General features: G+C 38.5%; 24 protein-coding genes, 3 long non-coding RNA genes and 1 other non-coding gene across 41 annotated transcripts; 14 read left to right on the top strand and 14 right to left on the bottom strand.

Annotated features, from left to right (window-relative positions):
• Positions 1-7,423: 7,423 nt before the first annotated feature.
• LOC126368507 (uncharacterized) lies at positions 7,424-11,324 on the bottom strand. Of its 2 annotated transcripts, none has more exons than XM_050012532.1 (3): positions 11,054-11,324; positions 9,497-9,630; positions 7,424-7,692 (listed from the first exon to the last, which is right to left on the bottom strand). In XM_050012532.1, exons 1-3 carry the CDS (start codon positions 11,187-11,189, stop codon positions 7,540-7,542), a joined length of 423 nt encoding a protein of 140 aa, XP_049868489.1. In that variant the 5' UTR covers positions 11,190-11,324; the 3' UTR covers positions 7,424-7,539. The 2 variants fall into 2 exon arrangements, with proteins under 2 accessions (XP_049868489.1, XP_049868488.1); XM_050012531.1 differs by having other exon boundaries at positions 7,424-7,698; positions 11,054-11,322.
• Positions 11,325-58,228: 46,904 nt separating this feature from the next.
• On the bottom strand, positions 58,229-61,187 carry LOC126368457 (uncharacterized). Its single transcript, XM_050012462.1, has one exon. It carries the CDS (start codon positions 61,113-61,115, stop codon positions 60,069-60,071), a length of 1,047 nt encoding a protein of 348 aa, XP_049868419.1. The 5' UTR covers positions 61,116-61,187; the 3' UTR covers positions 58,229-60,068.
• Positions 58,465-59,511, bottom strand: LOC126368326 (uncharacterized). Its single transcript, XM_050012236.1, has one exon. It carries the CDS (start codon positions 59,509-59,511, stop codon positions 58,465-58,467), a length of 1,047 nt encoding a protein of 348 aa, XP_049868193.1.
• A 23,062-nt stretch (positions 61,188-84,249) lies between the features above and the next one.
• On the bottom strand, positions 84,250-87,105 carry LOC126368377 (uncharacterized). Its single transcript, XM_050012325.1, has one exon. The coding sequence runs from the start codon at positions 87,043-87,045 to the stop codon at positions 84,382-84,384; it is 2,664 nt and encodes an 887-aa protein (XP_049868282.1). The 5' UTR covers positions 87,046-87,105; the 3' UTR covers positions 84,250-84,381.
• Positions 87,106-112,657: 25,552 nt separating this feature from the next.
• On the bottom strand, positions 112,658-115,161 carry LOC126368528 (uncharacterized). The gene is made up of 2 exons (XR_007566593.1): positions 114,051-115,161; positions 112,658-112,920 (listed from the first exon to the last, which is right to left on the bottom strand). It is a non-coding gene; the product is annotated as an uncharacterized LOC126368528 (long non-coding RNA).
• Positions 115,162-158,411: 43,250 nt separating this feature from the next.
• On the top strand, positions 158,412-261,236 carry LOC126368325 (gamma-aminobutyric acid type B receptor subunit 2). The gene is made up of 16 exons (XM_050012235.1): positions 158,412-159,243; positions 205,431-205,615; positions 205,948-206,091; positions 215,961-216,073; positions 217,190-217,352; positions 227,021-227,086; positions 231,907-232,083; positions 245,441-245,701; positions 247,336-247,396; positions 251,635-251,863; positions 253,234-253,369; positions 254,399-254,487; positions 255,630-255,819; positions 257,211-257,529; positions 258,609-258,835; positions 260,162-261,236. The coding sequence occupies exons 1-16, from the start codon at positions 158,412-158,414 to the stop codon at positions 261,077-261,079; spliced, it is 4,110 nt and encodes a 1,369-aa protein (XP_049868192.1). The 3' UTR covers positions 261,080-261,236.
• Positions 261,237-262,927: 1,691 nt separating this feature from the next.
• On the bottom strand, positions 262,928-266,222 carry LOC126368426 (probable ATP-dependent RNA helicase DDX28). Its single transcript, XM_050012422.1, has 5 exons — positions 265,649-266,222; positions 265,217-265,488; positions 264,628-264,800; positions 263,942-264,218; positions 262,928-263,234 (listed from the first exon to the last, which is right to left on the bottom strand). The coding sequence occupies exons 1-5, from the start codon at positions 266,157-266,159 to the stop codon at positions 262,992-262,994; spliced, it is 1,476 nt and encodes a 491-aa protein (XP_049868379.1). The 5' UTR covers positions 266,160-266,222; the 3' UTR covers positions 262,928-262,991.
• Positions 266,223-270,422: 4,200 nt separating this feature from the next.
• LOC126368379 (transcriptional protein SWT1) lies at positions 270,423-288,315 on the bottom strand. Its single transcript, XM_050012332.1, has 12 exons — positions 288,090-288,315; positions 287,765-287,927; positions 286,466-287,244; positions 279,740-279,893; positions 278,248-278,406; positions 277,552-277,655; positions 276,589-276,774; positions 275,775-275,961; positions 274,890-275,103; positions 274,028-274,165; positions 273,200-273,346; positions 270,423-272,572 (listed from the first exon to the last, which is right to left on the bottom strand). Exons 1-12 carry the CDS (start codon positions 288,216-288,218, stop codon positions 272,488-272,490), a joined length of 2,445 nt encoding a protein of 814 aa, XP_049868289.1. The 5' UTR covers positions 288,219-288,315; the 3' UTR covers positions 270,423-272,487.
• On the top strand, positions 280,727-282,396 carry LOC126368529 (uncharacterized). Its single transcript, XR_007566594.1, has 2 exons — positions 280,727-281,210; positions 281,282-282,396. It is a non-coding gene; the product is annotated as an uncharacterized LOC126368529 (long non-coding RNA).
• A 225-nt stretch (positions 288,316-288,540) lies between the features above and the next one.
• On the top strand, positions 288,541-293,676 carry LOC126368437 (acylglycerol kinase, mitochondrial). Its single transcript, XM_050012440.1, has 3 exons — positions 288,541-289,068; positions 289,435-289,733; positions 292,802-293,676. The coding sequence occupies exons 1-3, from the start codon at positions 288,959-288,961 to the stop codon at positions 293,665-293,667; spliced, it is 1,275 nt and encodes a 424-aa protein (XP_049868397.1). The 5' UTR covers positions 288,541-288,958; the 3' UTR covers positions 293,668-293,676.
• A 62-nt stretch (positions 293,677-293,738) lies between these two features.
• LOC126368361 (uncharacterized) lies at positions 293,739-299,916 on the bottom strand. Of its 2 annotated transcripts, none has more exons than XM_050012286.1 (7): positions 297,003-299,916; positions 296,865-296,927; positions 296,416-296,749; positions 295,289-295,966; positions 294,836-294,987; positions 294,248-294,421; positions 293,739-293,886 (listed from the first exon to the last, which is right to left on the bottom strand). In XM_050012286.1, the coding sequence occupies exons 1-7, from the start codon at positions 299,732-299,734 to the stop codon at positions 293,739-293,741; spliced, it is 4,281 nt and encodes a 1,426-aa protein (XP_049868243.1). In that variant the 5' UTR covers positions 299,735-299,916. The 2 variants fall into 2 exon arrangements, with proteins under 2 accessions (XP_049868243.1, XP_049868242.1); XM_050012285.1 differs by having other exon boundaries at positions 294,836-294,990; positions 297,003-299,914.
• A 1,929-nt stretch (positions 299,917-301,845) lies between these two features.
• LOC126368468 (uncharacterized) lies at positions 301,846-304,199 on the top strand. Its single transcript, XM_050012484.1, has 7 exons — positions 301,846-302,436; positions 302,520-302,596; positions 302,720-302,847; positions 303,001-303,111; positions 303,206-303,307; positions 303,492-303,581; positions 303,932-304,199. Exons 1-7 carry the CDS (start codon positions 302,257-302,259, stop codon positions 304,183-304,185), a joined length of 942 nt encoding a protein of 313 aa, XP_049868441.1. The 5' UTR covers positions 301,846-302,256; the 3' UTR covers positions 304,186-304,199.
• Positions 304,200-304,336: 137 nt separating this feature from the next.
• Positions 304,337-305,849, bottom strand: LOC126368456 (putative nuclease HARBI1). Its single transcript, XM_050012461.1, has 2 exons — positions 305,326-305,849; positions 304,337-305,243 (listed from the first exon to the last, which is right to left on the bottom strand). Exons 1-2 carry the CDS (start codon positions 305,611-305,613, stop codon positions 304,479-304,481), a joined length of 1,053 nt encoding a protein of 350 aa, XP_049868418.1. The 5' UTR covers positions 305,614-305,849; the 3' UTR covers positions 304,337-304,478.
• A 165-nt stretch (positions 305,850-306,014) lies between these two features.
• On the top strand, positions 306,015-322,327 carry LOC126368392 (DDB1- and CUL4-associated factor 8). Of its 2 annotated transcripts, none has more exons than XM_050012360.1 (11): positions 306,015-306,257; positions 306,393-306,768; positions 310,147-310,346; positions 311,382-311,555; positions 312,132-312,307; positions 312,622-312,800; positions 313,561-313,738; positions 314,900-315,039; positions 315,633-315,828; positions 316,942-317,061; positions 319,727-322,327. In XM_050012360.1, the coding sequence occupies exons 1-11, from the start codon at positions 306,194-306,196 to the stop codon at positions 319,895-319,897; spliced, it is 1,974 nt and encodes a 657-aa protein (XP_049868317.1). In that variant the 5' UTR covers positions 306,015-306,193; the 3' UTR covers positions 319,898-322,327. The 2 variants fall into 2 exon arrangements, with proteins under 2 accessions (XP_049868317.1, XP_049868316.1); XM_050012359.1 differs by having other exon boundaries at positions 306,016-306,311.
• A 598-nt stretch (positions 322,328-322,925) lies between these two features.
• On the top strand, positions 322,926-327,313 carry LOC126368513 (acidic leucine-rich nuclear phosphoprotein 32 family member B-like). The gene is made up of 3 exons (XM_050012541.1): positions 322,926-323,128; positions 324,613-324,799; positions 325,362-327,313. Exons 1-3 carry the CDS (start codon positions 323,027-323,029, stop codon positions 325,412-325,414), a joined length of 342 nt encoding a protein of 113 aa, XP_049868498.1. The 5' UTR covers positions 322,926-323,026; the 3' UTR covers positions 325,415-327,313.
• A 1,110-nt stretch (positions 327,314-328,423) lies between these two features.
• On the bottom strand, positions 328,424-335,688 carry LOC126368371 (uncharacterized). 2 transcript variants are annotated; one of them, XM_050012305.1, is made up of 3 exons: positions 334,849-335,688; positions 333,820-334,014; positions 328,424-333,187 (listed from the first exon to the last, which is right to left on the bottom strand). In XM_050012305.1, the coding sequence occupies exon 3, from the start codon at positions 332,972-332,974 to the stop codon at positions 329,627-329,629; it is 3,348 nt and encodes a 1,115-aa protein (XP_049868262.1). In that variant the 5' UTR covers positions 332,975-333,187; positions 333,820-334,014; positions 334,849-335,688; the 3' UTR covers positions 328,424-329,626. The 2 variants fall into 2 exon arrangements, with proteins under 2 accessions (XP_049868262.1, XP_049868263.1); XM_050012306.1 differs by having other exon boundaries at positions 333,820-335,688.
• Positions 335,689-336,570: 882 nt separating this feature from the next.
• On the top strand, positions 336,571-691,397 carry LOC126368383 (neutral ceramidase). Of its 4 annotated transcripts, none has more exons than XM_050012339.1 (16): positions 336,572-336,877; positions 359,934-360,044; positions 371,358-371,513; positions 371,843-372,019; positions 372,324-372,451; positions 373,298-373,502; positions 374,433-374,642; positions 374,998-375,117; positions 375,580-375,783; positions 376,392-376,607; positions 376,863-376,958; positions 377,589-377,756; positions 378,277-378,398; positions 379,498-380,532; positions 380,683-381,238; positions 691,376-691,397. In XM_050012339.1, the coding sequence occupies exons 1-14, from the start codon at positions 336,788-336,790 to the stop codon at positions 379,673-379,675; spliced, it is 2,181 nt and encodes a 726-aa protein (XP_049868296.1). In that variant the 5' UTR covers positions 336,572-336,787; the 3' UTR covers positions 379,676-380,532; positions 380,683-381,238; positions 691,376-691,397. The 4 variants fall into 4 exon arrangements, with proteins under 4 accessions (XP_049868295.1, XP_049868296.1, XP_049868297.1 ...); XM_050012340.1 differs by lacking the exon at positions 691,376-691,397 and adding an exon at positions 522,998-523,013; XM_050012338.1 differs by lacking the exon at positions 691,376-691,397 and having other exon boundaries at positions 336,571-336,877; positions 380,683-381,596.
• LOC126368539 (uncharacterized) lies at positions 358,106-358,832 on the bottom strand. Its single transcript, XR_007566604.1, has 2 exons — positions 358,734-358,832; positions 358,106-358,291 (listed from the first exon to the last, which is right to left on the bottom strand). It is a non-coding gene; the product is annotated as an uncharacterized LOC126368539 (long non-coding RNA).
• LOC126368605 (U2 spliceosomal RNA) lies at positions 361,992-362,184 on the top strand. The gene has a single exon (XR_007566622.1). It is a non-coding gene; the product is annotated as a U2 spliceosomal RNA (small nuclear RNA).
• LOC126368494 (neutral ceramidase-like) lies at positions 384,881-389,582 on the top strand. Its single transcript, XM_050012518.1, has 4 exons — positions 384,881-385,022; positions 386,619-386,879; positions 388,193-388,336; positions 389,364-389,582. The coding sequence occupies exons 2-4, from the start codon at positions 386,622-386,624 to the stop codon at positions 389,565-389,567; spliced, it is 606 nt and encodes a 201-aa protein (XP_049868475.1). The 5' UTR covers positions 384,881-385,022; positions 386,619-386,621; the 3' UTR covers positions 389,568-389,582.
• LOC126368395 (ATP-binding cassette subfamily G member 4-like) lies at positions 393,850-512,645 on the top strand. Its single transcript, XM_050012364.1, has 11 exons — positions 393,850-394,406; positions 470,696-470,813; positions 475,208-475,397; positions 480,659-480,804; positions 495,973-496,132; positions 503,624-503,811; positions 507,429-507,582; positions 508,035-508,203; positions 509,815-509,915; positions 510,601-510,756; positions 511,545-512,645. The coding sequence occupies exons 1-11, from the start codon at positions 394,178-394,180 to the stop codon at positions 511,932-511,934; spliced, it is 2,001 nt and encodes a 666-aa protein (XP_049868321.1). The 5' UTR covers positions 393,850-394,177; the 3' UTR covers positions 511,935-512,645.
• LOC126368324 (dynein axonemal heavy chain 2) lies at positions 525,627-590,028 on the bottom strand. The gene is made up of 79 exons (XM_050012234.1): positions 589,872-590,028; positions 589,020-589,448; positions 588,348-588,629; positions 587,267-587,861; positions 586,983-587,187; positions 586,519-586,803; positions 586,014-586,136; positions 580,637-580,731; positions 580,270-580,345; positions 580,067-580,192; positions 576,306-576,404; positions 575,981-576,220; positions 575,693-575,807; positions 575,324-575,572; positions 575,049-575,245; positions 574,570-574,731; positions 574,212-574,329; positions 573,978-574,132; positions 573,673-573,848; positions 573,425-573,592; positions 573,165-573,332; positions 572,805-573,030; positions 572,578-572,697; positions 572,205-572,338; positions 571,847-572,117; positions 566,768-566,911; positions 566,117-566,215; positions 565,577-565,796; positions 565,075-565,237; positions 564,100-564,278; positions 563,305-563,497; positions 562,886-563,027; positions 562,014-562,151; positions 561,520-561,738; positions 560,912-561,155; positions 560,653-560,789; positions 560,106-560,261; positions 559,517-559,719; positions 558,663-558,848; positions 557,892-558,056; positions 556,999-557,111; positions 556,411-556,556; positions 555,557-555,740; positions 554,918-555,036; positions 554,082-554,188; positions 553,426-553,587; positions 552,672-552,820; positions 551,962-552,077; positions 551,213-551,365; positions 550,404-550,543; positions 549,591-549,732; positions 548,664-548,845; positions 547,656-547,779; positions 545,616-545,819; positions 545,083-545,187; positions 544,442-544,668; positions 543,625-543,854; positions 543,120-543,274; positions 542,788-542,887; positions 540,752-540,876; positions 540,008-540,230; positions 539,465-539,640; positions 539,146-539,316; positions 538,564-538,763; positions 537,933-538,096; positions 537,396-537,542; positions 536,878-537,023; positions 533,808-533,968; positions 533,280-533,484; positions 532,716-532,901; positions 532,023-532,207; positions 531,534-531,675; positions 531,032-531,112; positions 530,050-530,217; positions 528,951-529,053; positions 528,103-528,260; positions 527,893-528,008; positions 527,319-527,452; positions 525,627-526,891 (listed from the first exon to the last, which is right to left on the bottom strand). The coding sequence occupies exons 1-79, from the start codon at positions 590,026-590,028 to the stop codon at positions 526,752-526,754; spliced, it is 13,548 nt and encodes a 4,515-aa protein (XP_049868191.1). The 3' UTR covers positions 525,627-526,751.
• LOC126368496 (uncharacterized) lies at positions 568,405-570,346 on the bottom strand. Its single transcript, XM_050012520.1, has 3 exons — positions 570,152-570,346; positions 569,334-569,582; positions 568,405-568,793 (listed from the first exon to the last, which is right to left on the bottom strand). The coding sequence occupies exons 1-3, from the start codon at positions 570,287-570,289 to the stop codon at positions 568,629-568,631; spliced, it is 552 nt and encodes a 183-aa protein (XP_049868477.1). The 5' UTR covers positions 570,290-570,346; the 3' UTR covers positions 568,405-568,628.
• Positions 576,555-580,021, top strand: LOC126368389 (DNA-dependent metalloprotease dvc-1). Its single transcript, XM_050012354.1, has 3 exons — positions 576,555-576,845; positions 577,291-577,525; positions 578,149-580,021. The coding sequence occupies exons 1-3, from the start codon at positions 576,688-576,690 to the stop codon at positions 579,793-579,795; spliced, it is 2,040 nt and encodes a 679-aa protein (XP_049868311.1). The 5' UTR covers positions 576,555-576,687; the 3' UTR covers positions 579,796-580,021.
• Positions 591,333-599,242, top strand: LOC126368323 (photoreceptor outer segment membrane glycoprotein 2-like). The gene is made up of 9 exons (XM_050012233.1): positions 591,333-591,466; positions 591,999-592,193; positions 592,628-592,837; positions 593,552-593,644; positions 593,758-593,858; positions 595,101-595,200; positions 596,714-596,854; positions 597,540-597,668; positions 599,105-599,242. The coding sequence occupies exons 2-9, from the start codon at positions 592,032-592,034 to the stop codon at positions 599,240-599,242; spliced, it is 1,074 nt and encodes a 357-aa protein (XP_049868190.1). The 5' UTR covers positions 591,333-591,466; positions 591,999-592,031.
• Positions 600,237-800,960, bottom strand: LOC126368355 (muscle-specific protein 300 kDa). Of its 7 annotated transcripts, none has more exons than XM_050012271.1 (53): positions 800,856-800,960; positions 790,330-790,868; positions 732,628-732,689; positions 731,751-731,846; positions 730,804-730,980; positions 726,156-726,319; positions 725,360-725,636; positions 723,563-724,743; positions 722,846-723,052; positions 722,045-722,278; positions 721,395-721,571; positions 720,509-720,752; positions 720,041-720,220; positions 719,292-719,666; positions 710,980-719,022; positions 710,825-710,899; positions 706,743-710,470; positions 706,485-706,662; positions 706,146-706,331; positions 705,718-706,065; positions 705,308-705,568; positions 704,754-705,224; positions 703,334-704,632; positions 701,304-701,477; positions 699,340-699,441; positions 698,544-698,781; positions 698,056-698,390; positions 695,526-697,976; positions 684,418-684,550; positions 684,036-684,208; positions 682,922-683,073; positions 668,299-669,091; positions 668,066-668,224; positions 667,779-667,991; positions 667,416-667,691; positions 657,014-666,787; positions 654,936-655,046; positions 649,452-649,625; positions 639,260-649,162; positions 638,903-639,103; positions 638,206-638,384; positions 637,525-637,651; positions 614,087-614,311; positions 610,629-612,941; positions 610,134-610,322; positions 609,558-609,937; positions 608,768-608,806; positions 607,169-607,331; positions 606,627-606,858; positions 606,126-606,351; positions 605,485-605,623; positions 601,549-601,610; positions 600,237-601,048 (listed from the first exon to the last, which is right to left on the bottom strand). In XM_050012271.1, the coding sequence occupies exons 2-53, from the start codon at positions 790,817-790,819 to the stop codon at positions 600,829-600,831; spliced, it is 48,309 nt and encodes a 16,102-aa protein (XP_049868228.1). In that variant the 5' UTR covers positions 790,820-790,868; positions 800,856-800,960; the 3' UTR covers positions 600,237-600,828. The 7 variants fall into 7 exon arrangements, with proteins under 7 accessions (XP_049868228.1, XP_049868227.1, XP_049868226.1 ...); XM_050012270.1 differs by having other exon boundaries at positions 800,704-800,920; XM_050012269.1 differs by lacking the exons at positions 790,330-790,868; positions 800,856-800,960 and adding an exon at positions 763,967-764,516.
• Positions 620,548-622,393, top strand: LOC126368446 (uncharacterized). Its single transcript, XM_050012448.1, has 2 exons — positions 620,548-620,733; positions 620,820-622,393. Exon 2 carries the CDS (start codon positions 620,903-620,905, stop codon positions 622,049-622,051), a length of 1,149 nt encoding a protein of 382 aa, XP_049868405.1. The 5' UTR covers positions 620,548-620,733; positions 620,820-620,902; the 3' UTR covers positions 622,052-622,393.
• Positions 800,961-805,403: 4,443 nt separating the features above from the next.
• Positions 805,404-816,411, top strand: LOC126368451 (STE20-related kinase adapter protein alpha). The gene is made up of 8 exons (XM_050012452.1): positions 805,404-805,742; positions 810,581-810,813; positions 811,723-811,900; positions 812,414-812,533; positions 812,780-812,855; positions 813,265-813,400; positions 814,354-814,475; positions 815,119-816,411. The coding sequence occupies exons 1-8, from the start codon at positions 805,578-805,580 to the stop codon at positions 815,193-815,195; spliced, it is 1,107 nt and encodes a 368-aa protein (XP_049868409.1). The 5' UTR covers positions 805,404-805,577; the 3' UTR covers positions 815,196-816,411.
• The last annotated feature ends 497 nt before the right edge of the window (positions 816,412-816,908 follow it).

Here is an 816,908-nt window from a genome sequence, read left to right as displayed (position 1 = left end):
TTCCATCCTACATAAACATAACATTAACAGCCTATATACGTCCCACTGCTGGACACAGGCTTCCTCCTCCTCCACTGCGGGTTGGTGGAGATATTTAGGCTAGTAGCCAGGGACCAACGGCTTAATCTTGCCTTCCGAAGCACGGAATCATCTTAATTTTACGGACAATCAGGTGATTCAAGCCTGTAATTTCCTTACACAAACAAAGGACAGTCTCACAAAGTAATTTCGACATTGTCCCCATCGGGAATCGAACCCGGACCTCCAGATCGTGAGCCCAACGCTTTAGCCACTAAACCACGGACGCTGTTGTTTTTTTCCATCCTCAATAACAATTGAAACTTTCAAACTGTTGACGAATACTTTACCAATGCCTGCAAAAATGTTTATAGCAAAGTTGTAATTTTACACTTTTGCTATCTTCACTAGCATTCCTTCTTATTCACTTCCGCTGGAGGGTCGTTCTTCTTTTTTATCGACAATAAAAAGACATTTTCTCGATTTATCGGATTTAACATCTTTAAAATTATAACGGCAATAAATATTTTAAAACATCATATAAAGATGTGTCTGGAGAGAACTATTTAGTGGTTCTCTTTATCTTGGTAACATACTTTTCTTTGCAGGCGCATTCCAAAAAAATATTGTGACAGAGTGGGCCTTTTCATCGGAGACAGCATTTCAATTTACCACTCTGTCACATAATTTTGTGAAAAACGATCAAGCTACGTTAATAACTAATTGAGGAACCGATTAGTATTTTGCTTGTATTTTGAGTATAATAAGATAACTATATTTTTGGACAATCAAAACATGAAATAAAATTCTAAAACATAACTTATCAGAAGCAGAACGAAGGACAGATCATTGTCGATAAAAAAGAAGAACAACCCTGGAAAGTACGCTATTCAGCTTGCGATTATCTGCATAATATCCGGCCCATCTTAAACCGGTAAATACCTCTTCTTGGTCGCTTTCTTTTTTCATTGAAAATAACGTTCGACTCACTTATAATACAGACCGGCACACCGGCACGAAAAACAATCCCACTGTCGGTTTTTACGACATGCAGGGGAGGATAAACAGATGAATGATTAACGATGCAATGAAAAAATCCACTTGACATTAACTCAGAATAATGAGCTGAATCATCCCTCTCATTATTCGTTACGATGTCACTTACACCCTGTACAAGTACATACAGGTACGTATGGGTGTTAGTGATACCGTAACGAATACTGAGGGGGATGATTCAGGTCATGATTCTGAAATTTCTCGTCAGAAAATTCATTAAAATTTTATTGGTCTTTCTGAATTATTTTCCTACTTTTGCCACGGAAAATTCCACTTGATATCAACTCAAAATCATGGTCTGAATCATCCCTCAAAGTTTTCGTTACGATGTCACTAACACCCTGTATATATTTTTGAAGTTATAGTTTCCGCTAAGGCAACATAAGCCAGCGCTAATAACGCAACGGTACGTGCTTACACATCCTCTTCATTGCTTAAGTTAATTCCATAATCGTCTTTACCTCCCCTCTTAATCGATATTTAATCGAGTGACTACGAAAATTGTATCTGCTTTGTCATAGTATAAAGATTTGCAGTACATCAGATACAATTAAACATCCAGGGCTTGAAAGCGATTACGGTTCACACCCCGGGCACTTCATACAAAACACCTCGTTATACCATATGTCCTTACCAAACTAGGAATCATACATACAAAAACCGCCTATATACGTCCCACTGCCGGGCACAGACCTCCCCTCAAACAACCGGTGGGGGTATGGAGCATATTCCACCACGCTGCTCCAATGCGGGTTGGTGGAGGTGTTTTTTTTTACGGCTAATGGCCGGGACCAACGGCTACGGCAACTAGGAATCACAAAGTATTTTTTATGGTATGTCCCCACCGGGAATCGAACCCAGGACCTACGACGGATCGTGGGGATAACGCTTAACCACTGATCCGCGGAGGTCACATATCGACATATCACAAAAATTACTTAAAATTAATTAAAATTAATTAAATTAATTATAATTACTTTGTGTTCCCTAGTTTGGTTAGGACATTACTGGCTGATTACCAGATTGTCCGAAGGTAAGATGATCCGTGCTTCGGAAGGCACGTTAAGCCGTTGGTCCCGGTTATTACTTACTGATGTAAGTAAGTAGTCATTACCAGGAGCCATGTCAGGGGCCTCTGGCGGCTCAATTGTAGGTAACCCTGGCACCAGGGGTAATGAGGTTGGTACTCCACCTCACAACCCACACGATAGAAGAAGAAGCGTCTTTCGAGTGTCGTCGTCGTGCCAGCGTCTGCGCGACGTCTACGCGATGACGCGACGCCAGCGCTGGCCGGCTGCCGAACGCCGAGCGTGCGCGACGCTAGCGTTGCGTGGCCGCGGGGTTACGTCGCGTAGACGCTGGCATGACGACGACGCTCGAAAGACGCTAGTGTGGAGGGTCTCTTAAAGAGGCCACATCGAAGCAATTCATCTAAAAAAACTAATATTGCTATTTGACATTTATTGGTATTGCGCACTGTCAAGTTGCAATTTTACTTTTGTAGATGAATTGCTCCGATGTGGGCTTTTTAACCCCTTGTTTAGGCTATTTGTGATCAAACTTACACTTATTTTCAATTTGTTAGTACTAAATCTGTTCCTACTCTAGATATTCTTCAAAAAAAAATCTAAACAAAAGAAAATCGAACGAAAACGGTACTTCGAAACTGAATTAATTATTCCTTATCTTTTCGCGTTGTATCCAAACTGGTGGAACATTCTAGATGTGTCCGGATTCGTTACAAATTGAGGTGAAACTTTCCGGAACTTTCTAGAACTTTCTGCAATTGGAGAAATGCAGCCGATGTTAAGGGTATGGTAAGTAACTAAGTACTCCTAGGAACTTTAACTTTACGGTGTGCAATTTTAATAGGCTACTTGACAACTAAATCAAATGAGGCACTTGTTACGAAACGTTACGAAAATTTTCTAAGGAATTTGTGTGACGTCATCAAAAAAGCGGTGAAATGTCGTACTTGTTCATAATTAAAATTCGAAAATAAGTCAAAATGCATATTACAATTAATTTTCTTTCATCTTAGACTGGCTTCTATTTTTAATTTAACTTTATATTTGACGTTCCCCAAACTCACGATAGATGGCGTTGTTCACTTTTAACGTGATAATTACCTGTTTTCTCATTGCTGGGGTACATATATGGGTGTTAGTGACAGCGTAACGAATATTAAAGGGGACGATTCAGACCATGATTCTGAGTTGATATCCAGTGGAATTTCGGAAAATTCATGAAAATTCCACTTGACATTTACTTAATTATTTTCAGGGCCAAATACGGCGGCTTAGGGGACATCTCGTCCCAGTCTTAAACTGGGCCCAGGGACGAGTTTGCCCTTTTCTAATTTGATCAATCACGTAGGGCCCAAAAAACCCCTAGAAAATAATCAATGGTGTAACGTCCCAACAACTGAATCATAGTGGGCCCAGTTACCCACTATCAAATTAGAAAAGGGCAAACTCGTCCCTGGGCCCAGTTTAAGACTGGGACGAGATGTCCCCTAAGCCAATACGGCAGACTCGACACAAGCCCTCCTACAACTATACGTTTAATTCTGCTGGCCAGTTATTCTGTGCGCCATGTGGCCGAACCTTCAAATCGAAGTTCGGTTTTTCTAGCCACATTAGAGCCTATCATAACATCGACCTGGGATAGACATTTAGGAATCGCCGTCGCCGGACACGGCTTGGATGATGATGATGAATTATTTTCAGTTCCATACTTTTGCGACGGGAAATTCCACTTGATAACTCAGCATCATGGTCGGAATCATCCCTCAAAGTTTTCGTTACGTTGTTACAAACACCCTGTATATCAAACTGAAAGGCACCATCTGGATGCAATAGCTCTACTTTCTTTCATTAACCTAAGTAAGGAAACAGGAGAAGTTTGAAGGCTCGCCTTATTAAAAAGTATACTGAAACGAATCAGTTTTTATTGTTTTGATTTAAAAAAAATACACTCAGGTACTTATATGTATAATGAAATCCGTGATAACCATACATTGTTTTAAGTTTATTTATTTATTTATTTAATTAGTACTGCCACATGGTTTACATTTATGCATTATACTAATTAACTCTATTAAGTTTACGCGGTTATTATCATAATTAAAGCACATAGTAACGGGTTCTTACCGCGTTTAAATGGACGAAAAAGAAAACGCGGTAAGAACCCGTTACTGTGTGCTTTAATCGTGATAACCATCAGAGAACGCATGACTTAGTATAATATTGTCAGTGATTCGAATCATATTTGGATCAAAAATTGATAACACATGGTTTCCAACACGGCATCCGTGGTCCAGTGGTTGAGCGTTGGGCTTACGATCCGGAGGTCCCGGGTTCAAATCCCAGTGGGGAAATAACACGAAAATCGCCGTGTGATCCCTATTTTGGTTAGGACATTACACTCTGATCACCTGATTGGTTACTACTTACTGATACAAGTAGTAGTCGTTACATCACATCACATCATCAGCCCATTAACGTCCCGACTGCTGGGGCTCGGGCCTTCCCTATGGATGGATAGGGAGATCGGGCCTTAAACCATCACGCGTGCCCAGTGCGGATTGATGGTTATTAACGACTGCTAATGCAGCCGGGACCAACGGCTTAACGTGTCTTCCGAAGCACGGAGGAGTTCGAGATGAAAACTTTTTTTTGTGGTCACCCATCCTATGACCGGCCTTTGCGAAAGTTTAACTTCAACAATCGCAGACCGAGCGCGTTTAACGCTGCGCCGCCGAGCTCCTCACACACACTTTCTATAGCTTTGAGGAATTATTAACTTTAAAACTGACCAAGTAGTACTTAAGTTTTTAAGTACTATTATTGTTTTAATGTAACATTTATTATATTTTCCATGAACACTTCCAAAGAGAAAATTTGACTTGAGCCCGTAGCTCTTGTCAATGTTTTCAATTTCCCGTCCGAGTCAGAATGTTTCGATTTAATTTTCTCTTTGAGAGTTACAAGTTACAAGTTTGTGAGTAAAAAAAAAAACAAAAATTATCCTGAAACATAATAAAAAAATTTCTTCTTCTTATCGTGTGGGTTTCGAGGTGGATTACCAACCTCATCAATCCTGGTGTCAGGGTTATTATTGACCCGCCAAAGGCCCCTGACATGGCTCATGTAACGACTATACACTTACATCACTAAGTAGTAACCGGGACCAACAGCTTAACGTGCCTTCGTGATATGATCATCTTACTTTTGGACAATCAGGTGATCAGCGTGTAATATCCTAACCAAACTAGGGATCATAGTGTTTTTTGTGGTATGTCCCCACCGCAATTCGAACTAGGGACCTCCGGATCGTGAGCACAACGCTTAACCACTGGACCACGGCGGCCGTTATACGTAAAAAAACCTTTGAAACAAGTTCACAGGCCAGAAAACTGAAGAAACAAACGATTACTCACCGTCATACGCGCCATATTGTATTATCCTGATAATTGTGGGAGACATGAAGAATGACTGACATTTATATCCTGCCGTATAGTCGCGGTTGCGTCTATTATTATTACTGTTGTTATATTGCTTTAATTATAAGATATACATAAACTCACGAATATAACCCAAATGGGGTAGTCAGAGGTACATCCATTGCAAGATGAGCTGAGTACCCACACCTCACCAAGCTCTGGCAGACCAACGCGGTACGTGGTGAGCCGTATCGCCGTTTATAATGGTCGAGCCAACAATGTTAACTCATTGATACAAGTCTGGCCCCAGCGTTCGAACCTGCGCTCCCCGTTTGAAAACCAAGCCAGTAAACCACAGGACCACACTGACTCACGAACACGTAATTATCTTCAAGAAATAACTTTTAAGGCTTTTTGCGCGTGTCGACATTTGCGATTGAGATAAAATAATATAATTAATGAGTCATTTATCCGTTTCCTTTGAACACTGTTGACAATGAAACGTAAAATTGTTTAAGAATTACTTAAATTATCAATAATTTGCAAACCTATTGGTGCTAGCTGGTATCACAGTAAAAGATGTTACAATGGGATAGTTTCCTAGGTCAAAGATAAATTATGAAATTCTGATTACTTACTAAATAAAGGCAGATTTAAAAGTGTCAAAAAACGTTTTCTTTTTCTATTTACTTATTTATGAATATTAATAAAGAAAAACGTAACAATAAGTGGGACATTTTGTCACGTTTTTCTATGACGTCACAGGTTGCTTTTTCATTCAAATTCCATAGTAATTTGTGTTTTGACGTTTTGTAAAAAGTAACTCATTTGACTAGTTGGAAAGTAGCTTAATGTTCTAACGGAATTATAGCCGGACAAACGGGGAAAAAACTGAATAAATTATAAGACAATAGGCCTGAGGGTGCCTGGTTGGGCGCGCAACTCGGCTCGGGTCGTCATCTGAGAGGACTCTGAGAGGACTACATTTAAAATAATTAATCGACCCTTCATCAGTTGAACTCGTAACACAGGTCTCGACCGGACATAATGTAAAATCTGTTGTGCCTGTTTCTCGACAAATGAGAGGTTAAGAAATTAGACTCAATATTTCATCACAGAGGAGCTCGGTGGCGCAACGGTAAACGCGTTCGGTCTGCGATTGTTGAAGTTAAGCAACTTTCACAAAGGCCGGTCACAGGATGGGTGATCACAAAAAAAAGTTTTCATCTCGAGTTCCTCCGTGCTTCGGAAGGCTGCATTAGCAGTCGTTAATAATCATCAATCTGCACTGGGCCGGCGTGATGGTTTAAGGTCCGATCGCCCTATCCATCCATAGGGAAGGCCCGTGCCCCAGCAGTGGGGACGTTAATGGGCTGATGATGATGATGATGATTTCATCACCTGTTTCTACATAAAATCTCAATAGGGGTTGGCAGAACGACAAGTCGGTTCGAATTATTAAGTTGTATCTGATCCCATCGGGAATCGAACCCGGGACATCCGGTTTAACAATCTTTTGGGTATAGAATAAAAGCTATTATGAGTCAAGCAACCATCACAGGTCAAAGAACTTTTGAATTCCAACAAAATCGTTGAAACTTGCTATGAACTCAATCAAATAGAAAATTGCTATGAACTCAATTTTCCAGAAACAAACTCATTCCCAAAGGGTTTGAACTTTGAAAATATAAAACTAAGCCAATAATAAAACAATTGAAAGAAGAAAATACGATTACCGCCGCCACGGTCGACTGAGTTCGATTACTTTGATCTTTCTAAACATGCCAATACTCATTGGTAAAAAAATTAACGGTTAATTGGTATTTTTTATTAAAATAGATCGTACTACTATAACTATAAAGTACTGGCTATTTTACTAGGTTGTATTTTAATAAAAAATGCGACTATTTATTCTATATTTACTTTTTTTAACTTGTGGCATTACAACATTTCACTTCTTCTTACCTTCTTAACTGGTCACCCCATTAGGGATTACGGGCGTGGGTTCTATGTATGTGTGTTTACTTTCCATAAACATTGACTTTGACTCGCCTAGCTTGATACACGTCTATGGTAATGGTCGGTCCTACACAACTGCCAGATATTCTTCTCACCATATTGCTAACTGCTGCCGTTACTGCTACACACTCCATATCATCTAATGCTAACGCCATCTGAAACTATGACGTAAATAGTTAGTACTACACATAATTAAAACACATAATAACGGGTTCTTACCGCGTTTAAATGGGGATATGAGACTCCCGATATTTCGACACTGTTGCAAGTGCCATGATCACGGGATGACTGATGAGATTGGAGTGGAGTAGGTAGATCCATAATTTTCTACGGGCAGACATATCTGTCTACCCTCTTTCTTTGCCGCTTGTTTATGTTTTTGATATCGGAATGTTCGGAACCATCTGAACTCGCACCAAACTCACTACGACAAACCGCACTCACTGTGTCCTCACGTTTTTTCACCACATTAGGCCGTTTCAAGCTTTTTACAACACCTACTACTGGATTCCACATGGTCGATAATTTGAACCCGTCTTCCCTGTTGAAATTTTTATGTTTTCTGATTCGAAATATCGGGAGTCTCATATCCCCATTTAAACGCGGTAAGAACCCGTTATTATGTGTTTTAATTATGATAATAACCGCGTAAACTTAGTACTACACATAATCACACCTCGGACACTTCACACTGAACACATCGTTTTAGGCAGACACTACACATTGACGTCGTCGTACACGCGTATCTGTGTGACGTCTGATGATACGATTGAAGACTAAATTCAAATTCAAATTCAAAAATATCTTTATTCAGTAGGTAACATAGTTACACTTTGAATCGTCAATTTTACATAACGAACTTCTCATCCGCCTAAAACTACTGCAGCTTCTCACAACCTGTATAGCCGGGGAAAAGAAGCTGCAAGAAAAACCTCGGCACAGGGCCCTAGACGTTCTTTAAAAAAATAAAAATAAACATAAAATATTGGTATACAATTGAGTAATTTAGCTGCCTAATACCAGTTCTCAGACAGTTAATCCCATGCATTCATATCTTCTAAATAATCAAGTAGTAAAGTAAGTAAAGTTTTTGTTTAACTACTGTCTTAAAACAGTTGAAAGGCAAATTCTGAATGTCAATGGGAATCTTATTGTAAAAACGTATACATTGCCCCTTAAAAGATTTAGTAATCTTATGTAATCGACTGACTTGTAAAGCAAGTTTATTTTTATTCCTGGTATTCACGATGTGCCGATCGCTATTTTAAATTCGCTAAAATAAAACCGAGGGGGGGGAGGTAAACTTAGCAAGGGGAGCAGAGAGGTGGCATTCCTTATTCTATAACATAACATTGTGCTTAAGTACAAAACACCAGTTTTTCGCTCACGACTATGTCACATTGACTTCGTCATGATCGCGCGCGGTATGTATTCCATAGAAGCTACCGTAATCCTGTGGTTCGACGACTTGCTTCTCAAACAGGGAGCTCCAGTTCAAACCCCAGTACCCGTCTTGCACCAATGACCTATTAAATTATCTCAAGTGCATTTTTTATAGACGGCGATTTTATATCACGAACAGAAAGATCGCTGAGTATGGGTACTTTGTTCATCTTACAATAGTTATACAGCCATGAGCTATATAGGGGCTGATTTTCGGGTAAAAAATTATCCTTTATACTTCCTTAGGTCTCAAAATATCTCCATAACAAAAATCTAAATCGATCCAGCGGTTTAAGCGTGAAAATGTAGCAGACAGAGTGACTTCTTTATAGTACTAATACTATAAAGAAGTCTATAAATCTATAGGTTCATCATATCCATCTTAGGACTTCGTATCAACAGTGGCTGCAAGTTGTCTTTGATTACTTGTGGCTCTGCCCACCCCATTTGGGATTACGGGCGTGAGTTTATGTATGTATGTATAAATCTATACTAATATAGATTTGTTCTTCTCACCCCAAGGTTGACACCTTGACCTTCAGTGATGTTAGTATCAACATCCAGTGCATCGGAGTATATCATTTTTGTTTCATCAATGACGTCACAATTTCCACACGTCCACATTCCATTTTCGTAGGAAAAGTTATAGCCTGAAACAAAAAATATCTATGACAGTAATCCATCATTTTTATTTTTTTTTATAATGGCCAAGTATGTTGGTTCAAATAGTTGAACTGAAAAGCAACGCAATGAGTCAGTTTCAAATCAGTTGCGACTACAATACTGGCCTACTAGGTGCTTCTTCACGCTTAAAGGACCCCATGTTTTAAGAAGGAGGGAACACTTGAGCCGGCAACCCGTTCCACTTTTTAGGCTGGAGCTGTACGGAGATGAGCGGAGATGTGCAGAAATCGACCAATCACCGTGAGGGAGAGAGTGACAGAGCGTTTTCGTTTTTCGCTCTCTCGAACGCTGTGATTGGTTAAATCCGCACATCTCCGCTCTTCTCCGCCCGTCTTCGCGTCAGTGGAAACGAATTTTTTGTGCGCGATTGAATATTTTCCACGGTAAAGCGGTGGCATAGTTGGCAGGCTCGTGTGGTCCTGATCATAATCTTATTTAAAAACCCTAGTATTAGAGTCAGTGATGTGCCGTTCTTGCTGCTGCATACGTTTTTACTGCTGGGAATGTTTCCGAAGTGGGAGCATTCCCAGTAAAAACGCGCAAAGCTTTTGTAAAACGAGTTTTATTGCCTAAACTTTAGAAGGATAAGACCAGAGTACAAAGAAGAACAATTGGGCCGTGTACTAGGTTCAAGATGAATCATGAAATTTTGATTAAGTACTAAATAAAAACAGATCTAAAACTAACAAAAAACATTTGCTTTTTTCTATTTAACTTATTTTTGAATTTTAATCAAGAAAAACGTAATAATAAATCCGACATCAAACTGTGCTATTTCACACAAGTTCCATAGTAATTTTATGTTTTGACGTTTAGTAAAAATAAACTGATTTGACTAGTTGGAAACTAGCCTATTTGAAAAGGAAAAGCAGCCAGTGTCCTTAGTATTAAATAGTTTCTACAGCGAAAACATTCCCGCTCTGGGAACGGCAGAAAGCGGCTGAAAATTTTTCCAAGATGAACAATGTTCTTTTTTTTGATGATGTTGTAAGAGACCATTTATGTGATCATAATAACCGATTAGTTGAGATGTTAGTGTAAAATTGCAATCAAGTACGCAACTCATTTAAAAAGGATTTTGATCATGTGTTGAAATTGCGCACTTGCATGCGGAAATGCCAACAAAATGTCAAATAGTAATTTTCTGTTTTATAATAACAAACATTTCCCCGTCTAATATCTTTACAAACACAAGCAGTCTTATCAATAAGAAATCTTATCTACGTCAACTTCATTTGAATACCGAATTTCTTGTCTTCTTAGAATCGAATAACTTTATAGTCCGGAACAGACTAAATCTCAGAAGAGACAGAAACATTTAGAACAACACAGTTTCACTTTCCATTCTACACCCACGTCCTTTCGGTCGATTAATAAAAGATAACTTACTTTCATTATCCTCATTCGATTCTGTATCTTCAACACTATCAGAGTTGAAAATCAATCTATCAATATATTCATCGCGAATTATAACCCCACCAAGGATTCCTTGTATTGCAACCAGAAATATTAAAATTTTGGTCATTATTTACAATTTTGACAATCACTTGTTTTCATTTGTAGCACAATTGAATATAATATAATTTGTTAAAGATTTCAATGTAGTGACTTGTGCTAGACTTGTGTATATTTAGAAGTGAATTAAATAATTTTAGTAATATTATTATGAGATGATAGGTATTATCAGTTTCATTGAACTCTAGTGATAACATTCATTCCGTGGTCGGTGATTAAAGGTTAACCCTTGATCTGTCGAGACACCAGAGACAATAGACTTTACGTTCCGTTTCAACCACAGAACAGAGAATGTCTCTTTTAGTCCCAACATAATAATAAAACGAAGTAGTAAGATGAAATTCGAATTACAAACGAAACCCTTTAAGATAGACTGTGACATGACGCACCAGCGTTGGTCTAACAGAAAGCTCGGTGAAGCGTGAAACTCACTTCATCTTGCGATTTATGTACCTTTTCTGTTATGTGTTGTCTCATATTTTGTGTTCTCTACCTACCATCTGTTCCTGTAGTGATTAATTACATAAAATTTGACAATTCTGACAGCATTTAAAATGCGAAAGATATCTGAAGGATTAAAAAGGCACATCGAAGCAATTCATCAAAATAGCAATACTTTCAAATTCAAAGATATCTTTATTATCATTCGATTAAAACTACTGCAGCGTCTCACAACCTGTAAAGCCGGGGAAAAGAAGCTGCAAGAAAAACCTCGGCACAGGGCCCTAGACTTTCTTTAAACTTTTGACATTTGCTCATGTAAAATTATTCTCATATAAAAGTAGATGCATAATGCCAAAAAAAAATATTTTGAACCCCCCTGATCTGCTTTCAATATCACTTTGCATTGCATTAACCTAAAAGATTTTATATCCAAAGTGAATACAAAGTGGAAAAAATAAAGAAAATAAAAGCTACTAAAGAATGCAGACCAAATTGTTGCGGGACGGAACGCGAGGAAGTAAAATATATCTCGCTTTTAGACTGTTTTCCTTTTTCCTTCGACGAGAAGTAAAGTTACACTTTATCCCGGCGGGAAATAAATATTAGCAAAATATGTTTGGGCTATACTTAATATACATCTTGCTGGAAACAGCAGAGAGTTATCGCTAACCCTGTGGACCCCTGTCAAACTAAAACAAAAAAGTACAGTATTTAAAAAAAAGTAAAACTCATGACCGATGTTATACCCTGGGGGTGATAAATAACGACAATACGGTCGACGAAGGATCTAAACAAAATAAACTTAAATACTGTTAGATAAAATAGAATATATATATTTACGTCAATTCGCAAGGTGTTATGGCTGAGGAGAAGAAATGACAAGAAACTGCAACAGCAACACATCTTTTAAAACAATGAGGTACATTACAAGTTATTTAATAACCAGAGGACCTACGTGTGTGAATTTATGTATGTATACGTATTAATTAATGTTTTATAAAAGTCGAGGTAGCCTAGTTGATAGAACGCTTGCCTCTTATTTTGAAATTATACGATTTATAATAGGAACGCTTTCACGTAAAAACTACCAAAAAAGAATATTATCCTTCACTGTTTTGCATTTATGGTACTAGCCATTAATTCAAGAGAAAAAATGCAAATTTTTGAATTAAACTGGATTGTCCAAAAAAGACCCTACCATTTTGTTTTTTGCATTTCCAACAACTTTTACGCAGACTTAAATAAGGTTTATTTTTAGAATTTGCATTGCGCAGTTAACTTGGTACAATAGATGAATTGTCGGAGTTCAGGTGTAGTACTAGAATTAGGGGTATCTTTGGGATATTTTTACGATTTTTTGGTTAATGAAGGTTTTTATAGATCGTCAAGTTTCAAAAAAGGTTTTTTTGCTAAGATTTCATTAAAGTTTATGTTCCTTTTAATAAGTATCAAAATTATATAGCTGCAATATAATCCAACGAAATAGATAATGGTATCTTAAGGGCGCCTGCCCACGTCAGATTTTTGTAGGACAGATAATCGGGTCGATTTTTCCTCCGATTTTGTGACCGACTCATTTCCGAACGTTCCATTTTTCACCGATAATCGGATCGGTCGGGATGCACCGATTTTATTTCTGATCGACTTTTTGTGGGACGTGGGCGTTGCACTATAATTGCGAGCAGTATTGCGGCACGTTGGATGGTGAGGATGGCATCCCGACGTGCTGGCAGAGTAGAGGAATTGGTGATGACGACAGATTACAGGCAAGCAGCAAGCAGGAACACAGGCTGTTAGTGACATCGTAACGAAAACTTTGAGGGATGATTCAGGCCATGATTCTGAGTTGATATCAAGTGGAATTTTCCGTCGCAAATATATGGAACGGAAAATAATTTAAAAAGCACTATTTTTTTTTTCAGCAGTGGGACGTATAATAGGCAGTTTATGTTTATGATGAAAATTTTTTATGACTTTTCCGACAGGAAATTCCACTTGATATCGACTCAGAATCATAGTCTGAATTATCCCCTTCGGTGTTCCTTACAGTGTCACTAACACCCATACCTACTTGTATGGCTACTGTATGTACTTGTACGGGGTGTAAGTGTCATCGTAACGAATACTGAGATGGAAGATTCAGCTGATTCTTCTGAGTTAATATCAAGTTTTCCATCGCAAAAGTATAGAATTGAAAATAATAAAAAAGAAACTAAAAAAGAATCATGAATTTTGCGGCGCACAAATCCACTTGATATGAACTCAGAATCATGGTCGAAATCATCCCCCTCAGTTCGTTACGATGTCACTAACACCCTGTATGCACCTCTGCCTACCCCTTTGGGGATACAGACGTGATATTATGTATGTTAGACAACTTGTATTATTAGTATCTATAGAAATATTTAATAAAAAAGTGATATTTGAACTGTTTACAAAAGCAAATCCTCCATTCAATCACATGGCACATATGTGATCCATAGTAATCAATTTCAACTTAAGCCGCCTATAAGTGACCGGTGATGTAGTGAACGGCTGAATAAGACGCTTAGCAGATACTCGGTGTATTATTCTAGTGCGAGAATAGTAGTGAAGTGCCTTGGCAATCCAGCTGGAAGAACACTATATTCTCACTGCGAGGTCGCAGGTTCAAACTACTTCAAACCCAGCACGGGTCTAAACCAATGATTTTCGAATTTGTTTTCGATATCCTCTTTTGATCACATTCGCCTCAAGTGTTTGATCAATATACCGTGCTCAGCAGTGAAGGAATCTACATTCCCGAGTAGGTAATGCGTTTCAGAGTTATGTGACCTAACATGTATTGGGCTGGTTTTCCCTTCGCGGGTTGGAAGGTCCGACTGACAAAAAATCGGATATGTCAAGTCTTCCGGTTAGGTAAGTGAACCCGGTGAAAATGGATTCGATGGGTAATGATGTACTTACCTTTAAATTTACCCCTACTTACCTTAGTAGGTAAGCGAAATTCGTCATGATGCTGTAATGCCTATGACATCCGAACAAATGTCTATTCGAGTACAAGGTTCATACCTTCAAGGTATACCTTCAAGATATCTGATCTCCGGCCAATCCCTCCGATAAATATTGAGATCGTCACACCATCTTTTCCGTCTGCCTCGACTTCTATGCCCGCCTTGATGTGTCCAGTAGGTAAATGACACGTGCCCATCGCTCCAGATTCTACATACATACTTACATAAACTCACGCCTATTTCCCACCGGGGTAAGCTGAGACTATAGAATTCCATTTGCTCCAGATTCTAATTTAGAAATTTCAATTTCTAATTACAAATGCTTTGTGAAATAATATGGAAGCAAAGATAGAGCACTATTTGAACTTTAAATAGGCAAAAACCGGCCGTTCTGATGCTTACGTAAAAGGACACTGCAGTAAATGACCTGGTAAAAAAAAAACACGGAAACACCCTTACAATTAGCGACTGAAGCCCCTAACATTGACCACAGGCTTAATTTTATGGTTCCCCTTTTATTCCAACATCTCTCTATCAAAGCCCAAAAAAAAAATCCAACGCGTGTCCATTTTTTTCTTTCCCTTTCTTAAATGGAGCGGCAAAAGGTTAATGATAATTACTGAACTTAATAGGTACTTAGTTTGGAAAAGTGGGATTGATATAATATTTGCAACGATTTACATTTGTTATTTCAATTGTATCTGCTGGATTCTTTGGGATACAGCCATGTCAGGGGCCTTGGCGTGACCATGAAACCAGCGCTGAGATTTGTCATCCATCTAGCAGCCTTCTTCTTCTTCTATCGTGTGGGTTGTGAGGTGGATTACAAACAATCAACAACCAATAATCAACCCTGGTGTCAGGGTTACTATTAAGCCGCCAAAGGCCCCACTCGCGGCTATTTTATGTCATGTTTAATTAAAAAAAAACGACATAATCTACCTCCCCCAACCCGCAGTGGAGCAGCGTGGTGGAGTATGCTCCATACCCTCTCCGGTTGATTGAGAGGAGGCCTGTGCCCAGCAGTGGGACGTATATAGGCTATTTATGTTATGTATGTATGTATGACATAATCTAAGCTCTGTACTGCAGTAGCGCAAAATTGTCATAGCTCAGCGCAAGATTTTGCGCTCACGAAAAAACAATTATTTTCAGTTACAACTCGGTGGAAAACCGCAGCCATGCAGTAATACACAACATAAACAGCCTACTTACGTACCACAGCGCGGTGTAAGCAACCACATATTAAAAATAAAATATAATGCAATTACACGCCTGTCTGTATCGCTTTTTCTTTCTCGATGAGCACTGGAATAACACGCATACTGCCACGCCACAGACATAATTTGCATTTACGTAAGCATTTATACACGTTTATTTTTTGTTTATCATGGTTATCATGCAGTCATTTTTCTTGTACCTATTCTTCTTTTTTTGTTGTAGTGTTGCCTGGCTGTAACTTTTAATACCTTTTGTTTTTCGTTTTTTTTTCTTCTGTAACTATACCTAATCCAAATTCAGTTACAGAACAAAAATATTTGAAAAATATGAAACAAAACAAAAATAAAATTAAAATAAAACTAAAACAAATAAACAGAACTCATAATAAAATAATAATAAACATTAATTCACGCCCGTAGTCCCTAAAAAGGTGGGCAGACCCACAAGTAATCGGAGACAACTTGCAGCCACACTTGATAAGTTTCATAATTTAATATAACGAAAGCTTACGACTATACCCCGATTGGGTTAGTCAGCGAATATAGAAAGGACAGTTAAATTGGGTAATTCAGTGAATGGGGCAATGCATGTAGTTCATCACCACCAGCCCATTAACGTCCCCACTGCTGGGGCACGGGCCTTCCCTACGGATGGATAGGGAGATCGGGCCTTAAACCACCACGCGGGCCCAGTGCGGATTGGTGGTTATTAACGACTGCTAATGCAGCGGGGACCAACGGCTTGACGTACCTTCCGAAGCACGGAGGAGCTCGAGATGGAAACTTTTTTTTTGTGGTCACCCATCCTATGACCGGCCCTAGCCGGCATGCAGTTATTAGTAGGCAATATATCGCGCAAGATGCGAGGATGACTGTTAACAATGCAGTATTTGTCCCTACGCTGAAGTACGATAGTAAATGTGGGGTATGGCAGAAAAAGCATGAAAGATCCTACTTTCTTCTTCTCCTTTCTTCTTTATGGCTTCGGATTTTTGGCGGGAACGGTACGGTTACTTTCCTCGTTGAATAATCTAAATAATTAATAGAGAAGTGGTGTTTTGTGGTTAGTGATCGGATCACGTTAGTCAGAAAACATTCACGATATTGTTACTATATCAGAATATTCAATAAACAAAGTGTACCTGTCTATTTTCGCTTCGTGCCAACAAGCCGCTTTATAACTCGAATGTTTCTGCGGACTTTTGAGGTAATTCGTTTGGGGTTCAAGTCTGTTCCCAGGGTGGGGGCTTAGGTTTCATCATTCACCGTCATCACCTTTCATAATTTCAGGAATCATCATTAAGAAAATAAATACATAAGATATGGCTGTATGGGCATAGTTCCCCTTGCCTTGCCCTTCGGGGAAAACCAAAACAAAACAACATCTCTATGGCTTCACTAGCATAGCTACCACTATAATAAATACGAAGTAAATTAGCATACCAACATTACCAACCTACATCCGGTGTCAACATGGCGCTATCTACATCCGTACCGGCCACTTCCTGTTCTAACTGCATGCACATGGCTAATCTCCAACTATGCAATGTACGTACAGTATACCTACTGGTGCTAATTCCTGTAGACACCATGTTATTTTATTTTAAGTTATACCTGTTATTTTCTTATGATGATGATGATCTCTCCGACCGATTTCGGCCATGGCGACCACTTCGACTCCTAGTCGGCACGACGCTGATGGGCCCGAAGATGGCTTATGTAGCCTATCTTTACAGTGAACTCTTTACGCAGATAAGGAATAGGACGGGTAATTGTAATTTTTAAAAACAAAAGTGGTTAAGGGAGTAAGCAGAAAGCCAAGCCCTAAATACAAAAAAGGAGTTAAAAATAAAGGTAAGTAGGTAGTAAATCTGTCTTTATTCTCATCAGCCGTACGACGCCTACTGCTGGGCATAGGCCTCCCCCAGAGATCTCCACGACAATCAAAATCTGTCTTATAATAATTTTATTGGTCTAGAATTGATCTAGCCTCGCCAAAGTTTAAATTTTAAAATAGTAATAATTTTAAGTTATCTTCAGATTACCTGTAACTCTCCGTACCCCATTTTTCTGGCGACGTAGTTAATGTCATTTGCGGCAAATCTACAATAAGTCACTCCAAAGAAGCACCCAATAGATGCCCTATTAGATGAGGTATATAGATGATAGGTTTGTGTACATTGAATTTATTCCACTGTATGTTCTATACACACTTTTAAGGGTGTAGGGACCCTAGGTTAGTTCCTATCCGTTACCTAAATGGCGTACGTATAGCGGATTCAGTGTAAAATGTAAATAAATTAGTCTTTTTCTCAGTTATCATTATTTCTGAGACTTCATTTTATTTGTGCCACAAGGGATAAAATATTAGTGTATTTTCTTTAAATTATTGATCAAATATTCCCTACATTCCCGTACAAAAGTATTTACTAAGTTTCTGTATTTTATGTTAGAAATAAACGTACATAATCATTTACAAAACTTTTTTTACATAGTTTCTAATGATAAGTAATAAAAATAACATTGAAATAGGAAGTTTTCAATAGCTTCAGACCCAGAGTAAACCTGAAGAAAATAGAAAGGGTTTATAATATTTTTATTGTTAGGTTTTCTAGAACTTTAAGTAGTGGAAAAAAGTTTTCGAGCTCATTTAGCTTAGTTTATCTAATCTAATCTAGCCTACAATATCCCACTGCTGGGCAAAGGCCTTCCCTTCCTCTTTCTATTTTTCGCGGTACTCCGGCCAATCCCTCCGGCAAGCCTCCAAGTCGTCAAAACGGGAATCGTTGATGTGGGGCGAAAAGCCGCCAGACTCAAATGGGATTGGGCCGGACATATTTTTGTCGCATGCACCCTGAGCGGTGGGCACGGATCGCTACGCTTTGGGTGCCTCATGACGGGTACAGGCGTCGTGGCAAACCTCGAAAGAGATGACGTGACGACTTGGATAAATCAATTATCTATGAAATTATCTATGACAAAAATATATATTTCGATCAGCGAATGGTGTGGGTACAATTACGCCATCTATTGTCGGCGAAATTTATATAGCTAGGGTCCCAAGACAAGCGCACTCTACTCGCGTAAGCCATACCCAAGAAACACATCAGAGTAAATGACATCATTATTTCTTATCTTCAAAGCGAAACATCCAACAAAATATTCACTGACAAAGACGTGGGTCCCACTCCTTAAGTTCAATAAAAAAAAACATTTTTTGCAGTTCGATTGAAGTGTTCGCAAATCGCACGAGGAAGATTTATTTTAGCGTATTTCCTTCTTGCGCCAATTACCCCAAATCGGGGCAATTCTGCTGAAAAGATAAAGTGAAGAGGCTTATATGTGTAACGCCCCTTAATTTGGGGCCATCGATTGTACTCCTTTAGAAGATAAGACAGCTCGGAAACAGATTGTGGCACGAACACGCTACTGATGGGAAATAAGAAGGTTAAGGTTGCGTTTCCATTGACGCGGAGCTGTGCGGAGATAAGCGGAGATGTGCAGGAATCGACCAATCACCGTGAGGGAGAGAGTGACAGAGCGTCTTCCTTTTTCGCTCTCTCGAACGCTGTGATTGGTCAAATCCGCACATCTCCGCTCATCTCCGCTCATCTCCGCTCATCTCCGCACAGCTCCGCGTCAACGGAAACGCAGCCTTAGCCTAGTTAAATAAGGTAACATGTCAATCCTATACATTTATGTCATTGTCACTGTCGCATTTCGATTCCCGCCTAGTAATGAGCATCTTCTTCTTCTTATCGTGTGGGTTGTGGGGTGGAATACCAACCTCATCAACCCTGGTGTCAGGGTTATTACTGAGCCGCCAAAGGCCCCTGACATGGCTCATGTAACGATTACGTTCTTACATCAGTAAGTAGTAACCGGGATCAACGGCTTAGCGTGCTTTCCGAAGCACGGATCATCTTACTTTTTACTGATTTGTTTTTTTTTTAATAAAAAATATAGGTCGAAAAAAGAACCTCCTCCTTTTTTGTAGTCGGTTAAAAATATCTTTATTTACACTTTGATTCGTCAATTTTACACAAGAAACGTTTCATCTGCCTAAAACTACTGCAGCTTCTCACGACCTGTATAGCCGGGGAAAATAAGCTGCAAGAAAAACTTCGGCCCAGGGCCTTAGATGTTCTTTAAAAATAAACACAAGAACAAATTATATTATTATTTATAAAAAATTGTGACCTGTTATTTCTATCACATAATGAATATTTATAATTTAATGTTAATAAAGTTTAATTGTATTAAATATTGAACACAAAAACAAAGTATTTTTAAACAATATAGAACCTCTTATATGACGCAGCGTCTTTCAAACATCAATAGTACCTTCAAGAACCATCCTCGAGATTCAATAGATGTTGTTTACAGAGAATGCTATAGGACCAAGCGAGGAAAACCTTTTGTGTCGTTGCTATAGAGGACCATAGTATAAAGACAACAGTAAACATACTTTTTACCGACTTCAAAAAAAGAGGAAGTTCTCAATTCGACCGTATATATTTTTTTTGTTTTTCAGGGATAACTTCGTCGTTTATGAACCGATTTTGATAATTCTTTTTATCTAATAGCGAACTACTCATATTACAGATTGTAAATGCTTTTTAATATTCTCGCCTTTTAATTGCTTCAATGTAGCCTTTTAAAAATGCAATTCATCTAAATAGCAATTTAAATTTTTTACGCGTAAAGAATTGAACAATGTCGATAAAATGTCAAGCAGCAATATTGCTTCTTTAGAGTAATTGCTTCAATGTGGCCATTTTAAACGTCTTTAGAGTCTAAAACGGCCATATTCGATCAATTCATCTTAAAAACAATATTGCAAAAAATATTGCAATAAAATGACAAGTAGCAATATTGATATTTAAGATAAATTGGCTAGTTTCCAACTAGACAAATTCATTACTTCTTACTAAACGTCTTTTTGTTGACGTGTCTTATTGTAGATTTGCCGCAGATGGCATTAACTACTTGGCTGGACAAACTTACTAAACGTCAAAAGTCTAAATTACTATGGAATTTGTATGAAAAAGCACACTGTGCCGTCATAGAAAAACGTGATAAAACATGACTTATTCTACCTTTCATCAAGGTATTTCTTGATATAAAAAAGTTAAATAGAAAAAAGGAAATGTTTTTCCTTCAAAAAAAAATCTAAAATATTTATTTTTCAAAATTGGCTTAATAAGTTAGCGCTTTTTGAACGTCAAAAATTAAACTACTACCACATCGGAATCTGTAACGCTGAGGGAAAGACGTGACCAGAAAACCTCCCAGCACAGGGCCCTAGTCCTACTGTTTCATGTTTTCCTTTCTTTTTTTTAAACCAGTCTGTATTTCTTTTTTTTATCCAGTTTGTATTACATAATTTATAACCTACATAATTTATAACCTTAAATACAATGGTATTCCAATTACAGTCGGTGGTTACAGATTACAGTCCTTAGTTTCAGATCTGTCTTTATTTAGTAATCAGAATTTCGTAATTACTTGTATACGACACAATTGCTTCAATGTGACCTTTTTGTCCTGCTGTTCTCCCTTTACTATGTTTTCATTCTTTACATTGTACCTTGAGTGTCCTTATAGATCTGACGTGTTATATTTCTTTTGATTCGAGAAACCTGTTGGTGATGTTAAGGATTTGTAGAAAGTAGTTAGTAAAGAGGTTTTTGTCAGATAACAAGTGTTTGACCACGTCGTAAGTTTGATTTTGTATTATCAAGAAATAGTATCGAAATTGTATTGACCTATAAATTGTATTGTAATTTATTTTTGGGTGAGTGCTATAAAAACCAAAATCATTTGAAAATAGCTGAGGTGTCATCTTTGCGATAAGTCGAAATCTTTATGTAACTGTAGAGTTATCGGTCTAAGTAGGGCTCCTTCTCTGGACTCTTTCAGGGCAAGAGTGAAGGCGCTTTTCCTGCAGACATAATTTGGAAGTGTTTTTCTTATTCTCCGTATATGTATTGTATTGTATAGGCTATATTTTGTATGTATGTTTATATATGTGTGTATGTATGTATGTGTATAATATATATGTGTGTATATTTATATATATTTTTATTTACGGTATTTTTAGTTATGTTGGTATCATTACATATTTATTGCACCATCCCGTGCTTTAATGCATAAACTACTTTCGCCCTAAGGTTGCCTGGCAGAAATTGCTGTTTAGCAAAAAGGCCGCCTATTGTGCTTATTCGTATGTATGCTTATTTTTATTCGTATGTTTATGTCCTTTGTATATGTCGTTGTGCAATAAAGTATTATTGATTGATTGAGTATTCATACAAAGTTTACAAAACAAACGCATTGTGGCAACACTGCACGAATCCCCGAAACACGTTTGCAACATGTCACGTGACAGCAATGACAGATGTCGCGTGACAATATTGACATTTCGCGAACTTCCTCACGACGCGATGCAACAACTGACGATCAGAATATAGGATAGATAATAATAATAACAACTTTATTGCACAAAATAAGAACAATACAAAAATATATGCATGCATGTATGTACCTACACAGCTTCTCAATAAATGTTTCTTGTTTCTTGTTATAATATATGTTTACTTAAAACTAAAGGTGTGCTTATAATCTAATTAGGATTCAGGAGTTGTACAGGGGTCCCCAAACTAGGCAATGCCTGAATCTTGGGAACCAGATTTTTTTTTATTAGAAACTAGCCTTAATTTAGACAACCTAGATATACTTGGTTGTGCTCGGTTGATTGCAACCGGCTCGCCGTATTACATGGGACTGAAACATAGCCATAGAATAAGGAATGATACTACGTATAGAAAGGCAACTGTATTGGGCTGGTTTTAAGTATTATTTATTTATTTAAGGCATAAAATAATAACTAAATGTAAAATTATTAGGTTGTTTTTGATTTGTGCCTAAAATTGCGTGTTCCATAAATTTTATGCCTGTCGATTATCCGTCCCTTTCCTATTCGGCGGATAAGAAAATGACAGGTATAACTTAAAATTAAATAAGATGGTGTGTACTGAAATCAGCACCATTATCTAAGTATTATAAAATTAAGTTAGTAGGTAACAAAATTATTAAAATTTACCAAATTATATAACACAGCAGAGCTACTTACAAAATACAAATACAAATCTTTGTTGGTAACCTAATCTACATGTCAATAGTATAATCAATGGTAAGTACATTAATTAGATGTATACATTATTATAACAAAGAAATTCATTAAATTCAAAGAATATGTTCTTAAACAACCACTCGTTTATGAACTTTTTAAAAGATTGGGGGGGACGCTGCATCCTGTATTTCCGGTGGTAAGCGGTTATATACAAATAGGCCTATTATATAAACAGATTTCTCACTCTTTTTTTTAATTTGTGTTGGGGTGTTACCAATTGGTTCTTATTAGAATTTCGACGGAGACTATGCAGTAGATTGGCACCTCGACGATCAAACACACGAAGGACGTAATCTACGATCCCGACGACCCGATTACTCTAGTCATAGAGGCAGCCAATCAGCTCGCGACACCAAACACTTCAGGACCCCGATACCAACCCCGCCGGCGTGGTCGACGACTTCCCTCAATCAGCGATTATCGTTATCGATTAATTCTTTCAAATATTTTTTCGTCCCAGACGACGCCCTGAACCAAGGTTCGCGCCCAACTGGGCACCCTCAAGCCTGTCTTAAACGTTGTACCGGGTGAGAGCCTTCAACGCTCCCCATTTGTCCGGCCGAGTGGTTAATTCCACCTGCGGCAAATCCACAATAAGTCACGTCAAAAAAAAAAGATCCAACACATCTGGATTCGCGACCGTGAATAAGGCTACTTGGAGTATTCGCAGGGGAGCGGTAGGATCCTGAATTCCGGAAAGAGTGGTCTTATACCACTACAAGTGTAAAACTAAACAACAAAATAAAATTTTTAACAAAAAAAAAACCGACTTCAAACGCAAAACTAAAAAGCAATAAATAAATTTACTTCGCACAAAGTAATTAGTACGTATTTTCAATTAGTTAATTATTTTATAAATCTGAAGCCGGTGCCAAGGAAATGCTACAACGAAGTACCGATTTATATATTTTTCAATACTGATTGTTTTGTAATTTTTTGTTTGACATTGTTTTGTAATTGCTTTGATATAGGTATTAAACAATATTGTGTGTACATAGTAATTTGATATTGTAGTAGGGTTGTTGTAGCATTTACTTGGCACCGACTTCAGAATTATAAATTAATTAACTAATTGAAAATACGTACTAATTACTTTGTGCGAAGTAAATTTATTTATTGCTTTTTAGTTTTGCGTTTGAAGTCGGTTTTTTTTTTGTTAAAAATTTTATTTTATTTTACGATTTTAAGTGATGGTTAGACCGAGCAAGGATGCAGACAGACAGATTTTCTGATTTATATTCATATATAATAATATAATATATTATTAGTAGTGATCACAATTATTATTGATGAACATGTTTACACACACACACTCACACACGCGCTAACGCACACGAGCACACGCGCACGTACACACGCACACACACAGATACACGCACACACACAGATACACGCACACACACACACACACACAGACACACGCACACACACACACACAAACACACACACACGCGCGCGCGCGCGCACACACACACACACATGTGTATGTGTACATACACACATGTGGTTGTCAGTGGAAGCTGCTATCATACACACTCACGCATACATATAGATACAGTAGATTTCGCGTGGTTCGCTCGCTGCTAAGGCAGCTCGCGTGTCCTGTTTATTCGAAACTGTCCCTCTTCGTATGGCGGCCATCTTGTTTTTTCGCCATTTTGTTTTTTTTCACCGGCGACAGAATTTGACCAAGATTTAAATGGGTGTCGTGGAAACAAACAAAATCCAGGTGCAATAGGTTTGCCAGACCGTAGAATGTCTCCCTGATTGGGAGCAGTTTTCAAAGATGACGTTCCGATCACACCCCTATACATCATTTTTACCCCCAAGACATTTTCTGGAAAAACAAAATTTTGTATGGCGGCCATCTTGTTTTTTCGCCATTTTGTATTTTTTTCACCGGCCATTAAATTCGACCAAGATTTAAATAGGTTTCGTGAAAGAAAAATTGGTTCAGGTGTGATAGTTTCGCCAGGCCGTAGGGTGTCACCCTGATGCGGAGCAGTTTTCGAAAATCGGGAAGTATTTCCATACTTAACATGACGATCCGATCACAACCCCGATATATATTTTATATCCCGAGACATTTTCTGAAAAAACAAAATTGTGTATGGCGGCCATCTTGTTTTTCCGCCATTTTGTTTTTTTTTACGCGCTATGGAATTTGACCAAGATTTAAATAAGTGCTCTGAAAGAAATATTGGTTCACGTGCGATAGTTTTGCCAGGCCGTAGAGTATCTCTCTGATGCGGAGCAGTTTTTGGTGACCAGAAAGTATTTCCGTACTCTACATGACGTTTTGAGTAGGCGCCCCATACATTATTTTTACCCAAACGGGCTTCTTCCAAAATCGACAAAATTTTGTATGGCGCCCATCTTTTTTTCCGCCATTTTGTTTTTTTGCACCGGCGATTGAATTTGATCAAGATTTAAATACGTTTCGTGAAAGAAAAATTGCTCCAGGTTGTATAGTTTTGCCAGGCCATAGGGTATCTCCCTGATGCTGACCAGTTTTCGAAGGTCGGGAAGTTTTCCCGAAGCCTAAAGATCGATCCGATCAATATGACTTTACAAACGCACTAGTCGCTCCTACGATTTTTGAAAATTCCCCTCGATTTCTCTGGTCTTCCATCATCAGATCCTGACTTCCTTGACATGGGACCCCCTTGGGTATATCTCCTTTCAAACAAAAAAAGAATTATCAAAATCGGTTCATATACGACGAAGATATGCCCGAACAAACATAAAAAAAAAAAAAAAAAAAAAAAAAAAATATACGGTCGAATTGAGAACCTCCTCCTTTTTTGAAGTCGGTAAAAACAGTAGGTAATTAAATATACAGAGATAGAGATATCGATATTACTGGCAACCTTACCCTAAAACCGCACGCCATACGACACTCGATCGCGCAGTGAGAAAATGTCCCTTTGTGATTGGATTGCAACACAAATATATCTATAGACGCATATTGACGTCTGCTGACATCTATTTGTGTTCTGGCTAATGACGCGATAACATAAGGGTGCTTTGTTACAGGCCTGGTACAGAGGTTATTGAGCGATGCAGCCACGTTTGGTATCCTACAGGCTGTTAGTGACATCGTAACGAAAACTTTGAGGGTTTACGAATCATCCCATGATTCTGAGTTGATATCAAGTGGAATTCTCCGTCGCGAAAGTATGGAACTGAAAAAAAATAAAACATAAATTTTGCGACGGAAAATTCCACTTGATATTAACTCAGAATCATGGTCTGAATCATCCCCCTCAGTATTTGTTACGATGTCACTAACACCTTGTATTACAATAAATAAAATACCATACAATATTTTGAATTTAAAGCTAATGTGAAGCTTACTTTATGTAAAAAGTTTCAAAGATTAATGATTAATACTTAAACGATTAAAATGTCTGGTATTGAGTTCCACTTGATATTAAATAACTTGTAATTTATACCTACACTGATTTAAAAGACGTGTAACTGTTGCAGTTTCTTTTCATTTATTCTGCTCAGCTATAAATAACACCGTGCGAAATGACGTAAGTACATTCAAAAATGATAAATTAAAAAATATATCCACGATAATTATGTTGAATAACTAATTATGATTGCGAATGTGACTGCAACATCATTATGTTTGCACGTCATAAACATTTTCAGTTATCAAATAAGCAATGTGTTTTAATATATAAATTGCCTTAAAATCCTACCAAACCTTTTTTATTTTTTTTTAACGTTGGGAAATGCATTACGCATACGTGGTTATGTGGGACTCCCCGGGTGTCGCCACCCGGTATACCCACTAAAACCCAACGGTGTTCCTCCTTGCCGCCCTGTGGCGGGGATACGGGAACGCAATTGCACACAACCGCGTCCCCGCCGGCGGATGCCCTTTGGGGCCCAGCGCCCATGGGAGCGGATCAAGCGCCTCCCCCTCCGCCGAGGGCTGCCCGGAACACTTGGGGTGCCCTACAGCACGGGACCTATGTTGTGGACGGCGGTCCCCCGACCACCGTCCACAGGTCCAAATCCTACCAATCCTACCTGGAAGAATAGCATTATACAATAATTATTAGTCCTTGGTTTGAACCCCGGTACCGGACTTACTTACCGGACTTGAGGAGCTCGGTGGCGCAGCGGTAAACGCGCTCGGTCTGCGATTGTTGACGTAAAGCAACTTTCGCAGAGGCCGGTCATAGGATGGGTGACCACAAAAAAATAAAGTTTTCATCTCGAGCTCCTCCGTGCTTCGGAAGGCACGGTAAGCCGTTGGTCCCGGCTGCATTAGCAGTCGTTAATAACCACCAATCCGCACTGGGCCCGCGTGGTGGTTTAAGGCCCGATCTCCCTATCCATCCATAGGGAAGGCCCGTGCCCCAGCAGTGGGGACGTTTATGGGCTGATGATGATGATGATGACCGGACTTACATCAATGAGTTATTAATTTAGGCACAGTTTCCTTTAACACAGTTAGTTCGCCTTAAAAACAGTGATACGGCTCACCACCTATCACGTTGAAAAAAGAAAGCAGTAGTTTTAGGCGGATGAGACGTGCGTTATGTAAAAATTGACGATTCAAAGTGTAACTATGTTACCAACTGAATAAAGATGTTTTTGAATTTTAATTTGAATTTGAAAGCTCTGTACTCAATTCATCTTACGGTGGCAGTACTCTGAATACCCCAATTGGGATATAGTCGTTAGTTTATGTTATGTTACATCCAGTATATTAAAACTCTTTGTTATAATCTACAATAAGAACACCAATATTTTTATATTGTCTTATGTATTATACTTTTGTCTTTTGTCTTAGCAAAAATTGTCACTACGAAATATTTACCACTACGACCTATATTTTCTCTACTAAAACTAGTCAGTACAACTCAACTGGTACAACTACTTACAACTATAGAGTAATAGCAGTCTTTTATCAAATAAACCAACCAATTCCCCACGCGCCATGGAACGGAAACTCAAAGGGTTATGGGAATTCGTATTAATCAACTAAAATCAATCGGTTAGCAAACTGAGTGGCTTGACGCTTTGTTGGCATTCTCTTTGATGTCCAACGATATCGCATTTTAGGTATAAATAACTTACATAAATAGCATCATGCGTGTACTTCTGGGGTAGACGAAGGTGTATAGTATATACACCCACTGCTTGCCAGATATGTGTAAGGGTGTAAGGACACTCGCTTTATCATTTTCGGCGACAATGTAGCCACACCATTGTCATTTTTTTCGTCATAGATAAACTAAGCTAAATGTGCTCTACACCTTTTTGCCATAACATAACATCATAACATAAACAGCCTTACGTCCCACTGCTGGGCACAGGCATCCCCTCAATCAACCGGAGGGGGTATGGAGCATACTCCACCACGCTGCTCCAATGCGGGTTGGTGGAGGCGTTTTTACGGCTAATTCCTCGGCCCTCCGAAGCACAGAATCATCTTACTTTTTCGGACAATCAGGTGATTCAAGCCTGAAAATAACTCCTAAAAAGCCCTTAAGTAATAGCCTGAATGAATAATAGCCTGAGAGAACATACAAACAATTAAAAATATTTGTACTTCCTATTTTCTTCAGGTTTACTCTGGGTCTGTAGTTATTGAGAACTTCCTATTTAAATGTTCTTTTTATTACTTATTATTAGAAACTATATAAGTACATAAAACATAAACAGCCTATGTATACACGTCTCAATGCTGGGCACATGCCTCCCCTCAATCAACCGGAGGCGGTATGGAGCATACTCCGCCACGCTGCACCACTGCGGGAAACTACATATTATAAAAAAATATTGTAAAGGTTTATTTCCGTTTATTTATAACAAAGATACAGAAACTTAGTAAATAACTTTGTATGGGAATGTATATCTAATCAATAATTTAACGAAAATACATAATTATTTTACCTCTTGCGGCACAAATAAAATGAAGGCTCAGAAATAATGGTAAATGAGAAAAATACTAAATTATTTATGTTTTACACTGAATGCGCTACACGTACGCCATCTAGGTAACGGATAGGAACTAGACTGGGGTTCGTGTAGGAGACGGACCTATTGCCATTAACCGGGCAAAAATCTTGGAAACCTCGTGATATTAATGGTAGATTTTCTTTTTTAGATTTAAAAAATAAAAATAGTTCTAAAGAACTCGTTAAATGGCGCTTAACTAGAATAGAAGAATAGAATAGAATAATTTATTTGCCAGAAAACAGTGTTTACAGATGTTATTGTATACAGTAGTCCGTGTTTTCAGCTTACAAGTGGTTACTTGTAAGCTGAAAACACGGACTACTGCAAATTTATACTGTTGTGCTACACATGCATCTACAATTACATAAGAATCAATCATAAAATATACATAACATAACATAAATAGCCTATATACGTCCCACTGCTGGGCACAGGCCTCCTCTCGATCAATCGGAGAGGGTATGGAGCATACTCCACCACGCTGCTCCACTGCGGGTTGGTGGAGGTGTTTTTACGGCTAATAGCCGGGACCAACGGCTTAACGTGCCCTCCGAAGCACGGAATCAACTTACTTTTTCGGACAATCAGGAGATTCAAGCCTGAAAAGTCATAAAATATAATAATAATAAAACTCTAACTAACTACGTGACTGGGGCATTCGAACAATCAGGTGATCAGTCTGGAATGTCTTAACGAATCTAGGGATCACAAAGTATTTTTGTGATATTTTCTTACCGGGATTCGAACCCAGAATCGTGAGCCTAACGCTCAACCACTGGACCACAGAGGCCGTAGTATGTAGCATTGGGATGGATCTTTAGTTTAGAAACCACTACACATTATTATTGTCAGTGTAAAGTGGACGTCCTATTGTGGGCAGCACTATTGTATTTTTTGAACAACTCTTTTGTCATCCGTTGGAATGCACTAGGTTATATTCGGTCTTCTTTTTTTTACTTTACATTTAAAAATGTGCCAGTATTTCGATATGGAATTTGAATTTGGAATGTTAGTAAAAGGTTATTTGAAATAATTGTTGAAGTGACTAAAATATGATGAATAATTTAAAATTATTAATATAAAAATATAAGAAAAACAATTTATAGTTTTATTTTGCTTTTTTAGGAAAGTTAATTATCGCTGTGTTTACATAACATACTTACTTTATCAAAAATATTATAGTGAGTATTAGGAACAAAAGATAAATCACTTTTATCATAATGTTTCAAATTTATTTTATTTTATTTATTTTTATTTATAAAAAAGGTACACCAACAGCTTATATAATAAAACAAATTTAAAATTTAGTTACTTAAACTCGTACATATTGTTGAACAAACATTCAGTAGTTTTTTTCTTTTGGAGCGAAATATAAAAAATCATGTTTGCGATGAACTACTTTAAAAAAACCCTTAAAGACGATACACTTGCAATCTACAATACTAGAAGACAATACAAAACCATATAATAAAACTACATATAGAACGGTAACACTCAGCCCCGCACCACTTCGTATCGGGGCCGACCTCACCCTCTTTGGGTCTTACTTTAGTCTTAAATGTCCGTAAGCCCCTAAGGAGTAACGGAGGCGCACGAGTTAAGGAATCTACTTCCGCATCATCAGCATTCTAAGAATGCTGATGTCAACTTTACATGTAAGAACTAGATTAAGAAATTGTATGTTGTTGCAATAACCTAGTTTAAGATTTTAGATGTAAGCAATTTATTATTGCATTAGGTCAGTATATAAACTGTATAAGTAACTAGCTCTAAGATGTTCTTTACACTACGTTCTCTTGAATAAACGTGTCGTGTCTCCCGGAGCCTGTGTCTCAATTATCTACACCTTAATTCACGCGGATTCAAATTCAAATTCAAAAATATCTTTATTCAGTAGGTAACATAGTTACACTTTGAATCGTCAATTTTACATAACGAACGTCTCATCCGCCTAAAACTACTGCAGCTTCTCACAACCTGTATAGCCGGGGAAAAGAAGCTGCAAGAAAAACCTCGGCACAGGGAACTAGACGTTCTTCAAAAAAATAAACATAAAACATAAAATATTGGTATACAATTGAGTAATTTAGCTGCCTAATATCAGTTCTCAGACAGTTAATCCCATGCATTCATATCTTCTAAATAATCACTAACTTTATAATAACCTTTTTTGTAAAGTTTTTGTTTAACTACTGTCTTAAAACAGTTGAAAGGCAAATTCTGAATGTCAATGGGAATCTTATTGTAAAAACGTATACATTGCCCCTTAAAAGATTTAGTAATCTTATGTAATCGACTGACTTGTAAAGCGGCGACGGACTTAGTTTCATCCGCACATACACATTTGGTCGGCACATGATAAGATTTTTTTTTGTATGGAGTGTCCGCCAATATAGTAACAATATAGTTATACAATAAATGCATTTGATTTGATTTTTGATTTTGACAAAATGTGACAAAACGTTACCTTTGACGAAGAACATAGCCTTTACTCAAAATGTTTCCTGATTAAGCTAATCTTACCACTAATTAAGTTTAAGCGTCAGAGATAACTATTAACCCCGACACATTTGCTTTTTACTATCTGTGGTTAGTACAGTCAGCCCCGAAAAATGTGATACCCTTTAAATATTTTCGGAGATATGTGACTTAACCTATCCTTGGGCTGATTTTCCAGCTGAAAGATCAGACGAACCGTCGCGTCGCTTCTATGAAAATCGGACCTGTCAAATCTTGAGGTTAGGTAAGCGGACCTTGTGAAACAGGATAAGGCACGGGCAATGAGATTGGAAGGGCCAAGGCAGCGCACCACGCGTGCCGTGCAAGTATGAGCAAATTTTGTATGAGAACTGCTAACTTTAAGGGTGGATTCTACTAGTCATTTCATCGAGAAAACACCCCCATATATGGGGTCTCAATATTCTAGAAATGGCGGCCATTTTAAAATTTTAGATTTATTTCTTCTTCATAAAAATTCATATCTCGAGATTTAATGGCCTTACAGACATGAAATAAAATGCTTTTATCTGCAAAAAGTCTCTATCGAATAAAATATCCACAACTGCTAAAAAGGTACATAAAATAGTTAAAAGCACCTAATCTATTTTTTTTTGTAAAAAAAAATAGCTAAAATCTTATTGAGATTTCACCCCACGGTGTTTTCTCAATGAAATTACTCGTACAATCCAACCTTAAAGTTTGTCGAGTCCGAAAAACTACACACTGTATATCTATTGCTTCTGGAATTCCATAGCCACTTTACCGGCAATATATATTTGCGAACGAGTGGAGTTCAAACCTCAACTTTGCACTCCACTCGTCGGCAAACTTTACGACCCCACGGAGCTCCGCGATAGTATATTAAAAGGTCGTCTTGTGCATTAGAACCTACAAAACAAAAAGCAATATCGACTATCATGCAAGGAGGATTTTCCGTATCACAGGAAAGCTAAAAACCTTAGCGTGATCGGCTATTTATGAAAAAAAAATACTTCTGTATTACGAAAAGTAAATAATAGAATAGCTGCCTATAAAAATAAAATAAATAATAATAAAATGTTTTTATTAAAGATAAAAACCCAATGTTTATTATAAATATAACTGTTTACTTTTTATAAATATATACAAATTACTTAAAGGTACAATAGTACCTACCGTCTATTACACAAAAAAATAAAACAACACAAAATAAATTTAATGTGGTGCGATCATTTTTTATTTGATTCCCGATGTACTTTGATTGCCGGTAAAGTGGCTATGGGATTTGAGAAGCAGTATAGTTGACGTAGTTATTTGTTTGCAGAGGTTGTACAAAAAAAAAGAAAAAAAATGTGAGAAAAAAAGATAGTTGGGTTGAACCGGCGTTAGCAGTTCTCATACGAAATGCGCGTTAGGGCCTTTCCTTCCTTCTATTCCGTGGGATAACGTTAGAGAGACGATGATAGTGGTTGGTACAGACAGCAATGATGAATGATAGATAGATAGATAACATACTTTATTGAGCACAATTGACACAAGACAGAAAAACACAACAGGCGGCCTTTTTGCTTATGCAGCAATTTCTTCCAGGCAAACTTTGAGTACGGGATTTGTTTATGATAATTATGGTGGTCGTGCTCAGCGGTGAAGGAAAACATCGTAAGGAAACCAACATTCCCGAGAAATGTATTTTCGGAGGTATGTGACCTAACCTGTATTGGGCTGGTTTTCCTTTCGCGGGTTGGAAGGCAAAGGCCCCTGACGTGACTCATGTAAAGACTTACATTAGTAAATAGTAACCGGGCTTAACGTGCCTTCCGAAGCACGGATCATCTTACTTTCGGAAATACGGGTGATCAACCTGCAATGTCTTAACCAAATTAGGGATCCCAAGGTGATTTTTGTGATATATCCCCACCGGAATTCGCACCCGGGACCTCCGGATCGTAAGCCCAACGCTCAACCACCACGGAGGCCGTCACTTACGGCTATGTTTTGTCAGACTTTGTTACTCAGATTTCGCTGCTTGCGGTACATCATAAAATGGTCATGAAACGAACATATTCAGCATAATAGGGCAATGTTCCACACCACAAGGTTTTATGAAATCTGTTATAACATATTCTTGCTCAGGTCTTGCTAACTTGGCGAGCAAACGTCAGCTAAAACCTCGACAAGATTTAGAATTTTTGTGCAACTGTTTTGTTTTGTTTTGACGTTACTTTTTGTCTTTTTCCTGCAAATGGCATTTACTACTCGACCGGTTTCTTTTTGCTTATTGTAGATTTGCCGGAGATGGCATTAACTACTTGGCCGGACAAATGGGGAGCGCTGAACTTTAAGCGAACTCCACTCCCACAGACAAACCGAGGAATTGGTTTTGTGGGGTTTTTATTGTACCAATATTTTCTGTATTTTTATGAAAAATAAACATTTGACTTACTTACCTACTTACTTACTCACTCACTCACTCAATGCTCACTTACTCATTCACTCACTCACTCACGACGAATTCAAAGTTGAAGTATGAACTTAAAACACATAATAACGAATTCTTACCGCGTTTAAAACAGGGATATGAGACTCCGGATATTTTGACACTGTTGCAAGTGCCATGATCACGGGATGACTGATGAGATTGGAGTGGAGTAGGTAGACCCATGATTTTCTACGGGCGGTTGCGCGGTTATTATCATAACAGATATTACAGATAGACATCTGTTATGATAATAACCGCGCAAACTTAAAACAATGAAGTATGAACTATTTGGTCATACTTTTATGGCGCGCATTTTGCTCTCATTTGGCCCTTCCAACTTCTTTCTTTTATTCCGTGGTCGATAGTGATAAGCGCTGAATGAGGGATGTATGTACCATTCGGTTGCAAAATCTCGCTCCATGGCTATATGACCTTAGAAGTTATGACACATTTCACCGTCTCACTAACCATAAAGTCTGTTCATTCGAAAGACAAACTAGCTGGCTCAGTAAGTTTCTGGAGTCAGTTTATGGAAGTAAATTTTATACGGTTACGGGTTAAGTGCAGTCTTCACGAACACAATTGGCTCGACCATTATAGACGGCGATACGGCTTACCACCCATCACGTTGGTCTCAGAGAAAGCTCGGTGATGTGTCTTAGCTCATATTACGATGGATGTATCTCTGACTACCCTAATTAGAATATAGCCGTGAGCTTATGTTTTGTTTTTATACGGATATTTCGAGTTAATACGACTGACGCGACAAAAAAAAATGCTGTATTTCAGATAACAATGATCCATAATTTACATAATAAAACATTCAAATTAATTAAGATTATTAATAAAATAAAATCAATTAAAATATAAAATAAATAAATAAATAAAAAGAGTTTATTTCGGACATGTTCCATAGTGGTTAGTAACAAGCAATAAACAACTTAATCTAGTGTTACTAATAGAACGATAAAAATAAAATAACATTTACACACGACACGGCTCGACAATTATAAACAACAAGAAAACAATGATCACAAAATAGGTACATACAATTTTATTTTATATTATAATATTTATATTAATACCTTTTCACCGGCATCGGGCATAATATGTCTGTCGCAGCAAAAGAAGTATCGAAATAATGTTTCGGTTTTTATAGTATTGTGTATTCATATTCTCCGTGGTGGATATGATATCGTTTCTGTAACAGGCCAAAAACACCTACAAAAACATAAATTTTATAATTATGACAACTAATGGTTCATAATTTCACCACTGTACAAAAAATTCGCTGCGCTTCCTAAACTGTACTTTTGCTCTTTGATTGTACGTTGAGGTATGAATTGAAATCTTTATACCTACTATGATTGTGGCTCTGCCCATTTCAATAGGTTTTACGGGCGTGAGTTGGAGCGTGTATGTTTGCATACCGGTATAGATTTAAAAGAAAGAAAGAAAGAAATATTTATTACCTCCGGACACCACAGACCACCCACACCACTTGCACTTCCATACCCCATGTATTGGCCTGACAGGATAATTGAGAGCATCTGTTCACGTAATCTCCATCGTAATTCGACCCAGACGTTAGTTAACAAAAGGGTTTCCGTCTAGAATTTCACACTCACTGGTTTTGAAAGCAGCTGGTTTTCACAATCTCGTATTCCGAAGGCCGAATCGATAGACCTGTTTTGTATTTTTATATATAGGTAGAACTATCATGTTCTCCCTAGCGTTATTCCGTTTTCCAGGATCGGCTTACCTAACCTGAAGATTAGACAGATCCGTTTTTTTTACAGAAGCGACTGCCTGTCTGACCTTCCAACCCGCGAAGGGATACAGCCCAGGTTAGGTCACAGTATCACATCCCTCCGAAAATGCATTTCTCGGGAATGTAGGTTTCCTCACGATGTTTTCCTTCAGCGCTGAGCACGTGATAATCATTTTATGATCCAAACATGAAAATCAGGAAAACAAATTCGACAATCATTGGTTTCCTGGAATCGAACGTGTGACTTATTTGGATTCACATATAAGCACTCGAATCGATAGAATGACCGTGACAATATTTTTTAGCCCTACTGATTCCAGATTTTAAACTACCGACGGGAAAAAAGAATAATTTATTTTTATTTATTTAGTTCGGAAAACAAAGAGTTCCATTGGTGTTAGTAGCACTTAAAGTAGGTTAGTAAAATTAAACTAAACACAAAACAAATAGGATTTATAATGCGCCTATTGCCACGCGCACGAGATGCCACACAAGCGGACAGTCTGCACTGTGGGCGACCACCTGTAGGATGCCGCTGCCACTGGCGCGCACGCGCCCCAACAAAGACGCACATCGCTTGCGCAGGATCGCCGGGAAACCGTCCACACGCTCATCCGCGAACATGCCTGAGGCACTGCAGTAGCGCGGCAGCCCCAGCAGCATCCTAAAGGCGTTATTATATTGGACCCGCAGGGCATTAAACGATTTTTGGGTATACTTTGGGTATAATGAGAGGGTCGCTTCTTCTACACCATCTAACGACCCTCAGCTGAAATGCCAGTCGTGCGGACGCTATTACCGCTCTCGTATTGGACTTTTCAGCCATACAAGACGGTGCCACAGAAACGCTGTATAAATCATCTGATCAAAATTTAAAGACCCATAATCTTCTTCTATCGTGTCGGTTATGAGGTGATTACTAACCCCAACGTCCCTGGTGTAAGGGTTATTATTGAGCCGCCATAGGCCCCTGACACGACTCATGTAACGACTACATACTTACATCAGTAAGAAGTAACCCTGACCAACGGCTTAACGTGCTTTTCGGATCACGGGTCATCTTACGTTTTGGAATTAGGTGATCATGATCAGCCTGTAATGTCCTAACCAAACTAAGGATCACAAAGTGATTTTTGTGATTTGTCCCTACCGGGAATCGAACCCGAGACTCGTGTATCGTGAGCACATCGCTCCACCACTGGACCACAGAGGCCGTCAAGGTCCATAATGATACTCTGCAACTTGCACTTTCTCTTGTGTGGGTTGAGAGATCAATGGCCGGACTCATCAACCCTGGTGTCAGCTATTAAGCGGCCAAAGGACGCGTTGAGGGTTATACCCTAATTCTTATTTCAGCTTAAAAATATCAACATCATCATCATCATCAATTTAAGAGCCACGCTCTTGTCGGTGCAGCATTTCTGTAAAATACTCTCCATGCTACTTTTTTAGGGAAAAATAGGGCAGTGGTTTCCCTCTTGCCTTCCGCCCAATAAAAATATCAACATACTTTCATAAATCCATAATATAGGTTACCCTTAGGTCTGCTGTCCTAAATTTTAAACCAGGTCAGAGCCCTCAGCGGTCCCCATTTCTCAAGCCAAAAAAGTAAAAATGCTAATTAAAAAAAAACATACATTTTCATGAATCATCCGATAGGAAACCCCACTTGACATCGACTCAGAAAGGTGGATTACCAACCCCATCATCCCTGGTGTCAGGGTTATTACTGAGACGCATAAGCCCCTGACATGATTCATGTAACGACTACGTGCTTATATCAGTAAGGCTTATCGTGCCTTCCGAAGCACGGATCATCTTACTTTTGGACAATCAGGTGATCAGCCTGTGATGTACTAACCAAATTAGGGACCAAAAAGTGATTTTGTGATTTGTCCCCACCGGGATTTGAACCCGGGACCTCCGGATTGTGAGCACAACGCTCAACCACTGGACCACGGAGGCCGTTACGGTGTCACTAAGACATTATTTAACGGCAGACAGAACCGAACTAGAACGATCGAATGAATCGTTGGATGTTTCATATAATTGTTTTTTTTTTTTCTCTTGTTTGTTTAATTTTTTTCTCTTTTTTTGTGTATTGTTAGTTTTTTTGTGATGTGTAATTTGAATAATTTTTATAATTTTTATTATTATTTAATTTAAATTATTAATTTTATTTTATTTTACTCCTTTTTTTATTTTATTTATTATTTTAATCTCGAGGATTATATTTATTCAGAAACAATAATTATAAAAAAACACAATATAAATCCACCACAGGCTTCGTCAACCCACTACTTGCATATTATAATTTAAATAACTGAAAATGACCAACTGCAAAGTGTAATAACATTTTTATTGCGAAAAAATGATTATGAATTATAGTGTGTAACGGCACAGTTTCGAGTGTTACCTCATTTGACACTGCTTATCTCGGGCGTAATGCCAACACACAGGCGTCGTTAAGGTAATGGGCCCAAAAAACGGTTGCATAAATCATGTTACGATGCTCGAGTGGCACATTGCTGTTTTACAACGAGGAACTCTTTCTTTTCTCTCTCTTTCTTTTCTTTCTCTTTCTTTTCTTTCTCTTTCTTTTCTTTCTCTTTTTTTCTTTCTCTTTTTTACCCCGCATTTCTGCGGCGAAGCAAAAGGAGGGTTTTGTTTGATCGCTAAGTACGAGTATATTTGTGTGTGTGTGTGAGCGTGTGTGTCGTCTGTTGCCTTCTAACTTCTAAACTACTTATCAAAATTTAACAAATAAAGTGTCACTAGAAGCGTCTTGATTGTCTGGTGGTTATAAGTTAGATGACGTCACGATGAATTTATTATGGCTCCCTTTAGATGACATAAACTGAGGAAGAAAATTTTTTTTTTCGTCTAAAACCCGAGTGCGGAATCATCGGATTATAGTTTTCAACCTTATTACATTTTTATTTACGTTGATTTTGGACGAAGGATTTGGCAAAAAATCCATGTTAGCCCGTTTCGAAGAACGCGTGGTTTAGATCGCAGTGTCACGGGTTCGAATCCTAGGCCAAGCTCTAAACCACTTCTTCTATCGTGTGGGTTGTGAGGTGGATTACCAACCTCATCAACCCTGTTGTCAGGGTTACTATTGAGCCGCAAAAGGCACCTTACATGACTCATGTAAAGACGTACTTACATCAGTAAGTCACTAAGCTACAGAATTTGACTTTATGAGTTTGAAATTGTTTCGTGGTTTATACAATTTGTGCACGGTTAGTGGTAAAAGGCTCGCCCTTTATTACATGGGACTAAAACATAGCTGGCGAGGACTGAGAGTATGCCATGCACCTCAGCCTACCCCTTTGGGATAAAAGCGTGTTACGTTACGTTATGTAGTATGAAAGAATGATAGTAAGAATTTAATTACAATTCTCTCCTGCCAGCGGTTTTAATACAGTTCAGCTGCACGTTAAAAGAGCAATTCCGTCGGAAGTGAGGTTAATCTGTAATTAATTAAACGTTGCATCCGTCGGACATTTTACAAGCTTGCTATATTTGCAAAGATATAATACCACCCCCTACCCCCCCTCTCCGCCCCTCCGCCCCTCTTACCTTCCACCGTAAAGGGGTTATCACAATAGCCAATTCATCCGAACCCGATGCGTCAAGGTCTTTCAGAGATCGGAATAAGGATAAAAACTAGGAGCTCGAATGTAGGTGGCAGCACTGTTGAGTGTTTCTAATTTTTGACAGTTGGCCATACCGTCCAGCTTATGAATAATATAATATATTATAAATAATAATAAATATAGAGCAACGTGGAGTGTATCCCGTTTTAAGGACGAGTTACGAAAAAAAAAGCAGCCATCATTTACAAAAGGCGGTTTTGATTGAAAATAACCTTTTTTACGTTTGCTTCTTTTCAATCTTTAGGGAATAAAAAATATAACACTATGATTTTGCAGTTAAACACTGCGCAAAGGGTTATAGTGTGAAAACATAACCAAAACAATTATGTTCTTTTACTCAAAAAGTACGAGGTTTCCCTTCTATGATGTTTTTCATCATCATCATCAGCCCATTAACGTCCCCACTGCTGGGGCACGGGCCTCCCCTATGGATGGATAGGGAGATCGGGCCTTAAACCATCACGCGGGCCCAGTGCGGATTGATGGTTATTAACGACTGCTAATGCAGCCGGGACCAACGGCTTAACGTGTCTTCCGAAGCACGGAGGAGCTCGAGATGAAAACTTTTTTTTTGTGGTCACCCATTCTATGACCGGCCTTTGCGAAAGTTGCTTTACTTCAACAATCGCAGACCGAGCGCATTAACCGCTGCGCCACCGAGCTCCTCAAACGCTCGCTTTATGATGTTTTTATTGATGTCTTATTAATCTTTTTCTTATCTTCGTCAAAATGAACAAAAAATACAATACTTGTATCGGTTCTCGATAAAGATGTCCAAAAGCATAACCATAATACCAATAATTATGATTGGACATTTATGTCGCGTGGTTCGACGTCGATAAAGCGATGACTTTGTGGTCGACCGTAACATTTGATGATCAGTTTTGGACCTGGCTTTTACGGGTTTATGTTTCCGTTAATTTTTTGCGCGTTATTTTGAGATGCCTTTGAAATGTGGTGTTGGCGGAGGATGGAAAGAATTAGTTGGACTGAAAGAGTGACTTATGAGGAAATGCTAGTAAGAGTAAGGGAAAAGGGGCAAATATTGAGAGTTATACATTGTTTTAAGTTTACGCGGTTATTATCATAATTAAAGCACATAATAACGGGTTCTTACCGCGTTTAAATGGGGATATAAGACTCCCCATAGTCTCATATCCCCATTTAAATGCGGTAAGAACCCGTTATTATGTGCTTTAATTATATTGAGAGTTGTTGAGGACAGAAGAGGCCAGATGTTTGGACTCTTAATAATACACGACGAATGTATTAAAAAACATCATAGAAGAAGCTACAAGGAAAGAGCGGAAGGGGAAGACCAAGAAGAACTTACATGGAACAGATTAAAGAGAAGGCGAACGTCGTGTCTTTTAAGGAAGTATAGGAACTGGCCTTTGATAGACAAGAATGGAGAATGCTAGACCGACAAGTTCGTGGCTCTTAAATTAGTCATGATGATTTTGAGATGATGATGACTTTTTCAAAGTAACCTTCGATAAGTTACGACGTGAGACGTGAAAGTTACGTCGTAATATCACTGATTGGAAACCCAACTAGAGCTCTAAATGACTGAATTTGACTTTAATGAGTTCGAATTCATGTTTAGATCATAGATAATTAATATAGACAGCCTCCGTGGTCTAGTGGTTAGAGCGTTAGGCTCACGATCTGGAGGTCCGGGTTCGATTCCCGATGGGGGCATTGTCGAAATCACTTTGTGAGGCTGTCCTTTGTTTGGTAAGGACTTTTCAGGCTTGAATCACCTGATTGTCCGAAAAAGTAAGATGATTCCGTGCTTCGGAGGGCACGTTAAGCCGTTGGTCCCGGCTATTAGCCGTAAAAACACCTCCACCAACCCGCAGTGGAGCAGCGTGGTGGAGTATGCTCCATACCCCCTCCGATTGATTGAGGGGAGGCCTGTGCCCAGCAGTGGGACGTATATAGGCTGTTGATGATGATGATGGTTCCAGTACTTGTGGCAATAGCTTGCCCCCTATTATTTAAATATAGCTGGCGAGGAGTGAGTGTACGGTCGCGAGCATTAATATGTATACACTTTGGTACCATGTCACATTAACTTTTTTGACAAATTGAACTGTAAGTCTCACTAAATGTCAAATATGTTAGTGCGACAGAGTCCTAAAGTGGGTACATTATATTGCTCATGACTGTACTTTACACCTCTGTGCACCTCTGACATGCAGTATACAGGCGTGATGTTGTTATTTTATATATTTGACCTCTAAAATACTTACAATACAATACAAAACAAATATACTTCATTTTACCAAAATAAAAAGAAATAATTACAAAAGACTCTTAGGGTGGTATTAATAAACTAATCTCAGCTGAGACTGCCCTCAAGATCATGCTCAAGTCCCTGTTTTTATATGAGAACTGTCACATTGACATGATCTTGAGGGCCGTATGAAAGCAGAGATTGGTTTATTAATAAACACGCACACGCACACGCACACGCACACGCACACGCACACGCCCACGTGGACTAATAGACAAATTCACTTTCGCATAAATGCTATTTTAGAATACATGAGTAATATTATTCATACACAGACAGCCTTATTAATAAAATTGCACGAAAGAATACTCGTAAGAAGTATGAAAAATTCATCTATAACACACTGTCTTATACTGCCCTTACAGCGGTTAATAAGAACCTTTTGAATACGAAATTCAATTGACTTGTACAACTGAACGCACACAATGTTCAAACCAGCGGAATGATTCGGTAGCGGCCTCCGTGGTTCAGTGGTTGATCGATCGCCCAATCCAGTGGTCCCGGGTTCGAATCCCGGTGGGGACATATCACAAACGTATCACAGAAACAAAAACATTTTGTGATCCCCATACTTTGGTTACGACTTTCCAGGCTGATCACTCGATTGTCCGAAAGTAAGATGATCTGTGCTTCGGAGGGCACGTTAACTCTTTCACGGAAAGAGACCATGGGTCATTGATGGTTCATATTAGGTAGTATGACACCTTGGAATCGGAAAGTCCGTAGACGTTCTGTCCTAAAAGTGTTCAACAGTCGGTCTTGGCTACTATTTACATATGTAATCGGTATGGGTCAGATTTCCTTCATTGATTTAATTTATTTGTAGCCTTTTTTTGTCGAGCTTGTGCGGATTTTATTATGTATGATTTGAATATGCTTTCCCTTATTTTTTTTAAATAGGAATGTTGGTACAGACGAAGCCTGTGGTGGATTTACATTCTGTTTTTTATTATTATTATTTTTAAATAAATTTTCCCTTTGTAGCCTTGCCGCGGATGAAATTCAATACTTGACCGGACAAATGAGGGTACTCTTTGGAGTCTTCAAGGATAGAGAGTGAATAGGCATTTTCTAGGTAAGCGTGATCCACCCTAAACCACATCGGTACTTACCATCATGGTGAGATTGTAGTCAAACGCGTCCCTATATTAATTTAAAAAAAAATCTCATTATTCGGGTATAAAACTTAAACAACGTACAGTCATGAGCAATATAACGTACCCACTTTAGGACTCTGTCGCACTAACATATTGACATTTAGTGAGACTTACAGTTCAATTTGTCAAAAAAGTTAATGTGATATGATACTAAAGTGTATACATATTAATGCTCGTGACCGTACAAAAGAGTACGAAGAGAGATGAACATCGTTACCAGGCACTGTTTTCTTAATGTCAAAGGTCAAAAATAGAGGTTTAGTATTGATTATGTTTCTTTACTTGTTAGGCAATGAAAAAATAAGCAAGTGTTCGAAACTATATTAAGAAATATAATTATAATGTATAAATATTCAACAAACTCTTTACTATTACGAGTAATATTCGTTAGGTTCCTAAAATAAATTTCGATTTATCAAATTCCGCCCGCAGGTAATTAATACACCTACAACAATTTTACTAAGCAGTTATTCCTCATTAAAATCAATGTTCATTGTACTTATATTAAGGTATACACCGCTCTTATGAGTTATATAGAACTCTTAAAGCTTATAGCCGTAGCAGTCGCTTCGTAGCTGCCGTAGACGCCGCGCGCGTAGACCGTCTACGATCCTGCTACGCGCTACGCGAAAAAGTTCGTCATTTTTGATTGAAAGATTTTATCTGATCCAAATGTTTTTTTGACACATATTATTTAAATTACAAAATGAATGTAGGTTTAAAATTGTGTTGAAAAATGTAATTTATTTCTGTTTAATTAATTAAAGACGTAATTTAGTTGGTGGGAGGCGCGACAGTTTACATAATAAAATAATGTGCTATATTTTATTTTCATAATGTGATAGTGGAATAACTCTTAAAATGTGAGTGCCTCGTAAATTTCGTTTTGTGTTATGGTAAGTTGAATAACAATTTACAACATTTACAATAAATATAATAAATGTTGCTTTCTTTAAATCTTTTAAGTATCTACTTAAAAGAAAATTTCATTAAAATGTAATATTTTTCCTGTAATTAAAAAGTAAATGTTATCCTTCGTTTTATTTATTTAGGATCGCCGAATAATGATGCAATTAATTATTACAGCAACAAGTATCATTTTGTTTTATTATATTTCTTGTTGAAAAATAAATCTTTAATAAATCTTGTTTGTTATAAATACAAGGAACTTATAAAAAAAGTAAAAAAGCGTTCAGCTGCTTATCTTTCCGGGCAAGTCGTAAAATACGACAGAAAGGTAGTATCTTTTCTAAAATGATGGACAATTGTTACGGATGATAGGATGATTGATCCTTTGGCACCAAAACGTTCATCAAGTGGCTGCAGGTTGCTTTTGATTATTTGTCGCTCTACTCACCCCATTAGGAACTACGGGCGTGAGTTTACGTATGTATGAAAACCATGTTAAACAAAAAAATATATATAAATGCCTACGTAAATGCAAATTATGTCTGTGGCGTAGCAGTATGTGTGTTATTTCAATGCTCATCGAGAAAGAAAAGAGATACAGACAGGCGTGTAATTTTTATATTGACATAACTCGAATATGGATTGTGTAAAAACCGGGACTGTTAATAACTTTTAGGCTTTTTGACGAGAACGGGAAAGTTGCTTTCTTCATTGAATAATCTAAATAATTAATACGAAGTGGTGTTTTGTGGTTAATGATCGCATTAAGTTAGTCGGAAAACATTCGCGATAGTGTTATTATATCTTCCGATATAATTCAATAGACAAAGTGTACCTATCTATTTTCGCTTTGTGCCAACAAACCGCTTTATAATTCGAAAGCTTATGCGGACTTTTAAGTTATTTCGTTTGGGGTCCAGAGAAGTAGTCTGCTCTGAGGGTGGGGGCTTAGGTGTCATCATTCATCGTCATCATCTTTCATCATTTCACTAATCATCATCAAGAAAAAAAATACATAAGACATGGCATGGCATGGGCATAGTTCCCTTTGCCTTGCCATTCGGGGAAACCAAAATAAAAAAAAAACATTAATAACTTTTAGTTATGTCAAGCATATAAAAAATACTGTAGTAGTATGACGTAGTAAATACACTTGGGGCAGATGCGTATACGACCACGGCTACGGGTCACCACCTATCACGTTGGTCTAACAGAAAACTCGGTGAGGTGTGGGTACTTAGTTCATCTTGCGATGGATGTACCTCTGTCTACTCCGATTGGGATATAATGATGTGCTTATGTTATGACAAAAAATATTTATAAAATTTAAACGTACCTATTTAAATATATTTTCTTGTTTCATACGTTTTTCCGAGTTTTCGTAGCCGGGTGAAACTAAAAAAAATTACTTACCGCTTAACGAGCCGCGCATCCCTGAACGCGGCCTTATCGTAGTATCCCAGCCTGCGCTAGCCTTAATGTTCATGTTCAATTCATGAAACACGCTTACAAAGGCAACTTCCTGCCGACATGATGACGTTGTCATATACCGAACACAAAACGTCACAAAATCGAATGAAACAAATTGGGTTCGCAGTTCGCATGAACTAAAAAAATCGTCATTTTTCCCGCTCATCTCCATGGATACGTGTATGGGATAATTTCATACGAAATCGTATGAAATTAACATGTTATAACGTCACTAATTAACACAATAGGCACTTTTCAGGTGAGATTATGGTCAAATGCTTGCCTATCTTCCATAAAATTCATTCTGAAATGTCGCACTAAATAAATGATCTTAAAAATTAATTGTTTTACGTATATTGTTTTACGCAAGGTGGACCGACGATCTGGTGAAGGTCGCGGGAAGCCGCTGGATGCGGGCAGCGCAGGACCGATCGTCGTGGAGATCCTTGGGGGAGGCCTATGCACAGCAGTGGGCGTCATACGGCTGATGATGACGTATATATTTAGTCAAGAAGTGCGTGTCGCCGTCTATAATAGTCGAGTCAACTGTATAACTAAAAATTTTGGCGCAAGTCCGGTACCAGGGATCGAACCGACGCTTCCCGTTTGAGAAAATTACTATGATGACTACTTCAGAAAAATTGTTTCAAATAAATATAATACCAGAAGAGTTAGACAAAGAACTTATATTTGTCCAAAAGTAAGAAACTATTATGGCCAACGTACCAACAAATACCTTTTGCCAAAAGTGTTTAACAGAAGATATTTCTTGAGAGAGAAAAATGAAATATGTAAAAGTACGTTAAAAAGAAAACTTAAAATATCATTATTTGAGAATTAATAACTACCTACTACACTAACATCACATGCTTCTGACAGTGCTTATTTCAATTTTTATATTGAGTGGTAAATGTAAATTGTGCTAATTCTGTTTTGCTAGCAAATCTTTTCTTTGAATATTACTCTTATTTAAAGGTAGGTATTATAATTAGACTAAGGTAACGAGTGCAGGCTTGCCAACAAACTGCCTCTGCAGTTTGGCGAGACTATTGTTATGTAAATATTATAATACCACTTTGTGAATAAATAAATAAAAAAAAATAAGAAGCAAGCCAGTGCCACACAGGATCACAGTGACTGATCCAAATAACCTGAGTTACCAAACCAACATGTATCCTGATAGAATCACATTGCGGTTAAGTTCGGTTCAGACATTATTCAACATCAGAAGCACCGCAAACCTTACATTTACAGTATTAATTATCCAACTACATCGTAGCAAAAAGGAGGGTTATGTGTTTGGCCGCTATGTATCGTATATGTTGTGGGCAGATCGTAAAAGTGATCATTTCATGATGTGTTCGACCATTTCATAAAATGGTCATATTTCATGAATAACCAACTTAAGTTGACCATATCGTTGAAACGTCAACGTTTAATGATATTTCAATCAACATTTGGCCATATCGTTAATGGCGGTCTCTATGCTATGTGGTGTAATAAAAATGCGATTAGTCAATTAATTACTTAAGTTAAAAATCATGTACTTATTAGATACGGAATATTGTACAATTACATTGATTCACCGATTATAATATCAATCAAGTTTTAAATATAATCGACACCAGCGCCACTACCGGTGGATAATGTTACTAATTTTACGATATGTCAACGTTTGGCCATATCAAGAAGTTATCATGCATTTAGTTGCTAATATTGATAAACGTTTTGTGTTCATTGATTTGACCAAACTACATCATGATGTGGCCAACGTGTGATATTCTGTTTGTTGAAATATGACCATTTTATGAAATGATCGAGCACGTCATGAAATAATCAATTCTAAGATCTGGCCACGACATATACATAATATATATCGTGGCTGACTTTGCAAACTGACGTAGCTTAAATTTTTTTTTAAATAATTTGTGTCTTATTGATAATCAGCGACGATATGTACATATTATATGTATGTATATATCTATGTATACAGGTTGTTAGTGACATCGTAACGAATACTCAGGGGGAAAATTCAGACCATGATTCTGAGTTAATATCAAGTGGAATTTTTCGTCGCAAAAGTTTGGAATTGAAAATAATTTAAAAAAAAAAAACACAAAAATGTTCAGGAATATTCAGACTGAAAATTCCACTTGCCTCAATCACCCCTCAAAGTTTTCGTTACGATGTCACTAACACCCTGTATGTGTATGCACGTGTGTTCCAACCTAACTTCTAAACCACATGTCAGAATTTGACAAATGAGCTGTCACTAGAAGCGTCTTAATTATCCGGTGGTTATAGGCTATGTAATGTCACGCTGAATTTAAGGTGGCGCCCTCTAGAGCACATAAAGGAAGGGCATTTTTTTTTATTCACACTACCTCGCCAGTTCCTGATTTAAAGTCAGCACTCGTAAAACAAAGATCACCAATTTCCTTCAGCTAAGGTTATACAAATTCAAAAATATCTTTATTCAGTAGGTAACATAGTTACACTTTGAATCGTCAATTTTTACATAACGAACGTCTCATCCGCCTAAAACTACTGCAGCTTCTCACAACCTGTATAGACGGGGAAAAGAAGCTGCAAGAAAAACCTCAGCACAGGGCCCTAGACGTCCTTTAAAAAAATAAATAAATAAAGTTACATACATACATAGACTCACGCCTATTTTCCACCTGGGTAAGCAGAGACTATGGAATTCAATTTTGCTTCGATCCTGACTCCTAACACACTTCTCTTGCTTCCTCTACCTTCATCAATCGTTTCATACTTGCACGCCGGTTCAGAGTAGATCGTATGGAAACTTTTCTAAGGACATCTCCAATTTGGGTTGGCTGGTTGCCTGGAAAAAAATGCAGTTTAGCAATAAGGTCGCTAATTCTACCTCTTAAGTTAATAATTTTATAATATTTTTTATCTTTGTGTACTAAATAAATTGTTTTTGAATTTAATTTCAGTAATAGAAACATAATAGTGGGGACATTATTATGTTCTTGTTCAAAAAAAAATAACGAATATTTATTATAAAACAAAGAACTTAAAATATTAAGTACATATTTTAGAATTTATGGATACATTTATTCATTTATTACTATGCTTCTAATTATGATTTTAAGCTAATTCCAGTAAATATTCTTAAACTTAATTGAATTAACCTTTTTAAGCTGAAAACTTGAAGTCATTAAAATAACAATTAATTGTAATTTTAAGTATATGTATTTCTAATACCATAATGACTATACACGTATAAATAAGTATATAAATAAATTGTATATTAAATTATTGTTTCAGATGATGAAATCCAATGGAGGACTTTAAGTGTAAGTGTTATTTATTTATGTATTAATTATATTATCGCCTTTAACCCTTTCACGGATAGAAATCATGGGTCATTAATGGTTCATAATAAGTAATATGACACTTTGGAATCGGAACGTCATTAGACGTTCTGTCCTTAAAAGTGTTAATAATGAAAAAAAAGTAAAAAAATGATGAAAAATGAAGCCATTAGCACATCGTAATTGCCGCTGCGAATAGCGGTCGTAATTGAGTTACACTTGTCAGTGATAGCCGCCGATCACTTTACTCCGCGCCCATTTGCATGTTTTGTATCGCCGCGAGTGGGATGACGTTATTCGAATGCGTGACATTGGCGACTGGTTCCTTACTACATACATACGTAGTATTCACTGGACAAGGTGTTAGTGACATCGTAACGAATACTGAGGGGGATGATTCAGACCATGATTCTGAGCTAACATCAAGTGGAATTTTCCGTTACATAATTATGATTCTTTTTTTGTTTTTCAAATTATTTTCAATTCTATACTTTTGCGATGGAAATTTCGGTAATGAATACTAAGGGGATGATTCAGACCATGATCCTGAGTTGATATCAAGTGGAATTTTTCTATCGGAAAATTCATGAAAGTTTTCAGTTCCGTTGTTTTGCGACGGAAAATTCCACTTGATATCAACTCAGAATCATGGTCTGAATCATCCCTCAAAGTTTTCGTCACGATGTCTCTAACAGGTAGGTAATTAAACATATTGTCCCAAAACTTTCATCTCAAGCAACAAAGTTAGCAACCATAACTCGCTTACAAATAACTTCACAAGGAAATAATTAACTATAAATCCAGCGAATCAATCAGTTAACTTGTTAGTCCCTTACGTAAGCCAGAACTATAGCTTCCGCACAAACTCACTCCTCACCTAAACATAGAAATAGCAATATGATATGACACAATTTGAGGAACTCGGTGGCACAGCGGTAAACGTGCTCGGTCTGCGATTGTTGAAGTTAAGCAACTTTCGCAAAGGCCGGTCATCGGATGGGTGACCACAAAAAAAAGTTCATCTCGAGCTCCTCCGTGCTTTGGAAGGCACGTTAAGCCGTTGGTCCCGGTTGCATTAGCAGTCGTTAATAACCAACAATCCGTACTGGGCCCGCGTGGTGGTTTAATGCCGGATCTCCCTATCCATCCATAGGGAAGGCCCGTGCCCCAGCAGTGGGGACGTTAATGGGCTGGTGATAATGATGATGACACATCCTACAAATCTTCGTTGCCATTTTAAAATCTATTATGTGCAATCGGGACAATTTTACAGACATTAAAAAAACTTCTGCCTGATATTTTTTTATATGACTGTGTTAAAAAATATTAAAAGATAATTGATATTTATGTAACATAAGAGTTAGTACTAAATGTTTTAGGAGCAAAATACTATTCGATCCTGAAAAAAAGAAATTTGGTGAGAACGACACATAAGAGCTTTTAAATTGGCAACGACGAAATACACTTGGCGTAGTCAGAGGTACCTACATCCATCGCAAGGTGAACTAAGTGCTCGCGTCACACCGAGCTTTCTGTTAGACCAGCGAGATAGGTGAGCCGTATCGCCGTCTATAATGGTCGAGGCAACTTTGTTAGTTTTTTTTTTTTTTTTGACATATTGTAGATCTGCCGCAGATGGCATTAACTACTTGGCCGGACTTTTGGGGAGCGCTGAAGGCTCTCACCCGGTACAACGTTTAAGACAACAGGCCTGAGGGTGCCCAGTTGGGCGCGAACCTCGGCTCAGGGCGTCGTCTGAGAGGAAAAATATTTGAAAGAATTAATCGACCCTAGTGAGTCGATAGCGATAAGCGCTGAATGAGGGAAATCGTCGACCACGCCGGCGGGGTCGGTATCGGGGAAGCTTTGTTAGTGAAAACTGCACTTAAGTTACAATATCATAGATGACATAACATAAGCTTGTGGGGGTGCCCTACCGGTCGGTTAAATAAATAGTCCTAGTCCAATAGAACACAACCACTGTTTATTTTAAAGTTCACACGATTTCACAAGAAGGATAAGAATTACACACTAGGCACAAGCTACACAGAAAGATAGAAAAGTTAGGCGAAGTATATTATGAGAAAGCGGAAGGTAAAGAAACTAGCTACAATAAATAATCGCACAAACGTAATAGCGTAGGCATAGGCTAGAAGCATAAACAAGCGTGCATTCGCCGTCGCTACGTAAGATCAACTGGTTTGCAACGTGACTTGCGCCGGCGCACGGCGCCCGGTTCTTAGACAATGGCTGACGTAGCACGGCAGTAGGGTGTCGGTAAGTTTTGTGGACAAACATATTAAAATGAGGACCGGCGTAGGGTGACCATGATGTGACACTGCCTACCCCCAAGAGCAGGTTTGTTTACGTATTGATGTGAGACCAGGGTCGCTACAAGCTCATGAACTTCTGATAGCCCTGTGCGGAGAAGGCATGGCTTACATTGAAGTGTCACTAGGGGCCTGTTTAATAAAACTTACAATTGTAAATTACAACGACAATTTGGTGTTCATTTTCAGTGGATAAAAAATGACAGGTATAATTTTAAATTTAGATGATGGGTACCGGAATAGCACCAGTGTCAACTAATGTCAACTAAAACGGCCAAACTTAACACTTCAAAAGTTACGTTCCGTTTCACTTAAGAAAATAACTACCTACTATTAAGCAAAACTAGACGTAACTTTTTTCATGGAAATTGTCCGAGCATAAAGTTTTTCTTGTTCCGACCTCAGAACTTTGGTCATTAACACTTTTGTCGCGAAGTGTACTGCGGTACAGTCGCCCGCAACTAACTTTTCCGTTTTTGCTTGAAGTGTTGCAATAATTTTATGTAACTTCTTTATTTAGTTGCTTGAGGTTGTGGCTATTTTTTTTAATATTCAAATAAGATTTTTTTTATTGGAGTGATTATTATCTATATTTATTCAGGGGCGTTACAGGCATGAGAGATTTTTATTACTCACCTCTCGTTCAGTATAAACAAGGGAAGGGAAGAATTCTTCTTGATTGAGAAATGTGGTTTAATAATATTTGCAATAATATTAGATAGGTGTCGGTTGAGTACGGTGAGTTGAATGTGTGGAGAGTGTATTTTGTGGGTTGTTGTATTGTGCGATTGGTTCGCGTGTGTGCGTGTGTGTATGACTCGATATATAGCAAATAGGTATCTATTGCCTACGAAATAGGGTCGATATTGCGTCGACACTACCTAAAAATAGTTTTGTGTTTGATCACATTCTCAATGAAAATGCGGTCTAAAGTGGTACACGCTTATCTAGTCAATCGAACTGGAGCCAGAACTGGTGTAGGACCAACCATGGAAAGTGGAACCATCACCTACATAAATGGGGCTTAAAGGATTCGCCATACTATGAATGTGGTCACCCGGATCAAACCCTATGTCACATAGTGAACGATTGCTCTCGACACCGGTTCCCAGGTGGCATAGCCGAGCTGCATTGTGTGACGGATGCGACAGAGACTTGGCTAGGGGAGCTTAAGCTGGATATATGATCCATGCAGGATATTTTATCTTTGTCTGCCATACGCTATAATAATCTAGTAAATGTCTATTTATCCTGGTTCTGAAGAAGAGTGAATATGCTAGAAGAAAGCAGTGCAGTTATGTGGGCTCACGATCTGGAGGTCTGAGTTCGATATCCGATTTGATATTATCGAAATCACTTTAACATAATATAACATAACCTGATACTGTCCTTTGAATCAGCTGATTATCTAAATAAATAAGATCATTCCGTGCTTTGGAAGGTCCCGGTCCACTAGTTCAAACACCTCTACCAACCCAAACAGCGTAGTGGAGTATGCTCCCCCCCCCCCTTACAAGGTAGACCGATGACTTTCTGAAGGTCGCCAGAAGACGCTGGACGCTGCTGGAAACGAGCAACAGAGGATCGGTCTTTGTGGCGAGCCTTGGGGAGCCCTATGTCCAGCAGTGGACGATATCCGGCTGATGATGAGGTAGAGAATCACATGTAAGGTACAAAAAACATAACTTTTATTTCACTATTCAACAGTAACAAACAGCACAAAAAAGTATGAAAAATACTGACACCAAAACAGATCATTAAACGACAAAAAGTACTCAACAAAATTGTTTCTAACTACTTTGTAACTTTGGTCATTACCACTTGTCTCGCCGAGTGTAGTTAAAGTACAGTCGGGCGCAAAATTGAAATGCATCCGGCGCTTGTTTCTTGGTATTTGAGTTGGTAATTACTTTGTAACAGGAGGAACCTTTAAATTCTTGATTTCAGTTCGGTTCGACAGTGGTTTCAAAGAGTTTATAATAAAGTTGTAAAGGTTGTTGCTCTCTGGTACGGCTCGGATCAACTATCTAGGATTATCCCGTTTATCACAGGATCCGCTTACCTAACCTGAATATTTGACAGCTCCGGTTTTTTGACATAAGCGACTGTCTGACCTTCCAACCCGCGAAGGGAAAACCAGCCCAATACAAGTTAGGTCACCTACGAAAATGCTTCTCCCGGGAATGTGGGTTTCCTCACGATGTTTTTCTTCGCCAATGAGCACGTGATAATCATTTATGATCCAAACAAGAATTCAAAAACAAATTCGATGATCATTGGTTTTATGTCAAATGTTAAATTGACCTTCAATAAGTTTATCCACGGAATAGAAGAAAGGGGTTGGAAGGGCCAACGGAATCAGCATGAGATTTTGTTTTTTATTAGGTAGCAACACAATACTATACCATATCTGATCCAAATATCAACCAACCTTACTCAATACATTCCATTTTTGAAAAATTATGTACCAAAGCAATGATAAAATAGGTAACTATTTCGTGAAATCTGCACAACGCCATCTATATTGTTTTTGGGGAATAACCCTCTTTCCAGTAAAAGAGCAGAGGATACGTCGTCTAAATCTTGCCGATCGATATGCTCTATCGATAAGATTACCAATGTGTGGACATCAAAATTATTACAAGACTGTCCAACCCGCTTATTGAGGATATATCAATAATTAACATCAAAGTTACAGATCATGGTTAGTTTTCTCAGATTATGGTTAGGTATATTTTTAGTATATATGGATTATATTATATTGAGTATTTATTAATATATGTACGTATAGTATATTTATTATGTTAACTTTAGTTTTACTTTTAGGTATTTATTTATTTATTTTTATTGCACCATCCCGCTTCCAAATTGTTTGTTTCCTTTTGGTGGTTGCCTGGAAGAAATTGCTCTAGAGCAATAAGGCCGCCCAAATTGTACTGTATTCATGTGTTATGTCTGATTGCTGAAATTTTAGTTTTGTCCAATAAAGTATATTTGATTTGATTTGATTTGACACCCCAAACATACAGGATGTTAGTGACACCATAACGAAAACTTTGAGAGATAATTCAGACCATAATTCTGAGTTGATATTAAATGAAATTTTCCGTTGCAAAACTGAAATAATTTAAAAGATAAACGCTAAAAATTTTATAATTTTTTCCGACAGGAAATTCCACTTGATATCAACTCAGAATCATGGTCTGAATCATCCCCCAAAGTTTTCGTTAAGGTGTCACTGACACCATGTATAGCACCTATAAGTATACATGTAAGCACCAAAAGAACTGGCTAAGCTTTAAACTCCACTCAATCATGCAGGTTACATAATATGTTCCTTACACGCTGCTTGACTAAAACCCGCGATAAATTATCCTCGTGCTCAGTTTAGCATAATCTGTGTTTTCTACAAGAACGAATTCAGGGTATTCCGTTTAAAAGATTTTGTGAGAAAATTTGCTAAACAAATTCACCTGTGCTGCTGGTTAGGGGTGTGACACACAGACGCACAACTGTATCGAAACTCCGAAAATGAAAAATGGAATTCAACTGTAACAAAATGACATTGACTCTACATTTCTACATCTGATAATAAACCATTTTTGACTTTTGATTTGTTTTCGCACAAAAACTGCGTTCGAAATGGAATTAAGTGTGGAATTTTGCTGCTTGGTTTTAGTTCAAATGTCTGTAACAGCCCTTAGAGGTAAAAAAGACAAAACATAACACAATATTTATTTATTTATTGTTAATTTATTGTAAATATGTTTTTAATCAATTTCCACTAATCGACATTTACACTATCTATCACAACGGACAATAAATAATGATTGTTATAGGTAAGTACCTATGTGAATAATAATTGATTTACGATGATGACTTTGATTTTTTTGACTTTATAAAACAATAACAATTCCGCTATTTTGCTAAAGTAACGCGATCGATTGAAATAATATTAATATAACATTAATATCATAGCCATGCAGTTTAATGGTTTTGAATAACAGTTCCTAGTTGATATATTTTTGATTTTGTAGTCCACAGATCTGTTTCGAAGATCTGTTAAGATTCCTCACTCATTACTTCCCAGTATGATGGTGGAGCATCGTTATGTATCTTAAAATCAACATGATCAGTGTTCGTATCTTTACCAGCTATATCACCAATCTGTACCTCAATCTTCAGAAGAGCATTTCTATGTGGGATTGGAAGTAGAGCTTCAATCCAAACAAAATATTCCCTTTTTACTATTGTAGCATAACTTTCTATAGTGAAAATGTACTGTGGCACTTTCATTTCAATATCAAAACTTTCACACGTTCCACTTTTTATTTCAGTTGTTTTATAATCAGTATTTTTAACTTTGTCGGTATGAACAAGATCTGCCCCGGAACTCGATGTATAGAATGAATAAATCTCAACAAGTTTGGTTTTAACTGCTTTGATATCAATATTTGTATTGTTATTTACTTCAAAATTAAAACGTATGGCACCTCCAGGAGATATGAAGCAGCTTTCTATATTCGCTTTTATGTCCACGATGTGTTTTCTTGACGAAAATATTGAAGTGAGTGTCTTCTGTTCTCCACAGATTGTTGGCACCGTTGGCAGTCTAACAGGAATCAGATTAAGCTTAGGCGCTACTGTAAATTCTTTTCTGCATCTTTTAGCTAGTTTCCAGCCAGGGCTATCGAATTTAATTCGAACATAATATATGATATCACATTTGCCGTATTCAGTGAGAAACTTTTTGTAACATCGCAGACTATGTGGAATATTAATTGGAAGTACAAATTCAAATGGAGTCTCATATGTTCCAATTGGCAATGTGACGGTTTCTTTAGTTACAACATTATCAATATCCACGTAATGTTCAGTTTTAACGTAAGTTTTTTCTCTGTCACTCCTCCACTCTTTTTCTATTTCCACTCGACCAACACCTTTCAACGAAACTGTTATTTTTGAAAACGTACTTTCCTTGTCAACTGTGTATCTGATAACTCCAGAAACAACCATGCCTGGCCTAAAGATTTCATCTTCGGGTTTGTTAATATAAATTTCACAGAAAATACCCATTTTTTATCTACAACTACACTGTACCACTGCTCAGGTTTGACTAGGGAAAACAACAAGTTTATCGTAATTATATTCTGTTCAATCGTAGGCTATCTTCTTTTATCTATCTGATAACTTGACCATTATGATTCACTGTTATCTAGGGCAGTACCGGCATACAGACGTGGTACCGGCACTGTACGGGGCTGGGTATTACGTCTACACATGTTTACGTCTACAAAAAATTCAGTGCGTTGCGTATAAGCTCCTGCTCAGTTTCATCACTAAATAAGACGTAGATAGTAGATAAATTGTAAGTTCCAGCCATTAGAATGTTATACAGGGTGTAAAGTGACATCGTAACGAAAATTTTAAAGGATGATTCAGACCATTTATTTATTTATTTATTATGGTGCATCAACAGCAGTAAATCCACAAACACACAAAATAAAATACACATAGGAAAAGTTCTGGTATGCCTGCCAATTATACACGCACACAACACTGATAATAAAAAGTAGAAACTAAAGTTAACAAATTAGAAAGAACAACAATTGAAAATAAATTTTTCAATGATTGACATTGATTCTGTGTTGATATGAAATGGAATTTTCCGTCGCAAAAGTATAGAACTGAAAATAATTTAAAAAACACAAAAAATTTCATGAACTTTCCGACAAGAAATTCCACGTGATATCAACTCAGAATCATGGTCTGAACCATCCCCCTCAGTATTTGTCACGGTGTCACTAACACCCATACCTAGTTTTCTTGGAGGGCTTGCTTCGAATACAGAGTAGTTTTATATTTAAGTAAGTATTTATTTTATTATTAATAACTCTTCATATATAACACATTTATAAAACATTGGTAAACCTAAAAAGGTTTGTTGTGTTGCCATCTTCTTCGGCAAAGGTCACTTTAACGTTTCATATTTATCTACAAAAGTGAAATCGCGCCCTCTTTCCTACTGAGGTGGGTAGAGCCACAAGTTGTTCGAAGGCGAAATTATAAGATAAGATAAGATATTTATTGCATTCCTGATGTTTTACAGAAGTCTTAAAAATAAAAGAAAGTACAAACAGGAACCCTGTAAGGGCACTACAACAGCTTAAAATTTCAAGAAAAAATAGTAAAGAATATGTTAAAAAAAATATTTATTATTTATTTTTATTTTTTTATCGTTGTTACAATTTAATGTTACATTTTAAATAGTTAACATCGGAAAACCCTAAAAAGGCTAACCCTGTATATAATAGTTCAATATATAAAATATTATATAATAGTTTTATTTAATAGTTTGTTTGTATCTCAAATATTATTTATCATTTTTAATCAGTTGTTTGATTTTATTTTAATTGGCATTTTATTAAAAAAATTAAACGCATATTAAATAAAATATATATTTTTTTTTGACGTGACTTATTTTAGATTTGCCCCAGGTGGTATATAACTACTTGGCTGTACAAATTGGGAGCGCTGAGGGTCTCACCCTGTTAAGTCAAAAATACGAAATAGTCTAAAAATAGTCGAAATACTGAAAAGGTGTAAAATTTATAACACTACTGTTTATTTCAAACACATTTATTATACAGACACTATTTATACTGAACAATGTCTTAAGTTTGAAACAATCAATTATACAGATTCATAACAATATTTCTTTTTACACATGTATAACAAACAAAACATAACAAAACATATGTAACCTACAAAATAACAAAATATATGTAACCTACAAAATAACATAATATATGTAACCTACGAATTAAAGTATAAAATAAGAAACTTCTAAACAATAAATTAATCATCGCATTCTCCTTTTTCCCTCAGTTACATTTCTGTTTATAAAACACTAAACTTAAAGAATAGGATGAAACAATAATTTTACAATTATCTTTATTCTACGACTGCTCTTAATTTTTTTATAAATTATCTTTACCTTTCATTAATACTAGACAAAAATCGTGTCTCTCAATGGATTTCTTTATAATTTTTTAAATTAACTTATAATCAAAATCTTGCACGCACTCGTCTCGCCGTCATTCCTCTTCTATCTCCTTCACATCGCACCTCTCTTTCACTCCATTACGTTCCGTTTCCCACATACATACAGGGTGTTAGTGACATCATAACGAATACTGAGGGGGTGATTCAGACTTATTGATTCTAAATTTATTGATATTAAGAGGAATTTCCTGTCGGAAATTTCATGTCAATTTTAATGTTTTTTTTTTAATTACTTTCAGCTCCATCCGTTGCAACGGAAAATTCCACTTGATAACTACTCAGTATGGTCTGGATCATCCGTCAAAGTTTCTGTTACGGTGTCACTAACACCCTGTATATTTGACGCGTTGACGCTTTGTATCTTGTTGTAGTTTCTCAACAACTAATGCCATAGTCTTCTACGTCTTCTTTTTCCAGCCTCTCGTTGCCATATCTGACTGATATAATATTAGACCTTTCCAATCAATTACCCCATCTACTAACTTTAATTGGTTGTCCACATATCTGCATCTTTCTTTTCCTCACTCATCGCTTCCCAGTATGACGGCGGAGCATCGTTATGTATTCCAAAATCAGAATTGTCAACATTTATATCTTCACCAACTAAGTTACCAATCTGCACCTCAATCTTCTGTAGAACATTCCTATGTGGTATTGGAAGTACAGTTTCAACCCAAATGAAATATTGCCTTTTCACGATTGTAGTATTTTCTATAGAGCACAAGTCTGCTGGTACGTCTATTTTAAAATCAAATGTTTCACTCCTTCCTCTTTTTATTTGAGTTGTTTTACAGTTGGTAAATTTGACTTTCTCTTGATGAACAAAGTGTTGATTCTGTATTCGACTCGTAGTGTAGAATGAATAAACTTCAATAAGCTTTGTTTTTAATGCCTTGATATCAATATTCGTGTCGTTATTAATTTCGCAATAGAAGCGTATTGTACCTCCAGGAGCAATTACGCAGCTTTCTGTAGAAGTTTTTATGTACACTATACGTTTTTTTGCTGAAAATATTTGCGCAAGTGTCTTCTGTTGTTCATAGATGACTGGCTCCATTGGCAGTCTTGGTATCACATTGGGAGCTACTGTAAATTCTTTTTTGAATCGTTTGGTACACTTGCAGCCAGGCTGATCAAATTTGATTCCAACGTAATATTTGATTTTACACTCAACGCTACCCTTTGCGTTATACTTAGTATATCTCAGGCTTTGTGGAACATTATGAGGTAATTGAAACCCAAATTGTGTCTCATACGATCCAATTGGCAATGTGACTTCGTTTTCTTTAGTTATAATATTATCGATGTCAACATAATTTTCTGATGTAGAGGAAGTTACATCATAGGTGCGGTCTTTATCTGTTCGTTTTTCTGTTATAACCACTCGCCCCGTACCTTTTATTGATACTGTTATTCTTGAAAAGGTAGTTTCCTTGTTGACAGTGTATCTTATTTCTCCAGATACAGCCATTCCTGGCCTAAAAACTTCGTCTGCGGTTTTGTTAATACTAATTTCACATAATACACCCATGTTGAATACTACTGTAAGTCTCTTACGTTTAAATAATGACTGTAAATCAAAATAAGTTTTCTGTAATATATTGTGCTCGATGCAGCGATAAAAATTATATCTTATCATCAGACAACTTAACCAAATGATTCACCGTTATGTACCTTTATCACATTGGTATTTTTGGAAATCTATTTTTTTGGTATCTTGTTACTTTAAACTTACTTTTTCTCGTAAAAAAGTTTAAAAATTAAAACCCACTCTAAAAAGTACGGAACAAGAAAATATTTCTCCAAAATTCTTTCCGATTAGTCATGTATAAATAAGATAACCGTGATCGTACCTATATCATGGTAAACGAACTCTTAGGACAGGTTTGCTACGAAATTCTACTTAACTAGCCGCACACTATGATGACGTTTCTAGTTTGTTGTTTTCATCAAGTTTTGTTTTATTTAGACTTCTTTTGACGGAGCAAAGGGCTGTACTTTATCATGTCAAAACATGGCTGTTGTAATGTGTCACTACTTTAAAGGATAGGACAGAACACTGTTTTTTGCGCTACAACTAACTGAAGCCTACGACTTTTCTCCCATATCTTTATCAGGCTTTTTGAAATCAACATCGTCTTTACCATCTATCTTTGTGTCTTCAACCATTGTTTCCCAGTATGAAGGTGGAGCATCGCCATGCAAACGTATCACATCTTCTTCCCCAATTTGAACAGGAATCTTCAAAACAGCGTTCCGATGTGGCAAAGGTAATCGAGCAATAATACTCACAATGTATTCCCTTGTAACCATTTTGGAATAATCCAAAGACACTTTATCTGACGGCGGAATAATTTCTATATCCATACTCTTAGTGCCGCCAGCTTTGATTGAACCTGTTTTCGAATCTGTATCCTTGACATCCTTGTCGGCTGTCACATCTCGACCATTTTCACTTGTAAAAGTGTACACCTCCATCAATTTTGTTTCAATATCTTTTATAACAATATTTGTATCGTTATTCACTTCGTATGTTAGCTTGATTTTATCTCCTGGTTTAATAATGCGAGTTTTAATTGTAGCTTTTATGTCCACGACACTATTTTTTTTCGAAAATAATTGTGTTAAAGATTTCCTTTCACCGCAAATTGAAGGGATATTTGGATAGCGAGGTGTTATCCCGGATACAACGGTTATTTCCTTCTTAAACTTCTTATCGAAGCTCAGGAACCCTGGTCTTTTGAACTTTATGCGAATGTAGTACGAGATTTTACAGGTAATATCGTAGCTTGCTACATATTTTGAATAATACAAAGTCGATGGTATCTTCTCTGGTAATGTAAAACTGAATTGACTTTCATAGGATCCCACGGGCAGTTTATTTTCACCATTTTCATCATTATGTATAACATTATATATATCTACATATTCTTCCTTATTCCAGTATGTTTGAGTCCTGTTTTTACTCTGTTTACGTTTCATAGATAAGCGTCCATTACCTTTAAGTGATACTGTTATTCTGTTAAAGACTGTGTCTTCATCGATGGCATACTTGATACATCCGGAAACAGTACTACCAGGAGTAAATGCACCATCGAGATGTTTACATAGGTTTATTTCACAATGGATACCCATTTTAAATATATCTGCACAATCGACACACTTTTAAGTTTTTTCAAATCACAATTGAATGGAACTCTTTCAGTTAATAACAGATAATAACTCAGTACTTTTATACATGGAACTGGCTTATCATTATCACAACACAACGTTATTTCACAACCTGTAGGTATCTCTGATCACCAATAAATATTTATCTAATCATAATAGTCTATTGACAGCCTCCGTGGTCTAGTGGTTAGAGCGTTAGGCTCACGATCTGGAGGTCCGGGTTCAATTCCCGATGGGGACATTGTCGAAATCACTTTGTGAGACTGTCCTTTGTTTGGTAAGGACTTTTCAGGCTTGAATCACCTGATTGTCCGAAAAAGTAAGATGATTCCGTGCTTCGGAGGGCACGTTAAGCCGTTGGTCCCGGCTATTAGCCGTAAAAACACCTCCACCAACCCGCAGTGGAGCAGCGTGGTGGAGTATGCTCCATACCCCCTCCGGTTGATTGAGGGGAGGCCTGTGCCCAGCAGTGGGACGTATATAGGCAGTTTATAATAGTCTATTGGGAAACACTGAGTCACTGTACCAAATGTTTTTTTTTTAAATATGGCGCAATCAACGACCGGTATTTTAAACAAACGATATAACTAAGAAGTCCTACTATCGAGGAATATAATGTTTATTGTCAAACTTCACTTCAGTTTATAATCACTTGTAACTAACTTCAGGTTGAAAATAATAATCCTAAATTCTATTTCATTTTCGAAACGACACGTTCACGCGTTGCTCTTCTGTCAGTGACTGATACTCGTTAATACTTTACCGATGTATTACCTACTACATATTCGTTTCTCGCTCACTCGTTTTAATTGCGGCATTAGAATGCAGGTGGGTTAGAAAAAGATAACTATATTTCTGTGTTTCTGATTCGCTTTTGTGTATTTGTTTGCTTGACCGCATTCGATTTTTGAATTGCCAAAGCCATTGTGACGTCATTCTCATTAGGGATAATAAGGGTTGGCTTGCATGCAACTGACAGTTCGATGCAAACATTTCCGTTTACTTCGATGTACGTTATTCTTACACTTCCAGATATAAAATGTATAAAAGGAAAAGATACAATGAGCGAAAATCATAATAATCATAATCATTTTTATTCATAACTTTGTTACACGTCAAATTAAAATACATCTTATAAAAAATATAATAAAGAAAAAAATAGAAAATACATTCATTGTATAAGTATCTGCGATAAACAGATAACTTATACTAAAAATAAAAATTACATTAAAATATAAATCAAATCAAATACCTATACTTTAACATTGGAAATAAGTAATACATTTAGAATATATAAATTGATAGCTATGTTATATCCTTTAATGATATAAATTCATTCAAGTTATAAAAAGACTGCTTGACAAGCCAGTTTCGGAGTCTTTTTTTGAAGATATTTAAGCTCGGGGTGTTTGTGATTTCATCCGGTAGCCGGTTGTAAACTATCGAACCCATAACCTTTATCGTCTTTCTACATTTAACAGGCGTGTATTGTATGGGTCTCAACTTGTGCCTGTTCTACCCTGACTTCAATATCTGACTACCCCATTGGGATATAGTAGTGAGCTTATAGACGACTCCTTGAATCGAGTTTCGCACCCAACACCTTCAGGCGTGTTGTCTTAAACTTTGCACCGCGTGAGTCCTCAGCGCTCCCCATTTGTCCGGCCAAGTAGTTAATGCTATCTGTGGCAAATCTACAATAAGTCACGTCAAAAAGTGGGTAAATAGCGCGGAATCTTTAAATAGAATGCTCAAAGAAAGGTCAAGATAACTCTCATCCCAGATTTGCACGTGTGGAGAGGATAACGAGGCTTGCAAGACGGGAGAGCGGCATCAGGGAGAAATGATTGTAACGCTTATAACTTACAAGTCCCTTGTACATAACATCCGTGGTCTAGACCACGGATAACTTTACACGGACTCACGGACTTATGTAAGTACAAGGGGACTTATGTAAGTACAAGGGGACTTATGTAAGTACAAAGGGACTTATAATTAAAACACATGAAATATCGGGAGTCTCATATCCCTACTTTAAACGCGGTAAGAACCCGTTATTATGTGTTTTAATTATGATAAAAACCGCGTAAACTTAAAACAATGTAAGGGGACTTATGTAAGTACAAGTGGACTTATTAGCTCTAACCACTGGTGGTTAGAGCATTGGGCTCACGATCTAGAGGTCCGGGTTCGATTCCCGAAGGGGACATCGTCGAAATCACTTTGTGATGATTCCGTGCCGCCAACAATACATTTTACTACAACTGGATACACAATGTGACTATAATAAAACGGACTCTGTTTCTTAGTTCTTGTAATAAATAAATACTAGCGGCCTCCGTGGTCCAGTGGTTTGAGCGTTGGACTCACTATCCGGAGGTCCCGGGTTCAAATCCCGATGGGGACACATCACAAAAATCACTTTGTGATCCCTAGTTTGATTAAAGAACATTACAGGCTGATCACCTGATTGTCCGAAAGAAAGATGATCCGTACATTGTTTTAAGTTTACGCGGTTATTATCATGATAACCGCGTTAAGTAAGAATCATCTTACTTTTTCGGACAATCAGGTGATTCAAGCCTGAAAAGTCCTTACCAAACAAAGGACAGTCTCACAAAGTGATTTCGACAAAGTCCCCATCGGGAATCGAACCCGGACCTCCAGATCGTGAGCCTAACGCTCTAACCACTAGACCACGGAGGCTGTTAATAGATAATAAGAATAATCAGGGATAATCGCCGGTTGGTGTCACATCACATTGCACACAGTGTTGGCTTCGGCCCCACACACGCCTTCCAAAAGCCCGGGACTCCATTAGCCCGAGATATGGAAATGACAAACATAATAATAAAAAGTTTATTTCGGACTTATAAAAACATCCATATTTGTTAGTAACATTACAAAATTAAAACTAGTGTTAGTAACAAAGAAGCAATCGAGGCCGGATATTATAATCCTGACCTGAATACGTTTAACTCTAGACCCTCGCATTTTCAAACAAAGCCTTATTAATCCCAATTGTGAGTTTAATTTAATTAGTTTTTCTCTTGACATTATGAAAACGCACCCTACAACGCCCTTATATATTAATACGGGGGTGATTTTAATTAAATTCGCCTAAAAATAATGTGACATTGTCCAGGGGATAATTTATTGCACAACTGTGCCTTGCCGCCATCTTGTAAATGTTGCCAGTAAAGATACCTTTTTTATTTGGTGTTGCCATTTTATAATTAATTATGTCAGGTGCGATTTTTTTTCACTGAGGAAACGGAAGGTGGAAGATGATGTAGAAAATACTTTAGAGTAGCGTCAAGGTAGCGTCCATAGACAAAGCTCATTCTTACTGCGTGCGATCTAACGAGTAAGTGCCACAGACAGAGAGTTATCGTCCTGTACGATTTAAAAAATAATAAACTTATGTAAGAAATCTGTCCTTGGATAGCGACTCACTAGGGTCGATTAATTCTTTCAAACATTCTTTCTCTCAGACGACGTCCTGAGCCGAGGTTCGCGCCCAACTGGGCACCCTCAGGCCTGTTGTCTTAAACGTTGTACCGGGTGAGAGCCTTCAGCGCTCCCCATTTGTCCGGGCAAGTAGTTAATAAGTCACGTCAAAAAAAATGTCCTTGGCTAGCTAACGTAATAGCTAGAAAAGGTCCTTCACGCCTATTTCCGCTTGAGGTAGGCAGTGACCACGGAATCCTACTTACTACTAATGTGATACACCCTTTTGCTCCTTCCACTCTCTTCAAATTCATGTATGTTCCATACATGAAGAGTTTAGAGAAAGAAATAAAAATTATATAAAAAGACGAAAAAAATAATAGAAACGGAAACAGGTGTGACCTTATGTATATGTGTGTGTGTGTGTGTGTGTGTAAAACAAACATACTTACTTATTCACAACATGAAAAAAATATATTTCACGCACTCACTAGAATGCGCATAGACAGTGATAAATGTTCTCGTTTACCAAAAAAAAGAAATAAGCACACAATGACTATGCTGTTTACCGTTTTTACATTTTTAAGGGAAATCCGTTAAGCCGTTGCAGCAAAGATTAAAAAAAAACAGGACGTAAGTAATTACAAAAAGCAAATTTAAAACACATTTGTATCTCATTGCGATCCACGTCAGGACGTCAAGAAAACAAAAAGTCAACGCGTGAAAGCGAGAACAACTTATACTCGTAGGTCCACTGTTTAAGTAGTAAAGTGATTTTTTTGTATTAGTCATAACTGGAAACTTCATTAGCTAATGCACCTACAAACTATTTGTAATTTACAAATTGTTATTTAAGCTGTTTATATCCCAATTTATATATAAAATATATACACCACACATAACACAGCATCACGGCTGTATCTCCTACGGGGTATTCAAATTCAAATTCAAAAATATCTTTATTCAGTAGATAACATAGTTACACTTTGAATCGCCAATTTTCACATAACGAACGTCTCATCCGCCTAAAACTAGGTACTGCAGCTTCTCACAACCTGTATAGCCGGGGAAAGAAGCTGCAAGAAAAACCTCGGCACAGGGCCCTAGACGTTCTTTAAAAAAATAAAATAAACATAAAATATTTTTATACAATTGAGTAATTTAGCTGCCTAATATCAGTTCTCAGACAGTTAATCCCATGCATTCATATCTTCTAAATAATCACTAACTTTATAATAACCTTTTTTGTAAAGTTTTTGTTTAACTACTGTCTTAAAACAGTTGAAAGGCAAATTCTGAATGTCAATGGGAATCTTATTGTAAAAACGTATACTTTAACTTGCTTACGATTAAATAATTTCACGACCGCTTGAAGACTGCATTATTGAATGTGGCGCCATCTGTTGCATGTAGCGGAACTAGGTGGCCAACTAGTTGGGCCCCTACAAAGGCATTAACATTTAGCCGGACTCCTCTCAAAGCATTAGAACCTACCATGTACCTTAAAATATAACATTTTAAAGAATCGCAAAGCTGCTTAAAGTATTAAGTACTTATGTAAAAGCAAAATTTGGTCTTATTTTAGTTAACACGGGCAAGATAAGCCGTACTAAACCCTGGGCCTCACGAGAATAGCAAATACTAAGCACTAAATTATGCAAATATATTCACCTTTTTTTCTCCGAACTTTATAAGACATAGCGGCCCCGGCTTCCCACGGATGGACATTTATTTTTTAAGAGTAAACTTTGTGAGGATCTCCTATTTTTTTCAATTAATAAATACAGCCACTCAGGGACAAATTAAATGTGTAGCCCAGAAAATTAAATTCAGAATGCACGTTAAGCCGTTGGTACTGGAGTAAAGTGGTGGAGTATGCTCCATACCTACCCCCTCCGGTTGATTGAGGGAAGGGCCTGTGTTGTCTTCTTCTTATCGTGTGGGTTGTGAGGTGGACTACCAATCTCATCAACCCTAGTGTCAGGGTTATCATTGAGCCGCTAAAGGCCCCTGACATGGCTCATGTAACAACTACATACTTACATAAAAAAAAACAATAAAAAAAGAGGGCGGTTTTTATCTCGGATTAGCGTTATCCCGTTTTCACAGGTTACTGTTCCACTTAGCTAACTTGAAGACTTGACAGGTCCGATTTTTTACGGAAGCGACTGCCTGTCTGACCGAAACGAGAGGAAACATACCCCCTCCGGTTGAGGCCCCAGGCCTTTGTGCCCAGCAGAGAGACGTATACAGGGTGTTAGTGACATCGTAACGAATACTCAGGGAGATGATTCAGACCATGATTCTGAGTTAATAGCAGGTGGAATTTTTCGTCGCAAAATTCATGTTTTTTTTTAGTTTTTTTAAATTATTTTTAATTCTATACTTTTGCGATGGAAAATTCCACTTGATATTAACTCAGAATAATCAGCTGAATCATCCCCATCAGTATTCGTTACGATGTCACTTACACCCCACACAAGTACATACGGTAGCCATACAAGTAGGTATAGGTGTTAGTGACACCGTAACGAATACTGAGGGGGATGGTTCAGACCATGATTCTGAGTTGATATCAAGTGGAATTTTCAGTCTGAATATTCATGAAAATTTTTGTGTTTTTTTTTTAATTATTTTCAGTTCCACACTTTTGCGACGGAAAATTCCACTTCATATCATCTCAGAATCATGGCCTCAATCACCCCTCAAAGTTTTTGTTACGATGTCACTAACACCCTGTATATACGTCCATACGTACATATGAGGAAATATGCCTACTTACTGTATAAATACCTAAAAACAATAAACAAATAATAATCCGTGTCACAAGCACATTTCGGAAATGAGGAGCACTTTCTATAAATAAATAATTACTTACGCCACTATTCTTGCTCGACGGTTATGAATAATATATCTATTAATCAACTAGTAACACGTTTCTAATACATATTCTTTTGTAATTTCTAATACAACGACCTCCGTGGTCCAGTGGTTGAGCGTTGGGCTCATGATCCGGAGGTCCTAGGTTCGATTCTCGAAAAAATACTTTGTAGTCCCTAGTTTGTTTAGGACATTACAGGCTGATCACCTGATTGTCCGAAAGCAAGATGATCCAATCAACCCTGGTGTCAGGGTTATCATTGAGCCACCAAAGGCCCCTGACATGACTCATCTAACGACTACATAATAACATCAGTGGGTAGTAACCGGGGCCAACGGCTTAACGTGCCTTCCGAAGCACGTATCATCTTACTTTTAGACAATCAAGTGATCAGCCTGTAATGTCCTAACCAAACTAGGAATTACAAAGTGATTTTTGTGACATGTCCCCATCGGGATACGAACCCGGGGCCCCCGGATCGTGAGCCCAACGCTCAACCACTGAACCACGAACTCCGTTAGTATTTTACATTTATGTGAATAATACAAAAATGATAATTTTCGATTGTTTGGGACTATATCGCAAAGATAATACCTAAGTACGCAGGTTTATCGATAAACAAGGCAGTGTTTGGAATGTAATCGCGAAAAAGTGTACTTGAGCTGTAAAAATATTCAGTGTGTGTAAAAATTGCAAAAATATTCTTAAAAAAATGAGTGTTAGCTGTGAAATAATTCTATATGGCGATTCAGATGAGCCTTACAAGGCAGGTAGTGTAGTGTCTGGCGTAGTGAAATACGAAATTGGTGATGAAACAGCTTTTAATAATATCATTGTCTCCCTTAAAGGGAATGGCTACTTGTTTGTAAAACATAAACAACGAGACACAAACTTATACACGAATCGGAAAAGTGAGGACTATATCGACGTTGATTATATTATTTACAAAAGTGATAAAGGAGATAAACTGCTAAAGGGATCGTATCAAAAAGAATTCGTCTTTATTTTACCAGAAGATATTCCACCAACCTTCAATTTATCAAAAAAGACAAATAAAAATCTAATACATTGCTATATTGTGTATTATATACGAGTAAAGTTCGAAGAGATTGGCATAACAAAAGCAATGAAGAAATTTAAAAAAGAATTCACTGTTATTTCTCCAGCAAAACCACGATTACCCACCGAACCGACAATCTATGGTCATCAGAAAACTCTAATAAGATTTTCGTGGAAAGAAAACTTACTTAAATTGAATGCAATGGTTGATAAATCTGTAAGGATGCCTGGCGATAAGATAAAGGTTGATTATGAAATTATAAATGATACTAACTTCAATATTCGAGGGGTACTTGTTAAACTGATTGGAATGTACACTTTTAGACCGGGAAAAACTGAAGTCAGCTTTGTAGAAGAATTTAAAGACACAGAGGAGAGAACGGGATTCATTATACACGGCAAGACTGAAAGAAGATCTGCCGAGATCACTATACCGCAAGACTCAAGCTCTATTGAGAACGCTAACATCATATCTAGAGAATACTTTCTAACCTTTTTACTTGAGTTGCCAAAACATCGTGATGATGTTGTCTTCAAAATTCCAATCCAAATCACTGATATAAGACCTCCGCCTTCGTATTGGGAAGTTTTACAGGAAAGTAATGCCAGTAGTCAACAAGATGAAATTGCTAATGTCAACGATGAAAACATTGATATCTCTGATGATAATACACAGGCACATTTGATAGAAATGTAAAGAACTGATAAACATAAACCCCAAAGACATAAAATAAATAATGATTCATACATTTACTTTATACATAGACATTATCTTTATTAAAATGGGGAAGTACCCATATTAAGACTTAGGTTCCTATTTAAATTAATAATGAATTTTCTTTGTATTAATGTGTAGCTATGAGTTATAACTATAATTTATATGTAATTGTAGTTATCTTATCTTTTATTTTACCGTGATAACAATGTACGTGCTACAATTTAAGTACCTTACGTTTACAAATTATGTCAGTGATACGGCAACCTTTGAAAGTTTAGTCACAGTATTTTGTTACATCAGATATTATCAACCAACTGATATTTCTACTCGTAGTAGTGTCTTGTGAAGTGCGGTCAGTTTTGTGAACTCTTAAAGTTGCTTAGTACTGAAATGAGTTTAAGTTGTCAGATGAAAATCTTCATACCTCCCGAAGGGTTTTTCAAACCACTGCAACGCGTCGAGGGGATTATCAAATATACAATTTACGAAGAAATCGCATTGAAGAAAATCATAATATCTTTGAAAGGTAACGGCTGTTTATCTTTAAAAGGCAAAGCCAAACGGATGTTTAGAGAAAATTATGTGCATCTAGACCAGATTGTTCAGGAAGATTTACGAGGATTCGCTCTACCAGCTGGAACTTACGAAGACCAATTCTCTTTTGTGCTACCAAAGAATATTCCATCATCTATATTGACTTTACAAACAACAACACGACACGAAGTTGATTGCTGCATTCAGTATTACATTAGAATTAAATTCTTCAGAGGCTATTGGAAGGCAGACAAGACTTTCAAGAAAAACATTATTGTTAAGGCACCTTTAAACCCTCGACTACCAATGGAACCGGTGACATACAGACTTGTGAAGCAGCTTGGTTCTGTGATATCTGCTTTCTCTACAGCTGTGAAAATCAGCGCAACTATCGAAAATTCTGTCATACGTAGCGGTGATAGCATAAAAATCGTGTACACCGTTGAAAATCGTTCTTATACCAAACTTACTAGAATATATATGAAACTGATTGAAGTATATAGCTTCAAACCTAACAGGCCTTTGATCAAATCCAAAAATTACTTCGATGTTGATAATACGATCACAATATATGGCTTCATTGACAGTGGAGTGACAGTTACCAACTCACTGACAATTAATGTGCCTCAAGATAAGAGTTCTTTAGAAAACTCTGCGCTGGTGACAAGGCAGTACTACATTAAAATAATAGGAGAATTACCTTTGCCTCATCCAAATGTTGTGTTGAAAATTCCTGTGCAAATCGGAACAGATATATTATCAAATGAAGAAACACAAAGTATTGAAGTTGTAAATGAAGCTAGGAGTACGGACCAAACATCGAATACTTATTACCCTCCGCCACCATACTGGATGGCTATGGGAGAGATTCCTCCGGGTGAGGAAGACAATGAAAGTCCCGCTGGTGAAGACAGTGAAATTCCCGGAGGTGAAGAAGATAATGAAATGTCTTCGGGTGAAGACGACAGTGACATTTCTCTGAGTGAAACAGACAATGATATTGTTACTGTTGTTGAAGTCAATGAAAGTCCTGCGGTTGTAGAAAACAACGAAAGTTCTGCAGGTGTAGAGGATGCAGGGTGATGAAGGAATGCAGAATTTTTGTTAACATATTAGTAATTTGTCTACGTCACAGATAACTAAACTGTGGAATGGAATTGTCACCTGAAAAAGAGCGTATTCTTGTGCGTACGTGACCTTTGATGTTGCGGTTGTCTATGAGCGTCGGTAATTGCTTACCATCAGGCGATCCGTCTGCCCGTTTGTCTCCTATTTTATATATAAAAGCCTGCCTTTTTTGATGTCCTTTGAAGAGAGCTTATATAATCAAATTTTTAATCAAGTGAAGCCAGTTATCATTGACTGATAATGTATACTGTTAGATGATAATAAGTGATTTGTCGTTATTAAGTAGATAGCGGGGCTATTTATAGTTATCAGCCGTGTTTTGACACGGTTGAAACAGATTCCAAGAATTATGTTGATAAATGAATAAATGGTGGTAGTCCTTGTAAAAAATATGTGTTTTATTATTACTTTACAACTTTGCAAGCAGGACATGAACAGCTTCGGTATTCAGACCGATGGTTGGGCGAAACTCACGGAAATGAGACCTAAATGACGCCACGATATTAAAGACAGGACAAAGCCGTGGTAGCCAAGTTGGTAGAACGCTTGCCTATCACTCTGAGGTCGCAGGTTCGAATCCAGCACAGATCTAAACCATAGATCATAAATGATTACCACGTGATCAGTGGTGAAGGAAAACATTATGCGGAAACCCACATTCCTAAGAAATGCTTTTTCAGAGGTATGTGACCTAACCTATATTGGGCTGGTTTTCCCCTCGCGGGTTGGAAGGTCAGACAGGCAGTCGCTTTTGTAAAAAACCGGACCTGTCAAATCTTCAGGTTAGGTAAGCGGACCCTGTGAGAAACAGGAATAATGCTAGGCAGATGACTTCAAGTCATGACGATGACTGGCTGGAGAATTTGAAGCAAAAAATTCTTCGTTTTGCTTTACCATCTCCTGAGGAGTCACGCTTTGTGTGCGATATAGGGGCTATAGGGGTTTATGGTCATCGGCGGCATTGTGGGAACCCGTAGAGACTCACAAGCGCTGCAGCAGTCATCTACTACAGATGTTGTGGCCACTGGTGACCTACGTAACAAGAAGACCGCTCCAACTCCTCAGAGGCGTTGCATCTCTAAACGTCTTCTATCGCCTGTATTACGGGAAATGCTCCGAAGAATTGTTTGCCCTTATCCCACTCTCCCTCTTCCGTCACAGGACCACACGAGCCGGCCAACGATGCCACCGCTTTACCGTGGAAGAAATTCTATCGCGCACAAAAAAATTCGGCAACTCCTATCTCTGCCGCACCATTAACAAGTGGAACGGGTTACCGGCTCAAGTGTTCCCTTCTTCTTGCAACATTGGGTCCTTTAAGCGAAGCGTGAAGAAGCACCTAGTAGGCCAGTATGGTAGTCGCAACTGATTCGAAACTGACTCATTGCGTTGTTTTTCAGTTGCTACTGCAATTAGGACTTCTCTATGTTTATCATCAGGCATAGTTGAGCCAACATACTAGGCCAATATATAAAAAAAAGATATTGTCCAGCCAAGTAGTTAATGCCATTTACGGCAAATCTACAATAAGTCACGTCCACAAAGGTATTGTTCCGAAACTTGATACGACCGGGAATTGAAAAACGTGAAGTTGAGGAGTCTACTCGTATCCATTACCTGCCAGAGTTCGTCAAACACATTAGAACATTATTACACACATGTCAAATCCCTAGAGTTACCATGACGAAGGATAACACACCCTTTTTATTCAAGCGAATAAAGGATGTTATTTATTCTGTGATGGTCAAGGGCAAAATAAATAATACTTACAGGGTGTTAGTGACACTGTAACGTAAACTTTGAGAGATGATTCAGACCAGGATTCTCAGTTGATATCAAGTGGGATTTCCTGTCGGAAAATTCATCAACATTTTAGTGTTTTTTATTTATTTTCAGTCCGATACTGTGCTGCATAGAACCCAAATTAAAAAAAGAAAATTACATATTATTAAAAACCATCCATGTAAATGTAACATCGCGTTGTTCAATTTATATTATAATTAACATTTCCGACAAGATAAAAACACCTACCATCGGTTTTAGTACAATGAAATAGATGTTCTATTTTATTTACGTCGTTACGCTGTCACTAACACCTTTTAAATATATAGAGGTAGTAAAATAACTTGGTAAGCAGAAGAGCTTATTACAAAAAATATAATGACTACCAACTTCAAAACACTGAAGCACCGTGTTGTAGAGATAGCTGTGCTATTTCTTATTATATGTGCTATTTCAGAAGCCATAACACGATTAGATAAAAAAGCGATTTAAAAAACACTCCGCCAGACTGTATAAAGTTGAGCATTTCTTCTCTTCTTCTTCTTCTTCAATAATTGTTGTCAGTATTAATCCCAAAATAATATTTTTTTACTGGAATAAATAAAAATACGACATAACAGCCCACAACACAGCCTGCGTTGTCTAATGGTTAAGAGTCTTGAGCTCATAATCTTGAGGTCTCGATGGGGACATTGTCAAAATCACTTTGTGAAACTGTCCTTTGTTTGGTAAGGACATTACAATAAGGAATGCCCTGACCTGATTTTCTTTTTTTCAATTTTCCGTGTCTCGGAAGTCACGTTAAGCTGTTGGCCCTGGGCTACTAATACCTAATACCTCTGCCAACCCGCAGTGGAGCAGCGTGGTGAAGTATGCTTTATATCATCCAACAGTGAGATGTATATAGGCAGTTTATGTTATGTATAAAAATAATTTATTCAATACAAACTAAACTACCTGCGTTACTACTGAACCATTCTATATGCGTAGTAAATTAGGGTTGTCACCAAGTGATAAAACCTGGGAAAACCCATGTGTTGACGTATTGCCGTCACGTAGAATACTGTTTTCTGTTTATTACCCAATTTTTTTACTCCCCTTTAGGTATTCGTAAAGGTTATGTTTGGTGTAAATGACAAGAGATGAAGCATGATTCGTACAGGTCTTATTTTTGACACGCCCTGGCACTCCACACAAAAATCTCATTGTTTCTGTGTGCCGCCTTGTTTGAGAGCTAATTACACAACCCTGTGCATCGGGTCTGACGCTTCAAGGTCGCGGCCTCACGCATCGGGTGTAGGTACTAGGTATACAATATCTATACACAGTACGTCTTTCACAGTTTCTCGGTAGTCACTTAAAGCGCTTATTACCCAATGCGGCCCGATGCGTCAACGTCGCGGGCTCGGAGGTATGTATCGTGCAGTTCTATGGAGGATTTATATGGATAAATCATGGCCCTGCCCACCGAGAAGCTAATATTACACTGCACGATCCATACCACCCGAGTCCAACAGCCCCACCACCAACCAACCACCACCACCAACCACCAGCAACCTTGTCGCAACAGGCCCGATGTTATGTCTCCCGGGTGGAGAGTTACAGTTCTATAGATACGTAGCCAGTAATATTCTAATATTCTACAAAATATCTCAAATATTTGAGTAATAGTAGTAAATCTGACATTTTATTTGAATTAATTTATAATAATGTTTTAATTAATAAAGTTTTCATCTCGAGCTCCTCCGTGCTTCGGAAGGCACGTCAAGCCGTTGGTCCCGGCTGCATTAGCAGTCGTTAATAACCATCAATCCGCACGGGGCCCGCGTGATGGTTTAAGGCCCGATCTCCCTATCCATCCATAGGGAAGGCCCGTGCCCCAGCAGTGGGGACGTTAATGGGCTGATGATGATGAATGTTTTAATTTTATTGAAAGTCAAGTAAGTAGAAAATAAGTAGTAGTAGTAGTTAGTAGTAGTTACAAACATCCGTTTATCAGTTTCACCCCCGTGCCATCTCAAGACTTGTCCCACACGAGATAATATTCACTCCTTACTCTTGGGAAACGGCAAATGAAAAAGCACGTTTTAAGCTCCTATGACAAAGAGGAGTAACCTTCGAAATTGTAATTTAAAAATATGATACTTTTACTAAATTGGCACCCGAATCGTATTATGTTAAGAGAGAAATTTAACCACATGGAAACAAGAATAGAACGTACAAAACAGTACTGACAGAGGGCAGCAGTAACTGCCAGTACTATTCAGGGGCAGAGAACAGGAGTCCTAGTACAGCTTTGAAATAGACTACTCTGGACATCACACTCGCGTCAGAGTACTACGGGGCGGAAGGCAAGAGGGAAACCACTGCCCTATTTTCCCCTAAACATGTAGCATGGAAAATGCTACACCGACAAGACCGTGGCTCTTAAATTAGTGGTGATGAGAACAGTATCACCCCTGTCGATCTTACTTTGACCTTGAATGGCCATAACCCGATAAGGTAAGGAGAACAGAGTGCGGGCTGTTTCTCGCTCGCTCTTACGTCACACCCCGGACACTTTATACAAAAAACCTCGTTTTACACAGACACTACACATTGACGTTATCGTTTCGTGTGTGTGACTAATAACGCCATACGATTGAAGACAAAAGTAAGAGGGGGTGAGATAAACCTAGCTCATCCGCTGGTGGGGGGCGGAGACAAAAAGTAATTTTGCTATGTTCCGTTATCAATCAATATTTTTGGTTTTATTCGCTTTAAAAAATCTTTATTTTTAGTACATTTTTGGTCTAAATGCGAAGTGACGACCAAGAAATAATATTCGTATATCCCATTAGAAGTTATGCCTTTGAGCATATATTATGGCACCAAACGTCTATGACCATTATTTTGACTATTATTCTACACCTAGAAGAGTACAGCTCGAGTCAAGCTCCTCCGTGTTTCGGAAGGCACGTTAAGCCGTTGGTCTCGGCTGCATTAGCAGTCGTTAATAACCATCAATCCGCACTGGGCCCGCGTGATGGTTTAAAGCCCGATCTCCCTACCCATCCATAGGGAAGGCCCGTGCCCCAGCAGTGAGGACGTTAATGGGCTGATGATGATGAAAAGAGTAAAGAGGGGTGGCAATGTTTTTAACTTTTTATAGTATAGAACGAAGTCGCGGGTAACCATGTTATATATTTTCAATATGGCTGGCTGCTAATCCGGCCAGTGAAGTGCTTTCAAATGGAAAAAATAGGACCCGGAACATGCCATAATACAATTTAATAAGGTTTGATATAGCTCGGATAAAATATGTACCAAAAATAGAGTGGTTTGCGCATGGGGAAATGTGTATACAGGATTTCAGGCGATTCTTTATAAATACACGTCGCGATAAAAAGCAGTCACTACGTTTAAAAAGCACGAATTAACTCATCTCCGTAAAGCGAAACCTATCTTGACAATTTTCTGCGGCTTTTCCCGTGATTTATCTAGAAATTTCCGGGTCATTGGTGACGTGATGTGACTAGGACGACTATCCATAACACATTTATTATATTATTAGCTGGCTGGCCCGTCCATTTATTCCCACTAATTCTTTTCACAGTTCTGTTAACAGAAACACTTGGATTTTTTGTCCCATTAATTCGGTATGTAATAATTTTGAAGGTACTTTTTTGTATTTTTAAATGAAAGATTGAGCTATTAAAAAACACTAATTTGAATAGTTTTGCTTTTCATGCAGTATTTATGTTTTATAATTTTAAAAAAGAATGTCTCCTTAAGTAGGCTGAATGTCGTTTATACCTTTGCCTTTGCTTAGTTTGTATTTAAATTTTAATATTGACGTTTTTTTAGGGTAATGTGTCCAAACTGTGGGCGGTTCCTAAGTATATTCCAGCCCATAAAGATAATATAAATCTTATAAATACGATTTTGCTATTTTTTGAATTCTTAAATTCAGTTTGAATTGTTTATGATTCTAATAAATATGATGAGAGTTAGTGATGGTCATTAGGCCGTATCGACGTCTATAATGGTCGACACAATAGAAGAGAAGAAGACGGCCGACACAACTGTGTTAGTGAAAATTAACAACTCATTGATGCAAGTCCGGTACAGTCATGAGCAATATAATGTACAATGCCCTAGTTCGTAGTAAACTAGAATACTGTGCAACAGTATGCAATCCCTACGAAGCAAAATATACTCTGATGATTGAGAAGTTGCAAAACAAATTCACAAGAGCGTTATATTTAAGATTATATAGAGTATACCCCTTTCATCCGCTGATGGCATGGTTGGATATTTCCGGTTAGAGGTCAGAAGGAACGTAGCATTAGTTTTATATGTATATAAGATACTCAGGGCGTACATCCACAACCCTGATATACTTAAATGTCTAAGGTTGATTGTACCCAATATTGAACATTCGGCTAGGCTAGGTCTTCCTACAATGTTCGCAGTAGGTATTGGTCATACCAACCTCAGGAAGCACTCACCTATTGCCCGGGCCACTCGCGCGATTAACGAAATAGCTCAAGAAAACCCGGACTCAGATTTATATACATGTTCGTTGGCGGAATTCACTAATATCAGTCTAAAGTTTTTTAGTAAATAGTTTGCATTCTAGTTTACGAACTAGGGCATTGTACATTATATTGTCGATTTGGTTTATCTGTAATGACTATGTATATGTGAAATAAAATAAATAAATAATAAATAAATGTACCCACTTTAGGACTCTGTCGCACTAACATTATTTGACATTTAGTAAGACTTACAGTTCAATTTGTCAAAAAGTTAATGAGACATGGTACCAAAGTGTATACATATTAATGCTCGTGACTCGTGACCGTACCGGGGTTCAGAGCGGTGCACGGAGGAGGCTCAGCAATACAGAGACTTCCATCCTCTATCCTCTGCTTTAAAAAAACCTCGCCTTCAGTTTCTAAGTTACAAGAAGGATTAATTAAAAATCGTAGTTTTTTTCTTAAACGTCTAAAAAAACTCTAATGAAATGCCAAGTCAGTCCTCTCTTTTACTTTTAACATCTTAGAATTAACAAGTTAAGTTTGCTGTTTGAAAATGAACTTAGCCACCAACTGACACGGTCTAGTTTGGAAGTACCTATTACTGTGAGAAATAGGCCAGAAGCGAGGTAGCACTTAAGAGTAGGTTCACCGTGCTTTTAAGGAGAAATTGGACTTAATTAATTATGCATCATACTTCACAGGTCTAATGCATATAGGGTTTGGCAAAGGTGCGTGTAAAATATTACTTATCCACAGATAATAATAATAATTTAGGGATACCCGTACAGAAATACAGTTTTTTTTTTAATTCTAGTTGTCTCTAGTGGTTAAGGTGAAACTGGCTTACTTTCAAATATTATAACTTGTAGATTTGAAAACTTCTAGAACTATTACGGAAATGGGTTTTGGGATTAGAAGGAAACTTACAAAGTCCAAGGAAATCGAAATTTATTCACAACACACGCACTACAGCACTTGCACAGAGCCACGCGGTTCAACGATGGGGTTCAACACACTGCCACTTCACTTTATTTCCCACTTTGCAAGATACTTGAATACTACACAAATCACCGCACTGATAATTTCACTTCACTGTAACTTCACTTCCACTATTTATTTACTTTCACTTTTTCACTTCTTCTTCTCCCTTCTTTGATCACTTTTAAAACTGAATACATTAGTTAAGAAGTTTGTTTATATGATAATCGTGATATTGTCAATCCGTCACAATACTTTATGTACGGATTGCGGCAGGTTCTACAAGTAGGTATATAAAATTGTTATGCATGGCTCTGGAGTTTGTAAGAAATAAGAATGAGAATTTTTAAAGTTTAGATTTTTATTTTAAATATATTCAAATTCAAATTTAAATTATTTATTTCGGACTGTATCCATATATGTTAGTAACAAACAACTTATATGCTAATGTTAGTAATATATGAAAAAAAAAATAAAAAATAATAAAAAAGTTTATTTAGGTAAAATCTACGACACACATATACATTTACAACATTAAAATATACACACATTAATATTTAAGTAGTTGGAAAACATAAAGGTATATGGGTGCCGCAGTTCACCAAAAAAGGCCAGGGTTCAGTGAAAAATTTACCCAGAGGGCAACACTGATTTTCAACCCACGCCGATCGGTGAAACGCGATATGCTTAACAATAAATGTGTAAAGATATATTCTATAAGCCAAAGGGGAGTTGCGTGCGAGTCATTCCCAACACAAGTACTTTAGTTACTTACTAGGATGTCTCGACACCGAACGCTACAATTTTGAGAAATAAACTATTAAGTTGTACATAAAAACTGTAGCTAATATTAATTTTTTCTCAAGCCAGTGAATTTTTTATGCAAACACAATTTATTTAAATTCAATGACGCCGCGGCGAAAACTGACAAAATCTGATTTCGCAGGGCAATGTGGGCGGGATCACACCGCATGAATATTGTATTTTATCTATATTTTTCTCTTTGATAGCAAGTTGTTTAAAAAGTTTGGTAAATTGAAGTCGGTGAAATTATAAGTTTTTTAAATAAATTCAGTGGCGAATAAATTTTGCAATAAATTATTTGATTTAATTTTGACTTGCATATTTTGCGTTGCAAATAAGGACATGCTTGCACCATTCGATTCTATCGATAAAAAGATATCCAAAGGCAAATGGTGTTTCTTTTAATTTAAGATATTTGTCACTTTATCGTTGAAACAAAATAAGACTCCCGAAATTACGTAAAAAAATATAAAAAAGAACACTTTTAAGTAAAAATCCTAACATATATAATTAACTACTAATTGATCGAATATCGTGTTTTATTTTTTTATGTAATTTTTGACAATAATTAAAGTCTCAAAACCTCCCAAACACAAGGTCACACTGCGGTAGGTTGACTACGTCACGACCACGGTCTAAGCACTCTCTATATTTCTTAGTCATGGATTTCAGTCGAGGATCGAGCTCTCGAGAGCCGTTGAAGCGTCAAAGGCGATGGAAAATGTTGGAAACGCAAAAATAATGTCAAGATGACACCCTTTAAGGGTCCTTGAAGCCTAGCTGAAGCACATGAGCCTAAAAAAACTGATAAAGACTAATATCCGCTTTGGAGATGTTTTGTGCGTAAGGTGACGATCACGGGAACTTAACCGTTCACGTGATGGTCATGAATGCGTGCAAAATATAATTTTCATTCCTAACAATAGTTTCATAAGTCACTTCTTACTAACATAATATGGATGTAATTTTTTGATCCGAAATAAACAATTTTATTATTATTATTATTAATATATTATTTAAAAGAATATTCTTTCCGTCACATTTTACTTGATTATAATATTAGTTAAAACTATCAGACAAATATCAAATACGAGTATTAATAAGCTAATAAAAAATATTTTTTTACACAATATTATAAATTAAATATATCCGGGGCTTTGCTAAAAAAGACCACCACGAAGCGCGCCGTCAAAAAAGAAATGTTTATTTTAAGATTTTTAATTCTTAATATTAATGTTCCAAATTCAAATTTGTAATTTAATTAGCACTCTCTTGTTTTGTAAACAAAAATTTCGAAGTCTTATGTTTTTTTTTTTATGAGAAGTACTTATGTTATGCTGTGTATGCTTATAATAACACCCAACAAACAATGTCGTTAATGTGATTTTATGAAGATGTCAAACAAATATTAACTAGCTAACTTTGGTAATCGGATTTGTCGCCTTGTTATTTGTTTTGCAATGTCGGGTTCTTATGTCAGATTGTGAAAAAGTTATTTTTTTACTCCTGACTGCCAATACTGTCACTGTGACGTCATCAATAAAAGCAGTCGACTGTCGTAATCTCAGAAGAGAAAAGCGAAGTTGTAGTATTAAAAAATAATGAAGTGTATTTATTAGTTTATATTAGCGACTTATGTATGATAATGGTGCTAATTCCTGCAGACGCCATCTAATTTTAAGTTATAGGCTGTCATTTTCTTATCCGTTGAAAAAGAAAGGGACGGGTAATCGACAAGCATAAAATTTATGGAACTCACGTCAATTTTAAGCACAAATCTAAAACAACCGTCTAAAAATTTTACATTGACCAATAAGCCAACAGAATTAAGTAGACAGCACGTCAAACGTATTGCACACCAGCGAGATGCCTATTTTTTCGCCCGGGTTATTTATTCGTTTTAAAATTAACTTGTTGACAATCATCCGTTCCTTTCCTTTTCGGCGGATAAGACTGTGACGGGTATAACTTAAAATAAAATTAGGAGGTGTCTGCTTCGGGGCCATTATTTTAATATTTTAATATGAGTTATATTACTTAATTCGGAATGGCTTCTTTTGGTAAATATATCAGTATACTGTCACCTTATAGTGAAAATCAGGTAACAACCACGTATAAGGACAGTGTCACAAGGTGATTTGGCCGATGTCGATCAGGAATCGAACCCGGACCCTTAGATCGTGAGCCCAGCACGCTAACCACTAGATCATGGAGGCTATTTCTTGTTAAGCATTTTATACTTTATCTTTGACCTAGTCAAATACCCTACCCCTATTACTCAGTTCTAACGAAATTTCACGCTTCTAGCTTTTAAAATCACAAAGTTTGATACAAACTTTCAACCCCTTTTTAACCCCTCGAGGGTTGAATTTCGTAAAATCCTGTCTTATTGAGCACATACGTCCTAAAAGAAAGTAACACTTGTAGTTTCTGAGTTTTCGTGATGAGTGAGTTAGTTCGCTTTTATCATATTTTGAACATAGACTATATTTCTAAGTAATTATCGGACTAAACAGATGTAGAGATAACGAAAACAAAGTTATCTACGGATAACGTACAACATCTATTCCAATCATTTCACACACCGCTAATTTTGTCGACCTTTCAGCTAGAATCTTCAGCCAGTTTGGAAAGGTCACCTCAATTCGAAATTTAAAGGTTACATGTGACCTATCGATGCGTTCGACGTTCTACTATTACCTGAAGTTGAATAATATGGAACATGTTTCAACCTACGAATAATAATAATAATATATAATACACTTCTCATCAAAAAAATCGAAACACCTTGCAAGTTTACGTTTTGTCAGGGTTATCAGAAAAATGTGTACATTTAGGAATAAATGTTAAATGTCGTTTAATAGTGAGTAATATGAGCTTATCAAATCTTAATGTTAATGTTCTAAATGTAAATGAATTTTTCATAGGTTTCGTATTTTGTTAAATGAGTCATTTTTATTCCGTATGGAGTGTAAAGGAAATGGATAAAACAACACACGTAAATGAAAAAAAATGCTAAAAAACGTTTATTTAATAACTTGTATTCCCTCCCCGAGCTCTAATTACTGCTTCCATACGGTTCTTCATCGATCGGATGAGAGTCACGATCACATGCTGTGGTATATTGTCCCATTCCTCTTGGATTGCATCTTACAGCTGGCTAAGTGTTTCTGGGGCAGGATCTCTTGCTCGAATTCGTCTCTTTAATTCATCCCACAGATGTTCAATGGGATTCATGTCCGGGCTTCTTGCTGGCCATTCCATAATAGAGATATCGACTTCGTTAAGATAATCTCGTACGACGCCCGCGGTGTGAGCCCTAGCATTGTCGTGCATGAATATAAAGCCGTTGCCAATAAAATGTGCATAGGGCATCACATGAGGCTCGAGACACTCTTCGACGTACCGATGACAGTTTAGTGCAGGCAGACGTGGCCCAGACACGAAAGCAAGCTCTGTCTTACCGTCGCGTCGGCGCTGATTCCTCCCCAAACCGTCCACGAACCGCCACCATAGCTGACCTTTTCTTCAATGCAGCATTGTGCATAGCGTTCTCCGTCTCTTCTGTAGACCTTGTTCCTTCCGTCGTTACCATACAGCATAATTTTACACTCATCAGAAAAGAGAACTTTGCTCCACTGTAGGTATGACCAATTTAGGTGCTCACGTGCAAAGTTAAGGCGCGCTCTTCGATGGTCTGCAGTTAATTTCGGCCCATTTGCTGGCTTATACGGTACCAGTCCACGATCCTTCAACCTTCTTCTAATTGTAGAGTCACTTACAGCCACCCTTCGTACAACACGAAGCCGCTGCTGCAGTTGAAAAGCGTTAAGGCGTCGATTTCTTAAAGAAGTTGTTACAATAAATCGATCATCTCGCTCAGAAGTGACCCGATTCCTGCCAGATCCTGAACGGCGCGTGAACAAACCAGTCTCCCGATAACGTTTATAGACTCTATGAACAGATGACAGGCTTAGATGCAGTCTTGCAGCCACAACACGCTGACTAAGGCCAGAATCCAGCAATGCCACAACTTGGGCGGCTTCTGTGGGCGAAGTATCCATACGTTTTAGAAAAAAAACCTTTTTTCAGACGTCCCAAAGTCACAGTATTGAAATAAAAAACAAAAAGTTTAAGGATAGGCGCCAATTTTTAGTTTTTAAACGCTAAATGTACTCCAACCCTAAACACACATTTGTCTCAAAACAGTGATTCATTTCGTTTATAAGATAAACAAATGAAATTCTAATTTTGAATTTAGAATTTTCTCTTATTACTGTAATGGCCAAACTGCCAGCTATAGGTACATTTATGTATTTTTTTTCATCGTATGAATTCTTTTTTGTGTTAAATTCGGACAGAAACAATGAAAACGGAAGTGTTTCGATTTTTTTGATGAGAAGTGTAATAAGTCATTTATTTCAGGCATAAAAAACTCATATACAAAAATAAAACATACAATAAAATAAAACTAAATACAATTATGCAATAAATAAATTATTATTTATTCGTAGGTTTCAACGTAGAGTCTTGATTGACTTTTATTTCTACCACAGTTTTAGATACCATAGATGTAAGTATAATCATGTTACTGTAGTGGTTGTCATGTACGTGCTTCTATTTTATTTTTTTAATAAAATAGGCTCACGTTTGGCCACAATCTCACCTGATGGCACTGACTCCAAAAGTAATTGATTATTGTATATTTAAATTATTTTTAGTATTTATTTTCTGAAAATTATATCAGATTAATTTAAGTACTTAAAAGACCATGACCTTAACTGTATGAGACCCGTCCCCCCTTTCAAGAGATACTTTACCTATACCATGTAAGCGGTTTCATTAGTATCTGTAAAAATATTAACAACTAGCTTTTTCCCGCGGCTTCGCTCGCTGTTCGTTACGGAACAAGGGAATAAAAGAGGAGAACTGGATTAAACAGTTATAATTTCCTGGACTTTTAAATATACAATTTTGGAGACAAGTAAGTTAGGCGACAGCGATGTATAAGAAGAAGAATTTGCCAAGTGACCGTTTTTTGACTTCAAAAGTCTAACGAACCATTTGAAACGCGTATGAATTTAGAGAGGACCTTACGCTTAACAATATAAAGCACACAATAGCATAGATACCTAAGGTCCCCACCTAACACTATTCAAACATAATCAGCTGATTGGCTACTATGGAATTGACGCTACATGACGATATCTCTAGGCATGGCCAATCAGTACAAGAGGCGTTCAAAATATAAAATTAAAGAATTACACAAAACTATTATGCTGCGCCTAACAAATAAAAATAACTTAAAACTAACGCTGTCGCAGCTTCAGGCGTAGACATCCTCCGGGGCGTTGAAGGCGCTGACAAAGCTCCTCAAGACAAGTGGTCGTCTTCTGTGGGTAGTAGACAAATGCGGTTGATGGCGCGACGGACAAGTCCCCGCGAAGTCATGACGTCAGCAACGCGAGGTACACCATCTGAGCCGGGAAACATCTTGTTGACCCTGCCGAGGCGCCAACCCAGTGGAGGAACGCTGTCATCCTTCAGTAAGACAAGGTCATTAAGCCGCAGAGCCTTGGACCGGACCTTCCATTTCGTGCGCTGCTGAAGCTCCGAGACGTATTCACTTGACCACCGTCTCCAGAAATGCTGACGAATCTGCTCCAGGCGCTGATAGCGGTCGAGACGATTGGTGTTGCAGTCCAACAGTTGAGCGGCTGGCAGTGCGGTAAGAGGCCTGCCAATCAAAAAGTGTCCCGGAGTGAGGGGCTGTAGGTCTGTGGGCGAGGGACTGAGAGGACAAAGGGGCCGGCTATTGAGGATGGCCTCGATTTGTGAAAACAAGGAGCACAGTTCCTCAAATGTCAAGTGTGCATTACTCATTATTCTATGCAAGTGAAATTTTGCTGACTTGACCCCGGCCTCAAACAAGCCTCCAAAATGAGGAGCGTATGCCGGGGAAAATTTAAAATCGATGCCCTGCTGAGCTGTGAAATCAAAAATGGAGTTTACATTGTCCTTGGACTTAAAAAAATCATTGATTTCGCGAGCCGCGGCAACAAAGTTTGTTCCGTTGTCACAGAAAATTTTCTTAGGCAGACCTCTGCGAGCAATAAATCTTTTCAGTGACAACATAAAGGCGTCTTTAGAGAGCTCACTGACAGCTTCCAAATGTATGCACTTATAATTGAGGCATATGAAAATGCAGAGATAACATTTCGTTATTTTACATCCCCTACCTTTGCGATCAGTGATCAGAAATGGACCTGCAAAATCAGTGCCTACGTTGGTGAAGGGAAAATCTGGGTTAAGTCGCTCCGACGGTAGATTGCCCATAATGTTCGTCATATGTTGCCCTTTGAATCGACGGCACACAAGGCACTTCTTGGCTACTTGCCGCGCCAAATTGCGTCCGCCCACGGGCCAGTAGCGGTCTCTTACAGACGCAAGTAGTAGCTGAGGGCCGGCATGTAGAAGCCTTGCATGCTCTTGGAGGAAAAGCAGCTTGGTGAATTGATGACGAGCGTGCAACAATATGGGATGCTTCTTATCAACACTGTATGCAGACGCAGAAATACGACCACCAACACGCAAAATTCCATCTGTGTCGATGAAAGGATTTAGTGAAATCAGATCAGATTTGGACTTAAGCGGTTTATTTTTTAAAACAAGACTTATATCTGCATTAAATGAGTCCCTTTGTGAAGTTTTAATTAGCACATTTAATGAATTGTTAAGTTCTAAAGCCGATAATGACCCGGTAAGTTGATTATTTGCATTTGACCGTTTAGCATTGTGAAACCATCTAAGAACGCGTGCATAGGCACGCTGAGCAACTGATAGTCTTGAGATCCTTGTAAGATCGAGAGGGGCTTCCCCCACCACAGTAGCAAGGACCTTGACCTCTGGCAACTCCGATTCTGCCTCAAGATTTGCCTCGGGCCACAAGGACTCCTCCTGTTGCAGGAAGGAGGGACCCTGCCACCACATCACTGAGTTAGTAATTTCCCTAGGGTCGACGCCCCGCGATACAAGATCGGCAGGATTTTGAGAAGTGGGCACATATCGCCAGGAGTATGGCTCCGTAAGTTCCTTTATAGTTCCCACCCTATTGGCAACAAACGTTTTCGTTCTCCTTGTGGTTCGTAACCAGCATAGGACTATTTTTGAGTCGCTCCAATAAACGTGACGATCGATTTTAATCCGCAAGGCCTGGGTAGTAGCTGCTGCCAATTGCGCCCCGAGCACAGCAGCACATAGTTCCAAACGTGGAATCGTAGTAGGCGCGATAGGTGAAACGCGCGACTTAGCGCATAGTAGGCTCACTTTACTATCACCCTGGTCATTGCATGATTTGAGATAAATGCAAGCGCCATAGGCTCTTTGCGAAGCGTCGCAAAAACAGTGCATTTCGACGTGCGCTGGTTCATCAACTAAAACATGCCTGGACATCCTTAATTCCCCAAGGCTGCTGATTCCCTGAACAAAACTGAGCCAAGCAGACTTAATTTTCTCTGGCACGGGATCGTCCCAGCCAACCTTATGTTCAGCCCAGAGCTCTTGGAGTAGCATCTTTGGTTTTATGGTGCAGGATGACAACAAGCCGAGTGGATCGAAAATCCTGAAAGTGGAAGACAATATTGACCTCTTAGAGATAACCTTTGACGGTGAAGGGGGGTCGATTGGGAAATAAAGTTCATCGGATTTAGGTATCCATCCAACACCTAAAGTGCTTGTAGCGTTGCTAATCATTAGATCACCTGTCGCGTCTTGCAAATTTTGATCAAGCAATGTAGGTAGGTTAGACCTATATTTTCGTAGATGAAAACCTCCCTTCTCCAAAGATGCAGCCACAGATTGCTGAATATAAAGCAGCTCCCTCTCCGATTGAGCCCCAGTCAGAAGGTCATCGACGTAGAAATCCCGTTGGATGATTTCCTTTATAGTGGGATCGACAACTTCTTCGCCCAATTGCCACAGACAGCGAGTGCTCAGGAAGCTTGCACTTGAAAATCCGTACGTGACAGTGTTTAACATTAGGGTGCGCAATGGCTGAGCATCGCTGTCGCGCCACAAAATAAGCTGTAGACTACGATCATCAGGGTGGACCATAATTTGCCGGTACATTTTCTCAATGTCCCCGGAAATGACGTATTTGTGCGTGCGGAAACGAGCTAAAATATTGAATAGAGAATCCTGAATAGTAGGTCCAGTCATTTGTACATCATTCATAGAAAACCCTGAAGAGGTGCGAGCCGAAGCGTCAAACACAACGCGAAGTTTTGTCGACTCGCTATTAGTCTTCAAGACAGGATGATGGGGCAGGTAATATTCAGTTACTTGCTGCCGCGGTTTATAATGATCTGACAAATGACCTAAGTCGGCGTATTCACGTATAAAGTCTGCATATGGCTCTCTCAGCAGCGGTTGTCTTCTAAATCGCGATTCCAAATTAAAATATCTCTTCTCCGCCAACCCAAACGACTTGCCCAAACACTCCCTGTCCTCACGTAGCGGTAGCTTGACGATGAAACGTCCATTGTTATCGCGAGTGGTATTAGCCACAAAATGCTGCTTGCATAGCTCCTCTTCTTCGGACCGAGTCACCTCGTTAGGCACGCCTTCCAGGTCCCAAAATCTTGATAAACCTTTACTTAACTCGGACAAGTCGCTAGTTTGTGCTAAATTGCAACGAACATCCTTGTCAGCGTCCAAGCCTAACGACATGTGACCGGCCACAAGCCAACCGAGCTCAGAACTGCGTAGTATCAGCCCTGAACCACCTATAGGTCTTTGTTGTGATCCTACCACAGTCCAAAACATATCCGCCCCAATCAGCATGTCGATGTCGGCCGGCTTATTGAAATAGGGATCGGCTAATTGGAATCCGGTCAAATTAAAATTCTCGGCGCCGAAATACATTTTCGGGAGCCTGCCAGAGATTACAGGTAGGACGAGACAAGACAGGGTAGCTCTAAAGGAGCTCTGTTTAGACTGTAGGTCTATAGAACAGCGTTCAGGCCTTATGGTTAGTGAAGTGGTGCCGATACCAACTATGTTAGTGTTGGAAGGCTGAGGGGTCAACTGCAGGGCTTGTCTCACTCGTTCAGTGATAAATGAAGATTGACTCCCGCTATCGAGCAGCGCTCTCACTGTCATGGTTCTATTATTATTAGGGTTGGTTATATTCACTTCAGCCGTACATAATAGCACCTCCGAGGAGGATAGCGCTGACATGGCGGCAGTCTCGGACGTCGCCGGTACGTCGACTTTAAATAGTCGCTCGTGTAGCAAGGAATTGTGGCGCTGTTTACAAATTCTGCATCCACCAGGCAGCCTGCATCGCTGGGGTTTGTGTCCTGTCCTTAAACAGTTGTGACACAATTTCAATGACGTGACAATGGACAACCTATCGTCAACAGGCTTATTCCTAAAGGCAGAACATTCGTAAATACGATGCGGACCACGGCACACGGAGCAAGAGAGGGAAGAAGACGAAGAAGATTCGTCCTTAGCTACAACTCCCACCATAACCTTATTTTGTGCCTTGTTCCTGTTTGCATTATCCGAGGAAAAGGCGTTCTTAGATGGTTGCTTACTGCGGTTAACGGTTTCAAGTACATCAGCGCGACTCCTCAAAAACGTAAAAAAATCGTCGAGAGTAGGTATATCGTTTAATGAGTTACGACTTTCTTCCCATTTAAAATATGTTTTAGAATCTAATTTTTCGGCAACAATATGAATAATTAGCATGTCCCACTTATTTGTAGGCAACCCTAACGTGCTAAGAGCGCGAAGATTTTTTGTAATATGGTCAACAATGAACCTTAACGCCTTCTCGCTATCCCTAACTGACTCGATGCTAAGCAGTGACTTTAAATGATTACTGATCAATTGCCGCTTATTATTATATCGATCGCATAAAATATTCCAAGCCTCCCCGTAGTTTTTATCAGTCACCTCTAAATTACTAATCACCCGCGCCGCCTCGCCTTCGAGATAGGAGTTTAAATAATAGAACTTATGTATATTTTTTATTCTATCATTCTCGTGAACAAGCGATACAAAGGTGTCCCGAAACTCCAGCCACTTAAAATAAGAACCGTCGAAGTTGGGAATTTTTATAACTGGCAACTTGAAACCGAGAGGCTCAAAATCATCATGATGACAATGGGAGCCAGACTTGTGCGAGGAAACAGAAGGATCATCCTCATGCTTAGGAGAATTATCGAGTAACAACTGCTGGGCCTTAGCTATGCAATTATAGAACTCCTGCTCTAATACATCCCTTAAATCTATTTCCACATCCTGGGTAGTAATGTTAATCACCTCTATTTGACCTTGCACCGTATCAAACTCGTTAAATAATGCTTGGAATTTAGTTAATTTTTCCCTAAGCTTCATAATCTCCAAAGGAGAAATCGTATCGAATGTGCCTATCGTTTCTAGATAATTTTTAAACTTTGTAATGCGGCCTTTAATAGAACTGCGCTTAGAATTTAAATCCTTAATACTCATTTCGGACCTCAAAGCATCAGCTTCGAACATAATTATAAATCAATGTTTATTCGCACAGATAGGAATAAATAGTAAAAAATGGCATACAATACGCTCCTCGTTTTGTAGACGTAGCTCGGAGTCAATCAGCTGGTATCGGGTGCGCAGCACAAGTAAGCGCTTCAGTAAGGCAGCCCGCAGCTCCAGTAAACAAAGGCGCAGGTAGGCACTCCCGGACGGGGCGCTCGATCGCTGGAATTGAGAAATAAAGCGGCTGAGCGATGCGTGAATGCAACAATTACCTATGAAGCACGGGCGATGCGTAGCAACAGATGGAGACAATGATTATATAACTTGTTTACTGCAATCAATCTATCCAGTCTCGCTTTCGATCGGGTTAGAATAAGATGCGAAAATATTGCGTGAGCTATTATATTATATTAGATGTGCTGTGAGATGTGGATTTATTTAAATGGGCAATATAGTGAGATTAGTGAAGTGAGATTAAATTGGATTGCTATGCAAAGCATGTAAGTAAATAGGATAAAGCTTGTTACTTGGGTAGGAATTTGCTCCGTTAAGATAGCCGACGGCGCGCGCGCAAGCAAATAGGCCTACGTGAAATGATAGGTATCAAGCTAGTACAGCTAATAATAGGAAATAGTCACATAGAAGCTTAGTGGCACGCTAAAATCAGCTAATTATGGAAGTAACACTATTTTACTTGAGGAAGCACACTCCCGGTATTCACAAATCTAGGGGGAGGAGGAACAAAGGCAAATAATAGGAACGGGCTCACTTGATGATTTAGGCAGGAGATGAAGGGGTACGTGGTTGGTGCCCACGTCCAGATAGACTCGCTGCGGGTAGGTGAAGCTCTCGTTAGTTGGTAGCACGTCGGTTGGTAGCACGTCCGTTGTCGCTCGGGACGAGATCCACGGGACGGGATGCTCGGGATCAGGCGGCGACGCACACGTAACGTAACGGCGCGCTCTCCACGTCTGCTCACACAGCACGGGGTGAGGCCGGGAAGACCCCCGAAGCTCTCGCAGAAGCCCGATGTGGAAGTACGTGGAGATGCCCTCTGCTCGTCCTTGCTCGAGAACAAAGGGTATGCAAAATTCTAGACTATCGCTTCGATTATTAGGCACTTGTCCTGTCACGGTCGCCAAAAACTTTGTTCGTTACGGAACAAGGGAATAAAAGAGGAGAACTGGATTAAACAGTTATAATTTCCTGGACTTTTAAATATACAATTTTGGAGACAAGTAAGTTAGGCGACAGCGATGTATAAGAAGAAGAATTTGCCAAGTGACCGTTTTTTGACTTCAAAAGTCTAACGAACCATTTGAAACGCGTATGAATTTAGAGAGGACCTTACGCTTAACAATATAAAGCACACAATAGCATAGATACCTAAGGTCCCCACCTAACACTATTCAAACATAATCAGCTGATTGGCTACTATGGAATTGACGCTACATGACGATATCTCTAGGCATGGCCAATCAGTACAAGAGGCGTTCAAAATATAAAATTAAAGAATTACACAAAACTATTATGCTGCGCCTAACAAATAAAAATAACTTAAAACTAACGCTGTCGCAGCTTCAGGCGTAGACACTCGCATTAAATTCGGGGTAACATGATTCCCCTTTCATAATGTACCAATTTTAACTTCTTCCCTTGAAAACTGCGAAAAGTCCTATATAAAATTTCACCCCCTCTTTGAACGGGTTGGGGATAGATTTAAAAAAAAAGATGCTCGACTTTTTGTTAGTCGCAAATAGTCTGCTAGTATATAGTATAAATTTTTAGCTTTCTGCATTGAAAATTGCGGAATTCCATACAAACTTCCACCCCCCATTTCAGGGAAGTGGGGGGTTAGAAAAAGACAAACAATAGCCTATATCACTCTACATTCTTTCAACTATCTCCAACCTAAAAAAATACGTCAATTCGTTGCTCCATTTTGCCGTGAAAGATGGACAAACAAACAGAGACACACACTTTGTTTTTCGCTATTATAATACATACATAAACTCACGCCCGTAATCCCTAATGGGGTGGGCAGAGCCACAAGTAATCAAAGACAACTTGCAGCCACTGTTGATACCATGTCGTAAGCTGGATATGATGAACCTTATGGTGATAAGGGATCAGCCTATCGCCCATAACATTAGTCCATCATGTTAGAGGACACAATCCCTCTGTCGGTTTTTACGACATGCCCGGGAAGACAAGCAGCTGAACGTTTTCTATGTTTTTTATTTGCTCCCAGAACAGCACAGAAGCGCTATTATAATATTAGTATGGATCCTCGTACACCCTCATACGCCTATTCCCGTCGGGGTAAGCAGAGGCAGAGGAGGGGGATTTCCATTTGCTTCGATCTTGACGTAATTTTCTTTCCTAGTAAACCGTACTAGACCTTTTTAAGTAGGTCCCTTTCGGTCAAAATATTTTACGTTATATTTGCTGTACTGGACTGGGAGTGAATAGAAATATAATGTGTTCAGCTACTTATCTCTAAGCGTCTTTTACAAACCATCATCTAATCATCCCAACCAGCTCAATACAAGCTTCACATCTCTTTGAATCCGGCTAAGTGTATTAATTCCATTTGTGGCAAATCTACAATAAGTCACGTCAAAAAAAAAACCGCCGAAACACATTTCTCGGAAATACGGGTTTCCTATGTTTTCCTTCACCGCTTGTTATAGAAACTTACCGTTTTTTTAGAAACTGAAAACTTGCCTCTCACTTTGAGAACCCAGGTTCGAATCCAGCACAGACCTGAACCAATGTTTGTCGAATTTGTTTTCGAATTCAAGTTTGGATCATAAATGATTATCGCGTGCTGCGGTGAAAGAAACGAGCTAACGAGCCGTGTTTATCCGGATTGAAATTAATTGAAAGAAATCGAGGTTTTCTTGAAGAAAATCGCTTCAGAATGTGAATATTCAAAAGTTCTTCACTACTAAGGCGACATTTCTCCATTCATTATACACTCCAGTAAGTAAGTAGGTGATTGAGAGTTGACATTCAAACAGCGTTCAGAAATGAATCTACTTTAAAATAAATGACTTTTTGAATGATTGATACTTTTCTTACGTTTCTCCTATTCATATCTTCCATTTCATTACGAACTTCAACGGTATTGAAAAAACCGTTTTCTGTTCGGTGATTGGTCGGAACGAAACATTGTCTTAATTTTGTTACGTAAAATATTCTAGAAATAGAGCTTTTGACTAATAATATGTACGTATATGTGTTTGTGAGAGAGAGAGAGAGAGAGAGAGAGAGAAAGTTTATTCAAACAAACAGCACACAAAACGAAAACATAACATTGAAATAACACTTATAGGCTATAAATATCGGGAGTCTCATATCCCCATTTAAACGCGGTAAGAACCCGTTATTATGTGCTTTAATTATGATAATAACCGCGTAAACTTAAAACAATGTATAAACATTTACACAAAAGAAAAGAAATAAAATTAATGACAAAAGTGTTGTGTGAGATATTGTGAGATATTGTGCATTTATTTGAAAAGGCAAAACGACTCAGCATATGTTTGCCCCAAAGGGGAGCATACGCTGATTTTCAGTCGCACCTACATCGTTCGACAAATCCCGGGGAAGCAGATATAGATATAGTTAGATATATAGACAGTTAGATACATAGATATAATAATATGTTGATTTGAATATGTAAATAATTAACTTAAACGTACAAATTGGATAAACTAAATATACATATGATACTTTATTTTATAATATGTCGTGGTCAAATGGAAAAAATGTCCGACCATTTCATGAAATGGACATATTTCAAGAAATAACCAACTTCAGTTCACCATATCGTTGAAAAACCACACAAACGTAACACAGTTCCCCTTTCCTAATGTACAGTCATGAGCAATATAATGTACCCACTTTAGGACTCTGTCGCACTAACATATTTGACATTTAGTAAGACTTACAGTTCAATGTGTCAAAAAAGTTAATGTGACATGGTACCAAAGTGTATACATATTAATACTCGTGACCGTACCAAAAGCTACGTACCTTGAAAACTGCGTAAATTCCCATATACAATTTCACCCACTCTTTGAAAGGGTTAAGGACAGATGTCGTAAAAACCGACAGAGGGGTTGTGTCATCTAACATGATGGACTAATGTTATGGGCGATAGGCTGATCCCTTATCACCATAAGGTTCATCATATCCATCTTTGGACTTCGTATCAACAGTGGCTGCAAGTTGTCTTTGATTACTTGTGGCTCTGCCCACCCCATTAGGGATTACGGGCGTGAGTTTATGTATGTATGTATGTATGTAAGGACAGATTTCCACAAACAAAAATGATGCACGATTGTTTTGTTAGTCACAAGTAGTCAACATACCAATTTTTAGCTTTCTACTTTGAAAAATGCGTAATGCTCCATACAAATTCCTCCCCCCATTTTAGGGAAGTGAAGAGTTAGAAAGAGAAAAAACATAGCCTATGTCACTCTCCATCCCTTCAACTATCTCCACATAAAAAATCACGTCATTTGGTCGCTCCGTTTTGCAGTGACGAACAAACAAACATACACATACACACTTTCCCATTTGTAGTATTAGTATGGATTTTTCTACCGCGCACCTCGATTTCCATTTTAAACATGAACATCGATCCTGCACGAGTTGACGTAGAATATTTCAGTTGCGCTTTTACGATAGTATCGGCAATTTATAACGAAGGCGACGTAAAGTCACTTTGCAGTATCTGCCGTACAATTTGTTACATTTCGCCTGTCTATGTTGCAATGTTGAGGAGCTCGGTGGCGCAGCGTTAAACGCGCTCGGTCTGCGATTGTTGAAGTTAAGCAACTTTCGCAAAGGCCGGTCATAGGATGGGTGACCACAAAAAAAAGTTTTCATCTCGAGCTCCTCCGTGCTTCGGAAGGCACGTTAAGCCGTTGGTCCCGGCTGCATTAGCAGTCGTTAATAACCATCAATCCGCACTGGGCCCGCGTGGTGGTTTAAGGCCCGATCTCCCTATCCATCCATAGGGAAGGCCCGTGCCCCAGCAGTGGGGACGTTAATGGGCTGGTGATGATGATGTTGCAATGTTTATCTAAACCAGCTGCACGCTATGATGGTCATTTTGACTTAATAAACTAAAGTAGTTCGCTCCGTCTCAGCAGTGATAAAGGGCAATGGGCAATACTGGTCCCAACTCCACTTTTTTGACGTGACTTATTGTAGACTTGCCGCAGATAGCTTTAACTACTTGGCCGGACAAATGGGGAGCGCTGAAGGCTCTCACCCGGTTCAGACTCCCCTGATGAGACTTGCATGTAATGAAAGCTTATGCTTTCCCCATGATTCTGGCAAAGGACTGGAAATGTCTGCCGTCGTCTGTCTTCCCAGCTCGTTATAAGCTGACAGACTTCAAGGCTAGAGTGAATAGGCATTTGCTAGGTAAGCGTAATCCACCCTAGACCACATCATCACTTACCATCAGGTGAGATTGAGGTCAAACTTGAGCCTTTATTATTAATTGAGAACAGGAACAATAAGTACAGGTTAGGTCCCATACCTCCGAAAATGCATTTCTCGGGAATGTGGATTTCCTCACGATGATTTCCTTCACCGCTGTTGTTTGTTCAAATATTATGGCAAAATAAAAAAGTAATAAATGAATATATCTGTTATTCTGACGACATATTTCAATTTAAAACTTTATTAAATAAGAGAAGTTGTAACACAAATTAAAATTGGCAAATTGCCTTGTATTTAAAACAGTAAAGTACTTACTCGAAACATTCCAACAAAGTTTGCGAATATTTTTACCGAAATGAAACCAATTATTCTGAACAGTGCTTAATGTGGTACCTATCATTAAATTATTATTCCCGACTACGGTAGAAGGAGAGTTATGTTTTTTACTTTATCCCTATGATGGCAGAGATGTTTTCACGAAGAGAAAAACCGGTCAAGTGCGGGTCAGATTCGCGCACGATAGGTTCCGTACCATTGACAAGGTAACAACACAAACATATTGCCTTCCTGTTAGCATAAAAGGGGCAAACAATCGCGTATAGAGGTGTATATATATATATATATATATATTACAAAAAAAAAATTCCACTCGATATTACCTTAAAATTATTAGCGGAATCATTCCCCTCAGTATTCGTTACGATGTCACTGACACTCTGTATTGTCATTGAGTTATCAACAGAAGAAGTAGACAAGTTACTGAACTAGACAAAGAGAAAACTCTTATTGTTATCTCCGTAGAGATAGCATGTCATGTTTCATTTTAGTTATCGAACCATGAAATTGAATTTCGGCGGTTATTTCATAGAAAGACTAAAATTTTTCACTTCACAGCCATTTTTCAAAGCAGTAGCTATAAGAGCACAAAAATATTGCTAGGAAAGAATCGGGCTATGCGTTTGACACTCTTACCTATGCGCCTATGTAGATAGAAGCAAAAAAATCTAACTGTATCGTGGCCACGGTACTGGCTTTTATTAAAGAGAATTCGGACGATCGGACGCTAAGGGTACACGGGAAACAAAGTTACCAACATGGGAATTCATTGAAGAAGAATTAATATAGGTACGGTCACGAGCATTACTATGTTTACACTTTAGTACCATGTCACATTAACTTTTTTTAACAAATTGAACTGTAAGTCTCACTAATTGTCAAATATGTTAGTGCAACAGAGTCCTAAAGTGGGTACATTATGTCGCTTATGCTATACATTTATAATACTAACTCTCTTGGCTCGCCCCCTATTACTATACACCTCTGCATCCTTAGAAAAGGTTCAGTACGATCTACTCTGAACCGGCGTGCGTGTATAAAACGATCGATGATTGTGGAGGAAGCGAAGTGTGTCAGGATCGAAGCAAATGTAATTAGTGGATAGTAGAGATTATGGAATTCCATTTGCTACGATCCTGACACACTTAAGGTACGGGCGTCTTACGCCGGTGGGAAATAGGCGTGAGTTTATGTATTACACCTCTGCTTACCCCTTCAGGGATACAGGCGTGACAGTATGTAATGTTAATAAAAATAATGTTTTCCCAACAATAGCCACACTACCAAAACGCACTTTTTTATTAACCCTATTGAAATCTAAGTTTTAACCCAGTAATTAATATTATGAACTATAATGAAACACCATTATTTTACTAACCTTTCAAGTCTTAATGATTTTTGTTTTTTTTGTACTTACCCGTTCTTAGAGAAACTCACAAATGGATATTAAAATAGCTCCACCTACTCGCAGTAGAGCTTTTTTTTTTGACGTGACTTATTGTAGATTTGCCGCAGATGGCATTAACTACTTGGCCGGATGGGGAGCGCTGAAGGCTCTCACCCGGTACAACGTTTAAGACAACAGGCCTGAGGGTGCCCAGTTGGGCGCGAACCTCGGCTCAGGGCGTCGTCTGAGAGGAAAAATATTTGAAAGAATTAATCGTCCCTAGTGGGTCGATAGCGATAAGCGCTGAATGAGGGAAATCGTCGACCACGCCGGCGGGGTCGGTATCGGGGCCCTGAAGTGTTTGGTGTCGCGAGCTGATTGGCTGCCTCTATGGCTAAAGTAATCGGGTCGTCGGGATCATATGTTACGTCCTTCGGACGCCGATACTTTTCAGTACCGTCCCTAACGGAATGTACTCGGAAGCCGCAACTACCAGGGGATTTGGGTGGTGCGGAGCTCGCAGTAGAGCAGCGTGGTGGAGTATGCCCTAACCCATCCGGTTGATAGAGGCCAGTGCCCAGCAGTGGGACGTATGTAGGCTGTTTATGTTATGTTACTATAGTAACGAGTTAACGATGAACGTTAACTTGCGTTAAATCTTCCAGTTCCGCTTTAACTTTTAACGAAGTCAACTTTTTATTAAAGGATTAGCAATTAGCGAAGTTTACTATTCGAACAAGGATGCCCAACTTTACCTGTTGGAATATCCTCACTGACTGTGGGTGTGGGTTGTCAGGTGGATGACCATGGGATAGAAGAAAGAGGTGGGAAGGGACTAGTGAAAGCGAAACGCGCGCCTTACGAGTCTGAGCAAAAAGTTCATACTTCAACTTTGCACTCCACTCGTCCGTAAACTTTACGACTCACGGAGGCCCGCGATGGGATTATAAAAAGGTCGTCTTGTGCATTATAAAAAAAAAAAACAAAAAAAAAAAAACACTAAGCTAAAACTTAGATAAATAAAAATAAATGTATGTACCTATTTCGTGATCATTGTTTTATATTTTAAATCAAATCAAATTATACTTTATTGCACACAACATACAAAACAAATTAACACAGATGATGATAGATACAGTACAATCTCAGTTCAATCTTTTAATTGATTTTATTTGTTTTATCTGATTTTACTCTATTTTATTTTAATTTACTTATTTGAATGTTTTATTATGTAAATTATGGATCATTTTAATCTAAAATAAAGCAATTTTTTTATTATTATTATGCCTGCAGGGCAAAAAATCATAAATTGACTATCATTCAAGGAGATCGCTCCTTATCACAGGAACGCTAAAATCCTTAGTATGATGAGCTATTTATCAAAAACATACTTTGTATGCAGTATCTTACGAAAAGTAATGACAAAATTGCAGCCTATCCCATAAAATATACATTGCCGGTAAAGTGGCTATGGAATTTGAGAAGCAGTAGAGCTATCGTAGTTATCTGTTTGCAGGAGTAGTAGTAAAAGAGAATGGGAATGAACTGGCGACAAAAAGCGCGTAAGAGCCTCTTCAACCTCTTTCATCTATTCCGTGTACTGCCTCCATCACCTTCGGTGAGTCCGACTTCAAGGAACAACTGCTGCAGCTTAAGGTTCGTTAACAACGAGGATGTAAACTGCCTATTTCTCCCATCTTCTTCTATCGTGTGGGTTGTGAGGTGGATTACCAACCCCATCAGCCCTAGTGTCAGGGTTATTATTAAGCCGCCAGATGCCCCTGACACGGCTCATGTAACGACTACGTACTTAATTAACGTGCCTTCCTAAACACGATCATCCGTCGGGCAGTCGACTGATCAGCGAAACTAAATTGGGATTGCAAAAGATTTTAATGAAATAGGGATTCAAATCCGAGACCTCAAGCTTTGATGTAGGTGTTTAATTATTACTCTTCAAGTACCTACCTCTGATATTCCTGACAGTTCATCGAATCAACCTGTCGAATACACAAGAGCGGATGAATTCGTTTAATTATGTTAAGTATAACGTTGAAATTGATGTTGAAAATCGCGCAACTGTGAGTCGGGCTCAAACGTTTAGGTTCTGTACATTTTTTTTTTACTTATTTTAGATTTGTCATAAAAAAATAAGAGAAAAAAAATAAAAAAAAAATTGGGAGGAAAAATTGAAGGGAAGAGAGGAAGGGGTAGACCTAGGATAACATTTATGAAACAGGTGAAAGAGAAGGTGCAGGTCGTGTCGCATCGGGAGGTGAAGGTTTTGGCGGGAAGAAGAGAGGAATGGCGATTACTCCACCGACAAAAGCGCAGCTCTTAAATAGAGAGACAGAGAGAGATTTGTCGCAGATGGCATCAACTACTTGGGCGGAGAAATGGAGAGCGCTGAGGGCTGTCACCCGGTGCAAAATTTAAAACAACTTTGGCTCAGGGCGTCATCTCAGAGGATTATATTTGAAAGAATTAATCGTCCCTAGTGGACCGATAGCGATAAGCGCTGAATGAGAAAACGTCGACCACGCCAGGGTCGGTATCGGGGTCCTGAAGTGTTTGTTGTCGCGAGCTGATTGGCAGCCTTTATGGCTGGAGTAATCGGGTCATCAAGATTGTATATTACGTCCTTCGGGCATCGATACTTTTCAGTACCGTCCCTAAGCGGGATGTATTCGGAAGCCGCAACTACCAGGGGATTTGGGTGGTGCGGTCACTCTGCGTCGAGCGGCCGTCCCGAACGGTCGTTTGTTCAGAGGTCCCGAGCTGCGCCCCGCAGCTCCCCGCGCTGCGCCCCGCAGCCCCCCGCCGCGCGCCCCGCGCCCCGTGCCGCCATTGTCTGCCGGCTACCTGCTGGCGTGACCCTGCCGCCATTCATTGAGTCAACAATAGTTCTTCTCAGAACTTGCTGGCTTATCTAAGTTTCAAGGATAAAATAACGACTGTTATTTTACAGTTGCATCGATTTTAATTTTAAAACCACAGTTTCGTGGTCCTCAGTGGATACCTTGCGGTGTTAACTAAGCTGAGTGGGACGTGGCCCTGGGGCGTCCGCTTGCCTCACTTTGAGGCAGGCACATTACCCGGACGGGGCTAGAACCACCGGCCTTGGGGTCAACCCTAGTCGACCCTAGCTGTCACCCGGGGTAGAGTGACCAATCTCTACCCCTTATATTTTTCTCTTCGTGTTTCGGGGTGTAAAAACCCTCCGCACTTAGAGCATAGGAACCCTCTTGCACAATAAGATCGGCAAAGGGATACCAGCTTAGGGCACACCATAAGCACACATCTTCTTTGTTAACCCCAAGCAAAGAGGCAAAACTCACTCTTACACACCCTCGAGCAATCCCACTCGAGTTGCGAAAGTTAGCCAGCGATCGCCTCAGAGTTTCTTGCGCCGCTTATTCTCTGAGGAACGCTTTTGCGAAGCGGTAGTAATTATTATATAGCAGATTGGCCGTCCCTTAAAAATGGCCGACAGCTCCGAGCTGTGGGCCGAAATCGGTAAAATCATTTTGACGCATATCCTAGCGGATAAAAGCAGCGCGCTTTACGCTGAGATATGTCGATTAGTACCGCAAGTTGCGGCGTTAACCTTGCCTTCCGCGCCCCGCATTGATAGTGCTCGTGCCGACCGCGCGTCGTCACCCTGTCTCCCCGCGACCCCCGGCCCCGCCGCGTCTCTCGCGTCGCTTCCCGGCACTGACCGGCCTACTGCGTCTGCCCACCCCACCGCGTCTCTTGCATTGTCCCAATCGCGCGCTTCTTCCCCTTTCCCTGCTACCCTCCTCACCGGTGACGATGAGGAATCGTGCGATGTTCTTATGGACGTTGCCGAGTCCGATTCGTCGTCGGAGTGTGTGGAGTCGTCCTCTTCGGAGGACATATTCACGCTCGTGGAGGGCCGTAAGGGAAAACGAGCCCGCCGTCACCGCGAATCTGAGCCTGCTAAGGTCCAGAAGACGTCCTCGGGAACGTCGATTCCCTCTTCCATCCCCGAGGCCCGTAAGGCCCCTTCCAGCCCTTCTAAGGCTCCCAATGGTAAGAGTGCCATCAGCGGCACTCAAGTACAAAAAGGCCCCACCCCTCCGCCCTTGTATATGAGGGACAAAAATAGGTGGAACGAAGTCTCCCTTCGGGCGAAAGAGGAGAACATCGTAATCACCAGCGCCCGCACGACCCAAGATGGGATCAAAATTCAAGTCCCGTCATCTTCTGAGCATAGAAAGCTCACTACAATTCTGAAAGGTAGAGGGATACAATTCCATACCTACGCCCTCCCGGAGGAACGTATCCTCCGTATCATCATAAAGGGAATCCCTAAGGAGTGGGAAACCACTCTTGTTAAGGAGGACCTTGTTAACAACGGTTTTCCGGTGCTTGAGGTGCACCGTATGCATCGCGGTCGTGGCCAGGTCCCGTATGACATGGTCACAGTCATATTAGAAAGGACGGATGAGGGCAAGAAGATCTTCAACCTGAAGACTTGTTGCGGTCTATCTGGCCTTAAAGTCGAAACTCCCCATAAGGGAGGCCCCCCAACGCAGTGTCATAGATGCCAACTTTACGGGCATTCTAGTAGGCATTGCCATGCCAAGCCTAGGTGCGTAAAGTGCCTAGGGGATCACGCTACCTCGGATTGCCTTAGAGGCAAAAACGAGGTAGAACCCCCTAGTTGTGTGCTGTGTGGTCAGCAAGGTCATCCTGCGAACTATCGCGGATGCACCAAGGCTCCACGCACCCACCACAAGGTAGCCCAACGAAGGGCAGCCCGAGCTGCAGCTTCCCAACCCGGTCCCACTAAAGCCCATATGGCCCCTTCCTCGCACTCTACTCGCGATTTCCCGGCTCTGCCACTCACGCAGACCAAACTCGCGCCGCAGCGTCCATCCGCATGGACTCGTCCCCCGTCAATCGTTCGACCCACAAATCCGCCCCGCGCCCAACCTAGTAGCAATTTAGGTATTCCTGCAGCCTCTCTCGCGCCTCGTCCGGTTCCTGCGATGGCCCCTCAGGCCTCTGCATTTCCTGTCAACCAGTTTAGGGAATTTAGTATTCTCTTTAAGTCGGCCCTTAGTCAACTTGACAGTTTATTAGACTCCCTGTCCCAATTTAAAGCCTAATAATGGATTGTACAAATAAAAGTAGAGTCAAACCGCGTTCCCTTACAATAGGTTTTTTCAATGCTGATGGCATCTTAGGTCAACGTGCAGAGATTCACGAGTTTGTAAAACACCATCAGGTAGATATTTTATTAGTGCAGGAATCTTTCCTCAAACCCTCTAACCGCGACCCCAAGATGGCAAATTATAATCTAGTGCGAAACGACAGGACCTGCGCGCCCAAAGGGGGCACTCTCATTTATTATAAAAAGTCACTTCACTGTATCCCCATAGACCCACCTGCCCTCACTGACATTGAGGCTTCGATCTGTCGAGTAGGCATGACAGGACATCAGCCGATCACATTAGTGTCGGCTTATCTATCTCCTAATAACTCTAAGAGGTTACTTAGAAGTGACCTCGAAGCCCTCTTTAATCTCAGTAATTCAGTCATAATTGCAGGCGATCTTAACGCTAAACATCTTTCTTGGAGTTGCTTAACAACAAACACAAGAGGCAGGGTATTAGAAACTCTAGCCGAGCCCCTCTATTATGATATAATAACACCATTGCAGCCCACTAGATATCCCCCTGACTTGAACCACAGACCAGAAATACTCGACTTGGCGCTTCTAAAGAACATAAACTTACGTTTATGTTCTATAGAAGTACTACACGAGTTACAATCCGACCACCGACCTGTTATATTAAAACTAGGCTCCCGTTTAGACGCCCCTGATAATCCAGCACCCCCTAAGACAGTGCTGGACTGGGAGAAGGTGGCCGAAGGCCTCCAGTCTTCCAGTTCAGTGTACTTAGATAGTATCCCAGTAGAAATAACCTCCTTAGAGGAGGCCTCGACAGCTATTAACTCCCTCACGGATCACGTGAGGTCGGTTTTGAACGAAAGTTCAAAACAGGTTCCGGAGATGGAAGACCATCGCTGGAAACTGCCTACCGACATCCGTGATCTGCTAACGGAGAAAAACGCAGCCACCCGCGCATATGATTCCAATCGCACCGAGGAATGTCGCCGTCATTTGCGTCTCTTGCAGCATACTGTAAGAAAACGTATTAATGACATGCGACAGAATCGGTGGGATAATCTTTTGAGCGGCATTGAGCCCCACCACCAGGCCATCTGGCAGCTGTCTAGGTCTCTTCAAAAGGATACGGTTGTTCCTACTCCCCCTCTCAATAGGCCTAACCAACCCCCCGCTTTCGACGATGACGAAAAAGCCGAATGCCTTGCCGACAGTCTCGAAGCCCAATGCTCGCCCAGCACTCTCCCTATCGATCGTAGGCACCTCTCGACGGTGAACTCTGAAGTTCAGCGTAGGGCTTCTGTACCTCCCACCGATCCTCCTCTTCCACAGGTAACTGAGGAAGAGGTCCTAGGTATTATCAAAAGATTTCATACCCGAAAAGCCCCTGGCTCAGACGGTATCACGAATCGTGTCCTTAAAAACTTCGGTGCTCCCCTCATCTGCTTACTAACGGCAATATTCAACGTCGCCTTGAGCAACTGCGTCTTTCCACAGCAGTGGAAAGAAGCAATTGTAATTGGTATACCAAAGCCTGGGAAACCTAAAAACGAACCTTCGAGTTACCGCCCCATAAGTCTCCTCAATTCCATGGGGAAGGTTTATGAGCGGCTCATATTTGCTAGATTACGGGACTACGCCGAATCCAATAGTCTTATTCCACCAGAGCAGTTTGGTTTTAGAACCAAACACTCCTGCGTTCAACAAGTGCACCGTATTGTTGAACATATCTCTAGTAGATTAAACTTAAAAAAAAAACCTGTCGCTACGGGAGCGCTCTTCTTCGATGTGGCGAAAGCGTTCGACAAAGTCTGGCACAACGGCTTGATCTACAAGCTTTATTCACTGGGAGTGCCAGACCGTCTCGTGCACATCATACGAGACTTCCTCTCAAATCGAACCTTTCGCTACCGCGTGGAAGGGACGCTCTCGTCACCGCACCCTATAAATGCCGGAGTCCCACAAGGCTCCGTTCTCTCCCCTTTACTATTTTCATTGTATACTAGTAACATTCCCAAATCCCCTAATACCGAATTAGCTTTATTTGCGGATGATACAGCCATCTATTCTTCGTGCCGTGGTCGAGTTATGATGACCGGAATCCTCCAACGCGCGGCCAATGCCTTGGGCAAGTGGTTTCGCAAATGGAGAATCGAGGTAAACCCGGAGAAAAGTGCAGCGGTGTACTTTTCAAAGGGCTATTATAACACGCCACGGTCACGCCGTCAACTTAAAGTCATCACGATGTTTGGCAAGCCGATCCCTTGGGAGGAGCAAGTCAAATATCTCGGCGTAGTCTTAGATAGACGTCTTACTTTCAAGGCCCATATCAAACGTGTGCGCGACCGCGCCGCGTTTGTAATGGGCCGTCTTCATTGTCTCCTTAACAAGCGAAGTAAATTGTCCCTTAGGAATAAGGTGAAAATCTACACGACTTGCATCCGTCCGATCATGACCTATGCAGGGGTAGTTTTCGCTCACGCGAGTCCCTCTCAAATCCACCGTCTACAGGTAATACAAAATCGTTTCATGCGGAAAGCCACGGGAGCTCCGTGGTTCCTTCGCAATGAAAATCTGCACATTGACCTAGGTCTGCCAACCATTGCCCAATGGCTCAAATTAGCTTCCAAACGTTTTTTCGATTCTGCTCCGCACCACCCGAATCCCCTGGTAGTTGCGGCTTCCGATTACATCCCGCTTAGGGACGGTACTGAAAAGTATCGGCGTCCGAAGGACGTAATATACGATCCCGACGACCCGATTACCCTAGCCATAGAGGCAGCCAATCAGCTCGCGACACCAAACACTTCAGGACCCCGATACCGACCCCGCCGGCGTGGTCGACGATTTCCCTCATTCAGCGCTTATCGCTATCGACCCACTAGGGTCGATTAATTCTTTCAAATATTTTTCCTCTCAGACGACGCCCTGAGCCGAGGTTCGCGCCCAACTGGGCACCCTCAGGCCTGTTGTCTTAAACGTTGTACCGGGTGAGAGCCTTCAGCGCTCCCCATTTGTCCGGCCAAGTAGTTAATGCCATCTGCGGCAAATCTACAATAAGTCACGTCAAAAAAAAAAAAAAAAAAAAAAAAAAAAAAGGGTGGTGCGGAACAGAATCGAAAAGTTTTGTATATATTTTTTGACGTGACTTATTGTAGATTTGCCGCAGATGGCATTAACTACTTGGCCGGACAAATGGGGAGCGCTGAGGGATCTCATTCTACCAATAGTTACTACTTAATAAGTAAGTAAACCCTTAATAAGTAAGTTAACCCCCTCCGGTTGATTGAGGGGAGGCCTGTGCCCAGCAGTGGGACGTATATAATAGGCTGTTTATGTATATAAGTAAGTACTACTACTCTAGGGAAACCTATAATTGGCCAATGTATAAGCACCATTACCACTGTAAAATTTTAATTGTAAGCTGTTGGTTTCCTCAATAAACAATAAAATAAAATAAGTTTTATGTCAACTTCTATTGCGTATGGCAGACAAAAATAAAAATATCCTGCGTGGATCGTATATCCAGCTGAAGCTGCCCTAACCAAGAATGATAAAAATAATAATAATAATGAATGAATGAATGACGAATGATAATAATAATCAACTACTATATACAAACTCACAGGCTAATTAAAGCACACAATAACGGGTTCTTACCGCGTTTAAATGGGGATATGAGACTCCCGATATTTCGACACTGTTGCAAGTGCCATGATCACGGGATGACTGATGAGATTGGAGTGGAGTAGGTAGATCCATAATTTTCTACGGGTAGACATATCTGTCTACCCTCTTTCTTTGCCGCTTGTTTCACAGGCTAATATTATAGGTGCCTATTATCATCATCATTCTCCTGCCCTTATCTCACTCTAGTGGGATCGGCACAACATGTATTCCTCTTCCATTAATTTCTGTGAGTCGTCATCTCAGTACCTTTTACACACATAATATCCTTCCTTACACAATCCATCCACACTTTCTTAGGTCGTCCCCTACTCCTATATCTACACACATTCATACTCATAACTTTCCTCGTTATATGCCTTTCATTCCTCCTAGGTGCCTATCATAGAATGATTAAATAAAAATTAGTATTAAATTGATTATTATGTCTACATAATATAAACTACGTCCCACTGCTGGGCACAGGCCTTCCCTCAATCAACCGGAGGGGGTATGGAGCATACTCCACCACGCTGCTCCACTGCGGGTTGGTGGAGGTGTTTTTACGGGTAATAGCCGGGACGGGAATCATCTTACTTTTTCGGACAATTAGGTGATTCAAGCCTGAAAAGTCCTTACCAAACAAAGGACAGTCTCACAAAGTGATTTCGACAATGTCCCCATCGGGAATCGAACCCGGACCTCCAGATCGTGAGCCTAACGCTCTAACCACTAGACCACGGAGGCTGTTGATTATTATGTCTAAATAGGTCCAATGATTAGTATAAAAAGGTAACTTATAATTCTATGTTAGTCAGAAAATAACATAAAATCACATTTAGAACGTAATTTAAAGTCATCAACACTAATTTAAGAGCCACGCTCTTGTCGGTGCAGCATTCTCCATGCTACTCTTTAGGGAAAAATAGGGCAGTGGTTTCGTTCTTGCCTTCCGCTCCAAAGTACTCTGTCTGTCGCGAGTGGGATGGCGCTTATAGGAGTATATTTCAAAGCCGTACTAGGACTTCTGTCCACCGCCGCTGAATAGTACTGACAGTTACTGCGGCCCTCTGTCAGGTTCCAGGTTACAGTCCTGTGACTTGCCCCTTTCGTCCTGCTTTTTGAGCTAACGAAAAAAAAATCCGATAGTCAGCCGATCGCTCCATATTGAATACACCAATATCGTTTTAACATACAACATAATCTCACAGATAGAAAAAAGAATTGTTATTTTAATAAGAAAACCTGTAAGACGGATTGACTCATTATATTATTTTAAACGGATCTCTAAAATAGAGGGTGATGGCAGACGAGTAGAAAATTTAATTCCCAAACGAAATACCGTTTGATTAGACGTCAAAGGACAGTAATCGTGTCAAAGAGAAGGCCAAAATTGAACCGAAGCTTTTTTTTTAAAAAAAGAGATGTTGATTTTTTTTAAGCAAAGTTTAGGGTAACGAGTGGCTTGATGAACGAAAGAAGAGGAAAGATAATACATTTACAAAGAAAATGGTGTAACTTGCAGCCATCTATGAGGTGAAGAAGCAGAAAACATCATCATCATCATCACCAGCCCATTAACGACCCCACTGCTAGGGTACGGGCCTTCCCTATGGATGGATGGGGAGATCGGGCCCTAAACCACCACGCGGGCCCAGTGCGGATTGGTGGTTATTAACGACTGCTAATGCAGCCGAGACCAACGGCTTAACGTGCCTTTCGAAGCACGGAGGAGCTCGAGATAAAACTTTTTTTTTTGTGGTCACCCATCCTATGACCGGCCTTTGCGAAAGTTGCTTAACTTCAACAATCGCAGACCGAGCGCGTTTACCGCTGCGCCACCGAGCTCCTCATATTTACTTCTTTAATTCAATATCACAACTTATTTTTTATTTTTAGTATTTATTTTTCTTAATAAGTCTGATATGTACTATTCATAGTCATGGGTACTTAGTTTATCTTGCAATGGATGTACCTCTGACTACCCCAATTGAAACACAGTCGTGAACTTATGTTATGTTGTAAAATAAAAGAGAAAGAAAACATAAAGGCGCGTATTCTTCGCACATTCTATTTTGAGGCGGTTCGAACGCGAGCTGGTTTCAAAAGTTCAAAGTAAGTGTGCTCCAAAGGCTGCTATTGAAATACGTCTTTGATCCGTCTTGTTAACCATTAAATTGGGCCCCCTTTGTAAGCTGCGAATTGCGGTGAACCTGGAGGTTCTTAGCAGGGTCATCTTTATGTCAAACCCTTAGAAACTAGGGTCATCTTTACCTATGTCAAATGGTCGAGCGGACGAACGCACTTTACATGTTTTAAACGTGTTTAGAACATGAATGTTTGGGGAGTGAAAGTTCAAAATTTTAGATTTTTTTTTGTTGTTTGTGTAGTAAGAGTGAGTCAGTCAGTGAGTGACTAAATCTGGGTTTTTTTTTAATATTAATAAAATCTAAAGTATAATAGCTATGAGATTGAATCTTTATATCTTTAATAGTAAGTGAGCTGCTAACTATATATTTTGGGAATTTGGTTTATCTAGTATAACGCAAACCAAAGTTATGTGCGTTGAAAAATGGACGAAACGTTTCGAGAAAAGGTAGGTTGTGCGTCTTGGCGAAGGCACTCCCGTTCTCCCACACAGCTACACTATGGAGAAACATATATAATGAGTAAGTATATTTCGTTTGCCTCCATACAAACATAATCATATCTACTTGGAATTAAATCCATAACTCTTCCACCTGAGAGTAAAGTCGTTGCATCTTTCACAATCGTAACACCAGGAAATGTTACGTCTGCAGTAGGTATTATTTCGCAAAATTATAGCTCCATATAGTGCACACAATATGAGAGCCGAAGAGTTACTATGTTACTATCAGTCAGGGACGCATTTAGATGTAGCATTTAAAAATAAAATAAATGATTCGGAAATCAAATCAGAGAGAGAGAATCAAAGAGTCAATCAGTAATTTGGAAATCAATTTATAGATCTGAGGGCGTACCTCTCTTGTTTCTGTGATCTGCGCAGTATACTATATTAATTTTTGTCTTGGTTAAATTTATAAAACCATATTTAAGAGAATATAAAAAGAAACATTAGTACGATCTATTCTGAACCGGCGCCGGCGTGCGTATACATATAAAGCGTTTGATGAATGTGGAGGAAGCAAGAAAAGTGTGTCAGGATCAAAGCAAATGGAATTTTAATTGCTTACCCCGGTGGGAAATAGGCGTGAGTTTATGAATTTATGTATGTATAAAAATAAATAAGTTAGAAACCTAAAACCCTTCTACGGATAATAAATTCACGCCCTAAAAAGTACGAAACAAGAAAAAATAGGGATATTTCTCCGAAATTCTTCTCTATGTTTCGGAGATAGCCGTGGTAAGCTAACTCTTTGGAGAGATTGGCATACTACCAGACGTGCATAGACACATACATACATAGCGATCAAACACAAAAAAGATCTCTATAGCAGCCAAATTGAGGAGCTCGGTGGCGCAGCGGTTAACGCGCTCGGCCTGCGATTGTTGAAGTAAAGCAACTTTCGCAGAGGCCGGTCATAGGATGGGTGACCACAAAAAAATAAAGTTTTCATCTCGAGCTCCTCCGTGCTTCGGAAGGCACGTTAAGCCGTTGGTCCCGGCTGCATTAGCAGTCGTTAATAACCATCAGTCCGCACTGGGCCCGCGTGATGGTTTAAGGCCCGATCTCCCTATCCATCCATAGGGAAGGCCCGTGCCCTAGCAGTGGAGTCATTAATGGGCTGGTGATGATGATGTTTGCTGCTTCTTCACCTCATATATGGCTGCAAGTTACACCATTTTCTTTGTAAATGTATTATCTTTCCTCTTCTTTCGTTCATCAAGCCACTCGTTACCGTTACTACACTTTTCTTTAAAAAAAATCCATCCATAGGGAAGGCCCGTGCCCCAGCAGTGGGGACGTTAATGGGCTGGTGATGATGATAGCAGCCAAATTAATATTTTTAATGGCAACCCCCAGGGCTTTTCATTAAATTACCTCACGACTGGATCCACATTTGCTCTCTCAATATTCCTGGCTTAATAATTTACCTTACATGGCGCTGTAATTATGACTCGTCTGCTCTTATGAGCGTATAAGTCTTCCGTTTTTAATTAAATATGTGTATCTCAGTTGTACACGCTTTAACATTACGTTACAATTATTTTCAAGCTTTTAAAATATTTTGATACGACACGATTCATTTATAACAAACATTATAGAAGGAAAAATTGAAGGGAAGAGAGGAAGGGGTAGACCTAGGATAACATTTATGAAACAAATAAAAGAGAAGGTGCAGGTCGTGTCGTATCGGGAGGTGAAGGTTTTGGCGGGAAGAAGAGAGGAATGGCGGTTACTCCACCGACAAGAGCGCAGCTCTTAAATAGAGAGAGAGAGAGAAAATATTTTGACTCGGACGGGCCTTGAGTAGCTCTTGTCAAGCCGGGACGAGCGAGTTAACCATTACACCACTGAGACCTCCTCCTGTCCGTGGGAGATTCTTTCGATCTATGTATCGTCATTAAGCTGATAACCGACAAAATAGACACGTGATTTTGTTCGTTTTTTTTTTTTTTTTTTTTGTTTTGGTTTTCCCCGAAGGGTAAGGCAAAGGGAACTATGCCCATACAGCCATGTCTGACGTATTTTTTTCTTGATGATTAATGAAATGATGAAAGGTGATGATGATGAAACCTAAGCCCCCACCCACGGAGTAGACTCCTACTCCGAACCCCAAACGAATTAACTCAAAAGTCCGCATAAACTTTTGAGTTATGAAGCGGCTTCCTGACACGAAGCGAAAATAGGCAGATACACTTTGTTTATTGAATACTCCAATATAATAACACTCGCGAATGTCTTCCGACTAACTTAATGCGATCATTAACCACAAAACACCACTTCGTATTAATTATTTAGATTATTCAATGAAGAAAGCAACTGTCCCGTTCCCGTCTCCCGCCAAAAAGCCGATTTTGTTCGTATTTTGACAGAACAACATTATTTTTTTTTTTGTTTTGGTTTTCCCCGAAGGGTAAGGCAAAGGGAACTATGCCCATACAGCCATCAGAACAACATTACTTAAAATCTTACACAAAAATGGCTTCAGTCTTTCTCACGACGACACTGAATCCCTTCTACACCAAATTGCTTAGATACGAACATCCACTGATAAACATCTATCACACATCTCCTCTCTACCTGTCTAGTGACTTCAAAACCGATTTTTGTTGTAGGGCTACCCAGAGAACTGTTTTTACTTTACTTAGCACACACTCACTCACAAACACTCATACACAATCACACGCACCCACACATACACACTCACACACACAGTCACTCACACACACATAATCTACCTTTCATATAAACCACTGGTCTCATACTATACTCATATACACAAATATGGCATATTTATATCTTAATTTTAATGATGTTAAATTTCTGTTCTTTTATAATTATTATATTATTATTACTTATTTGGGTGTTTGTAGGGTGAATTTGAATATAATTATACAGGGTGTTAGTGACCTCGTAACGAAAACTTTGAGGGATGATTCAGACTATAATTCTGAGTTGATATCAAGTGGAATTTTCTGTCGCAAAAGTATGGAACTGAAAATTATTAAAAAAAAAAAATATTAACATTTTTATGAATTTTTCGATAGGATATTTCAATACAACACAATACAATACAAATACACTTTATTGCACCAAAATAAAAAGAAATAATTACAAAAAGTCTCTTAACTAAGTACATGGCAAATGGCGGCCTTATCGCTTAAAGCGATTTCTTCCAGACAACCATAAGGTGAGGAAAAAGGTAAAAAAAAAATTGAAAGATTGCGGGTACAAACTATGCATACAACTCACTTGATATCAACTCAGAATCAAGGTCTGAATCATCCCTCTTAGTACTCATTACGATATCACATAGTAACATCAATCGACAAAACCACATACTTATATTCGCAGAATCGATAAAATGTCCGTGACAAAATGTTGTCACGTCGCGCATGTCCGTACAAGAAGAGCGCTTAACTTCATTGTGAGGTCGCATTCTAATGGCGTTTAATCCAAACACGGGCCTGGACTAATGATTTCCAAATTCATATTTCGAACTTAAATGTTCATCACGTGCTCAGCGGTAAAGGAGAAACGACATTTCCGAGAAATACATTTCGGAGGATGACCTAACCCTGTATGTGGTTTCCCTTCGCGGGTTGGAAAACCAGATAAGCAGTCGCTTCTGTAAAAAACCGGACCTGTCAAATCTTCAGGTAAGCGGACCCTGTGAAAACGGGAGGGAGATGGATAGCAAACTCTGGAGTGCAGCAAGGATTAATAGGAGCCAAAGACCTCGTTTTACACAGACACTACACATTGACGTTATAGTACACGCGTAACTGTGTGTGTGACGTCTGAATGCCATACGATTGAAAAGAAACGACAGAGAGGGGGTGAGGTAAGCCTAGCTCAGCCGCTGGTGGGGAGCGGACAGTTGCCGGTACGTGGTATTTATTCCTTATTCTATGCTCGAGATCCGTCCCTGGATCCTTGCGTGCCTGAGACCCATTACTGAGAGAGTAGCGCAATAAATGCCGGGAAGATACAGCCACGGTACCAGAATGAAATACCAACTACCCTCGTTTTTCCAAACTAATGTGTGTACCTAAGATTGCGCTGGCAAGTATAGTGGAATGAGCTTGAGATTTGAGAAGAACTACAGGGTCAATAGATCAGTGTTTGATTTAATACATAGGTACATAAACTTACGCCTATATCCCAATTGGGTACCAATAGTCGAATAAAGTGAATAAAGATATTTTTGAATTTGAATTTAATTATACATGATTATTTTCAACAACCTCACATGAGGTTGGAGAATACCTAAGGATAATACATGTGGGTTTGAAGTTTGCGACGCGCATTAAATTGATATTTATTTTTGTATGAAAGTAAAATGTAACAAATTATTTAAACTCGTAGAACAAATGTTGTTTATGTTAGAGTACGAATATTATACTCTGATCCCAAGGTAACAGTGACCTTTGTGGAGGACGCATAGCGCCAGTTAAACAATGGCTCACTGTCACGGATTACTTTTATTGGATGTTCTCTGTACGGAGTTCGACACAAGAATGGTACAACTCGTGCGGCTCGCCGTCTTATAAGGGTTGTCCCCACTACCGTACCTTGCACGTGTGTCGTAAACAAGTGCAGGTGTTGTTTGTTTGCTAGCCGCACGTGTTGTTTACAGTTAACATAATATTTAGATTTTCAATATTTCGCTGTCGCGCTATCACGGCCATACTGATACGCAGCTCGTGCTCTGAGCTTGCGTTTATTCTGAAACAAGGGTATCTTTTAGTTCACTGTAGTAGCATATTCAATTTGTAACTAAGTATTTGTGCTGTTAAGTCAGTTGTTGTAAGTCTATATCGGTGCATCGACACGAGCTTACAATTGGCAAATTCAATAATAATCGTTTCATTCTTTAAATTGCATTGATACGCCCAGTTGTAAGCTATATCGTTCCATCGATACGATCTCACAAATTAAAAAATAATAGTTTCCTAGTCCGTTATTTGTTCAAGGATCGGATTAAAATGGGTGAAGATGTTAATCAACCAAATAGTTTTTACTTTTCGCCAGACTCAGAGGCTTAAATTTTATAAGCTTGTTCTGGTTGAAAGTTCAGTTGACAAACTCAGCGGCCAAAAATATAGCTTGTTTCAACAACATCACGGTGAAAGGGACGTTTGCCAAACTCAGAGGCTTTAGTTGCTTGGATTAGCAGCAGTTCCAGTCTCAGAAATATTCGATGAACTCAGAGGCTATTTTGTGGCTTGTTTTTGATATTTGTTGGTTGTTGCTTCTGGTGATTTTACTTTTCGCCAGACTCAGAGGCTTAAATTTTTATAAGCTTGTTCTGGCTGAAGGTTCAGTTGTCAAACTCAGCGGCCGAAAATATAGCTTGTTTCAACAACATCACGGTGAAAGGGACGTTTGCCAAACTCAGAGGCTTTAGTTGCTTGGATTAGCAGCAGTTCCAGTCTCAGAAATATTCGATGAACTCAAGAGGCTATTTTGTGGCTTGTTTTGACAAGTGACCTTTACAACCATTTTTTTTTTTATTTCTTGTAAACTGCTATCACGGATCATTCTAAATTCAGGTTTGGTATTAATCTGAGATGTTCATGAGCTATTGTAGTATTTTTTTTGGCCAGGACTTTGTATTTCGTATCGATCATTGCCAATAATTTTTACAATTTGATATGGCCCTAAATATTTAGGACCTAGCTTGTTATTAGACCATTGGGTATCTTTACAAAGCACAAAGTCTCCTGGATGAAATAATTTTACTTTAGCACATTTGGAATCGAAACGTTTCTTGCTTTCTGAAGATTGTTCGGTCATTCTGATAATCTATTAAAAGAAATGGCGGTTAACGGCAATCAAGCGCCAGCTTAGTATACAATACGCTGCCACGAAGTCACCACCACACGGCACACACGCGGCACGGCTGCCACTCTCAGACTGTGCCATGCTGTAACGCCTTCGCCGTTTGTCATTCACTCGTCATCATGTAGCAGTGGTCACATGAAACAAAATAACTAGGAGTATTATCACATTCACATGACTCTTTCAATCGGTTTATAAAGATTTGAATTAATGACGGTAGATTACAAATCACGTTGTAATTTAACGAAAGTTTATTTATTGCTTGGAGTGAGAAAATACAGCTTAAACCACGCAGCGTTAGCGTGTCTGCACCAATTCAAAACATTTTTAGACCAAAATACCAAGATTTGACGATGATGAAAACCGATTTGAAAACGCGGTTTGAATTATGATTGACACGTATTGCGGGAATATGTCTCGTCAATTTTGTTTTAAAATAAAGAGAAATAGCACTTTCCAAGTTAATTTTAAATCAATTTCCCCATTATTAAAAATTAAAATACACCCAGCAATGAAGTCAATAACAATAAAGTTCCAGTATGAAAACGACTCACCGTAACAACAGTATTCAAATGTAGGTAGGCACCATTATCCTCGATCCTGACAGTACATAGGCATTGTGATGAATATGCCACGGCTCAAGTCCAGGTCCAATTTTTATATTCAGGTCCAATTCCAAGTTTAGCCTTAGTTTTAATTAATTAAACACCTGACTCCATCCACGATTATTATCTTATATAAATTAGGATAATACGAGTATTTGAAACTTAGTTTCATCCTTTGTGGCCGTCTTTTTCAATATAATGGGTGGGCAGCAGGACGATCCTCTACTTCTGATGTTAAAGTACGAATATTATACTCTGATCCCAAGGTAACAGTGACCTTTGTGGAGGACGCATAGCGCCAGTTAAACAATGGCTCACTGTCACGGATTACTTTTATTGGATGTTCTCTGTACGGAGTTCGACACAAGAATGGTACAACTCGTGCGGCTCGCCGTCTTATAAGGGTTGTCCCCACTACCGTACCTTGCACGTGTGTCGTAAACAAGTGCAGGTGTTGTTTGTTTGCTAGCCGCACGTGTTGTTTACAGTTAACATAATATTTAGATTTTCAATATTTCGCTGTCGCGCTATCAATGTTTGCTATGTAGTCCTGCGAGGTTGTTGATGTTTTAAAAATAACCCTGTGTAACCGGTTCCTGTATTCCTGTGTTCCTGTTAGGCGCATCCTTGCAGCGGGGTTGGGCGCCTCTTACTTCAGTAGGCCGGAGTGAGATGGTGGCTGAGTTTGAATAGGGACCCAGACCTACGGGGTATAACGTAGAACCCTTGCCCAGGGATACGGGTGAAGACCTCAATGGTTGCAGAGGCGAAGATGGGAGCCATCGGTACGGCAATGCAGGACGGAAGGCGCAAGTCACAGGGACTGTAACCTGGAACCTGACAGAGGGCAGCAGTAATTGTCAGTACTATTCAGAGGCGGAGGACAGGAGTATGGCCTAGTATGGCTTTGTAATAGACTACTCTGGGCGCCATCCCACTTGCGTCAGACAGAGTACTGCGGGGCGGAAGGCAAGAACCAATGACCTATTTTTCCCTAAAAAAGTAGCATGGAAAATGCTGTACCGACAAGAGCGTGGCTCTTAAATTGATGATGATGATGAACCAGTTACTAAGTGGGTTATTGTATCTATCTTGATGAATTCTGGCCCTCAACCATGACGTTAAGATCAGGGGTTGTACTTCACGAATGTCCGATTGAGTAACATAACAACAATGTAACCACACACCGGACACTTCATACAAACAACCTCGTTTTACACAGACACCACACATTGACGTTATCGTTCACGCGCATCTGTGTGTGTGACTTCTGACATCATACGATTCAAGTCTAAACTATGTTCGAGGGGGGGGTGAGGTAAACCTAGCTCAGACGCTGGTGGGGAGCGGAGAGTTGTTGAGTGTAGTATTATTCGTTATTCTATGACGTAACATAAACTCATGACTATTATCCCAATTGGGGTAGTCAGAGATACATCCATCGCAAGATGAACTGAGTACTCACACTTCACCGAGCTTTCTGTCAGGCCGACGTGATAGGTGGAGAGCTGTATACGCGCTGTCTAATATAATGTTCGAAACACGGAGTCCTGAAAACCACGTGATATTAGTTTTCTATGATCCAAACATTAATTCAAACTCATGATTAATCACTGTTAAATCTTTACCTACATTTAACCGAGTTAAAATAACAAACAAGAAACATTGTTAAAGTTACGAGGCCAACTTACCTCGTATATTAGCACAATTTCGCATAAAGGTTAATTTATATTTCGCACCTGAATTTACAATATAATTTCCCTGTAACAAGTCATTTATATTCACTTTGTACGCTTTCTAATTAATATAAATTAAAATGCTCACGAAAACCTCAAACTTCTTTGATGTTACCATAAAGTGTACAATAATAATTCGTATTATTGTTAGCATAGATGTTGGTTTAGACTTGATTCCCCAATTACGATTCTCAAGCCTCTACCAAGCTAAGTCTCGCCAAGCCAAGCCACAGCTAAGTTGCGAACGAATATGAAAAACGACAGCGACATTACCTAATCTAATTATTATTGTATGTTACAATTATGACTAAATGAACGCTAAAAATACTTCCTTCTGTATACCACATTTATTTATTATTACAAAAGAATTTCATTTCATTTTATATGAAATATTATTCAATAATGTATAACCGTTTATCTTTCACCCGGTGAATATTATATTAATATTTTAGTTTTCCTATAATTTTCCTTAAGCTTAGCATTTTATATGACTTGAGATATATTGTTGCGTCCAAGTTAGTTTACTTTTATCGTTTTTATGGTTCTTAGCCGTCTAATTACAGCGACAGCAATTTCGGTAGATTTTAACGAGCAAAGTTAAAATCTACCGAAATTGCTAAACAAAAACTTCAGGCACTACTTATGTTAAAGCCCCGAGATCGTGATGACAGTGATTTTACGAAACAGCACAACAAAAGACCTATAAATTTTGGTAAGATTTTCAGTTGCAGATTTATGGGACCCCATAGATCCCGAAGTGGCTGGAATTATCTCTACCACTGTTCTCCCTGTCTAACCCCTGTCACTAACTTCAAGCAGTTGTGATCTGAACTATTCATTAGTGGTCTGAACCACAGAGTTCTTATTATAGAGAGAGATGCCGCGGGAGCATAGCCGAAATATGCACAAAACGATCATATTGCATAAAACTACGATCATATTCCAAATATCTTTACACAGGTCACATATTTACACTTTAAATCATAAATTTTTAATATCATCTAAAACTGAGTGAGAAGTTGCAGTAACTTCTCACAGCGTAACTGAAAGAAAAACCTCTTCACAGGGCCATTCGCAGACATTCTTTAAAAAAAAATGGTACATAAAAATATTTAATACAATTGGGTGAATTGCAAAAGCGAAAAAAAAAGTTGTCTTGGCTGAGAACGGTAGTGCAAAGTTCTGCTAAATGATTTTGAATATTTTTTCTGGGTAAAGTAAGTAGTCCTCTAACTTGGCAAAAAAAATCATTCAGTTTCAGCAACTGTAACACGCTGAAAAAATTTTTTAAAGTGTCATTTTATCATTTCGGTAGCTTGTCCGTAACTCATTATCGCTTATAAAATGTCTCGCTCTACAATTATTTTCTATTATTGGGATTTAAATTGATAGAATTTCGTTAAATTATTAAATAATCTAACAACAAAAACTATTTCTGTCTGTTTACCTTCCTTCTCGTACATTTGACAGGCAGTTAAATTTTGTCCGAAAAAAGTTATCATTTCAGAGGACAGTAAGTTTTGGTAGAATAACTCCGTCAACATTGCGTCTATGACACCTCCCTACCTGCCAACACCTCGCATTGGTTCGGCTCGACCGCTAGATGTGAACATACCCGTCACAGCGTGTAATGGTTTCCCGCCAAAAAAAGAAATTTATCATTTCGGTGATAGGGGGACAAAAAAAAATCAGTAAAAAATCATTTCGGTAGCCATTATAACTCGTGTTAGATTAGTTCAATTTATTTCATATTGATGTGTTAAATCGGCTGCAAGTACTGTTTTGTTTGAGAAGTGTCGATTTTTCGATAGTTATTTAAATTCACAGTTTATACAAAAATAACCTGTTTTTTATCATCTCGGTGTTATCATTCCGGTGGATTCGGTGGACTGAAATACCAATAACAGTCCATGGGAATGATAAGTAACACTGAAATGATAAAACCGTTAAGTTTTAGAGATCCGTGTGTTAAATTTTAGTTTCGAATTAGGTATTGTTTTAAGGGCCTTTTTAACAGTTCTGTGGAGATATTTTATTTTTCCTCGAGATGATCTCATGGTTTTCCAAAACCATTTTGGGTGATTGGAAAACGTCATATAACCTTCTATCAAACTCATCTTTCTGCTTTTCTCGGTAACCTTGAATACCCAGACTTATCCATTCTTTAGATCCTGGTGGACACTGGCCTGGATAAAATAGTTTACACCAGTGTCTACCGATCGCACAGCGGTAACTCTGAGACAAACAGGTTATTCACCTACCTCAGTAGGACAGTGGAGTTGGCACGGCGGAGGTATCTCTCAGCGCAACTTGTTCTTCTCCGGGACTCCAACGCCTACCAGCAAGAGTGGTTGTTCCCATTCCAGAAAACCAACCATGCTGGCAAAGAGGCGCAAGCTTTTGCCATGTGTGGCAAAATCTCTCACATCTGGTGAATTGCGTTACAAAGATACCTGACGTTGCTAACTATAGCGCCAACTGCTTGGACCTTTTGCTGATAACTGATCCGGACCAATATCAATCTCTATCAGTGACTTCCCCCTTGGGAACATCCGACCATTGTCTGGTGAGATATGTGTCTGTCTATTCCCCACCTGATTCTAGCCCCAGAGGATCGAGGCAAATATGGTGACACACGCTAGCAAATTGGGATGAGATGCGGCACTTCTTCGCAAACCTATCCTTGGCGTGAGGTTTGCTTTTCTTCAGAAGACTCGACGAGCTGCGGAGATGCCATATTAGTTGTCAGGCAATGGAATACTCTATCCCATTTTCTGACATATCATCTGACGATAAGGCTCGCTCATGGTACATCGCGGAGTATGCTAGTGCAGAAGCTCTAATATGCCTCCTAACATGCGGGCTCTGAAAAATTCCCTGAATACCGCTGCAAAGTCTTGCAAGAAGACAATGCGCAGGGCACGTTTCGACAATATTGGCCAAATTGATGCCAAACTGACTGAGCTGGTAGTAAAACCTTTTAGCCGCTAGTCAAATCGGTCGAAGCAAACTTCTGCCGTATAAAAATGCTTCGCACTCTAGACGTGAATAAGGTCAGTAGTCCTGATGATATCCCAGCAATAGTACTGCGGAACTGTGCACCTGAATAGTCTCCTACTGACACGCCTCTACCTGCTCTTTCTGGGTTCAGGACAATTCCCGAAACCATGGAACCTTGCCAATGTGCAGTGTATGCCCAAAAAAGGCACTCGTACCAACCCTGCTAACTACCGCCCCATCTCGGCACAACCGCCGCTAATCCTGAACAACCGCCTCCTGGCGTACCTTGAAGCCAACAATTTACTCAGAGATAGGTCAACTGATATTCTTCTTGTGTATGCTACACGCTTATGGAGTGAGGCAATCTAGAATCAAGGCGAGGATCTTGTTATGTCCCTTGATATATTCAGGATCCCTTCTAGTCTATGTAATTGGATAGATAGGGATAGATTGATTCGGGTAGTAGTTGATGGGTGCTTGTCTGATCTACATGCTATTAATGCCGAACTTCCTCTGGGATCTGTTCTCTCCGCCACGTTTTTTCTATCAATGATCTGCTGATTATGCCCGGTATCTTTAGGCATGCAGACGATAGCACAGTGACGGAGAGATACATGTCCAATGCACGCGTAAGCACCAGAGATGATAGTGCCCTCAGAGAGGATCTTGTGAATCGTGTGAAACTGCCCCTTAAGTCCGTCTCAGACTGGGGTGATAACAAGTAGGTTGGACTCAACGCTTCCATGACCCAGGCGTGTCTGTTCACCGCAAAACGGAGTCCTTTCCTCCTGACTGGGACTTTCCGGAGTGAATTACCAACCATCTCGAGCTCTTTGGTATGGATATAACTTCCAACTCGTTATAATCTAGGAGACTTCAAGACTAGGATGAATAGGCATTTGCTAGGTAAGTTTGATCCACCCTAGACCACATCGTCATTTACCATCAGGTGAGATTGTGGTCTTACGTGAACCTATATTATTTAAAAAAAATGTAGGTAAGTAATAAAGAAGCAATTACAATAGCCACAAAAAAGACATATTGACAATAAGCATCATCCCCCTAGCATTATACCGATTTTTCACAGGGTCCGCTTACCTAACTTGAAGATTTGACAGGTCCAGTATTTTACAGAAGCGACTGCCTGTCTCACCTTCCAACCCACGAAGGGGAAACCAGCCCAATACATATTAGGTCACATACCTCCGAAAATTGAATTTTCGGGAATGTGGGTTTCCTCACGATGTTTTTCTTCACCGCTGAGCATGTGACAATCATTTCTGATCTAAACATGAATTACCTTACCACCCACCTATTAGCTACCACGGCTCCACATATTGACAACAACTAAATGCATTTTTTATTGCTCGATGAAAGAAACGAACAACAATCTATTACTATTAGTAAATAGTATTAAACTATTTTTTATTTAGCAAGTATTGAACTATTTATCTAAGAATGTATAAATCGATCTCCACCAACCCGCAGTGGAGCAGCGTGATGGAGTATGCTCCATACCCTCCTCTCCCCCTCCCCCCCCCCGGTTAATTGAGAGTAGGCCTGTGCCCAGCAGTGGGACGTATATAGACTATTTATGTATAAATCGAACTTCACTTTGTACGGAACCCTAGCTAAGCAGCACAATTTTTCTTGACTGTATCATTTCCGTGGGTTAATTTCATTTCAGTGGACTCATTATCATTTCAGTGTACATTTATATCATTTCGGTGTATATTTATATCATTTCAGTGGGTACTTATCATTTCAGTGGACTCATAAAAATTCAATTTTAAATATCTCAGTAAGTTTCGATCGTATTTGATGCCCACTCACGCACATAATTCAAAATAGGTTAAAGTTTTATTTGTCGTCAAATATGTGAAGAAAAGTATTAAAATAAAAAATCTCACCGAAATGATAAAAAAATGAGACTTGTTGAAATTCACCCAATTTCAGTAATTTGACTGTTTTTTACCTTTAATGGGTTTGCTCTTGGCCCCAGACTAGCCCGAAGACATTGACGAGGCCAAGATGGAGCTCGCCCAGAAGGTGCCTGTTCACTCTGGCCTTGAAAGCACCCGGGTTATATGCATTCGGAAATACAGAAGACGGCAGAGAATTCAAGTCCTAAGACTGCCTAATATTAGTTTTCAGGCGGTTATTCCCATACATTCCTATCTTCTAACCTTTTTTACAAAAAATTCTGTATAATTACTGTCTTATTATAAAACTCTCCACGTCATTGATTGCTTCTTTGGCACCGCGTAACCACAACTGGCTCTTATTGTTACTACGCAATGAACAGCGGGTAAATCGATATAGCGGTACAATCAGAAATATGTTAGTGCACACACGCTGACGTGATTTAAAAGATCATTTGTTAACACGTTGACAGTCCCCATACAAAATGTTCTGACTTCCTTGTAAGTCCAGCATATTACTTCAATTTTTATCATCATCATCAGTCCATTAACGTCCCCACTGCTGGGGCACGGGCCTTCCCTATGGATGGATAGGGAGATCGGGCCTTAAACCATCACGTGGGCCCAGTGCGGATTGATGGTTATTAACGACTGCTAATGCAGCCGGGACCAACAGCTTAACGTGCCTTCCGAAGCACGGAGGAGCTCGAAATGAAAACTTTTTTTTTGTGGTCACCCATGCTATGACCGGCCTTTGCGAAAGTTGCTTTACTTCAACAATCGCAGACCGAGCGCGTTAACCGCTGCGCCACCGAGCTCCTCCACTCGACTCAAGTATACCTATACCAGTCTGAAATACTATGAGATTAGATAAGAAATCAATAAAAAGTCCCAATCAAATCGGCTGAGTTTAAAAGTGCCTTGCCCGCCTCACAGCACTCAAATCAGGGAGAATCCTTTGATTTTGGCGAGTCAAGCAATTTTGGACCCTACCTATCTGCCGAGCACATCCTTCTGCCAATATTGATTGTTAAGAATCTTAAAATCCTGCCTACCTAGACACAAAGCGGGTAATTTTCTGCTTTTATCACACTTTTTTATCTTTCAAGACATTTTTTAAGATTATTGATTTTGTCAGCCTTTTGTCGGTGACCTTGTGTAGTAATATCCCTAGCATTATCCCGTTTTCACAGGGTCCGGTTACCTAACCTGAAGATTTGACAGGTCCGATTTTTTTCAGAAGCGACTGCCTGTCTGACCTTCCAACCTTGACCTTGTCAGTGACCTTGTCTATGTTAGATAATCTCTGGAATAAGCGTTGTATTAAAAAAAGTTTTATTAGTTATAACAATTTATTAAAACAGGATTTCTGAGTATTATTCGCTACCAAAAATTAACCAAGATTTAAAAAGTAAACGACGACGAAAAAGCTTATGTAAAATGTATGTATAAATATATTTATTTATTTATCTGTACACAGTAAAACAGACGAAATGGTGCTTATTCCTGTAAACACCATCTAATTTTATTTTAAGTTATATCTGTCATTTTCTTATCCGCCGAAAAGGAAAGGGACGGGTAATCGACAAGCATAAAATTTATGGAACACACGTCAATTTTAAGAAGAAATCTAAAACCGTCTAAAAATTTTACATCAACCAATAACCCGACAGAATTATGTTGACAGCACACGCCAAACGGTTGGCATACCAGCGAGATACCTTTTTCATTCGCCCGGGTTATTCATTAATTTACTGATTCTTCCTAAAATTAAGAGCTGTCAATCATCCGTCCCTTTCCTTGTCGGTGGATATAAAAATGACAGGTATCACTTAAAGTAAAATTAGGAGGTGTCTGGAGGAATCGGGGCCATTGAATATAGTATAAAAACAACAGACAAAGACAGAGATAATAATATATGCGCGAAAAAGAAAGGTATAAGTCTTTGATTCTGTCTGTCTAAATAAATACAAAAACATCTGCGAACCTAATCTTGGCAATCTTGTTAATATCATTAACATTTTAAGTTATCGTTAAGGACCCTAACATAGTTTTGCGGCTCTCATTCGATATCGGAGATTGGATCCGAGATAGTCTATTATCCCGTGAGATAGATGTTATGATGGGATTCAGTAATTCGTAGGCCTGGCTTGTAACTTCATAAGAAATTGTAAAAGATGGATTTCTCGCAAAAGAATTATCTTCTTCTAAATTAATAATAATTAATAATTATTATTAATAATTTAGAAGAATTATCTTCTTCTAAATTAATAATAATTAATAATTATTATTAATAATTTAGAAGAAGATAATTCTTTTGCGAGAAATCCATCTTTTACAATTTCTTATGAAGTGACAAGCCAGGCCTACGAATTACTGAATCCCATTGTGCGTTGATATCAACGCACAGCCTAAACGGCTAAACGTAGGCACTTGAAATTAGGAAGGGACGTAGCTTAGATACCGTAGAGGTGCACTAAAAAAGGAATTCCCGGAACTCCCACGGGAACGGGAATTAGCGGGAAAATCCTTTTGTATGAAAAATCTAAACCGCTTAAGTTAGACGCTTGAAATTTGGCATGCAGGTACCTTAGTTAAATTAAATCTTAGTTACAACAGGATATTGCAAAATTCCAACGGAAACGGGAGTTAGCGGGAAGAAACATTTTTATGAAAAAATCGAAACCGCGTAAGATAAATGTTTTCAATCTAGCATGCATGCATACCTTAGTAAATATAAAGTTTAGTTATGACTGTATTTTGAAAAATGGGAGTTAGCGGAAAAAAAATTGTATGAAGAAATCTAAACTGCATAAGTTAGATGCTTGAAATTTGATATGCACTCCCACACACACAAAGATCTCTCTTTTATAACACGCCACGCGGACGAAGTCGCGGGCAAAAGCTAGTATCCTATATGTTTACAAACAACATACACAAAAACGTCAATGAAGGACTTCCCAGGCTACGTACCTCAAAAACAGTAAAGATGGCGCTGTACAGATTTTCCTTAGTTTAACCTAATTTCATGGATAACAGAATTAACAGATTCCGTAGTCCAGTGGTTCAGCCTTAGTCCCGAACGAACCCAGGACCTCCGGATCGTGAGCACAACGCTCAACCACTGGACCACCGAGGCCGTTAATTCACTAACATAAACCATGGTTGGCGAAGTCACAACCCACATTAGCAAAAAATCATCGTCTCCCTAACCTGAAGATTTGACTGGTCCGGTTTTTTTACAGAAGCGACTGTCTGTCGAAGGGAAAACCAGCCCAACACAGGTTAGGTCACATACCTCCGAAATTGCATTTCTCGGAAATGTAGGTTTCCTCGCGATGTTTTCCTTCACCGCTGAGCACGTGATAATCATTTATGATTCAAACATGAAGTCGAAAACAAATTCGACGATCATTGGCCTGTGCTGGATTCGAACCTGCGACCTCAAAGTGAGAGGCAAGCGTTCTGGCTACCGCGGCTTCTAGAAAAGGACACTTTAGAAAAGATTAATAAGTACTTTAAAAATTACGTTGAATGAATAATTTTAAGATTCAATTTGATTTAGTAGGTATTATTGATCCTCAATAACGGTCTCACGAACGAAAGGACCCGATTTACCTTTTTTTAAAGAAGGCTTTTTTATTTTCTCAGTAATTTGTCAAGATTAAGTCTATTGTAGCTGTGAGAAATTTGCAGAGAATATATTCTCGCGCCATTCAATCTTGAATATTGAATGGAAATCCATTTATGCCGTCGGCTTTCTCACTTCCTCTTTAGGAGTCGTGTAGGTCAAACTTTTGTGTATTATGTTTAACACTAGCTTTGGACGTTGCTTTTTGACGGATTTATTGTAGGTTTGCCTCAGATGACCTGGCATAAACTATTTGTCTAGAAGTGGACACTCTTAACATCATACAGATTGCCTATTTGTTTTTATTAGATACTAGCGACACGCCCCGGCGTCGCTTGGGTGCAATGCTTAGGAAAAAATGAAATTATTTACGACATCACATTAAGAACCTTAAAAATAACAGTATTTCTCCACTATATAATGGATATTATTATACATATAAACCTTCCTCTTGAATCACTCTATCTATTAAAAAAACCGCATTAAAATCCGTTACGTAGTTTTAAAGATTTAAGCGTACATAGGGACAGAAAAAGCGACTTTGTTTTATACTATGTAGTGATGATTGATTTTTAGGCTAAAATCACCTGATTGTCCGCAAAAGTAGGATGATTCAGAAGGCTTCAGATGGCACGCTAAGCCGTTGCTCTCGACTATTACCCGTAAAACACACCTCGATGATGATGATGTTCCTGTTGAAAGGGTCTGTTCATATCAAACGGGAAAAGCGTCGGCAGAGGCCAGGAGTCCTAGTATGGTTTTGTAATAGACTACTCTGGGCGCCATCCCACTTGCGTCAGACAGAGTACTGCGGGGCGGAAGGCAAGAAGGAAACCACTGCCCTATTTTTCCCTAAAAAAGTAGCATGGAAAATGCTGCACCGACAAGAGCGTGGCTCTTAAATGGATGATGATGAATGTATACGTATATTTAGGTACCTACTTATATAAATAGTAGCCAAGACAATAATGAAAAATATGATGAACATAGTCGAAACATCCTCGAATAAGAGGATTCCAACAAATTAATATAATAACATTATTTTTACGCACAGAAAATTCAATAAAGTATTTTCTGTAGAGCCCAAGATTGTTTTAGTATCAATTTCGAAATGCTGGAATCTAATTTAATTTAATTGAAATTTTATTCCCAGGCTTAGCGCGGCCAACAAAATCTTTTCTCCACAAAACACTCTAATTTTTCCTTCAAACAAAATTAGCATTTTCACGTCGACAGGAAAAAGAAGAAACTTATATTTGTAAGTAGATATTCAAATTGTAAAACAATAAAGTTAGATTTACGCAATATTTCTCTCGCGGTAGGAGCGCAAATTTTTGTACTTAGTTCAAGAGTTCACAACCACAATTCCAAAGTCACAAAAATATATTATAACAAATTAAATCTATTAGGAATATTCCCCACTTAAATGGCGCTGTTGAGATTCAAGTTTCAACGTGATGAAGCTAGTATTCCACCTCACAATCCACACGATAAGAAGAAGAAGAAGAGTAAATAGTAAGCAGCGTGGTGGAGTATGCTCCATACCCCCTCCGGTTGATTGAGGGGAGGCCTGTGCCCAGCAGTGGGACGTATATTATGTTATCTTAGTATACACAATACAATACAAAAACATTTTATTGCACTTAAATCATATTAAAAATACATTAGGTATTATAATTAGATAGGTAGTACAACAGGCGGCCTTATTACTAAAGTAGCAATCTCTTTCAGGAAACCTTTAGGTACAGGAAGTGAATTTAATAAAAAGCGTAGCCCTATAGACAGTGCAAAATAAAAAGTTTAAAAATATAAGTATACTTAGATAAACTGTATTAAAAAAAAACATAGAAGACAATAAATAATACATTACATAATAAAAAAAAACAGATTAATGAAATATATTATTTAATATTCTACATTTTTAATAGCAGATGTTATTAATACGAAATAAGGGTAAAATCATTAAAGCATTAAAAATTCACATTACCTAAAAGTGAAAGTGGAACCAGTGAGAATTCGCATCCAAACTCGGAAGAAAAGTTTAGTTTCAGGAAGTTTCAGCTGTCGATGTGCTTAATCATTAGATTTTGTATTTCTGAAATAAAATAATAATGAAAACGTTTATTAGTTGTTTAGTGTTTTTTTTAATATTGTCAAGTTCTAAGTTTTTTTGAATTGTGTGTCTCTTTACGGCGAGTGGCTTGACGTCGTGCGATTTATACAGGTTGTTAGTGACATCGTAACGAAAACTTTGAGGGATGATTCAGACCATGATTCTGAGTTGATATCAAGTGGAATTTTCCGTCGCAAAAGTATGGATAGGAAAATAATTAAAAAAAAAACAAAAAAAAATCATGAATTTTTTGACAGGAAATTCCACTTGATATCAACTCAGAATCATGGTCTGAATCATCCCCCTCAGTATTCGTTACGGTGTCACTAACACCCATACCTACTTGTATAGCCATACCGTATGTACTTGTACGGGGTGTAAGTGAGATCGTAACGAAAACTTTGAGGGATGATTCAGCTGATTATTCTGAGTTAGTATCAAGTGGAATTTTCCATCGCCAAAGTATAGAATTGAAAATAATTTAAAAAAACTGAAAAAAATACATGATTTTTGCGACGGAAAAATCCACTTGATATCGACTCAGAATCATGGTCTGAATCATCCCTCAAAGTTTTCGTTACGATGTCACTAACACCCTGCATAGTAGAGTCATGGTAAAAACTGTTTGGAAATGCTTTTCATCAATTCAGTATCAATGTGCCAATGATTTTGTCAGTGACATCGTAACGAGAACTTTGAGAGATAATACAGATCATAATTCTGAGTTGATATCAAGCAGAATTTTCCGTCGCAAAATTTTTGTTTTTTTTTTTGTGTTTAAACCCGTTATTTCTTTTGTACCAGGTATTTTTTACTTACCTTTATTCTTCGTTTTTAAATAAGGCGATTTAAGACTTCTTATCAAACGTGGTTGTAAGTTTTGTTAAGTTTATTTGTGGTTTTGCCTATCCCTTTTGCGGATTATGGCAGTGAGTGTAATGTGTGTATATTTACAAGAAGATAAGAAAACTTGGAATAGGTAGTTCCTTCGAAGCCTAATCAAGCCAACTTCCGGCGTACGAAGTTCGTAATCTCAAGAAAATGGGATAGTTGATCTGAAATTCAAAATCTTGATCGAGCTGAAAAGGTTCGGGCGCCTTTAGGGGCCCATACACGTCGTAATTGGGAAAATCGAGTTTTGAGTAAGGGCCGACGCTCACAGTACGTGGCGCTGCGCGGATGTCTGCCTTTTTGAATCATATTATCACTATTTACCTGACTAAGTATGAGCCATATAATGAACTTATGACGGCTCAATAGTAATCCTGCCACCAGGGTTGATTGAGATCAACCGTCCGTCCGTCCGTCCATTCCGTTACATTCTTGTTTTTTAGTTTGGGTTACTCATAACGGTCAGAAAGCCCAAAAGTCGCTGAAAAAATAAAATATGATCTGGAGATCTGGATTAGTAGTTTTTAAATTGTAGACGTAAAATCCCGAAAGTCTCGAAAGGGTGAATCCATAATAACAGACACTAAAACGGTGCACGATGCACTGGCAACACTGCGCAATACTATTACCATAAAAAAAGGAATACTACGTATAGAACGGCTCTCCGCTCGCTACCAGCGGCTGAACTAGCTTTACCTCACATCCCTCGGTCTTCCTTTAGTCTCTAATCGTATGGGCGTCAGACGTCACACACACAGATACAGACACAGACACTACACGTTGACTTTATTGTACACGCGTACAATAAAGTCAACGTGTAGTGTCTGTGTAAAACGAGGTGTTTTGTATTAAGTATCCGGGGTGTATTAATGGCGAACTAAAATACTGTGCGTGATTATAATGAATCGAAAAAAAATATGTAAAGAATATTCATCACTAATTTAAGAGCTCTTGTCGGTGTAGCAATCTCCATGCAAATTTTTAGGGAAAATAGGGCAGTGGAATATTATATGTATAAGAGATTTTCTTTGGGAAGCCTTTACCTAGGAATAGTACAAGCCAGGCTTTTAAAAATATACTAAATACTATACATACATACATACACAAAACTCACGCCCTTACGGGATTACTCCCTAATGGGGTGGGCAGAGCCACAAGTAATCAAAGACAACTTGCAGCCACTGTTGATACGATGTCGTAAGTTGGATATGTTGAACCTTATGGTGATAAGTCCGTCGGTTTTTACGACATGCCCGGGAAGACAAGCAGCTGAACGAAAAATATAATATGTTAGAAATAAAAAATAAAAGTAATTTTACAGCAAGTATTAAAAAGTTTTTATGATGGGTTTTAACCATATTATTATATTGTCTCGCTGATTTTTACTAATTGTGTGTGCTTCACGCTTAAAGCTGTCATTAAATACAGGGCCCCAATCAGACGCAGGTTTTATTTGATTTCGATGGACAATTCAAATGGCTTTTTAAGTGGGTCGGATAAGATGTAGGAACTATTGTATTTTTTTTTTGTTTTTTCTATTATTTTTATTTATATACTTTTGCGATGGAATATTCCAATCGACTCAGAATAATGAGCTGGATCATCCCCCTCAGTATTCGTTACGACGTTACTTACACCCTGTATAAGTACGTACAGGTCACCATACGAGTACCCCATACGTACTCCTAGTGACACCGTAATGAATAATGAGTCAGACAATTATACTGTAATTTTTTATGTTTTTGAATTATTTTCAGACCCATACTTTTGCGATGTCTAATGGTTAGAGCGTTAGGCTCACGATCTGGAGGTCCGGGTTCGATTCCCGATGGGGACATTGTCGAAATCACTTTGTGAGACTGTCCTTTGTTTGGTAAGGACTTTTCAGGCTTGAATCACCTGATTGTCCGAAAAAGTAAGATGATTCCGTGCTTCGGAGGGCACGTTAAGCCGTTGGTCCCGGCTATTATTACACCTCCACCAATCCGCATTGGAGCAGCGTGGTGGAGTATGCTCCATACCCCCTCCGGTTGATTGAGGGGAGGCCTGTGCCCAGCAATGGGACGTATATAGGCTGTTGATGATGATGATGACTTTTGCGATGAAAAATTACGTTTCATCTCAATTCAGAATCATGTCCTGAAGTTTGAGTCACCCCTCAAAGTTTCCGTTACGATGTCACTAACACCCTGTGTTGTCCTAAGTGAGTAGCGTTTGTTCTTCTTCTTATATCGTGTGGGTTATGAGGTGGATTACCAACCCCATCAACCCTGGTGTCAGGGTTATTATTGAGCCGCCATAGGCCCCTGACATGACTCATGTAACGACTACGTACTTACATTAGTAAGTACCTAATGACCGGGACCAACGGCTTAACGTGCCTTCCGAAGCACGGATCATCTTATTTTTCGGACTATTAGATGATCAGCCTGTAATGTCCTAACCAAACTAGGGATCACAAAGTGATTTTTGTGATTTGTCCCCACCGGGAATCGAACCCCGGACCCCGGGACCCTGGATCACGGAAGCCGTTTGACCTAGTGAGTTTGGGCCTTAAAGTTTTTGGTAATAAAGACCCGCATAGTTTTTCAAATGACTTGATAACACGCTTTACTTTTTCCAAACCTTCATTCAATCTTGTCTAATGTTTGCAGCTAAAATTGTGAGAATGATCGTCATTGACATGCCGTTATTGCGTCCCGTAGTACAGGGTTCATTCCCGAGGGATTTTTGTATTGAAATGCTCAAGGTTTGATGGGTAATAAAATGTTATGTGTTTTCGTTTAAGTCGGGTTTATTGATAGTATTGGGGGTTTAAATGACTGTTTTGTCAAGGAATTGAAACTAGGATAATTTTGTCATAGATGTATAAATCGGTATGAGTTTGTTTATACTATATACGTCCCACTCCTAGGCACAGGCCTACCCTCAATCAACTGAAGAGGCTGGAGGTGATTTTACGGCTAAAAACCGAGACAACGTGCCCTCCGAAGCATGGAATCATCTTACTTTCAAGCCTGCAAAGTCCTTACCAAACAAAATGATTTCGACAATATCCACAGTCGGGAGTCGAACCCGGACCTCCAGATTGTGAGCCTAACGCTCTAACCACTAGGCCACGCTTGAAATTTGAAATTGGGGTCAAGTAAAGTGAAAAACAGTTATGGGATGGACCTCCACCAGTGAGTGCCGTTCTCAGGAACGTCCTCAAAGTTGAAATGTTACTATTGTAAAAAAACTCTTCAAGGACACTGGCTGCTTTTTTCATGTTGGTCTTCCTTGCATTCTGATCCAGGTAATAAATCTCTTTTTACATTACTTTCGCGCCTTTTTACTGGGAATGTTCCTAACTGTGGTTCTCAAAGTCATGGTATAAGAAAACCATGTACTTGTATGTTCAAAAGTGCGACAGCTAACATTTCAAGGTTAGCCCAGCTGACGTCATACCACCCTGCGTTGCCATTTCGTAAAAAATAAATTACCCACGACCAATGTTTTTAATATATTTTGCAAGGAAATTTTGAACTTTTAGTAAAAGATTTACTTACAGTGTTCATGTTTTTTTATGTATGTGACAAGTATTAGTAATTAAATACATTAGTCTGTAATTCACTTAATTTTCAGTACTAAAATTTGCGTATAAGGAAATGTTTTTATGCTATTTTCCGTTGCACGCAAATGAACAATAGGCAGAAGGTGCTTTGTAATAATATGTGAAATTTAGGTCCTTGGAATGTTGGAGATATCGATTTAATGGTAACACTTACGTCATCAAAGAGCTAGTAATGGCGGATTGTCATTGGATTGAGCATACCTGGTTTTCTTATACCATGCCCAAAGTGAGAACATTTAACAAATGGCACATCCCTGATCTTCACCCTATACCACTCAAATTATTACTGAGAATAAAATTAAGCGTTGAAAGGTTTATGGCACGTAAACTGGAGATAATGCTTAGTTTACGACGTAACAATCGACCTTAATAGCCCGAGATAGTCTTTAATTATTTCTGACCAGCTTTTGCACCCGAGTTTCAGAAAAACATAACATAATATAGCAATTAGACCACGTAATATAGCATCTAGAGCACATAATACAGCATGTAGACCACATAATATAGCATCTAGACCACATAATATAGCATCTATAGGTAGACCTAGGAGAACATTTATGAAACATATAAAGGAGAAGGTGCAGGTCGTGTCGTATCGGATGGTGAAGACTTTGGCAGGAAGAAGAGAGGAGTGGCGATTACTCCACCGACAAGAGCACAGCTCGTAAATAAAGAGAGAGACAGAATATAGCATCTGTAACTCTTAAGGGGCGGCTTTTAACTAATAACATGTTTTATTAGTAATAATAACGTAACGTAACGTAATACGTCGTTTGAAGCTTAGGCAATTATTATCATAATTAAAACACATAATACCGGGTTCTTACCGCGTTTAAATCAGGGATATAAGACTCCCGATAATTCAACACTGTTGGAAGTGCCATGATCACGGGACGACTGATGATATTGGAGTGGAGTAGGACCCATAATTTTCTAAGGGCAAACAAATATATTGATTTTCAAGTCTTCACACAGACACAATATAGCTAAGTGATCTCCAGAAATAACACAGGTAGTACGATAAAGGAATTAATATAAGTTTTATACTTAAAGGAAAATTTGCGTAGAAAATAACCACAGATTACCCTCAATAGATACCACACGTGTGCACTTTGTTCGCGGGAATTTACCGCTAAAATCGGATTTATAGTTCACGATAGAGTTCACCATCGAAGCTCAACGACATAATGCAGTCACAGGCGCTGTTGCCGAACACGGCAAGGTTGAAATTATTATTAACTAGCTCTTGACCGCGGCTTAGCTCGCCTTAAATTCGATGTGCGGGTCTTGAACCATCTGTACGTCTGATGTTTTTCGGTTTAATTTTCTCCTGTTCTCCTTGACCGATTAATAAATGTGGAGGAAGCAAGATAAGTGTGTCAGGAACGAAGCAAATGGAATTCTATAGTCTCTTACCGCGGTGGGAAATAGGCGTTTATGTATGTATGTATATATGTGGGGTTTGTAACTTTAGTTCGAATGTCAGTAGTTCGATGAACTTTGACTCGGAAGAATGATCGTTCGTTAAAAACATAATTCGAAAAATATTTCAGTCGAATAAGCATTCAACGAACTACTGACATTTGAACTAAAGTTACAGACCCATATATAGGGTCTATATATATATGTGTTTCCCTAAGCACAGATGAGAGCTATAAAAACAAAAAGGAATCTTATGAAGGTAGTCTGTGGAAGACCGGTAAGATCACGTCTGTTCGGGATTAAGTTCATAGAAGAACAAAAAGGTCGCGAAAGTTCATACATTCGATTACATCGTCCCTCAGGGGTAGACCTGATTTGTGGATTATACTTATATTCAAGTATTAGCTATTACCCGCGACTTCGTTCACGTATAACCATACTATTAAAACTACAGGAGGGTTAAAATGGCCACATCGAAGCAATTCATATTGCTATTTGACATTTGATTGCATTGCGCACTAGCTTTTTTAGATAAATTGCTTCGATGTGGCCTTTTTAACCCCTCAGAAGTTTCATACAAGAAGAGAGTTTATGACCGATGACCTAAGAGCGATGGCCTGGATGCTCTAAGCGACTTAGACACTAATCCTTTCCATTTTTCTTGCAACGTTACTTAGAAAGAGCTAATGGGATTAAATGTCTCTAGACTAAAGGACCTACCTCTTAGACACTAGGTGGACTTTAGAACTGACTTTATAATATAGATTTAAGAGAATCATGATTGTATCATATCATCTCCCTGCTTTAGAAAGTTCGAGGTTTAAGTAGGTATTTTTTATTGTGTTTTTTTGTTTCTATGCTGGACTGGTAACGGACAAAACACTTTTACGAACGAATTCAATTCAAATGCAAAAATATCTTTATTCAGTAGGTATGTTACTTACACTACACTTTGAATAGTCATTTTTTATATAACGAACGTCTCATCCTAATTAAAGCACATAATAACGGGTTCTTACCGCGTTTAAATGGGGATATGAGACTCCCGATATTTCGACACTGTTGCAAGTCCCATGATCACGGGATGACTGATGAGATTGGAGTGGATTAGGTAGATCCATAATTTTCAACAGTGTCGAAATATCGGGAGTCTCATATCCCCATTTAAACGTAGTAAGAACCCGTTATTATGTGCTTTAATTATGATAATAACCGCGTAAACTTAAAACAATGTATGAACGTCTCATCCGCCTAAAACTACTGCAGCTTCTCACAACCTGTATAGCCGGGTTTAAATCAGTTGCTTATGTTTCCGGGAATGTCGTAAAAACCGACAGATACCTTGTATCCTTTCTTACATGCTGCACCGCTGTTATTGGCTATGAGTTGGTCATACAATTTATCCCCACACATAAATACGTAAGTTTTTTTTCCGGCTCCGACTATATTATGGAAACTTCGAAGACATAAACAGCCTAAAATGTCCCGCTGCTGCTGGGCAAAGCCTCCTGTCAATCAACTGGAGGGGGTGTGGAGCATACTCCATCATGCTCCTCCAGTGCGGGTTGGTGGAGGTGTTTACGCTAGTACGGCTTAACGTGCCCTCCGAAGCATGGAATCATCTTACTGTTTCGGACAATCAGCTAATTCAAGCCTGCAAAGTCCTTACCAAACAAAGCACAGACTCACAAAGTGACTTCAACAATATCCACATCGGGATTTTTTTGCCATAATTTGAATCGCATACTAGGTTCAAGATAAATTAAGAAATGCCAATCCAATGGCAAAGAAAGTGCAATCCCTTAGAATCTTCGTTTTACCCCTGACCTACCACTGTACTAGAGCATAGAACCTTTATCTTATTACCTATATAATAAACAGACAATTTCCTTTTACTCTATTGTATTCACAGATGATATAGCCCGATTACACACGAAAGGACTCCTAGCGATTGTTCCTTCAGGCAATATGGTGGACAATAAATTTAATATCGAGTGTGTACCGTTCACAAAGAATTGAACTGAACCGATCACGAAGCCGTGATAGCCCAGAAGCAGAACGCTTGCCTCTCACTTTGAGGTCGCAGGTTCGAATCCAGCACAGGCGTAAACCAATGATTGTCGAATTTCCGAATTCATATTTGGATCATAAATGATTATCACGTGCTCAGCGGTGAAGGAAAACATCGTTAGGAAACCCACATTCCCGAGAAATGAATTTTCGGAGGTATGTGACATAACCTGTATTGGGCTGGTTTTCCCTTCGCGGGTTGGAACCCAACACCCAGGCACAATTACATTTTCCACCCATTATTATTCTGATCAAAATAACGTAGCAACGCAAGATAAGTAGCAACATAATTCTATACATAACGTAATCCAAATACCATAGAAGTCTGTTCTACGATGTCTAATCGACTTTTAAATGCGCAAACAATTTTAAACTCGTAATTAATTCTTCTGCCCTCTATACACAAGTCTGCTCCACGGGGATAAACTAAGAAGAACTAAATAGGGCCTGATAAGTTTCCCGTGGTCGTAAACTTCGACTGGCAGTTTTGTCTAATGCTGTGGTTATACGACACTACTATTGGGTAGTATCATTTTTTTGACGTGACTTATTGTAGATTTGCAGCAGATGGCATTAACTACTTGGACTTAGGAAGCGCTGAAGGCAAGGATAGTGTCCTAGGTCAAAGATAAATTATGAAATTCTAATTACTAAATACAGACTGATCTAAAGGTGACAAATAACGTTAATAAAAAAAAAAAGTACGACATTTTGTCACGTTATGCTATGACGTCAGGCTTTTCGGCGGGAAACGGGAACGGGACAGTTGCTTTCTTCATTGAGTAATCTAAATAATTAATACGAAGTGGTGTTTTGTGGTTAATGATCGCATTAAGTTAGTCGGAAGACATTCGCGAGTGTTATTATATTGGAGTATTCAATGAACAAAGTGTATCTGCCTATTTTCGCTTCGTGCCGGGAAGCCGCTTCATAACTCAAAAGTTTATGCGGACTTTTGAGTTAATTCGTTTGGGGTTCGGAGTAGGAGTCTACTCCGAGGGTGGGGGCTTAGGTTTCATCATCATCACCTTTCATCATTTCATTAATCATCAAGAAAAAAAATACGTCAGACATGGCTGTATGGGCATAGTTCCCTTTGCCTTACCCTTCGGGGAAAACCAAAACAAAAAAAAAAAATATGCTATGACGTCACAGTGTGCTTTTACGTACAAATTCCATTGTAATTAAAGCACATATTAACGGGTTCTTACCGCGTTTAAATGGGGATATGAGACTCCCGATATTTCGACACTGTTGCAAGTGCCATGATCACGGGATGACTGATGAGATTGGAGTGGAGTAGGTAGATCCATAATTTTTCTACGGGCAGACATATCTGTCTACCCTCTTTCTCTGCCGCTTGTTTATGTTTTTGATACCGGAATGTTCGGAACCATCTGAACTCGCACGAAACTCACTACGACAAACCGCACTCACTGTGTCCTCACGTTTTTTCACCACATTAGGCCGTTTCAAGCTTTTTACAACACCTACTACTGGATTCCACATGCTCGATAATTTGAACCCGTCTTCCCTGTTGAAATTTTTATGTTTTCACAGAGTCTACGTTCCCCGAAAGACTGTTTTCCGTTTGAGAGCCCCGGCGAGCAGGTCAATTACAATCCCACGGCAAGAGTAGCTAATCGAACCAAACGTTTGCTGCAGGAGTGTAAGCCTATCCTTCCTGATGACGTATATCAGTGCTTGTCTCGTCCTAAAACAACCCAGCCTCCAAGATTATATGGACTGCCTAAGGTGCACAAAACTGGCGTACCGTTGCGGCCGATCGTGAGTCAAATCAACTCACCTACGTATGATCTGGCTAAGCATGTGGCCCGGGTACTGCAGAATCTAGTGGGACATACATGCTCGTTCGTAATGGATTCCCGCCAATTTGTTGACTTTCTTAGTAGGATGAACGTGGAAAAGGAGGAGGTGATGGTCAGTTTTGACGTAGAGTCTCTCTTTACCAATGTACCCGTTCAGGAATGCTTAGAAGTGGTTAAGAAGAAATTGCATGACAACAATATCCCGATGGAGTATGCTAAACTTGTGGAGCACTGTCTATTATCCAGTTATTTTGTATACAGGGGGGAATTATTTCTGCAGATTGATGGAGTAGCTATGGGTAGTCCCGTAGCTCCTGTGATTGCCAATTTGTGGATGGAACATTTCGAAGAACGTGCTATCTCCACCTTCCCAGTTCCATTGAAGTGTTGGATAAGATACGTAGACGATATCTTCTGTATATACAAAGGAGGGAAACCACAGACAGATCAATGTTTACAGCATCTGAACACCATCCACAAAAACATGCGTTTCACAGCAGAAATGGAGATGAATCGAGCTTTGGCCTTTTTGGATGTTAAAGTGTCAGTAAGAGCAGATGGCACTCTGAGTCACTATGTGCACAGAAAGCCAACACACACTGATCGTTATCTACACGCGACCTCTCATCATCACCCTCGCCATTTGAATGCGGTAGTAACATCCTTAACCAACCGAGCATATGACATATGCGATAATGAGCACATAAACGCTGAAATTAGCCATGTACAGGAGGTGCTTCGAAACAATGGTTATAGGATAGATGTTGGAGCCTTGCGGGCAAAACCAAAGGTCAAGACGACCGTACCCAGGGTTGAACGTCAGCCAGCATTTCTTCCATATCTGAAGGGAGTTACTGATAAGATAGGAAATATTTTGAGTAAATATTTAATAAAAACTATATTTACCCCTTCAAAGAAAATTGCACAGAGTCTACGTTCCCCGAAAGACTGTTTTCCGTTTGAGAGCCCCGGCGTATACAAAATAGACTGTAGTTGTGGTAGTTCGTACATCGGACAAACAAAACGGTCTATTTCTTGCCGGATTAAAGAACATATTAGTGCCATGAAGAAAAACGACGTGCAGAAATCTGCTATAGCTGAGCACGTACTGGAGTCGGGCCCTAACCACTGGATCGAGTTTAACAATCCACAAATATTATCGACAGAACGTCATTACATCCCCAGACTCGTAAAAGAGGCTATTGAAATCAGAAAACATACAAATTTCAACAGGGAAGACGGGTTCAAATTATCGAGCATGTGGAATCCAGTAGTAGGTGTTGTAAAAAGCTTGAAACGGCCTAATGTGGTGAAAAAACGTGAGGACACAGTGAGTGCGGTTTGTCGTAGTGAGTTTCGTGCGAGTTCAGATGGTTCCGAACATTCCGGTATCAAAAACATAAACAAGCGGCAGAGAAAGAGGGTAGACAGATATGTCTGCCCGTAGAAAAAATATGGATCTACCTACTCCACTCCAATCTCATCAGTCATCCCGTGATCATGGCACTTGCAACAGTGTCGAAATATCGGGAGTCTCATATCCCCATTTAAACGCGGTAAGAACCCGTTAATATGTGCTTTAATTATGATAATAACCGCGTAAACTTAAAACAATGTATAAAATTCCATTGTAATTTCGCGTATTGACGTTTAGTAAAAAGTAACTGATTTGACTAGTTGGAAACTAGCCTATTCCCGAGCTTAAGACCACGTCTCGCCGGTCGACTATGCACGTGGCAGTTGGCGGCCTTATCGCTTAGAGCGATTTCTTCCAGGCAACTAAAAAGGCGAGGGGAAAATTGAAATATGCTAATATCAAAGATGGCGGGTGCAAACTAGATAAAATACAAACACCTTTTTCTTCTATCGTGTGGGTTGTGAGGTGGATTACCAACCCAATCAATCTGGTGTCAGGGTTACTATTGAGCCGCCAAACACCTAACAAAGGTAGTTAAGTGAAAGAAGTTGTACCAACAAAGTGAAATTTAAAATCGAAAAAAAATCGGAGAGAGAGAGAGAGAAAATGTTTATTCAACAAATCGTGACACATTACATACGAAGTGTTACAGAGTAAAAACAACAAAATATCATAAAACAATTTTTAAAACTCAGTACATATTGTGGCACAGCAGTGAATAGGACACGAACTCAGCATTGTGTCTATTTCCGAAGAAACAGACGCTGTTTTTCAGTCGCTCCTTAATTTTCCGTCTGTTGGATCCCGCGAAGCGAAATCGAACTCGGACATGAACCCGCAGCTCGCGTCAAGCCGGGACGAGCGTGTTAACCATTACACCACCAGGTCCTCCTCCTGACTATGTCAAATTCTTTCGATCCATGTAGCGACATTAAGCCGACGCTGGCGCCATCTATCTGGAATATTGAGTACTAATACTACTTAGACCAAAAGACTTAAAATCATAATTATAATAAAAGCACCGACCTGTTGCAAAGGATCATGGTACAACACGACCTATGTATGTATGTGTGTATGTAAGTAAGTTGTAGTAAAAATTTATTAAATAAGTAAGAGAGAATGCCCGATGACCTCTGGGCCAAAAAAGCTGCAGAGTGGGTTCCTGCAAGTGCTGTCAGACGTCGGGGAAGGCCAGGGAAAAGATGGCGCGACGAGTTAGACCGCTTCTCGAAACGGTGGCGCGAGCAAGCTGGGAACAGGGAGGAGTGGAAGAAGGGAAGAGAGGCCTTTGCCCTGCAGTGGGACATTGAGGGCTATTAATAATAATAATAATAAGAGAGAACATTCCATTTTAAGTCATGTGTTACCGACTTTTGCCACCGACGCCAGCGCCACTGCCCGGACATGAACATTCAAATACAAATTCAAATTCAAAAATATCTTTATTGAGTAGGTAAAATAGTTACACTTTGAATCGTCAATTTTACATAACAAACGTCTCAACCGCCTAAAACTACTGCAGCTTCTCACAACCTGTATAGCATTATTTTATACATTCAATTAATTACTTCTTTTATTTGGATTGTCATACGGTTATTATCATCTGTCTCTATCCTTTTCGGTGGATAAGAAAATGACAGGTATAACTTAAAGTAAAATTAGGAGGTGTCTGCAGGAATCGGGGCCGGTATACACGCAGCCTAGTTACTCGAGTGGTAAAGTGAAATTTGCGGCTTACAAACTACAGTTTACAACGATTATTAATTGAATAAGTAAATATTGATTGTACTGCCGTAGTATTATTCCTTATTCTATGGTAATGGTATCCAAGTCCTAGTAGTGGTAGTTGGAGATGTCCTTAGAAAAGAATATGGAAAGGTAAAAAAAAAAGGCAAAGGTAAGGGAATATGATCTACTTTGGAACCGGCGTGCGTGTATGAAGCGATGATGAATGTGGAGGAAGCAGGTGTGTGTAAAGATCGAAGCAAATGGAATTCTATAGTCTCTACTTACCCCGGTGGGAAATAGGAGTGAGTTTATGTATGTATGTATGGTATCCAAGTCCTTGATAGCCGAGTTCGAGTTGGAATCTGGATTCGAGTTCTAAACCACTGCATCCGGGTTTATGAGTTTTTTGGATCATAGATAATTGAAAGAAAGAAAGAAAGAAAGAAACATTTATTACTTCCGGACACCACAGACACAGACAGACGGGTACATTACATTTAACACAGGACAGAAACCACACGGAAATCAATAAGTACATAGACAAAAAAAAATACCAAAACAAAAAGAAAAACAAACCAAAATCATAAAAACAATAATAATAAAACTAAGTATTCCAAATATCGATCATCTGCGGTGGAGTCCGGAATAAAAGGACCTCGCTGAGCATAAGTCGCGGCTTGAGCCACGACGCTGGTATTCTGCGGGCCCTGCGATTGACATCATGTGGTTAATGGAGATTTTTTTTTGACGTGACTTATTGTAAATTCGCCGCAGATAGCATTAACTACTTGGCCGGATAAATGGGGAGCGCTGTAGTTAATGACTAGATTCGCCCCCTATTTTATGAGATTTAAAACTAGTGAGGAGTGTGTCTAATATACACCTCTGCCTAGACTCTAAGGGAATACAGGCGTGAAACTAGGTCATGTTGTTGTGATTATTTTTTACTGGATAAAATGTGTCTCGTAAATTATTTTTCCATAAAAGGTATCAATTTCACCCAAATAGATTGCTTTAATCTGGGCCTGTCCCTTCTATAAATAAGTTTATTGTATTTAGGATCAAACAGCTGTCAATTATCTCAGAACTCTTTTCATAAAGTCCGTCTTTCATATGCGAGGAAGATGCTCTGCGAAGATGCGCCTCCGCAAAGTAGCTGTGCTACGAGCTATGCTACGTATCGATAGTGCTCTGCTCGGAACATAGCTAAAGTACGCATCCACAGCACGCATCCATAGCACACATCTATAGCACGCATCCTTCCATATAAAAAAACATATCTTAGTTAAATCCATTTCCACCGGTGCTATGCTATGTGCACCAATGAATATGATTGGTGGATATCAAACGCATCCGTAGCATCGTAGCATAGCACATCTCTGGTGTAAAGGCACCCTTACATAGGCATTAGAACTAATAACATGGACTCTGTAGGGCACAGCAACGTTGAAGGGAAGAGAGGAAGTGTGTATTAAAATTCACACCACATTTAAAGTTAATAAAGAATTCATTCATTCAATCAAAAAGAGTATCTCTGGCCAATTTGAATAATTAAAACATAAAAAAAATAACAAACACCATCATATCAATCACAACGACACTTCGCAATGGCATATGAAATAAAAAAAAAAACCTGCAAATTTGGTCTTCAAAAGAATATGTAATTAGCAGGCCGCTATGTAAGCGCGACGCGACGCTACGCCAGTCAAAATAAGGTCCTTGGTACACGCGACTACCGATTTTTTTCACGATGTCACACTTCATAGGAAATAATACCTTATTATTGCATATTACAATATATTATTATTTTATTTGTATAATTATTATTTTTATTATATTATGTACAGACAAAAGAGACAGATAAAATATTACTCACTTACATCAATAAGTAGTAACCGGGAACAACGGCTTAACGTGCCTTCCGAAGCACGGATCATGCATGCAAGCACGCAAGTGGCTTACATTTAATTATATTTAATGTTAATTTGCATGCTGTAATCCATTACAATATAAATCATTATATCCATATTCCCAAATAAACAGAATTTATCTAGTTGGGAATATGTTTGCAAATCTAGTAACATAGTGAGATATTATGCCTTGTCACGTTACATACATCACTCAATACGTATTGGTAGCCTGTCGCGCTTCTGCTTCCGCAATACAGGTTAGATCCTAGTGCGAATGAGGGTCGTGGTCGGCCGTTCGATGGTATGCCTGTAGTACTACCGTGAACATGCTGTATCTTATTATTGTACTTTTACTATAGTGTTACAACGCAAATAAATAATTTTTACTTTAAAAAAAAAATCTTACTTTCGGACTATCAGGTGTTTAGCCTGTAATGTCTTAGCCTGTAAACTAGGTATTACAAAGTGATTTTTGTGATATGTCCACACCGGGATTTGAACCCGGATAGTGAGCCAACGCTAAACCACTGGACCACAGGGGGGCTAGCGTAATTAGTAATGCTATTTCAATACGTCCCTGCGGATTTTCAAGCGAAAAACGCCCGAAAGCGTAATTAGGAATGCTAGTCAATACTGGAAATCCTACTTCAGTTCGTCTCGGCCGGCGGGGACGTATTGAACTAACATTTCTAATTACGCAGCCAGGACATTCCATACAAAAATCTCGGTTTCACCCGTGCATTCGATGGAGACAGACACTTCTTAACGGATTACAGCTTAAATAGATTAATATGTCCAATTTGTTTAGACTGATTTGACTTTGACTAATGTATTAATTTAATAATTTATAGGTAATTGGTTAATTTTTAAATATTTATTTGTTATTATGTCTACTAAATAGTCTTATATGCAATGATATCGATTTGGGATTGAATCCTGTAATATTTAAGTATCAAATAATTAAGTTGAAATGTAAAATATTTAAGAACTTTATGTACTATCATATCATCTCATCAGACCCTCCCACGCCTCCTTTTCCTCTCCCGGAATATGTACGACACATAACATCGCACATTCAGCAGTTTACGTCAGTCGGCCGAATCTAGGTCGACTTACGTTAGTTCACGATTAATCATCATCGCGTGTACTCTCTAGCAGTTTTGTCATTTAATTCCTATAAATAAATCAGCAATTCATCTCTCTATCAGATCTATCATTTAAAGCTGTACAAATCGTACAATACCATTTATTGTAAAATGTAAATGTGAATAAATAAATAAATAATGTCCCCCATTGAAGGGGGTGAGGTAAAGCAAGCTCGCTACAGTATTAGTGCAGGGGGAAGAGTGTCCCTTCTATTCGTGTAGTCATCATCTCCCTGGCGTTAGCTACGCACCTACTAACCTAACCTGAAGATTTCACAGGTCCGGTTTCTTACAGAAGCGACTGCCTGTCTGACCTTCCAACCCACGAAGGGAAAAACAGCCCAATACAGATTAGATCACATACCTCCGAAACGCATTTCTCGGTCGGGTCTCATTGACAACTCAGTACGTGAATCATTAATGGCCCAAACATGAGTTTGAAAATTATTGATTTAGGCCCGTTCTGGGATTTAAACTTGTCCCTTCTATGCGTAATTCTTTATTCTATGACAAAGCTTTGAAATTGGAATAAACATGCAAATACGTATAATTATTATTCAAGTCTCGTGCGACCTTCAGATCAGTATGATTAGAGAGCAACATGTCAGAGATAGAATTGAAGCAAGTTGTTTTACAAACAGAGGTTTGATTGCTCATTAGATTGATACTGAGCAATGAGTTTTTTTTTTATTATTTTGCATGTCACATACTTGTCACAACGGCCTCCACGGTCACGACCCGAAAGTCCCAGGTTCAAATCCCGCTGGACACATATCACAAAAATCTCCTTATCACGTAGTAGGTCAGCTGGAAGAAATCTCTTTTTTAGAGATAAGCTTACCTGTACTGTCTGACTTCTTTGTGTGTTTTTTTCTGTGTTCTATTGTGTACAAATAAATAAATAAATAAAATAAATAATCACTTTGTGGTCCCCAGTTTGATTAGGACACTGTTGGCAACATCAAAGTCTTATAATAATATATTTTACTGTAATATATTTTGCTATAGCAATACTACAGGACTTACGCCACGGACTTTGCCGACGAGGCATGCTTTCTTATTTCTCGCTAACTTATATGTAAATTTGATTTGATTTGATTTGAAATAATTTCCTAGTTTTTAATTTAATACAGTACACTTAACATTTCGAAGACAATGCAGGCTGATCACCAATTAATTATGAATATTCACTGAGATTTGTTTCAAGTATTTTGAAATTAATTAATTTAACGCCAGTCACCGACTCTCATATACGAGGAACTTGCAGAAAAATACAATAATTTTGTACCTATTACCGCGAATCTCAATGTTTCTGTATAAAAAAGGTAATTTGAAATCCCCAACCGCTAATAATGCCCCTTAGGGCAGTCACAGTCATTCCTGGTAAGAGGCACAGAAAAAAAATATCCAAATCTCCACTGCGTTACAATATTTAGACGTGGGTAATCTCAAAAAAAAAAAGGATGAAAATGAACGGTGGAGAAATTGCTCTAGAGCAATAAGGACTGTTTCATTAGACCTTAGATGGTTCTTATCCAAAAGCTCATCATCAAACAAACCGGCCAGGCCAGGCATACAAGAAGTTGTTACAAATATAAATATGTAAACATGACAGGCAGGTCCGGGTGAAGACCTCAACGGTTGCAGAGGAGGAGATGGGAGTCATCGATCCTGCAATGCAGTACGGCTTTGAAATAGACTACTCTGGGCGCCATCCCACTTGCGTCAGAGTACTGCGGGGCGGAAGGCAAGAAGGAAACCACTGCCCTATTTTCCCCTAAATAAGCAGCATGGAGAATGCTACACTGACAAGAGCGTGGCTCTTAAATTAGTGATGTACGATAAAACAAACAGGTAGTCGCGTCTGTAAAAAACCGGACCTGTCAAATCTAAGGTTAGGAGATGATGATAAGTAAAACAATAAACTTGGGGGTTAAAAAGGCCATATCGAAGCAATATAAGCGAACCATAGCAAAGACATGTTCAAACCATGCTTGCATATAAAAGTAAGTGCGCAATGCAAAAAAAATAATACAAATAGCATTATTGCTTTTTCGATGTGGCCGTTTTAACCCCCCTTATCTGGCAGAAAGGCCAAGCCGTTTATCTGCAAGTGAAACAGACCGTAATTCTCTTTTACACCACCTTATCTTTCCCTTCCAGTAAAACAATGTACCTATTTCAGTCCAGTAAAACCAACAAAGTATTTGTTACATGTAGACCCTACTTAGGTAATATAGAGTTACGTAACTCTAGGGAAGGCCAGTATAAATTGTTCTAATTTTGCATGGCAACCCTAAACAAGCTGGTTTATTTTTTCGCAACACTCTCCGGGTTACATACAATACAAGGACGCGTTCCACGCATTTACGTAGGTATAAGATAAATTTTAATCCCGGCTCGAAGGGTAAACCACTGAATTCGACTTTATGACTTTGAATTCATGTTTATAACACAGAGAATTGATATCACGTGGTTTCCAGGAATTCTGCCCGGTTAATGGTTATAGGTTCACCCCGTATTAATTAAAAATAAATAATAATAAAACACATTATTTACTGATACCCACATCTGAGAAAATTGAGACGAGTGGAGTCATACGGACAGCAAGAATAGGCAACACGAAAGCTTTAAAACGTAATAAAAATAATTCTTCTTCTATCGTGTAGGTTGTGAGGTGGAATATCAGCCTCAGCGGCCCTGGTGTCAGAATTATTATTGAGCCGCCAACGGCCCCTGACATGGCTCATGTAACGATTACTCGCTTACATCAGTAAGTAGTAACCGGGACCAACGGCTTAACGTGCCTTCCGAAGCATGAATAATCTTACTTTCGGACAATCAGATGATCAGCCTAACCAAACTAGGGATCACAAAGTGATTTTTGTGATATGTCCCCACCGGGATTCGAATCCGGGACCTCCGGATCGTGAGCCCAACGCTCAACCACTGGACTACAGAGGCCGTAGTAATAATAAAACACCTTATTGCACACACAAGACATTTACAGGAAAAAACTTATTATTGCTAAGAGCAATCTCTTCCAGACAACCTTCGACAGAGGATATAGTACAGCTGCAGTGCAGTGCGTAAAAAAGTAAAATAAAAAAAAATAGACTTCAGCTGCCGAGGAGTGGGTGTATACACTATACACCTCTACATATCCCTTCGGGGATGCAAGCGTGATGTGATGTTATATTTTTTAAATCTTATATTACAGAAATAGCTATTTATAATATTTATTAAACCAACAATTATAAAATACAGAAAGTAGACAACAAACATAACAATTGAAAACTAATTACAGGTTTCCACTGATAACCCTAAACTAGTTAATGTGATATCAGAGAGTTGTGCACAGGCAAATTAAAGTTAAAAGAGAACATAAAAAGAAGATTAGGTATCAAAAAACCTTTGACTGTGTAATCTCCTAGCCGCTGCAAAACCGGTGTTATACAAAAATAATACAAATATGACTAAGCATCCACCACAGGCTCCAAATTCAAATTAATGTATCTTTTCTTATAATGATTTCGCTATAGTCAAATCGTACCAAACCAGGTTCATATGTGTATCGTATCCCTTATAGGCGTGTAGGTAGATATTTATTTAACGTCCTAGTCAAATACGAGACCAAATTAAGTTTCTTCTAGAAATAACCACGTATGTACTTAGGTTCCATGATATGTGCTCCTGGTTAATATATTGTGACGGATTGGCAAAAACACATCACTTAAACTCCGCGACCAGAGAGTTCTCGAATGTCATAGAAAGGAGGATTCCTTTCTCTTTTTCTCTTAGCGGCATCCTTTTCTGGCGCATAGCAGCCTCCTTGTCTTTCTTTACTGGAATAGTCATGGAAGTTCCACACGAGGTTATCCAAGAAAGGACTCGACAATTCTAGTATGCGACCATAGGATATACAGGGTATTACTGACATTCATTCATGAATTTTCCGACAGGAAATTCCACTTGATATCTACTCAGAATCATGGTCTGAATCATCCCCCTCAGTATTTGTTACGGTATCACTAATACCCATATGCACTTGTATGGCTACCCGTACGCACTTGTACGGAGTGTAACTGAGATCGTAACGAATACTGAGGGGGTGATTAAGCTCATAACCCTGAGTTAATATCAAATTTTCTATCGCAAAAGTATAGAATTGAAAATAATTTAAAAAAATACAAAATAGTCATGAATTGCGACGGACTACATAAACATAACATAACATAACATAAATAGCCTATATACGTCCCACTGCTCGGCACAGGCCTCCCGTCAATCAACCGAAGGGGGTATGGAGCATACTCCACAACGCTGCTCCACTGCAAGTTGGTGGAAGTATTTTTTACGGCTAATAACCGGGACCCACGGCTTAACGTGCCCTCCGAAGCTTGGAATCAACTTATTTAAAATAATAAGCACGGAAAATTCTACTTGATATTAAATCAGAATCATGGTATGAATCATCCCCCTCAGTACGTCACTAACACATTCGTTACGATGTCACTAACACCATGTAATAAAGAGCGGGAAAAGCAAGGAGAGCCTTAAATCCCTTCACTTCTCACTAACTACTAGATAGAAGCGTTGCAGTGTTCATATTTAGCTTTTTCAAAGCGTTACTGTGTTGCGACACCTTTTCATTCCAATTACAATGTATAATAGATATTCTCTTCCTTTAATGTCGTTTTGGTTGTAAATTAAATTTGTCTCCAATTTGAACCGACTCGGGCGCGGATTAACATAAATTTAGAGCTAAATTTGACGCCATTGTGAACATTTGTACTCGCTTATTAAAAGATAATTTCGTCGACCATTTTCTTCCATCATTTAGCTTTAAAATTAATCGCGATAAAAATGTAAAAATGGAATTATGTAAAGTATCGGGGGGAGGTTTCTCCGATTGATTGAAGATGAGACCTGTGGCCAGCAGCGGGAGATATATCTTTATTAAAAGTGGGACGTTTATATTTATTAAACGTACATTTCATTTAAAATAACCTACTTAATATATTCTAGAATCATCATCTCCCTAGCATTATCCCGTTTTTCACAGGGTCCGCTTACCTAACCTGAAGATTTGACAGGTCCGATTTTTTACAGAAACAACTGCCTGTCTGGTCTGACCTTCCAACCCGCGAAGGGAAAACAAGCCCAATACAGGTTAGCTCACAAACCCACATTTCCGAGAAATGCATTTTCAGAGGTATGTGACTTAACCTGTATTGGGCTTCTTTTCCCTTCGCGGATTGGAAGGTCAGACAGACAGGCAGTCGCTTCTGTAAAAAACCGGACCTATTAAATCTTCAGGTTAGGTAAGCGGACCGTGTGAAAAATGGAATAATGCTAGGGAGATGATGTTATTTATTTATTTATTTATTTCATCTTACACCGATCAAAATATTATCATCCCCCAATTCGATAATATTCAAATGTCAATAAACAAAAAAAAAACTAGCTTATGTCAACATGTTTCTAATTTTTAATATGTTTCTAATTTAAGTGTTTCTAATGTTATCTAATTTTTCATTTTGAACGTGAACCTCTGGGCCACCCTGTATATTTGTTGCCCCGGGCTATTTTCCTTTAGCGAAAACCCAATAACACTTGATCATTCATCATTACCACATGTGCCGACTGGTAAACATTGACAGGTTACTTAAATATGGCAAGAGGAGATTTGTTACGTTAAATTTGACAGTCGTGGTAGCTAGCGCCTCCACAGCTACAACACACACAACACAGCCTCCGTGGTCTAGTGGTTAGAGCGTTAGGCTCACGATCTGGAGGTCCGGGGTCGATTCCCGAAAGAAAGAAAGAAAAAATATTTATTCGACATACTTCACACTAATTAACAAAACATAGTTGGGTAATTAAATTACTTAATAATTATTATACTTAAAGCCGAAACGGCTTCAGCTCAGCAAATGTCACGGCCTAGCTGTAGCTAAACTATGACGCTGATTGTCAGCTGCATCCGGCTGGGGAATCAAAAGACAATGAAACAAAAAACTGAGTTCTAAAGTCTAAGCACATAATTACGTACCTACACCGTAGTTAAAATGTAGCATTAAATTGTATCTATGATAAATAAATAAATAAAAATAAATGTAAACTATTTGAGGAAAAAGAAAATAATAAGAAAAATTAATAAATACAGAATACTTGCGAACTGATTATAAACTCGAGTAATAACATATGGGACATCCACATACATAAACTCACACCCATTTCCCACCGGGGTAAGCAGAGACTGGAATTCCATTGGCTTCGATCCTGACACACTTTTCTTGCTTCCTCCACATTCATCAAACAATGGAACCGATGAAAAAGAAACGAAACGACACGAAACCCATGGAACTGATGGTATGGAAACGATGGGAACATTATTGAAATCACTTTGGGAAACTGTCTTTTGTTTGCTAAGAACTTTTCATGCGTGAATCGCCTGATTGTCTACAAAAGTAAAAATTTAAGCCCAGTTGGTCCCGATTATTAGCCGTAAAATACCTTCACCGACCCGCAGTGGATCAGCGTGTTGGAGTATGCTCCATACCCCCTCCGGTTGATTGAGGGGACGCCTGTGCCCAGTAGTGGGACGTATATAAGCTGTTTATGTATGTATGTAAATACTGTTTCTGGATATTTTAAACGTAACTAGGTAATAGCTTAGAGGTGCTTAAAATGAAGACCCCACTGTAAAATGGTTTTCATGCTCGTGTAGCGCGGAAAAGTGGCTGCAAAGTGTGCGTTGATTGCATTACTCGAAAACATGCCTTAGAAGGTTCCTTTTTTTCATTATTTATTTATTATTTACATTTCACGACTTTACAGTGCAGAAGCGCCAATACACCGTGAAACTTTCATACTACTACACTACACTTACTACTATACTTTCCTTTCTTTTTTATCTTTTTTCGTGATATGGTTTTTGGTATTGTTACGTTGGTAGTCTACGCGGTTAACACACACCCACTGATCGCTAGCTATGTTTAAGTCCCGTGTAACAGGTAAGGGTTGAATTCAATAATACATCGCATAGTAAATTAGCTACGCTTAAGCTACGATATCGTAACAGATCTACGCCGTAGCTCATTATTCTGAGTTAATATCAAGTATAATTTTCCGTAGTAAAATTCATGATTTTTCTATTTTTAAAATTATTTTCAATTCTTTTTTTTGCGATGCTTGATATTAACTCTGAATAGTAAGCAGAATCATCCCTCTCAGTATTCGTTACGATGTTACTTACACCATGTACAAGTACGTACAGGCCATATGAGTACCAAAGGATATTAGTAATAATCATCTTTCAAAGCTTTCGTTACGTTGTCACTAACGCCTATATACCTCTAGTGTCCAATCTATCGCTTGCTCCAAACGAGCATAACTGATGGCTGCAATTAACTACCCATTTACACTTGCTAATGAATATGTCTGTTTACATGGCGCGTGTATGGTTGAATGCATTTTCACGCCATGTCAGTCAGTTTGGAGGTGAACAGAATGGAGGTTTTGTTTGAGGATTTACCTACTGACAGAATGTGTGAAATCTAATATGTAAAGGTATAAACTGCCTATATACGTCCCACTGTTGGGCACAGGCCTCCCCTCAATCAACCGGAGGGGGGTATGGAGCATACTCCACCACGCTGCTCCACTGCGGGTTGGTGGAGGTGTTTTTACGGCTAATAGCCGGGACCAACGGCTTAGCGTGCCCTCCGAAGCACGGAATCATCTTACTTTTTCGGACAATCAGGTGATTCAAGCCTGAAAAGTCCTTACCAAACAAAGGACAGTCTCACAAAGTGATTTCGACCATGTCCCCATCGGGAATCGAACCCGGACCTCCAGATCGTGAGCCTAACGCTCTAACCTCTAGACCACGGAGGCTGTTATGTAAAGGTAATCTAGAACAATAAGTAACATAATAGTGAGTAAGTAAGAAGAAGCCATGGTAGCTCAGTTCGAAGAACGCATGACTCTCACTGAGAAGTCGCAGGTTCGAACCCAACACAGGCCTAAACCGATGTTATTCGAATTTGTTTCGAATGTTAAATGATTATCACATGCTCAGCGGTTAAAGAAAATGACGTAAGGAAACCCACATTCCTGAGTTTCGGAGATATAATATCACCTAACCTGCATTGGGTTGGTTTTCTTTCGCGGGTTGGAGGGTCAGTCAGGCAGTCGCTTGTAAAAAAACCGGGACCTGTCAAATCTTCAGGTTAGGCAAGCGGACCCTGTGAACACGGGATTGGTTGCCTGGAAGAAATTGCTGCTGAGCAATAAGGCCGCCAGATTGTACTGTATATATCATCATCTGTGTTAATTTGTTTTGTATGTTGTGTGCAATAAAGTATATTTGATTTGATTTGATTTGATTTGAACGGTTTTTATTTGCCGTGACTTATTGTAGATTTGCCGCAGATGGCATTAACTACTCAAATTACTAGTCAGTAGAAAAACAAAAAATAACTGTAATGGAAATTATACAACATTAAGACGAGTCAACAACTACTTCGGTGACAGAACACTCCGTACACGAACACCGTATCTGTGCAGTCATCAGCAATATAATATACCCACTTTAGGACTCTGTCGCACTAACATATTTGACATTTAGTGAGACTTACAGTTCAATTTGACAAAATAATTAATGTTACATGGTACCAAAGCGTATACATATTAATGCTCGTGACCGTACAACTTGCTGCCGGTCGACATACGTCAGGAGTGCAATATAAATAAATTTAAAAACTTTATTTAAACATCTTATGCAAAACTCTTAGCTGTAAGTTAACTGTAAGTATTTTAAAACATAATAACATTAAGCGAACTCCACCCCCACAGACAAACCGAGGAATTGGTTTTGTGGGGTTTTATTGTACCAATATTTTCTGTCCTTTTTATGAAAAATAAACATTTTACTTACTTACTTTACTTACTTGGCCGGACTCTCACCCGGTCAAAAAAATAATTCAAAAATAATTAAAATTGGCTTACAAAGTTAGCGCTTTTTGAACGTCAAAAAATTAAATTTTATATTATGTAACTAGCGGTATACGGAATAACACTAAGGAGATAATTATCCTAAATACCTGTCTAAATGGCCAGCCAACTTATTCACACCCTTCAGGCCTGTAGGCAGTTGAAAAAATACGGAAAATGTTCGTTATCTAGCAGAATGTCACGTTTGTTTAATTTTGCCCACCACTGTCATCTCGAAACTCATTATTCACAGCGGCTTATCTGCTTCACGGCGAATAGATTTAAACAGTGATGCAACTTCTTTACAAATAAGAATAAATACTTAGTTACAGAAACAAATACTGTACTTTTAACATGACTTATTGTTAAATTTGCCGCAAATGGCAGTAACTACTTGGCCGGTCAAATGGGGAGCGCTGAAGGCTCTTACTAGATATGAAATTTAAGACAACAAATCCGGTAGTACTCCGTATGGCGCGATGCTCGACCCAGGGCCTCGTCTGAGAATAAATAACACAATTCAGCTTAAATAAAGACGTAATTAAAGTAATATAATAAATAAATAAAAAGGGTTTTATTTCTGTAAATCTATAACAAACAAGTTACAGGGGCTTCCCTTAAAGTAGTCAGATGACACTTGTGATGGGAATGCCTCGCTCTTCCAACGCAACCAGTACAATTTGATTTACACTATATTGTCTTAAAGTAAAACTTAGGTAAATTAAACATAATACATGTGTGTGTATGTCTCTCTCTCTCTCTCTCTCTCTCTCTCTCTCTCTCTCTGTGTGTGTGTGTGTGTGTGTGTGTTTGCGTGTGTGTGTGTGTGTGTGTGTGTGTGTGTGTGTGTGTGTGTGTGTGTGTGTGTGTGTCTATCACTACCCGTTGTTAATAGACTTATATTTACGTCAACCCTGTACGCCCTACGGTTTTTACTTCCTTGGGTTCGGTACAAGACCACGTACAGGGTGGGCACCTATTAGGTCATCATAATATACTTATGATAGAAGTTTTCTTACCGAGCAAAGCATCAGATATTTTTTGCTTGATATGCCCAGGGATACGGATGAAGACCTCAACGGTTGCAGAGGCGGAGATGGGAGCCATTGGTACGGCAATGCAGGACGGAAGGGGCAAGTCACAGGGACTGTAACCTGACGGAGGGCCACAGTAACTGTCAGTACTAATCAGAGGCGGCGGATAAAAGTCCTAGTACGGCTTTGAAATAGACAACTCTGAGCGCCATCCTACTCGCGTCGAACTCAAGAGGAAAACCACTGCCCATTTTTCCCTAAAAAAGTAGCATGGAGAATGCGCGTGGTTCTTAAATTAGTGATGATGTGATTGATATCATAAAACTGCGATACTAGCAAAATGTCTTAATAATTATTACGATCTTTAGTTTTAATACGATCTACTCAGAACTTGTATGTATTATAGTACCATATATTATACATCCTCCGTGGTCTAGTGGTTAGAGCGTTAGGCTCAAGATCTGGAGGTCCGGGTTCGATTCCCGATGGGGACATTGTCGAAATCACTTTGTGAGACTGTCCTTTGTTTGGTAAGGACTTTTCAGGCTTGAATCACCTGATTGTCCGAAAAAGTAAGATGATTCCGTGCTTCGGAAGGCACGTTAAGCCGTTGGTCCCGGCTATTAGCCGTAAAAACACCTCCACCAACCCGCAGTGGAGCAGCGTGGTGGAGTATGCTCCATACCCCCTCCGGTTGATTGAGGGGAGGCCTGTGCCCAGCAGTGGGACGTATATAGGCAGTTTATGTTATGTTTATATTATACATCAAATCGACAAAATGTCGATTTATCGTCAAATACGTCATCGATGACCTTGATAAAATTTTATTACGTTGCGCAAGTTCGGCCTTCGACGTCATCATATTTGTCAATGACGTCAGCATCCGACTCCAGATATACGATGTAATACATGGCTTATTTCGGTTATTCGACTGTATTGTAACATAAACCGACAATTTATTCAGAATAACTTTATTCCTTGCGACTTCGAACTAGTGATCAAACATATAAGAGATGCCTAACATAAATATGCAATAGAGTTAGTTATTGATCATCACTATAAGACTGTTTTACGACTACAGACATAAATATTTATATCCCTTTACTATACAAGTATGACGCCCACTGCTGGGCATAGGCCTCCCCCAAGGATCTCCACGACGATCGGTCCTGCGCTGCCCGCATCCAGCGGCTTCCCGCGACCTTCACCAGATCGTCGGTCCACCTTGTAGCGGGCCTACCCACTGAGCGTCGTCCGACACGTGGTCGCCACTCCAGAACCTTTCCGCCCCATCGGCCGTCGGTTCTCCTCGCTATGTGTCCTGCCCACTGCCACTTCAGCTTTGCAAATCTAAGCTATGTCGGTGACTTTAGTTCTCCTGCGGATCTCCTCATTTCTGATTCGATCGAGCAGGGAAATACCGAGCATAGCTCTCTCCATTGCCCGCTGAGCGACACCGAGCCTCCTCACGAGACCCATAGTAAGCGGCCACGTCTCACTGCCGTAGGTCATCACTGGCAACACGCACTGGTCAAAGACCAGTCTTTAGAGTAAGATGACTTGAAAGTGATGATGATGATGATGACTATACAAGTGGTGAAATATACAAAAACCAATATACATTTTAGCATGACTCATTACCATACATATTATCGCTATCGACCCACTAGGATCGATTAATTCTTTCAAATATATTTCCTCTCAGACGACGCCCTGGGCCGAGGTTCGCGTCCAACTGGGCACCCTCAGGCCTGTTCTCTTAAACGTTGTACAGGGGGAGAGCCTTCAGCGCTCCCCATTTGTCCGGCCAAGTAGTTAATGCCATCTGCGGCAAATCGACAATCCGTTTACCTAACCTGAAGATTTCACAAGTCCGGTTTTGTACAGAAGCGACTGCCTCTCTGACCTTCCAATGTAAAGGGAAAACTAGACCAATACAGGTTAGCTCACATACCACCGGGGGGTTTCCTCACCATGTGTCCCATCACCAGAATTTGAAAACAAACTAGCAGATATAGAATATAAAAAGGTTATACAGACTTACCATTGCGATTCCTACAATTTACGCCTTTATAGCCTTAACCAAAAGATACGATGACTTTACCAGTAACTGCATCAATAACTTTGCTGACTCTTAGACTTTTATAGCAGTTCCCCGAAGGTTATAGCAGCCTCTGCGCTCATAAATAGTCTAATCTAAGACTCTAGGGTTGTGATTTCAGTCCCTGAAATGACAAAAAGAGAACCATTTCTAACAAAATCTTTAAAAACTTTTGTAAGGAAATCGGAAATCGTTTAAGGTGTCGTCAGAGCTAGGTACTTACTGTACCAATTATTTACCATTATGGCCACGAAACCAAAGGACTCGGATTCGACTCTCGACAATCTAATTTAGCAAAAAAAAATGTAAATCGTCGCCTTGTAAAACCACGTAAGGACCTTTTCAAAAAATCTTACTCTAGCCATAGAGGCGGCCAATCAGCTCGCGACATCAAACACTTCAGAACCCCTCATTCAGCGTTTATCACTATCGACTCGCTAGAGTCGATTAATTCTTTCAAATATTCTACCTCTCAGACGACGCCCTGAGCCGAGGTTCGCGCCCAACTGGGCACCCTCAGGCCTGTTGTCTTAAATTTTGTACCGGGTGAGAGCCCTCAGCGCTCCCCATTTGTCCGGCCAAGTAGTTTATATATATTTATGATATTTTATGTAGATGTTATTATTATAGTTCTTATATTGCACCTCTTTTTATTCTCCCGCAGCTATTCTAGATTATTCTACCTCTAGGTTGGCTGTAAGAGATCTCCCTTAGAGATAAGTCCTCCGAGTTGTTAACGTCCATTTCATGTTTGTGGTGTAACTAGTTGTTAAGTGCAATAAAAAATAAACAATATATGTACGTGTAAGCTTTTGTTAACCTGCCTCCGGCCAAGTAGTTAATTCCTTTTGCGGCATTCTACAATAAGTCACGTCAAAAAAAAAATGTTTACTTACCTACCAAACTGTATTTTTTCAATACCGCGTCCGTTGTATTCAGAGTTTCAAATACTTACGGATGTTTCATTTCTGGTATAACACGAACAACTTGTGAATGAGACAGCTTACGTAGATACGAGTCATCGTTTTCTTGCAATCATCATCGAGATGATTCTGCGAAATGAATCGATGAAATGATGATGAGTTTTGCTCTAATATCTCTTATTCATACACGTAGAACGCACGTAGCTTTATAAGTGATGATTTGCAGTTGGTAAACTGATCGCGACCTATGTCTATATATGGAGACTATAGTTTTTCAACGGCAAAAAAATATGTTTTTGTGATTTCAAACTATTTTGCAGTTAATAAACTAATCGCGACCTATGTCTATTATATGGAGACTATAGTTTTTCAACGGTAAAAAAAACATGTTTTTGTGATTTCAAACTAATTTGCAGTTAATAAGCTAATCGCGACCTATGTCTGTCTATATATGGAGTCAAAATAGTTTTTCAACGCCAAAAAAACATGTTTTTGTGATTTCAAACTATTTTGCAGTTAATAAATTAATCGCGACCTATGTCTATGTATAGAGACTATAGTATTTCAACGGCACAAAAATATGTTTTTGTGATTTCAAACTAATTTTCAGTTGACAAACTAATCGCGACCTATGTCTATATACGTATGGGGACAATATTTTTTCAAAGGCAAAGTCAGGAACCCTCGCTGAGCAAGTCAAGAACCTTCGCACCTGACCGTCTTTTTTTTATCGTTGTACCTACTTTACTGAGGAGCTCAGTGGCGGAGCGGTAAACGCGCTCGGTCTGCGATTGTTGAAGTTAAGCAACTTTCGCAAAGGCCGGATAGGATGGGTGACCACAAAAAAATAAAGTTTTCATCTCGAGCTCCTCCGTGCTTCGGAAGGCACGTTAAGCCGTTGGTCCCGGCTGCATTAGCAGTCGTTAATAACCATCAATCCGCACTGGGCCCGCGTGGTGGTTTAATGCCCGATCTCCCTATCCATCCATAGGGAAGGCCCGTGCCCCAGCAGTGGGGACGTTAATGGGCTGATGATGATGATGACCTACTTTACTGGAACCTGACAAAGGGCCACAGTAAGGCGATTCTCACACTGCCCCGCATGATGCAGCGTAGCGCGTGGATGCGTGTTCTACCGTTGCTTGTAAGTATCTCCGTTTGTATAGAAAACACGCACAGTCTAACACACAGAAAATACATCCACGCGCGTTCATGCGGAAGCATTTTCTGTGTGTTACTTACAAGCAACGGAAGAACACGCATCCACGCGCTACGCTGCAAGATGCGAGGCAGTGTGAGAATCGCCTAACTGTCAGTGGGAGGCAAACGTCCTACCAACTGGGCCACCACGGCATGGTATTACCGCCAAGTGGTCCGAGAAGTTAATTAATTTGGGGGTAGACTAACAGGCGGTCGCTGCGGAAATTAACTGATCTTATCTTTGTCGATTAGAGGTACGTCTTGCGATTTAGGGCGCGATTGGCTATCGACTGTTGTGGATAAGTGGTTTGAACAGCTTGGAAGCTAGTTTACGCGAGTTTTTTTTTTTTTTGACGTGATTTATTCTGCTATCGTGTGGGTTATAAACTGAATGAGCAGTATCGTCAAGTCAACTGTGTTAGTGAAAACTCTTGAGATAAAGTCATAACTGATTGGTGCAAGTTCGGTAGCTGCGTTTTACGCCCTGAGCCGATGTTCGCGCCCAACAGGACACCCTCCTGTTGTCTTAAATTTTGTACCGGGTGAGAGCCCTCAGCACTTCCCATTTGTCCGGCCAAGTAGTTAATCCCATCTGCAGCAAATCTACAATAAGTCACGTCAAAAAAAGCTTCAAAATAGATTCAACAAAGTGGCACAATAGACTAATCACGGCAAACACTCAGTGAATGCGGCATTCAGCTGGTGTTAATCCAATTGGAGTTCTGAGCCGTAGCACAAAGGCACTAAATTCAATAGCCTACAGTCACAGTGCTATCTTGCTTTTATTGGCTTTCATACTGTAATTGAATGTTCAGAGTCCCACAGCTGGGTAATCGCTAAGCGAATAACAAGTTTTTTTTTTCTATCTTTACGATTGAATAAATGACGTCATAAGCGACATCTAATTATAGAAAGAAAAGGCTAAGAGTCCTTTTTATTTTATACGGTTAAGCATAATATGAAAATACGTAGATATGGTTACATAAGTACGTAAATAAACAAATGTTTTAATTTTAAAAATCAATTTTAATAATGAGTATATTTCTTTATTTGCAGGATAGTCGGCGCTAAAGTGCCGGCCTGGCATGAGTCGTCCCCCGCGCCGCGCCTCGCCCCCGAACCTCTGCTCACCCCTCTACGAGCGCGCCTTGAAGATATCCTCTCTCCTCCTCCTCGTCTCACTACTGCCTGTCAACCCCCAAATGACTGTCAACTTCACTACACTCAGTCCTATGAACGAGGACGAAACACTAAACGTTTCTGAAAATTTTACAAATAAAGAACACTACAATCAAGATGATGACAAATTAGATCAAAATAATGAAACTATTGAACTAAGTCTTGACAATCAAAACCAGAAATCTTTTAACATTTCTAATAGTAGTGAAACTGTTAAAGCTAAAAGCACCAACGACGATACATTTGTTAAGGCTTCCACGTCTGATTATGCTAAAAACGAAATAAATCTGGATATTATTTTAGAACAAAATCAAATAGATGATAACAATACTAAAGATTCTGTAAATAGCACTATAGAAATTACAGCTAATAATGTAAATAGTAAAGAATACCAATCGCTACTAGACAGATTCAGAAGAAAAAACACAACAACTCTAACCAACGATACAGAAAGCAATATCAACAAAGATTTTATAGAAAATAACAGCACTACATTCGATAAGTCATTAGAATACTACGTAGTGTATAATTATTCTACAGACTCTGTAGAAGAAGATGTAAACGTAGTTACAAAAGCCAAAATAGAAATGCCGGAAATTGAAGAGAAATTCTTGAAAGAAAATAGCTCTATGGAAAAACTTATAGATGATGCGACAAGGGATAAAATTCTGCATGATTACTTTAAGACGGTGAATAAAAATCAAAAGACAGATGAAACGGATTTTGTAATTGAAGATGGTATTATTTTTAATGATACCGCGGGGAATATTACTGAGTGGGAATCATTATATACAGAGATACCAACGTCTCACATTTCTTCGCTTAAAACACCGCGGCCCGGACTAAACGGTGAGTGTTCGAACATATATTTTTATGTAATGTTACGTGGAAAACTCCACCAATAGTAATAGTGTTAAACACACGCAACTTGTGATACAATGTGAAGGTACCACAGAGTTCTTATTCTAGAGAGATGCCGCGCGAGCATAGTCAGTTGGACCGCAATATGCTTAAAACGATCATATTTTATGAGGCAACAATCGTATTATAAAACTTTCCACATCATTAAAGTGGGTACATCGATGTAGCAGTCCAGTCAGAAATGTCTTGGTGCGACCACACACGCTGACGTATGTTAACAGGTCACAGCGGGCCGAAGGTCCGCTTACCTAACCTGCAGGGTCTGCATCAGAACTGCCGATTATATCGAGGATTTTGACCAATAAACGCAGTAAATGCTATCAACGTAGATAGACGTCGAACTAGTCTATTGGTGGAAACCGAATTGATAATATTCATATAGGCATATCTCTCTAGTTTAGTTTCTATGATCTGTGGTAAGTCAGATGTCCACCTTCATTTCTGTTGTTCCTTGTCTTATATTTGAAATAAGACGTGTTTTTTATTATCCTGTCATCCATCTTCCTTGCGCTATCCCACTTTAGATGGGGTCGGCTCTCCTAATTTTGCGGCGCCATGACATTCTGTCTAGGGTTATCGGGTCGGGTAAATTTTCATTTTTCAATAATCGGGACATGCTGGTCCACCAAGTATAAGGATTTATTTTGATTTTGATTTTGATTTTGATTATCCTGTCATCCATCACACCATATTTCTTGTGAAATAATGGTATTTTTGACAATTCTGATCCACGATGAGAAAGGAAGTTATAAATAAAACAACGTTCACCTTACATACGGGAAATAACACGTCCTACTGATTGGCGTTGGACTCGCTTCATCGATAAAAAGACGACGATCGAATCGAAGTGGCACTAACATTGAATGTAAGACTTAATGTTGCGCCGACCCAACGGATCGGCATCGCTATGGTGATACATCCGTGGTATGGAAAGATACCCTCTCTCCACTTGGCAACCCCCATATGACTGTTAACTTCACTAAAATCAGGACGAAAGACTTCTAAAGACTTTACAAATAAAGAACACGAAATTGTTATCATTTAGTTAATCTTCTAAATATATAAAAGGAGAAACTGACTGACTGACATATCAACGCACAGCCTAAACGGCTAAACGTAGGCACTTGAAATTTGGAAGGGACGTAGCTTAGGTACCGTAGAAGTGCACTAAGAAAGGAATTCTCGAAATTCCCACGGGAACGGGAATTAACGGGAAAAAACATTTGTATGAAAAAAACATTCTCATCTCGGAATTCCAGACGAAAGCTTATAGGTACTTCAGGGTTAGCCTCCTATGATCGTATTTTCCTAAATTTATATTAAACCAAAAAATTAATAACAATTCATTATTTAACTGAGCTACTTATACTATAACCTCATTTAAAAATAATAAAATTAAGCATTTTTTACCTTTCTCCCACACACACAAAAATATCTCTTTATTAACAAGCCACGCGGACGAAGTCGCGGGCAAAAGCTAGTCATCTATATTTTCTCTTTCTTTCTTCTAATCCTTTTAAATCCCCTTTTGGGATATAGGATTTCCACTCCTCGCGAACTTTTGCAGCCTCTGTAGCTAATCATTAATTTTATAATTCTTATAATAAGTTTTTTCCATAAAGTACGCTTAAAAATTCAAAATGTCGTCTAGTGTTTTATTGTAAAATCGTATGCTTAACCCCAAAAAAGACGAATGTAATTACAAACCCCATCACGTAAATGATACATTATTATACAGCTGAAACTGTTTAATAGGCAGCGGACACGACCCAGCCTCTGTCAATAGACATTGTATCTGTATATCCAATATATACTGGGTGTTAGTGACATCGTAACGAATACTGAGGGGGTTGATTCAGACCATGATTCTGAGTTAAAATCAAGTGGAATTTTCCGTCGCAAAATTCATGATTTTTTTTTAGTTTTTTTAAATTATTTTCAATTCTATACTTTTGCGATGGAAAATTCCACTTGATATTAACTCAGAATAATCAGATGAATCATCCCTCTCAGTATTCGTTACGATGACACTTACACCCCGTACAAGTACATACAGGTAGCCATACAAGTAGGTATGGGTGTTAGTGACACCGTAACGAATACTGAGGGGGATGGTTCAGACCATGATTCTGAGTTGATATCACGTGGAATTTCGTGTCAAAAAATTCATGAAAATTTATCTTTTGTTTTTAATTATTTTCCAATCCATACTTTTGCGACGGAAATTTCTACTTGATATCAACTCAGAATCATGGCCTGAACCACCCCTCAAAGTTTTCGTTACGATGTCACTAACACCCTGTATAGCTCGCCTATGCTTTATCTAACGATAAATTATATGTAAATTTTCTTTGTATTCTGAAGCAATAAAGAGTATGCAAACAAACAAATATATAATATAATTCCTCATTCAGCGCTTATCGCTATCGACCCACTAGGGTCGATTAATTCTATCAAATATTCTTCCTCTCAGGCGACGCCCTAAGCCGAGGTTCGCGCCTAACTGGGCACCCTCAGGCCTGTTGTCTTAAATTTTGTACCAGGTGAGAGCCCTCAGCGCTGCCCATTTGTCCGGTCAAATGAATGCCATCTGCGGCAAATCTACAATAACTCACGTCAAAATATAAATTATATCAAAGATACAATGCCGGAATGGCTAATCTTCGAACAAAACCGGCTAATGTTTGACAATGATAAAAAATTCAAAGGCTTTATGCCACATTGTAATTCCTGATGTATCCGAGCGGATCCGTTTCAGCTGTTGAAATGAGGGAAAATAAAACAGATACGTTTTAGCTCAAGCCCGTTTGTTAGCGGGGGCATTATGTATTATTTTTAGATAATTTTGGTCCACACCACACCCCGGACACTTCGTACAAAACATCTCGTTTTACACAGACAGCACACATTAACGTTATCGTACGCGCGCATCGGCGTATGTGACGTCTGACGCCATACGACTGAATGGTCATTCCATACATACACTAAAATCATACAAACACTAAATTCTAGAATAACATCGCTTGTACAGCATAAAAAACCTGAACAGACTACAAAAAGTAATCCTATTTCGAACCATAAAAATGGGCAAAATTAAAAATTAACTTGGCAACTAAGTATAAGGATTTTTTATATTGCAAACCCCATTGGTGAAATGAGGTACTTACCATTTAAACAACTGCATACCTTCGTGGCACTTACCTAAGTTCGGTCCAGTACTTAATAAATCACAACGCCACGACATTGTGCCAAACAAATCATTGTCAAAAAATAAAATACTTAAATAAACATTTGCGTTGTATTAAAACTCACATAGACGACAAATCAATATCCTTTATTGTATAACAGGAAATGAAACAAAAGAATTGACAGTATTATAAATTATCCTGTCTCGCTCTCACTGGAGCCTCGCCACACCAGCCAAGAATTCAATCCCAATTCTTCCGAATTATCTTTTTTTTTTTCTTTTTTGATAAATTGTGTAAGACTTTCCCCTCTAAAACCTTCTTAAGGCTGAATTATCTTAACGAAATATGAATTCTTTTTCCATGGTTTATGTTAAAGTCTTTGTAAACGGTGATATTACAAATTTCAAATATAAGCTCTTTAAGAAATATAAAAATAAGCTCTTGATTATCAGAAATACACTATCGCATGACGTAATGCCTACCTACGTTTTACCGGCGAACATACATTCACTCAGACGACACTCATTGGGTACCTCATGACGGGTACAGGCGTCGTGTTAAACCTCGAAAGAGATGGCGCGACGATTTGGACGCTTGCCGGAGGGACTGACCGGAGTGCGCACACGACCGCAAAAATGGAAAGAGGAAGGGGTCCTCCCCTTTGCCCAGCAGCGGATTCATTATCCACTGCTGGGGTAACCTACCATGTAGATTAGATTAGACATACATTAGACCAACGTGGTAAGTGGTGAACCATATCACCAGGCATCAAAACCTTTTTTTGACGAGACTTATTGTACATTTGACGCAAATGGCATTAACTACTTGGCCGGTAAATGGGGAGCGCTGAGGGCTCCCTAGTGGGTCGATAGCGGTAAGGGCTGAATGAGGAAAATCGTCACCACGCCAGCGGGGTCGGTATCGGGGTCCTGAAGTGTTTGGTGTCGCGAGTTGATTGGCCAATACGTCTAAAGAAATACAAATAAAATACGTCTACATTACGTCCTTCGGGCGCCGTAATATACAATCCCGACGACCCGATTACTCTAGCCATAGAAGCGTCCGATCAGCATCAAAACCGAGATCATACTCCGTACTACTTATCACGCTCTCTCTTCCTTACTTCTTCCTTAGTGGCTTACGGCCATTGAGACTTAAGTAAGACCCAGAGGGGGTAAAGTAAATCTGGGTGCGGGACGGAGAATTACCATTCTGTACGCAGTATTATTCATTAATATATGCCGAGGTACAAGGCAATAGCAGCCTTCTCCATTTATCGGGAGTCTCATATCCCCATTTAAACGCGGTAAGAACCCGTTATTATGTGCTTTAATTATGATAATAACCGCGTAAACTTAAAACAATGTACTTCTTCATTTATCCGGACAAGTACACCGAATGCAATTACACGTATTTTTATGACATATTGGAAAATGTCGCTGGAACCAAAAATAAACGAACAAGAAATACGTGTAATCGCATGTAATAGAGTCAATAGGCGTTTTAATATTCAGCCACTTTGATGTTTGACATCCCAAAGGCGGGTTGAATACATTATGAGGTACCTACTGTCGCTTTATTTGTCCCGCACACGTCCTTTAGAAGTATTGAATTGGGAAATAGGAACCTGTATTGGGCTGGTATTTCCTTCGCGGGTTAGAAGGTCAGACAGGCAGTCGTTTCTGTAAAAACCCGGACCTGTTAAATCTTGGTAAGTACGGCAAACTCGCAGCTCGCGTCGCGCATTATCAAGGGTTTCGGCCAATAGCCCTTCGACGTCTATCTATGTAGCATTAGCTGCGTTTATTAGTCGAAGCCCTCGATATAATTAGCGCCCCGCGCGACGCAGTTCTCATGCAGACCCCACAGAGGTAAGCGGACTCATCTGAGGTGCGAGAATTTAACCACTTTCTATACCAACTGATTTACATTAGGTAAATACATTAACCATATTTTTTGTTGATAATATTAGTTAGTTGATTACTTTCGTACTTCCTTTGAATTGAAACAAAATAAATTTATGTCAAAAATCAAAAAATAAAAGTACGCAATTCCGTCTTTGTAACTCTTGCTTGAATAATATCTTAATTAGGCCATAAAACATTACATTAAACATTTAATTTTAAAATTCGAGACTTCATTAAACTTTGTAAACAATATCTAGAGAATAATCGTCAATAAATAAGCAGGCTTGAAAGGCAGTCTCATTTATCCATCTTGTAAGTTCATTTTAAGTTATTCATAATTTTCAATTCGATTAAAACTAGCTTCTATCTTGAATAAAGTAATTTATTTTCCGACGCAGTGAAAGCCTTTCAAGGTAATGTAGCGGTCTTAGAACAAGCGGGAACAGGAGCGGTTTTAAGATAACGCAATCATATACATAATCTCACGCCTATAATCCGTAAAGGGTGGGCAGAGCCATGAGCAATCAGATAACAACTCTTCTTCTATCGTGTGGGTTGTGAGGTTATTACCAACTACCAACCTCATCGTCCCTGGTGTCAGAGTTATTACTACAGGGTCAAAGGCACCTGACATGGCTCATGTAACGACTACGTACTTACATCAGTATGTAGTAACCGAAACCAACGGCTTAATGTGCCTTCCGAAGCATGGATCATCTTACTTTCAGACAATCAGGTGATCAGCCTGTAATGTCCTAACCAAACTAGGGATCACAAAGTGATTTTCGTGATTTGTCCCCACCGGGATACGAACCCGGGACCTCCGAATCGTTAGCCTAACGCTCAACCACTGGACCACGGAGGCTGTTTGGACCACATCTTGTAATGACAATACTGCAAGGAGCGAAACGTTAATTATTTCTGTCTTTTTTCGATGATATTATGAAAACATAAAAGAAAACAACGAATTACGAGCGGCAGCCGAGTAGAGTCCAAAAAAAAACAAAATTACTTAGACTAATTTAATAAGAATAAAAGAATACAAAATTTTAATTATTCAAATTGTTGACTAATGTTCGATGGTTAAAACAAGAGTGTCCAAAAAAATTACAGAATATGGAATCGCTACATGTCACAATAATTATGTTCTGAAAATAAACAAATAGCAGGGAAAACGGAAATCAATATCTTATTAGTTCGTGGCATTTTGAAAATAGCCTAGTAACATAGTTGATTAAGCGCCATCTGATGATGATGATGATGTCCTCCCAGACGTATCCATCGACGGCGACACCCTTAGCTAGTGTTACCCTGGGCTCTTGCATGGGCGCGGGCGTGACTAGCAAAACCTAGTTTTGAAAGTCCTGTTGCAAGAAGCACAATAGAGAGTCCCATTTGAGTTATAAGTGTAGTTGTAGGAGGGCTTGGGTCGAGTTTTTCGGATCTGGCGTTTGGCGTCAAGATCTTCAAGACGGGCCAAGAAGCGCCATCTAACGAGTTATTGAGAACTATTTTTATTTTAAAATTCTAAAAAAAAATCTCCCATAAGTGTCATCTACAGTCATGAGCAATATCATGTACCCACTTTAGAACCCTGTCGCACTATCATATTTGACTTTTAATGAGACTTACTGTTTAATTTGTCACAAAAGTTAATGTGACATGGTTTCAAAGTATATACAGTCACGAGCATTAATATACACTTTGGTACCATATCACAATAACTTTTTTGACAAATTGAACTGTAAGTCTCACTAAATGTCAAATATGTTAGTGCGACAGAGTCCTAAAGTGGGTACATTATATTGCTCATGACTGTACATCATCAGACATGTGCAACAACAATTTAAGCTCTAGGTAAACTTGATATCTAGTCGCTTATCGATGTAGTCTTCAATGTAGTAAGTCATAGTGCTAACCACTACCAACCATTTCATTCGCCTGTTTCGAAGCCCCACGCAGAGTCGCACGTAACTCAATTAACAAGCTCACTTGATGTTGAAATACACTGATGTATTTAGCTATGTCTTTGTAGTTGATTGCGATCTGTCAAGCCGCAGACATACATACATAGCAGTGCTATAGAATGAGGAATAATACTACGCATAGAACGGCAACTCTCCGCTCCCCACCAGCGGCTGAGCTAGGTTTACCTCACCCCCTCAAACATAGTTTAGTCTTCAATCGTATGGCGTCAGACGTCACACACACACATGCGCGTGTACGATAATGTCAATGTGTAGTGTGTATGTAAAACGAGGTTTTGTTTGAAGTGTCCGGGGTATGGTAGTGCCTAATGAGCTAAAGGTCGTTCTGCTAATATACTTACTATATATTAATAATTCAGTACGGCTCACCTATAACAGAAAACTCGGTGAGGTTTGGGAACTAAGTTCATCTTGCAATGGATGTATCTCTGAATATTGGGATACAAATACAAATACAAATCTGTATTGGTAACGTAAGCTACATGTCATTGGTATTGGTTGGGTTGGTATTGTATTGGTCGTTGTATTGGTATTGGTATTGATATAGTCGTGAGCTTATGTTATTTATTTTATTTTATTTATTTAAGGAAAACATACAGCTTAAAATAACACATATAGATATAACACACTTTAGGTAGTACAGAAGCCAATAAAGTTTTCACCAAAAAATAATGCATGCACTTGGGTACTTATACAAAAAATAATAAAAATAAAACACATATTAAGATAATTAAAAGAGAAAATGAATTAAGACAAAATAATAATATTCGTGAGTACAGAATATCTTTGAGTATCTTTGAGTTAACTCTTCAATAGTCAGTCTAAATTACTAATAACAAACAATATAAAAAAGAACAAAAATAGGTAAATATTTTAATTTACTTTTACACATATGTGTGTTTATGTTTTACTTTTAAGTACATATAATACTTTTAATGCAGTTTATTTATTATTTATTTATTTATTTATTTGTTTGTACACAATAAAACAGACACAAGAAAACGAATACCGTTATGTTATACGAATAACGATAAGTAAGAATGGAGGCCTACAATGTGTAACAATGCGAATATGTGTCGAAAGCTGAAGTACTGCTCTGTGGTCGAAAGGTAAAGGCACTAAACGTAGAAATTTGATGCGCTGTGTACATACACTGAGGGACCCGATTACTCTAGCCATAGAGGCGGCCATTCAGCTCGCGACACCAAACACTTCAGAACCCCGATACCGACCCCGCCGGCGTGGTCGACGATTTCCCTCATTCAGCCACTAGGGTCGATTAATTATTTAAAATATTCTTCCTTTTAGACGACGCCCCGAGCCGTGGTTCGCGCCCAACTGGGCACCCTCAGGCCTGTTGTCTTAAATTTTCTACCGGGTGAGAGCCCTCAGTGCTCCCCATTTGTCCGGCCAAGTAGTCAATGCCATCTGCGGCAAGTCTACAATAAGTCACGTCAAGAAAATGCACATATACTGTACACAGCGAATTAAATCTGTTCATCCGTGTGTGATCGTTTGCACACTGAGTTTTCCTGTAAAGCAATTGAGCGCGACACAGTCGGACAGTAACGTGAAATGAAACGTCGTGCGATTTGTCAACCATGTCTAACACACGTCTGACGAGAGCAAAGCAAAGAACAAATTGCGTTCCGTTACTTGTCGTTAAAATTTAATGAAGATTGTATTTAGGTACTCCAACATGACGGACCAGTCTTCTTCTATCGTGTCGGTTGTGAGGTGGATTACCAACCCCATCAACCCTGCTGTCAGGGTTACTATTGAGCCGCCAAAGGCCCCTGACATGGCTCATGTAACGATTAACCGGGAGTAATTAATAACCGGGACCAACGGCTTAACGTGCCTTCCGAAGCACGGATCATCTCACTTTCAGACAATCAGATGATCAGCCTGTAATGTCCTACCCAAACTAGGGATCACAAAGTGATTTCTTTGTGATTTATCCCCATCGGGATTCGAACCCGGGATCTCCAGATCGTGAGCACAACGCTCAACCACTGGACCACGGACCAGTAATGATGGTAGACTGATCATCATGTCACGAAAGACTTGGTTTTAAAAATGCCAAGAAGTCGTCTTTTAGGTCGTGTACTAGTTTCAAGATACATACATACATACATAAACTCACGCCCGTAATCCCTAATGGGGTGGGCAGAGCCACAAGTAATCAAAGACAACTTGCAGCCACTGTTGATACGATGTCGTAAGCTGGATATGATGAACCTTATGGTGATAAGGGATCAGCCTATCGCCCATAAGATTAGTCCATCATGTTAGAGGATGAGTGTTGATGGTGGGTGTTGATGTCATGATGGAGTTTCAAGATAAATTAAGAAATTCTGATTACTTACTATATAAAGACAAATCTAAAACTAACGAAAAGCATTTTCTTTTTTCTATTTAACTTATTTATGAATTTTAATCAAGAAAAACATAATAATAAAACCGATATTTTATCACGTTTTTCTATGACGTCACAGTATGCTTTTTCATTCAAATTCCAAACTAATTTCGTGTTTTGATGTTTAGTAAAAAGTAATTGATTTGACTAGTTGGAAACTAACCTATTACCTGAAACCTCTATGACTCGAGTTTTTGGCGGGAACGAAAACGGAACGGTTGCTTTCTTCATTGAATAATCTAAATAATTAATAATAGTGGTGTTTTGTGGTTAATGATCGCATTAAGTTAGTCGGAAAACATTCGCTATAGTGTTATTATATCGGAATATTCAATAAACAAAGTGTACTTGCCTATCTATTTTCGCTTCGTGCCAATAAGCCACTTCATAACTCCAAAGTTTAAGCGGACTTTTGAGTTAATTCGTTTGGGGTTCGGAGTAGGAGTCTGCTCCAAGGGTGAGGGCTTAGGTTAGAATAGAATAGTTTATTTGCCAGAAAACAGTACAATAAGATGTTGTTACAATTATATGACCAGTGTGTTTTCAGCTTACACGTTAGCACGCAAAAATAAATTGTCGTTAATAAAAAAAATAATTACAATTCAATTAAAATGAAATAAAATTAAAAATGTTAAACTTCGAATTTGAAATTTAAAAATTCATTTTCTTCTTAAAAATTAAAAATTCAAAAATTTATAGAAACGATGTTGCAGTAACTATTTTGTAAAGTGTATTTTTAAAGAAGCGCTTGTCATTAACTTAAAGGTTTCATCATTCATCGTCATCAACTTTCATCATTTCATTAATCATCATCAAGAAAAAAAAATACATAAGACATGGCTGTATGGGCATAGTTCCCTTTGCCTTGTCCTTCGGGAAAAACCAAAACAAAAAACATCTATGACTCTGACATGGACACAGCTTACTCGCTCGCTTACTCGCGCCGGCGCGTGAACGACAAGCTTGCACCTCGCAGAAGATACGTAGTTACTGCTTGGAGCTAGCAATAGCAATGCTGTGCTGCAGCTGTGCAGTTGCATTTTACCTTAAGATCTAAAGAGTAGCGATTATTTTTCCCCATGCAACCAATTAAAACTTTACTGAACTAAAGGAATAACTTTGAACATGTACTTAGTTATGTCTGTGTTAATCCAGCGCGGAATATAACAAGCGAAACGTAACCCCATTTCACTAATTGCAAAGTTAAAAGTTTATTGAAAATTATAAGGAACTAAAGTTTTGAACCTGTAGGTTTTATAATTGAATTGCAAAGGTTGACTTACATAACTTCTCTACTCTTCTTCTTCTTATCGTGTCGATGGCAAACTTCTCTACATTGGACTTCACATTAATTTAACGCTGTTGTTGGTGTAGCATTCTCCAGACTTGACTATCAAAGGCCAATTCTTTCACTTCCTCATAAGACTCGACGGTCACCTTCTCTTTAATCTGTTCCATATAAATGTAGTAAAGTGAGAATACTATGGAAGGATAATGAATGGGAATTTGATTGTTTATGGTATGAAAGGAGGATGGTTAATTAATGGGACGTAAGGCAGTTTTAAAAAGTAAGAAAGGCGAGTCTTTGGTGCGATGTCGGTCGGGTCAGAGGATTTTGTTTAAATATAAGGTGTAAAGATATTTAATAAGGAGTACGAATATAAAAAAAACACGATGTATTCGGGATATTTAAAATATCCCGTGTTATTTCTATATCCCACATAAGCTCTTCTTGGTCTTCCCCTTCCTCTATTTCCTTCTAGCTTCCCTTCTATGATGTTTTTAATAAAATCGTCGTGTCTTGGTCTCGTGGTCACCCATCTTAAGGTATGCGAAAGTTGCTTAACTTCAACAATCGCAGACCGAGCACGTTTACCGCTGCGCCACCGAGCTCCTTGTAATTGTATATGTAGCAATATATATCGGCTATACAGGTTGTGAGAAGCTGCAGTAGTTTTATGCGGATAAGACGTTCGTTATGTAAAAATTGACGATTCAAAGTGTAACTATGTTACCTACTGAATAAAGATATTTTTGAATTTGAATTTGAATATATCTAGTAACATACTTTTTCATTTATTTTGCCGCACTAAACGTTTTGCCTCTTCCTTTTGATGCGAATAACAAAGGACTATCTACCGTCGTATGTTTTTCCAACTCGTTATAATCTTGCAGTCTTCAAGGCTATAGTGAATAGGCATTTGCTAGGTAAGCGTGATCCACCGTAGACTAGATCGTCTCTTACCATCAGGTGAGATTGTGGTCAAATGGGCATTATTATTTAAAAAAAAATACATCAATGATGTTTGAAGTCAGTAGAGAAAGGTCTACCTAAATCCAAGATGTTTTAAAGGTCAGGTCAAAAACACTCCAAATCCTCGAACATGTACATAGAGTTTGATGAGTGTTGAAGAAGCGAAAGTGTTTCAAGATCTCTGCCTACCCTAAAAGGAATCAGGCGTAATCTTGCGATAGTCGAAACTAAGTACATTGGCCAAATTGGAGATGTCCTTAGAAAATGTTCAGTACGATCTAGTCTGAACCGGCGTGCGTGTATGAAGCGATTGATGAATGTGGAGGAAGCAAAAGTCAAATCAGGATCGAATTCAAATTGAATTCCATAGTCTCTGCTTACCCCGGTGGCAAATAGGCGTGAGTTTATGTATGTACAGTCATGAGCAATATAATGTACCCACTTTAGGACTCTGTCGCACTAACATATTTGACATTTAGTGCGACTTACAGTTCAACTTGTCAAAAAAGTTAATGTGACATGGTACCAAAGTGTATACATATTAATGCTCGTGACCGTATGTCTATAATCCATCTCTCCCGCGTTAGGTAATAGTGATAAAGAAAAACTGCGCACTAAAGCGACTTAATAAAAGGAATGTCGCGCTAAAACCGAACCTATGTCCCCATTCATCTCAGTATACCCTGCGATAACTTGCCCTCACATTTTTTTCTTTATTCTTATAAATGAATATGGTCTAATAAATCTCATTTTAGCACAGACCTACACAGATTTGTTATGTAGGTACATATATCTAGTTATTCTTTTGCGCTTGTTCGGATATCAAAGAGATACTGAAATTATACATTGTTTTAAGTTTACGCGGTTAATGGTGCTAATTCCTGTAAACACCATCTAATTTTATTTTAAGTTATATCTGTCATTTTTTTATCCGCCGAAAAGGAAAGGGACGGGTAATCGACAAGCATTAAATTTATGGAACACACGTCAATTTTAAGCACAAATCTAAAACAACCGTCTAAAAATTTTACATTGGCCAATAATCCGACACAGTTAAGTAGACAGCACGTCAAACGGATTGCATACCAGCGACATACCTTTTTGATTCGCCCGGGTTATTCATTCATTTACTCATTCTTCCTAAAATTAAGAGCTGTGAATCATCCGTCCCTTTCCTTTTCTATGGATATGAAAATGACGGATATAACTTAAAATAAAATTAGGCGGTGTCTGCAGGAATCGGGGCCAATATCATAATTAAAAGACATAATAACGGGTTCTTACCGCGTTTAAACTAGGAATATGAGACTCCCGATATTTCGACACTGTTGCAAGTGCCATGATCACGGGATGGCTGATGAGATTGGAGTGGAGTAGCTAGATCCATAATTTTCTACGGGCAGACATATCTGTCTACCCTCTTTCTTTGCCGCTTGTTTATGCATAATTTGATATCGGAATGGTGAAATATCGGGAGTCTCATATTCCTACTTTAAACGCGGTAAGAACCCGTTATTATGTGTTTTAATTATACTGAAATTAGTTTTATAGCCCAGTTGGATGCGCTTCACCCGAACTGTGAGGTCGCAAGTTCGAACCCAGCACGGGTCTAAACCAATGATTGTCGAATTCGACGAAAGGTCTTTGACTTAACTTGACGAGGGTATACCTCATAGTTAGGGTAATAACTGACTGTGACAAATGCCGTTAGATAATCCGACAAGTTTAGGAAATACGTTGCCGGCAGGTGCCCTCAACTCGCCAGTGGCGTATATGTCGTGGCCAGATCATAGAATTGACCATTTCATGAAATGATCGACCATTTCATGAAATGGTCGTATTTCATGAAATGGCCAACTTCAACTGACCATATCGTTTAAACGTCAGCGTTTAATGATATTTCCATCCACGTTTGGCCATATCATTAATGTAGGGTGTCCATGATAAGTGGTATAATAAAAACGCGAAATAAGGTAGGAAATTATGTATTACTCTAGTACAAAGTACAAAAATGTTTAAAAGTCAATTAAAAATTAAAAAGTCATTTTCGATTAACGGAGTGTTGATGTAGTTGACATATACGCCGTAACTGCATCTCGCTTTGAAGTCGTCGTCATATTTTTTGACACTATTTCATGCCATTGGTCATCATTCAGTATACTTTTCGTGTGTAAGATAAACATACTGGCGGCGTAGGGGTGGCCCAAGGGCCACCCCCGCCGCACCCTAACCTACTGTTATGCCTTGTAAAAATTATAAAAAAAAGGATTATGATAATTTAAATTATGACAAAAACATTTATGCGTTTTAATAGAATCCTGTTTCAAGTAGTTAATGCCATCTGCGGCATATCTACAATAAGTCACGTCAAAAAAAGAAACTTTACGGACAGTAGGATCGTCTATATTTTTCTTTTTTAAAATTAATATCTCTTCATTCGCAGTTTTAATTACTTATATCATATTTCGAAATCCAATAATAGTCCATTGATTTACGTAGCGTGGTCACTCGACCTTCATTATTTGCCATATAACCTAAAAATAAAAATAAAGTTGCTGTATACTGTTAATACGAGTTTTTCTTTTCACCTTAGTGTCAAAACATTGCTTCAATGCACTTTTATCTTGTATTTGCTCATTATTATTCGTATTATTCGCGTCCACACAAGAATAATTATTGTCCGCCGCCATTATGCAAAACATAAACAAAGCGACACCAGCGGTGGATAATGTTACTATTTTACGATATGATCACTAACGTTTGGCCATATCATGAAGTAATCATGCATTTAGTTGGTCATATCGTTAAACGTTTTGTGTTCATTGATCTGGCCAAACCACATCATGATGTGGCCAACGAATGTTGTTCTATTTCATGAAATACGACCATTTCATGAAATGGTCGATCATTTCATGAAATGATCAATTCTATGATATGGCCACGATATATACACCAATGAAGATTATTAGGTATGTACTTATGCAAAAAATCACAAAGAACCAAAATTAATTATAATAAATTTATTAAATAAATATTATTTTATTATTTATTTTTATTTTATTTCTAATTATGTTTTTTTATATTTTTATATTTACTTATTGTAAAGTCGTGGTACGCGGAGTTCCGTGTTGCTGGTAGCCCAGCTGGTAGAACGCTTGCCTCTCACTTGAGGTCGCAAGTTCGAATCCAGCACAGGCCTAAACAGCACTGTTTCGGTGATAAAGTCACATAAACTCTTTATTTTTCACTTTCCTTCCACGGACTGAAATTGTAATACCATTGTATTTAAGTTTATAAATTATGTAATACAAACTGGATTTAAAAAAAAACAAAGGAAAAGATGAAACAGTAGGACTAGGGCCCTGTGCTGGGATGTTTTTCTGGCCACGTCTTTCCCTCAGCGTTACATATTCCGATGTGGTAGTAGTTTTACACCTAGTTACATAATATGTAATATAAATTTTGACGTTCAAAAAGCGCTAACTTTGTTAGCCAATTTTGAAAAAAAAAATTTTTTTTACTATTCAATATATGAATAAACTAGCGACCGCCTGCGACGTCGTTCGCATGGATTTCTGTTTCCGGGGTAAGAATTTCCGATTCTTTAAATGATTAAATTTAGGATATAGACTCTAAACTTAATAATTTAAAAAAAATCGTATATAGATCAATCACTACACGGCCCTAATCATAGGTTTTTTTGTAGGCCCATTTAAGATAAACATTTCCATCATATCATACATTACATTATGTGTAACGGTTTTTTCAGCGCACGTCAGAATTGCTCGCAAATGGTACATTTTTTCCTACTTACTTGACACTTATCGTCACATTTTGATAATTCACACAATATCTTTATAAATTGTAGTCTATGTGTTATTCTAATGTACAAGCTACATTATTGTAAAATTTATTATAGTAGTTTTTGCGTGAAAGAGTAACGAACATCCATACTCACAAACTTTCACATTTATAATATTAGTAAGAGATAAATAAACTTTGTAACCGAATAACCGCAGCCACTAGAAAAATATCGGACATAATATTTCCCATGCACAAACTACTCTATTTTGGTGCATATTTTATCTGAGTTATATCAAACCTTATTCGTATAATATGACATCATGTCCCGGGTCGTGATGGGGTAGTCAGAGGTACATCCATCGCAAGATGAACTAAGTATCCACGCCTCACCGAGCTCTCTGTTAGACCAACGTGATAGGTTGGTCTGAACGGTGAGCCGTATCGCCGTCTATAATACTGGACATACATACATAAACTCACGCCCGTAATCCCTAATGGGGTGGGCAGAGCCACAAGTAATCAAAGACAACTTGCAGCCACTGTTGATAATACTGGAGGTTTTCAAAATACGATCTTCTTCTATCTTGTGGATTGTGAGGTAGATTACCAACCCCATCAACCCTGGTGTCAGAGTTTTACTGAGCCGCCAAAGGCCCCTGACATGACTCATGTTACGACTAGGTACTTACATCAGTAAGTAATAACCGGGACAAACGGCTTAACGGATAATCTTACTTTTTTGGACAATAAGGTGATCAGCCTGTAATGTCCTAACCAAACTAGGGATCACAAAGTGTTTTTTTGTGATTTGTTTCCACGGGGATTCGAACTCGGGACCTCCGGATCGTTAGCACAACGCTCAACCACTGGACCACCGAGGCCGTTCAAAATACGATGATAGTTTATATCTAAAGTAAGTACAATCTCTAGTTGTAAAATCAAGTGTAGTATAACTACATGAAAGTTGCAACATGACAAATATTGTCGAGTATACTAACAAGCTAAATAATACCCGAGTAAACGTTCATTCGTAAACTACTCGCGTACAACACTAGTTAGAAACAACATTTCAATTTAGTTAGGAATTTCTAGAAGTTCAAAATGTGCCGTATGATTTATACGCTTTTGTTTGCGTACTACATAAGATCAACCCAACGAGAAGTCGTGATCAGTGGTGTTCCGTACCCGGGAACGTTCCCAAGAGCAAATCGGCACAAAACTTATGTAAAAGTGCTTTGTTACCTATCTTTTAGGCAGATAAGACCAGCTAGGATCCTTCTTATTAAAGAGTTTTTACACAACATTCCCACTCTGGGAACCTCCCCACTCTGAGAACATCCCCACGCCCAACAGGGTCCACATAATATCAGCGTCGTGGTTCACGCCGCGACTTGTGCTGAGTGAGGCCCTTTTATCTCAGGACGTCCACCACCACCTTATGATCATTTCGACAAATATCCGTCTTGCTTTTTTTGTAATTGTTTAGTGGAAATTTGATGTGATGTTTTTTGTGTGGCGCCCATTTATAATAAACTATTTCTGTTCTATTCTATTCTTAATAACTTTTTATCGGCTATTTCCAAAAATAGCTAATACCACACCATACTTGGGTCATAACACCGTATCACAGAGTATAATCGCATAGACGCGTGAAATCCTGCTAGACGATTTTGAACACATACCGAATAATGTGTCGGTGGAAATACACGAGTTTATATCCCGGACGTGACCGCGTAAAAAAAGATGTTCGCCCAAATTGTACTGTATTCATGTGTTATAAAAAAAAATAAAAAAAAATATATTTTATTATCGAACAACTAGATCCATTTGGTTCGTAACAAACTTAAGAACTATGTTAGTAAATTATCTTAGCCTCGTAAGCCACCGTTATGTCTGATTGTTGTAGCTCTGTGCAATAAAGTATATTTGATTTGATTTTTTATTTGATGTTTTATTAACAGCCAGGTCAAGAGTTTTAATAGGACTCTGGCGAGCATGCATGGAGACCTTCATGAGTGAAAGTGGTGTGTCAGGATTATAGTAATTTTTGGCGGCGAGGGTGTGACATCAAACATGAATTCGAAAACAAATTTGCCAATCATTGGTTTAGCCATGTGCTGGATTCAAGCAGCGTGGTGGAGTATGCTCCATACCCCCTCCGGTTGATTGAGGGGAGGCGTGTACCCAGCGATGGGACGAATATAGGCTGTTCATGGATGTTATATTATACAGGGTGTTAGTGACATCGTAACGAATACTAAGGGGGATGATTCAGACCATGATTCTGAGTTCATATCAAGTGGAATTTTCCGTCGCAAAATTCATGTTATTTTTTTAGTTTTTTAAAATTATTTTCAATTCTATACTTTTGCGATGAAAAATTCCACTTGATATTAACTCAGAATAATCAGCTGTTTCATCCCCCTCAGTATTTGTTACGATGTCATTTACACCCCGCACAAGTACATACTGTACCCATACAAGTAGGTATGGGTGTTAGTGACACCGTAACGAATACTGAGGGGGATGATTCAGACCATGATTCTGAGTTGATATCAAGTGGAATTTTCAGTCAGAAAATTCATGAAAATTTTTGTTTTTCTTTTTATTATTTTCTGTTCCATACTTTTGCGACGGAAAATTCCTCTTCATATCATCTCAGAATCATGGTCTCAATCATCCATCAAAGTTTTCGTTACGACGTCACTAACACCCTGTATAGGCAGAAACCATGCAAATCGTGTAATATAAAAAGTTTAAGTGGTACGAATAAGCCCCCGTATGTTCCCATCTCTAGTGACACTTGTTAATATGGTAATTTGGGTGTTAAGCATAAATTAGATTAGTTAGACGTAGTACAGCTTTGCGATGGAGATTCGCTGTGATAGATGCGCACAGGCAGATTTGGCGACGAATATCATCAACATGTCGCGCCAGCAGTAAGCAGTAGTAGTATCTCGGTGAAGTGTGGGTACTTAGTTCATCAAATTCAAATTCAATTCAAACTCAAAAACTTTTTTGTTCAGTAAGTAACATAGTTACACTTTGAATCGTATTTCCTATATAACGAACGTGTCATCCGCCTAAATTTACTGCAGTTTCTCACAACCTGTATGAGAGGTATTACATCTATCCACCAATTTTTCGTCAATCTCGACCTTTTATTCAAACAACAGCCTCCGTGGTCTAGTGGTAAGAGCGTTAGGCTCACGATCTGGAGGTCCGGGTTCGATTCCCGATGGGGACATTGTCGAAGTCACTTTGTGAGACCGTCCTTTGTTTGGTAAGGACTTTTCAGGCTTGAATCACCTGATTGTCCGAAAAAGTAAGTTGATTCCGTGCTTCGGAGGGCACGTTAAGCCGTTGGTCCCGGCTATTAGCCGTAAAAACACCTCCACCAACCCGCAGTGGAGCAGCGTGGTGGAGTATGCTCCATACCCTCTCCGGTTGATTGAGAGAAGGCCTGTGCCCAGCAGTGGGACGTATATAGGCTATTTATGTATGTATGTAATCGTTATTCGTAGAGTGAAAGCTGAGTTTCTATGGGTGATCGTGGTTTAACCACGGTATTCCATCAATCAGCATACGACCCTACAAATAACGATCGCAGTGTAGTAATAATAAGGTCGATTTGTGTTTGAATAAAAAGTCATGATTGACGAATGTTGGATAGATGTAATATTTCTCTATAATTAAAGCACATAATAACGGGTTCTTACCGCGTTTAAATGCTTTAATTATGATAATAACCGCGTAAACTTAAAACAATGTATATTATCTCTCTATAGTCGGAGAAAAGAAGCTTCAAGAAAATCCTCGGCACAGGCCCCTTTCTTTTAAAAGCACATAAAATATTGAAGTACAATTTACTAATTTGGCTGCCTAATATCAGACAGTTGCCAGACAGTCAATGACATGCATTCATATCTTCTAAATAATCACTAACCTTATAATCTTCTTCTTCTATCGTGTGGGTTGTGAGGCGAATTACCAACCTCATCAACCCTGGTGTCAGGGTTACTATTGAGCCGCCAAAGGCCCCTGACATGACTCATTTATAACGACTACGTACTTACACAGTAAGTAGTAACCGGGACCAACGGCTTAACGTGCCTTCCGAAGCACGGATCGTCTTACTTTCGGACAATCAGGTGATCAGCCTGTAATGTCCTAACCAAACTAGGGACCACAAAGTAATTTTTGTGATATGTCCCCACTGGGAATCGAACCCAGGACCTCCAGATCGTGAGCACAACGCTCAACCACTGGACCACGGAGGCCGTTAACCTTATAACCTTATAATAACCTGTTTCGAACGTGCTTAGTGAAGTTGCCATAAATCAAATGAAACAAATTCAGCATTATTATTCTCTTGAAACTCCTGTTTATTCTGCCCACGCTCTAACTTTCTAGAGTCGTAGTGTAAACGACTAATGCCAATATTTATCACAATCATTATAACTTTCCTTCAGGAGATCGGGCTGTATCATCACTAATTTAAGAGCTTTGTCGATGTAGCATTCTCCGTGCTACTTTTTAAGAGCAGTGGTTTCCCTCTTGCCTTTCGTCCAACATATAGAATAGAATAGAATAATTTTATTTGCTTGGATACATGGTTGTTACAAGATGGTCACAATTTTATGTCTAAGGATCTCATGATCCACCAAGTGTATGGCATGCAAAAACTTACAAGAAATGAGATAATCATAAATTATTACAATGAACGACATAATTAACAAGATAATGTCAAAGAAATTAATATACAATATTACAATTATTTAAATTGATAACATTCAATGTCAATTATTACGGAATGTCAACGTGATTAAATAAATATATCAATTAATTATTATATTAAGTACATTATTTTTTTTTTAATTAGTTTTTTACATTACTTATCATAGAGCTTCTCATTTGGCATTCGCTAAATACCTGACTACACAAATGAGAAGCGCTGGAAGCTCTCACCCGGTACAAAATTTAAGTCAACAAGCTTGAGGATGCCCAGTCCGAGAAAATTATATTTGAAAGAATTAATCGACCCTATAGTGTGGGTTGTGAGGTGAAATACCAGCCTCATCAACCCCGGTGTCAGGGTTATTATTGAGCCGCCAAAGGCCCCTGACATGGCTCATGTAACGATTACTCACTTACATCAGTAAGTAGTATCCGGGACCAACGGCTTTATGTGCCTTCCAAAGCACGGATCATCTTACTTTCGGACAATCAGGTGATCAGCCTGTAATGTCTTAACCAAACTAGGGATCACAAAATGATTTTTGTGATATGTCCCCACCGGGATTCGAACCCGGGGCCTCCGGATCGTGAGCTCAACGCTCAACCACTGAACCACGAAGGCCATTAGACCCTAGAGGGCCGATAGCGATAATAACACAAACTCAAAGATAGCGTTTTTCATTTGTTGGTAAGTAACATAGTTACACTTTGTATCGATATTTTTTACATACATATATGCAATATATATTATATTTTTGTGGAACTCCTCATCCACCTTAACTACTGCCGCTTCTCAAAACTTGTATATCTGAAAAGTAGCTGCAATGAAACCTCGGCACAGCGACCACCCTGTGTCTTCATGACGTTCTCAAAATAAATGAATGAATAAAAGCTGAATGTGTGAGATTTACTACCAAAAGTGGCTATACGTTGTCCTTTGACAACTTGCGGGTCTGCTCAGTCCATTAGGAATAACGAGCGTGAGTTGTTAGCATATATTTTTATTTGTTAAAGCATGTAAAGAACACTTGTCTCAGACTACTGAGCGTATTAACCTCAAATTAGCGGTTTGGAAACTCAGTTCAGTTTTGATCAAACATTGTTAGAAATGTTTTAGGAGTAGAACATTGTTTAAAACACAATTGTTTGTGTTGTGGTCTCTATGGCCATTAGTAAATTATATACAATATAATTTAATTCGAGTACCGTAGCGGGTCACAACATGAAATACCAATTTAAAATAATCGATTATTATAAGCCTCAGCGTTCCGGGCACATCTTAAATTAATTACAATTATTTCGATGGGCATTTCTACGGGAAGGGCCGATTGAGTGATTCCAGTGAAAAAAGTACCTGTAGCATCTAATTACGTACTTGGAAAAAATACTCACGTATTTATAGGACTCTTGGCTTGGTGGAGAGTAGTTTAGAAGACCGTAAAGTTTTATAAAAGAGTCAAAAAAAAATCCCGAAGTTTGAAAACGGGCAGAATTTGGCTTAAAATGACGTGAAGCCATTCCAGAATTGACTCGTTATTGCTACATAACTTTTAAAATACTAGTTTCCAGAACGTAATTCCAACGTTCACAGAACAAGGGATAGTTAATAAAGCTAAATACGTAATTGTGTTTATTGTGAACCCTTTAGTTTTAGTACAATAACATTTTTTAATTTTGAAGCCAGCATGTGTCTCAATTCGGTGAAATTAAGTTTTGTCAACTTACATCACTAACTACGCGCAGTACTATCATCACTACCCGGTTCCCGTGGAGAGCCAGGTGCGCCCGAGTGCCCAAGATGTGTGGATGGGCGGACTGCTGCATAGAGGAGGGTTTTTCGAAGGGTCGAAATCGTTCGTTTTTTTTGGGGTAGTGTCAATTCTAAAATCGGTGGAAGATATTAATTTTGTTTATGAAGTATTTAATAATATATGTGCTAAATTAATTAAGTATTTAGGTGATATCTGACTGTATGTTTTGTATTAATTGATTTAATTGATAACTTTACTAGATAATTGATGAAATGTGATATTTTCTCAATTCGATGGGTCTGAATTCCCTGGAAAATGGGGCATCGAATTGAGAATTACTTGCACCGAATTGAGATTTGATATTGTTTGCATAACAAATGGCATCACGCCTGTTATCCCGAAGGAGTAAGTTAGGGAGAGGGTTAAGTTATTATTATTCTGAGAACATTATTAGTATTAGATGTAATAATTCAATCAAAATTTAGAGCGAATAAAGCAGTTTGCCAGAACGTATTTGCCGGAGGGATGGCTCCAGTGGAAAGTCATTCCTCACACGAGACAAGACCTCTTAGGCCCAAACTTGTACCCGCTTGTTCTGAAAAAAATTAGATTCGCTCTCCCGACAGTCGAGCTTGTAAGAGCATTTTGCTCAGAATGTACATCCCTCCCGGAGAAGACCTACCGGAGAAGACCTAGCTTTAGAAATTAAAATACTGGGATGGCCCTTTTGTGTAGGTTTCATAATTGGCCCACCTTCAATCAGTTCAAGGATCAAAGGATCAGCTGTTCTAAATGAGCTGATAGTGGTTTCACTCGCTTAATTAAAACCACTGCTTTTAAGCCGTAAGGATGCGTCTAAGGAGCTAGCAGATAGTGAAGATATAGACTATCTATCTACAGTTCGGTCCTCATCATCGAAGTCAAAGAAATTGTCCAGGGTCGATAAATTAGAACAGAACTTTAGTGAGATGAAGGACATGCTTTCCAACATCTTAAAGAGGCTCGATAATACTTCAGACGATGAATGTCGTTCGCACGAAGGATGTCTTGAGGAGGATACAACGAAATCATTCACCTGGAAAGCTCCGGATCTATTACCTGGAGAAGATGTAAGTAGAAGATTTTGATTTCGCTTCCATGACTAAGGAACAAGATCCTTGAGGGAATCAAGTGCTTGAGGTTGGGTGAACTAGCATAAAAGCAGATTCGTTATTCGTCTTTCACGGCTTTTGAGTTAAATCTTGCTTAAAGAAGTTTAACTCGTCAAACACCACACCTCGACAATTTTCTCTTAGCCAATCAACAGAAAGACTAGTTAGAGGAAGACACCTTATACGTGGTAAATTATCTGGAGAAGCTTGGATGGAAAATAAACAGAAATAAATCTCTGAACCCACCAACCCATTGTCTGGACTACTTGGGGATAATGTGGGACACAGAGAAAAACAGAACCTTTTTACTGGACAGCAGAAAAGACAACTTAACATGTATCCTTATGGAAGTATTGAAATCAGGAACCTGGAATTGGGTCACAGGAAAAAGTCTTGTAGGGAAATTGAGCTTTGCATCTTTCACGGTCCCTCTAGGAAGATTACATATCAGACGTCTTCAACGTGCAGCCAATTGTCTTCCTCAACACCAGAAAACACGGAAATTTCTAATACCGACAAAAGCTCTATAGGAATGTTCTTGGTGGTTGGAACACCTTCACAAGGGACGAACAATTTTCATATATCAGGGCACAGTATTCATCACAACAGATGCTTCAGACAACGGATGGGGTGCTCATGTCAACGAGTCTCTAATCAGCGGAGTTTGGGAGAAGAGCCAAACCTTGTGGCATATAAATCGCAAAGAGCTGTATGCAGTATACCGAGCATTTCAGATGATGTTACCCCAACTACGAGAACGACGAGTCATTATTCAGTCCGACAACAAAACGGTTGTGTCCTATGTAAGGAATCAGGGGGGAACAAATTCCAGTCTCTTAACAGACCTAGGGTGGTATTAATAAACTAATCTCAGCTGAGACTGCCCTCAAGATCGCGCTCAAGTCTCTGTTTTAATATAAGAACTGTCACATTGACATAATCTTGAGGGCAGTCTCGAAGATGAGATTAGTTTATTAATACCACCCCTAGTAGCAAAACTTCTGGAACTTGCTCAAAGGAACAGAATAGAAATTTTTGCTTATTACATTCTGGGTGTTTTTAACGAGATTGCCGACAGCCTCTCGCGGCAGAAATCTCTAGCGGACTGGCATCTGTCGGATCGAGTGACGAACTTTCTATTCAAAAAGTGGGGAATTCTTCAGATAGACCTTTTTGCAACTTCTCATTCGAAAGTAGTTCCAATTTATGTGGCCTGAGATGTGAGAGACAAAGGTGCTATTTTCATAGATGCATTCAGCAAAACATGGGACTTCGACCTAGCTTGGGCATTTCCTCCACCAGCGCTGATACCTCTACTAGACGAACGCAAGGGAGATTAACGCTTAGAACTACGCATGTCAAAGGGAAGTAAGGAAGGTGTAATCTCACATGGTCAAGCCTAGGCAAGACATGAAATATATCATTTTCTACCCTTCGTGGGGAAAAGTTTCCTATTTTTTACGATATTCATTTGTTTGTCTTTCGTCATCTTAATACACCTTTCATACACATATCCGTCCTCACGCAATCCAATCCACACCTTTTTCGGTCGTCTCCTACCCCCGGTCCATGCACATTCATACTCACCATATAATTATCATCTAATATGACTTCCATTCCTCTTCATCAGATGTCCATACCACATCATTATTGGTCATTCATTGCATTATTTCTATAATAACTGACAGCATTTCTAAATTCGCTGGCTTATTTCTCAATTCCGTGATTCATTTTCTCAATTCGCTGAGCCGCTTCTCAATTCGGTGTTTCATTTTCTCAATTCGGTGGTTGCCCAATTCGGTGATTAACTTTTCTCATAAACCACTTCACCAAATCTGGTCCCAATTGCATCATTAGATTCAAGATGAAATATAGTTCAATATTTGTTATTAAAATATTCATAAAAGCCTAATTTCAATTTCGGCATCGAATTGAGAAAAAATAGACCCTTCCGTAGAAATGCCCCGATGAATGAATAATAACATAATTTGTTATATATTATAATATGTTGTTATTAATATGTTGTTATTGGAGATGCCCTTAGAAAAGGTTTAATACGATCTACTCTGATCCGGCGTGCGTGTATGAAGCGATTGGTGAATTTATTTATTTATTTATTTAATAAACACACGTAACAGGTTACAGACACAAATCTTATGAAATAATATACTTTTTGAGGTTCAGACTGTAGCCCAACTAAACGTATGCAAGTTATACAATACTATGGTGAGAAAACACGACGCAAATTAAAAGATATTACAATAAAATATACTTAGCTCCGCAACAACATGGTAACAACTACGATTCATGGATCTACGGCCAAATCTTCAGGTGAGCATTATGTTTCTAACAAGAAAACGAATGAAGGCAGGAAAATTATTATTAAAAATATCAATATCCTTGTCATTAACGACAAGGTCGTTGTACTGACGACACATACGGGTGATAGGGTGATGAATGTGGAGGAAGCAAGAGAAGTGTGTCAGGATCGAAGCAAATGGAATTCCATAGTCTCTGCTTACACCGGTGGGTAATAGGCATGAGTTTATGTATGTATAATATGTTATATATTGTACCTCTATAACACATAACATAAGCCCACGACTATACCCCAATTAGGGTAAGCAGAGGTACATCCATCACAGAATGGACTAAGAGTGGTATTAATTGACTAATCTCAGCTTCGAGACTGCCCTCAAGATCACGTCAATGTTACATTTCTTATATAAAAAACAGGGACTTGAGCATGATTTTGAGGGCAGTCTTAGCTGAGTTTATTAATACCACCCTAAGTACCCACACCTCACCTTTTTTTTTGACGTGACTTATTGTAGATTTGCCGCAGATGGCATTAACTACTTGGCCGGACAAATGGGGAGCGCCGAAGGCTCTCACCCGATACAACGTTTAAGACAACAGGCCTGAGGGTGCCCAGTTGGGCGCGAACCTCGGCTCAGGGCGTCGTCTGAGAGGAAAAATATTTAAAAGAATTAATCGACCCTAGTGGGTCGATAGCGATAAGCGCTGAATGAGGGAAATCGTCGACCACGCCGGCGGGGTCGGTATCGGGGTCCTGAAGTGTTTGGTGTCGCGAGCTGATTGGCTCCCTCTATGGCTAGAGTAATAGAGGGTCGTCGGGATCGTATATTACGTATTTCGGACGGCCCACACCTCACCGAGCGTAACATACATGTATAAAATCACGCCTATCTTCCGTTGGGGTAGGCAGAGATCACGGAGTTCCACCTGCTACGATTCTGACCCACCAGTTTCGCTTTTTCCACTTCCATCAAAGAAGAGATTCAAATTCAAAATTCAAAAATTTATATTCACTTATTTCACCCAAAAAATGCATGAAATAAATTGCTACTTAAAAATAAGACTGCTGGCTTTTATACATTGTTTTAAGTTTACGCGGTTATTACGAGTATCATAATTAAAACACATAATAACGGGTTCCCTACGGGGTTCCTACTTTGAACGCGGTAAGAACCCTTTATTATGTGTTTTAATTATATGTGTTTTGTTTCATAATGTAATTATTTATCATTATTTTGAATACATTTTAACACGTTCCCTGTGCATGACCCACATGTGGGGCATTTTGAGGTATAAATGATACGTGGGTGCCTCACATATGGGTCACACCCCCTTGTAAAGTTATAGGGTTGTAAAATCTTGCACGTGTGAGTTTAAGTATTGAAAATAGCTTACACGTATGAGCTATGAAATTGTGAAACAGAGTATATTATTACCGGAGGACATTTTGGGCAATGTTGCCAGATAATCAACGTCAAAAAAACATTTAAATGGACTGTATTTTTTATTTATTATTGTTTTTTTATCATTTATTTCAAGGATGCATCACTGAATGAATAAAATGAAACGAAAACAAACTATAGAACTAGCCTTTTGAAAAAAAAAATACATATAAAACCAATAAACTAAAAATTATGGGATGCATTGTAGCAACTAAGACAAAACGCTTTTTTGCAAGTTTCACATTGAGTGTCAGTTTTCTTCGCCTTTTTACGAGCATCAGAAGGTGTCAAGCCTTGTTCATTCAAGATTTTGTAGCAGCCAGTACAACGTTTTCGAAATATTTTGTTATCGTATCGCCGTGGAATTTTCGTCAATCTATGTTGGGAACGAATTGAACTGCTTGAATTGCTAGATCTAATTGATTGTCCAGCTCCAGAATCATCTTCTTGAATGCCCAAGAGATGCTTGATAATTTTCTCATGACCATTCAAAAGTGAAAATTTAGTACCAGGATTCAGTTCCTTGTAGATCAAAATTGAGTTTACAACAGCAACTGACATCAGATCCGCTGCGATTTTCTTATACCAAAAGCAAGTTTTTCGGACGGGTGTCGCCTAGAATCGTGTAGGTGTATTGAAAATTGAATCTACCCTCATAAAAAAACTTCATACGTGCTTGCACCACAAGTATGGCACATCATATGGAACTCATACGTGCATGTAACCATATGTGAGGCACGAAACGAAAAGCTCGTGCGTGTATGCACCACATGTGGGGCACTCGGAAAATCGGAAAATACTGAAAAGGGGCTTCCCCGATAATGATTTTCTTGCCATATTCCGTCCATATCTACAACATCCTACGTTATTATAAAAAAAAAAAATTGCACGTACGGGCTCATTGTCTGATTTTGGCTTGCACAGGGAACGTGTTAATATACTTTTTAATAAACATGGTTTAAGTATATTTACGTAAATATAATTTATTTTGTTCGGCTATACACTGCATAAATCATCTGGAAAGGATGTGTGAAGCCTGTTCATAGTAAGTGGAATTCCGTGATATCTGCTTACCCTAACGGGGAAAAAAGGTGTGATCTTATGTATGTATGTACATTTTGTTGGTGGTGCGACTGTGGAGACATGTACGGTCACGAGCATTAATATGTATACACTTTGGTACCATGTCACATTAACTTTTTTGACAAATTGAACTGTAAGTCTCACTAAATGTCAAATATGTTAGTGCGACAGAGTCCTAAAGTGGGTACATTATATTGCTCATAACTGTACACATATCTTGGCCACCCTTTAATTCACCTAAAGAGATATGGAGCACACAATACCTACAGCTGTGCGATTAATATAACACAAGCTCACGCCTTTACTGCTCATGACTGTACTACTTGTATTAGGGAGATACCTAAAACCCTACAGCGAATACAGTTTGAATAGTATGTGCATTTGAAACTAAAGTTACAGTGCAATATGAAATGTGCCACAAATGTTGAGTATAAACTATACCGGTTCATCATCTTCCTAGCATTATCCCGTTTTTCACAGGGTCCGCTTACCTAACCTGACGATAGGACAGGTTTTTTACCGAAGCGACTGCCTGTCTGACCTTCCAACCCGCGAAGTGAAAACCAGCCCAATATAAGTTAGGTCACATCATTTCATCACTAATTTAAGAGCCACGTTCTTGTCGGTGTAGCATGATTGCTACTTTTTTAGGGAAAAATAGGGCAGTGGTTTCCCTCTTGCCGCAATTGGGATGGCGCCCAGAGTAGTCTATTTCAAAGCCATACTAGGACTCCTATCCTCCGCCTCTGAATAGTACTGACAGTTACTGCTGCCCTCGGTCAGATTCCAGGTTACAGTCCCTGTGACTTGCCCCTACCGTCCTGCATTGCCGTACCGATGGCTCCCATCTTCGCCTCTGCAACCGTTGAGGTCTTCACCCGTATCCCTGGGCAAGGGTTCTACCTTATACCCCGCAGGTGACATACCTCCGAATAAATGCATTTCTTTTCGGGTGGATTTCATAATAATCATTTATGATCCAAACATGTATTCGAAAACAAATTCGACAATCATTACGAACTCAAAGTGAGAGGCATTTTACCAACTAGGCTACACATAAATTAAGTACACCGGTTACAATTGTTAAATATTAATACTACGAATTCGGTTTGTGGACAGTACGCTCTACGGAAAGCTGAAAAGTTTAATAATAACGACAGTAGTGCAGTAACATTTCGTGTTTGTTAATTAAAAACTGTAATTTAAAATGCGAAATGACAGAAAAAGAAACAAAATGTTTTAAACTTGGACATGGATTTTCGCATGGACAGGAGGAGGACCCGGTGGTATAATGGTTAACACGCTTGTCCCGCCTTGACAAGAGCTGCGGATTCAAATCCCGTCCGAGTAAGATATTTTTCGATTTCATTTTCTCTTTGTGATGTCTTAAACAGTTGTAATTTAGGTCTAAAAAGCATTACATATTGCCAATTCGGCTACATTCATCACATGATGAACTAAGTACCCACTCTTCACCCATTCTGTTAGATCAACAGCTGATGATTGACAGCTGTTAATTTTTAAATGAATGAGTGAACGAAACAATAACCCGGACGAGATAAATATATATCTCGCTGGTATGCAACCCGTTTGACGCGTGATGGTTGTCAACTTAATTCTGTCGGATTCTGTCGGCGTCGGATTATCCAAAGTTCCTCAACGTAAAATTTTGAAAGGGTTCTTGAAGACTTCAGCCTGTGACATTAGAAAATTTTGCCTGACGATTATCCGTCCCTTTCCTTTTCGGTGGATAAGAAAATGACAGGTACGAGGGGAGGTCAAAAAGTTCGCGGAATGGAGGGGTTGGAGGGGGTTGGTTTGCTCGTACAGGTAGCCGCTAGTTGCACACCTCATTAACAGTATATGTACCAAGTTTGAAGCAAATCGGGTCATTAACGTTTGAACTATCGACCAGCAAACAAGTGAATCGGGAAGAACTCAGCGAATATGGAGAAAATTGAACACCGCGCCGTCATTAAGTTCCTCACCAAGCAAGGAAAATCCGCTCAGACGATTTTTCAAGAGCTGTTAGCAGTTTACGCGGACTCTGCCCCTGGTAAAACCATGGTTTACAAGTGGCATAGTCTTTTCAAGCAAGGAAGAGAGTCGATTGAAGATGACCCCCGCTCCGGACGGCCCATTGAGGCCACCACACCGGAAATCATCGAAAAAGTAGAGAAACTTGTATTAGAAGATACCCGCTTGAAGAAGAAGCAGCTTGCAGCAATGGTCGGTGTATCCGAAACAAGTATTTTAAATATCCTACATCAACATCTTAGGATGACTAAGGTCAGCGCAAGATGGGTTCCAAGAATGCTCACGCCACTTCAAAAAAGCGAGCGTGTCGAGTGTTCTCGCCAGTTTTTAGAGCTCTGTGGAGAGAATAAGGAAGAAGTTATGGCCCGGATTGTTACTGGAGATGAAACCTGGGTTCACCACTATGAACCTGAGTCGAAGCAAGAGTCGATGCAGTGGCATAAAAAAGGCACACCTCCTCCAAAGAAGTTTAAGGTGTCACAATCGGCCGGAAAGATCATGGCCACTATTTTTTGGGATACAGAAGGTATTTTGCTGATTGATTATAAAGATCGTGGTGTGACTATAACGGGACATTACTACGCTTCTTTACTGGATAGATTGAAAGAGGCTATCAAGGAAAAAAGAAGAGGAAAGCTGTCAAGAGGTGTGCTCCTTTTGCACGACAACGCACCCGTCCACACGTGCCATGTTGCGACGGCTGCCATTCACCGATGCGGGTTCGAAAAATTAAACCACCCGCCTTACAGTCCAGACTTGGCCCCCAGCGATTATTATTTGTTCCCAAAAATGAAAAAGGAACTGCGTGGACGAAAATTTGGCGATGATGAAGAAGTCAAGTCTGCAATTTCGGCCTATTTTGACAGCAAAGAGAAATCTTTTTTTTATGATGGAATAAACAAATTATTTGATAGATCCGGAAAATGTGTTAAGGTTAAGGGAGAATATATTGAAAAGGAAAAATAGTTTCGTGTTTAATTTCGACCCCCTTCCCCCTCATTCCGCGAACTTTTTGACCTCCCCTCGTATAACTTAGGTGTCTGCTGGAATCAACTTACATTTCAATCTCGCGTCCAAACTATTTTCAACCCAAGTACATTTAACTCCACAAAAACGAAGGCTTAAACTCTCCCGAAATATGTTGGTAATTTAAACTTGTTCACAACGTAAGCGCCTTAGGTTCAGAATCGATTGTAATTAGAACAAGGATCGGATGCAGGAGACGCGAGGTCGGAAGGTAACCTCTGACCTTTATGGCAACCTTTGGCTCCGGATCGCATAACAGCTTTTAGTGCTTATTTAGACCCTGATTTCACGAGAAATAAAAGGGATTTCGGTGACTTCACTCAATATTTATTCACAACTTCTTCATACAAGAAAAAACATTCAAAAAATATTTATTTTTCAAAATTGGCTTACAAAGTTAGCGCTTTTTGAACGTCAAAAAAATTAAATTACATATTATGTAACTAGCTGTAAAACTACTACCACATCGGAATCTGTAGCAGCTGAGCTGAGGGAAAGACGTGGCCAGAAAACCTCCAAGCACAGGGTCCTAGTCCTACTGTTTCATTTTTCCTTTCTTTTCTTTTTTTTAAATCCAGTTTTTATTACATATTTTATAGACTTAAATGCAATGGTATTCCAATTACAATGGTATACCAAGGTATTCCAAGAGATTCGAATTGGAAAAAAAAGAAAAGAAGAGTAGGGCGTGTGGTTGTCGTCATGTCGTCGGGGGGACACCTTCGGGGCTATGCCCCCTGGGTGTGACGGCTCTTGCCGCCCGCGAATACGGGCGGGGCACGGGGGTGGCCTACGGCGGGCGAGACTCGCCCCTCCGTGAGCCCAGTCGAGTCCGGTAGTGCCACTGGCGAGTCAGCCCACCAGGTGGGACCCTGTCGAGGGAGGCCCGGTGAGCGACTCCAACCAGGCGGCTCAGCGGCTAGTTCGAGGTGTGAGCCGGCGAGGGGTCCTATTAGAGACTTTGTTGTTTTTATGGGAGAAGAAAAAGACATACAGATATAAATAGATATAGCGATATAAATGTACATACATAGACTACAAAAGCAATTTGAAGAAAGGAAAGACGAAGAAGAGGGGACAGAACCCATAAAAACAACAAGAAGAAGTCAATCCGGTGAGTCAATCCGGTGGGCCGCCGGCGAGGTCGAAGCCTTCAGACAGTGACGGGTGCCTTCAAGCCGGCGGGCGAAGAGTAGGGCGCGGATGGCGCCTCATATTTATAGCAATAGAGAAACTACGTCACTAGGTGGCGCTGACGGGCGCCTTGGTGAAGTAATAGTGCTTCTCAAACTTAGTCAAGGTTTTGACACATAACGTGCCACTGAGACGGGAAGCGGGACTTTATATTAAACCGCGATGTATAACACCCGAATTTCTAATTAGCAGGGCGCGTATATTTGAACAGCCTCTGTGGTCTAGTGATTAGAGCGTTAGGCTCACGACCTGGAGGCCCGGGTTTGATTGCCGAAATCACTTTCGAACATCTCATCCGCCTAAATCTACTGCAACTTCTCACAACCTGTGTAGCCGGGGAAAAGAAGCTGCAAGAAAAACCTCGGCACAGAGCCCTAGACGTTCTTTAAAAAAATAAACAAAATATTTTTATACAATTGAGTAATTTAGCTGCCTAATATCATTTCTCAGACAATTAATCCCATAATAAAAAAGGGTAAATGTCCCAAAGTTTGGCAGACCACAACCGGGAAATGTTGCGGTTGTAACGTTGTCAGCGGCATACGTGATGAATTAATATATTTCCGAGCGTATTATTCAGTTTACCCTACTTTTTGAGAATGAAGTATATTCTGATAAAAATATTTTTCAACCTATTACAATCTATCAGTAAATTGAATACGAATTTTGCGATTAAAGATGGCAGAAATGTAAAAAAATACAACTATATATTATTTCTATTTTAAAATATACTTACACTGTTTTAGGTTTACGCGGTTATTATCATAATTAAAACACATAATAACGGGTTCTTACCCCCAATGAGACTCCCAATATGAATGGGTGTTTCACATCCCTGAATTAAACGCGGTAAGAAGCCGTTATTATGTATTTTAATTATACTTACGCTATCAGTTTCTGTAACGACCTCCGTGGTCCAGTGGTTGAGCATTGGGCTCACGATCCGGAGGTCCTAGGTTCGATTCCCGGTGGGGACATATCACATAAATTACTTTGTGGTCCCTACATTGGTTAAGACATTACAAGATGATCAAGATGATCCGTAATGAGTCGTGTACTAGGTGTAAGATAAATTATGAAATTCCGATTATTAAATAAAGACATCTGAACCTGACGAAAAATATTATTCTTTTTTCTATTTAACTTATTTTTATTTTATTTTTTTAAATACTTATATTTATTTAAGGAAAACGTACAGCTTTTATAAACATAACTTAAAATAACTTACTTTAGGCATTAAGATTACAAATAATTAAAACTATACTTCTAAAACTAAATTAAAACGCTCAATTAAAGATGCTCCCTTTTATCACCTCTCGACCGAATGTGCCCATCACGCTCGCAGCGTTGCCCCGTTGGATGGCGAGGGAAATATGCTTTATATTATTATTTATATTTGACTATTAGGAAATTAGTCTAATACAATTTCCTCACAAGACATCCAAGGCTAAGGAACACGGGAAGCGCGTTCGGGGACTATTGTAGTAACGCGTTTCGGTGAGGGGACGTACCGTAAGAAAGAGTAAGTTAAGGGTCAATGTAACATTTTTGAATTTACGTCATTTCGCAAGGTGTTAAGGCTGAGAAAAAGAAATGACAAGAAACTGCAACAGCAACACATCTTTTTAATTCTTGGTAATAAACTTATGTGTTGTATACATATATGAAGTAAGTAAGACAAATATACTAATTATACTTACTTACATGTGTGTAGGATTGGAATCCCGACTTGGGTTCTAAACCACTGAATTCGACTTTATAGGGAAATTCACGTTTGGATTATCGATAATTGACATCGCGTGGTTTCCAGCATTTGTGCCCGGTTAATATGGCAATGGGTTCGCCTCTTATTACATGGGACTCAGACTGAGTGTATCTATACACATCTGTGTATATGTACTATGATGGAAGTGTCAAAAGCAGCCTGCGATTTCAGCGTCTACATCGTGGGCACAAGTTTGTGTTAGTTACTTTGTGATTGACAGCACGGCATAATTATCTCTAGTCTGCGAACACAAATAGAAATGTCTAAGTATTATGACATCAATGATAGATGAAGCGTAAGGGTATTAATTTCAAATATATTTATTGCACCAAAATAAAAAGGCACGAGTTATAAAAGAAGAGTTAACTAGCTAATAACAAAGAGGAGGTCTAAAATCTAAAAAGCAATAGGCTAGTTTCCGACTAGTCAAATCAGTTACTTTTTACTAAACGTCAAAACACGAAATGGAATGGAATTTGTATGAAAAAGAAACCTGTGACATCATAGAAAAACGTGATAAAATGTCGGATTTATATGACGTTTTTCTTGATTAAAATTCGTTAATATGTTAAGTACATTGTTTTAAGTTTACGCGGTTATTATCATAATTAAAGCACATAATAACGGGTTCTTACCGCGTTTAAATGGGGATATGAGACTCCCGATATTTCGACACTGTTGCAAGTGCCATGATCACGGGATGACTGATGATCGGGAGTCTCATATCCCCATTTAAACGCGGTAAGAACCCGTTATTATGTGCTTTAATTATATGTTAAGTAGAAAAAAGAAAATGTTTTTCGTTAGTTTTAGATCTGTCTTTATTTAGTAAGTAATCAGAATTTCACAATTTATCTTGAACGTGGTACACGACCCAATTCATATAAAAATCAATATTATGAATTGACATTTGCGCATATACTACTTAAATGTAAGTGCGCAATGTCAACAAAACCCTAATATTCTTTTTTAGATGAATAGCTAAAAAATCCACGTTGAGCTGTTAATCTTAAAAAGCAATTCTGCTTTTTGACATTTGCGCTCGTAAGTAAGAGTGCGCGTAAAGTCACAAAAATGATATCAAATAGCAATATTATTATATCGGAGCTCGGTGGCGCAGCGGTAAACGCGCTCGGCCTGCGATTGTTGAAGTTAAGCAATTTTCGCAAAGGCCGGTCATAGGATGGGTGACCACAAAAAAAAAGTTTTCATCTCGAGCTCCTCCGTGCTTCGGAAGGCACGTTAAGCCGATGGTCCCGGCTGCATTAGCAGTCGTTAATAACCACCAATCCGCACTCGGCCCGCGTGGTGGTTTAAGGCCCGATCTCCCTATCCATCCATAGGGAAGGCCCGTGCCCCAGGAGTGGGGACGTTATTGGGCTGGTGATGATGATGATGGTGATATTATAAGTGGGATCTTGTAGGCTGGATTAGATTAGCATTATTGCATTTTAGTTTTTTTTTATTTATCATTGAAAACATATTAGGATAAAACATAATATTACAATTAAATCGCATTGCTGAGCCTTGTAGGTTTATCTCAATGCAATATTCCGTTATTGTTATAGTTTGTATTTCGGCAATATACTAATTATTTACAATGTTGCATAAATAAAGCATAAGTTAAACGCATAGATGGAGGAAACAACCGGTAGGATAGGTAATTCACGAAAGGTAATTCGATAAAATGATGAATGTGGCTATTTAGATATTTTATCTATTTACCTTTATCCTAACAGCCTCCGTGGTCTAGTCGTTAGAGCGTTAGGCCCACGATCTTGGAGGTCCGGGTTCGAATCCCGACAAGATGGGGTCACTTTGTGAGACTGTCCTTTGTTTGATAAGGACTTTTCAGGCTTGAATCACCTGATTGTTCGAAAAAGTAAGTTGATTCCGTGCTTTGGAGGGCACGTTAAGCTGTTGGTCCCGGCTATTAGCCATAAAAAAACACCTCCCGCAGCGGAGCAGCGTGGTGGAGTATGCTCCATACCCCCTCCGGTTGATTGAGGGGAGGCCTGTGCCCAGCAGTGAGACGTATATAAACAGTTTATGTTACCTTTATCCTATTACAAATTAGCCTCGTCCTACAAAGTTTTCACCAGTTTAAAAAACAATTCAATTTTCTTTTAAACTAATATTGCATTATGCAGGTCCATTCGTATTTCAACCACTTCACCCCCGACCCAGCCTACTAAGATAAATGGAAATGCAAATTTTGCGGTTTAGAGGTTCACCCAAGTACTGATTATAATTTAGATTTTGAGTGCGAAATTGTAATTTCAAATGTTAAGAAGTGGCTTGACCTGGAGTGGAAGAGGAAACTTTGAATATCTTTTTATGGTAAATAAGTTAATTATCACATAGGAAACCTTATGAATAATATTTGTTTTCTTTTTCAATCAGTTGCGGATTTTTAATGCCCCGATACCGACCCCGCCGGCGTGGTCGACGATTTCCCTCATTCAGCGCTTGTCGCTATCGACCCACTAGGGTCGATTAATTCTTTCAAATATTTTTCCTCTCAGACGACGCCCTGAGCCGAGGTTCGCGCCCAACTGGGCACCCTCAGGCCTGTTGTCTTAAACGTTGTACCGGGTGAGAGCCTTCAGCGCTCCCCATTTGTCCGGCCAAGTAGTTAATGCCATCTGCGGTAAATCTACAATAAGTCACGTCAAAAAAAAAGGATTTTTAATCTGTAATTGAGCAAGCTTTCCTTATGAATTTGAATACCGAATTAGCAGAGTCGCTTTTGTGAAAAATCGGTGCCATCAATGTCTAAAACATAGAATAAGGAATATACTTAGTGTATTAATCAATCTACGAAATCTTTAAAATCAAAATATCTAAAGACTATAATCGTTATTCTGCAATTTCTGCAATAAAGTTTTAAAACAAAACTCAAATCAAATAATTTATTGTACGATTTTGAGTACATAATTTTGTCTTAAAATTAATCTTTTGCCTAAGTCGCACCAAACTATATCTAAATATAGATAAACAAAATAATTCTGTTTCTGATTATGGTTGTTTTCTACTTTTGCTAATACAGTATTTGCAACAAAGTTCATAATCTGTTAACTCGACTAAACAAATTATTCAATATTGCTTCGTGTGAAACTACAAGTTGGTGCTGTCTTTACAATACGTCGGATTTAAACCGTCTAACTAATCTATCATTTTATACGGAGGGATTATGTAGTGACCCATCCCACGGTCGCTGTGTATGCGGTTTTAAATGAATAAGCTTAGCTGAGCCATCTCTGTATTACGAAAACTCAAAGGTCTATATCGTTGGTATTTGTGACTTAATGTTATAATACAAAAAAAAATATTGACAAAAATATACAAGTTAAAGCTTTAAAGCTTTTTTTTTTAATAAAATAAAGCTAAGTTGTTAGTGACATCGTAACAAATACCTACTGAGGAGGACGAGATGATTCAGACTATGATTCTGAGTTGATATCAAGTACTAATAACTACTCAGAATCATGGTCTGAATCAGCCCTCAAAGTTTTCTTTACGATGTTACTGTATTAAGAAAAAAGTATAACATCGTTTTTCAGACCATGATTCTGAGTTGATATCAAGTGGAATTTTCCGTCGCAAAAGTATGGAACTGAAAATAATTAGAAAAGACACTAACGTTTCCATGAATTTTCCGACAGGAATTTCCACTTGACATCAACTCAGAATGATTGAATCATCCCCCTCAGTGTCACTAACACTCAATACGTACTTGTATGGCTACCTGTAGTACTTGTACAGAGTGTAAGTGACATCGTAACGAATACTGAAGGGGATGATTTATTACACCCTGTATAAAAAAAATATAAGTAAAGCGACACATAAATGTTTTATTTTTCATTAATGCACTATTGAATTAAATACAGCGGAAGGAAATGGCATTCAGTAGCTTACGATAGGACGTAGGCATGAGTTTATGTATGTGAATGAATCAAATATAATAATTAAACAGAATTATTTATTTTATTTAAGGATATCAACAGCCATTATGTTATTATATTTCATTATGTTCTAACATTTTACAGTACTATAACAATAAATAATAACGTTCTATTTTTCGTTAAAATAAGCGGATCCCCGCTCAGAATCGTACCTATTAAGGTTTAGTTTAAGTGTTAATTGTACATAATTTATTTTATTTTAAGTTTTGTTTATTTGTTTTAGTTTTATTTAATTTTATTTTTGTTTTGATTCATATTTTTGTCCTGTAATTGTTTTGTTTATGGTGTAAATTTTCTCGGAAACTCTTACTCTATTCAAAACCTTCGGCTTTTGTGAGTCATTTTAGTCTGTAAAGAACAATCAGCTTTGTTTCTATGTTGTATTAAATCCTGTTTTAATTAAACCTTGTCAGCGAATATAATAATGCTAATGTTAGCTATAATATTAATATTTCCAAAATGTAAAGAAAGCCACCATAAGTATTCATAATGTTATATTATGTTAGTTGGCTCTGATTTCCGCATTTAGACTCTAAGATGGCCCATTATGCGCGCTATTGTTGACTACGTAAGCCAATGTAACTCCTTCCAGAACCTCGGAAGCTTCTTGGGGTTGTCACAGGCTTCACGAGCGACCCCATTCCTTTCAGGATTTGTACCCGTTGTGCTGACACTTCCGTGCATTCCAGGCACAAGGGAGGCAGTTTCTTCTGCATCTAGACAGCCTCTACAGACAATTTGGTGATCTTACTTTCGGACACGGAATGAAATTACTTTCGGACAATTTGGTGATCAGTCAATAATATCCTAACCAAACTTGGGACCACAAAGTAATTTTTGTTATATGTCCCCACAGGGAAATCGAACCCGGGACCTCCGGATCGTGTGCCCAACACTCAACCACTGAACTACGGAGGTCGTTGAAGTCATATTATCATTCTTAATTCAATGTTATTTTTGAATTATAGACTTCTTCTCTCGTTTGGATTGTGAATTCTATGACGAACCGCATCATACACAACAAAGAAGTGTGCAATGCACACAAATGTCAAATAGCAATATTTTTCAGTCCGGTATCAGGGTACTCCTGCATTTACACGGATAGCTCCAAAATAACCTCAGGAATGGAGCCGGAATATTCTCACTCGACCTAAACATTGATATATCAGTGGTTTTAGGAAAACACAGCTCCATTATTCAATGTGAATATGTAGCTATAATTTAAGCCGCCAACACAGTGAGGAAAAGAGCGTTCAAGGGTTATGACATCAGAATCCTCTCATACAGCGCAGCTGTCTTACAAGCCCATAACTATTTGACTACCGAAGTTATCAAATGGAAACCGGAAACAAAATCCCACGCCCCAGCTCGGCTCTTCTCCATTCCCGGGTCTGTGTGTACCGACCTCAATACGAACGCGCGGTCTAGCGAAACGACAGGCTCTTTTTTGAATATTTAATGGAAACATTATGAACATGTGGCAAATGGGCGTGTTCCGAATGTACCTTTTATTTCAATGTGTTCGAATTTTAAATGTTTATTATTTATTATTCTCTTCAGAGAGTGTTTATTCGTGTGGGATAAAAAGGTTATTTGCTTTTCATTTGTTTTAAAATTGATAGAAAACAGTTTTTAAGTTGGTAGCTATTTGTGGACAAAGAACCAACTATCTATACAGCCACGTACAAAATATTTAAATACGTTTATGATATAGTATTGAATGGTGCATTTTAATGCATGTGTATAAGTACTTAATGTTTATTATTTCATTAGGTACTTTATTGTTACAACTGTCAAGTAGCCAATAAGCTAGTTTCCAACTAGTCAAATCAGTTACTTTTTACTAAACGTCAAAACACGAAATTTCTATGGAATCTGTATGAAAAAGCAACCTGTGACATCATAGAAAAATGGAACAAAATGTCGCACTTATTATTACATTTTCATAATTAATAAATTAAATAGAAAAAAATAAAGCGTTTTTTGTCACTTTTAGATCTGTCTTTACAATACAATACAATACAAAAACGCTTTATTGCACATATAAACACAACACTAAAAACATGTATAAAAGTGACAGGAGAAGTACAATCGGCGGCCTTATTGCTAAATAGCAATTTCTTCCAGGTAAAAATAAAAACTTCCCAAGTTAAGCATCCAAGAAAAATGCCCTCACACTACTCCTGAAGGTGTCTAGAGAAGGTGCTCTCCTGATCAGCTCTGACAGAGAGTCTCTACTTAGTAATCATCCATCATCAATTTAAGAGCCACGCTCTTGTCGGTGCAGCATTTCCATGCTACTTTTTTAGGGAAAAATAGGGCAGTGGTTTCCCTCTTGCCTTCCGCCCCGCAGTACTCTGTCTGACGCAACTAGGATGGCGCCCAGAGTAGTCTATTACAAAGCCATACTAGGACTCCAGCCGGCCTACTCTGAACCGGCGTGCGTGTATGAAGCGATTGATGAATGTGGAGGAAGCAAGAGAAGTGTGTCAGGATCGAAGCAAATGGAATTCTATAGTCTCTGCTTACCCCGGTGGGAAATAGGCGTGAGTTTATGTATGTATGTGTACTAGGACTCCTGTCCTCCGCCTCTGAATAGTACTGACAGTTACTGCTGCCCTCTGTCAGGTTACAGTCCCTGTGACTTGCCCCTTGCGTTCTGCATTGCCGTACCGATGGCTCCCACCATCGCCTCTGCAACCGTTGAGGTCTTCACCCGTATCCCTGGGCAAGGGTTCTACGTTATACCCCGTAGGTGTGGGTCCCTATTCGAACTCAGCCACCATCTCACTCCGGCCTACTGAAGTAAGAGGCGCCCACCCCTGCGGAAAGAACGCGCCGAACAGGAATTGCCCCAGTGGAGGCCAGAGAAGCTGACTCTGTCCCCCCCTGTCCCCCTGGGGCCGGGTTAAATGGTCTTGTATGGAACCAAGACCAAAGACCTAGGAAACCCAATTGGGGTACAGTCATGAGCTAATGTCATGCTGCAGTTTTCCATTCAACAACATAAGTCATAGCAAACGAGCCAAAGCTAAATAAACAAATCCTAATGTAAACTGTCGTCAAGTTTACAAATATATCACCGCGCAATTTCTTTTGAACAACCATAATGCGCCATCATACGGCCATTTACCTCACATAAATCATGTAAAAACTCTTTGGTAACGGTAAACCTTTATGTCATCGGTCGTAAAATGGATGGATGGCCGACTGAAGAGTTAACGATAATGTTCAGAGAATTAAAGAAGATAACAGGACTTTTTGGCGGGAACGCGAACAGGACAGTTGCTTTCTTCATTGAATAATCTAAATAATTAATATGAAGTGGTGTTTTGTGGTTAATTATCGCATCAAGTTAGTCGTAAAACATTCGCAACAGTATTATTATATCGGAATATTCAATAAACAAAGTGTATCTATTTACTTTCGCTTCGTGCCAACAAGCCGCTTCATAACTCGAAAGTTTATGCGGACTTTTGAGTTAATTCGTTTGGGGGTCGGTGTAGGAGTCTGCTCTGAGAGTGGGGGCTTAGGTTTAATCATTCATCATTATCACCTTTCATCAATTCATTAATCATCAAGAAAAAAAATACGTAAGACATGGCTACATGGGCATAGTTCCCTTTGCCTTAATACGTCCCACTACTGGGCACAGGCCTCCCGTCAATCAACCGGAGGGGGTATGGAGCATACTCCACTACGCTGCTCCAATGCGGGTTGGTGGAGATGTTTTTACGGCTAATAGCCGGGACCAACGGCTTAACGTGCCCTCCGAAGCACGGAATCATCTTACTTTTTCGGACAATCGGGTGATTCAAGCCTGAAAAGTCCTTACCAAACAAAGGACAGTCTCACAAAGTGAAAACAAAAAAAGATCACATTCTTGGTCCTAACATCATTGGAAAGTACGTCTTGAAAGATTAAAAACACGTTTCAAGAATTTCATAATGTCAATAATTAAAAAAATGCCAGTCAAGAGCGAGTTTGACTCGCGCACCGAGGGTTCCGGGGAACCTTTGACTTTGCCGTTAAAAAACGATTGTCTCCATACATCGACATAGGTCGGGATTAGTTTACCAACTGCAAATAAGTTTTTAATTGCAAAAAAAATGTTGTGGAACAAAAGTACAATTACCCTTACTTGTGCTGTAAGAACTTTCTTCTTGTCTTTCATGATTCTAGGTTAATAAGAAGTATCAAAATCCAAAGTGCTTTGATTCTCCTACTATCCTTTATTGCACACAAACAAACAAACATTTAGCAACAGTACAAATGGGCGGCCTTATTGCTCTGAAGCAACATCTTCCAGGCAACCACTACCGGCAAAGAAATGTATGAAAATTAGAATAAAAATGGCCGTTACTTTGGATTGCGTTAATTTAGAAGCTCGATTTTTTTACAGCTTCAAAGGACTACAGACATAAGTATTAGATGTTAATTTCTACTTGATACCTCCACGCGTTCCCGAGAAAAAGGGTCTTGACAGACTGATGGACAGACGGACGGACAACAAAGTGATCGTATAAGAGTTCCGTTTTATCCTTTTGAGGTTCGGAACCCTAAAATTGGAAAAAAAAGTCTACAGTAGGCACGTTAAGACGTTAGTCCCAGTTACTACTTACTGATGTATGTACGTAGTCGTTACATGAGTCATGTCAGGAGCCTTTGGCGGCTCAATAGTCACCCTGACATCAGGGATGATGAGGTTGGTAATCCACCTCACAACCCACACGATAGAAGGAGACAGTATCACCACAAATTATTTATGTATTTGTATAAAAAAGTAGTCAATAAACCAATTATACAATAAATATTTTTACCCTATAAAACTCGTCAAATGATGTAATTTTCACTACCTACTTACTGATATGTTTTTTTTTGACATGAGTCCCTGTCGATTTCCTTATAATATATTATGACATTCTATTTCGCCGGAACTACCCGTTTTTCTTTTTGCCTATTTGAGGGACAGGCTAAGATCGTAAGACAATGCTGCCTAGGCCAGAACTACCTACTTATTTTTACTTGCTACAAAATCCTCAAGAAAAAGGTACAAGAAATTCCACAGCAACATCTCTTAGTATTACGTACATGTGTTGAATCACTCGTGAATAGACTTATTTGATTTGGCTGTGAAAAGCTCTACACGACATTCCACTCCCTCACTCACACCGCTTTAGAACTACTTCAGCTATCGTGTGGCAACGACTGATTGGATGCTAGACACTTACCGCCTTTTTAAAAAACGAAGACTAAAAATACCAGTTTAAGCTCTGCACGACAACCGCGCCACCCGCGGCGCGAATTATATCGAGGCTTTCGACCAATAGCTGTTTGACGTCCATCTACTTAGATAGCATTCGTATCGTTTATTGGTCGAAGCGCTCGATATAATTCGCGCCGCGTGCGGCGCGGTTATCATGCAGACCCAGCTGGTTTAAAATGTAGTCTGCGCCACGAAAGAAGTCTGCAGCTGCGGCGCTACTGTCGCAGATTATGCATAGAATTATTATGACTTGTAAATTAGTTAAATCCGTGGACTTCCCATATACCCGAGAAATGCATTTCGGAGGTTTGTGACCTAACCTGTATTGGGCTGGTTTTCCCTTCGCGGGTTGGAAGGTCAGACAGCTTCTGTAAAAAATCGGACCTGTCATATCTTAGTCTGTCAGTTTAGGTACGTGGACCATGTGAAAACCAGATAACGCTCGGGAGACGGTGATATAAAACAACAAAAAAGATACAATTTTTTTTTCTGTTATTTTATTAGCAGAGATCCCAGCGACAATTTTATTTGGAATTTGGAATTTATGGGGTATATTGACTAAGATGGTCGATGTATTAAATCCAAAATTACATACCCGTGTTCTCTGTAGATGTACAAGTAAAGTCAGTGCAGTAGATTACGTTCAAGATAAGTGCACGTTTGGAATGGAAACGAGCTCAAACGCTCCCTTTGACGGCTAGAGGTCTTAACTGAAACTAGGGGTTCAAAAAGGTTACATTTAAGCAACTCATCTAAAAAGCAATATTGCTTTTCAACATTAACGCATATAAAGCTAAGTGCGCAATGTCAATAAATGTCAAATAGCAATATTGCTTTTTAGATGAATTGGTAGAATGTTGCGGCTCTCTCACGTTGATCTCACAGAAAGTCCGATGAGGTGTGGGTACTAAATTCATCAAATCAAATCAAAACAAATACACTTTATTGCACAGAATTTAATTTTAACAATCAGACATAACACATGAATATTACAGTACAATTTGGACAGTACTGGGTTAAAATGGCCGCATCGAAGCAATTCATTAAATGAGCTACCTCGATGTGACCATTTTAATCCCCCTATCTTGCGATGGATGTACCTCTGACTACCCCAATGAGGGATTTTCTTTTTATTTATTTTTTCCTAAGTTGTTTAAGTTGGACAGACAGGGTTACAAATGAGGAAGTGCTAGTAAGAGTAAGGGAAAAGAGACAAATACTGAGAATTATTGAGGACAGAAGAGGCAAGATGATTGGACACCTAATAAGACACGACGAATTTATTAAAAACATCAAAGAATGAAAGCTAGAAGGAAAGAGAGGAAGGGGAAGACCAAGAAGAGCTTACATGGAACAGATTAAAGAAAAGGTTAACGTCGTGTCTTATAGGGAAGTCAAAGAATTGGCCTTTGATAGACTTGAATGGAAAATGCTACACCAACAAGAGCGTGGCTCTTAAATTGATGATGATGATTTTTTTCCTAGCTACTGGATATCTACCCATCCAGCGCCATCTGGCGCTAGGACGGAGAGTTACCGTTCTATACGTAGTATTATTCTTTTTTCTATGGTTAAGTTTTACCTGTCATTTTCTTATCCGAAAAAGAGGGAAGGGGGGAAGGGGTGCGAGAGGGGATCTATTTCTTTGTCCTTTCTTTCTATCATATTCAGTTTCACAAAAGCAATTTAAATAAATACGAGCTTACGCTTTGAATAACAATTTGCAAACCGTTTGATGAAAATGTACTTACCTACAAGGTTAGAGGAAAACTGACCAGAAAAAGGACTATTATAAAACGAATATTATAATAATATTAATATTCCACCCGCACGAAGGAAAAACTATTCAAACGAAACTAACTATATTTTTATAAATAGACAAAAAAGGTATCTTAGCCGGTCGCACATAGGACGCGTTTACATACGAAATTACATGTCTACAATTGGGTAGTTTCCGAGGTCAAAGATAAAAATTCATCATTATCATCATCAGCCCATTTACGTCCCCACTGCTGGGGCACGGGCGTTCCCTATGGATGGATAGGGAGATCGGGCCTTAAACCACTACGCGGGAAAGATAAAAAATATGAAATTCTAATTACTAAATAAAGACAGATCTGAAGATGACAAAAAAGTTTTCTTTTTTTTCTATTTAAGTAACTTATTTATGAATTGTAGTAATAAGTGCGACATTTTGTCACGTTTTTTCTATGACGTCACAGTGTGCTTTCTCATACAGATTCCATAGTAATTTAGAATAGAATAGAATCATTTATTTTAGGTATAAGAAGGAATTTCGCGTTCTGACTTTTAGTAAAAAGTAACTGATTTGACTAGTTGGAAACTACCCTATTCTCGCACTACCGTGTGACAGCGCTCTCCATTTGTCCAGCCAAGTAGTTAATGCCATACGAGGAAAACTAAAGAAAAGAAACCTACTCGTATTCAGACTATTTCAGACTCAGTGTGCGCTATCCATTGGGATTCTTCTAACGAAAGCTTGGCCCGACAAATGAGGACTCTCACCCGGTAGAAAATTTAGGATAACAGGCCTTAGGGTGCCCAGTTGACTGCGAACCTCGGCTCAGGGGTTGGTCAATAGCGACAAGCCTTGAATGAGCGAAATCGTCGACCACGCCAGCGGGGTCAATATTGGGTTTACATTTTAAATTAATCTAGTATTAATGATACTTTTATTTCTCCTCCAGACATCACAAGGACCACGTCAAGCCGCATCGTCTCCATCCTGGGGCTGTTCGAGTTGTCAGTCGGGGAGTCGCCAAGGGCTGACGGTGTGTCAGAACTGGCTGCAGCAAAACTGGCTGTGGAGCATGTCAACCAGCGAGGCCTGCTCCCGGGGTATAAGCTACACCTGTTCACTAATGACACTAAGGTATGAATTTTAACAAACTGGTCTTCTATTGGGTGTGAGGTGGATTACCAACCTCATCAATCCTGGTGTCAAGGTTATTATTGGGCCGCCGAAGGCTCCTAGCATCTCTCTCTCCTTGACATTTATTATTCCCATCTGATGGTGGAGTCTGCCTTCTTCGTCTTTCTCTTCCACTTCGCTCTATCGGACGTGTTGGTCTTGGAGACATTGCACGAGCACAGGTCCATTTTGACCAAAGGCTCCTGACATATTTTGTGATATGTCCCCACCGGGATTCGAGCCCGGTACCTATAGCGAAGCAAGAAAACCTGAATCTTGCGTTTATCTTGCAGTGCGACCCAGGTGTAGGCGTGGACCGCTTCTTCCACGCCCTGTACACAGAGCGAGAGTCCCGCATGGTAATGCTGCTGGGTACAGCATGCTCCGAAGTGACTGAGAGCATCGCCAAGATCGTGCCTTACTGGAACATTGTACAGGTATATCTATCACTTTTCTTTTTTGGGGTAATGTATACGTTTTTACCGAATCGATTCCCGATGGGGACATTGTCGAAATCACTCTGTGAGACTGTCCTTTGTTTGGTATGTACATTGCTGGCTTGACTCACCTGATTGTCCGAAAAAGTAAGATGATTCCGTGCTTCAGAAGGCACGCTAAGCCGTTGGTTCCGGGCTACTAGCTAAAATACCTCCACCAACCCGCAGTGGAGCAGCTTGGTGGAGTATGCTCCATACCCCGTCTGGTTGATTGATGGGAGGCCTGTGCCCAGCAGAAGAACGTATATAGGCTGTTTATGTATAATACCAGATCATATTTTTAATTTGTCATTATGTAAAAAAGCTTATTATAAGATTATGATTACCTAAATGATAAAGATGTCTGGTATTAAATGTGTTCCTCTAGTTGTTAAATAACTTGTAATGTATGTTACCCTCATTGATTTAAAAGTGTGTGCTGCTGTTGCAGTTTCTTGTCATTTCTTCTCCTCAGCCATAACACCTTGCGAAATGACGTAAATTCAAAAATGTTACATTGACCTTCAACAAGTTTATCCATTATAATTAAGTTGAATCTACAGTTGAATAAATGATTCTGATTTCTCTAAATTATTCAGCCCTGTTCAAAGAAGTGTAACTTACATCCTAGTATATACACCTAGCATTATCCGCTTACCTAATCTGAAGATTTTGACAGGTCCGGTTTTTTATTACCCACGACGGAACGGAGCAGGTATATGCGTTTAGGGTGAGAGATGTTTGTGTGTGCGTTTGTGCAAAGAAATGTTATTAATTATCTTCTAAACTAATAATCCGATTTTGATGCGGTTTTCAATAACGGGTTTGTGTTTGATGAGTTCATGTTATTAGACAGGTGTCATGTCTGTAACTCACTAGGGGGCGCCACAATATTAGAGTTTAGAGTCAATATTATTCGAAACGCCTCTTCAATTTATAATAGCAATTTATTTGCAATAGTTTTTATTAGTTAATTGTTTCTGACAGGCGTTTTTTTTTTCGGTTCCATTGATTACACGTAATTACGTCGAACACGGTGCTGTTTCATTGCTACCTAAATCCCTTAAAAATCAGTAAAAAGGCATATCAGGCATATTCATGGTCCTTCGAGCCAGATTTCAGAGAAGATCACAATCAATAAATTGTAGATAATACGAAGTGATTGGCGAAGATTAAAGAAAAATCAAGATCGACTATAAGTGGCACGTGGATTGTGTGGTCAAGTGAATCAAATTCATCCAATTAATCCTCATTTAATTCATAAACTTGAACCCATCACTCAATAATCAGGTAGTATTAAGTAAACAGCCTCCGTGGTCTAGTGGTTAGAGCGTTAGGCTCACGATCTGGTGGTCCGGGTTCGATTCCCGATGGGGACATTGTCGAAATCACTTTGTGAGACTATCCTTTGTTTGGTAAGGACTTTTCAGGCTTGAATCACCTGATTGTCCGAAAAAGTAAGATGATTCCGTGCTTCGGAGGGCACGTTAAGCCGTTGGTCCCGGCTATTAGCCGTAAAAATACCTCCACCAACCCGCAGTGGAGCAGCGTGGTGGAGTATGCTCCATACCCCCTCCGGTTGATTGAGGGGAGGCCTGTGCCCAGCAGTGGGACGTATATAGGCAGTTTATTATGTTATGTATTAAGTAAAGCAAAGTGTTGTTAATTACGGTTAGTATAATTTTAATTACATTTATTACCCACGACGGAACGGAGCAGGTATATGCGTTTAGGGTGAGAGATGTTTGTGTGTGCGTTTGTGCAAAGTAATGTTACCACCTATCTTTTAAACTAATGATCCGATTTTGAGGCGGTTTTCAATAACGGGATTGTGTTTGATGAGTTCATGTTCTTAGACAGGTGTCATGGCTGTAACTCACTAGGGGGTGCCACAATATTAGTGCAAAACAATGTTGCAATATAATCAAAACGAAATGTCCGATTACAATAAATTCTGTTTTCGGCAATGTGTACGTGGTAGCTTATTGCATGTTCCCAAATAATATAAAAATTACGTCTTTCTAGAGGGTGCTACAATATTAGTGATGAAAAATAGTATTGCAATAATATTTAAACGAATTGTCCAATTTCAATGCGGTTTTCAGCAATGGGTTCGTAGTTGAATGGTGCATGGTCTAAGATAAGTCTTATGATATTAACTCACTAGGAGGCGCTGCTATATTAGTGTGAAACGTTTATATTGCAATATTATTAAAATTAAAACGTATTGTCTGATTTCAATGCGGATTTCAGGAATGAGTTCGTGGGTGATTGGTGCATGTTCTCAGATGAGTGTTATAGAGGTAACTTTAAACAGAAAGCAACTGTATAATATATAATAAGGGACTTAATATTATGTGGTAGGATGAATCACACGTATTGTTTTGCGAGATCTTACCTACACATTATATAGATTATAATTCGTATATGCTCTCTAAAAAGTCTGAAATAAAATTAAGCAAAATTGAAAATTTTGGAAAAACCCACGACGGTAAAAATATCATCGAAAAAGAATAAAATAACTCAAAACCCCCGACTTAACCCAATTATTATGTAACGAAATATTATATTAGACTTAAAAATACTTTCTAAAAAAGAGTTGATATCTCGAGACATCGGTAATAGATATACTTAAGTACCTAAACAATGAATATGGATGTTTACAGTTTTTTCCTAACGTGTCTGTTTCTCGAAGATATACTTAAATGTAGCGATAATAATTTTACCATAATACATAACCGAGGAATATCCGTCGGGGGCTGCCATTAACCCAGCTAAAGTTTTTCTAGTGACGTGAATACAATTATTGAAGAATTGTAGATGTTTAACGACGACATAAAATACACTTATGAGTATGATTAAATTTCTGTTGAAATTTCATATAGAAAAGGCAGCCCCCGACGGATATTCCTCGGTTATGTATTATGGTAAAATTATTATCGCTACATTTAAGTATATCTTCGAGAAACAGACACGTTAGGAAAAAACTGTAAACATCCATATTCATTGTTTAGGTACTTAAGTATATCTATTACCGATGTCTCGAGATATCAACTCTTTTTTAGAAAGTATTTTTAAGTCTAATATAATATTTCGTTACATAATAATTGGGTTAAGTCGGGGGTTTTGAGTTATTTTATTCTTTTTCGATGATATTTTTACCGTCGTGGGTTTTTCCAAAATTTTCAATTTTGCTTAATTACAGAAGCGATTGCCTCTCTGACCTTTCAACCCGCGAAGGGAAATCCAACCCAATACTGGCTACGTCACCTCCGAAAAAGCATTTCTCGGGAATGTTTTCCTTCACCGCTAAGCAAGTTTCTTATTCATTTAATAATCAACAATTTTTGATTTCGTTCCACTGCGTTTTTAATAATTATTCTAAAAATCGCAAAAAAATCAATAAAGCCATAAGTAGCCGTGGTAGCTCAGTTAGAAAAACATTTGACTTTCACTGTGAGGTCACAGGTTCAAATCCCAGCACGAGCCTAAACCAATGGTTTCCGAATTTATTTATTTATTTATTTAAAAAAGTACAACCACATCACACATATTGAGCTTATTCCATAACTTAACTAGGTATTCTGACTGATATGTGTAACAATTCTCATTTGGTTATCTATATTGAAATATAAACATTAATTGTGCTGATCTAGTCGTTCTGTCTGTGCCTTACTTATTACATTTCAAAATCTGTCAACTCCACGATTCCTGTAAATAATTAACCAAGAACTTAAATGTAGTTTATCCGTTCTCGCCGCACCGCAACAGCGACAAATTGAATTGCACTGTCACTCGCGCAAACTCCTCGAGGACACGCGAGCTCGCTCTATGCGCTTGAGTAAATAATCTGCCCGCTTACTGCGAAAATTATTACGTGAGATCTTATTGCTCGGTTTATACTTAAGCTAAGTGTACACAAAAGCGGCACCGGGAACAATTTGCCCTGATTTCTACACAGAAATCACACACGAGAACACACGTTCTCGTCATAAACCATCTCTAACTGTGGTCCTGTGGTTCCCGGCTTGATTATCAAACTGGGAGCGCCGTCTCGAACCCCGGTACCGAACTTTCACCAATGAGTTATTAATTCCACCATCATCAGAGTTATTAATTTAAGAGCCACGCTCTTGTCGGTGTAGCATTCTCCATGCTACTTTTTAAGGAAAAATAAGGCAGTGGTTTCTACTACTTTAATTTTCTCTCATCAAACTTTACAAGTCTCATTCCCTATTAAGTTGTAATTACATTAACTGACCCTTATATCAAGCCTTATGCGATCCTTCAGGGTTAAATAGGGCCATAAACTTATAACTATATTTAATAATCTTCCGTTACTTTACAAAGACAGTGGTGCTAATTCCTGTAAATACCATCTAATTTTATTTTAAGTTATACCTGTCATTTTCTTATCCGTTGAAAAAGAAAGGGACGGGTAATCGACGGGCATAAAATTTATGGAATTCACGTCAATTTTAAGCACAAGTGTAAAATAACCATTTAAAATTTTACATCAGCCAATAATCCGACAGAATTAAGTAGACAGCACATGTCAAATGGTTTGCATACCAGCGAGATACCTTTTGATTCGCCCGGGTTATTCATTCATTTACTCATTCTTCCTAAAATTAAGAGCTGTGAATCATCCGTCCTTTTCCTTTTCGGCGGATAAGAAAATGAGTTATAACTTAAAGTAAAATTAGGAGGTGTCTGCAGGAATCGGGGCCATTATGAGATTAATTTAAGTATCTTAGCAATTTTCACTAACACAGTTGGCTCGACCATTATAGACGGCGATACGGCTCACCACCTATCACGTTAATAGTCTAACAGAAAGCCCGGTGAGGTGTGGGTACTTAGTTGGCATAATAATATAGTCGTGGGTTTATGTTACGCTATGATATGATATGTTTCACCATTTTCTCCCAAATAAGTATAGAACTTAAGTAGGTAAATACCCAAGTAAGAATAATAGGTCCGTAAAACAAACAGAATACTAAACGCTGGTTATGTCTTCGCTTTTGGCATGTCTGGTACTGACTTCAATGGCTTCACATCTTCAATGCTAGACGACAGCGCAATCTAATCTTCCGATGAGACAAAGACAGGCGAAATTGATTATCGATGAACCTTCACGGTAATCCTTTCCGTGGGACAGAGCAGATAGGAAGCAATTCAAAAAATTTCAAAGTTCAAAAAATGTGTTAATTCCTAAAAAAACTTTTTCGAATTGATGAAAAGCTGATTTGAAAAGTTTTTACCATGACTGTACTACACAAAAAAATCGAGTATTTCCCATTTGTTCTATAGAACTGACGTCACTTGGATAAATAGGAAAAAATATTTCTCAAGTTTTCCATAGAACTATTAATATCTTGATTTATCAAATAGTTCTATAGAACAAGATAACAAGACTCCTTGGTGATTTGATTATCAACTGGCCACTTGAAATGAACTTCTGCGTCTTAATGAATTCGTGAAGGATAAATATGGGTTGAAAAGAATAAGAAACAAATGTCCAATTTTGTCCTAGTGACGTCAGTTTTATAGAATAAATGGGCACTACTCAAAAAATCGCGCGACGATTAGCCACTCGCCGTAAAGAGACTCACCGTAGCGAGAATCGCCGTTCGGGGAGTCGCTGTCAACGCAATCATTCTTTTTACTTCAGAAAAAGATGGGTGTGGCCAATTTGGTTGTTTCTTTGTCTCGAAACACTATCGCTTGAAAAGTAACTAAAGCGCTTCGAATGTTGAAGTCACGAACATCCAATAACAGACGAGACGAGACACTTAACTAAAATCCGATTGCGAGTCGTCTAGAGCCGATAGGAAATGCTGGCTCGCTACGGCTTAGATTTTATTTAAGGCTATTTTATGTCGAGATATGGAGCCATTGTCTGGGCGTTGGAAGAACGCTTCGCTCTTACTGTGTGTGTGAGTTCAGATTCGAATCCGTGCGTTATCCTTGACTACACTGCAGTGACGTACTGAAACGTGACAACTGAGCGGTTGCCGTCGGCATGTCAGCGACATCGTGGACTATCGCTGCGGTTCGTCAACGACGTCGTCGACAGTCGCCTCGGCATGTCGACGACGTCGTCGACCATGGCCGCGGCATGTCGAAGCCGAGACCTCCCCAGTCACTGAAACATGGTCGCAGTTTTTAAAGTAATCATGAAAAATCCTCTCTCAGTTCGTTTTCAGTTAGTGGTATGGTTGTCGAATTTGTCTTCGAATAATATATATATTCGAAGACAAATTCGACAACCATATTTATTTTTGGATCATAAATGATTATCACGTGCTGTGCGGTAAAAGAAAACATCGTGTGGAACCCTTTTTTTTAATTTTAACATAACAATAAATAATCCAATAAATACATAATTATTGTAATGTATATGAACATTGATTTAAAATATATATGTTTTTACCCACATACAAAATTTTTAAATTGACCTTCAACAAATTTATCCATGATAATTACGTTGAATAAATTATTCGGATTTCTGGTTTCATACATAGGGGTCAAATTAATAACCTTTTTCTTTCTTGAAGTCAGTTAAAAATAGTACTAAAAGTACACTTTACATTTGACTTTACGAACTACACTCGATAGTTACGACAGAGAAAACACCTTCACCAGACAAAGCGATTGCAACAAACGAAAACTAACTCTGCAGCAATATGTCAGAGTATAGTTTGGTCACAAGGAGGGTTAGATAAAGCCAATATTTGATTTAACAGTGTCTGAGTTTATTTTGAGGCACAACTTGAGTTAGGTCTGACGTCCCAACGAGGTGTTTGTGTCTTCAACTAACATTTGAGTACGCAGGTCAGGAACTAAGAACACAGAGCAACACGGACCTCTTTTACTGGAGTCAATGACGGGTTTCACTTCTAAATTGCCAAGGACAGGTCCGATTTTGATGACATTTTCTTTTTACCGACTTCAAAAAGGAGGAGGTTCTCAATTCGACCGTATATACATATTTATGTATGTTTGCGGATAACTTCGTCGTTTTGCGTTTGAAGTCGGTTTTGTTTGTTATTTTTTTTTTGTAGAGACATCTTGTAAAATCAAAAACATCTTGAGTTGGGCAAATACTTTAATATTTCAATCATATAAAAAAAAATGTTTTTTTTATTCCAACGAAAAATGGATCTTAGGTACTTTCCTGCTTCTGTACGGCCAAGTGACTTGAAAATCGCGCCATACAAGTACCTATAAGCAAATAATTCAAACTTTACTACTTAAGGAGCTTCGCGGTAATATATTAATAGGTCATTTTGTGTATTACAACCTGTCCTTCATATAATCGGCTATTTATCAAATAAACCTTTTGTATACAGTATTTTAGGAAAAGTAATGTTAAAATTGCAGCCTATTGCATAAAATATACATTGCCGATAAAGTGGCTATGGAATTTCAGATGCAGTAAAGCTGTCGTAGTTATCTGTTTGCAGGAGTAGTATTAAAAGAGAGACCTGACGACATTCGGTTGACTGAGGGTTAAAAACTCTCGGCGTGTCATAGGAGCAAGCTACGAGGAGTGGAAATCTGTTATTCGGGCCCTACATCCCAACAGGATAAAAGGATTAGACGAAGAAGAGGGTTGAACCGGCGACAGCGGTTCTCATACATAGTGCGCGTTAGGGCCTTTCCAACCTCATTCTTCTATTCCGTGATCATCACATGTTCGGTCACGAGCATTCAAATTCAAATTCAAAAATATCTTTATTCAGTAGGTAACATAGTTACACTTTGAATCGTCAATTTTACATAACGAACGTCTTATCCGCCTAAAACTACTGCAGCTTCTCACAACCTGTATAGCCGGGGAAAAGAAGCTGCAAGAAAAACCTCGGCACAGGGCCCTAGACGTTCTTTAAAAAAATAAACATAAAATATTGGTATACAATTGAGTAATATGTATACACTTTGGTACCATGTCACATTAACTTTTTTGACAAATTGAACTGTAAGTCTCACTAAATGTCAAATATGTTAGTGCGACAGAGTCCTAAAGTGGGTACATTATATTTCTCATGACTGTTTACTCCTGAGATATCGAAATTGATATTCGCAATGTAGTGGCGTCGATTCTGTGATTGGCTCTTTGATGTGGAAACTATATTCCTTCTTCAATCTATCGAACATGACCTTTGCGTTTCCGCACCTTGAAATTGTATACTTCGATCGTTGGGATTCAGTGTATATTTTTCTCTGTCAATAGGATCGGTTTTTAATACTGACTTCGAATAGCAGCGTCTTGCACTCAATCCTAGTCGATGTTCTAGAATTTATATTACCTCTAATGTTATCTTTATTACAGATAAAGTATTTATTCTGTATAAATTTAGGTACAAATAATAGTTGCAGTTATAGGTAGTTGCAGGAAATACACGTCTCACACACGCGCAATAAAATAACATAAGAAAAAGAGAGAGAAAATAGATAAGTAGGTCTATGAAATAATTATTAGTTTTCATTAAAAAATAAAATAAACAACACAATACAAAAACGCTTAATTACTGTCGAGAGGGGTTAAAAAGATATTGAAGCAACCTAAAAAGCAATATTGCTATTTGGTAGTCGTTGATTTTTGCTTTAATGTGGCCTTTTTAGACCCACAGGAGTCTTAAGAAGGCCACATTGAAATTCATCAAATCACTAAACCCGTGTGCCCTTATGATAAAAACGGTATTGCCTGACCTGAATGTGAAATTATTTGCTTCGAATGTTGTTTCTCTATTTCAGGTGAGATTTAGATATTGAGTGATATGAATGATCTATCCGACCGATTTCGACCATGGCGACCACTTCGACTCCTAAATAATGTAATTACTTACTTATAAAACAAGTGTGTTAATAAAAACTCTTTATTTCAGTTCAGAGAAACTCAACGTAGTTCTTATTTCACAACAATATTCTACTTACATACATACATAAACTCACGCCTATTTCCCAAAAAAAAAATAGACATTCTATAGTCTTTGCTTACCCCGGTGGGAAATAGGCGTGAGTTAATGTATGTACAATATTCTACTTATATTTACCAATTATTATTTTTTTGTAAGTTTTAAGTTTGCTGTGTAATTTTAATTTTAGTTTATTTTTAAATACTTACCCTTAATTGGGTCGTTTTAAGACAGATCTAAAACTAATTAAAACATTTTCTTTTTTTTAACTTATTTAAGAATTTTAATCAAGAAAAACGGAATAACGAGTCTGACATTTTATCACGTTTCACTATGACGTCACAGTGTGCTTTTTCATACAATTTCCTTTAGTCATTTCGTGTTTTGACGTTTAGTAAAAAGTAACTGATTTGACTAGTTGGAAACTATTGTCATAAACAGGGTGTTAGTGACACCGTAACGAATACTGAGGGGGATGATTCAGACCATGATTCTGAGTCGATTTCAAGTGGAATTTATAGTCGGAAAATTCATAATAGTGTTTTTTTTAATTATTTTCATTTCCATACTGCGACGGAAAATATCAGCTCAGAATCATGATCTGAATAATCCCTCAAAGTTTTCGTTACGATGTCATTAACAACCTTGTATATTAGTCACAATACTGTAAACTTCTTAATGTAAAAATGTTTTGATGCAAGTATGCGATGTGGCTGTACTTTCATCATCATCATCTCCCTAGCATTATCCCGTTTTTCACAGGGTCCGCTTACCTAACCTGAAGATTTGACAGGTCTGGTTTTTTACAGAAGCGACTGCCTGTCTGACCTTCCAACCCGCGAAGGGAAAACCATGTGCGATGTGGCTGTGCTTTATAAATAAATAAATAGTATTGTATGTTTGCAGGTTTCATTTGGCTCGACGTCTCCAGCTCTGAGCGACCGCAGCGAGTTCCCCCTATTCTGCCGCACCGTCGCGCCTGACTCCTCACATAACCCTGCCAGGATTGCTTTCATCAGGTCAGCGCCCCATTTGTCCGGCCAAGTAGGAAAATCAATGAAAAATTAACTAGAAAAAAAAAATCTGACACGGAAGGGACTTGACCCCGCAGCTCTTGTCAAGCCGGGACGAGCGTGTTAACCATTACACCACCGGGTCCTCCTGTCCAAGCGAAATTCTTTCGATCTATCGTCATTAACACTTTCAAGGACTGAACGTCTAATGACGTTCCGATTCCCAGGTGTCATACTATCTATTATGAACCATCAATGACCCATGGTCTCTGCCCGTGAAAGGGTTAAGCCGACGCCGACAGAATTTTTGTCGATTTAAATTTTCCCTTTTTAAGTTACCCTGACAGCTAAATGTCAACAGCCTCCGTGGTCTAGTGGTTAGAGCGTTAGGCTCAAGATCTGGAGGTCCGGGTTCGATTCCCGATGGGGACGAAATCACTTTGTGAGACTGTCCTTTGTTTGGTAAGGGCTTTTCAGGCTTGAATCACCTGATTGTCCGAAAAAGTAAGATGATTCCGTGCTTCGGAAGGCACGTTAAGCCGTTGGTCCCGGCCATTAGCCGTAAAAATACCTCCACCAACCCGCAGTGGAGCAGCGTGGTGGAGTATGCTCCATACCCCCTCCGGTTGATTGAGGGGAGGCCTGTGCCCAGCAGTGGGACGTATATAGGCAGTTTATGTAAGTTACCCTGAGCACGTAAGTGCTATAAAATAATAATAATTTTAAAATATTGACTTGGGTGGATGACTGTGTCAGAGATAAATTAAAAACAGCCAAATCCCGGAACCCTCTGCTCTTCTCAAGCCAAAGCCCGCCTTGACAAGAACTGCGGGTCCAAGTCAGATTTTTTTAGATTTAAGTAATTTTCTTTTGGTGAGTTTCCCTAAGCACGGGTATATGCTATAAAAAAAAAAAACAAAAATCATATAAATCTACAATAAGACATGTTTAAAGAAATAATAGGTGGAGAGTCCTCTGTACTTGGTACCATGTCACAATAACTTTTTTGACAAATTGAAATGTAAGTCTCACTAAATGTCAAATATGTTAGTGCGACAGAGTCCTAAAGTGGGTACATTATATTGCTCATGACTGTACATTAATATTTTGTTACTCCTACAGACAATTCGGCTGGGATACAGTGACAGCGTTCTCCCAGAATGAAGAGGTGTACTCGCTGGCCGTGAACGAGCTGGTCACCCAGCTGGAGGCTGCGAACATCACATGTACTGCCTCCATCACCTTCGCTGAGTCTGACTTCAAGGAACAACTGCTGCAGCTTAAGGTTCGCTTACAACGAGGATGAAAACTGCCTATTTCTCCCATCTTCTTCTTCTATCGTATGGGCTGTGAGGTGGATTACCAACCCCATCAGCCCTGGTGTCAGGGTTACTATTGAGCCGCCAAAGGCCCCTGACATGGCTCATGTAACGACTACTTACTTACATCAGAATCAGAATCAGAATCAGAATCAGAATCAGAATCAGAATCAGAATCAGAATCAGAATCAGAATCATTTATTCAACGTAATTATCATGGATAAACTTGTTGAAGGTCAATGTAACATTTTTGAATTTACGTCATTTCGCAAGGTGTTATGGCTGAGGAGAAGAAATGACAAGAAACTGCAACAGCAACACATCTTTTAAATCAATGAGGGTACATTACAAGTTATTTAATAACTAGAGGAACACATTCAATACCAGACATTTTTATCATTTAGGTAATCATTAATCTTATAATAGGCTTTTTTACATAAAGTAAGCTTCACGTGAGCTTTAAATTTGTTCTCTGACAAATTTAAAATATTATCTGGTATTTTATTGTAAAAACGTATACATAACCCCAAAAAAGATGAATTTAATTTACTTAATCTAGAATTTTGAACAACAATTTTATGTTTATTCCTTGTATTGTAAGTATGCCTTTCACAATTTCTCGGAAGGAGAGATACATTTTTACGTACATACATAATGTTTTCATATATATATTGACTTGCGACCGTCAGTATATTTATTTCTTTAGACAGCTCCCTTAAAGAGTCCCGACAACGCAGATTATAAATAGCGCGAACTGCCCTTTTTTGAATAATGAAAATAGTTTCTACATCAGCGGCTCGACCCCACAATAAAATACCGTAAGACATTATGCTGTGGAAGTAGCTGAAGTAGACAAGTCTAGCAGTGGGTACATTTGTGAGTTGTCGGATCCTTCTGACGGCATATGCTGCTGAACTTAGCTTGCCCGCTAGTGATACAATATGTGGGCCCCATTGAAGTTTTGAATCTACAGTAATTCCTAAGAAAACGGTGTGTTCAACAAAATCTAGTTTCTCGTCGTTAATTTTAATGTTATTATTTACTTTCTTTACGTTTGGTAGAACAAATTTAATACACTTCGTTTTCTTAGCATTTAGAACTAGGTTATTTACTGTAAACCAGCTTAGAACCTGCGACACAGCGCTGTTTGCTTCGTCAAGTTCCTCTAACTTTCTATCGATTTTAAATATAAGAGAAGTATCATCCGCGAACAGTACAATGTCAGCTTGGTTCTGTACTACATAAGGTAAATTCATTTATGTACACTAAAAAAAGGAACGGCCCCAAAATGGATCCTTGAGGAACTCCCATTTGAACATGAGAGCCCGAAGAAGTCGTACTATTGATTTGTACCTTTTGTATCCTATCACCTAGATATGAATTTAACAAACTGAGAGCTCCATTATTTAATCCATAGTGCCTCAATTTCAAAAGCAAGGTCTCGTGATCCACGCAGTCGAATGCCTTAGACAAGTCACAGAATACTCCTACGGCATTCTGCGACTTCTCCCAAGCATCGAAAATGTGTCGAACAAATGTGACACTCGCGTCTGTTGTAGACCGACCCTTAGTAAAACCAAACTGCTGGCTGTGAAGTAAGTTATTTAAATTAAAATGACATAGCAGTTGGTCGAGAATAATTTTCTCGAAAATTTTACTAAGTACTGGTAGAATAGAAACCGGTCTATAATTCGTGGGGTCTGATTTTGTGCCCGATTTAAAAAGAGGTATAACTTTACTGATTTTCATTAAATTTGGAAAAGTGCTATTTTCAACACTCATATTAAAAATGTAAGCTAGATATGGTGCTAAGATATCAATAACAGAGCTCATCAATTTGACAGACAATCCCCATAAATCTTTCGAGGTTTTAAGTTTCAGCTGTTTGAATACTTTAACAATACTACTCGGATCAACGCGTTTAAAATCAAATAATTCAGTGCAAGCAGTAACATTACTTTTCAACAATATATCAGCTTGAACAGGAGAGGACTTGAGAGATTCTGTAGTTTTTACAGGGATGTTCGTAAAGAATTTATCAAAAACTTCAGCTACATCTTTATCTTGTTTAACTAACCCAGTGCCCGATTCTATATTATATTCTAATTCACGCGGTTTTGAAGCCTTTGTTTCGCTATTTATTAATTGCCAAACTGCCTTTATTTTATTATCCGCGGTCTTTATTTTACTACTAATATGCATCTGTAAGTAGTTACCGGGACCAACATCTTAACGTGCCTTCCGAAGCACGGATCATCTTACTTTCGGACAATCAGGTGATCAGCCTGTAATGTCCTAACCAAAAGGGATCACATAGTGATTTTTGTGATATGTCCCCACTGGGGCCTCCGGATCGCGAGCCCAACGCTCAAACCACTGTACCACGGAGGCCGTTATTTCTCCCATAAAGTGTCGCTACTGTTGACTTTTCTTAAATTTCGACAGTGTAAACAAACATATTGCTTTGGTTATATTTTTACACTTTAACCCTTTGCACAGCGTTTTAATGCAAAGCCATAGTGTTGTTTATTCCCTAAAGATAGGAAAAAAGAAAACTTAGAAAAAACTTATTTTTAATCAAACCTGCCCTTTTTCCTACTGGCCTTTATCTAATCCTTTTGGATTAGATCCCCTGTTGGGATGTAGGGTTCAATAACAGATTTCCACTCCTCGCGATCTTTTACAGCCTGTGTAGCTTGCTTCCATGACATACCGAGAGTTTTTAACTCCCGGTCAACTGATCGTCTCAAGGTCTCTTTGGGCCGCCCCTTTTTGCGTTTTCCACACACACACGACGTCAGAGCTCGTCTCCCGTATATTATCATCACCAACCCATTAACGTCCCCACTGCTGGGGCGCGGGCCTTCCCTATGGATGGATAGGGAGATCGGGCCTTAAACCACCACGCGGGCCCAGTGCGGATTGATGGTTATTAACGACTGCTAATGCAGCCGGGACCAACGGCTTAACGTGCCTTCCGAAGCACGGAGGAGCTCGAGATGAAAACTTCTTTTTTTTTATGGTCACCCATCCTATGACCGGCCTTTGCGAAAGTTGCTTAACTTCAACAATCGCAGACCGAGCGCGTTTACCGCTGCGCCACCGAGCTCCTCAATATTATATCGCTCTTATATTCATCATCATCTCCCCAGCGATATCTCATTTTTCACAGGGTCCGCTTACCTGACCTGAAGATTTGACAGGTCCGGTTTTTTACAGACGCAACTGCGTGTCTGACCTTCCAACCTGCGAAGGAAAAACTAGCCCAATGTGGGTTAGATCACATACCTCCTCTACTATATCTCTGCTCCTATATTATAGGTTTGATAACCTAAAAATAAAAAGCAAAAAGCAAAAAACAAAAAACAAAAAAAAACAGCATGGATGCAGTTAAAGTAGCATGGAGGATGCTACACCGACAAGAGCGTGGTTCTTAAATTAAATTATTCATCTAACCTAACCTAAAAATACCAATGCTGTATAAAGGTGTATTTGTATTGTATTGTGTATTCTGTATAATTCTTTTTTTGATTTTGGAGTACTCAGTTCACTATTTTGTGGAGATTTTCTGCATTCATGCACTTAAAAGTGATTAAGAGAAAACTAGGCATCAGAACGTAATTTAGAAAAACAGAATGAATGTAGAAAATAAATATTTAGACAAAACAAAGCAAAGCTAACTTTATTCTCCTAAATTATCCTGGGAATAAATAATGACCGCAACAGATAACAAAAGAAAATCTCAGAGGCCAGAACAATGAGCATCCATGTATACAACCAGTACTATAACCTAAATAACATACGCATACGTATATGTACGTGGTTCTATTAATCACAGACCTCCTGGGTATTTCTCCACTTAAACTTCTGTGGTTTAGCTATATTACTATTTGTATATTAAATGTGAAATGATGAAAACCAAATATTATTAAGCAACTATTGTTTTGCAAATAAAGCGAAACCCACATTGGACGTGGCGGCTCAGTTGTAAAACGCTTGACTCTCAGTTTGAGGTCGCAGGTTGCAATCCCAACACTGGCCAACACCAATGATTTTCGAACTTGTTTTGGAATTCATGTTTGGATCATAAATTATTATCACGTGCTCAAAGATGAAAGAAAACATCGTGAGGAATCCCACATTTCCGAGAAATGCGTTTCAGAGGTAAGTATGTGACTTAACCTATATTGGGCTGGTTTTCCCTTAAGGTGAAAGGTCAGTCGAGCAGTCGCTTCTGTAAAAAAACCGGCCCTGTCAAATCTTTAGGTTGGAAAGTGGACTAATGAAACCCACATTCCCGAGAAATGCGTTTCGGTGGTATGTGACATAATCTATATTGGCTGGTTTTCCCTTCGCGGGTTAGAAGGGCGGACAGGCAGTCGCTTCTGTAAAAAACCGGACCTGTCAAATCTTCGGGTTAGGTAAACAGACGGATGGATGTACCTCTGACTACCTAATACGGTAAAACCATGACCTTATATCGTGTGATGTTATGTTAATTCGCGTTGGTATACCACTTGTATAAATATTTTGACATTTTGGTAAACACGATTTGCTTACCCCGTCTCACCTGAATGCCTTATTGTTCAGATGAATACAAAATCGGCTTGTTTATCTCAAAGTTCAAAGTAACCTCTTGTTAAAATAATAAGACCTCTTATTCAAATAATAATATTGTTCCCTATTTCCTTTATCCTGTACTGGGCGGTAATGAAAAAAAAAAACAGAATACAGCTGCTTATCATACCGTTTTCACAGGGTCCGTTACCCTAAAGATTTGACGGGTTTCGTTTTTTACAGAAGCTACTGTCTGACCTTCCAACCCGCGTAGGGGGAAGCCAGCCCAATACAAGTCATGTTAGATATCCCCGAATCACATTTCTCTGGATATACATCATGTTTTTCTTCACCGTCGAGCACCTCATGAGTATGTTGTAAATGTCAACTAAGAACATGATTGAGCGAGGGGCTTACTGCAACAACGGTCGCGCTACCAACAAAATGTATACAGCTGGTTGCCAACCAACAAGACACTAGGGGGGTTAAAAAGGCAACATCGAAGCAAATGATGTAGAAAAGCAATATAGCAATTTGACATTTGCGCATACCTATAAAAGTAAGTGCGCATAACATAACAAATACTTTATTGCACGAACAGGAAAAAACAAAATACAAAACAAAAGAGAAATAGAATGATTACAATAAGCGGTCTTATTGATAAGTAGCAATCTCTATCTCATATGTTTGCGCAATGAATTGCTTTCATGTTGCATTTTTAGCCCCCCTAGTGTCTTGTTGGTTGGCAACCAGCTGCATGCATTATGTTAGTGGTGCGACCGTTGCTGCAGTAAGCCCCTCTCTCGATCATGTTGTTCTTAGTTGACTTTTACAACATGCTCGTGCTCGGTAACCCCCCAGGTAACGTAGTGGTTAAGCAACTGGGTCGTTCTTCTTTTTTTCGACAATGATTTCAAATTCGTTCTGCTTCTGATAACTTATGTTTTAGAATATTATTTCATGTTTCCATTGTCCAAAAATATAGTTATCTTATTATACTCAAAATACAAGCAAAATACTAATCAGTTCCTCAATTAGTTACTAACGTAGCTTGCTTGTTTTTTACAAAATTCTGTGACAGAGTGGTAAATTGAAATGCTGTCTCCGATGAAAAGGGCCACGCTGTCGCAATATTTTTTGAAATGCGCCAGCAAAGAAAAGTATGTTACCAAGATAAAGAGAACCACTAAATAGTCCTCAACAGACACATCTTTATATTATTATGATGTATGAAAATATTTATTGCCGTTATAATTTTAAAGAAGTTAAATCTGATAAAATGAGAAAATGTCTTTTTATTGTCGATAAAAAAGAAGAACGACCCAAGACCCAACTGCATACTGTTTGGTGGTGGTGTGTCCTTGATATGACGCTAAAAGCATGACTGTTTAACTTTTATACTTTTTTTAATCTTTTATAATATCATCATCATCAGCCGTACGACGCCCACTGCTGGGCATAGGCCTCCCCCAAGGATCTCCAATCTTTTATATAATTAAGGGTTTTTAAAAAAAATTGTTATGCCAGCCCCATCGATCAAGATTGACTAAAAATGATAAAAATCATATTTTTTGGTTCATGCCCCCACCCACAACAGCCTAAGATGTGATGTTGTTGTGAAGGCCTCCAAGATATCTATGTAAACCTTTTTTATCGTGTCTTAAAACAGAAGCTTGCAGTCTGCAGACAAAATAAAATCTTACAAAGAAAAGATTCTCAAATGTTCCCGAATCCAATAAGAGAAGTTGAAATTACCTCATTACAAATTTAGGCGGCCCATTCATCTGGAGTAATGAAATTCTGACGATCCAATTTGCGATTTAGTTCTTAGCTGACTCATTATCATGGATTGATGAAAACTTAATTAATCGTTAAGCCACGAGACTTTGTGGACGTTGAGATTTTGAATAATACCATAGACTAAAGAATAATAACTACATACATACATAAACTCACGCCCGTAATCCCAAATGGGGTGGGCAGAGCCACAAGTAATCAAAGACAACTTGCAGCCACTGTTGATACGAAGTCCTAAGATGGATATGATGAACCTTATGATGATAAGGGATCAGCCTATCGCCCACAACATTAGTCCATCATGTGAGAGGACGCAATCCCTCTGTCGGTTTTTACGACATGCCCGGGAAGACAAGCAGCTGAACGTGTTCTATGTTTTTTATTTGCTCCCAGAATAGCATAGAAACAATAACTACGCATAGAATAATAACTACGCATAGAATAATAACTACGCATAGAATAATAACTACGCATAGAATAATAACTACGCATAGAATAATAACTACGCATAGAATAACAACTACGCATAGAATAAGTCTCCGCACCGCATTAATTCGTAACGGGCGCCGACCTCACCCCCTCTGGGTCTTACTTTAGTCTTTAACACTTCCAAGGACAGAACGTCTAATGGCGTTCCGATTCCAAGGTGTCATACTATCTATTATGAACCATCAATAACCCATGGTTTCTGCCCGTGAAAGGGATAATGCCCGTAATGAGTAAGGGGGAGCGCACGGACTATCTATCTCTTTTACACTTACGCGTTAGGCGGTGCACGGTAAGAAATTGAAGGCTGCACCCAGCAGTGGGACGTGGGCGTGGGCTAAACTAGTTATAAAAAAATCAGTAGTCACTCTGTTTTACAAACAATAACATAACATAAACAGCCTATATACGTCCCACTGCTGGGCACAGGCCTCCCCTCAATCAACCGGAGGGGGTTTGGAGCATACTCCACCACGCTACTCCAATGCGGTGTGGAGGCGTTTTTTACGGCTAATAGACGGGACCAACTGCTTAACGCGCCCTACGAAGCACGGAATTATCTTACTTTTTCGGATAATCACATGATTCAAGCCTGTAATGTCCTTACCAAACAAAAGACTGTCTCACAAAGTGATAAAACAATAATCAGAGTTTTGTTAAATATTTTTTTCAGTATAAGTAGTACCAAATCCGTTCGTACGCAACTATTTAATTGGCTTTCACTTAGGTCCCTTAGTGGTGGCTCAACAAAGTCTAAAACTCTCCTAGAGCAAAGTTTTGCTACGAACTAGTTAATTACTGAGTACGAGTTAAAAACTGCCATTTTAGAGTTTGCTCCAAAAGACTTTTGTATAGTAATTGATTATTTACTTAGAGATAATTAAACTTAGAGACATCTTAATTGCAGTGCAGTTCACAGACAAAGGTCAGGTCTGTTATGTAAATTATTGTACCACCTTTTTGTATTTTATGTTCTCGCAAATAAATTGATTTGATTTGACAAGCAGTCGCTTCTGAAAAAACCGGACATATCAAATCTCCCGGTTAGGTAAGCGGACCCTGTGAAAAACGGGATAATACTAGGGAGATGATGATGGCATCATAAGTGCAGTTTTCACTAACACAGTTGTCTCGACCACTATAGATAGCGATATGGCTCACCACCTATCACTTTGGTCTAACAGAAAGCTCGGAGTGGGTACTTATAGTTCATTTGTCATGTCACTTAGAAATAAATTTAAAGAAATTAATATTTTAACTTTGGCATCACAATATATCTTTGAAAACTTAATATATGTAAAAAAAACATATAGGATTATTTGCAAAAAATAGCGATCGGCACATTGTTAATGAAACTTTAAACGGCTTTTTCTCGAAATGGCCTTTTGGCGCTTACGTAATTTTGCCTTTCCAGTGACGATATAGGATTATTTGCAAAAAATAGCGATCGGCACATTGTTAATACCAGGAATAAAAATAAACTTGCTTTACAAGTCAGTCGATTACATAAGATTACTTAATCTTTTAAGGGGCAATGTGTAAGTTTTTACAATAAGATTCCCATTGACATTCAGAATTTGCCTTTCAACTGTTTTAAGACAGTAGTTAAACAAAAACTTTACAAAAAAGATTATTATAAAGTTAGTAATTATTTAGAAGATATGAATGCATGGGATTAACTGTCTGAGAACTAATATTAGGCAGCTAAATTACTCAATTGTATACCAATATTATTTTAATTTTTTTAAAGAACGTCTAGGGCCCTGTGCCGAGGTTTTTCGTGCAGCTTCTTTTCCCCGGCTATACAGGTTGTGAGAAGCTGCAGTAGTTTTAGGCGGATGAGACGTTCGTTATGTAAAATTGACGATTCAAAGTGTAACTATGTTACCTACTGAATAAAGATATTTTTGAATTTGAATTTGAATTTTGCGATGGATGTACGTCTGATCGCCCCAATTGAGATATAGTCGTGAGCTTATGTAATTAAAACTGGCAATGGTAATGGGATCGCCCCCTATTATGTGGGACTGACAAGGAGTGGGTGCACACACCACGCACATATATATGTGCCATCATATATATGATGGTATTGTTGTTTTGTTGTATAGTAATTAAAACTTTCAAGGAACGTCTGTAGACGTTCTGATTCCAAGGTGTCATACTACCTATTATGAACCACCAATGACCCATGGTATCTGTCCGTGAAAGGGTTAAAACTTACTTAGCTTCTGTATTTGAACACGTGACCTACATCGTAGTGCCACCACCGGTTCGAATCCCGACTCAAGCTTTAAACCACAGATTTAAATTCATGTTATCATTTCCAGGATTTGTGCCCGGTTAATAACAATAGTCTCGGTTCCTATTAAACATAGCTTTTTCTGGTAAAAAACCTGTAATTGGCTTTTTTGTTTATATTTTTAAATCAGAATTATATTTTTTTTGTAAGCTGTTGATTTTCCAAGTAATAAATAAATAAATATCTGGCGAGGAATGGGCGGAAAAATCCAGTTTTTTTTTACTAATTTTCGACGAACTGTCGCCCTACAATAGAAAACAGAAATATTTATTCTTCAAAATTGGCTTATATAGTTAGCGCTTTTTGAACGTCAAAAATTAAATTACATATTATGTAACTAGCTGTAAAACTACTACCACGTCGGAAGCTGTATCGCTGAGGGAAAGACGTGGCCAGAAGACCTCTCAGCACAGGGCCCTACTCCTACTGTTTCATGTTTTCCTTCCTTTTACAATATTACTTCTTATTTCAAACTTAATGATCTTTTGCCACCAGGAACTGGACACCCGCATCATCATAGGAAGCTTCTCTCAGGAGATGATACCGAAAATCTTCTGCGAGGTAAGTCATTCCAGGTTACTCTGTCCAGTGCTTCCAGTCTTTCACGAAAGCATCCAAGTCCTCACGCCATCTCCGCCTCGGTCTGCCACTGCGTCTGTCTCTACTCGGAGACCATACTATTTCCATTGGAGAAAGGCCTTTGCCCAGCAGTGGGACACCTCAGACTAGATGACATAAGAAAAAGTCATTCTACATGAAAATATACATCTTTGAGTGAAGATGTTATGAACATCCTTTTTCTCGTACCAGGCTTCGCTAGAAGATAACTCTAATAAAGGAAAAGCTTCCTTTGTTTCTTTTATTTTTGTGTGTAAGTACGTTAAATAACCTTATGAACATTCATCATCATTAAATAGGGCAGTGGTTTCCCTCTTGTCTTCCGCTCCGCAGTACTGTCTGACGCGAGTGGGATGGCGCCTAGAGTGGTCTATTTCAAAGCCGTACTAGGACTCCTGTCCTTCGCCTCTGAATAGTACTGTCAGTTACCTGCTGTTTTCTGGCAGGTAAAAAAAATATTAGTCAGATAAATTTTTCAAGTAGTCACCACCGCCACCGCGACACCGGTCCGAACCGCTTGCGGACCAAAACGACTAAAGACAAACCATCCCGCGTGTACCTAATCTTAAACACAACGTGTAGTTCATTAATATTATCATTTATATTACAATATAGATAACATTAAACGATAGTTTGCGCGGTAGGAGTTACTAGCGTTGTGACGTTCATTAGCATAATGATGACGATGAGTCGAGCTTAAATCGATCGATTCTGTTCTATCTAACACTACCTATTTAATTCCGCTCTACCGTAGTCTCTAGGTACTTGTTGGTGAACGGAAATAAGTGCTTGGACAGCACAAGTGCCATATAAATGTATTCTTATCACGTCCATACCATTTCATTGAACCATTTGCAGTGTATTTGCTACTAACATTTATTACTTGATGTTACCACCTTCCTATCTACTGGTAGCGGTAAACCCGCGTTTCCACTTGGCAACATTAAGCGCGCGACATTATGCACAACATGTTGCCCAATATATTGAAAGTTAGCACGGAACTTTTGTTTAACAACGTTGTCTGTCTACGCATCTAATACACATCTGTCGTCGACTACATGTCGCTAGAGGATCTCGACAACAGTTGATGCTCAACTAATGATGATCTCTAAACAAACAAGACACACGACATGTTGCGCTTCAGCTGGCAACGTCGCGCGCTGTTGTGCAAAGTTGCCGTGCATGTTTAGCGTTAGGTGTTGCGCGTTTATTGTTGCCTAGTGGATACAAGGCTTAAAGGAAGCGAGAAAATCTTTTTCTCATACATAGGTACTATTCTTTATTAGTACCGTCGTTTCGCTATGGGTGCTTTATTTCTTTAGTGGTATAACCATATAGGATGTAGGTACAAGATAAATCTCGATAAACAATGTCGATATAAAGACGTTACCAAACAAGCATAATGTCTGTGTAGAGTAGTTTTATCTACATCACTTACATTTTTAAATATCGATGTAGATAGGTATTATCAAGAATATTTAATAAGTATTTTATAAAGTAATTCAAGACAGGACTCTTAAAAGCTCTCCTAGTTAAATAATTTAGAAAAGGCACTCTGTCTGTCATTTTCTCTCTTGACCAGTTTTAATTAAGCGTGGAAAAAATCGAAGTCTATGGGTACTTGTAGGCATCGATTCTTAACACACAAGCACCGCCTCACCGCGCGGTTAACCGTATCATTTAATAAACGCTTAAAGAATGTTTGTACTTCTACATAAAACTTTTATGTAAGTATTAGATAATTGAGATTAGGTTGCCGAGGCGGAGATGGGAGCCATCGGTACGGCAATGCAGGACGGAAGAGACGAGTCGCATAGACTGTAACCTGGAACCTGACAAAGGGCAGCAGTAGCTGTCAGTACTATTCGGAGGCAGAGGACAGGAGTCCTAGTACGTCTTTAAAATAGTCTTCTCTGGGCGCCATCCCACTCGCGTCAGATAGAGTACTGTCGGGCGGAAGACAAAAGGAAAACCACTGCTCCATTTTTTTCAAGAAAAGTAGCATGGAGAAAGCTACACCGACGAGAGCGTGGTTCTTAAATTAGTGATGATGAATTGAGGTTATGTCGTGACAGAATGTCATTATTTGTGTTTCCTTTTTGTATCTGTGGTTTCATAAATAAATGTCAGTTGGCTTTCCGATCTCAACGTGTTTGTATTTTATAAAAACGGTTTGATTTATCCACGCCAACGTCCACTCGACTGTGACCGGGTCCTTTGTTACAAGTTGCAACCGTTTAAACTTTGAATTGAGAAGCATTGTTCTATGTTGCTGTGCATATAGTTTGTTAAATGAATGAAATTTTAGAGAGAATAGCTAAAGTTGAACACAATTTGGGCTTTTAAAAAAAAAAAAATCTTTTATTTCAGACTAATAGTGCCCATTTTTTTTTTGTTAGTAACAATGTAACTTACAAACTATGTTAGTACACAACAATGATGTAGCGTGGGAATTTTATAATAATAATTAGCCCATCCCTCGGTCTACCCGTTTAACGTGCAGATCCAGGAACCGGCCAAAAACATCAGAGTCCATTCTCGCCTCTATCATATTTAGGATTTTTTTGTACCTTTAAGTTTCGTAAAGTTAGCGTTTAGGTGGGTGGAGAAGAGAGAAACGGGATCCCTTAAATTAATAGCTCTATCTCCTTAGAACACTATGGTGGCGGTGGCACATAACGTCGCGGCACCAAAAAATTAAAGTTGCCTACATGGATTTATCCACGAATAGAAGAAAAAGGTTGGATGGGGCCAAATGAGCACACTTATTTGGCAACATTCTTTTCGTGTTCATTCATTCAATCCTTTGTCAATCCCACGTCAATTTAGGGTAAAAGACTGTAATTCAAGCTTTTTTTTTTTCTCATTAAAATATAAAAGTGACATTGTTTTAAGTTTACGCGGTCATCCCGTGATATCCCGTCATATAGCAGACCCTATCATATTAAAGATGACCTATTTTGCGTTATGTCAATCAGTCATAGCATACTGCATTTCGGCTTGGGGTGGAGCTTGCAAGACGCACTTGCTGGAACTGGAGATAGCTCAGAGACTCATCCTAAAGGTTATCTTTTTCAAACCTCGCCTCTTTACAACTGAAATATTGTATCAAGAGTGCAAAGTACTTACTGTCAGGCAACTATATATCCTATCCTTGATCTTGAGGAAACATTCGATGATTTCGTATGACCCCAATCATCCGAATGCCAATAAAAGGTTAAATTACGTTATTAGTGAATCTAAATCAGCTAAAATAGATAAAATCAATCGATTTTTTGACTATCAAAGTGGACGTTTATACAATAAAGTAAACAAAAATCTAAACGTATATGGCCTGACTCGAAGGGCTTGTAAAATAAAATTAACTGGCTGGTTACTAACTCTAAATTATACTGAAACGGAGAATCTTTTTGAAATCATAAAATAGAGAAAGAGCACGAATACATACACACACACACACATACACATTCAAACAAACACACACATACACACACACACACACACACACATTTTGAATGTTTATTATACTTTTATATGAGTACGAAATGTGGTTCGTGGGGGGAGACCAGGATCCCAAGATACAGGGTCAACCTAGTTTGGGCTCCTGTCTTCTGCATACGGTCCCAATTTAAATACTTTTTTTGTTAGTATGGTAATTTATAAGATTGTTTGTAGAAGAAGAAATAAACGTTTTTATTTATTTATTTTATTTATTATTTATCATGGCACTTGCAACAGTATCGAAATATCGGGAGTCTCATATCCCCATTTAAACGCGGTAAGAACCCGTTATTATGTGCTTTAATTATAAAAGTGACAGTTTGGATTATATCATGTACGTACAGTCATGAGCAATATAATGTAACACCCACTTTAGGACTCTGTCGCACTAACATATTTGACATTTAGTGAGACTTACAGTTCAATTTGTCAAAAAAGTTAATGTGACATGGTACCAAAGTGGATACATATTAATGCTCGTGACCGTACTTAGATGTGTTCAAAGTCCACAGAATCTGATAAAAATATGGTGCAATGATGGGTTGATCGACGATTTATCACGTTGTGGTATTTCGGCAGTACGACATGACTTTTTGTTAGCACTAATCGACAAAAAGACATAACATAATATCGTCAAAATAAATAAAATGGCCGTGTTAATTTTTTATCACGTTGCGCATGTTAGGTAAGCTAAACAATTGATCTATCTTGTGTGTATTTGCCATTATACTCTATTATGTGTACAATAAAATATTAAATACTTAAAATATTAAGTACTTATCTTCTTTTTAAACCTACCACACTGCTTTATTTACATACAATTTATTTGTAATAATGGAAGAGCAGGGCTTCCAAACACAGGCTATGTCGCTTAAATGGAGACCCCAATCCACCAGTAGTTAAGGCTTTATTGTAAAAGAAAATAAACATTTTTCATTTTCATTTTCAAATAAAAAATGTAGGTAGGTGTAAAGGACCTTCTTCATACTCTTACAGTGTATCAATGCTCTCTTTACAATGCTTTACAATTAAAAAAATATAATATTTATGTAGCTTTAGGTCTAACATATATTATAAACATGGCTCCCGAGAGGATAGTGTGTGACTAGCCTTTGTAACATAAAAATAGGTAGTTATGTAATATATTTTCTTAAAGTAACCCCTGATTATAAAAAGTATAAGTAGTATAAGTGTAAGTAGTAATTAAATTAAATTAAGTATACCTTTTATTCCTTTACTTTACAATTATAGTTGTTCTACAGGCCTTCAAGCTGGGCATGTTCGGCGCAGAGTACGCGTGGTTGGTGGCGGGCGCGCCGCCGCGCATCCGCGGGACCGCGCCCTGCGCCCGCGCACACCTCGCGCGCGCCCTCGAGGGACTCGTCACCGTCACTGCTCACAGGGGAATTGTTGGTGACATCACTTCTTATTCTGGACTGGTAAGTTTTATTCTAACGTTATATACAGGGTGGCCCTGTAGGGCTAATTACTTAGTTTTATGCCCTTATTAAGGGTACTTTTTTTGGATATTTCTAAAAGCCTATTAAATAGAGCAGTTTTTAGAAATACTTTCAGGGTCTATGACAATATCATGTGTTTGTTATTTTTCGGCGAAATTTTAACAACTGTAACAATTTTGGTCGAATTCTCACTATGATTTCCAATAACTTTTTTTTATCTTTGATTTGACTGTTTTCATTTTGTCACCTAGCGGTAGATATCCTTAGGCATAGTTATGAAGTAAAATAAAATGATTATTAAGAAAGGGATAGCGACAAAATGATTATTTCTGAAGTAAGGTAGAAAATCTAGAAAAAGGTACAAAATCGGTCATATCTCCTAAACCGTAAATAATTGCTGAACATACTTGGAGGTGTTTCTGGTAGCTAATGAGCCCCTCTATCTAATTATTCATTTTGAACGTGAACTTCTGACAACAGGGTGTTTGTGACATAAATAACGAATACTAAGGGGGATGATACAAACCATGATTCTGAGTTATTGTCAAGTTTAGTGTCAGTTACGATGTCACTAACACCAACTAAAGATGCATACCTATGTCACTAACTATGTCATATTTCTTTCTTTCTTTCAATAACACAACACAACTTAAACAATATTCTAAACGAATGAGATGTTACTATGATAATCATATGGTGATACTGTCACCTCATTCTGTCACTTATAACACTACCTATATTGCCAGATTATAGATAGTGTTATAATGTTTTCCAAAACGCCACTTCGTATTCACTATTTAAATTTATTTATTATTTATTTATTTATTTACTAAAGTATTCAATACACATAGTCATTACAGGTACATGCCTATTGCGACATATGTAAATAATACCCATTTCTACAATAAATAAACTTTGAAATCTGAACCACATATTAACAAAAACATAAAAACAATCCCAAAAAAAATTAAAAAAAAATTATTCCCGCCCCGCGTGTCGTTCCCGCCAAAAACCCCAGGATTGTAAAAACGATCAAGCTCACGAAACAGTGTAAAGACAGCAGGAATACACATTGAAATTTCATTAAAAAGACAATGACTTTGTTACAAAATAGCAGCTATTCGCTACAATCCAGGCAGTTTATTTTCCTTAGCAGTTAAATCTACATAAATTTAAGACTGCCATTCGTCGCAATCAAATTAAATTATAAAGAACAGGGGGGTACAAAGGCCATATTGAAGCAATTCATCTCATCATCTCCCTAGAATTATCCCGTTTTTTACAGACAGGGTCTGCTTACCTCACCTGAAGATTTAACAGGTCCGGTTTTTACAGAAGCGACTGCCTGTCTGACCTTCCAACCCGCGAAGGGAAAACCAGCCCAATACAGGTTAGGTACTTAGGTCACATGCCTCCGAAAATGCGACGATGTTTCCTTCACCGCAGAGCACGTGATAATCTTTTATGATCCAAACATGAAAAGAAAAAAAGAAGCAATTCATTTAAGAAAGCAATATTGCAATTTGACATTTGCGCATGTAAAAGTAAGTGTGCAATGCAAACAAATGTCAAATAGTAAATATTGTTTTTTTTTTAGGTGAATTGCTTACTTCCTTTCAATGAGGATAAAATGTAACGTAAAATATTTGCTAAGTATTAATTTTATAATGTCTTAATATTAATTTTCAATCACATGCCTATACAAACAATCGAGATTGTTTGAATTATTAATTTAGCTATAAGTACTAGTAAATTAACGGTCTCCGTGGTCCAGTGGTTGAGCGTTAGGCTCACAATCCGGAGGTCCCGGGTTCGAATCCCGGTGGAGACATATCACAAAAATCACTTTGTGTTCCCTAGTTTGGTTAGGACATTACAAGCTGACCTGATTGTCCGAAAGTAAGATGATCCGTGCTTCGGAAGGCATGTTAAACCGTTGGTCCCGGTTACTACTTACTGATGTAAGTATGTAGTCGTTACATGAGCCATGTCAGAGGCCTTTGGCGGCTCAGTAATAGCCCTGGCACCAGGGTTGATGAGGTTGGTAATTCACCTCACAACCCACACGATAGAAGAAGAATAAAAAAAATCCAGCTTCAGAGAATACACGTAAATCTTTTATTCATGAGCTGCCTAATCCATTTTGTAAGACAAATCGCCGAACCTTACTCGTAAACAGTACTCGCTATAAATAAATCTGTAATTAATTCGATATTTCAATCTATTTTCCTTTAAGTTGACATTTTAAGGGGCAATTATTTCGTAATTGACCCTTTGACAAATAGCTTGAAGGTACACAGGCTGGGTAACTACCCTAGATAGAGTATGACACGCCTAAACATTACCTAAATAAATTTACCTTTGGCTTCGTCGAATGTTAATTAACGGCCGTTTTTGTTACAATAACTTATAAAAAGCAAAATCGATCATCTACTAGGTACATCACTTCTTCTTTTTCTTCTATCGTTTGGGTTGTGAGGCGGAGTACCAACCTCATCAACCCTGGTGTCAGGGTTACTATTGAGCCGCCAAAGGCCCCTGACATGACTCATGTATCGACTACTTATTACGTCAGTAAGTAGTAACCGAGACCAACGGCTTAACGTGCCTTCCGAAGCACGGATCGTCTTACTTTCGGACATTCAGGTGATCAGCCTGTAATGTCCTAACCAAACATGGGACCACAAAGTAATTTTTGTGATATGTCCCCACTGGGAATCGAACCCAGGACCTCCGGATCGTGAACCCAACGCTCATCGCTCTTAGCCACGCATGTACAACTCTATCTTCTTCTTCTTTGCGAGTCGATGGCGATCGAAACTAAATTTTTGCTGACCAATAATTGGCCACGCTTATGGCATTGTCAGTGGCTTCGTACAGGTCTTTAATAGTGCAGGTGTTAGGGCACTTAGGACAGCACAAAAGGTGAGCCATAGTTTGTGGTGATGGCTCGGTCCTCATCAGGACCAAACAACTCTATTTTTCACATTTAAAGAGGAAATTTCCAGGTTACGTTCACCAAAAACAATATAGATGGCGTTGTACAGATTTAACTTGATAATTACCTATTTTCTCATTACTCGGGTACATAACGTCATCACCAGCCCATTAACGTCCCCACTGCTGGGGCACGGGCCTTCCCTATGTATGGATAGGGAGATCGGGCCTTAAACCACCACGCGGGCCCAGTGCGGATTGGTGGTTATTAACGACTGCTAATGCAGCCGGGACCAACGGCTTAACGTGCCTTCCGAAGCACGGAGGAGCTCTAGATGAAAACTTTTTTATTGTGGTCACCCATCCTATGACCGGCCTTTGCGAAAGTTGCTTAACTTCAACAATCGCAGACCGAGCGCGTTAACCGCTGCGCCACCGAGCTCCTCGGGTACATAATTATTCCAAAATACAATGTAATGGCGGAAGCATATATATCAATACAATTGTTGCTTAATTGTTGTTTTGGCGTCGAGGGTGTGCTTACACCAAAGGATGTTTTCGGGGTACCGAACTGAGTATAGTACCCCGCAGGCCACAAGTTGATAGTGTGACTAGGGATCGACGATCCAACAGTGTTGTGTTGGAAGTTGTATATATGCGTCTTGCTGTGTAAACTTCGATACCGCGTTTCGCGACTGCTTGAAAACTGCATTATTGAATGTGGCGCCATCTGTTGCATGTGAGCTGAACTAGGTGGCCAACTAGTTGGGTCCGCTACAATTTGAATCACGTTATATAGAATAGAACAGTGTGATATGTCAGAGATGTGGTGTAAAAGACGATATAGTGATTAAGATTGAGAAGGGAATGTTAGGTTGGTTTGGACACGTAGAGCGGATGAAGGATAATAGAATTGCGAAAGCGGTATATAAAGCGAAAGTTGATGATAAGGCTGGCAGAGGAAGACCTAGAAGGACTTACATTGACCAAATTGGAAATGTCCTTAGAAAAGGTTTAGTACGATCTACTCTGAACCGGCGTGCGTGTATGAAGCGATTGATGAATGTGGAGGAAGCAAGAGAAGTGTGTCAGGATCGAAGCAAATGGAATTCTACAGTCTCTGCTTACCCCGGTCGGAAATAGGCGTGATTTTATGTATGTATGTATGTATGTATATACAGGGTGTTAGTGACATCGTAACGAATACTCAGAGGGATGATTCAGACCATGATTCTGAGTTAATATCAAGTGGAATTTTCCGTCGCAAAATTCATGTTATTGTTTTAGTTTTTTTTTTTAATTATTTTCAATTCTATAGTTTTGCGATGGAAAATTCCACTTGATATTAACTCAGAATAATCAGCTGAATCATCCCTCTCAGTATTCGTTACGATGTCACTTACACCCCATACAAGTACATACAGTAGCCATACAAGTAGGTATGGGTGTTAGTGACACTGTAACGAATACTGAAGGGGATGATTCAGACCATGATTCTGAGTCGATATCAAGTGGAATTTCCTGTCGGAGAAGTCATGAAAATATTAGAGCTTATTTAAATTATTTTCCGTTCCATACTTTTGCGACGGAAAATTCCACTTGATATCAACTCAGAATTATGGCCTGAATCATTCCTCAAAGTTTTCGTTACGATGTCACTAACACCCTGTATTATATTGAATTATGTTGCTACCTATATTGCTTCTCTTTATTTCGATCGCAATAATAATGGGTGGAAGATGAAATTGTGTCTGGGTCTAATAAAAAGGGGCATCATTTATACCCAAAAACAAAGATTGATAGGTATGTCTGTTATCCATGAAATAAGAAGGCTAAACGAAGAAAAATCTGTACAGCGCCATGTATATTGTTTTGAGGAATATAACCTGGAAAATCCTTCATTATAGTTATTTACTTATATATAAAACTTTGTGTCCTAAGATGGATATGACGAACCTTATGGTGATAAGGGATCAGCCTATCGCCCATAAGATTAGTCCATCATGTTAGAGGACGCAATCCCTCTGTCGGTTTTTACTTCGTTTGGACTTCGTATCAACAGTGGCTGCAAGTTGTCTTTGATTACTTGTGGCTCTGCCCACCCCATTTGGGATTACGGGCGTGAGTTTATGTATGTATAAAACTTTGTGTCTCGAATTAAAATTATTTATTTACTGTATGTGTCTACTGTATGTGTGTAATATATAAAACAAATGAACATTCTGAATGAGCGAACCCAAATGGATGTTATTTGATAACCGCTAAAAAGGATTTAGCGTACACCAATGGTTTTTAAAATGAGAAATCTTCCAGGCTACGTTCCCTAATATATCTATAATATATAATATATATATATATATATATCTTAAATATGGCGCTGTCCATATTTAAGATTTCTTTAACCTTGTAATTTCATGGATAACAGACATATGCATTTTTTATCTTTTTTTTTGGGTATAAATGATGACCCTTGTTATAACAGCCAGACACAATACATCTTCCACCAATTATTATTATGATCCAAATATAAAGCAACACTTTTATTTTTATATGCGTCCTGAGGGCGGTAGCCGACAGTGGGGATTGTCCACTGATCGGCTGTATGATTAATAAAACTTTATCGATATTAGAGATAATTTACTAACATAGTTCTTAAGTTTGTTACTAAACAAATGGATCTAGTTGTTCGATAATATCTTATTTTTTATATATGCCTTATTGATTATAAGTATTTTTGATTAATTATGTACCCCGAGCAATGAGCAAATAAGTCATTGGTGCTAATTCCTGCAGACGCCATCAAATTTTATTTTAAGTTATACCTGTCATTTTCTTATCCGCTGAAAAAGAAAGGGACAGCTAATCGACAGGCATAAAATTTATGCAACACACGTCAATTTTAAGCAGTAATCTAAAACAACCGTCTAAAAATTTTACATCGCCCAATAACCCGACAGGGTGAAGTAGACAGCACGTCAAACGGATTGCATACCAGTGAGATGCCTATTTTATTCGCCCGGGTTATTCATTCGTTTTAAAATTAACTTATTGACAATCATCTGTCCCTTTCAAAAGTCGTTAAAATGACGGGTATAAATTAAAATAAAATTTAGAGGTGTCTGCAGGAATCGGGGCCATTATCACATTAAATCTGAACTGTGCCATATAGGTATATTATATTCCCCCTAGGTCCCTAGGTCCCCCTAGGTCCCTCAATATTTTTGGCTTGAAATAAATGGATCGGGTATTTTATTTACACTCTATTCAGAGTATAAAGAGAAGTGTAAAGTGAAGTGAAGTGTGTGCGAAGAGTTTATGTGAAGTATGAGTGTTTATATTGTCACCTGAATCTACATTGTGGTGTGCCAATGAAGTGATTGTATATTGTGTCACGTACATAAAAATGAATCGCAGCCAATTTTTATAAAACTCTCGTAGATATCGAGTTCATGCAAATTTCACTCCAGCCGTAAAAAAATCCAATAGGTTTGTAAATATGCTTTTGAAACACAAACTGCGACGGGTTGTATGAGTCCTTCACTGTTCACATAAAAAAAGTTACGCTCAATTTTCAATTTCTTAATATAATAATTACTTGAGGTGAGTGCTCTTAGAAAGCAGTAGATTTCCCAGTGTTGGAAGGGGCTCGTTACATCCCAGTTTAACAATGAAATCTAAACGAGGTGGCAAAATATGTACGGGGTGTTAGTGACATCGATACGAAAACTTTGATAGGATATTCAGACCATGATTCTGAGTTGATATCAAGCGGAATTTTCTGTCGCAGAAGGAAGAAAAAAATGAAATAAATGTAAATAAAAATTTTCATGAATTTTCTGAGAGGAAATTCTACTTGTTAGCAACCCAGACTCATTGCCTGAATATTCATTACGATGTCACTAACACCCATATGTATTTGTATTGCTATCTGTAAGTACTTGTATGGGGTATGACAAGTGACATCGTCACGAATACTGACAGACATGATTCAGCTCATTATTCTGTGTTAATACCAACTGAAAATAATTGATAAAAAATTCGGAAAATCTTGTTAGCGACGGAAAATTCCACTTGATATTAACTCAGAATCATGGTCTGAATCATCCCCCTCAGTACTTGCTACGGTGTCACTAACACCCAGGAAAAATTGGAAATAAATTAATTACATTATATTACTTCGACAATTTTTTCAATAAAATCGAGCAGAGGTGACAAAATATACCTAGAAAATTTAAATATTTGACGTTAACGAGGTGCATTTATGTACGAAATGGGCGCATAATATAGGTGCATACATACATATACATATAGGTACATAGGTATAATACAATGTGGCTGGACAATGTGTTTTGAAAATTCGTGGATTTGCCGACCTAATAGAGAAGGGTGACCAGAAGCATCTAGGTCACACGATGACATATTAAACGCATCAATTATCCAGCAGGTACCTTTAAAACGGATTGTCACAACACAAACGAATAAAACACATTTGTAAATGTTGAAGTTCTGTTGAAAATCATTCATTTATCGAAGTACCATTAATCACATGAATGTAAAATGTTGAAAGATTTCAGTTGTCATTATTTTTAATATATTTTGCACTGAAGTACCAATTATCAGCAGTACAGGTCACATACCTCCGTCATAAGATGAGTGACCACAAAAAAAAGGTTTTCATCTCGAGCTCCTCCGTGCTTCGGAAGGCACGTTAAGCCGTTGGTCCCGGCAGCATTAGCAGTCGTTAATAACCATCAATCCGCACTGGGCCCGCGTGATGGTTTAAGGCCCGATCTCCCTATTCATCCATAGGGAAGGCCCGTGCCCCAGCAGTGGGGACGTTAATGGGCTGATGATGATGATGATGATGACCTCCGAAACGCATTTGTCGGGTATGTGGGTTTCCTTACGATGTTTTCCTTCACCGCTGAGCACGTGAAAATCATAGGTTTAGGCCCGTGCTGGATTCGAACTTGCGACCTTACAGTGAGAGTCACGCTTCTTCGACCTGGTCTACTATGGCTCCGACTAGTTTCATGTACAGTAAATAGTAAATACGTTAAATGTACTATCCCTCGGCTTATGATTAACATGTCAAATTGTAGACGGGTTTATGTAAACTATGACATCATTCTGTTGATTGACGCCCTGAATCCAGGCTTTGCGCTGCGCTTGGGATTGGCCTACGTTACACAAAATAATTTCATTTTAAATTTATGAGTATTTAGGTTTTTGCGTCGAACACATTTATATATTTCTTTCTCTAAAATTGTTTATTATGGGATATTATTAATTTATACAATTTGTCACTTAAAATTACGAATAATTAAAACATTTAAAATTATTACACAAACACCTCCTTTCTTTCTCTTGTTCTTCTTCTATTATTTGGTTGTGATGTGGATTACTAACTGTCAGATGTCAGGGTATGTGGTCTTCCTCACGATGTTTTCCTACACAGCTGAGCACGTGATAATAATTTATGATCCAAACATGAATTTGAAAAACGTTTACGAAAATCATAGGTTTAGCCCGTGCTGGATTCGAACTTGCTACCTTACAGTGTCAAGCATTCAGCTCCGACTTGTTTCAATAGTAAAAAGGCCCCTGTCATAATTCACGTAACGATTACTTACTTGCATCAGTAAATAATAAACAGGACCAAAGGCTTAACCTTCGGGCTAAGCACAATAGACCACCGAGGACGTTTATTCAGAAGGTTGCGGTGTTCATATCACGTCGGGGTCACCAGTTTGGCGGCGTGGGTGTGCTGCCGCCCAAAAACGGAATCGGGGTACCGAACAGAGCAAAGTACCCCGCTTGCCACAAGTTGGTAGTGTGACTAAAGGTCGACGATCCACTTGAGTCACGTTGGATGTCGTATATATTGCGTCTCGCTGTGTAAACTTCAATATCGCGTTTCAGGACTGCATTATTGAATGTGGCGCCATCTGTCGCATGTGGGCGGAACTAGCTGATGAACTATATGGATCCGCCAAATACTCAAACTCACTTTGAATTTTCATGGTCTATATTTTTTTGTCGAACATTCTCTCTTTTGTGGTGCGAATAAATTCCAGGATCTTATAACAAACCACCCAAAAATGTTCTCAATCCCGTTGAATAATTTCGACAATGTCGCCATCCCCGTCCCATAAAATGTCGAAACAACTTGAAAATGGACCAGATAATTTGCAATTGAAATTCACATCGTAAAACGCATCCGGTAACTACGAATATAAGTACTGGGAATTTCGGGACGGCTTTCCTGAGTGAAAACAAACAGAGAGAGGATTTTTTTCATGATCACTTTAAAAACTGAGTCCATGTTCCAGTGGCTGAGGAGGTCTCGGCTTCGAATCCCGGTGGGAACATATCATAAAATACAAAAATCACTTTGTAATCCCTAGTTATGTCCTAGCCGAACAAATAGTCTCACAAAGTGATTTCGATAATGTCCCCATTGGGAATGGAAACCGGAGAGGTCGTTAGCCCAACACTCTAATCACTAAACCAATAAGGCTTAAGAATAAAGAATAACGGTTGTAGCGGACCCAACTAGTTGGCCACCTAGTTCCGCTCACATGCAACAGATGGCGCCACATTCAATAATGCAGTCTTCAAGCGGTCGTGAAACGCGGTATCGAAGTTTACACAGCAAGACGCATATATACAACTTCCAACACAACACTGTTGGATCGTCGATCCCTAGTCGCAGTACCAACTTGTGGCTAGCGGGGTACCGAACTGAGTATAGTACCCCGCACCTATTCGTTTCGCGCGGCAAGTTAGATTTACCTCACCCCCTCTGCGTCTCAGTTTAGTGTAAGTGGGCGTAAGTCATTAACAAGTAAGTGGGAGAGCACGCGGACTGTCTCGATCGCACTTACTTAATAGCACGTGATTAGAATGTTTTTTTTCTATGGAGTGTCCCGGGTGTGCTAATACCTACCTACGTAATAACCCCAGCACCTGTCCGATCCCATAATAAGCAGACTCTTCACATCTGTATAGGTTAGTTATATATATTTGTAAGTATGTTATATATTTATTTGCATGTATTTATTGGTAAGTTGTACTTATAGTTTGTACCCGCAATCTTTCAATTTTTTTTACATTTTTCCTCACCTTATGGTGGTCTGGTAGAAATCGCTTTAAGCCATTTGCCATGTACTTAGTTAAGAGACTTTTTGTAATTATTTCTTTTTATTTTGGTGCAATAAAATGTATTTGTATTGTATTGTATTGTATCTGTTGCTGTATCAAACATGTACATAAATAATTTACAATCAAGACGTGTTTGCCTTAATGTGTTGCGTTCTGAATAATTTATTTTTAGGTAATTCATTATTTTCCTTGCTAAAAGCGTGTTAGTGGAGTACTTGATTTGTTTTTTTTTTAACTTGACAAATGCCTTACTGAGAGATTTTCCAGGCTACGTTCTTTAAAAACAATATACTAGAGGGCGCTGTAAAAATGTTCCTTCGTTTAACCTTCTAATTTCATGGATAACAGACATACATCCAAAAAAAATCAAAAATTCAAAAATATTTATTTTTCAAAATTGGCTTACAAAGTTAGCGCTTTTTGAACGTCAAACATAATTAAATTACATATTATGTAACTAGCTGTAAAAACTACTACCACATCGGAATCTGTAACGCTGAGGGAAAGACGTGGCCAGAAAACCTCCCAGCACAGGGCCCTAGTCCTACTGTTTCATGTTTTCCTTTCTTTTCTTTTAATCCAGTTTGTATTACATAATTTATAGACTTAAATACAATGGTATTCCAATTACAGTCGGTGGAAGGAAAGTGAAAAATAAAGAGTTTATGTGACATACATATGCTCTATTTATATTTATATTTGTGTATAAATGATGACCCTTTTTATTACATCCAGTCATATCATAACACACCTTCCACCCATTATTCATCATCATCAGCCCATTAACATCCCCACTGCTGGGGCACGGGCCTTCCCTATGCATGGATAAGATCGGGCCTTAAACCATCACGCGGGCCCAGTGCGGATTGCTGGTTATTAACGACTGCTAATGCAGCCGGGACCAACGGCTTAACGTGCCTTCCGAAGCACGGAGGAGCTCGAGATGAAAACTTTTTTTTGTGGTCACCCATCCTATGACCGACCTTTGCGGAAGTTGCTTAACTTCAACAAACGCAGACCGAGCGCGTTTACCGCTGCGCCACCGAGCTCCTCACCCATTATTATTCTGATCAAAATTAAGAAAAGCAATATAAGTAGCAACATAATTCTATACATAATGTGATTCAAACATCAAGCAACAATTTTTTTATATACCAATGCTTCTGCCATTTCGTTGTAATTTTGAATAATTATTTACCCAAGTAATGAGAAAATTGGTAATTATCACGGTAAATCTCGAAAGCGCTATGATATTTTTGGGAACGTGGAATGAAAAGCCCCAAAGAAGCTCGGTGAAAAGAAAAATACAGTGTTTCTATTGCTAAAGTAATAGGGTCGCAAGTTCAGGTTCATTTATTACCTGTGTCCTTTGAAAATAGCTCTTTTTTTTCTTTAACGTGACTTATTGTAGGTTTTCCTCAGATGGCATCGGCTACTTGTGGGGTCTCAACTGGGCACCCTCAGGCCTGTTGTCTTAAAAGTTGTACCGGGTGAGAGCCTTCAGCGCTCCCCATTTGTCCGGCCAAGTATTTAATGCCATCTGCGGCAAATCTACAACAAGTCACGTCAAAAAAAAATTGTGCGGTCTCATCCGAAACAAAAATTTAAGTCACTAGGCCCACTCATACAATGTTAGGTACTTATTATATAATTATTACATGAGCCATATGCGAGCACATGATCGTCAGAGTTGACGCATTCATGTCGCCATCATTATCATCATCATTAGGGATTAGGTGCATCTTCTTTAATCTAGGCTGTGAGATCACCAGGAAGCTAAAAAGGCCACCTATAAACATCATCATCATCACCAGCCCATTAAAGTCCCCACTGCTGGGGCACGGGCCTTCCCTATGGATGGATAGGGAGATCGGGCTTAAACCTCCACGCGGCCCCAGTGCGGATTGGTGGTTATTAACGACTGCTAATGCAGCCGGGACCAACGGCTTAACGTGCCTTCCGAAGCACGGAAGAGCTCGAGATGAAAACTTTTTTGTTTTTGTGATCACCCATCCTTTGACCGGCCTTTGCGAAAGTTGCTTAACTTCAACAATCGCAGACCGTGCGCGTTTACCGCTGCGCCACCGAGCTCTTCACGTGCGCAATGTTATCAAATGTCAAATAGCAATATTGCTTTTTAGGATGAATTGCATTGATGTGGCCTTTGTAACCCGTCTGGTGTCATAGTTGCTATTGAACTGCCACTGGCGCCTGACATGGCTAAGTAACGACTACATATTTATTTTGTTATTTATTTATTATGGTACATCAACGGCAGTACGCTTTAGTAACATATTATTTATTTTATATACATCAATGAGAAAAGCAATATTGCAATATGACATTTGCGCATATGAAAGTATGTGCGCAATGTCAACAAATGTCAGCATATGTCAAATAGCAAAATATTGCTTTTTTTAGATGAATTGATTCAATGTGACCTTTTTAGCCCCTCTGTAAATACAAACATACAACTAATACTACTTACTTGAGTAAATATTAGGCGACGTGGCGTGAGCTTATATAAGTATGCATGTTGTAACGGACGCCGCCGCTAGAGCGAGACGGCGCCGCTAAAAAGGGACAACACAAGGAAGCGCCGCCGCTAGAACGAGACGGCGATACTATTAGAATAGGATAGACATACGATCAGCACGTAATACCCCACTAGTTGAGGTATTGAAAATGGTTCCTAAGGTGGTCGATTATACGCAATAAATGTAGTTTTGTTTTCGTTCGTTTAAATTTGATCGAGCCTTTTATTTTTTTATTTAGTCTGTGGGCCAACTATACGTCGCGGGAATACGGAGGACTGCGTGTTCAATATAATAACGCGCTCAGGGTGCTGTTGGGGCTGCCGCGTTTTTGCAGCGCATCTTTAATGTTTGCTGAGACGCAGACGGATTGTTTCTTTGCAATAGTAAGGAAACGTTCCGCCTCAATGATGCGTCGCTTGGAAGCCAGCTCCAACGGCATCCTGGGTGTGTGGGCGGACCGCTGGGAGTCGCCATTGATGGCGCGATGGTTGCGACTGCACGCACACATACCTCCTCCCGCTAGACGACTCTAATTTGATTTCATAAATATATATTAGTTTACTAACATTAGGATTAAGTACTATGTTACTAACATCTATGGACAATAGTCTGACAATAAAGAATTTGAATTTGAATTTACGCAAGATCCTGAACATACAGTCCACAACACATGTTAAAATGTTTTCCTTTTTCCACAGACCAATGAAATGTTCAACCGTGACATGGAAGGGGTGGGGGTGCCTGTATCCCTTTACGCCCCTCACACGTACGATGCAGTCTGGGCCATAGCCCTCGCTCTGTCTAAAGCTGAACAGCTGTGGCGAGCTATGGAGATGGAAAACGCCACCATAAATATCACCAGCTCAAAATTGGGGCTTGGGCACTTTGACTATGACAGGAAGGATATGGCTGAGGAGTTCCTGAATCAAATGTCGAATTTGAGCTTCTTGGGGGTTTCTGTAAGTATTTGGTTTTGATACTTTCATGGAATCCGGGATTGTCTGTTCGGAAAACGATGTAAGTCACACATCGCAGCGTCTTGGGTTCAAATCCCGGCTCGGGAAAACCACTAAATTGGACTTTTAGAGTTTGACATGTTTGGATCATAGATAGGCTTCTTCTATCTACGTATAGTTTCATTGGTAAATTAAAAGTGCTACTCACACAAAAAGCTTACTATAGCGTTAAGGAGTTCATTGATGAATGAATAATGAAGTGTTCTGATCTAGTTCTTATTAAATATTAACTACTTATTGTTACACAAAATATCTTGAATTAAGTATATAATTTAAATTGTTTTTTTGTTTTTTTTTTTTATAAAATAATGATGTTCAACTAAACTTAATGTTAATAATGTATGATAGATAAATAATGACAATGTATGATAAATACAAATAAATATATGAATGAATGAATATCGTGTTGGTTGTGAGGTGAATTACCAACGTCATCAACCCTGTTGTCAGGGTTACTACTGAGCCGCCAAAGGCCCCTGACATGACTAATATAACGACTACGTACTTACATCAGTAAATAGTAACCGGGACCAACGCCTTAACGTGCCTTCCGAAGCTCGGATCGTCTTACTGTCGGACAATCAGGTGATCAGCCTGTAATGTCCTAACCAAACTAGGGACCACAAAGTATTTTTTTGATATGTCCCCCCACCGGGAATCGAACCCAGGACCTCCGGATCGTGAGCCTCAACCACTAGACCACGGGGGCCGTTATAGTTATAAATAGGTTAGTCCCTTTTACGTGGGAGGAGTCTGGTGAGTTTCTTTTTCGTTTTTTAAATTTCACCGAGAACATTAATTTTATCCCATTTTTTTAAATGTAAAAATGGGCTAATACTTTGGCAGAGGGCAACTCGGGAACGTTTGTGTACGACTAATACTATACTAACTTAAACTGTTAAATAAGCTTGATATTAAATATAGAATAGTCAAGTTTTGGCATGTAAATGCTAGGTTCATGTATTAATAATACAAATAGTATTATCATGTAGATTGACCCAAACCACATTCAGGCTGTTTGCTAACTTCATTAAGTATTCATGCTGTAATGGTGGCATTTCCTAAGTTGTCTACATACATACATACATAAATAGCCTATATACATCCCAGTGCTGGGCACAGGCCTCCTCTCAATCAACCGGAGAGGGTATGGAGCATACTCCACCACGCTGCTCCACTGCGGGTTGGTGAAGGTGTTTTTACGGCTAATAGCCGGGACCAACGGCTTAACGTGCCCTCCGAAGCACGGAATCAACTTACTTTTTCGGACAATCAGGTGATTCAAGCCTGAAAAGTCCTTACCAAACAAAGGACAGTCTCACAAAGTGATTTCGACAATGTCCCCATCGGGAATCGAACCCGGACCTCCAGATCGTGAGCCTAACGCTCTTACCACTAGACCACGGAGGCTGTTAAGTTGTCTACATGATATATTATAATAATATGTAATTATATTTTGCTAGATTGACACGAGAGTTTAGAGAATATTAAGCATATTATTCAATCATGAAATAGATGAAATCGGATCAAGTTGCCAGTAGCTACCAAGTATTCAATTAACGGCGAATCTATTGCAGGGCCCAGTATCGTTCAATGGAGCGGACAGAATTGGGACTTCGGCGTTTTATCAAATACAAGGTAAGGATAAAACTCGAAATTCAAATTCAAATCCAAAGCTTTTCATAACTTGCTCAAAAATACGTGTTTTATTAGATCCAATACTCTCTCTTGGTCGTATGTTGGACGAGTTACCATACTAACTTGAATAGATAGGTACTGAGGGGTTAGCCAAGATGCAAACGATTTTGAACCCATGAAAGTATGTCATATAAGGCGACATAAAGTGAGATAATGTCAATCCCATAGATATGCTCAATCCTATGACAAACCGCCATTGATGACGTAAGTGTTACCAATAAATTGGTATCTTCAACATTCCAAGAACGTAAATTTTATTATTGAAAATTAAGTGAATTACTGACTAATGTATTTAATAAATTTAATAACTATTACTTGTCACATATTATATAAAAATCATTAAAACTGTAAGTAACTCTTTTACATAAAAGTTCAAAATGACAATGGGCACTTTTGTATGAAACTTGGTCCAAGAACCTCCACTGATGAGACTTATATGTAATGAAAGCTTATGCTTTCCTTATGATTCTGGCAAAGTTCTATCAGATTCTGTCCCGGGGTTCTTTTTTTACGGCCATGTTTGTCCTGGCTAAAAATGTGATATAATACAGTGGGAGCTAAAATCGACTCAAGATTTCTTGCTGGATAACTAAGTCTACATAAATAATTATGTATCATATTGTATATCATATTAAAGAGGATCTTTTCCAGAATCCGAAACATAAAAAAAAAACAAAAAAAATCTTTTTGTAAGCGAATTATAGTCAATTTATATCTGCAGCGCCATTGTTTCTCGGTAGCTAAGTTCAAGTTTCATGCCTTTTACCCCTTCCAAAAGTATCTTACCGATTTTTTTTATATTGCTTCCGGAATTTGATCTGAGTGATAATAACAAGAAAAATAAATAAACACTTCTCCGATAGAGACCGGCTAAGCTATTGCTTATTGCAAGAAATCGTCATCATTAGCAAGTCATTACGGTATTGCATATAAGCTTATCAGCAACTTGGAACTTGATCCAAGAACCTCCACTGGTGAGACTTGCATGTAATGATAGCTTATACTTGTCCTATGATTCTGGCAAAGTTCTATCAAACTCTGTCCTAGGGTTTTTTTACGGCCATGTTTGTCCTGAGTGTACAGTAGTGGACTGCAAAATCACCTCAGGATTTGTTGTCGAAAAACTATTTAACTAAGTCTATATACATAATTATTATGTGGGTTGTTCTTCTTTTTTATCGACAATGATCTGTCCTTCGTTCTGCTTCTGATAAGTTATGTTTTAGAATTTTATTTCATGTTTTGATTGTCCAAAAATATAGTTATCTTATTATACTCAAAATACAAGCAAAATACTAATCGGTTCCTCAATTAGTTATTAACGTAGCTTGATCGTTTTTCACAAAATTATGTGACAGAGTGGTAAATTGAAATGCTGTCTCCGATGAAAAGGGCCACTCTGTCACAATATTTTTTGGAATGCGCCTGCAAAGAAAAGTTATGTTACCAAGATAAAGAGAACCACTAAATAGTCCTCTACAGACACATCTTTATATGATGTTTTAAAATATTTATTGCCGTTATAATTTTAAAGATGTTAAATCCGATAAATCGAGAAAATGTCTTTTTATTGTCGATAAAAAAGAAGAACGACCCATATATCATAATGTATATCAATTTTAAAGGGGAAGGTTATCAGAATCAGAAACACAAATAAAAAAAATGCATTATGTAAACGACTTTTAGCCAACTCACGTCCGTAGCACCATTTTTCTCAGCAGCTACGTACGAGTTTCGCGCCTTCCAACCTTTCCAAAGGAGACCAATCATTTTTTCCTTCTTCTGATATTGCATTCTTAACCTGACAAGTGACAACAAAGAAAAAAAAATAAAAAAATAAGAAGAAATAAAATAGATACCATTCCGATAGAGGCCGCGTAAGCTATGGACCTATTGCAAGATAACGTACTCAAAGGCTAGTCATTATAATCCAACAGACGTAACATGATTAGAATGCGGCGGGACGGAAATGTAGTACATCGCCTTATGCGAAAGAGACGAAATATGTGTCTCTTTAACACTAACAGTATACAGCTTAGTACGAGAGAAACAAGAAATAAGTCATTCTAATCAAGATGCAATATAATGACTCTATTGTATACAAAAGAAACACATTTAATAAACAAGTTCAGGCAATAACTGGTGCAAAAGGCGGCTTTATTGCCAAGGTAGCAATTACTACCAGGCAACCTTACGTTTACGATACGTTTGTTGTACCATTCGGCATTGTTTATAAGACAAGATATAAGCCTGGATTAATAAAACAAGATTGTGGTGAAAGAAAACATACTACATTTGCGTCCTCCCGCATTCTAATCATGTTACGTCTGTTGGATTATAATGACTAGCCTTTGAGTACGTTATCTTGCAATAGGTCCATAGCTTACGCGGCCTCTATCGGAATGGTATCTATTTTATTTCTTCTTATTTTTTTTTATTTTTTTTTCTTTGTTGTCACTTGTCAGGTTAAGAATGCAATATCAGAAGAAGGAAAAAATGATTGGGCTCCTTTGGAAAGGTTGGAAGGCGCGAAACTCGTACGTAGCTGCTGAGAAAAATGGTGCTACGGACGTGAGTTGGCTAAAAGTCGTTTACATAATGCATTTTTTTTATTTGTGTTTCTGATTCTGATAACCTTCCCCTTTAAAATTGATATACATTATGATACATAATAATTATGTATATAGACTTAGTTAAATAGTTTTTCGACAACAAATCCTGAGGTGATTTTGTAGTCCACTACTGTACACTCAGGACAAACATGGCCGTAAAAAAACCCTAGGACAGAGTTTGATAGAACTTTGCTAGAATCATAGGACAAGTATAAGCTATCATTACATGTCATGCAAGTCTCACCAGTGGAGGTTCTTGGACCAAGTTCCAAGTTGCTGATAAGCTTATAATATGCAATACCGTAATGACTTGCTAATGATGACGATTTCTTGCAATATGCAATAGCTTAGGCGGTCTCTATCGGAGAGGTGTCTATTTATTTTTCTTGTTATTATCACTCAGATCAAATTCCGGAAGAAATATAAAAAAAATCGGTAAGATACTTTTGGAAGAGGTAAAAGGCATGAAACTTGAACTTAGCTACCGAGAAACAATGGCGCTGCAGATGCAAATTGACTATAATTCGCTTACATAAAGACTTTTTTTGTTTTTTTTTTTATGTTTCGGATTCTGGAAAAGATCCTCTTTAAAATGATATACAATATGATACATAATTATTTATGTAGACTTAGTTATCCAGCAAGAAATCTTGAGTCGATTTTAGCTCCCACTGTATATTATCACATTTTTAGCCAGGACAAACATGGCCGTAAAAAAAGAACCCCGGGACAGAATCTGATAGAACTTTGCCAGATTCATAGAGAAAGCATAAGCTTTCATTACATATAAGTCTCATCAGTGGAAGTTCTTGGACCAGATTCGCCCATTCTCCTTTCCTTGCAAAATAAATATAAAAACATTGTTCGTGGGTAAGTAATTTATTTTTTACGATACTGCCAGTGATATAAATATATATGGGTTTGACTTTATGTCAATTCCGTATATTTTCATCAATCAATCAATAATACTTTATTGCACAACGACATATACAAAGGACATAAACATACGAATAAAAACTTAAGTACAATAGGCGGCCTTATTGCTAAATAGCAATTTCTGCCAGGCAACCTTAGGGTGAAAGAAGTAAAGAAGTTTTCATCATAAAAATTCTATTCTATTCTATTCTAAATGGCAATGCAGGGTGGAATTACGTCAGCTGGGCTAACCCGGAAATGTTAGCTGTCACTTTTGAGCATACCAGCGGGCTTAGCACCGTAAGCGCGCGACTCTTTCTCGCCTCGACATACGTCACCCGTCACTCTCTCACAGTACTGCACAGAAAGAGACAGACGATCTCTGTCGCGGCGAGAAAGAGTCGCGTGCTTACGGTGCTAGGCCCGCTGGTTTTCTTATCCCATGGTCATGGTCATGGTCCCATATGAAATATTTTTATGATGAAAATATACGGAATTGACATAAAGTGACATAAATTCAATCCCATATATATTTATATCACTGGCAGTATCGCTTTTCGTAATCACTTCCATCTAGGCTAAAACCCGTGCGTAATGAGTCTGTCGACAGTAGCTTAGCCAGCTAGGCTGAAAGTAACCATTTTGCAACAGGTGGCCGTCCAAAAACAGTGGCGCTTTACACGCACGGGCGCGAAGTGTCCTGCGAAGAATGCTCCCGACCACAGTGGGCTGGTGGGATCCCAGCGGCCCGGCGGGTGCTGGTGCTGCGTGTGGACTCGGTGTGGGCGCCGGCGCGGCTGGCAGTCGCTGCACTAGCCGCGGCCGGCGTCGCCCTCGCCGTAGCCTTCTTGATGTTCAACCTGCATTACAGCAAGCGAAGGTGAGGAGTCGAAAGGAAAATCTTCTCCAAAAGACTTGTTTATAGTTTGTTATCGCATTGGTCTTACTATTCGAAGGCCTCGAGTACAAATTTCGGCGGGGACATATCACAAAAGTCACTTTATGATCCCTAGTTTGGTTAGGAAACTGCACGTTTATCAACTGATTGTCCGAAAGATGATCCGTGCACGGAAGCACGTTAAGCCGTTGATCCCGGCTACTGCTTACCTACTGATTTAAGTAGTCGTAACTGAAGAAAGTTGCAGTTACATGTGCCATCTCAGGGGCCTTTGGCGGCTCAATAATAACCCTGACACCAGGGTTGATGAGGTTGGTAATCCACTTCACAACCCACACGATAGAAGATTAATTGGTCTTCGATATTGATCAGAAGGGCGAACATGCGCATGGTGATAAGATATTGTCACGGTCGTTTTATCGATTCTGACGATAAAAAATCAAATCGAATCAAATCAATTTATTTGCGAGAACACATAGAATACAAAAAAGGTGGTAAAATAATTTAAATAACAATGTTGTGATGTGTTCGGCCTGCATGCAGGCAGGCAAGCATGATATACTTAATTATGTCGTTTTGTCGATTGGTGCTAAGTAATATGTGAACCCAAATAAGTCATGTCGATCTATCAAAAACGAACAATATATCACGTGCCGCGCATGTTAAGGAAAAAAAATATCGATTTCGACAAAATTTATTAAATCGATCGATAATTTTATCACGTTACGCATGATGGTCGTTTCTCGGCCTTATAACTGGACTTTTAAGTTGATAATGATAGTATGTTGTGTTATTGTTCTAGCCATAGAGAGACATAGCCATAGAGACATAGACACCAAACATCTCAGAATCCCGATACCGACCCCGCCGGCGAAGTCGACGATTTCCCTTATTCAGCGCTTATCGCTATCGACCCGCTTTATGCGATTCTTTCAAATATTCTTTGACTCAGATGACGCCCTGAGTCAAGCTTCGAGCCCAACTGGGCACCCTCAGGGCTGTTGTCTTAAATTTTGTAGCGGGTGAAAGGCCTCAGCGCTCCCCATTTGTCCGGCCAAGTAGTTAATTCCATCTGCGGCAAATCTACAATAAGTCACGTCAAAAAATCTAAATATATAAAAGGAGAATTAACTGACTAACTGACATATCGACGCACAGCCTAGACGGCTAAATGTAGGCACTTGAAATCTGGAAGGGACGTTGCTTAGATACCGTAGAGGTGCACTAAGAAAGGAATTCCCGAAATTCCCACGGGAACGGGAATTAGTTGGAAAATCCTTCTACGCGGACGAAGTCGCGAGCAAAATCTAGTGTATTATAATAATAAAAAATGTGTTGTTGCACGTCCACAGGTCAATAAAGCTGTCGTCTCCCCGTCTCAACAACATGACCCTCATCGGCTGCGTGCTCGTCTACACGGCAGTCGCTCTGTTGGGGGTGGACAACGCCACGCTGCCGTCCTACGTGCCTTTCTCAGCTATGTGCACTGTTAGTTATTATTTCATCATCATCATCAATTTAAGAGCCACGCTCTTGTCGGTGCAGCATTTTCCATGCTACTTTTTAGGGAAAAATAGGGCAGTGGTTTCCCTCTTGCTTTCCTCCCCGCAGTACTCTGTCTGACGCAAGTGGAATGGCGCCCAGAGTAGTCTATTACAAAGCCATACTAGGACTCCTGTCCTCCGCCTCTGAATAGTACTGACAGTTACTGCTGCCCTCTGTCAGGTACCAGGTTACAGTCCATGTGACTTGCCCCTTCCGTCCGTTATTAGTTATTATTTATTAGACCCTTAAGAGCTGTAAAAATTTAGAGATGATGGTGTTACGTCGTTTACTTATTAATTATTAATATTTGAATTTATGAGGCCTCGAACTGATGCAGCCCAAATGGCCACTGCGACCTAGCGAAATCTATTGTGACCAAATCCCTACATTTGAAACTCCTTCTAGACCAATCCGTTCGATTAGATCCAGCGTCTTTTTGGGAGGAAGCTCCGTGACCTCCTGGAGATCCAATGTTCTTGTGACTTCCGATTTCCTCATCAGCACATCCAAATTGTATCAAGGGTTTTGACCAATAGACTCAGCCAATGCTATTATAGGATAAGCCCTTAATATAATACACATCGTACCTGTTATTGCGTTTAAATAGGTTTAAAAAAAAACTTCGCCAGCTCAAGTCCTATGTAATAGCAGTAATAATAGCAATCCTGGTTTTTACTCACATAATATCACGACTTTGTCCTAATTAGGGTAGTCAGAGGGACATCCACCGCAAGATAAACTAAGTACTCACACCTCACCGAGTTTTCTGTTAGACCAACGTCATATGTGGTGAGCCGTATCGCCGAATGGTCGAGCCAACTGTGTTAGTGAAAATTGCACTTAAGATAAATTAATAACTCATTGGTGCAAGACAGTCCGGTAACGGGGTTTGAGAAGCAAGCCGATGAACCACAGGACCGCAGTGACAGAGTTTTGTACTTATTTGTAATTTTCAATCATGTATACTTACAGGGTAGAGTGTACATCCTGTCAGCTGGATTCTCTCTAGCGTTTGGATCCATGTTTGCGAAGACATATCGTGTTCATCGAATATTTATAAGGTAAGACGGTGCGAGCGCACTAATTACAGTTGACACTAGCAATTTGTTTTCCTGTTCTGTTACATTGTTACGGAATCACGCAGACTAAGGAAAATGAATGTATTCACAACACACACGATACATCACTTGCACAGAGTTTTTCTTGCAGCTTCTTTTCCCCGGCTATACAGGTTGTGAGAAGCTGCAGTAGTTTTAGGCGGATGAGACGTTCGTTATGTAAAAACTGACGATACAAAGTGTAACTATGTTACCTACTGAATAAAGATATTTTTGAATTTTAGAGCTACGCGGTTCAAATCGGACACAGTCACTTCACTTTACATCGCACTTTACGCGTCACTGAACACTTCACTACACTGTCACTTTAATGTTAGTCATCGTATCTGTGAAGTCTGAGCCTTATACAAATAGGCTAGTTTCCAACTAGTCAAATCAGTTCCTTTTAACTAAACGTCAAAACACGGAATTTGAAAAAGCACACTTAAGTACATACGTATATAAAACCGTGACAAAATGTCGAACTTTTTATTAAGTACCTATGTTTTTCTTGATTAAAATTTATAAATAAGTTAAATAGTAAAAATAAAATGTTTTTCGTTAGTTTTAGCTCTCTTTATTAGGTAATCAGAAATTCATAATTTATCTTGAAACTAGTACACGACCCAATTGGTGCGAAGCGGAGAGTTACCATTCTATCCGTAGTAATATTCTTCATTCTATCGGATCGAATAGAGTACAAATTGACAGCCTTATTGCTCTTTCTATTCTTTCAGGCAAGTACTCTACCATAGCCTATATTTTGCCTCTTTTAAATTCAAATAGAGCAGGTGCTCTATTTGAATTTAAAAGATATATTACTATAAAGATATATTTTATTACTATATATATTTTTTTAAACATAGGTAACTATATAATTTTTGTAAAAAAGAGACTTAACTACTCTATCATCGTTTTAAGTTTACGCGGTTATTATCATAATTAAAGCACATAAAAAAAAATATGGATCTACCTACTCCACTCCAATCTCATCAGTCGTCTCGTGATCATGGCACTTGCAACAGTGACGAACTATCGGGAGTCTCATATCCCCATTTAAACGCGGTAAGAACCCGTTATTATGTGCTTTACTCTATCATCCCCAGCAACCGCAGCGGAGTCTGCAAAACCAAGCTGCTGCAAGACACGCCGCTCATCGCGCTGGTGTGCGCCCTGCTGGTCATCGACGGCATGATCGTGACCCTCTGGGCCATGCTGGACCCCATGGAGCGGCACCTCAAGAACCTCACCATTGAAATCAGCGCTACTGACCGTAGCGTCGTCTACCAGCCACAGGTAATAACCGTTCAACCCAAACATGTATTCAAACTCCAAACCTCCTGTGGTAGGGATATAAAAAAATAAACGACTTCCTGTTCAACTATATAACTATATATCATCATCAGCCCATTAACGTCCCCACTGCTGGGGCACGGGCCTTCCCTATGGATGGATAGGGAGATCGGGCCTTAAACCACCACGCGGGCCCAGTGCAGATTGATGGTTATTAACGACTGCTAATGCAGCCGGGACCAACGGCTTAACGTGCCTTCCGAAGCACGGAGGAGCTCGGGATGAAAACTTCTTTTGTTTTTGTAGTCACCCATCCTAAGACCAGCCTTTGCCAAAGTTGCTTAACAACAATCGCAGATCGAACGCGTTTACCGCTGCGCCACCGAGCTTCTCATATAACTATAATGGTGGTTTTATTTCATTCCACAAAATTAATTAATTAAATTCAGTGAAGTTCATTACAAAACTTATCTTTGTGCTAAACAATAACACAATGTCAGGCCCCACTCCTCGTCAGCTATGCCAAGTCTCGCAATCTCAAAAAGTTATCAGGGAGATTAAAATGGCCACATCGAAGCAATTCATCTAAGAAAGCAATATTGCTATTTGACATTTGTTTGCATTGCACACCTACTTTTATATGCGTGAATGTCAAATTGCAACATTGCTTCGATCCCCCCGGATCTCATGTATAGCCAAGCTTCTAACTCTACCCACACTAACTAAACTAAAAGTAAGATGATCCATGCTTACTTATCTAATGAAATGACTTTGTACGGTCACGAGCATTAATATGTATACACTTTGGTACCATGTCACATTCCCTTTTTTGACAAATTGAACTGTAGGGCTCACTAAATGTCAAATATGTTAGTGCGACAGAGTCCAAAAGTGGGTACATTATACTGCTCATGACTGTAGGTACTTAAGCAAATAGTAGCGGAGTCAACACTCCTTGACATGCCCTCCAAAGCAGCCTGCGAATTTGCCTCTTGTGTATTAAACCGTTTATAATGCCAGTCATAGTAACTTAACACACAGTCTTCGTGGTCCAGTAGTTGAGTAGGTCCCGGGTTCGAATACCGGTGGAGACAAATCACAAAAATCATTTTGTATTCCTTGTTTTGTTAGGACATTACAGGCTGAACACCTGATTGTCCAAAAGTAAGATGATCAGTTCTTCGAAAGGCACCTTAAGCCATTGGTCCTGGTAACTACTAACTGATGTAAGTATGTAGTCTTTACATGAGTCATGCCAGGGGCCTTTGGCAGCTTAATAATAACCCTGACACCAGGGTTGTTGAGGTTGGTAATCCACCTCATAACCCACACGATAGAAGAAGCAATCTTGTTACCATAATCCGTAAATAAATATTATCTTTTCTTTCTTCCAGATAGAAGTGTGCAAATCCCAGAACACGACAGGCTGGTTATGCGCCCTCTACGCTTACAAAGGCCTGCTTCTCATCGTTGGCGTCTACATGGCTTGGGAGACCAGAAACGTCAAGATCTCAGCCCTGAACGACTCCAAATACATCGGCATCAGCGTCTATTCCGTCGTCATAACCAGCACGAGTGTTGTGGTTATTGGAACCATTATATCTGAAAGAGCTACCCTCGCATATATCACCATTACCAGTCTAATATTGATTACCACAACATCGACGCTATGCCTACTGTTCCTGCCTAAAATTATTGCTATTAGGAGTAAAAGTAAGTGCAAACATACTACTAGTAAGTGGGTGAATATCAAAATGTCAAGTTTGGTGGCGAACTTTCATATTATTTTTTCGTGAAAAATTGCGCTCTGACATCCTTTCGGATCATCTTGGATTCTTTTTCATGTCGGAACCCAGGATCCTTTTGGATCCTTTTTCATGTCGGAACCCAATTTTTCACGAAAAAATTATATGAAAGTTCGCCACCAAACTTGGCACATTTTGATATTCACCAAAGTACATAATATAAAGTACTTTCCAACTAGTCAAATCAGTTAGTTTTTACTAAACGTCAAAACTCGAAATGACTACAGAATTTATATGAAAAAGCAACAGTGAAGTCATAAAAAAACGTGGCAAAATGTCGCACTTATTACCTTAGAAAAGATTCAGTAAGATTTACTCTGAACCGGCGTGACTGTATGAAAGGATTGATGAATGTGGAAGAAGCAAAAGAAGTATGTAAGGATCCCATAGTCTCTGTCTCACCCCGGTGGGAAATAAGCGTGATTTTATGTATGTATGACTAAAGTAAGACCTCGAGGGAGTGGATCAGCGTCCGATACGAATCGGTGTGGGACGGAGAGTTACCGTTCTATACCTACGTAGTATTGAGGAGCTCGGTGGCGCAGCGGTTAACGCGCTCGGTCTGCGATTGTTGAAGTAGGTAAAGCAACTTTCGCAAAGGCCGGTCATTGGATGGGTGACCACAAAAAAAAAGTTTTCATCTCGAACTCCTCCGTGCTTCGGAAGGCACGTTAAGCCGTTGGTCCCGGCTGCATTAGCAGTCGTTAATAACCATCAATCCGCACTGGGCCCGCGTGATGGTTTAAGGCCCGATCTCCCTACCCATGCATAGGGAAGGCCCGTGCCCCAGCAGTGGGGACGTTAATGGGCTGATGATGACGTAGTATTATGGAGATGATCAAATTATAGCTATTCTCGCCGAACTTCGTCAACAAGTTAATAATTCGAGTTGATGAGCGGCCTTTAAAAACCTCTTGGCCCAGCGTGGCTATAACATTGTTCATTCTTTATTTCCAATTTTATAACTTCAACTTGTTCTGTCCACAGCTGAAGATGACCCCGTAATACAAAGCATGGGCCTAAAACTAGAATGCAAGACAAGAAGATTCGTGACAGACGACACTCAAGAACTGCACTTTAGGATAGAGATACAGAACAAGGTTTATAAAAGGGAGGTGGCCGCTTTGGACAAGGAGATTGGAAGACTGGAGAAGCTGTTGGCTGAACCGTTGTCTACTAGCAGCTCCAATGCTTCTATTGCACTTCATAGACGAGTAAGTAGTGTGCATATTACAACTATATACCTACGTCCCATTTCGATCATCTGGAGAATAACTAGTTGAAGAATTCCAATAGAGTCAATGACTAGTCTAAGCAGTGCCGCATTTAAGCATAGACTATAGCCTACAGCCATAGACTATATAGCTCCTCTAAGCATAAACTATACAGGGTGGCCCAGAAGTTCAGGTTCAAAATGATAAATTAGAAAGAGGGGCTCATTAGCTACCAGAAACACCCCCCATGTATGTTCAGCAATTATTTACGGTTTAGGAGATATGACCCATTTTGTACCTTTTTCTAGATTTTCTACCTTACTTCAGAAGTAATCATTTTGTCGCTATCCCTTTCTTAATAATTATTTTATTTTACTTCACAACTATGCCTAAGTCTGTGTACCGCTCAATCAAAGATAAATCAAAGTGAAATCAAAGATAAAAAAAAGTTATCGGAGTCAAAGTGAGAATTCGACCAAAATTGTTACAGTTGTTAAAACTTCGCCGAAGAATAATAAACACATGAGATTATCATGGACCTTGAAAGTATTTCTAAAAACTGCTCCATTTAATAGGCTTTTAGAAACATTCAAAAAAAGTACCCTTAATACGGGCAAAAAACTAAGTAATTAGCCCTCAAAGATTGCAAGACAGACAGATTTGAAGGAAAATTTGACATTCTCATACAATGTAGCTGCTACTTTCTAACGTTGTTAGAGGTCCTAAACACTGTCATCATTGTATAAAATTTTGAATGAAGTATTAAATGGGATTACCCCTGGGGGTGCTCGACTCCATTTCTGAACATCGGCTTAAATTTTTTTTTGGAACTTTTTTGTGTAATAATCTATTTTATAAGTTAAATGGCTCCCACCACAGGTGTAACCTAGGGGTCGAAGGACGCTAAATGTGGCGATGAGTTTAAGGCCTTAGGCTGCAGTGTGAAGCAGGATGCGTCATACTCTTCAGGTTATAGAGTTAAGATTTGAAACCAAAAGTCAGAAATTCGAAGTACTTTCATTGCTTAGGCGTTTTTTTAAATTATTATTATTGCGTATGGCAGACAAATATCCTGCTTGGATCAAATATCCAGCTTAAGCTCCCTTAACCAAGTCTCTGCTGCATCCGTCACACAATGCAGCTCGGCTATACCACCTGGGAACCGGTGCAGAGGGCACTCGTTCACTATGTGAGATATGGTTTGGTCCGGGTGACCACATTCACAGTATGGTGACTCCTTTAAGCCCCATCTACATAGGTGATGGTTTGACTTTCCATAGTCGGTCCGGTTTTTTTAAATAAATTACTTTTATTCCTTTGTTCCAGACCGAACTGAACACAGTGGAAGAAGAAGGCAGCAAGAGAGATCCTGATAGAAGAACACCGAGCATCACTGGTGGACTTCCAATGTTGCTCCTCTCAGTCTTACCTCCCGTCATACCACGCGCCAGCTGGCCATCCACTGATGCCTTCCGAGGAAGAAACTCCATCAGCTTCAGCTCACAACCCAAACTGAACTACAGGAAATCCCAACCATCGATAGATCTATACAATCTGTGTCTAAACAAAAGAGAAGACCATCCTGGTCTACTCAAAAGAATAAAGAGCTTCTTCGGCACCAGCAGACCAACCAGTAGAAAAGCCTCGACTATGTCCATAGCAGACCCAACCGGTCAGAGTATTGCTGCTGCGTTGAAAATGCACGTAGGTATGATAGCTGGCTTAGTACCAGGAAATCGGAAGCATTCCATGGTCCTATCATGCAATACACTTCACGTGCCTAACCCTGAACTGAAGCTACGAAGGGAATCCTTCGCAAGAAGTGGTCCGATTATCCGAATAACAGATGACAGGGATGATGAACCTTCATGTTCAAATTACCAGATGGATCGAAGAACATCTTCAGTAGCCCAGAAGTATGTAGCAGAACCGGAGACGAAAGTGAACTTCGTGTTACCGGCGACGCATAAAACGTCGGTATCACATCAGAACTCTTGTGAGAAGATCAAGGGTTCTCCAAGGTTTCCTCACAGGATATCCCCAACGGGGGCAAGTTTGACCACCTTGGATAGAAGGAAGACAAGTGCCGATAGTGTTTTCAGTATAACTGGTAGAGTCTTCGAAGAACAAAGAAGGTTTAGCCACCAGAATGTATCGGATAGGGAACCCAAAGGGAAAGCATCTTTGGAAAGCAGATGGAAGTCCACAGAAGACGCGAGACCTGGACCATCATCAAGGCACTAATTTAAAGCAATATGTTTGTGTAAATATAAATATATACTTACTCATCTAACAAATAGCCGATCTTATGAGCATATTATACATATTTAGGTACTAAACATATTTTGACTGTACCTGCTGCAGATTTTTCGTGGATTTTTGATATTGTAAGAAAAACAGTACCTACCGACTTAAAAATTATAAAGTTCAACGCCCTATGCTATTAACAATTACCTACCCAGTATTGTTAGATACACAATATCAATAGCAATAATGTGCTTCTGAAACTTATTCAATTATAGCCTTTCTTTTTGCTTCACCAGTTATTTTTTACTAATAACATTAGTGTAAGAAATAGTGCCAAATCCTTATTATAAAAAAAAAACTATATTATTGTCTGAACAATTATAAATATTTTACTATTGTGCTCAACAATATTGTGAGAAATTGAGGAGCAACAGGTTGGCGTGGTATGGGCATGTAACGAGGAAAGGTTATGAGTATGAATGAGGATGGATATAGGGTAAGGAGACGACCCAAAAAAGTGTGGATGCATTGTGTGTGTAAAGAAGGATATGTGTGTGAAAGGTGTGAGTACTGAGATGACAACTCACAGAAATGAATGGAAGAGGAATACAAGTTTTGCCGACCCCACCTAGAGTGGAATAAGGGCTCAACAATATTGTAAAATACAAAATTTTGTCATTTTTGAATGTGTAAGAAATCTAAGTATTGTAGAAGTATTAATTTACATTTAATGTAATAATTTAATGTAGGAACTGTACATAAGAAGATGAAAAGGAATTTTAACACCAAAGAGTAGATTTTAGATTAAACTTGTAGAACAGTAGAGTAGATATCTGATATCAGAATAAAGATTTTATTTTTCAAGATTATGTAGTTTAGAAATAAAGCTTGCGGATATTTTTACTTTTTTTATATATTTACTTACTAACGTTAATAAAAGCTATAATTTTATTCAGGTAACGACTAATAGCTACAAAGATAAGTATTACTTACTTGAAATTCTATGTCGTACCTACGTACTCTTAATAGGAGATAATGTAACCGAGATACCTAATAAAAGCAATATTTAAACTAGATGTAGATATTTATGTGATAGTAACTATTTATGTGATAGATATTTTTTTTTTCTATGCCACGTGTTGTAAAAGGCGCGTTATTTTTAGAAAATGTGAGCTGTTTGTAACCGTTTGGAGAAGAAATTTAATGAAAGAGTTAGGGTTAGCGCATACGTAAAGATTGATACCGAAACAACACAAGTCAGTAAATAACACATAAAAATCTGATTTTGTTTCAGAGTTGAACGCTGTGAATGGGTGTGTGCTGACCCTTATAATACAATACTCTTTTCATTCGCCCTTATAAATTATATAGTGAGAATGAGAAATATAAAATGTGATCTTAAATTGCGTGTCTTCTCTTGGCGTCATCCGTATTTTAAACTTTTTATTCTACTAATTCTCCAAGGTAGTCCAGCCAAGATAAGGCACGCCTGAACTCTATGATACTATTATGTGTGGGTTATATTTCGTGTTTGTTTTAAGAGTGGTCCTAGAGAAGTGTTCAAATTTTATAAAAATGACTCTTAAACGGTAAAAATCTAATCAAATTATATTTAGACTACTGTGTGAGATACTATTGCAAATAAATTATAAAAATGTCAATGCTTTTTATTTCACACGTCGATTTTAAACTAGCTTAAAATGTCAAGGATTTGTAATAAGAAGGTGCCGAAGTCACTTTTCACAAGATGGCGTCGACGTCGTCACAAAATGGCGGTATTATACAAAATGGTCGTTAAAAAATGGCGGGACATTCAGCATGACTTATTTTAGGGAAAAGACACCATTATTTTGTAATAGACATTTATTTCTATTGGTAATTGCTGTAAACACTATTTATAACTCATAATTTATCCGACCATCTTCGACACTCTATCCTCAATCATCCTTCTAATATTGGCATTGACTGATGGTAGTGGTTCATGCTTGCGAACAGCGGCCTCTATCCTCTGTACCAGTTGTATCTCTCGCGGCCAGGCGACAAAATTGGTGACATTGCAGTCGGCAGGGGACCCTATGCGGCCTGTGCGACCACAACGGTGGATGTAATCAGCCGTGTAGAGGGGAAAATCGTAGTTTATTATGTGCTGGGTCTGTGAAAGAAGAATTTGTTTGGTTGATATTTGTGTTGCTTAGCCATAGGCTCATTGCTCGGCCTCTGTGGTTCAGGGGTTGAGCGTTGGTCTCACGATCCGGAAGCCCCGAGATCGAATCCCGGTGGGGACATAACACAAAAATCCCTTTGTGATCCCCAGTTTGGTCAGGACATTACGCACTGATCACCTGATTGTCCGACAGTAAGATTATTGGTGCTTCGGAAGGCACGTTAAGCCGTTGGTCCCATTTACTATTTACTGATGTAAGTATGTAATCGTTACATGAGCCATGTCAGGGGCCTTTGGCGGCTCAATAATAACCCTGACACCAGGGTTGATGAGGTTGGTAATCCACCTCATAACCCACACGATAAGAAGATTGATATACTACCGATCGAAACTCGATAGTCCTATCAACATATTAATATAAGTTCACAATTGTATCCTAACTGGGGTAGGCAGAGGTACATCCGTAGAAAGATGAACCAAGAACCCACACCTCACCGAGCTTTCTGTTAGACCAACATGATAGGTGGTGAGCCGTATCGCCGTCTGTAATGATCAAGGTAACAGGCCAATAGTCCTGTCTATGGTACACATTGGTAGATCTATCAAAAGGTTGGAGAAGGCAACAGGCGACAGACGAGTGGGTATATACAGGTGTGTTGCTATGTTGTGTTATGTAATAAAAAAAAATAACTTACCCTGATGGTATCCAATCCTCGCGACGCAATGTCCGTACATGATAAAACATTAACTTTCCCACTTCGGTACATGTCGAATTTTCCCATTTTCAAGTCCACAGGCATTTGTCCATTGATATTGATGCATTCAATGTTATTTTCGTTAAGAAACATCGATACGAAGTCGCAGGTGGTTGTCTTATTGGAGAAGATCATCACTGGTCGGTTCTGGTTCATATCAGCTTGGACGAGCTTTAATAGTTCTAAAGGTTTCTGGGCTTTGCCGAGTCGGATGAATCTGGGAAAGAATAAGTTCTATTGGTAATAGATTTATCGGTGATTTTTTAGATGAAAGATCAACAGATGATCAAGTAATATTGTAACCTTGAAAACAGGATACAAAGCCATATCTGGAGGTTCAGGTTTGATTCCCAATAGCGGGCATAGCATAGTCAAAAACATTATTTGAAACTGTTCTTTGTTTGGTAAGGACATTGCAGGCTTGAACCTAATTGTGAAAAAGTAAGACAGTTCCATGCTTCAGGGAGTACTTTAATCTTTGGGTCCCGATTATTAGCCGTAAAAAATACCTCCTCCATACCCTCTCCGGTTAACAGAGGGGAGGCATTATGCCATGCCCAGCAGTGGGCCATATATAGGCTGATTATGTTTATATTATGTAAAGTGTAAGAGACAGTTCAACTTACTTTTGAGGCACATGGGGCATGACCTTGTGAAGGTTACTCGTGGTGACAGTCTTCAGTGAATCGGGAGCTACGAACGAACTAACAGACTCCGGCAACTCGTGTGGCATTGTGGCACTAACTAATGTTAACTGACAGCCTTTCGGTGGCACCTGCATTTCAACCTTAATTTGGATCTGGAAGAGTTACAGTAAATATTAAATAGAGAACATATTTCATTATTGTAACATTTTTCATAAATATGACCTAAAATCAAATAGGAAAAATATCATCAAAAAAGAATAGAAAAGTCAAGGAAAATAAATAAAGGGAAGGACTTTGGCCAGTAGTGAGATCTCACAGGCTAGATTAGAGATTTTGCAGGCTAGGTTACATCAGAATCTCATTGATAAGTCTAAGAGTCAGCCAGGTTACTTAATCACAAATAGCTTTGTACATAATATATATATATATATATATACTATTTATACAACATTTCTTAGTGCCTATTATGCATTGCTTATATTTTCCCTATTTTTTATGCAGAATAATCTTCACTATTTGTACGAACATATGGTTGCAATAAAACATTTCTATTTCTATTTATACTTACTCCAAATTTCCTCAGCAAAAAAGACAGCTTATCAATAAAACTGTCATCAAGCAATGTGTCTGCTTCGTCCAGTACCACATGATGTACATTGTTAATCTTATATATACCAGTTGTAACCAGTTTACTGTAAGCTCCGAGTGTTGTTACTAGCATGTCGCAATATTCTATTGGAGGGTTCAACATTTTTCGTTTCGTTCGACCACCAACCAGGGTAGTTACATTTAAGTTTAGATACTGAGCTATATTTTCTGCTACATCACTTATTTGTTCAGCTGTGAACATAAATAGAGAAATTAATTAACAAATGACCATATACAAACAATGGGGTACTAAGCAATTTAATATGTATTGTACATAATTCATTTTTTAAACAATTTATTTAAACTTATAAAGTACTATTGGAAACTTATTTTCAAATCAATAATTACTTACCTAATTCTCTGCTAGGCGTAATAACAACAGCTAAAGGACTGTTGAATTCCTCCTCAAGACTTGGTTTCCATTCCAAAATATGCTGAAAAATCGGCAGTAAATATGCCAAAGTCTTCCCACAACCAGTCTCAGCGGTCACCACAGTGTTATTCCCTTTCAAAATTGAAGGTATTGCCTTCGTTTGAATCTCAGTAGGCATAGTGTACCCCTGATGAGACATAACCTCTATCAACTCATTACAAACACCAATTTCTTCAAAACTTTTCTTGTAAACTTCCTTATCTGCCTTTTTATTGGCATTTCCATAAATTATGAAGTAATCGTTCTTGGACTTAGCGTGCAACCAGCCTTTTGAAGCGAGTTTTATGCCCTCAAACTTACTGTAGCTTTGGCCCTCGTAATGGTTAAACTCTGGTCGCTTACACGATATTATTGGGAGTTTCTTCTTTGCTTGCTGCACGCTGTAGTACCGGCAGTATGATAAATTCAATATTTGACGTAGTTTCGACATGTTTTCGGATTTTATTTGGAAAATTCCTCAAGCATGTTGCAATATTTTGACCGCAGCTTGACAGTCAGGTGACATATGATGACAGTCTGGTTATCGTTTAGAAATTTTTGCTTTTTCGTTTAAAAACTGATAATGGTCTTGGCAGGGGCACTCGCCTTCTCCTAGTCCATTGATAAATCAATAAATCTGAAATAAGTAATGAAATTCCTGCCTGCCGAAGGCTGCAATCGGTGAGACTCTTTCTGCGATAACTATTCATACTCTTCGAACTTACCGTGAAGCGATTTATTATTTTTACCAGACTGCCACAAATCTATGCTTTTTGTTACAAAGTTTCGCGTTTTATGGTGAAGAATGGGCTAGTTTTTAACTAGTCAAATCAGTTATTTCTTCTAATCATCGACACTGACGATAAAGGTGATAAAATGCCAGACTTATTATAACGTTTACTTGATTAATTCATAAATAAGTTAAATAGAAAAAAAGTATTTTTTTCCGATAGTTTTAGGTCTGCTTCATTTAGTAATCAGAATTTCATATTTTATCTTTGACATAGAAAACTACCCAAAAAGAAAGTGGTACACGCTATGAAATCCACGGGATTTCCTTCGTCGCGCATACTCTTCATACGCCGCTTACGAATGGTGTAGGTAGGTATACATATGTGAATAAAATAAAATTCACCAAAATCCATTCCCCCTTTCTCCTCCACATTTATTTTAATGCCACGTAGCGGAATATTTATACCTATAATTAACATTTAAATAATATTTAACATCTATAATTATACATCAATATTTACAAGGAAAATATGTTTCGAAAATGATCACAGAAGGCAGCACGCTGCAAGTTTTAATCTTGATAAAATTCAGCCGAAAATATGCGAAGAAAAAGTATAATCTAAAATACAGTATTACTTACAAGCAAAATAATATGCCAGCTAAGGTGCAAGTTAACATTTGTGATGCGTTTATACTAAATATTAGAATAATAAAGATCTGGCGGTCTAAAAGGGCCAGATTGTTGCGATTTATCTAAAAAAGCAATATTGCAGTATCACATTTGCGCATATAAAATTAAGCGCGCAATGTGAGCAGACGTCAAATAGCAATATTGTTTTTATAGATGAATTCAATGTGGCCTTTTTAACCCCAATGTTGTGAAAAAATTATAACAAAAACAAAGTGTAGGAAACTATCTTGAAAAATAATAATTGTAAAGGTTTTTTCAATCAGCTTCCAGTGAGAGTAGTATTCTAAGTTACAAAAAGCAGTTTCTGCCCCTAATATACAGATAATGCTGAAGAACCTATTAAATATATTAAAACTTTAAACAATAGATAAAATCCTTATTTAATCTATAAAACTATGCTACAAGTTTTATTTATCAAAAACAATATTTTTTTAATTGCTTTTCCAACAGTGTTAGTCTTGCATTTTACAGATTATAATATTTGAAAAAACATCAATTTATTCCTAAATTAATTTCTAGCCATACCTATACAGTACTTACAACAAAAGATACATAAATTATACCCGTATCTGCGGTGATAAACATGTTTTATTACAATATTTATGCAGGTGGCAAACCGCAAGCTACGCTAAATATTATAAGCTTAGCTTAGCTTGGCTCGCCTAGCTGACGCTCCATTGAAGATCCACAGTTAAGTGCAAAATGCGAACAAGCGCTATGGAAAATTACGTTAGCAAAGCAAGCTAAGCTAAACTAATTTATAAACTTCGCTTAGCTCGATTATGAACTTAGCTCAGCTCGCGGCCTGCAACCGGCATAAGTCAGTTTTAGGTAAAAAATGGCAACACTGACATGGATGAATTTAGCCAATGTTACCATTTAATTCCATATATTTTGTGAAACATTTCACAAACGTTCATTATAAGTACGCGGTTGATTTTCAACGACCGCCATATTTTGCCAGAAAATAGATAGTAGCTAATTTCTGTTAATTATCTAATACTACAAGTCGACGGCTTTATAGTAAGGTAAAACTCGCACTTAAATAGATAATGTTAAGTTCAGTTGCTGTAGCACGGTGTACGCATATAGCGCGCGACGCGATAAGAGAACAAATTCTATTGTGTACGCAATATATAATAGAATTGGTTTAACAGCGTCGTAATTGTTAGAAGACAAGCTCTACCTAACTACAAATTCTAAGACACCAAAAATTTCTTACAATTTTCTAAACATTTTAAATTACTTCCAGATTATTCTAGATCGGGCAAAATATGGCAGTCATCAAAGAAAAGGACTATATTATCATTCTAAATACAGAAAAAAGCATTATACAGTTAGAACTAAGCAATTTAACTAGACGAAACGAACATATTAGAACGAACAGTCATCAAAATATAACAATTAGTCAGTCTTTGAAGACAGTGAAGCTCCTTTCATTAACAAATAATACATATCATACAACACAATGGTGCCAATTCCTGTAATCCATCTAATTTTATTTTAAGTTATATCTGTCATTTTCTTATCCGCCGAAAAGGAAAGGGACGGGTAATCGCCAAGCATAAAATTTATGGAACACACGTCAATTTTAAGCACAAATCTAAAACAACCGTATAAAATATTTGCATTGCCTAATAATCCGACAGAATTAAGTTGACAGCACATGTTAAACGGTTTTTGATTGGCCCGGGTTATATATTCATTTACTCATTCTTCCTAAAATTTAGAGCTGTCAATCATCCGTCCCTTTCCTTTTCGGCGGATAAGAAAATGACAGGTATAACTGAAAGCAAAATTAGGAGGTGTCTGCAGGAATCGGGGCCAATGTGAATGTTATTTTATGTAACAATAAACCAGAAGCCATATAGCATGATACCCGGATATCCGCGACAGATAAGCCATTAGTCATGCGATTTTGTATCACTATCGATTCGCGAATTGTATTGGCTTATTTGTGGTGTCGCATGCGGGTGCCATGCTGCGGCTACAGTTATTTGTAACATATCTGTCTCGGGCACCAATATGGCAATGGCAAGTACTCGACCGAGCATACAATTATATGCCAAATTCCAAAGGTACTTCATTCATATATCAATACGAGGAATTTAAGCATACCCATTACAAAGTACCTTTGTAAAACCCTTCTTCTTCTTATCGTGAAACTAGTAGTAGTTAGTAGTTACCTATTACAAATATGTAATCAGGTTGCAAGGAAGGAAATCGAAATATTATCAGAATTATGTTAAAAAAATGGTACTGATTCAAGCAAACACCCCTAATCATACACCTGTCACTTTCAATATTGCATTACCGCCGAAAAAAAACTTGGAAAACACACGTGAATTTTCGCAAAAAAATAAACGACCCTTTCAAAGCTTTTCGATTAGGAACGTTGGCGTATAACCCGACGGAATTAAGATAACAGCACAAGTAAAAACGGGTCACATACCAACGAGATGCGTATTTGATTCGCCTGGGTTGTTTCATTCACTCGTTCATTTTAAAATTGACAGCTGTCAATCCGTCATTTTCTTATTCGGCGAATAAGAAAACGACAAGTATAACTTAAAATAACATTACGGAGGTGTTCGCTGGAATCAGGGGGTGCAAAAAGGCAATATTAATGCAATTCACCTAAAAAGCAATATTGTAATTTATCATTTAAGCATATAAAACTAAGTCTCAAATAGCAATATTGCTTTTTAGATGTATTTCTACAATGTGGCCTTTGATCCCTAATAATTAACACTATTATACTGTAAACAAGACATTTAGTAACAACAAAATTAAATGAAAAAATACAACGACTACCTCTGGAGCATGGTAGAATAATTTGTAGAATTCAAATAAAACAGAAAATACTAACCCAGCCGAAAAGCAAAAACATTCCCACTTTGAGAACCTTTATTTCTTTATTTCCATTCACAGTTCGCAGCTACTCCTGGCTATGACGTCACAATATTTTTTTTTTTATTCTACCATGCTAGAATGTTATATCTACTCGTATCGGAACATGAAATCGTAATCAAAACACGCACAATTAGCATTAAACTATGAAAGGAACTTCATCATAAAATTGAATGATACATTTTTTACAAATCTTTTTTTTAACTTGGTACAACATTGTACAGAACGTCGACTAGACAAGGGGCCTATTTTATAAAGCTACTTGTGTATTTTTAATTTATTGACATGTTTGGGCATAGATTAAGGAATAACACTACGTATAGAACGGCAACTCCCCGCTCCCCACCAGCGGCTGAGTTATGTTTAAACCCCCCCCCCCCCCCCCCTGCCGTCTTACTTTACTCTGCAATATTATGGCGTCAGACGTCACACACACAGATGCGCGTGTACGATAACTTCAATGTGTAGTGTGTGTATATAACGAGTTTTGTATGACGTGTCCGAGGTGTGCTTTGGGATAGCTTTACCATTTACCCTACATTTTTTCTGCCACGTTAGGCTGCGTTTCCATGCGGAGATGTGCAGGAATCGACCAATCACCGTGAGGGAGAGAGTGACAGAGCGTCTTCGTTTTTCGCTCTCTCGAACGCTGTGATTGGTCAAATCCGCACATCTCCGCTCATCTCCGCACAGCTCCGCGTCAATGGAAACGCAGCCTTATTGAGGTTATTGCACAGCCCCCGAGGACTCACTAGCAGTAGTAGCTTTATAAAATAGTTTAAGCCATCATTACACGACCTTAACAATTGGCTACTTGACAATTGTAACAATAAAATTATGAAATATGTCGGATATGGCAGTTTATCATTTAACGATAATTATCCAATATTTTGCGAAAGTTGCTTTACTTCAACAATCGCAGACCGAGCGCGTTAACCGCTGCGCCACCGAGCTCCTCACCGGCCGGTCATAGGATGGGTGACCACAAAAAAAAGCTTTCATCTCGAGCTCCTCCGTGCTTCGGAAGGCACGTTAAGCCGTTGGTCCCGGCTGCATTAGCAGTCGTCAATAACCATCAATCCGCACTGGGCCCGCGTGATGGTTTAAGGCCCGATCTCCCTATCCATCCATAGGGAAGGCCCGTGCCCCAGCAGTGGGGACGTTAATGGGCTGATGATGATCCAATATTTTATTATTATACAATATAAGAATACGGTTTTTTATCTGTAACACGGGCGGCCATGAGCTTCGTGTGACGTCACATATGACAAATTAAACAAAAACTATCTGTCAGGTTTCAAGTCACTCGAAGTGACGCGTAGTTTGACAGATTCTTTGTTTATTGAAATGTGACGTCACTGGGGCTTTTCGGCGGGAAACGGGAACGGGACAGTTGCTTTCTTCATTGAGTAATCTAAATAATTAATACGAAGTGGTGTTTTGTGGTTAATGATCGCATTAAGTTAGTCGGAAGACATACGCGAGTGTTATTATATTGGAGTATTCAATGAACAAAGTGTATCTGCCTATTTTCGCTTCGTGCCGGGAAGCCGCTTCATAACTCAAAAGTTTATGCGGACTTTTGAGTCAATTCGTTTGAGGTTCGGAGTAGGAGTCTACTCCGAGGGTGGGGGCTTAGGTTTCATCATCATCACCTTTCATCATTTCATTAATCATCAAGAAAAAAAATACGTAAGACATGGCTGTATGGGCATAGTTCCCTTTGCCTTACCCTTCGGGGAAAAACAAAACAAAAAAAAAAAAAGTGACGCCACTGGGCAAAATGTCACCTGAACAAACGTTTTCGCGCGAAATTTAAAATTAATGAAGAAATATTATGTTCTTTTTTTAATAAATAAAGCGTTTTCGCGATAATAAAATATTTTAAGAAGTACATTGACCGAATTGGGGATGTCTTTAGAATAGGTTTGGTACGATCTACTCTGAACCGGCGTGCGCGTATGAAACGATTGATGAATGTGGAGGAAGCAAGAGAAGTGTGTCAGGATCGAAGCAAATGGAGTTCCATAGTCTCTGCTTAACCCGGTGTGAGTTTATATGTTATATATATTAAGCTGTCAAGTAGCGAATTGGAGCCAATAGCCATATCACACATCGCTGCCTAAACAGAACACTATTCACTTAACCTCTCTCGTTTATCAAACATTACATTTGAAATTATAACCAATTTTTATAGACTGTAGGTTTTAAAACTGTTCAAAAACACGCGAAACATCATAGTAATTTATTACTACATTGAAAAACTACTAACGAATACCAATTTAAAGTTGTAAGACCTATGTCCTTGTAGAATCCAAACTTCATTGTGTAACTGTTGTGTCTAGAAATCTGACGCAAGAGGATATTCGAGTATACAGTGTGCCAAGTACTGTCTTTATACACAATTTTCGCGTGTTTTCGAAGAGTTGTGATCCGTAGCAACAATTCATTGGTTAGCAATATTATTCCTACACACCTCTAACAGGATTGTCAGTTCCGCAAACTTTGACTGGGCTTCTTGAAGCATGTTCCTGAAATTGAAAGAAAAATATTACTTAAGCTTGTGTTCGCGGCGTCTACACTGAGGTCACGGGGCCGCCGCGCCATATTCAAATTCAATTTCACACCAAATTCAATTCACATTCAAAAATATCTTTATTCAGCAGGTAACATAGTTACACATTAAATAGTCATTTTACGTCTTAAAAGAAACCCCCTTGCAAAATTTGAGACTCTGAGAATCTGAGATTTCGTGACGAGTGAGTCAGTCACTGAGTGAGTGAGTGACCTTTCGCTTTTATATATTATATTAATAATTTGTTAACAGCCTCCGTGGTCTAGTGGTAAGAGCGTTAGGCTCACGATCTGGAGGTTCGGGTTCGATTCCCGATGGGGACATTGTCGAAATCACTTTGTAAGACTGTCCTTTGTTTGGTAAGGACATTGCAGGCTTGAATCACTTGATTGTCCGAAAAATTAAGATGATTCCGTTCTTCGGAAGGCACGCTAAGCTGTTGGTCCCGGGCTACTAGCCCAAATACCTCCACCCACAGCGGAGCAGCGTGGTGTAGTATGCTCCATACCCTTCCGGTTGATTGAGGGGAGGCCTGACGTATATAGGCTGTTTATGTTTATGTACATGTTATAATTTATCTCACCTGCAATTGATGCAGAATAGGCGGATGTTGTCCTTGCTGATGCCGGAGACGTCAAAGCTGATCATCACCAGGCTCTCCTTGAACACCGTCTCCAGCTGGATGAGGTGCTCCTCGTTCACTGGGTCCGATATGTCCACGTTTAATGACCTGCAATCATATAGATCTCGTATAACAAATAGACAACCAAATTATGTAAAAAATTATCCGCGACGCGTCTTGTCACAAGCGAGTCTGAGTTGATATCAAGTGGAATTTTCCTTCGCAAAAGTATGAAATTTAAATTAATAAAAAAAAACTCCTTAGCCAAAGTGAGACTATTTGTTTATAGGATGTCAGTGGCTTGTAACAAAGCATTTCGGACCAGACGAGGCTCGTAGCGACATCTTGTGGGTTCTGACGATACAACGTCGTTTTTATATGTTACCCCAAGATTGACACAGATGGCGCTGCGGGGTTATCGATGGACACGAACATTTAAAAATTTTTCTTTTCTTCAATATTAGGTATTTTAATTTATCTGCAGCATTTATTTAAAATTTTATTTGGGTTTAGAGTTGGATCAAACAAGTCGATCGATTGTTATCTTTGATTCGGCGAATCTATGGTTTGGTAGATTTTTTATATTGGCAACATTGTTGGTTCGTGACAGCTGAGAGACAGGTTTTACAGCCTGCAATATTTATAATTGGGTCGTGTACTAGGTTCAAGATAAGTTATGAAATTCTGAAGAAGTGGAAAAATCGATCAACAACTCTGACGCGTGACAGCTTAGACACAGCGCCACCAACAAGCCGGTCCTGGCAGTATCATGACCAATATATAACTTACGCTTTCATAGCTACAGTGAGCTCCCTCAGCTGACTGCTGAACATGGGCCACTTGCTGGTGAGGTCCGCCAGCGAGTCGTTGCTCGGCAGCTTGTCCTCCAAACTGTGCTGGATGCCCAGCGATGATGACAACTTCGCGCTGAAACCAATTCCATGTTATTACTTATCACCTGTTTTTCACCTTTACATATCACATTTACTTAACACCTGATTGGCAAAAAAGTAAGATGATTCCGTTCTTCGCAAGACACATTAAGTCTCGAGTAATTAGCCCAAACACCCACATTCGAGCAGCGTGGTGGATTATGCTCCATACCCTGTGCGTACGTATACAGGGTGTTAATGACATCGTAACCAATACTGAGGGGGATGATTCAGACCATGATTCTGAGTTGATATCAAGTGGAATTTCCTGTCGGAAATGTTCAAGAAAATTTTTGTTTTTTTTTTTTTTAAAATTATATTCCGTTCCATACTTTTGCGACGGAAAATTCCCCTTGATATCAACTCAGAATCATGGCCTGAATCATCCCTCAAAGTTTTCGTTACGATGTCACGAACACCCTGTATAGGCTATTTATGTTTCAATGTAATATCCTACCTAAGAAACAAACCAGAGCTCTTTCGACTTTCACCAATGAATTACTCATATATCTTACGTGAACTTTTACTAACACAGTTGGCTCTACTATTATAGACGGCGATACAGCTCATCACCTATCACACTGGTCTCACAGAAAGCTTGGTGAGGTGTCGGTACTTAATTCATCTTACAATGTAAGCTTTTATTTATTTAAGGAAAAAATAAATAAATATTTTTTTGACAGGATGTTTTCAACCTCAAGTAGTCAAGATGCACTCACCAGTAACTCGAGAAGACGGTCCAGAGCGCCTCGAAGGCATCGATGACGATCATCTCGCCTCCGTCCCTGGCGTCGCAGGCGCGCCTGGTCTGCAGCCGCTCCACCGTCGCCTTGGCCAGCTCCATGTACTCCGGGATGATCTGGCATTTCTTCGCTATCTCCAGACATAGCTCCTTGAAGCTCGACACTTCTGATTGCGAGAGAGATTTCGGATCTGAAATGGATGAATGACATATTTAACGTAATGTTTGTACTCTTGATGTGCCTAATAATAAAATAAATAATATAAAAATAATAGTATGAAGGATAATAGGATTACGAAAGCAGATATAAGGCCTAGAAGGACGTACATTGGAGATATATATGCACAAATATCAAATTGCAATATTGCTTTCTTAGATGAATTGCTTTGATGTGGTAATTTTAACCCCCCTGTATTTATTTCATCATCATCAGCCGTACGACGCCCACTGCTGGGCATAGGCCTCCCCCAAGGATCTCCACGACGATCGGTCACCAGATCGTCGGTCCACCTTGTAGCGGGCCTACCCACTGAGCGTCTTCCGTCACGTGGTCGCCATTCTAGAACTTTTCCGCCCCAGCGGCCATCGGTTCTCCTCGCTATGTGTCCTGCCCACTGCCACTTCAGCTTTGCAATTCTCCGAGCTATGTCGGTGACTTTAGTTCTCCTGCGGATCTCCTCATTTCTGATTCGATCGAGCAGGGCAATACCGAGCATAGCTCTCTCCACTGCCCGCTGAGCGACACCGAGCCTCCTCACGAGACCCATAGTAAGCGGCCACGTCTCACTGCCGTAGGTCATCACTTAGTAATCACAATTTCATATTTTTTCTTTGACCAAGGAAACTGACCAATTATGCTTACCCTTATTAACAATGGAAGCATGCGTGTGCTTCATATCAGTGATGAGATGCTCTATCCTAGGGAAGACCTCGTTGAAGACCGCGAACCAGTGCTTCAGCAGGCACTGCAGCACGTCGGAGAACGACCACGGCGGGGCCTTGAACAGCACGTGTTGCCACAGGTTGTTGTACTTCGCGCGCATTTCATTCTGAAACCAAATACGTATTAAAATACACTTTTTCCTTCTTTTTTGGAAGGAAATTCACTAAGACTACTGAGAATAGGGGACTTTTTTCTCACCGAGGCGCAATATCGACTACTCTTTCTATTTATTTATTATTATTAAGGTATATTAGGGTCTTAGTGACATCGTAACGAAAACTTTGAGACTATGATTCTGAGTTGATATCAAGTGGTATTTTCCGTCGCAAAAGCATGGAACGGAAAATAATTTAAAAAAAAGATTAACATGAATTTTCCGACACTAGCACCCATTCGTACTTGTACGGGGTGTTAGTGACATTGTAACGAATATTGAGGGGGATCATTCAGCTCATTACCCTGAGTTTATATCAATCCTAAATATTTATTCACATATTTTTTTGATCTTGCATTTATGAAATCAGAGTACTTCACAAACAAATATTATGTTATTTTTCCTCTGAAGCACGGAGGAGCTCGAGATGATTCTTTTTTTTGTGGTCACCCATCCTATGACTGGCCTTTGCGAAAGTTGCTTAACTTGAACAATCGCAGACAGAGCGCGTTTACCGCTGCGCCACCGAGCTCCACACATTTTACTATATTTGTTACTATTATGTATATGTGTTCATACCTCCAAGATATTAGCGAGTAGATGGTACATGGTGTTCTCATAGTGCTTCACGCTCGCATGCAGGTCGGGGTCGGGCGTGGGTTGCGGCTTGCTTTCTAACAGTGGCTTAAGCTCGTCCAAGCCGATACATTTCACGCCGTTTATTGATGCTTTGTTGCACAGGTTCTTGTCGTTTGATAGTAGGATCTGGAACACAACATAAGATCATGACTATGCCCCCAAAACTTTCCAGGCTATTTTTTTTAATTAAGATGGGTTTTCTCTTGACTTCATTCTTCCACGAGGAGAAGAAGAGATCGACGGTGGAACGAGCTTACCCAGAATATGCCTATTCACCCGTGACTTAAAGGACCCCAGGTTATGTTCACCAAAAACAATATAGATGGCGTTGTACTTTCACGGCGAAACGGAGCAACGAATTGACGTGTTTTTAAGTGGAAGTTGAAGTGATGGAAAGTGACATAGGTAGGCTATTTTTTGTCTCTTTCTAACCCCCCACCTCCCTAAAATTGGGGGTAGAAGTATGTATGAATCGCAATTTTCAAGGTAGAAAGCTAAAAATTTGTACGCGGACTATTTGTGACTAACAAAAAAATCCTTTTTTTTTATCTGCCCCCAATCCCTTCAAAGAGGGGGTAAAATTTCAAGAAGCTAAAAATTGGTACATTAGGAAAGGGGAACCGTGTTACCCCGAATTTAACGCGAGCGAAGCGGCGGGCAAAAGCTAGATAAAAGATGCATAAAATATGTATTACCCTAACGGACATCTGTTATCCATGAAACTAGAAGGTTAAACGAAGGAAAATATCTGCAACGCCAACTACATTGTTTTTGAGGCATGCGTGCGTGCGTGTGTGTGTGTGTGCGTGTGTGCGTGCGTGTGAGCGTGCGTATGCGCGTGCGTATGTGTGTGCGTATGTGTGAGCATGTGTAGTGTTTTAGGAAATTAATACAGTAACTTACCACAGATTTTCCTCTTTCAGCTTGTTGAAGACAACAGTTTAAAATCTCGTCGTCAGGTGATTCACACGGATAGATGTGCGAGTTTGCATCGCGAAGCGATTGACCTGTGAAAGATAATTGTAATAAATATTACTGGCAATCATCAATATAATTGTCGGATATCTCTTTTACTCTTTGTGTTTTTTCTATTGCCAGTCCTTTTACATGTGCAGTTTGTGGGTGGTTTACACGCGTCGGGCATACAGCGATCTGCCCGTCCAGTATAATAACGCTTTCAAGATATTGTTGAGGTTGCCGCGATATTGCAGTGACTCTGGTATGTTCGCTGAGGCCCACACAGATGGTTTTGAAACGTTGTGCGTCGCTTCTCACGCGGACTCGAGCCAGCCCCAACGGTGTCCTGAAGACGTTATGTGATAGGTGGATGGAGCTTCACACTTTATAAGTTTGTTTTTATGATCGCCTAAATAATGTCTTACTAACTCTAGTTTATAAGTCGTTTGTATATACACACACACCCTTGGACTTTGACCGAAATAAACGATTTTTATTTATTTATTTATAATGCTACTGGTCTTTTTTACTTTTGATGGGTTTGCTCTTGGCCCTAGACTTGCCCGTAGGCATTGACGAGGGCTAAGAGGGAGCTCGCCCAGGTGCCTGTGGTGTGGTTTGAGTGAAAGAGACAGAACTCACCCTTTATCCGATTATTCTCTGGCAGTGACTTGTACAGGTAGTCCATGGCAGCGCGGGCTCGCTTGCAGATGGCTCCGTTTCCATTGTTGTTGTCCTTCAGTCTGTCCAGCTCGTTGATCACGCGCCACGGGACTAGCAGGGTGGGCTGCTCGGCATAGCCTACAAGTAGGTAAACATAAGGTAACCTAAATAGCTTATATACGTCTCAAAGCTGGACTCCACCCAATCAACAGCTGCAGTGCAGATTGCTGCGGTTGAGCCCACCGCTAAACGTGGCTTCCGAAACAGAGTCATGTTACATTTTGGGACAATCAGGTGATATAGCCTGTGAAATCCTAGCCAAACATAGGACAGTAACAAAGTGATTGCGGCATTGTCGCCATCGGGAATCGAACCCTGACCTCCAGATCGGCAGTCTAACGCTCTAACCACTAGACCATGGAGGCTGTTAAGTAGATTAAAGAATATTCTAATGCTTAAGTTTTAGACTTAGACTAAACGTTTTTCACACCCTTTTGTTCTCTTAAGGGAAAATTTCAGGATAAAAACCATCCTATGTTCTTCCCTGGGTTTCAAACTATACAATGGAGTAGTTAATTATGTTGAAGATATTGAGCAGCTGAAAACTTTACTTTCTCCCTTTAAGACATGAACCACATCTGGTACAACAAAACCGAACCTTCCCATACTTCCATTTCTTTTCTATGACTCAGAACAGTCATTTGCTAGAGCGAGATAATGCGCTGTGATGCTGGCAGATTTGTTATGCACACAAAAGACATCAATCAAGAATTGAATTGACATAATCCGATAGCATAACACGCGGCGGTATCGACGAGGGTCGCTCTGTATCTCTCTCTAACGAATGACGGTTTTGAGTGAAAGAAAAGGATAGAAACATAGGAGAGTGCGTGTGATATGGCCCGATGTAGTTCAAACATTCACATACATAATCTCGCGACTGTATCTCATTTGGGGTATTCAGAACTACATCCATTACAAGATGAACTAAGTACCCATAGCAATCTTTCTGTTAGACCAATGTGATAGGTGGAGGCGTATCGCCTAACAATTATTTTAAAAATGCATGTGTGGTGCTTTAAACCGAGTTTGCACTTAGCAAAATTTGGCGCGAGACATGCTGCACAACATTTTGCCCAATATGTTGAAAGTTAGCACGGAACTTTTGTTTAACAACGTTGTCCGTCTACGCATCTAATACACGTCTGTCGTCGACTACATGTCGCCAGAGAAACTAGTGTTGTTGCGTGTCACGTCTCCACTCGACAACAGTTGATGCTCAACTAACAATTATGTCTAAACAAACAACAAGCCGCGCGACATGTTGTGCTATAGCTGGCAACATTGCACAATGTAACATTGCACAACACAATGTTGCACAACACAGCGTTGCACAACACAGCGTTGCACAACGCAACTTTGCCAGCTGAAGCGCAACAGTAAATACATGACTTTAATAACAGTGGTTTACCTTTAATATGTGAGTTGAGAACATTTTTAATGACATCCAGTTCATGTATAAATATATTGGTATCAACCACCAACACTACATCTTCCATACTGCATGCATTTTCCTTGATGCTTTGCACTGATGTGTTGTGATGGGCTGAACTATTTTGTTTCTCCTGAAAATATAACAAACAGTTAATATTATAACACACGACAAGATCTTATTTAGGATAGGAATCAAATGAGGGACTTTCCAGGGCGAGTTCACCAAAAACAATATAAATGATCAGAATAATAATGGGTGGAAGTTGTCATTGTGCCTGGGTGTAATAATAAGGGTCATCATTTACCCAAAAATAAAGATAAAAGACAAGCTAAAGGTCTGCCAGAATGGGATGGAAAGGAGTATGCTGAGCTTGAGACTGCGAGACGGTGGACCATGTCGAAAATAAGGGGGATTACAAAAGTCGCAGACGTAACCAAAACAGCGAGAAGATTGAAGTGGCGGTGGACCGGACCGGACACATGATGAGGTCTAAAACTAACAAATGGACAAAAGACATCACGGAATGGTACCCCAGAGACGGCAAAAGGCGAAGAGGGAGGCCAATCAAAAGATGGGAGGACGACCTACCTAAGGGGTGGAGACGATACACACAAAGTAGAGCAGATTGGCGCATGATGGAGGAGGCCTATGTCTCAGGACAGCCCGATTAGAATAAGTACTACATATAATAAACCTATGTAAAGTAGAACTTTACATCGGTGAATAAAGGCTATTTTTATTTTATTTTATTATTTATTAAAGATAAAAGAGGCATATATGTCTGTTATCCATGAAAGTAGAAGGTCAAACGAAGGAAAATATGTACAGTGCCATCTACATGGTTTTTGAGGAACATAGACTGGAAAATTTTGATTTGTCTGGGTTATTGTTTCCTTGACACATTCCATTTTAAGATAAACAGCTTGATTGACATCATCCATCCCTATTACTTTCAGATGATGTAACGAAGCATTTCGGACCAACGAGCCTTGTAGCGACATCTTGTGGTTTCTGGCGATATATCGTTGTTTTATATTTTACCCGCAGGAAATCACAGATGGCGCTGCAGGGTTATCGATGGGCCCGAACATTTTAATAATTTTCTTTTGTTCTAAATTATTATATTAAAATTATCTGCAACATTTATTTTGATATATTATAATTATATTGTTTAAATTTTGGGATCAAACAAGTCGATCGATTGTTGTCGTTGATTCGGCGAATTTATGGTTTGGTAGATTTTTTCTAGTTTGGCAACTTTGTTCGTGGTTCTTGTGTCAGACTGACAGCTGGCTGAGCTGAGAGACAGGTTATGGAAAGTGGGGACGTCGCGAGAGCGCCGGAGACTCCACTGCCGTAACAATAATGTGGGCAAATTAAAAGCCACGATTTATCGGCGACATCAAGAGCCGATGTCTCGATTTAAATAAACAGCTTAACCGAGATGGTGAGTCCTCGCAATTCTTCGTGCATATTTTTGCACCAACTTTGTGATAACCTCGAGGTCCTTGTTTTCAGCAACATCACTGAAATCCCATCGCCAAAGGTCCAGTGGGTGGGTTTAGGTTTCATCCGAGCGATGCCCAACTATCCCGGATGAACCTGTAAGTTATTTTCTTTGTTTTACACTCGTGAGTTGCCTTGCCACGCTGTCAGCTGAACCACATGCTAATCATTGCCATTCCTTGTTGCAGATGGGGTTTTTAAAAGTTTTTAAAGTTTTGTTGTTTTCTTTAAAGTTTTAACGTTTTAATTTTCGAACGTTTTGCAAGTTTTAATCTAAGAAGAAGTTTATGATTGGATCAGACTATTTCAACAAATTTTGTGAATGAAGATTGCTACTGTTTTCTTCTGCGTTTGCAAGTTATTTCAAGCTTCATTTCGGCGGAGCTTGCCTTGGTTGTTTGCACGTCGAAGCTTTCCTTTGTGCGGCGCGCATGTGGATGTGCCGCGCCTCTCCTTTTGTCAACACACCGGATAAGGCCCGGTGAAGGTCTGCGAGGTTGACCGGTGGACGTGCAGCCCGCCAGCTGCGTAACAGTTGGCCCGCTGCGCCGCCATCGTCCAGCACGCCCTGGCCTGAGCCGGCCTCCACTCATCACCTGTACGGTATTCCGGAACGCCTCAGGTAGGCCTGATAGTCGGAGGTCCTCGAGTAAGTGAGGTGCCTACAGGTGGACGGACAGTGTTTTAAATATAGTGATATCCCATGGTAGTTACGGAGTGACAATTAACCTGACGGACCAAAGCGCGACCTGTCTCCCTCCATAGGGTGTTCACCTACCTATGGTTGTACTTGGTAATTAAATGTTATAAGAATATACATTGTACGGATTCAAAGGGAGTTTTCTTTGTCTCATGCTCACCGGTCTATAACATCTAGCTGTGCCCTTCAGGTAAACACCACTTTATAAATTTTCTGAAACATATCAGTATTTTAACACCATTTCCTATTTTTCCTACCTTTTTATATAGGTAGCAAAAGATTTCCGTTTCAGTGGCGCCCTTCTTGGTGAAATTGTCGCTCTGTACAACCATTTTAGAATATAAGTGGTGTTGGCATAAACTTTAAGATTAAATTTAGTGAAAACAGTGTATTTTTTATTATTAAAAGTGATGGGATTTTGTGTGAATTGTTTGTGTTTTGTTTGCATCTTAGGTTAAGTTGTGTCTGTCTTAGTATAAGTAAGGTTCTAGGCCTCCTACAGAGACCTAACCTAAATACTTATTTTATTGCAATAAGTTTAACCCAATTCTAGGGCTTATTGTCAATTTTTAAAACTACATTTGTGTTTTCATTTTATTTAACCATTATGTAAACTACAGGTTAAAACATATTTTGAACATTTTTTTTTTGATGCTAGCTAGCAAATAATTTTAATCAGTATTGAGTTTTTTTTGTAACAATTTGGACAAATAATATCCATATAGTACTGCATTTTGAGATTTCCCAACAATTGAATTTTGAAAACATAGAATTAAAAAACAAACAATTTCACTATTTAAATACAATAATAAATTACTTTCTAGTTTTATAATTACATTTATAACAGGACATTGGTTTGTAATTGGAATTTTGTGACTTAGTTTCATCATCATACTTACTGTTAGTTGTGCCGTTACTTGGCAAATATTTTGCTTATTTGTTTTTGGAAATAATTTTATAGAACTGTCTGTCAATATCAACTTTATTGAGAAATATTTAGTAGTCAACTTGCTTACAATCTTTATTATATTCACAACATATTACAACTTGACAATAACAATTAAAAGTAAACATAACCTTCAACAAACAAAATTTAATTAAAAACACTTGTTTCTTTTATTATTGTGAAAATTAAATACAGGGATATAAAGTATCGATGTTGTGTGATAATTACAGTTATTTGGTTTATATTTTATGAAAGTTTTGTACATATTGTATAGAGAGTAAGTTTTGGAGGCAGACAGGTACATTTTGAAACATAGATTTACTTCAGTTTACTTCAAACCTCTTTTCAAACTTGAGATTATAACTAAGACACAACCATGGATATCCAAACTGTTTGTTTACAATCACTGCTCCGTGATGAGTTGGTTTATGGAGTGAGTATTCGTGCTGAAGCACCAGCTGATACTGTTCTCAAAATGAAGAAACAGCTTAGGGAGTTGATCACAGGTATCTCTCCGGATGAAATACTGGACGATGAGCGGAAGCCACAGGCCGAATTCCCAATTATCACCGAAAAGCTGAAGGAGCTGCAGGCAAAACTTGATTTAGCAGCGAAGTCTAGGGACCGTCATCACCTTATGCGTGCTAGGGCTTTGTATAATCATCTTCATCACCGTCTTGAGCGTGTAGTATGCACGGAGTTTGTCGATAGGGACATCCAATCGAAGCAAATTGGGAATCTTAATGCTTGCGGTCACTCATTGGAGAATTTTTCCTTTTCAAGGTTAGCATTCAATAACATTTAGAAAAAATTGGTGTGTTTACTTGTGTCGTAAGTGGCCTAGTAACAGCCTGTTTATGACAAACACGTTTTTTTATGTAGTTAAAGAATATTAATTAAATCTTTTGATTTTAAAATAACTACATTTACCATTAAATGTTTTATGTTGTTTATGTTTAATGTTTTTTTTTAGTGTGTTTATGGTGCGCTAATAAGGCCCATACACACTAGCGTCTGCAACGCAGCGTTTTTATGAACGCTCAACTTAGCGTTTCATATTTTTATGTTTTTTGTTTAGGCGATTATAGCCAACTATTTAATATAGTTTTTTCATGTTGCTCGTGTCAACATTTTTTTTTAGGCCTAATAGAAGCCATTTATTATAAAATTATTTTAAATAGGAAACCTCATTAGGTTGACTATTTTTTTTGTTTTTCGACGGAGCGGGTAGTGACTCCTTAAATAAGCCTCTAGCAACTGTTGTTTTGTTTTTTGTCTTTGTCTTTAGAATTGGGCTATCGAGTGACACTAAGATAGTCGTCAGCTCAACAGGGGTATGATTGTGGGTAACATCCAGTGAAATGGATACTGGGTGCTACTATATGAAAGAAGTGAAAGGTGATCAATGAATGGTGAAGAATAACAGGTCGGGGTAATTGTTGTGCTTAGGATTGTGCTGTTTATATGTTTGAGTTGTGCTTCGTTACGTCCTTTTGAATTGTTTAATTGTCTTGTCTTTTGTGGCAGGTTTTTTTTTTGATAATTCTTTAAATTTCGACTGGTTGTGCGCTCCAGGCTCTATGGCTGAGGGCAGCCGTGTTTCTCACCCAGTTCGAAACCTCTCGTGGGTAGGGGGGTATTGTAACGAAGCATTTCGGACCAACGAGCCTTGTAGCGACATCTTGTGGTTTCTGGCGATATATCGTTGTTTTATATTTTACCCGCAGGAAATCACAGATGGCGCTGCAGGGTTATCGATGGGCCCGAACATTTTAATAATTTTCTTTTGTTCTAAATTATTATATTAAAATTATCTGCAACATTTATTTTGATATATTATAATTATATTGTTTAAATTTTGGGATCAAACAAGTCGATCGATTGTTGTCGTTGATTCGGCGAATTTATGGTTTGGTAGATTTTTTCTAGTTTGGCAACTTTGTTCGTGGTTCTTGTGTCAGACTGACAGCTGGCTGAGCTGAGAGACAGGTTATGGAAAGTGGGGACGTCGCGAGAGCGCCGGAGACTCCACTGCCGTAACAATAATGTGGGCAAATTAAAAGCCACGATTTATCGGCGACATCAAGAGCCGATGTCTCGATTTAAATAAACAGCTTAACCGAGATGGTGAGTCCTCGCAATTCTTCGTGCATATTTTTGCACCAACTTTGTGATAACCTCGAGGTCCTTGTTTTCAGCAACATCACTGAAATCCCATCGCCAAAGGTCCAGTGGGTGGGTTTAGGTTTCATCCGAGCGATGCCCAACTATCCCGGATGAACCTGTAAGTTATTTTCTTTGTTTTACACTCGTGAGTTGCCTTGCCACGCTGTCAGCTGAACCACATGCTAATCATTGCCATTCCTTGTTGCAGATGGGGTTTTTAAAAGTTTTTAAAGTTTTGTTGTTTTCTTTAAAGTTTTAACGTTTTAATTTTCGAACGTTTTGCAAGTTTTAATCTAAGAAGAAGTTTATGATTGGATCAGACTATTTCAACAAATTTTGTGAATGAAGATTGCTACTGTTTTCTTCTGCGTTTGCAAGTTATTTCAAGCTTCATTTCGGCGGAGCTTGCCTTGGTTGTTTGCACGTCGAAGCTTTCCTTTGTGCGGCGCGCATGTGGATGTGCCGCGCCTCTCCTTTTGTCAACACACCGGATAAGGCCCGGTGAAGGTCTGCGAGGTTGACCGGTGGACGTGCAGCCCGCCAGCTGCGTAACAGTTGGCCCGCTGCGCCGCCATCGTCCAGCACGCCCTGGCCTGAGCCGGCCTCCACTCATCACCTGTACGGTATTCCGGAACGCCTCAGGTAGGCCTGATAGTCGGAGGTCCTCGAGTAAGTGAGGTGCCTACAGGTGGACGGACAGTGTTTTAAATATAGTGATATCCCATGGTAGTTACGGAGTGACAATTAACCTGACGGACCAAAGCGCGACCTGTCTCCCTCCATAGGGTGTTCACCTACCTATGGTTGTACTTGGTAATTAAATGTTATAAGAATATACATTGTACGGATTCAAAGGGAGTTTTCTTTGTCTCATGCTCACCGGTCTATAACATCTAGCTGTGCCCTTCAGGTAAACACCACTTTATAAATTTTCTGAAACATATCAGTATTTTAACACCATTTCCTATTTTTCCTACCTTTTTATATAGGTAGCAAAAGATTTCCGTTTCAATGAGAAAGGATGAGATTTGGCAGAAAATCCATAAATGTAAAAGAGTATATTGTGTGTGTCTGTCTGTTTTTCATGATTTACTTTTTGTCTCTTTCTAACCCCCACTTCCCTAACTAAAATGGGAGATGGAAGTTTGTATGGAGCATTCCCCAATTTTCAACAATTTGTGACTAACAAAAAATCGTGCATAATTATTCTTGGAAATCTGCCCAAAACCGTTTCAAAGAGGGGATGAAATTTTATATGAGACTATTTGTATGTTACCCTGAATTGAACGCGAGTTTAGCCACAAGAAAAGCTATTGATAAAATAAAATTAGGCATCCGCTAGCTGATTAGCAATGAAGATAGAATAGATCCAAAACCAACATACCTCTTTGCTGTCCTCTACCTCCATGGCTTCTTGTGGTGGCAGTTCTATTCTACTCAACACCTCCTTATCAGTTATAACAGAGCAGATTTCTTCCGCCTCACTACTTAACCTAGACCTTAATGTTTCCATCCGTTCCTTAGCGGATGAGAAAGTCCTTATAGTATTTACATCCTTACTTGCTACTTTGTAAGTCAACTTTGATTTGATAGCAGACACTAATTTACTAGCTTCCGAAAACTGCGGTGGGGTCGCCGGATGTTTCATAAACGGATACTCCGTTATCTGATTACAAATTCCCTCCTCTATGTCTGCAAATGTGTCCTTCGGTTTTGACTTATTGCAAAACTTTTCAGGTAATTGAGCTTTCATAGATGAAATTATTTTATTTGCAGCGAAGAACTGTGATGGCGAAGGTATAGAGTGGATGCTATCACTGCTTGGGGACTGAGCTGTCGATGTTTTTGATTCATTTAAATTCGGGCTTTTGATATCTAACTTTTGCAGTTTGACATCTTTTTGTGGTGTTTTAGGGCTGATTTTCAATTTGTTTTTTGATGGTGATATTTCTGTGTCATTTTGTCTTGGAACTTGAACTTCAGAGTTCAATTGATCCCTTAGTTGTGAGAGGCGTGTGTTGGCTACGTTTTTTTTTAAGGTTGGTGTCACTGTGGTATTATTCCTGTTGGTTTCTTCAGGTTTCCTCCCTGGACTCTCTGTTGATGGCTTCTGTGGGCTTGGTTTCTTTTGCAGCTCATGTTTATGGTTTTCTGGAGTGGTTTCTAAAAACAAATCAAGTTAATAAGTAAACTTGTTGCAAATAGTTACTGTTTGTTATTATTAATTATGTTATTAATAGAACAATAAAACAAATAAAAAAAATAGAAGAAAATCTGATTAAAAAAATATTTTTAAATTTAATTATAAACCATCAAAGGTATTCCTATTAGATTCAGCCCCACACAGAAAAGGATGGTTAAAAAGGCCACATTAAAGTAATTCATCTAAAATAGAAATATTGCTATTTGATATGTGCACATATAAAAGTGTGCAATGCAAATAAATGTCAAATAGCAATATTGCTTTTTTAGATGAACTGCTTTGATGTGGCTTTTTAACTCCCCAGAATACACTATGCGTGGGAGTGTATCCATCCATTATGACTAAATAAATAGATTAAATAAATACCTAGCACAATAACAAGTTGTCTTCCTACAACATATCTACTTGATTATCCCATTATAGAGGATTACGAGCGACAATTTTTGTGTGTATATGTAAATGGAGAAAATAAAGCTTTACCCTGCTTTTGCCTCTTCTTAGTGGGACTGTTCTGATTGCCATCACTCTTTCTCTTCAAACCCTTCACCTCTGCCACTTCCGCCTTTCTTTTTTCCTGGAAATACTTCTTGTATTTCTTGCATCGTAGTTTCCACTGCTCTTTTTTACATGATTTATCCTCAGCCTTGAAAAAATATGTACAAATTATTGATTGTTTTTCACACAGTTCAGTACCGTAAAACTTCAAAACAATAGTTAATATACTACCTTGAGATAACAAGGAATAGTTAGAACTAAACTTATAGGAATAATAACAAATCTGTTGTAAATAAATTAAGATAATTACCACAGGTACTGTCCACGAAGACTTCCCGGTTTTCTTATTGAAATAATACTTTCTCCCTGGGTTAGATTTGGATGTACACAGCATCCATCCATCGGGTAGCTTTTCTCCTTCATTCTTATCAGAATTCATATCGATTTACACCACGAATTATGGAGGAATTCATTTACAATATTGTGTAAATGTAAAAATATTTTATACAATCCGTTTGTCAAATAATCTGAGACGAACAAAGACAATCCATTTTACACTTTTTAAACTGTCTATGATTGATGCGCTTTTTTTGTACGGAACACGTCCGACTTCCTCTCCTATATGTTTGCGGTGGTGTGATATCGTATTTATTTTGACAGGTATATACAAAAATGTCGAAAACAGCTGACTGAAATAACCTCGAGAATGTATTTAGATGTGGCTTTTTGGCGGGAGACGGGAACGGGACAGTTGCTTTCTTCATTGAATAATCAAAATAATTAATACGAAGTGGTGTTTTGTGGTTAATGATCGCATTAAGTTAGTCGGAAGACATTCGCGAGTGTTATTATATTGGAGTATTCAATAAACAAAGTGTATCTGCCTATTTTCGCTTCGTGTCAGGAAGCCGCTTCATAACTCAAAAGTTTATGCGGACTTTTGAGTTAATTCGTTCGGGGTTCGGAGTAGGAGTCTACTCCGAGGGTGGGGGCTTAGGTTTCATCATCATCACCTTTCATCATTTCATTAATCATCAAGAAAAAAAATACGTCAGACATGGCTGTATGGGCATAGTTCCCTTTGCCTTACCCTTCGGGGAAAACCAAAACAAAAAAAAAAAAAAAAATGTATTTAGATGTGTGATTATTAAGAAATTATCATTATTGGACCTTTAAATCATGGAAAGAATTATAAAAATTGGAAAAACTCTACGTAATAACTGGAAGAAATCTACGGTCGGTGCTTTTGCGCTCTACTACGCTGCTGCAACTGCCAAAGAGCGATATGAGTAAGTCTTTTCGAGATATTTTACTAAATAGATATGTTAAGTTTTCCATTGAATACCAAATTCTGAATTGAGGCAGTAATATCATTACACTAATTACTACTAATTATTATTAGTTATGTGTTACTCCCGTGTTTTATATTATATATTTGTTTTATATTTAAAAATTTGTTTTTTTTTTTATAAATAAATAAAATAAATAAATAAATAAATAAATAAATATTTGTTACTGTGGTGTCCCTTTATAATAAACATATCTTTCTTTCTTTCTTAATTCAAAGGCAAATGGAAAATTTACATGTAAAAGTATTTCTCAATACTTACATCACTTATACATTTTCCTCTTATTTCTTCCATTTCTTATTTCAGAATCAACATTCTTATGCAAGCAGCTTGCAAAGAAGCAGTAAAGTATGGAGATGCTCTCATTCCCATGGATAGAAACCCAACCACCATCACTGTAATACTTAACCCTGTTGCTAACAAGAGGAAAGCTAAGCAGGAGTTTGAGAAATACTGTGAACCACTTTTACATTTGGCTGGTTTACAAGTTGAAGTGATACAGACAACATCAGAGGGTAATGCAAAGGAAATAGTGGAGACACTGAGAGGAACAGAGGCTATTATTGTAGCTGGAGGAGACGGCACGCTGTCCGAGACTGTTACAGGTATTTTATTCACACCACATACCTTTTACTATTAACTACCTAAAAAGGTAAACTGACTGTTTGCTGAACATATTGTTTTCTATTTATTTCCTCTTTAGAAGTGGTAAACATTTTACGCACTGTTTTTAATTACCTAGTTACTGTAAAGAGTAGGTACAAAACACAGTAAATATTTCTTAGACTGTATGTGAAGTTTTGTATAAGCATCTACTGTCTAAGTATTTTAATTCTTATGAAGGGCTTTTTCCGTTTTGAATTTCTAAGTTATATTTACTTAAATTATTTTCATTCAACATTCAACACAAACCGTACAATTACATAGGTACATTATAAAACGTCCAAATAAAGCCTTAGATAAAGCTCATTGTTAATATAATGTGTACAACATGGGTGTTAATAAAAGTAATACTTTCAAAAACCTATATTTTTAAACTTCATTATATAGATAGGAGCTGCTTGCACATTCTATAAAAGCACTATTGACAGTGTTATTTGGGTCAGTCTGTATCAAGTAGGTACTCATATATATTTTTATCTTCTTGTATGCATGTGACTGTTCAAAACTACCAAAAGTGTTTAGACAATGTAGTAGAAGTACATAGACAAATATTTCTCCAGATAAAAACACTTAAGGGGAATACTAAATAGATGGACTTCAGTACCACATTCAAGTACAGCAGGAATAGTTATGGGCCTAGAATTGTACCCTGTGCCACACCTAATTCATTTGATTTTGGGTTTGATGGATTTTAGGACTTTGTATTAGTGAATACAAATACTTGTTCCCTGTTGCTAAGATGGCTTCTCAGCCTTAAATCTTGAATCCACAATGACTACGTGTCGTTTAGAGTAGGTACCTACTAGGTAGAGATAAAAATAAAAGAATGGAAGGGTAATTTTTACACCGAACCTTCTCAATTCTAGTTTAGAAAACACTTAAAGCCAATTTTAAAGTTTCTAATTTTAAACTGTGAATTTTGAACAATCAATTAACCAGTTAAGCAATTAATATAGATAAGATAAAAGGCAGTCAATAATCATTAATAATTTAGTGGTCTATTAGCAATAGTGACATTAGTAACAAGGTAATTAGCCAAGCGTTGTAACTCGTACGAATCCAAAATCCGAGACGTAGACGATGTTGATTTACGTAAGGTGTTCGTTTAATTCCGACGGGTTTTACAGATCAAAGAAACAAGGGAGATTGCCCTCAGCACTAAATTACATGAGAACATATGTTTTTTCATTGTTTGGAAAAATGTGATCGGTATATTGTTAATACCCGGAATAAAAATAAACTTGCCTTACATGGCAGTCGACTGCATAAGATCACTAAATAAGGGGCAATGGATACGGTTTTACAATAAGGGTGATATTAATAAACGAATCTCAGTTGAGCCCTCAAGATCATGCTCAAGTCCCTGTTTTTATATAAGAACTGAGACTGCCCAGTCTCGAAGTCAGCTTCGAGACTGCCCTCAAGATCATGTCTAAGTTGTATTAATATACTAATCCTGAGATTAGTATATTAATTAACAACTATTATTAATTATTGTTTGATTAGCAACTTAGATTCCCATTGACCAAATGACCAAATTGTATAACTACGTAGTCGGTCCCAAAGTTCTGTCATATATGAAAATAGTGATAAAATAAAAAGTACCAATAAGTTTATAAAAATTTATATATCAATTTAAAGTATATTTATTAAGAAATGAAAATAACTTAAAATTATTCGAAATGACCTCCCTTGTTTTTAATAACTTCCCTCAAACGCCGCGGCCAGTCATCTATCGCAGCACGCACCATATTCATGTCTATTTCAGCGACGGCTTTAATTATGGCTGACTTCAGGCTCGCCAAATTTTTGTGGGGTTTAGCACAGACCTTGTTCTCTAAGACCTGCCAAATTTTATAATCCAGAGGATTAAGGTCCGGACTGGAGGAAGGCCAATCTTCGTGTCTAATAAAGTCAATTTTTTGATGGTCGAACCAGGCTTGAGTAGTTTTGGCTTTGTGTGCAGGCGCAGAATCCTGCTGGAACACGAAATGATGTCCTGAAAATAGCGTATTGGGCAGATCTTTGACAAGCCGATTCAAAACCGTCTCTTGGTACACTTTTGCACTGGTTTTGACACCTTTTTCGCAGAAATGAACCTCCGTTGGCCCATAGTAAGAGACACCTAACCAGACCATCACTGAAGATGGATGATGCCCATGTTGAACCCGCGGAACTTTTTTTCCTGCTTCTTCAGAGTTCTCTGCGTACACTCTATCGTTTTGCTTATTGTACTTTTCTTCTATATCAAAAATTTTTTCGTCTGTAAAAAGTATGTCACGGTGTCGGTTTCTCGCGTACCGTTTTAATAACAACCGGGATCTTTTGAGTCTAATTGCTTTCAGGCGGGCATTAAGTAAGTGTCCACTCTTTTTCTTGTATGCTCGCAACTTAAGGTCTTCGTTTAAAACCTTTTTGACTGTTTTTCTACTGACCCCCATCTGCAAAGCCATCAGTTTCTGTTTTCGGACAGGATTTCTTCGTATGCGCGCCTTTATCGCTTTGATCACTGCTGGTGTTCTTGCGGAGCGAGGCCGGCCAGTTCTTTTCTTGTCCTCAACACTTGAGACTTCATTATACCTATTTATGGTACGATACACAAACCTAAGTGTTATTTTCAAATTTTTGAGCAACTTGAAAATGGTACTCGGCGAATGTCCACAGCGATGCAACGCTAAAATTGCGATTCGGTTTTCTTTCAAGGTCCACTCCATCGTAATAAATCACCGCAAATGATCATTTTTTGTTTTAAAATAATTGTCAAACATTCAAAAATGGAACGCCATAAAATTTTTCTAAAAGCATGTTCGAAATTTAAAAATAATGTGCCTGTGACAGAACTTTGGGACCGACTACGTATTACCATAAGTATACAATTTCTGGGAAAAACAGGTTGTGAACTACACTTTCAAAAGCCTTACTGATATTGTTATTGTGTAATGACTTTATGTCGTAACTCGTAAGACACCATAAGAAGTTAAACTGTAGGTACTTATTATTATTGTTTCAGGCTTACTCAGAAGAAATGACGGCGCCAATCAGTTCCCTCTCGGAGTTCTACCACTGGGACGAACAAACACATTGGGTAACACCTTATTCCCTGGCGGCAAAGGCGTCGAGAAAGTCAAACAACTTATCGAGGCCAGCATGGCAATTATCAAAGGCAACACCGTTTGGAAAGATGCCATGAAGATTGAGCCAATTGCGATGGAGGAAGAAGTACCGAATAAACCTATCTACGCTCTTACTTCAGTAGAATGGCGAGCTTTCAGAGATACACTCGCGAAGAGAGATAAGTATTGGATATACGGCCCGCTGCGAGATTATATGTCGTTCATATTCAATGGATATAAAGAATCTCTCGCCTGGGCTTGCAGTGGCATGATCAAATATACTCCGCCATGTGAAGGGTGCAGCAACTGTATGGAGAAAAGAAGGGAGCCCTCTAAAAGATGGCTGTTCTTTATCCCTAACACGTATGCCGCCCAACAGTCAGACCGCTCTGCTGTAGAAAACCCTGAATGTTTAAACACTGAAGAGCTCTGCTTCAAAACGTGTGATTTTAAAATTCAAACACCGAACATAATTCGAACTAATAACTCTATCCCATCCCTCCAAGTGAAAATTGGAAAGAATAACTACTCTTACACAGAGTTTGTTGCTGAAGGTTGGAAAAGGTTAAACGGTGAAAACGACAATGCTAAGACCATTCCGGTGAGGACGGTCGAATTCCGACCAAGGATCGATGAAGACAAAGAAATCACAATCAGTATCGACCAGGAAGAATTTGAAGCTAAGCCGGTAAAAATAACATTGTTACCTAAAGTTGTTAAATTGTTTTGTAAACAACCACAAGTAAATATTAGCGATGAGTAGCGTTATGTATTTACGTAGTTTTATTACAAAAATCATCTTCGTTTAAGAAAACATAGTTTATATGAAAATATTTACAAAATGTTCTGTCTAGAGTACTCCCAGACAAATATGGCGGCAGTCACGTGAACGTTCAATGACCGAACGAAGCCTTGCTGTGGTATCTCTACACAGTGATCCATCAACGGTAGCAAGTCGCACGGAATGCCTTCTTTTTCGTGTCTGAAATGGAAATAAAATAACTGATACTAAGGGCAGTGGTGGTGTTCGCGTAAAGAGGTCGAAAATAAGTATTACGAAATCGGTGTATAGACAAAGAGTCAGTGTAAGGGGTCGATGAGAGGAAGACTAGAAGGAAATGTTAAGTTGACTGGCAGACCTACTAAAGATGTGTATAAATAATGCGATCTGTAATTCACTACTCAGTGCGCATGTGTGAATCGACTAAAAATATAAGTAAAGGAAGAAAGAGAACAAGATTGTAACAAATGAAAATCTGATGTCTATTACCCCTACGGAAAATAGGCGTCAGTTTATAAAAACTGTGATCGATTAAAAATATCAAAACTAAAACTACACTCACCCCAGTAATAAGAGAGTTTTCTTAGGAAACTTGAATTGTTGCAATTGACAACTAGTGGAGGTCTGTTCTGCAGCCACTACGGAGTAACCTTCAGTCTTCTTCCTCATCAGGTAATCCTTTAGAGGTTGGCCCGGCCGCACCTCTTCTATGTTCACCCAACGCTCTGCTGACACACTATTAACAGGGTTGAAAAAGCAAAATGAATATTCTATTGAGGAAACACGTGTCTAGGTAGTTGTGATCTTGGTCTTCGTCATTAAAGTTCAAAGAATCACTAGCAGATATATCCATAAAAAGTACCTAGTATTGCTTCTTTAACACCATAAAATCCCAAGTTTTAAGATTATGATGGTTAATTACTAGATCAAAAGTAAAAATGTCGTCTTTAGTTGAGGAAGGATACCCACAAAGAAAGGTTTGTCTTACGTCACCTTAAATATCTTAAGGGTGGAAACCCACCAAAGCGAACATGCAAAAATCGGCTAATAACCTCTATAAGAGAGTGGCCAATCATCTTCTCTCGCTTTTCCGGGAGCTGTTATTGATCGATTCTGTATGTCTCCTGCTCGTGGACTAAAACATAACTACCTGAGGCCTTGAAACTGTTTATCCTGCAAATGTCTCAAGCTGTCGACGACATAAGTCTTCACCCCAAACACCTCACTGGTTCTCGCCATCCCGCCTAAGTTGGGCAGCTTGTCGATCAAAGACGCCACCACTATCAAGTCACTTAAAGACTGCTTCTGTCGAAGAAACGGTATGTTCATTTAACCAAATAACTCAAAAGTAGAAAAACAAACTGTAACATGAGGTGGCAGAAGCTAGAAAATTTCAGCCACTATCCATTACGAAACTAGGATTAGATTGGGAAGAGAAGGCGGTGTAGGCTTTAAATATCTAAGTTATTGAACAAATTAAATAGAATTCTAGTTGGAAATACACATCCAGATACGTATTTGTATCAATAATGCAGTACATATCATCACTGATCTACTGATCGCTATTGAACATAAATTTAAAAATGTGTGCAGTAAAATTTACCTTTTTCCCACTGTCGTAAACGTCGATATCACTCATATTTTTCCAAGGAATATACTTTTTCTGTATCGTCCCCGCTATTTCTGCATTTTCTGTACCTTTAATGCTGTCAGCATATCTACATAAGTCCAAGTGAAATACTTCCTCATCAGACTTGCGAAGTACTGTCCATTCTTTTTTTAAACTATTATTATAGTTTGTAGTATTTAATATTTCATTTACATTTGCTGTAATATTTCTAATATACTTCTCGTCTACTTTTTCATTACATCCAATATCACAATATCTTGGCAAGAAATAATATATGAAACTTGGAGTTAAGTAAGCAATGATATTAAAATCTTGAACGAAGAAATCCTCTTGTAGTTTGACGAAATTTTTGTCCTTAGCACTCTCTAAGAACGTCTTCTCAATGACTTCAATTATGTAGGCATATTTATCTGCTTTCTCAACGTTATCATACAGTTTTGTTGCCAAATACTGTGCATGTAATCTAATATTGAACATCTGTCCCATTGTGTGTGAAAGCAAAGTGTCCATTACGAATTCGAATTCTTCTTTAGTATGAGTTTTGTTAGATATTTTATGTTGCAGTGTGCTGTAGAGGATCATGAATTGAGATGCTATTGGAATTTTCTTTGACCTCATTAATTCTAAAACTTTTGCGTCTAGATTGGTGCCCTGAAATGGAGTTATTCTGTTTAATTGTTTGAATGTCAGTTAATAACGCTTCGAAGTCGATCGGTAACACTTTATATGGTAAATATCAACAACAAAATTGGGTACAGTTACAGATGAAAAGGCGCAAGAAATTGCACATTAACCATTCAATGATTGTATGTACTACTTGTGTTAATGTAAGCAATAAGATGTTAATGTCTGTTGGTATCTGTCTCTCGAGATCTTGACGCCAAACGGCAGATCCGGAAAACTCGACCCAAACCCTCCTACCACTTCACTTATAACTCAAGTGGGACTCTATTGTGCTTCTTGCAACAGGACTATCAGAACTAAATTTGGTTCTGCTAGTCACACTCTCACAAAGGCTGGCAAAGGCCTTAGGGTTGTCGCCGTCGACGAATATGTCTGGAAGGACTTCATCGTCATCAATGGTAAAGATAAAAACTCACCGTCACATAAAAATGCAGAGCGATGTACCACTCCAAGCAGATCCTCACGCTTGGCTGATGCGGCAACCTTCCCAGCAGTTCAACAACCCACCACATAATCATCTTAGACTTCAACACCTCCAAATTTAACAAAGATAAAAATAACAAATGCTGCATACCCATGAGAATCAACCTGTGTGATAAAGAGTTCCCATGGTATCTTTGTTTTGTTTTAAAGTGGTTTTCAATTTTGCTAATGATAAGTGAGGCGATAGTTTCGAATATTTTGGCATCTTTGATCTTGCTTAAACTCAAGATGGCTGAGTATTGGATAGTGAAGGTGAAGTGATCGATGCTGTAAAACAAATTAAAATTAAATAAGTACATTAGACTACCAGCTGGATCGGTGAACCAGCACGAATTGTTGTTTGAAGACATCTATTATATTATGTAGTTAAGTAAGTACTAACTCTTTGTTCGCCAGGGCAAATTTTGGATCCTGCAATATTTCAACTGCAACATTGTCGGCAATTCTGGAAAAATATTTTTGATATTAGACATTTTTTACCTTTATTTAAGTAATTTTGTCCACCGGTCCATCAACTCACCTCTGATCCTTCTTTGGTACAGGAGCAAACAGCAAAATGTCACATAGAATATAAATAATTTGTCCATACTCTTCATTTATTTCCTTCTTGTTAAATTCGTCAACTAGATAGAATAGTGGCGAGGCTTTCAAAGGTCCATACTCTACTATTTTCGTGCAATATAGTATGATTATATTGTTGTACATTGCCTTTTTCAAAAGGATATCTTGGGTAATTAGTTTTACAAACTGTTCTATGCATGGTGAATACTGATTATTTGACTTCAGTTCTTCAATTTCTTTCCACATTCTTCCTATAAACTGGTTTATGTTAAACTTAATTTGTTCATTGTTCAATATTTCTGGTAAGATCTTATTTGTGACCTTTAATATCCATTTCAAACAGCCATAGCCCCCACACTCAATCATGTTTTCAACACAATCTACTATTTCTTTTAAATTGTTCTTTATTATAACATTACTTTGTTCTATGTCTGTTGTTTGGAGATAGTTGAAAACAATCTCACAAGACTTTTCATAAAAGGCGTTTCGTAACCGACCTAAATCATCCACATTCTGACTTTCATTAAACTTGATATTCTTAATCAATTCCAAAATTTGTTTCATAGTAAGCATTTCATGCTTATAACTTGCGTTTAATTTATCGCTTAAAGTGTCAATAACATAAATAGACACTATTTTCTTGTTTAAATTTGTCTCTTTATCCTTTAGAAGAAGGACTGAAGCTTTGTACATTTGAAGCAGAAGCTCTACATCTTTAATATTTGTGTTGCTTATCATATCATTCAGGCCATTAAATATCAAATTCATTTCATCTATAGTTAAATTTATGTCACAAGATAGTAGACTTAGCATGTATTGTGTAATAGTTTTACACTCTGTTAAAAGTTTCAATGCTATATCTTCAAAATTATTATTGATAGTTTTACTAAACAATTGTGTTGTAAAAACTACATGTTTAAAGCATTCCATCTTATTAGAATATTGCCTGTTAACAATTTCTTGTATATCTGTAATAATTTTATTTACTACATCCATAAATATGTGTATATCTTCTTTGTGGTTCTTGAGATATAATAATCCAAAATCTATATTTGTATGAGAGTCACTTATGAATTTGAAAAAATCTTCTTTTTCATTCTTATTAATTTCTAGATGTTTGATCAGAGCAATGAAAGGATTTCTATCTTTGCTTTCAGTTGAATATTTATGCCATTTGACTAGTGAGTGTATGTTCATCAGATCCTTCCAATTGAGGTCTTTACAGCATTGCCCAACAAAGTATGTAACATTAATTTTTACTGCATTTCTTATTGGTATATTGTTACAGGGGACTTTCAGTATATGTGTAACTAATTGTGAAAGACATGTAGGATCAATGGATGATAAATCCGTATTCTCCTTTGCTAATACTTCACTTATGTGGTAAAAAGGTACTGGACCCCATTTGACCATAGGCATAGCTTTGAGAATAAATAAAAACATATCTTTGTCTTTAATGGCTTCTGCAATCTTCATCTTCAGGTGTTTACTATCTTTTGGTAGGTCATAGAGGTGTACATCATTTAGTGCCTCCAGTAATATAACAGTATCTGATAGACTTTCTAGTTTTGTATTAAGTCTATGTTCTACACATTTTAATCGGACTTGTGTATTGTCATGTTTCAGGCCAATATTAAAAGCACAATTCAACCAACAGCTTTCAATACCGTTGAGCTTTTCAAAAAGCTTCAATGACGGAAGTACTATGTTGCTTTGCTTCTCTTCTAAGCTGTCAATGAGAATGAAAAAGTTGTCCCAATTTTCTTTTAATTTCTTCCCTTCTTTATGCTGCCAGCTGAATAAGGCTTTATTTTCAGATGCAACTCTTAAATCTCTTTTTAACACCATTAAGCAGTCTAAAGCTCTTTTTATAAGATAAATGGAGATCTTCCTCACTGAAGGATCACTGGACGTCAAACCATAAAGCAGTATGCTCCAGAACTCATAATAAAATACCATTTCTGATTCAAACTTCATATTCTTTATATCATCTGCCACTGGCAAATAAAACTTTGATAAGCAGCTTAGAATCTTCAATGCTTCTTCTTTGTTTTCACCTTCTAACTGTTTTATGTAAGTCCATATTCTATCCAGAATGTTATAGCCGATAATACCTTCAAAAAGTCTAGGAACTGTATTATTTAAAAAGTATATTTTCAGTTTATCATCAGAGCTAGACAGTATATTTTCTAATGGGGTGTCCAGAAAAGGCAGAGATAGTTTTTCATGGGTGCTGATGACTGCATCTAAAATACTATCACACAGTTTCAAATTATGGAACTTCTTTAAGCTGCCCTCATCATCTGTGTCCCCATCTGAAGCTCCCTTCTGATTCAGTGCAGGTAATTCAATGTTGGCTAATATTTGTTGTAACAAATGCTCAGATTTGCTCACTATCGAAATTTTATTAAGTCCAAGAACAATATTTACTATTTTACAAATATTGTCGACATTTTCGTCGTGTACGTCTCTTACAAGTTTAGCAATAAAGCTGAATTCTTCGTCGTTTTCACAGTCATCACCAACTTGAATGGTTATTAAATTCTTGTATTGTAGCATACGTATCGCATTTTTAAGATGCTCATTTGTGTGACTATTTCGTCCCATAATAGTTTTCAATCTGATATCAACCACTTCTTCGTCTAAATCTAGCAAATCCATTAAATTTACAAATTCATCATTGCAAGTCATTTTGCAGACTGAATTTTGTTGGTAAATACAGCAATAAAAGTAGCATTAACACTGCATTTAATTGTGTAATGATACCAACTTCTGTCAATAGTTATTTTCAATTAAATTAGAAATGATCCAACCAAATAATTCTAAAAATTTACTTCAAGAAATCTGAAATAAATTCGCCTCTCGCGAGTTCGCCACGCGATTTTGACGTTGACATTTATAAGAATGTTACCATTTGTTTGTTTACAATTACTATTTTTTTATTCGTCCAATGAGGGGGACTCTCCAGGCTACGTTCACCAAAAACAATATAGATGGCGTTGTTCAGTTCAAATGTGATAATTACCTATTTTCTCATTACTGGGGTACATAGTTATTCCAAAATACAATGTAATGATGGAAGCATATAAAAATAATTAATGCTAGATATTTGGATCTCGAGGTGCTTTTGAAGATTTTGAGGATCTCGTTGGCGCAGCGGTTAACACACTCGGTCTACGATTGTTGAAGTTAAGCAACTTTCGCAAAGGCCGGTCGTAGGATGATCACAAAAAAAAGTTTTCATCTCGAGCTCCTTCGTGCTTCGGAAGGCACGTTAAGCCGTTGGTCCCGGCTGCATTAGCAGTCATTAATAACTACCAATCCGCACTGGGCTCGCGTGGTGGTTTAAGACCCGATCTCCCTATCCATCCATAGGGAAGGCCCGTGCCCCAGCAGTGGGGACGTTAATGGGCGGGTGATGATGATGAGATATTTGGATCACATTATGTATAGAATTATGTTGCTACCTATATTGCTTCTCTTTAATTTGATCAGAATAATAATGGGAAGAAGCTGTGAATTGTGCCTGGGTGTAATAAAAAGAGTCATTATTTATACCCAAAAACAAAGATGAAAGATGTATATAGGTCTGTTATCCATTAAATTAGAAGGTTAATGGAAGAAAAAACTGTACTCTATATTGATTTTGAGGAACGTACCCTGGAAAGTCCCTCATACGCTACTTTGACAGGTTAGTCAAATCTTAAGATACTTTTTACGAAACGCCAAAAACAAATTTTAAAAGCGGTATTATGTCGTACAGTTGTACCCTTTGTCTATGTAACCAGGCCAAAAATTAAAAAAATAATTGTACCCTTTGCTACTTAATTGACAATGAGGACCTTTCCAGGGTTATTAAACATAAGCTCACGACTTTATCCCAATGAGGGATTCCCCAAAAATATATAGATGGCGCTGTATAACTCCTACTCAATAATTGCCTAATTTCTCATTGCTCGGGTACACAAGTATTCAAAAATATAATACAATGGCAGAGGTACACACTACACAGGGTTAGTGACATAGTAACGAAAACTTTTGGGGACGATTCGACCACAATTCTGAGTTGATAGCAAGTAAAATTTCCTGTTGCAAAATTCATGAAAATGTTAGTATTTTTTAAATTATTATCAGTCCCATATCAGTCCCATATTGTGATTGAAGCCGCATAGAAAGCTCTCTCACTTTAGTCGTCAGCTCGGTAGCGGCGGGCGTCTTTAACACTTTGCGCTAACGCCGGCGCCGCCGGCGCACTATCGCTCAGTCGCGAATTTTTTATCAGACCAATAATTTATAATAATTAAAAATGTTAATGGATTTATATACCGGTATGAAAATTTTGTTTAATATTTGGATCAGGTTTGTATACAATAATGTTGCTCCTCTTTATTTCGATCAGATGATGTGCCTGGGGGTAATAACAAGTGTCATCATTCAATAATCAAAAACAAAGATAAAATATGCATAATATTAGTGGAGATCCTTGGGGGAGGCCTATGCCCAGCAGTGGGTGTCGTACGGCTGATGATATTTGAAGTCCATGAAATGAGAACGTTAAACGAAGATTTCGTAATACAGCGCCGTCTATATTTTTATTAGAAAATGGAACCTGTAAAATCCCTCATTTATCTGAAAACTACAAGTATGGCAATACAAAAGATTGGCGTGCTTTACTAGAACGATTAATTTTATTTATTCCATGACACCAACACTGTTGCAATGTAATTATTTTTTGAAAATTATAGACCCATGTTGGTCCTTCGGCGTTAGTTAGATACATAATAATGCTTATGATCACACCCGTATTCTAAGATGTTTACTCAAAACTGCCTTCACTCGGTCCTCAGCCAAGGCCACCTTAAGGGATTCTCAAAATCTCCTTGAAATCGGTATTCTTAGTTGACACCTCAACCTTAACGGAGGTTTCCTCCAGCGAGGAAGAGTGGAGGTATGACGTCATTGTTTTCGTATTATTTTGTTGGCAGCATGATAGAATTCTGTTGGCTGTGGTCACGTTTGTAGTTTATGGGAACATTTAAACGTCAAACAAATTGTCAAATCGACTTTGACAGTTGATTTCGCGGTACCGGCTTTGTTTATTTCAAACACAAATTTCAGACTACTTTGCACTGAGCAAGTTATCATCCGTCCCAAACTACTTTGTGGAGTGTGAAAGTGTTTATTAGATTTGTAAAAGTGTTTATCAAGTCAAAATGTCGAGCGGATCAACAAGACAAACTTTTACTGAACACGAAAAAGTGTGTCTGCAGGAATTAGTTTTGAAATATAAATTAAATTCTGTTGCAACTATTGGGGCTGGAAATGCAAATGTAAAAAAAATGGCTTGGGTACGCCTTACACAAGAATTTAACTCCATTGAGACCAATAGTAAAGTAAGTACCTAAATGTAGCACATAATATTAATATCATTCCTGATTTTGATTAAACTTACAAACAAACCTTTGATTTCTTTTAGCGAACAGAGGCACAATTAAAAAAATGTTGGGACAATTTAAAAACCAGAAGAAAACAATTTCTAGCACAAGAAAAAAGGTAAAATATCATATACTTTCTTAAAAGTAAATATTTAATTATTTACTATTGTTACAAAACACAGTGCAATGCTGTAAGTAATGTTATTTTTAAGCTTCTCTTTTTTTCATTTGAATTTGGAAGGGAACGCATGAGGACCGGAGGTGGGTTGTATGCAGCTAGTACCTCTCAAGGCTCCCAGGAGGCTATTGATGCTGCTCTTTTGGATGCCACAAATATAGAGCTACAAGGCGTGTTTGATAGTGATAGTGGTGAGTTATCAGGATATACATACATACCTTATTCCACTTACTAAATAGTTTTTATTGATATTTCTTTTCTATGTTCAGTTGAAAGTTAATAGAATTTCACCGAGTGGCTCTTGCAAGTAAAAATTATAGCAATTGATAACATTTTCATTCCAGATATGGTGTTGGACCACAACATGTTAGCCCCAGTACCCGATCTCCCTGCACCTGCAGCCCCTGCAGCACCCGCTAATACCTCACCTGGCGAAGGACCATCCCAAATACAAAGTATAATAGTTAAGCTATATTTTTTGCCATTTCTAACACAATAAACAACATATTTTTTTTTTGCAGAATACATTATGTTTTGCCTTTTTTGCAGAAGCTATTCCTGTGGAAGTTGATATTGAAATAATGGATAATCAATATCGTCCATCAGCCGGGTCTCGTCTCTCCGATTATGACCCACCTTCTCTAATTCAAGGTATTTTCTTAGATATTTTCTTAAGTTGATTATCTAGTACATTTAAACAAAACTATAGGCTTGATTATTATTACAAGTAATCTAAACCAGTGTGAAGATTTTAAAGATTTTAAGAAAGAGGTGTGTTTAATGAACACTTATGTAACCTTATTTAAGTAACATATTTGGAATTTTTTATTTGTAGAGTCTGTTCCTGTGGCACAAGTAGAGCTACCTCGTCGACCATCAACTGGATTGAGAGAACATGATTATGGAGCACCTTCTCAAACTCAAGGTATTCTTATTATAGCAATATTGTTGAACAAAATCTGCTTTATAAGTAACTAAAATAATTTCTAATGTATTTTGGGTAACAAATTCCTAGAAACCCCATGCTGATCTTGCGCGACCCAACTCCGTCCACAAAAGTTTTTACAGCTTTCTTATCTTTTGTTTACATTCACATCTGTGAATGTGATGGCCATCTGTCAGCACTTGTGGTGACCTTTTTTTATATTAGCCAGTTAAACGTATTCACTTCATAGTAAAAAGAATCGGTTAAAAAATATTTCTATTATAAGTAACTGTGTTTATTAAGCCTGTGAACTTTCGTGCGTTTTAACATATCTTCTTGTTACGTTTCAGCTTCAAAGAACATTCGGGCTCATGTAATTAATCAGGAGTTCACCTTGCGAAAGGATAGATATCAGGTGATAGTGGACAGGGAGGAGGAGCTACATAAATTGAGGATAGCAGAGCGGGAGTGGCTCGTAAAGGCAGCTGAGGAGACATATCATAAAGCTCGCCTTGAAAAGGAAAGTGCGCAGGAGTTGCTGCTATGCAGCCGGGCTAAGCGAGAGCTAGCAGAGCTGCATCTTTCTAGGGAAAGAAAGAAATAAATTGATAGTTTTTATTACATTTTTTTTATTGAGCATATCCCTTGTATTTGGAGCAATAACTAATTTTAACTATGATACAAATAATGGAATCTTAAAGAATATTTCTAAGAACTTTTTCTATATGAATTATAACATAATATTATAGGTATTTAATACATATCTAACATCTAGATAGAAACTAAACTAGTACATAATACAATACAGTAACTCTTTATTATTTAAATACAAGAAGCAAGTGGTACAAAAGGCGTTCTTTTTGCTGAGGAAACATAACTAACATAACAAAATTATACTTAACTAAAATGTCTTGCGATAAAACTAGCTCTTATAATACTACCTCGTTCATTGTCTGGAACAGGTGTTGGTGGGTCTATCCTTGACCTCAAGGGTTCTGGCATTTCTTGGTTAGTGTTAACACTGATATTGTGCAATACAGCACATGCCACGATGATGTTAGGGACATTTTTTATTTTGTTCTGAAGCTTCCTGCTTAAACAAGCAAATCTTCTTTTCAGGACACCATTCAGCCTTTCTATAATATTTCTAGTACTGATATGGGATCTGTTGTAGCACTCCTGATCTGGTGTTTGTGGATTTAGCACGGGAGTATACGTGTAAGATGACTGTGCATATCCACTGTCCCCTAAAAGTATGCCAGCACCTACTAAATCCCCTTCTTCAAAGCGCATACTACAACGGCTGTTGCTGAATATGCGGGAATCATGGGCAGATCCTGGCCACCTCGCCACAATGTCGTAAATCAACATTTGTGGCCCGCATATTAGTTGTACATTTATAGAGAACTCACCTTTTCTATTTCTGAAAAGTTCTCCATTTTCCCGACTCGGATTTTTAATTGGTACGTGAGTGCAGTCAATGCACCCGATTACCCCTGGGAATTGAGCACGTTGGTAAAATGCTCTCTTCACGTTGGCTCTCTCGTGTGCTCCAGGGAACTTGATAAACTCAACTACTTTCATTGCTAATATTTTCGATAGCTTAGCCACGATTTTAGATACAACTGGCTGACTGATCTTATGCAGGTCTCCGCAAACAATCTGTTGAAACAGAAATAGTTTGGTAAATATTTTTTATAACTGTAGATAAGTAATTATATAAATGCTTGAATGGCTAACTTACCTGGAAGTTTCCTGTAGCATAAAATCTTAACGCTATGAGTAGTTGCAATATGGGTGGTAAAGGTAACCCTTTGTTGGTTACATTTGATTGCAATCCAATCAGTGGCAATATCATATGAACAACGGTATCTTTCCTAAATCGAAAGCGTTTTTGAAATTGTTCTTCGTCGTAACATTCCAAAGGGTTTTGAGCGTCTCTGATATATTTCCGCGCCGGATAATCGTAAGGATTATCATAAACATAATCCATAAACTCTTCAAAGTCACTATATAAGTCACTATCACTCATTTTAATAACAAAAATCGAAGTTTGTAATATAAAAAGTATCGTCACAACAAGCGTTCGCACGGATTTCAAGCGTTGAGTAGTCCTTAAGGTTGGTCACGAGGTACCTTACATTTGACAGTTCATTCCTCAATTTTTACTCACCTCCAGTGAGGAAGAACCATAAGTCGAGGACGTAAATGTCAACTATGAATACCAAAAATCCTCAACCGAGGTTGAGTCGAGTGGAGGAAATCTTGAGTGACATCTGAGAATACGGGTGTGAGTGCATTTGTGGATATTTTGTGGTTTTGATTGATTTGAAATAAAACCTCTTATTTTTAAACGCATTGTGAAAAAAATACAGATAAAAAATATATTGCGTTGTCTCTTTCTAAATTATTAATTCTAACCAAATACGTGTACAACAAACACATTTCTGACAAAAACAACATCTGCCAGAAAAAAATCACAAAAATTCAGAAAAAATCCTCCATTGCATTTGAAGTTTTTCTAGTGGAATAGAAAATTGGGATTGTAAAATTCTGTTGATTTTTGCTTCTTATCAGTTTCCGCCACTTTTGCAAACTACGTAATAGGTGCAATGGAAGACAACTCTTCGAGCGATGACGAAATTAAGGATTCTCCTTTGAGCCCTAAATTAGGAGGTAAGAAGTTGAAACTGAACGACGGGAGCTCGCAAGACAGCCTCAAGGAGACAGGTAGTTCATAGATTTCGTGATGTTAAAAACTTTTTATGACGTAAAAATTGGTGTCCATTTTGACGTTGTTTTTTTCGTCAGCTTCGTCCAGTAAAGGTGAAAAAGACGAGAATGTCGACAGCGGGGTGTCTGCGGATAAATCTGAGAGCACTAGCAGCGAGGATAGAGGTGTGGGGACGGAAGGGCCTTCTAATGAAGTGGTTAACGTAGCGCCGTCGAGTAGTAACATACGGACTATATTATTAAATATTCGCCGTCCGAAGAGGGGCAGGAATTATAGGAAGAGAAAAACTCCAGACAGAGATTCCGACAGCAATGACTCGTCGAGAGACTCTGATGATTTATCAGCGGAGGAGAGTGCTCAGGAGTCCAGACAAGCTAATAACAGTAATTCAGATGCTGAGAGCGAGGATATGCAAAGATTCATGGCCACATTTTCTGATGGATCTCCTAGCAAGTAAGTTTTGCAATACAGTATTTTTATTGTTTTTTTTTTACTAAGACAGTGGCTTGACCATAGTAGATGATACAGTTTGTCACCTATCACTTTAACATGAACTAGTTCATTGTGATATGATGAATTTACCTCTGGACTTCCCCTAAAAATATAATTGTGAGGTTGTAATATTTTTTTTAATGTCAGACAAGTACCTATAATAAAAACTACTGCTGCTCTAAACAGCCAATTCTGCAGAGGCTCTCTGGATGCTGAAGAAACTGCCTGCCATGTAATAAGCCGGACACTGACAGCCATATAATGTACCACCATAAGACTTCCTTCCAAAAAGATACTGGATCTTATCAAACAGATTGGTCTAGAAAGGGATTTGTAAATTAGGGACTTGGTCACAATAGATCTTACATGGTTGCAGTGGCCATTTGGACTGTACTTATTCTAAATAAATACATCCTAACAATACAACACATAATACTGGGTTCTTACAATGGTAAGTCAGGATTATGGACTCCAATCTCAAATTCCTCAAAAACAGTCTCATATTCCTGATTTCTTCTCTTCTATCATGTGGGTTGTAAGATGGATTACCAACTCCATCAACCCCGATATCTGACATGACTCATGTAACAACTAGATACCTACATCGGTAAGTAATAACTGGGATCAATCTTACTTTTGGACAACCAGGTGATCAGCCTGTAATGTCCTAACCAAACTAGGGATCAGAAAATGATTTTTGTGATTTGTCCCCACTGGGATTCGAACCCAGGGCACAAATCTCAACCTCTGGACCATGGAGGCTGTAAATAACGTTATTCCTGATTTAACATGGCAAGAACCCGGTTTTATGTGTTTTAGTGTTAGTTATTACCATCTAAACCTCATAACAACATACATTCTATCTAGGACATTAAATTGAAAATCTATTAATAAAGAGAGAAGTTCTTATCAGCAAAGTTCAAATGAACAATATACCTATTTTATTTTAATTGCATAACATTACATGCTCACCGTGCATGATAAATGTTTTTATCAAAACATTTTTGTTATTTTTTTTTAATAAAATAGGCTCACATTTGACCATAATCTCACCTATGCCAATTCACTCTAGCCTTGAAGACCATTGATTTACCACAACCGTAGATACAGTGCTTGATAAAAAAATACATTCAATAGAGTGGTATACATACAATAAAATCGAGTCAAATTAAGAAAGTACGCGTCGTCTTATTACGTATATTACCGCGTGGTGCTTCATAACGCGGTCGGGTTATACTGCGACTCGGATTGACCGTGAGTACTTGTTTTAGTGTATTTTAAACTAAAATAATAATTTTGGTGGGTTTTACTGCGAAAATTACTTTTTTTATACTATGATAACATGCACAAAGTCATTACTTATTAGAAATATGATGTTCCATCCTTCTTTTTTCGCTTTGACCTTCTACTTTTGCAAGTATTTACCACGCACTTCCCCGTGTTGCCAGTTCGGCGCCCAATCGCGCACTGAGGTAAAGTACTGTCAACGTCGCTATGTTAACAGTAACTTTGCGTCCCACTTTTTGAGCGCTGATGTTCAATCTACGGTAGTAGTAAATCTGTTGAAGACTCCTAAATTATAATGAGTTGGAAAAACAGATGATGGCAGACAGTACATCTGCTAACTTAGCTTAATATAGGTGTAGTTTTTCGAAAGCAAGTATTTAATTATTAGTTCGGTTTTTGGTTGCCTCGATAAGGCCGCCATTTGCAATGTATTAGTTAAGTCTCTTTTGTAACTTATTCTATCGTGTGGGTTGTGAGCTGTCAGGGTTATTATTGAATCGCCAAAGGCCCCTGACATGGCTTTTTTGTAACTATATCATTTTATTTTGGTGCAATATTGTATATTTGAATTTGGTACTCTGTTTCTGCTGGGGTATGTCACATCTCATATTATTAAATTGTAGACACCATCTAATTTTATTTTAAGTTATATCTGTTATTTTCTTATCCACCGAAAAGGAAAGGGACGGGTAATCGACAAGCATAAAATTTATAGACCACACGTCAATTTGAAGCACAAATCTACAACAACTCTACAAAAAATTTGCATTGGCGAATAACCCGACAGAATAAAGTTGACAGCACACGTCAAACGGTTTGCAAACCAGCGAGATACCTTTTTGATTCGCCCGGGTTATTTATCCTTTTTCTCATTCTTCCTAAAACTAGAAACTGTCAATTAACCGTCCCTTTCCTTTTCGGCGGATAAGAAAATGACAGGTATAACTTAAAGTAAAAACCCCCGACCAAGAAAGAAGTACTCAATTATTATGACAAAAGGTTAAAAAGCAAAAAATAGCTTATCCCACATAAGCTTGCAAGCAAACTGAGCGTGCAACATTCCTATAACACTTAACAAACAACCTGATGATCTTGAAGACTTGAACCGATTTCCACCAAACATAGCTAAGAACACTCGACTGATATACCTTTCAAAAAAAAAAAAAATCCGCATTACAATCGGATCATCTGTTTGGTAGCTACGATGCACAGACAGACACATACACATTTACACACACAGAGACACGTCAAACTTATAACACCCCATCGTTTTTGCGTCGGGGGTTAAAAATTAGGAGGTGTCTGTAGGAATCGGGGCCATTATGTTGATAATTCTACTTATCTGATTAAAACTATCGAATACATACTTTACACACACATATCCAATCTCCTGCCCTCGCTGTGGGAACCGGACGCGGATTAGGTGGAGGGCTTCCACAAATTTTATTATTTATCTTTCTAGTTTAGAGGAAACTTTACAATGTACCATCGTATACGTGCGAAGGGAAATCTAGCCCGATACAGGTTATGTCACATACCTCCAAAACGGCCTCCGTGGACCAGCGGTTGAGCGTCACGTTCCGGAGGTCCCAGGTTCGAATCCCGGTGGGGACAAATCACAAAAATCACTTTGTGATCCCTAGTTTGATTAGGGTTAGGACATTATAGGCTGATCACCCGATTATCCTAAATTAAGATGATCCGTTCTTCGGAAGGCACGTTAAGCCTTTGGTCCCGGTTACAACTTACTGATGTAAGTACGTAGTCGTTACAAGGGTCATGTCAGGGGCCTATGGCGGCTCAATAATAACCCTGACATCAGGGTTCATGGGGTTGGTAATCCACCTCACAACCCATACGATAGAAGAAAACATACCTCCAAAATGCATTTCTCGGAAATGTGGGTTTCCTCACAATGTTTTCCGTCACCGCTGAGCACGTGAACTATTTATGACAATCCAAACATAAATTCGAACATTATTATCTTGGTAGGTTATAGGGTGTTATAAATAAAAAAAAAACCTGCAATATAAAAAAGCTTCATCTTTACAGCAGTTCAAATACTTCATCAGATGACGCCAGTTATGTGAGTGATGACATGGTGCACATGCAATCTGGAGACACCGATAGTGATGAAGAGGCTGTATGGAACCGATCCAATGAGGATAATGATGAGAATGACGAAGACAAGATGAAACCACCGAGTGTACTCACTAAGCCTAGGCCTAAACATAACTATTTGATGTTGAGAGGTAATGAATTCCAATCAATTTCTTGCTTGCTTGTAACATAGTCCATCCATCTTCCTAGCATTGTCCAGTCTTTCACAGGGTCCGCTTACCTAACTTTAAGATATGACAGGTTCCGTTTTTTACAAAAGTGACTGCCTGTCTGACCTTCCAATCCGCGAAGGGAAAACCATCCCAATTCAGGTTAGGTCACATATCTCCGAAAATTACATTTCTTGGGAATGTGGGTTTCCTCACGATGTTTTCTTTCACCGCTGAGCACGTGATAGTGATTTATGATCAAAACATGAATTCGAAAACAAATTCGACAATCATTGGTTTAGGCCTGTACTGGATTCGAATTTGCTACCTCTAAGTGAGAGGCAAGCGTTGTACCAACTGGGCTACCACAGTTCTAACATACGCGTCACGGTTGTAACATAGTATCCATACTAATATTATAAATAGGAAAGTCTGTGTGTGTCTGTCTGTTTGTTTGTCCGTTTATCACGGCACGGTGGAAATACCTAATTGCCCTCCGAAGCACGGAATCATCTTACTTTTTCGGACAACCAGGTGATTCAAGCCTGAAAAGTCCTTACCAAACAAAGGACAGTCTCACAAAGTGATTTCGACAATGTCCCCATCGGGAATCGAACCCGGACCTCCTAATCGTGAGCCTAATGCTCTAACCACCGCCGCCGCCGCCGTTGGTCCCGGCTTTTAGCCGTAAAAACACCTCCACCAACCCGTATTGGAGCAGCGTGGGGGAGTATGCTCCATACCCCCTCCGGTTAAAAGAGAAGACGGTCCTGTGCATACTCCGGCCAATCCTTCCGGTAAGCGTATACATGAGCCATATGTAACGACTACTTACTTACATCAGTAAATAGTAACTGGGACCAACGGCTTAACGTGCCTTCAGAAGCACGGAAGCACAGGACCGTACAGAATGGAAAGAGGAAGGGAAGTCCTTTGCCCAGCAGTGGGTTGCTAGCCTATATTAGATAGGTAAACTTTTTGGTTATAGTTATGTGAATGAACAATTAATTGTTCTAGAATTAATAAACCGCGAGATGGGGCTGACATTTCCCGCGGGTAAAACGACCAAAAACGACGTGTTGTTTGAGCAGAAGTTCTACGGCTCCCTACATGTAGTTTACAGACTGAAGAAACTACACCAACTGTGCAAACACAAAGGCTGTGTCAATTCCATCAATTTTCATCCTGAAGGTAAGCACGACATAACAGCGTCAGGCCTGTTTCCCCGAAAGGGTAGGCAGAGGTGTACAGTATACGCACCCACTCCTCGTCAGCTGTTATGCTGAAGGTAAGAAACATCAGAAATCTAAGTTAAAATGTAAAAAAAAACTCTAAAAGGAGTTTCTTGTGCAGCATTTTGAGAACCGGAAAGAAAGGACCCCCCCACACATATAATATAACACATACAAACACCCTACCATGCACACACGCGAAAATGTCTCGTGGATAAAAATGACGTATAGGGGTGTGATCGGAGCATCATGTAAAATAATTTAAAATAACTAAAAAGAAAACAACCGTTAAAGACCTTGTCGTTAACTCTCGTCAAATTTCGCTCACCGTCAAGCTAGCAAGTGCAATAAAACATGGCTATAAATCCAGAACCGTGATGGTACTAATTTTTTTACAACAGGTACTATTTTTTTCAATAAGAGTACTAATTTTTGGTATGGTCAAATTATTTTTTCGTGCCCATTTTTTTTTTTGAGACCGCTAGCTTGACGCACACTATTCTATTCTGTTCTAAAAGTAACTTATTTATTGCAGGCCACCTCCTAGCCTCGGGATCCGACGACACGAACGTAGTGGTGTGGGACTGGGCGCGCAACGCAGCCCTGCAAACGATCAAGACTGGCCACAAATCCAACGTCTTCCAGAGCAAGTTCCTCTATCTGAACGCGAGGAGTCAGCTCAATATTGTCACTTGCGCAAGAGATGGACAGGTGGGTGTCTCGAGTTTTCGGTTTATTAACGATTCCAATTGAAATCGATTATAATTGGAATCCGTGGTAACCCTGTGTAGAGTACGCGTGGCTTACATCGTAGTATCACGGGTTCGAATCCCGGCTAGGGCTCTAAACCACTGTTTCTGGTCATAATCTTCTCTTCAGCCATAACAGCTTGCGGAATGACGTAGATTAAAAAAAAATTGACCTTCAACATGTTTATGCGTGCGAATTCGCTAGACCTCTTGTGTCAATGGTTGCGTGTATACAAGCAGTACCTCGCTTACATGTATCGTATTGCCCGAGCCCAGGTCCGCCTGCTGCAGTGCCCGCCGAGCGGCGGCGCGTCCGTGTCCCGGCGCCGCCTGGCGTCGCACTCGCGCGCGGCGCACAAGCTGCACGTGTGCGCCGCCGAGCCGCACCTCGTCGTGTCCGCCGGCGAGGACGGGCTCGTCATGCAGTGTGACGTCAGAGCGGAACACGCCTCCAGGTGATACATACACACACGCACGCACGCACTCGCACGTACTCGCTCGCGCACGAATTCACTCACGCATGTACCCAATTACGCAAGTACTCACTCACGCACATGCTCACTCATGCATGCACGTACTCACTCGCGTACGTACTCACTCGCGTACGTACTCACTCGCGTACGTACTCACTCGCGTACGTACTCACTCGCGTACGTACTCACTCGCGTACGTACTCACACACGATCTCACCCACGCACGCCGTCACACGCACGAAACGTAAGTACTCACTCGCGTATAATAATAGTGTTTTGTCATAATTTTTACAAGGCATAACAGTAGGTTAGGGAGCGGCGGGGGTGGCCTTTGGGCCACCCCTACGCCGCCAGCATGTTTATCTTACACACGAAAAGTATACTGAATGGAGACCAACAACATGAAATAGTGTCAAAAAATATAAAAAGTCACAATCATGAACCAAATGAAGCCAAGGAAAAGTATGTTTCGAAAATGTTCAAAGTTGTGCCAAAACTTTTCTTATTCGGAGTATAGTTTTTATGCTTATAATAATTATGCTTATACATCATTATTGTCATTAATTGTTATGCTTATAGTAGTTATGAGTTTCAAAATTATGCTTAAAAAGTTATGACAAATTAATACTATACGTAAGTAATAATAGGACAAGTAACAGTATGCCATGGTAAATTATTACATAAAATTTTATGAGTAAAAATAGAGAACCATAGCTATCATAGCGTTTCATGTTGTTTCCAGATTGTTCCAAGTAAAGGACGAGATGGTGACAATACCGCTGTACAGCGTGTGTGGCCACCCGTTAGACCCCAGAGAGCTGCTGGTGGCCGGCCGGGACAAGTTCGTCCGCGTCTACGACAGACGGAAGTCTTCCAAACCTGTGGCGACGTATTGTCCTTCTACGTTTGAACAACATAACGTGAGTTTCACGCACACAACACACATACACACATTTATAGTTCCTTGCTTTTTTTTTAAAATTATTTTTCTTTCCACTTTGTTCTCAGTTTATCATCCTCCAGCCCTTATTCCACTCTTTGTGGGATCGGCACATGTATTCCTCTTCCATTTCTGTCAATCGTCATCTCAGTACTCAAACCTTCCACACGCATACCCTTCTTTACACAATCCATCCACACTTCCTCGGGTCATCCCCTACCCCTAATCCATCCACATTCACACTCATAACTTCCCTCGTTATATGCCTTTCATCCCTCCTCATTACATGCTCATACCGTGCTAACCTGTTGCTCTTCAATTTCTCTTTGTTTTAGTATTTTTTTTCTTAGCTCTTAGTTCCTTGGTGGTAGTATCATTTGAACATTATTTCTGGAGCTAGATGCGAGTCCTAAACTACAGGTTACCCTAGATTAGGCTCCAAATCCAGCCTCTACAAATTACATTACTGTAACCATATTGCATTATCATATAAGTTGATATCTACAATGTACTTTGTGGAGGAAAACCTTTTACTAACTAGCTTCTAATCGTAGTAATAAATAAAATAAATATACAGCCTGAACAGAACTATACCTCCCGCTACTGGGCACAAGCATCCCCTCAATCAATCGGAGGGGATATGGAGCATACTCCACCACGCTGCTCCGCTGTGGGTGGAGGTATTTGGGCTAGTAGCCCGGGACCAACGGCTTAGCGTGCCTTCCGAAGAACGGAATCATCTTAATTTTTTGGACAATCAGGTGATTCAAGCATGCAATGTCCTTACCAAACAAAGGACAGTCTCACTTAAGTGATTTCGACAATGTCCCCATCAGGAATCGAACCCGAACCTCCAGATCGTGAGCCTAATCGTGATCTATCATCCCGCGGCCACCGGCTAAACATTGCCTTCCGAAGCACGGAATCATCTAACTTTTTCTACAGTCAGGTGACCCAGCCTGCAATGTCTTTGCCAAAGGGCAGTATAACGAAGTGATTACGACCCACCCGGAGATTTAAATCGAGTTAAAACATAGCAATGCTCTAACCACTACTTCGCTATTTCGTAATTTAAACTTGACACTAGCTAATAAAACATTACTTTCCTCTCTTGTGTTATAAATAACTATTTCTATTAAAGGGCAACGCAAAGAAGAAAGTTCGTCTTTCAATGATGCATTTAACGTGCGCAGTGTACAACCATGATGGCTCAGAGATCCTCGGCTCGTATAACGATGAGGATATTTACTTGTTTGACGCCAAAAACGACGTGATTGACAAGTAAGTCGTATTTTCCATGTTGTTTTTTTTTAATTTCGGACAATCGGGTGATCAGCCGGTAGTGTCCTAACCAAACTAAGTATTTTTTTGATATTTCCCCACTGGGATTTGAACCCGGGACCTCCGGATTGTGAGCCTAACGCTCAACCACTGGACCACGGAGGCTGTTAACACTAACGCAGTTGGCTCGACCTTGAAAGACGGCGATACGGCGCACCACCTATCACGTTGGTCTAACGAGACCCTGGTAAGGTTGGCTACTTACTTCATCTTGCGACGGATGGACCTTAACCTTATCGGGATATAGTAGTGAGCTTAAGTACGTGTATGTTTGAACTATGCTTCTCTCCTTCTTTGTCGCACAGAACTGTCAAATTCAAAAAATCTTTATTCAGTAGGTAACATAGTTACACATTGAATCGTCAATTTTTACATAACGAACGTCTCATCCGCCTAAAACTACTGCAGCTTCTCACAACCTGTGTAGGCGGGGAAAAGAAGCTGTAAGAAAAACCTCGGCACAGGGCTCTAGGCGTTCTTTAAAAAATAAATTGTCATTTGCGTCAACCGTGAAAGTATGTAAACATTTCCAGAGAAAACCCGACGGAGAAGGAAGGTTACACCCACCGGTACAGCGGGCACAGGAACAGCGCGACTTTCAAAGGGGTCGCGTTCTTCGGACCGAGGAGCCAATACGTGGTGTCCGGGTCAGATTGCTCCTACATCTACATCTGGGAGAAGAACTCAGAGTCTATCGTGCAGTGGATGAAGGGGGACTTCAATGGAGTTGTAAGTTCTTGCATCGGTATTTATAAGTAATTATTATCATCATGAGTCGTAGTAGCCCAGTTGGTATCTACCAACGCGTTCTCGCTTGCCATTCACTGAGGTCGCAGGTTCGAATCCAGCACAGGCCTAAACCAATGATTGTCGAATTGGGTCGTGTACGAGGTTCAAGATAAATTATGAAGTTCTGATTACTAAATAAAAACAGATCTAAAACTAACGAAAAACATTTTCTTTTTTCTATTTAACTTATTTACGTATTTTAATCAAGAAAAACGTAACAATAAGTACGACATTTCATCACGTTTTTCTATGACGTCACAGTGTGCTTTTTCATACGGATTCCATAGTGATTGCGCGTTTTGACGTTTAGTAAAAAGTAACTGATTTGACTAGTAGGAAACTAGCCTATTTGTTTTCGATTTCCTATTTGGATCATAAATCTTCTTCTTTGCGAGTCGATGGCGATCGATAAGTACTAAATTTTTGCTGACCAATAATTGGATCATAAATGATTATCACGTGCTCAGCGGTGCAGGAAAACATCGTGAGGAACCCCGCATTCCCGAGAAATGTATTTTTGGAGATATGTGACGTAACTTGTATCGGGCTGGTTTTCCCATCGCGGGTTGGAAGACTTGGAAGGTCAGATAGGCAGTCGCTTCAGGTTAGGTAAGCGGACCCTGTGAAAAACGGGATAATGCTAGGGAGACGTGTGTATGAATTTTAATAAAGAAAAACGTAATAATAAGTCTGATATTTTATCACGTCTTTCTATACAAATTCCATAGTATTTTTAAATTTTGTGTTTTGACTTTTAGTAAAAAGTAACTGATTTGTCTAGTTGGAAAGTACCCTATTACCTGTGTGGTAAAAAACATAATAAACTAACGCCCTTAATCCCTAATTTAAAATTCAAAAAATATCTTTATTCAGTAGGTAACATAGTTACACTTTGAATCGTCAATTTTTACATAGCGAACGTCTCATCCGCCTAAAACTACTGCAGCTTCTCACAACTTGTGTAGCCGGGGAAAAGAAGCTGCAAGAAAAACCTCGGCACAGGGCCCTAGACGTTCTTTAAAAAATAGTAACGAGCTGTTTATTATTTTTCAGGTAAACTGCATAGAGGCGCACCCAAGGTGTCCGGTGCTGGCGACCAGTGGCCTCGACAAGGACGTGAAAATATGGATACCGAAGAACCACAAAGAACCAACTTACGAGGGATTAGGAAAGGTATGTGTTGAGATAAAAGCAGAAACCATCAGCTGTTTAGTGACTATTTTATTATTAGCAAAAATAACATTTTTAATTGATAATTAAAACACATAATAACGGGTTCTTACCGCGTTTAAAATTTCATAAAACACACAATAAAGGGATGAATATCGGGAGTCTCATATCCCTATTTTAGACGCGGTAAGAACCCGTTATTATGTGTTTTAATTATGATAATAACCTTTAACTTGAAACAATTTTTAATTGAGCCTGAAGTTATGTACTTTTTTAGTTTTAGTAGTTTACACATACATACATAAACTCACGCCTATTTCCCACCGGGGTAAGCAGAGACTAGAATTCCATTTGCTACGATCCTGACACACTTCACTTGCATCCTCTACATTCATCAATCTCTTCATACACGCACGCCGGTACAGATTAGATCGTACTAAACCTTTTCTAAGGACATCTCCGATTTGGTCAATGTACTTAGTCCTTCTAGGTCGTAGGTCGGTAGGTAGGTTTTAGTAGTTTAGTTTTAAATTATTCGTAATTGTTAAGTTTAAGAATATTTAATAATAATTGCATTCTTTAGTTTATACTTACTATATATTTCTCTCTCTCTTTCTTTATTTAAGAGCTGCGCTCTTGCAATATTATATATTTAGATTAGATATAATGTTAATCTTTAGTACAATCTCTATTAACATATAAAAATCATAAGCTCACAAATAAAATAACATACAAAGTAAAAAAAAAAACAATATATAAGGTGAAGGTCGTGTCGTATCAGGAGGTGAAGGATTTGGTGTTCTTCTTCTATCGTGTGGATTGTGATGTTGGTTACCGACCCTATCAACCCTGGTGTCAGGTTACTATTGGCGGTTATTTGGGGTTGAGAAGAGAGGAATGGCGATTACCTCACCGACAAGAGAGTAGCTCTTAAATAATGAGAGAAAAACTTAACATACGTTTACGACTATTTCCCAATTGGGGTAGTCAGAGGTACATTCATCGCAAGATGAACTAAGTACCCACGCCTCACCGAGCTTTCTGTTAAACCCAACGGTGAGTGAGCCGTTCATACATTGTTTTAAGTTTACGCGGTTATTATCATAATTAAAGCACATAATGGTGCTAATTCCTGTAAATACCATCTAATTTTATTTTAAGTTATATCTGTCCTTTTCTTATCCGCCGAAAAGGAAAGGGACGGGTAATCGACAAGCATAAAATTTATGGAACACACGTCAATTTTAAGCACAAATCTAAACCAACCGTCTAAAAATTTTACGTCAGTCAATAACCCGACACATTAATTTACTCATTCTTCCTAAAATTAAGAGCTGTGAATCATCCGTCCCTTTCCTTTTCGACGGATACGAAAATGACGGATATAACCTAAAATAAAATTAGGCGGTGTCTGCAGGAATCGGGGACAATAACGGGTTCTTACCGCGTTTAAATGGGGATATGAGACTCCCGATATTTAAAAAACGTGAGGACACAGTGAGTGCGGTTTGTCGTAGTGAGTTTGGTGCGAGTTCAGATCGTTCCGAACATTCCGATATCAAAAACATAAACAAGCGGCAAAGAAAGAGGGTAGACAGATATGTCTGCCCGTAGAAAATTATGGATCTACCTACTCCACTCCAATCTCATCAGTCATCCCGTGATCATGGCACTTGCAACAGTGTCGAAATATCGGGAGTCTCATATCCCCATTTAAACGCGGTAAGAACCCGTTATTATGTGCTTTAAGAGTGAGCCGTTCTATTCCGTGGTGTAGTCTCGTATAGTGTAAAGAATGCAATTATAGGGTAGTTTCCGACTAGTCAAATCAGTTACTTTTTACCAAACGTCAAAACACGAAGTTACTAAGTTTGTATGAAAAACAACCTGCGACGTCATAGAAAAACGTAACAGAATGTCGCACTTGCTATTACATTTTTCTGTATTAAAATTCATACACACGTCTCCCTAGCGTTATCCCGTTTATCGCAGGGTCCGCTTACCTAACCTGAAGATTTGGCAGGTCCGGTTTTTTTTTATAGAAGCGACTTCCTGTATGACCTTCCAAAGCGCGATGATAAAACCAGCCCAATACCAGTTAGGTCACATACCTCTGAAAATGCATTTCTCGGGAATGTGAATTGTGGATTAATTTTAACAAGCAGACATAATACGTAGATACAGTACAATTAGGCTAACTAAATGTACGCTATGCGAGACATTCCCGCCACAAGTATCCTAGGATTACTTAATGGGAGGTCTCGGCCACCATGTAACTAAAAATTTGTGAAATAAAGAATATTTGTATTTTTATTTATTTATTGCAAGCTGGCGGAGCTCGGTGGCGCAGCGGTAAATGCGCCCGGTCTGCGATTGTTGAAGTTAAGCAACTTTCGCAAAGGCCGGTCTTAGGATGGGTGACCACAAAAAAAAAGTTTTCATCTCGAACTCCTCCGTGCTTCGGAAGGCACGTTAAGCCGTTGGTCCCGGCTGCATTAGCAGTCGTTAATAACCACCAATCCGCACTGGGCCCGCGTGGTGGTTTAAGGCCCGATCTCCCTATCCATCCATAGGGAAGGCCCGTGCCCCAGCAGTGGGGACGTTAATGGGCTGGTGATGATGATTTATTTATTACGCTAATTTAAAAATAATTTCGTCTTCCTTGCAGGTGGTACGCGAAAATGTGGTCTCGCAGCTCCGGAGTCCTCTGTTCAACGATTTTTTACCTACACTATATAACGCGTGGCGCGGGGAAAACCGGGTGTTCACCGACGAGGACGGAGCCCCGGCCTACGGGAGCAATATCGAGTTCGACGGGAATGTTTGCACGGCTTTCTAGGGCCCGCTGTAAGGGTTTAATTTAAATACAGCGTCTTACACAACGACACAGCAGGAAGTTCGGTGGATTGCGGGTACTTAGTTCATCTTGCGATAGATATACAATCAAAGACCAAAAGATCAGTCACTGAGTTAACAAATCATTTGTGAATAGTGGTGAAACTATGAAACATTAGTCGTCATAATTACAAAATTGATTTTGTAGGTGTAGTCTGGTGTTGAATCCGTGGTAGCCTAGTTGGTAGAACGCTTGCATCTCACTATGAGGTCGCAGGTTCGAATCCAGCACAGGCCTAAACCAATGATTGTCGAATTTGTTTTCGAATTCAGGTTTGAATCAGAAATGATTATCACGTGCTCAGCGGTGAAAGAAAACATCGTGAGGAAACCCACGTTCCCGAGACATGCAATTTGCGGAGGTATGTGACCTAAACCTGTATTGGGCTGGTTTTCCCTTCGCGGGTTGGAATGTCAGACAGGTAGTCGCTTCTATAAAAAACCGGACCTGTCAAATCTTCAGGTTAGGTAAGCGGACCCTGTGAAAAACGGGATAACGCTGGGGGATGATGTAGGTGTTTTTGGTCTATTACAGAAATGACACGTAATCAGAAGGTCTTAAGTGCAACCAGTCAGTTAGTCTATTACTTTGCAAGAAGCTGAGTCCAATCCCCCTTACTCCTTAATGGCTTACGGCCATTAAGACTAAGGTAAGTCCCAGAGGGGGTGAGGTAAATCTAAGCTCGGCGCCCGATACGAATTGGTGCGGGGCGAAGTTACCGTTCTATGCATAGTATTATTCCTTATTCTAAGTTGTAGTTAACCCAACCACAGCAGCCGATAGAGGAATAGCGTCCTTTCTAACATGAGGGACTATTATATGGCCTAGTGGCTTATCACCTGTCAGCCATCATAATATTCATCATATACATCTTAATATCAAAAGTAGCTGCAAGTTTTCTTCTGATTACTTTTGGCTCTAAAGTCTTAATCACTCTTCAAATTCTGAACTGAATTAGACGTGGGTAGACCTTATTACCGTTAACGCAAAAACGTCCTAGATACTTTGGGATCTTTGCAAATATTCATTTAGGACTTATGTATGTCGCGAACTTACGAACTGGATATTTGAAAAAAGATAAAAGATACTAGGATATTTATGTTCAGGCTAATGATATTGACTTCCTGTGATGGAAGAACTACCCATTTACTGGGTTTACATTTACATTAGAATTTGAATACCATTAAAAAGTTGTAAGGTTGATGGGTTTGGTAATCCACCTCACAACCCATACGATAGAAGTTGTAGGAGTCTGGTACTGTAATTATCATCATTATGGAATTACAAGAAGCTGTATTTAAACTAATACCCATCTGTGAATATTGTATTTAGGTAATACATAATTTGTTGTCATATTATTATAAAAACCATCTTATCCACTTTTTCATAACTTTAATGTGCAACTTATATTCAAATATTTGTCCATTGTTATTCTGCTAGCATCCGCATTTGTTTGAAAAGTAGTTGTTTTATTATAAAGGGAGAAAATTTTAAATGTTTATTAAGTATTTTATTTATGCCTATATTGTTAGACGAAATTTTTTTATGATATTTATAATGCCTGTGATAAACTGATTTAAAATTTCGAAATGTGAATTTAATTTTTCCTATGTAAATAGTTCTAAAAAGTTTTCTATCTGATTAAATAATAGCGTTAAGTAGCCAGTTTACTTTATGTATACATTTACTAGTGCAACTTTGTATGCTAAAGTATTTGTTATTATAATCATTAACTGCTTATAGAACAGATTTCCCTAGAAAAATAACTTATTTTTCTTTTTGTAATTTACCAATATTTATATAAATACTCTTAGCCATTGATGACTAAGTATACCAATATATTATTTCCATTCTATACTATGTAAAAATATAAGAAAATGTCAAGTGGAGACAGAAATGAGACTTCATTATGATTCAAATATATTTTTCTATTAAGAAAAAAATACATTTTATTTGCAAGCGACATTAATTTGATCAAGTTGTCGGATTTCTTTTTTAACAAAATTGTATTTTATTAAAAGCACCAGCTATTTTGTACCGATTATCTGTTAATTGCCCCATGGACATCATAGATAAGAGTCTTTTTATTAAATAAGTATGTTACAGAACATTTGTTATAGTTGGCAAGATACGACATACTGTAGTGGTGTGCCAATTTGTATCATAAGATTTGTCTTTTTGCGATGGCCCATCAAATGTATCATCATAGCCAATGTTATAAACGTAATTTGATTCTATTATTTTTCTCATATTCCTTGCATAATATGTTTGTATTTTACTATTCTTCACTGTGTGATTGTCTCCGACTTGAAAGGAGAAAAAACATTGTAAGGTTAGTCCCAATTGTGTAAATAAACAATAATTTTAAATAAAGTTTAGTTTTTATGATTTAATTTCATACACAGATATTCCCGATCTTTCAGTTGCCACTTCCACGTTAACTTCAAATAATGTTACAGGAATGTGTGCACAGAAGAAAAGCCACGATTATTAAGTAAAATTATACTACTCAACCCAATGAATATTAGTTTGAAGCCGCAGCGTCCCAAAACAACGTATCTAATATAAATAAACAGGCGGCTCTTGGTGAATAATGTTTATTTGAACAGTGACCTTTTATTTTAATTGCCCTCGCATCACGAAACGCCGATAACTTTTTTACTTTCCCGCCTTATCTATTATCGACGACAACGCCACGCTGCGTTGGTTTATAGAACTAACCAAACCAACGCGACCTTATTTTCGAATATTACTCAATAGCAAGCGGTAATTATCGTTTTACAGATACATACAAGGGATCTAAATTAATTTCAAAGCCTTTTCCCAAAGATATTTCATTAGAAAACTAGTGATAAGCCGAAATATTTTTTGACTTTGGTTTCCACATGCTAGTCACAGGCTGTCAATGGCGCACGGCCTCGACCAATCACAGGCCGTGCGTGTAGAAGCCCGCGCCATCTTCATTTTCAAATTCATCTCGCCGCTCACTCGGTCAGTCAGTCGCGCGTCGGACCCGGGCAACCATACAACTTGACTATTTTCTAGTAATTAAACACCAAAATCAGAACAAACATGAGCACCAATGAAAATAACAGTGAAGTGGCCGTTGACAAGGTCGCGGAGGAGAAATCGGAAGCAAAGAGTGATCTAAAAGGAGCCAAAAGGGCAGCAGAGGTGAGTCCACATGTCAAACAAAATGTATTCATTAATCGCTCGCCATTTTATTGAACGCTATAATTCACACTATATTACAATAATATCGTTATTCTCATAATCTAAGTGAATTGTTCCACGTGGTGATTTACGTTTTGTAGCTTCATGCTCTGGAATAAAATCGTGTCCTAGCCGGCGTATTTTTGGATGTCATTTTTGATGAGTTATGCATTTCAGCATGTGTGAGGTAATCGATGACTCAGTACCATGATGTTCTATGGTGTTCTACGTGAGGGCATAACTAGATTCGTGGTCTTTACGTGAACACCAGTAATTCTTTAGTTTTGTTTACCCGTTTTCGATACGAAGGCATGACCTTGGCGGAAAAAACATGGCGCGAGAACGTACGCTGCCGCCGTTGAATAGGTTATTATAAAAAAAGTCGATACATAGTCGTTGTAATACCGTAAGTGGGTGTTTATTATTGATTTTATTGCGTATCGCTGGCTATTTTAGACTTTCTCAGGGCTTGCGTTCACGGTAGCGTGACGCTAGATGGGTAACATGGCCGGCGAATGTCAGTGCTCGAGCTGTCACAGACGCCGCGCAAATGTTTGGTTTACGTTACAAGTCATACACATTGAATACCTACTTCGTTTCCAATTTTCCTTACCAAAAGGAAATCAAGTCTACCATGTCCTACGAGATGGTGACGCTGCAGCCATTTGCACAACTATAGTTATTATTTGAGTAGTAGCAGTATTCTAGTCAATGACCCGGCATTATTTGCATGTAGGTGTATTTTGTATGTACACTTCCTTTGTTCTACGAGTGGCTACTAATAGGTGGTGGTGTGAAGTTTACTGAAGATGAAACAAATTGAGCGGGAATGCCATATAAACCTCATTGAATTTAGGTCGAATGTGGGAATATTGTGATCTTCCGTCTCTTTTCTTCAAGGTAACCTACTTGCACACGAGCGCATGGTTTTATTGGTTATACATGTGTGTAGCGTTGAAAAAGATAATTTTTCATAGCATTTTTAAAGGTTATAACTTAAAAATTAATATGTACAACATCGAGACACTGTTTTTTGTCGATTTAACGTTTTTACTAAAGTCGACAAATCGTTCAGTGGACTGTTATGTACCTATGCGCCGTGACCGCGTTCCTTTCGACTTTGCCACGGCAAAATCAGCCGTATGGCACCGGCGGCCCCTCCGCTCTTTCCCCACACAACTAATAACCCACGCTTCTTTATCGTTACGAATCTTTGTCACCTGCGGCTCATTATCTACGGCTCTCACGAAATAAATCGAATAAGGCTATCTCACTGTTGGCGTATTTTAATAATTTGGCCAATAGCCAGTTATCAGTACTCACATGGACATCATGTGAAGGTGCACCGGATAATGCGATTATTGTGGCAGCGAGTAAACAATTCGAAATACATTTACTGTCGAGACAAGTGACGCGTCACTAACATGTTGAATATTTACCCGTAGGAGAAAACAACAGAGGCGAAAAAGGCGCGAAAGGAGGAGAATGGCGGCGGCGGAGACGCGGAACAACACAGCGACGAGGAAGACCTAGATGGAGAGGGCGAGGGTGAAGAGGATGACGACGAAGATGCGGAGGGAGAGGAGGAAGACGAGGAAGTATTAGGAGAGGGCGAGGACGACGATCTCGAAGGTAAATTACTTCACAAGTTCTCAACAAATTCGATTCCGCAAACAATACCGAGTTTTATAGGTGTTTTGTGACCGGAAAGACGGAACGCATGTCGAATCAAATACGATGCCGAATCAAGTTACTACTAGCCATTCAAACAGATACGTATGTCGTGACGTATTATACAATATATTTATTTATGAATGAGTTATGGCGCCAAAATATCTAGTACGGCAGTAAACATACCTACGTAGGTGTACTCAACATGTTTAAGCTGTATTACACAAAACAGGAAGAGAAATATAGATACCGACTACCTTAACCTTTTACTGTACCACTTGCTATTCTACTTTCCTTATTAGTTAAAGCTATTAACGATAATTTCATTCGCAATTACAATGATGCAACTATTGCACTTTGGCATTAAGAATGCATGCATTATGTAGGAGTTTTCCAGATGGTAATATTACTATTTCATCAGAAGTTACTTCTGGAAGACTGGAACAAGTGCAAAACATGCACGCCAAAAATGAAACAAATTAATTTTTGGATTGCAAAATGAAACGTTTTCATTTTTTTCCAGATGAGGAAGTCGAGGAGGAGTTATTAGGAGAAGAGGAGGAGGAGGACGCGTAATACGCCTCGGGCCTCTGTATGGACAATGTCACAGTGAAGTGTTAGTGCTTGTGACGCCCGGACTGGCGCGGCCTCGCCTCGCCTCAACTGCCTGCGACAGCCCCATCAACAGCCTGAAAGCAACTACAGTTGGGAACACGCGAGGCCGACATCGCTCCCACCTAAAACGGGTGCAGTTCTATTTAAATGACATAAAGTAATTAAGTCAAACCCAATGCAGAATCAATTTTTTACAATGTTTAAGTTTGGTACCGAAGCTGTATCTTTATTTTCTCCGGCTCGTTGAAACGAGCAATATAATTAAGACTTAGTAGAATGCTGTTGAATATTGTCATGAAATGTACAAATGTGTTTTTCGAAAGTAAACTTTATTCTAAGTGAAACCCACTCTGTATTCTAGGTTTACCTATGAGTCCGTTGAATGGTGAAATTGTGATATTTTTCTTTTAAATAGGGACCCACCAGTTCATAAATAAACAAGAAGCTAGAAGTAAGTCCGTAATGGCATTGCAGTACGAATAATAGTGAATAAGCAATTGTCACAAAGCTCAATTCTTCATTTCGTGTTGTTGATGAGAGTTTGTGTGTACATATTTAGCGTAAGTGAAGCCTGTGATTTATAAATCATTAACGTGACAAGTGTGATTGTTGCATACAGGTTTTTATTATTTCCAATTTACTTCATCAATTCGGTGCTCCTTTCAGATCTTAATACTGCCTGGACCGGAATTAAATAAACAATGTTTGGTACGAGAAGTCGTTCAGGATGTTTCGCATCTGCACGGAGAACCTAACTTGATTTTGCTGTAGACATGTTGATATTCACAAGATAAGTTTTATTAGAAAAACATCACAATTTTACCATTATCTCGTGCACATCGCGCGCCGGGGCGGCCGGCGGCTCCCCAAGCGACTGATAAAGAGAGCGCGACGACCGTCGCGCCGCACGATATCGAAACCTTATAAACCGGCCTGTAATTTTTTTGTCCATATTGTTAATTAGGATAGAACCTTCAGTTCGGTATTCCAGTGTTTCGAGGAGAAGTAAGAGATTCCTAGGTTAAAGTGATTTAGTATGTAGGATTTACGTCATTTTTACGAGAGGACGCCATAAGCCGCGAGCGGGTCGAGGGGCGCGGGCAGGGCACGCGCGTCACGGCGCGGCGGAGAGGGAGGGAGGGGGGGGGGGCAGGCGGGGCCGCGTGGCCTCGTTCGATTTGCCGGCACGCCGCGCGCCGCGGCCCGCGCCCGGCGTCGCCTGCGTGCCTCCCCGCGCCCTCGCCCCGCGCCGGCGTCTGCCGAGTCCACCCTTCACTACTTCATAGCAACGCGTTCCCTCGTGTGGAAAATCACCCATCGCGCGTTATACACCGCCGCTCTGCGTCGTGAATCGGCTCGACCGGCGATGTATTCGTGCCGGCGCAATCAGGTGGCGGTCGCTCACCTAGACGCCGATTGTATTGTATCACGACTGTTTTTGATACTTGTCGTTAAATCCGTTTTCTACGCTGTCTTTCGCGGGGCACTGGTGCTTCGCGGCTATTGAAATTGTTTTTAAAAAATCTTAGGAAACCTAATCCCCGGGGAAGGACGGCTAGGTGGTCTATACAATAAAGCATTTAGATAATTGTTCCGTTGGAGATTGAATACCAAAGGGAGCAATATTGTTTTCATTAGAATCGATTGACATTGAAATAAATAAAATTTAATTATCTTATGATTTAATCCTATCGACCCGCCTTTCGTTTTGTGGTAAGATTGAGCTGTCGCTGTGTACAATGTACGACTAATGTGAATACCTTAGTACGATTTTATTTATTTGTGATGTTGAACACTATTGATTTTCTACAATGGACGAAATGTAAATACAACCGATTTTAAGTAAAAAGTTATTTTGTTTTTATGCTTATTTATTTCTCGCGGTTTTGTAGGAATTCTCCTAAATTTGTAATCCTTGAAGACTAATCAAAGATAGCGTTTAAATGTAGAGCAAGAGAGTTGAAGCGCAATTGATAAGGCGACGGACATATTGACTTGGGCACAAAAAAGCCAATTAGGTTAACCGGTTTTGTGCCCCTCGTGAACCCTCATTATCATTTGTCTTACACCCTTGAAATGTCAAAAGAACCTAAGGGCTTCCTACTAGATCTATACAAAAGGGGGAATACGAGAGCGACGCTCACACTGTCAGTAAATTTACGACATGTTTACACACTCTTGGGTGCAAGCGTGATGTGTGGTGGTACCTAGTTCTGAAATTGCAACAAACATTGAACCTCGTATATACCTAAATGAAATGCATCCGCCTTGTTACGTGATTATTACAAAAATAACGGTAAAAGGCATTGGTTCATAGGCATGCACCTTTACTTCTTAGAAGGGGAAGCTAGCGCCATCTATGCGCAAGAATTGCAAGTTATGTTTTCGTAGACGACGCTACTAGCTTTTAATGTTTACAACAAAACATAAGAGATGGCGCCACTAGTAGGTCATTGTCTCTATTGCCTTGGCGCGAGTTTTCAAATAATTAACTAAAGGACAGCATCACTGGGCATGCAAAATAAAATGACTAAGCAACATTTACCTCTATTAAATACGAGAGTATTATAATTATTTCAGTATATACCTAAACTTTAACCTTGATTTTTAGGTGATATAGGTATTATCTATGAAGAATTTTCTAAACTTTAATAGATCATCCCTAAGTATAAAGGAGCTTGAAATTGAGACACTAGACATCATTGATGTATGTATGTTACTAAGATATCTACGTTATTATATATCAATTTTTGCTTTCTATTCACCAGCAAAATATACATTTATGCACCTTTACTCAAATGTGCATGAGTGTATCGGATTATCTTCAACAACCTTACATGTAGGAATTAGGTAGGTATATGTGTGATACAATGAAAACTTGAAATTTGTGTTAGGTTTGGGGTGTTAGTTTCCTAATGGCTGTGAGGGCTGGTTATCTGAGGCGAAGGCTGAGAATGAAACGTCCAGAAGTAGGCACAATTCACTGAATTTAATTAAATTCGTACAAAAAAGTGTTCACATTACAGTAGTTGAATGGAGAGCAAGAACGGAAGGGAAGTGACAAAAGTGTTGTCACACTAAAAAAATATAAATTTAATGTTGGGGATGCCAACATGCTGCGGCCACAAAAGAAAGCTTTAGTTACGAGCAAAGTACTTTTACACAAAACAATTAGTACAAAAAACCAAAATTCTAATGACTTTAAACATTATACAAACAATTCAAAGCCAAACTAAACTGTATGGCAAAGCAAAAGCTAGCATATTAAAAACAGGTTTGTTATTGACTATAAATTACTTTACATAACAATATTATAGTGACAAACGCTAGTGGCTTTGAACAAACACAAATCTATCAAACAAACTAAACATTTTATGAATGAAATTTAGAATGTTAATTTATTAACTTGATAATGTTTGTGGTCGCATATAAAACGATATAAAAGAAAATCTAGTAACATTTATGCCTACAAATGGTTATTATGACAAAGAAGTTGTACATTTGTAAAACATAAGATTACATTTTTTTAAAGAAAATGTTAAATGACAGCATTCAAGCATGTAAGATACAAAAAATAATTATCAGTAAGTATGGATGTACCTATTGACATAACATACACCATGACATAACATACAACATTGTCCTAGTTCAACTTTAGTTACTTAACTATTTAAAAACTTTTACACCTAATCATCACAAAAGAAAAGGATCAATTTGACACAGTCATGCACTAAATAAAACTTTACACATACTCATTACAAAATAAAAGGAATATTTAAAAATATGCCATGTCCAAATTGACTTAATAAACATAACATACGTCCTTATCATAACATACCTACAATAGGTGGCTTAATAACCTTAATATCTAGTAAATAGAAAGGCAGTAACGTCTACACTTAGATATTAAACATAAACCTGTTTCCAATAAAAGAAAAATATATGTAGTACCTACTGACATCTGCACTTGACAGTACATACTAATTATTATTAATTAAAAAGACATAACGCAGCGAGTACGCCTGCACCTCGGGAGCACGAAAATGGTATACATTACCCAGCCTAACACTTTAGAAAACAAGGTATAATAATGTGTATACTACAAGGAAAAATGTCTACATTGTAAATAAGAAAGTAAATTGTATAATGATTAAATAAGTTACATTATGGACTTTATTTAATTGGTAATACACATACGCGAGTTATAGATCTCGTATGGGTATTCCCATTAGCTGTTTTAACTTCTACCGCACGAACAATATTATCAGAGCCAGGAAACAACTTAGTCACCCTTGCCATAGGCCAATACAAAGGGGGTGAATTGCTTTCACTGAGTATTACAAGAGAACCTACTTCTATATTAGGCATTACGTCTGTCCACTTTGGACGTGATTGTAAAATATTCAAATAATGTCTATTCCAAACTTTCCAGAAACATTGTTGCATACTAGTACATATTCTCCAGAACTTGAGTCTGTTCTGAGGTATGTCTGTTACATCTTGCTCTGGATAGGAATTTAAAGCTGTTCCAATCAAGAAGTGGCCTGGTGTTAAATAAGAATAGTCATTAACATCATTTGATAACGGAATTAAAGGCCTGCTGTTTAGAATAGCTTCAATTTTACATAGTACAGTATGTAACTGTTCATAGGTTAACAATGCCTTCTGAACGACTCTTTTCATGTGGTGTTTCACACTTTTAACACCAGCTTCCCAAAGACCACCAAAAATGGGTGAATAGCAAGGAATAAAATGGAAATTTATGCCTTTTTGAGATGCATATCCTTGTACCTGTGATTGGTGAGCTTTGGAAGTCTGTAATTTATAGAAGTCATCTAATTTACTTTTTGCACATTTAAAAGTGGATGCATTGTCACAGTATACGTCTGTAGGAAGGCCTCGACGGGAAATGAAGCGGTCAAAACAGGCAAGAAATGATTCTGTTTTTATATCAGAGAGCAATTCTAAGTGTACTGCTTTTGTAACGAAGCAGACTATGACACAAATATAGCCTGTTGATACGACAGACCGACGTATCGTTGATTGTTTGACGCTTATCGGGCCAGCAAAGTCAATACCGATTTTCTGAAATGGACGACATGCATTCACTCTGTCATGTGGTAAAGAACCCATCAGTTGTTGAGATACATTCTTTTTTAATTTCCAACATACAATACACTTGTGTATGACCTTTTTGATTTCACGAATACCGTTAAGCAGCCAGTATTTTTGATTCATTGATGAAAGAACAAGTCGTTGTCCCGCGTGAAGGTTTTTCTCATGCTCGCTTCTAATAATTAACTCTGTTACTCGGGAACCTTTAGGCAGGACAATGGGGTGTTTTTGAGAATAAGGAATATTGGCGTTATGCAATCGGCCACCTACCCTTATTAAACCACTGTCATCAATGAATGGATACAAGGCCTTAATATTACCCTTTACAGTATTATTACATTTTAAAGAATATAATTCTTCTTTCATAAACTTTTGTTGTTCATATCTTAATATTAAATTTAATGAGCTATTTAATTCAGAACTAGATATGAAATTATGTTTTATTTTATCAGTTTTTGTGCGTGTGTTACTACAGAAACGTAAAATGTAAGCAAGAACCCTTTGCATTCTATTTATATCTGAATATTTATCAAGAAAATCAAGGTTTATGTCTGCCTTATCAGAGAGAGTACAAACCATTGCACTAGAGAACTCAGAGCTCCTTCTCACCTCGGGTAGACCGTTGGCCGTGTACTGCTCTTGTTGGGGAGCAACATACTTACTGTCATGGAGGAATAAAGGTGCTGTCCACCACAACTGGTTGCTCTCGAGCTCATGGGGTAGGACGCCTCGGCTCAGGCAGTCGGCAGGATTCTCGTGCGTGTTTACATATGCCCATGTATACTTACTGGTGAGCTGGGAGATCTCCTTTACCCTGTTTGCTACATAAGTATTTAATATAGCAGCATTAGTCTGTATCCAAGCCAGAACAATCTGTGAGTCGGAGTATAATACAACATTGTTAATGGTCTTTTTTAATGAGAGTGTATCATGCACTCTGGTGACAAGCTTCGCAAGCAGCAGTGCGGCATTGAGCTCCAGTCGCGGCACGGTGAGACTCTGTTTGATGGGGTTGACGCGAGACTTCGAACAGAGTAAAGAAACATTCACATTACCTGTTGAGTCAACCACACGCAGATACACACAGCAGCCGTAAGCAGCGGAACTCGAAGCATCGGCGAAACCTATCAGTTGCAGACATGTTGCATTTTGTAAGCAGACATAACGATTGAAACTCATGGGAGCCATAATTGAAAGACTTTCATAAAACTCACGCCATAGCTTTCTTAAATCATCGTTAAGTATGGAGTCCCATTCAAGACGTGCTTCCCAAAGCTTTTGCATAATGACCTTAGCACTTACAACGAGCGGGCCCGCCAAGCCTAGCGGATCAAAGAACTTACTTATAAAACTGAGTACTTCCCGCTTAGTGTCAGGTATGTTAGTGCCTGTATTAGGCGCAGAAAGGGTTAGTGTATCAGACTTAATGTCATAATTAACACCTAACGTTTTCATACATAAATTAGTTTTTTCTAAGTCAATAGAGTCGAAATACTGTTTGTCTGTCGGTATGTCGTGCAAAGCCTCAACTCTATTAGAAGACCACTTATGTAGCTGGAAGCCTCCCAGGTCCAGAAGCTTGCAAAGTTGCTCTTTCGACTCTATCAATGCGTCTAAGGAATCATTGGTAGCTAAAATGTCATCTACATAAGTTTGATTCTTTAGAATGGATGATGCTAATGGAAAATCCTCTGCATATCGATCAGCTAATTCTATTAAGCAACGAGTGGCTAAATACGACGAGCTTTTTAGCCCATAGGTAACGGTATTTAGCTGAATACATTCAACATTGTTGTCTGGCGAGTCACGCCAGAGAATGTTTTGCAATGGGCGATACTTTTCATTAAGACTAACTGCCCTAAACATGTGTTTAATATCAGTGACAAATACATATTGTTCGAATCGAAATAGAATTAAAATGTCGAACAATTCTTTCTGTACTACAGGACCATTTAAAAGCAAATTATTAAATGACACTTTTTTATTTGTTTTCATTGAAGCGTCAAATACAGCCCTGCATTTAGTACTTTTCTTATCCATTCTTACTACAGGATGGTGGGGCAAAAAATAAACTGGATCTGAATTTAAATCATATTGTGCAATGTCAATTTTAGATCCATGTCCCAACTCTAAATATTCATGAATGAAATCTTTATATAATTTCAATAAAACTGGATCTTTATGCAGCCTATTTTCCAAATTATGAAATCTCTTTAATGCAAGGTACAAGGAATCTCCCAGAGTATCATTGACAGAGTCGAGAGGCAACTTTAATGGTAAGGCAACTTCAAATTGGTTATTAGTTAATTGTACATTCTCTTGAAACATTTGCTCACATGCTTCGTGCTCTGACACTTTTTCTGTGAATACCTGAGGCACATCTTCAGTCTTCCAGAATAGTGACATAGTGTCGTTAAGATCAGAATCACACGTAGTACAAAACAATGATACCACCTTCTTGTTAGACTTTGAGGGGTGAGCAGGAAGGCTGGGGAGGTTACCCGCTATGACATGGCCGAACTGGGTGCTGAGTAGCGTTGGTGTAGGTGCAGACTGTGACGCATTAGGTGCTGAAGGTGCAGGCGACTGGATGGAGACAGGCTCATGTTGCAGTAACACCTGGAAAAATATGTCAGCTCCTATTAATATATGTATGTTACTCGGCTCATGAAAGTCTTTGTCAGCAAGGACAACATCGGGGGGCAGTATAAAATTGCTCATGTCAACCTTCTGCTGGGGCAACTTGGTTGTGATCCTGTCTAGAATGTAACAAGACACTTGTATATTAAAGTTTCGTACAAGAGAATGTATTTGAAGTGGCACATACTGATTTACATTACTGACAGTATTGCCAATACCTATAACACCTGACTTCTGTGTTTTTGTTTGTAACTGCAGTAATTGTACAAGCTCAGCAGTTACAAATGATACTTGGGCACCACTGTCAAGAAGTGCTTTGACATGCACTTCTGTACCATCTTGTGCATAGAGCTTTACTCTAGCTGTAGGTAGGAGTACCTGTGTAGAAGAATTTGACAGCAGAGTGACTGGAGTAGGTGCTTTGTCCTCATGCAGTAGTGTGTTGTGCTTCTGCTTGCAAATGGAGCACTTGAAGAAGTACCGGCATGGTCTCTTTGGATGACAGGTAAGACAGATCTTGCATATATTATGTTTTGTTGTGAATGTGTGTCTGTCTGTAACATTCAGAAGTTTAAATTGGGCACAAGTAAATAATTTATGTGCAGACTTACAGAATAAGCATGATGGTTGCGGCTTGGTTATCACGGGGTCTGCAGCTGGACGCTGGTCCTTCACAGCTGGAGGCTGATCCTTCACAGCTGGAGACTGGCTCTTCACTGCTGCAGCTACCATCCTCGCCGACGCTGTCTGCTTCTCATGGAGTGAAGAAGGCCGCTCTGAGTTCTCAAGTGCTAATGCACGTTTCTCTAGAAAGGTTATGAGACATTGAACGGTTGGTGTATCGACACTCCGCACCAATTGAAACTCCCTATTACATAAGAAATCTAGTTTCCGTAGTAACACACACAAAATGATTGGGTCCCACTCTTGTACATTACAATTTAAATTTTTTAAAGCAGCTAACTGTTGTTTTACAATTGAAATAAACTGTCTTATATGATGAGCAGTTGACCTTGAAACTTGTGGGATATCCAATAACATAGATATATGCTCATTTCTGATTTTATACTCATTATTGTACCTGTCATTCAATATTTGTAAACTTTCAGCATAACTTTCACTGACCATAGGCAACATTTTAATCAAATCTAATGGTTCACCCCACAGAAAAGTTCTCAGATAATAAAGTTTCTGTATTTCTTGCAAATGAATGTTGTCATGCACCATAGAATTGAAAAGGCACATGAAGGTTCTATAATCTGAGTACTTTCCCGTAAAAGGTGGCACTGTAATTTCAGGTAACTTAGTTGGCACATAATGACGAGAACTATTTTGACTTTGACTTTCGTTAGACAAAGAAAGTGAGGTTAATTGTTTAATAATCGTTAACGTGTGCAAGTATTTACTTTCGACAACGTCTGAATCCTCTTTATCACTGGGATCAAAACCCATAATCTGAAAATTACATTCTTCATAACGGCTGAACAAATTGCGAAGTCGTTCTTCTTTAACAAGAAGGGCCTCCCGTGTCAACTGAGGTTCAGAAGTTGTGTCTTTTAATTGATTATATAATTTGGTAATTGAACTTTTAAGTGAGCCTCTTTGCCTGTTTAAGGTGGATATATGGTCAATTTGTTTACCTGATGACAAATCCGTTTCCATTTTGCAAGTTGTAACGCAGCTTTTTCTAGCACAACACAATAATATATAAAAACTAGTTACGTAGATCTTAAAAATATTACTAGATCTAATTATAATTAGTCTCTGAAAAAATATTTTATTACGACGTGGCACGAAACAAGGTGAGCAATCGACGCGAAGAAGAAACAAGATGGCGATTGGGCGTCGGCCGGAAGTCGTCGGCGGCAGGCGCGAGCGCGGGTGTTCAACGATGCACGCAGAATTTCGCGACCTCTTGAATTCTTGATTACGTCCCTAAACCACATATGTTTATGGTCGAGATTACCTTCTTGCTTGATTGATGTCGTGTCACGTAGAAATGTTCTATGCGTAGAATGTAAAAATGATGACGCAATAGAAAATAAAATGGATGACTCCCGTAAATTTATGGCACTTCACGCCGCTTCTTCACGTGGCGAATCACGTCGGTTGTCCTTGGCGTATGGTTTTACTGCTCAAGGAGTTACTCGTACGAGATTTTTTAACTGCACACGTAACACACACTGCGGTTGGCTTCGTTTCTTCGTCCTTTTCCTCAGTCTTTTCGAAGGACCAATGTCACGGTTACTCGAAGGACCAATGTTAGGTTTGGGGTGTTAGTTTCCTAATGGCTGTGAGGGCTGGTTATCTGAGGCGAAGGCTGAGAATGAAACGTCCAGAAGTAGGCACAATTCACTGAATTTAATTAAATTCGTACAAAAAAGTGTTCACATTACAGTAGTTGAATGGAGAGCAAGAACGGAAGGGAAGTGACAAAAGTGTTGTCACACTAAAAAAATATAAATTTAATGTTGGGGATGCCAACAATTTGAAAATCCTATAAGCTATTGTAGGCTCTTTAAGGAATTGTAGGTACCTACTTACAGATTAAATCTTTTATGAAAAAATGGCTTTGAAATACTCACCACAGAAAAACACTTTCACGTAATAGAATGCACAACTCATTATAAAAAGTGGATAGGTACCTAAGCTAATTTAATTTCATTATTATTCTTTATTTTTTTACAAAATTATCGCCATACTGACCCAAACTTGCTAGTTCAGATTTTTTAACAGAAGAAAAAAGCGTTCAGAAACTACTGTCATCCAAAATATTTACGTTTATAAATTAATGTTTTTTGCTTTGGTTTTTTGTTTACGTATTTTTATGTCCATGGATATTCTTTCAAAACTTGGCAGTTGATTACAAAAACAATATGATTTGGAAAAAGTTGTAAGTAAAGTTGTAAGTTGTTTTAATAAAAAAATCTTAATAATATCTATAATCCCACACTGGAGCAACGTGGTGTAGCGTAGTATGCTTCATAGGTAAATACCCCCTCCGGTTGATTGAAGGGAGGCTTGTGCTATTATGTATGTGTATGGACCTATTATTAACATCTATATTAAAAGGATTAGCATTTTGCTGTCATAGCAATAATAATTTTTTCTTCACTATGTAAAAATTACAAAAATTATAATGTAATCAATTCGTTGCGAAAAGTATAAAATTATTAGTAAGTAGATATTTAAGTTGTATTTGACTTAAAGTATAAAATTATTAAAACACTTATTATTTCAGTTTAGTACTATCTATAAATTATTGTTACAGACAATGCAGAGGAACCCTGTTATTTCCGTTTACGACGTTTGTTACAATAAAACTACATTGATTTGTTCTGATTCAGTTCTACCACACGGCCTACGTCGAGCCTTTAGCACTTTAGTCCGTTGTAAACCGCGCTCGAAGACTTACGTCTTTTTATGTGCACCGGTGTTTCACGCTTAGTGCGTAAATCGTAAATGAAATTGACCTTATAAAAAAGTCCAGTTAGTAATTTGAAATATTGAGGCGTGTTTCCGAACGCATGACAATACTTTCGTTTTCGCGGCAAAATGTGACAGTTTTAAAAAGTTTTAATGATCCTAGTGTTGTTTATGTTTATAGTTTTCTCTCTAAATAAAATAATAAGCATGGATAATATATTAAAATATTCAAGTTTTATTAAGGTAAGCTTTAAATATAGCATAAATGGTATATTTGATTCTGACGATGCCGATGTAGCCTTGGTGCTATTTATATTTTCGTATATTTAATTGTTCATTTTCATAAATTGTGTCTAACAATGTAACAATTAGATATTTACAATTCAACTAACAAAATAACTTGTCAACACAGTATTTTAATATCCTAATATAAAATATTGTTGTTACGAAAATATTTCAAGAAAGGAAGCGATAGGTTAGGTGTAATAAAACCAAAAATAATACGTAAATAGATAGGAATTTACAGAAATGGTATGTATTTCTGTAAATTCCTATCTGTTTACGTATTATTTTTAGTTTTATTCCACCTAACCTATCGCTTAACTAAATGTAACTTTTAGTACTAGGTACCATACCTACGTACCTAGGTATATTGTTATTGTGTGTATAGAGTATTGACCTCTCCCTTTGTTTGGGTACACTTATCGCATTGTTTTTTTCGTTATCAAAGTAGATACGGGTACTCATAATTGAAGATGGTGATAGTGATTAGAGTTTAGTGGTAAATTGGTACATAAGTACTTATCAGTACTTACCAGAATCAAGTTTAATATTAGACCACCAACCAAGTCGCCTTAATATCAGCGTTTTTATTGAAGATTTTATTAGCCTTTGTCTATTGTAGACTATAAGTACATACATACATACATAAACTCGCGCCTATAACCCGCCGGGGTAAGCAGAGACTGTGGAATACCATTTGCTTCGATCCTGACACATTTCTCTTGCTTCCTCCACATTTATCGATTGTTTTATACACGCACTTGGTTCAGCATAGATCGTACTAAATCTTTTCTAGGGACATCTCCAATTTGGTCAATGTAGGTAGGTACGTCCTTCTAGGTCTTCGTCTGCCAGCCCTACCAACAACCTTCGCTACTTTATATACCGCTTAAGCAAGTTTATAGGTACCTACCTAAGCGATGGTTTTTATTTAAGTTTAAGTCTGCAAGTTGTCTTTCGATTATTTGTGACCTGCCCTCATGAGTCATTACGAATCACGGGTGGTACCTAACTATGCATGTTAAATGAAATCAAATGTTGTCTCTCAAGTATTATCATGAACGATTTCATCTAAAACCCTGAAAACAATCACTCTTAAACTACATAATGGTGCTAATTCCTGTAAATACCATCTAATTTTATTTTAAGTTATATCTGTCATTTTCTTATCCGCCGAAAAGGAAAGGGACGGGTAATCGACAAGCATAAAATTTATGGAACACACGTCAATTTTAAGCACAAATCTAAACCAACCGTCTAAAAATTTTACATCCGTCAATAACCCGACACAGTTAAGTAGACAGCATGTCAAACGGATTGCATCCCAAGGACGTACCTTTTGATTCGTCCGGGTTATTCATTCATTCACTCATTCTTCCTAAAATTAAGAGCTGTGAATCATCCGTCCCTTTCCTTTTCGACGGATATGAAAATGACGGATATAACTTTAAATAAAATTAGGCGGTGTCTGCAGGAATCGGGGCCAATATCGTCTTGTAATGTATACAGCTACATTGATTTATAAGATGTGTTGCAGTTGCAGTTTCTTGTCATTTCTTTTCAGTCAGAACACCTTGCGAAATGACGTAGATTCCCATGCTGCACTATCCCGCTATAATTATTATATAATATTAATTAAATATCTCCTATACTTAAAGGTTGCCTGGAAGAGATTGCTACCTAGCAATAAAGCCACCTATTGTACTCATTCTATTTATCTTTTGTTTTGTATTTTCCTGTTTGTGGAATAAAGTATTGTTATGTTATGTAGATTCCAAAATGTTAAATTGACCTTCAATTAGTTTATCTATGATAATTACGTTAAATAAATGATTCTGATTCTTTGTTTATACCGGTAAGGTATCGAAAAATATTATGATTACAAGTTATTTCTTCTAGCTCACCGGGTTAATAATATGACGTAAAATGGTAATACGTAAGTACTTAAGTATTTTTGCTATTTCAAAATATATTATAATTGTTTCAATAAGTACTTGTACTTAGTACCTTCTGCCACGGAATAAAAAGAAAGAAAGAAAGAAACATTTATTATTTAAATAAATAATAGGACTAAGTCTTCTTCTTCTTCTATCGTGTGGGTTGCGAGGTGGATTACCAACTGGTGATTACTCCTCCTGTGCAAGTCTCATCCATTGCTTTCCGGCATACCTCAAAATGTCATCCGACCACCGGTCTGGTGTTTCTTCTCCCATCCTCATCCCATGTGAGGTGGATTACCAACCTAATCAACCCTGACAGGGTTACTATTGAGCTCTCAAATCCCCCGAAATGGCTTATGTAACGACTACTAACTTACATCAGTAAGTAGTAACCGGGACTAACGGCTTAACGTGCCTTCCCAATCACGGATCGTCTACGTTTTCTGATTTACGCACTTTTCGCGTTTAAAAGTCAAGTAAATAAGTTTATTAAGTACTTTAAAATTAGTATAATTAGCAAATAAATCACCACTAGTCACAGACAAGTGGTTTGCCTCAAGTATCACGAATCATGACTTGTTTTACATACTTACCTATAAGAACTTTAAAGTTGGTTGGTAGAAAACGCGCTTAGGGACGGCACTGAAAAGTATCGGCGCCCGAATGACGTAATTAAACGATCCCTACGACCCGATAACTCTAGCCATAGAGGCGGCCAATCAGCTCGCGACAACAAGCACTTCAGAACCTCTATACGAAGCCCGCCGGCGTGGTCGAGGATTTCCCTCCTTCAGCGCTTTTTGCTATCGATCCACTACGGACGATGAATTCTCTCAGACGACGCCCTGAGCCCAGGTTCACGCCCAACTGGGCAACCTCAGACCAGAGGGATTAAAATGGCCACATCGAAGCAATTCATCTAAGAAAGTAATATTGCTATTTGACATTTGTTTGTATTGCGCACTTACTTTTAAATGAGCAAATGTCAAATTGCAATATTGCTTTCTAAGATGAATTGCTGCGATGTGGCCATTTTTAACCCCCTGTTGTCTTAAATTTTGTACCGGGCGAGAGCCCTTAGCGCTCTCCATTTGTCCGGCCGAGTAGTTAATTTGCGACAAATCTACAATAAGCCACGCCAAAATAAGACTGGTAAATAGGCCAATAAGTATTCCAAGGATGAGTTATTAGACATACTCGTAATTATTCTGCTTTCTATTGGAATCTGACTTGCGTGGTTACGGCTGTTTATCAATACCTCTTTGTCCATTCGTAATTGTTTTATCTCTTCTATATATGCAATTAAGAATATTTGTTGTTGTTATTCGCGATCTTATGCGTTGCTTTATCTATTGTTCCCATTATTGTTAACGGCCTCCGCGGTCCAGTAGTTGAGTTTTAGGGTCACGATCCGGAGGTTTCGGGTCCGAATCCCGGTGAGGAAATATCACAAAAATTACTTTGTGATTCTGTTTGGTTGGGACATTACAGGCTGAACACCTGATCGTCCGAAAGTAAGATGATCCGTGCTTCGTAAGGCACGTTAAGCCGTTGGTCCCGGTTACTACTTACCGATGTAAGTAAGTAGTAGTTACATGAGCTATGTCAGGGGCCTTCGGCGACTCAATAGTAACCCTGACACCAGGGTTGAGGTTGGTAGTCCACCTCTCAACCCACACGATAGAAGAAGATTATTGTTATGGTTATAATGTATGATTTGATGTCAATGACATTGACAGCAAGATTTTTCAATATATTGCAAAGGTACCAAGGTGCTAACAGACTTTGTTTCGACTCAGACTAACAAAACACAGATAAAATGGGAAAAACAACTCCTTATTTGGATACATTAAGTGCACTAGACCTTGTATAGTAGCTTATTAAGGCTATCAGTATCGAACTAATGTGTAAACCTATGATAGAAGAAGATCTATTTTATTGACGACTTGTGGCTCTACCCTCCCTAATGGGAGTTGCGTACGCAATATCTGTACCTACTATAAAGTCTGTATCTGTATAGATGCTCCCTCACCGCGAGCAATGCTTGTAATGTAACGTCACATCATCATAGGCCATCCATGACGTCACTGCCTCGAAGAAATGCACTTTCTTTCATGGCTGTGCAAGCCAATCCTAGAGCGGCGAACTCTACCGCACACTCTAACGTCACAGATCCAAACATTACGTCAGGTTAGTGCTGAAAATCGAATCATAAAATGTTACATTACAGGCAAATGCTCCCAGCGAGCGAGCACCTTATTTATTTATTTATACACTTACAGCTATGCACATTATAACATTTAGTTAGGACATAATTAAACAAAGTAAAACAGTACTTATGTGTAAGCCAATTATAAGTGAACACAACATTCATCATAAAAGAAAACAACATCTAGTCTGTTGAGGCTAACTTCTCAGCAGCTAAAATCTCACTATTAACACTTTCAAGGACAGAACGTTTAATGACGTTCCGATTCCAAGGTGTCATACAATCTATTATGAACCATCAATGACCCATGGTCTCTGCCCGGGGTTGACAGAGATCATGGGTCATGGATGGTTCATAATAATAGGTAATATGACACCTTGGGGTCGGAACGTCATTAGACGTTCTGTCCTTGAAAGTGTTAATATCATTAATATACCCCCCCCCCCCCCCCTTTTATTTATTACCTTAAGAGAGAAACAGCACCGTGTTCGTAATAGAGTGGATGCTTCAGTCAAGATTCAATCCAACAGTTTACTCAATATACAGCTCATTATGCGATTACGAGCGATCTCATTGATCACAGCTGTTGATGTATCGCCGATTGATGTCTGCTATTATGTGCCATTAACCCGGTTATATTTCTGCTTTCTCCTTCAATGACATTGTCTTCTCAAATTCTGTATAATTTATTGCACCAAAATAAAATGATATAGGTGGTTAAAAAAGTCTTAAATAGTACATAGCAAATGGCTTTTCTTCTGTCTTCTGGTCATTATCCTTGGTGTCAAGGTTTTTTCTGAGCCGCCAAAGACCCCTGACATGAGTCCTACTTGTAAATAATCCGTCGTACTTTCTAAAGCATGGGTCATCTTAGGCTAATCAAGCTCGCTTCAAGCTCGTGTTGGTGAGGGGCAGATGGCTTCAGATGGTATATAACTACTTGGCTAGACAAATGGGGAGAGCTAAGGGCTCCCTCCCGGATAGATGACACGGGCAGGTAATAAGTAAAATATATTTTCACGGGGTCCGCTTACCTAACCTGAAGATTTGACAGTCTGGCATTTCAACCTGCGAAGGGAAAACCAGCCCAACATTGGTTAGGACTTAGGTCACATACCTCCGAAATACATTTCTCGGGAATGTGGGTTTCCTCACGATGTTTCCCTTTACCGCTGAGCACGTGATAATACAATACAATACAGATTGTTTCTTTGCAATTATTAGGAAGAGGTATGCATCGCTATTGAGGCGCTTACGTTCCAGCTCGAACGGCATTCTGAGCGTGTTGACTGATAGGTGGGACTCCCCACTGCTGGGCCACTGGATGCGCTTACATACTGAAGTGGACTTGCAGATACCGGTGACCAGGCGGTGGGAGCCTGCTTATTAGTAATGTGTTGTATTAATGAGTACGTTTTCTTGTTGTTTATAATTGTCGAGCCGTGTCGTGTGTAAATGTTATTTTATTTTTATCGTTCTATTACTAACACTAGATTAAGTTGTTTATTGCTTGTTACTAACCACTATGGAACATGTCCGAAATAAACTCTTTTTATTTATTTATTTATTTATTTATCATCATCATTTATGAATCATTTATGAATCATTTATCAATCATTTATGATCCAAACATGAATTCGAAAATCATTGGTTAGGAACCTGCGGTCTCAAATTGAGAGACAAGCGTTCTACTTATCAACGGGGCTACCGGCTACAAATAAAATAATTTTAATTATTAAAATAATACGTCGGCACGTGAAGTTAGACAATAAATAGTCTTCCCTTCTTCTCGAGTTTACGCCTCCTGTTCGACAGACTGATCTATGAAAGAAAGAAACAATATTTATTCGGCAACATTTAAATTAACAAATTCAAATGTATTTGTAATGTAATTTAATGTATTGATTGTACAATATACTTAAAAGTAAGTAATGAAAGATTTTAATACACATAAATATAAAATTAAGCCACCACGTATACATTGCTGAAAACAGAATTGTAATCGGACATTTCGTTTTGATTATAGGTATTGCAACATTGTTTTGCACTAATATTGTGGCGCCCCCTAGTGAGTTACAGCCATGACACCTGTCCTATAACATGAACTCATCAAACACAAACCCGTTATTGAAAACCGCATCAAAATCGGATCATTAGTTTAGAAGATATGTGGGAACATTACTCTTGCACAAACGCACACACAAACAAACATCTCTCACCCTAAACGCATATACATGCTCCGTTCCGTCGTGGGTAAAAAATAAGAAAAGTAAGAAAAGAAGAAGGAGAAAAAGAAGAGATAGTAAGTTATAACTAAGTAATTAAATTGCCTAATAATATATCTTTGCTTGATGCATGATTTCCTCAAACAAATATCTAAAGACAAGAATTTGACCCGCACAAAATTATGCTCTGTGTTATCTTCTAGTTAGTGGGTATATTGTGAAATCACCCAATCTCCCAGTTCATCAAAACACATGAACCCTGCAACTCATATGGGGTATTGCACAAAACTTGTTCTTAAAATTCAAGATCACATTCGCGACCGCACCTCCAGTTAACATAAAGACAAAACTGGAATTTACGCAACCAGGCCAATGTCATGCCAACATTTTGAAGTTATTTAACATAATATTAAAGAAAATATGGCTGAGATTGCTAAACTTAATAAGCGCTTATATTAATTGAAATTGTTATTTAGCAATAAGGCAACCTATTGTAGTGTTCCCATTTCTCTTATGTTTTGTATTCCTGTATTTCCTTTTTGTACAATAAAGTATCTGTTATGTTATGTTACAGTTTTTCCCCAAATCAGGAAAAAGTAACAACTTAAAAAGTAACATAACATTGTTGGCAACCCCAACATTAAATTTATATTTTTAGTGTGACAACATTTTTGTCTCTTCATTTCCGTTCTTGCTCTCCATTTAACTACTGTAATGTGAACATTTTTTTGTACGAATTTAATTAAATTCAGTGAATTTTGCCTACTTCTGGACGTTTCAATCTCAGCCTTAGCCTCAGAAAACAAGCCCTCACAGCCATTACACCCCAAATCTAACAACATGTGTGCCAATTTTTACCCAAATGAGAAAAAAGTAACAACTTATTACTACTACTACTTTTACTACTTATTACTACTTTTTCCTTTTTTTCTACTTATTACTACTTCTTTTACTTTATTTGGGTAAACATTGGCACATAGATTGATCTATTTTTGCTTAAAGCGCTGTGCGAATAAAATTGGTATACATATCTACCAATATACTAATATTGGTAGATGGAAATGGAAACCCAGGGAAGGGATAAACAATATAAAAATACTCAACAAAAAATGTGAGTCGAGTACGTTTACAATTAAATTATTTGCAATTAGTGCAGTTTTCACTAATACAATTGGCTCGACCGACGTCGGTCTAACAAAAAGCTCGGTGAGGTATGAGTACTTAGTTCATCTTGCTATGAACCACGACTATATGCCAATTGGGATAGTCAGAGGTACATCCAAAAGCTCACGAGCTGATTAAATTATTTGTAATTTGCTCGACCATTATAGACGGCAGAGGGATTGTGTCCTCAACATGATGGACTAATGTTATGGGCGATAGGCTGATCCCTTATCACCATAAGGTTCATCATATCCAGCTTACGACATCGTATCAACAGTGGCTGCAAGTTGTCTTTGATTACTTGTGGCTCTGCCCACCCCATTAGGGATTACGGGCGTGAGTTTATGTATGTGTATGTATGTATTATAGACGGCGGAACGACTAACCGCCTATCACGTTGGTCTAACAGAAAGCTCGGTGAGGTGTGGGTCTTAGTTCATCTTGCGATGAACCCAATTGGCATATAATCGTGACTATATAGTCAGAGGTACATCTATTCATAAGCTCACGAGCTTATGTTTTTATGTTTAATATCATCATCATCACCAGCCCATTAACGTCCCCACTGCTGGGGCACGGGCCTTCCCTATGGATGGATAGGGAGATCGGGCTTTAAACCACCACGCGGGCCCAGTGCGGATTGGTGGTTATTAACGACTGCTAATGCAGACGGAACCAACGGCTTAACGTGCCTTCCGAAGCACGGAGGAGCTTGAGATGAACTTTTTTTTGTGGTCACACGTCCTATGACTGGCCTTTGCGAAAGTTACTTAACTTCAACAATCGCAGACCGAGCGCGTTTACCGCTGCGCCACCGAGCTCCTATGTTTAATATACTTACTCATAAAAGGAACGTGCAATGTGCGCAATGTCTATTTTTATCGAGATCTATTTTTAAATGGTCACTGACTGTTTAACGATCTACGATTTCTCGATGAGATAACATGCGATCAGAAATCAATTATTTCTGTTTTCCTCGCCAGTTATTTCATACATCGATACGATACGAATTACGATTGTATTGGATAATAGGAAGTATAGTTTCTAATAAGCAGTGGTTTAGCAGATGGAAGTGCTTCTTTTAATTTGGAGGTCATAGGTTCGATCTTGGCATTATGCGGAAAGCGTTTCTACTAGGTACATCTTTCAAGGCGTCCAAAAGATTTCAGGGCAATTTTTTTTATCGAAGTAGCGCTGTGTTTGTAAGTACGAATTCCAAATTGAAATGTTGGTATCTAATGAAAGTAAGTAGGTGCCTACCTGCAGAGTCTTCATATCAATATTATGAATGTTTATATCAACCTTTGTAGCAAGTCCATTGTCTATTAAATAGTTATTAGTGCTATTACAATACGTGTATAATATCATCATCAGCCCATTAACGTCCCCACTGCTGGGGCACGGGCCTTCCCTATGGATGGATAGGGAGATCGGGCCTTAAACCATCACGCGGGCCCAGTGCGAATTGATGGTTATTAACGACTGCTAATGCAGCCGGGACCGACGGGTTAACGTGTCTTCCGAAGCACGGAGAAGCTCGAGATGAAAACTTCTTTTTTGTGGTCACCCATCCTATGAACGGCCTTTGCGAAAGTTGCTTAACTTCAACAATCGCAGACCGAGCGCGTTTACCGCTGCGCCACCGAGCTCCTCAATATGTATAATATTACAATAACACAATAAGTGCTGCAGTTGCTTAAGCCCGTATTAGAAACTGCAGTGAAGTGTTGTGAAACTTGTTGCATCCATTTATGTCATGTAAATCATGGACTCAAGTCGCATTTTATGCATAATTTAAGTACTCACATACAGTCATGTGCCTTTCCTGGGAAAGTTCCCATTTTAGGAACATTCCCAGATGGCATTAACTACTTAGCCGGACAAATGGGGAGCGCTGAGGGCTCTCACCCGGTACAAAACTTAAGACAATAGGCCTGAGGGTGCCCAGTTAGGGCGTCGTCTGAGAGGAAGAATATTTGAAAGAATTAATCGACTCTAGTGGGTCGATAGCGATAAGCGCTGAATGAGGGAAATCGTCGACCACGCGCCGGCGGGGTCAGTATCGGGGTTTCCGGCAGTAAAAAGACGCAACACTTACGCAAAAAGAGCTTTATTAGCTAACCTTGACGCAGACAAGGGTGGTTAAAAAGGCCACGTCGTAGCAATTCGCGCATATAAAATTAGGTGCGCACTGCACACAAATGTCAAATTGCAATATTGCTTTTTTAGATGAATGGCTTCGATGTGGTACTTTTTAACCCCCACGAACAGAGTACAAGAAAGAACAATTTTGAAAAAGAAAAGCAGTCAGTGCCCATTCAAGAGTTTTTAGAACGGAAACATTCCCACTTTGGGAACATCTGTCACATCACTTTTGTTTATTCTAAATTGTACATTAAATGTACTATGTGTGTATGTACTGTATGTATAGTACTGTTATCAAAGGCTAGCTCGCCGGTTTATTTAAAAGTGTTTGGTAATAACAAATGTTCTGGACCTCCGCGATACAGGGTTTCCCTAGTGCGCAGTCCGCCAGTAATGTATACATGTTTATTTTTTTTGATAAATAAACATATTCTATTCTATTCTAAACATTCTATCACGCTTGTCACATAGCAAAGAATATTTCCTTTATCACAGACCATGAATGTATTCAAACAAGAGGCTGGCAAACTGCAGAGTATCTACTTAGATTATCTACAAATAGTCACAGAGGTAAATAGTAAATACAGTGTTTAAATATGTACTTTTAAGACAAACTCTAACCTTATGTACGTGTAAAATACTCAATAGGTACATTCTACCTATATAAACCTACCTCTATTTCCCACTGCTATCAATTTCCATTTGCTTCGATCTTCTATAGTGTGGGTTGTGAGGTGGAGTACCAACCTCATCAAACCTGCTGTCAGAGCACTAACCTGATGTAATGCTTGGATCTGTAACGTTACATTACAAGCATTGCTCGCGGTGAAGGAGCATCTATACAGATACAGACTTTATAGTAGGTACAGATATTGCGTACGCAACTCCCATTAGGGAGGGTAGAGAGTAGAGAAGATCACACCCACACACACACACACACACACGCATGCACGCACGCACGCACGCACGCACGCACGCACGCAAGCACGCACACACGCACGCACGCACGCACCTTTAATTGGTTGCGCATTTAGAATAACACCTATGTTTGTTGCATAAGCGTAGTAATAATGTTGTAACTGTTGTTAAACCTAATAGCCACAAGTCCTCTATAAAATAGAACTTCTTCTATCGTGTGGGTTGTGAGGTAAATTACCAACCTCATCAACCCTGGTTTCAGGGTTATTATTGAGCCGCCAAAGGCCCCTGACATGGCTCATGTAACGACTACTTACATCAGTAAGTAGAGTATTTTGTCATAAGTACTTCTGTTGCTTCCTCGACTCTGTATTCATTCATCATCCTAGCGTCATCCCGTTTTCACAGGGTCCGCTTACCTAACTTGAAGATTTGACAGGTCCGGTCTTTTCACAGAAGCAACTGCTCAAAAAAAAATGTCAATTCCTGAAAGTGTAAGCCAACTCAATACAGGTTAGGTGACAACCTCTTAAACGAATTTCTCGGGAATATGGGTTTCCTCACTTTGTTTTCCTTCACCGCTTCACACTCTTTCCATAGGAAACACTATAGCTAACGAAGTAGGTATTGACGTTTTAGTTACATTTATACTCAAGATAAGTATACGGATTTCAACCCTTAGGAGGTATGGTATCAACCTTGCAGCCGGATTATCTTACATGTTGTGTGGAAATGATTGAAAACCAGCGCTGGATGGTGCCAAGTTCCATCACAGCACAAGCTGAGCCATTTCCTTTTGCCCGTATTCGTTATATAATTACCTAGTTCTTGTAGAAAAATGTAAACTGTTACTGGCAATAAATTTATTTTATTCTTAATTCTTATGTTACGCAGATATCTCAATTTTAAAACTCCGTACTAGTAGGTAGGTAGATATACATAAAATAATAATAATAATGTATATGTGTGTCGTAGATTTTACCTAAATAAACTTTTTTATTATTATTATTATTATTTTAGGTAGATAGATATACATATTAGTTCTCGGTCTAGGTTACTGTTTGTCCTTCTCAGTATCCTCTGGTGTATTGTCAATACTGACGTTCGTTTCCGATAAAATCATGACCACATAAATTGTATTTATAGTTTGTAACTCGTGCAAAGAAAACCTGTGACCGGCGGGCGAGTCCAGAAGTTTTCTCCATTGACAAACCATTTCGTCAACCAAGTTGATCAGATGTGCCAGTCTCTTTTTATGGCATTAATTACTTGGGGAGCGCTGAGGGTTGTTCCGCAATACAAAAATTAAGACCACAGGCCTGAGGGTGCCCAGTTGGGCGCCAATGTTGGCTCAGGGCGTCGTCTGAGAGGATAATATTTCAAAGAATGAATGGACCCTGCCATATATATGTCTCTGCCATTACATTGCACCTATTTTAATAATTATGTACTTACCCGAGTCATTAGTAAATAGGTTATTGTCACGTTGAAGCTGTACAACGCCATCTATTTTTTTTTGTGGAACGTAGCCTGCTCTACATCATGTGCCGGCTCACTCTAACCAAAGTGTAGCGACCTTCTCATGCGGTTCAAGGTCGTTCGTTTTCCGTGTTAGTAGTTTGTTCAAACTTTTTGTTAGGTTGGGTAATGCATTTAGGTGTTTAGATATATTGTGTGTCGTTGCTATTATGACTCCCAACCTCAGGTCCAACAACATAATCTGCAGTGTTTATCTTGTATCTTACCGACATTTTGCAACGTGGACTTTGCTCGCTAGACATCGGACCAAGAGGTAGTGTTGCAAAACTCAGCGCCTAGATTACACTGGCTACGTACGTTTACGTTAGTGTGTATTTCAAATGAGTCAGGGACTACAATTTTTCATATATGGATACCTTCATATCTACCTAATATCGTCTCATTACTCATTACCTATAATGAAAACCATTTTTTTTGTTTGTTTTTTTTTGACATGACTTATTGTAGACTTGCCGCAGATGGCATTAACTACTTGGCCAGAAATAAAAACTACGGAAGCGCCCTTTAATGAAAGTTTTCCCTCTTACTTTTTGATGCGAACAGCAAAGGATTGGAACTGTCTGCTGTCGTCTGTTTTCCCAGCTCGTTTTAATCTGGGAGTCTTTAAGACAAGAGTGAATAGATCACATCGTTAGGTACCTGCTTACCGTCAGGTGGTTAATCGCGAGCCTATTTTAGTAAAAAAAACCTCGCTATATACTTAAACAAAACAAAATAGAGATATACAAGAGGAAATTGCAATGCGATGATTTGATTACCGTCGATATGGCCTTTTTTCCATTTCCATCCCACAATAGGCAAGGGCCTGTCTTGTGGATGAACCTACACTAAGAATCAGTGTAGACAATTGAGTGCAACATCATTATAATATCATCGTTGACGTCGCTAACTGACGTATCTGAAAATTTTGGCGAATCTGATTTGCACCTTTTTCTATTGTTAATAAGACACAAATTATTTTAGCAAAATATTGCAGATACGTCAGTTTGCAAAGTCAACCACGATATATTCTTACGCGCATCCTTTTTCTTAAGTAGGTAAGTACATAATCGTTACAAGAGCCAAGTCAAGAGTCTTTGGCGGCTCAATAATAACCTCAACATTAGAGTTGATCAGATCGGTCAACGATCTCATAATCCACCCAACAGATGGAAAATGCATATTCCTTCTTCAAAAATCCTTTTCTTATATTCTTTCAAAGAAACTGACAACAACACAGGCATAGGCTAATTTCCAACTAGTCAAATCAGTTACATACATAAACTCACGCCTATTTCCCTACCGGGGTAAGCAGAGACTATAAAATTCCATTTGCTTCGATCCTGACACACTTCTCTTGCTTCCTCCACATTCATCAATCGCTTCATACACGCACGCCGGTTCAGAGTAGATCGTATTAAACCTTTTCTAAGGACATCTCCAATTTGGTCAATGTAACTCCTTCTAGGTCTTCCTCTGCCAGCCCTACCATCAACTTTCGCTTTATATACCGCTGTTTCAAATCAGTTACCTTTTACTAAACGTCAAAACACGAAATTACTATGGAATTTGATTGCCTTATTATTACATTTTTCTTGTTTAAAATTCATAAATAAGTAAAATAGAAAAAAGAAAATGATTTTCGTTAGTTTTAGATGTGTATTTATTTAGTAATCAAAATTTTATAATTTATCTTGAACCTAGTACACGACCCAATTATAAAGGCCCACGACCCTTCTCGATGCAAATGAACTTCCGTTCAATCAAAGACCAGTGATATTTGTTCCTACTTTCCTACCGCAAAGTATTCTGATACAGAACACGTCTCACGGAAGAGGGGCACCGCTCAATGTCATTGCGCCGCTGCGCACGAGTTGAATCTGAATCACTCCGGTACATGCGTCACTGTGTTTAGGTCAGTGGAAATTAGGGTTGCCTTCGAATTGGAACTATAGCAAGCACATCGCTGCTTGAGATTTATAATGACAAAATTAAACGTAAATTTTTCAGCGAAACATGTATTGGCCATTCATTATTATCATTGGCACTCTTCTTCTATCGTGTGGGCTCAATAGTAACCCTGACACCAGGGTTGTTGAGATTGGTAATCCACCTCACAACCCACACGATGGAAGGAGGAGATTGGCATTATATATCTATAGGGTAAGGTGGTGCAAGAGTGCGCAGGCGATAAGAGTGCGCATATGGCTCTGTGCAAAAACTGAAAGATATTTGCTGCTAATTTCAATCATGTTTTGAACACCTACTATGCCGGTTTACGCTCCCCAAAAATAATCGCGATTGAGTGAAAACTGTGTCTCTCAGGTAAGCCCGAAGTTTTTTAATGCTTTTTATGTTAAATATCAACTTTTTCAATGTGTGATTGTTTCAAAAAACAACCCACTACAAGTATTTGATTACAATTATTAAACAACCTAACCTGTCAACTTGCCGCTCGAAAGAAATAATTATAATCGCTGCGCAGAGATGGTGCTAGTAAAGTCATTACTGCGATTTAAGAAAAAATGTAAGAGTGCGCACTACGAGGGTGTGTAAGATGGCGCGTGCGTACTCTTACACATCGGTGGATATTTTAGTGATTTCTAATTTTTATGCAATTTTTATTGACTTGCAGCATGGCCAAAAGAGAAAGAAAAACTGACCGACAAAATTGTCCACTTTCGTTATTAGAAAGAAGAAGCTCGTAAACGCGTCAATGGAGGTGAAGTAAGAGATCGGTTGCTAAATCTCTTGGAATTGCGGTATCTACTTTAAGAAAGAGGTTGCTTAGAACTTCAATTGCAACCAAATCAGGAAGATATGATCTTACATTTCCGATAAAAGTAGAACAAAAAACCAAAAAAGCCTCGATTACATTTTAAGACGCCTAAAAAGCCTAAGAATGCTCCCAAAATAAAAAAGTGGAAATGTGGAGGGTGCGACGTAATATATAAAAAACCTATTGATTAAGACTGGATTGAGTGCTCCGGATGCAAAAACTGGTGGCATGAAAAATGTACAGCGTATACAGGCGTAGGAGCTTACATATGTGACTTTTGCGTGGACAAATAAACTGCGCACTCTTATCCGTCTCATAGCGCACTCTTACACACACCTGAGTGTAAGAGTGCGCAAATCTCATTTTGTGATTTAATTGAAATACGTCCAAAGATAATTATTATAGATGAAAATAATATATTCCAAATAATAGTCTATTAGTTACTGTATAATATTTAATAGAGTTGATTTTCCTAATTGCTTTTGTTTTATTTTTAGAACTAATTGAACTTTAAGTGCGCACTCCTGCACCACCTTACCCTATCTATTGCAGCTGCTTTTAATCAATCTCGTGGAAGATAGAGCCATGCAGTTTTTTCACCTGCAGATTAATTCTGCACATTAGGTATGCAGGACATTTTTCCCACCGCGCCGGCGACATACTCTCGGCTTGGCGACGTTTCTGACTCTTGCTTGCCAGTGTTGGGCATTGTGATTTGACTAATAACCGGGGCATATGGATAGGACAGCACTAGATTACGCTCCGGAGGTCCCAAGTTGGAATCCCGGTCGGAACGTCTCATTAAAATCACTTTGTGACCCCTAGTATGGCTAGGACATTGCAGGCTGATCACCCAATGTCTGAAAGTAAGATGATCCGTGCTTCGGAAGGTCCCGGTTACTACTTACTGCTGTAAGTGCATAGTCGTTACATGAGCCATGTCAGGCGGCTCAATAATAACCCTGACACCAGGGTTGATGAGGTTGGTAATCCACCTCATAACCCACACGATAAGAAGAATGTTTCCTTAGTTACTATTCCGATGTCGATGAGATACAATCATCCATCACAAAAGCTAATATTAAACGACCTTCAGCTCTGTTTTGATTTTGGCATCATTCATTACAATATGATTTCATTTCACACTTTGGTCATTCAAAAAGCAATCGAGATAACACGAATTTGGTTTTCAATCACCTTTTCAATGAGGGTCTTTCCAATCGACGTTCCCCAAACACACGATAGATGGCCTTGTTCACTTTTAACGTGGTAATTACCTATTTTCTCATTGCTGGGATACATAATTACTCAAAAAATATATAAAAATAATTGTTGCTTGATATTTGTATCACATTATGTATAGAATGATGTTGCTACCTATATTGCTTCTCTTTATTTTGATCAGAATAATAATGGGTGAAAGTTGTAATTGTACTTCGGTGTACTTAATTTAAAAAGGGTCATAATTTCTAATCAAACACATAGATAAAAGATGCACATGTCTGTTATCCATGAAATTAGAAGTTTAAACGAAGAAAAAACTTAACAACGCCATCTATCGTGTTTTTGGGGAACGCCGATTGGAAATGGCCTTATTGCAATTTGTGCTTATGTTAACTTTTTGAGGGAGTTTGACTAAGCACGCGTGAGCGCTAAAAATAATAATTCTGATTTTACTTTTAAAGTTTTAAAGCAATCATATTGACCTCGTCTGGTAAAAGTGTTGGCATTGAAAAACATAATTATATCATTAGCTTATACGTTTTAAATTGCTAAATGGATACTAACTGAAGATTTATATATCAATTATAGTGACATCGTTTGTTACTAAAACTTCAACATCAGTTACAAAAAATAATTTGGAACTCAACAGATGATCTTGTAAGAAACTACTACTACAACTTTAGAGCGAGGAACTGAATTTATATACTGATCAAGTCATTGCGAATATAAGCTTTTATGAATGATGTTAACATCAGGATAGCCTGAGTAGAATTTTCAATTTAGTTGCTGTTGCGTCAATCTATGTGCACACAAATGACTCCATACTCTCTTAGGCTGAAGAGAGCCATATTCAAAGTGCATTTAGCTATATAAACCAGCTAAATGCACATTGAATAAAATACTTATATTATCTATATTTATGTGCAATAAACGGTAGTCAAAGAAATATCTTAACATTGCTTAAAAAAGGAAAATAATTGTCAGCAAAAACTCGCATCGACTCAATTTTGCGGACAGTGCAGCGCAACCGAGACTTCATCCTAAGACCTTTATATCTTTGCCAGATAATCTAAGCAGCATTGTTGTGTTAGCTTTAAAAATGGTTGTGAAGTCCAATGCAAGAGCGGCAGTAGTGGTGGCACGACTGGTATTTTAGTTGAGAATCTTTAGATAGTACTGTTAGGGTTCGTAATGTTTATTTTATTATTATCAGGTTATACTTATACCAGACGGAATAAAGTCGTGAATCGGCGTCACAACTTTATTATTTTTAATTTGGAACTGGCATATTGTTTTTTTTGTTTTTATTTTTGATTTCTTCTTTTTCGAACGGGAACGTTTTCCCGCCTTTGGAAAGGCGGTGTTTGTAATTTTGTTCGGTTGCGACAATCTGCTATGAAGAGTCGGAGAGTTAACATTGCTGTGTGAATTGCTGAATTGTTTGATTACGACGAGCATGTCCCCTCCTGAGAGCAGTAGTATTATCACAGTACTTATAGTTTGTGAAATGACTCTCTCATTTTTAGGTTTTTTGTCGCGTTTGTCGGCGAGACTTACTGATACATTAAATAATAATACGAACCAAGTTAGGGCCGCTACCTGACGAGAATAAGGAGTTTTACGATTTAAATATGCATCACAAAAGCCCCAACTGGCCCCAATCTTACAAGGAAAAAAAGTTTTTATGCCAACTCAGTCTACCTACCTACCCTTCGTTATATTATGGTGAGTAGGTATATTGGTACATCATAAATATTCACGCATTGATGTTATATTGATGAATAATTAATTGCGTGGAGTTATTTATCATCTTAATTTAGCCATGTTCATGCCTATATACTTATTTATAGGTACACAATAAGACAGACACAGAAACATGCAAGGATCTCTAAGAAATGATCGTCATTCGACTTGACTATTTTATTATGAATAAGATAATAAGGATAAGATAAATTTGTAGTGTGTCAAGATTGTAGTAAGTGGAATAACATGGTCTCTGCCAACCCCAACGGGAAATAGGCGAGATCTTAAGTATAAGGTAAGTCTTATTACCAGAGATCGATCTGATACCTGGGTTGATCTTTTGAAAAACAGTTTTGATTTTACCTCAAGGAATATCCGGTGTTATTTTTACCGACTTCAAAAAAGGAGGAGGTTCTCAATTCGACCGTATATTTTTTTTGTCAAAATGAATGATACGACAAAACTCAGCTTTACGCTTGCAGACGTCATCAGTTTTAGAATTGATCGTCATTTATCATAAATTATTTCATAACATACATTTAGAAGTCATAAAATAATAACCGGTAGTTATTTGCAACAAAATGGTTAATTTAGACTGCATAGATTGCGACAAAATATCAAGCGATGCTCAAGATATTTTTGGATTACACGAAACGCAATGTAGTCAAGTAAGTATGGCACGAATTCGTTTTAATTTTCATTTTTCGTACATTTATTGTCTTCTTTTTAATTTTTGACATTTTTATTGACATCGGATCAGCTCTGCTAAAATTATGACTGCCAGTTATCAACAAATGATTTAACGCAAAAAAGTTTTTATTAATGTTTAACCGCTCCTTACGGTTCTGATCGGTCAGCGAATGCAAAAGTTTTAGGTAGGTAGTCAAGTTGTAGTTTTGTATTCAAATCCTTTTTATGTTCCAACTGGTCAAGGCAATAAAAAATACTGATTCGTCAACCGAAGTACTTACTACCATTTCAACTTTCACACTATAAAACTTGCTTCGATTCAATCTTGTCTGATATTCCTTAGAATAGCCCTTAAAGTGGCTGCAAATACAGTCACTTCAGGCAAGAGACGGCTTCCCGTGCTCCTCATTTGTCCGGTCTATTACTGACTGCTGATTTGGACCTTTTATCTTTGTTTTTTGGGTATAAATGATGACCTTTTTTATTATACCCTGGCATCATTACATCTTTCACCCATTATTATCCTGATCAAAATAAAGAGAAGCAATATAGGTAGCAATATAATTCTATACATAATGTGTTCCACATATCAAGCAACAATTACTTTTATATACTTACTTCGTTTTTTTACTTTTCTTTTATCTTTTTTTTATTTCTTTTTTTTATGTGGATCACATTATGTACATAATTATTGCTACCTATTTTGCTTCTCTTTATTTTGATCAGGATAATAATGGGTGAAAGATGTAATTTTGCCTGGGTGTAATAAAAAAGGTCATCATTAATATATATGCTTCTGTGCATTACATTGAATTTTTGAATAATTATGTACTTACCCGATTCGCCATCGTAATCTATATTATTTTTGGGGAACGCAGCGTGGAAAGTCTATCATTAAAATCAATGTAATCGGTGAATCGATCGATTGACTAGACTCATCGCAATTATCTACAAGTTCCGGTTGCTTAGATGAGCTAAAAGCAATGACACGGAAGAAACATGGAAAGGAGACTAGAAATAGAATAACGGCTGATTCAAACTTAGAGCCGATGAAACGGAGTATGTACATTACCTACTTTACCTGTTTGTGGTTATGAGTTTGAATGTGGATGGATATAGGTAAGGGACGACCCAAGAAAGTGTGGATGGATGGATTGTGTGAAAAAGGATATGTGTGTAAAAGGTATAAAGGTAACAGCCTCCGTGGTCTAGTGGTTAGAGCGTTAGGCTTACAATCTGGAGGTCCGGGTTCGATTCTCGATGGGGACATTGTCGAAATCACTTTGTGAGACTGTCCTTTGTTTGGTAAGGACTTTTCAGGCTTGAATCACCTGATTGTCCGAAAAAGTAAGATGATTCCGTGCTTCGGAGGGCACGTTAAGCCGTTGGTCCCTGCTACTAGCCGTAAAAACACCTCCACCAACCCGCATTGGAGCAGCGTGGTGGAGTATGCTCCATACCCCCTCCGGATGATTGAGGGGAGGCCTGTGCCCAGCAGTGGGACGTATATAGGCTATTTATGTTTATGTATGTGTAAAAGGTGTGAGTACTGAGATGATGAGAAAAGAGACGAATGAAATAAGAAGAATACATGTTATGCCAACCCCAATAGTGAGATAAGGGTAAGAGAAGATAAAATCATTTAAGTAGTTAGTTTTAAAATAACTTTATTCATAGTTTGTTTTTTTTTCTTGATTCTTTATTCAAATCAAATCAAAAATACTTTATTGCACAGAAATACATTTAAACAATCAGACATAACACATGAATACAGTACAATTTGGGCGGCCTTATTGCTCTAGAGAAATGTCTATTACTTATTTCTTTTTTCTTTTTTTTTTATTTCTTTTTTTTCTTTTTTCTTTTTTTTTTCTTTATTTCCGGTGGGAAATAGGCGTGAGTTTATGTATGAATATATGTATGTTTATGCATAGAAATTAAAATAGGTATACAAATAGTTTAAATGTAGTAATTACTAGCATAAAATAAACTGATAAATTAAATAACACTTACTCATATTTGTTTTACACGTGTTAAACAACTTTATCACACATTTCAACTTTAAACACGCACTATTTTATGTATCATAAAAATACTCGGTACGTATAATAAATTATGTTGGTAGATTTAATAAGTTATTGTCGACACTTAGCACTGAGTAGGCACACATTACTAAAATTACATACATACATTCATACATAAACTCACGCCTATTTCCCGCCGGGGTAAGCATAGACTATAGAATTCCATTACTAAAATTATGAATTAATTAAAGAAATTACTTTGTAAAATAATAAAATTAATAATATAAAAAAATAATAATGCAAAATAATATAAATAATAAAAAAGGGGTTAGTGGAGGTGTTTTTACGGCTAATAGCCGGGACCAATGGCTTTGCGTGCCCTCCGAAGCACGGAGTCATCTTACTTTTTCGGACAATCAGGTGATTCAAGCCTGAAAAATCCTTACCAAACAAAGGACAGTCTCACATAGTGATTTCGACAATGTCCCCATCGGGAATCGAACCCGGACCGTGAGCCTAACGCTCTAACCACTAGACCACCGAACAAAAAAGCAGAAGAAAAAGGAGAAGTAGCTTTATCCGACTGAAAATAAAATCACGTTTGCAAAAGTAAGTAAGTAACACGTTTAATGATTGTAAGTAAAAGTTATCTATGTATTTTTACTTTTATACGTTCGAATCGCTGAACATTGCAGAGGTAATCTCCATTGCTATCTTGTTTACCCACTTATTGAACTATCCAGAACCTTCATTATTAGCGACTAGCGACCCGCCCCGGCTTCGCTCGGGTGCAATGCTGAGGAAAAATGAAAATATTTACGACATCACATTAAAAACCTCATTTTATTATACATATAAACATTCCTCTTGAATTACTCTATCTATTAAAAAACCGCATCAATATCCGTTGCGTAGTTTTAATGATTTAAGCGTACATAGGGATATAGGGACAGAAAAAGCGACTTTGTTTTATACTATGTAGTGATAAGGCCGCAATTTGCCATGTACCTATAGTTAAGAGTCTTTTGTAATTATTTCTTTTTATTTTGATGCAATAAAGTATATGTACAGTCATGAGCAATATAATGTACCCACTTTAGGACTCTGTCGCACTAACATATTTGACATTTAGTGAGACTTACAGTTCAATTTGTCAAAAAAGTTAATGTGACATGGTACCAAAGTGTATACATATTAATGCTCGTGACCGTAGGCGCAGCACTCAGGTCAGGAGGTACCTCCATTGCGGGCGTAGATTGACGGGCGAGGAAACAGGGACAATTAACACACTAGTCCAAGATTTCTCGATAGTATAATCAATACTCCACAATATCATTCCACCGAACACGTAGTTGCGCGCGTAACGTAAAAAGGTGAAGTGTCAAACTCAAACTTGACCGTTGTTTCTTCTTTTTTTTTAAATTGAGTTCAGATCATATCAATTGTCAAAACGAATGAATGACTGATTCAATCGAGAATAAAATCGAGTAGACGTTCTCGTTGTGTATTTGTATATGTTTGTATTTTGTATTATCTTGTTTACCTACTTATTGAACTATTTAAGAGCATCGTTATAATGAACTCAACTATCAGTCGGTTATATGAGCACTCTCTCTATCAGAAACAGATACTAAATAGGTATTTTTTAATGTAAACGCCAAACCTTTAACCACTCATCTGCTGAGATAAGAGGCATAATAGTTTTTACATTGTGTCTGGCCCTGATCAGTGTTTCCCGCATTCGAAGGGTTAAAGATGACATAGCTAATCATTGTAGCTACGCCCAAATTCAAATATATCTTTATTCAGTAGGTAACATAGTTACACTTTGAATCGTCAATTTTTACAATATAACGAACGTCTCATCCTCCTAAAACTACTACTGCAGCTTCTCACAACCTGTATAGCCGGGGAAAAGAAGCTGCAAGAAAAACCTCGGCACAGGGCCCTAGACGTTCTTTAAAAAAATAAACATAAAATATATTTATTTTTATTTTTGACGAAGCTTGTGCGGATTTTATTATGTATGATTTGAATATGCTTTCCCTTTTTTTATTAGTTTTTTTTTTAATATGAATGTTGGTACTGACGAAGCCTGTGGTGGATTTACATTCTGTTTTTTATTATTATTATTTTTGAATACCTACAGTATAGAGAATGAAATATTTTTATACAATTGAGTAAACTATCCATCTCTCTACTGTTATCCCGATTTCACAGAGTCCGCTTACTGCCTGTCTGACCTTCTAACCCGCGAAGGGAGAACCAGCCTAATACAGGTTAGGATACAGGTTAGGATACAGGTTTGCCTTCATCGTTGCGCACGTGATAAACCACGAATAATAATAATACACCCACCCACGAATGTTAATACATCCCACAGCAAGTCAATATTACGATCCCAAGAATGTTCCATTTAACGGCGCCACTTTCCCCAGATGGCGGCTCTGGTGACGTGGTGTGCACTCACGTGCCTGCCGGCTGCGCACGCGCTGCTCGTCGGCGTCGGCATCGCTGACGTCACTGGACCACCCGCCGAGATTGGATTCGTAAGTTATAATTATTTGTCGTTTTTTTTATAATTGTCACATTAACGAAGAATGAAAATGCAAGGGGTTCATTAACAGAATCACTCTTCATTACACTCACAACAATTTAAACGTACACAAAAAGGAATGCAATACAATAAGCGGCCTTATTGCCCAGCGATTTATTCCAGGCAACCATTGCCAGGAAGTATTGATAGTAAAATAAGAACCACCTATTGATTCCGTAGAAGACGAAAAAATTAAGTAAGTATTAAAAGTAGTTCAGCAAATGGATTTTCAGCTGCAGCCGTTTATCATCAGAACCTAAAAGTTATAATTTTTTCCAGCCATTGCGAGAGATGTCATCATCATCAATTTAAGAACCACGCTCTTGTCGGTGTAGTAATTTCCATTCCAGTCTCATCACCAGCCCATTAACGTCCCCACTGCTGGGGCACGGGCCTTCCCTATGGATGGATAGGGAGATCGGGCCTTAAACCACCACGCGGGCCCATTGCGGATTGGTGGTTATTAACGACTGCTAATGCAACCGGGACCAACGGCTTAACGTGCCTTCCGAAGCACGGAGGAGCTCGAGATGAAAATTTTTTTTTTGTTGTCACCCATCCTATGACCGGCCTTTGCGAAAGTTGCTTAACTTCAACAATCGCAGACCGACCGCGTTTACCGCTGCGCCACCGAGCTCCTTATTCCAGTCTATCAAAGGCCAATTTCTTGATTGCCCTATAAGACACGACGTTAACCTTTTCTTTAATCTGTTCCATGTAGTAAGCTCTTCTTGGTCTTCCCCTTCCTCTCTTTCCTTCTATGATGTTTTTAATAAATTCATCGTGTCATTCGTGTGTGTGTGTGTGTGTGTGTGTGTTATTGCGAGAGATTTACGAGAGAATAAACCCGCACTCAGTAAAAAAAAGTACCTACCTACCCTTTCAACCCTTGCGTCAGGTAAAAAGGACACCATTGTCCTGGGTTCATTTTGGTCTAGCAAGGGTCGGTTGCATTCTATTCTTCGCTTTGTTCGACGATACGGAGTGGTCCAGTAGTTGAACGATGTGCTCATGATCCGGAGGTCGCGGGTTTGAATCCCAGTGGGGATATATCATAAAAATCACTTTGTGATCCCTAGTATGGTTAGGATATTACAAGCTGATTGTCCAAGAGTAAGACGATTCGTGCTTCGGAAGGTCCCGGTACGGTTACTACTTACTGATTTAAGTAGGTAGTCGTTACATGGGCCATGTCAGGGGCCTTTGGTGGCTCAATAGTACCCCTGAGAGGCTGAGACTATGTTTGCTGAGGTTGGTCATCCACCTCACAACCCACACGATAGAAGAATAGCAATGTTCAACTCATGAAAGTCGTATGAATAGAGTCCAAATTACTAATGCAGATGGTAATAAAGGCGACACGGCTGATGGTGTAATGCAAAATTATGAATCATATAATCAATAAAGTACATGAATATGATGATTGAATCTTGCATGGCTGTTTTGTAGCGTCAGAATCAAATGACGAAATTGTTTAAATAGTTTTGTATCCGAAATCCTTCACAAGCGGCCCCTAATTTAGTGAAAGAACAGCTAAAAACTTATTCACACTCGTCACAAGTAAAGAGATTATATGTAACAACCGACAGATGTCGCTGTACGGTGTGTGCGTTACAAACTTATATTTTGCGGATCACGCAACTGATAACGGTTTCTATAGATTTATTTTTACGAGTTGTATTTTATTTTAACGCATTTGATTGTAACTGTACGAAAAACGAAATGATATTTTTTTGATTAAATAAATGAAATTCTATAGAATTGTACAGCAAGCGCTCTAGTAGTCTTAACATATTAGACGAATATTTCCAGGACCGCATTTTAAATTTGTAAAATTCTACTTCGCGGTGTTAAGATTCTCCCGCGAATAATGACGATCCCGATGCGTCCTGATTTTGGTATCGCTTCTCGGCCTTTTGGCTAAGATCAAAGTGTAGTATCTGTTCTTTTCAGCTTAATATCTGAAAGTTCCCTCACTGAGGGACCAGTATATTAAACTGATTTTTGTGACCAGACGGGATGTTCGGGGCTCGCTCCACTCCCGTCACGGGTCGGCCCGGCATTGAAGTGCCGCCGGGATCGGCCCACATAAACACCAAAAAATAGCTGTTAAGCTTAGCTACATACCACAAGCTTTACGACTTTTTCTAATTCTCTAAATTAGGCAGATCAGGCTTGTCAAGTCGGGCCAGTCTGGGAGCCTCCTAACAACTTATTTGGCAAATCAGATTTTGACTACGAATAAATTATTTTATTCGTAGGATTTTGATGATATGCGTGCTAGTGACATCGTAACGAAAAAAAAAAATGGAATATCTATTTCATTGTACTAAAAACGATGGTAGGTGTTTTTCTTGTCGCAAATGTTTAATTAAGTGTTTGAATTATAATATACACTTCTCATCAAAAAAATCGAAACACCTTGCAAGTTTACGTTTTGTCAGGATTATCAGAAAAATGTGTACATTTAGGAATAAATGTTAAATGTCGTTTAATAGTGAGTAATATGAGCTTATCAAATCTTAATGTTAATGTTCTAAATTTAAATGAATTTTTCATAGGTTTCGTATTTTGTTAAATGAGTCATGTTTATTCCGTATGGAGTATAAAGGAAATGGATAAAACAACACACGTAAATGAAAAAAAAAGCTAAAAAACGTTTATTTAATAACTTGTATTCCCTCCCCGAGCTCTAATTACTGCTTCCATACGGTTCTTCATCGATCGGATGAGAGTCACGATCACATGCTGTGGTATATTGTCCCATTCCTCTTGGATTGCATCTTGCAGCTGGCTAAGTGTTTCTGGGGCAGGATCTCTTGCTCGAATTCGTCTCTTTAATTCATCCCACAGATGTTCAATGGGATTCATGTCCGGGCTTCTTGCTGGCCATTCCATAAAAGAGATATCGACTTCGTTAAGATAATCTCGTACGACGCCCGCGGTGTGAGCCCTAGCATTGTCGTGCATGAATATGAAGCCGTTGCCAATAAAATGTGCATAGGGCATCACATGAGGCTCGAGACACTCTTCGACGTACCGATGACAGTTTAGTGCAGGCAGACGTGGCCCAGACACGAAAGCAAGCTCTGTCTTACCGTCGGCGCTGATTCCTCCCCAAACCGTCCACGAACCGCCACCATAGCTGACCTTTTCTTCAATGCAGCATTGTGCATAGCGTTCTCCGTCTCTTCTGTAGACCTTGTTCCTTCCGTCGTTACCATACAGCATAATTTTACACTCATCAGAAAAGAGAACTTTGCTCCACTGTAGGTATGACCAATTTAGGTGCTCACGTGCAAAGTTAAGGCGCGCTCTTCGATGGTCTGCAGTTAATTTCGGCCCATTTGCTGGCTTATGCGGTACCAGTCCACGATCCTTCAACCTTCTTCTAATTGTAGAGTCACTTACAGCCACCCTTCGTACAACACGAAGCCGCTGCTGCAGTTGAAAAGCGTTAAGGCGTCGATTTCTTAAAGAAGTTGTTACAATAAATCGATCATCTCGCTCAGAAGTGACCCGATTCCTGCCAGATCCTGAACGGCGCGTGAACAAACCAGTCTCCCGATAACGTTTATAGACTCTATGAACAGATGACAGGCTTAGATGCAGTCTTGCAGCCACAACACGCTGACTAAGGCCAGAATCCAGCAATGCCACAACTTGGGCGGCTTCTGTGGGCGAAGTATCTATACGTTTTAGAAAAAAAACCTTTTTTCAGACGTCCCAAAGTCACAGTATTGAAATAAAAAACAAAAAGTTTAAGGATAGGCGCCAATTTTTAGTTTTTAAACGCTAAATGTACTCCAACCCTAAACACACATTTGTCTCAAAACAGTGATTCATTTCGGTTATAAGATAAACAAATGAAATTCTAATTTTGAATTTAGAATTTTCGCTTATTACTGTAATGGCCAAACTGCCAGCTATACATTTATGTATTTTTTTCATCGTATGAATTCTTTTTTGTGTAAATTCGGACAGAAACAATGAAAACGGAAGTGTTTCGATTTTTTTGATGAGAAGTGTATTTAAAATCAGACACATCTTGAGTGGGGCTTATTATTAAATCCAAAGTTCATTTTACGGTTGAACAAAAAAATTTGTCATTTTATTTTTTATAAGTACCTACTTATGATCGAAATATACACTTCTCATCAAAAAAATCGAAACACTTCCGTTTTCATTGTTTCTGTCCGAATTTTACACAAAAAAGAATTCATACGATGAAAAAAAATACATAAATGTATAGCTGGCAGTTTGGCCATTACAGTAATAAGCGAAAATTCTAAATTCAAAATTAGAATTTCATTTGTTTATCTTATAAACGAAATGAATCACTGTTTTGAGACAAATGTGTGTTTAGGGTTGGAGTACATTTAGCGTTTAAAAACTAAAAATTGGCGCCTATCCTTAAACTTTTTGTTTTTTATTTCAATACTGTGACTTTGGGACGTCTGAAAAAAGGTTTTTTTTCTAAAACGTATGGATACTTCGCCCACAGAAGCCGCCCAAGTTGTGGCATTGCTGGATTCTGGCCTTAGTCAGCGTGTTGTGGCTGCAAGACTGCATCTAAGCCTGTCATCTGTTCATAGAGTCTATAAACGTTATCGGGAGACTGGTTTGTTCACGCGCCGTTCAGGATCTGGCAGGAATCGGGTCACTTCTGAGCGAGATGATCGATTTATTGTAACAACTTCTTTAAGAAATCGACGCCTTAACGCTTTTCAACTGCAGCAGCGGCTTCGTGTTGTACGAAGGGTGGCTGTAAGTGACTCTACAATTAGAAGAAGGTTGAAGGATCGTGGACTGGTACCGCATAAGCCAGCAAATGGGCCGAAATTAACTGCAGACCATCGAAGAGCGCGCCTTAACTTTGCACGTGAGCACCTAAATTGGTCATACCTACAGTGGAGCAAAGTTCTCTTTTCCGATGAGTGTAAAATTATGCTGTATGGTAACGACGGAAGGAACAAGGTCTACAGAAGAGACGGAGAACGCTATGCACAATGCTGCATTGAAGAAAAGGTCAGCTATGGTGGCGGTTCGTGGACGGTTTGGGGAGGAATCAGCGCCGACGGTAAGACAGAGCTTGCTTTCGTGTCTGGGCCACGTCTGCCTGCACTAAACTGTCATCGGTACGTCGAAGAGTGTCTCGAGCCTCATGTGATGCCCTATGCACATTTTATTGGCAACGGCTTCATATTCATGCACGACAATGCTAGGGCTCACACCGCGGGCGTCGTACGAGATTATCTTAACGAAGTCGATATCTCTATTATGGAATGGCCAGCAAGAAGCCCGGACATGAATCCCATTGAACATCTGTGGGATGAATTAAAGAGACGAATTCGAGCAAGAGATCCTGCCCCAGAAACACTTAGCCAGCTGCAAGATGCAATCCAAGAGGAATGGGACAATATACCACAGCATGTGATCGTGACTCTCATCCGATCGATGAAGAACCGTATGGAAGCAGTAATTAGAGCTCGGGGAGGGAATACAAGTTATTAAATAAACGTTTTTTAGCTTTTTTTTTCATTTACGTGTGTTGTTTTATCCATTTCCTTTATACTCCATACGGAATAAAAATGACTCATTTAACAAAATACGAAACCTATGAAAAATTCATTTAAATTTAGAACATTAACATTAAGATTTGATAAGCTCATATTACTCACTATTAAACGACATTTAACATTTATTCCTAAATGTACACATTTTTCTGATAATCCTGACAAAACGTAAACTTGCAAGGTGTTTCGATTTTTTTGATGAGAAGTGTATTAAAAATAAATATATTCTATAAAAGAAAAATAAAACAAAAATCGTGTTGTCCCAGGTAAATCAGAAGTGAATTTTTTTCTTGACTCCTCTAACATTAGTAGAATAGAGTAGGTTCAATGAGTTAAAATACATACTGATTTTATTGGATTGGAGCTCTCAGCGCTCCCAATTTGTCCGGCCAAGTAGTTAATGCCTTATGCGGAAAATCTACAATAAGTCACGTCAATACGTAAGACGATTTGGTCTGAGGCTCTGCCCTGGGACACCAGGGTTGATGAAGTCGGTCGTTGACCTCACAACCCACACGAGAGGAGAAAAATAACTCAAGCACCAGAAACAATAATATATACGTATAATTAATTATAATCTAAAACTATTCAATCTTCATTCAAGTATTTTATCTACCTATCTATCTATCTATCTTTCTTTTGAAAACAATGTATCTTCTTAGGTATAGAAATATTTTCCCAGCTTCTTTTGAAAGTTAGTTGCGTTACTTCCTAGTAAACCTAACTCTATAATGAATGGCGCACTGAGAAACTTTCCAGGCTACGTTCCCCAAAAAAACTGTAGATGGCGCTGTACAGTTTTGTCTTCGTTTAACCTTATTTATTCATTATTATTTCATGGATAACAGTCATATGCATCTTTTATCTTTGTCTATGGGTATAGACACTTGACCCTTGTTATTACCCTAGGCGCATTCTATATGTAGTATCATTTTTTATTCTATACCACCACCACCACTGTTGTCTAATCATCGCTGTTTGCAATACCCCTTAGTAAGTACTATAATGCAATCCCATTGTCTTCTTGTTTCGACAAGAAATTAACTATCCGCGAAGGATTTAAAATGCAGACGTTAAGGATCATTTCCAAAGAGCATGTCAATACTTAAAATTCGTGCATTTATGACAATAACATATTATTATTATGGTCACCCTTGCCGTGTTCGGCAACGGCGACTGCTACTGCATTACACAGTTGAGCTTCGATGGTGAACTCTAACATGACTAATATAACATAATATAACGACCTCCGTGGTCCAGTGGTTGAGCGTTGGGCTCACGATCCGGGGGTCCTGGGTTCGATTCCCGGTGGGGACACATCACAAAAATTACTTTGTGGTCCCTAGTTTGGTTAGGACATCACTGGCTGATCACCAGATTGTCCGAAAGTAAGATGATCCGTGCTTCGAAAGGCACGTTAAGCCGTTGGTCCCGGTTACTACTTACTGATGTAAGTAAGTAGTCGTTACATGAGCCATGTCAGGGGCCTTTGGCGGTTCAATAGTAACCCTGACACCAGGGTTGATGAGGTTGGTAATTCACCTCACAACCCACACGATAGAAGAAGAAGAAGAATATAACATAACATAGCAAAGCATAGCATAGCATAGCATAGCATAACATAACAGAAGTTCTCGACTATCGCAAGAAAAGCTAAGTACCCATATCCACCTAGCTTTCTGTTAGACTAACGTGTCGCGGGGAGCCATATCGCCGTTTGTAATGGTCAAACCATGGTGTTAGTGAGCGTCCTCGCCCAGACGAGTAAATGGTTACCACATAAACAACCTGACCTATTAGCCTAGCTGGGCACAGGCGTTCTCTAAACCAACTGGAAGGGGAGCTGAGAGATATGGAGCATACTCAACCACGCTGCTCCATTGTGGGTTGGTGGTGTTTTGGACGGCTAATAGCCGGGACTTACAACGGCTTTTAAGGGTGCATATCAAAATGTGCCAAGTTTGGTGGCGAACTTTCATATATTTTTTTCGTGAAGGATCCTTTTGGATCCTTTTTCATGTCGGAACCCAGGATCCTTTTGGATCCTTTTCATGTCGGAACCCAATTTTTCACGAAAAAATATTATGAAATTTCGCCACCAAACTTGAAATTTTGATATTCACCCTTAACGTGCCTTCCAAAGCACAGAATCATCTTACTTTTTCGGACAATTAGGTGATTCAAGTCTTCCATGTTCTTACCAAACAAACGACAGTCTCACAAAGTGATTTTTTTTATGTCTATTGCTATTTAAGTAAATTTTCGATTTTATTGTGAAATTTTGGAGGGTTAAGTATCTATTTATAATTGTGCTTTCGATTATCGACTAAGTACCTGCAACAATCGCTAAGTATGTTTAAATTTCACCTAAAATTTAAGCTAAATAAATCACGACTAACATACACGAGAGCAAATCGACCGTCACGTTTGAATATATTTAAAAAAACTGCTCTGCAATCGCCGAAACAAGAACGATTTAGCGGTCAAGGCTTTTGGAGCTAATAGACACCTTCACACGTGACGTTTAGTCAGTCGCTGACTTAATTAAAGAAAAAATGTAATGGAAGACCAACAGCTAACGATACAAAATTATAGTTAAGTAACAAAATAAAACAACGGCGCGCGGCCCCTCGACCTTAATTCGAGTTTACTCCAATAAATCTTGACGTCGATAATTTCGAATTATTTTGTTGGCTGCAGGATGTGCTCAACTCCACTGAGTAAAAGTATAGAATAATAGAATAGAATAGAAATTGTTTATTATAACCGTCACACACAAAGACAAGACAATAACATCACTTAAAATTTTTCACAAAACAAGTATAAAAAGCATAGAAGGATGATGATTAGAATGATCATAAGGTGGTGGTGGACGTCCTGAGATTAAAGGGCGTCACTCAGCACAAGTCGCGGCGTGAACCACGACGCTGCGCACTGGTATTATGTGGATCTACGAACAAATGACTTATTATTTATTCGTAGATACAAAGTAAATAAAGTTCTCAAGTCGAGGTCGTGATTATCGACTTTAAATACCAAAATGCTCGACTGAGGCAGAGTCCAGTAGTGGAAGAGTCGAGTGAACATCTACGGCGTGACATCTAAATTAAATAGAGACCTACTTACGCTTCGGTACCTACTATGTTGAAACTTACACAGTCAGTTGCTGGTTGCCGATTATCAGCCTAGTGTGAACCCGGCCTTCAAATGTTCTCCAGACAATAGAAAATTGAATAAGTAACAATGCGTTATTGTTGAAACAACTTATACATTATAAATTCCTATTTAATAACATTGGGTCACCGTTGCTCCTTAAGCTAGTGTCGTGTTTCAAAATACACTCTGCTCTTTTAATAACATTACTGTGTGTAAGTAGGTACTTATAACCCCACCAACTAACTTGACTTGTTGTAGGTACTTATAACTTGGTCCCGGTTACTACTTACTGATGTAAGTACGTAGTCGTTACATGAGTCATGTCAGGGTCCTTTGGCGGCTCAATAGTAACCCTGACACCAGGGTTGATGGGGTTGGTAATCCACCTAACAACCCACACGATAGAAGAAGAGAGTAGGTACTTATATGATTAAGAATATTGCATAAGTGTTGATGAAGAAAAGTTGATGAAGGAAAGAGAGGAAAGGTTAGAGCTAGGAGACATTTATGACACAAAAAAGAGAAGGCGCAGGTCATGTCGTATCAGGAGGTGATGGATTTGGCGTTGGGAAGAGAGGAATAGCGATTACTCCACCGACAAGACAGCTCTTGGACAATGAGAGAGAGAGAGAGTTGATGCAGTAGTATGACGCGGGTGTAAGTGGTAGAGTTGAAAAAGGAAGGCCTAGGCGTACACACGGCGGTCAGATCCAGGATGTTGTTAAAGAAAGACCAGGTCAAGACTAGAAAGTGGAGGAAGCGAATGTGGTGTATGTATCAGGATCGTTATAAAATGATACATAAACCGGGGTAAACAGAGACTATGGAATTCTATTTGCTTCGATCCTGACATTTCTTGCTTCCTCCACATTCAACAATGGTTTCATACACGCACTCCGGTTCAGAGTAGATCGTACTGAACCTTTTCTTTTTATAAAATGATAAATTAATATGAATTAATCATAATCATTTATTTGCTTAAAACATGGTATCGAATTATCGTCTTCCTATAGTAAAAATCACATTGGAAAGTCACATTCTGGTGTAATTTTCTCCAACAAAACCCATGATTTGTATCCGGTTTAAAAAAGAGACCACAATCTTCTACCAGAATTGAAACTAAGTTGTCTATTGCACTTGCGAGATCATGTTGTCAAAAATTAAATCCAAATATGATTTTTCAAAAACACCTCCGTGGTATAGTGGTTGAGCGTTGGGGTCGCGATTCGGAGGTCCTGGATTCGATTCCCGGTGGGGACATATCACAAAAATTACTTTGTGGTCCCTAGTTTGATTAGGACATTACAGGCTGATCACATGATTGTCCGAAAGTAAGATGATCCGTGGTTTGAAAGGCACGTTAAACCGTTGGTCGCCGTACTAACTGATGTAAGTAAGTAGTCGTTACGTGAGCCATGCCAGGGGCCTTTGGCGTCTCAATAGTAACCCTGACACCAGGTTTGATGAGGTTGGTACTCCACCTCACAACCCACACGATAGAAGAAGACCTTAAGGCGATGTTACTTATGCTTCTCCTAATGATGTATCTTCTAATAATGTATGACTCATAGTATCTCAGGTACTTACGAGTATAACTAGGTTAAATCAGTATAAAACAACATTTCAAGCTATTTACTACATTTCAAGGTACTAATTAATTGGATCGCTTTAGCAGAATCATTAATTAATTTAATGAACATACTTAGCAGGAAGCTAGTAAATGAATAAATTAGATTTCTTTCTTGAGATAACCCACCTATTTCATAAAATACCTAAAAACCTACGTGAAGACGTCAAACAATCTCCTTGTCCCAATGGTTGAGCGCTGGGCTCACAATCCGGAAGTCCTGGGTTCGAATCCCAGTGGGGAGATAGGTATCACAAAAATCACTTTGTGATCCCTAGTTTGATTAGGACATTACAGGCTGATCACCCGATTCTCCGAAAGTAAGATCCGTTCTTTGGAAGGCATGTTAAGCCATTGGTCCCGTTTACTACTTACTGATGTAAGTCAGGAGACTTTGGTGCCTCAATAATAACCCTGATAACAGGATTGAAGAGGTGGGTAATTCACCTCACAACCCACACGATAGAAGAAGACTTCACGTCAGGAATCCCCATTGGGATTTATCGGCTACTCTACCGCGAGGATGTAGGTATCCAAAGATGTGCAGCTAGGTGTAGACACTCAGACATTTCGAAATGGGTGGTAAACGATTTAATAGCCCAGTTGGAAGAACGCTTGACTCTCATTGTAAGGTAGCAGGTTCGAATCAAGCTACGATTTTTGAAATCGTTTTTCGAATTCATGTTTGGATCAGAAACGATTATCATGTGAAAAACATCGTGAGGAAACCCGTTTCGGTGTGTGACCTAACCTATATTGGGCTTATTCTCCCTTCGCGGGTTGGAAGGTCAGACAGGTAGTCGCTTCTGTAGAAAACCGGACCTATCAAATCTTCAGGTTAGGTAAGCGGACCCTGTGAAAACGGGATGGGCAATAATTTTATTCAGGAACCTTTTCTTTATTACAGATGGGGTACGCAAAACTGGAACAGGTCGGTCATGGCATCCACTTGCGGCAGTTCGCGAGAGCTTTCGTTCTAGAAGACGACAAGAATGAATACAACCATCGAATTGTGTTCGTCTCCGTTGATGCTGCTATGATGGGCATTGGTGTTAGGAGAGAGGTGAGAAAGATTATTATATTGTCACGCGGCCATAGACACAAACATACCTATAATCATTTCTTCAAATGCATCACACCCTTCGTTTTCGCAAGAAAAAAACCGAAGTGTCCGAAATGGCTGAAGGTTACACTACCAACAAAATTCGCTCTGTAATCAAATTCAACTTGTTTCCTTTTATTTCACAATAAAAGTAGCCACAGCGTTACAAAGGTCTTAATCTAGTGTTAGTAACAATTAAAACTGGCTGCATTTGATTACAAGAACAACAACAATATTGAATAACCAATACTGTACCACATTTGTTACAAATTGACTCTCCCGTTTCCCAGGTAATCAGAAGACTGCACAAACGTTTCGGGAACATCTACAATGAAACCAATGTGATCCTCAGCGGTACTCACACGCACTCCACGCCGGGAGGGTTTCTCATGGACTTCCTCTTCGACCTCCCGATCCTGGGCTTCTCCAGGGAGACCTACAACGCTTATATTTCTGGAATCTATCGAGTAAGTTTGTAAAAATATCGTAATTTTCAACCGGTACCAATCTCTACGCTTCGAGACAAAAAAGTACCAACAAATCATTTAGCTCGATATATTGTTCAAAGTCTTCGAAGCGAAGACAAAATTGGCAAAAAAATATCCTGCGAGGGTCATGGTCCGTAATTTCACAAGGTGTTAAGCTTGAGTAATCCGCGTAGTGGCTTTTAGACGTAAATTTGCCCCAAATGTCGTCAGCGTTTCCTGGAGACATTCAGGAAATCTCAGTATATACTTAGGTACTTGTTCTGAAAGAATTTTTCGTTTTCAGAGTATCGTGTTAGCCCACAACAACATGGCGCCAGCAAAGATGATGTATGGAGAGACAGAAATCCTCGACGCTAACATCAATAGATCCCCCACTTCGTACCTGAGGAATCCACCGGAGGAACGGTCTAGGTATAATTTTGTCATCCCCATTATTATAACTATTGTTTGGAAAGCAAACCTTAAGGCATAGAATAACATAACATAAACAGCCTATATACGTCCCACTGCTGGGCACAGGCCTCCCCTCGGAGCATACTCCACCACGCTGCTACAATGCGGGTTGGTGGAGATATTTTTTTACGGCTAATAGCCGGGACCAACGGCTTAACGTGCCCTCCGAAGCACGGAATCATCTTACTTTTTGGGACAATCAGGTAATTCAAGCCTGAAAAGACCTTACCAAACAAAGGACAGTCTCACAAAGTGATTTCGACAACGTCCCCATCGGGAATCGAACCCGGACCTCCAGATCGTGAGCCTAACGCTCTAACCACTAGACCACGGAGGGTATGAAGGGATAGAATAAAGAATAATACTACTTACGCACAGAGCGGGAACTCTCCGCCCCGCACCAATTCGTACCGGGCATCGAGCTGGATTTACCTCATTGTTTCTGGAGTAAGGGGGAGCTTATCCAGACTGTCTGTCTCACTTGCTGGTAAGGCGGCACACTGTGTCGCCCTTTATAGCATAGCACCACACCTCTGCCCACCCCAGAGGCACGTTATACACCCACTCTGCGTCAGCTATGTTTAAGTCCTATGGGACCAGTCTATTGGATACACACAATTGCTGGAAACCACGTTAAGTATATCAATTGTCTATGATCCAAACATGAATTCAAACTCAAAGGTCGAATCCAGTGGTTTAGAGTCCAAGCCGGGATTCGAACCTGTGACACTACGGTGTAAGTCGAGCTTTCTCCGAACAGGGTTATCACGGATCTGTTTAACAATTGGTTAATCACTGTTCCAGGTACAAGCACGATGTAGACAAGACCCTCGCGCAGGTTCGATTCGTGAACCTCATCTCCCAGAAAGTAGTTGGAGTCATCAACTGGTTCGCCGTCCACCCGACCAGCATGAACAATACCAACCGGCTGATATCCTCAGACAATGTTGGGTACGCTTCCATTCTTATGGAGAAGGCTCTTAATGGAAACAATACTTTACCGGGCAGGGTAAGTTTTGACATAACTTATTGAAATGGAATACCTACTTTTAGTAAGGAGTCTTAGGATATTAGATATAAACAACACTTTATTGAGCACAATGGACACAACAGGCGGCCTTATTGCTCACCCATAATTATCACCCGATAATCCACAAGGTAATCCGTGGTTTGGAAGGCATTAAGCCGTTGGTCCCGGTTACTACATATTCATGGAAGTACTTAATTGTCACTTGAGCCACGTCAGGGGCTTTTAGAGGGTCAATAGCAACCCTGACATCAGGGTTGCTGAAGTTGGAAATCCACCTCATAACCCTCACTATACAAGAATATATTAAATAAGTACTTTCAAACTTGGGCAGTATAGTCTACACACGAGACGTATACATATGAAACGAACATGTACTAGTAACCTTTGCTAGTAGTATAAACTGCCTATATACGTCCCACTGCTGGGCACAGGCCTCCCCTCAATCAACCGGAGGGGGTATGGAGCATACTCCACCACGCTGCTCCACTGCGGGTTGGTGGAGGTGTTTTTACGGCTAATAGCCGGGACCAACGGCTTAACGTGCCCTCCGAAGCACGGAATCATCTTACTTTTTCGGACAATCAGGTGATTCAAGCCTGAAAAGTCCTTACCAAACAAAGGACAGTCTCACAAAGTGATTTCGACAATGTCCCCATCGGGAATCGAACCCGGACCTCCAGATCGTGAGCCTAACGCTCTAACCACTAGACCACGGAGGCTGTTAAACTTCAGTCAGTTAATAATTCTGTATTGCACGTATAACATATAGGACAGACACAAACGCATAAATTAAACAGAAATTTCAGTCAGGCAACTATCTCCTTTCTCCATTAAGGATCTCAGAATGTTCAACACTTTTTGAAACAACTCAACTCTCTGATCTGACATCATCAATCTTAATACTTTCAGGGCAACATAGTGTGCGCATTCGCGTCAACCAACTTAGGCGACGTGTCACCTAACACCAAGGGTCCAAGATGCGAGTTCTCTGGAAAAGTATGTGACCAGGAGCATCTGCTATGCAAACTGCCCAAGGAACAGTGTTTCGCTTCAGGCCCCGGTAGCGACATGTTTGAGAGTACTAAGATCATTGCCACGAGGCTCTTTGAAGGAGCTATGGTAAGTTAAATGAAAATATTTTTGGCTTGCTTTACTCGATGGCCACAATCGTATTGTGAGTGTTTTTTTCAATGTGTAGGTACAAAAATCGCCAGGCAAGACGTTTCCTTATTAGTCTATAATCATAACAATTTTAATGCTCTGCTGTGTGTAACTCATTACTATCACCGTAAATTTCTCCAGCCTCACTTTTATGGTACCTTTCAACCATAATTCGAAGTATCTCATAAGTAAGTAATCTACTTTAAGGCAGACCTAATAATGGTCATATCAATACCTGACTTTGTTTTTAAAAAATTTCCCTGCATTGAAATCAATTTTCTTCCTAATCCATACTTGCCAAATTATATTCCAGAAAGTTCTCAACTCTCCCGGAGAAGACCTGACGGGTCCACTTAACATTGCTCACCAGTACGTCGCCATGCCTGAACAGCAAGTGTCTCCTTACGACCCCGTTACTGAGACTTTCAACTCGGTGAGTTTGTTTGTAAGAATCCTGTTATCTTAAATGTCGAACTTCGCTTACATGTGAAGAGATTTCGTTACAGTTGAATTGAAATTACTTCTTCTTCTATCGTGTGGGTTGTGAGGTGGATGACCAACCTCAGCAACCTTGGTGTCAGGGTTATTATTGAGCCGCCCTTGGTTCGTGACATGGGTCATGTAACGACTACATACTTCAATCAATAAGTAGTAACCAGGACCAATGGCTTAACGTACCGCCCTAAGCTCCTCATGTTACGTTCAGACAATCGGATGATCAGCTTGTAATGTCCTAACCAAACTAGAAATTACAAAGGGATTTTTGTCATATGTCTCAACCGGTAATCGAACCCAGGACCTCCGGATCGTGAGCCCAACGTTCAACCACTGGAGCACGGAGGTCGTTAAACTGAAATGCCATGACACTAGTAAATAAATGAACTTCAACTTCCAGAGTGTCAAAGTGTCAGGATGTCTGCCAGCGATGGGATACAGTTTCGCGGCCGGCACGACAGACGGTCCCGGCGCCTTCGATTTCCAGCAGGGCACCACCACCTCCAACCCACTTTGGAACGCAGTCCGCGACTTCATTGCTGAACCTTCTAAAGAAGACATCAAGTGCCAAGCGCCTAAGCCTATTTTACTTGCTACTGGCAGGGTAAGTTGGTTGCTAATACTTACATAATATCGGTGCAAAATGTGGTGGATATATACCAAAATCATTTGAAAATTGAAAATGCCTCGTTCAACGGCCATCTTGGAAATCTTGCATAGGTATTCAACGAACAAAATACCTTTATTCTCTAAGATAAGCTGCTTAATATTAACTAAGTATTTATAATGTAAGTTCAAGAACAAATCCACTTACCGTTGATTCACATCTGTCAGCTGATTGCAATTTTCTATGAGGTGAAGTGCTTACCGTCGATTCTGCCGCATGCGGTCGCACTCTCTCGCTCTAGCAAATGACAGTTCTGAGTAAAATAAAAGGATATAAGCATAAGAAAGTGCGATGAGGTGCTGACAGATGATATTCAGCCCTTATACTCAATTTTCACAAGTAATATACAATTAGCAATGACAAGATGCCAGTAAATGGCTGGGAGCATCCGCTGATACTTAGATTGCACCAGAAATATCTGGTTGAAAACGTTGTAGATATTATCAGATGTAAATATGCTGACTTCATGATATGACTCATGAGATATCTTATTTTGATACCAGCTGTCCTGCTGTACATTTTTTTTGAATTAATTACTTTTCCAGGCAAAATTCCCCTACCAATGGCAACCAAAGATCGTATCCTGCTCAGTAGCTCAGATCGGAGGGTTATTCTTGGCGGCTGTCCCTGGTGAATTCACCACCATGTCCGGGAGACGGCTGAGGAACGTCATCTGGAAGGCTTCTGGCGCCAAGAAAGTGGTGTTAGCTGGCCTTTCAAACATCTATTCCGATTATATCGCTACTCCTGAGGAGTATCAAGTAAGTATCTTGACTTGTGTAACCTAAACCTTCCCACTGGAAGTATCTAATTCGAATTATTATTGGGCGAAGAAGTATAAGGTTAAAGGACTTTGTGAAAGGTATATCGAAAGTAAGAAAAATAAAAAAATATAGTAACAAGGTAAAACGCTGGGAATTTACTGGCTAAGCTAAGTTAAAAAAAAAACGCCGCGCGCGTCCTATATTCATATAAAAATGTTCTAAAAACTACTTAATTTATTATGTAATTTTCAGGCTCAAAGATACGAAGCGGCGTCGACGATATTCGGTCCCCACACCCTCGACATCTATTTGAACAAATACGTGGAGTTGACTAAAGCGTTGGTGTATGTAAGTACAAGTACTATCGCTTTGGACTCGTCTGTAGTGATAAGAATTTTTGAAGAAGAATAAAATAAAATTGCCACCAGTTTACATTTTTTTTTAAGAAGTAGAAAGGTATATTATGAATACGGGCAAAGGGAATGCAATAAATAATTGAGTATTGAAGGAAATGGCTCAGCTTGTGCTGTGATAGTCTTGGCATTACATTTAGCTCAGCAGTGACCTCTCGAAGCAAATATTGAGGGTAAGCCCGTACCCAGAAGTGGCACATGCGAATGTTTCTTTTTGAGAGAAGATAGTGTATATTTATGATAGTGAGAGGAGCTCGGTGGCGCAGCGGTAAACGCGCTCGGTCTGCGATTGTTGAAGTTAAGCAACTTTTGGAAAGGCCGGTCATAGGATGGGTGACCACAAAAAAAAGTTTTCATCTCGAGCTCTTCCGTGCTTCGGAAGGCATGTTAAGCCGTTGGTCCCGGCTGCATTAGCAGTCGTCAATAACCATCAATCCGCACTGGGCCCGCGTGATGGTTTAAGGCCCGATCTCCCTATCCATCCATAGGGAAGGCCCGTGTCCCAGCAGTGGGGACGTTTATGGGCTGATGATGATGAGTGTATATTTTGATCTGTCTGTTCCAGGGCAAGCCAGTAGACCCAGGCCCCGAGCCGCCAGACTTCAGTGAGCAACTGATCACGCTGATCCCGCCCGTGCTGTGGGACGGTGCGCCCTGGGGCAAGGAGTTTGGAGACTGCGTGCAGCAACCCGACCGGGAGTATAGTTACGGGGATACCGTGCAGGCTAGTTTTGTAAGTACTTTTGTTATTCTTAAGTTTAGTCAGATAAGCTAGATTGCCCCATTTGGCGGCACCGCAATGCTATCCACGTCGCCTTTTACATTTCTTTGTGTTTGTGCTTCTACGTGTCTGCGTATGATTTAACTTTTTATAGGCATCGCCTGAAAAAAAAATGTTTTTTTTTAGGTTAATAATGGCGGCGCACACACGCGTAGACAATAGACAAAAGATAAAGTTTGTGACAAAATAAGCCATAAAGTAGAATGAATGTCTTCTAAAGTTTTATACACAATATCAACTCATTCCCAAAATTTCTGTTGAGTGGATAGGGCAGGTTGCATGCATCATCTGTTTGTTTTAAAGTTTTCCTGTTAGATCTGTAATGCACAATGTCATATATCGGACTTTGGGGGTAAGTAGTTCTAGAAAAGGCAGTTTTCTAAGCTGTCTCGAAGTTGTGCACATCTTCCTGACTTTCCTGGGATCTTTTGTATTTAATAGACAAGTTTCTCATTGTTTGTGTTATGGCCAGGTGGCAGGCCACCCTCGCAACGGCCTGCGTCACGGGCGCTGGTACGCCGCGGTGGAGAAGCTGGAGTCCGAAGAAGACGACTCCTGGACTATATACGCTACAGACGCCGATTGGGAGACCAAGTATGCATACTACTTTAGGGTGAAGTGTTCAACAGTGAACCAGTAGTACGGTCTCGAGTACTAATATGTATACACTTTCATACCATGTGACATTCACTTTTTTGAGGAATTAAACCTTAAGACTCATTAAATGTCAAATATGATAGTGCGACAGGGTTCTAAAGTGGGTACATGATATTACTCATGACTGTACACACTGATCTTATTTTATAAACCCGACGTTGCCAGATCAGGTTACTAATGTGAAACAGCACGATTTTGACCGACCCCTCCACCGCTTCGTCAGTGGCGATCTGCGCCTAAGAAGACTCATGCGCACCTGATGCATGAGTTGATGAATATGCTGAATTTCATTTTCTGTTACTAGCTTTAAAAAACTATTCGCGAATCTTACATATACAGGGTGTTAGTGACATCGTAACGAAAACTTTGAGGGGTGATTGAGGCCATGATTCTGAGATGATATCAAGTGGAATTTTCCGTCGCAAAAGTATGGAATTGAAAATAATTACAAAAAAACACAAAAATTTTCAGGAATATTCAGACTGAAAATTCCACTTGATATCAACTCAGAATCATGGTCTGAACCATCCCCCTCAGTATTCGTTACGGTGTCACTAACACCCATACCTACTTGTATGGCTACCGTATGTACTTGTGTGGAGTGTAAGTGACATCGTAACGAATACTGAGGGGGATGATTCAGCTGATTATTCTGAGTTAATATCAAGTGGAATTTTTCATCGCAAAATTGTAGAATTGAAAATAATTTAAAAAAAACTAAAAAAAATCATGAATTTTGCGACGAAAAATTCCACTTGATATTAACTCAGAATCATGGTCTGAATCATCCCCCTGAGTATTCGTTACGATGTCACTAACACCCTGTATATGATAACGGAATCAGTAGTTGGATTTTAATTCTTTATAAGATGTCATTCGACAGACAAAGTGCAGCCGAGTGTGTCGTTCCAGGACCGGTCTATTTAGCTATGAGCGTGCCCCTACGACAGATGCTGTTTAAATCATCTGACAAGCTGTACAAGGCCTAATGATGATGGTGATGATAATGATATTTGACCCAAGATTATTTTCCCAGGTTCATCTGGCGTCGCGACTCCAAGATCCTAGGTACAAGTTACGCGGACATCGAGTGGGAGATCCCTCTAGGCACCCCTCGGGGTACATACCGCATCCATCACTACGGCAACTACAAATACATCCTAGGCGGCATATACCACTATCACGGGTTTTCTAGACCCTTTGACGTCAAGTAATCGAAAGGTAACGGAAAAACAAACTGATAGAGAAGGAAAATGGAAAGGAGGTACGGCAAATGAGAAATTTCTCAGGGTTTAAAAGAGAAGTTTCTCAGGGTTGACAAGTAGGACGAATATTGATTTGGTACGGGCTGAGTTGAACATTCGTGGTTGAATTTAGTCCGACACGGTATTTTAAAGTTTATTAAAGGCTTTGCTGTGGCGTAACATGTGACATTTCTGTATTATGAATACCAGTTGGTACTTACCAAACTTATTGATAATTCCAGTGAGAATTATTTTGTGATTTTTACTTCATGTAATTCCAAGTTCTATATTTTAATATTAAATTATTTCTGCACATTAAAATGAAAATTAAATATAAAAATATCCAGTGACTGAAATTATAAAACCAATGAAAACATTCCATTTTAAATAGAGGCGTAACAATATTTTATGAATACGTAAAAATTATATATTATTTAATTTTATATGTATAAAATAATTTTCATGTGATAGTTGTTAGTTAACAATTGACATTAATTTAGAATGTAAATTAAATATTTATGTTGAAATTATTTACATAATTTAATGAGGGAATTCCTTCCATTTCCAATCGGCGTTTCCCAAAAACACGATAGATGGCGTTGTTCACTTTTAACGTGATAATTATCTATTTTCTCATTTCTTAATATTCTAAAATATAATGTCGTCGAACGATAGTTTCTACCAGACCGACGGATCGATTATCGATCGACGGCATCGATCGATGGAGTCGAATGGTATCTGTCGATCAATTAAAGCTACCAGACTAGTCGATCAACTTCGATCGACGTTGATCGATGCCGTCGATCGATGATTGATCAATTGGTCAGGTAACACCCATCGATCAGTGTCATCGCCCGGCAATCGATCGATTGCTTAATCGAACAGTATCTGTCGATCAATTAAAGTTACCAGACCAGTCGATCAACTTCGATCGATGTTGATCGATGCCGTCGATCGATGATCGATCGATTGGTCAGGTAACACCCATCGATCGGTGTCATCGCCCGGCAATCGATCGATTGCTTAATCGAACAGTATCTGTCGATCAATTAAAGTTACCAGACCAGTCGATCAACTTCGATCGACGTTGATCGATGCCGTCGATCGATTGGTCTGGTAGCACCCTTACATAAAGCTCGGTGAGGCGTGGGTACTTAATTCATCTTGCTATGGATGTACCTCTGACTATAAATAGTGATATAGTCGTGAGCTTATCTATATATATGTGTTTTTATTTTATGGTTCCTTGGTAGGTAGAATAAACCTAGTCTTAGGATTATCTTTGTAGATCACTGAAAATGGAGGAATGTGTGTGTAATTCTTGCCTCTGAAACTGTTGATAGTATTTATCATTAAATCAAAGGATTATTACTAATTATATTGATAAGATTAATTGTATAAGTAGTAACTGTATAAACGATTGTTTACGCCAAAAGTTAGGCTAATTCTTGTATCGAAAAGTGCCAATATTATTGTATTATTCATGGTATAAGAAGACCAGGTATGCTCAAAACTGACAGCTAGCATTTCAAGGTTAGCTCAGCTGACGTCATCCGAACCTGCGTTGCCATTTCGTAAAAAATAAATTACCCACGTCCAATGTTTTTAATTTACTTTGCAAGGAAATTTTGTACTTTTAATAAAAGATTTACGTATAATTTTAATGATTTTTATTTTGTATGTGACAAGTAATAGTAATTAAGTACTTTAGTCAGTAATTCACTTAATTTTCAATAACAAAAATTTGCGTCCTTGGAATGTTGGAGATACCAATTGAATGGTAACACTTACGTCATCAATGGGCTAGCAATGGTGGCTTGTCATAGGATTGAGCATACCTGGTGTTCTTATACCTTGGTATTAGTGAAATAAAAATAAATAAAAACTTTTTGATTGTTGTTTAATTTCGAGAAAACCTGTCGAGGGAAGAACTAGATTTACCTCAGCCCCTCTGGGTCTTACTCAAGTGTAAGTGGACGTAAGCCGCTGAGGAGTAAGGGGGAGCGCGTGCGGACTATCTATCTCGCTCGCACTTAGGCAGTAAGAATGGAATTGTTGTATGGAGTAACCGGGGTATACCGCTGTCGAAATCAATCACAAAATGCCCCTACTCCGCTCTTTTGTACGCGCGTTTGTATCGATTCAAACGCGCGTATACGCGCTCCAAACGTGCGAATATGCTTGTATCATCAATGTAAACGCAACAATCAGCTTTCCTGAAATCGCTTCTTTAGCGCGTTTAATAATGCAGTGTGCTATGGGGCTAATATAGCTTGAGCACAATACTTTACGAAAACTTCCGTCTGCGACGTGAACTACGGTTATCGGGCGCGGCACCTATTATTTTTTTCAACCCCCTTTTCATCCCCTTAAGAGATGATTTCCGGGATAAAAATATCCTATGTTCTCCTTTGGTAACAGACAGATAGTTACTTTTTTACTTTTACCTCACTTAAATTAGGTACTTAATTATGAATGTATGAAAAATATACCTTATGTATGGATATGTCGTGGCCAGATCTTAGAATTGGTAATTTCGTGATGTGCTTGAGCATTTCATGAAGTGGTCATATTTCATGAATGAATTTTGAATTAAACGTTTGCATTGGCAACGTAGATTGGCAAGCATATCGTAAAATTAGTATCATTATCCACCGGTAGTGGCGCTGGTGTCGACAATATTTAAAACTTGATTGATAATTCAATGTAATTGCACAATTTCTCATATCGATAGTATTGATTAGGAGCATAATTTTGAATCTACGAAATTAATCGACTAAGTATTCGCATTATTATTACACCACATAGCATGGACACCGCCTACATCAATGATATGGCCAAACGTTGATTGACGTTTCAACGATATGGTCGGTCAACTTAAGTGGATCATGAAACTTTGCTTCTCAAATTAGAACACTACGGTATTAAAAGTAAAGAATTGGAATTTATGCGATCTTATTTGTCTGGTAGATCACAAAAGGTTCAAATAAATAATACAGAATCTTTCGGCTCTGAAGTCAAGATAGGTGTTCCGCAGGGCTCCATTCTCGGGCCATTTTTGTTTTTAGTTTATGTTAATGACTTGGCCCACATGGTGGAGGGTCAGAACTTGTCAAATATCGTACTTTTTGCGGACGATACTTCCCTTATTTTTAAAACAGACAGACGAAAGCCCAACAATGACCATATAAATCACGCCCTTTGCCAGATCCACCACTGGTTTACAATAAATAACCTAGTTTTGAATGGAAAGAAAACAAAATGTATTAAATTCAGTTTACCTAACGTAAATTCTGCTGATTGTGATATACTACTAAATAACCAGAAACTAGACTTTGTTAAAAATACAGTTTTTCTGGGATTAAATATTGATGATAGACTCAAATGGGACATACATATTAAATCATTATCAGGTAGACTTAGCTCAGCTGCATTTGCAGTCAAAAGGATTAGAGAACTGACTGACGTGACGACTGCAAGATTGGTATATTTTAGCTACTTCCATAGTATTATGTCGTATGGTATTTTGCTTTGGGGTAGAGCAGCTGATATTGAAACCGTTTTCATTCTACAAAAAAGGGCAATCAGATCTATCTACAAACTGAGATGCCGCGATTCTCTCAGAGAATTTTTTAAAGAGATTTCCATTATGACTGTACCTTGTCAATACATATATATGAACATTATGTATGTTAGGAAAAATTTACACTTATATTTAAGAAACTGTGATAAGCACAAATACAACCTAAGGAATAAGAACAAATTAGCAGTTCCTAGTTCCAGACTATCCAAAATTAGCACATCATTTGTAGCGCTGTGTGTGCGATACTATAATAAGTTACCAGAAGATGTACTAGGCCTTTCGGGAAACATGTTTAAGAATGTTATAAAAACTACTTTAATCAGTAAAGCTTATTATAAAGTAGGAGACTATCTTAAAGATAATAATATTAAATGGATTACTTCAGCTCAACACAAGAAAGACAAGAATGTTTGCAATAAAAACTTGGCCCTAAAATACTGAATTTGAAATAACTTTGTAAGTGGATTAAAAAGGATTGTGAAACACTTGATATTTGAACAGTAGAGTACTTTTTTTTATATCCAGGCGGAGGGTTTCTGAGCTTCTTTATATAAGTGGTGCATGCTCGCCTCGAAATGTTCGTGTACGCGGTGGCGTCCGGAAGTCGGGTCGCACCTTTCCCTCAAAAATGTGCGAAGGGAGCGATGGCTGGCTTTCGCGTCAACTCGTGATCGGGTGCTGCGTATGTGGACAGGCCTGCTTCTGTCAGGGAGCTCATGAAACACTGTTTCTGTGATAAAGTCACATAAACTCTTTATTTTTCACTTTCCTTCCACCGACTGTAATTGGAATACCAATAAAATGGTATATAAATTATGTAATACAAACAGGATTAAAAAAAAAGAAAACAAAGGAAAACATGAAACAGTAGGACTAGGGCCCTGTGCTGGGAGGTTTTCTGGCCACGTCTTTCCCTCAGCGTTACAGATTCCGATGTGGTAGTAGTTTTACAGCTAGTTACATAATATGTAATTTAATTATGTTTGACGTTCAAAAAGCGCTAACTTTGTAAGCCAATTTTGAAAAATAAATATTTTTGAATTTTTTGAATTTTTTTGAAGTTTGCTGTTTCATGAAATATGACTATTTCATGAAATAGTCGACCACATCATGAAATGATCAATTCTAAGATATGGGCCACGACATATATATTAATACCTTATGAATTATAATTATAATATCAGTATGGATGTTCCACCGGCCAGCCTTCCAGGAAAGCATCCAAGTCGTCGCGCCGTCTCCGCCTAGGTCTGCCACGCCTGCGTCTGTCTCTATTCGGAGACCATTCTATGGTGATCTTAGCCCACAGGTCGTTAGGCATCCGACAGACGTGACCTGCCCAATCCCACTTCAACTTGGCGCCTGCGTGGACCACGTCCGCAATGGAGGGAGGCCTTTGCCCAGCAGTGGGACACTTTAGGCTAGTTAAGTTAAGTTATGGATGTTTGCTGTTTCATGAAATATCAACATGCAACATGCAACACAATGGCGATGAATTTATTTAAACCTATGTATATCAGGATTCAAATGTCATTAATGCAACAGATAATTGATAAATACTGATTATACATTTTATCGGATTAAATGATCGATCACCGTTTTAAATGTTTTAATTTATTTTCTTAAGTCTCTGCGTGGTACCGATGGACGGGTGTTAATTAGTTAGATAACGCAATTTAGATTATAAATTATTATTTTTAATTTAAATTTGGAAACAAAAAGAAACATATATAAGTAAGTACCTAATACTATATTTTATTTTTTAAGGTACTTATGTGTGTGATAGGTGTGAATACTGAGAAGACGTCTGACAGAAATGAAAGGAAGAGGAAGACAGGTTGTGTCGACCACACCTAGAGTGGGATAAGGGCAGGAGGATTTTTTTTTCATACCTTGACGGGTTTGCTCTTGGCCCAGCCTTGCCGAAAGGCATTGACGAGGCCTAAGATGGAGCGACCTCGCCCAGAAGGTGCCTGTTCACTCTGGCCTTGAAAGCACCCGTGTTATATGCATTCGGAAAAACAGAAGACGGCAGAGAATTCCATTCCTGAAGATGATGATATAGTACCTATGTGATTGTGAATATTTATCATCAAATTGAATGTTTATAACGTGTTTATTGTGTGTTGAGGAGCTCGGTGGCGCAGCGGTTAACGCGCTCGGTCTGCGATTGTTGAAGTAAAGCAACTTTCGCAAAGGCCGGTCATACGATGGGTGACCACAAAAAAAAAGTTTTCATCTCGAGCTTCTCCGTGCTTCGGAAGGCACGTTAAGCCGTTGGTCCCGGGTGCATTAGCATTCGTTAATAACCATCAATCCGCACTGGGCCCGCGTGATGGTTTAAGGCCCGATCTCCCTATTCATCCATAGGGAAGGCCCGTGCCCCAGCAGTGGGGACGTTAATAGGCTGATGATGATGATGATGAATGTGTGTTATAGATAAAGTTTCAAATCAAGCTTGTGCCCCCAAAGGATAAATCAATAATAGTGCTTGGAGTGTTCCTACGCAGCTTTTTGCGAAATTGTGGAGTATACTTTCATGGAGTGGCGCGATAGAGTACCTATACTCTATACTCTTACACCCGTATTCTAAGGTGTTTATCGACTTTTCCTCTAACCGACTCGGCTTCGGCTAAGCATTTCCATTTTTTTAAATTGACATTTACTTCCTCAACTTGAGGACTTTACTCATTGGAGTCGAGCACACTATCTGCCGACAAAATAATACGAAAGTAATGACATCATGCCTTATTGGAGTAAAGAGTTAAGGCTGAGACACTGTCTAAGAATACTGTTTTTGAGCTGCGTTCGAGGAAGACCTTGAGGTCGGCTCAACTGGAAACGGAGTCGAGGATAGAATGTGGGTGTAATTCCCTCTTTCGAGTAAAATTTTTCGAATGTACTAATTTGATTTTTGATAATTTTTTTGCTTCGGAAGGCTCCAATGCATGTTTGTGGAGGTGTTTTTACGGCCGCATTGGAGCAGCGTTATTATTATTATTATTTATTATCAGAGTCTCACTAAGACATGGTGGAGTATGCTCCATACCCCCTCCGGTTGATTGAGGGGAGGCCTGTGCCCAGCAGTGGGACGTATATAGGCTAATTATGTATGTATGTTCGGAAGGTACGTTAAGCTGTTGGTCCCGGCTATTAGCCGTTAAAACTCCTACACCAACCCGCAGTCGAACAGCGTGGTGAAGTATGCTCCATACCCCCTCCGGTTGACTGAGGGGAGGCCCAGCAATGGGACGTGTATAGACTGCAATGTTTATGTTACTAATTTGATAGCCTTAAGAGAATTTAAATCTATTGACAACTTATTTTCAGAAAATGGCGGTGTCACTGTTAGGCAAGATAATAATCACCATTGTGGTACTGGGTGTCATTGCTGGTATGACAGTGACTATAGTGCTGATAGTGAATGATGATAACAACGGAGACCCTGTAGAAGGGACCACAGAAGGCACCCAGGGTACTGATGAGGACGGTGGAATACCAGGCACAACACCGAGTCCCGGTGATCACATGCCCTATGAAGTTGGCGTTGGTATAGCCGATATGACGGGGCCTTGTGCTGAAATAACCTTTGTAAGTATCAACACTAAGATAGAGTGTACGGTCACGCACGAGCATTAATATGTATACACTTTGGTACCATGTCACATTAACTTGTTTGACAAATTGAACTGTAAGTCTCACTAAATGTCAAATATGTTAGTGCGACAAAGTCCTAAAGTGGGTACATTATATTGCTCATGACTGTACCATGGTATAATAAAACTAAGTACGCTCAATCCTATTATTAAACAGAACAACTAGTTCAGTACAATGGTTGTCTGAAAGAAATCGCTTTAAGCGATAAGGCCGCCATTTGCCATGTACTTAGTTAAGAGTCTTTTTGTAATAAAGTGTATTTGTATTGTATTGTATTGTACAATGAGGGGCTTTCCAATTAGCGTTCCCCAAAAACACCGTAAATGGCGTAGTTAAGTATTTTCTTCGTTTAAACATCTAATTTCACGGATCTCTTCCAAATATCAAGCAACAATTCGTTTCATATATGATTCTGCCATTGAATTATATTTTTGAATCAAGTTTTTTTAAAAAATTATTTATTAAAAACTACGATCAATCGCATCGCATCGATGGAAGCCATCGGTACGGCAATGCAGGACGGAAGAGGCAAGTCACAGGGACTGTAACCTGGAACCTGACAGAGGGCAGCAGTAACTGTCAGTACTATTCAGAGGCGGAGGACAGGAGTCCTAGTATGGCTTTGTATTAGACTACTCTGAGCGCCACCCCACTTGCGTCAGACAGAGTACTGCGAGGCGGAAGGCAAGAGGGAAATCATTGCTCTATTTTTCCCTAAAAAAGTAGCATGAAAAATGCTGCACCGACAAGAGCGTGGCTCTTAAATTGATGATGATGATATTAAAAACACTTACATCTACCATTATAGTTTATATAACCAATTCGATAGAGTAGGAACATAACTTGACATCACTTACTAATTTATTAGGTACCTATTGTTTATAAACATTCATTTTATAACTTAACACATCCGCGTAACCTTTGTAAATTCACTCATAGAGCATGAAAACAAATCGTCGTTGACGTCACAAACTGACGTATCTTAAATTTTTGGTGAATCTGATTTGCACCATTTGCAATTGTTAATAAGACATAAATAATTTTAACAAAAAATTGCAGATAGGTCAGTTTGCAAAGTCAGCCACGAAATCTGTAATTTCTGCAACGTCATTTAACACATGCATGACTCGCGTGAGAGGGGTGTTATCCAGCAATTTGTTTAGAGGTATACAGTGCAATATTTTTTTTACGGTCCCTTATTGGGATGTGGTCGTGAGCTTACGTTATGTAATATGAACCTATTTCAGATGGGTTACGCAGAGCTAGGGCAGAGAGGAGAAGGCATCCACCTTCGGCAGTACGCTCGCTCGTTCATCTTCAAGAAGGGAGACACCAGGATCGTGCTGGTCACCGCTGAGGTGCAAGCTGTCGGCATTGCTGTTAGGCGAGAGGTGGGTCCAAATGATTTTACGTTTTTATTAGGTATTCAACGTTGACGTCGAGCATATTACACTATCAACAAATTCCTTTTGGCGACCCTAAGTCTTCTCAGACTTACAGGTTTCCTCACGTTGTTTTCCTTCAACGTCACAGCGGGAGTCGTTAGTCCCGGTTACTACTTATGTTAGGGGCCTTTGCCGGCTTAATAATTGACACCAGGGTTGATGAGGTTGGTAATTTACCTCATAACCCATACGGTAGAAGAAGAAGACCAGAACCCCGGTATCGACTCCGCCGGCGTGGTCGACGATTTCCCTCGTTCAGCGCTTATCGCTATCGACCCACTAGGATCGATTAATCCTTCAAATATTCTTCCTCTCAGACGACGCCCTGAGCCGACGTCGTTCGCGCCCAACTGGGCACCCTCAGGCCTGTTGTCTTAACCGTTGTACCGAGTGAGAGCCTTCAGCGCTCCCCATTTGTCCTGAAAAGTAGTTAATGTCATCTGCGGCAAATCTACAATTAGTCTCGTCAAAAAAAGTCAGAGTAAAATGACTGTACGAAAGCTTAAGTGACTAACACTGAAAGTGATGTACTTACTCAGAAAGTAACATTTATATGTAGAAAGTGACCTAGGTCGCAAAAAGGAGCAAAATAACAGGAAATCAATGACGTCAGGCCTTAATGGACTCAACTCGAGTTAAGGTTGAACGAGAGTACCGAATTTGAGTTGAGTTCGAAGAAGATCTTGAGGTCGCCCAACTGAGGACGGGAGGCGAAGAACGTAGATTGGAGTTTGACATTTTAGAATACAAGTGTAGGTAATTCTATTTTTCGAGTAAAATTTTTCAAATCTAGTTACTTACTAATTTGTTAGGCTGAAAAGAGAATTAAAAACTCCTTTGACAACGTATTTCCAGTTTACTATACTCGTAAGTACGTTTTTTTAAATTAAATATAATAAGTACTTACGTTTTTATTGGGTTCTTTACATAAACATCATTTATTGGTAATAAAAGGTAGTTATTGTATTTCCAGGTCGTAAGGAAACTCCAAGAAGAATACGGCGACATCTACACTCTTAGGAATGTCATCATCACAGGCACCCACACCCACAGCGCGCCTGGCGGGACTCTGGTGGACTTCATCCTCGACATTAGTATCTTAGGATTCTCCAGTGAGACCTTCAACGCTTATGTTGACGGCATCACCAGGGTATGTGACGTTATTATCATAACATAAGCTGTGGAATGTATGTTCAGGATCTTGGGTTTCGAAATGAAAGGCTCGATCAAATTTCCAACTAAAACTCGAACTCATTTATTGCCGTCGTTGGGTTTCTTCTCGTCGCGGGCGAAGCCCGCGGCGGGGAGACATCCTCGGGGCTGAGCCCCCTTGATGTGGCTGCGCTCGCCGCCCGCAAAAACGGGCGTGTCACGGGGTTTGGGACACGGCGGGCGAGAACGCCCCTCCGTGAGCCACGATGTTGTCATCATTCCGTGGAGCCGCCAGCGAGGTCGAGCCCACCGGGTGATTCCCCATTGGGGGAGGCCCAGTGAGCGCCCGTCAGCTGGCGGTGGTGTCAAGTCCGGTAAGCTGCTCCGTCGCCGGGGCAGCTGGTGTCGAGTCGGCTGGAGGGGGGGGAGAGGACTAACCTATACCACATCTGAGATCAACACCCATAAAAGTAAGGTCAAATAATCGAAAACAAACGTTAAAATCACACCAGTCCTATAATATAATTGTTTGCCAAATTATAAAAATAAAAAATATCACTAAATTATTAAATTATCGCTATCCGGTTTCTATTATGTGAACAGGAAAATATATATAAAATATGAAACACAAAAGTAATTAAGAAAATAAGTGAAAACATGACTTGCTATTTCAAGCTGACTTGAGTAGCTAGTCGCAAAAATACTATTAAAAATCATATCTCAGATATAAAATAATAAAAAGTTATTTTTTTTTATTAGGCATAAATTCAGATATGTACATCTTTTTTTTTATTTTAATGAAGAACAAATTCCATTATTCGGCGGTAACGTCTAGATAGATAATATGTGTGTCAATTGGCAAAGACCTTTCATTCTAATGCAGCGTGGAGGGTTATGCTCCATACATAGGACATATTCTAATATCTAATCTAATCTGATGTACTTATACTTATAATTATGGATATTAATCTGAAATAAATAATTTGAATTTGAATAGGACATATTATATGGGTTATTTATCTTATGGTATGTATTTATGAAAATATAGCCACAACATTTGTTTAATTGTAAGCCTAAAATATTCTTCTATTATTTACAAAAAAGTTCTAAAAGTAAAAAGGCCGTGTTAAAGTAATAATAGTTTGTCTAAAAAAGCAATATTACAATTTGACATTACCGCATATAATACTAAGTGCGCAAAGACTAATAAAGTTAATTAGCAATAATATTGTATTTTTTAGAAGAATTGCTACAATGTGGCCGTTTTAGACACATTAATGTAAATCACAGTAGCAAAACATACCTATATTCATAACTTTAATATCTATTTTCATTGAGAATTATTGCGAAAAAATATAACATAATTTCTAAATTATTGTTGTTGTTGTTAAGTTGATAACCTGATATCAAATACGCAGTGCTTACCAAAGCTATACTAGTTAAGGTGATTCGTTTTCCATACAAAAGTTGATGCAGTGCTACAGGAAAACGGATAGAGGAATATTGTTATAAAACCGATAAATAGTAATATTTTGGTGTATTATTTTCGCAAACTAACAAAAATTTAGGGTCCGAATACGAGAAGTACCATATTTCAGACCCTCAATTTTGATCCATTCTACATTTGTAGTGGTGCAGATTACAGTGTATTTGCTGAGCGTGTAGAGGTGTCAATGTTAGTTTGTGTGCGTGATAGTTTTTTTTTTCTCTAAAGGCTTTGACTACTTGACAAGTGTAATAGAATGTCAGTGACAATTTATAAAGAGATTTTGTATGAAGAGAATAAATATAAATAAAAAACTAAAAATACTACAATCTGAGAAAAGGAATATTGGAAAAATATTTTTGTTTTAACGCATATTATTTAAACATTTTTAAATAATGGGTAAGTACCGTGTATTAAAAGAGGACATATATTATAATAAAAAATCAATACATAAAATGAAATGGCTGTATGGGCATAGTTTCCTTTGCCTTACCCTTTGGGGAAAACCAAATCAAAAAAAAGTTGTTGCATTTGCCGGCCTAAATAGTAGTCATTTTTAATTAATTGTTTTTCCATCCAACATACAGATTTATTTATATTCTCTTTGCCGCGGACTTTTTGGTGGAAACGGGAACGGGAAGGTTGATTTCTTCGTTGAATAATCTAAATAATCAATACGAAGTGGTGTTTTGTGGTTAATGATCACATTAAGTTAGTCGGAAAACATTCCCGATAGTATTATTAAATCGGAATATTCAATAAACAAAGTGTACCTATCTATTTTCGCTTTGCGCCAACAAGCCGCTTACTTCGTTTGGGGTTCGGAGTAGGAGTCTGCTCCGAGGGTGGGGGCTTAGGTTTCATCATTTCATTAATCATCATCAAGAAAAAAAACACAAGACATGGCTGTATGGGCATAGTTCCCTTTGCCTTGCCCTTTGGGAAAAAAATTAAGATAAATTTTGAAATTCTTATGTATAATAAACAAACATCACAGACATCATGACAGATCTAAAACTAACGAAAATCTTTTTTCTATTTGACTTATTTATGAATTTTAATCAAGAAAACGTGATAATAATTTCGACAGCAACCAGTTCAGGTCCCCGAACAGCCCATTTCAGGCCGCGTATATAATATGGAAATACTACTTCAATACGTCCCAGCCTCGTTTTTTTTAAACGTCCTCGTTAAAAAAGACGTCCTAACCTGAACTAACTAACCTAACAATAAACACCACGCGTAAATATAAGTCCAGAAATGCGCTGCAAGTCGTCTGGACTGGGCGCGAAAACAACATAGAATTCGATTAGCTGCTAAGTGTCCCGCATGCTATCACCAGCTGTCACTGACATACGTATGAAGTCCCGCGGATTTTATTGGAACTAATGACAAGTCATAATAATTATATGCGGATACTGCGACATCAGCGCCGTGCTTGCGGGACGTCCTGAAGCGCTATTACATCTTTCAAACGCGATGCGACAAAGTTTGAACCGACGCAATTTAGGAAAAATCTACCTTATTATTACTGTACTGTGATCGTCATTTGTAAAATCATACAATACATATACACATTTCTTTATACACAATATAATTATTATGACATATTGTGGACTTTTCGGTAGACCTACAAAAAAGGAAAAATTCAACCATACGTTGTTTTGTTATATCTCAATGGGCTCAGGCAGTGTTTTCGCCGAAAGCTCCAAGTCGGCTATATTTGTACCGATAATTATGTTTGACATTCATCATCATTTTTGAACCATTTTATAAAAAAAAACTTGTATAAATTATATACTCTAAAGCACGCCCATGAATCACTCTACTCATTGGTGAAAACCGTATGAAAATCCGTTCAGTAGTTTTTTAGTTAGCCGCATGTTCACTGATGCGATTAATGCCTGTTAGAATTTTACAAAATAAAAAATACGGAAATTACGGAAGGTACTTTAGTGCAAAGTACATTATTGTATAATTATAATATTATTGGTAAAAGTGATACTTTTTGAAAATTCCGTAACAAATAGACGGGTTCGCCAAATTCAATTGTAAAAAAAAATACAAAAAGTAAAAACAATTAAAACATGCACTTGGGTTTGAACCGTGAAACTTAAGAATGGCGACGACTTCTTTACCAAATGCGCCATTTAGAAGTTAGAAGTAGACTTCAAATTATGCATCTCTTTTAATAGCTAACCTAGTTCACATGTGTGTGTGACAGCTTCGTGTTTGTACACAAATTGAAATGACACCAACTTTTGATGCAATGTTTCAATATGATATCTGCAGTAAATACTTCAAAATTGTAGCTTAACTTAAAGATAATGTACGTAAGATTTCACCACCTAACATTTCACTGGGTCAGAACTCAACACTAAACGAATAAATGGAAAAAAATACGAAAACTGCAGAAGTAACGCCATCTGCTGACGCAGCGTTACCTAGCTGACTGTAACGCATCACCTTAATCACCGTTATTGGTTCCCAAAGGTTATGGCAATCAACAGTAACAGTGATAAAAATATAAATATGGGATTGACTGTAAGTGACACAAAAGCCACATTTTTATCATTGTCACTGACTCTGACTGATAAAATTGAAATTAATCTAGTCGCTAGTGCAGCTTTAAAAACAGTGTCAAAGGTAAATAAAAATATAATAATACATCGCATTATATCTAAGACTTATAGTTCATTCGAATATTTCTTAATTAATCGATAATTATTTTTACCTAACAAAACTGGATCAAATAGTATGTATTCATTAACGCGGAACATAATATTACGTCAGTTGGACTGCGCTGTTCAATACGGCCGAACGCGCTGCTCTGTGTCGGCACAACGTCGCACGCGCATACGATCGGACGAAATATCTACTGTGTTATAAAACAATAATTAAGTACTATTTGGTTAATCATTAAAATAAAAGTGACAAACTTTTCGATTTACTCTAAAATAGATAATATCTACTAGACGTAAAAATATTTTTAAATAAAAGTTAAAATATTAAAAATACATTTCAAATATTTAAATTTGAAATTATTTAAATCCGGTGTAATTTGTTCTATATTTTAAATAAAAAACTTTCGAATAAAAACTACTTACTGTGATGTGTTTTTAAAAATCCAATAAAAAAATATCACAAAAATGTCTAACGTACCCTTAGTACGGCGCGCTATCGCTGGAGCTGCGTTGGCGCATAATCCCAGACCCGATGTGAATCCACTAGTTGTGGACCCTACCCAGGAGAACCAATGGACCCCTGCTGCGTTGGAAAGGGCCGGATCGACCCTCAAGGCACTCAATCGGATGGCCAAACGACCCCCCGTACACTTACTGTTCGAAGATATCAACTACACCGTCAGTTCTTCTAAAGGTAAGTGGTATTATCACTAGGTCCTTATTCTTATTACTGAATATTCACTAAATAAAAAACATATTACTTAATCTAAAAAGACAAAAATAATTAAAAAACATAAAAAAAATACAAATCAAAAATATATATTTTTTATTACTTTTTTTCTGCTAAATATTCTTGTAAAAATGTTATCTGAAACGACTTTCAAATCAAACAAAAGAAACCGGTTCTTAATAATATAAAGAAGACATCCCAATAAATATAATGAAGGACTTTCCAGGCTATGTTCCATAAAAAAAAATAAAAAATGTAGATTGCGCTATACAAACCATTAACCTTCTAATTTCATAGATAACCGATATTATAATGCTTTTTTAACTTTTTTTTTTGAAAATAGAAGACACTTGTTATTACACCCAGGCACAACACATCTTCCACACATTATCATTCTGAAATATCAAGCAATAATTGTTTTTTTACATATTTATGCCGCCGCCAATACATTGTGTTTTTAAATAATTCCCTACCCGAACAATGGTATAATGGTAATTGGCACTTTAATGGTAAGGGTAAACTGAATTTAGAAAAGAATAGTATTTATTTGCTACAAACATGGTGAACAAATAGTTTATTGATCCTGAAACGCAAAATCAACTATTTTTTTATACAGTAATACAGTATACAGTAAATCTATGGAGAATTACCACCTAGTTCTTATGAATTCAATAATATTATAATTATTTAAAAAGCGATTTTGTTTTTGGGTCTAATTAGACGTTTTGGTATTCAATGCAAAAACAAAAATATAACTTAGAACAATCAACACACAAACATTTACTTACGAACAATTAATTAGCAAACAATTAATGTAATGGTACCGTGACTTCAATAAAAACCCAAAATAGGAAATCAGGTTAATGAGACAAGAATCAGTTAACTAGAAAATTATTTTCTGCCTTTTAATTGTGAAAGTTATTCGACTGTCAGAAAAAATACCTTCCAATATAGATTATCCGCGGCGTATTAATTTAACATTACATATTTTTAAATGTCCCACATTAATAAATAACTGGCTTTCAATAACTGTTAAATAAATAAATAAAATATTTAAATACATAAAAAAATCCTAGGTCGTCCCAAAGAATATGCTTCCTTCGTCCTAAAATATAATTTTAATAATTTTATTCCCGCTTCGTCATACTTTATATTTCTTTTTAAGCCCATACATTTTTACATGCTAGAGCTTAATATTTACTTTGATTAAACTTACCATTTTGTACAATCAACAAATAAATAAGTAATCAAAACAATTTAAAAAACTTTAAAAACTGTCTCATAAAAAGTAAGTAATAATATTAAGGTTTAATTATTTATTTATTTTTAAGTTTAAACTCGATAAGTATTTTTTAATTTATTTTGTTGATTGTAACTTCAAAACACTCGTGATTTAGGACGAAGCCGCCAGCGTATATTTAGAAATGATGAGATTCACTAGTAAACTGTTACGACATTCGCGAGATGATTGGCAGAATGTGCCGTTCAAAGTAATGATTATTGCTTTATTCCCGTAACATGAAACGAAGCGTAAACACACGATCATTGTCTGGATATTATTTCCGCGTAAAAAACGTCAAAACGTCATCGCGTCGTCGTGCTTCAGAAAAAAGTAAATTCTGAAGCGCTTTGTTGACTTCCGTCAATCAGATGTTCATAATATAATATGTAGTAAATAAGGCCCCAATAAAATATAAAATAAATAAAAACATAATTTTAAAAGCTAAAACCCGACTACAGTAAAATCACGCTATAAAAAGTACGCAACAAGTAATTGTTTCTCTTGAATAGTGATGTTTAGGAGATAGTAGTGGTCATATATAATTCTACGATAAGATACCACAGCATAAGATGCAATTGCATCGAATGATATTTAATACATAAAATATATGTACACATATATATAAACCCACCGGAGTAAGTAGAGACTATGGAATTCCATTAGCTTCAAAGTTCAATCCTGACATACTTATCTTGTTGATCCCCAGGTCGGACGTGATAGAAATTTGGAAAAAAGGAAGTGTTTTACATTCAGCGAGGAATATTTGACCTAGACCAACTAACAATTAAAAACAATCATTGCAAGTTAAATAATAAAAAATGTGCTAAGACATTCCACAAGACGATGAGTTTAAACATTGACTGACTCAATGTTAATGTAAGTGTAGGTAATATTCTACACACCTGGTATTCATCCAAGTTGCCAACGATTTCGAAAAGCAAAAATGAGGAAGGAATCTGCCTATTTCTCCCATCAGGTGTCGCTATTCTGTTGACTATTCTTAAATTTTGACAGTTCCCGATACTATTTGAGTAAACAAACATTTTGTTTTGGTTATATTTTATACTATAATCCTTTGCGCAACGTTTAACTGCAAAATCATAGTGTTATATTTTATTCTCTAAAGATCTGAAAGAAGAAAAGTTATGAAAACTAATTTTCAATCAAAACTCTCTTTTTCAACTGACGGCTGTTCGTAACTCGTATTATTTATCAATCAATTAAAAAAACAAAATAAACTAAAAAACTTAATTAAAAAAAAAACGCTCGTTCACGGTTGACCTTAAAAAACCACTTGGTCATCTATACATTAAAATACTTATTGAATTATTTAATCAATCGAAAGATATGTCCGGGTATTGATCCGTGCTGGACCAGTTCTATAAATTTTTATATTTTTTATGATTATTGATGGACCGGCGCTAAAATCTGTCACCATACGGATTGTTGTTGTTTTTTTTTTTTTTTTGGCGTGGCTTACTGTTGATTTGCCGCAGTTGGCCGGATAAATCGCTAAAAAGCTAGCGCTGAGAAGTACTCAGCCGGTAAAAAAAAATAACAGGCCTGAGGGTGTCTAGTTGGGCGAAAGATTCATATTATTTAAAAAATAAATCCACCCAAGTCGGCTCTGATAGGACAATGGCCGTCAAATGAAGCATATTTTTATCTAAAATATTATTTTTACCTTTGCATTGGCATTGGAACCAATTATAAACCAAAAATGAGTAAGCACTTTTAAGTAGTATGAGGGCCTTAATACGGCATTGTACCAATTTTAACTACATTCACTTGTAATAACTGCTCTTTTGGTAACTGTGATAATTTAATTAAAGTTTTTTTTTTATTTTAAATAAATTGTAACCTTAACAGTGCCATTTATTTCGATAATTATCTATATAAAGCTAATAATAAAGATTTAAAAATAGTCCTACAATAAAATAATGAATTAAATTAAGTTGCAACAGAAAAAACCAGTTTAGAGTTAAATAAATACGATACATTATTATATTAAGTATGTTCATACTGTCAGTTGTTAACATGATAAACTGATATTTATAGGTATAATCATCTATCACCATACGATTCATTATATATACAGGCCGTTAGTGGCATCGTAACGAATACTAAGGGGGATGATTCAGACAATGATTCTGAGTTAATATCAAATGGAATTTTCCGTCGAAAATAATAATAATAATTCTACACTTTTGCGATGGATAATTAATTCCACTTGATATTAACTCAGGATAATAAACTGAATTATTACGTGGACCTAGAACTAAAACTTATGGCATTAAAAATATATTATATGAGGGAGCGCAGATTTATAACAGCTTGCCAAAAGAAATTAAAAATACTGAAACCATGACTTCTTTTAAGAACAAACTTAAAACCTTATTTTTGTATTATTATTTTTTTTCTTAAGTAGTAGTAGCATGTTTGTATAAACTCTTGGATAACTATAAGCTAATATATACTGTCTTAATGTTTCTCATATTAAGTGAATTTGTAATTCTTTTGAGAAATAAATCTTTAACCTGAATCATGCCCCTCAGTATTCGTTGCGGTGTTACTAACACCCACACGTATGGCTACCTGTACGTAGTTACAGGAACGGGACGATAAATGTCACGTGATATAATTTAATCATGGTCTGAATCATCTCTCAAAATATTCGTTACGATGTCACCAAAACTCTGTATTATATCCATTTTAGGGCTTCGTGTCAAAAAAAGCTGCACGTTGTATTTAGGGGCTCTAAAGAAACCACATAAATTCAAAATCAAATTCAAAAATATCTTTATTCAAAAGATGACATAGTTATACTTTGAATTGTCAATTTTTACATTACGAACGTCTCATCTGCCTTAAACTACTGCAGCTTCTCAGAACCTGTACATAATTACATTATGTGCTAAGCAAAGCAACTCAAGCCGTTGGTCCCGGCTATCACCAGTAAAAATCCATCGCCACTAACCCACAGTAGAGCATCGTACGTCCTCCGGTTGGTCGAGGGTTGGTCTGTTCCCTATATGCCTACAATGAGGTTAGATTACATAAAAAATATAAATTTCTTTAAATGTACTGGAAACAATGGCGTAAAATTGTAGTTTTCCGGGCGTCGGCGTTCAGGCGTGACGTAATGTGACCATTAGGTATTCTCGTGATGGATAGGTGGGCGCTGGGTAAGTATAAAGTGCACTACAAATACACGCAGCGTTACTTACTTTAGTATTTTAGTGTTACAAGTTCACGCGTGCTGGACTTGCACCAATGAGTTATTGCAGTCACTAACACAGTTGGCTCGACCATTATAGACGGCTATACGGCTCACCACCTCTTACGTTGGTCTAACAGAAAGCTCGGTGAGGTGTGAGTACTTAGTTCATCTTGCGATGGATGTACCTCTGTCTACCACAATTGGGATATACCTAGTCGGAAGCTTATGTTATGCCCGGTAACAACCCTTAAGTCGTTTTTTTTGTCTACCAGAGTGTTATTGAAAATAGTAAAACTATTTGATAATGCAATACCTATTCTGACCTTAAAACAAACTTGAATCGATGCGGCATTGATTGTTACTGAACAAAATGAAAAGCGGTTGGAAATGCCAATTGTGAAACTTATTGTTTTGAAGTGGCCAGAGATGAATTCGTCGAGCACTAGCAACCGCTAAATTGGAGCGGTGGCAGTCTCTGATACAGACCACCCGCCGCCACCAGACCTCATTCTTCGGGAAAGCCATTTAGACCACCAGAATCGTTTTTAAAGAGGATCTAGCATCATTCGAATTGAGGTGGAGATGGGAGTCATCGGTACCGCAATGCAGGACGCAAGAGGCAAGTCACAGGGCTGGAACCTGGAACCTGACAGAGGGCAGCAGTAACTGTCAGTACTGTTCAGAGGCGGAGGACAAGAGTCCTAGTACAGCTTTGAAATAAGACTACTCTGGGCGCCATAAACTTATAAGACGACGTTATAAAAGATCGCAAAATGTTTATAATATAGTCAATTTTCTAAAATAAATACAAAGATGTACATTTACTTACTTTTCTTTTTAGTGCGATAATTGTATTCGTTTGCTATCGTGTGGGCTGTTTTAGATTTTATTTAGCGCCCCAATCTAAATCCGTGCCTACAGCCGACTCTAGACAGGGAAAGTCATATTTGACTTGCGATGCGCGTCCTGCCCAAAAGTTCGCATTATGCTACAGCATCCCTATGTTACAGATTTTGAAATAAATTTCTAATTTTGTAGTAGTAATATTCACGTAACTAATTTTCTTTTTTCTCATTCCAAAACTATTCATAATAGTCCATTATCTAAAATAAATGCAAAGATGGACATTTACTTACCTTTCTTTTAAGTGCGATAATTTTATTCATTTTCTATCGTGTGGGTTGTTTTAGATTTTATTTAGCGCCCTAATCTAAATCCGTGCCCACAGCGACTCCAGACAGGGTAAGTCAAATAGAGTTGGAGGTAAACATTGAAAAGGAAACTTTATTCATTAGTTATGTGTGGTGAGGCTGTATTGTTGAGGATCTGCGAGAGCGTCAGCTCCTACATTAACATGCTGTAGGTATGAACCCCTTCTATCGGTCATTAGAGGACTATGGAACTAATAAATTGGGTACGAATGTATATTGAAGTATTGAAGAGAGTAATGATTACCTAAATGATATAAATGCCTGGCATTAAAATGTGTTCCACTAGTTATTAAATAACTTGTTATGAACACCCACATTGATTCAAAAGATGTGTGGCTGTTGCAGTTTCATATCATTTTTCCTAACGACTTCCGTAGTCCAGTGGTTGAGCATAGGGCGCACGAGCTCCCGGGAGCTCCCGGGTTCGAATCCCGGTGGGAACATATCACAAATGGTTAGGACATTACAGGCTAATCACCTGAGTATCCGAAAGTAAGATGATCCGTGCTTCGGAAGGCACGTTAAGCCGTTGGTCCCAGTTACTACTTACTGATGTAAGTAAGCAGTCGTTACATCGGCCCACGTCAGGGGCCTTTGGCGGCTCAATAGTAACCCTGACACCAGGGTTGACGGGGTTTGTACTCCACCTCACAACCCACACGATAAAAGAAGATCATTTCTTCTCGTCGGTCATAACACCTTGCGAAATGACGTAGATTTAAAAATGACAAATTGACCTTCAACAAGTTCATACATGATAATTACGTTGGATAAATGATTCTAATTCAGATTCTGAGTGATACCCCTTTGTACAAACAAAGTTAGAAGAAAGGAAAACATATACAAAGTCTTTTAAGACACCACATATGTATATATAATATTATTTACATACATAATTACATCAGTACACAAGACAGTACCAATGAGAAATATATAAAACATATACTAATATCCTGACGCTTAACCACAGGATCACAGAAGCCGTTGAATTCAATAAATAACCATAAAATAATCGTCCCTACAGTGCCACAGTTTAGGGGCAATTAATTCAAACAGTAGTAATGTAGCCGTATAAAAGATTTTCCTTAAAAGAGGTAGTACGTGTTTTGTTTTTTTTTTTTTTATTATTTTAAAACTCGTTACACCCGCAAACTGAAACTGGTTTTTATAACCCAAAAACAAAAAAAGTTCCATCTGTCATAGTAAGGTCGTTTAAAATTCTCAAAACAGAAGGTTACGAAAAGGTTCTTCAACTTAAATTTTGTAATTAATGTTCATTTTCCTTTTGAAAACTTTACCTTTACAACTTTTATTTATATCTAAGCAAACGCGTAAAAAGTTTTAAATGTAAGTAGGAATTAAAAAAGAAGTGATAATAATGATGACAACATTTTTGTTTGTTGTATTTGTGTTAATTTGTTTTATTGTTGTTGTCGCACTGGAGCAGCGTAGTGGAGTATGTTCCATACTTCATACCCCTAAAAACTAAGTCCCGACCACGGACAAAAAAAAAACTTGTTTCATGCTTTAGTATAAAGCGTGATTTTTTCAGAAGAGTTTGTTTACTATATATAGCATATCACCACAAACGTTGTGCCGGCTGAGAGCCTTCAGCGCTCCCCATTTGTCCGGCCAAGTAGTTGCTATCTGCATACAATAAGTCACGTCAAAAAAAAGGCATATGACCACGACTATTTTCTAAATATCACTATTTGGAAGAATAATAGACGAATAAAGGTACCTATTTTCTTATTTCGTACTTACTTTTTAGAGCGTGATTTTTCCATAGTTGGATCTTAGTTTTTACTCGCTGTCGATTACTCGTCCCTTTCCTTTTCGGCGGATAAGAAAAAGACTGGTATAACTTAAAATAAAATTAAATGGTGTCTGCAGGAATTAGCACCAATGAAGGCACATGAAATGGGGTGGATTATAAATTTGACCAAATAAACAGTGGCTCCTAAACTAGGCGGACCCTGTATCTTGGGAAACCGTAAAAAATGGAGTATGTAAGTAAGATTGGCGCACAGTGTAGCAAAGGTAAACTAAAAATAAATAGGAAACTTACTACTAGGGCTGAATTTTTTAATTCAAATTTCAGAGTTGTAAAACCGACCGAAATCCGCCGACTTAGTTTAATAATCATCATCATCAGCCCATTAACGTCCCCACTGCTGGGACACGGGCCTTCCCTATGGATGGATAGGGAGATCGGGCCTTAAACCATCACGCGGGCCCAGTGCGGAATGATGGTTATTAACGACTGCTAATGCAGCCGGGACCAACGGTTTAACGTGCCTTCCAAAGCACGGAGGAGCTCGAGATGAAAACTTTTTTTTGTGGTCACCCATCCTATGACCGGCCTTTGCGAAAGTTGCTTAACTTCAACAATCGCAGACCGAGCACGTTTACCGCTGCGCCACCGAGTTCCTCAAGTTTAATAATAAAGGGACCTAAACTTGTTTATTGCCTATTTACTCACTAACATAGATACGTGTGTGTAACTACTAACATCTTATGGACAAATTTAGTCTGTTTTTTTTTTTAATAATACTGTCGGGAGTTACTGTAGCTAAGGCCACTGTCTACGCAACTGCGTTCTAAGCTCTTTATAACTACATGTACAGTCATGAGCAATATAATGTACCCACTTTAGGACTCTGTCGCACTAACATATTTGACATTAGTGAGACTTACAATCCAATTTGTCTAAAAAGTTAATGTGACATGGTACCAAAGTGTATACATATTAATGCTCGTGACCGTACGGAGATTACTTTGGTACCCACTCCCAGTTTTCCTTAGGCATATACTGTAATGATGTCACATCTTCATGGTACATCGTTCTGGCTAGTGATATAAATTCACACATTATTTATTATAGGGCAAAAATAAATAATTAAAAAAATGCCACAATATTAGCAGCTGTTTAAAGTGACCAACACAATGGCCGGTCACCTCTTATTTGGTCGGCGTATTTAAAATTAAAAAGACTACTTGCCAACTAGTCAAATCAGTTAGTTTTTACCAAACGTCAAAAGACGAAATTACTATGGAATTTATATGAAAAACCACACTGTGACGTCATAGAAAAACGTGATAAAATGTCGGACTTATTATTGCGTTTTCTTAATAGAAGGAAACTTCGTAAGTTTTAGATCTGTCTTTATTTAGTGATCAAAATTTCATAATTTATCTTGAACCTAGTAAACGACCCAATTTCTTGCTGTCCCATTAATATCGCTTAGTGCCTATCACCTGACAGTAACTTCCAACATATTTTGGATGTAAAATAACATTTAAATTAGTCAAAATACACAAATATATAAAAAAAAACTACATCAGTCGTCAAAAGGCCCCCCAGAAAGCGAGTAAATAAATAAAAAAACAAAATAAATAAAAAACAAAATACATAAAGAAATTATTAAGTAGTTTTTTTTTTTTTTGAAAATAACAAATACTTTATTTACACCATTTTTTACATTTAAATATAATTTTTAAAGCAGACATTTTTTTGAAAGCAGGCATTTTTTTTGACGTGACTTATTGTAGATCGATGACATTAACCACATGGTCGTACAAACCTAAAGCAGGCAACTACCTACCTTATCGTACCAGTGGCGGTACTCTCGTTCAAACCAACCAAAAATATCGACGGAACTCTATTTTAGCAATCAGACAACGTTTCAAATCTTATTCCTCTTTTTACTTGTTTATTACGACGAAGGATACCAATAAACGGAAAGTAAAGTAAGGGTGAATGGCCTCGAAAGGTCAAACTAATAGGACGTTGACTTGGTGGGACCTAGGTATCTGGAAATTATTTTGACCTAACGAAGTTCACGTTACGGGCGTAATTGGGTTAGATTCAAGTTTACTATAAAGTGACCTTACTGTATACTCACGTATACAGGCTGTTAGTGACATCGTAACCAATACTTAGGAGGATGATTTACCATGATTCTGAGTTTTTAAAATGATTTTCCAATTCTATACTTTTACTATGGAAAATTCCACTTGATATTAACTCAGAATAAGAACGGAATCGTCCCGCTCAATGTTTGTTACGATGTCACTTACACCGTGTACACAAATTGTTAGTTTTAGTGTTTTTTAAATTAATTACCGTTCCATAGTTTTGCGACGGAAAATTCTACTTAATATCAACTCAGATTTATGGCCTGAATCATCTCTCATAGTTTTCTTTACGATATCACTAACACTCTTTTATTTTATTTTCTTTATTAACTTATAACATATCTGTATATTATATTTGTAATCTACAAATACGGTACATGTCGTTATTCCTTAAAGAACATTTTTATAGCTCCCCGCTAATCCATCTGCGTTGTATCGATCATTATGATTCTTGATGCAGATGCTGAACAAGCTTCTAACCTATAAAATTGGAAATTTTCATCTGAATTTGTTGAGTGGTTTTTATGTGATGCGCGAAAACCAAATAGTTGGTCGCGGGCTAGTCCAAACAGCGTTACCAACCAGCACTGGAGACCGTGGTTGATTATATCCCATACTCCCTCAGGTTGATTGAGGGGAGACGTGTGCGCAGCAGTAGGACGTATAGAGGCTAGATAGACTATTATTATTTACTATATATTCTTCTATCGTGTGGGTTGTGAGGTGAATTACCAACCTCATCAACTCTGGTGTCAGGGTTATTATTGAGTCGCCAAAGGCCCCTGACATGGCTCATGTAACGACTACTTACTTACATCAGTAAGTAGCAACCGGGGCCAACGGCATACCATGCGTTCCGAAGTACGGATCGTCTTAATTTTGGACAATCAGGTGATCAGCCTGTAATGTCCTAACGAAACTAGGGATCACAAAATGATTTTTGTGATATGTCCCCACCGGGATTCGAACCCGGGACCTCTGGATCGTAAGCCCAATGCTCAATAAATTTATACATTTATTGTCAAATATAAAACATTGTCACAACATTCATTTGTCATTGGACAGGCAGTCGCTTCTGTAAAAAAAACCGGACCTGTTATATCTTCAGGTTAGGTAATCGGACCCTGTGAAAAACGGGATAATGCTAGGGAGATGATGAAAACAGACTACGTGAAATAAAACTCGAGACCTTATGTATGCATTGGAGAGAAGGCAAGAAGGAAACCACTGCCCTATTACATACATACACATACATAAACTCACGCCCGTAATCCCTAATGGGGTGGGCAGAGCCACAAGTAATCAAAGACAACTTGCAGCCACTGTTGATACGAAGTCCAAAGATGGATATGATGAACCTTATGGTGATAAGGGATCAGCCTATCGCCCATAACATTAGTCCATCATGTTAGATGACACAATCCCACCACCCACTACCATGACCACTGCCCTATTTTTCCCTAAAAAAGTAGCATGGAGATTGCTACACATCAAGAGCGTGGCTCTTAATTTACTGATGATTGTAAAGTAGTAACACCAAAATGCTACAAGATGCTAACTTCGACTGCTGTGGTCAATAGCAAACCACCGAGCACTTAACACGTAGTCCTGAGAGGTTCTCCCCGTACACTCAAGAGGATCTAGTTAGTTCTCCCGAAGCAATAAAGCTCATTGTATAGAGGCCCCTTAGAGACGGGAGTTTTTGTAGATAAAGAAATAACATAACATAGCATCCCGCCTCTGGTAGGCAGATGTAAACTACACCCACTCCTTGCCAGCTATATTTAAGTCCCATGTAATAGAGGGCGAGCTGTCCTGGAATCCACGCATTATTATATTTTTAATAGTGGTAGTTGGTGTCCCCAGCTCAATTGTCAAACTTCTAGGAATACCAGCTGATTCATAACAACTATGGTCACAGCCTGTGTACTAATATTCAAAGAAATTTTGTGATGATTAAAGCACATACTAACGGGTTCTTACCGCGTATGTCGGGAGTCTCATATCCCCATTTAAACGCGGTAAGAACCCGTTAGTATGTGCTTTAATTATGATAATAACCGCGTAAACTTAAAACAATGTATAAATTTTATGATGTTAAACAAAAAAAATAAAAAAAAAAACATTTATTTCAGACATATTACATTAATTAATTACACACTTAAAAAATAAAAATAAAATTAAAATCAAATTAAAATCAAATTAAAATCAAAATTAAAATCAAATTATTAAATAAATTAAAATCAAACAAAACTCAAGAAAACACAAATAGTTTTAGCAAGGCAATCGAAATCAATCACCGTTTTACAAAAATGTAAAGTCCAATTCAAATTGGGAATTTCGATTTTGTTTAAAGTTGAGCTGTAGCAACAGTGGGAGGGACGGAATACGATTGAATGCACAGTGTGCAGTTGTCGCGAATTCCAGTCAAAATCTACACAATAGTCCGAATCACGTTGACGCCCGGTAAAAGTCGCCAGTGGGCAAATAAAATGGCTTTGACGGTTTTCGAAATACATCAATCGAATATAGGCTTATCCGGTCGAATTCTAGGTTTTGGGAAAAAATATCCTTAAACTTTTCGTTGAGTTTTTATAATTTTTAATAACAGTAATAATTTTTATTTTGCTTCTAGCAACTTTACCCAGATCCACCTGAAGGTAGAGGTGTCTAAAAAGGCCACATTGTTGCAATTCATCCAAAAAAGCAATACTGCTATTTGACATTTGTTTGCATTGCACACTTACTTTTATATGCGCAAATGTCAAATTGCCATATTGCTTTTCTAGATTAATTGCTTCGGTGTGGCCTTTTTAAGGTGTCTCTACTGTTGAATGTTCTTAAATTTTGACAGTTCCCCATACTATTTGACTGTACAAACATATTGTTTTGGTTAATTTTTACATTATAACCCTTTGCACAGAGTTTAATTGCAAAATCATAGTGATATATTTATTCTCCAAAGATCGGAAAGAAGAAAACTGGGGGGTTAAAATGGCCACATCAAAGCAATTCATTTAAGAAAGAAATATTGCTATTTGACATTTGTTTGCATTGCACACTTACTTTTATATGCGCAAATGTCAAATTGCAATATTGCTTTCTTAGGTGAATTGCTTCGATGTGGCCATTTTAACCCCCTGGTCTCGTTTGGCTCTGTCCCTGGCAAAGATGATAACGTGTTGTCACAGTAACAATTTCTACAACATATCAGGGATTTTAAAAGCCATGGAATATTCCAACTTTTTATTTACGACCCTGCCTAGTCATGGAACTTTTATACAATTGATCATTTACATAATTAGAAGGCCAATTAACAACTTGTCTTCCTTGAATAGATTTATTACTACAAAATATAATACTAATTAAATTATCACTTTTGAATACAATGATTTTGTAAGTTTACGTCGTATAAGTTTTGTTATGGCGTGTCATTGAATTGTTAACGTTATAATAATATAGGTAAGTACTTACTATGTTTCGTAAAATACCTTTTTTAAATTGAAGGTGTAAGTAGACTTGTTAGTATTAGTCGAGTCAATGAAGGATTTCACTTCTCATTTGCTCGCGACAGGTTCGATTTTGATGACTTTTTCTTTTGTAGGGGTAGTTTTTCATTTTTCATTTAAACCAGAAACATCTTGAGTGGGGCAAATAAATATTTCGATCATATAAAAAAAAATGTTTGCTTTCTTTTTTGTTCAAACGAAAAATGTATTTAAAGTTTTTTTTTTCAGGTTCTTTATAAAGACAGTTTTCGATTAGTACCCCTAAACAGTTTTTGCGTCTGTGCGTTTGTCTGTCAGGTCTCAAAGTTCAATCTTTAAATGGCTGTATCTTTTGAACCGTATTTGATGACTGGTTGAAATTTGCACGTTATATGCATTGTTATTAGACTCCACACCAACTATATAATAGGGCGCGTTCATTGCCATCATTAACCGGGTACAATTACTGCAAACTACGAGTTGTTCCAAAGTTGAATTCAAATTCGAATTCAGTGAACTTTTTTTGAACGATGTTTTTCTTCTCTTGAGTTTTGCATAGATTAGTAGGTGCCTACATAAATATGCTCCCGAAATTCCTAATAATATGACCAGAAACACAAATAGTCAAAAGCCAATACTTCCACTTTAGTAAGATATCAACATTTATAAACATTTAAAAAAAATACGCGGTTCTACCTCATTAAAATGTTCAGATTTTGACACGCACTATAAAATGAAAAACGAAAGCCGAGCAAAGTTCAATCGAATTATAATAATTATGTGGTTTATGTTCACTTTTGCTTACTAGTCATTATTTTTTAAAGAATTTCTACGTGCTAAACACAGTTTAGTGATAAAGTCTCGTACAAAACTTATTTTTAAATTAGTATTAGCTCTAAAAATAGTATCGTCCTTCACTAACAACGAATACTAGATAGAGATAAGCTCTATTTAAGGTTTTTAATGTGATGTCGTAAATAATTACATTTTTTCCTCAGCAATGCACCCGAGTGAAACCGGGGCGGGTCGCTAGTAATATATAAATATAATACATATTAACCTAATCTAACCATAGTATAGAAAAATAATAAACTATATATAGACACGGAACAAAGTAAGTATAGAAAGACATAGAATATCTATACTTATAATAAATCTGTAGAGAGGTCAATTCTGTACATTAAATATTTTTTCAAAATAACTATCAGGGGGTGATAAGTGGTCGATACTGATGCCAAAAATGCAATCAGTAAAATTTTTGTCTGTCTGTCTGTCTGTCTGTCTGTCTGTCTGTCTGTCTGTCTGTCTGTCTGTCTGTATGTTCCTTATAGAAACAAAAACTACTGGACGGATTTTAATGAAACTTGGTACAATTATTCTTCACACTCCTGGACAGGTCATAGTATACTTTTCATCACGCTACAATCAATAGGAGCAGAGTAGTGAAGGGAAATCCTTTTGTATGAAAAATCTAAACCACTCAAGTTAGACGTTTGAAATTTGGCATGCAGGTACCTTAGATACCGTAGAGGTACACTAAGAAAGTAATTCCCGAAATTCTCACGAGAACGGGAATTAGCGGGAAAATCCTTTTGTATGAAAAATCTAAACCACTCAAGTTAGACGTTTGAAATTTGTCATGCAGGTACCTTAGGTACCGTAGAGGTGCATTAAGAAAGGAATTCCCAAAATTCCCACGAGAACGGGAATTAGCGGGATAATCCTTTTGTATGAAAAATCTAAACCATTCAAGTTAGACGTTTGAAATTTGTCATGCAGGTACCTTAGGTACCGTGGAGGTGCATTAAGAAAGGAATTCCCGAAATTCTCACGAGAACGGGAATTAGCGGGAAAATCCTTTTGTATGAAAAATCTAAACCATTCAAGTTAGATGTTTGAAATTTGTCATGCAGGTACCATAGGTACCGTAGAGGTGCACTAAGAAAGGAATTCCCGAAATTCCCACGGAAACAGGAATTAGCGGGAAAATCCTTTTGTATGAAAAATCTAAACCACTCAAGTTAGATGTTTGAAATTTGGCTCGCAGGTACCTTAGATACCGTAGAGGTGCACTAAGAAAGTAATTCCCGAAATTCCCACGAGAACGGGAATTAGCGGGAAAATCCTTTTGTATGAAAAATCTAAACCACTCAAGTTAGACGTTTGAAATTTGTCATGCAGGTACCTTAGGTACCGTAGAGGTGCATTAAGAAAGGAATTCTCGAAATTCTCACGAGAACGGGAATTAGCGGGAAAATCCTTTTGTATCAAAAATCTAAACCATTCAAGTTAGATGTTTGAAATTTGTCATGCAGGTACCATAGGTACCTTAGAGGTGCACTAAGAAAGGAATTTCCGAAATTCTCACGGGAACGGGAATTAGCGGGAAAATCCTTTTGTATGAAAAATCTAAACCATTCAAGTTAGATATTTGAAATTTGTCATGCAGATACCTTAGATACTGTAGAAGTGTATTAAGAAAGGAATTTCCGAAATTCCCACGGGAACGGGAATTAGCGGGAAAATCCTTTTGTATGAAAAATCTAAACCACCCAAGTTAGACGTTTGAAATTTGGCATACAGGTACCATAGGTACCGTAGAGGTGCACTAAGAAAGGAATTCTCAAAATTGTCACGGAAACGGGAATTAGCGGGAAAATCCTTTTGTATGAAAAATCTAAACCACTCAAGTTAGACGTTTGAAATTTGGCATGCAGATACCTTAAGTACCGTAGAGGTGCACTAAGAAAGAAATTCCCGAAATTCCCACGAGAACGGGAATTAGCGGGAAAATACTTTTGTATGAAAAATCTAAACCACTCAAGTTAGACGTTTCAAATTTGTCATGCAGGTACCTTAGGTACCGTGGATGTGCACTAAGAAAGGAATTCCCGAAATTCCCACGGGAACGGGAATTAACGGGAAAATCCTTTTGTATGAAAAATCTAAACCATTCAAGTTAGATGTTTGAAATTTGGCTCGCAGGTACCTTAGATACCGTAGAGGTGCATTAAGAAAGGAATTCTCGAAATTCCCACGGGAACGGGAATTAGCGGGAAAAACCTTTTGTATGAAAAATCTAAACCACTCAAGATAGACGTTTGAAATTTGGCATGCAGGTACTTTAGTAAACTTAAAGCTTAGTTGCAACAGGATATTACAAAATTCCCACGGGAACGGTAGTTAGCGGGAAAAAACATTTGTATGAAAAAATCTAATCTAAATAAAAGGAGAAACTGACTGACTCAGTGACTGACATATCAACGCATAGCCTGAATGGCTAAACGTAGGCATTTGAAATTTGGAAGGGACATAGCTTAGGTACCGTAGAGGTGCACTAAGAAAGGAATTCCCGGAATTCCCACGGGAACGGGAATTAGCGGGAAAATCCTTTTGTATGAAAAATCTAAACCACTCAAGTTAGACGTTTGAAATTTGTTATGCAGGTACTTTAGTAAACTTAAAGCTTAGTTGCAACAGGATATTACAAAATTCCCACGGGAACGGTAGTTAGCGGGAAAAAACATTTGTATGAAAAAATCAAATCTAAATAAAAGGAGAAACTGACTGACTCAGTGACTGACATATCAACGCATAGCCTGAACGGCTAAACGTAGGCATTTGAAATTTGGAAGGGACATAGCTTAGGTACCGTAGAGGTGCACTAAGAAAGGAATTCCCGGAATTCCCACGGGAACGGAAATTAGCGGGAAAATCCTTTTGTGTGAAAAATCTAAACCGCTTAAGTTAGACGCTTGAAATTTGGCATGCAGGTACCTTAGTTAACTTAAAGCTTAGTTGCAACAGGATATTGCAAAATTCCCACGGAAACGGGAGTTAGCGGGAAAAAAACATTTGTATGAAAAAATCGAAACCGCGTAAGATAGATGTTTTCAATTCAATTAAATTATTTATTGCATTCCATGTAGTACAATGGGGTGTTACATAGGCATAGGAACTAAAACATGGACCCTGTAGGGCACAGCAACGTTGAAGGGAAGAGAGGAAGTGTGTATTAAAATTAAAACTCAATGAACAATCAATTAAAAAAAAATCAATTCAATCAATTGATTCAATCTAGCATGCATGCATACCTTAGTAAATATAAAGTTTATTTTTGGCTGTATTTTGAAAAATGGGAGTTATTGGGAAAAAAAATGTATGAAAAAATCTAAACTGCATAAGTATGCACTCCCACACACACAAAGATCTCTCTCTTATATAAGACGCCACGCGGACGAAGTCGCGGGCAAAAGCTAGTACAAAATAATAGTAAATACAACAAGAATAACTACATTGAAATTCATAATGAGTTCGCAACAGGTTTTTGAAGCTCTGAAGAGAGTTAGAACTGTAACTACATTAAAATTAAATTGGTATGTACAAGAATCGGTACCAATGTTTTACTGTCTAGAATTTTATTCTCGAAAAATACTTTCTGAAGCATTCTTAAAACAAATATAAGTAGGCATCCAAGTAGGTATTTTTAGTCGGATTTGGAAACTTTCTTTTTTACTTTGTTCTTTTTAATCCTGCTTCCTGCTAGTCTGCCAGTACTTTGCTTTGGAAGCTAATTAATGCAACCATTGCCACTTTGTTGACTTGTTTTTTCCTTAGTAGGTACTAACCTTTTATTTCTTTCTCATTTTTGCCAACAAGAAAGGCTTGAAAATTCAATTTGAATTAATTACCTACTATCTAGAATTTTTAGGAGGTGATATTATATGAAATGAAAAGTAGGTATTGTTTGAATCTTAGTTGGTCTGAGACCCCTACGTCTCTCGCGTCTTCTTCTATCGTGTGGGTTGTGAGGTGGATTATCAACCCCATTAACCCTGGTGTCAGGGTTACTATTGAGCCGCCAAAGGCCCCTGAGATGGCTCATGTAATGACTACTTACTAACATCAGTAAGTAGTAACGGGGACCAACAGCTTAACGTGCCTTCCGAAGCACGGATCATCTTACTTTCGGACAATCAGGCGATCAACCTGTAATGTCCTAACCAAACTAGGGATCACAAAGTGATTTTTGTGATATGTCCCCACCGGGATTTGAACTCGGGACCACCGGATCCTGGGCCCAACGCTCAAATCACTGGACCACGGAGCCCGTGAGGCCGTCTCTCGTGTGATAACCGCTTATATCCAGTAATGTGCTGTTCCCCTCAAAGTTCCCGTTGTAAAAACTCTTTAATAGTAAGGACAGTGGTTGCTTTCGTTTTTCAAATTGTTCTTTCTTGTACTCAGGTCTTATCTCTCTAAAGGTTAGATAATAAAGCTCTTTTTCAATAAGTTTTGCGTCTTTTTACTGCCGGTTGCGTTACTAAAGTGAACATTCTCGATATTGGCACATCACTGCTTATATCAAATCCAAGAAGAAAAAATATATATTAAAAAACATCGTTACTACCTATTTTTTAAGATCTAAGTTAAAAACGTAAGATAAAAACGCTCGACCTTTGCTTGTTTGGGTTAATAACCACATTGAAAGGTTTGCCTTAACATGTAATTTAAGTCTCGAATTTTTTTCACACATAATTTTTTTTTGTCTTTTATTTTAAAATCAATGATGTTTCTACCTGTTTTTGGAAGTACAGGTATCAGTAGACTTTGAACCGTAATTTATTTTCATAATTAATAATAGCCAATATTAATCAACTGTCACAAATAATGAATGGCCATATAAATTAGAAGAAATATGGTAAAGACCACTGAATTCGACTTTCTGACTTTGAATTCATATTAATTTATATATAACATCTTAATTTCAGGGAACAAACTTATACTATCTACACAACTTAATGTGCGGTCACGAGTACTAATATGTATACTCTTAAACCGTGTCACATTAACTTTTTTGACAAATTAAACCGTAAGTCTCAGGCTTTTTGGCGGGAAACGGGAACGGGACAGTTGCTTTCTTCATTGAATAATCTAAATAATTAATACGAAGTGGTGTTTTGTGGTTAATGATCGCATTAAGTTAGTCGGAAGACATTCGCGAGTGTTATTATATCGGAGTATTCAATAAACAAAGTGTATCTGCCTATTTTCGCTTCGTGCCAGGAAGCCGTTTCATAACTCGAAAGTTTATGCGGACTTTTGAGTTAATTCGTTTGGGGTTCGGAGTAGGAGTCTACTCCGAGGGTGGGGGCTTAGGTTTCATCATCATCATCTTTCATCATTTCATCAATCATCAAGAAAAAAAATACGTAAGACATGGCTGTATGGGCATAGTTCCCTTTGCCTTACCCTTCGGGGAAAACAAAAAAAAAAACTTAAGTCTCATTAACTGTCAAATATGATAGTGCGACAGGGTTCTAAAGTGGGTACATGATATTGCTCATGACGGTATACGCATTTACAACACGGCTCGGACGGTTTTTAAGAAAAACTCCTTAGCGAATGTGAGTCTGTTTGTTTATAGGATGTCAGTGTTGCAACGACCTCCGTGGTCCAGTGGTTGAGCGTTGTGCTCACGATCCGGAGGTACCGGGTTCGAATCCCGGTGGGGACAAATCACAAAAATGACTTTGTGATCCCTAGTTTCGTTAGGACATTACAGGCTGATCACCTGATTGTCCAAAAGTAAGCTGATCCGTACTTCGGAAGGCACGTTAAGCCGTTGGTCCCGGATATCACTTACTGATGTAAGTACGTAGCCGTTACAGGGATCATGTCAGGGGCCTATGGCAGTTCAATAATAACCCTGACATCAGCGTTGATGAGTTTGGTAATCCACCTCACAACCCACGCGATAGAAGAAGAAGTGGTGCATTCTCTCAGACGACGCCCTAAGCCGAGGTCCGCGCCCAACTGGGCACCCTCAGGCCTGTTGTCTTAAACGTTGTACCGGGTGAGAGCTTTCAGCGCTCTCCATTTGTCCGGCCAAGTAGTCAATGCCATCTGCGGCAAATCTACAATAAGTCACGTCAAAAAATCATGCATTCCTAATTTTTTTCCCTATTGTAACAGCAAAAGCACACACCGGGCACTCCATTCAAAAATCAAATTTTTACTGTGTTTAGTGCGAAGGTGACAGACAATCCGCGCGTGCTATCCCTTCCTCCTTAGCTTACGGCCAGTTAGGCTAAAGTAAGTACCCAGAGGGGGTGAAGTAAACCTAGCTACGCGCCCATGAGCATCATACCACATGAGTTCCATCAGCTCATTCCACCAAGTCCATTCCATCTGAAGACATCCAGACGTACGGCGGGTTACCATCCTTACTTGGTTGACATACCACTAATCCGCACCAAGCGCTTCGCTTCATCTTTCATAATGCGCACAGCCAAGGAATGGAATGGGCTGACGGCGTCGGTGTTTCCTGTATCTTATAACCTGGGGTCCTTTAAATCACGGGTGAATAGGCATTTTCTGGGTAAGCTCGTTCTAACGTCGATCTCTTCTTCTCCTCGTGGAAGAACGAAGTCAAGAGCAAACCCATCTTAATTTAAAAAAAATAATAATTAAGAAGTATATGCTCGGAGCGGAGAGTTACCGTTCTAACGCAGTACTGGATAGTATATTCTCAGATAGTAGGACCTTTGTAACAAAACATCACCCAAAATTTCACTAAACTAAAATTGTACGTGAATTTAATACATTTCAAGCCTTTGCCTGGAAAACAGCGTCGAGATTCCAGTTTCAACATTTAAAACGAAGAGAGAGACTCTAGAGACAGGAACAATCAAAATTGCAAACAATGTCCTATCACTCTATGCACAAAATGCTTTGCTGTATTCAGACCAACAACAAAAACGGAGGTTTGGAATTCAACTGGCTTGCCGAGTTCGCTCTTAAGATATCATGTTCACCTAATATTTGTAGCTAGGACTTCACCTAGGCAGCTTTCATATTACACCGATAGCAGAGAATAAGGAATAATACTACGTATAGATCGGCAACTCTGGCAAAAACCAGACAAAAATCAAATATTATTTAATAAAAGAGATCCTACGTGATAAAAAATAATAATAGGCGGTTGGTGTCCCATCACATTAAGATTAAATTGACAAGGGCCTTTACGTTTTGTTTCGGCCCCACGCGCGCCTTCCAAAAATCCGGGACTCCATAGGCCCGGAAACGACATTCAAAATAATATTATAATGATTACATAATAATATAATCAGGTAATTTAACGATAATAAGGTAGTAAATAGGTAGAGAATGGAAAGTCCGCGCCTGACCATCCGCCTAATGCGAAATCAGCAAAATACCAGCTCTGTAGTCAAACAGTCATGCTACGAATTGGCTGCTTTTGGATTTAGAATCATTCTGCATTTCAAAGGTATCTAGACTAGACTAAGTCATTGTGATCTTATTGTTCCGAGATGCTATAGATGACATTTGCACAAACGGAATAATTCAAATTCAAACCATTATATTCTCTTAAAAGCTACTCGTCGGCGAACCTGCACAAAATCGGAACGGATGAAGCGTTAGGATATCGTGCTATTTACTTCAGTATTTACTACGTTAGTATTATCTGATCTGTGGTATTTACCAGTTTTTACCATGACTGTACTATAAAAATCGCGCGACATCAAGCCACTCGCTGTAAAGAGACTCACCGTAGCGGGAATCGCCATTCGGGGCGACGCTGTCAACGCAATAATTCGTATTTACCTAAAATATACAGGGTAATAGTGACATCGAAACAAAAACTTTGGGGGATGTTTCGGACCATGATTCTAAGTTAATATCAAGTGGAATTTCAGTTCCGCCAAAAAAATTAAAACAGAATAGGTAATAGTTATTTTCAAACGTATATTATAATGTGTTTAAGTCTAAGATATTTTTACTATATTTTTTTATACATACTTAATTGGTCTAACTCAATACCAATCACGATGCTATACAGTAGAATTTTTATTTATTTATTTATTAAAAATAAGTACAGTACTTAATACATTTTTTTACAATTGACGGTGCAACAAAAACCAACTTTAGGTTCGTAAATAGAAACAACAGTTTGGGTTGAGTTATATTATGTAGTTTATTACCGACTCATATTATTTTAAGATAACTTGAGATTCCAATACTATTATATGTACATATACACACACTTCATTTTGGTCTACTTGCAACTGTACACAGACAAAGCTAGTTGGTACCTGTCTATTTGTATATGTCACCGTAAAATTGTAAATAACGTTAGATTATAATCTATCTCGCGAGATTGTGAACTGTCGAAAAATTGTGAAACGTAATATACTGCTTACAATTTAACGTATTATTATTCGTCAGATTATAATCTATCGAAGTAAAACTGTTAAATCACAATCTTACAATTGTCAAATTGTCAACTGTCCGACGGCTGTCCCTGATTGGTCGGCCTTACAGTAGACCGTTCTGTGTCCATAGAGTTAGGAATAAAACACAGGTGTCAGTCAAATAAAATAAATGCTCTTCAAGATTGTGAAATCAAGTACGTATTTATTAATTATTTAGTAAGTAATCAATAATTCTGACATCACATGGTAAGAAAAAATGTATCAAAATTAAAAAATCTGAAACGTATCATTCAGTATACTTTTCGTGTGTAAGATAAACATGCTGGCGGCATAGGGGTGGCCCAAGGGCCACCCCCGCCGCACCCTAACCTACTGTTATGCCTTGTAAAAATTATGACAAAACACTATTATTCTAAAAAAGAATTATGGATATCTATTTATTAATCCCAAAAATAAGTTATACCTAATAAACCAGTATTCCTAGATGTTATTATGGGAAAGTAAAACTATTATGCTAAAAAACGTTATGCAAAAAGGATTATGATAATTAAAATTATGACAAAAACATTTATGCATTTTAAGAGAATCCCAAATTAACATTATGCTCACTCTAATAGTTTTGTAACTCTATGGTTTAGCACGCGAGGTGCGTTTCGTATCACAATTTGACGGTTTCACTTCGATAAATTATAATCTACCGAAAAATAATACGTTAAATTTGTAAGCAATATGATACGATTCATAATTATTCGACAGTTCACAATCTCGCGAGATTCAAATCGATACATTATAATCTAACGTTATTTACAATTTTACGGTGACATATACACTTTAATTTGTTTTAGGATCGTGACTGGTATTGAGTTAGACCAATTAAGTATAATAAATATAGTGCAAAGACCTCAGTATTAATAATAAGGTAATAAATTATTACTAAAATAGTACGATGATCAAATTGGAGATGTCCTTAGAAAAGGTTCAATACGATCTACTCTGAACCGGCGTGCGTGTATGAAGCGATTGATGAATGTGGAGGAAGCAAGAGAAGTGTGTCAGGATCGAAGCAAATGGAATTCTATAGTCTCTGCTTACCCCGGTGGGAAATAGGCGTGAGTTTATGTATGTATGTATGTAAAATAGTCCCGTCCACTAAACCCGACCCAATAATCCAGTTCTCGTGTCCTATACGTACTTCAGGTTGTTTTTGGGTACACTCCCATACTGCATTAGGGATAATTACTGGTTAGTGTCACACCACATTTAGATTAAATTGTCTTAAGGCTACATGTTGGCTTCGGCCCCACGCACGCATGCGTAAAGTCCGGGGCTCCACAGGGGCGAGATAAGGAAACGACATAATACATTATGACAGCGTATACGACACACTACAGAGTCCCACTACTGGGAAAAGTCCCTTCCTACCCCTCCACTTAGGCTTTTACCTATGAGATAGGATTCCATAAGAACGATTCAAGTTTTATACATTGTTTTAAGTTTACGCGGCTATTATCATAATTAAAACACATAATAACGGGTTCTTACCACGTTTAATCAGGGATATGAGACTCCCGATATTTCGACACTGTTGCAAGTGCCATGATCACGGGATGACTGATGAGATTGGAGTGGAGTACGTAGATCCATAATTTTCTACGGGCAGACATATCTCTCTACCCTTTTTCTTTTCTTTCAATATCGGGAGTCTCACATCCCTGATTTAAACGCGGTAAGAACCCGTTATGATGTGTTTTAATTATGATTCAAGTCTTACTTTAGTTTTTATTAATTTATGTTTTCTACATAATTTCATTTTATCTCAAACGCAACAAACTAAAAATAGTAGCAAAGCACCTACTTAGTGTCTAAAAATAGCTGTTACATTTATTTTTGCGAATGTTAAACTTTGACCCTGAGTCGAAATAAATGGCAATGGAAAATTATCTGGCGTTTTACCCAATCTGGTTTTTATTAGGGTTACCTTAAGTCTAGTACTATTTACTATATCAATCTATGTGTATGTTACAAGCACTCACCATCTCCCTAGCATTATACCATTTTCACGGGACCTGCCTACCTAACCTGGAGATTTAACAGATCTGGTTTTTTGCAGAAGCGAGTGCCTATCTGACTTTCCAAACTGCGAGGGAAAAAGCAGACTAATACCTACAGGCCACATACCTTCGAAACACATATCAGGGGTTAAAGGTTTTCCTTCACTGATGAGCACGTGATAATCGTCAAATCTGACTTCGAAAACAATTTCGAAAATCATTGGTTTAAGCCTGTGCTGAATTCGAACCTACGACCTCACAAATGAGAGTTAAGTGGTCTTCCAACTAAGCTACCACGACATCACGGGCCCGTTCGAATTCATCTTCAATTAAATCAAATTATAATCGAAATTGTTTTCGAAGTCATATATCCGAGTCATTCCGAGTCCCAATTTCCGGCCAAGTCTTAGTCTGTGGGAAATCTACAATAAGTCACGTTAAAACAAAATCTTTTCATGTGGGTTGTGAGACTAATAACCGATCTCATCAACCTTGGTGTCAGGGTTCCTATATTTATCGATTATCGATTGCTGCATACCTTGGCAACCCTAGTCCAAATGCAAACATCCACAAACGTTCGCTTTTTGTCGCTATGCAAAGCGACCGAGCGTTTCCGCTTAAATGTCATTGATGATATTATTAATAATAATAGTTAAGTAAGGAAGAGTGTTAGAATTAATAACGTTCCCCAAAATGGTAAAAAAAAATATTGCATGACAACACTGATTTCAAAATTGGTACGACGTCTAACATAAACCTCGGTGAGGTCATCATCATCACTAATTTAAGAGCCACTCTTGTCGGTGTAGCATCCTCCATGCTACTTTTCAGGGAAAAGTAAAGCAGTGGTTTCCCTCTTGCCTTCTGCCCCGCACTACTCTGTCTGTCTGTCCTCGGTGAACTCCGATACCGACCCCGCCGGCGTGGTCGACGATTTCCCTCAATCAGCGCTTATCGCTATCGACCCGCTAGGGTCGATTAATTCTTTCGAATATTTTTCCTCTCAGACAACGCCCTGAGCCGAGGTTCGCGCCCAACTGGGCACCCTCAGGCCTGTTGTCTTAAGCCTTCAGCGCTTCCCATTTATCCGGCCAAGTAGTTAATGCCATCTACGGCAAATCAAATGTCCTTGGTGAGGTGTCAGTACTTAATTCATCTTGCGATGGATGTACCTCTGACTACGCCATTTGGGATGTGGTCGTGAACTTATGTTATACACTGATAGGCATTCTTAATCCTGTTCGTATAACTATAAGAAAAATAATTACTTAAATCAATAGCTCCATGGCACCACAAGCTGAGCCATTTCCTTTTTCCCGTATTCGCAATATTCATAATTACTTAGTTTATATAGCAAATGTAAATTGTTACTGGCAATAAATTTATTTTATTCTTTTCTTTTTCTTTAAATCAGTTTACGTCATCGCGAACAAGATAGTCCGGTTTTAAAACACAATTACAATGAACGACATTGCGAATATTGGGTCTATAATATTTTATAAGTGACGAAAGCCGGATTCAGAATTGATAACATTTATTCGCATGATAAGGTACACTGAACTACATTTATAACTATCGAATACATATATTATTTACTTACATTATTAATCGTCTTCTTCTATCGTGTGGGTTGTGAGGTGGATTACCAACCCCATCAACCCTGATGTCAGGGTTACTATTGAGCCGCCAAAAGCCCCTGACGTGACTCAAGTAACGACTACGTACTTACATCAGTAAGTAGTAACCGCGATCAACGGCTTAACGTGCCTTCCGAAGCACGGATCATTGAACTTCTAGACAATCAGGCGATCAGCCTGTAATGTCCTAACCAAACTAGGGATCACAAAGAGATGTTTGTAATTTGCACCACCGGGTCTCGAACCCGTGACCTCCGGATCGTGAGCACAACGCTCACCCACTGGACCACGGACCTTCAGGCGTTGAAAGGTCAGACAGGCAGTCGCTTCTGTAAAAAACCGGACCTGTCAAATCTTCTGTGAAAAACGGGACAGTGCTAGGATGATGAATTTCAATATAGGTAACATTTTAGAATAGTTTTTTTTTTTGTTTTGGTTTTCCCCGAAGGGTAAGGCAAAGGGAACTATGCCCATACAGCCATGTCTTACGTATTATTTTTCTTGATGATTGATGAAATGATGAAAGATGATGATGATGAAACCTAAGCCCCCACCCTCGGGGTAGACGTCTACTCCGAACCCCAAACGAATTAACTCAAAAGTCCGCATAAACTTTTGAGTTATGAAGCGGCTTCCCGGCACGAAGCGAAAATAGGCAGATACACTTTGTTTATTGAATACTCCGATATAATAACACTCGCGAATGTCTTCCGACTAACTTAATGCGATCATTAACCACAAAACACCACTTCGTATTAATTATTTAGATTATTCAATGAAGAAAGCAACTGTCCCGTTCCCGTTTCCCGCCAAAAAGCCCATTTTAGAATAGCTTTTTTGATCTGTCAAAGTACGTAAATAAGTAAGTGTTGTAACGTTCATTAGCATAGTGATGTATCAGTCAGTCGAGATTAGATCAATCGATTCTTTTCTATCTGCGTTATAGTATTTTATGCAACAGTTGTATAAGAAGGGTCAAAAAATGCGAGTGGCGTGAGTTGCGATGTGAGCCTTGGCGAACATCGCAATAAGAGACGCCACGAGCATTTTTTGACCTAGTTATACAACGTTGCATACAATACTTTTTCTACGACGACGTAATTTTAAATGAAACAAAAATTTTCCAATTTATTTTCCAACGCGCGGGAAAATGGCGGCAAATGTATACTTTTTTTTTATAGTATATCTATGGCACCAAACAAAGTAAAGGTGCCAGTTTCCAGGTCAAAAAAAAAAAAAAAACAACAACAATGCTTTTTTGGCGACATTATAGTACAGTTACACTTTGTAAACAATGCTTTTATAGGCCATAGAGCATACACTTTTTCAAAGAGTTTAATTATGTATGTACTTATATTAGACTTTTTGGTTATTTAAATGCCAGATTAAAGTAGAGGAGTAGAAAAAGTATTTTTTCTACTCCTCTACTTTAATCTGGCATTTAAATAACCAAAAAGTCTAATATAAGTACATACATAATTAAACTCTTTGAAAAAGTGTACGCTCTATGGCCTATAAAAGCATTGTTTACAAAGTGTAACTGTACTATAATGTCGCCAAAAAAGCATTGTTGTTGTTTTTTTTTTTTTTTGACCTGGAAACTGGCACCTTTACTTTGTTTGGTGCCATAGATATACTATAAAAAAAAGTATACATTTGGCGCCATTTTCCCGCGCGTTGGAAAATAAATTGGAAAATTTTTGTGTTTCGTTTCAAAACACTAAAAAGTATAAAATAAAAAGGAAAAATGACGTCGTCGTAGAAAAAGTATTGTATGCAACGTTGTATAACTAGGTCAAAAAATGCTCGTGGCGTCTCTTATTGCGATGTTCGCCAAGGCTCACATCGCAACTCACGCCACTCACATTTTTTGACCCTTCTTATACAACTGTTGCATAAAATACTATAATCTTTCATAGTGACTAGATAAAGATGTTACTTTATTATTAACTAGCAACTCTTCGCAAACAACAGATATTAATGTTCATTTATCATAACAAGCCATACATTTTTAATGAAGTACTTCAAGGGATTGAAGGACGTAATATACGATCCCGACGACCCGATTACTCTAGCCATAGAGGCAGCCAATCAGCTCGCGACACCAAACACTTCAGGACCCCGATACCGACCCCGCCGGCGTGGTCGACGATTTCCCTCATTCAGCGCTTATCGCTATCGACCCACTAGGGTCGATTAATTCTTTCAAATATTTTTCCTCTCAGACTTCGCCCTGAGCCGAGGTTCGCGCCCAACTGGGCACCCTCAGGCCTGTTGTCTTAAACGTTGTACCGGGTGAGAGCCTTCAGCGCTCCCCATTCGTCCGGCCAAGTAGTTAATGCCATCTGCGGCAAATCTACAATAAGTCACGTCAAAAAAAAAAAACTTCAAGGGATATGATACAGTGTCGTGTTAAGAGGTAAAAACGCCACATCGAAGCAATTCATCTAAGAAAGCAATGTTTCTATTTGACATTTAATTGCAATGCACACTTACTTTTATATGCGCAAATTTCAAATTGCAATATTGCTTTTTTAGATGAATTGCTTCGATGTGGCTTTCAGAACTCAATTTCAACAATCAGACATAACACATGAATACAGTACAATTTGGGCGACCTTATTGCTCTAGAGCAATTTCTTCCAGGCAACCATTACTAAACATTTACCAAACCTAGATGCGGGATGGTGCAACAAGAAATATATACCTAAAAGTATCATCATCATCATCATAGGCCTTTACATCTTGATCAGATGATTTATATAGCGTTTCTGTGGCAATGTCTTGTACTCTATACGTCATCATCATCATCATCATGTCGTCCAAATCGTATCCGGCGACGGCGACTCCTAAATATCTATCCCGGATCGTTGTTGTGGTGGGCTCTGATGTGGCAACGTCTTGTACTAAGTACGTACATAATGTTCATTTAGCGTTAGAAAAACCTTCGTGTCTTTGTCAAGCCCAGAAACATTTTTCGTATCGTCCTCTGATTGCGCTCCCGTTTTCTGACTACGAATACAAAATCGTCATCTGTAGGTTTTTGGACTGAATTCGTAGTATTCGTTTCAGTAGCGTTGCACCTCGTTAGATATGGAAAAATTAATAAATCGCAGGCGGTGACTAGCTGCCGAGCTGCCGTGTGCCGGAAACTGAGAACGCAGACGTTTAATCTTGCTGGAATAGCTATAGAGAAAGTTGACATCACAAAACAAACAAACTTTGCCCTCAAAGTTTTCGTTACGATGTCTGGAAGAAATTTATCTAGAGCAATAAGGCTGCGAAGTCGTGTACTGTATCTATCTGTTGTGTCTGAATGTTAAAATTAAGTAATGTGCAATAAAGTCACAACCCACACAATAGAAGAAGAAGAAGCGTGAATTTAACATACATAAAACATAAACTCACGCCTATTTCCCACCGGGGTAAGCAGAGACTATAGAATTCCATTTGCTTCCATCCTGACACACTAAACACGTGAATTTAAGTATTGAATGTTTATTGACCTACTATTAGAGACAGAACTTAGCAGCCCATGTGAGCCTTGTGTCCTTTTTTAAGTAGAATTATTATTTATTTATTATTTATTTTCACAGTTTTACATTCAGCCATTACAGTAAAAACCAATTCAACTGAAACAAACACACATAAGACATAACAATTATTATTATTTAACTCGAACAATAGCGAAATGCTACATCTGTGAATTTGGCCACCGAACAGCTGTACAGTTCAACGTCCGGGTTGTCCTGGGCCAGGGCGCTAAGCATCCGCATCGCGCGAGTAACCGGCGAGTACCAACCAAGATTGGTTCTCGACAGCGGGACTTTAAACATTGAATCAACTTCACGAATGAACATTGAATGAACTTTCACGAAAAAAGTGACAAAGGGATAAGGAGGGAGGCCCCCCTTCAGGGGTTTCATAAAAAGGGGCAATGCGAGCGAGATAAATAGATTACAGTTAAGTGAATTTGGTGCTAAATACATTGTTTTAAGTGCATTGGTGCTAAATGCTGAATTCAAGTTAAAGAAGATATAGATAATTTTTTCAGTCGGTTTTTACGACACGATCGGGACGATAAACAACGTTTTAACTCCACTTCAGGTCATAAGTTACAGTCAAAAGGCGGTATTACTATTAAATAATAGTTCACAAAACATAATATAAAAATATTATTAATCTTAAAATTACACATATTTAATTTTAAAACTAGACTACTAAAATAATTGAAATATTTTTTCATAAAATTTTGTAGTACTATAGTGATCAAGAAGTCACTTCCAGCAACGTCTTTATATCTACTAACATCCATATCGATATGCAATTTGGCAATTCGTAGGCAATGCAGAGGGGCTGTGATATGTAGCCGAGGTGCAGAGCGCGCGATATATCGCAGATAGTATACGAATATTGTTGTTCCAAAATTGTTTTCAACAAAACTATTTTTGGCTAAAGCTGTTTTGTCGACTTTTATACAAATACGACATCTTTGTTTGTATATTTTCGCTTTGTTAAAGGAGGCCTATCACCATATTTTTTTTTGACTTATTGTAGATTTGCGGCAAATGTAATTAACTACTCTTCTTTTTATCGTGTGGGTTGTGAGGTAGAATACCAACCTCATCAAATCTGGTGTCAGGGTTATTACTGAGCCGCCAAAGGCCTGACATGGCTCATGTAACGTACTTACATCAGTAAGGTAGTAACCGGGACCAACGGCTTAACGTGCCTTCCGAAGCACGGATCATCTTACTTTCGGGCAATCAGGTGATCAGCCTGTAATGTCCTAACCAAACTAGGGATCACAAAGTGATTTTTGTGATATGTCCCCACCGGGATTTGAACCCGGGACCACCGGATCCTGGGCCCAATGCTCTTCCGAGGCGTGGATAATCTTACTCGGACCCGGGTGCGAATCCCCGAGGGGACATATCATGAAAATTACTTTGTGATCCCTAGTTTGGTTAGGACATTACAGGCTGATCACCTGATTGTTCGAAAGTAAGATGATTAACTACTTGGCCGAACAATAAATGGGGCGCGCTGAGGGCTTTCATCTAGTACAGTCATGAGCAATATAATGTACCCACTTTAGGACTCTGCCGCACTAACATATTTGACATTTAGTGAGACTTACAGTTCAATTTGTCAAAAAAGTTAATGTGACATGGTACCAAAGTGTATACATATAATGCTCGTGACCGTACAAAATTTAATACAACAGGCAAAAACAATCTACTGAAAAATAAACGCAAAATACTAACGCTTCTTTGAGGAGTTCGGTGGCGTAGCGGTAAACGCGCTCGGTCTGCGATTGTTAAAGTTAAGCAACTTTCACAAAGGCCGGTCATAGGATGGGTGACCAAAAAAAATTTTTCATCTCGAGCTCGTGCCCTAGCAGTGGGGACGTTAATAGGCTGATGATGATGACTTACGCTTCAAAATTTGGTTTGGAGTGCATTAGTAAGGAGATCCCGACTTACAAATGACCTTACAATGTTTTGTAAACTAACTTGTCAGACACAGTATGATGACTGAATAATTAATTATGCGATAAAATCTCTAGTTTCGCTCATTAAGTTTGTTTTCAAGTTTTCCTTAACACAGTGGTCAGCTAATGGTCGAGACCATCCAACCTAACCACCTTACAAATAAAAAATAATCCAGGGATGAACGTGGGTTTTTTTGAATCCAATTATCATACAATTCGACTGAACTGTGCTTAGTTGTCAAATACTTAAACTCACGTTCATCCCTGGTTTATTTTTTATTTGTAAGGTAGTAAGAGTTTGCCTACCACGGCATACGCACACGGGTATCTTCAAAACATCACTCGTCGGAAGAATTTAACTGCAACCAACCTCATCATCATCAATTTAAGAGCCACGCTCTTGTCGGTGTAGCATTTTCCATTCCAGTCTATCAAAGGCCAATTCCTTGACTTCCCTATAAGACACGACGTTAACCTTTTCTTTAATCTGTTCCATGTAAGCTCTTCTTGGTCTTCCCCTTCCTCTCTTTCCTTCTAGCTTTCCTTCTATGATGTTTTTAATGAATTCGTCGTGTCTTATTAGGTGTCCAATCATCTTGCCTCTTCTGTCCTCAATAATTCTCAGTATTTGTCTCTTTTCCCTTACTCTTACTAGCACTTCCTCATTTGCAACCAACCTCACGTTACAAAATTTCCTACCCATGCCGTGTATACACGTTTTGGGTTTCAATCTGGTTATTATCCACATTTGTTACCTTTTATTTTCTCATGCTATGATTGATACCTGTTGTGTGAACTTTAAATAAATAAATAAATAATAATTCCAGAGACAAACATAACACAAACAGCCTATATACGTCCCACTGCCACAGGCCTCTCCTCAATCAACCGGAGGGGGTATGGAGCATACTCCACCACGCTGCTCCACTGCAGGATAATTCTAGAGAAACATACCTATTTTCTTGTTTCATACATTCTAGAGCGTGATTTTTCTCGTAGTCGGGTTTTAGTTTACAAACTTATATTTTTCTCTATAAGGCTATAAACAACAAACTTGCGGTGCTACCTCCATAAATGGGTTTATTGTACCCAGGTACTTGAACCCATGAACCCACAAGATGTAATACTATGTTGATATCAAGATATTACCTCAACCGCACTCCGCTAGACCTAGGTTAGTGACTAATTTAAAATACATTGTAGCAAATGATGCAACTCGGTTGTAAGGAATTGGAGTTATATTGTAATAACTTACATACATACACAAACTTATGAAAACTCATTTTCCCTAACCTGGACTACAATAAATGAATTGAGGTATAGATAAAGACTTTTATTTTAAGACTCAAACTTTACAGTTTAAAAATTGGAAAAATAATGGGCGCGCTCGCGGTTGCACACAATATTAATTAAGCAGGTATAGTTTCATTGGCGCTGCTGTGCTTCTGTTTGTTCAAAAAACTGTTTCGAAGCTGGAGTTGCCAACACTTACGCCTATTTCCCACCGGGGTAAACGAAGAATTTGGATACAGAATCTCACCAGCACATCTCTCTCTAACAGGTCTATAATCAGCCCATCTCTCTCTCTCTAACAGATCTATAAGGTCTTGCGGGTCCACATCACCATCGCTATCTAGTCGATACTCAGTATCGCAATTTTGTTGCTATTGTTGCCGCTAAAGCACTGCCTTATTTTGAAAATAGTTCTCAATAACTCGTTAGATGGCGCTAAACCAACTAAGTTACTGGGCCATTGCTAAAATGCCACTTACTAATCTTCTTCTTCTTCTTCTTCTATCGTGTGGGTTATGAGGTGGAGTATCGACCCCATCACCCTGTTGTCAGGGTTACTATTGAGCCGCCAAAGGCCCCTGACATGGCTCAAGTATCGACTATTTACTTACATCAGTAAGTAGTAACCGGGACCAACGGCTTAACGTGCCTTCCGAAGCACAGATCATTTTACTTTCGGACAATCTGGTGATCAGCCAGTAATGTCCTAACCAAACTAGGGACCACAAAGTATTTTTTGTGATATGTCCCCACCGGGAATCGAACCCGGGACCTCCGGATCGTGAGCCCAACGCTCAACCACTGGACCACGGAGGTCGTTACTAACTAATAAGATTTATTAAGACATATACGTTTTGTTTTATCTTTTCAAAATGTCATCGAAGAAAAACAGAAATACTTAACGTTTCGTTCCTTGCAGTAACCTACCAAGTTTAGCGCCATCCATCTAGCAGATACAAAAACTGAAAAATGAAAAAAAAGTCTCATTCCACTTGCTTCGAATATAAATAAAATAATAAGTTATAAAAATAAGTATAGTTATAACTTAAATAGCTAGTGTAGTTATATAATAAGTTATAATAAAACTAGTTTTAAGGCTACTGTCACACGCCTTATTCTTTGATGTAATGGTGGTAAGATTCAGATTTCATACAACTGCGCATGTACGATAATGTTGTTTGTATGAAATGTCCAGGGTGTGCTATGGAGAAAGGTTCCACCCACGCGAATCCGGATCGTGTCTAACAGTTACATAATCCGAATGTGGGGTTTAGCGGTGTTATATTAACTGCTTCTATGCTGTTCTGGGAGCATATAAAAAACATAGAACACGTTCAGCTGCTTCTCTTCCCGGGCATGTCGTAAAAACCGACAGAGGGATTGTGTCTTCTAACATGATGGACTAATGTTATGGGCGATAGGCTGATCCCTTATCACCATAAGGTTCATCATATCCATCTTTGGACTTCGTATCAACAGTGGCTGCAAGTTGTCTTTGATTACTTGTGGCTCTGCCCACCCCATTAGGGATTACGGGCGTGAGTTTATGTATGTATATTAACTGTATTGTTCGTCAACTTTAGCGTTAGATTGCGGCCACATAAAACTCATACCGGCTGGCCATAAATAACATTTTTAAAAGATTTAAATAAGTAAATTTTGGTGGCCGTAAATTAATCGTTTTTTTTTTATTTTAAGGGGCTAAGGGCTGCCACTTTGAGCTCTCGCACCACCTAAATATTTTGCTAGGGTCGCCACCGCCCGTGAAGACCTCTCTCTCTTTAGCTGCGCTCTTGTCGGTGGAGCAATCATTCCTCTCTTCTTCCCGCCAAAACCTTCTCCTCGTGATACAACACGACCTGCACCTTCTCTTTTATTTGTTTCATAAATGTTCTTCTAGGTCTACCCCTTCCTCTCTTCCCTTCAATTTTTCCCCGTGAAGATACATACTCTTTATTTTTTAGTAATTGTATATTAGCATTAACTACTTGGCTCTATTAACTACTCCCCCGACAACTACAAAAAAGAACTAGATATTACTCTAAAATATAATTGGCAATACAAATTAATATCTCGATCCTCCATACGTTTCGACGTATTCAAAAAAACAAGTTTACAAGTTCCGAGTCACGACGTAATTGTGAATAGGTAATGGTGCCACTTAAGATGGCCTATCTATTAAGTTGACAACACCATAATTATAGCCTTGCAACTGCAGTCTCGACGGTCTCAATACTAGCGATAAAGCGACAAGTGTCTATGAGATGTAGTGCCTTTTAACCCCCCAGATCATAGGAACAAGAACTCTGTGAAAAAACGTTAACATAATAACGGACTCAGGCGTGAGATCTCTAATGGATCAACCCATCTAAGAAAGCAATATTGCTATTTAACATTTGTTGACATTACGTACTTACTTTTATATGCGCAAATGTCAAATTGCAATATTGCTTTCTTAGGTGAATTGCTTCGATGCGGCCTTTTTAACCCCCCAGATCATAGGAACAAGAACTCTGTGAAAAAACGTATTTATAACGAACTCACGCGCGAGATCTTTAATGGGTCATCCCATCTAAGAAAGCAATATTGCTATTTAACATTTGTTGACATTACGTACTTACTTTTATATGCGCAAATGTCAAATTGTAATATTGCTTTCTTAGGTGAATTGCTTCGACGCGGCCTTTTAACCCCCAGGTCATAGGAACAAGAACTCTGTGAAAAAACGTATTTATAACGAACTCACGCGCGAGATCTTTAATGGGTCATCCCATCTAAGAAAGCAATATTGCTATTTAACATTTGTTGACATTACGTACTTACTTTTATATGCGCAAATGTCAAATTGTAATATTGCTTTCTTAGGTGAATTGCTTCGATGCGGCCTTTTTAACCCCCCAGATCATAGGAACAAGAACTCTGTGAAAAAACGTCAACATATTTATAACGAGCTCACGCGCGAGAACTTACTCACTTACTTTTATGTGCGCAAAATAAGCATGTACTAGGTACTTTAGACCTCAGCTTCACTTAGCATCAGGTGAGAATGATGGGGGCCCATATCCCTTTATATTACGTCCTCAGTCTTCGTGTAAGACGGGACTCGTGTCCCGTCCGTAAAGAGACCTTTAAAAGATCTCTCCACAGTCCTGGGGCCTTATTTTTTAATCGCTCGCCTACAACTTGCTTGAAAAAATATTTATTTATTTATTTTATTTTTGGTTTCCTAACAGTCACTTACACTAACACATTATGTTACATTTCAAAACTTAAAAGCTAAATGTAGTGACTAATTATAAGTAAACACTGCATACAATTATATAGAAACCAATTGCAATTGTGTGATATGTACATAATATGACAAGTTATAATGCGGTACGTGAAATGGATATATATTTACGAACGTGAGTTGAATGCGAGCGATTTAAAAATAAGGCACCCGCTTGTCGCTTCCGCCACCACTAAAGCATACACTATAATCAGACACCACGGGTATAACGATGAAGCACTTAGTTCTAGTAATTATCTACCCAAGTCCAACATAAATGACTCCTTACCACGTAATCGTATCTCGTAAATTGATTAATCAATGATCAATCTGAAGCCAGGATATGATTAGCATGTATAATAATAATATTATATACGCTTATGATCGAATCCTCGCGGATTTCAACCACGATAATGGTTGATTATTCAATAGGTCTATTGTATTACAAGTCCATAATTAATAAAGTTAGTAATAATAAGACAATTTGTTGGAATTCCTATATTTATTAATTTATAAAAGGTACAACAACCAGTTTAAATAATAAAATTTAAAAATAAATTAATTTATATTATTAAATTTATTCTTAAAATTTAAAATTGCAGGGTCATTTTAATATTATTATTTTACTTATTTTGATTTAAATAATTAGAGGAAATAAATTATTTTAATTTTAACTTGACTGTTACTGTAGGGCGCACACAACTTTTTGAATGCATTAATTTATTTTTATTTAGATAAGTAAATTAAAATAAGTGAGTAGGATAAATTAGTAAGATAAAAACCTAATATTATTATGTTTTATGTGTCTTAGGTTTGTGTATTTTACAAATGCAAATGTCATGACTATAAATACTTATAAGAAATGTATAAATAAATAAATTCACGTGTTACTTTTGAATAATCAAAGTAACATAATTATATTATTATACATCAATGTTTTGAATAAGTTAATAAATCGTACGCAGAGTAAATTGTAGATTTATTATTGAACAATTAGTGTAATTTGCTATAGAAACACACGGTTATTTATTATAATCTGACGTCCGAAGAACGTTATAATTATGATTGTGATGACCTGACCTTTCAAGCCGTAGTGCGATTACTTTAAAGTAGGTACCTACTGCCGTACTTACCGGGTCATAAATCAAAAATGCAGAGACATTTTAACATGTTTATTGATCGTCTTCTAGCTATTAAAATAATATATTAAATATAAAAAGGAGGAAAAGTGGCACTGTGGTTCTGTGATTAACCGGCTTGCTTCTCAAACGGGGAGCGCCCGTTCGAACTCTGGGTCCGGATTTGCACCGATGAGATATTTAATGTATTTTATTCTTTATTACATAACATTAACAGCCTACATACGTCCCACTGCTGGGCACAGGCCTCCATCAACCGGAGGGGGTGTAGAGCATATTCCACCACGCTCCACTGCGGTTTGGTGGAGGTACTTGGGCTATTAGCCCGGGACCAACGGCTTAACGTGCTTCTGAAATACGGAATCATCTACACACACACATATACATCAACAAACATGTAAAAAAAAGTGGTAAATATTTTTATACACTTATTTCTTTTATTACTTAGTACGTTGATTCAAACTCAATACTTAGTAGGTAGTGGATTTATTGTACACATTAAGAAAAATGTAAAAGAAAATAAATATAAAAAAGGTATTTTGTTTTGTACTTATTTCTTTTCAGTAGGTACTAGGTACGTTGACTCAATATGTTGTTACGTAGCTTAGATTGGTACTTCAGAATGGACACTGCAACACGAATTCCACGCGCTTATAAAATACAAACGAATACATATTTCGTGTGTATTTCGTACTGCTTTTTCACCCAACAATTTAGATTTTTATCAGTAAATTATGGAGTATAGATCATTAAACCCCAGGATTACGTATTTACAATTTAATTGACCGTAAAATTATTACTTTGATTTTAAAGCCAATGTCCGGCATGTCGACGTTATTAGAGGTCTGCCTTAATAATTTAACCACTAACAACGCCCTCAATTATCATCAATCAAGACTAGTACTTCATAATATATCTTTGGAGACAAATAGATATAGCCTTCATTTATTTATTTGCACATAATTGAACAGACAAAATAAACAGACAGTACAGAGAAGCTTATCTGTAAGAAAGAGTTCATGTTATTATTAAATTATGAGCAAATAAATAATTTTGATTTTTTTTTATTATTATTATGTAACTTTTTTTCTTGTCTAGGGGATAGTTTTTTGTTGGGGGGAGGGATACTTTAGGCAAATTGGAGTCTTATAAAAGTCAGTACAACCTAAAAATAATTTACACCTTTCTTTCACATCTTACTTATTTTTCAAAACCATCATCATTAATCCGAACACGTAGTGTAGATTAACGTTAAGCCGCTAGAAAAAAAGAAAACTTTTAAAAAAATAATAATTTAGGATTAATCAATATGCATGCACGGATGAGTCGTGCAGATTGCGGATTAAAAAAAATGGTGATGGGAAAACTAAATGAATAAAAAAAAAACAAAAAGTTATATAAGTATGCATATACAATTGTACATAACATACAATAACAACTGACACGAGGACTCCAATTATTATCCCGTTTTGCACGGGGTCCGCTTATGTAACCTAAAGATTTGACAGAAGCAACTGCCTGTCTGACCTTCCAACCCGCGAAGGGAAATCCAGCCCAATACAGGTTAAGTCACACACCTCCGAAAATGCATATCTTGGTAATGTGAGTTTCCTCACGATGTTTTCCTTCACCGCTGACAATCATTTATGATCCAAACATGAATTTGAAAACAAATTCGACAATCATTGGTTTAGACCTGTGCTGGAATCGAACCTGCGACCTCAAAGTGAGAGCCAAGAGCTACCAACTGGGCTACCACGGCCACGGTCTGTCCTGGATTTGAACCTGCGATCTCAAAAAAAATATTCTTAAAAATTTGGAGATATATCAGTCGCTCTTTTCTGTAAGAACTTCCTTTCTTCCATCTTTTTTAAATTGTTAAACAAAATAATACACTTACTGCAGTTAGCTGTATCCGTTTAGACTGCAAATTAGTGGCAACACTGGTAATGAGCGTACAACTCGACGTACATTAGCCGCTGTGTGGAAATGTGGAAAATTCAGAGGTGTTTCCGCATTTCGTCGTAACTTTGAACGCAGTTGCAATAAATGGGGAACCGACATCGAGCCTCACGGACGAATTTGAACGTGGAACGTGCATTTGCTTCGGTTTTTCGGTCTAATGTGTGTGCGTGTGTGTGTGTGTGTATGTGTGAAGGCGAATATGTGTCTTGTTTCAACTATGTGTCATACAACTTTTGCTTTTTGTTTCAGGTATGCAAGTTGAATGTTTGTAGCGTAGCTCCGTATGGTGGCAAGTATACGAGGTTATTAAATAAAAATTAAAAGGTTAAACAAAGGCAACATTGTATAGCACCATTTTGTTTGGGGAACGTAGCCTGGAGTCTACCCTCTAAGTGAACCCTTGCCCAGGGATACGGGTGAAGACCTCAACGGTTGCAGAGGCGAAGATGGGAGCCATCGTTACGGTAATGGATAAGTCACAGGGACTGTAACCTGACATAGACCAACAGTATCTGTTAGTACTGTTCACAGTCGTAGGACAGCAGTCCTAGTACGGCTTTGAAATATACTACTCTGGACGCCAACTCACTCGCATCAGACAGAGTACTGCGGAGCGGAAGGCAAGAAGGAACCCACTGCCCTATTTTCCCTAAAAAAGTAGCATGGAGAATGCTACACCGACAAGAGCGCGGCTCTTAAATTAGTGAGTGAGCCTACAAAGTTATTGGAAAGAAAGTCATTGGGATATAGTCAATCAATCAATAATACTTTTTTGCACAGCGACATATACAAAGGACATAAAGATACGAATAAAAACATAAACACAAAGCATATTAATATAATCATGCTTTATTTTTATGAAATTAATTAACATACGCCACTATAGACATGTGGTTGACATATTCAACCTAATTGATGATTGATTGAATAATTAACACTGATTCATTGGCTTATTGATCATCAATTTCCAATTACCGTTCCACGAATTTAACATATCGTAAATGGGGAAAATATATGGCCTAACTATATATGTAATCTACAGCCTCATCAACTCTGGTGCCAGGGTTACTATTGATTCGCCAGAGGACCCTGACCCTATTATTTAAGTACCTAAATAGTTGCCGATATAGACTGCTTAACGTGCTATCTGAAGCACGGTTCATCTTACTTTCGGACAATTGGGTGATCAACCTACAATGTCCTAACCGAACTGTGATCACAAAGTGATTTTATTGATTACTAGCGACCCGCCCCGGCTTCGCTCGGGTGCAAAGCTGAGGAAAAAATGAAATTATTTACGACATCACATTAAAAACCTCAAAAATAACAGTATTTCTCCACTATTTAATGGATGTTATTATACATTATACTCGCTCCTTGTTCGAGAGGTTTTTAACAGTGTAGTCTACGTCTTATGCTCCAGCATCGTCACAATTTTCAAAGCTCATATCCAAAGCTAAAAAAAAAAAGTTAGTTTCCCGCTTCCTGAACGCAGCTGTCAACTAATGTCATTACGGTTTTTGTGCACCGGCGCGTCACTTCGCCTCCGTAAATAAACTTATTGAAAACTAATATTTAATACAAAAACATGATTGATATAGTGCGAAAAATCTGTTACTTACATAATCAAGTGCTTTTTTCTCTAAAAAAGCTAGAAACAGTACCAAAGAAAAAATGTGGATGACGACGAGCGTAAGTTCTTTTTGATAAAACAAAATGTGGATTAAACTGGTAAGTCTTAACATTATCCATCTACTAAAACAAGAGAAGATATAATTATGATCAATTCAATTTAATTCCTTTTATTGTCGAAAACAAATTACTTTTTTGAGGTTATAATTTTATAATCCTAACATTCAAAGAAGTAACTTAAGTTGGTACTTATTACTAATAAAAGTAACTAGTTTTATTAACAGAAATAATAATAATATTAAAATTGTATCGTGTTCGTGTTATAACAGTGATTTAAAAGTTATACTTTATTCCGATGTTGATGTTGTTTAAATTCGCCTTATATAAGGCAGGCAAAGATCTGAGGACTATACAGTCTTGACTTTAGTAATTTAATATTCGAAAATCACTTCAGTCCCTGATTGCCGCGTTTTTATTTTCATCTGTCAAAAAAAAAAAAAAAAACAATTTTGTTTCTTTTTGTAATTCGTGTTCTTGGCTTATGTTGCGGTTGATAACTTACTATCAGCGAATGAAATGAGCAGTTTTATTATAAAACAAAGAGAACCAGTGAAATATAACCGCAGAATGGCATAGAAAAGTAAATAATTAACTCGGAAATAATTTGACAAGTTCAGATAATTAGATGACAGAAGCACTTCATGTTTACCCTGTTCATCAAGAAGTACCTATGACACAGTAGTACTCGATATCACAGAGGTCATCTACACCATTGGTAGACAAGATACATAACTTATTCAAGATAACACTTAAAACATTTAGAGGATTATAATTGGTTTACTACAAGATAACCATACTTAAAAATGATATTATATATATTATAACAGTACATAATCCCTTCTCACAGTCTCTGTTAAGTGGTGTTAATAATGTTATCTTCTCCGAATGATACTTACAATATAAGATGATGATAATATACCCTAACAATAAAAACAGAAAGAGTGTTAAGAGAGTACAGGCAAAAGATAGCCTTATTATAGTAAGCAATTTCTTCCAAATTACTCTAATCTTATTATAATTCAAGCTTCCAACGTATGGGTGATGATTATTGGTACCAACCTAACCAACAAGAGAACACCACTTGGAGAGTCACCTAGTTAAGCACTAGTAGTGAACTGTCTGACTAGAGAATAGACAGACTATTTGTTTCCTTTTAGAGCTATCACAACAGAGGATAGACAATGGACTTGATGTATCAACCCTATTAACATAAAAATCAACCACTAAGGCTGTTGCAAAGCGCAAATATACCTATGCCTTATTTTAATACCTACAGCTATCATTTAGCGGATGGACAGTGGATTTGATGGTACCAACTTAATGTACATAAGAGCTATCACTAGGAAGTTTGCCATTGCTAAGCGCTAATATACCTATTTTATATTTCCATACCTAGAGCTATCACTTAGAGGATAGACAATGGACTTAAAGGCACAATGCACATAAGAGCTACCATTAGGAAGGTCGCCATTGATAAGCGCTAATATACCTATTTGTCATTTCCATACCTAGAGCTATCACTTAGAGGATAGACAATATACTTGAAGGTATCAATGCAATGAACATAAGAGCTACCACTAGGAAGGTCGCCACTGACAAGCGCTAACATACCTATTTCTCATTTCCATACTTAGAGCTATCACTTAGAGGATAGACAATGGACTTGATGGTATCAACCTAATTAACAAAAGATCTACCACCAGGAAGGTCGCCATTGCCAAGCGCTAATATACCTATTTATCATTTCCATGCCTAGAGCTATCACTTAGAGGATAGACAATGGACTTGAAGGTATCAACACAATGAATGTAAGAGCTACCACTAAGAAAGTCGCCATTGACAAGCGCTAACATACCTATTTGTCATTTCCATACTTAGAGCTATCACGTAGAGGATAGACAATGGACTTGATGGTATGAACCCTATTAACATAAGAGCTACCACGATTATGGTCGGCATTGGCAAGCGCTATATACCTATTTCTCATTTCCATACTTAGAGCTATCACTTAGAGGATAGACAATGGACTATATGGTATGAACCCTATTAATATAAGAGCTACCACGATTATGGTCGGCATTGGCAAGCGCTATATACCTATTTCTCATTTCCATACCTAGAGCTATCACTTAGAGGATAGACAATGGACTTGATGGTATCAACTCAAACAACATAAAGCTACCACTACAAGTATCGCTTTTTGCTAAACGCTAGTAGATAGCTAGAACATAGACCAACTATTTTTTATACTTTTATTTCCATGTTTGGTTTGTGACTTGAGGAATCGAAGATAAACCATTGAATTGTCGGGGCTTACCTACCCATGTTGAAACTCAAGATTAGACTAATGCTGAGAAACAATAGACTATTATGTCAAATTGATTATTATAAAATAATGAGAGTACAAATTCTGAAGAAATAACCGACAATTCAAAACCTAAAAGCCTCTGTTCTATTAATCAACCTCAACTGTGCTAGAAATCAAAGTATTAATAATATGTAATGTCAGAGATTACTTTCAAAAGAGATAACTGTACACAAGACATGGTTAGAGAATACTGCTATTAAATTCTTTCAACCAACATCATAAAATTCAAATAGCACATAAATAATAATGAATAACATTGCCCGAAGAGTGAGTAAAGATAGCAACAGGATCTGTGGAACAGAGACAACAGTATCAGCAGGCAGCCCCACAGCCAACAGCATGAACAGAAAGCCCACAAGGAACAGTATCAGCAGGCCGCCCCACAGCCAGCAATAAAAGCAGTGATGCAACCAGTCATGATCAGCAGTGCCATAACCAGCAGTACCAGCAGCCCTACAGCCAGCAGTAGTAGCAGAGCTACAACCAGATGTATTAGCAGTCTCACAGCCATTAGTATCAACAGTGGCCCAGGCAGCAAGGCCGTTTAAGAATAGTACCTCATGAGGAGGAAGAATTCCCTATAAAGTTATAATGGGAAAATTTGCACAAGCAAATATACCTACCTTTATGATATTTACTTTTTCAAAATTCTGGTAAAATTAATTCCGAATGTCTATCACTAAAAGTTTTAGCATTATCATTAAGACATGGGATTCAAATCCTGTCTTTGTTAATCAGGAATAACAATACTAATCTCAGTATAAATTGAGGTACCTACCTGATAATATTATAACTTCAATGAAAATCTCCTTCAAGTATTACATTCGAAATTGTAAAATTTTGATACCTAGTTCGGTTAGATAGAATAGTTGCCCTTTTTATTATTAACTCATAGGTGAAAAGGAAGGAAAAATAGTTCATTAGTAACATATAACTTACATCACCATTAGCGTTTTCTCTAAATTATGTTGTTGTAGATTTATTATGTTGTTGCTGATCAGCCCAAAACACAGTTTACAATTAATATAAAAATTACAACAATAATGTCCCTCCACTTAATCAATCGGAACCAAACTGCAGTGGAGAAGTAACAATAATATTTTCATGATAAATATATGTTTATCCTATTTTTCGGTTAGTGTTGTAACGTAAATCAGGCAGGTCCCTTCACTAAATAACCTGACTATTAAATCTTCAGGATGGGTACGAGAAGTGAATCCCTGTGCAAACAACAGCATCATGTTAAGTTAGGTTAAAGGAAAGGATGATTTTTACGAACGATGATAATATACCTACACGACCGATAATTAATAAATTAATGTTATCCTTATATGTAACTGCATACCTAAGGGTAAAATATGTTTTATTCATTTATTTATTTTTTCCAGTAAATAATAGGACGTTACTATTACTGTCCTAAAAACAAATTCAATAATTATTACACTAAAGAAATAGCTACGTAAACAATGTTACGTGTGTTAATGTGTTGTGTGTACGTTGTTCTATCATCTGATTGGTGGGTGAAAGGTTGCATAGAGGAATAGGAAAAAATCCACAACAAGCTATATTTATTATTACCACATAAAAAAATATACTAAATATTATTACCAAGCCCATATGGTCGATATTAGGTAATACACAATAACGTGGGCTCAGGTAATCTATTTTAATAAAAACAAAATCTTAATTATTACGAAGATAATTATCACACAAGTACATAATGTAAATGCACTTCCCCTCTTTATACTTTCAGCCTCATTTAACAATATCTTATAATAAAGAGGAAAGTTTAGTTCAGTGGTTCTGAATATTTTAATGAAAAAGGTCATTTGAATAAATGTATCGAAATTCTTACTTGCACTTATATTTGTATTTTCTCTAATCAATTTGACATGTTGTCTTAGGATTCATTTAACTACTCAATGTCGACAACAATTGCCAACTTAGCACAGGATGTTACAATCAATCTTGTGTCTGGGTGCCCTCGTCATTACCCTTTCTTCTTTATGTATTTCTTCTTATTTTATGTATGTAAACAAATAATGTGTAACTTTGATAATTATTGTAGCCCTTGGTGTGCCAATGAAAAATGAGTGTTATACTATATGATGAAGTCTCACAGTCCTTTCGACTATAACTATCGTTGTTGTTCAAGAGCTTCGGAAATGTGCTCTATGGTGAGGTCCCTGTGAGGCTCTTATAGCCAATCTTGATGTTGAGCTCCATCAGAAATTTGTTCTTGTGTAGTTCTTTTGTTGTGAAATTGATAGTAATGTGAAATAGGTATTTAATGTACTTGCTCAACTTCAACTTTATTATTTAGAACTATGTATCTATTCTAGTACAGTATAGTATAACCATATATAACATACTAATATCGATTCCATTCTTGAGAATTGGTGAAACTTTGTTTAGCGAACAGATATTATTCTTATTGTTTTTTACATGATAATATCAAAACGTTTGGTGGAACGCCGCGCTGAGTTTATCAGGCGACGGCTGTGCCTCTGACTGCCTTTATTGGGATTAAAGTCATGGGCAGCTTAATTAGCTTTTGTGATAACAATGTACTTTATTCATTAATGAATAATCATATTATTGGTACTCGTTTCAATTTAAATGTTTCATTCCCAACTAAACTTTGAACATCTACACTGTTAAAAACCTCTCGAACAAGGAGCGAGTATAATTATGAGATTAAACGAACTTACCTGTAAGTGAAGTTCTATCTCAATTATACGAAGCTCCTTGTTCGAGAGGACTCCCTCCCTTCAATTTTAATATCCCGCCCTAAAGCTTCCACAGGTGATGGAGTTGTCCATGAAACATGCTTTAAACATAATGACATTAGTTGACAGCTGCGTTCAGGAAGCGGGAAACTAACTTTTTTTTTTTAGCTTTGGATATGAGCTTTGAAAATTGTGACGATGCTGGAGCATAAGACGTAGACTACACTGTTAAAAACCTCTCGAACAAGGAGCTTCGTATAATTGAGATAGAACTTCACTTACAGGTAAGTTCGTTTAATCTCATAATAATATTAAACCTTCCTCTTGAATCACTCTATCTATTAAAAAAACCGCATCAAAATCCGTTGCGTAGTTTTAAAGATTTAAGCGTACATAGGGATATAGGGACAGAAAAAGCGACTTTCTTTTATACTATGTAGTGATGTTCCCAACGGGATTCAAACCCGGGCCCTCCGGATCATGAGCCCGATGCCCAACTAGTGTACCACGGGGGCCCATAAGGCTTGATAAAACAGCGAAGTGCGAAAGGTACGGTGTTATATTTACTATTTTGCGTTGATATTCTATGGATTGCAATAAAAGTGGTTACATCAAAATGAAACATAACACCATGTAATGTGTAGGTTATAATAAATATGAACAAACAAACATCTCTATGATTTTATCTCGAATTTACTAAATAATTCGGACGTCATCCTAATCATCACAGTCATTTAAATACGGCCAATGGTATGTGACCCTATTTAAGTAAATGTGAAGGGTAATTGAATTTCCCATTAAATAAAAATTAGTGGCGACATCTGTCTCGCCTAATGTGTAAATAATTATAATAATAAATGTTCTTTATTTCAGACAGGGTCCATATTTCGACATACAAAATGAAATACATCTTTCAGAATTAAAAATTAAAATTAAAATCCAAATAAAATAAAAAATCAATGTCAAAATTAAAATACAAATTACACTTAAAATTATAATCAAAATTTAAAATTATAACAACAAAGGAATTCAGTTAAAAATAATGTAAAGAAAACAAAATTAAAATGAGCATTTATTTATTTTGAGAATGTGTTCTTTTGAGATTAAAGGATTTAAAATGTTATAAATTCTTTATTAAAATTCACAAATAACTATAAAAACTTAGTCTAATTACACATAGATAAAAAAATGATAATTAAATGAATTTTAAATTAATCCAACATCAGTGAATTAACGTCTATGTGCACGTGCGTCATGTTCAAATAATCCACCTCGTGTCATTCCCGGCGCAAAGGTGCCCATCAAACTAGCCGCGTTTCCACGCTGGATAGCGATGGACAACCGTTGCACAAGGTACGAACCGGAGCGGGCGTCATAACCACGTTCTCTCAATCGCCGGCCCACCTCAGCCACAAATGCCTTCGCCTCCACACACCAGGAGCCCGCAGCTTCCACCGCGAACGGCACGAAAATATATTGCTGGGCGAGGGCTGAGTATTTTTCCCGCTTTTTCACCGCTGCGCATTCCGCTGCAGCCCCGGGTTTTCTAACCGTCCGATTTAGGTGACTAGCGGCAAAGGTGCTGACGCAAGTAGCGTCCCAGATCAAGCACCTACCGTTCTTCCAAGGCACCAAAGTCAGTCCGTCTGGCCTCTTTCCATCTGAGCGACTAAGCCCAGGAGGCTCGAGGACACACGGTATTTGGGCGGACACCAGGGCACGCCGGAGCAAATCGTTCAGGGCGTGGTGACGCGGGAACCTCCCCGAGCAGCGACAACAACTTAAGGCGTGATGTCCATCGGCCTCCACCATAGAGCCACAAACGCATAAATGACGTTCGCAAACGTTGCAGCCCAGGCGAAGAGCAACCGCCACCCGCACGGAGTCATTATCCAGGAGAGTCCCCATGTGCGGAGAAGGTATTGCATGCAGCCACGCACCTGCTTCCGGCTGTGACACCGCACGTAGCCTGGCCAAATCCACCCCTGAGGCATTTTCCACCAAACGCTGAAGAACAGCCGTCGCCTGAGTATCGTCCCACCCTCGCTGAGAACACACAGCCTCGGGTACCGTGGAAGCAGGATTGAGACCCCGCCATACAGTCAACGCGCCGTCAGCGAAGGGTATACTCACTCTACCAGTAGCGGGTGACAATATAGATGACACCAGGTCTGAGACCCCATGTGCTGATGCCAAGAATGCAGGCACTCCTATATCCCCCATACACCTTATTCCTAGGCCGCCCAGCCGTATAGGCAGGGACGTCTGAGTCCACTGGGTACTGTCGAGCGAGACATTAAGAATGCCCTCCACAGAAAGCTTGGTAACCGCGTCGAAGGATGCCACTTCCGTTGGGAACAGCCAAGTCGGAGACGTCCGCACCAAATAGGTTACCCTCGGAACCGCAAAGCAAACCCGCAATAACAACAAGGCCACGTGTGCAGGGAGAGAACTGAGGCGCTCCTGGGCCCTCTCTAGTAATTCCTTTTTCTGGCGTATGGCCCCTGGGACTCCTGTAGGAAAAATGGGAGCCCCAAGTAGGCAAAAATTTGCTGAATTCAGTTCCCTCAAGCCCGGGATCAGAGAGCCAAACCGTTGAAACCTATTCTCCGCTGCCGGACCGCAAGCGAAAAATTCACATTTTGCGGAGCCCACCTCCAGCCCCAGCTCCCTCAGCCGTGGTGTAAGGAAAAACATATCTCTTTCCACAACCTCAGGCTTCCCTCCGATAGTTCCGTCATCGAGGTACCAAACATTAAGTGGGGATTCGAGCTGAGATATTATTTTATGAATGGCCAGGCTAAAGATAAGGGGGCCAAGTGGGTCCCCCTGTTGGGCAATTTAAAATTACCTTTTTTTATTAATTTAAATTATGAATTCCAAATGCCCATATTGAAAACCAAGTAAGAACATCTTTTGAAAAATAATATTCGGACGCGATTTTGTTGAACAAAACCTTAATTTCTTAATTAGGCCGTTAACCCGTAAGGGTTAGAGTTGGAAGAACGGCCTCTGTGATCCAGTGGTTGAGCGTTCTACTCACAATCCGGAGGTCCCGGGTTCGAATCCGGGTAGGGACAAATCACTTTGTGATCCCTAGTTTAATCATAACCCTAGGCTCAATCATAACCCTGACACCAGGGTTGATGAGGTTGGTATTCCACCTCACAACCTATACGATAAGAAGAAGAAGTTGGAAGAAGGGTTAGGGATTCATACCGCGATCAAATCCAGGATGTTTTAAAGAAAGGCCAGATCGAAAGTACAAAAGACTTTGGTGGAGGTGTTTCTACGGCTAATAGCCGAGACCAACGGTTTAACGTGCCCTCCGAAGCACAGAATCATCTTACTTTTCCGGTCAATCAGGTGATTCAAGCCTGATAAGTCCATAACAAACAAAGGACAGTTTCATAAAGTGATTTCGACAATGATTAATTTCTTAAATTCAAAATTATGTACCTATTCCATATGGAAAATTTAACAACTACATTGATTCATCGATTATAATATCAATCAAATTTTAAATATAATCGACTCCAGCGCCACTGCCGGTGGATAATGTTACTAATTTTACGATATGATTGCCAACGTTTGGCCATATCATGAAGTAATCATGCATTTAGTTTCTCATATCGTTAAACGTTGTGTGTACATTGATGGCCAAACTACATTTCATGAAATATAACCATTTCATGAAAAGATCGAGCACACCATGAAATGGTCAATTCTGTGATCTGGCCACGACATATATATACGTACATATAGCTTATGTGTATATACGAGAAACAATACATTTCCCATCAGTATCGATCTCAGAGACTAGAAGGTTGTAAGCAGCCAACAATGACGCTTAGGGAAATCTTTCGGCGATGGAAATCTCTGCCATTTGTTAATGTAGGCACTGAATTCAGCGAAGGATAAAATAATTTATGTACGGTCACGAGCATTAATAATATGTATACACTTTGGTACCATGTCACATTAACTTTTTTGACAAATTGAACTGTAAGTCTCACTAAATGGCAAATATGTTAGTGCGACAGAGTCCTAAAGTGGGTACATTGTGTTGCTCATGACTGTACAGGTATCAAAAAGACTACGCCAAAAAGATGTATGACGTTATAAAAACGTCGACCACCAATACAGACACAAATATAAAAAACAAAATATTGCAAATTGACATTTGAAATTCGAACGTCGTTGACAATGATGTGTCTATTCGGGAGTACACAAACTTAACCTAAATTGTGACAGCTCTTAAATTACTGCCGTCTTCACTTTTTTATTCATGTCAATTATTTTAGTCATGTCAATTTAAGTTAAAATCAAGTCGGTCGTTGTCCAAATCGACACCAATGACTCCGATTCCTACAGACCCCTCCTAATTTTGTTTTAAGGTATACCCATCATTTTCTAACCCGCCGAAAAGGAAAGAGACGGATGATTGTCAATTTTTTATTTTAAAATGAAGCAATAACCTGGGCGTAATAAATAGGCATCTCGCTGGTATACAACCCAGTTTGACGATTGCTGTCAACTTAATTCTGTCGGGTTATTGGCCATAGGGTTTTTAAACTTCTGCCTAAAATTGACGTGTGTTCCATAAATTGTATGCCTGTCGATCACCCGTCCTTTTCCTTTTCGACGAATAAGAAAGGGACAGATGTAACTTAAAATAAAATTAGATTGTGTCTACAGGAATTAGCCACTGTTATGGGTCGTCGTGGATGATTTTAATGACTCAAATTCAAATTCAAAAATATCTTTATTCAGTAGGTAACATAGTTACACTTTGAATCGTCAATTTTTACATAACGAACGTCTCATCCGCCTAAAACTACTGCAGCTTCTCACAACCTGTATAGTCTTTGTTCTGTCCTCCTCTTTAAGGAGTCCGGGTGTGCGATACATACACAAATACACATACTTATCTGCTTATTTCGTAGCCACAAAATCATGCTCAGACCGCGGAACGAACATCAATTTCCTGATATATCCATTTGTGATATGATAGGTAGGTATATTTTTCAGCAGATATTTTTTACAGCTATGTTTTCTGCTACATATTCCCCAAGGCAATCATAATCACTCTTTCTAAGCTACAATACGCTGAAGTAATTTACTTTTCTCTCCTTGATTCTCTCTCTTCAAGGCATAATCTGGTTAATATGGCCTTAAATAAAGAATAACCAATATGTACTTAGGTATACCTACTAGTGATGTGCCGGATCGTTAAAAATGTATATCCGCGGATACGGATCTGAATACGGATATTTAGTGTAAAGATCCGCGGATACGGATACGGATCTTTATTTTCTTATTCGATATTATTTGATTGGTGTCGGCACCCGCGACCTTGAAACGATAGTTAGTTGACGTCTTCGCTCGCCGCAACGTCAGGCAGGAGTGGCAGGACACGTTTTAACTTGATATTTTATCTTGCTTTCATTATAAAGATCTTTGATTTGAGGCCGCCGTTAACACCTACATAATTATAAAAAATACAATCTAATTTATAAGTAGAACTGAACTAAATAGAAAATATACAGTTTATCGCTTAACATAACATAACAAATACTTTATTGCACAAACAGGAAAAAAACAAAATACAAAACAAAAGAGAAATAGAATAAGTACATTAGACGGCCTTATTGCTAAGTAGCAATCTCTTCTAGGCAACCTATCCTATCGCTTAATACGTAGGACAAGGGAAATTATATTTTTGTGACAGGTGCTCTGAACATCTGTATCATTTATTGCATTGTATTATTGGCGATACGTAATATCCTTCAAACATAAACGTTACGTACATTACATATCTGAGGTTTACGCGGTTATCATCATAATTAGAACACATGATACCGGGTTCTTACCGCGTTAAAATCAGGAATATGAGACTCCCGATATTTCACCACGCGACGACATGATCCCGTGATCATGGCACTTAATTTGTTGAAATATAGTCTCATATCCCTGATTTTAACGCGTTAAGAACCCGGTATTACGTGTTTTAATTATGAGAAACGTTACATTTCAAATCAGATTTTTTTTTGACGTGACTTATTGTAGATTTGCCGCAGATGACATTAACTACTTGGCCGGACAAATGGGGAGCGCTAAAGGCTAGTGGATCGAAAGCGACTAGCGCTGATTGAGGGAAATATATCGACTACGCCGGCGGGGTCGGTATCGGGGTCCTGAAGTGTTTGGTGTCGCGAGTTGATTGGCTGCCTCTATGGCTAGAGTAATCGGCTCATCGGGATCGTATATTACGTCCTTCGGCCGCCGATACTTTTCAGCACCGTCCCTATTCAAATCAGATATAACATCAACACATTATGATAAAACAGCGCTGAATGCATTTCTCTTCATAAAGAAGCTCTGCATCTATTGTAGTTACGATATGACAATATTCTCCCTGGGGACGAGACGACAGTGGCGGCAAGTTATGAAGACAAATACTGCTGGAATGAGATAGCGGGATAACAGAGGGGATATTCCAGTGTAAAGTTTCTTCAGGAAATAATATCTTTAGGTAAGTACTTGTTCGTTAGGTTTTTTTCAAGGGCCTTCACGGTCCAGTGGTTAAGATCCCGATGGATACCACAAAAATCACTTTGTGATCCCTAGTGGTTGCTTGGAAGAAATTAGTGGTTGCCTGCAAGAAATTGATCTAGAGCAATAAGGCCGCCCAAATTGTACTGGATTCCTGTATTATGTCTGATTGTTGAAATTTAGTTCTGTGTAATAAAGTATATTTGATTTTATTGATTTGATTAGGACATTCCAGGTGACGCAGCGAATACGAAAGAAAGATCTTAAGATGTTTTGTACCACTCTCTCTCTTTATTTAAGAGCTGCGCTCTTGTCGGTGGAGTAATCGCCTTCAATACTCCATAGATAGGGCGTGTAGAACGGTGGTTGCCCCAATCGCCTTCCGTTCCGCAGTACACCGACCAATTTCTCAATCGGTGATGTTCTAGCTAGAGCCCTACCAGAATCCATTTCCTCGGCCTCCAACCAGTACTGATACCGCTGCTGCCCGGCATCAGACCACTCTAGAGCGAATAAATTTCATTTCATTTCATTTCATTACTACACAAACACAATATAAGCTGACTATATCCCAATTGGGTGAGTCAGTACATCCATAGCAAGAACTAAATACCCACACCTCACCGAGCTTTCTGTTAGATCAACGTGATAGCGAATAATAGTGCTAATTCCTGCAGACGCCATCTAATTTTATTTTAAGTTATACCTGTTATTTTCTTATCCGCTGAAAAAGAATGGGACGGGTAATCGACAGGCATAAAATTTATGAAACACACGTCATTTTAAAGCAGATATCTAAAACAACCATCAACCCTGGTGTCAGGGTTACTATTGAGCCGCCAAAGGCCCCTGACATGGCTCATGTAACTACTACTAACTTACAAAAGTAAGTAGTAACCAGGACCAACGGCTTAACGTGCCTTCCGAAGCACGGATCATCTTTCTTTTGGACAATCAGGTGATCAGCCTATAATGTCCTATAACCAAACTAGGGATCACAAAGTGATTTTCGCCTGCCTGCTAAAAACCTAACGTACAGTCATGAGCAACACAATGTACCCACTTTAGGACTCTGTCGCACTAACATATTTGACATTTAGTGAGACTTACAGTTCAATTTGTGAAAAAAGTTAATGTGACATGGTACCAGAGTGTATACATATTAACATTCGTGACCGTACCAGTGAACATGCTCGTAGTCTACCTATTTGTCCTTTAAAATACTTTTGTATTTCCAAACTACTCCGGGTGAGTAACAATTTTCCTATCGCACCATCGTGAGAAGTGTGAGTGGTAAAGAGTGTAATGTTCTCGCGGAGGCCGCAATGTATCTCCAGCCGGTAATGTGCGTCGTATATCTCTCGAATCGCATTCACTATTGCCGCCAATATGGCTTTCCCAACCCCACCTGTGCTCTACCACAAGATATGCTTGGAAACTCGAATATTTTATTCAGAGGCAGATCTAACTAAAATAAAATCTTTTTGTATTTTTATTTTAGAGGATTTTTTGCTTCTATGCTGTTCTGGGAGCAAATAAACATAGAAAACGTTCAGCTGCTTGTCTTCCCGGGCATGTCGTAAAAACCGACAGAGGGATTGTGTCCTCTAACATGATGGACTAATGTTATGGGCGATAGGCTGATCCATTATCACCATAAGGTTCATCATATCCAGCTTACGACATCGTATCAACAGTGGCTGCAAGTTGTCTTTGATTACTTGTGGCTCTGCCCACCCCATTAGGGATTACGGGCGTGAGTTTATGTATGTATGTATGTATGTATTTTAGAGGACTTTTTGATATCCGCTACTTACATCGTTCTGTATCTGCTTCGAATCCCGAATTGGGCTATTCTTCTTATCGAGTGGGTTGTGAGGTCGAATCAACCCCATCAACCCCGACGTCAGGGTTATTACTGAGCCGCCATAGGCCCCTGACATTTTTTTTTGACGTGACTTATTGTAGATTTGCCGCAGCTGGCATTAACTACTTGGCCGAACAAATGGGGAGCGCTGAAGGCTCTCACCCGGTACAACGTTTAAGACAACAGGCCTGAGGGTGCCCAGTTGGGCGCGAACCTCGGTTCAAGGCGTCGTCTGAGAGGAAAAATATTTGAAAGAATTAATCGACCCTAGTGGGTCGATAGCGATAAGCGCTGAATGAGGGAAATCGTCGACCACGCCGGCGAAGTCGGTATCGGTATCTGACATGATTCATGTAACGACTACGTACTTACGTCAGTAAGTAATAACCGGGACTAACGGCTTAACGTGCCTTCCGAAGCACGGATCATGTTACTTTTAGGACAGTCAGGTGATCAGCCTGTAATGTCAAGGGAGCACAAAGTGATTTTCAAACGAGTGTTACTGTGGGGCGAAGATTGTTCTTTCCATACGTAGTTTCTAGATCTATGCATATAGCAAAGCTAATAGTCGCTTGATATAGTTGGTTGTTGGAGTAGATACCTTAGTTGGGAGGGAAGAAGGGCGTACCTACCTTAAATTATTCCGAAAAACCTTACAGTTTTGCCTGTCCTAATATGATTGTGATAAGATGGCACGACTATGCTCCTATTCTCTTTGGTTTTTGTTTATTCATTTGACTTTCCAGGTTTCGTTCCCAAAAATATATAGATGTCACCGTAAAATTGTAAATAACGTTAGATTATAATCTATCTCGCGAGATTGTGAAAAATTGTGAAACGTAATATACTGCTTACAATTTAACGTATTATTATTCGTCAAATTATAATCTATCGAAGTAAAATTGTTAAATCACAATCTTACAATTGTCAAATTGTCAACTGTCCGACGGCTGTCCCTGATTGGTCGTTTCGTATCACAATTTGACGGTTTCACTTCGATAAATTATAATCTACCGAAAAATAATACGTTAAATTGTAAGCAATATGATACGATTCATAATTATTCGACAGTTCACAATCTCGCGAGATTAGATAGATTATAATCTAACGTTATTTACAATTTTACGGTGACATAGACATTTTCAAAAATGACACATTTTTAATTGTTTTTAATTTGTTTATATGTGCAATAAAGCGTTTTTGTATTGTGTCCTAATGAGAAATGGCCCTTCGGTGTTTAGATACATATTGGCCCCGATTCCTGCAGACACCTCCTAATTTTACTTTAAGTTATACCTGTCATTTTCTTATCCGCCGAAAAGGAAAGGGAAGTGATTGACAGCCCTTAATTTTAGGAAGAATGAGTAAATGAATGGATAACCCGGGCGAATCAAAAAGGTATCTCGCTGGTATGCAAACCGTTTAACGTGTGCTGTCAACATAATTCTGTCGGGTTATTGGCCAGTGTAAAATTTTTAGACGGTTGTTTTAGATTTGTGCTTAAAATTGACGTGTGCTCTATTTATTTTATTTGTCGGTTACCCGTCCCTTTCCCTTTCGGCGGATAAGAAAAAGACACATATAACTTTAAAAAAATTAGATGGTGTTTACAGGACTTAGCCCCATTGTTGTTGTTGCTCGCGCAACCAACAGGACACGACTTTGTCAACTTCATACATTTTTAAAGCACATAATAACGGGTTCTTACCGCGTTTAAATGGGGATATGAGACTCCCGATATTTCGACACTGTTGCAAGTGCCATGATCACGGGATGACTGGATGACTCATATCCCCATTTAAACGCGGTAAAAACCCGTTAATGGTGCTAATTCCTGTAAATACCATCTAATTTTATTTTAAGTTATATCTGTCATTTTCTTATCCGCCGAAAAAGAAAGGGACGGGTAATCGACAAGCATAAAATTTATGGAACACACGTCAATTTTAAGCACAAATCTAAACCAACCGTCTAAAAATTTTACATCCGTCAATAACCCGACACAATTAAGTAGACAGCACGTCAAACGGATTGCATACCAGCGACGTACCTTTTGATTCGCCCGGGTTATTCATTCATTTACTCATTCTTCCTAAAATTAAGAGCTGTGAATCATCCGTCCCTTTCCTTTTCGACGGATATGAAAATGACGGGTATAAGTTAAAATAAAATTAGGCGGTGTCTGCAGGAATCGGGGCCATTATGTGCTTTAATTATGATAATAACCGCGTAAACTTAAAACAATTCGTACATTTTGTTAGTGACGCGACCAACTAAACACCAAGAGAGATAACGTTTATACAAGTGCATACACCCGGACACTTCATACAAAACATCTCACACAAACACTATACATTGACGTTATCGATGACGACGTTTGACGCCCATACGATTAAAGAGTAAATAAAGTAAGACCGAGTGGGAGATAAACCTCAGCTCAGCCGCTGGTAAGGAGCGGTGAGTATTCCTTACGAGTATTCTGTGGTCATAGTGTCAATCAATCAATAATACTTTATTGCACAACAACATATACAAAGGAGATAAACATACGAATTAAACATAAGCACAATAGGCGGCCTTATTGCTAAACAGCAATTTCTGCTAGGCAACCTTAGGGGTTAGGGGGGCGGGGGTGTCCTTGTGAGATACGGCCCTAACCATGTAGTTCACTTACGGTCACGAGCATTAATATGTATACACTTTGGTACCATGTCACATTAACTTTTTGACAAATTGTAACTGTAAGCCTCACTAAATGTCAAATATGTTAGTGCGACAGAGTCCTAAAGAGGGTACATTATATTGCTCATGACTGTACATCGCCAGACATGCCCTCACGCTTTGCGGGAACTCTCCCCTTAGCTCACATACTATCATGATCATTATCCGCATTCTTCTGCGCGCCACGACATTCTGTCTTACCTTACCTTTGCGATAAATTTCAAACGAACTCATTACACAACTATAAGTTGCAGGAATACGGAGGACTGCGTGTCCAATATAATGACGCGCTCAGGGTGCTGTTGGGGCTGCCGCGTTTTTGCAGCGCAACTTTAATGTTTGCTGAGACGCAGACGGATTGTTTCTTTGCAATAGTAAGGAAACGTTCCGCCTCAATGATGCGTCGCTTGGAAGCCAGCTCCAACAGCATCCTGGGTGTGTGGGCGGACCGCTGAGATTCGCCATTGATGGCGCGATGGTTGCGACTACACGCACACATACCTCCCCCCGCTAGACGAAACTAATTTTCATAATTTGTTTTCATAAATAAATATTAGTCTACTAACATTAGGATTAAGTACTATGTTACTAACATCTATGGACAATAGTCTGAAAATAAAGATGCTGAATTTGAATTTTTTGAATTGGTGCTATTAAGTACTTATACATTATTCGATTGATTTGCTATTGATTTATTTTCGGACAACCGGGTGATCGGCCGCATCCAAGTTTAGTAAATGGTTGTCCACAGGTAGTGGTTGCTTCGAAGAAATTGCTCTAGAGCAATAAAGTCGCCAAGTCGTATTGTATCCATGTGTTATGTCTGAAGTTCTGTGCAATAAAGTTTATTAAGGAATATAGGGTGCTAGTGACAACTAAATGAAAACTGAGGGATGATTCAGACCACGATTCTGAGTTGATATCAAGTGGAAATTTCCGTCGCAAACGTATGGAACTAAAAAAAAAATTGAGCCGCCAAAGGCTCCTGACATGGCTCATGTAATGATTACTCATTTACATGAATACGTAGTAACCGGTACCAACGACGCCTTCCTAAGCACGGATCATCTTACTGTCAGCCTGTAATGTCCTAACCAAACTAGTGATCACAAAGTGATTTTTGTGATATGTACCCACCGGGATTGAACTCGGCACCTCCGGATCGTGAGCCCAACGCTCAACCACTAGACCATAGAGATGTTCTAGTGTCCGGAAAGAACATTATTACTCTTAGCAGTCTGAGTATTTTAACTAAGTAAGATTACGAGTTCAAGAATCACGAGCACTCAACTGTAGGAATTTAATAACACAAACAGCGCGGCGCAGAGGATCCAATAAAAGTCAACGGAATCCTTTGACACTTGATTGATTTGGGTAGCTAGACTGGGTGATGCCCAGGATTCTACACGTCCATGGACCCAGGGAATAAATCTATCAAGTGAACTGGTGAGGAATGAGGATGCGTGTGGATTTAGTGGTGATATTCGAGGTGTGCTATTTAAGCTGGCCGAATTTTTGACCCGTTTTCGTAATTTTTATACAAAGGCATACCAACATAACATAATACAAGAAAACGTAACCTAACCAAATAATTTTCTTTTTTATTATTATTTTATTTATTTATTTATTTTGAGGAAGACTTACGGCCATATACATTTTCTAAAATAACTAACAGACAATAACTAAAGGCTAATTACAAGTCTCCACCTAATAGTGGCTAAGTTATTTACCCTTTTACAATGATAAACATTAAACAAAGTAGGTACAAACATTTGACGTTCCGAAACTTATGCTGGTATTAATAAACTAATCTCAGCTTCGAGACTGTCCTCAAGATCATGCCAATGTGACAGTTTTCATATAAAACAAGTGAATTGAGCATGATCTTGACTCTCAGCTGAGATTCGTTTATTAATACCACCCTAGGACTAATAAGTCACTTGTGTCACAAAGAAAGTTTATTAATGTAAAAAGTTATTTGACTAAATTGTTTTTACAATCAATACAATACAACAATACGAAAACGCTTTATTGCACATATAAACACAACACTAAAAACAATTACAAAAGTGACAAGAGAAGCACAACCGGCGGCCTTATTGCTAAATAGCAATGTCTTCCAGGCAATCACTTACCAATAATCTCTTTAAGTTTGACACGCATTCTGTATTTCATACAAAATTCATCCTGGATAGACTCACGTGTCACATAACGTTTGAAAAACTGCTGTATCATCGAAGATAAACAAGTGTGAGGATAGAATGATTTGTGGTTTCGATTCTGTTGTGTTTCGAACGTCGTGCTACATCTTCTACCTACTGCGAGCTCTTCTACCAATCGCGAGCTCTTCTACCGCCGCGAGCTCTTCTACCCGCCGCGAGCTCTTCTTCCCACCGCGAGCTCTTCTTCCCACCGCGAGCTCTTCTACCTGCCTCGTGCTCTGCTACTTCTCCAACGCAGCGGACAGGGAAGTGATATTCCAAAGGTATTCAACACAGCACAGACCCCTCACCCTGAGATCTTATTATATAATATAGCTTATTCATTATATAACTTAAAAAAGTTACTTTCTTTTATTTATGACTCAACTACCTATTCTGTAGCAACTAAACGCTACAATGGCACGCTATCTAAGCCATTTTTAAATAAAAAAGTAAAGCAATTCGGTCCTTCAATCTCTTCTTCTTCTAATCCTTTTATCCCCTATTGGGATGTAGGGCCCGAGTGACAGATTTCCACTCCTCGCGATCTTATAGTATAGAGGACTGATTGCAGTTTAAACTAACTAGTTTAAACAACCTGTAATAAAATGCCATGTCAAAAATTTGTAACTGTTGTACATGAATAAAATTATTATTGTTGTTTTTTTAAACTATAGTTTATCTCCTCTTTCGGAGGGTATTTGCCAGAGACACGGGTCACAGACCAAGTGCCACTTATTATTATTTATTATTATTAACTAAGAAAAAAACTGTTGAAAAGTTGAGTGATAGAGTGAGAAACAGTGTGATAAGACAGAGATGTGGTGTAAAAGACGATATAGTGACTAGGATTGAGAAGGGAATGTTAGGTTGGGTTGGACACGTAGAGCGGATGAAGGGTAATAGAATTGCAAAAGCGGTATATAAAGCGAAAGTTGATGGTAGGGCTGGCAGAGGAAGACCGAGAAGGACTTACGATGACCAAATTGGAGATGTCCTTAGAAAAGGTTCAATACGATCTACTCTGAACCGGCGTGCGTGTATGAAGCGATTGATGAATGTGGAGGAAACAAGAGAAGTGTGTCAGGATCGAAGTAAATGGAATTCTATAGTCTCTGCTTACCCCGGTGGGAAATAGGCGTGAGTTTATGTATGTATGTATGTAAGTAAGTAAGTTTACAATTTTTACTGATGAATGTGAATGTATTATGATGATGTATGTATAATGATGAATGTAATATAAAACAATAAAAAAGTTTAATTTTTTCGATATATTTGACTAAAAATGTAATAAAAATAAAGAACTGACACCTTTAAAAGCTAAAATAACCTTTAATGATAGTTATTATACACCTAGTTATCCCGTAACAACTTACCATTATTATACTACTTACTATTAATACCTACAAGGATACTGACAGCAAGTACTTAATTAAAAAAAAACCATTTATAATATAATGAATGAACTGCAATAGAACTAGCTATTAATATCTACGTCTTCGTTACAAGGAAAATATTCTTATAAAAAAGTCTTGTGAAAAACTAAGACAATGAACTGCGAACTGTTTGTTTCCTCTATAATACGACGCATATTTTTTTTTTCAAGTTAATGGGTTAATTATATCTAGTAATTACTAGTAAGGACGCTTACAGTCTAAAGACGGCGTCGTCGACATGTCGCTAACGCCCAACTGGGCACCCTTAGGCCTGTTGTCTTAAACGTTGTACCGGGTGAGAGCCTTCAGCGCTCCCCATTTGTCCGGCCAAGTAGTTAATGCCATCTGCGGCAAATCTACAATAAGTCACGTCAAAAAAAAAGACAAAGCACTAAATGATAACATAGTACTTATCACACCCACGCGTTTACAATACAATAACTTTATATTGCACGAAAACGTTAGGAAAATAACAATCACAAATAGGCCATAGTAGAGAAGTAGAATCGCCGGTCAACGGCCTCCGTGGTCCAGTGGTTGAGCGTTAGCCTCATCATCCGGAGGTCCCGGATTCGAATCCCAGTGGGGACATATGACAAAAATATCTTTGTAATCCGTAGTTTAGTCCTAACCAAGGCTAACCAACCAAGTCCTAACCAATGTCCTAATCCGAGGCTGTTTGTAATGTTACGACATTCATGTTTGGCCTCAGCCAGGGTTAGTTCAAAACATCACGCCTGTATTTCCGAAGTAGTACACAGAGGTTTTTGTTTTTTAAATAATATAGGCTCGTGTTTACAGTATATACGCCCACTCCACATTAAAGTCCCATGCAATAGGGAGCGAGCCAGTTGCTATTAATCGGCCACAAATCCTGAACCCGCATTGGAGCAGCGTGGTGGAGTATGCTCCATACCCCCTCCGGTTGATTCAGGGGAGGCCTGTGCCCAACAGTGGGACGTATATAGGCTGTTTATGTATGTTATGTAAATCCTGAACACCAAATGATATCAAATATGAATTCAAACTAGGGATCACAAAGTGATTTTTGTAATATGTCCCCGGGGATCGAACCTGGGACCTCCAGTTCGAGAGACCAATGCTCTTACCACTAGACCACGGAGACCGTTAACGTTTTATCTATCTACCTACCACTCTAGTTTCCTAGTCCATTAAACTTTCAAAGACAAGATCTCCGAACTTTCGCGACTAAAAACTTCTTTATATCGAAGCTTTATTCAACAAAATAGCAAGTTCACTACTTCACTAGTAATTTTAGACTTGAAGAAACCTTTGTGCTGCATTCCTTGGGAGCTCTAGTTTCTGAGATCTGCCCCATTTCTGGCGAGAAGCGAGTAACGTAACATAATAACACAACATAACATAACAACATGAAACATAGCAACATAACATAACATAACAACATGAAACATAGCAACATAACATAAAACATAGCAACATAACATAACGACATACATAACGTAACAAATAAATACTTTATTGCACACACAGGAAATACAAAACAAAATTGAAATGGAATAAATACAACAGACGGCCTTATTGCTAGGTAGCAATCTCTGCTAGGCAACCTGATAATTGGGAGTCTTAGGAGGTATTGAATCGGTTATTTTTGTGCGTTTTCTCCTTTTTATTTCCTTTCACTATTTTGTCTGTAGTATCGAAAAACGAGAGACGTTTTGACTCATTGTCCTTGACCACCAACAAATTCCAGACATATCTCATTCGAAGCGTCTTACCGAGTTGATATTTTCGTTATATGGCGACTTTCTCGAAATACGCAGGGTGTAGCCGGAATTCGGGTTTTTAAATATGATTTTGGGTACTTCCTGATACATCATTGTTTCAAGTTTTCAACCAACAGATTCCAGACATATATAAAAAGACTACCAATTAGTTTTAGCTTCAATATCCATGGGGTTTAGAAACAATATCAACTCGAAAAAAATAATTTACATCTCAATCGAAGGGTCTTAGCGAGTTGATATTTCTAAACCTCATGGATATTGAAGGTAAAACTAATTGGTAGTATTTTTATACATACTAATGAAACTACTTAAGTACACGTATAAAGTATGTGTTGGAAGGGGGGACGGGTCTCATACAATTACGCCCATTGTCCTTTTTTTTAATTAAGATGAGTTTACTCTTGTAATTACTCTTGACTTCGTTCTTCCACGAGGAGAAGAAGAGATCCTTTATCTTGTTTGTTTGTTGTTATGTACTTGTGCCGTGTTTGAATAAATGTTTTTTGTCTCTCTGTCTCTCTTTCAATCGCTTCATCGCCATCAGTAGGACACCCAGTCGCACTATACTTCAGGTTTGTTACGTGGCAAATGAAAGTGCAGGTAACTCGGAGTGCATGGTTCAACTATGCGGCTTCATTAACACCAGCCTCGAGAATGTACAAACAAACTACTTACTTCTAAATGTGTCAGTGAGTTTACTTCCTTTAGTGAAGTCCTTTAGTTGTTTCTACGCTGGTTTTTGTTAAAATACATTGATTATGGCATTGACGGCGACTCCCCGAACGTCGACTCCTGCTATAGTAGGAGAACAGACTGTAGCAAACCCTACGTCACGATGGGACCAGTTACAGTTGTAACTGAGGCCGTAAAGACGACGTGTATTGTCCAAGAGACTGCGGACTCCCACCAAAATCACAAACACGTACCTGGTACCTATCAAGTTGCCTAAAACTACATTCTTTAAGGCGATAAAATTGCGCGATTTTGGAGCACTCACTCTTGACTCTTTCCCCGTGGATAAATGAAATTAGTCCGAGAATCCGATGACGTAAATTGCATCAAACAAATGGCAAATATAATTGCTTCCTACCTAAAACGGAGGATTAGGTGAGGAACCTAGTACACGACCCAATTATAAACGCTACATAAATATTTTTTTATCGAATGAAATAATTACATATTGGTTCGTTTTAATTTCATAGCATTTTTGGGAAAAATAAACAAACAACAAAAAATAAAAATTTGATTATTACTATTTATCTTAATTTACCAACAAAGTGTATTTGATTTGAATCTACGTGGCAAAAAATGACACATTACGGCGACATAAATATAATTATAATAAAACCCCCATTTCACTGAGATTATTACCAGATAATTATTATTTAACAAAATTGCGACAATGGCTCATACAGAAATATAAAATTATACATCATTTGAATGTTTTTAATGATTATGCTTAATACCAGCTTTTGTTTTCCTAATCTTGTGACAGAAAAAATGCATGCCACTGTTGGAGAAATGTATTTGACACCTTATTGTAATTTCATTAAAATCTGTTATGACAAAAATATTATGTTTCTTGCAATAAATAATTTGATTTGGTTTGATTCTCTCCCCTGTAGGTAGGCCACGAATAACAGATTTTCTTATTTCAGATCACTTCAGATTTTTGATTTGATTGGGAGTGATAAAAAAATAAACCGCGTCCAGCTGCCTTCCCGGACATGTTGTCCGATTCCATTATAATTATGAGCGATCGAAAACCTTGGGTCGGACGTGTGTCGGGTTGGTTTTCGTTTCGGGTCGGAAGATCGGACTGATATAAAAACCGGAGCGGAGCTATCAAATCTTCAGATTAGGTAAGCGGACCCTGTGAAAAATTATTACGGGAGATGATGGGCTGATCAACGGTCACCATACGATCCTGACGACACTTCTTTCAGACGACATCCTGAGAGGTTCACGGCTAACTTGGCACCCTCAGGTAAAGTAATCGTGACCTATTGCAATGTAAGCAAAGTAAAACCTCGCGCAACATAACCGGCAATGAAATGTTTCGTGTGCAATAATCAAGTATAATATTATGTAACAGTGTCTGCAAAATATGTTCTGACTATTTATTTATTTATAAAGGTACATACAACATTAGGCCAGGCGCGCACTACGAGTTTTTCGCCGCGCGACAGAAAAGAGCAGCAGCATAATGTCGCACTGTAATACTGCGCCGCTGCGGTGGCTCTGCCGTCAAGTGCGCGCAATACAATTTAAAACTGTTTGGTACAGAATTACAGTGCGACATTATGCCGCTGTTTTTTTCTGCCGCGCGGCGAAAAACTCGTAGTGCGCGCCTGGCCTTACAGTGTAACCCAATGCGCTATACGACGAGAAAACAATATAAAAGTAGATAAAAACTAGTACAACAAAAATAAGCAATGAATGAAAAAAGAAACAAAAAGAAAAATAAGGCTATTAAATAACATGAAAAACACTAAAAAAATTACAATTATAAAATTAAAAAGTTAGAAACTATCGTTTATCTGTGGCTCGTGTCTCTAATGAGTTATTAGTTTTCACTAACACAGTTGGCTCGACCGGTAATGCTGCAAAGCTGTTAAGCTGGAAAGCTGGGTGAGGCATTGGTACTTAGTTCATCTTGCGATGGATGTACCTCTGACTATCCCATCGGTATATAGCCATGAGCTTATGTTATGTCTCTAAACAGAAAATAGCTTCAAAGTTACACAAAGATCAAGAACCAATACAGTCTCAAAATCTTTCAAACTTTATTAGCCACTAAAACCTGTCAACGGACACGGCGAAATTTGCTGCAAGTAAATTTATTACCAAAGTGAGCTATCGGAATCGCTTGTTGTGGCAAACAAGGGTTCGCATATGTCACCCGAGATTGAATAGCCTACCCCCTCCTTTCCCCCATCCCCCAATTTTACCCCTCACAAAGAGGGGGAATCCTACCCACTCTTTCCGGAAAAGGATCGTGCGGCAAAGATGTCCTTAACCCCTCATCCATTGGCCGTATTCAAATACCCTTTTTAAATCTAAAGGCGTGAAATTGACAACATATTTGGAGGTCCGATTTGGGTGGGTACTTTTAAATCAGGGTTGTTTACACACATAGGTATAATACTTTGTCCCTTGTGAGATTAACAGGAAACCGATCACTTATTGTTCCGTACGAAGGTCCCGCTAAATCATTTATTTCTTATTCTAAATAACTTATGAATGAATGAATTATTTATTTCAGACCTAAATCCATATATTTTAGTAACAATGTGAACTTAAACTATGTTAGTACCTATCCCACACACACAATACACATACATAGGAACTGCCAAGTCAAGTACATATCTTGAGCACACATGCATCTTCACCCAAAAACCCAGAATAGGACTGTCCCACCTATCAACTACACTACTACCACTATTACCACTACTTATATACTTACATACATACCTACATATAGGCGTGTGTGTGGGTTATTGGGTGCATAACCAACCACATCAACCCTGGTGTCAGGGTTGTCATTGAACCACTAACGGTTCCTGACATGCCTCATGTAACTACGTACGTACTTACATCAGTAAGTGGCTAAGTAGTAACCGTGACTGACGGCGTAAAGTGTCTTCAGCAGCGATTCATCAATATCCTAACAAAGCCAGGTGTCACAAGGGATTCGAACCCGGGGCATCCGGATTGTGAGCCCTACACTTAACTACACTAGACCACGGAGGAAACCATTGTGCCCTAGTAAGATAGTGCCATAATAAACTAGAGTCATTAATATTAGGGGGCACGGCAGTGCCCCCGCCAAGTCGAGCAAAAACAACGGCTCGCCGTAGCATCATTTTCTGTGTAATTCCATTATGGATAATGCTAGAAGCTTGAACTTCTACTATTATTTTTATATCCAAATTGTACATTTGACGTCTAAATTGAGCAGTTGTAAAACTAGTTTGCATTTTTCGCACATCTGGTTTGACAGGAAATGACTGTGCGGCTTGAAATAGAACACACTCTTAATATAAGTCTATTTCAACTTGTAACTCCGACCTTGAGGACATAAATATAAAAGTGATCAGGATATACATCGTCACTACGCAACGTCATTTGCCAACCCAATCTAGCAGTAAAAAAATATCTTATACCGATTTCAAACATATTTCTTTTTTGCTTTCCCAAAACAATTTAATAAAATGTAGTTCAACTACTTCTTACATAATACCATAATAAAGCATCACGCCTGTATCCCCGGAAGTGTAGGCAGAGGATGTCTAGGATACATACAGGGTGTTAGTGACATCGTAACGAATACTCAGAGGGATGATTCAGACCATGATTCTGAGTTAATATCAAGTGGAATTTTCCGTCGCAAAATTAATGTTATTTTTTTTTAGTTTTTTTTAATTATATTCAATTCTATACTTTTGCACTTGATATTAACTCAGAATAATCAGCTGAATCATTCCTCTCAGTATTCGTTACGATGTCACTTACACCCCATACAAGTACATACAGTAGCCATACAAGTAGGTATGGGTGTTAGTGACACTGTAACGAATACTGAAGGGGATGATTCAGACCATGATTCTGAGTAGATATCAAGTGGAATTTCCTGTCGGAGAAGTCATGAAAATTTTAGAGCTTATTTAAATTATTTTCCGTTCCATATTTTTGCGACGGAAAATTCCACTTGATATCAACTCAGAATCATGGCCTGAATCATCCCTCAAAGTTTTCGTTACGATGTCACTAACACTCTGTATACACCCACTTCTCGCCAGCTATATTTAAAGTCCCATGTAGTAGGCGAGTCTATTGCCATTAATCGTGCATAAATCCTAGAAACCACATAATGTCAATTGTTTATGATCCAAATATGAATTCAAACTCGGAAAGTCGAATTCAGTGGGTTAAGTCCCGGCCCGGGGTTCAAACCCGTGACTTTGCGTCACGCTTTCTCCGAACAGAGCAATCGCAGATTCCTTGAACTACTTCTAAGAGTATCATTTAACTTGCTTTGTTGCCTGCATCCCTAAAATGTAAATTCATTAAAATTAGACCCAAGTTAGAATAATATTGTCTTATATAAACGCTGGTTTCCAAAAGATAAGTTCTTATTGTTTGGGACAATTTATAGATACTGAATCCACGGGCAGTGGGAAACATTTTTAGGTTAAAGGTCCGTTCATAGTCTGGTTTCAGTAATGCTATTATAATTTGGTAGTAAACAAGTCTCATACTAAAAAAATCTCTATAATATCTAAGTACTATTATTACACACTACTTGTGTCTAAAAAAAAACAATCACTAGGTGTTGACATCGGCCCCATGCACGCGTTTTTCTTGCAGCTTCGCTAGAGGTTTTTCTTGTAGCTTCTTTTCCCCGGCTATACAGATTGTGAAAAGCTGCAGTAGTTTCAGGTGGATGAGACGTTCGTTATGTAAAAAATGACGATTCAAAGTGTAACTATGTTACCTATTGAATAAAGATATTTTTGAATTTTCAAAAGTCCGAGACTCCCTATTCCCAAGGTGATTGTCAGAAAGGCCGGTATTTTATGTTATGGATTATGTGAGTCAGGATTACTAAATCTACATGCTTATTTTCATGTTTTTAATAATATTGGTAGGTACTTAGTTTATATATTAGTATATAACCTTGGAAACTGGGTTAAGCAAAGACATAAACTTAATTTCTCGGTTACATCCGAAAAGTCCCGAAATCAAAGGTTAACCGCAGAAAACTCGAACAACAACCGACACGTCTGCGCAAAACCTTATTCATAATTTATATTAATTGAAACCGGCAAAGTTCGCTTCGACTTCGGTAAGAATTAGACACTTGTTTTATAAGAACCGTTTGCTCCAACTGTGTTCTTCATTGGTAGTAAATATTGCTAAATGGTAGTATTTGTACAACATTTTTTATACTTTGTGTTTTAAACCTTCTGCCTTCAAACATAGCATAAACTCACGACTATATCGTCGCCTTTTACCCATGGACGGATCCAGGGGTTATGGCCCTACTTTTTAGGGAAAAATATTAATAATAAATCTTTATTTAAAGACAACAATAGTCCAGCAAATGTGTTAGTGCAATAAATCTTAAAATTATATTAGCATAGATTAATATAAATAAGTTTAATTGAAATGATTGTATTTATTTTTCAGGAATAAAAACTAAAAATTAAAGATAAATAATTAAAATTAATATCAATAAATTAAAAAAACAATAATTAAAAAAAATAAAAAATAAAATATAAATTTCAATTAAATAAATAAATAAATTTAAAATAGGTCAGTGGTTTTCCTCTTGCCTTCCGCACGGCAGTGCTCTATCTGATGCGAGTGGGATGACGCCCAGAGTAGTCTATTTCAAAGCCGTACTAGGACTCCTGCCCTGCGCCTCTGTCAGTACTATGACAGTTACTGCTGCCCTCTGTCAACTTCTAGGTACACATACACTTACCAAAAAAACAAAATATATCTTTAAGTTCCTTCTTTAAAGTTTACAAGATTTCTTTAGATATCTTTTAAAATATTTAATACCTATGACAGTTGAGATTTTAGAATAAATAAGAAGAGCTTAAATGGAACAGATTAAGGAGAAGGCGAAAGTCGTGTATTACAAGGCAGTGAAAGAATAATTGGCCTTCGAGACAAGAATGAGACTCTTAAATTAGTGATAAAATATTTCTAAAGTAGAGAGAGACTAAAACTTATAAAAATGTGCTAAAATATACAATAATAAACGCGTCACTTCTCATTTTCGTAAAATGTGTTTTCCATTTCAAATTATTATGGCCCTAGAATAAAATTTTTACATTTTCTTTTATAGTCACAAATAAAAATGTCACTCAGATTGGAAACTTAAATTGTTCAAAGCATTATTATTTTGCAGACAGTCAAAATGATCTTAGTTTCTCATATTTAGGATTCATAGCCAAAGTGGCAATAAAATTAAACTTTTACAGTGTTATTACAAAATGGTATTCTGGTAATGGTAATGGGTTATCGATTCATTTACTCATTCTTTCTAAAATTAAGAGCTGTCGATCATCCGTGCCTTTCCTTTTGGGTGGATAAGAAAATGACAGGTATAACTTAAAATAAAATTAGATGGCGTCTGTAGGAATTAGCACCAATATCTTTTAGTATTAATTTTGTAATAACACGATGCGCTGAAGCCAGGAGCTTTGTGCGCGAGTTAGGGCGGCGCCTCAGGAATAATGGTGCGGATTCTCGCCGAGAATCGTATCTGGGGCAACGCATGCGTTCCACGCTGACTATTCAACACAGAAACGCAGCCAAAAATACATTATATTTGCGCCAGGTACAATTAGAGGCGAGCTTTTTAAGTAAATTTTAGTTTAACTGTTAATATTATATTTTGTTTTACTTTTAGTTTCGTTTATCCGTTTCGGTATTTTAGTTTTATTTAATTTTAGTTTTATTTGTACCAGCCAGTTGGAAAAAGACAGTTTTAATTGAGAATAAGTTTTTCTAAGTTTTCTTCTTTATATATAGGTAAGTAATAAGCTTGCCTGTACTATCTGTTTTCTTTGTATGTTTCTTGTGTCTATTTTATTGCGTACAAACAAATAAATAAATAATAAATAAAACACTAACTATAATTTTGTACTTAATTACAACAAGAGGAGCTCGGTGGCGCAGCGGTAAACGCGCTCGGTCTGCGATTGTTGAAGTTAAGCAACTTTCGCAAAGGCCGGTCATAGGATGGGTGACCACAAAAAAAAAGTATCATCTCGAGCTCCTCCGTGCTTCGGAAGGCACGTTAAGCCGTTTGTCCCGGCTGCATTAGCAGTCGTTAATAACCACCAATCCGCACAGGGCCCGCGTGGTGGTTTAAGGCCCGATCTCCCTATCCATCCATTGGGAAGGCCCGTGCCCCAGCAGTGGGGACATTAATGGGCTGGTGATGATGAGTACAAAATAAATAATGAATACAACAATATAACTAAAACAATATGTTTGTATACTCAAATAGAGGTACTTAAAATGATCAAAAGAGACTAAAATTACGCGTGTCCGATACACGCTTGGCCTGTGATTACCATCAATCTTGCTTTGACAATCCTATAATAATATCATGTCGTATTCATCGCCCTTCGTTATAAAGTTTGATTAGGCACTTAACTTCCTGTAATTTTGCAAAAAAACTTCCCTGACGTAGATTTACTGAAAAAAAACATGCTTTGCTGTTCATGACAGTTCGTTGTATGAAAATGTATGATGGAAGATTTTTGAATGGATATATTTCTTTTCCGAATACTCTCCATGCTACTTGCTTGCTTGCTTGCTTGCTTGCTTGGAGAGTATTCGGAAAATGCTACACCGACAAGAGCGTGGCTCTTAAATTGATGATGATGATATTTCTTTTATGTACCTAGGTAGGTTTTTTGTTGCAATATTGCGATAACTAATTATAGTTCTTTTGTAGGTACGGTATAAGGCCTTTTCAGCGGATAAGAAATGTCAGGTATTACTAGATATCAGTTATTAACCTACCCCTGTTCCCACCGTAACCACAGTAACGAAAAAATACAGAAGTTTTATTTTCCAATAGTTTTAGTTTTTTTTCACAACCATTTAAATATTATTTAAAGATAGTTTACATGACGTATGCTTTCAAATTTTATTTTCAAATGTTCTTCGTTTTAATTTGTTAAAAGTTAATTCTTTTTATTATTACTCTGTTTATGATGTCTTTTTGCTGTAATTTGCAATTTTAAAATATGAGCCTGGCCTGAAATAAAGAAGAAGAGAGTTTTTAAACTTTTATTTTTATTTCTATTCCAAGAAAAGGCTCATCTTTACCAGTCTACTTTGAGAGTGGATGCTTTAGAACTCGCCCAATTACACAGGTGTCTGTACACAGCAGTCGGAAGGGATTACTTAACGTGGAAAGTGGGTCGACAGTCGAGATCCTCAGGCTACAAAGGAAATAAGAAGGGTTTTTTTCTTAAACGTTCTCATGTCGCGAACTGTCTCAGGGATTTTTGCTTTGTACTTCTCTCTGTGCGCAGCTGTATAAGATGTTAGTGATACCGAAACGAAAACTTAGGGGGATGATTCGGACCATGATTCTGAGTTGATGTAAAGTTGAATTTGTCGGAAAATTTTATGAAAATCTTGGTGTTTTTAAATTATTAATTTTAGACCATTTTTTTGACGTGACTTATTGTAGATTTGCCGCAGATGGCATTAACTACTTGGCCGGACAAATGGGGAGCGCTGAAGGCTCTCACCCGGTACAACGTTTAAGACAACAGGCCTGAGGGTGCCCAGTTGGGCGCGAACCTCGGCTCAGGGCATCGTCTGAGAGGAAGAATATTTGAAAGCATTAATCGTTCCTAGTGGGTCGATAGCGATAAGCGCTGAATGAGGGAAATCGTCGACCACGCCGGCGTGGTCGGTATCGGGGTTCTGAACAAACTTATCGATTTCAACAAAATTTATTGAACCGATAGATGATTACACTTCTCACTTAGCCCTCTGGGATTTGATCTTCCTTAGGTAGAACTCTAGTTCTTTACCTTCGAGCACGTAACATGATTTTATCACGTTGCGTGCGTTGGACCTGCAATTTGATTGAAAGGAAACCTGTGCCCAGCAAAGGGACTTTATATGTTATTTTATGTATTAATACAATATAGAATAGAAATTGATTATTATAAAAGGACGCCACACACAAAGACAAGACAATAACATCACTTATAATTTTTCACAAAACAAATACAAAAAGCATAGGAGGATGTTCATTACAATGATCATAAGGTGGTGGTGGAGGTCCTGAGATAAAAGGGCTTCACTCAGCATAAGTCGCGGCGTGAACCACGACACGACGCTGGTATTATGTGGACCCTGCTGGGTGAGGCTCGAACGTCGTGTTTCATAAATATGCGTTAATATTCGTACATAGATTAAATATTACCAAATTACTTAAAATATAATTTAGGTGTAAGTACATATCTAATTCCTGTAAACACCATCTAATTTGAGCCACCATCTAAGAAAATGACAGGTATAACTTAAAGTAAAATTAGGAGGTGTCTGCAGGAATCGTGGCCAATATATATAATTATATATATTACTACAATACAATACTACTTAGATATGCTCGTGTAACACACCCACGTCATATATAATACTAGGAATACAACTTGAATACAGTGATCAGGAAAACACAGCGATAATCTCTTACATTCCAACTGTTATGAGTTATAATTATAAAAAATACTAACGCTTCGTGGGTCAAGTACTAGAGTAATTGTTTAATGCATAGATGTTGTCTGGTAATATTTATTATCATTGCTGTTAAACATTATACATGCATAAATATCTTGAGATCACCCTATACTTACATACGTCATTTTACATAATTAACACTTTATAAAGAGCCTATTTTATATAGATAATTTGAATACGTCTTCTTTACATGTACATAATTTTCTTCACCCTTTGTTTGTATAATAATATATTATTTGTATATTATATATATAAAACAAAAAAAAAATCAAAAAATATATAAAATATAATATATTATTATTTGGCGGAATAAAATATAGTTGATTGATAAGATAAGATATTGCATTCCTGATGTTTTTACAGAGGTCTATTGAAGTGATTGAGGGTCTATTGGAGGTTGATTGATTTTATTATTTGTAATTATTAGCTATTATGAATGAAAGAAAGAAACTTTTATTATAAAGGGACACCACAGTAACAAATATAAAACAAATAACAAATATTTAATATAAAACACGGAGTAATACATAACTTACAATCAAAACACAATAAAAACAACATATACGAGAAATACAAATAATTGAGTGTATGGACTGGTCAACGATGGTAGTGGTGTCCTTTATAAAAGGGCCTCACTCAGCATAAGCCACGATGCTGGTATTCTGTGGACCCTGCTAAGTGAGGCACGGAAGCCGTGTGTGCGAAAAACGTGTGTGTGTGCAGTGTATCTACAAATACATGAAATAAATACAATAATACTTACAAACGATAAGATAAACAAATAAATAAAGTTAGAAATGTTATAATGTGGCAGAATGTGTTTCAAGCTAGTGTGCTGGATCATAGAATAAGAAATAATAACACGTATTCAAATTCAAATTCAAAAATATCTTTATTCAGTAGGTAACATAGTTACATTTTGAATCGTCAATTTTTACATAACGAACGTCTCATCCGCCTAAAACTACTGCAGCTTCTCACAACCTGTATAGCCGGGGAAAAGAAGCTGCAAGAAAAACCTCGGCACAGGGCCCTAGACATTCTTTAAAAAAAATAAAAATAAACATAAAATATTGATATACAATTGAGTAATTTAGCTGCCTAATATCAGTTCTCAGACAGTTAATCCCATGCATTCATATCTTCTAAATAATCACTAACTTTATAATAACCTTTTTTATAAAGTTTTTGTTTAACTACTGTCTTAAAGCAGTTGAAAGGCAAATTCTGAATGTCAATGGGAATCTTATTGTAAAAACGTATACATTGCCCCCTGTATAGAACGGCAACTCTCCGTTTCCCACCAGCGTCTGAGCTAGGTGTAACTCACCCCCCGTATGGGCGTCAGGCGTATGTGGAAACCGAGTTGGAAGAATCCTTGACTCACTGTAAGGTCGTAGGTTCGAATCCGGGCCTAAACCTATAATTTGCGAAATCATTTTTCGAAATCATGTTTAGATCATAAATGATTATCACGTGCTCAGCGGTGAATGAAGACATCGCGAGGAGACCCACATTCCCAAGAAATGGCAGTCGCTTTTGTAAGGGCCTGACCTGTCAAATCTTCAGGTTAGGTAAGCGGACCCTGTGAAAACGGGATAACGCTAGGAAGATGATGATGAAGTAAAATTACATGAAGTTTGGAAACTACTATGTGGTCCTGTAGTTTATACAGGTCTGCATTTATACATTTACAATATCATACGCTGATCACCTAGTGGGCTCTATACACCCGATCCCAAGATGTTATCGTAGGGCTAGTTGGTAACACACATACTCACACATACATAGCATACACACTCAGCGCTCTTAGACACACATCTATCTACAAACAAACAACTCAAAATTACTTAAGTAAGGTATATGAACAGTACGCATAATGTTTTTACTTTAATAGCACAGAGTCTGTTGCTGATAATCGATTTGTTATTAGTTTAAGTTTTTTGTATTATTTTTTAGGGGTCTGGCTGAAAATCGGCGTCGTATTGCCCCTCATGTGGGTCGATACGACATTAGCCGAGCTAGTACCCTTTTTAGTTTTAAGTCTTACATTTCATATAAGTATGTTAAAATTTTAATATTAAGAAATTTATGTAACGTCTTAAACCTAAATAAAGATTCTATCTATCTATCTATCTACTACCGGTACCTTACTATGTATATACTGATAATATTTACTATTTATAATCTATATGACATCTACCGACTATACATAACTAATAGCATATTAAGTGGACTGTCGGGTAGATAATGACAAGTCTAAGACATAGGTACTCTAGTACTACGAGGACAAAGCATCAAATTAACCTAGTAACCTGAAAAATGAGCAGAGACGATGACCCTGAATCTCTGTGCTACATGTTTGCTACTGTAGGTATTACGTGATCTGTGTTTATGTTTATAGTTGAATAAAACCTACAAATATTATGCATCAATGCATACATACATAAATATAAACAGTCTGTGCCCGGTAGCGTATTTAGAAATCATAGTTCAGTACCGTTCAATCGTAGTTACTTTTATGCTGTTCTGGGAGCAAATAAAAAACATAGAAAACATTCAGCTGCTTGTCTCCCCGGGCATGTCGTAAAAACTGACAGAGGGATTGTGTCCTCTAACATGATGGAGGAATGTTATGGGCGATAGGCTGATCCTTTATCACCATAAGGTTTGTCATATCCAGCTTACGACATCGTATCAACAGTGGCTGCAAGTTCTCTTTGATTACTTGTGGGTCTGCCCACCCCATTACGGATTACGAGCGTGAGTTTATGTATGTATGTAGTTCAATACGTTCTCGTCGGCCGACACGAACTGAAGAAGGATTTCCATGCGAGAAACACCCATAAACTTTACTCCAATACGTCTCAGACGTTGACGAACTGGAGTAGGGTTTCTAGGTTAATATGCGTTAAATAAACAGCATGTAATGTAGGCAGCGTATTTAGAAATGCAAGTTCAGTACGTCCTCGCCGGCCGAGGCACCCGTAAACTTTACTTCAATACCTCCACGACGGTGATGAACTGCAGTAAGGTGTCTAGGTTAATATGTGGCGTATTTAGAAATGCTATTTCAGTACGTTCCCTTCGGTTGAAACGAACTGGAGTACTTAGAATTTCCATGCAAAAAACACCCGTAAACTCCACTCCAATAAGTCCACGACAGTGATGATCTGGAATAGGGTTTCTACGTTAATATACGTTAGATAAACAACCTGTAACGTGCCGGGAAGCGTATTTAGAAACGCTAGTTCGGTACGTCCCCGTTGGTCGAGATGAAAACCAGGATTTACATGCGAGAAATACCGTAAACTCTACTCCAATATATCCCAGATGTTGACGACTTATGCGTTGAAATTTGCTGTCATTTGAAAAAGCCCAGAAACCCCATCTTTGGCAACAGTAACACCCAATGTTTCTTTCCAGGTGAAAGAGAAATCCTCCACAGCGTCTCCGGAGAGTTTCGCTCAGGGGAGCTTACTTGCATCCTGGGACCATCAGGCGCCGGCAAGTCGTCACTCCTCAACATCCTGGCTGGATATGTGTAAGTGACATTATAGCATTACACTTGTACCCCCGAAGGCCTACCAAACGTGTATACCTACTCCTTGCCGCTATGTTTAAGCTCCAATTTTCTATGTACGTAGGTATATTTCATTCAATTATTTGAAATATATTACACTTATTACTCAAAAAACCATGCCAGAGATATCAACGAGAAATATGTTCATAAATAACCAGCCATAATTACTACCAACCCTACAAAAACAGATCCCTTATTCATTAAGACCCCCAAAATTCCACAGAGCCAAACCTAACAATTACTTAGCAAGTGGTCACTTACCGTCCCTTATACACAATTAACACCTTACATTGGACCAATGTTATTGGCTGGTCCAATAATCCTTAATTGGTCCGAGATCACAAAGGTCCTAAACACACAACTTACATAACTAGATCTCTTGATGGAATTATCTGAGCATCTTAAGAGAAACGTGATCTTCTAACCGGCTAGTGGATTATTTTACTAGGATTATGCTTCTGATACTTATAAATTAATACTTGGTCTAATGCATGGATGACCAATTCCGGGTGAGAACCCCCAGCGCGCCCTATTTGTCCGGCCATGTAGCTAAGAAAAGGGATCGCCAATTACTTTCATTGCGGGTCCATTCTGTGGCACCACGGCGGGCTGTTGCCTCTGTCTGTGGCCGTGTGGCATTCGATGAGTGGCAGAGACAAGACAGATCAGATCGCAGGCTAAACTGTCTGTCATTTTTATAGTTGTTAATTTATTAATTGTCCTAGTTTAGTGGGTTCCGATGGGAAGGAAAGTGCAAGGAAAATGAACCTACTTATTCACAAAACACCCAGTACAGCACTTGCACTAAGCTATAGGTACGCGGTCGAACTCTGGCAGTCCGCACTTTACGCTTCACGGAACACTACACAAATCACTTTTTTTACTTCCACTATTTCTTTACTTTCACTTTTCCACTTCTTCCTTCTTAAAACGGAATTGGCTTCCCGCGTCTCCCTCGCTTCTTTTATACCTCTATAGTCACACACTAGAATGCACTAGAACTATCTACTTCTTTCTCGAATAATCTAGAAAATCCTTGAACTTGCCAGTCCGCAAAGACAAAGATACCGCAAAACGTAAAAAAGAAAAGAGGATTTCCATGGCAACATTTGAGAACTCTTTAGTTGCGAAGTTTGTTTTTGACAGAAGTGGCATTGTCAGGCTGAATGAGTGACTTTCCAGGCAACGTTCCCGAAAAACAATATAGATGGCGGTGTTCAGATTTAACGTAATAATTACTTATTTTCTCATTGCTCGGGGTACATAATTTCTATTCTATTCTATTTTCTTTGTTTTTGGCTGCATCGTTCAGAAACGATGATTCTGCCAACGTCAAGGTTCAAGAGAAAATACTTAACTAATTATACAAAAATATAATGTAATGGCAGAGGAATATATAAAAATAATTGTTGCTTAATATTTGGGTCAGATACGTATAGAATTATGCGTTGCTACCTATATTGTGTTAGGGTTCGTAATGTTTATTTTATTATTATTAGATTATATAACTTATTAAAAGACGGAATAAAGTCGTCGCTTATCGCTATCGACCCACTAGGGTCGATTAATTCTTTCAAATATTTTTCCTCTCAGACGACGCCCTGAGCCGAGGTTCGCGCCCAACTGGGCAACCTCAGGCCTGTTGTCTTAAACGTTGTACCGGGTGAGAGCCTTCAGCGCTCCCCATTTGTCCGGCCAAGTAGTTAATGCCATCTGCGGCAAATCTACAATAAGTCACGTCAAAAAAAAAAAAAAGGAATAAAGTCGTGAATCTGTGTCACGACTTTATTATTTTTAATTTGGAACTGGCATATTATTTCATTTGTTTTTATTTTGATTTCTTCTTTTTCGAACGGGAACGTTTTCCCGCCTTTTTAAAAAGGCGGTGACGGAATTTTGGTTCGGTTGCGGTAATCTGTTATCAAGAGTTGGACAGTTAACATTGTTTGTGAAAATATAACATTATTCAAGAGAATTGCTGAATTGTTTGATTACAACGAGCAACTCCCCTCCTGAGAGCAGTAGTATTATCACAATTGCTTGTCGTTATTTTGATCAGAATAATAATGGGTGGAGGAGCTCGGTGGCGCAGCGGTTAACGCGCTCGGTCTGCGATTGTTGAAGTTAAGCAACTTTCGCAAAGGCCGGTCTTAGGATGGGTGACCACAAAAAAAAAAGTTTTCATCTCGAGCTCCTCCGTGCTTCGGAAGGCACGTTAAGCCGTTGGTCCCGGCTGCATTAGCAGTCGTTAATAACCGTCAATTCGCACTGGGCCCGCGTGATGGTTTAAGGCCCGATCTCCCTATCCATCCATAAGGAAGGCCCGTGCCCCAGCAGTGGGGACGTTATTGGGCTGATGATGATGAATAATGGGTGGAAGAATCAAAATAAGTTGTGTGTGCCTGGATGTATTTATACCCAAAAATAAAGATAAAAGATGCAATTTCCATAAAATTAGAAGGTTAAACGAAGACAAAACTGTACAGCGCCATCTACAGTATTTTTGAGGAACGTCGCGAGGAAAATCCCTCATTGCTTCAGAAAGCATATTAACTCCCACTCACATCACTCTATATTAAAGTACTTATATATAACTTCGTGGTCGTTACAAAAGGGACGCATCATAAATTATGGTTTTGATAGGAATTCTATCAATATTTTGTATCGAATATTGAATAGGTCGTTAGTACCTACGAATATAGAAGGGATATCTACAAAAGGTACAACTTCCGACAAAGTTAAACAACCTTCTAACGTTGAATATGCCTATTCAGCAAAACGTCATTTTATATTTATGATTCTGTGAAGTTTGTTATTTTGTACATTTCATGTTCATCTATTTTTATTTGACGTGGGTATAGCGTTTTTACCACGTGTTTACGTTTGGTTATTGGTTTTCGGAATACGCTGGTGGAATTTATGATGTTCATAGGTTTTTATGCTTACATATTAGATGAGCGTTGTTGATTGTAAGTATGTACGGTCACGAGCATTAATATGTATACACTTTGGTACCATGTCACATTAACTTTTTTGACAAATTGAACTGTAAATCTCACTAAATGTCAAATATGTTAGTGCGACAGAGTCCTAAAGTGGGTACATTATATTGCTCATGACTGTACGATCGCGTGGCCCACGTTTTCCCTCATTCAACGCTTAACGCTATCGGCGCTAGTGCGGTTGATTTATTCTTTCAAATATAATCCTTTCAGACGAGACCGTGAGCCGAGGTATGCCAACGCCCCAAGGCCTGTTGTCTTAAATTTTGTACCGAGCGAGAGTCCTTAGCGCTCCCTATTTGTCCGGCCAAGTAGTGAATTCCATATGCGGCAAATCTAAATACGCTTAACTAACCTTAAGATGGACAGGTCCGGTTTGACTCGTTAAAAAGTGGTGTCTACCCACAGACCCTCTATTTAGACTATAACGCATAAGCTCACGACTATAAAGCCTCCAGATTGTACTGTATCTTTCGTCCATATGTGTAAAACTTTTTTTGTATGTTGTGTGCAATAAAGTATATTTGTATTGTATATCCCAATGGAGTAGTCAGAGGTACATCTAGCGTAAGACGATCTAAGTACCCACACCTCAGCGAGCTTTCTGTTAGACCAACGTCATAAGTAATGAGCTGTGTCGCCGTCTATAATGGTCGAGCCACCTGTGTTAGTGAATAGTGGTGTTAGACTTGTGATGATTGACATTCTTCCGAATACATTCCTTAGGAACGGTACCGAAAAGTATCGGCGTCCGGATGACGTAATATACGATCCCGACGACCCGATTACTTTAGCCATAGAGGCGGCCAATCAGCTCGCGACACCAACTTCAGAACCCCGATACCGACCCCGCCGGCGTCGACCCACTAGGGTCGATTAATCCTTTCAAATATTCTTCCTCTCAGACGACACCCTGACCCGAGGTTCGCACCCAACAGGGCACCCTCAGGCCTGTTGTCTTAAACGTTGTACAGGGTGAGAGACTTCAGCGTTCCCCATTTATCCGGCCAAGTAGTTAATGCCATCTGCGGCAAATCTACAATAAGTCACGTCAAAAAAAAAGATGATTGACATTCTATTTCCGATATCCATCTACCTCCCTTTAAAATTTATGACTTGAGACATTATAAAAAATACAGAAGCAGACCAAAAAGGATAAGATAAATTATTTATTATTTTTAAAGCGTATAAAATATATTACCGACCAAATAATGTTATAGTAATTTATGAACATGAAAATTATTTTATTTAACTTTAGCAAACGAGTATGACTACTAGCGCCATCTCTTGACAGATCGTAGAAGTATTAATTTTAAAACCATTACAGACTATAAACTCATCTCAAATTTTCAGATCAAATGGCGTTTCGGGCAAGATCTCGGTGAACGGCCATGCCAGAGACATGCAGATCTTCAAGAAGTTGTGCAGCTACATCATGCAAGATGATCTGCTGCAGCCGAGACTGACTGTCGTCGAGTCTATGAGAATCGCCGCCGACTTAAAGCTTGGCAAGGAGTTGGGGAAGGCTGAGAAGGAACTGATTGTGAGTATTCATTATTATCGCAGGAGCGGTCAGGGCGTTTTACCGAATTCATAAATGATTATCACGAGCTCAGAGGTGAAGAAACACATCGTAAGGAAACCCACATTCCCAAGAAATGCATTTTCGGAGGTATGTGATCTAACCTGTATTGGACTGGTTTTCCCTTCGTGGGTTGGAAGGTCAGACAGGCAGTCGCTTCTATAAAAAACCGGAGCTGTCAAATCTTCAGGTTAGGTAAGCGGACCCTGTGAAAAACGGGATAATGCTAGGGAGATGATGATGAGTAGTCACGGCATCCGGCGCACGATAAGCTGGCCCTAAGGTCGATTCCCGATGGAGATATGTCGAAAAATACTTCATGAGGCGACAATACCGAGTTTGGTTTTCCCTTTGCACATTTATTTAAGTACTCGTATTTAATAAAGGACACGAAGACTTTACAAGCTTATAAAGATACCAATGTCGTCGATATTGTAAAGTACCTACTATTAAACAGAACGACCAGTTCAGTCTCTTCTTCTATCGTGTGGGTTGTGAGATGAATTACCAACTTCATCAACCCTGGAGTCAGGGTTATTATTGAGCCGCCAAAGGCCCCTGACATGGCTCATGTAACGACTACTTACTTACATCAGTAAGTAGTAACCGGGACCAACGGCTTAACGTGCCTTACGAAGCACGGATCATCTTACTTTCGGATAATCAGGTGATCAGCCTGTAATGTCCTAACTAAACTAGGGATCACAAAGTGATTTTTTGTGATATGTCCCCACCGGGATTCGAACCCGGGACCTCCGGATCGTGAGCTCAACGCTCAACCACTGGACCACGGAGGTCGTCGTCGTCGTTGGAGGTCACGGAGGTAACAGTTCAGTACAAAGCGTTTATTAATAAGTGATTATATTTCAATAAAATAACATTTAACAATAGTCTCAATGCGCGGTAAGAATTAGATTATTATGTCTAAGTACGTCAGCTATTAGTGTTATGACGTTCATTAGCATAGAAATGTATCAGTCGATATTAAATCGATCGATATTCTTTTCTATCTCAAACTACTTATTAATTATTTTCGAATAGTGTATTCTATATTGATACTTAGGTACTTAACTATGTTACTCAAAATTCTATAAAATTCCAAGATGCTATTCAAAATTCTAGATTAAGTAAATTTATCTTTTTTGGGGTTATTTATACGTTTTTACAATAAAATACCAGACAATATTTTAAATTTGTCAGAAAATAAATTTAAAGCTCATGTGAAGCTTACTTTGTGTAAAAAAGCTCATTTTAAGATTAATGACTACCTAAATAATAAAAATGTCTGGTATTGAATGTGTTGCTCTAGTTATTCAATAACTTGTAATGTGTCCCCATTGATTTAATAGATGTGTTGCTGTTGCAGTTTCTTGTCATTTCTTCTCCTCAACCATAACACCTTGCGAAATGACGTAAATTCAAAAATGTTGCATTGACCTTCAACAAGTTTATCCATTACGTTAAATAAATGATTCTGATTTCTGATTATAATATTGGTATCATTTCTAAAATGAAAATATAATAAATCATCATCAGCCCATTAACGTCCCCACTTCTGGGGCACGGGCCTTCCCTATGGATGGATAGGGAGACCGGGCCTTAAACCATCACGCGGGCCCAGTGCGGATTGATGGTTATTAACGACTGCTAATGCAGCCGGGACCAACGGCTTAACGTGCCTTCCGAAGCACGGAGGAGCTCGAGATGAAAACTTTTTTTTGGTGGTCAGCCATCTTATGACCGGCCTTTGCGAAAGTTGCTTAACTTCAACAATCGCAGACCGAGCGCGTTTACCGCTGCGCCACCGAGCTCCTCAATATAATAAATAGCAATATCAAATTAATAATAGCATCTAATCACTTAAAGCCGCGATGCAATGTCGTTTAATTACCTGCGAAATATAAAACTATTTTCAGTATAATCAGGCAATTTATCCGCTTAGTAGCTGATAACTGAATCTGCATGTTAACACTAACTGAATAGAGTTAATTTATATGCACATTCATTTTCATTAGAGGGGATATCTATTAGCACCGCCATTGAATTATTATCTTATATTTATTGGTACAGTGTGTTAGTGACATCGTAACGAATATTGAGGGGGATGATTCAGACCATGATTCTGAGTTGATATCAAGTGGAATTTTCCGTCGCGAAAGTATGCAACGGAAAATAATAATTATAAAAAAAAAACAAAAAGTCTTTCATGAATTTTCTGACAGGAAATTTCACTTGATATTAACTCAGAATCATGGTCTGATTCATTCCCCTTTCGTTACGGTCTCACTAACACCCTGTATTTATTGAATATATACATGTTGTGAGAAGCTGCAGTAGTTTTAGGCGGATGAGACCTTTGTTATGTAAAAATTGACGATTCAAAGTGTAACTATGTTACCTACTGAATAAAGATATTTTTGAATTTGAATTTGAATTTGAAAATGTGTCGACTAGAACGAGTTGGCCACGGACTCTAAATATACTACATATACTGCCAGTATATGCCAGGTCCATCATCTATCTATAGATACAAACTTTATGGCTTAAGAGCAATTTTCTAACGCCGTATACTTTTTAAATTTACGACATTCGTATATAACGTTGATCTTTTATTTAGCTTTAAAGTAACAGCTCTCAACTGAAAGTACCTAAATGGTGCTTCTAGTATTTTATGGAGCTATTCACTATATTAAAGTATTTGATGCTACTTCCTGGAGATGGTTGCAGAATCGAAGAAGAATTCGAATTTTGTTCTTATTTAGCCTGCTTTTTTGTTTGTCCCAAAAAAAATAAATTGGCGTCGCTCACTATTGACTTCTTCTTCTTCTTATCGTGTGGGTTGTGAGGTGAATTACCAACCTCATCAACCCTAGTGTCAACGTTACTATTGAGCCGCCAAAGGCCCCTGACATGATTCATGTAACGACTACTTACTTACATCAGTAAGTAGTAACCGGGAACAACGTGCCTTCCGAAGCAGGGATCATCTTACTTTTTGGACAATCAGGTGATCAGCTTGTAATGTAATTTTTGTGATATGTCCCCACCGGGATTCGGACCCGGCACCTCCGGATCGTGAGCCCAACGCTCAACCACTAGACCACAGATGCCGTTTTCTTTAAATTGATAACCTTCTTCTTGAAATTTAAAACTTCATGAGCGCACATTCAGAATAAGCATCGTAACATGCCGCTACTTTAGCATGAAACTCCGCACAAAAGTAGAAATAGAAATACTTTATTTGCCTTTGAAAAGGGTACATTAATACATGGATGTACATAGTACCTCTTACGACTACACATATACTACATATACTTTAAGAGAAACACCGAGAACTTGTATTCACTTAATTTATTTCGGATAACTTAAGAATTCACAAAAATTACAATAGGTCGCGCGGTAGCGTCGCTCGGCGATGCGGAACTGAACACTGTAGGCTGAACCCTGCCGCCCGCGCACCGGGAAGAGACGTACACGCAGGGAAGCAAGGGCCTCGTAGTTTAGGGTGTACTATGGTCGCTCTTATAATACGTATATTGAGAAATTCAATAAATAATTCCGCCCTGAAACTCCGGGCATTACCCTTAGATATACGTACACGTACAATCATCCCTTAAGGGTCGGTTTACTTTAGGCAATAAAAGGTTTATAAGTCCTAAAACCGAAGTCATTGCTCGCGTGCCGAATGAATAGCCGATCAATTAGAGGGGAACACTCAAAAGAGGCAGTCGGAACCGTATTACCTTTAGGTTGCGATAGTGAATGGATTACGATGACATGTTACCGTTTTAGGGTAAAAGTTTCTTTCAACACTAACCCGAAATTAATCGACTTTTAGCCCGTTAATGCCATAATGCAGCAAACCTACATTTTGTGTTGTTGTAAATATGTTAGGTGCCCACAATATTACAATTCCATAATCCAAAACCAATGATTATCGAATTTGTTTTCGAATTCATGTTTGAATCATAAATGATTATCACGTGCTGAACGTAGAAATGCATTTTCGGAAGTATGTATGTGACCTAACCTGTATTGGGCTGGTTTTCCCTTTTGTAAAAAACCGGACCTGTCAAATCTTCAGGTTAGGTAAGCGGACCCTGTGACAAACGGGATAATGTTAGACAGATGATGATGACACAATATTACAATTTAATCGAATTGCTAAACCTCGTACGTTTGTACAATGTAATATTCTGCCTTTGTTACAGGTTGTATTTTGGCAATATACTTATTAATTAATTACACTGCTATATTAAATAAAGTTTAAAGGAACTCGGTGGCGCAGCGGTAAACGCGCTCGGTCTGCGATTGTTGAAGTTAAGCAATTTTCGCAAAGGCCGGTCATAAGATGGCTGACCATCAAAAAAAAAAGTTTTTATCTCGATCTCCTCCATGCTTCGGAAGGCACGTAGATACACATAATTCAGGCGCATAGATTTGCAACAAATAAGGCGACATACCCACGCACTAAGCGGGCGATTCCGAGAAAGTAAAAATTCACGTCTAAATTTTGTTTTTTAAAAAAATAGGAAAGAACCGGTCAATAGCGAGTGGGATTCGCGCGATGATTTTTTTACAGCTTCAAGGGACCGCAGACATAAGTATACGATGTTAATTTCAACTTGATACCTACTTCCACGCGTTCCTGGAAAAAAATCTTCAAATCCCGAAGACAGACGGACGTCATGAGCAATATCATGTACCTTAGAACCCTGTCGCACTATCATATTTGACATTTAATGAGTATTACGGTTTTATTTGTGAAAAAAGTTAATGCGACATGGTTTCAAAGCGTATACATACTAGTACTCATGACCGGACAACAAAGTGATCCGATAAGGGCTCCGTTTTTCTTTTGCGGTTCGGAACCCTAAAAAAAATTGAAAAAGCGCAATTTTTAGAAATGTGCGGGATTCGGTGTGCCATACCTTGCGTGTTTCTCCGCTTCTATGCGCGTGATCCTCATGAACGCGTGGGGATTGCATTGTCTGTGTGTTAGACTGACAGTCTAAGACTGTGCGTGTTTTCTATACAAACGGAGATACTTACAAGCAACGGAAGAACACGCGCTACGCAGCATCATGCGGGGCAGTGTGAGAATCGCCTAATCCGCTTACAATTAAGTACTTTGTGCAATACTGACAGAATAGAACTGACAGTTACGTTGCTGCTACTGTTAGTTGTTGCTATGTCTCTACATAATGGTATTTCCATTCCAGGTGGAAGAGATCCTGCAGACCCTGGGTCTTTGGGACCATAGACAGACCATGTCCGAGCGTCTGTCCGGTGGTCAGCTGAAGAGACTTTCAGTAGCCCTGGAGCTGGTCAACAACCCGCCCATCATCTTCCTGGATGAACCTACTACGTAAGTACAATAGGCTAGTTTCCAACTAGTCGAAACTGTTACTGTTAACGTCAAAACACGAAATGACTATGGAATTTGCATGAAAAAGCAACCTGTGACGTCATAGAAAAACGTAACAAAATATCGCACTTATTATTATTACACTTATTAAAATACATAAATAAGTTAAATAGAAAAAAAGAAAGCGTTTTTGTCACCTTTATATCTGTCTTTATTTAGTACTCAGACTTACACAGTGTTACTACAAAACAAAGACTAAAAGATAAACTATGTTTAAAATATAATCCGTATACGAAAGAAGTCCCGAAGGCCGCGGCGCTACTGTCACAGATTCTGCATAGAATTATGATGACTTGTCAAATTAGTTTCATCAAAATCCGCCGATTTCTTTCGTGGCGCGAAATACTATTTCAAACCTAGTTTATTTTTAGTTTGTGTTTTGTAGTAGTTTATCTTTGATTACTTGTGGCTCTGCCCACCCCATTAGGGATTACGGGCGTGAGTTTATGTATGTATGTATGTTATCTTTGAACTAGCAAACAACCCAATTGTGATACAAAGAAGAAGTTTGAGTTTCGATTTCTTCTGTCGTGAGGGTTAAGACTTCGATAACCGATCTCACCAGCTGGTGTCAGGGTTATTATTGAGATTCTTAACAGAGTTCTAAATAATCTAAACTCCTTGGAAAAGTATTCTTGAAATCGTTCGCCACGAGAAAAACTTTTAATTAACTTACGCCTTCAAAAAGATTGTCCTAAATATAGGACTGGCGATCCATACTATGTCAAGCCTCTTCAAAACAAACGACATTTTCCTCATCCACTATAAAACACCACCTTCAGCGTACATTGTTATCCTTTTATACAAAGAATTTTCATCACGTTACACCAGGCACATAATACCTAAATATTTACCTCCACCAACAAAACTGACGAGATTGCAGCGTCGGAATATATGACGTCAACGTCGCGTCACAATGACATAAGAACCGACGGTTCCGCGAACGTTCAAAGGCTGTATAAAGGAAATTCGCGACGCTCTAGTCTTATAGTAATGATTTATTAAATATGTAACAAAATGTCGCAAAGGATAACGAAGAAGCTTGTACTCGTAAAAAGTGAACATACAAATTTCACGCCTATTTCAACATGAGTAAATCTTTCGTAAAGACACTCCCAATTTGATGTGTTCCTCTGCCCCACCACCAACCTTCACCAGTTAGTTTATACCGTCTTCGTAGTCCTATTACCCTTCACCCACTCTAAGAATAAAAAAAAATAAACAAATAATTCTTCTTCTATCGTGTGGGTTGTGAGGTGGAGTACCAACCTCATCCACCCTGGGGTCAGGGTTATTATTGAGCCGCCAAAGGCCCCTGACATGACTCATGTAACGACATACTTACATCAGTAAGTAGTAACCGGGACCAACGGCTTAACGTGCCTTCCAAAGCACGGATCATCTTACTTTCGAATAATCTGGTGATCAGCCAGTAATGTTCTAACCAAACTAGGGAGCACAAAGTCATTTTTGTGATATGTCCCCACCGGGAATCGAACCCGGGACCTCGGTCGTGAGGCCAACGCTCAACCACTGGACCACGGAGGTCGTTACAAACAAAATAATTAATAAAGGTGAATACAAACATTACGAGGCATGTTCCTCGCACGCCATGCGCCCCACGCCTCATGTGTTATACTTACGTGCGTAGCACATGCCTAACCACGAATATAAAGGTGATACACACATTCCGAGGCGCGCGGCGCATGGCGCTGTTCCCGCTTCTTTTGTTCCCAATGTTTGTTCCCGCCTTTATAACCACTATCGAGACACCAATAAATTATAAGCAGTTGTACAAAAGCATTATCCGTCCCTACGTGAGATATCGCTCATAATTGGACAGTATTATTACTTTAGATTAGACAAGCGTACTTTATTTGCAATTTAGCCTTAGTTCACAAACTAATTTAACTTATCTGTGAATCTTACGTAATGACTTTCCATTCCAGAGGCTTTCAACATTTTGTTGCGGTACTCAATTTAGAAGTCTAGATTGTTACCTACAAAGCTGAAAGTTATATATAGCACGTCTCAAGGGCGTACTCTTTGACAACATTTTCACATTAATTTTATTTTACGAGATTTTCTACTTTTGATCCATTTCCATTCTTTACGTAAGTATGTTGAATTATCAAATATTTTTGTACAGTGTTTGCTATTTATAAATAGGTACATAATATAATAAGTATTGTACCTACCTACTAACTTTTAATATGGTATTTTAAAATATAAGTATTATAAACAGCCTATATACGTCCCACTGCTGAGCACATGTTTGATGTTTCGATTTCTTCTGTCATGAGGGTTAAGAGGTCGATAACCGACTGGGGTCTAATCTTATTTCCTGGGCAAATGTTTTCACACGTCATCCCCCTAGCGTTATCCCGTTTTTCACAGGGCCCGCTTAACCTGAATATTTGACAGGTCCGGTTTTTTACAGAAGCGACTGTATATCTGACTTTCCAATCCGCGAAGGGAAAACCAGTACAGGTTAGGATCACGTATCTCCGAAAATGCATTTCTCGGTAACGTGGGTTTCCTCACGATGTTTTCCTTCACCGCTGAGCAGGTGATAATCATTTATGAAGCAAACATGAATTCGAAAACAGATTCGACAATCGATGACAAAGGTTTGGCCTGTGCTGGATTGGAACCTCAAAGTGAGAGGCAAGCGCTCTGCCATCTGAGCTACCACAGCTTTGTGGTACCTGCGAGTATTATTTTACTATAAAGCTTTTTCTGTCTGTAAGGCGACGATAAACATATACCTAGATATAACAACTATTAAATCAAGTCAAAATCAAGCCGAGTCCGTAGTTTGAATACGAATTACGGTAAGTACTTTGCTAAATTCTCCTCAATCCTCAAATTTCCTACAACATTCATAAACTGCCTATATACGTCCCACTGCTGGGCACAGGCCTCCCCTCAATCAACCGGAGGGGGTATGGAGCATACTCCACCACGCTGCTCCACTGCGGGTTGGTGGAGGTGTTTTTTACGGCTAATAGCCGGGACCAACGGCTTAACGTGCCCTCCGAAGCACGGAATCATCTTACTTTTTCGGACAATCAGGTGATTCAAGCCTGAAAAGTCCTTACCAAACAAAGGACAGTCTCACAAAGTGATTTCGACAATGTCCCCATCGGGAATCGAACCCGGACCTCCAGATCGTGAGCCTAAGGCTCTAACCACTAGACCACGGAGCGCCACTACAACATTCAACATGATGTATTCAATCTAGACTTAAGTTTACGTCAAGTTGATTGATTGACTGTTAGCGGTTAGCGGCCCCCGTGGTGTAGTGGTTAGAGAGAGATTGTCGCTTGACTTGGAGATCGAGGTGCAGTAGGTTTTGTAATCGGTTTCTTTTCATAGTCACTCTGGTCATTTGGTACTCCGGCTCGCTTCTCAATCGCGGTACTGGATTTGCATCAATGAGTTATTGATTTATCTTAAGTGCAGTTTTCACTAACACAGTTGGCTCGACCATTATAGATGGCGATTCGGCTCACCTATCACGTTGGTCTAACAGAAAGCTCGGTGAGGTGTGGGTACTTTATTCATCTTGCTATGGATGTACCTTTGACTAGCCCCTTCTATGATATAAGTACTCATTAGCGAATGTTAATTTATGTGGAATGGGGCATGATGGACACAATAATATTTCTTCAATTCTTGTTTATTTAAAACGTTTTATGAATTTATTTAAAACATTTTCCATTTTCAAACAACCGACCGCCATTTTCCTGTCATTCCGCAATCCTCTCTTCTCTCTCGCTCACTCTTCGCTCTCTCTTTCACGCACCTTTACGTTACGTTTCATTCCGCCTACCATTCCTACATTTGTGTTCTTTTGTTTCTTCTTCCGGACCTGTCAAATCTTCAGATTTGGTAAGCGGACCCTGTGAAAAACGGGATAATGATGACGGGAGATGATGATGTTTACTTCTTCGCTCGTGTGGATTATGAGCTCAATGACTTACCTCATCTACCCTGATGTCAGGATTACTATTGAGCCGCCAAAAGCCCCTGACATGGCTCATGTAACAACTACATACTGAGGCAATTAGTAATCACGATCAACGGTTTCAAGTGCCTTCCGAAGCACGGATCATCTTACTTTCGTCCAATCAGATCATCAGCCAGTAATGTCCGATGTGATTTTTGTGATATATTATGTCCCTTTGGCGGCGCCGCCAAAGGATGTTTTCGGGGTACCGAACTGAGCATAGTACCCCGCTAGCCACAAGTTGGTAGTGTGACTAGGAATCGACGATCCGACTGTGTTATGTTGGAAGTTGTTTAAATGCGTCTTGCTGTGTAAACTTCGATATCGCGTTTCACTATTGCTTGAAGACTGCATTATTGAATGTGGCGCCATCTGTTGCATGTGGGCGGAACTAGGTGGCCAACTAGTTGGGTCCGCCACAGTCCCTAACGAGAATCGAACGTGGGACCTCCGGATCGTGAGCCCAAAGCTCTACGGACTACAGAGACCGTTCGTAGATATAGACGGGTTAATAATGAATGATACCTGAAACGCTGGCAAAGGAACAGTGGGCAAACTGCCTAGCTTATTCTCTCAAGATTTCCATACGAGCCGTCATTTTTATGTAACAATCTTTAGAGGTGTGTAGCTTTAATATTCTCCACTTTTCAAGTGTTGAACACTGCCTCGAATATAACATGACTTGAATACGGTTAAGATATACAGGGTGGCCCAGAAGTTCAGGTTCAAAATGAAAAATTAGATAGAGGGGCTCATTAGCAACCAGAAACACCCCCATGTATGTTCAGCAATTATTTACGGTTTAGGAGATATGACCCATTTTGTACCTTTTTCTAGATTTTCTACCTTACTTCAGAAATAATCATTTTGTCGCTATTAACAACGTTAGAAAGAAGCAGCTACATTGTATGAGAATGTCAAATTTTCCTTCAAATCTGTCTGTCTTGCAATCTTTGAGGGCTAATTACTTAATTTTATGCCCTTATTAAGGGTACTTTTTTTGGATGTTTCTAAAAGCCTATTAAATGGAGCAGTTTTTTGAAATACTTTCAGGGTCCATGACAAGCTCATGTGTTTATTATTCTTCGGCGAAGTATTAACAACTGTAACAATTTTGGTCGAATTCTCACTTTGATTTCCGATAACTTTTTTTTTATACTTGATTTGACTTTGATTTATCTTTGATTGAGCGGTACACAGCCTTAGGCATAGTTGTGAAGTAAAATAAAATAATTATTAAGAAAGGGATAGCGACAAAATGATTATTTCTGAAGTAAGGTAGAAAATCTAGAAAAAGGTACAAAATGGGTCATATCTCCTAAACCGTAAATAATTGCTGAACATACATGGGGGTGTTTCTGGTTGCTAATGAGCCCCTCTATCTAATTTTTCATTTTGAACCTGATCTTCTGGGCCACCCTGTATATATAAACTTTGAAACTACAAAGGAAGTATTCATGAATCCCTTTGTAAAAACAAATAAAAAAAAATATACGGTCGAATTGAGAACCTCCTCCTTTTTTGAAGTCGGTAAAAAATACATTTAAATATGAAATAAGAAATATTTTAACTAACCTAAGCTAATAAGCTTTGATCCACATATCCGTGTCTCAAACTGGGAAGTATGTTTATCACAATGTGCCAACTCAATATATGAACTTACGTACCTATTTACATATGGATATGCCTTTATAGTATCAATAGATTTTATTCGGTATAAGAAATGGTATTCGTGTATGTATCCGTATAAAAAGTGTTCTTAATAATACTAAACTTTATTCACGTGAATATCTTTATTTTTAAGTAGATAGCTTTTTGTATAGCAGTGTGAGTGTGTGTGTGTGTGTGTGTGTGTGTGTGTGTGTGTGTGTGTGTGTGTGTGTGTGTGTGTGTGTGTGTGTGTGTGTGTGTGTGTGTGTGTGTGTGTGTGTGTGTGTGTGTGTGTGTGTGTGTGTGTGCGTGTGAGTGTATGTGTGTGTGTTTATGTGCGTGTGAGTGTGTGCTAGTAAAGTAGAAACAGATCTCTGGCTAGCACTACGACAAAAATCTTGGGATTGGTTTTGAGGCCACTTGACAGGTTGGGAGGAAATGAATAGAATAGAATATAATAGAAATTATTTATTATGAAAGGACGCCACATACAAAGACAAGACAATAACATCACTTAAAATTTTTCACAAAATAATTACAAGAAGCATAGGAGGATGTTCATTACAATGATCATAAGGTGGTAGTGGACGTCCTGAGATAAAAGGGCCTCACTCAGCACAAGACGCGGCGTGAACCACGACGCTGGTATTATGTGGACCCTGTTGGATGAGGCACGAACGTCGTGTTTCATTAATATGCGTTAATATTCGTACATAGATTAAATATTACCAAATTACTTAAATAGAATTTAGGTGTAAGTACATAATATATATTAAGTATATATAAATGTATGTATGTGATAGATGTTAACTAGTGGATGTTCGTATCTAAACAATTGGGCGTAGAAGGGATTCAGTGTCGTCGTGAGACAGACTCTGAAGCCATTTTTGTGTAGTTAGTTTATATTCTAGTTTGGTAAGCGAATAAGAGTTTAAAGTTTGGTGTAAATTATTATATGAGGATACGTTAGGAAACTATTCAGTATTAATTTCCAAAACTTAGATTTTCAAAATGTTGTAATTTGCAGCGACAGCATAAAAAAACTGACTTCCGGTAGGGCAAATAGACATATTCCGAAAAAAAAGAATTTTGGTAAACCTTCGTTTCTTTTTTAATAATATTGAAATTAGTTTTAAGTAATTATGTAAACTATCTTCCCCTTAACGTTGATCCACTGTTTACCGGACAACCTGTATACAAATGGGACAAGAAAACAAAAGAATCTATGGCTAAAGGTAGTTCGAAACTTGGTTGATTTTGCTATTAGATGATTTCGTTGCATTTGAGTAGTTTCAGAAAAAGGTGTATTGGAGTGTTGTAAGAGTAGCGTGTGTAAGATGAATAGTAGGCGAACTTGAAAAACTTGAAAAAAAATGATACAGTAGTTGGGTAGGGTATAGAAGAGGTTTAAAGGTTCTTCCAGCAGAGCTTTTTGGGCACGCTCTAGTTTCATAAAGTGCTTATCAACAAAATTGTGGGATATAGAAATAAAAAATTAAATCAAATCAAATATACTTTATTGCACAGAACTAAAATTTCAACAATCAGACAAAACACATGAATACAGTACAATTTGGGCGGATAAAACGGGATATTTTAAATATCTTTCTCTCTCTCTTTATTTAAGAGCTGCGCTCTTGTCGGTGGAGCAATCGCCATTCCTCTCTTCTTCCCGCCAAAACTTCACCTCCCGATACGACACGACCTGCACCTTCTCTTTTATTTGTTTCATAAATGTTATCCTAGGTCTACCCCTTCCTCTCTTCCCTTCTATAATGTTTGTTATAAATGAATCGTATCGTATCAGGTGGCCAATCATATTTCCTCTCCGGTAAATATCTTTACTCCTTATATTTTAAATAAAAAAAAAACTTCTTCCCTTATCCTCTAACCCGACAGACATCCAACATCGACCCGCCTCTCTTACTTTTAAAAACTGCCTTACGTCCCATTATCATTAACCATCCTCCATTCATACCATAAACAATCAAATTCCCATTCATTATCCTTCCATAATATTCTCACTTTCCTACAGCTAGCATCTCCCTATGTCGTGACATCCAGTTTCTAAGAATAAACGGGTCACAGCATTAGTTCCGGGTAACCTGTGTTTGTATCGAAAAAAAGAAAGGAAAGCCAAGGAGAGGCATAAAGGTAATCATAGCAATTATTCATGTGATAAAACCGTCGTCCAATGCAAGCGGTGATGCGATTTTTTTAAAGGCAGACAAAGGAGATCATCGGCTCTCCATACTTTGGCCGGCCCAAATTTGAAAGTGCCGACCAGAGAAAAAAAATGTGTCGAACCTTTCGAGTGGATTGCTCTGATCATTTATTCTGAAACTTTTTTCGCCAAAGTGTAGGTATCTATGAAAACACCAGATTTTTGAAAAATCGAATCAAGTCCAAAATAGTGGTCATAGGCGTTTAATTCCATAGTAATAAACATTTTGACAATCCTTTACATAACGTGCCTGTTATATTATATTTTTTTACAAAATGAATCAAAAATCAAGTTTTTTTTTTAATCTAACAAAAGCCAAACTAATGGTCATACACATTTTTGTCATAGTGAATAATGTTTACAGGTATCTTCTCGATAGCTTTGACATGTGTTTTTTGCTGACCGGCACTTTTCACACAGAAACTATAACGTAAAGTCCAACAAAAGTCAAAATAATGGTCATAGAACGGATAAGTTATAACGGATTATACCAATATTGTTTCTTGGCCAGCACTTCACATTTTCACCAAAAATGTATGAAAATTCATGTTTTTTTAATTCGAATAAAACCGAAAATATTGACCCTACAGCTTTGGTGCCATAGTAATAAATGCTCAGACGGATAAGTTCTAAGGATATATACCATTATTGTTACTTGGCCGGCACTTTACATTTTGAACAAAAATGTATGAAAAATACAGTTTTTTGGATTCGAATAAAACCGAAGATATTGACCCTACAGCTTTGGTGCCATAGTAATAAATGCTCAGGTGGATAATATCTAACGGAATATAGCAAAATTATTTTTTGGCCGGCACTTTGACTTCTGGGCCGAAATCCGATGATCTCCTTTAAGGGTCTTTCCAGGCTATTTTCCCAAAAATAATATAGATAGCGCTCTCGAGATGTAACGTGATAATTACCTATTTTCTTAATTGTTGGGATGACAATAAGGCGATTCCCTTAGTCTAACACACAGAAAATGCATCCACACGCGTTCATGCGGATGCATTTTCTGTGTGTCAGACTGTGCGTGTTTTCTATACAAACGGAGATACTTACAAGCAACGGAAGAACGCGCTACGCTGCATCATGCGGGGCAGTGTGAGAATCGCCTAAAGCATGTAGGTACTGAGTTCCAACACAGTTTATTCCATTTTCTTAAATCACACACTGTGTGACACATACCGTCCCCGCTTTACGCCATTCCGGGGAAAAATAACAAGTATTCTAGAATACTGTCATAGACAATACAAAATTGATCATAGACCTCTTTAGTGTAATCACAATCCACACGATAAAAAAGAAGTGAGGCACGATCTCCCTGTCTGCCGATAAAACTCTTTCACTGTAGCATATCCCTAATTGGAGCCCGACCAAATTCTTTCCCTCAGATTATTCTCATCCGTATTATGACCGGGGTAAGGTAATTGTGTTTTTTTACCGCTTTAATAAAAATAACCGATGAATGGTGGTAATACCTGCAGACGTCATCTAATTTTATTTTAAGTTATACCTGTCATTTTCTTATCCACCCAAAAGGAAAGGCACGGATGATTGACAGCTCCTAATTTTAGAAAGAATGAGTAAATGAATGGATAACCCGGGCGAATCAAAGAGGTTCCTCGCTGGTATGCAAACCGTTTGACGTGTGCTGTCAACATAATTCTGTCGGATTATTGCCCAGTGTAAAATTTTTAGACGGTTGTTTTAGATTTGTGTTTAAAATTGACGTGTGTTCCATAAATTTTATGCTTGTCGATTACCCGTCCCCTTCCTTTTCGGCGTAAAGAAATCACAGATATAATTTAAAACAAAATTAGACGGTGTTTACAGGAATTAGCAGCAATGTCTAATGGGCCGGTTTATTTCCTGCTTGAGAGTTTTCTTTCTATGTCGATTTGATAAATCCATTTGAGGATTACGAGTAAATCATTCGAAAGTCCCTGAGGTAATTTACGTTTGAAGATTTATTATCTTTGTACGTTTTCCCACTGCGAAGAAACTTTATTTTTCTTAAAAATACTTACTTAATCTTTTTACCCGAGAGCGGCGAAGCAAAAACGAGGATTGCGTGTTTGCCCGTTATTTATGTATGAACGCCTATTCCTTCCTTACTTCTAAACCACTTGTAGCCTTCTACAAGTGGTTTAGAAGTTAGGTGTAATTCCTTAATGACAGAATTAAAGATGACGGATGAAAGTGCGAGAGTCATAAAAGCGAGAACTAGTATAGAGAACAGGAATGAATGAGGTAGTGTAGAGTGGAGCCCAAAAAAGAATGATAATAAACTAGGAACAGTGCGAAGATTTATTTATTTATTTATTTATTCACTACTACCACACACAATACAGCATTACAGTAAAATACTAATGCGCTATAAAAGTGTCAAAAACAAACTATTATTAAGTAGGTATATAACAAAACAATAAAATAGTAAACCTTATTAATTAATTAAAGAAAGAGGGTAGACAGATATGTCTGCCCGTAGAAAATTATGGATCTACCTACTCCACTCCAATCTCATCAGTCATCCCGTGATCATGACACTTGCAACAGTGTCGAAATATCGGGAGTCTCATATCCCCATTTAAACGCGGTAAGAACCCGTTATTATGTGTTTTAATTAATTAATTAAGTCAAAAAACCTCATAACAAATAATCAGTAGTGCTACTTTTGTGAACTCACTCAGAGCACAGACAAATAGATCAGCTTTTTCCGCTACGTGGTTCAGAGTGCAGAGTGCTCGCGTTAATGGAGCCTTGTTGAGGAGGTTGGTCCGGCCGCGGGGCACGGCCAGCAGTGGCGGCCGGCGGCGGCGTCCCACGTATCCGTCCGGGACACATAGGGCAACATGCCGTAATATATCCGCGTTCATAATTTTACCTCTGATTATCTTAAAAATATAGGAAGCCAGTGCCAGCTCTCTCCTTACCCTTAGATACGTCTGTATGTAGTTGTACAAAGACCCTGCATATCCTGCGGGAGGGGGTAGGGAAAAGCTGCAGTAGTTTTAGGCGGATAAAACGTTCGTTATGTAAAAAATGACGATTCAAAGTGTAACTGTGCTTGTAAACTACTGAATAAAGATATTTATGAATTTGAAATGACATTTGTATAGATGTGTATACTTATGTTAATCCCTTAAAACATTATTTGTCTATTCTATGTCGTTAACGAAAGCCAAAACAATGTTGGCTTGACCCTTTGATCGCAATACCTATTTCTGTACCCTGTCCATACTTTGATTATTTTCTCTCCAATACACTCTACATCAATAAAAAAAGGTAAATCTTCAATTAAGGGCACAGAATCCTTTGTAATGAGATTGCGCATCTATTCTCTTTTAGATCACATGTTTCGTAAACACGACCCTGTTTTATGATCAATTAGACCTTTATTTCTAATTGGGCTCAGGAAAGTACTATTGAATGGATAAGATGAAGGAAAAATCTGCGATTCCGAGAGGTTAATTACCTTTCGTGGGGTTACTTCTAGTATAAGATAAATCTAAATTATTTATTCATTTAAGTACCTATTATGTTTGCGTGCATGAACAGTTCTACATACACCAGAACCCACAGACTTCGAATATCGGTAGGTACATATCACAAAAATCACTTTTTGATCCCTAGCTTGGTTAGAAGTCAGGACTTTACTAGCTTATCATCGGATTGCTTCGGAGCCTACCGAACGTATCTACGTTTATCCGATATGCAACAAACATTTGCATTGAGTTAATAATACTTTGTCAAATGAATTAAAAATACTGACTGGAAACAAGTTCAAAATTAAGCTAACGAAAGGACTTATGAATAAGTAAGTGTTCAGTACTAAAATTTGAATTAATAATTTAATACAACAATAGATCAATTATGTAATAAATATAGATTTGTATAATTTTCAATGGCAATATCTTCTTTTCAATGTAAGTACCAATTTATATTTCTAATTTATTTTTTTAATATTTGCACGCGTGCATTCGGCCGAACGATACTTTATTGTTCACACAAATAGGTAGGTTAGTAAATACAAAGGATAATTCACATTTTTTATTTTTACGTGATTTATTGTAAATTTGCCGCACATTAACTAGTTGGCTGGACAAATGGGGAGCGCTGAAGGCTCTCACCCGGTGATAATTTACAGAAGCAACTTACCGCTTCAAAGGCAAAAGCGGTGTTATCGTTAAAAGCAGAGTTACCTATGTCTCAACAGTTCCACCTTATGACTCAGTAAAGAGTGGGTTAAGAGTTACCTCGGGCAGTAACCGTGCAGTGATCACAGTTATCTTCCCAGGCAGTCAGCCGTGCAGGAATGGCAATTACTGTCTATTGCAGCATCGCTTTGTACAGTCATGTACCATAATAATTTATGGCAGGTATATTTTGTTATGTATGTTTTCTCCATATTTCGATACTGTGGAGAACTGGAAACCCAGACTACGAAGCCCTAACCTTACAATGCCCTGAGCTAAGGTTCGCGTGCATTTGGGCACCTTCAGGCCTGTTGTCTTAAATTCTTTTCCGGGTGAGAGCCCTCAGTGCTCCCTATTTGTCCGGCCAAGCAGTTAATGCTATTTGCGGCAAATCTATAATAGGTCACGTCAAAGAAACCCAAGAGTCCCAGACCTTTGGAAGACATGGGTGGAGCCAAGGCGAATATGTCATCAAAACGCTCGGTCGGTCGTGCTCATTAAAACGTTGATTACTTACCTATTATTAAGTGTGCTGGTTGACTAATATGGACAGTACTTTTATATTGAAACAAAACCGTAAAACCGTAATTGACAAGTACCAATAATAAAGTATTCGTAACTTCAGGTATTTAGTATCAAAAAAAAATGTATTAAGAATTCGCTTCCATGAATTTCGTTGGATTTGAACTTAGGTAAGTATACCTAAATTCGCCTGAATCCGATCACTGATTATCAGCCACTCCAATAGAGTTTGTACCTAAATCTCAACACAACAAAGCGGAACACAGCGATAATTCACGACACAACGCAAAATCGTTCGCTTGCCTACCGATAGATTACAAATTCCATTTTATCGGACCAGATAGTCCTAGGATTCGGAATATACGCCTGGTTAGACATAGACAAAGCCTGAAAATAAGGCCTTTACAGAATCTATTTGTGCGGATCTAAACAAAAGCCAGTTAAGAGGAAACGGATACACGAATGAACGCACCATGGTAATCGCTACCGACATTCGACAATCGTGTTTGATTTCGTAATGTATTTGCTTTTGAACGTAGATAATTTCGCTAAAATTATAGCCAATATATATTATATAATATACACACACAGCTGAATATACAGGATGTTAGCGACATCGTAACGAATACTTAGGGGGATGATTCAGGTGGCAATACTATACTTTTGCGATGGAAAAATCTTGATCTTTTTTTTTCTTTTATCTTTTAATATCTTTATTTTGTACCATTAAAGCCTTAAATATATGACAATATTTGTTTACATTTATAAATATGTAGTTACAGGCTACAGGCTGTGACATAATTGCTATGAGTCGGCTGTTATCCCTATTATTATTATCTCTGAATAATGAGCTGAATCATTCCCCTCAGTATTCGATACGGTGTCACTAACACTATGATACTGTGAATAAGGGATAACGCTAGGGAGACAAAACTGCATATATACGCAATTATCTGTGAGATAGCTGGCATTTTATTAACATGTAACATTGGCACTTGACCTTCAGCGCTCCCCATTTGTCCGGCCAAGTAATTAATGCCATGTGCGGCAAGTATACAATAGGTCACGTAAAAAAAAATTTTACTCAGGAAGTCACTAGTCGTAAACGTAAAAGATAGCTTGCTGCAACTTGGATTTTAATATAGAAAACTGTGTACTTAAAAATATGAACTCGGAAAAATATTTATAGGAAAAACTATGAGCTATAAATAAAGCTAGTAAAATAGGTGTTCCAAGCATTTTTTTATATCTTTACTTCATAATAAAACACTAAAATGCAACTACTTCGCTATTTACTTACCCTACTCTACCCGAGCGGCTATACTTAAACAGAGTTTATTCGTGAAAAACTTTGGACCAAGCTAAAATGCAATCTAAGTTTTAATCCTTCTGATGTATTTTAGATACTATGTTCTGCATCTGACGACAGCAAATAGCTATTAATTTAAAAATAATAAAATCTTTATTACTCTCACAAAAAGTAATGCCATTGTGATATAACAATACATTCATTTTAAAGATTTTTTTATTAAAGATTTTTTATTATTTTTTTTATTAATTTATTCATGATTAAGTATTTAATCGGCCGGTCATTGGATGGGTGACCAAAAACAATATTTTCATCTCGAGCTCCTCCGTGTTTCGGAAGGCACGTTAAGCCGTTGGTCCCGGCTGCATTAGCAGTCGTTAATAACCATCAATCCGCACTGGGCCCACGTGATGGTTAAAGGCCCGATCTCCCTACCCATCCATAGGGAAGGCCCATGCCCCAGCAGTGGGGACGTTAATGGGCTGATGATGAAGTATTTAATACCCTGTCAAACAACTAACCAGAAAATAGTTATTTGTTTATCGTAAAGACTGTGGTTCTGTGGTACGTCAGCTTGCTTCAGAAACGAAGAGTGCTGCGCGCCGGTTTGAACCGAACTTGCACCAATGAGTTATTAATTTATCTTAAGAACAGTTCCACTAACACAGTTGGCTCGACCATTACAGACGGCGGATACGGCTCACCGCCTATCACGTTGATCTAATAGAAAGCTCGATGAGGTGTGGGTACTTAGTTCATGTTGTCATTGATATACCTCTGACTACCCGAATGAGATGTAGTCATAAGGTTGTTTACGAGTGTGTATTATAAGAAAAGAGAAAAACAGGCCTTGTTAGAAAGAAATAACGCGGCCAGTATAATGGACACCTGGAATTGGAATGAAATTGGTTGAATGGAATTGGTTTTGTGGGGTTTTTATTGTAACAAAATTTTCTGTATTTTTTATGAGAAATGAATATTATACTTACTTACTTACTTACCTTTGAACCAGGTACGAGAGAGGGCGGTATTTTAGAATAACCTGCAGTGTTTGTGCAATAATTTAAAATATTTGGTGGGTACTTAGTTCATGTTGCGATAGATGTACCTCTGACTATCTCAATTGGGATACAATCGTGAATTTACGTTATGTGTTATGTAACATTATAGACTATTTCTCTCTCTCTTCCAGCGGCCTGGACGTGGTCTCTATCAGACAGCTGGTGGTGCTACTGCGCCTGCTCTCGCGCCAGGGTCGCACGATCATCTGCACCATCCACCAGCCATCAGCGTCCCTGTTCGCGCTGTTTGATCGTGTCTATGTCGTGGCTCGAGGGATGTGCTGTTATCAGGTATTGTTGCGAAAGTGTCATCACTATTAAAATATTCAATGTACAGGGTGTTAGTGACATCGTAACGAAAACTTTGAGGGATGATTCAGGCCATAATTTGAATTGATATCAAGTGGAATTTTCCGTCGCAAAAGTATGGAACGGAAAATAATTTAAATAAGCTCTAAAATTTTCATGACTTCTCCGACAGGAAATTCCACTTGATATCAACTCAGAATCATGGTCTGAATCATCCCCTTCAGTATTCGTTACAGTGTCATTAACACCCATACCTACTTGTATGGCTACTGTATGTACTTGTATGGGGTGTAAGTGACATCGTAACGAATAATGAGAGGGATGATTCAGCTGATTATTCTGAGTTAATATCAAGTGGATCTTTTATTGCAAAAGTATAGAATTGAAAATAATTTAAAAAAACTAAAAAAATAACATGAATTTTGCGACGGAAAATTCCACTTGATATTAACTCAGAATCATGGTCTGAATCATCCCTCTGAGTATTCGTTACGATGTCACTAACACCCTGTATATGAACCACATATGGGCCAATAAAATGGAAACTCATACATGCATGGCCCATATGTGGGGCACATTTTTCTTGCCATAGTGTGTCTATGTACATAAATTCTAATGTGTTTATCGAAAAATAACTCTGACGTGAAGGGTTGATATCTGATTTTCAATTACACAGCGAGCGTGTTAATATTGAAAGGCCAATGCCAAGTAGTTTATTCCCGAGAAATGAATTTTTCGGAGGTATGTGGCCTAATCTGTATTGGGCTGGTTTTCCCTTCGCAGGTTGGAAGGTCAGACAGGCAATCGCTTCTGTAAAAAACCGGACCTGTCAAATCTACAGGTAAGGTAAGCGGACCCTCTGAATAATCGGAATGATGCTAGGGAGATGATGATGATGACAAGTAGTTTATGTCACAGTGTTAAAATGAGTAAAATATAATCATAGAATACAGAATAATAATGTGTATAGAACAGTAACTCTCTGCCCCGCACCACACGCTTAAACCGCTGGACCGATTTGGAGGAAATTTTAAATGGAGATCATTTAAGCCTTAAGGAAGAACATAGAATAGTTTTTATCCCGGTAATGTATGTATGTACAAACGCGATAAAAGTCCACGCAGAAACAGTCATAGGTGGAAAGCTGGTCTATATAAAATTACATTTTCAATTAAGTAAGTACCTATTCTAAATACAATTTCAAATTCACACGTCACCGATTCGTCAGCATGTAGTTATCATTGAAAATCAATATTGGTTCAATTTATCGACTCGACATCACATTATACACTGAAATTATGGGCGGTCATACATTTCGAGCACAATTTAACATGCGACAAGCGGACGCATATAAAATTCATCGCTCCCAAAATACCACAGCCGGAATCCACTGGTATTTTCCAGAATGATCTGGCTGGAATATTCCGGAATATCCCGGATATGGCGATGCGTCTCGACGATAAAATCCAAATATTACGTGCTACGTGGTCGATGGTTTTTTCAATTAAACTCGTAATGCGATTTCGGTGGAAAACGCTGCGTGATCCGGAACGATACGGCCTGGGTAACTGTGCTCGTTTATTTTTATAATTCAGACATTTTTTTTAATAGTGTCTGCTTGCGGTCCCGTATATTTATTTTTATCTGGATTAATTTGGCGTGTAAAATGTATCAGGTACTTTTCCGTCACGTCATGTAAGGGTGCGAGCCTATTGTCATTAACCGGGCACAATCCAGAAACCACGTGATATTAATTATGTATGATCCAAACATGAATTGTTATGTGTAGTTATATACCTCTACGTAAATACCTCTGTATATATTTGACATGACTTCTGATTAAGTACTTTAATTTTAATCAATAAAAACGTAATAATAACCCCGACATTCCGACATTTTATCACGTTTTTCTATGACGTCACAGTGCTCTTTTTCATATAAATTCCATAGTAATTTTGTGTTTTGACGTTTAGTAAAAGGAATTGTTTTAACTAGTTGGAAATTAGGCTATTAAGGTGATAATATTTCAAATCCAAGTGGAAGTTTGCAAGATGTCTTCTGGTTGCTTGCGGTTTGTAGAGTTGCATAAGTAATCTGATTTGGGTCAAAGTTTGTGATTCATTGACATCCTCGCTAATTAGTTTGGTACAGTGAACTTCTATAGCCGCTGCGAGAGAAACCTAAAACTTAAATGTAGTTGACTTGCAGTTCCAGAGATGTGAAATGTGTTTCGGAGGTGACCTGACCTGTGTTGGTCTGTGGTTTTCCCGTCGCGCGTTGAAATATCAGACATTTCGCTTCTGTAAAAAATCGGACCTGAGAACTCTTCGTGTTAGGTACGCGTAGGTACCTTGTATTGTCTTAAGGGGTATCTATGTATTGGCTTCGGCCCCACACATGCCTTCCAAAAGTCCGGGACTTCATAGTCCCGAGATATGGAAACGACATACATGATAATAATAAAACACTTTATTACACACAAATTAATTACAAGACATTTACAGGATAAACTTATTCTAAAGTGGGCAAAGGCGGCCTTATCGCTAAGAGCGATCTCTTCCAGACAACCCTCGGCAGAATCGGGATAATGCTAAGGAGACTCTTCTCTTCTATCGTGTGGGTTGTGGGGTGAATTACCACCCTCATCAACCCTGGTGTCAGGGTTACTGTTGAGCCGCCAAAGGTCCCTGACATGACTCATATAACGACTACGTACTTACATCAGTAAGTAGTAACCGGGACCAACGGCTTAACGTGCCTTCCGAAGCACGGATCGTCTTACTTTCAGACAATCAGGTGATCAGCCTGTAATGTCCTAACCAAACTAGGGACCACAAAGTATTATTTTTTTTGCGATATGTCCCCACTGGAATTCGGACCCAGGACCTCCGGATCGTGAGCCCAACGCACCACTGGACCAAGGAGGTCGTTTAGGAGACGATGACATAAGAGTGCCTGAGGCGAACCTAAACATATTGCTCAACATAACACTAAGCACACAGAACCACCCTTCTAACGTAAACTTAAGGTTAACCCGGTCACGTACAAACCAAAGCTTATTTTATGTTTTCCTGTAACTTAATAAATCATTTTCCATGACAACTTCTGCGGTAAGTAAGTAGGCAAGTTTTCGCAATAAGGCGACGATGGAAGTAATAGTTTGTGGGGAAGTTTTATATTTATTGTGGCGGCGAACTTGCGAGGTAAAGGCGTTTTTACATGGAGTCAGAATAAAGCGGTCCAAAGACGAGTGTATCGGAGACTAGACCACTATTATTGAAAGGGTTATCTACTCTGGTGTTTTAATGAAACGGTCAGCGAACTTTTGTCGGAAAAAGGAGTCCACGTGAAGCTGTTGGTCCCGGCTATTAGCCGTAATACAGCTCCAACATGCAGTGAAGCGACGTGGTAGAGTATGCTCTATAACCCCTCCAGTTGATTGAGAGGCCTGTGTTCAGCAGTGGGACGTACCTATATCAGCTGTTTAAGTATGGTTGTTCATTAATAAATAAATTTAAAAAAAAAACTGAAAATAGGTCACATTTTTTTTTTTGACGTGACTTATTGTAGATTTGCCGCAGATGGCATTAACTACTTGGCCGGACAAATGGGGAGCGCTGAAGGCTCTCACCCGATACAACGTTTAAGACAACAGGCCTGAGGGTGCCCAGTTGGGCGCGAACCTCGGCTCAGGGCGTCGTCTGAGAGGAAAAATATTTGAAAGAATTAATCGACCCTAGTGGGTCGATAGCGATAAGCGCTGAATGAGGGAACATTGACATAATTTTCAGTTTTCTATGTAATTATTATCACGAGGACTCACAAAACAGAGGTGGATATTTGTGTTGTAAAATGCAATTATTTCAGTGGAAAAAAATATTGTATGTAGCTTGATTAAAATTGTGTTTTGAACTGTACTTACATGCAAATGACAGACGGGATGTCAAGCCACTTGCCGTGACTCCCGCTACGGCGAGTCTGCGAGAATCGCCGTTCGGAGAGTCGCTGTCAACGATATAATTCGTTCAATACTACCCCTATCGCTCATTCAGCGCTTTTATCGCTATCGAAAGGATTCTTTGAAATATAATCCTCTCAACCCCGAGCCGAAGTTCGCGCTGATCACCCTCAGCGCTATTGCCTCAAATTTTGTACCGGGTGAGAGCCCCTCATGCTCATTTGTTCAAGACTTTTGGCAAAGTAATTAATGCCATTTGCGGCAAAGGACAATGAATCAAAACGTCCCCCTTCATCAACAGATTCCAGACATATCTCATTCGAAATTAGTGAGTTTATATTTTTGTTCTATGGCGACATTCTCGAAACACGCGGGGTTTAGCCGGAACTCGGGATTTTAACTCAAATTTCGATTTTCGAAAATCATCATCAGCCCATTAACGTCCCCACTGCTGGGGCACGGGCCTTCCCAATGGATGGATAGGGAGATCGGGATTTAAACCATCACGCGGGCCCAGTGCGGATTGATGGTTATTAACGACTACTAATGCAGCCGGGACCAACGGCTTAACGTGCCTTCCGAAGCACGGAGGAGCTCGAGTTGAAAACTTTTTTTTTGTGGTCGGATGGATGACCACCTAAAAAAATATGACCGGCCTTTGCGAAAGTTGCTTAACTTCAACAATCGCAGACCGAGCGCGTTTACCGCTGCGCCACTGAGCTCCTCCTCCAATTTCGATTTTCGACAAACCTTTTTTAATTTTAAACCCCATGGAATTTGAATTTAGAATTGGCATCTTTTTTGACGTGACTTATTTTAGATTTGCCGCAAATAGCATTTAACTACTTGGCCGGAACTAATTGGTAATCTTTTTAAAAATACTAATGATATAAATTATCTTTTGGAAGGGTCATACAGTTACAGTCATGGTCCTTTCGTCACGTCAAAATAACAATATTATAACCACACAGCATCACTCGATAATAAGTAACTGCCTTTAGCTAACAGCCTTACTTGCTTTAATTTATTTTCGCGAGTGGAAAACTTTAGAGGTAAGAATTTCGTTTTTTACACTTAGAGAATTGTTGATGTGTCGTATTTTTTATGAAAATTATAACTTTGATGAGACACATCTGAGAGGTTCCGTGAGGTAATTTGATTCGGCAACTTCGACGTGGCTTGGGATCAAAAATACAATTAGGTTTTACCCAAGTTTGCTACAATAAATGAGATAATATAAGTTCGTTACTTTTACTACCTAGGCTTCTTAAAAATATTAAAAAGTAGGTACTTACATCTACAAAGTAGGTTCTTATTTATTTTACGTTGCAAGTACTACGAACTTTATAAGAAATGAGCTTTCTGAAAATAAATCTTTGATGTCAAACCAGATTAGGTAGGTAAAATATACTATTTATCATAGCACCTTATAAGTAATAGTTAACAGCGACCTAATATAATAAAAAAAAATTGAAAACTAAAATCCGACTACGGAAAATGACGATCTAAAAGGAGTGAAACAAAAAATTAGGTATATTTCTCTGAAATTCTTCCGAATACTGATGTTTAGGAGATAGCTATGTTCGTATGCCAATCTGTCCTAAGAGTTTGTTTACAACGGCATGCGACCACGGCTATCTCCTAAGCATCACTATTCGGAAGAATTTCAGAAAAATATACCTATTTTCTTGTTCCCATGCATATTATAGTTTTTCAACTTATATTTTGAATATCAAAGTATCGTAAATCAAATTTTATCGAAACAAAATACAAACTTCAACAGTCCTTCGCACGCATAACTTTTTAAGTCGACATAAAATTGAGTTATCATAATAAGTACATAGCACCTTCATAAACAGGGGCGGACTCTGTATAATTCAAATAAAACATTTTACGTGCGATAACTGTAAGGTTGAATCTTGATAGGCTGTTTATGGACTATCTTACGTGAATTTATATTTTATAATTATAACTAGCTTTTGCCTGCGGCTTCGCTCGTGCTAAATTCTGGGTAACACGGTTCCCCTACTAATGTATTTTTGGCTTCCTACCTTTTTACACCTAATAGGATACGATCAATTTATTAAAAACATAGAAGGAAAGCTAGAAGGAAAGAGAGGAAGGAGAAGACCAAAAAGAGCTTACATGGATTAAAGAAAAGGTTAACGTCGTGTCTTATAGGGAAGTCAAGGAATTGACCTTTGATAAACTGGAATTGAAATTGCTGCACCGACAAGAGCGTGGCTCTTAAATTGATGATGACCTTTTTCTTACAGCTTCTTTCCCTCGGCTATAGGTACAGCTTGTTAGAAACTGCAGTCTTTTTAGGCTGATAAGACGTACGTTATATAAAAAATGGCGATTCAAAGTGTAACTATGTTATATTATACTGAATAAAGATATTTTTGAATTTGATAAGCAGCCGAACGATTTCTGTTTTTCTTCACTGCAACACCAGAGGATAGGCAGACATATATAGACAGACATTGGGCCCGATTCCTGCAGACACCTCCTATAATTTTACTTTAAGTTAAACCTGTAATTTTCTTATCCGCCGAAAAGGAAAGGGACGGATGATTGACAGCTCTTAATTTTAGGAAGAATGAGTAAATGAATGAATAACCCAGGCGAATCAAAAAGGTATCTCGCTGGTATGCAAACCGTTTGACGTATGCTGGCCAATGTAAAATTTTTAGACGGTTGTTTTAGATTTGTGCTTAAAATTGACGTGTGTTGCATAAATTTTATGCTTGTCGATTACCAGGTGGTAAGCCGTGTCGCCTTCTATAATGGTCGAGCCAAGCTGTGTTAGTCAAAACTGCACTTAAGGTAAATAACAACTCATTGGTGCAAGTCCGGTACCGAAGTTCGAACCGACGCTGCCACAAGACCAGTGACATATAATATATTTTCTGAATATACTTAATATTCCTTTTCACAATATAAAGTCTAAATAAAATATTCAGGCGGCGATCAAGAGTCTTCCGGCAAAATTATGAAAATGGCGACGAAAGTTTAGTTTACAACTAGTTGCAAACTGTGTTCAACTTCCAAAGAGCTTTCTACGTGATATAAGTAGGCAACTAAATAGGAAAACTTAAGGAACTATGCTATTTTCATAATAATTTTACGTTGTTAATAGAGTTTACGCGTCTTCGTCCCTAATACTTTATCTCGTGCACGGCTTGTCCACGACCTGGTGACCGGTTCAGAAGCTTTTTTGCAAATCTCCTTAGCGAATGTGAGTCTATTGGTTTATAGGATGTCACTGAGATCGTGTCGCAAATTAATAAAACTTTCGAGAACTGATTGTCTCTTCACTACATAGTATAAAACAAAGTCGCTTTTTCTGTCCCTATATCCGTATGTACGCTTAAATCTTTAAAACTACGTAACGGATTTTGATGCGGTTTTTTAATAGATAGAGTGATTCAAGAGGAAGGTTTATATGTATAATAATATCCATTAAATAGTGGAGAAATACTGTTATTTTTGAGGTTATTTCTTCCTTCCAGGGGGCAGCGCCTCTGCTAGTGCCATTCCTGTCAGAAGTGGGCCACGTGTGCCCCACAACACACAACCCGGCAGACTTCGTGCTGGAGACCCTGGTGACGGACATGGAAGCAGCAGCGCAGACGTCTGAGCTCTGTCAGAACGGGAAACTATGCAGGAAGCTCGACAGGATCACCGCTAGAGGCGGACGGTACCTACCTTTGTTTTATTTTTTCAATGGACTTATTGTAGATTCACCGCAGATGGCATGGCATGCTTAGCCGGACAAATGACGAGCGCTGAGGGCTCTCACTGGGTACAGAATTTAAGACAACAGGCCTGAGGATGCCTGGTGAGCGAGAACCTCGACTCAGGGCACATTTAGCTGGTTTACATAAGAAAAAAGTGGTCAATACGGTTCTCTTCCGCCCAAGACAGTGTCGAGTCATTTGGGCACTTAGATTGACGTAATAGCAACTGCAACCGAAGACTGGGCCCTTAAATTTTGCAAAGAGCTTCATATATCTTTGACACAACAAATAACATTGCCTATAAGTAAGCCACTAACTAGGGACGTAGAAGAGAGATTAGTTTCTGTCACACGTAATAACTAACACCTAACTCTAGTACTTTCTAGAGCAGAATTACTTCTTAACTTTCCCATCTTATAAGCATAAAGCGCCTAATGTGGCCCTACTAGAAGCCAATATAAAGGTCATAAACATATCAAGAACGACGCAACAAATTCCTAACTATTACGGATTCTGAAATATCTTCAAATCCAATTCCATATTACATCGAAGTTAACAATCTCGCTTTAGGGAATACGAGAACTTACAACTGGTTAATAGCCGTAAGTAGTTATAAAGTCGACTTATGAAATTGTTAACTTTCACAATATCAGTTCCGTTATAACGGTAACTTTTCGAGTATTTTAGGGGTCGTGAAATGTTTTGCTCTTTGATGTTTGGTGTGAACGAACTTTGAATGTCTTTGTACTTTGCTTTAGTAGATGTCTACCTGTGTTTAGAGCTAAGAGTGAGGCCACATGGCACAGATTGAAGTACACCTAGCTGCACTGCATCATTTTCTGTCATTCAGAACCGTCCTAGAGAAAAGCATCCGATCGCGACTGCCGCCTCTTCGGTGTCGCTACGTGCGGTCGCAGTATCTCACTCTAACTAATGACGTTTCTGAGTGACAGAAAAGGAAACACATTTATGAGTGTGTTTATTTATTTATTTATTTATTTATTTATTTATTTATTTATTTATTATTAGGGAGATCAACAGCATTCACTTACAGTCTAATCCTTAAATTAGTAACAGAAAGCCAATTATAGATCCCCACAAATAGTTGATAGCATAGAAGTAATAGGTGAGACAAAAAAAAAATATATATATAAAACCAAGAAAAAAGAAATACACACGCATCGCTTACAGTGGAAGCCTAATCACTAGAACAACCTAAAAAATTTAAAAAAAATAAATAATAATAACAATAATAAAAAAATAATAATAATAATAAAAAAAAAAAAACAAAAAAACAAAAAAAAACAAACTAATTTTACAAATAAAGTTGCACAACATTACTTATGAGACAAAGAATAACCGTTCCGTTGTCGTTGTTGTTGTCGTGTGTTCCGTTGTAACGCCGCGCCTGGGGGGTTAGCCATCATGTTGCAAGACGTTACGATTGCGATTTCCTGTCGTTGTAACTCGCACAAATTGACATACCTAGGAGGTACGCATTGTCCTTGACGTAACGTGTTTCTTTTAATTCGGACGTGTTATACGCTATCGCTTCGTGATCGAAGGGTTATCATAACTTGAACAACCTTTCTGAGCGGTAACGTTCTGTCGACGTAAAAATCACGACATGTAGACAGGGTGTTAGTGACATCGGAACAAAAACTTTTGAGGGACGATTCAGATCATGATTCTGAGTTGATATCAAGTGGAATTTTCTGTCGTAAAAGTATGGACCTGGAAATAATTAAACAAAACACTAAAATTGTCATTAATTTTTCGACGGAAAATTCCACTTGATATTAACTCACAATCATGGTCTGAATCATCCTCCTAACATGCCACTACCGGGTGAGAGCCCTCACCGCTCCCCATTTGTCCAGCCAAATAGTTGATGCCATCTGAAGCTAACCTACAATGAGTCACGTCAAAAAAGTTGCACATATATGACTCACTATGTTTTGTGATATGACATATTATTATATCATAAGCTCAGGACTATATCTATGTATATAATAGGATAGTCAGAGATACATCCATCGTAAGATAATCTAACTCACACATAACAGACTTTTCTGTTAGTGAACCGTATCGCCGTCTACTTATAATGATCGAGCCAACTGTGTTAGTGAAAACTGCACTTAAGATAAATTATTCTGAGTGGTTGTTATATGACATAATGGGAATAAGTATGTTGAAACTATCAATCAACAGATAAGCCCCGTGTGAATTCTCCCTAATCCAGTCATTCACCTTTCAATCCCACCCTTATGAGGGTAAGGAAAAGCGGTAAAACTTGGAGAACTTGAAGAGAGTAAAGAACTGTTGAACTTGTTGACAACTTTTACTTAATTGTTCATTAGCCCTTTACTAACCAGCCAACTTGTCCATTTGGGGAACTGTGACAAATATCGTCGATAGAATTGGGTGAATTCATTCTCTAAATACAGAGTGTTAGTGACACCGTAACGAATACTGAGGGGGATGATTCAGACCATGATTCTGAGTTAATATCAAATGGAATTTTCAGTCGCAAAATTCATGTTTTTTTTTAGTTACTTTTTAAATTATTTTAAATTCTATATTTTTGCGATGGAAAATTCCACTTGATATTAACTCAGAATAATGAGCTGAATCATCCCTCTCAGATTCAGTATTCGTTACCATGTCACTTACACCAGTTACACCCCATACAAATACATACAAGTAACAATACAATACAACATATGGGTGTTAGTGACACCGTAACAATTACTGAGGGGGTAAACGTAGTTCAGGTTCAGACGCTGATGGGGAGCGGAGAATTGCCGTTCTATACATAGTATTATTCCTTATTCTATGCCCATGCGTGGGAATTAATTAGAAGCCTTACGTCAAGGACGATGCATACTGGGCTATTTGTCTAGTTCATTCATAATATATAAACTGCCTATATACGTCCCACTGCTGGGCACAGGCCTCCCCTCAATCAACCGGAGGGGGTATGGAGCATACTCCACCACGCTGCTCCACTGCGGGTTGGTGGAGATATTTTTACGGCTAATAACCGGGACCAACAGGTGGTTTTCGGATAATCAGGTGATTCAAGCCTGAAGTCCTTACCAAACAAAGGACAGTCTCACAGTGATTTCGACAATGTCCCCATCGGGAATCGAACCCGGACCTCCATATCGTGAGCCTAACGCTCTAACCACTAGACCACGGAGGCTGTTATCATCATTCTACATAAATATACTTAATACGCCTGCGTTCCTCTGTAGGATCGCACCCTTATGTGTGGACAGAGTTTATTGTAATAGTTTTTTTGTAAAAATCCGTGATAGTCCAGTTCGGAGCTCGCGTGACTTCGTAGTGACACGGGTTTGAATCCCAGCTCTGGCTTTAAATTACTCCTGCTTTCCCAACCCAAACCTAACCATTTCCAGGATTTCAGCCGGTTAACAGCAATAACATGGGACTCAAGCATAGTTGGCGAGGAGTGGATGTATACTGTACAACTCAGCCTACCCTTTCGGGGATATAGGCGTGATGCTATTTTAAAATTATCTTGCCAATGTTAAGAAAAAAAACTCTGTTACAGCAAACCGGTCCTGCATTCGGACGACTCGATCCAGCGCATCTTCGGAGAGCACGTGGCCAAGGAGCAGCTCCAGAAGATGGAGTTCCCCACCACCTTCCTCACGCAGTTCCTCATCCTCACCAAGCGGATGTTCATACAAAACAAGAGGAATGCCGTAAGTCTTCTTTGATTCCTCATATGCATGGCGTCCATCCTTCAAGAATGGAAGCCGTGGTAACCAACTTGGACGTACGCTTGACTCTCAGATTCGAAGCTCAGGACGTGCCTAAACCAATGATTTTCGATTTTGTTTTCGAAATGCCTTAGCATATAAGACCCGTGCTTAGCTGCCCAGTTGGTGAGGTACTTACTGATGTAAGCACGTAGTCAACACATGAGTTACGTCAGGGGCCTTTGCCGACTCAATAAAAAATCTTGACAGGATTGATGAGGAAGGTAACCTGATATCCACACGATAGATAGAAGAAGGCTCGTCTTGGGATTCGCATCTGCGACCTCTCGGCGAGAGTTCTTCCAACTACCGCGGCTTATTTTACTTAATGTATCCTTATTTATTTTCAGTTTGCTAATTCGCATCTAATCTATTTTTATTTCTCCGTCTTTCAGACGTCCCTGTGGATCCAGCTAGCCCACCACGTGATATCAGCCTTGCTGCTAGGCAGTATCTTCTTCATGGTCGGCAACAATGGCAGTGTCCCCATCGTCAACTTCAAGTTCTGCCTCTCTTGTCTCGTATTCTTCATGTACACCTATATTATGATTCCTGTCTTGCTGTGTAAGTATTTCTTCCGCTTTTTCGTATAATGCTTCTTCTGTGAGTTTGACTCTTTCAACAATTTACTATCAGTCAAAAGCAAAATATTTTATTACACAAGCCACTTTTTCATAACTCTCCACACACACATCCAGACACGTTCGTGAAAAATACGTTTCGGAGGTAAGTTAACCTAACCTAACCTGTATTGGGCTATTTTCCCTTCGCGAGTTGGAATGGCTTCTGTAAAAAGTCTGACCAGTCAAATCTTCACGTTAGATAAGCGGACCTTGTGAAAACGGGATATCCATAGAGATGATGATGATGATGAATTTGCTTCGCTTCTTAGAATTTGCTCGATACACGATCTATCTTACAAGTAGAGTTCTGTATAAAAATACAATGTAGTTTTATTTGGACCACATATTAAGTTAATTTCATGGACAGGAGGAGCACCCGGTAGTGTAACGGTTAACAGGCTCATCACGGCTTGACAAGAGCTACGGGTTCAAGTCAAGCCGAGTCAGAATTTTATTCGATTTAAATTTTCCCTTTGTGTCATTCCCTAAGCACAGGTAAGTGCTATAAAAACAAAAATCATTAAGACACGAGTGTGTAAAAGCAAAGTATGTCATAGAAAAGCATGGGACATCCCATACCGTATGTATCATTTTCTCACTATGTTTACCAACTTTTTTGCAAGGTTACCTACAGGTTTTTCCCAAAAAGTAATAAAGCGATCGACAAGACCTTTCCCTTTCTGAGATGATAAACCGTGGCCTCATGAATCATAATGTCCTCTTTTAGCTCCCCGTTTTATAGTTCTTGTTTCAATTTATACGGGGAGGTGTTTTATTTTGCATTAGAGAGAAGTTTTTCGGAGTTTTATGAACGAAAAGTAAAGTGAAATTATACAGGGTGCCAGTGACACCGTACCGAATACTGACGATTAGATCATTCTCGGTGAGGGTACTTAGTATCTTGCAATGGACTACCCTATTAGGGTAGTTTCCAAGTAGTCAAATTAGTTACTTTTACTATGGAATCTGATAAAAAAACAACCTATGACGGCTCATAGAAAAACGTGACAAAATGTCTCATTTATTTACATTCTTCTTTTATTAAAATTCATAAATAAGTTAAATAGAAAAAAAGAAACATTTTTTGTCACTTTTAGATCCAAAATTTCATAATTTATCTTTGACCTAGAATTGGGATAGAATCGTAAGCTTATGTTATGATATCTGAAAATAAGGTAAAAAGAAAAATAAGATTGATTGTTGATCATCTACACTGGCCCTATTTGCAGATTTATCTTTAATCCAATTAAATATCCTATTGGTCAATCTTTATTCGGCATTGAAGAACCGTCATCACACAGATTATCACATCCATCTTAGGAGTTCCTGTCATTGCAGTAGTGTGTAGTAGTTTGTGTAAAACGAGGTGTTTTGTATGAAGTGTCCAGGGTGTGGCTCTAGGCCTCATAAAAACATCCTTTAAAATTGGTATAATATGAGGTTTTCACCAGTTAACTGTTCAAATCTGAGCACATTTGTATGTCTTCCTACTTACAGCTGTCTCGTGTAGGAATTACGAAGGTGAATTTTATAATATTTCTCATGATTACAGTTCCAATGGAGGTGCGTCTCCTTCGCCGTGAGTACTTCAACCGCTGGTACAGTCTCAAGGCTTACTACGCTGCACTCACCTTCGCCAGCCTTCCTGTTATGGTAACCTTTTTTTTAACGTTTCCTATCGTAGGTTTTTAGTCACTGTGCTCCCGTGGTACAACGGCTTGGTTCTCAATCGGGGAGTTCCGGTTCGAGACTTGAATTTATTTCAAGTACAGTTTTGCCTAACACAGTTGGCTGGATCTACAAAAGAACTTAGCGACAAACCTGACTAACCAACACAAGAAATGAACAACGATAATGCCGATTCGGGCAACCCCCAACTCAATTTTAACCTTTGACAGGACTAAAAGTAGCTCTATCTCTTTCTTGTAGTTATTGTAACTATTGTAAGTGAAGGACAGTACTAGTTTAAGTGTCAAATTAAAATTAGGTTAAGTTTGTGTCTGCTAGTATCAGCACTAATGACAACTAGGCGAGTAAAACTATCGAGTAATTAAACAGAAACTTTGTCAAGGAGGTTATTATACGATTTTCCCTGTCTGAGAACTGATATCAGGCAGCTAAATTACGAAATTGTGTATTTTTTTAAAGAACGTCTAGGGCAGTGTGCCGATGATTTTGCAGCTTTTCCCTTGCTATACAGGTTGTGAAAAGCTGCAGTAGTTTGAAGCGGATGAGACATTCGTTGTGGTTAATTTGACGATTCAAAGTCTAACTATGTTACCTACTGAAAAAAAATATTTTTAAATTTAATTTGAATTTTTTTCCTGGCTTTTTCAAGGTGTCGCTGGCCATGGTGTTCATAGTGATAGCGTATGTGATGTCCGGCCAAGTGTTGGAGTGGCAGCGGTTCAGCTTGTTCTCCATCACCGGCATCATGATCGCGCTCTGCTCTGAAGGGCTCGGGCTGGCTGTTGGTTCTGCTTTTAGCGCTACTGTGAGTACAATAGAGATCTCAAATCAGCAATTCCGAAAGCTGCACCCGCAGAATTCGGGAAACTTTTTCCGTTGAAAAGTCATCAAGGTTCCGCGAAATTAGTTATTTCTTGGCTTTGCAGAATTAATTACGGTGCATGAAATGTTTCAATGATGAATTGTTTTAAATCAAAGATCTTTGACTTTTTGAAAAACTTTGGGATCCCCTTGCCATGCTAGCCAAGGTGCAAACGATTAAGACAATGATAATGTATGGGATTGATATGTCCCGTTATGTGACATAACGTGTCATAAGGTGTTTTTATCGTCTATGTATCTGTCCTAGGTCATGATCGCTTGCAACTTGGTTCAGACGCAATTTGACAAAACAGTGGGCCAAGTGACAAACGTTATTTTTACACGAATAAACTTTTTGACAAACCAGATTTTTTAATCATACATACATAAACAGCCTATATACGTCCCACTGCTGGGCACAGGCCTTCCCTCAATCCACCGGAGGGGGTATGGAGCATACTCCACCACGCTGCTCCAATGCGGGTTGGTGGAGATGTTTTTACAGCTAATAGCCGGAACCAACGGCTTAACGTGCCCTCCGAAGCACGGAATCATCTTACTTTTCCGGAAAATCAGGTGATTCAAGCCTGAAAAGTCCTTACCATACAAAGAACAGTCTCACAAAGTGATTTCGACAATGTCTCGAACCCAGACCTCCAGATCGTGAGCCTAACGCTCTAACCACTAGACCACGGAGGCTGTTATTTTTTTATCATTTTTATTTATTTTCAGAACGGCTCCATAATAGGCCCAGCGACTGCAGCGCCACTCTTGGCCCTTTGCTGCTACGGAATGGGCTTCGGGCGTTTCATAGAGCCAAGCATGCGCGCCTTGATGTCAGGCTCCTACCTCCGATACGGTGTCGCAGGGTTTTCCCTAGCCCTATATTCCAACAGGACTTTAATGGAATGCCCAGACACCTTCTGCCTATACGCTGACCCTAAAATGCTTTTAAGAGATCTGGGTATGGAAAAAGACCTTTATTACGTCCAATTCGTAGCACTCCTCGTGTTCACGATCGTGCATAGAACCGTGGCATTTATAGCTCTAAGATACCAACTAACTTCGGAGTATTCTAATAAGTTCTTAACTAGGATTAGTAGGTTTATAAAACACAGTTAATGTATAGGTTTATATTTTAATAGTTAAACTCTCTGTTATTTGGCAAGCATTCGAGGATTATTTTTATATATTTTTTTACTTAGTTTTATAGCGTGTTGAAGGTTAAAAATATCATAAAGTTGCTCAATAAAACATTAAGTAGGTATCTACTTTTTTGTAATAATAATTATTATATTGTTTTATTAAACTTATAAATAAGGTATAAATTACTTATTCTTTTGTACTTATTTAATAATAATTAAACTTAGTAGTTATAAGCAATGTGGTGAATGTAATAAATGTAATAGTTAATATTAGTTACAGAATGTTATATACATATAAATACAATTAAGTATACTGCGCGGTCGATAAAAGATTTTCATGGAAATTGTTTGGTAGTAAGTAAAATGAACTTACAATACGTTTGAGAAAAGGGGAATTAAAAACGCCACATCGAAGCAATTCATCTAAAAAACCAATAACACTATTTTACATTTGTTTGCATTAGGCACTTACTTTTATACAAATGTCAAATTGCAATGTTGCTTTTTAGATGAATTGCTTCGATATGGGCTTTTTAACCCACCAGAAGAAACTTACGTCGCTTAAGAGCGAGTAACATGCTTCAAAGGCAACTTTTTAAATGTTTCAAATGTTCTTAATTTCTGACGTCACACTTCCATGACATACTGCTTTTTCCACTCTTTGTCAATTAAGGTCCTCATACTCTCTTTGCATCAATTGCATTCGCGTTTTTGAACAAGAAAGTTACAAAATATATTTTTTTTATCTTTATTAAAGAGTTCTGTCAAAACAAGAATGGTGCCGATTTGGGTACCTATCAACATAATTATAACAGGACTACAACTATATCTATCCCTAATTAAAACATAATAACGGGTTCTTTACACAACAAACCCGGGTGATCATGGCACTTTCAACAGTGTCGAAATATCGGGAGTCTCATATCCCTATTTTGAACGCGGTAAGAACCCGTTATTATGTGTTTAAATTATGATAATAACCACGTAAACTTAAAACACTGTATATCTATCCCTTTCTTTCACTTATTGTAAGTGAAGTACGGCACTAGCTCAAGAACTGTCACTCGGAATAAAGAAAAATTGCCGACCGCGTCCGCTTCTTAACTAATAAGTATGCCGACTGTGATACAACTTTTATCGTCATCTTTTATTTTTATTTTGTAACAAAGACTATGCTATTCTTGCCGTAAAATCGTAATCAATACATCCTACTTTAATTAATGTTGTGATATACAGGGTTAACTCGTATTATCTTCTTCTATCGTGTGGGCTGTGAAGTGGATTACCAACCCCATTAACCCTGGTCTGGTGCCTTCCAAGGCATGAATCATCTGACTTTCGGACAATTAGGTGATCAACCTGTAATATCCTTACCAAACTAGGAATCACAATTTTGTGATATGTCCCCACCGGGATTCGTACCTGGGACCTCCGGATCGTGAGCCCAACGCTCAACCCCTGGTATGATAGGTATGGTAGGTATGATAAATAAAACATACTATATACGTACTTTACGGTATATACACATAAATCCACACCCATAGGATGCGTAGAGTCGCAAGTCATCAATAAGAAAACCTATATCGCGCTGCGATAAATGAATCAACTCAATTGGTTACGCGATAAATATACAAATTATATTGGCTCAATTATCGCATCGCGCGCGGTTATGATAGCCAGGTTATGGCAGCGGAAACACCTCGAAGTTTGTTTATTTTGTTTGTTCGCAAGTTTGTTTATTTTACTATTTTAATTCATTTTTTTATATTTTTTATATACAGGGAGTTTGTGGTTGATTCAGACCATGATTCTGAGTTGATATCAATATACAAAAAAAAAATAGAAGAATGTAATATATTGTGTATGTATATAAATGTTTTTTTAACAGTTAAACTCGTGTTTTGTTGAACAAAGTGTTTGGATTTTTTATATTACATAATATACATATAAACAATTATTTGAATCCCTAAAATGTTTATTTTAAGTAAGGCAAGTACAAAAAGCTGCAAATAGATATACGAATGGTCTTTGTATACAGGGTAGTAACGGTATTTAATAAAATGTGATTTATGATAACACAAAAATGGCTTTTATTATACCCCGCAACGAGTAAGTATACCTCGCAACGAAGATTACATAATATAAAACATAAACAGCCTATAAACGTCTAACTGCTAGATACAGATTCAATCTACTGGAGAAGATATGGAACATACTCAACCACGCTGCTCCAGTGCGAGTTGGTGGAAATGTTTGAGCTAGTAGCCCGGGACCAACGGCATTGTTGAAATCACTTTGCAAGACCCACTTCAGTTTTGTTGAAATCACTTTGCGAGACCCACTTCACTTCGTCACTTTGAGGACAGAAGTGTTCTTTGTTTGGCTAGGACATTTCGGGCTAAATCACTTGGGGGGTTAAAAAGGCCACATTATTGCTTTAGATTAATTATTATTGAATAAGTCATTTAAAAAGCAATATTGCTATTTGGATGTTTTTAGATAGATTGCAACAAAGTGGGATTTTAAGACCCCCTGATTGTCCGATTCCATGCTTTGGAAGAAATACTAAGATTTCGACAACAAAGATATATTTATAAAGTAATATAAATAGCTAGTTGCTAAATAATATAGGAGTAACTTATATAATTCAATTTACAACGCCAAACGCACACTTGGAATTCCATGATCTTCTTTTACCAAATCAGATCCTCTTTCAGCCATCATAATAATAGGAGCATTAGTATTTCCGCTTGTTACTAAAGGTATAGCTGACCCGTCTATTACCCTTAAATTCTTAATTCCTCTAACTCTTAATCTTTCGTCTAAAACTCCTTTACCTTCAGGTCCCATAGCACAAGTCCCTGATAAATGCCAAAGAGTTTGCGCAAGATTTAATACATAACATTTCCAATATGAATGGCTCCCAAACCTTAAGTGCGCGCATTGCTTAATCCCAAAATCCACAACGAAACCCCCGTTTTGTCGAAAGAACGTTGTATTGATTACACTGACGAAGTCTTCCATGCAAAGCGCATGCTTTTCTAAATCTTCCTCTTTGGTATAATAACCTGATATAATTAAAGGTTCCTCTTCAGGGTCAGAACTCTTCAGTCTTATCTGTCCTCTGGATTCTGGGTGTAATAAATTCACCAATGCGTAAATGGTCTCGCGTTTTTGACCGGCATTTGCTACTGCCTCACATATATCATCTTCGTAATTAAATATTTGTTTACATATTAAAACAGGGTTTATGGTACCGGCTGGTAACGGAAATACTATTGTCTGATAATCAGGAGCACCTCTTTTATTCGATTTATCGAGAGAAACGTGCCCCAATATAGTAGGTGAGGGAAACTTGTCTAGATTTGTTACAGTGTCTATGTTATCGATAACAGATGTAAAGTCTGCTTTACCAGCTAGAGTTACTGTAGCTGTAGGATGGTCTTGAAAGTTCTGCCCGACGTTAGGAGAATCTAAAACTACCTTTACTCCATTCTCATTCAAATGTTCTTTAGGGCCAACACCAGAAACCATGAGAATATGAGGGCTGTTGAGAGCCCCCGCGGATAAAATCACTTCCTTCTTTGCTTTCAAATGTATAATATTCCTATTATGAACATTCACTTCAACACCAATTGCTCTTTTGTTCTTATCGAATAGAACCCTTCTAGCAAATGAGTTTTTAAGAACAAATAAGTTTTTACGATTTTGGATTGGTGTCAGAAAGGCAAGTGCAGTGTTTTGACGGAATGGCTCGTCTATAGTGAAGCTTGGTTGCGAATATCCTAATTGATTAAAGTCGTTGTTATCTATGAGAATTCTGTGACCATTTTCATGAAAAGCTTGGAAGTATTTAGAGGATCTTTCTCCCCAGTCTGGTCTGGAAACTCCAAGATATCCATCAGTGTTATGTAAAGGTCCTGTTCGGCTGTTTATGATGGCTTCACTGGTCATTCGTTCACTTTTCTTGAAATAATAAAGGACTGTTTCCCAATCCCATCCGGGATTACCCATTTCCACCCATTTGGCGTAATCTTCCTTATTTCCTCTGACGTAGAGCATAAAGTTAGTCCCACTGGATCCTCCAAGCATCTTCCCCATGGCGTAGTGAAGGTTCTTTCCTTTATGCGCTTGCGAGGAATATCCATCGTTAATTGAATGGTAGTTCCACTCCGCTTCTGTATTGATTACGATGGTTCCGAGGCTTGCAATCTAGAACAGGATTTGTACTAATCTGTACTATCATTTTTTTTTAATTCGTTTTTATGTTGTCTTTGTAACAGTAAGAAGATTTATTCGGAAATAGTATAAGCCTCTTCTCTTTCTTGTGTATGTTTTAAAATGTTTCTTGTATGTGTGTGCTATAAAGACGATATTATTTGATTTTGAAGTTTAGTCATTTAGATTTAGTTTATATTTTTGTTGATTATTGAACATTTTACATAAAAGACATGACATAGAAAATAAATACTCACGACTGCGTCAATCCTAGGGTCGTCACCAGCTTCTATAAGCAGCACGGTCCAATCATCAATTTCTGTCAGTCTGTTGGCGATTACACACCCTGCTGAGCCCGCTCCAACGACGATGAAGTCAAATTGTTGTCCATCTGAAAAACAGTAACGATGTACTATAAACTATATGACTTACTAATGTAAGTACATAGGTGTCATACATACCTGGCGTGTTTAATACAGAGCTTCGACTCTGTTGATTGGTTGTCTGTATTTAATCTTTTTCTTTTTGTATGCATGTGTGTCTGTAGACCAAATAAATGTTTTTATCTATCTATCTATCTATCATAAGAGCCGTTTCAGGGGCCTTTGTCGGCTGAGTAATAACTCTGACACAGTGAGTCACTGAGGTTGGTAATCCACCTGAAGAGTAATTTTTGGAGAAACTATTCTGGGAGGGATCCGCGGTGGTGCACCTATTCGTGACAAATATATCTAATTATAGCAGAGTTTGAATGGAATTTGAAGCCATAACATAAATGCCATAAACACGTAAAGGTATCGTGTATATCATAAAGTTGCGGGGTAGAGCCACAATTCGCACAGATAGATAGTCCATAATTTTGTAAAGGACGTATGCGGCTACGAATAAATAATATTTATTCGTAGGTATGCGGACATATTTGGTTGTAGTTCTAAGGTAGGTGTTAGTGTTTTCATGATTTTTCCGACAGGAAGTTCCACTTGATATCAACTCAGAATCGTGGTCTGAATCATCCCCCTCAGTATTTGTTACGGTGTCACTAACACCCATACTTGTATGGCTACCTGTAGATACTTGTACGGGGTGCAAGTGACATCGAGAGATGATTCAGCTCATTATTCTGAATTAAGTGGATTTTTAATCGCAAAAGTGTAGAATTGAAAATAATTTTAATTAACACAAAAATCAACATGAATGAGACGGAAAATTCCACTTGATATTAACTCAGAATAATGGTCTGAATCATCCCCCTCAGTATTTGTATATGTCACTAACACCCTGTAGATCCATCCAGCGCCGGAGTTATATAGAGAGCTTCGACCAATAGCCGTACAAACTCTAAGATGCACCACTTGCTGGATTGGCTACCAACTTAATAAAATTAGCAGTAAAAATACTAACCATAGACAGTTGTCTCTTGCGGGAACAGACCGGAAAGAATGTGCAGAGCAGATAGGAATCCTAAGCCAAGTTGCGCCACTTTCACACCATACGGTATCGCAACCGTTTCCAAACGTGATAGTAATCTGTCCATTATATAAATATACACTCTTTAGTACGACTATGGCCATTAATTTCTTATATAATTCTTTTTTTTTTCTCCAAAATATTAATTGCAATTTAATTTTAAAATATGGGAATGTTTTACATGCAGCTTCGGACTGAGATGTAGTTTTAAAACTTTTTATTTACTTATTTTTTTATATAGTCCCTGATTAAAATACTGTTTAGATGACCATATTGTTCACCGAATGGCACAATAATCACTGATCTACCTCTTTAGTATTACAAATTAAAATAATACGCTTACTAGGATGTACAGTCTTCATAAAACAATCACAAAACAATTAAACATAATGACTAAATAATTGTTTAAAAATGTTTTGTTTTGTAAGTTAATAATATTTAATTACTAAAACAAGAAATGAAACGATAAGAAAACATTGTTACAAGGAAAATGTCGTGCGTCAGGGAAACGGGCGTATTCTTTTGTTTCTCGCACTGGCATTATAGGTAAGTACCTAACTAATAGGCATGAGGACGATTTGGTCAAATGACAACAGCCCCGATTCCTGCAGAAACCTCCTAATTTTATTTTAAGTTATATCTGTCATTTCTCTTTTGTTTTGTATTTTGTTTTTTTCCTGTTTGTGCAATAAAGTATTTGTTAGGAACAATTGCGCCGAACAAAAATAAAAGGGACGGATGATTGGAAACTGTAATTTTAAAATAAATGAATATGCCTGGCGAATCTCAGAACAATAACTAAAGCATAGAAGGAAGGCTAAAATAGCAACAGAACTCTATAATTCTGCTCTACTTTATCTTACGGAACCGGCGTAATGTTAGACAAAGACGCATATACAAAAATTGTTTCGTAATTTCGTAGGTTGTCACAAGTTTTTCATTGCCTAGTGTTGGGTTTCACTTTAGTAATATGTCGATAAAATTAAATTTACTTACAATTAATGTCGATAAATTTTTTTTACAAGATTTCTTTTTGTAGGATGCAATTATCTTCTTCTTGATGAAAGGAGACTCTGTCTCTGATAGGTAAGTATCTAACCATTTTTGGATTATATTGTCTGGTTTATATTAGTTTGGAGCTGCAGCTCACATTCAGGAAGGAAAGAAAATAGCCAACTGTTATCGTTTCATCGGTAAGTATTTTGTAATATTCGAATTTATTTATGATGTCATCCGCCGTGCACTGGTGTCGATCGACGTGCCGTGCAAATTGGAACCGCCGCCGCCGGGTCTAAGCCGCACAGACGGTAAGAGGCCCGATGGGGTCACGCCATAGACATAGAAAAGAGTATGGACTGGAAATACCTACAGAAAAAACGTGCCACTCTGTAAACATAAAATGGCGGTCTTTACTAGGGCTACAAGCTGTTTCAATAATAGGATTACCATACTCGTACCTACTAGATATAGCATTATACTTAAAAAAATACGGCATACAAGTATTCATAAGAGAACAGAAAGGGAAAGTAAAAGGTAGGTAGGTGGTGTACTGTATCTTTCGTGTAAAACTTGTAAGTATTGTATGTTGTGTGCAATAAAGTATATTTGTATTTGTAAAGGAAGGTTTAGTCAAGATTTATCTAAGTCGCTTACACAAATCTATAACATTCATTACATTCTTTATTGGGCGCAGTTCGTATCAACCTGGAGTGTTGGAGTAGGATTAAATAAGAACAGGAGGTAAAATGAAATATAAATTAGATCGTAAATCTGTTCATTTTCATTAGCAAGTATTTATTTCACACGTTATTAATTATGTACATTATATTTACAATAAATACAAATTTATTAATTTCTAAACAGTGTCAATTTGCTTAGAAACTGTCTTTGTGACACCCTGTCACATTGTTTTTTTTTTTTCATTAAGTCGTTTGATCTTGAGGCGGGACTTGTTCAGCTTTTCTTTTAAATTTTTCATCTCGTCTTCTTGAACTGACTGAAATAAAGTTTAATAATAATGTTAAAATAGTATATGTACAAAATAATCTATAAAAATAAAAGTAAAATATATCTGATTTAAGTGCATTGTGCAGCTGGTTGAATTATACACTCTATATATGTATATCATGTTAAAAATATAAAAAAAGAAAATTATTTGATATACCTTTTCATGTAAATCCAGTCGACACTTTTGGATTTAATATCTGAAATCAAAGATAATAATAATTTACTTATATAAAACGTGTACAACTCATAATTGTTTAGACATAAAACAACTACAGACTTAGTATATACTAAGTTTATTAAGTACATAATAATATGTAGTTGAATGATAGATAGTATAAACGTGTTGTGATAACATGATACAAATATCTTATCTATCTATCCAGCAGCAGTATTAAACACCATTTCATCTGTCTGATCTATAATGTTCAATGTAGGAATAGCATCGTCTCGAAGACGCCTCCACTTTGAATTAGGAACACACATAAATGAATCCGCAGTAAAATGTTTCGAGCAAATACGGCTGTACTTATTTGGAATCCAATTTCGTCTATTAATGCGAATTATCCATTCTTTCTCTTTGTTATCGTCTACAGGAAATCTAAAAATTAAAAGTATCGATAATTTTAGTACATCACTATGGACAATCAACATAACCTCAAATCAATTCCGTATTCATCGATGAAACGTATAATATAATGGATATCTCAAATATTTTATGCTACAAATCTATTCAGCAAAACATATTACTTTCCTAAAATTGTTCAGCAGTTCACATTTCACTAGAAAATTACAAAAAACTTACCGATGAAACGACAGAAGTTGTTGGCTATTTTCTTTTCTTCCTGAATGTGAGCTGCAGCCCCATACCACACAAGACATAATGTCACACAGTCGAGACACTCAATTATTTGATATAAATAAAAGTTTCTTTCCATTTATTTGGAAAAATATTGTTAAATTATCACTTAAAACAATCTGAACACAAGACACTCGTAAACACAGTTGACGCGACCGTGTCAAATAGTTCGGTAAATATAAGTAAAATCTTCTTATGTATGTTACTATGTATTTGGCCGAGTTAAAATGAGTCCAATAGGTCCAAATGACATTTCATGTTGTGACAACCTCGGAAAAAATGAAGCAAAGAGCGAATCATTTGTCCTTTTCTCACTCATAGTTTGTGTCGTAAGCTAGAAGAGAGCCGGTTTATAGTTTCTGAATTCTTATTTTAGCCTTCCTTCTATGCTTTAGTTATTGTTCTGAGTGGCGAATTCTATACGCATCCCGCCATATCGTGGCTAACTTTGCAAACTGACATATGTGCAATTTTCTGCTAAAATAATTTCTTAAAATACACTTCTCATCAAAAAAATCGAAACACTTCCGTTTTCATTGTTTCTGTCCGAATTTAACACAAAAAAGAATTCATACGATGAAAAAAAATACATAAATGTATAGCTGGCAGTTTGGCCATTACAGTAATAAGCGAAAATTCTAAATTCAAAATTAGAATTTCATTTGTTTATCTTATAAACGAAATGAATCACTGTTTTGAGACAAATGTGTGTTTAGGGTTGGAGTACATTTAGCGTTTAAAAACTAAAAATTGGCGCCTATCCTTAAACTTTTTGTTTTTTATTTCAATACTGTGACTTTGGGACGTCTGAAAAAAGGTTTTTTTTCTAAAACGTATGGATACTTCGCCCACAGAAGCCGCCCAAGTTGTGGCATTGCTGGATTCTGGCCTTAGTCAGCGTGTTGTGGCTGCAAGACTGCATCTAAGCCTGTCATCTGTTCATAGAGTCTATAAACGTTATCGGGAGACTGGTTTGTTCACGCGCCGTTCAGGATCTGGCAGGAATCGGGTCACTTCTGAGCGAGATGATCGATTTATTGTAACAACTTCTTTAAGAAATCGACGCCTTAACGCTTTTCAACTGCAGCAGCGGCTTCGTGTTGTACGAAGGGTGGCTGTAAGTGACTCTACAATTAGAAGAAGGTTGAAGGATCGTGGACTGGTACCGCATAAGCCAGCAAATGGGCCGAAATTAACTGCAGACCATCGAAGAGCGCGCCTTAACTTTGCACGTGAGCACCTAAATTGGTCATACCTACAGTGGAGCAAAGTTCTCTTTTCTGATGAGTGTAAAATTATGCTGTATGGTAACGACGGAAGGAACAAGGTCTACAGAAGAGACGGAGAACGCTATGCACAATGCTGCATTGAAGAAAAGGTCAGCTATGGTGGCGGTTCGTGGACGGTTTGGGGAGGAATCAGCGCCGACGGTAAGACAGAGCTTGCTTTCGTGTCTGGGCCACGTCTGCCTGCACTAAACTGTCATCGGTACGTCGAAGAGTGTCTCGAGCCTCATGTGATGCCCTATGCACATTTTATTGGCAACGGCTTCATATTCATGCACGACAATGCTAGGGCTCACACCGCGGGCGTCGTACGAGATTATCTTAACGAAGTCGATATCTCTATTATGGAATGGCCAGCAAGAAGCCCGGACATGAATCCCATTGAACATCTGTGGGATGAATTAAAGAGACGAATTCGAGCAAGAAATCCTGCCCCAGAAACACTTAGCCAGCTGCAAGATGCAATCCAAGAGGAATGGGACAATATACCACAGCATGTGATCGTGACTCTCATCCGATCGATGAAGAACCGTATGGAAGCAGTAATTAGAGCTCGGGGAGGGAATACAAGTTATTAAATAAACGTTTTTTAGCTTTTTTTTTTCATTTACGTGTGTTGTTTTATCCATTTCCTTTATACTCCATACGGAATAAAAATGACTCATTTAACAAAATACGAAACCTATGAAAAATTCATTTAAATTTAGAACATTAACATTAAGATTTGATAAGCTCATATTACTCACTATTAAACGACATTTAACATTTATTCCTAAATGTACACATTTTTCTGATAATCCTGACAAAACGTAAACTTGCAAGGTGTTTCGATTTTTTTGATGAGAAGTGTATATAAATAATAATTTGTTATTGACAAAAAGCAAAAGATGCAAATCAGATTCGCCAAAAATTTCAGATACGTCAGATAGCGACGTCAGCGACAATATACAATCCGTTTGACGTAATTTCGTTGGGTTATTGGCCAATATAATATTTTGGAAGGGTTTTATAAACTTGACATGTGTTCTATAAATTTTATGCCTGTCGATTACCCGTCCCTTTCCTTTTCGGCGGCTTTCGTACTGGAATCAGCACCATTTTTTACGTAATGTCAAAACGATACATTTCTGAGGGAATTGTATGAAAATACGCATGGTATAAGAAAACCACGTACCTATGCTCAAAACTGACAGCTAGCATTTCAAGGTTAGCCCAGCTGACGTCCCACCCTACGATGCCATTTCGTAAAAAAAAATTACCCACACGTCTAATGTTTTTAAGTAATTTACTTTGCAAGATTACTTAAGATTTAAGTAATTTAGTTTTCCGATGTTAACTATTTAAAATGTAGCATTAAATTGTATTCTATGATAAATAAATAAATAAATAAATAACTTTTAGTAAAAAAAATACTTACAGTTTTAATGATTTTAATATTATGTGACAAGTAATAGTAATTACTTAAATACATTAGTCAGTAATTCACTTAATTTTCAATAATAAAATTTACGGCGTTGGAATTTTGGAGATACCTATTGAATTGTAACACTTCATCATCAACGGGCTAGCAATGGCGGCTTGTCATAGGATTGAGCACACCTGGGGGGGTTAAAATGGCCACATTGAAGCAATTCATCTAAGAAAGCAATATTGCAATTTGACATTATGTACGAATATTAACGTATATTTATGAAACACGACGTTCGTGCCTCACCCACCAGGGTCCACATAATACCAGCGTCGTGGTTCACGCCGCAACTTGTGCTGAGTGAGGCCCTTTTATCTCAGGACGTCCACCACCACCTTATGATCATTGTAATGAACATCCTTCTATGCTTTTTGTAATTGTTTTGTAAAAAAAATAAGTAATGTTATTGTCTTGTTTTTGTGTGTGGCGTCCTTTTATAATAAACAATTTCTATTCTATTCTATTTGCGTATATAAAAGTAAGTGGGCAATGCAAATAAATGCCAAATAGCAATATCGCTTTCTTAGATGAATTGCTTCGATGTGGCCATTTTAACCCCCCTGGTCTTCTTATATCATAGAAATGCACGTATGACGTCATCAATAAACATGATCAAACGTCATGTTGTTTGTTATGTAATTCTTAATTAAAAATAAGAAAATTGAGATTGATTTTTAGTCTTCTAGAATGGCATTTTATAATATCTTTAACCCAGTCAACTTATTAGTAAAAATCTTCCTGTCTTATAAATTCCGTTTATAAGTCCGGATAACTAAGTGTCAAGGTAATAAACTAAATACCTATAACATTTTCGGATCAGTAATTAAAAAACAATATACGATTAAAAACTAATGTATTATCACATTAAACAGATAACATGCATAATTATATAGGATAGACATACCAAGCGTAACATCTGGTAGTCGTAACATAAACTACTTCCGAGCACTATGGGGACTCAACTCTTTACACCAGAGTTGATGGGATCAGTCAGTAACCTTACAACTAGGGAATAGAATCCCGACTCGAGATCGCAAATTCGAGATACCGGGATTGGAAATTCAGTTCATAAAAAAAAATGTAAAGTTAGGATGGCTGAAAACGATGATATAACTGTGATAGGTTAATCCAAACAAAATATTTTTTGAAAGAAAACAGAAACCTTTATTCTTCAATATTACTAACTGTGCGGGACACGGGTTTATCTTAAGATGCACCTAAGCGTCCTTTACACAAACTGTAGGGTGGTTCGCCGTAGAAGAAATACCACCGGTTACAACTCACGGTTTATTTACTATAAATTACACTGTTTAACAGGTTCGTTAATTATTAAAATGCACAGTTCGCCACTATTAAATGGGTCGTTCTTCTTTTTTATCGACAATAAAAAGACATTTTCTCGATTTATCGGATTTAACATCTTTAAAATTATAACGGCAATAAATATTTTAAAACATCATATAAAGATGTGTCTGTAGAGGACTATTTAGTGGTTCTCTTTATCTTGGTAACATACTTTTCTTTGCAGGCGCATTCTAAAAAATATTGTGACAGAGTGGCCCTTTTCATCGGAGACAGCATTTCAATTTACCACTCTGTCACATAATTTTGTGAAAAACGATCAAGCTACGTTAATAACTAATTGAGGAACCGATTAGTATTTTGCTTGTATTTTGAGTATAATAAGATAACTATATTTTTGGACAATCAAAACATGAAATAAAATTCTAAAACATAACTTATCAGAAGCAGAACGAAGGACAGATCATTGTCGATAAAAAAGAAGAACAACCCAAATACACTTGTCGTAATAAAAACTGTTCGCAAAAGTTTACACAAAGATAATTAGATTGACTCGCTCACTCACTCACTCGAAAGTTCGATAGTGTCACAACACTACGCGGATAGCAGATTCGGATTCGGAATATCTCACTGTTAAATCACAAAACTTCACTATGCAATATTTCACGGTTCACTGACACTGTAGAATTTACGGAATTTACTTTACGGAAAAATCACCACTATATACTGCACTATAATAACACGGTAGGTACTTACGAACGCGACGGAAAATAAACGGACAGAAATTCACTTTAAAACCGGGCACTGAACTATATCACACACTATTTCACTGTAATACTGCACTGGAACTCACTCACTATTCTTCTTGCTCCGAACTGCTTCGATTTCTTCTCGGAAGTGATCTGTTTCCTCTTCGGAAGAGAACTGTGGACTGTGTCGCCGGCGGGGCCGCTCGCCCTTATATATGCGCCGGTAATATGTACTCGTAATTTCTAGGTCCCTCTAGATTTATCGATATACTCGTCGTCGTCCGTAGAATTTTCTAGTTGCCAACCCTGACTGCTCCTGCCCTCTATTGTCGAGTAGCAGAATTAAAGAGTGAGCGAGAGGGAGATATAAATGAGCAGAGCAGACATATATTTGACAGATGACAGCAATCTTTGGCTTCTCGATAACAGATGGCGCTACTGAATTATTTATCGATATTTCCAAACAGATTCGTAATGGTGGCGGTGTTCCTTATTTTTGTCCTGTGAATGGTGCCCGTTTATCTGTCATCTGTCATTCTCCGATTGTCAATTTTGACATTAAACATATGTTTTTCGGCGTTTCATATTCGATATTTGTTTACGAGTTTTTCTATATGATTTCATTACTGTTGCTGCTGTAATCTTTTCGGTTGTCGCGTACACTAACTAAATAATTAAGTTTTCTTTGGAAATCAGCATAATCAAAACAAAAAGTATAAGTCAAGGAGATTCACCCAATCTCGTCAATCTCGAACGGGATATGGTCATATTATGCTTCGGAATTGATCCCGAAAAATTTGACGAGATCATTTCCTACTTACAACCCACAGTTTCTTTTTGATGTGACTTTTTTTTGGTTTGCCGCAGATGGCATTAACAACTTAAGTTGGCCGGACAAATGGGAAGCGCTGAGGGCTCTCACCCGGTGCAATTTAAGACAACAGGGCGTGAACCTCTAAAACCTATTTTTCAACCGTCGTAACGTTTTATTCGGAGCGGAAGGCAAGATGGAAACCACTGCCCTATTTTTCCCTAAAAGTAGCATGGAGAATGCTACACCGACAAGAGCGTGGCTCTTAAATTAGTGATGACGAAAGTTTTATTCGACACCGGGGTTTTTGTCAAATTAAATTGTTTTAAGAAGCCGCCTCCACACTTTCGTGGCATTTTGTGGGATCACTGGTTAAACAAAGCTTTGATTAATGTAAAAAAAAAATACTAGAACTTTTACGTCTTCAGGTAAGGTAAGCGGACCCTGTGAAAAACGGGATAACGCTGCGGAATAAGTCATCATCACCAATTTAAGAGCCACGCTCTTGTCGGTGTTGCATTTTCCATTCCAGTCTATCAAAGCCCAATTCCTTGACTTCCCTATAAGACACGACGTTAACCTAAGAGCGGAGCAAGTATTACGCTTAATATGCCGTTAACAAATATAGAACTAAATAGCGAGTGTGCATAGCATGGCGGTGCCTCGTTTGACCCAAAATTCTGCGTTTTCCTTCCCTGCAGGCAAATCTGTTGCCACTACAAACGCGCCCTTACGCAACGGGTAGTAGTAGCACGGACAGATGTAGCGATCTGAAACAATAAAAACGTTGAACGTTGAAGACTACTCGTTTCTTGCGTTCGTTCCGAAATGATGGTAGAATAGAAGACAGAAGTAGAATAGAATTATCACTGAGGTCCTGTTTGTAATCAGCTTTTCAAACGGGGAGCGCCAGTTAGTACCCCGGAACTGAACTTGCACGAATGAGTTATTAATGCATAATCATTCATTCAACGTAATTATCAGGGATAAACTTTTACGCCATTTCGCAATTATGGCTGAGAAGAAGAAATTACAAGAAACTGCAACAGCCACATATCTATTAAATAAATAAACACAGTTGGCTGGACCGTTACACACGGCGATACGGCTCAACAGCTATAGCATAAAATATGGCGGTAACTATCCTTCCCAAAATTTCTTCCCTTAGAGTCGCGCATTCTGGTAAAAAGGACTTACTTTTCAGCCGTCTGCCTGTGGCCTTGATAGGCTTGAAGTGTATGGGTGTCATAGGGAACACGAGCTGCATAGGCAGAGGTTCAGCCAAATAGCCGTCCTTCTTGAACCAACTCGCACCTTCTAGGAATAGCCCCCTGAAAACGTTGTGATAGTGGTTAAAACACATGATACCGGGTTCTTACTGCTTTAAAATCAGACTGCCGATACTTCCACACCCGCAAGTGTTGTGATCACGGAAGTTGTGATGGTGGTAATTTTTGATACTTTGTCAGATGTGACTTTGTAGGAAAGGAAAAAATGGAACAGAATCGCTCTAAGCTGTAAGGCCGCCATTTTCCACGTTCCTAGTTAAGTCTCTTTTGTAAATATTTTCTTTTATTTTGATGCACTCTAATCCAGTGGTGGTTGCTGCTTCCGATTACATCCTGTTTAGGGACGGTACTGGAAAATATCGGCCCCCGAAGAACGTAATATACCTGACGGCTCTGTTACACTAGAGGTGTTTCGGCACATCCGGCAAGATAAGCAGGTGACCGTGTTTGCTTCCAAGATAGAAGCATAAGACAATATATACCTAATATAAACGCCGCCGTCTCGTGGCGGTCTCACGAATGCAGACTCTTCTAGAGGCAACACGGTGAACTCCCAGCATAGCGTGTCTATAGGCCAGCTCTCCGCTCTAGCAGTTGTCTGTAGAGTTAAGTAGTATCAGTATAGTAGTGATCAAAATCGCATGTTAGTGAAAACTGCAGCTTAGGGAGACATCTAATCACGTGCTGTATACCTGCATAACGGCAGTGAGGAAGCCAGTGGGTACCACGAGGGCCGGCAGCCAGCACAGCGTGGGCGGCGAGCGCGGCGCGTTGGCCCAGGCTGACAGGTGCTGCCCACGCAGGAACAGCTCGCGACACCACGAGCCCAGTGGCTTCATGGACGGACGACCTGGAGCAAATAATACATGGCGATACAAAGGACTTTAGCAAACAACTAAACTGACGCCTCGTCTGTGGAACCCAGAAAGGGACGGGTTTTACTTCAGGTATATAGAATCGGACTTGCTAAACACGGGTAAAACGAGCGGCAAGACTATGCCATACTAATTTAGAGGACTTTCCGGAGACGGACTTAGAGAACTTATCGATAAAATATGGCTGTCCTTTCCAAAATAGTAGACCACTCATTTGGGCGATCAGCGGAATACTTGTCAATGCTTGTCATAATAAGGCTTATCCAAATAGGCTAGTTTCCAACTTGTCAAATCAGTTATTTTTTACTAAACGTCAAAACAAACACGTCAATTTGTATGAAAAAGCACACAGTGGCGTCATAGAATAACGTGATCAAATTTCGGACTTATTATTACGTTTTTCGTGATTAAAATTCATAAATAAGTGAAATAGAATAAACAATATTTTTTGGTTAATTTTAGATCTTTATTGACTGACCTAATCTTTATTCACCTAATTATGAGGCGCAGTCGGGTTGATTGGACTAGCGGTTGGTGGAGATGTTTGGGATAGTAGCTCGGGACCAACAGCTTTATCCATTTTAGAACAAAATATTTGACTAGTGACCCTGTCTACTTCGTGATTTATGTGTAAAGTGTGGTATAAAATCCAGGCTGTCTGTTACCTTTAATCCAAAACACAGGTGTTCGTCCTTCAAAGATGCAGTGATACATAATTTCAAGTTCCTCAGACATTACCACCAATCCTTCGATAGCACGACGTAATTCCTGAAGAAATATTGACAATGACTTGATCTATTAGCTAATTAGCTCTATAAACTATATTATTATACCAATCTATACTATACCGACCAATAGCAACCTGGAACCTGACAGAGGGCAGCAGTAACTGTCAGTACTATTCAGAAGCAGAGGATAGAAGTCCTAGTACGGCTTTGAAATAGACTACTCTGGGCGCCATCCCACTCGCGTCAGACAGAGTAATGCGGAGCGGAAGGCAAAAGGGAACCCACTGCCCTATTTTTCCCTAAAAAGTAGCACGGAGAATGCTACACTGATAAGAGCGCGGCTCTTAAATTAGTGATGTAGTCTATTAGTATTTAAAAGGTACAACCCTTTCAAGACAGGAGCGCCTGCTAGACTAATGGACATCAGTTTTGTTTTACATTAGCATCTTGGAACTAAGGAATACCACACTACCTATGCAGTCAAGTAGTGCATTATATCCGAGACAACTCTGCAGGTACGTAGAAAATAAATGCAAACCTGTTAAAAGTAAACTAAAGGTAGTAGTTCTGCAACCCACAAAGAGAAAAGATCTAAAAATCCTGACACGAAAACGATACTGACCTAGTCTTATCAAGAGATGCAAGTTCAAACCCCGACTGAAGTCTCTAATTCTCCAAGCATGGGTAACAAAAGCCAGTCTTCTTCTTACCGTGTGGGTTGTGAGGTGGAATACCAGCCTCATCAACCCTGGTGTCAGGTTTATTATTGAGCCTCCAAAAGCCCCTGACACGGCTCATGTAACGATTACTCACTTACATCAGTAAATAGTAACCGGGACCAACGTCTTAACATGCCTTCCGAAGCACGGATCATCTTACTTTCGGACAATCAGGTGATCAGCCTGTAATGTCCTAACCAAACTAGGGATCACAAAGTCATTTTTGTGATATGTCCCCACCTAGATTCGAACCCGCGGCCTCCGGATCGTGATTCCAACGCTAAACCACTAGACTTACCCGTAAGAGAATTACTTACCCGTAATCCAGAAGTAATCTTGTTTATAAGCGTGTTGTAGTATTCGAGCTCCTGCAGCAAGGAAACGCACATGGGCATCACTATCTCGGGGCCCATCAGCTTCTCGGTCGTCTCCACGTCGATCTTACCGGGGAGCTTCTGGATCATTTCCTGGGCTAAATCGTCCACCTAGGGCATAAAATCAAATCAAACAGCGGTTATTTAAAAAAATACTCTTTTGCTGCGGGTCCAACTTCACTAACCCTGATCATAGGGTTATTATTACAATAATTAATAATCGTTTATTTTCACGGGATGTGTACTGTATACATTTATGTATTATCTTCTTCTTCTATAGTGTAGGTTGTGAGTTGGATTACCAACCTTATCAACCCTGGTGTCAGGGTTACTATTGAGCCGCCAAAGGCCCCTGACATAACTCATGTAACGACTACGTACTTATATCAGTAAGTAGTAACCGGGACCAACGGCGTAACGTGTATTACACATACTTACATAATATAATTCCTACTTATTATGTTCTATGCATTCGTATTTGTTTATATTAGGTGCTTACTATATTTGCTTACCGTTTATACCTGCATAAATTACTATTATAATACTAACATTAAGTATTTATATATTTACGTTTTAGTGATAATATTTTTTTTTATGTACACCTAAATTCTATTTTAAGTAATTTGGTAATATTTAATCTATGTACGAATATAAACGCACATTTATGAAACACTACGTTTGTGCCTCACCCAGCAGGGTCCACATAATACCAGCGTCGTGGTTCACGCCCCGACTTGTGCTGAGTGAGGCCCTTTTATCTCAGGACGTCCACCACCACCTAATGATCATTCTAATGAACATCCTCCTATGCTTTTTGTAATTGTTTTGTGAAAAATTTTTAGTGATGTTATATCTTGTCTTTGTGTGTGGCGTCCTTTTACAATAAACAATTTCTAATAACGTTACAATACTAGTATAGACTTGCCTTCTGATCTTCCCCTCCGCCCGCGCCGCCGCCGCCAGTAGATGAAAGTTGAAACAGCGTGGTGCACAATATAATTGCATCCTGTTGCAATAAATAGTAAAACGTAAAAATTAAAAACCTATTATCAAAAATATCTAGTCCAAAATTGGGTTGAAATAATATATACCATAATTATATTATATTCTATGATGACCAACATATGACTCGTTTGTCTTGCTCGCATTCAAACGGTAAGGTGGCAAGCGGTAAGAATGAAATATTTGTATGGAATGTCCAGGGTGCGGCAGTAAGCAGTACATTTTTCAGTCCTGTTGCCAAATGAATCATCCTATAACGAAATACTAAGGGTGGTATTAATAAACTAATCTCAGCTGAGACTGCCCTCAAGATCGTGCTCAAGACCCTGTTTTTATATGAGAACTGTCATATTGACATGATCTTGAGGGCAGTTTCGCAGCTGAGATTAGTTTATCAATACCACCCCTAGTGTTGTTGACTGTACCTGGGCTAAGGTAGCGACATCGGCGGAAGCGTGTTGTCCGACGGACTCGGCGCGTTCCGATGGCGGTAACAAGTCCAGGAAATCGCGATACGATTCCAAACTGCCGTCGCGTGGGATGTGATAAGCTGGGATACTCGATAATCTGGACAGACAAACAGACACAATTTACACCAATTACGTTGAACAAGTAATTCGAGTCAGATAGTTACAATATAGCAAAACATGGATCAGGGGGGCCACATCGAAGCAATTGATCTAAAAAAAAAACAATATTGCTTTTTGACATTTGTAGGCATTGCGTACTAACTTTTGTCTTACGCAAATATCAAATTTTAATATTGCTTTATAGATGATTTGCTTCGGTGTGGCCTTTTTCACCCTTCGGAATTTCGAAATAACCTTCATCATAAGAGATGTGTTACGTGACAAACGAACGGACACTAGTGATTTTATGAGGGTTTTTTCACAACATATTAATATCAACATTACCTGTAGAAGTTGGTATCCAGAGCTTCTTCGTTGAAGAATTGGTTGATATACGCGATGAGCACGCGCTTGTCCCAGTCGTCTGTGATATGCCCGCCATAGTTAATTATAGAGAACAAGTACCGCAGTGCGTCCCACGGAACTTCCTCATATTCTTCTAGATAGTTTGCCAGCAAGTTATCTGACACCTGAAGATATTAATTTATCACTTTTTATTTCATATTGAAATTATTGAAAGATAAAACAGCTTACAAAAGCGATTGCTGATCAAAGGAAATCTAACCCAAAGGGAACATTTTAGAAAAGATTAGGTTGTAGACTACTCTGGGCGCCATTTCACTTGCGTCAGACAACTGCGGGGCGGAAGGCAAGAGGGAAACCACTGCCCTATTTTTCCCTAAAAAAGTAGCATGGAAAATGCTGCACTGACAAGAGCTATAATTGATGATGATGAGGTTAGGAACGACAGTTACGGGTTAGATTATGTAACCGAGATTGGCGGTTTAACGTTCTTCCGACAAATTTATTTTCGAAGAATCAGGAGATTTTGTACTAATGGACAAAACCGTAAATCTGTTTCCAACGATACCCCAATTAAATCCAGGACTACACATAAATCAAACACAGTGAGCCAACAGACCAGATAAGGCATTTTTGTCGTAATTAAACTAGTATTGGTATCGTATTAAAACTCACGTCAAAGTCAGCGTCATTGAAGCTGTAAACAGCATTGTAGCCGAGTTGTCGGAACCGCTTGCGTGCGATCAGTGTGCAATGGAAGAAAGCCACGCAGAACAACAAGCGACGGTACATTGGGGTAGCCTCGTCGAACTTCTCTTCATTGATGTTCGCGAACAGCCGGACTAAGTTGCCTTTCAGACCCTAGAGCGTAAAACAGTGACATTAAGTTCCCTAGAGTAAGATTCCGGCAAACCACACTAAAAGACACGTACCAAGGGTATTTAACATCCATCTATCTATATAATCATAATCTCAGTCTATCTCATCACTTAGATTCCAAGCGCAGTTACTAATCATCTACAGACTTGTGCTCAGTGGCTTTACTGTGTCCCTTACTTAATCTCGACGCAGCCAACCAGTAACATTGATATTCAATGAGAGATATTTTCCCAACCAGTAACAGTGGTGATAGTAAGAAGGTTTGTTACCGGATATGAATAAAGGGGTTTTACCCGAGTGAGTAAAACCGTTAAAAAGTAAGTCTTACTCGAGTGAGATTGTTTTATGACCAAATCTAACCTGAGGAGGCTCAGTAGTCATCTTGATACTCCTCTGCAGCACGCCCAAGGGGAACTTATCATCGGGCATCGAAGACAGCCACAGTCGGAACCGTGGGTGTATCTTAGGATTGTCTAGACCTCTGAGAGACCCTAGCCATTGACAAGCCAAGTGGCAGTTAGCTAGGAACACCCAGCCGCCTTCTTTCATACCAGCCGATAGCAATCTGGAATACAAACACATCATCTGCAAGTGTTCTTATGAATTATTAAATGGATGCACCATTCCCAGGCCGTAAAGGAAACTGCCGCTTATAATTCCTACATTGTCACACGTCGCAAAAGTCGGATACGAGCGATCTTCTCCTGATCTTGTGCCGCTCTCCCTCTGCGACTTATGGCCATTTAAACTGAAGTAGAACCCAGAAGGGGTTAGATAAATCTAGCTCGGCACCCGGTACGAATTGGTGCGGGGCGGAGAATTACTGTTCGATCCGTAGTATTATGCTAGGGTTTTAGCATCTGGCGTGAAGGACTTCAATCAACGTACCTGGTAGCTGTTGGCGCTTGACCCTGTCCCAAACTGAGTGTCTGGAACTTGTCGAACATTTTCACGTCTGTCGCGAGCTGAATAAGTGCCGCCGTCGGGTCCACTCCGGGAGACAGAACGAATAAAAGAGATGTCTTCCAGGTTGACTCCTCCCACGCCGCCTGTAAGTAAAACTTGTTCATAATTTGTAGGCCCACGGACGGACGTATTGGGAGAAACTCAAAGCTGAACATCCACTTAATACTTATGGTTTGTTTAAGGTGATGTGTTTCAGTCAGCTAGGTAACGCTGCGTCAGTAGATGGCGTTACTTCTGCAGTTTTCGTATTTTTTTCCATTTATTCGTTTAGTGTTGAGTTCTGACCCAGTGAAATGTTAGGTGGCGAAATCTTACATACATTATCTTTAAGTTAAGCTACAATTTTGAAGTATTTACTGAAGATATCATATTGAAACATTGCATCAAAAGTTGGTGTCATTTCAATTTGTGTACAAACACGAAGCTGTCACACACACATGCGAACTAGGTTAGCTATTAAAAGAGATGCATAATTTGAAGTCTACTTCTAACTTCTAAATGGCGCATTTGGTAAAGCAGTAGCCGCCATTCTTAAGGTTCACGGTTCAAACCCAACTGCATGTTTTAATTGTTTTTACTTTTTGTATTTTTTTTTACAATTGAATTTGGCGAACCCGTCTATTTGTTACGGAATTTTCAAAAAGTATCACTTTTACCAATAATATTATAATTAAGTATACAATAATTTACTTTGCACTAAAGTACCTTCCGTAATTTCCGTATTTTTTATTTTGTAAAATTCTAATAGGCATTAATCGCATCAGTGAACATGCGGCTAACTAAAAAACTACTGAACGGATTTTCATACGGTTTTCACCAATGAGTAGAGTGATTCATGGGCGTGCTTTAGGGTTTATAATTTATCAACATAATTATCGTTACAAATATAGCCGACTTGGAGCTTTCGGCGAAAACGCTGCCTGAGCCCATTGAGATATAACAAAACAACGTATGGTTGAATTGTTCCTTTTTTGTAGGTATACCGAAAAGTCCACAATATGTCATAATAATTATATTGTGTATAAAGAATTGTGTATATGTATTGTACGATTTTACAAATAACGATCACAGTACAGTAATAATAAGGTAGATTTTTCCTAAATTGCGTAGGTTCAAACTTTGTCGCATCGCGTTTGAAAGATGTAATAGCGCTTCAGGACGTCCCGCAAGCACGGCGCTGATGTCGCAGTATCCGTATATAATTATTATGACTTGTCATTTAGTTCCAATAAAATCCGCGGGACTTCATACGTATGTCAGTGACAGCTGGTGATAGCATGCGGGACACTTAGCACCTAATCGAATTCTATGTTGTTTTCGCGCCCAGTCCAGACGACTCACAGCGCATTTCTGGACATATATTTACGCGTGGTGTTTATTGTTAGGTTAGTTAGTTCAGGTTAGGACGTCTTTTTATAACGAGGACGTTAAAAAAAGACGAGGCTGGGACGTATTGAAGTAGTATTTCCATATATACGCGGCCTGAAATGGGCTGTTTCGGGGACCTGAACTGGTTGCTGTCGAACTTATTATCACGTTTTCTTGATTAAAATTCATAAATAAGTCAAATAGAAAAAAGAAAAAAGATTTTATTTAGTTTTAGATCTGTCATGATGTCTGTGATGTTTGTTTATTATACATAAGAATTTCAAAATTTATCTTATTTTTTTTCCCAAAGGGCAAGGCAAAGGGAACTATGAACATACAGCCATGTCTTGTGTTTTTTTTTCTTGATGATGATTAATGAAATGATGAAACCTAAGCCCCCACCCTCGGAGCAGACTCCTACTCCGATCCCCAAACGAAGTAAGCGGCTTGTTGGCGCAAAGCGAAAATAGATAGGTACACTTTGTTTATTGAATATTCCGATTTAATAATACTATCGGGAATGTTTTCCGACTAATGTGATCATTAACCACAAAACACCACTTCGTATTGATTATTTAGATTATTCAATGAAGAAAGCAACCTTCCCGTTCCCGGTCCCACCAAAAAGTCCGCGGCAAAGAGAATATAAATAAATCTGTATGTTGGATGGAAAAACAATTAATTATAAATGTACTATTTAGGCCGGCAAATGCAACAACTTCTTTTTTGATTTGGTTTTCCCCGAAGGGTAAGGCAAAGGGAACTATGCCCATACAGCCATTTCATTTTATGTATTGATTTTTTATTATAATATATGTCCTCTTTTAAAACACGGTATTTACCCATTATTTAAAAATGTTTAAATAAGATACGTTATTACAAAAATATTTTTCCAATATTCCTTTTCTCAGATTGTAGTATTTTTAGTTTTTTATTTATATTTATTCTCTTCATACAAAATCTCTTTATAAATTGTCACTGACATTCTATTACACTTGTCAAGTAGTCAAAGCCTTTAGAAAAAAAAAACTATCACGCACACAAACTAACATTGACACCTCTACACGCTCAGCAAATACACTGTAATCTGCACCACTACAAATGTAGAATTGATCAAAATTGAGGGTCTGAAATATGGTACTTCTCGTATTCGGACCCTAAATTTTTGTTAGTTTGCGAAAATAATACACCAAAATATTACTATTTATCGGTTTTATAACAATATTCCTCTATCCGTTTTCCTGTAGCACTGCATCAACTTTTGGTACTTGCACGTGGAGTTTTAGCTGTTGGTTCCAGCTACTATTTGGTTAAGAACGTTTCACATGAATCTTTTCAGAATACTTTTACGGCACCCCGATTTCATACAAACATAAACCACGGTTGTGATTCCTTATCGCTTGGGCAGAGCCAAAAATTATAACAAAATACTTTACAGAAGATACGAAGTCTTAAGTTTCGTTCCTACCAAAGCGAAGAGGATGAACGTATATTTGCAGGAATCGTTAAATCATTGCGAGTGTTATCTCCCACGCTCTCTCGCACGTAAATTTTACTCGTAATTGCTCACAACCAATTGGATTTTGTTCTCCGAAAATATATATTTTTAAAAGTTATTCCTTACCCTGATATCAAGCACGGGAGGCTCGACGTACCGCGGGCCAAGCACGCTAACAATAAAGGTGGTGATACACGCTGACACGCGGTCCACGCGCAGCGACCGGATGAACAGTATGCGCTGGAAGTCGTTGCAGATGTCGTTCCATTCGCCTAAGAACAGCGGTTCGTTAAATCTACCAATATTTTAAGTGTTCGAACATATTAAAAAATGAATGATATGGCCCCTCGAGTCAGTCCCGGACTGGCCATTACCAAAGCCCGAAGGGCCGATCGCCGTCGTCGGCCGGCTGGTCTGGCTGCTAGCTCGTTCGACCATCGACTGCTATAATTATAAAAAATGTAAGCAATCCTATTCAGTAAAGGCGTGGTTTAGGTCTACCTCATAGCGGACCATCTCTGACCGTCGATACGGCACCGGTAGTTCATACTTGTGGTATTGACTTACGATCCCACCCAGGCCGGTTTCTCTTTGCGCCTGATTCGAGCAGATAAAGCTAATCAAAGCATAGTGATAATAAATACCAAGTATGGGCAATGTCTCTGGTTCAGGGTGCAGGTACCACTCCTTCCACTCCTTGCTGAAGGTCTCGAAGGAGTCGATGACGCCGTGGAACCCGGGAATCTTGTCCAATTCAGTGATGTTATCCCAGCATTCGTCCGGCATCCAATCTGAGGTTATTACGATGTTAAATATAATTCTACAGCGTTTTCCGTAGGGAAAAGTCACAATAACCCTGAATTTATTAACAAGAAATGCTGGAATAGAATCCCTTTCGAAACAAAATTTATTTTCTCTTACATTACCAGAAGTTCTTTTTGTAGATTTGTCTCTATATAGGGATCGATGAAATAAATAAGAGTGCGCCAAACAAAACTCAAAACATTCACAGAGTCCGTATTAATTTCTTTCAAATCATCCATCTTTTAACAAATGAACATAGATTATCGGAAAGATCGTAAAAATGCATTGCCTCTGGTGTCTCAAACGAGATCACTGTTTCTACCATATATATCTAATTCAAATTCTTATACATTTTTAATAACAACATTATGTCATACTGGTAGGGTTATCAGGTTGTTCGGATCGGTCCAACACCACACCGCCTTTTAGTAGGAACATGTATTCTCCCATGCTCATCTTGCCGGATTGGAAGAGGATGCGAGCAACAATGTGGAACGACAACAGGAGCTTGTGACGCTCGAACACGGCGCGACATGTGTTTCTAAAGAAAAGGAGTGAGGAGAGGGTAAGGTATCAGCTATATCCTCCTAAGGCCGAAATTTCCAAATACAATAGTTAAAAAATAGGATTTGGACTTACGACTTTATGGAGGAATTCTTGCTGGTCATACTAAACTTGATAGACAAATTTGGAAAGAGCTCCACCGACAAGATCCTAAGCTCTTAGATGAAATGAAAAAAGGTTCTCTGATTTAGCTAGCTCAGGCATAACTAAAATCAAAATAACTTCTTTTTTATATTGGTAATTTTGCTAATGTGTGTTTGATAATCTTAAACCGTTGGGCCAGGTTACTACTTGCCGAGTCGTTACGTCAGAAATCTGGCGACTTAATAATAATCCTGATGCCCAGGGTTAATGGGGATGAACATTTGGACGACATATCTGTTGGATAACTATTGAGCTGACAAAATCTGGCAAACCAAGGAATCGATAAAAAGAAAAACTCACTTGTAAACAGCGTAAGTATGGAACTCATTCAGGTTATTTATCCGGTCTTCAAGCTCCAGACTCCTGGCGCTGCGGTCTATGGAGTACGTGAACAGGTCGGTGTAGGCATCCAGAGAGAACTGGTACATAGGGTCGATGCGGGACAGGTCATTTAAAGCGAAGAACAGGACTGAAGCGCGAACCGCCACCGGGACATAACCCTAAAATATTTTTAGTACGTTTTATAACAATCAAAAAAATGCGTGACTTCACGTAGTAATATTATAGATAATTGGTATCACCTGGTTTGCTGAATTCTCGCCCCCTATTAGATGGGACTTTGCGAGGAGTGGGTGTATAATACTATCCACCTCTCTTCTTATCGTGTGGGTTGTGAGGTGGAATACCAATCTCATCAACCCTGGTGTCAGGGTTATTACTCAGCCGCCAAAGGCCCCTGACATGGCTCACGTAACGACTACATACTTACATCAGTAAGCAGTAGCCGGGACCAAGGGCTTAACGTGCCTTCCGAAGCACGGATCATCTTACTATACACCTCTATGTGGGGGGATACAGACGTGATACTATGTTATTACTAACCGATCGGGCAGCGTCGATTTCCTTCTCAGTCACTTCTGAAGTAGCCAGCGCTTCCTTCACCTCGAGTGAGGTTCGTTGTGAAGTCTGCAGAGTTACGAACAACTCTTCGTTTTCCAACAGAGGCACTTGTGACTCGAACATAATGCGTAGCAAATCATTTTCTAAGTCCACCTGTTGAAAGGTAAACGAATGATTTAATAATTTATTTCACACACGCACACACACATTCACACACACACACACACACACACACTTCTTGTGAAACTACAACAACATGTTCTAGACAATCTATTATGAAATAGACCGAGGTTTTACTGACCAAAACTTTCTTGTTCCGAGCTATGGTGAGCACGAGATTGTCCTTCATCTGTTCCAGCTGCGGCTTCTCCTTGCGCACCACGATGCCCAGCAGCTGTGACGTCAGACCCTGCTCCTTCACCGCGAAGTTCACCATAGTCGTCTTTGTTAGAGTTTCTGGTGTATATACTGGATTCCCTGATATAAAAAATGAACTCATAGGTATATAAAGACAAGCCACCCATAAATGAGCCAGCAGAGCTACAAGTCATCCGTAACACAAACAGCAACCACTCCAGGGGCGTATATTATACATCCCATTACTGGGGACAAGCCTCTCCTCTTTCAATCCAGGGGGAATGGAGTACAATCCACCACACTAGTCCAGTGAGGGTCTAATAGCCTGGGATCAACGGCTTAACACAAATTCCGAAACATGGAATCATGTTACTATTTCGATCAATCAGATGATTTACAGCCAAAAAGGTCATTATCACAAAGTGATTTTGATAAAGTGATTTCGACATACAATAATATTCATTTATAATTAATCAACTCCACTCACCCAATTTAGTAGTCAAATACATCCTGAATGCAGTGTTGTATGAGACCATTTTGTCATTAAACTTGATAACCTGAGAGTTGCCAATAGTGACAATAGCCTTGTCCAGTATCGGCGCAATGGACGGATCAAAAACTTCGCCCACATTCTGAATTAGGATGGGTTTTCCATCTGCTAGACAATTTTCCATTATCTTCAGATAGTTTGGTTGACCGAAGTCTACAAGCTGCGAAGACAGAAGTCAGTTTGGTAAAGGAAAATACTCTCAAATATATGGAAAAAACTCACACCTATTTCCCACCAGGGTAAGCAGAGACTATGGAATTCCAATTGCTTCAACCCTGACACACTTCTCTCGCTTCCTCCACACTCATCAATCGTTTCATACACGCACGCCGGTTCAGAGTAGATCACACTAAACTTTTTCTAAGGACATCTCCAAAATGGTCAATGTAGGTGTGTCCTTCTAGAATTATATGGGTACCAGTAGTTTTCCACCGAAAGGGTAACGAGTTGGAGATGGCGCTTCCGGAAATTTTTAGGACATGCTCAATTTTGGGTCACAGCACAGAGCATTGTGCGCCGCGGCAAGGTTTCTCCAATAGGCGATATTGTGATAAAATGCTTTTTTTAGGTGACTTATTGTAGGTTTGCCTCAAATGGCACTTGGCCGGAACATGTGGTCCAACGCGAATCTATAAAATACAAACCTCTACTATATTTAATTTCAAAATATGTAAGGATTACCTGGATTTCATTATGTTCTTCCAACCGTGATATCCAGATGAGAGCTTGACCCTGAGGGTCGACAGCGAGGGGCCATCGCGTGGCCCTCACCACTATGATGCCATTCTCAGCACTGAAGTTATCATCTAATAAAAAAGTTTATTCAGGTAAAATCTACGACACACATATACATTTAAGTACAACATTAAAATATACACACATTAACATTAATATTTACTTAGAAAACATAAAGGTATATATATGGGTGCCGCAGTTCACCAAAAAAGGCCAGGGACTGTAAGTTTTACATTTATTTATCAGATTTTTATTGAAGAACCCTAGAAGGAAGGACGAAAAGCCTCGGTAAAGGGCCCTAGACGTTCGTTTAAACAAAAATAAACAAATATATACACTTCTCATCAAAAAAATCGAAACACCTTGCAAGTTTACGTTTTGTCAGGATTATCAGAAAAATGTGTACATTTAGGAATAAATGTTAAATGTCGTTTAATAGTGAGTAATATGAGCTTATCAAATCTTAATGTTAATGTTCTAAATTTAAATGAATTTTTCATAGGTTTCGTATTTTGTTAAATGAGTCATTTTTATTCCGTATGGAGTATAAAGGAAATGGATAAAACAACACACGTAAATGAAAAAAAAGCTAAAAAACGTTTATTTAATAACTTGTATTCCCTCCCCGAGCTCTAATTACTTCTTCCATACGGTTCTTCATCGATCGGATGAGAGTCACGATCACATGCTGTGGTATATTGTCCCATTCCTCTTGGATTGCATCTTGCAGCTGGCTAAGTGTTTCTGGGGCAGGATCTCTTGCTCGAATTCGTCTCTTTAATTCATCCCACAGATGTTCAATGGGATTCATGTCCGGGCTTCTTGCTGGCCATTCCATAATAGAGATATCGACTTCGTTAAGATAATCTCGTACGACGCCCGCGGTGTGAGCCCTAGCATTGTCGTGCATGAATATGAAGCCGTTGCCAATAAAATGTGCATAGGGCATCACATGAGGCTCGAGACACTCTTCGACGTACCGATGACAGTTTAGTGCAGGCAGACGTGGCCCAAACACGAAAGCAAGCTCTGTCTTACCGTCGGCGCTGATTCCTCCCCAAACCGTCCACGAACCGCCACCATAGCTGACCTTTTCTTCAATGCAGCATTGTGCATAGCGTTCTCCGTCTCTTCTGTAGACCTTGTTCCTTCCGTCGTTACCATACAGCATAATTTTACACTCATCAGAAAAGAGAACTTTGCTCCACTGTAGGTATGACCAATTTAGGTGCTCACGTGCAAAGTTAAGGCGCGCTCTTCGATGGTCTGCAGTTAATTTCGGCCCATTTGCTGGCTTATGCGGTACCAGTCCACGATCCTTCAACCTTCTTCTAATTGTAGAGTCACTTACAGCCACCCTTCGTACAACACGAAGCCGCTGCTGCAGTTGAAAAGCGTTAAGGCGTCGATTTCTTAAAGAAGTTGTTACAATAAATCGATCATCTCGCTCAGAAGTGACCCGATTCCTGCCAGATCCTGAACGGCGCGTGAACAAACCAGTCTCCCGATAACGTTTATAGACTCTATGAACAGATGACAGGCTTAGATGCAGTCTTGCAGCCACAACACGCTGACTAAGGCCAGAATCCAGCAATGCCACAACTTGGGCGGCTTCTGTGGGCGAAGTATCCATACGTTTTAGAAAAAAAACCTTTTTTCAGACGTCCCAAAGTCACAGTATTGAAATAAAAAACAAAAAGTGTAAGGATAGGTTAGTTTTTAAACGCTAAATGTACTCCAACCCTAAACACACATTTGTCTCAAAACAGTGATTCATTTCGTTTATAAGATAAACAAATGAAATTCTAATTTTGAATTTAGAATTTTCGCTTATTACTGTAATGACCAAACTGCCAGCTATACATTTATGTATTTTTTTTCATCGTATGAATTCTTTTTTGTGTTAAATTCGGACAGAAACAATGAAAACGGAAGTGTTTCGATTTTTTTGATGAGAAGTGTATTATATAACATTATTTTACCAGGCAGTCCCATGTAATTCCAATCTCGAAGTGTAGCGTCATCTAGCAAAAAGTACTTCATGCTTAGATCCATTGTCACTGGTACTGCTTCGTTAAATACCTGGAACAAAGTGCATTTATTTAGTTGCTTCTCAGTTTGGGCATGTCGTAAAAAGCGACAGAAGATTGAGCATTGGCGATAGTAGTTCATCAAATCCATCTTAGGACTTCGTTCTAAAAATATTGCTCTGTATGCCGAATTAGGGATTACGGTATGTATTTCTTGAACCTAAACAGTTCCACTTTTTAAAAGACATTTGGTCCCAGCTACAACAAAAAGAAATGACACCCACCTCTATAAACCATTCACTCATCAGTTCTTCCCGGTACTCGGAGACGAAGGGGCCGAGGTACGCGACGAAGCCGGTAGCAATCAAACAATCCCCGGGCAAATTATCAAACTCCTTGTCCAAGCGTTCCACTGTGGCCTCCCATCTTTCTCTCTCGCCTAAACAGAGGAGGAAATATTATTTTGTTATTTTTATAGTTTCAATAAAAATTCGTTCGTTATAGGGATTCACATCTGCAGTTTTACCCACTAAACCCTTAGATGCGAAAAGAACGATACAATATACTGGCGGTAGGGCTATGCCGCCTAGCGACGTAACTTGTGTTCTGACGGGGTGTAAGGGGTGTATTCGACGTGATGCCTGAAGAAACCACTTAAGTCGAAAAAATCTAATGAACAGGACCAGGACCCAGCTTGACAAGAGCTGCGGGTTCACGTCCCGTTCGAGGCAGAAGTTTTCAAATTGATTTTCTCCTGGTTCAGGGTATTAATGAAGTTTCAGGACTTACCTGAAAGCCCAGCAATCAACGCTTCAGCTCTCTCCAACTTCAACTGCAGCAATCTAGACTTTCGTTCCAACTCTTCCTTTTGTGCCACCTTCTCATCATACTCTCTTTGCAAGCGAGCGATCATTTCACTCAACTCTTTTAACTTAGCACGGGCTTCGGCCAAAATCTGCTGCTTCATACGCAATGATTCTAACGCCTCTTCTAGACGCTCTTTCTTGGGTTTCACGATTCTGGTTTAGATATTTAAACTTGGTTAGTGTAATACATATAACATATTATAGCCTATGATATGCGCATTAATATGTAAATTGATTTCTTTGGTACAGTATACCATAGTATAATATAATAGAATGTAGTAACAACTACAGCAATTCTTTAGCAATACGTTATTAGTTATAGCATTCCTGTCAATGTTGTGAACAGCCCGCCGCAATTCAGACATGGAATAGTTTAGAGATAAGTAAGTAAATTAGACCAAACATTCGTCCTTTTGTTAGGCAAAAATTCAGACATTTTTAAAGATTCAACTCAGCCTATCTATATACGTGCCACAGATGCGCACAGGCCTCCCCTCAATCAACCATAGCGGGTACCGAGCATACTCCACCACGCTGCTCCACTGCGGGTTGGTTCTTTTTACGGCTAATGGCCGGGACCAACGGCTACCCCCTCATTATTCAATAAACTATGAGTATGGTTCTAATCAACTTACTTATACTTTCTTTAATAATTTTATTGTTAAATTGTATATGTGACAAATTGTATAATTATATAATAAATCAAATAATTATATATATATATATATATATATACTTACTTATAAATCTTTCCGTATTTCTCAATTGCGCGCACCCACAAGCAAAGCGACTTGGCCGCGGCAGATACAGTTCCCACTATCTCGGGGTCGAAGTCCGGCTTCGAAGTGTATGTTCCGATCTTCTTCAGCACTTTATCTGGTATATTGTCTTTGTCAAACTCTCGGAGACGGTCCAGGAAGTATTGGTCAGCAAGTTGCCGCTTCGCTTCCGCCCAAGTCGGTTCTTTCTATAATAATAGGTATAATATTTAATTGGGTAGTGTCCTAGTCCTAGGTCAAAGATAAATTATGAAATTCTGATTACTAAATAAAGACAGATCTAAAACTAACGAAAAACATTTTATTTTTCATGTTCAACTTATTTATGATTTTTTATCAAGAAAAACGTAATGATAAGTCCGTTCCATTTTATCACGTTTTTCTATGGCGTTTCTTTATCATAGAAACTCTATAGCAATTTCGTGATTTGACTAGTTGGATTGTCGATTTACACATATATATCCATTTATAACAGTCTAAAGTCAAAGAATTATTTTCACTCCAATTTTAAACCAATCGACTCAAGGGTAATAAATGCACAATATCTAAGTCGTTACGAATAATAGTGTAAGTAACTGAAAAGTAACCAAGTTAATTGTTACCTGTAACAATATCAGCACCGCTTCTAAAACCATTTCAACTTTCTGCGGAGGCTTCGCGTAAGACTTTACTTCAGAAATATCCTTCTTGTTCAAAGCATCTAGGGCCTGTTGTAAATAAAATATGCATTTTAGTTTATACATTTCTCAAGTACCTAGCTAACACATTTTTTTCCAAAATAATATGAAAATGGAAAACCCATTTTGGATTGACTAAAATTTGTCCCACGTCAGTTCGGCGATAAATAGTCACTCAATGTTCGTTCCTACAGGGGGAGTTTTCCTGCTTAATATAAAAGAATCCACCGGCCTAATCTCCTCAAGCATGCATGGCATCTTGCAGGTCCCTCATGGCTGCATCAGCTAGCTTCTTACACTCCATCTCTACTGCGGTCCTCTTGCTCCTAAGATATCTCCATTTGCTTCTAAAGTAAGATATTTACCTCTGACATGGCAGCCAGCAAGTTTTTCATGGCTGCATCAGTCAACTTTCTGAACTGCATCTCTACTCCGGTCTTCTGTCTTCTAAGACATACCTTAATAGCCTCCTCAAGAGCAGGCATGGCAGCTTGCAGGTCCCTCATGGCTGCATCAGCTAGCTTCTTGCACTGCACCTCTTCCTCAGCAGTCTTCTTGCTCCTGGCCGCAACGCTGCGTTGCTGTTCGTCCGCGTTGCGTTGTTGCACGTTGATCACGCCCATGTACTCTATGCACTGTTCTGTGTATTCTGCCACTTGAACCTACTCGTAATAAATATTGAGTTTGTTACAATCATTATATTAAATAAATGATGATGCAGATAATGATATGTCATCATTACCAGCCCATTAACGTCCCCACTGCTGGGGCACGGGCCTTCCCTATGGATGGATAGGAAGATCGGGCTTTAAACCACCACGCGGGCCCAGTGCGCATTGGTGGTTATTAACGACTGCTAATGTAGCCGGGACCAACGGCTTAACGTGCCTTCCGAAGCACGGAGGAGCTCGAGATGAAAACTTTTTTTTGTGGTCACCCATCCTATGACCGGCCTTTGCGAAAGTTGCTTAACTTCAACAATCGCAGACCGAGCGCGTTTACCGCTGCGCCACCGAGCTCCTCTACTACTAATGATAATGTAATAAGATGTATGTTTTGCACATTTTCTTCGATCAACAATGTGGGTAGTTTTTATTAAACCGCCAGAGGCTGAGGCAAAGACAGCCCATGACGTGGCTCATGTAACGACTACATACGTACTAAAGTAAGTAGCCGGGACCGACTGTTTAACGTACCCTCCAAAGCACGGAATCATTCCATGAGGCTGAGGCAGACAAATTGACACTAACATGGCTCATATAACGACTACATACACATAAATAACCTATATACGTCCCACTGCTGGGCAGAGGCCTCCCCTCAATTAACCGGAGGGGGTAGGGTACATACTCCACCACGCTGCTCCAATGCGGCTACGACTACATACACACTAAAGTAAATAATAGCCGGGCCGACCGCTTAAGGTGCACGGAATCATCTTATTTTTCAGACAATAAGGTGATTTCAGCCTGCAATACCCTGACCAAACCAGATAAAAACTCACAAAGATTTTTTGTTGTTAGACGTGTCCGGGAATCGAACATAAGCTCACTACTATATCCCAATTGACAACATTTCATTTTTACTAAGGTGCCTTAAATCGAAAACCATTTCGAGATATTTCTATGATTTACACAAAACACATTTTTTCAGATTTTTTAATTCAGTAATAATAGAAATATATTGAAAAATCCACGAGGTCAGAAGAGGAAGGCATAATAAGTTCAGACCTTTACATAAAAATTATAAAAAAAGTAAATGTCATACATAACATGACACTTTGTTTGCGACTTGTTTTAAATACGCATGCAAAGGCACATTACATTATACTGCCTTCATTCTATCAATGGCAGAATCCAATTTTCAAAAAATATTTTTTGTAACTTCTAGTGGAAAAATCTTGAAAAGAAAAAATACGTGTCTTCTATTTAAACAAGTACTTTCGAAATAGCACAAAAAAACCACGGCTTAAAAATTTGAAATGTTGTCAATTGGGGTAGTCAGAGATACATCCATCACAAGACAAGTTCATCTGGGTACTTAGTTAAGTACAGACACCTCAAGCTTTCTGTTAGACCAATAGGAAATGGAATGCAGGGCCTCTATAGATGACCATACGGCTCACCACCTTTGGTAGCATCATCGCGTTGATCTAACAGAAATGTTAGTGAGGTATGAGTACTCAGTACAACTTCCGATTGATGTACCTCTGAATAGCTTAATTGGTAATATAGTCGTGAGCGTGCACCCTGATGCCGTACAGCAGCGGTATCAGTACTGGTTGGAGGGCGAGGAAAAGGATTCTGGTAGGGCTCTAGCTAGAACATCACCGATTGAGAAATTGATCGGTGTACTGCGGTACGGAAGGCGATTGGGGCAACCACCGTTCTACACGCCCTATCTATGGAGTAATGGCGATTACTCCACCGACAAGAGCGCAGCTCTTTAATAAAGAGAGTCGTGAGCGTACGTTGTTACCACGCTAGTATACAACATACCTGAGCAATAGACAGCTCCTCAGACATCTCTCCGACCAGTTTGGTGGTCTCTTCCAGCTTCCCCAGCCCATTGCGCAGCTTGTTCGCTTGCAAGGCTATCTCGTATCGTTTCGCTTTCAGCATTCTGGTGTCATAACGTTGAAATGATTTCATATAAAAGTAAGAGAGCTCTGTCAACGAACGTCATACACTCGTTTTACCCCTCCTTGCTTCACATACATACATACATAAACTCACGCCCGTAATCCCTAATGGGGTGGGCAGAGCCACAAGTAATCAAAGACAACTTGCTGCCACTGTTGATACGATGTCGTAAGCTGGATATGATGAACCTTATGGTGATAAGGGATCAGCCTATCGCCCATAAGATTAGTCCATCATGTTAGAGGACACAATCCCTCTGTAGGTTTTTACGACATGCCCGGGAAGACAAGCAGCTGAACGTTATCTGTTTTTTATTTGCTCCCAGAACAGCATAGAAGCACGGAGTGGAACGGAAAACCGATACGACTGAAGGAGAATTGCTTTTATGTGACCTTTTTAACCCCTTAGGGGTAAAAAGAGCCATTCATCTAAAAAAGCAATATTTGCACATCATCTGACCTCTCCTTCAGTCGTATCGGTTTTCCGTTCCACTGAATCAAGGAGGGCTAAGACGAGTGTGTGCGCCTGCGTTTTGCGCGAACGTCTGCGCACCTTAATACATCCTGCGTACCTGACCGCTTCCGATGTTGTGGTCGCCATGGCCGAAGATCATCATCATTGCAATTTGACATTTGCTCATATAAAAATATGTGCGCAATGCAAACAAATGTTAAATAGCAATATTGCTGTTTTAGATTAATTGCTCTAAATCAATGAATTCGATTTTATGAGTTTTGAAAAGTCCTTACCAAACAAAGGACAGTCTCACAAAGTGATTTCGACAATGTGGGGACATTCGGGAATCGATCTTGAGCCATCGCTCTAACCACTAGACCTCGGAGGTTGTTATGTATGTGTACTTACTCTTTATACCCAGTCACGAGCTCCAAGTAATTGGTAGGCGTGACGTAGTTGGTCCTCCTCATCTCCTGCCACATCTTAATGGAGTACCGGCCGACTGAAGAGTGGATCAGCGACATTATAGACGCCACCGACGCACGGAGCGTGTCCTCGCGGGATTCTACTATAGACTCCTTTCTCTTCACCTGGTGATGTCATAGGAAATAAAAATAATTACCTTTTTGCTTTTTGTGCCTTTAACTTGCATATATATTTTTTCATCATTACTTATTTAAGAGCCACGCTCTTATAGGTGTAGCATGCTATTTTTTAGGGAAAAATAGGGCAGTGGGTTCCGTCTTACCTTCCGCCCATATATTATTTTTATATGCAGTGTACGGGTACAACACATATGCGTATACATTCACATAATTTGTGCACACCCTAATTTGTTACTTATCTGTAAGTATAAATCTTACTGCAGCGCCCCATTATTATTTCTAATTAGTCTTTTTCATCCTAAGGTGGCCTGGAAGAAATTGCTATTAAGAATAAGTCCGCCTACTATTGTATTTCTTCTTAGTAGGACCCGTGGTAGTCCAGTTGGTAGAACGCTTGCCTCTCACTTTGAGGTCGCAGGTTCGAATCCAGCATAGGCCTAAACCAATGATTCTCGAATTTGTTTTCGAATTCATGTTGAGATCATAAATGCGGTGAAGGAAAACATCGTGAGGAAACCCACATTCCCGAGAAATGCATTTTCGGAGGTATGTGACCCAACCTGTATTGGGCTGGTTTTCCCTTAGCGGGTTGGAAGGTAAGACAGGCAGTCGCTTCTGTAAAAATCCAGACCTGTCCAATCTCCAGGTTAGGTAAGCTGACCCTGTGAAAAACGGGATAATGCTAGGGAGATGGTGATGAATAAAAAATAAGAAACCGGAAGCATCGCACCCTTGTTCCTGTAATAGAAGCCAACAGCTCGACTCCTTCCAAGAACTTGTACGCCACTTCCAGCAGCGCCTCTCGCGGCCACTCCAAGAACCAATTGGTGGTCGTCGCGTTTATCAGCGCAGGGTATTGACGGATACGGTTTCTAGTACACACAAACATTTATCGGTATATGTAGGCGACGCACTGTACATACTATTTGGAACAAAACTCAAGTCACAATCGTAGATACCGTATATACGATTTTTGTTTTTATAGCACTTATTACCCGTGCTTAGGCAAACTCACAGAGAAAATTTAAATCGAAAAAACATTCTGACTTGGACGGGACTGGAACCCGCAGCATATTAGTACTCAATCTCGCTTGCTAAGTGCAAGACGGCACACGGTAAGAATGAGATTTTTGTATGGAGTTTCCGAGACGTACTGCAAGTGCCATCTAAAATATATCCGCAAAGTTTCCAAGAAATATTAGTACTCAGTGATTCATCTAGATAGCGACATAATGACAATATAAATCCAAAAAAACCGCATAGGATTAAATGTCATTGAATTTCTAATCAATGTCTGGTGATAGTCACTAAGCGACACTGATAGGAAGAAATGATGAAGCATCATTTCAATGACCGGCCATTTTGACGCTCACCATTTTCCACCCTAAATATAACAGAACATAACATAACAAATACTTTATTGCACAAACAGGAAAAAACAAAATACAAAACAAAAGAGAAATAAAATGAGTACAATAGGCGGCCTTACGATACGAACGATAACGACGAACGATACTTAGAATGTGTATAATATCTATCTCACCTGAAGTCATCGCCAATAGGGCTGAAGCACAGTACAATACGCATATTGGCTCGCACTCGCTCCACAAGAAACAGATACACGGCTTCTTGGGTCTGCATTATGCCAGCCGCCTTCATAGCCTTCTCTAGAGCCGATTTTATCTGTTATCACGACGAGAGATATATTAAACAATAACCCAACATAATCGACTATGTCGCATTGGGGTAAACTAAGGTACATTCAACACAAGGTGAACTAAGTAGGTACCCACGCCTCACCGAGCGTTCTGTTCGACCAACGTGATAGGTGGTGAGCCGTCAATAATGATTGAGCCAAATGTGTTAATGAAAACTGCACGAATATAAATTAGCAAGTCATTGTAAGTCCGGCACCAGTGGTTGAGCGTTAGGCTCACGATCAGGAGGTCCCGGGTTCGACTCCCAGTGGGGAAATATCACAAAAATTACTTTGTGATCCCTAGTTTGGTCAGGACATTACAAGCCGATCACCTGATTGTCGGAAAGTAAGATGATCCGTGTTTCAGAAGGCCGTTGGGCCCGCTGATGTATGTAGTCGTTACAGGACATACGAGTCATGTCAAGGGCCTTTGGCGGCTCAAAAGTAACTCTGACACCAGGGTTAATGAGGTTGGTAATCCACCTCACAACTCACACGAGAAAAGAAGAGTCCGGCACCGGGGTTCGAACCAGTACTCCCAGTTTGAGAAGCAAGCCGATGTACCACAGGACCACAGTGACTTCAATGAGTTTAAGTGGGTGTTTGTGCGATATCTACCTACATACTACAAAACAACATGGGATTGAACTCACGTCTTCAAACTCATCCGGTTTGTACAGGTTGGTGATCTCCCCGCTGCTAAGCAGGTTGTTGATGATCTCTGTGAAGGACTCCTCTACTATCTGCGTGTCGCAGAATATGAACGTCATCAGCTTAGCATCCACGCCGCATGCCGAGTATAGCACCTGAATATCACACAACAAAAACATAAGCTCACTACTATATTGCCAAATTGGGGTAGCCCGTGGTACATCCATCGCAAGATGAACTAAGTACCCACACCTCTGTTAGACCAACGCGATAGATGGAGAGTCAACTGTATTAGTGGAAACACAATAAATATCTGTTATAATTTTTCACCTTCCTGTCTGAAACCTGAATCGTCTATGTTAGAGCTGGGGGTCTAAAAAGAGCACACCGTTGCATTTCATCTAAGAAAGCAATATTGCTATTTGACATTTGTTTGCATTGCGCACTTACATTTATATGCGCAAATGTCAAATTGCAGTATGGTCTTTTTAACCCCCCTAATCTCGAGAACTACATTTCTCTAATAAGACTGTGGCGCCTTCTCCTTTTCATATCTACAGCAAATCTTAAACTAAATGATATCGACCCAAATTTCGCTAAGAATATAGAATCATTGGCAGGCTTAGGTAAGTTTTTGGAAATTCAAGCCTAAGGGGGTGAAAGACGAAATATGAAAGTTTAACAAGCTGCTCAACGCGTTCTATTTTAGAATGGTCATATCCTTTTACAAGAATTAAACGTTGAAACTAGCCTTCAAGTCTTCTCTGAAATCCTTGACACCGTAAGTCTTGGTCACTACCACTTGGTAGGAGTTGCATTCGCATATATACGACGCAATTCGGGTCAAGCTCTGACGTCCCGAACCACCTTGGGAAGAAAACGTTGATACATTGTTCATCTCCCCATTATCCCGTTTTTCACAGGGTCCGCTTCCCTAACTTGAAGATTTGACAGGTCCGGATTTTTACAGAAGCGACTGCCTGTATGACTTTCCAACCCGCGAAGGGAAAACCAACCAATATAAGCTAAGCCACAAACCTCCAAAATGCATTTCTCGGGAAAGTGGGTTTCCTCACGATGTTTTCTTTCACCGCTGAGCAAGTGATAATCATTTATGATACAAACATGAATTCGCAAACGAATTCGAAAATCATTGGTTTAGGCCTATGCTGGGATTCGAACCTGCGACCTCTGCGACTTCATTGGAGTCAAGCGGTCTATCAACTAGGCTACCACTGCTTTCAAAAACGTTTATTTATTACGTTGAGAAGTTACAGCATCCCTGTGTGCCGCCTAATTCGTAAATGCCAGCGAGACCGATATCCCTTAGCGGCTTGGCCATTTATGATTAAAGTAAGACGCAGAAAGGGTGAGATCGGCGCCCGATACGAATTGATGCGGGGCCGAGAATTACCGTTCTATACGTAGTATTATGCTTTATTCTATAATAGTGTTACTTACCAATCCCCACACACAGCATATTTCCTCTCTGCTGGGAGATGACTCGAACAATCCGCACGATATGCTCAATGGCGTCCTTGAACAACACCAGATCCATCTTCACTACACCGGGACAACTGTTGTATTCCTCCAGCTGAACCGTTATATACCTAGAAACAATGAATCTTATTTAAGACAAAAACATAAAGATTGAAAGTTTGACTGGAACCCGTAGCCTTGTGGTGTTTGTTACAAGCATTATAGGGTGTGACATTCAGTGCTAAGATCAGTTACGTCAGACATTTAGGAGCGCATCTTATTAAGGAAGTATTTTACTCTAAGTATTATAAATACCATCCCGAATATCAATAAATGATTATATCTCAGGTTTCAACGAATATATTATTCGTCAACAACACAATACCTCATCATCATCTCCCCTAGCGTTATCCCGTTTTCAATGATGAATGGTCCGCTTACCTGACGATTTGACAAGCCCGGGATTTTTACAGAAGCTTTTTTTTCAGCGAAGGGAAAACCAGCCTAATGCGGGTTAGGTCACATACTTCCGAAACGCATTACACGGAAATGTGGATTTCTTCACGCTCTTTTCCTTCACCGCTGAGCACGTGATAATCATTTATGATCCAAACATGAATTCGAAAATCATTGGGTTAGGTCCGTGCTGGAATTCGAACCAGTGACCTCAAAGTGAAAGTCAAGCGTTTTTTCAACTGGACTGCCACAGGTTCTACTATTAAAGTTTTTTACTTACTTTCTAAGAGCATCAGGGTCATTCAAGTCGTCGTAGACCTCGAACGGGTTGAGGAAGTGTCCGAAAAGCGGCGACTGCTTGTTGGGACACAGCGCGTGGAACGTCAGCTCGAAGTGCTTGCCCAACTGGTCGCCCATGTGGTTCATGAACCAATCGCGATCTCTTAAAAATTAGTTGATAATAGTTGGTCTAACAGAAAGATTCAGAAACAGAAACAAGAACAAAGATATAGAATGAGTCAGGTGAGATTGTGGTCTAACGCGAGCCTGTTTTATTTAAAAAATAACAGCTCGGTGAGGCGTGAATACTTAAGTTCATCTTGCAATGGATGCCCCTCTGGCTACCCCAATTGGGATATAGCCGTGAGTATTATGTGACGTAATAACGGCTTATTTGTGCGAAAAAAATAAACGGCGATATGGCTGACCACCAATCACTTTAGTCCAACAGAAAGCTCGATGAGGTGTGGGTTATGTGTGTAGTACTCTAAACCGGCGAGAATGTATGAAGTGTTTTAAAAAAGAAATTAAGACAATTGTGGTACCTTTATTTTTAATTTTGAGGGTGGTACCTATATCCAGCAGTGGGAAGACGTCCGCTGTTTAATGGTGACGAAAACAATTCGATAGAAGATGCTGTTGACAGTATGCACTTACTTGGTATCAATAAGTCGATCAGAGAACACTCTGAAGCATTCGCACACCCATAGCCGCAGAAACCGCGGCCGCGTATTCTGATAGTCCTTGTTACTTCTCAGCAAACCCTGGTATCAAATGAACGAACTCATGAATATACGACAAGTGATAGCTTTTTCCTACAGTCAATATGTCATGTGGAATAGCCAGTAAGATGACATTCCTTTGTAGCAACTTTAGTGTATTTTACCATACTTCTCTGTAGGAATATCCTATCCAACATGACGGAATTTCCAACTGTGTCAACATACCACACACCAGCAGGGCTATGATGCGTGTCGTGACATAATTTTGTCATGGCCTTTTGTCGTAGTGACATGACTTACTCGTAAGTCTATATATCGACGGGGCTAACATACGCGTACATTTAAGTCATCTCGTTCTGTCAAAAGACGACATTGTGAAATATCTCTACAAACACAGCTCGCTCATAGCCCTGCAGATATTCCATACACAAATCTCATTCTTACTATGTGCTGTCTAACGGGTAAGTGCGACCGATCCTCTGCTGCCCGTATCCAGCGTTTTCCCACGACCTTCAGAAGGTCATTGGTCACTTTATGGGTGTTATTGTATAATAATACAATATGATGATATTAAAAGAAAACATCGTGAAGAAACCCACATTCCCAAGAAATGCATTTTCGGAGGTATGTGACCTAATCTGTATTGGGCTGGTTTTCCCTTAGCGGGTTGGAAGATCAGACAAATAGTCGCTTCTGTAAAAAACGAACCTGTCAAATCGTCAGGTTAGGTAAGCGGACCCTGTGGACAATACAAGCATGGTTAACACTAACCTGGAATATCTTGGAGATATCTCGCAAGTTGAACAAGTAGTGCATCTTGCTCGGTGTCGGCAACAACTTCGCTACCACATTGTTGAAGATGTCTATAGTCGCGGTTAACACTATCTTGCCTGAAACCATAGAAATAATAATACGTATTAGACGGACATTTCCCACCCTGTGCCAATTATTACCTATGCCGAGATAGATTTACCTCAACCCAGCTGGGTCTCACTTCAGTCAAAAGAACGTAAGCCGGCTAAGGAGTAAGGAAGCGCGCGCGGACTGTCTGTCTGCTCGAACTTACGCGTTCGACGGCACACCACCATCTTCGTCGCCGTTCCGTAACCGCCTTCCTTCCTGCCAAGACCCCTGCCCACCTCCACTTAAGCCAAGCAATTCATATTCCTACATCTTCGAGTTGCAAAAGTTACAACACATATAACAAGAAGGCACTGCGGGTTCGTGAAGATGTTTTTTTTTTTTTCACAGAATCATCTTACTTTTACCTTTTTTTTGGAGCAGCATGGTGGAGTATCCCCTATACCCTCTCCGGTTGATTGAGGGGAAGTCTATGCCCAGCAAAGGGATGTTTATAGGCTGATTATGTACGTATAACTAAAAGAAAGAATACAGTGTTAATAAACGCACCAACGCCCTTGGTTTCCTCGTCAAAGTCCTGCAGGTGCTGGCGGATCATGGTGCCGAAGATCTTGACGAGCTGCTGCTCGGTGGGCGCGGTGAGGTAGAAGGCGTGGAAGCAGGACAGCAAGCGCGGCGGCAGCGGCGACCGCGCGCCGCCCGGCGGCCCTGCTGCACCCGCTAGCACCATATTCTGTACACACCAATCATGTTTTACAATACATACATAGCTGTAGGAAAGTGAAAATGCTATGTAAGGATAATGAATGGGAATTTGATTTTTTATGGTGTGAAAGGAGGATGGTTAATGAATGGGACGTAAGGCAGTTTTAAAAAGTAAGAAAGGGGAGTCTTTGGTGCGATGTCGGTCGGGTGAGAGGATTTTGTTTTAATATAAGATGGTGCAATGATTTTTGTAAAATATAAGGAGTAAAGACATTTAAAATATCCCGTGTTATTTCTATATCCCACAATTTACATACAATCAAGTCTATTCCCTGTTGGGATAGGCATCTGCCTAACTACCGATACTATTTGTTCGTTGATGTGTTGTTATCAGATATTGTTGCGGTTATTGACACTTTCAAGAACATAATATCTACAGGCGTTTCGATTCGAAAGTGTTATCATCCTAACGGATAGCCTGCTTGACTATCAATTACTATGGAAATAATTATGGACTTTGTATGAAAAAGCACACTGTGACGTCATAGAAAAAAAGTGTCAAAATGAATTACGTTTTACTTGATTAAAATTCAAAAATAAGTCAAATAGAAAAAAGAAAATCTTTTTCGTTGGTTTTACATGTGTCTTTATTTAGTAGGTAATCAGAACCTAGTATACGACCCAATTCAGGACAGTACCTTAACATTCTTCCGCCACTGCTTAGCGCGGTCAAACCAGTACCCGTAGTCGTGCCACAGGCGCATCAGCTCCAATGGCGGCTGCGACCCGTACTCGTCTCGTACAGGCATGTTTATGTCGTCCATGAACGCTATCATTTTCTTACCTGTAAGGGAAATGGTCAACATAAATACATACGTAAGTCCAGGTAGGCAGAGACCACAGAATTCTACTTATTAGGATTCTGAAATACCACCTTCGCTTTCTCCGCTCTCATCAAAGACTTCATGCGTGCTCGCCGGACTCTTGACATAAACAGCCTTTATACATCCCACTGCTGAGCACAAACCTCCCCTCAATCAACCAGAGATATGGAGAATACGCCACCATGCTGCTTCACTGCGGGTTGGTGAAGGTGTTTTTGTGGGACTAACAAACAATAATCTTACAAACAGCATAACATAAGCTCACATCTATATTGGGGTAGTCAAAAGTACATCCATCTGAAGATGAACTGAGTACTCACACCTCACCCAGCTTTCTGTTAGACCCACGTTGCATTTTATAATTTATCTTCGACCCAGTCTCCTAGCCTATTGTATACATACCTCCAGCGGGTACGTAGTTCCCTTTGGTTCTCTTCTCCAACCTGGCTTCTATGATATCTTGGACATTGGCAGCCGTCGTTTGCGCAGACATGTTTATCACTTGAGTACTATATCTGTTGTACAAGAAAAAAAAATTGGGTATCAAGGTATATGATCAGCTTGTGGGTACTATAGTTGGGCATATGCCTCCTTGTAGTCCGATTAATCGGACCAATAGGAAAAAAAAGTTTAGGTCGTCCGATTTTCGTAGGACAAAGTATTCGGACCATGTCGACAAAGGGTTTCATTGTTACGTGAGTCTGATTACTTTTTACCAAATGGCAAAACATGAAATAAATAGAAAATTGTAATCGAAAAAAATCTGACTCTGACGTGACTTGAACCCGCAGCCCTTGTCAACCCGGGACGAGCGAGTTAACCATTACACCACCGGGTCCATATCCAGGTCGATTTAAATTTTCACTTTGTGAGTTTCCCTGAGTACGGGTAAGTGCTATAAAAACAAAAATTCTTTAAAACACAAATTTGTATAAAAAAGCAAAATATGTCATAGAAAAACATGCCCAACCAACCCATACCTTAAGTAGCGTCTTTCGTAATACACCAGTCTTTAGTAATTAAATATTATTATTATTAGGTAACTTGTGTGATCCCACTGCTGGCCAAAGGCCTCCCCCATGTCTTTCCAAGTATCCCGGTTCTGTGCGAGCTCTATCCAGTCTTTTCGATAACCGTCGAGATCATCGCGTCATCGTTTTGTTTCGTTTCGTAGTAATTAATATTTCATAATATATCTTTGACCTAGGCTAAACTACGCCAATTCTAGAATGTTCGATTCTTTGAAGAAGTCTTAGCTAGAAGGAAACTGCCAGAGCAAAAAAGCACATGCATACCTGGTCGCATCTAAACTACTCAGAGTTCCCTGGATGAGGAAGGTCTTCCCGGTGCCAGTAGGGCCGCCTATAAGCACACCATACCCTGCCTTCAGCATGTCCAGGGCAATGAGCTGTACACGTATGAACTCCACAGTCGGTACTAGAATGTTGTGGAAACCGAGGCTGGAATAATGTTAAGTCTTTTAAAATGATGTGCACCAGATAGAACCATTCTGATTATAGAGTCAGCGGCGTCTAAAAAAGCCACATCAATTTTAAAAAGCAATTTTGCTATTTGACTTGCGCACTTACTATTATAGAGGGCGTTAGTGACACCGTATCGAATACTGAGGAGGTTGATTCAGCTCAGTTCATTCTGAGTTAAGACATGGAACTGGAAATAATTTAAAATAAAACCCAAAACACATGAATTTTGTGACGAAAAATTCCACTCGATATTAACTCAAAATCATGAGTTGAATCAACCCCCTCAGTATTCGGGACGGTGTCACTAACACCCTGAATGGGCAAATGTAAAATTGCAATGCAATATTGACAATGCAATATTGACTTATAAATAAATGAATTGCTACAATATGGCGTTTACCCCAAACGGCCAATCATCTGTCAAAATACATATTTTTTCATAAAAAGCCTATATGCAAAAAATTGCAAATAAAAGTTTTGCACCTCTGCGTTTGAGCTCTACATTGACATTTTATAGTTCATTTTTCTTTCAAAGTTACTTTCGCATTTACAATATTAATATGGATTAAATAAGATGCTTACTTAGGATTAAATCTCCAGTTATCAGGCAGCTTGTCCTCCCAGGGTTTGAAAACCCGCAGTCTCTCATCCACATAGTAATCGTAGACGGTGTCTTTCAATGGGAATACTCCTTCGTGCTCGCGGATCCAGTTGTCCAGGCGGCGGCGCGGCTCATCCTCCAGCGTTGCACACACTGACCAGATCAAGCTGGTAGAGATATACAAGTTAGTGATAATTTACGTAGATAGAGAACACAGCAAGGTAGCATTATGGAAAGATCATCATCTCCCTAGCATTATCCCGTTATTTACAGCCTCAGGTTAGAAGATTAGACAGGTCCGTTTTTTACAGAAGCGACTGCCTTTCTGACCTTCCAATCCGCGAAGGGAAAACAAGCCCAATACAGGTTAGGTCACATACCTCCGAAAAGTGCCCTTCTCGGGAATGTGGCTTTCTTCACGATGTTTTCCTTCACCGCTGAGCACGGGATAATCATTTATGATTCAAATATGAATTCGAAAACAAATCGACAATCATTGGTTTAGGCCTGTGCTGGATTCTCACTTTAAAAGCTCAAAGTGAGATTAAAGCGTTCTACCAGCTGGGCTACCACGGCTCTAGCATTATGGAAAGATACCAAGAGCAAAAGAGGAATCCGACGTTTGTTCTTTACGTTACGCTGGAATCACGCCAAAGGACCCGTGATCGATATTAACCCCGATCAATATAATGGTTGTGCGAATATTAGACTACCCTGCTTCTGATATTCGGTTAAGGTCCTTAAATAAATTACTAGTAGGCCCAGCAATGCATCAACCCATTCACACAAACACAAGATATTTCACCAAAATCGATTAAGCCACCAAAACACTTACGCGAAAAGGAATCTCATCTTGGTGAAGACGTCGTTATCTTCCTCATCGGGCGCAGGCGGTGCGGGTATGGGCAAGTGTCCCAACAGACGACACAAGGATCGCACCCCAGTCAATTCCTGACCTCTCACTGATGCGCCTTCAGCTAAGTGGAGCCGCTTTAGCTCTAGCACCGGGGTTAGGATCCGTTGGAAGTTTTGACGGAGCTGTGAAAAGGTTCTTAAGTTTATCGAGAATTTCTTAATCACCAGGCCAATTTTACCAGATTTTTACAGACCTGATGAATGCTTCCGCGAATGCTGCACAGGTGACCAAATATTTAGCTGACAAAATCTGACAAGCCATCGAAATGATAAGGACATTGACGTATTTCACCTCTGCCGGCCTGATTTCATGATTTAATGGGCATCGTTGTACAGACTGTGCCAATATTCTGTTCAATGTACGTTCATCCTTGAAATTATTATTACCACTATCAAGGACAGAACTTCTTTAGCACATGTCCCGATCTCAAGTCTCACACTATTAATTGAAAAGTCAATAACCCGTAGTTAACCTTGAATGTGTTACATAAACGTCTATGAATACCCACCAGCTCCCTATAATCCGGGTCAATGATGGTCTCCAGCCAAGAGTTAACGAACGGCCACCAGCCCCAGTCCTTGTAATCATTGTACACCATGCCGTTGCGAGACACCGTCGCCGGCGACGCTACTGATAGGTCGAGCGTCTCAATCAGAAGGGATACCTAGAAGATATTAGTAGGTAAAAAGACAAGTAAATAAGGTAAAACGCTAGGAAAGGAAGGTATATAAAGTAAGAGTATTTAGCCACTACATCTTTTTGTTCAAAACGAGGTAGTTTTTGGTATCTATCTTGAGGTACCAGCTTATAAGTCGCATTTCGCTAAAGACTGTGCAGGGTGCAAACGCAATGCTGAACATGCATTTGTCCAGCATTAGGACATTACAGACTAGTAATAATAAATTTGTCGCTAAATAAACGACCCCAGAGATAACCAGATACGTGCTAGAGCACGATAATGACATCCTTTAAAAATATACTTTTTTGAGCTTATGCAATCACTGAACCTGGAAGATACTTACAAGGTCATTGATTAAACAAAATGGCACATTCACCTGCGCTGGCATGGATATCCTCTCACTGTTGACAAGCGTGAGCAGTTTGTTATCATCCATCACGGAGTTGAGGTTCTCAATCCACACCGCGTCTACTGGACCATCGAATATGATCCATTTTAGATCAGGTGATTCATCTTAAACAACATATTCGATTAGAGCTTGCAGATACAACATACGTTCATAAGTTCGGTCGCATATACAGCAGGAATCATCTCAACCTTGAACCCACATGTTAGAAGAAGTACTATTATCTTACCTTGGCAAGTATTCCGCATGATAGACGAAAGCACACCATCTTTCCACTCTCCAGTCGCAAGGTTGAACTCTCCGTACAATTCTCCAAGCGTCAACGCTTTAGGGTTCAATGGGTGAGGCTGAACTGTCTCGAACCCTGCGACGCCTTCATTGTGGAGTCTTGTTAGAGTCGCCGCCAGCATCTTCCATGAGACAGACTTGGCTGTGTTCGTGTTGCCAAGAAGAATACTCGAGTGACGGGAATTCTGATTGGAAGACATTTAAGTAAGTCTCCGAGATTATAACCACTTCTCACAACACAACTGATATTGGACACAAAACAGAGGGTGTCTTAGAAGGCAGAACTACAAGTCATCAGAAAACATTCTTCCAAACCATCATAAAATGGATATTATTAACCGTATAAATGCATCGCCCATATAGGTAGTCCACCGTGTAAGAGAAATATAGTCCGATGGTTTAATAGGCATGATGGTTTTTTTCAGAGAAATGTATGTAAATATTCTGCTAGCGAACAAAGTGATTACGAATGCTTGCTACCAAATATTGTACTCCTTAGTGTCCTTACTTTACCACAAATACCTTTTCCAGAGAAGAAGAAGAACTAACCTTAGTCTCAAAAGTCTGTATGACTTTTAACAAAGCGGCTTTAGTAGGCTGCAGCCCTATCAACCTCATCTCCGCTGTGATAGCAGTCTCTAATACTTCATAGTCCAATGTTGGTATTTCCACTTCGGGATATATGTCGCGCATGATCCCGTCGAATAGGGGCACGTCTTTGGCCGTCAAACGGGCGACGTTCATGTCTCTCATAGCTAGGATTACCATCTGTAAGGAATGCAACAAAGGATCGCATTTATTAAATTTAAACATTTCAGAGTAGACCGTTGTGACCTTTTTTAAACCCATGTCCAATTTAGTGCAACTTAACGGGACTACAGATTAGGTGGTGTTCCAAGAGCGGACAATTATTATTGTTTACCATAGTTCATAATCACTGAAGAGCAGATAGAATAATATTTTGTAGTTCTACCTGCCTCACACATCGTTTTTCACATATTTTGGATTATTGCTTTCAACAACTATCCAAAGTTCAGACTAACCTCTTGTTCCGGCAGATGCGGGTACGCGCGACGCTTGACACCTGCATAACGTAACAACGCCACCATCGACCGAAGACCGAAGTCGTAGTGGTCTTGTTTGGACAGCTGCTGCATGGCCAGTTGGTACAGAGTGAACACCTAAAGAAAGAACATAACATAACATAGGGGGCGGGCTTATTGCCATTAACCGGGCTCAAATCCTGGAAACCACATGATATCAACTTTCTAAGATCCAAACACGAAGGGTCGAGTCAAATTCAGTGGTTTAAAGCCCGAGCAGGGATTCGAACCCTACTGTGTAAATCACGCGTTCTCCAAACTGAGCTATGACGGATTTTTGATGATTCTAAATAAATAAATAATATATTTATTTGCATGAATCCTTTGTTTGTTTGTATACTCTTTATTGCTTTAAAATACAAAGGAAAACAAATAATTGATCCTTATATAAAACACAAGCGAGCTTATCCCTAATTTGGATTTCTTCCAGCTAACCTTGGACTACCTGAAAGAAACTCAGTAGGCAAACGTCTTCTATCGTGTGGGTTATGAGGTGAATTACCAACCTCATCAACCCTGCTGTTAGGGTTATTACTTGAAACATGAAACCTATAAAAACTGAATATGCGTTACACACTTGTGGCTCGTGACACTTAATACAACAAATAAATCCACAAGTATACATATCATTTACTTCCGATACGAAGTCCTTATACCTATGAGCAAACCATATGATGAAAGGTGATCGTCCCATCGCCATCGGTAGATTCTGATTATTATTTAGACAAATGAATCACTTTCTGAATTAGACGACCCCTATTGCTAATCTACAGCTCTACAGGGTTATAATCGATAACCTTTGAAATACAAACCTTTTTGGCGTTGACCTTATAAGCGGTAAAACCATCAGAAAACAGAGTATTCTCAGCTATAATGAGCGAATCTGGCACACACATCGCTATAGGACGGAACATAGACTTGAGGTTATCTGGCAACTCAGTTCGCCCAGCGTAGCTGAAATGTTTTATTTATTTACTAATTTTCGTTCTACAAGTTTGGGGTAGGTACGGTCACGAGTACTAATAAGTATACACTTTGATACCATGTGGAAGAAATTAGGAAAAACCTATAGTTTGTCTTGCCAATGATAAACTGTTTTCACTTCACAAACAATCACAGTCGTCGGGAATGCATTCTGTTTAGGTTTTATTTATGTTTCACAGGGTTTTCTTTATTCTATTTAAACATGGGTTCCCAAGCATAGACCTCGCATTAGTTTAAACTCTCTTACCCAGGATTCATAGTAATGAAAACGCCACAGTTGGCATCCAATTTAATCTCGCATCCTTCAAACATGAACCGTTTCTGGAAGAGGGACAGTGCCAATAGCACCGCCAAGATCTGCTGCGCGACCACGGATAGCACCTCGATGTTGATGCGGTTGAACTCGTCAAAACAACCCCAACATCCGCTTTGGGCGATGCCTGCGCACATATAGATAACCTATCAACTAAAAATCTAACGTTTTGAACGTTTCTTTAAGTGGTATCATCACTTATTTAAAAACTACGCTCTTGTCGGTATAGCATTCCCCTCTATGCTACTTTTTAAGGAAGAATCGGGGAAAAATAGGGCAGTTGTTTTCCTCTTGTCTTCTGCCCCGCATAGCAAATTATTTGGATATCGCACTAATTGGGTAGCTTCCATCAATAAGTAAAAACGAGAAATTAGGTACTGGAATTTGTATGAAATTGTACTGAAACCGTGACGTCATAGAAAAACGTGGTGAAATATCACACTTATGTTGCATTTTTGTTAAATGGAACCAGTGATGAGTAATGTTTATTACTCATGTTTATTGTGGTGGTTACCACACAACATTATTTAACAACCAGTTGAAGAAACCGGCTGTTGGCTCTTTCATAGTTAACCTAGTTTGTGTAGTTTTTCAATTTATTTTTTCTGGTTTTAATTACCAAAACGCAACATACGTTTGATATTCCACCACGTTTTTCTATGACGTCACGGTGTGCAGTTGAATAACTGGCTGTTGGCTCGTCTAACAATTTTCAAAGTAACAGCATACCTGCAAAGCATTTGGCCATGGACTTGTAATCAAGCCCATCGGAGCAGTTAGTGACGACCACCCATCTCGCCAGCGCTCTGCCCAAGTCCTTGGTGGTCTCTGTCTTGCCTGTACCGGCGGGGCCTTGAGGGCTCCCGCCGCGGAACAAGTGTAATGCTGTCGTAAGGGTGATGTAGCATCTGTGGACGGTACATATGCAGGGTGTTAGTGACACCGTAACGAAAACTTTGAGGAATGATTCTGAGTTAATATTACGTGGAATTTTCCATAACATAGAATTGAAAATAATTAAAATATACACAAAAAGGTCGCGAGTTTTGCGACAAAATTCCACTCGAACTCAATCCTAAGCTGAATCATCCAGCTCAGTATTCAGTATGATGTCGCTAACACCCGGTATAGGCTTTTTTTTTAAATAGACTTTCGTTTCACCACAAATTCGCCTGATGGTAGAATTCATCTAATAAACCATTGTTTATTAAAATATATAATTATATAAATAGCTTATATGAATCCCATTGCTGGACACAAACCTCCCCTCATTCAACCGGAGCTATGGAGCATACTCCACCATCACTACATTACTGCACTGCGGGTTGGTTTGGTGGGCGCAATTCTTTTTTTGGGGTTGGTCTCAGTTTTGCGACTTAACGCGCTCTCCGAAGCACGGAATCACCTTTTTTGTTTTGATGACTCTAGCGGAGCCAACTAGTTGGCCACCTAGTTCCGCTCACATGCAACAGATGGCGTCACATTCAATAATGCAGTCTTCAAGCAGTCGCGGTTTACACAGCCAGACGCATATATAAACCTTCCAACACAACACTGTTGGATCGTCGATCCCTAGTCACACTACTAACTTGTGGCTAGTGGGGTACTATGCTGTGTTCGGTACCCCGAAAACATCCTTTGGCGGCAGCACACCCACGCCGCCAATATGACAATGCAGTTTTAATTGTATTTCGCTATGCTTACCGGTCAGTAAGAGGCGTAATGACGAGCCGACCAGAATTCCCAATGTACTCGTATGTGTAAATGGAATTTGTATTAGTTTGTCTGATATAACAATCTTCACGTTCGCGATCCCAGAAGAACTTGAGTTGCGAGAACCATTCAAATGCCGTTACAGTCATGCAACCTGAGAAAATTGGGAGAAACAACCTGAGAAAACTTAGAAAGTTGTGAAAAGAATGGAATATTATTAATATATATTATATATCCCAATTGGAATATTCAGAGGTACATCCATCGCGAGATGAACTACCCACACGTCACCGATCTTTCTGTTAGACCAACGTGATAGGTGGTAAGCAGTGTAAAGTACCAGGGTTCGAAAATGAGAAGCAAGCCGGTAAACCACGGAACCATACTGACTTCTATACGCCTGAATCGCTTTATTAGTGAAGAGTAATCCTTCTGAACTGGTAATAACCAAGCGTTGTAGTTGTAAAGTGTCTTTTAACACGCAAATATTTACCCATTTTATACATTCTATCAACGGTATCCCTAGAATGGATCTCAATAACGCAAAGGGCGTTGACTTTGCATCTTAATATCTTCGGGATATCCTTTCTGGACATCATTTGTAGCGTGGTCAAGATAAGGTTCTGTTTTTTGCGCAGTCTTTTCAGTGGTTTTTTCTCCTTCATTATTTCGCAGCGACAAAGTGTGCGAGTGCATTCCGAGGTCCAGGCGATCTGTCAGAATAATTAATTACTCTTGAAGCGGATTTCTCAATAGTCACATAACGTCCATTCGTAGAACTAAAGTAAATTACCTATACCACATTTTTTCATAAAAAAAAATGTTTGTTCATTGACAAATATTTTGCACGTTTGCAAGAAAAGACTACGAATGAAAGCTCTTTAATTCTTTAATTGGTGGAGAAAATGCTTTGTAGCTTTCCTTACAATGACAAACTAAGAAACAAGAAGAAGAGGGAAAAAGAAGAGGGTTGATGGGGTTGGTAATTCACCTCACAATCCACACGATAGAAGAAGAAGAATGACAAACTTACCTTACTGGAAGTTATACCCAGTTGTCCCGGATAATCGTTGATCCATTGTTCTCTTTGATATTTGCACTTACGTAATGCGGCTCGAGTTAATATCAAGTTCTGAAAGTATTGTAATAATCAATTTATTAAAATTTTAAAAGAATCCGAGATAGTTCTTGTCGGAGAATGTGTTTGAATATCGACTCGGGTTCTCAACCACTATATTGGACTTCGTTAGTTTGAATTCATGTTTGGAACACAGATACTTAATTGATGCCACCGGCCACGTGTTTCCAGCATTTGTGGCCGGTTAATGACGATAGCTTCGCCCCTATTACATGGGACTTAACCCTTTCACGCCTTTTCGTGCCCTCGCCGCCAATGTCTGATATATCAGACACGTAGTGATGCATGCAACTAATATCATAACTAATATCATATTTATAGGCCACTGAGATTTTAATACATTTTAAAATGTTTCAAGGAGTATATAAAAATAAAATAAAACCCATAAAACTTAAAAATAACTATATATATATATATATATATACAGATTTATTTACTACAAATTAAAACCCATCCAAAAACCCATCAAATTAATCCCATATTAATTTCGTATTTTGACGTTTAGTACAACGTAATTGATTTGACTAGTTATGGAATCTTACTTACATCTCTAAGCACAACTCTCATGGTATGTTCGAGGTTGAGCAGCCAGGTCTCCGCCGGTCCATCCAGGATCAAGTTGTATTTCCATTCTATACACTCTCCATCCTCAGACATCATCGCCTTTGCTACCGGAAGGCCAACTGAATTCTGAAATTGATTAAATATCTATAATATACATAACATAACAGCCTATATACGTCTTACTGCTGGGCACAGGCCTCTCATCAATCAACCGGAGGGGGTATGGAGCATACTCCACCACGCTGCTCCAATGCGGGTTGGTGGAGGTGTTTTTACGGCTAATAGCCGGGACCAACGCCTTACCGTGCCTTCCGAAGCACGGAATCATCTTACTTTTTTCATTCAATCAGGTGACTCAAGCCTGAAAAGTCCTTACCAAAAGCACAGTCTCACAAAGTGATTTCGACAATGTCCCCATCGGGAATCGAACCCGGACCTCCAGATCATGAGCCTAACGCTCTAACCACTATACCACAGAGGATGTTATCTTGTGTTATCTACACATATAAAAATGAATTTGATGTTTGCTAGTCTCGCTAAAAGTCGAGAACGGCTGATACGATTTGGTTAATTTCGGTCTTTAAATATTCATGGAAGTCCACGGATACGTAGTACACCAGCTCATCTAGTCGTAAATAATGCTTATTGACCATTATTATTAGTAACTATTCTTTATTTAATCCCATAAGGTCCAAATTTCTAGACACAATTTTCTAAATGTACAAACTTCATATTTGGAACATACTCAGGGGGGAGTCTTAAAAGGCCACAACAAAGCACCATCTAAAAAGCAATATTGCAATTTGACATAATATACGCATATAAAAGTGCGCAATATCAAAAAATGACAAATAGCAATATTGCTTTTCTAGGTGGATTGCTTCAATGTGGCCTTTATAACCCCATAAAATATGTTTAGTATAAGTCTTTACACAAGTAAATGAATAAAAAATATACTATACTTACTAACCTCATTATTCTACATAACAGAAATAAATATTAAAATTAATAAAATAAAAATACGTATCTTCATTATCACATTTTAATAAAATAATAAATAATAAAATATTTTAATCACAGAAAATATTAATTATTATAATACTTAAATTATATACTAGGGGCCTGTGAATAAGCGTCTGATAGCTTATCCAGAACATCTGATAGCTAATCAGATACTTATCTAACATTATTCGAGACGTGCTTGACAGTAGAGCCATCTAGTAATCGCAACTTTATGGGCTAATTTCAAAAAGTGAATAACAATACTTAAAAAAGCACTGGCTTTTTGTTTTGTATAAAATTTACACAATTTCCGTTATTTTTGCAGTTTATAACACAACAACAATAATTTTCTTTATTTGGCATTGACAAGTTTTCTGAGCCCCTTTTGTTGCACATTTTTGCCGCGGCACGCGCTGCGATCGTTTACTATATTCCCACCACACACTTCGCACATTCCCAATAGTGATACTGTTATCAGACAGTTACCCAGCAGATACACAATCAGATACTTCATCAGTATAAGTCGGAAATTGATGGCATATTTACTTACTTTTCCCAGTAGTTCATAATTTAGAGTTGATATTACGATCATACCCGACTGTTTAAAATAAACAAAATTATTGCCATCTGAAGATATTGGAAATCATTTATTTACTTAGGATAGGTAGGTACAGTCACAATATAATGTAAGTCAGTGTTAAGAAGTCAGGTAAGGTTGTGAAGAGTAATATCAACTCTATACATATACAATTTACTGTCAAGTTCAGGTAAATGAGACACCGAATTTCCGAACTATATTTATCAGCTAGTGGAGACAGGCCCTAACAAAAGTAATTTCTAGTCAGTGTTTATTCATACACACTATTTTCTTGGGCAACGAGAGAACTACTTTTAGAACCGCCTTCTTATCCTCATCAGACCGACATGATAGAACCATGTGAAGGTAATCATTAAGCAATCCTTGGGCTCTAGCACTTGGATGGTTCATCAGAAGTATTGTCAATGCCTGAAAGAAAAAAGAATACATATTATAACAAAGTGACTTTAACTTCAACCCTACTTCTTTCCTAATGTGGGTTGTGAGATAATACACCTCATCAACCCTAGTGTTAGGGTTACAATTACCCACTATAGCCCTATGACATGACTTGTATAATAACTACATACATCAACCATACTCTTGACATTCAATTTCTAAAACAGATTCCTATATTTGTAACTATATTTATGGTTTTTTTTGGTGGTTTTTTTTTTTGCACTTCTATTTTGTTGTGCCCGAAAGAGTCTATGTAATATAACTTATAAACTTGTACACCATCATAGTATGCAAATAAAGAATATATATTGAATATTGGGAATGGGCATAGAATAAACAATATACCATAATATTATAGATAGGGCACTTGGTGCACCAATAAGCTAGAAGCGACCTCGATTTTAAAGGTGTATGGGCCATATACAATATAAAGTTAAACTGAACTTTACAAATCCTTAAAATGGGAAAAGTTTGCAATTACTATCGTTATTTAAAAGTAACCAGTCTTACCCTTATATAAAAATCAAAATCCAATTTAATGTCATGTTCCCATGGAGGTGATTTCTTCAACAGGAACAGGAGTTTATCCCAATCATGTGAGTACACTGCTCTACCTAGAGCTAGCTTGTACTGTGTCCTCCATTTCTTTCTGTTTATGGCATTAGATACTTTACTCTGTGATTGCAACTCAAGGAGGTTTCGTTTACAGCGTCTATTTGGCTCTGTTGTTTGGTTTTCTAGCAGGTTTAGTACTCTTTTCTAAAACAAAATAGTGTATTAGATCTAATAGTGATCCTGGGAAAAACATAACCAAATAAAAATATTTGGCTTAAAAATCTCATGACCAGGCCAGAACATTTAAAAAAGTAGTGTTTATGGACAATCTATCTGGTATTTTGTGAAAATTCAAGTAGGTAACTAATTAATAAAAGTAAATTCCAAAATAGCGGAAAGATTGCCCATCTATAAGTGTGTAAAATTTTTTTTTAATATAAGGTCCATAGAAAAAGATGTTAACAACCAATGTAACTTGTTTACAATGAGTTTACAGCGGTTCTTTGCGTTACATGACATGACCTCTGATGAACTCTGAGAGGAGTTCTGGCAGTTATAATCTATTGTAATTATAATCTAATATACAAAGTTATATAGAGTTTAGACAGATTAAACAATTTGGTACAATAAATGTAAATTTAATGAGGTTATGAGTTTTATAAGTCCAACTTTTTTATCAAAGACATTCTAGATTAGTTGCCAAGAGATCTAATTAGGCTAAGAAACAGTAACAATTTATATCTGAATCACATATTAATAACATAAATTCTTACCATTGTACTCATAGGTATAAAGTGACATTTTGCTATATCCTCTTCCATTTTTATAACGAGAAAGCACACACCAAAATTATTATTTCTAACGTTCTTTTTTTTTATTGACTTCCCATTCACAAAATCAAGCAAAAACATGAATTAAAATCAGCACGCGGCGTGTTTGTTTTTGTTTAGTTTTTTTTATTCTTTTTTTGTTTTGGTTTTCCCGAAGGGTAAGGCAAAGGGAACTATGCCCATACAGCCATGTATGACGTATTTTTTTCTTGATGATTAATGAAATGATGAAAGGTGATGATGATGAAACCTAAGCCCCCACCCTCGGAGTAGACTCCTACTCCGAACCCCAAACGAATTAACTCAAAAGTCCGCATAAACTTTTGAGTTATGAAGCGGCTTCCTGACACGAAGCGAAAATAGGCAGATACACTTTGTTTATTGAATACTCCAATATAATAACACTCGCGAATGTCTTCCGACTAACTTAATGCGATCATTAACCACAAAACACCACTTCGTATTAATTATTTGATTATTCAATGAAGAAAGCAACTGTCCCGTTCCCGTCTCCCGCCAAAAAGCCTTTTTTTTATTCTCTTTTGTTTTGGTTTTCCCCGGAGGGTAAGGCAAAGGGAACTATGCCTATACAGCCATGTCTGACGTATTTTTTTTCTTGATGATTAATGAAATGATGAAAGGTGATGATGATGAAACCTAAGCCCCCACCCTCGGAGTAGACTCCTACTCCGAACCCCAAACGAATTAACTCAAAAGTCCGCATAAACTTTTGAGTTATGAAGCGGCTTCCTGGCACGAAGCGAAAATAGGCAGATACACTTTGTTTATTGAATACTCCAATATAATAACACGCGCGAATGTCTTCCGACTAACTTAATGCGATCATTAACCACAAAACACCACTTCGTATTAATTATTTAGATTATTCAATGAAGAAAGCAACTGTCCCGCGTTCCCGTCTCCCGCCAAAAAGCCTTTTTTTTATTCTCTTTTACCCATACAGTACAGGCTAAGATCGTAAGACCATGCTGCCTAGTCTTCAGTTCAGTACACACACAATCTTTCGTTATTTTGGTTGCCAGCTCAAAAGCAAAATTTCTACTAAAACATTTTTATCTAATTAAAGAATTTCAGGGACTAAAAATAGCAAAGTTTAATGTTTTTTTATTTTTTTTTGTTTTGGTTTTCCCCGAAGGGTAAGGCAAAGGGAACTATGCCCATACAGCCATGTCTGACGTATTTTTTTTCTTGATGATTAATGAAATCATGAAAGGTGATGATGATGAAACCTAAGCCCCCACCCTCGGAGTAGACTCCTACTCCGAACCCCAAACGAATTAACTCAAAAGTCCGCATAAACTTTTGAGTTATGAAGCGGCTTCCCGGCACGAAGCGAAAATAGGCAGATACACTTTGTTTATTGAATACTCCAATATAATAACACTCGCGAATGTCTTCCGACTAACTTAATCATTAACCACAAAACACCACTTCGTATTAATTATTTAGATTACTCAATGAAGAAAGCAACTGTCCCGTTCCCGTTTCCCGCCGAAAAGCCCAAAGTTTAATGAATCTGCTTAAATGTTGCTTGGCTGTAAAATATTTAGGCGAATATTTTATTTGTTAGGCGCGGGTAAAATAGAGTAACAGAATAACCTTAGCGCCAAAACTTACCTTTTCAATCCGAATTTTGTTAACATTATCAAATAATTTCTTCAAATGAACTTGAATTAGTTGAGGCTTCTTAGAATTACCAAGAATTTCCAATAAATCGTCGTTAGATATAAAATAGAATCTTGGAAATAACTGACGTTTAGTCTCCAGGTATTTTTCCAAAGCTCTTAGAATGTTATCCAAGTTATCAACCATTTGATTAAGTTTATTAAACAAGTAAGGTGGTGGTTTAAATAATATGGCTTCAACAGCATTGGCTCCTTTATGCATACTATAAAACGAATTATTTAAAGTTGGTATTATTGCTGATATGATAAAATAATTATAGTTTCTTAATTTTGATGATATAGGTACTGACTTGAAAGTTATATCAGTCCAGTCGGCCATAATACCTTCGAAGATTTCAACTTCAGCTGGCAGTTGTTTTCTAATATCTTCCCCGCTGAATATTTGTTCCAAATACAAATATCGACGTTGGACTTGTAAAGCGATCTATTTAATAAATTAAGGATTTTAGTAAAGACTGACATATTATGGATTCGTGCAGCAGTCATAGTAATAGTATTATGTTAATAGCTATACGACCTTCTAATCTAGACTAGGAGCAAATAAAAATATAATAGTATATAATAGTAATAACGGGTATCAGCATGTATGTGAGAAATTATTATTAAATAAATAATGATATTTCGTACATATAAACTAACACGAAAGTAGAATATTAATTTTACCTCAATGCATTCTGCAACGATTCCCAAAGATTTTTCCCAATAATCGACTTCTTTTATAAAAGGTTCAACGTATTTAGTAGACTTCATTGACGAAAGTTGAACTTGGTGATCTTCTAAAAACTAATAAAAGAGAAAATTACTATTGTGGATACTACTTTTTACTACTTATAATAATTTAATTCATATCACTTAGAAAAACTCATAATTAAATCTAATAAATGGTAAACCTGAGAAACTTCTTCTACGTTCTTAATTTTGTACATGTCACCCTTGTGATGGGACATTTCGAATGTGGTGCTTTTCCATACTTCTCTGATTGCTTTCAAACCGTTCTCGATAGCCAATTCCATTGTGGCCGCATTTGATATTTCAGCAATTTCTTCTGCATAAGCTTGAAAGTTCAATCTCATAATGAGTTCTAACTTGAAATCCGGTGAATACTGATCGAAATCACTGAATATAAATAAACATTTATAATGTTCATATCAATAATACTAGGCTAGGCTAAAGAGTGATTGATACAAAAAGCATTTTATAGTGTAAATTTGTATTTATATTTCACTCATAATAATAACATGGCAACTTACACTCCTACAAGAGCTTTTATTCTATCCCAATGTCTTTCTCTCATGCAAGGATTTTTCAAATCACCTATCAAAGGTAAAGTTCTTCTAAAAGCATCTACTTTGACGCGAGTGGTATCAATAATTTCCCAATTCTTCTCCTTGAGTTGCCGAGAAAGGCGATTAAAGTTTCTGTGGATACAAAATATTGGGTTTATTTTAAAGTCATCTTTACAGACATATAAGGAATTAAATTACTGTAAGTACTTTGGTTGATAACATACCTAAAGAGAAACATGACATTTTCCTCCATTTCGTCAGTCTCCATTTCCCAAAAGGTTTGTGACTTATATTTCTCCCACGATTCCTCCCATTGCAGTACTAAACCCCAAACTTCCTCCAGTTTCTCCAGTTCTTTCTCCATTTTCGCAAGATCTAGATTCACTGGCAGCCTAATTGAGAGATACATAATTATTAGTTAGATTATAACGCATACTTCTCTACATTATTGAAAAAATAATTTTAGTATTACGTTAAATTGAATACTGCTAATCCATCTCGAATTTCAGCTTCTTGAGCTCGTAGAGCATTTAACATTTCCCTGAATTGTTTCAATTGAGCTACAGCATCTTTAGCACTTATGTCAGAACTAATAGGAGCAGTTGCATAAAAGTTTTCGCAAAATTCTTTGGCAGCTTCTTTAAATTGCTGTTAAGAAAAGACAGTAAATAAGGATTTCAAAGGGAAATAGATAGGAACCAAAATAAAGGAATAAGAGATATAGGTAATGAAATAAAGAAAAAAAGGTGACAAGTCCAATATTTATGATTGAAATACCTCGGCTTGTTCTAATAGTTCTGCCTTGAATTTTTCTTTGTTGGCTTCTAAATTTTTTTTCGCTTCCTCAAGAAGAGCCAAATACTCAGCCCATATCACAGGAATATTTTCGTGCCTTGTAGTCATGTCAGAACTTACTTCTACTTCGAACTTACCTGAAATACAATACTTGAAATTAAAGCACAGTAATGTATAAAATGACAGATAATGTTACAAATTATTAAATCATCTTACCCAGTGTAGTCATTTGATCAGAAATAGGTGGGAAAGTTTTTTCCATAATAGGCACCTCAGAAAGAAGGCGTTCATATGTAGCTATTGAAGTTGCAAGCTCTTTTAACGTTGCAGGTGCCTAAAAGTAAAATTCACGTTTCTATTAATTTATACACAAATCAATAGGTACTCAGGTTATAATGACGATTCCAATTCTACAACACCCAAAATAACGTGAAGATAGCTGAAATGTATTTCGTTTTCATTTGGCTTCAATAGTCTAAATAGGTAGGTAAATATAAATTAAATTATCAAACATTGCGTCCAGAGTTGTAAAGAAAAAGATAATTGTAAAGAATAATATTGCAATTTTTCTCACCCTCATTGCATCTTCGCTACTTTTCTCTACATATGTGTACACACGATCAATATTTTCTTCTGTCATAGATCTCAACAGCTCTCCTAATTTAATTTGCCAAACAAGACAGTGTGCTATGATAGCTTTTTTCAATTCACTCGAATTTAGCGTTACAAAATGTACCTGGATAAAGGTCAAAGCTCAAGCCCAGGCCTGATGCAAACGAAATGTTATTCAAATTATAGATTAAAGTAAGTAATACAGTATATTATGCTATGCAGTATTGTTTCGCCAATTTTTACCTATACTTTCGCATTCGCATATACGCTCATGCCTATTTCCCACCAGAGGCAGAGTAAGCAGGAATAAAGAGAGGGACATTTTTGTCTATAATTTGATTACTTTTTGCTTGCACCAGACCTAGGCTTTTGTTATAGCCATAATATAATAAATTTAAAGTTCATTTATAATCCAAATGTATGATCTTCCATACGAATTACCTGATTAACAGTTTCTTGTATTTGTACAGTATTCGCTAAGTCACTATAACTAATGATTAAATTATCGAAATCATTTGCAGTGTGACCTTCTTCGTAATACTTCTTCAAAAATTCATCTTTGTCTACAACCCAAATGTGACTGTAAGGATCCCACATGGAGATGTGAACGTCTATTAGCGAAATGTTATATTCGATTTCTGTAATCATTTTTTTTTTGGTTAATAAAATACATATCATCCTTTTTAGGACAACCTTTTTTGCATAATGTTAGTTACCTTCTTCTATTAACGATTGTAGTTTATTACTATCTGGATCTGTCTGTAATACTTCCCAGAACTTCTTCAAAGGTCCCGCTGGTAATGTAAACTTTTCAAAAAGACGTGGAATAGTGCTTACGATATGAATAATTTCTTCCAGTATAGTATTAAAAGTATCTCTTATTTCGTATCGACCTGGTATGAAAAATACATCTTTTTGCTCAAGGTACAAATTCATTTTAATAAGAGGTGACGGCGCCATTGTCCCTGTAAAAATATTGTAACGAATCATTAAGTAAACGGGTCAATTTTATCCATTGATTCTTATAGTCTTGCTATGAGCTACTGCAGCATAAAATTATGAATTGTGATTATTTTACTGCCTACCGTCACCGTGTACACATTTGTACATATTTTGCATTGTACATTTAACAGCCAGTCGCAAAGCATCTTCAAGTAAGCCATCATATCTTCTCACATATTTAATCCAATGTTCAGCCATCTGAAATGGTAAAAAAATACATATACGTAATTAACTGTTCGAATTCGACCAACTGAATTTTAAATTAATTTGACAGAATTAAAACTAGCGCCAACTTTTTTACACATAAAAAACGAAGAACGAAATGAAGAACGGCATTAATTTTTGAGAATTCAATTTCAATATTTATTTACCTGAGTAATTTGGGATTCAAAACCTTCATAAACGATAACTAGATAGGTAATAATCAATTTATACATTTCTAATATATCTAAAGAAGCATTTTCTTGCATGCGTCTTATTTCTTTTCTAAGATGTTTTATGTCAAAAACGTTATAAATGTCAAACTCGATCAACGGGGTATCGCATATTTTTTCCATAATTTTAACCAGATTAACATTACAATTTTTGTAAGTTGTTAGGAAATCTTGCAACTGAAATAGAGAGAAAAAATATTTATAATAAATAATTTTCAGCAGAAATATGTTCTGTTTATCTTATAAGATTGAATAAGTATACTTCTCCAATTTGCTGCACACAATCAGCAATATAAGCATCAGACATAGTCGAAGTCCAGGTCAGTTTTGTAATACCGGGTTGGACCTTTTTTTCACAGGCCTGTTAAAAATTAAAAAATGCCGTTTTAGTAGGTTTTTAGGACAATGGCAGCATTTTGGAAGTAAATATCAATGTCAGTGGCTCAAAAGTCATACATCTCAGAACAAAAACTATAAAAAAAGACAATGTCAAATTGACGGAAAACTTATGTCAGCCAGCAAGCAGTTTTCATTCAAAAAACAAGGCGCGCTTAACATTTCTATTTTATATAATTTATATCTGATTGTGTTGTTTACAATGAATACCTAGAATTTTTGTTTTTTATGCCTAAATGTGATTAAACATGAACTTAGGTGATCCTGAGTTGGAGCTTATCGATCCAACACCGAACATTCATAGTCTTTTTATACAGTTTGATAATTTGTTTTTCTGGACGAAACTGGCGAGTCGAGCAGTTGTGAGATGGAGCAAGAGGATGTATTCATGTGCTGGTGTATGCTCGTGAGTACATTTGTTTATTTTTATATCCAAATCCGGTTAGAAACCAGCAGTATTGCAGCGTCGTATCTAATGCTGCCCCTGGCTGCGGCACTAGCATCTAACAATGGAAAAGCCTAAAATATATGAATTTTGTAATCCCAGAACATTTATTTACGTTTACGTACAGTATTGTATAAAGAATCTCTTAACCTCTCATATGCCGAGATACCAGACACAATAGATTTTACATTGTGTCTGGTCGAGATCTGCGTTCCGGCGTTCGAAAGATTAATGAATAATAAAAATAGTGTGTGCCACATGCCTCTTCCAATTCCTTCCACCAATTGCTATCCACAAAACAGTTTTAAGTAAATTCCTGCACTACAAGAGACTTGACGAAACATGAATTTAATAAAAAAATACTTTTAATAAATAAATTATTGTTATTTATGATATTATTTTCCAGTTACGAAGGTAGAGGAGGCCTCTGCGACATAGCTCTGAGCGAGCCTCTACTCAAACTTCGACCTCGCAAAGATCTGGTTCAGACACTACTTCATGAGATGATTCATGCCTTCCTCTTTGTTACCTGCCGTGACCAAGACAGAGATGGTCATGGACCCAACTTCAAGGCCCATATGTATCGGATTAATCAAAGAGCTGGACTCAACATTAGCATTTACCATGACTTTCATGATGAGGTGAGGATTATTTAGATAAATAGATAAAGTCTTCTTTTTACCTATGACACAACACATTACAAAACATAAAAAATCAAATAAACCGTAAATTACAGGCAAAAAGGCTGCTTTTATTCTTTTCTTCTTAGCCATAACACCGTGCGAAATGAAGTAGGTTCAAAAATGTTACATTGACCTTTAATAAGTTTATCCATGATAATTATGTTGAATAAATGATTCTGATTATAATTTATTTAGTAATTGGAATTAGAATAAAAACAATAACCAGTGCAATTTTTTCATGATATTAAAAGATAACCTATCTATACATATTTATGCAGATATCACTTAAGTAGACTCTTGTTTTTGGTTACTTACCGGGATAACATTTTATCTAATTTTGTGACCAAATTTCGTGTGTCTTGTCCTCATTTCTGTAAAACTTTGTGTTTATCTTAAACAGTGTTATTAGTTTTTTGTATATTACACAGTTGACAACAGACATGAATGGTACAATAAAAGCCTGACACAAATAGATTATGAAAATGAAAATATGATAGTGTCAGTGAATAAAGGCTATTTTTAATTATTTATTTATTATATCACATATAATAAATAAACGTTCTTCTCTACCATTGTTGCAGGTGATGCTTTATCAAACACATTGGTGGAGATGTGATGGTCCTTGTACATCCAGAAGGCCACATTTTGGCATAGTTCGGAAGACAGTAAACAGGGCACCAGGCCCATCAGACAGCTGGTGGGAGTGCCACAGAAGAAGTTGTGGTGGCACATTCATCAAAATCAAAGAACCAGAAAAACAAGGAAAGCCAGCTAAGAAAATTGCACCGCCTAAACCAAAGGAAGACATTACTAAGTACATTAAGACACAAAAAACAACCAACAATAACATACCTGCAAAACCTGTACTGAAAGATAGTAACAACATCCCAGTTAAAACTAAGAGCAATGGTGCAAGTACAGTCGTAATAACTAAAAAGGGTCCAATATTCAATCCCCAAGTCATCAATAAACCACCTGATTTGTTTAGTGGTAAGGGTCACTTGGTGGATGGAGGTCGACAAAGGTCTAATTCAGTTGGCGTACTTGAACAAGTAAGAAACGTTTGGGCAAATAAAGTATTGCCTGAGAGTCCGACGGCAATTCTTAATAATAAGCAAAATGTTATTAAAAGTAAACCACTGAATACTACTGTTAATATAAACAATTTTTCAAAGGCAAATAAACATAAAGCAGATTCTCCTATTAATAGCCCTCCAACAAAAATAAAGAAAATTGACGACTATTTCAAAAACACAGCATCAACAGTACTTAAGGATTTATATGGAAAAGATTTTCAAGTGACACAACCAGAAAACTGTCAAAAATTAGTTGCAGTGGCCAAACCACATACTGAAATAGATAAAAAGCCAGAGATCAATTTGGCAACCTCTATAAAAGTTAATGTAGTAGATTGTCCAGTTTGTAATAGCAAAATTAGCAGCAATGAAATAAATAGGCATTTAGACGAATGTTTGAATAAAGAAGTGATAGAAACACTCACCAAAGATAATCAAATACAAACACCTGTACCTACCTCTACCTCAAAAGAAGATAAAAAGCATTTAAAAGAAATTGTTGGTGTCTTACCAACCATACCTACTTTTAAAGGGAAAAGTGAAGACGTATTTAACCCTCCTTTCCAAGATTTAGAAATGGTACAAAATGAATACAAAAAAGAAATTATAAAACTAGAGAAAGAAATAAAAAAGGAATTTGAAGAAAATGATTTTGATTCGAATGACGTGAATAAAGTTAAAGAAATTGTACAGAAGATCAATCATGATAAACACATAAGGCAATTTGGAATTTACGATGTTCCAAAAGAAGAGAGGCCTAATAATGTTGATTTTGGATTTTTACCTTCCTTCTTAGATGATGTTGCATGTGAAATTAAAACTCCTAAAGTTAAAATAGAGCCTGGTACAAGTAGAGACGGAAATGCAGAAAAAAATGACCAGAAATGTGCTTGTTGTGGTAATAAAGTGAATAAACCAATTGAAGAGCATTTAGATGAGTGCTTGGCTTTCTTTGGAAATAATACTACGATACCAGAAGAAGGCGCGTCAACAAGTTTTGCTAATGAGACTATAGTAATAGATGATGACGATGATATTTTTGATGAGACATTGACGATGAACGCTACTGGCACTAAAACGCCATGTCCATGCTGCCTCAAGATGGTTGAGGAAGCTGATATGAATGCTCATTTAGACCATTGCTTGAGCTGAAAAGCTGTGATAAGGAAAACCAAGGTAACCGTTTTGTTATAATTAGTTGATTGAACTGTTATGAATAATTTATACTTAATGTGTTGATTATACGTAAATGAGTAGGTAAATGATTATGAATTATGTTTAATCATAATAGTGTCGCATGTGATTATTTATTAAGGTTATGAGTGAGTTACGATTGTTTGTATTCTTTAAATTGTGATATTAGAATAAAGTGTTTATGAAAAAAAAAAACAGTATTTGCTAGTTATTTAAAAAATACACTTACTGTTGTTAACGGCTTGAAAAGAAGCCTTTCTTCATCAGATAGCGAGTCTAAAATCTTGTTATATCCTTTAACAACAGCCAGTACGCTTTCATAAACAAAATACACGTTTTTACATTTGGAGTAGACCTGTTTGATAGAAAAAAAAGTTGTAAGTTCACTTGAAAATTAAGAATCAGCATAGCAATTGAGACAATAATAAGTACCTGATAAGCGTTGATTGGCACATCCAGTTTCAGGTTTTCCCAATGTTGCGCTTCTTTACACAGGTCCAAGATACTCCTGAAAATGAAAAAAGTCATTTTATGCGGGCCTATTTTGAATTGTCTATTTGTAGGTCCATCTGTATGTTCTTCAGTACAGGTCTGCAGTATGTTTTTGTGAGATCTTGGTACAAATGGGGATTCATCGATTTTCAGGGGGGTTAAATAAGCCACATCGAAGCAATTTTGCTATTTGACATTAAAATTTGTTTGCATTATACATTTATTTTTGCGAAATGTCAAATTACAATATTGTTTTTTTTAGATGAATTGCTTCGATGTGGCCTTTTTAACCCCCTGATATACTTACACATCAATATTACATTCGAGTAGTCCCGGATTTTCAGCACTCCTTCTCATCAAGGTTTTGTTTAAACCCGCCCCACACTTTTCGTCTAAATTGTGCTGTAACAAGCCATAATTTACATTAAGAAATACCTTACTAGAGCAGATTTGAATCTGTTAAATATGGCAACCCTTTACCATAGTGTCAAACTAGGTGACGTTTTACTTCTCTCTATTATCTCTCTGCAATTATGTCTGCCGTTCATACATCGATAATCAATTTATATTCTCTCTCAATGTAATCGACCTCAGTGCAATTCCTTTTATATTTGTGACGTATTAACAACAAGTGTTTACAAAGACAATATAGTGTTCGTCTGTGAAGCCCTGCTGTTTTAATGTTTACACCCTCTGCCTACATCAACCAGCTTTTATAGGTTATGGAACCAGGCAACGTTATCAAACTGCACTCATATTTCTGTGGACATAAGCTGGTGTTTTATTTTGTTGTGAACATTATTCGTGAAGATTGAAGAAAAGGATTTGATGCGCCTTAGCGGCGGTGCCGTGAGTACACGTAAGCCGGCACGTGACTCGTCGGCGTGCTCGCCGTGTTGCGTCATCCTAACCTCAACGTACAACTACATCGCGCATGATGTCTGACGAAGGTGTTCGCGCTTACAGCTTTGAGAAACTCGAAGGGGCTTCTAATTTTCATACTTGGAAGTTTTATATTAAACACGCGCTTGTACTTGAAGGCTTATGGCCGCATATTTTGAACACTGTGGAAGGAGAAGCAGCAAAGGATGCTAAAGCGCTTGCCAGAATTTGTTTGTCTGTGCGTCCTGCTTGTTTGCAATACATACGCAATGCGAAGAATGCAAAAGAAGCTTGGGAAGCTTTGAGTAAAGTCTTTGAGGACCGCGGCTTCTATCGCCGGGTGGTTTTGCTTCGTCGTCTTCACAAGATCCAGTACAGTGAGTTCTCAGATATGGCTAAATATATTGAAGCGGTCATGTCATTGGTTGAGCAATTGCACGAGATTGGGAGAGTTATCGAGGATGAAGAGGTGGCAGAATTGTTACTAAGTGGACTACCCCAGGAGTTTGACGTCATTGTTGCCGGTTTGGAAACAGCCACATTATCAAATAAATTGACGAGCGAGCTAGTTAGAACCAGGTTACTTCAAGAAGATATGAGAAGGTCGTCTTCTGACAATGTGACTGTGGACACTGCTCTGGCTGTGAAGAAGAAGATTGTGTGCCATTATTGTAAGAAGGATGGACATATCAAGAGTAAATGTTATAAATGGCAAAGAGATAAGAAGGCTAAGAATAATAATAGCAATAGCAATAATAATGTATTGTTAGCATTAAGTGCAAATAGTTTTAAAGGCAATGACTGGTTGGTTGACTCAGGGGCTACCGCTCACATGTGTAACAATGTTGGCATAATGGATAATTTTAAGGTTTGTAATAAAAATAATGTAACTGTAGCTAATAATGAAACTTTGCCCTGTATTGGTATAGGTGATGTGAGGTTCCAATTGAGGAATGGCTATGTAACACTATCAGACGTTTTATGTATACCAGACCTCTCAACTAATTTAATTTCAGTTAGTAAATTGTGTGAGAAGGACTTGTCTGTCAAGTTTTTTGGTAATAAGTGCCTTATTCTTCGGGGTGACAATCTCATTATGTGTGCCAATAAGGTTAAAATGATTTTTAAACTTGACTTCGAGAACATTGTTTCTGTGAATAGGTCGGGTGTTAGGTGTGCTTCTATGTTGCAGTCGGAGCGGGCTGACTGTGTGGTGCAGCAGGATGGTTCTCCAGCAACTGAAGATATGACTCCAGGTGGTGTTACTGAAGAGGCTGCTTTAACGGTGTCAACAGATGTGTGGCACAAGAGGCTGGGACACTTAAGTTATCGTGGTATGTATGCTCTTAAAAATCTAGTGTCTGGTGTTCAGTTCCTAAGTGATGTGCCATGCAGTGCATGTACATCATGTGTTGAGGGAAAATTGGCTGTGTCAAAGTTTCCTAAGGGGGAGGCTAAACGTTCCGCGCTGATTTTAGAGTTGGTTCATTCGGATGTCTGTGGGCCCATGCCTGTCAGCACTCTTGGAGGAGCTAGATATTTACTTACCTTCACCGATGATTTTAGTAGAAAGTCTTTTGGTTATTTATTGAAAAATAAATCTGAAGTTATGACAAGGTTTAAATTATTTAAGGCTACAGTGGAGAAACAAACCGGTTTTATGATAAAGAGATTAAGAACGGATAATGGTGGGGAATATTGTAGCAAAATTTTTGAAAGTTATTTACAACAGGAGGGTATAGTTCATGAGAAAACTGTGCCTTATAGCCCACAACAGAATGGGGTATCGGAGAGGCTCAATCGAACGCTTATGGAGAAGACAAGGTGCATGCTTCGGGAGGCTAACCTTGGCAAGGAGTACTGGGGCGAGGCAGTATCTACTGCTATTTATTTAAAGAACAGGTCCCCTACTACCGCTGTGCCCGGCAGGACTCCTGAGCAGGTTTGGACAGGTCAGGATGTGGACCTTAGTCATTTGCGAGTCTTCGGCTGCAGGGCATTGACTCTGTTAGATGCTAGTAAGCGGGATAAACTAGATTCAAAAGCATTGTCTTGTATTCTAGTGGGATATAGTGAGCAATCCAAAGGTTATAGGCTCATTGACCCTTCTCATCCTAATAATATAATAATTTCTAGGAATGTTGTATTTTTTGAAAATGAATTTATTAACAGTATTAAACCGAAGGTTAGTTTTAATTGCAATGACAAGTCTGTTCAATCTGTTCCCCCCATAATTTTAAATAAAGACAATGATATGAATAACTGTGATATTGATAATAATGAATGTAATGTCAATAATTATTTGAATAATATTTCAAATGATAATTTATCAAGTAATAATATGAATAATATTTCAAGTGATAATTTAAATAATATTTTGGATAATAATTGTATTGAATCGAATAATATTTCGAATTCAAATTCAAATGACAGTGAGTATGATGACTCTAATGATGATTTATTTATGTCTCCAGATAATGGGTCTCCATTGGCTATAGAGTCGCCGTCGTGCAAGGAGGCGCAGCTGCCGCTGCCGGATGTTTCGACGTCACCCGAGTTGGTAGCTAGAAGTAGCAGACCAGTACGTAGCACACGTTCAAAGAAGCCGGCGAGGTATGATGATTACGATCTATCTGATTCTTCTTTGCTCGTGCGTCAGTCTGTCGTCGAACCGTTGACTTATCAAGAGGCTATGTCTAGTGCTCAAAAAGATGAGTGGCAAGCTGCCATGCAAGCTGAATATAACGCTTTAATTTAAAATAATACTTGGACTTTGGTGGATAGGCCCTCTGACCAAAATATAATAAAATGTAAGTGGGTGTATAAACTTAAAAATAATTTTTCAGGTCCATCGAAGTATAAGGCGAGATTAGTAGCGCGCGGGTTTTCTCAAATATATGGCGTTGATTATGACGAGACCTTCTCACCCGTAGTACGTCACTCCACCTTACGATTATTATTTACATTAGCTTGCGAATTGGATTTAAATATTGAACATGTTGACGTCACGACTGCTTTTTTACATGGAGAACTTAAGGAAAGTATTTTTATGGAGCAGCCACTAGGTTTTAGTAATGATAACAGTAAAGTTTGCTTGTTAAATAAGAGTTTATATGGTTTGAAGCAGGCAAGTAGGGTTTGGAATACTAAAGTTAATAAATTTTTATGTAGTAATGGTTACAATCAAAGCAAATGTGAACCCTGCATATATACTAAAAAATGTGACAATAGCTTTACTGTAGTGGCTCTTTATGTAGATGACTTCTATATATTTTGGAATTGTCAAAAGGAAAAGGATACCTTATGTAACTTACTTAAATCAGAATTTAATTCTAAAGAATTGGGTACTTTAGAGAATTGTTTAGGAATTAAAGTTACTAGAGATGTAAAGCGAGGTATTATAACTTTGAATCAGTCTGATTATATTAGAAAATTACTGTGTCGCTTTGGAATGTCAAATTGTAAAAGTGTAACTAGTCCTATGTTAAATAATTGTAAGTTAGAGAAACCAAAGAATAGAAGTGAGTGTTTATCAGATGATGTGTATCCTTATAGAGAGCTGCTAGGTAGCCTTATGTATCTTTCTGTGTGTACAAGGCCCGATTTATCTTTTCCTTTGTCTCAGTTAAGTCAGTTTAGTACTTGTTTTACGAGGGATCATTGGCTTGCTGCAAAACGAATTCTACGCTATTTGAGCGGTACTATTAATTATAGTCTTGTATTCGTTAAGAGTGGAAATTTGGATATTTCTGTGTACGCGGATGCGGACTGGGCCAATGATGTCTCCGACCGTAGGTCTTACAGTGGCTTTGTTGTGAAAATAGGTAACTCCATTGTTAACTGGGAGTCACGCAAACAAAAGTGTGTAGCACTTTCAAGTTGTGAAGCTGAATACCTTGCTATAGGTGATTCTTGTAGAGAATTATGTTTTGTTAGGAATTTCATGAACGAAATTTTTGATAAACATGTTAATTGTACATTATATAACGACAATCAAAGTGCTCTTAAGTTATTAGATTTGCGTGAATATTGTCATAGAAGAACAAAACACATAGACCTTAGGTATCATTTTGTTAAGGATGTTATTAAGAATAGTAACGTTGTAACTAAGTATTTGCCAACGGAGCGGATGGTAGCAGATGTTTTAACTAAGCCTCTGAGTGGTCCTAAGCTTATGGGATTTCTTAAAGATCTTTGTATAAGAATGGTAACGCAATGAACCTTGTTTATTATGTTTGGTTTGGAAGATCTTTTTAAATAATATAGAGTTGTAAATCTGTGTATTTCAGTATTTAGTTTGGAACTAAATGTCTAATACTCTATTGTATATGTATCAAACATTGTGTAAAGGTTTGAGGAGGGGTGTTAAATATGGCAACCCTTTACCATAGTGTCAAACTAGGTGACGTTTTACTTCTCTCTATTATCTCTCTGCAATTATGTCTGCCGTTCATACATCGATAATCAATTTATATTCTCTCTCAATGTAATCGACCTCAGTGCAATTCCTTTTATATTTGTGACGTATTAACAACAAGTGTTTACAAAGACAATATAGTGTTCGTCTGTGAAGCCCTGCTGTTTTAATGTTTACACCCTCTGCCTACATCAACCAGCTTTTATAGAATCTAGGTTCGCATCTTCCAATCTACAGAAGAAATGACGTACATTTTCTGGGTGATTCTTTCAAGGTCAGAAGTATCTTTTAGTCTCCGGTCGATAATAAAGATGGGTGACTTATGCCCGTGTAACGTATAGGTACAAGCTGTTTATAAGAAACCGATATAGGAAGAGATACATACAGTCCAAAAGATCCAAAGCTCCCTGATAGCGACATCGATTGCTCCCATCAGTCTATTTGCGTGCATGATTACGTCTTCCGAGTTGCTGCACGGCATCAACCACACGGAAGCGTCGGTCATAACCTAAAAATCGTCAAAAAAGTAAATGTAATGAAATTCGGTCTCTGAACGCTTAAATACATGCGTTAGGCTTCGGCTTCGGGATATATGTTGATTCTGAGTACCTAAAAAAAGCAGTATTAACATTTGAAATTTGTGGGTATTGCGCAGTTTTATGTGCTCAAAAGTTTAATTGCAATATTCTTTTTAGGTTCCTTCAATGTAGCCGTGCAGCTGCTAGTTTCCCAGGTTTACCTATATCGTAAATACTTGGGATTGACCTTTCTTACTAGACGGACTATTAACATGATGGGTAACGAGCTGATCACCTGTCACCATACGGTTCACATTTCCCTTTGGACTTAGTGGCTCATTAGGGATTTCCTATAATATTGTGTACCATTACCCTTTTCAAATAAAGCAACCGATTCTTCCTCATACGTAAAATGACTGCTCTGCCAGCAAACGACGGTAGATCAGCTGGATGCTGACTCCGCGTCGTCACCATATCCTTCTTAGCTTCCTGCACCTCATCGCTGAACATTGCCCATACTTCTGCCGTCTTCCTCTTGAAAATTCGTTTTAGGTTCTTCCTCTTCGCATAGTTGTTCAACGAGAATAGAGCCACGACTGCTTCTTCGACGTGATTCACGTTTTCAAACACTGAATCAACTAAATTCTCTATTATGATCTGAAATTATAGTTCTAGTATTTGACAAGATTCTATTCACATAAATCGTGGTAGTATTTTATTTGTATAAGTACAGATTTTTAGGACCTTAATGACTTCGGAAGGCTTTTGTTTACCTATTTGTCTTAGCACTAGTCACAAACAGGAACCTACCATTCAGTAAATACAATAATGCTTACCTCTATGTCTTTTATCACGGTTCTGAAAGTCAATATGTCATCATACCATGACGGTGCTTGCACGTCTAGAATTGTACTGCTGACTCTCCTGATATTATTCAACGCATCGTGAAACATATGCTCAATTTGTTCACACTTATTTTCGAATTCTTCGCCGTGGGCACCACCAAATATTGGCTTCGGCACTTCTTCTAACTCGTCAATTCTAATAATAAAACTCATGAGTATATCGTTGTCTTTACATCTAATAGAGAATTTGAAAACAAAAGAAATTAAAAACTTACCTCCCAAAAATAATCATACAGTTACAAACATCAAGCATGTCGAAACATCTTTGTGTAAACGAATCGATATAATTAAATATAGACCCCGTATCGAGTTCCCAACTCGCTGGTTCGATTTCGTTATGTGCGTCGGCCATAACATCATAAACCTCTCTGTATTTCTTACAGCAATCAATGCACTTGCTGAATTCACCCATAGCTTTCTTAGTTTGACCCTCAAATAGTTCGTCCAGTTTAATGTACGTTCGACACAGGATAATAATTTGGTTACTCAGAGCTTTGAACAAATTGGTGATTCGGGCTTCTGAATTGTAGTACGGGGAATCTTTCCAAATAAATCTAAACAGATTTATAATTTGGGGAACATATTTTGGAATTTCATCAGGATCAATGACACATTCTAATACGGCGCAGGGTTGCTTAATAACTTGTAGGAATTCGATGTTTGCCTTTGCTTCCTTTATCTTTTGGATGACGTCCTCGCAAAGTGCTTGGAATTGGTGGATGAACGTGGAGTGTGTCGTCACCAAGATCTTTGTAATATGTTTCACGGCTGGATTCTTCAGTTGATGTAGTAAAGCGTTAAGATTTTCATCTGTGGATGAGTAAAAATCGTAAATTTTGACAAATTGATGGATTTCACAGAGTTCAAAATACAATTCTAGAGAGGAAAATTATGTAGGACGATTCATCATTATCAGCCCATTAACGTGCCCAGTGCTGGGGCACGGGCCTTCCCTATGGATGGATAGGGAGATCGGGCCTTAAACCATCACGCGAGCCCAGTGCTGATTGATGGTTATTAACGACTGCTAATGCAGCCGGGACCAACGGCTTAACGTGCCTTCCGAAGCACGGAGGAGCTCGAGATGAAAACTTTTTTTTTGTGGTCACCCATCCTATGACCGGCCTTTGCGAACGTTGCTTAACTTCAACAATCGTAGACCGAGCGCGTTTACCGCTGTGCCACCGAGCTCCTCATGTAGGACGATTAGCACCAATGAAACAGACAGTGGTGTGGATGACGTCGAAAAACGAAAACAGAGGTGTCTATCTTTGCAGTTTTACTTGCTAGACTTACGTCTATAAATCCAGAAGTCGTATTCATCACTGGGGCACAGTAGTTCTTTAGATGACGTCACTGAGGCCTGATCTTCCAGGCAAGATTTCATCTGATGAGTCCAGTACACCACCACGCCTTCTAATCTCTTCACCAGCTCGCGATCTGCACTAGCCATTTCATACGAGATGTTCTGGCCTTCACGAGGTATGTACAAGACGGTCAGACCGAGCATTTTATAATACATGTCTGTAAGCTTGGCTAGGAAGGTGTGGAGCTGCGTGCAGAATTCACTTTTAACACCTGCAAGAGGATTTAAGCTTAGTGGTTTATTTGTCAGATATATACAACTTACCTACGCTTTAGTATAAAGAATTATACTAGTTATAAAACAGATACTCTTCGACCTGCACCAATTCGTATCGGTGCCGAGCTGGATTTACCTCATACCCCCTCGCTGTGTCACACTTTCGTCGAAATGGCCGTAAACTGCTAAGAAGTAAGGGGGAACGCGCGTGAATTCTGTCTCGTTCGCACTTACTTGATCAGGCGGCACACAGTAATAATGCGATTTTTGTGACGATATTCCCGTCAGTAGAAATGGATGGATATTCTTTACTCCTACGGATAATTTACACTACAACCACACGAAGTATCATGATTTATTATCAACATTACAGTTACAATACTCACTATCCGGCCAAGTAGTGATCGCAAAGAAATAAGGCGCGTACACCATTTCCAGGATCGCAATCATGTTTGACTCGACGGAATCAACAAAGGTTCCGAACACTATATCTTCATGAAAAGTCTCCGCTTTGAAGACAAAATCGAGTTGCCTTATAAAATACGTTAAGTCGTATACAGGGGCAAGAGGAACGTCACTTGTGGCTTTAAGCTTATCTCCTCGGAAGTAAATACATAGTATAGGAGCTCTAGGTTCGAGAATCCAGTCCTCTATTCCTTGTTTAACGTCGTCAGTCCAGTCTTCGTCTCGTAAGTCGAAGAGTGTCGTTATCTGCATGATGAAAGTGATGAGTTTTTGTAGTTCCTCATCTTCGTAAACTGGTTTCTTTGGAAGAAGAGCTAGTTGCCTGGCGAGCTCGGCTAAGCGTTCTCTTTCTGTAAAATAACAAAGTAACAAATGTAAATCGAATGCATCTGCCAAGTTTTGAGAGAATGGTCTTTGTTAAATACCTAAATTGTGGAATAGTTGTTATGGTATGGTTGTGGATGTATATTATAAAGTTTATGTTGAAGTATACTTAATTCACAGTGGTGAATAGTAAGATAACAATACCTTCACATCATCATTAACAGCCACGCTCTTGTCGGTGTAGCATTCTCCATGCTACTTTTTAGGTAAAAAATAGGGCAGTGGTAATAATACCTTATAAATAATACATTTCATTACAATAGGTGATTCGGATTCTTCTCATTTTAATTGTAAAATATTTAGAAAGTTATCTTTAATATTTATAGTAGAGGATTAACGTAAACTTAATATAGGTTTTGTCATTTTAATTGCGGAACCATGTAAATTACCTCTGTCCTCCTCTGAATCATGACTGAGGTCATCACTCCACGCAACCTTCTCTCGCTTAGGAGTCTTCGGTTCCTCTTTTAGTTCCTCTTTCGGTTCCTCTTTTACTTCTACCTTTTCTTCCTGATCTTCCTCCTTTTTTTCTTCAGTTTCCTCCATCTTGGCGCCACTAACTAGCACTTAACACTTAGTTAACTTATTTCAGTTCCTAAAAAGAAAAATGTATTAAAATCTTTCTTATTCACTGACAGCGTATGTTTTCCATGACGGAAAACAAAAAACAGGCGTCAAAACATGTCAACGAATGTTTTGAAGGTTTTCCCGCCTTTAAGTATTTTTTCTTAATAACTGCTTGTGAGTTACAAAAAGTTTTATATTAAGATTATTCAAAAAAAACTGAGAAAAGAGTTTGTATTACGTTGTATTCACTTTAATTTGTAGTTTATTGATTCAACGTTGCTTGGCAGCGCACCCTTCCGAATCATACAGTAAGTAAGTAACACGAACCTCTGGTAAATGATGCAATGAATGAGCCAGACGAATATCATAGGATACCTATGACATTGACAAAACGGAGAAAGAGCCTCCTTCATGTTATGTAATTACTTTATAGGTACATCCTTAGGAAAGCAGGTATCTATTTTAGGGATTTAACAGGCGTTTTTTCTACGAAAGCATTAAACATAAACATAAACTGCCTATATACGTCCCACTGCTGGGCACAGGCCTCCCCTCAATCAACCGGAGGGGGTATGGAGCATACTCCACCACGCTGCTCCACTGCGGGTTGGTGAAGGTGTTTTTACGGCTAATAGCCGGGACCGACGGCTTAACGTGCCCTCCGAAAGCATTACTAATGAATATAATATGTACTATCTCTTTCATACCGATCTATTTCTAATTTCTATTATAATTAAAACCCTTTTAAATTGACGATTAAAACTAATGTCATTGTGACAAAATGTCACATCGGCATCCAAGTGAAAAACAAACTTTATTTTTATTTGTTTTGATAGAAAATCGATGTTATTGTTTGATTGGAATTTGCAAAAGGTAATGTAACTGTTATTTTTCATTGTCGTTTCATTTAGGTACTTATAGTAGTATAAAGAAATGAGTACCACATAGGCCGTTATACGTTTACCAAGGAAGGGAAGGAAGTCACCCTCATCGTGGTTGTAAAAGTCGATAAGGAAGCATCAAGGCCGTATCGCCTGGTGTGAAGAAAATAAAGTAGGTACCGTAAAAAAACTTGGGATTTTTAAAAATACTATTGTAAGTACCTACCTATCATCAAAAATCATAATAATATTTCATCCACACTACACTAGACAACTCCCCGCAAAGTATCTGTACTACCCTCAAACAACTGGATACTTAACAGAAAATAAGTATGTTTGCTGTTTGAGGGTAGTTGTCGTTCCATTTTTCTCTCCAAATGCAATCTATGTCTCGTATCGAACGGACGTGTTCCACTGTGCTCTTCGAAAACCCGAACTTTAAAAATAGCAAGTCTCGAAAAATGCATCGTATTTTGAGTTATTTATGTTATGTGTGGTGTGACTTCGGTGTGACCTTGTGGTGTAGTTCCTGCAAGGTACGTTTGAATAGTCAACTTTGCTACATCCCCGATACTTTCTTAACCTCTTTAAGAGAGAGAATGGTGTCAGCAGCAATTTTATTTGATTTATAAAAAAAAATAACTTTGATCTAAGGGCCGATTTACATTGGCACCATGACTGGCGCCGATAACTGACTTTACTGTTCAAACACGGTAAGTAGTCGACATAAGATGATAATTCCAGTAGGGCTAACATGCGCAACGTGATAAAATTTTGTCATTTTACTGATTCTGAAGATATAAATGTGTCGTTTTATCGCTTGGCGCTAATATGTGAACCCAAATAAGTCATGTCGTTCTGTCAAAATACGAACAAAATCACGTGTCACGCATGTTAGGGAAAAAAACAAACTTATCGACTTCGACAAAATGTATTGAATCGATCGATAATTTTATCACTTCACGCATGTTACCTCCGCAGGTCAGCAATGACTTGACGGAGAACTGCCGTTAATGTGCAATGCAAATCAGCCTCATTGTCCTTGTGTTTTTCTTCGTGATATTGCAGGGAGGCAGCTAGCATGGCCAACAATATGGTCCCATGGCTTGGGGAGTGTTCACGTTCACAAAGGACGGCAGGCAGCGGCTGGCCGGCGTGCTGCGAGCGCTGCTGATCGCACAACTCGTCGTCTCGCTCTGCATGGTCATCTTCTGCTACAACACTTCCATGAAGGTGCTGGTGCTGCTCAAACATATTCACAAGGTAACTTAGACGAGATCGGTTTTAATTTGATTTGTATCGTGAGGATCATTAAACAGGTGTTGGCGATAGGTCGTTTCGTCAAGGATCGTTAATCTTGCCAACGTGGAAGGCTGAAAGAGGATGTAGGAGCAACAAGACATGGCGTTAAACTCTGCCATTTTTAGTGACATGCTGTTAGGTTAGGTTAGAATGACGGAATGCATTCAGTTCAGCTGATTATCATTCCTGGTATGTCGTAGACCGGGTGAGAGCCTTGAGCGCTCCCCATTTGTCCGGCTAAGTAGTTAATGCCATCTGCGGCAAATCTACAATAAGTCACGTAAAAAAAAAAATGGTATGTCGTATACGGTGACTGTCCCAAGACACCCAAAGCGAGATGCTCTTCGTCCATAGTTCTGTGATAAAAACAGGTTATCATTAATCACTTTTCCCAGGTGACAGTGTACCTGCTGTACGGGCTAATTCTGCTGCAAGCTTACTGCATGAAGCTGCACTACACGAGCGGGCTGCGGCTCATGTCGTGGTTCCTGCGGTGCCCGCACTGGCGGCGCGTGATGCTGGCCAGCCGCGTGTGGATGTTCAGCGGTAGCTGCGTCGCGCTCAACGGCATGCTCGTCTACGCAGCCTGCCGGACCACGCTCAAGGTAACCGCTGTTATTTCACTGCCCTTATTTCTACTACTGGGGGTTAACACTGAAGCAATATCGGTATTTGGCGTTTGTTGACATCGCGCACTTATCATCATCAGCCGTACGACGCCCACTGCTAGGTATAGGCCTCCCCCAAGGATCTCCACGACGATCGGTCCTGCGCTGCCCGCATTCAGCGGCTTCCCGCGACCTTCACCAGATCGTCGGTCCACCTTGTAGCGGGCCTACCCACTGAGCGTCGTCCGACACGTGGTTGCCATTCTAGTTTATTTATTTCTAATTAATTTATCTTACATGCAGTTTTCACTAGAACGGTTGGCTCGACAATTGTAGACCGCGATATGGCTCACCACCTATCACGTTAGTCTAGCAGAAAGCACGATAGGTGTGGGTACATAGTTCATCCTGCAATGGATGTAGGTACCTCAAACTGTTAGGTAGGCTTCTGATGTATTGTGGATAGGGTGAACTGAAGTCTAGTCCTGTGTACGTTCAAGGTAACCGTTGTATGCGTTTAATTAATTCTCAGTTCTTTTCACCCACTGTTGGATAAAAAGCATCTTTTTTGAGTTGATATCACGTGGTTTCAGGATTTGTGCCCGGTTAATGGCAATAGTCTCGTCCTGTTACATAGGGCTTAAACGTAGCTGGCGAGAAATGGGTTATTCTACTATACATACTGATATCTCTGTCTGTTTCATTTTACAGGCACTAATGAAAGAACTCTCATCGTCGCTACGCATTGGAATCGCCCAATATCTGACAGAACCGACGTGGAAAAAGTTGCTCGATACAATGCAGGTAACTTCTTCTCTCGTGTAGGTTGTTCCCACGGATGTAATTTGTTTGTAATTTGTAGATTCCGACGACCCGTTTAAAAGCTAAAGCTTGATACTAACTGTTTGTCGTTCTAGATAGAGCTGGGTTGCTGCGGAGCTGACAAACCGAGCGACTGGCACGAGATACCCTGGATAAACATGGACTTTCTCAACGAGAAATCGGACCTTGTCATGAAGTAAGTAGTACCTGTAGATCAAATCAAATATTCTTTATTGCGATACATTTTAAAACATAGACATAACTGGCAGTCTTTTGCTGACCTACTATTTTTATACAGTTATTATTAAAAAAAAAAGTTATTTAATCTGATCTGGGTGTTTCACTGTGGAGCAGTAGGTACAGTGGACGTATCCTCTGTACTCCTTAGTAGAATAAAGAATAATATTACGTGTAGAACGGCAACTCCGCCGCGCAACAATTCGCATCGGGCGTCGTGCTAGACTTACGGTCACGAGCATCAATATACACTTTAGTACCATGTCACATTAACTTTTTTGACAAATTGAACTGTAAGTCTCACTAAATGTCAAATATGTTAGTGCGACAGAGTCCTAAAGTGGGTACATTATATTGCTCAGGACTGTACATCATCCCTTATTTTAGTAACTTTAGTCTAAATAGCCGTAAGCCGCTAAGGAGTAAGAAGGAGCGCGCGCTGTCTCTCTCGTACTTACGTGTTAAGCGGCACACGGTAAGAATGAGATTTTCGTATGGAGTATCCAGTGTGTTCTTACTTTCTGTACAGACGCTACTGTGACGTATGACGTGGTTTTAGTGACATCAGGGTGTTAAAAACGCCACATCGAAACAATTCCTCCAAAAAAAGCAATATTGCAATTTGACATTTGCGCATATAAACGTAAGTGCGCAATGCACACAAATGTCAACTAGCAATATTGCTTTTTTTTGGAGGAATTCGTTCGATTTGGCTTTTTACCAGATCGTCGGTCCACCTTGTAGCGGGCCTACCCACTGAGCGTCGTCCGACACGTGGTCGCCATTCCAGAACCCTTCCGCCCCAGCGGCCATCGGTTCTCCTCGCTATGTGTCCTGCCCACTGCCACTTCAGCTTTGCAATTCTCCGAGCTATGTCGGTGACTTTAGTTCTCCTGCTACATTGCTAAGGTCGCGGGAAGCCGTTGGATGCGGGTAGCGCGGGACCGATCGTCGTGGAGATCCTTGGGGGAGGCCTATGCCCAGCAGTGGGCGTCGTACGGCTGGTGATGATGGCTTTTTTAACCGCCCTGCTCATTATTTTGAGTTAATATCAAGGCAAATTTTTCATCGTAAAAGTAAATAATTGAAAAATAAATTTGTGAAGGAAAATTCCACTTGATATCAAGTCAGAGTCATGATCTGAATCATCCCTTAAAGATTTTGTTACAATGTTTTTCCTGTATTTTTCCTTGTCTTCCAGACTGGCGGGTTCAGACGGTAAAGTTCTCCCTCCAGTGTCCCCGTACTCGTGTTGTACACCGCGTGTGCTGGCTGCCTGCTACCATGATCCTTTGCAACAGGTCGGTGCTTTCATTATGTGATTCTTTTGGTCTAAGTAGTGTCAGTACTCAATATACTAGATAGATGTCGCCGGCGTTTTAATGACGTTACATAGATCGACATAATTTCACATGGACAGGAGGACGACCTTGTGGTGTAATGTAAATGGTTAACAAGCTCGTCTTGGCTTATTTATTTATTTATAGGAAAACCAACAGCTACATCAAATAGTATAAACATAAATATAAATCACAAAAGAGCCAATTATAGGTTTCCACAGATAGACTTCGGTATATGTTGGTCATACAGCAACAATAGATAGTAAAATAAACTAGGTGCCTATACAAACATAACAAACACATTTCACGAAAAAATCAACTAGTCGCCCACAATGCCCGGGATAGAAATCTGCAAGCAGAAAAATGCCTGCGATCACGTAATTACAACGCACGATACTCCTAACCAACTAATATCTTTTTGCCAATTTCCGCTTCACTGATGGTATACTACAGTTGAAGATATCAATATCAAGATCTTTTATTATCTTGACAAGAGCTGCGATTTCAAGTTCCGCCCGATTCAGAATTTCTTTCGATTAACTTTTCTCTTTGGTGTTTTTATTGTTATGTTTTATTTTACAAATTATAAAACAAATAAAACAATATTAACAACCACTGAATTCGACATTATCATCTCCCTAGTGTTATGTTTACGGGGTCCGCTTACCTAACCTGAAGACTTGACAGGTCAGGTTTTGTACAGAAGCGATTTTTTACTGAATTTGACTTTATGAGTTTGAATTCATGTAGAGATTTGTGTCCGCGTAATGGAATAGGTCGCTCCTTATATGATACTATTGTATAGGACAAACACAGTTGTCGAGGAGCGGGTTTATATACTTTTTCTACTCCTCTACTTTAATCTGGCATTTAAATAACCAAAAAGTCTAATATAAGTACATACATAATTAAACTCTTTGAAAAAGTGTACGCTCTATGGCCTATAAAAGCATTGTTTACAAAGTGTAACTGTACTATAATGTCGCCAAAAAAGCATTGTTGTTGTTTTTTTTTTTTGACCTGGAAACTGGCACCTTTACTTTGTTTGGTGCCATAGATATACTATAAAAAAAAGTATACATTTGCCGCCATTTTCCCGCGCGTTGGAAAATAAATTGGAAAATTTTTGTTTCATTTAAAATTACGTCGTCGTAGAAAAAGTATTGTATGCAACGTTGTATAACTAGGTCAAAAAATGCTCGTGGCGTCTCTTATTGCGATGTTCGCCAAGGCTCACATCGCAACTCACGCCACTCGCATTTTTTGACCCTTCTTATACAACTGTTGCATAAAATACTATTATGATGTCGGCGCTCGATGCAAAATAGTGCGGGGCGGAGAGTTATTGTTCTGTACATAATTATTCTTTATTCTATGCTCTAAGCCTGGCGGGCCCTTTCCTGCATCAGCGATTCCAGATTTTGAAAGGATAAGTCTTCCAATGAAATGTAATGTTGAGTGCATGCAGTCGGAGTGGCGCGAGATGTGGTCGGGCGGGTCCCCGCTGCTGTCGGCGTCGCTGCACACGCGCGGCTGCGTGGAGGCCGTGCGCGCGCCGCTCACCAAGGCGCTTCTGGCGCTGCAGCTGCTCAGCATGCTCGTCGTGCTGCTGCAGGTACGCTCGATTGCCAATCCACCAGAGGGGTTAAAAAGCAATTTATCTAAAAATCAATATTACTTTTTTAGATGAATTGCTTCGAGGTTACAGCACACCCCGGACACTTCATACAAAACACCTCGTTTTACACAGACACTACACATTGACGTTATCGTACACGCGCAGCTGTGTGTGTGACGTCTGACGCCATACGATTGAAGAGTAAAGTAAGACCGAGGGGAGTGAAGTAAGCCTAGTTCTACTATTATAAGTACGAAAATGTTAAAGCAATTCTATGTTCCAATGGTTAGGAATTCGGCTCACGACCTGTAGATACCAGTTAGATTCCCGGTTTGATGAGGATATTGCACGTTGAATCAGCAGATTGCCCGCAAAATAAGATGATTTTGTACTTCAACGTGCAGCGTGGTGGAGTAAGCTTCATTCTTCGGTTAATTAAGGAGAGGTATGCTCAGCTCTGGCTTATCCAGAGGACTGGTGTCCCACGTGCGTGTGGTTTCTTCTCTACTCCCGCGACGGGGAGACATCCTTGGGGCTGTGCCCCCTTAATGTGGCCGCACTCGCCGCCCGTAAAAACGGGCGTGGCACGGGGTTTGGGACACGGCGGGCAGGAACGCCCCTCCGTGAGCCCGATAGGTGTCCCAAAGGACGAATATAGGATTTTTATACTTTCCTCTTTCAGATCATAATAGTGATCCTGTCGCAACTCCTGCGCACGAGCGCGCGTGACGCGGTGCTGAGCGGCGACTGCGACGGTGACGGCGACGCGTGCCTCATAGGACACGTCACGAGGACCGAGAGGATGCAGCCGGTTAGTAGACACATTAAATAGATGGGAAACAATCACTTCTTAAACTCTCGTCAAATACTTCAAGCATGCTCGCCAGTTTAGTGTAGTCTTGACCTGGATTTTCTTTAAAACACCTGGATCTGATCGCAGTATGGCAGTGGTGTGTCAGGAACCCTTATATCCCTTTCAATTATATGTCCCACATATGTATAAAACATTAAATTACTTAGTCACATAACGTAACATCCCGCCCTGAAGAGATGGACAGAGTCGTTTACAGGGTATTAGTGACATCGTAACGAATACTGAGGGGGATGATTCAGACCATGATTCTGAGTTAATATCAAGTGGAATTTTCATATCAAGTGGAATTTTCCGTCGAAAATATTTGATAGATGATGCCTGAACATCTTCAATTTGGTAAACACACACATACACATTCAAAACCGTGTTGGAAACGGTATTGAAAGTAATCAAACGAACGAGTTATTTATTCAGCCGACGATGTCGCAAATAAAGCAAATAGCAGTCTTTATTTTAGCGTTAGGAAGCAAATTGTGCTCGACTGACCTACTAACATTGACGTTTATGTAATGTTTATTTAAACAGTGGATATTATTAGTACAATAATATACACAATCAGTTATTTCTTTGAGACTTCTCTCATAATTGGGTGTAAAAAAATAATATATAAACTACATAAGAATAGAATAGACATCGTTTATTATAAAAAAGACAAGACAATAACATAACTTAAAAATGTTCACAAAACAATTACAAATAGCATAGAGGATGTTCATTACAATGATCATAAGGTGGTGGTGGACGTCCTGAGATAAAAGGGCCTCACTCAGCACAAGTCGCGGCGTAAACTACGACGCTGGTATTAAATTATGTGGATTACCTATTTCTATAAAACAATTGTTGCTTGACATTTGGATCACATTATGTATAGAATTATGTTGCTACCTATATCGCTTCTCTTTATTTTGATCAGAATAATAATGGGTGTAACAAAAAAGTCATCATTTATACCCCAAAAACAAAGATAAAAGATGCATGATAATTATGTCTGTTATCCATGAAATAAGAAGGTTAAACGAAGGAAAATCTGTACAGCGCCACGAGAGGGGATCCAGCTTTTATTTTAACTAATATCTCGACCCTGATTTCGCTTGTGTACAATTCTGTAGTTATACTTGTACGTATTTTACCCTGTAATCTTCTTGGTCAAATGCAGTGGTACTCGAGATCATCTCGATCATACATGGACAGACTTCCTGATCTAAAATATACAAACTCTGTTCTGAGGGCGCTGTGATCGTAATTCTAGTAACGGTTGTGATAGAAAAAGGTAGTTCTTTCTTTTACCGCAAGATGGCGTTTTTGATCCTTACTTACTTATCGAAATGTACGTGTCTGTGTGTATATGTAATGTGTATGTGTTGGTTCTCCAGGAGCCGGTGGCGGGCCCCAGCGGGCTGGGCGGCGCGGCGTCGGTGGCGCTGGCGCTGCAGCGGGGGGCGGCGGGGCGGGGGGGCGCGGGCCGGCGGCGCGGCCTGCGGGCGCACACCAGCTACCCTTATCTATCTTAGCGGTAAGTTATACTATGTGAATGTTCTGGAAATATATACCTATTTAGCGGCGAGGGAGAGCTGCATCCAAAGGATGTATTCGGGGTACTGAAATGAGCATAGTATCCCGCTAGCAACAAGTTCGTAGTGTGATTAGGGATCGACGATCCAACGGGTAGAAGTTGTATTATGCGTCGCGCTGTACTAACTTCGTTATCGCGTGCTGGACCTGCATTGAACTACATGCGCGCCATCTGTTGACTATCGGCGGAATTAGTTGGTCAACTAGTTGGGTCCGCCATACTTACTTACTCCATGCACTTTGCCGACGGGGCATGTTTTTCTCATATTTTCTCCTAATGTAAATATTATCCTAGTTTTATTAAATTTAATTCATAAGATTAGTGATTATCTTCTAAGATATGAATGCAGGGCCCTGTGCCGAGGTTTTTCTTGCAGCTTCTTTTCCCCGGCTATACAGGTTGTGAGAAGCTGCAGTAGTTTTAGACGGATGAGACGTTCGTTATGTAAAAAATGACGATTCAAAGTGTAACTGTGTTACCTACTGAATAAAAATATTGTTGAATTTGAATTTAATACAGTCCGCTTATTATTAGAACTTGAAGGAGCTTTTTTACGTGGACTAGCCTTTGTCTGCTTGAGTTGGCGAAGTTCATTAAGGACGGGTTTCCAGCGGATATATGCGGAATCGAGTGATTTCAATGTGGGAAAAAGTGAGAGAAAAGACGCTCTGTCACTCTCCGCTCGTCTCGTTGGTTTGATCAATGGACTTTAATTTTGACTTTTTGATTATAATTATAATACATAATATGATTTCATTAATAACTCATACTCTTGATTTGTTAAACTGAACTTTCTCATAGTCAATATTTGTGCTTATTTCAGATAATGGTTTATTCAAGGAGACAATTTGAATTTAGTGAAGAGATAAGTAGTATGTCGTGTTTTATATTTTTAGGACATGTAATCTAAATGTAAATAAAACGAAGTAACATAATCAATGCAAAGGCTTTATTTGACATCATTGTAAACAGTCCTTACTATCTAACAGTTAAGTAACAATGCGTGAATGCGAATTGAAAGCCGTCTTATATGATTTGTGCGGCGCCTTAAATACATCATCGTATAAATAATAAATAAAAATATATATAATTTATATTTCGTTTGTTGGCGCGTATCGTTCGAGCCGCCCGCCGCGTCGTGTCTTTTAACCGTAACAAATATACAAAATGGGGATATTTACATTTGTTCGCGGCGGGCGGTGGCGTAGCACCATATTGGAATGTCAATCGCGCGCTCGGACACCGCGTTTTGAGCAAAAGCAGTGGCGAGAGCGCCGCTTACGTCAAAAGCGAGTCACCACCCTCCCTGGCATCGGAACAAACGACAGTGCCAAGCACTGGCACTTTCTTTCGCCGGGCCAAGCACTGGCGTCGCCATTAAACGTCGCCAGTGCTCGAAACGGCAATTTTCTCGCTGCGAATGGTTGGCACTGTCGTTTTTGAAGATGGAAGGGACGGTGATTTTTAAGTGGAATCAACAGCCCAGAGGGGAGGCTGGGATTCCTTTTAGTTTCGTTTTCGTGATCAGAGCGGCGGGGGGCCTTCGGGGTATCTGAGGACAGGCTCGAGGGCCAGGCCGGGGGCCCTGCAGTCGGAGCTGGCGTGCGGCGCGAGGGCGGCGGCGCCCAGCAGCAGCAGCAGCAGCGCCTGGAACGGCAGCGACGCGCGCGCCACGCGGCACACGAAGCGCAGCCCGCGCTGCACGCGAGACAGGTCCTGGTCTTCTTCTTCACTTACGACCACGCTGTGGACGAAATCACAGGTTAAAGTAAGTCCTCTAAGATCGGGCGAAGTTTGGACGCGTTTTATACGAATTTGATTCGTGCGTACACGTTCGAACGTTAGTCTATGACGACCAACTCGCGTCAAGTGCACGCCATAATACTTTTCGCACGAGGCGAATTCGTAAAAAACGCGTCCAAAGTTGTATGAGAAAAGTTTAAAGAGCCTTTTGAGAGGCAAAAAAGACATGCAAATTAAGTGAATATAAAACGGACGATTGATTGATAAAAAGAAAATAGTTAGAGGTTCCTTGGACAAAACTGTTGCATTTTCTGGTACTCGTAAAGAACAAAGAATAAGCATTTTGTCATAAAATGTAGTTAAATTATTTTATTTTAAAACTTAATAAGTAAATATTTTCATACTAGTGTAGTAAAGCTCTAAATAGGAATATTAAAATAAAGGCAAATTAAGAAGGTGTTAGGCCCAAAACTACAGTTGTAATACGCAGTGTCTACTTACTCATTTTCATCCAGGGGTGGTAGATTGAGCGTTGATATCTGTTCTTCCTCTTCCTCCAAAAGCTAGGGGAGGAATAAAATACGTCAAAATACGGTGCAAAGCAACTACTGTGGTATCACAGGGTAGGGGTCGACTCGCAAACACTTTTAAAATTAAAATAATTTTAAAATTGGTCCTGATTCCTGCAGAACCTCTTAATTTTAAGTTACATCTGTCATATTCGTATCCTCCAAAAATTAAAGGGACGATGGATTGACAGCTGTTCATTTTAAAATGAATGAGTGAATGAATGAATAAACCGAATCGAATATGCATCTCGATAGTATGCAACCCGTTTGACGTGTGCTGTCAACTCCTTCGGGTTATAAGCCAATGTAAAATTTTGTAAGAGTTCTTTAAATTTTTGCCTAAAATTGACGTGTTCCATAAGTTTTATGCCTGTCAATCATCTGTCCCTTTCTTTTTCGGCGGATAATAAAATAACAGGTATAACTTAAAATTAGATGTTGTCTACTGGAATTAACACCATTGTCGACTTGGTTTAAACAGAGTCAACTTTTTCATTATAAATAAGAGACTTCGAGCTTTTAGTAGCAATTTACAATACTGGCAATAACTTGATGCATATCAGAAGCATATTTCTCTTTTTACTTATATAAAAAAATGTTATTTAAAAGTACAACTCAGTGTTTGCATTTCGACGGTTATTCAAAATACAACTAATAATTTTGATATCAACTCGTTTGGATTCGTTCATTATGTATTTGGTTATTTTTGGAATACTTATTTGTATATTTCGGTTCGCCAATTCGGGGCTAAATAATCAAAAAAGCTTGTGGTTTATCTGGCTTTGGTTGTGCTGGGTGTAGGGGTAAGCAGTGGTAAGCAAGGGCAACATAGAAATAACTGTTTTTTTTTGAGAATAGACCATTATTTTGTTTCAAACTATCTTTCCCTAATGTACTTTTTCTAATTTCAATACTTCATTCGGCCAAGAATACACTAGGCGAAAGAGATAGGGCAATATTGAGTTTTATAAATACCCCTATAAAATTAAAATTCCACATTAATCTCGTACTCAAACATATCGTATACAGGGTGTTAGTGACATCGTAACGAAAAAAAAAATGGAACGCCTATTTTATTGTACTAAAAACGATGGTGGGTGTTTTTCTTGTCGCAAATGTTTAATTAAGATTTTCAATTTTTACTGTGCCGCAATGTAAGTCGAACAACGCGCCACACAGACGCTAAACTTACGCGCGGCTACGTTACGCGTGCGTGATACGATGTTGATATCTAGGTAGGAGTTTTCATTCTCTTGTATTTAGATGCTTAGTGGTTCAACGTTTAAAAATGTTGTTTGTTGAAGTAGAACACCTACTGCCACGATTTTTCACGCACGGTACCTACCTACCAGTTATTAAAACGTTCCTAACTTATTAACAATAAAAACCCTACTCTTGCCTTACCTTAATTGTTATTCCTTCGGATGAAGTACCTAGGTAGGTACCCTAGAACATGTCACGTCACGTAGGTATGCAACATCGCGTTTCCTCCGCGGTAGGTAGGTATCACACGCACTCACAAACACAACACCTTGCTCTTTAATAAACATCAACAATCTTCCATACTTTTGCGCAGTAAATGGTCTATGATCTATCATCATAGTCGACACTACTCATTTACAGAATGAAACAAACACTCACAAACACGAAAAAAATATCCTCGAAAAACATCACGCGATTCGGGTCAAGCTTAGTATTCGACTGAGCGGACGGAAGCGCGCGCGCGGCGGCGGCGTTAGCGCAAAGCATCAAAGGCGCCGCGCACCGGCCGCGGCCGAGTCGAGCCGACGACTAGAGAGAGAGAGAGAAGTATGTTTATGGTGCAAGTGACAGAGAAAGAAATAGTATCTGTTCGTATGCCTACTTTATTGGCGAGCGTTGCCCTTGACCCGTGCGCCGGCTATTCACCTGCGCATAGCTGAAGTTGTAGATACGTTATTAGTATTATTGATGACATTGATAAAATTTAATAATTAGTAATTTTTATTTGTTTATTTTAAATGTGCGTTCTATGCAGCTTAAAACACAATATGGGACTGAAAAAAATCTAATTTTTTTATGAATTTGGCGACAGGAAACTTCACTTGATACCTATCAACTCAAAGAAATACCTAGTATCTGTTCGTAATGCCTACTTTATTGGCGTGCGTTGCCCTTGATCCGTGAGGCTATTCACGTCCGAGTATCCATCAAGACAGATCAAACAAGCCCTAACTCGGAGGTCTTGCGTCCCAGGATCCTTTAATTATGTCTTAGAACCTTCTTGGCCTATGTGGTCCAGTGGTTGAGCGATGGGATGCGGAGGGTCCGGGTTCGTATTCCGGTGGGGACATATCACAAAAATCTGTTTATAAGGCCTTTGGTTGCGACGTTACAGGCTGATCACCTGATTGTCCGAAAGTAAAATGATCCGTGCTTCGGAAGGTACGTTAAGTCGTTGCTCCCGTCTACTAGGTACTTATGTAAGCACGTAGCCGTTATGAATATTGTACACAGAACAGGATAGGTTTAATTAGTTCTTTACTGATGATTTAACTATGAGATTTAAAACCACGAATAACTTAGTACTTAGTACCTCGGTACGGTACCAACATGTAACAAGAAAAATAAGATCACTCCTCTCGGACAATTTTTTTCTTTGAACATGCCGACATTGCCTACGCGGCGGAGTTGCCGAACTATCGATAGGTAGATTATCAATTGTTGAACTTGAAAATTGTCTAAACTATCGAAAGTAGTGATAGTACATTTAGATCGATACTAGCGATAGTACCGATAGGTCTTGCTTTGTAACAATAATGGGTATTGATCTGAAAGATCTATCGATAGGTACCTACTATTGTTTTTTTTTTAACTAGGTATCGATAGAATATCGATAGGCAACACTCTGGCGGAGTGTCCGCCCAATTCTAGACGCGATCTCGCTCGATTTTTGTGTAGCGAGGTTTTGCGTAGGTACTTACATACTAAGTTGGTGGATGGTTGACATAGTAGGTAACTAATTACCTAATCTGTGGTGGTTGTGTTAGTTGGTTGTTAGTTATTCTAATGACAACAAATACAATTATTTACTGTTTCAACTGTTTTAGGTAGATAATGGCCCTGATTCCTATGAGTAAATGAATGAATAACCCGGTCGAATCAAAAAGGTATCTCGCTGGTAACTTAATTCTGTCGGTTGTTTTAGATTTCTGCTTAAAATTGACGTGTATTCCATAAATTTTATGCCTGTTGATTATCCGTCCATTTAAGAATAAGAATAAAATAAATTTATAATTTACGATAGACAGAGAAAGAAATAGGATCGGTTCGTAGTGCCTACTTTGTAGGCCGCGCCGCCGCCGCGCCGCCGGCGTGCGGCGCGGGGCGCGCGGAGCGGGGCGTGCGGAGCGGGGCGCGCGGCGCGGTGCGTGTGGCCGTTGACCCGTTCGAGCAGCTGATGTCTCCATTACATCGAAAATTTTCGATAATTTGTCATTATTGTTTTTTTTATTGAAATTTGGGTTCTATGCAGCTAAAATCACAATATGGAATTGAAAGTAATTAAAAACAAAACTCAAAATTTCATGAATTTTGCGACGGAAAATTCCACTAGATATTAACTCAGAATCATGGTCTGAATCATCCCTCTCAGTATTCGTTACGATGTCACTAACACCCAGTATACTCAACCATATTAATCTAGGTAATTATAAAATATATATTTTGATATTTTCAGAATTATGTAAAACTCTTTATTAATTAGAGTAACGGACATGACTGTACATATTCTGTAATAGACTAATTTGAATTGAGACAAATAACATGACGTCAGTGTGGCTAAAGGCTATAGGGCGGATGTGGATGTAGTATAAGGCTGGGTACACACCTGCGGCGCGGCGGCGGCGGCCATGGCGGCGAGGGCGGAGCCCCGCGCGGGGGAGCGCGCCAGAGCGGCGCCCAGCTTCAGCGCGTACACGCCCGACAGTTTGCGCAGCGACTGCAGCCGCAGGCGCAGCTCGCCCAGTCTGAGGGGACACATATGGCTCACTTTACAATATCATATTTTTTATTAATGCACTAATTGAAAAAAAGAAAAGAAATTCGCTGATATAGTACTCGTAGCATAGAACTGGCATATCGCGTGATGAACGAACGCAATCGGCGACAGGATAAATATACAAATTTTATTGGTTCAAATATAGCGCTCGACGCGTAATGTAGGCTTCTACGGCTCCTGGGCCTCCTGGCAGACACAAATAAAATTTTATTTGAATTTGACAGTTCTAGTAAATCTAGCTTTCTTTCTTATACTTATTGTAAATGAAGGACGGCATTATTTTAAGATCTTGTCGAATTAAAAAAAAAACTGTGTCCGCCAGAATTGGTGCGAGACAACTTGTGCGCTTCAACAACTGTGCTGTTTCGTGCAGCGCTAGAACGCGAGGTGCTTACGAGATAACTCTTGGCGTAGCTTCGCTAGAGTCAATTTACAGTCGTAACTTTTAGATTCTAGAATATTCTACATACCTGCGACAGATATCATCAGCGTGTTGCGGCGCGTCACCGGTCTTCAGCAACTGTGCGGCCTCATGCAGAGCAAGGACACGGGGTTCTGCGCGTGATAACTCGTCTCGTAGCTCTGAGAAGCGTCGGAAGTCCCGCTGCAGTTCTGCAGGTGGGCGGGTCAGTCGTAGCGGCTCGCGGGACCTCACGCCGCGTTCGGCGGATGCCAGGCGGGACACTAACTCGACCACTGGTGGGGAAAAGCATTGTAAGTATTCGTTCCGTTGTCTTAATTTCAACGTAATCAGTGCAGAGAGCAAACCTGGTCACGAATAGTGCAGTGCCCTCGACCTCTAGCACTCCGTGGAAGTTTATGTGGACCTCTCTTCGAGGCTATGGATCCAGAGCCGAGAGGACAGAAGATATTCATTGAATGGGGTGTCGGAAACTATACCTAATTCGAAAACTCCAATAAATCTAAGAAACCAGAAAACGGATAACATGTAACAGTAACTCCAAACTCACCAATATCATGGAACTGTTGGTTATGCACGAGCGCGCGCTGCAGCCGTTTCTGCCACACGCCGGCCTTCTCACACGTGACGTCCCAGCGGCGGTTGGCCGCCGCCAGGCGCGTGCGCACTCGCTCCGCGTCAGCGGCTGAACTAGCGTGAGCCGCCACATGCGAGCCTACCACGTTGAGGGACACCACGATGGATTTGTGAGAGTCCAGGTCTAGGAGGAATTCGCGGTGGTCCTGAGGAAGGGAAATTTTTGAATAGTAAAAAGAATGTTGCAGTTCTGTGTCAAAGAATAATGGATGGATATTGGCTTAGGAAGAAGCATACATCGTACTGCGTTCAATCCTCCATAACTGTCGTGGACAAGATTGTGGAACTAAAATACGATTGGGCTTGATGTGCCTGAGTGTGTATTGATTGAGAAGGATGATTTTTCATCCGTCTGGACCTAATCATAACATTGAGTAGCAGATTTGTGTATTTTCCAAAAACCATTATTCAGAATACTGCTGTCCAGAGCTTTGAAGAGTCCTGCAATCAACTCACCTGTATAGCGTCCTCAAGAGCATCGTACTGTTCAGGAGGATCGGTCCGGGCGTCTTCGGTGGCCTCAGCGAACTGCAGCCACTGTTCCAGCCGCCACAGGTCGTTATCCAGTTGCTTCCAGTTGCGCTCAGAGCATAACGGGCACGTGAGACGGCCAGATTCACTGTTGGAGGTTAGGATTTGGATGTTTAGAAAGTTTGTAGCCTGGGAACGAACATGCTTTGCCCCCGTAGCGTTAACTCGTTTTCACAGGATGCGCTTACGTAACCTAAAGATTTGATAGGTCCGTTTTTTTACAGAAGCGACTGCCTGTCTGACCTTCCAACCCGCGAAGGGAAAACTAGCCCAATGCAGGTTAGGTTAGGTCACATACCTCCGAAACGAATTTCTCGGGAATGTGTTCCTCAAGATGTTTTCCCTTCACCGTTGAACATGTGATACACATTTATGATTCAAACATGATTTCAAAAACAACCGGTCATGAATGATTTACCTATATAGGTATATAAAACAGTGATTATTTTTTGTAAAAGAGCGAAGGTTATATCTGGCTGGCGGTTCAAAAGGTGAAAGTGAATTGTGATTCTTCTAGTTCTAATTTAAATGATGAATAGGTGTATCTTGGTTTACAATGAAACTGTAAGCAAACCACACCCATTTACTGAGCTTAATCTAAATAAAATGAGATCTATCAACATAATAATCTTCCTACTTGTAACTACAATCGAGATTACTAAAATGAAAAATAAAAATACTGAATCAAAATTAATTATATTTACAAAATGACTAGAAATAGACTAGATAAATAAATACGCAATATTTTTTTCTATTAATTTCTATAAATAATATAATTATTTTCGTGTAAAAGTCTAAGTTAAAATAATCACGAAATGAAATCAGAATAATACTATCGACTATGTAATATAAAGCTGTATATACACAGGTGTTTCAGTGTTTATCAAATGCGGTGCAAATATATGATACAGGTGCATAATTATAATATGTTCCATACAAGTGCACTAACTACGGATTTTGTGTCTACACAATCAACATGCATGTGGTATTCTGCGGCACTTAAAATGTATGTATGTTTTACGATATATGAATGATCGGTTGAGAAGTTAGCACAGAGAGTTCAAGGTAGTTTAAGTGAAGTACTAAATAGCAAATGGCAGATAATTGATGTCACGTGGTTTTTAGGATTGTGCCTGGTTAATATCAAGGGCTGGCCCGCGAGACATAAGCGAAGAGTGGGTGTATATATACACACACCTATGCCTACCCCTTCGGAGATACAGGGACTGCTATGTTAAAACAAATCGTTATTTAGAAGATAATCTATCACACATGTTCTTCTTACGCATACTTAATAATGTTTTTTTACGTCTTTCTATGAGTTTTTAGCTATTTACCTGGATCTGTGCAAACCGCTTTTTTTTTCTTATTTTTTTAAAACTTTTTTTTAACTAATTTTAATTCTAGGTTTACAACAAATTGCATTAACTACTTGGCTTAAGTTTTTTTTAAGTGCAGCAGAAGACCACAGTATTATAACAATAATTATCGTGTAGTGGTAATAAATTAGAAAGCAGTACTCACTGTTCGCACGTGAGCGCGTACGATGCAGAGTGGGGCAACCTATAGGACAGAAGGCAAGTGTTTAGAGCATGCCGGGTTAGCAAGCCGTTATACACTCTTCCCAGGACTAGTAATAAAATAGATTCTTAATTCAAAAATATTAAAAAAAAATGTAACGGAAATATTCAAATGAAGTTTATGCACGTATTAAAGTAAATGCCCTATGTCAACGAAATAAAATAAAACACGGTATTTTCGCATCTCGTAACACTGCTGTAGCTTTATTTTTCAATTGGAATTTATTATATTTAATTTAGAACTGTAGTTGTTTTGGTAACACGAATCTAAACATTTATTACTAGTCGAGCACTCCACGGCATAAAATCAGGAACAGATATAATTTTGAATAATCGGTCCAATCAATAAAAAGGAAATAAAGAAACTTCTTTAAAATCAGTTGCATTAAAGTTTGTGACGTCATCAGTAAGGACGTGCGAGAGAGACGGACGTCGATGACGTCATTGTATGCACTGCTTACATGAAGCCCCATCACCAAATGCAAATCAGTGCTAGTGCTACATTAAAACATCGAACTGTTTGGAGCAAGTATTCGTAACATTTTAGAAATCATATTTGTAGCTTCATTGGTAGTTTTTTTAGATTAAACTTGCGAAAGAACTTCATATTTACAACACAAACAACATTTGTCCCAAAATAAATCAATATAAAGTTCAAAACGCTCATTCAAAAAGGTATATATTCCAACGAATACTTGCTCTTTACGAGGACAACAACAACACTGTACACTAACCTTAAATTGTTGATCTGTAGTTCTCTCTTCTTGGCTTGAGCCAGAAGGTCTTCGTATCTTAGAGAGAGTGACTCCACTTCTTTCAGCATAGCTTCTTCTTCTGTTGCATCACACTCCGTCAAGAGAAGTTCGGACAAATGTTTGGCCAACTCCAGAGTTTGCCCAGGCTTCGCACCAGCTTTGGCGATTTCTTTCGCCGCCGTAGCTAGTTCGTCTCCGCTGGCGTTTTCTTTAGGTTGTTGAACCAAGGCAGTTCGTAACGCCTCGAGAGATTCCGATGCTTCTTTAACGGCTGATGCGAGTTCTACTCGGTAAGTTTCTTTGGATGTTAATGTATCTACTTGGAGAGCTGCATCGGTTTCCCATTTAAGAGTGTCCACCTAGAAAAATATATTTTGATTTCTATTACTCTCATATAGTTTTTAAATATTAGAGCTCTGGAAGACTAAAGGAAATAGTTCTTGTATTTTTTTTTTATGTTTACAGCATCGGTTTGGATTATGTTATTACAAATAAATACCTTCACACCAAAATCTACCTTATGTTTAAGACAGTAGAACCGCATCAACAACCCACCTGAACAGCGCTGTCGACGTCTCCAACGACCTCTGCCCTGGCGACGTCAAGTCTGATCTTCACATCGGCTAGCAGCGCGCGGTATTCCGCCACCATATCTGACACCCCTGGTGCAGAAGACACAACTGCTGCTAGCCGGTCCGCGTCCGCAACCAGGGCTTCGCACTCTTGGAGATCGGTTTCTACGCCCTGGAGAGAAAAAAGATAGATTAAGTTTGCATGCCTAAGAATATTGTGGTATTAGATGTTTGTAATTTACTCTCTACCTGTTAAACAAGACAAATCAATTTGTTTTTATTTTTTATTAAAATTTAATCTTTTTAAACTTACAATTGGACAGGCGTTAAGAGTTGAAGGTGTAAAGAACGCTGACTTCAAGGATTATAGAAATACGAATTCGTAAATGTCACTTAACATCAAACTAGTTTGAACGTCATCATTATCTCCTACTATATTTCTATATTAATGATGTAAGTAGTTGTCTCAAATACTTACGTTCAGTTCTTCCAAAGTTTCCACCTTGTCCAGTGGTACAGGAGCGAGGTGTAGAGCCCGAGTCAGTCGTACGTCAGCTTCTGCCAGCGCAACGACGGCTTTCCCATGAGCGGCGATGAACTGCCGGTGAGCGTCTGCCCCGGCCGCGTCCACTCGCCCGCGGAGTTGCTGCCAGCGACGGATCGCAGCGCGCAACCTCGCAGCATAGTCCGCTCCTTCACCACGAAGTTCCATTCCTCTAGAAGACGCAATACGGCTATAAGCATCCTCAAGCCGCTTCACATCCCCTTCTATCGCATCCAGATCTTTAATGACAGCCTTAGAAACGCTCTCGTCTTCCTGATCGCCTCTCTGTTTCCTGGTCTCTATCTTTTCCACTCTCTTTTCAATAGAGTCCAGCTTTTTCTCAACTTTAGGTAGTAACGAGTTGGCTAATTCGGCAGATTTGCGGATTTCCTTTAGAGCATTTTTACGTTGTTCGGACATATCGCAGATGTTTTTCCATTTCTTTTCAATGATGTCGACGCCGGTACGCAGGTTGCGTAAGTCAAAGTTGCCTTTGAGAACATCAGGATCGTTGAAAACGAGCTCGCAAAGGTTCAGAGCTTCTCCTACTTCTCCGCTTTCGGTTTCAATGCTCTTGTGGATTTCGTCGCGCTCTTGGAATTTCTCATCGACTGCTTTAGTTGTAAGGTATTCTATGACAACTTGTGTAGTCAATTTGGATTCGATAGTGTGTAGGTGCAACCTGATTTCTGTTAATCTTTCTTCAAGTTGTGTAATTGTTACAAGTAATTCGGTAATTTTAGCAATACGGGATTTACCAGTTTCTTGTAGTCTGTACCAGCGCTCTTGCACGTCCTTCAGCTGTTTTGCCGAGTTTTTACTGTAAGACTTTTCATCTTTCTTAGATTGTTCAATAAGTGCAGTTCCCGTTCCAGAGAGCCATTCAAATTCACGTTCTTTGAGGGCCGTTTCAGTTTGAACTTCTGAGTTTATTCTTCTAATCAGATCTTGAGGATCAAGAGCACTTACTTCACTACTTTGACTAGAGGTTTCGAGACGTGATTCGACCGTAGTCATCCATTCGGAGAACCGTGTAAGCCTTGAGTCAAAGATGGTGTAGATTTCCAATCGCTCTTGTAATCGGTGAATGACGATAGAAAGCTGATGTTCGATGTCAGCTCGTTGCTGTCTCAACTGCCACACTCGCTGATTGACTATTCTGATGTCTTGAGGACTGAGACACTCCTTCAGTTGTTCTTGGATAACGCTCAGAGCTTCAATCTGCGTTTCCGTCTTTTCAATCTTCGTCCTCAAATCCGTGTACTTATCTATCGCCTTTTTGAGTTGCGGTCGGGATAAACGTTCATCATCAGAGTAAGTGTTAATTTCATCTTGTGTTTTCGAGTATAGTTTGTGTAGGTCATCCGATATAGAGCTATATTCGCCGATGAGGGCTAGTATTCGAGTTAGGAAGTCACGCCAAGTGTCAAGACTGGCCTGAAGGTTGTCGACCCTCTTCACGATGCCAGCATACTCCATCCTCACTGATGCTCCATACGCTTCTTCTGTGAAGTCGAGGACTTTCTTGAGATTTGCCAGAAGCTTGTCACTCTGTTTCCGTCCTTCAGGTATTTTATCTGAGAGATTCTGTATTTTAGCCAGTACTTTGTTTATTGTTTTAATATGTACGTATCTGAGTTGCAGCTTTTCCTTCTCTCTCTCCATTTCCTTGAGCCATCTTAACAGTTCCGTGTAGATTTCTCTGTAGTCATCCCAAGCGGCAATTCTGTTGCAAACTTCGTCGTGTCTTTCTACTATTCTTGCAAGTGTTTCATTGTGAAGATTTGTCAGCGTGTCGAACTTGTCAGCTAAGTCTCTGTTCTTTGTCTCCTTGTTCTCATTCATCAGCACAGACCTCTGAGAGGCAAGGAGATTCCTGTGTACTCTACACAAGCGACGGTGTTCTGTCAAGTTCTCGTAGTCACCAGGGACTGATCCTGATAAGAATGACTGTAGATCTAGGAGGTACTCATGCCACAGTCTGAGGGCTGTGGCTGCGTCTCCTGATCTGACTAGAGCTGTGGATAGTCGGTGGTAGTGTAAGAAGGTGTCTCTGAACATGGCTTGCCATAGCTCGAGGATCCGGACGATGGAATGTTCATCTGAAACGTCTCGGTCGATGTCTGGGAGCTCGGCCCTCGCCGGAGCGATGTCAGCCTCGCTCTTGCCGAGAGCAATCAGGTTGTCACGAAGGGCAATCAACTTGTCTTCTACTATTTCACCGTCTTCGTGTAGTGGGGCCAGATCCTGCAAAAAGAAAAATAATAAGCTAAGGTTCAAATACGCTACAAATGCTATATTCTTGTTGTATACCTGCTTTTATCAATGAGACAAGCAAAGGTCGCAAATATTTGTTGGTTTAGTAGGTAAATTTTTATAACCCTATGGCAATCATATGTGCTTTCTTTCAGCAATCCTTTTAACAATAACTGGAAATATTTGCCCCGATTCCTGCAGACACCTCCTAATTTTATTTTAAGTTATATCCGTCATTTTCTTATCCGCCGAAAAGGAAAGGGACGGATGATTGTCAACAAGTTAATTTTAAAACGAATGAAAACCCGGGCTAATAAAATAGGCATCTCGCTGGTATGTAATTAACGTTTGACGTGCTGTCTACTTAACTCTTTCGGGTTATTGGCTGATGTAAAATTTTTAGACGGTTGTTTTAGATTTCTGGTTAAAATTGACGTGTGTTCGATTACCCGTCCCTTTCTTTTTCAGCGGATAAGAAAATGATAGGTATAACTTAAAATTAAATCAGATGGCGTCTGCAGGAATTAGCACCTTTGATTGTCACGTTAAACCGGTCATCAAAGCTGCCCTCAGGGAATAGAAGTAGGCCGATCGATATATCACGGCTGACCGTTACGACCTCGTTTCATAAATGCACTCACAAATCAGTTGCATAACACCGTTAGGTCAGTGAGTCCTGTTGAAGCGGTACTGTAATCTACTCCTCGATTGCGGTGGGTTTTAGATTAACAAGGGCACAGACAATGCTCATGGACGTAGGGTAATTTTTTCTAAAAGAAAAATATGTTGTTATGAACAACATAACATAGCACTCCTCACCAAAACCGAATGTTGGAATAATGCTTAGTAATGCTTACATTACAGGCTGATCACCTGACTGTTCGGTCATGATGATCCGTGCTTCAGAAAGCACGTTAAGCCGTTGGTCCCGGTTACTACTTACTGATGTAAGTAGTCGTTACATGAGCCATGTCATGGGCCTTTGGCGGCTCAATAATAACCCTGACACCAGGGTTGATGAGGTTGGTAATTCATTTCACAACCTACACGATAGAAGAAGATTATAGGTACACCTTTTTCTACCCCTTTAGAGATACAGATGTGCTGTAATAGTATGAATAATGAATCTTTCTTACCTGTCGCATGTCACAAAGCATTTCTTTAGCATTATTCGCTTTAGCTCTGGCCATTTGTCTAGCTTCCCCAAGATCAGCTAGCGCCTGGACTGCACCAGCTACTAACTGCAGCCTCCTGGCGAGGGCGTCGGCATCGGCTTGGAGAGCCCGGGACCCTGTCTCCGCGGCCACTCGGGCTGCCAGGGAACGAAGCTCTGCTACCCTCGCTTCTTGCTCTAGACACGCCTGATGGAACAAGAGAATTGGCTAAGTTAATGATGGCTGAAAATCTAATTAATTTCATCAAGGGTTTACACAAGTCTGCTCATAATGACAATGTACTTTTCTATCTGCATAACCTATCTAGGGTAACCTTTAAGTAGCTTAAGTTGGTTTGTTAAATACTATATTAAATGTTCTGTTTTATAAGCTGTTGGTTATCTAAATAAAATAAAATAAAAAATTCAAATCTATACTTTTGAAAATATACTATAATTTATACTATTTGAATGTAGGGACATTTAGGTACAGTACTGGGGGGTTAAAAAGGCCACATTAAAACAATCCAATTTAAGTGTTTGGACTAAGGTATAAATTCAAATTCAAATCATTTATTGTGACTTCCTGAAGGTTAGGCAGGTACATAATATTCTTGTCTTTTTAATGTGACAATAAAACAAACTATTTTTAGATGTTTACTGCTCAAAAGGAATATTTAGTAGGTAAGGTTCTTTTGATTGCCAGTTTTATACGAGATATTTGATTGAAAGTAAGTCTAGTCAGCCAATGTGTAAACTAAGTTAAAAATGACAAAATGTACCGTACTTGTACCTAACTGTTTGTAAGTAGCAGTTTATTTTTTCACAAAGTTGAATGACGCATCAAAATGAAAATCGAGGTCAAAGACCAAATAAGCATGCAGAGGTGACAATCTGTGACAATACAACTATAGGTTCTAAGCGCTGCCTTACCATTTACAGATTGAAAATACCTCACGTAAGTTTAATAAAAATAAAACTGAGTGCACTTGTTCACCGTTGGATACTAAACTGCCTACTGACTGATCATATCTGTGAGTTAATATCAAAATTGGTTTACGACTTTCTTATTTTTGATCCATGACATAATGGTAAAGCTAACAACGGGAGATTTTAATCGCTGTATCAAGGATGAAGCGTTGACGTCATGATTTTCTTTCATCATCACCAGCCCATTAACGTCCCCACTGCTGGGGCACGGGGCCTTCCCCATAGATGGATAGGAAGATCGAGCCTTAAACCATCACGCGGGCCCAGTGCGGATTGATGGTTATTAACGACTGCTAATGCAGCCGGGACCAACGGCTTGACGTGCCTTCCGAAGCACGGAGGAACTCGAGATGAAAACTTTTTTTTTGTGGTCACCCATCCTATGACCAGCTTAACTTCAACAAACGCAAACCGAGCGCGTTTACCGCTGCGCCACCGAGCTCCTCGCACCAATTTATCTTTTTGTAATTAATCTTAAGTGCAGTTTTCACTATCACAGTTGGCTCAACCATTAAAAAGACTCCATCTCGTGAGATCTCGTATAATTTTTCTAGATCAATCCCGATGCATAACATGACGAGATCCCAATCGAGATTGACGGGGTCGGGCGAATCTCCTTGAGTTATACTTTTTGTTTCGATTATGCTGATTTCCAAAGAAAACTTAATTATTTAGTTAGTAATATTGGAGAATAAAGATTTTTGTTTTCTTTCAAAAAATGTTGTGTTCTAATCACGAAAATTTCGGGATCTCGCAGAATTGATATTTCCTATCCCGCGGGATCTCGAATTTTCAATCTCGAGTCGGGTTTGCATTCCTTACGTTTGACTACCCCAATTGGGATATGGTTGTGAGCTTATGTTTTTTACGTCTACATAGGCAGTTCAATGATAGACAGTATGGAATTAGTTACATCAAGCTTGGTAGCGCAGCGGTTGAGCGCAATTTTGATTTCTGTTTGTGGTCTGGTAAAATGTCTGGCAGAAGCTATGTGATTGATATGGCTATATACTTAGAGGTATAAGTATATTACCTACATACATAAACTCATGCTCGTATCCGCATCCCTAATGGGGTAGACAGAACCACAAGTAATCAAAGATAACTTGCAGTCACACTGTCCTAAGATGGATATAATAACCTTATGGTGACAAGGAATTAGACTATCGCTCATAACTTAGCTTTTAACTTAACTTTGGGAAATATCCCGCTGGCTGGAGGTCGGTTAGAAAACTTTGTATTTCCGTTTTTTTAACGGAACAAATTCTGTTTTCAGGATAATTCAGTAGAACAAATTCAGATCTAATTCTCTGCATCACTCTTATGTCTCCCAGACAGGGGATCCCGCTGAGTGTAGACACATGTATGAGGGTAGGCCTTTGCCTTTTCTTTTGGCTTTGGTAAGTATAAATAGGCTGGTTATGTAAGTATGTTATTAATACGTAGACCCTAAAAAGGTAAGTCATCATCATCAATTTAAGAGCCTCGCTTTTGTCGGTGCAGCATTTTCCATTAAGGCTTGACTTCCCTACTAATAAGACACGACGTTGACCTTTCTTCCTTTTTTTTTCCTTTTAGTTTTTTTTCTTTCTTTTTTTCCTAAATAAAAGTACGCAATTGTAATTGTATTCTGACTTAGTTCTGTAAGCGTTACATCACAAATTATTTTTTAGTAGCTCTAATTATCGCTTGTCTAATCAAAACTATCTAAGCCCGAATACCTACTTTCTCCTACGTCATAATAGCACAATGCCGGCGCAGACGCAATTGTCATACTTAAATCGGGTTATTTGTAACTAATTAATTTTTAATCAGTAATTGCATAATGTACGTTCAATTATTGGATATTTATAATTAATTTTAGAATATAATTTGGGTTTAATGACCTCTTCCGAATTTAATCCGTGTTAGCCCGGAGAACGCGGGTTCGATTCCTGACTCGAGGTTTAAACCACTGAAATCGACTTTATGAGTTTAAATTCATGTTTGGATTAAAGATAATTGGTTGATTGGTTTCACTTGGTTACCATGGATTAATTCAAATTCAAAAATATCTTTATTCAGTAGGTAACATAGTTACACTTTGAATCGTCAATTTTTACATTATAGATAATTGATATCACGTGGTTACCAGGATTTGTGCCCGGTTAATGGCAATAGGCTCGCTCCGTATTTATATGAGACTTTTGAACATAGCTGGCGAGGAGTGGATGTGTACAGTCATGAGCAATATCATGTACCCACTTTAGAACCCTGTCGCACTATCATATTTGATATTTAATGAGACTTACGGTTTAATTTGTCAAAAAAGTTAATGCGACATGGTATCAAAGTGTATACATATTAGTACTCGTGACCGTATACTATTCACGGTCTACCCCTTCGGGGATACAGGCGTGGTGTTTTAATTTATAAGAAAGTAGATTCAAAATCTCTGTTTGGTGTGGCTCTGTAGCCATAAGGCAACAGCTTACCGTGGACAGCCACATCAATAGAAATTAAAGACGTATCGAGCTCCGTGGTCCAGTAGGGTCCAGTGGTTGAGCGTTGGGCTCACGATCCGGAGGTCTGGGTTCGAATCCCAGTGGGGATAAATCATAAAAACCACTGTGTAATCCCTAGTTTAATTAGGACATTACAGGGTGATCAACTGATTGACCGAAAGAAAGATGACATTCCCGATTATATAATGATATACTTAATAGGTATATTACTAGGTAGGTATAGGTGTACTATACTACTCCTCACCAACCACGTTTAAGTCCCATGAAATAATAGGAGACAAGCTTATTCGCAATTACTTACTGGGGGACTAAAATGGCCACATTCATGGAAGCAATTCATCTAACAAAGCAATATTGCTATTTGACATTTGTTTGCATTGCGCACTTACTTTTATATGCGCAAATGTCAAATTGCAATATTGCCTTCTGAGATGAATTTCTTCGATGTAGCCATTTAAACCCCCCTGGACTATTTTTTACAAAAAGGTGCCTCTTCCTAAGTCTATCGCTCATAGTTTAGACCACACACTATTAAAATGTCTCGATAGTAATCGTCGGAGAATCGTCTGGTTTCAAATCAAATAGAGCGTACTATTCGTTGCTTAATGGTTAGAAAACTGTTTCTGCGTACGGCCAGTCAACAGTCTTTGTAATTGAGTTGTCGTTGTGACCAAACCGAAATTGGTTACCTATCATTGATTTCTTTTTTTAAATTACGTTTTGAATTCAGAACTAATTTTAGGTACCTAGGCGCTTAGTTCCGAATTAAAATTTTGAAACACGATAAAATGGAAGTTAGCATTCTTTTGTAGAATTCGAAAACCTACCTATGTCTAGTAACTCACTAGATTAAACATCAATCATTGCATTTACGAATTCTAATCTAGTAAGTTACTAGAACCGTCACTACATGAGTTACTATTACTAGTTAATCTAGCTTTGGAATGTTACCGCAATAATTTAATTTAAATATATTTTTACATTCCGAATGAATAATTACACTAGAAACTTACTTAATAGTGGTCGATAAACAATATAGTAAGTACCTTACTTACACAAAAAAATAAAGAAACGCGATAGGTTTTTTTATAATCTGATAAAAGAAAAGTTGAATGATATAATTGAAATGAAATAAGTAAGTAATTATTGTAGACTAGGTAAGTACTTACTGTCAATAATTTAGTGCAATGTGCGTGTAACTAATTAAGCAAGTGCTTACTTAGTTTTAGCTTCGTACTTATATGCAACCGAATTACATTTAAACGATTTATTAGTTAGTAGGTATTAGAAATAGTAACAATGTTGCTACTTTCCTAAAACAATGTTTCCTATAAAATTAATATTAATTTATACTTTCAACTGTCAGATTACGCGCATGCTTATTAGCGCACTATAATTTTCTACAGTTTTTGTCGTTATTAAAATGTCTACCTTTATGTAAATGAATTCAAATGTATATTTTCTTGCTATGTTTTTTCGCTACATAATAACAGACTCAGATAGGTACTTTGCGTGTCAATTACATAGTCATATTTATACATGTGCGTTATTAAATTTTACTTTCTTTCCTCGTTTCATTATTAATGAAAAACATTTGTTTATTGTACTTATAATAGACTAAAAACGAGTCTTATACAATCCTGCCTTATGGTGTTGCAAAATGGGACCTTTATAACATACATACATAGCCTAACATAGCTTAGTATAGGTATAGGGTTGCCAGAGGAAGACGTAGAAGGACGCACATTGACCAAATTGGAGTCGTCTTTAGAAAAAATTCAGTACGATCTACTCTGAACCGGCGTGCGTGCATGAAACGATTGATGAATGCATTGATGAAGCAAGAGAACTTGCTTCTTACACACTTCATATTTCTATATGTCAGGATCGAAGCAAATGGAATTCCATAGTCTCTGCTTACCCCAGTGGAAAATAGGTGTGAGTTTATGTATGTTTGAATACATACTATATACGTCTCACTGCTGGGCACAGGCCTCCCCTCAATCAACTAGAGGGGTATGGAGCATACTCCACCACGCTGCACCACTGCGGGTGTTTGGTATAGTAGTCTGGAACGGCTTAACGTGACTTCTAAAACACACAGCCTCCACGGTCTAATGGTTGCGCTGGACTCACGTTCTGGAGGTCCGGGTTCAAATCCAGATGCTGACATCATAGAAATCACTTTGTGAGACTGTTCTTTATTTGGCAGAGAGATTTATGAAATATATTAACTGATATATTCATAGATATAGGAAGATATCTATCCCGTCCGGTTTAACAAAACACCTCGTTGATATGCAACCCTTTGGACGAGACGTGTATTAAATTCGCACGGGTAAGTAGTAACGATTTTTTACGTTATTGATAAGTATAAATGACTATTTTCAATAAAAACACATATTTTACCCGTTAAGAAACAGGTTGAGTTTGTATCTGTTTATCAAAGTACGATTTAGTTCAAGGCCTTATTACGAAATGTGTTTATCAGTTTCCGTAAAGATAGCCTAAGGTTTTCCATTCGAATAAGTATTAGTTTATGTTATTTAAATGTTAACCGACTTTTGATATATAAGTACGTTTAGAACGGTATTTGATTGTGATTTATGCTTGATTTATGGGTTTGGACTGATACGATTTAAAACGAATTAAGTTATTTAATTAAAACATATAAATCTTATTTAATTTAAATTATTAATAGTTCTGTTTGTAGATTATTTTTTTAATGGTCTGCCTACAGACGAAGGGATTAATGGCTGTTTTTTGGCATGAATTATTTTAGTTTTGCCTTAGATAGCAATAACTACTTGTCTGGACAATAGTGAGCGTCGAGGGCTCTGGCGTGTTTATGAAACCGAGAAATACTGCCGCTAAACAAATAGCTAGTCAAGATTATTAAAAAAATACAGATCATAATAACTGAAAATAATATACTTGTAAAGAGATTAAATCTCTTTAAATAATCTCCTTGAAATTGCCGCTGGCTGTAACGCAATAATTGTTTTGTTTTTTTTTTCAAGTGTCAAAGTTGACATCTGACACTTGATTATTTTAAGTTACGTAGACTAATTTGTATTTTATATAATATTTCTAACTGGCTTAAAAATAAGCATAAATGTCGTTTCTTTGATTACAGGTATGTTCTTAGTTAGCATGTTTAATTATTAAGTGTATTTTGTTATGATAACATTATAGTAAAGAAATAAAATTCTTTGATTACAGAGCAACACATAATCTTATTATATTAGCCAAAATCCATATAAATCTTATAAAACGACATATTTATATACAAAAGTCGCTTAGAAATGGAGAAATTACGATTTGAATTTACATTACTGCCATCAGAAGACCGAAAATCAAATATTTTGTGCATAACCTCAATCACTACAAGTGAGAACAAAATATATGCTATACCGCTGGAACTTCAAGCTGCTGCTTATCATAAAGAAATAACAAAAACAACTGCTTATGCTAAAATTAAAAACAGTTTGGCAAAAAGACATCAGATAAGAAGAGTTTGGATAACAATGACGGAAGAACTAAGTAAGATTTATATGGATGAAGACGGTAATTTACAGTTTGGAAATCAGTATTTAGAAGAACTGGACCATCAAGAAAAAATTGCTGTCTCACATCAAGAAGGAACGAGTACATTAGAAAAGTTATTAGAGAAATTTATGGAAAAAACACAGGAAAGTAAACATCAAAGCTTAAAACATATTGCAGAAAAGTTTGTAATTGAAAAATTTACAAGCAAAAATTCAAATGCAAACCTGTGGATCGATACTTTTGAAAAAGAATGTGAACGTTTCGAAGTAACAACAGATGAGAAGAAGATTGAGATATTGAGATTATTTATGGACAAGAGTTGTGCAGACTGGTACAGTTCCATGCTAATAAGATTTACAATGAATGCAGAATGGTCAATGTGGAAAGCAAAATTTTGTGAAACATTTACAAACAAAGGATGGAACCCAGTAACATATGCACTATTATTTAAATATAAAGATGGATCATTGTTGGATTATGCTATAAGGAAAGAAAAACTTTTACTGGATATGAGAAGAACAATAGATACTGGTACCTTGGTGGATCTTATTGCAACTGGTTTACCAGAATTTATACTAAATAAGATTAATAGAGAAGCAATTAAAGACACCATTGATTTATTCAATGAGGTAAGCAAGTATGAAAACATGATAAATAAACAGAGTTATGTTGTAAAAAGAAGGTATGGATATGCCAGCCAAAGCCAAAATCTAGCAGAGAAAATTGAGGAGAAAAAAGCATGTAAAATATGTGAGAAACTTAACAAAGGCACACGTTATCATCCTGAAGCTATATGTTGGTTTAAAACAAGAGAAAATGAAAAGATAAAAAAGAACTTCATTAAACACGTAAACAATTCGGTGATAGAAGCGGAATTAAATGAAACTGAACAAAAAAACGAATAATAACACCATTAATTAAAATCAAACTGCTATTAGAAGATAAATTAGAAATATATGGAATTTACGATTCAGGCTCAAACGTTTCTCTCATAAATTCCAAGTTATTGAAATTAAAACGAACAGAAAATAATTTAAACATAGCGGATTTAGTAACGATTAATGGTGTTAAAAAGACAAGTGGTTTGACGAAATTAAAAATAAAAATATTTGAGGTAGAAGAAACAGTTGATGTATATATTATCGAAGAACAAAATTTCAAATATGATTTTTTGATAGGATTGGACATGATAAAAATGTTTAAACTGACCCAAAATGAAGACTTAAAAATTACCCAGAAACAGTACCAAAAGGACAAAAACGAAAACGAAGCGGAAGAAAAACATACGAAAATAGAAACAGTACATACAGAAATTAAAAATCTGGAAAATAAAAACAAGTCAATAAAGGAGTACAGAATAAATTTTAATGAACATTTTAAAGAAGAAGATTTTGAAATAAAAATAAGACATTTAAATGGACATCAAAAAGCAGAAATAGATACGCTGGTTAACAAATATAAAACAGTCTTTGCAAAACATAAATATGACGTGGGCACAGTGAATGGATATGAAGCGAGGATAGATTTAATGGTTGACAAATATTGCAGTAAGAGACCGTACAGGTGTACTATGGAAGATAAAAAAGAGATAGAAGAACAAGTAACAAAATTACTAGACCATCAGTTGATAGAAGAATCCTGTAGTCCATTTGCAGCACCAGTCACTTTGGCTTTTAAAAAAGAAGATAACAGAAAATCTCGATTATGTATAGACTTCAGAAACTTGAATAAAATAGTAGTTCCTCAAGCGCAACCATTCCCTTTAATTGAAGACCTAATGACGAAAACCAGAAAATGCAAATACTTTTCAACTTTGGATATAAATTCAGCATTTTGGTCTATTCCCTTAAGAATAGAAGATAGACAAAAGACAGGATTCGTAACACAAGAAGGGCACTTTCAATGGACTTGTCTGCCTTTTGGACTTAAAACTTCACCGGCAATTTTTCAAAGGATATTAAGCAATATATTGAGAAAGTATAAACTTACTAATTTTGCCGTGAATTATATTGATGACATTCTTATATTTTCAAGAACGTTTGAAGAACACATTGAGCATTTAACAAGGTTGCTAGAAGCCATCAAAGTAGAAGGTTTTAGATTGAAATTCACGAAATGCACATTTGCAACAAATTTAGTAAAATATCTAGGGCATATAATTCAAAATAATACAGTTCAACCATTAAAAGATAATTTGATTTCAATAAAAAAATTTCCCAGTTCCGAAAACACAGAAGAATGTTAGACAATTTCTAGGAAAAATCAACTTCTATCATGAGTACATACCAAAGAGTGCAATAATTTTAGATCCATTGCATAATTTACTCAGGAAAAATCAAAAATTCATTTGGTCTGATGAATGTCAAAAAGCATTTGAAATGATAAAAAGCTTGTTGTGCTCCCAACCAATCCTAGAAATTTATGATCCTGATTTACCAATTAATATTTATACAGATGCCTCTATAGAAGGAATTGGAGCCATCTTGAAACAAACACAGACAGACGGAAAAGAAAAACCTGTGGCATATTTTTCAAAAAAATTAAATGAGACCCAAAAAAAGAAAAAAGCAATATACTTGGAATGTATAGCTATTAAAGAAGCGGTAAAATACTGGCAATACTGGTTAATTGGTAAATCATTTACAGTATATTCTGACCACAAACCATTGGAAAATATGAACCTAAAATCAAGAACCGATGAAGAACTGGGTGGTGATCTAACTTACTATTTATCACAATACGATTTTAAGATAAAATATGCACCAGGAAAACAAAATTTAGAAGCAGATTGCCTAAGCAGGAACCCAGTATTGGAATCAAATGAAAATACTGATGAACAATTAAAAGTTGTTAATATAATAAAACTGGAAGACATTATAAAAGATCAAAATGAAAACGAAGAAATACAGAGAAATAAAAACAAATTAATAAGAAGACACAATTTATACTTTAAAAATTACAAAAATAAAGAAAAAATAATCTTATCAGAAACATTTAGCAAAAAAATAATAAAAACTATACATGAAGATTTATGTCATATTGGCATTAGACAAATGCAGAAGACGATTAGTCCGTTCTATACATCAGAATGTTTGATAAAAAATATAAAAAAAGTTTGTAGAAACTGTGAAACTTGTATAAAAAACAAATCTAGAGGACATCACAAGTATGGTCTAATGTCCTATCTCGGTCCAGCTACAAAACCTTGGGATATTATCTCTATAGATACAATTGGAGGTTTCGGAGGTTCAAGATCAACAAAGAAATATTTACATTTATTGGTAGACCACTTTACTAGATACGCATTTATATTAACATCTAAGACACAAAATGCAGATGATTTTATAAAGTTGGTTAAAAACATAACAGACACGGAAGGCGCAGACATTGGAATGGTTCTGACAGATCAATACCCAGGGATTAATTCGAAGGAATTCAAAAAATTCTTGAGTCAAAAGCATATACCAATTATATTTACAGCAGTAAATGCACCATTCTCAAATGGATTGAATGAGAGGCTAAATCAAACTATAGTGAACAAAATAAGATGCAAAGTAAATGAGACAGGAAAAAAGAAGGCCTGGACAAAAATAGCTCAAGAGTGTGTAAAGGTTTATAACCAAACAATTCACACATCTACTGGTTTTTCACCAGGATATCTTTTATATGGTACAGATGACACGGTTTTACCAAAAGAACTAAAACAGGAAAAAATACTCAATAATTGGATCACAGACAGAAAAACAGCACTTATAAGATCAATTAGAACACACAATTACAACAAAACACTATTTGACAAAAACAGAAAATGCTACGAATTTAATATAGGAGATATGGTATATGTGGAAAATGGAAACAAGCTAAATAGAAGGAAATTAGATGAACTCAAAATTGGTCCCTATGAGATAATGGAAAAAATTTCAAACACAATATACAGAATAAACACAGGTCACAAGAAGACGGAATCAAATCTTTTCCATGTTACAAAACTTATTCCAGTCCCAGCATCAGAAGGACTTCAAGATGAAATAAATATATTGGAAGAAAATTAAAATGTAAATTTTCTTCTCCTTAAGGGGGGAGATGTAAAGAGATTAAATCTCTTTAAATAATCTCCTTGAAATTGCCGCTGGCTGTAACGCAATAATTGTTTTGTTTTTTTTTTCAAGTGTCAAAGTTGACATCTGACACTTTATTATTTTAAGTTACGTAGACTAATTTGTATTTTATATAATATTTCTAACTGGCTTAAAAATAAGCATAAATGTCGTTTCTTTGATTACAGGTATGTTCTTAGTTAGCATGTTTAATTATTAAGTGTATTTTGTTATGATAACATTATAGTAAAGAAATAAAATTCTTTGATTACAGAGCAACACATAATCTTATTATATTAGCCAAAATCCATATAAATCTTATATACTTATTAATTTAACAGATCAAAAACTGACTAATACCATTTCCATAATATGTTTACAGTTTTTTTTTTACAGAAATAGCTATCACTATGCAGGAAAAATATATACATATTAATAGTAAATGATGTAACCAACACGTGAACAAATTATTAAATGTATCCCGAATAAATGAGTCAGGTGCCGCTGAGCTAATTCTGTCGCCCACATGCGCACGAGTCGGTTTTTGCGCGGATTCCGACACCGATAACATCCGTACGTCGTTTCGATACTGTATTCATCCTGTAATAAAATAAGTCTACATTCTCAACTTAAATATAGGTTTTGGCGATAAAATGGTGAGAGCTAGCACTCACCATTTGTCCGGCCAAGTAGTTAATGCCAACTGTGGCACTACTTACTTGATGCAAGTTAGTAGTCGTTACATGAGCCATGTCAGGGGCCTTTGGCGGTTCAATAGTAACCCACCAGGGTTGATGAGGTTGGTAATCCACCTCACAACCCACACGATAGAAGAAGTCAATTCTATATACGAGACAGAGAATATGTAATAACGACTATAGAAGCTGGTAACCCCGCAATGATGTTATTTATTATCAAGACAGCTGTCAATCATAACTTGGCTGTATGTGTTATTATCAAGTCCACCACAGACCACCGAACATTATGGCTGTGGCACTTTCACACTTTCTCTGCGATTTTGGTCGGTGCATACGTGAGAACCTTTGGCTGAAAGTTTGTACTTCACTAATTTAATAAGTAGGTAGTTAGATACTTTCTTGTGAATTTGGTAGTTTCCTAGGTCAAAGATAAATTATGAAATTCTAATTACATAACAAAAACTTTTTTTTTCAAATTAACTTATTTATGCATTTTAATAAAAAAAATGTGATAGATAAGTAATTATTGTCGTCATCGTCACAGGTTGTTTTTTCATACAAATTCCGTAGTAATTTCGTGTTTTAATGTTTAGTGTAAAGTAACTAATTTGACTAGTTGGAAACCACCCTATTGTGAATAAACGACTTTTGTGCATAATACCTACCTAAATATTTGTTGCACTACTGGAATAAAACTATGATATCTGTTGATGTTTGTTGTTTGTTGAGTGAATGTGCAAAAGCATTTGAAAAATTGATGCCTATCAGTAGCATAAGTTAAATAATTTTTATTTTATTGTTATGTATTGTCTCATTATTATTAATTGAATTGTTTTGTTATTATTTTGTGTATCCTTCCTTTATTGTTGTTCAATTTATCATTATAATATTGTAAATTTGTTTTAGGCCCATAAGAATCTTGTTTGTAACGCAATGGTTTATACTGTAATGTTGCAAATGTCTATATAAATAAATAAATAAATATCACTTGAGAGATTACTTCATATTGAATAAAATACGGTAGGTACAACTGTTATTGTGACATTCACCGGGTAGAGAGAGCCACAGACAAAAACAGTAAAAAGGCGCAAATTTACCATAGAGTAATAATTTATTATAACAATTTTAATAATATTCTTATACTAGACTTTGCCCCCCCCCCTTCCCCTTCCAATAAGTACCACCAATTTTTAGCTTCCGACCTTGAAAACTGCGAAGTCTCATAAAATTTCACCCCCTCATTGAAAGGATTGCGGGCAGATTTAAAAAACATATGCACGATTTTTGTTAATCATAAATAGTCCGCAAACCAATTTTTAGCTTTCTATATTATAGTCGTGAGCTTATGTTAGGTTTTTCTCAACATATCAGTCTTAAGAAGACCCGAGCATTATAATATTACTTTGGATTGGAACCATGTCACGTTAAGTTTTCTGACAAATTAAACTGTAAGTCTCATTAAATGTCCAATATATTAGTGCGACAGGGTTCTAATAAGTGTACGTAAGTACACGATATTGCTCATAACTGAACGTCTTGTGTATCGTTTAGTAATACATAATGCATTCTAAATTATGCATGCACAAAATAAATACAATACTCTGCAATATCTTGTACAAGCTTACATCATCGCTACATTTGTTTAATAATAGCATTCACGTTTTACCTACGAAGTACGAACTATGCAATCAGAACTAAAGTTTATTTAAAAGTCAAAGTAAATGCAATGGTAACTTCCCATGATGCCATTAGGATAATTGAATGATAAATTCAAAGCATCCGTATTCACTTTAACTAATGGTGTTTGGAACAGGCAGATGGTAGGTATTATTTTTAAATTTAGAAAGAATTAAGAAGAAAAAGTTCGTTGTGGTTTTTAAAAAGTTAATGCCACCGATAGTGGATTGTATTCTTATTGTTTTTTTAAATTAAGAATAATTTAAAAGCAGAATTTTGTTTCGTTTTTTAAATAAAGAATCTTTGTTTATTTTATTTTTGTTTTGGCATGCAGCTAATTAAGATTTTTATGGTATGGAATAGTTTGACTATTTTTTTACGCCAAAGCAAGTTATAAACAAAACATAAAACTCATTACGCAACTTCAGAAGAAACAAACAGTTAACCAGCCCATGTTGTTTGAACGTAGATATTAACGTTAAAAACTAGGTTGTTTACACGTTTACGTAAAACTATGTTTATTGGCGTTTAAATTAGATATGACTCAATAATCTACAGCTATGGAATGTCGGATCGTGAAACGTGGCATGAATAATCGTTTTAATTAGCTGAAAGAAATATTACTTACGATTTTCATAGATTATTGCAAAATACTAAATAGAGGCAGGCGACAAGTATCAAAAAATACATATTTTTCTCCTTCTATCGTGTGGGTTGTGAGGTGGATTACCGACCTCATCAACCCTGATGTCAGGGTTATTATTGAGCCGCCAAAGGCCCCTGACATGGCTCATGTAACGACTACGTACTTACATCAGTAATTTGTAACTCGGACTAACGGCTTAACGTGCCTTCCGGAGCACGGATTATCTTTCTTTCGAACGAACGGTAGATCGGATCGAAGGGGGATTTAAGTAAGTATATTTTTCATTACAAGTAGTAGCAAAATATAGGATGCTGGCTAAAATAAAGTAAGGAATAGTCCTTAGAGTCAGACAGCGTCTCTATGTGCTTTTTTTTTTTTTTTTGATGTGACTTATTGTAGAATTGCCGCAGATGGCATTGGCTACTTGGCCGGAGGCTCTATGTGCTGTAACGATACATTCCCTGTAACTTTGACGAGGTAATATTTAAACTCCAAAAAAGCATTCCAACAAACACGAACAAAGCGATACCTACCTTTCTTATGAAAAACTAAAGTCGTCCTTACTCAACCACCCCTATGACATGGTTATACATAGAAATGTTTATTGATTAAGGCTAGTTCGAAGGCTGTAGTTTGGGTTGTTTAACGCAAGGGCATCGCTCGCGCCTGCCTCCGCAATTAAGACATTTTCAAACGTTTCATCTAGACCCAGGAAAGTTTTAGAAATGGCGAGAACATTTATTTTAGAATAATAATTTTAAGTCTGGGTAAACTCAAAAACAAAGGTACCAGTGTACCGGACTTGCACCAATGAGTAATTTTTCCCAAGTTTTCACTAACACAGTTGGCTCGACCATTACAGACGGCGATACGGCTTAGCACCTATCACGTTGGTCTAACAGAAAGCTCGGTGACGTGTGGACACTTAGTTCATCTTGCGTTGGATGTACCTCTGACTTACCCAATTGGGATACAGTCGTGAGTTTATGTATTGTAATAATTATTAGTTAGTTAAATCCACTCCGACTATTAGTTTATGGAGACTACTCAAAAAAAGTCATGTTCAATTAAGAGCCCGTCGTGTGTTTTTCAATACTTAGGTATTTAATGTCAGATTGCATATGTGTGACGCGCTCGAGATCGTATTCTCACTAAACCAAAATGTAAGTAACTCAAAAAACTAAATAAAAAGTATGTAGCTTTCTCAATCCTTAAAACGGTAACGACTGTTTTGGCAGAGTTTACATGGCGGCGCCCTCTTATCTTTTAACCGCTACTCGTATAAACTTCAAATTGTTGAAGAAGGTGTTTTACTATTTATTATATTTATCATCTGTGCCACAAGGCTATGAAAATTGGTGATTGATTGATTACCTACTTGAGACATCTAGTCAGAGTTTATCATTGTCATGTTTATCAGATAAGTATTCAAAAATTTTCAAACTAAACTACTGAAGGTCTGTTATTCTTTATAATAGCTTTAGTGTACTTAATTAATTTTAATAAAGACAATTTTATCACTTTTTTCTTCGACGTCACAGGTTGTTTTTCATAAAAATTCCATAGTCATTTCGTGTTTTGAAGTTTAGTAAAAATGTAAGTGATTTGCCACAGTAAGTCTTATTGATTATTCGTCACGTTATTTTAACGCACCTTGGTAGGCACTTTGTAAAAGTAAAAGTAGTAATATAATACACAAGAAAATTGTTTACAAAATAACAAAAAGCATTAACTAAATTCCAATTTTCTAGGTAGCATAAAACTTAGATAGTTATTAAAACCCGAAAGAACTATTTAAGTGCAATTTTCTTCTTTAAATTTTGTACACGTGCCGTGTCTAGTTAATAGTTAACTCTGCGCCACAATGGCAGGGCTAGGAAAGTGTGCCCTTGAGGAGTCAGCGAATCGCTAATTACATACGTAAAACTGTTTCTAACAAACGTACAAAATCTGCTAAGATTATATGCCTACTCACGACTGTCATATCTAACGGGATTGGCAGAGCCACAAGTTATCAGTAAGACAGCCCGCAGCCACTTCAGCCATAGCCACGCCGTATTAAACACAGCCCAGGGGGGTTAAAATGGCCACATCGAGGCAATTCATCTAAGAAAGCAATATTGCTATTTGACATTTGTTTGCATTGCATTACTTTTATATGCGCAAATGTCAAATTGCAATGTTGCTTTCTTAGATGAATTGCTTCGATGTGGCCATTTTAACCCCGCTGTTTTAGAAAACGCCTAGCCGTAATGTAATACGGCGGTTTATACAATCCGGTTGTGATATACACGAGATGAGTTATACCATTATTTACCGACTTACGGGCAATATAGATAAAACTGGCGGCGTGAGGTTTATGTATGCAGCCCCCGCGGCATGGGTGCGAATTATATCGAGGGCATTGACCAATAGACGCAGCGAGTGAATGTACTTACGTGGATAAACAACCTATTGTCATCGAAGCCCTCGATATAATTTGCGTTACGCGCGGCGCGAACCCGTGCCGCTGGGGCATTTACCTATGTATTATAACTGTTATAGCAAGTTTGTTAATTGTGACTGCGAATATAATGATGCGATTTACTTAATAGCCGACTACAGTTAACATAATTGGAGTTCTAAACTACAAAGTGTTAAATGTTTTTGTTCATGTTTCGACGTTATCATAATTATGTTTTTACTCTTTTAATTAATGAACTTAGATATAGCTACCTAATTAACTTAAATTGTCATTAAAATATCAATAGTCTCATCAAAAACCCGGACCTGACAAATCTTCAGGTTGGGTGAGGACTCTGTGACAACGGGAGTGCGCTCTGTAGAAGTTAAAAATAACAGACAAGAGACTTTAATATAGTTAAGTAGGTACCTATTTAATATTTATCAATTAGCATTAACAAGGCAGGGCAGGGGTTGATATTCCACCTCACAACCCACACGATAAGAAGAGATTAACAAGGCGTCATAACGAGATCAATTTTAGGGGATAACCTTGGATCTATAAAAGATGGATGTATTAACCTAAAAATTGGAAGTTTAACTACGATTTACTCTGGTCACCCTTCACAGTATAACATGGCGTGGATATATGCACTTTTTTAAATAGGTTTTTGTCAGAATTTGTAAATAAGTAAAATAAATCCCATGAAGTACGTACTTATAAATGTAGGCAATGTTTTTTTTTAAATGAAAACTATTTTTTTACAAAATGTTATTGAGTTTGCCCTTAATATTTTAATAATCTTATGAGGAAAAATAATTTTGTTGTTTTGTTGGTATGTATAAACATGGTGCTTATATCTTTAAGAGGAAATGGCAATGAAATAGTGTCATTCTTCCTTATAAACACAGACTAATAGCTAAATTCAGAAAATAATGGCTTTCCATAAATATATTGCTGTTATTTATGTGACTATTGTTTTAAAGTACACTAAGTATAACATAATATATTTGTATTGTAAGTTATTCTCAAAACCACTTTAGTTTTAATTTAAGAATATTTAAATTTTAAATGTTTAAGTTAAGAAAATCGTCATGTCAGTCTGATTTTGAATCTACCCGCTACTTTGCATAATTATTTTATCTCTTACCTCTTGTAGTGACATAGTATGTAGTCAGATAAATCACACTTTACACTGTTGACACATATTCCTTATCACTTTAGTCACAAAAACAGTATAATTCGTCACTTTTGACATTAACATGGCACCACTTAATATTCCAATATCATCCAGTTTTAATGACACAATTTAAATTCGTTATCGCTAATTAAAACGTTGATTTATATTATTTTAATTATTTTGTAGTCAGTTATCGTGACATTATAAAATACCTTCTTTAAAAATAATAACAACAACAAATCTTAATTTTCGAACACGATGAGCGTTTGAACCGCGAGCGACAAAGTTCGGAACTGACTGGTCGAGCTTCCAAATTCAATTTGACTTGAATGCGGAATTCCAAATTTCAAATTAGGGCTGCTAATGGAGTCATGGTCACGTCAAGGTCGCCATTGTATGCAGTACCACTTTTATCGTCTACTAATCAAATGAAATTATGCATACGGTTGATTAAAAGTTGGTTGCATTCTGTGCTGATGTCACACGTTTCAACCTTGAATTTTGCACGCGCATTTTTACTTCTTCGTCACAATTTCGTCCGGAAATATTTTGTGAAAAAGTAGCTCTATTTTTTTTACTTTATAATTCGTTTGTGGGTGTTTATTCGAGTACGTTTTCGAGTTTGTTCGTTGTCGCGTATTTTTTATTTCTTCGCTGACAGTACGTCCGTTCGGTAGGACGTCTGCGGAGCGACTGAGAGCTGGTTGGCTGTTTGTTATCAATTCCGTTATCAGTTCATTACGCTCGCGATTTTAATGTAGTTATTCACATGTTTTCGTTCATTAACCAAGGTCTTATCGCTTTTCCTTTTCGCATTTCGTATCAAAGGTTGTCTGGCGGATAGTGTGGCGATAAGTCTGACTTTGTCATGCTGCTTTCTCGTGTTATTGCCTTTGATACCTACTTTAGCTGTTGCGGTTTCTTTAGTAGGTGTGTCTGAATAAAAGTTTCAATGTGAAGTTGAAGGGCGTTTTACAATGCGAGACAGTTTTTTTTGAACGGATCCCTATTCGATTTAAAATAAAAGTCGTCAAAAAAAAAAACGTAATTTTACTAATGTAAAACGTAATTTAACTTTGCCCTAACACAAATAACCATAAAGTGTTCGATTTTGAACTAATTACTCTGCATTATTTTGAAATATCTAGATACTAGGTAGCCATACCTACCTACCTACGTAGCCATTTAAAAAATATCTCAGAAATAATGACAAACAACCCAATAATGGTCATCAAGAAGTGCAATTATAAGTAGGTACGGGTAGGTAGGTAGGTAAGTGTAATTAGTCGGTAAGTACGAATAATGTAAACGACAAATTGGCCCCAATTCCTGCAGACACCTCCTAAACTCCTAATTTTATTTTAAGTTATACCCGTCATTTTCTTATCCGCCGAAAAGGAAAGGGATGGATGATTGACAACTGTCAATTTTAAATTGAATTAAGAACAATTAACACGCGCGAATGAAATAGGCATCTTGCTAATAGGCTTGCAACCCGTTTGACGTGTGCTGTCAACTTAATTCTGTGTTATTGGCCGATGTAAAATTTTTAGGGGGTTGTTTTAGATTTCTGCCTAAAATTGACGTGTGTTCCATACATTTTTTGCCTGCAGATTACCCGTCCCTTTCTTTTTCAGCTGATTAGAAAATAACAGGTATATAACTTAAAATAAAATTAGATGTTGTGTACAGGTACCATTGTCCTTGTATAATAATTATAATGTTAATATTGACCAAACCATCGCCTATCAAAACATATCGGACGTGTTGGTAGGTACCTACTTATAATGGTTGCCAAAGTAAACTTAGCAAACCGTGTGACTTAGGTCATTATACTGTGTATTATATAGCTTGGTTGTGATAAATCATGCATGACCCTTGGGTTTTCCTGTAGGTATAATAAATAATAAAATAAAAAATGATCTTTATTTCAAAAATGTTACCTACCTACAATGTTTTGTTTCTATTTTATAATGGAAAAGAAAAAAGTACTTATATAGGTAGAAATTAGGTGGGAGTAGCTTTTTCTCCGATTTTAATTTTTGACGTTCAAAAAGCGCTAACTATGTAAGCCAATTTTTGTTTTTTTTTTTTTAGGATGTAGAAATGCATTTAGGTTGTCTGTTTTTATTTGTAAGGAAAAATCAATGAATTCATCAGGATGTCTTTCTTAATTTTGAACCAGACATTCCTAATACTTCCTACCAATAACCCACGTTACTTCCTTCCTGACAGCACCAGAGACTGCTAATCAGCCGGCCATGTTGTACAGAGCGTTGACCGTACGGCGAACTGGCCAGCTAGATAGATAACCATTTGTTTGTAACTCATCGTCCGTTTTTGGTTCAAATCCATATCGCGATGCATTATGAATTCCAATAATTACTTGGGGGTTAAAATGACCACATGGAAGCTTTTTTTTTTTTACTTATTGTAGAGTTGCCGCAGATGGCATTAAATACTTGGCCGGATCGAAGCAATTCATCTAAGAAAGCAATATTGCTATTTGACATTGGTTTGCATTGCGCACCTACCTACGCACTTTTATATGCGCAATTGGCAATATTGCTTTCTTAGATAAATTGCTTCGATGTGGCCATTTTAATGCCCCTTGTCTAAGTATATTCTTAAAAGTGGACCTGTCAAATCTTCAGATTAAGTAAGTGGACCCTGTGAAAAACGGGATAATGCTAAGATGATGATGACTTGTCTACATTCTTAATTACTAATGTTTTTGTGGGAAAAAATACAGCGTTTTGAAATAAAGAAACGTCCAATAATAATAAATCTATTATCTCCTTCTTCTATCGTGTGGGTTGTGAGATGAATTACCAACCTCATCAACCCTGGTGTCTGGGTTATTATTGAGCCGTCAAAGGCCCCTGACATGGCTCATGTAACGACTACTCATGTAGGTACAATCCTACTATGTGATTGGCTAAAATGTCAATGAATTGTCAGGAGCTGATAGTTTCAACCAATCATGGGATAGGATTTCTATCTGTCAAACTGGAAACTTGAGTTACACGATTAGCATCGATTAGGCTTCTGAGATCGTAATATTTTTGACTCATCATTATAATGTCAATGAACTTCAATTTTGCATTCAGGTCGAAACCGGTAATGAATGCTCAAAGCCTCTTCACTCTCTCGGCCATTGTTATCGAGTAAATATAAGATTTGTTTAGCTAACACTACTGATGAATATCGATAGAGGAATTTGAATTAAGTAGTCATCGATTGAGGGGAGGCCTGTGCCCAGCAGTGGGACGTATAAGCAGTTTATGATGATCATCTCCCTACGACCAGCGCATGACCGATCATCGTGGAGAATCTTGGGGGAAGCCTATGCCCAGCAGTGGGCGTCGGACGGCTGATGATGATTATCCCGTTTTTCACAGGGTCCGCTAAACCTAACCTCAAGATTTGACAGGTCCGGTTTTTTACAGAAGCGACTGCCTGTCTGACCTTCCAACCTGCGAAGGGAAAACCAACCCAATACAGGTTAGGTAGGTCACATACCTCCGAAAAGCATTTCTCGGGAATGTGGGTTTCCTCACCATAATTTCCATCGCCGCTGAGCACGTAATAATAATTTATGATCCAGACATGAATTCGAAAAATAATCGAAAATCATTGGTTTAGGCGTACTATGCTGGGATTCGAACCTACAACTTCAAATTGAGAGTCAAGCGTTCTACCAACTGAGTTACCACGGCTCTCTTGATAAGCAAAATGGAATATCGATATTTTTTATACAACACTAGAGGTATATAGTTAGAACTCACCAGCTAAAGTGCAAATAAGTTAGCGTTTCGCACGAATGCCGTTATGATGCACAAACAACACGGACAGACAACCGTACAAATTAAATATACGTGATTTTTTTGCGTAGGTACGTAGAAACAAGTGTTTACATAAGTTGGTTGACCATAAGTAAGATGACTTTTGACTCGATAGTCCGACAATGGCCCCGATTCCTGCAGACACCGCCTAATTTTATTTTAGGTTATATCCGTCATTTTCGTATCCGCCGAAAAGGAAAGGGACGGATGATTCACAGCTCTTAATTTTAGAAAGAATGAGTAAATTAATGTGTCGGGTTATTGACTGACGTAAAATTTTTAGACGGTTGGTTTAGATTTGTGCTTAAAATTGACGTGTGTTCCATAAATTTTATGCTTGTCGATTACCCGTCCCTTTCCTTTTCGGCGGATAAGAAAAGGACAGATATAACTTAAAATAAAATTAGATGGTATTTACAGGAATTAGCACCACTATGGTAAGAAAAAACGTGCCCCACATATGGGACATGCACGTATGAGTTTCAAATTTGTTGCCTCATATGTGGTTCATACACAGTGAACGTGTTAAGTATGTATGTTGTCGCTACATGAGTCAAGGCATGTTAAAGTTGACACATCAACGGCATTTGGCGCCTCAATAGTAACCTCAACACCAGAGTTGTGGTCGGCCATTGGCCTTCCACCCCATACCAGGGCCTATATAGTTTACCTAGCCTACAACCACACCTAGGTAAACACTCCCATGCTGTAAGCTATTACCTAATCTTGATTGTATTGCCGACATTAGCTAATGCATCGTAAAATATTTACGCCTACATAAATCAAATAGCAATGCGTCACGATGAGTTTGCTCTAAATAAATAAATAGGGACTAGATTTGGTTGTAAAATTCGCTCAATAACAATATGTGCTTACATTTTGTTTTTGCCGGTGTTTACGTTTTTTAAACGAAAATTGTTGTTTTTTTTTTATCTAGGTACCTGCCAAGACCTGTCGCCATTGGAAACGGGTATAAGTTTTCACTCAGCTACATGAAAATAGGTACATAAATGTACAGTTTGGTAAAAAATGTTGGTAAGTATTAAAAACGGTATTAAAATCGATGAAAGGTGAGAATTGCCGTACGCGGTACGACTGCAGCGTACGTAATCGTACGAGTACGACGACCAAATCGCACACATTTTATTTCTGCTTGTAAGTACGTATTTGCACGAAACGAACGTGCGAAATCCCGTTCTAAATGCGGGTAGGCTTATGGAATGTTAATTAATACTACCGTTTTTTAGCAAGCTCTACGGTCACGAGCATTAATATGTATACACTTTGGTACCATGTCACATTAACTTTTTTGGCAAATTGAACTGTAAGTCTCACTAAATGTCAAAAATGTTAGTGCAACAGAGTCCTAAAGTGGGTACATTATATTGCTCATGACTGTACATAAAACTCCAGCCGCCGCCAGGCGACAGCCTCCGTGGTCTAGTGGTTAGAGCGTTAGGCTCACGATCTGGAGGTCCGGGTTCGATTCCCGATGGGGACATTGTCGAAATCACTTTGTGAGACTGTCCTTTGTTTGGTAAGGACTTTTCAGGCTTGAATCACCTGATTGTCCGAAAAAGTAAGATGATTCCGTGCTTCGGAGGGCACGTTAAGCCGTTGGTCTCGGCTATTAGCCGTAAAAACACCTCCACCAACCCGCAATGGAGCAGCGTGGTGGAGTATGCTCCATACCCCCTCCGGTTGATTGAGGGGAGGCCTGTGCCCAGCAGTGGGACGTATATAGGCAATTTATGTATGTATGTATGTACATAAAACTAGAAGGGCCACTTACTTGTGCGGTGGAAGGCGCGTCATCAGGCCGTAGCGCGTGCAGGCGTCCCTCCTGGAACTCTGCGAAGGCCCGCACCGCGGCCGCTGCATCGCGGTAACGCTTCCATAGGTCCACTGCTTTATGGTATCTGTGGGTAAAGTTGCCCTTGTTAGTTGTGTTTCAACCATAGACATTTTTTTCTTTTTTACTACTAGGCTGGATGAATGAGGAAAGCGGCGAACCCGGTACAAAATTTTGGACGACGACAAAGAATGCACCTCGGCTCAGGGCATCGTCTGAGACGATTCTATTTAAAAGAATTAATCGAGCCTAGTAGACCGATAGCTTTAAGCGCTGAGTGAGGCACATCGTCGACCACGCCAGTGTCGGTATCGGGGTCCTGAGGTGTTTGTTGTCGCTAGCTGATTGGCCGCGTCTATGGCTAGAGCAATCGAGTCGTCCGGATCGTATATTACGTCCTTTGGGCGCCGATACTTTTCAGTACCGTAAGCCCATGTGGAGCCGCACCCTCCACATGGGCTTGCTTATAGAACTACATCATTAACAGTAATAGCCACGTTTGTTCATTTAAAAGCGCAATGTCAACAATAAATGTCAAATAGCAAAATTGCTTTTTAGGTGACTTGCTTCAATGTAGCGGTTTTATCTCCACCCCCCCGGTTTTAAAGGAGTGTAACTCACTTGTCACACAGCTGCGTGAGGTTGTTGCAAGTGTGCTCGTACGCAGTGGCGGCGTCGTCTAAATCTCTGCGCAGGCGCGCTGCCACGGCTGGTTCGGTGGATGCCTCCAACGGACCGGCCGCGTCTTTCAGCTCGCCGACTAATTCGCCGCTACGGCGCGAGAGGGACTCGCTCAGGGTCTGTGAAGAGAATTGTTCATGAGATTCATGCGTGTAAAGCTGTAAAGGATAATGGGTTTTCTGGTAGAGTCATAGATTTAGATTTTTTCGTGCTTAAGTAGGTGTTGACGTCAGATCTGGCAACCCCCGTTGCCTAGGATTGTTGATTTTATGGCGCATAGCAACGGCGATGATAAGTAAGGTTTTTAATATTATTTTAGTTTGTGTTTTCTTTCAAGTTATTACATATTATTACTGAGTTAGCAATTTTTCATCTCGCTCGCTAACAGGTAGAATAAATAATATTATGTAAATACGTAATATATTATGTTTACGATGCCATCCACTAGTCGAAGCGGTCAGTTAAAGAAAGTAAATGTTTTGCCCGACTTGGCGGGGGCACTGCCGTGTCCATCTTAGAGTCTGCGGAAAACAGTTCCCAGTAATAATTAATAAATGTCCCACCCTCGACCACATAATCTGATACCATCAGGCAAGAATTCTTGCCTATCATGCTTAAAAAAAATATCTACACCAACCTCAAGTTTCTCAGTAGCCTTCAACAGTCGATCATAGTCGACCTGTCCTTGGACGGTCAACAGCTCGACCATATAATCAGCCTCCCTTACAGCGCCCTGGACTAGCTCTAGCTGTCTCTCGAACCGCCTCCATAGCTGCACCTTAGCCCGGAGACGCGCGCTTAGCTCATTCGCTGCTGCTTCTAGGTCTGAGTGGGTTTCCTGAGGAGATAAGGTTTTTTTGTAAAAATAAAGTCTTTAATGAATCAACAATAACAAATTGAGTTCCTACAGCCACAAAAATTTACATTTATAGCAGTGTTTGCAAATGATAGAGGTAAAAAAAAAACTTTTGAGGGAGAATTTAGAAGTATTTACCTGTAAAGCAGATATGTCTCGTTCCACACCAGTAGGAGACACGCAAACCCTCAAGCTGGTGGGCAGGGTGTGTAGCGCTTGTCTCAGCGCGAGGATGTCCCTCCATTGCGTCTGAAGGTCGTCCAGCAATTTGTTGCATGTTTCCGAAGCCTTCTCTACGACGTCACTGCCCAAACGTTCCGCCGCCTCACACTCTTCCAAGGTAAGACGAGCGCGACGCTGATTCTTCGAACAGCGAGTAATACCCGTTTGAACTTGCAACATCTTCTCTTTCAACAACATACTACGTTCCAACTCCTCAGCTATCTGATCGTTCAAGATACCCGACTGCGTCAGCAGAGCTCCTAAACGCTCAGATTCAGCCGTCGGCAGCAAGCTTAGTCTTCCAAGTTCGTTCTGGATTCTATCTATGCGACTCGTCATCACTTGCAACCTCTCGATGTATAAGTTCAACTCGTCTTCGCTCTTGATAACACCCTTAAGACTGTCCAAGGCAGAACGTAATTCTCTCAACTCGTCTTCCAGAATGTTCAGTTTTTCGCCAGAAGACACATCCCGATCGGAAATAGTCTGTATAGCAGACGTGTGAATGTCGCCAATCTTGCCAGCTAACTCACGCCATCTGTCTTCAATTTTAGAGAAGAACTGGCGTTGAACCATTTCATCTGATATCGGAAGGATTTCTAGAGCCCTCTCAAATTGTGCTCCCGCCTCATTCTTCAGGTTGTTATGGACTTCATGCTGTGCTTTGAGCTCCCAGAATCGACGCAGATTACCAGTGGTTGTAATGTTTTCTGGTGTAATGTGCTGTAGTTCTTTATTGGAAGTCTTTATCCATCCTTCTATTCTATCAATGAGATGATCGTATGTCATCCAGTTCTCTTTGAATGCTGTCAAACGTGTAAGCCTTGAGTCTATATCTTCCTGCAACTTCAATAACGTATCGAGGGCTGTAGAGCATTCAGTTTCTAATCCAGAGCATACAATAAGGTCTTGAAGACCTTCTGTGATGGAAAGAAGTCTCAACATTTTTGCATGGTGATGGGAGACATCCAGATTGATTGACTGGTAAAGGTTGATATACTGCTCGTGGTCGATTGAGGTAACATTGGTGAGATCCGGTATTCTTTGTTGCGCTACTCTAAGCCATTGATGTTCATCCTTCATACCTTGGTCAAGCTGAGTCCACCGAGATGCAGCTAGTGTCATTTGCTGCGCTCGACTTGCAGCCCTATCAATGATGGTAGTTGCTCTGTCATGTAGGGAGTTGTGGAGAGATGAATATTTAGCTCTAGTTTCACTGTCGAGGTTATCTTCCAATGATTCAAGAATTGCTCTACAATGGCTTAAGTTGACAAAGAATTTTCTATGTTTTTGAATCTCTTCATGTAAGTGGTCAAGGTTGGCTACTATGATTTTGCCGTCCAGAAGAGCTTCGGCCACATCAGTGATTTGACCAAAGTCCTGTAGAGTTTGCTCATACTCTTCAGCTAGTGATGTCAGTTGCAACAAACGATCTCGTTCTGTGTTAATCACATTTTCAACTTGTTTTGTATCGTCATCGCAATCATATAATTTTACAGGACATTCTCGTTTTGGATTCGCTTCTATGAGAGAACGGTACCTTCTGAACATTTTCTTCACATTATCAAAGTTCTCGACGTTAGCGGACTCAATTTGGTCTAGTTTGTCAAGTTTCTGTTGCGTTGGCATGTCGGACATAATCACGGAATCTAAGTTAGACTTTACCCGTTCCACAGACTGGCTAAGTTTCTCGGTGTCATCTAAGAATTTGTTCCATTCCTTTTCTATATCTTTTGATATCATTGAGCTTTGCTGGTCCAGAGAACTGACAGCGTTTATCTGCCGCGTCAAAGTCTCAATCAGAATTATGATTTCTTCGCTGACTTCGGTTACTTCGATAATCTCCTTCAGATGTTGGATGTAGCTCTGCAGTGATTTCAAGCGTTCAGTTTCTTGTGTTGGTTTTACACCGGCCGCAGTTTGTCTTTGGATTCTGTACTGAATTTCTTCGATCCATATTGAGATAGTTTCAATTACTACCATTACACTCTTCTCGATTCTAGTTGGATCGTTGCTGTTAATAGCGTCCTGTAACTCATCTATTTCCTTGTTGACAATAAGATCATAAGATTTTTCTACCGATGGTTCGTACAAGACTACTGCCATAGATTCGTCTGGCACCTTCTGAGTTTCATTTACAGCTTGTGTTCGTTTTTCAAGTGCATCGAGCAGTCTTGCTTTTTCAGATTTTCGTGGAATTACACTCTTGCTTGGCGACGGTGATTTAGATTTCGATCTTTGCACTACGTCAGAGTAAGTTGGTCTTTGTTGTGCAGCAATATTATTTTCATGCCTTTGAGGTGATGTTGGACTAGCAAGTTGAGAAACACCTTCATCAATAGATGTAGTGTCTTGGCTTGAGAAGTCGTCACTAGTTGGCGTAATAGACACTGAAAGCTCTGTTGTTATAGGATCTGACAAGCTTTCAGGCGACATAGGTGACTCCATCTTCTTTTTCGGCTTTCTTTTCTTCTGTTTCTGTTTTTCTAGTGTAATCGACTGTGGTGGTTGGACTTGCCTTTCACTTTCGATGAAGTCAGTTGTAGCTTCAGGAATGGAGATCTGAGCTTTAAGATGAATTTCATACGGCTCGTCCGTAGAAGTAGAGATCGAGCTTTCAGAATAATCTCTGGGCGTTGTTTGCTGTGCGCCGTCAACCGTAACCACTTCTCGACTGAGGTCAAGTTGCGGAATGACAACCACTTGTGTAGGTTCTTCTCTCGGGGAAGTCTGCTGAGTGCTATCTACAGTGATAATTTCTCTTTTGGCTTCAATTTGTGGAACTGGAGAAACTACAGGTTCTTCAATCACTGGCTCAGGAGTAGCAATCGCAGGTTCTGGAGTATCAGACTGCGTGAAAGAACTAACAACAGGCACTTCAGGTGTTTGAATACTTGTCTCCCTTAGTTCTTTCTCTTTAATGGGTGAAGTAGATGTTTCTTGATCAACGATTTCATTTTTAACAGTCTGAATGTCACTTTCAGTTGTTTCAATGACAATCTCTGTGCTCTTTTCTTCTTTTTGAACTTGAGGCAGTGGTGACGTTTGCATTTCCCGTGATTCAGTTATAATTACGGGCGATGGCAGTTTCTCTTCCTTCACAATTTCTGGTTCTTCAATTGGTGAAGTCTGTGAAAATTTCTCTTCAGGAATATAAATATCATGTGGAATGACTTGAGTTGTTGCTTCAGTTTGAACAATTTTCTCTGGACTTGCAGATCTGCTCGTTTGCATCTGTGAATCTGATTTATCTATTTGTTCTACAACTGTGACTTCTTCAATTGTTTGTGTGTGAGCATCTTTATCTTCTACTGGTGTAGTCTGAATCAAACTGTCGCTTACAGGAGTAGGAGATGTCTGGAACGCCATCTCAGCTGTCTCAGGTCTGGGTACTTCTGGGATTTCAACTTTGACAGCTTCAGGTTTTTCTACAACTTCAGGCGACGTTTGAACGGAGTATTCTTGAGTCGGAATTTCTTCTACAACTGGTACAGGATATGTTATTGTAGTCGTCACGTCTTTTTTAAGTGTCTCCGGACTACTTTGCACACATTCTTCTACTATCTTTACTGTGCTAATATCTGATGTTTCACTCATTGTATGGTAGGACTCATCCCTAGGTGATGTTTCAAAAACTTCTCCCATTTTCGGACTCTCCGGTTTAACTTCCGGCTCAGGTTCGACTTCAGATTTCTCCTCTTCTTCAACTTCTGGTTCAACTGGTGCCTTTTTCTTGCCTTTTTTTGATTTCCTCTTCTTTTGTTGTTCAGGTTCAGCAATTTCAACAGGCGTAGATATTGATGTGTCTTCAGACTCAGTTGTTCCATGTTTAGGGTAAGTAGTTTCCTCGCTTACAACATGTGATTTACGTTTCTTCTGGCGTTTCTTTTTATCGGGAGTGGGTACTGGACCCTGCGATATTTCTTCAGGCTCGTATCCCTTCTCTTCCGTTACTGGTTCAGATTCAGTTACATAAGAATCAGGTTCCAGTGGAGATTTAGTTACATCTTCTGTTGGTTTCGGTGACTCCATATGCGGCGATGTTGGCAAATCTATATAGTGACTTAGTGACGAGCTTTCTGTGTCAGTTACTTGTTGAGTAACAGTAATAGATTCTTCCGGCGATATTTCAGTTACAGGCTGAAGTTCTGGCACTTTAATTGGCTCTTCCGTGATGACTAATTCACTGGGCAAGTGGATATCAATGTCTTTTTTGAGTACAAATGGTTCACTAGTTTCAAAGCCACCAACTTTGATATCCATGTGTGCTTTGGGTTGATCTTTATTTATCTCATGTGTTTTAGCAATAGACACTGAGATGTCAACGGTTTGTGACGGTTTTTCTGGTTGAGTTTCGGTAATTTCAACCGTTTCAATAGATTCAGGTCTGAGTTGGGTTGCAACTGAGTGTTGTCGTTCCGACTCAAGAAGTGAGTGGATGTCATATTTATAATCTGGTTTAGCAGGTGTTGTAGCCACAACATCAGAAGGCATCAATTTCTGTTCTACTGTTTCTGGTTCCTTAGCAAGCGCAGCAACGAGTTTATCGACACTTTCCGTAGAACTTTGTACTTGAGGTTCAAATTCTCGGATATAAGAAATTTGCGGTGTCTCAGTTGCTACTGTTTCAGTGCTTTCTGTCACTACTATTCCAACTTTTACGGGTTCTACCTCTACGGGAGATTGCACTGGTGGTTGCTCTGTAATAGCTTGACTTACAGTTTTTTCCGTTTGAATCGCAGGCGTCACAAGTGGAATACCTTCTCGGATAATTAATTCTTTTGTTAATTCTATAACACCCATTTTCGGTTCTTCTGGCACAACTGTAGTAATAGTTGTCTCTAATAATTTGTTTTCTGTTTCGTCACTAACAGGCGCTTTGGGTTTTTCTTTTGCAGTGATTCCGACTTCCTTTGCATCCATTACAACTGTTTCTAGGACTTTAGTAGGCTCTGTGATAGTAGCAGTAGATTGTTCAATTACACTTGTAGGAGTTTGCTCGCTGACTTTAGTTTCTGGAGTTTCTTCAGGTTTTATTATACTTATTGTAGAGACATCTGTTTGTTTAGCTATTTCAACATCAATATTCTTCTTAGAAACATCAGATAAAACTTCTTCTTCAATAGGTTTTTGTATTTCACTTGTTGGTTTTTCTTGCGGTAGATCCATAATTTTATTCTCTGATTCGATCGTTAATTCACCCTCCAATTTAACGATTTCTTTTACTTCAGGAATGAATTTCTTAAGTTCTGGAGTCTTAATTGGAGAATGAATAGCACCAGCATGAATATTTTCTTTCTCCAAAAGCTGTTTCGTTAATTCTAGAATATTAATTTGTTTGATATCGTCCGTGTCCTTCGTAATAAATTCTTTTATTTGGTCAGTTGTGGTAATTTCCTTCTGGGGTGATGGAGTTTTAGATTTAGTCTTTTCAGTTGATATAACTATTGGTGCTTCTTTAGGCGATTCAGTTTCCGACGTTTCTGTAATAGGTGACACTTTTTCAATATATTTTTTAGAAACATCTTCAACCGCAGACGTCAATTCTTCAACTTTTTCTGTAACCGGTTTAGGGACATCTTCAACTATAACGTCTTTAGCAGGAGAAGGTGATTTTTCTTTTTTGTCTGATGCTGGCTCTTTGGAAAGAGGTTCAGGTTTGACTACCGGCTTTCGTTCATCCGTAACGGGTTCTAGTGGCTTACTTGGTTCTTCTGATTCTTTTTTGCGTTTCTTTTCTCTCTTTTTAGGAACAGGTAGCTGTGATGTGACTTGTAATGCAGCAGAGTGGTCAGCCTCTGTACCAATCATACTCTTCGTAATATCAATGATAGTAGTATCTTTTTGTTCCTCTGCAGGAGCTGTCGAAGCAGCAGCTGTAATTTTCGTAGTAGTTATTTTTTCTATAGCCTGAGGTTGCGGCTGTTCAATAGTTGTTGTAACAGACTCGGGCACTTTGACCGTTTCTTGCATAATCTGTGTAGCTATTTCGGATGTAGCTACAGTTTCCTTTGTTCCAGGTACTATCTCATGTTCTTTTAATGATATGCTTTCTTCTTTAGAGACATCTTGCTTGGTTTTTCCCTTTTTGGATTTCTTTTCACGTTTCTTAAAAGCTGGCTTATCAGAAGACGGCTGAGAAATAGTAGAGTGATCTACTTCACTTTCAATTAATCTCTTAGTGATGTCCATAACTGTAGTGTCTTTTTGACCTTCCTCGATAGGCTTGTCGTATGTTCCAAACTCCATCGCTGGTTTATTTATCTGAACATCGATTTCCGCAGTAACAGTTGAATCAGGAACATATTCGTCATCTGGATCTTCAATGACTTGGTCAGTGATATGTTCTTTTCCATCTATAATTTGAACGTGTCTTATTATACGGAGACGTTTGGTTTTCACACCTTCTTCTTGCAATGTTTGTGTAAATGAAGGCTCTCCCTCTATAACTTCAACTTCCTCTGGTTCTTCAATTACTTCTTCTGTTACATATTCCTTGCCGTCAATTATTTGTATGTGTTTAATGACACGTTTTCTTGTTCTCTTTATGATCACATTTGTATCAGTTTGGATTTCTGTCGTATGTCTGTCTTGTGTCGAGGCTTGAGAGGTGGTTAGAGTCTCTACAACTCTAGATGGCTCATCGACCATAGATTGCACTACTTCCTTAGTTACAATAGGAACTTCTATAGGTTTGGTGGCATCTTCAGATATAGCGGTTTCTGTAGTAACAGAAGTGTCAGCTTCAATTGGTTTTACAAGTTGTTCTTCGCTAGTTGTACTGTCACTTCTTTGAGAGTCGGTTGACTTTCCTTTTTTGCTTTTTTTGTCTTTCCTCTTTTTTGGCACTGGCTCTTTTTGTGGGGTTTGAGATACAGAAGAGTGTTCACTCTCAATGCCAATCAAGTTCTTTATCAAGCCAACAATTGATGTGTCTTTTTGCGGTTCCCTTGATAGCAGTTGCTCTTCGGGCGTCTTAACGTCTTTCTCTGTAGGACTAAGTTCTTCAGAAACAAGATCTTTTTGTGGACTCGGTGATTTGACTATTTCATCGATTTTTGTGTCTTGTTTTACTTCGGTAGGCAACACTGGCTTATCATCGACAAAAGTGATTTCGGTTCTTTCATCTTTGACATGTTTTACCGGCTTTTCGACACCAACAGTTTCTTGACTGAATTCTTTTTTAGTTGGCTTACTGAGCTTTACATGACTTTCTTCACTTATAGTTTGTAGGCCTCTGGGAATTACGGTAGGTACAGTAATTTCTAAAATTTCTGGTTCTGATACTTTCGGCTCATCAGTTTTGATTTCAACAACATCTTCTGTTATTTCTGATACTTCTGGTTTGCTCAAATGAACGTCAATGTCAGCTGTTACAGTTGCATCAGGAATGTATTCATCATCTGGCTCTTCAACAATCTGTTCCGTAACATGTTCCTTGCCATCAATGATCTGAACTTGGCGTATGATTTTAATACGTTTAGTTTTAACGCCTTGTTCTTGTACAGTATGACTTACTTTAGGCTCTTCCTCGATAACTTCAACGTCATCAGGCTCTTCGATAACCTCTTCAGTGACGTGTTCTTTACCGTCAATAATTTGAATGTGCTTGATTATACGTTTTTTAGTCCTTGTTATTTTTCTTGTCACTTTTTGTACAACAGTTGCGATGTTAGATGAAGACGTTTGAATCGTTGATTGGATTCCACCAACGATTGTATACTGACCGTCATGAGGCTCCTGCACTTGATATTCTTGCGTCTCAGGAAGAGTTTCGTAAGTTTCTGATGTCACGGTAACAGTTCGAAGAGGAGTTTGTTCCCTTTCTTGAGATGTTCGTATAGCTGTTTCAGTCTTTATTGTTTGAGGAATGGCACTCTGTTCACTTTCTTTCTGCATGAATTCCTGAAGCATATCTTGTAATTGTTGAGCTTGGTTAGTGGTATCTGCAGGTGTTTTTGTATCCTCTGAAGGAGATTTCTTGTCCTCGGGAGATTTCTTTTCTTTAGGCGAGTCTTTCGGTGACGATTTACATTCAGGCGATTGTTTATCTTTTGGAGAATCTTTGTTCTTATGAGAGTCTTTATCTTTAGGTGATTTTCTAGCATCAGTTTTGCCATCTTTAGGTGATTCGTCTTTGTCTGACCTAGGTGGTAAAGGAGGAGGTGGATGATCTCCTTTATCCTGTGAATCGTCAATTTCTTCGAACTGTACACCACCGTGGTCTTGTACACTGATTGTGACTCTGGGCATTTGTTCCTCTTCTACTTCTACGTCGGGTTCCTCCACGATTTCTTCAGTCACATGTTCTTTGCCGTCAATGATCACAATTCGTCTAATAATTCGACGTCTTGTTCGAACTATTCTTTTAGTGACTTGTTGGACGACAGCTGTAACGCTAGAAGACGAGGTTTGAATCTGAGAAGGTAGTTCTTGGCCTTCAGCTATTTGTAGAATTTCCTCAGGTTTCATTCCTTTCTCCATTTTGATTATCATATCCGGCTTTGATGAAAACTCTTGAATAGTTACTTCGCCGCCTGGTAGGCCTGATATTAGTTGGCCACCATAAGTCTGATATTCAACGTGCTGTGTACCTCCATCCTCCAGTAAAGTAGATGTGGAGCCTTTATCTTCTTTGAGAGTGATTTGAGAGAATGACTGTTCATGAGGAACGCCATCACTCGATAGTATTTGTGATCTATGCTGTTGTGTTTGAATCGTTTGTTGTCTTGTAACCAAAGTTTTTCGGATTTTCTTCACGATAATCCTCTTAGTTCCATCCGCATCTACAACTACCTCAGTTGTCGTTTCATCCGGTTCTACCATGACAGTCTCGAACGACTGCGGGAGGCTGTGAGTTATGTTAAGTTGTGAATCTTTGCTAATGTGATCATCTTTGTATTGAGCGTCAACTAACAAAGATTTTTCATCTAACTTTTGTTCTCTGATAACAGGTCGACTCGCAATTTCAATAGTTTCATGGCCGTCAGTTACAGTTTGTCTAACCTGAATGTTTTCTAATAATTCCCTCTCGTAGAGTGAAGGTTCGCTTGTCTGAACTTCCACTTCTTGAGGCGCTGCGCATGTTATAGCCACGTCTTGCGTACTCACAACTTCTGGCTGGCATATTACAGATTTGTCAGACGTTAATGGAACGTCTGACGCGAGACTTTTTCCTGTTTGCGTTTCAATTGTAGCAGAAGGTTTATCTTTAGGAGCTTCGGTAACTTTTGGTTCTACTTTAGGCTCAGATTTCTCAATTGGTTCCGAAGCGAGACTCTTTCCAGTTTGAGTTTCAATCGTCACAGCTGGTATCACTTCTTTTACTTGACTAGGTTTACTCTCTTGAACTGTTGGTAATTTGTCTTCTGTTTCCCTAGGAGATACGATTTCTTCAGGCATTGATGTTGAATCAATAGTCCTGTCTGTTTGTGAAATATCTTCTTCCGCAACTTCTGGTGCAGATCTTATCTGCAGCAGTACCTGCCTTAACCTCTCTATCTCTACAATGACTAGATTCCTCGTTTCCAACAACGCTTTCTGCATCGCATTCAACTTCGCCTGCAACGACTGACTAGACTCATCTTGACTTATCACAGTGATAGACTTTAATATAATTTCATATTCTTCATATTCCCTGATATACCGTTCATAAACTTCAATGTACCTAATGATGTCTTCTTCAACGAGGGCATCGTAATGTTTAGTAGATTCTTGCAAGTCGTTATTAATAGTTTCAAGCCAACGATCCAACTTGGCCACTTTCTCTTTTTGTTCTTCTATTTCTTCTGTGCGACGGACTACTTCTAGCTTGGCGTCCTGGAATGAACGAAAGAAGAATGTCTAAATCACACAATACTTATTCAAGTTTAAATTGTAGGGGTACAGGGTGATAACCTGCAATCATTCCTGACGGTATAAAAAGCCACATTGTTGCAATTCATATAAAAAGCAATAATGCAATTTGACATTGGGCATATTAAAAGTAAGTGAGAGTTTTAAATGAATTGTGTCAATGCGACCGTTTTAACCCTCCTGATATTTGTTCCAAGATTGATATGACGAACAGCACAAAGTTTAAATACAACGTTTAGCGAATCTTGCTTACCTGAATGGTGACTAGTCCCTGGCGCGCTTGTGTAAGCAGCTTAGATATCCTGGCCTTCATCACGACCAACTCCCGCAACAGAGACTGGATCTCAGTCTCGTGGCGGTACTCCATGATCTTCTGTTCTAACAAATCTGCTGCTTCTTCACACTTCACTAATACTTCGATGCCGTCCTGAAAATATTTGCATTTGGCGATCAGTATAAGGTCATAAGCTGCTTAAGTAAATAAGTTATGTTTGTGGTATCTGCGTTTTCTTTTCAATATTTATTAAGACATCAAGTTTCCACTACACGGCCGCTCTGAGGTGGGGACAAAATACTACTTTATCACGTGCAATAACCCAATAGATAGATATAGCTAATAAAATTTACCTATTAAGTTGGTCTAACAAAAAGCTCGGTGAGGTGTGGGTACTTAGTTAATGTAATAATTTCGTTTTTTTTTGTTAAATTATATAAAAAAAATATATAATAATTGTATAAGAACTCCGCTCAACTCATGAATTGGTATACATTATTGTACAAATGAAAGATAGCTGGTACTTATAGCACAGGTTATACAGTCATGAGCAATATAATGTACCCACTTTAGGACTCTGTCGCACTAACGTATTTGACATTTAGTGAGACTTACAGTTCAATTTGTCAAAAAAGTTATAGTGACATGGTACCAAAGTATATACAAATTAATGCTCGTGACCGTACGTATTATAAGTGCCAGCAGTGCTTTAAAATTGTTAATCTTCTAATATTATCTAATAGTTATTAGTTATTAAGTTGTTTGGAACAATACACGCATACATAAACAGCCTATATTCGTCCCACTGCTGGGCACAGGCCTCCCCTCAATCAACCGGAGGGGGTATGGAACATACTCCACCACGCTGCTCCATTGCGGGTTGGTGTTTTTACGGCTAATAGCTGGGACCGACGGCTTAACGTGCTCTCCGAAGCACGGAATCGTCTTACTTTTTCGGACAATCAGGTGATTCAAGCCTGAAAAGTCCTTACCAAACAAAGGACAGAATCACAAAGTGATTTCGACAATGTCCCCATCGGGAACCGAACCCGGACCTCCAGATCGTGAGCCTTACGCTCTAACCACTAGACCACGGAGGCTGTTTGGAACAACGATGTACCTTAGCCTACCTCAATCGTGAGATTATGTTATGTTGTAAAATCGACTTGGTCTATACTTTATGAGTAGGTAAAACTTGTGAAGCATGTACTTTTGACCTTATTGATAGTGACTGAATAAAAATAGACATGGCGCCATTGTTTATATATTAAATGCTTCTAAATTCGGACGTGACATAGTGTGTACATTACCGTTGCATTGCTCATACTTCGTTCGTCAATGTCATAAAAATTATGATAACGAATGTTCGTCTAAATTGTTATTGTTCGTGAATCATTTTCCTTATAAGTGTCCTACTGTAATATAAATTACGAATAATCCTTTTCAATTTAAGTACTTACCTAAGTATATTTATTCATAAAAATAAATTAATAAGTATAAATATTTCTTGTTATTTATCTTAAGTCGATTTGATTAGGTATTCACTCTTAAGTTTTTGAATAAGACAACATAACATTGTTAAGATTTGATTAGGTATTCACTTTTAAGTTTTTGTTTAAATTTTTTAAGTGCCTTTAAGTTTTTTAATAAGAAAACACAACAATGTTATTATTATTTAATGAGACACACTGTAGATAACATTGTTATGTTGCCTTATTTAAAAACTTAAAGGTGAATACCTAATCAAATCTACTTAGGTAAATAACATTACAAATTTATACTTATTTATTCATTTTTATAAATATACTTAGGCAAGTACCTAACTTAAATTGAAAAGGATTATTTGTAATTTATATCACAGTATGACGTCATAAGTTCACGAATATATCTCAATTAGGGTAGTCAGACGTACTTGCAACCATCGCAAGGTGAACTAAGTACCCATACCTCACCGATCTTTCTGTTAAGTAGACCAACGTTATAAGTGGTGAGCCGTATATAAATGTAATTTCACGAAGTCCTTGTGACCAGACTCCCTCTCACAGAGTCCTTGTGACTTTCAAATCAAATCAAATCAAATCAAATATACTTTATTGCACAGAACTACATTTCAACAATCAGACTTTATTCCTACTTCTTCCTAAAAAAATAAATAGTAAGAAAAATTATTTACGTATAAGTATTTTTAAATGACGATCTATGCTCTTAGGAATTTATAGAGCACGTAAACCAATATATCTCGCCGTGCTCTATATGCTATTTATATTCTAAAAACAACTTTAGTTCATTGTACAACGCTACATAATAGTATAATTTATGGCGTATTAAAATTGGCATAAACCTAACTATGTGGAACATTAACTTCACATATAATTATGAGCAATATTTAAAAGGTATCCGGTAATAAAAAAAATATCTAATGAATTTTAATAAAATTTTTGACATTGATTAGTTTAACTTTGCTTTACTATTGCAATATTTTATTTGACAACATTTTTTTATGGCAATGGGTCGATAATCTTACACATACACAAATACATAAATAAGATTACGCGTGAACGGTTGTCACGGTTGGACTGGGTTGGTAGACCAACCCAGTAAAACTTAAAACACTTTTGACAATTCTATTCTTAATAAAAGCTAAATATAAATAATACATTACTAATTTATAAAATAATTTATCTTATTCAGTCAGTACCGATCGAGTATAGTAAATGTGAATACTATTCGTTTAATGTGTTTCGTAATCCAAAGCTTTTTAGCACAATTGAAACATCCACAAATACAATTTTACCTTCAATTCCAATCACTCCAACCTTTCAATCACTGCACAACAACCTAGAAACTTCACTTATCACAAAACTTTTTCTATCAAGGGTGGGTAGCTAATTACTAAACCGCACGATAGCTTTCGAAGGGTATACTATAGTCGAAAACGTTCGGAAATTATCGAAGTGCCGTTCGCTTCGGATCACGAACCAGTGCCCTACTGCGTGATGCCAAACACTAGAGTTAATAATAAACGCGTATGTTGTAATAGGCACCGGTGAGGTGACATCATCAATGGATGCATGGGTTATGGAACTGTGCAGGCCCGGCCTTGGGGCGGGGGTCACGAGAAGTGTATGCTTTGTGTTAGACCAGACACTGTCAATCGTTGTTATTGACGTTGTTATTAATAAAATTGCTATTCAAAATTCTAGATTAAGTAAATTAAATTCATCTGTTTTTTGATGTTATGTACCTACACGTTTTTACAATAAAATACCAGATAATATTTTGAATTTGTCAGAAAATCGTTTAAAAGCTCATGTAAAGCTTACGTTAATGAACCCTCATTGATCTCACAACCCAAATGAGAGAAGATGATTAAAAATAAAACAATTCAACCCTTACCTACTACCTACCTAGCCCTGTAGGGCTAACATGCGTAACGTGATAAAATTATCGATCGATTCAATAAATTTTGTCGAAATCGATAAGTTCGTTTCTTCTGTAACAACGTAACACATAACTTATTTGGGTTGACATATTTCTTATTTGGGTTTTTAGTTTTGGGTTTATTTTGGGTTTGGGTTGTTTGTTATGTTTTCGACAAAACTACATAAATATCGTCAGAATGGGTAAAATTACCGTGACAATAGTTTATGACATTGCGCATGCACTACTGGATTCGTACCTGTGCTAAATTCACTGCCAAGGCTCGAGCCTTGTCATGACAGTGTAATAAGGCTTATTTGGCCAATGACTACACTCTACAACTATTGGTACTACAATTGTGACGTCATTTATCAATTCTAGTTTTGTTTACATGTGGCTCCAAGCGAGTTTGGCACTTTTTGCGTTGGAATTTAAATATTTTTTTGTTTGCTTCAGTCTAAGGTTATTTTTTTGGCAGCAGTTATTGGTCATTGGGATTCATTGAACGATTTAAATCAATCAATTATAATGAGGAGAATAATACCATAATAACGGATTAAAATAATTTGTTATCCGGTACCAATATACTTATTTTGTTAATACCAATAACCCATAACTCTAGCGTTAATAAAATCATTATTAAATATTAAAAAAACTCATTCATTTGCAGCTAAAACTGTATCTGCTACTCAAAAACTGTTATTTAAGTACCTACCTACGCTTTGTAACTCAAAAGGTACGCATAAAAAAGTTATATTGACTTTACAATCTACTTTTTATCATATTAATTATTTATATTTATTTATTATAGCCAAAAAAAAGTATCTACAAAAAAAGAAAGGTAATAAAGTAACAAATATAATTCAAGCTGCAGTTTGTAGTTCGTTTTGAGTTCAAGTTTCGCACCCGGTGTGAAAATAACGCGTCTATGAATAGGACCCTTGACTGCGAGAAAGCGAATGCTGTTTGTTCTATTCTAGTTTTATGACGCTTATCTACGAGCAGGCCGTCAGTAGGGACTTAGGACTGTTATTTCAAGTCTTACACCCGTATTCTGAGATGTTAACTCCAACCTTCCTCGACTTTAAGGTCTTCCTCGAACTCACCTCAACGCGGCCTCTCAACTTCAACTCGAGTTTACTCCAGTAAGGCATGACGTCATTATTTTCGTCTTGTTTTGTTTGCATTATGATATGCTCGACTCCAGTGAGTAAAGTCCTCGAGGGCGTAAATGTCAACTTAGAATACCAAAATGCTCAGCTGAGGAAAGTCGAGTGGAGGAAGAGTCTATAAGAGGAGAGTGAATATCTTAGAATAAGAGTGTCAATCCTAGAGGAAATATTTACAAAGGATCTTAATATAGTTGAGAATAAGAAAGAGCTGGAGTAACTACTTTGCCTTTTTAATTTTTTTTGAAGAATTTTAATGAGCCCTGTACACTTTTGTATTTGTCTAATTTAGGACATTATTTTTTAATACTAGGCCTAAATAAAAAATGCGTGTTAAATGCGTATCACTCACTATTTTTTTTTTATTAAATAAAGCTTACGACTTTACTTTCAAAGTGATTCTTTCTTTTGCATGTTTTTTGGCCTTTCATCATAGAGATAAGCCAAGTACTTAGTTACTTAAACTTATTAGACTAATTGCAATATATTGATATACTAAACTAAACATTCGTTAAATGAAATACAATTAAACTTGATAATTAGGCACATGACAGTGCTCGCCTCAAGTTCTCAAAAATATTTTTTCGGGGCGTCCACCACCACTATACCTACATGAGTATAAATTATCTTTTATAATTATATCATTTCTGTGTTTTTTTTATCTTGATATCAATGTATGTTACTATGTGTGTGGCGTCCTTTAATAATAGGTAAATAATTCTTATTCTTATAAAGACTACGACGTAACTGACGTAGATACAAAAATGTTACATTGACCTGCAACAAGTTTACCCTTATAATTACGTTGAATAAATGATCCTGATTTCTGACAAAAAGGCAAAATAGTTTCTCCAATGTTACAAATGAAACTCACCTTCAACCCATCTTCCATGGCCTCCAAACTCTCATCAGGAAGGTCCGACAGTCTCGTCTGAACGTTTCTGACCTCCTCGAGTAGACTTTCAATATCGTTAGACAAGTCATCCTGAGAACACGCTTTGTATTAGGAACACACCAGGGTAAGTACAAAATGGCGGTGAACTAAAACATTTATCGAAGTGTCAAGTCTTAAATGTAAAATAAGTTATGCTAAGAAATGAAAAGATCACGTTTACAAATTTTAAAAAAGGTATTCGCAGTGATTTTAGTTACCAATTGTTACTAAACAGAATAGATTTAATTTAAACATTTACTGTCGGTCATTTCAACAATACCACACTTTGGAATATTTTAGGTTTCAATGCCATATTGGGGGCACTGCAGTTTTATATCCAAGTAAATAAAAGTTCTAAAGATTTTCATAAATAATAAGTCAATTTGAATTGCATTAATTTTTAACCGACAGTATTGTCTTTTGACTCATTTTATAAAATTCAAATTCAGCTTGATAATAAACTTATCAAAACAATTGAATATTACTGACAAATCATAATGACAAAAATAATCGCAGATTCATTGTATAATTCCTTCCAGAAATGAATTAATTTTAACTATAATTACTTTAAAATCTTTTAGTTCAACGCCAAATTAAAAAAAATATATTACAGGGAGAAAACCACAGTTGAACTGCGTACAATGCATGGGAGGTTAGCTACACAACAACAAAAATCAAAATTAATCAAAAATCATTTGGCATGACATGCTAATTTGGACAACAACAATATTCAGGGATTCATTCCAATAAATGGGCTTTAAAACAACAAATAAATATGTTCCGTACCTGACAGATTTAAACATTCAATAAACTTAATCGAAGCTTGAGCATTCGAAATTTACAAATTCACAAATTTTGATTTCATTTATTTTGGCGCAGGAATGGGAGACAGGCATTTAGTTTATAGCTTAATACACGTAGTCATAAACATAAAGAATTCCAACGAGCTTAAAATAAATAATACGGAAGCCCAAAGGGACTGAAATAGAGTCTCCCCAAAACTGTACCAAAAATAAACAAAAAGTTTTGTTAGTCTCGGTCAATCTGCGTGTTTATAAGCGTGTGACACACTGACAAGCAGTGGGGTCAACGAACTCGGGAGAGTTCCGTATACTAATTCTGGACATTCTGGTACGGAACACAAACCAGGCAGTCACAACAAAAATTACAAAACTTGATACAATGCTGACAAGCTTGCGTAAAATAAATACAGAAGATGAACATACATTTGTCACTGGTTCAATAGAATAAAATTTCGAGACAGAGTGTAAAACAACAAGGTAACAAAGTTGACAACTTGCCAATTCTTATTTAAATCATGTTCATCTTACTTTAAAATGCTCCAATATTTATGGATTTCTATAAAGAGCAAATATATGTACTAATAACTTCAACATTTGGCATCCATTAGGACTGACCTGAGATAGTAAATTATATAGGCAAATAAACTTGCAGAATTAATGTCAGCGTTCCTCCTGGTTGTATTTAAGCCCAAATAAAACATCTAGAAACATCTTTGAATAAAGCGTTGATTGTCGATCGTCTCGTAGCCGCCAAATTCTCGGGAGTAAATATTTGAAATAAACAAAAAAGGGTATTATATTCAACAACTAAAATAACATTAAAACTTACTTAAATAAAACAAGACGTATATGAGCATTTATTTATTACAATTAAATAGTTCCGACCATTATAGACTAGAAAACAGTAAGTTGAAAAACGGCAATAATTTATTAGAATTACTTTTTGATTCGACTAGACAAGACTAGATTAATTTGCACACACTACATCGATTGAATTAATTATCTAATAACTCCAAATGCGTACTAACATCTACTGCGACTTACAATGCTCGCCAAAAACTGGCACTACAAGACGAACGGCAAATTTGGCATTGCTACACCACATTTTACGATACATAGTCTCGTAATCAGTGAAATTAAGAATTTAGTAAGAATATCATGCCAAACATAAAATATAAAGTGTAAAATTGTACAATACGACTGGGGGTCAGTCACCTTGGCTGTCCTCTGGGTTGTGTCCTCCTCTCCCGGTGGCTCCTGTAGGGGTGAGGGTAGGGCAACTGGTTCGGGGGGTGAGGTAGTTAGTATATCCTCTCGCGTGTCAGTTCCTAATAACGAGGTGTCTTCGATAGGACCCAGGGAGTCCACGGGTGTTTCTAGGCTCAAGTAGGAGCTCTGATCTTTCCAACTACAGATACCGCCAGGAAGATCCATTGAAATATAGTTAGAATCGAAAGGTGAGCCGCTAGTATCTCTAGGTTCATCAGTTTCAGACGAGTGGCCGCTACTACCCCCGGGGCCTTTATCTTTGTCGTTATGGTCTTTGATTTCGATTTCAATTTTGGCCGGTGGAGGTGTTTTAGACTTTTTAGCAATTGAAAGGAAATATTGACATTCCGCGTCATGGTAAAGATGTTTTTCGGGCCAAAATGAGTCGTCTTTAATTATATTTTCCTCAACACTAACGTAATCATCGATTAATTCGAAATCCGTCTCCGTTTCAGGTTTAAGTTCAACTATATTTTCAACGTATGGTTCTGTCCCTAACATTTGTTTTTGTTCAAGCATGAAACGTTCAGCATCGTCCGCCAAGAACTTGTCAGTCCAGAAATTATCCTGTTTTAGGTTAATTACATTGTTAGTAGCGACAGTGGAATCAGTGGACATGTTAGAAGGTACTACAACTGATTTCGGTTCTGAAGTCTCAATTGTGATGGTTTTTATGACATGTGTTGTTGTATTATTTTGCTCCTTTTCTTCAGACTGCTTATCAATTTCGCTTTGTAGAAAAGCTTCAGTTATTTGAGCCGGTTTCTTTTCTTCAGTTATAGTAATAGTATCTTGCATTTTAGTCAGTAAAACATCCTCTGTTGTAGGTTCTGCCTTTTGAGGTTCTTCCGAAGGTTGACTCTTTTTGATTATTTTAGGCACAGAAACTACAGTATGCGTCTGTTCTTCAGGTTTTTGAACAATAAGAGAAGTTGTCTCCACTTCAGTAATATTTGTGTGAGTTTCAACAGGTTCATCATCTAATATGGAATCGATCATGCTAACGCTAATATGCTCTTCCTCTTCTGGCGGAGTTGGTTGCGCTTTTTGAATCTCCTCAAGGCTGTTTGTTTTAGGTTTCACTGCTTCTTTTTCTTCTACAAATATCTCTTCTTCGGGCTCAGGTGATGCTAGTGATGGAGTGAGATTATCTACTGGTTCATCATGATGATAGTCAGCCGAGCTTTGATTATCAGATAATTCCTTGGGAGTATCGTCTTCCACGATAGGAGAATCACTTTCTGGTAATAACATTTCTTCTATTTCTCTTTGCAAATCAGCCATTTTATGTTCTAGACTCTGTTCCTCTGTAATATGTACCACTTCTTGTGATTTTTGTGTATCAGTTTCAAGATTTATTATTTTTTCTTTGATGAATTCAGATGAAGAATCTTTTTTGGATACTGTAGCTTGGGTTATTTGAACAATTTCTGAAGGTAAGTTTTCTGTATTTGACTTTTCTATTTCAACCGTAAGTTCTTCTGATAAATTATTTATGTTATCCAATTCACTAGGATCAACTTTCCAAAATTGAGCTTCAGAGAATGCCCGTTCTTTAACCGGTGTATGAATAGAGTCGGGTGTAGATACTGGAGTTTCGACAAGATGTTGTGATGACTTATTAGCTTGATGTTTGGAAGTAGTTTCCTGTTCAGAAGATGTTAAGTCAGCGGGAGTAGGAGTGCCAATAGTTTCCTTTAGCTGAGGCTCTACTTTCTTATCCTTCTTTTTCTTCTTATTCTTTTTCTTAGCCTCGTGAACTTCTGGCAGAAGAGCAGTTTCTTCTGTTTCTTCCTTTATTACATGTACAACTTCCGTCTTCTGAATTTCAGTTTTTGGTTCACTCTTTTCTATTTCCGACTTCTTCGAAGGTTCCTTTTCAGGTACAACTTTATCCTCTTTTTCAAGTTTCACCGATTTTTCCTTAGATTTAGATGATCGTTTCTTTTTATCTTTCTTTGGCGGCTGCTTATCCTCATCAGAAGTTGTGCTCGGAATTAATTCTACTATTTTCGGTTTAATTTCCTTTTCTTTCGATTTTGAGGAACGGCTTTTCCTTCCTTTCTTCGTCGCCTGTTTCTCATCTTCCGAGGGGCTACTTGCTGATACTTCGGTTTCTTCAGGCTTAAGCGTGCTTGACAGCGGATCAAATCTATTCTGTGATTTATCACGAGAGTCAGGCCTGTCTGTTACTTTGGATGTTGACCGGGAGTGGTTATCTCTTGACCGAGATCTTGATCTTCTATGTCTTTCTACGGTAATGAATCCTTCTGCATCAACTTCTACCTCAGGCTTATGATGTTCAGAATCTGATTCCTCTACTAATATTACAGGCGCTTTATGACATGTTTCAACGGTTTCGGCTACTTGCACATCCACTTTTATAATTCTATCTGGTGACGGACGATTAGTAGAAACAATCTTAGCCCAGGAACTATGAATGTTTTCTACTTCATGGCTAAGCTCCTCCACTTTTGTTTCTTTCTCTTCCCGTATTTGAGAAGGTTCCCTTGATTTAGGGATGATCTGTGGCTTTTGTACATATTGTACTACTGAGTGTTTTTCCTCATGTTCCAATCCTTCTGCCACTACTTCAGCATATGTTTTACCATCATCATCTAATCTGGCCCATACGTTAATTGGTTCAGGGAGTGTAACTTGTTGTTCTATGACTGGAGGCGTGCTTTCATGAACAGGCACTTCTTTTCTATCTTCCTTCTTTTTCTTCTTCTTATTACGTTTTGTTTTTGTCTCAATGTGTTCTTCCTCAACAGGTGCTTCTGGAACAGTATTTGTATCTGGTCGAATGTTCGGTTCTGAAACCACATCCTTGTCATCTATCGGTTGTGGTTCCTTCTTTGCCTTTTTAGTTTGTAATATTGAAGAGTAAGAGATTTGGGTTGCTGTAGATTCATTTTCAGGGGCAGCTGGTTTGTTCCATTCAATAATGCCTTCAGATTGTTTGAGTGACTGTTGTACATGGGGTTTTGCGGGTGCAGTGGTATCACCGACAGCTATATCAGTCGGTTTGGTTTCAGATACAGTACTTTCAACAGTTTGATACATATAAGAAGGTGTGAATTCAGGTGCATCAGCTGATAAGTTGGAAAACAATACAGTGTTCGATAAGGAAGGTTTAAATTCAGGAATGGAATCTATTTCGTCTGGTAGGAGGTCATGCAAACTATGAATAGGAGATTTTTCAGGGCGTAAGTTGTCAATATCTGTTTGACTAACAATAGTTTGTTCAATTACAGAACTATCAACTAAATCCTTAGATATTTCCGAGGTTACTACACTTAAATCCGTACTTGAAATATCCTTAACACGTTCAGGCGTATCAATAATTTCAGGTTCGTTTGAAAAGTCTTTTATATTTTCGGGCACATTAGAAATAGAGTGTGTTACTTCACTTTGAATAAATTCCGTCGAGATAGTGTGAGTCGCATCAGATTTTGTTATAAGTTTTGTCGTTGATTGCAAAATTTGATCTTCTTTGTCAATTACAGCTGGTTCAGAAACAATAAGTTCAGTAGCCAAAATATCTTTTGTAGGTTCATTCAGATCGTCTAAGCTAGGAATTACAACTTCTTCTGGAGATTTGTCTACGATCTCTGGTGAAGTTTCTTTTTGTGTTTCAATATCAGATTTTTGGATCGTCTTTTCAACCTTTTTAAGGTCACCGAATACCACAGGCACAAGTGAGTCATCTAGATCATCAATTTCGAACGACAGATTTGATTTAGTTTGGTTTACGCCAATTTCATCAGATGCAGGTTTATCCACAACAGTTTCTTTAACGGTTACAATATCGTCAACATTTTGAGGTATACTTTCTTGATCATCACCGTAAACTACAGGCACAGGTGCATTGGTTAGGTCGTCAATTTCAAAAGCATATTCGACTTTAGGCGTAGTGGGTTCAGATTCTTCTATTTTATCTTCAATAATTTCCGGCACATTGAAAACCGGCTCTTTGATGAGTTCTTCTACTTTAATTTCAGCTACAGTGTCTGTCTTTATGATAGTTTTCTCGCTACTTATCAAATCTGTAGTATGTTCCATTATATTTTTAATATCTGGTGTAGCTATTTTAATAGCCTCCTTAATTAAGTCGTCTTCTGGGCTAGTTGGAGCCATAACAGGTTGTACAGATTGTTCAGGAAGCTTATTTTCTGGTCTTTCTTGTTGTGTATTTAAATCCTTTTCAACCGATTCCCGAGTAATTACAGATGCTAAAACTCGTTCCGCATCTTGTATTTCATGATAGCTCTGCTGAGGAGCTTCTTCAATTGGAGATTGTTCTATAGCAGTTGGTTGCTGCCAAACTTGTTCCGAAGACTCATCTTTGTTTAAGGCTCGAGGTGTAATTATTTGTTCTTCTATAAGAGTCTCATTTTGGTTGTCATGACCAAGCAACGTCTGGGATTGTTCGCATTCTTGACGAGACACATTTGAGGCGAACAAAGTCTCAGCATCGCTTAGTTCATGATAACTATATCTTGGAACTTCGTAGATAGTTTGTCTGCTTTCTGATTGTACAGGAATAGCTGGTTTTTCGACATGGCCATTAGTCACTAATGTTTCATCACTAACTGTAGAGATGCATCGTTCGGGTAACGTTTGGCATTGGGACGCTTGTGGAACGTCTGCAGTAATGTATTGCAAAGATTCAGTTTCTCGGACTGGTGTCGGTTCTTTGCTCTGTTCTCTTGATTTAATGGTTCCTAGCAAATATTCAGCATCCTTAATTTCTTGATAACTTTGTATGTTACCTTCGTATACTTCTTTGCTTTCTTGCTTTTCTCCTTGAGGAATATATTTCTCTACATCTGGTTGTTTGGGAATTTCTTTTATTTCCTCTGTGTTCTGCTCATTTGTGGGTTTAGAAGCCAAAAGTACTTCAGCGTCACTAATTTCGTGATAACTTTGTCGAGGAACTTCTTCACGCATTATTTCCGAAGATTCTTGTATGAATTCTTTTTGTACACAAACGGTAGATTTAGGAGCAGAAGTTTCTTCTCGAGTAGTCGTAACAGATGTAGAAATTTCATCTATAGGTATAATTGTTGCTGATTCATTACTGATCAAATCCACAGTATGTTCAATGATTGTTTTCGTTACTTCTTCAGCAATTTTAGTAGCAGCAGGCTTAAGAAGGTTGTCTTCAGCAGAGGACTCATAACGTATATCTTTAGGAGTTTCATCTTTTATAGAAGCTTCATCTGTAATGGTTTTAATAGTATAAGGGAGAAGATTTTCTGCATCCTGAATTTCATGGTAACTAAAACGTGGTGTTTCTTCGTTAACAATAGATGTTCTTTCAATATCTTTAGTTTTTTCTATAATAGCAGATGCAAGCTGTATTTCAGCATCTTGAATTTCTTGGTAGCTGAGTCTTGGCGCCTCTTCTCTTGGAGGAGAAGCTTTTTCCTTTTCTATTGGAATGTCTATTCCAACAGATTTGTCCTCGATTAACGAAGTTGACAGAGAAGCTGAGCACTTGGAATCCTCTTCTTTTGGAAAAGATTGCTGACGTTCCTTTTCCGTTTCTGATTTGGTTGTAATTTTTGATTTTTCAGTCGCTAGCAGCTTTTCAGCGTCAGAAATTTCTCGGTAACTCTGCCTTGGAACGTCTTCTTCCGGAACGGGTGAAGATTCTTTTGTTCCCTTTTCAACTATGCTCTTTACTACCGATTTGACAGGTGCATCGTCATGTAACAAAGAACTATGTTCACGTTCATGAACCATAAACTGATGATAATCATAACCTAATTGATCTATGTCCAAATTAAGTGAGTACGTTTTGACCTCCTCTTTAAGTTCTTGGTAGGGAATATCTTGTGGAATATGTTTATCCTTCTTTCCTGTTTTATTACGTTCTTGTACTGATCCGAAAATAGCTTGTTCGAGAATATCGCTTAACTCATCTTCCGTAATAGTAGTCTCTGTTTCGGTAATGTTATCAGAAACAGTCACATTTTCTTCGACCTTCTCAGAGTCAATAATTTCGCTTGACTCTTCGATATTTGTGACCAATATTTCATTAGATTCTTCATCAGTAACAGGTTGTATAATGTCACTGATTTCTTGAATTTGTGTCGTAATATTTTCGACAGATTCTTTTAAAATAACATTTCCATCTATGGCAGTCTTAACAGTTTCTTTTATGTTAGATTCTACGATATTCTCTGGTACATCGGAAGACTTTTCTATATACACATCTTCAATTTGTTTAGGCTCAGATGATTGCAACTGTGCCTCTTCTAAAATACTGGAAGACTTTTCATCAGTGATTTTGTTAACTTGATCAATAATCGGCGCGTTTTCTTCTGGATTTGTAGATTCCTCTAAGGAGTTGCTTTTACTGTTAAACACTTTTACCGTTCTGATAGGAGGAAGTTTCTTTTCCTCGTGAGTTATAAGATAAATAGTGCGTGTTTCTGGGTCCTTAGTAATAGGTTCATAACGAGTTATTTCCTCAACAATGTTTATAGAACCTTCTTTGACAGAATCGGTTAAGAAGAATTTATCGTTATTATTTTGTTCGCTAGATACACTCGAAGTTGTTACTTCTTGACTTTCGGATTGCTGTTTAACGACCGTCTTGGTCGAAGTTGTGTCTTTAGAGACAGTCTCAATTTCTTTGATCTCTGACTCATTAATAATATTCTCAGTTTCTTTTACTAATAAATCCTCTGTTTCTTGTAAAATAGTCACTTCAGTGGCTACTTGTTCTGCGGTCTTGAATAAATCAGATTCAGGCTGACTTATGGGCGCAAGTATAGGTACAGAAACATTTTCTTCTTCTTCAATTAATGTATTCCAATCTAAAGTAATCAAGTTGTCTTGCGCTGTGATAGTTTTCACCTCAGTATCGGTAGTACTTTGATCAACTTTTTCTTTTTCAGGAGATTTTTCTAATGATTTCGATTTCTCCTTAACTACTGGTGCTGCTTTATCTTCGGAACTAGAGGGTCCACGTCTATCTTTAGATTTGGATGGTTTTTCTTTTGCTTTTTTTCTAGATGATTCAGACTGTTCTATTTCTTTCAGTGCTTTTTCTATGTCATCGTCAGCAATTTTGGCTTTCTTAGCTTTTGATTTCTTTTTGTGCGCTTTTACTACTTCAAACTGACTCTCATCAATATTTGAAATTTCTTCTGTTTGTTTACTTTCTTCAGGCGTTTTAATTTCAGCATTGGGTATAATCTCACTAGGCTCATCTCTAACTTCTGCCAGTTTAGATTTAGATTTCTTTGACTTTGATTTCTTTTTGCTCGCTATACTAACATCAATATTTTCAACATTTGTGTCCATTGTTGTTGTTTCGGTTACTGATAAAATTGCGTCACAAATTTCTAAAGGTTCCAATGTCTCTATTTCAATAGCTTTCTCTTCAGTTGTATCGACTTTTTTCTCTTCAATTGTATCGACTTTCTGAACTACCTCTTTGGATGGAATAATTTCCGGAGACTGTTCATGTTTCTTGTTTTTCTTCTTTTTCCTTGATTTTGATGTCAAGTCTTTATCCTCTGCAATAGGTATTACCGATTCAGAGAGTGTCTCAGGCACTTTTTCCGTTTCTTTTGAGGGAATAATAGATTCAATAGGTTCTGTCATTTTAGCTTCGAGATTCTCTGAGTTTTGTTTATGATTAGATCCCTTTTTGCTTTTCGATTTACATGATTCAGGTTTGATAGTTATCGAATCACTTTTGGATTCTTCTGGCATAGCCTCAATCTCTTCAGAAGGTACTGGTTTAATATGTTGAACTTCAGATAACATAGATTCTTGGGTAAAATGTTCTTCATTAGTTGTTGATTCTTGTATGCCAATGTCCAATGATATCTCAACAGGTACATTCGAACATTTTACAACGTCCTGTACTTCTTCAGGTAGCTCAACAACATCCAATTTTTCAATATTTACGGGTTCACTTATAACCGATACTGATTCTTTAGAAATTAACTCGGCAGTTAGTTCTTTGGGAACCGTTTTTATATTTTCTATTTTGTCCTTAGAGTCTTTCTGACTCTTCTTTTTCTTTTGCTTTATGTCTTTTGTCTCAGATAATAATGGTTCAACAATTTTTTGTGCAGATGACTCTACATTTATAAATTCCGCAACAAGGTCTCTTGATTTGTCTTTTTTCTTTTTCTTTTGTTTAGTAGATGTTTCTGCTTCTTCATCTTTCTCTGTAGTCGGTTTTTCTTCGAATTGAGTCGACTCAATTGTGATCGACACAGGCTCTTTGTTCTTTTCATTTGATTCTTTGCCTTTCTTTTTCTTATGCTTATGAGATTCTTCTATTTCCTTAAGCGCCCTTTCAATTTCATCTTCACTATGCTTACCCTTCTTTTTATGCTTCTTTTTAGATTTTTTATGTTCGATATTTTGTTCAATTGAATCATCTTCTGCAACAGTTTCCGTAACCGTTTCCACTACTGTAGAACTATGCTGTATCTTTTTAGTAATTTCTTTATTCGGAACCTCAACGGTAGACTCCTCAGGTCGTGTCAATACTGGCAGCGACCGGTCAGGAGTTGGTTCCATCTCTTGAGATGCTTCAGGTGCATCTTCAAAGTCATCAACCTCGATGACTTTTTTTGTAACCTTTTTCTTTTTCATGGTTTGTGTATCATGTGGTTTATTTGGTCTTTTATCAGGTGCCCGTCGTTGCCTCGGCATATCTCTGGAACGACTACGTGTAGGTGGTCGTTCTTGCCTTTCAGGTTTCAACCTGGACGAATCAATACGCTCTGATTTTGGTTCATATTGCTGAACAGATGGAGATTTGTCTACGTGTTGTTCAACAACTATCTCTTTGATTATTTCAACTTGTGCCACTTGTGGTTTCGGTAGTGCGGTTATGCTGTGTATCTTGGGCTGCTTGCGTAAGCCCAGAGCTAATATTTCCGCATAAGATAAATCTTGGGAGCGATAGTTTGCGGCAGGACTAGGCGATCGCCCCTGACGTTCAGGAGGATGTAATTCCCTTACAGGGTGTGTAGGCGTTTGCTCAACATGGGTCGGGGCGACCGGAACATATACGTCTTGAGGTGCTGACTCGTACTCCATAGGCTGTTCCGCATAAAACTCGTAAGTTTCTTGGGTCACAGGACTAGTATGAGTAGCGTATTCATTATAAACGTAAACATTAGCATCATCCCTATACGGTTCACTTTCACTAACGTTTTCGTACACTCTTTCACTATACCGATCGCTCGGTTCGAACACTGGTACGTCAGTTAGTTTATTCGGAACGCACGGTTGCACGGTCACACTTATAACTTCACTCGGTCGTACTTCTTCGACGGAGGGACTTCTGCGCTCCGGTTCGACCTCGTATTGTCTTCGCTGAGTGCTGGGCTCTCTTAGCGGCAATCTCTGTGCGCTCGGCTGTCTCGATCCGATCGAGCTGGATCGCGAGCATTGCCCTCTGACTATCTCGGCGTAAGTGGTCCCTGAGAGCACCCACGCGGGGCTAGCGGCTCGCTGAGGCCGCTCGGGGACTGTGAGGCTGGAGGGCCCCCGGCGGTCGCGACGCTCGGGCGAGCGCGCGCGGCGGTTGGCCCGCGCGCGGTCTGCGCTCGACACGAGCATTGATAGAGTGGCCACCGAGTCTTCCGCGGCCTCGGCCGGCGACGGCGGCATCACGAAGTAGGGGTCCAGCCCGTAGATCGCCCGAGTCAGCTCTTCGATACGCCGGGTGATATCCTGATACGCAAGTACGGACATACATAATTTACAAAATGATCTATCGAGTTCTGTTTATATCGTGTAGGCGATGAAGCTGAGGTTTATGAAAAGAAACGACGGTGGCTGCGATGTGTCGAGTATGTATATTTAATATTTTAAATAGTTAAAAATTTATAAAGGAATAGATGACTAAAGATCGACTTAAAGCTAGATGAACGATCGGATCGCGATTAAGTGTCCCGCAGCGGGTCGGCGTCGGGGCTGCCGCGCTGCACGAGCAGCTTGATGCGTTCGTTCCGCGCCTGAATCTTGCTCTGGAGCGACTTGACTCGCTCTCGACACGCCTGACAGAGGATATCGGTCGACGAGTTAGTAGCGGTGAGGGTGAAGGGTGGAGGTAACAAAAGAAAAAAATAAATAAAAATGAATGCGTAGCCAGCGGTAATGTACAGGTGACCTAGACCGTCTAACGACCGACGACGGTGCCTCAAGCGTGCCCGCCACCTCTGAGCCGCCACCGTGACGGGGCACCGGCGGAGCCGGATAAACAAAACTAGAACTCGCGAGCCTACAGCGGGGTCGCGCGGCGCGCGGCGGGGCGCCGGCCCGGCCGGGCGCCGCGCGGCTGCGTGTGCACACGGCTTACCTGCTGCTGCAGCTGCGCGCGCTCGGGGTCGCGGGGGCTGTAGTTGGGCTGCGCGGCGTGGCGCAGCTGCTGCTCGGCCTGCAGCAGCTGCGCCCGCAGGCGCGCCACGTCGGCGCAGTACGCGTCCACCTGCGCCAGCGCCGCGCCCAGCTGCGCCGCCTGCGCCGCCGTCGACGTGGCCAGCGCGTCCAACGCCGCGCCCAGCGCTCGCGCCGCGGCCTGCACGCCCTCCGGCGAACGGGACTGCGCTGCCACGCCGTCGGGCCCGAAGTGCACCTACGAACAAACCATTTTCAAACTTCCATTCGAAAAATTCAATCCGTTCTGCGTCCGCGTCCCGCGACATAAAACTTGTCGACTCACGTTGAGTTTTTCGACGGCGTAAGAGATCTTAGTTTTCTGTGTGGATATATCGTTGAGGAGTTTCTCCCGCAGGGCGAGTCTGTCTCTGAGTGGTTTCTTGGCGTTCTGGGGCGCCTCTAGCGTCCTCGTCGTGGCTTCGAGCCAATGTCCGACGTCCTTCAGTTTCTTCTCGCATCGCTCCCATTCTTCCGCCAATTCTTGTAATAAGCCGTTCTGAAAGGTAAATAAACACGTTAGTGACGTATGTCTCTCGTTTAAATATCCCGGGCGAGTGGAAGAGTACTGACGGTCTTGGCTAATTTCTTCTCGACGTCGACAGTGGCGTTCTCGGCCGCCTCCAATCTGGACGGAAGATCCCCCGGACTGGTCACGCGTTCTATCGCTTCGATTTCCTTAGCCATGTCGGCTAGATTCTTAGCTTGTTGTTTACAGCTCTTGAGCGCGTTCTGAAACAAAAGGTAAACATTGCAATCTATTTTTAGACGACAGTACTATATATTATTTGTGTTTGTTGTCGTACCCCATATTCAGTCTGTTTCTGTTGTGCCTCCTGCAAGTCGGCCAATGGGAGGGGCCGCGCGAGGAATGCACGTTGTGTCTCGACCCATAGGAGGACTTTCTCTAGAAGGGCGAGGAATCGCGCTACGGCGTCGCAGGCGTCCTCGACGGCGGCCTGTCGGGCCTCCAGCTCGCTGCAGACGGCCGCGAACTGGTCGGACAGCGCAGCCAGCGTGGACTGCACCAGCTGGCGCTCGGCGGCATCGCGGCTGCCCTCCACGAGCGCGCGCGCGTTGCGCGTGAGGCGCTCCACGCGGTCGGCCACGGCCGGCACCTCGGCCCGCGTGGCCGCCAGCCGCTCCTTGTAGGGCTCCGGCGGCAGCGTGCGGTCCCGCGCCGTCAGCTCGGCAGCGCGCAGCCACGCCTGTACGTGGTCCACGTCGGCCGCGTATTCGCTCCGCGCCGTGCGCGCACGCTTCCACTCCCGCTCTTTCTCCTCCATGGCGGCCGCCAGCGCCTCCGACGATAGCTCTAACGCGGACAGCTCCTGCGCCACGTCCGCGGGCGCCGAGCCGCCGTACCGCTGCCTGCTCTCCTCGGTGAATGTCTTCGTGCGCTCCACTAAGTCGGAGACTTCCTTGGCTAGAGCTTGAACGCTGTCGGTGTCGTCCTCGCCGAACACGTAGAAAGTCTTCACTTTAGCTATGCACACTTCGATCAGCTGTCGGAGTTCGTCGATCCGCTCCGACACTCGGTCGAATTCGGATACTATCTCGTCGATCTCCGCGAGCCGCGCCGCAATGGTCTGTCGCAATCTGCAATAAATACGGAACGTTAGTTAAATACACAATTAACTGTAACGCGTACAAATCGTGGAGTGCGGTGCGGCAATATGGTGTTCGGGAGCGCACGAGGGAAGGAGAGCTGCCAAAATGCGACGAAAATAATCTATCGGCGCGGCGTGACGCGGAGCGGTGACGCCGCAAGGTCGGCCGGCGCCGGCACGCGGACCACGCTCGCTCGTACCTCGTCGGTCGTGCTCGTTCGCTTGCGGCGCTCCGCTCGCGTCGCCTCCTCGTCGCTCAATGAACCATTTCGATAGATTCGCTGGACGCATCTAAATTTAAATTCCACGTTCTAATGTTTGCACGGTGACATCAGAGTGCGCGGTTTTTTAGGTGCATTCGCCGGCGAGTGTTTACATTTGCACACACGGTCGTCCGCGTTTATTTTATGATAGAGGTGACGTGATACGGGCGACCTTGGCGCTCGAACTTCCATAAGCTGACAAAATTGTTTAAGTTTACTTGAAAGAGCTGTAAAGAGCGGCGAGTAGGCGAGGAGAACGGATGCGGCCGGCTGATTACCGTCCGCGGCGCGTGACGTCGGCGAACGAACATCTAACGCGAGGCCGGCCGGCGCCGCTAACTGACATGTAGAAAAGTAAACATTTAGGGTGCCGTTGCCAAAAGAACGCATGAACAAATCTTACAAAATCTCGTGTCGAGCACTCGACGCTAGTCCACAGAAATACGACTAGAGCGGGTGAGTCATCGCGGGCAACTTTATAGGCACAGTCACATGTATCACATAATTCAGTTTGTGGGGCCGCCGGCTGGTGCGATGTGACGACGGTCGGGGTCGCCGCGCGCCGCCGGACCACGTCCCGGTCTCTTAGTATGAAATTGTATTCGAAAACATATCTTAATGGCACTTATTTTAGGACCGGTTCCAGCGACATCGTTTTGGAAGGCGAGCGCCGCGACCCACTACGTACCGCCGCACGATCGGAGGGTTGGGTCATTGCGTACTTTCTCGGCAGCTGGTTAAATGCGTCTTAGAATATAGAAATGGCGTGTGTTCTAAGTATATTCCTGTTGCCGGTTCCAGTGCAGACTGAGGCGCCTTGACCTATAAAAACGCGGCGATTCACGCATGCGCAGAGAGCTCGGAAAATAGCAGTCTGCCGGTCTGAATAACGATTACAGACTCTCCCGTGCGGCACGCGTCAGCCGCGCGATCGATCCAAAATAGGCTTTATTATAATCTCGTAAGTTCTGTCTCTGTTTGACAAAAGGGTCGGCTTTAGGTCTATACTTTTGCGGCGCACTGTACTGATTGATTTCTCGTGGTCTAGTCTATATCTGACTAATGTTACCCTAAAGACTGATCCTTGAATTTTTTAACAAAGAATCAGTTTTAAGCTTTATTAATTCGTTTGTGAGAGCGTACGTAATGTTGAAGAGCTAACAAAAAAATATAGTACATAAAAGGTACAAATTTAAAGATTTGAAATAAATAATTAGATATGACGGCTAGCATCCCATATTTAGAATATGCATACTTTCATACTCAAAATTTGTGTTTATAATTATTTTATACTGTCAATGGCAATAGGCTCGTTTCCGTACATGGGACTTAAACAAAGCGAGAAGTCACAGTGGGTCTCTATATACGTACACATCTGCCTACCCCAGAAAGGACAGACATGGCGCGATCAGAACCTATACCGCACGTGTTCGAATAGAACGAATATTCATGAATATTAAAATTATATTTCGCAATCTATTTCGCCCGGAAATAGCTATGACATAATTGCGATTCCGGCAAATGTTAGCGTAGGTACTACTCATACATAACATGTATGTATGAGATATTATGAAAACCTGTCATGTCAATTTGTATGAGACGACATTATACATTTTTCTTATGGAACTGTGAAACAAGTATAAAAGTATATTTCATAACATCTGGCTTTACCTATGTACGTACAGTCATAAACAGTACCATGTACCAACTTTAGTACCCGTAGGTACTAAACATGTTTGATATAAAATGACACTTACTTAACTCTATAACATATAAAAGGACATGCCATAAATGAAATGCAAAAAAAGCGGTGCGTTATTAATCTAAATGAGGGAGGGGACATAAATGAACCACGGGACGTTTGAATGTACCAGTTAAAGAGAAAAATGTCAAAGTGGCATGGTACCAGGGTACCAAAGGTTTAGTTCGATCTACTGTGAACCGGCGTGCGTGTATGAAACAATTGATGAATGTTGAGGAAGCAATAGAAGTGTGTCAGAATCAAAGCAAATGGAATTCCATAGTCTCTGCTTTGTTCCATAGGTTTCTGTGTGCAAAAAATATTGAGTGTGTAGCAGAGCTTAAGAAGCTGATTTTATTTTTATAAGTCAATTGAAAACACAATCCATGCAATAAGTTTCCCAGAAGTGGCTCCTTGACACACTTTAGTGTTTTATTTGGCAAGTCATGATGATACTCAAAAGCTCAGTGGGTTCACGTTGATAATGGCCGTTTTGACATAAAAAAGTACAGCATTCCCTCCGTCAATATAGTTTCATATTAATACAAAACTTTATGAACACAATAAAGTACGGCTAAGGACATCTCCAATTTGGTTAATGTACGTCCTTCTAGGTCTTCCTGTGTCCTACCACCAACCTTCGCTTTATATACCGCTTTCGTAATCCTATTATCCTTCATCCGCTCTACGTGTCCAAACCAACTTAACATTCCCTTCTCACTCTTAGTCGCTATATTGTCTTTTACACTACATTTCTCACATTTTGCACATGTTAAACATGTATAATAAGTTACAGCGGCAAAGTGTAGGCGGAGGTGGATGACTTATATACAGGGTGTTAGGGACATCGTAACGAAAAAAAAAATGGAACGCCTATTTGATTGAACTAAAAACGATGGTGGGTGTTTTTCTTGTCGCAAATGTTTAATTAAGATTTTGAATTTTTACTGTGCCGCAATGTAAGTCGAACAACGCGGCACACAGACGTTAAACCTACGCACGGCTACGTTACGCGTGCGTGCGTGATACGATCTTGTATCTAGGTAGGAGTTTTCATTCTCTTGTATTTAGATGCTTAGTGGTGCAACGTTTAAAAATGTTGAGTTTGTTGAAGTAGAACACCTACTGCCACGATTTTTCACGCACGGTACCTACCTACCAGTTATTAAAACGTTCCTAACTTATTAACAATAAAAACCCTACTCTTGCCTTACCTTAATTGTTATTCCTTCGGATGAAGTACCTAGGTAGGTACCCTAGAACATGTCACGTCACGTAGGTATGCAACATCGCGTTTCCTCCGCGGTAGGTAGGTATCACACGCACTCACAAACACAACACCTTGCTCTTTAATAAACATCAACAATCTTCCATACTTTTGTGCAGTAAATGGTCTATGATCTATCATCATAGTCGACACTACTCATTTACAGAATAAAACAAACACAAAACACTCACAAACACGAAAAAAATATCCTCGAAAAACATCACGCGATTCGGGTCAAGCTTAGTATTCGACTGAGCGGCGGAAGCGCGCGGCGACGTTAGCGCAAAGCATCAAAGGCGTGCCGACGACGCACCGGCCGCGGCCGAGTCGAGCCGACGACTAGACAGAGAGAGAGAAGTATGTTTATGGTGCAAGTGACAGAGAAAGAAATAGTATCTGTTCGTATGCCTACTTTATTGGCGAGCATTGCCCTTGACCCGTGCGCCGGCTATTCACCTGCGCATAGCTGAAGTTGTAGATACGTTATTATTAGTATTGATGACATTGATAAAATGTAATAATTAGTAATTTTTATTTGTTTATTTTAAATGTGCGTTCTATGCAGCTTAAAACACAATATGGGACTAAAAAAAATCTATTTTTTTTATGAATTTGCGACAGGAAACTTCCCTTAATACCTATCAACTCAAAGAAATACCTAGTATCTGTTCGTAATGCCTACTTTATTGGCGCGCGTTGCCCTTGATCCGTGAGGCTATTCACGTCCGAGTATCCATCAAGACAGATCAAACAAACCCTAACTCGGAGGTCTTGCGTCCCAGGATCCTTTAATTATGTCTTAGAACCTTCTTGGCCTATGTGGTCCAGTGGTTGAGCGATGGGATGCGGAGGGTCCGGGTTCGTATTCCGGTGGGGACATATCACAAAAATCTGTTTATAAGGCCTTTGGTTGGGACGTTACAGGCTGATCACCTGATTGTCCGAAAGTAAAATGATCCGTGCTTCGGAAGGTACGTTAAGTCGTTGCTCCCGTCTACTAGGTACTTATGTAAGCACGTAGCCGTTACATGAATATTGTACACAGAACAGGATAGGTTTAATTAGTTCTTTACTGATGATTTAACAATGAGATTTAAAACACGAATAACTTAGTATGTACTTAGTACCTCGGTACCAACATGTAACAAGAAAAATAAGATCACTCCTCTCGGACAATTTTTTTCTTTGAACATGCCGACATTGCCTACGCGGCGGAGTTGCCGAACTATCGATAGGTAGATTATCAATTGTTGAACTTGAAAATTGTCTAAACTATCGAAAGTAGTGATAGTACATTTAGATCGATACTAGCGATAGTACCGATAGGTCTTACTTTGTAACAATAATGGGTATTGATCTAAAAGATCTATCGATAGGTACCTACTATTGGTTTTTTTTAACTAGGTATCGATAGAATATCGATAGGCAACACTCTGGCGGAGTGTCCGCCGCGAATTCTAGACGCGATCTCGCTCGATTTTTGTGTAGCGAGGTTTTGCGTAGGTACTTACATACTAAGTTGGTGGTTGGTTGTTTTTATGGTTGACGTAGTAGGTAACTAATTACCTAATCTGTGGTGGTTGTGTTAGTTGGTTGTTAGTTATTCTAATGACAACAAAGAATACAATTATTTACTGTTTCAACTGTTTTAGGTAGATAATGGCCCCGATTCCTATGAGTAAATGAATGAATAACCCGGTCGAATCAAAAAGGTATCTCGGTGGTATGCAAACCGTTTGACGTGTGCTGTCAACTTAATTCTGTCGGTTGTTTTAGATTTCTGCTTAAAATTGACGTGTATTCCATAAATTTTATGCCTGTTGAATATCCGTCCATTTATGAATAAGAATAAAATAAATTTATAATTTACGATAGACAGAGAAAGAAATAGGATCGGTTCGTAGTGCCTACTTTGTAGGCCGCGCCGCCGCCGCGCCGCCGCCGCCGGCGTGCGGCGCGGGGCGCGCGGAGCGGGGCGTGCGGAGCGGGGCGCGCGGCGCGCGGTGCGTGTGGCCGTTGACCCGTTCGAGCAGCTGTTGTCTCCATTACATCGAAAATTTTCGATAATTTGTCATTATTGTTTTTTTTATTGAAATTTGGGTTCTATGCAGCTAAAAGCACAATATGGAATTGAAAATAATTAAAAACAAAACTCAAAATTTCATGAATTTTGCGACGGAAAATTCCACTAGATATTAACTCAGAATCATGGTCTGAATCATCCCTCTCAGTATTCGTTACGATGTCACTAACACCCGGTATTTATTAGTAGTGCATATTAAAATTTGAATAATTAGAATTAACCTCACAACCCACACGATAGAAGAGGAAGAATTAGAATTAAGTGAAGCCAGAGTTTTAGGGCTATTAAAGTTATGTGCCCTTCCCGAGAAAGTTCCTGTTGTAGAAACTCTTTAGTGTTAAGGACACTGGCTGCTTTTTTAAATTCGGTCTTACACTGCAAATGTTGTGTGCACCTATAATTGGCTTATGTAACAGTCTAATTCCTGATGTAACATTTATTTTATTTAATTTAATTATTTTTATTTTATTTTATTTATTTGGGAAATTTACAGCGTCTTAATAGTATTAATAAAACTTAAGTATATAAATTGGAAGGCCATTACAAACTTCCACATACAATAATGTTTTATTATATAAGCTGTTGGTGTACCTTTTTTATAAATAAATAAATAAATTCTTCTTTCTTGAACTCTGATCTTATGTACCTAAAGGCTAGGCGGTAAGACTCTTTTTACATAAGTTTTGCGCCTTTTTACGACAGGGAATGTTCCCCTAGGAACATATCACTGGCTATTATAGATGCAACCTAACTGATTATAATTACAATACAATTATTTATTTATTTACATTTCGCGACTTTACAGTGCAGAAGCACCAATGCGCCGTGAAACTTTAAATATAAACAGTACCTAAGTATAATAAAAAACATATGAAACTTAAGTTTAAACAATATAAAAACATATTTAATTTTCACACATCATTCATCATCTCGCAGAACCTCAGACACTCGCGACACACATACGTCCACTCACTCACAAACAGATCACACTCTGGTGCTGATGCAAGGAGTGCATTAAGCATGTGCACGGCACGGAGAAGTGGCGAGTGTGTGCGCGCCACAGTGCGCGCCTCCGACATGGCCAGCAGCGAGTGGCTGCGCGGCCGCAGGTTTTACAATAACTCTTTATTGCACTTAAATCATATTAGAAATACATTAGGTATTATAATTACATTGGTAGTTGGAGTCTGATAGGGCGAAGTGGAAGAGAAGTACGAAGAAGGCAGACCCCACCATCAGATGGGAATAATAAATGCCAAGAAGAGAGAGAGAGAGAGAATTAGATTGGTAGTACAACAGGCGGCCTTATTGCTAATTGTTTATTTTAACGTTTGTTTTGAGTGCCATAAAGTTTTATATGATAGTTAAATTAATAGTTTAGTTTTATGTAGTTTGAGTTGGAGAAAAGAGAACCATATTGAAGACTATAGAGAACCGGAGAGGAAATATGATTGGCCACCTGATACATCACGATTCATTTATAACAAACATTATAGAAGGAAAAATTGAAGGGAAGAGAGGAAGGGGTAAACCTAGGATAACATTTATGAAACAAATAAAAGAGAAGGTGCAGGCCGTGTCGTATCGGGAGGTGAAGGTTTTGGCGGGAAGAAGAGAGGAATGGCGATTACTCCACCGACAAGAGCGCAGCTCTTAAATAAAGAGAGAAAGTTTTATATATGTGTATGCAATGCCGTTGGTATGCAGTACAAACGCTGTTCTCTGTAATTTACAATGTTGCCATGAACATTGTAACATTTCGTACACAACATACGTACGATATACATTTGTACTTTATACCGTCACCTCTATAAAAGTTCGCCATTTGCTCTGAAGTCACTTCTATGTAAAGATTCGTACATTTTAAATTCGTATCCGTCCCTCAAGGTTGTATGAAACGACGCATTTTACAATCCTTTAAATCTTCTATTTCTATTGGTGATCCCGAATTCTTGGGTATTACGCAATTATTTGCTAAGTTTATAAATAGGTAGTCTTCTTTTGTTTTCAAGCCACATAGAAGGGTCTCTACTTTTGGTAAACATTTATATGTCATTTGAAAAAGCGTGGCAAATAAATGCTCAAAAATTATAATAATATTTTAACATGATCTCACGATTATATCCCAAAAGGGTCTTGGACTAGTTTCAAGATAAATTATGAAATTTTGATTACTAAATAACGACAGATCTAAGACTAACGAAAAACATTTTATTTTTTCTATTTAACTTATTTATGACGACATTTTGTCACGTTTGTATATGACGTCACAGTGTGCTTTTTCATACAAATTCCATAGTAATTTCATGTTCTGACGTTTTGTAAAAAGTAACTGATTTGACTAGTTGCAAACTAGCCTATTGGGATAGTCAGAGTTACATCCATCACAAGATGAACTAAGTGCTCACACTTCACTGAGCTTTCTGTTAGACCAACGTGATAGATGGTGGTAGTATAACACTCCTTAAAAAAATGTTAAAGCAAGAAAGAAAGGTAGATAAGTAAGTCAGGACCGAAGCAAATGGAATTCCATAGTCTCTGGTTATTCTCGCTGGTGGGAAATAGGTTTATGGACCTATGTAAGTATACTTAAGTATGTACAGTCATGAGCAATATAATGTACCCAGTTTAGGACTCTGTCGCACTAACATATTTGACATTTAGTGAGACTTACAGTTCAATTTGTCAAAAAAGTTAATGTGACATGATACCAAAGTGTATTCATATTAATGCTCGTGACCGTAGTTAATCATCACGTATATCTATATAAGTACAATTAAATAATCACATTACTATTTAAATGGATTTCCATACTCTCTGCTTACCCCGGTGGGAAACAGAGGAGTGTATATGTAGTTTACATGCTTTCTCAGTATCTTTCGCGTTATGGTTGAAATAATTTCCAACCAAATTAAAAATCAGTCTAATATTTTATTGTAAAAGCGTATATCACATGATGCTAAGCCCCAAGACATCAGGGGACCTATTAAAAATAAACTAGCTATTTAAAACTCTATGGCAGAGGCAATAAGAATTCCTACATTACTGATTTGTCACCGTTCGTTGTATGATATCATCGACAGATGAGAAATCTTATGAAATAGAATCACGAACCTTCGAATTAATGTCACATTGTCTGGTTGATAAAGATATTAATGTGACGTCATTTTGTAACTTTATAGAACGCCTATAGATATTAGGTCATGATTTTACAAACGAATAGACAATGAGGTTAACATAGCAACATTATTTAATAATAGAATTGTGAAAGCGGTATATTAAGCGAAAGTTGATGGTAGGGCTGGCAGAGTCCTTGGAGATGTCCTTAGAAAAGGTTTAGTACGATATGATACAGAGTACTGTATGAATAAAATATTATTATTTATGCCCAGTAATAAGTAGTATCCTTCTATTAAATTTTATTTTCCCACGTCAACATTCCTTTAAAGCGTTTTCATTGCCAATGCAAAAAGGTTAATATCAATTCAGTCGACTCACGAGCAAGCTACCGCCCTTGACCGAGCCATGTGTGTCAGAACGCCAATTGTGTCTGCCGACCAATGGCGACTCGTTCTCAATTCAAAAATTCAAAATCCTGAGTTCGAATATAGAATATTTTATGTTGGTTGTATTGAGCTGGTTTTTCATTCGCGGGTCGGAATATCAGACAGGCAGTCGCTTCTGTAACAATCTTTGTCAAATCTTCAGGTTAGGTAAGCGGACCCTGTGAAAAACGGGATAATGCTGGATGAACCATAGATTTACTAGGACTCCTTTTGGCTCTTCTGGCACTTTGTAATCTGTCACTTTCTCTCTTGAGCAATTTTAATATTTATGAGCTGTAAATTAGTGATATTTCTTTTCCGCGCTGTGCTCGTCTTCAAATTATGTCTATGTGCGTAACACTTACTTGATCAAATTCCTGAAGAGATAATTTAAGTATGTCAAATGACAGACTAATGGCTTATTCAGTCAGACGAATATAGTCCGAATTTATTTTCTCGAATTGAATATCTATTTAAAGATCTTTTTTTTTTACCTTTAGTATCCGCTGAATATATTCTTACACACGATACAAAGTTCAAATCACAATAACGCTTTTTCATCGAACCCGAAATGGTTTTGGTGAACATGCCTTTACGATATTCAAGGGGCCATCAAAATAATCTTTATTGCTTTACAACAGAGTTTAAGATTCGTTAACCCCGGTCAAGGATGTGCAGTTTTTGGTAACCGGCTATAAAACGGCCGAAGTAGGTACTTGCTTGAATGTTGAATGTGAAGAGAATCAAGAATGTTTTGGGGAAAAAATACCTGTGGTATGGGCGGCCCGACCTTAAGGAAGGTAAAATATTTATTTACAGTATTGTTGGCAGCATCCACATCCAACTTTTTAGAGTGATTGTGGTCCCGTGGTACACCGTCTTGACTTGCACCTCATCATCATCAGCCTATTTACGTCCCCACTGCTGGGGCACGGGCCTTCCCTATGGATGGATAGGGAGATCGGGCCTTAAACCACCACGCGGGCCCAGTGCGGATTGATGGTTATTAACGACTGCTAATGCAGCCGAGACCAACGGCTTAACGTGCCTTCCGAAGCACGGAGGAGCTCGAGATGAAAACTTTTTTTTTTTTGTGGTCACCCATCCTATGACCGGCCATTGCGAAAGTTGCTTAACTTCAACAATCGCAGACCGAGCGCATTAACCGCTGTGCCACCGAGCTCCTCCACCTATAGGTAACTTGCACCAATGATTATTAATTTATCTTAAGAGCAGTTTTCACTAACACAGTTGGCTCGACCATTATAGACGATTTGCCTCACCACCTATCAAGTTGGTCTAACAGAAAGCTCGGTGAGGTGTGGGTGCTTAGTTCATCTTGCGATGGATGTACCTCTGACAACCCCAATAGGGCTATAATCGTAAGCTTATGTACATTAGCTATATCCCTTACCTACTTATGTTCCTAATTGACATTTGAAAAAAGTTTCTATCGCCAGATGACCTTGGATGTTAAGTATATGTCTAACTCTCTCTACAACCGAAAATTACGTCATACCATCCGTTTTAAACTCTATGCATCTGCTGTAATTAAAAAATTGATATCTCCTAGAATATCAATAGTGACAATTCCTGTAGACACCATCTAATTTTAAGTTATATCTGTCATGTTCCTATCCGCGTAAGCATAAAATTTATGGAACACACGTCAATATTAAGCACAAATCTAAAACAAAAATTTACATTGGCTAATAACCCGACAGAATTAAGTTATCATCACACGTCAAACGGTTTGCATACCAGCGAGATACCTTTTTGATTAGCCCGGGTTATTCATTCATTTACTCATTAGTCCTAAAATTAAGAGCTGTCAATTAAGCCGTCCTTTTCGGTGGATTAGAAAATGACAGGTATAAGTAACTTAAACTAAAATTAGGAGGTGTCTGAAGTAATCGGCGCTAATGACTGTTTACTACACTGAAAAAATAATATTCACAAGTAATTATTTACTTTTCTTTGCTCAGCAAAATCTCTCGTTACCTCAGAAAATCAGACGCCGGTATTTGCGCGTCTCGTTAATTTTACCAACGACTGATGAATGAAACGGAAACAGTATAGTCTCAATAGCGAATTCGATAATAGTTGCCTGGAATCAATTGCAGCTTAGTAATAAGGCCGCCGATTGAACTTTTGCTGACATTTCGTAATTGTCCTTCATGGTGTGTTCATGTGCAATAAGGTGTTTTGAAATGAATTAAACAATTACAATACATAGGTACATAAGATCATGCCTATTTCCTTATTAGGGTAGGCAGAGACCAACAGTGTCGATGAAAACACATAAGCGATGGTTCTTTGACGGTTTTAAATATGTCTCTTCCTCTATCGTGTGGGTTGTGAGGTGGATTACCAACCTCATCAACCCTGGTGTCAGGGTTACTATTGAACCGCCAAAATCACCTGATATGAGTTTGAGCTCTTTCTTAAGATATGTGATCATCAACTTCATGACGAAAGTGCTAATGTAGTGTGACATCGCGTTTGGAGTAAACTCGTCTCACAAACCTTTTTTTTTTTAAAAAAAAAACAGAATACCTACTTCAGAGCAAATTAGCTAGAAAAACGTTCGACCTACATAATTTGATTTCCCGAATATTGGATGTGACATTTAGTTTTTTTTTTCTAGGTGCGAATTCAAGCGTCGAGTAAACTGTCAACCTCTTGAAAACCTGCCAGAATCATCTTCCGGAATCAATTGGCAGAAGACAAGAATTTTTCTTAATTACCCGAAACGTAATATTTGAGTTTAGAACGTTATTTATGCGACTGTCATGTGGGAAATTAAATAAGTCTTTCTGGGAGGTCCGTTTTTTTTATGTTTGTCTCAAGGTTTATATAGGATGGCTTTGAGAAGTAGGCATTGATAAACAAAGTAAGGTCTTAATGATTCGAGACAAATATGTATTTTTTAATTTTTAGTTTTTGGTTTCCGAACGAAAATTTAAAAACGGAACTCGTACTTACGTCAGTCTGGTCAACAAGCGTTTCCCCCCTCTTTATTTCAAATGATACCCAAATGGAAAAGCGAGTCTGGCGTATGGCGTACGCTATTCGACAATTTATAGTCCGGCAATCTCGTGCGCGACCCTCCTGCGGGGCGACAGACGGTGGCGGGGACGGGGTAGCGCGTCATCCTTTTGACATTCTAGAACACGGCTGCACACGTAGAGAAGTGTGCCAGGATAAATCTTGCAATAAGTTGTATTTACTTGTGACGTAATATATGTAGGAGTGAATAAAAAGATAGAACTATTTTATTTTATTTTTATTATTATGCTTGAGGACCAATTATTAGGAAAACTAAAATATTAATAGATTGTTTTATTTATTTATGAATTTTATTAAAGAAAAATGTAATAAGAAGTGCTACATTTTATCACGTTTTTCTATGACGTCATAGGTTGCTTTTTCATACAAATCCCATAGCAATTTCGTGCTTCGACGCTTAACAACAATTTCCATATCGCTTTCATTTTCACTCTCCGTTTGATATTCTTCGTTACTTCTCTTTGATTTCTCCGTGTTTTGCTCATTCATTATTTATGTACAACCTCCTTAAGTTGTCTTGAGATAGCCTTACTCATCCTCAGATATTAATCTCGTGTGCGTCGCCCTCAAAGTAGTACAGATTATCAAGCACGTGTTGCCGCTTCGGCTGCGCGGCCGAGACTGCCGTACTTGACGCGCAGATGCACGCGTTTCCCTTCCCCGCTACACCACCTGCTACCCGCTGACATCTTAGCTACCCCGTCCCCGCCACCGTCTGTCGCCCCGCAGGAGGGTCGCGCACGAGATTGCTGGACTATAGTCAAATGAGATACTTTATAAGAAACGTCAAAACAAATATTTTCCATGGAATTTGTATGGAAATACTGGCCTGTGATGTCATCAGTAAAAGCAGTCGAAAGTTGTACTTAGTACCTATTGTTACTTCATTCATAATAAAATTTTTAAAATAAGTCAAAAAAAAAAGAGTTTGATTTTGATCATGTTAGACAACATGATCAAGGTTTTGTTGACAAAAATCACGTTCGAATGAAATTTTTGAAAAAGGCGCTTATGTGGTAAACTACTGCAGCTTTGGCAATATCTAGTTTCATCATAATATTATTGATCGCTTACCAAAATGCGACGTTCCGAACACCAAAGAACCGCACCGCATAATAATCAATACCATTATAACATAGTTCTTCTTTCATATAACACTGAAAAAATCTATTAAAACAAAATCAAATTAAATAAAAATATTAGTAACAATTGGGCTCGATTCTGTTACCCTATATTCAAGCTTAAAATTTTGTAATTCTTACCTTATTTATGACCTGAAAGAAATATAAATTAGCATTTACGTTTATACATAGGTATACCTAGAGACTCAGTGTCTTTTTGACTTGTAAAAAATAAAAATTAGGATTTATGTACATTTTGATTTATGTTTGTATACAGAACCAAAGTCACGATTTGAAAAAAAGGGATATAATTGGACTTAGCTTCATTATTAGACCGGAAATTAAATTGGCAGTAAACCATCGTGAATGTGAAATTAGAAGCTGTTGTAGCCCGGATGGAAGAATAATTGACTCTCACTCACACTGTGACATCGCAGGTTCGGATCGGGCTGGAAAAATTGTTTATCGGATTTTTGTTGACTTTACAATCCGGAAAACATAATTCCGTGCTTTGGAAGGTGAAGCTGTTGGTCCCGGCTACTAGGCATATAACACCTCTACTTACCCGCTTAAGCAACGTGGTAGAGTATTCACCATACCGCGTCTGGTTGATAGAAGGGGCCTGTGTTCAGCAGTGAGGCGTATATAGGCTGTTTATGTTATGTAAGTTTTTTCAGAATCGAGCCCACACCAAAACAACGGCTACACGCACAAGGAAAACTGAACTCACTTCTCATAGGCGTCGAGCAGTTCCTTAACCGATTGCTCGGTCTCTCCAGCGGCGTCTTTGGAGTGTGTCTTTAGAAGGCTCACTACGAAGTCTGCGTGTTCTAGAAGCTCGTCTCTACTTTCTTCCAAGCCTGACACTTCCGCTTGCAGTTCCTAGGAGAAAAAATAATTAAAATAAAAAAATCTGCATACTCGTAAGTTTTACAAGAATAGAAGCAGAGGTCAGTAAAGCTATAGCTTTACTTACGAAGGTTTTGATATATCAAAACCTTCGGCATTACGCTAGTTTCCAACTAGTCAATTCAGTTACTTTTTACTAAACGTCAAAACACATTTTATTATGGAATTTGTATGAAAAAGCACACTATGACGTCTTATTATTATGTTTTTCTTAATTTAAATTCATAAATAAGTTAAATACCTAAAAGAAAGAAATTGTTTCTCTTTAGTTTTAGATCTGTCTTTATTTAGTAATCAGAATTCCATGATTTATTTTGAACCTCGTACACGACCCATTTTCTTTGAAAAACTTTTTATACTATATATTTCACAGTCGATAAACTACTTATTACAGTTTTGTTCATAGAAAACAAATGCTTCTATATCAATAACGGTCGAAACGAGATTTACCTAAGTAACGACAACAAAAACAGAGTACCCAGTCTCTTACAAAAAGTAAATAGCCCTCAAAGAGTATCAAAATTACTTTCATTTTCTTTCTGACACAAACTCAACCTAATTTTTACCGACTTCTAAACAAGAGGAGGTTTTCAATTCGACCGTTTTTTATTATTTATTTATTTGTACTTACACAATAAAACAGACACAAGAAACATACAAAGAAAACAGATAGTACAGGCAAGCTTATCTCTAAACAAAGAGATTTCTTCCAGCTGACCTACGTTACGTTACGTTACGTACGTTTTATGTTTGTTCGGGGATAACTTCTTCGTGTATGAACCGATTTTGTTAATTCTTTTTTTTTAGTTTGACAGTTCTTAAACTACCATCTTTTACTTACAATAGGTACAAGAAAGAGATCTTTAAGGTTACCCAAGTTTATCGTAGCCGCACAGTGAAAACCTCTTAAAAGAAACTTTTTTCAATGTCCTCACCTGCAAAGCATGTCTAGTGTCGAGCGCTCGTCTCCTGGTGCTTGGCGTAGCATCGAGCTGTCGCAGGCGGTCCGACGCAGCTGTGACTGCTGAGGCCAAGCTTCGCTGGACATCTAGCAGCTGACTCCAGCGCTGTAGCTGGTGGTCGGCTGTCGCGGCACGCTTAGCTAGACCTGCGGCAAAGGATTAGAATGGTTGAGTTAGAGCAGTTAGGACGAGGGTAGGACTTTTGATTATCTGTCATCACAACATGACGACATGAAAGCACCCGGGTTATATGCATTCGGAAGTACAGAAGACGGCAGAGAATGCGCTCCTAGCAGTGCGCATAATTATATAATTACGACCACTTCGGCGTGGAACTGTGTGAGTGTAATTTTACCTTCGCAAGCGATGCCCCATCTGTCTGCTAGCTCCCTGGTCCTATGTTCAACTCGTTCGCCGCTCGCCGCGTCCGCTCCGCTGCACAGCTCGCGCGCCCGCTCCCGGACCACGTCCAAGAGCGGCTGCTGGTTCTGAGGATGCATCAGGTATATTATAGAAGAGACCTTCAGTTTAGCTTCTAACGATGTCAACCTCTGGTGGGCATCGCTCCTGGCCACCAACTTAACATCCTGGCTGGCTGGTAACACACGTTCAAAAAATCGCACAACCAATTCATTTCCAATTTTTGTGTTTAACAAACCTCCGCGTTATTTGGAGTACAAAATGACTTCAAATTCAGTTCAAGATATTCTTGCGTGCATCTATTCTTCAGTGTTCACTCGACATTACACATACATACAAGAACGGATCATCTTACTTTTGAACGATCAGATGATGAGCCTGTAATGTCCTAACCAAACTAGGGATCACAAAGTGATTTTTGTGATATGTCCCCACCGGTATTCGAACCCAGGACCTCCGGATCGTGAGCCCAACGCTCAACCACTGGACCATGGAGGTCGTTTTTTTAATTTTAACCTAAAATTCTGTTAGAATGAATTGGTTACTGCCTCAACAACTAGTTCACAGTGTGTGTAGTAAGTATACGGTCACGAGCATTAATATGTATACACTTTGGTACCATGTCACATTAACTTTTTTGACAAATTGAACTGTAAGTCTCACTAAATGTCAAATATGTTAGTGCGACAGAGTCCGAAAGTGGGTACATTATATTGCTCATGACTGTACACAAATATTCTCAATTATAACTATGTATTAAACATAACCTCGCCATAAATCTCTGTTACCCTCATATGCCTCAGGCCGAGGTAAACAAGATAGTTTTTAAGTCCATAATCTAGGATAAACAAATGAAATAATATGTAAGAAATGGAATTGGTAGTTGTGGAATAGACACCTCACACCATTAATAACATTTATAGTTTAGGTACGTACACTAAAGACTTGACCCGGCTTCGCGTGGATGCAATAAACTCTCGATGCAATAATTTCTCGACTAATCCAATTATAAGATTAGTCTTATTCAAGAATAAAAACTGCACGCAATTGACCACGGAGACTGTGAACTTGGACCTACTGATGATATTGCACAATAAGCAATATGGCGCCGATAATACTTCTACAGACCCTTATGTATTAGTCCTAAGTATTTCTTATGTTTACATTTGTGCAATAAAATATATTGTATCGTATTGATATCTTATCTGCTTAACAACAATCAGTAACCCTGTAACTTCGCAGTCGGTAATTGATTGAAAATGACCTACTACAATTCTTGAATGTACTTAGCTGTATAAAACCCCACTGCATTCCACTGTTTACAATGTTATCACAATCATAACTATGACTGATAGCAGGCGATAACAACGGTTTATCTGTAACTTACACCTGAAATAAGTCGCTTAGTAATCTTGAAATATTCTTGGAATGTTCTTACTAACCGAAAGTACAATATATTGCTAATTCACACGAATTAAATGATAATCGATCAAATCCAAAATTGACTAAAATTCTTAATTATAAAGACGCCATAGGCCAGCAAAATTGTACACAAGAAATGCAAATAGGATTAAAATTGCATTTAAGGTAGATACCAAAAAGTACCTAGTGTCTAGGTGGTACTATTGTTTGAACCCATTTTGTGGAAGTTTAGACCAATCATTTATAACAAAAAGAAAAAATGAAATCATAAAAAAATAATAAATAAATAATTTTGAATTTTTAAAAGATAATAATGTATGATTATGTTCGAATTTCAAAAATTTCTATTCTATTAACAATATTGAAAATATTGACCACAAATGCGCATTTATTTAGAAGTTAATTTTAAAATTAGAATGTTAGAATACATTACAAAGTATAGCTACTTACCTACTTCCTTTTTAAACACTGACAAAGTCAAGTCTGAAGAAGTAGGTAAGTAAGTACCTAATTTAAAACGACAAGTGATCATGTACCTACTCTTTTCTTTGTAATCTTTTATTTATATTTTCTGGTTATTTATAGGAGTTTTATGAATAGGTATATGTGAGGAAAACTGGCTGTTTTTATATTTTCCTTTAGCAGACAGGCCTTGACACCTTATCTCGTTAGAGCTAATAATAGATTGCAGTAAGTATACCTACTTATCGTCAGTTTTTACCGGAAAATAGTGGGGGGGGGGGGAAGCTAAAGTGCAAACATTGTTGTTGTTGTTGTTTAAATTCGCTTTATATGCGGCAGGCAAAGATATGAGGACCATACAGCCTTGTAATTTATTCTGACAATCGACAGTTACAGTGATAAAAATGTATGGGGTGGACATTTAAAGGTGAAAAGGTGATATAGCCTTCCCATACATTTCTATTACTGTCTCTGCCGATTGTCATATTCTTTTGTAAATGAGCGACTTTCCTGAAAAACAATATAAGTAGGTGGCGCTATAAAGATTTACCTTCGTTTGTCTATTTAATTTCATGGACAACAGACATATGCATCTTTTATCTTTGTTTTTGGTTATTACGAGTATATCTTTCACCCATTATTATTCTGTTCAAAATAAAAAGGTAGTAACATAATTCTATATACATAATGTGATCCAAATAACAAGCAACTATTATTTTTATATGTGCCTCTGCCATTAGATTATATTTTTGAGAATGAGAAAATAGGTAATTTTATCACGTTAAATCTGAACAGCACCATCTATATTATTTTTGGGGAAGGTAGCCTGTAAAGTCCCACATTGGCTAAGTAAGTATTCGCTTAATAGAGCAACAGTTTTATCTCTTCGTTATGGAATGTATTATTTGCCATACACAATTTTAAAATCAATTTTTTTTATGTTGGTTATTTAATTAGGTACCTATTTTTGAATTTATTTTCACATCCAATTAAGTGACGAAAAATTAAGAGTGTGAATGATAAACTTATTAGTTTTGTGAGTAAAATAAATCTTAAGCTGTTCATAATTATGTTTACAAGAACAAAACAATTATCATTCTATACTTTTTACTTATATGTTAATTAGTATCTTCATAATAAAGGAGAAAGTATGATAAAATACTTGCATTAACGAAAATAGTTTTTAAATTTAGAACGTGAATCAACACGACGACATGAGTAATATGTATCAGATAAATAATGTTACAACCGTACTAGAAGTAACTCTATTGATTCATTTAAAAGCGAATCGTTTTATAACTGCTTCAAATTCATCTCGAAAAAGGTTAGCGCCAAACAGTTTTTAATAGTTTTCAAAATTTATTTTAAGCTACATGTAGTGGATGTTAGGCTGATAGTCTAATAATAAATATATTCTAACGAAAACCTAACTTAAAATGTCAATTCCTATGCATTTTGCGTTATTTATTTCACAGAATAAAAACTTACAAAAATAGAACAACCAAGAGTATTTTTTGAAGACGGTCGAATGGACTAGGTTTTGTAATTTAAATTCCTGGTGTTAATGAACGATTGGTATGAAACGATTTCAAATTGGATGACTAACTGTCTTCAGAACATTGGCATTCGATTCTTTAGTTTTTTTTTTTGGTATGGAATAATTTTCGCCTATTGCTTTGTTATGTCTAAATATAAACGCACTATTAGTTTAATAAAACATAAAATCGTAAACTGAAAAATAAAAAATACTGTATAACTAACATCCCCTAAGTTGAAAGTACGAAATATCAATTCTCATTCTTATTAAATGTTGAATTAACTTTAAGCGAATTGAAAGAATAATCTTTTGATTTTATTATAATAAATATTTATTTTAATTTAAAGATGTTAATGTGTAGTCACCAGTGGGTTGTACATATAAGAAATAGGTTTTAAGTTTTAAGTACCTATCTAGCTATGTAAAGCCGATACTTAATTTAAAAATAGCTTCGTAGATGAGTAACATAACAAACATTTCAATGAATACTGGTTAGATTATAAAACACTGTCTATTGTAATAGGTAGTTGTTACTTCATAATAAATTCCCATGGTCGCTTGCTACGCATGCTTACAAAGTAGATACTTGTTTAACAGTCGTACAATATCCAAGAAAACTTCTCAAGTAGCTATGTAACTTAGTTTAAAATACAATCTTGCAAAAAAATAATTAAATATCTAGTAGTACCAATATCGCAACACTGGTATTGAAGCGGTTTTTCTTTAGAATATTTACCGGTTTTGGAAACAAGGAAGGCTCGAAAATTTAATTTCAGAAAATAATAATTTACTCAAAATGTTACCCCAATCCCACCCGTGCGCACTCACCTTCCTTTTCCGCGGAATGTTTACAATTTACAAACAACAAAAAAAGAAAAAATAAATAATCCCTATAACTAGTAGTATTCTGTACTAAGTAGGCACGTGAATTTCGCACTTGCACGACGTGAAAGCGTTAAAAAAAGTATAGTTTTGCACGTAATACGTTCTCATTGCGATGTTCAGTCGCCGACTGGCGGCGCCGAGACCTTGACGGCAGCGTGACATCATCGCTGTTAAGGCGATCAACTTCAATTAAGTCATCAAGTCTTGGTATATGTTGTGCAATATTTTGTCCATTGCCCTTTTTGCGATTTTTCGCAACACTAGATCATTATTTATGATGATATTTGGCAAAGTTATTTTTGGATTACGGAAGCTGTTTTTTCGGACGTTCCTTGCTTAAATTACTTTCCATTACTAATGTAAGTAAGTAGGTACTATTATTATTTCAGCGTTTTTCCGAATAAATTATATAGTATTTGTAGCAATATATAGTTTAAAAATAAATAATTCGGCCTTTGCCCACTTTGGAATAAGTTTATCCTGTAAATGGTGCTAATTCCTGTAAATACCATCTAATTTTATTTTAAGTTATATCTGTCATTTTCTTATCCGCCGAAAAGGAAAGGGACGGGTAATCGACAAGCATAAAATTTATGGAACACACGTCAATTTTAACCCTTTCACGGACAGAGACCATGGATCATTGATGGTTCATAATAGGTAGTATGACACCTTGGAATTCGGAACGTCCGTAGACGTTCTGTACTTGAATGTGTTAAGCACAAATCTAAACCAACCGTCTAAAATGTTTACATCCGTCAATAACCCGACACAGTTAAGTAGACAGCACGTCAAACGGATTGCATACCAGCGGTTCCAATATCTGGTAAAGTGTGCAATAAAATGTTTTATTATTATTATTATAAATTCGGATAACCTATGATATAAAACATAAGTTATTATAATGATAATAGGTACAGAAATAATATTTTATTTAAATACTAATATTTTGGATATAATTAATATTTAAAAAAATACATATTCTTATATTCGATTTCTCGTATCATCGCATCGCCTTAAACACATTGGGGACCGCGTGAATTGAATTCAATATAAGCCTCTAAAGTGGCTCTCAAGTTGTTACCACACGTTTTAAACTTTGCAAAATAAAATATGAGTTAAGGAAATTCGCGAATTAAACCTAAAATGAAGAGGAATTTATTTTATAGTCGTTAAAATATTTTATAATTAGTTACTTCGAACACCGGAAGTCAATATCATTACTGTAAACGCAAACAAATGTACTTATTTTAGAATCTTTTATCTTTTTGCAAATTTAATATCCAGTTAGTATTTATGTATGGCTTTCTGACTTTTGGTGTTCAAAGAACTACTCTACTTCTAGCCAGTAAGTAGTCTCCTTAATTTTTTTTTGTATTTAAGTACGATATACTAAGATTGAGAAGGGAATGTTAGGTTGGTTTGGACACGTAGAGCGGATGAAGAATAATAGAATTGCGAAAGCGGTATATAAAGCGAAAGTTGATGATAAGGCTGGCAGAGGAAGACCTAGAAGGACTTACATTGACCAAATTGGAAATGTCCTTAGAAAAGGTTTAGTACGATCTACTCTGAACCGGCGTGCGTGTATGAAGCGATTGATGAATGTGGAGGAAGCAAGAGAAGTGTGTCAGGATCGAAGCAAATGGAATTCTATAGTCTCTGCTTACCCCGGTGGGAAATAGGTATGTATTTAAGTACCTATATATGAAACGTGTTCTAGAAATAGAAAGGGGAAATACGCATAAATAAGAACTCAGTTACTATCTCATTCGGCTTTAAAAGGGGATTCCACCATGATAATTAGAGGTGTAAAGTATTACACCCACACCTCGCCAGCTATGTTTAAGTTCTATGTAAAAGGGGGCGAGCCCACACACACACACACACATATTTTTTTTCTAAATCAAATATAAAACTGACATATTTGTTATAAGTTCATACTACATATTACAGTGCTACTGCGCAGTTAATGCGCATTTGACATTTAAAAGATTGACATAACTAGGGATGGACATTAAGTAACACTGTTACTGTAATCGACACTTAAAAATATCGTTAGGCTATCGTTGGCTCGCTCGCTTGTGATATCAATATTCCGACAATAACATTATAGATAAAAGCATGAAAAAATGTTTGATTATTTCACATACCATCTACTCTTTATCTATTGTATAAGATAATCGGCGGGTTACCATCCTTACTTGGTTGACATACCACTAATCCGCACCAAGCGCTTCGCTTCATCCTTCATAATGCGCACAGCCAAGGAATGGAATGGGCTGCCGGCGTCGGTGTTCCCTGACTCTTATAACCTGGGGTCCTTTAAATCACGGGTGAATAGGCATTTTCTGGGTAAGCTCGTTCCAACGACGATCTCTTCTTCTTGTAGAAGAACGAAGTCAAGAGCAAACCCAACTTAATTAAAAAAAAAAAATAAAAAAAAATCCTACAAAAATGTTGTTTACAACCAATCAACTGGTATTACATACATACATAATCTCACACCTGTTATCCCTAAAGGGGTGGGCAGAGCCATGGTATAAGAAAACCAGGTATGCTCAAAACTGACAGCTAGCATTTCAAGGTTAGCCCAGCTGACGTCATCCCACCCTAAATTGCCATTTCGTAAAAAAAAAAATTACCCACGTCCAATGTTTTTAATTCACTTTGCAAGGAAAATTTATACTTTAAGTAAAATATTTACATACAGTTTTAATGATTTTTATATATGTGACAAATAATAGTAATTAAACACATTAGTCAGTAATTCACTTAATTTTCAATAATATACGTCCTTGGAATGTTGGAGATACCAATTGAATGGTAACACTTACGTCATCAAGGGCTAGCTATGGCGGCTTGTCATAGGATTGAGCATATCTGGTCTTCTTATACCATGGGCAGAGGCACAAGTAATCAAAGACAATTTGCAGCCAGTGTCGATACGATGCCCTAAGATGGATAACAATTGCACATCATGTTAGCAATGACACCATTCCTCTGTCGAATTTTTACATGCCCTAGTCATAATACCTTTAAAGTATCTAGAATAATAATACATAGTATTTTAGCAGTATTTAAAGCGAAGGTTGTTGGTAGGGCTGCTAGAGGAAGACCTAAAAAGACGTACATTGACCAAATTGGAAATGTCCTTAGAAAAGGTTTAATACTATCTACTCTGAACCGACGTGCGTGTATGAAGCGCTTGATGAATGTGGACGAAGCAAGAGAAGTGTGTTAGAATCGAAGCAAATGGAATTCCATAGTCTCTGCCTACCCTGGTGGGTAATATTCGTGAGTTGTTGTATGTATGTATTCATATAATTTTCTCGTAACTAAAATAAAAAAAAAATCTTTTATAATAAGAGCATGAGGAACTTTGTTGGAAAACTGTTCGAAGATAACTCTACAAAAAATAAATAAGTATTTTGGCACCACTCAACCGGATAAATGATTCTTTTTCGTTGATACAATACGTATATATTTTTTGCAACAAGACCACAGATCTCACACAAAAAGTGAAACAAAAAATTGTGTGGAGTGTCATCATCCTTCAGAAATGTGGCTATCGCAGAAAAGTTCAGTTTTGAACGAACTCTACATATTTGGAATGAGTATCATGACCACCAACGGCCTCCGTGGTCCAGTGGTTGAGCGTTGTGCTCACGATCCGGAGGTCCCGGGTTCGAATCCCGGTGGGGACAAATCACAAAAATCACTTTGTGATCCCTAGTTTGGTTAGGATATTACAGGCTGATCACCTGATTGTCCGAAAATAAGATGATCCGTGCTTCGGAAGGCACGTTAAGCCGTTGGTCCCGGTTATTACTTACTGATGTAAGTATGTAGTCGTTACATGAGTCATGTCAGGGGCCTATGGCGGCTCAGTAATAACCCTGACACCAGGGTTGATGGGGTTGGTAATCCACCTCACAACCCATACGATAGAAGAAGAAGACCGCCAAACAGTATTTTACCTCTATTTTATTTTGTTTGGGGAGCTTACAGGTTAATTCACACAATGTTACACTTAGTAGTAAAGAAAGGCCAATTACCAATTACCTCTAATAAGCTGAGTCTTCAGCGAATTAATACTACTGCAAAACAAATCACATTGAAAGGCATTAATCTCGTCAAATTGTTTAAGGGAACGAGGTAAATAACTATTGCTTCTATATTTGGTGCGGCAACGAGGTACATGAAGCAATTTATATTACAAGTTGGATGGATGGTGAGAAGCAGTGTGAAAACAAAAAAATAATTATCAAAATCGGTTCATACACGACGAAGTTATCCCCGAACAAACATAAAAAAAAATATACGGTCGAATTGAGAACCTCCTTCTTTTTTGAAGTCGGTAATAAAAGAGAGATGTGGTGTAAAAGACGATATAGTGACTATAGTGGAATGTTAAGTTGGTTTGGAGACGTAGAGCGGATGTAGGATAATAGGATTACGAAAGCGGTATATAAAGCGAAGGCTGATGGTAGGGCTGGCAGAGGAAGACCTAGAAGAACGTACATTTACCAAATTGGAGATGCCCTTAGAAAAGGTTTAGTACGATCTACTCTGAACCGGCGTGCGTGTATGAAACGATTGATGAATGTGGAGGAAGCAAGGGTAGTGTGTCAGGATCGGAGCAAATGGAATTCCATAGTCTCTGCTTACCCCGGTGGGAAATAGGTGTGAGTTCATGTATGTATGTATAGACAAGATGGATCATTAATTCATGTTTGGATCAAAGATAATAGTGGTTTCCAGGATTTGTGCCCGGTTGATGGCAATAGACCTCCTATTACATGGGACTTAGATATAGTTGGCGATGAGTGGGTCTGTATACTACACACGTCTGCCTACCCCTTCGCGGATACAGGCGTGATGCTTTGTTATGTTACATGATTGACTATAATGATATAGGCAATAGGCTGACCCTTAAAACCTTCCGGTTCAACACATGCTATAATATCTTAGTGTGCAAGATAGCACATCTTTTTATAGAATTTTACCTCTTTTATATAGTTTTTTATTTATTTATTGTCTTTGTTTTTGATAATGACTTTTTTCTTTTTGTTCTTCTTGTTGGTTGCCTGGAAGAAATTGCTCTAGAGCAATAAGGCCGCCCAAATTGTACTGTATTCATGTGTTATGTCTGATTGTTGAAATTTTAGTTCTGTGCAATAAAGTATATTGATTTGATTTGATTTGTTTATTAAATTGCTGCTTGTACAGTGATGAGCAATATCATGTACCCACTTTAGAACCCTGTCGCACTATCATATTTGACATTTAATGAGACTTACGGTTTAATTTGTTAAAAAAGTTAATGTGACATGGCACTAAAGTGTATACATATTAATGCTCGTGACCGTACGAGAACCGTTTTTATTATTGGTAGATCGCCAATACTTAGCACTTGGTCTCAATAGTGGCTGTTGTTTTCAGATCACTAGTAACTCTGCCCACCCCATTGGGGATTGCGGGCGCTTATGTAATGATATTCTAGAAATGGAGTGTTTGAATTTAAAGTCTAGGGCCATATGGGCACAGACTATGAGTCATAGCGTCTAATATGATTAGTCGCATACTGAATATGAAATTCCTTACTATTAACAGTAGTGATATCACGCAGGAAAATTTCGTGATCTCTCGTATTTTTCTCATAATTACAAGCACGTGTTTCTTATACTATTTAATATGACATATTTTTATTTGTTTTACTTTTATTACTAAAATAACAATTTTACAAAAAAAAATATTAAAAAACACAGCACAATAAAAAATAAAAATAAAGGAAAAATATAAAAATCTATTCGAACAACCCTCCTTCTAGTGACCCCTGTACAAAAGTGCCCATAATGCTGGCTGTATTGCCTCGCTGGACGGCCAGTGAGATTCTTTGACTTAAAAAGGACCAGGACCGGGGAAATATTGGTTAAGTATTTCATTTTAGTACCTAAATACGACTTACGATGACCAAATTGGAGATGTCCTTAGAAAAGGTTTAATACGATCTACTCTGAACCGGCGTGTGTGTATGAAGCGATTGATGAATGTGGAGGAAGCAAGAGAAGTGTGTCAGGATCGAAGCAAATGGAATTCTATAGTCTCTGCTTACCCCGGTGGGAAATAGGCGTGAGTTTATGTATGTATGTATGTAGTACCTAAATGAATATTGTGCTGCGAAGACGTTTTTCATTTACTTACACGATTTGCTAAATATAGGTCGATGGATAGAGCCTACTGTAATATTCCTTCAACGAATAATAAGCAACTCATGACATAATATTTCAACTTCATAAAGATACATTTGTCATGTTTGGAAACAATTCAATGTTTTGGTACAACCGTTGAGCAAGAATTTGTAATTTTAATAAGTGTTTTATTATGCAGTTTGCGCGTACTGTTCTACGCACATTGACTCGAATTATTACCTATGTACGCTTAGTCTGTAGAGCGAAACGCATGCTCATAAAATCTACATGTTACTGTAAAAAAAACTAATTATGAGGGATTATATCGCCATCTAGTTTTACAAGTGAGAATCGCTTTTAATACGAACGTTTCCGTATTTTGTTTTAGCTTTCGATTGAATATTCCAACTACCAATTCCAGTTTCCTTTTCATGGATAAAAAACTATAACGATACTTTAAGTACTTAGCCAATTGTCTACAGAGTATAGAATTAATCCCAACATATCTTAAAGTAAACTAGTTAAGGAAAGTAAATTACTCACCTCTAAATCGTTCTTGGCGTGGTTGATTTTCTCGAGGTGCATCCTGAGCGCGTCTACCGACGTGATGGGCTCGTCTTCGATGTCATTCTTGTCCAGGATCGCTTTAATCTTGTCCACCAGCTGGCAGAAGTCCTTCCAGATCTCCAGGTCCTGCTCCAACTGTGCTTGACGCGACTTCGCAGAGTTCAAAGTATTCTTCAACAGCTGATTGTGTTTCTGATGCTCTTTAGACAACTCTTCTTGTTCTCCTGCCGCTAGAGACGGCCAGATCTTATCTACGATATCTTGCATTCTCTTCCCGACCAAATCCTTCATCTCTGGCTCGGATGTATTGAAGAAAGACTTATGTTCCTCAAGATCGGCTTCAATATTTTCGAAGTCAGTACCGTTTTTGCCCATATCAAGGCGAATAGTAGCTTCATTCACCCAGATGTTCAGTTTTTCTACTAGTTGTAAGTATTGTTGTCTGTATTTCTTGTTGTCTTGCAAGTATTTCTCTCTGTTAGCTAATTCAGCAGGTAAAGATGTCTTCAGAGAGTTTGCTTCTGAAACCATTTCCAATAACGAACCAGGCACACCGTCGTCGCTCTTAATGACATCAGTAATCTTTGTAAGCTTGTCCAAATTGGCCTGGATGCTCTTAGCTAAAGTAGTATGTTCAATAAGTTTCTTGTCAACACTGGCTACATCTCTGTTGAGGAGAGGTCGCGAATTCACCGCAGCTTCGTTGTCATGAAGCCATTGCAGGATTTCTGACAAGTCAGAAGCCAGTTTCTTATGTTCTGCTGCAGCTTTCTCATGCTCTTGACGTTTAGATTCGACAGTTCTCCTCAAAGTCAATAGCTGTTGTTTCAGAGACTGTAATAGTTCAGTGATATTATTTCTATCAATGACTGTGCCTTCAGCTGCAATTTGTTGTCCTTTGTCTGTAGCTGTAGCAAGCAAAGCTTCGCATCCTTGGATCTTAACAATGATATCATCATAACGCTTGATCTTTTCTTCCAAAGAATCATTGGACTTTTCAATTTCACCTGTCAAATCGGTGTACTTGGCAATGAACTCCTCGATTTCCTTAACAAGAGCGAAGAACTGCTCTCTGAGTAACAGAAGTTGTTTCAGTTTAGATATTTGATCCTCAATAGTGCTCATTAAATCGTCTTGTTTAGCCAGAATATCTTGCAAGTCATGTAAGTTACCGCCTTGCAATTCATTCAGCATTTTCTTGTTCTTCTTCAGGTCAGCTAAAATAGATTCATAGGCTTGAATGATTGGTTGAACGTCCTCAACCTTGCTGCCTATTGGTTTGTTCAAAGCCTTCAGTTTGTTCTGGATTTCATTCAAGAACTCTAAAGCAGCAGCGATCTTGGCTGCAGCGTCCTTGTATTCCTTGATGTGCTTCAGAAGAATGTTCTTCTTATCATTTATGATTGCGTTTATTCTAGCAAATCTATCAGATAGCACGTTGATCTGTTCTTTGAGTTGCAGTTTGTTAGAGTCTGATAACGAAGCCATGATGTCTTTCGATTTATCTTTGATCTTATTGATGTTCTTATCGACATCCTCTGCTTCTTTGCTTAGTTTCTCGAACTTAGCCAATTGTTCTTCTAAGACCTGTAGGCTTGTTGTTCTCAATTCAGGAGTAGCAGCCACTTCAGCTTCGTTCAACCAGCTTTGGATCTTTGCTACATCGGACTCAAATTCATTTCTACCTTGGAGCAATTTGTTCAATGCTCCAAGTTTGTCATCGATGTCAACTTTAGCTGAAGTGTACTGTTTGTTGAGGTCTTCCAATACTGCTTGTAGTTTAGCTCGGTCTTCAGGCAAACAGTCCTTGGATACGGCGTTACCTTGTCTCATGACTTCAGTGAGGGTATCAGTATTGAACTCAGACAGTTCACTTTGATGTTTTTTGTGAACTGCGATGTCTTTTTCAATCTTAGCTGCTTCCAAAGGTACAGGTCCTCCAAGCTTTTTGATCTCAGCTAATTTCGTTTTAAGCCAGTTCTTTGCTTTTTCAATGTCGTTTTCTAATTTCTTTCTGTCTTCAGTAGAAGCACCTAGTCTCTCAATTTCTTGTTTGATAAGAGAAGCCAGTTGCTTTTGCTTAGATGATAGTTCAGAAAGCTCGGATTCTAGCTGCATTTGCTCTGAGGGCTCAAGTTCGGATTGAATGTTGCTAACTTTCTTTTCCAAAGAATCAATGACAGTCTTCTTACCGTCTGTCTCCTTTAGAAGATTGGCCATCTTCTTCTGTCTCTCTTTGACGGATTTGCTTTCAAAACCAAGAGGTTCAGGGTGAAGGATGTTGTCAATTTCTTTCTGCATCCATTCATTTTGGGCATTGACTTCACTCTTAGTTCCATCGATAGCTTTGTATGTAATCTCGAGCATTTGGAGTTTACGTTGAATACGTTTGGCAATGTCGTTGTATCTTCTTTCCACTGATTTCATCTGAAATAAAACAGACTATTAGATACCGCAAAATTAAAACATTTATATTTTTTTTGATCTAAGTAACTTTCAGACTTACTTGTTCTTCAACTTGCTGAGACTCCAGATTACTGACAATGTTGATTACTTGAGATCCAACTGCCTTGATGTTGTCTACCTTATCTTTTCCGGCTTTTGCGAATTCTTCAGTAAGCTCTTTTAGAGCGCTCAGTTTCTGAGGACAGGGCAGGCCAGATCCCTTGTCAGCTAAGCACATCTTCTTAAGTACTGAATCGAACCAGTCGTGGATCTCCTGGCATTTGTGTCTGAAGTCGTCAATGATGCCTTGGTTGCCCTTCTCTCTTTCAATGGCTTTAAGAATGGCTTGTTCAAGATCGTCTAATTCTTCTTCGAGATTGATTTCATCTTCTAGACCTGTTAATAGATAATTTGGTAAGTATTTTAATGTTATGTATGTGTTATATTATTGTATTTTTCAAATAGTTGAAAAAAGACATAAGACGCTTCTTTGAACGGTGTTTCTTTAAATTTGAATCCGTCAAAGATAGATCCAAAAAATTGGCTTACCTTCAGTCGGAATTTCAGTCAAAAGCCTGTTTCTCTTCTCGGTTACAGATGCTAAAGCATCATTCATGGCAGCTATGTCCTGCTTGGCAGCTTCAGGTCGCAATTTGGATGGGTTGGCAAGCCAGTCACGCGCCAAGGCATTGTGAACGTTGATCCATTCTTGGATTTCCAGGACTTGCTTCATGGATTCTTCCATACTGTGGACTGCATCTCCTAAGGTTTCCAAGTGGCTTTGCACCTATTAAGAAGATGAAAGTTTTAGAGATACATTTCGTAAATTTTACTTTGAAATTACAAATTTTTATTTGAGTCTATATACTAATATTGTTTTAACTACTTACTGCTGACTGACACTACGACGCATAACTTAATATAGTTATGATATTAAGTTATAAATTACAACAAAGTGGTAAAAGCTTCATATAATAATGTATATTCTAAAATACGTCAATTTTATTTATGATTGCATACATCTACTTGAGCTTTACTTTCGTGAAATATTTGATGTAAACTATTAATATCGAAAAATAAATTGTGCTTAATTATTTTTTATAATATTTTGCTTAATACTTATAATATCACGTAAGTGCTTAGTGCATATGGTGTTGGTGTTCTTAGCTTTTTCCAGTGTCTTAAGTGTACCGGCAACTTGCCATTGGCATCGATTCAGGTAGACAAAACTTTAGGTTGACAGATTTTTGTACTAAACCGTACAAAAATGGCGTCAAACTAAACAAAAGTAAAATTTTATCTGCTTGAAACGACATTATTGTATTAGTAAAGCATCGAACCTTACCTTTTGCTCTAAATCGGTCAACTTTTCGTTGAACTCAGGAGTATCCAAGCTCTTTATTATTGCGTCGATGCGCGGCGCAGTGCTAACATCGCTCACATGTTTCTATAAACAAACCATGCATGACAGACAACACACAGACGCACACTGTGCTATTAGTGGCAAAAGTGTGCAAACACAATAAGGCAGAAAAGATTCTACAGTTTGTAAAAACCAAGGTAAAAGTACCTTGGTCCTCAACAAAGTTGTAAAAGATTACGAAAAACGACATTGTAATCGAATAAAATATACAGGATTATCCATAAGGTAATCGTAATCATTTGCAACTAAGCCTTTGATTTTAGTAAGCTTCCTCTATTAGCAAAAGAAACGCCTTATGTTTTTTATAACGCAATTTCTTTCTTAAGTAAATAACGCATTAAATATTCAGGCGTTGACTTTGTTGAAATCTTTGAGGAAATCGATGTTAAGTTAATTTGTGTCCAAAAATAGCAACTGATATTGTCTTTTAGACATTATGTCAATTCTAAATACTTGTGACTGAAAGAGTACCCAAGCAAATACCAATTAATATTTAAACTTTATATATAATCCGGTAAAGACAATATCAGTTTGTTCAAGTTACTAAGTGAATCACTACAAAAAGCATTCAACAAAATGGTTATACCTTATCCCGTTAGTTAATACGTGCTTCTAACTACAAGGACCCTTTCTGCCTTATCTGTGCAAAATTCTTGTGATAATAACAATGTTAGCTTATGGATGCGTGTATTTATGATTGAGGATATTTTTACAATAACTCGCTTCGTAGAATTTACGCTGTTATATTTTATCTAAACTACGTGCTCTTGTGAAACACAATATTGTTATACTCGCCCAGCAGTAGGGACGTATATGGGCTGTTTATGTGTTAATACTTATCTTCGTGAATAACATCAATGTGCTAATTTACAATCCGCTTTTTCAAATAGTGTAGTTTATGAGTCAAGATGATTATTTATTTAAAAAAGTCGTACTTTAAAACCGGTCATTTAATAATCAGAAATGTTCTATAAATCGGACTTGACTGAAACGAATGCATATACTTTCTATGTACAACATAATTATTATACCTACTTACATATTTTTTGAGAAATGTGTTCCTTTTAATAAGATAACAACTAACCAATCTTCTTCTATCGTGTGGGTTGTAAAGTGAATGTGAATCTTAGCAACCCTATTGGCTGGATAGCTAGCCAATGTATTGAAAGTTATGAAATTTTTATTTTTTTAAATCGACGGATAGAAGTTTGGCTTCGGATATGACATTTGTACTATCATGATCACCAGTTTTTTGTTTTTTTTTACGTCACTTGTTGTTTTGTCGCAAATAGCATTCTACTTAGCCGGACAAATGGTGAGTGCCGAGTGCTCTCATCCGGAGTATTGATAGTAAATCATCTTGATTCATTTATAACCAGGTGCACAAAAATACATTGCCAACGACTATTTACAGTTTTTCAACTAACTACTCTACTATCTACCACTCAGGTTAGCTACTGAGCTTAGAAGACCTTACTTCAACTCGTTGGTTCTGTTCTTTTTGCAGACCTGGCAACTTGTCTTTGAAATTAGTGTTTAGTGCCATATCAAACAACATTCAGAAAGTAAGTAAACCCTACTTTAAATTCATCGACATATTTTTCTATAAATTGTTACAATAGGTATTTTAATTATACATTCTTGATTTTCGTAAAGAAAGCAAGGATAATTATCAAAAAAAGAGAAATTTTTAGGGGATAAATCAATTTTCAATAAGATTATCAAAATCTTTTGATAAGATCTGAGATCCTATTCCAAATCGAAAAGCGATTCGGTCTATTCCTTGACCCTTGGGCAACCCTAGAAGAACTAAAACAATTAGTACCACACATTCAAAAGGAAGTCAAGACATCAGAACTGAGGACAGTCCCAGAAGCGGCTAGTACCTGGTCGATGAGGTCCTCCAGACGGGCTCTGACGTGGAGCTCCCGCGGTGGGATCGGCAGTGGAGCGGTGTCTGCTGGAGAAGATGGCCGGGATACTGACGCCGCGGCGGCAGAGCATGCCGCCACAGCAGCCGATAGACGACCCTTCTCGGTTTGCAAGCGGTTGTGGAGAGCCTGAAAGAAACAGAAATGAGGGGACTTTCCAAGGACTTTCTACGTTCTTCAAAAACAATATAGATAGCGCTGTAAATGTTTTCCTTCGTTTAACATTCTTCTTATTCTGATATGTTTTTTCTCAACACAATCTCGATATATTTCAATAAGCGACTTTCCGGGCTATGTTCCTCAAAAACTGTAGATGGCGCTGTAATGATTTTTCTGCGTTTAACATACATACATACATAAACTCACGCCCGTAATCCCTAATGGGGTGGGCAGAGCCACAAGTAATCAAAGACAACTTGCAGCCACTGTTGATACGATGTTGTAAGCTGGATATGATGAACCTTATGGTGATAAGGGATCAGCCTATCGCCCATAACATTAGTCCATCATGTTAGAGCACACAATCCCTCTGTCGGTTTTTACGACATGCCCGGGAAGACAAGCAGCTGAACGTTTTCTATGTTTTTTATTTGCTCCCAGAACAGCATAGAAGCAAACATTCTGCGTTTAACATTCTAATTTTAAGGATAACAGACAATTGCATCTTTTATCTTTGATTTTGAGTATAAATTGTGATCCTTATTATGACGCCCAGGCACAGTTACATTTCTGCACTTTTCTTTTTTTTGCATTTTTTTTTACATTACCCATTATTATTCTGATGAAAATAAACAGAAGCAATATAGGTAGCAATATAATTATAATTGTTGTTTGTTGATTGTTGTTGTTGTTGATTGTTGTCAAGCAACAATTATTGTTACATATTTTATGTTTCTTCCATTATATAGTATTTTGGAATAATTATGTAATTAAAACACACAATAACGGGTTCTTATCGATATGTGACTCCCGTTATTTCGACACTGTTGCAAGTGCCGTGATTACGGGATGACACAATGTAAAATTATGTAAGTACGCGAGTAATGGGAAAATTGGCAATTGTCACGTTAAATCTCGACAGTGGCATCTATTTGGAAAGTTCCTTATTGAATAATGATCTGTGTCTGTTTATTTTTGTGTTCAATATTTATCTGTGATAGAGTTCGGATAACATTTATGAAACAAATAAAAGAGAAGGAGCAGGTCGTGTCGTATCGGGAGGTGAAGGTTTTGGCGGGAAGAAGAGAGGAATGGCGATTACTCAGATCTTAAATAGAGAGAGAGAGAGAAAGAGTTCGGAGGACGAGTAACATCTTAGTGTTATTTGTGCCCAGTTAATGGTAGGCTCACCCCTTATTACATGGGAATGGGGCTTAAACATAACATCGAGGAGCGGGTGCATCCCTCCTCTACCTCCCCTTTCGGATACAGGCGTGATGCTATGTCAAATATGTTTTTTATTGTTTTCAATGCCATAGTAAATTATCAGTTTCGATAGGCGATTGAGAAAAAAAAACATTTGAAACAAAATTGTGAAACTGCTCCGACCAGGGCACCGCCAAAATATATCTGCTATCAGCATAGTCAACTAATTCTGTTAATCTATCAATGGTAAATATAACATAACATAAACTGCCTATATACGTCCCACTGCTGGGCACAGGCCTCCCCTCAATCAACCGGAGGGGGTATGGAGCATACTCCACCACGCTGCTCCACTGCGGGTTGGTGGAGGTGTTTTTACGGCTAATAGCCGGGACCAACGGCTTAACGTGCCCTCCGAAGCACGGAATCATCTTACTTTTTCGGACAATCAGGTGATTCAAGCCTGAAAAGTCCTTACCAAACAAAGGACAGTCTCACAAAGTGATTTCGACAATGTCCCCATCGGGAATCGAACCCGGACCTCCAGATCGTGAGGCTAACGCTCTAACCACTAGACCACGGAGGCTGTAAATATAAAATTGTTTGTAAGTAAAACTCACCCTAGCTTTGTCCAAAAGTTCACGACCATGTGCAAGGCCGTCCACTGGGACGTCCAGCTCAGTGATCGCAGGTTCGCATTCATCCAAGTTATTAAGAATACTCTCCAGTGTATCTTCGTATTCCTTGAATTTAGCGAGACCTTCCCTGAGACGACGCTCAATCTGTAATGCGGTAGCCAGCAAGGATTTATGACTGTCATTCACGTTCTTCAGTTGTTTCCCAACAGTGTCGCGGATTGACGGAGTTGTCGCTTCGTAACGCTCAATCTGAGCCCGACCTTTGCCTTCCAACTCGTCGAGAGTCGAACGATACTTCTGAATATCATCAAGCAACACTGCATGTTGGGCCAATTGCTCTTCAGTCTGCTCCCTGTTCGAAATGTACAAGGAGTTGTGTGCCATAAGTTGGAAGGAGATTTGCAGCAGCCATTTCTCTGTATCCTGCAATGACTGGTGATACTGGTTGTAGTCTTTGATGTCAGATTCGAGCTCCGCCTTCTTAGCTGCACACTTAGCTCGCAAAGCATTACATTTCTTTTCAATTTCTGTAACGGCTTCCTTGACAGCCGGTTTCTTAGCCCATGAGCTTAGTTCTGCAGCTTCTCCCTTTAATCTTTCCAACTCAGGCTTCTTGTTGTCAATTTCGTCTTCAATATGCTTGTATTTTTCAAGTAAAGTCTTCATTTCACCAAGTTCACCGCCAGTTGGAGGTACTTTGTCTAAGTTCTGTTCTGTGTCCTTGATCCATTGGTTCATCTTATTCTTGGATTCTTCAAAGTCCTCCCATTTGCCGATAGCGGCCTTGAGCTGAGCAGTGATAGAGTTGAGATCTATCTTCAGTTGATCCCAGCTTTCTTGAAGCACTTTAACATCGTTTCTCAATCCATCTTGTTCTTCGGGTGGAGTGTTGTTAAGCGCTTTCTTGAAGGCTTCTTGTAGGACGACCAGTAAATGATGTCCTTCAGTCATTCTGTTGCTAACGAGTTTGATAGTTTCAAGTTTGTCTTTGGTTGTGTCAATGTCTCCTACTCCAACAGAGTCGTGGACAGTACCGTGAGCAGTTTCTAACCATTGCTGCAGTTCTTCCTTAGCTTTGATAAACTCTGTATGGTCTGACAGGTTTTTCTCGCCGTTGGAAACTAAACCTTGAATCTTGGTTAGTAGAGTGGTGTACTCAGTTTGCAAATTTACTGTTTTGTCACGAACCCAAGCGCAGGCACTTAGTTCCATAAGGTTTTCGCATCTGTCATTGAGTTCTTCTAAAACGTGTTTATTACCTAAGGCTTCAGCAAGCAGCTCCTGTTAATGAAAAAATATTACCTCTATTATAATCAACATTTCAGTTTTAATTTTTTTTATTACAAAAGTTAACACTCAGAAATGTGTAGGTACAATATATATTTAATAATTAAGTACTCACGCGGCACTTCTCGAGATGCTCCGGGGTGATCTTATCAACTTTTTGGACTGCTTTGAGCTTATTATCGAAGTCCTTAACCCACTTGGTCATCTTATCTGACGTCTCCAAGAAGTCCGACCAAGCCGATAAGCATTTCTCCAACAACTTCTTCGTGTCTTTGCAGATCTGTTGAAGGTTCTCCCATTCAATCTTCAGCTGTTTGATTTCCTGGTTGATATTATCCTTGCCTTCATTGCCTGTAGTTTCCAAAACAGCTTCACTAAGACTAATGGCCTTTTCCAACAATGCTTCTCCTTTAGGCAAAGAGGCTATGATGTTGTTAACATTCTTCAGTTTCTTCTGAACTTCTTCCTTCTCGCCATGAGAGTCAGAGCATTGCTGGATTTCTATCTTGCAATTGCGAATCCAGTCGTAGAAGTTATCGTAGGATTCCTTGTATTGAATGTGAGAGTTGACGTACTCCTCCAATTTCTAAAAGCAAAGTACATGTTTACATTTACATATGACACATTTTTTTCACTAGCATATTTCTTGTGTAAAAAGTTGATACTTACGCCAATCATATCATTTACAGTCTTCTTGATATCGTCATAACGTTTCAATGTATCTTCAATTTCCTTAGACTTCAAAGAACCATCTTCCTTTAGTTTTTCGTTTAATCTCTTAACGAGATCGCTGTGAGAGTCGATATCTCTATTGAAGGTCTTGAACTTTTCTAGCTTAGCTTTTTTCTCAGATAAGTCGTTGAGTAGGGAATCATCCGATTGTATCTTTTGATCAATATCATCGAGCCACTCAACCAGTAGTTTGTGTATCTGAAATGTAATTTACATTATTAAATAAATAACATAACAAAAACTTTATTGCACAAACAGAAAATAAACAATAGATTTGTATTTTGTAGATATGCTGCTTCAACAGACTTACATAGTCTTATCTTAATATAGTTTTCAATGTCACTTACCTTAGATATGTCGTCAAACTGAGACGCTCTATTTGTTAGCTTGTTACGAACATCTTGCAAATCAGCAATCAATTTATCGAACTCTTGCTTCAAGTTGTCCGTATCTTCTTGAATCTTAGCAGCTCCAGCTTGTTCAGTATTCATAATAACCTTCTCTTTCAACTCAAGAAGGTATCTAAGTTTGTTTTGACCCTGTTCCAAGGACTGACGCAGTAGTTTAACAGTATTTAGCTTGTTGTTAACTTCTTGAAGGTTGTTGGGTATTTCAGCACACTGGTTGAGTTTCTCTCGAGTCCTGTCAAGCCAGTCTTGGCATTCTCCGTACAGAGCGTTGTGTTGTTGATGTTCCTAAAGAAATAATTACAGATATAGAAACATTGGCAAGAAAAACAGAATTTTGATTAACAACATTTTGGAAGTTTTTATACCTGGTAATGAAGTTCAAGTCGCTTCATAACTTCTTTAGCCAGAGACAGCAAAGCATTGTACTTGGTGGTAATTTGAGTAATTCCATTGGAAATTCTTGTATCTGAGCACGTCTCTAGTAACGTCTGCGCGCGCATATTTAGCTTGTCTAAATCTGCCTGCCAATCGAACAGCATTTGCAAATGTCCCTGTAATGAAAATAAAAAATATATTTGATATCTTCTAACAGTTTTGGAATAAGGTGTTTGAAAACATACTGAGCGTATCGATCAATAACTAAGGAAAAATAATATTACAACTTTAAAGGGTTTCAAATATCAAAATTTTGTTAAAAATGTCACCTGGAATTCCTCAAGAACGACCTTCTTCTGTTCTAAGCTGTTTTGCAGCTTGTTGAACGATTGCACGAGTATTTCAGTCTTCGACAACCAATCCAAGGCTTCCTTGTACTGCTCTTCGTATTCCGTCCACTTGACGATACCTCCTTCAATCAATGCTTTAGTGTTGTTCAGCTGCTCACTAAAATTAAAGTCCCAATATAATTAGTATAATAAAGACAAGAAAAAAATATTGTTGTGAAAACATAATGGGCTACTTACACGTAGGTATCGTACTCCTCTTGCAATAGAGCTACTTCCTCCTCAATTTCCTCTCTATCTTCATCATCAGCTAAACCACAGGAAATTTCACCTTGCTCAAGAGCCTTTTGCAGTTTCACTTGACCCTCGGGCAATTCGCTTTCCAATACCTTCAACTGTGATATCTTACTGCTGAGTGATTCTTTGTCACCAGTTGCGTCAGAGCACTTACTCAGTCTTTCTTTAGCAGCTCTAATCCATTGGACGAAGTCTGTACCAGCATCGATAAATGCTTGGTGCTGTTCAACTGTTTCTTTCTGTTTCTCATAAAGATCTTTAGCCTGTTTTGATAACGTTTCGTATTTGCTGGTAATTTCAGATGCAGGAGCTTGTTGCATAAGTTCTGAAGCCTTAGATGTTACAGACTGAATCATAGGTTCAAACGAAACGATATCTTGAACAATATTGTTTGTTTGACGAAGTGTGGCTTTTCTCTCGCCCAAGCTAAGGCCAGTAGTGAGACCGGCTAATCGATCTTGACCCTTTTTAGACTTGGCGACCTTTTGCTCACATACTTCTTGGAGTTTTGCTTCTCTGTCGGAGATCCATTGCTGTAGCTGTGAATAGCTAGAGCTGTAGTCAGCCCATTGCAATAATGCAGTCTCGAGATGAACTTTAGCTGTCGTCATTTTCTTGACAAGACGATCCCATTCATTTTGAAGTTCTTTCAATTCTGTATTGATCCTATCTTTACCATCAGATCTGGTGTTTCTTAGAACCTTTTCTCCGCTGTTGACTGTAGCATGAACAAGATTCTGGCCTTCTTCACGTCGTTTTAATAAGTCTTCAATTTGTTCTAGACGCTTCTGTAAATTTTCTTTACTACTGTTGCTTCCGGCGTCACTTCCGCTACGGATGATTTCCCAAGCATCGTCTATCCATTTCTTAGTCTTAGCATAGTTATTGTCATAATTCTGATGTTGTTCGTAGTTTGTCTCAACCTTCTTAAGAACATCATTGGCCATATTTACCAGTACTTGATACCTAGAGTTTAAGTGTCTCAGTTGGTTGTTCACGTACGTGTCCAGGTGTGAGGATAATAGGCCAGCAGCGGAAGCATTGAATTTGTCTATATCTGCTTTACCCTTTTGCAACTGATCGACTATTTCTTTGACTTCATTAACTTGAGCACCCTTTTCTTTAGCGGTGCCTAATAAAGCAAGCTTATGATTCTTAATATGAATCTCTTTTTGTTGCAGCCAATCAGACAACCTTTCATACTCATCCTTGTACTCGCGCCATTGGTTGACAGTGTCTTCTAGTTGACTCTTTTGTTGCTTGATTTCATTGAATAAGGCATCAAAGCTTTCTTTAAGGGCTTTCATTTCGTTTTTGATGATAGCCTGTCCTTCAGGAGAGGTACTGGCTAAGACAACTTCTCCAGTATGTTGCAGATGTTCAAGTAACAACTCTCCTTGCGCTTGCTTATTGATAAGAGCTTCTAGAGGGGCAACTGAGTTTTCAATAGCCAACTTATCGCTCAATGGTTTTGACTTCAAAGATGGAACTTTTTCTCGAGCTCTACCGAGCCATTGGATAAGTTCATCATGAGCTTCTTTGTACAATCTATGATCTTTGTATTGTTCTTCGCGATCAGCAAGAAGCTTCTTGATCTTATCGTAAAGGGAGTCAAACTTATTCAAAGTCTCTTGTGCTTTAGAAGCAGCTTGATTTTGCTGGCCGCTGGCAACCATCTCTGCGGCTTTAGCTTTAAGGGTGTCTACATCAATTCGGTCACAACGTGCTTTTTCTTCGACTTCCTTAAGTTTTTCAAGTTGGGCTCTCTTATCTGACATTGATGTTTCGTATGGTGACAACTGAGCAAGCATAGTTTCGAGATAACTATTACTCTTTTCGATAAGCTGTATCTGTTCCAAGAAACCGGCCCATTTAGTTACTGAGTCGTCAAGCATGTTTTTGGTTTCAATCATTCTAGAAAGTAAGGCAGACCATTGTTCTTGCAAAGCTAGTAGGGCATTGTTGATAGCTTCATGTCCAGCTGGCGCGGTGTTAGCCAACACATTTTGGGCCAACTCTACCAGTGACTGAACTTTAGTAAATCCTTCATCCTTAGCAAGCAACAGATTTTGTATCAAAACCAGTTTGGTCTCCAAGTCATCTTGAGAACAAGAACTCAAATCAGCGCAATAGTCCAATTTGTCTCGTAGTTCTTCGATCCATTGTGAACATTCAGTGACATTGCTCGCAAATTCTTGATGTGTCTTAACGTACTGTTGCCATCTGTTGGTAAGGTCTTTCACCTTTTGAGAAAGAGCCTGATATTTGACAGCAAGGTCTGATATCTGAGTACCACGAGGTCCAAGTACGCCGGTGTATAAGTTCTGTGCTTTCTCTGTAATGTTGTCAATTTCGAGTTCTTTAGCGCGTACTTCACCTTGCAGTTCCTGGAATTTCTTGAACTGCTCCTGTTTTTCAGGCAAACTAGCCTTCAGGTCCACCGCATGGATCTGTGTATCGGTATTCCGGATCCAAGCCAAGCACTGATCTTTCATATTCTCATATTCATTCCATTGCTGGATCTTATTCTCCAGGGTTTCAATAGTCTTATTTATGAATGAGACTAATCCTTCCCATTCTTGATGAGAGGCATCTATCTGGTTTCTGATATTTGCTTGACCGTTGCTTATAGTTCCCGGCAGAACTTTTTCGCCTAAAGAACGTATTTTATCAATACGACTCTTTTCTTCAGGCAGACTGTGTTGCAATGTTTTCAGTTTTTCACAATTGCTGCTCAAAGCTACTCGCTCTAGATTTACATCACCCCAGAGTTGGGCTGTGTTGTGCGTAGCTTCTACCCATTCCTGCAAGTCCATAACAGCTTTACTATATTGTTGATGGTTATTGACTATAGCTTCATATTGTTCAACAAACGATTTTGCTCTTGTAAGGATAGTATCGTGTCTTTGTTTAAGCTGGTTGATTTCTTTTGCAATTTCTTTGTTTCCGTCAGGCAAAGTCTGAGAGCGTTCTTCCAAGTTAGAAATGTCTTGTTGATGAGCTATGGCATCTTGCAAGAATGTTCTGTAGACATTAAGTTGATTGCGTTTCTCATCGAGAGTTGCCTTCAATTCAATCTCCTTAGGCAGATTCTTCTCGGCGGTGGTCAACCATTGCTGAACGCTCTTCAAATTATCTTCAAAGGACGACCACTTGTTCAGTTCAGAGTCTAAGTCCCTCTCAGCTTTAGTTATGTTGTCAAACAGGTTATCCAAAGCTTGTTGAATATCGTGCAGTTGCTGTTCAATCAGATCCTTGCCCTCTGGTGATGTTGAAGGATATAATTTTTCACCTAATTCGAAGGTATTATTGACCAGAAGAGTAGCATTACGGCGTTGACTAAGCAAGTCATTAAGACTCTCCCGCTTAGCACTGATACCTTCAGGAGTATTAGACAAATTCTTCTGGCATTCGTCGAATTTGTGTTGTGCTGCCTTAATCCAATCTGTGCATTGGTTGTATTTTTCTTGATACGCGTTATGGTCATTGACAGCTTGTTCACATTTCTTGACAAGTTCCTTCGCTGTTGATTGCACAGATTGGAATCTTGATGTCATTTGTTGTAGATTCATAGTGATTCTCGTATCATTGCAGTTTTCTATAAGATCACTAAATTCATCGGTCAATTTGTCGACGTCATTTTCGGTCTTCTTTAAGTTTGCCAATATAGCCTGTGAAAGCCCAATATATTAGTGAATAGGTGATAGTATTGTAAATATTTATATTATTAATTTATTAAACTATACTACGACAACTAACATTAGTAACGTCATTAAGAGTAGAGGTCGTGTTGTGAGATTTGTGAGGTAAGTACCTATTACCAAAACGCCCACTACGATTAGTATTTATTTTTCTTATTCCAACCAGTCCCATTAAAATAGAATAAGTAGCTACGCAAGTACAGTACGAGTATTTGATTTTGTTAGAACTTCCCAATAATATTAACCGTGAAATTAGACCATCTACTGAAAATTAGACTAAGTCCTACAATGCTGATGTCGAGAACTTTGTTCTCAAAATCTTACTTGATCCAAGGCTTCGCCAAATCTTATGGTCGTGCTCAAATCATTTTCGTGATTATCAATCGCTTTACATAAATCCTGTTCAAAATTTATCATGTTGAAATATCAGATTGAATTAAAAGTTTCAAATAAATAATAAAATTAAATGGACTACATACCTGATACTTGTTGAGCTGGTCCACCTTCTCTTCTAAAGTAGCTTTTGGGGTATAAGTCTTCAAGCTCATCTCCGTATCACTCAACCAGTGTTGCAAACGCTCATTAGCACTATCGAATTCGATCCATTGTTGTATCTTGTCTTCAATGCCTCGCTTTACATCATGGACAGTTGCTGTGAATTTCTCCAAATCAGCCTTAAGCAAAGCGAGCTCTCTTGACATACCTTCTTTGCCTCTAGGCGATAACTTTGCTCCATTGTTTTCGATCAAATCAGACAAAATCTTTAATTTGTTGTTTCCTGTTGGAATGGCGTCTAATAATTCTTGTATTTTACCTAATTTTCCTTGTAAAGCAGCTTTGTTGCCAGTAAAGTCTGACAGAAGGTGAAGACGATCCCACAAATGCTTTTGGTAGTCTTGTAACGACTTCTGCTGGTCACCGAACTGCTGATAGATGTCAAATGTAGTTTCGTGCTTATCAACAATTGAGGACAATCTGTTTGTAAGAGCATTGTATCTGTCCCACACAGACTGAATAATTTTATTCATTTCGTCACCTTCTCCCTTGCCTGAATGAAGATTGGCAGCGACACTCTTTGCCTTTTCAGTAACGGTTTCAATCACTCTCTTATGTGAACCAATTTCTTGTAACAAGGTTTTGTTCTTAAGAAGTTTTGATTTGATTTCTTGAGCAGAGTTCAACACAGCTTTCTCTTCTGCCTCGACAATTTTTTCTTTCTCGTCTAACCACGATAACGTTTGTTGTAAGACGTCTTGGTAACTAGACCACTGAAGTGTTTGAGACTCATACTCCTTTTGTTGTTGAAGAATAGTGTCATTCAGTTTGTCCCATCGTTCTCTGAGAACTCTTATTTCAGAACGGATATTTTCTCTACCATTAGCGGCAGTTTCAGGCAGAACTTTATCACCAGCCGTTGTCAAGATACCAATCTTGTGTTCACCGTTGTCTCTTTCAAGTAAGAACACTTGAAGCTTGTTGCCTTTACTTTCAATGCTGAGTTTGTCTTCTTTTGTCACCATCTGGGATAATTGTTCTTCTAAAGGCTTCAACCACGCGTCAAATTCATTGCGTAATTGAACGTATTTCTTATGGTCAGTGACTAGTTCAGACCAATGATTGACGATGTCCTTAGAAATTAAATGCAATTGTTGATAGCGGCTACTTATTTGAGTCACAAGTGGTTTTAGACGTTCGACCCCGCTAAGTTGAATAAGACTGTGAGATTCATCAACAAACGCATCAATTTCTTTTTCCTTGGCGTTTATTTCATTACGCAAGTTAACGTATCTTTGCAGCTGAGCTTCTTTTTCCTGCAGAGTTGAGCATAGACTTTGGTCACGACATTTAGATTCCATATCTTTAAGCCATACAGTAATCGACTCTATTGAAGAATCAAACTTGTTCCAAATCTCTAAGGTGTGCTTTAACTTCTGTTCAGATGTTTCAATACCGTCTACCGCATTGCGTAGTTGTTCAAGCAGGTTATCGATCTCGGCCTTGATAGCAGCGTTGCCGGCTTCAGAAGTGCTCTTGCTGACGGAAGAGAAAACACTTCGAATCTCGTCTAATTTGCTTGAGCCAACTTTTTCAATATCTTTCATGGCAATTGCAGATTGAAGTTTCCTTATTATTTCAGGCTTTTCACCAGTAGCATTTTCAATGTCAAGTAGTTTTTCTGACTGGGAGCCTAGCCATTCCTTGTATTGTTGGATGAGGCGCACAAGATCTTCGTGCCTCTTTACGCAGTCTTCCAAATTATCAGAAAGATTTTGAGACTTTGTAACGATGTTTTGGAAAAGTTGTTTGATTGACTGCAAATATACATTCAGGGAAGCATCGTGAGTTTGATCAACTAACTGTTGAGCTTTATCGCATACGGACTCGACTAGTTGTTGATGGGCCATTATTTCTTGATGCATTATCTTGTGATTCTGCAACTGAGCTTTCTTTTCTTCAAGAGACGCCTTCAACTCTGTGTGACGTTGCATGGCTCTCTCAACATCTTTCAACCACTTAGTCAGCTGTTCTTGAGCCAAAGAAAAGTCTGAAAACTGGAGGAGACACTGATCCAGTTTATTAACTGTCTCTTGGAAACTGTCACCAAAGCTGTCCCACAAAGTCCGTATCTTACGAATCTTTTGGCGTATGAACTCACGGCCATCAGGGCTAGTATGTGTATAAAGTTTCTCGCCTAAACTTAAGAATTCTTCAAAAGCAGGAGTCTTTTTGTTCCTCGTTTCATACAGTTCCTTCGCTTTGTTTTGCTTTTCTTGTAGCACGGCATAATCACCAACAATTTCATTTAGATCTTGTAGCTCACCGAGCATGCCCATCAACCATTTTTCCATATCATCATATTCGTTTTCGAAAGCTTGGTGTTCTGCTACAAACATTTCATATTTAGAAATGATTTCATTCACAAGGTTATTCAAGGTATGGTATCTTGTAGCCAATTTTGATGTCTTGCTGCTTAATTCTGATTCGCTGGCAACGTTTTGTTTGCTGTCTGTCAACGCAGCGAAATCAGTAGCTCTGGTAGCGAGCTCACTTTGAATTTCCTTTACCTTCTGCAAATGAGCTATCTTAGCTTCTAGATTACTCTTAAGACTTTGATCACGTACTTGATTTTCCTTTATTTTCAGCCATTCCTCAAGTTCATCAAGAGTCTTCTGGCTTTCAGTCCATTGTTTCAAAGTTTCTTTCAATTTCTTATCTTGTTCCTTACATTGTGTTGCAAATTGGTCCCAAACAGCTTTAAGCTGTTCGTATTCACTAATAAGCAAGGGTTGTCCGTTAGAACTGGTGGATTTCAAAACTGTGTCTAGCTGGGATTTGAGAGCATTCAAATCGCTATCGATATTTTGAGCCTTAGTCATAACTTTTTCTATAGCTGTAATTTTAGAGTCGACGTCTTCTTTCTGTGTAACACCTCCGTAGGAGAGGAGACTGTTTTCAGCAACAATATGGTTAAGACGATCGCGAATATCTTCAAACATTTGGACATATTTTTCGTGATCACCTACATTAGATTCACAAGTAGCAACTCTTTTTGCAAGTTCCTTACCCATATTTTGGTATCTATCAATGGTTTTGGAAAGGCTTTTTTCGGCTTCCTCGTCTGGCATCATTTTGATTTTCTCAGTCAACTGCGAAAGCATGGACTGATGTAATTCAACTTCTTGGTGTAAAATCTTAGTGCCATGAAGTTGAGCTTTCTTTTCCGGAAGAGTAGGACATAACTTGAACTCTCCAAGTTCGTTTTCTTTGTCGCTAATCCATTTTTGTACTTGGTTGAAGGTATCATCGAAAGACGATCTCTTGTTGATTGTTGTTTCAATATCTTTAATAACATTGTTCAGTGAATCAACAGAGTTTTCAAAGTAATCTCTTAGAGATCTAAGCTCATTTCTTATTTGTTCACGTCCTTCGGGGGTTATACCACTGAACAGAGCTTCGCCTGATTCAATAGCGTTATTGAGCAATTTCTGACCATTTTCTTTGTTGTCATTTAGCCTTTTTACTTGTTCTAGATCTGTTGACGTTGGTTTTAAATGTTTGCTCATAGCTGCTACGTCACTGATTTTGTTATTAGCGTCTTGCAACCACGTCTTAAATTCAGCAATCGATTTGTCATACTTTCCTTTGTTATCCTTCAAATCTTTGAGTCTATTCAAATGGCTATCCATGAATTTTCCAACAGCCTGGTATCTTGTCATTAAGTGATTGACATACTGTACGACTCGTGAGTCAGGATTACGAGCTAAGATTTTCTCGCCAATTTCAGTAAGTTTGTTGATTTCATCTCCATAATTCTTGACTTCTTTGTTTAGACTTTCAATTTCTTTGATTTTGTCGTCTATCTCACTAAGGTTCAATAAATTAGCAGCTTCTAACCTTACTTTATTTTCTTTAACCTTTAGCCATTCTGATACATTTTCTAGTAAAGTTTCGTACTCTTGCCAAGCGTCAATATTTTCCCGTAATCTAGTCTTTATTTCTTGATAATTGGCGTTTAGTACATCAAGATTTTTCTTTGCTTTTTCTGTCTGTACGGCCGCTTCTTGAGCAGTAGCTGGTTCAGCTACAACACGAAGAATTTCGCAGGCTTCTTGAAGTTCTACTACTTTCTTCTGACAATCCGCAATGCCATTTTCCACGTCAGTCAATGCAGCATTCTTCACTTCTAAGTTGTATTTGTCACTGTTCACGTCAGGCATACACCATCTCGTTTTGTCGTCTAATATTTTCAGATTTCTATTAAACATGGCAAGTTTGTCAGTAAACAGTTTTTGTAGGAAGGTAAGGAGGGTTGTCTCTGTTTTGTTTGCGTGCACAAGTACACTTTCAAATCTCTTCTGTAATGAACTCAGTTCCTTCGGTACAAGAGATTCGTAGAATCCGGGATAGTTAGCATTCATTTCAGATACATCTTGAATCAAATTGTCAATTTCGTCGTTCAGATTCTGCAATTCTACCTTGCATGCCTGACATTTCTTCAGCCGATCCAAAATTTTTGCATTATCGCCGGTCATGTCATCGCATTGGATAATATCATCGCGGATTTTACTAACGTTATCTGATAGCCGCTTTATCTTGTCCTTTAGTTTGTTTTCCTTAGATTCTAACGAGGATACAGCTCCTTCCAAGTTATTTGCTAGTTGTTGCAGGGCTTCAAACTCATTATCCAAATAATCAATGATTGATGAAACTTGTCCCATAGGGATGTTTTTATTCAAATTGGTAATTTGTTCACATTTAGCTTTGATACTGTTCTTAAGACCTAAATACAAAGGCAATTCTTCCTTGTACTTGGTAAGATGATTTTGGCCGAATCTGATTTCAAGGTTGTCACAAGCATTAGCCAAGTTCTGACCAGTTTCGCTCAGCCATGTTACAACTTGGTTCTTTGTGTCATCAATTTGTCTCCAAACGATAAGTTGAGATTCTAGGTCCTGTATCCTCTTAATGATGGCGTCATTTACTTTCTCCCAGTGTGTCTGGGAAGTAAGGAATGCTTCTTCTAGTGGACTTGTGTCAAATCCTCCCAAAGTTGACGCTTGTTTTAACACTGACTGCTTGATAACGTCCATTTGGTCTAATAAGCCCTTTGATCGCTTCAAGATCTCATAAGCTTTCTTGGCCTTGTCAAGAGCCTGAGCCGTCTGTACATAATCGTTAGGAGCATCTTTGCAGTCGTTATACAACTGCTCAGCTCGGCCCATTTCCCTGTCAAAGGCAACAGTGAAATTCTTAAGTTCTTGTAGTGTTGAAGACAAAAGGATATATCTGTTCTTGGTATCACGAACGGAATTTACAATTTGGTCCCAATTATTATCTGCAGCAGATAAAGCGTTTTGAATAGTTCCCATATTTGGTTGATCTTCCCTCATTAGATGCAGACCTTCTTCTCTTAATTCTTTGCGTATCGATTGCTTCTCTTTCATTTCAGAATCAAGTTTATCTAATTGTTCGGACATATCCTGGATTGTGGCTTCAGTCAAAGGTACTGGCTTCTGAGCCATGTCGTTTAATACCGACTGAACGTTGTGCAATACCTCAGCCAAAGCATTGTGCTGAAGGTTGAATTTGTCCCATCGAGCGCCGACTTTCTGTACTAAGTCTCTCTTCGAAGTCACTTGGCTAAGTAATTGTTCAGCTCTTGTCTCAATTTCCTTTACTAAACTTGTAGGTGACATAATTCGGCCGGTGTTTTGGTCGGTAACCTTAATTCTTTGCGGTCCATCAAGGAGCGCTACATTGCTCTTCCACTCTGGCACCTTAGTGATGACATTAACGAGTTCTTGTCGCAATACTTCATAACTTTCTGGTGTTAGTTTAGGGCCATCAATCTGATACTGAATATGACCTAGCTGCTGCTTAGAATCTTCGTACCAGTTTAAAAGATCAGACCACTTTTGCAGGACTCCTTTGTTTTGTTGGATATTATTTTCAATAACTTGGTAGTGTTGAGCAATATTCGTGTATGTCTCACTTAATGAGCGTGACTCATCTGGGTGGGAAGAAAGCGTCATGTTCTTGATTTCATTGTAGATGTCAGTGAATTCAGGTTCCTTAGCCGCGTGCTCTTGTAAGAGAACGTGCATGGATTGTAACGCTGGCTCAACTTTGTCAGCACTTATTTGATCATAGCTTTCTGTCTTTCTTCTGAAATCAGTAATCCAGTTGTCAAATGTATGTAGCTTAGTCATAAATTCTTGACGAACAATGATTTTATCTGATAATTCGTTTACTCTTGACCTGACAGTGTCAGCAAGAGCATTTGTTCGTTGTTTGATGTCAGATACTTTATTCTTTAAGAGATTAGCCCCTTCAGGTTGAATGTTATGACAAATATTATCACAACTTTGCGATAAGCTGATAATCTTGGCTTGTTGCTGAGAAATCTCATTTCCAAAGGACTTCAGTTTGTTCAACTCTCGGTCCAATTTTTCAACTTGAGGCGAATCAATTGAAACGCTGCGAGCACTTAGCAATTTTTCTCCATTTTCAATCCAAGCCTCCAATTTCTCAGCATCACGTTCAAAGTTCTCCCAGTTATTAACGAGTTTGTCTAGCTTGTTATTCCATTGGTCTCCTAAGTCATGGACTACTGCCCATCTGGAATGGATAGCGTCGACTTCATCAGGTGCACTAGTTTTGCCCGACAATTGGTGGCTGACGCTCGATAAGATCTGTAAGTTCATAAGCTGTTTATCACAATCAGTGATCAGAGCTCTAGACTGTTGTTGTAATTGCTGTGCTTCAGGCAATGTGCTGGGCTTAGGTACGTTGGCAAGCTTCATTTCAGCTTCTTCAATCCATGGCTTGATTTCAGCAACACCCTTCTGATACTTTTGCCAACTAGCCAAATCATGTTCGACTACTTTTGTCTGTTGTTCCGTGGATCTTTGCAGATCAGCCATCATCTTTTCTAACATATGTACTTCACCTTTTAATCTGTTAGCATCTTGTATACGGTGTTCAGATGCCAATCTGGACCCTTGCTCAGCAACGCCCCTGATTATTCCTAACTTCTCTGCAATAATCTTTTGCAAAGCCTGTGACTTTTCTACACGTTCTTCAGGGGTTATATTTTCGGTCTGAATTTGAGAAATTATCGCAGGGCTTTCTTTTCTAATCCATTCTCGAACATGTTCCAACTTATGTTCAATCTTGACCCATTCTTCGTTGAACTTTTCTAAGTGTTCAACTTTAGTTTGCACCTCATCTTGGACTCTGTCTATCTTGTGTTCAATGGCTTGTAGATCTTTCTCTATTACAGGTTTTGGTTTGTTAGCAGTAAGTTGCTGTAATTCAGCATAAGTTTGTTGTAGTTGAGGCAGTCTTTCAGACTTAGCTTTAAGCAAATCAGCGCTAAGAACCTTGGTGTCTTGAAGTTCGCGGCTGATATTAGTCACACCGAGTTCTAGGCCAGGGTGAGCAACATAGCCCTCAATCTTGTCCAAATCTGACAGCAATTCGTCTTTTTGGTACTCATAGTTGGACCAGACTTTTTGTGTGTCACGGAGTTTGTGGAGACGGTCAGTAGATGTTTCATAGGCAGCGTTCCAGCCAGTTTCGAGGTTGCGGACATCTTCTCTGACGAAGGCTGGTGCGTTGGCATCCTTGATGAGGTCCTTGCCGCGTTGCAACATAGACATGACAGAAGGTCGGTGGCGGTCGAGTTTCTGTACAGCTTGCTGCTGTTCCAACACCAGTTGCTCCACGTGTTGCAACGAATGTGGCTCCGGTTCAACCATTGCTTGTTTCTGAGCTGTCTCCAGTATGCAAATAACTTCGTGCACCTCGCGTCTGTATGTATAGCATCTTGTGTACGTCTCTGTCTTGATCATGGTGATTTCGATTGTAGGGATTAGGTTCTTATATCTGGAGATGAGGCTTTCCAACTTGAGTTGTTCTTCTTGAGCCTCCCCTTCGGAGCAGTGGTTAGTAAGCATATCCAACGTTTGGACGAGCCATTTCATGTCTTCGCGTTTACGGTCGGCTTCGCGGCAGATGTTCTAAAATAAAATTGTCATTAGAAAATTGCCTAAACAAACATAATAATTAGAAAATACTTGGAAAAAATAAAGTAAAAAGAACTAAACATAAGATCTACCAACAATCATTACCATCAATTCCCTTAGCTGCATCCACAGAAAGCATATTTGACAAAATCATTATAATCATTACGAAACACTTAAGTATTCACAAGGCAGTATAGCACTAATATAAAATCTTCATTTATAATAATCCATTCAATGGTTCTTTTATTATGACTACAACTCACCTGGAAAATCGTCTTCTCCCGTTCAAACGCTTCAGCGGAGTCTACTTCACGCACGATGCTATCCATAGTCTTATCGACATGCTCCATCCATCGCTCCATCTCCTTATACTTCTCTCTATATGCATCCCACTTCGCTGGGATCCTTTGCAACTGAGACCTGAAGTGTTCCACTCTATGAACAGTACTCTCCCATTGCTGTTCGCATTTTCTCAACTCCTCTTCAAGAGAAGTGTCGCCGGTCTGGTGGGTGTAACTGGTGGCTATTTTATGTAGGTTTTGCAGACAATGCTCCACTTGCATGACCTTGCCTTGGTTGCGGAAGTACTCCTCGTTTCTTATGAGGATGCCGTCTGCATCATCGCTCTGGTTGTATGCCTTTGTGAAGAAATGTTTAATATTAAAATAACAGTATTTTGCGTGTCTATTCTGGAGGTACAAAAAGGTAACGTGGAAGCAATTCATATAAAAGCAATAGACTTTACTAAGCAGTGTAAAATGACAACAAATGTCAAATAGCAATAATGTTTTTTGAAACTGCATCAATGTGGCCTTTTAACCTCCTGTTGTAATGTGTCAATATATTTTATGGCAAATACTTATAGTTTTAAAAAATAATGTGGATATTAAACAAGACAACGTCCAACATCCGTTACTTAGAAGAAGAATACCTAGATAGATAATATGCTACAAAATTACCTACAGGGGTCGATTGTCACTAATCAAAACACTATTTAGCAGAATAAACGCACCTGTTCTTCATAAACGATCTCCTTTTCGATGTCCTTGATGCAGTGGTGGAAGACAGCTTCATCCAGCCGGAACTCTAACCGCATGAGGTGAGGCGGCGCACGCGCAAGCAGCTCGCGCCAGCGACGTTGTAGTTCCTCAACTGTTTGTACCACACGGGGACGGTCTTCTTCGTTCACCAGCTATTGATGGAAAGAAATTTCTATGTGAGGCTTGGTTTAAGGTCGTAAGTTCTATTTAAATCGTAAACCCATTTTATTTTATGAGGTTATGAGATATCCCTCAACTAAATGCCGCATTAGTCGCCACTATGAAGGCGAGTGAGGAGAAAAGGGCTGCGGTCTTCTTCTGCCAGGTTCTAATTCTCCAGAAGGGAGCCGCTGAGCGGGATTGGCAGAAGGCCCATAATATGCTATGAAATTTCCTTCTGGAGTTTGTCATATGGATGCATAAACATGCGCAGTACTCACCTCGATAAGCTCGCGTCCAGACCGGACGAGTTCCGAAACGGCTCTCTCATCGGCTCCCTGGAAGAACCTCTTGTGGAAGTCCACAGCCTGTTTGGAATCGACCCTGTTGTCTGCGAGCAGGGTTTCTGCTCTTGTGGCCCACTCCTCTACCGATCGTTTCTTGGACTCGAAGTCTTCCCACGCTCGTACGAGCCGCTGCAGGTCAGCTTCTCGCCGCGTCGCTTCCGAGGAGACGTGCGCGAATCTGCACGTTGAAGCAAAGGTTTTAACCTTTAATTAGGTTATCCACCTACAACTTCGTCCTCTCCATGGTCACTTCATACAAACAACCTCGTTTTACACAGACACCACATACATTGAAGCTATCGTACACGCACATCTGTGGTTGTGACATCTGACGCCACACGATTCAAGTCTAAACTATGTTCGACGGGGTGTGAGGTAAACCTAGCTCAGACGCTGGTGGGGAGTGGAGAGTTACCGTTCTTTACGTAGTATTCCTTATTCTATGCCATGGTATAAGAAAACCAGGTATGCTCAAAAGTGACAACTAACATTTCAAGGTTAGCCCAGCTGACGTCATCCCGCCCTGCGTTACCATTTCGTAAAAAAAAATACCCACGACCAATGTTTTTATATTTAAGTATGAACTTTTAGTAAAAGATGTGACAAGTAATAGCTAGTACTTAAATACATTAGTCAGTAACTCAAATAATTTTCAATAATAAAATTTACGTCCTTGGAATGTTTTAGATACCAATTTAATGGTAACACAGTGGTAACACTTACGTCATCAAAGGGCTAGCAATGGCGGCTTGTTATTGGATTGAGCATACCTGGTTTTCTTATACTTAACTTAGTACTTAAAATAAAGTTATAAATATACCTCTCATTCAAGTCGCGCATGTGTCTCACTTGCTCGCTGACGTCAGCACTACGGTCGGTATCAGCTGCCTTCACGATATTCTGGAAGACCTTGTTCTTACTCTCCAACATGGAACGGTAGTAAGTGGTGCGAGAGAAGAACGTACGATGCACTTCATAGCGTTCCTCTAACACCTCACTGCGGATAGAAATATTGCGATCAGGTGGATGAAAAAAGACAACAGGGGGGTTAAAATGGCCACATCAAAGCAATTCATCTAAGAAAGAAATATTGCAATTTGATATTTGCGGTATATAAAAGACAGTGCGCAATGCAAACAAATGTCAAATAGCAATATTGCTCTCTTAGATGAATTGCTTCGATGTGGCCATTTTAATCCCCCTGGAAGCAATTCATCTAAACGGCAATATTGGAATTTGATATTTGCGCATATAAAAGGAAGTGCGTCATATCAAGAATTGTCAAATGCCACTATTGCATTTTTTAGATGAATTAACTACTAGAGGACGGCCTCTGTGGTCCAGTAGTTGAGCGATGTGCTCACGATCAAGAGGTCCTGGGTTCGAATCCCGGTGGGGACATATACAGAAATCACTTTGTGATATAGCTATTTCGTTTATAAAATTCTTATGAGAATTCTAAAGACTCACCGTCTAGTCTCATATCTAGTCTGCAGCGTCTCTTCAGCTTTATCCAGCCACTGTCCGATCTCCTTCTGTCCACTCTCCAGCGACTCGTGTTGGACCAACAGTTGTCTATACTGATGTAACTTGACAGGAACAGTCGCACGCACGCGCACTAGCGCTTCTTTTTGTTGCTTCAATTTGATCATATTGGCCTCCACTTCGTCGCGGGGCAGCTCGGCTATTGCGTTCTGGAAAGTTCTGGAACGACGAAGAAAGAACGTAAGATTATTATTTCCTGGCCTTCCTGTGGTGTTTTTATAAACAACATTTTTGCCAAACAAGTACTGGACAAATGAAGAGCGCCGATGGCTATAATTATGAAATAGTTGGAGAACATTTAAAGGATTTGAAGGTAAGGGAATTAAGAATAAGAGTTCATTTAGTTCGTCACGCCGGGAATGAAATCCACCGCTGTCGGACAATAAGTAGCGAACTAACTATATTTAAACAGGTTAAGTAATTCGCATAGGTTGTAATACACTTGACACACACTAGATCACGCCTATTTATTTCCCAGTGGGGTAGGCTGTAGAGTACACCTTTTGTATACTGCCATGATTTGGCTCGCCAAACCACCATCACTCTGTACAGGCAGACTGTCCTGCATTGACTGACTGTTTGTCTTGCTCTGTATTTTGATGACATATGCGCCCGAGACAAGGATAGCAATATCAATACACTACATAGGCAACCACATACATTTATTTCACTTTCATTAAAAATTATAATTATATTAGAAATAATAAAATGAAAACTTCAACGAACCTGCTAATAGCCTTGAACAGTTCCTCATGGTGTTCAATCTCAGAGTTGAGCTGCAGTAGTCGATCAATGTAAGCCTGGATATCATGAGTGTTGGCTCTGGGTTGGTGTGCCAGCAGATTGTCAGCCAAGGTGAGCCATTGATCAAGTGCTTGGACGCCCTGGGAGAGCTCGCGACGATGGCGCAGCGCGTCACCACCACGGACGTAGCTGGGGGAATAAGGTGGTGTTTAGGTATTTTTATAACAGCCAAAACGAAGCAATTGCTTATATATAGTAGTAGCAATAGGAGCGTTCAGCTGTTCATCTTTTCAGGTCGTTAAAACCAACAAAGGGATTATATCCATCTTAAGGATAACGCCCACTGAAATGTTTCAATTTAACAATATCAAAATTTACCTTATCAGTTCTGTGAGAGTGACTATAATTCCATGCAAACAGTTATTATTGACAGCACGATGCGTTTTCAACTTTAGGACCTATTTCAAGAGTGGCAGTAAGTTATCATCTAGTAACTTGTCACTACTGATCCCCGAATTACGGTAATAACTGGAGCTAATTGTGTCTCAATAATAACCCTGGCACCTGAGTCGCTGAGGTTGGTAATCCATCACACAGCCCATACAGAATAAAATATATTTAGATAATATATCTGATAACTAAGTGACATACTAGATAGAGAAATATAAGGAACAGAAACCAAGAAATAACAAAACTTACCGCTCAGCTTCCTCCCAAACGCGTTCCCAGCGTTCAGTAATCTCCACATACTTCCTCTTGACCTCAGAGCTGATGTCCTCCGAGCAGGTAGCGGCGAGGAAGCCGGCTGCGTCACCCAGCAGCTGGTGCCGCTCCTTCCACACCGTCAGGTCTTGGAAGAACTCCAGACGTTCATCTTCAGACACGCGCAACATATGTTGTGCCTTGTCCAACCAAGTACTAAAGTCATCAGCTAAAGTGTTCCATCTCTCCCAGTGAGCTATTACCTCCTCCAGAACACTTCTGGCACAACGCACATCGGACGCCACTCGGCGCCACGTTTCCGACACCTCACGCAAAAACGCGTCGATCTCTCTCGCTTCCGTCCTATCCACTTCACACACTCTCTTATACTCCTCAGCTACTTGCTTAATATCAACATACGCTCTATCAAACTCCTGGAAAATCTTGTTCTTCGTAACAAAATTGTCGTAATCATCTAATAAGGCACGGACGTGGTCCACGCGACCGTATTTACTGGTCCACGTGGCTAGCTTAGCTTTAGTCAATTCTGTGAATGCTACTATACAACATTTGTGCTCCAAATACTTTAACCTCGCCTTCCTCTGAGGGGCTCTTCGACTCACGGTCTCGAGTCGGCCTTTCATATCTTGTAACCTCTCCGCCGGTATTCTCGAAGCGTCGGCCGATCGTAATGCCGCTTCGAATCTGTCTACGACTTCAGGAAGACCAGCGAAGAACGAACTGTGTTCTTCTAACTTCTCGCTGATGATAGCTGCCGTTCTTTCGTCTAAACTGGTCGGGATTTCGTCGAAGTAGAGCAAGTATTCGGCTCTGGCGAGCCATTCGCCTACGTTTCTGAAGTCACCGGGGAGTTCGGAGTCTAGGAGCCAAAGCCACCTTCTGTGGAGTCGTTCGAGTTCGACCCAGAGGGAAACTAGTTCTCGCCAGGATTTGGGTGCGATGGCGACGAGGCTCTGTGTGTACATGAGTTTTTCGAGTTTGTTGTATGTCGGCTCGCGCGCGAGGCGGTCGCGCTCGGCGCGCACGTAATCGTCGTAGTTGCGCGAGAGTGTGCGCGAGTCGTATTGCCTCTGGACTGTGGTGACGCGCTCCGTCAGCCACATTCGAAGCGATTCGTACTCCTCCTGTACTGCCGCTACAGCGTCTGGGCCTGTTGTCTGCAATACACACAAAATATTATTAATAAAGTTTGTGTTGTAGGCCAATTTTCGAAGCATTATTTTATAAGTAAGTATGAATAATTTGCCACGGTTATGAAACCTTAAATTATATTTGGAATATAAAATTAGTAAGTACCTATAAAATATACTTTAGAATAATTATTTCGCATGATTTTTCACGTATTTACTCGTGGCGTTCTTAAACACTCGAAACAAATGATTAACTTTAACGATGTTCTTTCTATCTTGAAGTCAAATTTTTATAACAAATTCCTGCTAAGTTTTACTTCCTTTGACATTCAAAAAGAGGTCTTTAAAAACACGTAATTCCAAATTTTATCCCTGATGCCGGGCAGCAGCGGTATCAGTACTGGTTGGAGGCCGAGGAAATGAATTCTGGTAGGGTTCTAGCTAGAGCTAGAACATCACCGATTGAGAAATTGATCGGTGTATTGCGGAATGGAAGACGATTAGGGCAACCACCGTTCTACACGCCCTATCTATGGAATAATGAAAATGGAGGTGATTACTCCACCGACAAGAGCGCAGCTCTTAAATAAAGAGAGAGAGAGAGAGAAAGAGAGAATTCCAAATTTTAATCAGAATTTCTTACCTTGGGTTCGGGATATTTGTGCAGGAACTGTGCTACGTAAGTCATGATGGACCTCTCGTCTGGTTTATCTACATCCACATCCTCGGCGTCCAGTAGTCTAGCTATGCCAAGTTCTGACTCGGCAACGTCGAAGGCGTGTTCGAGACGTTGCCTGTTGGTCTTCCTCTTCATTTCAGCCAAGTTGATCAGGTTGGCCTTGATTGCGTCAATAATGGCGAGGAACGCGATGCCGTCGCGCCAGGATGGGCCGAAGTCACTGACTTGGATGTTTGAGTCCCTGAAGTAAGAAATTAATTGTAGAGTTTTTTTGCCAATTTCCAACAAAGAAAAGGTTCTCAATTCGACGCATTAGATGTGTGTGTGTTTGTTATTATTTTTTGGTCTAGGTAAGGAACTCAGAACTGAGAAAAATTGAAGAAGGTATATTTTATTAAGTTTTTTGATTTTGATTTTGTGACCGTCATGAGATATTGCAGACTGATCAAATGATCACCGTGGAGATAGGTAGTCACTGTGATCCTCTGGTACATCGAAATGCTTCTCAATCGAACAGCGCCGATTTGAACCCCGTTACTGGACTTGCACCAATGAGTTTGTAACTAACACAGTTGGGTCGATCATTATCTAGATGGCGGCGACACTGCTCACCACCTACAACTTTGGACTCAGAACATCAGTGATGACAACTTAGTTCTTCGTGCAATGGTTGTACCTTTGACTACGCTAATTAGGAGATTGTCGTAAGCTTTACAATGGTTTTATAAGGCAACAGAAAGTAAGTAAGGATAGTACTCACTTAGGCAGAGCATTGGCGACCCACTGCAGCAGGGTCTTCTTAGCGCCCTGCTTCCACCGCTCCTCGGCGCGCTGCGTGGGAGTCGCCGCTCCAGACTCGTACGACATCGCAGACGCACACCGCGACCCGCCCAGATACTCCAGCGCACGGCTGTTCTCTTCGATCTATTGGGGAAATTATGTTGAAAACGTTGTTGTCACAATTTTTATTTTTTTAATTAATAAATGATTTTGCTCATGACACCATTATGCCTCTATTTAGTTTTAAAAATTAATACTTTTGAATTTTACTATTGTTTTTGTTAAATTAATTTATTTGCTCATGTCAGTTAGCTGTACTCTACTCGTTTGAAACACGGGCTCAGCCTAATACAGACACCAGTTAACCTACTTTATACTTTATTTCTAATGCTAAATGTTTTATTAAGTTATGTACTTTTTACAAAATAAATTAATTGTACTTATTCATATTATTATGTTCTTTCTACATCTCGGGCCTATGGAGTCCCGGACTTTTGAAAGGCGTGCGTGGGGCCGAAGCCAACACATAGAGCCCCTTAAAACATTTAAATCTAAAGGTGATGGTACACCAACCGGCGATATTATTATTATTGTATCATTCATTTGCCTTCTAAGTCTGTTTCATTTTTGTCATTAAAACAAAAAACATTGTAGGCCTTACTAGTTGAAATCAACCTTTTTTTTTAAATACAGTATTTGGGATCGAATCAAAACAGTCAATTCGATAGTACAGTGATGGTGAAGGTGTTTGAACTAATTGTGTTTCTACATCCAATATCGTCAACCAATAGCAGTGTTATAAATCTACTTCATATAAAGAGGATAGAACATAAGAAGGAACACAAGTCAAAAGAAGACGGCCAAAGAAAGGGATGGAGCATATATTATTACTTATATAAATTATCTTTTTAAAAAAACACAACTTGGAACAGCTCAGCTTTGTAAATACGTTCAATTTACAGTCAACAACGAATATCGTATAGTACTCTATAAACCTAAAGCAAAATGCATTGTAATCTCTTTGGATTCGTCTAGAATCTAGAATAAGTACTCGATGATTTTTTTCCTTGTTTTCTACTGTTTGTTGCTGACAGTAAACGATGATTTAGCACAAGCTATCAGGAGGATTAAAATGGCTGCATTGTAGCTATTAATCTAAAAAATACAATTGCTATTTGACATTTACGGAATGTTTCAAATAGGAATATTACATAACATAAACAGCCTATATACGTCCCACTGCTGGGCACAGGCCTCCCCTCAATCAACCGGAGGGGGTATGGAGCATACTCCACCACGCTGCTCCAATGCGGGTTGGTGGAGGTGTTTTTTATGGCTAATAGCCGGGACCAACGGCTTAACGTGCCCTCCGAAGCACGGAATCATCTTACTTTTTCGGACAATCAGGTGATTCCAGCCTGAAAAGTCCTTACCAAACAAAAGACAGTCTCACAAAGTGATTTCGACAATGTCCCCATCGGGAATCGAACCCGGACCTCCAGATCGTGAGCCTAACGCTCTAACCACTAGACCACGGAGGCTGTATAGGAATATTGCTTGTTTTAAAATGAATTGCTTCAAAGTGGCCTTTTTAGAATCCCGCATATCCTATACTTGATTTGATAATGTAAAAATAGGTACTTATTATATTATAAGCCATGGCGTACCCACCTTATGTCCCCTTTCCTGTGGGTCCAATACTTTGAGTGAAGCTTGCGCAAACAAAATCAGTTCAAGCCAATTAAATTGAGAATAAACAAACTTTACAAAATATATAATAAACATCTTAAGAAATATTGTAACGTATACTTAGTACTTTATGGGATATAATTATGATAAGAAAGTGTACCCTCAATCAAATTGTTTGATCAGTGCAGCTTTTATATGATATAGCAATCAAATCGTTAATTACATTTTAATCGCGGACATCAAGATTCTTCCGATTTGTACGTAAAGTCAGAATTTTCAGCTGCGTATGTTTCGGAACAATCTACATCAGCTTTGTGGCTTTGACGGCCTCCGTGGTTCAATGGTTGAGCGTTAAGCTCACGATTCGGAAGTCCCGGGTTCGAATCCCGGTACATATCACAAAAATCACTTTGTGATCCCCATTTGGTTAGGACATTACAGGATGATCACCTGATTGTCCGAAAAGTAAGATGATCCGTGCTTCGGAAGGCATGTTAAACTGTTGGTCTCGGTTACTACAGACTTACTGATGTAAGTAAGTAGTCGTTACATGAGCCATGTCAGGGGCCTTTAGCGGCTTAATAATAACCTTGACCAGGGTTGATGAAGTTGGTAATTACCCTCACAACCCACACGGTAGAAGAAGAATTGTGGCTTTTTACCGTTAAGTCAAGAAGACTTTTCCTTAAAAAAGTCGACTATATCTATTATACCTAATAGTAAAAGCATAAAACATTCAGCAGAAATAGGATTAGAGTATTATAAATAGAAAAAATACTAAGTAACAGAAAGAAACACATTTTTTTTCTGCTATTGGCTGTTTACTTAGTCAAAAATTTTGAAAATCGAATTCCGGGAATTTGCCTACTTAAGTAGTCTTTGAATAATGATAATTTATGAAATAATATTGATAATTTAGAAGAACTTTCAACGCATTTTCAGTTACCAATGCAATACCTATTATACAGGTTGTTAGTGACATCGTAACGAAAACTGAGGGATGATTCAGACCATGATTTTGAGTTGATATCAAGTATGGAACTTAAAATTGACATGAATTTTCTGACAGGAAAGTCCACTTAATATCAACTCAGAATCATGATCTGAACACCTTTTGTTTTAAATTAGTAAAGAATATCACTAACATTGACAGCTACTTCACTAATACACATAAGTACTCATATGGCTACCTGTACGTATTTTTACGGGGTGTAAGTGACATCGTAACGAATACTGAGAGGAATTACTCAGCTTATGATTATGAGTTAGTATCAAGTAGAATCACCATCAGCCGTACGACGTCCACTGCTGGGCATAGGCCTCCCCCAAGGATCTCCATGACGAACGGTCCTGCGCTGCCCGCATCCAGCGGCTTCCTGCGACCTTCACCAGATCGTCGGTCCACCTTGTAGCGAGCCTACCCACTGAGCGTCGTCCGACACGTGGTCGCCATTCCAGAACCTTTCCGCCCCATCGGCCATCGGTTCTCCTCGCTATGTGTCCTGCCCACTGCCACTTCAGCTTTGCAATTCTCCGAGCTATGTCGGTGAAGTAGAATAATCCATCGCAAATATATAGCAAAAACAAAAGGAAATTCCACTTGATATCAATTCAGAATCATGGTCTGGGTCATCTCTTAAAGTTTTCGTTACGATGTCACTAACAACCTGTATAGTACTAAAATTCTCGAATATCTAGGTTAATATACAAATACACGTCCAATAGGGTAATTGACAGTTTTTTTTATTGCCTCAATCAGTTAAAGTAAGTAGTAGGCACTACTAAGATATGACGTCACAAGTTACTATTGCCATTTTGATTCTGTAACCGTTACATTTTTCAAAGAATTTTATTATGTTTTCCCATTTGACTATCAGTTTACTTATGTATATTTTAAAACGATAGTGGAATCGCGACAATTTCGATAACTTTCAACTACCCTATTAAATACAGTGCGCATCTAAATATTATTCAACGTGGTAACTAAAGTGAATCACTCGTGTGGTTTTGTGTAAAGGAACACAAATGCAACATTATATTTATATAACACATAAAAGAACTTCTATTCTTTTAAACATGTCTTGTATTTTCTCGTACTTATTAGAGATTATAAGTACATTAAGGGCATTTTATCCATCCTCAATTCTTTTAACACGTTCCCTTTGTAAGTTAAAATTAGATATCAATCCCTAGACGTGGATTCGCAATGCGGATTATAAAAGCAGTATATTCTGATTTACTCATATTTTGATTTGATTTTTATTTATTTATTTTGATTTTTATTCTGATTTCTTTTTATTTTTATTTTGATTTGACCTTGTAGCCTTATTGTGAAAACCACGTAAGCGGCTTTTTGAAAAATGCTATTCTAAAGTGATTTTCTTCAACAAAACCTCGATTTTATTCAGTTAGCTTAACACATAAACAGCCTATATACGTCCCACTGCTGGGCACAGGCCTCTCCTCAATCAACCGGAGGGCGTATGGAGTATACTTCACCACGCTGCTCAAATGCGGGTTGGTGGAGGTGTTTTTTTTACGGCTAATAGCCGGGACCAACGGCTTAATGTGCCCTCCAAAGCACGGAACCATCTTACTTTTTCGGACAATCAGGTGATTCAAGCCTGAAAAGTCCTTACCAAATAAAGGACAGTCTCACAAAGTGATTTCGACAATGTCCCCATCGGGAATCAAACCCGGACCTCCAGATCGTGAGCCTAATGCTCTGACCACTAGACCACGGAGGCAGTTAGCTTTATTCCGGGTAAAAGTTGACACCAATTTTTTCCTGGATTGAAACTGGCGTGGCATTTGCGAGGTTTTGGTAACAAAAATCACACCCGAATGTTTGCACCGAAGAGATTTTCGCTATAAGGCGACGATAAGAAAATTTTCAGTGTCCAAGAACTCTCTCCAAAAGCAGAACCAAGCCATCCTACCTGGAAGTACAGGATAATCGTCCAGATGAGGCCGAGCACGACGGCTGGTCGTCCGTCCACCAGGTCAGCGGCGTTGATGTTCACCAGCTTGATCCTCTTGCCGGCGAGGTAGCGTAGTGCCGTGTTCGCGTTCGAGAGGAAATGAGGCCGTCTGAGAACCCTTCCGCGTTCCATTGGCTGAGGAGGACGAAAACAAATGTATTTTTTTTATCATAATCACTTAGGATTTAATGATTGAACTTCGGGCATTTACAGTAACAAATATCCGAAGGTCAATCATGAAATAACATTTAAAAAAGGATATGTCGACGTAAGATCGACCCTATTTAGTAGGCAATAGATCCCTACTTGCTATGTATCGAGTCATACACTTGCATCATACTCGTCACATACCACGTAATACACGCGAACCAATCGCAGTCACACACGATGCACTCTCCACACATTTAACTCACCGCACTCAACGGACATCCATCTCAAATTGTAGCAAATACGTAGCAAATTAAAACCACAATTCTAAATCAAGAAGACTATTTAATACTTCCCTTGTTCGTACTGAAAAGGATATGTTTCCTTTTTCCTCGTATGTTTAATTTTTTATTATAAATTGTTTTGATACGGCTTACCACCTATCACGTTGGTCTAACAGAAAGCTAGGTGAGATGTGGGTACTTAATTCATCTTGCGATGTATGTATCTGTATATAGTCGTGAGTGTCATCATCATCATTAATTTAAACGCCACGCTCTTGTCGATGTCGTATTCTCCACTCTTGTCTATTAAAGGCCAATTCCTTTACTTTCTTATTAGACACTACTTTCACCTTCTCTTTAATCCGTTCCATGTAAGCTCTTCTTGATCTTCCCCTTCGTCTATATCCTTCTATCTTCCCTTCCTTTGATGTAAGTGATTTTGTTATGGATAAAAAAAAAACAAAATAAACTCACTAGCTTCTCCCCTGACAGCACTTCCAACAGCGCCAGCAGCTTGGTGCCATCTCGCAGGTCGTATATCAGGTCATCGATGCGCATGGGCGGTATACGCTGCAACAGAAACACATTTATTGCTATCTATGTTATTTCCGGATTCTCGGCTGTCAGTTTTGTCTAAAAAGATCACATTGCATTGCATCAATTCATCTAAAACAATATTGCAATTTGATATTTTTCTGATATGCCTATTTATGTAAGTACGCAATATTAAGAAGTGTAAAATAGCAAAATTGCTTCAATCCTGAAATTACCGAAGCAAATTTTAAAAAAGGACACGTTCCAAAAGTCAGGACAGGAGGTTCCGTTGGGTCTTTATTGTAACTATTTTATTTATTTTGGTGCAATAAAATATAAGTATTTGTATTTTTGTTCTTAAAGGGCAAAATTAGTAAGTAACAAGGCAATACGGAAATGAATAATATGAATATGATGGTCTTATAGTGGGTACCTTTAAGAACTAAAAACCCTCAGCATGTCATGGAAGCAAGCTACTGGGCAGCAAAAGATCGCGAGGAGTGGAAATATGAGCCCAGCACCAATACAAGCTTAGAACCCTCACGTCACTATACAGGGTGTTAGTGACATCGTAACGAAAAATTTGAGGGATAGGTAATTCAGACCATGATTCTGAGTTGATATCAAGAGGAATTTTCCGTCGCAAAAGGATGGAACGGAAAATAATTTAAAAATACACTAAAAAGTTCATGAATTTTCCGACTGGAAATTCCACTTGATATCCACTTAGAATCATGGTCAGAATCATCCCCCTGAGTTTTCGTTCCGATGTCACTAACACCCTGTATATGTAGATAAAACAATTTTTTTTTTTTACCTTTGATAGGTGTGAATTGATCCAATTGACAAACGTCTTTTTCTGTACTCGTTCTTGTTCATCTGCAACAAAATATAACATTTCGTTAGTTCTAAAATATACCATGAGCCGTAACATTACCCTTAAATATATGTGTTAATCCAGAATAAATCCTTTGGTTGCTATTGAAAGAAAGAAAGATAAAAAGAAAAATATTTATTCGGCATAACACAAATTAACATTATTTGCTTGGAGGTAACTAAATTCTACCTATCTATCTACCCACTGCTGGGTATAGGCCTCCTCTATTTCACGCCATACTTCCTCTCATCTTTCCTTTCATCTTTCTTTGAAGAAGAATAACAAAAAATAAATACAACAATTCCGATACGGTTTAGACATTTGTAATACAGAATAAACTGCAGGTGATGCGTCATTACCTACGAACTGCATCCAAATCCATTGTGACGCCGTGACCTAACACGATTTGAATTGAATGAATCACTTTCTTCATTGTCTGCCAACACTATTGCCAAGTTCAGTGCACTGCTCATGTCTATAAGTGTTTGTTTGTCTGTGGTACCATTGGGACCATCTGCCAAATACATACTATCGGAAATACATACACACGCCATCTAACAGACAAATAAGCTGGGTTTATTTCCAGTTTATGAGTTCATAGACTTAAATTTATGCCAGCTTGAGATGGTGTAATGCATGGTATAACCATAGAATAAGGAATAATATAACAAAACCAGCGAGGTTAGCACCGTAAACGCGTGACTCTTTCTCGCTTCGACATACGTCACCCGTCACTCTCTCACAGTACTGCACAGAAAGAGACAGACGATCTCTGTCGCGGCGAGAAAGAGTTGCGTGCTTACGGTGCTAGGCCCGCAGGTATGCTCAAAAGTGACAGCTAACATTTCTAGGTTAGCCGCGCTGTCGTCATCTCACCATCCGTCGCCATTTTGTAAAAAAAAAATTACCCGCGACTAATATTTTTAATTTTTTTTGCAGGGCAATTTTGAACTTGTAGTAAAGTAGTAGTAGTTTTATATACTTATGTGACAGTACGTTAGTCAGTAATTCGCTTAATTTTCAATAATAAAATTTGCGTCCATAAAATGTTGGAGATACCAATTTAATGGTAACACTCATGTAACAGTTTCGTCATCAAACGGCTAGCAATGGCGACTTTTCATAGGATTGAGCATACCTGGTTTTATTATACCATGGTGTATTGAAGGATTTGGGATTTTGGAGGTAATATTCTATTTCATTTAAGGGTACTGGTAACACCACGAGGGGTAATGTAAGGTGTTACACAATTAACGTTAGTGTCAACACTGTAGTAACATATAGGTACACACGTTATGTTAAACCGTTGGTCCCGGTTACTAAGTATCTGGGGCCTTTGGCGGCTCAATTATAACCCTGACACCACGGTTGATGAGGCTGGTATTCCACCTCACGAACCCACACGGAAGAAGTAACATATACATCAATGATTTGTGTAGTCAGTACCGGGAAACCCTTTCCTTTACGCCGGATGACAAAATGGTAGGTACATTTTAAAATTAGATGTATATTGGAACCAGCATAATTATTTCCGTCCCTAGTCGAAAACATCACCAATAACGAAATGACAGTTTAAAACAGGGAACGTTATCCAAATCGACAAAGCAACTAAAACCTGAACATGCCCCTAACACACATTTATCACGAACGCAATATCGTTTACAAGTAAATCCCCGCTTTAAAGGTATGTAATGTACAACAAAAGTATCCCGGTTATCCCTGAAATATAAGCGAGGGTTGAAGGCAGAGACGTACCCAGGTGATCCGGGGCCTAAAAACACTACATTGATCTCAAAATCAATATTAGTATTTGGTTAGGTAACACAATTCCTTCCAATATATGACTTTCCATGCAAAACTGACAAAATAACATACATACATAAATTCACGCCCGTAATCCCTAATGGGGTGGGCAGAGCCACAAGTAATCAAAGACAACTTGCAGCCACTGTTGATACTAAATCCTAAGACGGATATGATAAACCTTATGGTGATAAAGGATCAGCCTATCGCCCATAACATTAGTCCGTCATTTAGAGGACACAATCCCTCTGTCGGATTAAAATAAGAAGTTCATTTATTATGTTTTTATCAAGACTATTTGCAATGCGGGTCATTAGGATACGATTACGATTGATAAATGTGGAGGAAGCAAGACAAGTATGGAACTCTATAGTCTCTGCTTACCCCGGTGGGAAATAGGCTAGAGTTTATGTATGTATGTATTATTAGGAGAATTTGGCGATACACTAAAATAATCCTAAAACATAGACACACATAAACCGTTCGATGACATGGGACATTTTTAGACACCCTGAAGTAAGAAATTGAAACACGTTGCGATCGCAGCTTCGAATCACAGCATAGGCCTAAACCAATAAGTATTTATCACATGCTCAACGCCGAAAGAAAACATCGTGCTGAAACCAACATTCCCAGATTTTATTGGGCTAGTTTTCCCTTCGTGTTCGAAAGCCACACTGGCATTCGCTTTTGTAAAAAACCGGACCTGTCAAATCTTCAGGTTAAGTAAGCGGACCCTTTAAAAAACGGGATACTCGTAATGCTGAGATCATGATGAACTAAGAAATTGAAAATTTGTTACTTCATATGAGGGGCCCCCGAGGCGCCGTCAACCCTAGACTACGTTACTGGTGGGGGCTCCCGGAGCCACGAGCTGTCAATTTGGAGTCACGCAGCCGTCAGGCGCTCTCCAACGACACGCACATGGCACGAGCTGACACAACACCACCCTGTTTTGGAAGATACCACTGTGAATAGATAATTGTGGATAACGCCTTATAGCAAAATCCCATCAAGTGTGGTTTTAAAATCAGCGTGACTGAGAAAAATTCACAGACCATCTCCTCAGTACTGAAGCTGGTCTTTAGCGGAATTTTTCAAGCCATTCATAATCAGGATCCGCTTACCTAACCTGAAGATTTGACAGTCCTGTTTTTTAGAGAAGCGATTTCCTGTCTGACCTTCCAACCCGCGAAGAGAAAACCAGCCCAATACAGGTTAGGTCACATACCTCCGAAAATGCATTTCTCATTATAATCATGATCAGCTTATATAGTATTAGTAGTAGTGAGTATATACTCACTGCTGGGCATAGCCCCTAAATCAACCACAGGGGGTATGGAGCATACGCTGCTCCACTGCGGGTTGGTGCAGGTATTTTTACGGCTAATAGCCGACAAAAATAACACATCCTTTTCTGTAAATTCCCTACTTATAGCTCTTGGACTGAGAACTGCTTGATTGCTTTAAAACGTTATGAACGAAGGCAGCTTGCGTGCGCGTGCAAAGTTAGCGTATGGGAAACCATCACTTGGTAAAGTGCTTAAGTGTTGGAAAGACGTAAAGTTGGTACTATAACGTCTATCAGAGGTTATTCCAAGAATTTTATGACTAGCCGCTCCAGTTTTCATATACTCGAATGCGAAATTAACAACTATTGCTTCAATTTCCACGAAGGCTTATGCGAACACACCGCGATTTAATGGATTAAATCGCGGTCACCCTGGAGGATGTTTTGAAGAAAGTTCAGATCGAGAGTGCCTATGCTAAACCGGTGGCCATGCACGAAGCCTTTGATGAGAGTGGAAGAAGCGAAAGTGGTGGTCAGCCACTGATGGCTAATACCAGTCAGTGGTGGTGGCTAATACCCACTTGTCACCTTATTCACCGTGTTTGATGCAAATAAAGTTTCTATTCTATTCTATTCAGAATCGTATTAAGTGTAATACTGCGGTCTCTTCCCACCTTTTTTTTTGACGTGACTTATTGTAGATTTGCCGCAGATGGCATTAACTACTTGGCCGGACAAATGGGGAGCGCTGAAGGCTCTCACCCGGTACAACGTTTAAGACAACAGGCCTGAGGGTGCCCAGTTGGGCGCGAACCTCGGCTCAGGGCGTCGTCTGAGAGGAAAAATGTTTGAAAGAATTAATCAACCCTAGTGGGTCGATAGCGATAAGCGCTGATTGAGGGAAATCGTCGACCACGCCGGCGGGGTCGGTACCGGGGTTCTCTTCCTACCATAACGGGAAATATGCGTGATCTTATGTATGTGTATGTATTGCGTTCCCCTGCCGCTATTCATTATAATTACCAAAACAGTGTGCTAACATGCCCTCACTGTGCGCGGGAGTTCACTGTTTTTTTTTTTTTTTTGACGTGACTTATTGTATGTAGATTTGCCGCAGATGGCATTAACTACTTGGCCGGACAAATGGGGACCGCTGAAGGCTCTCACCCGGTAAGGAGTTCACTGTAAAGAATAGGATACATAAGCCATCTTCGGGCGCATCAGCGTCGTGCCAACTGGGAGTCGAAATGGTCGCCATGGCCGAAATCGGTCGGAGATCATCATCATCATTAATTTAGAAACACCGATGAAGAAAATATACTTACAATAACTCATTTTATTTTACATTTTTTCTTGTCAAGGAAAGACTAGTGTATTATTAAACACAACGACCAGTTCAGTACAAGTAGTGATTATATTTCAATAAAATAACATTTTACAATCGTCTCAATGCGCAGTAAGAATGAGATCTGTCAAAGTATGTTAGCTAGTTCTGTGACGTTTATGAGTATAGTAATGAGTATAGTATCAGTCGATATTAGGTCGATCGATTCTTTTCTGTCTAACAGTATGAAGATACTCAGCATAAAAGAAATACGTCGTCTCTGGAAGAAATACTACATAACAAACACCATAATATAAGTACGCCCGTTCAATACCCACACAAGCTTTCATCAATCAAAAATCTCCATTGTGCCAAAACTTTGCGACGTTATTAATCTTATATAAGAAACTTGACCAACATTTGTCTCAATTCGTTTTATATCGGTCAACCCATTAGCATCACCATACCAAATACAAAGATGATAATACACAAACTGATGTACAACTAAGTACATTACTGGATCTCCCTGTAGCATTGTCCCAATTTCACAGGGTCCGTTTACCTAACCTGAATATTTAACAGGACCGATATTTTACAGAACCCGCCCTATACAGTTTAGGGCACATACCTCCAGAAAATGCATTTCTAAAGAAAGAAAGAAAGAAAGAAAGAAAGAAAGAAAGAAAGAAAGAAAGAAAGAAAGAAAGAAAGAAAGAAAGAAAGAAAGAAAGAAAGAAAGAAAGAAAGAAAGAAAGAAAGAAAGAAAGAAAGAAAGAAAGAAAGAAACATTTATTATTTAGGACACCACAGACACGGATTACATATTTCTCGGGAATGTAGGTTCCTTCACGATGTTTTCCTTAACCGATGAGCACGTGAAAATAATTTATGATTCAAACATGAATTCGAAAACAAATTCGACTTAAATTGGCTTAGCCCTGTGCTGGGATTCGAACCTACGACCTCAAAGTGAAAGGCAAGCGTTCTACGAGCTGGGCTACCGCGGCTTGGAATAGCGCAAACCATAAATTAAAACGACATTATTCATAGTCAGTCCCCGCACGATGTTTACAGCCGTAACCACCCTTCAATTAAAAGAGAGTTACTTTGAAACAGGGCTATAAGGCCGATTGTAAAAGATCAATAAAAATACTAATAAAGTAAACGGGACTGTAAAACTGATAGGAAACAGTAAAACAAAAGTAATTGTCTAGTAGAAGACGAACATGATCCTCTTGAAAAAAGTTCTAAACATAATTTGCAGAAGCTTTTTTGCAGTTATAAATTAAAATATTTGTTAGGTAACTACTACTGAACCCATAATACCAATATTAAGTAATAATTTATAGTCTTTACTTAAAATGTTTAAAATTTCTGATGACGGTAGTGTAGTGACTTTGGTAGAATATACTGTATAAATAGGAACAAAGAATACGCTTTGAAATAAACAAAATGCCACAGCATTATAATTTAATAGGCTTAAACACATAGCTGTTGTATAATTTAGAGTCATAACCCCAAATTTGCAGTCATTTAATTGACCCACTTACAGAGTGCAAGTAATTCAATTATGTTCAAGAACGTCTGGTAATTCAATCAGCCTCAAAATTTTTGCACTAAACTCTAAACTCAAAGTGTGCTAAAGAAATGAAAAATTATTATACGATGGAAATACAATACAAAAAAATATACAATCATTTAAAGATCTACGTGCCGGGGACCGGGAGTCCGGATTTTTATTTGGCCTGAAAAGTCCTTCATTCAAAATTACACTAGGAAAATCACAAGTCTTATTCTATCGTGTGGGTTGTGAGGTAGATTACCAACCTCATCAACCCTAGTGTCAGGGTTAATGAACCGCCAAAGGCTCATGTATCGTCTACTTACTTACATCAGTTAGTAATAACCGGGACCAACGCCGAACCACGGATCATCTTTATCAGGTGATCAGAATATCCTTACCAAACTAGGGATCACAAAGTAATTTTGTATGTATGTATATAATGTCCCCGCCGGGATTCGAACCCGAAACCTAAGGATCGTGAGTCCAACTCTCAACCACTGGACGACAACGCTCAACCGTAAGTTAATACATTTATTCGGAAAGCACACATAAAGGCATTTATCGTTACCAAAAATAACGAGATCAAAACGAAGCTATTATCACACCCAGAAGTTGCAAAACTCGTAATTGGCAATGAACGAGTTTACTGGTTACGTCATCATGGCGCGAGGCGCCGTGAAGTCAATGCCAGGCCATTGTGACGGCTCCACCGGAAATTGTCTCATGATCATCATACTTTACACCTGTAAGCACCTGCTTTTAGATCCACAATAATCATAAAGATACGGAACTTATTTGAAGGGATGGCTTTTTTACAAATGGTTTAGAGTCTGGTATTCGGATTTTATAGCAAACGTACGTGACCACATTATTATATTTTGTTATTAGTGTTGTAAAAAATATAATACAAACCTATCTGAAACTTTTTTGTGTGCTAAGTTAAAGTGCTCTCCTCTTTCCTACTTTTGCTGTGCCCTCCAGAGTCCATAATGATTCTTATTTTATAATGTCTCCTGTAGTTATATTATGGAATGGCAATAAAGTTATTGAGCATTTAAATGACCTATTTTTTTAGTAGATCTCAATAACAAGATGTGACACAACTTCAAATAAATCCCAAAGGGTCTTTTAAAATGAACCGAACCTGGATTTTAAGAAACATTGTTTAAATTCTCGTTTTGGCATATACTATAATGTCACCTCTACCAAACAGGTTTGTTTTAGTGCACGATGCATTCTATCGTGTATTGACTCAGAAACCAAAAATATTTTGCAACAAAATAGGGCTTATTTCATCCGGTAAGAAAACATTTAATGTTTGTTTAAACAACGTGTTTTTGTTTGTGACTAATCTGTTATGATCAGGGGGGTTAAAATGGCCACATCGAAGCAATTCATCTAAGAAAGCAATGTTGCTATTTGACATTTGTTTGCTTTGCTCACTAAGTTTTATTGCGCAAATGTCAAATTGCAATATTACTATCTTAGATGAATTGCTTCGATGTGGCCATTTTAACCCCCCAGATGTTTTATTGTAATGTTTGTGTTTTCCCAAAAAACGTTTCATAAACTTTTGTCTTACAAATTATTATTTAACTTATAGCTGTGTACAATTGCTTGTTTGTGAAGCCATTTCCCTCGGAGATTCTATACTGTGAGTAAGGTCTTTCCCGAAATATTATCGTTCTATTGCTTTGACAAGGTGACTTCGTAACACAATATTAGTTACATTAGCTTGTGTCCACAATTTGGAACTGGGTCACAGTATGTTTACTTCTTTACTAATGACGATGATGTTTATATATTTGTTGAAACTGTTCGTTACGATGGGAATCTACGGTTTTATAAACGTTAGTGTCCAGTACTTGAACAAATAGATGAAAACATAACCTAACATAGCATCACGCTTGTATCCTCTAAGGGGTAGGTAGAGGTGTGTAATACACCCTCTCCTCGCCAGCAACTGTCTGTGATCCTAACATGAGTTCAAACATTTCGAACTCACAAAGTTGAATTCAGAAGATGTGTATTTATTAAATGAATACAATTTAATGTATTTCTTGACTACAAGACTCATTTTAAATGGAACTAAATAGGTACATAGAAAATTTCTGACTCGACCGGGATTTAAACCCGCAGCTCTTGCTCTTGTATCTTGTTGGTTCAAGACCCGAGTCAGATTTTCTCTAGTCTTCTTTAGTCTAATTTTCTCTTTGTTAGTTTCCCTAAGCATAGCTAAGTGCTATAAAAACAAAAATCCTTTGACTGACAACATGATGCGACAATCAACAATAGTACTAAAAATATTAGAGACAAAACTTTTTCAGATATGATCAATAAGCATTAACTAGCGAAGGAGGAAAACTAGACATTATTTGTTATAGAATAGAAGCGTGTGAACGTTAAGTGTGACACACCGAAACCGAGACGAATTGATGCCAAGGTCACGAGAGTAAACAACAGACCGACTAACACTGATTTGTATTTAGTTTTGTTTGACATTGATTCCACAGCATATGTGAAACATTTTCTTTCACTCTCTACACGCTGCGAATTAAAGATTAATTCGCGGCTTAATAAAATAAAAATCAGTTTACATTTGCTCGAATTGTTTAAAAATAGTACAAGAGTGATTCAAACCATTTCCGGTACGCATACAAAAGGGGTTAAAACGACCTTGGAAAATGGTTTTTCAACTCTAACGGTTGCAATAGTTAAGAATCCAGGATATCCGGTAGCAAATATAAACAGAACGAGCTAATTTTCCTGAGAAGTTTCTGAGTGCTCGATATAATAATAGCCAACCCATAATATTTTGCTTTGCATGATATATTGCTCCAGATTTCTTATCTGAGATGCATCAAAACTTCTCTTTTCTAAGAATTTTCAAGGTTAATTATCTCATAAACGTAATAACAGAGAATAATCTAAAAATTCTCAAGTAAACAACCAAGCCGACCGCAAGATGATCTAATACTTTAACCTTGGGGCGTGGAATAGCATCCATTGCTTCTATAGTCACTATCGACTTGCATTTATTTGCATCAATGGTTTTAATAACCTCATCAATCAAATGGACACTGCGTGGGAAGGGACGTTTAAAACGGGAGTGAAATTAATTGAAAGCTTTCGTTGAAACGAAAATCGATATTAAAATAAGAGTCACGATAAGTCACATGACTTTGTTGGCTTGCAACGGATTATGTACGTAGGTATTGTATAATAACCGAGACGGTCATTTTATGCCCTCCAGATGATAAAGCATGTACGAAATGCTACTCAACCGTATTTATTACTAACCACAGCGAGAATCGTTTACATTTACGATCGTTTCAGATTGGTAAATGTTATTAGTCCATTAAATGCTACATTGATTATATCCTCAACATTCACACTGTATAGGTAGATGTCACCACTGTAACATTAGTCCTACCCTACCACAACAGCAATCTTCTATCAATCATCCTGTCAAAAATTGTCATCTAATTCAATAAAGACTTGTAGATTGGCCACTTCCTCTAGCTTTGGATCTTTCAATTGGAGTACAATAGCTTTTGCTTCACCTGTAAATGTATTGGTTTAGTTTTTATCGAGTCAACCTTGGATTGCATTCTGTTGTGGCCCTTGACGGTCGTTGACGTTGCTGACGTCATTGCCAGACAGAATAGAGGCGGAACTAATAGGTAATAGACCAACTGGTTTGGAATAGGCAAAATTTGTTGTATAAACTTATCTGCAATTGAGACTATCACAAATAGGTAACAATATTTCAATGACTTTGAACTTGTTTATAAAGTTTTACAACTCAAAATATGAATGATGCACTTCTCCATGACATAATAGCTAAACCCGAACTACTGCTTATTCTTGCAAAAATAAAGGACCCTTTAAAATCGAAAGGCTTTAAAAGTATATGGGCATTTCTACGGAAGGGTCTATTTTTTCTCAATTCGGTGCCGAAATTGAAATTAGGCTTTTATGAATATTTTAATAACAAATATTGAACTTTATTCCATCTTGAATCTAATGATGCAATTGGGACCAGGTTTGGTGAAGTGGTTTATGAGAAAAGTTAATCACCGAATTGGGCAACCATCGAATTGAGAAAATGAAACACCGAATTGAGAAGCGGCTCAGCGAATTGAGAAAATGAATCACGGAATTGAGAAATAAGCCAGCGAATTTAGAAATGCTGTCAGTTATTATAGAAATAATGCAATGAATGACCAATAATGATGTGGTATGGGCATCTGATGAAGAGGAATGGAAGTCATATTAGATGGTATGTGGTGAGTATGAACTTCGAATGGAGACGACCGAAAAAGGTGTGGATTGGATTGCGTGAGGATATGTGTATGAAAGATGTATTAAGATGACGAAAGACAAACAAATGAATATCGTAAAAAATAGGAAACTTTTCCCCACGAAGGGAAGAAAATGATATATTTCATGTCTTGCCTAGGCTTGACCATGTGAGATTACACCTTTCTCACTTCCCTTTGACATGCGTATCAACGCTGGTGGAGGAAATACCCAAGCTAGGTCGAAGTCCCATGTTTTGCTGAATGCATCTTTGAAAATAGCACCTTCGTCCCTCACATCTCAGGCCACACAAATCGGAACTACTTTCGAATGAGAAGTTGCGAAAAGGTCTATCTGAAGAATTCCCCGCTTTTTGAATAGAAAGTTCGTCACTCGATCCGACAGATGCCAGTCCGCTAGAGATTTCTGCCGCGAGAGGCTGACGGCAATCTCGTTGAAAACACCTAGAATGTATTAAGCAAAAATTTCTATTCTGTTCCTTTGAGCAAGTTCCAGAAGTTTTGCTACTAGGTCTGTTAAGAGACTGGATCTTGTTCCCCCTGATTCCTTATACAGGACACAACCGTTTTGTTGTCGGACTGAACTCGTCGTTCTCGTAGTTGGGGTAACGTCATCGGAAATGCTCGGTATACTGCATACAGCTCTTTGCGATTTATATGCCACAAGGTTTGGCTCTTCTCCCAAACTCCGCTGATTAGAGACTCGTTGACATGAGCACCCCATCCGTTGTCTGAAGCATCTGTTATGATGAATACTGTGCCCTGATATGTGCAAAATTGTTCGTCCTTTGTGAAGGTGTTCCAACCACCAAGAACATTCCTGTAGAGCTTTTGTCGGTATTAGAAATTTCCGTATTTTCTGGTGTTGAGGAAGACAAATGGCTGCACGTTGAAGACGTCTGATATGTAATCTTCCTAGAGGGACCGTGAAAGATGCAAAGCCCAATTTCCCTACAAGACTTTTTCCTGTGACCCAATTCCAAGTTCCTGATTTCAATACTTCCATAAGGATACTTGTTAAGTTGTCTATTCTGCTGTCCGGTATAAAGGTTCTGTTTTTCTCTGCGTCCCACATTATCCCCAAGTAGTCTAGACAATGGGTTGGTGGGTTCAGAGATTTATTTCTGTTTATTTTCCATCCAAGCTTTTCTAGATAATTTACCACATATAAGGTGTCTTCCTCTAACTGGTCTTTCTGTTGATTGGCTAAGAGGAAATTGTCGAGGTAAACTATCACTCTTATCCCCTTATACTGGTACCCTTGCAAATGTGAGCGGTGCAGTCGATAGGCCGAAAGGTAGGCAAGTAAACTGAAGTTTTCTGTGTTGATGTACTATTGTCAAGAATTTTCTGTGACCTGTCTTTATAACTTTATATCTATTTTAATGTAGCATGGTATTCATCTTGTGGCAAGATAGCATTTCTTCTCTGCTCAATAGCTTCTACCTTGCGACCGCATACATATTGTAGGACATCATTCGATATATTTTTGAAACCTGAGTTTGATCCCAAAAATGTATCCGTAAGATCCTATTTCAGAGTAGGATGTTTGGTTCAAAGTTCCTTCATAGTATTGCCAAGCGTTTCTCGTTGCAATAACAAGCCGTGTAAAGTCGTCCCGAAACCGGTTTCCTGCTTTATCAAAAAATCAGCCGTGGCGTTTGACGAGTTAAACTTCTTTAAGCAGTGGTTTTAACTCAAAAGACGTGAAAGACGAATAACGTATCTGCTTTTATGCTAGTTCACCCAACCTCAACCACTTGATTCCCTCAAGGATCTTGTTCCTTAGTCATGGAAGCGAAATCAAAATCTTCTACATCTTCTTCAGGTAATAGATCCGGAGCTTTTCAGGTGAATGATTTCGTTGTATCCTCCTCAAGACATCCTTCGTGCGAACGACATTCATCGTCTGAAGTATTATCGAGCCTCTTTAAGATGTTGGAAAGCATGTCCTTCATCTCACTAAAGTTCTGTTCTAATTTATCGACCCTGGACAATTTCTTTGACTTCGATGATGAGGACCGAACTGTAGATAGATCGTCTGTATCTTCACTATCTGCTAGCTCCTTAGACGCATCCTTACGGCTTAAAAGCAGTGGTTTTAATTCAGCGAGTGAAGCCACTATCAGCTCATTTAGAACAGCTGATCCTCTGAACCTTGAACTGATTTAAGGTGTGCCAATTATGAGACCTACACAAAAGGGACATCCCAGTATTTTAATTTTCATATCCCGGTAGGTCTTCTCCGGGAGGGATGTACATTCTGGGCAATATGCTCTTGCAAGCTCGACTGTCGGGAGAGCGAATCTAATTGTGTTCAGAACAAGCAGGTCCAAGTTTGGGCCTAAGAGGTGTTGTCTCGTGTGAGGAATGACTTTCCACTGGAGCCATCCCTCCGGAAAATACGTTCTGGCCAACTGCTTTATTCGCTTTAAATTTTGATTGAATTATTACATCTAATACTAATAACGTTCTCAGAATAATAATAAAATAACCCTCTCCCTAACCTACTCCTTCGGGGTAACAGGCGTGATGCAATTTGTTATGTAAACATTATCAAATCTCAATTCGGTGCAAGTAATTCTCAATTCGGTGCCCCATTTTCTAGGGAATTGAGACCCATCGAATTGAGAAAATATCACATTTCATCAATTATCTAGTAAAGTTATCAATTAAATCAATTAATACAAAACATACAGTCAAATATCACCTAAATACTTAATTAATTTAGCACATATATTACTAAATAATTCATAAACAAAATTAATATCTTCCACCGATTTTAGAATTGACCCTACCCCAAAAAAAACGAACGATTTCGACCCTTCTAAAAACTCTCCTCTATGCAGCAGTCCGCCCATCCACACATCTCGGGCACTCGGGCGCACCTGGCTCTCCACGGGAACCGGGTAGTGATGATAGTACTGCGCGTAGTTAGTGATGTAAGTTGACAAAACTTAATTTCACCGAATTGAGACACATGCTGGCTTCAAAATTAAAATATGTTATTGTACTAAAACTAAAAGGTTCACAATAAACACAATTACGTATTTAGCTTTATTAACTATCCCTTGTTCTGTGAACGTTGGAATTATGTTTTGGAAACTAGTAGTTTAGAAGTTATGAAGCAATAACGAGTCAATTCTGGAATGGCTTCACGTCATTTTAAGCCAAATTCTGCCCGTTTTCAAACTTCGGGATTTTTTTTTGAAGCTTTTATATAACTTTACGGTCTTTCTAAATTACTCTCCACGAAGCCAAGAGTCCTATAAATACGTGAGTATTTTTTCCAAGTACGTAATTAGATGCTACAGGTACTTTTTTCACTGGAATCACTCAATCGGCTCTTCCCGTAGAAATGCCCATATACGGTATTCATAGTTATGGCACCATTACTACGAAACGATTCATAAATATAATAATCTACAGCCATAAAAGCTACTCCAGCCATAACACATCGTTATTCATAACAAACACTTCTAATTTTATTATGCTCATCATCATCACATGCATTATCATCAGTGAATAGTTTACAAGAACCATGAACAATATTTTTAGGTAATGACAGACTTAAACATATTATTGTTTATGACTAAGGCTTTTTGGCGGGAGACGGGAACGGGACAGTTGCTTTCTTCATTGAATAATCAAAATAATTAATACGAAGTGGTGTTTTGTGGTTAATGATCGCATTAAGTTAGTCGGAAGACATTCGCGAGTGTTATTATATTGGAGTATTCAATAAACAAAGTGTATCTGCCTATTTTCGCTTCGTGTCAGGAAGCCGCTTCATAACTCAAAAGTTTATGCGGACTTTTGAGTTAATTCGTTCGGGGTTCGGAGTAGGAGTCTACTCCGAGGGTGGGGGCTTAGGTTTCATCATCATCACCTTTCATCATTTCATTAATCATCAAGAAAAAAAATACGTCAGACATGGCTGTATGGGCATAGTTCCCTTTGCCTTACCCTTCGGGGAAAACCAAAACAAAAAAAATGTTTATGACTAATAATGACAGACAGATATTGATACTGTCTAATGGTTGATATAAATTGACTAAAAAAACAGTCAAGGTATTTTTAGCTAAGGATGTCTGATATTGTATTGATATATTGACAAATTTTGTCTAGACTTAGAAATCTGTTGAATGCTACCAATATTTTGCGAATGTGAAATTCGTTAAACTACATTGGTTTTCAGTTAGATATTCGTTCTATTATTTCTGACCTACATTCTAAAAATCTGGCCTTATTGGCTTGGGTTAGCCTAAATGATATAATTGGATCAATACACAAAACATGATGTTACAAGGTTTCTTCGCCTTGATTTTCAATAGCGGTTTCAATATTTAGGCTAACTGCATCTACTACAGAGATAAAAACGACACGTGATCTACATAAAAACTTGATACTCAACTGATCATGTACGATTAAAAATGTAACCTTGGTACTATTTAGTATGATGAAAGCGAAAGCACATCTATGATTAACGTGCCAAATGCAAATTTGATAAACATCTCCTTGAGACAAGCAAAACCAAAAGTCCTTGTTCGGTTAAAGCACACTAAGTAAAAAGTGATGTACTTGACGAAAAAAAGGAAAAATAAGACCTTGACGATACGGTATTTTTAAATCTTGAATAACTTAAAAAAGAGTTACAACTCTAATCCTAATTCCTAAAAATTTCCTTATTTGAGGCCATGCTATTCGCTATATCCTATGATTTAGAGAATTATAACTATTCAACTGCTGTTAATTTTGGTCTGGTTAGTTACTGACCTTACAATTCACACGGAATAAGAACTGTTAATGAGCACTTACTTTTTGAGAAAACAAAATAACTAATTAAGTGCTATTTCAAAAGCTTTCAAAGATGTCGAGGTGACTCTGCCAAACGAAAACAAAATGAAAAGGTCAACACAGCACTGCAACTTATCTAATCGATATTCTAGATTTACGATGTCGTGTCTCAAACGATTTTGTCAAATCGCTAACCTTGGTAGCCAGATCGTCTTGGCGATAGGGAAAATAAATGAATGAAACTTGGGGTTATTTTGTTGATGACTAATATATGAAAGTAAATTAATTTATTTCGAGTAACGGTATAGACTCGGTATTATTATGACGTAGTAAACTTATTCTAGATGTTATGGGGATATGGTTCTTTACAACAACAACGCATTTTAACTAACAATAATCTCTGATAAATTTCCAGAAAATTCAGTTTAAATTATTGTATAAGCGGACAAAAACAAATTTTAAAGACACTACATACATACATACATACATAAACTCACGCCCGTAATCCCTACTGGGGTGGGCAGAGCCACAAGTAATCAAAGACAACTTGCAGCCACTGTTGATACGAAAAAGACACTAAAAAGCGTTTTAATGACATAACCATGACGTATATCAATTCAATTGCTATAATTTGTTACACTGTCATCTTATCGCATAACAATATGCAAAACAGAGTGCCAGTTTAACATAATCACTGTACAAGTTTACCTACGTTCAAGTTTACTATAAGTAATGTCGTTGTATTAATAGATCTGATATTACGACCCACTGACCTCTCCTTCGAAGCCTAGACTTGCTAATGCTCTGCTAGTATGCAATGGTTAAAAGCTTTCTATTTATAGGCAAGTTCTCAGTGTTAATGTTATTTTTTTATCCTGTGACATTTGTTAATTTATCTTTTGTCAGCATCACTTATATCCGCTTTTCAATACCTAGAGTAAGTAGAGCCAACTCTACTAAAGCTTTTTTCGATGATTGTATTTTTAGGCAGGCAACTTTTGTAAAAATCCGGACCTGTCAAATCAAGTTTAGGTAAGCGGACCTTGTGAAAAACGGGATAAGGCGAGGGAGATCATGATGCATTTTATGTCTTGTATTTAGACATAAGATTTAAAAAAAATACTTTGTTCCTTTTTCAAAAGTTGAACTTATGCGTACGTGATTCAGTTATCAGATGTTTAATTTAAAAAGTATAAAATTCAAAAGTAACCAGTAACAATATAAAAGTACTCGTATTATCAGGTACACGTAACCTGTGACACTTAGAACATGTAAACACTAACAAATTGTGTTAGATTACGATATGACGCTGGTATTGTGTCACTGCTATTTTTATCCTACCCTCGGTTATCGTGACCACTTGTTTTGTCAAAAGACATTTCTGGTTTTAAAAACGTGTTGTTGTTTGTATCGCTTCTCATACTCTTCTATTACAAGTTCCGAAAGTTCCATAAGTTCCGAAGCGGTAGGTAGTAAGTCAAAAGATTGTAGGATAGATCTAAAATTTAATTTTAACTTTCAATACTTAAATGACTATAAACGTTTGTCAAGTTAGTGTAAAATTTTAACAATATATGCAACTATACAAACTGCATTGCAAAACAAGAACGAAATGCGAAATTTATTCTGCGAACAGCACATTAAATTGCTCCGCAAATTGGCAAATAAAATTCTCACACATGTATTGAAAGAGATGAGGTCATCGTATGCTATATACTGGACATTTACATAAAACATTAGCATGGCAAGAAACGCCAGTACGAGATCTAAGATAAATGTATTCCTAACACACGGTCACCCTTCACCTATTTACGAGAATTCTGCGAATTCACGCGTATTGTTATTGAAAATAGGGACAGGCGGAATGTAAATTTTATTATCTTTGGACGTATGTGAATTAATTTGTAAAAAAATATTATGAAGAGGATACATTTCGTTAAGGTTGGGTATAGCTAAAACATATTATAATTACACCTTACTAAAACTCTACACTCTATATTCAAGACGAAAAGGTTTTTTTTACAATTGCTCAGTTACTCCACACAATAAATTAACTTAGTGCAGATATAGCTAAGCTATTTTTACTTATTATTTTCATCTGTAAGTACCCTTTTCTATTTTAATTCTGTTTAACTACATAAACTCACGTTACCAATCGTTTTTATTGGCATTTCCGTACCCGGCCTTGCTCTTTTTTATGAATGCTAATTTGCTGGTTTAATGATAGAATTTAATTTGCTTCAAACAACAACTCGACATTTGAGTAATGATTTATTGACGGAAAGCCATGAGTCTCAATGTTAAAGTGTCTCATAATTTACTGCGTTTTAGTTGTCTTTATGATAAGTAATAAATCTTCAGCATAACATCAAACTTTACATCCCTGTGACATCAACATCGTAGAGATCATATTTTACTATTTATAGTCAGATCATTTATCCACTGACATCACTGCATATTAAGTTCGTTTACTTTGTTATCGAACAGCAATAATGTTAGACTAGAAATAGTATAACATAACATAAACTGCCTATATACGTCCCACTGCTGGGCACAGGCCTCCCCTCAATCAACCGGAGGTATGGAGCATACTCCACCACGCTGCTCCACTGCGAGTGGCTGGGGGTGTTTTTACGGCTAATAGCCGGGACCAACGGCTTAACGTGCCCTCCGAAGCATGGAATCATCTTACTTTTTCGGACAATCAGGTGATTCAAGCCTGAACAGTCCTTACCAAACAAAGGACAGTCTCACAAAGTGATTTCGACAATGTCCCCATCGGGAATCGAACCCCGACCTCCGTGAGCCTAACGCTCTAACCACTAGACCACGGAGGCTGTTATCAGAAATATAAAACGATATCTATAAGAAGTAAGTTTGTAATTCGAATGTCATCTCTGACATAAGCATGAACCGGCGAAGACTTTGATGCATGAAAACTTTTATCAGGGAGTAAGAAGCGAAAGTGGTCTGTCAGGGACGTAGTAAGTGGACTACCAAGGGCTCTGCCTACCCCAATGGGAAATAGACCGAATATTATGTATGTATGTAACTCAGGAAATACTGAATTGATTCAAACACTTACTTTAAGTACCAATGAAAGTCTACTTCTACCATTCCTGAATTTAATATGTGATGTATTTTATAAGAAAAAACACGCAGAAATAAAAAGTTTTTGATTTTGACAAACAAAATTGATCCATAGGGATCAATTTTGTTTGTCAAAATCAAAAACTTTTTAAAACCCGAAGAAAATTCTTGTGTTCCTAGTAAGAGTAAGTATAGAAAATAGTTATTCGGAATACGTACAACAGCTAAACCAGACAAAGCCACATATAGCACGACGTGTTGCATTTTACTCTTGTGTTCCTATTTGGAATTCCTCTACCATCTCGTCTGAGCACCCAATAGCACCCAAACACCCCAAGAACAAACTTTACAGTCTCAATACTAAAGCTTATTTTACTTAAAATCCGTTGAACATTGTTCGAGTCTTTTTATAGCAAAAGAAGCAGTGGTTCGTAGTTGTACGTGCTAATGTTGATACTGGCAAAATAAAAGAATTTGATAACAAACGTTAAGTAGTTTTAAATGCAAATTACTAATGTACGTATTTGTATACTCTTTTAGTAAAGCTTTGTTTAAAAAGTGAAGGAGTGGCTGAAACAAAAAACGTGCATCCCCTGGCATGATCACGTTTCTCAGAGGATCCGCGTACCTAACCTGACAGTTTAACAGGTCTTTTTTACAGAAACATAGATTAGGTCAACATACCTCTGAAACGCATTTTACAGGAATGTGAGATTTCTCACGATGTTTTCCTTCACTGCTGAGCACATTGGAATCATTTATGATTCAAACATGAATTCTAAAACAAATCCGGAAACCACTGGTTTAGGTCCGTGTTGGGATTCCAACCTGCGACCACTCAGAGAATTAAGCATTTTTCCAACTGGGCTCGGCTCTGTTTAAAAATTTGGAGGAGTGACTGGAGCAAAAAACAAAATCGCCATTAGTACGACTTGAAATTAAAAACACCAAACTGATTGATAAAAATACAAGAGGTATATTTCTTCAGAAAACAAATTCGAGCCAGACGTCGTAAAATTATACGGCAATTTTAGAAAAAAGAAAAATTATTATGGAATTCTTGACAAACAAGAAGTTCTAGAAAATTTATTAGGTATTACTATATCTCGAATATAAGTCAGCAGCTCAAAACATGACGACGAAAACACGTTAAACGATCAAACAAGTTACGCAACGCCCGGCGTTTGGACCATGATGTCATCCAAGGCAGTTAGACAGAGACGACCAACTGACCGAGCGAAATGGAAAGTGGTCGAAAGTCAAACGGTCAGCGAATTGTAATAATAATTGTTCTGAGGGGAATTGTAATACTTAGGGGGAAAAAAAGCAAGTTTCTAGCAAAAACTTTTGAAATAGTAGTCACATATTTTGGAAACTATGACTCATCAGCACCCTAGCATTATCCCGTTCTTCACAGGGTCCACTTACCTAACCTGAAGATTTGACAGGTCCGGTTTTTATAGCAACAACTGCATGTCTGACCTACCAACCCGCGAAGGGAATACCTGCTCAATACAGGTTAGATCACATACCTCCGAAAATGCATTGCTCGGGAATGTGGGTTTCCTCACGATGTTTTCCTTCACCGCTGCGCACGTGATAATCGTTAATGATTCAAACATGAATTCGAAAACAAATTCGACAATCATTGGTTTATACCTATGCTGGATTCGAACCTGCAACCTCAAAGCCTAAGCCTATTGAAAAGTGTACGAATAAAAAATATAACCTTTCATACATAATATTATGTTGTTTAGAGCCATTTGCAATTCCTATTTGCAAAACAAATTTGTATGTATAAACTTGTAATTAGAGGAAACCACACTCATTTTAATGTCGATACTATCGAACTTGATGGATTTCAAGGTGAGACGAATTCGTAATAACGACTGGCACAGATGATTATCGGTATTAAGCACGTTAACAACCTCCGTGGTCCAGTGGTTGAGCGTTTGGCTCACGATCCGGAGGTCCAGGGTTCGATTCCTAGTGTCAGGATTAGTACTGAGCCACCAAAGGCCCATGACATGACTATGTAACGATTACGCACTTACACCAGTAAGTGGTAACCGGGACCAACGGCTTAACGTGCCTACTTAAAAATTACACTACGAAAATCATAAGAGTCTTCTATCATGTGAGTCGTGAGGTGGATTACCAACCTCATCAACCCTGGTGTCAAGGCTATTAATGAACCGCCAAAGGCTCATATATCGACTATTTACTTACATCAGTAAGTAGTAACCGGAACTAACGCCGAAGCACGGATCATCTTACTATCGGACAATCAGGTGATCAGCCTGTAATGTCCTAACCAAACTAGGGATCACAAAGTGATTTTTGTGATATGTCCCCACCGGGATTCGAACCCAAGACCTCGGGATCGTGAGCCCAACGCTCAACCACTGGACCACGGGGGCCGTTTAATAGTTTGTGCAATATACACCGTTCATAGTTTAGCACTTACTGAGGTGATTTAGCTCATAAACTAAATTATTGTATTTGTGCTATAACTACTATGGAGCGACAAGTTCACTACTAAACAAAACCTGCCTAAAACAAAACAAAAAAACTAGGTAAGTACTAGACTACCTTGAACAAAACCTAGGAAACGTGACCGAAACAAAACTAAATACGAATTACAATATTAATGAACGTACTCCCACGCATACTGTAATAGTCCATTAAATAGACAAAAAGCTGCAAACATACGCTAGTGGGCTAGTCAAAGCGGAAACTCAAGGTCAAGGCCGCTATGCAATTTACTTCGTTATGGTAAACGACATAGGATTGCTAAACTATAGAAAACTACGCAATGTACCGTTGTTATAATGATCCATAAGGTGTCGCTACCTTAAGTATTTACGTATACATCTTTGCGATAATATTTGTTTATGTACACTATTTCTATTAGACTAATTTGGTATTATATTATAATGTATGTACACCATTAACACATGTTTATGGAACACGATGTTCGTGCGTCACCCAACAGGGTCCACATAATATCAGCGTCGTGGTTCACGCCGCGACTTGTGCTGAGTGAGGCCCTTTTATCTCAGGACGTCCACCACCACCTTAAGATCATTTCGACAAACATCTGTCTTGGTTTTTTGTAATTGTTTTAGTGGAAATTTGATATGATGTTGTTGTCTTTTTTTTTGTGTGTGGCGCCCTTTTATAATAAACTATTGTTATTCTATTCTACTGTTGAGTGTTTTTAAATTTTAACAGTTCCCCATACTATTTCAGTAAACAAACATAATATATTATTGTGGTAATATTTTTATACTATAACCCTTTGCGCAGCGTTAAATGCAAAATCATAGTTATATTTATTTTATTCGCTACAGATCGGAAATAAGAAAACATAGAAGAAATTATTTTCATTCAAAAGTGCCTTTTTCCAACTGGTTGCTTCCCCCGCAATCTTGTTTTTTGTCTGGATGAAATTGCTCTAAGTATAAGGCCGCCATTTGCCATGCCATGTTGGCCACTAAGTTAAGAGTCTTTGGTAAATATTTCCTTTTATTTTGGTGCAATAAAGTATATTTGTTGTTTATTTGTTTTTGCGATTGCTCCACCGACAAGAGCGCGGCTCTTAAATAGAGAGAGAGAGAGAAAGTATATTTGTATTTGCTGCTCTCTTTCGTTACTCATCCTTCAGACGGGATACACTCCACGTTGCCCTTACATTTTATAGCAATTTATCACGAATTTTAGCTGGACTGAACATTCAAAAGTGCTTTGTTTTGGACCGGACGAACAAATGACAGACGCCACGTAGAACCACTCACTACAAAGAGAATCGCCATAGCGGTCGACGTTTGTGACGGTTCGGACACTCGCTGTCAAAGTCATAATAATTCCTTTGTATATCGTAAAAATAATGAGAATTAAATTTTTGACACTTCTCTATGTTAATATTACGGTCGATTGTAAAATAAAGCCGCATTTTGCACAATAAACTTACTTTATGATAATACGAAAACTCACGAAAGAAGTTCCGTGGTCAGAAGTTCCGTGCTGCAGATTCTGCATAGAATTATTCATTATGACTTGTCAATTAGTTCCATTAAAATCCATGGACATTTTTCGTGGCGCGTACTATATTTTATAACCGGGTATTATCGTAAGAAATAGTCTTTGTTTTGTAGTATAGAAAGGCGGAAAGGATAGAATAGAAACTAAAATATTCCAAGCAGCCAAGCAACGAATGGCGAGTCTTGGCTTGGCTTGTGACCTCACATATGTTAAGTGTCTGCGTTCTACGAAAGAGGTTAGTGGTTTGGAACACCGGTACTACTTATATACAGCTTGACTTCGTGGAACGGTTACTAATCTTGGATTGGAAGCACTTTGAAAACTTAGCGAATGAAAACTATTGAACTGACACCAGGGTTGATGAGATTGGTAATCCACCTTATAACCCGCACGATAAAAAGAAGAATCTATATTGAAATATAATCACTAATTCTACTGAACTAGACGTTCTGTTTTACAGTATGTCAATAATCCTGAAAAGTGAAGCACATGCGCTGTTTTTAATTAAAGTGTCAATGCACACAATACATCATTTAATCGGAACCAAAAAGGTTAACCAGTTCCAATTACGAACATCCGATCAATATCGTATTATACGTATAATTTGAGGGATACGCTCTTTCAAACTTTTACACTAATAATAATAGTGTGACACAACATTTAGAGTAAATTGTCTTAAGGGGCCTCTAAGTGTTGGCTTCGGCCCCACGCACGCCTTGCAAAAGTCCGGGACTCGACTGGCCCGAGATATGGAAACGACATACATAATAATAAAAATCATTTATTTCCAAGCAGATTTGTACAAATGTGTAGTGGTGCACTTAGATAAAACAGAAGACAAATATGTATATAAATTATCTCCTATCGTGTGGGATGTGAGGCGGAGTACCAACCTCATCAACCCTGGTGTCAGGGTTACTATTGAGTCGCCAAAGGCCCCTGACATGGCTCATTTTATACCGGGATCAACGGCTTAACGTGCCTTCCGAAGCATGGATCATCTAACTTTCGGACAATCAGGTGATCAGCCTGTAATATCCTTACCAAACTAAGGACCACAAAGTAATTTTTTGTGATATGTCCCAACCGGGAATCAAACCCAGGACCTCCGGATCGTGAGCCCAACGCTCAACCACTGGACCACGGAGGTCGTCGTATACAAATTAATTGTCGAACTGTGATCCCCAAACTAATCTAAAAGCATGTATCTTGGAGATCCGCTTCGACCAGACAATTTGAGTTGTTTGAGTACAGTCAATTTATAAAATTTGAATATGTTACTTTTGAATACAAAAAAAAACAGGAGCATCGAAACAGACCAGCTATTAACGGTCGTTAATTTTCATGGCCACTTAAACAGATAAGTTTAAAATACGATGTACTATTATTATTGTACTGTAAAAAAACAGGTTGGAAAAATGAAGCCCCAAAACTAGAACGAACATTAGGTATCTATCTAAACAAATAGCTGCCTAAATATTTTGAATAAGTATCTACTAAATCCTCCTCTAAATACCCTCTCCGGTTGAATGAGAGGAGGCCTGTGCCCAGCAGTGGGACGTATATAGGCTATTTATGTATCTACTAAATCTAAAAAAGAAAATAAATAAGCAAATATGAGAGTTTATCCAGCCGAGGTATAAAATATGAATTGATGATAATTATGATGTTAAAATCTAAATTTTGATGCTACCCGAGTAATTCTTCTTCTTATCGTGTGGGTTGTGAGGTGGAATACCAACCTCATCAACCATAGTGTCAAGGTTATTATTATATTGAGCCGCCAAAGGCCCCTAACATGGCTCATGTAAAGACTACATACTTACATCAGTAAGTAGTAATCGGGACCAACGGCTTAATGTGCCTTCCGAAGCACGAATCATCTTACTTTCGGACAATCAGGTGATCAGCCTGTAATGTCCTAACCAAATTAGGGATCACAAAGTGATTTTTGTGATATGTGCATCGGGATTCAAACCCGAGACCTCCGTATCGTGAGCCTAACGCTCAACCACTGGACCACGGAGGCCGTCATTAACAGAATTTATTGCTTTAATAAGCTGTACTGTCGCTTAATATAGTAAAACAACTTCTGTTTTATCTCTACAAAAATGTGCTTATTACAAGTTTTTTTTTTAATAATACAAGTGTCCTTCTCATCAATCATACACGAGATATAACGTACATGTGTCAATACAAAAGCTTTTGAAATCATCAATCAATACCTCTACAGCTTTGTTTCGATTGTCTCACGATAGGCTAAAAATGTGAACAGATATATTGTAAATAGCACAGTGTACACACTGAAAACACATAGATTATTTTCCCATACAGACAATATTCATTTCTCTAACTTTTATGCCAGTTCATATCAACTTTACGACGTTATTTTTTGATATCTACATCTTGACCGGGCAAGTGAGATTGTGGTAAAACCTATAGTAAGATAATATTAATAGTTCTTCACGAAGAGTAATATACATGGTAAACAAGCAGCGCCAAATATGGCGGACTACTCATATTCCTTACTGCAAAAAGTCCCATATAAAATTTCAAGGGAGCAGAATTCTAAAATTCTCCATACAAACTTACACCCCTCATTTTGGGGACGTGCGGGGGTCAGAAAGAGACAAAAAGTAGCCTATGTCACTTGCCATCCCTTCATCTATCTCCACTTTAAAAATCACGTCAATTCCTCGCTCCGTTTTTCCGTGAAAGACGGACAAACAAAGAGACTCCCACACACTTTCCCATCTATAATATAAGTACTTCATCATCATCAGCCCATTAACGTCCCCACTGCTGGGGCACGGGCCTTCCCTATGGATGGATAGGGAGATCGGGCCTTAAACCACCACGCGGGCCCAGTGCGGATTGGTGGTTATTAACGACTAATAACGAACACGAATACGAATATAAGTACTTATGGATAACAATTTGAGTATTACCATTTTTCATCTCGTTATATTTAAAAGGTCCTGTTCTTGAACTAGTGATAAGACTTGTTTAATCACGGCACGATAATGGTCTGCTAGTCGATGACATCATAGCTATTACCGCGGCGACTCGCGGAGAATACAAATGGCCCACTATTTTTGTAGCATTGTAGTGTGTAATCGGCTTCGATTGTATCACTGTCGATAAGTAGTTCGTTTCATATCATCATCACCATCACCAGCCCATTAACGTCCCCACTGCTGGGGCACGGGCCTTCCTTATGGATGGATAGGGAGATCGGGCCTTAAACCACCACGCGGGCCCAGTGCGGATTGGTGGTTATTAACGACTGCTAATGCAGCCGGGACCAACGGCTTAACGTGCCTTCCGAAGCACGGAGGAGCTCGAGATGAAAACTTTTTTCTGTGGTCACCCATCCTATGACCGGCCTGAGGGCCTATGAGGAGCTCGGTGGCGCAGCGGTAAACGCGCTCGGTCTGCGATTGTTGAAGTTAATCGACTTTCGTTTCATATCAACACAAGATTTTAGGGCAAACGTCGTATTGACGTCATCAATAAATACAGTAAACCATCGTATATATTATGTTATTCATTATGATTTAATTCGTAATAAAAATTCGAAAAGAAATCAAAAATTAAAATTGATATTGATTTTTGATCATTTTACACTGGTTTTTATTTCTAGATTAGCATTTTATTATTTATCTATAACTCAGTTAATTACCCAAATTTATTTAATTCAAAAATAAGAAAGAATATTATACAAAACGACAAATATGATTGAAAGATTTGAATCGCACGGATGATGGCAGTGTCCATAATTTCAAGGCAATCTGGTCTGTATTTGTTGTTCTATGTTATCTACGTTTATTTATGATTGTACTTAGGTAATATATAAACTATAATATAACTATATGTATATAGAAGCAGTAAATTGCTGTTTACATGTTTCGGGATTTAGCAATCATGTGTGAGAAATATTAAGTATTCTAAAGGTCAAACCTGTCAGTCTGATCAAAGGGGAAAGAGTAATCGATAAAATATCAACATTGTGAAGCAAATCAGAGGGTCTTTATAGGCCACATAGAAGCAATTAATCTAAAAAGCAATATTGAAATTTTCACATTTGCATATCTAAAAGTAAGTGCGCAGTATTGCTTTTTTAGACGTACCTATTACCTATGAATTGGGCAGTATCGATTTACACAAATTACTTTTCACTAAACGTCAAATGATCGCTCACCAGAGGCTCTGTAGATGGCGTTGTACCTATAACTTTAACGTGATAATTACCTACTTTCTCATTACTTGGGTACATATTTATTCCAAAATACAATCTAATGGCAGAAGTATATATAAAAATAATTGTTATTAAAACACATAATAACGGGTTCTTACCGCGTTTAAATGGGGATATGAGACTCCCGACATCATGGCACTTGCAACAGTGTCGAAATATCGGGAGTCTCATATCCCCATTTAAACGCGGTAAGAACCCGTTATTATGTGTTTTAATTATGATAATAACCGCGTAAACTGAAAACAATGTAAAATAATTGTTGCTTGATATTTGGATTACATTATGTATCAGAATTATGTTGCTACCTATATTGCTTCACTTTATTTTGATCAGAATAATAATGGGTGGAAGATGTAATTGTGCCTGGGTGTAATATAAAGGGTTACCATTTATACCCAAAGACAAAGATAAAAGATGCGTATGTCTGTCGTCGTGGAGATCCTTGGGGGAGGCCTATGCCCAGCAGTGGGCGTCATACGGCTGATGATGATGATGTCTGTTATCCATGAAATTAGAAGGTTAAACGAAGAAAAATCTGTACAGCGCCATCTATATTGTTTTCGTGGAACTCGTGACGAGGCATGCATGTGCTACGCATGTATTAAACATAGCGAGGCGTGCGGCGCATGCATGGCATGCGAGGCACATGTCAGGCAATGTTTACCACCGCCTTAAAAGAGGCTTTGTAAGAAACCTGTCTATTTTATAATTAGAATCAATTGGGAAAATACATGTGTTTATTAGTTGAGAGGATTTTAAAAAATGAAGCAAAACGCAATCACAGCGACATACTTGCTAAATGACCAAATTTTAATGTCTGAAAATAATATTTAGCACAGTGGGTAAGTAAATAACTCATTCATCGATTTTTTTTTGGGACACATCACGAATATCACTTTGTGATCCCTAGTTTGGTTATAGGACATTACAGGCTGATCACCTGATTGCCCGAAAGAAAGATGATCCGTGATTCGGAAGGCACGTTAAGCCATTGGTCCCGGTTACTACTTACTGATGTAAGTTAGAAGTCGTTACATGAGCCATGGCAGGGGCCTTTGGCGGCTCAATAGTTACCCTGACACCAGGGTTGATGGAGTAGTGGTAATCCACCTCACAACCCACACGATAGAAGAAGCACAAGTTGCCAGAAGATAACTTAAAGCACTTTGTCTAACAAGACGATATAAAATATCAATGTATATCGAGATTACATAATTATTATTATTATATCAAAGAACGTCACATAAACCGCATGTCGCCACAAACTCGGGGATCCTTCACACACATTGCAGTCCAGTGAAGCCGTGAACTAACTCTTGCGCCGCTGCGGTTATCGGGGAAGCGATATGCGTATGCGCAGGTAATGTAGCGTACCTACTCGCGTTAGTAACGGTAAAGCAGATAGCGATTGAAGTGAAAACTGTGGAGTAGCGGCGGATAATGCTGATATAGGTTTTTGAATATGTTTTATTTATGTAGGTACTTATGCAAGTCTAATTCTGGACAGTAATAATGTACTTATATAAACAAACAGTAGAGTTCTTTTTTTACGTGACTTATTGTAAATTTGCCGCAGATGGCATTAACTACGTGGCCGGACAAATGAGGAGCGCTGAAGGCTCTCACCCGGTACAACGTTTAAGACAACAGGCCTGAGGGTGCCCAGTTGGGCGCGAACCTCGGCTCAGGGCGTCGTCTGAGAGGAAAATATTTGAATAATCGACTCTAGTGGGTCGATAGCGACAAGCGCTGTATGAGGGAAATCGTCGACCACGCCGGCGGGGCCACTATGCAGTAGAGTTCGAATCCCGGCTCGGGCTCTAAACCACTGGATTCGACTTTATTGATGAATTGAATTCATGTTTGGATCATACATAATTGATATCGCGTAGTTTCCGGGATTTGTGCCTAGTTAACGGCGATATGCTCGCCACGTCGTCCCAACTATTATTCAAATTCAAAGATATCTTTAATCAGTAGGTAACATTCAGTTACACTTTGAATCCTCATTTTGTAGCATGGAGAATACTACACCGACAAGAGCGTGGCTCTTAAATTAGTAATGATGAACATCCTAGTAATATTTAAAATGGGAAGATTCATCGCATTATTCATAGAGAAGGAAAAACAATAGGTCAACCTTACAAAGTACTGAATTCCTGCTAAACCCACAACCATAGACACCTCAGAAACACATTAGGTAACTGTAGGTGTTTATAAATGATTCAGAACTTCTGAATCGATAAATCATTCTTACAAGTTCTAATGACGAATACTCGTGGTTGGTTAGTAGGGCTCTGTTAATTGGAGAATTAGGGCAGTTGAGGAATTTGATGGAATTCAGAAACGCTGACGTCATTTCTTCAATATAGCTTTGGGAGTAGATAAAAAACAATGAGAATAATCCCTTATGCCCTTTCCGATAAGATGAAATATACTATAGGCGACAGTCTTTCACCACACGGCCCCGTTATCGATCCCGCTGCCTTGATCATGATTTCCCTCATTCAACTATTATCGCTACCAGCCCACTAGGGCCAATATATATATTTTTTAATATAATCTCTTACATCCCGAGCTGAAGTTCTCGCCCATCTGAGCACCCTCAGGCCTGTTCTCTTAGATTTTAATACAGAGTGAGTGCCCTTAGCGCAAAAAAGTCACTACACCCCATAGGATAGTCATTTCCATATTTAGTCATTTTACATTCATATGCATAATTAATTAAGTCATTATCCGCTTGTTCGTCTGAATGTAATGACATCATTCTAGTCAATTACATTGCAGTGACCACATTTACGTTGTCACTGCTAGCAAAAGCAATAAAAATTGATCGTTTTGTTGCGAACACATAAACATGTGGTTTTATAGTCAACTTGCGAGTAATAGCATTAATTGAAATTGCTGTTTAAGTAATAGCTAAGAGGAGAGTATCTGCTTTACGAACTAAAAAGAACTCTCTGATACTGACCTGAATGAAATAATGTATCTTTTTCTTGGCGTTACTAATTAATTATACATTTGCCGCACATGGCATTAACTACTTGGCCGGACAAATGTGGAGCCGGACAAGTGTGGACAAATGTGACGCACGTAATGAACACCATGACAACTGGGACTAGTAACAAAGTAAAATTTTGCTAAAGGTTAACTGAATTTATCCCAAATTATGAGAGAATAATGAATCATAATACAGTTAAAATATACACTAAATATAGTACCAGTGAGTGCTTCTTTTTTATTTAGGGGCCTTTAACAAACTTTGTTATGCCAGCCCCATCGATCAAGACTGTCTAGTACTGATAAAAAATATTTTAATTCATGCCCCCACCCACAACAGCCTAAGATGTGAAGCTGTTGTGAATGAAAGCATAAATCAAATATGATTCTCTACTCGTAGGCTCTGGTAAAATGGCCTCCAAGACAGCTATCAAATTGTTTAATTTCAACAATAAAATAATACACTCTGCAAATAATAATATTATCTACTTTTTAAATAAAAACATGATGCAATTTATAGGAGTGAAAAAACACGATATCTCGGTAAATACTTGTGCAAACCAAACACTAGATAAGAAGTAAAATTTTAATCTCCATGAGTCTGTTTAGTAATTAAAGAATTTCAAGAGCTAGATAAAAAGCGTATGCGATGCAGATACTGATAATGCAGTTTTATTTATAATATTTCTTTTTCCACGATCAGATCCAGGATCTTTTAAAGACAGGTCAGGTCAAGAGTACTTGAAACCGGAGAACATGCATGAAGTCTTTCAAAAGTAGAAGGAGCGAAATTGGTGCGTTAACAAGTGGAATTTCGTGGTGTCTGCCTACCTCAACCGGAAAAAGACGTGATCGTATGTATGTATTTCTCTGCGGTCCGAGTCAAGAATTTTTTGATACAATTTTCCTTTTGTGAGCACAGGTAGTACAGTACTATAAAAACAAAAATCTTTCTTGCGTACCCTATCCCGTCCTTAATCTCTATCGACATACGCAAAGCCAAAAGTCAGCATACATGCATAATATCACACATATTTCCCCCAGAAGTATGCAAAAACCACGGAATTCTAAGTATTCATTACGTCTCCAACACACCTCTTTCGCTATCTCTCATCAAAATATTTATATATGTCGTGGCCAGATCTTAGAATTGATCTTTTAATGAAATAGCCAGTCAGGCAACTCTTGGCATGCCTTTTTTTGAGCTTGATCACAGGATCGAGTCAGACAACTTCTTCCGTCTAATCCTTATTCTTCTGACGCTAAAAAATATTTTTGAAAATAACCGAATTCTTTTAGAGGAAACATTACAACTTAGATCTAAAATTAGTTTTAAACACGTTACGTAATATTGTTTACGGCCAAGCTTGGAGTGTCAAGGCTGCGACCTTTTGACATCACACCGATGTTCACTATCACTAGTCATCACGTCTAACACATGACCGATATTACTGTGCGTGTAATTAATGAGTAATTGGCCATTCAATTGCTTTGAAGCATCTGTAATATGCCTACCGTTGAATGAGGAGAAAAAAGGTGGAAAATAATGAGATTTTACTACCTTTTATTAAATTTGTCACTACTACGCAGTTCGGTTGCATTTTGAGGATCTGCATGCACTCTGTCCTTTTGAGTTTATGGGCGTGAGATTATGGTAAAGGTGCTATGTAAGTAGTTATAATATTATTCACTTCGATGCCCATTATTCAAAAACTACTCGATGTTTTAAATAAAACTTCTGCGATAAGAAACTGTGGTGAAATTTACTTTATAACAACTATATTACCTCTTATTTCAGCGATGTGAGAATCATACTCCGACCTGCTCCTGACATATTCCACTCTAGGCGCATTGTGCAGCGTCTGGTGCTTGTATTCAGTATACCACTCATGCTGAGGGGAATCTGGCCTGTCGTCACTGCGTTCCGTCACTGTCCGTTTCACGGTCACCCTTTCAAACTTGACAAATCGTACCCCAGTAGCCAGGTCGCCCTCTTCGACCTGCTGCTCGACCCTCTCATACCCCTCAACCGGTTCCACATGCCTCAGCTTATAACTCGGAAAAGATCCTTCGTAACTTCTCGTCGGAGATTCAGTGTCCCTCGTCTGTTTCAGTTTAACTTCGATTTTGGGCGATTCAGGTCGCCTCTTGCGCTGCTCTAAGCGGCGCTCTATGTCGTCCACATCGGTGGTAGCATCGACGGTGTCGCTGCTGGTATGTCCTGACCAAACTTTTTCAAAGAAATTGACGCGGTCGCGGAGACCGCCTTGCGACGGGGAGTCGCGGCCGTCTGACATAGCGACATGACCTCTCTGTGTGGAGGCTCGCTCGATACTGGCTGTTCGCAAGTTGGAGGCTCGCGCGCAATACGCACGCGCGGAACCCACGTGTAGGCGCTAGACGTCTCCTAGACGAGTTGAGCTTTCGTGTGCTTTCGAAACTCTACTTTTCATGTTACTGACTGCTACGCCTCGAAGTGCGTCTACTTAAATTCGGTTTTTGATGCGTACTGACGTCATTCCTTTCACTTAGCTTAAAACAAACTACTTCACCATTTGTTTACTTACAACAACACCAACCAAAACAAACTTCAAGTTTATAAATTATATACATTAACGTCGGTAAAATGCTTGGCTTTAAAAGTACGAAGCGAACGTGTATCCTTGAATTAGAACGACAAGTTTATCATTGACATAATTACAGTATCACTCGAATCAACGTTATCTTTGATAATGCAAAATTATATAAGACGGTTTTTATCGTTTGCGCTACTTGCATCGACAGGTATTATCGTTTCCGTATATCAAATTTCGACAGGCGAAAGAACCACAAACGATCAGCCCCATACGATGCTTTTAACCCAATAAACTTCTTATGGGCTGTAGTCACGGAAAAAAGTTTTGCATGCCCCTCCCTAATAAATACGTAGGGAGAAGTTTTGTTATTTTTTTACTAACCGTCTTTCGGAAGGCACGTTAAGCCGTTACTCCTAGTTACTACTTACTGATGTAAGTAAGTAGTCGTTGCATAAGCCGTGTCAGGGACCTTTGGCGGCTGAATAATAACCCTGACAGTATTGGTTGATGGAATTGGTAATCCACCTGACAACCCTGATAGAAGAAGAGTTTGTGTGTGAAGCTCCCCTCAATTAACCGGAGGAAGTATGGAGTATACTCCACCACGCTGCTCCATTGTGGGTAGGTGGAGATGTTCTACGGATAATAGCTTAACGTGCCTTCCAAAATAACAATTAATAGACTTAATTACTAGTACTGTATTACATTGTGTAGGGATGATTAAACTACAAAAAACATAAAATCGCAACATTTATAGTACCTCTACCTACCTCTTAGGGGACACAGGCGTGATGTCCATCATAGACCCTCATATCATTATCCTCAGATCATAGACCCTTTCAGGCGCAACAAAATAGAAGTTTAAAAGAGAGAATTCCTTCTCTTTTCAAATAGTAACATCAGTATCATTAAGGTATTCACTAGTGCTGTAGTAACATTTATTAATTAGAAGTTCTTTTATTATTTTAATAATGATTTTGTCACTTTTTCTTCTTTTAATATGTTAGTCAGTTTTTTATAAAAAAAAACATCTATAGGATTCAATTATTTACTCTTTGCTACCTTGTTATTCTACAAAGTTATGGTCTATTATTTAGATCATCAGACGATGCAACGCCAGAAGGCGATTCGATAGAAGGTAGATTCAATCTCCTGATTAAAGGTCTGGGTTGCAATTTATAGAATAAAATCGCTATACAAAGCCCCATAAAGTTGCGTTCCTCTTGCCCGACCTAGTTATGGTATTGGTATTAAGTCTATTATCGTTCATAACATCATCATCAGCCCATTAACGTCCCCACTGCTGGGGCACGGGCCTTCCCTATGGATGGATAGGGAGATCGGGCCTTAAACCATCACGCGGGCCCAGTGCGGATCGATGGTTATTAACGACTGCTAATGCACCCGGGACCAACGGCTTAACGTGCCTTCCGAAGCACGGAGGAGCTCGAGATGACAACTTTTTTTTGTGGTCACCCATCCTATGACCAGCCTTTGCAAAAGTTGCTTAACTTCAACAATCGCAGACCGAGCGCGTTTACCGCTGCGCCACCGAGCTCCTCAATATTTTCCTCAGTATTATCGTTACTCCTACGATTTCACTTGACAGACACAAAACATGATATACCGGCTTGATTTCTTACTATGGTCACACCCCGAACATTTCGTATAGACAACTTCATTCTCCGCATTTAGACACATAAGATGGCCCATTATGCGCGTAATAAGTCATGACTATACTAGCCAACCTTGCACCTTCCAGAAGCTCAGAAGCCTCCTGGGGCTTCACAGACTTCACGGAGCGACCTTGTTTGCTGTAGGATTTGCATCATCGCATTCCAGGATGATGTGAGAGGCAGTTTCTTCTGCCTCCAGACAGCCTCTACAAAGTGGGCTGTCTGTAATGCCTATGGTAAATAGATGTCTATTAATGGGCTGTGACCAGTAATAGTGCCCACCACTATTCGGAGGTCTTTTCAGTTCAAGCTGAGCAGTTTTTTTGTGAAAGGCTTGGATATTGACGGGGCATCGTTTTACACAGACACCACATATTGACATTATCGTACACGCGCATCTATGTATGTGACGTCCATACGATTCAAGTCTAAACTATGTTCGAGGGGGGTGAGGTAAACCTGGCTCCGACGCTGAGGGGGAACGGAAAGTTGCCGTTCTATAGGTACCTAATATTATTCCTTAATCTATTGTTACTCTTTTTATCATATCATAAACTGCCTATATAGGTACGTCCCACTGCTGGGCACAAGTCTCCCTTCAATTATGCGCTGCTACACTGTAGGTTGGTAAAGGTGTTTACTGCTAATTGCCAAGACCAACGGCTTATGCCAAGACAATCCGGTGATTCAAGTTTGAAAAGTCCCTACCAAATAAAGGACAGTCTTACAAAGTGATTTCGACAATGTTCCCACCTGGAATCTAACCCAAACCTCCAGATCGTGAGCCTACAACTTTTAAATAATATTTCTTGTCTATTTTATCATTAGCGTGAGCATCTGATGACAATAGACACGATTTCATGCCCTTGGGAATCAGAAATCAGAATCATTTATTCAACGTAATTATCATGGATAAACTGGTCGAAGGTGAATTTAATATTTTTAAATTTCGCAAGGTGTTATGGCTGAAACTAAAATAATGACAACATCCAAACATCCAGCAAACTATAGACCTGTTAAACTGAATGACAACATATTAGAAAGAGTTGATAGTTTCAAATATCTTGGAAGTATAATAAATAGTGACTCTAGATGCACACAAGACATAATAGCCAGAGTTGCAATAGCCAAACAAGCATTTAACAGGAAAAAATACATTTTGAAAACCAAAAACATATCATTAAAAATAAGGAAACGGTTTATTAAATCATATATTTGGAGCATTGCACTCTATGGAAGTGAAACGTGGACTATGACACAGAGAGACAGAGAGAGATTGGAAGCGTTTGAGATGTGGTGTTGGCGAAGGATGGAGGGTATAAGCTGGACTGGTGTCAAATGAAAAAGTGCTGGAAAGAGTTGAAGAAAAGAGAACCATATTGAAGACTATAGAGAACCGGAGAGGAAATATGATTGGCCACCTGATACGACACGATTCATTTATAACAAACATTATAGAAGGAAAAATTGAAGGGAAGAGAGGAAGGGGTAGACCTAGGATAACATTTATGAAACAAATAAAAGAGAAGGTGCAGGTCGTGTCGTATCGGGAGGTGAAGGTTTTGGCGGGAAGAAGAGAGGAATGGCGGTTACTCCACCGACAAGAGCGCAGCTCTTAAATAGAGAGAGAGAGTTATGGCTGAGGAAAAGAAATGACAAGAAACTGCAACAGCAATCTTTGAAATCAATTAATTTAATATTTGGAACACATTTAACTCCAGGCATTTATACGATTTAGGTAAACATCATTAATAAGCTTTTTTATATAAAGTAGTAATCTTAACATGAGTTTTAAGTTTACCTATTTACTGACAAATTCAAAATATTTACCTATTTAGTATTTTATTGTAAAAACGTACACCTACATTTATTGACCAAATTGTAACTTTTAATATCAATCTCTTACGGGTGCAGTTTTTCGTACTCTACGACAGCAGCGAACAAAACAAAGACTTCTCGCTCTAATTCAACTGCGGGACAACTGCGCATGGCATAACCTCATTCTAAGAAGCTCTCCCCTATATCATTGTATCCAAAACATCAAAAGGTATTCCATAAAAGATCACTAACGTCCAAACATTTCACAGGAAAGACCAACAAAGTGTAATGATCGGACACGTAATAATTCTAGTAAGTAATCACCTCATTCAAATGTTACGAAAATCAGCTGTGTATTTGCGTCCCTTCTCATCGTATTGTTGGCATATCTATCTGTCTCTAGTGACGCAGGGCCAAAGCCCTTTTGCCCTTGACTGGTGTCCTCAATTGAGGAACTGCGCAACAGACTGTGACCTATTTTAGCCCTTCCCAAATTTCAACCGACGCCATGTGAATGACTCTGGAATTAGCATCACGTGGAGTTATTTTTACGTGCAAATATTTTGACAATATTTGGGTATGTAGGTTGGTACCTGAGAAAGATTAAAATAAGACAGAAGGGTTAGATATGAACTAACCAAAACTAACTAGGTTTTAATAGCGATGATCGGAGTGGGGTTAAATTACTTTGTGAAGTTTGGATACGACATTGCAGGTTGATCATCCGATTGTCCAAAATTAATATGATCCGGGCTTCGGAAGGCAGTCAATCCTGGCTGCTACTTACTTAAGTAAGAATGAAGTCATTACAAAAGCCACCTATAATTGATTTTTGATTGACTGATTGATAATTAACAATAAGGCCGCTGTTCGTACTGTTGCTAAATGTTTGTAAGTATGTTTTGTTTGTATTCAATAAAGGACATATGATTGGATTTGATTTAAAAGGCAACATTGAAGCAATTCATCTAAGAAATTGTTATTTGACAATGTTGATATTGCGCACTTACTTTTACATAGGTACGCAAATGACAAATTGCAGTATTGCTTTTTAGAAAAAATATATTACAAACTACTACTACTACAACTTTACTATTATAATGAAATATATTTAAAATTATTTATTAGATATTATTGCTATTTAGATAAATTATATTAGATAGATTCAAAAATATTAGATCTAACTTAACTCTATTTACAAGAAAATTGAATGAGTTGTTAACTAAAAGATGTTATTATACGATAGATGAGTTTTTGAATGATAAATTGTAATGACACAATGTTCCAATTTGTCATGTAAAAAATCATTAATTTTATTCTGAAATTAATGCTCAATAACTGTTTCCATTTACCTATTGTCGTATTTTTCATGATGCATGTATTTATATAGATAATATACTATGTACTTATTTAAAATTTTGTGCGCCGCAAGGCAAACATGAAGAACTTATAATGTGAACACTGTCATCTGTATTTATATTACTCATGTTTAAGCAAATAAATTATCTTTATCTTTATCTTTAAAAAGCAATACTGCAATTTGTTATTTGCGTACCTACGTAAAAGTAAGTGCGCAATGTCAACAAATATCAAATAGCAATATTGCTTTCTTAGATGAATTGCTTCGAGATGGCCTGTTTGACTTCTTGAAACTATATAAATATGATGAATGTTATGGCCACAGTACTTATATTCAAATTCAAAAAATATCTTTATACAGTAGGTAACATTACACTTTGAATCGTCAATTTTTACATAACGAACGTCTCATCCGCCTAAAACTACTGCAGGCTAATATATACAAATGTGACTTTCATACCTATTCACATGATTCTCAATTCTAAACTTTAAATTATGAATACTAGGTACTTCAAATAAGCATTCTAGGTTGCAAGTTGAAAAACATTGAGACGCTACGTGATTTCTATTTGTTTATCCTTAGCTTCAAGAGAAACTGGTATCAAGCTGACTATTTAGTATTCTACGCTAGTTTAAATACTTAATTTTTTGCTATAACAAGTGACAAATATGTGCATAGCACCACACCTCGATGCAATTAAGGCGAACGAGTATACGTAACATGCTTTATTTAAAAGTGTACCATAATATAAAGACAGATATTGAGATTAGTTTAAGTAATTAAAACACATAATAACAGGTTCTTACCGCGTTTAAAGTAGGGATCTGATTAGTTTAAGTATAGGAAAAAATATCAAAATCCGAAATCAACTAAGTAATTTTTAGAATCAAATACTTTACTGCGTTCCATATTGTGGTACATAGAGATAGCGCAGTGGTATACAGGATGTTAGTGACATCGTAACGAAAACTTTAAGGGATGCTTTAGACCATGATTCTGAGCTGATATCAAGTGAAATTTTCCGTCACAAAAGTATGGAACTAAAAATATAAAAAAAAGACATGAATTTACGACAGGAAATTTCACTTGATATCGACTCAGAATCATGGTCTGAATCATTCCCCTCAGTATTCGTTACGATGTCACTAACACCTTGTATGTAAACGATCTCATTATGCGCTCAGCATAGCATTTTTAATAATTATCAGTTCCATATTTTTGCTACGAAAAATTCCACTCAGAATCAAGGTCTGAATCATCCCACTACATTCGTTACGATGTCACTAACACCCAGTATAATTAGAAAGTTTTAGACGACGCATTGGCGCTGTATAAACACTGGAATTGCTACATGAAGATACTATATACAGGGTGTTAGTGACATCGTAACGAAAACTTTAAGGGGTGATTGAGGCCATGATTCTGAGATGATATCAAGTGGAATTTGCCGTCGCAAAAGTATGGAACTGAAAATAATTAAAAAAAAAACACAAAAATTTTCATGAATATTCAGACTGAAAATTCCACTTGATATCAACTCAGAATCATGATTTGAACCATCCCCCTCAGTATTCGTTACGGAATCACTAACACCCATACCTACTTGTATGGCTACCGTATGTACTTGTGCGGGGTGTAAGTGACATCGTAACGAATACTGAGGGGGATGATTCAACTGATTATTCTGAGTTAATATCAAGTGGAATTTTCCATCGCAAAAGTATAGAATTGAAAATAATTTTAAAAAACTAAAAAAAAATCATGAATTTTGCGACGAAAAATTCCACCTGATATTAACTCAGAATCATGGTCCGAATCATCCCCCTGAGTATTCGTTACGATGTCACTAACACCCTGTATACTTAATAAATAATGCTTATAAACATCGAGCCTGTATAGAAAGCAAAACCTTGGCCGAGTCTAGCTAGACACATAAAATACTGATGTAAATTGATGACTGGATGCAGAATGTTGCAATTATGGAGCCACAAGTTTTTCTAACGTATGCGCGTGCCTTGGGAGGTTTTGCTTTTATCTAGAAGCTTCAACAAGTGTCATTAATCACAGACATCTATAGATACGAGTATCGTATATACAGGGTGTTAGTGACATCGTAACGAAAACTTTGAGGGATGATTCAGGCCATGATTCTGAGTTGATATCAAGTGGAATTTTCCGTCGCAAAAGTATGGAACGGAAAATAATTTAAATAAGCTCTAAAATTTTCATGACTTCTCCGACAGGAAATTCCACTTGATATCGACTCAGAATCATGGTTTGAATCATCCCCTTCAGTATTCGTTACAGTGTCACTAACACCCATACCTACTTGTATGGCTACTGTATGTACTTGTATGGGGTGTAAGTGACATCGTAACGAATACTGAGAGGGATGATTCAGCTGATTATTCTGAGTTAATATCAAGTGGAATTTTCCATCGCAAAAGTATAGAATTGAAAATAATTTAAAAAAACTAAAAAAATTACATGAATTTTGCGACGGAAAATTCCACTTGATATTAACTCAGAATCATGGTCTGAATCATCCCTCTGAGTATTCGTTACGATGTCACTAACACCCTGTATATTGACGTGACTTATTGTAGATTTACCGCAGATGGCATGAACTACTTGGCCGGACAAATGGGGAGCGCTGAAGGCTCCCACCCGGGTTATAGTGACCACAGTCGTAAGTGCCTTATTGACAAATGAGATTGTTGTTAACGAAACCTCCTTATCTAAAGCTAGTTTCAAACCAGGTGAAGGTATGATCTCAATTTTAACCTGGATTGAAATTACTTGCGACTTCCAAGATTACGTTCCCCAAAAACCATATAGATGGCGTTGTACAGATAACGTGATAATTACCTATTTTCTCATTACTGGGGCACATAAAAAAAAAATATTCTAAAATACAATGTAATGGCATGTAGTCGTTACATGAGTCATGTTGGGGGCCTGTGGCGGCTCAGTAATAACTCTAAGACCAGGGTTGATGGGGTTGGTAATCCACCTCACAACCCACACGATAGAATTTCGTGGCGAGGCATGCATGGGTTACGCATGTATAACCATAGCGAGGCGTGCTGCGGATAGGTATGTTTAATTTAAAAGTATAGAAAATGTTCAGCTTGAAGACTACCAACTGGTTTTTTTATTAAGTAGTATATTCTGTCATTCGACGTAACAACACCGCACGTGCATTATTTGCAAGTTCCTTCACCTCAGGATTTACAAACTTTCTTCTAAAATCTTTTATGATAAAACCACACCTTGGTACACGAGAAATAAAGATCAATTCGTGTGAAAAAGTAACGTGGCAGGATCTTTATGATAATGAAGCCGAAGAGTGGGCGTGGTAGAATAACGTACGCGCATACTTTCAATACAAGTTAGGAAAATAAAAGGCTGGTTTTAAAGCTTTTGGTCGAGTTTTGGCCGGCGTAGTAACATAGTTACCCAAAACAGAAATAGCTATGACCTTGGTATTATTATTTAAGTACTTATTTTTTAACACTGACATTTGCAACATTACATAGTCTTATTATATCCACTTAGTTACAAATAAGATTCATATCACAAGAACTTAAAACTATTTCACATTGTGTTTACTGATATTATACAGGCTGTTAATGACATCGTAACGAAAACTTTGAGCATGATTCTGATTTGATATCAAGTGGATTTTTTCGTCGCAAAAGTATACGTAGAACTGAAAATAATGAATAAAGACACAAAAGTTTTCATGAATTTTCCGGCAGGAAATTTCACTTGATATCAATTCAGAATCGTCCCCCCTCGGTAGTCGTTACGGAGTCACTAACACACCCATAATACCTACCTGGACGTACTTGTACGGGGTGTATGTAAGTGACATCGTAACGAATACATAGAGGGATGATTCAGCAATATTTATAATAATTTATGATAATTCCGAGTTAATATCAAGTGGAATTTTAAATCGCAAAAGTATAGAATTGAAAATAAGTCAAAAAAATAACATGAATTTTGCGACGCAATATTCCCCTTGATATTGCTGTTTGACAGTTGTTTGCATTGCGCACTTACTTTTATATGCGCAAATGTCAAATTGCATTGCTTTCTAAGATGAATTGCTTCGATGTGGTCATTTTAACCCCCCTGTATGCAGTATTATTCTTCATACTATGACTCTAGTCCGGTGTTTCTAGTTTAGTTGTAACTTGACACTGTCTTCGCGGTCGTAGTCAGAACAATAGCTGGTAATTGAGACCGAGTGCATATTTACTATTATCTTATTAATTTATATAATGTACTTAATATTGTCGTTATTTACCATTTTATTACCGAGGAGAAGAAATAACTTTTTTTCTTCCGTTTGGAAGGTAAAATAGGCCATGGTAGTCCAGTTAAAAGAACGCTTGACTCTCATTATAAGGTCGCAGGTTCAATTCCCAAGACGGGCCTAAACAAATGATTTTAAAATTGTATTCGATTTCGTGTTTCGAAGGAAAACATCGTGAGGAAACCCACGCGGTTGCATTCGCAAGACTTGCGGGTTAGAAGGTCAGACAGGCAGTCGCTTCTGTAAAGACGGGACTGTCAGAACTTCAGGTTATGTAACCGGACCCTGTGTAAATCGGGAAAACGGGAAGTGGTGAGAAGAATTAACCTTTTTGTCCGAGATTGACAACGCTATGCTGATAAAACACAAAAAGTAGTAGAGTAGGTATACTCAAAAGTAAGTACTTAACTTACAAACTAATTGGTAAAACTCTATGACGCTGAAGAAACTATTATGCTTTAGCATGGTAGAGATGCTCTTATCGAATCGCTTTTTAAATTAATAGAATTTTTAGTTACCTACACTAAATATCAACAAAACAAAACCTACGAGTGATATCCTAAAAATCTTGCACATTTCCAACCAAAACAATCCCAAACATAAAACTAAATACAGAAATAACATCCAAATCTGGTTATAAGCTGCTGTAATAAATAAACCCAAGTATAGTGTACAAAGGGACTTCTTAACGCCTACATATGCGGTACGAGTATGCACAGAATAAGAGCAGACAAAACAGCAACCGGTTGGACCGGGCTAGAAATCTGAGCGACTATTGTACGGACCGGCAGTCTAGGTCACCTTTATGTCTAAGTGCTAAGCGTCTTGGAATAAGCTGTATTATATTAAAGCCGATTTAATCTTTTTTTTTTGACGTGACTTATTGTAGATTTGCCGCAGATGGCATTAACTACTTGGCCGGACAAATGGGGAGCGCTGAAGGCTCTCACCCGGTACAACGTTTAAGACAACAGGCCTGAGGGTGCCCAGTTGGGCGCGAACCTCGGCTCAGGGCGTCGTCTGAGAGGAAAAATATTTGAAAGAATTAATTGACCCTAGTGGGTCGATAGCGATAAGCGCTGAATGAGGGAAATCGTCGACCACGCCGGCGGGGTCGGTATCGGGGTAGAATTAATCGTATTTGAGGAGTTGTGGAGGAGCTCGGTGGCGCAGCTGTAAACGCGCTCGGTCTGCAATTGTTGAAGTTAAGCCACTTTCGCAAAGGCCGGTCATAGGATGGGTGACCACAAAAAAAAAGTTTTCATCTCGAGCTCCTCCGTGCTTCGGAAGGCACGTTAAGCCGTTGGTCCCGGCTGCATTAGCAGTCGTTAATAACCATCAATCCGCACTGGGCCCGCGTGACGGTTTAAGGCCCGATCTCCCTATCCATCCATAGGGAAGGCCCGTGCCCCAGCAGTAGGGACGTTAATGGGCTGATGATGATGATGATCGTATTTATAAAATTAGAGTGGCACAACGGGCTATGGTCCGAAAGACATACGACCGAAGGACGTAATATACGATCCCGACGACACGATTACTCTAGCCATAGAGGCAGCCAATCAGCTCGCGACACCAAACACTTCTGGACCCCAGCGTGGTCGACGATTTTCCTCATCGTCGATTAATTCTTTCAAATATTTTTCCTCTCAGACGACTGAGGCGGAGCCGAGCTTTGCGCCCAACTGGGCACCCTCAGGCCTGTTGTCTTAAAATTTGTACCGGGTGAGAGCCCTCAGCGCTACCCATTTGTCCGGCCAAGTAGTTAATGCCAATGCGACCAATCGAAAGATCGTAGGGACTAACCTCATCAAACCTCGTCTTAGAGTTAGTATTGAATCGCTAAAGACCTATTGACATAGTTTGTATACTTGAGTTGCTAAACAGTCAAATATAGACTGATTGATTATTCTCTTCACTGGAAACGTGCCCCTAGTCCCTGCTAGTAATCACGAACTGAACGATCGTAAAAGGAAGTGTACTCTAGCTATACTAAGAATTATTAAAATATTACATTGGCCCCGATTCCTGCAGACACATCCTAATTTTAAGTTAATACCTATCATTTTCTTATGCGCCGAAAAGGAAAGGGACGGATAGTTGACAAACTGTTAATTTTTAATTGAATGAATAGCCCGGACGCGTGATGTCAACTTAATTCTGTCGGGTTATAGGCCAATATGAAATTTTGGAAGGGTTTTTAAATTTCTGCCTAAAATTGATGTGTGTTCCATAAATTTTATGCCTGTAGATTATCCATCCCTTTCCCTTTCGGCGGATAAGAAAATAACAGGTATAACTTAAAATAAACTTCGATGGTGTGTATTGGAACCCTGACTGGTATTTATACTTATTCAGTAAAAATATTCCGAGTAATACGTTTCTAGAGACTCGATAGTTAAATCGACCCTAGTGGGTCGATAGCGATAAGCGCTGATTGAGGGAAATCGTCGACCACGCCGGCGGGGTCGGTATCGGGGTCCTGAAGTGTTTGGGGTCGCGAGCTGATTGGCTGCCTCTATGGCTAGAGTAATCGGGTCGTCAGGATCGTATATTACCTAGTGGATCCATATTGAAGGAAAGAAAGGAAGGGGTAGACCTAGGAGAACATTTATGAAACAAATAAAAGAGAAGGTGCAGGTCGTGTCGTATCAGGAGGTGAAGGATTTGGCGGGAAGAAGAGAGGAATGGAGATTACTCGACCGACAAGAGCGAAGCTCTTAAATAAAGAGAGAGAGTGGATCGATAGCGATAAGCGCTGAATGAGGGAAATCGTCGACCACGCCGGCGGGGTCGGTATCGGGGTTTTGAAGTGTTTGTTGTTGCGAGTTGATTGGCCCCCTCTATGACTAGAATAATCGGAATCGTCGGTATAATAATCGCTAATCCATCCACATTGGGATGTACGAAAAGAAAGAAGGCAGCTAAAAATAAAAAAGTGCTAAATAAACATCCTTTTATGCACTCTGTGCAGAAAACTTAAGTTCATCAGTTTTATAATGTTGCTTAGCTCATAAAAACTTATCCATATTTAACATTCATTTATTATCTACTTAGATAAATTTTATTAAAATTGAAATCTATAAAAGTTACATAAAAAACTCCTAGAAAAACTCATTAGCAAATTAACTTGAGTTTTTATTGCGTTTGAAATTAGATAGGAGCCTGCTTAGAGATTATACTCGTATAATGAGCTTTGCTTGGTTACTTAAAATTTTATCACAAACCTGTGATACCTAATTATTACATACATACATACGCCTATTTCCTACCTTTTTTTTTTGACGTGACTTATTGTAGATTTGCCGCAGATGGCATTAACAAACATTAACAAATACCTACATTACTTACATATACCTAACCTGAAGATTTGACAGGTCCGGTTTTTTATAGAAGCGACTGCCTGTCTGACCAAAACCTAATACCCTTATATAGTTCACACTTCTGAAAACACATTTCATGAAGCATATAAGTTTAAAAGCACCGGCTTGTAAACAAGCGTACAATGTCACAGAGTTGCATCATAAATGCAATTTCTTCGCTTACGCAAGTCCAAACATGTGTTTCAAATCGCAATTCAAATATAGAAGTTGCATGGCGCCCATTTGGCAGTTGTTAAGCTGCGGGGGCGCATTTCCTTACGATGTTTTCAGCTGTGACATCAGTCTGTATGATGTTCTATGCAGGTCAGGGATGGAAAGAATACTTGGAAGAACACAATAAGCTCACGACTATGTTCCCAATTGGGCTGGTCAGACGTACATTAATCGCAAGATGAACTGAGTAACCACGCTTCACCGAGTTTTTAGACCAACGTGATCCGTATCTAAATATATAAAAGGAGAAACTGACTGACTGACATATCAACGCACAGCCTAAACGGCTAAACGTAGGCTCTTGAAATTTGGATGGGACATAGCTTAGGTACCGTAGAGGTGCACTAAGAAAGGAATTCCCGAAATTCCCACGGGAACGGGAATTAGCGGGAAAATCCTTTTGTATGAAGAATATTTTCTCTTTTATAACACGCCACGCGGACGAAGTCGCGGACAAAAGCTAGTTGTCTATAATAGTCGGAGCCGTCTGTGTTAGTGATAGTGGACATGTGGACATGTTCGGAGAAAGCGTTACTTATATCATAGTGTCACGGGTTGGAATAACGGCTCAGGCTCTAAACCGCTCTTATCAGCCTCCGTGGTCTAGTGGTTAGGGCGTTAAGCTCACGATCTGGATGTCCGGGTTTGATTCCCGATGGGGATTTTGTCGAAATCACTTTGTGAGACTGTCCTTTGTTTGGTAAGGACATTGCTTGAATCATCTGATTGTTCAAAAAAGTAAGATGCACAGGGCATGTTAAGCCGCTCGTCTGGGCTATCAGCCGTGATAAAAACACTTCCACCAACCCGCAGTGGTGAAATATGCTCCGCACTGCTTCCGGTTGATTTAAGGGAGGCCTGTGCCCAGTAGTGGGACGTATCATCATCATCATCAGCCCATTAACATCCCCACTGCTGGGGCACGGGCCTTTCCTATAAATGAATAGGGAGATCGGGCCTTAAACCATCACGCGGGCCCAGTGCGGATTGATGGTTATTAACGACCGCTAATGCAGCCGGGACCAACGGCTTGACGTGCCTTCCGAAGCACGGAGGAGCTCGAGATGAAAACTTTTTTTTGTGGTCACCTATCCTATGACCGGCCTGTGCGAAAGTTGCTTAACAATCGCAGACCGAGCGCATTAACCGCTGCGCCACCGAGCTCCTCTATGTGGGACAATACAATACAATACAAATACACTTTATTGCACCAAAATAAAAAGAAATAATTATAAAAAGTCTCTTAACTAAGTACATGGCAAATGGCGGCCTTATCGCTTTAAGCGATATAGGACGTATTTAGTAGGCTGTTTATGTTATGTATGTAAGTATGTTACGTTGGCCCAATTATGCCTGATGTAAACATAGAGAAGCCCTATTTGCAGTAGCAACTGATAAACAACGCAATGAGTCAATTTCGAATCAGTTGCGACTACCATACTGGCCTCTAAGTGCTTCTCCAAGGTTAGCTGTACATAAAAGGGATAAACGAGTACGTGCTGATGTGAAGTCCTGTTCTCTCTTGACCTAAAGAGCCGTGTCATGTCACGATTGTAATATATGAGGCTTGTTAGATTCCTTGCAACTTGATCTTTAAGTGATTCTAGTTTCTTGGAAATTGAGTGTTTTATAATGCAAATAAGATTTACTTTACAACATACATACGTAACATAAACTCAAACTTACGCCTATTTCCCACCAGGGTAAGCAGAGACTATAGAATTCCATTTGCTTCGATCCTGACACATCTCTTGCTTCCTCCACATTCATCAATCGCTTCATAAACGCACGCGCTTTACAAATAGCATTTAAACTAACAAATCTTATTCGCTAAGGAGGTTTAAATAACTATGAAAGCTATAGTTTTTCTCGCTAGGTTGTCGGTAGGGCTACGCGACAATATAATGAATGATAATGAGAAGATATGAATGCATGGGATTAACTGTCTGAGAACTGATATTAGGCAGCTAAATTACTCAATTGTATACCAATATTTTGTTTTGTTTTTAAAGAAAGTCTAGGGCCCTGTGCCGAGGTTTTTCTTGCAGCTTCTTTTCCCCGGCTATACAGGTTGTAAGAAGCTGCAGTAGTTTTAGGCGGATGAGACGTTCGTTATGTAAAATTTGACGATTCAAAGTTAACTATGTTACCTACTGAATATAGATATTTTTGAATTTTGAATAAACACCTTCACCCCTTCCTTTTTGATGCGAACAGCGAAGAATTGGAACTGTCTGCCGCTGTCTGTTTTTCCAACTTGTTATAAACTGGGAGTCTTCAAGGCTAGACTGAATATGTATTTGCTAGGTAAATGTGATCCACCTTAGACCACATCATCACTTAACGGTAAGATTGCGATACATCGCGAGCCTATACTCTTTAAAAAATAAAACTTTTCGGGACTCCGATACCGACCCTGTCTGCGTGGTTGATGATTTCCTCATTCAACGCTTAACGCTATCAGCCCACTATCTATCTCCTCAGCCTGTATCCACTCACTGCTGAGTAAAGGCCTCCTCTTTCTTTTTTTTATCAACCCACTAGGGTCGATTAATTCTTTCAAATATTATAACCCTAAAAAAAAGTTTTCATCTCGAGCTCCTCCGTGCTTCGGAAGGCACGTTAAGCCGTTGGTCCCGGCTGCATTAGCAGTCGTTAATAACCACCAATCCGCACTGGGCCCGCGTGGTGGTTTAAGGCCCGATCTCCCTATCCATACATAGGGAAGGCCCGTGCCCCAGCAGTGGGGACGTTTATGGGCTGATGATGATGATGATGATTATAACCCTCTCAGACGACGCCCTGGGATGAGCTTCACGGCCAACTGGGAGCCCTTAGGTATGTTATTTAATGCTAATTATTTAATAACGCAATAATATACGCGGTAAATCTACAACAAGTCAAGTCAATGTACACGAACTAATCCTATGAATGTCCCGATTTTGTGTGATGCTCTGCAGCGAGGCCACTTAGGGTTGTATTAATAAACTAATCTCAGCTGAGACTGCCCTCAAGATCATGCTCAAGTCCCTGTTTTTATATAAGAACTGTCACATTGAGATGATCTTGAGGGCAGTCTCGAATCTGAGATTAGTCTATTTATACCGCCCTTAAATTCATTGTTTTCTTTATTACCATAGCACGTACATATAAAATCTTTCCGCGTACACTATGTACGTAGTACGTACATTAAACTATATCGTTTTCAACTGTATTGGTGGTGGCCACGCGACAGAGCATCACACCCGTTTTTCCTTTTGAGGTAGGGAATTCTAAAAAGTTGATACAAGATGTATTGTAAAATAACATTTTCATTACGTCGATTTTCTTTTGTTTTTTTTTTTTTCACTTCAACCAAGCGTGAAGCCATCGTCCAATGCACTAACGGGCAGTTTGTGAGAAAACAAACCACCATGACGTTTGGCCGGCTGACAAACTGACGAGGTTATTTCCGGCTGCACGTTAGATTCCTCGCATACCGGGAAACGTGCACTGAAAGGCAAAAATAGAACCGAAAAACACGGAAAATTCAAGAAAAAACTTTATTTTCTAAATTAGGTATGTGAGTGTAAAAATTATAATTATATTTCCAATAATATATTACCAATAATTGGGTCGTGTACTACGTTCAAGATAAATTATGAAGTTCTGATTACTAAATAAAGACAGATGTAAAACTAAGTAAAAACATTTTCTTTTTTGAATTTTAATCAAGAAAAATATAATAACTAGTCCGATATTTTATCACGTTTTTCTATGACGTCACAGTGTACTTTTTCATACAATTTTCACAGTAATTTCGTATTTTGACGTTTAGTAAAATGTTTAGTTATCACCATATCATCAATGATATAAATCATTGATGTGTGTGTGCACTCATAAAGTCTTCTTGAATGGATAGAACTCAGAAATCAGAATCATTTATTCAACGTAATAGGATAGTGTCCAACTAGTCAAATCAGTTACTTTTTACTAAACGTAAAAGATAGGAAATTACTATGGAATTTGTATGAAAAAAGCAGCCTGTGGCGTCATCGACAGACCTCCCCTCTATCAACCGGAGAGGCTATGGAACATACTCCACCGCGCTGCTCCAGTGCGGGTTGTTAAGGCAAGAGATACTAACCCACAGAATAAACCCCCACTGTAAAATTAGCGACTGAAAGGTGTGTCCACGTAAAAATAGGAGGTCAATGTCCGTGTTGCTGGGAACGGATCTAAATGTGACATTCGACGGAAACCAGCGCACGCGCAGAACGCGGCCACGGCGATGACGGACGCCGGTGGAAATCCCGACCGGTTACATGGAAATATTTATTTATGAGGACGCTAAGTGGTTTGAGGAAATCTTCATATAAGTATTTATGGTATAGAAGTTTAAAAGCTCGTAATTCGTAGATTAGTTATTATAGCCGAACCGGAGCCACGGTAGCTCGTTGGAAAAATGCCTGACTTTCACTGTGAGGTGAGATTTAATCCAGCCAATTATTTTCGAATTCATGTCAACAATCATTCGAATTCATTCTTGTTGGATCATAAATTATAATCACGTACTCGTTAGCCAAGGATAACATCGTGAGGAAACCCACATACCCGAGAAATTCGTTTCAAAGGTATGTGACCAACTTGTGTTGGGCTGGTTTAGGGAAAGTTAGATAGACAGTCGCTTCTATGTAAAAACCGGACCTGTCAAATCTTCAGGTTAGGTAAGCGGATCCTGTGAAATTGAATGAAAAACGGAATACCTAACGTAGATAAATGACAAGTTAACATGTAGTTTACGAATGACAAAAATACATAAATCGATAGAATTTCGAATGGACAGGAGGAGAACCCGATTGTGTAATGGTTAACACGCTCGTCCCGGCTTGACTATAGCTGCGGGTACAGGTCCTGTCCGAGTCTTTTTTTTATTTAATTTACAACTTTGTTGTACTGTACTAGTTTCAATTACTGTAAATGTCCAAACCAAATTATATATTCCTGATTCTATTGAATGAAATTTCCTGGCGAAAGGGATATTGCGACCCAGATGCTGATGTTTATATACTGTAGAGAGCATTAGATATTTGTGAAAGAGAGGACGATAGGCGAGATACTACTGGCTACTTAAACATGTCATTAGGCTTTTATGACTTAATGGCATGTATATTCAGTCACTTTTTGTTAGCAGGGTTTATGTCCTGTTTGCCGAGACCTTTATATTTCTGATTATCAGGTATAATTTGGTTTGTACATTTACAATAATTGAAACTAATTATTGTAAATGTGCAAACAAAATTATATATTCCTGATTCTGTTGAATGAAATTTCCTGGCGAAAGGGATATTGCGACCCAGATGCTGTTGTTTATATACTGGGGATACCTGGTTGATGGTTGCGATGATTGCGAGTGTGGAGTATCACCACAAACATATGGCTCGCCTTTTGTGCTGTCCTAAGTGCCCTAACACCTGCATTATTAAAGACCTTTACGAAGCCTCTGACAATGCCGTAAGCGTGGCCAATTACTGGTCAGCAAAAATTTTGTATCGATCACCATCGACTCGAAAAGAAGAGAAGAGACCTTTAGGCCATGTCTTCACTTTAGTGCTAATACCAGCTGCAGACACTCAGTGTTATAAAATACAGGATGTTAGTGACATCGTAACGACAACTTTGACGGATGATTCGGACCATAATTCTGAGTTGATATCAAATGGAATTTTCAAAGATCTATAAAGATAAATTGAAGATTTCAAAACTTTGTTGCGCTGTACTCGTTCCATTCATTTTTTTTTTGACGTAACGTATTGTATATTTTCCGCTTATAACATTAGCTATGTGGCCGGCCATTCGCTGTAAATATGGAAACAATATGGAATACTGTGTACGAATTCCGTGCTTCGGAAGGCCGTAAAACAGCTCCACCAACCCGCAGTGGAGCAGCGTGGTGGAGTATGCTCCATGCCCCCTCCGGTAGATTGACGGGAGGCCAGTGCCCAGCAGTGGGACGTGTATAGGCTGTTTAAGAGAGGCTGTACAAAGAGATATTGCGATCGACTGTAGATGTCTTTAGAAATGGATTGTACACGATTGCAAATAGAACAGTCACTTTATGTTAAGACATATCCTAGCAACAGATTAGATAATTAATTTTATGGGAGATTCTGGTAACTTGTCGCAAAAAACCACTTCAATCAAGACACAAAATATACAAGCGGTTTTAACTACGATTCATTGCAACTCTCCATGGATTACGGACATACATTTATTTAACTATGCAAAATATGTACTGAATAATGTAAAGCAATCAATTACAACAACGAAGGTAGAAATTATCAAGAAAAAATCAGTAACAAGAATTCTGAACAAGAAAATTTGGCACGTCAAAAATTAGGTGAGGTGCCCATAGAATAGCTGTGGAACACGTGATAAGTCTGTTTCCAACACTGCCACAGCTAAGGTTGAGGCCACGGAAATAGAAAGACGACCAAACGTATTGATGATTTCAATCGGCAGCGGACATATATCGAATTGAACCGGCGATATTCACACGATCATGTACAGTAGAGCTAAGAATAGTTATAGACCTACGTAGGCGAACGAAGCAGGCGATTCGTTTCTATATTAATAACTTTATATTTAGATCCCCACAGCTATATTTGTGTATTAACATTTTAGAATACCGTGCGCAACGATACATTAAGAGAATGACAAGTTGCTTAGGAATCCATGTCGCAACGGCTCTATTTTTGGTGCTAATGTCCCATGCAGTCGGATTAACGTAGATTAGGAAAGTTGAATAGCAAATATCCATTAAAACAGAGTCTATGGATGTTTGCTACTCATCTGCATATGATTCAGAGCAGATGGCTATAACACAACAGCGCTATTTCATTTGAAAACAAATAACCATCATGTTAGAAATAGTATAAACTAAAAATAACTTTATTGCAGCTGAGATAATATCCCTAGGATCTGGACATCTTCACGATTCAACATTTGATGACAAGAATGTGAGCAAAACAATTTCCTTTGACAATAAACGCCTACGAGTCCATAATGTTTTGATTTATTAAAACAGATTTCAAGAATTAAGAGATAAAAGCCAAGGTTGATTTATTGACAGTGAACCGCACTAAGAAAATGGTTTCAGTAGGATCTTAGGAGATAATACTTTATACTTATGTACAGCTTTGGTATAGATAGAACATGTTGTCCTGTTTGAACGTTTACCATTTGGAGTGATGAACATGTTGCAGTGAGCTATCCTTTTATAACCTTATTACTAAGGTTTGTGATGAAATAGAAATTGCCTATTTCCATGTAAAATTCTTTTATTTCTTTCATTACAGAACTCCTACTGAACGCGCGTCGGTCAACTATATTTTATACGATCATTATTATAAACTTCTTAATGACAGTTTTCTAGCCACAGCTTTGCATTTGATGATTTGGCACAGTTCAAGCCGCTACTACACTAAATCTATCAATAAGTACCCAAGTCTAACCGTCTTCTCAGAAGGAATATCTCAGGAGAGACAATGGTCTCAAAATGTAAACATTTCCAATGAAATTTCAGAACTGGAGTCTTTTCCTAGAAGTCCATTCATTCATTGCGATTTGCAAGTGGGTCAAACAGCTTCACAAATAGACCGGAGTTAGGCACGTGTTGAACGTAAGTCAAACAAACGTAGCGACGACGTGTCGACGAAAATCAAGAATTTAACAGTCAAACTGCCAAGATTCAGTTATTGTGGGTGATTACAACTCTGTCGCCCTAAACACTGTGTTGACAGAATAGTCAATTATCGCGACCACGGATCGCGACTCACACAAAGTTAACAATATTTCACTACAGGCACCTTGTAGTAAGGAACTAAAATATCATATAGAAATACATTAAATATGGGTTAAAAAGCAAAGCCAACATCTTAAAAAACTACTTACTATTAACATAACATTTAACATAACAAATATTTAATTGGAGACGCAGGAAATACAAAGATACCTACATAAACAAGAATAATAATATGTACTTACTAACTTAACTATTACTACGTTTAATGTAAGCTTTTCATGAGGACGAGGATTGAAGTTGATAACATACTGCAAAATGTTAAACATTTAACAAGACATGTTTCAGAATACATTTGACTGGTCACCAGCCTAATTTAACTAGACTAGCCAAATGTTTTAGTTCACTGAACTATGAATACTATGTTAATAATAGTTCCTAACCATCCGCAAGCTGTGACGTCTTGTCTGAGGTTTTTCTGCAAATAATTCGCGTCCCCAATACTGAATGTTCGGGAACATAGCATACCACCTCAATCGGGTCAGGCGATGAAATTAGCTGCAACACAAAACACGTACTCATACCTAACCTATTTTTGTTAATTGTAATAAGTATCTTGGTTTTCATAATTAATTAGTAATTATAAATATGAAAATTCTGATATTCAGTTCTGAGTTTGCTAAGACATCTATTAGGCAATTTATAGCAATCTCTGCAAATAACCGAGGAGTTATGGCTCTTCCCACAGTAAATAATTCATCGTGCATGTTAATTGATATGATCAATATGTGAAATTGATCAATCTGATTGAAAAAACATCTGAAAGATTATAGACCTGGAAGTTTCGATTGGTTCTTTAATCTTAGAAATTGATTGCCCGATGACGCTCGAACGTAGGCGGATGACGCTAACTCGTTCGAATCAGCTCTATGTGAAGGTAAGGGTCTGGACAACTGGGTTTTAAGATTTACGAGATAACGTATGACGCAAATAGAGACGTAAGTATTGAACAAGACATCGACTATCTTAGACAAATAGGACTTTTCAAATAGGTGGAGTACCTATCAATCTATATGCTTGATTCACTAGTCAAAGTATAAAGATTCAAAAGAATTTATGAAGATAAAGAAAACCTTTAAATAAAATCTCAACATTTTGAAATCTCACACAGACAGCGAAGTAATACTAAAGAATTTCCACGTGGTGACAATAAAAAGGCGCGTAAACGTGTACGATTTGATAAATACGTTTCTTGCACTCCGAATGCATTTCACACGAAATATTTCACTCGACAGCGGGTTATAAAGAGTGATACGATTTCTAATTGATTTTTTTTTTTTCAATGAGTTACTAGGAACCGTCTGGCTGGCTCCCGGCCAGCGGCAGGGTGGGGGTGAGAGGCAGGAGCGCCGGCGCCGTTTGCGTGCCAGACTACGACCACTTCGAATCCAATCTCACTGTCGCTCTTTAGGTACTATTTGTATCTAAACAATACTCAACCTTGCGAGTTGCGTCACACCTGAGCGTCGCATACACTATGTGTGAAATGTCATGACATGTCATATATGTTTCCATTCACAATGGTTTGATTTTTAGCAGTTTTTTTTTATTTAAGACGAGGTTAAGATTCTGTTGTCTGGATTCAGTTTTAGAAAATCTTGCACAATCACTTGAAAATTTCCTCACTCGAAGATTTTATTAAATGTATCACAACATATTGCATATTGACGAAGTCAGTTTGATTTTCATCAGATTATTTAGGTAGTGTACCTAATTCATCTATTTTCTCACATGTGCACCCTTGCGTCATCTTCGGCTGCACAACGTCAGTTTGACGTATCTGGGATTTGATCATTATCTGTACCAATCTTCATGGATTGTGCAAGGTCTTTTACGAGCTGAGTTGTCTGTTGACACTTCATAAATGTGGGATGTTCAATATAAAATTAATGTGCGCATGATATTTTTTGAGGTCAATTTGAAAATAATGTCAAATTCATGAAATCTTTTGTAGAGGCTTGATCCTTTATGCAATATTTCTGATATTTAGAATATGCAGTCAAATTCAATACCAGACAACACGGAACTGCGTATACCTGTTTATTATTGTACATGTGAAAATTCAACTGAAATTCCGTTAGACAGGAAACGTGGAGAAGTTATGACCGCAGTCAAATCTGGAACAAGGTGGATGATCTCAGCTCTCCGGTTCAGTGTTACAAGTTTTTACATATCTATCTGCATGCATGGAACACGTTATAGAGCATTGTTTATTTTGGACGACTCCTAATCGATGCTAAGAATCTTTTGAAGACGTTTTAACTAAAAATTTGTGTTAACGTCTTTATTAGCATGTTGGGTCTAAGCGCGATGGTAGGTAGTTTTGCAATAGAATCGGAAATCGCGAGCTGATTGCCTGCCTGCTAGAGTAATCGGGTCGTCGGGATCGTATATTAATTACGTCCTTTGAACGCCGATACTTTTCAGTAACGTCCCTAACCGGGATGTATTCGGAAGCCGCAACTACCAGGGGATTTGGGTGGTGCGGAGCAGAATCGGAATCGGAAACAAAATAATGAAAAGCCATTGTTTTTTGATTTTATGGAGGACAGTTATGATAGAAAATACGGTAAAAGATTAATTTGTTATTTCATTCACTTTATCTGTACCAAACATTCAAAAGTCAATTTCTGTATATGGTTGATCTTGGACAATGGTGATTTTAATTCACAATATGTTTTCTGGTCTTGTTTTTCACTTATAAGTTTCTCATGTTGTTATGTGGGATGCATAAATTGCCAATTATGCTCAATCATTTGTCTCAAATATCAAACCTTGGCTGGCGTTCGTGTAAAATAAGATGCAAGTGCATGATTGACACTTGGTTCTTGTCTTGTCCTACATATGAAGTGATTGACGCGGGCTGCAATGACGCCCCAGAAATTATCGCTCTTGGCTGTATACCAATTCCTATAAACTTCTTGTCCCAGTCGCATTTTAGAAGTCCAAAGTATATGTCAGAAAGAGTTCATTTTTTTAGAAGAATTATTAAAGGTATCTGAATATTATAGCTCCCAGATTGCTATTAATTAAAATTGTGTTTGGGGTGAATCTTGATTTGTATATTATCAGCTGATCTCATTATACAGATGTGTGTCAGCAAATAATAATTTTTCAAGGTCATCCACAAACTTTTAAGTATATAAAAGTATATTGACCCATTTATTTATTAATATATAAAATGCAACTACACCATTACACCAACAGCTTATACCAACCATCTTTGTTAAGGAAGTCAAAATGGCCGGGCCTTTCAATTAAGTCGTATCAGACCTTTAGCGGCAAAAAAAAATAATCCACATGAATTTGAAATGGGTATACTATTTTAAATTTAATGTTCCTTATAATTGTCTTTGCAAATAGTGCATCAGAGCAGTCATTACTGAGCTAATTAACGTGTGGTTAGACTTTGTGGTGCTGCCAATGTTTTGATTTTACAGTCGGATCATATACACACTCTAGATGCAGAAAGAAAAAAGAATATTTAAATAAGTAAAGAATATAGCTAAAATAAAAGAGTAATGGAAAAATGTGTCATATAATAACATTACATCATCTGCTATAAGAGACCTCCAAAGAGAATATATAATTCTTCTTAACCGATTCGTAGTAGCGTAGAGCAATAATGTTTTATTACTCTATCCTTTTCAAAAATCAACATACATACATAAACTCACGGCAGTGGGCAAATCCACAAATAATAAAAGACACCATGAGTTGATGCATGATACGAAGTCCTAAGATGTTTTTGAATCTTAACGAATAAGTATCTATTTGTGGAAGTACTACAAATACGCATGTTTAATATACAATAGAATCATATCCCGAATTCGCCGTAATCCTGTATTCCAAAACATCGATTAAACAAACCAATTAAATAAACATAGAGAAAGGAAATATTCCCGTATCGACTTCCTGTAACATTGCGTGAAAGCATCGAATACCGTGCCAACGGTAATCATCGAGAAAATATTTTGAATAATTCTTCCTTTCATAAAATAGCTGTAGGTAACTTTGATGGGTTCTACTTTATTTATAACTTTCAGTATCATTATGTAGGAACAAACTTTGTGAAAGATACTTTAGATGAATAGTTAGGGTATAAAATATATCTTATTCCATTGAAATAGACTTTTGCACCTCATTTAGCAAAGGCAACGGCCACATAATAAAACTATCATACCTAAAGAGATGAGAGAAATAAGATTTAAAAGAAAAGTTATTAATATTGACAAGCCGCCTCCAACTGGAAATTAGTAGTGACAAGAGAATATTAATATCCCCGATTGCAACACACGACGAACAAATTACAAGAATCAGGCCATTTCACGGTAATAAATTAACGTGATCACGACATACCATTCGTGATTCATGGTACTGATGGCTGCAACAAAGGGAGTCTGATGGTATTCAATTTTCTGGACGATTACAACGGAAAGGATATAAAACAAGCTTGAATAAATCATACTCGTAATTGGAGGATCCGAAACTTTTGCATTTTATAAAGTTAGCTTCTATAATAAAACTATCTAGTGCTAATTGTACATGCAGAAGACTATGGTGATGTGACAACAAACAAATATTATAATATAAGTCGTCTGTCACAATCTAACGACGTGGTAACGACATGATTCATTTTATCGTCTTCTGGCGGTAAAATCTGGTTCATGAATAAACTGTAAGAGTGTTTTGCACTGTACGAAAATAAATTATTGCACTTCTTGGTAGGGCATACAAAAATAAGAAATGGGTCGGGAGAAAACGTAAACTTGAGAAAGAACAGCCTGCTGGACTGCGTACGACGTATGAAACTAATTTAGAACTCAAATATGAGTCAGATTGTTAAGTGTAACGAAACTTGAAATATAAATAACAGTCAGCTAAAGTATTAGCGTTGACTAAACAACAGAAAAAACAGGGAAATGAAAACTTCCGCCACCAGTGTTAGTGGAGACTGACCTTGCAATAACTGAATCGTCGCTTGGTACTCGGCAAGCTTCTCGTCGACGTAGCCCTCCTGTGACTGGCACGCGATGATCTCCGCGGTAGACGGTCCCCGTTCCTCATCTTCCTCATAGATCATCGGCCGTGGCGGCGGCGGAGGTTCTAGAGGCACTCCCGCGTAATCGTACTCGCGAACCGGTTCGTACGGAGACGAGTAGTAGTACTCCGGACTCTGGCCGAGAGTCGGAGACATCGGGTACGGGGAGATCGAGAAGTGGGAACTAGGGGAAGGAGAATGTGGACGGAAATTTTGCGGCGAGTGCAATGGACGGAAGGGTTTCGGGGAAGGGTGTACTGGTGGCGGAGATACTATGGCAGTTGAGTGTCTAGGACCAGATATGAGGGGTGGGGGGCTAGGCGCCCAGGGAGACGGAGGTCTGTAGTGGAGGGGAGAGGGTGGACCGGGCGCTCGCGCGCGCCCGCGCCCCGGCGGCGGTTGCGACATCTCGCGGATTGATTCTTGTCAACCCGGTGTCACGCCACCATCAGCATTGCTGGAACAAAAGAAAGATCACGTTACACCAGTATCTATATTCTATTCAGTATCTATATTATAGACATCAGGACAAATACACACATCGCGACAACAAAAGGTAATATTAATAAGATACAGTAACTGATAGGAATGTGTTACTGAAGATTGCCAGGGTTAAAAATATAACCTTTAACATCAACAATATTAGGTATGTACCAATGATATTATTCCTACTAGTTACCAAAACATGCAACTTGGTATTTTTTTCGAGACTCAAGCAGCAACTATGTTACAAAATTCGAGTAAGTTTGATCACGAGCTAATCGCGCTATTTTCGGAATACGCTACTACTGAAGGGGTTATGCCCTGCATTTAGTTGAATACGTGCTCAGTGGTAACACGAAACAGATGCCACGATACTTTTATTAGGTTCAAATGGCTTCTTAAGTGTATCGTTTGATAGTAAGGGGTTATCCAGAATTACATTCATTTTGCAATCTTTCCTTTCGTGAAATGGGCGTTTATCATATGAAGATTTCTATCTTACATCTGTAATTATACAGCGGTATCTGGCTATCGCCGTTCCTGGTCTGGTTTTTAGAGTAATATATCTCTCGTCTCCTTCGCACTAGGCGATATTGGCAGGTACTATACATCGATATATAGTAAGACCGAATGTTTTTATAAAATTCAAACCCCATCGTTTAACTAAGTATCAGGAAATCTCGGCATTACGAGGAGATTCTCGTAACAGACAAATGTCCTGCTGGTCATTCTAATCATCTAGAAATATAACGTTATATTTAATCGTAAATCAGTAAAAAGTGTCAACCTGCCAGTAGTGCCAGTGTTCTCAGTACTCTGATTAAAATGTGAATATTAAAAACGTTACTCTTATTTATAGGGGACCTAAATAATGTAAAATTAGCCTTGACGTCTCTTGCACGCCGGTTGCACTGCTATGATATTCTGAAAGACATAACTGTTAAATAAATTATATTGGATGCTTGCCAATGTTAGGAAAGCTTATGAAAAATCGCAAGTTTTAGTATTTGAAACTATTAGGGATAAAATTTAAGCACGAGCAATTATTAAAATAGTCATATACTGGTGCTAATTCCTGTAAACACCATCTAATTTTATTTTAAGTTATATCTGTCATTTTCTTATCCGCCCAAAAGGAAAGGGACGGGTAATCGATAAAACGTGATAAATAAATAAGTACACCCATGTAATGAAGTCGACTCTACTAAAATATGGCTACCAAGAGACTTTATCCATATAGTGGGAAAGCACAAAATCATCGTAATCGTAGGTGGATAAGTAGAAATGATATGGATGAGCAAGTGTTCAGTTTGGCGAGACTCGGGAGGAAATTGAAAATGACACATAACCTTCCACTTCTGGGGGATTTCGAAAGGGATTTATAATGGACAGAAGGTATTTATCAACATGACCAACGTAGGCAACTATATTTAAATCAAGCCAGTCTTTTTAAAACAATAGATAAATTAAACAATAATATAGACGTACTCGCAGCAGTTAACGTCAACGACCCTTTTAGAAAATGGCGTCAAAATGGCGGCCAGCCAGATGGTCATAAGTCTAGAAAAAAAAAATTACGCTCTGGGAAATGCACGAGTCTCCCTGGCTACCCTCCAACCGTGCCAGCGAAAAGACCCGTTATGTAATTTTACATTAGCTAATGATTTTAATGCTGTAAAAAATTATAGACGCATGCCAAGTTGATTGTTATAATGTGCATGATGAATAGACAGACAGGTGACTTCCACAAAAATTAAAAATATTGGGAAACAGGTCTTTACAACAAGCGATCAGTCGGTCATTCAAAAGGTTTATCCTGTGAAATAGGATATCCACAGATATATGACAGACAAATTGCTTGAAAGACAGCTGTTTAATAAATAATTACAGACGTGGGCACAGACAAGTCAAAATATATATTTTTTAAATGGATGTAGGCGTTCGCGTGGGAATACAGCAACAAACTGAAGAAAAAGTTAAAATAGAACTAGTAATGACAGCACTCACAAATTTATAAGTACAACAGGCTATTGATTAAGAAATCTCACGAAACGGTGCTTTCAGAAAAGAAAACAATTGAAAATAGCATACAATCATGTTTTCTAGATGTTTCGCTAAACGGAGATATTAATCAACATCACCTTACAAAATAAATATGTAGATATTACAAAAAATCTCGTGAAAAAATAATAAACGGACGTATTTCAAATGAGACGTCAGACAGTTGTAGTAAAGCTAAAAGCCAAATCGTTTAACAAAGCAGAAATATAGCTGAAATCTCGTAAAATAATGCTCCAGCATTCAAGGGACCTTGAAAAGAATACGAAGTTAGTCATCCATCATCGACAACTTCCACTGGAGTTGCGAGAGCTAAATTCGTCGATTATATCACTCAAATCGCTGCTGCAAGCACAGTTAATTTTAGATACCGCTAAACTTTTGACTCAAACCGCTGGATAACATTAATACGTCTGGATTTTTCTCTAGCTCAGACTTCATTGACTGAAGAACCTTCAGTGACTCCATCCTTGGTTAAGGCGACCTTAAAGAAAACCTCAAACTCTGCTCAAAATCGGCATTCTTAGACGTCGCCTCAAACTTATCTCGAGTTTAATCCAGTGAGTGGAGGCATGCATGACGTCATTATTTTTGTATTATTTTGTTGGCAGTATGATATTCTCTACTCCAGTGAGTTAAGACTTCAGTTAAGACTTCAAGTCGAGGGCGTAAATGTAATTTTAAAATCCGATTCGAGTGGAGGAAGCTTCTAGTACTTAACATATTAGAATCCGGGTACTATTATTCCCTGACTCTGAATTCTGAACACAACAGATCGACGAGTAGTAAGGTTGTGTATAAAATACATTGATAGCGACAGTGCGGCCGTGTCGGGAATGTATTTCATTGATTCGGATCCTGCAATGCTGTATGCGGCCATATTAAATATTTAAACTTTAACTTCACCATCAGCAGTAAACTATAGTTACAATAAATGATCCTATGATCCTCATGGAGAAGAAAAAAAAAATCAAAATATAGCAGTAAGTACTCCGAATAAAGTGCCTAAGTCAAAGTTTAAAAGGCCTGTAGATAATGGTCAAAAATATTTTTTCGAAATAACAAGATTATAATCTTCGACCACGTCAAATGTAAAAGCTTCTATAAACGAACCACAAAAAAGACCAATCGTGATCAGAGTAAAGTTCACAGCCACGCTTACTGAAGCTCTGGAAAATACGAGTATCAAGAGAAAGTTGGAACGATGGTATTGGTTGGTTGAAGTGTCCAGAACAAAAGCTGTCTTCCTAGTTTATTACCAACAAAGCTACTGTCAGAACTTACAACTTCAATAAACAATACGATATTGTTAGGATTGTCTAAGTTTGAATGGGTCGTAATGTTCAGCAAAATACTACAAGCTTTCCTGTCATGTGAAGAAAGACAATTTTCAATAAGTATTGTAATTTTACTGACAATAACAAAGCAAATTCAGAAGAGGGTTAGAATAGTTGAGTCCAAACATTTTTTTGTATTTAGTGCCACATTTATTCATATATAAGTACATACATAAACTCACGCCTATTTCCCACCGGGGTAAGCAGAGACTATAGAATTCCATTTGCTTCGATCCTGACACACTTCTCTTCATCACTTCATTTTTATTTATTTATTCTAAATGCAACGATGTGGAAGTCTTAAAGAAACTGAAACTTTACATCGCATAATAAGTTTATGACAGATGTATTAGAAAGACGAAAAGCATTATATTATTTTTATACGCATATAAGAATCATGCACTATCAATATTTATGATCGCAAAACACAAATATTTAATACTGATGAGTTTACATCTATTCATAAATATTTGATGTGTATTTGTCAAGAATTAATATTAGTGCTTTTGAATTTTAGGCAAATAGTCGAACCAAACTAATGTACAAAATGTATTCATACTGATTACTTTTGGAAATAAAACTGGAAATTACTAGTATATCTATATATTGGTAGTTCTCCTTATAGACTAATTATCACACATCCACGAATTCCAAGATTCACCTTTTGGGACTGACATGCATCAACGGAACAATTATGAACAATCTATGTATGTTATAATACTGCACGTCACCTTTGTCTATTAGAGATACAAGTTTAAATCGCGAGTTATTTCCACAGTACGACCCTGGGATTAGCAATACACGTGCAACGTTTTGATGTTATTTTTTTTCTTTTCTAGCTTTTCTCTAGATCTAGCGATAAGTAACGAACGAACGCATCGCTTTAATTTGGCCGAGGGCCAGCGAGCGCTACGCTAACTGAAGCTTTTGAACTTCGACTTCGGTCGTTCTCTGAACCTTCAAACGTTAAAAATACTGGAGACTGCCACCTTGAAAAGTGTTATATTGTGGACAAGAAATATCTTGTACGACAAAGTCTCGTATAAGCAAAAGTAATTGTGACATTTTAGAGTGTATCAAAAAATCTATTCACTGTATTAGGAATTCGTCGACAATAATCAAATGCAATGCTAAAACCGACGCCTATCTATAAGTACCTCAAATTTGGAAATGATTACCACAATACAAGCGATATAAATTTTAGAGTGAAGGTGAATTTAAAGTAAAACAAATCGTCTTCGCATTTGCTATATATATAGTGAGCCTCCTTATCTTACTAAAATATCAGTTACATAATATACATACATAAACAGCCTATATACGTCCCACTGCTGGGCACAGGTCTCCCCTCAATCAACCGGAGGGGGTATGGAGCATACTCCACCACGCTGCTCCAATGCGGGTAAAATATCAGTTAATTTTCTTCAAAATACAACGCGGTTTTATGACAAATGTAAAAAAAATATACCAGGACAGCATTTATATAGGACCTGTGCAAGCTCACAGAGAAATGCCCATATAACCAAATTGTAATATAAATTTTCATTATCAATGTGCGTACTCAGCCAAGTATTTTAATTAAAATTAATTAAAACGATACGTGTCTCATTGCAAAGAGTTCATTAAACCAGATGCATACTTATCATCAACATCATCATTAATTTAAGACCCACGATCTAGTCGGTGTAGCATTCTCGACTCTTGTCTACTAAAGACCATCCTTTGACTTCTATACAAGACACGACGTTCGCCTTCTCTTTAATTTGTTTTATGTGAAGTTTTCTTGGTCTTCCCCTTCCTCTCTTTCCTTCTATCTTTCCGTCTATGATGATGTATTTAATAAATTCGTCGTGTCTTGTTAAGTAACCAATCATCTTGCCTCTTCTGTCCTCGATATCTCTCAATATTTGTTTTTTTACACACTTGCATACTTATTATAATTTATCAAATATAGTTTTCGTAAAATCGGGGTCAAAAACCTTCAACGTTTCGGCGGAAATGTTGAAACTGGATGTTTATAAACACAACAAACTAATTGGGTTCAATTTAAATATTTTTGTAAACGAAGTCTTGTGATTACAGGCGAATTTCATTAGGTGCGTGTGTATCGGAGCAAGATGTCTGTTGGGAGTTACGCGTATAGTAGGTACCTATACTTTTACTGTAACATTTTCGATGATTTTCGGGCCTTTTTCAGAATGAGCTTCTATGATACTTAGTGTGCTTACCCCGGTGGGAAATAGGCGGGAGTTTATGTATTTATTATATGTGTGAGAAGGAAGGCGAGCAAAGCCGATAGGCTAACGCATCCGGCTTCTACAGCGGTGGGGCAAGGCAAAGGGGAAATGCCTCAAAGGGCGCACGTCTGGATCCTTTTAGTGGCGCGCGGCCAATCTCCTGCGGCCTCTGCCTCCTGCTGAACGTACCGGCTGTCCGGTCCAACGGCCCCGGGAGGTTGAGGAGGAGAGAGTGGACTTGTACCAGCGCAACTACTTGTTCACTATAATACACTCACGCGCAGATGACTCCTGCATGATGATGATGATTATAATATGTATCAAGTAGTCATAGGTATGTTACATTACTTACTTATGTATTTTCAAAGTCAATTTATAAAACTTAGTCGTTTAAGTTTGTTCTGGTTACGCATTGGTACCCCCAGTGTTATATATTCCGTATTTCGTATGTAAATAAAGGTAAATAAGCACAAATTGTATTCTGAATATAGGTACTTTAATAGGAAGAACGTAAAAAGGACGAAAGATTGTCGTGACTGTCATAACTTTCCTGAGGTACTGAATACAAAATGGTTTCGTTGCGTGAGCTATCAACTTCCCGATGTAAGGATGAATGTTTACGGAAGTTTATGCAAATATTCTTTTGGGGAATACCATGAATGACAGTCGATAAAAGACAGTTAGAGGAACTATGTGTAGGTAAGATAAGGGCATGTATATTTTATAGGTTTGCGTGTATCTGATGTTCTTTTAAATAATATAATATAAACAGCCTATATACGTCCCACTGCTGGGCACAGGCCTCCCCTTAATCAACTGGAGGGGGTATGGAGCATACTCCAGCACGCTGCTCCAATGCGGGTTGGTGGAGGTGTTTTTACGGCTAATAGCCGGGACCAAAGGCTTAACGTGCCCTCCGAAGCAAGGAATCATCTTACTTTTTCGGACATTTCGGACAATCAGCTAATTCAAGCCTGAAAAGTCCTTACCAAACAAAGGACAGTCTCACAAAGTGATTTCGACAATGTCCCATCGGGAATCGAACCCGGACCTCCAGATCGTGAGCCTTACGCTCTAACCACTAGACCACGGATGTTATTTTTAACTGTAAATGAAAACTAAATGTAAATGTTAATGGAAATGACGACCAAAATGATCAAGTAAGTAGGTACCTATTCGATCAATGACTGCGATTTATCTTGTTGATCGGCCTACCAGATTGGGTATATACGGGCATGATTTATGTATGTAAATATTATATGCTCTTATAAACAAAGGTGAATCTACATTCTCTTAAAATATAAAAATACATTTGTCAGCACATCATTTGACGCAGGACAATGGGTATCGGTAAAAATTTTTAACAAAAAAAAAACCGACTTCAAACGCAAAACTAAAAAGCAATAAATAAATTTACTTCGCACAAAGTAATTAGTACGTATTTTCAATTAGTTAATTAATTTATAATTCTGAAGCCGGTGCCAAGGAAATGCTACAACGAAGTACCGATTCATATATTTTTCAATACTGATTGTTTTGTAATTTTTTGTTTGACATTGTTTTGTAATTGCTTTGATATAGGTATTAAACAATATTGTGTGTACATAGTAATTTGATATTGTAGTAGGGTTGTTGTAGCATTTACTTGGCACCGACTTCAGAATTATAAATTAATTAACTAATTGAAAATACGTACTAATTACTTTGTGCGAAGTAAATTTATTTATTGCTTTTTAGTTTTGCGTTTGAAGTCGGTTTTTTTTTTGTTAAAAATTTTATTTTATTTTACGATTTTAAGTGATGGTTAGACCGAGCAAGGATGCAGACAGACAGATTTTCTGATTTATATTCATATATAATAATATAATATATTATTAGTAGTGATCACAATTATTATTGATGAACATGTTTACACACACACACTCACACACGCGCTAACGCACACGAGCACACGCGCACGTACACACGCACACACACAGATACACGCACACACACAGACACACGCACACACACACACACACACATGTGTATGTGTACATACACACATGTGGTTGTCAGTGGAAGCTGCTATCATACACACTCACGCATACATATAGATACAGTAGATTTCGCGTGGTTCGCTCGCTGCTAAAGCAGCTCGCGTGTCCTGTTTATTCGAAACTGTCCCTCTTCGTATGGCGGCCATCTTGTTTTTCCGCCATTTTGTTTTTTTTCACCGGCGACAGAATTTGACCAAGATTTAAATGGGTGTCGTGGAAACAAACAAAATCCAGGTGCAATAGGTTTGCCAGACCGTAGGATGTCTCCCTGATTGGGAGCAGTTTTCAAAGATGACGTTCCGATCACACCCCTATACATCATTTTTACCCCCAAGACATTTTCTGGAAAAACAAAATTTTGTATGGCGGCCATCTTGTTTTTTCGCCATTTTGTATTTTTTTCACCGGCCATTAAATTCGACTAAGATTTAAATAGGTTTCGTGAAAGAAAAATTGGTTCAGGTGTGATAGTTTCGCCAGGCCGTAGGGTGTCACCCTGATGCGGAGCAGTTTTCGAAAATCGGGAAGTATTTCCATACTTAACATGACGATCCGATCACAACCCCGATATATATTTTATATCCCGAGACATTTTCTGAAAAAACAAAATTGTGTATGGCGGCCATCTTGTTTTTCCGCCATTTTGTTTTTTTTTACGCGCTATGGAATTTGACCAAGATTTAAATAAGTGCTCTGAAAGAAATATTGGTTCACGTGCGATAGTTTTGCCAGGCCGTAGAGTATCTCTCTGATGCGGAGCAGTTTTTGGTGACCAGAAAGTATTTCCGTACTCTACATGACGTTTTGAGTAAGCGCCCCATACATTATTTTTACCCAAACGGGCTTCTTCCAAAATCGACAAAATTTTGTATGGCGGCCATCTTTTTTTTCCGCCATTTTGTTTTTTTGCACCGGCGATTGAATTTGATCAAGATTTAAATACGTTTCGTGAAAGAAAAATTGCTCCAGGTTGTATAGTTTTGCCAGGCCATAGGGTATCTCCCTGATGCTGACCAGTTTTCGAAGGTCGGGAAGTTTTCCCGAAGCCTAAAGATCGATCCGATCAATATGACTTTACAAACGCACTAGTCGCTCCTACGATTTTTGAAAATTCCCCTCGATTTCTCTGGTCTTCCATCATCAGATCCTGACTTCCTTGACATGGGACCCCCTTGGGTATATCTCCTTTCAAACAAAAAAAGAATTATCAAAATCGGTTCATATACGACGAAGATATGCCCGAACAAACATAAAAAAAAAAAAAAAAAAAAAAAAAAAAAAAAAAAAAAAAATATACGGTCGAATTGAGAACCTCCTCCTTTTTTGAAGTCGGTAAAAAACTGGAACTCTCACTTCAGGTTAGGTAAGCGAACCCTGTGAAAAACAGGATAACGCTAGGGAGCTGATATACATTGGTAACAACGATGGTCTTGGCAACAACAATTTCAATATGGTCGCATTATAGTGTAAACCTCGTGATAGCCGTGTGATTTTTAAATTTCCGGCCATATGGTTAATTAACGCATACCTATGCGTCAAATGTACAATAAGCCATGTCCATAAAAAGCGATTTTTCAAAAATGCATTTACAAGGTTTACACTTTAAAGCGACGATATGTAATATACCTGTAAAAACTGCAACCGCTTACGTTATTACAATTCCAACAGTCCATTACATACAAATGCAGATGAAGCGGGAAATACAAAAATCAATACGGGCCAGCCTCCGCAAAGTCTAGACGCAAAGCTCCGAGAACACCAAGACGTGCCTCGACGCATTGCAGGCCTCACACACATCTCTAGTGCAATCCACTACAACCACCCGCACAATCAAACAACACCACAACATATCCAACAACCAACATAATCAATCTACACACCAACAAGGTTAGAAAATGTTCCGGTTATCAAAGAAAAACCACAAAAATATAGAAAACTTTAGCGGTTTTCTTGCCACTGACTAAAAAACAGCCGCCAATGACGAGAAATTAATTCTGGAGCGGCAGGCAGACATATTGTAACTCAATACTCTCGCTTCCAGCACGTGCTTATCGGCACGCGTAATCCAAAGTTAGTAAAGTGTTAAATCCCTAACAGATAAAAAAGTGGGAAAACTAAAACTAAGTCAGCTACTTTACCGGTAACACGGAAAAACGCTCAAAGGAACACCACACACTAACACTTTCCACGATTTGTTGAAAATTGTGTTTCACTATTTGTATTCACGGCCGCGATTCCAAATTCGGAATTTGAATTTAATTTTTGGAAGCCGTTAACTATGTGCCCTTACCAAGTGAACGTTTCGTTACCGCGCGGTCGGTTGCGATGATTTTGGGAATGCCGAAGCGGCAGTTAGCGATGGACTGAGGCGGGCGGGCGCTTCGGCGGCGTTCGGCTGCTTTCGCCCACCTTTATATTTAGAATTTGGCTCTCTCCCCGGTTTTATATAGCAGTGAGTACATCGCGTATAAAGCGTATTCGAGATGCGGTCTCCGCCTGAATATATATAGGAATTACAGCTTTTTATTGAGTGGATAGAAAAAAAATTGCATGCCATCCGCGTCTGTAAGACTGAGGAATTTTTTGGCCGATCGTACTTTAATGGCGACCAAATCGTGCGCAAAAACTTTAATTCCATTTTTTCACTACCATATTTGGATGTACGACAAAATTATTATCAATTTTACAATGAATTGGTAGATACATAATTCTAATTCTATTTCTCTTTTGTTTTTGTATTTTGTTTTTTCCTGTTTGTGCAATAAAGTATTTGTTATGTTATGTTATGTTATACATAATTTACGAGTTGAATTCGTGTCTCAGTATTTTTAAATACTTATATTTTATACTACATTAACCCTTTGCGCAGCGTTTAACTGCCAAATCATAATGTTATATTTATTCTCTAACATCGGAAAGAAGAAAACTTAGAAAAACTTATTTTCAATGAAAACTGCCTTTTTCGTAACACATCCTTCAGACGGGATACACTCCACCTTGATCCACGTTTTATAGCAATTTATCACGAATTTTAGCTTAATTATACAAAATTGTCGAAGGAACACTCAACAGTGCTGCCAACATTTGAGTTTCTAGTTTTCATCCTCATTAGAGTCGATGACCTCACTAGGGATTCGATTTTTCTCGATTTATCAGTCGCTAGTAGGCAACCCCCTTGACGCAAAGGATACCTCGCTAACTAGACTAGAATACTTACCAAATTGACGAATTGTATTATCTTCTTCTTAACGCACGTTAAGCCGTTGGTCCCGGTTATTACTTACTGGTGTAAGTACGTACCTAGTCGTTATATGAGCCCTAACCCTGACACCAGGGTTGATGAGGTTGGTAATTCACCTCACAACCCACACGATAGAAGAAGAATACGTAGGGCCGTAAATTATATTGTACGTTTTCATGAATGAATTCTATGGACTGTGAAACATGTCAGATACAATCGTCTAGTATGTACGGTCAACTTACTGTAGCACTTCGTAAAACGTAGGTATCATTGCATTGTATCTCTGATGAGTATCTTTTGAATAACGATCCGTGTGGCATGATAATACAGCATATTACAAGATGCGTAGGGCTTTTGATGGTTACATACTTCATAAAGGATTGTACAATCATGAGCAATATCATGTACCCACTTTAGAACCCTGTCGCACTATCATATTTGACATTTAATGAGACTTACGGTTTAATTTGTCAAAAAAGCTAAAGTGACATGGTTTCAAAGTGTATACATATTAGTACTCGTGACCGTATGTGCGTTCTCCAACCATGGACTTCTATATGGACGATGGTTTCATGGTTTCATTCTTCTTCTTCTATCGTGTGGGTTGTGAGGTGGTGTACCAACCTCATCGACCCTGGTGTCAGGGTTACTAATGAGCCGCCAAAGGCTCCCAACATGGCTCACGTAACGACTACTTACTTACATCAGTAATCATCGGTAGGGACCAACGGCTTAAGGTGCCTTCCGAAGCACGGATCATCTACTTTCGGACAATCAGGTGATCAGCCTGTAATGTTCTAACCAAACTAGGGACCAAAAAAATATTTTTTGTGATATGTTCCCTCCGGGAATCGAACCCAGGTCCTCCGGATCGTGAGCCCAACGCTCAACCACTGAACCACGGAGGTCGTTATTGATTACTAACGAATATGAATTTTATTATACCATACTATAAATTATTATATCACTAATTTATCGATATAATTCTAGTACAGTAGTTGAACATTGGGCTCACGATTCGGAGGTCCCGGATCCGAATCCCGGTGGGGACATAATTACAAACATCAATTTATGATCTATAGTTTGGTTAGGACATTGCAGACTGATCACCCGATTAGTAAGTAAGACGATCCGTGCTTCGGAAGGCACGTTAAGCAGTCCTGCTTCTATTTACCTTTAGCATTTATGTGCTTACGTAGTTGTTACACGAAAGACGTTAGGGGCCTGGGGCGGCTTACATACATACATAAACTCACGCCTATTTCCCACCCGGGTAAGCAGAGAGTATGGAATTCCATTTGCTTGAATCCTGATACACTTCTCTTGCTTCCTCCACATTCATCAATAGTTTCATACACACACGCCGTTTAATAGTAGATCGTACTAAACCTTTTCTAAGGACATCTCCAATTTGGTCAATATACGTTTCAGGTCTTCCTCTGCTAAGGGCGGCTTAATAGTAGATATCCCTGTCACTTCGGATGATTAGGTCAGTGAACAGTACGCATAATGTTTTTTATTTTAATAGCACAGAGTCTGTTGCTGATAATTGATTTGTTATTAGTTTAAGTTTTTTGTATTATTTTTTAGGGGTCTGGCTGAAAATCGGCGTCGTATTGTCCCTCATGTGGGTCGATACGACATTAGCCGAGCTAGTACCCTTTTTAGTTTTAAGTCTTACATTTCATATTATGTTCAAATTTTAATATTAAGAAATTTATGTAACGTCTTAAACCTAAATAAAGATTCTATCTAAGTATTTATTTATTTATTTATTTATTTATTTATTTATTTATTTATAGGAAAACCAACAGCTACATCAAATAGTATAAACATAAATATCTAACATAAGTATCTATAATTCTATCTATCATTGAACTCGCAACCCACACACAGGAGATAGATATATAAGTAGGTAGGTATACTAGTAGATCTGGTTCATCATATTCACGCAAGTAGTCATCTGATGCCTTGTGCTTTTTGCCCTATGAGATAGGTATTACATTCGGGAGTTGTCTGTATTTGAGCAAGATAAGAAACTTCTAAAATGTTGCTACGAGTGGCTTTAATCATTTCATTTCTAGATTCGATTTCATCTCCGCACGTAATAGTGTTGTTTATTCAATGGCTACATTTATACACACAGATCTCTTTCTTTTTTGACGCTTTCTGGAAAGCAATATAAGCGGGGGCTAAAGAGCTTCCATCTGTGTCAGTGACTCTGTGGTGTGATGACGTCAGTGGTTGTCGGGAATATGGTTGGCGGGAGTATGGTTGACGGGAATGACGTAGGAGCGACTATAGGTAGGTAGCGTCTGTTCTATAGCCCTGTGCGAATTTGGTGTCTTCTAGGCACAAACGTGTAAAAGAAAGGGGTAACCCTCGGGGCAAATAACCACTAAATCTTAGCCCTTTTTCGGTGGGTGCCGCACCCGTTTGTAGGTAGTATTACCTAAGATTGAGGGAATTATGTATTATAAGTTTCATGCAAAGAATAGTAAGTCTAGGTAATAAATAAGCCGCCGAAATAATACCTATGTGAATAATATTTCCTACTTTTTAATATCAAAATCACTTACCATTCGAATATTTGTATAAATGGCAGTCTTACGTAAAACGTTTCAATTGTAAATTGGCAAATAAACTTGAAAACTTGTTTTAAATAAAAAACCGCTTTTTCTGTTTTTCAACTGTTCATTTATCCCCTTGGGGAAAGGCAAAGGCAAAGCAATCATCCGCTTATTTATTTTTTAGATGATAATCTGTATTCCTTAGGAATCGCTGGTAGACGTTAAAATAATATGAAAGGAAGAACAATACGTATATTGCGGAAAGCTAAATTAATAAATTTTAAGTTATATAAAAAATAGTTATGTCAAATTGAATTTTGCGCCATTTTTGAGCCTACGACACTGAAAGTACTCAAAATAAATTATTTTTGGCAACACCGATTTATTAAATGTCAAATAAAAATGTGTAAATTTCGTTTCACGCAGCTGATGCAGCAGAACTCTTGAGTCAGTTTATAATTTTATGTTACACACACTTACGCCGGCAAATAAATATAAGTAAATTTCTAATCCAACGATGAGCGTAGGTGTAACTTTTAGCATGAAGCTTCCAGACCAAACACCAAAACACAACTGTCACTTCGCTGGCAAGTCAAACAATGAAAACATCCAGGGGCTTTTCGGCGGGAGACGGGAACGGGACAGTTGCTTTCTTTATTGAGTAATCTAAATAATTAATACGAAGTGGTGTTTTGTGGTTAATGATCGCATTAAGTTAGTCGGAAGACATTCGCGAGTGTTATTATATTGGAGTATTCAATAAACAAAGTGTATCTGCCTATTTTCGCTTCGTGCCGGGAAGCCGCTTCATAACTCAAAAGTTTATGCGGACTTTTGAGTTAATTCGTTTGGGGTTCGGAGTAGGAGTCTACTCCGAGGGTGGGGGCTTAGGTTTCATCATCATCATTCATCACCTTTCATTATTTCATTAATCATCAAGAAAAAAAAAATACGTAAGACATGGCTGTATGGGCATAGTTCCCTTTGCCTTACCCTTCGGGGAAAACCAAAACAAAAAAAAAAAAAATGAAAACATCCAATATATTTTGTTGATTATTTATTGAATATTATTCTTTCTATTGTGCATCAACATATTTTAGAGTTATAAATATATTAGCATAATGTTCTTTTAGCTGACAGTGAGTCATTGTGCGCTGATTTTTGTTTTTCAATAGATATTTATTGAATTTTATTTGCCGTGATGTTTAGCCCAGATATTAGTGATTACCAATTGACCTCTATAATAACTGAGTGCTGTGGTGGTGTAGCCGTTGTTTATTCGGCCCTATACAGACCCGATAACACAAATGTGGCTATCAAGAGGTATTTCGTTGATAAAACGAAGGAGAACGCTAGTCTCATACAGGTAAAGGACTTGTTTACATAAGGACATTTAGAAAACTCCATATTCATATCTTTATATATATTAGTCTTCGTAATTTATCTTCGCACCGGTGCTTCTGGACATCTGCTATGATTTGTATAGTATATCAGTCATTTATTTTTCTAAATGTCCACTAAATTGATACAGTCATAACATTTTTTATTATTTCTAGCTTAATTAAACACTTGGATTCTATTTCTCTTTTGTTTTGTATTTTGTTTTTTCCTGTTTGTGCAATAAAGTATTTGTTATGTTATGTTATGTTATGTTGGAATGTTTATTATTTTCTTCTAAAGCTTGAGTTCTTACGTTAAAGTTACCCTTCTTTTACCACAGTATGAATATTATTATAATATTATCATAAATAATTATACTGTTATATACTCACAAACGAACCCGAAAACGTCCGGAAGATGTGCACAGCTTCGAGACAGCTCAGTAACTGCCTTTTTTACAACCACCCTCCAAAGTCCAATATATGACATGCCTTCCCCTTCAGGAGAGTTCACACACTCACTGTTCACTTAGTACACATAACACTGTTACTCTAGTTTTCTATCACTAAATATATTATCCTATTCACTATCACTATCCTAACTATACCTAACATGCTTTAGAATTATAAGTTCATGAGAAGAAGTCAGGGTTGCTGATCACTTCCTTCCTCCATGTCTTGAGGTTCATCATTATCATCACTGTCTTCCAGAGATATTCTCTTCGATGGTGGTGAAGATGTAGAGGGTGACCGAATTCTCTTATTTCTATTAGATGTGACAAGTTCTTCATTTAAAACTATGTCCTGCGGTCCCGAAACCCCAATCATCTCCGCCCATTGACTAGGATGAGGTAGGATTATCCCCGCTCGCCCGGGAACGGCATCACTGGTTGTTCCTGCTTCCACCCTTCTCTCAGACTTCTGATCTTTTGTGGTATTTGTTCCCCTTTGAATCTGATTAATATGTCTCATTAGTAGTCTACCATTCCACCTGACCAAATATCTACAAGCTCCAATTATTTTTTCAACAGTACCTTTAAGCCAGCGAGTATTCCCACAATAATTCCTCACATAAACCTGTTGTCCAATTCTTAATGTTCTAGGTTGTATCTTCTCATTATTCTCAATAGCTTTGACCTGTTCATTATTTTTCATCGACAAGGGGTTCAAATTATCCCATTTTGTTTTAAATTTCCTCTTGTTTAACAACTCGGCCGGTGAAGTGCCCGTGACGCTGTTAGGAGTAGTACGTAAGCCATATAACATTTTCGATAATTTAATGTCCCATGGTTCTGATGAAAACTTTTTTAATTTGGTTTTGATTGTCTGTACTGTTCTTTCCGCTTGCCCATTCGATGCCGGGTGATACGGTGCCACTGATACGTGTTTCACGTTATTCGCCGCCAGAAAATTTTTGAATTCCTGGGATGTAAAGCTTCTTCCATTATCACTTACTATTGTATCCGGTATGCCTTGCTGTACAAATATTTCCCTCAGTACTTTAATTAATGTAATACTATTCATACTTGACACTATCTTTACTTCTGGCCATTTAGAAAAGGCGTCTATCACAATCAAAAATACTTTGCCTTGAAAGGGTCCAGCATAATCTATATGTAGCCTAGACCACGCCTTCTCTGGTCTTATCCACTGATGTGTTACTTTTGGTGGCATGTTCCTGTATTCGGCACATATAGGGCATTCTCTGATCATCTCTTCGATTTGTCGGTCAATAGCTGGCCACCAAAAGTAGCTCCGGGCTAGAGCCTTTGTAATCACGATACCATCGTGATTGTCGTGTAATTGGTCTAGAATCTGCGATCTCATTCTTCCTGGAATAACAACCCTACTTCCCCATAAAACACAATCCTTATAGACTGACATTTCCTCACGTTTTTTCCAAAATAATCCATATTCTTCTGATACCTTTGCGGGCCATCCATGACGTAGCCAATACAAAATTTTACTTAATGTGTTATCTTTCTTAGTCCACTCTGCCACATCTTTAGCTGACAAATTCAATTCCACTGGTGTCTCTTCTATCAGTAGAACACCCGAATATTCTTCCTTTTCACTTTCTAGTTTAGACGGCCATCTACTTAGCGCATCGGCGTTGCCCAAGTTTTTCCCTTTTACATATTCCAACTGGTAGTCATATGAGTTCAACCATAATGCCCATCGTAACATCCTTGGAGATATTATGTTCGGTATTGTTCTTTTTGGGTCAAAGATTCCTAATAGCGGTTTGTGATCTGTCCTAATAATTATTTTTCTACCACTAATGAATTGGTGATACTTTTTTAGTCCAAAAATGATAGCTGCTGCTTCTTTGTCAATTTGAGCATAGTTGCGCTCATGTGTATTCATCGTTCTTGACGCGAACATTATTGGTCTGACTGTGCCATCGTCCATTTCATGTTCTAAAACAGCTCCCAGCCCATAGTTTGAGGCATCGCAAGATAGTATCAATTTCCGTTTTTCATCATAGTGTACTAATGTGTCTTTACTCGACAAGTTTTTTTTGAGCTTTTCAAAAGCTATCTGTTGCTCTTTATTCCATTGCCACTTCCTTTCTTTATCTAATAATCGGTATAAAGGTTCTGCTACTGTCGCTTTATGTGGCATAAACCGATCATAAAAATTTAACAAGCCTAAGAAAGCCTGTAACTCTTTAACATTAGTTGGAGCTTGAGTTTTTTCAATAGCCTTAATTTTGTCTTCATTTGGGTGAATACCCGATTTATCAATAACGTAACCCAAAAATTCAACACTATTGGCCGCTAATTTACATTTGTTTTTGTTAACCTTCAACCCCGCTTCTTGTAATTTCTGAAGAACTAACTCGAGTCTCTCATTGTGTTGTTGCATATTCCCTCCAGTTACCACAATATCATCCAGTAGTACTGCTATCCCTGGAATACCAGCCAATAGAGTAGACATCAGTCGTTGAAAAATCCCGGGACAGGCCTTAATCCCAAAGGGTAACCTTTTCATTCTATACAACCCTTTTGGGGTGTTGATAGTAAGAAGTTTTGAAGTAGCTTCATCAACCGTCACTTGTGTATATGCACGTTCTAAATCAATTTTTGTGAAAATTTTACTTCCTCGTAATTCACAAAAAGCTTCATTAAGTGTAGGCAGTGGATATGTATCTGTATCTATATATTTATTCACTGTAGACCTGTAGTCCCCACACAATCTTACTGTACCATTTTTTTTAAGAACTGGCACTATGGGTGTTGCCCACTCTGAATGTGGAATTGATTCCAACACACCCTCTGCTACTAATCTGTCTATTTCTTGAACAACACGTTCTTTAATGGCGAACGGTACCGGTCTACTTTTAAGGAACTTCGGTACTACCCCTTCATTTGGTGTAATCCGTACTACCGGTCCAGTATATTTTCCAAGCCCTTCTTGGAATACGTCTGCATATCGATTTACCACTGTCATAACAGCGTCACTATCAATCTCTATATTATACACCCCCATCTGTAAGTGTATATTCAAGTCATCAAACCAATTTCTCCCTATTAAGCTTGGTCCATTACCTGTTGCTATCACTATTGATAATTCCTTCTTAATGCTTTTACCTTCTACTTGCACTGTTGCTTTACCTAATAAATGCAACCTACTATTCGTCCATGTCTTCAGTTTCATGTTTAACTTTTCTAACTTAGGTATTTCTCCTTTCCAAATGAGTTTTGCTGTCTCTTCGCTAATTAGGGTAAAAGCACAGCCCGAGTCGACTTCCATCTCTATTTGACAACCATTCAACTTAATGTCCATCAAATAGGCGGACCTTTTTGTTTCCTTTATATTATTAATGCTCTCTTCATACAGACCATTACAATTGGAATCAGTTTTGTTTTGATTTGTCTTTGTCTTACAAACCGACTCGATATGGCCCACTTTCCCACAAAAATTACATTTAGCCCATCTAAACCTACAAGTGCCCCCATGTTTTCGACCACATCGAAAACAATTGGGTTTTTCCTCTGATTTAGGAGGAAATTTACTAGAAATTTTGTTTATTTCCATAGGTTCTTCCACATCACTACTATTTTTTCCTGATATAGACGGCACTATTATAACATTGTCTGCATCAAATTTCGCTGATTCATAGGAAAGAGCTATTTTACATGCTTCATCAAATGTTAGATCTGTTGTTTGCAATAACTTCTTTTGTACTTCCTTGTCGTAAATACCGCAAACTAGCCGGTCGCGCAAAGTCCGTTTTAAATCGCTAAAGTTGCACCCAATACTTAATTTCCGCAATTGGGCAATATAATCGCGTATCTTTTCCCCGTCTTGTTGACTTCTCATATGAAATTTATATGATTGCACGATTTCGTTCGGAGTTGGATCAAAATGGCCGTTTAATTTTTCAATCATAACAGAGAAGGTAACCTCACTTACTTGTGATGGCGAAATGAGCGATACGATCAAATCATATAATTCCGGCCCACACGCGGCTAGTAAATTCGCCTTCTTTAATTCATCTTCTTTAATATTACTTGCCTGCAGACAGTATTTAAACCTTTCTATGTAATTTTTCCAGCAACCACGTGTCACGTCAAATTCACTGAATTTTATACTCATTTTCGTAAAGTGTTTTCACGATTTTTTTTTTATCTGTTCACCCTGATAGGCACACAACACGCACTTATACCGTATTATCCTCGTCGCCACTGTTATATACTCACAAACGAACCCGAAAACGTCCGGAAGATGTGCACAGCTTCGAGACAGCTCAGTAACTGCCTTTTTTACAACCACCCTCCAAAGTCCAATATATGACATATACAAAACATCTTTTTTACAGCAAGATATCCTTACCCGCAAAGAGTTGCAGCACTCCAACATTCTCCCATACTTGACTTCATTTGTCCATGGCCGGGAGCTGTATGTGGTGTCTCCATTGATGAACCTGGGCTCCTGCCGTGATGTTCTAGACCGGTACTTCCCCGAGGGTCTGCCGGAGCTACCCTGTGCCATAATATTGAGGGATGTGCTGTATGCTCTGCAGTACTTGCATAAACAACTTTATATTCACAGGTGAGTTACTTGTTTAAGTCAAAGACAGGATTTTACTGAACCTCAAACTCGAAAATATCTTTAATTTGTAGGTAACATAGTTACACTTTGAATTGTAAACTTTTACATAATGTCTCATCCACCTATACCTTCTGCAGCTTCTTAGCCGAGGAAAACAAGCTGCAAGAAAAAAATTCGGCACAATTCCCTAGACATACGGAAAAAAAAAATATTGTAATACAATTTCAGTAATTTGGCTGAGGGATAAAGAGTTTCGATACTACGTATAGAATGACAACTCTGCTCCCCACCAGAGGCTGAGCTAGATTTACCTCACCCCCCTCGAACATGGTTTAGTTTTTAATCGTATGGTGTCACACAACAAGATAACATTAACAACATTATCAAGTTTTGAGTTTCATCCCCTGCCAGCACCCAAGGCGTATCCAACAAGAGAATGTGGGCTCCTATAAAGGTACTGAGTTTATTGACATTGATCGACGAAGCTGGCGTTATATCGCGCGCAATTGTTTCGTAATCATCATCATCAGCCCATTAACGTCCCCACTGCTGGGGCATGGGCCTTCCCTATGGATGGATAGGGTGATCAGGCCTTAAACCATCACGCGGGCCCAGTGCGGATTGATGGTTATTAACGACTGCTAATGCAGCCGGGACCAACGACTTAACGTGCCTTCTGAAGCACGGAGGAGCTCGAGATGAAAACTTTTAACTTGTGGTCACCCATCCTATGACCGGCCTTTGCGAAAGTTGCTTAACTTTAGCAATCGCAGACCGAGCGCGTTTAACGCTGCGCCACCGAGCTCCTAGGTTTCGTAATAAATGTATTCTATTAGCTCATTTAACGTGTCGCTCGCGATATGCAGATATGCTTTTCTACGTCAACAACTGTCATCGTCAACTCCACAGAAGCGTGCGAGCGAGCCACGTGCTCCTCTCCACGAGCGGGTCTGTGCGCGTGTCAGGGCTGCGCAGCGCGGGCAGCCTGGTGGTGCGCGGGCGCAGACACAAGCAGCTGCACCAGCTGCCGCCGCCGGACCATGATAACGCTAATTTAATGTGGCTCAGCCCTGAGCTTCTTGAACAGGTAATTGTAACACTCATTGATCTAATGATTAATGCCATTAGGTTGCGTATTTTAGAACAAAATACAACATAATGTTTCTTAATTATAAATTTTGATGCTCAGAACATTAGTACACAAATTCGAATCCCGGTGGGGACATGTCACAAAAAATGTGCTTATGATCCCTAGTTTGGTTGGGACAAAGTTTGATCACCCGATTCTCCGGAAGTAAGGCACATTAAGTCGTTAGTCCTGGTTACTAAGTAGTTGTTACATGAACCATGTCAGAGGCCTTTGACTGCTCAATAATAAACCTGACCACTGATAGAAGAATTATAAAAACAATTAAACACAAATGTAATACCAAATTTCTTCTATCATGTGGGTTGTGAGGAGAATTACAAACCCTATCAACCCTGGTGTCAGGGTTATTTGAGTCGCCATAGGCCCCTGACACGACTTACATCAGTAAGTAGTAACTGGGACCAATGGCGTAACGTGCCACACTGAATCAATACTTATCTATTGTTGCAGAACCTGAAGGGCTACGACGAGCGGTCAGACATCTACTCGCTCGGCGTGCTCTGCTGCGAGCTAGCTAACGGCGCAGTTCCGTTCGCAGACGTCCCCACCACTCTCATGTTCACTGAGAAGGTAAGGGTACAGTCTCGAGCAATATAATGTACCCACTTTAGGATTCTGTCGCACTAACATATTTGACATTTAGTGAGGCTTACAGTTCAATTTGGCAAAAAAGTTAATGTGACATGGTACCAAAGTGTATACATATTAATGCTCGTGACTGTACTCCTTCAGCAGCGAGCATTCGCCTGTAATCTGTTTTCTCTAATAATCCTACATTGAAAATAAATGATGATTGTTGTTTTCTTACGTTTGAAGGTGCGCGGGAGCAGGCCGCAGCTGCTCGACTGCTCCACGTTCCCCGAGCCTTGTCTCGAGGACAGCGAGATGAAGAGTAAGCACTGTTTAAATAAGAACTGAAAATTAAAATTAGAACTCCATTATCATACGAGTAAAGTATGTGACAAATACTTTATTGCACACACTGTAAATACAAAACAGAAGAGAAATAGAGAGAGTATAATAGTACATGAATATATGTAGTACTAGCGACCCGCCCCGGCTTCGCTCGGGTGCAATGCTGAGGAAAAAATGAAATTATTTACGACATTACATTAAAAACCTCAAAAATAACAGTATTTCTCCACTATTTAATGGATGGTATTATACATATAAACCTTCCTCTTGAATCACTCTATCTACAAAATCCGTTGCGTAGTTTTAAAGATTTAACCGTACAAAGGGATATAGGGACAGAAAAAACGACTTTGTTTTATACTATGTAGTGATATTGTGACGTCCAGGCATGTACAACACGGACAGCGGCGTGGGCGACAGCGCAGACGCGGAGGCGGACGCCGTGTCGCGCCTGCGGCAGCGCTACGCCGCGCGCAAGTTCAGCGACACATTCCACCACCTCAGCGAGCTCGCCTTACAAAGGTAACACATACATTCTCATCACCTTGTAGTGGACCAACTAGTTCCGCCCATATTTCACAGATGGCGCTCATCGGCGCCCTGAAACGCGCTAACGAAGTTTGCATAGTGAGACGCATATATATTTTAGAGGGCTTATCTAATCTAGTAATTTAACAATTAACGCTAACTTGTTTAGGATTTATAGTCAAATGCGTGAAGCTTTGTTACAGAGCGAGAGAAGTTTTAAATTACCAGAATAAAAAATTTATTCATGGTGTTGCCAATATATTATACAACATTAACAACGTTGGGTCATCGATCCTCGGTACCATAAAAACAACCTTTGACGGCAGCAACACCCTTACCGCCAAAATTTTAGCAAGCCTATTTTAATCTCACTGACTGCTGTGGGCAAAGGCCTCCCTTCGATTATTCCGCTCTTAACAATTTTGCGCTAACTCCGGCCAATCTCTTACGCAACTACACGCTATTACGCAATCTCTTGCTAACTATTCTCTTCTTAAGAAATTAATTGGAAAATATCGAGGTTTTGTTGAAGTAAACCATATCAGAATGTGATTATTCAAAAAGATACTTGCGTGGTTTTCACTATAAGCACACCCCGGACACTTCATACAAACAACCTTGTTTTACACAGACACTACACATTGACATTATCGTACACGCGCATCTATGTGTGTGACGACTGACGCCATACGAAGTAAATTGCGGTCGAGGGGGGTGAGGTAAACCTAGCTCTGGTGGAGAGCGGAGAGTTACCGTTCTATACGCAGTATTATTCCATATTCTATGCTATAAGGTTGCCTCCACCAACCCGCAGTGGAGCAGCGTCGTGGAGTATGCTCCATACCCCCTCCGGTTGATTGAGGGGAGGCCTGTTCCCAGCAGTGGGACGTATATAGGCTGTGTATGTATGTATGTTATGCTATAAGGTGACAATATTATGTTTGCAGAGAACCAGAGAAGCGGCCGACAGCGTCGCAACTACTCGGGCACCCGTTCTTCAAACAGATCCGCAAGACTGACTTCCTGCCCAGCCTCATCGGGCGAGTCAAGCCCATCAAACCTGACCTCAGTGAGTTAGCATTTCATTTTCGGCGTTTGTTAGCCTTCGCCGGCACACCCCGGACACTATACAAAAATCTCATTCTTGGGTAGACCTGGGGTTTAAATGGCCATATCGAAGCAATTCATCTAAATGTGGCCGTTTAAACCCCCCTGTGGGAGGTTAGAAGATACGTACCATACCTTATATGAATGTACCCGGAATGGCTCAAAAAGGCGATGTTTATTTAAACAACTAAAAGTAGGAGTCAGAGTAGTGATATAGGTATCTTGGAGGCATTTTTATCAGAGCCTACGAGCAAATATTGAATGAAAGCAGAAATCATGGGTGGGGGCATGAACTAAATATGATTTTTTATAATTTTTAGTCAATCTTGATCGATGGGGCTGGCATAACAAACTGTTAAAAGTCCTTAAATAAATCCTTAAACTCACACGATAGAAGAAGAACACCAGCCCTCGGCCGAGGCAGTCGGCAATTGCCCGCTATTTTTTTACATAGTATATTAGTTACTACATGGTTATGTCTTGTTATAATTTGTGACTGTGCGAATTCCAAATTCAAAATATCAAAATAATTATAAAAAGATTTTAAGGAAAAAAACTTTACTTTGAAATTCTTATTAAAAAATACACTTCTTTTTCCGTTACAGATGACATGTCAGCACTCCTACTGCAAGAGAAGATGTCAGAGATGGATATAGAGAAGACTACAGAGTGGGACTTCTAGTCCGTAGACCAATGTTCGTACAATAACTAACAATAATATTAAGCCTGAGTGACTTGGTGACGTAAACGGGAAGTTAGTACATTTTATATGTACAGAGACTTTTTTACTAGTTCAATTAAAGAAATAAATTGAAAATGGCGCGAATGATCTATTTGTGTCTCGCTCAGACGGCAAATGCGTGAGCGAGAAACAAGAAGCGCCGCTATTTTCTCCTGTTTTTACTGAGTTATTCGTGATGTTGGTAGAATTGAGTAGTTTCTATTTAGTCAAATAAGTTACTTTTTATTAACGTCCATTCAAGAAATAATTTACATGAAAACGTACACCTTGACGTCATAGAAAAACGAGATAAAATATCGATTTATTGTTGCGCTATTCTTTAATTAAAATTAGTTAATAAATTGAATAAAAAAAATTATTAGTTACTTGTGGTAATTTAGTAATTAATATTTCATAATTTATTTTTGACCGAAAGCCAAAATCGGGAATTGAATTGGGATTTTTTTTGGACTGGGTCAAAGATAAAATATAAAATGCTAATCTAGAAATAGAAACCAGTTGAAGATGATCAAAAATCAACCTCATTTTTTGTTTTTAATCATTTTCATATTTTATAAATAACAATGAGCACGACGTTTGACCGCTTTATTCATGACGTCATACCACATAGAAATTTATCGTTTTGACGTTTCGTAAAAAGTATCTCATTTGACTAGTTTGTCAAGTAGCTTATTGAAATGGACAGGGACAATTACCATTTCTCATTGCTGGGGTATATAATTATTCAAAAATTTAATATAATGGCAGAAGCATATATAAAACTAATTGTTGCTTGTTTTGATACTTGGATCACATTATGTATAGAATGTTGCTACCTATATTGCTTGTCTTTATTTTGATCACAATAACAATGGTTGGAAATTGTAATTGTACCTTGGGGTGATAAAAAGAGTTATCATTTATACCCAAAAATAAAGATAAGAAATGCATATTGTGTGTTATCCATGAAAGTAGAAGTTTAAACGAAAGAAAAACTTAACAACGCCATCTATCGTGTTTTTGGGGAATGCCGATTGGAAATTCACTCATTCATTCGTATGCGTTACACAGTCAATCTAGCGTCCATATAGGGTAACAATAACTTATGAATAGTATGTTAACTAGTTGTTTTAGTGCAGATGACACCACTGTGATTATTAAAACAATTACTTGTTAATATTTTGTTTTTATTTTTCTTGACTGCCATATTGACCCCGATTCCTGCAGACACCTCCTAATTTTATTTTAAGTTATACCTGTCATTTTCTTATCCGTCGAAAAGGAATAGGACGGATAATTGACACCTGTAAATTTTAAAATGAATAACCAACCCGGGCGAATAAAATACGCATCTCGCTGGTATGCAATCCTTTTGACGCGTGCTGTCAACTTAATTCTGTTGGGTTATTGGCCAATGTATAAATTTGGTAGGGTTTTTAAAATTCCTGCCTAAAATTGAGGTGGGTTCCGTAAATTTTATGCCTGTGGATTAATCCGTCCCTTTTGACATGTATAACTTTAAATAAAATTAGATGGTGTCTACAGGAATCAGCACCATTAGATAAGACAATCGTTATGTCAAATATTAGGATTCAAAGTATAACTATGTTACCTACTGAATAAAGATATATTTGAATTTGCCCTATATTGCTATTTATGACTATAAAGCGTTAG

This window comes from Pectinophora gossypiella, chromosome 7 (assembly GCF_024362695.1).
Source record: "Pectinophora gossypiella chromosome 7, ilPecGoss1.1, whole genome shotgun sequence".
Classification (NCBI taxonomy): domain Eukaryota; kingdom Metazoa; phylum Arthropoda; class Insecta; order Lepidoptera; family Gelechiidae; genus Pectinophora; species Pectinophora gossypiella.
The sequence above is the reverse complement of the archived record's forward strand: the minus strand, read 5'-3'. Positions and strand labels throughout refer to the sequence as shown.

Coding starts and splice junctions, on each gene's coding strand:
- LOC126368426 (XM_050012422.1), bottom strand. CDS start 266,159: ATGTCGAAACTACGTCAAATATTGAATTTATCATACTGCCGGTACTAC. Junction 265,489..265,648: donor TACGCCTAGCAGAGAATTAG/GTAAGTAATTAT, acceptor TTATGTTCACAG/CTGAACAAATAAGTGATGTA. Junction 263,235..263,941: donor GAGGATTGGATACCATCAGG/GTAAGTTATTTT, acceptor CTTCTTTCACAG/ACCCAGCACATAATAAACTA.
- LOC126368456 (XM_050012461.1), bottom strand. CDS start 305,613: ATGAGTGATAGTGACTTATATAGTGACTTTGAAGAGTTTATGGATTAT. Junction 305,244..305,325: donor ATGCTACAGGAAACTTCCAG/GTAAGTTAGCCA, acceptor CTGTTTCAACAG/ATTGTTTGCGGAGACCTGCA.
- LOC126368451 (XM_050012452.1), top strand. CDS start 805,578: ATGTTTAGCCCAGATATTAGTGATTACCAATTGACCTCTATAATAACT. Junction 812,534..812,779: donor CTCTCATGTTCACTGAGAAG/GTAAGGGTACAG, acceptor TTACGTTTGAAG/GTGCGCGGGAGCAGGCCGCA. Junction 812,856..813,264: donor CGAGGACAGCGAGATGAAGA/GTAAGCACTGTT, acceptor TGTGACGTCCAG/GCATGTACAACACGGACAGC.
- LOC126368325 (XM_050012235.1), top strand. CDS start 158,412: ATGAGTCGTCCCCCGCGCCGCGCCTCGCCCCCGAACCTCTGCTCACCC. Junction 251,864..253,233: donor CTGCATTACAGCAAGCGAAG/GTGAGGAGTCGA, acceptor GCACGTCCACAG/GTCAATAAAGCTGTCGTCTC. Junction 255,820..257,210: donor GCGTCGTCTACCAGCCACAG/GTAATAACCGTT, acceptor TCTTTCTTCCAG/ATAGAAGTGTGCAAATCCCA.
- LOC126368457 (XM_050012462.1), bottom strand. CDS start 61,115: ATGGGTATCCATTGTGAAATAAACCTATGTAAACATCTCGATGGTGCA.
- LOC126368392 (XM_050012359.1), top strand. CDS start 306,194: ATGGAAGACAACTCTTCGAGCGATGACGAAATTAAGGATTCTCCTTTG. Junction 306,312..306,392: donor AGACAGCCTCAAGGAGACAG/GTAGTTCATAGA, acceptor TTTTTTCGTCAG/CTTCGTCCAGTAAAGGTGAA. Junction 310,347..311,381: donor TAACTATTTGATGTTGAGAG/GTAATGAATTCC, acceptor TAATTGTTCTAG/AATTAATAAACCGCGAGATG.
- LOC126368507 (XM_050012531.1), bottom strand. CDS start 11,189: ATGACCAAAATTTTAATATTTCTGGTTGCAATACAAGGAATCCTTGGT. Junction 9,631..11,053: donor ATCGAATGAGGATAATGAAA/GTAAGTTATCTT, acceptor TTTTTGTTTCAG/GCTATAACTTTTCCTACGAA. Junction 7,699..9,496: donor GTCAAGGTGTCAACCTTGGG/GTGAGAAGAACA, acceptor TTTACGTCATAG/TTTCAGATGGCGTTAGCATT.
- LOC126368389 (XM_050012354.1), top strand. CDS start 576,688: ATGAACTTAGGTGATCCTGAGTTGGAGCTTATCGATCCAACACCGAAC. Junction 576,846..577,290: donor TCATGTGCTGGTGTATGCTC/GTGAGTACATTT, acceptor ATTATTTTCCAG/TTACGAAGGTAGAGGAGGCC. Junction 577,526..578,148: donor ACCATGACTTTCATGATGAG/GTGAGGATTATT, acceptor CCATTGTTGCAG/GTGATGCTTTATCAAACACA.
- LOC126368437 (XM_050012440.1), top strand. CDS start 288,959: ATGGAAAGAATTATAAAAATTGGAAAAACTCTACGTAATAACTGGAAG. Junction 289,069..289,434: donor ACTGCCAAAGAGCGATATGA/GTAAGTCTTTTC, acceptor TTCTTATTTCAG/AATCAACATTCTTATGCAAG. Junction 289,734..292,801: donor GCTGTCCGAGACTGTTACAG/GTATTTTATTCA, acceptor TTATTGTTTCAG/GCTTACTCAGAAGAAATGAC.
- LOC126368371 (XM_050012305.1), bottom strand. CDS start 332,974: ATGTCACTATTCTGGAAGACTGAAGATGTGCCTCAGGTATTCACAGAA.
- LOC126368446 (XM_050012448.1), top strand. CDS start 620,903: ATGGAGAAATTACGATTTGAATTTACATTACTGCCATCAGAAGACCGA.
- LOC126368468 (XM_050012484.1), top strand. CDS start 302,257: ATGTCGAGCGGATCAACAAGACAAACTTTTACTGAACACGAAAAAGTG. Junction 302,437..302,519: donor CCATTGAGACCAATAGTAAA/GTAAGTACCTAA, acceptor GATTTCTTTTAG/CGAACAGAGGCACAATTAAA. Junction 302,597..302,719: donor TTTCTAGCACAAGAAAAAAG/GTAAAATATCAT, acceptor TGAATTTGGAAG/GGAACGCATGAGGACCGGAG.
- LOC126368379 (XM_050012332.1), bottom strand. CDS start 288,218: ATGAATTCTGATAAGAATGAAGGAGAAAAGCTACCCGATGGATGGATG. Junction 277,656..278,247: donor AGAGAATAATCGGATAAAGG/GTGAGTTCTGTC, acceptor TATCTTTCACAG/GTCAATCGCTTCGCGATGCA. Junction 273,347..274,027: donor CTCACTGTAGCTATGAAAGC/GTAAGTTATATA, acceptor ATATGATTGCAG/GTCATTAAACGTGGACATAT.
- LOC126368324 (XM_050012234.1), bottom strand. CDS start 590,028: ATGGAGGAAACTGAAGAAAAAAAGGAGGAAGATCAGGAAGAAAAGGTA. Junction 587,862..588,347: donor CGACTTCTGGATTTATAGAC/GTAAGTCTAGCA, acceptor ACTCATCCACAG/ATGAAAATCTTAACGCTTTA. Junction 543,275..543,624: donor GTTGATTGCTGGGCTTTCAG/GTAAGTCCTGAA, acceptor TCCTCTGTTTAG/GCGAGAGAGAAAGATGGGAG.
- LOC126368323 (XM_050012233.1), top strand. CDS start 592,032: ATGGCTTGGGGAGTGTTCACGTTCACAAAGGACGGCAGGCAGCGGCTG. Junction 595,201..596,713: donor ACCATGATCCTTTGCAACAG/GTCGGTGCTTTC, acceptor ATGCAGTCGGAG/TGGCGCGAGATGTGGTCGGG. Junction 597,669..599,104: donor GGACCGAGAGGATGCAGCCG/GTTAGTAGACAC, acceptor TTGGTTCTCCAG/GAGCCGGTGGCGGGCCCCAG.
- LOC126368395 (XM_050012364.1), top strand. CDS start 394,178: ATGTCTAACGTACCCTTAGTACGGCGCGCTATCGCTGGAGCTGCGTTG. Junction 394,407..470,695: donor CACCGTCAGTTCTTCTAAAG/GTAAGTGGTATT, acceptor GTTTCTTTCCAG/GTGAAAGAGAAATCCTCCAC. Junction 470,814..475,207: donor AACATCCTGGCTGGATATGT/GTAAGTGACATT, acceptor TCAAATTTTCAG/ATCAAATGGCGTTTCGGGCA.
- LOC126368494 (XM_050012518.1), top strand. CDS start 386,622: ATGGCGGTGTCACTGTTAGGCAAGATAATAATCACCATTGTGGTACTG. Junction 386,880..388,192: donor CTTGTGCTGAAATAACCTTT/GTAAGTATCAAC, acceptor AACCTATTTCAG/ATGGGTTACGCAGAGCTAGG. Junction 388,337..389,363: donor GCATTGCTGTTAGGCGAGAG/GTGGGTCCAAAT, acceptor TTGTATTTCCAG/GTCGTAAGGAAACTCCAAGA.
- LOC126368513 (XM_050012541.1), top strand. CDS start 323,027: ATGAGCACCAATGAAAATAACAGTGAAGTGGCCGTTGACAAGGTCGCG. Junction 323,129..324,612: donor GAGCCAAAAGGGCAGCAGAG/GTGAGTCCACAT, acceptor ATTTACCCGTAG/GAGAAAACAACAGAGGCGAA. Junction 324,800..325,361: donor CGAGGACGACGATCTCGAAG/GTAAATTACTTC, acceptor ATTTTTTTCCAG/ATGAGGAAGTCGAGGAGGAG.
- LOC126368355 (XM_050012269.1), bottom strand. CDS start 764,477: ATGTCAGACGGCCGCGACTCCCCGTCGCAAGGCGGTCTCCGCGACCGC. Junction 705,569..705,717: donor AGTTTGACGACATATCTAAG/GTAAGTGACATT, acceptor ATTACATTTCAG/ATACACAAACTACTGGTTGA. Junction 697,977..698,055: donor CTCAGCAAGTTGAAGAACAA/GTAAGTCTGAAA, acceptor GTTTTATTTCAG/ATGAAATCAGTGGAAAGAAG.
- LOC126368326 (XM_050012236.1), bottom strand. CDS start 59,511: ATGGGTGTATTATGTGAAATTAGTATTAACAAAACCGCAGACGAAGTT.
- LOC126368377 (XM_050012325.1), bottom strand. CDS start 87,045: ATGTTAAACACTGTCACGTACGGATTTTCAAGTGCAAGCTTCCTGAGC.
- LOC126368383 (XM_050012339.1), top strand. CDS start 336,788: ATGATCCTAGTGTTGTTTATGTTTATAGTTTTCTCTCTAAATAAAATA. Junction 371,514..371,842: donor GCATTGGTGTTAGGAGAGAG/GTGAGAAAGATT, acceptor CCCGTTTCCCAG/GTAATCAGAAGACTGCACAA. Junction 378,399..379,497: donor GACGCCGATTGGGAGACCAA/GTATGCATACTA, acceptor TTATTTTCCCAG/GTTCATCTGGCGTCGCGACT.
- LOC126368496 (XM_050012520.1), bottom strand. CDS start 570,289: ATGTTTTTGCTTGATTTTGTGAATGGGAAGTCAATAAAAAAAAAGAAC. Junction 569,583..570,151: donor TTATACCTATGAGTACAATG/GTAAGAATTTAT, acceptor ATTTTGTTTTAG/AAAAGAGTACTAAACCTGCT. Junction 568,794..569,333: donor ATTTTGATTTTTATATAAGG/GTAAGACTGGTT, acceptor TTTTTCTTTCAG/GCATTGACAATACTTCTGAT.
- LOC126368361 (XM_050012285.1), bottom strand. CDS start 299,734: ATGACTTGCAATGATGAATTTGTAAATTTAATGGATTTGCTAGATTTA. Junction 294,991..295,288: donor TTTACGACAGTGGGAAAAAG/GTAAATTTTACT, acceptor TTTCTTCGACAG/AAGCAGTCTTTAAGTGACTT. Junction 293,887..294,247: donor AAAACTCTCTTATTACTGGG/GTGAGTGTAGTT, acceptor TTTCCATTTCAG/ACACGAAAAAGAAGGCATTC.